Source organism: Strix uralensis, chromosome 3, assembly GCF_047716275.1.
Source record: "Strix uralensis isolate ZFMK-TIS-50842 chromosome 3, bStrUra1, whole genome shotgun sequence".
NCBI classification, from domain to species: Eukaryota; Metazoa; Chordata; class Aves; order Strigiformes; family Strigidae; genus Strix; species Strix uralensis.
In genome coordinates this window covers 32,093,524-33,241,129 of record NC_133974.1, presented here as the reverse complement: position 1 = coordinate 33,241,129, position 1,147,606 = coordinate 32,093,524, and the positions used below count along the sequence as shown (strand labels likewise).

At 37.8% G+C, this 1,147,606-nt stretch overlaps 2 protein-coding genes across 9 annotated transcripts; one reads left to right on the top strand and one right to left on the bottom strand.

Moving 5' to 3' along the window:
• The first annotated feature begins 22,188 nt into the window (after positions 1-22,188).
• Positions 22,189-111,261, top strand: LMBRD1 (LMBR1 domain containing 1). 2 transcript variants are annotated; one of them, XM_074861809.1, is made up of 16 exons: positions 22,189-22,270; positions 22,799-22,975; positions 32,597-32,657; positions 43,117-43,214; positions 44,212-44,276; positions 48,787-48,875; positions 54,067-54,140; positions 72,553-72,678; positions 75,182-75,334; positions 83,973-84,037; positions 84,806-84,908; positions 86,051-86,155; positions 87,391-87,540; positions 95,300-95,375; positions 109,980-110,071; positions 110,234-111,261. In XM_074861809.1, the coding sequence occupies exons 1-16, from the start codon at positions 22,211-22,213 to the stop codon at positions 110,351-110,353; spliced, it is 1,614 nt and encodes a 537-aa protein (XP_074717910.1). In that variant the 5' UTR covers positions 22,189-22,210; the 3' UTR covers positions 110,354-111,261. The 2 variants fall into 2 exon arrangements, with proteins under 2 accessions (XP_074717910.1, XP_074717909.1); XM_074861808.1 differs by having other exon boundaries at positions 44,209-44,276.
• A 92,014-nt stretch (positions 111,262-203,275) lies between these two features.
• ADGRB3 (adhesion G protein-coupled receptor B3) lies at positions 203,276-689,869 on the bottom strand. Of its 7 annotated transcripts, none has more exons than XM_074861800.1 (31): positions 689,065-689,867; positions 685,584-686,352; positions 498,363-498,473; positions 493,136-493,297; positions 485,033-485,197; positions 481,388-481,552; positions 480,366-480,530; positions 474,022-474,123; positions 473,349-473,455; positions 453,860-454,054; positions 447,393-447,461; positions 442,387-442,495; positions 414,685-414,831; positions 413,855-413,930; positions 398,618-398,720; positions 392,686-392,729; positions 308,192-308,318; positions 306,416-306,519; positions 302,802-302,904; positions 249,370-249,520; positions 248,738-248,807; positions 243,886-243,952; positions 241,605-241,690; positions 238,051-238,149; positions 237,543-237,714; positions 230,464-230,559; positions 229,057-229,096; positions 225,866-226,509; positions 213,556-213,591; positions 206,030-206,134; positions 203,276-204,092 (listed from the first exon to the last, which is right to left on the bottom strand). In XM_074861800.1, the coding sequence occupies exons 2-31, from the start codon at positions 686,335-686,337 to the stop codon at positions 203,904-203,906; spliced, it is 4,563 nt and encodes a 1,520-aa protein (XP_074717901.1). In that variant the 5' UTR covers positions 686,338-686,352; positions 689,065-689,867; the 3' UTR covers positions 203,276-203,903. The 7 variants fall into 7 exon arrangements, with proteins under 7 accessions (XP_074717901.1, XP_074717902.1, XP_074717907.1 ...); XM_074861801.1 differs by lacking the exon at positions 689,065-689,867 and adding an exon at positions 687,462-687,881; XM_074861806.1 differs by lacking the exon at positions 689,065-689,867 and adding an exon at positions 502,374-502,507 and having other exon boundaries at positions 685,584-685,712.
• Positions 689,870-1,147,606: the final 457,737 nt, after the last annotated feature.

Below are 1,147,606 nucleotides of genomic sequence, written 5' to 3'. Positions count from 1 at the left end.
TCTTTTGGTGGCTTTCGTATTGTACAAGAACAGAGAATATGGTCAAACAGCTGATGAGGGATGAGAAAAGCTGAAAGATGATTTTCCAAACCCAAGTCAAAGCACATCATCTGGCTTGTTTTAGCCTGAAGTACCCATATGTCTTCAAATGTCATTACATGATTGTCATTAATGAAAACGAAAGCCAGGTTTTAGGCAGCTGTGCTGGGAATTACAGGTGTTTGCCCAGTACTTCTGTATGAATATGCTAAAATCCTACATGCAGCCTGAAAATATCTATAAAGCAGTGAAATATGTTAATTTAAAATTTTTATAATGCAAATATTAGAAAAAGGAAGGTGAAGAGCAAAGGAAAGGTATCAGCAAAGTTTAAGATCCTACAAATAGACTAGGCTGTATAAGCCCTTGAGGCTTAAAGGGCAACTTTATTTTAGATCAAAAGGCTGAATATTCTATGCTTGTTTTTTTAAACTTCAGGAAGACAAAGCACAGAGAGTCCAAGAAATGTCAGTTAAAATTCCATTTTAAATTGTAACAAATATGTCTAAGAATTTACAAGTCTCAGTATTAGCCAGTGTCTCCTACTGTTGTGTGCTTTCTATCCAGCTGATTTGCCCAAATTTTATCTAAAAACAGAATACTATTTTGACAAATAAACAACTTTTAGGTCTAGTTATGAATAATTTCACATTTTCGGAAAGTAACTTCTATAAATTTGCCTATGCAAGACTAACTGATACATGCGACCATCAGTTTTAGTAGCTACAATTATATTAACACATCCAGGATTTAGAGTTCATGCAGAGCTATTTACCGTTACGTTATTTTAATGCTCAATTTCAATACTGTCAAGCAACATAAAGATTAAATAAAACTACTAGTATTTTATTTATATTCCTGAATAAATAGGCACAATAATCTGGGAAGTCAAATTAAATGTGTATTTAATCTATATCTTTGCATCCACATACTTTATTTGCTTTTCATCTAGCAGTAAATATTCTCAGGATTTAGTGACTATTATACTTTTAAATCAGTAATTTTATAGATCTATGTAAGCCTTGATGTCTGCCTAGAGCTATCTAGGCATGATCTCAGATGTAAGAGAACTCTAAACTCAATAGTATCTACAGGTTGCAGCTAGAAGTGAGACAGAAGTACATGCAAAAAAAAAAAAATCTGTTACATGCCCTCTAAAACAGCCTACTGACCTATACATATTGCAAGTCAACATTCTACGTCATCCCGTGTATATATGTATTTTTGGGAGCTGAGGAATTTGTGCACTAATAGAAAATGACAGTTGAAAGGAAGAATCTATCAGACTGTGTTTGCATAACTATTTGTATCTTTATGCACTGCAATTCAAATAAATTTTACTGTTTACTAGGAATGCAAAATCAAACACTAGCTCCTAGAAAGGCCAGTATTTCAATAAATGGAAGGTTCTTAAAACAAATGTAGCTATGTAGTGTATCAACCATAACATTTGCATCAATCTCTAAACTGTTTATTTTTGGCTCGTCAAATGTGGTTTGGACACGATGGATGAATTTAATTTTGTAGCAAGGCCAAGCAATGTAGCATGAATGTGCCATTTTGATGAAGCTTGGAGTAGCTGGGAACTGCTCCGGTTTCTTCCCTTTCCTGATAAGTGGAATCCAGATATATCCTGTTGGTTATTTTAGCTGAGTACTTAACTTAATCTTGACAATTAGTCATTGGCTAAATGTGCTGGAACCAATTATTAGTGCTGGTGCTGGAACCAACTACATTCGAACAACTTAAAGTGGCATCCTGCAACTATTTAGTGAGGCTATATTTTCATGTGCAAAATTATTCAAATGCATTTAGAGTTCATGTCTAAATCAGCAGATATAATCTACAGTTATCGGAGCAGTAGTATCTGACATAGATACATAGTACTTAATCATAAAACTTATGGTAGGAAGATGACCTTAATCCAAAAATGCAAATTTTACTGAAGGTAACTACATTGCTGAGATGTTGTCAGGTTGTATTCAGAGAAGAATATAAACTTAGAGGTGGAAGACACTTTTCATGAATTTTGTGTAATAAAATTGCGTTCATCCAAATCTTTTCAGTATGAATAATTATAGCTTGACGTGCCTTCAAACCTACTTTGGAAGAAGTAACTTTTGTTCATGTATTAAAATTACAAGGCCAGATTTAAAAAAAAAAAAAGAAGTCTAAGAACTCATGAACTGTTTTAGGACCAATGTGCTCAGACATTCATCAGCAACATTGAGCTCGTCTCTCCTATTTCCCAGAACTTAGAATAGAGGCTATTTCTTTAAGGAACTATTCGTGTGTTGTAGATACTTCACTGATCTTTAAGGAACTTTGAAATTTACTTCAACAGATGATTTGACTCCTGGAGAATAAAATTAGAATAAAGGCTGAACAAACTAAGCCTGTTGACAGGAGTTGAAAAAAAAAAAAAAAAAAAAAAAAAGACTACTCTAACCATATAATGCTTGTAAGTAGAAGAATACATAACAGAAAACAAGAGCTTGCATCCAGCACACATTTGTCTTCACACAGGGTTTATCTTCCTCACAGAAGTATTTCTTGCAACCAGGATGTAGGTTTGAATGCCAAATTAGACTAGCCTAGTTCCAAGTGATGAAGCTGGCAAGCCTTCTTCAGAGTCCTCCCTAGTACTGAGCTTTACTACATAAATCAGTGGGATGTCTGAGTGTATCCCACGGCTGCCTGTGGTACAGTATGGCAAACTGTTGGAGGACTGTTCCCAGTGCACTAAGACGCTGACTACGTCCAAGCACACTTCTGCAATTACGAGAGAACAAAGGACTACACAAAATTATTTGGCGTGTTTCTGCAGTGTAAAGACCAGAGCTAATAAACCAAAAGCAATTTAAACATGAGTTTAAATCCATCTTTAAGCAGTATCAGTTACTTCAGGCCAAGGGAATCATGGAACTGACTTATGTTCCTGTCTGCAGATGTAACCAAACAGCAAGTGTGGTGAAACCTGAATGCAAGACATGTTATGTGATGCACATGAGATGTCAAAATTAAGGGTATAATTTCCCTTGGGAAATCCAGATTTGGCATTAACTGTTCTTTGCAAGTGTCTCTTTTCCTTTATTTAACAGTGACAGTATTCCTAACTTCAACCTGACAGCTAAGTTTCTGAACTTGGTTTAAGATTTTTCTGCTTGGTTAAAGATTTTATAGAATCTGTGGACATCCAACAACATTATTTAAACTTGTTTAGGAGGACAGTACAGCTTTTAGATACATTCAGATAAGGTAGTCTTATATACTTAGAAATACTTACATTATTTTTACAGCTAAAAATTAACTAAAAAATGACCTACACTACTAAAACACATTTTTACAATTCTGTAAATTGGATTGTCTTAAACCAATGTGAATCTGTATTTTTAATTCAGTGAGTCAAATTCTATGTACAGAGGATTTAAATGAATATTCCACAAGCATTGCCTGTAGCAGACATGATTAAATAAGAATTTTCAGTTACATCCGTGTAAAAGCTTTCCATTTACATTCAGAGCAACTGTCCTCAACAGTATTATTGACACATACTTACCTTGGCCTACAGTAAAAGTGTGCATATCCTTTTTAAATATAATCTAATTTCATCATCTAAGAGATGACAAAATTTGAAGTAGTATTTTCAGTTGGTGACTTCTACTCCTGTGATTTTATCAGAATATTAAAGATAAATTCTAAAATTTGTAGAAGAGTGTTCTCCGTTTATATTCTAGATGGTCTCAGGGAGTACAGACAGGTAGTCGTAACTGCTCAGATCCCCACCTTCCTATATTTTCTTTCATGTCATAAATTGGTTCAGAAGTTTTAAATACTTCTCCATCTATGCCACTGCCATTATGTTGTGTTCAAACACACTGTCCCACTGAAGTGCCCAATCCTTTGCCTTGCCTGCATGGTGGCAATTTGTCTCCAGACTGGAGAGACAAGGCAAGGAAACCCAGACAAGGAAAAGGGGCAGGAGACAAGAAAGATTCTTTGATATTTATACCAGGGGAAGTCCTCACTGCTCACTATGTGAGCTAAAACAACCGAAAAATAAAACAACAAATTAATTTAGTGATTTCTTTCTACTCTGTCTTTAAACTATTTATCAGTACGGCAGCCAGGAGCTGAGGCAGTAAGATAAAATGAAAGAAACAGAAGCTAAAATTAAGATACTAGGATATCCTTTGACGTAGAGTAGCAAAATGGATTGGGCTGGATTCCTTTTCATCTCTTTCTTAAAGAATCACACGATAATCTTGATGAAATCAGATTCGCTTGATCTCTTTCAGCATAGATTATCATGCAAGGCAGTTCTTTTTTAGATGTTACCAACTTCAGAGTCCTGGAAGATTTTTTGTTTAACAATAAATTGAGATAACAGTGAAATATCATTATACAGTTCATTCCACATGTGTAAGTGGGCATGGACATTAAACAAAGACTATATATCAGAGTGAATTAAGGATTTGATCTTACTTTTCTGATGTATACAAAGGGTATGCTTTTGATACCTAAGAAATACAAAATCAAGCCATAATTTCCCCCTCTCCCCTCGTATTTCAGTAGCAATTACCTTCTTTTCTCTGAAGTTAAAATACTTATTAAAATGTCTTCATAACTTTGAGATGGTTGAGAAGTGCATTTAACAATGATTTACTGAAAACCTATCAACGTTAAGAACAAGAACACCACAACACAGGAAAAAAATGAAAATAAAAGAAATACACTTCACTATTAAAATAATACAATGGGAAACCCACCTGAAAATAGCTTCAACTTAATTTCTAATCAAATAACACGGAAGACAAAAAGAAGTCACTATGGCTAACTTAAAAACTGAAATGTTTTTAAACATCTTCAATAGTCGTTATCTAGAAATGAATTTTTGTCATTCCTTTTCTTATGGTTTCTCCTGAAATAAGCTCTCTCCTGCAGGACTGATACCAGTTCACTGAGGTCCTTGCTCTCTCCTGTCAGATTTGGTTTCTTAGCAAAGGGTCGTTCTCTCCATTGTTGCCTGTGGGAGACCACTATGTAAGCCCACTCTAGGCTCCTACTGGAAAGAATGAATGAAAGAGAAGAAAGTTAGTGTAAGTAAAACACTCCTTTCTGCAGACCATGGGAAGTGTTGGTAAGTAATTTTATTTAGAGTGAAATTTTGGCTTTGCTGAAGTCAGTCTACACTTTGCTATAAAAGAAGGACTTGGGGGTATAAGTGGATGGAAAAGTGACTATGAGCCAGCAATGTGTGCTCACAGCCCAGAAAGCCAACCATGTCCTGGGCTGCATCAAGAGAATTGTGACCACCAGGTTGAGGGAGGGGATTCTCCCCCTTCACTCCACCCTCCTGACCTGGAGTACTGTGTTCAGCTCTGGGGCCCCCAACATAAGAAGGACATGGACCTACTCGAGTGGGTCCAGAGGAGGCCATGAAGATGACTGGGGGCCTGGAGCACCTCCCCTGTGAGAACAGGCTGAGAGAGTTGGGGTTGTTCAGCGTAGAGAAGAAAAGGCTTCGGGGAGACCTTATAGCGGCCTTCCAGTACTTAAAGGGGGACTACAGGAAAGATGGGGAAGGACTCTGTATCAGGGACTGTAGTGAGAAGACAAGGGGTAAAGGTTTTAAACTGAAGGAGGGTAGATTTAGATTAGAAATAAGGAAGAAATTCTTCACTGTGATTGTGGTGAAACACTGGAACAGGTTGCCCAGAGAAGCTGTGGCTGCCCCCTCACTGGAAGTGTTCAAGGCCAGGTTGGACGGGGCTTTGAGCAACCTGGTCTAGTGGGAGGTGTCCCTGCCCATGGCAGGGGGGTTGGAACTAGATGATCTTTAAGGTCCCTTCCAACCCAAACCATTCTGTGATTTTGTGACCTCTCTTTAGCTGCTGATGCCATGAGCTAGGAGTACTGGAGAATTCAATCAAGACAGGATTTCACTCAACAGAAAGTATTAGCAACACTTCCTCTCATCCTCAGGGAGACACAATTAAGAAATAAATATACCAGAATAATAGTGCTTGCCAGAAAGGCTTTTGTGGATCCTAGGTGTGGGGCAGTGAGTGAGGGGCTGCATGGTGCTTAGTTGCCAGCTGGGGTTAAACCATGACACTAGGTTGTGCGGTATTTAGTGGTAACACTTGAACAATAACAGAGACAACACAACTTTGTGACCCAGAAACTGGAAAAAATACTATTTAGAAGCTGAGATTTCACTAGCTTCTCATCTGGATTATAATAAGGGTGTGTAATGGTATTCTGCAGTTAATACAGTAATTTTTTTTTAATACGGTTAAGGTTCTTCCCCCTGTTTTGCTTTCTCATCCCTTTCCAGCCCTCATTGTGTGTGAATTCCTCGTTTTCCTCTCCTGCAGTGGTTGCTTGAGTTCCTGATCTGGGACATCCAGAGAGACCACTGTTGATCTAGTCAGCTATCTATGGATTAAATGACATCTTTTTTTCAGCTGTAACAGAAAGATAGCTAAATTACATGAAAAAAAAAAAAATTAACATGAGGAAACCCACGTACTTTTTTTCAGGATGTTTTGAATGAGGCTTTGTTATTGTCACTGTTTTCAAGGCCATGATCTCAGCACCTGACTGCAGGTCGACCAAGTTCTTGAAGTGGAGCTACTTGCATGTTACTCTGGGATTTATTAAATTAAAAGATTTCTCATATCTAAAAGTAGACTTTATAGAAGCATTAACAAAGTAACTCTTTAAATAGAAGCAGATCAGCTCTATTAAGTGAAAAAGTTTAAATAAAAAAGTTTGAAAACATACCTACTCTCCATCCACTGTATCTTTGCAGGGTAAGTCTTTTCATCCCATTCTCCCGAAAATCTTGCAGCTTTCAGTTGTTACTTATGTTTCAGAGTCCATCAGGTCTCTCAGAAAGTCTTTTCTTAACTGTCATCACTAAGACTTGGGCTGGGATCTTATCTTTGCTGCAAGAAGCCTTCCTTGACTGTAGCTTCATGTTTCTTGCTTGTTTTTCTCTCCCTGTTCCAGCCTGATACTGTTGAAGCTTCTCATAGAACGGTGGAGGATGGAAGGGACCCCTGGACATCATCTGGTTCAACCCCTCTGTGCAAACAGGGCCATCTAGAGCCGTTGCCCGGGACCATGTCCCAAGGAGACATTTTCCACCTAGACACACTAACTATTTCCAGAGAAGATTCTGTTCTCCCTCAGTGGAGAGCAGAGGGTCCTGTCTTGGCAGTTTCTTTCCTTCCTGATGTCATAATACCTGTCAGAAGTATTTTCCATGATTCCTTTCTTAATCTAGACCATAAAATGATATTCAGTCATTTCTGACAAATGTCTAGTTTACAGGTAAGCTATACCTCCTCTTTTTAAAAAAGGTATGATCTAGTTTTAAATACATGAAATTATAAAGATTCTACCACATACCTAGGCTAAAAATTGCATATGTAACCATATTTATGTGATTATTTGTTTCCCCCATGTGCCTTGTTTTTATTAATTTATCTAGCTTCAGGCTTCAGCCTTTACATTATGATATGCCTTTATCTGTTAAATATCCTTATGGTATCAGAAGTCTCATTGTACAGACTTAGGCGATCCTCAACTCTTCTTCTGAATAACGAAAATGGATCGAGGAGCTTTTGTTTTGTTTTACCTGTTCTTCACTACAAAGCAGTGTGGTTTCATGGTGGTTGGTTTGTTTGTTTGTTTTGAGTTTTCTTCTGGAACCATTCCTGCTCGTTGACATCAATTAGAAAGCAGAATGCTTGGATGGTAGAAGCTAACATACTGGCATAGTTGTACCATCAATACCGTGTAAAGTAGTAACACAGCTATATTACTGCTTAGCGTTTCTTTCTGCTAAGCCCCATCTTTCTTAAGCCATGGCAGTGTGCATGAAGCTATCATTACCTCTCTCAGAGTTACAGCTTTCCAGAATGCTGTATACTGCCCAGTAGGCTTAGCCCTGCAGTATTTGCTCCTGCAAGTGTAACCTTACATTTGATTTCACTGTATCACCCTTTTCCTGGGCAATCTAAATCACCCTACAAAAATGGACATACAATTATTTCCAACTCAATCATTTTCATGTCAACAGCAAGCTATTCACAATGTTTTCTAGCTGAGGAAAGCAAAGCCCTATGCTCAGTTTAATGATATTTATCTAGAGGTAACATGATAGTTTTGCAGCAAGACAGCTGAGCAATCTCCAAATTTTAGGGGAATGTTCTAGATACATGCAAGAACATTATTTTTTTTTGGAAATTGGAAAAGTAGAATGGGAAAAGCAGGACTCAAACAAGTTTTGAAGTTGCTTAGCAATGCCTCGCCTAACCTGTAACTGCTTACATTTCAAGAACTACTCAATCATTCATTAATATCATTCACACCTGCACTCTCTCATACAAGAAGGTGTACCAAAGCCATGCTTGCAGACCTGCTTTATTTACAGAAACAGGCCGATTCTAATGGTAGTCACATGGAGGCCCTTAAAAGCCCCTTTGTGAAGGAGAAAATAGCTACTAAGAACAAAAATTAATGCTATTGATTTATTAAAAAGTCTATCCTATGGATGTCAGGTGTGTTTAAAGAAAGTGCTCATATTTTCAACACATTGGTGTTGCATGTTATTTGTTTGAATGATGCCAAAAGTCAGTAAAACTAAAACCCAAATGGAATAGAGTCCATCTAATATCATCTGCAATAGCTTAGGGCTTCAAAGGTGATCAGTATTAAACTGCACCTGAGCAAAGATGATAGTGAATGTAATAACAATCATGCTCATACCTTGGAAAATGTTTTTTAAAAGCCTATAAAATATCACACACTGAGTATACTATTTAAAAGTGCAAAAAGATATAAGTGAACTAATTTCTGAAAGATTAGCAAGTGTAAGTTGATGCTGTAGGAAACAAGATAGAGCATACATACCTGCTAGATGACCAGTAATATTATACAGTGTCCACACAGTGGAGACTATGCCCAAACATGATGAAGCTGAACAGATACACAGTGTAACAAACAAACTGGAAATAAACAACTCATGAAACCAGGTAAGGGAGGGAGCAATTTAAGCAACATCTACAACAGAATTACTTTACCAGTGTAAGAGTCCTGGAACGGAATGTTAACAAAATAGTAGTGTAGCTGCAGCAAGTCAGGACTTGAAAGCCTCCAAGGAGGGAGACTACAATTTCTCCAGGCAACCTGCTCCACTGCTTGACTGTCCTCACGGTGAACAGGTTTCTCTCATGTCCAGTCAGAGCCTCTCTCATTTCCGCTTGTGCCCACTGTCATACTCCCATCACGTATTTCTGAAAAGCTCAGCTTCATCTTTCTTGATGACCTCCTCCATTCTGGAAGGCTGCTGTTAGGTGTCCTGAAGACTTCTCTTCTCCATGCTGATCAAAGACCAGTTCCACCCTCCTGTAATAACAAGTATACTGACACAGAAAGCAAATTATTTGCAGACTGTATTTGCTCTACATCTTTTATATAGACAACGTGGAACAATGATTTGGCTATCAACTCAGTTGGGTACCTATTTTCAACTCTTCTTCATACCAGATTCCCACCAGAGTTTTTCTTCCTGAGTGACTGAAAATGTGCTTTGTGAAATGTCTTGATGTCCTTCACCTCTACAGAGAGGTATGACCTGTGCACCTGATTCTTTTGTGCACTGCCTCTTTCCTATGGTTAAAACTTCTGAGACATTGAGTGTATTACAGCAGTTACCTTAAATACAGCAACATTTCTCATGGTCCTTTTCTCTTTGGTGACTGTGAGAAAGCAAATGATAACACAGTGAAGAAACAGGAGTGGAAAGTTTATTTTTTATATTAAAGCAAATATACACACAAAATTAATACAAGTACATAATTAAGTGAATACCTGCCCTGCAGCATTTTACATAACATCTGCATATTTCTAGTATTTCACATCAAAAAATACTATCTGTATCACTTTTTAGCAAATGTTAGAAAGGATCTCAAGATTTATTCAGTAGAACTTGTTTGGCATTTGCTTATTACATAAAACATTAAATTACTAGCATGTACTGTATTACTGTATTGAAGATCTTGTGTGGTAAGAAGCAAAAAACCCAATTTCACTACAGAAGACTTTTAAATCAAATTAAAACACAATGTAAAATATATGAAATAATAAAAGAAGAGAAATGAGAACTACACTAATACAAATACATACTAACTGTTTCCATAAAAGGGAGATATAAATAAGGTGTAGAAAAAAATTTCAGAAATCATTACTTTCATGGCCATTAACTGGTCTCATGGAACTTTAGGTATTAAGTCAAAAATTAGTAGTAAGTGGTATTTTAAGACATGAATGAAGGCTCTGTGGACTGGTTTATGAGATATTCCATAGTTTAATAGGCCATGTCAAGAAGAGGGACAGATTCTGACACATGAACTGAGCATTTCAATGACAGAACAAAACAATTGTTTGCTGGAATAAAGGAATGAGAACAGACACTGAAGTCTGTCAGTATATAAAAGAGAGACAGGACTGTACAAACTCTTACTAGCTTGTCTGTCATGCAACAAATAAGAGACTAACAGACTGGAAGATGAAGGTGAAAAGATCAACATGACCAGACATAATATGATTTTCCCTCTCTTTTTGAATTACAAAGCTCATCAGAGTTCAGAATGTAAATTCTATGGTTGCAAGTATGGGAAAGAATGTTTTAGATAAGTTAATCATACAATAATATAAAAGGATTCATTCTTGAATATCTAATAGTAAAGAAATAGCAAAATTTAGGTATGTTCTAGTTGTGTATATCTACAGAAATGGAAATTTTTACGACGGCACTGAATTACAGGCTTGAATGCTTTGGAAAGCAAGGGTGCCATCAATAGTGACAGAGCTTGACAGACAAAGATTACGATTTAGTTTTGAAAAATTAGATTTACTTTTAAGTTGATGTATACTTAACTAGAAAAATCACTCATATATTACAAACCAACTCCTGAAGTTCTTGCTGTGCTTAAACTTCTGTGGAAATGAGAAATTTCTCAAAGTAAGGACTTAAAGATTTGGCTTCTACTGAGATCTCTGGCAAACCTCCTGTTGACTGCATCAAGCACGGAAACGATTTTGGAGACCTTCGCTACGGGAGCCCTCTGGTGGGTGAAAGGGGAAAATGCCCCCGAAATGCCAATCTCCAAGAAAGATGACTCCTGCCACTTAAAATGGATTTTTACATCTAAGATCGCAGTGGTTTGTAATTATTAATTAATTACAATGTATTTATTTGAATCATCTATTACAAAATAGTGAGTTTTGACATCACTCCTCCTCTATAATTACCCTCTGTGTTTTCCCCCTGCTACTCTAATGATTATTCAGCTGCAACTCCAAGAGAAAAGCAGTTCACTCGCAGAAAATAAATAAAACAGGAAGAATATGTTAAAATAAATCCTTGTCAACAACACAGAAGAAAAAGTGTTACCATATCATGTATCCATCGTTGCTGTTTCTATTACTGGGTACAGGGAACATTAAGTCTTAGTAGTAGCTTGAAGCCCTAGCATTCCTTTGGGTCCTGTAAAATAAACATTATACACAAAAAAACTTTCAATACTGAATAAAGACTCTGAGATCGCTCCTCACTATGTACATACACAGGCCTAGCTCTGCACAGTTTGCATATACTCAGTGTCTCCGTATGTTTAAAAATCTTTTTGTCCCAGGATACAGGCAAAGAGATTGGTATTTGGTTGTATCCATATCCACTGACAACCAAGTGATACATGATCCACATAGTTAAAGATTATACATTTAAGAAAAGATAGAAATAGCAGAAGGTAAAATAATTTGCTCTTCTGTGAAATCAAAACTATAGATGTAACTGCTGCTATGCCACTACTGATCAAAGGGCCTAAATGATAAAACTTCGAAGTCAGCAGCCATAATCTCTGTGACACTGCTTTGTGTTACTGCCCTACTATTCAATTCCTGATGCAATTGCTGAGAATAATGATTTCCTTTGCATTCTCCAAAATATTATGCTCTTTCTAAATACAGCTGTTGTGTGAGTGGAATTAGTCACCGACTCCTTCAGGTAGGAAGTGACTCTCGGGACCTTTCTTGTCCAACCTCCTGCTCAAAGCAGGGTCACAATGAATCCAGACCAGATTGTTCAAGGTTTTATCAGTCAAGTCTTGTAAACTGACAAGAATGGAGGTTACAAAACCTATCTGGGCTATCTGCTCCACTGCTTAATTATCCTTACACTTGTTTTTTATTTCCATATATCCAGTCACATTGTCCTATTCCAATTTATGGCTGCTGTCTCTCCTCCTACCATGTACTACCAACTCCATCATCTAGACAACCTCGCTGCCAGCCCGCCAGCCTGCTGTTAGGGCCCCAAAGCCATCTCTTCCCTGGGCTCAACAAGCCCAGCTCCCCCATCTCTCTTCACAAAGCAAGTGCTCCAGACCCAGCCATCCCAGTGACCCTCCCCTGACCTCGCTCCAGTTTATCAATGTATATCTTGAACCGAGGAAATCAGATTTGTCAACTCTTTCTTTTCACATGGAAGCATTAAGGCTACATTTTTTCTCATTCTGAAACAAAAGGGAACTTCTGTGCTCCTGGGTATGAGTTTAAAGCCTATTTTGTTGGTTAGAGATGAGGCTCAGTCACTCACTATAATATAAAATCACCTCTCCTGTGCTTCTAGACAGCCCTTAATATTCAGGATTCTTTATGCAATCCATATGCTAGGTTTAAATAATATAAATAGCTTTGAATGAGTCTTCTAACCAAAAGAAATTCACCTTTATCATGAAGATTACCCTCTAACTGTATCAAATCATCAAAAACCTAGCCATTGTTGACATCCTAAGAACAGGTATGCTGGGCTGGACTAACTGAAAGACAGTAACTGGAGTGATTGAAAGACTGCGCAGCTTCCTATATCAACATTTCAGTGCCAACAGCAAACCCTTTGGAAAACAGCGAAAGCTGAAGAAGCTTCTCTTGCAAATTCTGCCCATTTCTCTCACTCCCCTGATTAAGGACCTTCTGAGCTGGAGGTTGCTTCTCTATCAGAGTGCTTAATACTGCTTGACAGACCTCTCAGCCATGAATTTCTCTATTAATTTTTAACACATGCATACTCTTGGTATTCAAATCATCCTAAGGTAAGGATATCTATTCTTTAAATTGTATGAAACAGTCCCCTTCTAAGTCTGCTGCTTGTTAATCTACTTCGTGCCCGATATTCTTGATATGACCATGACTAATTGTTCTCTATTCACTGTTCCTCGTGCCAGTCAGAACTTTTAAAATTCTATCATTTCTCCTTGAGTAGCATCTTTTTCAAGATGGAGATTCCAAATTATTTGCTTTTTTCTGTGCACAGAAGTTATTCCTTACTTAGTTTAGAGGAAGGCAAGCATGACCAATCAGAAATTCTGTATCTCTTTTTGACATGGATGTCAAAACAGCTCACTGTTCATGAAGCATAATGATGATTCGTATCATTATCTGCCTTTTTAACTATCTCTGAAGATTAATTTTGTTAAAAGCTAAACTTACTGGCAGCTTTGCCATTAAATTCAGGGGGTCAGAATTTAATCCATTGTTTTCCTTCTCTCTATCTAGTTTCCTCAGCCCATCCTGGGAAAATCTCCAGACATGTTCCTTTCAAGTTTATGCCTTGGTTGCAGTTTTCCCATGTACAGAAGACTAGAAGTATCTCTAATAATTTAGGACAAATATGCAGAAAACAGTACTTTGGATGATCTAATATGATCAAGCAGTCAGTTCATTATTTAACTAGTACTATGGGGAAATCTCTTTTTATTCTGACTGAAAAAATCAGGCAGAAAGTTTCACAGCAGTCCACAATCATTTTTGTTGTGGGAATGTTCACACATTTCTATTGTGGAAGTTCACATTGTTTTCATTTTTATCAGCTCATACAGAACTGTAATTTACATACAGAAAGCTTTCAATTGTTTTTTTGAATTAAAAAAGAAAAAATTAGAAAGAAATTGACCTTGAAGGCTCCTAATCATTTTTACAGCCCTCATGAAAGAAAATGTTACTGACCTACATTCTCCATCTCCTAGAGAAATGAATCATCTCTTCTGCCCTCAGACTTCTTTTTTAAAATTCTGGGTTTGTTGAAGTAAACTAACCAAGGAACAGAACAGAAAAGAACCTCCATAAACATTACTATGCAGTTGTTAGTAATGTATTAAAAGAACAACCACTCTAAATTCTTCTATAGATTAATTCTAAATTTCTAACTCAACTATTAATTTTTATTTATCATGTTGCAACCTTTTAATATAAGATCTCTGTTCCAAATTAAAACAACCAAAACCCTTTTCCCCTACTTCAATAATACCACAGCAATAAAAGACACACACATCCTAATGCACAGATTAGCTATTCCTCTCCACCTTGTTACAGTTCTATTTTTTCATAAAGAGTTTACTAGTCCCAAACTATGCCAGATTTCTCTTTGCATGTTAGAAACTCCCATGTTCTAGGGACGGGGCTTTGCCTAATACAATGATCCATTTTAAGTACACCAATTACTATGTATATCAATTATACAAATTGATTCATATAAATTGTTTTGTGGAATCTATTATTAAAAATATTGTTAAGAATGACATGATAAATAGGCACTAAAAGTGTTTTGACAAATTGATGGCACACTAGCTTTACTTTCAAAAAATGATGATTCAACCTTTGACTTGAGTTCCCTGAAGAACAGCCTGCCAGCGGGGATGAGTGTACTGGGAGGACCACCACTGTATGCTTACCTGCTTCATACACGCTTTCCCTAAATTCCACTAAATATTGAGAAAACCTTTTTTCCAACCCAATGGGACCATTTGTTTTTCCTCGTTACTTCTTTTAAACTGTTCTCCTCCCCATGTTTACCCAAAATAGAACTGAGGTGACTTAAACCAAGTTAAGGTCAGACTGGAATATTTATGAGGTTCATAAAACTATGCCTTGTCCCTATTTTTCATGTAAATGTTCAGTCACTGATACAACAGTACAAACTACTGATAATGAATAAGGTTGAAAGGGAAAATGAGGTTTCTCTCAGTGAAAAGGCATGACAGACAGCACTAAAGCCAAGCACTCCAAGAGATCAGCATGACTGAGGAGCTTGAAACAAGGTAACATTTTAGGATAAAGAAACAATACAAGGACCAAAGATGTAAAGGACACATCACGATGTTCTCTATTAAGCTAGTGATAAATAATGTCCAAGTTAATTTTCTGAATGCCTTCTAAAATATTTGTTAATTATCATGCAGACTGACAGATTCAATTTTTGTCTGTTCTTTTTTTTTTTTTTTTTTTGGCTATGCATGATACAGTGGAAAGTCTTATTCACAGAATGAAAATTAACTCTTAATAGTGTTTAAGAAGAAAACCGAAGCTGTGCTTCTGGTTAAATAAGGCTAAGCACTGAACTACAGTGATGGAAGGAAAGATGCCTGCGTTGACATAATACAGTATGACAAGCCAAACTCAGAAACCTAGTTTGGTCTGCAGTAATGGTAAGTGAACTACAGCATTAAATCAAATGGAACAAATTTCAAGAAGTTACAGTCAATTTTCTTCACACAAGTTTAAGGACTTAAAAAAAAGAACAAATTTGTTATTATTGCCAATGGTTTATTGTGCGTACTTGCACAGTACCACGTCCAGTGTGTTCTGTGCTGTAGGGCTTACAGATTTTACTGGATTCTAAGCCACACAACACAAAGAATCATTACACCTTCAAGTACAAGACCATGACATGCTCTGTCAAATACTGCTAAACCCAGTTTCACTACCTTCTCTTCTAAGATGAGAAAAAATAAATATAGAAAAAGTAGAGTTAATCCGAGAATTTTAAAATACAGCATTGCCATTAGCCCACATGCTTTCAGCCCCCTTGAAACTTGTGGGATTATCAAGTGGTGACAAGAGCAGCTCAGGCAAGCAAGAAGGTGCACCTGCTCCCTTCTGGTATGTACACTATCGAGTTCAAGTATGATACTAATCCCTTGTCCTGGTCAAAATGAAGACTGTATCTTGTTTCATAGACTTTAGTTTCTACAATATCACTCCTCTTCATTCTCCGTCTTTTTACCAAATGAATACTTTATTGATAACAAACTTGTGGAATTTACTTTTAAGGAGCATCTAAGACATTTTTCACAGTTTGGACTTATTTGTCACTATACAAAAGAATTACTATAATGGTTCTTTTTAGATAAAGAATATAAATTTCAAATTTATTTTAAAGTTTCTTTTCTTTATAAGACAAAATTTTTGCAGTCTTCTTTTTTTTGGCACTGTGCAACTGTCTTGCCTGGGAAAATGAGGATGGTATTTAGGGAAGGCCACTGATATCATTCTTTATTTTTCCACACTACAACTGCGACTGCCACAATGCATGTCAGGGTTTTTTTTCTCTTCAGACTCACTCATTCTATTTTAATTCACACATTCTGTCAGTGATCTGTAGAAATCCCTACTTTTTGTTTTTTCTGTGTGCAATTTTTAGAGTCAGTTAATTATTAGTTTGCAGTTATCAACCCTAGCTACAAACACATCCAACAAAACCTTTTCAGAAATAATTTCTCTTTTTGTACAGGCCCACTTTTTGTACTACTCTCACCCTTTGACCCCATACAAGATGCCCTACACAAGTACTTCTGTCCACTGCCACTCTTTAGCGCATTCACTGATCTTGCTGCACATCACGGCATCTTGATGACAAGCTTTTACTTGTAAGAGCAGAGAAGCATGAAAGAGGACAAGACAAATCTCTGAGTCTTGGCAGGAAGAGAGGCACATCCACTACTGGGGCATAGGGGAGAACAGCACCACAGAGACAACTACTAGGCTCATCTTGTAAGCCATGCTAGCTTAACCTGGCTGTTGGAAACACATCCCTGCTCTACACCTCTGCAGCCAAGACTAGATCTACTGATCATGAGGGTCCCAAACACTCATGTGGCACCACGCTATCTTTCAGCTGGGAGGTGATCAGTAACTTTGGTATGAATGAGGCCACTTCACTGGCTAGCTCATACCACAACCCCCTACCTTCTCTCAAGCAATAACCCTCTGCAAAAAATACATCAGTTCTTCTGGCCTCCTCTTCTGTTTGTGCAGAGTGAAGATGCTACTTCTGCACTGGTGACCAATTGCCTCATCTCTTATTTCTTGACCCATGGTCTCTCATTAATTAGGCTTAATGACCAATGTGACTTACGGAGTTTTGTTCTGTGCTTGCTCATTTTTACCCCATGACATAACACCACAATTGAGCAAAGTGCAGGTGGACTTGGGACACTGCAAACAGTAGCTGTCCTAGAAGTTGTCTACAGTGACTGTGAAAGACAAACATAGCCCTGGTGTACCAAGAAACATCTAACCAACATATCCTCAAGGGTGGTCCTGTCAGTAGACATTGTGAATACTCAGAAATCTGACCTCAAATTTATCCATGAACACCCTCTTATAGGCAGAGCTGCATGAATACAGTCATGAAAAATGTTAGTCTTAGGTTCCCCAGGAATACTAAACAAGGGATGAAATTTGTCTCCAAAAGGTATCACAAAAGTCAACACATTGGCTGAACACCATTTCTAAGACTGAAGTTTACAGGACTTATGTTGGCACAATGCATAGGAGAAAGGTCACTATTTGAATAATTAAAAAAATACTAACTTTGCTATTAAACTGTGGGTTTTTTTTCACGTTTTTGCATGTATTTGACACCCGCAGTGTCCTACCCAACAGTAAAAAAATGGATCCTTTGAATTCTGTTTGTAGATCATTCTTCAGATAAAGATCTGCTGATGTTATTAGAATAAGGGATAAAATGCTCTGAATTTATAAACTCTGAATTTTAGGAAATAAAGAAAATACATTCAGATAGCTAGTGGTAACATGGCATTGAACTTCTGTTTTACCTACACTGTACATAAAACCATTACTTCCATTCTGACAAAAACTGAAGTTCTTCCTTTAAATTATGAATTACAGTAACCATTTTACACACAGGGAGATGAAAAATTTTTCACTGGAACCTCGAAAACCTTGCCTGTTACCCAGTTAAGACTAGGTTAGCAACCATACCTACCAAAGAGGAAAACAGCTGACAGCGCAATGCTAATTTCTCCAAAATAACCATTTACTGCAAAAATATAGGAAGATTTTAACAAAAGACTCAAAGATTGCATTTTTCTGTTAGGGGGAAATATATAATTTTGTTTTATCTTTCTTTTTTTTTTTTACTGTTTGTTAAACTATATAAACTCCTAACTGTTTAGAATGGAAAAGATTTTTTGATCATGCTGAAGTTACTGTTATGGCTTATTTACTAAAGCAATTTAAATATTTACATAACTATTTCAGTCAAAACAAAAAGATTTGTGGTAGGATATAGCTATAGCATTTCTTTTTTTTTTTTTTTACAGCAGCCTTAATTCTGAACTAGTTACAGGTCTCTGATGTTTGGTATTTCAATGTTTTATTGATAAAAGTATTCAGTGTTGTACAAAACATTAAATCTTTATATACTCCAAGGGCAAATTACTTCCCTTCCCACTTGGGAATAGTTTATTTTTAATGCTGTTCTTTAAGTTTTTAATTCTTCATGGGTTCTGGGGCAGTTCTGAATTATAACATACATATTTAATAGTAATGACATCCAGGGAAATATTTTCTGTGGTGGACATAATACATACACATTAACAGTAATATAGATATAAAAAAAATAATCTAAGAGGACATACACAACAACATAGTTATCTGCTTGCTGACCTGTAACTAATTATATAGCATCTGCTGCTCTTCTCATCGGACTGTGAGCCCACCTGGATTGCTATAAGCTGTCCTTCACTTGGCTCATGAGCACCACAGCCACCGCACAGCCACCTGCCTGCTGCCTGTGTCCTCACACCAAACGGAAACCCAGCACAAGCATCTGCCCCTCCAGAATCAGCCTCCCTAACAGATCTACTTCTCCACCAGCAGGCCCTTTCTTGCAACACTACAAACTCACCCAAAAACTGCACCATGAGCCAAGCAGCTTGTGAATAACCACTGCACTCTGCTTCCACCTGCACTGTCCTCACAGTAAGTTAACACATGGTACAGCTATTTGCCTCTGCAAGCAACATTTCCCTCCATGAGCCAACACACCCACTGCAGGTACCTACCTGCAAGGTTTACAAGCTCTCCAGAACCCTTCTCACCTCCATTATCACTTGGTTCATGAATGCTGCCACATGCCAGTGCCCTCCACACTGCCCTGAGCATGTGTCCACTGCTCTGAGCAGTGAGTGAGCCCAATTCTCTTGTCCTCCCAAACACAGGTCCCTTCTTGCAAAGCTGCAAGCCCATCTGAACTCCTGCTGCCCCCAACCACCCCATGCATAGCTTGTGAGTTCCGTCACAACACTCTGAGAGTAAACTGAAGCCCAAAGGTGTCAGCCACTTCATGGCAAAGCTGTTCCATCACACATACCACCAGATACCTTTTTTCTAGAGAATGAGTCCTCCTGAGCACACACCTTGGATGCCCCAGATATAGCTCATGAGCACCACCACACACCACTGTCTCATATACAGCCCTCATAATAAATTAAGGTTCAGCAAAGGCAAAAACCAGTCTGGGGTGAGGCTCTTACAACCCCTTTACCAACAGATCCCTTCTCTCAAGGCTATGTGCCCATGAAAAGTGCCATCTCTCCCCTGACCTCACACTTAGTTCATGAGCACTGTTGCCACCACAACCTCCTGTCACCCACACCGGCCTCACAGCAACTGGAAGCTTGCCAAGCTCCCCCTGCCCCAAATGGTCTCTTCTCACAAGGCTACAAAATGGCTTGAATCTCAACAACCTCTTACTTGGCTCATGAGTACCTTTGCTCTCACAGCAAATGGAAACTTAGCAAAGGTATCTACTGCTTCAGGATGAGAATGTAGCTACCCCCGCACTCTGACAGGTCCCTTCCAGCAGCTCTGTGAACCCCAGTACCAAGGCTGATGAACTAACAAAGCTCATGCACATTTTTACCCCTGAACCACCTGCACACCAAACAAAAACCCAGCACAACCATCCATGCTCCAGAACAAGGCTCCCAATCCAACCCCTTGGGCACTCCTGTAGTCTCCTTTGCACCTGACCTGCCTGAAGCACTCACAGCAAAGTAAAGACTAAGACAAGACTCAGCACCTTTAAGGTGAGCCTCTCCCACTCCTCAGGCCAACAAATCCACACTCTCAAGGCTACCAACTCCCCTAAGCACCACCAAACCACACATCGACTCCCTCCCCAAGGCCACCCTTGCACCGCCTGTTAGTGGCCCCCGCTCTGACGCAAGGCTTCTGGCGAGACCAGGATCTCGCCCTGAGATCGTGTATGCCACCCCACGCCACCCTCACAGACTGTGGCAGCCCAGCCCTGCTGCCCCACGTACCCTCTCGGTAGGCTCCGAGCCTCCCCCAGCACCCTCCACTTCACTCACGGGCACCTCACGCCACCTGTACACCTCCCAGAGGCGCAAGTTGCCCCAGGGTGAGGCCGCCTGCCGCCACTGATGGTACAAACCTGCCCGCCACATGCTGCTCTTTGCGCCTCGGCGCCACAGCAGTGAAGTCCAGCCCAGGGCAAAGGCGCCAGGGCGCGAGGCTCACCCCACCCCGCCCCGCGCGCACCAGTCCTGGTGCACACCACCCCTCACGAGAGCCTGCCGGGCGACGTTCCCGCCCTCGCGGCTCCACCCCCCAAGCTCGTGCACTCCTGCCGGAACGGCACTACCGAAGCCTGCACATGTGCCAGGCGCCCGCAGGGAGCTGTGCGTGACGGAGGAGGTACCGTAGGAGCTGGTACGGAGAGGGGCAATGGCGAGAAAACTGAGAGTAGTCCATACCTCTTAGTGCATTTTTTTACATTTCCCCAGCCCCCCTTTCCCCTCCCCCACTGCCCCACTGAGCAGAATCACAGAATCATCAAGGTTGGAAAAGACCTTGAAGATCATCCAGTCCAACCATTAACCTAACATTGACAGTTCCCAACTACACCATATCCCCAAGCGCCATGTCAACCCAACTCTTAAACACCTCCAGGGATGGGGACTCCACCACCTCCCTGGGCAGCCCATTCCAATGCCTAACAACCCGTTCTGTAAAGAAATGCTTCCTAATATCCAGTCTAAACCTTCCCTGGTACAACTTGAAGCCATTACCTCTTGTCCTACCACTTATTACTTGGTTAAAGAGACTCATCCCCAGCTCTCTGCAACCTCCTTTCAGGTAGTTGTAGAGGGCGATGAGGTCTCCCCTCAGCCTCCTCTTCTCCAGACTAAACAACCCCAGTTCCCTCAGCCGCTCCTCGTACGACATGTGCTCCAGACCCTTCACCAGCTTCGTTGCCCTTCTCTGGACACGCTCGAGTAATTCAATGTCCTTTTTGGAGTGAGGGGCCCAAAACTGAACACAGTAATCGAGGTGCGGCCTCACCAGTGCCGAGTACAGGGGTAAGATCCCTTCCCTGTCCCTGCTGGCCACGCTATTTCTGATACAAGCCAGGATGCCATTGGCCTTCTTGGCCACCTGGGCACACTGCTGGCAGGAGTCCCCACGGGCCGAGCCCCCGCCCCCCCCCTCCCCCGCCTCTGCCCCCGGCCCGGGTGGGGAAGGACAGACGAGCGCCACGCGGGAGCAGGGGCTGAGGGCGCCCGGTAGCGGCACCGCCCACCCAGCGGGGCGGGGGATCACCCTGATGCGCCCCAACGCCCCCAGTCCTGCCTTCGGTCGCGGCACGGCGGCGAACCCCGGCCGGGGGAGGGGCTCTCGTCACCTTTCCCCTCCGGCCGCGCCTCTCTCGCGTCACAAACTATCGCGGCGGACAGTCCCCGCGCAGCGAGCCCCTGGCTGCCAGCCCCTTCCTGCTGCCTGCTGCGCCGACACGGGACACGCCAGGCAGGGGCAGGAGCCTCCAGCTGCTAACTAAAGCGAGAGCTGTCACCGCCACAGGCCCATGACGTCACGGCCGGCGGCGCGCCTGGCAGCTGATAGGTACGATCCCCAGGGTGCCGTGTGCCCGCCCCGTTAAAAGTCCCCGCCTCAGGGGGCGGGTTCGCCGGTGCTGACGGAAGCGAAGATGGCTGCGGCCGCCTCAGAGCTGCTGACGGGATGGTGCCTCTTCGGCCTGGCGCTGCTGGTGAGCGGCGGTTGCCCCGGGCACACCCCCCCCCTCCCCACCTCTCCCCCGGGCAGGCGGCACCCCTGTCCGCCCCTCCGCTAGCCCCGGCCGGGCCGGCTGCGCCTCCTTCCTCGGCCCCTCGCCCTTCCAGCGCCCGGCTTCCTGCCTGGCCTCCTCGCTCGGGTTGTGCCCCCCAGCCCGCCCCGGCAGCGAGCGCCCCCCTGCCGACGCCGCCGGACACAGCAGAGCCCAGAGCCGCGGGTGCGGGGCTGCTTTGCCTTCCTGCCCGGCTACCCACCGCGGCTTGGCTGTGTTTCAGCCTGTTCCGCGTGTGAGCGCTGCTCCTGTTGTTGCTCGGGCAGCTCTTGGCGACGGTACAAAGAGTGAACTGTGAGTGGTGAATGCAACACTGATGCTTAGGGCTCCGGTGCAAACTGAGTTGATGCTGTGCTGGTCATCTGTACCAAGATACAGAGTCTAACTTGAGTACCTGCTTTTTGACGTCCTTGTTACACAACTCTAATTATTTTTCCCTGTGTATTTCAGGCTATTCTCATATTCTGCTGGGTTTATGTGCGCAAGTATCAGAGTCGGCGGGAGAGTGAAGTGATTTCTACCATAACAGCTATCTTTGCGTTGGCAGTTGCTCTTATCTCATCTGCGCTACTACCAGTGGACATCTTCTTGGTTTCATATATGAAAAATCAAAATGGTACATTTAAGGTATGGGCTTTTAAAAATGTTAACTGCCTCTTCAAAAGAAACACTTGTGTTGAAAGAAGATGTTCTTGGGTTGTCAAAGTGTTTAAAACCAGTACTAATACCTGTTCTAGTGCCTGAGTTTTATGGAAAGGTGGCAGCTAGTACTGTGAATACAACACTGAGCTCTGTTTGTTATTGGAACTGAATTTCAGTTTTCACTTCTTTATTTTTGATACTCATTTCCAAACACTCATTCCTTCTGTTGTGCTAAAAGGAGTGTGTATGCCATCCTGAAGATGCTGAGAAATCTCTTAAATGTTGCTTTTTAGTGCATCATAATGGGGCATTGTAGAATGGACTTTACTGGCCCTTTGTTCAAAAACAGACTGTATTGCCCATTTGCAGTTTAAGATTATTATGATTGTCTCTTTTGCCATCATTCTCTTATTCTGGTACTGAAACATTAAGACTTACAAATATGTACTGTGTTAAGCTACCTATAATGTAGAGCCCGAGTTAATAAGCACTTTTTTTTAAAGTGGGAAAGCTGGAGAAACTCTTGGGGTGGGGAATACAGTAGTATCTCTTCTTGGCTGATACTGCCTCAACTGAACTACTGTCTTTATAAACTTAAACTGTAGGGGGTTCCTATGTAAAATGAGTTCTTAATGAGTACTCACTGCAGTCTGCTCTAAGCATTACTGTAAGAGTTCTTCCCAGTGCTTAAAACACTGGTCTTTTTAATTTTCAAGGAGGCTTCTTGAAGGTAGTGACCTGGTGTCTTTGTGAGGATGCCATTGTTAGAAATGGGTCAAACTGGAGCATATTAATAATTTAAATAACTTAGTTTGGTTTGGAGCCTACCTGGATCTATAGTAAAAGAGATGATCCTGAAACGAATGGGAGAGTGGGCAGATGGTAAATGCCTGCACACTAGTCTTAGACTGTATTTCCTTCTAGCCCTGCTTCCAAAGGTAAACCTAGGTCCTTGCCAGATCCTTGGTAATGCATGAGAACTAGCTTGCAGCCAGTGCAGTGCCTTTTGGCTGGTGCTCATGTAAATGCAAGTCATAAGAAGCCTTTAGAATTGAGCTGTGGCGTGATTTTTGTTGTGTTTATCACTCAGTGGTAATACAGAGTAAGTTAAGCTATTTTCATTGTTATTGTTCAAAGTTTGTGTGTTTAGACCTTGTTTGTTCAGAATTAAAATGGATATAGACGGTGGAAGAGAGCTTTCATATATCATGATACTAGCAGTTCAGTGAGAATAATACGGAGTATTAAGAAGTATGTTGAGCCTGACGAAGTAGAGAAATAACAATGATGTAACTAGGCCCAGCTGAAAAATGCACATCTGGAGACAAAGCAGAATTTCCTGTTGCAAAGGAGACCTACTTTGTTAATATATGCATTCCCTGATTTGAGAAACACACCTGTGAGGAGGAGACCAAATGTCATCATGCAGTCACTACAGTCTTATTTAAGGAAGTATGATTAATAGAAGGAAAATTACTATACTTAAAATACTGCTTTTCTTGAGCTAGATTTCTTTAACAGCCCCATGCTGTGATATGATGGGGTGGATAGATTCTGTTGAAAACTGTATCTGAAAGCAAACTTTCATTCTTGTGGTAAAGCTTTTACATCTTTCAAGTACCTTTGCATATGCTTCTGAGGCTTCTTGGTCCTGCTTAGTTCTAGATGCTGCTGGTGGCCTGTTGAAAAATTGCTCCATACTGCCTTGCAGAAGAATTCTTCCTTCTCTTTTAAGGCTCAGCTGAATGAGTTTCTAGCTTTGCAGCAATAATATGACCATGATATTAAAACATTTGATCTAACACAAGTGTGAAATTGTGATACAGAAATACTAATACAGCCTTCCTGATAAAGGTGAGTGGGTCTGAAGTCATAACATGCGAACCTATACGTAAACCGACAGCTTAATTGATTTGACTATTTCAATTTAGGAGTAATGTCAAGTGAGGAGGTTGACAGCATCTTAATGTGTCATCTTCATGAAGCGTTACCCAGTGTTAAAAGCTTTAATGTGCTGTGTTTCTGCTACTGTTTTACAAGTAGAACAGACTGGATTGGTTCAGAGAATTTCCAAGAGACTACTGCCTTTCCTCTGGACCGTTCTTTCAAATCCAGCACCTGTAAGGCCATATATCTGATGCTGGGGTCTGAAGGACTATGACTCTGGCAAGAATCCTGTGTTGTTTTGGATGGCCAGAGTGAGTTAAGTCTTCACTAGATTCTTCTTCAGTGAATTTTTGAGACAGATCCAGGTAGCAGATGTGGATAATATTCTCTGTAGATAAAACATTAGTTCATCAAAAAGCTTCCGACTTGATGATTTCAGAGCTTATGCCAAAAGAGTATTGGCAGTTATCCAGATCCTAGGTAAACATTTTTTTGCTGTACGTGCTCTTTTCCTTTACCTCCCAACTGTAATTCCCAGTGTCAGTGTTAGAGATGAGAAAATCAAGGATGCTCAGCTTACAAGGAAGAAATACTATCTGTGAACTTTCAGTTCATTTTTAATGCATCTGACCCTACTATCAACTTGTAGATATTCTTGAGGTTTTCCTGTGAACGAACTTGTAGCAAACTTGGGGAGAGGCATGTTACACTAATAGCAGAGGTTAAATTGAAGGCATAGTCTGATGGTTCAGAGTTCTTATTGTGGATTGTGTGTTCAGTGGCATTTGAAGGTGTGTGTCCTGGCTACAAGGGTTGGCTTAATTGTCTGAAGTGTAGTACCCAGGCAGATTACCCTTATCTAAAGGCCGTCAAAGTGATGCTGCTTTCTGGAGGAATTAACTTAAAACAGTGTTGTGTAGCCCTTTTCCATCATGTACTCTGAGGTGTCTTGCTTGACCAGGGCCATATACTCTACCTAGATCAGTCTTTGTTAACTTTGAGTTTTTTTCCATTTCGACAGGACTGTTAAACTTAACAAACTGTTTGTACATCTTTTGGTTAAGACAAGTTATTCTCTACTATAAACAAGTGGCTTGTGGCATTTGGTACCTGTTGGTGTGTGTCACCGTATTTTGTGAGACTTATCAAATACTATCTTAAAGCTTTTATAGTGAGCGAATTGAACAGTTTTGGTATTAGAAAGCTTTGCACAATAGTTGTGTAGACCTTTAGGAAAGAAGCAGTGGTGCATGGACTTGGGTGGTCATTATTCCTATGTACAATAGAATTCATTGCAACACCACCTTTTCGGGAGGCTGGGATTGCTTTGATTCATAGTGCTGATAAGTAGGAAAGCAGGCTTTTGGTTCTAGTAGTAATCAAAAGAACTTGAGTATTACCTTCCAAGCGAAGTCCTGATAGTATTCACTGGCCCTATTTTTATCTTGAAGGCTTTGACTGTTTGCATTGACAGTGCATATGTTTGATCTGAAAGCTTGTTTGATTTATAACAAGCACTTAGGAACAGAAAACCTCACCTAAAGACTTAAGATTGCTGCCAAAACCCAAGACCTCTGGGTCTGACCTGCAAGTCTCATAAATATTTAAAACATAGCTGATGCTGTCTTGCAGCAGGAAGACTGTTTGAAACAAGGATGTTAGTACCATCACCATGCTGTCTTTTCTACTCTACTGTTGATGCAGCAGAAGGCAGGGAAGGTGATGAGAACAGTTCTTTTTGAAATATACGTATTCTTACTTCTACATGAAGTTAAAAGCCAGTGGCATTTCTTTCAGTCTGGTTAGACAGAACACCTCACAAACTGTGGGTGTCTGCCTGATCTGTTAAAAGCCAGTTGTCTCCTTAATAATTCAAGGAGTAGTATGTGTTTAATGGGAGATCCTTTCTGCGGATCATTCTAATAAGATTTTTTTGCCTCTTGGAGGGAAACTCATTGTGTAGCTGCTCAGAATACAGAACCACTAGAAATGTCAGATTCTTTTTTTATTTTAGAAAGGTGTTAGCTGAGAAATCATTATTGACTCGGACCATGTTTCCTGTCCTGAGTAGGAATTACTACTTGTGAAGTAACAATACTTGGCTATAATATTCATGGTACCCTGATGTGGCTGAGATGCATGTTTCTGGATGTTACTCTCCATCTGACAGTCAAAATCCTGACTCTGTCTCATTTTGGAGGTAACAGGCTGGAAGATCCAAGACCTAGATATGAAATTTCTTTATATCTAACCATGCTATGACCCACTCTCCAGTCTTTGGTACCGTATCTTTCTTTTGTTGGCTAAGCTTTGGGAGAGGCTAATCAGTAGAATGACTGCTTCATCTACATTTGATGAAACATCACAAATACTAAAGACTGGAGTGTTATACCACTTCAAGCTCAATTAAGATACATTGTGGAGAGTGAGAGCCATCTTCACTGACTACTCATGAAATCCTTGCACAGTTCAGTAGTGACAGTAGGAATGTTCCCTTTAACGGGGACCAAAGAATTAAATTCATGGTCATTTCCTCGCCAAAAAGTGGGGAAGCTCAAAAATGTCCCATTAGCTTGTACTGCTTTTGTTTGGGGAGGTTATCTGTACAGTTTGAGTAGTACTGTTCTGTTGAAATATGTTAACATAAGTCACTAACTGGACATGGTTGCTGGTAGAAGGCAGACTCTGCTCAGTGATTACTGGGGGAAGCAACTGTTCTTCATAATTAATTTTCTATGAATGTAGTTATAATACAAATCTTTTGAGGGAGCTTTGCTTTGGTTTTAGCATTTAGGTAAACTGGAAGTGTCTTAAACTGCCTTTTTTATATCCTTACTTATGTAGCAACATTTTACTAATCTATTTACTTTTTACACTTTAACTGTATTTCAGTTTCCCGAATCCTTCAACATGGCTTGTGTAAAGGAATACTTAAGAATAATAACTTAATGTAGGCCATCATACTCATTGCACATATCCTTGCCGTTTATTGATTTCCTTATCTATCAATACAATGCATTGTTACAGGTATTTTAAAGGTGATACGATGTACGCTTGCTAAAATACATGGGTCAGATTGAAGTACAGCAGAACAGTACAGAGTGTCTGAATGCTGTGGATCTTAAGAGAATTTGTGGTCACATTTTCACATCTTAAATTGCTGTTAAAGGTAGTAATGAATTCTCATGATCCTAATCTATTGTGCTTCTAAGGTATTTGCTATATATGTTGTAAGCTTGGACTATAATGGATGGAGAAGAAAACAGACTAGATCTAGAGGTTGTCCAGATGAGTTCTCTGGATGTGTTGTCCAGTAGATTCATATATGTACCAATTTGATATATCAGCACTGTTGCTGAGAATGTCAGGGCTCTGACACTCAGTAGGTAGTAGTGCTTCTTGCTTTTGATGAGACAGTGCTGCTGTCACTAGCTTTTGAAATGGCTCACATGAACTGGTTACTGCTTTTGAGCTGCTGATGATGTGTGCATATGGATAATTTGCCAGTTAGAATAAGGGTTTTTACCTCCTTAGTTTGTGTAAATGCGGGGCTTCAGCAGCTAACTGAAAGCTGTTATGATATACTATTAAATTTGCTTGTATTACAGATTCTTCTTGTGTAGAGTAATGCAAAGTCTGTAAGTTTGGGCACATGTACAGTGGTGAAATGCACACATCTTTGTTTACATCTTTTCGTGTAAGATAAAATCTCAATAGTTTAATATGTTGTAATGTGTGTTTCCTGGTATATTACTCTGGTCCTGTACACAACCTACTTTGAGCAACAAAATGAAAGGCAATTACAGTGTTTTAACATTTGTAATAGGACACAGATGTAGAACTTTAATGCTTTTCTGGAGTTGGAGGAGAAGCAGCTTTTTGGCAGTTAAGCCCTGTTGTATTTCAATTACTAGCTACCACTTAAACTTTGGGTCTTACTGTTGCTTTTCTTGCTTATTCATGGTTGGTGTGGGTTTTGAATGTCTTCATTGCTCATAGGAGAGACATTTTTCAAATACTTATTTGGAAGTAAATAGTGCCACCTGTGCAGTTCAGTCTTGCTTTTCCCTTAGGCATAATTAAAGCAATGCATTTCCTTAATTTATAACACTAGGCAATTTAAACACTTTAATATTCTGTGTATGTAATCTTAACTTATTATGATCAAATTCTTTCATGGTGTTCATATAAATGCCTAGAAACTTTTTAGTTGAAATGCTGTGGGGTTTGAGCCTGACAGTCTTCAAAGATTGGGCTTACTGTGTACCCGACAGACACTTAAGGTGTTGCTTCTGTCCCTTCTGCTAAAAAACTTTTCAACCTTTCTTTTTGCTGAGTAGATGACAAAATGCATGTATACTTTTCTAATCAAATTCCAGTTGGATGATAATCTATTTAAGACAGTGAGCTTTAAAAGCTTAAAGTGGCCTACTGAAAGTCTTAATATAATAACACAAAGGAAAAGATGGTGCTGATTTTGAGATAATAGAAAAACGAAGTGTTTATGGTATGTCATCAAGCCCATATTCCATGAGAGTTTAGGCATTTCTGAGAGAACTGATAACGCAAGTGTTAAACTTTAAGACTTATCATGTGCAGTCTAAGGAGTATGCTCACTTGCGTTTTTCATATGCTCTGTGATTAGTGCATGTTTCTTTATAACAACTGAAAGGGTGTGAGCTTACTAGTTTGAAAAAAGCCTACACATAGAAATTGAAAGCAGCTTTGACAGTACCATATCTTTTATTTTGTCACTAATTGAGTTATGTTGGTGTGTCTCCAAAACTGCAGCTTTTGAAGAATTTTGTTTCTGGATAACTACTTTCTTGACTGCATGTGGAGTGGATCCCACAAGACTTGAACAATTCTGGAATATGTTTAAGCTGTACAGGCAGGCTTGGACCTCTGGAATCAATCCTTAGTTTGGCTGCCAACAATCATGTTACAAAACATTTAGCTTTCTTAAACCAATAGGTCCTCTCAAGGAGAAGAAAAAAGGGATATGGGCAGGAACTTGGCTTCAGCCTTCTGGCTGGGTGAAGTTATCAATGTAGTTAGAGTTGTATTTTCACTTCCATTCTTTGAACAATTCCCCAGGACTGGGTAGCACAGTTCTGAAAAAGATCAATTTTTGTGCAAATAAGGGATATCAATGCTGTTACACTGGGAGTTGTAGGATCTCAATTCTAAAACTCATGGATGAATCTCCCTCAGTTCTGTGGTAAGATTTGAGATATGTTACTCTACTAATAAGAATTAAGGTTTCTTGATCAGAATGTCATTTTTTGAATAGGAACTTCAGGAAAACAGTCTGCTCTTTGGTGTTATGTAAAGAACTTCAGTCCTTAGGCCAGAAACCCAAGACTGGCATAGTTAGTGTCTCAGCTCTGCTAGTGTGCATAGTATCAAGTAACTCAATAACTTTTTTCTAATACCTGGTTTAGGATACTACTTTTTTTTTAAGCTAACTTGAATATTCATATAATTCAAGTCTTGGTCAAACTAAAAAGTAAAGGCTCATACTTCTGAAAAGGGAGATGATGGCTTAAACTGTGTGGATAGCTAATAAAAAAATAGACGTTTGTAAGCTACAACTGAGCATAGTAAGCTATTTGCCATTCTTATGTCGAAGTATCATTGCATCTGTATATATAAATTTTAGTCATAGCTATTCTGTGATAGAAATTCTGTGTGCATTCTGTGCACTGCATACTGTGTCCAGCTCTGGCCCACAGTACAAGAAACACATGGAGCTGTTAGAGCAGGGACACAAAAATGGTCAGGGGGCTGGAGCACCTCTCCTGTAAAGAAAGGCTGAGACAGTTGGGGTGTTTCAACCTGGAGAAGAGAAGGCTCCGAGGAGACCTTATTGCAGTCTGTGAATATACAGAGAGGGCTTATAAGAAAGGTGGAGAAACGCTTTTGCCCAGGGCCTGTAGTGGCAGGACAAGTTTTAAACTGAAAGAGGGTAGATTTAGATTGGACATGAAGAAATTTTTTTTTACAGTGAGCGTGGTGAGACACTGGAACAGGTTGCCCAGAGAAGCTGTGGCTGCTCTCTCCATGGAAGTGTTGAAGGCCAGGTTGGACAGGGCTTTGAGCAACCTGGTCTAGTGGAAGGTGTCCCTGCCTGTGGCAGAGTGATTGGAACTATATGATCTTTAAGGTTCTTTCCAACCCAAACTGTTCTATGATGATCTTAAACCCGGTTATCAAGGTATTGTGGGAATTAGCACAACTCACTTGGGAGCTGCCAAAACTACTCAATGTTCTTTCTGGTCTTCCTTTTATGAAACTGCCCTATGCTTATTCCTGTATGCCCAGTCATTTGCACCCTTGCTACCACTCAGTACACAGTAAGTTTTTATAAGTAGCATTTTTAAAATATCTATCTCTCTATGTATTTGTGTTGTTTAATGAGTGATTCTCTTGCGTTACTAAATATGGTAGTAACAGGAAGTGAAGTACTGTAGAGATTTTCATAAGAATGTAGGTCTTTATATACCATTCATATCTAGACTCACATGCTTGAGAAATAGATGTTTGATACCTTAGAAAGGGCCATCTGTTTAGAATTAATTTTTCTTCCTGATTCAAAGTCTTAAGAAAGCAAATTCTACTTACCAAATTTGACTCTGCTTTTTCTGTTGAGTTGCATCTAGAAAACACTTTTATCTTCATTATCAGACTTTTCTTTCTAGGTGTTCCTAAACTCTAGTTTGTGGTACCATTTCTGTGACTGAAATTGAGTAATGTGGGTATCAGCCTCAAATGGGGTTTTGGGGGTGCTCTTTTAGCAATTCCCGGTGTCAGCTTCACTGATATAAAACTAGTGCTTTTTTTGATTGAGAGGTATTGACTTCAAAATGAGTGCATCCTTGACTTGATTGGGTCCCCCCATTAATGCTTTGCATGTACATATTTACTGAAGAGTTGCAAAGCAGATGTAAATGTGTTAATTATAAAATTAAATCCCACACATCCAACTACTGGGCTGGGCAACTCATACAGCTTAGTTGTCTGTACAGTCTTTTGTAATATACCACACGGCTTCCAAGCCTATCATATGTAGGGTTCTGTAGAAAACTCATCCTGAGGAGCTTTGTCCCTGTAAAGACTTGACTTTGAAGTTTAGTGTCTACTGCAGTGCTCAGAGTCCAGAAAAAAAGGGCTAGAACTGCAAATAACCATACCTTGTCTTTTACAAAACATTTTGAAAAAATCTTCAGATTGAGCTTTGGACTGTAGCTGCATTGTCTGACATGTAGAAAACAAACATCAGTTTCATAAAAATAGGTATTTAGAGTGCCATTTAAATACTAAGTACAGGACAAAAGTAAATTGTTAGCTGCTAAAAACGTATTCACTAATAATTTTATTTCAGCTGTGTGTTGACAATATAATGCATGGTAACTAAGGATTCTTCAGCTGGAAAAAAAAAGAGCACTCTAAGTAGGAGGCTAACAGCCAAAGTGAGAATAAGCAGTGGGGATACTGCTGCAGTGTCTGTCCCCTGAAATGCAGCACGCTCCTTAATCGTCTTTGTTAAGTGAATTTGCTCTAACTTAAATCCCAACACTTAAAATGGGTAAACTGGGTTCTTAATGCTTTTCTTTAAGGATTTGATACAAGCAGTTTTTTCAGTTCTATAAGAATGCTTTTGAACGAAGTGTTCTTTAGTTTCATTTGATGTTAAATGCTTCTATCCTTTATTACTAGGACTGGGCTGATGCTAATGTTTCGAGACAAATTGAAGACACTGTACTTTATGGATACTACAGTAAGTATTTTTAACTTTTTTCAGCTAATAGGACCTCTGAGTAAAGGCATGAAGCTTTTAGAGGTCATACTGGATTATCCCTCTTTGGTTAAACATTAGCCTTACACTTAGTGACCTTCAGTGAATTTTTTTTACGTTTAAGAGCCTCCTAAAAATACAAGTATACTGAAGGCCAATCCATGAAAATGTTAATAGCTTCAGTCATATTATCTCCTGTTAACATGTTTCCTGTGTGTGTATTTGGAGGTCCATTAAGGGAAACACGTGGTTTTGCTGTAACTTTTATGGCACTTAACATATGCAGCAGTATGAAACTAGTCTACTGTATATAAAGTTCATGCAACTGTGAGCGTAACACTTGTGTTTTAAGTGTTCAGATTCAGCAACTACCATATTCAAAGTAAGAGCTACTGTAAAGGAGCATAAAGGAGTTGAATCAAGAGTGATAATCCTAAACAAAACTGAAGCAAAAAATGAACTGAAATCAAATCTAATGAAATAACTGTTCACCAAACCTGTGTGTAGTTTTAGATCAGTTCATTTTAGTCCTTATGAAAGTCCTCCTAATGAAGAATATATGTAAGAAGTAGGTATAGAAGAGTGATACTTACCACAGTTTGAGTGAAATGCCTGCCTCGGTCAGTGATGCGAACTCAGGTAGCTGCCTGCTTTTCATCCCACTTCCTAAGACTTGAAGTTTTTCCTCTTTGAAGACTATGGGTTGGCTCTTTTGAATATATTTTTTTTAGATCAGAAAATAATTCGTTCTAAATAGTGAACTTTTTGGTTAAGTTGCAGAGTACTTTTTGCCTGCCAGTGATAGTGACAGAAACTAGAATGTGCAGTTTCATGTTGAGTGAAGTGAAAAGTATTAAGAAACTTGTGTTTTCAAAAGACCTTTCCAAATACTAGTTTATTTTCCACAAAGATTCTTCACTATAGAATAGTGGAATTGCTTTATATTTGCTTTCTACTCTTTTTAGGTTGCCAGGGTCTTGTTTAACAGCCCAAGCATTTCACAACTCCTAATGTGGAACAGTTCTCAAACTCTTCTGTGGACCGTTTCCTATAGATTTGTGAGACTGATGGATGAATTTCTGTAAGATGTTTTGGGCCAACTGAGTCTTTTTAAAGCAAAATGTCTTTTGGTAAATCCTGAAATAATTTATGGAACACATCTGAGCTTAAACCTGAAAACCTTCTTTTGTTTTTGGCCTGTCTGGACAGGTCTACTTGAAATATTATAGGACTAATGTTTTATTCCATAGCATATCCTCCAGATGGTGGTAGAGATTTAAAGATGGTTTTAAAAGTGTTTTTCTTTTGTGATCTTGAGGAGTGATGCACATTTTCATAACTAGAGCTACACTGAGGTGAACAGTAATAGGTAACTTATTTTTCAGAAGTCTCCACCATTTGTATATAAAACCAGAACTTAATGCCTCTCCTGCATCATTAGGTCTAGTCCCCTGCTGCTGTTGTATAGCGTAGTGACATGAAAGCTGAGACAGTACGTTAAACATCTCTTTCAATCTTGTAATATTCTTTTTTTTCTACGTGTATCTTTTTGTAAAAGTATTTAGTCTTGGCATGGTTTGTTTTTTTAAGTAAACAGGATGAACAGAACTGAAATCTCCTTTTGTACTCAAGGACAGTGTCTTGGTTTTGGCTGGGATAGAGCTATTTTTTTTTCCTTCTTAATAGCTAGAATAGTGCTGTGTTTTGGATTCAGTATGGGTTTTGATACGAGAAGAATGATAGTGCGCTGATCTGTTTAGTTTTTGCTAAGAAACCAAGGACTCTTCAACCTCCCGTGTGCTGCTAGTGCACAGGTGCACAAGAAGCTGGGAGGGAGCAGAGCCAGAGCAATGAACCCAAATTGGCCAGTGGAATATTCCATATCATACAGTGTCAGTATATAGATGAGGGTTGCTCAGGAAGCTGCTCTCAGTTCTGGGATTGTGGTTTTGGGATTCTCTTTTCTGGGATCACTAGCTGGGAAGGGAATGGACTGGGCATCAGTAGACAGGTGGTGAGCAATTGCATTGTGCATTACTAATTTGTATTTTCTATTATTACTATTAGTCTTATCATTATTCTAATTTTATTTCCATTATTAAACTGTTTTTATCTCAACCTATGAGTCTCCTTACCCCTCTAACTCTCTACCCCATGCCCCGGGGCTGGAGGAGGGTGAGTGAGCGGCTGTGTGGTGTTTGGCTGCCAGCTGTGTTTAAACCACAACAGACATGAATACCAGTACATTCTTATCTACCCTGAAAATGCAGTGATAACTGTATGGATCTTACTTGCCTCCTGTAGCTATACTGGCAATTTATAGTATGAATAATTGGTACACTTAGGTCATTGTACTTCCATCAAAGTCACTTCTAATTGTAGCAAGAAATAGGAGGCTCTGGTTTAACTGATGTTTTAGAATATTAAGGATTACTTTACTACTTTTACTGCAATTTCCCAAGAAAGCTGTTGCTACATGTAGAGAAGGTTTTTTTTTTTTACAGAGTTGTTAGTCTCCATGAACAATGTTCTTTCTCATACCCAGCTGGTTTCTTGGCTAGACTGATAGAAAAGTAGAATGGCTTTGTACTAGTAGAATGGTAAATGAGGTAGCTTTCAGAATGAAACTTGAAATAACTGTATTTTGAAGTGGGACTTCAGTAGCCTAAAAACTTAGGAAACCAGTCTACTTGATTACTTTGAAGCTGTAGTGGCTTAGTGTGTTAATTCTCATAAAACCAACTGTAGTAGAATGTCTGCCAGTATTTGAGTGATTGAAGAATGATCAGTAGTTGGCAGATGCTTTAAAACAGCATGTCAGCTTGTGTTTGGAAGGGAAACCCTTTTCAGAAAGGGTTATAATTGGAAACTCTCAACTGCAATTTCCTCTGTACAAGGAATCAGTCTGAAACAACTGACAGTAACCTGGAGCTATGTTCTGTAGCTCTTCTCCCTCTACTAAGTAAATCTTACCTGTTTGAGTCAGCCTGATGTTTAGTGTACTTTGGTAAAGTTTTGTGAATGGTGAAAGGATGCCATTGGTAGATCCCAGTCTTCTTGTGAGGTAGACCTAGATTTCTTGACCTGTGACCATGTGTTAAGTGTCTCCCAACTGTAGTGTGGCAAAGACTGTCTGCTAAATTCTATTAGGATCATTTTGGGTGTGCTTTAAAGTCTATGCTACACTTCCAATTCTTCATTTCTTTCTTCTTAAATAGAAGTATTTTCTTAAGTCAACACTAGTTTATTGTACGGTGGTTCCTAGGTTAAAAAAGGTCTTGAGTAAGAATTTATCCAAAACAGTACTTGATATAACTTGGATCATTTTTGCATGGAGTTTTCTCTGCTTACTGCAAGTGTTTGATACAGAGTCATTGACACAAGGAATTAGGTGCAAGTCAAATGCAGCTACATGTTTTAATGGTCTGGTGTAAGGGGAAGACATGCTAAATACTGTGGAAGACTTGCATAGCTGTACTTGACGAGTACTGTGGAGTTACATCTGTAGGAACACTCTCCTAATAAGTGTGATTTTTTTTTTTTTTGAGAAGCAGTGTGCCAGAACATAAGTTGAAAGTCTGTTACAGTATTGACACCTGCTGTGGTGAACTGCTTAACTATCCTGTTTCAAACAAGTGTCTGATGATGACTCGAAATTCACTACTGTGTTGTATTCCTTAACTTTCACTGGGGAAAACAAGATGTCTGTTTTTACAGTCTTGATGAAAAAATGTTTAAAGAAGTTTATTAGATGTAAGAATAATATATTTGGGAAGAAACACTCATCTTAGGTTTTCTGAAGTAGCTTGTGATTTCTCAGCAGGAGAAGTGAGGGAGTATATAACAAAACATTGTTTTAAGCAACTTAATGTTATTGATGTTATGCAATGCACTGGTATATGATACCCTCAGGAAGACCCTTCTGTGTGATGGAAGAGACTTCTGGTCATATAATATTCTTGAGCTGCCTGTAGACCTTCAAAGGGATTTGAGGGACTATGTTCATCTCACATACTCTGCTTGAAATCTTCCCAGTTCTTGAAGATATTTTGGTTCTTTCTACCTACTTCATTTTGCTATTCTTTGTTCCTGATGTTGTTCCTAGTTGCCCTTGGATACTACTAGGATAACAAAAAAACAAGTCAAAACATAATGAAGGGACCATTGCTATAATGTACTTGAAGACTACTACCAGGTCTACATTTCTCATAGTTTAGGTGTCTTTGTGTGCAAAACAGCAGAAAACGAGTAATTTTGAGATAAGAATTGCTCTCCGAGAAACATGTTTAAAACAAACAGACATTACCAAGGAATTCTTGCTGAAGATTGCTTAGACTGTGGCAGGAACCATTGTTGTACTGACCATATAGTGGAGCACTTCCAGTGGTAGTGCTTCAGGCTTCTGATACACCCCAGAAACGTGTTTTGAAACAAAGGTTGGAGCTCTGAACCAGAGCAAAGATCAGTCCCTGATTTAAAACTAAAGTCCACAGAAGTGCAATAATGAAAGCTGAGACAGTCTGTCATGCCACAAGGTCACAGGGGAGTTGGGGGGAAGGGAATGTCTTTGTCACTTGGTTGATGGGCTGTTTGCTGCTGCAAGACCTTTGAGTTTGAAGGTTAGCTTTCCAGGGATTAAACAACCCTTTTAGTGGGTAGAACAACAGGCAATTACATGCTTGCCCTTGGGTAGCTAACTTGGATGAGCCTTCCTTTTTCATAAGTTCTGAAAAATAAAACTCAAAAACCAGATGATCAGTCTCTTGTCTTGTTGACGGGAACTTTGCCAAATCTTTTAAAGTTTCCTTTGTAGTATAATAGGAACAATGTTTTATTGCTTTAGCAGTGTGAGCTATAAATTTAATTTTCAGTTCTAACTAAATTCTCATAGGCAGTTTTAAGACATCTTCTGATGGATGAACAAAAAGGTCTGTCTTGGAATGATTTTGCTTGGGAAAAGCAAATGCAAAGCTGCTTTCAAATTATTTTTTTTGTCTTGCAGTCTTATAAAATTACTATGGTAACAAGGCTTTTCAACAGAGGAACTAGCAGAACTGTTGCAACATTAAGTGTATGTTGGAGTTTATGCTACTACATGTAAATAAATTTACCATCAAATTGTAATATTAAATCTTATCTTGAAATGCATTGAAAGCATATTCAAGGTGAGATTAAGGTCTAAGTGCCAGCAGAGCATTTGTGATGGATGGAAAAGTCTGGAATGAGTCTCATGCTGAATCTTGTTGTGTATGCAGATCCTGTCTCAGAGTTGATACAGAATATGCTATAAGAGTTTAAGGTTTTTAATACAAAACATCAGTTACAAGTCAGCATTGGCTGAGAACTTCAGTTCTTTTAGTAAATAATAACTTTGAAGGAATTGTGACTATTTAATGATTTCAAATAATGTCTATGAGACAGAGAACTGCAACCGAAGTTGATTGTTCCTCATTTTAGGTGGAAGTGACTACCTGACAGGCTTGTGAACTGCCTGAAGGTATGTATTAGTTTCTACTTGGGGATTTCCCAGGGTCTTCCCTGAAGAACCCCCAAGGAGAACCATTGTAACTGTACAGGTCTGCTGACTTCCACAATTGTGTTGGCAGAAACAAAGCTTTAGCTGCACCTGGAATTAACTTGGCTCAATTTTGGTAGTTGATACTTCTCACTATTTAAGCTATCACTTAAGTATTAAACGTAGATGCTCTCTTGAAATGAAAGTGCACAATTTGTGCTAGAAGGGGTCCTGTTTCCATCCACATGCTAGTGTGCTTTTTGCCCCCCCTGCTTGAACCATTACTGGCATTTGATGAATGCTTGTGGTGTGCTAACCCAAACTTCAAAATTGGTGAACATTTACTTTGACTCAGAAGTGCTGAGGTTGAAAATAGAACTCTGGAGATAATCTAATTCCATATACTTCCCATTCACAGTAGCTCATTTATGCCAGTCTCCAGCTGGATTTTGAATATCTCCAAGAATGGAGACTCTACTATGTCTTTGAGTAGCCTGTTCCAGTTTCTGACTGCAGACAGACTAAAAGTTCTTGTTTAAATGGAAATTTCCATAGTTTGTGCTCATTCCCTTTTTATCCTTTCCCTGGGCACCACTGAGAAGTCTGCCACAGTCTTCAGTCCCACACAAGCATTTATACGCATCCCAAAGCCGCCTGTTCACGTTGAACGGTCCCGGCTCTCTGATGCTCAAGCCCTTAATCATTGTTGCTCTTGGGACTGTCCAGTATGTGGTCTCCTGTACTGAGGAGCCCAGAACTGGACATGGCACTCCAATTCTGAAGTACTGGTGAGACCACATTGAGTTAAGAGCGGTAACTACCTTCCTCCATCTAGTGGTGACAACTCTTCCTAGTGCAGTCCAAGGTGCTGTTGGCCACCAATGCTGCAAGATTGCTAGATTTGAGGCTCTTTTCTGCCAGTGTGTTAAGTTAAGGTGACCCAGCACAAGGTCTAGCAAATGCTGGAGCTGGTGCGAAGAATTTTAATAGGCCAGGTAGATGGTGGAGAGGGGGAAGTAGGACCCCTCCTTGGATCAGATATGACTTGCCTCTTAATGCTCACGGAAGAAAGCATTTCAGCATCTGACTGCTATGGTCAAGTAAATAAGTTTGTTTTTTCTTTAGTTATTGGTGTGGAATGCTGATGTGTTTTATGGTCTGCTTCTCAGGTGCCTATGTTTAGAAGTAAACAGTTATGGCTGAATACTTTAGATACACCTATCCAGTCTTGAACTCCTAGTTAATACCCATGTGTTTAACTTGATCTAGCTCTGTAGTGTGGCTATTGTCCATACTTTAGGAGTCATGAATGGTTTGTGGGGTAGAGAAGACTTGAATCTAGAAGCAACTCTTATGGTATACTTCACCTGCAGCTTGAGGGATTTAGTTTAGGTAAAGACCAAGCCAAATGTGATAAAGAAAAATCTGACCTAATCATATTTCTTAGATGAGGGTGGAAATTGAAAGCTTTTCCACAGAAATAGTTGACCAAGCAAGATCAGATGAGTCTTCAGTATCCACTTACACTTATTACTGCTCGAAGCATACTGTAGTTGCTTATCAGTAGCACAACAGCATTGGCCTCGCTGCTAGCTTTTTGATGTCACTTGCCTACTTAAAATGGACTCATTTTGAGTAGGAAAAGGGAATAGGCCAGGATGCTGCAGTGATGGGAGTCCTAAAAGCTGAAACTGCAGTAAGTGACCAGGCTTGCATACTTTTTCTAAATATATCCTCCTTCTGACACCATGGAGAGGATGATACTGAGCTTGATGAACCATTGGTTTGACTCCAGTTTTGCATTCCACACTGATTTTTACAGGATTGTTGTGTTTTTTCCAAATTTGTATTGAGAACTGCAGAAATGGAAGGATGTTCTATTAGTAAAGTCTTGCAGAAATACACCTTAATAGATTTTTCTACTAGTTTAATAGCCAGTGTAGTTTTCTGGTTTTTTAAGAAGGCGTAGGGCCTGAGCTGATGGGGTTCTATGTGAAAGGCATTAATTTGATGATCTGAAATGAGACTAAACCATAGGTTTAGTTAACTAAACTTTGCTTACTTGACTTACTGTGTGTTCTTCAGATGCTTATGCTGTGAATGGCTTTTTTAAAACCTGGTTAAGGCTGGACAAACTATACATTGATTCAACAGCCTCAATCCAATTAAATAAGACAATTCAACAAAAAGTTCAGTTGATAAGTGTAGCTGACTTAGTAGTCATTGGGAGTAGTCCTCTGCTAATATATTGTCACAGACCGGAAAAACTTAGAAAACTGGACACTAGTATGAAGAGTTACAGGAAAGTGTCAGGAAACAGTTTTCAGAAAGCAAAGGATTTATAGTTCTATAATATGACCATAAAACATAATATATGAAACAAATTCCAGATCTAGATAAGCTATGTATTTAGTAATGGAATACCAGCAGCTTAAATACAAAAAGCTAAGTTTAGTGTCAGAAGCCTGAGCTGTTCTCTTAAAACTGAATTAAGCTACTGATTAATAGCATTCAGGTAGTACCAGTGTTTGATTGGTGTAGTGGTAAATGGTAGCCTTATTTCACACAGTTCAGATACTCTCTTGAATTCAAGTATCTCTTCCTTTATCCCCTTGGAAGAAACATGGATCAGTCACATTAGCTAATGAGCTATGGGTGTACCTCATATGAGTAAGGTATGCTGAGGTTAATATGATGTAATATTCGGGCCCCTCACTACAAAAAGGACATTGGATTACTCGAGCATGTCCAGAGAAGGGCAACGAAGCTGGTGAAGGGTCTGGAGCACATGTCGTACGAGGAGCGGCTGAGGGAACTGGGGTTGTTTGGTCTGGAGAAGAGGAGGCTGAGGAGAGACCTCATCGCCCTCTACAACTACCTGAAAGGAGGCTGCAGAGAGCTGGGGATGAGTCTCTTTAATGAAGTAACAAGCGATAGGACAAGAGGGAATGGCCTCAAGTTGCACCAGGGAAGGTTTAGACTGGATATTAGGAAGCATTTCTTTACAGAAGGAGTTGTTAGGTGTTGGAATGGGCTGCCCAGGGAGGTGGTGGAGTCCCCATCCCTGGAGGTGTTTAAGAGTTGGGTTGACATAGCGCTGGGGGATATGGTGTAGTTGGGATCTGTCAGTGTTAGGTTAATGGTTGGACTGGATGATCTTCAAGGTCCTTTCCAACCTAGATGATTCTGTGACATAAACTTGGAAGTGAGGATGTTTTATGTTCTTGCAGTGATTTCTGTGGGCTGAATAGTCTGATCTTTGATTAATGATGCGTGTAACTTGCCTAATTCACTGGCACAGTGTAGTCTAGTCCAAAAAATCCCCAGATTTTTAGATTAGAGGCTTGATTTCTGAAAGCATTCACGATATTGAAGCAGTTTGAGTACTGCTCTAGAAGTCTAAGAATGCTACATTTCAGAGTTTGAAGTTTTAAGGTGTCTTAGAGCCCTGAATTTTATGCTCTTGGAAATGTGAGAAAACTTATGAACTAACCAAGAACTTGTTCTGTTTATTATGCTGCCACATTAAATCAGCACTCTAAACAGTAGATACTTTAACACCTTGAAATATTTTTCCAAAGAATAGATTATGTTTAGAAATAATTTGTTATTTAGATTTAGGTTCTAGGTGTTGACGCTTTGTTTGGCTTCTACACCACCTTCAGTAAAAATGGTAGATTTCTCGGAAGCGCATGGATACTGTAAAGAGAGCACTAACCAAGATAAGAGGCCACAAACTTAAGTTAGAGACGATTATATTGGTTAGTGGTGGGAAGGGCACTAATTAGTTATGCGAAATGAGGCAAAATCACAGGATTTGTGTGGTCCTGGGTGTCTTGACTTACTGGCTCAAAGGGGTGGTTTTGTGCTTGGTTGTGTGGTACTTCTAACATTTTGAGGGTTTGGCTAACTATTCTAGAATTCCTTTCTTGTGGGGTGCAAATGATGTAACATACTGCTTGACAGTTTTTAGTTTCCTAATAGACTTTTGAAATGTTCATAGTATAAGATATTTTGAAGTATTGAAGGATTTAGCAAAATCCTTATGTCCTAAAATTATGTAACTTCTTACAATAGAGAACTGAAGATTTAAACTGGAAAATCTTGATCTGAAATTGGTCTCCTCCATTCACATCACTGGCTGATCAGTCCAGTTGATTTTGACTAGCTTTCTTAAGGTCTTCAAACTTGCCAGTTAGTATTTGTGAAGACTGGTGTGTTAGTTTAACCCTTCACTATGTTAAACTAGCTGGTTTAATGTCTCTTCAGATCACCTGTGCATCTAAGTAATATGACAGTATGACTGTTTCAATTTAGGGACCACTCAGATAAATGTTGGTTGCAACCTCCAATTAGTGCTGCCTTCTAGAAAGGGATGTTAAGTGATGATACTGTATTGTGATGTCTTGTTCTATTTTTTAAATTTAGGTTATCAATAATAGAACCACGCCTTCCATCTATAATGTACTTACATTAATAGTAGAACATCCCCTGAAATGGAGTCCAGTGATCAAAATATCTTTAAATTTGTTACTTTTTTGTATATATATTTTCTGTGAATAACTTCAGTTATTAGGTGGCATAGCTTGCTTTTATTCACTATTTGCTATGCTACCTCTTCCCTAGCGTGCTAGTCCTGTATATCACTTGCATGCAGATGATTACTTTTAGTCTTTTTATTGTTGCTGAATTGAAGGTGGAACTGAAATCCTTTGAGAGGGTTGGTGCCATAAGTCCTTTGGAGTTCACAAAACAGTAGTAGTTCATACGCTGGCTAGTGAATTTTATTAACTTTTCAGTGCTTGGAATTAGTAAGAGCTAGAATGAGAGGAAACTAATGTTTGATTCTTTCCTTTGAATTACTGTGCAGTAAATGAAGTACCAATGTAACTTTGTCTCTTCACTTAATTAAATTCTTTCTCCTAGCTTTGTACTCCATCATACTGTTCTGCGTGTTTCTGTGGATTCCCTTTGTCTATTTCTATTATGAGGAGAAGGAAGAAGATGATGGCAACACGTGCTCAGTAAGTTCACTCTAGCAAATGCACCAAGCAGGGAAAAGACAAATGAATATGGGCAAAAATGAAAGCAAGAACGATTGTCTAACTTGAATACTACAATGTTAATAGCATTTCTAAGTCAATTACTACAGTTCCTTTGAAATACTGAGGCAGCTCTTAATAACACTTAGTCTGATAGTCTATTCTAAGCACTGTGATCTCACATGAAATGAAACTTTAGTGAGATAAGTAATTAACATCTGATTGCCATGAATTCTTTATGCTTCATACAAATTCCTTTGAGCCTGATTTCATATACGGGAAGTTAAAACTTCTTATGTGAGATTTTTTCCTTAGAATAGAAAACATGTATGAACAGATTTTAAAGTAGAAGACAGGAAGAATATACTGATTCTGAGATAAACAATTTGAGTACCTTCCTCCTTGTAGCATTTGCATTTTTTTCTTGAAGTAGGCAGTAGTAATTTACCTGAAGTTAGCTCTTGGTTATTTTTGTAACACACTGAAGATTCTTGACATGTTTGACATTCCGGGGAATAAAATAGATACATGCCAGTAAGGTGCTAATGTCTCAAATTAAAATGCTGTTCTTAAAGAATCTTTTAATGATTGATCATGATCATTTGCCTCTCTATTCAGTTGTAACCTTAACATGAGGAAAAGACTTCTAGTCATAGATACAAAATAAAGCATTGGTAATAAGAATTTTCTTTGAGTGTATTTACACTGAACGAATTGTATGCTGGCTTCTGGCCACAGCTGCTCAAGTGCATAGTTTATGATGGAAGCATAATTCAATGTCATTGTTTGTAGTTCTGAAGCTATGAGACTCTTCAAGAATGTGTACTTCTGACTTGTATCTAAAACTGCTCATGTTTTATGTGGAGGTCCTTTTGTAGAACACCTGTTATGCTAAGTATGCTTTGCTATAACTTGTTGGATAAATCCAAATGGATTTATGTTATGTTAGTATGTTAACTTTCTCTTTAATATACAGCAGGTTAAAACTGCATTCAAATATACTCTGGGATTCATCACAATTTGTGCAGTTCTTCTCTTAATTGGGTAAGTATCTGTATTGAACATTAACAGGGCATATACTAAATAGAAGCCCAAATAGAACTTTGTTCTGTGCAAGATTAAAAAGGCAGATTATGGTGCACTTGATCCATATAATGAATATCTATCTTAACATCTAATAGGGTTTAAATATCCTGAGAATTAGATACCTGAAAAGTAAGAGTTTTACTAGAAGCTAAAATGGTTTACTTAATTGTGGAGGTATGTGTGCTTCCAAGTTCTGCCTGTTTGTGCAGTGTGAACATCCATGAAGGACATGATAGCTATGACGTTTACAACTGTATTGATATCTCAGTGTACAACAGGCAGTAAAATATTTGTCATCTTCCTGTTTTCTGCCTCTTACCACATGCTTTCATAGATATGCCAAAACAGCTTTTTAGGAATATGAGTAGGTGTTAAGTGCTTAGTACTTTCCTAAATGGAAGTGTTCTGTGGAGGACAAGTATAATGTGGTGTTACACTTGACATAGCTGTACCTTGTATGATCAGGGTTTTGCTGGCCTTTGTTTGAAAGGCAGACATTACTGAAATGGTTAACTTGTTTGCAGCAAGTGCTGTTATTCTGAAACTCCAAGCACTATTACAAATTCAATTTAAGATCACCATTAAGCATGACATGCACACCAGTATCGGATGTTTCTCATGTATGCTGTCATAAGCTTTTTAGCATTTTGACTGCAGTAATAAAGTTGGTAAAAATCACAAAATGTATGATAAATGATCCCTATCTAAATACTGGAGTGTCAAGTAGAAACTAGACTGAAATTAACACTTCTAATTGTATACCATCTTATTAGATTATTGGTTTAGTTTTGATAAATGCTTAAGGTACACTTCTAAGAAGTCTGTGCTTTTAATTGAAAGTGACAAATTTGCTATTGTGAGAGACTAAAGGAGTTTGAGTTAGCTTAATCATGGTCTAGAAATACTGCTAAAGCTTCTGACAAAATGTATTTCTCTGACTGTTGGCTCACATCATAGGCATACATCATGTGTACTGTATAACAAATATATCCAGTTTAGAAAATTTTGCAGTGTCTCTAGTAGTTGTCAGCTGAATCCTCAGTAGCTGTAAGCATGTTTGTTCCTCTCTTCCAGTAAGATGGAACTTGGTTCTTGACTTCTGAATTGTCCTCTGTGTTCCTAGGCTTGTTCTTTAAAGTTTTCACAACTTGTAAATTACAGCAGCTTCCATGATGCCCCTCAACACTGTGCCATATGACAGTGACATTGACTTGCAAATCAGACAGCTGTAGTACTTGGCCTGGGACTAAGTTACTGAACCGTACTTCTCCATAGGTGCAGACTTGAAACCCACTGATCTAAACAGCAGGAGTATCTGCTGCAGAGAGGCAGAACTTCTTTAGGTACTGATAGTTTTAGTATTTCTGGATTCTAATTGGAACAGTTTTTCTGCTATTATATGTATGAGGTTTCTTGCTTTCTTTTAAGATGATAATGATTAAGTAGTAGTGTCATCCTAATGCTCTTGGAATGGAAAAGCATCCATGCTACTTAAGAACTATATTCTTCTGTAGCAGCATCTTGTCTGTTCCCTTTAAGAGAAACTACAAGACTGAACAGCTCAGTTTAGGAAGCAAATTAGGTGACTGTGCTGAAGAAAAACGTGAACTTTGATTCTAGTATAGTTATATACATATATATTTAAAAAGTGGGTGTCTCAGTGTTTATGTACATCGTTAGAGAACTTACCTGTCTTAAAGTTAGTCAGCTGTCTACACAGCAAGGGCAAAGAGCAGCCTCAGAAGTCCCGGTGTGATGGGAAAGAGATAAAAGTGTTGGAGCTGAAGCTTCTACATGAGGGGCTCAACTGAATGTGATAGTGAAGAAGCAGTCTTGAAGTACTGCTGCCTATATCTGGCAGTAGCAGGAGATTTTCTTGCTGGTGGTCAGGATCAGACCAACACTAAAACAGACTGAAATTTTATGTACGGGATTTAATTTTAGGAGGCTGGCTTAATGGACTAGAATAGTCATGCCCACAGTTTACAAGAGCAAGAGGGGTTGGAATATTTTCTGTGAAGTGCCTAGCAAATAGTTGATCTTTTTGTGCTTACATAACTGGTGTCTCATCAAGACAACCTCTGTTCTGATAGACTTAAGTAATCTGTATAATTAAAACAGGTCAATAGCTTGGTTCCTTTGAAGATAGATCTAGACAAGAGGTCCCTACTTCTTTCCTGGTCAGCAGTCCTCAAAAAAACCATAAAAGCTATATTAATCTTGAAGTTTAGTTATATCTTATTCTTACCTCGATGTTTACATTGCTCCATTAGAGTTCTGTGCAACTGTTTTGGGAAACAAAGCTGCATTAACTGAATTCTCGGCTACACCTATAAAACCCAACACTGGCACTTGTACTCTGCTCGCTCACTGTCAATGGACTGACTTGTACTGCATCACAGTGATGACAGTGAATGGAGTTATTTAGCATGGAAACTTATTCTGTTGATGGCTACTGTGGTCCTCAGGCTGTGTTGACCATTTAGTTGACATAGCAAAGTAGCCCAGACTTTTGTCAAATTTCTTCTTGCTTAGTGTGCATGAAGAATAGGCCTAAACTGAAGTGTGCTCTGCTGGTGCAAGGGATGGGCTGTGTTTCAGACATCCTTTGGGAATGTGGACTGGATGCAGGTCTGTAGATGGCTAGGCATGCTAACTCTGTCTCATTCTTCTTGTGGCCTGTTAAGGCCAAAATTCTGTTCAAGTGGGCTAGTTAGCCTTCTGGCTAGTTTGCTACTAGTTTGGGGGCAGGGAGGGGAATAAGATTCCTGCTTGCCTGGGTCTAAGGTGTGTCAATTTAGAGCTTCTGCATTCCTTTGAAGCCCTTGTTGCATGGAGCTTGAACAGGAGCAGAATCAGATGTCCATCTCCTCCAGTCAAGATATAGCTGAGTACTAACTGAAGAATGTATATAATGGGATTCTGCTCTGATTGGTGTCCTTTGACGTGCTGGTTGTAGGTAGTCTCAGAAAATAATTTTAACCTTATTGCTCTTGGAGGGGGGGGAAATTCAAGCAAACTATAAATATCCTAAGATGTTCTTCTATCATTTGTTCCCTGCATGTGGTCCACAGATAGCAAATTCATACTGATCCTAAAATAAAAGGGCTTGAGCTCATGTAGTTTCCCAGTCTCCTATTTTAACCCTTTTTTAGCAAATAAACCTGCAGATATTTGTTATCTCTTGTAAGTAGAAATTTTGCCTATGTTAATACCTGTCTTAATTTTTGCCTGGATGCTATTTTACAGAAAGAATTACTGCTAGAGACAGATATAAGAACAAAACCTAAAATCAGCAAGCATGCATCAACTTAAGTAAATGCTAGCCTTAATCTACCTCTTGCACAGTCAAGAAGCTGAAAATCAAACTTTTTTTAAAAGTTAAGAGTTTAATTTTTAAAGTTTCAACTTTGTTTGCAGAGTACCTGTTTGGTTTTGGTTTTGATGAGATGATTATAAGTGCATGTAGTTAGTTTAGCGCTTACCTTTGAAACACATGCTTATGCTCCATACTTGAAGTTTGAGGCATGCTACTGGAAGATGCATATTTGTTATTCATTTGTTTATTGGGACTTCAAGCAGGGATCTGATTGCGTACTCTTTCTTACAGAAGTCCAAAAGATACTTGTGAATGTATTTTTTTTTTTATGGACTTTGGTCAGGTTCTTGCATTCCTTACCTAAAAAGCTTCCCTCCAAATCTGACTTGCTTGTGACTTGTAGGCATTCTGTTTTTATGTCTGGAAGCTATGATTTCGCATTGGTGTGGAGGTACTGGTTTTCCAGTTGTTACAAAACTAAATGTTTTGTCTATGAAGGTGGTGGACTTTAGATGGGGAGAGTGACAGCAGGAAGCTTTCGCCTCCCCAGAAGGCTGTTGTACCTGACATTCTTCTGAGCACTCTTTCTTGTCTCTGCTTATTGGAAGGTCAGAAATATTTGATGAATTTCTCTGCAGTTCTGTTCTCTGGGCCGGCTACAGAACAAGGAAAGGAATGCAGCAAATGTGTTATTTTAGTTGTAATAATGGAAGATAAACATGTCCCTTTAATGCTTGGTGTGGGAATCATTAATTGTTTTGAAGTGTGGATTTCTAAGATAATTTGTCTCAGTTGATGCTTAAAGTCTTTACTCCTCTGTATGTGAGTCAAACTAGGATAGTAAATCAGATTAATACATCTTCTAATGACGTTTGAGTGTGGGATCCTTACCTTGGTTAGGACTGGTAAATAGAAAATCACTTCTTCATTGACCTCAGACCTGATTCTGCACACACACACGTACTCTGCTGACCTAGTACAGTCTTTGAGGGGAATGTGAATAAAATGAAACATTGCCTTCAGAATTTTTTAAACCTGATGTCATACAGTTTTTCTTCAGGAATAAATGGATTTCTGTTTTCTTAACTTGGAAGTAGAATTCTGATACTGGATTAATTAGGGTGACATGACTTTCTTGCTTCGTTACAGTGCTTTTGTTCCTTTGGATATTCCCAACAAGAAGAATTCCACAGAGTGGGAGAAAGTGAAGCTCCTGTTTGAAGAATTTGGAAGTAGTCGTAAGTTTGAGATTTGTTCTGAGCTTTGTATAACTTGTTGCTGACTTATTTTGGCATACTCATCGTTGAACAAGAAAACTTACTTTCTTGGTGACAGTTTTCTAACTCTTAACTGCTCACCTTTGCAGTAATATTGTTCTCTTCTTGCTCAAACAATGAGAACTGTCTTTCAGTACAGAGAGGAGACACAGCCAGTGTCTGCTTTCATTACAGTCCCCATTTGACAGCAGGATTCTAATGATATTAATGGTAGGGAGGGGAAGGTACTTCCATGGAGTCTTCACTCAACACAGCTTTTAAATGTTAATTGGATATCCTAAAATCGGTGAACTTCAGTATGGTGAGTGTGTATCTTGTCGTATGATGTTTTTCAAGTGCTTACCTATTTAATGTGATGCTGCTGTTCACACCAATATCACATGAGAATTTCATAAGTGGTTTTGTCTATTTAGACAGGAAAATCCTATGGGTCTTACAATTTTTTTCCCTTTGTTCTCCTAGTATTTACCTTTTCTAAAATTGTTTTGTTTGCATTTGTTATACTTTTTATGCTAGGGAGATAAAGAACTATTCTGAAAGCCAAACTCCATGAAGTTCTATTTCATGTTTAGCTTATGCAGTTCATGTATTTAGCCAGGGTGTATTTTCAGAGCAAAGATATGAAGAAAGTGTTTTATAAGTGAGCTAAGACAGACTTGATGTCACTTTCCAAATGTACCCAGAAAAATGGTAATTGAAAGTTACTTACCAAACATTAATCCAAATGCATAAGTATGCTAATATTTGTGCCTCATTCTTGCTATGATTCAGAGTATTGGCTTCTGTCTGAATGTTTTAGAGGATAATGCTATGAGTCTTGGTCGAGTAGTATCCTGCATTATTCTAGGAATTTTGTACTGACTAAAAATTTCCTGCTATGACACTTGCCAGCTCTGTCAACACTTGGTGTATCCCTTCAGGACCGATCAACTTTGTATGTCCAGTTTCTCTAACCTAATCCTCTTCCATCAAGGGTGCATCTTCCTTACAACCTTTCCCCTGGTCTGTCAGGCCTGTTTCCTGAAGTCTGGTATTGCTGATAAAGACTGAGTCAAGACATTCAGTACTTCAGCCTTTTTGTAGAATCATAGAATGGTTTGGGTTGGAAGGGACCTTAAAGATCATCTAGTTCCAACCCCCCTGCCATGGGCAGGGACACCTTCCACTAGACCAGGTTGCCCAAAGCCCCGTCCAACCTGGCCTTGAACACTTCCAGGGAGGGGGCATCCACAGCTTCTCTGGGCAACCTGTTCCAGTGTCTCACCACCCTCACAGTAAAGAATTTCCTCCTTACATCTAATCTAAATCTACTCTCTTTCAGTTGAAAACTGTTACCCCTTGTCCTGTCACTACCCTCCCTGATAGTCCCTTCCCATCTTTCCTGTAGGCCCCCTTTAAGTACTGGAAGGCTGCTATAAGGTCTCTTCAGAGGTTCTCCAGGCTGAACAACCCCAACTCTCTTAGCCTGTCCTCATAAAGGAGGTGCTCCAGCCCCCTGATGATCTTCATGGCCTCCTCTGGACTCATTCAAGCAGGTCCATGTCCTTATGTTGGGGGCCTCAGAACTGGACACAGTACTCCAGGTGGAGTCTCACAGGAGTGGAGTAGAGGGGAAGAATCACCTCCCTTGACCTGCTGGCCACACTTCTCTTGATGCAGCCCAGGATATAGTTGGTTTTCTGGGCTGTGAGCACACATTGCTGGCTCATGCTAAGTTTTTCATCCACCAATACCCTCAAGTCCTTCTCCACAGGGCTGCTGTCAATCCACTGACTGGCCAGCCTGTATTTGTGTTTGGGATTGCCTTGACCTATGTGCAGGATCTTGCACTTGACCTTGCTGAACTTCATGAGGTTTGCACGGGCCTGCTTCTTGAGCCTACCTGGGTCCGTCTGGATGGCATCCCTTCCCTCCAGTGTGTTGTCCACATCACACAGCTTGGTGTCACCAGCAAACTTGCTGAGGGTGCACTTAATCCCACTGTCCATATTGCCAACAAAGATGTCAAATAGCACCAGTCCCAATACTGACCCCTTAGGAATGCCACTTGCCACTGCTCTCCACTAAGACATCAAGCCATTGGTTGAACTGAGTGAGTTATGGTCATCCAGCCAGTTCCTTATCCACAGAATGGTCCATCCATCCAATCCATGTCTCTCCAATTCAGAGACAAGGATGTCATGCAGGACAGTGTCAGATGCTTTCCACAAATCTGGATAGATGATATCAGTTGCTCTTATCTTATCCACTAATGCTGTAACCCCATTGTAGAAGGCAACCAAATTTGTCAGGCGTGATTTGCCTTTACTGAAGCCATGTCCTGTGTCACCAGGGCCCTTGCCTCACTCAGCAACACACCCGCATTTTGCCTCGTTTTCCTTTTGCCACTTACGTACTTGAAGAAGCCCTTGTTGCCTTTGACATCCTTGCAGAGTCTTTCATCATATGTGCTGTGCAGTAAGCTGTGCTTGCAAGCATAGGAGATAGGGATGGCAAGTCCATAGCTCTTTCAGAATTTCAGCTGTCTGCTTGTTTGTGTTTCTCTTGCTTCACAAAAATTCTAACTGACAGTGTAGAATAAAATGTTGCTTTAACTCTTTATACAGGTAGAGTGACAGTAGTTGAGATGTAAGGTAATTTTTCTAGGCCACCTTGATATGGCTGTCAGTTAAATATTCAGCTCTGTACATGTCTTTGCTATGCAAGTGTAGTATAGCTGATGTTTTTTTCTAGGAAGATTTAATCATTAAGATGCTAGATTTGGCTGTGGAAGTCTGTTTTTGATTTCTGACTCTACTAGCATTCTCTTGTAACTTTTAATCTCATAGGATAGTTCAGACTAAAGAGACCTCAGGTCACCTAGTCCAATGTCCTGCATGAAGGAAGAAGGTGGAAGGTCAGACCAGGTTGCCTAGGGCTTTATCAGCTGGCTCTTGAAAAACCCCTAGGAATGGAGACTTTAATCTCATGGTAAAAAAAAAAAAATTATCCTCTTATCCAGCATGGGCGTGATTGCATTACACTCAGCTACTGTGCAGCACTGAAGAGGCTGGTCTCCACCTCTTTAATAAACAGACAGGCTATATTAGGTCTCTCCAAAGCTGTCTGTTCCAGCCTGAACAAGCCTGACTCCCTCAACATGTCTGCATAGCATGTGCTCCAACCTCTGACCAATTTAACTCTCCCTTAACTTGCTCAGATTTATCAATTTTGCCAGTAGTGGGGACCTCAAAACTGGTTGTGCTATTCGCTGTATGGTCCGTTCCCTTAATAGATGGACATGCTCCTGTTGATACAGTCCAGGATGCTGTTGGACTTCTGTGCTGCCACAGTACACTGGTTTATCTTCAGATTGCTGTCTTTCAAGACCCCCCCTGGGTTTTTGTAGAGCTATTCTACAGCCATCAAGTCCCCAGTCAGTATGGTTGCAAAAGGTTATTTTGTGTTCCAGATACTGGAGAAATGAGGACAAAATCCTTTCCTGTTGTCTTTACTTCAACCTGTTGTCCTGTTCTTATATTAACTTATCCTTTTCCTTTGTCTTTCTGCAGTTAACCCAAGAAAAACAAAGATCTTAATTTTGGATGTTTGTTCTATGTCCATTCAGTTGTAGTGGGATTATAAAAGGAATGCAAACTCACCCACTGAGGCAGAGCCTGATAATATACTTCTGGTATACAATTATCAATTTTTCAGTCAGATAGTTTCTTAATGTTCCATTGAACATAATTTAAACTTTCAAAATGGATATTAAATGTTGGTTTCAAATACATGTACAGAAGGATCATCAAATACGGTGTCTTAAGTATGTTGTGTGATATGTTATAAAAAGGGGTCACTTATGTGTGGGGTTTTTCCCCTAAACTTCAGAACATAGGTAAAATTTTCACAAGTATTGAAGGGGAAATAGTGCTGGGATTGTTTTTTTATTTTCAGTTTTAAACATAGCTGTAGTATTTGAAACTTACATACATACTGTTGTTAGCTTTAGGGAAGTTATTCGGTATTATCTAGCAAAAATGGTTGAACTAGATGATCTTCAAGGTCTTTTCCAACCTAGATGATTCTATGAAAAATAGCAAAGTAAAGGTTTGAGCTGTGAAGTTGGATTTAGTTGTGCTATCCAATTAGTTTTTGGTATTTTTGGAAGGAGGCCTGTAGGGTTTGTCAGAGGAAGGATTCAGTTTCTCAGAGGATAACTATAACAGTATTTCTCAGTTCGTGAATATTTGATGTTATGTTCAAGAAAAAAGAATGGAAACTGGCTAATAATTCTGGGTGAGTAAAAAAGCTATTGTGCTGTAAATTGCTTAATTAACTAGAGGGGAGGGGAAGACATTGGAGAGAACCCTAAATAGTAGCTTAGTTCTTATGACTGGGTGCAAACTTCAAATTGATTGCTTAAAGTTAATTTGGATGATTGCTCCTATAAGTTCCTATGCTACTATTTAACCAAAAAAGCTTGCCATGTTGTGTCCTGCATAGTGAGTGTAGAGACAGGTCTGTTGTGAAAAATTATGTAGGATTCAGGGCATTTGCCTTTGGGGATGAGCTTGGTGGGACTTCTATTTATCCCTTTTCATTTCTAGAGTGGTAGTAAGGCTACAGCAACTCCTTAGTCCCCTGACCTTTTTCCAGTTTATATATCTGGCTGTATGTGGTCTGAGTGAAGCTGAGGCCTGCAGTCTGGCTTGTTTGGTTGTTTGAAGGATCAGTGTTTGCTTGATTCTGATTAGTGCTTTATGATGAGAAAACAGGTGATAACAAACAAAACCAAGGTAACCATCCAGAATGCATGTGTAAAATTACCACAGCACCCTGTGGAGGCCAGAAATAAGTCTTGAAGAGACATTAGGCAGCTGTGCGAGCAAGTTTGTTAGTGCCTAGTCAACCACTTGACTGAATGCAACATCTGTGAACTTGTAGCAGGGGTGAGATGGCTGTCCTGCTTCTTGCAGTATTGGAGGAGGATCTACTGCTGACAAAGCTATGCTATGTGAATTTTTCATCTGAGTTGTTATGGCTGGTAACTATGTCTCCATTTTTTTTTCTTCTACTTAATGAACTTAAATGTCTTCAGGAAAACAATTCAGGAAGAAATGTTCTTATACCTCCACTGTAGGAATTTTCAACAGTCTTTTTTTTTTTGCAGATGGTTTGACTGCTCTTTCGTTTTCCATTAGTTCCTTGACTGTGATTGGAATGTTGGCAGCTATCACTTACACAGTAAGTTGTAATGCAAATATTTCAGCCCTTTACGTTCATGATACTAGCAGTTATTACAGGCTATACCTGTACAGGAAACGGTTATCATGCTAAATAGTTTCAACAGTGTCTTCTAGCTCTGGGTTTTCATGGTTTGACATACTACTTCTGAGTTCTTGGAATGAGAGGAATAACTTTTTTTTACTGCACACTTAAGAACCACTGTTTCAGTACTTGAGCACAGATCAGACTTAATTTCAATGTTTTTCTGCAACAGGAGGTCACATTATTCCTTATGGCTTGTAACACATTTACTGGCTCCTCGTGTTTCTAAGCTTTCTGTCTCTTTCTGTCCCTCCAGCAGTGGAGAACTAAATACTGCTTTACTGATTGAACTATGGTGTAACCTAGACTTGATCTGGTCAGTTGTGATGGTCTGATGAAACCATAATTAATGTCTCAAACATTTGATAAAGTTTGTTAAAGGAAACTGTTTCTATGGAAACGCCAGGGCTGTGCAGGTAATGGTGGGAAGATGCAGCGAGAGGAAGGGGTCCTGCGGATGTGGGACCACACATTTCTGAGGCTGAACTTCACTATCTTGAGCAACTCTATAAAGAGCCAATAAAGAAGCCATTTTCACAACACATGCGCCAAGAAGAAAGGTCAGAAAATGGTCATACTTGCTGGGAGGGGGGAGTAACTCCCCAATGGCCCCCCAAGCTCCCCCACTGACCCATTTCCAGAAGAATCTGAATGTACAAACTATGTATGCACCAAAGCAAGAATTTGAGAAGCCTAAGGTGTTCATGATGCCTGAGTAGCCTAATGAGTCCAAGTGCCCACCTGGAGGAGGGGCAAGGAATTATGAAAGGATGTGACTCAAAGCCCTAGGTGGCTGTGCCCCTCCAGAACAGGACCCCTAGGCTGGCTAGACCAATGCTGGAACCAGGACTGGTGAAATATTTCTTCTTTGTCTTGCTCTCTTGTTCTCTTTTACTCTTTCTTTCTCTCCTTTTCTCTCTCATTCTCTATCCCTGTATCCCTGCGTGTTAAGGCAGGGCTTGTCCATGCATGTTTGCAGCTTGTTGGGACATATTATAAGATCTGCTGCTAGTCTGTGTATGTTGTAAGTTTGTTGGTGTGTTATGAGGCTTACCGCTTGTTGCAGAGGTTGCAAGGCTTACTGACAAAGTTTCATGCCATTATCTGTTGTGTGCAAATAAAAATAGTGGTGTGAATTGAAGAATCTTTAGTCTTGTTTCACCTTAATCCTAACCTGGGAATCGGCAAATCTGAGTTGTCGTACCAAGAAACTGGGATGGGACATCAGTCTATAATACTGAATTTACTACAACTTTTCTATGTTGATGGTTTTATCTCTACAGAACTTTACAATGAAAAGTCTGGAAGAATAACTATAAAAAAGTATGCATAATATGCTCAATCATAACTGTTTCTTTTTGTAAAGGGCTGTTCTTCAATAAATGAAAAAGCTGTGTCTTTAACAGAGTATTGCTTCACAGTGCTGTATTTCTAGAATTCGAGTAAGGGTAGATATCTGTGCAGGTTGGGATTCAGTTTTAGCTGTAAGAATCTGTAGCATCTTCTGTGATGTGTGCCTTAAATCAAGAACAGCTAAAAAGTTAAAAGCAAATAGTTTGAAACTGTTCAGAGGCTTGTTTTCTAAAGCCTCAGGAATATTCTGATTAGCCCTAAGCATGCAACTAAACCATTGCAGTCCTTTCTGTTGCTTAGAAGGGTTTGAGAGTGTTCATTCTGTAACTGATTGTAAATCATACAGTTAAGGCTATGTTAATTGAACTGCTTGACTCTTGCTTTTAGGTGGAAAGGTAAGGAACCACTTTAACTTAGTAGCTTTGGCCAACACTTGGTGTTTATGTGGTCACTTGCTTTTTTCCAATCTGTTCTATTTCTTCAGTCACTGAATAATCAGCCTGTTTTTAATGCTACATGTATTAACTGGTCATCAAGGTAAAATTTTGCAACAAAAATGAAGCTTTGAAGCCAAAGATGACTGCAGACAAAGCTTTAAAACTTCTGAGGAGTCAGTGTTTTCCTGATAGTTTTTACCTTAAAGATTAATGTCCTTGCTAAAATAACTTTCTCTTCCATTGCAGCCTGGCTCTGACACAGTAAAGTTGTTCCCACATAACTTCGCTAGTGAATTTTAAGTGACTCCATAACAATAGTTCATACAATAAGTTATTTCGAAGCATTGCTAGCTAAGGAAGTGTTTTGTGGTAGCTTGTCAGGCAAAGGATAGATAGATAAAATTATTCTAGAACAAAGATATTAAGAAAGAGGAAAGTGTGTTTTAATCATAACTGGGTAAGGGGGTAAAATACCTGCTAAATGCTACCTTTAGACTCTTAAACAAGTCTAAATTGAATAACAAGCATGGCTGATGATTTTCTTTCTCTTTATACTAGTGACTTCAGCTGGTGTAAGTTACAGCAGGATTATGGGAGGCAATTCAGTACAGGTTCTTAGATGTAAATGTCAGAACACTGGCAGTTCAGCGATCAGGCTCTGTGCAGTAAGGTAGGAGAGCAGTTTGGTGGGTCAGCTAGTAGGTATCTCAAGTGATCTGAATTGCTTTCAGCCCCATGAAGTGCTTTACCGTGACCCAAATCATAAATTTTATTACTTTAAGCCTTTTCTGACTGACATGGTTCACTAAATCATTCTGGCTATATTGCTGACATCTAGATCATGTGCTGGTCAAAAAAGATCCAGACCTTTGCTTAGCCTGTAATAACATGTCAGCTTTTAAATTTGTTTCCCTTAATTAAGGAAGGGAAGATTAATCTCTTGTTCAGTTACACTACTGCAGAGCACATGTGTTTTTTAACCTCCATGAGATGACATTAAGAACAAACTCATTAGCTGGGAGAGTATCCTCAGTGTTGTGTTTTTTTCAAACAGCTACTTGAGTATGGTTTTTATAACTGTTAGTAAACATCTATAAGCATCTAAAATGCAAGACTGTTTTATTTTGCACAAATTTATTGCTGACTGAAATGTAACTGATATTTTTAAAAGTAGCATTTGGAAGTTTTACTAATGTTCCTTGCTTCTGATGTTATTTCCCTATTTATTTTTGAGCACAGATCAATTGTAGACACCATTCAGCAGAGTATCACAATATGCTTCTGTCCTCAGAACTAGCTGAACCTGGAAATATGTGAATTCCATTTAATGTTCGATAACTTCAGTGTTCTGGGTTGTCTTTGGTTTCTCAGATGAAGACAATACCTCAGTCCTCAATGTTGTTGCCTTAGTCTTACTGTATTTAGGACTTGTGCAACAATATTGGGTGGGAAATAAGGTGAAACATCAAGTATGATAACGAAAACAGTCTTCTCTGAATACCTTAATTACTGAGATTTTAGGCTAATTTGTTGCTTTGAAAACTCCCACTTACCTGTCCAGGCAAATGCCCGGAGCATGGAATTACTATTTAATTTGGTCTTAGTTTCAGAAGGATCAAATACAGAAGTTATCTATTCTGTTTTACAGTAGGTGTTAAGGCAGGGTGGGAGAAATGGAGCATCTGTTTCACAGAAGTTTTAGGGATAAGCTCACAGAGGAGGTGGTGGTTGTCCACCTCAGTGTTTTTTGTCATTGTTTGCAGGCAATTGTAGAATCTTATGCTGAAACAGTGTGCTGGCTTTGATACATGGGTAGGCTGAGGTAAAAATGTGTCACAGTTAATGAAAACCACTTATCAGAAGATGTGCGTTCTCAAAGTTGAGCAGGAATAGACTTTTTAATGCTCTAGTGCTGTTATAACACTTTGCCTACTGCCAGTGATGGTCAAGCTTCCATATGTAAGCAATTTCCACCTGCAACAGCATGATCAGTGCAGTTCTCATGATCTGAAGAGTGAATTGCAAGTGTGACCTTGATCATATGTGGATGCCATGTACCTGCATTCCAGTTTATATTGTGGGCTGAGCTTTTCCCAGTGGTGTGACTTAATGCAAAAGTTACTTCAGCAGTGAAAAGTTCCTGGGCTGTCACGTTTCCTGAAGCTTCAGGAAGAGGTTGGCCCAGAGTATAGCCTCTCAATCTTTACTAGTTTGGATTCCCCCTCTCCTTCCATTTGGGAAGAGGAGAAGCATGATTCTGAAAGGAGTAACTGTTTTTCTTTTGGTAACTTCCCACTTCTCTGCATTGCGAGTTTTATTGCTGTGGTAGTCTTGTATAGAAAAAATCACCTCTAGATAAAACAAAGGCATTAGTGCACAAGCAAGTCTGTAAGGCATTGTTTGTAACTCTTGCCTCTGATGTTAGACATCTAACAAGTAGTTAAGCTCCTATATTTTTCAGCCAGCCTTTTGCATGCCTATCAAATTGTTTGTCCCAGTTTCTAAAGGTGGGAGGCCTTTGTGCTTAGTCGTCAAACCACTGTTTGATAATGAATGGTGATTTTTTTTTTAAGCACAAAAAGAGAAAACCTTTATATAAGGGTGAACACAGGAACAAAGACAGCTACTTCAAAATTCTCCTCAAATGCTTAGCAGAGGATGGAAAAAAGGGTAGAGAATAGATGGAGACATGATATGTGGTACTGAGGTCCCTTGTCTCTGAACAGAGGTGATCTCAGCTCTTTGGTTTATACTAGTGAAGAGTTGAGGATTTGTAGTACAGACATAACTACATTTTTTGCTGTTTCTCTGACTTCTGAATATCCTCAGTCTGTTCCATTGCCAGTGTTGCAATTGTATTGTTAAAAGGAAGCTTAGAACAGGTGTATCTGGTTTTCTGTATACTCATATTCACCTTCTTACTCTAAAGAAAAAAAAACCTATTTTGAATGAACATTTCCTGAAGGTTGTATTATAAGTGATATGTTAGCAAATGCTTTCATACCTAATTAAGAATGGTTTTACATTGAATGCCTACTACTATAACACAAAATAGTACAAGTAATTAGGAATGCTGTGCCTGCACTGACTGCAGTTGACTGATTTAATCTTAAAATGTTATTTGTGGAAGAATACCATGAAACAGATGAATCAAGTGATTCTATTTAAGTTGCTTGGAGTACAATTTATCCATTCTACAATTAGTCAGACATAGGCTAACAATACTGCTTTGTGTAGCTTTCAGTGTGAAGAATTAGATTATGGCTGTTCTAAAATTGCACTCCTGCATTGTGGTAATATACAATACTACAAGAAGTTGGGGAATAGAGGCTTTGGCACTGGCAGCAGGCAGCCTTGAATTTAAGTAGATACTGAGAGGAAAAGATCACTTCTACATGTGTATGCTCCTAGGCTTTATGAAAACATATTCTCCTGCTTCTGCATGGGGAGGGATACAGAGGGTTGATGTTCTTTAGATTGTAAATGGCTGCAGTTTCAACTACGGAACTAACAAATTTACCCCAATGACCAATCTAGTTAAAATCTATTTTTCAAGGAGTACTGTCAGTATTGATCCAGTGTTCTGGGCCTCTGTTAAGGCCCAGCTTGAGTTAATGTATTACTCTGAAGTACATGGTGAGCTATTCATGCAACAAAGAACAGACTTCTTATCAGGCCACACAATGTTGTAACATTTGGTATGTTTGGTTTGCTTCGGGGGGAGCGTGTGCATGGGTGACAACACAAATTGAAGCATTGTGCTGGATGTTGACAACTGAGGACTTGTGTTACTGAGTGTCGTAGAAAGGTACATAACACAGCAGTTTGATGTGGTTGTCACTATATTAGCTTGCTGGTTTTCATTTTCTACAGCTTCAAAAATCAAAATCAGGTCACCAAATGACCTAGTGATACATACAGAGAAGAGCTTTTCTCATAGTTTGAAGAAAAATGCAGAATTTCACTGAGTTGCAAGCTTCTCCCCAGCTTCTGAATGGAGTAGCATGAAATACACTGTTAAAGCCAAAGATGCTAGAGAAGTTAAAGTTATTTGGTATGAAAAATTCCCGAGTTCCTCAATTTCTGTGAAACACTAGTTATGAATTTGGAGAAGGATTAGTAATGTTTATTGAACCTGAAAGCATGTCATCCCTGAAGGTAATTCACTGGGAGGGTACTAACATAAAAATTACCAGCTTAAGGAGTTAATGTAGGAGTTGCTTCTCCTAGGGAAGATCAGGGCTTCCTCAGAACTACTTTCAGTGATGACTTAATACAGAAGATGGTGTATGTTTTTGCAGATGCCCTTGGTTAAAAGCAAGAGTTACTGTAAGAATTAGATTTGAATTCAAGTTTTACACTTGCTATGAAATATCTTTAGGAGTCAACAGCTAACATTTGTATAAAGGAGCAAATTAAATGTTTTATGGCATTTTTTAACACCATGCCAATCATATGAGAATAGAAATGAGATGAGAGGAAGATGATTGAGGAGAAGTAAAAGGAGTGCTTAGAGAGACGATCTGAACTCCACACTTGAAGTGGAAAATAAATTTGCTTCTTCCAAGTGATGACATTTGGGACAATCCTGCAGAATGTGGCAGCTGTGGCTTCTCTGGACCTATAACAGTTTCTGGCTGTGGACTGTGGTTCTTGAGTCTGAACCTTTCAGTAGTGTTAGCCTTCTGTATGAGAAACAGAGCTTCTCAACACTTGTTTGCAAAGGAATATGAAAGGTGTCTAGCATGAGGCTAAACATTTTGAAGGTAGTGTGTAAGGGTAAGCTAGAACAGACATCTTAATTGTATTTGACAAGTCTCTCACGTTATTAAAAAGTCCATAACAGTAAATCTCAAATTGCCTCTTACATTTGCCCTATAAACTTTTGTTCTATTAGCTTTGGTTTTGTTTTTTTACTATAGCCATTCCAATGAGCAGTTTTTCTTCCAAGTTACTTGTTTTATTAGGAAGCGGGCACAGAATTGAATTATCTAGTTTTTCCAAAAACTTAACTTTTTACGGAGTGCAGCAAACTCACAGGTTAGGACCAAAAAAACCAACTTGATTAGATGTGTGGTAAAGCAGAATACTGTTGTTCTAACAGCATGATTTCTTTGAAATTGACTGTAACAACAGTTTAGGTGAGTACCGTTTCTACTCCTTGTTCATATTGCTACAGTACCATTTTTAAAAAAATAAATCAAAATTCTGAAAGCAAGTTTATGGACAGATATGCATAGCACTTAACTCTTGAAGCTTCAAAAGTGGTATTCTGAAGAACACATTTGAACTAAACTGTTTTCAGAGTAATGCTTCCCACTTCAGCCTTCAGTTCTTGTCACACTACTATACTATTATAACATCCTAACATCTCTTATCAGTGATGTGCATTTTCCAAATTCCTATTGGGAAGCCCAACTTAGCCCACATTGAGGGTCTCCAATAAGATCCTCATCAAGAAGGTTATGGAGTATGGGCTGGATGAGCAGACAGGTCGATTGAAAACTGGCTGAATGACTGGGCCCAGTGGATGGTGATCAGTGGCATGAAGTCTAGTTGGAGGCCAGTCACTAGTGTTATATGCCGGAGGTCAATACTGGGCCTCGTCCTGTTCAACATCTTCATTAATGATCAGGATGATGGGACGAAGTACCCTCAGCAAGCTTGCAGGTAACACAAAACTAGGAAGAATGGCTGGTACTGCAGAGGGTTTGCTGACATCCAGAGGGACCTGGACAGGCTGGAGAAATGGGCTGACAAGAACACTATGAAGTTCAGCAAGGGGAACTGCAAAGTCCTGCAGCTGGGGAGGAATAAACCTAGACACCAATATATGCAGGGGACCACCCAGCAGGAAAGCAGCTTTGCGGAGAAGGATGTGGGGGTTTTGGTGGACACCAAGTTAACCATGAGCCAGCAATGTGCCTTTGCTGCAGAGAAGGCTAGTGGTATCCTGGGCTGCATTAGGAGAAGTATTGCCAGCAGGTTGTTGAAGGTGATCCTTCCTCTCTACTCAGCCTCGGTGAGGCCACACCTGGAGTGCTGTGTGCAGTTCTGGCTGCCCAGTACAGGAGAGACATGGAACTATAGGAGGGGGTCCAGTGAAGGGCCACAGAGGTGATTAAGGGACTTTCCTCTTGTGAAGAAAGGTTGAGAGCTATCACTGTTTAGCCTAGAGAAGAGGGAAAGTCTTACCAATGTGTACAAATATCTGAAGGGAGGGTGCAGAGCATGGAGCCAGGCTTTTTTCAGTGGTGCCCAGCAATGGGACCAGAGACAAAAGGCAAAAACTAAAACACAGGCAGTACCATCTGGAAATCGGGAAACGCTTTTTCACTGTTACTGATCACTGGCACAAGTTGCTCAGACGTTGTGGTGTCTACTTCCTTGGAGATATTCGAGCCATCTGGACATGGTCCTGGGCAAGCAGCTCTAGATGACCCTGCTTGCGCAGAGGTATTGGACCAGATGACTTCCAGAGGTTTCTTCCAACCTCAATGGTTCTGCAGTCTGTCTACTATGTGCAGGATTTAGCAGTAGTACCAATGGGTGACACTGGTGTACCTCATGGTATGAGATGTCCTCTCTGGCTCTAGCCTATGGAAAGCTTGAGAGAACAGTGATTGACAGTAAGAGGTTCTTTATTGGATTAATTTTAATTCCACAATACTGGTTTTACTGTTATAACCTCATTTAACTCAGGGACAACTTTTTGTTGCATCACAGCTGTTATTTTGTGAGAAAATGGTTTATTAGAGATTCTTACTATTATTTATTCATCTCAATACAACATGTTCAAAAAAGTGCAGTGGGCACTTTGTTGAAAAACAATATGCAACATCTTCAGAAAAGTAGGTAGTTCTGTGTTCTAGTAACTACTAACTCTTGCAAGACTATCGTATGTCAGAGGATAGTAATAACCTTTAAATAGTTTGTTAGGTGGCAATTTTCAGATGCATCTTGTGTAAGTAGAAGGGAGAAACCTCCAACAAGCATTTAATACTTAATCTAAGCAATGCATGTTACTTTTCCCATCGTTTTGTAACTTTTGCTTCTTGTACAACCAAGTATTTAACTTGCATGCTTCTGTGAATGCATGTAAAAATACAAAAGTATTTTTTAAACACAGAAGCTGCAGTTTGTTTCTCGTGACTAACTTTGAGCTGGATCCTTAATAGCGTGGTCTTCTAGAATGTAATACTAAACCTCACCCTTGTTGCGTTTCCTTGGTGAATACACTGAAGAATAGTCTATTCTTGATACTTTGGAAGACTGGGAAGGGGAGAAAGTTGCAACTGGGGAAGGTATGCATTCTAAATTTTTAACTTCTTAAGGGTAAATAATAGAATAGTGGGTTTATCAACAGTGTACAAATGTTCATGATAGATACGTTATTGCTACTGACAAGAGCATAACTATAGATGTCCTTTTTTCAGAAGTACATGTAATGTTTAAATGAGTAACATTGTTTAAACTTATTTCTTGGTATGGCTCAATTTTTTACCTTAATCTTGAATTGGTAGTTGTTTTTCTGGTTTAAAGCTTTAATAACACAAGTCTACTTTTTTTGGTGTTAAGTAATGTGTAATACTCAAGTACAGCACTTGATATTTAAAATTGTTTTGTAAGAAATGTGAACAAGTTATCCTCGGGGAGGCTCTGCAAATCCATGACCTTGATGATTTATACTGACAGCTTTCCATTTCTATAAACATCGAATATAACAAGAAAAAGATAAATTAGGGGCTGCAGTGCCTTGTTTGAAACAGTTTCACAGATGTAGTTTGCATCTATTCTTTCATTAATGTGTTTTGCATTGAAATGGTTTCTTTGCCTTAGGTATTAATGTAATAGTTGTTGTCAGCTCCAGATTGGTATTTAAATTCAAGGCAAAATAACGTATTACTTGCACAATGATAGGCGGATTAATTTTTGAGTGATCTTGTGCGTCTCATTTAGCATGTCCTTGAAGGATGATTATAATTGGCTCTGTAGTTTTTCCAAAACATTTAATAAGCATTATTTGATTTCCTATGAAACTGTAAAGTGATCCCTTTTCCTCCATCATGAAAAAGATATATTACAAAGCTCAGTTTGTCTACTGACAAATATAATGACCTTTTCACACCTAATTTTTTTCAGAATGCTTTACTTTCCAGTTGACTTATTAACAGCCAGAAAGCTTGAAACCTCTTATCTGTCTAACCTTAAAATCATTCCTTTACTACTGATTTTCTTTTAAGTAGACATCAAACAGGTATTGAAAAATTCAGAAGTTAGTAGCGTTTATTGTCATTACCAATTAATCACTTCAATGTCAATTCTTAAAAATAAAATAAATGTAGATATTTGATTATGTTCACTTCTCCATGAAGCAGTAAATAACTGAAATAGCAAACCAATTTGAGTGTTCCTTAACAGCCTGATTCCTACTACACTCTTGGAGAATTTGTAGATATTAAACTGCTGGATCAATGATAGTTTTGTGACTTTAGAGTTGCAGCTTGAAAGAAGGTTAATCTTCTATTTGGTTGTCAATGCTCTTCTAAGCCTGATGGAGCAATGCGGAAGACGGAAACTGGGCAAAATAGTTACGTTCAGTATTACAGCTGAGTCAGAGTTAACTTTTTACAGATACGTCCAGCAAGCACAAGTTCACTGTGCATACTAGAACAACCATAGCGTAGAGGCTGTCATACTTGCTTTCTGCATCTTAGAAACCTTGACTGCATTTTTTTGTCCACTTCAACATTGACAAATAAGTGTAACAATCTTTGAATCTGTTTGAAGAGAAATCATTAATATGAAAAATGAAGGTGAATGTGTAGCAAGATACTGTAGTGATGAATGTTAAAAAAATAGATAAACAAGTACTCAATGCACACTTCGTGTTGTGTACAACAGATTGCACAAGAAATGCCATACTGAACATACTGGTTCAGTTCAGTTAGTCTGTTCCATGGTCTGAGACTTTTTATAGCAATGTTATTAAAAAATTTGTGCTCTTATAGCAGCTGAAGATGGGATACTAAAACTTCCCATGAAAGAACTGAGATTTTACTAGTTGACATATTGAATGATTTTTCCAAGCTGTATGACACGAGCTTTTTCAAAAAAACCCAAACAAAACCAACAAACTACTAACCCAACTGTCCATGAGATAGTCTGCCATCTTCAGATGCATTTAGAAGGCTTCTTTACTCTTCACAATTTAGGGAGGATGTGTGAACCACTGTCACCATTTCCCATGCTTAATGGTGTTCTGAAAATAAGATTCTTGAATTCCAATTTTTATCTTTAGAGTTGTAGTATGTATAGATAGCCAGAGATGGAAACAGATTTCTTTAATGTGTGAAAGTAGATTACTATTACTTGTAGAGTCAGATTACTTTTGAAGAAAACCATGCAGTCTATTTGCACAGAGAAGAAAGGTACACTTTCAAGAAAGGTGGAGTCCTAGTTCCTCTTACACAAGTTCAGATGTGTTGCCTGTATTGATATGACATACAGAAGTGCACCACACTTGAGACTACTTAATTGGACTAGCTTACCTGTTCCATCAGAAGCAGTGCTGACAAGGATGCATGGTATCCATATGAAATAGTATTCAGTATAGGCAACTGAACTGTATAAATTGCTGAGGGATAAATGATATTATGACTTCCTTCTTGCTTGACATAATGCAAATAAAAAGCTAATTAGGCTATGGAGACAGAAAATCTTTTCTATACTAAAATGTTCTTGAAATGAAGGGGGGTTTTGTGGGACACTCATATTGAAACAAACTAGCTCATACTTGACTTGTATTTCTTTTTAAAGCACTGTGTATCCTAAACTGGAGTTTAACTGAATAGGTGCATTTTTGATCACACTCTAGTTGGTAGAATTGAACACTTTGTCTTTCATGGTCACACTTTCAGGTGAAGCCTTGAAACAAGTTGTTGTGAGAAAAAAGGAATTTGAATGTTTGTATATTTAAAGCTGTGGGCATTTCTTATGCCTTTATAAAAGTGATATAATTATAATGGAGTTCTCTTTTTTATTTGTCTGTTTCATGTGACTTCGCTAGAGGGCAGTGCTATGCAAGAAATGTTTGTCAGGATTCTGCACTTCTTGCACAAGATTATATACACACCTTTTAAAACACCTCAGTGATAGCACTTAAAAGCTGCATCTGCTTGATATGTTGACCTCTAAAAATAGAATGGGGAGTCTTTCTGCTATGCTACACAAGTACTTTCTGATAACTTCTTGAAATCAAAAGTTAAATTCTTAGAAATATTTTTAACCAGAAAAACTTGGTAAACTAACTTCAGTTACAGTGCTGGTGGTGTACCAAACTGCTCAGAAACAACTTGCATGTTCTGTTTGATTTCTAATAAGGAGAGGTTATCCTGTTTGGGCCACATTAATCATTAGACCATATCTTATTATCTGAACAGATAAAGAAAGTGAAACGTACTTGACTTCCAGTTTAAACTATAATGCCTGCTGGCTTCAGGATTTTTGCAGTAGCTGTTCGAAGTTAGCTTTAACTCTTTTCTAAAGGCATTTGCTGTATTAGTTTTAGTGTAGTTTTGTGTTCCTCATGACTGATCTGTGTGCTTATGGCTGATGTGGTTGATTATTAGGTGTTCCCATCTTAATTCACCCTTTTCAATGGAAGTCTTTGGTAGCTTATGCAATTTAATGTTAAACTACTGGTTATGGTTCCCAATGGAAAACCTTTCTGGATCTTTTTAATGCTCAGGAGTTTCTCTGACATAGTTCCTTGCTGCAACTTCTGTAAAATGTGATTTTTTTTTTTAATTTATTTTTGTTTTTTACAACTTCTCACCTTCAGTTGTTTTCTATTTTCTGCTTATGAGTGACTATTAACATACCAGACAACTACTAAAAAAGACTATTCCCTTATCTAGCCATGTGCTATCTGAATTTGTCAAAGTGTAAAATGCAGAATCTGCAAGAGACCAAAGGATTAAAACAACAGACTCTTCCTTCTAAATCTTAACTGTGGAATGACAGGAGAATAACTGGATCTGCTACAGACAGGATGGGAAGGAAAGGGACACAGGAGAAGTGAAGATTAATATAATGTAATCTCTGTTGAGGTATTTTAGTGCTCTGTCTGGAGCACAGAGTATATTTGGATTCAGTGGCATACTGAGAGAACAGCTAGAGTATGCTTCTCACTGTTCTTCAATGCCTGTTGTTACTGCATAAACGGTATTGAACTAATTGTTGCTTTCATGAGTTACAGGCTCCTGCTTTACTGATGGCTGTCTCAGGCTTAGCTACCACTTTTGTGATTAACAAATAAGGAAGAAGTCTTAAGAGCTTTGTTTAGACTGTTCTTTTTATAGGATAGGTAAGCTGGGTTTTCTGTTGCTTTGCTTAAGTTCTGGTGGGATTTTTCTCTTCTCCTTTAGAGTAGAAGGCCACCTAGTCAAAAAAAAAAACTATGAAGTATAAATATGAACTTCGTCCATCCAGAGATATGACCTGTACTGCCTGTAGGCAGAGTCTCAAATCAGAATGAGACAGCCTCTCACAGATGATGCCTCTAACTTGTACTTACTAGATAGTAAGCTCTTAGGGTTTGGCTTTCCAACCCTTAAGCTAACTGATAGGGGGTGATCTCTTATATGGATCATGTGTGGGGATTCAGGAGAAGAGAATCTTTTCTAAAGTAAGTTGTTTTAACTATAAACTTAGTTTTATTTTTTCCTGCTGTAAAATGAGGTTTCAGGGAGGCTGAGATATTCAATAACAGTAGAGATAGCAGCTTGAGACTTTAAAGACCTAACCTTGCAGCATGTATTATCAATGATACTAGCCTGAACAGTTAGTGTTTAGTACTAGATTCAGTTCATTTTGAAGAACCTATGTGGAAAAAGCAGCCATGTATGCTTTAATTGCCTGTTACATTTAGATGACTGTTTTTGCTCTTCAGTGCAGTGCCTCTTATCTGACTTAACACTTGTAGGCAAAGGTTAGCTAAAAATAACTCCTGGAAACTGTTGTTTCAGTGGTATAAATATGTCAAGATTAATTACTTTTCATCAGAATTAATGTCTATAAATTAACTTGTCTTAACTACTTAAAAGACTCTTCTGATCTGTTTTTATTCATATTCTAAACTTTGAACCAATTTGTTTCATGACTGAACCCTCTCTTGGCTTTAGTGTACTAGTGTACTTGGTTTTCCTGTACTGTCTTCAATACATTGCTTGCCTCTTGAGTTGCAGATATTCATGGGCTATTGAGTAACTTAACACTTGCACTAACCCAGTCTCAGGATAGCATATATTTCCAACCACTAGATGTGGCAAATGCTGTGTGCTCACGGGGGGCCACTGCTGTAGCCACCTCTCCTGCTACCGAAAAAACTCCTGCTACTCCCTCAAATTAAAACTTTGTTCAGGGCAGCCTTAAACTTCTGTATCAGCCTGAAGGGAAATGCAGCCCTGAAACTGAGCTAGTGCAACTTCTGTTCAGACCTGTGACATCACATGAGATTACTCATCTTTCTGTCCTTCATTCTATACACTCTTACCTTGAAGGACCACTGTGGCTTTTCCCCCCACTGATGATGGGAGGCTGTTGCATAATCATCTCACTATTAGCATCTTTTTGTATTCAAGAAAGGACTTAGACTGCCTCTATCACTAGAGCAAGCTTGACATTCACGTGTGTAATTCACATCTGCAAAACCAGCAAAACAGTGCATCACTAAGAGTTGCAGTTTGCTTTGTAGAAACTTAAATTTTGAAGATTTAGAACTCTGAATCTTATTCCTTAACTATTTCTGTTGAGTAAATACTTGATATCTGTTAGTTGATGGTAGCTGTTTGAGGAACAGGTGGAAGCCTCTGCTTAATGGTGAAATCTAATTGCCTATAAGCTTAGGTTTGTAAAATTGTGTAGGCCTGTTGTCATAGCAATCTCTCATTATTACATGTATTTCTATATATTGAATGACTTTGGCTCTGGCTGGAAATGTTTGTGTACCACAGAGGGATCTTGGTTAGATTGCAGCATTCATTCTAGTTATGAAATTGGATGGTGTTTATACTTTCACCTAAATTCTGGAGTTATGCTACTAGCAGCCAGACCTGAGTGAGCTCTTCAGGGTCAATATGGGTCCAGCACTATTCAGTCTTTGTAAATGATCTGGATGATGGGATTCAGTATATAGTCATATAGTTTGAGAATGATATCAAACTGGGGGAAGTAAATACAATAGAATGAAGAGCCACTACAGACACATTGACAGGTGGAAATATTGGGCTAACAAGAATGGCATCAGGTTTAGCAGATGTTAAGGCCTTCTCTTGGAATGGATTAATTCCAATTCTTGCCCCTGTACTCGGCACTGGTGAGGCCGCACCTCGATTACTGTGTTCAGTTTTGGGCCCCTCACTACAAAAAGGACATTGAATTACTCGAGCGTGTCCAGAGAAGGGCAGCGAAGCTGGTGAAGGGTCTGGAGCACATGTCGTACGAGGAGCGGCTGAGGGAACTGGGGTTGTTTAGTCTGGAGAAGAGGAGGCTGAGGGGAGACCTCATCGCCCTCTACAACTACCTGAAAGGAGGTTGCAGAGAGCTGGGGATGGGTCTCTTCAACCAAGTAATGAGTGATAGGACAAGAGGGAATGGCCTCAAGTTGCACCAGAGAAGGTTTAGACTGGATTTTAGGAAGCATTTCTTTACAGAACAGGTTGTTAGGTGTTGGAATGGGCTGCCCAGGGAGGTGGTGGAGTCCCCATCCCTGGAGGTGTTTAAGAGTTGGGTTGACATGGCGCTTGGGGATATGGTGTAGTTGGGAACTGTCAGTGTTAGGTTAATGGTTGGACTGGATGATCTTCAAGGTCTTTTCCAACCTAGACGATTCTGTGATTCAAGCAACAGTTCATGCTGGTGTCTGACTGCCTGGGGGATGGTTCTGCTAAAAAGGACCTGTTAGTCCTAGTGGACAGCATGCTGTGCACGAGCCAGCAATATGTCCTGCACCAGAAAGGCAAACACTGTCCTGGGCTTGCATCAGCAGGAGCATAGCCAATAGTTCAAGGGATATGATTATTCCACTATATATGGCACTTCCAAAGCCACACCTGGGAATACCATGTCTGGTTTTGGTCCCCCAGCTTAAGAAATTGGAAAACTGTAGAGATTCCAGAGGAGGCTTGTGAAAGTGATTAGAGGGTTGGAGAATGCAACCCATAAAGGTTGAAGGACTTCTTTCTTAAGTCTAGAGAAGAGGAGGATTGGGGGAGACTACTTTTTAGCCCCTGTAAATAGCAAAGTAGCTTAATGCTCTCAAATGAGATATTCTAAAGGGAGAACTGAGCCAGTTTACAGAGTTGTAAAGTCCAGCCTAAGCTAAATTCTTTTCCTTACCTAAAGTACTTAATCTTGTAGGTAGGCCTTTCTGTGGTTGTATACCTGTGTTCAAACCAGAACTTCTAGAATGTCTTGGAAAGTATGAAACTTTGTTGCTATCACTAGCCTATGATGAGATGTCTCCTTTGTATAGCTTTTATACCAAAAAACTCTAACATAGGGACTGGAATTGTCAGTTACCTTTTGTAGCTAAAAAAATGGAGTTTAACTTTATTTGCAGCACTGTTTACAGTTTCAAATACCTTTTAGCAGTATTTTGGGTGACAAATGAGGCTGTCAGCTCTGAAGTCCTGAAATGCTGAGCAGATAGCTAGTGGCCTACCTTATTCTCCAGGAGTTTATGGTAATACTAGCTCTAATACTTTATAGCTATGCAAAAAAAGTCATGTAGTGCAAATTGTCAAATACCTAGCTGAATGTGTTCTCTGATAATACATACTTCAAGAAATATTTGAAGGAAAATACTTTTCTCCTACCCTTGCTTAAATGCTTTAAAGTGATTTAACAGGTACCACTGTTTCCTTGGATTTGAAGCCTGTTAAGACATGTGTGCTGTCTGCCTGTTGAACTTAACTGACACTGTTCCAACAATTTACTGGTAATTGTCACTCTGAACATAAGAAACCTAATTCCACAGTAAGTGGACAAGACTGTCAGAGTGCTAAACTTCTGTTTCATGCTTTTAGAGCCTGGTACTTGGAGGAATGTTTCTTGAAATCATGGAATACTGTCACTTGCAGAGTGAAACTGAAGGTTTTGGGCTCAGTGTCAGATACTTATATTGAAATGGTTATTTTAAATAGTTAATGTAGTTTTGAGCTACAACAATAGTTAATATGACCCCTTTGTTAAAGTGGCTTAGAAGTGGGTGTTAATGGCAGGGTATATGGCATGTTGAAAAATACACCAATGAAATGAACAGTGTCATGCTTAGAGTACAATGCATGAGATATTAGTATGTCTAAGCAATTTTTTAAGCAGGTCAAATAAGTCTTGTGTACAGAAAGCTCATGTGACCTGACAGCATGTATGGTGACACTTATACTAGTGTTTGTGTTAAATCTATTCTCAGTATGAAATGTAAAGCTGTGCTTGAAGGAGGGAGTGGTATTCCTGTGAAAAATCTAGGAAAGTGCTCATTTCTGAAGTTAGTGAATGTTCGGTATCAAGCTCTCTAGCTAAACTGCATGTGTTAATTGTGATTAGGAGAAAGAAAAGAAAAACCTTCCTGCTGAGCTCTGCACCAAGAACAGCCTATCACCAACAGCCTCCCACACCCAGTAAAACAAAAAGCCTATCACTGATGTCTCTAAACTGCTTGGAGAAATTTCTGACTTTGGCCTAGATTTCTAGGACTCATAGGGTAGCAGGGAGGAAACAGTGGCATTTTCTTGTTCACCTTGCATCAAATATCTGTTTCTTCTTATGTTAATGAAAAGCTTACAGACTTTCCATTGGAAAATCTGGGCATAGTGTTGATGTAGAAGCTGGCAAACACTTTGAATGATATGGGATTTATAACTAGGAGTAAATGCCAACAAAATGTGAATGGGTATCTAAGCAGTCTTGGAATGTAACTGAGTTTAGGTGTTCACATAGCTTCTGTTGTCTTTTTTACCACTTTTTTTTTTTAGTAAATCGGTGCTTTCTATGCAATTTCATTTTAAAAGTAAGTTGAAGACTACTGACTACAAAGAAATTGTTTGTACTTTGCCTCTAAAACTATTTAAGTTCAATGTCTAGAAATTCCTTTACACATTGTTTTGATTATAATCTCAAGTGGGAAATTTAAGGTTTTGGGAAGCTAAATGATTTGATGAAAAACCCAAGGACTAGCTTGATAAATCTTCAGTGGGCTATGCTTATATGAAGTCTTAACATATGCTGTTGTCTCAGTGATTGAGACACTTAAGGACTTTTGGAACAATGCAGGACTCTGAAATCTGCATAGCATGTTTCTTAAGTTTTGCTCAAAAAAACCCAAAAGAAAACAATTGATTGCCATAAGAGTCTGTAGAAGGAGGTTGAGGAAGAAAAAAGTCAGCAGTGATACCTTATAGCTACAACATAACAGCAGCCTTATCAGATGAAAATGTATGGCAGAAAATATGAGTATGTATGCTTCTTTATTTTAGGCTTATGGTATGTCAGCCTTGCCTCTAAACTTAATTAAGGGAACTACCAGTGCGGCTTATGAACGTTTAGAGAACACTGAAGATATTGAAGAAGTGGAGCAACATTTATTAAGGATTAAATCAAAGGTATGGTCTTCACTGTTCTCACTTTCTTAATATTTTTTTTTGCTTGCTTACTAGTTTGTGGTCATGCTGTTGAGAGTTTTTGTTCAAGAAGGAATAGGAAGTCAGAAGTCACTAGCTTGCAGTTATTTGAGTTATTTGGAAACAAGTATGGTCACTTGTAATAGCCATCAGGTTTTCTTTCAGTCCTGCAGCAGTAATTACTTCTGTCTAGCTAATAGTGGTTCTGACAAGCTATGCTCAAAACTTCTCCAAGTCCTGCTTGGGTATATGGAAGAGATACTTTCTAGAAATTAGAAATATTAACTTCACTTAGTCTGCTACCAGAGATGGCATCCAATTTGTTGATACTTAATGTAGTTATCAACACTGGATACTTGCCACATGGAGCTGTCATGAGTTAGATTCATCAAACAATCATCTTTATGAATAAATAAGAGCCCCAGATATTCTTGCTTCTCAGTTAATGTACCTTACTGTTATAAATCATTTCTTCATGAAAAGTTTACATATGGAAATCTGTTCTGAATCCTAAACATCCCTAGGATGTTAACACTATTTGTAAAGCCATTATGGCTTTGCAGCTCACTGAAATGCTGTGCCTCATGTAAGCAGGAGACTTTTAACAACCTAAGAGCACAAGCCAAAAGAGGATAAGATTTATCCTTTATATACAAGATGTTAGGGATAATCCCAACGCATTTCAGATAATGGTTTGACCAGTGTTTTCACAGCCTGAGTGGGGGGAAGGGGACATTCAGATGCATCACTTCCATCCTGGCAGTCCATCTGTGCTGTTGTGTGCTTTGTGACAGTAGACCTCAGCAGTGTTGAAACAATTCCAACAGTCTTCATTTGATACTTGGCTACCTCTACACAGTGTGGGCACCTTCAGTGTTCTAGAAATCTTATTGCATAATGAAACCTAAAAAGTAGTCTCCCCCAGCTTGAAGTGTAAAGTTTTGGTTTTGTACAGAGTGCTACTACAACAAAGGCATCTGTATTACTGAAATCAATGTGAGAAAAATGAGAAACCCTGAAAAATGAAGCAATACTTACTAAAGAAGATTGTTGGCTTACGAGCTTGCAAGCAACTGGTCTTGTTCAATCTAGCAAACAAGTAGGATCAAAAAGTATAAAGTCTAAGCTATGTCTGTATTTTAATGTGACCATTTGTATAAACTAATTTTCCTTGAGTTATGGATTATGGGCAAGGTTCTGCTTCAGTGTGTAATTGAAATACTAGTTCTTCAGTTGCATTTGCTTGAAGTTGTGAAGAAAGTGAGTGTTACTGAGACTAATGTACAGTGAAAACTAAAAGTATGAAAGTATGTTACTTAATATAATGAAAAGATTCAGTATGTAGCATGGTCTTCTGCTATTAGTACACCTGGTAGCTGTATTTCATTAGTCTTAAACAATTGAAGCTTGCCCTTGCAGCTTAAGAGCTTAGACTGTTTTCAAAAAGTGTTTTTCAAGTCACTGAGGTGCTGTACAGGGTATGGAGAATATGTGTTCCTGTTAAAAGTACATTCTGATCTCTAATTTACGTGTTACATGTTCCTAGAATGTGGTCTTAGTCTTGTAACCTTTTTGAGAAATTTCTCTAAAATAGATTCACTGTAACTTCACTAGGTGTGAAGTGTTTCACTATTTGCAGGAAGGCTCTATTTTAAGAGGGGAAAAAAATGAATAGGGAATTTCAAAATTTAAAAACATAGTAGGAGATGTATTAAACGATAAGATTTTTTTATCTAAGGATCAGTTTGTTATACAGTAGCAACAATGTTAGAAAAAAGTTTTGCTTCAGCTACCTAATGCCTATTTTGTTGCTTTTGCTTATTAGCATAGAACTGAGGTTTAAGGACGTGCTACTAGATTTACAACAGAGTGCAATGGTGCCTGCTCACTTTTTAGCGGCTCAGAATTAAAGTACATTCTTAAACGTAATCATCAAACAGTTATCTGGTACACTCAACTAATTCTTGGGGTGATAGTGCCTCTTGTTTGCATTTCTGTGAGGTTAATTTTTGGAACATCAAGTCATCTTGCTCTTGCAAGTACAAGAACATAGCTGAGTATCTGTAGTGGAATGCTAGCAAGAAAATACAGGTGCTGAGCTTTGTATATTGGTTTAGTCATGGAATTTAACTGGAAGGGACCTCTGAAAGTCGGATTCAACCCTCTACACAAAGCAAGAACCTCTTTCAGATTTAGATCAGGTTATTCAGATCACATCTGGGCATTTTAAGTGTTTCTAGCCATGGAGACTGCCCACCCTGTTGAAGTTTAACATCGTTGTTGTGAAGAGTGTTTTCTACCACCTGATAGGAATTCCCCCCCTTGTTATAGCTTGTGACTTTTGCACTTCACCCTGTTGCTATGCATAGAAACAGTGCGAGTTTAATATTACAAAGTCTTTGAATCGAGAAAATAGACATCTACTTTAATGAGCTACAACTACTCTAATGTCCCTTGATCTTTTGCAATGTTTTTTGGTACCCAGTGTAGAGATGGTCGGCCTCTGTCGTCAAGGGATAGACGGACTGTACAACAACTAGAAGAGAGACTAAGGACACTGCGAAGAAGAGAGAGGCATCTGGAGTCTATTGAGAAGAGCTGGTGGACGAAGTTCTGTGAAGCTATCCGACCTCTAAAGGTAAGACTTTTCATCACTTTTTGAGACTTGAAATAATTTCTATCTATCTTCTTCCCATATAAATCATAGGTCAAGCTTATCAATTACCATCCTGCATATCAGCTGCTTATTTTCTTAATTACTACTATGCTGCACAATAACAGCCCTATAGCAAGCTCTGAGCTCGTGGAAAACCTTTTACTTTGCCTAAGATATAATTAAGATTGAGAAGGAGCAAGTCCTAGCTGATCTGCTATAGTGCCACTGCCATAGAAAATGTGAATATTTTCTCAGGCAGGTGAAAACGGGGTGAAGAGAAGAAATAATTCTATAGCTGTCAGGTAGTTTAGGTTACTGTAAATCACATGTAGCTAGCAAAAGTGAGAGATAACTTTGAGAATATATGCATTTGGAATGAGCATCTTGTCAAGTAATCGAGCAATATAGCAAGCTAGCTGCATAGAACTTACATCTTGATACTTTACCAGTGCAGAGGAGACTGTTAGTGGGGCAAAACTTTGATCTTGGTCTCTTCTTGATCTTAGGATTTTGATTTTAATAGATACTTTTATGGAACAGTATTGCCGTATAAATTATTTTTTGCCAGCTAGGTGTAGGAAGAAATTTAGCATTACTTTAAACTGTAGGCTTGAACTTTGAAAAGCTATGGGAGGACTATAAGCAATTACCTCTAACATCATTGCTACTGTAAATGCTGAGTACCAACAGAAATGGGCTGAAATTGCAGTTGAACAAAGGCTTTCAGTGTGAAAATCTTACTGGAGTTACCTTGCTATGATATGTTAGAAATCTAGACTTAGTTTTTTCATTTAAAGGATAAATATCCCTAACTATTCACTTCAGCAGTTTGGATGCTTCCTTTGATTCAGAATAGCTTGTGTAGTTTATTTAACTTTTCACATTAACTTTGATTTTGAGAAATGTATTTGCTATACCTATTGTCTGTAGAATTTTTCAGTTCATTATGTTCTCATAGGATAGTGTACAATATTATTAGTCACAGATTATCACTTATGGTCAGGATGGTATTCCAGTGTCTCTTTGTTCTTGTGGTTTGAATGCTTTTTATTCTCTCAGTAACTGTGACAGTCACTGTGAATTGTTGACTTAAAAATTGCAGACTAAAGGGGAGTTGCAGATTGGTAATTTTTCCTGACAGATTTTTTCTTGGAACAGGATCATGATATGAAGCATGTTACAAAACTCGTTTACTTTAACTTTTGAGCTGTCCTGTGGAAGATGTCGATCACTTAATAACATACTCTTGCAGGACTGTTTTACTGTTACTTTAATAGCATTTGAGTTGTCTTTCACATGTATCTTAGCCACTAATTGAATGGTTGACTTCATGAAGGAAATCTTTTAATTTCCATATATACTACTTCTGATCCACAGAGAAGTGCAGGAGATAACTTGGAGCTTTGCTTAGTGCTTTACAATGCTTCTGTCTTTAGTGCAACTTGTATATTATTGTTCAAGTATGTGGCTGTTTCTCAGACTTCAAGAGAAATTCCATTTGTTGTGAGGCAAGTACTAGATATGGAGAATGCTACTTCTGCTTTGTGTTTGGGATGGTCAGGTTTATGGGAGTTGCAGACTTACAGGGTCTGACAGAGCAGAACGTGTTCAGGAATAGCTCTTAGTCTTGGAGGTCTTTTGCAGTGTCTACGTTCACACTTCTATAATGATATTGTCTTTGCATAGTGCCCTCCTATAGTCTTGCTTTAATCATTTTGTTACTGCTAAATATCTATTAGCGTGACTGGTTAAACAAAGCCAAAACTTTTTTTTCTCTGAAGAGTACGTTTTCTTTGACATGGAATAAAGTAAATTTTGAGAACAATTGTTTTACTCAAAGCTGAAGCTGTTAATTTTTGAATGAAGGTGAAAGTGAACTAAAAGATGAAGCTGTTAATTTTTCACTTTAGTCAAAAGCAACACATCTGGAAGATCCCAAGGAAATGGGTAATGGTCATCATGTGATTGTCAAGTAATGTCAAAGTAGTCTAATTTCTTTCTACAAAATGTAACCTTTCCTATAGGTAGCAATCTACTGCTTCTTCCTTTATTATGGTTTCCACACACTTTCATCTGATACTTTCTGCAGCAAGAGACATGTGGTATACTCTAGAGATAAGTATAAAAACTGCTTAGGGAAAAAAACCTCCAGAGCACATAGTTATGTTTGCTCAGTATATGAACAAGACTGTAGGTTGAGAAACATGGAAGTCTATTCAACAATGGTAAGTTGGGAGTACTGCATCAGTTTTTCATGGGGTACTTCAAAACAGTTGTGAACCAACTGAAGAGATGCCTAAGGTGAGCAATATATGAAAATTAAGTGCACTGTTTTGAAGATTCAGACCAGTATTGTCTTGATAAATAGTAGTACACTTTATCTCTCCCTTGCTAGAGTTCAGGTTTTCTCCTATCTAATATTAAGGATAATGAGGACTCTGTATAGATGTCAGTCTCCACCTGCTGCTGAAGTCCTTCAGAGAAGCATAGGTACAGTTAATGCTGTCTTGAGGATGGAGGGTATTACTCTAATTTTTTTTTCTTCTTTTCAATGGGCTTTCGATTCCCTTCCCCCGCCCCACACTCCTCCTCTGGAGAGAGCTGAAAGAAGGGAAACTGTAAGCAATTGCTTGAATAACAGCCATGCTAGCAGAGTGTTAGTGCAGACAGTAGGTGCTGTCAGGAGTCAGTTTAGTTGCCTCAGAGGTGGTGTAGCTAAACTGACAGACTTTCTTCCTGTGTTCACAGCTGCATCTTCTACATCAGGGAGGTTGGCAGCATGACAAGCAAGAGATGTGAATATTTAAAGTCCTAAGTTTACATAGTGATAACTTAGTGTTAATTGCTTCATCTAACAATCATTTTTAACCCATGTTTGCCAGCTTACCTGGAACTTCCTGGAAAGTAGGTCGTGACAGGCCGTAGTGCTGTGGGTTGACTTGGCTGACTGCTAAATGCCCACCCAGTTGCTCTCTCACTCCCCATCAACGGGATGGGGGAGAAAATAAGATGGAAAAATGTGTGGGTTGAGATAAACAGGGCAATCATTTACCAGTTACTGTCATGGGCAAAACAGAGTTGAAGAAAATTGCCAATTAAAATTGATTTTTGAATGGTAAAAAAGACCATTTAAAACACCTCCTGCCTCCCACCCACTCTTTCCTAGGCTTGACTTCACTCCTTTAGTCCTGACTCTGGAGTGGCACAGTGGGGATGGGGAGTAGGGAGTTGCCATCAGTCCATAAGACCTCTTGCCTGCTGCTGCTTCTTCCTCACACTTTATCCTTGTTCCACCATGGGTCTACTCCACGGGCTGTAGTTCTTGTTAGAAGAACCTGCTTCAGCATGTGGGATCTCTGTAGACTGCAGCTTCTTTCAGAAAACATCCACTTGTTCTGGTGTGGAATCCTTCATGGGCTGAGTGTGATTATCTGCTCCACCATGGTGCTGTTAACGGCCTGGGGCGGGATGTCTGCTCCATTGCCTGGAGCAGCACCATCTCCTCTGAACTCTACAGGGTATCTACAGGGTTGTTTATCACTTTTTTTCTCTCACTCCTCTTTGCTGTCTGGTATTTTCCCTTTTCATAGATGTGTTTTCCCAGAGGGGCCAGGAGCTTGGCTGTTGGGCTTAGGTTTGGCCAGCAGTGGGTCATTTGGAGACAACTGGAAGTGGTTGTGTCCAGCACAGGCTAGCCTCTGGCCTCTCCTCAGAGAGGACACCCCTAGAGCCCCCCTGCTACCAAAACCTTGCCATGTAAACCCAATACAAATAGTAGGTGTTTCCCATGGGGAATCCAGCTTTGCTTCTTGGTCAGTATAATTGTTCTGTAATGTGCCACCAGTTTTCTTTACTCTGTTAATAGATACCAGCCCTGAGAGGATGACTGCTCCTTTAAATTTTTGTGTTGCTTCAGTGTTGGTTCAGTCATGAAATAGTTGTCCTAAGCAGAATCACAGTTTCTTTTTTTGTTGGTATGTATCGCTGTAGGACTCAGTTGAGCAGGTGAGTATTCTTTTAGCTTTTTGGAGGGCAAATATTAACAATTTTTGGAAGTTAATTTTGAGGCTTTTTAAAGAAGTACCACTTAAGTTTGTGGATCATGTGCTCATTCCTGCTCAGAATAAATTAAGTCTTAAATTCCATTATTGTCTTAATATCACTTCAGAATTATCCATAGATTAAACAATTCAGCTTGACTGAGGTCTGGGAGCAGGGATAGGAGGCAAAGAGCTCTCTGAATAACTCAAACAAGGATGATGCAGGGGTCAGAGAAATGTTTAGGAAGTTGAAGGGAGGTACCAGGGAAAACTATGTAAGCAGAACATGAATAATGTCAGAAAAAACTTATCAGCTTGTGACTTGATTATGTGCAGTAGCAGTGGAAAAATAAACTAATCAATTGAATATTTCCAAATTTATTTGGCCTGGCTTACTAAACGGAAGTACAAGTCAACTTTCCACTATGACGTAGAAGTAGCATGCTTCCATTTTTACTGTTGAGAAATGTCTATATTGATGTTTTTGTCTTGGTTTTTGCTTAGCCATGTCTTTTAATCACATATGTTCAAATGTAAAAAAAAAAAAGCTTTAAGTAATCCAGTTCTTACTGCCTTCTGCTTTAGCTGCTTCCTTACTTGCCCATGTAGAGTCTTTCTATTAGGATGCTAAAAGAACTCATTTCAGGCAGCAGTGTAAGTTGTATTAGTAGGCATTATTTCAAGTCCTTGTTTTTGTAACATCTGCAGTCTTGTATAAAAACATGGCTCACTGTTTTCTGTCAGTTACTTGTATGTATGCTAGATTGCCCAACAGAATGTAAAGACCCAGGCAGACACTTATTGGTGATCGAAGTGATATAAGTGCAAGGCAGCAGCTCTGAAACCTGTTCTGTAGCAAATGATTGAGTACAGGTGGGTATGGGGTCTGTGTTTTGTAGCTGAGGTATCTGAGGAAGTGGCCTGGAAATAGAGCAGTTCAAACTGATTGTATTGGAGGAGGTAACATAGCTTGAAGTATGGTTCCATTCAGGTCCTGCTTTCAAAAGGACTAGGGAGCAGGAAACAAGATTGTCTTGAATTGAAAGTTAGACTTCTCTTAATGTAGATCAAGAGTTGCTTGGTTCTTTTAATAACCTTACTAAACTTCTGTGTGTTTGGCTGAAACCCAGGCTTTTTGTTTTCACCTGTTCTAGTACTAAAAGCTTTTCAGCATCAGTTGATAAAGCACCAGTGCTTCTATGAGAACAAGAGGTTTTGGTTAAGCACTGTCCTTTACTCTGAAGTTGAACTCATGTTTTCAGGGGCTTGGATTCCTTCTCATTTATGCTGTGACACAAAACAAAACTATTTTGTAAATTTTCATGGCTAAGTGTGTCTGGGATCTTTGAAGATACTGTAGTTGTTTTAAAGCTCGTAAACAGCAGTGTCCCAATAAGATTGTGGATGACAGATTTGTCCTTTGCTATAGGTGGTAAGTAAAAGGCAAGAGTGAGTGTATAATTCCTACTGCAGTGTTTTTCTAGCCTACCCTTAGGCTTTATGCAGGGGAAAGGCAAGGCAGTATTCTTTCCTTTAGCCAGATACCAAATGATACCCAACTGGAGACATGCTTTTAACTTAAGTGAGGTTGTTACCACTTGATAAGGCTCAGCTGGACTGTGTAAGTTGCAAACTCAACTACTAGTCTGAGTGTTGGTATTCTCTTAGTTGTTGGCCAAGTGCTGGTTAATAGACTAGAAATGAGATGTAGATTGGTCTGTAATCAGCTGAAGTACCAGGAGAATCTAGATAAAAACACAAGGATCCCTTCTGTGAAAGGCTTAAGGCAACTGATGCTCTGAAGTTGTGTAAACATAGGTTGATGTTAACTGCAAATAATTTAGGGTTCAGTAGTCTTAATGGCACTGTGGAAATACAACATAAGGTAGAAATAATGTAGAATGAAGGTCTTTAATATTGGCCTTTTCAATCTCTTATTTAACGGGGCAGCCCTTGGGGTTAAAATGGGAAAAGGAGGGCTTTCTTAACTACTTATCTACTTCCAAGAGTGTTATGCATCACTTCAGAAGATAGATATATTCCAGAAGAGCTATGGGTAACTGTCTACTGGTCCTAGTTGTCAGAAGGTAATGAAGTAATGCACAGTTCAGACTCTTGGTCTCAATTGTTTTTAAATATCTGTTTCCTATATGGCTAATACCTAGTGGGAGTTTGCTGTGGAGAGGTAAAAATTTAGTACACTTATATATGTGGAAATGCACAAGTTAATACTTACCTTGATATTCGTCTCTAAATCTATACCTAATAAGGCCTACATAATTTGAGTTGTTTTATAAGCAGTGTTCTAATACTGTGTTTGAGTTTGCAGGTGGAAGCTTATGTTCAGAATTTAATGTACAATAATAGCATTGTAACTCTGAATATCTTTAATGACCAGCTGCAATAAAGTTCTTAACCTTTTCAAGATGACTGTGTGCCAAGTTTTAAGGTTAACAAAATAATTGAAACTATGGAACTCCCTCATTCATGTGGAAGGCCATGCATTATGTTTCTGCATATAGAATTTGGAAATAAGTCTAGGTTGTCTCATGGCTGACAATGTGAAAACATTATTCTTTTGGGAAGTTCAGCCGAAGTATTTGAGCATATTCTGTGACTTCAGTTTCTAGGAAAATAACGTGAACCTGTTGGAGCTGTAACTTGAATGGGTTTGCTATCTGGGCTCACTTCCGTGCGTCATCCTCTAACACGCCCCCCCCCCCCCCCCCCCCCCCAAAAAAAAAGATTGTAAGGGAGAAAACCTGCCAAAGTGGAGAAATGATTTCCTGAGCTAGCTTATAGCCCAGGAAAAAACAATAGGAGGTATTCTTACTGAGGACAGCTTGGAGAACAAAGTCCCTGACTCAAGTGCTGTATTTGGTAGGCATAATAAAACCACTTTAAGATCTTAAGGAACAACATTATTTCTCTGAATCTACTTGATTCAGACCATTCATAGAACAGAAAGAAAATCTAAAGAGAAGTAAATGGGGAAAACAGAATGTACAGTTATCAGAACATTGCTTTCAGTTCTCTAAACTTACTGCTAAGCTTCCTGAATTCTTCCTGTTTAAACTCAAACTTTTCATACTTCGACTATATTCAAAGTTTTTTTTTAAGCTGTTTTCTTATTTTAGTCTAGCCTTTAAAACCTGAAAAGCCTGAATGCATAAACCCAGTTTAACTGCTTATATGGTTGGTCTACAAAGTCTTCATTTAGTCCTGGTAAACTTAATTTAGTGTTTCATATGCCACCTTGGCTTAGCCAAGAAATTCTGTTCTTACTTTGTATGTCAGGCAGTTCCATATTACTGTCCAAAAGCTTACAAAAAAGCTTGCTATTGCTGATTTTAAAAACAATAGCAATATCTGATTTAATTATAGTGGTCCTTAAAAATTTTTACCTGTACTTATCTATGCTCTGACTTGCTGGCTAAATAACCACAGCTGTTACACTTTTTAGTTTCAAATTCTTGAATAGGGTATGTATTCCAGAGGAAGATTTCAGGGTAAATGACTCACCTAGTGTAGCTAAAGGGGTATGGAAGCTTTTCTGGAACCTTCTCCAGAAGAGGCCTTTATCTGGCAGTTGTGATGTGGTTGTAGTAATCTCATCTTACTTTAATCACTTGTGGGTAGATAGTGTTTTAAAATAATAGTATTTAAGTAGCACTCACTTAAATTTTCTTGGAACGCAAGTATTTTTCCTACTACCTTAGTATTTATAAGCATCTCTTTTTTTTTTTCTACTAGTCCATTCTCAAGTCTTCACATCGCTTCAAAGTTAAATTTCCTAGGCAACTTAAACCTTTGGGTCAAAATACTTTGTGAAGTTAATTTCTATAACTTGATCCTTGAAAATTGGTTTGAAATGCTCAATACCGATGAGTAACTGAGAGGACTTGCAGGCAGAAGCAAGAAAAAAGTAGACCTGGTATTTGGGCTTGGTTACTTGCGTTTTACATCAGTCCCTCCAAATGATTTGGTCACTGCGTGTTTGAGTAGCACTGCAGAAGAGTTCTCGCATGGGAAAGGTGAGATGTTCCTTGTAAGCTGTGCACAGGTTGCCTCCTTTTGGAAAGTGAGCACACAGGTGTGGTGGCCAAGGATAATAAACTCCTATTTCCCTTAATTAAACCCAAATGCATGTATATAGTTAAGGTTTTCCATATAATATAGCAAGTAGAGGTTGTGAATTCTGCTAAATGCTGTGTTCATTCAATATAACATCTCATCTGTGTTCTTAATGACACTTTTGACTTACAGGTAGACTTCTATATTGCACTGTAGCACATGATGTACTTCGGCACTTGATTCTGAGCTTAGTGTATCCACCAGGCAGAGGTGGTTTTCATCTTAGATGATCAACTTTTTAAATGTTTGGCATAAACCCTGTTTAACAGAGTAAGCATTTTGTTAGCACTTCTCTCTAGTATTTACCAAAAAGTTATTGTTTCAGGTGTGTTTGAACTCTGAGGTGGTCCAAGATCACTAGTACTTTATTGAAACTTAGACAAGTCTTCACTTCTGTATTGACTGCAAGCATGTTCAGTTAAATTGTAATAAATCTTTATTTCTAGATTGTGTGGGGAGTTTTCTTCATCATAGTGGCACTGCTCTTCACTGTCTCCCTGTTCTTGTCAAAGTAAGTACATTTGAGCATTTTGCTTAACCATTAAACTATATAGTTTCTGCTCTTAACATCAAAATTGGGGTGGTTTGCTTCAAGTCACCCCACTTTTCTATGCTACATTTCTGTAACTAGAGCTGCATTTCTCATTATAATAATGTATATTGAAACTGAGCAAAGTGTGTGAAAACAGATTCAAAAAAGGACATGGTTCAGTTTGATTCACTGCTGCTGAAAACAGTTCTGATTCAGCAGAGAAGTTAAGCATATATGTTAAGGCAGTTTAATTCAGACTACAGAAGTACTCTGATTTGCTTGAATGAATCTTCATGCATGTAGGTACTTCTTGGGCTGGGTAACTGGTGCTTAAATTCTTGCAGTAAGTGACACATATAATCCATTATAATGTGCATTACACTGTAACTGTTTCATGGTGTTGAAAGCAATATAGCTGGCTGCAAATCAGGTGGGTTTCAATGAAGACTGACACAAGCCAGAGGTCTCAATGTTGGCATTTTTAATTTTTCAGACGGGGCAAGTAAGTTCTATGACCCAAACTAAGGAAAAGCTAAAATGCCAAGGAAATGCAGAAATCAATATACCTTTTCCTAGGACAAGTGCAATGAGTGTGGTAAAACAAAGCATGTATCTATATAGATATGAAAAAGCTGTCAGCCTCTGGGCTTAGTTCAGGTTTTTTTGAGCTGCCCTTTTAAACTAAACTGAAGACAAAAAGCTCTGGGAGAACCATAGTACTTAACAAGTTTTTCTTAATTACTGCAGTCTGGACAAAGCTCTGCATTCGGCTGGCTTCGACTCGGGATTTATAATTTTAGGAACTAATCTGACCAATCCATTGAATATGCTGTTACCTGTTCTTCAAACAGTAAGTAAAAAATTGGTGATATACATATGTAAGGATGTTCCTATCTGTTTTGTGGTGAGCTGTCAAAAGGTGAACTACATTTGTACTCAAATCATCTGTTAAAACAAAACTTTCTAGATGTCTGTTCTGTAAAAGCAAGGCAACTTCCTTGGTAACAGTCTTCTAGTTATCAGCTACAGATATGAAAAACTTGGGTGGATGGCAGCCAGTTGCTGGAGGAAGGTGGTGCTTGAAACTAGCTTTCATCTGAGAACATAGTGGCAATGAAGAATGACATCACTTGTAGTTATCATGCACAAAATAAAAGCAACTTCCTCCCATACCCTACCTACCTTATAGTGATAGTTGCTCCCCCTTAAGTAAATGCACCTTTTCACTTTTTAATATTTATTGCATCTTGAAAGATATATTACACTGCGTGCAGTAATGTATGTTATAGTAATGCGTTAGTCTTTGAAACAAATCCTACATAAGAACAAACATCTGTAACTTCAGTGGGGTTGGAACGCAACAAGACCACATACGAATTTGGCAATCGGTCATGGGTAAGCTAAGAAAAAGAAAAGCTTTAACGTAAGTGAGTGTTTTGTTCTCCCCTAGCTGAGTTCTTTCCATATTCTTGGTGTAGTGGGTCGGCACAATGCGTTGCTTCCCTATAGTTTCTAAAACTATTGAATACCTAAGCTTGCAGTTTACTGAAAAAAGGCAGTGTTCAGCAGCATTATTATCTCAAGTTGTTATTAATATAAATATAAAAATCAGCAAATATGTTCAGAAATATTCACAGATGGAATGCCTGTGCAGTCCTAAAATGATTGTTGCCACTGAGGACTTTCTTTTAAATGTACTCTCAGAATTAAATTAAGTATTTCTTGGCCTAAAAATGTAGAACACTTCAAAATTAAAGCAAGATTAAAGAAAAATGTTCAGTTGCCTTCCTAAACGAATTGTATAAGCTTTATTAGCAGCAAGATATATTAGCTATATTTGGAGGCAGTTATGTAAAACTCTTAAATGGAAGGACTGTTACTACCTCAGATGCTATAAGTAGAAACTACTTATTTAGCTTTAAGTGGGGGAAGAGCTTGTTTTCTAGTTCAAACGTTTTCTTGTCGTCTTAACTTGTGTTCTTCTTGTTTTAGGTTTTTCCACTTGATTATATTCTTATTACAACTATTGTTATGTACTTTATCTTCACTTCAATGGCAGGGATTCGAAATATGGGTATATGGTTCTTCTGGATAAGGGTAAATATGACTTAAGAGTTCAGGCTACAATATGCAGTAAGATGTTTAACAAATATGGGATATTGAATATATTTAATACATAGTCATTATGTACTGCTTCATAAATACTGTATGTTGCAAATATCCCTGTCTGTATGTCTGAGTGTTAGAAGCCTATTGTACAATTTGTACAGCTTTTGTTCTAAGTTATCAGACCAAACCTGATGTTTTAGTTTAAGCAATACAGTCAGCTGACTCAAGTGTTTAATCAATGGCACTTTGACTTCTGACTTTTGTGAGTTAAAGCCGTATAATTCTGATGTACCGAAAGAATTAGTGAATTTTATGGTCAAAATCTGAAATGTGCATGCAGTCAGTAGTCTTTGGCTTGCATTTTAGGTGGCAAGCAAGTTTATCTAGCTTGATAAGAGATACAACAGTACAGTGATGATATGACACATCTAAATATGATGCAAATAATATATTGCTGTGTTGGCAAAGGCATATTTGTGTCCAACAGTATGCCATTTATGCTTATGATGCTTGGTTAAGTATTTCCCTGCTTTGGTACCTGCTTTCCCTTTAATACTGTCACCCTTTCATGTGGTGACACCCCAAAATTGTGGAGAGTGACCCTGAGTCCTTGCAGTGAATTGAGAATGGCTGTTTGTTTTGGTCTTCCATCATTTATTCCTCAGCTGTCAGCCTCTTTACCCTAATGTGGCACTTAGGTTGACTCTTTGGGGATTATAGAATGAAGTGGTATCTACAGGGTGATGAGGGATTATACTATTCCTTGCAGTGAAAAGTGGAGAAGATGCCACCATATGGTGTGCAAGTTTTCTGAGACTGGGAATACTCTCTCATAACTCCCTCCTCTGTTTCTCGATCTGATTAGAGGTGTAGTGGTAGATGACACCTCACCTTGACTGAAGGACACAATATTCTTGACAAACCAAGGCACAGTTTGTTATCAATGATAGGCAACACCATTTAAATCTTGCTACTTACTGCTGGTTTATAAATGTTCTGGGTCATTAATACAAACAATTAATTTGATTAAATAGCTGTGCTTTGAAATTCAGGTAAATACACCTGAAAACTTTGACTCATGGAATTAAGTTGCCAGAGGATAATTTTAGCAGCTCCCACTTCTGTCAGTAGATTTAAAGCTGTTACTTGAATTTAAAGAGGATTTTAAATGTATTCAAAAAAAAAATTCATTATGTTAATATTTGTATGTTTTCTGGTTTTAGCTTTATAAAATCAGACGAGGAAAAACTCGACCTCAAGCACTCCTGTTTCTCTGTATGATACTTCTGTTGATAGTTCTTCATACAAGTTACATGATCTACAGTCTTGCCCCTCAGTATGTCATGTATGGAAGCCAAAAATACCTAGTACAGGTAAGATGTGATACTTTTTTAAAAATAAATAAATCTTACCTTCTGTATCAAAAATGTACTGTTTCCAGTGACTTTTAAAGCGAGGCCCATTCTCAGTTTTGAAAACTCTTCTGAGCAGGGTTTAACTACTAGTAGGTATTTTGATAATACACAAGCCAAAACCTGTATGTACTATATATAACACAACTTAATTCCTAGATCATCTTCAGACAGTGTACAACTTTGAGTATTGCTTTACTTCTTTTGATAAGACAGCTGCTAGCTTCCACTAGATTTTGTACTGGTATGCTTAGGTTGCCAAGTGACTGGAATGAGGATTGGTTTCAGTGTGTAAGGCTGTCTATAGACTCAAAGCGAAGTTGTTTTTCTTCTGCATTTGATAGTTTATGTACATATTTGTGAGAAATTATGAAGATAACTTGATACAGTAGAGGGTAATAATCAGAATTAAGCTGAGTGTGCTGATTAATCACATTTCAGACACTTCAGACTGTCCAGCTTCAGGAAACTCATTGCAGTTCTGTTATATAAAGTCTTCTACAGAATTAAGTAGTTAACACTAGTCTCTACTATTGTTACTGCACTTTTAGTGTACTTTAGGTTTTGGTTTTCTACTCTTTCATCTTCTGTACCTGACGGCTTTTATTCTTGTATTTCATCTTAGTTTGAGTGGAAGCCTACATATTTATGGGGAAGTTCAAAGTTAACACATTGTATGCATCTTGGGAGGTTTTATGGGCAGCTGTTTACCAAGATCTGATATCATACAGGGGTAGGCTTTGTTAGATCTGATCTTACAAATGTAGACAACTAACCAGGTCCTGAACTGATAGCTCATATTCAGGCACAATCAAGTCCACATCTCTTGGTGTGAGGTTTAGGGTTTAAGTATGAGTTTCACAGAGACAGAGCAATTGAGTCAGAGTGGTTGGGAGAAGAGATTTAAATGAGACTGGAGTAACTGGGTGCTGCTTTGAACACTTGAAATACTTCTGTTAGTTTTCCAGGAGTTTGTGCCTCTGGGAGGAGAACACACTGCTTTTAAAAAAAATCACACACCAACATTCTTCAGCTGAAAATATTTAATAAAATCTCTAACTTCTCACTATCAATTTTTTCAGTTTTAACAGAGTAGATACAGAATACTTTGAGCAAAAGGATTACAAGGAGAAATTGAAGTAGTGTAAAACATGCTAGAAAAGAGGGACCCGATCAACTTAAATGTGCTGAGTGGATGTGGTACAACTGTCACTGCAGGAAGCGAAGTGTTCAATAAATGCTACTTTTCTGCTGTCTTTACATCTGAGTTGTGTCTGGTAATGGGAGGTTGATCATCCTGATATCAATCCAAGCACAATAATAGAATTGCTGTAGGGGACTTGAATATTTGGTATTTAGGAAGTTTAATGCATTTTTATTAGATTTTATGCTAGATATAAGTAATACAAAATAAACATGCCTGGGCATCTCTAAATTGGCTCCACTTGTCAGAATTAGGATAGTAGCAGCAAGAAGTTAAGCTGAAAATCAGTTTAGGAAAGTGGTTTGCTTCTATGGTGAGTTTACATAAGCTACTGGCATGATTACTACAACATCATATAGCTATATCTGAATTAGTTATGAGCTCAAGTCCCTGCAAAAGGCAGTTTGTTGGGGTTTTTTTGTATTGTAGACTGACTGTATGTCTCTAATTACAGTGCATAACCATTGTGTGTGGAAGGGTGGGAAGGATGATTTCATAAAGGATCCTGCCAAGCTAGTCTTTAAGCCTTTCAGTGACCCAAAAAAAAATTCCTTCATGATAAAACTTGCAGATAACATGGAAAATTGAAGAGAAAAGCAAATAATAAAGACTGTAGCTAGCAGTTTGTTTTGCTTTATGAATAAAATGGCAATGTTTCAGTAAAATGTGTGTATAATGAGCAGGGCAGAAGGATTGGGAGTTAAACACTTGCATGTTGGCTGTTTATGACAAATAGTATCTGAGTGTAGATATAATTGGTAACAAAGGGTCAAGAGAATGGAGCATAGCAGTAGGGAGGCTCTTAAGTCATTCAAACAGCTATTGACATACAATCCTGGTCAGCACTGCAAGGAGGATTATCTGGAATGGTTGAGTAGAACTACAACTCTTCTTTTAAAGGATTAAAAAAGTGTTATGGTCAAGATAGCCATCCTGGGTCTTTAGCTGCTTATGTCCTGTTTCAAAAAGCTGTGGTTAAAGTGCATAAAATAACTTGCGTACAAACTGGTTTTGTTGTTAAAATAACATGAAGCATAGAGTGTGATGGTAAAATACATCTGGAGTTCTCTGGCATACCAAGTAAATACAAGGTTTTCAGACAGCATCCTCTTAAAGAATCTTTCAGAATGTACATTTTCTGTGTCTGACTACCCTGATAACTGGATGTTAAATTTTTGTATCTTGAAATGAGGAGAGATGGTGGCTGGGAATGAAGAGGAGTGACAGATTTTTTTTTTGTGGTGTGTTAGCAGTGAAAGAGGTTCTCAAGAGTTATGATTTGGTTGTTATGGAACTGAGGAGTGGACAGGAACATACACAGAAACTGGGCAAGTGGAATACATTTTGTGCATATGGCAAAATTCCTGCTGATGGTAGCTGTATGCACCAGTTTGCTGGGACAGTGTAGACTTTCATTGTTCACAAACACCACAGTCAACTTCATCAGTTAAAGTAACACCGCTGGTAACCCACACTGCTTATTTATTGCTTGGTTCTATACAATATTCCAGGTCAGCTTAGTGGATGAGTGGACTGATAAACATGTATGTCAATCTGTCAGTTCACAGAAAGACAGTGTGTAAAAGGAGCATTTTGCCCTTTGTTGTGCTCTACAGTAACTTCCAATCTAGTAACTATCAAACTAATTTGTAACCCAAATCTATAGTGATGCATAGGTTAGAATCCTGTTTGAATCTTGAACTGTTTCCTTTGGAGACTGTTGGTCTTGACAAGACCTTTTAACTTTGAAGTGCTATCGACTTTTCCTGATAATTGAATATGTGTAGAAAAATGGAGCTCTTGTGAGGCAATGTTAGTTAGTCCTGGGCTACTACTTCATTTAACTCTTTGACTATTGGGGTGTTCAAAGCATGGGTCCCCAGTTAGTCAGAAGTGTCTTCAGCTGTGATATCTGTAGGAAACTTCTGAAAGTTTATTTTGGATACACTATCCATACCAACTGAGGCCCTGGGTAGGGCTTTGGTCAACTTGCATAGCTCTTCAAACACTGAGGAACACCTTTGTTTCATCTTTTAAGACAACCTCTGTAACATCTGCTAAACAGCCATGAGTCTCCTTCTAGTCTATATCAAAGATAGAGTTCTAGCCACAATGAGGCTGCCTTCTCAGCTTTGTAGCAAAAACATAACTTTATCCATACTGGAAGTGTAATTGCTATTTCTGTTCAATGAGGCCAAGGTGTTTTCCATTTGTCTGAAAGAAAGACCACTGCTTGCTGATGTTTCTACTTAGTGGACCTGTAAGACTTGACTGGCCCAGACAGGAATTAAAAGGCCAGCATTTGCTATAGGTGACACTGACACTTTTCCCCAGTTGAGGGCCAGAACAGCAGCAGTCACTTTTCTTCCTTAGCCTTCACATAGATAACTTGGAGGAGCGCAGCTAAGCTGCAGGACACAGTGTCTCCATTGTCATCAGCAGGAATCCAGAAGTATCCCTTAGATGGCCAAGTATGCAAACAGATCTTTTTAAGTTCTTGATCCTGAATGTAAGCAGAAACAAATTATCTAAGTGTAACAGTCTGTAACTTAACCCTTTTTATGATAGCTTGCAATTTTAAGTGTCCAAAGTGTCAGCTCTTGAAGCACACACACTGAGTTACTGTACTTGGGTTTGTCTCCTGCTTGTCCCTGAGGCATCCTGATTTCAGCTTTGGACTAGATGTGATAACTGGAACACTAGAGTTTTACTCTGACAGTACTCACACTAAAAATGTCTAAGATTTGAGTACTCTGTTGCATAATGCTAAGTAAATTACTTTGAGGAATTGTTCTGGAGACACCTCTGCTGTCACTTAACCATCTTTTCCATGTCCAGTCATTTTCTCTGTAACTGCAGGGCAAAAGGGGCTCTACCTCAAGTGTATATATGCCAATACAAAAGTGTTGAGATGACAGCATTAAGGGCAAAGCTCTCATACCTTTTTTGGGAAATCAGCACAATTTGGGTGCCTCTGAAGTGCCTAAATACTAATGCATGCAGCAGGGAAAACAAAGGAGGAGTTGGAAGTTTGCATGCAGTTTAGGGTCTACAGTATCACTGGGATCGGAGATGTGGTGAAGTAGCTCACACAAGTGGAGTGCTGCCATGGCTGGGTGTGGGCTTGAGGAGCGACAGGCTAGGATGGCTGGTAGTGAGAGTTGACCTTTATGTGAGAGCAGCAGGAATGTGTGGAGTTTTGCCTTGAGATGGATAAACCAGGGAAGTGCTTATGTGTTAGGATTAGAGGTTCAGATTAGCATGGGTGATATTGTCTGCTACGGGCTGCCTGATCAGGAGGAAGTAGCAGATGATTGTGCAAGTAACTTAATGTTCACAGTCCTTAGTCCTCATAGGAGGCTCGAGCCACTCCAGGTATCTGCTGGAGAAGCAATATAGTTGGGCACAAGCAATCCAGGAGGCTTTTGGAGTGCACTGATGACAACTTCATGATGCAGGCAATTTAGGAGCTGAAGTAGGGAGATGCTGTCTTTGGCCTGGTGCTGAAAACAAGGAAGTGGTCAAGAGCAGTCTTGGCTGCAGTGAGCATGGATGGTAAAGGTTCAGAATCCTAAGAGGAAGGAACAGGGAAAATAGCAGGATCACAGCCCTGGACTCCAGAGAGCAGATTTTGGCTTGTTCAGGGACCTGCTTGGAAGAGTTCTAGCAGGTAGAAACCAATTCTGTGCTGGCAAAGGTGTGACTTTTTTTTATTTAACTTCTTTCACTGGTTGAAGTGATGCTGAACTCTTGTTGAGTCTTACTATAAATATTGTTGGGTTTTAGTTAATCCTTTATTATAAGAAATAACTTCCAACACTTCTGTGTGAGCTAGCTTTGTGTAAGACTACTTTAGCTTCATTTAATACTTGTGTAGTTTACTTTGTGTAGTATTACTTATATTTGTTGCATTTAAGATAATGAATTAATTTGGTAAGAGGTTAATCCCCTTGCATTCTAGCTAGTCCTCAGATTAGGGGGGTAAGGGGCAGCTGGATTTATCTCTTAATAGATATGCCGATTATGGCTGTAACTATAGGCCTGACACCATATGCATGAGCAGCCCATATGCTGTAGGTCTGATTGCATTCAAGAGAAGCAGTCAGGTTCATGAATAGTATGGTTTATTCTTATGCAACATCTACAGATTTTTTGAGATTGCCTATGATAAATGCACAAACTGCAGGTTGGTTATATAGCACTGCACACAAAAAATGATTGCAATCACACACACTTAATTTCCAGGTATTCACTTGGCAGAGCTGAGGGCCCAAATCTTAACCAAAAGGCATCCCTTCTGGGAGGGTGAGGAGCACAAACCTGTTGATCTGTCCCTCCGATTTGGTATCGGATTATCATCCCTCTGAGTTAGATACAAATTTGGGGTAGTACTTATCGAAGTATGTATATGTGAGTGGGTGGGGCTGTGGCCAAGCCATCGTTTTTGAGTATCGACACAGCACATTCCTTGGTGCAAGGTATGCGCTGGTTTTGTGGGAAAAGAGGAAGAATGAGAGATAAGGTTCAGAGTTCTGCAAAATAGTCCTTAAGAGAAGGGGAATAGCAGGAAATAAATCTGCATAGTCATGTCAAATATTCCTTGAAAAGTGGAAGAGTGTGTGGCTTCCACCTCGCATTCTTCCTTGGTGCTGTGGCAACACAAATCACTGGATCTCCATCCTGTCCTGTGTTTGTTGTGGGCACCATGTGTTAGGGAAATGTGTGTTTTGCAGTGTTTTTGCTGGTTTTTGCACACTTCCAACAATATTAAAGAAGCTTAAATTTGAATGTTAGATTCTAGCTACATAAAAATGGTGTTCAGGTGATTTAATGAGTTAATGATTCCTCTTAGCATAGCAAATGTGGTTCTTAATTTTTATTAAGAAGTGTTAATACTATGAAATGCTTTACTTTATCTCTCTGTTTTGGAATACATTTCACTTTTTGTCTGTCTTGTGAAAAGATAGAAAACGTTCCGTGGACCTTTACAAGGTTTTACCTTGTGTAGGAGAGAAGAAAGGATTGCTAGGGCAAGAGAGGCTGGTTTTATGACTTCAAGGTACACCCCAGTGCCTTGAGCTTGTGGAAAGCATTTAGAGTTGAACCCAGATATGTCAGAAGTTTTAAATTACAGGAGTGTTCATGGAGAACAAGAATGTTATTAGAGCTGGAAAAAAATCGTTGATGTTATCAAAGGAAACCCGCAGGTCTAGCTATTGTTGCATGTTGTATTTTAAATTCATGCTATTTAAACATTCGAATGAATAAAGATAAGGAAGAAAATTTTTATACTGATTGTTCTGTGCTTTTTGTATGCCTCTATAGTTGTACAATACTGTTCTTTTGAAAGAAATGCTGCTCAGTCATAGAGTACAAGCTGCAATGGTGACAGCCAGCTGGAATACTTCCTGAAGATGGACCACTCTAAATGTATACTGAATAATTGAAATTTCATGTCGTCTGTTCTTGTCCTATTGTTCCTATCTTTCAGTTCCACTTTAGTTCCTGATTAATCATACTTCTTTTGGATCCGTTTTTTCTAAGGCAGTAGTGGTTTCCACACTTCCATGTGTTTGCATGAAACAAAGCTAACTGCTCAAACTGCTGCTGTTTAAGATAGGCACTTGTTTGTTTCTTTTGAATGTTCAGAGTGAAAGCTGTATTTACTGAATATTGATAAACTTTATCAATGAAGTTGTCAGAGAAACACTTAGTCTTATGTGCCAGCTTGTACTGATTTCTGGTAGGTTTTAGGGGATGTATTTTCTTCAGCATGTAGGAGAAAATGTGTTGACCCTTACTGATTTCTTTAGAGGGCTTTCCGTTTAGGAAATCCAGAGGGTGAAAGTAAGTACAGTAGATATGAGACCCTTTGAAGTGAATTAGTGTATGAAGAAATCAACGTAGTACAAAGGATGTGCATTGGACTCTACTGAAATTATTTACTGACTATTGAAAAGTAAGTGGGGTACATAAAGAGTTCAGTAGTCTCTGAAAGGGTCAGTTTTCCAAAGACTTCAGATATTTAAAAAGGAACATTTGGGTTTTCAATAGTTCAGCATAATCTGTCATCTTCTGCTCTGGCTATCTATGTATACTGGATACTATCATCTGGCTTTTAGACCAGTAGTAAACTGTATTAGGTATCATTGTGCAAGACTAACACTTCCATGTTGTCTTCATCACCAAAGTTGAATTCTAAATTCATTTTATGCACAGTTTTCATTTTAGAGGTGAAGTTTTTATTTTTTCATGAGTCCTCAAAAAGAACACAAGCTACTAATTTTTTCTAAATGAAAGCACATTTAGAAATGTTCATGTTGTACCACTTACAGTTTACTCTGCATATACTGTTCAAAACCAATCTTAATCCTTTTGAATATTCTAAGAGGTTTGTCAAAGCCTTTTATATAACATTAACTTACTGGGAGATGTGTTTGTTTCTGGGGCTATCACTGTGTATGAAAGAACATTGCTGGTAGACCAGTGTACTAATTTTCTGTTTTTATAATGCAGAGTAATAAGACAATTGATGGTCAGACAAGGAATGTGACATTTGTATCTAAAGACTGTGATGCAGATGCGCCTGAAGGTAAGATATTTTCTTGTATTCCCGATGTGATATGTGCATGCTCAGCTGTAATAAGCAGCTCAGTCTCTTCATAGCTTTGATTTGCTTTAGTCTCATATGAAGCTTTGCTATATAGCTGTGTCTAGAAAACAGCTTGCTTACAGCTTATTTAATTCATTTGAAGAAATGACTATTTTTGGTAGAAACCATGTGTAACAATGCATTCCAGTTAACTTTAAAATCTCCCATTTGCTTTAACATGTATGTAGAAGATCTTAAAAATAAATCCTAGCTGGTGAATAGTTTAGCATCTGAAGTGTCACTTCAGTGTATATGTTTATCATATAAACATGCAGAGAAGTATTCTATTAAATTTCACAATGTACTCAAGAAAACAAAAATCTGAACTTCGGTGTAACTTTACAGATAAGAGAATTCTGCAGTTTTTAAGATGTGAATATGGGCTGTTCCATGAACATTAATACCAGTGGAACTAGACATTTTAGGCTATATTCCTGTAATCCTCTTAATTTATAATTCCCTATAACATCAGTATAAGTCTTGCTCATCTGTGTTATTAATAATCCCTTTTTGACCAGTTATTTGGGCAGAAGATATACTGTGGGTATTCTGGAGCTATGAGTAGTGACTAGCAAGCAGATGGTTAACTGTGGAGCTTTCCTTGAATTTCCATCTATGCAGGCCTTAACGTTGAGGTTTTTTGAGAGAAGGGTAACAATTTATGTAGTCTTCTTCTTCTGTGAAGGTTGACTAAAGCTTGGAATGAGTCTTAGCCTGTTTTCATTAAAAAGCAAGCTAATTGAAATCATGCTGAATTTGGTTTTTACATTGTTGCCTTTCCCCTTCCTTTTTCTCTGCATATAGACAATTTTTGCGCAGTTTAAATTGCACTAGCCATTGCAATACTAATGCTGCTGTTTAAGGTCACCATCAATTTTATCGATTGCTTTGGTCTCTTGTTTAAAAAAAATTGATCTCAGCAAAAGATTTATGGCCTTCAGAATGGTCCAGATTTTTTCAGGCTGAAGCTCTGAATTGTTCTCACTCTGGCAAACTTTCAGCTCCTCTGTATAAAGGAGTTGAATTATATATGCATTTATATAGTTATAAAAAGGCTTGACAGTGTTTGTTAATTGATAGAAAAGATAAATAGTTGTCCTGTGTTCTCATCTTATCAGTATTCTGTATCTACTGAGTTCTGACTACGCTTCCAGAAGATCTTAGCAGCTCCCGGGTTTTCTTTCTACTTGTGTTATTGGGAAAAATAATATTTAATTTTAAACAATTTAAATGCTAGTGGAGAAAACTGGATCACTAGTTCTTTGTTCCCAGTCTATCAGGTTGTGGTCTCTTTTTGCAAGGTGTTTCCCTTGTATTTAAACTCTTCTTCAAATTTAGTATGTAGGTGTTAGTCTTGTTCCTGGTGGTTCATATTGTTTCCCAAGGGGGATGGTTTTTTCTCCTCTCCCCCATATTTAAATCATTCATCCACCTTTATTTTTGATGGCTATTTTTAGACTTAATGCGGTTTTAAGTGTGTTGATATTTTGACAAATGTAATTGTTCAAATCGTATTTAAGCTGACATATTTTTGTGATTAAAAATAGAAACTCTTCTGTGGCAGTTTAGAAGAGCAAAACCTGTCATCTTTCAAAATGAGCAGGTTGTACAGATCTTTGTTTCTTGTAAACAGTTTCTTGGCTTGCCTAGTATTTGCTGGGAGAAGAATATACTCACTGGCATTGATAAGCTCATTAGTCTTGATTTTTCTGGGAGAAATTAAAATAGTCTGATTTCCTCAGACTTTGCTTAATCATAGGAACTGGGGTTTGACTGAAACTCCCTAAATTCCACCTATGCTTGATGATATTTTGAGTACTTTGAACACTGAGTGATTTTTTTTTTTTCCCCTAATTTGCTTTGATCCATGGAAACAATATAGTTGATGCTTAAAACTAGTGTTTCTGATGTGCTGAACACAAGAGCTGGCCTGTGTAAATGATGGCTTTGGTTTGTCATCATTAATGTGTTGTTGCACATGAGTATGAGTCATGTTCTCCTTTCTTAATAGGGAAGAGGTGGAGAAGGTATTGATAAGCTGTCCTATGCTAGCCTAATGTAAGTAGTAGATAGATGGATATTTCTTAAATGTGAACGTTAATATGATCAAAAGGCTATAGTGCAGTTCTGTTAACTAGAGATACAGTCAGGCCATTAAAGTGTTTTTATAAATGAAAGAAAAGTTTCTTTTGTAATGCTCAACTTTAAAAGAAAGTTGCATTAGTGAAAACACTTCATTCACTATTTCATCTAGTCAGTTTTAGAAAGTGGAAATGTAATGCTTGCCTTGGAATATCTGCCATTTTTAATACCTGATAATGAAGATAACTGTTGTAGATGCTGCTCTTAAGCTCTGTGATCAGCTAGAACATGTTTACAAGTGAAACGTCTTTCAAAGGTAGAAGCTAGGTTTTTTAATACAAGTTCTATTGTTTTTAAGGATACGAGATATAGAGCAAAAGTAGATGTGACTAACTTCAAATTAAGATAAAGGTTGGCCAAGCACTTGTAGTTTTTATTGACTTCTCTGGTGCTAGGATTTTATCTTATGTAAACCACTCAACTGGAACTAAATGCAAATATTGATTTGTCTTCTCAGCACTTTTTTGTATTATTTAAACTGAATTAATTCTAACAGGTGTTTTTCCTTAAACCTAAAACAAACCTTTTAATGGCTGTGCTGATAGATAAGCTTATAGCAATCTGCTCTGTCTTACTGAATACTCAGATGTTGTAGATATGATCTCTTACTGTAACTAAGTCCATTTTTTCTTTCGGAGATAGTAGAAGAGATCTGATCTGACCTTGTTGTAGTAACTAATACTCTCAAAAGCTTCAGTATTATTAGAACTTCAGGATTTAATAGGCCAGTGTTTTCTATATATGCATTTTAAGCAAGTGTTTTGCTTGATGAAAAGTACAATTACAGTTTTGGGAGAAACATAAGGCAGTTAAAAGTGTGGTTTTTATAAGATTAAGTATGTACGATTAAATATATAACTTGTGGGATTTTAGCATTATTTTGTCTGCTTCCATGCAGCAAAGCTTGTCTTTTTACTCCTGGTATGCAGGAGGTGTATCTGCTTTATACTGAATGCCAGAGGCTGTAATAGCATGACTACATGAAACAGAACAGAAGCCGAAAAGTAATAGAGCAGGCTACATCTTCTAACTCAGTGAAGTACCTTTTCTTAGTTATATTTAAATATCTTTCACAAAAGGCTTGTGTGCTGGTTAACGAACTTTTTAAAAGCTTCTTAAATAGTCTTTTGGAGCAGGAAACTTAATATATTTGTTATAGGTTAAAAAAAAATTAGTTTTCAGTGTTCAATACAGTTGGGCAAAGACCTCATTTGATCATTGTTTTCAAGGACTAACGCCAGCTGAACTGTTGGGTCCACAGTTCAGTTGAGCATAAGGTAAAGCAAAGGAGTTCAATTATGGGATTAAGACTCTTGCAGCTGGACTAATGCATTGAAAACTTGGTATAGGTTTAGCTAAACAGGTTAATGAGATTAATGTAAATGACTCAGCTGCAAGCCTGTATAGAAGACTTTTCCCAAGCTTAATTATGAGATCTGATAAACACTGTCTGCCTCTTTCTAGATCAGAAAACTGTGAAAGTTGTTTTTAAGCATCTTTCACTTTAAATGCGTAATGTGCTATGAATCCCCCTTGGATTGTCTCATTTCCTTAATTGGTGAAATGAGCCTTGCCCAAGGCCTGTGAAGTGCTGGGTACAGTCTATCTGCTGGGTCTTTTGCATAGACTCCAACTGCATGTAAAGTAGGAAAGAAAAAAGGTTATCTTCATGTCTAAGACTCTGAACTGAGCAGGACTTACTGTGCTAGTTAGATCTGTGCCTTATAGGACTGTCTTGTTGACTTTCAGCTGACAAGTGCAAGACTTCAGACTTTATGCTGAATAAAGGCTAGATGTAGACATTACTCAAGCTGAAAAGGAACCCCAAATATGAATGTCAAAACAGGAGTGTATTTGTTTTCTCCATCAGAGAAATCCAGGAGGCATGCAAAACGAAAGCACAAGCAAGTTGCTCAGAACCTTCAATATTAGTGATTTCGTATTAAATCAGTAATTTTGTATTGTGTGTCTTATGGCCATAGATTACCACTTCCAAATGGTTGTTTTAAATGAATTAATTTGCACGGTTGTAAAACGCCTTAGAAAAAGCCTAAATGAGGATTTTAGTGAGAACTTTATCTATTGTCCTGTTACTTTACTGAATGACATTACTAGTACTTTACTCTGAATCTCTGCTTATACCTAACACAATTTAAGTCCTCTATAATCACGAGAACTCAATATAAATAAGCACAATGGTGCATGTTTGACTGCAGAAAGCCCTGTTTGACATCTGTAAATAGTATGAGTAGCTAAGAGTGCCATAAATCTTTCTGCAGTACATTGTGGATGCGCAGTTGCAGAAGCATCATTTCCTACATTTCTTTTCTGCTCCCTACCACTGTGGAGAAATGAGCTGCTCTGAACTACCCCTCCTCTTCCTCCAAGAGATTGTAACTGGAGAGAGAAGAGGCTGCATTTACTAAATACTCTGAAATGTTAAATGGAGTTTAGCCGTAAAGCAATTGCATATTTTCTTCGTGGATCAACATTCTAAACTCAGTAAGTTTGCAGATGACACCAAGTTGGGTGGGAGCGTTGATCTGCTCGAGGGTAGGGAGGCTCTACAGAGAGACCTGGACAGGCTGGATCAATGGTCTAAGGCCAACTGGATGACCTTCAATAAGGCCAAATGCCGGGTGCTGCACTTGGGCCACAACCCCCAGCAGTGCTACAGGCTTGGGGAGGAGTGGCTGGAGAGCTGCCAGTCAGAGAGGGACCTGGGGGTGTTGATTGACAGCCGGCTGAACATGAGCCAGCAGTGTGCCCAGGTGGCCAAGAAGACCAATGGCATCCTGGCTTGTATCAGCAATAGCGTGGCCAGCAGGGACAGGGAAGGGATCTTACCCCTGTACTCGGCACTGGTGAGGCCACACCTCGATTACTGTGTTCAGTTTTGGGCCCCTCACTACAAAAAGGACATTGAATTACTCGAGCGTGTCCAGAGAAGGGCAGCGAAGCTGGTGAAGGATCTGGAGCACATGTCGTAGGAGGAGCGGCTGAGGGAACTGGGGTTGTTTAGTCTGGAGAAGAGGAGGCTGAGGGGAGACCTCATCGCCCTCTACAACTACCTGAAAGGAGGTTGCAGAGAACTGGGGATGAGTCTCTTTAACCAAGTAATAAGCGATAGGACAAGAGGGAATGGCCTCAAGTTGCTCCAGTGAAGGTTTAGACTGGATATTAGGAAGTATTTCTTTACAGAACGGGTTGTTAGGCATTGGAATGGGCTGCCCAGGGAGGTGGTGGAGTCCCCATCCCTGGAGGTGTTTAAGAGTAGAGTCAACATAGCGCTTAGGGATGTGGAGTAGTTGAGAACTGTCAGTGTTAGGTTAATGGTTGGACTGGGAGATCTTCAAGGTCTTTTCCAACCTAGACAATTCTGTGATTCTATTGCGTGTTGGATTTAAGCCCAACAGTAAAGTGAGATTCCCTGGTATTATCAGTACTCTGGAATAAGAGTTGAAGCTTCTTGCAAAGGATTGAGGGGTATGCGCCCATTCTTAAAAGGAAATAATGAACTAAGTGTAAGAACCCCTTTGAGTAAGAAACCTACCAACATTTTGTCTACAAAATGATCCTTACCAGAAGAAGACATCATATTTGATCCCTCTATAAGTAGCAATGCCACCAAATCTTTTCATCACTGAGAAATGTTAATTACAACATGTATTGAAAATATTTTTGATGAAATGTTGGAAGCTACTTCTGCTGGTGTAATCATCTTTTTATCTTAGTACAGACAGGTGATAAATTCACTATATAACATGCTCAAGAACAGTCATGCAGAAAGCTTGGACAGCAGCCTGTAACTACAGCTGGTGAAGCTACATACAGCTGTTTCCTGTCTAGCCTCAAATATGGCTTGCCCAATAGAATTAGAAAGGATCAATTCATGAAGATGGTATTTGTCACTAAGACATGTCCTGCAGCTAAGGTTGGATGAATTACATTGGGCTGGGCAAATCCTATCTGAACTGTGAGAGAAATCTGACTGGATTACAATCATATCTAACATAAATTATATGTCTGAAGGAGGCAGAAGATGGGAAAGGATGAGAAGGAAGCCATTGTTTTCAGAGCATCATTAATAAGAAAATCACTAATAACACATCCAACTTATTTTAAAAATGGCATTGGGTCTTCTAAGTTTGACTCTAATGATGGTTATAAGTGACTTTGTTTTCCAGACAATAAGCAAGACTTTCCAGCACTGAAAGTTGCCCTCCTTTGTCAAATGCTTCTGTGAGTGTTAACTGACTATAAATACTTCTGTCTACAGACAGAATATGAGGTAGTCCATGTAAGGATATTAAGGGGTCAAAATCAATCTGTTAAAATATCATCTTTCCCATTCTCCAAGTTCTTTTCCATGTAGCATGATCTCAGGATGGGGAAAACAATGAATTCTCACACAGGACAGACATCCTTCTTAAGTGGTCAGCTGAAGACAGTATGAGGCAAGTAGAAAGGGCACAACAAAAATGAGGTTAACATTGAAGGTCAAGTGATGTAACGTAGCTTCAAGGGGAAGTCTGAACTGCAGATTTAGGCTTGTATCGAGCTGATACTGTAAAATGTGGTAGACAGCTAATGGCAAGTGTTTTGATTAGAATGAAAATTATGCTGTCCATTGCCTACTTGCTTTCTGGAATCTTGCATTCATGTTCATCCCTAGGGTGTTGCCTTCCAAGTTTTTTTAATAGCTATGTCTTTAAGAATTGCTTGCCTTTAGTTACTTAAAAATAAGATGTTCAAGGGAGATGCAGAAAACGCCTCTTGCAGAAGTTCAAATTTAAGTCAGATTTAAAGGCAAGAAGTAGCGATTACATTACTTGTGTTCAAATTCATCTGGCCAGTGTTTGTAGATAACCTAAACTGTACAGTGTTTCAAAAGCTAATCTAGTTTCAACAAACACAGAACACTTTCCCTCTGCAGGTTAATACAGTGGTTTATTGCTTCCCTGTAGAAAAAGGACGTTATTTCTCTTTGTAATTAACATGACTTCAGATTTTAGTTGTTGGTTAACGCTGTTAATGCACTATACACATGGCCTTGTAGTATTAGTATTTTCTTCACTCAAAGGTATTTAATAAATATTAAAATCCAGTCATCCTTTAAACTTACAAAAAATGAGATTAACAGGTTTAGCTCTTTGAATCTCATTAAATGGTTTTTCTCTAGTCAGTTAATACATGCAGATCTTGGCACCCTCACAGATTCTCTGTAACCAAACTAAAATAGAAACCTTATAGCTGTGTGCAATTTTCCATTGTAATGCCATAGCTGTGCTAGAATGAACTTCAAATCTAAAATGGCAAAAAGAGGACTGCTAGGCTCTTTGAATGTATAGAGGGAAGTGGTGCGAACTCTTGCCTATGTTTAGCTAAGCTTGTTTGCGCATGTTTGTAAGATCTAGTACCCTCCTTCTGCAACTAAATCCTGCATTTCCTGTTCATCCATGCCACTCTATTTATATTTGACTCTTGGAAAAAATGTTTATGTGACCCAGATCACTCAACAGGACTCTGTTCTCGTTATTTAACATTCAGAAACTTTGACAAGTGACTTCTTTCTTCGGTTTTCAGCACAAAACATTGGAGGATCTTACTGGAAGCCTCCTTATGCTATGAAGTCCTGCTAGCACTGGGGGGACTTGCAGATTCTTCAACCATTTAATGTAAACGTTCATAGTGTGTAGTTATAATCAAGAACTTGTATGACTGCTTCAGTAGTTAATGTACTGCACAGTAACTGCAAATAGGTACCAGTTATCCAGATTTGTAACTCGTTACAAAATCAGATCTGACCATTTGTTATAAAATCAGGCTGATTCACATTGATTACATAATTTTCTGGCTATCTAGGTTTACATCAGGTTGGGTTTGATTTGCGGATATGCAATATGCCTACATATGCATACAGATGCACCTTATCTGTAATTTGGGTCACTGGAAAAAGCAGAGTTTGCCTTCTATGATAGCTTGTGCCAGATAAGTTTTTCCAGGTTCCTCATTAGTCCCTGGTTTCCAAGTTCCTGTCTTCTCCTTAGTATGCTAAATCTTTTCCTTTGGCAGGATTTGATTCCAAATTACTGAGCAGCTCTTGTTGAATAAGGTAGGCTTTTGGACTATTATCCAGCTAGACTTTTGGTTTCTACAGGTCTCTTAGGTGCCATCTCACTACCACTTCCAGCTAAGCAAAAAAAAAAAAAAAAGGCAAAACCAAACAACTGGGATGAAACAGTAGACAGCTTTTTGTGCTTGCATGTTAGATCTGTATTTAAAAAGCTTGTAGATAGCTGCAAACTATTGTCTTACATCTGAGTGTGTGATATGCTTCTGTAGTGCATTCTAGTACTTCAAAGTGCTGTCAGCTTGAAATGTTGGAAGCTTAGTGATTCACATCGCTTTAAATGGGGAGCTGTTGTAGCTACATACAACCAGTTGGGAAATGTTTTCAGATCCTTGCTATATGAATGATCCAATTCCAGTAGTATGTTTTCCAACATGAGTGGCAGTCAGATAAGGGATCAAAGGTGTAAATTTGTTGCAAGGTTAACCTTGAGGCAAGCAGTGGTGAAGCTCTGTAGTACTTGCATTGTGAAAGCTGAGTGAGGGACAAAGAGTTTAAGCAATTTCTGGAAGAAGTTAGCTGAGGAAAAGAGGTAACTGGTATGGGATGCCACAAACTAAAAGTTGTAAAAGCTTTGTATAATAGCAGATGGATTTTTAGCTAGCGAAACCAGAGAAGCAGCAGCAGCAGAGGGGCTGGATTGTGAAGTGCAAAGGCAGGCTCAACAGCTGAATGGGGCTAGTATGAATTTTGTGTGTTTGTATATATGTATCGCAGCAGAGAAGAATATGGAATAAGTGGTGATGTACAGAAACTGCTGAGTAACAGGCAACTAAGAGCATAGTCATTTGTCCTACTTAGCCAACAAGAAAAGAAAAATACTGCATTTGTGGTTGGGGGCAGCTGTTACAGCCGCTTCCAAAGAAACAGATTGCTTACTGAAGCATTCCTTCCTCTCAATGGTCTAAAGGGATTCTGATCACTCAACAGGTATTTATGCTAGAAGTGGAAGTGTCACTGCTTCTTGAGACAAAAATTAATTGGACATTATGCAGTGATGAATGTAGAATATGGCTGTATGGGTCTTAGAACATTAGATGTCACTTGGTTTCTTACCTAGCTGGTGTCATATGTTTTTGTGGGCCATTACATTCCTTGTACAATTGCTTTGTATGGGCAAAGTTACTTAACTTTTTTGGTCAGTTTGATTACTATAAATTGGCTATAACTCTTTGCATGATTTCCCTAATGAAATGTTGACTTGCAAGACAAAATTAAGTAATAGGACTCTTATTCTGTGTACTCTATAGCCAATACAAGGGTCTTACACACTTCTGTAGTTTTTCATAAGTGGTCTGAGTTACAGTACTTCTCTTGTCCAAGATGAGATATCCAGTTAAGAAATTCCTTTTATTTTGAAGTTTGAGAAAGCATTACATACATCACTGCAAAGAAAATGTTGCTGTTATAAAAATAACAAGGCTTTGTCAGAGCCCATAGTTTACCTTTGTGAGTTGGTTAAGGGGCATACCTATCTGGGAATCATTCTACCATCCAGTAAAATGTTTGCTATCATAGATCTTTCAAGTAAAATAAACCAAAGGCTGCTTCATCTTCTGCTGTTTCTGGTAAGTAAAGGCAAGTTTCTCTGTAGCTGTTTTCAAGCCTGAAATCTCTGCCCTGTACCTGCCTAGTTCATCGGAATCCTAGTGTTTTTCTTGCTTCCTTTAAAATACTGATACACTACGGCAGAGAAACATTTAATATTGATACTACTTGTAGGTGCCAGATAAACTTTAAGGAGGTGTTTAGGAGTGGTCTGTCTAGCTGTGTTCCACGAGTTACAGCATCTGAAGCCAACTGTTCTTGCTGTGGTTATTTACTGTATTTGTAAAATGCATTTTAGTGTTGTTGCAGGAAAGCTATAGTAAGAAAACATGAGCCTCTTTAAAAACAACTTAGAGGCAGTTGACTTGTTTTATTGTAATGTTGAACTGCTTTGGCCTATGGGAATGTTGTTTGTTCTGTAATACAACATGCTGGTTGTCTTAAGTCATATAACTCAAGTGAAGCATACAGGAGTGTCAGTAAATAGTAAAATAGGTGTGTCATTGTAGCACAATAAGAAATACTGGAAATCAACAAAACCCTAGAAAGAATGTGTTGAAGATGTCACAACTGTTAAAGTTCTTCTGGATCCAAGGTACCAGAGATGTGCATTAACCACCATCCCATATAAATGTTCCTGTCCAAGTTAGATTTAAACTGAGGCCAGATGAAGGCCCAGAAGTAATGCTTGTACAGAAGACATGCAGGTTTTCCCTTAAATACACTTTCCCAGGTGAAATCTCAAACCTTTTGGAACTTGATGTATAAGTTTGGAAACACACCAAACACTTTCTTGAAGCTTATGTTGCAAGCTGGACTGCAAGCAGCAGCTGCTTTTGCAGCACGGCTTTTGAATGATTGGCAGCAGGGCTGTTCTTGGATACCTGAAGCTGTGCCTTCAATGCTTTTAGGATTTGAAATATGCAATGCCTATACATTCTAGCACAGTAAAGCTGCAGGTTTTTCTTTGGAAGTAGTTTTGAGTGTATCTTAAGCAAAACTAGTTTCTGCTGAAATGGGCATGTAAACTTCATTATCAGTTTGGGTTTTCCATCCAAAATACCATGTTTAGTGTTAGATCTATCTGTGTTGTCTCTACATCTGCCTTCATGTAATGTGAATTGCAGTGATTCTGAGCACACACAGGACCTCAAGAGGTAGTCTGTTACAACCTCCCAGCAGGGTCAAGGAATGCAGATTGCTCAGGTCTATCCAGTTGTGAATGTCTTCACAGATGTAGACTCAAACTGCTTTGAGTAGCCTTCTTGAATCCTTAACTATGATGGGGAAGCTTCTCCTATTATCTAATAGGACTATTTCTTGCTGCAACTGTCATCTGTGGTCCTTTGGTGCAGGTCTAGGAAGAATCTTGCCCTGTATTTTGTAGGCCCCCACTAGATAGCAGAGGTGTCACACATCTGCCAACACCTTTACCTCAAGCTGAACAAATGCATCTTCATTGTACACTATATGCTCCAGCTGTTGCAGTGGTTCTCTGCTGGAGTTGCTCCAGTACGTTAGTGCTTCTTCTTTACTGAGGAGCCCAAAGTGGCGCTATTGCAAATGCAGTTCCAGTCGGAGTAGAAGGAAGCGATCGCTTCCCTGGACCTGCTGGCTGTTAGTGAAGCCTGGTATTCAGTTAAACTTTTGAGTTGCAGGGTGAACACTGGTAACTACACATTCTGCTTGTCTACTGGGACATGAGGTCACTTTCTACAAAGTTGCTTTGTATCTGTTCAGCCTTCAGCCTGCACTGTTGCATGGTGTCACTGTTCCAGGTGCGGGACTTCTGCCTCTTGAAGTTGGAGGACTGTTTCAAGGAGCTGGAAAAATAGGCTTCCTCTGAATCTTACCATCTAGTGTGTTGTACCTCTGCTCCCCACTTCTCCCCAGTTTGACCTACACACTTACAGAGGATATAATCTGTTTCATTGTCCAGTTGATTAATGAAGAGGTACAACAAGTGTGCGCCTTGGTATTGACTTTCAAAGAATGCCAGTGTGTTTAAACTATGTTCTTCACAACAGTTTGTAACTCTTCGAAAACTCTAAGAAACTTTCCTTCTGTGTGCTTCTGTGAAAGCTTACTATATTTTGAGATACAGAAAAGACAGACCGCATTATCTGTAAATAAGTTCTCATAATTTGAGTTTTCAGTGCATGAAATGACTTTTTAGGCTTTAAGATTTGTTTATCAACAGATGTGTTTATCCTTGTAATTCATCTAAAACTAGCTAATTCACTTCTCAGAAGAAGCCTTTGTTTGAAAATATTAGTACATTGAGTCTAAGGGTTTTCTAACTCACTGGAATTAAAAACTTCATCAGTGGACTTGAAGTAAAATATAGTTGACTCTTCAGGTAGTTGTGGCTATTAGTGCTTGTCATCCTTTGTTTAAAAAATTGCTTTGTCTGGAATCCTGACTGTTTGGCTTTGGTCTGCACTACATAATATACTGTATTCTTAAAGTGGTGGCAGTTATCTATCAGAGGCTTGGTAGCTTTCCATGTATACACTTTTGTTCTAAATGATCAGGAGATGTCAGTAATATTTGCAGTGATCCATTCTGAATAACAAATAGTTATCTTAATTCAGGTTATTCATTATTCTGTCAATATCTAACATGCTAGATTATGTTATATGGCAGAATATGTTGATTAAAAACGTTGTGTTATGTCAGCCTATTTAGTAAAATCTTAGTTCAGAAGAAATAACTAAAATTTAGTTAGCTGAACTTATGACACATTCCATAGAAATGCTTTCTCAAGGTCAAACTGCTCTAAAATATTTACCATCATCTATTTAATCCAATTACTGTAGAGAGCCATCTGAAAGTCTCTTAGCTGTTTTTTAATTCAAGTAACCAGCTGGAATGCTGCAGATGGTGTTGACAATACTATCTGCAATTATGAAGCATCTTCACTTTGCCGCCATTTCTTTCTTTCTTCTCAAACTTCACCTTTTCTATGGACATGTCATGCTAGTGAATAAAGGAATGTTTTGAGTGGTGTGCTACTTGACAATTTTTTTTTCCCATTTTGTAGGGTAAGTACTACTGGCTGGTGTTAAAGGGAAGGTGAAAAAACAGATTTCTCTGCATAACTGTGATCTAGTCTGAAAAACCAGGAAGGATTAGTTTAGCCAAATTGCTTCCTTGTACTTTCACTCTGTATGTGTTAGTGGAGAAACATGCTTTCTCTAATTAAGCTGTTTTGCACTTTAATTATCTACAGAATGTGCCTGTTTGTGTGTTCTATCCCTTATGTCTAGTAGTTGTGAAATCCCAGTTTAACTTTTTTGTCTGCTGATACTGTGTAATAGATTCCAGAAATCAGTCTGCTGCATAAACTAGTATTAACGTAGTATTTATAATTGTTCTGTTAGTTTTATAAAGTATAACTCATTGGAGAACCATTGAAGGAATGGAGATGTTTCTCTATCTGGATACAATCATTTAAGACACTATAGGGATTTGGTTTGGGGGGATCATCTTGGCAAGGTCAAGCAGTAGACCTTCCTGAAAGACATGTCCTTAATTCCTAACTCTTCTCTCCCCAAGAAACAGTGTGCTATAATATGTGGTATTATTAAAGCAGCTTGTTACCTAATGTGGAAGTTGAATCTTTAAATATTAACCTTCAGAAACTGATGATTGTCAGTTTGCTAGCTTGTTAGATGGCTGATAAAGGTTAAACTATATAAGCAGCTGTGTGTCACTCCCAGCTTCAGGAGATGGGAAGTCTGTACTTCAACTGCACTTAGTGGGTATTTCCAAACCTCGGGTCAGAAATGAGGGAAGAACGGGCAAATTCTGGGTTGCTTGCTTTCTCAAGTGTTCAAATTGTTTAGATAACCAACTTCTGCTCTGAAATGAGCTTTGAAGCATGGTAAATTATAAAAACAGCGGATTGTGTTACACCCTTAGCATGAACTCAGTGCAGCTCTCCTTGCACTGGAGAGATCCATCAAGTGGCTCACGTGTCCTGCTGGCTGCCCTCTGACATAATCTCGAATGTTACAGGCTCAGTGTCTCACACAAGCCTTTATGCTACCTGTTTGCAGTCTTAAAAATGCTTTGACAATTTGAATCTTAATTCTGTTAAAATCTGCCATGTCATAATGGAGAAGAATACTTGAGTGTCTTTACATATGGTTATATTTATGATGTTACTCCTCTTAAGATTTAACCAGTACTGTCAGGTTTTGGGTCGGGTACAAATACGTCCTCTGCCATTTGGGTCACAAAAGGCCCAGTATGTGGTGGGGTTTTTTGCTTACATGACCCAACATTGTAACTGACTTTGATTTTTACCAAAGTTACGCAATGCTGGTAGAGACATTTTTTCTAAGTACTGAAATGTGGTTTTTAATACAGAATCTGCTTTGTATCTCCTTAGCTACAGTTGATCTAAAATGGGAAGTGAGTAGGATCTGTCAGAATAGGCAATAACTGACACATCTGTAGGAGAAATTGCACCCAATAGTAATGGGGTTATCTGTAACTCTTGGCTCAGTGTTACCTGTTTTCACATTCTCTCCCATAATAACAAATATCCCTCTTCTATACCTCCTTTGTAGAGGAGAGTAAATCTGATTTAATGAAATGTAATTGTTCTGCAGAGCTGAATAGTCTCCAAAACTGTTGAATTATTATCTTACAAATTGGAATTAACTGATTTTTGTTTGTTCTGTGTTAATCAGCACTATTTGCTTTCCTTCTAGATCAGTGTATTGTTACTCGGACATACCTCTTCCTTCATAAATTTTGGTTCTTCAGTGCTGCCTATTACTTTGGGAACTGGGCATTCATTGCAGTAAGTACTTTGATTATAAAGATCCCTGAATCAGGATGGATGATTTACAGTAGTTGTCATTGAATCATTTGCATCACCACACTGCCATTTCATTTTACATATATTGCCCTTGTATGCCCCTTAATTGAGTAAAGGTAACTTTTACTTATTTTAAATTTGCAGGTCTTCTTAATTGGATTAATTGTTTCATGCTGCAAAGGCAAGAAATCAGTCATTGAAGGTGAAGTGGATGAAGATGATTCAGACATGAGTGATGATGAACTGTCTGTTTATTACCGTTGATAGCCTTTTGCATTCAAGATGGAAAAATGTAATTTAAAGTTATGTTGAAAGTCATACCAATGTGGAATTGGTATCCAAATAAGCATCCTTGCACCTATAAAAATAGAGGAAATAAGTGTACTCACTTAAAGGGGTAAAAAACTGAATATCACTTTTTGAGTATCACTGTTATATCAGAACAAATATTGAAGTTGGGTTTGAATAATATATAGAAAATATTGTTTTATGATTAAATGTATATGTAACTTTCTGATGTATAATTTGATGAACTATTGTAACTATTTCATAATTCATGATGCTTTTCTGTTAACTTAGGTTTTCTTAAATACTGTCATGCCTAACTTGTAGGACTTTTTTATTCAAGCTCAGAAATAAAACTAGCTGAAATCCTGCAAAACAGCTGGTGCAAACATTACCAGAAAGATTTGGATGAGGTTTTCACTTTCATAAGGATGTGACTTAACTTTTGCATTTAGTTTTGCTGGCACTTCTGGGATTCCCATATAAAGCTATAGTTAACAAGAGACTGTCCTGTAAGTATGCCAGAAACATCCACTTGAGTGGTGAGTTCCCAGTCTGTGAAGAGTAAGTCATTTTCATACTGTTATCCCCACTGAGTTACCATGGGAATCCTCAACTATGAGGTGGCTTTTGCTCTATCAAAGGAAATAATTAGTGTAAATGACAATATTCAGCATTGTTGCAGTGTTTTAGTACAGATCAGTTCTGAAACTGCCAGGTGCCTGACTTAGTAATAACCAACAGAATAATTAAGATGTGATTAATTTTTAACTTATTTTTCTCGTTAATGCAAATTGTCTAGTTTGAAGTTTTCTTTCAATATTTAATGTAAATGTGGTCAACTTGTTTACAAGCCAATATGTTTATATAAACACAGTTCATAAATATTTTTGTCATTTGTGTTGTCTTTGTAAAGTAATGTTATTTTAACTATATAGTTACTGAGCTATATTTCTAAGGCTGAAAGATATCTCCAGATATTCTTTGACAGACTCTGAAAGAGAAAATGTTTACAAGTACACGTTTTTAAACTTCTAATGCTACCTGAGAGAAATTATAGTCCATGTAAGCACATGGAAATGTAATTTAGGTAATCTTTTTATAAGACTCATTGTTAAATAATTATTGAAATGTAGGGGAATTATTAATATAATGTCCTACTCACATGTTTGTAAGCTCTTAAAACTGACAGTTTTTCATTCAGTTATTTCAAAAACAGTCTGCTTCCTGGAGTATTTAAGAACAGCAGGCTCTCAGAAACTTCGGAATTTTAATTTAGTTCTGGTATTTCAAGAAGTCTTAGGTGAGTTGCGTAGTTAATGTATGAACACAAGGAACTGGTGTTGGGGCTCTTACAGGAACAAACGAAACTGAAGTCTTTTAAAAAGCCTTCTGTGCCAGCTGCTCCAATAATATACATGTTTATGTGGCAACCTGGAAGAATGTCTGATGTAGCTTGATCACAATCTGCAAATATGCAGTGAAGTCTGCTCGACTAATAGCAGTCAGCTGGTTTGCTACCAGTGAGACATTTGAAAGGACAGAAATGTATTCAAACACTGATAGTAGGTACTGAAACTTGACTAGGGAGTCTGAGATCCCTTTTGACTAGAATTAGCTCAACACTATTTAAACATGACTGTTGGGGAAGCTTGCAAGGAATTATTTATAAGAAGTTCAAGTAACGCAAATGGAAGGTGGAACCTGATGTTGACTGGCTGGAAGCTGCATCCAGAAGATATCAAGAAGTTAGAGTATTCTTCTTTGTGGGTGCCCTGATGGAAAACTTACATTAACTGCTTGGATTTTCTCCTTTTTTTGTGGGTCTTGTTCATATTTCATCTTCAGCTTTATCAGTGATAATTATCACTTTCTTCTTTGGCTGTATCATGTACAGTTTTGTTAATCTTTCTGGGTGTAAGATTGAACTGTGATACCCAGTTTTGCAGAGTTGTATCCATTCTATCTTAAATTCTCACTGGGGAGATTGCTGCTTGTCTGGGGAAGATTGGGAGGAAGGTGTTGGTTTTGTGCCATGTTAGCTGCTTGCATGTTGCATGTAGGCTTAGGTGTCACTGGCCAAGATGCCTGGCCAGTCCCTAGGTATATGTTGCTGTAGGTCTCCCCTGTTTCCAGGCTTTTCTTAATTTCCAGGTTCTTCCCAATCCAGTCCTGCTTCCTGTCTAAACAGTCTGTGCAGAAATACAATGATCTGCCTTTGAATTGGTGGCTTTGTCTCGTGTTTATTTAATTGGAGGATTCACTAAGTACCACTTTAGCCAGCTAGTCACCAGATTTCCAGCCAGCCCATTGCTAGTTGCAGACAGCAAGAAGCAGGCTTCTGCATGAGAGTTCAAAAGTTTTCAGACATTTACTGTCACCTTCTGTCATACAAGTAGTAAATAACTGTCAGCATTTATCAGAATTATTCTTCTTTCCACATCCTCACTAAAGTTTCTCAGGAGTTCAATGAACCATTTGACTGACAAGGTTTTAAAAGATTTTGTATGTACTAGAGCACTTGTAATGAATATACACTCAAGAATTCACCTTTAACACTTCATGTGATGGAAACCTGACACATTTTTAACTGTATTGTGCCTTTAAAATGAACTAGAGGTGTTTTTGAAGTTTAATGAGTGATGAACTCACCAACTGGATTTGGCCATCCAGTATCACTCAATGAAGAAAACTGGCAGTGAAATTTAAGATAGCCTTGGCTTAAAATACTTGACTTTGATCGATGCTTGCAGGAACTTAAGAATCAAAACTTCCAGTATATTGTTTTCTATCTGTCTCTTGTGCTGTCTTCCATAAAATACTTGCAAATAAAAAAAAATGAATTACTTCCACAAAGTTATCCCTGCTGTGGCTGCACTTGTATGATTGAAGTAGTTCACTCATTTAGCTGTTAGTCCAGAGTTTTCTGTAGGTTTCAGAGCAAGTTTGAACTTTGCAGTCATGTTATAATACAGTATTCTACCTTATAAACAAGCATCTAACATCCTCAACTGAGTCTTCACAGATCTCAATTTTCTAGACTAAAGTCACTTAAAAAGGCATCAGAAATGTTTCACTGCTTTGATTATATGAATGATATTCCAAATCCATCTCTGTAGTGTGAGCTTTCAAAACTTCTGAACAGGTGTAGTGCTATTGTCAGAGTTGGCTTAAGTTAGATTTTTTTTTTTGTTGTTATTGTTGTACTTTTCTAGTCAGCTTCTACCATGCTGGAGGCTGATGAACATTTAGAAACTAGTGAGCCTTAAATCTTGCTGACACATCAGGCATAAACTGTGGTCACCAGAAATATGTTTAATAGAATTCAGCAACCACATGTGTCAAATGGCTTCTCATCTTGCTGCTTGTTTTACAGTGATTGGTAGTTTATCTGGAGTTACAAATCATAAATACAATAAAGCCTGTCTGTTTTGTTTCTTAGCTGAAAGCTAACAGTGTGCTACAGATCTCCTACTGATTGTCAGAAACAGGTGAAAAGCCTTTCTTGGTAAAGAGTGCAGAGAAACATCAGCTGCCTTTTGTATTTTCTGCTTTGACTTCAGCAAAAGATTTCAGTGTTGACTTGAGATTTTACACTGAAAACAGGAATCTACTAGTTAGAGTGTACCTGTACCGGAGTCATGCCACATAGAATGGTAACTTCATGCTCAGATAATGTGACAATTTAAGTTAGAAACTAATGAATCCTTTCAATGCTCCTGTTTTTGCTTCTGAATAATCAGTGTAGACATAACTCTTCAGATTCTGAGACGTTTTCTACTGCTTAGAAACTGTATTTCTTGGGCTTACAGCTGTTTTTTTATTTGACTCTCAACATGAGTTCCTGAATTGGATGGTGGCCTACAACAGCATTTTGAAAAACATTACCCCTGTGTAGAAACTACTATGTGGTTTATCCTAAAATACTGGTAACTACTGGTGTGTGTAGCAGACTTAAGAGTTGAAGTGTTTAAGGAAACTGATTAATTGTGGAAGGTAACTTGTGTAAGTAGATATTCAACTCATTGTGACAGCACTGAAACAGTTCTAGGTATGGATAGGGAAATAAAGCACTGCTTGTGAGATTAGGCACAGGAAGAAGATTCATTCCTTTATAAAATTGTTGAAAATAATTTGAAATACTTAAGCTGTAACATTTTTCAGGCTCTTAGGTTGAAGAATATAGTTCATATATATTCATATATAAGTTCATCTTACATCATTGTAGATCTGTTCTTTTGCAACATTCTGTAGAGTCAGCTTTCTTGCAGATAAAGCAATGAAATGAAACTGAGAATCACTTTTTTCCCCTCTAAATGTGTATTTTGACTGTACTTCTCAAAAGAAATAAAAGCCTTGTTTTGATTGTGGTAAGATATCATTTTCTCTTAGTCTAAATTTTAAAACAAATTCTGCTTCTAAATTAAGATACTTGCCAATTCTGGATAATTAAATGAATCAAATTCTAGTGTTCTTGACCAGCTTTAGTGAGTTGTGGTTGTTACAGAAATTATCTGGAAGTTGGACTAATTTTAACATCCTCCTATTCAGAGAGATTGCATGACTGATAGCACTTCAATCAAATTTATAGTTATAAAGAGGATTATTTCTTTGAAATAAACAGATAATTTAAGCACATTAACAAAACCATATTTACAGCTTCCTTCCAGACTCACCTCTAGGAAAAGGGTGATATATTTAGAGGTTCAGTCAGAATTTTTGTTTCTCAAGGACTGATCTTAGAGGTAAGCCACATAGATCTGCTAAGTTTCCTGATCCTCCTGTGTTCACCCAGAAGGACATGTGGGGCCCTCCCTTATAACAGCTGATTAATGTTGAATCTTAATTTTGCTTGTTATAAACATATCTGCTTTTTTCATAGAATCATTTGGGTTGGAAGGGACCTTAAAGATCACCTAGTTCCAACCCCCCTGCCATGGGCAGGGACACCTTCCACTAGACCAGGTTGCTCAAAGCCCCGTCCAACCTGGCCTTGAACACTTCCAGGGAGGGGGCAGCCACAGCTTCTCTGGGCAACCTGTTCCAGTGTCTCACCACCCTCACAGGGAAGAACTTCTTCCTTAGATCTAAATCTACCCTCTTTCAGTTTAAAACCATTACCCCTTGTCCCATCACTCCCTGATAAGAGTCCCTCCCCATCTTTCCTGTAGGCCCCCTTTAAGTACTGGAAGGCTGCTATAAGGGCTCCCGGGAGGCGTCTTTTCTCTAGGCTGAACCCCTATATCTCAGCCTGTCCTTGTAAGAAGTGCTCCAGCCCCCTGGTCATCTTTGTGGCTTCCTTTGGACCCCCTCAAGCAGGTCTGTGTCCTTCTAATGTTGGGGGCCCCAGAGCTGGACACCGCTGCAGGTGCGGTCTCATGAGACCAGAGTACAAGGGGAGAATCAACCTGCTGGCCACACTTGTCTTGATGCAGCCCAGGATGCGGTTGGCTTTCTGGGCTGTGAGTGCACATTGCTGGCTCACAGCAATTTTCCATCCGCTAAATACCCTGAAGTCCTCTGCAGGGCTGCTCTCAATCCACTTCAAGCTTTTTCTCCAGGGAAAATATGGAGGTAGCTTGCAAAACATGCAACTTAAATTTTTTCAGCAGTTTTCAAGAATGATGTCAAAATCCTTATCATGAGAATTCAAATGTCTTGTGTAAAGGTAGAGACTATGAGAATATTTAAAGCAAATGTGAAGCTGAACATGTATGTAGTTCCTGCTGAAATTCAAGTATGTATATGGGGCTTTTCACCAGAATGTATTGAACCTCCTGTAAGGAAGTAAAATACAGATTTATTAGCGCCTCTGCTTCTGCGAAGCTGCTTAAACATAAATCACGATGTTACTGTGAGCTACATAGAGTTTGAAAATTCTCCTGAGTAGTAAGCGTATCACTTCAACTGAGAGTACTTCAGAGTCAGGACAGCAAGAACTTCTAATAATGTGAATGTCTATGATGTCCTCCCCCCACCCTAAACTTGCAACCTATGGACTTAGTGCTGTATTAAGCACTTGAAGGAGGAATGTCCTGGGACTGAAATGTTTCTGACATTTAATGTATAATTTTATATACAATATATTATTATTATACACTTATATTCTAAACTTAGAATCAAAGAATCATTTAGGTTGGAAAAGACCATTAAGATCAAGTCCAACAGTAAACCTAACACTGCCATGTCCACCACTACTCCATGTCCTTAAGCACCGCATCTACAGGTCCTTAACTTCTGAGTTGTACTTTTTCTTCTCTAAACTTTTAAGCTGGAACAGTGCAAATCTGCATGTTTATTGCCTGCTGACTTTGCATCCTTTCCAAACAGAAATGATCAAGAGCTGACGGCAGGTTTATCTAATTTGCATGGAATATTCTTTTAGAATGGGCCAGAGAAGAAAAATTCAATTTATTGTAAAAAGTGTTCTCCTCTGTTCTGACATGCATAGTCCTGAATGTAGAACAGCTGCTTATTTGAACCTGAAAGTTAAGTTCTTAACAATGGACATATCTCTTTAGTGCATGGAGAAAAAGTATCACAATTATAAAATGTCAACTCCAGAGGAATCCTCATTTTCCCAATGATGAAGCAGGTACTTTACTTTTCTCAGAAATTGACCTTGAAGAAATAATGTTAGTTTTACTAATATCCTTGACTAGAAAAATATGCCTTTTAAGTTGTGTAGACACTGATAAAAGGATTATTTTAGGGTAGGATTTTCAAAAATAAGGGGTGTAGTTCCTGCTGAAAACTGCAGGGACTTCAGGTCCTAGGTGACTTGGAACATGCTGGTTTGTGCTTAAAGTACTTAGGACAAGTACAAAACAAACAGTTTTCCTTCCCAGTTCATGAAGGAATTAAAAAAAAATAAAATTAAAAAATCCTTTTTATGAATGGAGTTGAACATGTCAGCAGTTTTTATGTATTTGAAAATGCACTCCTGAAAAATTAATAGTTGATCAATGTCATTATTGTAGAATGGTTTTCAGGCTTAACTAGTCATGTCCCCAGTTCTGATAGGGAGCAGAAGGGTACTGTCAGAGGCTGGATTGCATCTTTCCTGAACTAGCTTTGAGCACAGTGTTAGGAGACTTAATGATAGAGGACACTTTTTTTTTTTTTTGTAGATACTATTTTTAATATGTGACTCTTGGCCCTGTGCTATTTAAAGCCTGTCCAAATGCTATCTGACAATATGCTGTGAGATGCTGACATCTCAGAAAAGAGCATGTTTGAAGCAGCAATTTTTCACAGACAAGACAAAGGTTGAGAGAAAAGACTCTTCCCTGTGCTAGATGCACAGAATAATTTACAGCTTGCACCATAGAGCTCAACACTACCCAGATTTTAGACAATCTGGTATCTGAAGGTTTGATGCTGCTTCACTCTAGGCTAATTCTCATCATGAGGAGAGTTTATGCTGCAGGATGGTGTGTGCAAAACTAGAGTACTAAAAAGGTGCTTGTTGGTTACAGGTGTGCACAACATAAACCTGGTGTGTAGTTCCTAAGTTTGATCTATAAAGAGGCTTTCACTGCTGGCAGGGAATCAGATTTCTCTACTAAGAGAGGACAGCTGATCTAGTTGAAGATGTCCCTGCTCATTGCAGGGGAGGTTGGACTAGACAACCTTTAAAGGTCCCTTCCAACTCAAACCATTTGTAGAATCATTCTCTTGATGAGTTAGATCTCAAGAGCTGTATTGCCTATTTGGGAATGTACCAAAGAGATGAACATTTGGTGGAAGCTGGTTAGGGGCTGAGCCTAGATTTTTAGACCTGGCACTTGAATTGTTTTAATCAACCTTTGCTATGAATGCAAAAGATGTGGGCAGAACTTAGTCTGAGCAAGTACTCTCTGAGCCATCTCATTTTAAACAGACTAATCCCAGGTATTTTTAAAAACTACTAATGCATGATTTGGGCTACCAGGCTTTCTAGATATCTGCAATTAAGGTGTTCAGAGATGTTATTCTCTGAAGATGTGCCTAAAGTCTGACTTACACTGCTTGAAATACAGCTGGGACTACCCACTTCATGCAGACAACCAGCTGGCTGCAATACCTGCCCAGTACTGGTAGATCATGACACCATTCTCAATTTGAATTGAACAAACTTTTGTTTTCATACCTGGTAAAGAATCCTCATCACCACACTGAGGGAGAACTCTATATCCCTGCTGTTGAACTTGATGTATTGCAGACTTCTAAACATCTGTTGTCATCGAAGAGAGAAAAGCAGAATCACCAGCTTCTATAGCCAACTGCTCTGTGGTGTGTCCACAAGTCAAGAGTGGTCGTGTGCCTGGCTGGCAGCAAATTTATAATTTTTGTCGTCTTGGAGGTATTCCAAGAGTAGCTAGAGTGGTATACAGGCTTGAAAAAAGCTGCATCATAACATAATCAAGCAAAAGAGCACTCATTCATCCCTCATCCTGCCATGTTGTCCTGCTGAACAAAGGATTTATCATGCTGTGGAACCAGTGCTACCCATGTGATGTGTGTGGAACCAGCATCGAAGTGCAAGACTTGCTGAGCAGACAAATGGTGCCAGCTCTAAGTGGTAACAGTAGGAATCCACATCCCACCAACAGGAGCGCTGCCTTCTTTCAGAGATGAAGCACATCTACTTTGTGCTTTAGAAAAAACTTAAGATCAGCGTCCTGACAAGCTGTCATCCTCCTACAGTGGAGCAAGGAGCTGTTTTAATGCCTTTCTACTGTTCCCATAGATTTCTGGTGCAACCACAGAAGTCGTATGAGGATGGTTCTGTCTCATCCTCTTTGCTATGTGTGAACAGTCCCTGTTTTGACAGGCTTGCTGGATGTGTCTTCACAGTTCCCAGTAAGGCTCCCAGGTCCCCTGCCAAAGACACAGTGATAAGTACGTCATTCAGACTTGGCAAATCTATGGTTGGGCTGGATGAGTACGTGGAGAAGGGCTGCTCTTCACGTACGTGAATTTGTCTTATGGAATGTACTCTAAATAGAAATGTTTCCATATTAGCGTCCTGTTTTAGGCAAGTGACTGAACAAATCTCTGTAGCATCAACTCTGAGTTGTCTGATACGATGGGGATGTTTTGAACTGAAGAACTTGTCTCATAAAATAGCTACCATATCACTCCTGATAGTATTACTTTTAATCTTACTCCATCTGTTTCTGAAGGGCCTTATGTAGATTTACCTATTCATTTTAAATTAAACCTAAGACTTCCCTCACTGTTCTCCAATGACAATTTTTTAGGTTTGTGATTTTTGCCTTTGTTTTTCAACTTATTTTTTAAAATGCTTTTTCCAGATTGTCATCAGTCCTGTGGGCAAATGATCTCCAAGTACTTTGAGGAATCCACTCATTTTGTATAGTCATGTTGCAAAATTTATCGTCAAGGTAGTGTTGGAGTTGCATTTATGTAATTTGCTTGAGTTCTCCGAAGTCATGATCCGCTAATGGATAAAACAAACTACATGCTCTCGCTGTACCTAGTGCCCCATTGTTGCTCTCTGACATGGGTGTATTGTTTGGACTCTTTCCAAAACTGTTCTCAGTGATTCTTTTGCAAATCCTCAGCTCTTTAACTGCAAAGATTATGCTGCTAGTTGGCAGATGTACTTTTTTTTCGTTTACATTTTATCACAGCTCATACAGCATCATTATTTTTTGAAATATGCCAGTACTTTCAAATCTGTAATGCTCCTCTGTGAGCATTTTCAGTTATAAAACTTTACATATTGGACTTGACTATTAAATTTCATGCTGGATGAGAGCTATTCTCCATACTGTAATGGATTCAGCTAGCTGCTCATGTTCCTGCTGTTCTGAAGTGGATCCTGCTCTGTAGTCACCTGCAGTGTCTGTCATCAATATGAAGAAAAAACCAAAACCTATCTTATGTCCTCCAGTGGGGAGTTTGGCAGAGTATCTCTGAAGTTGCCCAGCCCCAGCAAGCCATATTGAGTTTTTAACTATGCTTAAAGCACTTCTAGTTGTTTGTTTTTCCCTTTGTGCTAGTCTCTCAAGAGCTAGTAATGAGTCATGTTGTTTGCATCTATATGTTCATATGATTAGTTCTTAGTTATGAAAAACTCTCTTCTAGAGCAATGATGTAAGTTTGATTTTAAAAAGATCCTAGGGTGGAAGCTCTAGCCCCAAAGTATTAAAATTACTTTTGTTATGGCTCATCTTGCCCCAGAGATAGGAATGTTAAGTGTATTTGTCATAATGTGGATACTTCTATAACATTTTATTAATATATAATTTAATGCAGCATATAATGTTTAGTGTAAATTATTTTGCATTATACCATGCTTTGAGTTATCACAAGTGAAAGTTATCAGAAACAGGGAGTTCTCACTCATGAATCAGAATATTTTTTTTACCAGTGAAATACAAAAATATGTATCTATAGAAGTGAAACAGTGCCCATTTGAATTAAGAACACCACAGATTGTCCCTTAGGTAAGGAAGGAATAGGATGAGGATGAAAGTGAGTTATGTTGAACTGCTTTAATATCTTGCTGCAAAAGGAGCCCCCTCTGCGTATTTCTGCTGAATCTGGTGCTTGGCTAATCTGTTTGTGAGCTGATTCAGGTTGCTACTGTAATAGCAAAGCTAGCAGAGACTAGGAGGGATGAGAACTGCATGACTGGAGTGGAGGGAAAAAGCTGGGGAGGGATAGTGACTGACCTTCTCAGGACAGCCAGCAAATTGTTCATTGGATCACATCGAAAGTCTCTGGAAGATTATCCATCCTTGGAAGACTCCAGAAAGACAGCTGTAAGAACTAATGTACTCTACCAGAAATGAGGAAGGTCCATGTCAGGGTTGCAGACTTGGATATTAAAGTGGTATGATGCTCTTCTAGCCACTCTGGAGGTCTCTTATCTAGCTAAAGCAGACCTATGTGCTAGGGAAGTATGGTCGCCAAGGGCTCCTTTCCTCATCCCTTCCCTTTTTCTACCTCTGGCTTTTATCACACCCTAATCTTAATCTTTACATCTGAACTGGTAGTACATAGTGTCTTTTTTTTAACCTTTGTTTTTTTTAAACAAATAATACATCTTTGAGTGTTTTGCACTACCATGACTTGAATTAAGTGTGGTTTAAACAGCAAGTTGATAACATGATATTTTTCATACAAAGGTGAACAAGTTGATAATGTGACATTTTTCACACAAAGGTGAAGCAGATCTCTGGTATGCCTTAGAAATACCCAGCTACCTTGCATGTGGTTCAGGTATCCAAAGAGCAACAGACTTGAATGAACTAGGGAACAGCTGTCACCCACAGGGACAGAAGCCAAGCTTTTTGACAGGTCACCTCAAAAGACTTCTTGGACTGCTGAGGCACTGCAGTGCACGCTTGCTCCTTGAGGGTCTACAAGGAACTGATCAGACAGAGATCCGGCTCCTCATCACCCGCCTGTTCCTTAGAAAGTAAATGCGTTTGCAGTGCTTGAGCAGCTGCGCTTACAGCTAGCTATGGAGTAAGTCAGGCTGAATTTCATGCCCCAGGAAGGAGCCCAGAATCATCTTTGAGACAAAGGTGAAAGACTTTACAGTAAAAGGTAATCCTATAAACATCAGTAGGAAAATGGGAAAGGACTCCTCTATGACTCAGAGTGGGTCCATCAGAGGACTTACTAGATTTTTATTGTGCCAGGCTTCACTGAAAGGGTCATATGGCTGACTCCTGTGGGCTGGTGGCTGAAAGAATTAATCCAGTCATGAAATGGTAAAATGTAGCTTTGAATAAAGATTGAACAGATTAAGAAGATACTTCAGTAAGATACTTTAAGATTGGTTAAGCCTGTTGAACTTTATCCTAAAAGAAAACATTCCTCCCCGCTTCAGCCCTTATGCCCTCTCATCCACCCCCCCATCCCCTCCTCAAAAAAAAAAAAAAAAAAAAAAAGACTGATGAGATGTCAGACCCTTTCATTTATTTTTGGGAATTCAGTGATGATGTGTCAGAACACTGAAAAAAAGAGCAAGACTAGTGTTTCTTTCACCTGGAGAGCTGAAACTAGTAGTAGTAGTCAGAAAAGTCTAACCCTGTCAGATTTCAAGAGAAATAGTTGAATAATTGGTAAGTACCTGGAAGCTTGCCAGCAGATAAGTAGCAATTGATAGAGCATTGTGGGCAGAGAAGAAAGTTCTGGCCTTAGAAAGCATTTTGACAGTCCTGATGGAATTCTGATAAGTGATCTCAGGAAACCTCAGGAAACTAGTGGGTAAATGCAGAAGTAATTGGAGAACTGTACTTGGAAGATATTAACTGATCATTAATAAACTAGGAAAAATGTGTCTCTCCTGGATCTGGTGTTATATGATAGTAACATTACGGATGGACCTGGATGATGGAATGGAGGGTAGATTTAAGAAACTTGCAAATAGTTTAAGTCTGGGGAGGAGTGGAAGCACTGTAGAATAAAATAATAAAATTTAAATGTCCCAACAAATGACAGGAACGGGTGATGTGATCAGGCAGAAAGCCAAAATGAAACAAGTGAAGTGAAGAACAAGTGGCTACCATTTCTCGTGTAGAAAAGGCTCTGGAAATTACTGTGCATTACAAGCTTAACAAGCAGAGCTTGTGGCTACTATCTTTTTCATCCCTTAACAAATTGATGGCAACACATAAATGAATAGCTGACTTGCAAGAGCTGTGAAATCATTGTTCAGCTTGACCTGGAATACTTCCTGCTGCTCTGTGTACTGCATTTCAGAAGCATGTAAGTAAATGGGAGAAAGTTCTTGGGAGGGTGACAGGAATGATTAGGTGTCAAAGTATGAGTTACAGGGACAGGCTGGATGAACTGAGAACTCTAATGACAAGAACAGTGAAGTATTGGAATTTGTTGTTTAGGAAAGTTATAGAGTGAGTCAGGGGAGATCTTTGTCTAGCCTGTTCTTTGTTTGGAAGGAAAGTGCCTGTCTTAACTATGTCAAGAAGCTGCAAGATCCTGCATTATGTTTCCATGTGCTTAAACTGTTAAAGAAAGTCTTGCAGTTGTACTAACCAGCATGCTTTATAGCCTATACCTCTAATTAACATCTGTCTTCCGAAATCCTCTTGTTGGTGGACAATGCTTTTAACCTGCTATTCAAGATTTTCTGGTAGTCTATCTGTTACTTCCCACAGGTGAGAGTCAGTGAGGAGAATGAAGGCAGGGGTGTTGGACTACATTTTATAGCATTGTGGTATTTCCATGTTGATTTAAAGTAGTTATAGGTGTCCCAGGTTATGGGTGTTCCAGAGGCTGAATTCACACTATAGGAAGAAGTGGCCCATCTGAAGTTAATCCCCCACTATAGTGGTTTGTACAACAAGTAATTCGTGTTTTTTCAAATCTTGTCAAGGAGCAGATAAAGTTGCAACTCTGGCTTCAACTGATATCTCTTTAAGAGGGAAGACCAAGGCTGAATATCCACTGCTGGTGACTGCTGAGCAATGAAGATAAATTGGGACAAAAAAATAGATCTCTGAAAATCTGTAAATCTATTTTAGTGACATAAAATTGCTAATGGAACCAAGCTGACTGGGGACAGAATTTCTGAAAGTTAAGCAAATAGAGAAAATGAAAATGTGATAATATGCTGCACTTAAGTGATATACCTTCCCTCTCCCTCCTCACCCCCCTGTTAGAGAGCACTTGTGTTCCTGTTTTCATATTGGGACACTGATAACAAGAGCTGTTCAGTTAAGGATAGCAAGAAAATGTTATTCATAGAAGAAAGTGTAAAAAAAAAAATGTAGAAAATTGTTGTAGAAGAAAATGCAACTGATTTGATGACTTAGTCTTGACAGGATAAACATTCACCTCAGCTGTCTGTGCATTGCTTACAAATAAGATTGCTTATACATTCCAGTCTTTTCTTGGGAACTGACTTTAAGCTATTTTATGATTTTTGACTCCTTGTTGTACCCCTATGAAAGACAGATAATGACCTTTTTCATCTTTTCTGGAGTTTCTTCTCTTCATGGCCCTGATCTTCATGAGTTCTAGTATATTAGATAAAGAACACAAAGATAGCTGTAGTGTGGGTCAGACCAAACATCTGTCTCGTCCAGGCTTCTGAAAGCTCAGGGAATGAGATAAAAATATGACAAATGTGTAGTGATGCTTTCTGAAACATTTTCTCAATATCCACTCGTTCATTTGGGTCTTGCCTTTTCTCTCTGTTTCCATCCAGAATTCTCGCCTCATTTGTTTTTTGACTTTCTCTGCTCTTTCTCTTGTGACTGTCATATGTATGGAAAATTCTTTGTGATTATTAGCAAGGAACAACATATATCTCATTTTGCACTGGACTTTCTCATTTGACTCTCATTTGAACGCATTTTCTTTTCATGTGCTGCTTTTTCAAATTTTAAGCTGCTGAACAGCTCATGAGTTCTTGTCCTTTATTTGCTCAAGAATTCTTTTCCTCTGTGCTTTTACTATCATTCTTTAAGAACTGGAAAAATCTCTCCCCTCTCCACCTTAATCTTATCCTTGTCTCCTAGCTAGCAAATTAGTTTTGAAAACTGCATTCTTAAAAATCTCTGCTTCTCCTTCATTGCCTAACGAAAAATGCATTAGCAGTATCATTCTGTAATCACTTGTGTACAGGTTTGCCTCTTACTGTCACCTTTTCAACTAACTTTTTTCCAATTTATATGAATCCAACTATAGGAAAATCTTCCTCTTTTTGTTTTCTCCAATTTGGAAGAGGTGGTCTACTATTTTTCACTCTAAGACACTGATGAAGAAACTTTACTCTGTTTCAACAAAGAAGGTCTAAGTACTAAATTATCACCATATTGAGCACTTCAGAATATTTCAATAGGTATGGAAAAAAATCCTTATTTCTCTCATCTGCCTGGTTTGCTGCTCTAAAGTAGTCCCTACACCATGATGGAAGGCTTGGTTTTTTTCTTTTTCTTTTCCTTCTCTTCACATCCCCTAGTTTTATTGGCTTGGACACAATGCCAGTCCAATGTATCTGTATCATATTTGGTTGGTTTACAGCCTAGACAGATTAAGTGTTGTTATAACCTCATCTACTGTTTAGACATGAGTAATGGTAAGTGGAGAAAGAGACACATGGAAATATAGATTGGGTATGATGACTGTAGGTGAAGTCCTCATATGTAAGGTTTGGTTTTGGATTTCCTTTTGGTCTGATTTCAACCATAGCCTTGTCCTCAGATATCCCAGTTGTGTGCTCTGTCTTTCAGGCTGGTGGCAGTCTTAGCCAGCATTTCAGCCTCTGCTATCTGAGGTTGTTCTACTCTATTAAAATAAATATTTACTAAAGGAAGGGTTTACATTTGTCTCTTTTAGTAGTGTGCTTGGCCACTTATACTGAATATCATTCTTTCTAGCCTAGCTGTAGTGGATTGACCATGGCTAGCAAATAAACACCCATCCAGTTGTTCACTTACTCCCCTCACCATCCTGCGGCAGGATGGGGGAGAGAATCAGAAGAGAAAAACCAAGAAAACTTGTGGCTTAAGATAAAGACAGTTTAACAGGTGAAACAAATCTGTGCATCCAAGCAAAGCAAAATAAGGAATTTCTTCATTACTTCCTATCAGCAGGCAGATGTTTAGCTGCTTCCTGGACAGCAGAGCTTCATTGTGCATAATGGTTACTTGGGAAGACAAATGCCATAACTCTGAATGTTCTCCCTGCCTCCTCTTCTCCCCAAGGTTTTATTGTGGAGCACATTGTCATATGGTATGGGATATCCCTTTGGTCAGTTGGGGTCAGCTGCCCTGGCTGTCCGCTCCCAAATTTTTGCCCACCCCAAGCCTACTCACTGGGGAGCAGCCTGAGAAATGGAGATGGCCTTGATGCTGTGCAAGCACTGCACAGCAGCAGCCAAAACACTGGGATGTTATTAATGCTCTGTTAGTCACAAATGCAAAACACGGTATCATACTCTCTGCTATGAACAAAGTTAACTCCATCACAGCCAGACTCAGTACACTAATTAATACTTGAATGGATCTTTTCGTTCTCCTTAGTTGCCATCTATGTTAGCTCTGTGTAACTCGTTGCCTGTGAACATCACACAGTTGTGTCTGTTTCTGTGCATGTTTTGTGTGGAGAATATGGGCATTTTGTAAGGGGTTGAAGATTCTAAGTGCTTAATTACCTAAAAAATTATGTATTATCATCCTTAAACAAAAGTGAAGCTATAAAGGAAGTCTGAGAGAAGAACTGAGTACAATTTTCTATGACTTCAATTCATGTTTTGACTATATTTTCTTCCCAATTTCTGGCAGCATTAAATTTCCTCCAAGATTCACAAGAGCATCCCTGAAGTTTCTGTTCCAATCTAATTTTTACTGGACTTGGTTGAAAGAAAGAGTTCAGATCAGATGCTTCTATAGCAAAAACTAACTCTGGATCAATCTTCATGAACCAAAAGACTGAGTCCTCCTCTTTTGACTGTCTGCATTAGTGGCTACTGTAAAGACCCTTGTGTTGCATTTTGGAAGGGTTTGTTTAAAGCAGTTACAATCCTCTAGACTGTTTGTGGTTGGAGTTCATGAGGTTCACTCAGAATGAGCATCTTCTGGTTTTGTTTCATTCAGAAAAAATTACAGTTTCTACGTGCCAAGACTGTTCTGCAGTGTGAACTAAAACACAGTAAGTGGGATGGTCAAGAAATGGATCCATACTGGCAAAGTAACCTCTTTGCATCCTTTGTCTTTGGAATCAATGATAAAAATGAGTTGTCATTTCTGAGAGGTCTGATACCTGTGAAGTACCTAAAGGGGCTGGTGTTGGTGCAAACATAGTGAACTGGGTGGCAATAGAACATATTGTGCAATGACTGTGTGGTAAAATGTGCTGGCAATAAAATATCCCTGGCCTTTTCACATGTGGGGTGAAACAGCTGGTGTTTGGCCTGTTCTGAACCTCTCTGGGATCAGGCTCCAAGAATCTGTGGGGCTTAAAAGCAGCCTTTAGCTGTGTTTTTAGCTATCTATATCTAAATATTTGCTGCATGGTGTCTTACTGCCAACAGGAGGGACAAGAAGTGATTCTCCCTTAACCCTGATCAGTTATGCTATAGTGCTGAGTTTAGAGGACTGCCCAGGAAGCGGTATGTTGGGAAAAGGCCTTCAGCCAAGGAAAGAACTGACCCCTTGTCTGCTGTATCCTGCCTGAATTAATTTATTACCTTATCATGATGATGCAAATACTTTCTCTTTTGCCCTAGGTTGTATGTGGCTAAAATATTTTTGTGTGTCTTAATTAAAGTGTGTCATGTTCTGAAACTGTTTCCCATGGGCACCCTAAGTTTTCAGGAAGAAATTATGTTGTGTATGACTGACTTTGGCACTTCTTATGGATACCTTCCTTGACCCTAGTCAGAAAGTAGGCAGCTGTGTGCCTCATTCTTAAGCTGCTATCCCTATTTGCTTTGCAAGGAGCCAAAGTACATAATTCAACACTGTGTAAATCTACACCTTATACTTGGTGCAGGAATGCTTGAATATCATGACTTAAATCTCTGGACTGCACCATTAAGGATTTTACGTGTTTGTGAAGAAACGGACGAGTGGCCACATCCTTTTGTTGCAGCTCCCAGCACTCTAATTTCAGAGCATCATTTACTGGAAGGTCAGAATCAACAATGCAGAAATTAAATATCAGAAAAAATGCAGCCTGTTTTGCCATGGCAGCCTGACCATCCCTGTGTCTCAAGTGCTGCTGGATGCTGCAGAATGATTTAACCCTTTATTCTGAGTTGCTGAAGCTATGAGGGATGAAAAACAGTAGTTGTCATACTTTCTTTTATTTGTATTGAATTTCATTACTGCAAATGTAGATCCAACTGTTCATTTTAAAGCCATGGCTCATACACAGCACTTTCTTTACAAGTTCTGTTCCTTAAAGTGTTTGTGCAGGATGACTAATAACAATCTCATTAAATCTTCTTTCTTGTTCTGTGAAGATTCACTCTGAAGGCTAGTATTATTTGCTTTGTTTGAATGGGTGTTACAGCTAAAATTTTTGCACTCTTTCATTATACCGAAAAACTGTCAAACACGCTCAATTCCTGTTACCATAGGAATTCATGAACAGCAGAAGACTATATTTTTAACAACCTTTCACTTCTTCTTGGAATCCCATTTTATTGAAATAGGTAGGAAGATAGTGTTTTGATTCCAGAAAATGTTGACTGAGGGGTTAGGACAACAGGCCAACCTTATTTCTCTTAGAAAGTGGTAATGACAATACCAAATTATTACTATGGGAAGAGAAAATAAGCCTGGCTTTTGTGTCTCCTGAGTCTTCTTTTCCTGAAGGCTCTGGTCTGATTCAAAGATTCACAGCAATCTTAAAATGTCATGCAGCATTATTCTACATAGAGCTCATGTGGGAATCTGCTGCAAATGAAATGCAACTCCCATCAGCTGTTTCTGCTGTAGTTTCTAGATGCAAAAGTAAACCCCCGCTCCTCCTTGGAGGAGCTTGGAAGTACTATGTACTTGAGCTCATATATGTACACTGGCTTTTGGACAGGGCTTTGAAGTAAGAGGACTATGGAATAATTGTATTTCATAGTCCACTTCAGATCAGTTTGGGAAGGGATGTTGTATATCACAAGACAACAAATCATTGAAACATCTGTAATTTAAGATAGTTTTCCTTGATCATATAACTGGAAAATAGCATAGCAATTTCACTGGCCAAAATGCTTCAGTCTTCAAAAGGAGAAAGATAAAAAATCCCAGTATTTGAAAAAAGTACAGAAAAACTTAAAAATAAACACTAATGATTGAAGTGGCCACATGGCTGAAGGACCATGAAGATTATTAAGGAACTGCAGCCCCTTTCATATGAAGAAATTCTGAGAGAGCTGACCCTGTTCAGTCTGGAGAAGAGAAACCTCAGGGGGGATCTTCTCAATGTATAGAAATACCTGAAGGGAGGTTGCAAAGAAGGCAGAGTCAGGCTTTTTTCAGTGGTGCCCAGTGACAACACAAGAGGCAATGGGCACAAACTGAAAAATGGGAGGTTCCCTCTGAACATCAGGGAACACTTTTCACTGTGAGGGTGAGCAAGCACTGGCACACATTTTGCCCAGAGAGTTTGTGGAGTTTCCCTCCTTGGAGATATTCAGGAGTCATCTGGATATGGTCCTGGGCAACTGGCTCTAGTTGGACCTGCTTGAGCAGGGGGTTGGACCAGGTGGCCTCCAGAGCTCCCTTTTTACCTTAGTGTGGTGGTTTAGTCCATTCTGTGAAAATCAATCCACAATTACTATAATCCACAAACCTCTTTCACAGAAAATGACTACTATCTTCATATTTCCGACCCTTTTCTGCTTAGCAGCAAGGTTCTTGAAAACTCCTCCTTTCTTTTGTCTGCTCACATTCTGTCAGTTCTCACTTTTGGTTCGATTCATCATCTGGTCAGTCTCATGTTTTATCCTCTACTCGAGATAAATGGTCTCCTTAGGTGCTAATGTCTTCATGTTCAATGTCAACTCTTCCTTAGTGACCTTGACAAAATAAATTAGGAACCCATGGCTAGCTGTGAAATGCTCATGACAAGTGCCTTTATGCTTGTATGTGTGTGTGTGTGTATATATACATTTATACATACGCACACATATATGTATTCCTGTATGTGTTAGCTGTTACAAATGCTTACATGCTGGCCCAAATGCTCCCACAGCCTTCCTGTCCTCATCTCATTCTAAATTTGCACTCTTCACCTGTAACTAGATTTACCTGATGGTTGACTGTAAGTGCTAGGAATAAGAGCTCTCTGTTTTAATGGCTTTGTGAAATGTCAGCAATAATGGAATCCAATCATGATCTACATCTCTCAGGATTCCTGTAGCATAGACAAATGGTTTCTGCTCCTATATTACTCAGTCCCACAGTGCAGGGATTTTTATTATTTTCAAGTAAAAGTTAAGCTGAAGCCCGCTTATATTTGGTCACTATTAAATAAACGACACACTTGTTATTTAAACATTTTTTTCCTACCTTGTTCACATCCTTCATTATTATAGCTTATTATGGGCTTTAGATTAAGGTTTTAATGATACAATTGGGTTTTTAAGGTATTCAGTGGTAGTGATTCTAAAATGTGGTACTTCACAAAAATCTATTTGTAACAGCTCCATAGAAGCCACATGTGAGAGGACTATTGTCATGCTGAAGAAGTCTACCTGAATACTGAGTTAAAGAATTCTCTCCAGTGCTTCCTTTTCTATTGAGAGTATTGTTTCAGTCTAAACTACCACTTATTTATAAAAAAAAGAATAACCTGGCTTTGTTTTTCTATCACAGGTTTGGATCTTTGGGCCTTCAGCCATATTTCATATCTCCGTTATTGCACCAGAATTTCTGAATGTTAGGAAGAGTATTGACTCTCTGAGGAACCAATCCTTTTTACTGAATACCACTTGAGTCTTCAAAAGTTCTGGATTTTTTTAAAAATTGAAATAAGTGATCTGTATAGAATAAATTAATAATTTTTCTTCTCAAAAGACTGTTTGAGCACTTGCAATGATCAAGCCATGTTAAATAAGCCAAGATTTCCTTTTATAGCCTGAGTAGTTCATGTAGGCACATCTAAATTATCTGTCTCCTTCCCTGCTCCATTAGCAATCAAACAGGCCAAAAAAGTGAACATTAATCAGGAAGAAATATTTGTTATGTTTTTTCTTAAAAGTTCTAGAAATTCCTTGGCTGTTTTATCTCTTGGAATTCCTTTTTGGAATTTCATGAATCAGAACACAGTATCTCTATCTGAAGTGGTTGCATCCGAGTAAACCACCTATATAAAGAAAAGAACTTCCACTTTTCAGTAATGTCTGGCTTGGAGAACCTGTGGCTATCGAATCAGTCAGCAGGATGTTTTTGATTATGGCTCTGTCTGTAGATTTCTTTAATCCTTCTGTAAAGTCCTGGTTGATAAATAAAATTAGAAATGTGAGGGCAGCAAGAATTGAAATTGAAATAATAGTGATATGGGAATTGTATACTCATTTAGTTATGTATTTGGGAAGACAATTACTTATTCTTCAGCTGTTCCAATTCTGGACACAAGATGTTTGTAAATTCTAATTTGGTACTCAGCTGTCTGTCTTAGATTTTGTTAAAAATTACTGTTCAATGTGAAAGGTTAGATTGTTCCGAGAAAACAGAAGTCTTTCTTTTTGAAGCTCCCTTCTCAATAAGCTAACTCCTACACCTTTTTTCTTAGGAGTCCTGAGAAAGCTTTTTTTTTTTTTGCCTTTTTTTTTTTTTCTCTGAGGAATGGAAGAATCTCTAATATTCTCTTCTATAACATATATCTTCTTTGATTGTATTTTTAATCCTGGAGAAATTTCTATGTTGTTCAAAGCTACCAGTTTAAGGAGATGCAAAATTTGCAGGTGTTGTATGTCCTGAATGGAGCTACTGCACGTACTCACCCCAGCAACACAGGAAGCTGACACAGCCTACAAAGTTCATGCTACAGTGCATGCGGCCACAGCTGAAAGTGTCATGGTGGCATCTAAACCATAAACCAGTACAGTTCAGTGTGTTTATTTTACCATTTCATGATGATGATGATGTTTGGGTTTTTTTAATTGACTGGCTGACATTGAGGGATCCCTATCAGTATATGTATATGCAGAACCAATCAACTCCTCTAACTCCTGTGGGAACAATAAGGTATTCTGTACTTTGAGAAATCAGATTTTAATTTAGGGTATATACAGAAAGTTAAACTCATTAAAATAAATAAAATATAAGAAAACTGAATAAGATAACCTCTCCAAAGAGCTAAACTGTGATTTATTGGCTGGTCTTAAGGTCAAGAGTTACAGATGGTCTTGTTTGCAAGTAAAAATTATAACTTCTGTCATGAGAAGGGGGATGCTTTATATGTAGCAAACATCTCTTATAATAGGTTTTTGCAATCAGTTATTTAAAAAGTATGATATTTTTGTTTGTTTGTTTTCAAAAAGGGTACCAAAGCACATTCTAAATGAAATGGAACCTTTCAATTCAGGTCCAGATAATTTTAGAAAATTCAGGAGCTCCACTGAATAACTTTTAACAGCTAGTTTTAGCAGGACTTTTCTGAATTGGCAGTAATCCAACTCATTGACTCATGGTTTTAGAAAGTGCTATGGATAATTTGTCTAATGGCATAGCATAGTGCTCCAAAGCAGAGTAAATCACAACGCGTAAGACTTGGATGTGTGACCAATGTGTTTTGTTCACTGGGTCAGCAAGTAATTAGAGAGAAGATTCAAGCCCTGGCACACAACAGCAAGCTATCCTGAGGAAGAAAGGTACCACCACCACCACTATAAACTCTATCAACCTTCAAATATTTTCTGTTTGCCCCCTAATCTCATCAGCATAAAGTCTTGTATTGACTGCACTACTTGTAAGAGTCACTCCTATTCACAAGTACAAAATCAGAAAGATTTTAAGAGCTTGCACATCCTTTTATTTTACATCATAATTCCTCCTCCATCTCCCTTTTTTGTTTTCTGTTTCATTTACTGACACTCGAAAGAAAAAAAATTCTTTGCTTGTTTGCATGTGTGTGCACTTTTAAGAATACTTGGATAGTCCAGATGAGGAAGGTGCCAGAAAGAAAATTCCTTTCATTTAAATATATTTTTGAAAAGTGGAATATACATATTTCCTATCTGTATAGACATCTAAGGAGAGCTGTCATCTGTAGATTTTTCTATAAGGTTTGTTTGATTACTTTTTTGAATGCTTTATTAGGGATACCTGAGTGGGAGAGGGAATGAGAAAGGTCTTTCAGTCATATAAAAACTTAAAAGTATGCAGGAAGATTTAAATGGCTTTTAGGCTGAGAGCTAGGGAAAGCAGTATTTTAGTTATGAATCCCAACTATGGAACTTAACCAACAGCAGTAAATAAAAACCTTACTTGGCTGAATATTTTAGAAGATGACTACACCTTTTTTTAATAATTTGTAGGAGTAGATCAATTGCAGTGTTAACTTGGATTCAACTAACATGTCTTCAGTCTAATATAGCAGGAATAATCTATAAGTAGCATTTTTAAAATTAAAATATATAGTGTTCTAAAAGGGCCATATTCTTGCAGCTAGCCAAAAGGTGTGATAGAAGCCTGGTATAGATCCAAGAGAACTTCTCCAGTCCTTGACTGTCAAAAATAGAGGAATTCATGGGACAACAAACCTTTTTACCTGAGTGTGGAGAGATTGCACTTCACGTTTTGACATGCTCCTCACAGGGAAAGTTTGCCTCTGTGTCCAAGGAAAGCAAGAACAGAATGTACAGTGTCTAGTTCTTTTCTGCAAGACTCCTTCCCCATCCTTTCTCTTTCTGGATGCTGTTTGTTCCAGACAGGTTAATTGGGCATTCCAGGCAAGGGTATCTGAGTTGATGAGACACCGTTTAATCTTTTCCTTTCATAGCAGCTGAGAACTGAATCTGCCTGATGACCACCTTTTTCTATTCCCTGAGACTTGCTTAGACCTGTAGCTTTCTTTTCAGACCCACTTCTTTTGATTTCTAGGGAGAAAAGCTACTTTAAATTGTCTTTTCTTTGTTTTCCTTATAAAAAACAATGGCATTAGAATGCCAAATATCTGCACTTGGAATACATATTCTTCTTTTCTCTATTGTTCAATCAGGAAAAGGTCAATTTTTAATGAAAGTTGTTTACTCAGTGTGTGGGCTCTGTCTGAGGCTTTCTTTTGTCCATTTTATTACTAGTGCCATATTTTCTGTTAATGAGTAGATACTTCCCACGCGTATGGTTTTGTGCAGCAGTAGAGAATAAGGTGTTTGCTATCTTTGACTTCTCGAGAGGCCTGCCTCCTGGCTATTGATAGTGATATTTCACACAGTAATTTCTCAATATAAAATTGGTACTGAGGAGGACTGACTTTTTGCAAGACTGTCTTTTCAAATATGTGAAGGCTTTTCCATGACCTTCTGTCCGTCAAGTTTTACCTGTCCATCACTGTATATTCCTTATGGCAGCTTGACAACCAAGTAGGCTTTTAGCATAACTAGCAGTTACTCAGTCCCATATCAGGCTTCAGTAAATTTGTGTGGTAATTCCACAGGCGCTTCCTCTTTCTCAGGAGTCTGAGCTTCTTCAAGCTACTTCACCTGCCTCACTGTCTCCTTATCATATAGCTCCTTATCATATACAGAGTAGTTTTGACTCTGGACAGGCTCTCTTCCAGCTCTATGTTTCAGTCATGCAATAAAGAAAATGGAGTGTTCCCTATCCTGACTGTGTTGCTTTACCCTTATCCAGTGAGGTGAGACTGCAGTGGCAGAACAAATTCAGGTCTTCATCTTCTTGATGTCATAGATAGTGACAGTGAGCCTGTCTTCTAAGAACTTTATTTCCTTTTGCACTTTTGAAAACAAAATCTTAATGAAATTTGCTTCAAGAAGTTTACTGCTTCCTGGAGGTCGTAATAGAACCTCTGAAATGCTGTGCTAAAATAACTTGCTGTTGTAATCTGAGATTATACATTGTTTCATGGTGTGGATTTGAATTACGGTAGTGCATTCTGATTAAATGATTTTGAATTCTTAACATGCTTCACTTGACATTATTTTTCTCATCAAAATTAGAAATAATTAAAACCAGAGAAAATTCTTTTCCATTCAAGAGCTCAGAACATTTCCTTCAAAATATTGCCTTAGCCCTCACTTACCTGCATTTTATCTGGAGTTGGAAATCACCCATAAAAGAATGAGTGAAAGGTGAGAATTAATTCCACGGTGCTCCTGAGGATGTCTTTTATACTGAGGATCATTAAGAAACAGAAACCTATTTGCTGTCTCTGTAGCAATCAGATAAATCCTGTTGAGTCTAGACACCCTGTTGTGGATACATCAAAAAGAAGATGTACTCATATGTTCCTCTAAGTGCCTCAGTATAACATTTAGCTCTTGCTAATGTTCACAGAATATCCATTAGACTTGCAGTCACTGAAGCTGACTCTGCAACTAAATTTTACTCATCACTGCCTAAATTCTGGTAGTTTCAAGTCACTTAGTTCCTATCTTATTTAAAAGTCTTGTCAGTATTGACAAAACAGACATTTGCTTTTGGAAGAGATAGGTTCTGATACATATTTAGATGTCATCTAACATGATTAAGTGTATGTCTTCCCTCCCCTTCCTCTTTTAGAGACCATTGATTTAAGAATCAGTGTGTACAATGTTCTTCCACTAGTCCTGAAGTTTTATTGTCTTGTAATAAATCCACTTTGTACACACTACTTAAATATTCATTGAGTGAAAGACAGAAAGCAGAACAGACTGGTTCTGTACAGGCTAGCAGTTAGGGGACCCACTAGGGAAGGAAAACATCATCTTTTTGTTTCCTGCTCCAATAAATACTTAATATGAAATACTGAAATATTCATTAGTAAGTGGAAAGGTATCTGACCATATATGAAGTAACATCTTAGCCTGCATGAAGTTAAAATGAAGGAACTTCTACAGTGACCCTGAGGAAAGAAGGTCCAACATCTGGCATGAGGTATAATCAGCTGATTGTTAGGAAGTACTGAAAGAAAACTTGCCACCAGTGCTATTGAGAAATTTCTTTCTGGGGTTTTGTTAGGAATTTGAACTAATACAGATCTGTTACAATGTAAGATGAGTAACTTATTTCCATTATATTAGGCCCAATGGGACCATAAAAAAAAGTTTTCATTCATAACTGCTTGGTCAGTACCAGAACTAAAAAACAGACTCTGCATATTAAATAGCACCTAGAAATAGTGACATTTCCAGTGTGCCATGAAGTGATGAGCACCAAACTAATTTATTTTTGTGGGGAAATTGTTATGCTCCACATTAATATTTGATGCATAAAGTACAGGGCAGCAGGCAATATATTTCAGTGAAGTAGAGAAGTTCAGCCTTTTCTGAGTGCCGAATAGGTAGTAACTCATTAAAATGTGTTGCTCAGTTCAATCCAGGTCCTAGTAATAAAGTGGGTATTCAGTTACTGGGAAGATGCAAGTGGTAGAAGGCCCCAGATGGATGGGCACGTCACAGAGACTGCCACTGAAATTGCCATTAGATGGAAGCCTTTGTTGACCTTCAGCTGAAAGGTCAAATCCTAAATGGACAAAGAAATTAATCTAGTATCTCTTTCTTGCCTTTTGGTAGTAATTAGTCTGATAGATCTTTTCCTCTCTTTACTGATCAGAGGCATTTGCACTCTGTGGCATTTCAAAAAATTCACGTCCACCATAACTTCTCATATATTTGGATCACTGGTAGGTGGTGCGTAGGTAAGGTGAGCAACTAATCACTCATTATACATTTCTGCCAATCAAACACATCTGCTACTTTTTTCTTAGTATAAAACACTGATAACAGTTTTGATCCTCTATAAACAATTTTTGGGAAGTATTTTATATAGCACAGGTAGTTAGCCTTTAGTTACACTGTTATTTGAAAGTAATGTAATCATTAACTTAATATATTTTTCTTCTTCACAAATAGCCTGTGAAAGGTTTAAAACAAAGGTGCTTGTCTGAAAATGTTTGATGATATCATGTAAATATCATTGATTCTGTCTGCCAGTCAGAGAGGGACCTGGGGGTGTTGATTGACAGCCGGCTGAACATGAGCCAGCAGTGTGCCCAGGTGGCCAAGAAGGCCAATGGCATCCTGGCTTGGATCAGAAATAGCGTGGCCAGCAGGGACAGGGAAGGGATCTTACCCCTGTACTCGGCACTGGTGAGGCTGCACCTCGATTACTGTGTTCAGTTTTGGGCCCCTCACTACAAAAGGACATTGAATTACCCGAGTGTGTCCAGAGAAGGGCAACGAAGCTGGTGAAGGGTCTGGAGCACATGTCGTACGAGGAGAGGCTGAGGGAACTGGGCTTGTTTAGTCTGGAGAAGAGGAGGCTGAGGGGAGATCTCACTGACCTCTACAGCTACCTGAAAGGAGGTTGCAGAGAGCTGGGGATGAGTCTCTTTAACCAAGTAATAAGCAATAGGACAAGAGGTAATGGCTTCAAGTTGCACCAGGGAAGGTTTAGACTAGATATTAGGAAGTATTTCTTTACAGAACGGGTTGTTAGGTGTTGGAATGGGCTGCCCAGGGAGGTGGTGGAGTCCCCATCCCTGGAGGTGTTTAAGAGTCGGGTTGACATAGTGCTTAGAGATACGGTGTAGTTGGGACCTGTCAGTGCTAGGTTAACGGTTGGACTGGATGATCTTCAAGGTCCTTTTCAACCTAGATGATTCTGTAATTCTGTGAAACATGTTTGAAATTATGGCTTTTCATTACTTTTTGTAAAATTCTGTATTCAGGTGTTTATTAGTTATTGAGAAATTATAAATTTTTTTTGGTGCTTTTTTTGAATATTTGATTAGGTGATATAGAGGTAATGAACTATTCTGCCCTTCCAGAAGAATTTGGTTACAAATTTAGCCTGTGTTTAGTTACCATGGTGATAAGGGTTTTTTAATACAGCTTTGTTCTTTTACCCCTTTATTCTTTTAATGAACAGAAGTATGCTTCAATACTTTTTTTAAGCCTTCATATGAACAAAAATTTGATGTATAAACCGTTCACAAATTCCAAATGAGATATTGTATCAGTGTGGTTGAGAAGAAATATTTGCAGATGTATCTTTCTTCATATTTGTAAACAGCTTCCTTTTAAACTATCAATCTAGGCAATACATCTCTAAAAACGTGCTAAAGTATGTGATACAATAAAAGACATTAATGTGATAGTTTGGGCTCCCTCTTTCAAATCCCTTCCAATGAACAAAAGAAATTCCGGCTTCTCCCTCTCCAACAGTTTAGAACAGGAGTTGTTTACTATTGAGTAATAATTAAACTCCCCTTGGACTTGTATTGATAAGATGTCAATAATGGCAACTATTCCAGAACGGAGTATTCAGTGCAAATCTGTAATGGCCATAGAATGTGTGCTGGAAGGAAACTTGAAGGGTCACCTTATCTATCCTCTGATTCAAGGGTGAGATAAACTATTTCTTACAGCTTTTTTCATTCCTGATGACCTTCAGTGGCCAAAACTCCACAGTTTCTTATGGATCAAAAAGAAATGGAGGAACTACATGCAAATGATTGAAGTGTGAATGTGGTAACCTCAAAATTCTATTCTTTACATATCCATGCATGTTGTGTAAGCTAAACTAATTATACACTTATGTGCCAAATCCTGCTCCTATATGACCCAACTGTAGCAACTATGCATGAAAAGAGGTTCTCAGAAAGAGACACCATCATTTTTGTGACAGCAGTGGGGAGAAGAGAAGGGAAGAAGGGACCTCATTGGCAGACACAGGTGTAGGAGTCTTCTCTATTATGTTAAGATAGAGAAAATTTAGTTATGTCTTTACTCTGTGGATTGGTTATAAAACTCACAGATAACAAGATTAAGACAGATTCAAATTAAATTTTGAGTCTTAAGTGCATTTTAAAACTGAAGACATATACAGTACTATTAACGATGAATAAATTAATTGGAGATATATAGGAGCATTCAAAAGCAAGACGTGCAGCATGTAGGAGGGGAGTTGTGTGGGCAGAAATAGGAAATGACTGGCAATGTAAAACTGCAGAAGTAAAAATATTTAATTGAATTATTGTGATTAAGTGATCTGACTCTGAATGCTGAGACCTGCACTTTGGGACAGAAAAAAAAATGTTTCAGGCAAAAAGGAAAGCCGATCTGTTTTTTAGAGCAAGGACCAGCACATAGGTCCAATAGGCAGATACCTTATGCTTGAATCCTTGTTTTGGTGCAGCCTTTTTTTTTCCTATTATCTTAGAAAGTTTAATAAAAGCATCTAGCAAATTCTTTTGAAGGTGGTATTTAAAAATACGTACTTTTTTTTCAGCATAGATCTTAGAAACACTACAGAGAACATACAATTTTTTCCAACTTTTGAACAATTCATTTAATTTCTAAAATATTTTATCTGTCTTTATATTTTCTTACATTTAAAAATATTGAAATTGTGTTTACAGTCTAATAGTTTCTTTAAACTTTAAAATGACTAAATTTCTCAGCTATATCTGTAACCCCACAAGTTCATGACTTATATTTTCCCAAAAGTAGTATTTTTTTTAAAATATTTGTTTGTTTATTTCACTGTCTAAAATAATATTCTAGATTTTCAGAACACTGGATACAACTACTCCATAAAGCAAGTAGTGTAAAATAAACAAAGATAAGACGTCCTTGTGAATATCTGTAGTTTAACTTATCAGCTGAACAGGAAACTTATGAGCTTTTCAAACATTACAATGGCTATTGAAATTTTTCTCAGAGTGGGGGTGAACCAGTCCTACTGTTGGGGATACTTTTGCCAGCAGACCCATTTCTTTGCTTTTTCAAAGGTTTCATCTGGGGTTCCTTAGTTGTCCTGTCCTCCATGTCAGAACATGCAACTCAATCACATTTAAACAGTATTACAATTTGTTTGAAAATGAGTTTACCTATTGCAAATCTGTCTATGGTGTAAAGGGGTTTCATGGCACAGTATTTTAAAAGGTAAACAGACTCCAGATGTAGCCATAGACTCACTAGACTCTCTTCAGCACTTCACCTGAAAGATAGCAAAGGTATGGCTAGTTGTGCATAGGTCTAGAGCGAGGGGGAAAAAAAAAATCATACTTTCTTTCTGACTGCAGATAGATAATAACACAGAGACAGCTGTTACAGTATATTCCAGAACTGATATTCTGATGTCGACTTGTTTTAGGCACAGTAGTCAAACTGGTTTAAATGGTTTAAATCTTCAGCTCATCTGCACTTACATAGGATGCAAGCTTGCCTTCAGGTAAACCTGTTCTGCATTACATTCTTATAGCTCTGATTTTAACTTCTCTTTTTCAGGAAAATAATCTGTTGCACAGATGCAGAAACCTACTTTTGGTCTTCGCAAGCACAGTCTTTCAATATCCCTTAATCACAACAGAGTAGGAAGCCTAGTTTCCAAATAGAAAGTATCATTGGCTATGCTACTGAAGATGGCCAAGAAATTCTCTTGCATGCCAGAACCTCTTAGTTGACAGACTATATGGAGACAACTATATTAATGTTTAAGTTCAATTCAGGAACATGCTTTTGATGCTTTTGCACTGACTGTGGAGAAGTTTCAGACTGTGTGAACTGAAATGAAATCTAAGGTGTGCTCCAGAGGCAAAGCTAATGTGCTCCAGCCACTAGGGAATGTTCAGTCTATTGGACCAGACCAGAGGTAATCTGCATGAAAACCTTCAAAATAAAAATACTGTGCACACATACCATGTTCTCAGCACCAAATATTTGTCTCTACAAATCTCTCCCATTGTGCAGCACTACTTTTCAATGTAGATGTAGCCTGCTAGATCTCTTTTTCTGTCTGATCTGTTTACTGTTGAAGGAGGAATGAACACTGTAGGCTTGAATCCTTTCTGCAAATCATATTTGGTTCAAGGTAACCTATTTTTCAGGTAGCCCTTTACTAGTAAATGACAACCTGTGCATCCCTGGCTGCTTGAATAGCGTGCTAGTGTTTAACAGCAGAACCTCATCTTGCACTTCAGGCATTTAACCTCATCACAACCACTCAACACTTAAGGTAAGGAGAAGAGAGAAAATTGTTTAAAATTAATTTCATTCAAAATACAAGAAGTCTTACTTATAGTCATACAAAAGAAACAAAAAGGAGTCGACACTATAGATTTTTCCTGTTATTCGCTAACATTCCTTTGTCTCCTCTTGACTATTGGCCAAGTGTCAAAATGACACTGTGATAAATTGGTCCTTTAATTGATTTATTATGAGACTATTCAGATGGTTGAAGTGGGCTTTATTAGCACAACATTAATAATTGAGCCCTTCAGCAGAAAGAAAACAATATAAACATTATTTTGGTACGAAGCTTGCTTCCACCTTGCAAGCACAGGGAAAGCATTTTTCAAAAATTTGCCTGCTTCCTGATAGCCTTTTCAGTGATTTTTCATGAGCTCTGTCATACAAAGGGTGAGGCTGTTTAATTTATTTCTAGTTCCTAATTCAAGTAATGCATATAGCAATATTCTCACAGCAATCCATAGCATGCTGCTGTAAAAAATGGACTCTTGCTCCACTTAAAAAATATCCCGAGTCTGGGAACCAGCATGAGACTGTAATTATTTGGGACCCCTCTATCTCCCTCCCAGCTCCTCCTGTGAGAGGTGCCAGCTCTTCTTGTTTCCGTATGTTTTCTTGTGATGGCAAGAACTCCTATATGTTTTGTTTACAGAAAAAAAAAAAGGTCTGTGTACCTGGGGGAGAAAAAGACATTTTGCTGTTGCAGCCTGCTTCAAATGGGAACCCTAAAAAGGGGAGAAAAGGTAGCATGTGCTTTTCTCAAGAACAGCTTGGGCCATGCGCTCCCAGAGAACACGCTGTAGTGTAGGGCAGGATGGGCTGAGAGAGACTATGTGGGGACCCTGCAGTTCATGCTCTCCATGTAAATATGTTGTTGGCAGGGAATACGTTTGTTAACAGTCTGAAGAAAATATTTTTTTCCCTCTGTAGATGGATTTTCGCTATTAATAGTTATATGATTTATGTTAATTGTGTCCTAACAAGTGGAAGAAGGGGCATAATTTCACGTCAAGGTTTTGGCCAATTGAAGATCCTGGCCCAACACTGCAAAGTCTCCTCCATGTCCCTAGCCCTGAAACAGGAGGATGATCCTCAAGGAAGATGTCTCTTTTTTCCACTCTGTCCAGCCATCCTTTGTTGGTATAGGGAAACTTTGGTCCTTAGCTTTTGTCCTAGCTCTTGTATATATCCAACAATAGCTGATTATTTTTTAGAGAGCAGCAGAGAAGGATGTAAAAGATCATTTACTACAACAGCAACAGCCTTTCCCTTTCAGTTTCTGTTTCCTGAATCCTCAAACCACCAAGCAAGACAGGACATTTGTACCCAGAGGACAGAATGAACCACACAAGTTATTTTTGTCTTAAGTGATAAGTAGAAGTGAAAACAGTTTGGCTTATCCTGTTAACATAAGCCTTGGGTTTGTGTCAGCAGAGCAGGACTGAAGTTAACTAAACAGCGCTGTGAGAATCCATATGAGAACTATGAGAACTTCTTCCAAACATTGACATTCAGACCTTGTGTGAACCTGCTTCTGAGCTCCCTTGCACTGGGAGGGCTTTGTTTGAAACTATCTGTGAGGATTTACGTATACTGTCTTTAGCTTTCTGCCCAAGATGCTCGCCCTTTCAGTCTTTAAGTGAGAATATGCAAAACTGGCTAAAAGCTGATGGCTGTACCCTCAAAGTTACAGGGGTCAGAGTGATATACTGCTGCCCGTAGTGGGGGCTGTGCTATGAGTCAAGGCCTTGTTCCTCACTCACATCATAATTCAGGGCTTGTGTAACTGTCATGGGAGAACAACCTAGGAAGTTTTGTGCCAAATTCTCTCCCAGCTTGACCCAGAATTGTTAATCCCACTTCCCCTGTTTCAGGTTGTGTCTTCTCAAAAGACATACAGAAGAACCTACATGGTTGAACCGAAGTCCTAGTGCAGCCAGCACACAATGGTTTGCACCAAAGGTGTCTGGAAACCTGCAGAAAGCAGGATGGGACTCATCTGTTTAATACCTTTATCTATCACCCTGGAGGAAGTGACTGAGCACTCATAAAATTTGTAGATGACGCCAGACTTGGGTGACACTAGTTGAAACGTTCAAGGGCATGGCTGCCATCCAGAGGGATGTAGACAAGCTGGAGGAATGGTACAATAATGACTTAATGAAATTCAGCCAAGTCCTGCACCTGAGAAGGAAGTGCTCCTTGCTATGACACAGTCTGGAGTTACCTGGCTGGGGAGCAGCTGTGCAGGAAAGGTCCTGGGGGTGCTGGTGGGCGGTGAGCTGAAGGTAAGCCAGCAGTGGCCCTGGCAGCAGTGAGGGCCAACAGCATCCGGGGCTGTAACACTAGGAGCACAGCCAATAAGTTGAGCAATGCATTGTCTTCCTCTACTCAGCACTTGTTATATCACATCTGAAATACTGTGGGCAGGTTTGAGCACCCCAGTACAAGACAGACATCAATAAACTAGACCGAGTTCAGCAGAGCTTGCATTGTCTTCAATTGCTATCAATTTGAGGCTTGAGATGCACAGAGATGATGGGCTCAATTGCTGAGTGAGGTGGAAGTAGCTACCCCTACCCTTGCAATGGCCTTCACTCCCATTTTACACCCCACTATCTTGCGTTTGAATTTTGAAAGCTGCTTCCCACCTCCAAAGCAAAGTGGGATCTCTGGGAGAATATTTTTCAACAAAGCAGGATTTTAAAGAAAATGATGTCATTTCTCAATTTGCCTACATAACTCAGTTTGAATCTGGTCATAATTTGGAAGCTGATATGAAAGGATGGGCCTGAAATAATATTTTAGGGCTGAATACTGCCAAGCCATGTGAGGACTAAAATTCCCAAACTGTTCCTTCAAGGCCTTAAAAGCTGTGAGTCAGGACTCAAAATCATGTCATGAGTTTGATAATAGGAGTTACTTATCATGATACATTTAGATGTGTAATAACACATTCAGATCTATGCCTTCTGACAATATCCTCTTGACCCTTCTGGATTTGTGGCTCATTTTCAAGCTTTTCCCTGTAACCAGAAGGGGTTTTTTTCCTGACTTTTTTCTGGCTTTGCTTTTTAAACTTAATGTAAATTGGTAGTAATGGTCTGGTGTGTACAGACAATGTCAAATCTAAAGTTTTTAAGATAAAGGCCCATGATTAAAATCTATGAGCTGGCAACACCAAAAATTGGATGCACATATTGTAATTTAGTCTTATTTCAGATATAATTTATATGGATGTACAATATAATTCTTATGTCTATAATCATAGTTCCTCCTAATTGATTGCTTAGCAAGTGATTATCACAGTAATTCCTGGGGTTTAATATCTGTAATAAAATAATGTTTGCTTTCTCTCTTCTAAGAAGTTCATTGGCTCCAGTAAATGCGTCAAAATTCTTCTCCGTAGCAGAGAAAAGCAGCTATCAGTGGAGAATTTGCACCTAAGTAGCAGGCTGTTTAAAATTAGGAATTTCCAGGGTGAATTATTATTTGAAGATTTATGCTTAGAGCCATACAGTCAGTGTTTCTATTTGATGCCAAGCTGCAGGGAAATATTCCTGACAATGTTTTCCTTGTGCCCCTCACTGACTGATTGAAATTTACAGCTGACCTCCCTGACAATAATTCTGTCAGAGGAGCAGTCCTTCAGGCAAATTGCCAGCTCAGACACGAAAATCTGCAAACAGAAGAATGCAGAAAGCCTTTTGCATTAAAACTGTAGACATGTAAATTTTCCCTGACAAAGCTTGTGTTGTGGCTTCTTTTGCAGCTTTCTCCTTCATCATTTTTCTTCCAACTGAGGAGGGAGAAATGATATTTTTCTTCTCCCAGGGCATGACCAATCATACTAAAATGCTGTTGTACTAAATGCCAAGGACTCATTACTGTTCTTGAATATTTGTCTCTCTAATGGAAATTTGTGGCCTCTGAGAAAGTTTTAGTTAGTTCCCTATTCCAGCTATCAAAATTACTTCAAAATGTCAAAATAGAAGGGTTTCATTATGAATTAATCTAAGGGAAAGATTGTTTTCATTGCAAGGGTTTTACTGGGAGGTCATGCCCCCTTTAGAGCTTTATGGCCGTCAAGTACAATGTGCTGTAAAAAGTGTCAGTGATTCAATAGGACACACTTTTTTATTAACAAATTGATACATGGGACAATTTCACAGGTGTTATGTTGCTGAAGGTGCTGGTTTTGAGCTGGGAAATAATACATTCATCTGTGTAACTATGTTCTGCCTGATGATTCACTTTTCATGTAATTAACAATTTACTTCTCCACCCACGCTCTCTGTTCTCTGTTGCTGTGTCCTGTAGAATAACTACTGTGTTTCAAAGATCAGGAAGATGAACCTAGAATTTAATGAATAATTAACATGCAGATTTCATAGGTGAAGTGCCTTAGAAGCCCCAGGAATAAAAAGTACCATGCAGAAATACCACTCTGACAGTTAGGGTGAATTTATGTTGAGCACAGACATGATCTCAGTTCAATTCCTCCTTCATTTGGAGCCTTCCCAAGTGGTTACAGGTAATTCATTTAGGCTAGAGTTTTTGTGTCTGGTGCCTGTAGCAGACTACTGCCCTCGTGAAGGTGTGTTTCACAGAAGCAGTCAGGAAACTGAAATAACATCACTTATGGCCAAAAGCTGACAGAAAGCTCTCCCAGGCAAGAAGCAGCAGATGATGCACTCAAAATCTTTTTATGGCCAAAAGGGAACACATTATACGTACATGCATACATATATATATATATGTATATGCATATATATAACTTGAACTAAGAATTTATTCTTAGGCCAGTGAATACTTTAACAGTCTAATCAAAATACAACAATCATTTGCAGTCCATTTGCAGGAATACCAACACTCTTTGTCCACATTGATTAAAAAAGAAAAAGAAATGCCTTTGACAAGTGCCACATGACAAGTGATATCTATAACACAAAACCAAAAGGTCGTGTTTCCAACTTTTACTAATTTCTTTTCACTGTTAATCTTGTTCAAGCAGATTAATGACTTTGGTAACTTGTAGAATGTTCAGAGCCCTGGAATTCTGTATTTAGGGAAAAAAAAAATATATATATACTGACAGATAAAAAAAAATGAGTGAGACATGAACCAGAGAATGAGATTTAATAACAAAATTTGCTCATTTTCCTGTGCAAATAGTTCTATTGACTTTTGCAAGACTACTATAAAGTGAAACTAAGGCATTCAATAATAATAGCTGTCAGTTTCCAAAGAATTAATCTCTTCCTGCAACAGAGAACTGTCCTTTCTCCTCCTGTATTATACAGTTAATCAACATCCATCTCTAATGGGTTGTTTTATCTACATGGGATTATTTATGATTTACTTATGCACCTAGAGGAGTATGTCTAATGATAAGCAGTGCTGATCCTCTGTACTTACACACTGGGCATCTATCCTAGCTTCTTAAGATGGTACCATGACCGGTATCTGAGCTTTGTAAGACTATCACCTTGTAACTGATATTTCTGTACCTTGTTACTTACAGCTATTCCATAACTAATTCTCTCAATGCTTTTGAACTTTTATTATTGAAGAAAGGCAGTAATTCTGATGAAAACAATAACTGAAGAGTTGGAGGTGAAAAGGGGTAAAATGCAACATAGTTTTCCAAAATGAGATAGATTATGCCAGGCTGTGTTGGGTGCAGGTGCCCATGCGCTGGCAGCGGGGCTGCAGGGCGGCCTCTGTGAGGAGCGGCCGGGGCTGCCCCATGCCAGACACAGCCGGTTCCAGCCGGCTCCAACCCACCCACAGCAGGGCACGGTTGAGACCCCCGGCCAAGGGGGTGGTGCCTTGGGGAAAATGTCTTTAAGGAAGGGCAGAAAATTCCACAGGGAGAGGAGGAGGAGAGAAAACAAGGTCAGAGGAAGAAGAGGCACTCTATGGCAGAGCAGATATCAAGGCTACAGCCCGTGGAGAACCCTATGCTGTAGTAGAGAAGAGTGAGGAGGAAGGAGTGGCCAAGAAGAGCTGTTATGGGCTGACTCCGACACCCATTCCCCATCCCCCTGCACTACTCAGGGTGAGGGGAAGGTAAAATTGTTGAGAGTGTGTTGTGGAGGCTCACAAATTGCACTCCAAATATTCAGTTGGCACTCCAGCAATTATTCATAAACAGCAGATCTGAATGTCCATGGGAGGAAAAAAAAAATATTACTACACAATCAATTCAATACATTTCTAGGATTTAACCACAATCCAAAATGTTCAATCACTCACCTAAGGGCTCTTAACCTCAAGGAGTTTGTTTTGGGCAGCATCCCAACCCAAGAGGGGCACCCTTGACTGCAGCCATGCTGCTCTAAAGGGGACTAGCTCAAAATGGCTCCCCCCAAGGGACTCCATTTGTACCCAAGCTGAATCTGATCTGTGGTCAATATCAGTGCCCATTGGCCGAGGGCCCAATTATTGTAAACACCTGAGAATGAGGACACAAAAAAGGAACTAGCAGCCGCTATGTCTCAACAGCCAGGAAGACCCATCTCTGTCAGGATGGGTGTACCTGCTATAGAGTGAAGGAATGAAGCTGAGCCTGGGAAGAGGGAGGGTAGGGGGAAGGTGTTGTTTTAATGTTTCTGTTTGTTTCTCATTACCTGAATCAATAATTAAATGGTTATTTTAGTTGGCAATAAATTAATTTTCCCTGCACTGAGTCTGTTTTACCTGTCTTAGTAAATAGTAAGCAATCTCCCTGCCTTTATCTCAACCCATGACATTTCTCATTCCTGTTTGCCTTTTCTCCCCTTGTCTTGCTGAATGGAGAGGGGAAAGGGAAGAATGAGCAGCTGGGTAGGAGTTTGGCTGTTAACCAAGGCTAACCCACCACACAGACTAATCTCATAGATTCCTTCAAAAACATTTTGTTGCCTTTAGTAGCTGGAGACAGAACTTGCTGTCCTGGAAAAAAGCTCTTAGTCTTACCTCTCTATCAGTTTGTCATGACCATATGTGGAAATCTAGTTTGAAGTCTGAGCAGCTAGGGAAGCTGTTATTGAAACTTTTTTCATAGAATCATAGGATGGTTGAGGTTGGAAAGGACCTCTGGAAGTCATCTGATCCAACATCCCTGCTCAAGCAGGACCACCTAGAGCCAGTTACCCAGGACCATGTCCAGATGGCTTTTGAATATCTCTGTAGTGGGAGACCCCACAACCTCGCTGGGCAACCTGTGCCAGTGTTCGGTCACCCTCATAGAAGAAGTGTTTCCTGATGTTCGGAGGGAACTTCCTGTGTTTCAATTTGTGCCTATTGCCTCTTGTCCTGTCACTGGGCACCACTGAAAAGAGCCTGACTCCATCTTCTGTACACCCTTCCTGCAGGTATTTAGGAGATCCCCCCTGAAGCATCTCTTCTTCAGGCTGAAGTGTCACCTCTGTCAGCTATTCCTCAGGAGAGATGCTCCAGTACCTTCATCATCTTCGTGATCATTTGCTGGACTCTCTCCCGTATGTCCATGTCTCTCTTGTACTGGGCAGCCCAGAACTGAACACAGCACTCCAGGTGTGGCCTCATCAGTGCTGAGTTGAGGGGAAGGATCACTTCCAATGACCTGCTGGTAGCATTCCTCCTAATGCAGCTCAGAATACCATTAGCCTTCTTTGCTACAATGGCACATTGCTGGCTTGTGTTCAACATGGTGTCCACCATGTCCCCCAGGTCCTTTTCTGTAAGGCTCCTTTCCTGCTGGTGATTCCCCAGCATACACTGGTGCCTCCAGTTGTTTCTCCACAGCTGCAGGACTTTGTACTTCCCTCTGTTGATCTTCATGAGGTTCCTTTCAGCCCATTTCTTCGCCCTGTGAAGGTCCCTCTGGATGGCAGCACAAACCTTGAGCATTGTTTTTTTAATGGAAAAGAAGAGGATCACAGCTTTTGGAGCTTTCAAAGTGGACAGGTTCCACTGGAGAGAACCCTCCACCAGCCACAGATGGAATAGACACCATTTGAAGTTCAGTTATGCAAGGTTTGGAATATTTTAGGTAAGAATTTGTTTTGCATTTGGAGTAATAAAATGGTTTTGTTTGTGATGGCTACCAAAAGCATCAAATGTTCACCTGGCAAAGGGTCTTTCCAATCTATATCACAATCTGTCCAATTGAATCAGGGAGCTTAAATGAGAAACTCAACCCTTAACTGTACAGACATACAGTCAGGAAAAAAGTAGACTTAAGAAACACAGCTGATGTAAATGAGTTGCATACTAGGTATGCTGGCACAGAAGTAATTTTGTCTTCTAGAATAAGGTGGCAGCCTTAGTTAAAGACAAACCCAATATATTTGTATTTGATTTTGTTAAAATCGTTTCATATGGAAAGTTGCAAGGTGAGTATTGACATAGCAACAAGTTGATGTGTTGACATCAGCTTGGTGAAGACAATTTCCATAACTAAGCATATAGTTCTTTAATTATTTTAATCAGTATCAATGCATTAACTAATAAAATGAAGAGATGTTTAGAAAATTAACACATTCCATAGACAAATTAAGATGAAAACCTATGCAAAGGAAGGTGATTTTAAGGAAATTTTCCATCACTGGTGCTCCTGGACCTCATGAATTCTTTCTGCTAGGACATGTCAAGGTAAACTAGGAAGTCAGATCTAGCCTCTGAGCAGTAAATGCACTACTTGATTCCTGCAGTGTTTTCAATAACTTTATTCTCCCTGGCCAGTGATGAATCCATCTGGTATAACAGATGTTGCGTGAGCCCTGTCTAATCTCATTCTAGTTGGAGTAGAGCAGAGAAAGAGGCTTCTCTCTCTTGAGGGAGTGTCCACTTATTCTGAAGGAATTTTGTCTCATAAGTAAATCTGCATAGCTAAGGCACCTACAGGGTGGTGACAGATTGGAAGTGGAGGCAGCTCTGAGGTGCTGAACAGTGTACAGTGACTTGACTTGAGACCCTTGTTTAGGAAATTTAGTTCTGCCTTAGAGGGATGAAATGTTTGCAGGATGGACAAGGACTGTTTAGTAAATAACTCTTCTCACAGAGGTAAATTTGAGTCCTAAATATCCATGGTTTGAGCTGATTTTGTTTTCAGAGGAAATCTCTAGATAGGTCAACTGAGCCCTTTGTCAATGCTGACAACATACTTGCAAAGAATAATTATTTCAGCTTTAGTGTACATAGACTGAAGTTTCATGTAGCGAGTTAGAAATATGGGGAAGAAATATCATGATAATCTACAGTGGTGAAAGTAGAATGATAGATCTATACATTATGAGTGTGATATTTCTGGATTCATAAGCCAAATTCAGAGATGATCTGTTGAAGTTTAAGTAGGGGAATGTCTATCTTCCTAACATTCTCTAGTATATAATCTGCATCTCTTAAGCTATGTATATTACAATCTTGTTTTATAGCATTTTTGAAATGAACACTAGGGTTTTAGAATTTACTTTTTCAGAGTCTAGCAGAATGCTGTGAGATAGTCAAAGCACAATGGCATTAATTTAAAAGAATGGTCCTTGAGTTACTTGCATTCTCCTTTAGCATGGGGTAATATAAAATATAGAACAGCAGAGATAACTTTTTTCCTACATGTAGTGGGCCAAATTACAAAGGTCACGTGTAAAGGTTGCAACCTATATGAACCAGATTCTGTGGGAGTAGGAAAGAAATAAAAGTAATAGCAGCTCAGCCTCCCTTGCACCCATTTGCATTCATCTCTGATTTAAGCCCAGTGAAGTTGCGTTTTAATGAACCATGCACTCTGGTCTTAAAACACTAATGTAAACTCTTACAGCTTTGATTAGTGGAGGCAGCAAGGTATTAATTTTTAAATGGGACGTTCTCTGCAGGGAAGCTTTCTGCCAAAGTGTATCTTAAAGCCCTACTTAAGATGGAAATCTAAACAAGATGCCAAAGGAAGAAATGAAATAGGATTGTCAGCTAAATTTTACTGGGAGAGATTATATAGTAAAGATTGCCTGTAATATTACATTACAGTGAAGTCCTACTCTAAGAATTACTAATAAAACACTAAAACATTTATTAGACTCAATTATGCATATCTGCAACCATTTTGTGGAGCTCTTCATTTAGCCATAGCTTTTAAATGAGTAAAAACGGACAGATGCATTAACTCTTGTCCGCTTCCCAAGCCTTTATTCCACCATTAGGTTTGCTAAACTGAAATCTTCTGTGCTTATTCTAAAAGCCTCCTCTCAGAGGATGCATTTAGCATTTGATATGGTCACCTCTCAGTCTGCATAAGGGCTTGAGACAGCAACAGCATTGCCAATATACACACATTGGCTCCCCTGTTTTGTCTCATGCAGTGTTGATTTGTCACAGGCTGTTTGCTCTGGATCATTGTAGAGTTTAGGAAAAGGATGACTGTTTAAGACTAATTTGAAATTTAATGGCCGCCATGACAGGGATTAACCTAAAGCAACTGGTATATGCTTGCGTATACAGAGGATCATATTTAGGAAGGGATTCAGTGCCTTGGGAGAAGATGAATAATACATTTTTCCCCATGACTAGACAATTATATCTTGCAGTTTGAGGCACAAGTCTACCTTTGTTCTAATTAGGATAAAGAATTTTCTTGATGGTTCTTTTATGAAGATTACTATGCCCAATTCAGTTTGAAAATTCCTTAACAGTTTATAATTTGTAGCCATCTGTCAGTGGCCTGGTAAGGCATAATAACTGTCTCCTGTTCTCAGGCATTAATACGTTCCTCCAAAGCATCTTTTTCCTAAGCCATACCAGTCATTATAATTTACCCTACATTCCATTATGCTTTAATTACCTGATCATCTGTGCAGATTATGGTTCAGTATTAAAAAAAAAAGGGAGATTCACAATGTTTGTCAGAAGCAAGTGCCCTTTTCTCATCTTCACCCGCCGTGTATGTTTGCTCCAAATTAAGCTAAGGTTGGTAATTGGAGAAATGAAAGAGGTTGTGTGAACTGAAAATCAGTTTGGTGTACGGGAACATATGGCACAAAGAATACTTTCTTATGAAATATTTTTGTTCCTTGCCTTTTTATGTACCTATAATTATTTATGCTAATTATAACTAAAGTAGAGATACTTTACATGCACATGAGACTGGCAATTATATGTGACCTCCAAAACTAGAAACTTGTAAGAAACAAGTTAGAATTACAATGTTAGAAGATACAAGCCCTGCTATGGAAGCTTCTGCATCTAGGCCTGTATTTGTCCTGGAACAAAGGCAGTATTCTCACTCCACTGCACAGAAGCGCAATTTGAGTTTAGAATGAAGCACTTGTCTCTTACAGTTATGTGTTATCCAGTTATAACATCAGAGAACTTGTTTAAAAACTCCTGTTTTCTTTTGGTTGAATTAAAGCCAGATCCTTAGCAGGAAAAATCGTCTTGTCTCTGAATTCAGCAGAAGGTCTTGATGGATTATGAGCAATTGAAAGTAGCTGATTACCTAGTATGGAGGGTAATGACCCCTCTGTGGTATGGAATAGAGAGCCCTGTGGGTTGAGAGCCTTTGTCCATCACTGCTGGATAGCAGACTTTCCTGTTCCCTCATCCCCCAGTTCCCTCTCTTTGCTCAGTCAGGCATCTCATCCTAAAGATTTTGGCTGTATCGCTATTTGACTAAAGAGTTAAGACAACAGCATTTTAGTGCAAGGTCCTAGCAAAATTCCTGCCATGTCTTTTTGAATCATGCACAGAAATATGCTTTACCTAGAAATAAAAAGAATCTGCAGAGGGATATTCTTTAGTACTTTATTTAGGAACTAAGGTAATAGAAGTAACTAAGGTAATAGAGATCAAACACTTTTTTTTTGCTTTGGGCAATAGCAGACAGTACCAGAATTACGGTGTATTATTCAGACTAATGCTTTATTTGTGTGACTCCATCAGGTGATTTCACACAAGTTTAGCTGATGGGGTAGTGATGTGAAAGAACTATGGTAGTGGCAACAAGTTAAATCAAATTATTCTTTTGCCTGCATCTTGTGGAAGCAGCCTTTGAGGTCCAAGTCCTACACTGAGGGGAGGGATAGGTGTTAATTTTGTCAAAATCTTGTGTGTTCCATATGCCATTCACTTCATGCTATGACAGTAACTGATTTAGAATACATGCCCATTGTTTCCATACTCACCACATTATCTGGGCTTTACTGTTACAGTCCTGAATCTTTTGACTTTTTTTTTTTTCTCACATGAGTTCTCATGGATCATGTGGGCTAGATGTATCCCAATGTAAATGGGAGACAGGGAGGCCACAATCATGACATTTTAGACAGGTACCATGTCAGACAAGGACATCTGGCATGGTATCTGTGGCAAGGGACTGAGGCAGGACTGTGACATGATGGTATTAACACTAACTGCCATTGCCCATGGAATTTTTTGGAGAAGAGTAGGATTTATTGCTTGTAGAGTTTGTGACGAATCCTGCAGATGTGCATAATGGCATATTTCTGATAACTTTATTGGCTTCAATGCTGCTACTCTCATATAAAATATTAATCAAATTTGTAAGTACTTGATGGTTATATGGATGAAATAGTTCCTTTGTAACAATTGGTAAATTTTCATATGCAAAAGAAATCATACTTGATAGCCTTTGCCAAACTACCTGGAATGGTTCGTGTTGTCATGTAAATTTTAATTTTTCTTGTAAAGGTATATGGGCAGGAGAAGTATCGTGTGATCAGCCAGTAGCTGATGTTAGGCACTAACTTCAAGCCTACTGGACTTAAGTCACAGAACCACCCAGTGCCTTAGTTCTTCAGTTACAGAAAAGCAAGAATGTGTTTGCTTAATTAAAGGTTGAAGTCTGCATATATTATTGTAATGACACATAAATACTCTTAAAATAAGGTATTCCCACTCCACTGTCCAAGGTTATGTGTATACAGTAACCTTCTGAAGTGCAGCGAAGGCAAATCCAAATTGGCCCTGCATGAGCCAGCTGAGATCTAGAAGCCCTGTATCTCTTTTTTGCATAAATGCACATCCAAGCTGAGACGGCCTGTTGATTTGGATAAAGTGTCAGATGGCATACTCTGCCTTCAGATCTTGGTTGGATGTCCATATTATGTTTGAATGGTACCATATAGGCTGAGACCCTTGGTCTGCCTTGATCTTCCTTGGTACAGGGATCTTTTCACCACCCTTCACAGATGAAAGCAAGCAAAATGTTATATATCTATGCATCAAGTAGTGTTAGCCTGAACTGGATTAGAAGGGAATAGATTCTGATCTCTTCTGAAATGAAGAAAGATTCCTGAAAGGTGCTGCTTGTTTTATCCTATCATATACATGTAAATTTGATTCAAATTATTTTTGTGGTATTGGTAGCTGGCCGTATGAGTGAATTTGAGTATTTGAAACATACATTTGCATGTCTGCTTGGATTATATGCCTCTATCTTGTGTAAGGATAGTGGATCTTGCAGGTACACTTGTGAGACACAGTACACACTTTAGGTCACTGACCTGTTAGTACGTGCCAGGTTTAAAGAAGCTAGACTTTAAGGAACTCTATAACAAATAGACCAAAAAAACTGCTGCAAGAGATTGAGTAATGTAGTCAAGAACAAACAGCAAATCAATGGTCTATTTAGCTTGCAACTCTTTGGTGTTGCATCTTACATTTGTTTGCACAGTGTCTCATGCTTTGTATCTGTTGGCAATATCATAAACATATAATTAATATAAATTGCAATTTGTGATATTCAATGATAGTCCAAAGAGACTGTTTGCTGAGGACAACTAACTAAAATGAGAAGACAAGTTCCAGATGAAGTGCTTGGCAAGATAAAATAAATTCATTATAAAGGATGAAAACATAATTTGTGTAAACCTGACTTACGCATAGCTATATCACCTCCTACAAAGATAAATAACAACAAAAAATTCCAAACTTCCCTTTTTAAGTCTTCAGTATCAAGGACTAGCCTAAGCAATGACTTTGTGAGACTGAGCTCCCTAAACGCTTTTGAAAACAGTATGCTGGAGATAATAAATGAGTGACTCAATGCTTTGGCACACTCCTGAAAATGTGAACAGTTGGGACCACAGCTAACAGCAACAGATGGGGAGTTCTCCAGCTTTGAATGTTCAGTAGGAGGCCACAGTAATTCTGTAAGCATGCCAAAGAAAACACCAAGTTGGAATAAATAATTATTAGGCTTGTGGTCTCCTAGGCTCTTCAGTCCCTAAACTTGCTGTTCAATACCTTCCTTCACGTCCACCTGATTATTGGGCCTTCACAACCTTTCTCATTAAAACCAGTGACAAAACTCAGCCCAGAACAAGTAGAACCTCTCAATTTCCTGCATCGCCTTTAAAAATGTCAACTTTATGTCATCTTGGTTGGAGACTGGCTGAAGATGTTTCATGTGGAAGCCTTGAACTGTATGGACCATTATTGTCAGTGTTAACACCATTTTACGTGGTTGGTGCTACTTTACTCACAGCACAGTTTATGAATGTAACCAACAGTTTCACTTATGTTTTGCCCACTTCATATCAAGCTGCATGCTGAACATCCCATCTCTCTATTGGTCCACAAGAGAGGGTAACAATGTGGAAAGGATTTCAGTGATTTTACTGTTCTACTGACACTTAGCTTTCTATCACCATGTCAACCTACAAGACTAAATACTTAGGCCAATGTCCAGGGGTGACCAAGACACATTTGACAGCTAGCCAGTCAGGGACCATACTGTGCTGATGCTAATGAGTTGGGGAAAGCATCAGTCAGGGAGGAGAGGTTGAGATGAGACTTCTGACACTTTTTGATCAAGACTTGAGATTTGATGTTGCATCTGGCTGTGATACTGAATCCTTACTTCCTCTTAGATAATCACTTTGCAGCATTCTGGGCAAGATTTTATGGGCAGTATAGTAAGTGTTTTCTGTATGTAGAGCTTGCCCCATGAGCTGTGAATCTACCATTTCAAGGCTTCATTAGCCCTGGAGGTGTAACTACAAATATAAGTTGTTTAAAACACAAACAACTATGACAGGTGCAGCCCTTACATGAAGTAGAACTTTGCAGTGCTGCTTATTACAAGCCTCCATAAACAGTTTGGTGGTTTTCAGATGATTTCAAGACATCTGTTTTCACTAACAGAACACAAAATGTGTTGGAGTAGTCAACTGGAGATAAAAAAGGCAGGATTCAGTCCAGATTATTGGAAACCTAATCAATACAGCTAACAAATTTTAAAATGCAGTTTATCTAACCGAATTCAGACATCTACTTTAAGTGATTTGAACTAATCCTGAACTAATACCCATTGACTGTACTGGGTAGATCTTAATTGATTATAGTAGGAACCTAGTATACTTGTAGACACTCTCATGTAGACATCTGAAGGTAGGTGTGTTACTCTAGAGTTCACTCCCATTTTGCTTTTCTGGATCATATTCTGACATTGTTAGAATCAGTGGAGGTTGACCCCTAGCAAAAAAAGAAAGGCTTTTCAGCTTGATTTTTCTAAGCTTATTTTTCAGTTCCAGGTTTAGAATATCCGGTGTCATATGAAATTCCATACATTCTGTAAAAACACCTTCTCTAGGTGTCACCATAAGAAGACAAACCAAAAGTAGTATTTCTGACTAATTGTTAGTGTGTGTGTATTCTTTAGCTTAAATATGATGTCAATTGGAAAAGTCTGAATTTAAGCTTAACTATTAGAGGAAGTAAGAATTCATTTCAACTTGTGAAATTAACAGCAACAATAAGTTTGCATTTGAGAAGATTATCTGTATCCATAGCTAAATCTGTATCTATATGTAATTAGACATAGTAAAATACATGGCTTCCTAATATTAATCATTGTTATTTTTCCCTGTGGTATTTTGGAAAAGTATGATATTAGGCTTAATTTTGGCAATTTCAAAAAAAAGAACTTCTTTATGAGAATCATCAGTTTGTTGGTTAAGTATTCCAAATGGCAGAGATCTGTATGAACTCTGCTCCAAAATCTACCATAACACTCTGTAGTAAGTACTCTGTGGGCATCTAACGTCTGGTCCAAAAGCCCAGGAGACTGACTAGTGCTCACTGAGTGCGACTTAGTTGAGCAGTGAATTTCAGATATCATATTCTCTTTATGATGAGCCAAGGGAGAACTATAGGCTATGTCTGCCTCTCTGGCAGCTCAGACCCTCCCTTTACAGACATGTGCATAGGTGAAATATTTTTTTCCTTGAAGAGCATATGATAAACAGTCATGACAGCAGTCAAAGGAAGGAAGATATTTTTAACTTTTGCTCAAGCACACAGATTAAGCAGTCTTGTACAAGATAACAGAGGAACAGGAAAATGACTTTGGATACCCTGAGTAACAGCTCAATTCCTTGCCAACAAGAGGCTTTTCCTCCAGGGAAAGTTTCCTCTATTTCCATAAGAATACTTGCTTGTCCTGTGAAAGTAGGGTGATGTTAGTCCCCTGTCACTATAATATTCCTGCTATTATGCTACTGCTTGTCAGGCAAAGAATATCTGATAAACAAAAAAAACATCTCCACATGTCAGTAACATACTCAGTAATTAATCATGCTGAAGGTAATTACTTTAAATGAGTAAATCTGAAGTGGTGTATTTTTCTAGTCTTTCAAATGTGTAAAAAAAAAAAAAAGATTAATTCCAGCATGGGCAGAAAGTTAAGTACAGGATAAAAATGATCTGAAATCTATATATTCCACAAGGAATGAGAAAAAATAAGCAGAAGACTTACCAGTCTGATAATGAGGCTGTGGGAGGTAGAAAATATCAATAAAGAGTCCAAAAAAGCTGATCTAAGCAATGATCTAATGAGCTCCTATTTCATAGCATTAGACTTTTTTCTTTTAAAGGGACATAGCCAAATAAATAATCTTAGACATGATCTTGTTTTAAGGTCATTCTAATCTTGTGGAAATGTCCTTAGTTGTATGAGCATTGATTTTGTTCTTAAAATATTTCACTTTAGGAGAAATTTGATAAGGTAGTAACTGCTTATAGGCTCTTATGCCCTTATTTTCCCCCTAATGTCTGTGCAGAAGCCAAGAAATCTTTCTATACTCTTTTTTTTTTTTTTTAAAGTAATCTTGGTAATTTTATTGTGATGAAACCAAATCAATTAATTGTAGTCAACTGGGAATTAAATGAAACTCAGATATTAGTAACTTAAATGGGCCACAGATCTCTTTCTGGGATTTGACTAATCAAGAAAGAGATGAGTGTTTCATCCAGATCCAGTTAGATCCCCCAAATTTCTAGTTTCAGAAATATCATTAAAATATTGGTGATTACATCTGATTTTGCCTTGTTTAGGACTTGCTACTGTAACATCTACCAAATAGCTTGAGCTGAAGTTCCATTTCTTTTCCATCATCTTTACTTTTTCACCCCCTCTTTTGTTTAATTGGTGCTTCCCGGAATCCTATTCTGTAACAAAGGGAGTAAACAAAAAGAGGTGGCTTAGGGCCACCTAGTGCATAAATGGGTACGATTGTTTCTTACATCAGTTGCTAGTAGTTCCATAGGCAGCTGTCTGCCCCCACCACTGCCTTGCTAAAATATGCAAGGTGCTGCTTGCACACTGCCCAGTCCACAGAGTGAGTATAAATGAACAGCAAAATGGCTCAGCCTGTCTTGGAGAAGGTCAGCCTCATGTTAAAAAGGAAGGAATCAAGGAAGAACTTCTGGTGCTACCCAAGTGAGAGACTTCTGGAAAGGAAATAAGAAGCAATAGCCAGAAGGATCATCTAGCCAGCTCTGTCCCAGGTGGAGGGAAGGGTGCAAATGCAATTACTAGATTTGTGGCAAGGTAGAATGGAAATGGTCTAATCTGAACTTTACTTGGCATAGGGTTTACCAATACCTTTACCCTGCATGCCCAAAGGTGGTCCCAGAGGTGCTCAGAGTCCAGAGGAATGGTCAAGACATGTCATGAGCAAGAACGAGTCCTCTGCTTGCCTGAAAAATGTAATGGACATGCTTAGTGCTCCTTCCTTTCTTAAACTGACAGGTTGTACCCACAGAAGCAAATAGGAGATGCAGATGGTTGCCTTGAGTTACCTTAACAGATCAGCGGAAACCTGCAGAGCTTTCCTGGCAGGAATGTGCCAAACATACTGGCTTGCAAGAGGTGGCAAATCAATAGGAATCTTATCACTGTTGTTTCTGTGTGAAATCTTAAATTTCATGGTGCATTAAGTCACAGTTTTGTGTCATGTTAACCCACCTTCGAGAAAGCAGTAAGTTTCAAAGAGTAAGGGGTGTCTTTAAATGGGAAAATCTGTTTTATATTTGGTCAACTATTAATCTGAACATAATTTCAGTCTTTCAGACTTGTTGATTCATATATCAAAAACAGGGCTGCGAAGTAAAGGTTTATGACTAAAGGCAAGGTAGGTTAATTACTAACCAATGGTCTGAAACCTAAGTACCCTGCAATATGATTTAAGATTTATATAATGGTGATTAAGTCTGGATTAAGACCAGATAAAGGGAAAAAAATGCTGGTGGAACAACTGTGATTGTATAGAAACATTCTCTTCTGTTTTTCTGAAGTGCCCGATAAGTCCCTGAGAACCACTGCGTTTTTTGTAAGTAAAGATAACCTTATTTCTATTGCCATTTGATACATATAGCATATTTACCAAGGTGTTTCCAGTTGGCTCGTGGAACTACTTATTGAACCAAGGTGTGAAAATACTAAGCTTACAGCCTATAAACACAAATTGTCTTCCTCAACCAGCTCTAATTATAACAGATTTCTAACTGGAGCCTGTTGACTTATATATGTGCCTTTAGATTTCAAGGTCTTTCTTACAGAATCATGTTGCATCTGCTGCAGATTCTGCACAATGATCTCTCGATAAAATTAAAGGTATTCTTACTGGAAATAAATCCTCATTTTCAGACCAAGAAAGAATTTTACTGCTGATCAATGACTTTCAAATAACTTTGTTCTTCTCCATGAGCTTTCAACCAAAATGGCTTTCCTCTGCTCAAATGAGGCTATGGGAAATAAAAAAATGGCTATAAAATCTGAAGTTCAGTACTTAATTTTATCAGATTAATTGATTTATGACATAGGTTCTTTTTTTTTTTTTTCCTTTTTTCTGTTTAAGGTGAAATACTTGCCCCTGCAAAGCTATAAGTCTGCACAGAAACAAAGCAGGGTCAAGGAGAGGGAACCCACTGCCAACCTGCAGAGATGGTAGACAGTGTTCTGTGCTGCTGCACTCCAGCCTACTTATGTTAGCACAGGAGGACTTGATCCTTGAAAACCATCTTTTCTATTAAAATAATTTTAAAATTACCCTCTCTTCTTTAACAACATTTTATAAGTGGTATGTTTCTTCCTAGTATTCCCCTTTAAAATATCCTAGTTTATTTTCACCAAACCAAATGCTGACTATAACCTGGATTCCTTTTCTTGACAGCATCTACATCGAACCAATGCATCAGACCAATGCATGCTAGTGAAATTGTAGGAACAGCACAATCAGAGGTCATTAAACCAGCAGGAAAATCACTTGCCACATTGGCTATGGGTGAGAATAAATTGGCGAGATATTGAGCACAGATTGTCCCTTGTGAGTGCCTGAAGCCACCCATTTCTAAAAAATTGCCAGCAGGTTGGAGGCAGTCATTGAAGAAACTGATTGACTAACACAGCTTTAATTTGTAGCAACAAAAAATGATTATTTCAGCATATGCCAAAAGGAAGGTATATTCTAGTGCAGCTTTGGATTTGGACCCATTCAATGCTTGCACTGAATTTTTTAGTCTTCTGGAGGCAATATCCATAAATATTGATTGAACGTACCTGGTGATTTGAAAGCAATGACTGCAACCTCAGGTCAAAATTTGCATCTTTTAGTGCTGCTGAAATCTGAAGTAGTCATCAATAAATCAATGGAAAAAGGCCCTAAATCGCTGTAGATATCTATAACTATTTCTTTCTGACTGTAGTCTAATCTATATTGAGAATATAAATAATGGCTTGTATGGTTTATGTGAAAACCTCTCTTTTTTGAATTAAAGAAATATGATATAAAAACAGAAGTTAGATGAAGTAAGGCTGTATCTCACACTCTGTCAGTGCAGGGTTGCATTTTATTGAACACTTATTGAAGTTCTGGGCATTTATATGCAAACTGAACAAAAGACGGAGTGTACACCATTTTCCTTGAGATGCCATTCCCCAGCCAAACAGATGTCAGTGTCAGGGATATTTGCTGATTCCTTGATTTTTTTCCTCCTAATTGGATTCCATTACTCCTAATTATATAGACTTTTACTATTTTAAAGGATTAATCTTCTTTTAAGGAATGTACATGGGTATTAGTAGCAGACATATTTTTTTCCGTAATAAGCTACACAGTTGCCAGTTTCAAATGGGTGACTGCTCAGTCTATAAGGACTGACTAATTGAAGATGTCATGCCAAATATTTACAATATTTGAAGAAGGGATTCACAGGGCATTCACTGTAATGGTGGGATGTTTCCCAAAGCTTTAAAGAACAGTAAAAAACGTAAATCTCAGGTAGCTAAAGGAATTTTGCTCTGTCACTATTAACCAGCTTTAACCTCACTTTTAACCCTAGTCCTTCATTTTCAGAGCTGAAATCCTATGCAGTTTTGTCTGAGAACTGTTTGATTTCTGTGTCCAAAGCAGGCTCGGGGGACTGCACAGAGAACCCTTTTCCTATCTCAAATACAACTCCTAACCCATGATGTCTCCTGAAGCCCATTTATTTTTCTTAGACATGTAGGCGTGTCTTGAATATTAATTTTCCAATTAAAGGTTGCATTCGGCATACCTGCTGGGGTGTGTGATTCTGGGGCTGCAGGGTGACCTGTGTAGGAGGAGGCAGAAACTGCTTGGGGAGGTCATGGCTAGTTCCAGATGGCTCAGCAGCAGTTGAAAACACCACACTGTGCCCCAAAACTGCAGCCAGTCAGAGGGGAGCATGGTCCTCAGACGTGTTTAAGAAAGGGTGGAAGCTGACAGAGGCAAGAGATACATGTGGACTCACCTGAGGACACACATGAGGAGACGCAGGAGGAGATGTGTGGAAGGGGACACTTGCTGAGGACACAGCTAGAGATGCACTCTTGGAAAGAGGTGCTCTGTGACAGAGCAAAAGCATCCCTGAGGGGACTGTGGGCCATGGTTTGAGAGACGACTTGTAAAAACAGGTCCTGAAAGAAACAGGCCTGCAAGAAAAAAGGACTGAGAAAAACAGCCTGAGAAAGAGATAAAGGTTAATGAGGGGAGTGGAGGCCCTCCGAGCTAAGGAATGTCTCAAACACTCACAAGTAACGAACCTATAGTCATGGGGTGGATAGTGTGGAGGTCAAAGCTAAGGCTGCCCGAATAACACAGGATGCACCTGGAGGGGGGAGCCCTGTGGAGACAGGACAGTTCTGCTCTGGTGCACCTGGTCAAATTTCAAGGGCCATCTGTCTGGTGAATGACCTTTGCTTCATTATCCACAAAATGCATATTAAAGTTAACAACCCTCAATATGTTAACAAAGACTAACAAGATCATGCTAATTACATCATCCCATGAAACCCCTTACCCCTCCCCATACATGGGATACGTAGGCATGTGGGCCAACCTAGAGGACGGACCCAAGGAAAGTCTGTATAAATTGAGGGGGGGGCAAAGCGGGGGTGGGGTCTGGGGAGTGAAGTGAAGCGAAGAAGACGGATGCCTCCTGGAACCCTCGCTGGCAGGATCGATGCAGGAACCCAGACCTGTGATCTGTATTCCTCTATTCCCTCCATCTCCCTCCTTTCCTTTTTCCCCTTTTCCTTCACTACCATTAAGCAATGAAAGGCATACTGTATTGCTTGCCACAACTCATTATATACTTAGCCAGTTATCGTGTATCCAATTAGTACATTGTGGGAAGTTAATAAATGTTTGGACTTTGAGACTTGTTTCACCATTGTCCACTCCGCTGGGGATTTACAAATCTGAGTCCCTTGTCTCCCATGTCTGAGTGGGATGTGACACATGGGTGACCCATGCCAGAGCAGGGACACTCCTGAGGGACTCCAGCCATGGGTAACCCACACTGGGACAGGAACATCCTTAAAAGGACTGAGGCATCTGGATGAGCAAGAGGGCAGTAAGAAGCAAGGAGCAGTGAAGTAAAATGAGTAAGAAGCAAGGAGGGGCAGAAAGAAACCTTTACAGCCAGACTCTAACCTCTTGCACCACCCATCAACTCACCCAAGGGTTTAGGAGGGCCTGAGTGTAGTGCACACTGAAAACAAGGGACCTGGGATGAGGCAGGGTGGAGGAGAGATGCTGGAGGGAGAAGAGGTGTTGGACTGAAGCTGAGCCTGGAGAAAGAAGAAAATTGTTTTCACTGATACCCTGTCTTCTTTTCTTTATTCCTAAACATCTGAATCACTAATTAAAAGTTTATATAAATTGGCATTAAATTAAATTAAGTAAAATTCCATTAATTTAGAGTGTTGCGCCTGCCCAGCTGTGTGCTGACCCAGCAGTGCAGGGGCTCAGCCTCACCATGGCCTGAGCTGGGTGTCATTGGTTTAACCCCTGTGTTGGGGCCAGTGACTACTGCCTCCCCTGCTCCAGCCTCAGCTCCGGGGGTGGTCCCGCTGGGGAGGGGTGACACCTTTCCTTCTTCCCTCCTCCCCCAGCCTGACAAACCATTGCCTTCTGTGTGTGTGTGTGGCTGGGAGGGCTGGGGCCCACTGTCAGGCTTCAGCTGGCAGCCCAGGAGAAGGAAGATGAGCAGTCCAGAACTGAGAAGAAGAAAGCCCTGCCATGAACATCACCCTCCTCCAATGAGGACAGCAGGATGCTGATGGTTTGTCATAACACCTTCTGCCCCTACTGCTCAAGGAGCAGGAAGATCTCAGCTTGCATTGTCCAAACTATGTTGGAAGGATGAGCATGACACCCAAGAAAAGAGGCCCTTATTTGTAGGCTTTCCTGTATAACAATGTTAAGGGTATTAAGCAGGCTTTTTTTAAAATCAGTTTGGACAATGAGTGTTGGTATTCCTGCAAGTGGACTAACAGTAAGTGTTGTATTTGACTGATAAAGCACTCACTGGCTTAGCAGTAAATTTTTAGCTCCTCATATATAGGGTGTTTTCTTTTGCTCTTAACAAAATTTTTGAGAATAACAAAGGACTGTAGACAATAGGCAGACTTCCCACTAATGCACTTGTCAGGTGAGGATCTGAGGAACAGAGGTCAGCTTTTTCAGCTTGTCTGTCTCCTGGAAGTCTGGGCTTTGGTGGCAAGACTGTCCTTTTTACACTGGACCTTGTCCAGAGAGCATAGTGCCACTTCAGACTTTAAACTACAAAAAAAAAAAAGAATGTCCCCAGGGAAACACAGAGCTGGAGAAGACCTCACAGGGTTATCCAGCATGATCCCCTCTTCTGAAGCAGCATAAAGATTCATTCACAGATGAATATCAGAGTCATCAGAAACCTTGAAAGAAAACATTTCTACAACTTTCCTAGGTGGCATTTCACTTCTCTGTGTCCATTAAAGTTTGTCATAATACTCAAACTATTTTCTGTGTTTAAAATTTAGGTTTTTTATATATTTGTTCAGGTTTCCAAACTGTGGACAGCTCTGACAGAGCAACAGTGCACTAGCTCAAACACAGATCAGTGGCCAAATTCTAAACCTGAAAATGTAGGCACAGATCAATGTTACAATGGATGCACAGTCCACTATGGTGAGTCTACTTCCCAAATGAAAATATGTTCATGTACCCTCTAACTCACCAGTCTAGATTTCTAACCTATAACCTACTGACCATCTCTGCCTCTCCAGCCTGATGCTCCATACCTGCCTGCATACCTTTAGGTATGATTTAAGTACTTAAATCAGGATCATACCCATAATTTTCACTTCCCTGTTTCCTTTTATCACATTTCACTTCCCATTTCCCTTTCTTTCACCCACTTAAACCTGCCTGACCTCTGCAGTCACATCTTCTGTCTCACCCTGCTCTTGCAGCTAAGTCTGAAGTGCACATCTCAAGTCTACTGTTTTGGCACAGAAGCAACTGCTGCTGCATATCACTTTGAAGTGGTTCATGTAGCACTGCTGATATTTGTATTTACAGTGTGAGAACAATTGATCTAGGTAATATTTCTTCAGCCTTTTCAGAAGAATGTGTCTCAAGACAGTTTCTGAGTCCTTGCTCAAGCAAGATACATTATATCTACGGCTTCCCTTTAATCCATTATGCCAATTATATTGGCAGACAGGGACATTAGATTGGTTTGACATCATCAGTTCTTAACACACTCAAGTGGGCTGTCTTTTATCATCTTACTGTCTTCTGCTGCTTTTGAATTGATTGCTTAAGAGTTTGTTCCAGAATCTTTCTGGGAATTGAAGTCAACTGTTCTGTAATTCTCTGGATCCCTCCCCCACACCCCTTGTCTCCCTCTTTTTCAAGATTCCCTTTTCCAGTCTTTTGGGACTTCTCTGGTTGAAACTTGGTAGATTTCTGAGAATGTTCTTGAGCCCAAAGGGATAAAATGGTTTGTCCTGATTCCTTTTCCCTATGTATATGGTCTAAGTCATAAGACCCTGCTGAATTGAATACATTAATTTACTAAATATTGAACCTATTTTTTTGGCTTACTTTCCTGATGATCGTTAAATTTAAATTTGTTAAGCCTCAGCAAAGTAATTTTGGGAGGAGTGAAGCCCAGAATATAAACAAATTTTCTGCATCATTTGTTATTGCTCTTTTTTGTGGTCCTCTAACTTTTTAGAGCAAGGGACTTCCTTTAGTATTTGTAGAAATGTATATTACTCATAGATTAAATAAATCCTATTTGACAGACTGTAATCTTCTTCATCCTTCCTTCTTCTTATGTGCCTAAATCTAAGCACAGAAACAGTCCCTTACAGATGCATAAGACTATTTACCTTCAGATGAGACAAGTGACTAAATGTCTGGATTAATAGAGATAAATATACAAGCACTGTGAGAAAAACTACTGTGTCAAGATTAGGAACGGTATTATCTTTTAGGCATAATAACTGACTTCATGCTTTTTAACACTAACTTTCGATCTCCTCTGTGGTTAGATTGTTTCCATCTTTGTACCTTTTGAACTGGCATCTCTCATAAACCCAAAATTCATGTACATATTTTGAATATTTCAATCATACACTTGGAGGGAGGGCAGAAATGGTTACAAAAATTGTCTCTCAAGTGGAGAGCAAAAGTGCCTTGTACAAGCCAGAGAAGAATATTCTTATGGGAAATTCTAATCCCTTTAAAATATTGCTTGATATTTATGGAGCAACTTCCACCAGAAGATCTTCAGATGTTGTAGAAAAGCTAATTGACTCCACTCTGGTGAATCCTATGAGGTAGGAAGGAAACACCTAAAATTTGTATCAGGAGAATCAAGCACAGAGGATAAATGACCTATCTAAGGTTACACAGAAAGTCTCTGAAGGGCCAGAATTAAAAACTGCGTTCCTGACTCACAGTCCTTTGTCTTGCTAGCCTTCTCCAATATAAATAACTGCTCATAGTGAAATTGCCTTCTTTAAAATGGAGTTACTGCTTTGCTCTAATAACATTAGGAAAATATGAAAAAAAAAAAAAAAAAAAGAAGGAATCTCTTTAGTACCCATCTATTGCAACTTCCCTTTATTCTATTTTCAAGGACTTGGTCTACAGAGAGACTTCACTGGGCGTACAAGATTCCTCTCTTTTAATTAGAACATTAATATTCCCACTGTTTCCTTAGCTTCTAACTAAGACTAATTTTAATTCTTTCCCCTTCAGTCACTTGGCAAAGAATGTGAAGACTTAGTATCAGGATGAGGTTCTGTGTGCAAAGCTTTCTAAGTCACAAAACATAAGGCTGTGTTGTTATACCTGTCAATTTTTTTTGTATAGCAGTACCCATGCAGACAAATGTCACATTATCTCTGCACCACAGCAGGATTCATTTGCTTTGCTCTTTCACTTCCCAGAGCAATGTTTTCCTGTATTTTGAACTGAAGGGAATTCAGGGAAGGGAATTATGTCATGAAAGTATGTTTAAAATGGTTGCAACGTAACAAAAAGTTTACGTCTCCAAATAATAATAATAAGAAAAAGCCCTTCCAATCAGTGTGTTGCTTAGCAACATGATACAGAGAGCTGGAGTGACTGCTGGAGTTCATTTGAATTGACAAGGGATCTGCAGATGAGTGACAGAGCCACCCTAGCTGGCAGCTCTGTCAAGAAGCTGGAAAAAAAGGATGACAAAAACCAAAAATTACCAATAGAGAGGGTGGGATGACCTTTAAGATGAGAGGGATGGTGGACTCCCACAAAAGAACAGAAATAGCAAAAAGCAAGAAACAGAAGTAAAGGGAAAAACAAGGTAGAAAAAAAAGATGATTAGGACTCCATTCAAACAGTTACTCTGGTCAAAAAATATAATTAAAGTTCATCCCTAACCAATTACATGAGAAAATTGTGCATTGCGTATGTAAAGTGCCATGAATAAGAAAGATTTGGGTATGCGCATTTGCGCAACCCAAAGTGCAGTTATCCCTGCACTTGTTCACTCACACACTTGTGTGGACTTATGAGGGAGCTGGGAGCTGCCTCTGCAGAGCAGACATCCAGCCATTAGCTGGACACGCTTCAGTGACCTGTTTCCCAGCTCCACTACTCTGTGATGGGAAGAGCATAGGAGGGATAAAACAATTTAGAGTATTTCTTTATGCTCTGTAAATTTGATGCTCTTGAATATTCATTCCCATTTGAATAAACATGAAAACAGAGGCCGTATCAGTAGCTGTTAATGTGTACATCTTTGAGATCACAAGTCAGTCAACACATGTTTTAAAGTGGTACAGGACTACCAGTTTTTCAGCTCCAGTCTAGATGTACACAGACACTGAGGAAGTCAGAGCTGGGCCAGGCACATGGTGTATGTTAGAGCAGGCATATACAGAGCAGGTTTTCATTCCCTGGCATTTGAACTGAATTGTGCTATGTCTCTCAGAGGCTCCAGACTTCCCTTTCCATAGTCCTTTGCAGTTTATACTCAGACTTGCTATGTACGAAAGTGTGTGCATCAGTAACTGTTAATATACTTTAAATTTCTTTCAGTACTTCTTACCTGAAGGCTTTCAAAACGCTTTAGAGTTTTAATGAAAAGGAATATGCACTGTGACCAAATTCTGCTTACACTAATGTCAATTCATAATAACTCTGTGGATTTTAATGGTGGTGCCATATTTACACCGTTGCACCTGAATGCAGAATGTCAGCTACTGTGCCTGCACTGGTAGCTTTGGATGTGCAACAAACACAACACACAGTAATGGCTTCACCTGTTCCCCTGAAAGATTATAATCTCTGGAGTCAAGAGTGTCAATTCTTTAACAAAAACAGTGTAGCTATTTAAAATAGGCTATAATCCTTTGGGAAATGATCAGAAAAACTGTATGTTGTGTTTTCTGACTTCATCAAGATTATAAATGATGTATTTGATTTCAGATGATTGATTATAGCAATTCCTTTAGTACTTCAAGGGATCACACCTGTTATCATTTATAAGAACTGAAATTGATTTAGTGTTTTGAAACAATTCATTATTTAGGTACTGACATAAATTTACATGTTTCTGTGGTGTTTGTCTTTACTCTCTAATTGAGAGAAAATACCAGGTCTTCTTATATTAATGTGTTATTAGCAACTGCATAAATATGTGAAAAGTGAAAAAAGGTGTTTTCCTTTCAAAAGCACTAAATACCTCTAGGTCAACACTACATTCCATTAGTTATCTCAGTGTACATGGGGTTTAGCTGTGCTTTCTTAAGAATTTTCTGAAATATGAACAGATATTATTGAATACTGAGAAGTCCACACAGAAAAAAGTGAAAATGGATGTAGTATTAGTCTCGAGAAACAGGAAGAGAAGATAGTTTTGTCAGTTGCTATGCTGGTTAAACAGCAGATCCCCAACTGACTTTGCTTTCTTTTCTATCATGTGTTGGATATGTGAATGTCACCGTCCATTTGTTTCCTCCTCTGACTATTCTCTCCTGATAGACTTTGGTCATGATGTTTCTGTCCGTGATTAATGCTTTCTGCTGTCCCTGGGTGGCTGGAACCATCTGTCCCATCAGGGTGGAGGTGAGTGGGCCTGTTATTTACTGAATACAACCTACGGTAATACAATATATTTTCCATTAGCATTTAGGAACTTCTTACTGATATGGAGCATTGTGCTGCATGTATTCAGTAACACGAGTTATCAGTGTTGGTCCTACAGGCTTCTCATAATATGAAGTCAAGTTCAATACCCGGATCCCTACCTACAAAGCCCTTGTTGGTCTGAGCCCAGAGGATCTAAGGGTATGTCAGCATTGTGTGGCAGAACTCAGTGCAGTGGTTCCACAGCTTGCACCGAAGAAGTTAGCAGAGGAGTGGAAAATAGATGTGGTAATTTACGGTCAGTGTTAGGTTAATGGTTGGGCTAGATGATCTTCAAGGTCTTTTCCAACCTAGATGATTCTGTGATTCTGTAATTCTGTAATGTGACAGTATGTCCAAGATGACAGGTTTCAGGACACCAGCATGGGTGCATACCCTGGCATGGATGCGTATCAGCTCCTGCAGAGAGAGACCTCACTGCTTTGCTCCAAGTAGACACAGTATAAAAGGTCTCCTACCAGTCTGTGAAGACTAACTTATTAGTACCCTTCCTCAGGTACAAGTGAACTCAGTAACCCATCTGTTCAGCTCATCTGTTCAGTAGCTGAAGATTTATCAGAGGTTGTTTTAAACAAGATCTGTTAGAAAGAAGGAATCACCTTTATAGCTACTGCTTTAATGCCCTTGGTTTTCCAGAGTAAGTACATGGCAGGTATATTTCTCAACAAAACAAACATTCAGAATTTGGCAATCTGGAAGTCTATTCTGCCTGTAAAATTCTCCCTGTTCAGAGAAGTTAAGGGAGTAAAAGCTTCATACTTGACCAACATTACTCATGTCACCTTATTGTTACGGATGCTCTCAAATAAACAACCAACCACCAAAAATAAAAAATTAATTATTAATACAGTTAACTAGCTCTCCATAAATTACAGGTTCGAATGTCTGTGAGAGGAGAACAGAACAACTTTCTAGGGTTTAACAGCAACCCAAAATGCAGAACAAAGCCCCACTCCCTAGGGTTTAACAACAACCCAAAATGCTTTATCACTCACCTGACAAGTGAGGGCTCTCAACCTCGAGGACCTGCTCAGGGCAGTGTCCCAACCCAAGGCACCTCGAGGAGTTTCCTTGGGCAGTGTCCTGACCCAAGGGGAGAGTCCTCGACCACAGCATGCAGCTCCAGGGGACAAGCTCAAAATGGCTCCCCCAGGGGACTCCATTTATACCCAGGCCGAATCTGACCTGTAGTCAATAGCGGCTCCCATTGGCCAAAGGCCCCAACTACCACGAGGCCCTGAGAACAAAGGCAGCCAGGAGCTGCTGCACTTCAGCAGCCAAGAAGCTCTGCTTTCGTTGGGCGGATGCACCTGCCACACTTCTGCACTGGCATGAACAGGACAAGCACTTCTGGGTAACCCGCTGCCACTGCTCTCAGGCAGCTTAGCTGGGACAAGCATGGCTGCTTCCTGCATGTGTGTGTGCTACTGCTGGGACTGGTTTCCCTGCTCATATCACTGAGTCTGGTGATGTACTGTTCGGATAACTTTTGTTCTCTAACTTACAAATGGCTTGTGTGACATAATATTTTACCTAGCGGCTATCAGTTTTCAAAGGGTAGCAGCTGTCATCTCCTGCTAGCTAAAATGCTCTGTTTCAGAGTTTATTGCATTTCTAGTCAGTTTTGAAGAGATGATGGAATAGAATGTCCTTCCTTTTCCTGGTCCTCTGCCTTCTTTCCTCCTTGCTATGGTAATTTAAGTGCCAAACACAGTGTTCTTCTCTCTGAATGCTACAGTCTAAACCTGCTGCAGCCTATGGTTGCTGTATGTGCTGGTCTGACACTCTATGTGTCAGTGACAAAAACTGTCATCTTTGCATAGACTGTGTTTATTTCTCACAGGTCTTTAAGATAAATAAATGGAAGGATTTGTGTAGGTGTTTTTGGTTTTTTGATGGGTTTTGTTTGTTTGTTTGTTTTTTTAACTCAGCTGTCGCCTCCTTGTTAGAAATGCTCTGTTCTTGGTCTTGAGGGACCTCTCAAACCCAGGTATGGTGGGTGACCCAGATGGTGCCTCAGCTGAAGAACGCGATACTGAATAGAGTGGAATATAATACTCAGCAGTTTACAGACCACTGCTGCAGGTTTCAGGCATTAAGGACAAAATGTATTAGCTGCTTTAGAACAAATTAATAAATGAACAGAATTGCTGAGGAGAGGGCAGAGTGCATAATTGGCATCAACTATGTTATCAGGACATGCTTCAAATAGATAATGCTTTTCAAAAACCATCTGAGAAAATGACCTACTTAAAAAAGGCATGAAAAAAAAGCCAAAACCAGACTTGTGCCTGTTTCTGGTGATTATTCAAGTGGAAATTAAAAGATCCCTTAGTGCTTTCTGAGGAGAGAAGAGGAAAATACAGCTTTCCTGGCCTGTGCTCCACCTGCCAATAAAAGTGACTTTAAAGCCTAAAACTTCATGTAAGTTACTGCCAGAGCTACAGTAGCTATTGCAGTTGCCAAAAGAGGCATTTACAATGCTGGTATCTGACTTATTCCTATGAAACCCTCTGAGATGAAGACAGCACTTCACATAACCCATCTACTCTTTATTGGAAATTACATTTATAGACACACAGTTTTATATAGTAATTCCTTTTGTCCCCACTGTGACACATCAACCACTCCTTGTCATGCCAGTCTCCTCTAGGAGTAGATAGAGATGTTTCTCTGCTGCTTTCTGTACTCAGAGAAATGTTGTATCTATTACCAGAGCCTCTGATAACTTGAAAACAGAACTGAAAGGAATTATTTCATCCAAAGAAATGGCAGTGGTTTCCCAATAGCTTAAACTGGTTGTACTGAAATATTTTTGTATTTGCCATGAAATAGAACTCTTATTTTACTGTTCACCCATTTTCTAAGCTTTCTAAATGTTAATAAATTGAGAATTACCAAAAAACCTGGCATGAAATGTTTAACACATTATAAAAGAGGTAGATAAGGACACATCTCTCTTGTCAACTCTGGATTAAAAAACAAGGGTAGACAGAGATAATGAAATGATCTTATATTTTTACATTGTTTTCAGATTATAATACTTAACATTTTCATCAGTCTGTGTGCAAATGCATCATATGATCATAATACTTATTAGTGCCAGAACTGTCATTCACAGGAGCACATGTGAACATGGGCTTACTGTCTCATATGAAAACTGTGGTCCTGTCTTCCACAACAGAGCAAATACAGGTCTGTGCATTGTTCAGCTCCTCTAACTGTTAATTTGCTAATGGAAACAGTGTCAGCACAAACGAGGAGGATATTCTCAATATTACAGCAGACCTGAATGAAAGCTTTGCAATGTATTCTGTGTTTTTTCCCCATTTTGATTTGAAAACTAATGATGGCAAGAACTGAAAACTCTCAGGTTTGTAAATGTGCATTTATTCCTGATTTTCTGCAGCAAATAATGCTTGGTCTGCTAGCCATTCAACAAATAGCTTGTCATGAAGTAGGTTCATTCTGATTTGTGATTAGGAGACTTCTGGAGCTACTGCAGCTATTGCAGTTGCCAAAGTCGGTGCTTACAGTGCTGGTATCTGGTATGTGAAAATACTGTGGGCTGGTGTGTGATGTACACTGAGTTGTCAGTGATGGGCAGCATTCCTGACTGGGCTCCGAGTTTTTGACCCTGCACTTGATGCGCTCGCATGTTCAGCACTCCCTCTAGCCTTGCATGTTACAGCTATTATCAGCTGGGACATTGACAGGTACAGAAAACTGGGTGGTGACCTTGGAGCTTAATGGGTAAGAAGGAAAATTGTGACTGAACCTGGAGACTGGATCGGGAAACCTAGTGGAACTAGAGTAAAGAGAAGAAAGGTGAGGAAAGATGTCACTTGAGATAGAACCAGCTTGTGAAGGAAGAGCTAATAGGCTATGCCTATCTATTGAGCAAGCCAGTTCCCAAGACAGCTAGTACTGTCTGGCCACATCTAAACTGTTTCATGGTTTCCTGCTCCAGAACAGAGTGGCTGCACCCAATTTGATTGTTGCCTATCTCTGGCCACTCACGGCCCTTTCCAGCAGCTGATCGGGGAGAAGGCTAGCTGGCCCAAATGAAAACATGGTGGGGCTGTTCTAAAGATTTATAAGTATAAAGTATAGATAAATAACTTTTAGGGTCAGTGCCTATGTCCTGGAACACTTCAGTTTCACAGTATGGACAAAATCTTGAATGATGCTAACCTGCTACTCCTATCAGATGTCCAGTTCAGGCTGCATGTGTTTTTTTCACTACATAATAGTTTTCCTCTCGTCTCATGTGATAGCTGAAATTATGCCACAGAGAGGAGTTAATGAGGAAAGATAAGAAATTATGTTAAAATATTATTATCAAGGCTGCAAAATCAAGCTTTCAAAAAATTTGGAAATACCAAAGTACCTCTGATGCATATACATTAAGACACCTTCAACCACATAATTGCATTCTATTTTTCCCAGGACATTTGTTTCACTCAGTGCATACAGTAGATAGTTTCTCAATATGTGGATAGCCATCATGGTATCTGCTAGTAAATAGCTTCTATTACAGTCCAAGCACATCAGTCATTTTTGCTGACTGTACTAGAAATCAACTGAAGATGTTATTTTGTTAGACTTGTGTAGGGAAAATTGTGAAAACTCAAACAGAGGAAGAGGTTATATATTAAGGGAACCAAAGAACAATCAGAGTTGTAATGAGTATATATGTGTGTGGTAGACATCGGTGTATTTACTTTGCTGGTGTCCAGCAAGGCCAGATGCGGGGGCTTGATGTGGTTTGGACTCAGCACTGACTTACAAGGGCAACGTGAATGTGAGGCTGGCTGCAGCTGTCCCTGTAGAAACATTCATAGCAACTCTGAAGAAAGTTGCCAGTGTGGGCTTGTCAGTTTGGCAGCACAGCCATGCTCTGCTTGTGCTCCCCTCTGCTTTTCCTTTCTTGCTGCCGGGGTACTAAGAGGACAGAGTTGCGTGGTCTGCAAAGAGTGAGACTGTCTTGCCTTAGATAGCCTCCTATGAAGAAGAGATAGCTGACATGGAGGTTTGTATTTGTGTGTTCTTTTCTCTTTGTTAATGATACTATTATCCTTTAGTTCTTATGCTATGAACACAGCTTATTACTATTAAACAAAAGCTCTATTTCTAGTGTTTTCCCTCAGGGGGTTCCAAACAACAGTTACTTATGGATAGAAGCACTGTCACCTCCTGCTTCTTGGACTGTACCAGAGTGCAATGATCATCTAGTAAATGGGGTTTATACATGACAGTATGGAAGTTTGTTCATACTGCCAGTGGCTAATTCACTGGTACATGCTCTTAAGTCTATTGGATTTTGCTCAGTCTTTTACCTGAGCACTAGTCTCCAATTTAATTAATTACTGACCAGTCCTAGCAGTATCTTTTATGTTATTAAATAAATCACCTGCTCTTTCTTCAAAGCTCAGCTGGCTTTCTATAGCAATAAAGCATTACTTAACTTAATCTAAACCCTTTTACAATCCTTATCACATTCAATCTCTCTACCAGGCTATCTGTGAAGTTGACCTGGCTTCTCAGAAAAGACTTCCTCTTTCCTTGGAAGTGATTTCTTGAGTGATGCCCCATTTTCAAGGAGACAGCATAATTCTCTAACGGCTCCTTAAGAAATTAGCCCTCTTCTTAAAGAAGGGTTGAAGAAGTCTGGGCAGCAGCATCTTTATCTGGCACCCTTCCATTCCCTATGAATGATGGTCCTCTCTTCAGGCACTGATTCCACTGCTTTGATGACTGCAGTCTTGACATTTTCATGAACTTTTCTTCCATCTCCTGGGAGGTGTGTTTGAAAACTGTTTAAATTTATGGTGCTTTGCTTGACTGTGCAATATTTTCTCAGGCAAACACAGACGCCAATTAAGTATGGTAAGGGTCCTTTATTTGTCCTTCAGCTTTGCATAAGAAATTGCAGTTTCAAAATAGAAATGGTTTTGAAGGAATATAACTGCTTAGAATTTTCAGGTATTAATTTTTGCTACACTTTTAGCAGAATGTGATAAACAGTCTCTCTTCCTGCAAAGTACGCATGTTTATTTAGTCCTTAGCAGTCTGTTACTATAACTAGTCTTCAGTAAGTATAGTTCTTTAAACATAGTTCTTTCTGCAGTCCTTCACAACTCTCTGAAGTTTCCCCAATGGTGATACTAAATTGAGGCAAACATCGCTTTTTAGAGAGCCAACATTTAAAGTGCAAAAATTCCTCACTTTAATAATTCATACTGAGCAGCATTCAACTTAACAATTGCTCATTTGGATGAATAAACAACATGGGCTGGTAGCTCAGCTGGAGTAAATTAGTGTAATATTGTTTCAGTCACTAGAGTTATAGCAGTTTAGACCAGTGGAGGGTTTCGTCACACACTTTTATTGAGGGTTTTTTTTTTTAATTTATTTATTCTGGCATTCATAACTGTAGTAGATGGCAACTTCACATAATTAATTAACTGATTCATTCAGATAGTTCCCTTGGGAAGTAGGGAACTATGGTATTCATTTTACAGATGATCAACTAAGGTACAAAGGGATACTTTAAAAAGATATTGACATTTCTAAAATGTCCAGTGTCTCGATGCTTTCAAAAAATTACATCATAGAATTGCAGAACCATAGAAATTTTGTCTGGAAGGGACCTCTGAACGCCTTGAGTCCTCCCACCTGCCTGAAGCAGGACTATTGCTGGTACCAGAACAGGTCAGCCATGATTTAGTCCAATTAAGTCCTGAAAACCTGCAAACATGGAGACTCCATAACCTCTCCAGGCAACCTGAGTTGCATTGACTTTCTGATTATTTTTTTTTTTCCCCTCTAATATTCAGTTTGAACTTCCTAAACCATAGCTTGTGGTGCTTGACAATTTTTATTTCACTTGCCACTTCCTAGTAAGGCTTAGCTCCATAATTTCTGTAATTGTTTCAAGGAGTGATAAGCAGGTAATTAACTCACCGCTTACCCTCTTTTCTGTCAAATTAAACCAGCCCAACTCCTTCCACCTGTCCTTGTAGCTCATGTGCTCGCAGCCTTTGACTGTCTCAGTAGCCCTATACTGGACACTCTCCAGCTTCCCAACATTGGATTTATCCACTATATGCTGCCCTTCTGTACCTTGATGTCTTTAAAAATGTATTCCAAATACAAAGACTGAGTAATTTGCTCAAAGCCAACCAAGATAATTATTAGTCATATTTTCCAAGGAATTTAGGAGCCAAAAGAGATAGATAGATTAGAGAGATTTTCAAAATTACCCAGGCACCTAGAAGCTTCTTTAACTATCTAGTATAATCTTGATCTGCTTCCTACTGACTCCCAGACAGGCTTTCACTTACAAGATCATAGAGTGAAGCATACAGCTTTAGCTCCAATGTGTGTAGCAAGGATACATATAAAGATTTGTTTGGAAGGATATACAATGATTGATGGCCTGCCAAGTATTGTCATTAATGAATTCACGTGAGATTTGCTTTGCTGTGCTTGAAAGGCTTGTTTCAGCCTTGATATTTGTTGGTTTACACACAGGTTGTTAATATTTCAAATCTTTATCCCTATAAATATCCCCAGAAATTCAGAAATAATGCAGAGGTACTGTAAGGTCTTTGGATATTGTTCAACTTCCAGAATTAAGTGACTAAGGTTATGATTAACATTGCTTAATTTATTTATATTGCCATTGCATCTGGGAGCTGTAATCATTAGCGAGAGGACTTCAACTCCATGCACTGTTCAAATGCAGAACACAGCAGTAATCCCTGGTCCAGCCAGTATTCAGCATAAGCATATTGAAACAGGAAGCAGATGGGTATAAACATAAGGGGCAGTACAAGAAACAGTAAAATGACATTGATTAGATGAATAAACAGGACTGTGAGGGTACCAGAGGATACAATGAATTTTACAGTCAACAGTGTATTGGAAAAGGGGTGGGGTTGTCCTTTGTGGTAGAAAAACGTGACTGAATTACGATCTGAGAAGAAATAATAACAGCTCTGCATCATCCATGTTGAGCATAAGATGATGACAGGACACCCATCACAGGACTCCCATGTGACAGTGCAAGGTTTTAGTGAGGACACAGTAAGGTAGGAATAAAATTAAGTTTCTCTGTTGGCTGGTGTAAAGAGCTGCTAGCTGTAAGTGAAAGGACTTTTGTTTGGAAGGGAGGAAGCTGAGGCTGCCTATGGATGACTGCTCTCTATTTAAAAGTAAATGTGTTGAAACTGTAGTAGGTAGGAAAGACCTAGATGTGTGATCAATTAATCTGGGACAGTTCTTTTTCACACCCTGGGAAAAAGAGGGAAGAAGTGGCGTTGACTACTTGGTAGAAGGCTCCGTTTTTGTCCATCTCCTTTCAGCTGTTGCACTACTACCATTTCTTCCCTTGGTGTTTTTGGCAGTATCAGTTTGACAGTACTTCTTCTTCAACATTGGCCTACCTCTGTTCTATAAAATTTGCAAGGAAACCCAAGTCCTGCATCAGTCTGCAGGGTTTTGTAGTGTAGGTGGCATGCAGTGATGGCAGTCACTTTCATCCCTCTTGCTGCTGACTGTTGAGATGGCACTTAGTGTTCAGGAGCTGCAATGAAGTTTTGAGTACCTGGAGAAATTTCTGTCTCATTAACCCCTTCCATTATTTCTCAGCTCTTAACAGCAGGAGGTGAGCAATAGGAAGATCACAAGCAAAGCAGCCAGTTAATTAACACATCAGTGCACCATCTGCCATACCTTTCTGACTCACCAGAGAAGAGCTCTGATCTCACTGCTCTCACTGACCTTACCAAGAACCTTATTAAGAGCTGAGAGGTGGGGTATGTTAGGCATGAAATGTAGAAGAAACAGGGAGGCACTTAATATATAATGAATGGCACAAGCAGTTATGGTAAGAATTAGATAGAATCCTAGTAAGGGGAAGGAAGTGGGCAACCAGTAAAGAGGTCTAGCGGAAGAGTGAAGGCTATGTGAGAGAATGAGAGTTATCCATAATGATTTATTCCTCTCTCAGACATGTTAATGAAAAAAAAAATTTTTTTTAATGTCTAATAGCATGGAGCTGGGTATAGGGGTTGGCCCTGATTTTGCCTGTATAGTGTCTTTGTTGACTGAACCACTGTGAGACACTGGAAGCATGTGGATTCATCTCACATGATAAATTTAGGAATGTACAGATGAGATAAAAAGGATTTTACTTCAAATTCTGAACATTCTCCTGAAAAGATGTGAAATGTGCCTAGAAAATTAAATATGTCTTTCTCACTCAGGTAACCCATATTTGAAAATAATTCCTGTGGAGTTTCAAGTTTAACTAAAGGATTTAAACCATATCTGTGAGTGTGAACCCTGAGCTATCTACTGTATTGAGGGAGATTTATTTCTTAATGTGTTTCCTCTGAAGACACCAGTAGCACTTGAATCTCCAAAACTAAGTTCTATCAGAATGCATACACTAGAGAAAAAGTGAAGTGAGAAAGAACAGTGTCGGAGTCACCATTAGCCGGGGTCCTTATTTCTCCGTGCGGGAACAGAAATGACGCATCACCAATGTGATGATCAGGTCGTCCATCTTTTTATTATAGTTATTGTTTTAGTTTTTTTCTATTCCTTTTCTGGTTACATTTATACTCTACTAAGTTCCATACACGCACTCATCTATCTTCTAATAGGCCACAGGTCATCTACACGCGCTGTTCACGCGCCTCTACAAGCATTTGCATTGGTTAACTGCAATTAGCACGTAAAGCCCAAAGCTTGCCAAAACTCCCTTATCTCATACCCTGTTTTGCTCAGACTTGTGTGCTTTTGCTGACCACAGGTGTTTCTCACTTATCTGCTGTCTTGTGTGTTTTTGCCAGCCTTATTTTGCTGGCCTTGTCTTCGTCCTTGCATTCTTCTGTCTGCACTAACTTTCTCCCAGCGCGGCCCAGACTCCTACAGAACAGGAATAAAGGGGCTCAGTAGGAAGACCCCGGCCCACAAGAAGACAGGGACAGGTCTATTTTCTCTGGGTGTTCTCTGAAGCCAACAGCCTTTCAGTGACTTCCTGAATGATAGTCCCCTCTGAGCTTTGTTGTATGTCTGCTCTTTGCCTTTCTCACCAGTCTGCTGGCTTTGACTCCTTTTGCAAGCCCCCCTTTTGCTGAGATTTCCCACTTCTCCTGAGTTACAGGATGTTCTTGATGTTCTTGCTCAGGTGCTCACAAGAAAGGCTCAATCTTCCTGTCTCCTCAAAGCATTTTGCCAGTATTGTCTTGCCCAGACATACATAATACTCTTTCTAAACAAAAGCATACCATGGAAGCATATTACAAACAATGAAGAAAAAGATACTACTTGCCATAGCTGTGAAATAACATTTGTCTGTGAAATCCTAACATAACACAGTTCTCTTTGCCTAACCCCTGCATTTTGTAATTAAATGTGGATGGCAAAATTAATGAATAAACTCCTATATTTAGTTTATTGTATTTAAAATATTTTTTATTTAAAAGTAATGTGAAATATTTATGGTGATAAAGTCTAAATCTCTTTGAACTTGAATAAATGAACTTGGATAAAAGACCTTAAAATAATATACATCTTAATATGCAATTCTTAAAGGTCGTCTTGTACTCATATAACTCCAAAATAAGATAAGCATGAATATACAGGACAAGTCACCTAGAATGTTTTTCTAGCTGAATAAAGTTAGTGTTCTAAAGGTTATAGCAGATTAAGTCTTGCCTATTACAAACCAAGTAGGTCTCCAATCTGTGTGACATTTCAAATACATTTGTGGAGCAAAAGAGAAGGACTTCTTGTTAGATTTGTCTCAGCTGTGTTGCTGAGCTTGAGATAGAACTGTGACAACGCTCTGAAACACACTTCTTGTTCTTTAGCCTCATCCAAGAAGATCTTAAGATTTTTTTCTACAGCCTGTCTTTCAGGAATTCCTTTCTAGCCAGTCTTTTGCTTTTCCCTCCAATGTCATGCCTCTCACCCAGGCATCTAGCACAAAGCCTTCAGAAGTATCAGGTAAACACATGTAACCCCTGCTCTACCTCACCCTTTGGTTTCTAGCCAGGCTTGGGTTCTCCTACTGCTCCTACATAATTTGATAGGGATAATCTTTCCTTGTCTGACCCAACTTTTTTATTTTCATCCTCCAGCCATTTTGTATGACTTCTGATACTATCAGACATGACATTCTTTCAAGTCCCTAAAGCCAATATGCAGTTTTAGATGTCTTGCTCTGTCATTTCATTTTTACCTTACTTTATCTAACTACTTCTTTCTGTGCCTGAAAGTCTCTATTTTTACCTTTGGATTTACCTGCTAGACATTTATATCAGCATACCTTAATTTTCTACCTTTTAAAGAAAGCACTGTGTACTGAAGCTACACTTTGCTTATCTGACAGTTGAGCTTATTATATAAACAAACAAATAATTTAAGGAGTAGTCAAGTATTTAGATTCAGGAGCATATATTTCTTAAGTTGATCCTAGTTTCTCCTTCATTTAAAATGTAAATGCACACTGTGATTTACAATCATTTTTTAAAACAGAAAGGTCAAGATAAAAGTCTTGTTTACATTCATCTTTCCACCTTGTCTAAGAATGACAGGTCTGGAGGTTTTCAAACAGCTGAAGCTGCTCCTGATTAAAACTATTGTCTGGTTTTGGGCAAAACATGAAAAAGTGGACTGACTATAAGGTGTTGGTATTTTGTCTGCATGAAACCGGAGAAAAGATATAATTAATGATCCAGTTAGGCCCTCTCACCTGCAAAAAATATTAGATGCTATTACTTCAAATGTGGAGAGACAATTCCTTTTAGGATTTTGTATCAAATACCATTCCTCTTTGTGTCTTTTAAAACCTCAGTAATTTGCTGGTGCTGTACAGCCAGTCAGTGCAAACCATTGTTGAATTACTAAACACTTGTAAGTACACTAATAAAACGCTCCTGTAAAAGCCACCATAGCCATAAAAAAAGTCAAGTCTTTAAGTTAAGTAGCACTTTCTGAATGTCTACAGTAAACACCTCAGGAAAGCAGCTCACACTGTTATCAACAACATTGGAGATGTTTATAATCATTTATAACACAACACATCAAGAACAGAGAGACCTTGCATTACAAATTTTGCATTAGGGTACATGTAACAAACAGTGCATAAGACTACTATAAAAACATGGATATATTGAAGGTATATTCACCCTTTTATTAATGATCCTTTAGAGAGGTTTTTATATTCTTCCATATATTTCTTGCAGAAACTGTCCACTTGATCTATTATATCCAATAAAGAGACCTTGTTTGCATTGACATTTACAGTCTTGGAAATAGATAAATGGAAACTATCAAAATTAATGTATTGATAATGGTTATCTTTACACGCTTAGTTCTGGTGTGCCATAATCCAAAAATACAAATGGCTTTAACTAATCTGAAGGAAAGCAGACCTTATTTTTGTTTTATGTAGTAGTACTGTGATGCACAGCGCTGTATAACTGAGTAAGTTGTTGCAAAGGGCTCAGATGTCTACCAGCTAGTGCCAAACTGTCAACCCTTCTGTATGTATACTGGGGAGCAGCTGTTCACTGGAGTAGACTCTCTGACTTCAGCTGGTGGTAATAAGCAAATGGCTGGTCCCTACAAGTGACTAAGGACATGAAGAGGTCATAAAATTTCAGTTTGTCTGAGGAGTAATACCATAAGCAACTCAAAATACAATGCAAACCTTTTAAATAAAGGCCAGTTAGAAAAAGTTCTAGCTGTGATAAAGTCTCCTGACGGTGACTGTGGTGTTTCATAAAATGTTTTTAGAATGGTGTAACTCCACTGTGACTGCCACAGCAGAGTGAACTATTGAGTAAGTCCCTGAAGGTTACATGGGTTTCAGGTCTCTCTCACCTTAGACTTAATATTGAGCGTGTATCTTCAGGTCAAAAATTTTAAAGGCATGTAAATGCTGATCTTGTTTTATTGCCATCCCTTTTTTTTTTTTTTTTTGTGTTACCTATGAGGACTCAAATATTTTCAGAGAGAGATTATGAGGTGCAGTTATTGCAGATGTATGAGTTGCAGGTACAGGGGATATTCCCAGGTTCTGCTGTCAGATAAACAATAGTAATTCAAGTTACTCCTGCTGTGCTTCATTTCAAGTAAACACTGAGCCATTTAATTTTAATCTATTTAATGTAGCTTCTAGCAGATCTATATCTGGTTGAAAAACTCTTTAGGTTGGGCAAGTACAAAGGCTTCGGCACACTCAATAATTCCTAAACAATGTAAGTATGGGAGAACTGTAGCCAATAATAAGTGACTATGTGGGAAAGGATGTTTAGGGTCATGACAAAATTACAGTCTGAGCCTGCCAACTAATTGGTTCTGGTCAGTTAAAACATTTGGTGTTTTATCTTTGGTGAAATAAATGCATTTATACATGCTGTTCCTGACTGCCAGATGTCACCACAGATCTGAGATCTGAGGGAGGTTTTGATCCAGAAATGACTTTAGGGAGATGTGGTAGTGTCTCATGGAGTATTCGTCATTGCAGTAATTAACGTAAGCAGTAATGACCTCCAGGTCAGGTAGATTCTTATACTTAATGACTGTCTGAGCAGTGAACATTGCCTCAGACCATTAACTCCTCCAGACAGTCATTTAAGTGTGACTTAACTGACAGTCATTCTTGCCCAACTTTAAAAGATACTCATAGCTGGTTTCCCAAACTTCCCCTATTGTTCAATGGTAGGGAGTGCTACACCTTCTTCAACCAGAAACAGTTTAAAAGCATGCTGCTTTCCTGAAGTTTCCTGAAAAGGTGGTTATCAGGCTAATAGTTTTCAATTGACTTGGACTGTAGTAAAGTGGATGACATATTCACCCATTTCTCAATACTTATTTTAATTTGATGAGAAAATACATGATGGGACTAAACCATTTTGTGTTTAGATAATCTTGCTGTGACATTAAAGTACAGAAAATAGCTGCAAACTAAACTGCATTATGACGATACATATCTATTCGTATTTGCCTGAGTCCATAGCAGCAGATGTTACTGTCATACTATCTGAAAAACATTACTGCCTGAGCTTATTTAATTTCTGTTTTAAAAAGTGGGTTCAGGTACCAGTCTCTTCTGCTGTGTGGATTTAAAGAATGGTTTAGCATGGTATTTGTTCCATTACATTATCTCCGTAAATCTTTCTAGAAATCTTGAAAAGGTCTAGGATGCATAAAAGAGCTGCATTCTCATTCTGCAGCAAACGAATTGAAGCTATTTCAATAGATGCAAGGTTAGATATCAAGATAACATTTTCAGATGTCATTCACAATATCTGACATAGAAGAGTTTGCAATTCAAGGCTGTATTTCTCTTATTACTTTGATAGTTCAGGGTCTACTAAAGATAAGTCAACAATAAATCTCTTCTGTGAAAGTGCTCTCCTTGTTTTAAAGAGATCAAGTTGATCTTCTCATTTTGATGGAATAACTCAATAAGCCACTAGAAATGTGGCTAGCATAAAATTCAGCAATGTAGTTAGAAGACAAATTTGATCATCTGTTTTTTTATTATGGTAAGATCATTACCTAGTGGCTTTGCATCTTGATGGGGGAGATGGAAACAAGAATCAAAACCAGTCATACAAACTGGATGTTTCAATTCCGTTCCATATAGGAGAACTAGTTATAATTTTCCTTCAATTAAAAAAATGCTGTTGAATTGCTCATTGGCAATTTTAGCATATGTCAGACTTGATTAAAAAAGAATAGAAATGGACTGTAGAGGTTTGGGGAATCTCCTGAGAAGTTTTTGGGTACTGAAATGAGTAAAAAGTATTGAAGAAAAATCAAGTACTTGCATTAAGAAAAAAGTAGATTTCTTTGTGTAGTGAGGGTTGTATGACAGATGAGGCTGACAGTGAAACTGTATATCATTTCTGGATGGAAAGGGTTCGTATGGAAGATAACCTCTTTGCTCAAAGAAAACTAACCAACATTGTATTGACAGATGGATTAGTGTGAATCTTATTTCATGTCCATTGAACTTCCTATACTTTGAATCATTTTTCCAGCAGTCATAAGTAAATGACACAGCCCTAGTATAATCCATTGGAGATGTACTACTACAAATTTGTAATCACAGTTCTGATTTCCCTTCATACAGAAATATTTCCGTTCTTCACTAATCCCTCACACTCCTAATCAGAAAAAAGTAAAAAAATTAAAATATTTTCCAAATTGTGTTATATCTTATCTAGAATCCAAGCCTTCTCTTCTATGAAAATTCTCTGATTTGGGAAAAATGGAAGTATTTTCTGAATGTTAAGGATTTTAGGGAGAAATGGGAAATACATATCTATGAATTCTCTTATCTCCTTAAATATTATAAAATGTATTTACTATATATATGTGGAACCACAATAGTTGAGGTATCGGACATCTGGGACTTGTCAAGGACTCATGTGTTTTATATATGTATTTAGAAGTTTTTAATCATATTTACTGCAGCAAATCATTCTGTAGTATGACCTATCTCCCCTTACAAATTACAGTTGTCTTCTACAATTCCTAAAAAGATTTAAAAACTCAGGGGAATGTAGAGGAAATTATAGCATAGGTTTGGTATCTCATCATCCCTTGCCCGTTTGTTTAGACCAGAGGTACATAGGTGCCTAAAACATCATGTAATTGCAACCTTGATTTTTAAACTAGTCTTTAGAAAAATTGTCAATATTGTAAAAGGCCAGAGGCACTTACTTCTACTTTCATCCAGAAGGGTTTGATTTAACATTTTGTCTAAAACAGCAGAAGTCTCAAGCCTGTGTGGAATAAAGAGAGCATTTTCATTACCTATTTGAATTTTGGTCAAGGGTTCCATTATGAAGAAATACAAAGAGAAATATTGTGAAGAAATCACTCTTTCTACTACCACTTTCCATTTCAAACTCCAACCTTTCACTAACTTTCATATTTGCAGAAGACAGCTATGTTATTTTTTTGTACCTCTTTGTAATGAACTTCTCTCACCTTTTAGTTGGAGTATCCTTTGATTCTTCCCAGAATGGTTTCCAGCTTTTTGCTGACACTTTTGCATTATTCTTATTTATAGAATGCATTTGACTTTTGACTCTATGGAATTCTTTTTGACCCTTTCTAGAAACATCTAGGGGTTAAAGATTTAATCCCAAATGCCTATTGAAACAACTTTTGACTCTGTCCCACATTTATCACACTCTCATCTTTATAGACACTGGTTTATCTGTCAAAAAACCAACTTCTTCAGTCCTATACCTTCACAATTTTCTCACCCTCTCATGATTCAGAAGCAGCATGAGGTTGATAGCAAGGTTGGTAGGAAAGGACCTCTGGAGGTCAACTTCCCCCATAGATGTAAGTCATGTGCCCTAGACCCCTGACTGTCTTGGAGACCCTCTGCCGTACACTCTCCAGTTTGTGCACATCCCTCTTGAACTAGAGGGAACCACGACTAGGCACTAGAAACTATTGCAGATGCATTTCAGCACTGCTGAGTAGATAGACTATAGCTTCCCTTGCTAGCCATGCTTCTCTTAATGTAACCTGCTATATGAATTGCTCTATTTCTGGGGAGAGCATACTTTTCACCTTGGTGTTCCCAGTAGCCTGCAGGGGGTTTTCAGCAGGATGATACCCAAGGGAAGTACTCCTAGACAGTAGCCCTATGTCCCTGATCCCCCTTCCCCCAAGTCCATTTCTTCATCCCTAGTTGTCTCTTCAGTCTCTCTGCCTCTGAGTTTATTACTGGTCTTTTTTGGTAGACCCCAGCTGCAACTCCCTTCTGTCTCTGATCTTATGCAGGTTATCTTCAGCTGCAGATTACTGAGGCCACAGGTTGTCTGAGGACTTGTTTTCAAAGGGTGAAAAGGTGCTGAAATGTTGTTTATAAATTTGAAAACATAGCAAAAAGAACATGATGTATTGCATTTCTTTTTGTTTCAACACCCATACCATAAAGACAGAAAATTAAATTTCACATATGGATGGTCCAAGTTTTTTATCACTTGAAATTTTTACAATGGGCTTAGATAGCTTGTATTGCTCTATCTCAACCAGAAGTCATCAAATGCATGCAGGAAATGCTGGCTGATATTGTGTGTCCAGTTTTATGAAAACAGTTAGATGAACTGATAACAATGCCTCTAGCTTTCAAAAGCTGGGTAGAAGAGTTTGTCATTAGAGATTATCATACTATATATATTGGGGTTTTTTTATGTTTTTTATTAACTCTGTGTGAGCTGAAGAAAAATAATACTAAAACAGAGTAGTATTGCAGGAAAATAGGAAGAATATGGTACTTTATATGTCTGTTACTTTCTCAGATAGAAATAAAGCCAAATCCTGTGAAAAGGTATAAGCTCCAACAGAGCTGCCAGTCTCCATGGAGTAATATGTGGATATGTGTGGCTCATGTATCAGGCAAATTTAGAGTGACTATTCTGATACAGGAAGGGAAAATGGTGGGAAGGGACAAAAAAAAGTGCATTAAATCACAAGACATATTGCATTTCTTAATGCAATCAAGGGGGTATTATAAATGTTCATTATCACCCACCAAGACTAAACTATCTAGGTTCCTTCTATAGTTCAAGCCTGTTTTCAGTCCTAAAAGGTGGCTTAGAGCCAGATACTAATATAAATGTTTTGAATTGCCCCTTGACGAATCTGATTCTTGTTCCATGTTTGTAGAGGAAATGGGGATACAAGTTTGAAAAGGCTAAAGTGTATCTTTGTGAAGATTGTCCTTCTCACCTCACCTTTCCAAAGGTTTTCAAAACATAGTTTTAAAAGTTGCTACTCAGAAGAGGAAAAGCAAGCATATGGGACACAGATTTGGAAACTATTGCATGATGGATCTGTACTCAAGACGTCAGCCTTCTTTCTGTGGTAGGACTGGGAAAAATTGTTGAAAATAAAGTTAATTTGAAAATATTTTTTTTTCTGCAGTTTGTACATAAAGAGTTATTACACCAAAGGTTGATGTTTCTTTTCCTTATTTTCATGTAGACTACTTCCTTTATGTGCATGGTTCATCACCAACTGCAGTCACATTTTTAAAACACTGTATTCAAGAATATCAGCCTGTTACCCTGACTTGTGTTTCCAAAGCTTTCAGGGACACTAATAATCTAGCTGTCAGAAATCATGTCCCTCACAAATTGTGTGTAAATCAGCACATCCTTCTAAAGTAAGTGCTGTTAAACATACCAGCCCCAGCAGATTTGTTAAGCGGTATTGTCTTACTTTAAGCCTGCTAAAATGATCTTTTTCTGCAGGCCTTCATCTGGAGAGAATGGGGCTGAATAATGTCTTTCAGATTGGTGATCATCAGGATAAGCCTTCTAAACCCCTTGGTAATAGGGGTAGTCAGGGTCATCCAAAATAGCTCAATCCAACAAGAATTCATGTGTCATGAGTAGTAGCTCTAAGGGAGCTCAGAAAGCTGTTTTGCTGAGAGATACTAATTATTGTATTGTATTGTACTGTATTGTGCTAAGTTTCAAGTGTCTAGTTTTGGTCCCTTCTGGTTCAAGAGGGATGCTGCATAACAATAACTGCCTGGCAATAGTCATTCCCACTGTAGCCATGATTAATGTGCACACTCCGCACTGATTATTCACAAGTCTGAAGTCCAGAGTGTGATAGAAATATTCTTCAAGTTTGGTATTGATTTTTCTTATCTTCATGTTATGAATTTCCTTCTGCCCCATGACTACTCCAGACTTTCTTCTGAAAAGTTTTGAGCTGGACCAGTATTTCTATGGCCTCATCATAATATATTCCTATTGCTGTGTGTTTGGGAGGTAGGTCAAGAATAATCCTCAGCAAACAGGACTGCTTTTGGTATGAGACGCTGCAGTAACTGTCTTCACATGTATTTATGAGATCTCACTTTGAGCACTATTTGCTCTGTCTTTGGCTTCCAGCCACCTTACTTGCATGGCAACAAGCAATTTCTGGAACAACCCAGCAGAATGTGAGCTGGTTTATTCAACTGGTGGGGTCAGACCACTATTACTGCGGGTGACTTTTGTCTGAACATCACCTGAGAAGAAGGCTGGATGTTGAAAAGAACATGACTGCTTGGCACTAGTTGAACTTCTAAAGAGTGTACTCAGTCGCCAGGAGTAAGCAGATAAGACTGCAGTGATTTTATGAACCAAAGTCTTCTCTTGCCCATTTGAACGTTCTTAAGTCTTTATGCCTAACTACTGAATGTAGTATGAACTCACAGTGTAACATCAGGTCCATAGGATGCAGTTCTTACTGTCAGCACGGGCATTCATTTGACACCATTAGCTTAACTAAGGTAAATCTCTAGTGTAGCATTAAAAGTAGAAAGAATTTTCTGTATGTGCTCAGGCTGCGGCGGTGTATACATTTATAATAATCAAATGTTGAATGAATGGAGAGTTTCTCTGTACCCTGAGATTTTGGATTACAGGCTGTGAATCCTTCATTGCAAACAGCCTCAAACACTATCTTTCCCAATTAGCAGTCATGTATTTTTATAGCAAGTTTCATGATTTATATGATAAATTTATATAATGAAAATTTTTTTTATTTTATTATTTATTTCATTTCAATAAAATAATTTCTAAAACTCCATAATTTTCCTGGAACATCACCTGATTTTAATAATTTTAAGATGTCAAGAAATACACTTCAAGGACATTTTAGGTATGAGTTGCAATAGCAACCAATGAAATCAAGAATACATTGTAGTTATGCAGTATCCTGATCCTTTGCAGACCTATCTGTAACTGACTACCCCCATAGTTCTCCTACCTCACCTCTCTGTTATTTTTGCATCTACATCTTGCTCTATCATGTACCTCATCTGCTATAACATTTATCATGTTGTCTTACAGAGTGTCTGGCCCAGGACTATTCTCTTTTTATTTTCTGTTGAGTCTCCCTGGCAGAACCACTCATTTCTTTTCCTGTCTGTGTGTGCTATTCTCAGCCTACACCTTATTATATTAATCTTTACTCAGTTGCATTTTTTTTTCTTTTTACTTTTTATTTTTTTTTTAAGAGCCTCTATGTTTCTAATCCATAAGTCATTGCAGGAAGGACACAGTGATTGAAAACCTCTCTTTCCAGGCAGAATGGTAAATTGCTTTTCATTATATGATTCAGATTTCCTGAAGGCTTCAATTTCACCTAGGTCCACTTTTATTGAAAAAAACACAAAGACGACCGAAGCCAAATAAAGACAAAACAAAAATACCTTTTAAAGATGATATTGAAAGTAAATATTTTAGTTTACATATCTTTAAGTGCATTTTACTGCAGGATTGCAAAACTGTGATTTTTACAGGCTCACCCTAGACGTATTTATTGCTAAAAGCACTCTGGTGATTTACTGGTAGGGCAAAGAAAAATGCAGGAGAATTTCAGCAATAGTATCTTGCATAGTGGCAGGGAGGATTCAGTCTAGCCTGCTGTTCACAGTTTTGCTTACAGCAGTCTAGGAGTAGCTGGTTGTGGGATGCCTGATGCTCTTTTCACCTTGACTGTGATGAAAAGCCCCAGCGACAGTGTACCGGAATCTGGCTCTCTGGCGCTACTTGTGGAGCAAAATTGTTCCCTTCAAGATCCATTTCTCCTTTTCTTCCATTGGTCATGCAGTAAAGAATTTATTTCAAAAGACTAACTCACTCTGTGTGGACAAACTTGAAGTTTGATTTTACAGAAGAAAAGTGATTTATTTCTTGGTCATTGAAAACCCCACTTACAATAAATGCATCTGTTCTTCATTCACAAGCTAACAAAGTGTATGGAACAGCTTTTACACAAAAATAATGAAGTTGTCAGATGTGGAAGGGCTTAAAAACACATTTTAGTTTCCTCCTTAATGTCTTTCTGCAAAGACACATGCTCACAAACACACACACATATAAAGGTCAGAGTCAAGCCTCCAGCAACTGTGGAAGTTAATTTTCTTTGCTTCATTGTCTCTCTTTTTTTTTTTATTTTTTTACATTCACTTCAATTCCTGAGCACTTACCCTGTCTGTAAGAGTTATGGAAGCTCTAGGCAGACAATCATGTCATAGCTTATCTGGGGATTGCCACATTTCATACACATATTGTACATTGTCTCATGTCCTCATACTTGTACCAATCTGTTAGGATGGCATAGCTTCAAGTTGGTCAGACTTGCCCTAGGGAATTAAAGAATCTGCTAAGATTGGTATGAAACAAAGAACAGGATACTAGTGAAACTTTCCCCTCAGAACATCTCATATCTGCAGTATCGGTGTGGTGGAGGCATGTTGGATTAACTTCTGCTCTGTGGTCCTTCTGCAGAACTGGAGGAGACGATTATATATTCCCTTCAGACTTTTCAAATGATACATGCACTGATCCAGCCTCTCAAGGAGCCCCTCAAACTGAACTAAAATCATCCCAACCTGGCATATAGCCAGTTTTGATTCAAATAAAGATATCTCAAATGTGCACTTCAGGTGGAAAACTGTTTTTGTCTCTCTTTGCTCAAGCTCTTGAAAACATAACCAGTTAAGGGCTGAGTGATTGTATTTAGGATCAGATTCTCCACATAATCTTCCTCATACCTATTACAGGTTCACAGGTTGTGAGAAGCCTAATGCTTGACAATCAGAGTAACAGCTTTGTTGTGCAGGAGGTGTTATTTTTCCATCTTCTGGCTTTTAAAGACAGACTGAACACATATAATAAAAGATTAGATGTGTATCTGTGACATAATGTATCTAGGAAACTGTAATTATGAAAACCTTATGACTACTTGTTAAAAATCCAATCTATTCTTCTTAACAAGTGTGAGGAATTGCTAAAGCCCTAACTGCAGGTAATATAAATTCTTTTTTTGATGTTGCCTGAAAGGTAGGTTGTAGAAAAGTTCCAAACAAGACTGAAATTCTCAGTGTTTCTGGAAAGTTTCATAAAGTGTTTGGGACATCAATAATGATAGCTAGAGTTGAGCTTCTGCCTCTTGCCAATGACCTGTCCTTACCAGATTCTTCCTGTAAAAGAGGAAAAGAAAACAAATGCATGTATGTGTTTTCCTGATTTATGTGAGAGAACTGTTTGCATATATATAATGATAGAAGAAATTTAGTCACTTTACATCCACATCAGATGTATAAATCTACATCTACACTAGCATGGGGAAAAACTTAACTAGATATTTTTTGCTTTGCTTACACTGATATAAATAAGATAGAGCTCTGAGGAGACCCATGGATTTATTCCAGATTTATGGTGGTATAACAAAGAATAAAAACTGGCCTAAGTTGCTTATCTTTCCAAGTAAGGTGATTTACCTGCACTTAAAGTAATTTCATTTGTAATGTTTCTTTTTTTATTTGGGAGTAAATCTATATTGTTCACATGTAAAAGAGAAGGATTTTCCAGTATCCAGGAACTTGAACCTGTCAAGTTATGTGTGTTTCCAAGAATACTCTGATGAAGTGCAATCCCTGAACCAGTGTATTTCAGAGACTACAGTAGCAAATGTCACATCCCCTGCTGACCAGAGCAGACGTTGTCGCTCCTCTTGTTGAGTGGGTTCCAAATTTTGCAGGCCTATACCTGCATCTTGCATGTGGGAATTAATCCTCAACCTGACTATATTAGAGCTGACAGCCTTCCAGGCCCCTCCAGCTGTCACCAAAATAAATTCTCCACTGGCCTTTCCACCTGTCTAGAATTCCTTAGGTGACAGAGGATACATTTTTCTGATTCACATCATCTATGGTGACACAGATCACAACGTGGGTGCAATAAAGCTGAAGTATTCCCTGGCAAGAAGAACTCGCTGGCTTGTCTTTTTCTCATCCAGGTTAATTCAGTTTTCATGAGGTTTGACTCTGATGCTGTGGTTGTGTAGCATGAAGCTAAAAATCCTGCCAGCTTCACAAATAGATGCCACAGGTTACAGGAGGAGTTGTCAGTCAAGGTTGGTGACTGGTGTTTCATAAAACATTCACAACCTGGAGAGAACTGTGGGTTGCTTTTGTTAGCTTTGATGTGGAAGCGGGACTAACTAGCATACCACTGTGTCTCAGTTCACAGAGAGGGCAGATAGGCATCTGGGAACTGCTGAGATGAGACACCCTTTTGAAATAGTAGTAAATTTCACAATAGTCACTCCTTGAGCTAGGAAATCAATGAATTGTAATAATTTGGTTTCTGATCACCATGAAATTTCTTTGATTGCTTGAATGGCTAAAGGCTTTTTTGGAGAGGCTCTTGAGACAAAAAGGTAATTTTAGCAGCCTTACTTAAGTCCTCCTATCTCTTTCCAATCTATTTTAGACTCAGTTTTCTCTTACAGTTCCCTCAATCTTCTCAGTACTTTCCTCAGGCAGCAGGCCAGCAAATGAGAGTCCACAACAAAGCCTTTAGCGATTTCATCATTCTTAATTCTTCAGAAGGGAGGATGGGATATTTAACTCCTTTTTTCCACTAAATGGCTGAGACAGTTCACTTTGTTTTCTCATCCCTCTTGCATCTAGATAATCAGTACCACTGTCAAGAAGGTATGGCAGGAAGGTCAATCAGGTAGACCCATCAATTTTCTTTACACATCGCAGAGAAGCTGCAGTGCCAGGTAAAGGGTAACATGCACCTTTCATCAGTCTTAGGCCTGAGAGAAGGATGGGCAAGTAGAGACTTCACTTCTCTCATGCTTTAGAATAAGGACTAGCAGTAACATGATCTTCATGTTGGAGTGCAGCAATGGTATCTGGTCATCTCTCTTTCAGGCTCAGAAGAATGAGGGTGTGCTTCTACACTGAGGACAGGAATTTTGAGCTGGTAATGAAAGAACTTCAGCACAGGCAGAGAAGGACAGTTCAGATTTTTCCTGAAATCATTTCTGGCTTAGGCTGTATTCCTGGAAGAGTTTGAGTTGGGAGGGCAGGAGTGTATAGCTCCTCAGGAGGTGTGAGAAAGAATTGGTTTCTGGAAAAAATGAACAACCAACCTGCTGGCAATGGACAGTTATGTTGCTGCTGGGCCATCCCTTCTGTATGATAGATACTGCTTCTGCCTTGGCTGTCCCTAACCTGCTCTGGCCTGGCATCCTGCTAAGAAATGAAAAAAATGCTTTGTGCTCTCTTCTGCTGTCAGACAAGGGAAGGAAAGGCCGAGCAGCTGACATGTTTGTACGCCTAAGACCGGCATATGTTTGATGTGAGTGGTGGACATAGCATCACCTGAAGTGCACACTTGCTCTGTCCCAGAACAGGCTCTGGGGTCTTGAACAAAAACTTTCTCTGTCCAGCCTTTTCATTTCCCACTGCAGTCTAACTGCTTGCCCTCGGCTGCTGTCAGCGAGTAGTAAGTGGCTGCAGTGGGCCCAGGGCAGGAGTCTTGCTGTGAAGCCATTGACACCCCCGAGTGGGGGGACAGTGGAAGGTGTGCTCAGCCTCCCCCTCAGAAACAAGAAAACAAGTAGAATGAATTAATGTGTCATCATTTTAGGTAATCCAATAGTCAGTTATGGCTAATAGCAATATGGTATAACACAGTTATTGTGTTAAAATAATATTAAAAAATGTTCATCATCTATATTTGAAAGTAATATACCACTATCCTGAAACATCATTCATACAGGTTTTCATCATTAACTTTTAATAAGTTGTTAGCATTTTTTTAAAGAGGTATTTTGAAAGAATGGCAAATACTTCAATGATTCACTTTCGCTGTAAAAATGATATCTTTCTTAGTCAACAATTTAATGAATGCTAAAACCAGTCATCTAGCTACAGTAGACAAAACTTGTGTAGAAAGGCAACCTGGAAGTTTGATAAAAGCTTTAACTGTATTAATATTTACCCTATTAAAGACTAAAATCAATATCCAAGTCACAGCATAAGTCACAAGTAGTCAAAACAGTCATTAAAGGAAGTTAAATATGTTCTGTTGTCTGTGGTCTGTGTGATAAAGTCAAATGTGGACAGAAGTTGACAAGCACTATCTGATACAGCAGCTGGTATGGCAACAGCTACTTAATTACCTGAAATACATACTTGCATTCAAAGAGGTTTCCCCAAATAATTTAACTTGCTCAATATTTTTTCCTATTCCATGGACGAGGTCTTCAAGCAGTGTGTGAACTGCAGCCTGTTAAATTCCAAGCATTAGCTCAGATCCATCCTTGTAGAACTGAAGTGGTTTGAAGGTATGGCAGCTGCAGGAGCTCGTAGTTTTTTGTCTTGTTAGAAGGATTGTAACCAAGCTAGGATGCTAATGGAATGGCAGTGCATGATGGATGGACAGCCAGGTTGGTAAACAAATGGTTGGGTGGTTGGGATCAGGGGAGTTGTGGGTTTAGAGGCAGATAATAAATGTCTTTGTGAAAGATGCAAGATTGTGCATTCTCATAAGGTTTTTTGCAGATGACACCAAATTGGGGCAACTAGTTGGTATGTCCAAGCAGGACTGCCATGTAGTGAGACAGGAGAGACGGGCCAACAGCAGTGTGCAGCAGTGATGTCCAGCGATATCTTGAGCTGTATCAAGAGCACAGTCAGCAGATTGAGGGAAGGGTACTTGTTAGATCACATTTAGGCTACTATGTCCAGTTTTGGTCTCGCCAGCAATGACAAACTGTCCCGAGTGCAGGGTATGTCTGCCAAGATGGTTGGGGTCTGAAGCACTTGCATTAGGGGTGGGGAAGTGAGGGAACTGGGCTTGTTCAGTCTGGAGAAGAGATGGCTTGGCGGTGGGTCACACCTAACAGCATTCCAACTCATTCCAATCTGGATCTTCCTATGATTTTATGATTAGCCTATGATCGTATGACTGGGTAATCAGAGTCAGATTTGCTCCTTTATCCTTATTTTTCAGGAAGGATCAAACAGCAAGCTTACCAGTAGCCATTTGTTTTCTTCAATATCTTGTAAAACATATATTTTTTTAAAAATTGCATTGTAATTAGTAACTTTTGGTTGATACCTTTTATTCCAAATTATTCTAAATCAGTTAGAGAACATATCTTGAGAAAAAAAATCTTTAGGGACTAGCTTTAGAAAACTACACCTCTCCATAAAGTTTTCTGCTTCATTTCTTTGCTTGCTGTGGTACATGACTGGCCAAGACTGGAAGTAAATGTTGTGGACTTGAACTTTCAAAACAGTAAAAACATAAAAAATGACCTAAGAGTCCAGGATTTTGTAGCCAAGTACCTACCAGCTAATACCCAACATAAAATATGCTATTGATTTGTAGCTGCAGTGAGCTCCCTGGTGTCTTCAAATTGTTGGAGTTTTCAAAGCTCTCCAGCACGTTGTGATTTTAGGTGGACTGAAAATGGAACAAGAGGTCTTCATACCTAGTTCTCTAACAGAGGTAGCAACTTCTTATCCAAATGTGAAAACTGGACCCTGTCTTTAGAAGTCATTCTATGATGAATACACTGAGTTCTTAAGATCTGAAGTTGTGATGCACACTACAAAGACTGTCATCCTCAAGTAGGTTTCTTTATTAAAGTAAGGGACCTCTTGCTATGCAAACATTAATTTCTGTGAAGAGAACAATCTTGCTTTCCCCTACCAAAATGAATCAGTTTTTTCTTGCCATCCCAGTTTTACAAGAACATAGGGTCTTAAGTGGCAACAGTAAATTAAAAAAAAAAATCTACTTTAAATCTTTTTTAAATTCAATACACATATCTTTGTAATGAGCTTTTTTAGAATATAAAATTTGCATATAAATTTACAGGTCAAAGTTAAGCAGTCTCTTTTCTCTTTGAATATATGTAAATATCATAACACCTTTAAGGCAGTTGGCTAATTCCCCCCAAAATATAATCATCAGGTTATAACCAAAGGATGGTGCTAAGGCAGATGATTTTGACCCTTTATTTTTTTTGGAAATGATGTGTGATGGAATTATGTAGTTATTCTGGGCTAAGAATTAAGTGTGGCTGTTTTTTGATTTTGCAGACCTACTAGAGAAAAAGGTGTGTTCTCCTCTTTTAGAATGATATTAAATGTTATAATTTTCTCTCATTTTCTTAGTTATGAGATAATGAAATAATATTCTTTTTTAATATAGTCTCCTATATAGTACCTAAAAGCCACCATTTACAATGCAGTTGGAGTTAGGCTGTAAAACAGAACTCTTTTCCCTCATTTCTCATGTTATTAGTTTTTGTTTGTTTTTTATGGTGTAACAGGTTATCTTTTCCAGGTCTGAGTAATCTCCCTTAGGAACTGACTGGGCTTTTTTGTAGCATCTAAAGCCCAAACTGATTTGTTAAGGGAGTGGTTGAGAGACCATTCTAATGTTTCTGTGGCAAAAACAGTGTATATATTTGTTCTCAGAAAGCATGGCATGAGTCTATCCACTGAATACTACTGGCTTTATCTGCTCTGAGGGTGGGAGTGTCTTTCCTTCTTTGCATAATTATCTGCTGGTCAGAAGGCGGCATGAAGAAGCTGGAAAGATTTCCCATCCTACTCATCTTAGAAAGGTTTGAACCATCACCTTCTAACTTTCAGGAAAGGGCTGGAAGTTAAGTTTAGCTTAAAGTTAAGACAGTATTCCTGGTAAACACACTTGTCATCTTCCTAGTTCAAGTCTGGCCTTTGTGTCACCAGAAATATGAACACCAGAAGGTCAGAAGACCACAAAGAAGAAGTAGCTTGACTGTTGCTCAATAATTAGGAGAATCTTTCTGAGTGAGAAAGCAAGACTGTAGTGCCAGGTCAGTATGGCAAGCGTTCGTATTCTATATCAGACATTTGTGGCTGAAATCTAACAACCAGCTCAAAGCATAACACTATAATTTTCCTGGCTCCATGACTCCCACATCCCTGGCTGACCCATATATAATCTTCCAGAATGTGTTTTTTCACAATCTGATATTTGGCAGATTAGATTGTTGTGGGTTTTGTGTCCTTTACCTGTCAGGAGGATGAGAACCTGGATAATCTGCATGAAGAATTTAGAGGTCTAACAAAATTATAGAGAAGGTGAATCCTCTACTTGAACAGACATAAATGTTCAGAAAAGGAGCAGGCAAGGTGGATTCTGAGTAAGTAGTGGTAATGTGTAGTAGTGAGGATACCTATGGCATTCATATCAAGTTGCCAAACATGACATAAAATCCATAATCCTGTGTCTCTATGGAGTGATAGTTGGAGTCTGGATATCCCAGAGCATCTTGGAAAATCTTCCCCTGGAGCTGGATTCACCTATCCAAACACAAGTGTCTAGTATCATTTTAGGTGTGGGATGGGGTACTGCTTGGACCAGAAGGGTGTAGGTCTCCCTTAAATTGTCTTTCATATCTGCAATCCCCACGCAAATACTTCAAAAGCTATAGGGCATCTCATATTAACTGCACCCTGCCTCTAGTAATGGGTAAACTGAATTGGTCTTTAGGCTCTATTGACTGCATTGACCTGTTGTCCACTGATTATAATGGGAGTTTAGACATTAGCTCACACTGATGACTAAATCTGGTTAAATCTGGTGCTTAATTTAGAATAATTTTATTGCCCTCAGGGGGCTTTTAAATTCTATATGCAATCAATGGAAAGATGTTAGTACTTAATTTAGAGAACTGGCTGGGTCTAGCTGGGCTTCAGAGATGCCTCCCTTTTTCTTTAGGTTACAGAAAGAACCTAGACAGCTATGACAGGCAGAGTTAGATTGCCCTGCAGAGTTCTGTGCCTGAAATATTGGCAAGACAGCGTTTTAGTTAGAATTCTAAATGAAATAGAATGGATTCTACCTATCTGTCTTTAGAAAACGTAGCTAATTCTTGCTTGATTTAAGAACCTAATTACTAAGAACAGAGCTCTGAAAATCTTTTCCTAATACACAGTTTGTGAGGAGAGCAGGAAATAAAGTGGTTAGGTCCAAGAAGACACCGAATAAAAAAATTGAACATACACACTAATCAATTTCAGTTTATTTTTTATACTATGAGGTCCTTCAGGCATCACCTTTTGCAATTTCCTGAGTCAACAGCCTTGGGACATAATGCAATAAATCATTGAATTGATGATGGGAAAAAACACTAGCTTGTTGCTGTTCTCAAAATTGGATTCTGAGAACTAGATTTTTAGAAGTATTTCAACTCCTAAGGGTTTGATCCACAAAAGGACATAGATTTTTTGATGGTCAGCATGGCATCATAGAAGATTTAGGTTCCTGTTTCCTAAGGTTGATGGCATATGTCGAACAAGGTACATTATCTGCTTATACAACACATGCAAAGAAGTAGGCATCTCCAGCTGGGCTTCACAATAGCTGCTTAAGTTAATCAACAAGAAAACACTGAGACTAGAGTTGTTTCTTAAATCCCATCTCTCTTAGGTGCTTAACTTTTAGTCATAGGGATGAAGAGTCGCGAGCAGCAGCTCCCAACCCCTTCCCTGGCTCAGGTGCCCATTCTGAGTTTTAAAGAAGAAAGTCAGCAAGTGAGTGTATGTCACTCTGAACACACAGCTGGGGGAAGGGGGGGTTACAAAAACTGAACAAAAGCTCAGAATTCAGCACACTTTCAGAATGTGGGAAACAACTACTATTCCATCTGAAAGCATTCACATAGTCCTTGCTCACTTTCTGACTGTAAAACCCAACCAATTGGCGTAGATAACTTGCTGCAGCAGCAGTGCTACTCAAGAAAGTCTACATTCACAGCACCAAAGAGAAGAAGAAGCAGAAAATAAATTACTAAAGTCCACTTGTCAAGACGATTACTTAAGAGAAGCTGTCTAGTGCCCATTTTTTACTCAAAGAGATGGTCATGTATTTTCCATTAAACAGATAAAAACATTAAAATTCAGGCATTTTTGAAGCTGGTTGGGTTTTTTTCCCCTACTGATTGAAAAGGCATCTTAGAAGCTTCATGGCTGAGTTTTTCCTTTTTCTGCAGGAATCAAACAGAATGCTCTAATGAGTTCAGGATTTACTGAGAATTATTTAAGAACTTTAGCAGACCTGGAAAAGCTGTAAAGGAGACAAAGATCGTAGAAATGAAGGAAGGGCTTCTGTATGAGGACTAACTGTATGTGGGTTTGTAATCCTGAAAAAGTGTAACTGTGGGCCTAAAGCAGAAGCCTGCATAGTCAAGAAAAGAAGTTGAATTGGTTAGTTATTAACTGTTCCTGATAAGAAATAATGAGGTATAAAATAAAACTAGTTCAGAACAAACAAGAGGAGCAGAACAGTGTAGTTAACCTGAGTAACTCATTGCCACAGGATGGTCCAATGCAGCCTGTGTAAGAAACAATTTTGTCAAAACCAGATAAATGGCTCTTCCTTTACCTTACAATTGTAATTAATTTACAGAACATTCCAGTGGGAGTGTTAGGGTTAGTAAGCATGCCTATATTAACACCAATTGAATTGAAGGCCTCTTTTGCTTTCCTTGGAAAGAAAGATGTTTCTAGAAAAGTAGCAAAGAGTACAGCACTGTACTTGTTGAGACCTGGGTCAAAATGAATCATAGCTCCCCAAACACCTATTCAACTGGTACCTCTCTGTTTACTTCCCTCAGCCGATGAGAACGGACTTGATTGCACAAGAGAGCCCTATAACACTTTGAGGGAGGGAAATAATGTTTGCTTCATACAAACTGCTTCTTGCAGCTTATCCAGAGATACAGCACAACCTCGAGCTAATGCCTGAAGAACTGAAAATCTACTATCAATACACAATGTCTCCATCTGCTGATTGCTAACAGAGATTTTCCTATCCCTTTGCATAACCCAATGGGAAGCACCCTGCTAATGCTGTGACAGATGGATGCCTGCTTCCAAGCGGGAAGCAGACCTTTTGTTAAATCTGGTCTCTAAGTACAGCATTGCCTAGCAACTATGGGAAATGGACACAAGCTAAAGCATCAGAGAACATTTCACGTGGTGCAGCATGGGGCTTGGGGTTTTTGTTTGTTTTCAAAAGAAACTACCCTAGTTTAATCCTGTGTAAAACAATATTAGGTTATTTATGCTTTATCACCACAGAAGCAAATGATGTCCTTATAGGAGTGTCAGGACAGCATTTCCCAGAGAAGAGCTCTGTTTCACTGATAATGGAGAAATTCAGATCCAGTAGTGAATCAAATGGAAAAGACCCTTATCTGTTTGTGTCTTTTGATACAGCTTTGTCCTAAATTTTCATCATAAGGAGTATTAGCATTACATATATGCCAATGTTAAGCCCATGGCACTCCAAAGGTGCATCAGCATGGCAGCACTGCTATTACTCTTCTCATCCCTTGTAGCAGCGTTTAGTCTCTCCTTCTTCTTTTTCTTTCCAAGAGATATTGCAGACTATGAGCTAAAGCTCAATAATGACTAGTTTAGAGTTTACGTCCTCAGAAGATTCTGGATTAAATAATATTAACAAGAGTCCATGTAGCAAATAACCTTGTTAGTGCTTTTATGACAGCAACACCAAACCCCTTTACACAGTCTTTGATGTGAAATCATGGATATCCTGAACTGCTGTCCGAGTGATCTATGGCTGCTCAGCCAGACTTCCTGTATATACTGCTTCCCTACACTGAAAAGTCCAGGCCATATTTTGCTTAGCATTGACTTGCCAGAAGAAAATCTTTCTCTGTATATGTATGTAAGAGGAAGACAGAGAGAGAGAAACTGCATATGGTCTTATATTATTATTAATGTGTATTCAAACAGTTGAGAAAAGGAGGTCTTTTGAAAAAAAGTATTTGCTTTTTCTATGTAAGTCTAGGGAATATGTATTTTAAATTGTATCAAGCTAAACTCTAGGCTGAGCTCAACTGCCTCAATATACTCTAGTGCCAGCTGCAGCAACGTTAGTTAGCTGAGCCCTCAAATGCCTGAACCTTTCTGTAACTGCAGCTGGAGGCCAGGTGAGGTAGCACAGGGCACACCAAGTGGCACTAGCCTGACCTGGCAGGCAAATGCAGAGCCCCCTGTCATCTCTGCATCTAGTGTAATGTAGGGAGTTCTGACTCAATTTCTATTTGCATGTAATGTAATGCCAAACATCTCATCAGTGCTCTACCAACATTTAAACCAGGGCATACAAGTTTGCATTCTCCTGCTACGTTCAGTATGACTTGCACCTTTTCAGAGACATTGATCAGCAAAGCTAAGTATGTGTGGCATCTTGCTTATGGAAAACAAACTCTGCTTTAGTATGAAGCAGTCAAATCAGTAGTCAAATACACTGGGTTTCAGCATGTTCTTAATATTACTAAATATGAAATACATAGGAAAATCAAAATTTCTGTGCAGGGCAGCACAAGCTTTAATAAAGAGTCACGGAACATTGCTGCTCATACATCTGTGGCTGCTGTGTGGTACATAAACACCCAGGCTAATGCTAAACCTGAATCAACTGGGTTATTAATAACAGCACAACTGGGTCAGCAGTGTATTCAGTGTAGACCAATTTATCTTGTTTCCTGGGTAAGTCTGTAGCCTACCCTAAGCTTTCTGCAGTTGTAACTAGACTGCCATTAAAAAGGAATTATGTGGTATAAAGCTTATGCAAATAATCTTTGCACTCTAGTTATTGAAATACCAAGGTGATCTAAATTTGTATATGTTTAGATCAATCAAGGAGGAATCTAAAGCTTATATCTGGATTCAGTGGCCTAAGCTTCTTGATTTGGTCTCAAAAATTAGAAATTTTGTAAAACCTTCTCTGTTTGAGAGATACCTATTATACTGGATGAAATCCTTAAAAAATGTGCAGTTTCTGTTATATCTTTATCTAAAGGGAAAAAAAAAACCCTTTTAAGTTAGAACTCGATACAAAACAAGAGTTTTCCGGTACACTATCTGATCTCAGAGGTGTGATGTTAGTAGGCTGTATAGCCGGCCTTGCCAGCTGCCTCCTTCTGCATCAGCCTCCTGATAAAAGGTGAGTTCTGACTGATTGATGTATTGCAATATTGAGTATTGCATCATCTAACTTCTAGGCACCTATACCAGTTATTGGACTTGATACCAGGTTGGTAGCTAATTATTTTTTGCTGAAGCATTAATTAGAGAAGTCTACACTCTGCATGAGATACTCACTTGAAGTAGGCAAAGTCAGGCTCCTTTTCATGACTTAAGTACTTTATTATGTCCTGGAGAAAGTATTTTCAAACTGAAACACTTTCCTGAAGGTTGGTCCTAAGTAATTTTCTCTCAGCAGGTGAATGATGATCTCCTCCTACCACTGCTCTGGGTTAAGATCTTGCTGCCAAGCCTCTATTCTAGTCTTTTTTTCTGCCTAAGCAGATTTGTGGTTCTGTTTTCTTCCTCTCTAAGAGCTCTTCAGCTAGTAGGCTGCAGCATATTCAGTTCTGTACAGCAGATACTAAAATAATTCTTGGAAACATTTTTCTAGAAATATGGCATCTGAAGATTTGAGATATCTGCCTCTTCCCGCCACCCTGCTCCCCCAGCTATGCTGCAGGTGAGGAGAGATTTTGAAGATCTGCTTTTGGTCGTAAGCACAGAAAGGGGGATTTAGTCTTTCTATTCCTAATTTTTTAACTGTATTTTCTACACAAATCATGCTCTGCTCTTGATTTATAATATGAAACACACTCAAATTTTTTTTTGGTCTAAAATACTTCAGAATTTTTTATCTTTAAAGTCTCCTGTTGTTATACAGCAACAAGACCATGCACAAGATGTAATGATTCTCAATCAAAATTTTCTTTGGGTGCTGTGCATTGAAATGTAACATTTTCCATTATTTGTCTTTCTGCAATAAAACAAAAATTTTTATAAAACAGAACAATTGTAATAGTATTCTGACAAGTCCAATTTATATGGTACATTGTCACAAAAGAATACCTAAAAAAAAGCAGAATGGTTATACAAACCTACTAATATGCTTTAGAAACTCTTTGCAGGAGCTAGAACAACATGCTATTAAAACTCCAAATACATATTCGATATGTGTGTTTTTAAAGAAAACTTTATAAATATCCAAATTTAAGATAAACAAATACAGAATAAAATGCACTAAGAAACTGATATGTAGACAAAGGTTTATTTACACCATACAACATTTTAAATATTTTATACACAGCTGCAGCAGAGAAAGCTACTCTGAGCTTTCTAGAGAAAACTGCAATAATAAAGATGTGAAATATATTATTCATATAAAAGTGAGATTATTACTTTATTGCATTTAAAGCAATGAAGAATGTAGCTCAACAGACATTCATTTAATGACAAAAACTTTGCTTTTATATTATAAAGTAAAAAGTGTAGTAATGGCCAAACAGACTGTTATAAACTTTAAAAACTGCATAAATATATACATTGTGCTTCATGGTGAAGTTTTTTGAAAACTAAACCAAATGAAGCTGTTACAACATGAATCGTTGCTTGAGGTTTATCTATAAAGATTACCTTACAAATCCATTCCACGGGTACTTACAACACACGATGGTAAGAATTGTACACCTGGTTCTCCACTAGCCGCACTAGTGGGAATATACTGTACGAAAAAAACCACTGACATTTGGCACAGGAAGAGCCTGACATAAAGTAGTCACAATGTTCAGACAGGAGTGTCAGGATTCCCAAAGTCTCTTTATTGTCAGTGCAATGAATTATTTTTGTTTTGTTTTTGTTTTGTTCAGTTTGATTTCCTTTTTGTTAAACTTCTGTTTGAAAGTCACCTTCTTGCACATCTAAAGGCAAGTTCAGACACTTCTCCCATTCTGCTGGTCTGAGTTCTAAAGCATCTTTTGCCTCTGTGTCTAATACATTTATTGTTGTATAGTGTTGGTAGTCGCCTGTGGTTTTGAAACTGTCCCATGGAGCCTTGCTCGGTGCTGAGTTCTCCTGAAGACCAAAGAAAGAAGAATTAAAACCAAGGATGAAATATTGTGTTTTCCATTTATGAGGCTGATCACTAACGTGCTCTCATGAGACACAGAAGCCAGAGAGGGGAAATGACTTTGCAGGGAGCCAGGCTGGTGGGTGTTCAGCACCGTTGCGACTCTTTCTCTGTGAACAATCAACACTTTGGCAGGCTCCTCACCTGAGCTGCCAGCTAAGCCCTTTCTTTCACAAGAACCAATGTATGTGAGGAATGGCCGAGTGATCCAGTACCAATAGCCATCTTTGTAATAGCGGTTGTGTAGAAAAGTGAGAGAAGAGAAGGGAAGGTAACCAAGAATAGCTTGCTGCCTGAAATAAGGAGCGGTTTGAAACAGAGATTGCCAGCTGGATTTTAAATTGGGGCAGGTGCATGACAGAACCATGGAAACCTAGCCCTTGAAAATGCTGAGAGCTACCTTGTTTTACAGGCCGATGAGCTCATGTATATTAGGATTAACATGCTGAAATATGGTTATTTTCTACTGAATTATTTTATTTTTTAATGCTAAGTTTTATAGTGTACAGACCAATTTAATTAGTGATTTCTGCTGTAACACATTGGGTGGGACTTAGTTGCCAAACCTTAATATTTTTGCACCATTGTAGATGCCTTTGGATTTTCTGCCTGATCTCCAACTATCTCTCATGAGAGTTGTAGGTCTCCCTTGAGACTTGTGTCATCACTTCCTGTACCATGATGTAGACTAGGATACCTGAGGCTGTCTAAAATAGCCTGAGATGCCTATATTTAGGTACCTGGATCACTCTCTGACTGTCTTACAGATAGACCATTCCTCTAGGCAGCTTTTATTAGCAGACCTTTCAAAAACATAACACTGATGTGAAACGGAGTAAACACAACTCTTCCACTGAGATTTCCTTTGAGATTTTGAATTAATTCAAGCTTTACATGGACAGCAAATCTCAAATAGGGGGGTGAATGAAAACTTAAATGTCAGCAAAGCTCAGAAGAGGGAGTGAGCAACAACTGGGTGCAAAATAACACATATCACAGCTAAAGATTCATCAAAGAATCAGGGCCAAATTTCTGCTGGATTAAGATGATGTAAATGATGTAAATCCATTGGCCTCATATCTGCTTAATACCTCTTCTTCATGTCTGTGAGCAGCTCTTCTGAAAAAGTTATAAATACAATGATTCTAGCTCAGTTCCATTTAATACACAATTTTCACATTATGAAATTATATATAAAATTATTACTAATCATAATATTACTGCTAATAAATATGTCACACTAAATTAGCTGTTTTAATTAGGCAGAATCAACTATTTCCTTGCTCTCATTATCAGAGGTAGTCAGGGTGTTATGCATGTGTGTATGAGTGTGTGTGTACAAATTTGAATTATGATGATAGCAGAGTCAACTCAGGATGATTTAATTTTTGCTTTTCCCATGGTAAATATTTATAAAGCTATTATGGAAAAGACACGGCATTACAGTAACCCTGTATATTTTCTGGACCATCTCACGTATAGGTGAACCTAGCTGGACTTGTTTGTACTAACTAATTTAATATCTGCTTGTCTAGCTAGAGGAAAAGCCCTATTGGACAAATTACATTAGTGAGCTGCTTTCTCTATATAAAGTCCTTTAGACTTGGGACACACATACAGATTTGAAATCTGTTCCCTACAGTTCAATTACTTGTCATCTATAATGATGTCAGTGAGTTAGTTATGGTCTAGTTGTAAAACCTAATGAGTCTCGTTATAGGTTAGATTATTGAAAGTATCTTTTGTTCTAATTTCTGAGGCTATCTAAAGGTAGCACAGAGTAAGGTCTTCTCAGGAAATAACACTGAATTCAAAGGACTCTTGTTTCATTGTTGTTGTTAAGGATCCATCATATTTTAAATATCTAAGAAGGAAAACTTACCATACTGCCTGATTTTGGTACATCCCGAAATCTGTCCAGTGTCTGAAATTTCTGATTTAACTCTTGAAACAATTCCATGTGCCTCTTTCTTGTATGCATGACCTTCTGCAAAACGGAGCATAATTGCTTGCATTTATAATTGAATCTGGGCTTTTTTAAGAGAAGCATTATTTTCCCCAACATAATAAAGTAAATTGAATTTGGTAGGGCCATCTTTTCCCTATAGACTTGACCAGTGGAAGTGAATTGCACTGAGCCTTCTCTCTGCTCTGTTTAATGTTCTTCCTGTGTACAAGAGACTGTTTTTACCCCACATTTATTGAGTTGCTGAAATTAAGGGACACTGTTTTTGTGCTAGCCTAGAAGTATTTTGAGAGTGATGGCAGTTTCTCAGAAGGATATTTCTTTTGCACATTAGGAATGTTTTCTAGAATTTCTGTTTTCAGTATGGATGCTAATATTTTAATTTCTATAGGAATGCAACAGCAGTTTGTAATCGTCCCTATCAGAATAATTTTTAATAGAACACTGAACTTGGAAATCTTGGCCCAAAATGGAAAAGCCCCAAATGTTATGGTTTTTTAATTAGACATCTTCTTGTCATTCAGATCATCATAAAATGCAGTTGAAATGGCATTCATATTAAGAAAAGTAGGCACTATTTTTCAATTTTACTTGCTTTCTTATGTCATGGACTGGGCAACTGGAAACCAGTCTCCCTCTAGCCCATGCACAGGGCACTCTTCCACAAAAACTAATTATATGACTCCTGTGCAAGAGTTGGGGACCCCAAACAGCCCCCACAGTTGGAGGAAACCCTCGGCCATGTATTAGTCTTGGCAGCTACATGGAGAGTGAAGCCTGTTTTGAAGCCTAGACTGTCAAGCCTACCATCTGCATTGTTTCCAAACAAGTTCACACTGAGGTATGGATTCAGACCAGCCTCTGGAGCAAACCCGAAGGCTGCTTATTGTTCATCCAATCTCATGGTTCTGTGGTCTGGGTGGACAGGGGACAGTAGGGAGTGAGGATGCTTCACCTCAGTCCAACAAGCAGATGGCCTGACTTTGGCTTTTCTTAAGCTTTTGTAACTGCTTGAACTTGAGTTACAGCCAGGGCAGCAACCAGTAAGGTGCAGGACACCAGCCTCAATGCATGTCCACTAATTGTCAAGCCTGATTTTCCCTGACATTGTACATGACAAACCCTGCAAACTTGTGTACACAGTGCCTGAGTGTGACCCTTCCCAGCAAGTAACGCTTCTGGCAAGTCTGGATTAGTACCTTTTAAACTGGAGTGGGAGTAGCTGACCCTCAAATAATGCTTTACCAATACTAATTTTAATTTTTATCTTTAATTTTCATTCTGTGTTTATAAATTTCATGAAATGTGGCTTCTCTCTTGGCCATGCATTTCTACAGCCATGCTGTAATAACCATATCATCCTTAATAAAGTTACACCATATCTTGAGATTCATGGAATCATAGAATGGTTTGGGTTGGAAAGAACCTTAAAGATCACCTAGTTCCAACCCCCCTGCCATGGGCAGGGACACCTTCCACTAGACCAGGTTGCTCAAAGCCCCGTCCAACCTGGCCTTAAACACTTCCAGGGAGGGGGCAGCCACAGCTTCTCTGGGCAACCTGTTCCAGTGTCTCACCACCCTCACAGTAAAGAACTTCTTCCTTAATCTGATCTAAATCTACTCTCTTTCAGTTTAAAGCTGTTACCCCTTGTGTTGTCACTACATGTCCTTGTTCACTTCCGGGAACAGGAAATCGGCAACATCATTCACAAAAGACATGAGATACAGCAAGCAATTAGACCTTGTCAATGTGAGTTTTGGGTGAATAAGGGAAACAATTTTGCAAGATTTCGTGAGGAACTCCTTGCAAAATGTAGTTTAACTAAAGGTAGCTGATCTGCATTTATGAGGGAAGTTTCACTTAAGTGACTTCCTAGGGATTCTTTTAAGCTATTGCTGTTATGGTAGACAGGGATATGTAGCAAATTTCACATACATAGAATTTAAAAAAGAAAGGTTCTACCTCAAAGATTATTATTGGCTGAAATAAGGAGACATGCTGAAGGGAATAAAACAAATTTGGTGGGTTACTGGTTCTAAAAGCAGGAAATAGCATATGACTGTGAAATAAGTATCTCCAGTTGGAAACTTTTTAATAGAAGGCTAGGAATATACTGAATGTTACTTTCTGATATTTTTCTGAATCGTGTACCCAAGAATTCATTAAATAGCAAATATGAATAATGTAAATGTCTTACTCAGTTCATTACATTATTCCTGAGGAGAAGCAGGTGGGAGGAGAAATTAAACACTTGCAGTGGAAACTCTACCAGAAAAAAGGCTTTAAATTTTTTTCTTAATAGCAGAATGACTGGTATGCACATGTACCTATGGATCTTTTGGTTGCTTTGTGTTTTTCTGGCTTCCATTCCATAATTCCTACCCACTGACACCCGCCCCTCCCCACTGCTCATAAAGAACAATCCGAACTGAAGGTGCAGTAATTTAAATTTTCAACTTTAACTCTTACTTTCTAAACTTCTTTGTTAGAAAGCATCATCTTACCTCCTTTCTAGAAAATATGGTCTGTTGGGTAACTCCTTCTCTTTTATGAGAAAATAACTCACAAAGTATTTGTGGGGGTTTAATCTGTTTTCTCTATTAAATGGGAAATGTGGAAAATGCAGCTTTATCAATCTCAGAAATACACAATATTTGTCAATACAAAGCTGGAGATCTTGACCAATATATACCAGGATGATTGTAGTAGCACCAGGACCTGAACAGGATGGAAAAGGAGCTTCTCATGCTGCCCTTTGAAAGCACACTTTCTTTAGGTGCAGCTGGGGATTTGCCCATTAATGCCACATGTCCTCTAGAAGCACCTGAGTTAGCCACATTTTCCTGTGGTCTTTCCTGCAGGCTCCGTAACTCTCGTGCCTCAAACCCTAAAGGGGGTCAGACTGAACTGACACTCCTTCTACATTTCTACTCTCACTCACAAGTAACATCGAGTGTGTGTTTTGAACAAACTAAGCCTTACTTAGCTGAGCAACTACTCTCAGAAGAGGATTCAGTGGCTATCATCAAGATGAAAAGCACTTCAAACATAACTCTGTACCCAGGTCCCTTTTTTATTTATAACAGGTTTGTAGCTGAGTTCAAGCACAAATATTTTCACGAAGATTTGTGGTCAATCTTATGAATAACAGTAGTAATAATAATAATAATAATAATAATAATAATAATAATGTAATTCAATTTGCCTTGGAGATTTTCTATATTGTCACAGGTAAAAATGCTCTCTCTCAAATATTGTATGAAATAGCTAAGTGAAAAGAACAGATGGGGGAGTGCCTTCCCAGCCCTATAATAGAAACATGCTGTGTTTTCAAGATGTTACAGGTATGATCAGTTGCCAAACTTAGGAACGGGAAAGGATTTTTCCCTGCAGGCATATTTTTTTCACCTTTGTCTTTGAGACATGTCTTCAGGTTAGTAAGAGAATGATTTTAAACTTTTGTGTGAGTTTATAATGTTATAATGAATAGCTATTGCATATGAAATTCCAGAAGAATGCAGCTCCAGCAATTAAGGATCACTTTAGTATTATTGCTGGGGAGAGTCTACTGCTCTGTGGAAAGAAAAGAAGACATTCTGGTATTCACACTTGTCCTGCGTATCTTTCCTCTCCCTGATGGGTAGAAGCTCAAAAAGAGCCAGTGATCACTTGAATCCTGGGGAGCAGGGTAGTAAGACACTTTTCTGAATTATTTGGCATAAATATTATTACCAGCATAGATCCAATGAATGCCTCATAGAAAGGGGGGAGTGGGGTGGATGACTGGGGAAATTCAGCAGTCAGACCCTCTCATAGAATTAAAAGGTAATTGTGATCTTGAATCCTAAAATGCATGTCAATAATACTGTTTAACTCTTCTGTATGTTTTTCTAAGTGTCAGTGCACACCTATTACAAAGTCCTCCTGGGAATTTCCACAACATCTGTATTTCTGTTCAACATAATTAGAATGAATTTTATTTGATCTGACAGCTCAGTATTACTGCTGAACCTTCATGAAAGAGCTCCTTGTCCAGCTTTAGGGAAAAACAGAACATAATGACTGGGATTGGAGGGCTCTTAGCTGGGGTTACCACAGCCAGCAGCAGCAAGAATCCAAAATGCCCAGACCTATGAATTTTGGTCATGTTTCGGATACTGGACTGCATGAATGAGTCTAAACTAATCCTTGGTAATAGCAAGAAAAGAGCCGTAAAGCTGTTGCATGTTGACTGTTCATTTTATCAAACTTCAAAGTTCAAATAAATTACTCAGTGTTTTGCAAAATCTAATAGTGGACAGTATATTATTTGGCAGTAATACTTTCTGTCTACAGACTAAACCCAGTATGTTACAGTCTGTCTTCTTTTTTTCTACATAAAGGCATAATTTAAAAATGTAATGGGAAACTATTTAAAAAGGGAAAACAAGATACTTAGACTCCCCTCTAAGATCTATGGTAAGGGCTGGCCAGTTAGGATGCCATCATTTTCTCTCTCCCTTTCCTTTGACTGTAGACATAAGCCTTCTATAACTCTACCCAGCAGTCACAGGACTTTTACTATTTATAGTCCATTGCAAAGGCTCTTAAAAGTACACCTGTATTTCTACATATATTAGAGATAACTGGGACAGAGACTATTTTATGGCATTGAGTACAGTCATGATTTGCCCATGTTCACACCACATAGCAGCTGGCTTTGAGTTTCAGCTATGGCCCTCAGAAAAAAAAATGTTCTTCGTGTGTTTCTTTGTTTTTACTTAAATTTGTCTCTATTGAGGCGAGTGTCGCATTGCAGCCCACTAGCAGAGTCTCTTTTTTTTTTTTAAACCGGTGAAACTGTGACTCTACTGTAGTAAGTCAAACATGTCCAAGACACCATCTAGCATGGAATGTTCTCCATGAATGCTACAAAATTGTTTTAGTCTTCAAAATAAGAAGTCTACAACCAATTGCTTATTGCGAATGGTACCTAGGTTGCACTGGTTCCCTAAGGACATTTCAGGAACTATTTGGAGAGACAAGGGTGATCCAGACTAAAATAGTAAAGGCCATTCTAAAAATTCATCCATATAAAAACTGGTGTTTTGGAACCCAGGAATATTCCCCCAAATGCTTTTAGTAAGATAGGCATAGCCTGAGGATTTGTCTTGTACGGATACAGAGAGACATGTGTGAGAGGTTGAGGGTGTAGAGACTGCTGGAAGAGTGTTAAAAGGAAAAGTACGGAGAGAGCCAAGCTTGACACAGTCTTGTCCATACTGTGTATTTAGCATTTGTTGTCCTCAGAACCACATCCATAGCATTTGTTATACTCAGGACTGTGGAAGGATGTTGTCTCACAGAGGACCAGCTCTTAAACATTTAAGTGGTATGGCCAATCACTCTAGCTGAACCGCACCTCTGGGCTCTATTCTGGTTTGCAGTCAAGCTGCTTTGAAGTACCAAAATAGCAGTGCTTTGGCCACACAACACTATCTCAATTCCCTTCATCAGTATGCTGAGCGAAGGAATCTGAGTGGCTATTTGAACATTTTATGACTTTTTTATTTTGCTTTACCTCAGACAGACAGCCACGCTATGTGTGAGGACACAGGAAAGCCTACAGGCTTAATCAGAGGAAACATAAAACAGGGAGGTGAGATGGGGTTAGTTTGAGTCAGTACTTTGAAAACACAGCAGCAACTGGCACAGTATCACCGTCACTCTCACTTCCTCAGCAGTGACTCTCAATGGCCCCATCCTTCCCTCTTCACAAACAAATATATTTTCCTGCATTATAATCATACTTCTAAAAATATTAGGCCATGGAGCAACTATGCTACAAACAAGACAAGATAAAGCTGTAAGCATCTTAAATACACTATGTGAATCAAAAGAAAATATGTAATGGGAGGACTGATTCTTGAGAGCAGAATGTGTACAGCATTGTTGGTGTTTATTTGGTGTTGGATTTTGCTCTCCTGAGCGATAGGAAGAATGTTTTAGTATCTGTTGCCACCAGGAATGTTCTCATCATGAATGCATGATATTCCTACCTTTCAATAAAAACCAGTAAAATTCAGAATTCTTTATATCACTATAATTATAAAACTTTTGTTCATACTGCTTGCATTTCCTTTTAGAATTGCTTGTTCATCAGAATTTTGTTGTTGATTCATGTTTTTCTTTTTCCTTCCTATGCAATTGTTCCTAAAGCATATTTAGGATAAGCTTTTAATTTTATTTTCCTTAAACTTACTGTGTGAATCTTTGTCTGGTGGATTATTTGAGACATTAAATGACTGCTTAAGGTCACTATACTCTCTGGGTGAAAATGACGTAGGAGATTAAGGCATGATGTTAAACTACCAAGAAACCACAATCAGACACAAAAGGTCAGCATTTCAGCAAAAGCAGGTTGCAACAGCAAACTTCTCTCGCTACAAGGCTTCTATGACCACTGTCATGGCTGCATTTTGCTAGTTCTGCCGCTTTCTTCTCTATGGACTAGAATCTGAAATCTGAAAGTACATGTGCTGTGCTTACAGGTCACATAATAATAAAAAATGCTTTTCTTTGCATATGCAAACAGTGAGTGTAATTTATAGCTATATTTGATATATACTGATCACTGGATGTTAAAGTTTAGCCTGAGATCTGTAGGTTCCATGTAACTATTACAATTGTTCAACTTGCATGAAACTATGCAAAACCCCCAAATCCATAAATAATTATTAACTTTCCCTTGAAAACCAACTGCTGTATGGCTTCTGGTAGAGAGAAGAGAAGAAAACCTCAAATAAACAAAACTTTAAGAGACCTAACCATACTGACTGAGATAGAACAAAATGGTCATTAACTAGCACAACCAAACCTTCTTATTCAATGGAGTTTAAGTCTGAAATTGTGGATATTCAACCTGAGAAACCTTACATGAATTTGATTTTTCATATAGCATGCGATCCATAAGCTTTTACAACGGCAGCACTTTGTCATCAAAATTTGACACATTCACAATCACTATTTGGATATGGAACTCATATGCCAGTAAATCAGTATTGAAGAAAGAGAGATAGAACAAATGATTGACAATCTCTTGAACAAAGCAACCTTCTGCAACACCATGGCCTGCCCTACAGAAGTGACGCACTTTTTCAATAGATAGCCAGCAAAATTAAAAAAGAAAAAAAGAAAGATGAAAATGAAGAGGCAGAGAATTTAAAAACTGAAACCATGATGGTTAATATTGCAATATGACAGTTTGAGCTCAGAATATTTTACAAACAAGTTGCACCAAAGTAGTTTTAATTAATTGCTCATCATGTTCTGTACAGTACCAATTGAACAACCCTATGACATCTACTATGTCAGAAGACTAAAATCTGCTAAAATGAACACTTCACATTTACTTTTAGGAAAATACTTTTAATAATCAGGAATAATTCAGTAAAACTTACTTCAAAGTCAAGGTCCGAATAACGTGATTTTCTTCTCTATTAAGCAGTAAAAAAGAAAGAAAAAAGAGGTTGCATTAACAAGGGGACTATTTACGAAATCATATTAATGAGTCTAAATAACATTCTTGTTTTCCTATCAGATATATATTAGGTATTCTGTGAGAGGTTGTAGATTTTATCTTGATAATTTAAGATTAATGCATGATTTCGCATACAGTTTTTTTAGACCAGTATCATATTCTTTTCTCTGAAGTAAACCAGACTGCATTTCACCAGGATGCATAACGTGCATGTTACTTGCATGCAATTGAACCTGCTGGTGTATAAAATGTAACTATTTCTGTACTTTCTGTGGTATTTGCAAATTATCATTATATTTATACTTTTTACACAGCTATCTATGATTTAGGTTTGTATAGGTATACAGAAATTGTTCCTCAGGCTTACATTGGTACAACTCCATTGATTTTAATGGAATAAATGATAGCAAAATCAAGCCGAAGCCATCTATACTTTCCATAGCTTCCGCTTGGTTTTTTTGCAATGAAAATCTGGATGGAGAAAGCAATGATTTTGTTTTACACTTATGACAAATCTGATTCAAAGCATCTGATATAAAGCAAGAATGATTTACTAGTGAAATAATCACTTGTATACAGTGCAATGGAATATGATTATTTAGACATATCACAAATAATTTAGCACATAATTTTTTACAGATTCTAAAAGAAACCAATTATAAAGTCAAATTATATCAGAAAGAAGCAGAAATATTATAAGGAAGAGATAAAAATATCTGTTTTCTTCTAAGGTTGGAAATTGGATGGCTTGCAATAGACTAAAGAGATGTAGAAACAGTGGTTGGAAGAGCTGAAAAAAGAGTGCAAAGAACACGTGAATGGAAAGAAAAGATACATTCTCCTTCCGGAAGGAGAGTTAAAGGAAAAGAAAAGTACCCCAAGGAAACAAAAAGGCTTGCTGCTACAATTTAACCCTAATTTTTGTGGTAGGATAGGATGGCTTTAAGTCATGGTGAATGAACCATTTCAGATTGCTCCTACTTTCTGCAGTGAGATACAAATCAAACCCATTAAGTCAAGATGAATAATGTTACTAACTTCATTAGACTTTGATTCTACTTGGTTTAACAAACATGTAGGTTTTAGCTGTTCTGTTTTCTTGCAATTGAAAGAAATAATTATACAACTCTTTCAGTTGTAGAAAGTGGAAAATGTTTGGTCTCTGAGCCCTTGATAATACTACTTTGTGACATATTGTCTGGTTTTGTAGTAAAATTTTGATGCTCCAATCCACAGTAATATGAAGAAGAGCACTGTAGCAGTTTTGACACACTGATGTCTAAAGAGCTGGGAGGCCGTATGAAAGAACAGTCTATAAAACAATTCAACCAGCCAACAACAACAAGGTTTGGAGAAGCTATCTTTAATCAGCAAGGCTTGATTGAACCTAGCACATTTAAAAGAGAGAATTTAAAAATAAATTAAACAATTCTGCAAAAATAAGTAGCATGAAAACACGAAAACAGCAAAGGTCTTGGAGGCAAGAAAAATATGAGGAAATTATACCCAAATTCTTGAAGTAGCTAAGTTCTTACTTCTCACTCATATTAAGGAGGCCATGGTGCAAGTGTATCTTGACACAGGCCTTCGTCATTCCACAGTAAACCAGCACCTGAAGAAATCTATGTATCTCTAATGAGGAAGGACCTTTTTAAGGTGCAATTAGAGCACATCTACCACTGTGAAGGCTCAGTGGCTACAAAAGAAGAAACTTGTACAGCAGATAATGAGTGAAGTTTACATGAGAAGCTTTGAAAAATGCTTGAAAAAGCTATTTTGAAGCTACAGTTCAGTAATAAACCTGGTATCATTGAACTATCTGACTGAGAATTCTAAGTGAAAACATAGAAAATTTAGGAAGAAATGTGGTTTGCTAGATAGTCTTATTTGTAAAACTGGAGCATTTGTAGTTTGCCTTAAGTCTGCTTGACCACACTGAAAATATTCTTGGCATAGCTGGATTATTAGGCTTTGCAGCCTATTGGTGTTTACATGGTAAAAAGACATATCTAACAGACTGCAACATATTTAACTGCGTTATTGCCAGAAAGTGGTAACTATTGCAATTTTGCTGTTAGATCACACAAGTTACGACCAAACAGGTCATGCCACAGGTTTATCTGAGTGAGTATTTTTCTAGGACTCAACAAGAATCTATCACGAACACATTTATTGTAAACTTATACAGAACATCTGTTCTGTGCTTGTTCTTCACTTTTTTCCATGGCTGCATACAGTGAAATACAGCACAAGTGCTGTCAAAGCCTATTCTCCTAAAACATACAAGTATGTAACTGCCACTGGTCTGTGAATTTCTGAAAAACAAAGGATGCTGGTTATGAATGTGATCATGCATCACTGAAAGTCATCTGCAATATTGTCACTGACACCACCAGATACACTATCAGGTCCTCCTGGCTATTACATCATTGCCTTCAAATGACTGTAGTGTTATTTTTTGAGAGAGGAACATATTCAGAAGCATGAAGTCATTGGGAATCTTAATTTATGAGGATGGAAGTTTCCCTTTGGTCCCAATTGGAAGTGGTCATTTATTAAATTTTTCTCCTAGTTTCTGTATGATATACAACAAGCTTAAAACATGCAAATCAACACTTTAATTGTTATTGTATATGTACTTTTTTTCTTAAATGAAGTTTACTTGTGTGTCTTTTGGCTGAGAAAAATGGGGTTTTCCACACATACCTAAATGCTTTCAGAAATCAACCATCTGGCTCATTCTACAATTTAAATTAATGAAAACTAGCAGCTGAGTGGAGTAGAGGGGAAAAAAAATCTCTTGCATCAAATGAATTGCTGAACTGGTCACACCACTATGTTTCTTTTCAAAAAGCTGTTTCTTCTACCCACCTGCAAAACAAAATTATTTTATCCAACATAAAAATTAGACTAGAAGCTGGTGTTTTTTTCAAGGCTCAGTTGCAGATCGACTTGATTATTAATGTTAGTAGAACATAAATAACAAGTGACTGTAAGGGATAATATCAATGTTTTCCCTCTTTAGTATTTTGTATTTGGCCAGGTTCTGCAGTGATGCTTCAGGAATGATGCTTCAGAAATTACACCAGGGCAAGTATAAAGTGATATTTCTGCTGCAATGCCCTCCCTAGTTCTTCAGTTGTTTAGGAATTTCCTTGGGAGAGGCTTACTCTGTTGAGCTTAATAACACTTTTTTACATTATTCCATTAATCTAATCATGTTTTATAATAATTCTTAATTTTGACATCCAAATGTGCTGAGGTAGTGAATTCCACAATTTAAATATGCATAGCGTGACAAAGAAAGTCATGTTGTTTATCCCTTTGCCATTTCATTTGATGCTCCTGGTTTTTATATTATAGGGAATATGAATAATCATTCCTTATTCACTACTCAGTCATCTGTTTTCCAAGCTGATGAGCCTTAATGCTGGAGACCTGCTAGGGTAACTAATAAAGGCACTGCCAAAAAAGCTGAAGACACATGCAATTATTTAGCATCAGGGAGTTAACTGAAATAATTCTGAAAAAGCTCGGGGGTATGGGTAAGTAGTGAACTGCAATCCATGTGCAATTACAAAGGCTACAAAAAAAGGTCAAGTCTCCATTTAAACAGACAAGGATCTGAATAGCCCTTTCTGAACAACTCCAGTGAGTTGCATTAGTGTTCTAAACTGACAGAAGTCAAATCATGCCTGTAAACTGGGGAAATTTCAGATGACAGCAGCAAAAAGTACTTTTAAAGAGTTAATGACACTGGATCAAGGGAAAAGATAAAAGAGTGATACAGCTTGTTTAAACATTGGCTCTGGAAGAGGCAAACACAGAATCTTGTTCAGAAACCTTAGAAGGATATAAATACTGATAAACAAAGCTGGTGTGAGAAAAATCTGAAAAGTTGTAATGCAGAAAAAATAGTGAAAAATAAAGGAAATTCCAGAGATGCTGTTGGGAATAAAGAAAATTTATTTTACTATGAAATAATCTGCTAATGGAAACAGAAGGAAGCCCTTCACTCTAGTCTTGAAAGTGAGGTTTGACTATGCATTGGAGAAATATGCTGTAGAAAATGTTCTTCCATTGCTAGAAAAGATGACCTGACAAGATCTTTTCCATCTCTGATTTCTACAGCTCTTTGATCTTAACTGATAAAATCCATTTTACAGAAAAAAAAGAGATCCAACTTTCATGCCAGGACCAAAGTGAAACTCTGTGAAAAGAGGTCTGCAGCAGTAATTCATTTTAAATCAATTTTACTTTGTACTAATCATGTATAGCTTCTCTGTGTAATTCCAGAGCAACTTTATAAACTCTGCTCACTGAGGGACAAAAATAGAATACTGAAGAATAATTTCCATACAGCATGCACTAATCCGCTGGCACCAGGAAAGAGCTGCTCTCACTAAATGACTAATAAAATCCCTCTCCGTCTCTGTAAAATGACAAATGCCTGGTTTTCTCCTTATTCTAGCCTGCATTACACCACTACCTGATTAATTACATGAGATACTCCTGAAGATATATGGCATTGTGCAAAGTATAATTGAAACCAGAGATACCATATTATAGTGAGGGCTATAACCATGCTTCTATTAATATAAAGCCTTATTATCAGCAGTTTATAATTCACTCTGAGATTAGATTTGACATACAAGATCTTAGCCCTGGGAGGATTTTTTTTCCTGAACAAAATTAAAGAAAAATCTTTTTTGGCCCTCAGAGATATAAAAGTGGAATGTGGATAGACAGTTTTGATTTAAAATGCATTTTGTGTGCCTATAACTGGAAAAAAACATTAGTTTCTGAATAGAAGATTATGTTGGCTATTCGTTCATAACATGAGCTTGACATAAAGCAAGTACATTTTCATAAAAAAGTGGATTAGCTCTTTAATGTGGGAATTTTAAAATATGCTAGCAAATTTAGTGCATCAACACATAGCACAAATGTAATTTCAGAGATACCAATTTAAAAATATTCTGGCAAATTATTTTGGTTTGCTGCTCCCCTTTTTTATAGGAAAACCTGCATATGTCTTTACTCAATAAGCAAAACCCACTTGTTTGGTGTTTCTGAAGGCTTTGAGGAGAAGCAAGGCATCTCTTAAATGGACAAGCATTGAAAATAAGTTTCTTAAGGACAGTATGTACTTAAGATAACTGCTTATGTCTGAAATATATGCTGCGCTTCATCATACTGACTAAAAATTTTGGTTCTTTAAATCTTCTGTTACTAGAATCTACTCTGCCTGATTCTACCCCCACTCCTGTATGATAACCTGAAAATAAGCTGGAACAATTTCTGAAGTCAGAGGAATCTGAGACCTACTCATTCAAGCAAAAGTGAGGGTTGTTATAGGGCTAGCCTTCATTTCACTGAGTCACAAAATTGGCAAGATCTGCCTCTACAGCTTACTGAAGAATGAAATGAGGAATGGGAGGGAGAGAAATCTCCGATACAGAATGCCTGAAAATGCAATGTGGAAACATGATAAAGAGGAAATTCCCGTGGTGCTCATTTCTTTATTTCTGTTCTCTCTCTCTCTTCTCATATCATAAATCAAAATGACTTCACACCTTTTTGCTTTTGTTCTGCCTGATGCTCTGGTACTTTATTGACAAGATTGACTGTTTTAACTGCATATTTCTTCTTTCCTGTTTTTTTTGTTTGTTTGTTTGTTTGTTTGTTTTTAATTTTAGACCTTGCTCCTTCCCTGATGCTTTCACTTCATTCTTCCTAACACTTTCATTTTAAGCTTCTTCTCCATTTCTGCCATCTTTCTTTTCCTTTTTTCCAACATGCCTGTTTCTCCTTTCTCTCTTCTTTATCTATACCTTTACTTTTTCTTTGCACTTCACTATCTTTTACGTATCCCTTTATTTTCCCAGCTGTAACAGTTTTTCTTCCTGAAGTCCCATATCAGCAATTTGGCCAAGGAGCTCTGGAGCATACTTTCTTTGAATATATTAAGAGCTCTTATGAATGAATACAGGATTATTTTGGTCACACAATCAACTTCCCATCTAAGGGCTTTATGTCTTTCTCCACATAAAATCTCATAGCAGAAGCTGAGACAGAAAAATAAAGAAAGCAGATATGAGACTGGAAAGAGAATCCCAGTCCTTTACATGGCAAACGTTTGGGAAGTCCTTTCCTTCCTGTTATAAAGCAGATGATCTTTCTTCCTTTTAATAAATGTTTCTATTTCTTGTCTTTACATGCCCTTCCTCTTACGATAGTTAAAAGTCTTTGGCTCCTTTCAGCACTTTTCGATTTCTGCTCACATTACACTAACTATAGTTCCCTTGAAAGAACCCATCATTCTTCTTCCACAAAGGTAACGATGCAAGTCTCCTCACACAGTCAGGCAGCAGGTATCTACTCCCTCTTGCATTTTTTTGCACAATGAAAAGAAAAGAATTACTTATCCTGGAGATATGTTGAACAGATCAGCTTCTTCCTCTGCATTTAAAACTCCTAACCTTTCCTTGCATCTAAGTGGTTGGGAATGCACTATTTCACTTCAAAGTAATTTCATATTAATGAACTCACCACTCCAAGTGTATATTTTCAAAACAAAAACCATTCCAAAAGAATGTATTTAGAGCACTTTCTTCATTAAAATCAAAACACTTTGAACTGAAGGAACACACTCCAAGCCACTTTGATGCCAAGGTAGAAAAGCCAGTTTTAATCCAAGCATGTAAGGGTTCTGCAGGAGATTAGCCAGATGTTCAATTACTCCTCCTAAGAAACTCCGTAATGTACTAATAAGCCTTCCTTTGCCTATAATCGCATGAGTACTGTTGGGGGCATACCAAACAGAATGAAAAATCACTGACTTGCACATTGTGAATCTGCAGATCCTTAAATTTACACTTATTTGGACAATATTTGTATGTAAATATTATGGTATTCTCAGACTATCTTTTGAAAGCTGAAATTGTTCCCTATAGAATAAAGCATTTGATTGTTCCCAACTAAGCATTTTCTTGAGAAAACAATATGCAGATATAAAAACTAGAAGGCCGTTTATGACATAGTGTAGGATTCATCTGACTAAATGTAGGACGCCTACATTTTTGATGTTTATGTCTGAACTACTCATTTTGGCTTCCTCTATGGCACCTGAAGAGAGGCACCTGCAGTGAGGCCATGTGATTTACTTCATCCTGGAGCACATGTCTAAAAGTGGCCAAAAAATTGCCTATTTCTCTCCATTGACTCCAAAGGGGAGCCAAATGTGAAAAGCTCTTTTTCCATATCAGAAGGGGAATGCCTACATTTAGATATCTAATGGCAGGGGTGATGGATCCTCCCTGCAAAGTTAGAAGTCAGGACATATGTTCTTGTGCTGATACTATAGTTGTGTTCCAAAACATCCATCTCCAAAAAACACAATGAATACAAAGTCTAAATTATAGAATTATAGAATGGTTTGGGCCAGAAGGGTCCTTAAAAATGATCTAGTTCCAACCCCCCTGACATGGGCAGGGACACCTTCCACTACACCAGGTTGCTCAAAGCCCCGTCCAACCTGGCCTTGAACACTTCCAGGGAGGGGGCAGCCACAGCTTCTCTGGGCAACCTGTTCCAGTGTCTCACCAGAATCACAGTGAAGAACTTCTTCCCTATATCTAATCTACCCTCTTTCAGTTTAAATCCATTACTCCTTGTTCAATCACTACACGCCCTTGTAAAAAGTCCCTCTCTGGCTTTCTGGTAGGCCCCATTTAGGAACTGGAAGGCTGCTATAAGGTCTCTCCAGAGCCTTCTCTTCTCCAGCTGTGTCTATTCTCTGAACAACCCCAACCCTCTCAGCCTGTCTTCGTAGGAGAGGTGCTCCATTCCTCCGATCATCTTCATGGTCCTCCTCTGGATCCGCTTGACCAGGTCCATGTCCTTCTAATGTTGGGGGCCCCAGAGCTGGATACAGTACTCCAGGTGGGGTCTCACGAGAGTGGAGTAGAAGGGGCAGAATCCCCTCCCTCAACCTGCTGGCCACACTTCTCTTGATGCAGCCCAGGATACAGTTGGCTTCCTGGGCTGTGAGTGCACATTGCTGGCTCATATCCAGATTTTAATCCACCAGAGTCCTTCTCCACAGGGCTGCTCTCAATCCACTCATCACCCAGCCTGTATTTGACTTGGGATTTCCCTGATCCATGTGCAGGACCATGCACTTGGCCTTGTTGAACTTCACGTGGTTTGCACGGGCCCATGTCTCAAGACTGTCCAGGTCCCTCTGGATGGCACGTCCCTTCCCTCCAGCATGTCAACTGCACCACACAGCTTGGTGTTGTTGGCAGACTTGCTGAGGGTGCACTCAATCCCATGGTCCATGTTGCTGACAAAGATGTTAAACAGTGCTGGTCCCAATACTGACCCCTGAGGAATGGCACTCGCCACTGCTCTCCACTTGGACATCAAGCCACTGACCACAACTCTTTGAGTGTGACCATCCAGCCAATTCCTTATCAACTGAGCAGTCGATCCATCAAATCCATGTCTCTCCAATTTAGAGACAAGGATGTCATGTGGAACAATGTTGAATGCTTTGCACAAGTCCAGTTAGATGACATCAGTTGCTCTAAACATATCCACCAGTGCTGTAATCCCATTGTAGAAGGCCACCAAATTTATCGGGCACAATTTTCCCTTAGTGCAGCCATGTTGGCTGTCACTAATCACCTCCTTATTTTCTATGTGCCCTAGCATAGCTTCCAGGAGGATCTGCTCCATGATCTTGCTGGGCACAGAGGTGAGACTGACTGGCTTGTAGTTCCCTGGGTGTTCCTTTTTTCCCTTTTTAAAAGTGGTGGTTATGTTTTGCCAGTTCCTTCAGGACCTGTGGATGCACGTCATCAGGTCCCATGGACTTGTCCACCTTCAAGTTCCTTAGGTGATCTTGAACTTCATCTTTTACAGTGGGTGGTTCTTCATTCTTCCAGTCCCTGCCTTTGCCTTCTGCGACAGGTGGTGTGGCTGGAGCACTTGCCAGTGAAGACTGAGGCAAAAAAGCCTACGTCCCGGGTAACCAGGTCTCCTATTTCCTTCCAGAGAGGGCCCACATTTTCCCTAGTCTTCCTTTTATCACTGACGTACCTATAGAACCTCTTCTTGTTGCCCTTGATGTCTGTGGCCAAATTTAATTCTATCAGGGCTTTAGTTTTCCTAAACTGATCCCTGGCTTCTCAAACAATGTCTCTGTATTCCTCCCACCTGTTCTTGCTTCCACACTCTGTAGGCTCCTTTTTGAGTTTCTCGTTCATCCATGGAGGCATTTTTGCATGACTTCCTCTTTGTTCGGATGCATTGCTCCTGAGGTTGGAGGTGGTGATCCTTGAATATTAACCTCATTTTTTTCAGGGAAGTGAAAGGGGAACTGCTCCTACAGAGCAGAAATCCATGTGCTTTTATGTTGGACTTCAGGTGGGACAGCAGTATAAGCTGATAAGAGAAAGATTCTTCCTACTGCTCAGGATCTTTAGACATGGTCTAGTCATGCTCTGTCTGGAAAAACGTGGGCAGAATGATCAATGTCCTGCTGTAGGTTTAGCTGCCCCACAGAGTCTGACAAAGCCTTGTCTTTTGAAAGGTCTTGAAATCTTCCAAAATGATATTGTACTGGACATCAAAAATATTCTGAAAAAAATCTCTTGCCCTCCCTTCTTTATTTTGTTTATGGCAGCAATAAAAGTTAATCCAGCTGGTCAATTCTAGCCAAATGGCATTTTGGGGCTTTACCTCAACCATTGCTTCTTACACACTGCACACATAAAACCACAATCACATTCTTTATCTGGCTGGATCTGCTTATCTGGATCTGCTTGAGACTCTGTTTTTCTTCTATGTACATTTTTTTTTTTCATGTTCCTATCTTCAATTATTGCAGCACATCCTTATCAAAAGAGGAAGTAATGCTATATAATCTAGTAGCGTTGAGAACCACAAAGGCAGACACAAAAGCCAAAAGAGTCCCTTTCATTTCTGATCTGCCCTAATATCTGTTTTTTTGCTAATATATGGAATTATGCTGGGTTCGGTTAGGTTTAATAACATAACTGTTTACAGCTTTCTGGACAAAAATACAGCTTTCTAAACCTAATATGTTTACCAAGTTAGAAGAGACTAAATATTTACTACCATATTTTACTATATTTTATTACATTTTCTACTACATACTTAATAGTCTCTTCTGAGCATAAAAATGATATACAGAATAGTGATTATCTATGGTGGGTGGGTAACTATATCCCATCCGAGAGGTAAGCTTAAAATATGATACAAATACAGTTTAAAAAAATGAACTCTAAAGGAGCAGTACATTATACTCATAGATTTTCAGGCACATTTTCCAAAGTGGCCACAGGAACTGGAACTCTGTGTAAGATGAAATAATTATTGTCCCAAGTTTTACAACTTAACTAAGGTCTCCTTTTTTTTAGGTCTCCTAGATGGCCTTCATCACCAATGGAAAGAAAGAGGCATCACCAGAGAGCAATTAGACCTCAGGTGAAATGGATGGTATAGTGGCAGGTATGTCTGTTTTCTCAAGGAATTATGAACCTTCCCTAGATATCTCACCCATATGTCTAATCTTAACCAGGCTGGATTTGAGTCTCTATATCTGACAAAAAGTATCTGAAAGATGGTATTGTAGATAGACAGGACAGGATACTACTGCAAGGTGAGTTTAGCTATCCTGCTTCTGGGGTTGCATTAAATTGGAGAACTCCTGTCACCACCTAAGATCTATTAAGTAATGTATCTGAGCTGAGGGCAGTAACTTCCTTAACGATGCAAACTTGATTTGAAAGAGCCTATCTATCTGAGCACTGAGTGGGCAAGCACTTGCACTCTCTTTTACAAATAAGTTTGAAAATTTGTCCCAAAATTATACATATTCACCTTAACAACAAACAAAAAGTGGATACTATTTGATTATTTGCAAAGCACCACACTTCACTGTTCAATTACTTTTTTTTCAGTTAAATTATGTCTTGTAAAACATTTGATAGTACACACAATATAAACAGCAAAAGAAATATTTCACTCTCAAAGCTTGTAAAGACATCTTTTGAAAAGAAACTACGTTCTGTTTTTCTGCCCAAACTCTCCAGCAGATACACAACTTCAACTCTATTTTAAAAGAAATATCCACAAGAATCCCCTGTTCTATGAAATACCAGCTACAGTTCTGGGTCTAACAACTGAAAAATCAGGTAAAGTTACTGCTTCCCTACAGAGATGGGTCCAAACATTATATATATATATATACACACATAAAATTGCTTCAAGTTTACACATACAGTAGAAGTTTTTTCCATCTGTAACTTCTTTCAGAGAATAAGTAAGTACCATATTTTTCTCATTTGTATTTTTCTTTCCCACCAAATGCTGCATTTCATGTCATTTGAAATGCTGGTGAAATGTATTTCAATTCTTAAGGAGGCCCAAATATGAAATCAAGTCCACCTCACTGGTGATTTTGGATAAGTAAAGGCTCAATAGGAATGGCAGTATTTTATACTTAAATCTTAAGAAATTATGTAAATAGCTTTCACTTGTATAATGTTTAAATCTTACAGATTGTAGTAATGAATTCCTTTTAAAGGCTTTTCAGTTCACTTTGCAATCTGACTGGAATCTAGGATACTCCACATGCAGTTCACCTTTAACTACTGCACTCATCAGTTGTACCAATTCCTGCACACACATGCAAACATGCATAGAAAATAAATCAGTAAATGGTGAACTACTGGATGGAAGAATCCAAGATTTACGTCAGTGAGAGCAGAATCAGACCTATCATATCTGAGACAAATATGATTGTCAGCAATAAAATGGCAAATATTTTCAACCGCAAGTGCTTGCAGGTAGGGTCAATGATTATCATTTGCATCTTGCAGGAATGCTTTTTCTTCTTGTAGCAACACAGCATTTTCCAGTGGACTTTACCTGGTAGGTCACGAAATCCTTTGCAGTTGTGTGGAATGTTAAATCTCCAGAACTACAGAGTTTCATACAGACTGGCTCAGAAACTCTTATCTTGTTTTCTAGGTATAAACACTTCTGATAATAGAAATACGAACAGCAGTGTATGATCCCAAACAATAATTTATACTGAATTAAAACATTAGCTTCACCCCTTAGACACATGACACAATTTATTGTCTTACCACGTAATTAGAACAACAGAGCGTGCAATTTTTTTATGTACCACTGACCTCTAAAGAGCTCATTGATATTGTGGATCCAGTTTCACTTCTTGATAATCCTGCATTGTCGTCCAGCTCTGAGGCAATGAAATTCTTCACTGCTGTGCGGGGCTCAAATGGTAAATTCTGCATATGTTCTTGGGTGGGAAGATGCTGGTCTAAATTGATATTAAATTGGTCCATTACAGAGGGATTCATATTGAACTCTGGATTAACTTTGTAGTGCAACAGCCTTTCATGAGGCAGTGTATCCATGCCTATATTCATTTTGCTCTCATCTTTCAGTGATGGCTGGGTATTTACTGAGCCCCGGGGCATGACTATATAGTCGCTTTCTATCATCCGTTCTTGAGGGTGGACTATGTCCATATCTGCACCTCTCAAATTATCATCAGTGCATAAATACACAGTCCTCCGCAACTCACTGTTGTCTTTTTTTAAGCACTGGTTGGCCAGTTCACTCATACTCATAGGCATGTGGAGACCTGTTGGTTGCTGGATGATGACTTTGGAGATGATGTTTCCAGGCAAGGTAGAATAGCTCATTGCCTCAGGGTTTGGTCCCTTCTCCTCCTCTTCATCATTTAGTGAAATTCTAGAAAGTGTTCCTGTTATAGTAGCTGCTCTGCAAGGTCCAATGTCTTTATGCAAAACTGTGGGTCAGAGAACAGAATTCTTACAACATGAAACCATGTCTGCCTAACACTGCTTTTTTTGTGGCTTTATTTAGCCACATTTCCTTTACCAGTGCATCTTCCTAACTCTTTTCCTATCCTTTTAATAACTTTTATTCTATAATTATTGTTGCGGTTTGTTTTGTTTTTTTTTTTTTCTTTTTTAAATCAACATCTCTTAATCTACTGTGTATAACTGACACAGATCTCTGACTAAGCCTCAGTCATTTATATAAATTAAAACCACTCCTTCATTTATTCCTAATGCTTTACATAGATCTTAGGTGACCTACAGCTTAAGCAAAAGCCTGCCATGTGGAACTTGATTAAGGGTTTTCCAAAAAATACACTATGACATCTGTACTGCCATTATTAACTTCACATAACCTCTTGGAAAATGTCAAACAGATTGTAAGGCAGAATAATTTTGTCAATCCACTGTAATGACCTACCATAGCATTATAACTAGAACATGTGTTTCTGAGCTCCTAAATGTTCCTTTTCACTGACTTTTTTAAACTCTTCTGTGTTAAATTATTTTTTAAATAAATGTGACAAAAAAGTATCCACATGAGGAAGAAATTCCATTGGTATCAGAAAAACATATTTTCCTACATCTGAAAAGGTTATAAAGAATATAAACATGTCTCATAACACACTCATAATCTACTTTTGGTATAGGCCTAGGCCTTTCTGATCAAACCTGTAGCAACATCCAGCAATTTTTTGCTGGGATAAGCTCCACATATAGAAGTTATTAATCCTGCCATAGAATACAAAATTTCCAGGAGCTCTGAAGGGTACATTCAAAAGAAAAGCATCTATTCAATCACAATTATTGAACTTAAAAAGTAAATATGTCTGTAATTCAACATTTGTAATGAAAGAAAAAGGATATATTATAAAAAAAAAAATAAAAAATTGAAGTAACAAATTACTGGGCTTGTTCCAGCTGGGTGCAAGGATCTTCTTTTCCCAGTTGAAAATATTTTAATTCACAACAGTGCTAGTTTGTGCAATAAAATCCAGCTCCTGGGCTGAGACATTAAGACAACCTGAAGTATCTCAGGTGTTACATTTACATCCCCTTTGGTAGCCTGAGGGCTCTGATGACCCAGATCGCCCGGTACTTGTCAGTTCACTGCCATGTTCCATAGCAAGCAGCTCATAAGGCAGCCCACTCTCCCACCTCACACAAAACTGCCTCTCATTTTTCCATTATGAAAAGAACAGTTTGCCTCTAAACAGTAGTGCACAAATGCACAACTTCAGTGTGGCTGCTTCACTGTTTCCAGTCACACTTATTAAGACACTTCAACCAGTGACATATTCTTAAATCTTTCATTAAAAGAAACTGAGTTTAAATGTTTGTCTAGTAAAGCCTGTTCGTAACTATATTCAAAGTACATCTCCTTAAGGATGCCCCTGATAAGGCTCTCCATACTGCAGCAGAGCTATGTTGGCAAGGGTAAGAAGTAGGGGCTACATGGACCAGTGCTGGACTTCTGTCTGCACTGGATGGTGACAGACATGCACTTGTGTTACAGTGTACTATCCTGCTCCCTTCAAAATACATGTGCATATTAAAACTAATTCATATGGAATAATTATTACCATCTTGCAAGAAACTAAACTGCCAGTTTTTTAAAGGTGGGTGACTGGAAACTCAAACTTTACCTTAACGTGATCAGCCTTCTTGGCTCCCCATGTAGCCAGTGAAGAGAGACAGTGTCCTCCAAGTGTGATGCAGAACAGCTGAGTTCTGCTCTGACTCACCCTGTGCAGAGGACACACTCTTTCTCTCTTCACTGAAAACAGAGGGTATCTAGGCAGGATTGCCTCCCTAGGTAAAACTGTCCTTTGGGAATTTTTCCTAGATTTAAAAATTTCTATAGTGTTTAAAGGGTCATTTATTTTACACTGTGTTTTATTTAAGCAAGGTTGGCAAATAAACTGCTTAAAATAGGTTATTTTTAATATGCAGAAACAGACATAGCTGACATTAAAGATCATGTTACTGAAATGTCTTTAGAAAAACAACTTGTTCCGATACAGAGGAATCAAATTTCATTTTCCTGCTATCATATTCCTTAAACTACTTTTGATTTCACTTAGAGCCCTAAAAAGTTTACTGTCTTTAAAACTAAACCAATTGATGCATCTTTCATATACACAGCTTTAAAGATACAGTATGTCATTTTTTTTTCTTTTTTTTTGGGGGTAGCAAAATCACTGTTTCACATTTGCTTGTGTACTAGGGCAAGGAAAGTTTTTTGTGCACGACTGATATTCTTTCCAAACCCATTTGCTTTCTAATAGGCAATCATACCTTTGGCTGTTTCCCAACTGCTGAATTCTAGTAAAAGGCTTTTGTAGGAAAACAAAATAAATGTATTTGTACAGTGGCATCACTTTTTTTGTTTACATTTATAAATACGTGTTGTGAACAATTTCCTGTTTTTCACTTCACAAGGAACTAGTACAAAACTTCTTTTTGTTGGCTAAATACTCTGTCAATGTTCTTACCTGACCGACAAGCAATGTCCACGTCCTTTTCAAAATCAGTCTGTAACAAGAAACAACGAAACAGGACAACCGTTATTAATTGAAAACTAAACCACAATACCTTTTTGCCAACTAGCGCTTCCAAAATGTCCTACTTACAGAGTCATAGTCTCTTAAAAGTGGTTTCTTGTTGCTGAGAAGGTGAAGTGTATTGTTTTACAACAGCAGAGCTTTACAAAGTTTCCTAAAGTATAACTGGGTGGTTTTCAAAGTATGCTGCCTGACCAGAAAAAATAAAATAAAATAGGTGGAAGTAGAGTATATAATTTTAATAAAACGATACAGTGTATAGTTTTTTTTATGTATATGGAAGAGTAACTTCTACATCTCATGGAAGGATCGTCTTTATGGAAGCTTATCATAATAATTTTAAAAACAGAAGTATGGAAAATAGTCTGCAATACAAATTACTGTGAATAAGTGTAATCCAATTAGTCCACCCTGTCTGAAACTTCATTAATTTGTTATGAAGTGGTTATTTGTTATATAACATTCTGCCCATCCTTGCTACTAATGTAATCATGTCAAGTTTGTACTCCCTGAAAACAACTAATATTTATTTCATTGGGCAAAAATGAATTGTAAGAGCTAAGAATGAATTTTAACAGCTGAAAAACCAAGCACACTTTTCCCAGTTAAGAAAAACTATTTATCCTGTTATAGAATTCAAGTAATTTTAAATTACGTTTCTATTTCCACAAAAAGTTTATCGCATGAAAAATGTTTAATAAAACTGACCTCCTTGCTTGTGAAGTCCAAACATTGGATTCTTTTTTGAGTCATAATTTTTTGAAGGGCATCTGCTTGTTGAGCCTTGCATTTTTTTTAGGGCCTAATCCTCTCCCCATTATAGTCAATGACAAACTGTCATTGAAAGTGAAGGGAACAATATTTGTCTTAATATACTATCTAACAGTATTAGTAAATCCAATTTGGCATACTAAGCCATTCACTATCTCCATAATTCAAGCCACTAAATAGAATCCCCCTCTAGAATCTCTAGTACTTTTTCCTTGTCTGATTTAGAACATTTTTCAACCCCTCATGAAGGGAAGACTCTCAAATGTATCAGTGGTCTTTACACCAACAGTAGAGAAAGTCATTAGATTATTTTCTCATTTTCTTGTGTAAAAATCTTTTGTCATAAAGAACACTGGTGGAAGATACTAATTCACTGTGCTCCACTCCATAAATGATCACACCAATAATTTAAAGGTTGTTAAGAGATTTAAGCAAGCAGATAATGACCTAAACAGACTTACACTAAAATTATTTTGGCTGTGCATGCTTGCCATGTACAGTACTGTAAGTTTTTTCTTTTGGATAAGAGCACTAAATTAAGAGTCAGAGAAAAAAATAAAAGCTAACCATGATTTGAGCATGTCCATTAGGAAAAGAACTTGAAGAATCTGCATTAATTGGATCCTGGCAATTTCTCAGTCGACATCTGAATGCATCTTGAACCTGTGAAAACAATATCTTATACTGATTCTTGTGCAACATCATGTACTCTAGTCCTATTAAATATTAAATTAAACTGTATGGAATACTATGCATGACTTTTGTTTAGCATACTTAATAAATCAGAAGCAGTAAACATAAATGCTTATTTCTTCCATTTAATACATTTGCTATAATTTGTGGCTGCTGCGAAGTCTGTCAGTCTATCACACCAAGACCACAGAATTAGATTTGCCTATGGACAGAATTAACTACTAGTCAGTGATGATCTGGTACTCAAGACAAATCTTTACTGGGTGATAATATTTGGCTTTGTCTTCTCATTCAGTTTGGTACAGGTCTGATAGTGGGATTAGACATACTATTAGCCATTGCAAAATAAAATGTATCTTCTGCTTGATAAATGTAAGATTCTTGAAAGGCAGTTCTTAACAGTTAATATAATCAGATACATAGTGCTCTCCTAATTATACTTTAAAGAATAAGCCATTTTGAATTCTGATTCCAATCATAAGCTCTAACTCAATGCATAGGGAATCTCATGCATCTCTTCTAGGAGTAAAACTCTTCAGACAAGGTAAATATCTTCTGTGTGAGAACAAGAAGAAGAAAAGTGGACTGTTTGTACAGAGTTTGTTTTCTTGAAACAAAAGGAAAAAAAAAAGGAAGGAACTTCTCAGAAATTACTGTTTACTAGTATGATCTATAAAGCAAATTTGAAGATGTCTCTAAAATACAAGTATATTTGAGGAATTATCTTTTCATAGGAAAGGTTTTGGTTTTTTTTTTAAAAACTTTGATTTTGGGCAGAATGCATGTCTAAAGAAATATTACTATGTATGCAACACTTATGTGAGAAAGATGTGGTTCAACAGAGAGGCACATCCAAAAGAAAAATCCAGTTCCTGTGTGCTGACAGTAGAATGGAAACAAATTTTGCTGCTTTCTCACACATACCATAGTAGGGACAGAAAGGCAACTTTCAGAATGGAAAGGATATTTTTACCAATATTTTAAAAGTATATAGAGAATATTTCTTTGAATGCAAAACCTAATTTTTTCCACTTCTATACGTATCCTCAGGTGCATTCTAATATAGTAATATAATCTAAGTTTTAGAATGTGAATTTTCATTCCAGAAATGCAAGTATTCATATTTGCAACCTGATTGCAAGATATGACTTGGAAAATGGGAACTTAGTTGGGTGACCTCCAACCAAAAAAATCTAGTATCATTTCTTGTTTGAATATGAAAATACTCTCAATGGAATGCCTACAAAAATCTACATACCATTATTATCTGTAGAAATTACTTGATGTCTTATTCAGAATAATTAAAAGGGAGAAAATCATATTCTACTCATGGACATTTTGTGAAGAGCAGAAGAGGATAATTCATTAATTGCTGCTGATGAAAAGGCGTTCCCTTTCAATACATCATATTCTACAGCAAGCTGTATAAGAGCTTTCACAAATGGGAAAATGAAATAGAAAAAAAAAATAATTTATTTTTGTAATTAGGAAGCATTATTTTAAAGTGCTCAACCCTTAAATGAGTAAGAGTGCTCTGCAGTCTTGATAAGTGACTGCTGCAGGTGGAGGAATACTAATATAGAGCAGAAAGAAGAATGAAGCAAGGTGGGAAGGTTTGAATTGATTTCAAAACACCTAGACTTCCCATATGTGGTAGGGTAATGTAAAGTGTGCTTGGCCTGTACCATGACTTTAAGCACTACTCTCTCTGATTTTAAGCACTACACTTGCTGTGGTTTTCCATGTGTTTGACATAAATTTAATTCTCCCAGTTGTTGCAAATTTAAGCCAAGACTTCTCTCACTTTATCAGTGCTGAAGTAAGGTCACACTTCAGCCTTTTGTGCTCTTGCATAAGCACCGGCACAGTGATTTGACAAAAAAAAAAAAAATTGCTCCCTCCAAAGTATCCACAGCTGTGCTGAATCTTATCTCAAGCTTCATGACACTTGACCCTAAAGCACTCAGAACACATTATGTGACCTCTCATTCTATGCAGTGGCCCTCATTTTTGGGACTCTGTTCATAAAGCTTCCCCAGTTCAGATAGCTCCAGAGATCTCAAGAATCTCATGTCCTACTTTCACTACCTTCTATATTAAAGTGGTGAATCTTGATGTTTCTTACAATGTTTCTGAAGTGCAAGCAGAATATGATTTGAACATGTTAACAGAATGTCAAATGTAGCTGTACCCATCATATCAACATATGTTGCAATTTCTAGGTGTCCTCACACAAGTCAGAAACAAAAAGGCTGAACTTTTTAAATGCCAGCTTATTTTTCTAAAGTGCTTGTTCAAACTTGTTGTTTGAATAAAGTCTTTATATTTTGCTTTGAAACATAATCTTGTTCCCCACCCCTCCACCCCCTTAAAATCAAGTTACAAGATTTTCTTAGAGCCAGGCAGAACAGGAGACACAGATGTGATGAACATGCGGATACCAGGGAAGTGGTTTCCTTAGCAACAGTAACCAACTCCAAGCTTTTATAACTTACCCTCTCCCTACTCATGCACTCTATTTTTCTCCTGCAATATAGAAATGTGGGCTTTATACGCCAACGATGCATTTAATCCAAATGCTCTCTAGTCAGCAGAGCACAGCAAAAGGAGAAAAGACATGTGGGTTCCTGCCATCACCAGCATTAACAGGAGTTACTACTCAGTGTGATTCAAATTAGCTTTAGACAATCTCATGTTAAAGCAGGTCAGGCAAACTGGTTTGCTCTGATGGAGAAGCTTCAGCACTCACCTCTCCTATCATGCTCTGTTCTGTGACACATGCCTCACCATCTTCCAAGGACGAATTAGGTATTTAAAGAGCAAGAAGAGAAAAAAATACTAGGCTCTCTGGACTAAGAAGGCAAGATAAAGCAATAATACCTAACACTTATTTTGCATTTTTCTTTCCTAACTCCCAAACGGTCTGTAAGAGGTCTCATGGTTAAGTATTATATTTATCTTAGAAGCTGGGAAACAGAATTGTAGAAAGATTTAATGTCTCTCCAGAAGACACTGATAGAGGGCAGAAACAGACACAACACATCATTTAATTGCCTTCTAGTTGTATGTCTTAGTGAACCTTTCTGGCTTTTTGATACAGCCCTTGCACAAGATTATTGATACAGCATATGATAGAGAAAGTAAAAAATGTTTCCATCATTTATGTTTATACCGATATAACTAAGAGGAAAAACAGGGGTCATATATATATAATTGTGAAAGTCTGTGTCTTTTTGTAATGTAACAACAATAAAGGCATAGTAAATCAGGGCTGTCCTCTTCTTTGTTTGAATTTTATGGTGATATATTCCATCCCATACTTTTTTTTCTGACAGTCAGAATTATTGTTTTGCCTGTGCTGGCATACTATAAATATTAGATCAATCCTATAGGCTATAACTGAGATAGCTTTGTAGCTGTCATCAAGAGTGACAAATATGTTGGCAGGGTTTCCCTGACAGGCACTGGCAGAGCAAAATGCTTTTGCAGACAACAGAAAGTAACAGACTATCTTTCAGCTGGGGAGGTACCCTGTGCAGTGCAAAGACTGCATGATGGCCACTATCTTGGCTTGTACACACCTAAGGGTGTCTGGAGCTAGAAAGCCAGACTCTCTAGAGCCAGACTGAAACATAAATTACTGGAGTTACATCTCTTTCTGTGTAGGAACTTCTTCCAGTAAACAATTATGTCTTTGCTGCTGCAAACTGGTCTGTGTAAGTGCAGACTGTACACATTGTTGAAACCAAAATTGTTTAAGTGCATCAACTTTTACTTCTTTGCTGTTCTTGAAGAGATTTCTATTAATTTTCTTTTCCCATATTAAAAAAACCCACCTTAATTAGTTCCTCGGGTGTTTTTCCCAGTTTACCATTTAAATCTGGAGGACTAAAGAAGATTCAATGTGCTCTGTCAAATATAATTCAAACAGCAATATGCCTAGGCTTCTTTGTCTTCCATCACCACCACTATCATCATCTTGACTGGAGATAATCTACTTATTAGTGAATAAGTTGTCTCTGTACATTTAATTCTGCCCATGTTCTCATGACTGAAGAAAAAACTCCTTTCCCTTTTTTGATAAGGGACAACATTATCAAACCTAGGTGCTTTTTGGGCCTCACTGGGAAATCTTCTCATGAGGTCTTTTTTTTACAATATCATGTAGATAGATTGATTAGCTGTTTTATCAAATGCCTTTCTTCTAGAGTTTCAGCATCAGGACCAGGAGGTATAATTCTCAAGACTGGCTTGCGGGAACAACTCCTTTAAGTAGTTAAATAAAGTAATGATTCTTTGCAGTTATATAAGATATGTATATGTAATCGGTTAAAAGAGCAGCAAATAAAACAAACCATAACTAGCTGATTGCCTACACACAAACAATTCAGATTCTAAATTCCTGTATAAATATCTTTATAAGCAGATATTTTTGTGTATTGCTTACACTAGAACCAGTGAGTTACGTGGTTCAAGTCAAGGTACCCTACGAATTTGAAAACTGAGTTTACTTATGGAAAACACTAATTCCACCTCTATCACCACAGTCCTACCTGTGAGTAGGGTCAGACAAGAACATTTCCAGGAGATGTTCAGCAATATCTGAGCAATCCCTGGGAACAAAGCATTTGCAGCAAATAGCTCTCATTAGAGTAGGGAACCTGTCTTGAATTCAAGGCTTGGGGCATTGTGGGAAGATGCCCATTCAATTTCATCTTAAGCAGTTAAAATATTTTTTTCCCAAATAAACTCATGCATTACTGCACTGAGGCAGGCTTTAATGTCTGATTTTTTTTTAATTTTAAACACTGCTACGCCATATTACATTCAGAATTTCTCATGGATTTTGGTCCATTTCTTGACAAAATCAATGACTGATAATCACTAATAACTGTTGCAACCTCTCTGCACCCTCACAAAGGACACAAGGAAATGGAATGAAGTTGCATCAAGGGAAGTTCAGATTGGACATCAGGAAAAGGTTCTTCACTGAGAGGGTGGTCAGTCACTAGAATAGGCTGCCCAGGGAAGTTGTCACAGCACCAAGCCTATTGAGAGTTCAAGGAGCATCTGGATGATGGTCTTAGTCATATTGTTTAGTTTTAGGTACTCCTGCGAGGAGCAACGAGTTGGACTCAATGATCTTTATAGGTCCCTTCCAACTTGAGATATTTTATGATTCTATGAAAGATAATGCTGTTTATACTGCTTTTCTTTTGAAGGTTTCATCTGCAACCTTGAGCTAAAGATATATATTTTTAAATAAAAATGGTTCCTCAGGACAGTAAGTGGGAGGTGGTATGCCCTTTCCAGGCTAATTAATATATCCCAATGGAAATACAGGTTTCATAGACAGGAAAACCAGTATGGAGCTGCCATTCTCTCTGCTGAAAATAGTTGCAGTGTCTTACCGTTTTACTAAAAGAATATGTGAAATGATGGTTTTCCATTCTACAGATGAGAATACTCTCTTTCAGAGATGTAAATCATAGGGGGAAAGAAAATGCTGCAGAAAATAAGGGGATAGCAAGACAGTTCTACATAAAATAGATTTGTTGTATTATTTCTTATCCTGAACATATACTGAACAAAAAAAAGAATTTGGAAAAAGAAGAAAAAAGATAAGGTATTAAAGGAGACAAGCCCCTTCCACTATGAAAGCTGATAAACTAAGAGAAACAAAAGTTTATAGCCTCTAGCAGCTTGAATAAAGTGGGATGAAGTCAGCGCAATGGATGGTACTAATTTCTGCAAGATATTGATAAGTTTTTTCCTTAAAAATTTAAAACTTAATTCTTTGATAAGATTGTAATGTATGCATACTCTGTAGGATAGTGATATAAAGATCATGCAAAATGGTACACTACTGAAAGAATGAATTAAATTATGTCACTCATAATTGTGAGTTTCAATGTTTAAAGGGTGTGAATGGTGGAAAGAGAAACCACTGTGTGAGATTCCTCACCCAGCATTGACAATAAACTTTCTTGAATCATCTTCCTGTCTTTTTAGTCCTGAAGTGCTTTTCAATAACTCCTGCACATCACAAGGAACCATGTTAGACATTGTAATTTGGTTTATTGGTGTGGTAAATATCCTGAAGTTGATAAATGGCTAATGCATAGGTATGCTGGTGGACCATGTTACTGCTCTCCAGTACAGCTCCGCCTGTTCATTTTTGATAGACAGTTCCACTACCACAGATCTGCCAGCAAAGCTGTTGCGTTACTGTTCTCAAACTTATCTCAATAAAAATGTAGGGTTAGTTAGAAGGTTAGATAGGTTAGAGAAGCTGTCACCACAGACAGATTAAAGAGCACTTGTGTGGTAGCCTTGACATCAGATTTCAGTGGTAACAAATTCTGTGGTGGGTGGCCCTGAGCTGTGAAGGGCAGGCCGCGGTACTAGCTTTTCCTTGCTGCTCTCAAAGCATTCATCTATCTTCATCCTCACTATCCCCATAACTTAAGCATGTTACCTTAAGTATGTACCTGAGTTTGTAAAACTGAAAGGGTAGACCTTCACCAATGTAACACCTCATCTCCTTGTGTCCTCTTTCAGGGACAGTATAAGCAGAAATGGTTTTGTGTTTGAATCAGTTTTAGAGACTGTAAAAATCTATAGCTTTTGGTCCTCAGGAAAAGGGCATTCATATTAGCATTTCCCTATACTCACAATATTGGGAAAGCCTAACACTTAAACTGAATTTTGGACTGATCAAAAGCCACCTTTGATTAAGTGGGTACAGTTTTATACTGAAACTGACATTCTACACCTGGAATTAACTGATTTTCCTCCTCTCTCTTTCACTTGCTCCTCTACATTTCACCATCTAATATTTTTCTCCTTCTATGAAATATATTTCCGCAGAGCAAGCTGTATATAACATTAAAGAGTAGTTGGGAGATTAACAGGAGCACAGCCCTTTAGAAAACTGGGAAGCCATTCCTCACCTCCCTTCGGAGAATACAATGGACCATGACAATAACAAAGCCTTGTAATGAATCAAATACTGCAAAAAGTATCTGAAATAATATTGATCTTTTGTCTGTCATGGCCAGAACTGCAGACATCCAAGTCAGGGCTAGAAGTGGCAACACCACACAGGAACTCCAAAGGGATGCCCTATTGAACAAAAAGAGAAAAGCAGCATTGTAATATTGTAAAAAAAAAGATTAAAAGCTCACTATTAAAATAAAACATATTTAAGGATGGCACTTTATCAAGTTAACTTGAAAGTCACAGACAAGAATGTAACAGTGTCGTACTTTATGTTCTAAAGAACATCCTGTATTCAGTTAATAAACACAGTTGCAATATTTTTTTTTTTTTGTTAAAAAGTATTTAAACGTGCTCAGCACTCTATACAGTGTTAGCAAACACAGTTGTCATCATCAAACTATTGTCTCACATGCACTGTATAAGATTTGTAACAAGAAGATGTAAATGATCAGGACTAACATGGCATTACTGGCGGTGGTGGCTGACAAAGCTGTTGTTGAAACTACTCCACACTTGGCACATTTGAGCGTCAAACCGCTATGAGGCTCACTCATCTGACTGCAAACAAACAGAACACCCACAAAAAGAACAAAATATTGAATTGTCACCAAAAAACGTTGCTACTGAAATTTAGCTTTTAAATATGACGTCATGCAGAAAAAGTAAGTAGACTTATTCAGGATGAATGCTCTATGTTGCTGCAAAACTGTACTTTGTATTTTACATTATTGTTAGCTTTAAATGTTAATGCTATGGGGCTTCATTTCATGCAGACTCTATTTCTTCTGTTTAAGCTAAAAAAGGGCCCCAAATGTCCAGTGATCAAAACTGCTCAGTACACTGAAGTAAACGTAAGCACGTGCTAGGATAGACACACAAAGTGAAATCCCTCTATTCAGACCTGTTAAAAAACTGTTGTAGCTAAAATTGCTTGAGAAAGAGTATAAGACATTTAAAGGAGGAGTATGAAGTATGTACAATTACAGAGCATTAATAGGGAAAGAAACCTGTAAAATGTATTCAAGCATCAAATCAGTATGGGAATACTGTACAGACAGATTTGTACTAGTGATCTGAATGGCCCACTAACATCTGGAGTGATTTTATTCATGCCACATGAAGGTCTGAATACAGGGCTTGAAATGTATGGAATCTGATGAAATAAATATCAGTTTGTACTAAAAAAAGGGTGACTTGTTTTGCATTTTAATAAAACACAGTACACAAGCATTAAGCTCAAAGCATTTCATATGGACAATTGTACCTCGGCACCTGTCAGAAGAGTTAAGGGCAAAACCTGGAATTTAAATTTTCTTTTACATACAGCATGCATTCAAATTCCTGAGTCAACCGAATAAAGACTTTTACTATTCCTTTTCTTTCTGGTGTCAGAACCAGGAATAACCACAGCTGACTGAGATACCACAGGAAGGATGCTTTACCTATTCCTAGCTGGAAAGTGGTCAACATGGTGAAGATAGGTACACTTCATTTATTTCCCAGTTATTTCAAACAATGGAACTCCTTTTTATTTCCAAACCCAGCATTCAGAAGATTTTTAGCATACTGCCCAAAACAACATTGAACTCCAGTGGTTTCCATTTCGATAAAACATATGAAGATTTTCCATAAAAAAGTTCAGTATATTTTCCATAAAAATGCAATTATTTTCCATAAGAAAACAGTGAGAACCATGACCTTGTATAAGGTGATTGTGGAGTATGAAAAGAACTCAGTGAAGCCACATCAGTTTACACCAATTAAAGATCTACATTAACAAATGAACTAGAAAAATGCCTTGGGTAAGCTTAAACTAAGCTTGGGAAAATACTTTCTGACTTTGGCAATACTTCAACGCTACCAGACTGGATTATTCTCTTTACCTCTATAGATCTGTTCTGGATCTTGCAAATAATAATAGAACTTGTTGTGTATACAAATCAAATATAATCTTTCTGTCTGGGCATATATCTATGCTATCCCTTATGCCAGGAAAATGATGGAGATCCACCAAAACAACATAGCCTTTTTTTCCCCCACTTGTTGATTCTCCATATGCTTATTAAGGTAGTAAAAAGCATACTGACTAGCATATTTTGCCCCATTCACTGCTTTAAATCATACATAAATGATTTCTACAGCTGAACTTTTGACTGAACTTTTGACAGGTATGAGTTTGCCAGAAAGAATAAAGTTGGCTTCCTGAGCATGGCTGACAAGAAACACTTGAGAAATGAGTGACAATCCCCTTTTTATTGGAGGTCAAATGCCACACCAATTTCTATGCACCAAAGAATGACTTAAGACCCATCATCTGCTAAGTAGTATCAAGGAATGCTGTTGCCAAACCACCATCTCATACTATCACAAAAGTTAAGACTGTTTCTCGTTAGGGTATCTACATGCTTTTCCAGAATAGTTGGATTGTTTCTGATAGAATAATTTTTAGTTCTTTATCCATTTATTTTAAAATAAAATACCTTTTTACTAAGTTGCACAATTAGAAAGCAAGTTGTTTGTTTCATCAGGAAAGTATACTATAAGCAAACAGACAGATTTCTATACCCTACAATTGAGTAGCTGGAAAAAGAAGTGCAGTTAAAATCTAAGCCTGGATATCCTTAGAAAATGTACAAAGCCAAACCCATGGCTGCTCCAACTCCTTAAATCACTGGAATTAGGCCAGATGTGAATTTGAATTGTTGATTACTAAGTTATTCCTACTCTTGAAATAATTTGGGTAGTTCTATAATATTCTAGATTTCATCAGTGTTATTACACAGTTAAGAATGTTGATGGAGCAATGTAGACAAAAGTAAGGTTAAGAAATCAATACTTTCTAGTGAAAAAGGAGGAAAAGAGAAGGAACAAAATGAAAGTTTTCAGTATGTAGTTGTCAGAATGATGGTGAGAGAGTTGAAAACCAGAAAGATGTAATTGAATTAATATTAAATGAAAATCACACAGCTGAAGTATTTATCATAAATTTGCTCATCTAACCAATGAATTGAATTTATTAGGAATGCTACTGTTAGTGAAATGGTAAAATAATTCAAAGTGAAGCTGTAATAAATTTACCCATAGCAATAATGCACACCAAAATGAAGGTATCATTGCTTATCATTGCTAGAAATGCAGATATTGGTGGTGTGAACTACTAGCTGGCCCAAAAGACAATACTAGAACATGTAGCTGCAAAAAATGGTTACTCAAAGTTTAAATATACATTCATAAGCATTAAGAAGGTGATGATGCACTTGTAAAATACTTTTCTCCAATATGGAATGAATCTAGTTTTGCTGCTCAGTACTTCAAATCATTGCCATCCACTGAAAAAGTTTCTGATACCACCACTGTCTTAATCCTTTCTTCTCATGATAAAACTCAGAATTTTAATGTAAATGCAAGTAAATAATAACACAGAATTGCCATTTCTTGTTTAGCTTTTAAAATATGGGTTTTTACTTTGAAATCCCGTTACATTAATTTAGAACACATATCTATGTAGATATGGATGTAAGAACAAAGGCAAATTCTTCACATAGTCAGAATGGCAGAATAACATTGACCTCAAGTAAAGGATATATTGCTGTAAAATATACTTTATAACAGTTTACACAAATTAGTAACATTTCACATAGTAGTAATTAAATTTGACAGCTAGACAAAAATAATCAGTTCCTTCAGCACACACAGTTCATAAAACTGTTTTCCTAACTGCAACAACTTTACATGTGTGACAATCTTGTGAAACCTCTGCTCAGATTTGTTTAATCTTCATTCGTATTAACTTAATACTGTTGTACTTGTGTTTTATTATGTTTAGTTTGTTTAGTTGCATTCCCTCAGGATAATGCAACGGCAGCTTTGGAGATGAATGGAATCTGTTAGACACACTGTTACACTGATATAAAAGTTTAAAGCACAATCAAAAGCATTTTTTGTGAATATCTGTAATTGAAAATTGGTGATACAATTTTAATATACTTTAAAATAACCCAGTTGTGGCTTACCCCGCTCTGTGTTTGAGCTTTTTATCTAGGATTCCATCTCTGGAAACAAGTTTATTAAATACCAAAATGCCAATCACCATATTAACCTGTCAAAAAGAAAACAAACAGTTGATCTTTCAGTTCCTGAAATAAAATATCTTATCCTGTTACTTCAGAAAAAGGCTCTTACAGGACTTCAAAATGCCTCCTGTTACATTTCTGAGTATTCCTGCAGAAATTGTGTAACACTGTCCCTCAGCACACCAAAGGGCTGAATTCTCAAATGGGAAATACATACACACACTCAACAGGCTTAATTTTGAATCTTGAATTATGCCTGCTATCAAGTTATATGTGTACATGTCTGCTGGCCAGAAGCTTAAGTACTATAGCTTTAATATTTTCTTGCCTTTAATTGCAACTATATACCCTATTCCAGGAAAACGACTGCATTTGAGTTGTGCGCACAGAGGAGAGCTAGTCAGAGCACACGATGACCGTAACTGTATTCCTTTTTAAGCATTTATGGCCCATGTGGGTGTTCCCACTTATGCAGAACCAGCCTGTGGTTTTCTGTATCTTCCTGCAGATTAGTCACTCTCTATGTCATTCACCAAAATGCCAGTCTTGAGCCTTGTTTGACTGCAATTTCCTTTTTTTTTTGTGGGCCAGATAAATGCCTGGGGTAAGTCTGTTTAGCTGCATTAAAGTAAGTGGTGTTATGATCACATACACGGGTTGAAGACCTAACCTGAAAAAAAATTCAAGTGTTTCAGCAGTCAGACTTTGGCACTTAATGGACATACTAATGGCATTTAATGGACAACTTAATGACTGTTATTATCCATTTGTATTATTGCAGTGAACTCTATGAACCGTGTCTCTACATGGCCCTGCAAAAAGGTAATACCAAGTTCTAAATCTATTAAAGAAATGTTCCTTTTTTTTTTTTTTTTTCATTAGAAAAGGGTAATCCTTTTTTCCTTTCAAACAGATTTTTCAAGACCTGTGCCAAAATACCTAATTGTTGCCAGTCTGTCCTGCCAACTCTTTTCAGCTTTTCTTATCATCACTTTATTTTCAGCATTTACATTTTTCAGCTGATGTTATATAATTCTTTTGCTTCATACACTTAGGCTTAAGTGGCTGCATGGAACAGCTCCTTCCACAGCTACTAGCTAATGGTAGGGCAAACTGCGACTGTGAACTTCAAGCATCTCTGAATAAAGCTTGCCAATTACACAGAGAACATAGAGTTCCATGTGAAAATTATGACTGGCTTTTTGTAAACATCCTTGGCTCCTCTATCATGACAGGGACTGTGAGTTGTACAAAAGGATCCTGGCTTGACTCCAGGCAATGATGAGACAAACTCTATGGGAGTAGTAAACATCCATTTCAGGAAAATCTATGTAGCTAAACGGCTGTATCTTTGATGACTACTAAGGCTGATTCCCTTTTGCAAGGGAAAATCAGAAATAACCAGTGTTGATAGAGCTACCTTAGTATAAAATTGGTGGAGTGGAACGAAGAACTAGATTCAAAATCTGTAAGGGAAAAATGCTAAACAAATTATTGTAAAAAATCCATACAGACTGCAGAGCAGATGACTGATAGCCAATAGGGTGTAGGGTGCAATTCATCCTACCCTGAAGTAGACACCCAAAATGCTTCTAATGGTTTAAGCTCTAGAAGTGTGTATTTTTGTCCACTGACAATGAAATATGGCTGGGATAACTAGCTTAGATGCAGAAATCTACACTGCAGATGTCTACAATTAGGCAAAGTGAATCCTACACCTAAATGCATTGTAGAAGACATGTAGAAGATTAATACACAAATGAGTAACATTTCTCAGCTATGATCATTTTTTTCTTTGCCTTCAAAAGCAGTAGCCATGGAGAACTTGCTGGCTGGTTCCACTCCTTCTGTTGCTTTTGCTGGCACAGCGATACACTGCCAAGCAGCACTCTATCAAGACTGTCACTGAACTTCACAAGGCAGTGACAATTGCATAGATGCTACTGATAATAACTCAGTGATGCCTGTAACAAGTTTTCTGTGCCACTAATCAGTACATTATCCTTTCACAGCTTACTGCGTAAACATGGAGAGATAACTGGTATAAAGAAGTGATACGATTAAATGAATCATGCATTTAAAATACTGAAGGTATGTTAAACAATACTGAGCTCAGTATTTGCATCAAAATGTAATGCTACGGTATAGATAAGCTTTTATAATTTAAATAGCACATTCCATCATTTCATATGAAAATACTGGAAATTATATTAATGTTTACCAAGACAACAGCAGCTGCAGGTCCAACGAAAGCATAAAGTAGCCCTCCTTCAAGAGACAACCAACAGCTGGAAAGAACAATAGAGAAGAACTAACAAATTAAAAATAAGTATAATGCATTGCCAAGAAAACATTAATAATTACTACAGCATGAGATTCTTCTGGTGTATGTTCAATCCTACATATAGATATTCACATGCACACACAAAAAAGAATTACTTTGTTGATATGCTGATGTGGAGAGTTGACAGTTACTTCCATGACCAATTTTTAATGTTTCAAAAGTTGCACTGTGAATTATACATATACTGAAATGCCTAAAATGTATTAAGAGCACAATAGAAAATAAGCTTGCAAATCTTTATTGAATCTCCTCTAATCATTTACGATGAGTTAACTGAAGAGGACTTGCCAGGTAGGTATCTAGCAACATTTCCAACTTACAATGTCTCAAGGTCAAGTACCTGTAACATGGAACTTCAGAAAAAACAGGTTTCTACATATCTTCTCTTGTCATATGGTAATTGCTGTTAGAATTGGGTCTTACAGATAATATTCCCATTAAAGAAAAATCATGTATGATCTAACTGTTCTGTATTCTCTGGGATATTTTGCAAACAGTTTAAATGTATATTTTAAGGCATCTGAAAACTGTATTTTCTGGTGAGCTACTAATCTTGCAGTTTGTCATATTGCATCAGGGCTTTCACTGAAAACCATCAGATTTCCAAACACAGAGTGCTTACAGAATCAAATTCTAAATATTTGATACACCACGATGTAAAGCTTTCCATATCTGCAAAAGATCAGGAGCTTCACACACTTAAGTAAATGCAGCTGTGCTGTTTTCCCAGTGATTACACATTCAAAGAACTGCATGTTTATTTGAATACACGATCACACCTACATATAAGAAAACTCAAGTATATGCATTCAAATAATTTACTTGGATCTGACATCCAGAAACATTCACATCAGAATCATACGTATCTTCTTTACTTTCCAGTACTGCTTTTGCACTTTTGAAGACCAAGTAAATTAAATGGAAGCACATCCTAATATTAATGGTCTGTTAGGGCTGGAATTCTAACTGCAAAGAATAAAATTGTTTCCTGTTGCAATGAAGCCATGTAAAATCTGCCACGTGAACCCAACTGCATCAGTGTGCTAAATTCTGGAATGATAAATTGATGCAAATAGTTCATATCTGCTTCACCGTTAAAAAGGTAATACATGGCAGGCTAGTCTACATCCCACCTCAAAAAACAACTGCAATGATAATGTTCAATTTATTTTTGTAATATCAAAGAAAAATGCTTTCAAAATTTCCTGCAATTTATCCTGCTATTTTTCCAAAAGCTAGGTTATTTATTGTGAGAGACTGAGAACATGGGCTTCTGAGAGGGGGGAGGAATGTATTCACAGTGCACTTCCCTACCACTATGAACTTTTAAACTTAGTGAAGATGACCACTCTGTGTAACTAGGACACGCAATTAAAATTTTTATGTTTACTGGGAGATGGAAACATCAATTCATAAAAATTGTTGACGTATTGTATTTGAAACATAATTTCAGTTATCTGTGCTGAAAAAAAGGGTCAAAAAGTTTTGTGGGTGGTTTTTTTTTTGGTTTTTTTTTTTTTTTTTTCAATAAAAAGAAAACAGTTTCTACTACAAAAATCTTTAAGACCAAGGGAGAAATTTTTATTCCCTTTCCCATGCCCTCAAGTAAAAAGGCTGTACAAAAGACCAGCTTCCGTTTAGAGGCAGAGCTGGAAAAAAATGTAGAAGTTGTCCTTTTTTCTTTACACAATCTGAATTTTCAGCAATCTGATTTTCAACAATGTGTGATGTTACTATTGCAATGTATTCAATATCTTCCAGTTGATGAATCCGAAATGCATTTTTTCCATTGAAGACTTTCTGAAGACAGATTCTCAGGTGTCTTCTTATACCATAAGGCAATTTTTTACTAATTTTTCCGTCTTCTTTTTCTTTGCTCTGATAGCTTTTCTCTATGCTTTACAGTTGTTTTTATTTTGTTGCCCTGTTCTGTCTTCTTTCTCTCTGATTCCCACATAGCAGAAAGCCATATAACTTGATTAGTATTAAGAGCATCCACTGGTGGTTTTATGGGTCCATGTTATATGGTCATAAAATTCTGCTGAGTGATGAAGTATCTGTATCCTGTACATTTTGTGAGCTGTTTGATGTTCTCCAGGAGAAAGGTTCCTTCTCTTAGGAGAGCATGACTATGACGGAATTTTAATTTTTGCTGATATAATGAATTCCTGGAATTCCTACTCATTAATATATAGCACTGTATGTAAACATGAGTAGGTCACATAGATTTATTAACTGTAACATGTAGTAGTGGTGCTTTCATAGCTCTGATCATCTGAAGAGAGGTAACAACATATTTATTTTTCTCACAGAAATAGTTGGAAAAAACAATCAAGCTTTCAGACACACAAATCTTTTCCTGATATCCTGAAATATCTAAAAACTTCTCACTGTTTTTTTATTATTTTTAGGAAATCCCTTCAGCTTCTGTATCTATATCAGTACAAGTGTCTGTGTGAAATATTTTTCACATGCAGTTTTAAATGTACAGTAATATAATTATTTAAAAATTAGGACTGAAAGAAAAAGACAGAAATGAAAGACTGTTGATCACAGAACTGATTCAAGTGTGAACAATTCAAGCCACCCCCCACCAGTCATATACCGTATGAAACTGCTTCAAAGATCCTTGGGCCTTCTCCCTTTTCATCAATCTCTTCATGTGTGGGACTGTGGGACTGGAATCAATTCCTTCATTTTCACTCTTAATTTTCTCCATTTGAAACTGCCGTTTTTCAAAAATAGCACCTTACAGACCAGGAATAGTTTGCCACAGGACGCATTTCTGATGGCAGCATGCATGTAATTGATTGCAGCCAAACATAGTGTAAGCAGTTAAAAAACTTATGCAATGGCTTTAGTGATGGAGAAGGAGCAGGAGCTCTGCTTTTATACCACCCAACAGTTGTTACGGGACACAATTCTTCTAGAGTGGGACAGCACATCAGCTGGTGATGGAGGACAAATCTCCATTCCTTGCATTCCCTGTTCTCCTTATGTAATTCTGATGTCAAATACCAAGAAAATGTATTTGCAAATAAAATGGCAAAGCTGCATTATGGTTCTATTTCTCCCTTGTACACCTTCTTTTGTGCTTTTGTTCCACAGTACCGTGTCAGCTGAATTTGGATCCTGGGAGAGGAGCTGTTATATGCACAGAGACATACTCTATTTTACTTTACAGGTTGGCCTTAATGAATGATTTGTTGCTTTGTCTGAATATTTCAGTATACCCTCTTTTAAAAATGCATTCAGCCTAGGAAGGAAGCAGGAAGCAACACTAAAACCGAGTAGTCACACATTAATAATTTCAGTAGAGTAAATGCAATAGGATTGATCCTGCAAGGAACAGAGCTACATCCCCAATGATGTCTGGACATTGTAATATTGTGATTTGTAATTCTCACAGACTAAATGGTTCTCCAGTCCTGGTTCAAGGACTAAATAATGAAAAAGCCAGCAACATGAGTAGATATTAGTTAGAAAAAAATGTCAGAGGAGCGGGTCCTCAATATAATTCGCAAAAGATGGCTAACCATTGTTTCACTAATGATTGCCAGCTATAAGTGCAAGTTAAGCACTTAAGTAAGCCATTCTCCATTAAAAAAATATAAGATGCATGTTGTCACATTTTAAGCTAAAGACCTCAGAGGTTAGAGACGGTATTCAGGAGGAGATTTGGTTTTGAATCCTTATCCACCCACAGATGGAATGAGGGTTTGAAGCCTTCCCCACCATGTGCCAAGATGGTGGGACACACAGGACGGGGAGGGGGAATCCTGATCTCACTCAGTGATGATGCTAAGGACAATAATTAAATATTCATTGAAGTGAGGACTTGACCTAACTCATCCATATCTCTGATGAATGCCCTCATTACGAGGCTACAGAGTCATATTTCCTCTCCTTCTGCCCAGATGCATACTAAATTTCTTAGACAACGTGAGGAGAGCTCCCAACAGAACGACTGAAGGAAACTCACTCTTGCATATATAACGTCTCAATGGTTGGAGCACTCTGCTGGCAGGAGGGACACTCAGCACGAGCTTCTTCTTCAGCAGGAGACAACCAAAGGGCAGCCTCACTGCAGAGTGAATTTTTCAGGGTGCTAAGTATGCACTGAAACAGTCAGGTGGCTAAACAGGAACTATATTAATAAAATGTAAATGAAGTATACAGATCTCCTCCTCGCTGTCTCTCAAGTACAGCCCAGCCCAGGAAATGGGCTGGATCAGGCACTCCAGGAGAGAGGGGATGGATGGGAAAGCTATTTTGAGATTTCTGCGGGGCTTTGGCTCCAAACAGCTCAGGGGCATTAAAGCTGACGTACATGCTTGGTGGGCAGAAACCTGGGTGCCAAAGAGACTCTTGCCAGTAGTTTTAGACATGTTTAGAGGTTGGCAAATACTAGCCATTACATTTAACATTCTCTATGGTAAATGTATTTAAATGTTAGGTGTCTAAATGGACCTAACCCTCAGTGTTTCTAAAAGGCTTGCTACTTCAGAAATCTCACAAGAAATCCAGGATCCCTGGTGTTTTACTGAGCTCAGTCCAACACTGGCATATGGTTTTCTCTTTGTTCTTTTGTGGACCACGCAGTGACTCTTAGGGCAGTTCCAAGTGTGAATAGATACCTGTAGAGCCTTTAGACTATGCTATGTAGTTCCTCATGGGTATGACAGTCTTGTTAATTAAAACCATAATTTATCATTTCAGATTGACTTACTAGTGGGCTGTTCCATATCCTTTTGTCTTGGTAAAGCCTATTGATATTGCAACCACTAGTGCTGGTAAACCTGAAAAAAACCAAACCAGTAATAACCATTAGATGCTGAGTAAAAAATTGTTATTCTGCCTGGACAAAAAATGACAGAGCAAGCTAATGTAAAATGGCCAATTTTACATGGAACGAATCATTTAATGAAACACAGTGCTATTGCAGGATTTGTTTTTCTGAAGCACTGGTAGGGAGGAGAACACTGTTTTCTGCCCACGGTGTACCACTTTGATGTAGCTAAATTACTGGTACATTTGACAGGTCTTAAAGTGAACTAGGAAGAGGCTTCATGAATATTCAGTGAATGTTTTTTCTTGTTTTATTTTGATTTCTTCATACTACACTGCTGAAAATCTTCTAAAATTTTGTTAAAACACATTTATAAAAGAATGCTAAAATATACCCCAGCATAGTTTGAGCTTGAGATAAAGTAGAAAGGCTCCTAACCTAGTTTTCTTTTTAGTAATGTGATGTCTACTATCTTTCAGGTTTACTGAAGGAAATGATGATATTCTTGACATTGTCTCTGCATTAAATGTTTCATTTCAATGATTCTGAGGAAATGATTTTTACAGACTTACCCCATCCAAGGCACAGGAAACGTTTCCTTATGAGCCGTGTCCTAATTTTTCCAGTAACAGCCATATATGACTGCCACGCTTCTGTCAAAACCCAACAGAATGAAGCTAAGAAGAAGAAGTGTAAAAATGCGGTGGTTGTGGTGCAGATGCCCTGCAGGGAGCAAAGAGAAGCTCATGCTGAATACTTAGGGACACTCATTTCTCTTTTCAATTCAAAGAGTTGTCATATTCTATTATCTTGACCTTTATACTTAGCATCAACTCCCCCTTTATGATGTGGTGGCCACAAAGAGAGAGAAAAAGAAAGAGAGGTGTTGCCGGGGATTAGGCAGAAGAAGTTTTGACTGTTTTCCCAAACACTGAGTGCTGAGCAGGGTCAAAGAACACAAAATACATCATGCCACCAGATTTTTCTGTACACATTTACTTTGACCAGGGAACCATCATAAGGCCACTGTCGTAAGCAAGTTACAAAATTACTGATTACAAAATCTCACAGAGCTGAATAAGGAAAATGTGGGGATACAAATGTTCCTAATTGTCAGTTACATTTTCTTTTCCTCCACGCAGAAATATCCTACAGTAAATCTGAATTTGAGGCAATAGATTGTTTGATTTATTCGATTTTTTATTTAAATCTTATAGAACGTTAACCTATTGGAATATACTGCTGGAGATCTTTTTAGTCAGGTTTAAGTATCATAGCCTTAACAATTACCCTGGATATTGTTTTTATGGGTGTCAGTCAACTGAAAAGCAGCTTTCTTTTGTCACTGTAGCCCTTAGCTAAACTTCACATTGTAGCTTATATAAATGAGCTTCTTCACATAAATTGTGATCTACCCTCCACTGTGCTGCTTAAAAAGCCTGTTGAAGGCTACAAAATGCAGTGTCCGTTGTACCCCAGAACCAAAACCACACCAGTAAAGTTAAGAATATCCTTATCACAATTTATCTTTATCAAAATTTGAAGTGTCAAAATTATATCAAGGTAAAAAAAAATAATTCACACCCCCAATATTAACAATGCAAGATCATACTTGAGAAATGTAGATATTATTTTGATGATTATTTCTTTATGCGGCATACACATCCAATCGTTATTTAACACACATGTAAAAAAAAGGCTAGTCAATTTTTTTTTACTATAATCCCAGTTCAGCAAATTATTTAGGGAGCAAATATGCAAGTTCCTAATTATATATAGATGGTTGTATATATCGTTACTGGTAACTACAAAAATTTGTGAATAAGCTGTATATGACACCATGCATGTTTTTTAGTTGATTTTATATTTCTAATTACTTTCAGGTCCTTTTGTTTTGAATTTTCTATTGTGTTAATTTTCCCAGATTCTTATCTGAAATCAGTTGTGTTGGTTCACTCCAATAGTTATCTGAAATACATAGCTGATAGCTGATACCAGCTGATATTAGAATTAGCTGCTATCAACCTCTGAACTTTCGAAGTTATGCACTTGAAGAGTCAAAACTTAATGATTTCCTGCTATGAATTTACAGATGTGACAAACACCTTGTTTTTTAATCCTGGGTCAAATTGTCTATTTAAATCAGGGGGAAAGGGGTTCTATATAGTTATATGCAAAATAACTGTTGTTTATTTTTAAAAAGTGAGGAATGTAAACTGGAAAAAAACAGCAGAACCTGAAAATGCACTAGTCATTTCATCCTAGATTTTGCCATTAATTCCTATGTTTAGATGTCCCTAAAGTATGTGGATTCATAAAATGCATCCTGTAAAAGCCTGACTGATATACAAAAAATAAATTTAAAATGAAAATTATGCAGTGAAACACACAATAAATATAAGAGAAAATACAGAAATGTCCTTTCTTTTACTAGCTGGCTCATATGTTATGAATTCCTATTATGCAGCTTTAATTTGGTTTCCTATCAATATTTTTGTAAAAGATAGCATATTCTGTTGGAATGAGAATTTGACACTAAAATGACTTTTGCAGGATAGTACAGAAGCTTTTAGGGAGAAACTGTACAGGTAAAACATGGTATTACCCTGAAAAAAAGTGAATATATTATTTCCCTTATAAATAATGCAAATACAAACAAATTCTGATCTTTTTGGTGAAAACATTGCTAATTTATGGGTGAGTATGGACTGTAGGATTTAGTTCATAATTTATCCACTGCATTGAAAGAAAGATGATGCTAATCTGAGACAAATGTGGACATGTCTGTTGTGGTAGAAAGAACTGTGATGAAAATGTTAATGATCATGTTGATCACAAAATGAGAAGACAGAAGCAAGTTTTATTAGAAGCGATCTGTGCTTTAGCTGGAATATATGACTGCTGATTATAACTAACTCTTCTGAATGGCAGACAGGCGTCTTTAATGAACACCGATGGTAAGTCTGTATCACTGATATAACCCTGTATCTGCATCACATGCCATCAGAAAGATGCAAATCAGCCTCAAAACATCACCTAACAACCACCGTGGGATTGTGATGACAGAATCATGTGCAGACAGTGCTTGAAGTCAACTCAGTCTCCCTCCTTCCCCAGCCAGAGAAGTAGTCCTAGCAAATGAAACTCCCCTCTCCCATTTATAGCCATGGGCTCAGCATGGTTGACAAATACCTGCCTGGAAATCTGGCTTTTATGTACTTCTGTTTTCTTCCCCTTTGATAATCAAATAAACAAACAATGCTGTCCTATCACGGAAAGGACTATATCTGGGAAGTCTATTTCCAAATATGAACAAAAGTTCATTTTCACTAAAGGCTGTTATTAAATGGGGCATTGAGTATCTAGCCAGGCCATAATTTTAGCAAGCACTTTATTAGTACTTTTTTCTTTCTCACCAGGTCATGATCTGCTCCAATTTCTCCTTCTCCCTCTCCTCTTTTCCCTTGCCAAGGGGCCACCACCTCTCCTCACCTCGCTGCACATGCAGCAGCATCACTAAAACTTTGTGGCCCATCACTCACAGAAAGTCGCAGTGTGTCAACCTGTCTGCACCAAGAGATAGTGGTACTCATCTTCCCCACTGCTTGAGAAGGAGATTCTTCTTATTTATTTCTAATTCTAGTTTATTAAAATTCACTGAACTAATTACCTGTGCTGAGCATCTGTCAACTTGCCAGAAAATTAATTTTAACAGCCTAATTTATTCACTATTTCTTCAAGCTTCTGAAATTAAGTCAACTCTGCTATTCTAACCTCCTCTTCCTCCCATTGCTGTTGTTCTCAGCAGCCCATATTTAATTCTAATTACAAGTGGGGAAAGGGAGCTTTTCTGTCCTCAGAATGCACAATTTCAGGAGCTTTAATTGAGCCTCAAGTGTTTAGCTAACTTGAATATCTAAGTAAGACCATTCATCCCTTTTTAATAAACAATATACTATTGCAAGCAAGAGCTCACATCAGCTATCAAATTATTTCCTTCTTTCATTCTTGTAAGACATCCACTCCAAATAAGCACAGCTGAGAAACGTAAAAAACAGTGCAAACTTAAAGCTACTTATTCTAATGATTCATTTTAAAAATGTAATAATGATGAATAATATAGAGAACATCTATCCCTTTTTATGACCTACAAAAAATAGGTTATAAATGCAAATGCAAAATAATAATTTATCATTATTTTTGGAGCATCTAGTGGTTGTTTGTTTTTTTTAATAGAACAGTTTTTTTAATAGCAGTGTGAACAGGTCTTCCACACAAAGAAAGAGGGTTGTCTTCTTGCCCCGAAATAAGGTTATTTTTCCTTCAGCAAACTAGTTGCCCGTCTCTGGGTTCTTATAAATAGTACAAGAATCAAAGCTACTGGAAAAGGAACATAAAAATATTGTATTGGTGATAACAAAATGAATAGGGCTAAAATTCACTCAGCTGGATTATGTCATGAAGTACAAATGAAAGCTGGTAGAAAATCATTTAAATAATAAAATTTCTTGGAGATTAAAAAAAATCTTGCCCTGGATTTAGCTCTGAGGAGGTAAACCTAAGGAGATAAATTAAATGGATACTAATTTTATTCTTATGAAGTTCTGACCATGCACTGAATACACAAACAAAGAGCACTTAAAGACCACAGTAAAGAATAAATGAAACAAAGAACATCAAAACAAAAAGAATGCAAAGGACATAGTAAAGAGCAGAAGTATAATTCTATGTCAAAACTGATATATTTTATTGTCTTTTTGTGACTCTCAAGTCCTCAACTACAAACCAGTTAATCTTTTCCTTCTTTAAATTATAAATTCATAAAGGACCATACTGCTTATTATTCTTTGCTTTTTTAGTATGATTTATTTTTAAACTGATTTCTACAATACAGTACCTTCATCTCAGGAAAGCAGACACTCTCAGAATACAGGGATACAGTATACTGGTCAGAAAATACTGTATTCCAGATTAAATACCAATTTCTAGAGTAAGCTGCCATGAAATAGTAGCTGGATTTCAGAGTCTGTGGGACAAAGCAGTAAGGGCTTGCATCTCAGGAGTGTTTTTCTGAAAGGGGGACAGATTTTTAATGACAAAAAAACATGTCAAGGAAGGCTGTCTCTTCAGTTCAAACACATTTGAAACTGTCAGGATCTTAAATGCTTGAGAAATCATAGCTGTAGACTTTCAGGTTTCCCTTTCAGGATCATTAATATTACTGGCACCATAAAGCTTTGAAGGTACCATTTAATTTAAAAAATCCCATGTTCTTTTCTTTTACAGGCTTGAGTACTGCTAACACAACTTGTTGAAGCAAAGAATTCAGGAAATCTGATACCCATACTGAAAATAGCACTATAGTGGAAGGAATTGTTCTAAAATAATAAATAATATTATTTGTATTTTAAACCAACAGCTATGAAATTATTTATTTTAATTAACTTATAGACAAACTTGCAGATCTTCTAAAAATCTTCTCCAATGTCCTTAAAAGTTGAAGGCTCAAGTCGTTTAATTTCATTATACTGTGTTCTGATATCTGACATGATAACCCAAAATAATTAGCATTCAACTTCATGAGCATTTATGTGAAGAGATAGGCACAGTTAATTATTATACTGCAGGATTCTATATGTGGTATAAGACTGTGAATGGTAATCTTTACTGGGAGTTTTAGAGCAAGCTAATTTTTCAGTGAAACAACGGTGGGTTTTGAGTAGTTATGTGATCTCCCCCACAAAGATAATGAGCATTAACTAAGGACACTCAATTTTTTGTTCTTCTACTCAATCATTTTTGTTTGCCCACAACTATCAAGATGCCTTTCTAGGTTCTGATAAATAGCTTGTAATCTGGTTGCAAATGGCCCAGCTGTTTCTGTCGTTCCTTTGGTTTAGTTTACAACTACAGTCTCACAAAGGACATCTATATCAACAGCACTGCAATGCCACAGGAAAATATTTTCAGTATCAAGTTTTGATATTTTTTTTTTGCATCATGTGCAAATCACAATAGTTGCTCAACTTTGGGGCCACTACATGTGCCTAGTCTCAGGGTGCAGTAGAATTTGTTCAGCTATTTTGATTTAAGGTTTATTTGTCTGTCATACCTTGTCTTCTCTTCTGGCGTCTGTCCTCTTATCTGACAGTATAACCCCAGTGATCCTAGGCAATGCTTTAAGTGTGACTGAAAGAAAACTTATAAAGAGTAAGCTTTCTCCACATTTGCACTTTCCAGACACACTTTAAATATCTGTCTTATTTTCACCTAAAGTTTCTCTAGATGCTTTACTGACAGATTCAATTCCTGCTCCTCTTTTTCCAACGTTTACCTCAAAGGTATTTATGAAAATTACCTCTCTGTGAGTAAAGCATTCACAGCCTTTATTGACACTTATGAAGAACAGTCAGAATGTCTCCCATTTTTTCACAGGTGCAGAGTCCAGCAATAGAGATGCTGTTCGTGTCTGATCCACTAAAAGTATAGAGTCTTCTTTTTAGCTTCTGGCCTTTGCAGTTAGTTTTCTTCAAACTTCTTCTTTGATAGTTGTCACCTCTATCACTCATATCAATAACCTCTGCATTTAAATTTGATACCATATAGTTATACTTCAGCATCCCTCAGTTATGTCTATAGATAACTGCTGTTTTTTATCCAAACTAATTCCTCTGCTAGCCACTATTCTTCTCCAGTCCTTATAATGATTCTATCAATCAACTAGATGTGAAGGGATAGGCTGTTCATTTTTGGGATGAAAAAGAATTCATGAAAGTTGCACGCTGCATATGCAAACCTTCCTTGCTCTGTCATATGGCAGGATCTGTCAACACTAGTAACAGTAAAGGCATCCTTCATGCACTGGCATGTGATCCATGCTGCTAAATTGTCAGTGAATTCCTTGGCACAGTTTTGACCTGGGCCAAAAATTGCTCTCCCAGTCCAGGCCCACACACAGATTGAAGGAGAGCCTGGGCCAGGAACCCTGCCTGATGGTCAGCTTGCACACAACCATCCTTCTGCCCTGGAGGGCTCAGTTTTAATAGATGTAAGCTGTGTTGTGCTAATTTGCCTTGGGGCTACAGAAATATTTGTGGCTCGTTTTGGATGGGATAGAGGCAAGAAGTCCAGCTGGATAATTCATAATATGCTCAGCTATTACTAACATATGAGAGAGTAAAATTCATTCTGTGTTGTTTACAGCATTCTCTGGAGATTGTCAGTGCAATGCACAGGTTTGTAATGTGTTAACTCAGAATTGCTTTCTTGGTGGCATGCCTACTGTAAATTGAAAGCCAGTTGGAAGACAATTCCTCATACAGTTTCCTTATGCTCATACTCATTTTAGACTTCCTGGTTTGGATTGTTATTGCTAGGTTATATTCAAGCAAATGAGCTCAGCACAAGCAATATTATAGAATAGGTTACTCAGAGGCAATTTAATTTCTTCGACTACAAAACCTGGCAAGGGAAGCTCTTCCCTTTTTGCCTTTGTGCTGTGAACATGTATATTTTTCTGGGTAGGCAGGATATGAAGGAATGGGATCTTCTAATTGTTTACAGGATTAATTCAAAAGTTCATGGAAAGACTCCCATTGATTTAAATGGGCTTTATATTGGGTGTTGCATCTATAGAATAAAGGATGAAAGGTTCCATCAGCAGAGGCTCGTGATCTTGCTTCTTATCCTAAATATTTAAAACGTTTACAAAGTATAAGATGAATATTTCTCTGGTAAGTGAATAAGGCTTACTTCACATCATGAATTTATTCTGTTGACTTTGATGTTAAACACTTTAAACAAGATAAGTATCAACTCTGTCAGGACAAAAATAACTTAGTATTTTAACTATGTCCTCACATGAATTTGTTGTGAAGTTTATGAAGCTCAGAACAGCAGGTTTTCAGGCAGACATAAAAGGAAATAAGCCTTTTACAAGTCTGAAGCATAAAATCAATTTAAATACAAGTTTTTCAACTTCTTCCTGACCAATGAATCTCAAATTGCTATCACTGCCTTGTAAGTTCACTGTGCCAGAGAACACCCTTTCCTAGTTCTCTTCTTTTTGTTTTATTTGGTTTTTTTTTTTTTTTTTTTTTAAATCAACCCTTTTGGGTGTAAAGTGATCATGCTCAGTTCAGTCAAAAAATTAGAAATCACTGGAATGCGTTGTTAAAACAGCTTCTTGATTACTGAGCTACTGAGGAATGACAATGAAAAAATTAAATTGAAGGTGATGCTATCCTGAAAAATTAACTCTATAAAAATAGCTTTTTGAGGTTTTGCATTACCAAGTCTGAAAGGTTTCTTATTTAAAGATGGATAAAATATAGATTTGTGGATAAAATATAATTTGTTTTTTTGAATTGATGGGCAAGAAAAAAATCAACCTGGTCTCTGAAAACCATTGAAAAATTGAAGTTATTATGTTCTTGCATATCACTGAGGGTAAAAGTATTACAGAAGCAGAACTGAAGGTGCAGTGTGAACATAAGGTACTGGATTGATACCGATGAAAGTGCAATTTGGCCTGAAAAGTCTCTGTAAATGGCTGTGACTCATACAATAAAAGAGAAGGCATGCTGGCTGTCAGAGTGGTTCTACTGGGCTGTCAGAAACAATTCTCTTTACTTGGGAACTATGCAAACTAAGGTGGAGATTATGGATAAATAATAAACAAGCTTCACTGATGTTATTACACTTCGGTTTCCAGGACGGTTGTTTTTCAGGAACTGTTTTTAGACTCTGAAAATTCCATATTGGTTTAATTTTAAAATATGGAATGTGCAGTGTGCTCTCTTAAATGAAGACAAATGCTCTTGGCAGGTTTGAAGAGATATAATAATGAGACAACTGCATTAACAATGAAGCAAAAGCTGTTTGGCTATAACATACAACAGTGTGCTATATGCTTATTTCAATGTAGTACATAAAGATATGCAGATTTTTAGATCTCTCTTTGGGTTGTTGCAAGTAGAAATATTTGGCTGCATTAGCATACTAATGGCTATACCTGTTTGGAGAAGAATGAAGGATACAAGAGCCAACAGTCAATTAGAGTGATGAGCAATTCCAAAGGTCCTGAGTCTTCCTAAATTTAATTTATCTAAAAGTTCACTGTGGGGGCTGCATGAGTAGCTAGGGGCAATGAGCCAGGATTGATAATGAAGGGGTGGCTGAGCTAAGCACAAGGGTTACACATGAGTCAGCAGTGACTGCAGCTAAAAAAAAGAGTAGTTCAGAGCACAGTTGAGAGGGAGCTCCCTATGGAGTTCTGAGAAAAAGAGGAGGAGGTGTCTGGGCACTGACAAAGGCAAGGAACTGAAGAAGGTTCCTTGAAGAGATAGCATAACGTAAAAGGGTAACAGAATAGATACTGATATGTTCAAGACAGTGGAGCCTGATATGTGAGACTTCAAATTCCTATAGGAGAATCCAAGTGCAGCCAGTGAAAACTGATGTCCTGATAGAAAAATTACCAGGAAAAGTCCTGACTGAGTAGATAGAAAATAATGCCTTGGGTTTTCCCTCAGTGCTACATGGGTAAAAACTTGCTGTCAGTGAATTTTTTCTTTTAGGAAAATGTGGCTGTCACTTGAGTATCTCTACTCTTAAATCAGATCATCTGTTTGCTGTATTTTAAGTTTTGATCTCATTTGCTAACAATAAAATTGCTGTAATATGAGGGAGTTTCCAAAGCAATCAAAACGATGACTAGAATGAGAAATTTAACAACAAAGCCTGTAGTTGCCTTTCATTTAGTCTGACTATAATGATTATAATCCTGCCATATGAAAACAGTCCATCTTGTCTGGGATATTGGTGTCAGCAAATATTTGTTCTCTGCATAACTGTAAGAGTTCCATCCCTTTACACAATTGACTGGAACCATTGAAGCAATAGTTTTGCAATGCTACTACAACACTGCCACATGTCACCTACGCCTATTCTTTTTATATTTATTTTTTAATCACAGTTGTATACATGGGTCTTAAAAGTCTTTATATAAGAATAATGGTAACAGAAGAAGGATGATTTTGCCCCTAAGAGCACCCTCAGTTTCAAGCATGTCCAGTTTTCTTCAAAGGACAGTGTCTTTTAGGATTAGCAGTATGCAGACAGTGAGAAGTAGTCCCTTTTGAGAGAAGTAGTTTAAGACCAAAATAGAAATAATCCAGGAAAGGGAGATAGTATCTACATTACTGTGGTCATCCAAAATCTTCTTATACCATATAACTTCAGGTTTTTTTCAAAAATAACTGATAAAGTAGATTTTTTTACAGATACAGTATGGCTACATCCCTTTGTACTTGCAAACAAAATGGTTTAGAAAGCATTCACTCATCCTGCGGCCAGCTGGAATGATACAACAAATGTCTATATTAGTAAATTTCATTGTACTCCAAAATAAGGTGGCAACATCCAAACAGCCTGCTGTCACTGGTCCCTTGCCAGTTCCAACTGTCCCAAACTCAGGGCATTGACTGGGATAATGTTAGTTAGTGTGGGACAAAATTGTGCCAGGAGGCATGCTAATGCTTCCACAGTATGGATGACTTCATGCCAATGCTTGGGGTCATGCCCACCTATAGAGGCGTGTAGAACACTTTGGCTTTGTTCTCTTATCCAATAAAGCATGTGGTGGTTTTGAGCAAATGTGGTGGGCTGACCTCGGCCAGCAGCTAAGCACCCACCCAGTCACTTGCTCACTCCCCCCCAGCAAGATGGGGGAGAGAATTGGAAGAGAAAAAGTGAGAAAAATTTGTGGGTCGAGATAGACAGTTTAATAAGTGAAGGAAAAAAAGTGTGGACCAAGTGATGCAAAGGCAATCACTCACCACCTCCCACCAGCAGACTGTTGCCCAGCCAGTCTCCAAGCAACAGCTACCTTTGAAAGACCACCACCAGTTGTATTGCTGAGCACGTTGTCATATGGATGGGATATCCCTTTGGTCAGTTGGGGTCAGCTGTCCCAACTGTGTCCCTTCCCAATTTCTTGCCCACTCCAAGTCTACTTGCTGGCAGGGCAGTGAGAAATGGAGAAGGTCTTGATGCTATGTAAGCACTGCTCAGCAATGGCTAAAACATCAGCGTGTTAACAACACTGTTTTAGTCAGAAATACAAACCACATCACCATACAGGGTCCTGTGAAGAAAATGAACTCCATTCCAGCCAGACCCAGTAAAGAAACCTAACACTGAACCCGAGCGGAGTGTGTGTGTGTGTGTGTGTCCTCGTATGCCTATGAAGAGAGGAGACCAGCAGCTTTTGAATCAAGTACTGTTCATATACCATACAGACATACATACACAGACAGGCACTTTAAAAAAAAATAATGTAAATGCATCTGAAAGTTGTTAATGTGATACATATGTGTATGCATGTGGTTTAACAGTTTTTACTGTTTCATTTAATTGAAAGCCTGATTTTTTTTTTCAGAAATATGTACTCTTTCCCTGTAGCCTTAGAATCAGAGCACACATTGTCACACTAGAAAAGCAAGTGGAGGCAGAGAGAGGCTTAGACAGCTTATGCATTGCAAAGCAATTTTTTCAGCAGCTAGAAGACAGAGGAGATTGCTTTACGTCTCTGTATCAGAACATGTCAACCTGTGTACCTGAAAGTGAGCACAGAGTGAGGGGTGAAGAGCAGAATCTCCAATTCGGGCAACTGACAGTGCCCTAGTTCATGTACAACACAGCTGATGCAAACTTATTATACAACAGCATCATGAATCACATTAATTTCTCTTATGGTCATGATATTAATTTGTAATGCCTTTAATGCATTAACCATGAGTTGTTTCAGAGGCCATCCATCTTTCTCTTCACTTCATGTAGAGATCCATGTAATGGCGATGAAACTGACCCATCTACAGGATGAAATTTCAGCTGGAAGAAAGAAATTCCTAATAGAGGGCTCTTTTATGCAAAACATAGCTAAAAAAACTTAGGCTATAAATTTAGAGTCCCTCTAAATACAGGAGGGGGAAAACATTGAGTAATTATGGGGTTTCTAATGATATTAATGAAATCTCAGTGATTCTGCATAGAAGAAAGATTGTATAGCAGTGGATGCATGTGCACACTGAGGAAATCAAAGGAATCAGTTCCTCAGGGTACTTTGCATCTCTGTCTGACCATCAGTTCTGGTCATTGTATACCATGGTTACTGCCATGATGGGTAATTAGGTAATTTATGGAAGCTGAAAGAAAAAAGCAACAGTATCCACAACCAGAGAGGTTGTGAACACACATGTATATGGAAGATTGACTAAAAATGGGAGGGAGAACAATAGGTAAAAAAGCAAATTTCTCCATTCAGTTAATATTTTGACATTAGCTTCTACTCATTGCTTGCACAAGAAAGCAAAATATCAAGATTTTTTTTATAAAGTGTGAAGTCACTTATGCTGCTTATACCTTTGCACTATCTTCCAGTAAGGAGGAAATTCTGTGAGGTATCACATTCATACAGTTCTCAGTAGGATAAAAGGTTTGTGGTAATGACAAAATAATATTTATGACAAAGCAGTGTGGAATCTTTCACAATGATTCCTTTAGTGTGTTTATAAACATTTGTGAAGTTGTGATTATTATCGAGAAACACTGTAACAACCTGTGTGCTTTAAAGGAATAAAGAATGAAATGATTTTCTAGCGGGATCAGATGCAGCAGGATGAGTTATAACTAGTAAAAACTCCTGTATCATATTACTTCATGCTAGATTTCTTCATTAAGGAGAATAGCAGTCTTTTTATTGGTGCTGGCTTTCTTGCCTGTATTTGACTTCCTTCTGTTTCTTCTCATGAAGCCACAGAAAAGGTTTAGCTGAGTTATTCCATACTTGGGATGTAAGGTCAGGTGAATCCACTCCTGTCAACACAATCTGGAGGGAGAGCTGGGACATCAGTACTATTTGATAGCACCGATTCCTCACAGATACCATCAAGCATAAGGTTCTTCTTCCAATATATCCAAGGTTCTTCTAAATATATTCTTCCTATGGGAGTCACTATGAGGAGTCTTGTTAGGACCCCAAAGCTCTCTGCAAGGCCTCATATCTACTGTTTTCACCTTTGCTTAACTCCTAGGGAGTCTAAGAACATTAGCCTCCTGTTGGAGAAAAAAAAGGTTTCCAAATGAGGAAGGAAAAATTTTGTGGAGGAACACCGGAGAGACTGCACAGAGATTTCAGCAAGATAAACTACAGAGAAAACTAGTGCCTAGCAACATGATAGCTTTCTCCACGTGGGCTTTAGCTATGCTCTTAGATAATGCTCACCAAGGAATTTGAAGAGCTTCCATTAAAGATGCCTACAGCAATAAAAGAGTTACAGTGTCTCAAAGTTTGCTATTTCAGGGAGAAGAAGGGAACCAGGAGTCTACATGATCAGTTTGAAGAAGGTCATACCTTCATTTCTGGGCTGTGGACATATAAACAGCATCAAGAGGAAGCAGGCAGTATGCAAAGCTCCCATTATGAACACTTGTTTAAAATTTACTTTATTCTTGTATCTGTGCATTTTTCATATCAGAGAAGATGGCCTGAGATTCCCATATTTATCTGGGCTATTTAATCTTCTGCTCCACTCAGAACAGAACAGTGGCCACTGCACTTGCATAGGAAAGATATTAATGCTTCGTAAGAAGGTGATTTGTATTCCCTAACGAAGTGCATGAGAACATTGTGTGAATGAACATATATTCTACCAGAGGATGGATTTAAATAAAACTACATCTTTATTGCTTTGAGTTCGGTGTCTTGAACTGTATACGCTCTATGCTTGACTCAAACTGAAGTTTCCATGACAGAGGAGCCCCCAGTGCTCTCTCCCTCAGTGTTGGTACAGAGCCGAGCACTCTGGGACACCTGATATACATGATTGCTAATAACATAATCACTCAGGGTGATGCCTTGACAGAAGTTTAATTCTAGTAGTGTCTTTACCCCAGAAGATTTAATATAGCTTTGGGGATAAGTACAGTAGTGAAAGCCAGGTAGGAAAAGAGCAAATGCATTTCTTGAAAGCTTGTTTTATATATTAGTTAAAGGGCAAACAGAACTGCTCAGTTTACAAAACTGCTAATTTATCTTCACCCCACATATCAGAAGAACTGATTTTGCAGTGCTACTTACTCAAATCTATCATTGCTTAATAAATTACTCATGTGTTTCTGACTGCCTCTTGTCATTGATTTTAGCTCTAGTCAGCTTTAAGTGTGCTGCTATTTCCTGGTTCTTTCCTTCATTAATATTACCTTCTCAATCCACGCTAGGCACATAGTTTCTAAAGATAAATTGTTTTCAGCCCTTGAAAGTGGTAATGCTGTGACGGCTTTATGGTAAGTGCTTGCTACTAATTACTTCAGAACTACTGTTGAATCAACTTCAGCCAGATGAGGCAGATATTTTGTGGTGGTTTTTTTCCCTCTCCTTCTCTCCCCTGTAAATAGCTTTGCTATTTTTAGCCATTAAAAATAATTTTAAAGAATATTTTTGACTATTTTATTCTACATTTAGTTGGCCGATTGTAAGATAGCTTTCCCTCTATATGTAGCACAAAAGCATTGGTTGAAATTACTAATGTTTTGGGTTTTTTAAGCTTTTTTGGTGAAAACACTCATTCTAATTACTCAATTGATCTCAACAAACTACCACCATATAAATTTCAAAACTTCCTCTTATAGTTTCTTATTCTAATTCACAAACCATCTAATATTAAATTTTCAATTAAAGAAATTGCAGAGTTTATAATATTTGTCAGAAAATTGCTGGTGTTTAAAAATATAAGCACATTCTGATGAAGCTGAAATGATGACACTTTGGCTAGTATCACAGCTCTCTGGTTTTTGCATGAAACATAACAGCCAACAGGATGCAGCCGATCATCTGCAATTTTGTCTGAGTGTTGGATACACATGAATCAGTCTCATCTGTGGCGCTTTTTAAAATTTACTTCCAGTTATTGTGAGGGACTGTAAAGACAAACAACTCTGCTCAGGATACAAATAATGTGATTTGCATTCAAATAAAAATTTAAGTGTTAGAACCAGGATGCTCAACATATTATTTTTATATCATTGATACATCACAAAATTGAAATGTGGAACTCACTGCTTTAGGATTTGAAGGTAGCCAAAGAGAGAACAGGCTAACTGCTAGATGTTTTGGACGCAGTCCTGGCTCAGAAAATTTTTAAATTTCTGACTGCCAAGAGCCAGGAAGGCATATCAGAGATAGGATCATTCTTTTCCTGTTCCTATATGCCTGGTTAATGTAGACAGCACAGTGAATAAGACAGATCGCTCGCTGATCTGATACTGCTGTTCTTATGTTCTAAAGCTGGCAGTAGCAAAATTATATCAGATGATTTTAAAAATCAGGTCAAATCATGAGGGATAAGAATTCTGCCAGTGTGAAGAAAAACCCTTTCATCTATATAGTGGTGAGGAACAGGCACTCCTCTGCTGGTCTGTTTCCAGAAAGGTCCAAGATCCTCAGTAAAAGTCTCCTGTGCAGGTAGCCCAAACCCGCACCAGCTGCTTTCACTCCTATACTGCCCAGGAATATCATCCCCACTTCATTATAGCCATCACTTTTCAGTCTTATCTTTTTTCTCTCCAATACAGAACATAAGTTTCAGACCTATTGTTCTTACATGAAATACTTTGATTTAATATAACTGAACAGGATTTTATAAAAACAAATTTCCTCTACGTTCATACAGGTTTCTTTTACTCGGTGAATTTAATGGGCTTTTGGGGCAGTCAGTTCCACAGTTCTCAGGGTGTAGTCCTAATTCCTGCTTGTTTGTGGGCATTTTTCATACAGCAACAGGAGAGATGCAAGGATATTATGAGCCAGAAATGTAAACCTTCCAATAAGGAGAGATTAGGTATAAAGTGTAGTATCAGAAACCACTTGATAAGGTACTGAAAATTTGTAAATTTGCTACAACAGTCAGTGAAACTGTTAGCTGACTGGCTGACCTTGGGTAATTCTTATTCTTTTACTGTCTGTACTTGCCTTCCTCCAACTATAAAACAGTAATGATGACACACACACCACTCTCACAAAACACTCATACTCGAAGTGGAAAAATTACATATCTATGCATATTTGGAGTAATTGGATTTCAAGTTGAATGCATCTTTCTTTTTTTCTTAGCAACTTTTTCTCAAAGAAAAGGAAAGTTTAGTGGAATGTCTTTGAAATATCTGTTAAAGGAAAAGGTCAAATATAAAGTAAACAACCACCTACTCTTCCAAACTCACAGATGTTTGTATGTGGACATTATGGTTTATCTTTCTATCAATATCTGTCACTCAACAGAGTAATGCAAGAAGGGGGAGAGAGAGAGAGAGATGTGAAAAAATATCTAAATAGGCTGAAAAATGTTGTCATAGAGACTGATTCAGACACTATAAAAATAGCTCTATGTATTGTTGATATCGTCATTTTGCTTTCTGGTTATCTACCTGACTGAAGCAGACAGCCTCAACAAGATGCCTGGAGTCATCAAAAGCAAAGTAGCAAGTCTACAGAGGATCTCCCAGGTTATTTTGAATCTGTGACTATCTGCAAAGTTGGGTTAAATTACTTGATTCAAAATCTAGTAACATAGCTCCTGGAAGTCAGGCCAAGAAATTTGGCTCTTTACAGCTGTTTTGTTGTATAGCAGCTTCCTGGCAATTATATAAATTCTCTTCTTCTAAAATGAAAAAGAAAAACAGTAAAATCACTCTTCTGTCCCTTCATAATCACTGGAGTCTTTATTAAGGACAAAGTTGCTGTGCTCTTGTTATAAAATTACTTTGTATATGTGCTTATGTTTTTTGATGGGTTTTTTGTGACTTGAAAAAATAAGTAGGATTCTTGAAATTGCTGGCTGGAGATACATATCTCTTATAGTTTTATTACACATTTGTAGCCAGTAAAAGCTATTTGTAGCCAGTAAAAGCTAGCAATGGGAGTTTAACAAATTGATGAACAGGACATTAATTTAGGATTAATTTTCTGTTAACAGAAATACTGAGTTTTCCACTCAAATTTGATACAAGAATCATTGCCCAGTCTTTCTTGTATGTGCTAGACACATTTCTTAGAATTCTACTTTTAAAAATGTATTTCTTTTCATTTCACTGCTAAAATAAGAAGCTTTTAGGAAAGGAATGGTTCAGTCACTGAAATAGCCATTTTCAGAAAAACAATTCTGATACAAAAAAGGAGTAGTGTTATATATGACTGCAATAAAAAAGCACAAGTGATACTAATTGCTGTACTGCTTCCCACTCTTCTTGTGGTTTAACCCCATTAAACAGGACTGTGTGAGCCTTGCACTTGTTTATTTTATCCTAGCCATTAGACTGGTTCACCTTGTTCTAATCCTACTTTTCTAGTTCCTGGTTTGATATTGATACAAGCAGCATACTTATACATCACTTCTTTCAGAGGTGAGGGATTTGAGACATTTACTTTGTTGCGTTGGCAAAGCTGCTAGAATTAATGGAATTATACCTGCCAAAACATGGTGATAAATTTTAATGAAATAATCTTCCTAGTGCAGCTGAAACTGAATGGGCCAGATCTTTGCTCTCTGTGTGCCTTTTTGTACTGGCAAGGGAGTCATTTGCCTCAGGAAATTCTAAAGCCATAATACTTACGGATATTTCACAGAATCATCTAGGTTGAAAAAGACCTTGAAGATCATCATCCCCTTTCCCTGTAGTGTTGAGGTTTGGTCAAGTTAGGTTTGAAAAGCTCATAAGACCCTTGGAGCTGGGCCTGGGTTAGAGCTTCCTGCTAGTTACAGATGGGTTTGAGGGCAAAGCTCACTCTGATCAGCAGTTTTTGCTTGTTTTGTCTGGACAACAGATTTGTTTTGACTGGTATTTCTGGTGTTGGGAAATGTCAGTTTGTCCACCAGAAAAGAGCTGTGTCTTTATATCCACGGCTGAAGCAGTGGGTTGGGCAGTAGTCTGTGCAGTAGTCCAGAGAAGAGGACTCCAAATTGCAGAAGAGTGAGGAAAATAAGCAGAAAGAATATCCCCATTTGAGAATTTTTCAGCTGAAGCTCAAATATTAGGCATCTTTGACATGGTCACCCACAGTGACACAAGGATTGGAAAGAATCATACTGTCTAAAGGAGGAATAAAGAAAAAGAAACCTTGCAACACTGCTGCAGGGGTGAATTAACAGGGAAAAAGGAAACTTCTGAAGGAAACTCAGCTTCAGCTCTCTGCAGTAACGAAGCCAAGATTACAAATGCCTGTGTGATAAAGGCCATTGTGAGGGCCTTGCTCTGTCTAGAGACTTCAGCAGCATCAGTGGCTTGTAGTGTAGTTGGAAATATCAGGCAAGCATTCTGATGTATGCCACAGGTGACATTGCTGAAGACCCTATGTGTCTCATCCCAGAGTGACAATGGAAGAAACGGATACAACAAAATACAAGGGACTTTTCATATTAATAGACTAGGCAGAAAGACTGTTAGATTTGCTAAGGTGAAGCTTATTGGAAGATTCCAGGAGCAATAGAGGGGGAAAAAAAAAAAAAAAATAAGCAGCTTTTAGCTGTTGCAGTTCAGTCTTGATGGACTCTGCAAATACAGAACATGCAAAAGCGGACACTAATAAAAGACAAGATAGCTGATAGCATCAGAGACACTAATTTGCCAGCACAGCTCTATTTAGACCCAGAACTCACACTAGGAAAAGTGAGGTCTCATGAAGCCTTAAAAAATAGGAACATGGTTTACAAGTTATCAGGTTAAGAGGGATTTTACCAGGCAATATTGAGGAAAAGAGAAAGTCACAACTTTGAAATAATTAACTGAAGCCCATCAGGGAAGTTGTGCATTTGTAAGGACATGCAGTCAAGAACATGTGTTGTCTGTAGCTCACTGGGCATTAATTAGAGTGCCAGTGGCCAAAGCATTATCACAGTCAAATGTTAGTGTAGGTTCCTGGCAAATCCACCTGGCTAAAGAATCTGTTTCATTGTACACGTGCATCAAAGCCCTTGTCAGGAAGCTGTGCCTCTAATGGATGTTGGTCATGGATCATCAGCACCTGAGCACCTCCAGAACAGTCATTCAGACTGTCAAATTGGCAGTGTCTTTCCACACTTCTGAAACAGCATTGGTTGTGGCTCAGAGACAGTTTCATTGAGAGTTCTAACATCCAAATATATGACCAAGATGTGTACATTTACAGCAGAGATGTTAACAAATATGGTAGATTAATAAATGCAGATTTGAGGTCCAACAAGCTGATATCTCTCTGAGTGAGAATATGAATTGGGAAATTCATAAGTGTGACATGAATAAACAGGAAATTCAGCTGCTTTAAAATGAACCTCTACTATTCAGAGTGTTTCTAATTTAAGATGATACCTGGCTATGACAAATGGAGAAATTTTTACAGACTATTCTTAATTCTTACATTTTTAGAGTCACACACATGACTCTAAAAATTCACAGGAAAATACAAAATAAAAGAACCACTCTAAGACTCTTTATGTTTTTTTACAGAGTCATTCTATAACAACAGCAATGTTGGGCACAGCTTCTTGTGGTCAGCATGACACAGACAAACACCAAACATTTGGGAGAAAATCAGGCAACAGTTATGGCCATATGAAAAGCCTTCACAGAACTTGACTGATAATCTTAAGTGGAAAAGGAGACATTAGCAGTCAGGTTTTTTTCCTCTTGCATTTTAACATTGAAAAAGCCATAAACACTTGGTGGAATTCTTGAGTTTAAAATTCTTGCATGACACTATACATTGCACTTCAAGATTTTTATTAAATTTTTTCAGCACCGAATGCAAAGACAAAAACACTCATGGCAGCGGCCACTATCCACTGCTTAAATTAAACAGCTACCAACAAAAGAAGAAAAGGCTTTAAAGAAAGATTTTCAGATCTACATTGACCTTGTCCTGGAAACAATCCCAGCATCTGACAGTTAATTTCAACAAATTAGAAATGAATAACTAATGGACTAGACTTGCCAGAAACCTGTCCAACTCTGCCAAAGAGGGAGGTATCAGTGAAGTCGGCATCAAACAAACTTACTATTGTATTGGAAGGACTGAATTGATTTGCACACAACTGATGGTCAAATTTTGAAGAGAGCACTATCTAATCCATATTTTACTTCAGACAGAGATCTCTTCCAAAGTTTGAGTGACACCAGGATACAAGCAAAGTCAAGTGCACCAAGAACAATAACCTGTGTGGTGGCTTGCTCTGATTAAGTGAGTTCAGACACTAGGAGAATAAGATGATGAAAGTAAGCAAATAGAAAAATACAGCTTACCAGATTCTAGAAAACTCTTTGTCAAGTGATATGTAGTGTTTTTAGTGTTGTTATTTTAGACTTAGTTTTTGGGTTTGTTGTTTTGTTGTTGTTTGGGTTTTTTCCTTTGTTTGGTTTTTTTTTTTTTTTTTTTTTTTTTTTCCCTAAGAAGAACATATGAAAGTTCCTGTAGCAGTGACTTTGCCAGATATATCAACTTTACAATTTATAGACCTCATCACACCATATTACACCAAAAGAAAGTAAATATTTGCAAAATGCAGGCTATATCTATACCAGCAAATTAATCAGGACCAAGCTATGGGTCCAAGCACCTGGCAAGTGATTATCCATACTGCTGAACTACTAGTATGATCCCCGCCATGATCTTTGCCAAACACTTCCCCTGTGCAATACCCATCACGCTCCTCAGAACAGCACAGGCCAACAAGCAGGATGGATACAGCCTGCCTCTTCTGGAAGGCAAGAGTTTGTATTGATTGTCCTCAGGGCCAGAGAACATTTCCTGGCCCATTTAATTAATTATAGATGTATAGACAGAGACATGGAGTTTCTGAAATCTTGTAACAAAACACGGATCTTATTTTCTCTCTCTCAAAATGTTCTGATTAATGCTTCCCTTACTGCCTCAAAGCTTAATGTAGAAGTCAAAAACTGCAGAAAGGTTTCTGTAATTTCTTTTTGCTCAAACATGCCTGGGTACCTATTATATGAAATATTACTGGTGGTCCCTCTTGCCCTCTGCATTTGTGAAGTGGGAAAACTAATACTTCCCTCCAGAAGCACTGTCAGGACAAATACAGTGGTGGATGTGAAACTCCCAGACATTGAATTATGAGAACCACACATACCTTTGATTGAGTCTGAGGATTATATAGAATTTTAAGACAAAGACCAAACTAAATGCATTTCTTAATTATCACTAATATCTTAATGGAAAATATTATAAAAACAGACAGCTTGCTTTGCCCTCTTTCACAGACAAGCTGTCATGAAATAATTTATCTATATAGTACATTTACATAATTTAATAAATAGTTTTTATAGTATAGACTCATATTTTTTATATAGTTTTATATAGACTCATATTCTTTTTTTCAGTTTTACAGATTTAGCAATACTAACATTTCTACTTCTGCCCTTACCATGACTTTGTGTTACCTGTGCATGTTTCAACTAAAGCTGAAATCTTTTCATATCTTTTCATATTTTCTACTGTTCAAACTTATCCAGCCTTTGGATGCCTTAGTACTTATCCATTCAGTTGATGAATAAGCACTAAGTGTCTTTGTATGTATATATTTTTTTTACACTTGCTTAATATGAGTGCAAAGCGGGAGTAAATACTGTTGTTTTGGGTTTGTGGCACTTAGACCCTCTTTGCACAGGAATAAATGGTTACATGAAGTCTTTGACAGTAAAGAGTCAAGCCTTTCATTTAAGGCTTCCAAATAACTCTGTGTCAAATTATTCACAGTGCAGTACTTTCAACTAAAATGTTTTGGACGTCCACAATGTATTTGGCAGATCCCCATAGTTTAACAAGACCTTTTTTTTCACCCCTGCACAGTTGTGTGAGATTACTACAGAATTAAATAGGGGTTGCGAACATAGCAAACCTCACAGTCTGAATTCTTGCAGTTTATTACTCTTCATAACTGCTGATATTATACAAAATGTATTAAGGTACTACTACGGAAGCAATTAAACTGGGATAATATGCAAAAGTGCTTTGACCTTTCCTATTAAAATATCAGGTATCAATTATTCTCTTTATTCACTGTAGACAGAGCAAAAAAGCTTATATGAAAGCAGGAAAAAAATAGGTCATCTAATAGGAAGAAGCTTTTGGTAATGTAACACATTCCATGGGTAATTACAGGAGCATCAATATTCAAAAATAGACATTGTTTCTACAGGTAATGATTCAGGACTAATGAAGTCATTCCAGATGCAATGTGATGGATAAGACAATGTCAAACAAAAAAATGAAGAAGTATTACTAAAAGCCTTTATTTAAGCAGTTGCATGTAAAACCATCTTAAATTCTGCAGTACACTCCTTGTTTGAAAGTTGTTCCCTATATTTGAAATGGATGACCAGTATAAGTAACAACTCACAAAAAAGCAAGAGAGAAAGCAAGTCAAAGTAGAGATGAGATCAGTCTGCATCTATAGGCCAAACTTTTCACTTATATCGCTCTAGATGTCTAAGCACCTTTAATAGTTTGGTGTTGACTTTGGAAAATCTGATGTGCCCTCCTGAACTACACATGTAAATCTGCTTCTTTCTGGAGGGTGTTTGTATGTGTGTGGGTGTTACTTTTGGGTTTGCTACAAACTTGTTTCTGCATATTGGTGGAAGTACCACAATTGTGTCAGATGGCCGTTACACAAGAAAAACAGGAACATCATTTCTTCCTCTTCTACATTAGTTAGTTTTGCTTGAACTCAGTTGCTGGTCTAGCAACTTCACATTTCAAATTACATTATACTCTATTAATGCAAAAGTTTCAGGTACAGTAATTGAAAACATATCCCATTTATTGAAAATAAAGTGCAAGATGGCTTATTCAACACTAAAAGGTACAGTAATCAAATCTCTTGGCTATTATATTATTGGTTCTTTTATGCAAATACAGTTCCACCGCTATTTCACCTGATATTTCTATCTCATGTCTAGGATTTTATATTCTCTATTCTCCACTGCATATAGAAAAATATAGGCTTGCTTTGAAGACAATAAAAATTTATGTCTAGCTTTGGGCACTTTTGATATCCATATGTTCTCAGGGTTTTAATAATGGTTTAATGCACTAATATAATTCTATGTGCTTTTTACATCAACATTAACTTTTTAATTGAATTTTATGCACTTTCTATATTTTTAATTACTTTTCCTTTAATCTTTCTAGGGTTTATTTAACTTTTATTGTGGTATTCTTTCCTTTATTTCTGTTACAGCTATCAATCTCCACTGCATAGATTCTTCAGTATTGCCACTCTCCTGTTCTCCTGTATTATCTTTTTAGCTTCATTTGCCCCAGGCGTACTCATCTGTCATACAAAATCAACTTTAATATGCATCAAGGAAATCTCAGATCCTTAATCAGTGAGGGAGATAGCAAAGAAAGGGTGTATTTCGATATTTATCTAAAGCTTCATTCTGGAAAGATGGATTTGTGATTTGTGTCCTATACAGAGAACTCATCTTTTACCATGCAGGAGATATGACCATAGGCAATCCAGTCCTATAATCATTAAAGAAGGGAAATACCCAGTCACTCTAATATTCTGTCCAAAAAGCCTAAGGCTTGCATATTCTGCTGCTAGCTGCTATTTGTTCTATGTGTGTTATTGTATTCGCTTCAGAAACCAGGTTTCAGGAATGATGGATAACACATCATCGCACTGGGTGCCAAGTCAGCTGGTCACTGTGTTGGGACTCTTTCTGATTTAATAGTCCACCCATTTTACTTTACATCCTCTTCCCCACTTTCAGTTGAAACTCTTGAGTCTCTCTCCCCCATTCTCAGTGAATACTGCTGTCATTATGCCATGTTAGACTTCTTTCAATTATGATGATTACATTGCTACTGAGGTAGGAATTTAGGCAGCTTCTATTCATCTGCTTTTGGTTGTTTCTTAAGTAGTGGCTTGCCTTGTGACTTAAATGTTGTGTGATGTGCTGACATTGATCAAAAATAGGAAGAAAGCATAATGGTGCCATGATCTTGCCTCAGAGCTAGAAAACTTGCATAAGATATAAGAAAACTGCACAGATATAAATGGACTTTTGTTTAATCAATTAATTATACTGTTCTGAGGTTAAGTTGCTCCTCACTCTATTTGTGCAGGTTAATTGATAAATCTACACAAATGCAAGAAACAGATTTTTAATTTTTTTTTTTTTTCGAAAGAACTCTTTGTAGGACTCCTTAGTTATATAGAATTATAATAAAATGCATAAAGAGCTTTTTGGTCTTAAAAATGCAATATTTCTTTAAAAAAGTTCAAAAAATTCACTTTCCTTACTGATCAGAATAGTCTTTTTTATACAACAGAGTCTACACAACATTTTGTAATGAGCTCTTTAGGAAATGATGTAACTCATATTCTGTAAGATAAATGGGCACATGAGAAGTGAAAAAATTTAATACATCATATCATGTTCTGTAGATAGCAACTTAGCCAACCAAATGTGGACAGACAGCAGACTCTCCTTTTACTTTCTAGTAAAGGTGAGCAAGTAGTGTTCAGAGTGACTGGTACAAAAAAGATACTGATCGCGTCTGTTAAATTTTGGCTTTGGTAAGGCCCTTCAGTTACTCCTACCATTCAACCAATGACTCTAAGAAAAAGTACTTAACGTGGTAAAACTTCAGAGGCAGCTATCATCAAGTCATTAAAATATTAACTCATTATGTCTTTTGCAAGTGTATGGAACAGGAATATTGCTGTCCCCCAAAAAAGAAAACCCATATTTGCAACTCAGTCTGTATAAATGATGAGCTATGAGGCTTACTTTTCCCTCAACAGATGAAACCTGACAGAAAGGCCAGCTTGGGAAATCTTTTAATGTCATAATTTCCAAAAGACTGTATTTTAAGTATTGAGTCTACCAGTTTTAACTTGTATGTTACTTATGTGAATGATATGATTTTTTTGTAATGACAAAATACAAGGGATATTACTTCTACAGCATATGTGAACAAGCAGAGAGAAAACTGAAAGTCTGAATCTTGAAATGGAAAAGCTTGTACAATATTGTCAAGGTAAGGGCAAAGACTGTTATAAGCAGAGATTTGTAGGCATGAGAGAGACCTCAATATTCTCAATATTGGCACATGCTTCTCCCTGGGTGGCTGTCATTAGTCTGTGAGCATGTAAAGATCAATTGTCATCCTCTACTTTGGAAAGGATAACTTTGGTGTATGAAACAAACACAGACAAGCTGATAGCAGGATCTCATCACTAAGCTATATAATGTATAAATAAGATAATTTTGATTTAAAGAAGAATCTGTTAGTGTTTTAATAAATGGTCAGTGTCCAGTGTTAGTTCAGAGAGGTTTGTTAGAGAGAGATTCCTCTGCAAGACTCACATGCTTGGGAACTCTCTTCTTTTACAAGTTTTCTTTGACAGCTGATCAAAGAGAAAATTGAGAGAGAGACTACAGCTGTAAAAAAAATTGCCAGCAGTTGATGGAGTGTAATCAAGCATAGCTGATAGACTACCAGTAGCTTGATATGCATTCTTCCCTTAAACCAAGACACTGCTAATGGTTCAGGTGTAACAGGGCGGAGTTTCAAAACTTCAATTACTAGCAGGCTTAGCCATTAGCTTTAAAAAGCTAGTGGTCCAGAATAGGCACTCTGGTTGCATTTGCGTTTGAGAAGGTTCCCTCTTCCCTGGAAACTCCATCGGGCAGGTTGTCTCAGAAATACTGCTCCTCCTTTGCCAGGGTTGTGCCCTCACAGTTGGCAGCTATGTGTCTTCAGTGAATATTTCACATCTAGGTTTTTTCTCAATGGGGAAGACTGAAAAGTCTGGGATGCAGCTTGAAAATCTACCTAATTACAACAGGGTAGTAGGATATATACTACCAATAAATCTGTAAACCAATCCCCAAACAGGTATTTTCACAAATCTATGTATGGTGTGTCTATACTCATCAGGACAGGTCACTAAATGAGTTTCCCCTGCCTGATTTGACAAAGGATGAAGTCGGGAAAAAAGCAGAGCAAGAGAAGCTAGTGATGTACTAAAGTCATGTTAGTTTTGTCATCTTCTAATTGTTTTTGGATGGGATGGAAGAGGAAGGTATCTCCTGCCATTGTAATGTTGAACTAAGCAGAGAAGCCTTTCTGCCTGGATGGAATTGTATAGTGAAAACTGTCATTGCACAAGTCCAGTCTGAAATATTATGGTATCTGGTTCTGACATTGCTATGTTTAGACCTTCTATTTTTCTCAGTTAATTGGGTAAAAATTCATAACTTCTGTCCATTATTGTGTTAGCCTATATGTTAGAAGGGATGAATGCAAATAAATGCATAAGTGTAATCTCAATTAATTGCTGGAGACTAAAGAAAGCTTTAAAGATATTTAGAGGATTCTGGAGACTGTCCTGAAAGGAACATGGTGCCATTGATCTGATTTAGTCAAAAATGGCTGGGAAGATTTGCAGTAAAAGCAATATTCTTCCTACAATTTCAGTAGTTTTTGCTCAGACTTGTTTTCAAGATAATTTGAGAATAAACTTGACATTTATGGAAAATATTCAGGCAGTAACTGAGTAATTTTGATTTTGAGAAAGAGATCCTTTCAGAGTTCCCCCCCTTCCCCCTTTAAATGTCAGAATGTTTTAATATTAATTATTTTTATACCTGAAAGAAATATTGGAAACCTCAGAGAACATCATGATTGATATTTTTACTGATCAAGTTAGAGTGCAGGGAAACTTGAAATAGAACTAGGAATATAAGCCAGGAGATACAATATTGTGCTTCCTACACGATGGTTTTCTAGTTTTACTTCTCTCTCACAACCTTAATGATTTAAAACAAAATTTTAATACAGCTTTTCTTGTTAATTGCTCTTGCAAGAGAGTGACTGTTTTATTCTGGTGTGACTCTTCGGAGACTAACTGAGATGCTACCTGAGCCTCGCTGGCTCGCCTTGGCAAGGAACTTGTTAGCTCTCTCCAAAGGAGGTAGGAAAGGCAGTTTCTCTCAGATATCTGAGAATGCAGAGAAAAAAAGGGAGATGGAATGAGCTGGAATTCATTGTTTGTTTCTGTTTAACTTCCTGCTAATACAAATTTCCAATAACGGATGAATTCTGATCCACGACAGCCCATGTTGACACTCTGAAGACCTTCTGTTCAGAACGTGAAATTATCACGGCCTTTAGTATCTTTTTTGATTTTTAAAGATATTAAATTACATTTTCCAAATAGGTTAATTGTTTTTTCTAAGGCTTTAACTCTGCAGTTTCCATCCGTACTAAGAGGCACCATAAAGTCACTGATCACCCTAAAACACACTGTCATCTTTTCAAAATTCAAACTCAAAATAAGGTGACAAAAATGCTCTGACACATTAATGAGTTTCATGTTGGTTGTACCTGCGCATTTCCATTTTTCTGCTTGTCACTATATTTTCAAAACATGAACCATGGTATAATCTGATGGCCAACACAGTACCCTGACAACCCATGCCCTCTGCACCCTTACATAATTACAGGCTTTGCAAATGTTTCCCCAGACTCTTTCAGGAAGGTGGAAAATGGTATGTGTTTTCTTTCTTCTTCAGGATTCTGTCTTGCTTTAAGAAGCACAGACCAGCCTGGCCTCAGCCTATATATCTGTCTTGAAGTCAATGGAGTTATTTCACACAAGGTGAAACTCTAGCACTCTGTTTTAATTCCCCTGGTCACTAGACTCCTGTGACTATTTAGTGGCCTTTGCTTTATTATGCATCTAGTTTAGTAAATCTCAGATGTTCCAGGGTAGGTCTTCGTGTGTGGTGACAGTGTATAGAGCATAATTCAGCAAGTGATATGCAACAGATGCACACACACAAAAAAACCTTCAATAAATTTGGTGCTAGTCTACACATGGCTGTTGAAATATCCTGGGAACTGGTGTATTCCAAACAGGGCTGCAAAGGCTCCCACCTGGAGCCCTTGGTCATTACTGGACGGAGGGGAGGGAGAAATGCATAATGATGTCTCCTTTTTTATTGCTATAGTCTTGGCCAGTCCAGTTGTTGGCTTTGAGATTGGTTTTATATTACCGCAGTATTACTACACTGGGCTGAGATCATATTGAAATGATCCTCCCAGGGCTACTTGAAATAGCCTTCTGGCCATTTTATCTCTGCAACTTGACATTAGAAGACATTCAGAAAAAAAAGCATGAGCTGCCACAGTCAGTTACTAACTTAAAATCGTTAAATGAGAAGCAAAGTATATAGACTGATGGGATGTTTTTTGTCAGATGAAATGAGATAAACCAAATCTGACACTAGTATAACCTGGCCCGATGCTGGCAAAATCAGTGGAAGTTGGCCTGCTTATTCCAATAATCTACTTGGCTCAGTGCCTTGTGGCCTTGCCTCATGGGGCACTAAAAATTGCTACATTTTAAAGGACAGTGATCATATGCAAAAGTTGAAAACTCATATTGCTGAAAACACTTTGTCACCAAATGGCGCAGAAAACAGAACAGATAAAAAATATTTTTATTGGTTGGTAATAGTTGGTAAAATCAAACACACATTAAGATTCAAGGTAATTAAGAGAAGATTTCCGTGGATTAAAATGTTGTCACAGGATAATGGTCTCCCATTGATATATAAATTCTGAGGATATTTGCTTTCTAAATAAGAAGCATTAACCAGTAGCAAAATACTTAAACCATCCCTTAGTTTCTGATGTAGTGAGGACTTAAACAATTAAAAAAGAAACAAAACAATTAATTGGTGCTGGGATGGTGGAGCTGTAACAGTTACAACAAAGACCAACGTTTTAATTGAAAAATCATGTTTTGTCTGATTGGAACTCAAACCTTGCTCACAGTGATGGCAAGGCAAGATGAGAGCCAGGGACAGAAAAAAACAGTTTGCAACCTTGTGAGAAAATAGTAACCAGCTTAAAACTAACACAGTTCTAAAGGCTTGCTTGTTTCTTTCTTTCTTTCTTTCCTAAATGGTGGGAGAATTCTGTTTTGCAGTAAAATTTAAAAAACTGTATCAGTTTGTCTACACATCCAGCCTTGCTCTTCCTGTTCACATATGCCATGAGTACGGCAGTCATATAAACAAATTACCTAGATCTGACTTTTGATTTGTATAGTGTATCCAAGAAAGAGTACATACAATTATTTTAGATAGGTCTAATTTTAATATCTATATGACAAAGCTTATAGGTATCATATGAATAGTTGACACAACGCAGGCAAACTAAACTCATATTTATAAAGGTACTTAGGTCCCTATCACTTCAGGTGCCAAAATGCAGAGCTTCACAGTCCCTATATTGCTGCTGCCTAATTTAGAAGGCATTTATTTTCTACCAGGATGGTTCTTAAGGCACACTGATTTCTGCCAGAAGCAATGTACAAATCCCTGCAAGTTCTGATGTTGGCCAGAATTTGAATGGGAGACTTCATAAATTTGAAGTTTGTCTTCCTAACATTTTGGAATAAGCCTTATAGATTGTACACTGTGCTTGCCCAACATCCTAGCAATGCTAAAGAAAAGTTGTTAACCCAGTGAAAAGATACCAGTATATGAATAACTGCCAGAATTGACAGAGAATTTTCCTCTCTTCCTCCTTCTATAGAAACTTTTCCTCTGTTGACAATGATAATTATCCAGTGAGACAAAAAGAAGTTTTTAGCTTGATAGTGAGAAGGAAGGGAAGGATAAACTTGTTAATAGGAAACCTACCCATGAGACCTGGTCTCTAGCCTCTGTTCCAACTCATATTTAAGTATTTTACATAAAGCTGTTTGGTCACTCCTTGGCACATGAACATGTGTTTTTTGCTCCTAATTGAGAGGAGGAAGGACATGAATCCATTCTACACATCCCACCTAAGTACTTTAACTCCTAGACACCATTTAAAAATGGGGGAGGACTGACCTGAACTTGGTGATTATGATTTTCAAGCAGGTAGAAGTGCTAAGATTACAACAGTGAGCTGTAAACCTTTCCTCAACGATTTCTCATTTTTAGTGTAGGCATTACTGACTCAGCACACTGATAACCGTGCACACCTTTTTACAAGTATCTTAACTTTTTCTACACTTTGAACAGTGGAGTCTAGCTATCTTATATAAGGGCACAGATGGCATTACTTTTTATGGCTTTTCTGACGAAAAACTTCCACATTACTGAGTTAACACCTAAATTCTTACTGTGGATCTGGACCTGAGATAACATAGCTGGCTCAAACACTGCTTTATCCATGTAAAAGATCCAACTGGGATTTTAGACAGCCATTGACTTAATTCAGCCCAAATTAATGTGCATAACATGAGAAAACATATTATACACGTCATTTCATTTGTCTGTGTATGTCTGTTGCGCTAAAATATATAGTTGTTTTTCAGGTTGGTCATAATTATAAATTCTCAACTTTAATGTTGCTGTGCAAGACAGAAGTATTAAAAAGCCATATTTTTAAAAAGAGTGTAGTAGTTATAGTTCACTTATGTACAAATATGTATCTCCATATAGAAGGCACATGTATACATGATGTCAAATAATCTGGCAGAAATTAAGATATAAATGATATTTTATTTTCTTGATAACTCAAATAACTTGTTCTAATATATACATTGTAAGCAGTTTAAAATACACTTTTTAAAACTCTAGAGATATTTCTCCTCTGTCTCCACAAACATTCAAGAATAGAACTATGTATAAAGTTCATAATTAAGTTCCAAGTCAGCAAAAAATCAAACTCTCTAGAGTCTATTCTTTGTGCTGCTACTACATTAACAATGGCATGCTCATTTAGCATTTAACAGACGATTGTACTTGACATTATGTACGAAAAGCTCTAATCATGAAAGCTTGAGTAATCTAAAACCCATCCCTGACAAGATTTCACTGCTGGAAGTCTAATTTCAAAATGTCAGCCAAGGCTGAGGAGCCATATATTACATGCTCATTAAATGTAATAAATCCATCACAAACTTTTCAAAATTTGCTACAATCTTGCCCGTCACCCTGGAATGAATGTGAGACTATACAAAAATGAAAAAATGTTGCCTTTCATGCTATGTGATATATGAAAATGAGGCTTAATAAGGCTAACTGCTTTTATCTGCTTAATTTCATAGTCTATAGCCAAGCTTTATCTTTCTGTGACTTAAATGATACTTTTCAACTATTTAAGTGACTGGAAATCTGTAAGGCCTCTACAACTTTGAAAGTTCACATTTTCTAAATATATGTCTTCACCTCATGGTATGTCATAAGTACATCACAAGGGAAAGAGTATAATGACAAAAAATTTAGAAAGACTCTGAATGTAAACAGCTTTATCAGTGTGACCTCTTCTTTTTAATTTAAATGAAACTTTACACTGTGGTTAGGAATGCAAACAAATCTGATGTATATGTTAAATATACCATTTTAGAGGGCGTATTTTGTTACAAAATGTGTATAGAAACTAGTGTTACAAAATAGCCCTCTTAAGATAAGTGCACAGACTAGTCAACATAAAAAATGGGGCACCTACAGTTAGTTCCTCCATGTGACAGGGAGCAGTGCTGTGTACTGATCCTAAGGCATCCCTGGATGCACTGCTCCATCACTGGGAGCAGTGGGGCTGTACGAGCACCGCACTCCCACCATCTGCTGCACACAAGTCTTTGACCAAGGACCAGCCTAACTGCTGCTGAAGGACTGCAGCTGATGTGTATTTAGGTAGGCTTGAAAATTCTCTAAACATATGATTACATCCTATTACAATCAACAGCACATTCCTGTTATGGAATTATAATTAATATCAACACTTTCATGCAAAAATGCTTGGTATGTTATAATCTTTGTTTAAGAAGGTGTTACTGACAGGCAGTTTGGTTTCACACAGGATCAGAAGGAGAAAACATTTTTTAAAATTTAAATTATCTCAAGACAGCATTTGAATTCCACAGCTGTTGCTTTGTATAAATTAATCCTGAGTTTTACTTCCTACTAGTTTCAGAAAAGCAGAAGACTCCCAACCACATTTGAACCTGAAGACCAGTAGTACAGAACTTGACAGTCACCCAGAGACTGGCTCCCAGAGGGAAAAAAATGCAGTGTTAGGCATTTTTTTGTTAGGAGGCTGGCTCTGTCACTGTGGGTTAGATGTACACTCAGAACACAGAACAGATTAGGCCCTTCAGAGCTGGTACTTGGGGAAATTATCTGTTTTCTGTATCATACATGGGTTTGGAGGCAAGTAATATGCTAAGCAGTTCAGCTCCACAGAGAGGGTGCATTTTGCAGCAAGTATGAAAGTCTTGAGATTTTTTATATATATATATGTATATGTATATTTAACTAAAGGTGTCCAGGTTTTGTTTCTGAATATCCTGCAAGACTCAAGTGTTTGAGTCCTTCCACAAAAGGCAAAACCATGAAGCCGCTACAGTTGGCACAGAATGCTTACTGACTTCAGTAAGTCTACACTACTGCATTTTGAAAGATATTTCATACTTATCATTGGGGGAATACCCCATGGAAATGTGCTTAATACTTAAAATATAAACAGATTTAAATCCAATAGTCTATGCATCTGTAATATCTTCAACTGCTTTAAGTTAAACTGCTACAATGTAATTGGAGTTGATGATTAGTATGTTTGCAAATTCACAGAATCACAGAATCATTCAGGTTGGAAAAGACCCTTGGGATCATCGAGTCCAACCATCAGCCCTACTCTACAAAGTTCTCCCCTACACCATATCCCCCAACATCTCATCCAAATGACCCTTAAACACATCCAGGCATGGTGACTCCACCACCTCCCTGGGCAGCCTATTCCACTGCCTGACCACTCTTTCTGTGAAAAATTTTTTCCTAATGTCCAGTCTAAACCTCCCCTGTTGCAGTTTAAAGCCATTCCCTCTTGTTCTATCGCTAATTACCTGTGAGAAGAGACCAGCACCAACCTCCCTACAATGTCCTTTCAGGTAGTTGTAGAGTCTCCCCTTAGCCTTCTCTTCCTCAAACTAAACAGTGCCAGTTCCTTCAATCGCTCCTCGTAGGATTTATTCTCCAGGCCCTTCACCAGCTTCGTTGCCCTCCTCTGCACTCGCTCCAGCACCTCGATGTCTCTCTCATATTGAGGTGCCCAAAACTGGACACAATACTCCAGGTGTAGCCTCACCAGTGCAGAGTACAGGGGACTATCACCTCCCTACTTCTGCTGGTCACACTATTTCTAATACAAGCCAGGATGCCGTTGGCTTTCTTGGCCACCTGGGCACACTGCCGGCTCATGTTCAGCTGCTTGTCAATTAGAACCCCCAGATCCTTCTCTTCCAGACAGCTCTCCAGCCACACCTCCCCAAGCCTGTAGTGATGCATGGGGTTGTTGTGGCCCAAGTGCAGGACCTGGCACTTGGCCTTGTTGAACCTCATCCCGTTAACGTTGGCCCACCGATCCAATCTATCCAAGTCTCTCTGTAGAGTTTCCCTATCCTCATGCAGATCGACACTCCCGCTTAACTTGGTGTCATCTGCGAACTTACTGATGATACACTCTATGTCCTTATCAAGATCATCAATAAAGATGTTGAACAGAAATGGTCCCAACACTGAGCCCTGAGGAACACCACTTGTGACCGGCCACCAGCTGGATTTAGCTCCATTGACCACCATCTCTGGGACCGTCCATCCAGCCAGTGCTTGATCCATCAGATCGTTCGCTCATCTGGGCCACGGGCAGCCAGTTTTTCTATGAGAATTCTATGGGGAACTGTGTCAAATGCTTTTTGAAAATCCAGGTAGACAATATCCACAGCTTTTCCCTCATCCCTCATAGTCGGGATATTAGTATTTTAGTATATTAGTATTTTCAAGAAAAGGGTGAGTTATTAGTGTTGTCTTATTAACAGAAGTCTCTGGGTAAATGCTAAATATCATCCTAAACCTTCTAGTTAGATTAAGAAATAAATCAATTCTTTCTACCCTAAAGGTAGAGAATGTAGTGAAAATCAGGCTAAGTTCTCTATGGCACATGAACTTGTGCTTATACATGGCAAGATCAGTAACTAAGAGCTGCAAAGTTAAAGTTAAATCACTCTAATATTACATTACAAGTCTATACTAATGTTTCTGATCAAATATTAAGTTTTCTGCTGAAATGGAAGAATCTAGAGGCATAAAGAAAGTGGCATAGTCACTCAAGAGAGCACAACCTGTCAGTTCTTGTTGTAGAATGATTGGAACACCCACTGTCCCCTGGGAACCTGTAGGCAAATCAACCCCACTAGCTGTTTAAAAATGTTAACATGGCAGCCTTGTCACTATTGTGATTGCTCACAGAAAAACCTAATAGAAAGAGTAATAAATTCATCTGGATATAATGTCATGACTACTTAACATGAGACATGACTTGACTATCAGCTCACTGAAAAGCAACTGTATCATTGCACAAAACAAGATCCAATTCAAGCTGCTTGCTCATGGACCCATAACACGTTCACAGCTTCTTATTGCCATAAAAGTTGCTGATACTTCCTTCTTACAAACTAAAATGCCACGAATGTGAGACAAGTGATACAGGAAATCACATGATGTATAGAACCAGATGTCAAATATGCAGAAAAATATCCAATGTGCTTTTACAGTAAAGACTTCAGCTACCACTCTCAACCTTATTAAAAGGCTAAACATTATTTTGAACTCTGAAATATTTCTGAAGTAAGGAAGGCTTATCGTTAATTGAATTGTTCAAATCAATCAATATTAACTTACCTCAAATGAGACTAAAGGAATATATAAATGGTATTATGCATTGATATTTATTAGAATATTGTAATATAAAAAAGAAAAAAAGTTTTGGATATATTTTTTGGTTTTCAAAAGAATATTTTTCAAACATATCTTCAAAGAAAACATCGAAAATAGCATATTACCTTTTCATTCAGTAGCATACGCTGTGGGTTCCTCATGCCTTTGTGTTCAGATATTTTCGTTAATTTCTTTATGTGTCTACCACATTGCCTTTGTTTTCATCATTTGCTCATATTGGAAATGCATCAACAAGATGTTGCATTTTTACTTCAGGATTCTGGTAGATTTAATCACTAATGGACTGTATTCTCTCATGCATACTTGTAGATCCCATCATAATAAAGGGAGTTGTGTATTTGAAAGTAAAAATTTATATATATGACTGGTTCCTATTTGGAAAATCCTGCACTTATCAGTATACACACATAGGCATACATACATACTTTCACACATACATGCACAAAGAAATGTTCTATAGGAGTTCATGGAGTTCTTCAGCATTTATTCCAAACTGCTCTGGAATTGTATATTTTCAAGAGATGCACTGAATATTCTCCAAGAATCTAAAATAAATATACTTTTTTTTTTTTTTTTTTTTAAGAATAAAGGAAATACAGAACACTTACTATTGTGAATGAAATATACAGGACTTTCTATAAGGTTGTTAAGTATGTGAACCTTGAATTATTGTTCAGGAACAATGATTTGAAAACTAACTGGTCCACAGAGCTGGGTGATAACAGTCACTTTAGCTTTTTTACAATGCCACAATCATTACAACAAAAGGCCTGTCTTAAAGGGAAATGTTGCACAGGTCCCAGAGCTTTGGTGGGGCTCCAAAGAATTCACTTCAGAATTAGGGTCTAATTCAGTTGCAGGCACTATCAAATTCTGTTGATTAAATGTCCTGTTACTACAGCTGTGTAACAAATGGTTAGATCTTTTCATCTGAAATACACTCAATATCTTGAAAACTATCTCATCAGAAAAGGTGGCTTAAAAAAAAGATAGGCAAAGAAGGGCATCCCACGAGTAAACAGGTTAGTATTATGACAAATAGAAATTTTGCTTCTCTGTTGGATCTGCCACAATTAGTCTTTCATGACATTATCTAAAAGTATATCAAATGTATGGTATGTTGTTATTTTGGCATAGTCAATACAAACTGGTGTTCCTTGGATAGGTCCTATGTGAAACACATTAGTCCTGTTCCAGCAATATTTGTGAAACTACTTGGGCCTTTCTCCACTCTGGTGCCAACACATACTGCTGAATAAATATCCATAATTTCCAAAGCACTGCAGGGTTTTAAGCTTAATTTCAAAGCGCTGCAGGATTTTATGCTGCACAGCTCCCACTACAATCTGGGGGCATTGTGCAGTTTAGAAAGCACTGTATGGAAAATCTACCCCTAAATGAGAGTTGGGAGGGAATGAATCCCCTATTTGGAATTAAAGAAACCAAAAGAACAGCACCCATTCTTTTACTCTTTGACAAGCAGCTAGAAGAAAAGAAGAAGGATATATTTGCTAATATCTTTGAGCTATTTTGTACTGAGCACTTGATACAAAGCAATTGTAAACTAACTGCTTAACCAGGCAGCAAAGGGTTTACGGCCTGTTTGCATTTTGAAAGGAATACAAAGGAGGTGAATTAGACTTCAGGCTTGATTTTCACTGTTTTTATCTTTATCTAGTGACTCATACCTATGTGTGCTGATTGTGATGGTTTTCAAGTAGTTCTGCTGTTACACTATACCTGCCATTTTATAAGGGTTTACTGGCTACAGGTACAAGCCAATTGACAACCAAGCCCTGTTTAATTTTTGTCACCCAGCCCGTAGTTTAACATGGATTTTAAAAAGTCGATTTTAGTAAACATGGATATAGTGCTAGATACAGAGAAGTGACATGATGTTCTGAATATCAATCTAATGTTCTCAATCTCTGACAGCACAGAGATAAAAAAAGGCCTAAGATCAGCCTGGAAGGTGGGTGTGTAATAAACAAGCTGTTTATTTATTTACTGAGTTCAATTTTCTCTGTTTAAAATGTTTAATTCTTTTAGCAGATTTAAAAAAAACCAGTTTTATAAAGGTAGATTTGATTTTTAAAAGGTAATATTAGTCATAAATTAATCAAAAACCACCTGGCCTACTTTAAAAGATAACAGAGTAGCTTGAGACATGAGTATAGCATGGGAGATAGTGACGTTCAGCTTGCTAAAGAGAAAAAAAGAGCTACATAGTGTGATTTCCTATAATAGCATAAAGCCACACAGGAAGAGGGCAATCACATGACAGAATGGATGGTTTTGTGAAGGGATTTCAGAACAAGCCTTTAGATCATTGGGCTCCCTCACACTCATGCATGAGGCAGTTTCTCAGTCCTACTCTGTGCCGCGGGGCTGTCAGAGTGTCAATGATCACTGTCTGGTTTAGGATATAATCCCCCCAACTAGGGCTACTGAATTTTAAGTGGAATCCTCTTTAATAATAATTCCACAATATGTGAAAATACTACATACAATACCATTGCATAATATAATTCTATAATAAATATATAGTAATATAGTTTCAGCTCCCCACTGTCTTTTAAACTATAGCTCAATAACAAAACAAAAACATTTCTTTTTGAGAAGCACAGCAATGGAGAACTGCTTGCACACAATGTAGATCTCAGTGGTATATGATGAGAGTCTCACTGAGCTATCACATCTCATACCAACACTTCCCTTTATTTCTCATTTTTCTATCTATGAGGCAGAGCTACTGCATTCAATTGTTATAACTGAGCTTGTATACTGAGTTTACATGACAAGGTTTTGGTAGCAGCAGGGCTACAGGAGTGGCTTCTGTGAGAAACTGCTAGAAGCTGCGCCCATGTCCAACAGAGCCAATGCCAGACGGCTCCAAGACAGACCTGCTGCTGGCCAAGGCTGAGCCCATCAGTGACGGTGGTAGCACATCTGTGATAATGCATTTAAGAAGGGGAAAAAAAACCTGCTGCAGAACAGCAGCAGAAGAGACAAATGAGACTATGTGAGAGAAACAATTCTGCAGACACCAAGGTCAGTGAAGAAGGAGGGGGAGGAGTTGCTCCAGACACCGGAGCAGAGATTCACCTGCAGCCCGTGGTGCAGACCATGGTGAGGCAGCTGTGCCCCTGCACCCATGGAGGTTCATGGTGGAGCAGATCTCCACCTGCAGCCCAGGGAGGATCCCACGCTGGAGCAGGTGGATGCCCAAAGGAGGCTGTGACCCCGTGGGAACCCCACGCTGGAGCAGGCTCCTGGCAGGACCTGTGGCCCTGTGGAGAGAGGAGCCCAAGCTGGAGCAGGTTTGCTGGCAGAAATTATGACCCCATGGGGGACACACGCTGGAGCAGTTCATGAAGAACTGCAGCCTGTGGGAAGGAATCATGTTAGAGAAGCTTGTGGAATACTGTCTCACATGGGAAGGATGCCACCCTGAAGCAGAGGAAGAGTGTGAGGAGTCCTCTCCCTGAGGAGGAAGGAGTGGCAAACAGGTGATGAACTGACTGCAGCCCCCATTCCCTGTCTGCCTGCAGTGCTGGGTGGGGAGGAGGTAGAGAATTTGGGAGTAAAGTTGACCCCAGGAAGAAGGGAGGGGTGGGAGGAAGGCATTTTAAGATTTGGTTTTACTTCTTATTATCCTAGTCTGATTTGATTGGTAATAAATTAAACTAATTTCCCCAAATCGAGTCTGTTTTGCCAGTGATGGTAATTGGTGAATGATCTCTCCCTGTCCTTATCTTGACCCACTAGCCTTTTGTTACATTTTGTCTCCCCTGTCCAGTTGAGGGAGTGATAGATTGGCTCTGGTGGGCACCTGGCATCCAATCAGGGTCAACCCCCCACAGCTTGAAAAGTTTAGCTTAGCCTCCCTGAGAAAGGGATTTTGATAGTTTGAAGGCAACAGCAGAAGAGAACATAGCCACTACTCTGAAGAGATTATCTGTTGAGAAACTTGACAGTCAAGGCAAAGAAAAACTTCAACAGAGTGAAAAAGTGGACAAGAAGTGTAGAGGGACAAAGTGAGTAGGAAGATACCTGCTTCTCAGGAAAAGAAAGAGAGGCAGAAGAGAGGGTGAAAAAATAGAACAGAGAGGACCTTTCCTCTTCTAACATGTAAATCCTTGAGGAAGTTGTTTCTGTCAGACTTCAGGTTGGAGCATTGGGCAAACCCTCCAATAGTCCAGGGACGTGATGGGTTCCTCTGTAAGAAATAATCTAGAAACAAAACCCACCCAACTGGCCAGAGCCACTAAAGATTTCAATACTGTAGTTGGATGCTGCCTCTCTTTCCTATGAGTTCCAGTGCCTTGTCATCACCAGAAAATTGTTTACCAGTGAAACTCAAATGCTGAAGAAAACCTACATGATCAGAAAGAAAGCCATTTCTCTCTTTGAAAATGGAGAAGACCCGTGTAGAAGTCCCTGAATTCCCAAATGTTGTCTTTTATCATAACGTTGGATGACAAAGAAACAAGGAAACAATATCAGGGAAGTCAAACAAATGGAAGGGTGAGGAAAGTCAGACCAGAACTAGAAGATTACAAATCATAAAAGCAAGGGAAACAATAAATGAAGAAAGAATATAAAAGAAATGAAGGGAACAAAAGAAAAAGAAAGGGGAACTGATGAAAGAAGTGACTGTGCAATGACCCTTTTACTTTCTTAATCATTAATTTCAAAACAGATTATTTTTTTCACATGAAGGCCTGAAGAGAAAACCTCCACTCACTATGAACACTTCTTGCAAGAAGGAGATAGGAAAAGAAAATGCAGCCGTCAGGACTAGGACCTTTCCCTCCTCATGCCACACAGCAGGGGCTATGTAAAGTGGTTCTTGGCTCCTACCTAAAACCAGCCTGTCTGCAAGATTCTCCCTCTCTCCTCCTTTCTGACAGTCAGCGACAGACATCATGCCTATGGAGCTCAAGAAGCACCTTACTCCCACCCAAGAAGTGACCTGCATTTTTCACAGTAATTAGGAAGTGAAATAATTTTACTGTGACCCTCTTCTCCGCAAAGCCAGCAGTACCACAGCTCTGTTTTCACAAGGAGGATTTTTCCTTGGACCAAGAGTTGGTGTTCAAGAGGAAAAGAATGGGTAGCTGTCTTGTCTACTGAACATGTTGGTCTGCTGTTCTCCACTCAAACTTTCTATGGCCTGAAAGGCACTGCATCAAATTAAATACAGAGTAACTGTATTGTTAGTAACACATCATCTTAGTTTTTAGCATTTTTTTCTTCCTAATTAGAAATCATTAGCATATATAAACAAGTGCTTTGAGCTCTGTTCCAATTTAGATTTGGTTATTTTGAAAGGTAAATAACCATAAAAATATTAAGCAAAATTCAAAGTTGCACATAAAGCTCAAAGAAATATAGACGTTTACCATACAGATTCAGATTGAAAGCAAATGCTACTGGATTGTTTTCAGTGTGTGTGACTTTAAATTGTTCCTAAGTAACATAATTATCATTGACTGAGCCTGGGCATTTTATTATATACAAATTATGACTTACTAAATAATGCATTAGTAGCATTTTAAAGGAAATAAAATCCGTTCAGTTATTTTAAATCATTAACTGCATGGCTAACCACATGATTAACGCCTGGCTCTACGTCTCACTGAATATCATATTAAAATTTAATGTATATGGGATGCAAACAGTTCCCATGTAAAACAATATGTACTAAGAGACTATCTGCAGAAAAAAAATAGTATCTCAGTGGGAGGAGATGGATTTTTATCTGGCACAGAGCTATCTTTGTGGAATGCACTAAAATCAGTGAACATCTAAGCAGAGCAGGGAGTATTTTAGGGAAAGAAAGAAAGGTGCTCCACTCATTCTGACCACATGTGTGGCCTTCTAACTTGTAACCTCTAACTTCTAACATGTAAATTCTTGAGGAAGTTGTTTCTGTCAGACTTCAGGTTGGAGCATTGGGCAAACCCTCCAATAGTCCAGGGACGTGATGGGTTCCTCTGTAAGAAATAATCTAGAAACAAAACCCACCCAACTGGCCAGAGCCACTAAAGATTTCAATACTGTAGTTGGATGCTGCCTCTCTTTCCTATGAGTTCCAGTGCCTTGTCATCACCAGAAAATTGTTTACCAGTGAAACTCAAATGCTGAAGAAAACCTACATGATCAGAAAGAAAGCTTGCATCCTGTGAGCTGTCTTCTCTCTTTGAAAATGGAGAAGACCTGTGTAGAAGTCCCTGAATTCCCAAATATTATTTTTACCCATCTGTGTATGGAGTAGAAGTTATGTTTCACTGATATACCAGCTTTTGAGGCCTACATATTTAACCGCTATAACCTGTTCAACATGTGAAGTGCTCAGTGGGAGACACTTCCAGACCAGTCAGAAGTTTCTGCTAATGCAAAAAATAAATTAATACTTTGGTTCCACTTATCTGTGACTGTAATCAATAAGAGCAAAGTTTGTCCCCTTCACAGCACTACTGCTTCTAGTACAGCTCTTCCCTGTAGGATCTACTATCCTCACTTATGCTGCTGGGTGGAAAGAGAGCATATTTTTTGCTCCATTCTACCTGACAGAGTTTCACATCCTGACTTCTTCATAACGTCTACTGTTTCCGTGTACCAATTAACATTTGTAGGGTTAAAATGCTCAGAAATGAAGGCTGAACAGTCTTACTACAGCTGAAGGTGTAGTCACCTCTGTCCCTCTCTCTATGCTTCTATAGGAGAGCTGAGAGATCTTGATGTGCTGACATTGAGAACAGAGTGCAAGGTTGATACATTTACTCAAGGTTTTTCCTATGGGAGGGGCAAGTATGAAATAAGTTGAGGCTCTGACTGGAGGGAGAAATAAAATAAAAATGTTTATATCTGTTAATAAATCAAATTGAAAATTTGTTGATGTTGGAAATACTCCCAGAGCCTTAATGATAGGTTTATTTTTATCAACAACAACAATAATTAATAATTAATGCTACATGTCTCTCAGACGCATCTTGGCAACTAAAATTAGCAAGTATAAAATGTTACATTTTAAATACTATACTTAGCATGATGTCTCCTCCTACAAAATCTCCCAGACTACATCCATGTCCGTCACGCCCTGGATGACAAGATATAGCCAAATTACATTTGGAAAGTTTATATCTGTATTCTCTCTGGTCCTCTGTTGGGAATTCTCTTAGTGCACGCTCTGTGACCTGCACAGATCAGATAACTTTGCCTGCAGAGCCAACCACTGAAATCAGTGCAATCCTCTGTACACACAGCAGTGTCTCTAAACCAATTGTACTGACAGGTTTAGATCATTGTAGGAAAGCAATCTCCCCTTCTGGATGCCAGAAGGCACAAGATTTTTTAAATTTTACTTTTTTTACTGTATTTAGAAACTGGGTAATATTTTATTAAAGATCTATTCCTACATTTTAGAAGCTACTGAAAACAAAAGCCTCTAGTAGACCATGGTGAGAGAACCAGACTGTCGCAGGTCAGTATTGTGCATATGAGCCTAACAAGAAGTTTGGAGAAGAAATAAGCTAGGGACTGCACTGAAAGGTGACTTGTTTTGTGCATTCATAATCATCCATTTTTTATTCCCTTTTCTTCAACACCACTTATACAAATTCCTTCCAGAAGTTTAAGGTTTCATAGTGCACTAGCAGATTTCTGCTCACCACTTTCTAGGGGAGACAAGTGAACCCATGTGACCCAAACCAGTCCTTCTAGCTGACACATGATGACAGGTTTAAATATAGAGAACAGAAGGACTATGACCTGAGATTAGCAAAGCCTGTATGAATTCTTACTATTTAACACTAATACAGTGTAATACTGAGAGATACCAAGGTCCAGTTGTGCTGGGCGCAGTATACAAATATCTTGAACTCCTGCAAAGTGCTTCTTTGACAATGAAACCTCAACGTGCTTTCTTTGGCTCTACTCTGCTTATCATACCTTTTCACTGAAGTATTGAAACTGAGACCTCCAGGGGTTCACTCACACAATCAAGTCATCATGGCATAACAAGTGTCAGCTGAGCTGTATCAATAAATGTGTGCATGCTCCTAGCCATGGCAACTGCAAGGCAACACAATTTGGCTTAGTTCTGATTCATTTCAGGCTTTGCATTTGCTACTGGCAAAATGTGTGCACAGGGATTAATGCCACAACTCGAAGTTTTGAAAGCTTCCTACCTGAAATTGACAAACAATTTCCTACAATTAAAAAGACGTTTGATTGTTTAATGGCTAATATTTAACTAGGGCGGATATGTTCTTTAGGTATTCATGGGATGCGATTAAGACTTCTCAGTAACGTTTAAAAATCTGACTAGACTATATTTTTACTGGTGTTAGATACTAATGATGAATCTTCTTTCCAAAAGGAAGAATTCTTTAGAAATGAATGGAAACAGACACTTGTTCAGGTTTAAACCATTACAAATTTGTTTCTAGAGCAATTTTATGGGCTGAGTTCATGAATAGCTACAACAGACAGAGTCTAGCAGCAGTTCTTGTCCATCATTAATACTGTCTTGATACTGAGGTCTAACTATGATTCCTAACAAAACCATTTTTCTTCCATTGTAGTACAGCTGCAATGCCTTGTGGGATCATTCAGTTCAGTGAAATGTTATTACTATTCTGTATTTATTTTAAAAGATAAGCAGTGCCAAAAATTAAGGGTTTATAACAATAATTAAATTGCTAACACTCAAGCCTGAATTCTGATTGACTTGACATAAGAGGATATGCAGTAAAAAAAGAGACTTGAAAGCCCTCTTATATCTAAGAAGTGTAAAATCTCAATGCAAATAACAACAGCTTTACAATTAATCCCATCTTTTTAAAATCCAAGTTTCAATAGCTGTAGGTTCTGACACATTGGGCTTTCTTGTCCTGTATGGCTCAGCTAAGCTTGTTAAGGAAGCCATTCTCATTCTAAGCCTTCACCTAACTTTAAGTGGTATTTAAAGAATAATAAATCTATTTAGATTTCCTAGCCTAAAGAAATTATTTAGCAAATATGGGATAGGTTGAAGATGTGACTTTTTATGAAATGAAGAGCATAGAGCACAAATTATATGCCATGCTACTAATTAGAGACAGATATGTAATCACTTACTAATGGAACAACATTTTGTGCCAACCTTATTCATATTTCCTTCCAACTGCTGGACTCCTTGTGCCAGATATATTTCAGTTTTCTTCAGAAGAGAGAGATACTAACATGTTTTCCATCCTGTTTTTAAACCCAGAAGTCTAGTGCATACTGAACTTTCTTGACATTTCAGAAATTCTATCAGTTTTAACAGCTTGAGGCCTTTTTATTACAAACATGTACATTTCCCTGCAGGGTTCTGGAAATCTCACAATTACATTCATTAAAAATGTCCATGATTATAGCCAAATGCATGCTTCGTAAATTTACCTTTACAGTTTTCTTTCAATAATTATTCTGAGCATAATTTTCTATTAAATTCCACAAAATACCTACTTATTCATTCAAGTGTCAGTTTTATATAAATTTTGACAAAACCATCAAAAGAGAAAAATACTAGAACATAGTTACTGTCAAATTTTTCAGTACCAGGTTTGATGTCTATGGTGTGACTCATTGAAACTCAACATAATAAGCATGTAAGTCCATGAAAACAAATATGAAAAGGTCATGTTTCAGCAGTGGTCTAAAATTGCAGACACTACATTCATTTTACAGTAGGACTAAGAGGATCTCTGGGTATGTAATTTTGGGTCCCTAACCATACCTAGGAGTCTCTTTATTTGACAAGATGAGCATCCCTTTCGACAAAGTCCTGCTGTGATCCATAGCATCAACAACATTGTTTTTTCTCATGATGCAATTAATAAGCTCAGACCACACTTAGTGAATGCTGACTCCAATGAGTTCAGCACGCAGTGGCCACAGTTTCTTTCTCAGAAAGAAAAAGCAGGAAAGGTCAGAATTTGTGTGATCATCCTTGGCATCCGTCTGATTGATGGTCTCAGTCTAGAACAGCGATTCACATCCTGCTTGTCTCACTTCCCATAAAATTTCACTTACCATCACTTCGTAGAAGAGCTAAGTGGAAATGGGAAGGAAACTCGATGCTTTTCTGGTTGAAACCTGACTGCTTGTAGCCAGGCAAACAAGATTCACAGGGAGGGAGGGAGGGAGGGAGGGAGGGAAGGAAGGAAGGAAGGAAGGAAGGAAGGAAGGAAGGAAGTGAAAGAAACTAACTTGAGATCCCCTCTTTTCACACCTTACTAATTATTTCTTTTTTTTTTCTCCAAAGGCAGACAAATATGAAATGAATAAACAGGTTCTGGACATAGGTACTGGAACCCAGACCTTAATCTCAGCACCTGAAAACAATTATCATTTCATAGGAAGTTTATTTTGGCCATGACATAAAATCAATCGCAAATTAAGTAATCTAATAAGGTACAGGGTAGGTTAAACTCACAATTGCCCAGGGCAGAGCCTCTTGTACTTCTGGAGTCGCTGGTTTTGGCTGCTGTTCAAACAGCATCCTGGACTAGTTTGATTGAATCTAGCAAAACATGATTCACTTTTTTTTTTTTTTTTTTTTAATTTTCAGTTGCTGCAAAAGCAAGAGGGATTCCAGCATAAAAAGTGAACTGCTTCACTAGCAAGCTCTGTTTTCAGAACTGAGTGTGCTTCAACCATAATAAACACAAACCCCATGATTCATTTTCATACTGATTCTTCAACCACCTCTGAGCCTGTTTCTCCCAACTTCTATGTGACACTATTTCTAAAACTTTAAAGTAAAAGTAAACATAGGGATAGAGAATACTTTTATATATAAGGATCACAAGACTGAGCCCCATAGCTTTTTCAGTATAAAGTATGTAGTGTTAAGTAAGGAAAGAATACTCATTTTACAGATTCTGATCAGGCCAATCTGAGAATCAGACCAATCTAACAGGCCCTTATAAAACACTCTCATTGACTTGACTGCAAGATATAGAGCCCTAAAAGCTCTGACCTAGGAGAATACAAGGAGAAAAATGTAAAACTGCAGAAGTGAACTTCATAGTGCATGTCAAGGTTAAACTGTACCATATGTTTCTGAAAATATGCAGACACAACAGGGAGTTGTAGGGAAGTATAAATAAAATTCAGTACAATAGGTAGATAATATTTTGCAATGAATTTACACTACTGTTCCTTAAATGATAGTCTTTTAAAAGACGTTGTGTTTACTAACATGTTTCATTTTGTTATACAGAAAGAGTAATGATGTAATAATTACCGTAGTAGGGCATAAGATTTACACTGCATTTAACTCAGAGTTGCATTTTTAATGCATTATTTTACCAGATAGCTCTATAAAAAATATCTTAGTGTGTTTCTGTATTTGTTTTGGTTTATGTGACAAATGGATTCTATGCCTACATTCTTAGAAATGGTAATCCACATAGGAAAATCCATGTAGGAAATTCAACTTTCATATGCAAATGGAAATGACCAAGTAGCTGAATGCTGATTTTTGGTGTTGCTGTTATTATCACTATCACTTAAACCACTTAGTCTTGTGAAGTCTATTCCTCTTGCATCTTAATTTAAAGATCCTTTTTACTATTGTCACTTTTTTAGTCACTTTTTAAAAACTAAGATTATGTAAATGAAAGACATGAACATTTAACTGTTTGTAGGTTGATCTACTTCCCATTGACTGCTTTTCTATTTCCACTGAAATTCAACAAATAAGCAAAAGACAAGTAGAAAAAAGGTGTGAAGCCCAAAATAGCTGCTTGAGTCATCAACAGATTGTCTGAGATGATTCAAACAGGTGTTTGTGAGAGAATGAGCTATTTTCCTCAGGGCTGTGGGGGTGAATTTTAGAAGAGAAAAAACTACTGTAAACAGATCCTAAAGAGCAAGGAGGAAAAAAACCACCATTTTGGGAAGAGTAGGACAGCAGAGGGTTACCTCAGGGAAGTCTGAGCTATGTTTTTTCTTGTGCTAAGGCAGGACAGCAGAGGCACACATGCCAGCAGGAAGCCCAGCACCACAACCAGTGAGGAGGGAATAGACTACACCTGTGCAACATTCCTCAGCACATGTGTGCAATGTGTGGTGGCTTGAGTGTGTGGGAGAAGACCCTCACCAGCTGAGAGACACTAGATCTGGCACTAGTGTGAGTCATGAATTCTGACCGTCTAAGTCTCTTCTGACAGTCTAAGTCTCACTGGTAAACCTTGGTAAATTTTGGATTTCCAAGCCAACATCACTTTTTTTTTTCAAAATAAAGCTCATTAAAGTGAGCTCCAACAAAGTTTCTCACAATATTCTTGCAACCAGGCTAGGAGGTCACAGTTGGATTAGTGAACAAGATGGATAAAAAAACTAGTTGGACGGTTGGCTTAAAGTGTAATGACTAATGGGTGGCAATTTACCTGGAGGCAGATAACAATCAGAGTACTGCATGGGTCTATTCAAGGACCTATGTTTAATGTCAATGACCTGGAGTAGTCAGTGGAGTGCTTCTTCATACAGTTTGTAGATAAGATCAAACTGGGGGGACCAGTCTATATGTTGAAAGGCATGGCTTCCATCCAGAAAGACCTAGACAGTTGGAGGGATGGGCAGTGAGCTGAATATGAGTCACCAGTGTCCCCTGGCAGCACAGACAGTTGACAGCATCTGGGGCTGCATCAAGAGAAGCACAGCCAGGAGGTTGAGGGATGGATTGTCCTCCTCTGCTCAGAACTTATTAGACCATATCTAGAATACTGTGTCCAATACAATTGGGTTGCTCAATACAATTGGGTTGCCCAATACAAGGAAGACTTGATAAACCAGCGTTTAGCAGAGGCCCCCAAGATGCTTGGGAGGCTAAGGAAGGTGGGGTTGTTTAGCTTGGAGAAGACATAGCTTCAGGGGCATCTAACAGAAGCCTGTAATTGAGAAGATGAAGCCAGGCTCTTCACAGTGATGTGTGGTGGGATGACAAGGGACAATGAGCATAAATTGAAACAAGAGGAGGTCCAGACCAGATATGTGGAAAAACATTTTAACCATGAGGACAGTCAAGCAGTGGATCAAATTTCCCAAGGAAGCTGTGCAGTTTCCACACCTGGAGGTTTTCAAGACTTGACTATATAAAGCCCTAAGCAACCCATTCTGACCTTACAGCTGACCCTGCCTTGAGAATGAGGTTGGACCAGATGATCTTTCAACCTGAACAATTCTGTGATTCTAAAATAGTTCACAGAGCTCTTAAAAAGGTTCTGGGGCTTGGAGGCAGAGAACACATGCTGATAATATCTACCCAATTTCTTCCTTGTAACTTGCTTACAATCAAAATGTCTGTTTTGTTTAGAAATAGCAAACTGAATGATAAAGTTGATGTATATTGAGAAACAGAGTGGCAGGCACTTTTGAGAAGAATGTTACCTTCTCCTCTGAGGCAGGTAACAGTAGCATGAATGACAATGTTTACTGATCTTGGGTAAGAAAGATCTGCTCCCAGAGGTTCTCTTGAGAATCTAAAAGCAGGTAGTTCATTCAGCTGATGTTAACAGGTTTTGTCAGAATTTGGCATGGTAAAACAGTTGCTTAAACAGACCTACTCCTGTAATAGTTATGCAGTTAAGTGGGCTCTTCTCCTGTTAATTGTTTCTAAATTCCTGAAAACACAGCAGGCAGATGTGTGCGGTGCAGTGCGCTCTGGTTGATGACCTATTTATGGGTGTGTTTGTGTGATGGCTGACCCATACCAGAAACTCTGTGGCTCAGCTGCTCGAAAAGCTGTTACACAAAGAAAAAGATGACAATCACCAACGTAGGTGTTAATTTGGAAGTTGGGTACTGGCAAAAATGGAAGGACATATTTTCCCGGGCTTCAGCTGCTTAAATGGGGGGTATTCCCCTGAAGTTCTCCAAGCAAGACCTGAAATACAGAGTGCTACTGCCTGACTTCCCCATTGATTTTCTAACACAACCTTAATGCTGTGTTAGCATCATTTCTCTGTTCATTCCATCTGCTCTTAGGTCTTCCCCGCTGTTTCCTAGGAGATATATTGCCCTGATGCCTGCATCTGTAAGGCAGTGGCAGATATGGGGCAAGAACCACGTGGTTAGAGGCAGCATTAGTACTACCTGAACATTTGCAGGGTTCTCAGGGGATCCTGCCACCCACTGTTTCTCAAAACCGGAGGGAGCTCTAGTTACACAGTCAGCTGCTTCAGAGTGCCATGGGAATGGGATGCTGTGGCTTCTCAACGCCTTTCCACTTCTATTTGCTTCTTTCAGCCTAGAACCTCTATTTAAAAGAAAAAGGCTAAAGTGGGGTTATTTTTGTACAGTTGGCCTATTTAGTGAACATTCCAACCTTATTATCTACAAAATTTTACGGGGTTTTTGCTTGTTTACAGTGCATTTATCAAAACTACTGATTGTTTATACTATGTTCTTTAGGTGGTCAGGACATGCTTTTTTCATATCCTTTCAGGTATGATCTAAGAGACAAATTCCAAAATGCAGTGGTAAGCATAATAAACTGAATATTGCAATTAAACAGGGATGACACAGAATATCAGGGTTGCTAAATCTTGCCTTGTGCCTTAACATCTTCCTTGTTCTTTCCTTGGTAAGCACACATAAAACTGACTATGGCTAACAAAATGTACAGAATGTTATGACATTTCTAAAAATATGACTGTTTCTCACATGTGACCCCAGCTCCAGCAATGGAGCTTAAGTACACTCGGAAACAGATAATATAGAAAATAACTCACTTTTGCCCATATGTATAATGAATTCTATGGTTTATTTTAAATTGTATTAATCTTTGTTTTCTTCACAGGAAAAATAGGTAAATAAGAATTGTTTACATCAAACAGCTTATGTGTTTTTATTTAGGCAGAACTATGAAAAAAAATAGGTATTTTCTGAATGTATGCAAAAGAAAAGAGAATTTATGAAAAGCCCACATAATATTAATCAATAACTTATTGGGGGTAGAGAATCTATTCATTAAATGGGATCAGAAGCATAGTAAAGATTTATAGCTTAAGCATTAAAGGTCCACATATAGAAGAAATACAACCATTTTTCTTGATGGCAAGAAGAACATTAGGAAACATAATATAGCAAGAGTTACAATACAGTGAAACCTACAAATCACTGATGGATACTTCCTCAAAGAAAAGTGTCAGTCTCTTTGAAGTAAATATGTAATGCTTTTGTAGGTGTTAGGGACATCTCATTTATGAAATAACAGATATTTGAGCAGTTAGGTTATACATGAAAAGTGTTACCCTTCCTTAATTCAAGAGATTTAATTTCAGTGTTACAACTAAATTCAGCTGTTAAAAGGCTATCTCCAGTGTATCAATTCCATATCCTCAAATTTAAATACAATGATGTGGCTAACATTTAACGCTGAAAAGAAAACAAGAGACAGAAAGAAACACCAAAGTAAGTTAATATGCTTCTCATGTCTAGTATAACACCAACTATATTTAAACAAGACACATAATTAATTTCATAATATTCTTGCAAATTCAGCCTTCAGTGACCTGTATTTCAAAACAGGATCTGACAAAACAGAAATCTCTTACACAGTCTGAAACATTAAGAAGGCTTTGAATAAAGTTCTGCATTTTGAAAGGTTTGGGAAACATACTGAAAAGAGCAGAACATTTCTCAGCTGTGTCCTTCAATAAAATGCACAACACGTTTGGCTAAGAAGGAATAAAGAAACAAGGCTTTTCTGTTGACAAAAGGCTTTTTTGCTATCCCAGTCCAAATCTTCCAAGTGGAACCGTACTCCCCTCCATGCCTCCCATCATGAACTATTCTAAAACAAGCTAAAAAGCCCCATGACCTAGACCTCTGGTCTAATGTTGGTATCCTCAAGTTACTGAAACTGCAGAAAAAATTGTTTTTAAACAGGGAATATTAGAAATGGAAAATCTATGGTAGCTTGAAAGAATTTAAACTACTTCTACATGTCCATTGTAAATATTTTTTCCATTTCTGCCTGTGGGAAATACCCTGATCTTTTTTACTGAAAAAAAGGAAGAACTTAGTTGAACCAAAGGGAGTGCAATATTCAGACTCACTTAGTGTCCACTAAAAGAAGGTTTTTGAAAAACATCGAGGATATACTCAGCCTTCAAAGAGTAGAGCTAAATCTAACATGCTAAGTATCTATGATTTACATAAACCAGAAAATAACAGAAAATAACAGAAAACCTGCATTTATCCAGACCAAGAGACTCAATATTCTTTTATTTGTCACAGATGTCAATGGGCATACCAAAATGAACCAGAGAAATTTCCTGGATAGCATTGAAACGAATAAAAGTACTTGCTGCAGTGTTTAATGCAGATAGAGAAAATCAGAAACTGCAGACAGACTGACAATATGCTGTTTGTTATAAATACATCTTCGGTATGCTTAATTTACACACTGTTCAACTTTAAACTGGAATTCAGCTTTAATGATATTTACAAGCACCTATTCTCAAAGGGAATATACAGAAATATAGAGGTGGGGACAATTTAAACTCAGAAGCAAAGCGAAACTAAAGCATGGAAAAGGGGGGCATTCTTCAACTTTATGAATATCAGAAGCGTTGTATGGACATTAACTAGGTCCCCCAATAATATAAGAAGAGTATGAACATAAGAATGAGAACAGAACAGAGTAAATAAACTCTCAAACTTGGTATATCATATTTCTCAATTTTTCTCCAATACATTAAACAAACTGAGCTTATCTTCTTGTCCTAAAACACCAATTCAGCCTTTATTCAGGAAACATTTTCTGCTGACTTGAATATTACATTGTCTTGATAAAATATTCCCAAGATTTCTCCAAAAATTTTCAGACAAACACAAAAAACCCAAATGGTTTGATTTCTAGTAAATAATAAAATCTCAGAAACAAATCTAAAATGTTTTTCATCTTAAACCATAGGTAAGGACCTGATTTTCTTTCTAAGGTTCCCATTTACAGATTTAATTTTCCAGCTCAGCAAAATGAAAACATGAATTTTCCTACAGATGTCACTATTGTAATCTAGATCCATGGACTAACAATCAAACACCGTCTTCTTCTGGTAATATACGATCTTTGAAAATAAAAAATTCAGAACTTGAATTCAAACATATCTGATGCCAAAACAAATCCCTACTTACAAACATACTGAAGTCATACCTGGATCTGATTGCTTTAATTTGAATAAGGTTTTGCTAAACAGTGGGTTTAGCTGACCGTTTTGTTGATGGGGCATTCACAGGCTAGCCTCTTGCAGCTACAATATATCCACATATCAGTGGACATAGTGATAAAAAGATTTTGGGTCTGTAACAAGGAGTATCTTCCTTGGTATAAAAAATTTATTCTGCCTTTGATCCATTAGAGGTACTCCCTCGCTAGAAGCTCCCGGGTGGTACATGTATCAAAACCAAGATGTGGATTGAAAAAGAAGAGAAGTGTAGTAATAAGTGGTATTTTAGAGTCATTCTTCTGGCCATATATTCAAAATGTAAACTTTGTGATGCGTTGTTTTTTCTGTCAATTATTTCCTCTGAACATCTCCATTTTTAGGATCTGCTGTTCTCAGAAATAAGTCAATATAATATGTCTGTACTTTCAGGAGTTCAGGAAGGAGAAGTGAGGGAGCTCAAAGAGATTAAGATTAAACGAAAGGAAGTAGATTAAGGGCTCGTTTCAGTTCAGAGTTCCCTGAGTCAAGCATCAGAGAAAGGCAGCCAGCATACCTAGGGAGCATGTTATCACGGTCGTTCTGCCCTCAAACCCTGATTCCACAGTGGCAATATACATAGGAACTTTCAGCTATTGAACAACATTTCTTCTTGAAATCCATGATAAAATAGTATATATGACTACACATGTTAGTGCTGAAATTCTAGAGAGGCTTAAGACTTCCTCTGCACTCTGACACTTGGAAGTTACTTGTGCATTTCAGACTTCTTTTCCCCTGAATAAAATCCGAGAGAGTCATGTATTTCTTCTGCAAATCCATATGTACCTCTACATACTTTCAAAAATTTAAAGCATATTAATATGCTTTAATATTGTAATAATTTTGTTAAATTATGTGTTGGAAATGACTATGTTTGTTTTGGATATGCTTTAAAAAGTACAGCTATTGCTGACTTGCCATTGAATTTATGAGACTTGTGGCAGCTAAATTTCTAAGCACCCATTTGAATAGAATAAATTATTAATTATTGGTGTGTTGTAGAAACACCAGCTATCCTATAGCAGAGGATAAACGTATTTCATTAGATATTGGAAAAATTAAGATAAGCAGTGCATTAAGTAGTTTAACACAGTGGGATAAAGAATTACTTTACAGATACTTGCTCACTCCAAAACTTAACACCATTCTATCACATACTGTCCTATTCACCAACTACACTACTTTCTATTCCAAACTGTAGCTATAGTTAATTTTAAGCAACTACTTATTGCCACTTCTGAAAGTTGCCTAGCATCACTAGGCACTGGGTGATGCCTCAAAACACTGACACAGCCCTGCTCTACAGGAGAGGGACAAATGACGACTATGTTCAGAAAGACTCTGAGAACAGATTAGTAATACATCAGCAATATATCACTAAGTAAGGTATGCAGGGTTATTACTTTCTTATAGCTACATCAGTCAGAGGTTTAACAGTTCTATAGCTTGTTATGAGGTCTGTTTCTGCACATTTTCAAGAGTAGTACTCTAACTTCTAAGCAATTTCTACTTGTCTTTCGAGTACCAGTGTGTTAATAAAAAGACAAAAACACTGTAGCACAATCCTATTACAACTATTATAATGAACCAGAATTTGTGCTTTTGATGTTGAGTCTTTGAACTTTTTTGCTTTGAAATTTAGTTATAAAACATACAAGTCTACCGCAGAGAACACAGCTTATCCAGAGGGAACAATACCAAAAGGGATTTTTTGAGGGGGAAAAAAATACTACAAAAGACGGTAAATATTTTCCCTTGTCTGTTAATATTTTACCAAAAATGCCGAGTCCTATGAGCATAGGATGTAATTATTTTAAGCAAAACACAAACAAAACAAAGACATCAATATTTAAGTGTAAATGTAACGCAATCCATTATCATACCTTGTTATGTGTCTGAGTTTGTCCAACCAGGATAAGGATATTTGATGAGATAATAGACAGGCAGAAATTGATTAGAATTATTGACCTCTCAGACCTGATGTACCTGTTCAAATAAACAAAGAGAGAGTACAACTTTTCTAAAAGGAAAACAACTAGTAAATCATATGAAGCTTTGATGCAATTCTTGCAGTAAATATTGGAGATATCCTGAAAGGTATGCGATCTCTTTCAAGTGCTCAAACAGAGTATCAGGGAGCTATCACATTACAAACATAGAAACGATGATATTTTGATAGATATTCTGCAATTCCCTCTTAGTATCTTGGCATATTTTAAAAATAATCTATTAATGCTTCTTGTAAAAACTGCTGGCAACACTGTTATAACACCTTACTGATAATAATGCAGGCTTGCATGCATTCACGTCAGGAACTTCTTATGCTCTCTGCTCATCCCTGGGAATATCCACAGCTGGCATAGACCACTCACAATAACTAACTTCAGCAAAAATATGGTGATTTACATAAACAGAAGATCTAGTCCATCATGCATAAATAAGATGCAGGTTGGTTGATGATACTATGGCGGTGCATTTTGAAACACGTTATTGGGATAATGATAACATTAATCTTGAAGTTCCACCACATTTACAAAACAATTTGTATGAAGAAACAATAATACTGTAATATCTTAATCTTCATAAGACCTAATGCCACAAAATATCTAAGTTTGTACAGAAGGATTAAATTCTAACAGTGAGCATCACACCGTCTCTCTTGCAAACTTATCATACACATTTTACAAGTATGTTTAGGATGGAAGAGTCAAATACTGATATCACATTTCCTTACAAGATGCAAATGTTCCCATTTTTTTATATACAGGACAGAAAGAGAATGATTATGGTTTCAAGTGAAGTACCTTACTGACCTGATTTTCAGAGCTGACAGAGTTGACTGCTAAAGTAAATGAAAGTTAAGGGTGCTCAGTTCCTCTGAAAACCATGCCATATGTTTATATATTCTATGACCTATACTACATGATTCTCACTGGAGCTTAGTTAATATTGCTGTCTCCTCCTGAGCTCTACACCCATAGCTGACACTCTGAGGAGGTCATAACAAAGGGTGTTGAACCCACGAGAAATGCTGAGCTTTGAACATAGAATGAATCGTAGTCTGTTTTGCTCAGCTATCAACTAAGTAATACAGCATTACATTTTTTAGTTAAGAAGACAGAAGAACCCTGATACCACAATCCACATTCTTCCTTAAAATATAACAATGTTGTTAAGGCTAGTTCTATGCGTTTGCAAACAAATACAGAGTTTAGTGCCTTTGTCCACACAGTTAGTATGCTGCTACTTTTTAAATTGTTAACTATTGATTCACCTGGGCCAGTTCTCAATACTGAGTATCTATGGACTATAGAGGATCTTAGTGGTTGAGTAAATACAGTGCAAGCAGGAGCTCATAGCATTAACTTAAGCTAGGAAGGTTTTAGTTTTTCTGTCAGCCCACTGTTGAGGGAAGGGAAGGGAAGGGAAGGGAAGGGAAGGGAAGGGAAGGGAAGGGAAGGGAAGGGAAGGGAAGGGAAGGGAAGGGAAGGGAAGGGAAGGGAAGGGAAGGGAAGGGAAGGGAAGGGAAGGGAAGGGAAGGGAAGGGAAGGGAAGGGAAGGGAAGGGAAGGGAAGGGAAGGGAAGGGAAGGGAAGGGAAGGGAAGGGAAGGGAAGGGAAGGGAAGGGAAGGGAAGGGAAGGGAAGGGAAGGGAAGGGAGAATATTTGATGGACATTGAATTTATTTTTCATTTGGAATTTTCAGTTGGGGGGATCAAATCAGTCAACCATAAAAGAATGCTAACACAGCCCTTCTTTGGACCAGAATACCTCTACCTCCTATCACTTCTAAACAGGCCCTGCCACTCAAAGGGAAGGTGGGTGTTCCAATATGTAAATACAGACATAGGGTCAAAATATCAAATTTATCCCTACCCCTATATTTATAAAACAATCATATATACATTTAAGTTTCAGTGTCTATCTTCTCCCTATAGTTGGTTACTATGTGCTCTTGAGAAACATGTTGAAGGCAAACGTTAATGATTCAAATGACAGTTGTCATAATACTTTCAAATTATCTCACTGATAGAACACTGAGATCTATATGAGTTATCTTTTCTTCAGCTGGATCAAGAACCCACACTATGTCCACAGCACATCACATACATTTTTTTATCCGCTTGGAAGTTACTAGAATCATAGAATCATAGTCTAGTTTGAGTTGGAAAGGACCTTAAAGATCATCTAGTTCTAACCCTCCTGGCATGGGCAGGGACACCTCCCACTAGACCAGGTTGCTCAAAGCCCCGTCCCACCTGGCCTTGAACACTTCCAGGGAGGGGGCATCCACAACTTCTCTGGGCAACCTGTTCCAGTGTCTCACCACCCTCATCGTAGAAAATTCCTTCCTTATATCTAATTTAAATAATGGAGAAGACCAGTTCCACTGAGCATGACAGTATTTCCATCCAAGTGCTAAATATACCAGGGAGTGCAAAAATAACACTATAATTCTTCAGATGGGAATTATATCCTGAAATACTCTCATTCTTAGCTTTGACAGACAAGAACTGATCATTTTTACACTCTTTTTATTATAACTTATGTAACTAGATATTCTATATTTATTACATATATGTCTAATCCTGTGAGTCTCTGTGGCTACATAAGAGAGTGAAAGAGAAAAGGGTGTAAAATTACCAAGCTGCTTCTAAAAGCAAAATTCTATTGGTTGATTTTACATTACTCTAAAAATTATTATTTTCTCCCTGTGTTTCTTCTTATTGCATAAGAACCTATATTTCTTATATTATGGAAAAAAGTTAAATGAGAATCCATGTTCGCTTTTTAAAAACATTTATTCCTTTGCACGACTTTTCCTCTTACTTTTCTATTTCTTCTACACTAAGAGATCATGCTATTTCTCATCACTTCCCAAATTAATTTACTCCATAAATATCTGTTGCACTTCCAAGTCAATATAATATTTTAATACAGTAAACTCAGGATGGGAAGAAAGTCTATTACTGGAATGTACCACCACACTATTTGAGACTACTTAATTTTGCAGTCTTCATTGAAACTTATAAATTATCCACCAAAGTGGATAAACTCAAAACCAGTTAACTGAACCTCCCTACATCTGCAATATCCAATGTGGCACTTTGATATGTCATTTTTATCACATAGAAATTTTGTTTTGAAATGTAAATGGGGGAAAAATGTCACAGGTATAGGCCAGAAACCTCACAAGAAATGTATCATATAGAAGAATCCTGTAAAATGTTAATTAGCACTATGAATACCCCACTGCAAGAGCAATACCATTTACACTGAAGAGGGGAAAGAGAAGAGTGGGCTATACCATCACCAGTAGGCCAGGAGGGTAAAACTAATCAATCACATCAACAAATTTAGGGATCAAAACATGCACTACATTTGGCTTTTTTTTTTTCTTTTCCAAATAATAAAAGTTGCATCTAAGGCTCTCTTTAAATTTTAGTTGAACTAAATGTAACTATGTATTCACATTCAGCTTTGACAAACATTACATACCTCCATAGCGCTGCATAGACAACGGCTAGGGTGATCAAGGCCAAGCACGAAAGACCACTGCCTACTATTAAGGTCACTGAGGGTGTACCAGATGATTCCATGATCTGTAGGTTACAACAGACAACCATGAAGAAAAACCATCCTCCAGCAATTTAAACAAGTCAAAAGAAAAAAAGCAACCAAAGCAAAATGCTAAAAGCAGCCACGCTGTCACAGATAGCTTCAGTAATATTACTTATGAAGCAGAAATCAACTTAATTCCAAAACTGATCCATACATAACTCTGAGATCTGTTTAATTATTGATACATTCCTCAGAGGCCTTTGAGCTTTAAAATGCCTTATAATACCTGCATGGTATTTTGAAAAATAAAAAAGTAGTAATATTACAATGTAATAGGAGACTATGATGTTAGCACAAGTTTAAACTATTCCCCAGTTAAAATTAATTAAAAGATATAGTTCTCTTGAGAAACAGCAATATTTAGAATTGTGTATTAAACAAACAGCTTGGTTTCGCAGTAATATTTTAAAGATCATCCAGTAATTTGTCTCAGAATTTGATTCATGCTTGTTGCAGAATTACCAAACTTTCTGACTTTTAATAACTTTGACTTCAATCCACTATTCTCGCACACTTAATTTCCTTGGGCCTCTGATGGTCTAGAAGGAATGGCAAGATATCTATGGCAACAATATCATAAGCCTTCCGTAAAGATGCTACAAGTTTAGAATTATTTCATTTGTATGCTGTGTATTAATAAAAAATGAAAATAAATAAATGACCTTGAAAACAAACTAGCTTTCCTTGCTGTAAAAGAAACTATTATCATCAGATATCAGGTAATGTTTAGTCTCTGTGTGCATATGTGCTCATGTTCTGAAATAGACATGGTATTTCCTAATACAAATGGAAAAAAATTTAGATCTAAAAGTTTGAAAGGATACTGTGCCTGGTTTACCAAAATCCTTTTGAAAGCCTCAGGGATGTATTGTAAATTACATTTATCAAGATATCTTTTGTCACCCAAATAGGAGATAAGACTGATGTACTTTTAGGCCAGATTTCAGGCAGAAAGTAACATTTTATTTCAACCACTTTTTTCCAAACTGGTCTACTTTGTTATTAAAAAGAGTCTGATCATATGCCTCCAAAACCAAGAGAATGAAATTATGCCTTAGTAGGATAACTTCACAAATATTTGTTTTTTATCTATTTTTACATTCAGTAATACTGGGAGTGTCTGCTTATACACTTAATGTCCCCTCTTTCTTATGAAAACTTGATTATTTTTCTTACATCATATCAACAGACTATACAGAAAATCTGTGCTGAAAACGTCCAATGCAGATCTGCAATCTGTTTAACTACAGTATCTAGGGTTTTCCTACCAAGAGCAATAATAAAGCCCTGCACATTCCCCTGGAAAGGCTTGCAACCTTTGAAAAGCTTGTTAAGTTGATAATTGTTCAATACAAAAGTTTTGAAGACATTTGCATCACAATTAGAAGGCTTTCTCTGAAAAATTCAGAGTTCAAGAACATGCAAATTTCACTGGAATTTAGTTATATCATAGAATCTGGAATTCATTTCTCTGAGACACTGTAGACACCAGGAGACTAACATTTGCCTACCTGCAATATTAAACAATTCCTCAATGCAACGTCTGAAATATACCTGAGAGGAAAGCTCTACCAGTTCCCCCCCGCCCCCCGCAGCCCCCCCGCCATTGCCTTTTGCATTAAAACTGGATTTTTTTTCCCCTTTGTTACTTACTATTTCTCTAGGTTGCTGAGCCAAAATGGCGAAGGTAGAGAGACGATCACATAAGCATTTCGTATGGGATGCATCGGTAAGCACAGTTTTACATCCCTGGGTGGACCAGGTTCCCAAAGAGTCGTTCCTGCAAAGGAGAGAGAGAGGGGGGGGGGGGGGGGGTGTAAAAATCGGGATAATTACGCCTGACGGCCAATTCCGTGAGGAGACAATGCCGTTTAATCGCGAGGAGAGTGGAGTGTAGTTCCCGGACAGCGGAGAGGTACTTGTGCTGGGGCAGGACCGGCCCCGGCGGCGCCCCCGCGGCGCTGCCGGGCGGGCGGGGAGCGGGGCGCGGCGCGGAGCTGCGCGGAGCGGCGCGGAGTAGCGCGGAGCTGTCCGGCGCGGCGGTGCTGACAGCCCGGCGCGCTGCGCTGCGCGGAGCCCCGCCAGCCGCGGCAGCAGCCGCCCCCTGCGCTGCCAGCCACCTCCGAGCCTCACCAGAGCACTGCGAAAAACTCATCGGGGGAAGAGGGGGAGGCTTTTTCTCTTTTTTCGCCCCTTTTCCTACCGGCTCTGCTTCTGGCCCTTTTGTGGAAAATGTGATGGTCGGTAGTTGCAGTGTCTTTTTTTTTTTTTTTTTTTTTTTTTCCCCCCCTCTCCCGTGTGTGTGGCTAGTTTAAAGGCAGATGGTTCTCAACCGTCTGTCTGGGTTATGCCAGTTGGACTGGGAGATGCCGGATCTTCTGTTCTGACGGCTATTTTTGCTGAGGTTTTTTGTTTTTTTGGTTGTTGTTCTTAGTGATCAGCCTTAGAAATTTCACCCTGGAAACGGCAGCATCAGATGCCTCCAACTCTTGCCTTAGCTCCAGCAGAGGGGTGGATTTCAGTACAGCAGCACACAACATCACCAAAGAGACACACGAGTTCGCCCTCCAGACATCACTCAGTCAATTCGCCTTTCTCTAGCTCCCTCCCCCTTCTCGATTTCTTTTTCTTGGGGTGGCAGCACCACACTAACCCCAAGCCAAAGAGATCATTTGCTGGCACCTTTCACCAACCACCCCTAAACAAAACAAGATGATTAACACAGCCCCCGAATTCAATTAGACATTCAATATGCTAATGCAAGGTCTGAAACCCACCCCAGCAGAACAATAAAAATGGTATCAACCCACGTTTTCTTTGTGCAGGCAAGGAGAGGGAGAGGGAGACACAAAAAAATCATCTCTCCTTTTTCCTGAACTGCAGTGGGGGGGGAAATAATTTCTACAGGAAAAAGGGGTTGGTTTCAACTAAAGCAAACCTACTGTCTTTACATATGTTATGTTTAGAGAACAACACTTGGGTTTCCTATTTCTTTTTTCCCCTCCTTTCATGTCCAGGGAGCAACTGCAGCAACTCTGCTGCCAGCAGCAGCATGCGCGCTGTCAATTCCTGTCCATTTCACCTCAGGTCACTAAATGACTTGAAAAAAGAAAAACGAAGGTGGAAGAAACAAGGCAAGGGGATAATAATTGCCAGTCCCTGTAATCACCCTTGTTACACCTCTTTTGCCTTGACAACCCACCTTTGTGAGTGATTCTATGTGCCAGGGCCCTCATGCAAAGGCAATCTGTTATCCTAAACCTGCTCTCAGAGCGCAGTTCACCCCAGCCCACCTCTGCATTTTGCGCCTCTAGTTTTTGAACACACACCAGATGTAACCCTTACATACTATTGTCTTTGGAACAGTATCCTGTAATAAGCAAAACAAACAGCAACTGAGGGAAACAATTGAGAGAAAATCACCAATTCTTCAAGCCACTAAAGCTGTCTATAAGCTTTCCTTCACAAATTGTGTCTTTCAGAGACCCACAGGCTAAATCAACATCCACTTTGAAAAATATAGTTACATATTCTAAATTCTGAAGCATTATCTTCTGGATAACTTAACCAATTTATTTTATTAGCTTTCCTGTCTCTTATCTTATTGTGACACATAGTTAAGGCCAAATGAAATGCATTTATCTGTGCTGATTAAATATTAAAGAATGATAGCTTAAGAGAAATTGACATGTTTTAAAACAAAAGGATGGTATTATTCATCCTGAGAATAAGATTTAATATACTGGATATATATAAGCTGAAAAGCACTGGATGCACAATACATACAGTTAACACTAAATCCTTGCAGATGGTGTCCAATGCACAAGAGTTAGACAAGTTCTAATTATAAAAGGTAGACAACAACAGACACCAGTTTAATTTAAAACAAAACATCTGTTACAATTATATTTAAATTAGTATAAATCATGGGCAGTCCACCAAGTTTAGAGGGGTTCATTCTGTTCAAGTCACTTGTGCAAACACAAAATTCTGGTCATATATTAGCTGAGCAGTTCACTGTTTTACTATATTGCCAGGTATTAAAAATACACTGCCTATTTTGCAAAATATCTTGAATACTACTGAAAATGGAATTCCCAAAAGCACTCTGAAATGAAGGAAGTGCTCTAGTCGAATTTAACAATAAGACATCCATTGACACAGCAGGAGCAGAGTCAGTCTAATATGGACACCTTTTACATTTCATTGTTCATTTTCAGTGATACACTTCAATTTCTTGCCTAGCAGCACTGTATTTGAATATGTAACAGATGAAAATTCAGTGATTAAATATTCTCTATCTCTCTTTTCTAACCAATGAAGTTAAAAAAAATCCTCATTAACAAATATGTTTGTAGCCTGTTGAAAAGATGGCTGACAGAAGCTGTGCAGAATGTTATACTAAATCCATGAAGGAGATGGAATAAGAAGCAGAATCCAGAAGAAAAGTGTAACTGCGATTTGTTGCATGATGCTCATGCCTGCAGAACAGTAAATATATGATTAGTAACTCACTGAGAGATGCTGAACGTTTTGACTTACTGACATAAAATCAGTATTTGGTTTTAGGTATAAAGTAAATAAGGAATGGAAATACGGTGTTAAAACAGATGTATTATATTTACTACACCTCAATGCTACAATATTTATGAAGTCCTCTAAATATGATCTGTCCCTCACAATGCAACTCTACTGGGCCAATCAGAATCTCTCTTATTTGGAAGTTTCATTCCTTTTTGGTGTGATCTTCTTTGACTATGTGTCTAATGTTTAGGGTTATCATATGAATATGCAAAAGGGCACCTATTATTCCTGTGGATTTTTCTTGTTATTCAGAAAGCTATAAAGAAGTGACAGGTGCTATTAACACACGTTCTATTTATATCAAGGAAAATTATCAAATTGAAAATACGTAGCAAATATAGATGTAGGTTCATGCCCATTATTGGCAATTTTTTTACTGTTCCACTGAGCTACAGATGATTTAATCAACCTGGCAGAATTCCCATGATATAAGCAAAGGAATTCCCAAGAAGCATATATTCACCATTGCAGATCCTGTGTCATCCTGCAGCTGAGGCTGGGGAAAAAGCAGGGGAAGCAGGGAAGTAGGGGAAAAAGTCTAAGTAGGATGCAATTTGGGCCCATGGATCTATGTCTAATATGACATTAAGCACCAAACCAACCTCAGCTCCTGCATTTGCCTGAGAGTGTGTCCTTCTCAGAGTAGTCTTACACTTAGAGGAATGCTGGAGTGTCTTTTCAAAACCCTTTCAGAGTTTAATGTAAACTTCTTCGTTCTAATCAAGAATTGGGAACATACTGTGCAATAAAAATGATGGACAAATGATGCACAGAAAAGTATTTTAATCATGTATGATATAGAAGAAATAATGTGATTTTTACTCTTTAATAATGTATTCTGCAATATTGCATGATATGTAGGTGATGCTCACTACTGAAAACAATGACTGTCTCAGATATTGAAATGGAAACGTAGTTTATAGGATAGGAGCATTTTTGTAGAATAAAAAAATTCATTCACAGACACAACTGCCCATCTGACACAGACTGATGATCAAGCCACATTTGATATGCTAGCAAGTATGTTTCCATTATTTTGCAGTATTTTTCTTGGTCTCGTGACATGGTTTACCACTTGCTACTGACATATTTTGTTAAAATTAATAATATACATGTCTTACTAATTTCATTGTTTTGTCTACTTTAACATATTGATGAATAAAAATCAGCTATGACATTGCTGTCAAAACCACTCAGTAAAGGACTTCACCTCATATCGTACACTGTCTACCTTATTAGTTTATTTTGAAGAATTTTTTTTTTTTTACATGAAAGGGGTTTTTTGGAGGGAGATGTTGTGAGACAGACAAAAAGGAAGTTAACAATACTGTTAACTTTTTTTTTTCCATACTGGCAACTAGTGATCAAAGTAGTTGCCTGGGTTTTGATCATCATGAATGAAAAGTTAACATCTTGGCTATACATATATGATGGTGGTTTACTTTAGTAATTTCTTTGATGATTGACATCTGTGCTTAAAGTAGGATGAGAAACCCTTTTGATCATTAAGTTACATTTAACAATAGCTTTGTAGAAAGCAAAGAGCACAGAAGTTAAGAAATTATAATACTAATTCTCCTGAGATAATTTTAATTCTCTCTACTTCTTAGGTCATTATACATTTCGTTATCTGTTCAACTAGGTGCTGTTTTTCCTTTAGGACAGACCGGTATTCCAACTCTGTTCTCAGTAAAGAATGACATATAATGATGAGAAGCACATGGAAAATGCAGACTTAAGAATTTTTTAGCCTAGCAAAAGATAGGAAAGAAGCTCATGGCCCTTCTGAGTAGCAGATTATGTACATCACTGTGCCTGTTCAGATGTGCTGGCTGGCACATTAGTGAAGATAAAGTCCTTCCAACACCTGCTTCTTTACACCTGGACTTAAAATCCCAAGAAAGCCATAGGGAAGGCTCAACTGCAGAAGTCTCCTTTCAGTTGTGCATGTCCATATGTCTGAGACATGACCTAACTCTTAGTATGCATAATTTCAGCTGTGATCAATCTTATCCCTACCAGTAGTATATGGCAACATCTGGTTTATCTCTACAGTTTTTACTAAAGTAAAAAAAAAAGTAAAGAGAAAAAGAAAAAGAAAAAAACACAAAGAAAAGGTCGATGCAAACACAATTTGCTTAATAATGTCACACATAAAAATGTAGCTTAACAAAGTACTGTTTACCCTGAAATTGTTGATACGATTAACATTATGACATTATGACTTAGGGCTTTTTTCCCCCTCATACAATTTAGAAAAACTAATGCATGAAATCATGGAAATGAAAGAAATAGAATGGACAAAAATAACTGTCTTATGACTACATGTCTAAAATACTGCAAATGTCCCAAAAAGGATGTCTGAATTTGTGTGGTATCAGAAGAAAAAGCTGGGTGATGAATATCTTGCAATAGGATCTCCAACCAGAATACTATGGGGAGTTAGTTTTCCTAAAGAATAAGCCAACTTTTCCAATTATGGCATCGAAATGTTTATTTTTCCTCAATTACATACTTGTGAATTTATTTTTTTACCAAAGAAAGTAGAAATACTGGAAAAATTAATTTTCTTGCTGATCTTTATATCACAAATAAATCCTATTTGACTATTTTGGTTTTTGTAAAACAAGTGTGCATCTGGGCTGGAAACCAAGCTTTATTCCAACGTGATTTAAACCAGATGAGATATTAAATCCTAAAAAGTAGGTTTTATAACAGCCACTGTAGTTATAAGCATACATTGTTACATTAACTTTCTAATAATATACAACTCATAGAAAGGTCCAAAAGAAGATCAAAAATTACCTGAGTTACCAGTTTGACTACTATATACAAATGATTCATCAAAAGGGGAGCTATGGAAGTGAGTATTAATGCTTGGGGGTATATTTTATTACTCTTTATAACTTTTCTGTCCATATAGTTTAGGGCGTGATCTAGCACCCAGTGTGCATAAACTGTACTGTAATCAGTAGTTGCCCTGACATTAGCGTACTGCAAGTGTATCAAAGTGTAAAAGAAATACTAAAGGACTTGTATGACAAAAAAGGGATGAGACAAATACTAGGAGTTTCCTGCCTCCTCCTGAATAGTTCTTGATTACTGGTGCTCTGTACTACCGTATAACACAGAGTTATCATTATTAGAGTTACAGGATCCTTCCATGTTTTTGAACAACATCAGACAAACCTACAGTCATTCAGCTCTATTTCTCTATTGTAAAGACCCTAATGGATGGATATTTGAACAAGACTATTCCTACTTTCCCAAGATTATAGAGAAAATCTCCTAAAAAGACGCGTATTGGTGCATCAAAGAAATTGAGGGAAACCAACCACTTTCCATAGCTTCATCTCTGTCTGACCCTATAGATGCTCTCAGAGAGAGTAGCATGGGAGTAAGTACTGGGCATTCCTCTGATATACACACTGCCAAAGGATGTGAATATCTGCTGAGAGCTTACGAGAACTATGACTTCTTTCCTCATGGACCTCCAGGATAAATGGAGCAGAAAAGAGGCCACACTTCCCTTCCAGGGTATCTTTGTCACAAGACAATGATTTCCTAGAAACTACAGGAAGCAACAGAGGGATATTATGACCTTTGGAAGAGGGGCCAGGTCTCTCATGAAGACTATAAAGCTGTAGTGAAGCTATGCAGGGAGAACATTAGGAGAGCCAAAGAGCAGCTAGAGCTCAACTTGGCTACAGCTGTTAAAGATAATAAAAAATGTTTCTATAAATTCATTAACAACGAAAGGAGGATTAAGGAAAATCTCCCTTCTTTACTGGATGCAGAGGGAAACATAGTAACAAAGGATGAGGAAAAGGCTGAGGTGCTCAACACCTACTTTGCCTCAGTCTTTAGCAGTGGAACTGGCTGTTCCCTGGACACCCAGCCTCATGAGCTGGGAGATAGGGAGGGGAAGCAGAATGAGGTCAGCATAGCTGAAGAGGAGGTGGTCGAAGACCTGCTACACCACTTGGATGCACACAAGTCTGTGGGACTGGATGGGTTACACCCAAGGGTGCTGAAAGAGTTGGCAGATGTGCTCCCCAAGCCGCTTTCCATGATTTACCTGAAGTCATGGCTAACTGGGGAGGTCCCATTGGACTGGAGGGTGGCAAATGTGACACCCATCTACAAGAGAGGCAGAAAGGAGGATCCAGGAAACCATAGACCTGTCAGTCTGACCTCAGTGCCAGGGAAGGTCATGGAGCAGATCATCTCAAGTGCCATTAAAAGTCATATAATGGACAACCAGGGGATCAGGCCTAGTCAGCATGGGTTTATGAAAGTCAGGTCCTGCCTGACAAACCTGATCTCCTTCTATGACAAAATGACCCGACTATTGGATGAGGGAAAAGCTGTGGATATTGTCTACCTGGACTTTCAAAAAGCATTCGACACAGTTCCCCATAGAATTCTCATAGAAAAACTGGGTGCCCGTGGCCTGGATGAGCGAACGGTCTGATGGATCAAGCACTGGCTGGATGGACGGTCCCAGAGAGTGGTGGTCAATGGAGTTAAATCCAGCTGGCGGCCGGTCACAAGTGGTGTTCCTCAGGGCTCGGCGTTGGGACCATTTCTGTTCAACATCTTTATTGATGATCTTGATAAGGACATAGAGTGCATTATCAGTAAATTCGCAGATGACACCAAGTTAAGCGGGAGTGTCGATCTGCATGAAGATAGGGAGGCACTACAGAGACACTTCGATAGATTGGGTCGGTAGGCCACCGTTAACGGGATGAGCGTCGACAAGGACAATTGCCAGGTCCTGCACTTGGGCCACAACAACCCCATGCATCGCTACAGGCTTGGGGAGGTGTGGCTGGAGAGCTGTCTGGAAGAAAAGGATCTGGGGGTTTTAATTGACGAGCAACTGAACATGAGCCGGCAGTGTGCTCAGGTGGGCAAGAAAGCCAATGGCATCCTGGCTTGTATTAGAAATAGTGTGAGCAGCAGAAGTAGGGAGGTGATAGTCCCCTGTACTCTGCACTGGTGAGGCCACACCTGGAGTATTGTGTCCAGTTTTGGGCACCTCAATATGAGAGAGATATCAAGGTGCTGGAGCGAGTGCAGAGGAGGGCAACAAAGGTGGTGAAGGGCCTGGAGAATAAATCCCATAAGGAGCGATTGAAGGAGCTGGGACTGTTTAGCTTGAGGAAGAGAAGGCTGAGGGGAGACCTCATCACTCTCTACAACTACCTGAAAGGACATTGTAGAGAAGTTGGTGCTGGTCTCTTCTCACAGGTCATTAGTGATAGAACAAGAGGGAATGGCTTTCAACTGCAACAGGGGAGGTTTAGACTGGACATTAGGAAAAAATTTTTCACAGAAGGAGTGGTCAGACAGTGGAATAGGCTGCCCAGGGAGGTGGTGGAGTCACCATGCCTGGATGTGTTTAAGGGTCATTTGGATGAGATGTTGGGGGATATGGTGTAGGGGAGAACTTTGTAGAGTAGGGCTGATGGTTGGACTCGATGATCCCAAGGGTCTTTTCCAACCTGAATGATTCTGTGATTCTGTGATATTTCTTATTTTCATAAAAACAATAATTGAAGCAAACTGGTAACTCTACTACAAATTCTACAGTGTATTGCTGTCTCCCTTCCTTCCTGATGAGGTCTCATTTATTATTAGTCTGTACTCTAATTTTGTCTTTCATTTCAATACAGTTTTGATAAGTTTGTTTATTATGAAAGGGAGGTATGCCTGATAATGCTGAATGACCAAGACAACAAGGATCATGTTACATTTTGAAAGCATGCATTACTTAACTGTGGGTACCTTTAGAGATCAGAATCTTCATTTAAGTTGCTGTATGACATATTTGGTTTCTCTGGGAAAAGTCATGTATAAACTTGCTATGTTAGAATTTATATTCTCAAAGTTTGCACTAGTGAGTTTTGTAGCATTTTGGATATGTATAAAATTGCTCAGTTTCAATTAGGTTAATTTTACAGGATAACATTATCAGATAGTAGGAAAAAAAAGATAGATCTTAACAAATATTTTATTAGCTTTCACTCCTCAAAAAATCAGTAAAATATTTCATATTCATTTGTTCAGGCTATAATTATTTATGTAGATTTATGGTGGTCTCAGGAAAAATTGTCATGTAGTGTTTTCCCGATGATCAGCCTATTAAATGTTTTGCACTGCACTATTATTCACAGGGACTCCTAGGAAAAAGGATCCTTGCAAAATGTATATTGCCAGGGGCTGGAAGAGATTAGGGGCTCAGAAGTTTATCCTGGAAATTAAGAATGTCAAAGCCTGGATCAGGATCATAGCTATCATTAATGTTTCTTCCAAATGACAAGATTAGCAATAAGGCATAGTATCATTAGTTCTAGATTCAAGGCCAGCTATGACCAGCAGGGAGAGGAACAAATGTGAAAGGGAACTGATAAGGGAAAGAACAGAAGCTGGGCTTTCATCACTGTTACTGTTACAACATCCTATGCTATTCTAGATTGAATGGACAGATAAAACTCAAAACAGTACTTGTGCAGTCTCCACAGAGAGTGCTTTGAATTAGGCTCCAGAGATGCCAACCATAATGTCGGAAGAAAGTTAAGCCACAAAATGAGAATGGCAGAAGCAAACATGTCAGGCACTGAAAGATGCTCATTGGTCTGGTGATGCACAGGTCTCTTTTGCAGCTAGATGTGTACATGTTACCTTTCAAAATCTGAAGTTAGGTTCACCTCGAAGATGGCCAGCGGAGAGTCCCTCTTTTATCCAACAACTCAGTGGTTGTGAGATAGAAGAGGCGAATTCAATTTCCTTCTCTGCATGAGCCGTGTTGAACAGATATTTTGCAGCAGATGACCTAACTGCAGCCTACAGTATATTCTGGTGTGAGAGTACCCTCACCTCTTCCTGTTGAAGTAGGTGCTCAGTGAACAGAACTATGCATTGGGCTAGAAGGTGAAGCAAAGCATGGACTCTGTAGTCATACTGCAGGAAGACAAGGATGGGCATCTGCATTCCAGTTCCTGCTCCACTCAGTATTATCATTCAAACAGCAGTGTCACATGTTCTCTGGAGACCCTCAGGTTTCATACATGTTCCTTCATATCTTAGCTGCATGACTAAGAACCCTTCTGGTTGTCAGCCTCTCCTGCCCTGTGTCTTGTGATATCACCTGCTGCTCCTACACAGTCCCACTGTGCATACTACAACTCTGTTACCTGTGGGTTCTCTGAAGAACATGCTGTGGAGCTATGGCAACTGGAGATAAGTTGTCTCAGTGTCCAATTTTAAAGAAAGAAGATGTTTTTCTGTCCACTTACACTTTGAAAACAAACTTAACTCAAGCCAGGCTGAGATAAAACAAAGAAACAAACAAACAAAAATAGGACACAGTTACAAATGTTTATAAGACACAAAAAAGAGAAATAAAATAAAACTGATGTTTGTTCTACTGACACAGGGATTATGTCAGCAGTATGTCTCCCCTTTTATCCAGCTGTTATTCTGCAAGATTTCCTAAACATTCAGTTTATAAAGAGTTCTATTTTCTGTATACGTTAGGCCTCAGGTAATGTCCTTTTCCTTGTGCAAGACACTTGCTTTTTATAACCAATCTTCTTTTGTATGTCCTCCCCAGGAGTCTAAACAGATCTAATCTGTTTTTCCTCAAACGGATTGATTTCTTTCTTATTTGGGAGATAATCTCACCATCCCTCTTAATTAAAATAAGTATTTTTTTTCTTCCTTAGATATGTTTCTTTGTTAGATCAGATGTTATCTTGTGTTCCTGACTGGCCAATTAACAACTGCTTCAGTAAGAATAATGCTTATCTCCCTATTCTCTCTTTGGTGAGTCAGAGTACACCCTGACTGAAACTGCACCAAATCTTTTCTCGTTTATCAGGCTGCACATTAAAAACACATTTGATACAAATACCCCAATAAGACAAAGGCATATAGCTTGCTATTGGCTCTTGACTGAGATCACACACAGTAATTAGCCAGTTTGAGGTGACAAGGGGTTTGTAGTGACTGATGCTTAACATCTTCAGCTGTATATCTTTTCTTCAGTGAAAACCTCAGCTACAGATTGCAAAAGTGAGTAGTAGTCTTTGCCTTTCAGACAATCAATATTTAGTTATAATATGAAAGAATAGGAGTAATCGTGATCAGAGGGAATTAGAGAAGCTTCCTTACTCCAAAATGCCCTACATCATGGAGACTGGGTCATTCCCAAAAAGGTTCTGAATTTTGCAAGCACAAATAAGACCTCACCTTGGGTAAGTCTGTCCTGTCCTGGGTGAATTTTCTAACCACTGAACTACTGGACAAAAGAGCTATAGTATAGCTCTTCATACACATGCTCTCCGTGTTTTATGTAGCAGCCAATTCACTACTAAGTACACATGGTGAGAGTTAATGTTGAGGTGCTGAGCATGCTGGAATGAAGACTTGATGGCCAAGCAACTTAACATAAAACTCATAAGAACCTCTGGATTTAGGATTCTCCAGAGTTGTATGGTGGCTGGAAGGGAGGTCTGACAAAGTCCATTATGGATTGAGGTACCTATAGTGGCAGGTATCCGCCTATCTTGTATAATGACTAAGACTTTATTAAAATGGGGCAATGCAACAAATCTGTGCAAACAGTTGAGATGCAGTGACTTTGTATATGTTTAGCTGATAGCAAATGTAATGCAATATAGGTAAGCACAAAGCTTTCTTACAGTATTGTTTATGATCTGATTAAAAACCCAAACTAAACAATCCAGATATTGCTAAAGCTGATAGATGAAGGCTGTACATTGAAAACTCTGTAATTCACAGAGCTAACTTCTATGACATTATAAAGTAATGCATCTTTTTGTCTTAATAATTTTCTTTTTTTTTAAGAGTGGGAATATTATTGTGATTACAGAGTCAAATAAAGTCAAGTACAGATTTAGGAAATAGAGGCTCTTTTGTTAAAAGTAAAAGAAGATGTAAGAGACAACTCCTTAATGTATATTTTAGACTCTTCTAAGCCAGTCTTGGCCCTGATGTTCTTGCCTTTCAGTAAGGCTTATTACCTTAGGACTTATTACTGTGTCTTCTTAGCTTCCAGACTCAAAATGGTTTGAACGTAGCCACTTTGGAGTGCGGTTATGTGGGCTACTGCTCATCTGAATCTTCCTATTTACTGACCAACTGCCCAGTAAAGTAAATTACACCTAACTGACATGCTTTTTAATACCACTTCACACCTGTGTAATGGTAGTGTTGGCTAAAACAAAGTCCACTGATAACGATAATCTCCGGATATAACATCTAAACTGTTCCACTGTGGTTTTTGCTAGGAGTGCCTGGACACAGGCTAGAAGAAGGAGGTGTGCATCACAGTGCATCACAACGCATGAAAACAGATGCTTCCATATTTCATCTGGAAAATTCTGGGAAAAGAATGAGGATATGCACTGTGCCATGTCTGGACAGCGAACTTTATGTACCAGGGATTGTGCTGACTCAATAGCATAAGGGCACATGTTGCAGAAGAGGCCACTGTGGTGCACAAGGTTCAGTGGATTCTGTGGACATGCTCTGAATTTGATCTACACATGTGCAATACGTCTGGTGGATTCACAGTGGAACAGACAATTTGCATTTACAACAACCATATATCTGGAAATCCCAGAAAAATTTACTGCACTGAATAGTGGTAATACAGGATTTAAGACCTCCTACTCCATTTCAGCTAGTCACATGTCAGCTAGATTGTGTTTAGACAAATGTGATTGCTGTCATTAAAAACTATATACATTGGTTAAGAGGTTGGATAAATGCTTTTATTTCAGTCTAGAAAAAAAAAAAAAAAAGGATAGAGGAGGTGTTGGGGAGTACGTGCCTTAACTAGATGCCAAAAAAAGCCTGTCTGAACAAATGAGAAAAGCTTACTAGACTATCCACTTTCTTTCATCTCCTGAGAATATTTTTTGTTTGTGTGTGACTTCCTTATGCGAAACAGCACAAGAAGAATTCCCAGTGCTCTGCAGGTACAGAGGTTGTAATAATGGGCTTGTCTTCTGTTGGCTGACAAAGTTGGTGAACTCTTGAGCCTTCAGGTATAGTAGAAAAGGACTGAAAAATGTGTCCCAAAATAATCAATGTTAATACACTAATGGTCTACCCACATTATATAGCAACTTTCAGCTGAAAGCCTTAAAATAGAAACGGACAGTGTCATCCTGAATCTCAATATGAGGCCCAGGAAAATTAAGAGACATCCCTAGGACTCAAGGCCAAAATAAAAATGTGAACGTAAATTACTTCTATGCTCAAAAGAAAATGCAACCAAATATAGTGCTATATTTATTTCCTTCTATTTCTATATGGAGGTCTCATACACTGTTTTTGATGCTGTATATTATGCCCTATAGAATATTGAAAGTAAAACATATCTAAAACATATGCAGTAACATTATTCAGTTAATGTTGCAGTTTTTGCAGAATGGAATCAAGTCTCATTGGCATGAAAGGCATATCACATGCTGTCTGTCTGCCTGTGATGTGTCACATAGATGTGGCATGCTTTAGTTGAAAACTCCAAATCTGAAATGACTTTCCCTTCAGCCAGACATAGTGTTTTAAGTAGAAACTGCTACAGCATCTTCTTACATTTTGAAGTAATTTGCATTCTGTTATGTTCTCGTGCTACTTGATGTTTTAAAAGTGCAATAAATAAAGAATACAATTAATTTAGATTACACTACTTGATCTGAATTATATACAGACTACTTAGTACATGAAGCTTATTAGCTAGAATATATCTCCTAGAAATTACATAATGATGAGTGCAATTGCAATCATTGTCTGTGCCTATATAGTATTCAGGGAATGTCATGAATCCACTTCATGTCAGTGCATGCTGTATATTGATTGGACCTGTCAACTTCAATGGAGTATCCTCAGTATAACTCACATCAGAACCTGGCACTATATTTTGATCCCTCAGACAGCTAAATGATATCTAAAATTACATATAAGCAAACATCTTTCTATGGACTATGCATTGGAGAAAACTTATGTGTATATTTTAATTCAAAGATGCTAGAGCATGTCAAGCGCATGATGTGTTCTTCAGTTATATTAGTTTTTGGCAAGGGTTTGAAACAGCAAAACAGAAAATATGACTATGACTATGCCACTCTAAAAAAGTCAGCGATATGCCCACATTTTGAACACAGTATGCAGTTCTGATCTCTTCCTAACTTAAACAGATCTACTGGAACTAGGAAAGCTATAGGGAAAGGGGACAAGGTGACAGAAGATATGGGACAGCTTCCATATGGTAAGTCCCTCCAGTCTGGGTAAGAGGTGGTCAGGGAGATCTGGTAAAGGTCTGTAAGAGTGCCACAGTGAAAATGAACCAGAAATGACTGGTTTTTATTCTTTGTAATATAAGATCTAAGGGCATTAAATTATTAGGCTGTATATTCAAAACAAACAATAGGAAACATTTTTTCCTCACAGGGCATAGCTAAACTGTGGAAATCACTGCCACAGGAAGTTTTAAATGACAGGTTATGCAACCTGAAAGTGTGATTAGATAAATTCACAGACAAAAAAAATCTTTTAAGGCTACAGCACACAGATAAAAAATCTGACTGTACATCACAAACCTGTTGGAATTTAGAAGGCATACCAGAGGAATATCTACTAAATAAGTACCTTGTTCTTAAGCATTCTTCTAGGGATTTGTTAACAGCCACTGTGGGTGCCAAGATGCTGGCGCTAGACTAATCTGATCAGACTGGTTTACACTTTTAACTATTACTCCTGGTTTAAAGATTTTGTTTTCAAATTAATCACATTTAAGTTTGCTGGTTCTTCCACACTGCATATGTGTTGCTGAGGCGAGCAGCGCCAGTGTCAGCATGACCTGCAGCAGAGCGCTCCAGTGCAGTGCACAGGGGGGCTTCCGAACTGGGGGAGCCCCCGAACTGGGGGAGCCCCAGGGGGAGCCGAGAGAGCCGCCAGGAGCCCGCAGCTCGGCCACAGCGGCTGACGGGACCTGGGCAGGGCCAGGAGCAATGGGGGACAAGTCCCCACCCGCGTGTAACCGAAGCTCTTGGGGAGCGCCAGCGCCCAGGAGCGCCGCCAGCATGGCGGGCGAACAGGCCGTGCTGTGGCAGCAAGGGCGCGGCGCAGCGGTTGGCGCGGCAGGGCGGCGGCAGGGCGGCGGCAGGGCGGTGTCAGGGCGGGCCGGAGGGAGCGAGGGCATCGGCCCGGCAGAAGCCATGTCCGCTCTGAGCTCTGCCCCCGCCATGACTGGCGTCGCTGCCCAGCCAGAGCTCCGGTGCGAGCGTGCGGCCACCCCAGAGCCAGGCGGCAGGGCGGGCCCTGCTCTTGTGTCAGTGCTGGGTGGCAGCAGCGAGCACAGCGGTGGGAGCTGCGCCCAGGGAGAGGAACTGCTCCGCTCAGTGACAGAGCTCCGGGAGGAGGTCAGCACGTTGGGGAGTGTCAGGGAGTGCGAGAGAGAGGGAGCTACTGGAATAGCACCCCGCCTTCCCTGGGACAGGCCCGACAAGCGGACAGGACACATGACACAGAGGATTCCCTATCCTCTCCCCGCCTGGCTGAACACAGTGACTCAAGGGACAGGGGGCAATGGCAGGGGGTTCCTGCCCCATGCGGCAGGCACGTCTCCTCTGTGACAGCCCCACCTTCCCAGGTGTCCTTGCATAATAGGTATGAGGCTCTGCAAGTGGAACCGAACAATACTGAGTGCAATGGTTCATCTAGCTTGGAGGTGTCACTGAGGTTAAGTTGGCCTACACCCTGCATCAAAACTGCTTCCATAAGGACAAAAAGACAGGTCACTGTCATAGGAGACTCCCTTCTGAAGGTGACAGAAGGCCCAAGACCAGACCTGCTTCTTAAGGAACTCTGCTGCCTCCCTGGGGCCTGGGTTAAAGATGTGAAGAGAAAGATTCCTCCACTGGTACAGCCCTCATTATTATTCATTATTGATTTTTCAGGTAGGCAGCAATGAAGTTGCAACAAGAAGTTCAAGGGCAATGAAGAGGGACTTCAGGGCCTTGGGTTGACTTGTTAAGGGATTAAGACCACAAGTAGTGTTTTCTTCTATCTTTCCAGTTGCAGGGAACAATGAGGGAAGAAACACGAAAAGCCAGCAGATCAATACCTGGCCTGGTGTCACTGGTAGAATTTTGTGTTTTTTGATCATGGGTAGGTTTACACAACACCAGGCCTGCTGGCAACAGATGGGGTATAGCTGTCCCAAAGGGGTAAAAGGGTTTTTGCACAGGAGTTAGCAGGGCTCATTGAAAGAGTTTTAAACTATATTTGAACAAGAAAAGGGATAAAAACAGACTCACTAGAAAGAAGCCTGGGGGCAGCATGCCAATGTTTGAGGGACATGCTAGTAAGGTCCTTCAGTCTGCCATCTCAGTGGAGATAGGGGATCAGTGGAGATAGGGGATGGAGATCTATGCAGCAGCAAAGACGCAAGGGTGATTGATGTGTTAAAAACCATGGAAGTGCCTGAGAATCATCATGTAGGAATTGGGGCTTCTCCCCCCAAAAAGATGGTGGGATCAATAGCCCAGCTGAAGTAGATCTACACTAATGCATGCAGCATGGGCAACAAACAGGAGGAGCTGGAAGCCATTGTGCAGCAAGAAAACTGACATAGTTGCCATCATGGAAACATGGTGAGGTGACTCACACAACTGGAGTGCTGCAACGGATGGCTATAAACACTTCAGACTGGATAAGCAAGGAAGGAGAGGCAGTGGGGTAGCCCTGTATGCTAGGAAGTGTTTTCATTGTCTAGAGCTTAATGATGGTGACAGGGTTGAGTGTTTATAGGTAAGAATCGGGGGGAAGGCCAACAAGGCAGATATCATAGTGAGAGTCTCTTATAGACCACTCAACCAGGATAAAGAGGCAGATGAAATATTGTATAAGCAGCTGGAACGAGTCTCAGAATCACTAGCCCTTGTTCTCATGGGGGAATTCAATTTACCAGATGTCTGCTGGAAATACAATACAGAAAGGAAACAGTCCAGGAGGTTCCTGGAGTGTGTGGAAGATAACTTCCTGACAAAGCTGATGAGTGAGCCAACTAGGGAAGGCAACCCAATGGACCTGTTATTTGGGAACAGAGAAAGACATGTGGGTAATGTGATGGTTGGAGGCCATCTTGGGCACAGTGATCATGCAACGATAGTGTTTAGGATTTGTGGAGAAATAAGGAGGGGGATCAGCAGTACTGCTACCTTGGACTTCCAGAGGGCAGACTTTGGCCTCTGTAGGAGACTGGTTGACAGAGTCCCTTGGGAGGCAGTCCTGAAAGGCAGAGGAGTCCAGGAAGGCTGGACATTCTTTAAGAAGGAAATCTTAAAGGCACTGGAGCAGGCTGTCCCCATGTGCCAAAAGATGAGCCGGTGGGGAATAAGACCAGACTGGCTGAACAGAGAGCTTTGTCTGAAATTCAGGAAAAAAAGGAGAGTTTATGACCTTTGGAAGGAAGGCCAGGCAACTTAGGAGGACTACAAGAATGTTGTGAGGTTATGAAGGTGTCTTGGGTTTGAATGAGTGTCAGGGGTTTTTGGTAGCAGAGAAGGGGGCTAACAGTGGTGGCCCTCTGTGAGAAGCTTCTTGAAGCTCCCCCAGCCTTTGCACCAAGGCCGAACCAATTAGCTGCACCTCTGTGATAATGTATTTAAGAAGGGAAACCTGGGAGGAGTTGTGGGAGTTGTGAGAAGTTGCAAGGAGGACATCTGTGTGAACACAGAGATCAGTGGAAGGAAGGAGGAGAATCAGGGAAGGTGCACCGGAGCAGACATTCCCCTGTATCCCGTGGTGAGACAGCAGGGCTGCCCCCCTGCCACCCATGGAGGTCTATGCTGGAGCAGATGCCACCTGGGGTGGCCTGTGGGAGGCCCCACGCCGACCCAGGTGACTGCACCTGAGGAAGGCTGGGATCCCATGGGAAGAAGCCCCCGCTGTTTTAGTTCCGCCTGGGAGGACTGCAACATGCAGGGATGACCCACATGCCCGTGGGAGTCGTGTCAGAGTTGGTTTATGGACGACTGTCTCCTGTGAGAGGGGGACTGCGCTGGAACAGGGGGTGAATGCCAGAAGTTCCCCACCCCAAGGTGGAAGAAGCGGCAGGACTGACTGCACCCCCCATTCCCTTCCCCCTGCACCACTGAGGGGGAGGAGGTAGAAATATCGGGAGCAAAGCTGAGCCCGGGAAGAAGAGAGGGATAGGGGAAGGTGTTTGCAAGATGTGATAATGCTTCTCACAGTTCTACTCTGTCTGTTAACTGTTGTTGTTGCTAGTGTCTGTATTAAATTTATGTTCTTTTTTTTTTTCCTCTAAGAAGTTTGTCTTTTGCCCGTGATGTAACGGATGAGATCATCCCTCCCTGTCTTTATCTTGATTCCTGAGCCCTTTGCTTTACTTTCTCCTTACCAGCACTGGGGGGGAAGGGGGAAGTGAGCAACTGTGTGGTGTTCAGTTGCCCTCTGAGCTCAAACCATGACAGCAGGGAGGAAAATAGAAGGTCCAAAGCCCAACTAGAATTTAATCTCAGTATTGCCATAAAAGACAATTAAAAATGCTTCTATAAATACACTAGCAACAAAAGGAGGGTTAAGGAAAATCTCCATCCTTTTTTGGATATGGGGGGAAACATAGTGACAAAGGATGTGGAAAAGGCTGAGGTACTTAATGCCTTCTTTGCCTCCGTATTAAGACTAGTTGTTCTCTGGGTACCCAGCCCCCTGAGCTGGAAGACAGGAATGGGGAGCAGAATGAAGCTCCCATAATCCAAGGGGAAAAGGTTTGCAACCTGCTACACCACTTAGACACACACACGTCTATGGAGCCAGATAGGATCCACCCAAGGGTACTGAAGGAGCTGGCGGAAGTGCTCACCAAGACACTTTCAATCATTTATCAGCAGTTCTGGCTAACCAGGGAGGTCCCAGTTGACTAGAAGTTAAAAAATGTGATGCCAATCTACAAGAAGGGCCAAAAGAAGGATCCAGGGAACTACAGGCCTGTCAGTCTGACCTCCATGCTGGGGAAGGTTATGGACCAGATCATCCTGAGTGCCATCACGTGGCATATACAGGACAACCAGGTTTTCAAGCCCAGTCAGCATGGGTTTATGAAAGGCAGGTCCTGCTTGACTAACCTGATATCCTATGACAGGGTGATGACACACTTAGTGGATGAGGGAAAGGCTGTGGATGTTGTTTACCTGGACTTTAGTAAAGCCTTTGACACTGTTTCCCACAGCATCTTCCTGGAGAAACGGGCTGCTCATGGCTTGGATGGATGTGCTTTTCACTGGGTAAAAAACTGGCTGGATGGCTGGGCCCAAAGAGTTGTGGTGAATGGAGTTAAATTCAGCTGGTGGCCGATTACAAGTGGTGTTTCCAGGGCTCAGTAGTGGGGCCAGTTCTGTTTAGTATCTTTATCAATGATCTGGATGAGGGGATCGAGTGAACCCTCAGTAAGTTTGCAGACAACACCAAGTTGTGCAGGAGTGTACATGATCTGCTTGAGTGTAGGAAGGCTCTACAGAGGGATCTGGACAGGCTGGATTGACAGGCTCAGGCCAACTGTATGAGGTTCAACAAGGCTCAGTGCCGGGTCCTGCACTTGGGTCTCAGCAACCCCGTGCAACACTACAGGCTTGGGGAAGAGTGGCGGGAAAGCTTCACAGAGGAAAAGGACCTGGGGGTGTTGGTTGACAGCTGGCTGAATATGAGCTGGCAGTGTGCCCAGGTGGCCAAGAAGGCCAATGGCATCCTGGCTTGCATCAGAAGTAGCGTGGCCAGCAGGGACAGGGAAGTGATCTTACCCCTGTACTCGGCACTGGTGAGGCCGCACCTCGATTACTGTGTTCAGTTTTGGGCCCCTCACTACAAGAAAGACATTGAGGTGCTGGAGCATGTCTAAAGGGCAACAAAGCTGGTGAAGGGTCTGGAGCACATGTCTTGTGAGGAGCATCTGAGGGAACTGGGGTTGTTTAGCCTGGAGAAAAGGAGGTTCAGGGGAGACCTTATCGCTCTCTACAACTACCTGAAAGGAGGTTGTAGCGAGGTGGGTGTCGGTCTCTTCTCCCAAGTAACAAGCGATAGGACAAGAGGAAATGGCCTCAAGTTGCACCAGGGGAGGTTTAGACTGGACATTAAGAAAAATGTCTTCACCGAAAGGGTTGTCAAGCATTGGAACAGGCTGCCCAGGGAAGTGGTTGAGTCACCATCCCTGGAGGTATTTAAAAGATGTGTAGGTGTGGCGCTTAGGGACATGGTTTAGTGGTGGCCTTGGCAACGTTAGGTTAACAGTTGGAATCAATGATCTTAAAGGTCTTTTTCAACCTAAACAATTCTATGATTCTACATGCATACTAAACCCAAGACATAGTGCTGAGACAGCAGTATCTTGGCTGAGCCTCAATATAATTTTGAGATACTATGACATCCGAATTTTACAAATTGAATTTCTTGACATCATATAAGTGGACATTGAACAGAATTAAATCTTTATTGTATCTATTGTATTATTTATATTATTTATTATTTATATTACTTATACCTCCTGACCCTTAGAAAGGTGAAGTTTTAATCCCAGGCCAGTAACATCTATTCTGTATTTAAAAATGTCACTGCTTTTAAGTCCAATACCTAGTAGTCCTGCAGGGCTACAGGCGATAAGTTGTAAAGGGAAATTTTCTCAACTTTCCAATTGGACACACAGACCTTGCTTCTAACCCTGCAGGGCTGTCAGCTATCAAACTCTGAAGTCATGACATTTTAAAGAAAATGTATGGAGGAGTTATTTTTAGCTTACTTTAGAAAAATTTTATTGCTCTTTTTTTGCCCTATGCTTTCAATGAGTAAGATACCTAGTTTTACAGGTGGACGTGTATTAAAATAGTACTAGTAAATGCTTTAAAGAGTCTAACTTATTCTAAAGGTTATATGATATAAATTCATGCAAAAATGTTAGCACTTGTGGAAAAATGAAGGAATGAAACACTCAAGGTCAGAAATACAGAAACACTGACCTCAGCTGCAACTTTTCTTATGGTTGTGTTTTAATGTCTAGTGCCTTTTTATCTTTCAGGCCATCTCACATTAAAATTAATTGAAATGATTGCAGCTTTAGTTGAATTAAGCCATCCTTCATTTTCAATGATATGTTAATTAATACCAATATGTAGTACAATGCAAACTGGAATTTCTGACAGATTCCTATACAAGAGTTGTAACATTACTAGTACTAGTACTTTAATTCTTGATAAGATGTTAAAAAAATGTCTGCTTTGGAAAAATATTAATTCACTTGCTTTAAAACTGCAAATATTTTACTGCTTCATAGTCCTAAGTTTCATGAATTTCCAATTTTGAACTCACTTAAATAAAAAAAAAAAAAGGTTTTAAATGGAATTAATTCCACTTCTACTGAACTAATTGTAACTCTGGAATAACTTTCTCTTTGTGACAAAATGATTTTAAAATTCAGATTTTTAGTGTAGAAAAAGTAATTCAGAAATGCTATAATCCATTGCTTCTCTAAGACCATGGTTCAGCATAATATTTAAAAATGTCTATAACTTTAGATGCCAGTGATTTCAGCAAATTTACTGATATAGTCAAAGTAGTTACATGCTCAACTTTCTAGTGAAATCACAGGCATTTCCATCTCAGAATCACAAAATATCAATGAATTAAGCTGCAAAATAGGCCCTTAAAGTAAGTAAGGATCACTGGTCACATATTCCAGATGGTGAAATTCTGTGCTGCTGTACTAGATAATCAGAGCAGATCCTTCCTCCTTTAAATCATAACAATCTCTAAAAAATGTAAAGACCATGCATATTACATTGTTAACTTAAGTTGTGGAAGATCTTTCTTCTTGAATTAAGTACTTGTTCAAATAATTGATCATTATAGTATCAGTATAATTTGTGTTAATAATATAAATTATTTTTCATGAATAAACCCTTACTACATCAGATAAAAAACTGTAAACAGATTTATGTTAATATCTTTTTGCAACAACTAGCAGAATTAGGAATCAATTCCAACTCAAATGCAAATAATAATCATAATCATGGAAACATACTTCTTCATCAAAACATAGTTTAAAGGTCCCTCTCTACATGTAATGCAATTCCTTTCCCTTAGCAGCCCCTCCTCTCCAATTTCTAAAAGAAAAATGCCTGATAATACATCTTGTCATTTCCATGATCTCAAACTATTTGGCTTGATGTTTTTCAAATACTACAATTCCTAAGAGAAGTCACTTGAAGTCCAGAGTACCTATACAAGGTCATGAGTATGACTTGTGCTGAATATTCAGGAAAAGATTCCCCTTTATTTATTTGTTGACAACATCAATAGGCAGCTAAATATGTGCTAGTAGTTGCAAAAAATGTTTCTTTGTTAAGCAAAGTTCATGCTAACATTGTCCCACTTAATTGTCAGTCATTACTGTTCAATGTCATTGGGAAAGGTACTTTTATTGGGAGAAAACCCAGTACAAGTGCTGGCAGAAGTCAGCAGAGTGCAAGAGAGATCATACTGCAGTACTTTCCACCTGGATACTGTAGTTCTTCCATGAGTGAAACCATGTAAAACTCGTGAAACTTTTCACTGCCCTCATCAAGTTATTCAACTGGAGAGGGTTTAATGGAAGTAGCTACTAGAAAAGTGAACGCTTACATCTGAGAGAAAATATTATTGATGCAGCTGCCCTTGTGCTACTCATGGTGTAAAAGTGAGAAGTGTGGCATGAAAGGGAGGACTTATTGACAGAGCATTGCTGGGAATACAAGAATGTGGATGCAGCTCAAGAAGGACGATGGACAGGATACTGGAGCAGCCAGGAGGAAAAGGAAACACTGGAAAAATGGAAGCTTATTGCATAATGCCTCTGTGTATATTCTGTCCAACAAATTCTTTTATGTCTATATAAGGCAGATGGCACTTTAATTAAAGGTTCTGTAAACTTTCCCAAAACATCTTTGTGATTTCTGTGTTCAGCATGTTTATGTAGCTCCCCCTGCAAATTAACAGGTTTTCAAATATTTAACAATGATGCATGGGAGGTTCTGCTCCACGAATGAAGAGAGAATCCAGCACCACCTGCATGATGCTAATACATGTTTTGGTCAAGCCTACAGTGAATGTGATATATAGAAAGTGCGATGGCAAAACTGAGGAATGGGATAAGAACATGAGGGAAAATTTTCTTGGACATGAAGAATAAATATTTAGGCGTTTATGAAAAACAAGGTTAATACCCATTTTTGCTTGTAATTGTATTACAAGCTTATGTTGTAGAAAGACGTACTGATTCATCTACTACATTGGGAAATATTTTTTAAAAAGCTCTGGATGTCCCTGATGTTAGTATTTTCAGCAGTGAATGCAACATCTTAGCATATTTTATTTTTTCCCCTTAAAACAATTTTTAAAAGCATCACATACACTGCGGGGGGGGGGGGGCGGGGGGGGGGGGAAGTATTCTCACAGAGAAAAGCATGCAGCAAACAGTTCCTTCTCCACAAGGTAAAATAATTTCTAGATTGAGTTATAGAGATATGTTCCTTTTTTGTCTGGAGCCAATATATTTTTGGTAGCTTTCTTCCAGTAGGAAAACAAATATTAAAGAGGACTTTTTAAAGTTAATTAGAAAAAATAACAAAACTATGCGAATAGGAATTTATCTCAAATTATGGAAAACAGGTGTGTTTGTAAGCACATTTACCTCAAAACAATTAATTTCTGATTTAAACATAGATTGATGTAGACTTTTAATCAACTTTGTAAAAGTTACTTTAGAGATAAATGTAAAGACAAAAACCAGCTGCAACATTAGACCACATTGGGGCTTCAAATAAAGTCTGCCATTAAATCTTATGTTTTCTTCTTGAAATTAAATTATTTACATAGTACTTTTGTTCCTTAAACTGACAAAGGAAACCTTGGTATACAAGACATATCACTGCTCATACATCCGAGCTTTTGAGCACTCACACAGTTGTGCATGCAATGTTATATAGATAGACAGTCCCATCTTTACATATCTAAGTCGTTGAAGGATCTGTTCTAATGCTATCATGTATATAAAACTGTGGTTTTGACAGCTGAAGCTGAAATGCAAACAATAGCAACCTGGTTGTAGGTTGCTACTCCTGTGGACAATGTCATAGAATTTATATAAAAATTTACCTGAGTATTTGCTAAGCACTCAAGTCTGCTTCTTTTTCTGTACTCCTGTTTACAGATTTCCTGTGAAATTGCTGTCAGAAACTACAAAGGTCACATTAAATTTTTGTGGAGGTGTTTCTGGATATGTTGCCTTTGTGTCCATGAGGCAACATATCAAACACTGTCGTAAATGCATGTACTGTAAAGCACTACTTTCCATGACAAGTAAGTCATCACATGAATGAAGGGAAGAGGCCTCCAGCTATCTTGTGACTCCTACATTTTTCCATTTTACCAGTTTTGGGTCTTTCATGAATGCACAGCATGCTTTATATGCTGGAGGACTAGAATAATTGTTTTAACTGTTCCTTTTTTCTTTTGGGTAAATGAAAGGAGGTTGTTGCATAAAAGAAGAGACAGTATATAAAATTACTAAAGCTTTCTTTTGGAAAAGCAAATTCCTCACTACCTCCCAAGGGAATTATATGTAAAGCTCATGCAAACAGAATGTGTATATTTTTATGACTCTAGCTATGAAGTTACAGCTACATACGGTATTTCATTTTGTATTCACTATCAACCACAATTGCTCCTCTTTCCATCTAATCTTTCATCTCTGCAGCTCCTCTTTGGAATCTCATTAGATTAATGGGTCACTAAAACATTGTTTGATCATATTTCTCAACCATCTTCATCAGTTTATGAGTCAACCCTGCAACATATGAAAGCAAGATCATTTTTGCACTTAATTCCTCTAACATATTTTAAATATTCAATGTTAAGAAAAGATCTATTCCTTCCCACTTCTCTTCTGTGTCACAAGGTAGTAGGTATTTTAATTCAAGACTAATATGAAAAATGGCAGACTACACAGATTTCAAACTCATCTGACTGACAGATGTGCAAAATCAAACATCCAACAGATAGGAAGGTTGGAGGATATGCAAAAGAAATTAACTCTTGAAGGACAACCAAGGGCAGCCTGAACTAGGTACTGGGATCTCATGATGCCAAAGCAGACCTAACTAAATACCTGGCATTTGGCTTTATATTGTTGACAAACTCTGTGATCTGATGTTTAGATTTAGCATCTTCTATTCCGCTTAGTGTCCTAAGAAATATGAGACAGTAAATATTCCCCTTCCTGTGCAAGTCAAATGAAAAAAGAAATATATCTGCATCTAGAGAGTATTTTGGTAGTTTAATCCTCCCACTCTACCGAAACCAGGCATCAGGGCAATGTCCAATTAAACACACAATGTTTGATGAAAAAGCAAAGCAATTTGAGACAGTACAGAAGACAGTAACAAAGAGGATCAAAGATCCAGAAAACGTGACTGATGAGAAAGGCTGTAAGAACTGGCATATTTAATTGAGGGAGAAGAAAATCTGAGAGGAAACATGACAACAGTTTTCTCATATACAAGAGGTTGCCAGGAAGAGAAAGTACTGTCCTGTGCTTTTCCACCAGACAGGAAAAAAAAGTGCTGAGCTTAGACAGAATCAGGGGCTACTAGGGAAAACTTCCCAACTGTAGAGATAGTAAAGCCTTGATCATTCTGCCTTGGGGAGCCCTGGAATCTCCATCATCTCAAGGTTTTAAGAGCAGATTACAGAACAGTCTGCTGGGAATGGGCGAGACGACAGGGTAAGTGATCTCTTGAGTGACCTCCTTCACTATGTGCTACAAGCCAGTGTTCTCTTCTAAAGGGAGCTGTGTTTGCTGCACACTCCTGAAAATGCTGAAGTGCCTTCCACTGCCAATGACTGTAATACGACTGTGCTGCATCTTGTACATTTGAGCACAAAATTGGGAACTGGACAAGGTAAATGCTTGGCTTAGAGAGCTGTATGACTTTTTTTTTTTTTTTTTTTTTTTTTCCTTGTTGTGGTATGCTTGTTTCAGGATTTGTACAGATGTAACCTATTAGATTCCAGAACTGAGCAGAACTATTATGCAAATACAAATATAAAATCCAAAGCCAGCTGAAGTAAGCAGAAGAGTTTCAGATGGCTTTGATGGCTTTGGAGCAGGTCTGTGAGGTGTGTGTGTCCAAGGTCATCTGTGTATTTCTGTGTGTGTGCTGAGGAGAGGGGGAAGGAGATATCTGTACAGCCACCTACCCTGACTTTGAAATGTTGGCTTTATGTAATTGACTCAGGGGTGTAATCAAACTTCCTAATTTAGGAGTTGAAATTACTGTGGCATTTAGGCTCAAAACAGAAAAAGTGAAACTGCATAATCTCTGGGGTGGACAGGCTCCCCATATGCCAGTGAAGAGACTTAATCTCTATGTTTATATGAAACACTTATTATAATCTGAATACATACTTTGACAATAAAATTGAACATGTTTTTAAGCATTTGGCTTATCTTAAGCGCCTGAATAGTACTTCAACAGGAACATAATATAGAACATAAACCAGAGTATCATGACTCACAAAAAAGGGAAGTAAAGTTAAAACATTTAAAAGGTCATATTTCATTTTTAGATGATGCAGAAACTATTTTATATGTTCATAACAGTCAATTGGAAGCAGTGGAATTTTCTTAGTAATTTGTGAAGCTAATTAGTTGACACACTGAGAAATCCAATCTATAAAGCATACCATTGTCAAATCAATGATAATAAGAAATAGTTCTGATGATTTTTTCAGTGTTTTATTGTTGTATACAGGGACACAATAATATTCCAGAAAATTGATTTTCTGTGGAAAAGTTCCCCTGTTAAGCATTGTATTCATCATACTGGAAACCAATGAGATTTTTAAAAAGAACTAATAGTTCAAGCAGTATTAGCAAAGTTCTTTCCCCCACAATGTTAAACTCAGGTGGTTAAAATGAATAATGAAGTGGGTCAGTGATCCAACCCCAGAGTTTCTACACAATGGCCTCCTGTGAGGCACAATGTTCTTTGTGAAGTCATTTAGAGTTGACAAACCATATCACCTCCCAGGAGGTGGATAAGGCCCTACATTGTACATTTTATAATTCTTAAAAAAAACCTTTATGCGTTTTTTATTATCATTGATCTGTGCATACAACTCCTGTTGAGTTGAAATAGAAGCTTTGTGGACCAAAGAAAGTACATGCTAATATTGTAATATATTATGTATAAACAACTGAAAATCCAAAGCCAAAGTGACTGGCAATTAGAAAGGACACCTTTTATGAAAGTTGTATTTTCTTAACAAGTGTCAGAGCCCTGAGTTTGACAACAGGCTTTGATTATCCTGACAAGTCTATAACCGTCTTTCTCCATAATCTTCCTCCATGACCTCTTTTCTCACCCGTTCCCAGAGGCTAGGTCTCCCCTGCTCAGGGTCACTTCTGATCTGCCAGAACAGCATAACTTTTTATCCGCCTGCTGTAAAAACATCTATGCCATAAGAAAAAAGGTGTGAAAAGCTGGGATCTCCATGCACACACGCTTCACCCATTGGCTCAGGGGTTGCATTTAAGCTCAGGCCCTTGCCCTTGCCCCATGTCTGTGCTATGCTGTAGTTACGCTGTGCTCGGCCTTGCACCATGCCAGTCCTGACCTTGTCTTGCTGGCTTGACTTCACAGCCTCATCTCAGACCTGCCACATCACTACAGGCTGTCTGATGATCAGTGGGCTGTGGCTGACCCTGGACCCATTCTGCTCTTCTTGTTTGCATACTGTGGGACTGCACCTTTCATCTGAGGTCTTGCTGTCAGCCTCATCTCCCAGCTCACCTTCCCTTCTGGATCTGCCCTCTTCTGCTGCTCCCTGATGTCAAGGTGTTGTACCATAATTCAAGTACATACACATAGGGGACAAGTCTAATGACAGGGGCCCTGAATGAAAGTTCTTTCTTACTTTTGTCTCAGTCCACTGAGGGCAATCAAAAGTTTCAGCACCTTTCTGAAGAGGCTGTGAACCTTATTAACCAGCTTTGGGAAAAACTGTATTATCTACTACAGTGAGTGAATGTACTAAAAATTAGTACAATACATTGAACAGGGAAGGACCTTGAGATGTCTTTTCCTGTGGTATTACAAGAATGGCTTACAAATGTCCATTAACTAATTACATTAATTACAGCTTCTCTCCTATCTCACAGGAAACATTCAAGTTCTGTTTGACTCTTTCATACTTTCTTTGAAATCTTGGCCAGGCAGCAGGACAGGGTGCTGTCACCCTAGGCTGATGAAACAGCTTTACAGATTTGCATACTAGCAGCACAATGATCATTTCCCAAAGCATCTTATTCTGTAAACTGACCCCAGAGTAATTTAAAAATTTGTATTTGTATTACTAAGGTTTGTTTTTCTTCATCTAAGAAGAATCTTCTCTATCACTCATGTTTTACGCTTCTGTCCTGAATGCTGGTTCAAGGTGGGTCCATAAACAGAGGGCTCCATCATGATCCTACCTCCAAGTAATCCCACTGATAGCTTCACCAGTAGTAGAAAAGAACTGCTTTCTTAATGGAGGTGAGATGAGCAGCAAAAAATTTCCCTTTTCTCCTTGCTAAAACATAGTGGGGTGCAATGTAGATACTAGGCATCTCTTGTTTAGCCCCCTGAGAATGCTTGGAGAGTGCTTAGCACCCTCAGCTTAATGTGGCAGATCTAAAGCCTTTTAGCTGGGGTGAATCCTGGTTGATTCAGGACCACTGTGTATGTATGTTGTGGTCCTGGCACATCTGCTGCTGTGCTTAGCACAGAAGGGAAACCAGACAGACACTCATAAAGTTTTGGTGAGTGTGTGTGATCCTGCTGTGCCCCTGAGAACTTACATGGGCATTAGCACAAAAATTATTTTTAAAAAATATATATCTGTGTTATGAGGGGGAGAGAAACTTCTCGGGTTTGTGCTGTGTGAGGAGACTGAGCCGCTGTATCTCATCTGCCAGGATGGTGAGCCTTGCAGCATCAGGCTGCAAGCAAGGCCCCAGACATTAAGTAATATGCATATTTCAGGCTGAAACGAGCCACAGACAAAACACAAGAATTATGGAAACCATAAGTAAAGGAGATGATGATTGTAGAAACACAGGTAGATCCCTTTCTTGCCATGTGGAACAATCTTGGACTGTGGCCTGTGTTCAGGGCTCTCAAAATTGCTGATGTAGAAGATACCCAGAATGCAAACATGATGCAAACGTGCCCAGAATCTGAAACATTTGCCTCCTTCTGTTCTCTTGGAATTTAATTTGGTTACAGAAACAGGCTTTGTTTAATTTGATCTCTTTACCCGCATAAAATTTAATTTCTTTCTTCAGAATGATTCAACTTCAGCAACAGTGAATAGGGGGTTGTGGTTGAAACTTTATTCTCTGAGGTGGAAGAGGTGGTATAAAGCTCCAGGTATTCATGAGGAAAATTAGGGTAGAATTATAGCTTCAAAAGCAAGTGCTTTTGAAGGCCGTCATATAATACATCATATAAAAGGCCACTAGACCATCATATAATAGATGAGTGCGTCGCTGATCCTCCTTAATGAAAGCAACAAGCCAATTGTCCATAAACATGTAGATGTCATCTACAACTGGAATGTATTGAATTATAGCTTAATTGAGATGTCTAATCCTCCATGTCTATTTCTAATTAGGTACCCAACACTGAAGATTAAAATATTTCAGGTAATCTTCTTTAATATTTCCTATTGTCTGATGTAGTTTTCTCTGTCCACTGCATTGCCTGTTATGAATCACATTCTGAGGAACCTATTTCTCTCCCTTCTCTGTAGATCAATGACACACTGAGGGAGACTGATCATACCCCATTTCCTTTATTCATCTGGGGCAAATGTGCTTTAAATTGTCACAACTGCTTGTGCTGACTCCAGTATCAAAATTCACCATGGCCATAGAATAAAACCTGTGTGATGCAACAGAGTCATAGGTCCAGTATTTTAGTTAGTTTTTAATGTATAAATTCTTCAAATAGAAAAACTAAAAAAGCCCAAGAAAAATATGCCTTTAAAGACATTCTCCCAAGAACCAACAAAGCAGGGGTAGTTATTAAGACTAATCACTTGAAAGAGCCTGTCTGGAACTGCTTTTCTTTTTTTAAATTTTTATTTTTATATTTATAGACAATATTCATTAGATAATGCACATATATTTTCCTTCTCTCACTATCACAGATGCTACAGTTGAAATGATACTTTAAGGCTGCAGTAATTAACTATGTTCTGAAAAGAAAAAATTAAAAAGAACTCTCAAAACATTAACCACCCTTTAATTCACAGGGCTAGGAAACAGGGGCTTTTTTGTAACACAAATGAATTTCAAATTCCCTAATATTTATTAAAGTTCTTATGCATGAGGTTGCTGATTGGGTTTTGCTCAGTTAGAACAATGCTTGTGAAGAATATTTCAACCTTGTTATGAAGTCCCTCCTAGCAGCTAGAGAATGAAAAATAGTCTACTGGCAAACTGTGGCAAGGGTTTTCCTTTCCTTTCTCCATAAGTTTACTGCAACATTTGATATTACAAACCATGAAATTTTGCTTTCTACTCCTGAAACATGTCTGGGAATTACTTGTATTACACTTGAATGCTTCTAATAGATTCAACATCCTGTGGAAAACTTTTAATCATCCATGTGGAGTCAGACTTGAAGCATCCCCAGGGCTCAGTAATCAGCCCTTTATTATCTATGATCACCGTGCTACCATTGGATATTTATCAGTCATTATACTAATTACAGCATGGGAAAATGCTTTCATTTTTGGGCATATACTTACATGGACTGATTGATTCCTCTGCTACTGTTGTAAAAACTTGAAGGTGACCTGGGAGAGCTTTCAGGCATCTGTGACAAATCTCTTGGATTCTTTTAGTAACAAAGTAAAATGTTCACTGATGTTCCTGTTTTTCTGCCTAGGATTTGGTCCTTTTTCTGTTCAAAATAGCAAGTGATCATGTCCTCATTACCCTTCATGTGTTTCTGTTTTTCCTGTTTCTTGCACTCAAACGTAAGCTGATAGTTAAACAGTGCTTCAAAACAAGGAAATATTCTCTATGTCAGGTCTCCTCACACACAATTATCAATTTGATATAATGAGACCCATTCTTCATGTCAGAAATAGTATCTTTATCAATGATCTGGATGAGGGGATCGAGTGAACCCTCAGTAAGTTTGCAGACAACACCAAGTTGTGCAGGAGTGTACATGATCTGCTTGAGTGTAGGAAGGCTCTACAGAGGGATCTGGACAGGCTGGATTGACAGGCTCAGGCCAACTGTATGAGGTTCAACAAGGCTCAGTGCCGGGTCCTGCACTTGGGTCTCAACAACCCCGTGCAACACTACAGGCTTGGGGAAGAGTGGCGGGAAAGCTTCACAGAGGAAAAGGACCTGGGGGTGTTGATTGACAGCTGGCTGAATATGAGCTGGCAGTGTGCCCAGGTGGCCAAGAAGGCCAATGGCATCCTGGCTTGCATCAGAAGTAGCGTGGCCAGCAGGGACAGGGAAGTGATCTTACCCCTGTACTCGGCACTGGTGAGGCCGCACCTCGATTACTGTGTTCAGTTTTGGGCCCCTCACTACAAGAAAGACATTGAGGTGCTGGAGCATGTCTAAAGGGCAACAAAGCTGGTGAAGGGTCTGGAGCACATGTCTTGTGAGGAGCATCTGAGGGAACTGGGGTTGTTTAGCCTGGAGAAAAGGAGGTTCAGGGGAGACCTTATCACTCTCTACAACTACCTGAAAGGAGGTTGTAGCGAGGTGGGTGTCGGTCTCTTCTCCCAAGTAACAAGCGATAGGACAAGAGGAAATGGCCTCAAGTTGCACCAGGGGAGGTTTAGACTGGACATTAAGAAAAATGTCTTCACCGAAAGGGTTGTCAAGCATTGGAACAGGCTGCCCAGGGAAGTGGTTGAGTCACCATCCCTGGAGGTATTTAAAAGATGTGTAGGTGTGGCGCTTAGGGACATGGTTTAGTGGTGGCCTTGGCAACGTTAGGTTAACAGTTGGAATCAATGATCTTAAAGGTCCTTTCCAACCTAAATTATTCTGTGATTCTATGATTCTATGTGCTCTATTAATGTCCTAACTTTGCTTCACCAAAACTGATTCTCTCTCATGGTGGTTGCTGTAAAAATTGAAATAGGGCCCTGAAATTAATTTTATCTTTCGTTTCTCTTAGAATTGCATTTGTTTGTTTGGTTGGGGTTTTTTGCTAATTCTCTTGAACTGATAGTTGTTCTGTCTGCCTTCTGATGAGCACTTGCTCTTCTAAGACTAGTTTGTTTCCAGATGATAATACAGTAGCAAATTTTCATCATTAGTCATCAGCAATTCCTTGTGAATCCAAGCAGAATTTTCTCTAGTTGGCCTCCTACCTATAATAGCTGTCATTGACATAAGCAGACACTTAATTCTCCTCAAATGCTTCATAAGAGGTGTTCTGAAGTGTTGTGCTATTTCTTGGTTCTGCTTCATTCTATCCAAATGAGATTGGCCTACCTCCTGTGGCTTGATCAGCTCCACAAAATCTTCTCTGCAGGTGTCACACAGGTTTCTCTTCTCAAGGCCCTGATTTTTAATCTGTACCTGCTTCTCTTCAATAATCTGATCTGTCAATGTGGGCCTAAATTTCATTTATATGCTGATGACAAACAGATTGATGTTATAAAATTAGTCCTTAATATTTCTTCTGCCACATCTGTGCTGCCTGCTTGCCAAGCTGATGACAAGGTTGGGATGTTTAGAAATTTCATACAATTTAATGCCTCCAAAATATACATTGCTTCAGGGGGAATAGGCAACATTTTAAATCACCATTCTTTTGTAAGTCTGTCATTGTGGGCTCACTATAAAGAAATTTGCAATAGCGAGAACTGAGATTCCAGATCTAGCTCTAAAATCATATGTGTATTTTTACACATCAAAAACTGGTGGCAGGCATCAGGCACTAGAGTTCCAAACCTATGCACCTAGTACCAATGGTCAGCATAGCCACCGGCAATTTTGAACTGGAGAAACCGAATTTAAATTTAACTACTTTGACACACTTTTCAGAGTATCTTAATTTTATGTAATTATAGATGGAGATTTTTTGAGCATTTTTTTTAAAAAAATACTTGGAGACTTTCAGTGTTCTTAGGGTGTTCTTGACACAACAGTTAGCTTAATGGTAGCTGATGGCATCAGGGACAAACTCAGATGCAGTCCCAGTGAACATACAGTGGAGACTGTCTCTCAAACAGACAGGTTTCTGGTAGAGCTCTTTGAAAAGCCTGCAGTGAAATCTGAAGCCACATTAATCTTTTCTGGTTTTGTTTTTTCTCTGAATCCGAAAGACAAGGCGAGCACTTTTGTCTGTTGAGAATGGCTTCTTGAATGAACAATCAGTTTTGACAAAAAGCAGGGTCTGCTTTTCCAAAGTAAGGTGAAACTCAGTTCATATTTAAAAAACGAAACCAGCCAAAACCTCAGGAATTTTAGTCTAACTTAAATTTGAAAGTCAATGTTTCTGTCAATAGGGTCTGGAATTCAAGGCAGTCTGAAAGTTTGCAGAAAATTTTCACAGCCTTCATTTCCAGCCTTCTCTTTCTTAACATGTGAAATAATTTCTAAAAACAATATATGAAAATTCATAAAAGTAATCTCTTAGCTCTAGATGAAAGGAGGTCAGCTGATTATAGTCTCTCATCTCACGTGTCAGGACAAGAACAGTGTGTTCAGATGGTCTGCTATGAATAAATGCAATGTATTTTTTATGTAACAGGTTTCAGCATTTTCACATAAGGTTTACAGAATACATAAGAAGATTCTCCTTACAGATTTCTGGACAAGACTTTTTTAGGTATATTAGGTGATTTCCTCTTTGTTGTTAGCATGACAGAGGCATTCTTTTCTTTTCTTACTTTGAATCACAGATATTCAAGGGAAATCAGTCTTCCTATCAATCAGACCTAAAATTTCTGAACATAACCAAAATCAGGCCAAACTTCTCTAGTTATATGATGCTATTCATTGCCTTTAAATTCTATAAATATGTATAGGAAAATAAATTTATTCAGACTTTCAAAACCAAAAGTTCTATAGGAATGTTTTAGGAGAAAATTTTATTATTGTGAATACTTGCTTCTCCCGCTGGTCATCTGATTCATTTTGTTTGTTTTCTTAATGCTTCTCTTTGTAGCTTGGAATAAGGGAAAAAAAAAAGTTAGAAAATATAGGAAAAAAAAAAAATCCCTGGAATAGCTATACTGCCTGCATGTCTTTTCTCACATGCCATTGCTTAATGCATTGACCTCTGTGTCAAAAGCAGAGTTTCCTTTCAAACAGAACTGATGGTGGCAGAGTGCTAGCCTGCAGCTGGGCTTGGGACTCACGGGCAGGTCAGCAGTAGACTTTAAAACAATACAAATGCTGGCCTTCTTTTCTAGAGGTGATAAGGATGGCATCTGCCTCAGGATCTCATCAGGAAGATTCTTTGGGTCAAATCTACAGCTATAACATGATCCTTAACTGTAAGACTTTGGGTTAAAGCCAGCAGATGAAGAGAGTAATGTGGTTATTGGCTGAAGCTGGAGTCCCCAGAAAAGAGAAGTGGAACTAAGAAAGCTGGAAACTAATTAATCCTATCTACTTACAGATGTGGTGCAAAAAGAGAGAGTCATCTTCACTTCAAGGATGAACTATGAGCCTTTGGTGTAAAGAAGTGTCACTGCGTACATGCAAAATTATTGCTCTCATATAGTAGACCTAGACCATAAACTTTCCGTGAAAACTGTAAAAACACTCAGGTTATGCATGGATATGCTTGGAATTCATAACAGGAACCTGTAGCAGCTTTGGCATTGCAACAAAAATCTTTACACCAGTTTTTGGTCATCCACAGTTTTAAGTTAGCCACAAGCAGTTCAGAGCTGCTTTATAGTTTAGGCTTGAAAGGGTGGGCCAACAGCTCCAAGATGAAAGTATTTCACTACATTAGGATCACTTATTCAAAGTCTCAACTGAGATTTCAGCAACTTTTGGGGTTTATGTTAGCATATTTTTTTAAAGGTAATGAAAAATATATATTCATTTAAAAGAAGCTTTAACAGAAGAATGAACAACCACTTTGTTCCAAGTACGCCTTGTCAAAAGAAGACATAGAAATTAATTTTAAGGCAGAGTCAAATAGAATTCAATATGCAGGATACCTGCATATCTCTTGACTTTGATTCTATTTGCTTAGCTGTTAAACCTAATGCTTGTTAATTTTATTCATAACATATTGAGCCTGGCATGCTTTGCTTTACTTGTTTGTACCTCTTCAGCTATGCACAGCAGGCATGAACTGAGTTTAGCCAGCTGATTAAGGTGACTGGCATCAATGGAGCACTGCAAGACAGAATGTAGCAGTAAATGTGGCCCTTCTTTAAAAATCAAGGTCAAGTGTTGAGCTCCCCTCTAACTCTTTAGCAGGCTAAGGAAAATATGTTGTTCTTAATTTTAAATATAAAGAAGCTCACAGATCTGTTTCTGTTTTTCTGTGAATATGGAAATATGTTTGTATTTGATTAAATTTCTGGGCAATTTGACATATTTCTGTCAAAAAATTTGTATTTTTTTTGTGTATATATGTCAAATTCAGATGCCAATACATCAATTCAACAAAGTGTGCATACAGATTTCACTCTTGTTCCTTCACATTTGTGAGAATTCAGATGGTTTGGTATGGAATTAGAGAGGTGCTATGCATAAAATTTTGGCATTGGTTGGGATGCTGCTCCAGTCTCTGGTTTGCAAATGCCTAGAAAATTTTGGGTCAATGGTTTTACACAAAAAATATGCATAATTGGGCTGAGCATCCAGCAGATTATATCTGAATAGTAGATAAAGTGTCTTCTCTGACTTTATTTGTTTTATGCATAAACACTAGTATACTACACATTAGGCCTTCATAACTCAGGATAGGTTGTAGATGGACAGCATGCACATAAGCAACCAAGTCTTGCATTGTAAAGCCTTTAAAACAAACCTGCAAAATACATTATTGCTGATGTACAAGACCAAAGGAAGAATTGGGGTAACAACTGGCTCTCCAAATACTGATCAGCTGCTGCCTCTGGCTTTCCCAGCCTAGCACAACAGATCATCAGCCAGTTCTATCAATGATAACTACAGCTGGTTTTTTGTGGGCCGTATATAGAAAAGCTTAATAACCTGCAAGCAGTCCAAGGTCTATACATATTTTGTGTGTGATACAAAATGAAGACAGTGTCCCTTTCAAAAAGATAATAAAGACTTTAGAGCAAAGCCCAGCTTTTCCTAGCAATACTTTGTCATTCACAATAATTAAATAGGTTTTTATCATGATACTGCTAAAAATTCAAGAGTTAACATCAGAAACTGAAGACATGAGTTTATATTTATGTGGTTGGTTCAGTTTAGTTTTGTTTTTTTTTTATTAAGTATTTAAAATAAAATTAAATTGAAATTCTAGTCATGTATCTGTAATTTAATTCAGAATTATTAAAGGGCTTCAACAGTTTTATATGCTCTTCACTTTGGAAAGATTAGAGTTTGGATCTAGAGTCCACAGCAATTTAAAGTTATTGGAGCGCTTCACAAATTGGAATTCTAATTTGGAAGAATGAAGGTCTCCTAAAAAAATGTGAAGCACACCAATAATTTTAAATTATTTTCTAGTTTGCAAGCCCAGAACCCCTACCATTTACAAAGAAAGACACTTATAACAAAAAGTAAAGTGCTGCAATAATTTCAAATCAGTGAGTATGGTGTAAAGTGATCCTAAGGCACTGAAGTGCTACACTTTCTTTTATGGAAGACCTTCAATCTTAAAAATATAAGCAAGTCAAAGTTTCATCTCTGCAAAACTGAAGATACACTGAACTGGTTAGAGATAAGCAACACACATATTACAAAAGAGTTCATAAACATTTCAGATGCAACTGCACAAAAAATATCTGTGAATACAGCTGATAGCTTGGTTTTTCCTGATTTATAGGTTTGCTTATTTATCATTATTTGTATTATATATAAAATCAGTTTAGTAGATCAGCCTAGTTGGTGATCTTTTTTTCCTCTAAGAAAATGTATCCATGTCTAATTTTACCTGCACATTTATACATACATGTGTATAACAAAAGCACTTTTTATTTCACTGTTGGGAGAGAAATAAAATATAGTGGTCCTGGTCCTCACTGATAATACAAGGCATGAGAAACAAGTCTATACATATTTGAGCGACACAAAGTCAATGACGTGATCACACATCAAAGACAACTCATAGTGGAAACAGAAAGATAAAAAAGTCCAAATACCGATACTGTAGTCTAAGATATGATTTATATTCAATGGCAAAGTGACAACTCTGTTCTATTTCTCTGATCCTGCCCTGTGTCTGCTGGAATTAGTTCTGGGTTAGCTTTGTTTGGAAAACCTCATCTTTCAATCAGCATGATTAGATTTTCTATTTTGTATGTTATTATTTTCCATATTAAACAATATAATTCATTATTAATTAACAATTTAACCACCACTTGACCTTTTTCTCTCTATATAGAACTTCCACTATTTCTCTAGTTTTGGAAACCATACATATTTGACCTCATAGTCTCTAACATCTTTTTATGCAAAAACAGTGATCTTATCCTCCCTGCTCCTTGACTAGCTTTTGCAACACAGATTCCTTGATTATTTTAAAGCCTCGGTTTCAGTCCTCACTTTGCTCTGAACACTTCTTTTACAGGTTCTTTATGATTTACGTGACTCTGATTATAGTTTTCTACTGTTTTTTTCTTTCCACTGTGTTTGATCTCTGTGTAGCTCTCAATATTATTGATCCTTCTTGAGTATCTCAAGAAGAAGGTCAACATCTACAGCTTTTTCATCTCTTTTGAGCTCCACCTAACTGTTCTTTCAGCAGTTTCTTTGGAGTTCCTGTTTTCTTTGCCCCATTGATTATGGAAATTTTGAAAGCTCTTCTCTTTTCTGTCATACCTGCATGCATATTTCTGAATAGCACATTCATTCAGGTCACACTGACTTTGCACTTCTTTCAACTAAGTTTCTCTTTCCTTTACAGATGGTGAGAGAAGATTTGGAAAACATAACAGGGACAAAGCAGGCAAAGTGGGCCACAGACAAAATCAACCTGAAGAAATTGATCACTGACTCGAATTAGTTTGTAGCTAATTAAGTAAGTTGGTATTGAAATGAATTGAGAGCTTAAGTCAAATTAGTTATCAACATGGCAATGAAGTCACTAAAATTGAGGGAAAATAATGCACAGTTGCACAAGAGTGTATCTCAAAAGAATTTTGCAAGTGAGGTCAACATTATTTTTATGTCACAGGTGGTAAAGCTTTTGTACAGAAAAGAGATTTTCCTAGCGTCATTCAGTATTGCTGGGAACGTAAATTATGTTCCCAGCCAACTGACCTCCTTGCTCTGCAACTCTGCTTCCAGTTTCCCCCTCTCTCATTGCAACCTATCAATATCACCTGCAAAAGTACAGCCTTCAGAAGAAGCAGAGACAGGAATAACATGCAGTGAACAAGTATTCACTGCATTCAACAGTGTATTCTTGAGAAGCTTAAGAAGGCTCAAGGGAAAGAACAAAAACAGAACAGTAATGCTGACCTCATTTTCATGATGCTTGGGGAAACAGATTCAGGAAAGTATTGGAGTATATTAATGAGGGACTTGATGGGCATAATAAACTGCTGATTTTGCACCTTTGAGAAATTCTATAGTTCACTAACAAAGTTACATTTTTAAAAAGCATTAGTTTTCCCTTATTATGTATGTTATAATACATTTTCTAAATGGCAAAGACTTCAGGATCAGACCAAAATTCATAACCATATTCTGTTTTTCTTCCCTTTCCTAATTCCATTTTCTAACTGAAATTTCCTAATTCCCATTTCTAACCACAATGGCTAACTGTAAACTTGCTTTTTTCTCTCTGCCATTCATTCAATTAACACTTTTTTTCCAGGTCTCTCCCTTCCACATATCTCATATATGAGTAGGTGGTGAAGCTTTCACTTCTATCCCACCAATCTGGAAATGTCTCTTAATTCTCTTTGAGTCACTTTCATTTCAAAGTTATATGTCCCCCATCTATGACCTTTTGTATGACCTATATTAAGAAGGAAAGTCTCTTCAAGCACCTCTTGAATACATTACCAAAGAAACTCTTGGTGCTTGAGAAAGAAAAATAGTCCTGCTTCCAAAATCTTACAGTATAAGAGAGAGACAAAATGTTACCTCGCTGGTTCAACATCTTAAAGTAATTCAATTGATATAGTTATTAATTTGCTTACAACTTAGATGTCATCCAGCAGAGTCTGTTTTTCCACAGAAGTTCAGCCCTTCTTTGAATATTCTTTTCTGACTACTTCCTCGTTAATTACAGTATAAAACACTTTTCACGCAGAGACAGGTTCTCAGTCTTGCCTCTAGCACAGCAGCACACATTACGATGCATCTTGTCAGTGTTATGCTTGGTGATTTCCATGCTGTGTCTGGAGTCAGTGCAGCCTATTGTCTTGCTCTGAGTCTGACTTCAGCCTCACCCACCCACTCTGTTCCTCTCCTTCTGTCTGTCTGCCATCATGATTTGTGCTGTTATTTCTACTGGCCTAAATATTGATGACTCACCTTTTCCCCCTGAGTAGTTTCTCCTCGACTCCCACATAAAAACACCCTTATCTTCTTTACAATGAATGTAATTGATGTGTGGTTAAGAAGGTTAAGATCTTATTAATTAGACATACATTACAAATCTTGTACTAATCCAACAGAAGTAGTCAAAATGTAGGTGCAGTTTTGTCAAAGTTAGAGCGTAATTTCAGTTAATTTTAAAAGTACATGGAGAGTTTGACTACAAAGACAAAATGTAGGCCTGACCTCTCTGAAGTCAGTGATAGACGCATTTGTATACCAGAATCAGATCCTTGTCCAACCTTGTAAAGGTATTTAGACCTTCACAAATTCCAGTTCTATTGGCTTCTGAGTGACTTGAAACTTGTATTTTCACTTGGCTGTTTAAATTCATCTGGACACCTATTTGAAGATTTACAGATGCTGGTTACTACTTCTTTTGTGCTCCTGCCCATTTGGAACTAGTCTAGAATTTCCAGGTGACCTAAACATGATTCTGAAGGAAGAAGCTAAGAATAATTTCATTTTCCTCATTTTTAATGCAGATATACCATCTGGATTTTCAACAATTCTTGTAACTTAACCTTCTGAAGCGCAAACACAAATTCTGCCTATCTCAAACTTCTTGTAAATTGAACTTACAAATGCATTCTAACACAAGGCCACTGGAGATCTGAGCAAAATTCCAGAGCAGTCAGGAGTAACCCTTCCATTTGTGTCTGTAAATACCCATTTACACATACGCACAAACAGTTCAGTACTCATAAAAATGAGAGATAATTTTAAAAAAAGGTGTTCTTCTGTTGTGTATATATATATTTTTTTTTCAAAGGTTATTCAACTTCATTTAAGCATCTAACTTAGCTAGAGAAGTACACGGGAGACCCTGTTGAGCCATGGCCCCATCATAGAGAGTTCTATTTACACAGTTAAGTTTTGTAAGTATTTTGATACCATTTTGCTATTCAAGTGAATACTTTTTTTTTACAATGAAAAAACAAAATCCCCAAATCTCCAAAAACTAACTTGCCTGTTGACTGGGGAAAAGTGATATTCTGTCAGACATTTTGTGTCAGAGAAGTAGGTAATGAATCTTTTTGATCTATCTTTAGAGCACTCCAGATAACTGTGAACAGGTTAAATCAGATGTCAGGCAGATCAATAGCTTAGAGGTGATGGAGTCATTGGACCAGCTCAACACTAGCAGCAGAAAAGAAATGGTCACAGGAAGCTGAAAGATTATGGTGAAATCTAAGTGATTTCAAAGAAATATTATAAAGGAAAATTCAAACTGTGGCTAAGGATAGATGCTGTAGAAGTACTATATAGAATCTCTCTCCAATGTATACTAGGTTCCTACTAAAGAAGCACAGTGATTTTATATAAACAGGGTTGTGACCAAGGAACAGAAATAGCTGATCAAAATGAAAATGTAGTGAACTGAGACTGTTTTGAAAACATGTTCACATGCAGTTCTTCACCTTTTTCATATTACACCCTCTATCTTTGTATTAACTATATTGAGGTTTTCTGGATCATCTCCAGCTTGAGCATATCTTCCCTTTAGTGAGCTGACCAAAATTGCACCTAATAAAGTAAAAGTCTTAGAGCACCAAACGCTGTACAAACACACAATTAACTTCAACTAGACTTTTCTCATGTAGCCATTACTGCACGATCTGCACAGTTTTGTCAAACAAGCAGAGAGGTAGGTTGAGATTAATGATGCTTGGAGATATGCATTTGGATTAGTATGAACATTTTTCTCCTTTCTTTTTATGCTCTAAAGTCAGTGGAAATATCCTGAAACTATTTGTAAATGCAGGTTGAATTTACTGAGTAGATCTGTTTGGAAAAAGTATTTGGGGGAAAATTCACAAAAATGGTAGTCAAAAAGATGTAGTTCTCTTTTTCTGTTCCCCTGGGTTAAAGCACTGCCCTAGGATACAGAAAGTCTTGGGTCCCCTTTCTCTGTATTTCCAGAGGAATATGAATTCATATGCCCTACTTCCCAACAGAGTGCCTTACTGCTCTGAAAGGGAATTATGGAGCAAAACCTCTTAGCCCCTCAGGCTGAAGCAAAATACATCAGCCATCAGTGAGACAGAGAATAGGAACGTTTCACAGGCACTTTTACCTAGAAGTTAGGAGGTAGGTAATTTCCCGTGTTAGAGAGAGGGAGGTTTATAGTCTATTCTTGGGTGAATCTTTAATCATAGGTATGAAACGGAACTGTACCAATACTGACACTGAGATCATCTTCCCACTTCCATTCCATTAATTCAGTTCAGTAAGAGCTGTTTATATTTTCAAACACATCTTTTTGCCTTTTCCACTTACATAACTAGCTCTCCTCCCTTCTCTATCCTCAAAATGTATTCAGGGTCCTAATTCGATTCACCATTGTGTAATTGAGACATAGAACTTTTGGGAAGCAGATTGCTGGCTTTTATGACATCACCCACAAAGTGTGGTTATTTTAAATACAAAGGCACTTGTCACTTCGCAGCAGCATGCATTCCTTCATGGTACTCCATGGTTAAGCATAGTTTGCAGACTTTGCTCTTTTTTTTTCCTTTTTTTTTTTTTTTTTTTTTTTTTTCCTAAACTGTGGAGAGATTTGTAAACCTTTTTCCTCCATGAGAAAGATTGTGTGAAACAGAGTGAAACAATATAACAAAATAATCATGGACTGATATCTAGACATTGCAGTTCAACACTTCTGAGTGAAACAGCACTGATACATGGTAGTTTTGCAATATGTCTATGTAACATTATGATGCATTTATCAGAAAGCTGTAATTGGATATCATTCCACTGTGACTGGCTGCAATTTCATCCACTGACAAAGTGGCTCTTCAGCTCTGGGAATCTGCAGAATTCAGACTCAGTGCAGCAGAATCCAACTTTCTGACAGTGATCTACACTCTGCAGAAAGAGACAAAGGTTTCCTTCACACAAAGGCAAAAAGATCAAGCTATTTCACTTTATGTCCATGGGGAAATAGCACAGTCTAAAGATACCCATATCTGAAGGCACAAACTTGTAATGACAAACTCATGAGCTGTATTTCATCCTTCTTTGTTCTGCTGTTTTGTAATAGAAAGATGGCTAAAAAAAATATGAGTATAACCTGTCTTTAGTTATAGATACTGCTATAGCACTTTATCCAAATTTTCTTGCCTTCAAACTGTTTTTTCTTCTGTGCTCAGAATGGGTTAGTTGTAGTTTTCTTACATTTGAGACTGCATTCAATTTACTAGCTATAACCACACTGTGACCCAAATGAAACAGACAATGGATGGAAATGAAACTATACATCTGATCTCTCTGATGTTCCTATTCAGGGCTACAGAAGAACCAGTTAACAGAAATCATGAGTCTGAAACAATTTTCCTGCTCCTACGCAAAGTGAAGATCTTTGTAATCTCCTACAGGAGCTACTGATTAGGCCCCCGTTCTAACATTTAGTTAGAAACCTGCATGGCGGGGATTGAGGGAGAGCACAGCAATACAGTAGTGCTGTAAGAGGCATTCTGCCTGCTCTCTTGTATGGGGGATACCCAAGGAAATGTTTTTGCTGAAATATGCTATAAACAGTTCTGCAGCAACAAATGGTTCTATTTGTTACCCCCTCATTTTTTGCGTTAATCTAGTTATCAAAAAGGCTTTAAATAAATGTTGTATCATTTCCTCAACTGTCACTGGGTTTGATAATTTCTTACTAGAAGGTGTATTTTTAAGATTGACAGAATTCATCACAAGTTATCTTGATTTTAGGTTAGCCTTCAATAACTTTGGAACAATTTAAACCAGCGTCAGCCAAATCTAATCTGGTTTCAAGACAATTGACCGTATTCTCTGTCAAAAAACATCTACAGCTGAAGCAATTCTAGTGATGTGTATGTCTAATATAACTGTGCTGGCAAATTTAACAAAGTGGAATGTAGTCTCCTACTTGCCCATGTCATTGTACATGAGAGTTACTTTTCCCATATAATAATCCCACTGATGTAAGCAGATGAGCTAGTTAGGCATTTCTTAGGCTACTTCATACCATGCTCTCCATTGTGGGAGCAACTCCAAGATGTATCACTTCCTGAAAAACATGGAATGTGTTGGACTGGATAGCAGGAGTGCAGTTGCTGTTAGAGGCTTTGAGAAGATAAAATTTAGAGCAATCTCTTTTTGAGGTCATTCGGTTCCTTTAGAGAACAGAGTGACTTCCATGCATCCCTGAGCATAAGAACAACAACTTTGCCTGGATCTGACATGTGGTACTAAGTGTACTGCTGTACTGCAGTGGTCTGGAGCCAAATGCACTCTCTTCATTCACAGAGCTGCAGCTCCTCTTGAGCAGTTTAAAAATGCAAATATTCTCTACTTGGGGCAAACCAGATGAGATTCACTCCGCTGCTTTGCACAGATCTGACTGTATAATGCAGCTGGGCTTACAGATGTTCTCTATTGCTGAGACAATGCAACACAGCCAGAGCATACCAGTGAACTGAGCTCTGAATTTACAGTTAGGATATACATTTCATCAGGGTTAGAAAAGTATCTTTTCTGCTTGATAGTTATTCTCTTGCTGGAAAGATGCACAGGGGTAGAGCACCTGCCTCACTCCTTTTTTGAATCTAGAAAAACTATGGAGGACCTGTAACAACACTTACCTCTCTTGTTGGCTATCAGTGTGAAAGTAACAGGCATTGCTAGACTGGTTGTGCAGACAAAGTAAAATGGTTAAAAAATTTGCAGACCAGCATCCCTCCCTCCAAACCAAAATACCACTTCCCTCAATAAGTAAATGATCAAAGAATCACTTTTTTGCCAATACTTCCATGTCATTAGGATCAAATAAGAACAAGTTATCTGTGACTATTACCATAGTGGGAAACCCTCCACTAGGGTCTCTTTGTTTGTTTGTTTGTTTGTTTGTTATTAAGACAAATAATTCTGAAATGAAAGAAGAAAGATGAAATACTGCAGATATTAATCACTCTGGAAGGAATGTTATACATCACTTGTAAGAACATAGCACTACCACAGTGGAGCAGAAAAAAATCTTTTTTATCTCAGCATTGTCTCTTATGTGGAAAAGAGCACAGGAACAAGACAAGCCTACAGTGATACAGCTCTGGATATCCTTTGAGGGACTTGGGGACTTCCTGACCTGGAGGTTGCATTTGGACCACTGTACTGAATAACATTTATAGACCTGTCATCAGTGAGCATGCCTAAGAGGTTTTGGAATTCATTTAGGTTTTTGGCTTCTAGAACATCCAGCACATTCAGCTCCACAATTTAATTACATACCAAGTGAAAAAGTGCTTTGTTTATTTTAAACCTCTTACCTGATAATTTCATTAAGTGCCTCCTCATCTTCCATTATTTTTAGGTTTTCTGCCTTTCCAGTATTTCTAGTTATTTGCAGTGCTCCAGAGCCACTGTCACCATCTTGTTTGGTTAATTGACAACATGACCTTAATATCCCATTCTCTCTTTCTATTCAGGCATGAAAGTTCATTTCATAGAAATTCTATGCTACATTTTGATACAGCAAACTTAACTCACCCTACACCACATTTTAAGGTATAGTTGAACCCCGCTATTACATTAACTTACTAATTATCTTACACTGATCAAATTTATCATGTTTATTATACAGAAACTTGCAATTCAATTCTTGCACCTTGTTAGACTTCCAGCATACATATAGAATCACTGGTACCTCTGGTGGTTTAGTACCTATTTCATTTAGTCGTCTTCATTGGGATTACATTTGTTTGGGTACTTCTTCACTGCTGTTCTTTTTTCCTAGGATAAAAAACTTTAACTTCAGTTTTCAGGTATGTGTCTTTATTAAATATATGCTGCTCTATATCTGACAATTTTCCATACATTTTAACCTTCCCTATAATGTTTGAATTTGATGTGTAAGTAGCCTAAATTATTCTAATTTAGCTGAAGTTCATGTTTTTTGGATGGGTTCAGACTAAATGTTTTCCTGGTTCTTAAATCCTCCTACAGAAAATGTGGATGATTACCTACAAGTGATATGGTTTCCTACATCATGTGAATGAAACTGGGAACATTCCAAACCTTGTTAAAAGGAAATTCTCTTTAGCCTACATTTGGTTAACGTTTTACTTTTGGGTCTTCTCTTTTACTCTTTATGTCCAGTATCCATAGACATCACACTCACTACAGTGATTAGTTCCTTGTGAAGAGGATGTCTAAATGCTTTGGATGCTCCAGCACATTTTCATTTAGTACAGAAGTGAGTCATACAGTCCTCACTGGAAACTCAAACCAACTGTCTATGGATCTGCCATGGGAGCCCTTCTATTATCTTTAACCCCAAATGCTGCAGGATTTTCTTCTTCCTTAATTACCCTGAGACTGTTACATGGGAATACAGTCTGTTCATTGGTGTTCTTCAAAGGTTTCCTTACCAACTTCTCTGAATTTTTGCTCCCTGTTTCTGAGGACTGAATTGCCTGTCATAAGTACTATAATATTTGTTAAACTTATTTAGAAATATGCACATGTACACAAGAACACACACACACACACACACACACACACACACACACACACACACACATATACTACACTTTATATACTACTCTTTGAAAACACGTTTTTGTACAACAGTGCAAAGCATTGCATTGTGATCTCAGGCTTAATTCACTATGAGCTGGCATTTTGAGCACTGACACATGCCATAGAAGAGAATTGTAAAGTGCCATTTTGATATCGTGGTTTATCTGATGAACATTCACAGGTCAGGGCAATGACGGTGGTGGCCCTCAAATAAAGACTAGAACAGTCAGGAAGGGGAGAGGCTCAATGAATTACTTTTAATTCAAGGGCATGTGATGGAAAAATATGCAGAATCATTTTTCTTTAGTAAATCTTTCATTCAGATTTCAAACTATATGGTCTGTTCTAAACTGCATGCGTTATACCAATTGTTATTCACTTAAAACATGTTATAGATAATATTCCACTCCTCTCATCAGTGAAAGCAACAAATTAATTCTGAAGGTGGTTGTATGTTCTCCATCTCCTTCAAAGTATTTTCAGAACAGCAGTTCAGAAGTAAAAGAAATACAATAATGTCTTCAAACAGCTTTGGGAGAAAGGTATTAAATTTGTGTCATTCTCTCCAGCAGCACTGAAAATGGTTTATGACAAAAAAGGAAATAATATTTTTTTTATGTTTCCTTGGTGGTTTCAACAGTTTTGGAAGACTATCTCTTAAAATGGAGAGATAAATGATTTTGTGTTTTTCTTTTACTGATATGGATTAAAAATAAACTAACTGCCTTCTTCCCTCTTTGTGTGTAAGATTTTACTTTTTTATGATCAATAACTCTACTTCTTTCAATCATACTGAGATGCTCAAAAAGTCCAGTGCTCTGTTGGATGCTTCATTATTACACTCCAGTATCTGATAGCTGGAAGCATTAAGCATGTAGAACAAGAAAGAAAAGTAATTTTCCAACATTTTACAACATCCTCCTAGGACAACACTCCTAGGAGTGTTCTAAGGAAGTGAAAGAAGCAATATGGGCTTTCCATTTATGGTGAGTCTATTAATCAAAGGACTGATTCAATTCCATTGAATTTTGACTGAGTAGGTCCCACAAGATAAGGACCTAACTGAGCTGCAGTGATGTTGGCTTCCCATGTAACTCAACCACTTACAGCCAGAAAAAGGGCTGCCAGGCACAGCATGATTGACTTGGAGGAAGAAATACTAATGCATATTAGGAAGAAATGAAAATTATCAGGGCTCCTTCATTAAACAAGGTATTTAGGTATTTCTCTTTTTTTTTTTTTTTTTTTGGTATTTTTGGTTGCTATCTGTCCACTTCAATAATTTGCACCAATGGACTTCCCTCAGTCATATAAATGTGTCAAGGAAAATGTTTACTTTTGAAAAAATGTTTTGATTTTTTTTAACTTAAAATTAACAGCAGAATATTTTTCTGCAATTAAAATTTATATGGAACCATATCTGTTTATTTTCCTGAAGCCCACTGCCTTGTGAAAAGATGACAGTGATCACTTGCACTCATTCGTTGAATAATTCCTATTGCCACTTGCAACTGCTCAAGACTAACACAGAAGATGAATATGAACTATAGTGTTAAAAGAAAAATAAAACATATAAATAAATATGTTCTTGAAATAATCTTTTTGACCATAGTGGAGCTGGCAATTAAACATTAGCTAACATAACCAAATTTTACAGATGCATGACGGGCAGGAAGGAGATGGTATATATGGCCATTTATCTTCCTCTCTCAGTTTTGAAGCTCACTATTTGTATTTTAAGAATACACTTGTCCACTAGATAGTACATATGACTGAAAGAAAGAGGCAAAGAGCCAGGTCGTACAAAGTATCAGATCATAAATGATACTTAGGAGTGTCAGATGAGAAAACATGGTTGTCTTCAGAGTTCATGAAAGTTGTTTTCCTTTTAAATACTAGCATTAGACTGACTGAATAAGATGGATAGAAACATCTCTTCACTCACAGTCCAGTAATGTTTCAATTTTTCTTTTGCCTTTAGTGTCTTTTCCTTAATAAAGTGGCAGCTTACTGTTCTTTATGATGTGGAGTTTATAAAGCACTTTTATAAAGTACTTTTTTTTTATAAAGCAGATATATTTATGGAACTTAGTGACAGTATAACATCAGTTACTACATCTTATGCAAAGCTAAGAAAGCTCTCCAAGAAGTGCTGTCATTTAGTTTGTCAGGCAGAGCAGACAAGCAGTATCTGCCTGGTAACCCTGGCTACAGTGTGTTAGGTTGAAGTATGGAAGGCATAGTCTTTTGTGGCGATGGTATTTTTCAGTAAATATGCAATTGCTAGTAAAGGCCACAAGGTTTGTGTTGACCTGACAGTGTGGGGACTCAGGACTTGCCTCCCTCTACTGATTTATTTCAGTTGTGACAGCAGTTATATAGCAGCCTAAATGTGGTTTAGTTTAGCTTTAGTTTATAGTAAAAACAAGTAGTTATTCTGTGTGTGAACTGAACTTTCTGACTGCAAAATAAAATGAAATGTGGGAGAGTGCAGACACAGGATAATACCAGAGGTCCTACACAAGAAACACAAACTGCAATTAATACAACCGCAGATCACAGTCACAACAAATCACAGTCAATCAGTGTTCACTACATGCTTGTGACCTTGTAAATCAAGTTAAAACCAGCTGTGGAGCTAACAGAAAACTGATTGATCAGGAACCAAAGAAAAGAAAGGACATGTAAGCAGACTGTGTTAAAATGCATATAAAAATAAAACCAAGTGTATTCAACACCAAGGAGGCAGCAGCCCCCACTCTGAACATTGCTTTTTCCTGTTGATGCCCAGGATGCTGATGTCTCACTGTAACCCATCCCTCTGTTCTGCCCGAGGAAGACAGACACCACCAGCTTAGGAGCCAGGGGAATATTGTACAGGGAGTGCAATACCAGAGAAAAGGGGCAGATAGTAGGAAGCTTTTGTATAACAATGTTACCTGTATTATTAATGAAGCTTTTCTGTATTAATTTGGTTTGTGATTGTTGGTAGCATTGTAACTGAACTAACAATAGATTGGATTAGCCTGTTAAGATTTCAATTAGACTAACAAAAACCTCTTAGCTCTACATATATTTGTCTGCTTCTGCCTGCAACGAGATTTTGAGTGTTACTATAGATACCAAAATGGGAACTGGAGAAGCTTCTAAAGGCCCCCTCCTGGTATCATCCACAGACTAAATTTCAGAATATTCGTAGTACTTTCAGGGAAGAGGGAATATTCTGAGTAGCTGGCTGAAGGTAATGCATGAGTCTGAGTCAGTCACACAGTATAATTGTAGAAAATGCAGATGAGAATAGGCTCGTCATTTTGATGGATGGACCTTGTTTCATTTTTATTTATTTGCAATTTATTATATGCTACGTTTCCTTATGAGAACGGGGCAGGTCAACTGGCAGAAATGTGACTGCTTGCTTTGTCCTAGTGTGTCCAAGGTGGCAAAAGAGCCTCCGAACAGAAGGATGATCACTTGTTGCCCAGCAGCATTTGGGCACACACAGCTAAAGCATCTTCTAAGCTGCAACAGGCAGTGTGAGAGCTCAGCTAGCAGGCAGCCTAAAACAAAATTGTGTATTTACAGACTTTTGAAAAGGACTCTAAGGTGACTTTTTAGAAAGGACTTCTCCTAGGGACCCAGCAGGAACTACAGTTTGCCGTAATGGAGCATTTGCCTTTTTCTTTTCCTTTTTGTTTTTAATTTTTATTTTTTAAAATTTCTTGCATTGCTTAAAATCACACATGATATTTCTCTTTTACTTTACTCCCCTTGCTGATGGTAGATATTTTCATTGATTAGAGCACAAGATTGGTACTTGATTCATAACTGAATTTGTCTTTTTAAGATCCCATATTTTCTAAGAACAATAAAAGAATGGTCCTTGTAATCATAAAATGTGTTAGGCAATATCCAGTCAAGAAATCCAATGTCCATTCAAGGGATGTTCTCATCGTTGGAAAATACATAAAATGTGGCAAGTTTGTCTTAAGTATGTTCTATCATCTTTTCAAGACTTTTCAAAGACTGTTTACAAATATATCAACATTATCTTGAGACTAAGTATGCTAATTGTCATTCTTAATTGACACACAATCACTCACATTTGATGGCTCTTCCAGAACATGAGTGTGACCAAGCATTGGACCAGGTTACCAAGAAAGGCTGTGGAGTTTCCAGCCTTAGGGCTATTCAAAACCTGACTGGACGTGGACCTGAGCAACCTGCTTTAACTGGTTTAACTTTATCTGATGATCAAGTGTGATTTGATCCACAAATCAAAATAATGAGATAGGATAAAACGCTTTTAGATACAGAATCTTGTCCTGCCAAAGTGCGAGGCTACTGGTTCTCCTTGTTTTCCAAGCCAATTGTAACTGTAGATGGGTAGTGTAATCAAACTCTCTTTTTCAACAGAAACTAAGTAAGGCATCTTCACTCAGCAGCATTTGTAATAAAATTCCATAACCTTAATAAGTTCCACTGTCCTGTGATGTTGTTCCCAGCCAGATTGTGCCACCAGACAGTGCAAAACTGTTCCAAATCTTTTCACTGGAACTGATAATGGACGAGATCTCTACTTAGTATCTTGACCCCTTCCTGAAAAATTATCTCTGCCCATTAACATCACTCTAAATCTGGACTATATTATAATCAGAGAACTTCTCAAATGGATAAATGGGTTATCTCTGCCCTTCTTTCTTTATAATCAGTTGATATATGTGTGTTACGTTGTGAATCCAGTCCTCTCACAGCTGATTCCCACTGTAATCTGCATGCTCATAACTCCTTACACTTCTTAACTGTGTTAATACAGCTCTCCATTCCTTTTCTTCTCTTTGGGGAAGAATAGAACTAAACAGTTTAAAAAGTGTTGGTCTTGAGCTTTATCTATTGTAAGTATGTGCAGTTGATCTAAGCCATTTGCACAAATTTAAATCAGATGAGGACTTAGCACTGTTAGCTCCATACCATGTACTCTGAAAGAAAAACAGGCCTGCTGAAGCATACATGAAGTTATCTTCGAAGTTTGATACCATATTCCTCATCCCAACAACAGCTACTTCCATCTTGCTATATTTGCTGCACTTCCAAATATATCTGCTATTGTTTCTTTCATTTTGTAACACATTTATGAGAAGTTTAAAGTTTCAAAAGAACTTTGCAATTTGTTTTAGAAAAACATTTATTGCCAATCCTTTACAACTGACTTCTAATTTGTGCCTGCAATCAACTTTGTGACATGATTTTATGCATCTAATTGTGAGTACAAATCATTGAATTCAGATGTATAATTGCTTAAAATGCTTGTCTAGCAAGCCAGGTAGTTACATGTCCAAGGAGAGATTTGCAGACTGTTTAGAACTCAGGTATGTAACCATGGATAAAAGAACATATTAAAATAGTCTTTTTCACATCTACAGAGAATCTCTGTGTTTAACATTCAGGCATGCACTTGCCATCAAACCTGTTTTGACTGGATATACAAATTAAAAGCTAGTCTTAACAGTTTCCTAAATGTTAGCTATAATGCTTGAAGAATTAAATGTTTTTTGGTTACATTCATTACAGGCCAAATATTATTTGGAACAAAATTACATGTCCATTACAGTTACATCAGGATTCCCTTGATCCATGGGAATATCACTGGAATTAAAGTTTTACACGGAGAAAGGAGTAAAGGTATTGTAGTGACACAGAAAGATCCCTGTAGCATCTCTAGAGAACTAAGAGTGCAAAAAAACCTACAGCTGAACATTTTCCACAATGCAATTATTAGCTGACTAAAATCCTTAAAGTATGGTCCTCTCCTGAAAAGTCACTGTAAAAAATTATAGTATATGTATTGTATCTGACTACCTATTACTGAATCCTCTCTATTTGTAGCATTTTCATATGCTTTTTACTTAACAACCACATAAGTATTTCTGATACCATCATTTAGTCTGTGGAAATTTTAAGATCAGTAGAAATATATTTAAAATGGAAAAGAAAATAACTAGGTTCTCTCCAAGAAATCAAGTTAGACATTTATTGGACCCTTTCCTGGGCCCCAAGAACTTGTGGACTAAGCACAGTTAACATGAATTGTTAGCAACAGACCTGAAACTCTATGACATTATTCTACAGAATCCTTTTAATTCTTTTTCACTGATGTACATTTTACTCCAGATGTAACTAACAGAAATCCTTCTCAGTATATGAATTTTCAGTACTTGTATGTGGAAAAAAATATGCTTCTTCAAAAGCATAATGAGGCTTAAAAGAAAGCAGCAGAGTTATGCACAAGGATGGATCAGGGTATTTATTAAATACCAAACCTAACCTGTTTCCAGATGGACTTTATATTATTCAACAATTCCCATTCTTAATTTATAAATAAACATAAATTCATTACATCTGGGCAAAACTACCAGAGCTAAGAGTTTTATTGGACTTCTACAGTGAAAATTTCTGAAAAATGTATATTGTGAGGCACATTTCAAAGATAATATTTCACAGTAAAGGTAATATTTCAAAGAAATGCGTGTATGTAAATAAAAAATAAACTAAGGAAGCAAATTACTAAATGAATGTGCAAATAGCAAACTTCAGCTTAAAAGCAACTGATCTTTTAAACATGCCAAAAACTGAATTCAGGACTCTGAACTGCTGCTGTAGCACACAACACTTAAAAAGCATTCCCAACACTTAATCTCTGCTTTGCAGCTTTCAAAATACCTGAAGTGTCCGACACGTGCATTTTTACAATGATTTAGGCATTCATTACTTCCTGCAGGAAAAATTAGAAACCTTAAGGTCCCAGCAGTTAACAAGGAAGTATTGAGACAGATTCTGCATGTTAAATTTGTTTAGAAATCCAGGTAGAGTCACAGTGGTGAAGGCTGCAGTACACAAAACTGCCACATCCCACCTGGCTAAGTGCACAAGTCTTTGAATCAGCACTTACGCTTGGTTGTGAAGGTGAGTCTTGGCATACCCTGGTGCCTGTGTACCTTGATGATCCACACTTGGAATCTACCACTTGCACCATTGCTCCTTTCTGGAATTCATGCGGCTTCCACAATGAGGAGCAGAGTGTGTAGATGGTGTGTTCATGGCCATATCTGGCCTTGGTATGGGACATGGGCTAGAAACATGTTTCAGAAACACTCTTGGAAACAGCTAGGAACTCAGAACTGATACTGCCCACTAAAACCTAGAATACTCTGCACCAGAAATGGTTTAGTCAAATCCTGAGCAGGATAACTCTACTTAAACAAGTCTTACTACTTGACAGTTTCCTTGGCCACAGAACAAAAACTAAGCAAAGCAATACCATTACAATAGCTTGTGCTCCTCAGACCCTTTGGTTTCAACAGAGGCCATGCTGTTAAAAAAAATTTGTAAATACACGCCTGCTCCCTGTCACTCCCCTCCTTTTTTCTTCCTGATCTCTGTCAATTTGATCTTGAATTTGAGTTTTAGCCCAAACTAACTGCAGCATATATGAAGGGTGTAACATTCCTGGTATATCTCTCTATTAGGAAATCAAATGCAATTAGATTGCTTGACTCCAAAGAAGTAAACAGGGAATTTAAAAGGTATTTATGCTGATTACTAGGATTGTAAATTGTTCTGTAGTCCTTTATTTAAAGGTTATTTCAATTCTTCTTAAAGATACTCATGGATGCAACAAATTCTCACAAAATTTTAAGAAGCAATTAATTACAGAATGAGAAGATCAAAAAAGAAAAGTAGCATATTCATTTGGTACCTATCTACATACAATGAAGACTTTGGAAGCAAGCAGGGGATCTTAGAGCATGAGTCCAGAAGGAGGGTGAGGGACAGGGAGGGAAGGGGATCATGGATATCAGAGTGCAGGGGCAGATCCCTTAAGCTTTTACCTTGCTGGTTCCAGCTCTTGAATATAACTTGTGTATTTTACTTGGGAAAAAACTTGCACTAGGACCAATGCAGTGATTAGATAATACTGTTACATTTTAATTTAGGCAGTAGAGTCTAAAACTAGGTACTGATTCCTCTCAGTGCTTCATGTGTAAGTTAAAGGGGGGAAGAAAGAAAAAAATTCTGACTTCACTCAGGTCAAACCCATTCAAATGACTAAACTGGAGGTTTGAAATTTAGAAGGGAAAATTTAGTTTCTTTCTACCACTTTCTTCCTGCAAGACTCCTAGTCCACATTTCTGCTTTCTGAGAGAATAGTCCTTTTAGTCTTCATGTCCCGCTGACTCATTTCCTCTTAACCTTTCAGGAAAGGGCTGGTGGCCTTGCTTCTTTTCTTTCCCCTTCTATTTACTCTTCCCTTTTCTACCTGTCTCTTGCTTGTTCAACAGCCTGTCTTTTTTCTATTCTCAATTTATCTTTCTTGCCTCCCTTTTGATATCCTTTCTTCTGTTTTCTCCTTTTCTGGATTGCACATAAGCATATAATCTTTCAGTGTTGGTAATGTATTTAGCAACAATTTTCCAATCCCTCACAACATAGGAAAGATAAATTTGCACTAACCATTCAATTATTTTTTTTGTAAAAGGGTATCTGAGGCACCGCTCTGGTTGCTTCACAGCTGCAATATGAGTTCTTGTTTCCCTCTTCGAGGCTGGATCTCTCTGCCTCACATCTATCACATTTCTGGCCTACTTTTCCTTCCCATCTTCCCTCCCCAAATTTTTCTTCTAATTTTACTTCTGTCATTTTAATTTTTCCTTCCCAGTCTTTGTATATCTTCTTCCTCATTCTCTTATCCTATTTCTGCCTTTCCTTTCTGTTTCTCCATCCCCCTCTCTCTGTCATCTCATCTGTTGCTTGTTTGTTATAATCTGCTTCATTTATGCCAGTGAACACACTAGAAAACCACACCTCTCAGTGGGTAACGTTTACCCAAATGTCTCAGGAAGGGAGAATGCCTGAGTGCTTGCAACAAAAGATGTGCAAAATAGAAGGGGAGAGGAGAAAGAGGAAAGAAAATTGTGCGGAGCTGCAATTATTGTAAGTCTTTCTACTGATGTGGTTGGATGATATATGTCTGAATCAGAGAGCCTTCACAGTCACAGGTGTGTAAAGCCACCTACACAGAGTAACTCAGATTTTTTATGTCCTTTACAAATGCTCTCAAGCTGCACCATGGTTTGAACAACACTTACGTTTACCTTTTGAAAAATGGTGTGAAGAAGAAGTATTGCTACCACATTTACATTTTTATAGTATGGCTTGCTCTGAAAGTGTTAGAGGAGATTGCCTGGCTTAAAGCCTGGCTCAATGATTCCTGGAGGATATTTTTTCCTGCAGTATCCAACTACCATATGGAGTGCCAAGTAGCATAAAAGAAATTTCAGAAGCAATTCCATGATTACAGTTACTATACATTAAAGGCACAGAACTATTGTAAATTATCTGTATGGTTCTCGCATAATAAATTACTTTGCTCAGATCACAGGTGACAGGCTTCCATTACAGATCATTTTGTTTAAATGCATGGCAATCGTTTTAAACAAATGACTCCTAGCAGCAGAACTCCTGTGATTCTAACAGTATCTCATTCCAGCACTGCCATTAAATGCCTCCTGGGTGACCTTGAGCAAAACATTCTCCACCTCACTGCCCGGGTTGCCTCCCCTCCTGTGGTCTGCCTGACTTAGGTATTTAGACAGTGACAGTCTCTCTTTGGAGTAGAGAGATCATTTTATCACTTTTTAAATTCTTAATACAATGGAGCCTATACTAGTCTCTAGGAACTTCTGTAATAATACTTACTAATAATTATAAATAATCATACTAATAGGATGAGTTTTGGAACACATGACTGGCAAACAAATGTAAGAGTCAATTATTTCAAAGATTTGGACTTGAGGATGAGTTGCAATGAGCATGGTTGAGGACCATACAAGAAACACCACCTGTGAAGACTTTGATTGAAATGACTCAGCACAGGAAGGACAGAGGGAGGATAAGAATCCAGTTCTCCATAGCAACCTTCAACTCCCTTAGATATGAAGCTATTCTTTCCTCTGCTGAAATCGTGTGATATTTGCTATGATCACTTCCTTGTCCATTGAAAGAATTTCTGTCTATAGCCACTATCCAGCTCCTGGGCAGCATTTACTGCTCCTCTTGGCAACCAGAAGCACTCTGTTCTATATCCTCCTCAGCGCCCCTTGCATTTTTTTTCTTTGCTCTTTGTCACCTTTTGGACCCTTTCATTAACTGGACTTCTAGCTCTGTAAGGTCATGAAGCCCATAAGAAGGATTTCAGTTCTTTCCCAGGAAAGCCTCAGTAGATGTACACCCTGCAATTCCTGGAAGAAGTGATGTTCTAAACATCTTGACTGATTTGCAGAGGACACTGAGTGAAGTAGGTGTCTTACAGTAAACAAGAAGTACAAGATTATGTAATAAAACTGCACCAAAGCACATATGTGCAAAATGACTGAATTAAGATTACATAGAGAACTTCAGTCCCGGCATTTTCCAACTTTCTAGAACTCAAGTGGGCAAATTAATAATACTGTTCTTTTATCCTAGGGCTTTTTGGTTTTATGGGACTTCTTAGGCTTAAAAGATAAACAAGCAAAACTCCTTCTCAACCTCCCCGTTTGAAATCCCATTCTATTTCACTGTCAACCTTCTAAAATTCAGAAATTTTGTAATTTTTTTTCCCTCAGGTTCTGAGGGGAGTGTATTCCAGTAGTCTGAGCCTTTTCATTTTACATTGTTTTATTTTCACTGCACTTGTTTTTCACCTCTCCTCTCCCCATTTCTGTTGCAGTCTCCCTTCCTTAAACACCTTTTACTCCCTCCCCCACTACTGCTTCAAATCTGCCCACTTGGTTTCTGTTGCCAGCATCTCTCTCTCCTACTCATCATGCCAATATTCCCTCTTTACAACTCCCCCGAGTCTTCCTCTTCACTCTCAGACTTTGCAGCTAGGTTGCTTTTTTCCTTGGGCATCAAGTCACAGGAGTTTTCCTCTTTTGATTTTCTATAGCCAGGCTCCACACTGATGTTTTGGTGTGATCAGAAATCAATTCAGGAACACCTGAAATGCCTAGAACAGAGTCAGTCTTCAAAAAGTTTAGCAATCAAACACTAATAAAACTCAATATACAGAATCTGAGATTTTTCAGAAATCCTTATCCTGCCTGAGTATGGGATAAGTTTTTCACAGAGGTGCCTACACACATATATTTGACAGTGATGCCACTGCATATCCTGGGCCATAGTCTGCAAGACCTAAATCTTTTCAAAGAGGCAACTTTAGGTACCAGGTAAAAACAATATAGTAAATTCTATACTAAGAAATGACTGCTAATTTATCTGAAATTTTACCCCCTTTACATCTTAGGCAGAGTCTAATACCCGCTGCACCTACAATAATCGGTTCAGTCGTATTTAGACAAAGTTGTAAACAAATGAAAACTTAGTTTTATAACAGAAATTCAGAAATTAGAAGATAATTTTAAAATCAGATGTTTGTTACTTGTGCCCCGTAATGCACAAATGTACACAGTATCTGTTTGTTCCTTCCCACACTGTGTTAACTTCTGCAGGTATCTGTACGATTTTTCCCTCCTGTCCCTACACAAACATCTGAGAACTTTTAGGGAGCTGGGGGCTGAATAGATCAGCAGTGCTAAAAACGTCTCTCTCCTGTGTCCCTTCCAGGTACTGCAGTCTGTTGAGATACAAATTCCAGTCTCTAAAGGACTAGTTTCTATCCGTGCCGGAAAGAAAAAAGATCTTGGGAGAAACCAGGCAAAGAGTGGTAAGAGCCAGGGCCCTGCGGGCACTGCTAGGACATCATGTCCCTGCCCAGCTCCTTGCCCTGGGGCTCACCTCACCTACCTACGGCCCAAGACCCCACGTCAGCCCCCCGGGGCCATCAGTCCCTGCCCTAGTGACGCCACAGCAGGGCTGGTGTCCAGTTCCCCACAGCCTGGCCCTGCCCGGCCCCGGGCCCCTTGTCAAGCCGGGCCCACCCACGGGCCCACACCCGGGCCTGGCCTCAGCCCAGCCCCAGGGAGGTCCCCGATGCCCGGGCTGGGGCTGCCCCGGTGCCCCCCGGCTGCCCTGCTCCTGGCCGGGGCGGTGGGTCGGGCTCTGGCTGCCAGGCCCTGCCCTGACAGACCCCGCAGGGAGCCCCCGCTGCTGCCGGCTCCGGCCCCAGGGAGCCGCCGGCCCCTACTGCGCCCTGACACCAAATGCAGAAGCACTGCCTGCACCCTTCGTCTTGTCAAAGAAAGTCTTAAAGTTTAGGGAGCAGCGAGGCCAGAATTATTTTATTCTGTTGGAAACAAATCAGAGTTTCTAAGAATTCTTTACAGCCTTAAAGTTCTTAGAAACGTAAGAGAAGGAAGAGAAAAAGACACGGTCTGCCTTGTGCATTTCATGCACTCAGGAATGGAATGGATGATGGAGAAATAATGAGTTTACTAGGCTTCAGTGATAAAAGGGAAATTATAGAAACTCATAAGTGCAAGAAGTCATTGGAAAGCTTCTTACAGACGATTACCATGATGCCCTTGGACACGATGCTTATTTTCCTGTTCCTGACATAAATAGAACACAATAAATAATAAGGAGAAGGTCAATACAATGCATCATTTATGTTGTTTTTAATATCTGGATTTCAGGAAAAAAATAGTAGTTTTAAAGCACTCTGAATATACTTTATTTTATGGATCTCAGTCAAATGTGTAAAATACACCCACACATTCACACGTAACGCAAACACAATTTTTTTCTAATTCCAGCCTGACTTTTAAAGTATTTTTATTTAATAGATAATGTAAAAGGTTATTTTTTTGCGATTTCTCAGGTATACATAAATAAATCTAACTTAACTGGTTTTCCGTCTAGATACATAGAAGCATCTTCTAAATAGTAACACAGAGTATTTATTGCTTTCTGGACAGGGAGGCTAATCGTGCTGCTAGGGACCCCTCAGGAGGGAAGCTGGCAATGGGCCGATGAATACACAGTAAATGATTTCCTGAAAAGTTCTGATAGCTGAAAGAAATGTTAGTTATCAAGACTTCATGCTTAATACAAGAAATACAAATAATCTAAACTGACTGTAGTCTGAATGACTGTAAAGAGTATGTGCCTACTTCTTGTGGCAAGGAAGATAGATTTTGTTTTTTCCTATCTGCAGTAGCTCATACAATTATTATTGCAGAGAGAGCGAAAGGAGAAATGGAGAAGAAAGAATAGCTATTTTCTTCAGCTTTCTGGTTCTGTTGTCTCAGTGCTAACTTGTGTAAGTAACTGGGATGAAGCTGTGAAATGCATTTATAGACACAGAGGATCTCGAATCTATAGTGAGAGTTTCTCAGAGAAGGACCAAATTAGAACTGCAGCTTGAAATATTATTTCCAAACAAGCTTTTAGAATCATCAGAATATGTCTGCCTTGCAACTATGAAATAGCAGTACATGACAGTTGTTATCTTAGCCTAACATATGAATATAACACAACTGCCAGAAGGTCCAGCTGCTTAGGAATAACCACAGCCACTTAGACCAGCTCACTGATGCCTGCTATCACAGCCAGGTTATTACTCATTTACCCAGGGCCACGGGCAAGCGAAATATTTGCTCCTGCCTCTCAGCACAGCCTGTATTTGTTATGAGTGGTCCATGTCACACTTTCAAGTTCCCAACTGCAGTGGAAAGATAGCCTTAATAAAGTAAGATTGACAAGAAAAATAGAAATGCCACTTCCTCTCTGGAGAAATTAGGAGTGGAGAATGGAGTTTTAAACCTCACCAGGATTGATCATTACTGACTTTTCTGAGCTGATGATGAAGGATAAAGAATTAAATCTGTAGTAACTCAGATAACTTTCACCTGACCACTGAGAACCTTTAGGACAATGTAGGCAAACATACTGCATAGGCGTGAGCTGAAGTACACTGTAAGGGCCTGATCTCAACATGCTGTAGTTAGTAACACTCCTGATTTCAGAAAAAAACTTAGGGACTTTTTTCCTTCTACTCCCACTCCTATTCTCCACCTCCCACTCCTGACATATTATGAGAAAAATCTCAGACACATGATGGAACAGTTGATTTTTTTTTTCTATGACCCACTCAATCAGAAATTAAAGAAGCACCACTGGTAAAGCACTACAGTGCATAAGCAGCAGAACAAGCCTAGTGCCTTTAGCACACTTGAGAGTGACACTATAAATGAGTCTGTACAATTCTTCTTGTCGTGTTGTAGATGTTACACAAAATTCTGCACCAAATATATGTTTTCTTGGATTTTGTGGGAAGCAAATACTAAAAAAAGACAGGAGAAATGGCCAGCAAGTGAATTTCACTTCGATGAAAAATGTTGACATGTTGGAAGATAAATGTATCCTATAAAGAAGACAAAGTTAAGCCATCTTGTTTTCTGTCCCTTTCTCACACAAACTATGCAATAGAAAAAGATCATAAAAATCTCTCTTGCGGACAACTATACAGCAATACTAAATAATTCACTAGATTCCTCCCGCAGACCATGGCAAAAGTAGAAGTATCTTTGCCTTTTCTGAGTGGGGTCACAGATTAAAAAAATAATACACTAAATCTGGATATAGTTGAGTTTATTTCTAAGCAGAGTGATGGAAATGAGGAGCAATAATAAGAATTAGTAACTCTCAAATATTTAGAGCATAGCTTATTACTTTGCATATGTAAAAAGGTATCTGTAACACTAGTGTTTCTAAATGAATCTTAAATTCTCATTGAACAGGAAAAAAGAGACAAAGATAAAATGTCATGGTCAGTCTGCATACTTCAAAATTATTGTCCATTCTCCTGCAATTTATTTAAAAGTTCAGTTACTGCTTCTAGATCATAGAAACTATGCAGAAAACAAAAATCTAATTTAACTATTGAAAATTTTTGCATACATACTAAGGGTTTAACAGGTTCAAGAAAAATAAGCATTGGAAAGTGATAAAAATCAGTGCCATCATTTTCAGGAGGAGCTGCTGGTGGTCGGAACTGAAAAAGAGTCAATGATTGCCTAATGAATACACCTTGAAGTCTGTATAAATTCCCGCTTTTCTGCTCACAGCAAGCCATTTGACTTACTGGCTTGTTTCTCAATATATCTTGGCTATTTAGACAGAAACTCTTTAAGGCAGAGATTATCCTAATTGTGAAACATTGGATGTGTGTTTGTACAGGTCCTACCAAAAAGTCTTCTCAATCCCTTCAGTTCCACCTAGAGGCACAAGCACACAACAGCAGCAGGAACAGCCAAAATGTACATAAGGACTATGAGGGGGCGAAGGAGATGTCACTGCTCTTCGGGTCACAGGGAAAAAAATACGAAAAGTGTGGAACTACAAAAGTATAAATTTTACGGATTTGTGTGTTGGTGGTGTGGTTCTCAGATCCAGCTGAAGCTTTTCCTGTGTTAAATACATTTATAAGTCTGTTCCTGGGTAGATCCTCTTGTGTCTGAAACACTGGAGCTGATCTGCAGCCTTTCCTGCAGTGCACCACTGTTATTACCTGGTCCTGTACTTCCATGAAGTTCGTAGGAAGTGAGCCAACTAGTTCAGGATGGGGACATATCCAGATACATATATACTTGAACAGAGAGAAAAACACAGTGTGATCATGAGTCCCATTTCCTGAGGTCAGTTTGGTCAAACTGGAAGGTCAGTTTGTCACAGGAGGCAAAGATGAGTATCTGAAAAGTTCTGCTAAAATACGCCTTCAGATTGATTTGGCTGAGGGTTTCTCTTCTCCTATATCTACAGAGAACTCTGGATTCTGTGATTAAGCTACTGGAAAGGAAAATGTTACAATGATAAAGCATTTCTGTGACTAAATTTTTAATCCTGTGAAAAACACTAATCTTAATTTATGACTCATGGTTTTCCAGTATTAATATTCACATATACCATGACCACTATAAGACTCTCTTGAATGTTATCTTAATGATATACAATCACGTTATGAGATGCCAAATCTACTTAGAAATGAATACTCAAGATACGCAGTGCTGAAGTTCACACATATGTGATTACACTTCAGACATATTCAGCACAAAGGTTATAGGTCACATTCTCATCTGATATAGTCTGGTGTTGCTTGACAGATTTCAAGCTACACTTAATTATAGCAGATGAGAATCTTCCTGTATGTGTATTAAAACTCATTAAGCCAAGCATCGTTTTTGAAGACTAGTCAATAAATATAAAAAAAATAATTTCTACATGAAAACACATGGGTTGATTATATTTGTGTCACTCCATATCTCTTTTATTAGTTATTACTCTTCTGAAGAGCTATTTCCCATGAAAAACAGAGAGCCAAGAAGTAATTCAATACTTTTAAGACTTGACTCTTCATGTTTTAGTGTTTGTACCCAAAGCAGAAGAGATGTTCCAGAAGCTTCTGATGCAAGTTTTCTCCCAGAGCAACTCTTTCACTCCAATCTGACTATTTGCTCAGGTGAATAATCTTTTGGATCAGGTAACAATCTTTCATATTGTCACTTCAACAGGAGAAACTTTAAGAAAATGATAGAACTCCTCTCTATTTAGTTTAATTTTATTGAGTCAATTTATGATCACTAAATCCAAGGTTATATCATGCAAGTAGCTCTTGCAATCAGTGTGTTTGTTGCTTGACAAAACCAGCTTTTGAAATGACAGCATATAGCATTTAGTTCATGAAAATAAAAAAATCTATCAGCTTTGGCATGTTGAAATAATGAGATCCTACCATTTGTGCGGTACAGTTTTAAGTCATATTTATCTCCCTAGTAACTTTAAAATAGCCTTATCGAAGGTCAAATCTGACATTTGTATTTAAGAAGGATATCTAATTCTATTTCATTAGAAGCTACTTTACCAGCTTTTCCCAAATCAATTTTGACTCAAATAGATCACCACTTACTTCTTTGTCCTCCTCCGCATCATTAATGTGCAATATTACATCTATGTGCCCTACTTTTGTCACTCATGCTCAAGAATGATGAATTCAGGTTGAAAGTGGTGCAAAAAAGGGTTACTACATTTTCTATGCCCTGACTATCCATTCTGAAAGAGAAGTCTAAAAGACCTTAAATTGTTAAATCTAGCAAAACAAAGACTGCGAGATATTTGAGAACAGCAGTTATATCCACCAGGAGAATAATGGGGGAAAAGAGCGGTTTAACCTGGACAACACTGCACATGGACAAGTCACAATCTAACAGGTTTTGTGATAGAGCTTTAATAACAGAATCTTATGATGTAATTGTCTGCCAAAACTGGTTGCTGTACGCAGCGACCCAGGAAGCCCTGTCCAATCCTGGAAGAAAACACTGTGGTAACGTTTTGTTGCAATTAGAGTCTTTTACTTCTCAAAGGTACTGTGAATTTCCAGTACAACTTTCTCCTGCATTATTTTGGAAAGACATCTGTTGTATACATTAATTCTTTTCTAGGTTTCATTTCTTCAAAGGTTAAAAAATCTTAATTAATGAACCATGTATGTAGCAAATTTGTTGGCAATTTACTTCAGTAAAATAAATGTTAGGTGGTTCAAAGATGTATCTGAATTTCTGAGGACTGGTTATCTGAAAATAAACCATATTATGCTGTTGCATAAGACCTTTATATCCAAATCAGTCTACCCTGCAGTCTTCATGGGGCAGGTGAAAAGTTGTTATATCCACTGCACATACTTTATGTATTAAATAAATTCAGTTTTAATTGCAGTGAGGTTTAAAAATTATTTCAAATTTCTTACATTTGAAGTTAAATTTATGAAAAAATATTGGACAATTTTAAAGTAATTTATCATAGGGAAAGTCCACTACTAAAGAGACTCAGAACATCTCGATTCAAAATGATTCAAAATTTATTTCAGTGGCACCCTTGTAATAGAAATATATATGTTACAATTTAATGCTTGCACTCTGTTCTGAAGGTAGTTGGACATAGCACGCATATTTGCATAAAAGTGGATGAGGAAAATGAAAAGTGAAAAGTGCATATTTGTCCCAGTGCAAAAATGTATTTGGCTTCCATTTGGAATAGATGTATATTTAATTACAAGATATCGTATGCACCTGTAAAGTTCGAAACATAAATTACAAGAAAGTAGTACATGGAAATGTAACACTGCCTGAGCAATCCTGAAACAGTGCCAGAGACAGTGTCATTAAGTATCAGCACATCCATCAAAGGAGGAGATAGCCACAGAATCAGATGCTTTTACAACAGCTAAAAGAGACATATTTTGGGTCATGAATTTTCAATCATGTTCTGCATGTGAATTTGTACACATGGGAGAGGTTTTTGGGGGAAGGAGGCAGCGTGAACGTTTGCTGCTCAACAGTAAGTGATGATACAATTGTAAGCATATGATACAAGCAGACAAATCTTGATTCTGCCTTCACTTGCCTGCTAAGTATAGAAAAGATGTTTATGTGTTCAGAAATTGTTTTAAAAGCACTTAGGTAGTGATGGAAACAGGATGACCTTCACGGACACATTATCTGTGCTTGTCAGCATGCACGTGTAATGTACAGGTTTTCTACAATATCGATGAAACCCACCCAAATTTCACCTTACTGATGTTCACAGGAATGTTACTTTAGCCAAGTTTTTTTAGTTGACTTGTAAACAGACTTAGAATTAAAAATAAATTTAAAAAGGAGATGGGGAGGGAAGAAGAAAACTTAACAGTACTATAATTTCTCTGAATGTTTCTGCTAACTGTTCTTACTTTGGTAGTAAAAGTCCAGATAATGGTCTTTCACTTTCAAGCATGGAGAGCAGAAAATGTTTTGGAGTAGCTCATATTAAAGGAAAGTGGCTTCCACCCATTCTTTTACCCAGCTCTACCTCTTGTTATGTAATAGATATGCCTACATCTTATGTTTATATATCTGAGAGTTTGGCATTTGGGGAGCGTGGCTGGGTGGGAAGATAGAATATTAGGAGAAAAATGGTGCTATGGCTACCTAGCTGTCTGATTTAATCTCTCTCTCTCTCTTGCATTTATAAATGTTGAATCTTTCCCGACTCAAAAATATACACTGGGTACCTTGTATAGTTCATCATTTATGGAAATAGTTATATTTGCTTAACTCTACCCTGCTCAGTTGGGAATTATGTACTTTCTGTCATAATGCTATATGTGTACTTATGACCTTGTAAGTCACAGTGACATTTCTACAGTTGGTTCTCTTCCTGAAACTCTCTCTTTCAGTAACAAACCCCAAACCTACCAGCACGTTGCCTGATTAAGTGTTTTGCTTGGTTATTTTCAATTTCTATACTAAGTTTGCATATGGCATAATAACAAAAAAAATTAAAAATTCATTCCAGTATGATTGACAATCCCAAGAGTTCTAACTAGGAGAATACATTCAGCTGCTGGAAACACTCAGAACTATAAGTAACTCTTAGCCCAATCTTTTCACTGGGGTGTCTTGTACTCACCATAACAAAAAGGCATGATGTGGCCATGCAATAAGGCACAGTGTATTTGTTTTAGCTATTTGTATCTTTTAGAGGCACTGATGTTCTGATTAAATATATTGTTCATCAACATGAAAACCTGACAGAAATATAATATGCCTTGCTCAGATAATAAAATGGACAGTGTTTACAGTAGCTTCAGGAACATTTAAGAAGTCAAATAACTCTTTAACTCATTTTTTTTAATGATAGGAAGTATAGATTATTTGTTATGAGCACCAGGGCACTGATGTTTAGCACTGTCTGGTTGAAATTAACACATGCTTAAACTAGATTGGAAACTATAGTTCAAATATTTAAATTCTCAAAGCATTACCATAAAAAGACAAAGATTAAAAAGATGTATTCATCTGCTGTGGAGGAACATAAGGAAGACATAACCTAAAAAATTGCTACAGAAAAGCTAAGAAAATGAGAAATATTACCTTCCCTCAGTGAAAGAAAATTGTATGTAGTTACTTGAATTACAGTCTTTGCCCACATTTTTACACGACCCTTTCTAGAATGTAACAGCAAACAGAAAAATATGAGTATCTTCACAATCTATTAGGAAATATAGTAACATGAATGATTTATATTCCTAATGAATGAATCAGGTTTAGTCCATTCATATACAGTATAGGGTATAAAAGTGTCCTGTAACAATGTTCCTTAATATATATGTGCCTGGTTATAAATTTTTTTGGTGAGCTCTGACTTTCAGTCAAACTGGAGTATGAGAGGCAAAAATATACATCTAGAGAGATGAGAAGATCTGTGTATTTTATAGCAGAGAGATAATATCATTTTCTTGAAATTATACAGGAAAAGTTAAGAAACGCAACATGAACTGAAATATCAGGAAAAAATATTGCTTACAGGATCTTTTGCTGACCAGGAAAAGCAAATGTGTATTTTGTACCAGCAATGGACTGAAACAGATGACTTTTTAAAGAACAGCTGAGTCAAGAAGTTTTCTGTTTTCTTGCCCAAAAGTCTCTCTATATAAAATCTAATCTGTCCAATTCCACCTAAGGGCTACTCTTAGAGACTTTTTGAATGCCCACAACATGAACATAGAAACAAACTGCAATGCTAAAGTAACCTTTATACCCAAAAATTTCTCTCTGAAATCACTGTTGATAGTCTGGAAAATATTTGCTCAATACTCCTACTGATTTTAAGTGGCAGACAGGCAACTCTTATGGCATAATACATTTCTAACTTCTGGGTCTTAATTAATGTCAACTTTTTATACAGTGCTTCCACTTCTACTACTCTGGATCAAGGACTAAAGGAAGACAGGCAATTTCATTGTCCACATGCAGCACCTTCAGTCAGATTCTTCCTTTAGTCTGTCCCAATTCTACAGTTAAACACTGACCAGGACCACTGGCTTTCTGACTGGGAGCCCTCCCCCCGCAACAAATAAAAAAGCAAGTAGTCAGATACCAAATGTTTAATACAAGGGTAAAGTGAGTACACATATATGCAGACAGTACTCAGCAATGCAAAAGTTGCTATTATTTCAGTCTTTAGTATTGAATGAAATGAATTTATATGAATGTGCACTTATATAATCTTAATCATATATCATAGTCTTAATCATATATGTCATTAGCAGGTATAGTTAAGAAATTACTATGGCCCCCAAAATATTTTTATTCTAGTCTGAGAGAGATTGTTCCTTTGCCATGATATAGCAGTGATTTGTCTCAGTTTCTGAAATAATTTATTCTAGTTTACAAAATCAGAGAAAACTATCCTGACTGTGCTGAGCTGTTTCTACCACAGCTAGGCTGCTATCAGTATCCAAACCAGGTAGATGAAGGTTGTGTAGATATATTGACTCTACACTGCAGTACACTGCAAAGACGAGGTGTAGAAATAGTTTGTGAATGTTATTTTTCCCTTTGCATCTAGATCTCTTTGGAGATAGCTGGCATCTGCAGTGATACTTGAAATAGTGATCAATGTTACAGAGCATTGGATAGGAAAATCAAGGAAACTAGAAATAGCAAAATGTGGGATGCTTCTTGGTAGGTGTTATTTTGCAGTTCATCACAAGTACAACACTGAAATGTTGCCATTAGTCACATTTACTTGTTGCTGTTTTTATGCACACAAGAAAGACTTAAAAATGAGAAAACCATCTTCCAAACTAAACAACATCATCATCATTATCTTGATATCAGTATTTTCCCCTCTCAGAGGGATTTCCTTTTTACTTTCAAGACCTCACAGAATGGGAAAACAACGCAATATATGCCAGCAAATATACTCAGAAAACTTGCATCTCTCTGTGCGCATATAGGAGGATCTGGAGGGTTTGAGGGTATATGATGGACGATTTTAAATAATATTTTGGAAATTCTTCTAACTTAATTTTTAACAAAGCACCTCAAAATTTCTAGTCCTAAATTGAAGAAGACTTCAATTGTGCAAACGTACAGATGTTCTTGAGTATTGCCCCCCCTGTAGATTTCAGTCAGACTATTCACAGGATGTGTGTTTAAGCAATCTTAATCTAATACTCTGGTGGGATGCGGGTCTCAGGAGAAATTGTGAAACAAGAAAATCACATCTGAGAATTATTTCTTGGTGAACTAAAACTTCAGAATCTTTTTGAGTTCCATCTGATTTTTAAAAGGCACCAAATGACAAACAAGAAAAGGCCTGATTCAGTTCAGTTTTGGACTAGTTCCAGCCCAGAGACCAGAGAAACTGTTGCTGGGGGGTAGGTATAAAAAAGCCATGTGTTTAAATAACATGGTAATCATGGCATTGGGAATAAAATTCACAAGCCTGAGAGTTACATGTTTAAGTTTCTTTGAGCAGTGAATAGGGAGAGTTAGGTGCTTGAGGACAGTAGTCATAGCAGCTTTGAGTAAAGCACACATAAAACAATCAGTAGAAAACCAGTAAATGAAATTTTTAAAATTCCACTTTGTTGGCATCTACAGGGATTGACACTTGAAACCACTTTCCATACACAGATAACTGTGTCATACAGATGACTAGCTGATTCTCTTTTAAATGAAACTGCCAGAAAGATAGAAGCAGTGCTGCCCCAAACACCTTCTACCCCAAAGGTGGAGACCTGGATTTTACGTCCTCATCAGCCAGTAGTTCAGAAGCATCGTATCTCTGGGACTGGCAACTCTAGATTGAAGGTCACTCCCTTTCCAACCTGTTGAGTTGTGCCACAGTCTGCATATAAAGACACAATTCATAGGGCCAGAGAATGACAAATAGGGAGAGCTATCCTAACCAAATAATGATGCCTCTTCCCTGGAAGGTGTGGAAATCTTGTTTCAGGGACTTCTTACATATTCGTCACTAAAGATTCCCTGGGAGTTCACATGGACTCAGAAGTTGTGGGTTCAACATCCATCTCTGCCCTCTCCTTACTTTTTGACCCCTGTAGAAGTCAAACAAGCATATCTGGGCTTCAGATTTCTCATTTGTAGAGTGGTAACTATTTTCCTTTTTAAAACTACACTGACAAGGGCTAGGAAACAAGTATCATCTTAGTAGCAGCAGTAGTTCTTTTAGCATCACAGTTGTCTTATAAGTAGGGAGAGTGAATTAGACAAAATGTGCAACTTCAGCACATGAGGAATCATCCCATGGTGCACAGCTCTTGTGCATCTTTACCATTACTGGCAGTTCACACCAATGGGAAGAATTATTGATAGGCAGAAAGGAGATCACTTGATGGTCTCTGACTGAGGTTTTATGGTGAGAATAGGCTGTTTGTCTGTTGTTTGTTTGTTCTTAGTCATAAACACATCCAAAGTTAAATGGAAGTCACTGAAACAAAATATGATAGTCCATAATGCCATTCTGATGCAGTCCCTTTTCAGAAAAGTGCTGTACTTCTATTGCCCTTATTTGAGCACAGGCTTTCAGTGTATTAAATTCTCCACTGTATCTGTTGAGGAATGTGGGTTTTGTTCAAAGGTTTCTACATGGCTCTTCTGTAGTTTTACTGAGGAAGCAAGAGTACAATTAAAACAGAAAATTAAGACTTTGATGGTCAGTAAGAGTATTAGAAATATTTTTTTCCTGCAAAAGCAGATGTCAGTTACAACAATATCCAAAATTAAACTATTTCTTTATAACCATAAATGGGACTGCTCGTGTCTGTTTAGATTCCCAAGGGTTTGCACAGCATCATAGTTCTCAGTCCTTACTTGAAATATGCTTTTTAAGACAGGAGTACTCTTGCTATTAAATGATTTTTTTTTCTTTTAAACTTTAGCTGAAATTGTATTGTGACTTTAAACTATCTACTGAAGTTTTTTTTTCAGCAGATAAATAATAAAGAGACTTTCAGTTCAGCAAAGCAAGAGCTTAAATGTAGGGAGACAAACAGTGCCAATAATTTGACAGACAAGCTCATTTAATGTGCAGATATCAAACTAAACTCATATAGATTGAAGATAATGAACATACTTATATAATCAAGTTGAATACATGCTATATAGCATTTTGCTATATTATGATCTTGTTTTACATTTTTCTACTAAAGATTAGCAATAGGGGCTAATCTGTACTTCTCATAGGTGATGAAAAAAACCTACAAGTGTCATTGTCATCATATTTTGTAAAAATTCTAGCATTTTCACCCAGTTGGAGAGCAAGCTGAAAACACAAGGTACATTAACTTCGGTATTTAAAAATTACTTTATATGCAAATATCCCAAAGGACTGAGAAAAAAAGCACATAGGCTGAAGTAAAACTAACTTCAGTTGGATAGTTCTAAGTTAACTGTTTGCGCAACAGCAAAGTAAGTAAATATTGAATCATTTGATAATCAGAACATTTTTTTTCTGAAAATAAAACGATCCTTATATTATTCATTGCCTTTTTACCATTCAAGTAACTGCTTGGGAGTTTCCACACGTTTCACCGATTACATTATTGTAAAGGGCAAAATATCCCTCAGACTGGAATTTCATTATTTTTACACATCCTTCTGGAAAGACTGCATGAAATGTAATAAAAAAATGTGATTTAACGATGATCAGAATTTATGTCCTGTACAACATACTGAAGAAGAGGCTAAAATATGAGGTTTAAGGGAGAGCTGAGAGCAAGCCAAACCCAAACTTGATAGCATGTGGAATTATTCAGTGCATGGTACAGAAAACCAATTTTTGAATATTAGTAAGACACAACTGATGAAACCCTTGTTATAATGCTTCTGATAACGTTGTATTGTTAATTATTTTTCTTGCTATGTAGTCCTGTCTGCTGACACAGGTAATCCCCGCAGCCAGGATGTCTGCACTTAAATAGGTTCTACTTCGTATGTGTGAGTGCTATCTGTCTTGTTAAATTAATTTCAATACATGGGAAAATGAAGGTGCCAGATCAGTGGGTAGGGGAAAGGGGAGTGTGATGTAAGCCATTCAGTTCCAGCTTTGAGTACATCACACACTTCAATTAAGAAAGATAGTGAAAAGGTTATTTCTGGGGTTTTAGCCTTTAGGAACTGGTTTAAGAGGCAATCAAAAATACCAAGATACAATAGGCATTAATACATCATGAGAGGTTCGTGTTCTTTATTTGTGTCACTATGCAGAATGAGACTAGATTTTCTGCTTCACAAATTTCAGACCTCCTCATTATTAAGAAAATATGGCAGAGGAACCATATAAACAGAGTTAGCCTGATTGATTCTTTGCCTGTGTAAACTGATAAATGGTACGTGCATTTTATGACAGTAATTGAAATCTGAAAACCAGAACTGCTTAAAACCACATAAAATGTTGTGCTGCAGTTAAAAAAAAAAAAAAAAAAAAAGTTGTCACATATATGAAATCCTGGGCCTGTTTGCACATTGGTGATATAGAATATAGGATCTACAGTGCTTGTAAACACATACTGAAAAGTCTGTTCAATACCAACTATGGCATTCACAAAGTTAGGCAAGATTATGGTTTTGAAAATGCCACAAATGTTAAATATCAGACAATTTTGTGTTCTCATTACAGCTGTTGTCATGAGAATGGATTGACCGTGTACCACCTTCATTGTAGTCTCTGCTTTGTAACTATGATAACACAGTGGAAAGCTGATAACATAGTAAAGATCTTTTATTTCATAAGTAAGCTTGTAAAGAAGGCAGAAAATGCCTCACAAGTGCTTTTGGGAACATAATCAACCTTGTATGATCACAAATTCCCATTTTTTATTATCTTACCCAAGAGTGGAAATAAGGTAAAACATTATTTTGTTAACCCCTGATTCTCGCTTTTTTTTTAGAAACTAAATACTCTGTTTCATAGCATGTCTTAGTCCCAATGGGGGCTCATTTCTCATTTTATTTCATTTAAAAATGTCTATCAATTTCATTTCGTATTTCCAATATTAAATTTATTGAATGCATTGCCTGTCCTCTGACAAGATACTGATACCTTGTATGTTGCCATTAGAGGATATTTTCTCCATAGAGTCACTGGTTGTCACTATGAACTTAATGCTGAATTTACAAAGTTGGAAAATGTCCACCTCCAAAACCTACAGACTTTATATCTTAATTTACTCCTGAAGTTTATTATTCTATATCTAGTTCTGTGAGTTCGTTATCAATAGCATATTTTCAATATTTTTAATTATGCTTATTATTATTTTTACTTTTGCTTGCAAAGAAAGCAGCTCTACAGGATCATTGCTTATAGTGTGATGATCAGGGAAATCTCCTGGAGAGGGAAGACTGTGAGTTTGAACACCCTCAGAGTGAAGAGGGTTTAGAACCCCTAGTATTCCAGAAGGACTTTAACCTTAGGTTATTTTGCAAAAGGTCATCCTCATCTCTTTATTAAGTATGTATTTACCCCAAGGACATAATTTGGTAATCCACATCCTGAGGTAGAAATTGATACATAGGGCAGGATTCAGTTTGGTATTGAAACTTCTAAATTAAGGTACCTCTAGGTGTTCAAGGTGTCTAAGCTTCTATCAGAGTCAATGGAGATCTTGTCAGTACAATCTATAGAGCCTAGAGGACAGCCTACCTGTAGGAGGTACCCGACGACTGTGGCACTGGCACACATACACATTTGATTATTTAATTTTCTTAATTTTGCAGTTAATTCTGCTGTTAATTGATTTCATTTCCTACATACAGTAGTACTAGAGATGTCTTATGGTGTTTTTCCTTCACCTGCTTTGAAGGTCATAGATTTCTTCTAGCTCTTGTAGATATATCCTGAAATTGTTCTACACAGATGTATTAAGACATCTAAATTGAGCTTTAATATTAACCGTCAACTCTAGGGCCTATTCAAACACATTTACATATCAATTATTTCCAATTTCCTAGCTCTATGCAGATTTCTGGCACAGTCTGGTTAACAGAGAAGGGCAAGTGTCTTTTTCAGTTGCTGTGAGTCACTTCTTCTAGTTCTTACATCTCATTTGGTTGTCCGGGACATTTTGACACCAAGTTCAAGGAAAATAAATGAACCTGCTGCATTCGATAGCCTATGTTTTAGACTTCTACACTTAATTTGGACACTTGAAATGCAGTAAATCTGGCCAAAAAAAAGTGCATGAATCTTTGCTCATGTTAACAAGATAGTGTTTTCGCATTTGTATCAGTTTGCATTTGTAAGACACCTCCTCTTAAACAAAACAAAACTAAACAAAAAAAACTCCAGAAGGGAAAGTATTAAAAACATCTGTAAGGTTGACTACTGATTTCAAAACCAAATACAAATAATATCAAAAACTTATTCACATCTCCAAAACACTGACCTGAGTGTTCCTTGTTTTTTGTGATATATGTTTTCTCAGAAACAATTGCATTAATCAAAATAAACTGAAAATGTAAAGGTCTAGACAAACCAAAAGGAAAAATAGTTGTATAGGTTATAAAATGACATTTGGGTAACGGTTTGAGCTGGCAGCAGCACAGAGAGGTTGTAAAAGAAGAATATCTCTAAAATAGCACGCCCAGTATATATAGAAACTCCATACACAGCAGAATGTGTAAGAAAAATACTTCTCACCTCACTCCCAGTCCTCCCTGGTTCTTCCCCACAACTGTCTGAACATGCAGCTGCTTTGTTCTCCTGAGATTAAGATGCCTTTGTCTGGGATTTCAACTTGTATCATCACTCTTAGATAGTCGTGCACCTACACACTAGTCTTTCGTGGTTCCTTAAAATAACACATAAGAGATGCTGGTATTTTTACGGGAAGGTGAGAGTGAAGCCAGGACCATGTGGGTTCTTTTACAAGTGCTAGACATTTTCTAGACTAAGATAGGTAATTCTAGTGGCTAGGTCATTGGGTTGTGGACCTAAGAGCACCTTGTTCTGTAATTTTGGCTGAAGCACTGAGTCATATGATATTTAGACATCTGCATATTTCCTTGACTCTGATGAAAATTTTTCTATTTACTGGAAAAACCTCAGAGGAATAGAAAGTTTTGACTGCTCAGAGTTTGTTGTGTAAATCTATTACAACAATACCAGACAGAATTGTTTGCTTCAGATGAAAAATAAAACCAAAACATATTCTCAGCAGTTGATTGTACATGGAAAGTTGATTGAAAGGGGGGAAGGGGGGAGAGAGAGACATGTGGTTTTGACAAATTTAGCATAGTTTTTCTCCTGCATTTACAATGAAGAAGATACAGTGTAATTTACATTAAGGTGTATGTTATCTAATTTAAGATTGGTATATGTTATCTAATATAAATAACTTTAAAAGCATGTAGAATCTGACATCAGATAAATATATATTGCACTATGCAGAGCATGCCTTTCTGTGTAGTACAATAATGAAAATGATGTTTCATATTTTCAATTGTACTTCATAGGGGGGTGGTGGTAAATATGCTTTATTCCTCAAAGATTTCAATCTATTTGTATACATGAAATGATGAAGTATGTGTGTGAGTACACACACAATTTGTGTACCTAAAATGTCAAATTTTGACTGTCTGCTTACAAGAAAAAGGAGAAGGGGGCAGAAGAATGGGCTGAAGATGAATGATGTGCATAGAAAAAGATACTATTGACTTTTTCTTGTACATGCTACAACATGATACAAAAGTATAATCCGCTCAAAAAGATATTAGAATATCTCCCGAATACTGCTGACTTTCTCTCTCATTTTAGAATTCCTGTAATAGCTGCATGGCACTATGTTGGCTAAATGCAAATAGAAGTTGTTCAAATGAAATAATTCTATTATGTTTTAAATAAATCTTTTGTGTTATTATCTGATAGTTGACATATTTACATTTTAAGCTATTTTGATATTATATTAAAATCATAGCTTATTTTTTTAATAACCATTTCAAACAGAATATATCAAAGAAAGTACTCACCAATATTTTAAAAATACATTGAATATATCTATATTGCAGTCAAAATTGCAGTCATGAAGTAGTATAAACCTAAAGAATTTAGTTTTAAGTCTGGTCAAAATAATGTACTCTTTACAGGCTAAGCACACAAATATATCAAATTCATTATAAGGAGTGATCCCTTTTTCTGGTTCTGTATTGCTCTATATGTCAGTATATGCAATGCCTTAATTATTGCTATTCAAATTGATGGAATAACTCCTGGATTTGTGCAGGAGTGTTTCTGGTTCTGTGGTCCCAAGCCAGCATGCTGTTTAAACCTGGGCCTTCAATGGATCTATTGGTAAACTTGACATATACATTTATGTTAAGTGATGAATTGATAGTAACATGACGGCATTTCAGTTCATGGTTTTGATATATGCAAAGATATTTCATAATTTAAAAGACAAACATTTCCTCTGCTTCCAAAGAGTTAGGGGGAGATGGAACAGAGAATACAATTGCTATAAATTGCATCATTAGGGTAACATGTAGCATTGGGAATCATAACGATAGCCTGTGAAATTTAGAATTATATTATATTCTCCATTGCTTAGAATAATACTATGGATTGCAGGATGTTATCCCCAGCACATGCACTTGAATGCCTATGTATATTACATTTAGTTAACTGGCTATGCAAGAAATCTCTCTTACTCAACATTATCAGAGAAGATGATGATAACATTAAAAAATCATCACAAATACACCATGCTTTCAGCTAAAAATCTATTCAGCCATAATCTAGCAGCTATTCAACACAACAGGTTTTCTTCATTAAATTGCTTTGCTTGAAGCTGTTCATCTAGCATATTACCTTCCATTTAAACTTGTTTAAATCCTGATATACATTTGTATTATCATCATTAAGGTCTGCCCATCCTGCATAGCTTAAGTTTAATAAAATATCCTCTATTCAAATTAAGTGGTAACTAGTATAAATATTGTCTTTATGATCTTTAAAACATTCAGAATTTTAACTGATAAACCCCAAAACATTATTTTTAATATTTTATCCTTGTTTCTGGACATTTCAATTTTATGGCAAGTTCAATTCATACCAAGTATATTCCTTTAATCAAATGTCAGAAAATGTAAAGTTGGCCTCTACTGTTTCTGCTTTAAATTAATTCAACCAGCCTAGCTCATAAGAGAGAATGGTAAATTGAACTGTACTCTCAGTAAGCAGAACAGGGCTGAATTAAATACAGTAAAAACATAGTATATGGTAAAACTACCCCACATATAACCCCTCATAAATTGAAAGATAAATATGAGTTCATATACACTTTATGCTTTCTCCGTGCTGAAATGGAGTGCACGATGAACTAGTCCTCATTTAATGACTTGATGTTCTCTTGATCTGTTTACCTGGTATACACTGAAGAACTGTTTACGCAGGATGAGATTCTGAGTACCACAGACAAAACAGTATGGAATGGAAGCATGGATAACTAAGGGAGGATCAACAAAAAGATAGCAAAAAACCAGTATATTTTATTTTAGGTTTTGCCGCACATAAATGATGCAAGTGCACTGTTACTATGCTACCAACATTTCAATGCATTTTTCTGAATATTGGGATGTTCAAAGAATGAAAGTCTTAAACCTATCTTCTTTATCCACTCAGCACCAAGCTTCTTGTCTAGATTCAGATTCTTAAATCATCATTCATGAAAATATCTAATAATTAAAAATTAACATTTTTTAAATGACAATGGCCTCTGGAAGTCAACCATACAGGAATATATTTTTGTCTTTTTTTTTTTTTTTTTTTTAAAGGTGGTTTTCAACCAAACAGGCCCTTTTCAAAAATTTTAGATTAAATACTGACCAGATTTTGTCAGTGGGGGCATAAGACATTGATTGACGTCATGGACGGGCACGTGAAGGTCTTTGCTTCCCTCTAGTGACTGGTCCTGGAAGAGATTTAACTGAATGTGCTCATGTTGCTCAACTATGGCACAGAGATTCAGCAAAAGATTAATTTTGTGTACAGATACCTATGAGGTCAGTGAGATGCTGATACAGCATTAAAGGTGTATACTTGTGACAGCACTTGATAAAATATGGCAGATTTAAACTGGACATGTGTTTGAGTGTTTTTGATGGTGTTTTACTGTTTTAAAAGGCAGATACAATTTCCATGTTGACAATTCAAGAACAACTAGGGTATGACCTCTAAAATGCATTCCAAAATACTATTCCAAACATTTCTTTTAAGGTCATTTTGCCATACAAACACTGTTCTTGTAGAAATACAGACCAGACTTTGATGAATTACATGATGTTTGATTTATCAGAGAGAATAGTTATTAATTCAGCAGACATCAATCAGATTTAGATCCATGCATTTGGAAGTAAAGAAAAGCATTCCTATACTCTGCAAATGCTCAAAAATGTCATGTATTATATTATCCTCATCAAACTATTAAAAGTAGGTTTATCTGTAACAGTTGTATTTCTGTCTTTTTTGTACTGACTGCAAGTAAGTTTAAAAGTGACAAATACATGTCTGTGCAAAACTATGCAACATGATTTACTTATAAGCAATTTATACACATGATCTGTGCCCCTATTGTCAAAGGAATAGGAGAGAATGGAAGAAGGGTACTTCCCACAGCTCCTTCTCACATGTATAAGCAGTATTCCCCAGATTTTTCATCTTCCTGGGTGATGCAAGTAGACTTTGTTTTTGTCTAAGGTTGGCATAATACAAGGACCTTTAGTGCTGCTGCACTACTTCTGTTGGATAAACAGAGCGAAATTCTCCAGGATGGGCATCACAATGAATAAGAAAAAAACAGAAATATCATTATAAAACTGTTTAAACTTTAGAGATCTGCATCATGGCAGGGAAATGATATCAGCTTTGAAAACAGCTAGAGAGCATTCTCAGTTAGGACTCAGGAATTTCAAACTCTAATTCTACCAGGGTTTGATGAGTGACCTTGGACAAACAGACTTGTTTTCATTATGCCCTACCTTCACCTATCTGTAAACCAGGGAGGACGACACCAATCTCTGTGTTAAAATGCTTTTAAATCTACAGATGTAACACACTTTTAGAGTTATATGGTATAAATGAGAAAGGTTGATAAACTTTCACAGTTGTAATTGTGCTATATTGTACTTTAGGAAGCTGTATTGGATTTGGCGAACACTGTTTTCCCCTACAAGAGTCAATCCAAGTCCAGCACCATGCCACATTCACAGATCCCAAGTGCTGCATTTCTTGGTGAGGTATTACTAGGGAAAACAACAATTACATTTTATTTGACTTGGTAACATTCATGAAATTTTCTGGAAACATAGATACAAATCCAAATTATGACCAATTTATTTTCTGTTCTAAAGTTTATTCAAACTGCTTAATTATCTTCTGCCCTCACAATACACTAAAAAATCTGTCAAAAGACCAATTCAAATATTTAAATTTGATTATGAAGATACAACCACTAGCTCTTTTTATTCACATTTCAGAATTATAATTGCCTGATATTACAAGAAACCACTATTTTTAGTTTCTGAAAATCTACATTTACATAAAGGCAATAAATAGCAATTGCGTTCTCAACAAATGGAGTTGATTAATCACCCAGTAAAAATTAAAAAGAAAGCGAACTTATTAGCAAGAATTAATTTGATTTCCTTTTTTTGCTATAAATCTCAGCAGGCCACGTAAGCTCTGTTCATGGCCGTGTAGGTGTTAGTGAAGAGCAGTGTTATAAAAAAGAACTAAATTATGAATTCCTCCCATATATACTGATTCATTTTGTGTATGATTTAAGCAAAGAAAATTTTGGTCTGACTCTTTTTCAACATAAAGACACTCCATTTTATATTGTACAATACCTACATATTTCAGAACTAAGTACTCCTGCATTACAGTATAATCTTAGCAGTTTGTAAATTTTGAATTTTTTAAATGCATGGCTTGAGCAGTAGTTTGCCACTTGATCTGATCTGATTCAAACCAGACAAAGCCTTTTGTCTGTCTGCAAGGAAGTTTGGATCAGGTTTTTAATTCCATATTGTTTTAATGAAAAAGAATATGATTCTGTAGAGTCTTTTGATCCTTTATGCAAGACTATCAGGAACAGAAGATTATGTAGTGTGCTATTACACAGGTTCCATTATGGAAAGTTCTTCATAAAAGTAGTTACTCCAGAAGGCATTTATCTTTTGAATAAGTTCATTAATTAACTCTTCTGTTACATTCACATATATAGGCATAGAAGCTAACATGGAAAGAAAATTTTCTGCCTTGAAAAACAGGAAAAAAGTCTGACTGAAAAGCTGGACCAACAAGTCCGTCAGAAGTTAATGGAAGAAGCAAATCTTCAGCTGGCATATATTGCCAAACTATACTTAAATAAATTACTCTCATTCAATTTTTATTTCACTTATAGAAAAGTCTTTTTCCTCCATGTGTTCCTGGTGACAAAAATAATATGACTGTAAAGTTGTATAAAGTAAGGAGAGGCTCCTATTCATATTTACAGAAGGAAATTCTGATTTAGGATATTCTAATTATTTGATGATTAGCTTGAGATATTTTGACTTGAGTTATAAAGAGTCTTCTTGAACATGTTTTCAAAGGATTGCAAGGCTAAGCCAAAGAAAGAATAACTGTAATGGTCCATCACGGTAGTTTTAAAAAACAAAATGGAGAGGAGAGAGACAAAGCAGATCAGCGTTTCCTTCAACTTTATCACAAGGCCACAAAATGAAAAAATTGTTTTGCTGCTATGCACGCAAACTTATATCCTAAATCTGAGTTGCATTCTGCCCTATAGGCAAATATGTGAGAAAGTCACAAATAACTGGTAGACTTTTCTTTATTTGCATTGAACAAATTCCTAGATGGACTATTTCTCCACAATTGTATCTAGGGACAATGGGGAAAAAATAGTTAAAAGCTAGTTAATAGTTAAAAGTTAAGAGCCCCAGAATACTAAAGCCCTTTCCTTAACCAGTGCTGAGATGTCATGTTGCACCACACACAGCTGTGGAGCACACCACCAACAACTGACTGTCCCGTGGAGAACACATGTGACCACATTACGTTCAACACATTTCTAAAAGAATGAACACCAGGTGCATTGTTTTGCTAATTGATCTGTAACTATTGAAGCTCCCATGTGAGATGTCACCTGCTTCCAGTGACTGAACCTGTTTACCCCATCTTCCACGCCCTCATTGTGATGGTGTTAGCTGAGGACTGCATGTGAGGGTGGTACTCACAATGCTCCATACTGTGGCACCTAGCTTCCAGCCTCTTACTGTGTTTTGAATTCTGTGCCCTCGTTCAAGAGTCCAGGGGCTGGGTCCACTAAGACAAGTGACTAACTTTGTCAGGCCAAACTTTCATGAACGCTAGAGCTCCACACAGACTGTTATGGCACCTATCACAGATATAAGCGTCAGAGAATCCAACAAAGTTCAAGAGAACTGTTCAGCCTACAAAACTGCCACAGTAAATTGTATTTTTGAAATGGAAATGTATCCATGCATATAAGGATTCTTTGATCCCATGGGCTTACACAGCCTTGCCCAGACTTACATAAAGCAAAACGGTGCTAGGAAAAAAACACTGACAGTGATACGGCTAAGATTTAGGTGAGGCATGGTGACAAACACATGGAAAGAGTGGTAAAATTAAATATAGAGGTGCTGGGAATCAACTCCCTAACCCATGAATATTTTCCTAAATAATATGGCAGAGTTCCAGACGGACACATTGCAAGTAACACACTCCAGAGGAGCCGACAGCTCAGTGTGCATGGGCTGCCCCTCTGAGGCTGAAAAGTGTTTTCAAACTCCTCAAATAACTTCTGTAAAGAAAAAATTGAAAGGCCAGTCCCTGAGGTCCCCAAGTAGATGTTCTAACCATTGGATTACTTGCTGGTTGAGACTATCTCTGCTGTCTCCCTCTCCCTTCTTCTTTTCCTTTCCAGAAAGGTAGGAGGGACAGAAGAAAAACTTTCACAAGTTTTGTTTCATCTTAAAATCTTCAAAATCACTTCTGTGGGGTGCAAAAGTCAGCTCTAATACCTGACCGACTTTTTTTTTTTTTTTTTAAACTCTTTGTGGACTGAGACACTGGAATTAATCTATCACAAGCAGTTCCTGACAGCAGGGATAGTTTGTTCATGCCAGACAATGTAAAGCAGAAAAGATACAACTCTTTCTTGAGTTTTTATTTGTTTGGTTTAAGGAACTAAAATTGTTTCTCCTCAGAACGTCAATTACAAATATTCCACACATTTTCCCATGCACTGAAAGGAGAAGCAGTCATATCCTAAGACTTTACTGAAGGAAACTTTTAGTATACATTTTCTGAAATGAATGGATGAAGATATCATTCAGATTTCTGAGGGGAAAAAGTCACCACTTACATACCATTGATGCTACCAGCTTCATGTAGGGAAGCTGGAAGTATCAAAGGAAACACCAGAATTCATAAACAGCCTGGTTTCAATCAACACAGACAGATGTGCTCTGTATTTTGGGAAAATCAACTGAAATAAAATGCTGAATTATTGGATTTGAGTTTGCCCTTTATAATACATGACATAATATTTTATTCTTTAGTTGCACTGTCTCAATATTGTACACACATTTGACTAGCTGCCTATGGAGAGGGCACAAGCCTGCCAGCTTGATAAATGGAAAACCTCATAAAATATCATGGGAAGAACCACCAAATCTCATAGAAAGAATGGATTAAAACTGCTTTTGCCAAAGTTAGGATGACCAAATTATCACAGGTAGCAATGGCAGTAGGATAAGTTTGATGACCTGGTGTGATTAAAGAGCTCACAGATCCAGAACTTTCTTCAAGGATGGATGACAGGGAACTGTAATCACTGATCAATCTCATGAGAAGCATGCCCAGGTAGACAAAGCTTCTCCTGTTGTTGGAGAAGTATTAAACTGACAAGGTCAGTGGAGGAAGTGTCATTTACCAAACATGAACTTGCAATGCATGCAGATAAAGATGTGGGAGAAGTGGCTAAAAAGGTGGCAAAACCCATTAGAGGTTATTGCTGGCTGTATGACAATGATAAAAGCAAACAGTTTTCATCTGAAAAGCACTTAATTTAAAACACCCATCTCAGCATAGACTACTGATTAATTAAGCATCTTCAGCTAAAAGCAGACTACTTTTTGTTGGGTTTATTCCAAAATGCTTGCCAAATCCTGGTTATGTGAAAATTACCCAGTTTGGAAGGACATGAGTACAGCACAGCTCCATAGGATTTGTAATGTGTATGAGGCACATGATCCATCAAATTCAGTTGCCTGCTGCTGAGAGTGGCTAATTTCTGAGACAGAAAAAAGTGGAGAAGTAAAACAAGCCACCAAGAACCCAACATCATCATGGGCACCTATCCAATTGTATGGTCCTCTACATATTTATTTATTAAGATTTATAAATGATAGGAATCAATTCAGCATTATAGACCTTTCATGATAATTTTAAACTCATGGTGTCATAATACAAATTCTGAGCTATTCCTGAGTAAATACAAATAAAATGCTCAAAACCAAAAAGAAAAAGCATTAGAAAAAATAAAATTATGAATCAACTAATGCTTCCACAGCTAACATTAAGGATCTTATCCTAAGGGATGGAGGAAAAAAGTAGAATTTTGCTCTTGCTATTACACACTCAGGTAAGAGATAATGTAACATTCTCTTAAAATAACACACATACAGGTGTAAAACAAATTACAGTGGTGTCCATGCAGACCTTACTGATACATCCTATCTTTTGTGAATATTTGATGGCTCATATCACTTTTCAAAACTGATAAATCTCCAAGAATACCTGCAATCTTCAAATACTTTAACATCTTCAATTTCTACTTTTAAATAATATGACTAGAAAAGATACACTTCAGAACAGAAAAGCATGTGTTTCTCCCTCAAAACCTCAAACTATTTTATGTAAGCTTTATGTAAATTTTAGATGTTTCAAAAGTTCACTTTTGAAGCATACTGAAACCAGTACTTACATGTAGCACTAAATTTCCCTATAAACAATATTACAAGAAATGCATGCAAAACAGGTGGCAAGCACAAAATACTGTGAAGAGGAAACGTTTCAAATGTTTTGCATTCCATAATAATACATATTTTACACATATGTAATTATTTATACACATATTACATACATATTAAATACATATTACATATGTATTTAATACGTATTACATAAGTATTTTACAATATATTATTTTAACATAATAATACATAATATCAAGTCTTTCATGTGCTTGATTCCACACATTTTACAGAAATGGAACATTATGAAGTTGCTGTCAAATAACTGCATTATGATTCTTTTGTAGAGGTATAGACCCTGGTACTACTTGTATTTGGAATGATTTCTAGCATCATGTCCAAAGTTTCTCATTTCTATACTATAATGTTGTTTCTCAGCCATCAGTGTACTGATGTAAACCTGGGCTCAAGGATAAAAGCACTCACAAAATCACAGGCATACAATTTGTAACACTGTAGATGAGTCTGTAGTATGACATACATAACATACCTGGACAAGAAGTACCACAGGCTCTTTAAAAAAATTAGTATGGCAACCATATAGGGATCCTTCTTGAAACACTTTATCTGTATTTAGGCAAAGTTCACCTTGGCTTTAATGAGAGATTTACTGTGAAAGATTAATGCAGGAAATTACAGCTGTATAAATTTGGAATCCTTTTTAAACCACACTGATTTTACTGCTTTACTTCTTTACAGCAACATTTTTTGTTTTGCTACAGAAGGGACACACTCTGAAAAAAGTAGCAGAAGACTGCTAGCAAGCTTTCACTATTTAGTATACAGCTATTATTTTACTAAACTAAAATGAAAATTTGTATGAACTAAAATGAAGATTGCTGTGGGTATCACTTGAAAAATAGATTTCTCCCTGCAGTAACACAAATGGGAGCCTTCCTTAGTTATCCGTCTGATCATTTACCCACTCACTTGTTGCCCAGCAACTACCATCAAGGAACTACAGTTCTTAGACATCCTCATTTTAATCTTGAAAAAGAAGATTAAAATTACTTTGTGAGTAATCTCTTCCTGGTGAGATGTTGTATTATTTCAATTTACATAGCTGCAGAAAGGAAGCCAAGTGACTGGAGAATCTAGTACTTTCACTATGTGAAAGGTTCATTTTCCCTGCCCTTGTACCAACCTGTTTACTGATCAACTACTTAAATATTGTTAGGTACTTTGTAATATTTGAGCCATAGCAATAGAAGTAAACATCTGTCACTTACGTTCTTGAATCATCCCACAGCACACAGTAGGGATTCAATGTGCCCTAAGAAGAAAACAGACAAATCTATTAGTTACTGGTATACAAAAAAATGTGCCATGCTTGACCTAAACATTTATTTGGGTCTCCTCCTACAAGATCACACTTATACTCTGATGAATTGATACCACTGAAATTGCAAAATCTTAAGGTTAATTCTTATGGAGTATTTAAAAAGTACTCAAACCTCAAAGCAGAGTATTTGCTATATTCTCTCTCTTATCTAAATTAAGCATAAAGTTGTCTATTTATGATATCCTAGAAGAATTGAAATATGAGATAAGAGTTAATCTGTTAAGAGTCTTGACTTCACTGAACATTTCTGGCTGTGTTTAGAAGCAGAACTTTAGGCCCCTTGGGAACCTGGATGTCAAAACCAGTAATGCCTTTAAAGATGTTAAGCATATGTTGGGCAAAATATCTGGAGGCTGGGATTTCAGATGACTCCACATTCAATACCCAAGTCCTTTTGTCAATTAGGTCCTAAATCAGCAGATATTTTTGCTGAAAATATTTTTTGTTGTTGTTGTTGAGCTTTACAATTCCAGCTCCAACATCTTTGAAGTCAGTGGAAGATTTCTGATTTGATTTAGAACAGGATGGAAATCTAAGTTTATTACACATCATTAAACTGTGAGTAATTTTTTGGGAAACTGAACTGTCTTTATTATTACTCATGTTTAATTTGCTGCCTAGGAAGAGTTGAGGCAAAATTAAAGTTCAAGTTTTGTCCCTAATCTTGCAAACCTTCCTTTATCAAAACTCAGATTGACTTAAAATTACTTAACTGGCTAAAAACTGCAAAACTGTATTCCTGTTCAACCGAATATTCCCAGAAGTCAGAATTACATAAACAAATCAGATATAAAATACAGTATAAAAATATATTTTTAAAAAAATCACAAGTGATTTGAAGAAAGAGATTAAATAAACACACTATTTGCTTATGTCAGTGTTAGTGTAGTTCTCATGAACAGTGTTGGGGCAGTAGATATAAAGATGATTTCATATAAACAAAAAACACCTTGATATTTAATTCTGAAAAGTGTTTTATTTAAAGAAAAAACATGGCAACATGTGAAGAATTCAAATATTTAATTCTATTAAATATTTGAATTCTTCCATCCACCTCTTTGTCAAAGATAAAAAATATCCTTCTGAAGATGCTTGTGAGAGAGGCATTTAGGGAAGTTTTGATCCTCTACTTCAGTATTTTGCTGACTGCATCGAATTTTATGAGGGTATGAATATTTAAAACGAACATATACTTATGGCACTTTATATTAACATAGCACTGTACAAACATACATAAAGATGTTTCATTCCCTGAAGTATTTATAATATAAAGAAGAGGAAGAAGAGGGCACAGGACAAAGCATTGGATAACAGGCAAATTCAGAGATTCAGAGGCCGGGTCCTGCATCATTAGCCAAAAGCTTTCAGATACATTTGATAGAAGAGGATATAGAAGGATAAGAATCAAGAGCAATAGAATGACAGTTCAGAATTAACATTTTTGTAAAATGTCATCATTAAGGAGTATTAATTTGTATCCTAAGACTGGGTGAAGAAATTTTACTTGTAATATGATATAGCTATATGCATATTAAAAAAGTACTCCTATAGCTGAATTGTAATAAGACATTACATATCTGAGATCTGAGACATGTCTTTCCTAGCAGCAGATATCATACAGTTTACACTTGCTATTCCCACAGTGCAATTAGAAAGAATACAGAAATACTTTCAGAAAAAAATGTCTATTATAAAGAAATCTACAAAATAGAGGGAAATAAAAGCCTTTGCAGAAAGCTGAAACGCAATAAATCTGCTGCTGTCAGATCACATGCTTCATTCTCTTTGAAATGTATTCAAATGGAAAAAAAAAAAAAAAGTATGCTTGGCCATTGCAGTCACTAATGAGAGATTAAGCAGAAACCTGGAAAACAGGATAAATATTACTGCTGTTTCTTAAGAAGGTCTTGTGTGAGGGTTTGCTCTGCCAGGCATGGCAGCTAGCAAGGGCACAGCAGCCTTTCAGAACTTCTTCCCCTTTTGAAATCCTGATCAAACACTCTTCAAGCACTGCAAGAACAACAAGGAACCCGTCTTCCTATTTTCTTCTTCACCCTTAACCTGTTGCTCCCTTTTTCACAGTCTTTCTGGGTCTGGCCTCACACTGGCAATGTCTCCTCACACTGTTGTCGTTGAGCTACCTCCAACAGCCAACACTCTCTGTAAGGGCAGCAATCTTCCATCACAGCTCTTGCCAGTTGATTACTTAGCTGCAGCTAAGGAAGCAGCTACTGTGTTCACTAATGTTTACAACTGTTTCAGTATTAATTTACATACTACAGTACAGGACTACAGTACAGTACAGGATATCTCAAAAACAGACATATGTGTGTTAGTGTGTATGTATATGTATCTCTGCCTGGCATATAAAACTGAACTTTCAAGATGTGATTGGCAACTTTGACAGCTATGCAGCACAGTGCCAACTGTATTTTGTAGCCACGGTTTTCAGTCTCACTGAAAGCTTGATGTCCAATACTACTGCTGCCTCGTTACTTTAGTGTCCCTGGAGTAAAATTCTGTGCTGTCAGAAGGTGAGAGTTCATAATCTCTCTGGAGCAAATAGGATTTTGTTTGAGTTGTGTACTTTTAAAAAGATTACTTTGGTGTCTCTTTAATCAGACTACTGGAAAAATGTGATCACATTCATCAACATGTTCACAGCACGTAAGACGAAATACCATGTTCTCTAATGCATTACAGCCCACATTCTCATTGTGTCAACTGTCTATTATATTTTAATCTATCTGCAAATCCAAATACCATACGATATCCCAAACAGCACATGTAATTGTGATTTACACTTCCTCCAAAAAAGTAATTCTCTGGTTTTATTAATGAACTGGCTAATTTTGATATAAAATGAAGCAATGATGATAAATTTTGAATAAGTGAATAAATTTTAAGGCTAAGGTGGATTAAACACATTAACTTTTAATAAATGATCACATCTATCCATTATTTTCATAATCTCTTATCTACTTAATTTGGTCAGTGGATGGGGAGGTATGAGAACAAATGTGTGGGTATACTCCTATATGTTAGTAGGCATGCTCTAGACATTGCTTAAAAGTTAGTCATGAAACCAGTTTGGAAACAAACTGCTCTGAATAATGAACAGCATTTCAAGAACAAATGTTTGAAAAGAACAAGAATAACAAGAAGAGCCATTTCAAAATAATCAGATGAAAGAGAATGTCTGTATTTTATTTTCTGTTTAATAATAAATCTATTTAATTGACATATGATTAATTGCCAGCCATTAATATATAATGTTTAAACACTAAAGATACATTAATACTAGTTTTATCTTTTTGTATGTGACACATAAAGCTTGTTTTATAGTAATATAATTTACTAAATTGTTTTCAGCTGAGAAAATTATACCAAAGAAGATTAGAATTATATTCTGAAGGCAAGAAACACTCAAACTTACAAAATAATATTTCTATGCATCTACAGCCTTAGTTCTTTAGACCAAAGTCCCATTATGGAGGCTCAGACTTGAACATAAAAATCACCAAACATTTAAAGACTAAAACTGGTTTTCATTCCCAGATTTTCTAGAGCAAAATTTTGTCATTGTATCTGCTGATCTAACTCTTATATACAGGTGGATTGAAATCCTATTTAAATGTACTGTGTGTGACTGGAAATTTTTTCCAAGTACTTGATGCTTCTCTGGATTAACGTATAAGACAAAAACTGAGCCAAAGGAAAAAAAAATTGATTGTCTCTGATGTCTATTGGCAAGGTTATTGTCTTTCTGCCTTGTCAATAAATGAGCTACTACAATACTCATTAATAGTCTGTTACTGAAAGGTTGACAAAGCAAGGTGACAATCAGTGTCTCTAATGTGACCTTTTGTAACAATGAAATTTCAGTTCATTTCCAAGATTTTGAAAGTTGGCAAAAACCTGCTCTGTAAATTACTCAAAGGGATGGATTAAAACAAAAAAAGATGAAAAAAATCCCTATGAATTGTCTAGAATTTCAGCTTTTGGGAACAGCGGTTCAACCTTTCATTAGTGTAATCTTGGCTGTGTTGTGTTGTTTTTAATAGCTTGTGTTTGACTTATAAGTATTCTCAATGCTGACACGTTGCTTACTGATATTAATTTTTTTTAAATTTCTTTTCTAGCATAAGTGACCCAAATAATAACCTTTTTTTTTTTTTCCTATCTGCTACCCACATTTTTGCAAGCAGTAATTCCAGTTCCAAAATATAGAAGTCATACTCCATTATTTCTTATCTACAACTCATGTAAGTAGCCCCACAATCATTGTTAAAATAATGGAAATTAGCATTGAGAAATACCATAAACTCTTCCTAATAATGATCTTAGTAAGATCAAAATAGATATTTTATTTCAAAGTTGTGGTTTGGTTTTTTTTCCTTATATATAGGATTAATTCATGGTCTATTTCAGCCAATACTCTATTATATTTTTAGTGAAATTTCTGATAGGAACAGAAGTTATGTTAAAGACTGATATTTTTTCTTAATATATATGATGTAACTTAGGTTGGAAACAAAACAAAACAAAACAAAAACCCAAACCTACCCACCGTAAAACATTTTAAAATTAAATAGAAACAGAGAACCATAAAAAACAAAATCTCCACAATTCATCAATAAACTAATCTTACTGAAAGGTAAGGAGTGAGCTCAGCTTATGTCCCTCTATTCCTTTCTCTTTCTCTACTTGACTTTGCAGTAAATTTCACTGAGCTGTTCTTTGTAATATTTTTCTGGGAACTGAATGGTGGGTCATGATGACCACTGATGGCAAAACAGTCAGTTTCTTCTAACCTTGAGTAAAATATAAATCAAAGATCTAGAGTTCGAAGAGTTTTCTTCATACTTTTACCCAGAGACACTAATCCAAATTTGCTACTGAATGAAATATTTGGAACTCCTCCAGTTGAATTGTACCTTGAATTGTCCACTTGAGCAACTGTTTAGAACAAAAAATCACAGCTTTACAGTCTTTTAGATAACAATACTATTTACTAAAGCTCTGGTAACTATGTCTCTTCTAATCATCTTTTTATGACTTTATTTAAAGTAAATCTACTTTTAGCAACATAAACAGAGTTTATATGCCATGCCTTCACATAAATTACTCCCATGATTGTTATTTAACATTATTTCCTGTACATCGTACGTGACAAAGATGTCCTGCAAAAGATATATTTTATTCTCCCTGTGACTGCTGGGAGATTGCTGACAGCAGAAAGAAAAACTGTTAATATTTTTCATATAGTTAGACATAAAATCCCTTTTTTCAGATTTAAAACATTTTTAATGTGAGATTAAAGGCTGAAAAGTACAGAATTAAAAATAATTGCACAAAAAATCTCAAACATTTATAAGAATTGTAAGCTAAATTGGAACCAGAGCATTTTTTTTTCAAAGTCTGCTACAACAGGTTAGGTTAAAATTTGAGTATAAAATAATGAAAGAAAAGAAGAAAGGCCTGAAGAACCATGTAGCTCTATGACCTATGCAGGGAGCAAAAGGTTAAGTATTCAGCACAATACTACATTTTCAGTTGTATCTGTCAAAGCAGTTAATAGGTAGAAATTGATGTTTAATGAAAAGCTCAAAAGTCACAGAACAACAATTAATTTTGTTTTGCATATACACATGCATGAAACAGGTACACATTCCCTTCAAAGTATGGTAGACTGTTTCTGGACTTAAGTTTTAGCAGTTAAACTGGGTTTTATTACCTCATATTTAAAACAACCCTACTTCTTTCATATGATCTGATAAATACTCTTGGAAGAGCATATCAACTATCCTTGTACTTACATTAGACAGATGGGCCAGTTCTATCTCCAGAAAAGAATCTGTGGTTTTGGGCTCAGGTCGTATAGTAACAACGATGATTTTTGAATTAACAACCGTAAAATTCCTGGAAAAAAACATGTGGAAATGAAAGATTTAACTTTGTATGAGATTAAATGAGGCTTCTGATATTACATTTAAAGAAGTATCTCATGGGCATTTTTCGTGACTTTAGTTGACAAATATTCAGGAAGAAACTATATTTTTTTGGAAGTGGTGGGTGAAAACATTCACTCCAACCATACATTAAAGACTGAAGAGCAACAATGGTGGCAGAAATGCCATTCCTTAAAGTATGATTCACTAATTGGAAGGGTGTATTGATGCACACAAACATTCTGTTGATGTTTGAACACATATTACTCGCTTCTCTCAACACAGACCCACTAGCTATGTTTTATAAGAGACAGTCATTTTTCTTCCAAAGTGCTGTGTTGGACTTTTTTCTGACTGTTAACCGTAAAATTGTGAAGATGGATGAGTGCAATGGGAGATTCTAAAATTCTGTTGATTCTGTGCTTGTGAAAAAAACCTACCTGTTTCCAGTTTTTGAAAAACCATTGCATTTGGTATATGAGTGGGTAACTTCATCATCTAAATACTTTTAAAGGTATAATCCATAGTTGTGCCCTGACTGAAATCCCACCAAAACCAATCAATTTTTTCTCATATATGTGAGATTAGATTTGGTTATGTTATTGTACCAGATTACTCAAAAAGAATTATTTTCTGTTAATATCTCTAATTCATCATCAATCTCTCTCTTCATGTAAAACATGGATCACTGTTTTGTAGCTACCTTTCTAGGACAGACTTAATATTGACAGGGTTATGCTAATACAGGCATAAAGACATGTTGACATGACGTTCATGTCTGAGATACTTGCTTCTTATGACCCTGTCAGGCTTAGAACAAACATCAGTTATCAGTCTGACTGCTTCTGATTATAATTATGGCTTTTCCTTTGTATGTAATGCTGTTTTCAACACCTTCTGCTGATTGCACATAAACAAACATAAAACCTCAAAGAAAGACATATTCACAGGCAGATGTTATCAGAGAAGAAACTAGTCAGTTTAGATGTAATTATAATAGACAGTACAAATATTCTGTTGTTGTTTAATTGCTTATTTTCTCTAAGGAAATGGTATTTAGAAGAGGATTCCACTTTGCTGGATCATTGAAACAGGAATTGCCATGGCTACAGTAATAGAAACTTAACTCAGCGGGCACTTTACTCAGCACAAGGAATGAAATTATTCTTTTGGGGCAAGGTATGAATTCTAGTCCAATTTTACTCAACCAGATCATATAATGGTGTTGCGGTTTGAACTCAGCTGGTAGCAAATTACCACGTGCCAGTTGTTTACTTCCCCCTCCCCACCACCAGTGAAATAGGGGAGGGACAGAGGAAAAAAAAAAAAAAAAGAAATTTGTAGGTTAAATAACAAAAATTTGCTTAGCAAAAGAACAACAGTAATGATAGTAGTCCAAAACATGTAAAATGTAGTAGTGGCTCACCGAACGGCGACCGGTACAGAGCTCGTCCCCACCAGAGAAGCCCACCCAGCTGATCCGGAAACCGAAAACAAAACAAGCAACGCCCCTGAGAGAGCACGCGCCCACCTATATGCTGAGCTTTGACATCACATGACATGGAATGCTCCAATGATCAATCAGGACCCAGCCCTTCAGCTGTGCTCCCTCTCAGCCCATGGAAAGTTAACTCTATCCTGGCCAAAACCAGGACAGTCTCTACCCCTTATTCCATATCATTGATGTCATGCTCAGGTTCCAAATGCATTCTAAGGAATCACCACCCGTTTTTTTTATCAGGTTTCACAGATATCATTCCCTCAGTCTATGGGCCATCCTTCCAAAATGTCTGCTGAGTTCATTTAGCCCATAATTTCAGGTTCCATCTGTCATGGTAGTCTTTGAGGCTGGAGCAATGAGATGGAGCTAGCTCAGTCAGTGGAGCAGGAGGCTTTGGATGTGGCAGGAGGATGTTGTGAGGCACCAATTGCAATTAACAGGGTTATTTGACAGTTCAATTCACTGGCTATTTTCACCCAGAATTAAATCTCCTTGAGGCATGCATCGGACTTCTCTGTCCTCCTGCATTACCCACCAGGTGCACCCAGGTCCTTGGGTGAAAGTAATCCCACGCATGGGTTTACCTTTACCCAAGGCAGGAGTAACCCAGACGGTCTTCCCCAGTATATTTTTCATGCGCACTACAGGGACTTTATCCCCATCCACGGTATGTAGGAGGTTTGACTGAGTAGGGCCAGGTTGCTTGAAGATCCTCTGGTATTGACTAACCAGGTGGCTTTTGCTAAATGCACGTCTCAGTGTTTGAAAGTTCCACCACCCATTGCTCTCAGTGTAGTTTTCAGCAATCCCTTGTATCGCTCAATCTTTCCAGAGGCTGGTGCATGGTAGGGAATGTGATATATCCACTCAATGCCATGTTCTTTGGCCCAGGCATCTATGAGGTTGTTTCGGAAGTGTGTCCCATTATCTGACTCAATTCTTTTTGGCGTGCCACGCCGCCATAAGACTTTCTCCTCAAGGCCTAAAATGGTGTTCCAGGCAGTGGCATGGGACACGGCATAAGTTTCCAACCAACCAGTGGCTGGTTCCACCATTGTAAGCACATAGTGTTTGCCTTGCCGAGTTTATGGGAGTATGATATAATCAATCTGCCAGCCTCCCCATATTTATATTTTGACCATCATCCTTCATGCCAAAGGGTCTTTAACCATTTGGCTTGCTTGATCATAGCACATGTTTCACATTCATGGATTACCTGTGCAAAAACATCCATGCTTAAGTCCACCCCTCAGTCACGAGCTCATCTATGTGTTCCATCTCTTCCCTGCTGGCCTGAGGAGTCACGGGCCCAGTGAGCCATAAATTGTTCACCCTTATGTTGCCAGTCCAGATCTACTTGATCCACCTTAATCTCAGCAGCTTGATCCGCCTGTTAGTTCTGATGTTCTTCAGTGGCCCAGCTCTTCGGTATGTGAGCGTCTACATGGAGTACTTTCACAACCAGATTCTCTACCTGAGCAGCAATATCTTGCCATAATTCAGCAGCCCAGATGAGTTTGCCTCTGCACTGCCAGTTGCTCCGTTTCCATCACTGTAACCACCCCCACAGTGCATTTGCCACCACCCATGAGTCAGTATAGAGGTAGAGCACTGGCCACTTTTCTCACTCAGCGATATCCAAGGCCAGCTGGATGGCTTTCACCTCTTCAAACTAACTTAATTCACCTTCTCCTTCAGCAGCTTCAGCGACCCGTCGTGTGGGGCCCCACACAGCTGCTTTCCACCTTCGATGTTTTCCCACAATGTGACAGGACCCGTCGGTAAACAGGGCATATCGCTTCTCATTATCCAGTAGTTTATTATATGGTGGGGCCTCTTCAGCACGTGCTACCTCTTTCTCTGGCGTCATTCCAAAATCTTTGCCTTCTGGCCAATTTGTAATCTCTTCCAGTATTCCTGGATGGGGGCTCCCTATTCGAGCCTGTTGTGTGATTAATGTGACCCATTTACTCCACGTGGCATCAGTTGCGTGGTGTGTAAAGGGGACACTCCCTTTGAACATCCAGCCCAGCACTGGCAGTTGGGGTGCCAGGAGGAGCTGTGCTTCAGTCCCAATCACCTCTGAAGCTGCTCGGACCCCTTCATATGGTGCCAGTATCTCCTTTTCGGTTGGAGTATAGCAGTCCTCGGATCTTCTGTATCCCCAACTCCAAAACCCCAGGGGTCAACCCCAAGTCTCCCCTGGTGCTCTCTGCCAGAGACTCCAGGTAGGGCCATTCTTCCCAGCTGCAGTGTAGAGCACATTTTTAACAACTTGTCCTGTACGAACTGGTGCAAGAGCTACTGCATGGACTATCTCCTGTTTAATTTGTTCAAAAGCTTGTTGCTGTTCCGGGCCCCATATAAAATCATTCTTTTTCCAGGTCACTTGATAGAGAGGGTTTACAATCTTACTGTAATTTGGAATGTGCAGTCTCCAGAAACCCACAACACCCAAGAAAGCTTGTGTCTCCTTTCTGTTAGTCGGTGGGGACATAGCTCTTATTTTATTAATCACCTCCATTGGAATCTGATGATGTCCATCTTGCCACTTTACTCCTAAAAACTGAATCTCTTGTGCGGGTCCCTTGACCTTACCATGCTTTATGGCAAACCCGGCTCTCAGAAGGATTTGGATCATTTTTTCCCCTTTCTTAAGAAACTTCTTCTGCTGTATTACCCCATATAATGATGTCATTGATGTACTGTAAATGTTCCGGGGTTTCACCCTGTTCCAGTGCAGTCTGGATCAGTCCATGGCAAATGGTGGGGCTGTGCTTCCACCCCTCGGGCAGTCGATTCCAGGTGTATTGGACACCCCTCCAGGTAAAAGCAAACCGTGGCCTGCATTCTGCTGCCAGAGGGATGGAGAAAAATGCGTTAGCAGTATCAGTCGTGGCGTACCACTTGGCTGCCTTCAACTCTAGTTCACATTGAAGTTCTAGCATGTCTGGCACGGCAGCACTAAGTGGTGGTGTGACTTCATTCAGGCCACGATAGTCTACTGTCAATCTCCACTCTCCATTAGACTTTCACACTGGCCATATGGGGCTGTTAAAAGGGGAGAGCGTCTTGCTGATGACTCCTTGGCTCTCTAGCTGACAATCAGTTTATGGATAGGGATTACAGAGTCTTGATTGGTGCAATATTGCTATTGGTGCACTGTTGTAGTGGCAATTGGCACCCATTGTTCTTCAACCTTCAGCAATCCCACAACAGAAGGATCCTCTGAGAGACCAGGTAACACAGACAGATGTTTAATTTCTTCTGTTTCCAAGGCAGCTATACCAAAAACCCACCAATACCCTTTTGGGTCCTTAAAATACCCTCTTCTGAGATAATCTATGCCAAGGATACATGGAGCGTCTGGGCCAGTCACAATGGGGTGTTTTTCCCACTCTTTTCCACTTAGGCTCACCTCGGCCTCCAATACAGTCAACTGTTGAGACCCCCCTGTCACTCCTGAAATACAAATTGGTTCTGCTCCTTTAAAATTTGATGGCATTAGGGTGCATTGAGCATCAGTGTCCACTAGAGCCTTATACTGATGGGGGTCAGATGTGCCAGGCCATTGAACCCACACGGACCAATAAACTCAATTGTCCCTGTCCTCCGCCTGGCTGGAGGCAGGGCCCCTCTAATGTTGGTCATAATACCCACTAATGACAAATGGGTTGGTGTGGTGCGCATGGATTTCAGTCTCATCTTGATCACTCACTTCTTGTGAATATAAATCAGAAGTTCTTCTCACAGGATCATGAACAAAGTCGACCTTTCTGCTCTGTTTGGACACTTGATTACTGGAAACCGGAGCAGCATTTCTCATGAAAGAACCCCGTTTTGTACTTGTTCTTCCTTCCAACTCACGTACCCGCTCTTCTAGGAGGTAGGTAGGTTTTCCATCCCATTTCTTCATGTCTTCTCCATAGTCACACAGGCGATGCCACAGCTTCCCCCGTGGTGTGTACTGGTTTCCTCGAGTAGAGAAACGACTGCTCCTGATAGCCGAGATTCTAGTCCGTGCAGGTGGGGAGTAGGACATGTCCTATTTAAATTGCTGGAATTCTTGAGATAATTTCTCCACAGCTGCGACAAGGGATGAAGAGAGACTTTCTTCATATTGTCGTAGTCGGCGAGCCAGTTCATCTACTGTTGGTCCTTCTTTGTCTCTCCAGTCCATTAGTGCTAATGCACTGGCATATGATGAGGGTGTGCTTCGTACAAACTTCCTCCACATGGGCCGGGTGCATTGGACTTCATCTGGATCTGTGGGTAGCTGTGCATTATCTGGGTCACAGTAAACCATTTCCCGTACAGCTAGCTCCCTCAAGTATTGAATGCCTCTCTCCATAGTGGTCCATTTCCTTGGACGGCATACAAAATCTCCCTTGAAGGGATACTTCTCCCTCACACTTGACAGAAGTCGCCTCCAGAGACTGAGATTTTGTGTCTTCTTTCCAATGGCTTTGTCAATGCCCCCTTCCCTAGACAGGGATCCCAGCTGTCTTGCCTCCCTGCCCTCTAATTCCACATTGCTGGCCCCGCTATCCCAGCATCGGAGCAGTCAGGTAACGAGTTGCTCCACTTGGATGGCGGCTGAAATCTTTTCGCATACCTTGCAACTCACTCAGGAATAAGGATCAGGTGACTATTACTGGCTCTGCCTCCTCCTCCTGTTGTGATGGGCCTGGTTCATCATCACCCTGTACACTGTGAGGGGATTTTTTTGTGTATTTCTTCTTATGTATGGGAGCAACTGACACTGTCATGGGTTGATCCTCTGGTTCAGCTGCAGCGCCTATCCTCGGGCTTGTAGTGGCTGCAGTTTCTGTTGTGGACTTCAGAGTGGTTGCACAGTCTGTTACTTTGTTACCAGATCCACAGCCCTTCTCTTCCTCTTGAGGGTGTTCAACAGTGTTTAATAGCACTCGATAAGTGTGGGCTAAGCCCCAGAATGTTGCAGTGAGCTTTGCTTCTCTGGAATTACCCGGGTGACAACATACTTTTTCCAAATATTCTACTAACTCTTCAGGATTCTGCACTTGTGCAGGAGTGAAGTTCCAATACACTGGAGGTGCCCACAGTTCTAGGTACTTGCCCATGCTACTCCACACTCCCAGCCACTCATAATTCTCCAATCTTGGGGTAGGTTTCCAGGTGATACTCTTAAATAGTTGCTTAACCCTGAACAAAACCTGAATCACATGCAGGAACACACTAGCTCCTAGCAGTAAAATGACCATGTTAATATCAGCATTCCAAAGTATCTGAAATTCCTGAATTCCTCAAACACAATTGTAAATAGCCCCAGGGCTGATGACAGCACCCTGTCATAGATAAGCATCACATAGTACAGCAAAACCAAGATCTTAACCCAACTCTCATGGACTGTGAGCAACAGCATGGGAAATACATAATGCCAATTAGGTGATAAAATCTGAAGGAGCAAAGACATCAACATTGTTACCCGTTCTGCCATTATCTCAAACTTCATGCCCCACGTTGGGCGCCAAAAGCTGTTGTGGTTTGAACTCAGCTGGTAGCAAATTGCCACGTGCCAGTTGTTTACTTCCCCCTCCCCACCACCAGTGAAATAGGGGAGGGACAGAGAAAAAAAAAAAAAAGAAATTTGTAGGTTAAATAACAAAAATTTACTTAGCAAAAGAACAACAGTAATGATAGTAGTCCGAAACATGTAAAATGTAGTAGTGGCTCACCGAACGGCGACCGGTACAGAGCTCATCCCCAGCAGCGATCTCAAACCCACCAGAGAAGCCCACCCAGCTGATCCGGAAACCGAAAACAAAACAAGCAACGCCCCTGAGAGAGCACGCGCCCACCTATATGCTGAGCTTTGACATCACATGACATGGAATGCTCCAACGATCAATCAGGACCCAGCCCTTCAGCTGTGCTCCCTCTCAGCCCATGGAAGGTTAACTCTATCCTGGCCAAAACCAGGACAAATGGAAATACAATGGAAGTGTCTTTCTATTTTACTTAATTCCTATTTCTACCCTGTAGTTGCACTTTTAAGTCTCACATATTGTTGACAAAAACATATCTCTCTGTCAGACTAACATTTAATGTTTGGCAAACTTTCAGTACGTTCTGTAGAGGGGGAGTAATTACGATACCTTACTGTACATACAGTAGATGAATATCTATAAAAGTTCCCAAGTAAGGGATAATTAAAAAACAAAATGAAAAAAACTCCAAATAAATACAAAACTAATTTCTCTAATAGGTCATGACAAGTGGAAGTAGAGTTTACTGGCTATTAAAAGATTTTGTCAATTTTAGAAATTCACTTAATCTAATGTAAATACTGATACTTCAGTACTTGATCACAGCCAATCATTGTGATTTAGAAATGTTTCCTTGCTGTATCTAATTTTGGTACAGTTCTAATGGTTCTAGGGTGAGATCCAAAAGAGCATTTAAGGTGCCTAGACTGGAACCTCAGTACATCAATTCTACCTCAGTCTCACTGAAACCCTACCAATCTATTTACGTTCTCAAGAGCCCCTAGCAGACTGTTTCACCAGAAAACAGATGTAACTGGCTATATCACTGTGAAATGAAATCTGCATCACTCATTGCTGTCCTGTTTGGGCTGAATGCCTAGTTGTATATCGCATACTTAACTGTTTAGATAGTTTCTGGAAGAATGTAATCTGGCAAGTATATTCTAAACTCACATAACACCTTAAGATGCCATTGAATTAAAGATTAAAGCATTGTAGTCACAAGAATTTCCCTCAAAACCACTAGTGTAGTGTTATTGATATATTTGCTGAAGATAATTTTTTAAACTACAGCTTGATGCTGAGAACACTTATTCAGGAATTTAAGTAATCAGCTTTTCCCAGGAGGTGGAATACATGGGTTTCAGTCCCTCTCATACTGGGAATGACATAGAATGGGAATGACCTATCTCATACTTCCTGGGCAAGTGCATTATCTTATAGCTCTTTTATGACAAGTGGAGAGTGACTTCACCATTACATCTTTCTCCAAAGAAGAATCTAAAATTTGTCTTTAATGAGAAATGGACTTGTACAGGATGGTGCTCTGCTGACTGTCCAGAAAAATGCACGTCAGGGTCAAATTTTGAAAACAATTACTCAAAAAATATATTCAATTCCTTGGAAACTATGGCTGAATAAATCCTTGAAGATTCAAGAGAACAAAGTTTGATTGACTAAAGGCTCAAGAAGAGCTACCAGATTTGCTTTCCTAGTGTTGTTTCCGATCTGAATTAAAACCAGTATTAATAAAAGAGCTATTTTACTAAGATATCCTCCTATTTGGGTATACATTTTGAGGGTATCCTTTTATATAAGGGAATATATATTGATTCTATGTGATATGAAATTCAGGTTTTCTTTTCTTCATAGAATCATAGAATCATAGAATGGTTTGGGTTGGAAGGGACCTTCAAAGATCATCTAGGTCCACCCCCCCTGCCATGGGCAGGGACACCTTCCACTAGACCAGGTTGCTCAAAGCCCCGTCCAACCTGGCCTTGAACATTTCCAGGGAGGGACATCCACAGCTTCTCTGGGCAACCTGTTCCAGTGTCTCACCACCCTCACAGTAAAGAATTTCTTCCTTATGTCTAAATCTACCCTCTTTCAGTTTAAAACCATTACCACTCATCCAATCTCTACAATCCCTGATAAAGAATCCCTCCCCATCTTTCCTGTAGGCCCCCTTTTGGTACTGGAATGCTCCTTGTAAGGAGTTTTCTCCTCTAGACTGACAACCCCAACTCTCTCAGCCTGTCCTCATAAGGGCAGTGCTCCAGCTCCCCAGTCATCTTCATGGCCCTCCTCTGGATTCACTTGAGCAAGTCCATGTTGGGGGCCCCAGAGCTGAACACAGTCTCCAAGTGGGGTCTCACAAGACTGGAGTGGAGGGGAAGAATCACCTCCCTTGACCTGCTAGACATACTCCTCTTGATGCAGCCGAGGATACAGTTGGCTTTCTGGGCTGCGAGTACACATTGCTGGCTCATAGTCAGTTTTCCATCCACTAGTACTCCCAAGTCCTTCTCCACAAGGATGCTCTCAATCCACTCATCGACCAGTCTGTATTTGTGCTTGGGATTGCTCTGAGGCATGTGCAGGAACTTGCGCTTGGCCTTGTTGAATTTCGTGAGGTTTGCATGGGCCCACCTTTCTTTTTAGAATGACTCTATGTTACTGAAGAAAAATGAACTTATGAATAAGGCATGTTGCTAACACAAGACAACATGAAAGAAGTTATAGCTCAATGTATAAATGTTGTATACATCATAGAAAAATTATGGATACTATAGCAGTAATGATATGCAGTAAAAGCCCATCTGAGGTACTCCATCCTCAGTCTAACAAAGTTGACCTAAGAAAGTTTAAGGGTTTTTTGGCTGTACAGCACTCGAAGGAGGGGTTTAGGAATGGTGTTTCAAATGGGGAAAGAGAACATTTCAGTGAAGGAAATTATAGCAGAAAAAGTACAGTGGTTCTTTAAGTGACGGGAGAAAAAGCTTCCTACAGAAAAATAATTGATTCTTTATTTGTTCTTATTTGTTAAAGGAAAAGTTAAAAACTATCTTAGCGTATGGCATTATGCAATGTATTTCTTTAGAGTGCCCAGGAGAGGAATTATATATAATGTCTTTTAGATGAGTATTATACTGAGAATCAATTTTCTGTGAACCTAACAATAACATAATTGTGCTCAAGGATGCAAGAGATAGGGAAATAATATTCAGTTTATAGTGCTCAAAATATCCAATATTTCAATATATGATTTAAAAAAAATCCATATGACATTACAAGAACAGTGTAGTGCAGCAAAGTATATTACAAAATAGAATCAGATGAAGTTTATTTACTTGTGCCTGAAAAAAAATTCTTCTATTTTTATAAGAAAGAATAAAGTAATTTTCTCCTATTTTTCCTAACTTCTTCTTTTAACAGTTCTGGCAAAATTCTTTGAATAATATACATGTACCACTAGGATTAAACACATTGTCCAAAAAGTTCTATATTAATGTAATTGCCAAGTTCTCATCTCACTGTGTTTACAAGACTTACTTTTAACAGACTCTATGCCAGTAAACACAAGAAAAATCAAGCCCATATGGTAAAAAATGCAGATAACTTTGGAGTTTGTGAAATATATTGTATAGGCTATCCTAGATAATGAAATCCTCATTTTACTCACAGAACACCTGTGATGTACCAGATGGGGATTCTGTGGTTAGGTGCTTTGAAAGATTTTCCCTAAAGATATATTGAGATATTCTTTCTTTATTTGTTTGTTTATTTTAAACAAAGACATTCCTTGTGATGATGTAGAAGCTTGCATACCTTTTAGTGCTGATAGTAAGGAATGTATTAGAATGTGTGTCACCTTTGTTGTTCTGGAAACTGCAAGCAAATATTTATTTTACTCCTATCTTAACTCCTGTAAAGCCAGGGACTGAAATCACATGGAAAGTTGTAAAGCTTGCAGCCAGTAGAAATCACCTCTTTTATCAGGTTGTCAACGTGTAAATGATGTGGCCTTTGAACTCAAACACAAGCCCATTTTCATATTTTACCTTGTTTTATTGTTTTGTTTATCTTTACTCCCATCATTAACATATTTTGTCAACTGTCATTTAGAACAGCATCACATAAGATCCTTATTCAGAATGGTTTTTTTAATTCATACACTGTGAGTAGCTACCACATTTCTAAGCATCATATAAAAACTAGATGATACTTCCCCTCACATTTTACAGTGTTTGCTTCATACACAATGCTATTGTGGTGAAGCATTTCACTATGTTCAGCACTAATAGGGCTTATCACAATAATTTTTATTACAGTTAAATAAGATTACTCCTAATAGTAATTAATATAAACCCATGTAAGATGATAGTTTTTTACTGCAACATGTAAGCAAACAACAATAAACCTTTTCCAAATGCAGTGGGACGTAGAGAAATCTACATTTCATTCACGTACCTGAATGAGTGTAAACTGATAAACCACGCCATAATAAAGACTCTTTTAAAACCTGCATTGCAGTTCCAATTTTTGCAAAGAGTATAATAGTTCAACAAATTTAGCACTAACCACAGTTGCAGCCTTTTTCCAATTTAGAATTCCATCTGAATGAACATTAAAATGGTTTGAATGCATCAAAATGCATTCAATAGCATTTAGTATCTTCATCAATGACATAGATGGTGGCATTGAGTGCACCCTCAGCAAGTTGCCGATGACACCAAGCTGTGTGGAGTGGTCAACATGCTGGTGGGAAGGGATGTCATCAGAGGGACCCTGACAGGCTTGAGAGGCGGGCCCGTGCAAACCTCATGAAATTCAACAGGCCAAATGCAAGGTCCTGCACATGGGTTGAAGCAATCCTCAATATCAATACAGACTAGGGGATGGAGGAATTGAGAACAGCCTGTGAAGAAGGACTTGTGGGTACTGGTGGATGAAAAATTGGACATGAGCCAGCAACGTGTTTGCAGCCCAGAAGGCCAACTGCATCCTGGGCTGCACCAAAAGAAGGGTGGCCATAGGCTGAGAGAGACAATTCTCCCCTCCGCTCTACTCTGCTCTTCTGAGATCCCACATGTAGTACTACATCCAGCTGCGGGGTCCCCTGTACAAGAAAGACATGGACCTGTTAGAGTACGTCCAGAAGAGGGCCACGAACATGGTCAGAGGTCTCGTACATCTCTCCTATGAAGAAAGGCTGAGAGAGTTGGGGTTGTTCAGCCTGGAGAAGAGAAGGCTCTGAGAAGACCTTATTGCAGGCTTCCAGTACTTAAAGGGTACTTTACTGAAAGAAAGATGGAGAGAGACTTTTTACCAAGGCCTGTAGTGACAGAAGAAGGTGCAATGGTTTTAAACTGAAAGAGGGTAGATTTATATTAGACATAAGGAAGAAATTCTTTACTGTGAGGGTGGTGAGACACTGGAACAGGTTGCCCAGAGAAGCTGTGGCTGCCCCCTCCCTGGAAATGTTCAAGGCCAAGTTGGACGGGGCTTTGAGCAACCTGTCTAGTGGAAGGTGTCCCTGCCCATGGCAGGGTGGGTTGGACCTAGATGATCTCTGAAGGTCCCTTCCAACCCAAACCATTCTATTATTCTATGAAAACAGTTTGAAATTGTGCCACCTTTGAGGTACTATTTTAAGGTCATTAGATCAGTTTTGAATATGACTGCCATGGGCATAGAAATCCAGCATGATACACTTCCTGATGAGGTAAGATATATAAGCTGTAAAAGTTTCAGTATAACTTTATTATAAATATTAAAGAAGTGCAGGGAAGTACTGAGGTGCTATACTCTGATCAAACTAAAAACTAGAGGTACCTGGGAATATGTGTTATATTTTTATATCACAGATTAATAATGACTGTTATTCCTTATTCACATACATAAGAGAAAGCAATAATGCTCGTTTCCTTTTCTTAGGGAGCTGAGAATTGTATTCAAATAATACTGAACATATTCAGAGGCAAAGTAGGATATCTTCATATTTGAATTTCTAAAGACTTTATTTATAAATAGATATACAGAGATTATTAGATCATTTTGCCTTAGAAGCTCACAAAACCTCTCTGTGAACTGAAATGTACAGAGAAATGGTCAAATTTGCTGTGTAAATCAGTAACCAGCTGAAAGTAGAACAGATAAAAGCAAAAAATTTGGGAACTGAGATGCACTTTCTCATAGTTCATAGTACTTAAGTTGCTGTATTTTTATGTTCTTGTTCTGCCCCTATTCCTGCTAATTGGGATGCAATAGATTCTAGGGAAAAATCTAGAAATGCATATAAATCTTACTTTTCTAATGGATGAAATAAAAGCCTTGAGCGGCTTTTCATATAAGCACATACACAGCATTCAAGGTTCACACTTGTTTTCTGTAAATTGAAACTATTAACCTATGAGATCTGAAAAGGCATGATATAGAGTGTGGTTTACAATATAAAGGTCTGAAAGGTATATGGCCACCTTAATGTTTTCCTAGGATTGGCAGATTGTCTCTAAAGTGTGCCAAAAAGGACTGACTACAATAGCCATTTGGCTCTGTTTCTCCGAATATGGGAGAAGAAAAAATATCTCTCACAAACGTCTCTTCCTTCATGGCTAATTTCAGGAACTGGCAGAACAAATGGAAAGTGCTTAGTGACATTTCAGAAGTGGATGAGCTGTCATTTATATGATGCCTTAAGCATAGACGGCTCTCACCAGCACTTCCCAGGCTTCCAGGTGTCCTGCCAGGACATCACTGTTCAAATTGAACTCTACCTTAGAGACATTTCTGTTCCCAACATTGCAGCTACTCATTGCACATTGCAATGGGAAGTGCTTTTTTTTTTTCCTTAGGACTGAGTCTTTTTTGTTTTCAAATGGGTTTTGGCAAAAACCTGTTGTTTTTTATCCTTTGTTTCAAATACTGAATTTTTGGTTAAATAGAGTAAGGAAAAGGTGATTTGGTGGTTTCCTAATTACTATCCTTTCTAATTATTGTGAATTCATTAGCAGCTATTGTGACACAGTCTGCACCCGTTTCTTTTACCATAAAAGGACATTAGTAGACCGATGGTGCACAGGATCATGTGAAATATGATAGTGTTAATGAACAAGCGATAGGACAAGAGGTAATGGCCTCAAGTTGTGCCAGGAAAGGTTTAGACTGGATATTAGGAAGCATTTCTTTACAGAACGGGTTGTTAGGTGTTGGAATGGGCTGCCCAGGGAGGTGGTGGAGTCCCCACCCCTGGAGGTGTTTAAGAGTCAGGTCGACATAATGCTGAGGGATATGGTGTAGTTGAGAATGGTCAGTGTTAGGTTAATGGTTGGACTGGATGATCTTCAAGGTCTTTTCTAACCTAGATGATTCTGTGATCCTGTGTGATTCTGTGATTCTGTGGTTCTGTGACCATGAAATGATCTTAACCGGTAATTTGAGAAGAGGGGGTGAAATGTTTATTTCCAAATTGTCTGTTATCAAGTACAGAAAGGAAAAAGGTGAAACAACAGACCCTCCTATTTTTTTTTGTATGTGTATGGCCCTCATAACTGACATACCACAACTGTTCAGGCACATGCATGTCTTGTTTCTAAAATGGATCCTCTGCTGTCCCTTGTGTGAATACAGCTTGCACTGAAAAAGTGCTTGGGAAACTACTACTTGAGACTTTTGTAGAAGTAGAGCAGACAACCTTAGTACATCAGGTTATGACATCATTACTAGATCAGCTGTACTAAGTGGACAAACAATAGTCTGAAGCACAAGTATAAGTGGCCTGAACATTAATGCACTTCGGTGTGCATACTTCTAATCAAACATTTCTGTAACTAAGTTTAATATAGACTACATAAAATATAAATTAAGCCAATTTGATAAAAATTCTATTTCTATCATACAAATGACTAAACATGAAGGAAAGACAAATATATATGTATATATTTTAAATAACAGGAAAAAAATCCAACAACACCAATATGCAAATAGTCTTGGTTGTCTGCTTTTATCCTGACATGTAGTGTAGTTATGATCCAAAAATAGTTTAATTCATATTGTATTTATGAAATTTCTTACCTCAAAGTAGGCAAAATCAGTTCTAAATTTTTGTATAGCACTGCTCCAAGTACAAATACAGTTGATTCATCTAGTTCTGAAAATAGTAAGGAAAAAAAGATTTTTAAACTCTCTTTCCCAAGCCTTCATCAGCATAAGAAAATGTGAATACCATTTATCTTTCTAGCAGAAATTTTATTTTAAATAAACCATCATAATTTTGAATTATATCCTGGAAGTCTATCATAAAGATGTAGCACTATCAGGAATATATATCAACAGATTTAAACCACTGAAAAATCACATTTTCAAAAAATCCATCATTGTATACTCACATCTAAGCTAGTTCATTTACCTTTATAATTAAGTAACCTCAAAGGCTGTCTTTAGAGTTTAATGCCTGGCAAGTAAATTCTCTGATGTCAGAGACCCGCACTGCAACAGTGAACAATATGTGACGCCACAGTAATTTGCCTGCTGAGCATCCTTTGGTGAAAGTTAGGTGACCTGTTGGAATGGCCCAGTCTGTTGTAGTGGAGAAGCTTCAGGGGGTTCAGCAGAGCTGCACTTCAGGTCAAATTATACCACCACAAGTACAATCCTGTGCACAATAACTAAGCATTGGCTCTTCAGTGTAGAAAATAATGTCTAGGATTTCTGTAGCACTTTTTGTTCAAGATGCTGAAATTCAGCCCCATCATTTCCCTCTGGGATAAGCTGTGGGTACTGGATTTCTTTTGAAGATGGATAAAATAACCACTTCTATATCACACAGTGGTCCTATGAGACAAAGATTCTGAGTCCCCTTGTTAAAGGTAATACAAAATTAACATGCTGATATGCTTCTTTACCTGTTGACATAGGGGTGAAGATATTTTTTGGAATGACAACCCTGTCTTCTGAGTTTCGTGCCCAATCAACCATTCCTTTTCTTCCTTTCATGGGGAAATTGATGTCAGTTAAAACAGATGCAGCAGGAAGCTTCTGAATGCTAGCCACTAGTAAGACAAATCACAATATCAAATAAAATTGTCTTTCATACCTTAAAGCATCATACGATGATAACAGTTCAGCAACAACAAAAATGTTTAATAATACATTTCGAGTAAAGCAGGAATCTATAGGACATTAACTGGCACAGAAAGTGTAATCTTCTGTTTATCATGCAGTTCTACTATGGATTAATTGTGTGGCATTGATCGCATCATTTGTCAGACAGATTCTGATTTAGTTTCTTAACAGAGATTATTGAATGTACTGGCTTATATCCTGAAATTCACACATAAGGACATTGTCGTGTCTTCAGAGCAAATTCTAACATGATCAAATGTGACAATGAAGGGAAGAGGATGCTGCAAATTGCTTTGGGAAACATAACTGTTAGATGCAGGGTAATGAAGCAGTAACAGAGCTTTTATCCCCTATACAGGCACAATTTCAAGATAGACCCATTAAGGAGATTCAAATATTAAAAGACCTCATTGTTTCCACACAAATGAGAATAATGTAGTATAGCAGTTGATTTCTTTTCCTTGAAAGAATAATCCCTATTCTGAATTCTTAATTATATTTTTTCCATCTAAAAAACCCCAATCCCCCAAAACCCATCACTAGTATATCTGTAACAGATATAGAAAGACAGAAGAAAAAAGTATCCGATCTAATAATAGGGAGCCTGGAATTTTGTTTACTCATTCACATTTTCTCTCTGTTTTCTAACTCAACTATTATCTGGAAATCAGTTTCAGCTTTGCTGTGAAAGTATGGAGTCTGACTCCATGGCAACACTGACAGTGTCTAGTAAGACTCAAACTACTTTTAAGGAACTGACAGGGCTGCAAGTGTTTATGTACACTCAGAGAGATGACAAACAACACATTTGGAGAACTAGCTCCATTATTCATGCAAGCCATGTTAACAGCCATTTCCTGTACAATGCTCTTCCTAATCAGTTTATGAAGAGGCTAATGTAGTGGTAAGAGTTCGGACATCAGAACCATACTTTGATCTGCATAACGATTTCACTGCAAGGACTCTGCAAGGGAGTTAAATATAAAGACAATGGGGGACAGCTGTAACAGCAATCAGAACAGCAAAATTAAAGTAGAAAACCATTAGGTGCCTCATCAGTGGATTTTATTTGAAAGGAAACTGTAATTCAAATTCAAGAAAAGAGGAAAATTAAGACGTTAACAATATTAACTCTAGAAATGTATTCCTTGACAACTGACTCTTAGTTTCAAATTAGACTGGTTATGTATTATAGAATCACTTTAGTGAGGTGGTACTTGAGGTTATTTCAGGCTTTCCATTATAAAACTATCATTAGGGCTTTACAATGCTAGTTACAATCTCCTTCGGACTGAAATTGGCAAATACATTCCCAGCCCTAAAGGGATGTTTAGTCTTGTGAATTTTCAGGTGGTGTGTGGAGGGAGAAGAGTTCAGGTGCTTCAGAATTACTGGGGCATAAAATGGACTGCATGTTTTCACATGCAATCGGTGGTTATACAGAATATATTAACATTGTAAAAATGGATATTTTTCCATAGTTATTAAAATATAAAAAGAATTTTATTTTATTTTCCACATAAATAAAATCAAACCCACAGTTACATAGTTTTCAAAATTAAATACAGCCTGTATAAGACAATATTTTTTTTTATTTGCACTGCATTTATCTGTGTATCTGCCTATCTATCTAATTAGCTAGTAGAACCTTTATATTTCATCCACATTTTGGATGACAGTTTGGTTATTGAAATAGAAAATCAATGTTATTGAATGGAATTCACTCTGCAAAACAGAAAACCACTTTAGGACTGGATAAATGGTGAGGGTTTAGGATAGTAAACATCTCCAGTAAAATTTCTGTATTTTAAATAGGCCCATTCATCATGGTACCTAAGCACTATTTAGAACCAAAGATTCCAAAATATTTGTTAATATTTTGGTGATGAATAACACAAAACCTAAACGTAAAACCTAAACATCTGGCTTATATGCAATAAACATATGTATTTATTGGGCAGTGTTAGATTTATGGTTGGACTCAATGATCTCAAAGGTCTGTTCCAACCTAAATGATTCCATGATTCCATGATTCTGTATACTCCCATTCATGGTTCAGACAAGCTTTTCTTCTACTCACAATCAAACAAAAGTGCCTTATTTAATTTCACAGAAGATGCGACCTTAACATCCTGAGGATTTTGGATCTTTGCATAGAGAAAGAGAGTACACAGAACACATAAACCAATAATTGAAGCATATTTGCCAAAATACTTGCTCCATGTCCTGCAAAGTCTGACTCTCACAGATCCACACAGATTATTAGGTCCTTTTTAGCCACTTTGCTGAATGATTCCAAGAGGATGTGCCTACTAATTTCCCACATGGCACTGATGTCTGAAGGTGTAAGATAATTTAATAGCATCTGACTGGAGGGAACTAGTTCAGTCTATTAGCATGGCCAGGTGGATACATGAAACAGTTCCCACCTCTTCAGTGCCACTGTGAACTGTATTTTATTTTTTAAAAAAATAATATTCTTACTAAATATTAGTCTACAACTTGTTGCAATGAGACCTTGGAGCATGACCAGCTGTATTTCCATTGTGAAATGCAGCTTTGCTGCTCTCTAACTCAGTTTTAATCTGCAGCACAAAATACTTATTTATTGTGAGCGTTATTTTTATGTTAGGCTTGTATTTGAAAACATTGGTCCAAATACTGGAACCCAAATGATTCAGTTCTGCAATTGCCACACAGGCACTTTGCCTTCTCATCTGGAAAAAACGAAAGTTGCTTCTTTTTTTTTTTTTTTTTTTTTTTTTTTTTTTAATTACCATACCAAAACATCATGTCCTGAATTGGTGAGACAGAACAGTAGCCAATGAAGATATTTACAGGCACTGTGGCAAAAGTGTTTATACACACTGAAAAGATGTATAATACTGGAAAAAGAGTCAATGAGAATATTAATAAGAATGAGATTGTAAAGTGGAAAACAAAGATGAAAAAAGAGAAGAAAAAGCTAAAATGAAAATTATCTAATCAGAAGTTGAAGAAAATCTGCATGTGTCATTTTAAATTAAGGAACTTTGAAACTTCCCATATACACTGTATACGGCATGTCTTATTGTCTCTGATAAAACATTGTTTGAGTTATTGTTATAATACATTCTCCTGTTCTAATCTGAATATATGTTCTTGGACTGTTTATGCTGAAGACATAATACTGACAAGTAACCACCCTGGTCATTCCACAGATCATTCTTACTGTTTGCACATACCCTGCTGTAGACACAATTAATCCAAACTTTTCCAATATGGAAAATTCTCATTTTTATTTATTTGTATTATGGCAATTCCTATTATATTTCCAGGCATTGCTCAAAAGAAAAGAAAGAAAAAAGACTAAGAGCTTGCATTAATGTGAAAAAATTCTTTGGTTTTGACTTAACCAGCATGAACCAGAAATGAAAAAGCCACCCAGAGTTCTTTGGCAGGAAAAATCTTAGAGACAGGGAGTTTGAATGTAGAGAAACATTTTTAGGGTGCAGAATATGTTGCATTCTTTCATTCTCTGAACAGCATCTCTTGTTGTGGCTCCTATACACTTTCAATTACAATTTAAATGAGATTCCCAAAGGTTAAAAAAAAAATAAAAGAAGTAGAAAATGGAATGTCATCTATGTTACTTGACTGTATTTAACATCTGAACAATGCAGGAGGTAGAATACAATCTTTATTTCTTCAAAAACCAGCACCATCATACTTCTGAATCTTGCAGGTGAAATTTATATGCAGTAGATGGAAGAAAACCTCACCTAGTTATAAGCTGGAACACAGGAGAAAAAGCCCTTCTTTTCAGAATTCTTTGAGTATTCTTTTGATGCACATTGGTATAAATTACAAGACAGTGGTTCAATTACACATAAGAACACATACATATTTGATGACTCCATAATAATTATTGATTCAGAAAAATCAATTTAAGTAGTCTAGTCTAATCAATCTAGTGATTGCTTTGACCCCTAATGGATTCATTTTAATATTCTTTACAAATACAGCTCCTTTTGCCTTTATTCCATTTTCATGTTGCAGTTGCAGACAACCTGTTCAATACCGCTCTACTGAAAATTTCAGAATTGGCAACTACTAACCGTTCTTATTTACTGAGTAAAATAAAATATCTTTGGAACTGATTAACTCCAAACTTATCGGAATGGAGAACTTTCCATGACTAACCAAATGAGCTGATTATACACAGTAATATGTGAATGAGTTTGGAGCAGCACAAAAGTGGTCAATGTGTCAACAAAATTCTGAGTGAAATAAAAATTGTGCAGTTCTTGTATGCTAGCCGTTGTAGATCATGGCCTAGAATAGAAAAGCTGGAATGTATTGCTATGATCCCTATAGCCCTGAATGAGTTATAAGATGCCTAGTGCAACTTCTAGTAGCTCTCTGACTATATGGGTTACTAAATAAAAGACAAAGCAATCAAGTAAGTTGCATGAATCATTGTCCCCTTCTCTCTACTATCCACTCATTAGCCTCCCATGTTCAAGAAAAACTGGTAACATTTCAGAATCAACCCCTTGAATAATATTAGTCACCTCAGAGCAGGAAATCAGATTCACTGAAAGGCATGACAGAAAAATGACTGAATGTTTGCTCATGGACTAAACATAACTTCAGCTCTTACAGTAGAGATTTAGGTTTTAAAATTACAACACAAGCCAAATTAAACACTTGATTCCTATCCTCATCAGAGACTGAACCCAAACCTTTAGAAAAGATGTTCAAACTATTGACCTCCTTATTGGATGAGTGAAAGGTTGTGGATGTTGTCTACCTTGACATTAGTAAGGCCCTTAACACCGTTTCCCACAGCATTCTCCTGGCGAAACTGGCTGCTCGTGGCTTGGATGGGCACACGCTTTGCTGGGTAAAAAACTGGCTGGATGGCTGGGCCCAAAGAGTTGTGGTGAATGGAGTGAAATCCGGTTGGCGGCCAGTCACGAGTGGTGTCCCCCAGGGCTTGGTTTTGGGGCCACTCCTGTTTAACATCTTTACTGATGATCTAGACGAGGGGATCGAGTGCACCCTCAGTAAGTTTGCAGATGACACCAAGTTGGGTGGGAGTGTTGATCTGCTCGAGGGTAGGGAGGCTCTGCAGAGAGATCTGGACAGGCTGGAGTGATGGGCTAAGGCCAACTGTATGAGTTTCAATAAGGCCAAATGCCGGGTTCTGCACTTCGGCCACAACAACCCCCAGCAGTGCTACAGGCTTGGGGAGGAGTGGCTGGAGAGCTGCCAGTCAGAAAGGGACCTAGGGGTGTTGATTGACAGCCGGCTGAACATGAGCCAGCAGTGTGCCCAGGTGGCCAAGAAGGCCAATGGCATCCTGGCTTGCATCAGAAATAGCGTGGCCAGCAGGGACAGGGAAGTGATCTTACCCCTGTACTCGGCGCTGGTGAGGCCGCACCTCGATTACTGTGTTCACTTTTGGGCCCCTCACTACAAAAAGGACAATGAATTACTCGAGCGTGTCCAGAGAAGGGCAACGAAGCTGGTGAAGGGTCTGGAGCACATGTCGTACGAGGAGCGGCTGAGGGAACTGGGGTTGTTTAGTCTGGAGAAGAGGAGGCTGAGGGGAGAACTCATTGCCCTCTACAACTACCTGAAAGGAGGTTGCAGAGAGCTGGGGATGAGTCTCTTGAACCAAGTAATAAGCGATAGGACAAGAGGTAATGGCCTCAAGTTGTGCCAGGGAAGGTTTAGACTGGATATTAGGAAGTATTTCTTTACAGAACGGGTTGTTAGGCGTTGGAATGGGCTGCCCAGGTCAGTGGTGGAGTCCCCATCCCTGGAGGTGTTTAAGAGTAAGGTCAACATAGCGCTTAGAGATACGGTGTAGTTGAGAACTGTCAATGTTAGATTAAGAGTTGGACTAGGTTGTCTTCAAGGTCTTTTCCAACCTAAATGATTCTGTGATTCTGAGTGTGAATTCTGTAGCATTCATGTATTTACAAAAGAATATACAACGCTGGTTCTGATTCTCCTTTCTGTTAAGCGATAACATTCTGGGTTTGTTGTGCTTAACAGCACAGTAACTATGTTGATCCCTAATTTACAATCACTTAAGATACAGAGTAATGGGAATTAATTGTTTTAAAAGGCATCAATGCCTTGACTGAATTGGAAAATGATATACAGAAATCTATGGAATTAGCATATGTTGTCAACTTCTGCTTAACCCTCCCTGGTAGACCAAGAAAGTAGAAATCTGAATCTGATTGCATTTCAGTCACAGAGAGCAGAGAATGACTATGGATATTAGCAGCATCATTCACTCTTTTTCTGTCCTATTCTGACTTTTCCAGTGACAGTGTAGTAGACATATTTTATTCAGCATTTAGTAAACTTGAGTTCATCACACAACAGGTTTGGATTTTTCAGACAGAAGATATTATACTGCCCTTCTGGGACAGCTGTTGCTAAATTTACTCCTGTGTAAAATAGTCATGAATAGAAATGCCACTGTCAGATATGTTCAGAATAAAGAATATGAAAGGATTTTTTTGTTAAATTTCAGAATACTGAGTATTTCTGCAAACATCACTGTTAAGAAGACCCAATTAGAATCTATTTATACATTTTAGAATTATTTTGTTGACCCTAAATGTAAAGCCTTTGTTTTTTTACAGAATAAATAGGCTTATTTATGTCAGCTCAGGTTGGATACACAGGGAACGAGGTCTTGTCTGGGTCATCATCAAAGAGCCAGATGGACATATTGAAGATTATATTCATAAGATTTGTTCTATCCACTTAAACTCCATCATTTTAAAGACAATCTGCAACAAACACAAATGGTGAAGCCCCCATTTCAAGAAGACCAATTTGTGGATCTCTGGATTTGCTACAGAATTCTGCATCTGAGCAGGCTTGATCTCCTTTAAAATACTTTTCTAGGTACAAATATAAATCCACCTCTTACCACCCACAAGATTATGTATAACAGAAGGACTGTGGTGAACTGACATCCCCTTATATGAATATAGAAACAACCAGGTAATTTTCCATCTGCAAATAATACTCATGAAATCTCCCAGCAGTGAACTAACATCAAACAACAGTCAGAAAAATGTTCCTAAAAAATTATAACTTAACAGATCTACTAGTTCTTATGACTATCAACATAGAAATGATGTCTTTTTAAATCAGAACCTTGTTATGCCCTACTGCTCCATGGTCAGACAAGGGAGGGATGTCCCTAGAAGCCTGATATGCACTTGAGTCCCTGAAGCTCATCAGGTCATAGAAACTACCCTCTGACTATTCAGGCTTTGGGCAGCAAGACACACTACTTCTATAGGCAGAAGTAGAAGTAGACATTTCATAGATATTTTCACTAAGCAGGCATGAGTTCTGCATGAATCCTTCCTTTGGTGTCAAGCAAACTGTGCCTTGAATGGGACTGCTATTTGAAGGTTAAGAATAATGCTTCAGGTTAATCAAGAAGCTACTGATCTCTGATTATTTCCCTTCTCTATTCCATAGAATGTGAAATGGGGAAAAGCGGTACCCATTACCCTTTTTGTTGTAAAAGAATATATTTATCAGTGATAAGGACCTTAGGGAATTAATGAACTCATTTCTATTTTGAGCTTGCAAGTCACTGCAGTCCTTTAAACAACATGAAGATTAAGTAAACACATGAACAGTCCCATAACTGTATGGTGTAAGAATATGCTCCCAAAAGCCTGTAACAAATGCCAGCAATACACTACCATATCAATACTATGACCAGTGTAATATTTAGGATGAGTTAAAAAGCAGCATGGCTTCAGGCAATGATCAGCATACATTTAATAAACACTCAGATCTCTTCTGCATATTTAAAAAAAAAAAAATCATAGGCAGCAGGCAAGTGTTTCCTTCTGTTTTTTTGTACTTCTGTTGTTCAGTACGAAATTCTGTATTTCAAGAACAACTCAGGAATATACTAATCTCAAACTCACGAAATATCACATATGCATATGTATTCTCTTGAGTGTTTTCTGATTGCATACTTTTTATGATAAAAAGTCTAGCTTGATAAAAATAAAATAGGTAAAGCATAAGATTCCAATTCTTCTTCCAAACTTTTCCGTGTTTCAGGTATGGAAATAAAAATGGAAAATAAAAAATTAAAAGTTCAAACAGTAATTAGAGCATTAAGAATTGTTGTTATGGACAATAAAATCTTTCATAAAAAAAATATATGGAAACTATCCAAGTTTACTCCCTGAGAAATAGTTAGTGTATAGAAATGGCTATAGCATCACAGAATTTGTCCATGTTCCAGATGCTACTTCTGCATGTCCCCCTAGGGGAAAACAATAATAATCTTAGCATTTTCATAATTTTAAGTCATTGTTACTATTCACCTAGTATTAATGCATACTGTAAGATGATTATGGCTATTTGCAGCTGGCCAATGTGAAATGTAAAGAACAAAATCACTTTTAAATTTGCAAATCTGAATCACAAGTTTGAGGAAAACCCAGTTGAACTAGTGAAAATGAAAACAATTTTTTTATCGACATTCAGAAGAAAATGTGTTCTCATGATAAATGGAATGCTTTCTGAAATATGTCATTATTTAGAAAAATATTTTAAAACATGGTAGGAAGCTGTACTTCATTAACTAGAAGACAACTCCATCTTCTGGGAGTTATATTGAAGAAGATGAAGACATGAACAGCCAAAGAGACCCAGAGCCACATCCAAGGTACTCTGTGTTTCTGAAAGAGCTTTACTTTTTTTCATTCCTCTTAGTGTTACTGTGCATTCATGCCACTAAGGTCTCCCTTAGCAACTCTTGCCTCATCATAAAGCAATTCTCAAGAAAAATAAAAACTCAGCATAAAGCAAGACAGAAGATGGAGGCTGATGTGGGACACAGAATGACTTGGCATTTAAGTGCATAAGTTTTAATATTACAGACATAAAGGTGAAAACCATGGTAATACTGAGGGGCAAGGCCACCTGCAACACTGTTTTAGATTGCACAGGGAAGATGCAGAAGCCAAGCATTTCTTTGATGCTAAGGTGTCTGGAAAAAGTGCTTGTACTGGTGATTCTAGCTGATGATGACAGAAAAGGAGAGTGAGACCGAAGGTAATATTAAGGTAGTGAGCTCAGAACATGGGAAGCTGTCATCAGAGAAAAGGAGAAGGAAGAAAAACTGAGAGAGAGAGATAATTTATATGTTTATTTATCAGGTTTGCTGATGATTAGATATCCACTAAGAACTACTTAAAAGATAGACAGAAAGGACTTGACAGAGGATAAGAGATCAATAAGGGGGCAAACAGACATGAAAGTCATTAGCAGGGAATTGATAAAAATATTCTCTCAACATTACATTGCCTGGGGAGACGAAGAGCTCAGGTAGAATAATTGCTTCCCAGAAGTAGTAAGTTGAAGTAAAGGAAAGATAGCCAATGTCTTATCTCTAGGGAAATGACAACTAAATTCAGAAATCTAGGAAGATGTGAACTAAGTTATGCAGCATATTGAAAGGTGATATAAGTGAATTCTCAGGCATGGAGATAGAAGATTTTATGTATAAAAGCCACACACAGTGGAAACAAAATAAAGCATGCGAATCAATATATGTTTCTAATCACAGTTTTTTTAGCAGACTAGAAACAGATTTCTATTATATTTTATTACTGAACAGATTTTTTAATCATACAAAATGTCATCTTGAATAACTTTCAGATACAACTATGAGCAAATTAAAACTGAGAGAACTGTAAATTACTCTGGCACAGAATCTCTGAGCATTAATAGTATGGAAGTGGCTAGTGAATCTAAGTAGAGCCTGATTAAAAGCCATATCCTGCAAAACAGTAGATATGGAGGAAATGTTTGCAGGTTGCCCTCATTTTTACAGCAGTTCACCAGGCATGTACAAACTTAGATATTAGGAAGCATTTCTTTACAGAACGGGTTGTTAGGCATTGGAATGGGCTGCCCAGGGAGGTGGTGGAGTCCCCATCCCTGGAGGTGTTTAAGAGTAAAGTTGACTTAGCGCTTAGGGATATGGTGTAGTTGGGAACTGTCAGTGTTAGGTCAATGGTTGGACTGGATGATCTTCTAGGTCTTTTCCAACCTAGACGATTCTGTGATTCTGTGAAACTTCTCATATGCCTTCCCAGAAGTGTTCCAATCAGAGCATCTTAGTGCTTTTTTTATACTTTGGCTCCATTAAATCTGAGCCATCATAGACACACCTCTACAGCCTTAGCTGCCCATGCTCAAAATCAGCTCTGATATAATGCAACTTTGTAACTTTTGATCAGACTACTGTGAAAAAGGCATGAGGAGTGGGGGTCTATGTCCCTTCACTCAGGAGCTATGCTTAAGCTGCATCAGCTGTGACTGTGCATGGCCATGTATTTTGGTTGTCTGAACCTTGACTTGCAGTTTTGATGTCAAGGTCAAGCGACCTTGTGCCTTGCTTTTCACTATGGGCTTGCTTGGAGATCACTGGACCAAATCCTGACCCTGATGCTGTGACTTGACTTCCTGGCTTGATGTCAGATCTGCCTCATCACTATGGACTTGTTTGGTGATCTGGAATATTAACTGGCCTGGCTACCATTACTGACCTCCTCTGCTATTCTTTTGTGGGTTCTGTGGGACCACACCTTTGCCAGTGAGGCCATTGTGCGTGCCCTGTTGTCTTCTGGTTTCCCTCATAGAGCAGCCCACTCTTGCTTCTCCCTGAACCCAACACCTGATAAGCAGGTGCTTCAACATCTACATGGTAAATAACTTCAAGACAGGCTTGAGCAGAGTCATACAGAAAATCTGAAACAGAACTGTTAGAAACCCAGGTCCCTTGTGCTCAGTTTCATGTTCAAGCCATGATTCTAACCTTCCTCACAGGAATTCATAACTATGTCTTTGTTTTCTGGAGGCATGTCTAATTCATCTTGAATGTTCTCCATGGAGGAGATAAAGTGGATTAAGATTTGCTTAAGGGATTGCAAAAAGTTGTCCTGGGGCACTGTGAAATCTAATTGTCAGGATAATGCACACATGCTTTATTTAGATTGTTTACATCATGCATGGCACAACAAAAACTTAGTACCTCAGTGGGACATATAGACACTATCCAATATAAGTAGTAAGTTATACTAATTGGACTGTGTTTGACTTACTTGTTCACATTGTTGAATTCTAAATTAACTTTAATAACTCAGGAGAAATATCTCAGAGTTATTATGGTCATTTCAATAAAACAACTGCACAATAAGGAGATGCTTTAAAAAACATCTAACTAGAAAATTGGGCCTATAAAGAATGACAAAGGTTAGTTATTATGAGCTGTTATAACACAATCACATGAATCACTATCGCATGTGGACCTCGTGCTCAGCTCTTGTTATCCAATTCTGGTCATCCCATCTCCATCATCCCCTGCTTCTTCCCTCCCACTCCCCCCAAACAAGAGGCTTTTCATGTTTATCAAAGTTGTGGGAGGAAGCATCAAAAAGATCTAAGCAGCTAAGAAAGGAAAGAAAACCAACAGCTAGACAACTAAGTCAAATGTTATACCATTGCTGTCTCCCTTGTCTGAATTCAGGTGCCTTACATGTTCATTAATTTTGAGTGTAGTTGACAGAGAAAGATAGAGATGCCTAATTAGGGTTGCTTGTGTTGCCTTCTCAGGGTTTTAAAAAATCATCTGAATTTTGTATATATTGCACAGTGATCTTACACTGCATTTTAGGAATACTGGATTAACCCTTGCCTGTGACCGAGTACATAAAATGGAAGCACACTATTCCTGAGTTCAGTGCAAAGCTGGTCAAAATATTTAACTCAAGACAAACATAGCATTATAACTGCAGCAGATAGGCTTCCAATTCTTAAAATATTCGGATTCAGACCATCTTTTCAGATGCCCTTACAGTGACTTCAGTTTTGCTTTTACATGCAGTAGAGAACTACCACTTTGGACAGTTAATCTGTAGAAACTACCGTGAATAAGAAAACACCTCCGGTTTTCCTGAGGCATGACAGATGCCATCAAAAGGAGCCATCACCATGCCTGCCTCTGCAACATTTGCATTACTAACATACACACCTGATATGACTCTGCTATCTCTTTGGCACTACACCCTATATGCAACCTATTTTCTGTCACAGTTATTCCAATACAAATTTTGGGTTTCTTGCTATTGTTATTTGTTTAATTTCTTGTGCTGTTCATTGCAGTGTGTTTATGAAATATATTTATTCAGAATAGGAGTCCCCCAAACTGAAACTATACGGCTTTGGCTAACTATCTCTTATTTCCTGGAAATAGTGCCTATAGGTAGAAGCTCTATAAAGTTAAAATTTGATTCTACGATATTCCAGAAAACACAATTATATTGATGATATAAAGTGGAAAGGAAGAGTTTACTCCAGACTGTTTGTGCACGTTATTTCATAAAACATCATGGAGAATCCTTTTTAAATGGAATATCATGAATGTGAAATATGGGAATAAGAAGCAGAGATGGAATTTTTTTTTCTACGGAACTATGCTTTTTGGGACCCAACAACAAAACACAATTGCTTCAGGTAATTTCCTTTACCCGAAAGCACTAACACAGAGTGAATTTACATGCCAGAGAAGCTACTAATTTACTGAAAACTTCTGCAAATTCTGTTTGAAAATAATCTATACTTTTAGTCTTGCAAAATCATTCAGCATCAAGTATTCTACACCTGGGTCCAGTTTTGCTATTACTGCCATGCCATATTTGGGATAACTGTCATTATCACCACTGTCATTATCGCCACAGTCAGATATAGGAGATAGCCAGAAAAAAAATACTTCTTTCCTTCCAATAGCATTTGACCACTTACAACTTATAAACCATAGTCAAGGTGGCTTTCCTAGTAAAAATCATTCCCTGGAGAACCGGACAATCAAAAAGTACCATTTTATATTATCCTTTTTCCCCATCATATCCTGATTATAGCATGGTTACCCAACAAACAGTATTTTACAGGATGCTGGAAATAAAATTGCTTTTTTTCCTTTGGTTATTTTCCCCTCTGTTCTGTGTAGTTTTTACAGTGCTACTGCTTTTATAGAATATTTTTTATATACTAAATGGGTTTTCTGTCCCTAATCCCAAAACATCTAAATGGTGCTTTATTGGAAACCAAACTAACTACACTCTGGTGACAAACATTCATAAAAAAAATTCTAAACTGAACAAAAGAGGAACAAAGTTAAGGGCCAGTGAAAGGATGCTCAGCTATTTGATAATACTTCAAAGCAGTAACTTTTTTGCAGAAGCACAGATGTGGACAGCCTAATCTGGACCTATCTTGATATGAACTGTGACTATTAATTAAATCTTGATGATTTAAACATTTGAGTTCTACAGTTACACTATGATTTTTGCAAAGGGACATCTGAATGGTAATGAAGCATTTTCCAAAGGTGCTCAATGTCATAATTCAGCAAATGAGACTTTCAGTGCATGTGCTGAGACAACATACTGGTTACATTGCTTGGAGCAAGAAATTAATTGGACATCGAAGAATTTTTTTCCTAAATCTTACACCAACATTCACATAAACATTAAAAATGGAACTGATGAGAATTTAGCATAAGCAATATAAGCAATATAATCAGTTAAGTGAAACAGCTGATTTAATCATCTTAATAGGAATAAGCAAATTTTATTATTCAACAGAAGTATATAAGACTGGAAATTATATACAAGATAGGAGAAGAGGGGGACAGAAGTCCTTAAACTAAACCTGCAAGTATGTTTTAATACATAATTTCTTGGGCTTTTTAATAATGATCTAATATTTAGGTTATGTTTATGGAATGTTTATATTATGCCGTCCTTCATTTTTAGTTCTTTCTGTCACAGATTAAATTCAGCCTGGGCCCAAATTATTAAACTGAGAACAAAGAAACCTCACTTGAACAGTAACTTGACCTTGCTTTTCTTATATTCCTGAGAAAACCCTAGCCACCAACTACAGAATCATTTTCTCCTTTAGTCCAAACCTCAATATACTATAGACTTGATCTGAATGAAAAAAAATCCTACCCATTTAGATACTTCTACTAAATGAAACTATTTCAACATGAAAGATTAAGGTGGCAATATAAACAGAGTCCCAATGTTTTGTACCACCAAGAGGTTCAATGCTGTGAAGAAACAAAATAGTAGTTTGGCAATTTAGCAGTTCTTAGCTTGTCAGACAGCCTGTGATAACTGTCCACCACAGCTGGGAGGTAACATAACTTCATTTAAGCTGTTTTAATGGAAAGTTTGGCTTTATTCCAGTGAAGCACTAAATCTAAAAGAAATCTAGAAAAAAAATTTTTAAAATTGCAGGTTGAACAATACCATTTTATGCACAGTTAGAGCTAGGAGAGACCTTAAATATTGCTGAAACTGGTGACAGTGCAGATAAATGTGAGCATAGAGAATGCTGAGTGACAGGCAAAAATTTGGATGCAGCACATGGAGCTATCAATAGAAATTATATCCATAGGAAAAAAAAAATCCATAAAAAGTGTGCATGTGACTCACTTGACAAAGACTCCCTCAAACCATACATTAAAAAGCTCATGAACAAATATGCTGTTAGATATTTAAAGATTAACAAAATTATGAACAGAAGAAAATATTCTAACAAATACCTACAAGAAGGAAAACCAGCCAAATTCTTACTGTTACTTGCTTCCTTAATTTCCAAGCTTTAAAAGAAAATTCCTAAATGCATGCTTCAAGTATATTCAAAGAACAACACATACATTCAGCAAACTCCCTCTAATATCTTGTCAAATAAAATGATAAACAGTATAAACACTTCAAACTCCTCTGAGCTTTGCTGTTGAATAACATTTCTAAATAAATGAACTAGTGCCATATTTGAATGTCTTACCCTATTGATGTGCAGTCTCTATCATTTCAGTTTATGAGAGGTTTGGATATCTATAATTTTAACTTCTGAAAATTATTTCTAAGTACAACCAGAAATGTAAAATAGATGATGCAGTATAAAATCACCAGACATGTTTTCCAGTAGTGGAACTATTCATCCAAGAAACAGGTATAAGTTCAATTTGGGAAAGTTAAATGACAGTAATTTTGCAGAAATTAACTTTTCTTTGTGCATTGTTGACTGTGAATGGAAACCATTATTTTTCATAGCCTAGATAGTGATGCAATTTTCAAAGCTAAATGAGCATTAAAAACACTCATTCTATGCTTCTGCAATGAACAATCTAAGATACCTAATGGCAAAACAAGACGTTCTCTTTAATCTTTATGAACATATTGTACCCTCTTGAGGTAAAAATGAGAAAGGAGGGGATAAGCTTGCTGTATTTTTGATGTTTCCCTCAGAAATGGGAGAATTCTTGCATGTGCAGATGCAGCAGCCTCTCTGACTGCCAGTCCCTGAAGATCCAGTCATCCTGATTATTGTCCCACAGCTTCCCCTTGGGCAGGCCAGTCTCTTTTCATTCCTTTGCTTTACTGGAGACGAAATTTTGGTGCCAATATAGGGAGTTCCACCAAAGGGCACAATTTATACACATATGAATGTGTTTCCAAGATTTGCCTTTGAAATCAGCTCACATTCTAGCTATGCTTCTCTACAACAGGACCAGAGACAGGATTTTCTGGACAAGTTACTATACTAATCTACTATTTCCCCATAGATGTACTTGAAATCTACCTCCTTTCAAAATACTTGACTACTGACTAACAGAAGATAGTATGAGGCCATAAGATTTTAATAGCAATGTATTATAAAAAATGGCATATAACACTGCTAACTATAATGTAATTGGCACTAAAAGTGGAAGACCTTATAAGTATAGAAAAAAAGTTCCACAAAGTAAGTCATTAAAGAACAGCATAAGCTTTGAACCACAGATTATATGAAAAGTCATTCCTGTAATGAGATCAAATATCCTTTTTATAAGACTATTTCTGAAACTGTATTTTTAAAAGATTTACAGAGGAATGCTGCCTATGGCTGATTACATGTCTCCATGTATGTGGGCAGTGTTTGTTAAAACAAAAAAAGAAAAACAACCACAACAATATCAAGCTATTTGGCACTGCTGCAGGGCAATTTAAGCATTTGTGCTCCTTGCATCTAGTACCATTTGAACACAGCAGGCCACAGAGCTGTACCACATTTTTTGAGTGAGAAAAAGTTCTTCTTCCTACTGTAAAGGAGACTTAGAGAAAGAAAAAAGAAAGAAAAAAAAAAAAAAAAAGAAAATAGTCTTTTACAGAGTTCCTCCTGAAATTTTCCAAGGTGGGAAAAAGCTATATTCAATCAGAGTAGAATGATTTATATCACAAATATTATCAAAGATCCTCTATCTCAGCCTTGAGCCAGAAAAGCAAATAGGGTCCTAAAACTCACAGCTGAAGTCAAGAGAACACAAAACAAAACTCATGGAATGAGTGAAGTTATGGGTTCAGAAATCACAAGGCACAAAAGATACTTCATAACTTTCAGAACCTGTTTTAGATTTTAGCAAAACTTTGGGATGCTTTGAACTGATTTTACTGACCCTGTTACCATTATACAATCTGATCTTAACTGAATCTTAACAGGATTGCGGAGATATACCTAGTATCTTTGGTCCATATACTGAAGTCAAACTTTCTAAATTAAAAAAAAATAATAAATTATACAGGCACAAACATAATTACTCAGAATTATATCTGCATATGTTTACATGGCTTTGAAGTTTGCTCTTAACAATATCTTACAGTTTCACTGCCAAAATAATTATTTACCATAAAAATGCTTTTCTCTCATATTAATAATCCACTAACACTCTCACAAAACTGACTTGAAAAATGGAAAATGCTTATCCAGTTTGTTAACTCAACTGTTACATAACTTTCAGGCTATGCAGTTTCAAAGATGCAGATCTGTACTGCTATTTGGAATTAAAACCTACATTCATCACTGAGGAAATCATATACTTTTTCTCCATGGCAGGTCAATTTGTCTCATATTCTAGACAGAAGTTCTTTCCCTCCCTTTTCTGGTTTTTCTTCTGTTTGCTTTTGTTGTTGGTTTGTTGGTTTGGTGTTTTTGGTTTGTTTTTTTTTTTTTTTGGTTTGGTGGTTTCATTTGGGTCTTTTTAATACTTTTTTTTTTTTCCCCTGAAAACCCAGACAATGGAAACAAACTTTGGTGGCTGGTAGGTCACATCCTTAGCTTGGTATAAACCATGCGACCGCCACATTCACAATGGAGCTCATTTTTGGGTAATAGACCTATCTCTGACACACTGCAAGTAACAAGCAGATTTAATAGCTAAGTTTTTTTAAGCAATATTGTCTGTTGACTCCAGAGTCTCTGATAGGAAATCAGTGACTCTGGATAGGAAATCCACTGACTTTTGTTAGCTTTTACAAGCTGAAAGCATGATTCCTTGGTTTTATTACTATTTTAACTAATTTATATTTTGTAGGCTTTCCCTTTAATTTGATTTAATTTTCCTTCTTTCATTTTCAGTAGTGAGTAAGTAACAAAACCCTGTAGAATTCATTAAAAATGAGGGTGAACTTTGCTATCTACACTGCTGTACTTAGCCACACCATTTCTAGCTGACCACCTCTAGCTGATGTACCACCAGACGATAGCTGGACACTCATGTGTTGACTACCTTACAGGGACACAAAATTCCAGAATGAGTCATCAGTCTGTGTAGAATTGCATCTTTTTATTGTACTGTGAAACTCCAGTGCCTCCCCTGCTTAAAGGGAGGACTGTATTGTCTGGAATACCTTGACACTATACTTCACTGAATATGATTGTTGCCTCTTGGCACTACCTTAATATGAAATTATAATACTCCCTTGGCTGTGTATTTAGCCCATTAAATCAAAGCTACCACCACAGACTCTTAATTTCTATCCCCTTCAACCTCATTCTACTTGGAAATTGTTGGGAGTCACCTAAAGATGCAGTTGTCTGAGACAAATGAGCAAATAAACTCAGATACTTGATTTCTCAGGGCAACAAAGTGCACCTGTTAAAAAATGGCCTGTCATAAACAAGATGATTCCTCTGGAAAACACCAGATTTTAATTGCTCATGTAAAAAGGGGTCTATAAACAGAAAAGAGTTTACAGAGGTAGAAATTTAGGAATTATACAAGAATCTAAGATACATATACCTAAATGATGTAAAAAGTTAATTCCACAAATGGCTGCTAACACTGCTTTCTGTTTCAGTTGGAGGCTTTTTTTTTTTTAAATTAGATGGAAATTACAGGCCTGTCAGGTTGACTTCGGTGCCCGGGAAGCTGATGGAGCAGCTCATCCTGAGTACCATCATACAACACATGCGAGACAACCAGATGATCAGGCCCAGTCAGCATGGGTTTATGAAAGGCAGGTCATGCTTGATAAACCTGATCTCCTTCTATGACAGGGCGACCTGCTTATTGGATGAGGGAAAGGCTGTGGATGTAGTTTACCTTGACTTCAGTAAGGCCTTTGACACCATTTCCCACAGCATTCTCCTGGCAAAAATGGCTGCTTGCGGCTTGGATGGGCACACGCAGCGCTGGGTAAAAAACTGGCTGGATGGCTGAGCCCAAAGAGTTGTGGTGAACGGAGTTAAATCCGGTTGGCAGCTGGCCACGAGTGGTGTCCCCCAGGGCTCAGTTTTGGGGCCACTCCTGTTTAACATCTTTACTGATGATCTAGATGAGGGGATCGAGTGCACCCTCAGTAAGTTTGCAGATGACACCAAGTTGGGTGGGAGTGTTGATCTGCTCGAGGGTAGGGAGGCTCTGCAGAGAGATCTGGACAGGCTGGAGCGATGGGCTAAGGCCAACTGTATGAGTTTCAATAAGGCCAAATGCCGGGTTCTGCACTTCAGCCACAACAACCCCCAGCAGTGCTACAGCCTTGGGGAGGAGTGGCTGGAGAGCTGCCAGTCAGAGAGGGACCTGGGGGTGTTGATTGACAGCTGGCTGAACATGAGCCAGCAGTGTGCCCAGGTGGCCAAGAAGGCCAATGGTATCCTGGCTTGCATCAGAAATAGCGTGGCCAGCAGGGACAGGGAAGTGATCTTACCCCTGTACTCGGCACTGGTGAGGCCGCACCTCGATTACTGTGTTCAGTTTTGGGCCCCTCACTCCAAAAAGGACATTGAATTACTCGAGCGTGTCCAGAGAAGGGCAACGAAGCTGGTGAAGGGTCTGGAGCACATGTCGTACGAGGAGCGGCTGAGGGAACTGGGGTTGTTTAGTCTGGAGAAGAGGAGGCTGAGGGGAGAACTCATTGCCCTCTACAACTACCTGAAAGGAGGTTGCAGAGAGCTGGGGATGAGTCTCTTTAACCAAGTAATAAGCGATAGGACAAGAGGTAATGGCCTCAAGTTGTGCCAGGGAAGGTTTAGACTAGATATTAGGATTTCTTTACAGAACGGGTTGTTAGGCGTTGGAATGGGCTGCCCAGGGCAGTGGTGGAGTCCCCACCCCTGGAGGTGTTTAAGAGTCCGGGCGACATATCGCTGAGAGATATGGTGTAGTTGGGAACTGTCAGTGCTAGGTTAATGGTTGGACTGGATGATCTTCAAGGTGTTTTCCAACCTAGACGATTCTGTGATTCTGTGATTCTGTGAAGGTTGGATGTCTGCATGTTTTATAGTTTCCATTTTTCTTAGAACCTTTTACTGCACTGTACCATACTTAATATAAGGTAGCAAAGGGAAACACCTTAGACTATTTCAGTTTCCTATACCACCCATTTAAAAATACTGAATGGTTAATTTATTTAGCTGGTAATTAATAAATTGTATACATAAAACTAACTACTGAATTATGACTACTACTACGAATATAGTCATAGAATTAAGTTAGATTTTTATTCACATTTGTGAAGATTGTTTGATAAAGATTCATATAGACATTCCCTTGATAGTAGTAATTTTTAATCTTCAGTAACTGAGAGCTGTATTTCCTCAGGATTGCTGAGTATGCAGTTTTAGAAAAGAGAGAAAAAGAAATCTAGTCTTTTATGCACTATTCACAGCTAAGTTTTCAGGGAACGTGAATCATTTAATAAGCTTATCTGATATTGAGAAAGAAATACGAGCTCTCGATCATTTACTTCAGGCATTAAGTCAAATGCTGTGATGAGCTAGACCTTCAAAGTGTACATGAAGTTTTTCCCCTTTAATCAGTGTAGAAAGTTTGAGTCTTCTGAAAACCATCATATTCATCTGATCAAGGAATTGCTGAGGCTGCTGCAAAGGAAATGATATGAATATATACGGGACAGAAGTATATAAGGGTATAAAAAAGATTCCAGTTGATCTTTCTCTGTAGCTTTCCTATTCTTTTGTCTGAAAACTGTCTCTTTTGGTAGCCTTTAGCAACCAGAAGATTGTTATATATGGTTTGAGCAAATGAAGAATAGGAAAACAGTAAAGTGACACTGGCTGTGTATGAATCTTGGGAGTTCAAGCATTTTTTGAGGAGGGAAGAAAGAAATGTGACAGATGCCCGCTGTCACATAGAAGAGCATCTGCTCAGCCAACAGTTGGGGCAGGAAAGACTGGTGGGCTACATCTGAGTGTGAAACAGAGGATTAGGACCGGGAGTCAATGTCATGAATGAAAATAACAGGGCGAAGAAGGCAGAACTTGTAATTGCTCTGACCATCATGCTCACTATCCAAGAACAGAGTGTGACCAACTATGTACCACAGTGCAAAGAGGAAAGCATTAATTATGCCTACCAGGACTGGTTTTTCAACTGGACTATCCACTGAACCATGCCTTGACATTGTTTGGGCAGGTGCCAGGAATTAAACAGTATGAACAACTGTGGGACAGTTCTCAAGCCTGCATTTGGTCCTTTTAAATTTATGTTTAATTTATGTTTTAATTATGTTTATAGACACAGTCATAAAAGCCAGACCCTAGCCTGAAACAGGAAGATCATGGGCACTGACTCTTTTAGGCTGTTTTGAGAAGAAATGGGATATTAGACAATGGAAACTGGCAAAAGTCTATATAGCAAAATTACGCATTAAAATATAAGAAAAGATTGTTAGCTAAATATTGCTTACTTTGCAGTGTATTTTACTAGTTATTCAAAAACTAGGTAGAAATCTGAAAACATAAAGGCTCCATGCATTAAAGGGCACTTCTGTTTTTATATCTATTAGGAATGTATTTCATGGCAAAGCCATGCGAGTTTCACTTTATTTTTACCTTGTGAAAATTTGTTCTTGACAAAACCAAACATATTTGTATTAATCACGACAGACGTATTTACACATTAAATATGACACACTACAAGGAATGATTCCTGTTCACCTTAAAAATAAGAAGTGCAATCCACACAGTGGGTCCTTAAAAGCTGTATCCTTAAATTTTGCTTTGTGAAAACATGGGTTATTCTGGAATAACTTGACAGAAACAGATCTGAATGGCTGTTTTGGGCCATTCTATGGAATTTGCATTTTCATTTGTCTGACAGGTCCAATTTTCTTTCTATTGGGAGAAAATGTTGAAATTTTACCACCTCAATTTTTATTAACTATTAAAATATCCACTTTAAACTTCACAATACTGTGCTTTAGCACTACACAGCCTCAGAACAAGTAGTAATTTCATTACAAATGAATTCTGAGTATATATGTATGTAATTATTGAAATAGCTGTTTCCTGACTGAATTTTAGACATTTTCTTTACAACTTTGGACAAGTTAATATCAGTGATGTGGGTATTTTCTGTCTTTAATATATTTGAAAAAAGACCCTTCCAAACATTAAAACCAATTCAGTCTCTTGGTATATTTTAGGCCAGTACAATATTTATGATATATGAGTCAGAAGATCTCAAGTGCTGCATTTAAGATACACATCACTAACTCCAATACAAAAAAAGATAAGCAGACCAGGCAGATACCATTAGGACAAATAAACAAACCTTATAATGTGGAGAGGTTTCTAGAGAGTATGAACAGGAGCTACAATTTACAAGACCTAAAAATCTTACCTTGGGAAAAGGTTAATGAACCCACAGTAACAGACAGAAATCCGGCTTGCTCATTTTCTAGGATTCCCAAAGCTTAGCAGGTGTACCATTGTTTGTGTCTTATACCTAGAGTAGGTACATCTTCTGAAAGCTCCTTTGGTCACTAACATTTCTACATATCTCTAGCTAGGACTGGAAAATTTTAAGATATGCTCCATAAGCCTACAAGATTATTTAACCTTTTGGTACAAATTTTATGGATATGAACATGGAATGGAAGATTGAAGGGGGAACAAGAAAGTATGCAAAGACACAAAACAATGGACAGTGTTTTAAAATAATTTTCTTCCCTGTAGCATCCTAGACTGTCTGTGAAGGCAGAAATCAGACTTTGTTCTCTGCCAACATTTATAAAGCTTATCTAAGCAGCTAAGGATGAAGTCTTAAATGAAAAATTATATGTTACTATACTGGATCAGATTACTCATCAGAGTACCAGTGTCACAGTAGCCATTTTTAAGCAGAGAGATAACAGCTTACACCTCTTCATTTTTTCATATAATATCATAGCTAGCTGCATTCACCACATAAATGTCTATTTGTTTTTACTTTATACCTCTTAAGACCTTGGCCTCATGCTCCTTCATAATTAAATGTGCTAATGTATAGTTTAGTTAAGAATCTTTGTTTTTCCTACGAGAAAGATTAAACAGCGATGTCAGCCTAGTTTCTCTTTTCATTCACTTTTCAGTTTCGTACATCTAGTCCCTTTTAACAATCTGTTCTCAAATATCTGTTCTAATCAGTCCAGTTCACAATCTGTCATTTTTTTTATCATGCAGCACTGAACCTCTGTGTTTGCAGGTTTTATTTACTCACTAAGTAGCACTCCTCTTTGCTTTAGATGACATGAATCATTCAAGCCTGAGCTAGTCAGCAGGCTCTCTTTGTAGCCAGTGGAAGAACTGCCAGAAGGCAACCCATGCCCTTACTTTAGATGTCTGAGATGGTATGAATTGCTCTCCTGAGCAGTAGTTTCCCTTGACAATAAAGGAAGCTTAGGGCAACTTTGGCAAACTTTGCGATGCTTAAAGTAAGTAAAATGAATCCCAAACATATAATCTCAATTGAAAAGAGCATTGCAAGTGATGGCTACTGAAAATTTTAAAAAAATCTGTATTTTCTTTAGACTGCTGTTTTTGCACACTAATGGTGTTCTTTTCTCTGAGCTTTGCTCAGAAGGGACCATGGGATTTTACTGGATTCTTTTAGGTTCCTACATTATGTATGGTTTGAACTACTCCCTCTTACATGCTCTGTCAACACTGAATTTAATCTGCCAGTGGAAATCCCATTCTTTTCATTTTGCTATACCCCCTGGAGATCTTCAGTTTTTTCCTGTCTTTGACTAGTCTAAATAACTTTGTGATATCTGCATATTTTAGAACATTACTGATCACTCAATCAGTATTCATAAAATTAACATTAACAAAAAGTGGCTTTTTTCATGCTGAAAATTCTGTTTATTTTCTGTCAGTTCCAAATAACATCCATGACAACACACTGCACTTCAAGATTATTTGGTATTCTCATTAATATCTTCTAAGAGCTGTAAGCTTGATTTTTGACAAGAGAGTCTTCAACAATTTTTTGGCTGCTGATCTTAAGGAAATTTATTTCACGACAGAAGGAAAATTTTCCTTTACAAAAGAACACTAATCTGCCATAGAAATATCTATCTCCTAATACTGCTCCCTTTTTCCAGTTCCACATTCCACCTATACCTTTAAAGACAGTTATGCTTGTGGCACTCCAATTTTTCAGTCTAGCATTTTTTTTTAAATTAAAGGATGAATATTTCTTGATAGCAGTTCAGCCACCTTTTAGTACATTTCTTCAGAACTCTTAATGGTTTACTGCAATGGGACCCCAAATCAGCCAAAGCCCTGAGGTGGATCTTAGGCCTTCAGCTCTCCAAAAAAAGTTCAAAAGGCTGTTAAAAGCCAAGATTAATTCTTTGATCTGAAATTAGGAACTCACCTTTTAAAACAAAGAAAGCTGAAAGCAAGTAGTTAACACAGAATGGTAATATGGCTTAAAAGTTTTTCTCCCACTGCATGTTGTATCCTTGCAGATGGGCCTGTGCTTTCAGATAATTCAGGGACTGAGTGTGTAGCAAAAGGTGTTTTTTCACACTATCCTTTTCCTGTGCCTGCTCAGCTGGTCCTGAGGAGGAGGAGGAGGTGGAGGAGGAGGAAGGAGAAGGAGCAGAATGAGGAAGGAGGCTTCCACCTCCTATCAGAGGGTTTTATTTCACTTAATCATTTCTTAAAGGAATATAATATAGAACTGAGAGCACACAAAACAAATACCATCTGTCCCAGCCATGCATGATCAAAGGAAATTGTTACTTTTACATTTGTTAATTTTTTCATAGCATATTCTCTATCCTTGAGACAACAGCTAAGCGAAGATGGGCCTTGCTTTAATGGAAATGCATTTGATTTGACTGAGCTGCCTAAATAAACCCCAAAGATCAGATATTGGATCATCCGGATTTGAAACCAGTTTCTGATGCTTTGTTCAGAAGCAACAAAAAATTGGGAGTTAAAAGCCACTACACTGAAAAGTTTAACAGCGGCATGGCAACTTTCCTCATGGACCTTCTTAGCTACTTCCATATGTATAAAAATGTAGCTTGGTGTAGCCTATCATATAGTTAAGGTAACTTTCATCACTTCCCATGTGCCATGAGCTGAGGATGTACAATGGACAGTCATTAAGCATGGCTGTTGTGTAGCAATTTTTTAAGCCACAGTTACTTGCTTCTGTGACTTGAAAGAAAGAGGAAATAAAATTCCACCTGTGGAGGATCTCAGGAGATTAGCATATCTGTCAAACAGAATTAGATGTTCAAATCGTATATGGACCACTATAGTGCCGTTCAATTAGAAATGAACCTGTTAACTGAAATTAGCAGAAACAAACCAAGAACTCAGTGCAATACTGTGACATTTGCTACAGAACTGGATTTTTTTTTTCTGACAAGAAGCAGCGGTTCATCTTTAGTACTGAATCCTTTTTCTCATATATCTGAACTGTAGAGTAATTCGAAAATGAAAATACATATCTGAAGGTGCTGAGGGAATATTTTATGGTAAATAACTATGGAATAACTACTGAATAGTCCTGTTTAAAGACGCATATTGGGCCTCCTTTCTGCAAATATCTGCTTCTTGCATGGAAATGTGTTTGCTGACTTAAATGACAAGAATGTTATTACAAATTATAAACAAGATCTCACAGATTTTTAAACTCTTGTTGATACAGCAGAATTAATGCTGAGAGAAGACAACAACTTCATAGTTCATTCCTCTCAGTTGAGATCAACATAAACATTCCCTAGGTTCCAAGTACGTAGCCAATCAGACACAGTTATGCCAATCCCTTGAGGATAACTACACTAAAACTGAATTATTCTAGATACATTCCTTCCTTCTTTGCGAAAATAAGAAATTACTCCTTGCTGATAACAACCTTCAGTCCCCATTTCACCATGTCACCTGAGCTCAAGTGTTCTGGTCAATGAGTTGCATAGCAGTGACCTTGTCCTTTTTTGATGGCTGACTGAGCAAAGAGACAATAAACTCACACAATATGTCAAGGCGCAGAGCTAGGTAGTCAGAATAAATGTATAAATTAATTTTACTTTCCTCAGTTTCTTTCTATTCCTTTGATGGTTATATAGTTAAGAACAGACCTACTCTTGAGTGCCTAAATATATCTTATATGTGGGAAGAGAAAGATAATCAAAAGAAAGACTGTTAAGATTATGCAGCTATCTAGACTAGCCAGTGCACAGCACAGTTTCTGATTCAATTGGAAAGTTGTTGCTGTTTCCCACTTGAAGCCATGAATATGTAGAGACACAGATTATTTAAATGCATCTTCTGAAAATATTTTCTAGTGTTTTTTTCACATTTTTCAGAGGGCAAACAGATCAGAATGCAGCACAACATGCCAAGCAGCACGGGCTGTGCTCTTCAAATCTCATCTTTTTATTCTGTCATACAAAGGCCATGGAACAAGAATTTCAGGAAACTGTCTTTTCTTTATAAATTTGTACAGGGTCTAGCATAATGAAGGACTGACAACTGGAAGGAGCTGTAAGTGGTACTACAGTGCAAACAGTAAACAACAGAAATAATAAATCACTGGTTTAAAACTAAAGTTCCCCATACTGCCTACTAAAATGTTTTAAACATTTTAAGACTGCCAGAGTTCTTTTTGGTGAGTTCCTTGACATGTCTCCAATACAAGGCTGTGCCTTACAGGGGCTAGTGTTTACAGTGCTGTCAATCTAAATACGAACCGGATAAGAATAATAAATATTTACTATTGCACCACAAGTGTAACAGGGACATTCTAACAATTTCCCTGATTTATTCTGCCAACTAATTTCTAAATGACTATATTTTCTAACTAATTCTACTGAATTGCTGAAGAACTGACTGACATAGATGCAGGAAGATGCTAACTGAAAATCTGAAAGAATTTATTGACACCAGAAGTTTAGCGATCAGACAAACACAAATTTTGAATTTGTTCATGACATAAAACTACCTCATACTTTCCTGGCATAAAACTATCTTATACTTTCCTGGTATTACAGAAGTGCAGCTATACAAAGATAATTGAGTAAGGAATATACTAAGCAAAGACAAAATGCTTAGAAAATAGCTTTTCAAACAAATATTTTTTGTTGTTGAATTTTTAATAAAATGCTATGATATTGCAGAAGCATTTATGGCTACTAATAAGTGAAATTCAGTTGCTAAGAATCTTCATATTTGATATTTGTTATTATTTGACTATATTGCCTGGCACTCTCCAGTGCCGAAAACAAAGTTTGAAAAATAAATCTGAATAATATTTTGAATCTGTCATACACCAAAAAACTGATGTAAGAAACTGTAGTCTTAAATTAGATTAGATTATTGCTTATCCGTTTATCATGATTATTATCACACCATGACAAAAGGTATGTGCAAAGACTGTTCTTTGGGAGAATAGAATATTAAAAGAGATCATGTCAACAAAATTAACATTTCTCAAACTATTAAATATATCATTATTATCTCAATTAGCATGATTTTCTAAATTACCATTTGAAGTACTATATATCCTGGAAATGTCTAACATATACCTACGATTCACAGTATTCTGACGAATATTTTCTGAATTTTATTTAGAGCCTGAAACTTTGCATTTAGATCTTGAGTTACGATTATGAAGTCCAATGCGTAAGGCATACCAAGTGTCTTAAACCAGAGGGGAGATAACCAAGCAACAGAAGTAATCTGGAGGAGGAGAAGCAGCCCAATCTAGGTTGTGATAGAAGCAGCAACTCTATAGTACATACTTGCAATTTCAATAGGTCATAAATTTGATAGAAGAAATTCCTATTTCTTACCTACATTTCCAGTCATTAGGTATGAATTCTGAAAGTCCATCATTCCCATTCCAACAATGTGTATAAAATCTTCAATCACCTGCATTAACTCCACTGAGCCTGGATAGATCTAACAAAGGAAGGTTTGACATGCTGTTAATTATAATATCAAAATCTCTACAGCAGCAAATTCAAATAAAATCTAAATGCTATCAAAAGAAATGTAAGATTTAACAGTCAAACTGCTCTTCCCATGTTTCCATACCAAACATTTTCTGTCACAGTAGAACAACCATTTTGTCATTAGATCCTCATGTGAATAGACACTCCTTCCCATAAAGATGTGTGAAATCAGCTTTGTGCTGGAACTGTGGAATGTTTACTCTAAGTCACTGCACTTATAAAAACATGGCCATTACTTTCATTAATGGTTAAAGCATTTCATATTCCAGAATAATTCTAATTAAAATATTTTTCCTTCTTCTGGAAGATATCTTCAATAACTTCAGAACTATTGACACAAACAGCTGAATGCAAATCTTACCATGGCTTCTCCAGCATGATAAACTTTTGTTGCTTTAATCAATATTTAAGTAATATAAATTGTTACTGGTGACACTATTTTCATTGCTGATGTGGAGAAGTAGAATCATAGAATAGCTGAGGTCAGAAGGGACCTCTGGAGATCATCTACTTCAACCCTCTACTCAGAGCATGATCAGCTCTAGCAGGTTTCCCAGGACTACATCCAGTTGGATTTTGAACATTTCCCAGGATGGAAAACCCAGATCCTATCTGTGCAACATGTTCTAGGATTCAATCACTCTCACAGTGAAAAGGTTTTTCTTATATTTCAATGGAATTTGCTGTATTTTAATTTTTGCCCATTGCTTCTTGTTCCGTCACTGGACACCACAGAGAAGAGTCTGGCTCAGTCTTCTTTACTCTCCCCCCTCAGGAATTTTTAACATTGACTGGATGCCTACTGAGCTTTCTCTTTTCCAAGCAAAATAGTGTCAGCTCTTTGAGCTTCTCCTTGCATATCAGATGTTCCAGTCCCCTACACATCTTCATGGTTCTTTGCTGGGCTCATTGCATTGCATCCATGTCTTATACTGGGGACCCCAGAACTGGGCACAGTAAACTAAGATAAATTGCAGTCACCTTTGCATTGCTAATGCAGTCTCTCAATATGACTTTCAAATTGGCAAGGACAAGCACATTTCCAAGAAATGTAATCTATTTGCAAAGCTGTAAGCTACTATGATCACAAAAACATCAAAAATTGTTATATTTAAGAATAATGATGCATCATCAAAACTGCATTGAGGGTCAAAACAGTTATTAATAACCTTAAAAATTCTGCTCACATCACATACATGTAAAATAATTTTTTGTTGTTATGGCCTGATATGAACAGGACAATTTTCAGCAATACAGTATTTTGCAATAGAAAAAGCACGGATGACCTGTTCATGATGCTTTTTCTTCATATCAGTGAGATGTCCAAATTTCACTTTATGAGCAACATTCAACCCATTCTTTCCACTACTGGGACTACAGACTCTAAAAACATGCCTATAGAGACTATAAATTCCAGCATGCTGCACTCCATCTTCATTTGCTTTATCTGTCTATATCCATAGCTGCTCTGTTCAGGATAGAGAATTTCACAATGTGCTTCATTTTCTACATTGATCTTTTTATAAAAATTAGGGCAGAAAAACCATTTCTATGAATAAATTGTTGTTACATTTATGATCCTAACAGGTTGCAAATGCTGCTTCACGTGAAGGAGACTTAACTTCCATTTTTCTAATTATAAGTTACTGATGTAGTAAGTGTGGGTTTTGCATCCATCTCATTCAGAGCACACATACTCCCAGATTGTGTACTAAGGATAAATTTCAGTGAAAAGATTTTTTCACCCTAGTTCTTGCACATAAAATTTTATAGTAATAACTTCAGCAGAAACTGTTGAACAGTCAGTGTTATAGAGGTACTCTTCATTTTTTATATCTGAAGTACTGGTTAATCAATAGGATGCCAACAGATGGTGATGAAAAATATGCAGAATAGCTCCTGTGTTTTGAAACACCAATATAAATTTACGCATTGTACTCTTTAACAAAAGCAAGTATTAAAGTGAGTGCTGCTCATCTGAATGCTATATAACCTGTAATTAATGGTATCAACTGCTGGCATTTAATCTAGAAAAAAGGATGTGCTGAGGCATTGCAGCTGTATACTTGATAGAAAGTCAGCAGTTTGCTGACAGTGAGTAAGATTTTCTTTCCAGCAAAGAATCCAGAAAAGAGGCTAAGAGTGCTATGCTAACAGTAGCTGTGGAGTTCAAGAAAACCATGCAAGTTGGTAAAAAATGTTGGTTGGACTGCCCCTTGGTTTGTCATGTTTCATTACCAAAAAAAAAAAAAGGCAGCTGAGTGGCTGAATAGGAAACAGAATCACCTTTACTCTTTTTTAATGAGTCAATAGTGTTTGCACTAGATTGCATTCACAGCACATAATGACTTATGCACATTCTTTTCAAGTTCAATTCCTATCTCGATTTTGACATAAAAACTAAAAAAGTCTTTGCACAGGATGTAGTAATTTCAAATAATACTGTTTCTGTTTTAAAATCAAATACTATTTAACCATAATGTTTCAGTGTTTTATCCAAAATACGATAGAAAATATTTTGTATAGAAAAACTTTTTGTTTTCAACACTGAAGGAAAAAAATAATTTTAGGTGTACTTAGGAGTCCAGCTCACCCTTCCTAGCCAGTACAAAGAGCTACTTGTTTCAATAGTTGTTTTGAGATTGCTTGTGTAACTGCCCAAGAACAGTAACAAGACCAGTGGTATAGTTATTTTGGGTGCCATAGCTCAGGAGTCTAAGATTTAGTGAATTCCCCAGCTTTGTTACCAGGTAGCTATGGTCCCGGTACTCCTGCGTTCAGCTCATCTTGGTGCTTGGTTGGGTTCCTGCCTGCCTACCAGTGATGTACTCAGGTCTACAAGACAACAAATTACCAGGCAGAGAGAACGAGCTACAGAAAAGTAGAAATAACTTGTCTCCTCTCCCTTTTTCAACACTGCTTCTTCTACCAGGAGCACTGAGGGGTGAGAACTGGTAATTTGCTGTTCCCTCTTTTACCTCCATGTTCTCACCATTTCCTCTCAGGTGACATCCCCTGATCTTTGTGGGACATGTGGTGGACATGGCATGGACAAGCAGTCAGGGGGGAGGTAGAAGATGACAAGACTGATAACATAAGGAGTGGTATTCTGTCTGTTCATTAGTGAGGCTAAAATAGTTGCTTAATATTGGTTCCTTAATCTTGGTGCTGTTTATAGAAACTGCCCACATACGTGTGGTTTTGCTGCTTCCATCCATCACCACTAGAGAAAATGACATACTTAGTCTATTTTTGTGGCTGGCTCTTACACAGAGAAAAAGAAAAACAACAAAAGAAAAATACAATTGCTGGCTAAATTACAATGGGTCAGCTGCAGCATCATATGGCTACCATAAGGTTTGAATTGGTAACAAAAAGTCCTGATCTTCCCTTTCTTAGTCATATTACAAAGATGAACATACAAAATTGAAGTTAAATAGCTTCAAAGATCTTCAAAAATCTAGTGATTTACTGAGAATCACATTAAAAGTGAGTAAATGTCAAGTATCTATGTAACACAGTGGCAATGACAATACAAGAGCAGACCAAAGATCTATGTAATGTATTTTCTTGCCTTTGACAGTGGCAAGTAGATTTCTAAGGAAGAGTATAAAGGAGCATGCACATAGTGATACTTCATTTGGAATTCTTGCCCAGCTTTTAGCACTTTTTTTTTTTCCAAAAAACTTCTTTAAGCAAAACCAGGATCTTTCCATGACCAGTCCTATACGGACTTTTCTTTCATTGTCTATTTACCTTTTTAACTCATGTACTTTCAGTGACAAGAAGTTCTGCAATCTGACTTTCTGTATAAAAAGTATCTCCTAGTATTCACTCTGAACCTGCCACTATTTCATATCCTTTATTTATTTTACAAGAAATATGAGTGAATAGATTAGTCATTCCTGCATCACATTCTTCAATCCACTCCTTATTTTAAAAACTTCTATTGCACATAAGCGCAGCTGACTTTTTTCCATACTGAAATATCTGCTTGATTTAATCATTCTTCATATAGAAATGTTTCACTGCTTTTGACTACCTCCATAATTTTTTCTCTGTACATAATTATCTGTTCATCCCCATTGTCACTGTTACTTGTATTGGAACAGATTTGGTAGTTCTGTGGTAGAATGTAAATATTAACATTGTCTCAAAATGCTCTTGGTATAGGCAAGTAGAAAATACATATATGCCAGCAAAAAAAATGGTTTCATTTGGATTTTAAACTCTTCTGTTATAAATTAATGATTTTTGTTAGACTTTACTATTTTACAAAGTACTATCACAATATCTAACTTAGTCCTGAAATTCGTCAGTTTTAAGGATCAGAATTGTTCTTATAAATACAACCTTTTAAAAAAGGTCTATTGCTTAGATTTCTGTAAGTTCTTTGGTGGTGTTGTATGAGTTCTTTAGGTGAGTTCTGACGTGTTCTGTTTAATAAAAACATCATTGCAGCTAGCCTTTAGTAGCATTTCTCAGCTTTCATATGTATTTCATACAACATCAAAAAGAAAGACATAATGAGTAATACCATGGAATGCAATGGAAATCTGTTGATCAAGAGAAGCACCTTATATTCTTATATAATTTTAATCTAAGGAATTAGCCAATGGGTTCTGGAATTACTCCTTTTTGAAAAGGATCAGCTATTTCCAAAATATTGTCTCACTTAGGATTTCCTTTCATCTACAGGAGGGTGTATATTTAACCTGATTTTTGAAACCATACATTCCACTTTATCATGACTTACTGAAATAATGTGTGGATTCTGATGCAGTGAATGTCAAAATACAGTTTTCAATTTTTTAAATTGATGAGTTACAAAATGTAAATCTTACCTGTTGCGCATCTTCCCATTTCTCTTTATTTTCTTCATCTAAGAGGTTACTAATGATTTGAAAGAAGTTCTGAAAAATCAATTAAACAGAAGTCAAAGTAGAATTACTTTCAATGACAGAAACAGTCATATCCTTAAGTTGATGCTAAGAAAGTTTTCCTTTCTCTATTACAGATGCAATTCTGCAGCATATTTTCTGTCAGTGGAAGAGATGAGACAACAAAATAATATATTAGACTGATAAAAGAGCACATATATTTTATGGTTAATTGTTCATTTCTGGCCATATAATCAGGTTCCATACTACTGCTTTGTATAAAATAAAAACTGTTTTAAACTTGCTAAACTTCTAAATGTGATGGTGTGCTATTTTCAAATTGCTCTCATTCTAGAAACTAGACAACTACATATTTTCAAATAGACAAAGTATACTATGAAAACACTAGGCTCAGGGTCACTAGTTTCTATTCAAAACATGAAAACGATGTTTAATGACCATAAATAGGGTATACTGTGGTATTTTATTGACCAGGTGTATCTTACTTTTTAGAAGTTACATTTGCCTTTGTTCTTTTAATAATTTCAACAGAAAATTAATAATTAATTTCTATTTCTTTGACGCTAAACTGTTAATCTCTTTATCTGATTCTCCTATTCATTTAACCATAACGAAAAAAACATTTAGCATTTAGTTTTTTAATCATGCATTAAATCAAGCATTTAAAAAAATCACTTTCTTCCAAGTGTTTTTGGAGAATTTTCCTTTCTAATTTTGTCTGCTCTCTCTATCAGTTTGATTTCCCAACTTCTTCACCTTTGTAAGCTAAGAATTTGTGCAGTCTGTTCTTCTCAGTTCTGTATCACTTTTTGTGCAGAATGTCAATTTTGGCTACAGACTGTCAATTATAATTTATCTGTTCCTTCATAAAAGATACATGTAGTTTCCACTGACCTTAGCTGAAGAGTGCAATTAAGATCCTCACAACCTCTGAAAAAACCTTTTAGTGGAATACCAACCATAGGACCCTATTGGAACTCAGATTAACAATCGTTCCCTCACCTGCACTTACTTTTAGCCATTTTGGGAGGATAAATAGGGCTTAAATAAGGTTTAAACAAGAAGTAACTTTAACTTACTGTTTAATAAAAGTACAAAGCATTCAACTGCATAGTGAATAAATTGAGATCAGAAATAACTTCCAACCTTAGTGTACTATGGATACTGTGGTTGTGCTTGAAAAGACATTAATTTCAAAATATTGTGGACTTTTTAGGTGTCTCACAACCATATAAGTATAACATTGTAGGATACAAAATCAAATAAAACTTGTGAAAACTATTTTTTACATGAAAATTATTTTTACATAAAAATATTTTTACCAGTTTAATACTGTCCTAACAGTAACTATTTGGCAAGTGAGAGGATCCATCTTTGCCTCATCATTAGGAAGTTAATTATGCTAACCATAAAATCTACATGGATAAAAATTGCTTTAACTTGGAAAATTTAACATAGCTGTGACTGACACTTTGGTGAACTTGGGCAAAATAATCCTGTACATTAATGAGGGCACAATTCTTCTCTCACTGAAGTCAGTAACAAAATATCCATAAGCTTCAGTAACACAAAACTTCATGAAAAGAAAGGAAATGGCTCAGCAAGTTCCTGTGAAAACGACAAGTATGCATTGGGGTGGGATGATGAGGATTAAAGACAGGACATGAAAGAAAAATGTTCTCATTGTTTGATCCAATTTGCAGTGATACAGAAGGGAAATTTCCAGTTAAACTGAAGATAAGAAGAGTAAAATGTAGCTACATATTGCTTATATACCAAGAATACCTTTCATGCAAAATAAAGCATACTTAAAAGAGTAATTTAGTATTCTCCATAATTTAGGATTTGCCAGTTTAACCTGGTTGGGAAATCATAATTGTGTAAATGCAATTTCAGCTAGGAAAAATGTATAGCTTTATTGGTCCCCCAAGTAAAATACACCATACTGGCCAAAGCAGTTGCATGGCACTATAACCACATCTACTCTAGGACATTATGATTTTGTCAAAGAGTTCTGCTAGGTAGGGTTGGCCTTAGGAAAACACTTTTAAAAGCATGATAGTTCTGTGCTCTTCCAGTGTAATACTGTGGAGATGCAGTGGACAGAAATCTTAGCTAACTTTAACCTGTTAGGGTGCCAGCAGTAGTCTATCTGCAGCAGCACGGAGCTCAGTGTGGGATAATTTATCATACTAAGAAGCTGGTTCAAAGCTAGTTTTGCACTACATTGCAGCCACTGACTCCCCTGCAGAAACAGTCTAACCCTTAATCGCAAAAGTGTCCATGCCCATGTAATGAGATCTATCTGAGAGTAGCCTAGATCGCCTGAAAATCACTCAGTAGGTATACGTGTTTCTTGTAGATGATAAATGACATGGTTTTGCTAATAATGTTATGTGTTCATTTAATCTTATGTTTATTTTAGTTACTTGAAAGCATTAAAATGATCAATAATTAATAGAAATATATGTGAAAAAGTTTATAAATAATTCTAGACTCAAGCACAAACAAAAGACGATCAATAATTGATTTAATATGTACTTTGTACTTGCCAATAAACCATAAATAGTGTATATGAACCTAGTGACAAGAATATCTTGCTTCTTGAGATCTTTTTTCCTCTATTTCTACCTCTGGTTGATGTCATATCTATGGTAGCAGTGAAGACTGAGATGTATGAAGATTTTTCAGTCAGGAATACCAGTGCTTTGTGAATTAAAGACAGAGACTATTAAATGGCTTTGCTGCTTCAATAATGAATAGATATGAGATGAACTCCAAAAATGTGACAGAGAAACAGTGGTTAAAAAGTCTTTCACCTGCTTTGACTATTCTCTTGTTCATTGCATTAATGCTGCAAGAAACAACATTGCCCTTTAGTAAAATGATTGACAGGTATGAAGGGTAAATTTTAGAAGCATTATGGATGTGATCTCATGGTATTACTGCAGTAAATGACAGACCCCCTTGTAGAATCAAGCTCTTTCCTTTCATGGCAAGGCTTATGTATTACTGAACTGGCCAGTATAGAAAATGTTGTGACAGCCAGGGCCAAATTTTTAAGTCCTTTATTTTTACCCAGGCTTTTCTCAGGATAATGTCAGTTATAGTTGGGAATGGACAATTATGTTTTCCTAATTTAATTTCCTTCCTTTCAATCTTTTTCTTCTGTAATACAATGGTTGCAGTTCTCTGTTCCAGTCCAAGTTCTTTGACCCTCTCTGCAGGAATAAAGCTGTCATAAATCCTTTTATACAGCTAGAGAAGAATTCCTCCCTAGGATGAATTAATGGATAGCCTTAAGTCACCTCCACTTTTGGACTTCAGCATAGGGAGTGTGTGTCTGGGAGGGGGAAGGTGGGGGGAAAAAAGCATTGGGCAATCCTGTTAATCCATGACTGACAGCAATGGTCCCTGTGGCTAATATAAATGGTATTATACTGCTCTAACTTCTCTGGGGAGAAACCTTGTTTCCTGGTGGTCATTGGATCAGGATATTGTACAAGTCACTTTGTCATCCTGTCCTGAAAGGTAGTTCCTTTCCTGTCATCCTGTCCTTAGAAGGTAGTTCAAGCACTCTTACACCAGTTCTGGAAAGTGTCCCAAAATGTTGTTTACAATATGCTTATTTAAAATGTTAATTATCTTCCAGGTAGCATACTTCTTACACAAGTAATAGCACAGTAGCCACCTCATAGCCTAAGTGTATCTACATAGTGTATTTTAAAGTAATTCCCATATTAAGAGAAAGACGTTGCTTGTAGAATAATTGCATAACTCTTGTTTTTTGCTATTTCTGCTACTATACTGCTATTTTCAGCCACTGATGCAGGATACCTTCCATATTGTTTAACTGCCTCATACATGGTTATTTTTCTTCCTGACACTGTATATGCAATGTATACATAAATATTGTTGCAAAAAAAAAAAAAAAAAAAAAAAAAAAAATTTGCAAAAAATGTTAAAATATGCAAAATAGGTTAAAATATGCAAAAAGAAAAACAGTCATATAATAAATAATTAGACACATATTTTAGAAGCCTTGTTTTGCTCTTGGTATGTGTCTGCCTAAAGATGTGGCTTTTTCTATGCATTATATCAGGTAGTGCCATCTTCATTTTGAGTAATTAGCCTGAAATTTTCAAATTTGATCTCACTTTTCTGTTCATTCTTTTTGTTATGGAGTCTCTGAATCACAACTTTTGCACTATTCATGAATATTAATACTGGATATAAGCCGGAGATTGCAGACAGTAGATGAACTATCCAGATAGATGGAATGTATAAGAAACAAATATACTCAGACTTATATATTTTTCCTTTCTCAGTTTTAAAGGAGGCTGAGGTGTGGGTTTTTTTTAATGGACCTTCAAAAAATACGGTTACCCATAATTAATAATCTACTTTTCAGATATCATAGAAAATGATAAATTATTATTTTCAGGGATTTTAAATCTCACTCATGCTTTTCTGAGAATTTGTTTAAAAGAAAAACTCGACATCTAAGAAATTATACTCTTTATCTAGTGCAAAGAATAGAATGGAATTAATTAGAACACCACACAGAGCTTCCTCAGAAAGAATAATTTTGGTATTTTTGTGCAAATTAATTTAATTTTAACTTTTTTGTCACTTTAAACTGATGTTACTGAGCCAGGATTTAATTTTATATCATCAGATGTCAGTAACAGGAACATTGCTTAGTATATCCCCTGTGCAAAACAGATGCTTCATTCTGATTTCACATACTTTCCTGAACACTATGCACTGGTTTTTAGATTTTACCTTAGCTTGCAATTCGTTAATTTTTTTTTTCAGTTTCAGTGCCTTTTTAACAGCAGGATTTAAGAGCTCTTGTTATTTAGGTCCAAATCCTGAAATACGGGTAGTTATTTTGTTTGAGAAATCCTGCCTTATTTCATTCACAATATGGTTTACCAATTTTTGCCTTTTCTCATTTCTTCACTTCAAATTGATTAATCAAAAATTATTAAAATTGTACTAATCATTTTGCCAAATTCTGACAGAATACTATTACATAATTTGGAAACAGCTCTACACTGCTGAAGGGAACAGAACTTTTGGCACTGTCATTAGTGGGAAAAGAATCAAATTTTCTCTAATGTATGTAAAGTGCAAATGACCCTATCTACTAAGCCCATGAACAAAATCACTTGTGCCAAGCAGTTTCTCAAGGCTGGTTCTACCACAGATTTCTGTTGTGCCTGTGAATCATGAAAAGTCACATTGGGCTGTCAAACTGTTGAATGCATGAAAAATTTTCAGTAAATAACACCCTGTTTAATAGGAAAACTCACTGAAAGTAGGAAAATATATTGACTCTTATACAATTAAAAAAAAAAAAAAAAAAGGATTGTCCAGCCAGAATACTTTTAGAAAAGCACTGTTCAAAAGATGCTACTTCCAGCTGGCTACAGGGCAACACAAGAAATGGTTTTATATAGAAGTTTATTTTTCTTTGTGGATAGAAAAACAAGAAAACTGAAAATATAATAGCAAGATCTTGAAAACTTAACTACGGAAAAAATTATCTTCTCCAAAATACCTCCATTTATCTGTATGCATATATTCCAAAGCATATTTATAATCTATGCTTACCTTTACACAAACAAATATGTACACATGACCTGCATTAATAACCTTATTATGAATTTATGAATGATCATGAAACTCTCTTTTTCATAAATAATATATATATCTACCTTCTTAGTATTCTTTTTCAGTGCATCTACAGTCTTTGAAAAGTGTCTAAAATTCTCAGGTATAGATGAAACCAATATCCTGATCTGGAAGCCCTGTGAAATATTTATTTTAATGAACATTACACAATGAGCTGTGCAGCCCATTATGTAGAAATAATTATAGTGGTTGTATCTCTGATAGTATTTTAATTAGCATCTTGCACAGGAAGAGTTAATCTAACATGTGAAATGGAAGACTTGTATTAAACTTACTATGCATCACTCCTGTGCACTTCTAATGAGCTTTATTTATTTGAACTGAAGAAGCAATGCCAGAATTACATACCTAAATGCTGTGGATATATTTTTGAACTGAAATGAACTAGAACAAACAACACTAGCAAATTGCTTAGTGCAGCAAAATACCAACACACCCCTATCAATCAAACCAAACCTTGAAAGAGAAAGATACTGAAAATTTTACAAAGAAAGGATTTTACATTTTTCAATTGCTGTCTTGTTTTGGATATTTGTCTCATTAAATGTAGCTGACTTCCTATTTTACACTTGTATCTTAGTATTAAGTGAACAATGTTTATGTCTATCATTCAGAAGATTTAGTTTTCTCAGTGGGTAAAATAGGTGACATGCAGTATACTGACATGAACTCCATCAATTGAAACATTACCTTTACAGTGTTTCTCTTACCTGTACCCCATCAGATGCAGGGATATAACTTGCTCTTTTAAATGTGTCTGTAACATTTCTGAGAATTTCCACAGAAATAAGAAGGTCCCCTGCATAAAAGTTTTTCCTCTGAGTTAAATCCAATAGTGTCTTGGTTACTTGGGACATGCCATCACCAGCCAGCATCCTCTGTCCCTTGGCAAGGTGCTCTTTAATCTGTAGCAGAAGAACAAAATGAGTATCAGAACCTACTTTATTGAGAAAAAGGTATGATAAATTCTAAACACAGCCAAAAATATTAAATATTAAAGCTATTATACTATTAAATATTAAAGCCATTATTACAAAGTTCATCCTGTTAAAGAGAAGACAAAATAGTAGACTATGATGACAGAATTATTATGTTTATCAGAGAATCATAGATTTTACACTGAAAAATTCTGAAGTTGTCATGTTTCACCCATTTGCTTATATCTGGACACCAATAGTTTCTCAACATCCATGTTCTCAAAGGAACTCCATGGGCTGGACTGTGGCTTTAATCTACTGCCATGATGTAGCAAGGAACTGGTCTTCCTCAGAGGAACAGCTGTACAACCACTGTTGCCACTTATTAAACAACTAAAAGCTCTGAAAGCAGTAAATGCTAAGGCAGTCCTTGTTAAAATCTAGTTTACTATAGGGAAGTATACCCTTCATCTCTGAGAGCCCAGCTTGGCTAGTCAATACAAGAGCAATGGTTTAGGTGGAAGCTGATTATGGTGCTTTCTTCTGCAGCCCTAACACAAAGGTGCTAACTTGGAATGACCCTGTTTGGTTTTTCAAGAATTGCAAATTAAATTATTAATTGCTCCTGTGTATCAGCCAAGAGAGCATACTTTGGTGGTAGCTCTCCCTGTAGATCTGTACAGGGCCAGTGTACAAAACACATATGCTGGTAGAAGAATCCTCCTGATGAGAAGCTGAACTTGTGGATCTGATTAATTCTTAAAGCTGACTCAGCATCCCAGGAAGATGCACAGTGTATCACAAAGATGTCACAAAGCCAACCAAGGCTGAAAAAGAGTGCATTGGTTTAAACATCCTATTTTTAAATGTGCATATAAATTTATGTATACAAACACAAGTTCTTCCAAATTGAAGCTAAATGAAAGGAAAGATAAATGACCTGAGACCTTAGACCTTACTCTAAGCAGGAGAGCTGAAGAGAAAGTTCTGTGCAACTGGCAACCAAAATGCTGACACCACCTCTGTAAATTTATCTTCAATTGCTTTTTAACTTGGCCTTATTACTGACATATAAAGGGAAGGATGACTAATCTAACATAATTTGGTGGTGAAGTGGAAAGAAGAGTATAAAGATACCTTTTGCCACTTCCAGATCTCCCCAGCCACTTTGTGTGGATATGTGGGGCTTCATTAAAAATAAAAAATAAAATAATGTAGTATGTAGAATATGTAGTAAAAACAGTACAGTGATTAAAAGTTTCAAAATAACTTTCATTAAAGTAATTTTTAAAACGCAATCATCCTTTAACATACTCGATCTAAATACTTTTTTTTCATGCTGTTGGCTCATACTTTGGTTACATTCTTAACTGGTCTTGAGATAAACTAGATCTATGTAACACAGCTGGGGCTGGGTGAAGGGGTTGTTTCAAGTTATGTCTATGGCCTTAAGTCATCTTTGTAGCAGCTGGGGATTGTTATGGACCACAACAAGCTTACCCAAACCCTAGAAATACTTGAGACTTGGGAGAACACCTGCCTGCTGTAGCATTGACAGGGAATGAATCTACTCTATACCATGAGTACAGAGGTACAGGCATAATTGTACAATCAAATATTTTCAACAAAAATTTCAGTGAGAACTAAGGCAGTTAATTGTTGGGGTTTTTTTAACAAATATTTCAGCAGAAATACCTCCTTCAGTCTTCAGAATAATGTAATAAGTAATTTGACAAGAAGCTTGCTTGCAGAAATCCTTTTGTTCAGTTTCTATTCATTTTAGAAGAAGGCTTTGAAAGTAATCTTATAGAAAAATAATAGTGGAGAAAAAGGTATGGGAATGGAAGAAAGTTCATCTGAGTAAATTCAGGGATCTGATATTATATACATAACATTATAAACTACTTTCTCGGGAACAAGCAAAAGCAAACAAGAACTTGATTTGTGATTGTGCCTGTGAAATGTTGCCATTTGCCTCATCTGCTCCCAAGCTGTGTCTGGGTAGCAAAGTAAAAATCAGCTACCACAGTAACACAGAATAGTAGAATTTTTGCTGGAACTGGTCCAGCTGTTCACTGACCCCAGAGCGTATTTCCAGATTTTGAGGATTAACAAAGTTCAGTGTGTCTTTAGTCAAGCCCGAAAGAGGTACAACATAGAAGACAGTCCATAAAGCTGAACTCCCAAATCTAACATATGCCTCAGGATGTATTGTGGGAAAGACATCACACAATTTAAGAGAGAACAAAGAGGTTCTTTTAATTCCAGTAACAACAGCAAACAGATCAGTCCTCATAAAAACTGTTCCACACTCTTCTGCTTCTATAAAACACTGGTAGGAAAGTTGTCAAACTATTCAACATGTTATTTTATATTGCATTAATTTGGTTCCTTTTGCTCCATCTGTAAGTTCACCCCCCCATTTGTTTTTCCATGCTCCTGCAAGGCTTTAAACTCACATTTTAAAGATGTCAGGGGCCAATGTGTGTTGGTTTTGGACCATGCATAGCACACATAGTCTTGGTCTCAGCTGATTTTGGAATGCAAATAATAAATTCAAATGATCCTAATTTTGACTGGTTTTTAGGCTTTTGAGTAAGTAAAGCTCTGTTTTCAGTGAAAGATTTTACAGATCTCTAGCAGCAGAAGTGGGAGCTGTAATATACCCTTTAGTGTTTTCAGCAAGACATTTTGATTGCTTTTGGACACAATGATAAAAAAGGTTAGCAAGTGCCCACAATGCCACAGGACTAAATTGTTACAATTACTTCAGAAGTAGCCAGGGTTGTGGTGCAGGTGGTTTAAAGTACTTCAGAATTATTGGCTGTTAAAATTACAGCTCAATTTGGAACTCTTTTTAAAAAAATGGCATATCCCAAAAGCTCAACTTTCCAGCACAAGTACCCTTCCTCCTTTGGGCCACACCACTCATACACAGCTTGATGACCACCTTTTCTTCACCCCCTCAAGCTCCAAACCAGAAATTCCTTCCCCTGATCCTTAGCTACCTCTTCAGACCCACACTGCCTTGAGTTAGACTAGCAGCATACCCTTAGAAGTAGCATAACAAAACAGAAGTTCACAATGTTTATAAGTAAGGAAAGTGGGTGAAAGGGTTAATTAGTAGAAAGTTTTGACTACAGACCGGCAATCAACATGCAGGGAAGGGTAAGAATTAGCAGACTGTTTATTATCAGTTTATTACATAACGTATTTTCTTGTTTTAAGACAGCCTCAGCTCCTCAACACAGCTTTAAAAACATAGGCCATCCACTCAGTTGATATAAACTGGTGCAACACTAATAAAGCCAATGAAGATGTCCAGATTAGTGTGAGTTGAAGGTGGTGGATTACTTGCACAGCTATCACAAGAATCTTTCAGTATGAAAAAATAGAATATTCTCATCAGTAGTTAGTATAATGTCTTTCTCACAATACTGCTTATTTTCTAGGCTATGGTCACTGTGATGTTATGCAATGTCCAAGAAAGCTAGTTTGGTCACCACTGTAGGTACTTGTAGTTCTCTGTGAAGGTCATTTTTTAGTGGTCTTACAGGCAGGCTCATTAAAAATAAAGTTTATGAGCCGAGAGATAGTGAAATGAAGCAGCTGTTAAAGTGATACTTCAGTTGTCAGCCTAACCTCTAGCTGCCTGCACTATACGGTTGCATACTTGAAAAATTACTGAAATGTTTAAGTGGACTTTGACTCAGGGTCCAGCTGCCGTTGTCCCTCAATTGTCAGAAAGTATGATATAATAAAAATGCCTCTTTACAAAGTCAGAGCTCCTAGGCCTCTGGCACTGGAGTACAAATTTATTACGGCATAATAATTACTGCCAACTTAACAGCTAGACATGGTTTAAAAGGACAGAAAACAATGAACCCTCAAGAAACCTATAAAAGATTGAAAAGAATGATTAATTTGAAGAGTAACTACACTATCATCCTTTTTTCATTATTTTTTAAGATGATGTTGGATTCGTGTCTATGTATTACCAATCATGTCATTAATATATTTTATGGTAGTGGGGACTATAATAACCTGAATTAGGAAGCCTCGGATAGAATTGAGGAAAGATTGTTTGAAATAAAAATATATCCTGCAATTGCTTATAATCTGAAAACCACTTTGCTTTGCACCTCCACAACACAACACTAATATTTTGTAAAATATTTTTCATAATGCTCCTAAGATGTGGAACAGGAAGGAATATTCACATCACCTGCAATAGCCACTTGAATTACACAACTGTATTAGAACCCTAAAAGCTCTTGAGAGTGTTGGTTCCTCTATAGAACAACCCAGAACACCTGAAATCTTATCTTGAATGCTCTGAATCACATTTCTTGACCTCTGGGGCTTCTAATCTTGAGGCTGAAATTGTTGGTACTCCTTCAATAAATATGTCACCTCTATGACAGAGTAACCTGCTAGGCTGATGTGGGATGAGTGGTGGACATTGTCTACCTCAATTTCTCCAAGGCTTTCAATACGGTTCCCCACATCCTCCTCCCAGAGAAACTGATGCATTACAATCTAGACAAGTCATCTGTACTGTAGGTGGGGAACTGGCTGACAGGCAGCACGCAGAGGGTGGTGGGAAATAACTCCTTCTCAAACTGGCAACCTGGCACAAGTGGGGTCCCCCAGAGATTGATATTGGGTCCAACGCTGTTTAATAGCTTCATAAGTGATCTGGATGATGAGACCAAGTGTACCCTGATGAAGTTTGTTGATGATAACAAACTGAGTGGGGAAGTGGACACTTTGGAGGGGAGAGCCACCCTGCAGGAAGACCTAGATAGGCTGGAAGAGTGGGCTAACAAGGACCTTAGGAAGTTCAACAAGGACAAGTGTAAGGTCTTGCACCTGGGAAAACATAATCCAGGAGTGCAGCACAGACTGGGATCTACCTGGCTGGGAAGCAGCTCTGTGGTAAGGGACCTGAGGGAACTGGTGAACAATAAGCTCAATATGAGTGAACAGTGTGCTGCTGCATCAGCGGCAGAGAAAGCCAACAGGATGCTGGGTTACATCAATAAAGGCATCACCAGCAGAGATAAAGAAGTCATTATCCCACTCAGTGCTTGTCAGGCCACCCTGAAATACTGTGTTCAGTTTTGGTCCCCGCTATACGAAAAAAATGTGGACAGGCTGAAGAGGGTCTAGAGGAGGGACCACAGAGATGATCAAAGGCCCAGGAAGCCTGCTGTATGAGGAAAGGCTGAGAGAGTTGGGTTTGTTCAGCCTTGAGAAGAGAAGGCTTAGGGGAGACCTTATCACCATGTTCCAGTATTTAAAGGGTGGCTACAAAGATGGAGACTTGCTTTTTTCAAGGAGTCACATGGCAAAGACAAGGGATAATGGGTAGAAATTACTCCTGGGGAGATTCTGATTGGACACAAGAGGAAAATTCTTCACAATGAGAACAATCAGCCGCTGCAATAATCTCCCATGGAAGTGGTGGATTCCCCAACATTGGATACTTCTAAGAGTCATCTGGAGAGGGTGCTGGGCGATCTTGTCTAGACCATGTTTTTGCCAAGAAAAGTTGGACCAGACCATCCTTGAGGTCCCTTCCAACCTGGTATTCTATGATTCTATGATTTTACATTAAACGTACTTTTATAGTTACCAGCATTGAGGTCCAGAAAGGTTGGAACTAAAATGCTGAAATCTCTGTGCTTAAAGTTAGGCACATAAATTAAAAAGGCAGAATACATCTTTAGCAGCTGAAATATTCCCCTAGGTATAATCCTGCAGTTAATTGAACTCATGCAGCATGCTGATGTTGAAACTATAATGTGATGTCATTGTGAGAAAGCTCTCCCTTTCAGCTTTGAGAAAAACTTCATTAAAGGGTGTTTTTTCTGATTGTCGGCAGACAGTCCTTTAACTCTTTTAGCACAGAATCTAGAAGTTTCATTTACTTTCCCTTAATACAATTAATTACTTACAATTTCTTTGTTTATTTTCAGGCTGGTTAAGTGTTCAAGAATATTGTTTCATTCATCTTTTAAAAGAAACAGAGTAGGGTCTAAAGATACAGCTATGCATCTTCAGGTACACATCTGAATATTTATAACCTAATGTCATATAAGAGACTTTTTCCTTCTCTATGCATTTAACATTATATGAAGGAGATTGCTAAAGCAATACAAAATAATTTTCCATTTTGTCATCAGTGAAATTAGTCAGTAATGTCTATCTAGATCACGATAACATATTAATAAATAGTTTCTGCAGAGAAGAAGGAAATCAGGTATTCCCTTTGTTTATAATATAAAAGGGAAAAAGTAATTTGTATACATTGTGTCAAGGACAATTATGGATATATATCAAGCAAAAATTTTTAACTGTAAAGGAAATTATATACCATCGTTTACCTGAAGAGACTATGCAGTCTTCCATATTGGAGGCCTTAATAACAGTCAAGAAAAAAAAATGGTGGAATAATGCAAGTATTTCTGATTCTTATGGGACAGAATTTTGGGCTGGATGATCTCGTGAATTTCCTTTTAGTTCTATAATTCTGTAACAGGTCCCCGTAAATGTTCTGAAACCAAACAAAGGTCTCCTATGATTTACCCCAACCAGAAACATCAAAGTTTAAGGATTGCCCTGAAACTGAACTTTTGCCTTCCTGCATTTATCCACTGTCACAGAATCACAGAATCATCAAGGTTGGAAAAGACCTTGCAGATCATCCAGTCCAACCATTAACCTAACACTGACAGTTCCCAACTACACCATATCCCTAAGTGCTATGTCAACCCAACTCTTAAACACCTCCAGGGATGGGGACTCCACCACCTCCCTGGGCAGCCCATTCCAACACCTAACAACCCGTTCTGTAAAGAAATGCTTCCTAATATCTAGTCTAAACCTTCCCTGGCACAACTTGAGGCCATTACCTCTTGTCCTATCACTTGTTACTTCATTAAAGAGACTCATCCCCAGCTCTCTGCAACCTCCTTTCAGGTAGTTGTAGAGGGCGATGAGGTCTCCCCTCAGCCTCCTCTTCTCCAGACTAAACAACCCCAGTTCCCTCAGCCGCTCCTCGTACGACATGTGCTCCAGACCCTTCACCAGCTTCGTTGCCCTTCTTTGGACACAGTCGAGTAATTCAATGTCCTTTTTGTAGTGAGGGGCCCAAAAGTGAACACAGTAATCGAGGTGCGGCCTCACCAGTGCAGAGTACAGGGGTAAGATCCCTTCCCTGTCCCTGCTGGCCACGCTATTTCTGATACAAGCCAGGATGCCACTGGCCTTCTTGGCCACCTGGGCATACTGCTGGCTCATGTTCAGCCCGCTGTCAATCAACACCCCCAGGTCCCTCTCTGACTGGCAGCTCTCCAGCCACTCCTCCCCAAGCCTATAGCGCTGCTGGGGGTTGTTGTGGCCCAAGTGCAGAACCCGGCATTTGGCCTTATTGAAACTCATACAGTTGGCCTTAGCCCATCGCTCCAGCCTGTCCAGATCTCTCTGCAGAGCCTCCCTACCCTTGAGCAGATCAACACTCCCACCCAACTTGGTGTCATCTGCAAACTTACTGAGGGTGCACTCGATCCCCTCATCTAGATCATCAGTAAAGATGTTGAACAGGAGTGGCCCCAAAACTGAGCCCTGGGGGACACCACTCGTGGCCAGCTGCCAACCGGATTTAACTCCGTTCACCACAACTCTTTGGGCTCGGCCATTCAGCCAGTTTTTTACCCAGCAAAGCGTGTGCCCATCCAAGCCGCGAGCAGCCAGTTTCGCCAGGGGAATGCTGTGGGAAACGGTGTCAAAGGCCTTACTAAAGTCGAGGTAGACAACATCCACAGCCTTTCCCTCATCCAATAAGCAGGTCGCCCTGTCGTAGAAGGAGATGAGGTTTGTCAAGCAGGACCTGCCTTTCATAAACCCATGCTGACTGGGCCTGATCATCTGGTTGTCCCACACGTGTTGTATGATGGTACTCAGGATGAGCTGCTCCATCAGCTTCCTGGGCACCGAAGTCAAGCTGACAGGCCTGTAATTTCCCGGATCATCCTTCCGACCCTTCTTATATATGGGCATCACATTGGCCAATTTCCAATCTGTCAGGACCTCCCCAGTCAGCCAGGACTGCTGGTAAATGATGGAAAGTGGCTTGGCGAGCACCCCAGCCAGCTCCTTCAGCACCCTCGTGTATATCCCATCTGGTCCCATAGACTTGTGTGTGTCTGTGTGATGCAGTAGGTCACTGACTGTCTCCTCCTGGATTGCGGGGGGGGGTCATTCTCCCAGTCTCTGTCTTCTGCCTGAGGAGGCTGGATTCTTGTTGTTAAAGACTGAGGCAAAGAAGGCATTAAGCACCTCAGCCTTTTCCTCATCACTTGTTACCATGTTTCCTCCTGCATCTAGCAGGGGATGGAGGCTCTCCATGATCTTTCTTTTGCTGTTGACATACTTATAGAAACATTTCTTGTTATCCTTGACTGCTGAAGCCAGATTATTCTCTAGCTGGGCTTTAGACCTCCTGATTTCCACCCTGCATAGCCTCACAGCATCTTTGTAATCATTGTGAGTGGCTAGCCCCTTCTTCCAAAGGTCGTAAACTTTCCTTTTCTCCCTGAGTTGCAGCCAAAGCTCCCTGTTCAGACAGGGTGGTCTTCTCTGGCGCCAGCTTCTCTTACAGCACCTGGGGACCACCTGATCCTGCGCCATTAAGACTTTTCTTAAAGAGTGTCCAGCCTTCCTGGACCCCTATACCCTTCAGGACCATCTCACACGGGATTCTGTCTAGCAGATTCTGTCATGGTGTACAATCTGCTGCACCAAGTTTCTGCTGATACTGTACCTCAATCAGCCTTTGTGCACTCAGATGAAATCACCGTAACCCTGTGCTTTAAAGAACTTATTCTAAATTGAACGAAAGGAAAACGAGGATTGTTTCACTATGTACAGTTGTCCCACTCTCATATACTTCTAAATTTTTTTAGGGAAAATACTCCTCAAAACAGTGATTTGTTTTTAGAGAAAAGGAGCCAGCTTAATCACACATAATCCTGTGCTGTTCTAGACACTCATCTCAGGCAAAATGAATCTCTGCACAGATGCCAGAGAAATTGCATGCGCTCTTCTATATGTGATGCGGTGTGTTGGAGAATCTTTGAAAGAAATAATGTAGTATCTGTGGAAGTCTAACATGTTTTTAGAAGAAGAATGTGAACAGTTCAGAGGGATGCTTGGTTATTTCTGTACCCTCTTTTTCTACCCTCTTTCACAAGAAGACTCCTATTATTCTGCTCAAGAGATTTTTTTTTGCCACTTTAACCCTTTCCATAGTTCTTTTTTTTTATCATCATCATCAATATTGTCACTTATTTTAGTCCTTGAGATATAACCACCAAACAGGTGACAGAGAAAGTCATTATAAAGTTTCAGTATTTTGATTTCTGCATGGATTCAGCAAAATATCTTAATAGATATTTTGAATAGATGAGACTGCTCTTCAGTAAAGTAATGAATGGCTCTAGGGATCAGAAATGAATAATCATTAAACAATCACTTTTGGAGGATTTTTTTTTCTTCTTATACTTATCACTGTGTTTGTTGACCAGGATTTCTATAATTCTTTTATTAAATACTGGTATTAAATGCTCCAATTATGTGTGATTAAATCCTGCTCATGTTGGCATGCTATGTGAGAGATCTTGTTGTTGTTATTGTTGTTTCCTTTTTTAACCAGAGGGCATGTCTTCAAGATTTTTGTTATCTATGTATAATGCAACACGACAAGAGCAAGAGTTGAGAGGAAAAAGAGAAGAGGACTCTGAGAGGGTTGTTTTCATTCTATGACAGACATAACATTGCTTGAGGTAGTCTCCTAGATCCCCATACTGACTGAATGGTTGAGGCTGGGGATCACAAAGGGACATACAACAAATGAGTTGTCTTTCTTTTTTTATAGTACATGGTCATTCTGGTAAGTATGTGTCCCTAAAACATAAAGCTCTGATTAACTGCTTCAATTTATATGTTTATTTGGTTTTAATCAATTTCTTTATTTATTTGATTTTATGTTTCTATATAGTCATTCCAATGACATTCACTACTGTTTGCTAGATAAACCAGAATGGTTTCTTCAAGGAAATTAGTATTATTGGGGAGCACTAATTTCTGCATGGGAGTACTGTATTAAGTAATAGACAAGATAAAAATCCTTTGTGCCTCACATACTTAACAAATCTGAGCTTAAACGTGGTGGCGGAATGCACCAAATGAAGTAGTGGACAAAAAACAGGGAAATGACTCTAAGTGTAAGATGCTGTGACCATCTTTGCTGATAGCTGCCTGGCCAAATTCTTGCAGCTGTGTTGGAGTGAAGGTTCCTGCAGTTCTGGTAGACTTTAAGGAAAATTAGATGAATTCTTTCTTTACTGAGTTCCTAAATGGCTTTCATCTCTTGTTTTCCCTCTGACCATACCCTAGTGGAGTTCACCTGTTGGCTGCAGTGTTGGTTGGTTTGGAATATCAATATGATCAGGGAACACTCAGCTGCTCACTGCTGCAGTAGACACAGCAGCAGCAGCAACCACAGGAGCACATTTCATTTAACACACAGATTACTCTTTGGTAAACCAGACATGGAAAGATGATTATGGATGCTGAGATGATAGTGGGGACTTTTCTTTGAATTTAATAAGTGGGATTGGTTGGCTATTAAAAAGCAGATACTCAAAAGCAGAAAGGAAGAAAAGCAACTTATGCAGTTGAATTAAGTTGTGATGTGCCTATGCAGAATAGCAGGTAAATGTTTTCTTCCACCTTATAGCATCTCTAAGATTGAGGTGCATGTGTACGTTGGCTAGATCAAGCAGTATAATTTCACGAATGGAGAAGGTAGCACAGTAGCTTTAAACACATTTCACTCTCCCGATCCTAAGCTGCTCATTTTTGGTGCTTAATGTAATAGAGGCAGTTATGAAAAAAGCAGCCATTCACTTGGGATGGAGCAGTTGGTTTCTAGCTTACATATTTCATACTAGTAGATGAAGTATTGGGTTATTTCCTCTCTTTGTAAAAGTGCACATTTATTTACAGACAGTGAAGCAGATCTGTTAGAAGACTTTATAACATGGTGTTAAAAGCACTCAAAACTCCAATGTTTCAGTCCATGCAATGAGTTTGGCAGAGCAGAGCAGGCAGAGCCTTCTCACAACGAAGTGAGTGCTCTCACTATCAATCAAACAGCAATACTGAAGTCATTAGCTTTTTTCTGAAGTTTTAACCTTCTCCCATACAAAATGGGAAAATGTTAGAGAGGCAGGGGAAAAGTGTTGCTTGCCACAATCTCTTGATCTGTTGCTTCCTGATGAGAGAGAACAGTTTGCCATCCTCCTGTCAAGATACGGAGGGGACAAAACAGAGCTGACTCCTGCAGATTCTGTGCTTACAAGAGAGGCAAGACAAGGAAAGCAGATCATTTACTGATATAACTCCCCTGCCTATCAAAGGCTACAAAGGTGAAGATAAAGAGCTGGCATATACCAATATAAGGATAGACTGAGGCAAAACAAAAATGTTCGTTATTGAGACCTGTACATTCAAATCTACAAAACTAAGCCTGGCTGCTTTGCTCTGCAGCTATATAAAAAGAAATGAAGCACTAAACTAGCAAAAAAGGAGCAGTAAATTTTTTAGGAGGAAGCATTTCATTCCCCAGAGTACAGCAGTCATTTCAGTGAGGAGTACATGGACAGGCTGATACGCTGCCCTTGTAATATAATTTGGAAAAACAAAATCATCTCTAATGAGCTGCAGCTGAGCAAATCATTATTCACCTCAGAGTTCTTTTTATCAAATTATATTTTAGCCAAGCACTTGCAAAATTGTGAATAACACTGCTGTGGAAAAGGGGGAAACAGAATTATAGTATGAACTAGAAGCAGCAGAAATGCATTTTTATGGCTATATTATCAGTTTGATATGCAAAGATTCACCTGCGTAAGTTCCCATACTCCTTCATAAGTGCTAATATCTTGACACCAGTGTGATATTTCATATGCAGATTTTTCCTTCCTAACTCTCAAGAGTTAAGAGGTTTTTCAGTTTTCCAACTTCCTCTTTCTGATAGAAAAGCAGCCCAGTTTGCACAAATGCATGTTTCATTTAGGTGTCATATCACTCAAACTGGCACAAATTAGTACCTTATTTTTATCAAAGCAACTAAATGTAGAATTCATCATCCAGGTTTGAAAACTGTGCTACCTAGGTTTAGAAAACGGGCTGTATTAGTAGACATTTTCTGATAATATTGGAGATGACCTTCAGAAACAAAGTTTCTTGATGACAAGCTTTAGTCTTCCTCATTATTTATGAGCATAGTACAAATCTCTTCCGAACTAGTGTCCAAAAGCCATTTAGAGGAAATCTCACTTTAGGCAAAAGGACTATTCCAGTGCGTGCTGAGTCAGTGATATATTACCAATATTTTTTAAGCAGATCCCTCACAAAATTTTTTTTTTTTCTGATTCAATAAATCTTATCAGAACACAGGCATAACAGAGTAGAAAATAGAAACAGACCTATATATTCAAGTAACTTCTCCATTTACACAAAATCAGTTTCTAATACTCTGTGCTAAGATTCTTTAATGGTTTTCATTAAAAATGGTCATATGGGCTTCAGATATTCATTTCACAAAGATCTCATAAGCTATGAAAACTCATTGTTCTTCCATACCGACCTATTTTGATCTCATTTTCATTTTCTGCATTAGTGTTGATTCAAGTCTTTTGTTTCTTGGTTTTGACTTTTTGCTTTTTGGAGGGCTGGGGTGAGTGGTTTCTTTGGTTTTGGTTTGTTTGGTTTTGTTTGTTTGTTTTCTAATTTAGGTGGCTATCATCTGTAGAATGGATTAAGATAGATCAAGTCTTTGGCTGTGCCTCTCAGAAGCAGTTGTTCATACAAAGGATGATATAGGATATTCCTAATGCCGGGCTCTTGCTTCTTAGTCTTCTTGCTTGTAGTGTACCAAATTCGATAGGCTTCAAGAAAGTATGAAAATGAAATGAACTTTTATTTGAGGTATTTCACTGACTGATGATATCTTTCTTTTATGAAAACATATCTCAGAAAAATACTAGTCCAAATTAACTAAGTACTAGCTCAAGTAAACTATTTTAGGTAAAATAATTAGGCAGACCATTTTCTGCTTCTAGATCAAAAGAAGATAATAAGTAATGAGAATACTTCATAAGATTATACAGTCTAAATTTGGGTCATTAGATCATCATCTAATCTGCCTTTCTATATATAACAGCCCATTAAGCTACCAACAGATACTCTTAAAGAGATTAAAATATGCTAGTTAGACCAAAGGAGTTCAGCTTTCAGAAAATGAAACTATTTGCCAAAGGTGGAGAGAATAGACTTTAACAAGGTCCATAACTTCTGCTACAGTAGTAATTGATTTGGTAAAATGGTCTGCAAACCCAAATCATGTCTATGCCACAGTGGGGAAAAAACCTCCAAATTCTGAGAATATAACATGGAATTAAAGAAAGCAGGGAAATTCCTCCCTATTAACTAAAATCTGGTGTTCAGTATGTGACCAGGAACTATCCAGAAGGAACTGAAGAAAGGATATCCCCTTCCCCTAGATCTTATTCAACCTCTTTTCTTCAACTCCATCCACAATAAAACAGACACTTGGAAGACTTTGCTGTAATCTCCTCTTTCTCAAGAACACATTTAACAAATTGTGCATTGCTGGACAATATAGTCCTTCTTAGCTGCAACGACTGGTAACAGTCCTGAAACACTGTGCTTGACTAAGGGTGTTTTCTTAATGAAAAGATGCAGGTAGTGCAAACACATTAGGGAAATACAAGAAAACGAGAACAAAACCTGATATTTATCTGTGATGTTTCTTTTTGTGTTCATCAAGTTGTTGCTTGATCCTCTAGGTCACGATTCCAGAAGGCAAAGCAACATCTATTTATCACTTTGCATTTTCCACTTATAGTGCTTTAGTAAGAATAATCCTAATTAGATTCTTTAAGTATTATTATTAGAGCTAACCAAATAATTTCCCAAGGGTTTATTTCATGGATTTTGGCATTTTTGTCCCTTAATTTGTTCAGCAAATAATTTTTCTTATTAAACCATCTGTATAAGCTGGTCAAACAGTATTTGTTAAATTCATTTGATGACTGATTTGTACCAAATGTTGGATAAATTATTCATGACTAATTGGTTCCGTTATTCAAAGAGATCTAATTATCATTCCTAGTTTTAAAAGAGACCTGTATTCCATAGTGCACAAGGTAAAATAAACTAATGAAAGTACAGGCTGCACATTTGTGGCATAGCTGAAGTGCATCATCCTCTTAACTGCTTTTACTCAAGCTTCTACACATGAATTGTGTAGGACAATGTGCCCTTGAAAGATTAAGCTGATGGCCAACCTCCACTCCACAAGCCAAACTATTCCCCTGCACTATTTCATCATGTTCCAGTGTATAGTCTCTTCAGAGGCTCTGTAGTTATATTTTTACCATGCCAGGGATCTGTGCTGTCATATGGGGAGGTATGAACATTAAGAAGGAACAGTGGCTAGGCACTAATACAGAAGACCAGAGATAAATTTCTTGCTTAATTGGTCTCACTCAGTTCCCCATCAACAACAAATGGAGATGTAGTACTGATCTCAAGCATATGTTGAAGTGATATATTAATTAAAGATTGTGAATTACTCTGAAACTATTACAATAGAGTACTAAGTACAATATTGATATATGCATCAAAAAGTGGTCCACGTATCTAGACAATTCCATTTAACCAATGGAAATCCTTGCTTTCTTCTGAGGTGCCAGTACCTTGCAACTGATGTGCCAGTACATGCCTATTCTAAGTACAGGCAGTAATTCTGCCTGGCACATTATGTAAGTGGTTGGAAAAATAGCTAAATTATTAATGATGCTGGGGGTTATGAGCAAAGTATATTATCTTTAGCATTATGAGTGTATTTTTAACTTTACTGACTCTTCACCTTTTGCAAATAGGCTTCCAAATGGATTTTGAAATGAAAAGATAGTGCCATTTTAGCATGATTTACATAGCTACCATATTGTCTCCGTAAAAGTCTTAACTCAAGCTGAAGAACATGAAGCACTAGCTGTGTTTCTGCTACTTTAATACTGTTTATTAAGGGTTGAAATTTGTCCCATATCCCTTCCAGGTGAGTAATATATAGAGAAAATTGTAAAACTACAAGAGGTTTTGTGCATGAGGCAGTGAACCTACTGTAGCTACATATAATAAGGAAACAGTCTTCAGGGGTCAATCACCTGTGGTTATGTGGTAGAATTCTACACTATATATAGCATAGAATTCTGGCTTAATGTGGACATCTGCTGAAAACCTCTGTTAATGTTTGTAGGAAAAAGTTATCTTTAGGAAGAAAGTAAAAAACATACTGGTATTAGAGTGGAAGTCTATGAATTAACTTTTCAGGATTTGTGTGAATTTCCAATTTTCTGGAGTCATGGGAGTCACAGAATCAGAATCATGGAATGGTTGAAATTGGAAAGGACCTCTGGAGATCATCTGGTCCAATGCCCCAGCCCAAACACGGTCACCTACAACAGGCTGCCCAGAAAAATATCCAGATGGCTTTTGAATGTCTCCACGGATGGAGACTCCACAATCTCCCTGGGGAACCTGTGCCAGTGATCAGTCACCCTCACAGTGAAAAAGTGTTTCCTGATGTTCAGACAGAACCTCCTGTGTTTCAGTTTGTGCCCATTGCCTCTGGTCTTGTCACTGGGCACCACTGAAAAAAGCCTGACTCCATCTTCTTTGAACCCTTCCTTCAGGTATTTCTACACATTAATAAGATCCCTCCTTAGACTTCTCTTCTCTAGGCTCAACAGCTTCAGCGCTATCAGCCCTTCCTCATAGAAGAGTTGCTCCAGTGCCTTAATCATCTTAGTAGCCCTTTGCTGGACTTCCTCCAATAACACTATATCCCTTTTGTACTGGGGAGCCCAGAATTGGGCACAGCACTCCAGGTGTGGCCTCACTGATGGACCCATGGAGCCTTCAACTTCACTACTCACAATTCAAGCTGCCCAAATGTAAGGTGTTTTTACTATATAAACAGTAAATACAGGTAAATAAAGTAGCCATGGGAATATTCTCTAGCTCTGAGGCCAACAAGCACAGACAGCTTGTATCCCTCAAGGTAAGCTCTCTTTTCTTCCTCTGTCCCAGAAAATGGTTTTATTGCCTACTGGGAATGGTTTCTGTGCCATGCTATCCTCTAAAGGATGCTAGGCATTGTTTGGGACAGTGCCCACTGGTATGGTCTTACGATCATTTCAGGGAGTATGCTAACAGATAAACAGTTAAACAGAGTAGATGACTACAAGGACAGTGTTTAAGCTTGGGCAGTCACCCTGTTTAGTTTATTTACTAGTATAACTGTAAGTTTCCAGTCCAGAATCTGTGTAGCCAGGTCAGCAGGGTCTGTGGCCAAGGCAGCATTCTCTGGCTCCCAGCATATGAAATGCTTTTCTTTAGGGGAGTATTTACTTGGGCACAGCACCATGTGAATTCAACTACATGACTTCTGGGCTGGTTCTGGATCATACGTGGCTTGTTTGGAGGGCAAAGAGACAGGGACCTGTCTGTATTCTTCCAGGTGGGTATGCTTTAATGTATTAAGTATTATATGTATATTACGTATATCAAGTGCTTTAAACCAACTTCAGAAGTATAATTTTTGAATACTATACACCTACTTCTGTTTTATGTATTGCAGGCAAGAACTGAAAAGGATTCAGCTCAGACTCAGATTTTATGGGAACATTCACAGAACTGAGTGACAGCCCCCGCTATTTCTGGTCTGAGTTGGTAAAATAACATTATTGATAAGTTAAGCACACTGAGGCATCTCATAAATGCTTTCATAAGCACACATATTTATTACAGCAACACTGTCTGTCAGCAGCTTCCTTATAAAGCCCTATTTGCAGGGATTTATAGAGCTGACATATGTATCGTGGGGGGACAAGCCTACATTTGCAGGGCAATGACCTTATAGGTCTTTACCTCTCTTTTCCACAATTCTTTAAATATACTGCGTTGTTCACTTTGAGAAGGAGTAAGATGTAAGACAAGCTGATTTTCTTTGTGAACAGTTCCCAAGTGTAAAAGAAATCCACTTTTCTCCTTTAATTTGTATGCATCTAAACTGGACTTAAATTTTGTGCAGCAATAAGATGATGTTTAGATGCTTGTGTAATTTTAAAGAAGCTTTAGCTATTTTGAAATGTTATTTGGCAAAAGATTATTTCACAGTGTCATCTAGTCATATTTAATACTTTGTAAAATGAAATATAGAAGAATAGATAAATCTGATCTGGGTTACAAATTACTTCTTTTGTTCAACAATGACCCCTTCCTGCCAGGCAGACTTGCAGCTCTTCAAAAAATATTGGTGCCTCACCAAAAGTTAGCCAGGCAAGTCAAATCACTGAATAACATGAAAGAGCATTTCCCACTGCTTGAGTTGCTTATGAATGACTTCTAGCAATAACATAAAAAGAGAAGTCTGAATATCACTACAGAATCAGTGGCATGAGGAATGAATGTTGATATGAAATGTAAAAAGGTAAGAGCAGAGGAACAAAGGTCTAAAGGGATGGTCTTCTGGTCAGGCAGGTCAAGATGAATAAATCCTTTAAAATATTTCAAAATCCTTTAAAAATTTCAGAAGGTTGTAATAGTTAAATGCAAAAATATCAAGTAAAAGAAGTAATTTGCCTTACTTTGAAATATCTCAATATTTTCGATTGCAAAATGTGATTTTTTTCCTGCAATATGACATTATTAGTATTCAGAACTGTTTATCTAGTACCTACAGTTATTGCCTTTATTGTGCTATTTATTAAAATACAGATTCTAAGCAAATGAAATACAAATGTATTGCTGTTCATGCCCATAAAGTATGTTTAGATATACTATATGCAGCTGTTGCAAAAGAATAAAATATCAAAAATATTAAATGCAAAACAGTTACAGCCAACTGAATGTTGTTTTATCCAGTGTGAACACTAAAGAGACAGAGCAACATTCAGAGAGCTATATAAAATAAGAAAGTTTCTCTGTAGTGGGAAAAATTGCTTTGACACAGTATTCTGTGTTATTTTAAAAATAATGCTTGCTTTGGCTTACCCTGAAACTGAATCCCAGCCCTCAATAAAGTTGGAATCTAATGAAACAGAAATGCAGCTCAAAGGAATTAATCAAAATCTCCTCTAAGTAGCAAGTCAGATTTGAGGAATGACAGTCAGACTACTACTTTTCAAGCCACCAAAGATTTTTAAAACACTACAGAAGTGTTGCACTTGGTTGAAAGGTTGGGAAGTTATGAAGCAACGGTTGTATTAGTGCCCCTCTGCTGAATGATTAATGGAGTGGTGGCCTTTGGAAAAGGAGGCAGAGTAATAAGAATGTCAGTAAAATATATCATGCAGGCAAAAACCATTGTCCAAGAGAATCTTCAAAGGAACTCTTCCCACAGTAGTATTAACCTGGATGAATGCTTCAGCTATGGAAATAGAATGCAGTGAATATACCTGGCATATACCATGGTAGTATATTTATAATGCAACATATACAATGTATTACATCTATACATTTAAACATAGGCAGTAGATAAATGTATAATGCATATGCTTTGCAAAGAAACTTTTTGTTAAGAATACTGAAAAAACCCATAATATTTCTTCATCTAGAGTTAGTTTACTTTTTCCAAGACACTGCAATAGCTTTACCCTATAATAATTTCCTATTGTTACATTTGAAGGTGAAATTCTAAATTTGATATAAAAAAAGAAATATCGTTTCTGACTTCCTAGTGTGCAATTAAAGAATTCAAGGTATTATAAAATTACTCAGCAGGTCACTCTTCCAGTAAATTTAATTTATTCACATCTCATTTCTAATAAACCAGAATATGTCTTACCTCTGACCCCCATCAAAATTTCACACAGTGGACATGAAAAAAGGGAATCTGATTAATTTTTCCATTTCTACAGTAAGACAAAGCTTCTTTCACTCAAACACAAGTAACATATAAGATCAGAATAATATACATTAATATAAATTATTCTTTTTTGGGTCTATTCTCCTCCTGGCATTTCTTACCAGAAATCTGACTTGAGTGTAAATAAGTAAGGTTTTTTGCACACCATTAGTAATGAATAAACAGAGCAAGTACTAAAGCTGGCTTTGCACCTACTGAATGCTGCAAGTGTCTGTACTCATTTGATATGCATCTAGCAAAACTTGGATGTTCCCAGAAGGCCACTCCATGAACACTGAGAGAGCAGCGTCTGCTAGTGGTGCCTGTAAGTCACAAAGAAGACAGACATTATTTACATAAGTGAGAACAGTTGGAAAGAATGAACCTTATTCAAACTACATTCCATGCTATTTTAAAAGCACACACAGAAACAATTTCGTGCAATGATTATCAGTATATAGCAAGTAGTATAAGATTCTGAAACACATTTCAGTGTTCACTTGGTGGGTTTTTAGCAGTGTTTTCTTAATTAAAAAGATTTTTACGTTTTGCTTCATTTTCATCACTTTGCCTGATAGGTCCTGTCAAATTGATTTCTTCTCAGCTTTTTATTTCTGGCTATAATGCATATATGTATGTGTATATATATATATACACACACACACCACAGACCCATGCATATATGTAAGCTATAAGACACAGGGTATATGTATATGTATATACTATATGTATGTATATGCACATGTAAATATGTGGGGTTTATATAGATATATTCACATATATGCATATATACACATGTATACGACTCTAGTAACGATTATGTCTAGAACACAATGCAGAATATTTCTCCCCTTTTTTATCATCATATAATTTCAAAGTAATACTGTACCTGTGGCATTGAGAGGACATCGATTGAATGCCATGTCCCCAGCTGGGGTCCTTTTCCACACCATTGACATCAAATAGTCTTCAGGACATATTTCATAAGGTGCTGCCATTTAGAAATGAGAATTTAAATAGAAACATTAATGTAAAACAGATATTTTATATCAGAAAAGTAAGTCTTCAATCTTGTCCTAATTCTTCCTGACATGTGTATGCTAACATCATTTGGTTTGATTTTAAGAATGAAGTACAAAAATGTAAAAATGCAAACCCTGCAATTTCTCTATAATATCCATCTTTGTGACCATATCTTTTTCATATAGTCTGTGTCTTTATACTCCTCAGCAAACAAACATTCTTTAGGTTGTAGCTGCAATGTTAACAGGTCTGAATCTTGTTGCTCTAATTTTCATCAATAACGTTAAGCATCTATCAGAAGATGATTATACTTAAAATGTTATAAGATGTGATGCTTATTTTACACTAAAATTTTAAAGATTTTTCTAAAACTTAAACTGTATGTAAAAGAATCAGTTCTGAAACTGCAGTTGAATCATTAAATGCACTAAAGGTATCAAATGAGAGTTGTATATTCTGAAGGCCAAAAAGAAGGTTATTTCTTTGAAATGTGTTTCAGCACAAGTTGGTAATTAGGCAAGTATAGTCAATAATGTGCGACTGAGTGGCTATAAAACAAAATGGCCTTTTACTGTCTCCTGCAATATCATTCAAAGGGAAAAAATATTTTCACAATTTCATAGTAACAGAACTGCATGGGGAAAAAGAAGCTTCTGAAAATGCTTCGTGCTTTATTTTCACATGACTTACATTCATCTTGCTCTTTGTATTTTTACTGTAGATTCCCAGTTTATAATTTTTGAGTAAATTAGATTAACACAGCAAACATCTGGCTGAAGTCATCTCACAACTTAAAAGTACTGACAAATGCTAGTTAGTGAAATCTAATTTATTCCAAGTTCAACAGAGAAAAGCCACGAGTTATTTAATATTATATGTATTACAGGAAAATTGTAACCCCACTGTATTACAGCAAAGCGGTTACAAAACAAGAAAAAGGAAAAGAGAGGAAATTCTACCACTATAATAGATGGGGTGATAAGGCAGAAAGTAATTCAGTGATTCACCCATGGTTGCATGGGAAATATCTAGAAGAGGCAGGAAGAGATTACAGCTTTTTCCCATCCCATTACCTAACCCATAAAACTGTCCATCTTCCCTGTTTTGTACTTCTGCTATTGGAGGAGTAAGGAGAGTAAGGGAACTGAGCAGACTTTTGCACAAAGCTGTACCTGCTCTTTGTGGAGGACAAAGAATACCTTGCAGATGGCTCAGTAACACTAATATGAATTGCAATTGGGCAGAAAAAATGCTAAATTTGCCTCACCAGCAGCACTCCTGAATCATAAAATCAAGACAGTTGGTGCTGCTAAAAAAGCAAGAGATCCATTAATGGCAAAACCCAATGAAAGTTTGTTATATTCATAATCTAGAATACTAACGCTGTTTCAGACATGCCCAATAAGTGAATGCATCAGGCCAGTATTACAATGGGAAAAGCAGATTTTGATAAACATAAACCAGCTGGTGACATAAGCAAATACAGTTACCATCCTATTATGACCTTAAAAGCAAAAGAAATGTTCTGATTTGGGGAGTGTAAATTAACATCATAAGGAAGTAATATTATAAATTACACAAATTTGCTAAAGCTTAGAGCTCTTTGAGAAATGTATTTGTCATGCAGCTGTGGCCATTTCAAATGCGTTGTGTTCACTAATCAACACTTTAGGTATTGATTCTCAGAACTAGAACTCTTACTTCCCTCCAAATACTTAATGTTAAATGTAGTTTTCTTCTGAGAAAAATACATACATGCATATACATGTGTACTTACATACACCGCATTTTCTCTTTTATGTTAGCAAGTAATGGGTAATATCAAAGATTTCCGGTTTATTTGGAAGGGTAATACTTGTGTCTTTTTGCATCACACTTTTCAGAACTCAAGATTACGTTTTAACTTTAGCCTAGTGCCAGAGATAATCTGTGCACCTGTGTGTTGTGTTCAAAGTAAAAGGCATTCCCAAAATGCAGAGTTATCAGGAAAGAGGTGTGGGAGCAAGTCAAAGCTTGGAAGAGGTCTCACTTTGCCCAAGCAAAGAAGTTTTCCTGGTCCCTGGCTGACTCTGTGCCTTGCAACGCACTGTACAAATACCCTGGATCAAGGAATACTGTGCATAAAAACCAAACCAGTTCTTCCCAAAGATAAAATATATCTGGCAGAGCTTTCTAAACAGACATCCACCCACACTAAAGCATCTGCGAGGCTCCAACCCATGTTGCCCATGGAGACATTACAGTCACGCTGGAGTGGTATTATATCTGAGTTAAAAATCTTCGCTGGCCCTGCTGGCTCTGTTCAGGACCAGTTCAAGTATTTCTGTAACTATGGCACAATTAATTCATAACACACCCACAGATAACTGTGAGTTAGCTGTACAAAATCATAGAGAATTGCTAAAAGTTAGAAGCAGACAGCAAATGCTGAGGTAAATTTGCTAAAATTGGCAAATAGAAAGCAGATCTCTCTTTCACTGATGATGTGATTCAGCAATATCTTCCCACACAGAGCATGTACTCAAATTTACCACATTATACCCCTGTCATGATAGGCCTGAATTCATCCCACATAAGCACAAACACTCCACAAACTCAGTGGTCTGGAAGCACAGTCTTCCTCTGACATTAATGGTGAGAGGACATGCATCTCCAAGAGGCAATCAACCCACCTGGGATCTGAGGAAGCTCTGTACAACACACAGACATAGCAAAAGACATGTACATCCTCACAGAGTTTATGATCTAGCTAGGCAGCTAACAAATATGGGAAAAGGTCACAAAAGGGTGAAGCGAGTTAGCCAACAGCACACAGCAGCTCACAGATGAAGCTAGAACTACAGTTTCTCTCTTAAATCCTAATTCAATGCCACAGGCAAAATTATCTTAAACAAAGGCAATAGAGAAAAGCTTTTGAACACCTTGTAGAATAGTGTTGTAATCAGAGACAAAACAAACCCTAAAGGTTTAATTTTATTATTTAGTTGTTGACAATTATTTGAATCTTCCCCCTTCTCATATTCTATCTTATGTAGCTAGTATTGCCCCTGAAGAAACCTTCTATGTTCTGTAGGAAATCGTTAACTGGTTTTTGACAGCAGTTCTGCACTGTTATCTGTTTGTTAACAAACAAGGTAGTCTATAATTGTTTTCAGTAATATTTTGGTCAAAACAATTCCTATTTTATGTTTTCTATGACTGACAATAGGCTTATGAGAAAAATATTGAGGATCTGTTTTGAGTAAAATCTAGGTAAAGCATAAATATTGGAACATGCATTGAATAATTATAGAATTAACTATTATGAAATTAAGTATTTCCGGAAAGTGATACTGTATTACTGGAACCTAACACATTCTTAAAACTGTCACAAGAACATGGTCCTATTTTTATAAAAATAAATTTACAGAAGTCTTCTCTCCTGAATAATACTGTACTTTGTTCTCAGTCCTCACATCTCCTAATTTTTACTGACACATTTGATGGGACTTATCTTATTTCTCTCACACATTTCTCTAAAATAGTTTCTGATCAGCTTGCCATGTAAGTCCTTATCAGTCATGGATTTCAATTTCTTTTGTTACCTAGCTGTCTCCTTTATTCCTATGGGACAAACCTATTGTTCATTCATCCTGTGTAAGTTTTCCACAGTGATTCCTGCGTGACTAGCTGCTTAGCAAATCTAGACTTTGTACATTTGTACACAACAAAGGAGCAATGACTGAAGACAAAATATCTTCAGATCTTTGTTTTTCGTTCCCAGAATATTACACGGTGGAAGGAAACAACCACAGTTTTAAAATTTATAATTGTGAATAGAAATAAATCACAAAGAAAGATACTCAACATTTGTCCAGAAACCAAGCTGTTTGAGAAACCAACTTTCAGATAATAGTTCCAAGGCTGCCTTGCTTAGCGCTGCTTATATTCAGCTTCTAGGAGTGTCTGATGTAATTCACTCCCTGCCCAAACTATCTGAAGACAATCACTGATTGACTATGAAGACAATCATGGATAACGTTCAGACAATGCAGAACTCAAACTACAAAACATCCAGTCAAGATTTTCAGTCAGTCAAGTAAACAACTCTGTTTGCAAAGTATCTTATTAACAGTGGCCGGCATCATAGAAAAAGGTTTTGTTATCCTTTTGCTTCCACAGATTAAAGTCAGCTATAATTTGATTTTCTGTAAGTCTATAGACCTCTGGGTGATACAAACAGCTGCAGCTTCATCCACTTTACAGATATGTTATGCAGATCTACAGAGCTGAGGATCTGGTCTTACACTAAAGGAAAAGCAATGCTAACATAAGAAAAAATTAACATTTTAGTCCCTCATGTTTCTCAATGACTTACATAGAAAAGAAACCACTGAGACAAAAATAGCTTTTCTGAACTATTTTAGGGCTATGGAATTTGCTTAGACTTTAAACAATCATCTCTGTATAGCACTTTTCAGTTTTACTTGGTGTTTATAAAATGTAACTCTGTATATAATTTCATAAAATTTTGGTAAATTATCCACTGTCAACATTTAAATCTGAGCTGCTTTAGTAAATGTCAGTCTAGAAACAGAAAAATTAAATCTGTTATTAATGTATAATCTTCTGCACAAGTATAGCTTGTTAAAAGGTGCTTTAGGTTATGGCTTCTATAAGCATACTGATTCTAATCTGGAATTAATCAAGTAAATAAATAAATTTACCAAACGGCAAATAAAGCTCTGTGTGCATTTGACTTGTAAATACATCTGTAAAATATTTTATTAACAGCAGGTGGCAACCTTTGAAAATTGGACTGTAGCAGCATGGTTTTACTTTTAAATATACAAATGCAAATTATTTCAAGAATGGTTTTATAAGCAGAAACTGGTTGATCTGAATGCTTATTGCGAAGATTCACAGTAACTTTCTGTGCTGTGCATTTATAGAGGAAGTCTGCATTAACTATGGAAAGTATAAATTGCTTAGGAATCCAATAAAAATACTAGTTTGTATGGTTTTTCGAATCATGAATGTCATATTAAAATTAAAGAGATCATTTGAGAAGTTAAATTTGGTTAACTTCTCCAGTATAATATTATAACTTTATCACTACAAATAGTCCTTTTGTTGTTCTTTGACTGCAATGAGATTCATTGTTCCACTATACTGCAAATACTTCGAAAACTGTTCTTTGATGGCTGTCAAGGGATAAATATGCTGCCTATGAAAATTTGGGGTTTGATAACATAAAATTCACATCTGACATATTTCCTATTTCCTGACCCAAAGCATTCCTGCCATTTATGTCCTTTCTCTGGCTGTCAGAGAATATAGCCATTGAAATGTTTAGAAGTCAAAGAGATTGCTAGATTGATTTTTGCTGCTTCTTGGCTTGCAGTTCAGAACACACAATTTCCCAAGTGAACAGCTAAGACATCCTACACTACTTACACCTTGTTATCTTACACCTATTCAACAAGGCATTCTTTTACTTTAGGATAATGTGTCTTTACAGATAAATACGATCAGATTCACCAGCTGTTCTTGTTTATTCATCACTTTTGAAGAAGCTCAAAAGTACACTTTTATTAGCTTTCAGTGGGAAAGACTTAAAACTGTTGGGAGGGCAAAGTAAAAAGGTGTGCAAAGAAATATATTTAAACATTATATTTAAATAGGAAAGATGTGCCTTTTTCATTTTAAATTACTTTTCTTTGTATAAAATGTTGCTCATGTATTCATTCATTCTATACAGTACAGTAAGGTTCACTTTCTCCTTTATTGCACTGGAATTTACCCCAAATATATTACAAAGACATCTCTTGTACACTGGATAAAAGGAATTCCATGATTTACAAAACCAGCCCTGATATTCTGAGAAATGGTTCATCCAAAGAGAGTTTCTGTAGCAAATCATTGCTGCTCCAAATAATATAGGCATACCTAGGCAATGTAATATTTTTTTCTGATAACTTCCTTTACTATGGTATTTTGATTTATTTAAAACATGATGTATTGTTCATATATCCAATAGGGCTAGTTTACACCTAGCTACATAAACACAGCTCTACTGAGGAAAACATCAGTGACTTGTGTAAAGCAAGGCCAAATATGTCTCTTTATGGTTATTGCTCTATGGAAGTTGATCTCGTCTCTCCTAAAGATGACCATTAAGGTAAGCCATATGTAGTGTAGATAATAACAGTGATAATATTTGCATCTCACCGGGACACCTCTGTTCACTGCACCGTCTAACTTCCTCTCCGGTTCCTTCACACTGTTGCCCAGTCACGGCAGCACCTTGACAGATCCTTATCCGCCTCTCCCAGCCACCGTCACAGGATTTGGAACAGCCACTCCAGTGGCCCCACTGGTTCCACTGGCCATTTGCTGTTTGGAAAAATATAATTACTGTTGTAACACAATGACAGTCATAAACAAGGATAGACAGGTTATTCTTTACTTGGGTAAGAGAAGAAAGGCCCCCAGATAAAACTAACAGTGACAGAAGTGGTAGATGTAGGCCCAGGGAATATGGGGAAGTCTGTATTTGGCTCCTAAATATGGGATTGTTGTCTAAATGATGTGCATCTCAAGATAAAATAATAAGAATTGGCTCACATAAGCTTTTACTTAAGACTGCAAAACAGACATTGTCCCTTTTGTATTTTTTTTATATACTTGTATAGTGCTGTTGTATGGTAATGATACACATTTACAACATGCATAAGTACCCTTTAAAAAACTAAATGAAAACATTTTTGCATGTGATATTTTAGGAGCTTGATTTTTACATGCTCTGACAGTGCAAATGAGGCTTAAAAGTAGGTATAAATGTAATTTACCCACCCTGGAAGGCTGCTTTTATATTGCCAGAAGATCATGAAGTAGTCTCAGTGTAAAAGAGAATCAGTTCATACACGTTCACTTTCTAGGTTCACAAAACACTTTATAAAGTTTTTTGTCCTTCAACATATCTTTCTAAAACTGCTGAATGTCCTTTAAATGGTGATAAAATTAAAAAGCTGATATGCAGCCCATCATGCAGTCTTTCCAGATGTATTCTTTCCCTCTGGAGGCTGCTGCTCTGCCCCTCTGCAGCTCGCCAAGGCCTGTGGTGGCCCAGGAGCCTGCTGGTGTACTCCCAGTTCCCGGGTCAGAGCTACTGGCCAGACTGGCCCCCGAGTATCTCCTGAGCAGGAGAGGCAGAGTTGCAGCTCCCTGCGCCAGTCCCAGTTGGTACTCACCGGTGCACTCGGGGTTATAGCACTCCCGGCTCTCGGCCCAGGGCCCTCTGCACTCGGAGCCGCCGTGGGCCGCCGCCGTGCACTGCCGGCTCCGTTGCTGGGTGCCGTTGGAGCAGGTCACCGAGCACTGGCTCCACGAGCTCCACTCCTGCCACTGTCCGTCGACTGCCGCGGCAGGCACAAAAGAGATGGAGACAGCAGAGTTACCACCTAAACTGGGCAGGGCCTTGTGGCTTCCTTCTAGATTAGGGAGTTTCAACTTAGGCCTGAATGCAGCCTCTTGGACTGGGCCTAGCCTGAAGACACTTGATTTCTTACAGCAATCAAATACAGAAACCACCATTATGAGCCACTTTAAAATAATTGAAAACTGTTTTCCTTTTTCTTCAAGTAAAGGCTGTTTCATCTCCTCTAATTGTATACTGATATAACAATGGATAAATTATGATTTTGCCCACATACCATACAAGGCCTTATTAAAAAGACTAGTCTTTTTAGGCAAAAGCAGGGGCCAATCTTGTATCACGTAAATGCTGAGCCCTTCAAAGTAATTTATTACAGATGCGGAGATCACTCAGATGGGTCAGCTTATAAAATTCTTAGTCTTGACTCTGGAATTTGGTCTCTCTAGTTGAGTAAGAAAAGGAAAACAGGAGTTACCACTTTGCCTCACATACAGTCTCTGTTCTCTATACTTATAATGCTGAATATACTTTTATCATTCATCCTCCTTGTAAGGCATATTATCCCAGCTCTTCAACATTCTTTTGACATAAAAAGTAGGACAGAAATGGCCTGCCTTCCTCCTCAGGTCTGCTTCTGTGTTTGCATCTTGCATAATCTTCTTTCTGAATTTGTCAAGTAGAATTTTTAAACGGTATAGATAGGGTGATGAGTTCTGTATTTAGTATTTTGTATTAGCCCCGTATATTTGAGTTTGGATGAATATTTCCATGAGTAAAGGTTTAAGACTGTTATTTTTAATTTCATATTTCAGAAAGTTTCTTGAGGTAAATGGAAATATTAAAAACCCAAAATAATAAAAAATATAAACCAATTAAGTTCTTATACAAGTAAAAAATTATATGGTCTGTAATAGATAATAGGACTAGAGAGTATTTTTGAAAATGGGTAAGCATTATGAAATGGGCTATTACTGATTGTGCTAATTCAGAGTCCTGCATTCATGCAGACTTCAGCAATCATCAGTTCCTCACTGCACCTGCAGTTACCCAATATAAATTCAAAATGTAGGTTGTAATACAATTTTGATTAATACTCATTAATACTACAACCTGGTTTTATAACTACTATTGCTATAAAAGCACCACCACTGAAAATTACAAACTTCACTTGGCGCACTTGCCAGCCCCTGATTTCAGGATTCTTCTAAAGGAGGGTTGGAATAGCAGCTTCCTAAATTGATGGTGTCAGTAATTAGTGCTTTGACACACTGTGTCTGTATGGGTGCATCACTGTTTAGTGAAATACAGAGGTGAACTATTTTACTGTTGTCTGACAGTAACCACAGAACATTTCTAACATTTCAAAGATACTATCCATATCTCAACAACCAGTGAATTAAAGGAAGAGAGTTTTTGAGGCTTTTTCCTAAAGTTCTGTATTAAATATTCTATGTAATGCCTGGCTGTGAACCACTCCTCAATGCAGATGCCTCTCAAGATATGAAGCTGCACCCTGGTAATTTATTCAGCAGAGAATGGAAATCTTTCCAAACATGGAAGCTAGTTGCACTCATTAATCATAAAAGCTTTATGTGAAGAGGAAAACATTATGGAAATTACATTTCAGTGCACTCTCTTCAGTTTTATTCATTACTATATAGTATTATTTAGGGTAGGAAAGATCGAATCAATTACTATAGTGTCTTTGGAGAAAACTCATTCCGTAGCTTCTCATATATATTTCATACATCTCTCTTCTTTATCTTTAGGAGCAAACAGCATGTGAGTTTTCTATATCAGAAATACCGTTAAAAGACTAAAGAATTCAACATGAAGATTCCCTTATAAAACTGAACATTCAAATTACAGCAAATCTTAACATTCAGCAAAGATTTAAACTGTTACTTTTAAATGTAATTAGTATATAACTTCTTCTGGTGAAAGGCATTTAGGTACAATTGACTGTTCAAAATCCAGAATTCTCAAATAACTGCTTATTTTGACAGATTAGGTGTAAAATCTTCTGTGTTTCTTTGCAATACTGAACTGAATACATTAATTTCTTCTCTGCTATTTTTATTTGGCATTTCTCTTGTCAACTCTGCTTCATGCTCATATATCATGTTAATTACTTTTGTGTAGGCACATGTAAAATTGCACAGCTGCCAACTTGGCCAAAAACTGGATTAATTCAAAATTTTTGCAGCTGCATTCAACACTAAAACTTTTCCACAAATTTTGTCCTAAAGTTGGAGTATGCTTTGCTGAGCAGAAGAAAAGCAAAATTCAGGTTTCATAAAAATCCAAGAAACTAAGTTTTAATTCTGTAAGGCACTACATTCCATTTTTTTCCTTCATCTCTGTTTTCAAATGATCAAACAACCATTTGCTAATGAAATGCCCTCAACCCTTCTCAGGAAGAGCTCTGATTATGGAGAAACTATTTGCAGCAGTGTTGTGAACCATGGATATTCAACAAGCCCACTGCAAGGGCAACCTTCACACTCTCAGACCAGAACTCATGAAAGAAATTTCTCACATTACAGCTACCTGACACCTTTCTAATACCTAAATATTACAATGAGTTCACTAAGTTATTATTATATATATAATCATATTTATGTTTATTGAACTTGCTGTAATACTTAGGCGTTATATGCATTTATATAACACTTAGGTATCATACACATATATATAAACACATATATATGTATATACATTTATATGCACAGATACTGAAGATTTTGGTCAAAATTAATCATAACCAGTGGACAAAAATTTTAAAATCAATTTTGAAAGAATATATGATTTTTTTGAGGTAGTTTCAATTGCAGTGAATAGACGACTTAACATGAAGTCTACACAATGTTTACTGTTAGGTTTAGCAACTAACTCCCAGAAATGAGGCACTTAAAATCCTTACCATAAGGGCTTAACTGGGATTCAAATAATGCCCTAGCTTATGTCAGCCTTTCTCTCTGTACACATGTAAATAATATCCATTTGGAATAAATAGCAATTAAAATTTTACAGTTTCCCAAATATGTTTGTTGTATGATAAATAAATAATTAAAGTGAACCTCTAAGCAAACATAATTCAAACAGATATGGTGGACACAAACTGTGTGACCTCCGAATGTCTCCCTTTAAGTCACACTCAGAAAATTGTTTGCCTTTTGGTTCTCCAAGACCCGTCCTAAATCAAGATTTCCTACACAACATACCGTGCCCTACGGAGAGTATCTTGAAGAAACTAAGAACTGTCTGCTTGTGTAGTGTCTTGAACAGTTACCATCCTGATTATATCCTTTAATCCCTACAGTCAGACTTATGAACAATATTACCACACCTACTCACTTTGCATAACTTTTTTTTCTGTGTGCAAAGGGCAATAAAAGACATCAGAACAACGCACATTGAATGCACTGTAACAAAGCAGAGAGTTGCTATATGAGCTCACCAGGGCAGAGTGCAATATTGCAAGGTTTATGTTGTGTTTCAGGTCCATCACATGATCTTCCCCCATACTGGGGAGGTATACATGACCTTGTCCTAGTTCTTTGGCCTCGACCACATGTGAATGAACACAAGCTCCAAGGTGACCATTCCTCCCAAACGCCATGTACTGCAACAAATCAAACAGATTTTAACCAGAAATAGACACAGAAGTAACAGAAGGATTTCAAAATAAACAAGATCAATATTTTAAATGGGAATTACTTTGCCAGCTTCAAGGAAATCAGTGCATAAGTAATTTCAATTTTAAAAGAATCATTTTCTCTAATCTTTAAACTAATCTCACTACCACATTTTCTTTTCTTTCATTCTTTTAAGAAAGATGGCTTCCCTTTTCTAAAGTTAGTTATGATATCTTTGGTGCCTGACTTGAGATAGCCCTGATTTTCAGGAGACTAGTCTTTGTGAAAATCAGGCATGTACTTTATGTATCAAGGCAACAGTAAAAACTTGAAGCAATCAAAACTAAGCTTTCTTTTGAAAATATAGGAATAAATGCAATAATTTCTTACTGTGTCACCAGAATAAATCGGAGCCATTTTCTTACAATTGTTTCACTTGTTTAAATTCTGGTGGAAACATGGCAGCACATGTGCTTAGTTATTCTCCATGAAAATTCCAAGACCACATAAGCAAAAGAGGCTTGTACTATTTCCTTACATGAACGTATTAATTGATTTAACATACACAGTAATACACGCATCATTCTATGTTAAAAAAATATTCACTCAGCAAACTGCAAACACCTTCAGAAGTACACAATAAATTACAAACACATACCAATATTTTTATATACAAGTATTTAATAAAATTTATATAAAGAATCATAGACGATGCATCTTTCTCTACCTTAAATTTTTTCCACTGTAGGAGAAACTAATATACAATATCCATATAAGCATATATACCACATGCATTCCCTTTTCAGAAACAATTCGAGTTAAATTTTCAGAAAGTTCTCTAATATATGATAGTTAAGCATGTATTGGTGAGACAATTCCATACATGCGTTGGTAAAACAGTTCTTTATGAATTGAAAAATACTGCAAAACTTTAGTTATTTTTCTTCTGCTTAAATAAAAGCAGTTGAACAGGTTTAAATTAGGCTTTGTGAGAACAGGAAGGTAGTAATGAGAACTGTAGTAGGCATTTAAGAGAAATCCAGACACTTAGTATCCAGACTGAGCATCACACTTGGTATCACATAACTGTGTGTGTTTCTGCAACCCTGTCTGTTTGAAGGGTGTCTGGAGGGTGAAATAGTGTATAACATCTCAGTGTATCATTGGTAATGATTCACAACATTACAGAAGAAGGAGATTTTCTGGTTCACTTTTTTTCACCACTGCGAAAGAACTTCTTGTGTATTGGTTTCCTTTGCCCTGAAGGCACGTATCACCTGCCCAGTTTCTACAAATAAAATTATTTTTTTGTAGGGATCAGAATAACATTTCCTAGGGTGAAATTCAGTTGCCAAGGGTGTGGAAGAATGTTCAGCTTCCTGGCATATTATCACAAAATCATCAGTAAGATCAAGGGGAGTTCTGCATTTAGGTAGATTCTATTGCATTTCATTAAAAGTAACGAAAATTGTCATTTCAGATGCTATGTTGAGGTAAAAAATTTGTTAACTAACTTCTGAGAAATTGTACCCCACAGAAAATGTCAAGCTTCATTCAGGGAAGATTTTAACCTACTAGATAACAGCTCAACTGATGAAAGATTTTTAGTTGGTCACATACAAGTGGTCAAAAAGCAAAATAATTATTTCACATCCTACATGGCTAGCTTTATTAAAATTATCTTATTCTAAATATCACATCAATCTGCATTATATTAGCAAGAAACCCGAAACCGAACCCTCAGGAGCATTCAAAAATAAGTGACAGACTTTAGTCTAGTTATTTTAGAGACCTTAATTAACTGTGACATTTTGGTCAAAACCAGGAAACCTAACTCTTCTAAAACTAGTAAATTTATACCTACATCTGCATATAATCCCTTACATTTCATATCTTCTCAACAGATACTATACTTAGACAGGTACTATACTCTGATCCAGCCATATGATCTGAAGATTTTTTTCTCATTGACAAAGTAGTAGATTCTGATTCCAGACATATTTCTAAGACTCCAAATGTTTTATCAGATGAGAAAAATTAATGAGAAATCAATTTCTCAGGTCCGATTCCAAACAGTAGTCAGTAATAACAATGATAAAATTTCATCTCCTGTTACCACAATGGTTCATTAAGATACTCAGGTGCAACAAGAAGTTCAAAAAGCACAAAACATAGCAAACCAAAATTAATCCAAATTAGAAAAAGATTATTCTGTAAAAAATAATAAATTAGAAAGGTCCTGACACTAAGTAGACACAGGCTGAGGTTTTCCAGGGTACATACAAGTTTAAGTCTATTGTTTAATTTGGAGTTTTGATTTGATGCTGTCAAAATGTTACAAGTTAGTTGTTTTCATTTAAAAATGACAAAAAACATGTGCTGAGGGGCTCTTTAAAGATACTGTCTTGAACCAAAAGGTTGTATTTCTCTTCTGGCAAAAGTGACTGCATGTTAGCAGCAACACAGAATAATTCTTTTGTGATTTTGGATCTGAACATAAGCCAGAACAAAATGTTTCACTATGGGTGGACTCAAACTCTATCCTATATCTATTTGTGGTTTTCGGTAAGCTGTGTCCAAAATCATCTTCCATGACAAATTTTAGCTCATTAAATAAAGATTTCACAGTAGCTTCTTGTATGTATATCTGAAACTAGTACATAACTAATAAAGTCAAGGATGGAAAAGGCATAACACTAGGAAAACAACCAATGTCAGTAAACAAATATCAAGGAGAATTAATCTGTTCAATGTACTACAGAAGTGTCCAGTATTATCCAGATCAGCTTTAAAAGAACATCTTAATTTCAAATTTCTTACCTTTGAATATTTTTTTCTGATATTTCATTTACATTTTCTTTCTTTAATAACATTTTCTAAATGCAAAATACCCTATAATATCTGATGAATTATAGCCAGATGAGCTATGCCAAATTACACCAGATGGAGAGCTGGCCCACAGAGGAGTTACTGTTTTCTATAACACAGTTTCAGATGAAAGATTCATTATTTGGGACAAAAATATACAGATTATTGCCAATTTATCTGTCAAAAAGATTGCTAGCACAATGAGTTTGGATTATTGCAGAGCATCTTTCCCTTCTCTGCCACTCTGTGAACCTAATCATGTTGAAGTGAACACCCACAGTGTTCACAATACCCAACTGCTGTGAAGTGGGAGGAGGCGTGAGGCCATGCTGGCCTTCATCCTACAAGCATATTTTGGGAGATTTTTATTAGGGTTTAAATGCTTTTGATTTGTTCAGCTTCAAACTGAACAGATATTGGAAAGCTATTAAGGCCATTGATGTTTCACTGTAAGTGTTACTGGTCCAGTACTGTTTAATATCTTCATCAATGACATAGATAGTGGGATCGAATTCACCCTCAGCAAGTTTGCATACACCAAGCTGAGTGGTGTGGTTGACCACATCCCACAGTTGTGGGATGGGATGCTATCCAGAGGGACCTGGACAAGCTCAAGCAGTGGGGCCATGCAAATTTCATAAGGTTCAACAAGGCTAAGTGCAAGGTCCTGCAACTGGGTTGGAGCAATCACTGGCATCAATACAGGGTGGGGGATGAAGGGATTGAAAGCAGCCCTGCAGAGAAGGACATGGGGGTACTGGTGGATGAAGAGCTGGACACGAGCCGGCAATGTGCGCTCACAGCCCAAAAGGCCAACTGCATCCTGGGCTGCACCAAAAGAAGCACAGCCAGCAGGTTGAGGGAGGTGATTCTGCCTCTCTACTCTGGTGACTCCCCACCTGGAGTACTGTGTCCTGCTCTGAAGTCCTCAGCACAGGTAAGACATGGACCTGTTAGAGTGGGTCCAGAGGAGGGCCAAAAAAATGATCAAAGGGATGGAACACCTCTCCTGTGAGGACAGGTGAGAGAGTTGGGGTTGTTCAGCCTGGAGAAGAGAAGGCTCCAGGGAGACCTTATAGCAGCCTTTCAGAAAGATGGGGACAGACTTTTTATTAGGCCCTGTTGTGACAGGAGAAGAAGTATGGTTGTAATCTAAAAGACAGTACCTTTGGACTGCATATAAAGAAAGTTTTTACAATGAGGATGGTGAAACACTGAAACAGGTTGCCCACAGAGGTGGTAGATGCGCCATCCCTGGAAACATTCAAGATCAGGTTGGACGGGGCTTTGAGCAATCTGATCTAGTTGAAGATGTCCCGGCTCACTGCAGGGGATTTGGACTAGATGGTCTTTAAAGGTCCCTTCCAGCCCAAACCATTCTATGATTTTATGATTCTATGGTATCTTAGTTTAATATGGCTGAATAACTCCATCTAAGCAGATGCTACATTAATGGAATTTTAAAAATTAAATTAGAGGGTTCGTATGCACAAATTTAAATTCACTTAAGTGCTATAGTTTCCTTTTGTAAAGCTTAAATTGTCTTACTCTTCCTCTCAAGTGAAGGACTGAACTTCCAGAGCATAGTTTACTGACAATGAAGTTACAGGAATTAAAAAAAGATAGGAATAATTTCTCTGTAATGATTTTGTCACTGTACCATGCAGGCACAGAATGTATCAAAATGTGCAACATTTCAGCAATATGGCTAAACTTGATATAAGACCTAAGAAAAAAAGGCAGATAAGTGGCCAAAATAGAGCTTTTGAGCATACAAATGTTTTAGATGATTTAGGGTATTCCTGCTCCTGACATGTCTTGCTTTACCCATAAGCCTGAAAATGATGAGCTTCAGCTAAATTTTGTGGTAAAAGTTGTTGAAGACAATGAAAAAGGAGAAATAAAAACTAACTCAGATGATCTAAACTTCAAGGAAATGATCCACTAAACTGAATCAGTGGCACTGCAGTGTACTGGATCCTGAGGTGTCCTTGCTCACAACCAGTAACGATGGCTACCTAAGCTATGTTTTGTTGCGTACTCTGCTGAACTTTTCTAGAAGGCTCTTGATTCCAAGACAGACTGAATTACCTAATGGACTCCCCCACCTGAAATAGTAGTGGTACAAAACATATATAAATAAATGAAAAATTATGTGAATAACGATTCCTTCATGATTTTACTTGAATTATCAGGAGTACTATTTTGAAATTTAAAGCTTCATTTCAATACTAATACATATATATATATGGTGAATCCCATTCTGAAAATTTTCCAGGACAGTGAGATCACAGAGAGATGTATTTCCTAACATCCCAGTGAGTATCTTAGACACTAAAGGTAGTATATGAGGGCAACAGTTAATAATACTCTGGAAGACTTGCAAGTATTTGCAAGTTTAACAGGTTCCTTTGATACTTGTGGATAGATTCTTGAAGTATAGTCCAGTAGGCCATTCTGCATACTTTTTTATTTTGAAGGGGCAACTTTTGATTAGGAGACATTATTACAGCTCTCAGAATCCTCCCTCTTGCCTTTTACTAATGATGCAAACATATAATGAATATGCCCCAGTAGATTTTTTATTTGTAGGTTACAAGGAGAGACCACTGTTAAGTTTTTGTATGTTTATTGCTTCTAGTTTATGCTCCACCATGTAAAATCTTGCTGTGACAATAGAGTCCAAAAGCTGTATGGAATGAGTGGTACAGGTCTGCATACACAGGCCAGATCCCAGTTATATACGTATATGTTTGGACTGTTATGCCAAATCTGTGTTTTAATTATACTAGTATACAAATCATGCATTTCGTTATGCATGGACCAGGGATAATCCTTGAACTATGCAACTCTCTGAGACAAGATACATAATATATTTAAGACAGACGATATTTAGTCTAATAGTTAAAGGGATGTTTGAAAAATTAATGGATCTGTGACTAGGAAAACACATTTCTAAATTGCTAATCTTGCACACTGCCACACAGTAGTGACCCTGTAGCCAGAGACCAGCATAAATTAATAAGGTTATTGTAGTTATGTGAAACAACATGAAAGATTAAGCCCAGAAGACTAATTATTTAGGAAAATGTAACTCAAGATACATAAAGATTATCAGAATCAACTGTGCTGATCTGAAAAAGAAAATATCTTGGCACTATCACTCTTAGCCAATGAGAATTGGTAGCCATTGCTCATACCAGGTACTCATACCAGGTATCTGGAAACAAAAGCTGTACCCTGAATTGGGTTTTCATGTGTAAGGAAAGAGCTCCTTTGTGACCTGAGAAATATGGAGCAGTCTTTTCGTGTGAGCATTGTTTAGAAGTTTGCTAGACAATGTGATATTTAAGAATTAACTTTTTTTCCAGCTTGCTTTGACAGGAAATTAATTACCTTAGCTTTTACATTACATGGATTTTTTTTTTTCTTTTTTTGATATGAAAAGTTCTCATTCCTTACTGGAATGAAGATAAAATTCTGTAAAAGTAGGTGATTTAGATGCCTTTCCTCTTCTTAGGTAGTACTAAATGACAAAGAAAGCAGGCAGAACTGCATGTCATTGTGAGTGCTGCACTGTGTGTTTTCATCTTCATACTTCATGCAGTTTCAAAGGAATCTTTAAACCTATGGTTGTTTCGAATGTTTGTTCTTTTCTTTTATAGTTCTCTTTTTTCACTTCTTATTTTTGTACTATCAAGTCAAGAGTTCTTTTGCAATGTATCCCACCTCTGGCAGACTCTACACTAGCCTCACCTTTTTAGAAATAGATGCCATTTTTGTATGAAAACACTTCAAGTGATTGAATTCAGCCCTGCCTGGGAATTTCCATATTAGAAATATTAGAAAATCCCATGTGAATTTTACCTAAAGCACAGTAATAAAGCATTAGGTGCTGAGAGCGGTTCTTATTACAGTGATGGTTTATCTAGATGCAATCTTTTAAGTTGCTTTCCATTACAGAGGTTTCCTAAAGATCTTATAATGCTGATACACAAACCCCGATGGGATCACATATGCACTTCCTGTTGGATATTTTTCAACACACAGTAACAACATGAGAGTTTGATTCTACATGTTACTACTTACTGAGATAAAGTCCAGGGGATTCTCTGTGTATGACAGCTAGTGTACCTCAAAAATTGAGGGACCCTCCTCAGAAGCTGAAAATGGCTCACCACCCCCCTGGGATCAAACGTTACAAAGACCTGAGGAATTTGTGCATCTGAAGGGAGGCATATAGGTTTTCTGCATTTACTTAATTAATGTAGTCATATGCCTTCCCTTTGCTTCTCATCCCAGATTAATCAGATCCACAGGTAGAGTTTAAAGAAATGAGATGTGCCCTTTCAGCAACTAACTTGAACATGCCTGTCTCTTCTCCTTAGTGTATAACTACTGCTTAACTCCAAGTATGTCCAGATCTCTGAGACAAAAGGAGTAGGAAAACTGTGATGCAAGACACTGATGACCTTTACCTTGTGTCAGATGTAAGAGACTTACTTTTTGTCTGATCTTTCTTCCTTTGATGGGCAGCTGTTGCCCTTTCTTGCCAGAACAATGTAAAGGGAAGTCCATGAAGACATTACTGTGTAGAGAACATTGTCTGGCCCATTGCCTAGAAGACAGTATTCTAAATGGCGAAACAATAGCAGTGTTGAGTAATATATGTTAACTTAGCCCACCCTGTTAATCAGTCTCTCCTTCTTAATGTATTGGTGATCTGGATTTTTTCCTTAGTTTGTATTTTGTACTCATGCTATACCTTCTCTCTTCTGACTGAAAATCAGAGAATATAGACTTTTTTAAAAAATCTGAAACTGTCAGAAAAAAGGGACCCTTGTTCCATATCTTGACTGTTCTGAAAGTAAAAATAACAATCTACATGACAAAATTTCACAGCTGAATAGAATTACACTTCTCTGCTCTAATTGAAATATCCTTATGAAATTCATTAATAATAATAATAACAACAACAACAATAATATAGTTGCAAATTCTTATCATTATACAGTTCAAAAACATCCACAATTTTATTTATTGGCTGCTAACACTACCTGGACAGAGGGCAGTGTTATTGCAAACCCTTGATTCTCTTAAAGGGCCGCTGCAGTGTGTCCCGTAAGGTGATACACAAGTTCTGGTTCGCACCTGCGACCCTTGACCACAAGTAACTGAACACGTACTCCACTGCGCCCACTCTTCAACACCAGATTCACCTGTATTCAAGACAACAAACAAACATGAATATAGACATAAGTATTAATGAGACTTTTTTTTTGCTAAAGCTCGTTATTGTCTGCTCTTTTAAATCAAAGAAAAAAGTACCACACCAAAATAAATATTTAAAAGTTCATGGAGTAAAGCAGCTGTGAAAATATGCAATGAATAGAAAATAAATACACCTACAATGTTGCAGTCACATAATGCCTGTCAGAGGGAAATACTTTGATCACTTAGCATCATTTACAACTTTATGAGAAGTACTGCCCTTCAACACTTGAGAAACAACACTGCCCTCAGGATGCTAAAAGAACTTAGACAACTCTTTTTATATAATAGTAAAGGATTTATCTTTGATATTTATACTTATCACTCTAGAATGAAGGCTAGGTAATAGTTTAAGGAACTCTACCAAAGGGAATTCTGATTTTTAAAAAGACCCAAACCAACCCTCTAATTTCTTGTCTTTTCTTCAGTGGAGGAGAGTCATCTAGCATTTGAAAGAAGTTCCCTGGCAAAGAGAAGCACTTTGCTTACCAAATTTTAACCTGAACGGTGGGATGGGAACTTTGGTTTGATCACTTACTGCACAGATCTGCTCCTTGCTTTTGACCTACAGGTGTGCTAAACTCTTGGATGTGCTAGATCTCATTACTGTGTATAGTACATGTTCAAAATTGTCAGATGTGATTTATTAATACCATACATTTGGATAGTGTAATTTTTTTATCATTGAGAGATAGAACGTTATATTATTTCTATTTTTTTGAAAGCAAGTAATGTGTAAAGTCTTCTTGCATGGATGTTCAGGAAAGAATGCTTAATTTAGTTTCCATGAACAGCCATACACACAATTCTGGAATTCCTTTACCAAAGACATGTTCAGAAAACTGGATCCCCTGAGTATTCTCAGAAAGCAAATGTAAAAATAATGTGAATATACCTCACTGAACATTGTGGATTCATGTTTACCTTCTCTCATTAAAAATCAGTATAAAATGGCATGCTGAAGCCTCTATTACACCCTCCATTTTTAAACCTAAGTCCTTTTTGAAACAAATGGGATTTTCTGCTTTAAAATCAGTGGCATGGTACAACCTTCAGTCTTGAATAGCTTGCTTAAAATTTAAGTTATATCAATATACCTCTAGTCTTCCAAAAGTTTTGATATTGGTCACAATCAAGGGAATGTCTGCAAACCAGGAAGACTCTGGTGTTATTTTCCAAGAATGCAGTAAATGACATACTATTTCTTGACACTGCGCTTTTGTAGCAAGCATCTGTCCAAGCTCTTTTTTTTTTGTTCCCAGAGGCCAAGCATGAAACCTTTGCAAAATGCTTGTCTCTGCTAGTCCTCTAAGAAGCAATTCTAAGGCTATTCAATGCTTTTTAAAAAATGTTCTTCTTATTCAGTAAGAAGACAGAATGTTTTATAATTAGCATAGAAATCCCTCTGCTTTTCATGAAATCATATACAATTCTAAAAATTTCTATGGCCAAGGACAAATTGATGAGATTTTTTACATACAAATATTCACCAAAGTGATTTTTGTAGTCATTTTCTTTATCTGTTAGGTGATAAAAATGAGAAATTTAATCACTGATTATTGTTTTAATCATTTTTCTGATATGAATTTAGCATTTTGATTAGGTTGTTACATGGCTTGGGTTTAGGTTAGATGATATAATATGGCAAATATAGCTAATATGTAGGTAGACATTAACAATTATACAATACGTACTATAAGTCCTATGTACATGGTAAAAATACCTGTATTACTATGGGTTTCTAGGCTAATATTTTTTGTCTTTTCCTGTGTTTGAAGTTTGACTTTGCCTTTGTTTAAATGGTTTAGTTGAAAGGTCAAACAGCAGAAAAAATCAAAGCTGTGTTTCTCAGGGTGTTCCTCATTATGTAAAACAGTCATATATACTCAGTGTAAATAAAGTTTTGGATATCTTAAAGTAATAAAAAACTGCTCTTAACCCTTGGAATATGACGAAAAGTAGCAGTAACATGATACTGAGAATGTGATTGTATTGAGTGAATTTTGAAATTAATATTAATTATTAGAAGTTCTGAGCATATATGTACTGTCCATTCACAAAAGGCAGAATCTAGCAATATACTTCAACATATGTAAAGGATAGAAGGCTTAAACATTTGCTGGAGCAAGATTCTCCACATCAACATGATGTATGGTGCAAAAAGAGTAAAATCAGAGAAAATAAAGAACAAATTTATCTCACCAGCTGCTTCGCTTCCTTTTGCACAATGCATTATGGTTTTTTGGTAATTTTTAATTTTTCAGAGTATTTTGTACTGCTGTGAGTATGATTATTACTTAGTTTAAAATATTTTAACACAGGGAAACATCTTTACAGACATATAGCATAGTTAACTATTTTTAATTTAAGAAAATAAAGACTTCTTTATTTTCTAGAATAAACCTAGATTGCCTACGTATTCTGTAAATACATCTTCTATTATTCTCTTTATCTCTTTTCCATTTTTTTTTTTCTTTTCTGAACTGAAAATTTCAGAAGGGCTACTTTTTATTTTCCTTCTAGTTTCCATTACTTGAGAACTCTTAAACTTTTAGATCTATCATATTAAGCCTACAATCTAAAATTAACTATTGGCAAGCTACTAAGCCCTTATTCTCCCCTGCTGCTTGATATGTAAGAGGAAACATAACTTACTGTATGGAAGGCCTCATTGATCTGTGTAACACTTACCTGTATTATACTCTCTAAATCCCATAACACCTAAGGGAAGGATCAGTCCAAACACATAAAATGACAAATATAGGACAATAAATTATTCACAGAATATTATTTTTTTAAATAAAATGTTTTACTGCCTCAGATCACTCACAAACAAACAGGAAAATGCGTATTTTAATACCACGTTTTAAAACTCTTCCATTCCCAGCAAAATTCAGTGGATTAAGTTCACTATTCTAACAGTATTAAATGCTTTTCATGAATCTTTTCCAGGACAATTCTCTATTCCTATCTCTCTTCCTTTTAAAACAATACAAACATTTTGATGCAGTTTTACATCTGGTTTATTATTACACAAAATAAAATATTAAACAGGCTTAAAATATAAGAAACCTCATAAACTCAGTATCCATTTACTTTAAAGGCTATTAGACTTCTTAGTACATGGGTAAATTCATGAGATAGGTATGTTAGAAAAAACCTTATGAATCAGTTTAAGAAGATATCACATTAATTATATCACAAGAAAATGGATGCATTAGAGGTGAAGAAAATATGCAATGATCACTACAAAGGAAAATCAAAATGAAGAGATGAAAATTAGTATGTCCAAAAAGAGCACATTTTATTACTTAAAATGGGTTAACCTACAGTATGTAAAATATAGATTTCCTCAAAGTTGGACATGTAAATTTATATGCTCTGCTGATATATCTCACATGCTTTCAGAACAGGACCTCGAAAACCAAGCCTGTATAATTTTGAACGTTCATCTCCCACTCCACACACACAATCCATCAGAAGGTGATGGTATAAATGCTGCATTTATAATGCAGTTCTCTAACACCCATAATAGATGCACTGCAATGCATGACTAGAAATTATCAAATACAAGTTTTACCTGATAATACGAAAGTTTTAGGGATTTATATGAGGAAATAAAACAGATTACCTTATTTTTTTGGAGTAATTGTATGAATTCAAGAAGCAGCATAAAAGCAAAGGTGTTATTCTATGTAGTAAGCAACTAACACTCTAAATCTGAGCTAGGTATGTAAGCAGTAAGTTCTACTTGCCTAAACAAAAACTGCAAGGAGACCAAGAGGGTTCTAGGCTCCTTCTTTCGCTACATTTGCTTACATTTGTATCAACTGGGAGTTAGCCATAAAAGTAGTCCCACAGATTAATAGGAGGGAAACAGACTTTTTCCCCTTCTAAATTCTTTACCAAACAGATCTACACTGATTGGCTTATATATGTATTTAGATTACTTAATATATTGATTTCTGCAAATCTGTTAGGTAAAGCACCCTACTACTAAGTCAACATGCAATATAACTAGAAGCAATTATAGCTCTTTTACTAAAGTGAATATAAACTGGAAGCATTATGTATGACTGATGCAGGCATATTTTCTAGGTTAGTAACTATGGAATACAGAGTAAATTGTTTCAAATCCATACAATAATTATGGGGCACAAGATTTTCAACACAGTAACTTACTGGAATGCAGTGTGTAGGGAACCATTAAAGAGATTTTACCAACAGATACACAGATCATTACTGATGTCAAAATGGGCAGAAGTTTTGGTGTATGAGAGCTTAATTCAACGCACCACTGAAATTTTATCATTTAACCTCAAAGGCAGCTGTGGTAACCGTTGGTAACTGTTGGTAAACAGGCTTTTTTTTTTTTTTTCAATTACTTCAGCTCTAGGTTTGTAATATCATTTTGGTATCTTTATCTAAAGAAGATGAAGTCGCTCCAACAAAATTAGAAAGTATGTTTTAGATGAAAAGCTGTTAGATAATTTGCACATCCAATTAAAAACTACTTATGGCCAATTTAATTTAGCAATTATGAATCTGGAAACTAGAGAATAGGCTGTTGTTCTGGGCCAAAGATAGTAAATGCTGAATGTATGCACATTAAAGTCACCCTACTAATTAATTAATTTGATAAATGCCTAAAGCTGGGATTAGAGCTCAGTCTATTTATATAGAAATTCTGAAGCATGTTCTTAACATCTTTGGAAGAAAGTTAGTATGTCACAGTCCTGTGTTTTGTACATGTGAGACTGCTTTTACTACTAAAGAAATTCATGCTTACACTAAATGATTCAGTATCCACATTCACAGTGCATGTTTTTGTATGATCTACCTAATTCTCAGCTACTTTATTTATGGACTTTAACTGGTGAAAAAAAAAATAAATGATTCAAAAAAAGTATCAGCTTAGAAAACTGACAAATATGCAGCAAAAGATTATGGAAACATGCAGTGGTTTTGCTAAAATTAACAACAGTAAATAGAAAAATGTAACTGATGTATTACCAGTTTGTGCCATAAATTTAGCAGCATCAGCTTGTTCCTGAGGGACCCTTTTCTCATGAACAGATCGAGGTCGCTGACTTTTAATTGTATGATCTCCCATCATTCCAAATTCTAAAGACAGAATAAAGGTTTATGAAAGCTTGTGTGTAGACATTTCTCAAAAGTCACATACTGTCTCATGCAATATGTTCCTAAACATACCTGGAAGTTGCTGGTAAGAGTCAGGCAAGTGATCATGGCAGTTAACATCAACTTAACTTTGCTACGCTCAGCTTTTAATAAATAAATACTTAAATTTGTGTCTGCTGCTTTTCAAACATGGTTTTATTGTATGAACCAACATTCAGTGTAGTGACACATACTATAAATCAGCTGTATGACACGGAACAAAAACAATTATTCAAATGCAGACATTTTATTCCTATACTTTTAATCAGTGCAAACCACACCAGAAAATGATTGACAGTGTTAGACATTGCTGTTCTGTGGCAGAACCTGCTGCTCCTCCAGAGGACTTCTATTTCTGCACTTGTCTTTCAGGCTAATGAAGCCTTCAACAGAGATAATGAGTCATCTTTGGGTGGCAATGCAAAATAATAATAAGTTAGCCAATGAACTGCTTAATTTTTAGGCTGAATCCAGTAGAACAAGTGCTTGTGAACTGTTTCCTTTCTGAAACCTCTGTTATAAAGACTATAGGTTATATCTTGCCCTCGGTATTTAAAAAGTCCCCACTGATTTTAATAGGGAAATATATGTAAAAAACAATTACATAAAGGCCCAGAGTGTGGGAGACAGGAGTGCTTCATTTTTTATCCTATCACTGCTGTCATCTCCCCTCTCTGGTCCTAAGCAAAGCCACTAGCCTTCTCACCTCAGACTCCATTTTTCCTTTCGGTGATGAAATATGGAGGGTCCTTTTGCACTTACTGGGGGGGCTGCTGTGTCTTCAGCACAATTCCCTCTGGTCCTCCCAAGCACACACAGCTGCCTGCAGCTTGGTGCTAAATATTCAGGTTTTGTTGGGACTCTAATTTAGAAAGTGTGTGCTGGGAAACATGGGTTAACATTTAAACTACTCCAACTACAACCACATGAAGTTTCTGATGAGGCAGAAGGTGTCTGAAGCACTAGGAATATAAACATTAAAAAATACTTTTCTGCTGGACGGTCACCTTGCAAACGCAAAATTCAAAATTCTCCCCAATTTGTAAAGTCATGAAGATAATAAAACTTACCTTCCTGCCTCAAAAGATGCAAAACATTATATAAGATGTAAATGCTACTAATAAATATTATTTGAAAACACATTGTTTTGATAAATCGTTAAACATACTTAAATTTCTGTTTGGAGTAAAGAAATAATAAAAGACAAAGATATTTTTAAGGGGTCAGTCAGCAGAGAGAGGGGGTTTTTTTGTTCTAGTAAATTATTATTATATTTCTCCAAATTAGTGTTTCCTTTTTGTAAATATTCATTAATGGTACCACTTAAAATATAAATTTAATTATTCATTTGAGAACAGCAATGCAGTTTGCATGCTAAAGAGAATATTTGAAAATCTAATTAATAAAATATATTTTGAGAATTAAACATTCAACATTTTTAATACATCCCAGAAATACATATAAAATATAATTAATATATACACATACATACATGTAATGTATATACATATATGTATGTGTATACATGTGTGTGTTATGAATATATTTTTACAAAATACACCTCTTCTACAGCTCCTCTGATTTACGACAGCTTTTTATTCTGTGTGAAATCTCTTACTATAAGTTTTACAATCAATATTCTAATGCAAATTAAGATTAGAATGATACTCTCACAATTTTTACAAGGTGCAATACAGATGACCATTTAAACTGTAATTACCAACATGCTGAAAGACAAGAGACTTTACAGAGCTTTTCCCCTGAAGAGGCTGTAAAAGCAAGGCATGTTTGCTCTGAGTTTGCTGCCTGCGTGCTGCCTGCTCATTAGGCAGTGTAGAGGATATGGCACCATTCTTGCAGAAGACTTAATTCTATATTTTAAGTTACAGAGTGCAATAATGGAAGACCTTTGCTGGAGGAAGGCTTTCCAGAGGCATACAGGGAGGTGGTGAATGCTCCAGTACCAGTCCTGCAACATCCTGTGCTTGAGGCAGGCACAAGCAAAGTCCTGCAGGACAGAGACCTCTGGTGAAGAGGCAAAGGGAAGTTTGGGAGATCAGTTTCCAGGGTTGTGGTTTATACCCAGTGTAGCTCCATTCACAACAACGGAGGTACTCACGAGTATCACCAATCAAATTAAACCACAAGTTGTTGATGTAGGATCTAATCATGCCTCAACTTTTTCATTTTTTCCACTTAGCAACACATTTTTAGTTTACACATTCAATTCACTTCAACTATTGCTGATGGTCTTTGAGATGCGCTTTTCAACTAATCTCCCTTTGATATATTAAGCATTTATATAGTAAATATATATTAAAGTTAATGTTTCATAACAAAGATAAAAATATTTCTTTATAAGTTTTGTTAAAAAATAGAACTAGACTTAAGCAGTGCTCTCATTTTCATATTCAGCTGAAGTATTTAAACAAAAGCTGCATGAGAACAAAAGCTGTAACAGGAAATGCAGTGTACTGGCATGGGTGAGGACTTTTAAGGCCTCATTAAAATTCAGGCCTCATAAGAAAAGAAAAATAAGGGTCAAGTACATTTTCGTAATGGGATCAGAAGTTTCCAGTTTCTGTGTGTAAGTACAAACAGTGCTCTCAAAATTAACCTAAGAAGCTCAACAGCAGTGCATTTTTATGAAGCATTTTATAATAAAATATCTAACTTAAGTGACTGCCATAGTTTACAATAAATGCTAAATAGAATAAAACTTTCCTCCATTTTCAGATCCTAGCTAAATAATGAATGCAGAAGATGAATTAGTTATGCATTTGTTTTCCCTCAATACTTCACAGAGAAGTATTTAAAAGCTTTCTGGGGTAGGAAAGCATTTCAACCCAAGTCAGCCTAAAGTATGACTAAACGGCACAGTGTTTTCAAGAACCTGTTTGTGTGGGAAAGGTGATAGGAACCATCTTACTCTAGACAGTATCTGGCATAGAGATATCCTGTAAGGTCAAGTCAGCATGATTCAAGATCTGATGTCTGGAATATAATATTGGATGTTTGAATTGAGATTCTGAATAAAGGATTTTTTCTCATTCTCACTGTTCTTACCTAGTTCTTGCTGCTGAAAATAAGTTTTCTATCCCAGAAAAAGGTATTTTTGCAGACATCAGTTTCTGAACAGAAGTTTTTGGTGATGCCTGTCCTAATTTTCCCTTGGAGGAAACAGGACAGTCCTTGCCTCAAACATTGATATTAATCAGATTGTTTCATTAAATAAAGAGGGGCAATGAAACTTTTCAGCAGCAGATGGGTACATGGCTTGATCCAGAAATCACCAGTGTGACTCTAAGTTAAATCTGAAAACATGAAAGGGTTTTAATGCTTTTTATTACATTGTTAATGCTATAATCTACCTGCATGAGAATAAAACTCGTAAAGAAATATCTCAAAATGTAAATAACAAATAGCATTATGGAGAACCTTGAATAGATCATTTTAACCAGACCGTGACTTATAACAAATCATAACATATTCCAAACATTTGTGGTAGAAAATCTGAGGTTTAGTTATCTGATAAAAGAATGTATCCTGCTGTCAGTGGTCCTTTGGTGGCTATGGAAGTACAATAGTTTCCTGCAATAGGCTGCATATTCTTTCTCTTCTCAGCTGTACACAATGGATCAATACCTGAAAGTATCTTAGCAATGCATATATCTTAATATGGATGTGATTTATCATTTCATTTTACATATAACTCTGAAGCATGTAATATAGTTCCATGCCTTCTAGGAGTGAAAAAAAAAATAACAATGATGTCTGAAATTCCGAAGTTTACAGTTGAGTATTATTTACAACAACTCTTATCTGTAGTCCCATTGGCTTTACCTTTAGTTTTATGTTATGTTATGGGAATTTTTATTCCTATTGAGTAACCTTTTTAGTTTTTAAAGGAGAATCTAAAATCTTGCGGCCAATGTAGGTGTACGTTTTTAGGAGAGAAGAGAGGTGCCATGTGCTCTCTGTAGGAACAAAGAAGAAAAAACATCTGTTAACAGTATAAAAATGCAAGGTAGGAAGACTGAGCAATACAAAAGAAAAATACCAGCTTTGCAAGGTTCTACTCACCAATGGTTAGTTTTTGCTCTTTGACAAGTGGATAATCATTAAAGTTAAGGTACATGTCAAACAGATTTTATGCCTAGGCTCTTTAATAGTATTTGTAAACCTGTTACATATATATCCTAGTCATCAGATGACATTATAAACCATGTTGGTTTGGCTTTTATGGCTATTTTTATGTCACATTTCATGGGACCTTCACAGTAAATGTAAATGTATTGATCTGGTTATACCATCTACTATGAATTGTGCTATTAATGGCACAGAACACACTGGCGATAATAAAAAAAGCCTTTTTCAGCATAGTAGTTGGTGACAACAGCATGGATGAACTGTTGAACTAAAAAAAAGTGATTCTGAGACCTTTAGGGTTACCCCTTGAGGGCACGTAAAATGTAAAGCAACCTCTGAGAATCGCTTGTACTGAATTGTCTGAAAGGTGAGATGGTGAGCAGCTCCCTGAAGGCTGATCAGACCCTTAAAAGCAAAAAGTGGCAATCGATTCCCCAAAGTGACTGTTATTTTCTTCTCTCACCCACAGCACTCTGGCAGTGTACTTCATACTGTCCTACCCACTCCTGAACTGTAAATAGTCAAATGAGTGTTTTCAATTACTCGAGTATGGAATGAATATTAAAGGCCTTGCAGCCAGAACGTGCATTAATGCAAACTGTCTCACGTGCAGTAGCATGGCATCCTCTCTGTGCAAACACACAAATGTTCTTCCAAGAAATTATGCAAAATGCTTATGTAAGTCCCAGGGGAAGGGGAATTAGAGGGTGCAGAGAGGGAAAGGAAGAAAGAAGAGGGCTATAGAAATATATAAAGAACCAGATTGTTTAATTTTTGGACTGAGCTATTAACTGATTTCAATATGATCTGATTAATTGCAGACTTCCAGGAAGTTGAAAAAGTTTCCTGCACATTTAACTTCTTTGTAGCCCATTCTACAGTTTCTCCCACAAAAATACTATTGCAATATGCAGCAGTAGGTTTCTTGTCATGCTTGCCGCTGGTCAGTACAGTTTCTTCTGGTCACTAGATGGCAGAATGTGTGTTGACTTAGAAGCACAATTTTGCATAGAATTGAGAAGCTGGGACTTTCTGTTTCTTTTGCACTATAAAATTCTCTCTCACATATTTTTTTTAAAAAATATTACATTCAAAGGATGGAGAGGGTTGTGGGGGTTTTTTGGGTTTGGTTTTTTTTTTTTTTTTTAGTTCCTCTTCTCTAGGGCTAGAAATTAAAAAAACAAAACAAAACACCCAAAGGAAATAAAACATAAACTGCAGTTGTTTTTACGTTACAGTGAACCCTGTGACAAAAGAGAATAAAATCCCAGGAGCACTCCCTTCCCTGTCTCCAGCCCTGCTTCAGTGTAACAGGGCACCCAGGCTCCACAAGGAAGCACTTGTTCTCAAATGCTGCATTTGCAGGACACAGCTTCAGGGCTTTGGTGAATTTAATCTCTCTGCAGTACAGATTTAAGCTACAGCTTTCTATGGGAACCCCTCAAAATGATATTTCCTCACCAGGCAGGCAGGTTGCCAAAATGGTTACATAGCTATTAGCTGAACTAGATTTCCATGGGAACCTCTTCTTAGCGAATGTGGAAAACGTTCTTAAAACAGTCTTTGCCTACTTCCTCATAGATCTTGGTCCCATAAAAAGTCCTCTTTTGGCTCTCCAAAACAGTATAGAAGATCTTTGACCAGTTTCATACTGAATGGAATAATTTCTTTCACTAGAGTGAATTAAGATCTGAACTGAGCTGTATTTATGAACACAGTGAGAAAGGTATCCTATTACTCATGAAAACATGGAGAGGATTTTAATAGTAGTGGAAACATGAAAGGTAATAGTATTTGTACTAAGGAAATAATTTTTTTTATTATAAGACACTCTTGTGTTTTCTCAAGTAAAAGAGGTTAACATTTGTAGGAAACTAGATATAAGATTCCCTGTCTCTTGCACACAGAGATATACTCATACATATATGTATGCACTATTTCATCTTTTAAAAAGTTAGGGAAAATAATTATGCATTCTAAACAGTGAACATACTGTACATAGGTAATTAGTTTGTGTTTGTCTCTAGTGACACTCATTTGCTCCTAGGAAATAATGTTGGATTAATACTACTGCTGCTATTTTTAATGACAGAAGAAATTAAATATTACTGAATCAAAATATAAATTATAGCACAAATTCTGATGACCTAGACTTTCTTGTGTCAATGCAATCTGCTGTCTTTCTGTGCATCTCTGCAGTGACTCCCTTGGCCAGCCATTATCTTCAGTGGGATCTGAACCTGTTTATTCATGGTTACAGATTTGGTCAGCGAAAAATATCACAAAGATGTAATATTTATTCACTTTGCATGTGCACAGAATGTTGAAACTGTGCAAGCTCTGTTACTTGCCTTCCTGGGCCCAATTGCTCATCATCTTGCACCTAGACAGGAGAAACTGAGCATGTGAATCTAGCTAAGTGACTCATATCTATTCAAAATGAATGTAAAATGTCACCACAGCAGGTAGTGTGTTTTCACATGTGCTTTGCAGAATTATAACTAAGCAAAGAGGAAAAGGAGGGGTCAATGAAAGACAAAATTGCAGCTTTACCCATTTATATCTACTAAATCTGACATATTTTATAATTATCGTGGCCAGTATGCAGAAGTTGCTCGGCAGTTCACATTTTTCCCATTCAAGTATTTCCCTAACAATCCATCCCAAAATGTTTGTATTCAAATCAAAAATAATAAAACTGATCAAGGAAATTTACATTATGAAGTTTAACATTAAAATCCTCTAAATTCAGCAGTATATTATTTTCTCATATTCCCTATTGTTCTCTCAAGAAATTCATGGATGTAATAAGACATTAAAGAATGAAAACAGAGGGGATTACCTTTATTTATTTTTGCTTTTTTAAATGAAGAATCTTTAATGCATTCTCTTGTAGTATTCTCATCATTTTAATGTTTCTGCTATAATAACTTATTCATGTGTAGCCTTTAAAAATTCAAATCATAGTATCATAATAATATTTTGGTATCTTCATTGCTTTTTTACATTTCATACTATTTTACTTCTGCATTAAATATTTTGCTTTTTTCTTGTATTTAATTAATTGAATTATTGATACGGTTACCCAGTGCAGTAGCTATTTCAGAATAGTAATGTTTTTATATAAACAATCTCTTTTTACTGAATACTGCAGCAAGCTACCTACATATTACACACAGGCTAGTATGTTCCTCTTTATTGCTCTATACATTTACAACTCATGAGAAGATGACTGAGGATAAACTGTAATTTTCTAAGCTATTCTTGAATTCCATAACTTCATTCTCTTTCTTTTCTGTTCTAGAAACACTGAAAAGTAAGTAAAGGTAACTGTAGAAAGCAGGATTCACAAGGACATCTAGACTATTTCCTTGCCCTGAAACTATTTACCGCAGACATTCCTGCAGATGGTTGCCTAATCTTTTCTACATGATAGAAGTATTCATTAAAGATTTGAGATGAATTATCTATGGATTTATGATAGGGAAGTTTAGTGCCTGTGAAAGATTCTGAAGCTGTATGAAGAAAAGGAACAAGAATCATTGTTTTAAATAACAGGCACTGCAAACTACTCAGTAAGCACAGTCAAACTGAGTGTAGGGTTTTTTTTACCTAGTGGTAAAGCTAGGTGAAGCTAAATAATATTGCATGCCTTTTTAAGTGCATTTTCTTGTCCTTGTTTAACTCTGCTAAATTATTTTTACAAAAGAATAATAAAATATGGAGGAAGTGTCACTGGATGTGAATTTTGCACATTACATGTTTATCATTTGTGGTACCAAAAAGCTGGCTGTTTGTATACAGACATCATGAGTAGCTGCTAAATTGTATGTACAGGAGAGGAGAGAGGAGAAGAAGGGAGAGGAGATGGGAGAGGAGAAGGGAGAGGAGAGGAGGAAGAGGAGGAGGAGGAGGAGAGGAGGAGGAGAAGAGAGGAGCTTTGGCTGCTGTAAACTGCCCTGGTTCCACCCAGACAAGGAAAATTTTGTCAGCTAAGGATGTGGTCTAGACACCTCTTCCAAATCTCTACTCTGAGCTAAGAGGTTTATCTAACCTGTTTACAAGGATACATAGCCTTTGTTAACCACCAATGGAAAGTTAACGATCACCTGCATGCAATTTCAACATACTATTCCACCCATTTCAGCCTGAGAGATGTGTGTATGGCACAGCCCCCTGACAGGTAGAGTGTTGCGATGGTTTCCAGAATGGACCTGGAACCTCTTAAAAGGTCTGAACGTTTATGGTGACACCTATGGCTTTAACAAATACAACCCATAAATAACTCTTCTCTAGTCTGTGTAATTCTGTGATTTACCTTAATGGGAAGCATGACACAAATGAAAGGAAAACCAGCAATTCAAAATTTAAACCTCGGAACTGATTTTCACAATAACTAAATCCTTCCTTCAGAAATACATGCATGGGACTTTAAGTAGGAAAAATCATAAGAGATTTACCCCAAAACTATAAATCAAAATCACTTGTACCTAGATCTTTCAGGATTTTTAAAAAATCTGTTAGATGTTTTCACTGGATTTAGTAAAAGCACACTTTTCTAGGTTTCTGAGATTCTCAGACTCAGCAATTAATTTAATGATTTTGAGGACCCAGATATCACACTGAGGCTAAAAAGCAGTGTTCTCCTTCACTCTTACTGCATAATCCACACTTACAGAAAATATTTGAGCTCATATGCTAACACATCCTTCTCACCTCTATGGCCCATAGTGTCAGAGAGGACTACATGGTTGGCTTATTTGACAGGTGTTGCCCATTCTACGCCTCTATAAAAGCAAATTAACTGTTCAACTGCAGAGCTGAGCTACATAAGAGTTTGTCAACTACCTCTAAGGAAGTTCACCCTGAAGCCTGCATTAAAGAATAGCAAAGGTGCAAGGTTTCTCTCTTAAGACCAGATGAAATACCTAATTCCATCATATAAAAAATTATAGCAGAAAAATTCACCTAAGAGTAGATGCATTCAATGGGCATAATCTATCTGATCACAATATACTATTCTTAACTTAGGAACATCATCACTTTACTGGGTTGAGAAAATGAATTCATTAGAATTAGTGAGACTATGATAATGATGCTCTACAGGTCTACAAAATACACACATTACTCTGAGAGCCATTGGTATACCTTTTTTTTTTTTTTTTTTGGCATATCCATGATTTTTAAAACATTTTAAAATGCTGTTCTGTAGCTGTGACAGAAATTTCTACTCAACCATAGCAAAGTGCCTCCTGGTCCAGTTCTCTGATTACATTAGAAAGCAACAGAAAACACAGTCTAGTCAACATGACATTGATACTCTGGGAGAACAATGGGGATGACACTACTGAAGTGGTATCACCCTCAGAGGTGGAAGAGCATGCCTGCCTTTCATCAATAAGCATCGAAGTAACTGATTTTAGTATCCTTATTGTTTCTACATCCCTACATGATGTCAGACACTTGAATCACTTCTTTTAAAATTCTTATGCATCTCCTGCAAATATTACTGCAACAATCTATACCTTTTGACCTCCAGAATGATTAATGGAAGTGTACTCTATGGAGAATTGTGGCTGCTTCTCCTACAGATGTCAATAATAAGGATCATTAAAAAACATCTATTCCCTGATGGCTGTGCAAGATACATCTCATGTAACTCATTTCAGCTTGTCAGCATATTATGATGCAATGTGGTTACCTAAAATCTGTCTTAGCTCATCATGATCCATCATTTGAAGAAATGATGCCAATAGTCAACATATATGAATGTCTGGACATTACAAGCAGGGATTTTTTCAGTGAAGATGATTAGTTCTGGAGTTAGAACTATAGAGTTTGCAATACTCATTAAGCTGCGAACTCTGACTGTAACTTATGTAAATGCATTCTCAGAATGACCTATTGCTTATGGACATAGATAAACTAGTATCTCTTTCAGTGAGAAGTGGTACAGCTAGTGGTGTTTTACTTAGTGCAAACAGACTTTCTCTCAACAGCTGGAGACCTACAAATGGCATGTGTATCAGGGCTCTCTAAGACAGGCTTAAGACTAGAATCTTATTATGCTGCTCCTAACTATGAACCTTTTTTGAATTCTCTGCAGAGTTATTTTCACATCTGCCCACAGATATACTATAAATCTCTCCCATTGCCCCTACTCTGCTGTCTAGAAAGGACTGGAAAAGAATTGGCTCGCTAGGTAGCTCAGTAAAATAGCTACAAAAATCTCTTTTATACAAAGATATTTTCAAACAAAAAATTGAATTTGCTTCAAATTATGTTTTTGCCTCTTGTGTGTTGGCTCTGTGAATATATTCTAATGATTTAGTTCCCTGGAAGAAGTGTTCTCAAATACAGTCTACTGTGAGCATGTATAATGGAATATTTATGGTAAGAACTTCTGAATCTGCTCACTAGAGACTTAACAGTATATATTTTGATTGTCCAATCAGGAATCAGAATCAGAAACGTAAAAGCAGTATGTCTAGTCACAGCTAGCCAATATGAATTGTAAGCTGGAAATAAAAAACAGTGTGTATTGAGAAATAGAAGTGTTTGTGGGTGGAAAGAATGCGGTTTTTTAGAACAGCTGAAGTATTGGGGGAAAATAGATTTTGGGCACACAAGTCTTCAGCTCTGAAGTAGAAGCATCAAACTTCAAAATTCCTAGGCATTTTATTTTTGCCGCTTACAAACCTGGCCTTGCTTATGTACTTAAGACTACTGTGGCTCTAACACTACAACAATGAACAGATTAGACATATTCACATTCAGTTAAGTGGTTAACAGATAACTTCAAAATGGGAATAAGGCAGAAGACATTATAAGTTCAGAAAATTCAGAAAAAAACCACTGTTTATGTTGACCACAAAAATTGTACAGTGTATATTATTTGCTTAAGTCTAGTCATCAAGAGTCTGTTAAGTAGCCTGAAAAGCTAATATTGAAGCTTGCAAGGTACCAGTTCTCAGAAGACCACAGAAAAAGAATCCTAGCTTTAGACCTAATACAGAGACTACTCATTCTGTAGTGATCTTGTGGAATAATTTTTACATTTTCCAGGATATATTTAAGTTTGATCTTTTATTTTTATTTTTTAAAAAAAGGTTACTTCAACTTGGTATTCATTCACATCTCAGAGTAAATAAAGTACTTCTAAAAACTGAAATCTTATTATTTTAGAAACAACTTTAGGCAAATGAAAATACAATTCTGTTTTTTTAAAATCATTATTTGTTTGATATATAAGTAGCAAATTCCACTAAAATCTATTCAAAAAATCCTAGGTTTCAAAAGTAACGGTCCATTAGTTTTAATGAAGGTTTTGAAAGTGCTGCAGCAATGGGTCTGCAAAGCCTGACTGAACTGGAGTGCTCTGTGCCAGAACGGACTCTGGAGCCCTGAGGTAGTTATATCTCCAGTCAGAGCAGTTTATTTGCCAGGATAACTGCAGAACCCATTGATGCAAGACATGATTATACAAATGCCCACATGCTAACATATGTAAAACATCTCAAAAGGATAGTCTGGGTGCACAGGATCTATCTCTGGGAAAAGGGCTTGGTGCCACATGACAGCACATGTATAGAGTTTAGGCCATAGAACAGATGTTCCCATTTCTTAATTTATATTTTTAAAAAATTATTACAAGTTCCCAAAAGACATGAAGAAGCAATTTTTTATGTAACAGATTCTGTCCAAAAATAAGTCATTAATGCTAATATACAACCCCCTATATTGGTAATCACAGTTACCACTTACATATAATTTTGATCACTCTATGTGGTGCATTTCAACTATTTTTTCCCACTATCAAAAGAACAGATCAGTGTCATTCTGCCTTACGTTGTGGTTTTAATACCGAACATCAGAGTAACATCACCCACAAATGACGACACTTTCACCTCCACCAGTGTAAATCAAAAGTCATGAAATAATGGAATTAACTGCTGTGTGAGCAGAATTGGCTCCAGATGGATTAATTCCTGTGGTTGTGAGCAGCACACAGGACTGACAGACCTAGAATAATAAATTACAATTTTCTAGCTCCTTTCTCCATGTTCTGTTTGACCGTGTGGATTCTTATGCATATCAATACATTTTAATCCTTAAGATTATAGGAACAATTACAGCTAGTTAAAGTGTTATTTCACTAAATCCTTATTCATGATGAGGTCAGCTTGGATTTGCCTCTAAGTGGCAGTCTTTTAAAATGTAGTGACAATAAATTATTCCCAATATTAAAAATGGGACAGTACAATAATCCATGAGAAAAAGTGCCAGTTGGGAGATCGTCTTTTGTTGTTATTGTTACCCTCTGCTGTTCTCTTATTACTCCAAGGCCCATCATTGTTACTGGCATGAAATGTTACGGTACATTGGGTACATACTAAACTGAAGTTAGAAATGTCAGCCACTATACCTTTGTTATGTTTCTGTGGCAGGACCTGGGCAGTTTACTAAAAAAGAAAGAATTGATTATCTTAGGCTGCATCAAAAGAAGCATGGCTAGCAGGTCAAGGGAGGTGATTCTCCCCCTCTGCTCTCGTGAAACCCCACCTGGAGTACTGCGTTCAGCTCTGGGGTCCCCAGTATAAGGACACAGACCTGCTTGAGCGGGTCCAGAGGAGGCCATGAAGATGACTGGGGGGCTGGAGCACCTCCCCTATGAGAACAGGCTGAGAGAGTTGGGGTTGTTCAGCCTGGAGAAGAGAAGGCTCTGGGGAGACCTTATAGTGGCCTTCCAGTACCTAAAGGGGGCCTACAGGAAAGACAGGGAGGAACTCTTTATCAGAGAGTGATAGGATGAGGGGTAATCGTTTTAAACTGAAAGAGAGAAGATTTAGATTAGATATGAGGAAGAAGTTCTTCACTGTGATTGTGGTGAGACACTGGAACAGGTTGCCCAGAGAGGTTGTGGATGCCCCCTCCCCCTCCCTGGACGTGTTCAAGGCCAGGTTGGACGGGGCTTTGAGCAACCTGGTCTAGTGGAAGGTGTCCCTGCCCATGGCAGGGGGGTTGGAACTAGATGATCTTTAAGGTCCCTTCCAACCCAAACCATTCTATGATTAAAAATTGTAAAATACTTCCGTAGAGAAAAAATTATATGTGATCACTGGACTACTGGTGCTTTTCTAGACAAAGCCTGTAGCAGTCAAGAAAGACAAGAATATTAGTCTGAAAAGAAGGTGCTGTTCAAAGCATATAAATAAGGTGTAAATTCTTAAATAAGGTAATTCTTGCTAGCCCTAGAGATAACTCTTTCTTTGTGTGAGGGAGTCAAAACACAGTTTAGGGATTCTAAATAAAAAGACTTAAAAACTGAGGATCTGGGGAGAGTTTCTGGCCAAGTTGTAAAGAGCCTGCATAAACACCACTACTTCAAGGTGTAAATTGTTGTGAGGGAGTTCCTTCTGGTTCCTCTCATGCCTTCTACAAGGAGTAGATCCTCTCACATGTCTTGGAAAACTTACAAAGTTACTTGTAGGACACAGAATTTGAAGTAGCAGAAAGGAGACTGCTGCAGGCTTCAGGGCATCAGGAAGAGCAGGGGTCCTATGATTCTTAACTAAATAATATCTAAAAAAAAAAAAATCAGCCTAGCAAAAAAAATTGAAAACAACAAAAAAGGAAAACAAATGTATCAAAAAAGGAAAACATCTCTTCAGAAGGAAAGAAATCACTTATGCATACATGTCTGATCAGGGTCAATCTGGCTCTGCTCACTGTAGGACTACTCTAGGGTTGAGGAAGACAAAGGGTAACTTAATCATCAGGGCTTCTATTTTCATTGGCTGTATCTGAACTTAATTCAGAGTATCCTTAGGGTATATAACTGAAGTACTTTTTTTTAACTGCTCTGCTTGACTAAAATTTTAGTATGTTATATATATATTTAGTTCTATTTACATCACTAGTTACTATAACCTCTAAGCTAAGTAACTTTTTTCAGAAGAAAAATATCATAAACAATTTCAGGTGATTATTTTGGTTCACTGTAACAATATGGAGCAAAGGAACAGGTAAACATTAAACCTAATTCAGGACTGACTGTATGAATGCTGTACCAGCACATTCCAGTGGGACGTAGGTGATATTTTTCATATAAAGAGCTTATTTCATAAAAAAGCTGTTTCAAGGCCAGACTCATTGATTAATGTGAACTAAGCTAAGTTTCAGACAAAAGAGAAAACAAGAGGAATAGCATTTTGTAAAAGTTGAAATAGCTTATTTTCTTTTTTTGCATTATAGCTACAGTTTGAAATTGAATTCTAATTAAAAAACTCTCACTGAAAATAAAAGTCCTTTCTGAGTTACACATTTAATTCAGTCACAAATACTTTTTGTCTGTCTCATGAAGCAAAAAATCAGTTATTCCAGAAATTATATCAATGACTGAATTTGGAAAACTAGAAATTAAAAAAACTTTATTGCATCTACTTAAGTGCACTAGGATTTACATTAAAAGTAAATTCCTACATTAGGCTTCTTCACAATAAAAATAATAGTAACTTTACCTAGTGAAAAAGAAAGAAAAGAATCATAATTATGTGAGATGTAATCCAAGAATCATAATTACATCGAGCATATACACGGATAAAATATTAAAGGCAATACCCAAATGATAAATAGTTCCGAACCCTGTTCATCCCACCCCATAAGGCTGTTAAGAAATGAATATTTATAAATTTATACCAAGTATGAAATAGTAGTTAAGAATCTTTGAAACCCATGTATCTGTTTATATTTCCTATTCCATATACTTACACACTGATGGAAAAATTGCTGATATTTTCTGCATGTGCTGAGGATGAATAAACTGAGCCACCAGGAAAGTGAGTACCTAAAACCAGTCATCTTGTTCGGCTTCAGACTTGGCATACTGCTTCATGGCTGTGAATTTTTATCATGTCCAATCTATTGATGCTGCTGCTTGTCAGCTGCAGTTTTCATTAGGAAAAAGGAGTTACAGCTGACGGTAGGGTTTGTAGGAGTTCATAAATATTCTGCTACTGTTCAAAACTGCTGCACTGAACTAAAAGCAGACATATTAGCTGCATTTTGAGCCCACATGAAAGCAGAGCTATTAGACTATAAAGCATGATCACTCAACATGTTAATTAAAGAATAAAACCTATCAAATTAAATATGGTGTATTTTTTCTGACCTGGTCCAGGGCAGAACAACAATCCAGCTCTTCAGTTTTTGCTCCTAACCAGGAGCTTTGCATCTTCATAACCCTTCCAATGGGATCTCTCTGAATACTGTTTTTGGAATGGTTTTATAATGGAAGGGGTGCATAGTGCATGTCTGTCTCCACTTCTCCTCCTTCCTTTGGTGACTTGAGCAGACAGCTGACCTGAGATCCTGCCGGGCCACAGGACTCACTGCAGTGCTCTGTGTGGGGAGGCTGATGGTTGAGCACCAGGCTGTCCTCAAGAGCTTGTTCTGTGGCCATGGACAGCCTGGTAGAACATTTTCCTTGATCATCAATACAGTGGTCCCTAAGCATCTTCTGCTTGTACATCACTTTAAGGTCACTTTCATATAAATAACCAGTGACAGATGAGGCCTGTGGGGTGCTTGTTAGAGAGGCAGTGGTAGGTATTTTATTCAAAGTCTGATCAATCGTATCACAGCAAGGTTCTGGAGATCTGTATATGTCACTGTAGAACCATAACAAGACCTTTTCTTCTTCAGCCGGAGTCTGCAAATTGTGAACAGGGCTCCTGCTTATAGAGTTTGGTGAATCCGGTGGTCTTCACCTAGAGATAGCGAGATCACCCAAGCTTTGGAGGAGAGCGTTGTCTCCCTTTTGAATAAGTACAATATCATTTGACCAAAATGACTAAAGTAATGCAGGCAGATCTGATTGTGAAAATGGGAGCAACATACTCACTTCTCTTGAATCAGTCAGTATGGCTGTCAAAAGTGCCTGAATAGCCTCTGCACCGGGACAACAAACAGGCCCTCCTCCACTAATGCTCACATCTACAGGAAGCTGCCACTGCTATGGCCCTGGGGTGTTAGGAAGGGCAAAATATAAAGCTGTTTTGTGCTGTTTGCTGTAAGTCAACAAACATGAGGGAACATTGGTTTAGATTTATTGCATCTGACATAGAAGATGGACCTCAGAAAAAGAAAGATAGAGATGTTTCTTAAAATAGAGCTGGAGTGGGTTTTTTTCTTAAGAATAAGAGGAGGCCTGTTTTTTTCTAGTTATATATTTATTATTTTTTCTTTTAGAAGAAAATTATCCTAGCGGCAGTGCTTAAGATTCATTCGTGTCATTTAGAAATATTTCCTTTTGATAAATGCAGTGCACATATTCGTATGACTGTTTGATTGGAAAATTGTTGCCCAGCCACTCAGGCTATGTAGATTATTGTGAACTGGAAGACCCAAATTTTATATTTGAATTCTTTAGATTCCCTCCCAGTAATATCTGTTTCTTTTTTATTGTTATTGCCTTCTAAAAGCACTTAATTTCAGAGTATTTTCTCTGCTTCCTCTTAAGTTTTTAGGTTCCTTTGGTACCTAAGAGCCTCTGAGCTGTACAGTTTTCCACAGTACTACATGAGGCCACAAAAATACCTCACATCCTCCAGATCTTTCTATTTGACCCCCCAACTTGCTCTTTGTACACCTAAAGTTCGTTTTGCCCCTTTATGTACCAGCATTACACTGTATTCATGTTAATGTCCATAAACATCTCTATAAATCTAATTAATTTATTAATCTCTCTAAATCCTCAGGGCACAACTACAAGCAGGGGGTGTAGATTCTTACTCTTTATTATTAAAGTAAAGCACAGCACACCAAGATACTGAAGTCATCCAGAAAGACTGCCCCATCTTTAGAATTACTTACTACTCTAATAATTGTTTTGGTCAGCTGTGGCTTTATATTTACTCTTTATGAAAAACTGAAAAGACTCAGACTTGATACTGAACACTGGGGAAACCCATTGGTAATCATACTACTTTAAGATCTGCTGGTGGGTCAAGTTGTATTTCATTTAGCTTTAATGTATCTATACACTTATATTTATCAACATATAAAATAACTCAAGATAGGTAACAGAAAAAGGAAAAGTTTTGCATCTTGTATTCTGTTTGTTAAATGGCATTTGTTGTATTCCTGTATCAAAAGTAGTATTAGAAACTCCACAGTAAAATATTTACCTCTACATTTTTCTTCGGAAATACATACAGTATTTCAGGAATATAAATCTCCTTAACATGTTCTGATAGGCACTCTGACTTATCAAAACCTGGTTGGTAAAGTATGAAAAATTTGAAGAAAAAAAGAGTAATATAAAATTCCTTTTTTTGTCATATTTGTTCCAGACTTCCTCTCTAATATCAGCACCAAGGTGTAGTATTTCATTATTTACATATTCTACTTTGAAATATTCTGTTTTTAAAAGAAGTTTTTTTAACTGAAGGTCTTTTAGACTGGGAGCAAGTACACTTGCTAAAATATAAGTCAGGATTAGAATAAAGTGTTAGATGAAAATTATGTTTTATACTGAAATTGAATACTCATGTGAAAAATACCAAAATGACTTTAGGTAGGGATGATGATGCAAAATCTGAACATTTAAGTTAGCACAGTGTGTTAAACAGTATAAACTATTGCATTACTGTAGAAGAAGACAGCCAAAATGCAAGAAATGAACTAGTTGGAATGCAAATCCTATCTGAAAAGAATAGGAAATGCCACTGTAGTAGAGCAGTAAATGGAGAAGGGCCAACTGTATATTTACTAGCTACTTAGACTATGTAAGAAGAGGATGAGAGGAGATGTTCAGTATCAGTAAGAGGGAAAAGGGAGGTAAGAAAGTCTATTATTTTTATTGCATATGCATATACACATAGAATTAAAGTCTCCCATGCTAGAACCCATGAAATACAGTTCAGTCCCAAATTACTACTTGCTCCATAAATGTTATACTAGCAATGGTATCATTTTCAATATATTTTTTTAATGATAAGTATTTCTCATCTATCAATCTATAAGTAAGAATTAAGACATACCTTCATTAGACATTAAGCCAAAATTCATTCTTGGTCTGTTAGTTCCATTTCCACAAAAGCTTTCTGTAACCTACTTGTAAGGAAAGCAGTTGACAGTTGCTTACCCACCTAACTTCATCAGGCTTCAGAAAAGTAAAGGAAAGCTCCACACTTGTGTTTAGCACACAGAGCTCAGTCACAGGAAATTACTCTTGTAAACTTTCAAAAACATATATCCATACATTTTAAATAGCCCTATGTTTCTACCTGTATCAACACATCCTTTATCTACAACACACATTTGGGGGATTTCTTTTCTTCTGAAATAATTTGGGTTTTTTTTGTGTTTTTTTGTTTGGTTGGTTGTGTTGTTTTTTTTTTTTTTTTTTTTTAATTTTACTTTATTTTAATGTATACTAAGCAGTCCTGCTTAGTTCATCTAGAGAATTCCTTCATATGATACAGAGGTGATATAGTGCACCTTTGACACAGTAATATACATCAAGAATAGACAGAAATAGAAAACCAGTCAGTACAGGAAAGTTAGACAGAGCTGTAACTTCACCCTCAGCTGCTCAGTAACTAAAAAAATACACATACTAAAGTATATAGATTTACAGTCATCAGTAAATTGATGAGATGGAAGCACAGCTCACATGGCAAGAATTTGATTTGTGGAGTATTTCCTGCTCTATTGCTGTGTAGAGTTGTGTCCCAAAGAAGGAAGAAGTACTTTCTCTGCTCTCGTGTTACTCCAAAATATGAACACCTAAACGCCATATGTAAATAGAGCAAAAAAAGTAAGACAACAAAAATGGAGACCAAAAAGTTCTTACGAAGCAGGCAAGGAACTATAAAGGGTGGACCACTGGGACAATTTTGAAACACTAAAAGCAATGCAAATCCGTTTGTGTTATATTTGCAGTGATCTTTCCCCACATAGGCCATTGAAAGTGAATAAATGCAGCTGGTTGGAACGTAATGTTGACAGCTCCATAGCTCTTTAGCCTTTCTTTTCTGTTGCCCAGTCTCAACCTGCCTTAGTCAAGATCATTACACTGAGATAAGTAAAAGGAGCAATCTCATGGGAGCAAAGCTGTCAGTTTACAAAGATGATACGTTTTTTTGTGTTCTGTAGGTTTTCTCTTCATGACCTATGTATATTTGCTCACCTTATGTCTCTCCTTCACACAAAACCATTGTGTGTTTACATTTGGGAAGGATATAAACAGTCTTTATAACTTCAAGTTACATGGGTTTTGTTCCTGTTTTATAAAAATAGAGCATATCTATGAGAAATTTTATCTATTTTGTCTTACTCATTATATCTTTCTTCCATGACTGTAGTTTATTTTAGTATTACAGAGAAGTATGCTTAACATGACATCAGGAAATAAACTAAAAGCCCTCCTTCCAAAGGTATATGAGAATCCTCTTTTAAAAAGTATATGAGAATCAAGACGTCCATTTTTAAGAACCAGAAATATTATTTCAATTAAAATGCTTATAACATTACAATATATTTTGAAGAAATTTTGAGATCAGAAATTTTATTCTTTCAGGGGCACTTCTGGTAACACAAAGACATCATATTACAAATAAGCTCTACATGATATTATGGATCATTAAGTACACTAATTATTTAAGACTATTCAAAATATGCATGCCACAATGTGAGCCAGAGCTGTTAGTCAGATTAACAAAAACTACAGCACAGCAGCTGTCGGTGATGAGCAGAACTTTCACTTGCCTTGAAAAAATATTAGTGATTTTTTCTCCATGTACTGGAAATGTCTCTCACACTACTGTATCTTCTACTGAAATCACAGTAGAAACATTCTTGATTTCTACAGCTGAATCATGGCTTTATTTACATAACTATTCCCTCAAACCTGCCCTCATGGGCAGATGTTTGTCTACAAACACATACATTTTCAGGACAGATTCGTGAAACCTTTTGAATAATTCTATGCTTTGAACAAACAGATCCTAGGATGCTTTCTATAAATAGAATAAAAAGTAAGATATAATAATAACAACCATAATAACATTTTCTTAACCTGGTATGCATGGCCCTGTATCATACTTGCCAATATAACTACATTCATTCCAGTGATGCCAGGCCTGACTGACAGTGTTACAAATATATAAGTAATCAAGAGAAATGTAAATACTGCAGCTAAATTCTTTAGCAAACTTTACTACTTCATAGGAGTTTCCCATCTTTACTCTATGTTACTCTGTCTTTAAAATCGCCAGAGAAGTCAAGATACTGCACATGCTACATGACAATGAAGCCATCAATGTCAATCTCATTCTCTGAACAGCTACCATCTAAATTAAAGGGAAAACTTCTAATATGCATATTAATATACTTACGCGCGTATTCCAGTGTGATCAATTGGGTAAAAAGGTTGTAGATGCAGCTCTGATCCTCCTTGTCTCACTACTCCTCATAACTCCATTTGACTTATCATCGCAGCTTTCTGTCTAAATATATAATTGTGTTCTCTTGTAGTAATAATATATGCTAATACTGAGTATGAAATTAGAGAGAATGTGAAGTACTATATTTAGTGTTATAAAATGTTGGCTTTTAAACGTGTATTAATTATTCATTTTTGTGTAGCAGGTTTCTCAATGCATGATAGACTTAAGTATATATCTGGGATATCATATATTAGTCACTGGTGAAAAAGTAATTCAGAAGAGAACTTTTCAGCTTCATTTAGACAGCTTCTGTGGTTGTACATGCAAATGAAAAGGACAGGTACACTGTCTCTTGCTACCTAAAGCCACTGGCCATTAAACAGTCTAGATGCTAGGCTTGGGATAGCTCATGAATACCTACCAAAGCACTTTACTTGAAATGGTGGACTAAATTAGTCATTCAAAATTAAAGTTGCCCTAATTCATTTTATCTTACTTGCTAAATTAAGCTCAAAAGAATGAAAGCCACTGTAACTCTGAGACTTGTCCACAAAATAGAATAAGTAATTTAGTTTGGGGTCACACCTTCATCTGATTCTGAATTTTCTGTGGCATTCCCACAAAGACAAGCCTGGAATCTGTCTCCCTATCTCACTGCACGCAGTTCTTATTTCTTCCAAGTAGACATTCAGGTTTTTTTCATCTAATCTTTTCCTTCTCTCTTGAATGTGTAAGTATTTGACATCTGAATGACAGACTTCAAATTTCTGTAATTTGCAAAGCAATAACAGCCACAGACATCCAACAGCTAGTGGGCAACCTGTCTATTTGTTTACTTTTTTTTTTCCATGCAACCTCTGGTTTTGTTGCAATGGAACTTCTGCAAGATGCTGACATGGTTCTCAAGAGAATGCTAAGCTGAATGCTCATCTTTAAAACTCCCTTTTTTTCAGTAGCAGGTTCCCATATAAAATGGGGAACAGGAGTTGGGAGAAAGGAAAAAGATCAAACCTTGAGTGTATCAATCATGTCATTTTTTCATGGTCACAAAATTTCTCTTGTGAGTTCCAAATAAAGAAGCTCATCAGTTAGTGATGGCCTTTCAACATGACCCAAAGTAACACAGCCACAAAGACAGAAAATACTAGTAAGGCAAAGATTATGAAGAAAGTCTGTTTTCAGCCCTTCTCTTTTGAGTCGAAATGTATCAGTTGAACAGACTGAAACAACACTACCTCAAATTATCAGGTTGGCTTTCTTTTTTAACAGATTGACCTGACTTTCCTCTTTTCCTGTCCCTACGTGGAATAGCTATGTAGTTCTCAGAAAGGTTCCAGTGTTTGGCCAGTGGTCTTCTACACCTTGTGGAGCAGATACTCAAAATCTTCTTGGATTTTTTTTTTTTCATTGTGTACTTCAGTCAGCAAATTCTAGCATAGTTACATTTAGCTTCATAATTTGGTACTGCCTTATTAATTAAAATGAATTACGAGGTAGAGTCCTTGGATCTCCCACAAGATAAAAAACACAAACCCTGCATGTTACGAAACTTTTAGAATAAAAGCTTCTATTACTATTTTTGCATCATTCAAAGTATATAGCCATGTTTCTGACTTTTGACATTTGCAGGATTATTTGCAAATATGATTAATTTGAATACTGCATGGTTGTGTTGTGATCATGTGGTCCTTGAATTAATATAACTTGCAAAAAAGAACTGGATTTGTTTAGTCCAGCTCAGTTGCCCTCAAAAGTATACAAACTTTGTATAAAGAGGACAGTGGTCAGTTGACTTCATGTTTATAAGTATTGAACAAAAAGCAATTTAATGGATTTAAGCTTAGAACAAGTCAGACTTAGGGTAGGTATTAGGAAGAAGTGTAAATACTGGACCAGGAGTTCTTTTCCTACTAATGTAATTTTTTTTTTCAGTGAATTAAAACAGGGAAGTTTTGTGTATGTTTTAAAACACTCTTGTTGATTACATCATATTCAGACGATACGGATTTAGGCATTTTAAAGTGACTGAACGATAACTGAAAAGAGGGATAACGGGCAAATTAAACTCAAGATCCTTTCTTTCTCATCCCCCTCCTAGATAGAAGTTGCTTTTTAGGAAAAAAAAAAAAAAAGGAAAAAAAAGTATATAAAGAAAAAGGAGAGAATGTAAGAATGCAATAAAGGGTTTCACATTCAGTAAATCTGAACAACTGTTTCTATTTTGATTCAAAACGTTTCCAAAAACTATGCATATACATACCATATTTGAAGTACACATCTTTCTACATAAAAAAGCATAAATGAAAGCAGAAATATTAAGAAAGAAATGGTCATGTATATCTATTTTTTTTACATTTTGAATGCTTCTGAATAAACCTTCATGTGACTCGCATACTGAGCAGAGTACCTACACATCTGGTCCTATCTATTTACAATTCTTGTCCACTAATTGCATTCTAGATGGTGGCAAGCCCACAACTACAACTCTTCTCAAATGCTGCCATCTAAAGGCTAAAACGAAGTACAACTATAGAGATGTGTTAATACAACCAGAACCGGCAAAAATGAGCAAATGGGAAACGGTTCACAAATGTACAGAAGTGGGAAGTAAAATACAACAATGCAGAGTTGTTGCTTGGGTATCACGCACCAAATCCCATATGTATAATTACTCTAAAATACTTCGGGGATATATTTTTTTCAAAGGACAGGTCAACATTAAGGTTTGGATCTTCAGTAATATTACTGAAACATCATTACATTTATAAATCAGTTAAACAAAACAGTAAAACCAAAATTATTTATATTAGCTGAATGACTCAGAATTACGACACCACTGAACATCTCCAGACTTGCTTTCTAGTTAAAAATACGCTTCCTCTAATGTGAACATGTAATTCTTGTCAACTCCTTTAAAAAAGAATGCACAATATATTCGAACATTTGTAATTCTGTTTATCTCTTAAATATGCAGGAAAACATCATAAGCAGGAAAAAAAGAGGATTTGGCTCTAAATGTTTTCATGTTAAAGATGTAGTAATAAAAATTAAAAAACTCACCAGAAAATCCTGCCTAACAAATTTTTTTGTTACAGCTGGATAGGTTTTCCATACGAGGTAGCTCTTAAGAGACAGGCTTTAAAACACTGACTAAAACTAAGTGGATATTTTCATTACCCTGATAAAAGGTGGTTTATGTCCTAGGAAAGATATTTTATGTCATACAAAACATAACTAAACTTAACTTACTTTTAAAGTAATTTATGTCTGCCATCTTTGCTATGCTTTAAACTATTTTAAAGTCAAAAATAGAATGTTAAAATCAACAGATGTAATATTTTGTGGATTTTAACTATTTAGATGTTAAGTATATAATCACTAGACTTTGTATGAAAGGAAGAAAACTAGACTCTATGACCGGAAGAAATGAATGGATATTTGAAAGTGTAGAGTTCATGTACTACTGTAGCTCTCAAGGTTTGAGAATAAAAGCAAAGCAAATTCTGCAGATACAGGCAATATCTCATATTATACCAGCTAATGAAGTTAGAAAAAATAAATACAGTTCTGGGCTTCTGCACTGAAAACTCTTTTTCCCCCCAATTCTGTAAGTTGATTTGATACCTTCCCCTACAAAACCTTGATGCACTTAGTGCAGGCAATACATTTTAGACCAGTATATTTGACATTCATAGTGGTAGCTTCCCCATCCCTGACTTGCATCCCTTGTCAGTGTCCTCTTTCACAGTGGGACAAACTGAACAGTGGGACAAACGAGAAAGGCAAAATGAAATCAGAGGGAAACAAAAATTATTTATATTTTTTTAATTATGGCTAACAATTACCCAGTTGCACTGGTATTGAAGAGTCAGCCAAATATATATAATTTTGCCACTTCAATTGCTAGTTTTCTGATGCATAAAAATCGAGTTTAGGAATAAGAGTATCCAGATTTATTTGCTTGTGGGTTAAAGTGAAATTTCAATTTCAGTTTGCATGAAGAAAGGCTATTTAAGATTTCATTGGTTATGCTTCTTTATTTCCTTGTTTGGGCCTTGTTATTTTCAGTAAATACTTTAAAATCAAAACTACAGGAAATGCCATTAAAAAAAAAGTGTCATGCAGTCAATCAATGGAAAACAAAGAGCTTCACCAACAGTTATGAAAAACCTTATTCATTAGCAGAAAATGTTAGTACTTTTACCATATCTAAGGAATGCCTGTATTAAATCACTGCAGTGACAACAGCCCCTACAGGACTGCCATTCTGTATATGAACATCCTGGTGTCCTTCATTTGCCAATGAATATGTGTTTCATTTTTATTTCAGTTCCAGTTTTCTCTCCTACAGCATTATCCAAAGTAATACTCCCCACCAAAAGAAAACAGTAGGTTTAGATTATGTCCTTTCAGGTAGCTAATGGGGTTGGCCCACAACGCTGTTGACATGACTGATTGATAAAGTAGGTACGGCAGGATACTCAAGATGTTCTCCAGTCCCTGTCTGGAAAGTCTCTCTCTGTACTTCCTTCTGGCCTGCGTGTCTGCTTCCCTCCCCTGTGGGGCTGGGTTGTAGACAGAGGACAAATCTGGACCCAATAACTGAAATCTGCTCCCAGGTTCTAATAGTTTGGACAGAATTGAGCAGTATTGAAAAAAAAGGACTCATCACTCTGGCAACTTGGGAAAACAATCAGATGTTTAAAAATATTATTCAGAGAAACTAATGTTGCATGCCATTTCCTAGAACATGAGATTTTTTGGCAATTGATCCAGATAAAAAAAGTTTTGGCTATATATGACACTCATTATTTTTGTTAATGGCATCATTTTCCATTGTTTTCATTTGGCCAGAATTTCCTGCAAGATTCTTAGTAACAATCACTTAATAATGCTGTGCAGCACAGGACATTTCTATAGTCTGTAACAGTATAGATGTGCACCACATAGATGCTCAAACAGCAATCCAGCTCAGTAAGCTTGCACAAATAAGTGCATACAGTTGCATACGGATACACTAGTGTGGGTCTAGATGTAATTAAAGAAATTTTGCCTCTACAAAGCTAAGCAGTTTGGGTGCTTTATGAATGCTATGCTACTGATTCTGACACTGAGGGTGTTCAGGAAGAATTATTTGGACACTTCTGCACACAACACAGCAAATAGCACAGATCACAGAACACATTTCAGAGTATGTGCTGTATGTATGTGTATTTAATGGAAAGAATAAGAAGGCTTAATCTCTTCTTCAGGGAGTGTACAATTGAAATAGTTCTGATTTGATTCCTTCTCATGATAACCACTGAGATTTCAGGTGTGTCAAGTTCCTAAAGCTAACAGAGGACTAAAGAAAACAAAGAGAAACTAAAAAGTAAGTACTCTCTACTACATTGCAGTTCACGATCTTATCCCATAAGCTTTTTTTCTGTAAAACCCCGCTCTCTTTGATAATGTACTGTGAAAGACTGATAAGCATTCTTGTAGCCTTATTCTGCAACCTCCCTTCTGGCTCAGAAGGAACGTCCTTTAGGCCCTTAGCACTAACCATGAGCTTCTGTCTGATTCCTGTAGATATATTTCATATATCTTTTCCAAGTGTCATACAGTACCCTTCTAATTATGTTTTGTGGGAAACATGCTTATACAGTCAATTTATTTTTTCTATTCATTAGCTGTTTCCATCACAAAGAAGTAACAAAAGAAAGCGTAGTTAATTGTATAAGAGGCCAGTTCAGGACAAATACAATGTTTTCCCATCACATCCCATCACACAAGGTTGCCATTTCTCCACTTTTTAAATGTCTGTCCCTTGCTGCTAACACACAAAATTGAACACTGCCTGTGGCATTTACTGTACCTTCATCTGCTGGATTAAATGTTGTCTCAGCTGCTCTACTCTGTCCCTCAGGGACCAAAACCATTACCATTCAGAATGCTCTCAGCAGAAGAAGCAGCAGAACACCATCTCATCCAAACTAACAGCATAAAGGTGATAGCTCACTATGATACTAGCCTGTTCACCTTTTTAGTCATTCTTTTTTATGTTTTCCTCATAGTTTATAGTCTTTTTGGTATCAAGCAGGGACCTGAAGGATTAAACACTCTTTTACAATTCCTGACCGCATTTTATTAGAAGTGAGCCAGAACCCAGAACTGCTGCTGGGCAGAGCTATGTGAAGGATGGAAATTTTATTTCACATAGGATTATCAGATGTATAGCCTGAGAAGACAGGGCAATGGCTCAATGATTCAGGAAATGTTTCCAGTTCCTTCAGGTTTCTTTTCATCTTACAGTACTACTTTGGAGATTTCAAAGTCTGACTTCAATCAAATTTAGAATGGAAAGCAATAAATTTCCAAGTTCTCCATTGAGAAAAAAAAAATTCTTTAAAGTGTTTTAGGTGAAACTGATTCTTGTGCAATTTGATGAAAGAGTCACTTGGGGAACTGGCTTTGGACATCTTTCAGTTGCCTCCCTGATTTCATCCTGAAGTGATTCTGAGAAAACTGACTGAATCTCATCCCAGTTGAGAGCGAGAAGCTTACTCCAGTAGTATAGTACACCATTGTGCTCAAATTACCGGAAGAGTTTTGCAAAGATACAGGTGTGGAGATAAGCTGTAGCACGTTTATAAACCAAATGAAATTCTGCAACAAAATACACCAAACTGCAGTGATGTTGGGAACAATACTGAAAGTCTGTGGCTTCAATTCCTCTCAAGTTGTAGTATTGTGAGAAACCACACGGCAAAAAGCTACTGACAACACCTATAACATCCCCTTGTTTCTCCTGACAGTTTTTCAAGATTAGAGTTTTTATGAAAGCATGTAAACAGAAAGTACTTGTAAAACCCTGAAGCCTGATACACTTATTTTGTTTAATATGTTTCCTTTTGATTTACCATTCTCAAGGCAATGCATATATTTACCTCAGTATTTCACATTTTGTCATTAGATGCATTAAAAAGACTGCCAGATTTAGTTCCTCATAGCAAGGCCTTGGACACCTTCCAAAATAACAATATATTTAAAATATTCTCTGTAAGTATATAAAGATTTACTCAGTTGTGTCTTTTACCCATGAAAGCAGGTGTTCTCATCTTTGGAAGATACCTTTTAGTATTTGGTGGCAGATGGAAACTTAGTAAGTATTAACTACTGTGAAATGAGAGCGCAGAGTGATGTTATCTCTCATTCATGCTCCTAGAAACTCAGTCATATCACAGTGTGGACTTAAAGTTCCTGACAACTAAGTTGAGAATGAGAGAGAGAAGGGAAGGCTAACACAAGCATCATTTTTTAAAGTTAAAGATGTCACTGCTTATTACATCTGCAATAAGCATTATCCAAATACTTTCTTCAGGTATTCACCTATTCCTGAATGATAAGCAATTCAAGAGAAAATACAAAGCAACCAGAAAATTCTGTATATAATTTCAGCTTAAATTGAAACTTCTGAACTTCATTAAACTTCAATTAACTTTTCAAAATCATCATCTGTCTTTTATGTTACTAATTTCAGCCATAACCTAAAGCAAGAACAAAACCCATGCAGGAAGCTAGGCTGATCATGGAGAACATTGGAAACTTCACCAAAAAAATCTATTCACGTTACACTTCAATACTGTTTCAGTACAAAAAACCTTGGCATGAGCTTCATAAAACCCTGAAAATTTTGTAACTCATGCAAATAACGCATGTAAGCCTTCAGGTCGGTTGACCGACCTTTGCCTCTCCCCTTATGGTTACCTACTGATTCACATCATGAGAATGAATCCATACATTCTCAGGGGAGTTCAGACCCTGGGACGTTTTGATGGAAAGATTTCAAGCAGATTTGTATTTGCATTCCAGACTTGGAAAATAAATTCTTACAACTCCTCTTTTTTGGCTAAGGGATCCATGTTGAGGTGTTGGAAGTATCTGTCATAGCTTTTTTTCACATGGCCCTGGGAACATCTAGACAAGCACTGGTCATACTCTTTGTGTTCAGGAATATTCCAGGCACTGCTGAGAGTCCGTCAATGGGCCCACCTTTTTGAAGGAATAGTATACGGGTACACTTGACACCTCCCTAAAGAAATGGAGCTAAATGAAGCTCTGACCAGCTTCAGAGCGTAGATTTGTGGTTGTTTTGTTCGTTTTTTTTTTCAAAACTGATGCAGTTGAAAGCAGAAGTCGCACATCCTTTCAAACAGTCACTCACATTTTTGGACAGGAGTCCTATTATGAAATCCTACAATCGGTGCACATATGTGATGTCTGCTGTCTACCCTCATGCTCATCTCAACTTCAAAGCATAGTGCCTGTTTACAAGTTCATTAAACCCTTCCCCGGGGATATAGGTGTCAAGCAATGAAAGGTGACTGCTTAGATGCCAGTGGATGATCTGTTTAGAAGGGAAAGATTTCTGAAGTGGTGAATAAGAGTTTCTCTTGCCTGCTATGTTGGTTATGATGACAGTTCCCCTAAATATATAACTAGTTTCTAAATCTATTATTATTTTACATATAGATTATATTCAGACACTGTTCAGATATAATTTCTCAAAAGTGTTTGTTGCTCTTTTACATTTTCTTCTCATTTTTTAAGTACTTTGTGTGAAGTAGGGTTGCTGATTTTCCTCTACTTCTGAACACCTAATTTTGCTTTATCTTCTGAGGTTCTGTTGAATTTCTTAGACTATCATCATAAAAAACTCCACCATTATCTGTCTCACTTATCTCTCCATTTCTCCTGTAACTCTCTCCATTTTCAATATGTTGTTTCTCAGCTTCCCTCTGACATTTCACACTTTATTCCTTTCTTATTCTCCTCTCCCCTCTTCACTTAATATATCCTTCTGAAGCCAGTCACCCTCCCTTCTTGTCCATCTATTTTTTTCCTCCTGCCAGCTGGAATGTGGCTGTTTGTCACTTGCTCTATTATGGAACTGTTCCCACAGTATTTCATGAAAATAACATCAGAGTCAGTATTCTTCCAGAAGTTTTCATCTTATTTTTCAGATTCTGGATGAGTGGGAAGGGTAACAGCAGGAGGAAAGAGTCTGATTCTAATCAAAACCAACTGTTAACCATAAAATATCTCACCCTCTTTGAAAAAGTCCTTTTAAGGACTTTGTGAAAGCTTTTAACCATCATCTCTACATGCTCCCTATCACTGATAATCACACCTGTTGATAGTTATCTGCCAAAAAATGATAACATAAGAAAGTGAGATCTGGAATTCATAGGCAATTGAGAATGCCAATGTAACAGGCTGATATACAGCAGGTGCCTTAGTGACTCATGACGGCCACCTGACTGTGCCAAAAATGTATTGAGCATGGTATCTTTTGTGGAAGCGTCCCTCCTGCTGACAATGATACCAGCTGCCAAAATGCACCACAAAGGAGTAAATCTAGGAGACTTCAGGTTACAACTTTATTGTTTGAAAAAGTTCAGTAACATAGGGAAAACTAGCTGCTTAAAACTACAGTAAAATACCTGATTTCAAGTGGATCAGAATTTTGTGTTTCAATGCTTCTCAGGCAGGTTGAAGTCATATGCATCGTGCAATCTCTCCCCCTTCCTATAGGGCTTCAGGAAACAAATAGGAGACAGAGCCACACAAAGTGAATTTAGCAGTTCAAGTGCCAAAGGTGTTGGAGTTGTAAGGATGGATAGAAGGATGAAAAACAGAGCCAGCCTGGATGTGGTAGCAGCACAGCTGGTTTTAAAAGGGAAAATCCTTCTACAGCCTTCTTTTAAGAGCTGCACATTGCCTTACGTAATGGGGCTTGAATCTCAGTTGTCCCTAGGCGCTACCACAAGCCGCTTGATTAATAGTTAATCATTAGCACAGTACACGTTAGGCTTATTTCATAGCTGCCCAAGTAATTCTGATTTAGTGAAGCAGCGTTGGAAATAGAAACATTATAGTTCACACTAGCTTAAGGACACCAGTGAAACTTAGCCCACAGATCAAGAATAGCAGGTTGTTGCTTGAGATGTCATCAAACATACCTGTTAGTCAAGAGGCAGTAGAAAGGCAACCCCGGTATTTTGTCTTTTTAAGCATTATCTGCTATGAAGTTGTTGTCAAAGCTATCTTCAAGAGCCTTTTTTATGTGTGAATGTCAGTGTGGTCTCAAAGAGAACTGTTCAGTCAGGCTGACTTTAAAAGTATAGATATAGTTGCAGGTTTGGAAATATGACCTTGTACGCCAGACTAGTTAGGCTGGGAATTTCTAGACTGCTTCTGTATAATGTCTTCAGAGTCTTTTGGATCAAAACCAAGTGTGATCCCTTGGAATGTTTATGCTTATATTATTTATATTTTTCTATTTTAATTCTTATTGTTCAAATTGCAACATATCTATAACTCTGAAGTTGGGATTTTAAATTCTGAACAGCATGTAAAGCTTCTTTCTACTTACAGGTGTTGAATTAACAGTAACTTGAATTAACAAGAACTAACTCCTCTACTTCAGCATTATCTAGTCTGCAATGAGCCAAAGTAATTGCTAGAACATAGGAATGTTGCCCTCTTTGGTCTTCACTGCAGATCTTTTAGTCAGATGTGGTACCAAAGCACTGGATTTTTAATCAAAATCTGTGGGAGGTCTGCATGTACACAGGTTTAGAACATACTCAGGAGATACGGACTAATGATAAAAAGATTTGTAGTGTGAAACTGAGAATATGTATTTGTCCGTAGCAGCTTTTGGCACTAAGAATTACCAAATATGAATCTGTACTACAGTTCAATACCTAAGCTTGCTTTTAGATAAAGCTCATATGAAATAATATTCATGTGACATGACAGTATAAAATTGCCTTCATAGAAGAGTAGGAGAAAAAAGAATTAAATTCTGGAGGAGATCTTGCTTTAAAAATGAAATAAGCTTCCCCCCTCATTTGCAATATTTATAAATTTAGTTGTCAAATTGGTTTTGCTATGCAAATGTTGTTTACTTTTTGTCACTGTCACCTTTCAGTTCCTATCACCATAAGCTAAGTACTTAAAATCGAGCTTTGAAGCTTCTGAACAAATGATAAAAATGTTTTCCACCCTAGAAAATCCAAGGCTCCCCACTACTAATTAGTGCTGCTAATATGTTTGTGGCTTTTTTTTCTTTTTCGAACAGTGCTTGAAAAACATTTGGAAGTGCCTCCTATATTTCACCAATCAAAATTATCATGTGTATTGTCTTTTTGTATCTTTGATCAAAAGCACCATTATACAAATAAAACCAGCAGCCCATCAAGTAAATTTAATTTAGCAACCATCTGTAGCAGGCACTGTATCAACACGTAAAGATACAGTTAGTTTTCACCAGGAAAACAAAAACAATACCTCTAAGACAGGTTTTGTATTCCCCTTTTCCATTCTTATATAAGCATGCTAAAAGTGGGAACCTGATAACTTATTCCACTGACAGGAAGAATCCTGGACTAATAGAATTGCAAACTTCCTAAAACCACTCTCTTTCTAACATGCTTCTGCTCCAGCACACTCATTTATCCACAGCAAACTCCATGGGCAGGTAGGTATACATCTTGTCGCTTCAACTGTTTCTATTTTACAGCCAAAAAAAGACTGTATGCTACTTTGAAAAATGAGTTTAGTCATAAAGTGGGTATAAAAGCATAAAGATGTTCTCATTTCTTTGATGGACTCAGTAAAGTTAGTGGTTTGTGCTTGTAATTTGGGAGTGATCTGTTGAAGCTAGTGGATCCACACAGGACTGGTCTTTCAGTGGCTTGTTGCTTTCTGAACTATTTTTATCTGGACAAAGTCAGCACAGAAGAATATGCAAACAAGAATTCTCTGTTCATTGGCAATTCATATTCACTTGCCACATTTAGGAGAAAGAGATACAAGGAGCAGAGCGTGGAGAAACAGACCCAGTACATGCTGATTTTCTGTTTTCTGCTGAAACATGTACCAGCAGAAAACTGATTAGAGAGAAAAAAAATCATTCTGTCTAATAGGAGCTAGCAAGGAACATATGGCATGACATAGATTGTACACACTGAGACATCAGTCAACATGGCAAGAAGCTGAAGCAACATCCACAAATTACAACCTTAATTGCTAAAAATAATTAAACAGATTGGCAGACATCTTAAAAGTCACACATTGGCATCCAGTAGCCATGGAAAGTGAATAGAACTTAGTGATGTAAATATTGATGCCATTTATCATTTTAAATATCTTCCCTATTATTTAAAATATTTTTATTTGAGAGTTTTAAAAACATCCAAATTATGTTATGCCCAAGTTTGACTGGGATAACCTTCTCTAATGCATGGAGTATTTTTAACTCATTCTTTTTTCTCACTGTACCTCTACATACTGTATTTGAATTTTAAATCAGTTGGATATTTATGTCATTCCAAGTTTTCCAAAAGTATCATAAATTATATATGGCTGTAAACATGAGAAGTACTGTAATTTTGAGAGAAAGGGAAAAGGAATTTTTTTAAAAGTATGGGTAAAATCAAAAGTTATTTTCCTTAACTGTCAGGAAATTAAAACCCCAAATGGAGCTTCTAAAATTTTATTTTTCCCAGCTGTAGCCTGCTGAAAGTCGATTTTTAAGGAAAAGGGATTTTCTTAAGGAAACATTCTGATCAGAATTTCTCCACATATCTTTCATCAGAAAAGTGAACACATTTAAGGAATTTTGTGCAATTTTATTGTTTTGCTTAAATAACCAACTCATTCTCAGTCACAGACTGAAGGAATTATGCACAATATTGTGCATCCTTCCCTGAAAAGACAGCATAATGTTATATATATGCTGAGCCTTCAGTAGAGAAACACTGACAATTTACTAAAAAGGTAAATACCTGAGCTTCAGCTTTCCAGTAAACCTTATAGCTGCTGAATTAAATGTGAGCGTCATTGTAAGTGGAAAAAAGAGTTGCATGACAACAGCAAAATAGAATGCCTGCCTTTTTCTTTGCAAAGAAACCCCAACCAAATTAGACTTGTTCATATTCATGACCTCTTTTTCCTTCAACTCTTCATGAATATTCAGTAAACAACTTTTCTTCAAAAGAATATTCATGGTTACCAAAATCTCTGTAAACCAGTGTATGTAAGAGTATTTGCACTAGCGTGCTAGCATATTGAAAAGCTCTTTTATTATTTGTACAATAAATTCATTAACTGATTAAGAACATTCAGTTCAATTAGAAATAGAAGGATCCCTCTTCTGCTTGGGAAGCTTGGGCCATCCAACCAGAGAGAGCAACCATGCCACATGACTCACAGAAATGATCCTAGGGCATAAATAGCATAAACTAAATAATCAGTTGTGAGCACACATTCTACAACGTTTTTATGCGACCCATCTACCGAGTAATTCAGAACAATTTGGTTAAAAGACCCGCAATCCGCTCGCAGAGGATTCGGGCACAGAAGAGGCTCGGCTCCCTGGAAAACACCCGTCGCCGGCTCTGCCGGCAGAGCCGCAGCCTGGCCACCCTGCCCCGGCCCCGGCCGCGGCCCCGGCGCCGGGCGGGGGCAGGCGCAGGCGCGGCGCGGCCCGACCCGCCCCCGGCCGCCGCTAGTGGGAGCCGGGAGACCGCGCACGGGCGCCGGCGGGCTGCAGGCCGCGGCGGTGCCGGGCTGGGGGCCGCGGGCTGCGGCCTCCCCCCTCCTCACCGCTTCCCGAGCACTCTTGGCCGTAACCCTTGAAGAGCGAAGTACTGTCTGCTGTTTCATAATTAGAGGGTTATGGCCTGAAAAAAATCACAACTGGATTTTTAAATATGAGCTAAGTCGGCATGCCCGACTGATTTCTAGATGTTTCCCTTCCTAGCCTTGCTTCAGTTTTAAAGCATCTCAGTGCTCCAGTGCCACAACTTCAGCCCGAGCGATAGCAGCCCTGGTAAAGATCCGATCCTGTGCTGAGGCTCTGTGTGCTGTCCTCACTGCACAATTTGGCGCACGATTAATTTAATACTTCGTTAACTTTCCAAGTGTTAATAGCATGACAGCTGATGTTCACAAAGGATACTGAAAGGATATTCAGAATTAAATGTAGCCCTTAGTATGTGCAAAAGGTTTTGTTAATTTATAGTGTCCCTTGTTCCCAAAACTCCTACCAGATTTTATGCAGGAGTTGTGAAAAAAATGTAGCTTAAAAGCCTGTATGACCACAGCTAGAGCTGCATGAGTACAATGGCTCAATATAAATTTTAATACAATTCCTGTGATTAAATCTGCAGTCATAAAAACACAAGCTAGCTTTCAGGTGTCCTGTTCTAATCATGTATTTTAGAAATCAAATCTACTAACTGCAGCACTTTATTTTAGCATGTTCATGAGAAATATTACTTTAAACTCATATTCAATTATTTGCCTCATTAATATGGTTGCCAGGAATAAAAATTTGTTTAAAAGCCATAAGGAAAGATACTTATTTCCAATTTTCACATGTATGTAGGAAGTATAGAAGAGCTCTATTTTTTTTTTTTTTTTTTTTAATTTGAGATTTTGTTAAAGGTAAAACATTATCAGAGCTGGGGATGAATTGAGCAGTAACAGCTAGGATGACAACAGATGACAAAAAATCACTACAAAGGATGTGTTGAAATGGAGCTGGGGAGGTTAGAAAAGAAAGCATGTCACAGTCTCTGATATTTTTTCTAGGAGAAACAATTAGGCACTTTTGGTGAGAATACTCTCACTAGTGTGCACAAGAAAGAAACTACACTTAAGAGCCAGAACAGAATTAGGCATCAGGAATTAGATACTATTGTTACCTTGTAGCCCAGTATTGCTATAGCTGGTATGAGACCACAAGGTTTGAACTTGAGCTTGCAAGGCCTCGGGCTTGCCCTGTCTGAACTGTTCCAGACCTGCCTGCAGTAGGTTTTTTCCTACAGAGATATTTCTAGCAGACCAGGAGGCTATAGCTATTTTTTTTTTTTAAAAAAAAAACTTTTATCTTTCTAGGCACAGAGATTGTTTCATACAGAAAACAGTAACAAGCACTTACTCCTTTCACACAGACACAGCCTGCTGAAGGTACTGGCCTTAACACCCAGAGGAGTGGAAGGATGAGCATAACACAGGAAAAGGGTTGAAACTGAGAAGTGTGTTTATTACAATTTTAACTGTATTATTACTATTATTGAGACTTTCTCCATACAGAAGAATCCTATTTTTTCCTGTAATAATGCTAGGGAAACATTAGATTGATTGTATTGCAAGAAAAGTAAGTACAAGAAGGAGAGTCCAGAGATGCAGGGCACACAGAAATCTTAGGAGAAATTTCAGTGCAGTGATAGGGAGAAAGAAGGCATGCAGAATAGAAAGGAACATCAAAAATTCTCAATTTAAAATAAAGTCAGCAATACATTAATGATAAAGAAAGAAGAACTACGTGAGTGGAATACTTAAGAAATTATCTTGGAAGTTAATAAAATGCCACAGTGATTGAAATGTTTGCATTGTTATGGTTTTAGGATGTTTTAAACTTTTCCTGTTTAACAGAAAACCTAAACTAAATCTCCAATTAACTGTAACTACTGTTTTTCTTGAGAAAGGACAAGACATTCTGAAATGGTTAGTGAAAATGGATCTCTTAGTCATATCCTCAAGAGGCAGAAGTGAAGCAGTCTTCTAGAGCTCCCTGTAGCTGAGGAAAACACAATCCCCAGTTCTTACTTTGCCTGTTGATAATTGGGAATTTGCATACCACAGGTAGCTGAATCTGCCACACTACTTGCTAGGTCTGAGGCGTTTCTCTATGATAGGGCCGTGACTTCTCATTTTTCAATGCTAGATCTCTTTTTGTATAAAACTGCATCTGAAGCAACTAAGGCAAGGGACAAGTGGGATGAAAACAGATACTCCATTTCAGCAGAGATGTGCTAGATATAAAGGTACCACCAAAATACAAATGTGTTAGTTAATACTATGCTTGGATTTGCAGCTGCCAGGATTCATTGAAGGCTATCCTAATCAAGCAAAAAGGACCAAAGCACAGGATCAAGCATTGTCCTATGAACGTTCATACTGTACGGGCAGTGCTTAACATGTCTTTGGCCAGAGCCAGACCATGCTATCCCAGTCACCTCCTGCACATGTCTGTAAGAATAACATGGGTGTCAAGGGGAGACCAGGCACCAGATGGGGAATTTTACTTAAATTAATCAACTGCCAACCAACACGAATTGCTGATCACTCTTTTAGGTACTGGGAAAAAGAAGAGTATAAACAACTAAACAAGCACATAAACATCTATCCTCCCCCCTCCACAGTCTCAGCTTTCTATATTTTCTTCACCGGTTACATTCAGTCCTCCAAAATTTCACTGGGGAGGGGACAGGTAGGGGGAGGCTGAGGTGACACATGCATAACAGTTTTCTGCTGCTCTGAGCAAAACACTTTTCTGCCAAGTCTTTCATGCTGTGCTTACTGCCCTTCATGATTTCCTGATGCTCCATTCCTAGTGTCCCTGTCCCATCATGGGTCGCCCACAGCCACAGTCCCCAGGGATGTGCATACCCCTATGGCGTGATGTGACTCCCTGGCTGCTGGTGCCTCTCATACGTACACCTGAGCAGGGCCAGGAGCTCCTCTGCCTTGATGGCATTTTGGTGCCTGGTGGGTTTTCCTACTACTATTTCTGTTGGTCCCAGTTCTGAAGGGAAGAGCATTTAGCCACGTGGATAAAAAATCTCATGCCACTTTCTCTCAGAGCCAGAGCCAGAATAGACCCTGATTTTTAGAGTTTACTAGTACAGATATAGTCACAATGACTGGCTAATATTTTCTTAATACTTTGACTTGTATACCCTAAAATCATTCTCTACATAAATTTATGTTAGCTGAAAAGTCTTATGTAAGGGGTTTAAACATGAGTATTTTCCCTCCTCCAGGCATGCCTGAGGAGTTAGGTCACTGCTATAAAAATAAATAATTCTATATACATATAAATATGCATATTACATAAGAAGAATCCAGTGTCTTGAAAACATTCATTAAGTTTTGAGACAGCCAGGCACTGACCAAGAAAACAACCATCCCAGGCAGCTGTCTGACAACCAGCCTACTGAATTTTGAGGTGTGACACAGGGATCCTTCCTGCTTGCTTCTTTCATTTGACACATATGTGAAATAGGCTGCTTAGGTGGTATGGACTGCTCTGTCACATGCAGCTTAATCTTCATTCATAAACACTACCTCAGAGCTCTGAATAAATTAAAGTTGAAATAGATCTTTATTTTTCAGTATTTTCCTTTATAACTCATTCTGATTTTTATTTCAGTACAAAGTGACGTGAGACCAAATACAACAGGATATAATGAAACTGCAGGAGTTCATATTCCTAGGGTGATGTTCAGTTTTATGATGAGTTGTACTTATTTTTCCCAAAATTAAAATTAAAAAGCTCAGTTTTTCAGTCTTAACAAACAAAATGCCCAGATATTTCAGTAAATAGTTCAAGACTACAAATTATGAAATATAATCCTTCTCCCAGTCATATTGCCGATAGTACTTAAGAATGCATTGCTATGCATAACAGTACGTTTGCTCAGTCTCCTGCAATGCATAGTACTAGGTCTTGACCTTCATGTCCCAGACAATTTCAGTACTTTTGATTTCTATTCACCTAATTTTTATTTTTTTTTTTTTTCACTTCTCCAGGGACTGTACCATCCTGTTAAGCTTTTTCCAAAGATTTTTTTACACGAGTAGTAAATAATTTTTCTTATCTCATTATAAAGATAATTTTAAAGTCTTGAGTTATAACTTTATCATGCTTTATGACTTTGGTTCCTTTTACTTATCCTCTTAATTTTTGTATATTAGAAAACTGATTTTATCAAACACATCCAATAAAAAAATCATCTTGCAGATTTAATGCAATGCCAGTAATTAAGTTTAGATTTTTGGTATACTAAGAACTGACTCTGCCTTCCCAGAGTTCTAGTGCATACAGAATGATTCATTTGAGTATGGTTTTTCTCACCTTATTATTTATTCAACAGACCTGACAGTCCTTCTGAGATTTCCATTTGTTATTTAATACTGTAAGTCAGAAATATATGTATTCGCTCCCAGTGCAGAAATTGTATTAGTTAATTTTATTCTTGAGGGGTATACCCAAAGAATCCATCGTGTGAAAAACAGAAGAAGTCACATATCTACTTAGAGAAATATAGATTATAGTTATAAAAAGCGACTGAAAAAGTCATTCTTCTGTCTATCCTAGTGACCTAAATAATTCCTGACAGGTATTTGTCTAACCTTTTCTTAAAAATATCCAGTAACAGAAATTTTACATCACTGCACTCCACTCAAACACCCAATCAATCTTTCTTTTAGAATGTTTTACCCAGTGTCCCATGATGCCCTTGAAGCCTGTTATTTGAGAGCAGTATATCATCTTTCTCATCATAGCATCTATTTACCTATTCAAAGACTGCTATAATGTCTTCTTCACTTTTTTCAAGACTAACAACCTCAAATACCTTCCTTCAAGGCCATATTTTCTAGACCTCTGATCTGTTTCACTGCTTTTCTCTGGACTCTGTAATTGCTTTATATCTTGCTTGAAGTTTGATGGAGTACTTGACCTGAAGCCTTACCTGCATTAAGCAGAATGAAAGGATTACTCCTACAGGTTGTATTCCTGTTGACATATCCCAGTAGGATATTTGCCTTGTTTGCAATAGCTTAATAACATTGACTCATGCAGAATTTGTCATCCACTCCAAATCTGAGATCTTTTTCTGCAGAACTTCCACCCACTTAGTTGTTTCCTGTCTTTCACTGCCTACATGCAGGACTTCACAGTCCTCTTTGCTGAACTGTACCAACTTCATATATAAAATTTATTCACAAGAAGTATATACTAGTGATATAGGTGTCTGTAGACACTCATTGTGGAGCACTAACAAAAAATTATAGAAGATGCTAACATGAAAGCACAGCTTTCAATTTCATTGCTTATGCTGATACCAATATAGCTTTAAGCATTCTTTTCTATAAAAACCCCTGAAAATCAGTTAATATATCTGAAAGTGAACACCATTAAGGTTAGAAGGCTCAGTGCTGAGGGGTTTTTTTCCTTTTATTTCATGGAAAATTGCTGAACTGACAGCCTTGGGCAGCAAAGTCGTCTTATTCATATGCAGACAATTTCAGCCTGAACAGTGGGAGCATACACTTCTTCACTAATGTGCCTCAAATCTTGACCCTGGAGAAATCACTCCTTGTAGTGCCAAGTCAATTCATTTTCCATATCCACTCAGTTCTTGGTCAGTCTGCCAGCATTGCCTACAGCAAAGATTTTGGAATATGGACAATTCTGTAAGGACCATGTTAAATGAACAGGCCTATAACTTTTTAGGGCTGGTCTAAACAGAAACCTTGTACAATTTTGACTGAACTGATGCAGTTGAACTGTTACAGCTTTTTAGTGTGGATTCACTTCTCTTTTTTTACCATTAATTGAGCCACAAGGCAAGGGAGCAGGGACACTCTTGATTTAATCCTGCATTACTATGTTTTTCATGGTTAATCCAGTTTAAGGGGTTTCTATTCCCTTGCCTCTGGGCATTCACTCAGCCCTGCTCTGCACCCCTTTATAGTTCCCCACTATCCTTTACCCTGATGTTAACTTTTTCTGGGACTGTACTGCAAAGAACATGAGTGCTAAAATTACAGGATTTAAAAGTGCCAGTTTTGGAGGGCTCTACTGCTCCTGTTTGGAGCACAGTCATGCTTTGGCTGAGCAAAGACTGAGATGGGGTGAGGTGGGACACCTGGTGAGAAAACATGGCTAAAAGAGGTGAGGTGTGGTAACCTTCTAAAACACATTCCCCTCTACAGAAATTTTAATATCATGCTGCTGCCTGACTCTCCAATCCACTTGTTAAGCCACATTGCTGGGAGGATGAAAATCAGAATCAAAGTTTTGCTTCAATGAATAGTTAATTGTTCAAGAAGAAACAGCAGTAAAAATGACAGAGACTGAAAAAAGACGACCCCCATGGAACTGAATAGTCTAGCTGTCTGGTGGCTGCAAACCTATTTGAAATCAGGCCAGTGAAGCATTTGAAAACTAACATCTTTTACCACTGGGTACAACAGGTAGGAACTAGCTACTTCTCAGGAAAGACCTGACCTGGCTTTCACCCGTAATCCAAAAGCCCTGAGCAGAGACACATGCCTTATTCTGACCTTCAAGGGACAGAGTTTATCCCCATTTCCCTTCATGGTGTTTTCTACAGACTGGTTTAATCATGCCCTTACTCAGAACCATGCTGAGTTTTGTCAGACCCATTGTCAGTATCTGGCAGAGTCTGACAGTGCTGTGTAAAGATATCAAAGTCCACTCTAGCTTCCTACTGCAGGGAGCCTATATTCTCAAGGTACATTAGTCTGCACAACATGCTGTACAGTGGACTGTTTCAGTACCCAAACTAGGTATTTCTACACTGGAAAGCTCTGAAGCACACAAATATAATATAGACATACCTTTCCCTCAGGGGTCTCTCTCCTGTGAGGCATTGTACAGGGACTCTGGCCATCTAATTCAGTTCTAACGACTTGATTTTGCTAGCCAGTGGGATACCTAAAAATGTAATATTACCCCAAATTTCTTGCACAATTAAACTTTCTTTTTATGAAACACAGGGGTATTTAAGAATTTAAGTCTTATGCTTTTCAATAAGATTTAGCATCCTAAAACTGTGATACTCAGAGAGAGATAGATAGCAAATTTCTACTGAACCCAGTGAGAGACTAATACTCTCACAGAGCTATACCTTTGAGATCTGGGTTTTATAGATGACATTGTAAAAAGGGCATAGGCATCTAAAGTGGGACATAACCAGGATTTAGGAACTGAAATACAAAACACAGCTGCTTGAAATATCTACTTTGCTGCTGCCTACTCATGTCTGAAGTCTGCAGAGTTCTAAGTTTCCAAAAATAAAGCTCTCATGGTACCTAAAGTTCTACTTTGGGATTTGCTAACAAGTGAAGCACTGATCTTAGACTAAGCCCTATCGGGCTTCACAAACTAGATTTTTCTTTACTATGTTTGCAGAAATGACTCAATCTGTTAAGCCCTGACAGAGCAGACCTATTGTGCTCTGTTCTTCTAATGAAGTTGAGTATGAGAGGTGGGATTTGAAGAGTTAAAGCATTCAGTCACAATAGAGTTTACAAAAGCTTTCTTGTCTATACTTGTTGGAGGGACTTTGAACTCTTATCTCCTATAAAAGTATTTTACACAATAAAATAAAAAAAAATAAAAAAAGAAACATTCCATAACTGCTGAGGCTATTTCACTTTGCATATAATTTTGAAGTCAGAAGAGAACATGCAAGTATGACCATGACTCTTAAACAGTCACTTAAATAACGTATCTTGCAAAATGCTAAAATGTGAAAATATTTAGGAGATGAGGGAAGTGAGGCTTCCCTGTATCCCAAACTAACCTGTAACCACTAGAACCCTCTATACACTAGTGAAACCATCTACGTTCAGCTTTGTTTGCAAAGTCTATTTTACAGTTGCAGATTTTTTTAAGCAATAGTTCAATGATCATTAAAAAAATGTAAGGCTTATCTGAGTATGAGCTCCATGGCTTCCTATAGTGAAAGAATCTGGTATCTGCTAAGGCAAAAGCTATCAGTTTCAAGCAATCTGGTTAGTACTGCAGGTAATAATTAAAAATAGGTTAAAAGTTACGAAAAATGTCCACTTCCTGACCTCATTTTCCTTGTGCCTTCAACTTCAGTTGTGCTCACCCAGTACCCAGTGGAGATAACAGAAACACAGAGCAACAGCATGTGAAGAGCTAAAGGACCAGGTGAGACAGCACATTCCCCATTTTTGATCTCTGCGTGATGGCTGGTTGAGGACAGTAATGAGAAAAATCCATTTTACTAAAATGCTCAAGCATGTGATTACTTCCTGTGAAGGAGGCTAAGATTGAAACATATGATTGAAATTAAGTACATCACTGAGTGCTGGTTTTAGCTGGGATAGCGTTAATTTTCTTCATAGTAGCTATGTTTTGGATTTGTGCTGAAATCAGTGTTGATAATACAGGGGTATTTTAATTATTGCTGAGCAGTGCTTACACAGAGTCAAGGCCTTTTCTGCTTCTCACACCACCCCACCAGCGAGTGGGCTGGGGGTGCACAAGAAGTTGGGAAGGGACACAGCTGGGACAGCTGGCCCCAACTGACCAAAGGGATATTCCATAGCATATGATGTCATGCTCAGCATATAAAGCTGGGGCAAGAAGGAGGAAAGGGTGGTGTTTGGACTGATGGTGTTTGTATTCCCAAGTAACAGTTACATGTGATGGACCCCTGCTTTCCTGGAGATGCCTGAACACCTGCCTGCTTATGGGAAGTGGTGAATGAATTCCTTGTTTTGCTTTGCTTGCGTGCGCAGCTTTTGCTCTACCTATTAAACTGTCTTTATCTCAACCTACCAGTTTTCTCATTTTTGCTCTTCTGATTCGCTCCCCCATCCTACTGAGGGGGGAGTGAGCCAGCAGTTGTGTGGTGTTTAGTTGCCAGCTGGGGTTAAACCATGACAATTATTTAAGTATGTTTCTGAATGGGTCATGTTACCACCTGAAATTACTTGATAACCAGGCCAGTAAAAAACCCATTCAAACAGCCACTCTCCTAAAAGGTCTAATGTTTCAACTGGCAAAGATAATTATTCTCACTTACATGATAATCTTTCAGGGGCATGGCTGAGATGCTGTATTACAGAATTTTATCAGTATTTCATTGCTGTGCAGTCTGTTGCAGGGATAAATACAATATAAGTCTTCTATTTCCAGTGGTGTCTGTCTCACAGCTTGCTTGGATGCTAAACACACTTGAAAAAAATTATGCCTTCAAATATTAAGGAATTACTTTTTTTTCTTCATTGACATTAGTCACTGTGGTATGAATGAAAAATAAAAATAAAACCCCCACAATTTCTAAACAAATCTCTGAGTATGTCATTTTGAAGAGTTAAGAATAATAATAAGAGTTAAGAATTGCTTGGCTCATTATTTCCAATTATAATACACTACTACTGAAAATACAATAACTGTTAAGCAGTTGTATGTTTAAGGTGAAATTCAACTTTAATAAAATAGATAGTTCAGTTTCTAAGAAAAAACAAGCTCTACTGAAAACAGTGCTGCATACTTTATCTTTTTTTACTTAGCTACATTATAAAAGAAAAAATAAAACTTACAAGTTACTGTGCCTGAAGGTTCCCGGAAAACAAGAAGGAACAGTGAGAAACTACAAATCAAGAAAGTGACAGTGGCCTAAATGCAAGCATCCAAACTGCTTAAACTCATGGACTGGAGCTCTTTTTCAGTTGCAAGACCTTTTTAATGTCTGCAGTAATTTGCTGAGACAACATCCCAGTGATGGAAAAATGTTTGATTGGCAAATTGAGTATGTTGACACCTTAACCTAGATGTACTAATAGGATATATTAGTTTTTGATCTTGAAAAAAGAATAAAACTCATCTGATTAAATGTGGATTACCTATATAAAGTAGGTATCTATAAATGAGCTAGACGACTAGAGTCATTTTATAATCAATGAAGAGAAATAGGCATTTTTAGGGCCTGATTCATCTTGTGATTCATTTTGTGTTGAGAAAAGCAAACCATACATCATCAAAAAAACCTGCTGGAGGCCTTAAGTGTAAAGCTAAATTCTAGCACATAGACAACTGACATATGTTATAGATTATTATGTTTACATAGATGTAAATGTCACTGCTTTACTTAAAGCCTATTAGACTGTAATAACATTACAGTATTACATAGCTTCTTGTATTCTGTTACTGTACTTCTGTAAAAAACAAGATACGTTAAAACCATTATCAAGGAAGGAACAAATTTTCTAACCTATAGGCTACTGAGGAAGAAGAGAAACACCAACTTCTTTATTCATTTGGATATGTTTTTTTTCTCTTGGAAGTCTTCTGTGAATCATCTGTAGTTTACAGATGACTATAACCATATACTTTGCAAATAAACTATTAGAAAAAAAAACCAAGACAGAAGTTTATTCTTATATAAGTCAAAATGAATCTGCTGCAGTTTAATTACCATTTTGTCCAAAATTAATTTTATATGCTTTGCAATTATACAGTGCTCTAAGGCACTTGGAGAAAATCACTCTATGAAACTATACACTACTTTACCATTTCAAAAATCCCTAGGAATTTTCTTCAACTTTGCCATGACACAAGAATAATGCTACAATTTTAATGACTATACTAAGATAATAAATGTATAGAATAGCAAGAATTTTCCAGACAAACTTCCTGTCATTCTCTTATTTACATGCTAAGTTTTCTGGCCCACCCAAATTAGATCCTAAAAATCCTTCAGTGGTTCCTCTGACACCCACCCTCATTGACCTTGTTGGCTGCTGCAACGTGCTGGATGAGCTCAGCCATTAGCAGTCAAAATTGGAAGAAAAGCATTACATGCAGAGTAAGTACTCTGAAGGACTGGGTTGTTCAACTGGAAAGTCACTTATCCTTTACCTACATATAGTCAGATGATGTTATAAATACAATTTTGCAGTTCTTTCTTTGTTTCTTTTTGCTACATGAAGCTTTCCACTTTCAATTTGGCCATCTTCTGAAATACTGTCATCTTTCACATTGCTAAGTAGCACCAAAAATATTGCCAGTATTCATAAAAATGGATGCGACAGTAAAAACTTGGGTAGCATTTGGTATTGAAAAAGCCTGTCTGTGTAAAAATGAGATTTCAAGGGCTAAACTGGAAAATACATTGAACATTTTTGCAGATGAAAATGCTTAATAAATGATGATTCAAATGCACATTTCAAGTCATAAACTAATATCTCTCCAGCAGAGGTGCATCAGTAGAGAAAAACTGCCCCACACTCACTGCTGCTGCACGATTCACAGGACAACACAAAATAACCAATTACAGGCTAGCCTAGCTGCAACATTATAGAGCCAGCAGTAGCTACTCACTCATGAATAAGAAGTGTCTTCAAGCAAATCGGAGACGTACCACAAAATATTAGTGACAGTCTAGTGAGCATGTCCTAGGTTCTGTGAAGCAACATGCAAATATATGGAAATATGGATTCCTTCATCATTAAATTTTGTTAATGCACCACAAATTTTAATCCTGATAAGTTTGTTCATTCTTTCTAACACAGGACTGAAGAGTGCCAGTAAAACACCCCACCAAGCCTGTCACTTGATATTCCAGTCACACTGGGGACATGGCTTCCCATTCCTGGCATTTCAGCCTGTTGAGTCTAAAGAAGTAACTTATTATTCTGGACTCAAAGCCAACATTTTCCACTTGAGACACAATTCCAACAAAATTAATGTCAAATGAGGAAAGCATTAATTCATTTTCCAAGTAAATTGTTTATCTAGGTTTTGACAGCTTGTATTGTTTCTGTGTGCAATGCTGCAGGCAAGAGAACTCTTAAAAGAAGAAAAAAAAGAACAGGGGAGGGGAGATTTTTTACTATTGAAATATGCACAGACAGCATTGTGGGCAAAGCAGGGTACTTCAAAAAGATGTCACAGTTCCTTTTTTTGGCATTGGCCCTAGAACAAGTGGATTATATCTACATTTCAAATTTCATTAAAAGAAAAAATCCATACCACTCTGTTATGAGGAAGGCTTAAATATATTTATTTAACTCCATTGAAATGTAATTCCTGATAGCTATTGTAGGATTCTTTTGGCAACCATATGACAAATTAAATTTTTTCTCTTGTAACAGTATTGCAAACTACATCAAAACTTGAGAAACAATGGACACAGAGACCACATCTGGAAATGAATACTAATTTCATCTATTCACATAACTAACTCTATTTGTACACCTTTCCTCCGATATAATCCAAACATCATTTGCATCTTTTTACTAAATATTTTTATAAACTACTTCCAAGTTTTCTTTTGTTCATTGCTTAAATGAAGGACTACAATAATGAAGACAAATTATTTTATTATTTTATCTCTCATGAATATGACTGTTGTGCATGTTGCACAAATAAGACATAAATGTTTTTTAAAAACGGCAATTAACAGATCTTCATTGCTGATTTACCATTTCACCTATTTCTCAAATACTTTGTACAGAAGGAATAAGATTGCAACTAGTGGGTCCATTATAAAAATATCAACTATAAAGTTAGCAATTTAGCAATATCTTCCTGAGCTGGACACATAAGGCTGTCTGAAAAGTAAAATTATAGTGCTCCCACTAGAAGATATAGTTATTAAAACAGAGAATTTACCAGACAGTTTATTCACTTAAAAAAAAAACCCAAAAAAACAAAAAACAAAGCAACCCAGACACACACAAAAAAAAAAAACCCACAACAACAAAAAACAAACTGAAAAGGCCTACAGTTCTTATTATACTTTATTCTATTAAATTTCAGTCAATTCAGTGGAAGACAGAAAGACACAAGACCTCACTGAAGATAAAATCCCTATCTGAAGAAAAGTTGCCTATGTAATCTAAATAAAATTTTTATACAAATTGCTTTTATCAAAGTTTTCTCATTATGTGTTATGAACATAGCAACTTCTGTGCTAGGATATGAAGTAAAAGAAATGTGTTCTTATTTTTATCAGTAGATTCATATTTAATAATACACCAATAGGACAGAATTGGATATCATATGTGAAATGTCTATGTGTTATGTTAAATGAAGCCAAGTTATAAGAAAACAAAGGTCCTTTATTACAATTCCATATGTACTTTTCACAGAAATAGAAGTGTTATTCATAGTGTCTTGACTAAATTCTAATGTGGGAACATCTGCAAATCTAAATTTGGCCTGTAACTTGAATAATGCAATTTTTATTTCTCTGAAGGAATTATTCAACTGTTGGAGATGGGCACAGGAGAATTCACGCATTCAGCATTGGCTAATTAATCAGATCTCTAAACATTCCTGTGAAGTTACTATTCCAGTCTTTAGATATGGAAACTGAAGCAATGGGTTAATTGACTCATCTGAAGCTAGAGAAATATTTTAATAGCAATACACAACTAACATAATTAAAAACTGAGTTTCCAATTTCTCAAATGACACAAAACCTGCTAGTTCTAACCCTTCATTGAAAGAATATTGCTGGAATCATGTCAGAAGAAAGGTTCAGTCTGAACTGTATGCATGACAGCCAATATTTTAACAGTTTGAATGAAGAAAACAACCCTTATTACTCCCTAAAATACAGGAAACTACCTCACATTACAGCAGCAATTATGAGACTGGCTAGCTCATGGGCAGTTTATCCACACATGCTGTAGACAAAAATCATACTTTATTCTCCCATTTCATTTCTTGTGGATCTGGGTAGTGTGGTAGGGATTCATGGACAAAATCTTTCCTGTGAGATGCGTGTCAGTTTATTAGATGAGTAATACAGTATTTTTTTTTCTAGTTTATGGCCACTGTGCCATAAATTACTCATAGGCTTCCAGTTTTGGAGTAACTGATCATGAAGGCATGTTGCAAGCCCCAAACTTTGGCAAGTCTCATTTCCAGTGAATTTAACATGAGAGACTACTGATTGTAGACAGACACATTATATGCATACTTCCCAGTTCTCAGATCTGTATTGAGTTCATTAGCCATGTTTCCAACTAAATGATGGGACAAGACATCAATATGCACCAATGCCCCTGCTCTCCCAGGCTCTCCCAGAAAGGAGGAAAGGAAACCAAACATGGAAGAAAATGACAAGCATTCCCTGATCTGAACAATCAGGATCTCAGGACTCCAGGTGCCATAAAATATGTCTTCCCTGAAATCTGGACATATCCACAGCTGCTATCAGGGAGATAAATATATTATTTAAAATCATTTCAATAACTGTAGTCTAAAGAAATGAAACTGTTTCATTTTCAAGTGTTATAAAACATAACAACACTTAGTAATGTAGGTCTCGCATCAAATAAAAAAGCCCTATTATTAAAAAAAAGAAAAATCATTTTTTCGACATGGTATATACTTCTGGCAAGCTTCCAAGGCAGACTTGTGTCTTCCAAAACTGAAACATGTGTATAAGCTCAGTTCAAGATCTGGTATGTTACAGAGCTCTTTCCCTAGCAGCATCATCAACAGTTTTTATTTTGCATATGACTGCACTTGTGAGGTTTTTAAGCTACGGCTTCTGAAGACTGTGCCGCTGTCAGAATCTTAGTTATCATTAAAAGGATTACGTTTCTAGCCCTCACTGATACTGAGGAAAGTCTGAAAATTAGATGCAACTCTAAATTTCAGAACGCAGAGACAGAATACCAACTGTATTATTTTAAAAATAACCAAAGCAAAATGGACAACATTCAAGCCAGTTTCATGATAATTGATGCCCAGCGATGACTTGAAAGCCTGGGGGTAGCAGCAGTCCTGAACTGTGGTCTATCCATACTCCCCACCTGACTCATAATGGATTTTCAGTCTATCAAACACCACCATTTCTTTTCAGTTCTCTGGAAGAACTTCACTAAAATAATACCTTCCCATATTTGTGTTGGACAACACAAGAAAGGATAAAATCAAGACTGTAAAATATACTATTCAGCTGATTTCTCCCTTTCTGACTAAGTCATGTAATTCAAGCCCTGGGTTCCTCTGTTCCCAGTGATCGACACATTTCACGCAGGTACATGTTTTCTTTTAAATCAGGATACTCTGGATTTTAGTTTATAAAGGATTAAAATAACTGATTAAAAGCTCTTATAGCCTGATTTAGCAGATCAGAAGTGGCATTACTGCTTAGTATACCTGTAGGTATCAGTATACTTATCTAGAGCAGTGATGAGCCTATATGAATTAATTTTACAGAAAAGATGGTCATGGTTATTCACTGCAGTGAGACTATACATTATTAATGAGACTGATATGCAAATGAATCAGTCAGTAGAAAGCTTATATGAACTCTTTGGCAAAAACTTGATGCAAATCAACATCTGGCTTAGTCATGGGAGCAGAGGCAGTCTCATCTGTCTGAAAGTGAACCATCAGATTAAAAAAAATCAGAAAGGAACATATATTCCAATCCGTCCTGTAAGGCAGTCAGCCCTGAGAAGCAAAAAAATTATGATGTTAAGGCTTTAACCATTCAGACATTGTGGCCTGCTGGAAATGTTGCTGAAACTACTGAAGTTGAAAAACTCAGCTGTGCTTCCAAGGATGGGTTCATTATGATGGCTAGTCTCTTGAACCCTGAGTTAAAAACCTTTACAGCTGATGCAAGATATGTGGAAGGGGAAAAAAGCAATTACAAGGCACCCCTGCTGGAAGGAGTTAATTTATTTAGAGCATTCAGTGATTTCCACTCTCTCTTTCTTTTTCTCAAGAACCAGGGACTTCTCAGATCCAAACCCCCAAATAGCCCCTTTTGTCACAACAGGATTCCTTTTCACCTCACTTCTACTTAAACAGCTCGCACAAATGTTTTGTTGCCTCCTGAGCTTGATTATGGTTCTGAGCGGACATTTAACTTTCATCAATAACGTTAGACAGAAATCCATAGTATTTTTTTCTCAGATTCCCCACAGGCTTCAATGATGTCCTTCTCCTTTACTGGGGAGACAAATCAGAGACCTGGGCTCTGATGCACTGAATGGTCTCCTATTGATGGACTAGTAAATGTCTAGACAGTTGTCGTTCATCTGTATTGCACTGCAACACAGACAAGATATATGTTGTATCAGTAGATGGAAAGTGACTCATTTAACTTAATTTTGACTGTTTTGAAGAGAAAAGTGAAGCATGAAGAGATTTCCTTTTCCATGTTAACATATTTAACTTTGATGTGCCTCCTCTATATGAAATGCTTATTTTTAATTTCAAAATGCAGCACTAAGGAGAAGGTATTTATTGTGGTAATTTTGTCAATAAGCATCTACTGCATTATTTATGGTAATTTTTATTCTAAACTCCTATTTTCAGTGGTTTCTGTTTATGTCTTCAAAGGTATACAATCTTGATATAAACTTTAAAAAATATCTTTTGGGAAACATTTGGTATTCCAGAAGCAAAACTCAAATTAGGAAGACAGAAAATAATTTAGAATTATGTAGAATTATGTAATAATGTAGAATTATGTAATTTCTTTTCAAAAATCATTCTTATATATAGTTTATTTCTCTAAACAATCAGTGCTCTCAGATAAGTGTCCTACATCCTATGCCAAGATTACAGATTGTGATGAAAACGAAGGTGTCAAATAGCAAGTGGCTTTGCCAACAGTACTACAATATTACTTTCAGATATGATGCAAATTATTCTTAAATTATCTATTTCATCTAACAATGGCTATAGTCCTAGCTCATACACAGAAGTAACTTTCATTTGCTAAATCAGAGTCAATGTTCATGCTCCTAGTACTACTAAATTGAACATGTTCCTGTGTTATATAGACTGTTAATCTTTAGTGTTGGAGTCCTACAGATATGCTCAAGGAAATACAAATTTTCTTCCTTGATAATACCACCTCAGCAAAATAAAGATTACTAAACACCGTACAAATACGAGTGAACTAGGGCTCCTAGATTTTCTGCAGACTTCATTATTACATTTTAAATATGGGGAGTGAAACACAATGTATTCAATTAAGTAACTTTCACTCACACAAAATTTTTAATTTATATCATATTCTAGAGCAATATCTTAAAGACCAAACACAAAGAGGTTATGTGATTAAACAAAGAATATGACACAAACCTGTGACTGAATGGACTGGAAAGCATTGGTACACAGCTGCAGCAGACCTACTCCATTGATTCCACAGTTGTTGCAGTATTTAAGTACCAATTCGGCATCAACAATCTATTTTTCTCCACTAGCCCTTCCAGAAGAATACTATCAGCACAACAGAAATGAACAGACCTTGATGAAAAATAGATGACAAATGCCACTTCAAAATGGATGGAGGCAATTTCCTGTACAGGTAAATCCAGACCCAAACACTTCAGCTCTGCCTGATATTTCAAAAGAACACCTAATGTTTATTAGCTCTAGTGATCATTTAAGAATTGAAAACAATCAGTTAAAATTCAAGTCATTTATGCAGGAAACGTAGTGAATGTGTTCACCTGTGCAAATTTATCTGCTTCTGTAAAAATCTATGTAGGGAAGATTTATTTCTTCTGTTACAGGGAATGTGCACCATGCTTAATCTAAACATAAACATTTCCTATTTTATAGTGGTTACTATAATATTTTCAGCACCACAGATGAAAGGTAGTTTACCATACTTTACAATAACCTAATTTCTTGTAACATGACGATTTTCATAGGGACATCTTTAACTCATTGTCTCGACTCCAAGGCGTTTACATTTGCTTTGCCCTGGACCCGTGAATGACTAATTTCTGATATGAAAAATTAATTTCAGAAAAGGAGGAAAAAGTCAGTTCAAAGTAGAAGGGTTTACCTTCTTAACCCCTTAATTTGACATGTAATCACAAGATCGAAGACCTCTCAGAGCATGGTAGCTTTCCGTTGTAAGGAAGGAGAGAAAAACCTTATAAAATATAGAGCATGATGGCAACAGGAATAAATCAAACTTCTGTTACTTTCAGATGGACCTTTCTTTCTGTGCGTATTCCTTTTGTAGGATCACCCAAACTCACACATTTTATTGGTTATATAACTTTATGACTTAGGAATTCACATTTTTCTCTGGTAATGTTTTCATCTTACCCATCTAAAGTGTACAATCCTATATTCTTCTGATTAACTACATAGCTATCTGATGTCATCACCTCTTCTCTAGCTTTGCTAATGTCTATTTTTGTTTAATATATCCTCCATTAATTTAATTATTTTCAGTAAAAAGAAGCCTAAACAAAGCATCACTTAAGTTACTGCAGTACTGAGATGTTAGGATAAGCAAATTTACATTCAGTTAATATTTTTAACCACTACTTTTCACAACTACTTTGGAAAAAACATGGTTCAGCCACTTTCAGAACAAGATTTTAATTTGAATTGATTGCTGCAAACTATAGGTAAAGAGAATAAAAAGACAGTAAGAATGCTGCTGTAGTTCTGCATTGAGTCTACTGCATACTTATTTTGAACACATGTAATATTCATTATATTAAACAGCCTATACAAATAGAAGTATCTTTATTAAATAAGGTCTTAATCTTGAAAGGTAATTGTTTTCAGTCAGTTTGAACTCCTGGTCAAGTCAAATTCATAGGCCCTAATCCTGCAATCACACCTCTGCTTGAACTCAAGGATGTGAGCAACCTCACTCAAGTGTTAAATATGCAGGACCACAGGTCCATGTTTTAGTGTTTTCCAAGTTGAGATGCTGTTGCAGTGGAAGATTGATTTCCCTCCTGTTATTTCAAGCATGCATATAACTTATTTTAAGAATATAGTGAGAATACTTCTGTGAATCTAATTACTTTAAAATACTTGAAACATTACTTTAATAAAACAAAATTAATGATGGGACATCTTTAACTCACTGTCTCAGCTCCAAGGCATTTACATTTGCTTTGCCCTGGACCCATGAATGAATAATTTCTGATATGAAAAATTAATTTCAGAAAAGGAGAAAAGGAGAAAATAATCAATCCAAAATAGAAATGTTTACCTTCTAAACTGCTTAATTTGACAGATAATCACAACAAGATTAAAGACTTCTCAGAGAATGACAGATTTCCATTGTTTATACCCTAGCAAGAAGCAGAATCTGGCAATGGTGGCTGGCCTGACATTCTTCTCCAGGGTTTAGTCTTTCATGACATAGCTGGAAAAAGATCTCTGTTCTTCCATTTCCAGGTTTGAACTTCAAGTTAGTTTGACAGAGAACTTTTCAGCTGAGATCTACATTACTGTTTGTTCTACTTCAGAGGAAAGACGTTTAAACTATTAGAACCAAAACTGCGAACCTGAATACTTTGGAAATTGCAGGGTAGAAAGTCCAGGTATCATTCCCCCTGCCTGTAACAAGGCTTGATCCAAAAGCTAATGGAGAAGAAGGGGGAATCCTGGCCATATTTTGTGTCACAGAAGAACTTCCATGGGAACCATTGTATTGGAAACTTGTTTGGCTTATGAAAACACCTTTTGAGAACAACAGTCTTCTGGGAACTGCAGAATCTGTCAAAGGTTTCCCAGGAAAGCAGAAGCATGAGAATCCCAGTCTCGCAATGGAAAGCATGAATATGGCAATATTTTATAAGTTTCAAGGAAGAATAGGCAGAAGACAGTAAAAAGATGAGAACTTTGTTCCTAATGTGAGTAGATGAAGCAAGAAAGCCTTGTCTTCCTCTACCTCCTAAGAGCTCCCCACTGAAGATTCTGTGATGAAAAAAATGCAAAAAGAGGCTTTCAATATCCTCTTCAAAAGTAAGGTATAAGGAAATCTCCATTTGCTGTCAGCTCTCACATTTATAGCAGTTCAGCATGAAGCACTTTCTTTAGAATATCAGTGTAACCCTTTACTCAGGCTTACAAAAGGGACCTGTTGTTCTACTCTTTGCGTTTCTTTAGTAGTGCCTCCACATTGGCTCTGTACTTATACACAGTGTACTGTGTTAATCCTTGAAGAGGACTTTATTTAAAAATAAATAAATGTACTTCTTTATTCACCCAAACTGTGTTCAAAAATTGAAAACTGGCAAAAAAGTAATGTCTAATAAGAAGACCAAAGTGGATGTTATCATATGAAAAAGAGTCACCTATACATTTCATAGTGTATCTAGCACTGGGAACACCTACCTCAAAGACTCGTATCCATTACCTGCACAAATGGATCAATGTGCACTCTGTTTGCAATGAACTATTATTCCACATAAAATCTTAGGCTGCATTTAAAAATATATATAATATATATACAGTATAGGTATATGCATCTACGTACGTATTTGTATATGTGTATACAAGGTTGCAAAGAAAACGTGAGATCAGACATGGCACCCAAAGCAATGTAAAATGAAACTAAATCCCTGTTCTTGCAGCTGCATCCATCTTATGTCTCAGCCTTGTAACCATTAGCTTATGGCTGATGTAAATTATAGTAACCTAGATAAAGTATTTGTGTTTTATTAGTAATCTAGAAAACATGGTTTCTCTAGATCTAATCTCCACTGCAGTCATGGTTGTGCTAAACTGAGTGCCAAAGACTAGTATTAGTGTCAGGAACCAGAGTTTTCCTATTAGGAAAACTTCAGAAGTCAGGATGTTTATCTGTAGGGTACTAATGTACCCTAATATAACAGCAGTATATATTATAAAATAGCAGTAGAGCCAAACCCAACTTCTCATACTATTTTTCACATTTCCTGTTTCATAGTATCTCTAGTCATTTTATGATGCTTTGACTCAGTGTGCTGATGCCATGTTACATAGCAGAAAAGAGGACATTTTCTTATCTCGACAGTGGGTGGAGATACTTCAGTCAAAGACTGTGAGTGACAGTAAAAGGAAAAAGAACTGTGCTACAGTTGTTCATTCTTACTACCTCCATTTTGTTTAATTTATGCCATCTTTCTAATCCTTTCTTAAAAACAATGGTATATATTATTTTACACAAATGTGAAAAGATTCATTAATTTGTTTTAATCTTCTAATTTACTTTTTTAAAAATTTTAGTTGTCACGCTCCATGAGATGTATGTAAATTTCGGCTGTGCCCCTCATGCATAGGTGGAGGTATGCTGATGGAGCTTCATGTTATTCACTGTAGGAATCATTGATACAAATGTCCACCAGAGAAATCTGCTAGTTCAACCAGTTCATATTTTGTAACAATGCTATGCATCAGCTTGCATTCCAAAACTGCACATTATCTATACAAACATCTCCTGATAAGGTAACAAGTCAATACCATAACACTTAAGATATAGAAATTACAAAAAGCATTTTGCATAGAGAAGGCTATTAACACCAAGAAGTGCAAAAAATTAGAAAATTATTTATTATCTGTCTGTTGTGGACAGATATTCAGAGAATAATAAGGTGTGGCATCATCAGATTCACATGTCGGTGGGTGCTGCACCTGGAAGTAGCTAGCTGGTTTTCAGCCGAGATGTGCCTTTGGCGGTTGCTAAAACTGGGTTTGCTGAGAATGCACAATTTAACATCCCTTAATGGTGAAAGCAATATAATTATATTTAGGAATAACTAGAATCACCAGCCAATGAATGGAAACTTTTTATTAAGTTTGGAAGGGGGAATCTGCAAGAAGAGGTAGAAGAAGGAGAAATACGGGTTTTTCTATAATGGTACAGTGGTCTGTAATCTACACCCTTCTAATCCTTTCAGATACCGATTGGGAGGGGATGGTAAGGGTAATTCAATTTTACTTTTAAATAAATGTAATTTTCTGTCAGTAATTATGTTCATCTGGCAAGCTGAACAGCTAGAAACGGGGAAAACAATAAACAGAAATGACTCTAGCAACATCTTTCTAAAAAGAAAGTTCTGAGAAGCTGAGAAAAGAACATACGTGGTTTCCTGGCTGGATTTGTTTTCTGTGGGTTTGACACTGCTCTTAAATACTCTGCTGATCAGCAAGCCATGTGGAGGATAGTTCAGATGTTTTGTTTTGAAAATAAATTATGATTCCATGCTACCTCATACAGGGCATAATATACATCTCCCATGTCCATAAAACCAGCTGTGTAGTCCCTGTCACTCCCTTTTACTCTGTCTCACAGGGATGGTTCATTATATGCTGTTCCAGTTCTAACCATTTTTATGTAGTGACAGAATTTAGAGGAAAAAAAACAAAAAGGAGGAATTGTTTCCTCCCTGCTGTGTCTCTGTCCTAGAAAGGATGAGTAGTTCTGTCCTCAGACATTTAGATTTTGATAGAAAGCTTGGTCCCTTATCCAGCTGGTTTATACCCAGCTACCAGACAGTCTTGAGCCTGGACCAGCTCATTTTTCAAGATTAGAAAAGCTTCACAAGTGAGGTGTCAGAGGGTATGCTTGAAGCGCGAGAGCCATTTGTAGAAGACTTAAATGTTGCAGGTCTCTGGGAGTGTAGCTTAAAGAGATACTGGACTTGGCAGTGAAGCTAGCCAAACATATTAACGTTTCTGCATTACATCCTGCCCCAATCTTCTTTTTCCTGCTCCAGGGATTAAAGTTTCCTCTTCCACATTTGTACAGTTGTTTCTGAAGCTGTGCCACAACCTGCATCACTAAAATGATGCAGGCTAAAATCAACTTATTTTGGGGAGGTAATTCTTCACAGTAGCTTTTGTCCAATTACACTTTTCCCTTTAGAAATAGGCAAGAGATTGGGAAAGACATGACTGTGGTTCTGGGGTTAATTTGTAATTTATGCTGTCTGGAGAGGTCTCTGTATATTGGAGTGACACTATATTCTACACAGGCCCAGCAATTCTTCATGTGTAATGTCATCATGCGAAATATCAAGGAAATGAGAACTGAAGTTGCAATTTACCACTGTGAAGAGTCCTGCTCGTTGTGATAAAGTATTTACCATGAGAGTAGAGGACATGTCTTTGCTTCTACAGGGTCTGTTATGCAACATTGCAGGGATTTCTCAACTAGAATTTAACAGATTCCAGGTTCAATTTCCAATACAGCTTTTCCTTTAGATAAACATTTTTCCCTTCCCTTCTTCACTGAAAGTCCACGATGATCTGAAAAAGTTCTACGTAGGAAGATAATAGATGATGAAATAAATTTGTAGATCTATGATAAGTACTAAATAATTGGTTCTCCACAACATCTCTTTGATGCCACACCAGGAGACTACTGTGATTTAGTCAGGAAAATGTAGTGTACACACAAGAGAAACATTTTGTTAATCAACCTATTAATGTTATTACATGTATTTGTTGCTGTTTTCCAGCTCCTTAAAGATAAAAGATGATTCCTTTTAATATTCTCTAAAAATTCCAGCAAAATCACCTCTGACAATCCAATCTGGTAATTGTACCATATTTGCTAATGGAGCTGCAAGAACAAATACGGTACAAGATTCTGCTCACATTTATGACTTTTGAAATAGAGAAGTAGTAGCAAGCAGATGAAGAAGAAAGAAAGAATTTATAACATTTGTGTCATAACTAATTGGCTATAACTTTGCCATACTCAGACTGTATCCACCTTTCCTAGTAAAAGTTACCTATATTAAGAGAATAGCCAATGGCAGGCAAAGCATAGTTCTATTCAATTTATAAGTTAAGGTACTTAATTACTCCTTACATGAAAAAAGAAAGGTACAGACCCATCAGCTCTCATTACTGTCTTTTTGTCTGAGTGGGCAGAACAACCTGAATTCTGACTTTTGGATTTCACTTTTTGCATTTCAACACTGTCATCCAATTGTGAAAAAGTGTGGCTGACAATAAACTGGGAATCAGCAAACTTCAAAAAAGAGAGACACTTGCCTTGACCTGTAGAAAACCAAACTTCAGCAGGATATAAAAACTAGATCTAAGCATGCACCCTTTTAGAAATCCAAAGTGAATAACTGCAGTTTGCAAGTGGCACATAGTCACACACCTGAACTCACCATGCAGAGAAAAACTGCATCTTAAAGCCCATTAGTTAAGTTTGAGTGACTGCAATTTACAGACCTGTACTGACAGAGCTGGTCTTTACACTGAAGACTGATTTGAATTGCAGTGGTTATAACATCAAATGTTAAAGACCTGCTTTAAGAGGGAGTACATTCAAAGTTAATTCATTTGTTTATGAAGTAACTTTTAATACACTGATATTTTGTTTGCAAGGTCTTTATGTGCTGAAACTAGGCTAAGTCTAGGAATGTCAAAAATAATATTTGTCAGTGAAGAGTGCTAACTGATGCTGATTATGATAATGCATCTGATTCATAAAAAGATTAAGCCTTTTTGTTTTATATAAAAGCATCATCTGCCACTGTTCTTTCTGAAGGTCAGCGTTTAAGTGCTTTTAAACACATCTATTTCTTCAGTGTGCTTCTTGGCATTTACTGTACTGCTTATTTCTTGACCTTCATCAAGGTAAATTTTTTTCCCAAGTGTTTTTATGTTTTGGACAAAGAATAATAGAACTGTATTCCAGTCTAATTAAAAATGGCAAACAGTACTACTTCCAGCAAAGTTTTGCCTCAGCTTTCACTTATGGTCAATCTCGTTCAGAGATTCTGTCCTTTTTAAAAATAAAAATACTGTTTCATCAACCACTAGTTAAAATTAATCATACAAAAGAAATATGAATGACAGCATGGAACCTTCTACAATAGAGCCTTTTTGAAGGCCCAGCCTAAAATTGTGTGTGGTACTTCCCACAGAAAGCAAAGAACATCACAGACTTGCCAGTTTCTGCTCTAAGTAGAAAAAAAAAAAAACAAACCAACAAAAAAATCCTTTGACCTTCTGAAATCGCTTTCTGTAACATTAACACATATATAAGCGCATTATATATATTGCGGGTGTACGAGCATATATGAGACATAAAATGTAAAAAAAGTTATTGAATATTCTGCAGAAACACCAAGTGTCAGAATGTATTCAAAACACTTAATATAATACTGAAAGATATTAACAATATGATGCACCTGGCATAGGAATTTATAAAGAGTAAATCAAGAAAAGATATATTCAATTACAATATTATGCCTTAAACAATTTTACTGAAAGATTATTACAAAGTTGAACAGTTCAATGTAATTTTGGCTGTATCTGAAAATTATTATTTTTTTCAAATATGCAAATACTTTTCTCATAAATTTTCTTCAGCCTGTTTATACAGAAATTGCTACCATGAGTCATGCTGCCTGTGTCTGGAAGGTAGTGTGGAATGCTTTCAAAAATATAATTGTTCTTTCTATATTATCACCATTTGATATTAACCCTATATTACAGAGTGAAAAAAAAAAATTAGTTTTTTCTTACCCTTTTTCTTAAAAAACCCTTAAAAGAGAAATTTCACAGTACATTGTCTTTGAAAGAAGTGCTTGTCTTTTTTAATTACCTGCACTGCTCCTAGTTCTAATACAAATAAATGTAAAGCAAATCATCTTAATTCATAGATATGAATATCATTGCCATATCAGTGTGATATAATGGCTTAAGTTTATCACAATAAAAATTTCTTTTCCCTATGAAAATGTTTATTTTTTCAGTGAAAAAAAAAAAAAGTGTAGACATTAACTGAAGATTTTTATACCTGAGTACCTCATTCTCCTATCTAGTCCATGAAGAGATTTTTTGGGACAGACTTTGCCTTCCTTGGTGCGCAAACAATGCTGTATATTAGTAGCTGGATAACTGTGAGTTATTCCAGGTTCTGACATGCAGCTGGAGAGCCTGATCCGTAAAAGGAAAAACAAATTGCATTGAGCTCAAAATGAGAATCATTCTGAAGACCAGAAACTGATGAGAAAAGAACATAATGAAAGCTTGTAGGTAAAAAGAAAAGTGAAAAAATAGTGTTAACGCCATAGTAAGAATCCTTGAGCTCCCATATTCTGATGTTAGAAACACATCCACAAAGATGAAAGAACGACAGGGCAAGAAAATTCTTGAACAGCAAACATATGCAAAATGCAGAAGTTGCTGGTTGATCTAAACCATCTGAACCACAGATTCAAATAATTTTTAATTTAGCAACATTATGAAATTTAAATTACTCTCTATTTTTCTCTATTATTCAAATATTTGTACGTTTGGTAAAATTATAAATTAATCTTGACTTGTTACATCTTGACTTGTTAATCTTGTTACAATCCATAATAATCCATTCTCTCCATGTCAGATTGTAGTGATCAAGGTTATTTCTTGCTTCAGCGTTCTCCCCACATTTCTACTTTTCTCTTAAAAAATATTTTTCTTGTTCCTGATTATTATTGATGTATAATTATTATTATTTCATATCTGAGTAGGGTATACCCTAGGGTTTTCTATAATATCCTGGATGCTTTGACATTTTCATTTTTTGACAAAGTATATAAAAAAAAAACCAACATCCACTTGCAGTTTTTCAGTTAACCTAACCAGGATAAAGCAGGGGTAAACTACAATCTATAACAGATTTCTTCTTACTTAAAAGGTGTTTATAGAAGAGGTGAAAGGACAAGAGGCAATAGTCACCAGCAGCAAGGAAAGCTCTGACTGGACATGAGGAAAAACCCTGTACAATGAGTGTAATGATGCCTGGGAATGGATGGCTCAGAGACGCTATGGAATGTCAGTTCTTGGAGAATTTAAAAAGTTGACTGGATAAGACCCTGAACAACCTGATATAACTTTGAAGTTGGCCTTGATTGGAGATAGCGATTGAATTTGACAGCTTCCAGAGGTCCCTTCCAAACCTTTCCTCACACAGTAAGCTCACACAGTAATCATTCTCCCATCGAGTGCTAGCTACATTTTGTTTTGGTTCTGACTCATCTTGAATTTATGATCTGGGATGTCTGGGTGAACATACACTCTGAAAAACACGGGTTAAAGCAACTGGCTAGAGATGTACCTGAGTCCTCAACCTGTCTAATGGTTTTGAGAATGTATATTAAGTTTCAGAAACAGCAAGGTGAGTCTAGCATCTGCCTCAGTTGTATATTCTGTCCAGAAAACAATTCTGTTAAACACAGCTGGTGGTCCTCAGACACATGGACAAAAAACTAAGAAATTTGTTTTTATCTCAGCAAATCACCATATAGAAAAAAATAAGCATATCACTGTATCAGTACTTCTCTGCAGCCCAGTAGTAATTTTGATAATGACAATACTGTGTACTAACCAGACAAAAACTGCCCTGATTTTAGATTTGCAATCTGTACCTGAGAAGCATTCACAAAAAGGTATTGTGAGAAATTACCATTTAGGCTGTAATACTGCTCTATACTGTAAGACCAATGACGTGTACGTTTATTTTAAAGAGAACTAGGATAGCCTTTCAGATGAAATGTATTAAGTCTTCTTATGGCATCCATACCATTAATTTATAATCACAGTGTTTTGGAAACAGGACTGAAAAACTGATACTGAAAGGAATAGCTTCCATATCATTGCCACGCTGGTTTGGAAGGATAAAAACTACTGAAAAAAGGATCAAAATACCTATTTGTCCTTGATGGAAGCTGTGTGTACCATAGAGTCAATGACTACACCAATAACTTAACCAGAGCTCAAGCTCTGAAGTACAGCCCTCCCTGCTTTTAAATTGCTAGCACACTCTGACACAGATGTGGCTTGGGTCAATGAGAAGAACGTTTCAGAGCATCCAGAGCAAGGCTTGGGAGTCACCCTGGGCCAGGAGATTTGAGCTGTGCTTTACCAGCAGCCAGAGAGTAGTCCCTTGCCATTTCATTTGCTAGCACACATAGCCAGGGAAACTACTTTACAACAAAATATTCTTAAACCAGTTACTTTTTTCAACAAACTTAGCAACTATTAAGAAAGACTTCATGAGAAAATACTTCAGGTTGACTACTTAAATTATATATTTCATTAGTTATTTTCTTGAAATTGATCTTAAAATTTACTGGAATTTCTTGCTGGATCAAAAAATGTGGGTTTTTTGGTTTGCTTTCTTTTGTTCTGTAATGACTGAGAATCCTAACAGATACAAAAGTACTATTGTTGTTATTTTAAGGTACAAATCAAGCAAACAATCAAAATGCCTCCTAAATAGAATTATTTCCTAAGTTAGAGGTAAATTGCTGTAACTTCATTAAGGAGTCTGAGGATACTGCTATCATGTCAGCTCTGTCAGGACCAGGAGGGGAAGGTTAGGGGAGCAGACGAAACTTACAATTTGTTGGCAGTTCGGGCTGAGATAAATAAATAGCTATCAGCTTCAAAATTTAGAAACTCACTTAATGAACCAAGCATTTCAAACAAAGAATACATGAGAGGTTTGAGAGAAATATTTACATCCTAGGAGAGCAGGAATTCTAGTACAGGTTAGCAATGGCATTTATAGATTAGAAACATATTAAACTAAACTCCTCAGAATTCCTCATTGATTTTCTGAGTGCGCCGTCAAGAAATCTGACCTGTTTTATAGCATATAATACAGAATTTATTGGCATCCGGTTTCAGCCTTCCCCCCTCTCCCTCCCCAGTACCATCACTTTTTAAATTCCAGAATCAGATAATTCATATTTTGTCAGCTGATAAATTTCAACAGAGAATGAAGTGCTCAGAAACTTGAATGTTAAGAATTGCCTTACACCAGATAAGAGGTCCCTGTAAATTGATAGTCTGTAACTGACAGTAGCCATTATCAGATAAGCCTTTAGAGGAGTGTCTCCAACTTCCTGTGAAGAAAAATACTGATGCACTTACATACTGCAGGCAACATCATACCTTCCTTTCCCTGTCAACCTCAGTTTTAACTTTCTCATCTCCAGCATCCGCAAGCAACAGTCTGCGATTTTATACTCTTCTCTAAAGCACCAACGCTTCTCTTAACACTGTAGAATAATATAAAACTCTATTAGCCCTTTTCTTCACCCTGTGTCCCTTGACTTCACTTTTACCAGTAAGACTTGAATTTTGGTTTTAAAAATAGCATTTTGGAAGAATGGTTGTTTGATTAAAAGAAGATTGAGGAAGAGTGTTACGGAGAACCTTAATAATGCAGACTACTGTCTGCATAGCATTGGTTTTAGCAGTAACAGTGGAAGGCAAGAGACAATATGATTAGAGGAAGAGCAGCCACAGAGGACCTAGCTGAAAGGGTGGAAATATTTACAGAAAATAAAAAGCAATTCAAAAAATATATGAAAGTGGTAAAAAATAAACAGAATAAAGGGATTGGAAAAGGGAGCAAAACTTCATAGGACTTCTGGCAGTGTTATAAAGATTTTATTAGAGAGCAAAGACAGATTTTATATTAATTGAAAAAGTGGGTTATACATATTCAAATAGTTTATCTAGACTTCCTTCTTTCATTTAACTGTAGGGTGGTATTTTGGTCACATTTCACGCAGATCTGATCCTACTTTCCATGAATTATAGCTGCTTAATTTCAGCTAACACATTGCAATTTGGCTGCTGAAAGATGAGAAAAAAATTAAATTGTCAAACTCCACAGCTGCTGCAATAATAAAATGGTTTCTATATTTTTCTAAACAATTTCTTGACTGAAATCTCAAGAACGATACTTAGAATTTAATTATAACTTTATTTCAAAGTTCTTACCATAATCCATTTTTTTAGTATATGAAAATAACTAGGACATTAAATAAGTGTAATTTTTTTTTCCTATTCAAGTATATGAGCATAGGCCTCAGAGAAAACAACTGGACAAGAGAATCGAGTTCACCACTTCAGTTATGCAACTGTGCAATAACATTTTAAACTAGAAATAGGCCACAGAGCATCTATCCTGCAATTTGCTACTCATTGCAGGTCTCAAATCTCCTCCAAATATTTTCAAACTATTTTTAGATTTGCAGGGTAAAATAATTCCAAGGAACATGACAGCCATCTTAGAGGAAGTAAGCAAAAGACATAGCAAACCTTGGCAAGGACGAAAGATGAATGCAGTCCAGAAAAATGAAAGGGCATATCATACTGCACACCGGCAAGAATCAAAATAATTAGTGGCCAAGCATAATACATGCCAGCACCACTAAGTGCAGTGCAAAATACGGTTATCTTTGAAACAACATTCAATGTGATAATCTAAGAACCAAAAGCAGTCTAGCCAGAGCAACACAGGGTCTAACTTGAATGATTGTGCTCTGGTCAGGAGTGAGACCACTTCCAGAATTTGAGCTAGTCAACATTACTTCAGGTATTGCTATGCTGGAGGTGACACCACCAACAGTTCTGAAATTCCTTCCTTCAAGAGGTAGCACGTAAAATATATAAAAAAATATAAAAACATAATAAAATTAAAACAAAAATAAAAACTAAAACCTACATAAGCTACAATCTTATGGATGGTGGCATTCAACTAAAAAGATGTTACCTGAAGAACCAGCCTTCCATTTAATAATTAGTCTGCAAAAATTTACCTCTCCTCCAGATGACAGAAATCACAGCATCACAGAATGCTAGAGGTTGGAAAGGACCCCTGGAGGTCATCTGGTCCAACCCCCCAGATCAAGCAGGGTCACCTGAAGTTAGTTTCCCAGGACCATGTCCAGATGGCTTTTGAGTATTTCCAAGGAGGGAGACTCCACAACCTCCCTGGGTAATTTGTGACAGTGCTTAGTCACCCTCACAGTGTAAAAGTCTTTCCTGATGTTCAGACACCTCCCGTGTTTCAGTTTGTGCCCATTGCCTCTGGTCCTGTTACTGGGCACCACTGAAAAGAGTCTGGCTCTGTCCTCTGTATATCCTCCCTTCAGGCAATTACATAAATTAATAAGATGCCACCTGAGCCTTCTCGTCTCTAGACTGAACAGTCCCAGATCTCTCCGCCCTCCCTCACAGGGGTAGATGCTTCAGTCCCTCAGTTATCTTTTTGGGCCCTCACTGGACTAAGTGCTCCATCTCTAATCTAGAGCAAATGTGTTCTCTGGAGGTAATGCAGCTGTGAGGTACTACAGATGGGCATCAAGATGGGGGTTTCTTGGGCAAGAGAAGGGATTTTTCTGTACATATTGAACACTCAGAATACCTTTTACTCTGTCTCTACTCCCACCTTCTACCATCATACACAGAGAACTTTCATATACATATATATGTTTTCACAGACATGTGCACATATACACATTTAGATGTGTGCACACTTATCTCTGTCTCACTCCCAACCCTTTTAGTATCACATACAGTGCAGTGTCACATAAGCAGTAATGCTACTAATGGAGGAATAAATGACCATTTGATTATGGAAAGGAATTGAAGGAACTGGGACTGTTTATTTTGAGGAAGAGAAGGCTGAGGGGAGACCTCATCACTCTCTACAACTACCTGAAAGGACATTGTAGAGAGGTTGGTGCTGGTCTCTTCTCACAGGTAATTAGTGATAGAACAAGAGGGAATGGCTTTAAATGGCAACAGGGGAGGTTCAGCCTGGACGTTAGGAAAAAAATTTTCACAGAAAGAGTGGTCAGACAGTGGAACAAGCTGCCCAGGGAGGTGGTGGAGTCACCATCCCTGGATGTGTTTAAGGGTCGTTTGGATGAGATGTTGGGGGATATGGTGTGGGGGAGAACTTTGTAGAGTAGGGCTGATGGTTGGACTCGATGATCCAAGGGTCTTTTCCAACCTGAATGATTGTGTGTGATTCTGTGAATTATTATTTTTAAGCTGTACCTGGCATGTAAAAACATTAACTTTGGAGTCATTACAAATGTACTACATTAGCCAGTTTGAGCTGTAGTAGTAGCTTGTGTAGTCAGCACTCTGTAAATGTGACAAAGCTGTATTCTGAGAACTCTCTGCTGCAGGCTGCTATGCATAGTTCATACTCAACCTACTTCAGAACATCAACTAATCCTTATGACATCTATGAAAGGCAGATATTACCACCTTTCTTTAGAGATATACTTTGAACTCTGTGATGCAAGTTATACTAAAAGATGCCAAAAGTAAACAACTTTGCTACCTGTTACTACCATTCAGTTCAAGGAAGTTGGACAATTTTCTAACCAGGGCATGATCAGCTTGGGAATGAAAATACCCTTAAGAAGAATGGAAATATGGTTGTACATTAGAAACAGTTACTCATAAGCACCAAGGATGAAGTTCTCCGTAAGAAGAGCTGAAGACAGTAAGTCGGAAACACCTTCAAAAGCTCATGAAAAGACATGACACAACAATCACACATTATCTGGTCTACTCCACTTTTTTGAGCTTCCTTCTACTTGCCGATCAATTTGCATTAAAACTAGATTTAATAGTTACTTTTTCTAGACAAGTAAGTGAGCCAAACAACCTGGGACTATGAAGATAGTATGTTTTAAATCACAGGGGCTTTCAGACAAAAATGGACAAAGTGTTTCTAAGCGGCTAAAACTAGTTTGAGGCAGCTGTATCTCAGTGCAGAACCGTGGAACCTGGAAACTGCTTTCTTTCCTATTAAGGAAAGCAGAGCACAAGGAAACATCTGATCTGTGCACCTCTCAAACACAGAAGTGGGAACACAAAGTCTGCTGCCAAATAGCAAAGGAACATAGGGAGGATTCATGCTTAGATATGAGAAATGTTGTTTATTAGAGAAGGGAATCTTTCACGTGAGGATTGCACTCTGTACATGTAGACCAACTTATTCCAGTGAGGCTCCATGAAGATTAGGCCTCTATGCACTATAGCAATAGAGATAAATAATTTTTATAGGAAACACTGTATTGAAATGACTGAAGTTAATGAACAGGTGTTAAAACACATTTTACAAAATGAAGTGTATGTCAATTCATCATATGGCAAAGACCTTGGGATGTTCTACAACTACTTTCTATGTAGAGCTTGACCTAAGCAACCCTAAAGTGGGCATTTATTGGTGGCCCTGGAAGACGATCAGGACATCTATGTGCACTGTGCACGTCCCTTGAAACTCGTGCGGCCTGAGGAAAATTATATGAGCTAATAAGGGATTAAAAAACCACAGAGATGTCTAGAAGTACTTCTTAACTATCTATCCTCTTCTGTGTGCTGTGATCCCTCCATGTGCAGTTAAGGAGCTGAGACAACACCAATTAAGCCCTTCCTTAATACAGAGAAATGGAGATCCTTCCCACTACTTTCTTAAATGTTCTTTCTTCAACACTTATGAAGAACCCGGCAAACAGGTAGGGCTTTGCAGCATATCCTGAAGGTCAGCAGTGAAGAGAAAGAAAAAGTAAAACTTGGCATAAAAACAGCTGAATAAAGGACTGACATCTTGCCACCATTATCTGTTTCCACAAGAGGTAAATGAGGTCATGCCTAACTGCATTTATATCAAGCTAAGCAGCCCAAAAGAAGAGCTCAAAAAACCCTTCAGGCTTGCCAAGGTCCTAAACGGTCATTATCTTACATAGGACAAATTAAGGGACATTTATTGAGGGACTAGGAGAATCTTTAATTAAGGTGAAGAATAAATCCTGTCTTGCAATCCTTATACTTGTTTGGTTCCAAACTAGAGCATAAGTAAAATAGGTAGATTAAAGTAAAAAGAAAAGAAATAGATTCTTCTATGGGAACCCGCACGTCTGTGAAGCTTGAAGACATAAAAACATTGAAACTCTCCAAAATAACTATATTGATTTCTTAAACCAAACAAATAGAAAAGAAAAATGTCTTCTATTTAATGTTGTCCTAATTAATTCTGCAAGCATTGTTCTTGTGCTCCTGTGGAGTTAATTACAAATCAGTTTAGTATAATTAGATATTAATATCCTCAGCAATATTTTCTAATAACTCTTAAGTTAACAGTATCATTGCTTGATAGAGATGTTTTATCACTGTAGGCCAGATCCTGCAGTCCAGCAAGAACCAGCTGATTTGATTGCTGAAGAAATATTAGACTGCGTTACAGAATCTGGCCTTAACATTAAAAATTTTAATGATACAACAGGATTCATGCACATCGTTTTTCGAAGCCATCTGAAGAATTCTGGCATTCATTATTCACATAGAAACATTCCACTCTTTTTTCCAAAATTCAGAGCATAGTATGAATTTTCATCTCAGTATTTACAAACACATTGCAAAATATAAACTGCAGACTAATGTTATCTAAAGAAAGATTGCTGACCAGTAACTAGAATCCTTTGGGATGTGTGATTGATAGGCAGATTTCTCCCAGCCCTTATGGTCCTCTTTGGAGGCATACAGACACATAAGGCAAAGCATGGCCACCACCGCTTCAGTTTCCTCTCAAATGCAGAACGTAAGACAGAAATTCTAAGCAGAAGTCTGAAGGGTGGAAGGAAGATTATGGGAAATGAATCAACACATGAACAACATGAACAACCTGTAGTGTAGCAGGTGAATACAAGGTTCTTTCAGTATTTTGGCCACCACTATCCCACAGCTCTGTTCAGACTCTGTGAAATTCCCAGCAGTACTTCCCATACATTCAGTAATTATGGAGTTTCTGATTCTTCATGTAAATCACAACTACAGGATCAATTTAGCAAGTGCTGCATCAGCTCTGTATACGACAGAAAGGCATAATGCAAGGTTAAGATATAGACAGAGCTCCCAGTATCTGCTAGGCAAATATCAATCTTCAAAATATTTCCCAGGAAAGCTAGAGACATAGTTTGGAATCCAAAGAGATACCTAACTGTCATTTTCTTATTATATGTTTCATTACAGACTTCAGTCCATACTTGGTGTATGAATGTTATATAGACATCAAGAATCACTTAATATTGAGGGTGTGAACAACAGTCTTAGCTGAAGAAGTTTCATGAAAAAACAGGTATGTTGATATCTTGCTTAATGTGGAACTCAAAAATGCCCCTTATGAAAAATTTTGGATGATTTTTTAAGAACTTCCTATCTTAAGATAACTGTTTTCAGCAAAGTTCAGCCATAGGATTGGTATTTCTGCCATCTTTTTGGCAGTGGTAACTGTAACCAGAAAGGATACCTTCAGTGAGAAGAATAACAAGGACCAAGTGCCAGCAACACAAAGAGGGAGATGCTGGGAGCTCTGGAGACAGATTCTGCAGGAGAACAGAGTTGCTACTGGGGCAATAGGTTAACCAGTATCCTTTGAGACTTGAAGATGGAAATCATAACTACAGGCTTATGACAGGTGGATATATGGAACTTATCAAAGGGAAGAAGATCCATATTGCTTTACTGGAGGATACCACTAACTTAAGGTTGGTGGGAAAGTGGTTTGTGGAAAGATAAGGCAAAGAATATCGCTTATTTAGCCAGGTAGATGTACAACTCTTGCTGAGCTTAATAGGGACCCTTCTGCAAGAGATCAATATTCTCCATTAGTAGGTCCATCTATATATCTACGTCTGTACCATGCTATAGAACAAGATTAATTTGGATAGTGAAGTAGCCTGCATTAGAAGGTGTGGGAAATTAAGCTGAATCCCTTGACTTCTCATTGACTGTTAGAGGCTCAGATACAAAAATTCCTTCAGCTACGTAGGATCATCCGTGCCATTTGTTGACATACTGTGGCCAGGGCCTTTAGACCCAGAGGTATGAAAGGAAAATTAGACTTGTCTGCTTCATCACAAAGCCAGGAAGACATCCTACAGAGACTCTCAGCACCATTTTGGGTTTGAATGGCTACTGCGGTCTTAGAAACTCTTAGGTTTTTTTTCAAATGCTATTTTTTGGGGGCTCTACAGCTTTTTCTTAGGATTCTGTTGTTTGAAGACAGGGTACACTGTACACTGCACATGAGAAACCTGGACAAGAAAAGCTGTAGTAGTGGATAAGAAAAATAACAGGATCAAAAGAAAAAGAGGAAAGGAGAATAATGAAGGACCTTTGTAACAACAATTTTTAGATGGAAAAACAACTCCACCCTGAACTATTTTTGGGTCCCAACAAGGCCGGATCATGCAGAACTCTGCTTTGACTAAGCGGTTGATAGGATCCATCATGGCACATGTGCTCTTGGCTTAACTTGTTCAGGCTGCAAGACTGAGGAAGTGAGGGATCCCCTACACATATCCCAAAGTTAAAAAGTAAAATTTTTCATTTGAGTGACAAGACAAATGAGCAACCTCTCTGTGAATGTATATGTGGACTTTCACTACAAAACAATAACAGAATTTGTCACAGCTCTAAACTGAAAAAAATAGCTGAGATGAAATATAGTAAAATATCAATATCTTAAATTTTTATTCCAAATCATACAGAAAGTTGCCAGACTGTGAACAGTGTTATCCATGTTCCAATACAATCATAAAAACCTTTCTCAAATTTACAAAGCGTAGAAGAATTGAGTCATACACCAAGGCAAGCACAAATTTTTTAATTATTTCAGGAAGACAGAGATATAATATCTGAAACCCAACAAGAGGGCAAAGAATCATAAGCCCTTATCATTTTATTCCCTTAGCTGTTATAATAGAATGTGTGTGCATGGCTAGATACATATGGACACACAAACTGTAAGTACAGAAGTTAGATGACTTACTGTTTGCAGAAACATTCATAAGAATGTAAGCAATCAATATTATTATCATGGAAAAACACTGTACATTTGTACATAAGGTGTACAATATATATGACAATAAAATATTTAAATATTCATAAGAAAATGTACCTCCAAGAAAAGACTCAAATGAGCAATTACTCCCCCCTAGCTTTTTAGTTTTATCTTAGTCTTTATCTTTAAACTGAAGGACTTGGGGTCCAATGTGGTGATGCTCATGCCATTGCAACCAACTGGGGAATAAGCCAGGCCAACCAGAGCAGCGACAAATCCTCCTTGGCTGCCTCCCAAGATGTGAACCAGAAGATCAACCACCTCAAGTGTATGTATACAAATGCACACAGCCTGGGGAACAAACAGGAGGAACTGGAGCTCCATGCCCATTCAGAAAATTGTGATATCATAGGAATAACTGAAACATGGTAGGATAACTCACATGGCTGGAGGATTGGAATGGTTGGCTATAGGCTGTTTTGTAAAGACAGACAAAGAAGAAGAGGTGGAGGAGTCGCGCTCTATGTTAAGGATAACTTTGAATGTATAGAAGTCAGCTACGGTGATTGTGGAAGCCCTATTGAATGCCTCTGGGTCAAGATCAGAGGGGTCATCTGCAAAGGGGATCTTACAGTAGGCATCTGCTACTGACCTCCAAACCAAGACAATAAGGCCAACGAAGCAGTATTTGGGTCACTTAAGCAAGCTTTGAGTCAACAGAACCTGGTTCTTATGGGTGACTTCCACTACCTGGACATTTGTTGGAAGAACAATGCAGCACCTCACATGTCATCCATCAAGTTCCTGGGATGTGTAGAAGACTGCTTCCTCATACAAATGTTAGATGTGCCAACCAGGAAAGAGGCACTGTTGGAGTTGCTACTCACAAACCAAGAAAACCTACTTTGTAGTATCTTGGTTACTGATAGGCTTGGCTGTAATGATCATAATATTGTGGAGTTTGGGATCCTACTAAGCATGCTGAAGGTTAGTACTAAGACAAAGGTCTTAGATTTCAGAAGAGCAAATTTCAGCTCATTCAGAGCTCAGCCTGGAGGGATTGTGTAGGAAGCTTCCATGGAGGATAAAGGACCTAACAACTGCTGGGAGTTTTTCAAGAATGTTGTCCTTGAAGAACAAAACCAGTTCATCCCCTTTAAAGGTAAGGGAAGTAGGCAGAGCAAGAGATCCCCTTGGCTTAACTATGAGCTTCTGAGTCTGCTCAAAACCAAAAGACAAGTGTACCAGAGATGGAAAAGCTGACAAATACCTGTTGAGAACTACAAAGGCACTGCCAGGGTTTGCAGAGATGCAGTTACAAAAGCAAAAGCTCAGCTTGAATTGAAATTGGCCAGAGATGTCAAAAACTACAAGAAAGGGTTCTTCAGGTACGTAAACAACAAGCAGAAACAGAAGGAAAATATTGGCCCACTGTTAAACAGGAGAGGTGAATTAGTCACCACTGTCTGTGTTTCTCAACAATTTCTTCACCTCTGTCTCTACCAGCACTGCTGGGCCCCAGGCCTTGGAAGCAAAAATCCAGGTCAGTGCAAACACAGACTCACTGTCAGTGAAGGAAGAGTTGGCAAGCAAACTGTTACAGGAGCTTGACCTTTTCAAATTGATGGGACCTTGACATTATCTGCCTGAGGGCGGGGAGAGCTAGCTGATGTTGTTGGGAGGCCACTCTCCATAATCTTTGAGAAATCATGGAGCTTGGGGGATATCTCAGAAGACTGGAAGAGGGCTAATGTCACCCCCACCTACAAGAAGGTCTTAAAGGAGGATCCAGGAAATTATAGGCCCAGTGGTCTTCCATCCATGGGGAAGTTATGGAACAAATCCTCCTGGGACTATCACAAGTCAAATGAAGCACGTGATTGGGAAAAGCCAGCACAGATTCACCAAGGGCAAATTGTGTTTGACAAACCTGATCGCCTTCTACAACAAAGTAACCTGCTCGGTTAACATGGAGCAAGTGGTGAACATAGTGTACCTGGATTTCTCCAAGGCTTTTGATATGGTTCCCCACATTTTCCTCCTAGAGAAAGTGATGCATTACAATCTAGACAAGTGGTCTGTGCTGTAGGTGGGGAACTGGCTGACAGGCCGCACCCAGAGGGTGGTGGGAAATAACTCCTTTTCAAACTGGCAACCTGGCACAAGTGGGGTCCCCCAGAGATTGATATTGGGCCCAACGTTGTTTAATATCTTCATAAGTGATCTGGATGATGGGATCAAGTGTACCCTGATGAAGTTTGCTGATGATTCCAAACTGAGTGGGGAAGTGGACTCTTCGGAAGGGAGAGCCACCCTGCTGGAAGACCTGAATAGACTGGAAGAATGAGCTAACAAGAACCTTATGAAGTTCAGCAAGGACACATGTAAGGTCTTGTATGTAGACTGGGATCTACCTGGCTGGGGAGCATCTCTGTGAAAAGGGTCCTGGGGGTCCACAAGCTCAACATGAGTGAACAGTGTGCTGCAGCAGCAAAGAAAGCCAACAGGATGCTGGGTTGCATCAACAAGGGCATCACCAGCAGATATAAAGAACTTGTTATCCCACTCTATTCAGCGCTTGTCAGGCCACCCCTGAAATACTGTGTTCAGTTTTGGTCCCCGCTATACGAAAAAAATGTGGATAGGCTGGAGAGCATTCAGTGGAGGGCAACAAAGATGATTAAAGGACTAGAAAGCCTGCCATATGAGAAAAGGCTGAGAGAGTTGGGTTTGTTCAGCTTGAGAAGAGAAGGCTTAAGGAAGCCAACTACATTCCAGTATTTTAAAGTGTGGCTACAAAGAAGATGGAGACTCCCTTTTTACAAGGAGTCACATGGAAAAGACAAGGGATAATGGGTACAAGTTACTCCTGGTGAGACTCCGATTGGAGGCAAGAGGAAAATTTTTCACAATGAGAACAATCAGCCATTGGAATAATCTTCCAGGGAAGTGGTGGATTCCCCAACTTTGGACACTTCTACGATTCAGCTGGGCAGGCTGCTGGGCCATCTTGTCTAGACTGTGCTTTTGCCAAGAAAGGTTGGACTAGATGATCTCTGAGGTCCCTTCCAACCTGGTATTCTATGATTAATGTCCTTAAATCAAACCACTAAGAATAACAGAATTTAAATGGAAAAGAAATCTTCCAGAATCATTTAGACTTACCTCTGACACAGCACATTTCTGGTTCATAAATTTTGCATAGGAGAGAAATACTTTTCTCTACTATGTAAGTAAACACTATCAAGCCCAACATTTTGGGGCATAGTTTTAGAAATAAATCCAGGTGATGAATTTACTACTTTGTTCCATAAACCATTACAATGATTAATTGCTCTCACTCTTAAGAAGGTATGATTTATTTCTAATTTCACTTCACCTAACCTCTATCATCAGACATTAGACCTCATGCTTCATTCATGCAGCTCCATCTACCATGACCAAAATTTCTGCTCATCCTCTGTAATTTTTAACAATATTTTTTCATTTGCTATACATTCTTTTTACTATGGTTAAAGATCTTGTAGTAGCTTTCTGAAGTTAAAATAGCTACCATCAGCTTCTTTCCTGCAATGCAATTTCAATATTTTACACTTCACATTCTGTAGCATTGCTGTGTATTCCTGAAAATCTTTTGCTTCACCATCAGCTTATCTCTAAATTAAGTGATGTGGTCCTTTTGTATGCAGGCAGTATATGAAGCATTCAGAGAAACACAAAAGTAAATGACAATTGAGAATATTATTTTCTTTTTTCTTTTATATTATATTTCAAGAAGTAAGTCAGCAAAATTTCTGCAAGGTCTAGCAAAAATATTTACCATGTAAATTAGAAAAATTGTTCTGATTTTTCTTCACTCTTTTTACACTGATGTATGTCTGCTACTGTCTGTAGACTCCTCTGATTTACATCAGACAGAGAGCTACAATACACTCACTATTTCTATATTTTTACAGATTTGTACATAATTTATTCTGTTACATTTAATATCATTAAGTGTGGACTAAGAGTACTGTCTGAGACCCTACCTTGAAGGTATTTTATGACATAAAAGTTTAAGCAGGAAATTTGCTCAGGGCATTTTTTCTGCCACTAAGTTCAATATAAATATTAATATCGTACTAGCTATATTTTTAGAATTTAATTTTTAGCTCAGTTTTATCACTACCTTGCAGAGAGGCAGTTTTAAACTGTGCTATTTTAGCCTAGTAAAATCCCTTGTGCTGTTTATCACAATGTATTTTATGATGTTTTTGTCACAATGTCAGAATTTTTTTCAGAGGTCTAAATACTGCATTAATTTTACTTCACTCCTTTTATGGCTTAGATACAGCTATATTGACAGAGTCTCACTTATGTTTATAAAATTATATTTATCCTGTTCCAACTTTAAAAAAGATATTCTGATCACCAGAAAGAAAGGAATTCAATGTAAAATAAAGACTTATAACCTTTGTAGCTTTCAAAGAAAAAGTCACAAAGTTGAGCGTCATTTTTCATTGAAGAGTGGAGCTTTATCAAGGAAGGAATAGAAATATTGTCCATTTTGTTAAATGCTTTGGGTTTATACAATGGAAGGGACATCTAAACTATAAACTGTGGATTTAAGGGATTTTACAATACAATTCCATTTTAATATACGGAACTGTGATTGATTTTATTTCAGTGTGTTCTTCCTGCTAGTAGAAATGCCAGTATTTTCAGACATAATTGCCTATGACTATCCAAAAAAAGGAAGGAGGATGCTTGATCCAAACTCATTTTGATGCCATGGACAATGCTCAAAAATTGGAGGAAAAAAACCCAAACCCCACATTAAAATCTGTGGAACAGACAGCCCAGAAAAGCTGTGGAACCTCCACCTTTGGTGGTTTCCACAACTCAGGTAGACAAAGCCATAACTGATCTGACCTAGTGCAAGAATGATCCTGCTTTGAGCAGCTGGGTACATTAGATAATATTTAGAAGTCCTTCCAACCAGCTTTTCTATGACACGGTGATTCTACAGTTCCATATTGCCCAAGTATACTTTGAATGTACTGTGTATACCTACACTCACCAGGCATAACTTTATGCTATATTCTCTCCTCCACCTCTTAGTAATAAGGTATGTGAACTTGGAAATGGACCTAGAAAGGAGAAAGAGGAGGACAAAATAACAGACTTTGTCAAGAAGACAGCAGTGATTCTTCCAATGCCTTAGATGCTGGCGTGCAAACGCAGAAATAACATGAGCAAAAAATCTTAACTTATTATAAGAATGATGACGATAATGACTTAACTAAAATAACAGATGCTCATTAAAAAAGTTGTGTGTCTAGAATATGAATAACTAAGAGATTAATGGGAGACAGAAAAAAAGGTATCTGTATGGGTGAGTATAAAACTGATGAGATGATAAACATACCCACTAAGTATCAGTTGTCTATTATCAACATGGAAGGAAATATCAAAGGGTCCCAATGCACTTCAACTTAGGTCTGCTAATGAAAAGATTTTCATTAGCAGCATTGATGATGGAAAAGTGAAATGCTTATTAAGACAGCAGATGACACCAGGTGCGTAGAGATCCCAGATACACTGGAAGACAGGATTAGAATTCAAAAGCATATTGAAAAATTGGAGGAATTTTTAAAAAGGGTAACATTCAAAAGAGAGAAATGCAACATGATCTATGTGGAAAAAAATCAACTATGTCACAAGACAGAGAAAAAAAATGGCTAAATAGCTGGATAAAAAATACCACACTGTTGTGAAGAATGCATATATGATACTGGGTTGTTTAGACTGGCATGTATCTTACACATCATATGAAATCATTCTTCAATAGTCTCAAGATGCACAAGACCTCAAATGCAGCACTGTGTCCAGTTTTAGGCACCACAGTTCTAAACAGAGATATGTACCAGCTCAAGGATGATAATGAGAATGATCAAAAGAATCTGGCAACAAAGTCTGGAAAAACTGAATTTGCTCACCTGCAGGAATAGGAGCATAGGATAGTAATGCTCAAGGATGTAAAAAATTCTTGCCAAAAAGGAGGAAATACTTTTCCTATGTCCATAGCCAATAGAAGAAGGAACTGATATTACAATGAGAAATCAAATTGCAGTAAGGATTCAAGCTAAAAACTAGTAAAAACTTGCTGATGACAAGGGTGGTGAAGCACTGGAATATATTGCTCATGAATGCTTAAACAGGGATGTGGTGGTGATGGTAGTCTCATTAAAGGACAGGCTCAGGAAATACCTATCAAGTATGAGAGTCATAGTGGATTCTAGCCTGGAGCAGAGAAGTAGACTAGATGGCTTTGCAGGGTCTATCCCAGCCCTAATATTATGAATATATGATGTTGATTTGTTTATTGTTTTGTTTCAGGGGGATATTTTTTTCCTCAGGGACAAAATTGCCAAGAATTCAAGGGCTTTTTTCCCCCCAAAGTTTTATTTTTAAAGTTTGCTGGTAGGCTGAAATTGTCAATTGAATTCTTCAACTGTAACTAAAAATAACTTCTCAGATAAAAGTATCTCTGCACTTTAGAAATTCAAGAGTTACTTATGTAGAGGAAATAAAAATGTAATTATTTTTAATTTTTAAAAAATTTTTTTTAGAAACCAAGAACTTGGTATATAGCTAAGACTGTTTCCTGTTGGAAACAGTAGAAAGGACAGGAATTATCCCTGCAACCCTTCAGTGATCCCTTCCTCTGTTCTTCTCTTTCTCTTCTCCCAGAAAGACTTACAGTGCTTTTGCAACAGACTTTCAAACGTCTGAAAAATTAAAATGCAATTGCCAATACACTTTGTGATCTATGATGCAAGATGACAATACATGAATGTTGACAGAGAAGGAAAATATAATGGAGGAAAAATTGTATTACCAAAAAAAATGTGTCAAATGGCAAAAGTCTTGAAACTAATATCTGGAAGGAAGTGAAATCTCCTATGGCATGTGTTAACGATGGCCAGACAAAATGCCCATATTTGAATGCTTCAGGCACACTGCTATAAAGGAACTGAACTTTTCACTAAATAATTTATGCTAAAATATGTATTTTCTGACATTAGATTTCACTGCTTGGAAAGAATTGACCTGATTTACATAATATTCTTATGCTGAGGATCTCACTTTAAAAAAGACCTAGTTTAATAATATGTTTTTAACACAACTTCCCGTTGCATATGTCAAGTTAAGTTGCATCCTAGAGTATTCTTCATCAATCAGTACCTAGGGACATAAGTATTAAAGGATATAAACCCAGACAAAATACAGAATTATCACTGTCATTTGAGATTATAAATACTTATACAATTCAAAATTCTTTTTTCCAAATTAATTTGTTAACACTTCAAACAAGGAAATCAGGAAAACAGATTAGATTTTACTCCAACATTTTCAGAAACTCAGTAGCAAATATTGACTAAATAAAAGAGGAGAGAGTGAGGCAAAAAAACTCCACCCAAGTGACCAAAACCACTTTTGCAATTCAGCAGCACTTTATTTAAAATTATATTCATAGTAAGCATTTGCCCCAGTCTAGTCTTCATGAGGTGAAACTAACCATGCTTAATATCTAACACTTCTATGCTAGATCCAATCTATAGACATTGAATTATGGTAGAAAATATTTTCCAAAATTATTCTCATCTTTTAAATATGGGAAACTGAAAGATTTAGTAGTTCAGTTCTATATCTAAAGTAACAGTGTGAATCAGTGATGAAGGCAGAAATAGAAACAGAGTTGCCTGGCTATTAAACCAATACATATCACATGTACTAAACACAGTTTTCCAGGAAACTGAACAATCCACATATTATTAAAATATATTTTAGAAGTATATAGAAAGTGAAAATAGGGGCTACCAGGTATTATAAAAGGAAGGCCTTCATCTGACTCATTAATATAGGATATGTAGGCACTGGATTGACAACAGACAACGTAGCAGCACATGAAGTAGATTATGCTTCAACTCTGCTTGGTATCTAGTGACAAGCTGATGGATGAAAGTATCTGTCCTCTGGTTCACAATTTAATTATGTTTTTGATACAGTTAGAATATGTGAAAATTTGTGAAAGAATCTACAGAATAAGAAACCTCAATGGTTAGCCATTATCATACAGATCTTTAAAAAAAAATATCAGATCAACTTCAGATTACAAAATTGTATATAAACCTTGATAAACCTAGTATATTTATGCCCTAGTTGGGAAAAAAATAAAAGAAAAAAGTATTGAGAAGAACAATGGGAATAAAACCACAGTGGTATGAAAAGCTTAGAAGACTGACAATATTCTAAAGTGCCTTTCTCTGTTGATCTTCAAAGAGAGTATCTAACATCTCTCAGTTACCTGTTCATTCTGTCTGGGCTGAATATGTCTGATTGCCATGGTGTCAAAGTATACAACTTTTTCAAGTATAAAAGTCAGAAATCACTTCTATTGAATGAAATCTCTGTCAATATAGATAAAAGGTCAGTGCAATTTTATCTATAATATGGGATAAGGTTGACCCTTGGAAGAAATGTTTTGTTGCTTTATGGGCTGCAAAACATAGTCTTTTGACATATTAATTCTTTTTTCAGACTTTTATCTGAAAAGATTTTGGTGGATGTTATAAAAATAAGGCATTATTATGATGGGAGTGTTATGTACCCCTTCTCTTAGAAAAGTTCATTACCATCACTTATATTTTTATTGACTGGTTAACTTCTGTTGCATGCTCTCCCTTTCATAATCATCACTATTTCATTCATCCATATTAAAATAAAATTGTCAGCCATAAAAAGGTTGGACAATAGTTTGAAATAGGAGTTCCTATTTCAAATACTTTTAACAATCTGTGGAACTAATTTAACAAGTAAAGTTTTCAGGCATATTTAAACATACAAAGTGCCCTATGGGACCTAGAAGCCCAAGGTCCATGCTTGAAGTTCTCTGACAAAACAATTACTTTCCTCTGCATCAAAAGCAACACATGCAATGGAGACTGCAGTCACTTTTTTAAGCAAGGTTGCTGTCAAGTTGCTACATACATAAAATATGACTAGCTCTAGGTAGCTATGTCTGAAAACACCTGCCTAAAGTGGTCTCATAAATAAAAGGCGACTAAGGAAGACTGTATTAGATCTGTAAGTACTCCTTCCTCTTCCAGAAAGGATGAATATTTTTCAAGCACATAGCTGAAGGCAAGGGGATATAGATATGATACATGAATACCTTTATGTACACACAGAGGTTTACAATTGCGCTTCAAAGATTTTAGTCTTAGTGTCATATGAAACACAGAATTTTAAATGACTAAATGAAGTTTAGAAAATTCTTAAATGAAAATGAAAACATATTGTAACAAATTAATTTGTGATTAAGATGCAAGAAAGTTAACTAAAGCTTTTCAACATAGCCACCTTCTGATTCAGTCCTTACATTACCCATTTACAGTACTTGAAGCTAGAATTTAATGCCAGTCAAGGAAAAGTTTATAAATTACATTATCTACAGGTGAATTATTTTTGAAGGTACAGGACTTAATGATTGCAAAGGTTTTATTGGTTTGAAGAGCATTTTATAATTAAAGAAAGGGGAGGTTACACTAACCCATACCTTAGCATTAAAGATGATATACTAACCAGACCTGTTAATGAGGAATTAGGCACACAGCTCCTATCATTGTTAATGGAATTTTCATGCTCCATTCTCTATGAACCAAGTAAAAGATATTGTTTGAAGAAGACATTGTTCGAAGAAGGTGCTGCCAAATCGCATACTGCAGAACAAGATACAATTTTTGAGAAGATATGTGTGTTCTATAAACATCAGCAGCTTATTTCATGTATTATTGCTTGGATGAACTTTAATGAAGTTGTGTGTATTTCACTCTTCTTTGAAGTCCTTGTGTAGCTCTCTGGACATCTCAGCTTGTAATTTACCATGTGGATAGCACTGCTGCATTTAAAAGGTCTTTGTGGACATTTTTTCTAGATTACTTTTACTGTATGAATACAAAGAAGAGATTCTCACTGTCAAGCTGTGACACCACAGTGCTTACTTTAGACACCTGAACTCCTTATGGAGATCTCCCCTCCTGCTTGTACAAATGATTGTCAAAAGACAAGATGTTAGATAATAGTTACCCTCTTAAATTCACTGAGGTAGCATCTAATCTGATCTATGGATACAACCCATTGTGTGCCTCTCGTCACTCGTCTGTTCACTGTAAAGATTAAGATCCTACTAATATCGCATTGTAACTCCTGACTAACCGGCATGTGTTCTCAAGGTTTCTACCTATCATCTCCATTAAATCTATGTAAAGTTCAGGTGCTTCAGCAATTACATTAACTGCCTACTGTTAAACAGTTTTAACATCTGTCTATATGTAGTCCTGTACTACAACATTTACCTGCATTGGCATTCAGAAAAAGTTACCTTGGCAGTTAATCCCGATCATCCTTGAACTTTAAGTAGGGGAGAAGTAGCGTTTATTTCAACTGAGAGTAATGTTTTGGTTTTTTACACATGAAGCTTTATTTTTTCATTTTCTCTGCAACTATCACACTATATCATTTACTATTTTCACAGCTATACTCATAAGTCCAGCTCATCACGGATTTTTGCAGTATGTATTAATCACAGTTATAACAGTTCCACTGCTGTAATTTCTCTGGTGCCACGAAGGAGTAAGTATTGGCAAATACTGAATTTTCTATGAAAATGTTTTTGTCTTTGAGATTCACACTAACTATAGATCTCATTCATCCTAAATACAGAAAGCTCATAATCTGTTTTTCTTGTATTTTGAAGTATATTAAGAGATACATGTGCAATCATAGTTTTAAAAATATATATGTATTATTTGTTCAGCACTTGAATATAAACTGTCTGAATTTAGTCAAATCTCTCAATTAAATGTTTTCATAGCCGGTAAATTAGGTGGCCTAACTTCATCGCTTCTGTGCAATAGACTGCCAAACCATGCATTTCAAGAAGTCAGTGCTCCTGAAAAAAAGCAGGCTTAGCACACTACAACTACCATCTCAGCAAAGAAAAGGGGTTTTGCTGACTTTATGCAGGATTTTTTTCTCATACAAGCTGCTTAAGTGGGTCACTATATCTTATTAGTTTACTGGCCCAAGGGCAATTTAAAAATTTGACTGAATTTTATCTCTTTATATAGCACTTTAATCTTATTCCCACATATTTATGTTAGTTGCAGAGGAAAGCTGAATAATTTCTTTGTGATTAGAAACTATTGGAATTCACAGGGAAATTGATGTACCTCTGAGAGCTCTGGAACTGATCATAACTTTTACAAATGAGGTACACACTTTATAGGAGAGCTCTCATTGCCACATTGAATCACGTTTTTCCAGGGTTTTTTTTCCTCCTTCATTCTTTACAATTACTCTTGATAATTTAACTGTGGCCGTTTAGTCAGCAGTGTCATTATGGCAGCAAGCTAACTCCTTCTCAAATCAATACGAGCCTTTCTGTACATTTTCATGAGAGTGGGATCAGACTACAGGAACGAACATGACTAACAGGCCCTCTGGCCAGCTGACACACCATTATAAATATGTAACTTCACAAAGACCTCTGTTTCCTGGAACTACAGCTGCCAGGGACAATTTACTTTTTCTTTCCTTCGCAGCACATGAAGGAATAAAAGCAGGATATATTCCTATCTCTAGATTGGTGATGTTACCAACAAACACTCTCGTGCTCAAAGATAAAAACAGGGATCTGCATGGAGAGTGCAATTCTTGTCAGGGAAGTAAAATCTTAACCCAAAGGATGTTAGTTTTAAATCACAGTAAAGAATTTCTGGATTAAAGGTAAAGTATACTGGCATACACATTATTAAAAGTGTAGGAATTACCCTACCTAAAAAACTGTAGTATAAAATTAATTTTGTACATATACATGAAAAATTGAGACATCACTACTGTAAGCGCAGACCAAATTTCTCCAGTAAGGTACCTGAAAGCATACTGCACTTACTTGGATTAGCATTGAGAGGACAGTTTTCTAATCCTCAGCAATATGCACACATGAATTTTTGTGTTTGAAGAATAAGACAGCAACAGAAAGCTAGCAGACTCAGCTATTTACTGAACTAAAGAGTAATACTGCATGAGGAAGAAAGAAAAGCAGAGCTAAAATTAAGCTATAGCATTGTCTGAGAGTGTATATGTCCATGGATCTGAACATTTCTTTAAACTAGTGCAGAGAAATAGTACATTAAGAAAAGAGGAAAGCTTCGTGTTTTCAACACTAATATTTTTAAGAAGAGAAAGAACAGAAAACACGTATGTGTTTTTTAAAGTATTAGCAACAACTATTTACTAAATAACGTATCATCTCTTGCACTGAAGTTCTACCAGTAAAATGTCATTGCTTAAAGCTATTGGTATATACTGATCTATTCCACAAATTGTACTGATAAACAACAAAGACAAAATTATAGACCAAATAAGGAGTAGTGGTCAAGATGAAGCAATGTAAAACTGCAGAATTCAAATAGTTTTACCATATTTGCTTAAAAAAAACCCCATTGAAAACTAGAGAATTGGCAGAGGGAGAGAAAGATGAAAAGCACAAAATCTTTCACATAGCAATGTTTACTGTTTGTACTTAGGAAAAAAGGAAACATCAATAAGAGAAAGATAACAGTGTTCAATGAAGGTGATGGTGAGACAATGAAATACATTAGAGATGATCACTTCAAGAGGTATATTACTACACAACAGTAACCACTTCGTGCATGGGTATTTTTAAATTGCAAGAGCAACCAATAGAACACGCTAAGCCCTTGTGATAACGTCCACTGAGTTGTCAAAAACTGATACTGGGATTCAATTGTGAATAGCATCCATTCTAAGAAGTATTGAGTAAAATGTCCACATACATGACATGATAGGAATACACTTCAGACAGAATGTTAAATTCAAGTTTTGTCTTCTTTGACCCTTCAGGAACTAAATGATAATGTGTAAACCTACAGGCATCAACAACATCTTTAAGAAATTCATACATGTTAGTTTGTATCCCTTGTATCCTATGCTTCAGTCTGGAAGTGGCATTAAATGGCATATAATCACAAGAAGGTGTCAAGGGCTTGTATTAAAAGTGACATAAATCAATGCTGAAATCTCTAGCATCAGTCAGCAAAAGAAGTAAGTTTATACCAAATTTAGACAGAATTCCTGCCTGAAGGCCTAAGGTTCCCACCTCTTCTATTCACTCCATAACAAACCTGGGGCTTTATGTAATACCACTGATTCTCTTGGGATGGAATTCATCAGATAAACTTAGATATATTTAGTGGTTTGTAATCAAGAGTATCTCCAGAAGATCCAAATCCAGCAACAATATGAAGTTCCATTGCAGATGGAATTCCTGATCCCTCAGTTACAGAAATGTTGCACTTTCTCTAGTTTTGTTGACACTCCTAAGAATTATATTAGAAATTGGCAGTTTGTGGAGGTACTCTTGATTCTAATTAATGTGTCCAAGAAAGTATTTCAAAATAAATATCTCTAGAAGTCCTCCAAGAGGCAGTTATGTTGCATAATGGAAGCTTCATGTAGGTGCTATTCCATGGATGTGATACATCTCTCTAATTTAGGATTTCCTCCAGTTGTAGACAGAATTTCTGTAATCTGTAAATTGTTTCTCATACCATTGAGTAGTTCAATCAGTTCAAGACTCAAGAATCTAATGACTACAATCTTCCAAGTTTATAGGAAGTTGAGAGTGTGATTTCCAACCTTCTCTCTTGATTTGAGCAATTTGCGTGTTCATATTTCCACATTTTTAAAATCTTATATAAAGCAAGAGTTACTGTCTTGCTCCTGAAGAAGGAAAACTTAATTTCTTATATGCCAGTACTCTTGGAAAGAATTTAAAAGAATTTTAATCTTCTGCTCCTGAAAACTGACCACATCTGTCAGTTTTAGTGTTAGAAACCACCTGCATTTCAGGGAGGAAAAAAAAGCACAATAAAAACAATAAAATCAGTAATTCCCCATGCATTTCACAAGAATGAAACAGTTCAGAAAATCATGTTCCCTGAATCTTAGTAGTTTGCACCTTTGAAGTTTTTCAGGTGGGGGGTCTTTTGGTCTGGATCTGACAGATCTTTGACTTCTGGAGAATCAATGTTCAGGATAACTCATGAATATGCTGTTGAAATATAGAAAATACTTGTGTATATATATGTGCACTAGAATCTTCTCCTTTGAAACAAATCATTGGCCTTTTTTTGCTTTTGTATTGAAAAATTCTTTTATAATCAGAACAAGCTGCACATTATACTGTGATATATTTATATATTCATATTTGTCATATTTTAAAAGGAAAACTGGATAGAAATCAAGGATTGATGGCATCATGGATAAAGGGGAGGAAAGCATCCAAGGACACTATCTTCAAACAGACATAATCAAGCATTTTAGAGGACTGTGAAGCTCCTTGTAAAGGCACTTAAATTGTGACATGTGGATATTTTCTACATCAGACAGATGTCCTTCCTACAACATTTTCTTGCTAAAAGAAAGAAATTTTTTCTGCATGTCCACCTGTCTCCACTGCATTTGTTTATCTCATCAGAAGAAAAACACTCTTTGTCTGCTATGACTTTGAATGAAAAGATCTACCGTCTGTGTTGTTTTTCCTTCAATGATATATTACATATGGTGGAGAAAGGAAGAAGAAATGCAAAGATTCCCAAGCAACAGATAGGCAGACAAAACACTTTTAGGTAGTGGCTGTTGTTCTCCTCCTGGTGCTGACTCCTGATGTTTTAGCTTTCCTTTTTTGGTAAGGGTGTGTTTTACTGTTTTACTGCTGGTTTCTTCCCAATTGTAATACATAACTGAGGATCAGGGAAAAAAGCTGTCTCTTGCTGAACTGACCTTCCTCATTATAAAATAGACACTTGATAACTATGGCTGTCACTTTAAATTACATTTTTTATTTTCAATTTTATTATGGTGAGGAGCTGTCTCAGTTATCACTGACACAGATACATGTCTTACTGCAAGGCTTGAGCCCTTTTTTTTGTTTTGTGCAATACATGAATAAGTAGTTTTAAAAAAAATCCCAAACCAACCAAATATTCTACCTAGAGATGGTCACTTTCCATACTCCATCAGAATTTACAGCTTGTTACCTCAGCTCTGGCAGATGGCTGGTGAGAGAGACAGGCAGCCGATGCACTCAACAATTCTATATTCTAGCATTACACAATGAAGCTAGAAGGAGCATTTTTATTTTGCTTTAGTTTTGTTATTTCATACATAATCTATGCATTTTGCCTGAGTATTCCTTCAAGCAACTTGTAGAGTTACACTGTAGTATGGTGAACTAATTGTTAAGATAAGAAAAATCTACAGGTAGGTAAATAAATATACCAGCTCATTCTTAGAATCACAATGGTAATTTAAAAAGAGTGATGAAGCAAGAAAAATAAATGTCAGATATAATCTAATTGACTAGGCAACATAGGATTCTGATCATGCTGTCCAATCCCTGTCTTCCTTAACATAAAGTGATACAATCAAAACATATCTTTGTAGGAGGGTTTACAGCTACATATGGTAATTTTTCCACATGTTAAAACTCTTCTTTAGAAAAGTCTGAATGATAGCTTTAGAAACATGTAAGCAGTTGTGGAAACAAATCAAAACAGTGTAATGTTATTGTCAAAACTAATGACACTGAGTCACGAAAATAAGGAACTGTTTAAGGTTTACATATTTTTATTATGCTTCATTGTGTTTCTAGCTGTATCAGTATGATGACAAACTGAATACAAATACAAGGTATAATAAGTACGTAATAATTTGCTAGGATCTTTTATTTGAGCTATTTACACTCCAACCTAGAGTGCAAAAGACTATAGTAATATCAAGCATTTAAAACTTTTTCCTAAAAAATGCACATATACTAGAAACCAATGTTCCATTTTGATCAAAATAATAAACTGACATTTGAAGTTATCAGTATTGTTTATATCATATGTTGCTTTCTTAATTTACTTTTCAGTTTAATATTTTTGTGTTGCTAAGAAGAAACTGCCTTATCTCTGAGGAGTGATTTATTAATCACTTTATTCACAAATCAGAAGATGTAACAGAATCACTGATCAGCTACCTATGGGAATATAGGCTGTGCATACTTGAGCATTTTGGCATTTTCACAAGAACTGTTTATATGTGCATGAAAATAACTGAGAAAGAAGAAAAAGCCTGAAGCTTTCTCCCATGTTAAGGACAAACATGAGAGGCTGAAGCTACGTTTTTCAGCTTCCTTTTGGTCCTTGCTTATATAAAACGATAACCATTTAGATGGTGATCGAAATCCTCCATCTCTGCCTTTCTCCATCTCACTCCATCTCTCCAGTTTTGCAACATCCTACATGTCTGAGGTTTATTGTTTAGCTGGACTCAAACAAGAGGGCACAAGTATTTCTTAACAATAAAAGCACTTGCTGAGAAAGTGGCTAACTGGCAGTGGGAACAATTCAGCTTACTTTTCTGCCCTTCCCTAACAACAATGCAAAAGTTAGAGAAAAGACAGAGATCTACAGTTGGTAGAGTATACAGGCACTTTCTTTATTATCTGTTTATAGACATCTTTAGATGAAGACTGCTTTGGCAGTCTTCCAAACATGCATATATAATACAGGGAACCACTTTTCTTGTAAAAAAGAAGTGCTTGCTGGCACAGATTTCAGACTTAGTTGGCTATCTTTTAAATCAGCAACTAAAGCTCAGCCCCTGCCCTACCATCATGGATAAAGTGGTCTTTGTTACTTGGGCAGAGCTGAAAGGAAGAATTGAAACTTATTCTCTCCTCCCCCTGGCTTCGCTTAGATCAGAACTCCCTAATTAGACTTTTTTTTATTCTTGATATATTCTTTTCTGAATCATGAACATTTTTACTTAAATGATATGTTTGTCTGATTTTGTGTCTGAAAAAAAAAATTTAAAACATAATGCTTCACTCAGATTTGACTGGATTGATGCTGTTACATTACTTCCCCCCCCCCCCCCCCCCCCCCCCAGGTAGTTTCATGAGTAATAATCAGAAGTTATTGCTTATAAGAAAGCAGTTCAGATTGTGAACTTCAATTGTGGTCTCAGGCCCTAGGAAAAAAGTTTTCACAAATCACACACAAATCCTTTGCAAGTGGTACTTGTTAGCTTCTTTCAGCCAAGAGGCTGAATGGATATGGAAATGATCAGGCTGAAGCAACACAGACCTGTGCAGAATTCATGCATTTATAAATGTCAGACGGCTAGTGAGCCCAAAATGAGCTTCCAGTATGCCATGTAGTTTCCCCGATATCCAGATAAACAAAATACAATGCCTGTAGAAACATGAGTCACACTGGATTATTAGTGATTTATAATCAGGTTTTCTGTTGCATTTTTGCATGAATTATTCTTAATTCTAATTACTCCCTAATCTAATATAAATAACATTGGTTATCCCTGGAGTCCTCCAAATGACATGATAATTGTCTCTGTCTATGAGAAAAGTACCACAGGCAAAAGTGGTTCCAGGTACCAAAGGTGACAAATGTGGAGGTCAACTGCATAAACATATGCTCAGCTCTATAACTGCATATAGCTTTAATCGATACTTGCTGTTAAAGCAGAACTGGCATCAAAACTAGCTTGTACTAATCATATTGGTTCCACTTACTATTATCTTGGCCATTGTGAAGAGAGGTCTATAGACACCATCCTGTTGCAAACAGTAGTCTCTACCTGGACTGCAAATCAGTCCTTCCTAGTGTTGCTTGCTCTCTATTTTGGACTAAAATTAATACACAGTATCATAAAGGGCTAACAAAGAAAAGGCACTGACTTATGTGTTAGGCCATTGAAATATAATCACCCCAGATAATAAAGAAGCCTCAGCTGAGGAGAGCTGGTTTATTAGTGCGGAGGTTGCCTGGTAACAGGCGTTTGGCAGGTGCCTGTTATCATTTGATGAAAGCTGATCAGGGAGTCGCACTGAAGAAGATTGGATCATTATAAAAGAACAGCAATTTGCCCTTATGGCTCAAGTTGGGGGATCTAATACAGCAAGTGTCTACTGCGATAAGAGGTAACTTTTTTTCTCACTGTAGAGAGAGAAAATTCTCTTTTTACAGCATCTTGCAGAGAAATGACTGAGCTAGAGTACATTGGGGCTCTGTGCAGAGCCTCCAGAGGCTGTCCTCATGCCTCCTGGGCTGCTCTGGGCACTACATTGAGGCACCTTCCAGTTTTCTGCTCCTCTATAGTCTCTTTTGTTTTTTTCTCAAGCAAAAGCAATTATGCGTTTAGAAGTCCTGCATCATACATAAAATGCCCACCTTAATGACAAAGTGTAACTTAAAAGGCTCTGATCTCTACTGAGGCTGTAAGGGGAGAGGGTTTAAAAGTGTGGGAGATGCTAGGCTGTGCTTTGTACACCTAAAACTGTAGGTTCCTGTACCCAGAGATCTGACGAGTATCTCAGAATAAAAGGCAATCTTGCTCACATAGGGAACTTCCATGTTATCAGTGACTAGATCCCCCAGCAGCTATTTAATAGGTAACGAGAGGGAGCTGCTCAGTCAGTTGCTATCACAAGGTCCCATGTTCTAGGCTAGGTGGATGCTTTCTAAATAGGGAACTGTTTTTTCACCTTCCAAAGGCCTCTGCAGTATGATTTACATTCTGTGACACTACAATTCAGGAGAGTTATAAATAGAGCAAAGGACAAGACCCAAATAGCGGATGCAGCTAAAGTGAAATTTAGGCAGAATGTTTAGGACAGTTGTTAAAAAAAAAAAAAAAAAAAAAAAGGAAGGGGGAAAAAAAACCCCAAACCTTCTTAGGAGCCTGAAATCTTTTGGTATCTGGCATTAGCTGACATATTATTTTATAAGAAGTTAAAACTACACTGCTGTCTGGAAGTACTGCTATCCAGAGTGTCTAGTTATTCCCTAAAACTGTTCAGGACTGCGCAAGTAGGTATTCCTGTATCTGGTGAAAGAGGTGACTTGCCCAACTACATTGAGAACACATCTGCTCTATCCTCTTTCTTGGCTGTATTTCAAGAGAAAAATAAAAGTGATGTAGTAACTAAGCCCTGGGCAGGTTTTGACAACAGCAAGTAGCTGCAATATTCTGAGTGTTCCAGCTAACAGGTCAACTCCTCAAGCTGAGTTTATGCAGTTTCTACTCTAAATCCTCCTTAGTCAGTACTCTGATTTCCATTCAAAAGGCAGATGCCCAACTTCTAAGCACATCACTGCTGGCTTGCCAACAAAATACCTGTACTGCGGCTTAAAATTAATACCAAAAAATATCCCAGTAAAAATTTCTAGAGATATTCACTCAAGGAATTCAGTGTTGCTCAAATTTTGAGCAAATGAGTTTTAGTCATAGAGATGTCAAAGAAATCACATTAGACTTGGAACTTGAGTTGTTGCACTGAATGGTGATATATTTCATATGAGATAGAAAGCAACTTGATGACAGGGTTACCAAAAGCCCTTGATGCAGAGGCAATTAAATGAGACAGTCAAGGCTCTGCCAACACCCTTCGCAGTAAGAACCGCTCACCCCCACACAATACTTTGTGCGAATGTCATGACAGAAAATTAATTTCAAACTTTGTATCCAGCCAATAACTCTTGTGGCAGCTTATTTTTTTTTTTTTTTTTTTTTTCCTGAGAATGTGACTTTGGGCAAGGCTTCTATGGTAAAAAGAAAGAATTTAAGGGTGTTTTTTTTGTGAAAGTATATTTATCCAATCTTCTGCTCCTCACAAGGATTTCAAAGACCCAGTCAGTTGTTCTACCTAATTTGAAGTCTATACCTTACTTAAATTTGAGAAAAGTATTGGTTTATCTGCTTTCTGTGAGCCAAGGGAGAGATTAACTTTTATTTGGAATATTCTTCTTATATTACTCTCTCTAAAAATCCTTCATTTCAGTGACTGAATAAGAAGGTGTCTTGTGGGTACTTAGTGAAGTATGGAGCAGAAATCCTCCTAAATTTCTATTTTATTAACACAATAGCTTTACTTATTCTGGGATTGGTTTTCAAAGTTATTGAGGCATTTGAAAATGCAGATAGACTACAGTGGGATTGACAAATGCCCTTGAACAGTCTGAGCTACTTCCATGCTGTATCAAATATGTCTGAGAAAAGTGCTTACCTGCATCCTTAAGCATCTGACTTTCATATTTTTGTAAACTAGCCCTATGTTTTAGACGTCAAGCATATTCTAAGTGTATTTTGTATCACATGTTTCTCAGGTAGCTAGGCAGTGCTATGCACGGTGTACGTGCCACAGTACATTTTATGAGCCTACTTATAAATGGCACAAACAACGTAAACAAAGCAGCTCATGTTTACCATAGTTCTTCAGGGGGGGGTTGCTCTCTCTTTTTGCTGAGTTTCTGTACTGTTTATAGTAAAAATCTATGAAAGCAATATAAGCAAATTATAGTTATTTTTTACTTGGGTATTCCACAACAAAAATGGAATTTAAACAATCTGCTGAGAACATTTATGTGAATGAACCATTCCTTTCAGTATAGAATAAAAATTTAAACATTTAATTATTTATGACCAAAGCTACAAGTTTAGGTTTGTGCATATGTATTATGTGCATATCTGTTTGTGTAAAATGCATCACCTGTGTGAAACTGAAGCTGAAAGGGCTAAAGCAATATGGAGAAAGAGAGAAGACACTACTGTATGCATAATTAGTGAGCTCCTGTCTGGTATACTGTATGCTTCTCTGAGGTCTGATCTGTAGAATATTGAAATATTGGACAGGGTTTAGAGAAATGCCACAAGAATGACTTCAGATGAATATGTTGAGGAACACCATCTAAAGGATGACTTGATCATGCTCTACAGACAATAAAGTAGTGTCTCTGTGGTCTTTCAAGGTCATGAGAGACAAATGTTGTCTAGAAATGAAGTGTATACCTGGAATAGAGATTGTAGTTTACCACCATGTGATGAAGTCGGTTCTGTATCATGGGGGATTTTTAAATAAGGATGATGAGGTTTTGGGTGTTTTGCTTTTTTTTTTTTTTTCTTTTTTCTCTAAAGCATACTCTAGTTAAACAGCTAATTATTAGATTCTATGCAGTAGCAACAGATAAATACTATTCCTTTTCGTCTGCAAAAGTTACACAAAATGAACCTGTGGATCCCTTCTGGCTTCCTATTAAATACTAGGAAAAGTTCAGCTCAACATCAGACAACTAACACGGTGTGGTGCATATATTATTAACAAGCTAAAGAATATCATATGTTGTTATCCTTGTAATAATTAAAAGAGACAAATTCTGTAATGATTTGTCAACATTCTTGCATCCTTTTGAAAAAGAAATCCATTTGGCCACTTCAAATTCACTGAATTAATTTTTTCCATTCAGTGGCAAAAGAAATGCTGTTTCTTTAGTATATGTAGAACCTTCAATGTTATAATGGCTATAAATATGCTCATGTTGTCATAATGATCAGGATTTTGATCTCCCTACTTGTAAGTCTGAAGACATCGCATTTTTCTACTTTTCACACAGCATATTGTTAATATACTGAAATATTTTACATATAAAATTAAGCAATGTACATAAAAAGCTAAAATACTTCACAGTACCGAGAAAAAAATTGGAAAAGGAGAAGTCCCCTTGAGAAACCCTTACATCCCATCTCACCCACGTTCTATACTATCTAAAAAGCTGTACAAGTTTCCCAGGATCTTTAGATTTATGAGAATTTTCAGGGGAGGTCAGGATTATCTATAACCGAGGCTCTGGTCCATCCACATAACTTCAGACAATTTCATGTACGCTCTCTGGTAAAAGAGCATACCTCCACAGGCAGCTGCCACTCAGGTTCTTAATGAAATAGAGTTTTGAATTTTCTCTCCTAAGGCACATGCTCATCTTTTGGCCCAGTCATCACTCTCGGTATAAAAAAAATACTTTGGACTTTATTGTTTAAGAGATGGAAACAAAACCAGATGTGTGAAAGATGTTCTTGTCTGAGTAGAGAGAGGAGAGCTGAAATAATGCAGAGCCATTTCAGCATCCTCCTTTGCTTGTTTAGCAATACTGTATCATAAAGCTGTGCACTCTAGAGCCGCTCCTGTTTTCTAGTAATAGAGGTAGCTGCATTTCAGTGATGCATGAAGTAATTCATCTATGTAACTTATAAAGCACTGAGCATTCCTTTGGGATAAAAAGCACTTAAAAATATAAGGTATTAGTATTTCTTATGTGTTTAAGTTGTCAAATCTTCTTACTTTCTTATCACTCAAATCAGCTTTAAAATTCACTTTTGCAGTGAAACCCATAAATGCTAATTCACTTCAATTAAAAATCTATTGCCTGCACATCATTTTTAACGGAGGCAGGTGCTTGGGTAGAATACCCCCTTGAATCTCACTTATGCAATATGCTGTAGTGGGCCCGTTTTCCCTGCCATTTCTATCCATGTGCAGGAGCAAGCAGTTCTTTTGACTGACTCACAATCTAAAAAGCCTTTTGCTGGGGTCTAGAAAACATTTGGATTTGTCTGCTTTTCTTCTTCAGGATTTGTTACCAGAATGATAATGAACATATGCAAGGGTTCGTTATGCACATACTTTCTTTCCCCTGTTCCTCCTCACTCTCCTCCCACTCTGCAAGGTTTCACTAAGTATAGGATGTCACAAATGCTGTTTTCTAATCCTTCACCCAAATGCCATTTCAGTAATTCTTACATTGCTGAAGAAAGCTTGTACAAGACTTTCTAGTTAAGTGCTTTAGTGTGATGGGACTGTGGCTGACATTTATGTCAGCACCTTCTGTGATTTAAAAGGGGCAGAAGTGCTTGGCCGGGGCGGAGGGGAGGGGGGTGGCATTAGCATATGTGCCCTCACTGCAGCTGCAGGGCTGAAGTTGGAATGGGGCTGGATATGGGTAGAGGTTGAAGCACCACAATGAAAATAATTTTCTACACATTATTCTATGATTTTGCAAAATATTGTTCCCTTTAAATTATTCAGAAAAGTCAGACTGAAAGAAGCATATGATTAAGCAAAACAAAATTCAAAACAAATTACAACAATTAATTCTTTAATTTAGAAATTTGTGAGATTCAAAAGACTATGCTTCAGAAAACAAGTATTACAGCCTAATAGCTTTTTTGACTGCTAAAACTGCAAGTCACCGTGGCTTAGAAAGCAGCTGTAATAGTATGATCTGAAGATACATTTCTCAGATCTAGCCAATAATTTGCATGTTAAGTATCCTATGAACCTGAAACCATTTGGTCAATAATCCATATTCTTTAAGATTTATTTCTCTTTTAATTATTACTGAAACTTCAGTTGTAGAAAAAGAACTCCTAATGATGTACTCTGAGTCTTCTTAATGGAGGACCATCATGTGCATTACCCCAGCATAAAAAAGTGAGTTAACGACAGAGATTTAGCTTTAACTCTGAATTTCCTGGCATTTTTAGGCTCAAACAAGACCTTTAATGTTACTTTAATGTAGTTTTTGGTGGTATAATTCTTCTTAATTCTGTCCATTTCAGTCCTTTGATACTTTATGAATTACTTATCTCACATTAATAAGGCTTAACATGGAGTATTAACCTCCTATACATTCCTAATTAGTTTTTAATGAATTTTAGTTTCCTTGTTAGAAAAAGAGCTAGCTAGCTAACTACCACAAATTTAATCTCCATTACTGGAGCATAAGACAATCACCCCTGGGGATGCATGTCCTTGAGATTTTCACGTTAAACAAGCAGCTTTATAAAAGAGTCAAGGAAACTTAATACGTGTGTCTCAGCTTACTCCTCAACTTTGATGGTGTAATGAGTCCTGAACTATTTATAACTAGTGACACAAAAGACTACCTAAGAGATTTCTAGAATATGTTAAGATACTGCAAAAATTTAAAAGGCCAAATTGATATCCACCTGACAGCCTGATACACTGCAGTAGGAAGGGAAGAGAAAGTGAATTAGTGCATTTTCTAGTACATGCTTTAGTTCAACAATAGCAACAGTCTTGATATTATATGTGGTGGAAAATATAATTTCTTTTTTTTTTTTTTGACCTTATAATCATACTTTTTCCCCTGAATAGTTTTGTATGTTGATGGTTGGACTGGATGATCTTCATTCAAGGTCTTTTCCAACCTGGACAATTCTGTGATTCTGTGAAATTTTAAGAAATGTGTATATGAGCTATAATTATTTTTTGTGCATAGTACAAACAAATGTTGCAAGTAACTATCTTGCAAAGGAGCTACTGCAGTACAAGTTACATTTTTTTTTCTACTTTGACAGTGCTTTAAATAAATATAAATGTGAATAAAATTTATGAACTAGTGCATTGGGATAATTAAAACAAAAAGGACAGCATCTCATTACGAACTGCAGCAGTAGCTCAGTAATGAATTTCAAAAAGGTTTTCACTGGCAGTACACAGGATGTTGCTGAAGCAGTGCTCAGTGCCGGCATCAAGTCAGAGAAGCACTAACCCTCTATGCCCTTTGCCTCTGTTGGGAGGGTGCTACAATGAGGATGTTCGCCATGCTGGTTCTTCACTTTCAGGATGTGATTTACTTGTTGATTCACCAAAGCCCCATAATTTTGCATTCAGCGTATACTGCAGGAGCTATTTGTCAGTCCCTTATGCATCTCCTGGGGGATGGGGGAGAAGGTGTGGCGCTCTCAGGTTGTTGTTGTAGGTCTGCTGTGTAGGGCTCAGTATCTCACACTGAGATCTGTCTTCTCTGACATTGTTCTACCAATAGGCATTCTTGGTATTGGATATATGATTTTTCAGAATGAGAAGAGATCTGAAGAACTATAGTTGAGTGAACATCTATGTTAAAGTGGTAGACTGCAATTGCGTATGTTGGACAGTTTTCTAAGTGCAAGTAGGCATTTCCTTACAATAACACAAATTGTATTTGGTGGTTTTTTTCTTTTTTTTTTTTTTTGGTCAGCAAACTTGAGCAAAAAAGAAATGATAGTGTCCCAGACAGCAAAAATGTATACATGTACAAATACACATTATTAAAACATTTTCAGTGCAGAAATCCAACATGAAATACAACTCAAATTCATTTAAACAATATTGTTCTGAATTCTAAATCCTTTCCATAGTGTTTTTCCATATTTTCAATCAGAGAAAGATCATAAATATGTAATGCTCATCATTCATGACGGGGAATAGTCACTATGCTAGGCAAAACCAGATAGCTGAGTGTTTTAACAGCTGAATTTCCAGACTAAAAGCATAGGTTCTTCTCTGTGGATCAAGACCAACATGTAACTCTGCATATGCCATGGATCTTACTGGGACAAAGGCCTGGCACAGTAGTCTCTGCATCAGCACTGAATTTCATTCATTAATCTTTTACTTACAAATAGCAGTAATAAATACAGGGTTATCATGCATTAATTACACTGCACGTTGCATGTTGAGACCTATCACTGTGTAGCAGCTGATGGGAAACAGAACAGCTGAAAATGAAAGGCTATCCAAATCCATGAAATGCTAGAGGCAACTTAATTACTGATTAAGTTGACACACAAAGTACAGATACCATATACAGATGTGGTTTAGCTGGGTTCAGAAACTTATTAACTTAATTCATCTAGGGGTTAGCAAGCTATAACTTGGATGGTGCAAATCATCAGCCCTCTCCATTAGAGGCTGTCATCAGCCCATGACCCATCCACGACTGGCCTCAGCCAGTGTGACACTCTCTCGCTCTCACATTGTGTGATGGTTCAGGGGAAGGGAAGTACCCTCTTCATTACACAAAAAAGCAGCAACTGTTGGAAAGCGCTCCTTTTCCCTAAATCCAACATCAGATGATCAGGGTGTAACAAGCAGGCCAGTGCACTAGACAGTTGCTATCAGAAAGAATTATCCATTCACTGGATGCCTTCACCAACCCCTCAGTTTTCCAGATGGTTAAACCAGCCATATCTATCTGCTTCCCAGTTTGAGAGAAATACCACTTTTTCCTCATACAGTTCTGAAGACTAATGTAGCACTGGGACTATCAGAGGGCTTATGTGCTCTTTCTTCTGTTATGCAGGAGATCATTATTGTCCTCTCTCTCCCTCTCTCCCCCGTCTCCCACTGACTGTCTCTTCTTCACTTGAAGAAACTGCTGCTGCCATAAAAAATATTTTCACTCCAGTCATTAATACTTCTTCCTGTATTTTCTTTACTCAGTTTCCTGCCTCAGAGTACTCATGCCTTCTGTTAATGAGAGAAGATGCAGATCTGCCTAGAATAAAGGTGGGCGCCAATGAACTTTTCCGAACTCTCTTTTGCTAAACCTGTTCTCTCATCTCAGTTCTGTGCTGGTAGGGACAGACAATATTTCCAATCACATCAGCAATATCTGAGGGAAAATATGAACCTCTCCAAAGACCTTTTTTATTTTTCTGTAACAGGAATATATAAACACCAGGACTAGCTTTAAATATATAAAAATACAATTGACAACATACAGATATTTTTTGGCAGGAAGAATGGGAATTTAAAAAATGCTTTTCTGCAGCTATGCAAGTAGATTGCTAGCTATCCCTCATTCCTGTTGCTGAGTACTTTCAGGGAATTCCTCCTGGAACTGACTACTAGCTTGATCAGTGGATGAACATCTTGGGCTTCAGTCATCATACATGGTGTACATACATACTAACATGGTGTATACACATACTAACTTGGCATCTGCAACCACATCATTCTATTGAGACAAACCAAGCTGATCCACCACTCAGTTCAATATTATACTATTGCATTTACTCATGGACCTTTGATGTATATGCTTTGTTATATTTCAAATAAGTCTTAGAAATTTTGGCTCACTCTTAAACATGCTATTTCTGTAAAGCACACAGAAGCTTCTACAAAGGACTATGTTAACTTCCTGCAATGATTACATTACAGTGAATTATGATACTTCTGTGGTACTACTTTCTTCCTTGACTATCATAGCTGAATTGGCCAAACAGACATTTTTTCAAACTATATCACGTGTTCATTTTAAACAACTAATCCAGCACTACAGTTAATCATGACTGTGGGTATAACAGCACCAATAAAAATGTAAAACTGAAAAATGCAATTTTTACAAAATGGTGGCAAAAGCCTCAAGTGCTTGAATTGTCATTGCAGCTTTTGGCAAATCTTTTACCAAATATTGATCTTTTTAGATTTTACAAGCTTTCAAATATATGACAAGATCTTTAGCACTTAGACCATTCAAACTGTCTTCTACAGAATATACTTATTTAGACCATTCAAACTGTCTTCTATTGAATACATTTATCACTGACAAACTTGAGAAAATTGTCTAATAAATGCTATATGAAAAGATAAGAAGAAAAAGAAACAAAAGGAGGACATTGTCAAATGAGAATAGCTAGTTGGCAGGTGATAGGCATGTTCAAGGGGAAAGAATAAAGAGAAAATAGCTTGAGGGCATCAGTGATCTTCAAGGTGTGTATAGCAGTTCCTTTGGTGTCTGCTTCTGTTAGTGGAGTCAGCTTCAACCTTGCTCTCCACCCTAAATTTCTTTCTCTCTTGAGTTCTCAGTGTCTTCAGGGAATTTTTCTCTCATTGAGATGATTACTGTTGTTTGCATATTCTTCTCTCAACAATTTTAGGATGACATGAACTATTTAATATCTTGGTTGTTATTCAGATGAGTTCTTGACATGACACTCAAGTCCTCGTGAGATTATTTAGGTTAAGGTTAGTGATTCAGTGCCAAAATCAGCAACAGAGATTCTATTCTTCAGACTGTCTGAGGATGTGATTTTACCTTTTGACAAGTTCTGTGGGTTTTCTTTTCTCTCCAGTATCTGATACCTTGAGTTTCCCCAGTTGGTATTTTTCTCATTTTCATCCATGCAATCTAGTGCTGAGTATAGCTGCATATTTCACAGAATCACAGAATCACAGAATTGTCTAGGTTGGAAAAGAACTTGAAGATCATCCAGTCCGACCATCAACCCATCATTAACAGTTCCCAACTATACCAGATCCCTCAGTGCTAAGTCAACCCTACTATTAAACACCTCCAGGGATAGTGACTCCACCATCTCCCTGGGCAGCCCATTCCAACGCCTAACAACCCGTTCTGTAAAGAAATGCTTCCTAATATCCAGTCTAAACCTTCCCTGGCACAACTTGAGGCCATTGTTCTATCGCTTATTGTTTGGTTAAAGAGACTCATCCCCATCTCTCTGCAACCTCCTTTCAGGTAGTTGTAGAGGGCGATGAGGTCTCCCCTCAGCCTCCTCTTCTCCAGACTAAACAACCCCAGTTCCCTCAGCCTCTCCTCGTACGACATGTGCTCCAGACCCTTCACCAGTTTCGTTGCCCTTCTTTGGACACAGTCAAGTAATTCAATGTCCTTTTTGTAGTGAGGGGGCCAAAACTGAACACAGTAATCGAGGTGTGGTCTCACCAGTGCCGAGTACAGGGGTAAGATCACTTCCCTGTCCCTGCTGGCCACACTATTTCTGATACAAGCCAGGATGCCATTGGCCTTCTTGGCCACCTGGGCACACTGCTGGCTCTTGTTCAGCTGGCTGTCAATCAACACCCCCAGGTCCCTCTCTGACTGGCAGCTCTCCAGCCACTCCTCCCCAAGCCTGTAGCACTGCTGGGGGTTGTTGTGGCCCAAGTGCAGAACCCGGCATTTGGCCTTATTGAAACTCACACAGTTGGCCTTAGCCCATTGATCCAGCCTGTCCAGATCCTTCTGCAGAGCCTCCCTACCCTCGAGCTGATCAACACTCCCACCCAACTTGGTGTCATCTGCAAATTTACTGAGGGTGCACTCGATCCCCTCATCTAGGTCAACAATAAAGATGTTAAATAGGAGTGGCCCCAAAACCGAGCCCTGGGGGACACCACTCATGACCGGCCGCCAACCAGATTTAACTCCATTCACCACAACTCTCTGGGCCCGGCCATCCAGCCAGTTTTTTACCCAGCAAAGCATGTGCCCATCCAAGCCGCGAGCAGCCATTTTTGCCAGGAGAATGCTGTGGGAAACGGTGTCAAAGGCCTTACTAAAGTCGAGGTAGACAACATCCACAGCCTTTCCCTCATCCAATAAGCAGGTCGCCCTGTTGTAGAAGGAGATCAGGTTTGTCAAGCAGGACCTGCCTTTCATAAACCCATGCTGACTGGGCCTGATCATCTGGTTGTCCCACATGTATTGTATGATGGTACTCTGGATGAGCTGCTCCATCAGCTTCCTGGGCACCGAAGTCAAGCTGACAGGCCTGTAATTTCCCAGATCATCCTTCCGACCCTTCTTATAGATGGGTGTCACATTAGCTGATTTCCAATCTGTCGGGACCTCCCCAGTCAGTCAGGACTGCTGGTAAATGATGGAAAGCAGCTTGGTGAACACCCCAGCCAGCTCCTTCAGCACCCTCAGGTGTATCCCATCTGGTCCCATAGAGTTGTGTGTGTCTATGTGATGCAGTAGGTCACTGACTGTCTCCTCCTGGAATGCAGGGGCGTCATTCTCCCAGTCTCTGTCTTCTGGCTGAGGAGGCTGGATTCCCTCAATACAGCTAGTCTTGATATTAAAGACTGAGGCAAAGAAGGCATTAAGTACCTCAGCCTTTTCCTCCTCACTTGCTCCCATGTTTCCTCCTGCGTCCAGCAGGGGATGGAGGTTCTCCCTGGTCTTTCTTTTGCTGCTCACATACTTATAGAAACATTTCTTGTTATCCTTGACTGCTGAAGCCAGATTATTCTCTAGCTGGGCTTTAGATCTCCTGATTTCCACCCTGCATAGCCTCACAGCATCCTTGTAAACATTGTGAGTGGCTAGCCCCTTCTTCCAAAGGCCGTAAACTCTCCTTTTCTCCCTGAGTTGCAGCCAAAGCTCCCTGTTTAGCCAGGGTGGTCTTCTCTGGCGTCGGCTTCTCTTACAGCACCTGGGGACCGCCTGCTCCTGAGCCATTAAGACTTTCTTCTTAATGAGCACCCAGCCTTCCTGGACCCCTATACCCTTCAGGACCATCTCCCAAGGGATCCTGTCAAGCAGGTGCCCAAACAAGACAGTCAGCCCTTTGGAAGTCCAGGACGTCAGTTCTGTTTAGCCCTCTCCTGGCCTCTCTAAGAATAGAGAACTCTATTATTTCATGATCGCTGTGCCCTACTCGGCCTCCAACTGCCACATCATCCACCAGTTCTTCTCTGTTCACAAAGAGGAGGTCCAGTAGGGCACCTTCTCTGGTCGGTTCTCTCACCAGCTGCGTCAGGAAGTTGTCTCCCACACATTCCAGGAATCTCCAGGACTGGTCCCACTCTGCTGTGTTGTATTCCCAGCAGATGTCTGGGAAGTTAAAATCTCCCACAAGAACAAGGGCAAGCGATTGTGAGATTTCACCTAAATGCCTACAGAATATTTCATCCACCTCTCTGTCCTGGGTGGGTGGCCTATAGTAGACTCCTACTACAACATCTGCCCTGTTGGCCTTTCCCCTGATTCTAACACAAAGACACTCTACCCTGTCTTCGCTACACTTGTACTCAAAGCAATCATAACAGTCCCTAACATACAGCGCCACCCCACCACCTCTCCTTCCTTGTCTATCCCTCCTAAAGAGCTTGTAGCCATCAGTTGGTGCACTCTAGTCATGGGAGACATCCCACCATGTTTCTGTGATAGCCACTACATCATAATTTTCCTGTTTCATCATGGCTTCAAGCTCCTCCTGTTTGTTACCCATGCTGTGTTCATTGGTATACATGCACTTCAGATGGGCTGATGTTTTGCCCCCTTCCCCTTTCAAATCTAGTTTAAAGCTGTCAATGAGCCCAGCTAACTCCTGCCCCAAGATCCTCTTCCCCCTCTGGGACAGGTGCTTCCCATCCAATGCCAAAAGGTCTGGCGTCTTGTATACCAACCCATGATTGAAAAATCCAAAGCTCTGCCGGTAACACCAGTCTTGGAGCCACAAGTTCATCTGCTGAGTTCTCCTGTATTCTTCTTCATTCATCCCCCCAACTGAAGGGATGGAGGAGAACACAGTTTGTGCCCCCGACCCCTTAATCAGTTTCCCCAAGGACCTGAAATCTCTCTTCATTGCTTTAGGCCTTCTCCTGGTAATGTCGTCACTACCTACCTGAAAAACCAAGAGAGGGTAGTAGTCCTTGGGTCTTACTAGAGTGGGGAGTTTTGCCGTGAGGTCCTTGACGCGGGCCCCATGGAGGCAGCAGACTTCCCTATGAAGCGGGTCTGGTCTGCATATTGGGCCTTTGACACCCCTCAGAATGGAGTCACCCACTACAATATTTGTAATATTTGTGATATGGCCAGATTTGCTTCCTTTGGTGAAGCTGAATTACTCAAAGGTGGCATACCCCTTTTTGTTTTGCTCTGTGACAATCACACACGCATCATTTCTGAACCACTGATAAGAAAGGTTGCTGAGTTATAGGAATGGTCATGGCATATCCAAGGTCCATAAATGCTGCTGTTGATCCCAGCTGAGGAACAGCTAGGTGCATACTTCCATTCAAGCAATGATTCTTAATCTACTTCCCTGTTTGCAGCTAGTCAGTCTTCACAGTACCATCACAACACTAATATTTAACAGATAGGAGACAGATTTCACACTGCTAAATATTCCAGTGATCTGTTTCTAAAAGTGATGAACGGAATATGATGGTTGGAAAGGCTTCTGTGCAAAATCCCACTGTGTATACTGCTCAGACTTTTGCCAATTTTGCCAGTAGGCTCCTAAACTTACATGTCTGAAATGCTTAAGGAAGATTGCAATTCATGTTTATTCATGTTTCATTTTCAAACGGATTTGGATAACATGGACTGAAGTAATAGATTCAAATCAAATCTGGATGCAGAAATTTAGAACTATGGGGTGGTGTTTTCAGGGCTTTGTTTTGGTTTGGTTTTGTTTATTTCAGACAGATCAAAAATAAAAAAACTACTAGAAGTGCAAAAGCAATATATACACCTTGAACAAAATAGCTTGTATATGTATTACTAAAGCTGAATAGTTCAGGGATCAAAAGCTTATAAAGACGCTTTGCTCTTGAAAATCTCCTTAAAATAAAACAGTTTCAGCTCATTTTAGAATAAAAGTTTATGCCACCAACATTATTAATAAGGAGAGAGGAAGGAGGAGAGAGACTGGTATAGAAACCATTGAAAATGAATCAATAGAAGTGCATTTAAAAAACCAAAACAAAATCCCCAGAAAAAAAAACAAAAAGCATTGTCTGAAGGAATCAGAGAAAGGCCTTGCCTTCTTATTATTTAGTATATCCAACTTCTTGGCAAAGATTTACTCATAGAAGAACCTTCCTATATTACTATAAAGATTTCCTAAGTAGAGAAGCAGTATTCCTCCTCCCCACCCCCACCAAATAAACAAATTAAACTTTAAGTAGAGTACTAATTACCCATAGAAACATCTTTATACTGGAAAATTACTACACAATGTATCATTGCTGGTGAAGCTTACAAACAGTTATTTGGTTACCTAGATATTTAACATTCTAATTTACTTGAAATCTTGTCATCTGAGAAAAGGCTCTGACTATCTGTAGAGTGAGGTAATTAATGACCACTGGAATAAATTGCTGGTCCCACTAATTAATGGCCAGTGGAATGTGATCCATATGTAGTAAATCACAGGACAAGTCTGCATGTTGCATACAGCTTTTCTATTCTACAAACAAGAATGGAAATGAATCTGTAAAATGCAAACACTTTTGGCTTACCCTGTAGTAATGCGGAAACATGGCACATGAAATTCACGTTCAAGCCTATGAGTTGCTTTATATATATTTTAAATAATTGTCAGATGATCTCTTGAATATGTATCTCTTGTCTTGTTTAAAGTTATTAGCTGTAGTATCCTCAGAAAGACCAAGAGTCTGAGTCAGAGAAAAGGCATGCTCTGTGTGATTCACTGCTTTGATTCATTTTTTTCAGCCAGTGGGCTCCACTTGCTGAGGAACATTCATATCAGCCTAAAAAGCTTTCTTTCCTTTTAAAAAATATGTTTGTATAAATTATTTATAAACTATTGCCATTACACCATAACTTGTACTAAGTTTCCTCCTGTTCAGATGTATGAAAAAGTGTATTTTAAGAATTACAGGCAATCAAAGTGTGAGATCCAATCCATCCCCGTATTTATGGGATTTTTAGATCTTTAGTGAAAAAATACTTCCACATCAAGTTGACCTCTTGAGTCAAACTGTCAGTACGATTCTTCAAAGGAAGGAAAAATAAAGAGTAGCTCAAAGCAAGTGATTTCTATGTCATGAGCTCTCATTAACTCAGCCTTTTCTACCAAGGGTACCAGACAGTACTGTAGGGTAGACCACTGCAGCTATTAAAACTTTCCTTAATTGCTAAATTTCAGGGTAATTTAAAGGTAAAGCTGGGCTGAATAGAATTGTCACCTAGGCAGTCCCTTTAAAATTATTTCTTGAACTAATGCTCAGTCAGGCAAGAACTGTCTTTCTCAGCATTTTTAATTTAGAAGAAACTGAATTATTTATTACTTTTGCACCAGTGTATTAATTTTATTATTTTTGGAATCCAAAAATTTGCCTATTTTAGAGTAGCAACGTCAATCTTATTGATCAAATCTTGCATTCTTCTTTGAAACTTTCCTGAAGAAACTAGTTGGTATCTAATTTAGCTGGCAAAATTCAGCTGTATCTTAAATGATTTGACTTTGAGTTATAAAAGGAGGTATTCTGTTTGCCTAATCCAATGGTCTAAATTCCATAGGCAGTCAGAGGAGAAGCCCAGAAATTTTACGATTGTAGATTTAAGGTTCAAGTACTATTGGGGTATCTCCAGAGATAAGCCCAGCCCAATAAAGGGAGCGGCCAGGTTACTCAAGTGTGAGTACAGATAGTCAACAGGAAGTTTTCCAGCCTCTTGAAATCCAATCTGTCTGATCCTAGCCTGACCTATGGACCTGGATGCCCCGGGGTCTGTCCTATAATTGTAGATTAAACAGACAGCTTCCATTTTTCTTAAGTACCTAAACACAAGCCCATGGAAATCCTTCATTAGAGCTCTGTCTCTTCTTCTTTCTTCTTGAAACTAAAGCAGTGTGCAACCAAAAATACAAGAATCATAGATCCAGACACAGTATGCCACAAGGTGGCTTGCATCTTAATGTAGTGGTAAGAGTAATCACCAAGGGAGCACATAATGTTCAGCTCTTCTATTCTCTGAAAGGTTATACATTTCACAATATTAAATACAAACCAAAAACAGACCTGGGAGAAATGCTTTCTCAGAGTAGGGATGTATCAATCAAATCTAGGTATACATGCAATTCACAGCCCTGAAAACTGGGCAGATAGGCTGACATCTTGGATTTTGAAGTCGTCAGCAGTATTTAGGTAGATCACATGCCAGCTAATGTCAACACAAGCTGAAGAATGGGACTGTAATTCAAGATCATATATTCATATTAATATCACAGATTTTTTTGTTAAAAACTACCAAAACAAGTTTTCTATCTTCTGTGTTACAGGAAATGAAACAAAGCTTACATGCTGCCCAAAGGGAAACTGATGGAAGAATGAAGATAAGGATAATAGAAAGGATTAGAGAGTAATGCCATATCATTACTCAAAAGAACAGGGGAATGGGTTTAGATTTCAGGTCACAGAAAAGGAGATTTGTAAGGAGAGTAATTGTTGACCTTCATTCATAAGTAATGCCCCTTTTTTGAGGAAGAAAACTTCATACATGCATCAGTACCTGTAATCATAAAAAGGATATTAATGCCGTTATTTTCTGCACCTGATGGTCAGCCTATACCAATAAAGCATGAAAGACTGAGTAAGACTCTCTATTGAGGATCTAATTTAATACCAATATGGTAGTGAATAGCTGAGTTTGTGAGCAATCTCATGAGTGGGATAAAATTTAGAAAAATTATTTTGGCAAATGTAACAGAAACAGAATTAAGCCTATCATTGCAAGAAATCTTCATTTTCATTATGTATAATAGGGAAAATCTAAACTTTTTTTAAAAAGATAAAAATCTAAATCTAATGATCTAAGAAAATAATAATACTAAAGGCAACTACGTAAACAAGTAATTTTGTATTTGTACCAATTAAAAACATAATATACAGTCAACCCTCAATTAGGAATCCGGTTAATGATGCATGTTATGAGCTGGTTTCTTCCATGTGATTTAAAGAAGGAGCTTATCTAGTTGATATGATCTAGCTTATGTTGACATGAATCCATATTCATTACTTCCTTTATTCAGTCTGAGACCATGGCAACAAAAGTAAGTCTTGAGCCTGACTGTCTAATTCAGTAGGAGAAAGCAAATCTGTGCTTTGAGTGTGATACTTCTTGGGATTAATGCTGTCAGTAGCAATGACTTCTCTTTACTGTGACTGGAAAAAAGGCTAAAGAAAGGTTCCACAAGACAGCAGAGGAGTGGCCATTGCTATGTAAAGCACTGAGGCTTCTTGGGACTCCTAGAAAGCATCTACAATAATTAACTAAACAGAAATAGTACCACCTAAAAAAGCACGTTCCCATGATTATCCACCCTGTCATACTGACAGCACCAACCCTGGTACTGTTTTGGATCAGCAGACATTTTCACTGCATAGTGTTGATGCATCCAACGTGTTTTGCAGAGTAAGAGATTTACCTATATGAACATGAGCAGTGCCGTGCCAGTCAGCCCTGGGGTCAAGAGAATAGCTCCTGCCCCCCTTGGTGGTATAGATACAGCCCTACAAAGGAACTTTCCTCACAGTTCATAAAATAAGATCTCCAACAAGTGCTATAAAGATGAACAAGTAGGAAACATGATGTATGGCTAGTATAGTGTCCCCTGCATATATTACCATGACCTCGGTAACTTTGGTCTTGAGATACAGCAAAGTCCAGATAAACTATCTAATGCTTTAGCAGTTTTCTTTAAGTTTTACAAAGTGCTGAATTTTTATATATATATATATGCAGCATATATACATATTTTTTACATATATATATATAAAAAGAAAAGGCATCAGCCTCCACCCATCATGCTATAAAAAATATCAAAAGAACCTCAGATAGCCACAGAAGTCTAATGAAAAATTGTAAATCCACTAGCCTGTGTTCCAGGATAATTTTGCACAACTATGATCTGTTTGGTGTCTGTGATCACACTACAGTTATGTTGAAACATACTGAGGTGTAATGGCAGCTTTATTTCTTTTACTGGCCACTGAGCATCCATTTAGGTTGAAATTAGTATCAAGCAGAAATTTAAAATCAACGGGTAACATTAAAATAAAAACAATAAATGACCTTTCAATGAAGAAATCTTAACAATAATCCTGCTGTTTACATTTTTAGTTTTTTAGTTTTCTTAAAATGATATAAATTGTTCTATTTAAAATGAAAAAATGTCATGGAACACAATTTTTGAAATCATTATAGTTTAAGTACTTATCTTCTATCTTTGGCTATCAACTTCTTTTAAATTTGGAGGGGATTTTAAAAAATACTGTTATAAACAACCAAATATATAAAAATATTATCATTATTTCTGTTGGTTTATCAAAGTATAAGTACTTTAATATAATCACACAGAAATATGTATTCTTTAGTTTTGTGTATTTCCAGTTAAGCTAAAAACCTAAGCAGTTATTTCTCCAAAGCTGCTTCTGTAAATCAATCTTATAACTTAATTTGAGGAAAAATCCAATGAACCAATGAACATTAGAGGCTCAAATGGATTTCTTTCCCTACTGTTTAAGCATTTTCAATAGTAAACATCTGAACTTATGCTCCAGATTAATTAGGTTCTTTTGTAGCATCTTGATTAGCTTTGGACTGACAGTAATTTGCAAAATTTTCCTTATTCCCTTATCTTTCATATTGGACATTTATTCTTCTATTTAATTGCTTTCACAGAAGGGTTTTTGAGATGGTTCAAATATTATTCTCAATGTCTGCAAACTTTATTTTAAGAAACTTTTGTTTCCACTAAATTTGCTTTCTTCTTTAAATGTCCTACTGGAAAGTATTATCCACAACACCATCCTTTAAACCTCTCTCTGTTGGTGCAACTGTTGGGAACCATCAATAATGTAGCTGTGATACATCAAATTAATTAAGTTACAACTGAAGAACTCTGAATGAGATGGCAACCTGCATTTCTCTTATTACAACGTCACTTGGCTTGTTAGTCCTGCTTTAATAATTACATTTCTGGATTCTTGAATGAGAAGTGTTGGGTCTTTTTTATTATTAATATATATTATCAAATACAAACAATGTACTGAGCATTTTACAAGGCTAAAAATAAAGTTCTTCTCCCTAAGTATTACATAGGGATAATTTGGCAGATCCTAGCTGAAATAAAAAACAGGAGTCCAAAAGAGAGTATATGAAAAAAGAAAAACCCTTTTCAAAAACAGGAAAGTGAGAACATGTAGAAGTAGAAATTATTCTTTGTAGCTATCAAAAGAACATTCAAAGAACAATGACTCCACATAGGCACAATATAAATCTGAGTATTTCATTCACCAGCACACCACATGAGTAAGGCTCAGCCTCCCTTGTTCCTTGCCCTGTATCACTAAGGATAGGATTCATATCACCTAATTTTAAATGGCTACACTGCAGATAGCTGCATCTCAACTTCCCGATTTTCTCAATGCCTTTACAACCAAGGGAGAGAAATAGGATGTTCTAAAGCACAATTCATCTTAACTACTTTACATGCCTGTTTTGGAAGAATGGTGCTTTAGAATTAAAGGTTGCACCAGATGATCTTTCTAGGTCCCTTCCAACCAGGGCTGTTCTATGGTTCTATAAATCTACTCTTCTTCTGTAAGACATTGACAATAAAAGGGGTCCAGAAGATCAAGTCAGATCTTCAAACTGAAGAGATGAATCTCATTCTGCATACCTAAACACCATCTAATGGACAAATTCTTTCACTTGCTTTCTTTCGTACGTTCCTTCCAATATTTAAAAGTAGTCCCACTAGAGAAAGCCCACTTAAATATGTCCAAAACCATCCATCATCATTTTGGGAAAATTTTGATGATAATCAGTTGATATTCTCTGATGAAAATCATTATTTGCTATAAAACTAGTCCCTTTAGTTTCCAGTATATTCTGAGGAGGGCTGCTGCTGTATTTTGTTTAATGTTTTTGTTTGTTTGTTTTTTAAAACCTTAGAAATCTATTTAATCTTTGATATATTTCTGTATTTTCTATGCTTACATAAAGACAGACATAACATACAACCTAAAATCAACCACACAGCTGCTTGCTCATTCCCCCCACCTCCCACTGCAGTGGGACAGGGAAAAGAATCAGAAGAGAAAAACTGAGAAGACTTGTTGGTCTAGGTAGTTTAACTGATGAAGCAAAAAAGGAAGACAAACTAAAAGAAAACAAAGCAAGTGATGCAAAGGCAATCACTCACCACCTCCCACAAACAGACTTATTCCCAGACAGCCTCTGAGCAATGTCTACCTCCCTAAAATGCACTCCCTTCAGTTTTTATTGCTGAGTGTGAGATGGAATATCCCACTGGTCAGTTCGGGTCGGCTGTCCTGGCTGTGTGCCCTCCCGACTTCTCGTGCTCACCTAGCCTGCTCGCTGGGGAACAGAGAAGGAAAAGAGGAAGCCTTGATGCTGTGCAAGCACTGCTCAGCAATAGTCAAAACACTGGTGTGTTACCAATACTGTTTTAGTCACAAATCCAAAGTACAGCAACATACGGGCTGCTATGGAGAAAATTAACTCCATCCCAGCCAGAACCAGTACAATATACAAAATTATATCATTAGCAATGAGATGTTTACTGATCTACCTACTCACGCTTGTAACTTATTCACAGCAAAAACATGTATTTGCATGAAATTAAGAGTATCAGTAATTTAGAGGAAAAAAATTATTATGTTGTAATTATACCAATACCAACCATTACAAAGTAGAATAATGATTACCTTTACAGAAATCTAAACACATCAAGATACAGAAATGCATCTGAAAGATTGAAAGGGTTTTAATCCTGAGCCATAGTATTATGCAGGAACTACAAGGCAATATCTGAGACAATTTCTTACTTGTATTTCAGGTTAAATTGTACGTATTCTTAAAAAAATTAATTTGCTTTTCATAATCCTCCTTCTTATATTGTTGAAAGGGAAGGGCTTTCATTAATTTGAAAGGTACCAGGAATGCAGTGGGTATTACTACCATGAATACTGACTAACACTATTAGGAAATGTTTCTCTTCTTTGCATGTGTGGAGAAAGAAACGTTTTTATGAATGGGACAACTTAGAGACTTTACAGTTCATACCTAGCTTGATCTTTGCCTGAAGTGTTATACAGAGAAAAAACCAATGATGTTATGTAAATACTCACAGCTCTTGGTGGTCCATTACATCTTAATGATTTTTTTTGGAAGCAGTTCTAGAGCCTGCCACATAACATGACCATTCAAAAGCAATTGCATCAGTATGATGTAACTTCTTCCCATTAGAGTTCTCTAAGTTGTTATATTTCCACGAAAAAATTCTTAACAAAGATAACAGAATCATAGAATCATAGGTTTGGGTTGAAAGGGACCTTTCAAGGTCATCTAGTCCAACCCCCCTGCAATGAGCAGGTACATCTTCAATTAGATCAGGTTGCTCAGAGCCCGTCCAGCCTGACCTTGAATGTTTCCAGGGAACATGTTGGGTTAAAATGTAAATAACGAAGATACAAATATATATAAATTATAGTTGTGTACTATATATTTGTTCTGTCGTTACTGTTGTTTAATCTCACCATACAAACTCGAGAATTCAAACTGAACATCATTGCTTCTAAACACTAACAAGTTAGATACTTTTGACAGCCACAACTAGCCATATGACACGTATTTTTGAGGCACCACTGACAACTTTATATTGCACCTCTTGTATTCCTGAAGCCCCATGTGCTTGTCAGGGTGGACTGACGCTCCTTTCACACTGCTACAAAATGATACAAAAAAGCTAAATCAAATAAACCTGACTCTGGCTATTCAGGTGTGCCTCTCAACCAGACAAAAGCAATCTTACCCATTAAATAGTATTGATAAACCACAGTAAGACATTCTGGTTTTTCTTCTTGTTTCAGACGACTGTATTGACAATTACTGGCATTGCAGTGAAAGACCCAGACAGGCTTATACGTGGCCAGTGGATTCAACAACCTTTCAAAATCGGGCATGCCTTTTCTGTGCCTGCAGGTCACAAAGAGGTAGAGAGCTCATCTGGCATTGACCTGGTTCTGGACCAATGTACAGACTTCGATATAGAATTCAATTTAATTTCTTTAGCCTATTCTGAGGTGGTACAACAATTTTTTTCAGGCTTAAAATTTCTTCTGGCTCAAGGTTAGGGTGTCATACTTGAGTGACAATGAATCAGGGATACCTGAATTGGTCTATCTTGAAAACACCTTAAATGATGAAGACCAGACTTTGTCATAATAAGGTTATTTTGCTAATCTTAATTTTAAAGAAAATAAAAACATCAAGAACTAATTTTTATTTCCTAGCTTAATCTATAAGGGCTCTCATGCCTTCATCAAAAATATTTTTATGTCCAACCATTAAATCTCTAAGAAATTAAACCTGTATGTATTGAAATGAATTCTTAGGTATTCAGAAAAAGAGGTTTATTATAAAGTTAGACAGATAAAGCTGTCAGCCTGGAAAACACGAAGACCAAATGGGATGTGCCTCCTATCCTCCATAACAGCAGCAGCATGAAAGTAAAATGAAAGAGAAATCCTTCATGCACCATTTGTTTAACTCAGATTACTATATAAACATGAGTGAAATTAGACAATTAATGACAGATCTTTACTGTGAGACATATGTTTTCACAGCGCATTTATACTAAAACAAACAAAAAAAAGGTACAGTGCAGCTGTTAATAGTAAGGCAAGAGACAAACAAAACCAGTAAAAGAGAGCCTTTATTTTTCAGTTCCGAAAATTTTGCTTAAAGCCAATGTTTTTCTCTTTTTTAAATGGAGACCTATGACCATTTCACTGTGCACAGCTGTACATATTAGTCTTAATTTCATGTTAGTCTTGAAAGAGATCTTCTGGTATGTCACAGAAAGTGAAGACAGCCTTAATTCTTGCTATTTCCAGCTTTGCCAGAAGTGTAATGGACCATGCATTTAGGAAAATACTGTTTTCATGGGTTATACTGATGCAAATGTTAACATTTTCACTCCTGTTCCAGCAGCCATATATCAGTTAAAAGGCCTACATCAATGCAAAAAGGGTCTCCAAATTTTAGGGCTTTGGCCAACAGATAACTCTGACAGGGCACTACTGAACTCTAACCTCTGAACCCCACATTGCAAACTATGATGAACAGGTAAGAGTGCAGAACACAATGAAGGAAAAAGTACCCAGTGGTAAAGCTGTAGCCATGTGGCGCTACAGGTAATCTGTTAGGTAGGGAGCCTTCAATAGTTTTATCATGTAAATCCTTCTAAGTTTGCTAAACTACTTTTACAATGCTACAGTTTTACCAGCAACCCAGCATTAGGAGGACACAAAAATGCATTAAGTCATCTAACTCAATCTCTCTGATTCCTGCCTTCCTGAACTGTTATTTTACAGTTTTCTAATTTTAATTAGACCTCTGTGTTTCTGAAAATTGAGCAATAATAATTATTAAATATTAGGGCAGGAAAAGCAGGGATAATGGCATCGACATCTATACAAAGATCGAGTATATTCACTGGGACAATTAAGAAAGCTTTTATTTATAAATTAAGATTTTAACTGAGGCTAACAGGTCTAAACATATCAGTTTGTATTCCACAAAACCACATTGCTACAACAGTGCTTCAGTATTATTAACTTCGTAATAATAATTATTTAATACAACTTTGTAATTCAAAATACTCCATGCTACGGTATGTTTGTATATAGAGGCCACAGAATCATACACCAGTCAGGGAGCTGGTATAATCTGATATATTAAAAATGTGCAGCAGCTATGGCTACCAGGATTTCAGTATTTCAGTACTGTTATGTTCCAGAACATTCTCTTCAGAGATGACAATGTCTTAGGAAAAAACTTCAAATCGCATTAATACAAAGGTAGCACAATGACTAGTACTGTCACAATTTAGTAATGAATAGTGAAGTACAAATAACTGGAAATAGGATGGAGAAAGGAAAGAAATCCAGGCTAATGGAAAGATGAAGATTACACTTTAAAGCACTGCAATGAATTTATCATTACTGACTTCAACCTCAGATTGTATTATTCTGAATGTTGTTTATTATGTCTCTGTTACTAGGGAGCTTACCCAGTTTGAACTCTGACATTCTCATCTCTGAGAACTGATGGAGAATTTTTGCATTCATTAACCTTAATACGCTTTTATCAGTCTCAGGATTAAAAACAAACAAACAAAAAGGCAGCTATATCCTGAACAGTAAGGTTCAGCTGCAAAAAACAAAGTTGCTGAAACAAGAACAAAACGTGACAGTAAAAACCAGTGGATAAAATAGCTAGTGAAAGCAGACTTGAGTAGAAAGGACTGAGACAGGAATAAAATAATCAATTATCAATGGCCAAGGGGCATCTGATATGTGAAAATAAGAAGGATTTACCTTTTTTTTTTTTTTTCCCCCACCATATATACAGAGCATGCTTTCATATCTGAATTACTGATTTCATTTTAAGGAGAAAACACAAAAAATAAAAAAAGTTACATGAGAAAAACACTATGGAACATCTATTTTTTCACATAAAGGGCAGCTGCTTTGTACAGGATAATCTTCAAAAGGTAAATATGCACAGCAGGAAATACTCTGTCAAACCTATAAGCAAAAATTTGGTTATTTCTTGCTTCATGTGGTATCCTGAGACATGAAATTCTGAGTAACATTTTTGCCACATTTTTGCAGCCATGAAGCTACAGCTGATATTTAGAGTCAAAAGTAAAATTTTGTTCATTTAAAAATCACAGAAGGTAAACTGTGATTAATTATTAATTTCAAAAATTCTTAAAAATAATTAAAATTAAAATTGCCGTTGTGAACACACAACAGACCAATAAAACACTGAGCCTCTGTAGGTCTATTAAATCACAGAATAACAGAATCATCCAGGTTGGAAAAGACCCTTGGGATCATCGAGTCCAACCATCAGCCCTACTCTACAAAGTTCTCCCCTACACCATATCCCCCAACATCTCATCTAAACGACCCTTAAACACATCCAGGGATGGTGACTCAAACGTCTCGGTAAGTCTTCGTTAGGTACCTCCATACTGGTGAAGTTAGTCTTCACACTTCTGCAGTGGGGATTTAATGCTGCTGTCATCATACTACATGGATTCTTGTTTGTTTGCACATTCTGACCTGGGAAAAATATTTTCTGTGGGGAAGCCTGGGTGACAATGGTTCATGCCAGAGTCCAGATCCCACATACTATACAGACACAAGCTAGGATGTCTAATTCAGTCCAAGGACGCTTCCTGTCATCAATAACTAATACATTTCAGTCCTACTGTAACTAGCTTTGAAATCTCATTTTATTGTAATATCTCTCTGTCAGCTGAGTAAGATAAGGATGCCAGAATGAAGATGAGGAGGAGGAAAGTGAAACAGGAAAGGCTGGTTTACAATTAATAGGCCTGTCTTGTGGTTACTTTCTAAGGGTATCAGGCTTATCATAACAGACGTAAATCCTACTTTAAAAAGTAATAATCATTTACACTTGATTTTTCACTGAGGCAACGTTCCGAGATTCTAATTTCATGAGCTGTTTAAGACATAAATTCTAGAAACACATAGATGCACCTACTGTGAGTTAAAGAAATAACATAAATAGATACATGAATTATCAAAACTCTCATGATGTGTGACACATCAAAATAAATGTAAGACACCTTATTCTCATAACCATTTCTCACTAAAAGTCCAATTATCACACCCAGAACTCTTTTTAAGAGCTTGGTTCTGATTTTCATTTTCCTACTACATGCTCGACTGAAATTATGAGAAGTATACTATAAAAGGTACATTTTGTATGCTTTGAGCTTTTAATATCTCATTATCAGTTTTGTAGTTTTAAAAGGTGTGCTTTCCTTCCCTTATATGCTGTCTACCTGGCAGCGTGCGTTTGGGCTAAAGTAACACCTCTAAGAAATAACCTCAGAAGAGGCAATTTTGCAAATGTTCTATTCTAGGTAGAATCACCTTACAAAGCCTCCATTACAATTATAACACATTTCTAACATTTACATTTCAATTTGTTTTTGTATAAATGTAAATATCTTTATAGTTTTACAGTGGACTCACACTGCATTATTTTTTAAACTTTTAAAAAATAATTTGGAGATAAAAATAATAAAACCAACTTAAAGTTTATTTGTTCACTACAAACACATTTAATTAGCTCTGTGTTAAAAGTAAATTGTTTTTATTCACATCAAAAATGAAAGGTGACAGGTTTCAAAGTCTGAGGTCCTGAGATTTTTAAGGTCCAAGAAGAAGCGGTTTCAAAGATATCTGAATCAAAAGACAACATGCAGAAGTTTTCTACTACCCCTTTCCAATCAATGCAAGTTACTCATATACTGCAAACAAAAGAGTACAGCCTCTCTGGGAGAGTCCTATAATTTTAACTGCAGCCTAAAATTTGAAATTCTAATCCTCACACCATAGCACAGGATAAAATAATGACAGTTGACATCAGGAGCCCTCTTAGTCTGTTATGTATTTCATCATTAAAGACTGTCCAGCTAAGCTCTCCAGTAGATGAAAGAAATCTTTATGTTGACCCTGTCTTGAGACACACAGATCTAATGAAAAATTCCCCCATGTCTGAAACTGCAAAATCACTCAGACACTGAAACTGTGAAGTGGGTTTGAGCTTCCAAAGCTACCTGATGAGCATCTCCACAAGTGGTAGGAGAGACCAAACAGCTTCAGAAGAGTTCATCGAAAAAACCAGCATGCTGCAGAGAGGACTGTCCTCCATCAGTCAGTAAAAAATGCCAGCTGAAGGTGTTTCTGATCTCCTGCTTGTGCTCTTCCTTATCTGGGTGCCTGACCCAGCGCTGAGGACAGGTGTCTCTGTCCACTCAGGAGAAAATCCATTGCATTGACTTTCCACCAAGTGATTGTAAGGTTTTAGGTATAGGAGAGAGCATTCTTTTGTTTTCTTTTTCTGCTAAAGTTGTAGAAACATAGTGAAAAGAATATGAGATTTGTGGAAGTAAAAAGGGAGACAAGGAAAAGAAGTCCGTAGCTTTATGCAGTGTCATGAAATCTGTCATATATATGCCACTGGACCAAAAGAAAGCAGAGGAGACTCCATAAAATTAATACAAAGAATAAATAAAATGACATCTAAGCATGTATTCCCACATAACTGACACATGTCACTGCCTGCTCTTGGCTTTGAATAGAAAAATTTCAATTATCAGTGTGTAAACAGAGAAAAAAGTGGCATTTCCTAAATAAATATTCTTCAGTCACCAAAAGCAGCAGAAGACTAAATGGACTGTGGATATTTTCAAACATGTCCTGAACCATCAGGCATGAAGTTCCATGCTTTCTCCTGTCCTCCTCCTTCCAGTGATGTTGCAGTCCCTCTGGAAATCAGGCTTGTTCCCCAGGGTGAGGGCAAACCTGCAGCATACCAAGCTCCATGCTGCCATGACCAGCTTTCCTCTGGGATATGTCTTTGGCCCCACTCAAACCTTCTGTCAGCCTTGAAGCCCTTTAATCACTGTGAATTTTATCTTTTGTTCTAGCACGGGCATAGCAAATTCTCCTTCCTCTCTGAATCTACTTGCAATATGAAACCAGCTGCAGGTGAATTTTAAGAGTGGTCCAATCCTGCTAAGAGGCCAAGGAGCAACCATCTTCTGTGCATCCCGTGGACCCCCGTGAAACTTGGGTGGGAGGAGAGTGACTGGCCATGGCTGGTGATGACATTCAGCTGAGTAGCAGAGCACAGCTGCAGACAGACTGCTGGGGAATTTTAACACCAACCAGAAAGACACATAGTAAGTTTTAAGTACTTCCCAGGTTAGACAGCTGCTGAGCAGGGGGCATTTGGATTGCCTAGATACAGCCTTAAACCTAGAGTAACTGGCTTCTAACAGGAAAGATAATAGTCTGTGTGCCATTTATGCTGTGCCATGAGGGAACTCAGATGTGCTGCACTTGCCTACCTGGTATGAATTCCCCTTTGATAGTTACCAGATTGCCTATTAGTTAAAGCAGTATAAATGTAGTACACATGGTTTATATACCACCTGCATATTCACAGTTCTGCCATGAACCGGGAAATTATAAAACTTTTACAAACATTGATTTTATGGCAGACTGCCTCTGCAGAAAATCACATCTTTTGTTAAGGCAACAGCTTTCTGCCAAATGGAAATCACGTAGCTGAAAATTCCATTCTGTGTTGTCCATTTAATCTCTGCTTGTAATTTTTGTGGGTTTGGGGTTTTTTTACCTTTCATGTTAAACAATAATGCTCTGAGCATCAAAAGATAATGCTGGCAGATATCCAGCAATGGGGCACATGCAAAACAAGAAATATGAACCACTTTTTTCTATATGATGTGTCTGCCCTGTATGTGGTACAAGTTAAACAACCAGTAATATGCAAAAATCAGGTTATAATTATCTGTTGCAAACTACTGCAATGTTTGGTATTATAATCTGATAGTATTTTGATTTACAAACACTACTTCTATGAGGATACATGTGCAATAAGATGGCAAAATTATCTGATAGTGTCTTTATGCAATGCTGATCAGTAGCACTAGAATTACGATCAAAAACTAATGTATAGAATATCACTTATCTGTCTGTATCTTTTAGTATAACTGTATGCTGTTTAAGAAAGAGCATTTAAAAAGGTGGTTGCAGGTTTTTCTAATGATAAATTCCCTTCCTCATGTTCAATTCCAAAAATAGGTTTTGTTGATTCTTTTCCTGAAGACAGGAGCCATTTACAAATAGAATATGGACAAAAGAAATTGCCACATTTATGGTGTATGAGATCAACTGATTGTAAAAATATGTGGATTCCTGTTCTTCCATAGCTATGGCCCTGACTCTGAATCCCAGACGGCTAAGAGCTTGGAAAAAAATGCAGGAAAAAAATGCTGCCTGCAGTAGACATGATTAGTATATTCTGACTTAAGATAGTGCGGTGGGAATAACCTATAGAAAGTGACTTTTTCCTTGACTCTTCCTACAGTCTCATCCTTAGCCATTCAAGGCAAAGGTACATCACCATGACTATAGAAATTAAAGAAAGAGGATGAGCTTTTCAGCATCCTGCTTCTTTTCCCTCTTCTATACAGAAAGCAAGCATACAACTAAAAATCTACATAGGAAAAAAAGTGATGTATTGTAAATGATTAATAAAATATCCAGAGGTCAATAAATTCTCATCCTATAGTCTCCAGGAGCAATTTTAATCTAACAGGTATTACATTGTTATTGGTATGCAATATTGTAATTCAGGGTGACCAGTGGAAATGGTATTCAGTACTAAATAGCCAGGAAAGCAGCAGGTCCAAACTATCTGCATCTCATTTCAGATTTAATTATTGCAATAACATCTCATTTGCTTCAAGGTATTATAATTATCTTCTCATTTAAATGGAGTGGTATCTTAATATGAATGCAGTTAATGAGGCAATAGGTTGAAAATGTCCATAGCACTGGGCTTTAAAGTAGAACAAACTATTTTAAAAATTGATCATCACTGAAAGTTAAAAGCATTTTCATCCTGACAAATGCAGAGTATACACTCAAGTGATTTATAATAATTTTTACAAATTGCAGTGGTTTTAAGTTAAAAATTGGTAATAAGTGCAGGCATTAATTAAGAGCTCTGCTGCTGCATTTGGCCATTTAGACTCTATCAGGCCATGATTTAAAATGTAAATGTTCATTTAATTTGAAGACAAAGAAAGAAGAAAAGTCTGTCACAGCAAGCTTTCAGTTCCCTTGCACATTAATAAAAGTATTCTGGTCTATTTATAATTTATCTAGATGGCAAAAAACATTCCTTCAATAATGTTGTGTACAAACATTAACATTTTATTTCCTAACTAATACCTATTGGATTATATGCCTTCAACATATATTATTTAAAAATAATACTCTTAAAATGATTTATAATTGATTTTGAATTATAAAGTGTTCTCTGGAAACTTTAAAATAAACGATTATTATTCTGGTTTGCAATTTAAAAGTCCCCCAAAGCCCATGGAGATGTTCCTGCATAACTTTGTTATAGCCCTAAAACACTTGTATCCATAACCCAGAATAAGATGTTCCCTAAGAAAGTAAATTAATTTTTTTATGTCATTGACAATATTTTGTCATTATTAAGTAACCTATTATAAGCACCTCAGCCTGCACTAGTTATTTCCCTAAGGATTACTTTGAGACATTGCAACTGATTGGTACCATTTTCTATGCCATTTCTGCTGCCTATAAAAGCCTGAAACACTTGGTATTTTTCAAGTTGACAATTTCTATTTGGTCATTAGAGACTGTCAACATTTTAAATTAAGAGTTTTCTTTTTTTTTTTTTTTTTTTTAAATCAGATATCACATATTCGACACACGGAATTTAAGATGATTCAGGACTACAGCAAAAGTACTTTGCTCCTTGAGCATCAGGGACAGTCACAGGCAGATGGTTTAAAGAAATTATTTTTTGCAAAATATGGTGAGGTTGCCATTAAATGATTACATTGTTTTTCTCCTACATCACTTACTTACATTTTGACTTTTGATCTTGCCTTCTGAAACTTGAGGTTTTTTTCTCTATCTTCATCACTGTCATCCTTTCCCCATTTTTTATTTCCAACCCAACAAAGTGATTACAGGCCAGAGAATACTTGTCAGAATAAAGTTTTCTTTTACTTCAGTTTACTTTAAAGTGAATTTCAGCTTCATTCTTTCTGACTGCATCAAACATCACTATCTGGTAACATTTTATTCTCTTTCGAACTTGCAGATTTTGCATCAAAATTAATCTATGAGGAGAGGAGCAATATGGAGATGGACTCACACAGATTATTTTGTACATATCTAATATGCTGATACCACATAATATTTCCCAATTATTTTATTCAAACTTGTGTCTTTCTGTGACCCTAACACAACTAAATGTTAGTAGACTGCTTGCAATCACTTCTGTGTTTCTACTGCCTATTGACTAGCTCTGGTTTGCATTTTCTAAAGCATTCAGCAATAGCAGATCCCTTTCAAATCTTTGATATATCTTCCTTTCCCTGACTTTCCCTGCTCCAACTTGACTACCGTAAAACTTGCTTTTTTCTTTTTTTTTTTTTTTTTTTAACCTATCAAAAACTGTTGCACGCACTCATACTAACCATCTTGAATCTGTTACCAGCAACTGCAAATCCCAGTGGGACACATATGCTTTTGCAGTACCTCCTGATTAAGATGTCCCAGAGTTACAGCTCTGTGTTCAGAAAATATAATACTCTTTTTGCATGTTCTGCTCTACATGACTTATGCCTGCTGTGCTAATCAGTCATGTTGCTCAATAGCTATTTTGAGTTCTTATTGCTTAGTTTTTAAAACTGAATAATTGATTCAATCAGGATGCTGCATGGTAACCTTTTTAGCAACTTAACGATTGTCCTGAAATGTTCAGGCTGTGGAGGTAAAGATATGGGGTATCATCTCATCCAAATCTCCCAGCACTGAGATACAGCAACACACCATGTCATCGCTTTGGAGACCTTGCCAATAGTTGTCATTAATGAACATCTGTAATTTGAGGGTTCAATTTTAACAGCAGGGTAACCACTGCAAAGATGGTAGTACCACTTCATCCCAAATGATTAAGTCAATAGCTCTTTTCTATATTTGGGTACAGCCACAGGGGCATTGAATCCCACTAAACAGTACACTTCCATAAACATCTGGCTATTCCTTTACCTTTCCTGCCATCAGTATTACTTCTTTCCTTATCTTCACCTGTCCAGGAGTTCACAGCAGGAATATCATGGGATCAGTTACATACTCTGCAGTTTCAAATGCTTCATGCTGTACTACTGTGATCTGTTATTCTTTATTCTTGCCCAGAAATTGGTCTGCATTCTTCTGCCCAGAAATGAGGCCAACATTTAGACAGGTGTCATAATATCGCTATACTATAGTTCTCCACTTCCACTGCTGGAGCAGGCATTATTTTTATCTGTCCTAACCCTCTAGAATCAGCCTTCACTTCCTTCATTCTGATAAATAGGCTGCCAAATCCTAGTATCTTGGGAAGAAGGGTTCTCTGACTTTAGTTCTTCGTCCTTCCCTCTTTGTAAGTATTACTGTCCTTTTCTGTTTTCTGCCTCACTGTCGCAGTTTATGCCACGTGCAGGGAGGATGTTAGTTACAATGTTTTCATCCCACTGAGCCTCTCCTGCATGGATGTGGGTACTCTCATAAACACCAGAATTTTTCTTTTCCTCTGTGCCTGTGCAGAGACATCTGTAGTGACAACATAGCATTGCAAAAGTCATCAGTGTGCTGAACGTTTCATCTAGCTCTATGTGCAAAAGCCAAATGTCAGGTGCCAGATTTATGGCTCCACAGGATATAAATATTCTCTCTCTGGAAAGGTCACACAAGATTATCATCAATATACGAAGCAGACAGTGACAACAGTGTCCATTCCAGTACCTTCAGTTGTTTGTGGATCTATAATTTGCTGTGCAGTTGTTTTACAACCACCATAATGATTAGCCAATATGCACTAACGTTATCTTCTGATTCTACAGTAATGGTCTTTCATAGACTTCAAATCACAGCTTTGCTGTGAAAGAGCAATTTCCTTTGAAAATGGCTTCTTATTCCTGGTTGTATAGAGCTGATTTCTTATACTTTACATATGAAGTTCATGAGTTGTCTCCAACCTCTAGCTTACAGGACTCATTTCCCATTGGAGTTTTCTAGAATTTGTTGTTAATTACTGCTGGGCTGTTACTTACTCTAAGAAAGCTTTTTTCCCCCCCTTTTTTTTCTTTTTATTTGATTTACAATGAATTTTAAATAATTATATCTGGTTCTGGTTCATCCTTGAGGAGTCACGCTGGACTGCCTAGTTGAAGCATAGCCCAATGGTGTCTTACTGCTACTGTTCCTGCTTTAATTTTGACATTGTATCCGGCTATTTTTCTGTCTAGAGTATTTAATCTTTCTGTGTTCTAGGACTGAGGCCATACTCTGATCCTTCACCCTTCCACATAAAATTTTGGTGAAATCCTTCTCTGGCTTGTCTCTATTGCATCTGAGGTTACCATAGCTCTCACTGCAACAAGGCACTTCCATGCTTTCATTGCCGTGTCTCAGTAAACATAACTTTTACAAGCATGGACTCCTGGCTGTCATTTGTACATACTGGGAGGGAAGCTAACACCTGATTATTCTTGTTTACTCATCTTTCCGGGATTTTAATTATTCCCTTTCTATATACTTGTATGTTAAAACTGATTTAAGTTTAGATTACTCTTTCAGACCAGATGGTCTTTTGAATGGTGTCCCCTACACCAGTTTCATTAAAATGTCCACATTATGTGACAAGAACTATTCACAATATACAGAAGATCTATTCCTTCATACTTGCATTGGATTATTTAAGGATCTGCACAAGTACTTTAAGCTCTCAATTCCAATATTGAAGCAAAGACAAGCTTTAGAGAGACACACACTTTCCCCTTACAGTTGTCTTTTTTGCACTATGACCTCAGGCTCTTACGTCCACTGAGTCTTCGTTCTGCTTTCTCTCTCTGCTGTAAAATTCAGACATCTCAGTACTTCAGACATGCCAGTACTTCAGTGCTGCAATGAATAGTGCTGCAGTAAGCACAACTGTAAGAAACAGAGCTTTCATGTGCATACAGCATGCTCAGACTCTGCTGTTTCCAACTACATCAAAACCAACTTCAATTACGCCCTTAGTCCACACTAATATATGTCCTCCGTGAAAACTGTTCTCTTTTCAATTCTGCTGTAACCTTCATTATCTTTCCCTCAGAAAAAAAAAAAAAAAAAAAGGCAAAAAATAAAAGGCAGTTACAGCTAAGAGTGCATATCAGAAACTTACGATAAAGCACATGATAGAAAAACTATAATTGTTTCAATATCCCCAAAACTCAATGTGAAGGTTAAACTGAAAAGAAATTCAAGTATGTGAAACACACAGCATAATCCCCATGCAATCTAAATTCTTGTACTGTAGTAACACCACAAAGAAACCATTTGGTTTCTGTTAGGATTTTCAGAACTTGTGATTCCAAATCTCGTTAAACTGATTTTTTGAACATATTGTCTGCTTTTTTCTTGCTAGTTTCACACTAGTGAACGATAATTCACACATTTCTTTACCTTGGCATGTCTCAGAACACAGAGTGAAGAATGCCAATGTTTTTGTGAATATACATATTTAACCCCTCCACAACTGCTCTTCACTAGCATTTGAAAGCGTGCCTTTCTGAAAGCAGTCAGAAATACAAGACAAAGTTTGTAGGCAGACAAGATGATGATGATGATGACGATGATGATGATGATGCAAACCGATGTCTGTTTTTTCCCTAACTAGGTTTTCAGGCATGTAAGCCTTGTCTGGAAGCAGAGGCAGTAAGCTTAAAACTAAAATATATGCTGTGAACAACTACTTAAATGGTAAGTTTCTATGTGTCTTAAAAAGTGGTTTAGTAGAAGCTAATCTATTGAACAAAATAAATAGTGCAATTGACTCAGTGTCCACAGTATATGCATTTTAAGGGACTACTTCTGATTAGTTTTAGTATGATCCAGAAAACTGAAGGCCCAAAGTATTAAGATGCACTCCTGAAGCTCATCTTCTGGTTTGCTTTTATTCCATAGGAATACCTGGTATCAATTCTCAGCTCGTTCTTTGCAATGAATCAAGCACAGTAAGTGGAGATGACTGGGAGATCTTATTCAAAAGTGCACACCTTACCTGCACTGAAATGACCACATAAATGCATGCTAATTTGCCTCTATGATTGACCTAATTAAATTGAGTTTACAGCAACACTTCCCATCTTCACTTAGACCTGTCTGTGTGCCAAAAGCTTGCCTCTATTTCCCCCACACCCCAGTCCCCTCAGCTTGTACAATAAAAGACATAACCATTTCCTACAAATCTTCCCACATTTCTGTCCTTAGACCCTCATGGCTCCAGCACTGCTATTTGCTAAATGTGTGCATGCCTATTCAACTATGCAACTAAGGAAGATGGGAACTGGCTACCTACACTCACTGTCCTCTGCCTAGTTATTTTACTGCTTCTTATAATAGAAACATGGCCAGAAATTGAAAATTTTCTTACCTGAAAGCATAACTGGAATTCTGACAATAATAAACCCACAGGATAGTAAGTGCATGGCCATTTTGTTGCAGAGACTGTTGATTGTCACTGGCTACATCAGAGTCCTTTTTTCCCAACAGCTTCAAATTAGAGGGCAGAAATGGATTACATCATTACTTCCCACACAACAAACTTCTTTTTTTCCTTCTTTTCCTTCCTGAATGGATAGGAAGATTGTATTTTGCCTTGTGGAGTATGGGAAGTTTCCCCTCACAAAGGAAGCTCAATGAAACAGTAAAGAAAACTTCTGCAAGACTCACTTAGTGCCCTAGGCAACATTGAAACATCTGAAAAGCACTACTAGATAACTCTGGCACGAGCGTACTAATGCATAAGTAGCATATCATCAGAGCAAGAATGCATGTTTGTTTACAGACTGGGAAAAAGGTATCATCCATTGTTTCCATCTATTATTTGATTTTAGACACTACTTAATATTTATCATGAAGCATTTTGGTTATCTTTGCTTCTTCTATGATACTGTAATAAGATACTTTTTCTTCTATGGTACCATTTCCCCTCCTGGCCATATCTGTCCCATCGCTGCCTCTCCCCAGCGGGGTGAGCAGAAGGGGTGCAGCATACTGAGCGTGGGAAGCACTTATTCGCCAGAGTTCTCTTCTGGACAGCTCCAGCACTCCCCCTCACTGCACTGCTCTGGCTTTGTGGGGTTTTCTTATGTTTTTCATGATAAGCCAAATTCTCCTCTCTGTGTAGAAAGGCTGTGGGTGTATTGTGCTTGATCTGGCAGTATAAGTGTAGAATAAAAAAATCTAAAAGGTTTTTGTACCTTAATAGGAAAGCTCCATTAAATTTTGTAAATAAAACATCACTGATGATGCAGGCACAGGTCTGGGGAGGCTGCTAAATTACAGGGGGTGCTGAAGTAGCAGAGAGAATGATGTATGTAAGTCTACAATGCAGGTACATCTTATCTGTTGTATAAGAAAGCCTTAAATTTTAAAAGATAAAATTAATGGCCTAAATGTACAAAATTTTAAGTTAAAAAAATGTTACATTTATTTTAAATAGATTGTCTATATTAGCTTGGTTTTAGAATTACATTAATGAAGCACAAATGGAGTTGCTAGACTTTGTTAGCCTAACACTTCCGATTAGGCCAGGACAACTGAGCATCTCTCCATCTTGCCCTAGTGCAATATGTAAAGTCTCACTCTTCTCTAAAAACACAAAAGCAAACAGATTAGTCTGAAGGTTGTGCACACCTTACTGCAAATGTCTCTTAAGATGAACCTAAAATTTAAACAGTCAACTCATTTTTTGCATATTTTTTAAGAGAATATGATGTCTTCCATAACACCTGTATTATTTGTACAGACTAACAGTAATGCAGTAGAGGACCTAAAATAGCTATTCAAACTCAGTCAGTTGTATTTGTGGGACTAGGGATTTGAGCAAATACTCGCTCCACTTGGTCAACTAAAGATACTCTCCAAGAGAGGGAAATCAAACACACACACAAAAACCCCACACAATTAATATAAAACCCCTTTTGATATCTGTGATTTTGTGTGTTGTTTCAATCTGCAGTAATTTTGACATCATGCAACAAAAGCAAATATAAGATACAGCAGATTTAAATATTTTCTGAAATAATTCCCAATGTCATGTATGATACCCTCTGACAAAAAAAAGCCTACACCAGTGACAATAATACACTTCTTAGTAATTGACTGTTATTCCTGAGATCAGATTCCTTTACTATCAGCAACTTGAGCTGAAGTATGCCACTGAAATCTGTAAGAGCTGCCATCCTGTAGGTAATCCTGGTAATTCAACATTTTGTTTAATCTAAAACCTTTTTTTGTTTGTTTTAATGACAGTATGGATATAACAAAGTACTCCAGTTTGACATTTTTGATTGAAAGCGTATTTTTTCCAATTTAAAATATTTCATTTCAACTAGTATAGGCTCAAGTCAGTCCCAATTACCATGGCTCTTTATTCCCTGCAACAGACAAAACTCTCAAACCATTTAGATCACTTTCACGTCATTAATAGTCTTCAAACTTCCTACAACAAACAGTAGCAACCAGAGAATTACTAACAATGACACAGAAGAAGTCTGAGAACTTCAGATCTCAGTGCATTTGAAAAAGTGCAAAAATTGTGCTGTATCACAGACGTAGCCTGCCCCTAATGCACAGAGGTGATTCAACCAGCTCAAAAACTGTAATGAATTTTGATGACTAAAGTCCAGGGATGGAAGGCACTACAGCTCTAGCTCTCCTGAAGTACTTGTTCAAATAGAAATAACTGACCAACTGATCTAAAGCAAATCATTTCAGTTTGATTTACCAAGTCAAAACATTTAAATTGCCTTCCATCTGACTGGAAGTATTTTTTTCATGGTTTTTTTTATTTTAAAAAGTCAAATCTTTTTTTTTTTTTTTGTCCCCAGGAAACTTAGTTTTGCTTAAGCTATACTTTCTGCTTTTAGAAACTACATATAAAATTCTCAACCAATTTAGAGATTGACATTTCTTGAGCTTGAAAAGAAAACAGGAATACAAACAAGGAAGAAGGATATTCATTCTTCCAGTATCCTTATCTGCTACAGTTTGTATTACGAGCAGTCAGAAACCAAGTTAATTTTTGGTAAAATCTGAGGAAAGGAGGCTACCTGGAACCTTGAGTTCCAAGGAGGGGAGCAGGCAGGGAACCAGGCACATGTTCCCAGGCTGCAGGGGCTGCCTTCTTTCCTGGCAAAGGCAAAAGAGCTTGTTTCTAAAACACTGACAAAACCCCCAAGAAGCTATACTCAGATTGTGAAGTTATGCTGGCATTTTCTTGACTATGTTTATAAGTAGTGATCACTTTACATGAAGATATGCCCAGAATCACTGGAAATTACTTAGGCAAAGTACCACAAGAACAGCTTATAATGTTTTCAGAAATGTCTTTGCATCAGTTACAAGAAGTTCGCTGCAGGAAGAGGACTCTGAAGGAAATAGGGCTTCAAGTAGTGTTTTTATCACAGTCCCAAATGGAAAATAGAAGGTGACTTCATCTTATGATGCCCTGAGATACTAGGTCTAGATGGATGAGCTACAGTGGAAGCTCAAAGCAAATGTCCAGTCAGAAACAAATTAGTCCTCTTCTCTCTCAAGAGAGCTAAGGTTGTCTAACCTTGACCTCCATCCAAGAGTCTGTTTTCTTATCTGGATATATCTGGTTTTAGCCATTCTTTGGTGTTAATTTTCTTTCATACTGTTTAGTTTCCCAGCTTTTCAAAAATAGAAAAATGAATGATGACAGGAGAGTGACTTTTGCTTTCTAAGTTTTCATAACTGTATGATTTAGCCAAACATGAAAGCTCATTCGCCTGTAAAAAAGCACAGAATGCCCTTAAGGTTACCATGCCCTCACTGGAAGGTAAGATTTGATTAACTCATTGACAGCTAGTCCCAAAAGTTTCATGAAAAGGCCCGAAAAGCTGAGCTCGCCTGCCTGACAGCTCTGTTGTGGAACGCAGCTCTATTATGATTTCTGCTGCATGTGAAGCTCTAAAGGGACATGAAATAAATACACATACAGATTAAAGAGTATATATTAAGTAGATAGCCTCAGCACTTAGAGCTATATTGTTCTTTCTTTGCCCTCACAGTTGTTTTTTTGCCATAACATTGAGCCATCCCCTTCAAATCCATCAGCCCCCTGAGAAATCCCAAATATATAAGCCCCTGAGCACTGCTCAGCCCAAAAAGCCACATCTGTCTTAGTCAATATGCAGCCACAAATGAGCAACACCACAATTCTAACATCGCTTATACCAAGTGAAATTCAAAATGCTGCTTACTTTGCTGCTTGCAGTGATAACAAAATTATGAGAGCAACAACAAACACTGAAACCGTTCAAGCAAGCAAACTAGAATACACACTAGGGTTTTGTGGCAGATGCATGCTAGTGCTTTCTCTATGCTTTCTTCCTCCCTTGATGTAATTTTTCCCTTTGACCACATCTCACTTGACATCAAAAAAAGTCATTCTTTCTTGTAGAATGTGCAAATTGGATGTATGGTATAAGATAAAGAAGTGTAGAGGTAACATGAATCTTAAACTGACAAATAAAAGAAGAGCTGGAAAAGAAAGTTAACCCAAAAAATCTACTTGTACATATTCAGAATTCTTTGAAGAGCTATGTGCATAGTGCAAGTTGCAGCAGGCCTGCAGGCGACTTTAATTTGCATGAATGGTTCTAGCACAGAAGCGAAGGGCTGGATGACTAGATGACCTTGGCAGCGTTCTGAGGGTCACTGAAAAGCTGTTTCTTCAGTCAGGCTCAGAGGGACTCCTTTGATAAGATATATACCAGTATTTTCTTTCTTAAGATTTTTCTTTTCTTTGGCAAACATAATTCCAGGTGCAGTAAAGCTGTAGTATTATCAGGTGAAATTTGACTGTTTCAGAAATTTGAATATTTCCCTCTCTGGTTATTATCTGTATTCTATTTACAGATGCATCTTGCAATTCTAGAAGTATTTTGGGAAACTTAACAGGCCATTACTACTCATCATGATCCTAGACAACATAAATGTGTTTCTTACAAGATTTTGATTAATTATCATCAAATCAGCACGTGGAGATCCACTGCATGCCCCTTTCCCTCCCACTTCTGTGATACAGCAGGGGAAAATATGCAGGTAGTATGCTTCAGGCAGCAAAAGTGGCAGCATCACCAGGATTAGATACCTGTTTCCTAATTAATTCAAACGCTTTCTGCTCACTACCCACTGATTAAGTCTGCTACGTTTTGGCTGAATACCCTTAAACTGAACATAGTTATCACCCATGCTGTTACTATAGGTAAACAAAAAATAAATCATTCCTACATAAAATATATTATTCTACTAAAAAATGAAAGAAAGATCTTAAAATGTTAAGTACAATGCTTTTGCCTAAAATTTAAACACAAACCCACTAAGGTTCTATGAAGCAGACACTCACATTCCGATGTTAACGAGAATTTACTTATTTTTTTGGTGATAGTTCAAGTTTGCAATTAGATCAGCCTGTTTCATGGCTAGGAAGATGGGTAGGATAAGTGCAGCAGCCAGTAAAGATGGTGAGATAACACAAGCTAAAATGCCAAACATATGTAAAGCTATTCCATTATTCCAACACATTTCATCTTCTAAAGAACCTGGCCATACCAAAAATAAGACAACAGATGACACAATGGAGAGAAAAAGGTACATGTTCTACAGACCTCTGCTCAATTTTCTTGACCTGGAAATAATATCTCACAGGTTGATCCACTCATTCTTGGTTTGTAGATTTGATTACTTCACCTCATACTCAGAAATGGAGACAAGCTCCTTAAAAAGGTTCCATTTAGTACAAAACATTAAGGTTTAACTGCAATCCATTTTGCTTGGCAAAACGGATTGTCACAGACATGTCACTTTTGCATTCTCTTTGTGTTAGTTCCCTCTGAATTCAGAGTCCAGTTCAAGGTCTGTGTCCTGCTATTCATAGCCCTAGGGAATAATTCTTTTGTGTAAGGGGCCATTCTGGTTGAGTAACCTTAGACAGCTGAAAACCACAAAAGCAGACTTGACAAAAACTAACAAAACGTAACAGGAAGAGCTTGATCCATATTCATTGCTAAAATACCCCTAAAATTTCTCCTCATATACTTCAGAAGGCACTTTCTCCTTTAGAAGTGACTGCAAAATATGCATGATCTAAGCCCATCAGCAAAGGAGAACAGCAAGGTTGTGTCCCACATTTAAACAGTGAACGGTGTCACTCATGTTGCAATGTTTAAAAAAAGAGAAAAAGCAGTTAGGATTTCTCAGCACTTTGTGTAGGGCTGAGCTCCAAATTAGAATATGCAAATGTAAGTGTCTACTTTTGAGTGATGTGTCTAAACTCTGATTATAGCCCTTGAGAAGCTAGTACAGACAGTGGAGCCTGGAGAGCAAGTCCAGGCTCTACTGCTATCCCGTTGATCATAATTTTGTAAAACCCGCATCAGTAACTCTGTAATATATTCTCTTTAGCCCAGAAAATCCCCTAACAAATATAAAAGTGCTATTCATTTTGATAGATCCTCCCATCACAAGTCAGAATTAGGCTTTCCATTAATCCTGCTGTTTTCCAAACTCTTGCAGTTTTACAGGATGTCTCACACAGTATTTTCTTCTTTAACGCTCCAGTTTTCGTATTCTCTTAAACCCGTCAACATTTTATAACTCTCTTTGAAAAAAATAATTTAAGGTATGGAAAACAACATGAAAATATGAACAATACACACGGCAAAATGGAAGTGATGATAGAAGACATAGTCATTAACTAAAGATATATCATCAGCTTTGGTAAAATTTTCAAATATCAATATGTACAACTATCAGTGCTGGTCCTTCTTCATCCCGCAAGCTTCAGTTATGCAACGTGTCATGGCCATGGAACTCTCATGTATTGCTAAGGTACCTTAGTTACCTTCCAAGTCCACCTGACACAGATACCTCCTCAGCATTGTCTGGTTTGAGAGCACAGCTAATCAATAATATTTTTTGTAATTACACATACAAATTCTGATGACAGACCATTCCCTGGGTAATGTGGGAGAGCTTTGAACATATAGGTTCAGTTGCAGATTGTATCTACCTCAGAGCTCATGTTTGGCAAAAGCTGGTGGCTGCTTTTTACATACACTTTTAAGACTGATGTTCTGTGTTTGAAGAGGAAGCACTTCAACATACATGAGCTTCCCCATCCTTTAGAATAATTACTTCTTAAACTTTCTCTATCATCTCATATACTCCTCTATATATTTTGCTTTATATTAATTATATTTCCCACTGTGGGTAAATAAAGAACCCACTTTTTTTTTTTTTTTTAAACTTTTTATAACATTTTCTTTACCTGTTTTTTTTTCTTCACAAGGAAGTCAACATTGCAGTTGATAATAAGTAATTCTCTTCATAATAGTCTTGATTTGCTATATCATTGCAATGTTTTTCAGAACGGAAGAGGCAAATGAATAATTCTGAAACAATCTTTTTGAAGTCATTTTTTAAATCAAGGTTTTAAATTTTATTTTAATTACCTTCTGCCCAGCTATTTAATCAAGTACAACTACACATTTAAAACTGTCAAAAGATTTTTTCAGTATTTTTCTCACAGAAAATGTGCTTTTTCTTCCTGATTTCAAACAAACTCTAAAGTCACAAGAAACTTCATGACATTTAGCTTTTATTCTCCAAAAAAGCTCTGCTTTGAGGCCTGTCCAAAATATTACCTTGATCATACATGTTTTCTAAGAGGATCTGTCATGGAAAAAATCTGTGGATAAGTAAAAATGTCTCTACTCTTATATGTTACTCAAATGATCCCTTGCTAAAACTGCAGACTAAACAAAATCATTCTGTCTGCTATTGTATTTGCTGACAGTTATACCATCATGAGTGAACTGTCTAATTACATAAACAGCCATGATATTTCTGGGTCAGTTGACAATTGCATTTGGAGGCACAGGAGTCCCAAGGAATAACTGAAAGTCGTAACTGGCAAAAGCTACATCTGCAGTATTTCTGTATTTAACTTAAGGGGCAATGATACAGTCACTCAACATTTGTCCACCAATCAACCAAATGCCAAGTCGTTATTTTAAGCCTCTGGACTCAATATGCAGATCTGATTTTTTTCCTTCACAAACTAAGCAGCATTTTTCAGATATTAAGAATGAGACTGTTCTCAGCATTTATCACACAATAGACAGGCTTTTAAGAAAAGACAAAAATCAGAGATTTACAAGCATATTAAAAAAACCCCTTGTCCTCAGTAAAAGATGAGAATTTAACATATAAAAGAGAAAGTACATCCTGAGGATATGTTTAAGCTTTAAATGCATATATATATCACTAAGATGAACATTTCTGCATTTCCAGATCCTTCTTCGGAATTATTCCTCATTTACTGTTCTTTAAATGAGAAGAGAATTAGAGCTTTACTTTTTTATTTCAGCACAATGGTCTTGATTCAGAAGATTGAGTGCACCTTTTTTTTCAGAGGGGGATTGCTGTCCATAGGCCTACTGTATGGAAGGAGATAGCTTTCACCCCAGTATGAACAATGCAGGGTATTTGTCATCAAAAACAGCTGAGGAGAGGCTGTGATCTGCTGAGCCTCATGCTAGCCTTTGTCTTGCTGTTCTTTCTGCAGCTACTTTCTATTGCTTCAGCCTAATCCTGTCCTGGATTTCTCCCTGCCAGGTACCACTGACAGGAATTTATGCCATCGTAAAATATCAAAACCATAAGGATGGAAGTTAAAATATTTCATACAGTTTTTCATTTGCAGCACTTTATTTCACTGTTATTAATAGATATTGATGGCATGAAAATGAAAAATCCATTAATTTGGATACAAATACTGCAGTCTTTGCTCATCAATCTCAGTTAAAATTTGTTTGCATAAATACTAAATTTAGTCCTTACACTTCAAAATAAATAGACAACTCCCCCCACTTCCACCCTCCACAAAAAGCTTTTAGTTGTAGCACTTGGAGAAAAAGGCACATAAAGCCCATAAATGAGTCAGACCAAACTACCACTTTAATCAAACTTGTAGTACTTGGCTGTAAAACACTACAGAAAAAGTAAGAAAAACTGAAACACCCTTAAGGATAATTGAACAAGCCAGGACTGCCATCATACAGGGAATAAATATTGGAAAAACAATAATCTAGAAAGGCTGATGCTGAGAGAATTAAATTAAATACCCATGGAAGTTAATTACTGGGAAAGTAAAAAGTGTATTGGAAGGAGCAAAAGAAGATAGACAAATAAACCTGCTACCAACTAAACTTGATTCCAACTATTCCTTCTTCTACTCCCCGTGGTGTGCAACTTACAGTGACTGATCTGACAGGAGTAGATTCACAGTAATGAAAGAAGAATAAAAATTTAGCCCGCAATTTTTCTACTTTATTGAATTTCATATGTGTCTGTTTATTGGAACTCTTGGTAACTACCCTGGTTTTACAGATTAGAAAATGACAGAACTTTTCCAATTCCCTTTCAACATTGTTTATTCTTTGGAGAAGCCATCTAGTGTGCAGCCACTCCTCTTCTATAGACAGCTGTGGCATTCATTTGGTGTTCAAATCCTCTCCATATGGGTGAAAAACGCCCTGTTTTGGATTACAGATACCTATTTAATGTTTCACATAAAGACATATTTCACATAGCAAAGATGATGTGAGAACATTCTCTAAGGCTGAAGAGTACAAATTGCCTATATACTTCAGTTGCATTTGGTGCTTCTCCTATTGGTCTCCAGTTGGAAGGACACCTGTTTCACAGCAACGGCAAGAAGTAGCCCAAAGAACACGAAATGGAGCGTAGGAGGTGTAATGACCCCAACTAGAAGACTATTGTACATCGAGGAGTTAGTGTCCACATAACAGGCAACATGAGTAGCCACGGGCCTGTGCTGCATACTGTACTACACTGCATACACAGCATGGCTTTCAAGCCTGTGTTATGTTGCACTTATTCCTTGGCTGCAGGATAAACTTAGATGGCTAATTATCACAGAGGAGGCTACAGGCAGCTCACACTCAATATCGGTGGTTACGCCACCCGTGTCCTTATCTTTGCCTTAAAGTGGAGCAGAAAGTTATGCGAACATCCCTTTCTTTCACAGTAGAAATAATGAATAGCGTTATTTTCCTCCAAGAAAGTACTAGAAGAATTCTAAAGAGTACAATGCTGGCAAACCTCTCCACAGACAGGATCTGCACCACGTGCTGTGCCCAGACTGGAGGTCCATCTGATGACACTGCACAACTTGGGATTCTCACATCTGAAGGACCATGAGATTAGCTATCCTATTTTTCATTTTTCTGTTAGCTCCAATAAATCGTATTCTCAGCAACACCTTATGGAGTCTGAGTGCATTTCTTACTGTGATCATAACGAACACTGCCACTACTGGGGTCTAACACAAAAGCCATATAGAGTTGGGAGTTAAATTGCCCTCAACACTGAAACTCTTGCTACAATTCTGGTAATATCATAGTTCTCAGTGTGGTAGAAATATGTTTTACTACACTTCTTTAAAAAGTCAGGTATAAAACTGATACAGATCTCACAAATTTACAAACTTTCATTATAATTCTAATGCCCACTTGTTCTCATAAGCAGCTTAATTAAATATCGAAAGGTTATTTCTTTGAGGTCCCATTTTAAAGAGATTGTATTAAAAAAATATTTTAGAGAACTGAAATGAGTTATAAAGATTTACATAGAAAAACTTTAATTGCCTTTCGCCAAACTATTTCAGTGCAGCACTATGCATTCAGAACTACTGTAAGAGATACAATATTCTACCACGCTCTTGAACACAGACTGTATCATGATACACGATACATGGATACGAGGAGAGTGTATGTTCCATGCCTTGATGTTAACAAGGCACCTTTTGACACTGTCTCCCATAATAGCCCTTTAGCCAAATAACTGAAATACTGACTGGATAAGTGGGTAAAAAGGTGAGTAGAAAACTGGAATGTTGACCTCAGAGGATTGTAATTAGCAGCACAAAGTTCAGCTGGCAGCTGGCTAACTAGAGGTGCCCCTGAGATTGACAGTAGGGCCAACAATGTTTAAAGTCTTTTTTAAGAACCCAAATGGTCAGTCAGAGCTCACTCCTGAAAAGTTTGCAGGTGACACCAAAGACAGAGACAGACTTAGAGCTGGACAGCGGTATGATGAGAAGCAATAGACATAGGTTGCAACACAGAATCATATAATGGTTTGGGTTGGATGGGACCTTCAAAGTTCATCTAGTCCAACCCCCCTGCCATGGGCAAAACCATCTTTCATTAGATCAGGTTGCTCAAAGTCCAGTCCAACCTGACCTTGAACATTTCCATGGATGGGGCGTCCACAATTTCTCTGGGCAATTTCTCTGGACAACCAGAGTCTCACCACCCTCATCACCCAAAATTTCTTCCTTTTATCCAATTTTAATCTACCCTCTTTCAGTTTAAAACTATTGCCCCTTGCCCTGCCACTACAAGTCTTGGTAAAAAGTGTTTCTCCATCTTTCTTATAAGCTCCCTTCATGACTGAAACGCCGCTATAAGGTCTCTCCAGAGCCTTCTCTTCCCCAGGCTGAACAACCCCAACTCTCTCAGTTCTTCTTCATAGAAAACATGGGATATTCAAACTTTATTTACAAATTCACCATGAGGGTAGTCAAACATTGAAACATGTTATCCAGACAGGTGATGGAGATATGCCCATGGAGATATTAAAAACACATCTGTAAATGTCCCTGAGCAACTTGATCCAGTAAGCCTCCTTGGGGGGAGAAATGATAAATACTTAACATGTCTAAAACATGAATATTCAATGGGTTATACTACAGTTGGAAAAGGAATTCTCTTGTCATCCTATGAATGCTTCAAAAATCTCAAATATTTTTCCTTTTATCAGAATGTAAAAGAGAAAACATTTAAAATTTTCACAAAGCATTTTTTTTTTTAGTTTGGTCTAGGTCATTTGGTTATGACCTTTAAGACAATTGTTTCACTAGGATTAGCTTATTTTTAAAAATGTCATTTGCTGGTGAAAAAAAAGTGAGGTCTTTCATTTTAAAAAGGTCAAAAAGCTTTGACCTTTTCAAAACTCTTTTGAGAAAAAAAAACTGTCAAAAAAGTTTGGTTTGTGAACAGCTGAATGTAGTTGTTACAACAAAACAACTCCATTGTGCAGACCACTTTGTGGTATAGCCTTCAGTAAGGACACATGGTCTGACTTAAAAAAATGCTTACTCTTTCACCTTTTTTCTGTCTGCCTAAAGCAAAATTTTATTTTCTTTCATGACTAGCAACAAACTACCAGGAGACAACAATTTAATTTCAGTTACTAACATATTTTTACTTCCAACCATAATTTGCAGTAACAATTACGAATAAAAATGCATAAAATCCTAAATATTTAAATATTTTTAATATTGCATGTTAGGTATAAAGAAGAGAAGCTAAAATGAAAAAGTTTCTTTCTCAGTGATAGTGAGCATTCCTGTCTGAGTTACAATGTTTTTTCTCAGCCTGTCAGAACTGCAGCACCTCTGGGCATGACATTTCTCTTGGATGAATGTTTCCTGAACACTTTGTTAGACAATGCATACTGATGCATTGATTCCCCAAAGGTGACATCATTACAAGAGGTGTTATCTTTTTCATGTTGTCAGAAACACTGTCCGGCTTTTTTAAGCAATCCTCTCCTCTTATGTTTCATTTTGTTCTTCCTATTTCTTTCACAGAGTATTTTTCGAAGAATAATACTTTGGGCAATTACTGGCACCTTCTGCTACTTGTTGAAACAAAATTTCATACAGCTTCTGACTGTGAAACATCAAGAAACAAATCCTCTGCATTTCAACTAATTAATTCTTTCTTTTTTTCAAGGGTGTTTTGCAACACCTTTCCAAAAAAAGGGCTACAGCAACATATTAGTTCCAGTGTCACAGTAATAACTTAAATTTTGGTTTTGGTAGAATCCAAAATACTGAGACATCCTAAACATCCATATTCTGTCCCAGGTTGCTAATACTGTTTCTGAGTTCCAGGTTCAAAAGGAATTAAAAATAATCAATAATTAAGTAATTTCATTCCAGTTTTGCAATTGGATGTATGAAGATGCACTTTTATGCATTTATACGCTTTCCAACTTATTCTGAAGTCACTGAAACTATGCAAAAATGCATAGACCTATCACACTGTTTCAGACTGCAGTATCATGATTTAGAATTGTACAGGATGGTCGTATAGGAATGAATTATGGAAAACTTATTTCACAAAATCAATATGGTGTTAGCAACATTAATTCAGCAACTTCTATCAAACTGCATGAATCGCTCATAGGAGGAGAGAGAAGGGGTATTCATGTAGCTCACTGCAGACTGTATTAAGAGAAATTAGGAATTTAAATTCCCTGCACCCTCATACAGAAAGACAGAAGTGCCTGTAGAACAGTGACTCAGAATACCTAAACCAACTTCTAAAAGAGTAGATGATATGAATATTTTTGATTTGCTTAGCAAGCAGAAGCAATACACTGGATCAGATATATCCATATCCACCAAATACAAGCCTAAATTGACCAGAGTAACAGGATTAGAATGGGGTAAATCTGGTAAAAATTAATGTCAAAACTGCAAAGGGATACCATACTCATTTCTCTACTCTGTCAATAAGCCATGTTTTTGATTTACAGCTATCCAGCAGTAGTCCTCACTTCAGCAAAAAGCTGCCAGTTCTATCTGACTACCCAGATACAATTTTATCTTCTTTTCTATAACAGTAGTTCCTGGAGGTCTTAAGAAGACGGTGATATCCTCACTCCCCTGGCAGTCACTGCCTGACAAACAACAGTCCTTTGTGTGACCAGGCTGTGACAGGGAAACAGAAATAGCTGCAGGTGGATGCAAGGCTGGAAGGGAAGGGGCTGCTGAGGTCCTCCTGGGGAAGACCCAGCTCCCTGAGATGCCCCAGCATCCCCTTCCAGCAGCACTGGCGCTCCTGACCTTGGCACCCAGGGGAGACCAGCATAGCAGCGTAGAGAAGGGGCAGATATTCATAAGTCTTATTGTATAATAATAATTTTGAGAGTCTTAATCCTAATGAAGCTGTATTACATTGGACAAAAAGCACTTGCATTACTATAGTTGGATAAAACAACCATTTGGTGCATTTCATTCTGATTGTTCAGGTTTCAGTTAGGCTAACAATAAATCCTTATCCCTACATATATATGATATATTTCCTTCTGCCCAAGACAAGATTTTGAGCATAACAATAGTTAAGCAATTAGTGCAAATTTCAGTGGGCTCTTAGCAAACACCAATTCTGAATGATGCACGTATGTAGGAACCAAAGAGGCAAATCACCTCCCTAATGGTTTTCTGAGGAAAAAAACCACCACAAAACAAACAAACAAAACCTTCAAATGTACTGAACAGGAGCATAATTCCTGCTGAAGTATTGCAGTCTTTTTAGTCTCTCCCTTTCCATCAGATTTTTAACTGTATTAGCTGCAGTAATAACTGCTATGGAAACTGTTACTGTTGCTGCAGTGACATCAGCAGTGGTCAAAATGGTGCTTCAGAAAGAGAAATGAAAACACAAACAGTATTCTGCTCCTCACAGTTTTGTTTTTCATGCTCAAACATACCATACAACTCTGAGACATTTCAGACTGGCAGAAATCAGGACATTGTAGCTGCTGGCTGTCAGGGGCTTGAACCATCATGGCTGCTGCTAAAACCACTTGTAGGTCCACCAGTGGGGGACAGCAGTGTCATGGACAGACCAAAGCTCAGCATGTCACCTCCATTTTTATGATGGTATCCCAGCATGTCCTGAATTTTCATTGCCCTTGCACTCAAAATTTCTTCTTCCTCCCTCCCTCCTTCCCTCCCTCCCTCTCCACATCTCAGGGAACACCCTGGAGTACTCTGCCACCCTGCTCCTGCTTATGGCATTCTCCAGGTCTGAAGAGCCAGCCCTCGTTTACAACCTGGGCACCGCTTGTTTACTGTTTTCATCCTGCAATAAATAACAGCAGAAGGAAAAAGATCATTTTACTTCTCGCTAGTTCTTCAGAGAAAATAATGACATAAGCACTTGAACTACAGAAACAGAAAGTAGCATCAATTATCTTACATGGACTGTGGCTCTTCTGTTCTAGGTAAGTAATTCAGCCCATCCCTAGGTCTAGAGAAGATCTGGAAACAGAAACTGAGTTACAGGAGGATAGGGAGAATTTTTGCCATAATTTTTTTTCAGGTATCTTATGCCATAATTTCAGTAGATAGTCAGAAGTAACTGTGTTATTTAAAAAAGAGAAATATCACAAATTTCATCCAGTTCATTGCGACTGAGACTAAGAAGAACATTTGCCATTTGCCCTCTTTTTTTCTAATGCAGGAATAACTCCAGTGCAACTTCCAGCTGGGAATTTAACGCTATGCAGGAGGCTGCCTGATTTTCAACAGCTGCTCTCTCCTCCCAGTCCTCACGGCAGGAATGGTCATTCTATAGCCAGTGAGCCATAACTCCACAAATCATGCATGAAGGTTGCTCTTGCTGTAGTGCTGGCAGGAGGCAGGACAACTGCCTCAGCCCTGCTTAACATTTTTCAGAAACAGTCTTAACCTGGTGCTGGCTCGGAGTGCCTATGTGCACCAAAATAGGAAGGTAAGACACAGAGGTTTTCAAACCCTGCAAACAACTAAGCATTGAACAGAAAGCTTAATATGAGGTCTATGATGTATTGCTGTTGAAATTTCAGTAAAGCCAGGTATAAGTAAGGATTTCACTGGAAGCTCATGTCCTCTAATTTAGGGCCTCAACACTGCCCACAGCCAGTTACACTGTGATTTCTGGAAAAAGTCCTAACTGAATTATCAATATTATCTTCCTCTCAAGAAAAGGCAGTTTAAAAAAAAAGTAAGATCTGACTTTCTTTGGTGAGCAGTGGGGAAACAATCCAATTTACAAATATATAGGGATAAAATTTACTTCTGGGACTAGCAAAATTAAATTGAAATACACTTTCCAAATGTTGCTGTTGTCACAAATTCCATCTGTTCTACAAGTTAAATCCTGAGCTGGGAATACCATAAAAACTAGAATAGGGTGCAAGCCATCAGAAGCTCATTAAAAGAAGCACTTAAGTTCATCTTTTACAAATGCTCTGTATTTATGAAGTTGCTATAAAAGAAAACAAATGTAGATGAGGCATTCATGACATAGAATCAATCCCCAGCTAGTTTATGCATCAAGAAAACACAAAAAAATGGAATCCATATATCAAACAAATAAATATAATTTAACAATTATTCTTATCTTTCTGTTAATTTGGTAGAATAAAATCAGTTTCATTATTTTCACTGATTTTCCACAGTGTGTACCTACATAAGGATTCAGTAACTGGTTTAGTTTAGCTGGTTTTGAAAGCATGATATATCCTAATGACTGACAGGATGACAGAAGAGGTTTGACCTGACTACCACTTTCATAATGAAGTTTCTCTGCTCAAAGAGCAATGCAATTCAAGAGTTGTATTACTTCTTTTGAAAGGAATCTTCCATACTTTGAGACAGTGGTCCCAGTAGACATTTTTTTCCCAAGACTACTAGCTAACAGGGACAAAAAGGAAAGAAGCTATTTGAAAGAAACTATTTTCATGTTATAAGATGGCTGTTTTGTCAGAACACAGAACTAGGGGAACTTCATGAAGCTAAAGCAATAGGATTCATTTCTCAAAGTCAAAACGCTCTCCAAACTGAAAAGATGTCAGAAAACTATTCTTACTTCGAGAGGTCTGTAAACATCATCTCATTTGCTAGCTGAATTCTAGTTGTTACTGTAATATATGCTAAACCACTTTTTATAAGATATTTCTTTATGAGCCAAAATGTCTACTGACCTTTTGAAAATTCATTATCATTTGTAGATGAACTCTCAACAATAGATTTACAATTAGTTGCAGTCAGTAACCGCTTCTTAACCTGTAAAAATGATGCAAAACTGATAGCTCTCTTGCATAAATGCAACATATTAATTCTTATATTATACTAATGTATTAAAGAATAGTGCATTTTTGGTATATATAAGAAATTAATCAGCTGTGTATAATTAAAATTGATGTAAAAATATTAGTAGATATAACCTGCTAACATCTCTTGAACTGAATTTTATTTGGAAAATGTTCACTAAGATATCAATTGCCATATTTTTCTTCAGAATTTCTTTCATGTGCTTTACTGAGATTAGGCCTACTGGGCTCAAGAATCATCCTTTTAATATGCTACCATTTGAGCTATTAAATTTCTCAAACATCATGGTAGGAATAAGCCACACAAACAAAAAGTATGTAATTAAATTAGCAACACATTAAGCAACCGTAAGAATGTTTTGACTTAAAAAAATCACACTGTGATACACAGCTATAATAGATACCATGTTAAAATAACACTGCTTTGCAATTAAACAGTATAGGTAATTGCTGAACTTCCTCTGTCCTCAAAAAACAAAAAAGAAGTTTTTGCAAAATGGTATTTTTGAAAACCCTTGTTATAGGTTTGTTCAGTGAGTAGTGGTTCAAGGTCCATCAAATGGTTTTGTATAAGTTCATATCCTAAAAAATTTGCTCACTTCTCACACAGAAAAACTTCCACTAAATTTAATGGAATTTTGCCTGGCTAAGGAGCCTCAAGATCCCTGCATTAGTGGATTATGCACCATTTGGTAAGTGAGAAAGTAATGACTCAGAAAATGGTAATAATTTAGTTTGGTCTACTCACTCCTAAATGGTGGAAAATATCTTCTCCTGTAAATTATAACTATTATAAATCTTCTGTCTTCAAAACTACATTTTAACCAACATTAAAAAGAAAAACAAAGCAAAACAAGGTGGCAAATTCATTCTGGTTTTAGGCTTGCTTTTATGATGTCTTCAATCACAATGAGCAAATCATGGGTCCTCCAGATAAAACTGTCATAGCTAAGTATCAGCTATAAGTTCTCCTTGTCTAAAGAAGCAGTAGGAAAATACCAGCCCAGCCAAAACAGAAGACATCAATGACCTTCGCACAACCATCACCACCAGCCAGGTGACAGAAAAATGCAACACATCTCTCATGACAAAAAATTGTCATTAATTATGTAAATTGAGGCTGAACTCTTCCTGTATGCTAATTTTAATAATCTTCATGACATTAATTTTCAAAATCTTTTTCTTTCCAAACTCCAGAAGAATGATATTGATAATGGCATATATATTAGAAGGCATGTAAGAAAGAGTCTTTTGTATAATGAGATTTTTATTTTGGGGGGGGATTTCTTTACATCTGTTTGCACAGGTTGCCTAGACATTGTGAACTCCTGAGAAGACAGCAGTTCCTTAATTATCTAAGCATTCATTGTCATAGCTTTTCATCTAGCATTCAATTTTGCAATCAGGATACCAAGGAAAAGAGTATTTAATATGCCTTTACATAGGATTTCTGTGTCAGATCTATTAACTCTCATTCGTTTCCCTGCAGCAGAAAACAGCTTTCCTGGGGTCATTTTGTAAACTTTCCATGAGTAAAACAAAGTGGGGCTAAGAAGATGACTGAAAAAGTTTTCACTACCTATGGCTGCTGCACAATACATTAGAAAAGAAGTACAGAACAACTCTGCGTGCTTGGGATGCAGAAGATGAAGGGGTTTTGTCCACAGTAGAAGGATTTGCAATGTACTGATTAAAAAAGAGAAAAGTGAATATAAAATGGGTTTAGAAACATTATAGGAGACTTTTCTTCTTCTCTAGGTATTATACAGATTTTATTATATAAAGACTAAAAGCAGATTGAAAAATACTGGTGTTGCCACTATTTATTCAATACAGTAATTTAATCATAGATATTTAAGTTTAAAGTAATGAAACTCTAGTTCATGTAGATGACTGAAAGATCTTCTCAGATTACATGTCTTCCATAATCCTACTGATACTCCCTCCAGTTTTCTCTTGACCAACATATCCTTAATTCCTTTATGTGGAATGTAACAGCTTCATCAGGAGGGGTACTGAACACACAATTCAGTCTCATCCCAGACACATCTACTGCCTGATCATTAGGCTATTCTCCTGGAAAATGGGAACATGGGTTTGAATCCCTTTGACATCTGAGCAAACTAAACATTAGGCTATTGAACAAAGATGGGACATGGCATGAGGGTGGTTCCCAGAAAGAAAATATTTAGTTCGTTCATTCATTCATTCATTCATTCATTCATTCATTCATTTATTTATTTCATATATTGAAGAAACACTTGGGTCAGGAAATGACTCAGGACTGAAATGCCAAAAGAATAGTAATGCTTCCCAGTAGTGCTGACTAAGGTGTGTAAATCTCAGAGACATATGTAATTTAAGATGTATTTCTGTGTTCAGCATTTCCTACTGGCTAACTCAGAGGCTCCCTGCTCAGCAAACTGCTTTTTCTAAACCCTCTTCTGAGACACCTAACTCTGACATACACTGTACTGGAAGCCTTTGTATTTTAGTAACATAGATTTAGATATCAGCAGGTTATGAGTTAGGTGCTACAGTACTATGCAGCTGTGTCTCATCCCTTTGTGGCTCCACAATCTTACAAAACAATTTAAATTCAGATTTTTCAGCTGATACAAACTTGCTCTACTACCTCAAGAACTATGCCAATTTACAGCAGTAAAAGGCTGGCCCTGATTGTACAATTAAAGCATGAGCAACTATCAGTCATAATAAACACTCACTCACAACCCATATATGAAAGAGAAACCAAAGTGATTAATGCCTGAAAACTAACATAAGAACCTTAATTTCTGTTTAGACAACCCGAAGTAATAGGCAAAGTGAACACCAGATTGACGGCATGGTTTTTTTCTAGACCTGCAATTTGTACACAGGGCATAACCGAGATCTGATGAGTGATTTGCACAGATTACCTCATAGCCCAAAGGAAAGAGGCATTCTGTGAGAATGGCTCAGTTGGTAGTTGTCCTATTACAGAATGACAAGTGATTTGATTGTGATACACAATGTAAGTGCTCTGTTCTCATTAAAAATGAACATGCTGTGGGAGACTTTTACCACTTACTCTACAGGTACCCACTGTGAAAAGCTAAGGTGTAATGAATATGTAATTTGGATATGTCTTTTATGGAAAAATCCAATGAACCCAAAATAAAACTTGGGAAGAACCCCTAAGGTTAGATATAATTTTCCTTGCCTGTTCTACCTACAGTTTTAGAGATGACTTGTCATCTCTGAGCTATAACACCTTTCCTTTCAAATATTTACTGGATTGCCATGTCAGACTGTGGTACATAATACTATAATAGGATAGACAAACTATCTGTTACATATTATAGCTGGAGTTCTATCTCTGCCACAAGAAAATTACATAGACTATACACACTCATATAATGCACATAGTATTTCTGTGGAACATTTTTCATTCATCCTTGGCTACCTTATCTGAACTCTGCCCACTGCTTATATGGATGGTGTCTGGTATTCTAATCATCTGGGAAGGTCCTGAAAATAAACTCTTTTAGGGAAAACAGTGGCACTGACACAGATTTTCGTCTTTATTCCCCAGCCTGGAACTCCAATCCTCAAACATACAACCAAAATAAATTAAAAAAAAACACCCACCACAATTCAGCTAAAAATGCAGAAATGGACAATATTTACTGCTTATAAAATGACAGGTTTAAAAACTTGTGACCAAGCTTTCAAGGTGAAATTATTATCCTTAAGAGGAATATCCCAGCCTCAGAACAAGTTATACAATACCTACTTCTAGTATTAAAAATGGTCATAAATTCAGCCTTCAGTCTGTGAAATACAGCATTATAAACATGTTACACAACTACACAACAATATTTATGTGTTCCTCTGAGATGTCTGCAGTTGTATGGTTGAAAACTAAGGCATCTGAAGCATCACAGAGTAATAATGGACAACAAATATGATTTTGTTGTCTGTTGTTTTGGGGTTTTTTTAAACAATCCTCTTTGAGTAAGTATCATACATAGAATATATAGAGTAGGAGTAGTACCAGTGTCTGCAGAAGTCTGTCAGAGTTGCATACAGCTTCCTCAGTCATTAACTCTGTAGTCACTCCCATTACATTATACACACCCATCAAACCTGCTTATCTGATGAAATGCACACACGTATCTATGAAGTTGCATCAAATTTGAAATGCAGTAGAAAGCTTGAGAGTATCTAGAGCAAAAGGTAACATGCTGTAATGTTAATTTTAATTAATTCTGTTAATTTTTACTTCTCAAGTGGTCAGAAAAAGAATTCCTCTTTTATTTTCAATCATTGAACAATATTTTTGGACAGTGCTGAAATGGAGTCAATTAAAATCTTTTGATACTCTCATCAGCAATTCTGCTCCAGTTGAAATGAAATAATTTAAAAAGAAAGCAAAAGTTATTAAAGGAGCCAGATTGTCTCCTTCATGGAGCATAAAGCCAAAGTCAAATGCAGAGCAAATCAGAGACAGAACTAATCAGACGTGCTAAGAAAAAATTAGTTTTGTTCTACATTCAGCAGATATATCTGTATTTGGAAAGTTAATAGACTCTGCTGTAAACACAGTTCACTGCATTTAATTGTTTTTGAACACCCCAAATGGACCTACACATAACAAGACATACAGGTATTGGAAGACCCACAGATTTGGGTACAGGAGCCACTACAGAAGCTCCTTTTGGACAAAGAAATTCTCTAATCTGTTCAGATTTATTGCATTAATATGTTCTATTTCCTTATGAACTGAAACGTAGACAATCCAGTTCTTAAAACTCTGCAGCAAGTTCTAACTCATAAAAGGCCTTATCAGTGGTGTGGTGTTGGCAGGGGTCCTACCCTACCCATTTTCGTTTGTGTGGTGTGGCACTTTTGGTCCAGAATCAGGTACTACTTCTTCAGACCTAATAGTCCCAATTCATCTCAGCCTTGGTCTTTAATGATCACCTGGCTTAAGAAAATATTTATTCTGAATCTGAGGAAAATTACTTATAATTTTTGTTGTGTTGAAGTCAAGATGATTTCAAGCATTACACCAAACCACAAAGACATATGAAGTGTTATATGATGTCTGGTCAAACTTCGTTAGTTAAACAATAACCACTACTAATTTTGTGTATCTGGAATCCAGCCAATCCTCAAGCAACTGCAAGTGAGAAGGGAATAAGGAGTCTCCTCTTTTTCCAAGGCCTCTGCAAATGCAATGCAGAATTGCAGCAGTCTTAGCCAGCACTCAAGGGAGTATATGGATTGCTGCCAAGTTCTCTACTCAAGAGCAACATACAAACCAAGAATGATAAGAAATGTGGAACAATAGCCCTCCCATGCCCCTGCACTGATAGCCACTGGCCTGCCGTGCTAGAGATCGCTACTACATGCCTCCCCTTTCAAGGGATGTCACACTGCTACCAAGCAAAATGTCTTCTGGTGTTGCAACAGGAGCAGCACTGTAAATTTATCTCATAATGATTTATGTGAATCCTTCCAGAAGAAAATAACAGTTTTATGCTGGGAAGAATTTTCAAAAGCTTCTAAGTGCAAACCTCAAAAGTGTATTAGTCACTGAGGTGCCTCAGTCTCACTGAAGGACATGTGGACCTAGCTAATTAGAAATGTATCTAGTATGAACATCTTTAATCTATCTCCATCTATTCACATGTTAAAGGGAACAGTATTTTTTTCCTACAAATTAAAAATTGACATTAAGAAAGCTTTTAAAATTAGTTAAAAGTCCATCAATAACTTAAGCGCTGCTTATACATTACTAACTGAAAATAAACCCATGCTTTTATCCTTATCTTTATATTTGAAATACATATGCATTACAAAAACATTCAAACGTATAAACTAAAACAGAAGCACCACTAGTTTGAATAAGAATGAGGCAATGGTAAACCTGATGATAGCGGTCCTTGCACAGGATCAACAGTGTTGCTAGGCACTGCGCAAGTATAAACTCAGCCAGTTACTTCACTGTTTTTTCTTATAATTTAACCTGTTATCAAGAGGTTAGGTCTAGTGTTCTTCATTAAGGAACCTGTTATGAATATCTTATATTTATATTAACTTCTGCAAAACTGTATTTCTTGGGTTTTATATTTTCAGCATGTATTTCATACCCTCAGACACCAGTACTATGAACTGTATAAAAAATGCTGTTTACTGTTATAGATTTAATATGCTCAGCTACTTTACATGAGACATACAGTATTAGAATTTGGAGGTCAGAAAACATTGATTAACATGAATAATAGAAAAAAGGTTTGACAGGATATTATTTTACCTCAGTATATAATTTGCAAGTGTATAAGAACTCATCATCCATATAACTGAAGCTATTTTTAATCAGGAAGATCAAGGATTAATCTGATATTCTTTCATCACATAAGCTTTTATCGTATGTTAATAATATAACTTTTATGTAATGTTAGATGCTGCAACTCATCAAACAGTAGAAAGATTAAAGTACGAAAAAGAAACATATGTAGGTCACACTGAAAAAAATATATATGGAAATAATGAGAAACTAGAAAAGTAAACAGACACAAAATGCTAAGAACCAACAAATGCCATCAAAAGAAATTTAAACAGAAACATGAGAATGTGTCACACACAAAATGAGAATACCCCTGGAGAGCACACATTCTTAATGACTGCATAACAAAATAATCATTTTAATTATTAGTTGAGGAGGTCCTCTTACATTGGTTGGCAAATGTACAAAATTATCCTTTCAAAAAAGCCCCAACCTGTTGTAGGCACAACACAACAATATGCCCCTTAGGAGAAAAGGCTTTGTAAATTCCTAAACTGTTGAAGATAATGGGAGCTCTTAAATGAAAAAAAAAAAAAAAAATCAGTATACAGTACAAATGTGATGCTTAAATATCAGATACGATGTGGAAACTGAAATGTATTTGAAGTACCACTTAATCATACACTTGTCTAGAAGCTAATCAATTAAAAAATGTATCTAATTTTAGAACATTAAATAAATTCTGGTGTAACCATTTCACATGTATTTGTTATCTAAATGCTAAATATAAGGACAAAAGTACCGCTAATGGGAATGCATTGTGAGTTTTAGAGTACCTCAGTGAACGCAAACTGTAAGTCTATAAAACGTTTTTGTTATTCCAGAAAGAGCAGGTCTCTTTCCCTGCCTGTCACTGAGTTGCAACTGTCAGCCAGAGAGAGCCCTTCATTTTTTTTCCTGAAGATGGTGATCAAAAGAGAAGATGTAACCTTCTATTGTGAATTACAAACATGCTGGCTTGTACTCCTGCAGTTTCCCTTCTGTCTGGAGACTATCACGGCACTACAGCATCTAACATTTGATATTCTACTTAACCCCAGCTACTTAGAGCATTTGAGAGGAACAAATACAGAAGAAGGAACAAACACTTTCTCTGCAGCCTCACACCATCACAGTCTGTCACATCAGGAGTGTGAAATCATAGCAGGGAAAGGGGTGAGACTCTACAAAGGACCTAAAAGAGGAACATGAGGCTGTATGAGTTCGGAGCTTGTACGGATTTGGCCCATTTAGCTGCTTAAAACACATCACACTGCTCATCTCTGAAGCACTGACAAACAGAGGATGATGATGATGTGACAGGTAATATCTTTCTGCCTGCTTGCTTTTGTGAATGGACAGTGGAATGCTCTGCCACAGTAAAACAGTTCTCAGACACCAAAGAGATTGATGGAGAAGAAGGAAAAACACAACTATGACTTTGAAAGTGGTGCGAGACGGTCTGCCAATAACGAGTCACAGCATGTCTAGCAGCTTGGTATTTCCTTGGAATAGAGTATCGGAGAGTAAGGTAAACTTTCTGGGACACAGATAAGTATCCCTTTACTCCAATATTCTGACTGTGTACTTCAGAATGAAAATGTCAGAAGCTCCCAGTACTCACATCTTCCTGGTCCTCTTCAGCCAGCAGTTAGCTGAAGTACTAAAGAATAAAGGCTTACATCTCATTTTTTTCAGTTTAATGTAACTATGAAATTCCTATTTTCTTACAGAAGTAACTCTTACTATGAGCTACAGTTGTTTTTTTTTCCTATTCTGAGCAGATACAATTCACGTAGAATGCAACAAACCAAAACAGCATTTCAAGTTACTTGTCCCAACTTGAATTAGCATGTGTCTATAAACAGTACCATTCACTAACTTTCAATATACTTATTCAACTAGTTTTGTTTCCCACTGAAGTTTCTCACTATTCTCTCTTCCTGACTAAGCTAAGCTGTTGCATCACCTGTGCCTGAAAGGCACTGCATCTCTGACATAATGACTTCATTTGAATGACTGATAAAAATGCATTATATATGTAATGCCATGATTACTAGAGTTCAAGCTTCCAAGCACAGCCTAAATCTTTTCACAAGTTGGTAGACAGAGAATAACGTTTTTCTTTATCAAATCTTATATTACAGATAATATGTGTACATTTTGAACTAGAAGGCACACTCTTGAAGATTTCTTAGTAATTATTGCCTCTTTGCTTCACAAAGCCATTAATTCCCCTTTTTCTCGTTGGTAAATTAAAAAAAAAAACCAAACAAAAAACAAACTATAGCACAGACTCATCATCACCCTCACATCCGCACGATGTCTTCTGTCTCAATGGCAATTACTCCCAAACTTCCTCACTGACCTTTTACTAAATGTTTTCATACTCTACCTCCCAGTATAGCAGTATCTTCCCCTGAGCTCTGTCAGAAGGAGAAAGGTTCCTACACTCACAGGGTCTGTGGTTCACAATTACTTGCTGTGGCCATGTATACAGTCAAAGAAAATTTACAGCACATAGTTCCAGCAGCTCAAATATCCTAACTGGTGCCTATTTGGATAAACCGATTTTCTCATGCCAGACACATGGGGAGTCCTTGTCACTAAATGACAATAACTGGTATAGGTGCTGTCTCTCTCTCCTGCCTGGAGGGAGCACTTAATTCATCCTTCTTGTTCTGATACTGACTAGTTCCATAATAAATTAGTCTTGTCTGTATTCTTCATTCAGTGGTTCAATAGCTAATGAGTTGAGATTTACAAGGTAGGTTTAGAGAGGAACAAGAAAAAGTCTAATTTTTGATAATATGCCTTCAGTCTATTTTTTACATTATCTTTAAGCTTCCCATGCCTATTCGGGAATCCAAAGCTGACAAATACATCTGGGGAATCTCCTGGAGACAGGTGATCACACAAGGTTATCTACAGATTTGTTCATTTTCTTTTCCTGATCTCTGATAAATAGGTCGATATCAAAGCATTATAAAGCTCACTGCTCACTTTTTCTTCTTTACCTTCCCTTTTCCTGTTTACCTACTTTTTGATAATTTGGTCTTTGCCTCTCAATTCACCTCAGGGAAGTTGAAATCCTACAATTCTTATGTAGCACATAAAGACAAGAAAAGAAAGTCCTATATCAATTAAAGGAGAAAACGTACTTCTTCTTTCTCTGATTTTGTTCTATAATCCAGGCAGCATAGCTTGCAGTCACACCGACACAGCTAACCTCAACAATGCCATGACAGTAATCATGTTTAAATGGACCCATTGGATACCTTAATGGAACCATCTTTTGTTTGTTCTTATAGAGACAGAAATACCTTTCTTCTCAGCTCTTCAGAAAAAGCCCTAAAAGTTCATCTGTTTTAAAAGGTAATTTATGCTAAGGATAACAGGCAGTTAGGATTAGAGATTTTACCAGCTATTACCAATTTCATAATATCAAGAACCCTTTTTTGAAAAAAATGGTATAGATACATAACGTATTTTAAGATTAAATATACTGTATATCCTGATTTTCTCTAGGCACAGTAATTACCTTGTAGCTCACTCTTAACACAAATTGATTTTCTCAGTTTTCTAAGAATATGCTCAATCTCATTCCCAAATAAAACATTGTACCTGCTCACAAAGTAGAATTCAGAGGGAAAGCAAGTAAATGATGAATTAGCCAATACTTCTGGAGAGACAGGAGAATGTGCAACTGCAATCAAAGGTAATGGGAGCGTTTTACTCCCCTTAGGATTTTGAGTCGTAGCCTTTTAGCTGGGATTTCTCTCAGTGAAAAGATGTAAATCTGATGTAAAGCTCAGGAGCGATGCATCCTGTCAAAGAGAGTCAGGTAAGGATGCCAGAAGGCCTACATGGATGAACAACGAGCTCCTGGACAAACTCAAACACAAGAAGGAAGCCTACAGAGGGCAGAAGCAAGGACAGACAGCCTGGGAGGAATACAGAGAAACTGTCCGAGCATCCAGGGATCAGGTTAGGAAAGCCAAAGCCCTGATAGAATTAAATCTGGCCAGGGACATCAAGGGCAACAAGAAAAGCTTCTGTAGGTACATCGGTGATAAAAGGAAGACTAGTGGGCCCTCTCTAGAAGGAAACAGACCTGGTTACCCAGGATATGGAGAAGGCTGAGACATTCAACAACTTTTTTGCTTCAGTCTTCACTGGCAAGTGCTTCAGCCACACCGCCCAAGTTACAGAAGGCAAAGGCAGGGATGGGAAGAATGAAGAACCACCCACCGTAAGAGAACATGAAGTTCAAGATCATCTAAGGAACCTGAAGGTGCACAAGTCCATGGGACCTGATGAGATTTATCTGCAAGTCCTGAGGGAACTGGTGTATGAAGTGGCTAAATCACTATCCATCATATTTGAGTGGTTGTGGCAGTACTGTGAAGTTCCCACTTAACTGGAAAAGGGGAAAAATAAGCCCCAATTTTAGAAAGGGTAAAAAGGAAGACCCAGGGAACTACAGGCCAGTCAGTCTCACCTCTGTGCCCAGCAAGATCATGGGGCAGATTCTCCTGGAAACTATGCAAGGGCACATGGAAAATAAGGAGGTGGCTGGTGACAATCAGCATGGCTTCACTAAGGGCAAATCGTGCCTAACAAATTTGGTGGCCTTCTACAACAGGGTTACAGTGTTGGTGGATAAGGGAAGAGCAACTGATGTTATCTACCTGGTCTTGTGCAAAGCTTCTGACGCTCTCCCTCACAACATCCTTGTCTCTAAATTGGAGAGCCATGGATTTGATGGATGGACCACTTGCTGGATAAGGAATTGGCTGGATGGTTGCACTCAAAGAGTTGTGGTCAATGGTTTGATATCTGAGTGATGAGCAGTGATGAGTGGCATTCCTCAGGGGTCAGTATCGGGACCGGTGTTGTTTAACATATTTGTTGGTGACATGGACAGCGGGATTGACTGCACCCTTAGCATGTTTGCCAATGACACCATGCTGTGTGGTGGTGGTCAACACCGTGGAGGGAAAGGATGTCATCCAGAGGGATCTTGACAGGCTTGAGAGGTGGGCCTGTGCAAACCTCATGCAGTTCAACAAGGCCAAGTGCAAGGTCCTGCACATGGGTCGATGCAATCCCAAGCTGGGCAAAGAGTGGCTTGGGAGAAGCCCTGCAGAGAAGGACTTGGGGCTACTGGTGGATGGAAAACTGACTATGAGCCAGCAATATGCACTTGCAGCCCAGAAAGCCAATTGCATCCTGGGCTGCATCATAAGTATGGCCAGCAGGTCAAGGAAGGTGATTCTCCCCCTCTACTCTGCTCTCGTGAGATTCCACCTGGAGTACTGTGTCCAGCTCTGGGGCCCCTGACATAAGGACATGGACCTACTCAAGTGGGTCCAGAAGAGGACCATGAAGATGATCAGGCGGCTGGAGCACCTCCCTTATGAGAACAGAATGAGAGAGTTGGGGCTGTTCAGCCTGGAGAAGAAAAGGCTCCAGGGACACCTTATCACAGCCTTTCAATACTTAAAGGGGGCTTATAAGAAAGACTGATACAGACTTTTTACCAGGGTCTGTAGTCATAGGACGAGGGGCAACGTTCTTAAGCTAAAAGAGGGTAGATTTAGATTGGACATAGGAAGAAATTTTTTATGATGAGGTTGGTGAGACGCTGGAACAGGTTGCCCAGAGAAGTTGTGGATGAGCCATCACTGGAAGTGTTCAAGATCAGGTTGGATTGAGCAACCTGTTCTAGTGGAAGGTGTCCCTGCCCATGGCAGGGGATTGGAACTACATGATCTTTAAGGTCCCTTCCAACCCAAACCATTCTACAATTCTATGATTCTATAATCATAAACAGTGTCTCTTATAAAGAAATGGTAACCTTAGTTAAGGGAGACAGTGTCAGTAGGCTCACGGTGCTTAGTTACCGTTTTTTGGTTTTTTTTTTTTTCCCCTCTCGTGCTCTTCCTGACTATTTACTTCCTTGATAGAAGCTTCTGTTGTTGTGATAAAATCTAAAAGTATATAAATCACCTAACTATGGCCTGTTCCTGTTTTCTTTTTCAAAGCTAGCAGCCACGCACTAGAACAAATGGCCAGCAATATCACAAAAGCCACTCGATCTCTGGCATGGGTTTAAGTCTTTTTCATACATCCATTTGCACTTCTACAAAAATTCAGAAGACTCTGCAATTCGGCAGCTACCTTTACAGAAATACTACTATTAAAATACCACCTTCTGCTACTCTGTCACTGCTGTTAAAAGGGATAAAACATCCCCCAATTAAACACAGCTTTCTAATTAAGGCCACGGTATTATTAACTGCTGCACTGCTCTTCCACAAGAGAAACACAGAGGATTAAAAATTATCCTGGAATAGCCTACAGGTAGTCTAAAGCTGATAAAAAGAAGAAAACAACAGTAAAGAAAAAGGTTAAAATCTTTTACATAACTCATTTTATTCTGTAAAGAGGCTACTATTAAAATCTCAGTGTCTACCAACCATTAACTTAGTCCAGCAACTGATATATTACTGCTATCTCTTTTTTTTTTTTTTTTTTTACTAAAACAGAAAAAAGTGCCTAATTTTTAGAGAAGCTAAAGAATCACGCTTAGTTTACAGCTTAGTCTATGTGTGACTGGCCTGTTTTCTTCGATGAATGGAAATTACTGACACCACCTTAGTTAATCTTAGAACAGACTGAATAGGCAAAACAATGCATTTTATTATTGAACATTTTCTTTGTATGATTGTACCTCACCAAATTAGGTCACATAACTAACATTCTTACCCCTCCCCAAATCTTCCATTAGTTTTGCTTATTTTCTCTACAATCCTTTTATCTCCTGAAAGGATTTTCAAGGAAAATTTATTGACAGTGCAATTTTGCTATTGACTCTTGTGCTTTTAGAGAAAATTAAAGTGCACTGAGCCTCCCTACTGCAGAATTTTTATTCTGAGTATCTTGCAATTTATAAAAATTATTAGGTATAACAGATAAAATAGTTCGCAGTACTCTAAAATCTTCATATATTTTGTTACTTTTTCATAATGTATAGATTTATCAATGAGGTTTCTAAATGCACATTAAAGTCTGACATTAGTTTAATTTCTGATTTCCATTTTGGATTAGTTGAAAGCTTCTTAAGAGGTAAAATGGCTCCTATTAAAATCACCCCCCTTTGTCTCTATTTTGTTGGTGTTGCTCCAATGAACAAGCAAGGTAGAAATACCTATTTGTCCTCAAAAACATCTTTCTCTAGTCTAGAATAATTGTTTTCTTTGATGGCCAGGACTGAGGACTGAGTGACAATTAGGGACAGCTTAACTTGCAGTGACTGGTGAGGTTTCAGCCTGTGTTTTCTTGGGGTCTCTGAGCTGTTCAGCAGTCACAACCTGAACTCCAGTGGTTTATAGCAGTGGTTCAGCATAAAATACCATGATGGAAGCTGTGACAGTTCATCAGCTTACTGACAGGCAGTCCAGTATCTGTGCAGTGCAGGTGGTGAAAAGAGCTGGAAGCAGTAACGTCAACATCCATTAAGCTGTTCCCAGTTGTCATTCAGATCCTTAAGCAACCACTCAGCTGTCTGGATCATCCTGCACGATATAGCCAGCATATACCTGCCAATTTTAATATTTATCCCAGGAAAACATAAAAGAGCTTTTAAGCAGCCCCTCATCTAAAGTGCTACTAGGTTCCCAGAAATTAAATTCAGGTGTAGGGAGCAGGGATAATCTGCTGCAGAATCGGGGGGCCAGGATGGTGACAGAAGTGAGAGTGACAGAAGGTCAAAAGCTCCACTAAGACACAGCTCCACTCACCAAGCTATTGAAGAGTAGTTCCACTGCATACATTAAGAGGCTTCACTCATACATGCACATCTGAGTGTATTTCATGATAGGGCTTTTTTTAGTAATATGGAGAATTGACTGAAATTCTCTTTTTTATATATAAACAAGGGAAGGAATGTGGATTTAGGTATTTGGAAGAGGTATAGGTTAGTTATTAACCAGTACACAGATAAAGACAAAACAAAAAAGGTTGGAATGAGAAAAAAAATTGAGTCATCTCCCTTCTACTATTTTGCTGCTCAGGTTCAAAAAGGTGGCAATTCTTAATATGTTAACACACTTTCCCTAGCTGTTGAACAGATATTCACATAAAATGGTAATTTATGGTTTCAATGGGTTCTTTTAAACTTGTTATTGTAAAGCAGTGACACTCAACTTCAACAGCATTTTACCAATCAGTTGGGCATCTTGTCCCATGACCTTGTCCCTGCCCAGTTCTGCCATGGATAGTTTTGGTGAGCTGTTGACATGCTGGTGAACACATCTCAGGAAGAGACAAACTCCCCCTGGATAGAGCACAAACCACCAAAACTGGTTTTGACCTTCTCTACTCATTTTCTCTTTTTCTTTAAACACTTTTTCTGAGTATGAGTTCTTGGAAGACTGAAGGGGGTTTTTTGTTGGCGGTGTTTTGTTTTTTTTTTTTTTAATTAACATAGAAAAGTCAATCACATTCATGAAACTGAAAATCTGAAGGTTTTACTTCTTAAATTTCCTTATGTTTAATAAATTGATAATTCATTTGCCATAAAACCTTCAACATCCTTTACTCACTACTAAATAATAACAATTGAACTACAGTGCTATTTTCATTAAGTGGGTTGAAAAGATTTCAGTTACTGAAAGAAGGATGTTTTCAGTCCTCCTTTTTTAGAAATTCAATGCAATGGTCCACGAACATCACTATTAATGCTGAAAAAAATGAATTTGTTATAATTAGGCCTTCATGAAAATAAGATCAGCAACTTTAAGAACTGGTTATGTTATCTAAAAATCACAAGTGAGTCTTAGAAAAAAGTATTTGTTCCCTCATTTATACATGGCAGCAAATGAAAGCCATTATATTCTTCAGAGCTTTTTTTCCCTGAGATGTGTAACAATCCCTGTTTGGATTGGCTTGGTCAGACATCTTTAATCATGTGTAAAGAAACTGGCAAGCAGGATACACGCAGCTTGAAAGTATAAAGTAATTATTTGTTGCATAACACACAAAAGATAGCTCAGATTTAATAAACTATCAAGCTAAACATTAATATGCTCACCACACCCAATAAGATACCTTGAGTCTTTGCCAGCATGGCAGGCATCAGTTGGAGGAAAAAAGGCTGGTCTCTGCTGATCTCAGAGACAAATCCTCAGTATCAGTACATTGCATCATTCACCCCATCCAGACCCTACCAATGACACCGATCGGTGATCAAACTGACGACACAATTGCCTCTTTTTTTTCACTATTGCCAACACAAAGGCCTGTGACACCTTTGAATTATACGTCTACTAATCAGGACATAATTAATATTCTCTTGCCTTGGTTCTGAATATGATTATACTAAAATAGTGCAGCTTATAGTGGTATGTAGGTATTTTGTGATGGCATAGCCAGACAGTATGTGAGCAGTGTGATCACTGGAAATGAAAACAAGGACTGGTGTAGCTGCAGGTAGGAGCCATCCAAGTAACAAATGTTGCCAGAGAGGACAAAATAAGCACAAGGGACAGTGCTTACACACAAGGAGGATGACTGGCAAGACAAAAAGGAACCTCAAGATAAGCAGTATGAGGAGAAGAGGAGACCGCTCTTTTGGGAGGAGTGCAATCGCATAAAAATATCAGGCTTAAGCACAGAAAATCAGAGAATGAAGACAAGCTCACTTCAGTTGTGACTCTTCTTGTCAATGAGCTCTCAAGACTGACCTCCTGGGCCTCTACGACTAACAACAACCAAAGACTGTAGACATCAACTCTAATTAAACAGCTTCAGCTCCATGGTATTGTACATTCACAGATAAATTAGTATATGAGTGTTGAAGACTATCAGTTTGGTATATGCAGTGATAAAATAATTCATTATTATGTAGGAACTGACCATTAGCAAGAAGTGTCTTGCTAATTAATGAATTTAGTAAAATCCAGTTTTACAGCTGAAAGTGGTTCTGATTTGTTGGTCTTCTGAATGGTCCCATCGCAGAGATCTCTAATATATATGTACGCATATACTCAGTTGTAACATCATATTTGGTGTTTTCGTTCCTGAGCCCTTGAACTTCTAAGAACCCCCATCAAAAAAATCCTGCTTCCAACTGTAATTTTACATTACCTTCCTACAGGCTCTCTCAGACCTCTCTCTCACCACTTCACAATTTCCCCAAACAGTCTGAGCCAAACTTATGGAGTGAGGCCATATCAGTGCTGGCCCTTGGATCCAAGCAACATGGGGAGTTAAACCCCTGTGAGCAAGGAGATAACATGAGATAGAGATTACAAAAGAGACAAGGTTACAGCGCTCAAGCTTCTGTAATATGGAAACTATTGGATGTTGTAGTGCCATAATCTTCCCTTCCTGACAAAGTTTTTATGATTAATATTATTTAGTATATATGTAGGGTCATGTTTGTTGCTGTACGCCAGTTTCTCTAAACCAATACTGATTTTGGATTTTGTTTTTAAACTGTATTCACTCTTCATAAACCTGGGCTATATTGGATAGATATATGCTGGTAAGACACCAGCATTTCCCTGCAATAGTCTCCTCCTGCCCCAACCCCATCAAAGTATTCATTTAAATAGCAGAAAGGAAAGACTTCGTATCTTCTGGATCTACCCAAAGCTGTTGCAGAGGTTACTACTATTTGTCACTGCCTGCTAGCAGAACAGTACCATCTTGACATCTTAACTGGCAAAAAACCCACATGAGACTGATCACTCATTCCATTTTTCTGCAGAGGTAGTAACCTCTAGCTAGCCAATGGTAATAGGCAGCCAGCGGGCAACTACATATTAAACAACTCCCATCAGTTGTAAAGTGAATAGCACTAAGCCCTGAGATTTTAAATGCTGTGGCTGCAAAGAAATAATGAAGAAATCATATCAAACATAACAAATATAGCATGTCTAACTGTCTCTCCAGACAATCTAGGAGATCAGGGGGAAACAAATCCAAAAGTACCTTCAAATTACTTCATATATTTCTGTAACTTGCTAATTCTGAAACTCAATTTAGGTATTTCAATTGACAGCATTGTTAACTATCCCTACTAAAAAGAGGTAGAGTGGTGATCAAGACTATAGGTTAGAGAAATTGCTTTGTACTTGGTATCACAAGAGGGAGCACTTAAAAATACCAATATTTTCCCCTTCTTCCACTTCTCTAGCTCAGCTCTTCCTATGTATAAAGAAATCAAACCCAAACACCTTACTTGAATCAATCAAAGCCTTATCATAACCATGCCCAGGAATATCAATGGAACAAAAAATCATGTTTGATTATATTCTGAGTATCTATGCAACCTGCTAAAAGAAGCTTTTGTGACAAATGTAAGAAAAAAGTTATTTTGTGAGTAGGGATGGAAAATCATCACACTTTGTTTTCAAGCTTCACTTTTGTTCATAGGAATCAATTAACTGTTTTATGCTCATTACATTCAGACTAATTGGTTCTGGAAACGATTTGCACTGTTCCCAATTTGCTACTTGATGTATGTGGTTCGTTACCTAAGGTCTTGTCTTATGGATGGATGCAGGCAGAACGCCATTCACACTCCATATAGTCAGGCATGAGCCCATTTTGGACCAGAAGTAATTTAGTAACATCAGAGAAGTGCCACATTCCAGCAAAGGGGTTTACAAAAAGGCACAGAAATTCACTAATGCGGTTACATCATTTTTGGATCAGAGCTGGCTCATAGCCAGAGAGCTCAGAGTGTAAGCAGAGGAGCTCAGGTGTCCCCACACTCATTCATGTGGATGTGCCTGAAGTCATATATGCCGTTGTTTGACAGTACAATTGTCATGTTTTTCACAGGAGAGAAACCAGGGTACAATAAAACTCTAGTGCAGAGGATCAGTATATATCCTATACATTAACAGCTCCTAAATTATGGTATAATTTGCTTCACTGAAAATGGGAATTAACTTTAAAAGCTTAAACAACACATAATTTGCAGTATATTCAGGGCTGTGTAACTGAGATTTAATCAAACAGATATTAATTATTACTTATCAACAGGGATACCATGACAACAGGGATACCATGACATGCATTACATGAAAACAGAATTATACAACTGATGAGGATATTTCTCCTTCCTTAAAGTTCAAACTATATTATTAAATTGCATATTATTATTATTTTTTAAAAAATTTGTATGCTGTTCTACATGCTGTTTATTTCGCCACACTAAGAATGAGGAAATAGGGCACTTTTCAAAATGCTTGCCAACAATTAGGAATGCTGAATTTTAGCTGCCTCTCTGCATGCTGGTTCGGTACCCTAGCTGGAAGAAGGAGAAAGCCAGCAGTTGGCTGAGTCATACCAGTAGAACAACTGCAGCACTTGGTAGAAAATTATGTACTGTCCTCTAAAACAGAGTTTCTTTCTGCTGATGTAGAAATAAGGATAGGGGAAAATGCAGTGTGTGAATTTATATGTGATCTTCTCATGCTTACTATGTAAGAAAAACAAGAAAAAAGAACAGCTAAACATGTATTAACAAAGTTGTCTTCAATTTGATTGCAGTCAACAGCTCAATGTCCAAATGGAGATCAGTAACAAGTGGTGTCCCCCAAGGGTCCATATAGAGACCAGGGGATCTTGACAGGCTAGAGAAGTTGGTCCATGTGAACCTCATGAAGTACAACAAGGCCAAGTACAAGGTCCTGAACCTGGGCCGAGGCAATCCCCAGTGTCAATACAGACTGGGGGATGAATGGACTGAGAGCAGCCCAATGAAGGACTTTTCATTGGTGGATGAAAAACTAGATGTGAACTGCCAATGGACACTTGCAGCCCAGAAAACCAACTGTACCCTAGGCTGCATAAAATGACAGATGGCCAGCAGATTGAGGGAGACAATTCTCCCCCTCTGCTCTGCTCTTGTGAGACCCCACGCAGAGTACTGCATCCAGCTCTGGGGCACCCAGTACAAGAAAGATATGGACCTGTTAAAGCAGGTCTAGAGAAGGGCCATGAAAATGACCAGAGGGCTGGGACATCTCTCCTGTGAAGGAAGGCTGAGAGAGTTGGGGTTGTTCAGCCTGGAGAAGAAAAGGCTCCAGGGACATCTTATCACAGCCTTTCAATACTTAAAGGGGGCTTATAAGAAAGACTGATACATACTTTTTACCAGGGTCTGTAGTCAAAGGACAAGGGGCAACGGTCTTAAACAAAAAGAGGGTAGATTTAGATTGGACATAAGGAAGAAATTTTTTATGATGAGGTTGGTGAGATGCTGGAACAGGTTGCCCAGAGAAGTTGTGGATGAGCCATCACTGGAAGTGTTCAAGATCAGGTTGGATGGGGCTTAGATCAAACTGACCTAGTGAAACATGTCCCTGTCCACAGGAGGCGGGGGGGGGGGGTGGGGGGTGGGGGGTGGACTAGATGATCTTTAAAGGTTCCTTCCAACCAAAACCATTCTATGATTCTGTGATTCTATACATTAGCTGGAGAAAGGAAAAGGTCCAGATAAAGCTAACATATAGTAAAACAGATGCAAAACTTAAAGGAAAAAGTACTCAGAGGATTAGAGGATCATTTTCAGAATAGAAGGATTTATTCAGTGAAATTCTGCAGGGTCCTGTATGGGCTCTGGCTCTGTTCATATTTTTAATAACACTGAATAACAATACTCTAAAGATTACATGCAATAATTCTAAACTGGTAGAAAACAATGACAATTCACAATTTTCTTGGGGTGAGTAAGGGCAAGTACAGTGTTCTTCATTTAAGCAACAGCTATACAGACATTGGAGGAACAACTTACTAGGTAGCAATTCTTCAGGAGGAAATATGGAGGTCATGTTGGAATCCTAACTAAACCATATTCAGCAATATTCAGTAGTTCTCAGAAAGTTAAATGTTATACCTGTCATCTGTGAGACATGAGAAGTAATCTGTTTGAACTAACAGCTGGTTGAATTTCTGCATCTTGCTCTGAGAATTGCTCTTGCAGAAGGTGGTTCACTTGGAGGCAACCCAGAAGAGAAAAACAGGAATTATAAAGCTATAGCAAGTGATCTAAATGGAAATGTTGAAGAAATTGGAGATAATTAGCCAAGAAAAGGGAAGAGTTATGGATGGAAGGACTTACTAAAACAGATTTTTGCAAGGTTCTGTCCAGGATGATCACAGCCTTCAGTTACATAAAAGATACCTACCAAGAATAAGGGAATTTTTTTTCTTCATATCCACAATGATTAATAAAAGAACTGGTTACCAAGAAATATTTGCTAGAAATAAAAGAAAAAACAAACCAAAACTTTTATTCCTGGACAATCAACTGATTGATTCAGACAATTTTATGAGAAATTTCACATGATATAATGAAATCATAATCTTAATTCAGAGCATTGTGTAGACAAGGAACCAACCCAAAACTAAAACCCTTTTTTCCCTCAACTTGTACATGAGGACAAGATGGACCTGAGCATCCCCAGATTTTCCGTAAAAGACAGACAACGTAGAATTTGCTACATTTGTTTGTAGTACTCCTGGGCAATATGGGAGAACACATTCACATCCCTAAATTGCTAATATTTTTCACCATAAGTAAGTCTCCCAATTATTAGACTACAAGGTTATTGTCTTTCCCCTACAAGTAATCTCTGTTTATAAAGAAAATAGTTTTAACAGCAAAATTGAAAGGAATTTAACAGAAATCTAGTGCCTTCTGGAGAGGGCACTTTAAAGCTCATGTACTTGAACATGGGTGACCCACATCCCAGTTGCATTTTCTATTATTTACTGCATCTCATTCTTTCTCTGTCCAGTTCCAAAGAGAAATCCAACCCTTATCGCTTACACAGTCCTCAAAACTTCCTATTTCAACGAATTACCATTTTTCAAGGAAATATTTCACTGAAAAATATCTAACCATCCTAGTGAGAAGCTCCTTGAGATAAATGCCTTTATTGTTATAAAATAAGGGATAGACATGTAACATAAGAAAAAAAAAAAAAAGAAATTGTGCAACATAAAATCTGGTCCAAAAATAGCTGCTTTTTTTTTTTTTTTTTTTCTAAAAATCTCTATATTAGAAATCTACTGAACACAGACAAGTATCACTATGTATAGAATGACTAGGGGAGTTCCATGGGTGCAAGAGTAGAGATATCAATATTGCTTTTAAAGGACCAAATTTTTACAATAATATTTTTATACAGATACAATGCTCAATGTACTGACACTCTAAGGTTTAAAGGATTGGGATTTTGAAGAAAGTAAGGCATAGTGCAAATTTACTTCTACCAGATTCAAGGTTAAACTGAAGATTTTCTTCTACTACTGCTTATTTAGAAGTCAGAGTCAGATAGATGAAATGACAGACATGAAAATTCATACGTCTCAGATTTTCAAAGACAAGTTGCGCAAACACAGAAATGAAGATTTAGACTGTGAAATGAAAATACACTTGTCTTCTACACAGATACTGCGATTCACACATTTTTGGGTTTGATTTTAAAGGATTTGGTTGAACTGACTTGAATTTATATTTTGAACAGTTTTTAAATACTTTTAAGTAAGAAACAGAAGAAATGGCATGTTAGTTATGTAAGCAATCACTGATGGGCAAATGGCTCAATTCAAAGATTAAGAGATAATAAAAACCATAATACAATATTTACAAAAGAATACATTTAATAAAATCCTGATTGGGTCACAAGTTTGCTTTGAGAAGTAAGGGTTAAACTTACCTATTAACTTGCTCATTAAAGAGCATTCCCTGAGTTGTGCTAATAAATATTATCTGTAAGAAGTTAAATTATTTTATGGGTACTTTAGCGTATCAAATCCCACTACCATTGTCTTCACTGGGAAGAAAAAGAGAAATGAGCATTTTACAGTGGGATTGGGATTTATTAAAAAAGGATTAAATAATACTTCTGGAGGTTGTAAAACCTTTCAGAATAAAAAACGTGATTTGTAAATTGCCAAGAATTTTACCATAAATTGTTTATAAATCAATCAAATGATGGCTTAAGATGCATGTTTAGCAATAGATTTGATAAAAACTCTATCCAGAAATAAAATATGCCGTTGGACTTAATATTATGTAAGCTTACAGCTTGTGCACTATTCCAATGATTAAATTTTTACTTACTGTATTTTTAGTATACGTTCCTCAATAAAAAGGTTAAGAAATCCATCTATACTCTGTTGTATAAAACCTAATGTCACATTTCTGCTGTTTCAAAGCCTGCTTCTCTTGGACTGAGTATCATGAACAGTAGCATAGATTGAAATTGGACCTTTTATAGGAGGTCTACATGCTAGAGGCTGAAATCGCTATTAAAAATTAATAAATCTACTGATGTTTTTAGATTAAATGGAGTTACATGTATATATAGGATAATATCTGACATAAAGTCTTGAGCATGTTAAGGTACAAAAATCTGTTATTCTATTGAGCTTGTGGATCTGATGGAATCTGCGAAAGGCAGAATTTTACTGCAGATAAATCATTGAAGAAATGTAATTCATACTTTTACCTCAAGAGCCCAAGGTAGGATATATTTGAGAATACATTGACAATGCAGAAGTAGAATTCTAGTTATGAACAAACACCAAGATACACAGACAAAAAAACAAACTATTATTGAATGATGTGTAAGTCTGGAAAGAACACATTTATTGCTTTTTCTCAAAGATAATGTTGGATTTTTGTTTATTTCTTTCCATATACCCATGTTCTGTATTAACATTCAGGTTTGGGGGGTTTTTCTGCTATTTCCTTGTTCTCTTGAGCTATAGAAGAATAAACAAAGAACAAACAATCCAAGGTAACTTGTCTTGTGCAAACCAAGAATATATACAAAACGCTGTTTCAATGTTTCTCTACTGGTGTCATCACCTATGTACGTAAATGAGTTACTCAATATAAAGTATAATTCTCTTTGGAAAGGGTTTTGCAATGACATCTGCTAAAAAGATGAGATCTGGCATTTATCTGTAGCAAAGACTTTAGAAAGATCTATTTTCTCTTAAATTAAGAAATTTCTATATTCTTCTGTACAGAATACAGCATGCTGTAAAAAAAAAAAAAAATTAAAAGAAATTTTCTTGACATTTTGCAAACTCTAACACATTCCTCCAGGCTCAAAGTTTATTTTTATGTCTCCCCAGCAAACTACTGTGAAAAAGACTCCAGCTTTTTTTGAAAGAAAAGCAGTATTGTTTGTTTATTTCTTCTGTATGAGAAAAGCTGAAAAATATGCAGGTTCTTTGAGTGATGTACTGTAAAAATAACAGAAAAGTTAAAATTTTCTATAGAAAGCAGCTCTCTCTGTGCTTACAATATCAAAGTAGATTATTTCCAGGACTCATTCTTCTATTTCTTTATACCCCTTTCATTTCAGAGGCCATTGTGTCCTTATAAATGGCATTTCACATTCCCTTGGGGGAAAAAACATGTATACTTTTTAAAGCCACATTTTTTGAAAAAATACATTATCTTAATCTATTGTAATGTATTTTCTATTAAAGATTTCTTCTTCCTTCAAATACAGCCTCACTATGCATCTGTTCATAGGAGCACAGGAAATACTATATTGTATCTAACAAGGATATATCTAGTTTAGTATACTCTTACTAGAAGCGTCTTGACTAGGATTTAAAATATGTTAAGTGTGGCTCCAAACTAATAAAGCATGCATTACATTTTTTGAACTTTCTATAAGATGAAGAAATGAGCCTTCTATAGTTCAATACACCTCACCTGACATACGTCAGAATCTAAAGTTTTCTTTAGCATTGACTTTTGGAACATATAAGAATATACATCCTAAACACACTTTTAAATCTAAGATGAGCCTTATGACGGTAAAAGAAATGCAAAACAGACAGGCTTTTTCCAAACATCTAAAAAGAAATTATTTTGTGCCATATGAAAAGAATTAAACTCCTCTCTTGTATAACTGAGGATGTTCTCTTTTATTCCTATAGCTGTCTAATCCTTTTTACTAAGATCTCGGTCTCAGTGAATTAATTCTTTGCTTTGGTGTGACATGCTTGGTGTATTTAGCCCTAAGACAATCTAGGGGTGACACAGGAAATCATTGCAGGCTTTCCCCAGAGTATATTCTTCTCTCGTCTTGAAGGAATCAATCCTGCAATGAGAAATTGAGAAGACAAACAAGAAAAAGTGCTGGAGGCTGAAAGACTGCCTTTACCTTAAGAGAAGAGAAGAAACTCCTGCAAAAGAAAATCGGATTTTTGTATATCCTCTGACCCCTTAAGAACTCCTCCAGGGTGAAGTAAGCCTGCTTTTTAAATGAGAAAACAGTGATCCCTGGAAAGGCTAGGTATGTTTTGCAGGTCCAAAATGTTTTCCGGAGATATTTAGGATAGAATTCACCTTACAACAGAGAGCTAGAAAAAATGCTGTGCACCAGTTAGGTTCCATTTCAGTCTTGCTGTAAGCACTGAAATATATAATTCTTGAGCTGTTTTTCTATTCTGAAATAAATGACAGTTTAATACTCAGAAAACTCAATGAACAGAAAGGTTCACCCTGGGGCAATGATGATGGTTGGTCCAATTTGCTATCCCATGAGCTATTAAACCTTCCTACCCACACTTAGGTTTGTGTCATTCATGCCCACTGGTCTTTCTGTCATTCATGTATCATCCTTATCTGTCATTAAAAATTCCAAATTAATTTAGGAGTTAAATTAGCCTACTTTGCCTATCATGTCTTAATTATTTCATGTTCAGGAGGACAAAAGTTTCCTTTCTTTTATTAACTTATTTATTTATGAGAATATATAAATCCTTTACTACCAGGTCCTAATGTTTTGAAGGGAAAAAGCACAGTGAGTACATACATATGTGTGTGTATAATATACGTAATATATATTGCGGTCTATAATATATATAACACAATTCATTGTAATATATTTGCTGAGTAAAGAAGGTGTAACAATAATGTCTCTGTATAATGGATTGGGAAAAAAGGAGAAGTGCTGCATGAAACTTTAATATATATATTACATAATTCTATGACTCTATGGTTCTAATTTAATATCCTTCTCTTTTGCTCATGTTTATTGCTGTCTCTTCAAGCTTGCATACTCAGGCAATAAACTTCAGAAAGTGTGGTCTTTGAACACTCCCTTCCCAAGTGCTTCAGATTCCTGCTAGCTTACTAAGAATGATTCATTTTATTTGTTATTATTATATCTGGTGATTATGTTCATGCTCATGGCTTTGAAAATTATGTTGTATCTAAACAGATGTTGCAGTTAGTTCTGGTATTCAGCCTAGATTTTCTACTTATTTCATTCAATTAAATACTTTTAATTCTGTGTCTTGGAGTTTTCATAAATAAGTCTTCTTGACTTGAAATGGTATTTTAATACCCTTCAAATATTTGGGGACATACTGCTAACTGTGCCTAGGTATCTTTTAGCTAGATATTTTTTATTGCTTTTAATCTTCTGTCCTAAACCATTCACTTCAGTGTCTTCATTGTGGTTGCTCTTCTCTGAAGTCTGTGATGCACCATGATCTTCTTTGCATAAAAATTAAAGATCTGTAATTGTATATCCAGTACATGAAGAACAATAAATTTAGGTCAGAAGCTGCATTTTCAGTCTTTGCTTAAGTAGAGACCTTTTGTTTTGAGTTTCAAATCACTATCAGTCATCTCTTCCTCTCTGCAATCACCTCCAAGTATCATTCGCCATTACCGCTTTCAGGATTGCCCCTTACCATTTTATTTCAATTCATTCCCATGACAGAGAATTAGTTTACAGTATTCTGAATTCTATTACCATATGTCCTATCCACATTTCTAATTGACAGAAGCCTTTTATACTTTCTCTCAGTTCCCACTAGTATTTGCATTTCCTCCTAATTTATTGTTGAACTGCAAGTTTCACCAAGCAGATTATTTCCTTTGTTAAATCATTACTGAAGATGTAAGTCCAAATGTGAATTCATGAAGATGTCAGTACCTCATTGCTATTATTTTATGGTGCTTTGTACAGCCCACAGTCCACTTCTACAAACTGTGAAAAACTAAATCAGAATTAAGTTCTGAAGGGACATAATAGGAGTCTGAATAAAATCCATATATATGCACATACACTCTCATTTAATACTTTCATTCACCCATTTTAATTTTTTTTAAAAAGCTTATGTTTATAGTATTAGAATAAATTTAATAATATAGAAAGTCATAATTATTAACATTTTATTTCCACAAAGTGATATCCTTTCAGCCTCTTTTCATAGCGTTGCCTGTCTAGAAATTATATTCTTAGAAGACTAAAGTTAACTAATTTCTTGTTACATTTAAAAAAATGGTTATACAATCCTGAGTTAGTTATTTAGTTTAATAGTTTAAAATGCATATTTCCTGTGCCATTGGATTCCTGCATACTCATATTTCCCATAGATGACCTTATTTCTCGTTTGTCAAGTTCTTCTTACTTTTTAATTGTTCTAGAATCGCCCTTAATTTCTTATTCCTAAAAAGAAGCTTTTTAACTCAGCTATTTTAAATAAGATTAATATCATCCCCTTCAGTCTTTCCGGTATTTGTTTTTTCCCTATGATGTTGTAAGAAAATCCTTATTATCTTAACCCCTTTGGCTAGCATTAATCTATTTCTCTTTTTATTGCTTTATCTCTCCCCAACAAGCTTTAACTTCGAATATTCCTGTCTGGCTGCCTCTTCTCTTTCCCCTTTCCAGAACACTATGCAATTGTGATTCCTTATCTTGTCTTTCAGTGCCAGAAGCTACCAACAGCATGGTGCAGCTGTGACATATCACAAGCAAAAGGGAAGACACGCAAACATGCTCTCACTTCATGTAGGTGAGTGACGTAAAATACTGTAAGAAACTATTTTTTTTTTAATACAATCTCTTGGTAACACTGAATCTGACTTGCTAAATAACAAACTTTTAAAAATCTAATGATTAAGGCTGACATAGCCATAATTATTTTTGAAAAAAAATCTCTAAAATTATTTATTAGCTATTCTTCAGATTAACTATTTTGGCCATTCTGCATATTGTCAGTGTGGTTTAGATCATTTGACTCCTAATTAGAATACTACAACCTGAAGCATGTTAAAGAATAACTAAAAAAACATGGACCATTACAGTGACTGAGAGGAATAACAAAACTCACTGACAACATACACACTAGCTCTGATTATGGGTCCAGCTATTTGCTGAATACCGATCTATGTGCAGACTATTAGGGATCAAGAAACCCTCACTATGAACCAAAGAGAAGACTGAAATAAAATATTCAGCTCAATTACTTTTACCCTGAGCAAGGGATTGGACTATATGACCTTCAAAAGTCCCTTCAAACCTAAATTTATCTACGAGTCCATTTCACATAACTTCAAAAGTATCTTGGAATCTATTCACAAAAATCAGACTGAAAGTATGATTCTAGCCTTAAGGCACCACCCTTAAAATCTCTTGGAATTTATCATTACATCTGGTTAAATGAACACAATGAACTACTCTCAAATATGAAAAAACCACAAAATCTTAATATGCATTTATAGCTCGAAAAGAATCTCTATTTCAATCACAAGTTAGGTTGGAAAGCTTGAGCTCTGGTCTTCTGGGACTGCTCAACATCTGAATCCTGCACACCACATCACTCCAATGGAATGCTAAAATATAACCAAACCATAAGTATGGCTTCCTAATTTAAGTGATCTTCCATGGACTGTTATCAGTTCTAGAAGTCAACTTGCAACAAAAAAGCCGTCCAGCTAATTGTTCTTACCCAGCTGATGTAAACGATTCAAGCTTCCAACCTCACTTACCAATGTTTTCCAGAGGTTTCCCAGTTCTAACTTTACAACTATTTTCTATCCATTCAGAGCAGAATCTAAAAAAAATGTTTAAAGCTCATATGTTTGCAAGCATTTTTTCTAAATGCAGAAATACATCAGGACTGCTACAAAGAACACCAGCACTTTGTTAATTTATTATATTAGTGTTGAAGCAGCCTCAGAAACCAGGATCCTGTCGTTTGCATAAACTTCCCAGACTTACTGGTAGAGGTATAGATTGCCTTTTGATAGCTGCATATCAAAAATTTCCACAAAAATATAGGAAACAAACTAATACACATATAAAGGAATAAGAAAGACACCATCTGTCTAAAATTTAGTAAAAATAATAAACTCAGAAGATACTGTTTAACATCATTAGGAATTTTGTTTAAACATTATAACTGCATATTTCTCAGTGAGATGGCATTGATTTGTTCCAGATTACCATGGATTTGTACATGAATGGAACACAACATTGTTAGTGCTATAAAAGAGTACTGTGTGGTTGTGCTTATCATGTGACTAATGAGTGGTGTACACAAAAATGAAACTTCTTGGAAAATAGAAATGTTCACTTAAAGGCTGTAGGGGACACCTGTGTGGACAAAAAGACATTTATGTATGATATCTGGCCAGAGTTCAAAATTCATGCTACTAAATGTTCACCTGGGAGAACTAGGACAAATTCAGCTGTGGCAAATGGGCCAGAGACAGGGTGACTAAAAAAGGGAGGGGGTAGTTTATAGCATTTTCTTTAATACAAACCAAAAAAAAGTAAAATAATGCTGTGATTGGTCATTAAAGCTATTCAGTGATACAAATGAAGATTAACTGAATAAAGACAGCTCAGAGAGAAAGAGTGCTCCCAGCACCATTGCCACTCAAAAGCACATAGATCTAACATTGCCCTGAAAAGGTCATCAGTCCATCTGTTTCTTTGGCAGAGGTGACAACCAGCCTACATGGATTACTCTCTCCTAACAGTATTTAACATTCTGTAATCCTCAAACCAAACAGAGAAAATTGTATAAAAATCCAGGGGACAATCTAAATAATTTCTGTGCTATTGCAGACACAATGGGCTAGAAAGAACACAATTATTCTGTCGTAAAAAGCACTGATTTCAACAGTTTCTGATAAGCTAGATCCTTCAAATGAAAATGTAAATGATTTATGATATCATTAGACTCAATCGTCTCTATGCAGACTATTATTTTCATTTCTCTGAGCTTATAGTTTATTATAAATAATTTAAACAAGAAAATGTACAACATACATTGGACTATTTATTTCAATAATTTCATTTGTTACATATTGGTATTCGTAAATGAAAGTATTTCAATGTTGTTTATAATTCATGGGATTTCAAAGACCTCTTATGTAGTTTAGATTAAGGCATTGTCACATTTGAGTAGATATCAGTGCATTTACACACAGCAGATCTATTAAAAATGTAGTAACCATTTGTGACAGTGAAACCACTGCAATAAGAAAAATAAAATCTTGATTAAGTAACACCTTTGTCTTTCTTAAACTAATGAGTAACTAACTTGTAACTGCTTTTATATAACCAGGAAAAGGAATGTTTGCTATAAATAAAATCTGGAAATTTCACTGAGAATTTCATCTTTAGGAGTGTGTGTGGCTCTTTCTAGTAGTACTTGGGCTTAAACTGACAAGAACCCAACAGCAGAGAACATGAAAGACTCTCTAGCTCATGTTCTCCACTTCAATCCTACTGACATCAGTGGAAATTAAATACAAATGTAAGAAAAACTTGACAAGCAGAATCATGAAAATCCTCAAGGTTACTACTGTTGCTGTTGAGACGGACACAACAAACACCGAATTATGCAAAATGGCTACTTTATTGTTCTAGCAAGCCTTTTTATAACTTTATTAAGAGTATGTGTCCATATATGATTGGTTTAATTACAGACTAACAGTTCATGATTGGATGACCTCTTCTCTGCTGTAACCTTGATAACCTTCCTTTCCTTGCGGTCAGGCAGTTCTGGTCTGGTAGCTCCTTACTCTTGTTTACTCAGCTCTTCTCGGGACTTTCAAGCCTCTTAAGGGTACACGGTTATCTGCTCAAGGTCAATACCAAACTTACATTCTGACCCCTCGGACCAGCCGAGGTCTCCCATATACTACAAACGGATTAACTCACAATATTTGTACATGATTGAGATACCTGCTTTGGTGGCTAAAAGGGAACTGAGGAGAATTGGAAGCTTCATTTCAAGCAAATGATGCAGATGGCCTGGAATTAGCTCCTGAAGTGCCTATGTGGGGACAACCCTGCTCCCGATGGGCCTACATAAAGACTTCCAGGACTGCACACTGTAATTTCTTCTCTCTTCAAGCCTGGTCGGGGACCTACGTGACCACGTAATGCTGCTGTGCACCAGAAAAAGTCATCTAAGCTGCTGATAACCAAACCTCTATGCATTCTTGGGCATTGCTATATATCTGAGAGAGTACTGAGCTGAACCCAAAGACTTTTTGCTTACTTTATTCAAACATACCAGCTATGGAAAAGGATGGAATATAACTTTTACATATAAATATGCTACTTAAAGTAAGTGTGTCTTAATGAGGAGAAGATACAAGTTCATGGTCATCCTTAGCCTGAGGAAACTTAAGCTTGTATTTTCTCTTTCCTGAGATAGTGCCCTCACTAGTAGGCAAAGGGCTCATGTTAAGTGTCGGTACATTCTGATATTCCTGTGAAATGGCAGCACTGCAAGAAATAAAAAAGCAAGATTTATGGGGTCAGCAGAAGCAACTCAGAGGAAACCCCGCTCTGTACTGGTGGTTAAAGTGCCTCCTGGCTGAGGGAAGACTAGACTCTGGGCAATGTATACATTTAGTTCACATCATAGCTTAACCCACTGCAATTTGGTTGCCTGCCTACACCTCACGGCAGTAACGGGACTTGCAGAAATGAATGGGGCATGGGCTGGAAGGCATATCCTGCCTTTTATGACTGAGACCTTTTTTGTGCATAAAACCAGTGGAGAAAACCAGTGGAAGCTGATGGCACAGAGCAACAGATTTGAAGAGAATTCATAACACAAAGGAATCATGTGCAAAGTAGAATGTAAAACTGGGAATACTGGACTCTTCACAGATCTTCCAATTTCAACTGGTTGTGTGACTGGAGTGATGAGGAAACAAAACCAGGGAATTAAATACAGGGAATCTATATTTTTGTCCAAGCCTGTGCATTTCTTGGGCTAGCTGAAATAAAGACTGGGTTTTATTTTGTTTTGGTTGTTTGGGTTGGTTTTTTTTTTTTTCATTTGTTATTCCTACAAAGCTTCTATGTTTGTTTACTTCACCTATTTTATGCCCCAGAAGGGATAAACTGTAAGCTTAGAGTACTAATAAGACTGGAGTTCTGTGAAAGTGCAAGCTTCTGGGAAATCTGAGGGTTTAGCTGAAAGAGTAATGTAAAGAGCTTACAACCCAGAGACAAGACAAAGCACAAGGAGACTGAGGGGAAAAAAAGAAAAAAACATGCTTAGAGCCAGTATAATTTCAAGGGAAGCTTAAGCATGTATAAACCCTGTGTATGAGCTGCAAACCAAGAAGCCTGCTCAGTATTTAGCTGTGAGCTCCATCAGGGCAACGTGACAATTTCTAACAGAGAGCTACAAGTTACAAATACCAAATATGCTGAAATGGACTTTGTGGCCTGAGGGTCTGTCTTATGAGAGGAACAGTGTGTGATCATCCTTCAAGTTAGCATGCATATAATGTATTCTCTGATCAACACAGCACTTTGTGTCTTCGCCAGCACATCACTACTACCATGAGCAATGTGTGTCTGCCAAAGGAACAAAGGAGAATACCGGGGGTCTTTTTGCCTGCATGCCAAAGGGATCCCGGTCCTGAAATGGCAGGGTTCCCAACCATATCACAGTACCAGACACCATCTTGGTGTCATATCATGATAGTGTCTTTCCATAGAAAAGATTTAGCATCTCTACTACTTTTTTCTTCAAGAAATCTCCAGTGTACCCTATGCCTAGTCTCCACTGTTTCATTTACTTGCATATTTTGAATTAATCCATGTAACAGATGCAAATACTTTCTAAATTTTCATCTTTTCAGCTGACTTGAAATCTAATTTTCTCCCTATGTAAAGGTCTGCATAGACTTCTCTTCAGAATACCAGTGATTATCCCTAGTTTGCCAAAAAAGATGACCTTTAATTAACAGTATTCACCCTTAAAATGTACAAAGACAGTAAGTAGTCATGAAACATAATTTCAAAACTTGTAATGATAACTGAGCTGTGAGAAAAGACTGAATGGACAAGACTTTTAAATCCTTGGTTGGTATCAGACATGTAACAAAGATCCAAGTTAACAGGGCCATGCAATTCACAACATTCTGTGCTGCTAGCAAAATAACCTGTATTTTTTAACTGAGATCTCTCTTAGCCAGAAAAATAGCAAACAGATCGTTGAAAAGATCCACACTGATTTTAATGCAAAATTATTCTCTAAGAACTTCCGTACCTAACTGTCTGAAGTTAAATATTGTGGTCAAATTATACATGCAATAGAAAACAGACCTTAGAAATTTAAAAAATACTTTGACACTAAGCCACAGCATTATTGTAAGATAGTCAGCTAGGATTTTAAAAAATAGCAGTTACCAACCTCTGAAATCTAATTATTGCTGGACAGTGTTTCGACAGATCACCAAAACATCCTACTTGCTTGCTTTGGCAGTTCTCACCTCATTCCATCTCAGTAAATTATAAATTCTGTTGTTAAGATGATCTTTTTGTCATGTTTTTTTATAACCTTTGCCATGTATACTCACATCCTTTGGGGCCACATATTCTTCCACAGCTCATCATACAATAAATATTATCTTCCAATACCTCATAATTTAATGCCTCTCTTTCTTAGGAAGAAACTCCCTGACAGGGGCTGTCATCTTAAATGACTGTCAACTTCATGTTCAAACACATATCATATATGTTTGGTAAAAGGAAAAGTTGATACAAAGCCAAGAATTAAGAAGCATCTATTCCTACAGTAGTTGTGTCAGTCATAGCCAAACATCAGCCAGCTGCTCCTAAAGTGATTCCTGGTTTTATCCAGATGTGTCTAGTGTGATATCATTTGTCAAATGTAAATTAATAAGGTGATACTACTTTTTCTTTCATCTAACGAAAAAAAGATACAGGCTTTAGAATGCTGAAATTTTGTAACAAATTCCATTCAACAGAAAGGAAAAAAAAAATTATAATGATGATCACCAGTGCCATGCTTGCTGACTAATTCTAAATGCTTTTTAGTGTAACCCTGTATGCCATAAATACAGCACTGCCATTAAAAAGCCTTGGGACATGTCAAGTATTATCTGAACTTGTCTTGTTCTTTCTGGAGCTTTGTTTAGCTTGTTTATTGACCAGCCAGCTATTGCCTGATTTGTTTAACTTTTGCTTATCTTTGTAGAATCATATTCTTTTTATAGATGGTAGCAACATACAGTTATTCTGTACAGAAAGACATACTTATTACCCCAGCATAATGATACAATGCAGAAGAGCACAGTCATGGCAATGAGAGAATGGTTTGAGAGCAGAGGTGTCCAAGCAGGATGGCAGAGGAGATCTCAGAGCTAATGAAGAATACACTGATGATCAGCTAAAACAGTGCAGACCTGGGAACTGGACAAAACTAGGTTCTAGGATAACAAGAACAAACAATATTTATTCCACTTATGTAAGACAGTCTGTATATAGGAAATTTGTTATTATTTTATTATTAATCATAGAATCATAGACTGATTTGGGTTGGAAGGGACCTTAAAAATCATCTAGTTCCAACCCCCCTGCCATGGGCAGGGACACCTTCCACTAGACCAGGTTGCTCAAAGCCCCGTCCAACCTGGCCTTGAACACTTCCAGGGAGGGGGCAGCCACAGCTTCTCTGGGCAACCTGTTCCAGTGCCTCACCACCGTCACAGTAAAGAATTTCTTCCTTATATCTAATCTAAATCTTCCCTCTTTCAGTTTAAAACCATTACCCCTCATTCTATCTCTACAATCCCTGATAAAGAGTCCCTCCCCATCTTTCCTGTAGGCCCCCTTTAAGTACTGGAAGGACACCATAAGGTCTCCCCAGAACCTTCTCCTATTCAGGCTGAACAATCCCAACTCTCTCAGTCTGTCCTCACAGGGGAAGTGCTCTAGCCCTCTGATCATCTTCATGGCTCTCCTCTGAACCCACTCAAGCAGGTCCATGTACTTCTTATTTATTAGCATTTATTTATTTGATAGTAATTTATTTTTATTTATTGTTATAATTAATTTGATATTTAGAGACATTATTTTTATTAATACAATACTGGTTTCCTGTTCTAATGCATGATTAGATATATTTAAGGTACCCACATTTTCAATTGAGGGTATTTACTGGCAAACCTGCTTTTAATTAAATCCCATTTACATGAATAATCTTGTTGATTCAATGAGATTAATTATGTACAACTGAACAAAAAAGTAGGAACTTAGTCACGTCTGAAAAATATTTAGTTCCTACATCCTGGCACACTTGGGTTCCCCTTCATGTCTTATTTATAATAGAAATTCTTTTCTTGTAAAGTTACTGTATGCTTTATGTTATCAGACTAAAATCTATTTTTTGCAACACTGCAGATTTCACATGGACAAAAATCCATTATCCAAAACCTTAAAAGCATGGAATAGGAGATAAATGTAAGAGTCCTCCATTTCCTTCATATATTTCATCTGCAAAACAGCCAATAAAATCATACTTTCACTTCAAGCACCAGAAAATACCTGAAGACAACATGGATTTGATTTTCATCAGAACTATGGGGAAAAAGAAAAAATCTTTCAGGTTTAGCAGTGATGGCATAATCTATATATTTTAAGTACCTGTATGATACTGATTACTGAGCAAACTATAAACTTTGATGTATTTATACTCATAATATCACCACAAGGCAAGACAGTACTATTATAACAATACTGCAGGGAAAGGAACTGATGCACAGAAGCTGTATTTACAAAAGAAAACAAATAAATTTACATGCCTCATCATCACTTCCAAGGCCTACATACAAAATGGGAACCTTTAAAACGTTCATCCCAGGGCAGCCCACCCAGCTGGTGTCTCAGAGCCATAAGCAACACGCATAAGGTGCACACAAGGGTGGATCTAGGCATTGCCTTAGCTGTGAGAAGTAGCAAACTCATGAGAGTCACTTTCACCTATTTGCCAGTAGGGCCGAATCCAAAAGGTGGTCTTGGATCACACCTGCTTGACCAAGCTTTGCACAAACCACAGCCAGAGATGGCATTCTCCTTTTATAATGGGATCCTCGTTTGTATTGGGTTTGTGTGTGGCAGGGTTTTGGTAGTGGGGGAGGGGCTACAGAGGTGGCTACTGCGACAAGCTGCTAGAAGCTTCCCTGGCTCCAGGTCGAACTCATCTCTGGCCAAGGCTGAGCCAAACAGTGATGGTGGCTATGCCTCTGTGGTAACATATTTAAGGACAACCTGAGGAGGAGGAGGAGGAGTGAGGGAAATACCTATGCAAACACCAAGGTCAGTGAAAGAGAAAAAGGTGGGAAAGTGAGCCAGAGCAGAGTTTCCCCTGCAGTCCATGATGAGAGGGCAGGCTGTCCCCCTACAGCCCATGGAGGTCCACGGTGGAGCAGATGCCCACTTGCAGCCCATGGAGAACCCCACGCTGGAGCAGGTGCCTGCACCTGAAGAAGGCCAGGACTCTGAGGGAAGCCTGTGATGGAGCAGACTGTTGCTAGGAGAACTGCAGCCCACAGGAGAGACCCACACGGGAGCAGTTCATGAACAGCAGTCCATGGGAAGGACTCACATTGGATAAGTTCATGGAGGACTGTCTCCTGTGGGAGGGACCCCACGTTGGAGCAGGGGAAGAGTGTGAGGAGTCCTCCCCCTCAGGAAGAAGGAGCAGCAGAAACAATGAGTAATGAACTGACCACAACCCCCAAACCCTGCCCCCTGCACCACTGGTGGGGAGAAGGTAGAGAAATCGGGAGCAAAGCTGAGCCCAGGAAGAAGGGAGGAGTTGGGGAAAGGTGGCTTTAAGGTGTGGTTGTATTTCTCACTGTCCTACTCTGATTTGATTGGTAAATTAGTGTTGGTGGTGTTCAAATTAAATTGATGTTTTTTTCTTTTTTCCCAAATCAAATCTGACTTTTGCCTGTGACCATAACTGGTGAGTCATCCCTCTCTGTCCTTGTCTCAATCCCCAAGCCTTTTTTTATATTTTCTCCTCCACATCCCACCAGGGGGAGGAGTGAGAGATTGGCCACATGTTGCTCAGTTGCCCTCTGGGCTTAAACCACAACATCCTTTTATAATCTTCTGTATATATACTGTCAACACAGACCTGAACGGCCTATAAACAACTGCAGCACTTGGAACAATCCGGACTCAGTGGCTCTGATTCTCAGAAGGTTCTGTCTGGTCAAGAAATAGGAATATTCTTGATTTTTCCCAAATTTGAAGCTGCCCCAATTTTTGTGCATAAATTAAAAATTCAATGGACTAAAGAGAATGAATATGTAATAATTTGAATGTTCATTTATGAGACAGGAACTCATCAGTTTCAGGCCAGGCTCCAAGTATTTTTAAGTATATTACATCCTCCTGGGACACTAACTATCAAACTTTTCTTCTGATCATAATTCTGCTTCAAGGGGTGAAACTCCTATCTATTGCATTCATGAACCCAAATAATAGCATAACAGATGAAGCCCTATGACCATACACATAACTCCCACAACTTTATCAAGTGTTGGAATTGGCTAATATCCCAGCCTTGGCACCCTCCTCCATTCCAAGGAGAATGAACCTTCATGATACTCTCTGTATTATTAGTGACTTCCTAGACATTTGGTGCAGACGGGACCAGCTGGACTAGGCTCTGTACTCACATCACACCTGCAGTGCTGAACATTTTTCCTCCTCTCCTTTGTCAGTATGAAGCACATCTATCAACCTTCAAACCTACCAGTACAGAGCATCTGTATGTGTGCCAATCACTGCAGATATCAGCCAATGCCACAGAACAAACAAAACACTTCCAAGGATAAAAACATAACTTGTAGTTCAAGCTGAAGTGCCCAGCTTTGCAGACAATTGAAATCTTCTATGTATACAGTACAGAAGGGACTGCAAAGAATATATTCATAGGATAGAGAAGAAAACACTGTATAAGAAAAAGTGAACCATTTAGAATTCAAAGAAATATTTCACATAAAATCTTCAGACTTAAGATTTTCCAAAACCCTTTTGGGAAAAAGTGTTCTTGCATGAAGCATGTACAATATTATTCCTCGTAACCAATAAATAGCACAAATTAAATTCCCTGATTTTCTAATCTGTAATTTAAGCCCTTTCTAGCTGCACTACAGGAATGAGCTCCAAGGGCTTTGCAGACTCATCCCCGAGCACTCTGTGCACACTTTCACAGCAGTCTGCACCATTCTTTAATGGCCAGCAGGAAGCCCTGGATAAACGTATCTTGGAGTCTATTTTGAAGGATCCGCCAGTAATACTGTAACCAAACCTGGTATTGCTGCCTAGAAACACAATATGATGTAACTCGCTGCTAACATATGCAAAATTGCAGGCAAGGGTAACATGTATTTATCACTTTTTCATAGACTTATTTTTTTTGGCAAATCTAAACCTGGCTGAACCAGTACTACTGTTTGTCTCCAGCTCTTTTTTGTTTCACTTTTTGGTACTGATGGAGGCTTAGCTGGGCCATCATAGCACACTCACCCAATATCAAGATCATCCAACTAAAAAAAACTCAAGGTGAATAGTTTTTTGCTTGGCTGGTGTGCTGACATAGTTCAGCAAAGGGAAAGGAGTGAAGCCAGAGCCACCTCAGAGCAATGGGGTCTCAGATGCTCACAAGCAATTTGTTGTTACATATCTCAGTTGATGACACTGGTTAACAAATTCCCACTTAACATAAGGTGTTTCCAATGCTAGTTAGAAGTGGTAAGGTTGGAAGTCCTTGTTAATCATCTTCCACAGCTAAGAGTTGGAGAATTGCTCTTTTGATCCTTCACCCTCCCATCACCTTTCAGTGAAGCTGTTCAATAGCACACAGCTATCAGCTATGGCTGAAAGTTATAAGCCATGCTATAAACAAACACTCTCTCTGCATAACTGATGAATGAGCTAGCGGTACATGAAGAAGAACAGGAACCAGTCATCTCCCAAAGCGTTTTACAACTCCTAAAGAATAGAAGAGAGCAAATTGGTGAAAATTACCCAAAAGGGGATGCCACATTGTTCTCCCCATTGTCACCAATTTTCTATCAAGTTACCAAAAAAATGGATGGTATTCAAAATTTATATTTTTGTTGTGTTTTGACATTTCAAACTGAGTAATTGAAAATAGCTTGCTTCCAAATTTCAGTTGCACACATTTTCAGCACTATCAAAGAAATACTGAGTATGTCATATGCCTTGTTTCCCCTTCATATAATGAACAAGAACAAAAATAAGAAACTGAAGTACATAAAGAGATAGGCTAACCAGCTAAATGAGAAAGAAATGCAGCAAGCAGTTACAAAATTGGGGTTTTTTAAGAACATCTGCTTCACTCTACCAAATGTTAAGGATGGTTTCAAAAGTAAAACTACAGAGAAAAAATATCTTAATTAGTAGAAATTATTAAATAATTTGCTTTTGGTAGAAGAAACACATGCTATCAGTGTTTCACATCTCTTTTGTGGGCTCTAATCTAATCTTCATTTAGACCAAATTATACTGATAGCATGGTGAATTTGCCCTGAGTAAGGACAATAATTTGGCCTTTGCAGAGTGTTGTAAGAACACTGGTCTCAGGCATTGTTATTATAATTGTTTTTATTAATTCTGATAGTGGCTAGTCCATCAGAAAAGTGTGTTAGTAATTTGACAAAAACTTTATTTATAACTTTTCTAAGAGATTAACAAGACTGAGAATGACTTTGAAAAATTTTACTGTCTTCCTCTTGAGATTTAACTAGCATCAGAAAGGGCTCAAACTCTGAAATATTCATAAATCAGTGATGCATAATTTGTAAATTTGTACTTTATATCATGTACAACTTTCTTTATCCTAAAGAGCATTTTATATTTCTTGTTAACAGTGAATGCAAATAAAGCTCAATGGAATTCTGCAGTGACCTTTGTTTTATTACAATTACTGCATATTTATAAATGAACAGCTAAACTTCAATTTGAGAACTACAACAACTTTAAGTTAGAATCTTTTGATAAAACACAACCGAATGAACTTCATAAAATTAATTCCCTGAGAAAAAGAAAGTCTCCTCTGAAAATTCCTCTGTGTATACCAACACACAAAGCAGATTCTTGCATGCTTTTGCAAATAGAAAACTAAACAAAACAGCAATATGGATAGATTTGAACAGAAGGGGATAAATTGCTTTACAAAGAGCACAGGAGAACATATTAAATGTAACAGGTCATATAATCACTGTATTATATAAATGTATAAATTATAAATATGTAGGTATAAAACACTGCATAGTAAGAAGAAATGCAGTACCTGCATTATGTCATAATATAATTCCATGTAATGTCACTGAGACCTAATAACTGAAATCCCACTGTGTAAACAGAATCACCATTAACTTCTGTTAATGGCTGTTCTACACTTGAACACTTCCACATTTGTCAAAAGCACAAGCAAATCAGAGGACAAGGTCTAAAATACAGCAAATATATTGTATATTCTGCTCACCAAGGCAAAATGTAATAAAAGTATTTGAAGAAAAAAGGCACGGCTTACTGGTATGAGAAAGGCAAACAACGAAGGCATGACTGGTCTGAAATATTCGATGGTACAGGACTCAGTACTGTTGAGTACTTGGTCACTGGAGCCAGCAGCAAGAGAGTCAGAATTCTGTTCCTAATTTGGATATGCTTTGACTTCAGTCTGAACACTTCATTTCTTTATATCCCTTCCCCATTCTTTATCACTGGCTCCTATTTATGTTCTATGGTTTTTAGAGTGGAGGTCTCTATCAGCATTTGTGCCCAGCTGAGAACAGGTCTCCACAATGTCTGACGTGCACTAATACACATAAATTGAGGTTTAGTTCAAGCAAAAATGGCAGTCTGGGGAACCAAAATCCTGGTTTTTTTGGTTATAACACAGCTTCCAACATACTAACTGAAGCCATGAACGTTTTAAGCAAGCAATGAGCTCATGAAAAACTGATATTCAGATCCTACACAGTACATTTGTGATCTTGCTGAAGGCAGGGCAAACACTTGACTGCAGTAGGCTGACCTTTCCCACAAAATAAGTAATATGCCATCTTGTTAGTGTGAGAAGTGCTGAACAAAATACTGACAGGATCTGGGATACCAAAGAAATTACCGCTCAGACGTATATATAAAACCAAGTATATTTCTAATAAAGCATTTAAATAACTGCAAGCAAAGCCATTTATATAGGCTTTTCTTACAACAAAGGAAATTGTCTGGTTATTTTCCTTTTTGAAGGTATCAGAAAATTCACTTATGGATTGATCCAAATCCCACCAAATTCAGTACACAAATGTGAAGTGCTGATTACTTTTGCACACAAACTTCTAAACTTTACATCAAAACAAGAAGTTTCATAGTTTACTGAAGTAAATCAGGTGGAAATGATCAATACAGCACAAACTGAAGTACAATCATTAGTGATAAAAGCATATAATCCTTGAAAACAAAGGTAGGGCTTATTGATTAAAAGAGATTCTGGTCATTCATGATTTTTCTATAGTGCATCGCTTCAAGAAAAAGAATCTGAAATCAAACTTACATGGCTCTGATATTATGAGTGGTCCTATTACGAGCATCCTATTATGAGTGGTCCAGAGTGACCCAAATATTTACTAGGAATATAAATGTTTAGGGCGATTGTTTTCTTTCAGTGAAGTAAGTCAAAAAGGGCATTATATGAAGCACATTGGAAACCGTAGGAGATTCTGAAACATTTGTTCAACTGGGAACCAGACTCATAAAGAAGAAACACAATGTCTCTAACCGATTTAATGAAAGTTTCTATGATGATTTTGGAGGAACATGATCTGTGAACATTTTAGGACAAACAATGATCATGTAAAAAATTATTTAAAGTGAAATTATTTTTCTTTACATTCTAGATTTTTACTGAGATCAAACTGCTTATAACAGTGTTATAGCAAACCGCTTATAACCTGAATGGTAACAGGTTATTTTAGTATATCAGTTTGAAGTTTTTAAACAGTATATTATAAGTCGTAATGAAAAAAACCTTTCACAAAAATTAGAAGGCCTGTTCTTCCATTAGTGTTCATCTTCCTTTGTCCCTTTGAACTAATGGATAAAAGAACCACAGAAAGCAGTGGGATATAAAAACTATTAAGAGTCTTCCAATTATGTTACTGTACTCATTCCATAGTCTGGATAACAGTTTTATTTATTTTGGATTTTCTAAATCTTGCTTTAGTCTCAAATAGTTGTTGCATACTAAACATTAAATATCCCTGTAGAAGTGTATGGTTGTTATGACTCCATTTTCTAATTTTTGATCTTCCTAAACAAATCCTGCACTAACAGTTTAAATCCTCTGATGGAGACATGCTATGACATGTTATTACTGCCTATGACTTTCTGACTAGGGGTGTTCAGCCTACCTAGCCAGCTAGTGACCTCTGGGCATGTGATGAATATTATAAATTCATGTTAAATCTGTGAAAGAGGAAACGGGCATTCACAAATGACATATAAAAAAATGTATACATGCCATGAAAGCATCACAAAACTATCTGCATCCTACATCTTACTATTATTCAACAGTGTGTCATAGATTACTGTTCTAAATAGACATCTATTATAGTAAAACCTCTGTTAAGATATCCCCATTGTTTTCAGATTTGAAATCTGGAAAAAAATAAATAATTAGTTGCTAAATATTGAGATGCTGGTACACAGTGAGCTGTTAGAATTTGTGACAAAGTAGACCAATGCTACATTTTTAGCATATTAAAAAATCCCTACTAAAATAATTTTAGAGTGGCTGAAAAAGATATACATGATTAAGCCTGAAACTCCAAATGCCAAGATTTAATTAATGTGAATATCCCCTCTCTTCTTTTCTTCTGTTGGATGAAAGTAAGAGGACGAAAGAATTATTTTCATTGTTTTGTGAGGGCCCCTGCCAGATATGGCAGTAAAACAGAGGGAAAAATTCTCTCCTAATTTCTGTCTAAGTAACTATTATAAAACCCCACAATAACATTATGGCTTTTTAACGGTCACAGTAAGAAAAGACATTTTTGCATTCCTATTGTCATCATTGATAGAATTGTATGGACTGACTACATGCAAAGGCTTTACTGGTCCACTAAAGTTGGAAATGAGCCCTGTCTTACCGAGAGAAACTTCATGAGACACTTCAGTCACAGCACTGAAGATCAAGAGAACGAATTCCCCTGAGCCCATAAATTCAGGACCCTGCCAGAGTGTTCACTGAGATCTATTTGCTAGGGCTTTGATCCAGGCTAAGCACCTCAGATGTAAGGCTACGGAAAAGGATCAAGATACAATGAAACTGGGTCTTAGTTAAAATGTGGCGATTTTCAATATTGCTTTAATCAGTGACACCAAAGATGATCTGCCTATGGAAGAAATGCTGATTAAACCACATATTTCCAAACCATTTTATTAAAAGAATAATACTTACAGCTTCCTTTTTTGTCCTAGTTCCTTTTATTGTTCAACACTTCAGCACTTTCAGAAACACAATCATCCATTGTATACTTGTCACATCTTTTGTAAAATGCAACATTTTTTAAAAAAAGAAAAATACTGACTTTCATCCATTTTCCTAAGCCATTTATCATATACAAAATTGTAAAAATCTTCAGAGGTTCAAAAGAGAAACAGTAAGCTTTAATCTAAATGCTCTCTATTTACATTAAGGTTCTAAAAAGTGACTGGAAATAGTTTTGGGGAAAGATTTTGTACTTCATACAGTCAAGCTTGATGAAAGCCAATCTGAAGGATGGGAGGGTAGGCATAATACTTTAGAAAGCTGTCAGGTCTTTGCAGTTCCTTTCCAAAAGTCATTGCTAGGCAATGTCACCACCAAACCTTAAAGTAATACGTGAATTCATAAAACACAACCTTACCAAGTCTGAAGCACTCTCACAGTGAAAACTCCATTCCCCTCAAAACACAACTTATACTAAGAAAATTGCACATTCAGTTGTTACTATGAACTCTAACAACAGGAAACCATTCTCTTAGTTGTTGGTCAACCTCATTTTTGCTACCTGTGCCGATATAACTTGAGCCAGGTTGCCTGTGAAAACAAAATCTGCATTTCTTGCCTAAATGTCTGCTGACACAAGTGATGAATTGTGTTATGTTTGTGGCCAGAATATTCTACATTTTGATCCCTCAATAAAGCCTCCAACTGAACCACAGACCAGCTTTATACATGCAAATACAGTCACTGATGTGCTTGATAAATGCGACTGTATCTACAGAAGACAAAGACACAACACTTGCAGATTTTTAGCCTTCTGAGGAAAGGGGAGAAATGCTTTAAACACTGAGCAGAAGACAAAAGAGTGTACTATCACTGAAAAGTACTGTGAGGCTTAATTTGCTAACTGATTAGAACTTCTAGTAACAATCTGATGAACAATTTCCAAGTGTATTAAAGTAATTAAACATTGGAATAATTGTGTTAAAATTCTCAGCAACACCAAAAAAACACTAAATACAGTGAAAAACAAGTGAAGGAAACCTTCCACCTACCAAACAAAATTTCCACCCCCTCTACCAATCCTGTTTCTCAAGCTCATATCCAGGAAAACCCGCAACTCGGGGCAAGAATTAAAATACGTCTGAAATTGGAAGCAAAATAGGTTGGGAACGTGATTCAAAATTTAAGGAAAAAAAAAAAAAAAGTGTTTGCCCTAAGCCGCTTCTGTCCTTTCCACTAAGCACATTTCACAAACAGGTGCTTTAACTGGGAGAGACGCATCCCCCTGGAATTCAGCGTATTTTTGCGAGCGGTACGAAAGGCCCCGGTGCCCGGAGGCCCCCCCCCCCCCCCCCCCCCCCCACTTCCCGCGCTCGCACGCCCCCGCCCCCAGCCCCGCCAACGAGGTGGTACCTCAGGGGGGAAACCGGGGGGGGGGCGGAATGCGCCTTTCTCCCGCCGTGGGAGAGGCTCCGGCCGCGCCGGGGCCGGGGGAAGGGCCGCCCGCCCCTGCCGCGGGGCGCCGCTAGACTTGCGCGGGGCTGCTACCGCGGGTGCGTCTCCTGCGCGCCTTTGGGTCTGAGGCGTTTTTGTATTTTCTAACGGGCTCCGTGGCTTCCCCGTGCCCCCCATGTGGCACGGGACAGAGGTGGAGGGGGTGCAAGCAGCGCCTCCCACCTAACTTTTAGGGCCCGCTCAGCGGCGGTGCGAGCCCCCGCGCACCCGCGCGGGCCGAGGCGGCCGCCTCCGCGCAGCGCCTGCGGCTCCCCCCGGCCCCGGCTCTGCCTGCTGCGCCCCGGGGCTCCGCCACCGGGGCTGCCTCCGCCTCCCAGGGCACTAATTAGCTCTAAACGATGTTAAATACCATCCCTGCCGCTGCACAGGCTTCTCTGGGAGGTGTTTTTTTTTTTTTTACGGGAGAGGATCTTCCCCGGCATTTAAGATCGCTGTGTTCCCTGGGCTCCGAGCCGCTGGGCGCTGGGAGAGGCGCTGACCTGCAGGACACCGAAAGTGTCCCCCACCCCTCCCCTCCCCCCCGGCCCTGCCCGCGGCCGCTGGCACCGCGGCAGCTGGAGCAAGTTCAGCTTTTCTTCTCCCACAGCACTGGGGCTTGGCTGCCCTTAAAGAAAATCCTCTCCTAACAACGTGTCAATGTTACATTCCTCCACAAAGCAACTTCTATTAGGGGGGCTGGGAGCTTGGCACTGCCTCGCCACAGACCGGGAGCTTTGTGGCTATGCAGAAAACAAGGAGAGAGAGAACATTTCCTGCATTAAAATGCAATACCCTGGGCTCGATGATTTATCCCTTGCCGCATGGGCACATCCTCTCTTTCTCCCATTCCCGCAAGGCTGCTCTGAAGGACCCCCTTGCCCATAGGTTGCAGCCAGAGCCCCCGGTCTGTGTTCAGCCTGCGCTTTCCCTGTCTCTCATCCCCCCAGTTTCCTTCCCGAAATCACCCCTCAACCTCCCCAAAATGTCAGGACACCAAAACAGGAGGTATGAAGCCATGCTAATTGCTGGACCCCCTGTCTTCCCACCCTTCTACAGCCCCCGTTTTTCTAGCAGGGACACGAAGCAGCTGCTGGGACTGACACAACAACCCCCCTCTTAATAATACTGCTATGAGATTCAAAGCCTTCATCTCCTGGAGCCGAGGCCGCCTGGAGAAGGGGTGCAGCAGCAGCCGGTGGCCCCTTTGCAGAGCTCCCAGCAGGTCAAAACAGCGTATCTTGTCTGTGCGTCGTGCCTCACATCTCTGGGCATCTCAGGCAGAGGGCTCCGCAGAACTACATTTGCTTTTTGTTTGGTTTTAGGTTGTTGAGGTCTGGCCCAGTTGGGACCGGGGTTTCCTGACCATGGTAAGTATCTTGGTCTTTTTAGTCAGGTTGCCCGCATGCCTTTGGAAACGTTTTCCTTGCAAAGTCAAGGGATCATATCAAGAGGGCCAAGATTTTGTAAGTTGGGTGGTTGCAGTAAAGAGGTGGTGAGGGGGAGAGCGATTCCTGGCTCACCACCTGTGGGCATTACTGTAAGTGGGGGCTGAAAACAGATGGATCCTACTTATGAGGAGTTTAAACAGTGCTCAGCAGAAGTATATGCTGAAGGTTAGGCCAATTTAGAAACAAAAATGCAGCTCTCCCTTCCCTGATGGAATCTGCATCTTCTCCAGCCCTTTCGCCTCATTTAGAGGCAAGCTGGAGTGGAGGGCAAGTCAAATCAATGTGAGTGTCAAGGAGAGCCAGAAGCAGGACCTACACACCGGTGTGGGATTTATCCCCCTCTCCAAGAAGCACCTACCTTCTTTTGGCGGCCGTTTGGCTTCTCTGGTGAGGTTGCAGACCTGGGTGGTTTGCAGCTCCTGGGTCAGGCAGCCCTCCGTCTGCTCGTTGAGGGGCAGCACCACGTTATTGAGCAACACCAGGGACTGGTCGTCTATTCCCCATTCTCCCAAATGCTGAGGGCAGGTGCATTTTGTATACATGATCCCACAGGACTCGGTTCTCCCGTTCTCGGATTTCAAGCAGCTCTCCAACCAAGTGCATAACACATGGCACCCAAACTGGCTTGGGCTCACCTTGTTCAACACCAAAAACTCAAAGAAGGATTTTTGGTCTTCTTCTTTTTTGTGTAATCCTGGGAAATCGATAGGATAGACGCGGCGTATCTGAATAAAATTCTTATCATACTGCAGAAATACAAAAGCATTCTTGGAATCGCAGAGCTGCATTATAGAATGGTTATTTTTCAAAAGATCCTTTATTTTTTCATGGGAAAAATGATCAAACTGATAAGCCAAGAGGGAAAAGTTGGAGCAGCTGAAGTCCTTTTTGGAAAATTTCAGGTAAATACTGTATTTGGTCGGATCTGGATTTTCCAGCGTCCAAGTGCAGTTTGTGAAGTTTTTAGGAAACATTTCACTTACAGAATATGATCCATAAATGACCCCCTTCACCAGCGTGGAACACCAGAAGTCTTGGGCAGCATTAAATCCAAACATAACCAGTAGATAGGTGGAAAATATATAAATCAGCAAATTACGAACAGCCTTCATCCTATGTCATTTGGCCTGCAGGAGATGAAACGAAATAAAAATGCAAGTAGAATTCTTCACGCATTGAAAACCAAACTCCTTCCAATATTCGAGCCAGCTGTTTTCAAGCTTGCAGTTAGAGCCCCTTTCAGAAAGAAGGGCAGGTAATTTTTATTTTATAACGCAAGGAACGGTTTTGCCGCTGTGTGCACAGCGCCATCACGTGGCCACCGCAACAGCCAAGTCTTCAACAGGCAAATTAAAAAACAACATCTATTAGATTATTAATAGGAATGTCCTCTACCGTCTAGGATGTAGTCATCATGGCGTGGACTAGAACTGCTCAACTTTTAGGTTAAAACCTAGACGCCTTACCCGGCAGACAAAGAAAAGGGCATTTTATTTATTTATTTATTTATTCGAAAAGTAAATAAGTAGTCTGCTATAGTCATATACGTGCATACACAATATGCACATGTAGAATTTCACCGGAATAGCACAAGAAAGCCAGTAGCATCTGTTCTTATATATTATTCTTCTATTTAGTCTGAGAAGTAACAGTGAAGAACTACAGCTATAATTTAAAAACACGCAAATTATTATTTGTTACAGATGGGAACATTTTCTCACATATGCCTCCATGCCTTTGCTCTGGACACCTAGTATACAGAGGTCTCTATAAAAAGAAAACCCAGGCAGGAAATACTGAGATTAATGTATTAATAAAATGTTGAGACTATTGGACAAAGAAACAAAGACAGAGAGATGAAACTAGTGCTGGTCTGACACTACCACTAAACGACAGCTTTTTAAGATAATTTCAGCCTGCTACAACCTCTTAGGATATATAAAATGGATCACTGTATTAGTATCTACAACCGGTATCTGTATACAGCTGCCAGTGCTACAGCAGGATCTCTGCACCTATTGGACTGCACTTGCCCTCTTATTACGACTATCTTGTGCTGCCTGATTAGCTGTGTTTTGCAGATGTGCGTTTGAATGATGAAAGACATATTGCATTTTCTCTGCCAGTATCTCCAAATAAAGCTGTTTTACTGCACCTGTCAACCGTTACAGCTTCCACATGCTCTGTTCTCTTAACAGTGGCCTAGGTTAATAAAGCGAACCTTAGTTATATTTACCTCCGTAACGTTATCCAAAAAATTCAGATTGAACGTTTTCAGCATTAACCTTTGAGAAGTTTCTTATCTCTTACAAATGAGTGCCTTCTGCTGTCAAATGCAAGCAGACAGAAGTGATGGCAAGCTAATTTTAAAACTCTCTAGATTGCAGTCTTTTCCACTGTTGCTCTGTAAGCAGAGGCAGACATACACACACAGGCACCGCTACTGAGTTTTGATCTGTGTCTTTGACTAGCTTTTCATCTCCTCACCAAACAGCAAGGCATCTTCTGTTTCCCATTGCGTAACACACAGCAAGTCACCAGATTAAGCTCCCTTGAAGAGATTTTCGTATCTCCTAGATTATAATTCAAACTCTGAGTCTTGAAATGGGCAAAGCAGCACCAACTCTAACCCTCTATAGTGGAGGTTTAAAAAAAAAAAAAAAGCAGAGATGCTGCCGGGTCTATCCACACGGTCGGATTTTCTCCTTTCTGAGTGTCCATCTCAAAGAATAACATGGTCCTTCTTCTCCAAATAGGGTTGGTACAGCATTTAAGGTTTTAAAAAAGAGAAACTTATTGGGAATTCTGGAAACAATTTTCCCTCTGCTGAAGCACTTTGCAGGCAATGCAGTTCTGCGCAGTGTTATTCAGGATGGTGTAGGCGTTGAAAGCCAATGTGACAATAAGTGTCTAAATTAGGAATTCCACCCATGAAAAAGGATTAATTCTATAATCTGGAAAGCAAAAAGGGGGCTTATTTGCTTTTCTGTTTGAAAAGGAAAAAAGCCTCTGACTTTTCCCATCCTATGTAATATTTGCACTAGAAAAATAAAGACTTCTGCAGTGCTAGGCTGTTTTCTGTGAAGAAATGTAATCAAATAGCCCTCATTTTAGTTGTGTGTTTGTTCATGCAAGGCTACTGAAACACAACCTTGTCTTAATCTCCCTCTCCCTGTGTGCATTGCACACGCACACCCGAATTGAGTGTGCCAGCAGCAAGTCGGTTAGTTTGCAGTATTGCTAAATACAAGAGTGAATCTGCTCACTGCAAGGATTAGGCACTCAGATTAAAAAGATCTTTCTTTCCCATGGAGGAGGGGGTTAAAGAACGGCCACAGAGGTTTAAGGTTGCCCATTTGGGAAGGGGGAGAATCCTCTTCTGCTGAAAAGCAAACGGGCGTTTAGTTTGGATATTCCCCAAACTGATTTTCTAGGTGACACTGTAGTTTAGCCGAACATAGACGGCGCCATCACTCCACTTATTTTTTTCCCCCCAACAGAAGACCCACTGACTTCTCTTATTTTAACTTCCTATTAACCTAACATCCCCCTCACCCCCCTCCAAAATTACCCCAATCGTGCACAAACCTCAGGTTTTCTCGGTCTCGCTGGCAATTACTCTCAGGGAAGCAGACCTGTCGCAAAAAGGACTTCTCTAACTTTTAAACTGCAGCGCTGAAGTAAATGCGGAGATCATTTTGTATGTGCTGTCTCTCTCTCTATCCTTCAGCAACAGCCTGTCCCCCTCCTCCGCCGCCTCCTCCCCGGAATCCCAGGCTAAAAGCTCTCCAGTCGTAATCCCTGGAAATGGGAAATGGAAATGCCCCGGGCACCCTTACCTTCCACTCCGAAAGCTGTCAGGCTATTTCTCTAAACCACTAGCACCACAGGCACACGTCCCAACAACAGTGATGGAGAGATTCCCCTTCTGTCGGAAGCACCGTTTCCCATTTTCCCCGGCTCAGGTTCAAAACCAAGATTAAAAAAAGCAGCAGAAGATAAAAAACGCAGCGACAAAACCCCCGCACGCCACACACACACCCCACCGAAGAAAAAAAGCAGCTCTGGCTCCGGATCCACCAAATCCAACCACATGAAGGGAAAGAAAATGAAAAAAAAAAAAACCAAAAAACCACCTCAAACCAGCGAGACTGCAGGGGAAAAAAATGGAAGTGGCTGAGCAAGCGAAGGTTTTTTTTGTTGGCTTTTGGGGTTTTTTTGTTGTTTTTTGCTGTTTTTTTTTTTTTTTTTACATGAAACAAAGTCTCAGCACAGCAGCCCGATGAGCGGCGATGCCAGGCAGGCGACGGTCTGAGAGGAGGACTAAGGCGCTAGTGCAGATTTGTTGGTGGGTTTTGTTGTTGTTCTTACTAATAGACTTATTCCTCTTTCCTCCCTCCTCCTCCCCCTCAGGCACTAACGGCCGGACAGCGGCGGGGGGGTCCTTGGTTGCCGATGTCGGGAAGCGGTGTGAACGCCGGGCGCGCAGGGAGTACGGAGGGAGCGAGAGCGCGTCTCCGCCGCTGCCTCTGTGTGTGTCTGTGTGTGTGTGTGTGTGTGTGTGTGTGTGTGTGCGCGCGTGTGCGTGAGCGTGAGCGCGCGTGTGTGTGCGTGAGCGCCAGCCAGCCAGCCAGCCCCCGCGGGTGCCGGCCTGTGCGTGCGCGCCTCTGCGCGCCCCCCTCCCCCCCTGCGCGCCCCTCCGCCGCACGCTGGGCGCGGGGGGGTGCGGGGGGTGGCGTGCGCGCCGCTGCGCCCCGCTCCGCGCCTGTGCGCGCGTGTGCGCGTCGCTCCGCCCGGCGCCGGCAGCGCGGCCCGCGGTGCGTTTCGCACGTCACGGGCGCTCGGCGCCGCGCACGGCCCAGGCACACGCCGTGTGCTGCGGCCGGGAGGTTTCTCGGTCCTCGGTGCCCGGCGCTGGGGCCGGCTGCGCCCCGGCGAAAGAGAAACTCGCGGGCGGGGAGGGAGGGAAACGGGGAAGGCGGGGGGACGGACGGACGGGGACGGGGGGACGGACACGGGACGGCGGAGGACACGGGCGGGGGAAGCCCGCACTTGATCGCCTTCCTCTTGTTCTTTCTGCTAGAGCACAACACCCCCCCCCCCCCCCCCCGCACACCACCCCCCCGCCGTCGCAGCCCCAAGAGCTGTCAGCTCGGCACCGCGATGCAGATTAACTGACAGGGCTCCGAGGATAAACCCTTTCAAACTGCCGCCTGCCTTTGAGTGGAAACAATAGCAATTTTCTCAGCGAGGCTGCAATTAACGCCGTGTTTGTTCCGTGCCGGAGATACGGCGGTGCCCGGATCGCGGCCGCATTCCCTCCCCGGCTGCCGCCGGCTGCCTTGCGCGGCCAGTGCCGCGGGGCCCACGGGAGCGGGGCGGCGGGGGGGGCCGGGGGTGCGGCGGGGCTGCCCGGCGCGGGGTGCCCAGTGTCGGTACCGGCGCGGGAGACGCGCTGCCCCCGCCCGCGGGGCTCGGCCGGCGGCGCCTCTCGCCGCCGGGCTGCAGGCGGAGTTTGCGGGGCGACAGCGGCTGAAGTAGCACTGTTAGCGGCGGGTGGGGCCCGAAAGGCGGGGGAGCCTCGCGGAAAAAGCCTTGCTATAAGACAGACACCACCACCCCCCCCCCCCTTTTTTTTTTTTTTTTTTTTTTTTTTTTTTAATTCTGGAACACCTACGTAGGGTTGTATATGCATTTTCTCCCTCCCCTCGGGCTGTGTCTCTCCTGCTCCCCAGGGCGGGTTGGGTTGTCCTCTGGCCCTTCCCGCTGGCGTGAGAGATCGGGGCAGTCGACGCGACAGCAGATATCCGGCGTGAAAATTAGGAGATGACATTTTAATAAATACTGCTGTCAGTCACCAGTTCGCAGCCTGGCTGCTGTGCGCTCCCACCACTGCCGTTCAGCAAGGAGAACAAAGCCCTGCCGAGGCTGTGTGGTCCGGCTCCCTGTTACAGCCTCTCTGCGCCTTCAAAGTTCGCGTGAAACGTGACTGCGGGGTTTTTAACTCACCCTCCCACCCACCCTAATGAAACGAAAGTTTAAACTTCTGGACAACGTCCAAAACAATCAGTCCTTGAAGCAAGCAGTTTTCTCCCCTACACCCCCGCCCTAGCCCCTGAAAGGTTTGAATTCCGGTAACACAGAGCTTTTATGATTACAATTACACGCTGCACAAATTCTGATCAGAGGTATAACTGGTCACAGACCACTTCTGACCAGAGTAAACTAAAGCACGGTTATATCTTTTTACTGTATTTTCCATAGGTACAAGCAGTAAACCACATCCCTTCTAGCTTTTGCAAACATAAATACTTTATGCCCCTGTTGGCAAAATAAGACCAAAAAATATCTACCCAAACCAAGGAAAACGTGAGAGATGTGCATGATCTATGCCCAGCAAATACAATGCAATGAAAACTGAACTGTTATGGGCTTAGAGATAATCATATTCTCTCACATTCAGTGAGACTGTGTATTATCTGTGGGTGATCATCATGTTGCTTAAAATACTTCAAGGCAAGTTCGTTTCATTGGCAGGTTGATAGAAACAGAACAAATCAGAAGTGTACATACAATGCAGCATTTAAATACCTTTTTCACCCCCCTTATATTGAAGAACTTGAGAGTAAGTCACAGAAGAAAAACATCCTGAATGAATGCTCTTGCCTGTTTCCTATGGCATTGGTAACTTGTGGCTCCTTTAATTGTCAGTAGAAATGAAAATTAATAAATACACAATGTATGGTAAACCATTGTCTTCAGCAATCTCCTAGGTATCCCAACCCAGCGATTAACTTCTGGTTTTCAATTTTGAGAAGACTTGGCAATGCTGGAGAGGAATCTGGGAGGGAAGACTCCTTGGCCTCTTGTCTACAAACTGAAGGAAATGATGGAAGTTGCACAAGTCATACTTAGGTTAACAATGGGAGCTGAAGAACAGAGGGATGGGATGGGATGGGATGGGATGGGATGGGATGGGATGGGATGGGATGGGATGGGATGGGATGGGATGGGATGAGATGGCAGCACAGAGCACTCTGCAGATTTCTTCTCAAGATTTGTTGCAATTAGACTTGAACAATGCAGGTTTTAATTACTGGAACTAACTCTAAAACAAGCTATACCATTTGTAAGTACAGAAATATCCGTGATCCACTTGTAGGTGCCTTCCTACTTGAACTGAGGACAACTTCAGAAATTGTTTGGTAGGTGTCATGCAGCTGCATTTGAGATAACAAAAACCTGGAATTTTGAAGGTCTAAAAGTGAGAATCAGGGTATGTTTAAGTCTACAAAATAGAAATAAATAGAAATGTAACAATATATTTGTTTAAATTGGAAATGCAGATCATTTGTATTTGGAATGGTGCTATTCTGTATGTACATTTAGAGCCAAACTACAGTCTGAAGGGCAGATGTAAAGTGAACCTATACACATCATTTGGAAATACTAAATAGATGCAATTTGTCTGAGTACCTCTGTTAAAACCTAGGAATAAGGTATTAATACAATCCCACACTGTTTCACGGGAGTACTGTCAGAACTGCATGGCACATGTGGTGCCATCTGTACTACAAAGAAAGTATCAAGGCACTGAAAGAAGTGTTATGTCGCTCAGTAGTAGTGTGGTGGGGATAGGCACAACATAGTGAATGCTAAATTTACAGTGCTGCTTTCTAGACTCGATGCGATTGTTTCAGCAAGGTTGGGCTTGATCCAGACTAGGAAAGAGGGAGGAGAGTAATATTTTTAAGTAATTTCTGTATTAGTGAGAAAAATGAGGCTTACTCAATTTAATACGTTGGATGGAATATATTAAAGGGTTTGTTTAGTTGCTTTTTTTTTTTTTTTTTCCCTTCCAATCTACAGTAGCACTTGCAGATCTTCGGTATCTTGGTCACAGCAACTAGATGATTTCAGTACAGGTTTTAGTGAACACAGCACAAAATTCAACACAATATTAATTTGAATTATAATTCACTGACATTTTTGATGCAAATTTTAAGAGGGAAGCCACAGTTTAAAGCAAGTGGGTTTGGAGAATGGACTGTTCTCTCAATCACCTGTCACCCTTAGGGGTACTCTTTTCAAGTCAGGGTCACTGTTGCAGCCTGCAGTGTCACTCTGAGCAAATAAAAGACAGTCTATCTCCAACACTGAAGGCATGCATTTAAAAAAAAATCATAAAAAGGTTTTTCAAAAATTACTTTCATATTTTATTCTTAATTCTTGATTATTATAACCATGTTTAACTGATTGCAGAGTTACAGACGCTTAGATGTTTCACCTTATTATGCACAATAATGGAAACCATGGTTATAGAGTCAACTTACAGGTAAGACTCAAGTGGGATTTTTACGGAGCCTCTTAGCTTACGTAGAAGTGGCTCTGGTCTGTTCCCCACATCCAAGGCCCTTTAAAATCCCCTTATCAAGTGTAGACTTCCTAGTCTGCATCACAGATTTTGCTGCATAACACCAAAGTTCTATAAGAATGGTATTTCCTTGCTAATGTGATTTAATTTAATCTGAAGGGAAGAAATAAAATCCTGGCCATATTACAGCTATTATAAAATTAAATAAATACTAAATATGAAAAGAAGAAAAATCTTTTGTTGTTCTAACAGGTTGAGAGTGAGTGTAAATTTGAAATAATTTCATAGACTTGTATACATTTTCAGTCCAGTATGTTACAAACCATTAAGAAATGTTACATTTCTCTACTGCATTCAGATTCTAAGTGAATTTCACCAGTATGAATTTCTCTCTGTCATCAAGAGGAAATGTGAATTTAATAAATAATAGGTTATATTCTGTGTTCTCAAATTTAAATATCTTTTGAAAGATCATATGTTTATATTTGAATTTTATTAGAGAAATGATTTGTATTTTCATAAATAATTAATAATGCAGCACCAGTAGATGGTGCTCAAGAATATATAGCATAACTGAGGGGTAGGGGTGATTAAAAAGTTCTATTTTAAAATTGAAAAAATTCTGGGAAAGTGTTGGTTTTCTTTTGACAAGTTGATTTTTCTTCAGGAAGAAATGTCTCCTTCCAAATTTCAAGGAAACCTTTGGTTGGTTGACAATTTTCAAGTTGAAAAGGTCAGTGATTTGCTTGCTTGCTTGTTTGTTTTCATTCTTTGTGTGGCTTCTTCAGTGAAGGCTTTTACAAGAACTTTTTAATTCTGCTACTGGCTCTAACTATTTTGATGTTGCTATTTTATCACAATTATTGGGCTAGAAACAGTGAAATTCGTGCTCTAGGTGACACTAGGAGCAGGGACAGAAGGGGTCTGAATCACATCTGAGGCCTGTGCAGCACCCTACCTCAGAGAGGGTCCCTTGAACCCTCCTGAGGAAGGTGCAGAAAACCCAGAATAGGAACATTTTTGACAATCTGGCTTCATAAAATCTCACCTAGTCTCTAGTATTTAGAGATCTATTTAAGTCTCAAAATAAGTCTCACTTCCCCTGCAACATGCATTTAGCTAGTTTAACTCCATACGTTCTTGTTATACACATAAACATCCAGTTCTTTTCAATCTTACATTTTTTCTAGCTCAATATTATCAAATGACTTCCACAGTATAAATGTATACTATGTGAAAACTGATGTGTATCACTTTGTTCTTTTGCTGCCTTTTAATTTAATTATGTGTTACCATATTCTTGTATTAAGTCAGGGAGAAATGAGATTCTGGATTACTTCTAGCAATTATGTCACGTATTTTTATCATGCCTCTTTTTAATTTTCCTTTTAAGATAATTCCAGTTATTCCAATCTATTTCCACAAAACCGTGCTTTTTAAGGAAATTATATCATTCTTGTCACTTTTCTCTTAAACACCCTCTAGTTTTTGGATATCTTTCTAAGATGTAGAAACCAGTACTGCACACAGTAGTTCAGATGAGGCTGCAGCACTGATTTATATAACATTGTTTTTCTTTATCGTCTCAGTCTTGTTCTTGGTTCATTTTAGTATCTTGCTTCTTCTGATAGCTGCTACACTAAGCAGAGGTCTGCAGTTAGCTGTCAATGTCTCTTCTTTTTGTCAGTCTCCTATGAGAAACTTTGTCAAGGCCTTTAGGAAGTTTGAATAAATGATGTCAGTTGGTCCTCCTTTGACCACTACAGTAGTTTACTGATGTGTTGAAAACATTCTAACAGATAAGTGAAGCATCATCTTCCTTCACACAGATCTGAGTGTTTTATTTTCTTACTTTTAATTTGCCAGGCACAGATGTAAGATTTATGAATCTTTGAATCCCTGGGTCATCCTAAAGCCTTTTTTATAATATAGGCGAAACATTTGCTACCCTCTAACCTTCCAGTACAGGAGTTGTTTTTCAATTAGAGATTGCATAGCTCAACTACTTCTTGTTCAGGATTTTTGGTCCTGGTGGCTTCCTGCTTTTTAAATGATTGATTTGTTCCAGCACCTCTTCATCTGATAGTACCTCATTTTTATTACCCAAGAGTAGATCTCTCCCTAACATTCTCTATTGTGAAGACTGATGCAAATAAATCTTCTATCTTCCTAGCAACGTCCTTCTCTTCCTTAATTGCTGTCTTTATTCTCTGAAGTTCCCAGAAGACATAGTGACTCTTATAAGCTTCTTGCTTTTGATATATTTAAGGGCTTTCTTTTAATTTGTTTTTCTATTTTTAAGTGCTTGATTTTTAGCAGTTGTCTTTGCTATCCAGTTTTCCTTCTTACCGCTTTACTATTGTAGCTTGCGATGGTTTTCCTAGTCTCATGAAAGCTGCCTTTGCAGATTTTGACAATTCCCTGCTTCACTCAAGCAGCATCTCAAATCCTCTCATTTCACTCCACTGGTTTGCAACTTACTATCCTTGTTTATCTCCTCTCCTACCCCATATGTGCATTTATCAATGGAAATATTCTTGGTTTTGGGAGCAACATGAATGCCACATCTAAGGACCCCACTGCCCTTAATTTTGATGCTAGGGTTGGGTTTTTTTGACTAATATGCATTTTCTTGAATACCTCTGTCCTTAGTGTCGTGACATTTTTTGTATATCTTATCTCTTGTTAGGTGCATTTAAACTCATTATTTTAGGATCACTTTACATATTAGTTTGGATATTCTTAATCCTTGACTTCTTTCTGCTTACTGTGATTGAAGTCTAAAGGTATGTCTAAACTGTTCTTGGATATGGGTCTACAGCTTATCAAGTTGAGCTGGTTGATTTAAGGCTATCTTATGTCTTCCAAGGTGACAGTCATTTCTCAGAATAGAGAACATGCTGTTTCAAGAAGTAACTTCCTATTGTTCTGAGAAATTACATCTTTAAGCTTTGCCATTTACAGATTTGATTTGTTTCTAATTGGGTTGTCTAAGATCTATGATTATCCTGTTTCATTACATTTTCTTGCTTTTTTCCTTTTCGACGCTGCACACTTAATATCCTAGTTGTGACCTTCATTCTTTGGCACATTCCTTCCTGTGCCCTGGACTTCCATTCTCAAGTACGGCCTTCTTCACTTAGAGGGTTTTTTCACACTGGAATTTATTGAATCTTTTATGTACAGAGCAAAATTCCTTGCAGGACTGTTTTTTTCTGTTATTCTGTGATAGTTTACAACAAAGCACTGTGGATTTTTTTTCATTTATTTTTTAAAGTATGTATCCAGCAATTTTCCTATGCTACCACACTTCCATTTTGACATAACACTCTTCTATTGGAAAGCCTTCTATTTCACTTATTTTGATTTTAAGTTGTAATTTCACATAAATGTTTGCAATCCTTTATTTTGACCAGATGTCATTCTATGACATCTTTTCTGACTTTGTCCTTCTTCAGTGGTATTTTTCATGGATACTCAGAAGTATTTGTATTACAAGTAACATTTGTAGATGACTTGGTGTTCTTTGGCTATTGTTTATCAGGTGATTGGAATATTTTTCTAGTCTCTCAATCTGTGAAACCTATATTTTCCGTACTTTATATCTTGCATGTATAATGGCTGTCATTTGAAAATAAACTTGTCACTAGTTCATGCCAGCAGGTACTCCGGGGGGTGAGATTCTAACTAGTTGTACTGTTGTATGACTGTAAAGCTAGGAAGAACTCATAGCATGTGGGCTATATCATAAGATTTACCAGATTAATTGGAGAATGTTTATGCAAGGATCAAAATAAAAACAAGACCACTGTTTTCATGTTAATTATCTAAATGCATTGAAATCCTCTTTTTACTGGTAGGAGGAAAAATATTTTTTAAATGCCCTTTCATCTCTGATGTTATTAATCTACTCTAGGATATTGCCTAGTCATTAATCAAATTGAACTGTGATAAATGCAAAAACCCTGTGTTGTTTTGGCTTGCTCTACTAAAAAGAAAGAAATTTGGAGTTAATGCTGAATCCATCTTTAATGTTCTTCATTTTGCTTATGCAGTCTGGAGAAGAGTGATTTTATGTACTTTGTGTGTCACTGAGATCACTAATCACAGAGGGCAGTGTTAAAAGATGGTGTCTTGTGTTGAGTTTTTCCTTGCATTAGTGAAAATAAAGGACTGATAATCCTGTTTAGAGGTTAGTTTTCTGCTGTTAGTAAGAGTTTAGTGTTTAAAATGCACAAAATATGCTGTTTGTTCCCTATGAAGTTCAGCTGTGATCTGTTTTAAGATGTTGGTCAAGGTACCAGTACAGAATCTGTTTTAAATAAGATCTTAGTGAAAGACTTGGATTCAATTTTCTTTTTCAAGAGTTTGAAACGTGCAATTTTTCCTTCTCATAACTTGTTAATCCAGCAAAAGGGATAGCAGCATTTTGTTAGGGCTAACAAGGGTATCCTCAATTTTTGTTATTCCTCTTAGGGCTCATTCGGGGAGACTCAGTCCACAGTGTCTATTCAGCACAAAATACAGAAAGAATTTTCTAAACTAGGATCAGGATCCAAGTGACTCTCTATTCCCTTGTGTCTTTGAGTAGAAGTTCAAAGAGTATGGCACCGTTACTGCCATTGACAAAGTATGGCCTGCCCATTTCCTTAAAAGAAAGTTTCCATTAACTTGATTTGAAGAGAGGATTCTGAACTGTGTATCCTGAGCATCAGGAAGTGCTAGTTTGAAATGAATTTTTGGGAGGTTTCAGGCAGGTCCTTTGTAGCAATATCCCTAGTTATCTGGGGCTTTGTGTTGCCCTTTGATAAGCATACTGACTTTCTGAGGCACATAACTCTTCCCAAGAACCTTACTGCAAGGAGAACCATCCTAGCTCAGACTTCCAAATTCCAAGCTAAGGAATGGGAATTGAGGTCTCACCATAGTCCTCTTCTGCATGCTTCTTTGATCCAAATGCATACATTTTTATAAAAATAAATTAATATGCTGTGTGTTTAAGGACAGTATTTTCTCAAATACCCAATATTTCCACGGAAAGGCCAGTCAAGGATTAGCTGAGTCAGCCAGGAAACTTCAGCCTGGGAGGAAAAAAAGGACAGGTTATGGTACTACAGACTCCTGAGTGGCAAGGAAAGATTGGATAGGGATTGATTTTTCACTGTCTTTTCTAGCAGAAGGAACAGCAGGCATCAAATAAAGCTGGAAGGAGTCATGCTCAAAACAGAAGAGGTGATTCTTCATGCAGCAGGTAACTGACCTTTGAAACTCTTTGCCAAAAGATCTTGTAGATAATTAAAAATTTTCATAGACTCAGGGGGAGACTGGACAAACATATGAAAGAGAAATACAATGATGGTGGTGGTGAGGGGGGTGTCAATAAGTGTGCAAATTCTTATCCACCTCAGCAATTTGCCTGAGCTGAAAATAATTGGAGGTTGGGAATGTATTAGGGGAGAATCTTGCCCTGTTCTTACTCCTCCTTCGGCATTTACTTACAGTCACTTCTGAAGCAGAATGCAGGGCTGGATAAACCTTTAATTTGGTCTAGCATGACCACTTTCATCTTCACTCTTTTGGGATATTTTAACACTGAAAAACTGAGAGGTAGATTTTCAGAGGTGCAGATTGTGAAATAATCAGTTGGAATTTGGAGTCAGGCGCTGGACATCAATGTCCAGAATGTCAAGACATCAGTTTGAAAACATTGACTGAGTGCCTATAATTGCCTAAAGTGAGTGCACACATTTAGAAATTTAAGGAAATAGTCAAGATTCAGATCAAGTTGATACCCAGGAAGGAAATTCTCTGTCTGAACTCCATTGGTTTTGTAAATGTAATAATGAGGCGTGAACACAACATATACTTAGCATTAGCTGCATTTTCTCCAATGTTTTAAAAAAGGAAGGAGCTGTGTCCTTTTCTAAAACTGTCTAGTATCTAAAATTTGACTGAACGTGGCAACAGTTATCTTCAGCTAAAGGAATATTCTAGAATTGGGAATAAATACATATAGTTCAGAGTGACATACTTTATGATTTTGGAAGATGATACTTGGAAGAAGGAAAACATATACTTTTTTGACCAGATCACTTCCTTGGCAGCATGATGGACATCCAGAGTAAGTTGTTTCATTGAAACAACTTGTTTATAAGTTTATGTGCATGTCACAGAGACATTTGACATCATATTATGAAAACTATGAAGAAGAGAGAACATCACGCACTAATAGCCGAAGGCATGAATGTCAAATTCTGCTTACTGAAATGGATAGGACTTCTCAGATGACTGTCAGTAAGTGGTTCATAGTCCACAGTTCTGCAAGGAAGTGCTGTGAAGCTCAACTACTTGGTGAAAACAGATGCGAATGTGTCATTCAAAGTTTAAGAAGTGCAGTTTTTTGGATGAGTTGAAATATGTGTTTCAGGTCATTGTATTAGTCTTTTGAAATATTCTTGACATGGAATTTTTGAGAAACAGCTGAGTTTACTTAATGTTTTTAAGAAATGTAAAACCTGAGTCAGAGAGGTGTATCCTGGCAGTAACTCAGCTCATATCAATGGCCTTGTACCAGTGTAAAATGTATGTGAGAACAGAATCATGCTCTTGATATGTACTGTGTGCTCAAACTGAAGAGTGAGAGAAGAGGAACACAGTTATATTACCAAAAGGCAGAATACTCTGTGAAAATGTGGGGTATTACTGTAAAGAGCTGTGGGTGGCTGTCATCATTCTGAGAGACACATTCTGACTACATTATCCAAAATATGAGAGAGTGCAAGAAAGAGAGTTCCCAAATTGTCAGGCATAAATAGAGATTATTAGCAGGGTGGGGTTTTTTTGTTGTTTTGTTTTTCTTCTTAAAGATGAAAAACTATGTTTGGGTGGGTGAGAAGGATGAAATGACAGAGATATACTAGTTTATATAGCTATCTACCACTGGTTCAAAAATGGGCAATAAATAAAGGGAATTAACCCCAACACAGTATATAGCAGCTACACTAAATGTATTGTATCTACTTCTAAGAGCTGTAGGGGTTTCTCTTTCATAAATTCTAGCAATGTTCCTGGTCTTTGCCTGCCAATAATGTCTGGTTGCACTGAAATATTTTTTCCCCTCTATTTCTTCTCCTCTCCTTCTCTTTTTCTTCCCCTCTTCCCCTCTTCCCCTCTTCCCTCCCTCCCTCCTTCCTTCCTTCCTTCCTTCCTTCCTTCCTTCCTTCCTTCCTTCCTTCCTTCCTTCCTTCCTTCCTTCCTTCCTTCCTTCCTTCCTTCCTTCCTTCCTTCCTTCCTTCCTTCCTTCCTCCCTCCCTCCCTCCCTCCCTCCCTCCCTCCCTCCCTCCCTTCCTTCCTTCCTTCCTTCCTTCCTTCCTTCCTTCCTTCCTTCCTCCCTCCCTCCCTCCCTCCCTCCCTCCCTTCCTTCCTTCCTTCCTTCCTTCCTTCCTTCCTTCCTTCCTTCCTTCCTCCCTCCCTCCCTCCCTTCCTTCCTTCCTTCCTTCCTTCCTTCCTTCCTTCCTTCCTTCCTTCCTTCCTTCCTTCCTTCCTTCCTCCCTCCCTCCCTCCCTCCCTCCCTTCCTTCCTTCCTTCCTTCCTTCCTTCCTTCCTTCCTTCCTTCCTTCCTTCCTTCCTCCCTTCCTCCCTCCCTCCCTCCCTCCCTCCCTCCCTCCCTCCCTCCCTCCCTCCCTTCCTTCCTCCCTTCCTCCCTTCCTCCCTTCCTCCCTTCCTCCCTTCCTCCCTCCCTTCCTCCCTTCCTCCCTTCCTCCCTTCCTTCCTTCCTTCCTTCCTTCCTTCCTTCCTTCCTTCCTTCCTTCCTTCCTTCCTTCCTTCCTTCCTTCCTTCCTTCCTTCCTTCCTTCCTTCCTTCCTTCCTTCCTTCCTTCCTCCCTTCCTCCCTTCCTCCCTTCCTCCCTTCCTCCCTTCCTCCCTTCCATCCTTCCTGTTATTTCACTGTTGTTACCCAGTGAATTTTAGACCTTTTATTGAAGTGATATAACTAAAAATTACTGGTGAATGATTTACTGGTTTTACAAAAACTCCCGTTCTCTATGAACATTGCTGACTGTTATCATAGTAAATTCAAGTAGTGTCACTGAAGTCAGCAGATCTATGCTGAATTAATCAGTATGGAATCTGGCCCTAAGAGTCATAAATGATAAAGTCATTTGTGTGCTTACAACAGATCCTGAATGGATGGCTCAGTATAGGTTCCTTCAGACTGGCCTAACTGCACATTTCATTTATTTAAGAGGATGTCGCCCTCACACAGAGTGACTTAGCTTCAAAATTTACTTGGCCTTGCTCTCTATGACATGAAGCTAATCAGGGTAAAATTTAATATTAGATTCCACATGAAATGTTGAGTTTCCAATGTTTAGATATCAAAATGATTATCTGATCTCACGTCAGTTTAGCATAATCTCAGATATTCCAGTGGTACCTGTACCAGAACTTGACTTCTTTCACTGGCAACTGCACCTTATTTATTGATTTAGATGCCTGCTTACATATGATTTCCTAATATAGGTGTGTGTACAAGGAGAGTATAAGATATTTGAATCTGCCTGAAAAAGTTTTAGCTCTTACAAATTCATATTTTAGACACTCATGAATACATGGGTGTTTGTGCTTATTGAAGTAAACGTTCCTATATATATCAGCACATGTAGTACATGTACATGATGTATAAATACATGTAGGCAAGGAAGAGCATTAACTGCTCTAATTTCTGTGTCAGGAAGAAATTGGGTTATGAATATCTGTATCTCATGAGAACATGAGATCAGAGGCTATATACTCATATCAAAAGCAGGAGGCCCATACATGTATTTAATTCATCCATTAAAAAAAAAGGTATTTATAATGTTATTCTTCATAAACTTTACTTTTGTTTATTAGTATTAGATTTTTGTCTGTGCTTTATTTTTTTGTGTATCATACAAGGCTTAAAAAAGTAAGTCACCATGAGAAAAGGAAGCCATCAAATGTAAATAATTTCAAACATTTATATCATGCTGTATGTTCAAAGTGACACAGGGTTGAAAAAAAGTCAGTAGCCTGTTTTCAGTAAAATGCTTAGATATGATCATATTTCTATTTTATACCCATTTTAAACACATGAGAGAAAGAGACTGAGAAATATGTCATCATGACACAACCAAAATATGATATTCAAATATACTGAGAAGCTGTTCTAATCTCATCTCTTCCTTTCTTTTACATGCCTCCACTGGCTTCATCTCTCTTAGTATATTTAATACAATCCTTTCATCCCATTTACAGAGCCTTGCCTAATCTTTTTCCTTATATAGTTATTGCACTTATTTTTCTCTCTCAACCATGTATTTCCATTGCTCAATATTTCTTCTCATGCTTCTCTTGCTCCTGTATTACTGGCTTCTCATAAGTATCTATACTATCAGAATATTTTCCATATTCTAATTTTACACTCTATTAATTGCTATTTGAATTCTATCCCCACAGTACTGTTTCAGCTATGTGAAATACAGATAAGAAGTGAAGGATATTGTTTATTTAAACAGCAACTTTCTTAACTTACCTGAAAACATCAGACAATGAAGAACAAGGTTCCTTCCTTGATTGTTTCTACAAGATGGAGGTGTTTCTCCGTCCCCTTCTCCCCACCATTCCTCAGAAAACTGTCCCATCAATGGGATATGGGTTGAAATTAATCTATCCAATTTTGGACAGATTGCTAAAAAGTAGACAGATGGAAGACGTCTTAAATGTATATGTCTATATCTGGGCTGCTTAGTCTCCTGGTATGGTCAATAAATAGAAACAGGTGCTTCTATAATATTTTTTATTTAATCTTGCTGTAGATCTCTGAAGTAAGTTACATGATTCACATGCTGATAGTTGCCCTTTTCCCTGTTCAGATGTAAATGTCTGAAGTTTTGTGAGATGAACCTTATTTCTCCTGTCTCCTATAGTGGATAGTGGGATGGTAGAGGTAATTCTCTGTTTGATTCCCCAGTTTCTTTGGTACTCTTCCCTAAGTCTGTTTCTGTCTCTAATTTGAATGGAAATCAGACCTTGTATAAAATTTCTTTGCTGGAGACCTGCCATTTGTAACAAGACATACTTAAACCGTGCTTTGAACATGTCCAGGAAGGTCTCTGACATGATATGGGATCCAGTCCTGTCAGTCTGGGAGAGAGAAAAAATCCTCCTAAGTCCTAGTAAGCAATCAGAATAATGTTCACATCTGTCTCATATCTTGTCTTTTTAGCAGCATAGTTTCCCTCACCCTGTTTCCGTCTTCTCTTTCCACTCTGTACTTCTTACTGTTTCCAGTGGCCCCGCACCAGGATGGGGTAGATCACTGCAGCAGTGGGGTCACTGTCCCATGCCCTCCCGGAAGCTGCTGTCTGGGTGTCCAAGGGCAGGCTGAGTGTTCTGACTCCTCCTGCCCTCAGGGAGCAAACGGAGGAAGGCAGGGGGATGCATGCTGGCTTCGTGCCCGGCAGAAACCCAGGGGGGTGCTGAGGCTCAGGTGGGATTTCTGTGTTGCTGCAGTGCTTGCAGCCTGTTTCTCTAGCAAGGTAATGGTACATGGCTAAAACCCACCACCCAGTCCCTGTAAGTAGCTGGCGTTAGCCGCAGGCTTGGCATGGTATAGGCAAGACCAGCCCGTGCTTTGTGATCCTCCATGCCTGGATACATGCAGCCCTGCCCATAAATTATCAAAAATCATAAGTATGGATGACTGACAATTGATCACCTGCTTGGGAAGAGGAGTTGTGATTTAAGGTGAGCCTTTACAAACATTCCTGAATTCAGGAGGTATGTGGCATACCTCAAGTCACGAAGTTCATATGAAGCGTTCTGGTATCTACCCTCCCAACTGTTAATGTAGAAGGGTTTGCAGGAGTCAATGTCTTTTTTTTCCTGCTGGTCCAGAGAAAACCTTGATGTTATTCTGGGTTCACTCTTTTCTCTCTGCTTGTCTTCATTAATGCAGTGCTCTTCTGTCTTTCTCTCCTTTCCTGAGTTGCTGTCTTCCAACATGTCTTGACAAGTTTCTTTTAAGCTATGAACCCTTTGGGAACAGGGACATGTCTTGTTAAGATTTAAGAAGTGCTGTAGAAGTGATTTTTACCATGCTAGAATAAAATTTAAAAATATTCATGAGATGATACAATAAAACTCTGCACTCACATATATGGCCACAGTTAGAAATGTCCAGTTGTGGTGGGTTGACACTGGATAGAAGCCAGGTGCCCACCAAAGCCTCTCTATCACTCCCCCTACTAACCCAGACAGGGGAGAGAAAATATAGTGAAAGGCTTGTGGATCAAGATCATTCACCAATTGCCATTATGGGCAAGCAGACTTGACTTGGGGAAATTAATTTATTACCAATCAAATCAGAGTAGGATAATGAGAAAGAAAACCAAATCTTAAAACACCTTCCCCCTACCCCTCCCTTCCTCCCAGTCTTAACTTCACTCCTGATTTTCTCTAACTCCTCCCCAACAGCAGCACAGGGGGATGGGGAATGGGGGTTGTGGTCAGTTCATCATACATTGTCCCCTGCTGCTCCTTCCTCCTCAGGGGAGGACTCCCCACAGTCTTTCCCTGCTCCAGCATGGGATCCTTTCCACAGAAGACAGTCTTCCAAGAACAGACTGCTCCAACGTGAGTCCCCCACGGGTCCACAGGTCCTGCCAGGAGCCTGCTCCAGTGTGGGCTTCCCACGGGGTCACAGCCTCCTTCAGGGCACATCCACCTGCTCCAGCGTGGGGTCCTCCCTGGGCTGCAGGTGGAGATCTGCTCCTCCATTAACCTCCATGGGTGTAGGGGCACAGCTGTCTCACCATGGTCTGCACCACGGGCTGCAGGAGGACCTCTGCTCTGGTGCCTGGAGCACCTCCTGCCCCTTCTTCTTCACTGACCTTGGTGTCTGCAGAGTTCTTGCTCTCACATTCTCACTCCTCTCTCCAGCTGTTGTTGCTCAGAAGTTTTTTTTCCCCTTCTTATATATGTTATCCCAGAGGCTCTACCACTCTTGCTGATGGGCTCGGCCTTGGCCAGTGACAGGTCCGCCTTGGAGCTGGCTGGCATTGGCTCTGTCAAACACAAGGGAAGCTTCTAGCAGCTTCTCACAGAAGCCACCCCTGTAGCTCCCTGCTGCCAAAACCTTGCCACGCAAACCCAATACAGCAGTTGAGAGCAGAACAGACTGATGTGTGCAGCACTGGCTGCAAAGGTCTGGCCTGCTAACTACACATTTTATAATTAGTAATAACCTTTTCACTTTAGATGTAACTGGTAGAAAGGAGAAACTTCATCATAAATTCATTTTTCGATACTTTAAAAGATTTGGTTTGTGATGCACTGATGGATACTGGTCTAAATGGTTTACTGATTAATTAACTCTTTATGATTCTGAATTTGCACAGTTTTTTTCAATCTGATCTTTATTGTGCAAAACTCTTTTGAGCAATTAGCTTTTAGAGTAACTGCTATTAGGCACTTAGAAATAAGGATGTGGGTGGTGTGTCTTGTGAGGTACCAACTGGCATTAATTATGAGGTTGAACTTTTGCACTAAAGTCCTACTACCTCTGTGTTTGTAATATAGAAGCCATGTCTCTTATGAAAACATATTTTTTAAAATATTCATATAGTTTTTTCTTCCTGTTGTATTTTTGGACACAGAATGTTAATTAGAAAACTTTAAAATTATACTTGGTGCAAAGAAGGGTGAATAGAGGAAGGTTTAGCATGTGAGAAATCTCAACCTTTTTTATAGGCTCAGAATGAAAGAAATTTTAAAGCTCAGTTATGAATCACATGCATTTATTTACAATAAAATTACTAATACTTCTGTTATTATACCATTTAATAAAGCAGATGAAGGATAAGGCACTCATGCGTTTTGTTGCTTTTAAAGAATGTCATAGCATGTTCCAGTACACTTCAGTTCAATTTTTCATGAAGAATTTATTTTTGTCAGACTATATTTTTATATACTTGCTTTGTCATATTAAAGAAAAGCATTTTCCCATTTTTATCTTGACTTATTGTTCGATAAATTAAAACAGTTGCTTTTTTTTCCAGCTGGTTGGTAGTAAGGTAAACATAAATGTAAAATCTGAGAGTTTGGAATAAAGAGGTGGCTGTGGAACATACACTATTTCTGTATGTTTCCAAGGCAAATCACATGGAGGAATAAGTAAAGCAGGAAAGGGACATCATTACCTTGAATAGGAAGGGAAAAGGAGTAGTCCAAAAATATTTCATCTAAGTAGGAATTTCAGATTTATTTTTTTTTCCAAAAGCATTTTGCAGTTGAGAGCATTCCACATTCAGCCAATGCCACAAAATGGACACGTATTGTACTTCATTGGTTGATATGACAGTTGCTGCTTGACTAAGCTATAGCAGTGGACAAATAAATTGATGACTGTGGATTCATAGATTTCCTGTACTGAAAACTATGAAAGGCAAAATGGCACAAGTGTCTTTAGTCAGGAATAAAAGTAAAGGAAAGTGCTCTGGTGTATTTTCCAGTTACAGTTTATAAATCACCAATGAACACACAAATGTTTTTAAAGAATTGTGTATACTTACATACAATTAAAATATCTGGAAAGCACTGGATTAGCAGTCTTGGCAACTACCTAATATCCAGGCATTTCACCCTACACTGATCACACCAAACAATGTTTTGACTCCTTAAGTATTCCCTGCAGCTGCACTGTCTTATTACAGTGTTCCTCTCTTTAGCTTTTTCAAATGCAGTATCAAAGATATGAAACCGAAAAGAGGACCTTGTGGAAAATCATGCAAGAGGAGGACTATGGCTACTGGCCACTGTACTGTAGGATCCCCCTCTTTCCCTTCCCACTTAACAAATCAACCAGGCCATCTTCCAGGACTACAGCTAGGTTTCTGTTCCAGACTTTTCCACCACGAATATTTCCATTGTTTATGTTTCCACAGCAGGGAGGAAAAAAATAAAATATTCTTGGGTTTGACTCAGCTCTATGTATCTTCCAAGTAAGATGACTCTAAGGAATGGGAATTGACAAGACTTGTCCTTGGACTCAAGAGTATTACAGTTAGTCTTCAACCACATGCATTCACCAAGTCAGTAGGTAACTGAGATGGCTGTGAATTGCATTCTGCCTCAGGTACACATCTGAGATGATACACACTTTTGCAGATTTGTCATGGACCAATGTTAAAGTCAACTCCTGAGAGGTCCAGTCATGTGACGGGTGAAGAGCTAAGCTACAAGGCATGCTATGAGGTAAGAACCAGGAATGCAGGAAAATAAATTTAAGCACAAGGGAAGGACTTTTTTGTTTCTATATTTGTCTTTCTTTAAAGAAAGTAGGCTGCCCTGTGCAGTTTTCTCAATGATTAATAGTGTAAAAACCTCAGTGGACGAATCTTGTCTTGATTTGCAACATTACCTGGAGGAGCAGATTGGGTTATGACATTCTTTGGTTGATTCTCTCTAAGCTTAGGGCCATATACTGTTGCTACAGATTAATTCAAGGGACTGCTAGAAACCTGTCCCTTGAAAATGATGGCTTTCTTCCAGTCTTCATCTTCCCTGCTGACTCAGCAGTCAGTGTTCACTTTAGAGCTGAAGCTGGGTGAGTCAATAGAGTCCTCTGCATGATGCCTTGAGTAGTTGCTGTGGAGAATCAGAGAGTCCTGAGGATCTGGACACTGGGTCCAAGTAGCTCTTTGTCAGTTCAGGCCTGTTCTTTGTCCATGAGTGAAAACAGCAAAGGTATTTTATCCTGTACTATATTTCAAATCCCATAAAAAATAAATGTACATGGTATTGTCTCATAAATTGACACCGTGAAGGAATGCCTTAATTCCCATTTTTGTTTCCTGCATATCCAGAAACATACACACATACACACTTCATTCACATGACCCCAAAGAGGACGTTCTTCCTCATTCTTTCCTCCGCAGGGTCTGTGCTGTGTCTCTGGGTGTTCGTAGATTGAGCAGCTTCCTAGTCTTGATTCAGAAGAGAAAATGAAGGGAAGCACAGGACATATAGTTGTGTCCTAGTCATGTAAGACTGGAGAGTGGAGACTGAGCTGCTCTGTCCAAGAGTTTAGGTGAGATGAATCTGCAGTCTGTGTATATAAGCATATCTTCAGTTTCAGACATGACCACCAACAGGCCTTTGTAAGGCAGTGGGAGCCGGCAGGCAAAAGACACCAGTCCAGGTTTCTTCCTCTCTTGCCACATTGCTTCTAAGATGCTGGTACAAAATTAAACAGTACCTCCCATGCAGTGATACAGGGTAGATCAGTCAGATATATCCCAGAACAGGTTTTTGCAGGCATGCTGTGAGAGCTTGTGGGAGAAGTATGATGTCTGAAGACTCCTTGTTTGTTATGCTCTGTGGATGTGCCTGGGATATGCTGGTGTGAGCATGAAAGCCCGAAGAGAATGAACAGACCTTGTGGGATTGATTTTTGAAACTGTCTTAAAGCATGCTATAGACATAGTCACAGACAACCTGGGTGATATACTATTCTGTATAAAAAACTCTAATCAGGGATTACACAGGGATAGGAATAATATACAATGGGCTAGGTTCCTTGAGTAATGAATGTATGCACGCTCTTTCTCTGAGAGAACTGTCATTCAGTTTAATTGAGTTCTTTTTCCTTATTTTTTCAGTATTTGGTGTATCTCTACTGCTGACAACAGAAGTGTCACTTTGTGTTGTATTTTTGTGTTATGATCATCTTTTTCATAGGAATGAGGGATGGGGAGCGGAAATAATTCCCTAACGTTCAATTTCATGAGTGAGGGAACCTCCAGACACTGTGAATGAAGCAAACTTGCATTATCTTACTTTTACCCCCCTAATTTTTTATTGTAACTGCTCATTTTTAAATTGTTTTCCTCTTTTTTCCATTTCACTCTTCACTCATGTAATGTATTTATGATACCACATTAAATAATCATATCTTTTTCAGCTATAGATTTTAAGTGTTTCAAAAGATGTCACAGTACCTATCTTTATTCTATAGACACAAAGACATTAAATTACTTTGCCAAGGTAATTAAGGAGGGAACAATAATAAAAAAGAGAACAGAACCTTTCCGTTTCTCTACCCTTCAAGTACAACCTGTGGTGTTCTTAGTGCAGAACCATGACACTGGATGCAAAAAAGCTGGGATGTGTTCACAGAAGACATTTAAGAAAATTAAAATTTTCTGTAATAGAAACGAAATGAATGCCTTGACCTCTTTATACATTTATGCACAAGTTTAATTTATTCATAGGAGTAATTTCTCAGAACTCAGTGGGATTACTCATTTTGTGCATAAAGTTAAACAGACATTTAAGTGCCTTCAGGATGCAAACTTATTGTGGATAACATGAACATTATCAAAGTTGTTTTCTGTTTTCATTCTGAGCCCATACTCTTGACATTTGATTGTAATTTTTTTGTTGTTTGCTATTGTCTGTCCTTCAGAAGGAACTGTTAGAAGATAAGGGGACAACTAGCCCTTGTCTTCTGTGCTAAATGAATGCAATTTCATCTGAAACAGATGAAAACAGAGTGAGGTGAAAAATAACATGCACTATGAAAATCCATGAATATGGGAAAGTTACAGCTTACAGTTAAAACAAACAAGACATTGAAGCCTTTTCTGGCTTCCATATAAAGAATAAGTTTTAGTTTAAGTACATAAAAACTCAGCCTTTTTACAGAGCTCTCGTTCATGTCTTTTTGATAATTTGTCTATTTTTACTACATTAATATATTTTGCAAGCCATTTTTCAAGGTAAAAATTGGTATAACTGAATTTACCTTTGAAAAGATTAAATGTAAGTGGTTTAAAATGGGTAGTTTTAAGAGAACACCATCTGGTATGTGGTTATTAAAAAAGCCCATGAAAATATTACATGACAACATTCATATGCAATTAAATTAACATAAACCCCTAAATTAACAAGTCAGTTCAAACTGCTGATTATGATTAATTTTGTAAATAAGTTCACCACAATTTGGAATCTGTGATATGACCCCTGGTGAGATGTAGAAGGGATTTTTGTAGGACACACAGTATAGGAGTATTTGAGGGGATTAGTAGTACTTGAGGGGATAAGAACTGATGGAAGTCACCCAGCATTTTGTCTATTAGGTTACCATATTAATAAATATCTATAATAATGAAAGATTTGCAAAATTGGATTTTTGGGGAGTTTGGCTGGGATTTTTATAGGCTCACTTTTTATGAGTGACTTAGAAGCATACTGAAAGTTATGACAGATATGAAATTACTATGTATTAAAGTATTAATCTAAAATAGTGATGAACATTTATTTCTTGGTGACGTTTCATATTATTTTTGCATTATTTGATCAAGTTGCCTTGGTCAGTGAAATCCCTTTGCTTTATATCTATGGTCAGTTATCAACAGTCCCTGTAGTGTTATACTAATTAACTTAATAGGAAGCTATGTGCAAAATAAGCAAAAATAAATAAATAACTAAACAAAGTGCACAATCCATCCCTGTCAGCATTCCCAAGACACAAGTGAAGGACAGTACTGCAATTTCTTAGTGTCAGCGATTCTGGTTTTGACAAGGTGAGAACTTTGGTTTGACAGAGATAGGTAGTCTTCAAAGAGATAAAACAGTTAGTAAATATCTTTATTTGTTTTGATTTCTAGGAAAGCGAAGGTCAGTTGTTACAAACTGCTTAGGGAGACAAGCTGACAGGAAGATAAAGGGAGAACGCTCCAGGAGCTGAAAGACGGAGGCCTTCATCCATTCTGAGAACAGCACGTTCTGGTAGAGAAGCTAAGTGTGTGTGCAATGAGACAGGGGCCTGCTGAGGCAATGTTAGGTAAACTATTAAAATTATTTTCTTCCTGCACGCCAGCCTAACCCACTGTTGCAGCACAAACACTGTTCAGTGGTTTAGTATTTGGGAATGTCCAGCATGAGTAAGTACCAGTGAGATGCTATATATGTAAAACCCTGATAAATGGCTGTTAATAGTTCCAAGGCAACTTTTAATAAACAAGTAAATATCTGATGTGTTCAGAAAACATGACAATGGCACTGAGATTATAAACAGGGCTAGCAATCAGGTGAACAGAGAGGCTGGGAATCACTCTGGCTGACTCCAGGCAAGTCAGAGTGTCTTAGTCACCCACATTCATTCTTTCACCCTATCTCCCTTAGATACCAGTCCTAGCACAGGATGTGTGCTTTCCCTGGGCTCCCTTCTTTGTCCATTGACCATAGCAGCAGCCCAGCCAACTAACTTGGATCAGATGCTGACGTTTTAGATGGCTGAAATAAGGTGAAGTAAGCCATGTCTAAAGTTTGTCAGTTCTCCTTCCACAGGTTTCTCTACTCTGTTTTTGCATCTATCCACATATAATGTCTGAATATAACCTATAGACTTCAGCCCACATGCCTGTGTGTGTGTTTATGAACACATATACAAGCACATTTGTCTGTCAGATTTTTAAAGAATGTGATTCGATCTTTAAAAAGCAACTCTTTTACATGGTATATGTCGTCTGGATATATGAGAACTTGAAAAGTAAGGCATCACCTCAGTCCTTTTCCAAAAAATTTCTGAATTCTGTCAGCAAATGGTTTAGCATTTCCTCAAATAGCAGCCTTCTCTCTGTTGGATTGATGGTTAACTGCTACTCACTGCCGAAATAAAAATCTGTAGCCTATCCTCAAAGTGTTGCAAGTGTTGAGATCAACACACAAATAGTTTGCTGGATCTCTAATTAGCTGAGACTGTGTTAAACACTATCTTTTCCCCACAGCCCAGCTCATAAGTAAAAATATACAGCTCTAAATTAAATATACAGGTAAAATACATGGGTAAAAAATATTTACAGCTCACAAGTAAAAATAAAATGCTTTCCCTTGTTCTTATTTTAATTGTGATAGAACAGAGACAGGGCCATGGTTACCTAACTGCTTTCGAGGAGGTGAGCACTATTCTTAGAGTGTCCTGACGGCTGTGTTGTCATTATGATTGCACAAAGGTTTAAGAGCAGGAGGAGTGAGGCCTCCTACTTACCACCTAGCTGACATTGTTTACACAATTAAGATGAGCAATACATTAGCTAAGACTGCATAGCCCATCCTCTGTAATTCAGTCTCATAAATCAAAGAAGGAATAGTGTTATAGTATACTTGCCTACTCTGTAAAAAAATGTGCTCTGATCCATAATTTGTTTTGGGTATTTTTATAGCAATTTTGGCTTTGTTTAAACAAGTTGTGCATTATCTTCAGGGCTTGAAGTTAAAAAAAAAGGCAGGTATGGCTCCAAACTCAACAGGAATTGGCTACCAATGCAGTCAGAAGGAGCTGAGAGCCAAGACACCTGCTTTCACGTAGGTAAAATGTGTCTAAGAGGGAGTCATGGGGTCTATAAGTGCTGAAGTCATTGGTAGGTGGAGGCTATGAATTTTTTACTCTTACAGAAATGACAGACTTGCTCCTGTAAGAGGCAGAGCTTCTGGGTCCAGGCTCCTGTCGAGCTCCAAGCTCCACAGGAACTTCCAGAGGAAACACGTTTCTCACTTCTGTAGGATTAATTATTCTTTCCTTCTGGTGTCAGCAGGATGAAAAATCCTGAACTGAATATTGTTCCAGGTGAAGAGACAAAAGACTACAATCAAACACCTGTAACATTAATATAAGGAACAATAAATAACACATTTCTGTATTACAGGCTTCATTGATTTGACACTGAATTCATGAAATATCCTACTTTTAGAAATGTGTGATTTCTGGAAGAATCAATTTCAGTTAATCCTTCCCACTCTTGTTACCTCCCCATCCTCATCTCTGCACTGGCTGGGGATTCTCTCCATGTCTGGAGCTCTGACTTTAGCTGAGGGTCTGCCAATCCCTCCTCTCAGCAACTCACTTCTAAGGAGGTGACTCTTGGTCTTCTCCAGTTTCTTGGACAGGGCCTTGGTGATTGAGCAGCTTATCTGGTGCTGTCCAGTGTTTGCTGCTGTCCTGGTTTCAGCTGGGATAGAGTTCATTTTCTTGAGTTGGGAGGGGACAGAGCTGGAGCGCCAGACCCAGATTTTGGCTGGGATAGCGTTAACTTTTCTTAAGCTGGGAGGGGGCACAGCTGGAGTGCTGGACTCGGATTGGCCATTGGAGTTTTCCATATCATATGGTATTATGCTCGATATATAAAGGAGGTGGGTTTTCTCTTCCTTCTGGGTTTGGGATCTTCGTTCTTTTGGGATTGCTGACCAGAAGCGTATCAGTCAGCAGGTGGTGTGCAATTCAATTGTGCTTTACCCGTTTCTACTTTCTATTATTGTTATTGTTTTGTTTTATTACAATCTCTAAACTGTTGTGGTTTTTTTGTTGTTTTTTTTTTATCTCAACCTATGAGTTTCCTTGTGTCCATCCAATCTTGTCCCCCATTCACCAGGCAGGGGCAAGGTGAGTGACCGGTTGCGTGGTGTGTTTAGCTGCCAGCCAAGTTCAAACCATGACAGCTGCCCAGAGTCAGTCAATAGTTTTTTACATAGAAGTGAAGAAGTTAAAACAAATAGTCCTGCCCAAAAATTATAGCATCTTTTTCTTTCTGTATGGTATCTTAGATTTACTGAAAGACATATTAGGTGATTTTCTGTGTTACATTACCATTAAGTAGCTTTTGGCAGTGAGGTTTCGATATTGTATAAATCATATTTCCAGTAGGCTGGAGGGTTCCTTAATGAAGCTATGTCTCATATTTAAGATACCAGGACCAACAGTCCTTGAGGTCATTTCAGACGCTTATGTTTTTAAAATGGATACATTGAACACAATTCAATTTATTACATGTGAGCTTTTATCATAAGCCTTTAAAAACATATTTCTTTATGTCAACCTGATACATGGACTGTTAGCTTTGATAAAACAAGCAAGTGTATCTGGTATACTTTACAAAATTTTGGACAGTGTCTCATTTATTGCATGACATACTTCAGACCCACTGAGAACTGCTGGCTGCCCAAGGAAGGTGGCATTGTATTCACTGACATGTTTGAAAGAGCTTTGGTGTTTCAACAGACTCTAACGATTCATATCAATATTTAGCAAGGTTTGCTTATTTACAGTATCTGAGGGATACCCTTACATGCTTTTTTGTTGTTGTTTGGGTTCTAAGTTCATTATTCCCAGATCACAGAGAAGAAGAGCTAACAGTCAACTATTTTTGATGAAATTCTAGGCTTTATGAGGCTAATTGCCTTTTTGTGGTTTTGATATTTTAGATGTATTATACATTTATTCCTTCTTTTATTCTTCTGACATGAGGACTGCCATTTTTATTTGCTGAAGTATTTTGCTGGAACTTACTGTACTTTGTTTTTTAAATGGAAATGGTACAGTCCTTAGAATTCATATGGGATATGTTTATTTCCTACATCTTTTTCAGTTAGTTTTGGCCAGAGATGCCTGTTCAGCTCACTTCAAACTAGAATATGATCCAGAACTGCACATCCCAAAAGATGCTGATAGGCACTCTGCCTCAGACAGGAATTTTTGGTACCACTACATAGATAAACAATACAATTTAAAACAGATCTAGTGGTCCTAATTTCTGTCTTAACTGCATAAACTAATAATAACTTTTTAAGATCCTAAAAAATTCAATTGAACTGCCATGATCTCTTCAAAATTACCTGCCAGTTAAATGCCATGTAGTCCTACATCTGTGGCTGCTCAGAAGTGGGAGGACTTACAGGTTCCCAGTCACATCTATAGCCTACTCCTGATGCTCAGATCTGCAATAAGCCCAACACATTAGAAATGTCCATACAGCTTCAGCTCTCATGACTTTCACATTATGGAACCTGGTCATTAATCCAAACACCTGAAAATCCTACCACCCTTGAGAGACCCTTGTTGCAGAGCATCTTCTTCCAAGTTTGCAGCCTGAAGACTGGCAAATACTAGAGTAATGCTTTCGTACAACAAAGAAGCTTTTTTGTAAACCAGTAGTACTTCATTTATCGGTTTAGAATTATGAACATATGCATCATATGTATACCTGAGCGTGTTCAGACACTATTGATATATGATGAGGAATCTTTTCTAGTTTAAGAAATAATATTTATTTTCTAATATTTTCTAACATTTTATATTTTATTTTAAAACTGGCATCAGTGGCTTTGTGTGAAGGTGTGGTGTTTTAGGTCTTTAAGAAAATTGGAGATTCACCTTCAAGTTACATATGCTTTGATGGCCTTGGTCAAAAATAAATGTAGTGACTGTGACAAAAGTATGCTGTGAGACAGAAGTCCTCAAGGGTGGTGTGAGGAGGATTTCTGTACTACTGAACTAATGTAGTAATCTAAAGATGTCCCATAATTCACTGAAGAGAGGTTTTTTTCTTCCCTGGTCAATAGAAAACAAGCAATGCCAAGGACATCAGCTTTCAGTGTATCTCAGGAGTATTAGTTTACAGTTAAAATTGAACCACTGATAAATACTTTTGGGAAAAACAAAGAAATTTCATTATTCCAGAGGAGAAAATGGTCTAAAGAGTTTATTGGTATATCATTGTGGAAACTGTATTTTTTATTTTAGTTGGGAGTTTAGCCAAGTGTTAATTCCTGCTTTTCTAGAACAAAACAAAGTTGAATTATTCTGAATTTCCCTGTGGATTTTTTTTCCAATTTTGTCTTTTTTCAGCTGAAACTTTTGATTTTGAAAAAAAAATCACAGTTCCTCATTCCGATTTCAATATTTTGCAAATGGTATTGAAACAAATAGAAATGAAGGTGTTTCTGAAAATTAAAATTCAGAAATTATTACAAGATTATCACAAAAATGCATTTTTCCACTTTTCATATACCTGATAATGAAAAGTGATGTTTCTATGCACCATTTTACTTTGAATTGACTGATATTGTATATGATGGAAAAGTAGTCTGAAAGTTCCTTGTCAGCTATACTGATGGGTCTGATTCTGATGTCAATTATTCTTATTTCCACTGTTCTAACTCTGCCAGTTTCAGTGATGATCATCTTGATCTGCAAAAGTAGAAGTGAAATGAGGTCTATTTTTTTAGCCAGTAAGGACAAATCTGATGTACTGTAAACTGTAAATAGGTAAAGAAAGATGTAACTCTACTATCTGAATATAAATAGCCTCATGTTATGAATATGCAGTTATCCAGAATGTGCTTACCTTTGTACTAGTATTCTTGACTTATCTCTTCTGCAAGCAGAGTTTGAAAATAACAATACAGTAGAAACAGAGTTTACAGATCTACAAATTGTAACGGTGTTTTTCATTTGGAAAATATTCAGTTGAAGTGCTTGGAGTGAGTCACAGAAGTTACAAGTACCAATAGTGTAAATAAATATATGGACAGACAGTTTTTAAAAAAAAAATCCATCCAAAATAACATTTAAAGAAAATTATCTGAAGAAATAATCAACCAGCATAGGAAAAAAATGCATGAAAGAAAAAAAACCAACAAATCACATTGGTAACATGCAGCTTTATGAATTCCTCCACCAAATTTTCAAAATATTACCATGAAGCAGAATTTTCCTTGAAGCCCCATGGAAAAGGAAGTCTGTTACACCAATTCTCAAAATATCAGGGACAAAAGGAAAAAAGACAGACAAGAGAAAAAAGTTGATCCTTTGCCCCTCAAAAATGCAATCACAGCTTGAGGGCTGCTACTTCTTTCCTTTTTTTCTTTTTTTTCTCATATTTTTGTTAAAATCCTTAAAATTAAAGTCTATTTGAAGAAAAATTTGCTCAGTGATTTTGTAAAAATATATGTACTGCTGAATTAAATCATTCTTTATCAGTTTGCAAGATTGCTGTATGCTTTTTAAAAGTCAACTAGATGTCTTATTCTGTGTGACACAGAACAGACTTTATAGACTCTTTTTTTAATCCCTGATACCATAGACCAGGATATGATTATAATTAGTTTTACATCACTGATAAACAATGCCCAGTGTGGACTACAGGGACAAGAGGTCTGTCAGTGCATGTTTTACCAAACATTTTAACACATAAAACATTTGCCTTTACATTTCATCCTAGGTTTTGAATTGTTACAATTAGGAGATGTGTAATAATTTGTCAGTACAGTTTACAAGCAGTGTTTGTCACAGTCCTTTTCGTTTACACACAATTTACACTATCTTACTCTGTTTTGGAAAATAAAGATAATATTATTAATTTTTAATGAATAACAAACTAGATTCCATTAGAATTATTTATTATTCCAAGATTCTTAAACATTAATATGGCAAATATCCATATTTTATCTGTTACAGATGAACAAATTACATTCATGGTTCAGCGTAATCCATTCATTGGTTCATGGATCTCAAAGTCCTTCAGGCAGTGTGACAAATCCACATAATTTCCCTGAGTGCTAGGTTGTGCATTTGTGTATCTGATTAAATTGAAAGATGTGTTCAAAAACATATAAAAATTCTCATGTAGCCAGACAGATCCCTATGGCTACACATCTCAGAAATCTCTGGAGCATTTTGTTATTCAAAGCAAAGTTGGCAGTAATTTACACTCAATAAATTGGTTCCAGATCCGCCTGTTTCAGATGATATCACAAGGACAAGATTTTATGTGAAATTCCCTTACCTTTTGTCAAGTGTATTCCTTTTAAGAGATTTACCATCACAAATGCAGATGATATGGAGATAAAGAGAGTCTCTTGCTCTCCAGAGCATGGCAGAATGTGATGGATCAACAGTTCATATACGAGCCATGTTTAGATCAAATCAAATCATCCTTTTTTCCAGTTTTTTGAAAAAGAAGGTTCTGGATTAATGGCAAAATCATGACATATATCATTCATAATTCATTAATAAATCCTCCATTGGTATGGACCACAAGGTCTCTGTAGAGAGGTACAATAATTTACAATTTGTGGCCAAAGAAAAGTGAAAATTAAATCTTGTAACAGTCAGGCCCTGACTATGAAGAACGAGTCCTATATATGGTCTAATGCCCTTTACTGTTTAACAGCTTTACTGAACAATAGTTTGTTACAAAATTGATTCATTTGGTCCAGCATTTTTCTAAAGGCAGATGTGAAGAAAGACAGTTTGTCTGTCTGCAAGTTGTGAATTCATAGAAAAAAGTGGCTCAAAAGAATAACAACAGAGATTAAAAATGAATATGAGCGCGTGAAATTAAGAAAATGAAAATTTACACTGAAAGAAGAGAAATAGTTTTGATATAAGTGATATAAGTTAGACTTGAAACTTAAAAAAAAAAAAGATTGAAACATTGAAACAAAAAAGGAAATAATTTATAAGGTACAAGCCAGCACTGGCAAAAGGATAGTTTAAATAATGTAATAGTTCTTTTATATTTCGAACTTCACTAGCTCTGTGATTATGAATGGATGTAATTTTAGGAGAAAGGAGGGAAAATGTGCTTTGTTCAGATGACAGTGGTACTTAAGTGTGTGCATATGTATGTCTGAGAGAAAAATGCTGCTGTGAAGTTCCCCGTGTCTCTATATATTCTATTATTTGAATGAAAAATTACTTACTTTCAGTGGAAATGCATTAAAGAGGTCCATAGGCACCAGTTGCTTGACTCTAGATCAAGTTGCAGTTGCGGGATGAAGTCAACAACATCTTGTACCTCTGGCACAAGCATACTCTGTGGCCTGAAATCAATAAAGTATTTGAAATAACAAAGATCTCTCCCATCCCTATCCCTTTGTATAAAGTAAAGAATCAGGTGGACGATACAGGTAGTGTCTTTGTTATTTCTGTTGACTTTGTGCCACTTGAGGAAATTCTGGTTTTCATGGTGCAAAGTGAGTTTAGATGACTGTAATACCTTTGACCTTTATTATTTGTTTTTTGTTTATTTATTTCAGCAAAGCTTGAGAATATGCAAGATCCATCTATTTTCATGGATCTCAATATTTATGGACTCTATTTCCTTAAACTAAGTGAATACAAATGAACTTTGCAGCATTTTCCTGGTTACTGGCAATGGTAAGCTTGTAGAAGCTTTTCTTCTTTTCTCTCACAACAGGTTGATAAGACTTATTGCTAGAATATAATATCTTTGCCCCTTTTTTGCACTTGAAAAGTTTTAATTTGCATGTATTTGTCTTTTTGTTCATATCACAGCTTTGCAGCTAGACTCTTATTTGCTGAAGTGCTGCTTTATGGTGCTCCTCAGAAGTACATCAATTCTATTAGACAGATCGGTGTGTAAGACCCCTTCATCTGAAACAAAATTGATCCTACTGCTTCTTTATATGTATACACAGGCTATCTATGGCTGTCTGAAGATGTCAGGTGGAGTTACAGTCTAAATGTAAAACATTCTCCATTCTGTATTTGTGTTCATGTAAAACATAAGAATAGTGCCTATTTACATGTTACATTTTAGTTTTCACTTCAAAATGTTTTCCAAAAACCGTAAATTAGCTTTTTCCTGGGCAAAAAGGCATTTAAATGCAGGGGTTTATTGCTTTTCTTGCTTTAAAAAAATAAACAAATAAATAGCATGCAATACCAAGTTCTAAATCAAAACAACATTAAGATAGTAGTGAAGCATTTGTTCCCTGAAAGAAAATGGTAATAGATTTGTGCCCTTGTTTTTCTTAGGCACTGAAGATTTTATGTAGACTTACAAGGAGATAAAACCAAATACTGTAACTTTTGAATAGTGAAGAAGAAACAGATCAAAAATAGCATGCAAATAGGGTCAGTTGCTGAAACTTCTAGTGCATGATATCAGATTATTCTGTTGTACAACTAAGTGATATGAATTCTTTTGGACACTCACTAAGAAGAACAACTGGTTTTGATTCTACATATTGATACGATTGTTTCCATATAGAAAAATTTCAGGTTCTCTTTAGAAAACGTAATCAATAAACCATTAGACCAGTATCCATCAGTGCATCACAAACCAAATCTTTTAAAGTATCGAAAAATGAATTTATGATGAAGTTTCTCCTTTCTACCAGTTCCATCTAAAGTGAAAAGGTTATTACTAATTATAAAATGTGTAGTTAGCGGGCCAGACCTTTGCAGCCAGTGCTGCACACATCAGTCTGTTCTGCTCTCAACTGCTGTATTGGGTTTGTGTGGCAACGTTTTGGCAGCAGGGAGCTACAAGGCTGACTTCTGTGAGAAGCTGCTAGAAGCTTCCCTTGTGTCTGACAGAGCCAATGCCAGCCAGCTCCAAGGCGGACCTGTCACTGGCCAAGGCCGAGCCCATCAGCAAGAGTGGTAGAGCCTCTGGGATAACGTATATAAGAAGGGGAAAAAAAACTTCTGAGCAACAACAGCTGGAGAGAGGAGTGAGAACGTGAGAGCAAGAACTCTGCAGACACCAAGGTCAGTGAAGAAGGAGGGGCAGGAGGTGCTCCAGGCACTGGAGCAGAGATTCCCCTCCAGCCCGTGGTGCAGACCATGGTGAGGCAGGCTGTGCCCCTGCACCCATGGAGGTTCACGGTGGAGCAGATCTCCACCTGCAGCCCAGGGAGGACCCCATGCTGGAGCAGGTGGATGCCCAAAGCAGTCTGTGACCCCATGGGAAGCCCATGCTGGAGCAGGCTCCTGGCAGGACTTGTGGACCCATGGAGAGAGAACCCCACTCTGGAGCAGGTTTGCTATCCAGACTTGTGACCCTGTGGGAGGGACCCACACTGGAGCAGTTCATGAAGAACTGCAGCCCATAGGAAGGAGTCACATTGGAGAAGTTCATGGAGGACCGTCTGCCATGAGAGAGAGTCCTTCCCCTAAGGAATAATGAGCGGGAGAAAAAATGTGTGATGAACTGACCATAACCCTCATTCCCCATGCCCCTGCACCTCTGGTGGGGAGGAGGTAGAGAAGTTGGGAGTGAGGTTGAACCTGGGAAGAATGGATGGTTGGGGGGAAGGTGTTTTTAAGATTTGGTTTTATTTCCTACTCTGATTTGATTGGTAATAAATTAAATTAATTTCCTTGAGTCATGTCTGTTTTACCCATGATGGTAACTGGTGAGTGATCTTCCTGTCCTTATCTCGTCCCACGAGCCCTTCATTATATTTTCTCCCCCTGTCCAGTTGAAGAGTGATAGAGTGGCTTGGTGGGCACTTGGTGCCAAGTGTCAGCCGAGGTCAGCCGACCACAGACACTTATTTATGGGATCTTGTGATATGGCCTTGCACTCATCAGCAAAGTAGCAGTTTAATTAAACATCACTTCATTGCCATTAGTACCAGGTGATTACAACTTCTGAGCTGTTGGCATCTTGAGACCTTGTAGGAAATAATGTTGAATTCTGATAACAATGTGACAAAATTTATCATTAGGCCTTGTAGGAGGGTAACATGGTTTTATTTTAAAAGAAGAAATGCCTCATTCACTCTCATACACGCATTCTCATAACAAGCATGTGTTTATCCAAGTAGTCTGTCCAGCATTCAAAGATTAAGGGGCAGGTGCCCAGGTGGTGGCCAGGATTCCTTGTGATGACATGGAGGACACAGAACACTGCCTATTGAGTCATTATCATGTTTCTTGGCTTCTTCCTAGATTGGCAGCCATGATAGTTTTGGATGTCCTTTTTATATCACTTAGGAGCTGACCTCAATTATTTATTTTTTTTTTCTCTCAGTCCTGTCCAACCTCTATGCATCATTTGGATTGATTCACTTTCCTTCATCTCTGTACCCTTCTGTCTTCAGGTGCTCATCCTGTTCAGGGTGTGGGCTGTCCTTAATTTTCTTGTCCTGAGTACACTGCATGTACCAGTGCAGGGATCTTCTTCTGATCTAGGTGCCATAAACACTGTTACACTTACATCCTTCCTGCTGCTTCCACATCCAGACACTCCCATTGATTCTCCAGTCTCATTTCTATTGCAATTCTCTGCAACCTGGGAGGACATTTTGGGAGCATCTTTGAAGTTTCACTGTATGTCTCAGCTGAGCTTTTAAAGCTTTACTGGGGACAATAGACTTGGCCACTCTTTAACAATAAAGGCCAAAGTCTTGATTGTTTCATTAGAGGGCCCAGCAGGAGAAGGAGGTGACCATTTAAGCAGTTTCAGTGTATTATTGCACAAAGCAGGAAAACTATTCATAGACAAATACACAGGATGTCAGCTGATTTTTTAAAGAAACAGGATTTGAAGGATCATTGGTTCCCTGAAAAGGAATTTGGTGATTGGCAGTCCATGACAAATGGGCACAAAAAGTACTCTTCTCTGACTCTGACCCATTGATGATTTTATGTTTTTACAAGTCATGGAAACCAGATTTTTTGAAGAGGACCTCACATTTGGTAACCTTGTGTTAAAGATATCCATATATCATCATCCAGCAGATTTTACTAAGTAGATCAAAAATATATGATGTGTTCTAAAAGGGAACTGAAATTGAAAAATAATTTCTAAAATAAGTCAAATTAGTCAGATCTACCTGTCATATTATCTCTTGCAACATACACCTTTGACCAAATACTGTTAATAATGGTCTGCAGGATAATGTGGCATTAGTAGTAATAATTTAAAAATCATCCCTTCATTGGCAGATTAAAAAAACCCAAAAGCCTAGATAATAATAGTCTACATAGTGGTATGTAGTATTTTTTTTTCCATTCAAGACCAAATTGTCTTCGATGAACTGAAGATGTATGGTCACAGCAGTTCCGTTCGCCACATCTGTAAAACCACAGTTACAGTGAAAGAGAGCAAATATGAAGAATACAGTTTAACAATCCTTTAATACTGTTTTCAGCAAGTTGCAAATACAACTGTAGAAATGCACTTTTTTCAAATGACTTGGTAGTTTTTAAGAATTTACATGACCTCAAGCATCCTTGAGCTGCAGTTTGTAAAACCCATTTTGTGAGGGTATTATGTCAGTGTTGTCCTCTTTCACTGTTAATCTGTATAATTATAATTATAATTATAATTACAAGTCTGGTTTAATTAAAGAAAAAACATAATGTTAAACATCTATTCCAATAAGACCCAAACCTTTGAGGTTTTCTTTTTTTAAAAAAATTTTTGTAATTATAAAGGGTAGATAAAATAGCATACAGAACATATTCAAAAAGCACTTTATAGAACCAACAGATATACATACATAGGTGTTCATATGTATTCTTTTATTATATAATTTTCCATAATTCTGCCAATTTATCTGAATGTGTATAGTGATACGTCATGGAGAGATGAATTAGCAATTGCTAATTGCCTGGGAGACAGCATATTTTTGGTGCTGCAGAAATATTAAAAACTACCTAATAACATTAGTAAGAGTTGTAAATGATACAGTGTTAACTGTGGTAATTTTCAGAGCTCTATGTCAAAGCAGCACATTTTTAATATTTTTTTTAATAAGCAACTGACAGAAACTTCTGTTGCTGCAAAATCTACTGGAGTTTTTCTAGGTTACTATGTGCTAATCTGAGATGGGCAGAAGGTGATAGGGTAATTTCATAGTAAAGATGGGTCAGAAAGGACTAATAGGGAAATCCTACAAATATATATTTTTCAAATGTAATTACATTTCATTTAATGAAAAATTTTTAGATCAAATTCATTGCCTTGAAAAATGAGTACAGTTCTCTCCAAATTTTTTTTTTGGGGGGGGGGGTGTGTGTGTGTCCCTCTTTTTTTTTTAATTAACTGAAACCTGAAATGTAAATGTCCATTTTCAGGGATTTAAGCACTGAAAGATTAGTACTTATTATTTAATTACTGTAATAAAAAATATCTAATGGAAAGTGCACTTATTTCCTATCTGCAAGCCAAATCTAACATGACAGTATGCATAAAATTGGAAGACAAATTGTTGCAGTGCTTACTAGCATTTTCTGCATTTTCTGTTTTCTGATTCTCTTTACCTTTGATGATGATTAAATTAAGTCTTTGTCTGAATTTCTGCAAAGCAAAGGCTGAGCGAAGTACCATGCCTCTTTCAAAAAGTGATTTGAGCACCTGTGGTCTTCTGTGTTATTTGTAGATTAAGACTTCTCAGGAGGTGATCCAAATTGTCTTTACATCTTCTCACAATCTTGTTGCAGGTAAAGAGCACAATTCTTCTATCTTTTCTCCACCTCAGACTCTTCAACTCCTTAAAATATATTTTTCAAAATTATTTCCTCCTCTTTTAAGATGATTTATCCTAAATATTTTTCCTGGAACTGATACCTTGAATGCAAGACCCTCAAAGGCAAATTTCTCATTGACATCTGTGCTGAGAGATCAGTATATTTTCTCCATGTTGACTCTTTCCATATTGTTAAAAATAAGCCACTAAAGCTTCTCAGCATTATTATACTGAATTCTAATTCTTTCCACCCATATGCAGTTGGAATAATTGCAACAAGACTGAAAATGGTATGGAGTTATTGTCATGAATAAGTTAATTGCTCTGACATACAAACATAAGACATACTTAGGTTACATACATAGAGAAAAGAGTAAAATATGGAGAAAGTTAGAGAGAGTAAGTGTTAAATTATAATGGTGATGACGAACAGCATCAGACTTGCCCTGGAGTTGTTGGAAAATATGTTGAAAAGGGTGTCTTGCAATTTCTCATTTATGAAATTGGTTTCTAAAATGTGCATAAATTAAAATATTTCACGGAACTATCTTTTTATTACTCTTCATTATTATATGAAGAATGGAAAAGAATTATAGTTAACAATTTAAAAACACTGTGCCTTCAGAATGAAAGCTTGCAACTATATGTAAAAAGAGAGATGCTTGTATATTTTGTTTCCTTTTTGGAAATCTTTTCATATATAGAATATACGCAGGCAAAATATTTACAGCCTCTCAGCCCACTGCTAACTAACTCCTTTTCACAATTATCCATATCCCGTATGCTAAATGGATAAGCCAGATAAACAACCACAAACATTAAAGAATTTATGCACATGTTGCAACTCCTCATATTTTACTCAGTAAATGGCATACACGGAATCTTAAAATTCTATTTAAAATTGACAATTAATAATGCAAAACAAAAATTCTACTCTGGACAAGAACTAGAGTTTTCTATTTTTAGAAAAGAGCTTTGTTTTGTGACATGGAAAACATAGGGATTGTGATTACTGGGAAAGCAAAATTATGTAGTATCTACCTTTCAAGCAAGGCACATTCTCACATCACTGCTGGTAAGGGTCAAATGTTTATTACATGTCTTTACCAAAGACAAAAAACCCAATTGTTCCCACAGGTTATTCCTGTATTGGCTGAGAACTGAGCTAGAATTCCACATGAGAAATAAAGAGTCTGAAGGAAAGTGGACTGGGTTTGAAACTTTTGAACTCCTAAATATTTTTGAATGGGTACATCTTGTAGTCATTAAGCTGTAATGCAGGAACAAAATATCATATGGTTCTGTACTACATGGCTGTGTATTTATATAGGTATGTATACCACACATGTATAATAGTATGTAATAAAGAATAATCTTATAGAATGGCAATAGCTCAAAGGTATCTTAGTATGTAAAATTTTAAGACATTTTACTCTCCATATACTTTTTCATATTTACTGATTTGGGCAAGGAAGATTTAGAGTGCTTTCACTCTAAATCTGAAAAATATGCAAACACTGAGATGAGAATTCCTGTGGAAATTCTTGGTTTTGGTAGTATTTGTATGCCTTATCAGTGTCAGATGCAGAGAACATGAAAAAACCTTCTTTTCTGTTTACATAGAATATAAAACCAAATAAACAAATAAACCCCCCTCCCCTTTTGTTCTCTTCCCGACTTATCTAGCCTTTGACATACTGAAGTAACTTTCTATATTATTTTATTACTTCAAGGGCAAATCTTACCCTTCATTTCCACCTTATGGAAACACTTGCCATCCTAGAGAAGTTCAGTCTAGGAGTTTAAGTGTTATTAAGTTTATACAGCTCATTTCCTTGCCCCTTCCAGATCAGCTTCACAACTTCACAGAAATTCCCTGCACAACAGGCCTTTGAAGGAGTATTAGCGGCCGAATCCACTTGTTAATGCTTCCCCTCAAGCAGTTGCTGACACTATTGCAGTCTCTGAGTTTCAGTAACATTTGCCGTGCAGGTTAAAATGAGGATTATTTTGACCTAGAGACCATGAAGAATTTTTTTGTGCTAAGCCTGGATACACATGGACCTGACCTCATCCGATAGTGGGATTTTTATTGCTTTTTTCATTATATAAACACCACTCTATCATGCTCTTCTAACAAAGTAATTTTAAATGTTCTTTTATATGAAGAATCTTGTTACTCCCTAACTAGTGTTATGTTTCCAGGAAACCAAGTACAAAATTTACCAGTGACCATATGATATTGTCACATAGAAACAAAAAGGCGGCCAAAACTCTGTGTGAGGAATCTCTGACAGGACATGTTTACATTAGAATTTTAGTTAAGAGCAGAGAAGCATTTTCAAGGTGAATCTCCCAGTTAGCTCCCTTCCTGCAGTTGGTGTCATGGAAGCACTCAGTGGCTTCACAGAGCAGTCACCCTGCACCCAAGTGAAACTCCTTTTGGATGAAATTAACCTGACCACGTGCTCCTGGGCTGCTTACCTCAGGCCCCCTGGCTGCTAAGAAATGTCTGGTTCATGGGACCAAACTAAGCAGAACAATCCCTGAAACACGTATAGCATCAACATCAGGTCCTCAGCACCAACAGTTTAGCTCTACCAACTTATCCTATTATGCAGCACTACTTGCTAATTGTAAAAGCAGTGAACTGTCCTCCAGCAGTGGGTATTGTACCACCAGAAAAATACACAAGTCTGATGCAACTGCCAGCAGTGTTGCTGTGCAAGAGGAAGAAGCAAATCACTTGTAACTGTAGCCTTAGCCTGGTTACCTGTATTGCCTGAACCTTGGGTCTTACGTTTCTCAGTCTTTACTATGAGAATTTAGGGATCATGATCACTGGTTAAAGAGTAGCAGTTCTATAAACATTTGAATGCTGCTATTAGTAAAAGAGGAATTCATTTTTCACTGGAATAATGTAGATTAGATCTAGATAATTCATTTCTAAATACAGCCCTTGAAATATTGTGAAAAACATTTCAGAAGCACAGAAGAATAAGGAAATTATTATTTCCAGATTCCTTAGAGGCAGTTACTAAATATAGTATGTAAAATGCATGTATTTATTACAGCCCTCTAGTTATGTATACTATGAGATGACTGTCATATAAATTAGAAAATCAAAACATCTATTCGGTCCTTAAGGTAATGTTTTTCTCAAGGTATGATTCTCTCTTCAAAGTGCTGTCTAGGTATTTATATAGTCCAGTTTTAAACAGCTTAAGAAAAAGTCTTCCAGATTTCACACCAGGACACTCTTTTGTAATTGAATGCATATCATTCTCAAATTGCTTTACAAGTGATTGGCACTCTTCAGAATATATTTATAACATAGCTCTGGTAAAACAAACAAGTACACTCAAATTAGATCCTCAGGAAGCTAATTTTCTTTCCCAGCCGCTGCAGTACATCTGTCATTCTCCTCACTATTGCTATAGTGTTGTCAGGCTCAGGCATAAAAGCTTGTCCTCAGCTCTAACATGTTTTATTCTTTGCTTCCTTTTAGCTGCCTTCAGGTGTCCAACCCTTGTGTCCAGCATGTATGTACTTCAACTCCAGACTCAACTGTGTGAGATATTGACAGAAGTATTACAACTGCTGGAGAGAAGGAAGGAGATGGAAGGAAGCATGATTTTGCTTTAAATAAGACTTTTTTTTTTTTTTTTTTCTGTCCATCTTGTAACAAAAATGCAGCCATCATATGGGTTGCGGAGATGAGCCAACCAATTATTAGAAGATGTTATCTTGCCACACAGAAGGGCACAGCAGGATTTTGCTTACCTTTGCAAGTTCTGCAAGCAGCATGGTTTAGGGAGAAGCATTTGAAATCTTCAGGCTTTAAAATATCTTGAGGAGGTTGGTAGAGGTGAGTGTCAAATAAATGCCCCTCTAGCATGAGTGACCACATGCGTTATGACAAGGCAATCTTGCCTGTCCGTGCAGGGTTCATGCTTAAAGCATTCCAGTTTGCATATGAGAAGTCATGACATGTTCTTATTGTAATCATGAATTAATTCTTCTTAAAGACCTGGAAGTAGAAAATACCACTGACGTATTCTAGATCTTTCTCAGCATTTTCCAACCTCCTGCTAAAATGGCTACTGAACCACAAACAGGAAGAGTACATGAGTTGTGCTCGTCCTGCAGCTTGGTACAGGCTGGATGCAAAGAAAGAAGCATGCTGAGCTGGAGGTATCTCAGGTGAACAGGCTAAAAATATTGCTATAGAAAGCCTTAGGAAATACAAATATATTTTGTCAAAATGTCTCACAAAGTGGCTTGATTAGTTCAAATAACAAAGTTTCAAAACAGCTTCCCCGGCTGTGCCAGTGCATCTATATCTTGCATTGCAGAAACTGGAAAGGAGGATGTGACCACTGTCTAAATATAAATTCTGACTAACCAAAGCCTGCTGTTGACAGACCCTGGAGTGCTGGGAAGCCCCTGCTCTCAGTTCTGACCTCAGAAATCCGGGAACACGAACTAGGTATCTTTAGGTTGTGCTTGATTCTGAATCTGTACCGGGTGCAGGTGCCCATGCGCCGGCAGCGGGGCTGCAGGGCGGCCTCTGTGAGGAGCAGCCAGGGCTGCCCCGTGCCGGACACAGCCGGTTCCAGCCGGCTCCAACCCACCCACAGCAGGGCACGGCTGAGCCCCCCGGCCAAGGGGGTGGCGCCTCGGGGAAAATGTGTGTAAGGAGGGGTGGAACGCTGGACAGGACTGTGAGGACACATCGCTGTGAGGACTGAGGAAAAAAGTGAGAAATAGCCCTGTGAGCACTGAGGCGAGAGAAGGAGGATGTGGGGGTGAGGGAAAGGTGATTTAGTTTTTGTCTTTGTTTCTCACTATCCTACTCTATTTTAATTGGCAAGAAATTAAATTAATCTTCCCCAAGTTCAGTCTGGTTTTGCCTGTGATGGTAACTGGTGAGTGATCTCCCTGTCCTTAGCCCATGAGCTTTCATCTTATTTTCTCCTGCCCTGTCCTTCCGAGGAGGGGGCGTGATTGATAGAGAGGCTGGTGGGGGTCTACAGCCATCCAAGATCAACCCACCACCCATCATAGGTATTCATACATGATCTTGTCAACTCTAGGTGCACATATCTAGAAGTTCAGGTCCAGGAATACTACCTAGGTGTGAATGAGCACTATTAGTTTCAGGAAAAATGATGCTTCCCTGGGAAGGGTACAAGCTAAATATCATATTCAGTCAGGGTCACAGGGGAAGTGGTGACTAGACAGGGAAAGGATAGGGTTCACTGTGACATTATGTATGTACATGTTATGATGCTTTAGGATATTTTTAAAATTCATTAAACGTAAAAAACTAAATCCCTTGAAGGAACAAAATAGAAATTCTTCAGTGAAATGAAATCTCATGCTACCTGCTGTTAGGGACTAATTGCTCACAATCCACGAACTCTTATCTTTTTCATTTCAAAATTATTAGTATTACTTTGGTTATTAGTGTAATTTGGTGTTATCCTTTTTTCTTTTCAAATTAAAATGCACCATGATATGCTCTAAAATGAATAAGAAGTTTAATTATTTTTCCAAGGGAAAATATTTAATTTATGTTTATACTCAATACTCCTGTAGAATATATCAATGTTATCATAAAAAGGCATTTTTGGTGCGTGAGCAAAATAACTGAATACTGTGCTGGATGCGTATGGTGAAAATGCTCACTGACAGTAAGTTGATACAACAAGATTTCATCAGGATCTCACAGTCCATATTTTTTATCCCCTCATTCCTTGTATTTCACCTCAGTTAATTTGTTTGATTTCTGAATCTCCCATTTAATTATTGTTCTCTTCTTTAACTCAACTTTCCTTGTGGTAAACCATTCTCTGCTTCTGTCTGATCCCTCAGACACTTCCTTAGCTATCTGGCCTCTGAATCTTTAGCACATTGCTGATTCCATTTTGAATAGCAGGCAAGGGTGCTGTACTCAATAGTTCTGTCTCTACCCACTTTTCCTTTGGCTTATCACAATAATATATCTAGACATCTATTAGCTTAATTCAAATTCCTTCTGAACAAGCACATTTTAATCTCCGGAGTCTTCCCGCTGAGATTATGCCATTGCTAAATTATCCTTTTCAAGCAAGTTTATAGAATCATTAGAGATAATGCCATTCCTTGGCTTCATATGTGCTTTGGGATGGTCTTCCTGGCTATTTTGAATGCGACTACTGAGCTTTCATAAAACACAGATCTTCTGATTTTGCTGGACAAAGATTCAGAGTACTTGATTTGCTTAAAATTTTCAAGTTTAAAGCTACTGTTCTCTCTTTGCATATTTTTAAAATATAACAATACTTAATTTCTGACTTTGAATTTTGATTTTATGCTGATCTTATTTAATTATTATTTTGAAATTTAAGCGTGACTTTAGAGCTTTTTTCTCATCTACACTACCCTACAATGCTTCCTACTGTAAAACATCTTCATTTGTTCATTTCAGTCTTGGTTGTTTTATGATGGAGAACAGCCAGTCTGTATGGAAGTCAAACATCATTACACTCAATTCTAATTAGTCTCTTGTTCCATTTTCACAAGAATGTACCTCATTCATTTTCATTGTTTGACTGCATGTAACATTCCTATTTGGTCCTTCAGGAGAATGGCTCTCTGGCTATGAGATTAATTCCATTAGGACTTTTCTTGATCTTGACCTCTACATTACTTCCATATCAGTTTTCTGATATTTAATTCTGAACCGTCTTGGTTTTGCTTATATGTACATCTAATTTGCCACCTCTGGATCACTGTCAAAACATTGAACTTCCTGTCACAGTAATTGTAACTCCCTCTTTACTATTTTTTTTCCTACATTCTGCATTCTATAAAATCTAAGCCAGTGAAGCACTTAAGATCCAAGTGGTAGAGTATCTCACCACTATCATGACCCTGTACAAAATCCTGTGGTTATGCAGTTTCAATTATGCATTTGGACAGTTCATTGAATTTTCACTTCAGTACACCCTGCAGCTATAAATTGTCTCAAAGGAGCTGGAAGGGAATCAGAAAAACTTTGTTCCATAGAATCAAATGGTTGTATTTGTTCAGAAATCCATAAGTAGGAAACACCATGAACCAGAAAGTTTCTCTGCCTTACATCTGGGCCAGCATCTCTATTTCAATATGCATCTCATGATTCTGTTCCATACCATTTGAATCATTGCTCTCTGACAATGATATCAAGGTGAGACTAATGATGTGAAGAAAACAGGTTATTTAAATTAAGTCTTGTATATATAAGCTTCAGTTTATTTGTTTTGAAATAGCCTAATTTCTTTAAATAATTTTTATTGTAATGGAAATAGACAGGACTGTTTCTGAGAAGTGATCTTTCTGTGACCAGATAAGGATTTATTTGCAAGTAAAAGAAACAAAAAATATTTTAGAAAATGCAGAGAAAATTAAGACATGGCTAGATATATGCAAAGTATAGATGAACTTATAAATTGTACTGACTAGGTCATTAACCATAATGAGAGTGTATAGGAAGCTAGCAGAGTGTACATTATCTGCATTCCAGCTGTTTCTCAGTGAGGATAAAGGAAAAGAAAACTTCACCTGGGAAACAGTTTCTTTTCTCTCATGATATGTTTAAAACACATCTGTTACAAAGTTTAAAAGAATATTATGTCAGAATTGCCAGGAGAAAGATCTGATTGTTCTTTTAATTTTACAGTGACTGCAGGTAAAGTTTGATCCTTCGACCTAGTTTTAAACATGGTTTGTGAGGGAATTACACATTCTGTTCTATTTGTTCAGAAGTTCTTCAGAGAGTTACCATTAAAAAAACCAACCTAGATTCACAAATAGATAGAGAAGACATCATACTTCTCATGGCTACTATAAAGATGATTCATAATCTGAGATCTTATTATCCTAAAGCTATTCTGAAACGTGATCATCACCCACAGGATATACTTGCCTTTGCACACAGGAAGTGGAAGTATGTATGGAAAATGGAAGTATAGATGGGATACCAGGGAGGAATATAAAATTATGCTCTGACATGCTGAAATGGAATTAGAAAGATGAAAAACCAGATTGAGTTAAAAATGGAGAAAGACAGGAAGGAGAATAAGATAGGAAGGAGAATAAGAAGGGCTGCTAAAGATGTATCAGAAACAAAAGGAGGGACAAAGAAAAATTTTAGCCTTCTGGATGTGGTGGTCTGTCACTGATGAAGGGCACTGAAAAGTCTGAAATACTTGCTACATTCTTTGCCTCATCTTTTCTGGTAAGGACTGGTCTTGGGCCTCCTAAATCTCTGTGCCTAGTAATTGAGCTTGAGGGATAGAGGTGCTATCCATAGTAGAGAACGATTTGCATTAGGTACTATTTAATCCAGCTGGATATGCACAAGTCCATGCAACCAGATTGTATGCATCTGAAGGTGCCGAGGCAGCTGGCCAATGTAATTGTGAGGCCTTCTGTGGTCTTTGAAAGGTCATGGTGACTAGTAGATTTTTTCTGCTGACTAGAAAAAGACATCTTCAAAAAGAACAAAAAGGTGCACCTAGGGAACAACAGGGTCAGCCTTACCTCAGTCCCTGGGAGGTTAAGGAGCAAATCATCCTAGATGCCAGTTCAAGACTCATAAAGGCCAAGAAGGGGATTTGGAACAACCAGCATAGGTCTAATAAGGGCAAACTGTGCCATACCAATGGTTATGCCTTCTTTGAGAAGATGTCTGGCACTGGGGAAAGCAGTGAATGACATTTGCTTTAGCAGTGTCTAGGCTTTTGACAATGTCTCCTACAACATTGTTGTATCCAAGTTGGACTGGACGAGTAAACTACAAACAGGAGAAAAATTGGCTGGACCACTTGGCTTAATGGTTCAAAACCTAACTGGCAACCAGTTATGAGTGGTGTTCCTTGGGTGATAATGAAGTTGATGTTATTTAATATCTTAAGCAACAGTCTGGTTAGGGGACATTTCTTCATAAAGTTGAAGTGAGACCTCAGACTCAGGGTACTGCTTGACACACTGGATGGCAGAATTGCCATTCAGAGAGACCTTGATAAGCTGGAGATAGAGGCCAACAGAAACTCAAGACTTCATCAAAAACAAATAAAAAGTCCTGCCATCTAAGATGGAATAAGCTCATGGAACATTACAGTCTGCCAGCTAGGAAGATGCACTGCAGGAAAGGATTGTGCAGCCCTGGTGGACAAAACACCCTTGTAGCAATGAAAGCTAACTGCATACTATGTTAGTAGCAGTGTAGCCAGCAAGTCAATTTTTCCTTTCTTTTTGAGACTTTGAGGCCATCTATATGATTCTGTGCCCAGTATCGCCCCCTACTGTACAAAAGAGAGATTGACCAGCTTCAGAAAGTCCCAACAGTTTACCAAGATAATTAGGGGCTGGAGCATATGATGCTGGAGGTGAATAGGAGTTATTCAGGCTGGAGAATAGAAGACCAAGGAAATCTAACTGCAGTCTACCAAAAGTTAAAAGGGTTTATAGAAAAGACAGAATCAGACTTCTGCCAGCCATGCACAGTGAAAGAACAAGAGGCAGTAGACACAAATTGCAGCATGACACCTTCCAGCTGGATACATAAAGGAAAAAAAAAAAAATCACATTCAGAGTGATTAAGTACTAGAGCAGGATGCCCAGAGAGGCTGTGAGAGTTCCGTCCTCGGAGATATTCAAAACTTGGCTGGACATGTCCCTGAATAACCTGACTTAACTTTGTTGTTGATCCTGCTTTAAGAAGCATGTACACTAAATGACTTAGAGAGACCCCTTGCAACCTAAAGTTTTTATGCTTCACAAACACTTCAGGACCATTGTCTACTGTTATTTGTGGTGTAGTCAAGCTGATTGTTTTTTCTTGGGGTTGAATTTGTTCAGCTTCCCACCTGGACCACACTCTGAGTTACTACAAAACCCATTACCTCCCATTTAGTCTGCTGTTGTTGCTTGATTAACTGTTTCCACAAAAATTGCTCTTGTGATAGCTGGTAAACCTGAGCTTTGTACCACTTTATATCAATTACACCCTGTACCCCCTAGAAATAAGTGGTCTGAGTGTTACTCTTCGAGTAACTTGTGTCTTCCCATAAATTGTCATAGTACAGTGTGAATGGCTGGACTCCTATACCTACAGGTTGAACCAGGGTCTGAACTGAGGCTTTGATTCAGACCACTGCCCTATATAATGCCTTACTGCACAACCAGATGCGCATATAAATGTAGAATTTTGCTACATTTTCCAGCCCTTTGCTTTTCTTCTCGGTCTCTGAAAGGCTGCTCTTGCTCACCTCTTCTCAGCCAAGCATCCTAAGGGGATGCCTGCCTCTGTGTGTGGTTTGATTCTGCATGCCTTTAGAGAATTTCCTAGACCTGAATAGGGAGAGGTAACTTGATCCCCTAGCACACTGCCAAATAACTATTCATTTTTAATAACACTTTTAAAACTATGAATGACTATACTTTTATGTAATAGCGTATGCAAATGCAACCTCAGATCACCCTGAATTGTAAAAGGGCATGTACAACACCAGCTCAGAACTAGGTAAAACTAGTAAGTATAATCATTCTGTATCTAAATTAAAGCAAAAAGACAAAGGTTTAAATATCAGTCAGCCAATAAATTGCAGATTTGCAGGGTCTAATTCCTGTATCAGATAATGACTCTTCAGGTTTGTACAATTAGTACTTTATAGAAATCAATCAAGTGTTATATGATTTGTATGTTTTCTTGTATCAGTTATTAACTTTCAAACTGATTGATGAAATCTAGGCACAACCCTAAGCTGAGGTTCCAATTTCACAGAATTACAGAATCACAGTATGATAGAATCATAGACTGGTTTGGGTTGGAAGGGACCTTTAAAGGTCATCTAGTCCAACCCCCCTGCAATGATCAGGGACATCTTCAGCTAGATCAGATTGCTCAGAGCCCCGTCCAGCCTGATTTTGAATGTTTCCAAGGATGGGACATCTACAACCTCTCTGGGAAACCTGTTCCAGTGTTTCACCATCCTCATCGTAAAAAAATTCTTCCTTATACCTAGTCTCAATCTATTCTCTTTTAGTTTGAAATCATTACCCCTTGTTCTATCGCTACAGGCCCTACTAAAATATCTGTCTGCAATGGGCTGGAGATCATCTAGTTCAACCATTCTGCTCAGAGCAAGGATCAGCTACAGCAGGATGTCCAGTTGTGTTCTGAGTATATCAAAAGACAGAGATTCCACAAACACTCTGGGAAACCTATTCTAGAATTCAATCACCTTCTCAGGAAAAAAAAAAATTTAAATGGATTTTCTTGTATTTCAGTTTGCGCTCAGTGACCCTTGTCCTGTCACTGGGTACCACAGAATAGTGTCTAGTTCCCTCATCTTCACTCCCTCCCATCAGGTATTTATAAATATTGATGAGATTCCCCCTGAGCCTTCTCTTTGCCCGGCTGAACAGTCTTAGCTCTTTTAGCCTCCCCTCATACATCAGGTGTTCCAGTCCTTAATCATCTCCATGGCACTTCACTAGATTTGCTCTATTATGTCCATATGTCTGTGGTACTGGGGAGTCCAGAACCAGGCTCAGTACTTCAAATGAGCGTGAGGTGCTGAGCAGACGTAAAGGATCACCTCTGTCAACCTGCTGGCAATGTTCTACCTAATGCAGCCCAGGATGCTGTTGACCTTCCTTCCTTCAGAACACATTGCTAACTCACTTTATTAATTCCTTATTACATTGGGATGATTACTTGAGAATTTAATGTATTTAAATATGGCGCATTACTAATTGGTAATAAAAGTCATAAACAACATTCTTGTATTTTTCTTCAAAATTGCAACTAGGGCTCTGAGAGGTATCTGTTACCATGTTTGCAATCAACTGTATTTTTTTCCAGGGTTGTCTGTTTTAAAGTTTCTAAAGGATTTGTCAGTCTTAGGAGAATTAGATATCATGCATGATCTTAGTGAACTATGCATGGCACACAGGTTTTAACTTTAATGTTTAATATGATGATCTGACAAAGTTTTTATTTCTCCATCTGGCTTTTGACACATTGTTGGATAGGTACATTTACCTGCAATAACTGTGATGGTGATCATATTGGTTGTAATGACATGTCTTCCTTGCTGAAGGAAGGCACATCACAGACACATTTCAGAGGAGATGTCTTGGACTGGACAGAATGATATAAATTTCAAATCGATAGCTTCACTCCTGCCACATAACACATATTTCTGACACTAAAACATTTCTTTATCCTTCACATATCACTCTTATTCCACCACTTGGGAATTCCTTACATGACCCATTCAAGATTGAAAACTGAAGTTACTCAGCTACTCGTACTAGTAAAATGCATTAAAAAAATAATCTAAAGTGTCATTATCTTTCATCCCTGCATATAGCCAATATAGAATGTCCTCTATGTTTCACGAAAACTATATTTATGGATCAAAGATATTTATTTTATTTGTTTGGTTGTTTTTTGGTTTTTGGTTTTTTTTTTTTTTTGAAAGAGAGTAGAAAAAAGAAAACTGTGAGCCAAATCTTGTCACTATTTTACTGACAGCATGAAATTGTCTTGCTGTCCCAGAGGTTAATAAGAAAAAAAATCCCTTATCAGACATCAAAGAAAATGCAGAATTATCACAACAGCAAGCAATATTCTTCCATTCTCTAATAATAAACAGTGCACGTTGCTACAGGAAACAAATGTACCCAACTGAATAGATAAATCCATAAATAAGAGCAGACTTTTTGCTTTAGCTAAGAAACAAGCTGAAAAATACTCTACGTGTGGCTGGAGCCAAAGTATATTAGTCATAGTGATCCTTACTAGAAACGACACTGGTTTTGGTGGTCCTTTAGCACTATCCTCTAACACATTATGGAAACTTGTAATAGAAAGCAAACCCCTGGTTGAAGAACTCTCTGTTTTAAGAGAAGAGGAATACAGAACACTGACAGTATATTCAGTTTAACTTTGTAGATAGAGAGGAAGCAGAAATTATTAGGATCCAATAAAAGGGTTCAGGACCTTTCAGCAGGTCTTAGAGAGAATGTATTGCCTAAATCCAAAACGGTCTTTTTTACCACTCTTTTAACCATTCAGTTGCTGCTTAGCTCTGGAATTTCATAAGCTTTGCATGCACATTATTTTTTTCCTTTATGCTGTTACAAATTTCAGAGTTGCACCTTTGCGCCTTCCTGAATGAGTATTGTAACCACTATCCTGATAGTGGAAAACTAAAGGTTTCTTCTGGATGGGTTTTGAAGAAAATAAGTGAGCCCCGACAGTGAGCAAGGATCAAGGATATAGTTCATATTTTCAGGGAGGGATTCAGTGCTATGAATGCCGAGTACTTCATGTGTTGTCATAAATTTGTGTGGGTAGAGAAATGAGGTACTGGATAGACTCTGTTCTCGGTGTTTATTCTTAGAGACCGGTCTGCTTCATGCTTTGTTTGGAGGGCAGAAAACTGCCTTCCCAGGGCCTGTTCAAAAGTGCCAGACTCTTGCCTAGGACTTTCAGTGCTTACCTTTGGACAGGTGGGTAAACACCAGGGTTGGGGAATTCCAAGCAGCTTGAACAAAAGGTAACTCAGAAAGAATCTGTTGAATATCTATCTTATGAAACCTAAATCTTTGATTTTGCCGTGAATCATCTTAATTATCAATGCATACAGACCTTAAAAAGATCTGTTATAAAAAGCCTAATAAAACTTCTTTTTGATTCAAGGATTTTATTTCATTTCAGATTTCTCACTTTAAAAATGGTCTATTAATTTCACTTGATTTCTGTTTGCTGACATTTTGCTTCTCAGTTCCATTTAGCATCAAAGAAAACACTAAACAAGGTAACAGGAGTTATTCTGAACTTTCAAAAGTAATTTTTAAAAAAGCCTTGCCCTTGTAGTGCCAGAAATAATCTAGGACTTCACTTTGCTAGTGCTAATACTTTTTTACCTTGAATGCAAATGAAGTCTCTGAGTTTTTTCCTCTAGAATTGTGATATTTAACATTGTTATCACACCAAGAAATAAACAATTGTTTAAGGAAATGGGTGAGAGTTGTTCTCAGTGCTACAGTGCTGAGTCAGTCATGCAGAACTAATTTCCTGGCTGTCTCTGAATGCACATAAAGCTGCTCTGTAGCTGCTGCTGACAATGAACTAGTGACTGGAAAAAGGAATCTTAAACACAGTCACATCTCTTGACTGTTAAAATCCTTTACACAAAGCATGCTGATCTAATGTACTGTAGTAAGCAGTATCCTTTTTTTTTTTAAAGTGTTAGTAAAAGAAGTTTTAATACCTGAAACTGTTGCTAAGTAACCAAATGCTTCCAAAATGTATCGTTCTTACTAATAATTTTTTTTTTCTGCTAATGAGTATGCTTACATTGGAAATGCAACACTCGATATTGCATAATGGGAAAAATATCTTAACAGTAGAAGATTATCAGGTATAACTGAGGATGTCTCATTCATGTGGGGAGCATATTAAAAGTCACTTAATCAGAAAATCTGTATTTGAATAAAACTGCCCAACATTTTAGAAGCAAGACGTAAATGGCATCACTTTAGCAGACAGCTTAGCTGTCTTTGTAAAAAGGGACTCCCTTGTTTGTTGAGCTACATCATATCATACAGAAAAAAGGGAACTGATGCCTGTTCTTAATATATGATATTTAAAGCAGGCTCACAGATATTTTTGCTTTCAGAAATAAAGTGAATTTCATAAAATGGTGTCAGAACAAAAGAAATCCCCAAACAATCCACCAAAATTAAGAGAAAAAATAAACGCATTCACGTACATAGATTAACTAAGACTGCAAGAAAACAGAAGATGCCCACAAGTAGCAACACTGCTTCTAGCTTAATGTAGATCTAGTGTTATTCTTGAGATAAATATTAATGACTGGAAGAAGATAAAGGTGGGAGGAAAGTGCACTCAAATCCAAGTTTGCAGTGTTACAGCCCACACAGGGATGTAAACGAAGATTTGGACACAGGATCTGCTCAGTGAAGCAGAAGGTTTTACTGCCCTCTAGTAAAATGCGGTTACGAAACTGTCTTTTAAAATGTATGCATGCTGAGTAAACCTATTCAGTTATTGTTACTGAAAATGTGATTAGTCTTGGATTGTCATCTCATTGTTTCCAGTCGAAGAATAAAACGTTTATGTTCAATCTAGAATGACTTATTTTTGAATTAAGGAAAATAGCAATAATGAAGCACAAAAGCGAGGTCTCTGTGGCTGCTTCTGCATGAACAAATCTCGTGCCAAATTTTCAGCACCGTTATTAGCAAAAGCCTAACTGGTGGCACTCTCTGGTAAAGAACAGAGTTTTCATAGCACAGTGCAAAAATTCCTGAGTCCTAACTACAGGGGAACTTACTTTGTCGTTAGCATTGTACCAGCACTAAATTAGCAGCTCAAGAGTGAGCACGATTTGTGTCCTTTAATTTCTGGCAGCAGCAACTCTGAGAATGAAATGGCAGCTGAACTCTTTACATGGTGCTTAAATAACACTGTAGAGAACTGGAAGATAGTTGCAGGGAAGTTGTAGATATTTAAAGGTGCAACACAAAGGAAAAAAGAAATAAAATCATAGTTTTGTTGCCACACACATAGCTGTACCATGCAGTGCTGTACCTCTGGATTATTACTAACAAGGATGACATGAAAGGATGTGTGAGGCTGTCATCTTAAAAAGCCTGACAGTGATGGTGATTGTTGTAACTGTGTACGCTGTGACTTGTTAGTCTCTGCTTCTCAAATGGCAGCAGGAAAAGTGCTTGGGAAAGGGTGAGTACTAGCTGCAGCCTCACAAAGTACCTAGTGCTTTCCTCCCTGCATCTTGGTTTTCTTTATCTCTTTCTTTAGTACTTTTTTCCTCAAATGCGAAGTATAAAACTAGCAGGTTTTTCGGGAGTCACATGACTCCTCTGGGAAAATTATATTTGCAATTCTCAACATCAATCACTGAAAGGTACAAACATTCTGTCAATTCTACCACTGCTTTTGTGTAAAGGAACCCTCAATCTCCATATATTCTTATTTATATAGATTCATAAATATTCAAATGCCTGGGGAAAATGGTATTGGAAATGGGGGAGTACTTCTAAAGTAAATATAAATTAAAATAAACATGAGGAAACAAATAGAGTTTATATTCATTCGTGGAAAAGATCCAAATAGAGGGTAGCGTAGCTCATTTCTTCTCCTCTTGCCCTCCTCTGCCAGGGACAGAGAGTGCAGGGGCACTATCTTGTCCAAGCGCCACCACAAAGGAAGGACTTTCCAACCTGTGACTCTACCCTTGCATACTCTCTCAAGGTCAACACATAATTTGAATTTAGAAACTCAGTCCAGTCGTATCTTGTTCACTGGTGGTGGTCTGGGATCACAGAACCACAACTGGTTTCCAACATTATTCTTTTCTCTTGAGACCTACTTGAATGTGGGTGAGAAATCAGGCTCTCAAGTGCTCCAATACCTTGTTCAATGTAGTAACAGGCACAAAAAGAACAACATTGTTGAGATATTTTCCAGCATTTGTTATGACATGAAGACTCTTAGGTCATTTTCCAATCCAAATTCATGGATTCCTAGAAAAAGAGGTCTGGAAAGGGCTGTAGGAGACAACCTAATGCAAACTCCATATAGAAGGCAGAAACATTTGTACCTCAGTCATTGTTGACAAATGCTGACACTTACTAACCTGTCCTTGAAAGCCTCAAATAACAGCTACTCCAGGTACTCCAAGGTCTTTTTCATCTTCATTAGGTAAGATCCCTGATGAATCTTTCCTTTTTACTGCTCTCTTGTTTGCTAGCTATTTGACTCTTTTTCATTAACTCCTTGGCTGAGGCCTGCTCCCTCAAAGGTTGTTTTACATTTAACTGTCCTAATGATTTATGCACTGAAAGAATATGGGGAAAAAAGGATGTTGTTTGAGTTTCCTGGGAATAACAAGCTTGCTTGTTTAAACACCATAGTTTTATTTAAGATATATATCTCTCCTTTCGCTTAAACTTTCTTAAATAAAAGAACACAAAGTATTGATTTTAATTTGACAGCTGTTAATTTGTTATGAATATTTATACTGCCTTGTGCATGATACAGGTATTGTATTATGATCATTTGACATTCTATGGTACATTTGGTAACATTATTTATTGTTCTTTTGTTGATTTATTCTTATTGTTCTGGTACTGTGAGCATGTTTGGGTTTTTGAGATACGTGAATGCTTGATCAGATTTATTTCCATTGAGTTTTGTGCAATTAGGTAGGAGACATTTTAGTGGTGTTTGTGTGTATGAAAGAAACTTATATTAGGCACTTAGATAAAAAATGCCTTCCATGTGCCTTAGACAGCTCTATGATCTTATATTTCACATGAATTCTGAAAGGACCTATATATGCAGTGGTGAAAAGCAAAGACTTCACAAAGAGCCCTCAAAATAGGTAATACATCCACAGCTGTCACTACAGTTTCTTTTAGGACTGCTGTTAATAGAGTCAAAACATTTTCCTCATAGCTTCATTCCAAGATACGGCCCATATGTCTACAAGTATTGTGTAGTAATGTGAAGAAAAAAGATAGACCATAATGAGTGTTTTCAGCTGAAGGAATGATAGGTATAAGGATCTTAAGTGAAAAAGTCTCAATTTGTTTGAGTTTGAAGTCAGAACCTGAATACTGCATTGATAAAATGTGCTGGTGAGGCTTGGATGTCTTTATTTAGTTGGATTATTTTTGGAAGTCACCATCACTTTTGGATGCAGTTCCAAATCTCTATATCTCTCCCTTTTTCCTCACAAATAAATTATATAAGTAGAATAAGTAAATAATTAAAAAAAATGAAGAGTCCAAAGAAATTCCAGGAATACTTTAAATTATATTGTAACCACAATGTGGTCCATGCATTTCTTGTCCTTGGAGACCATATTACATGACAAGATCATAACTAGATCTGAATGACAAACAGGTTTCTATTATAAAGAGATAAACATTTTCTCATTGCGAATCATATGAAATTACAACCTTTGGAATTTTTTTAGGAAAATAAAACTTGAAGAACATTTTGCTGCCCTCATGGTTGCTGCATAAGCCACAGTTCCCTCCCTGCCCATTGAGTATTTGATTCACAATCTTGTCCTCATGCACAGTCTCCTCTGTGAACATTTGATGAGGAAGGCACTGCTGTGTAAATGGGGAAACGCATATTTGCATCTCTGCTATGCCTGATTTAGACCAGAACAGTGATTTTCAGCCTTTGCTCTGTAGATCCCTGTGGTTTGCAAAACAGCAAATAAAAAGGCAAGTCTACATATGCTGTAGAACTGTAGAGATGTGAAATTTCTGAAGGGGTCTGTATCTCCTTTGGGAAATTTATGCAAGTAAATAAACTGGAAAAGACTGAAAAACTCTGGACTAGAAATTTGAACAAGTGACTCTCAATGGTGTTTTAGTTCTCATGCTGTTTTGAAACTTATGTGTTTTCTGGATGTAATTGTTCATAGGAAGGATTATGTATACATTGAATGGGCAGGGGCAAATTCTGATAATGCCCTTGTCTGTTAATTCTCTGCAAAATATAGGTATGAAACTATTTAGACAAAGTTGAACAGCTAGAATAGATGCTTATCTAGATCGTAGAGGCTGTTGTATTGTTTTTATTCCTTTTTTTTAAACTCAATGCTCTATAATAATAAAAGGGAATCTGATTTAAAAAAACAAACAAACAAGGGAATGATGAAAATTAAATCACTTTCAGGAAAATGGTGAGATTAAGCTTTCTGTGTCTTTATGAATCCTGAAAGAATACTTGTGTGAAATCAGCATTACCGATTCACTCCCCTCATTCTCCCCCATACTGTGAAGTCTTTCCGAATCAGTAGCAAAAATAGGAATGATCGAATCAGTGCAGCTGTGAACATTACAAGATGCACACTCCAACAAACATAAAATGCGTGAGTGCCTGGTGAGCATTAGGAAATCTGTCACTATGAACAATTGAAGGTGACAAGTTTAAATAGACCGAGGAATTCCAGTGTTAACTTACTTCCAAACAAGATATTTTCAAAATTGTCATGATCATTTTTTTTTTACTGAAGATTAGCTGCATGAAAAATAAGCTAATTTAAATTCTCTTTAGGTAAATGTAAAAAATAAGATTCTGGGAAAACTATTAAAAATGGAAACAAGGACATTTCTGTACTGATCACTTTCTTTTTGCTAGAACTTTCCATACTGTGAGTGCTGGATGACTAACCCAACATTACAGCCTCTCATGGCGTGCTGAAGGTACCTCAGCTAAAATGAGTCTTCAGTTTTCTGTTGTCTTCTTGAAAGAAAAACTCTCTGTTTAAGAAGTCTACCTTTTTCATCAATAACTTGTTGGAGTCCTATGTGTGACTGATTCCATTCTGAAAGAGTTCAAGCCCTGCAGAGAGAGACCATCAGGCAGCTTCAGGAGCACCTAGCAGAGTGGCTGACACAGCAACGTGGCAAACATGGGGGAGGAACCATTAAAAGCATTAGAAGCAGTTTAACTCCATAGTATTTTGTTTTTTTCTGAGTTATTTTAGCTTGTTTAATTCATGGAGAAGAAGATGGGAAATGATAATGAGGGCTAAGGACACTGAGACCGTCTTGAGATATCTAATACCACTCTCAGTGGACAGATGGATGATCTAAAAGGAGAAATAAAAATTATGTTTTTTCCAAAACGACTCTAATCTTCACGGAACTGGGGAAATTATTTTCTGTTATATTTGTGGGCATAGTCTCATCTGGTACCCCTTTAGCATGTAACTTCTACCCATTTAGCTATCAAAATGGCTTTGTTGATTTTAGTCTTTAACCTTTAGCCTAAATGGTAAAAATAGAATACCAAGGAAATCTTTGTAATATCTGTGAACATAATAAGGGTAAAGTGTCAGGAAGTAAGTTGCTCTCTTTCCTACCACTTAATATATTCCAGTATAAACCCTTTGTAAATGATCTATGCACTTTCATATTTCAACTTTCTTACTTATGCTGCATGTTAGATGGAAGTGCTAACTTTAAAATTAGTCATCCTAATGTGCAAAGCACTGGAAAAAGATGGATGTTTTGAACATAACAGGCTTTACATTAAACTCCAGCGCAGATTAGATGAATTGTGAAATTATGCCTAATACTCTTAAAGGGTTTTAGTGATCAAACATGCAGTAGACCCATGCTGACATTAGGTCTAATACATCTAAGGTACACATAATAGAGATCCAGGGCCTTACAAACCTGCAGTTCTACTGGTTTGTATTCAAACTTTTACAATGTAGAAATGTAGACCAAAAATACCCATGTTTTTCTATAGTCAGAAGTAGCTGCAACAGTATTTCTGAACAGTTCTGAAGCTCTGTTCTGTGCCCTGGTAGTCCACATACTGTATGGTGAATGTATCTGCTGCAATACTGTGTAGCCCTCATACAATGTAAGTAAGGACTGCCACTTCCGAGTTACAGTTTATTGTTGATGTACTAAAAATATTTCTGCCTTCACCATAGGACTTTGACACGAAATCTGCTATGATAACATATGAACTTAAAAACATTTGTAATATTATATTTTTTGGGAGAATTAAAAGAATTTGCTTTATGGACCACTGATTTGTTAGTGTTCACTTACCACTGAGGAATGCTGTTTTCCGACCATAGTATGGATTTAATCTTAGAACTTTAAAAGTTAGTCATTTTACCTAAGCTAGTCTCATAGACTATTTCATAAGATAAGGAGAGGTATCTAAAGCCCATGGCATCTAAGACAGAAAAATGCCTGCCTGAAAGTTCCTGTCTGTCAAGGACTAGACTAGTCAGCTAAAGTTATGTGAGATGAATCTCATTCATAGTATGGAGGGCAGCTACAGCAGACCTTCAGATCCCTCAAGATGGGAAGTGTTCCTCATGTTTGCAGAGGAATCTGAGAGCTTTGACTGCTGCCAGGAGTCGCTGGGAATAGTTCAATATGATTAAGTACAGTAAATAATGAAAAAGCTGGTAAATTTGAGTTTCAAACAGATTAAGTCAGGAACTGAGTGTGTTTTCACAGCAAAGGATGAAATTATATGACTGTTTTTACTAGCAGTCAGACAGCATGAAGCAATAGTACTGTCTGGTGTTACAGTCTATGAATTTGTGTATATTTTAGATGTTTATAAACAGTTTTATTGCATTCTACAGCCTTATTATGTAAGGAGAAACAAATTGAAGAAACAAATACGTATTGGGTTTACGTGGCAAGGTTTTGGTAGTGGAGGGGCTGCAGGGACGGCCTCTGTGAAAAGACACCAGAAGCTGCCCCCGTGTCAGGCAGAGACAGATCCAGCTGGCTCCAAGACAGACCTGCTGTTGGGCAAAGCTGAGCCCATCAGCAACAGTGGGAGCGCCTCTGTGATAACGTATTTAAGAAAGGAAAAAAACTGCTGTGCAACAGCAGCAGGGAGAGAGGAGTGACAATAGGTGAGAGAACCGACTCTGCAGACACCAAGGTCGGTGAAGAAGGAGGGGGAGGAGGTGCTCCAGGTGCTACAGCAGAGATTCCCCTGCAGCCTGTGGAGAGGACTATGGTGACGCAGGTTGCTCCTTGCAGACCATGGAGATTCACTGTGGAGCAGATACCCACCTGCAACCTGTATAGAACCCCATGCTGGAGCAGGTGAATGTCCCTTAAACAATGCTATGACCTGTGAAGAACCCATGCTAGAACTCCTGACAGGAACTGTGGCCCATGGAGAGAAGCCCAAACAGGAGCAGGTTTGCTGGCAGACCTGTGAGTCTGTGGGGGACCCTCACTGGAACAGTCTGTTCCTGAAGGATGTCACATTGTGGAAATGACCCATGTTTGAGAAGTTTGTGAAGGAAAGTCTCCCATGACTGAGACCCCACAATGGAGCAGGGGAACAGTGTGAGGAGGAAGAAGCAGCAGAGATGAAGCATTATGAACTGACTGCAACTGACCCCATCCCCATCCCACTGCACTGCTTGAGGGGGAGGAGGTGGAAGAGTTGGGTGTGAAGTTGAGCCTGGGAAGAAAGGAGGGCTGGGAGAAAGGTCTGGGTTTTTTTTTTTTTAGATTTCTTCTTATTTCTTACTAAACTAGACTGCTTGATTAGCAATAAATTAAATTATTTTTTCCCAAGTCCAGTCTGTTTTTCCCATGACAGTAACTGGTAAGTGATGTCCCTGTCCTTATCTCAACCCATGAGCTCTTCATTGTATTTTCTCCCTCTGTGCTATTAAGGAAGAGGAGTGTTAGAGTGGCTTGGTGGGCACCTGGGAACTAGCCAAGGTTAACCCACCACAAAATAATAAAGAAATTGTTTCCTGAACCTGAGACTACAAAATAGATGTCAGGCAAGAGACAGAAAACTAACTTATGGGGGATGGGAACAACGACCCCAAAATGCAAAGGCCTCATCTGTACACAAGGCTACAGCAGTGTAATTAGATGTATGTGATCATGGTTTAGTTAACAATCTGAATATGTCCTGATGAAACCAGGTTTAAACTTGCATAAAAATGTCTGTACATACGATACACTAGCTTAACTAAGATAAAAAGTGAAGGCAATCCAGTACAACTTGATGGCACAGATGATGAATTTCAAACTAATGTAAAACCAGTCCCTCAACAGTGCAAGATATAGAAGGTTTTCTGGATAAATTTCATAAGAAGTTGTTCAGTTAGAAATGTCTGTGTTTATTTCTATATTTTTTTCACATTTTAAAACTCATTCTTTCACCTGGAGTACTCTGGCTCCTGATCATTCAATCTATGTAAGCCAGGGTAAACATGACTATAACATTTGAATAAAGAAATTGGAACATCTGAATTAGATTTGCCCTTGCAGAAACACTTGTCAGTTACTGAACTGATCTGTTTCCCCCGTGGACTGATGCAATAAGGGATTTTAAATATATGCCATTGGAGTGCATTTTAAAGGCTATTATTTCAGAAACTTTATGTACAACCCTTAATGTATTTAACCTTCTCTTAATGCTACTTAGTTGGCCACTTGCTGAAATAAATTTATAATACAACATCTATTACCTGGTTTACCAGTTTGGAATTTTGTCTATATCTGGCATCCTAAGTATTGATGAAACTGAGGATTTGCTAGGAAAAAATTAAATTCTGAAGGCAATTTCATGGCTTTGATCTTTGCACACCAGTCCCATTAATAGAGATAACAGCCACAATGAGGAAGGGTGGTATGCTCCAACTCCACCTTCATACTGTGAAACAAATTGAGGAAAAGGATTTTGAAGAAATGAAGTAAAATAGGTTGCTCTACAGAATATATAATATTGAATTCAATGTCTTATGTTACAGGTAATATATCACCTGCACTTTTTTGCCTGGTCCAGGGATGGCTCACTTGCAGACCACACCAATCTGCATCACCAAGTAACAGGAAGACTACGATTTCCTTAGGAGACAGGCAGGGGAGCTCTTCACACTTTGACATTATGGAAGTAGGTGCTTTAGGAATACTTCTGACAGACAGACAGATGAGATGGATTTTATCCTTTTTCAGAAAATTTTTCTGATCTTTTTTGAGTAGCTTTTCTAATATGAATGTCAGAAAAAGAGAAGTGCTATTTCTGATCTTGATAAAAGAAATGTATGAGTTAAATCTGGCAGTTATTACTATTTCTAGACTGAATTTTGATCTTAGTAATGTATTGCACTGGCTGTTTTGTAATTAGGTGCCATTAAAAGTGGATGTCTATCAAAATGTTAACAAGGATGGTGGTCAATCTCTGTCAGATTTTATTGAAAGCAAATACATTTACAAGTTCCATCATAAATCTAGGTCAAATAATGAGATTCTCAACTTATTTTCCATAAAGGAGTTATTACATTATGCAGGCAAAATGGCATGGTACACAACAGTTCAATTTCATCAGCTCTTCACACAGCAATGAAATCACAAACCAGTACTGTTTAAGTTTTGATTTATTTCATTGTCATCTATTAGCCTAGAATACATGCATATATGGAATATTTTGGCAGAATATATATTAAAAAAACCTGAGCATTCTCTTATTTCTGTTGAAATCCAAACAATAAAATGTTACACTTCTTTAAGAACAAAATGAAGTATGTAAATTTTTAATATTTCATTTTGAAATGCTGAAATTAGTATTTTGAAATTTATACTACAGCCGGCACTCTCTTATACTGACGTTAATACAAATAATGCGTAGAGCCAAAAGATACAGAACTGCTTCATGAATCTCTTAACTTTTAGTGAGCAGTTCTAAGTATGAAGAAATTTCCTTAGGCTTGCTAAATGTTTGGTAAAGTTTAGAACTTGTTTCCTCTGCATATATTGAAATAATGAACTATTTAATGTAACTTTGAGCTCAAGTTGAACTTTCTAAGTGCTGAGCTATAGGATAATATTTGCTATCTATCTCAAAAATGTTTAGCTATTTTTTTAAAGACCACTTCAGTGTCTGAGGAAGCTATATAATGGCAAATAGTTTTCTTGTGAGCACATTTAATGCAGGGGTAGGAACTTGTGGTTCATCTTCCTACACTGATCAATGATTGAGCAATCACCTGGTGTTGAGGGAATTCACCTAACTAGTGTGAGATGTAGCTTCCTTATACGGGAAGAGGGACTGAAATTGTTGCTCTTGAAGATGTGCTCTGATCACAGAACAAGTAAGGATTCCTCCAGAAGTTTATAACTCTAATTCATCTTTCTTCTCATTTCTTTCACCTAAAATTATGTGGGAAATTTGGATTAAAGAAGTAATTTGTGGAGAAAAGAGTAGGTTGTTTAAATGATTATGCTGTTGAAGAAGAAATTCTTCCCCAATACAAGTCCATACTCATCTGCATGACTGTAGTTACATCTATACTGAATGTTAGGTTTAACTGCAAATTTACTTTTAAGCCTATAACTGCTGATCTTGTGTAATAAAAACACACTAGATCAACCCCCAACAGCTGGCCATACATCAAATTCAGCACTATGTAGTCTGTCCAAATGCAAGGTAGTGATGTCTACTGGCCCTTCCTGCTGTATATGGAATTTATACATATACTGAAAGCTGTAAATGCAGTAAATCCAGCAATGGTGATTCTGTAAATTCTTGATCCATCGTTTCCAGCTTTCTACAAACTTTTATTTCTTTTTTGTTCACTTGTGATTAGAGCAAGTGGGGAAAGAGAAAGGAGGTCTATTCCTAAAAGGACTCTGAGGAGCAGAGTGTAGACCACTCTAGTGGTGCCCCCAGAGTAATGGATGCAAAAATGAGGATTTTGTGTCTTAAATCAGGTGAAGATGACCTTCAGATTAGACCCTGGGTATAGCTGTGTGCTATATCAATCAATGGATGTTGTTCCTGAAAGGTGTTACTGACTGCTGTGTTCTGCTTAGGTGAGCAAAACAGTCAGATTGAGGCTGATGTTTATGCATTATGTGTTAATTTTTGGCATAAATTCAGTTTAATGTTTCCATTGTATATATTTTTTCTGTTCTTTTTGCATTCTGTATAAAGAGTGCACAGAGACAATATTGTGAAATTGAGGAAGAATAGTAAATCAGTTGGTTGATTTTGATATAGTTTCTATCCAGAATATTTTTGGACTCTTGAGTTAAGCATCTGAATATAAGTTGTATTTTTCCTAAGTAGTTCTATGTTTGAAATGCTGGAAGTAAGCCACAGTTTTCTGGCTTCACGGTGTACCACTACAGATCAATATTACCCTGTCTGAATATATGTTATATCCTGGCTGACTACACAACACAGGTTGGAAGCTCTCCTACAACTAGATTCAAGCACAGATCCCCATTTATCACATAAGTAAATATATCATTTGGGTTTAAATCATCATGTCTTTTTTTTTCCTTTAATTTTTTCTTACCCAGGAAAGAGGAATTTGATGACAAGCTGAAGGTTTCAGGAAGCCCCAGAGAAAGGACTGATGTGCTTAATGATCAGGTGGTTTGGACACACAGAATTTATGTACTGTAATAACCATGATCTGGCTACCTAGATACACTGCTGCTTGCAGTTTTAATGGCTAAAGGGCAGGAGCAACTACAGGGCTCACAAAGTATATGATGGCATATTCTCAAGCATATGGTGTCCTTTCTGGACATTCCTCTTGAGTTTTGGTGTGAAAAAGATTAAAGGAGAAGAAAACATATCTTCTTGGCTAAAATTCTGCTCAGTCATAGGGGAAAACGTACAGAATTATATCCTTTCCCTACTGACAGAGCATTGCAACTCTACAGTGAGAAACTTGTGCCTAACATTGGTTCTGTTGCAAGAGTTTATGAATAGTAGCTCGTGAGTTGATACTGAACACCTGCAACACAATAGTTGGTGGCAACTCTGGACAGCAAGCGTTACAAAACTCGAGAAATTTTGAAGGAAGTTAGTAGTTAGACTTGTTCTTTCAGAACTCCATAGTGGGGGAGAAAAACAGAAAGTGGAGTTAGAAGGATCAGGGAAGTAATCAGGAATGAGGCTTGAGTAGAATAAAATGCTGTCTAAGAAAGAAACAGGTGATGTCATGGCACACTCTACCCCTCTCTCCGTAGGCCCTGGTGTCAGTTTGCCCCCCACTGCTGGGGGTTTAGATGCTCCTGTAAGGGGTCCAGCTTTGATACACCCCAGCTGTGTAAGCTTGACTCAGACTGCTGAGACAGACCTGTGAGACTGTCTGCACAGAGATAAGAAAGGTAAAAATTACAGAGTGGTAGGACTGCTGTTCTGCAATTGCTAGGAGATCAAGGATTCAAGAGAGAAAACATCAACATGAAAAGATAAAGTCTTAAAGAAAAGAAATGCAGAGAGGGTAACCAGAGGCTGGTCTAGTCAGGGACAGTCACGAACTGCCAGGTTGGAGTTGATGCATCAGGGTTGTCAGCACTGAGAGAGTAGGAGGAAGGCAACAGCTCTGCACCCCTGATGATGGCTCTTGGGAGACATGACTGCTGACCCTTCCCTCCTTACTCACACCTTCCGGCTGGCAAAGGCTTCCAGGTGCTGTACTGGAGTGTGGACACACCAGTGATTTACCTCATAGCTCACTAAATAATATCAGTCATTTATGTGCATTTGTACTTATGAGTTACCCATATTCTGCTTGCAGAGTCTTTTTGTGCCAGGCTAATGATGCCCAAACAAACTGACTATAAAAGCATTTTGAGGAGGTTAAGAGGTGATTTTATTATTATGCTGGGAACCCAATTTGCATATTTAAGAAAGTAGCAGCATAGTAGGAAAGGAACATGGTCTTGGAAGAAGTGATTTACATTTGTAGAACTAAAAAAAAAACCCAAGAAAAAGGAATTTCAACTAGCAGGACGTACAGTAAGTGTCCCTGGTATGGATGAAGAATCCTTCGCTGCAGCCATACATATAGAAGAGCTCTGGTGCTCAGAGCTATCTGACATTAAATCAAATCAAGCAGAAGCAAACACCAATTGAAAAAAAAAGTCAGTAATATTTTTAATTAGGTTGTCTTGAATTCTCATCTGCATTCTGAAAGCAAAGGGCTTATTTCAGTAAAAATCATGGCCAGCTTCTGTAGCAAGGAAACTGGCTGTACTCTAACTGAATTGGGCCCTAAATTTGTTGCTTGGCAAGAGCAGGGAAATGTTTTGCTCTGGTGTCTGACTCCACTGGCAGTGGTGCTTGTTAATCACACAACCCATTGCAATGCACTGTACAAGGAGGAATCTCAAAAACATCTTATTGCTGAGCTAAAGGCTATAAAGTGCATTCTTTTCTACTAACCAGATTTGTGCTCTGTTGTATTTAATGGTAGTTGTGCCAGTCCATGATTACTCACAAATGGTGACTAGAGACTGTGGCTGAGAACCCTCAGTGTGAGTGCAAGAAGGGGAGGACCTCAGAGCTCATGTTTTGAAGCAATATTTAGGCTAGCTTAATACTGAGCAATAAAATGAAGACAATAACATGGAAAATGATGGCTAAAAATGTTTAATTACTTTACCCTGATCACCCTGCTCCCTTCCAAGTTGGCAAGTAGGAACTGGAACTTGCCAAACATGTCTTATTTTTAAATCTTTTATTCATTGGCAAAATTGCGTATTGCATCAGACCTCATAAATGTGTTTTACAATTTTGTAAGGTTTTCCAGCCTGCACATACCTATGTGCTCATGGACACACACTTAGAGAACTGATGCGTGCAGGGACAACCCTGACTTTGGGTTTTATGGGGGTCTGTCCCCCACTGAATTTTGTAACTCTAGGAAAATCTCTCTGAGTCATGCTTCCCCCTTCACTTAGCACAGCAGCAGCAGTGCTAGCACTAAGCCTAGAAGTGCAGCTCACTGGAGTAAGTACTCTGCACCCTTGCAGTAACCCTTGGAGGGAAGGAATCCACCCTCTCCCCCAGCACCTTCTAGCCCTACAGTTAGAAAGCTCAGGAACCAACCACATATACAGTACTTCTGTGAGTTAGTCAGATGCTCCCTCTCAACACTGTACACGGAGAAGTAGCTTAGTCTCATAAAAGCTCAAAATCTGGTAGTGGAATCAGAGCCCTGGCACAGCACTGCCTGACTCCTTTTTGTCTGGGAAGCTGTGTACACTTCCATTTACACTGCCCATTTCCTGTGATCCTCTCTAGCACCAAACAACCCAACTAGCAAATAACTAATATTTTTTGTATATTAGCATTCTAGCGAGTGTGACATTTAAATTTGCATATTGGTTAGTAAGCAATGTCTGTCAGTATCTGATGGCTAGTAGCTTAATGAAGTATAATCCTATTCACATAGTTTTATAACTTCCAGTTACTTTTCCATGTTTATATTCAATGGGAAATAAATAGGGACAGTAACTGTTTTTCCAGGAATAAAGTATTTGAAACCCTTTTTTGGGCTGGCACAGATGAATGTCACTTCATCACTGAAGAGGTTGAGTTAACTTACTAGAAGAATTTTCATGCACAAACTCCCCATTGCATGCATCCCTGGATGTGCATTTCTACACAGTGTAGCATGGTCCAAAGGTGACAGTAATTCTTTGTATTACTGTTGTGACTGAAATGTATTTTCATCATTACTATGCCCCAGATGATCAGCAGAGAAAGTAAGAAGTGTCACTGACTGCAAAAAAGACCATAAATTAAAAATAAAAACAATGTACTCAGGAAAGTGGGATCATGTATTTAAGCATCTTTTTATTTTTAACAAAAGCTAATTTTTATTACCAATATTTGGCTCAAAACGTAATCCAACAAAATCATTCCCAATTTTAAACATTTGGCAGCTACAAATCAAGATTAACAAAGGGACCTTAGTGACAAAAAGCAAAGACTTATTTTGGCGGTACATGCATTTCCTCTCAGATGAGAAAGGAAATCAGACATGTAGCTATGAATTTGATTTTAGTTTTAATTATTTTTTTAAAATACTTATGTATGTGTATATAGGTATATACATATGACTGTATGTGGGTGCATGCATATAGAATATATAATTTTGACAGTATTCTTATTTTTGTCTTCGATCTTAATACAATTCTTTTGCATATTCCAAGAAATAACCAATGTATATTGCAATCATGTCAGTTCTGTAACCAATTTATTTTTCAAATATTCTATGTGCTGAATCATAGTTATCTTAAAGACCACATTTCTTTTCATTACCTGTCAGACTGACTGTGGTCTATAGGAGAAGTGTGGTCAGCAAAGTCCAGGAAGAATGCATTCCTGTGCATTCCATATCATATTAACTGCTCTAAGACTATATATTCTTAGCTACTAAAGACCTGCATGTTTCAGTCAGATTCTATGACTCTTCGTTTTCTGGTAATGTTTCTACAGTGAAGAGAAATATTGGACAATAATATTTAAGATTAACAAATTAAATTTAATAGGGGAATGAGTGACCAAGAATACAGAATAAAATACTCAGCTAAAAAAAATCATTTTTTAAATTTTGTACAAGATAAGCATTCCTAGATATAAAGGAAAGTGATTTGATATATATAGATTGACAGCATGCTTTGCCTTTTATGGAATTGAAAAAGATTAATTTGGATGTAAGGAAACATGAAACCTTGTCTTGTCATAAGTTCCAGTGTATAACAAAGGGAAGACTTGGAATCTATCAAAATGGAGATATCAGTAAATCCTAATTCTAAAGTAATTAAGTCAAAATGCAGGGAAATTTGAAATTGTACATGGTGTTCAAGAAGAAATAATTTTTTACAGAATTTTGAATTCTTCCAGGCTTACAGCTTAGTGAAACAAAGTAAAGCAAATTGAGACATAATAAAACCAGCATTTTCATTGCTACTTTACCAATATTTTCTTTTTTTTTGATGTGGTAGTTTAGACATAGTGCCATCTGAGATGGCTCAGGTTAGTTCAAGATTATGTTTAAGACTTCTTTGTAAAAGATTGCGTTTGAAGTTTTCAGCTACTAGCCCAAAACTTGAGTTGGTCTTATATATGGGGTCTGTGCATACTTGACAGCTCCATGAATCACACAATCATCAAGGTTGGAAAGACTTTGAAGATCATCTAGTCCAACACTTAACCTAACACTGACAGTTCCCAACTACAGCATATCCCTCAGCGCTATGTCAACGCGACTTTAAACGCCTCCAGGGATGGGGACTCCACCACTGCCCTGTGCAGCCCATTCCAACGCCCAACAAACCGTTCTGTAAAGAAATACTTCCTAATATCCAGTCTAAACCTTCTGTGGCACAACTTGAGGCCATTACATCTTGTCGTATCGCTTGTTACTTGGTTAAAGGGACTCATCCCCAGTTCTCTGCAACCTCCTTTCAGGTAGTTGTAGAGGGCGATGAGGTCTCCCCTCAGCCTCCTCTTCTCCAGACTAAACAACCCCAGTTCCCTCAGCCGCTCCTCGTACGACATGTGCTCCAGACCCTTCACCAGCTTCGTTGCCCTTCTTTGGACACGCTCGAGTAATTTAATGTCCTTTTTGTAGTGAGGGGCCCAAAACTGAACACAGTAATCGAGGTGCGGCCTCACCAGTGCCGAGTACAGGGGTAAGATCCCTTCCCTGTCCCTGCTGGCCACGCTATTTCTGATGCAAGCCAGGATGCCATTGGCCTTCTTGGCCATCTGGGCACACTGCTGGCTCATGTTCAGCCCGCTGTCAATCAACACCCCCAGGTCCCTCTCTGACTGGCAGCTCTCCAGCCACTCCTCCCCAAGCCTGTAGCACTGCTGGGGGTTGTTGTGGCCAAAGTGCAGAACCCAGCATTTGGCCTTATTGAAACTCATATAGTTGGCCTTAGCCCATTGATCCAGCCTGTCCAGATCTCTCTGCAGAGCCTCCCTACCCTCGAGCCGATCAACACTCCCACCCAACTTGGTGTCATCTGCAAAGTTACTGAGGGTGCACTCGATCCCCTCGTCTAGACCATCAATAAAGATGTTAAACAGGAGTGTCCCCAAAACCGAGCCCTGGGGGACACCACTCATGACTGGCCGCCAACCAGATTTAACTCCATTCACCACAACTCTTTGGGCCCGGCCATCCAGCCAGTTTTTCACCCAGCACAGCGTGTGCCCATCCAAGCCATGAGCAGCCATTTTTGCCGGGAGAATGCTGTGGGAAACGGTGTCAAAGGCCTTACTAAAGTCAAGGTAGACAACATCCACAGCCTTTCCCTCATGCAATAAGCAGGTCGCCCTGTTGTAGAAGGAGATCAGGTTTGTCAAGCAGGACCTGCCTTTCATAAACCCATGCTGACAGGGCCTGATCATCTGGTTGTCCCGCATGTGTTGTATGATGGTACTCAGGATGATCTGCTCCATCAGCTTCCCGGGCACCGAAGTCAAGCTGACAGGCCTGTAATTTCCCTGATCATCCTTCCAAACCTTCTTATATACGGGTGTCACATTGGTCGATTTCCAATCTGTCGGGACCTCCCTGGTCAGTCAGGACTGCTGGTAAATGATGGAAAGCAGCTTAGCAGCACCCCAGCCAGCTCCTTCAGCACCCTCGTGTATATCCCATCTGGTCCCATAGACTTGTGTGTGTCTATGTGATGCAGTAGGTCACTGACTGTCTCCTCCTGGAATGCAGGGGCGTCATTCTCCCAGTCTCTGTCTTCTGCCTGAGGAGGCTGGATTCCCTCAAGTACAACTAGTCTTGTTATTAAAGACTGAGGCAAAGAAGGCATTAAGCACCTGAGCCTTTTCCTCCTTACTTGCTCCCATGTTTCCTCCCGTGTGTAGCAGGAAGCTCTCCCTGGTCTTTCTTTTGCTGCTCACATACTTATAGAAACATTTCTTGTTATCCTTGACTGCTGAAGCCAGATTAATTCCTAGCTGGGCTTTAGACCTCCTGATTTCCACCCTGCATAGCCTCACAGCTTCTTTGTAATCACTGTGAGTGGCTAGCCCCTTCTTCCAATGGCTGTAAACTCTCCTTTTCTCCCTGAGTTGCAGCCAAAACTCCCTCTTCAGCCAGGGTGGTCTTCTCTGGCACAGGTTTCTCTTACAGCACCTGGGGACCGCCTGTTCCTGTGCCATTAAAACTTCTTAAAGAGTGCCCAGCCTTCCTGGACCCCTATACCCTTCAGGACTGTCTCCGAAGGGATTCTGTCAAGCAGTTGCCTAAACAAGACAAAGTCAGCCCTTTGGAAGTCCAGGATATCAGTTTGCTGCCCCCTGTCCTGGCCTCTCTAAGAATAGAGAACTCTATTATTTCCTGATCGCTGTGCCCTAGTCGGCCTCCAACCGCCACATCATCCACCAGTCCTTCTCTGTTCACAAAGAGGGGTTCCAGCAGGACACCTTCTCTGGTCGGTTCACTCACCAGTTGCATCAGGAAGTTGTCTCCCATGCATTCCAGGAATCTCCAGGACTGGTCCCGCTCTGCTGCAGATGTCTGGGAAGTTAAAGTCTCTCACAAGAACAAGGGCAAGCAATCGTGAGATTTCTCCTAAGTGCCTACAGAATATTTAATCCACCTCTATCTTGGTTTGGTGGCCTATAGCAGACTCTTACTACAACATCTGCCCTGTTGGCCTTCCCCCTGATCCTAATGCAAAGACACTCCACCCTGTCTTCACTATACTTGTGCTCAAAGCAATCATAACAGTCCCTAACATACAGCACCACCCCACCACCTCTCCTTCCTTGTCTATCCCTCCTAAAGAGCTTGTAGCCATCAATTGGCACACTCCAGTCATGGGAGACATCCCGCCATGTTTCTGTGATAGCCACTACATCATCATTTTCCTGTTTCATCATGGCTTCAAGCTCCTCCTGTTTCTTACCCATGCTGCGTGCATTGGTATAAATGCACTTCAGATGGGCTGATGTCCCCAGCACTTTTTTTCATTTAGAGGTCCTAATTCCAGCCTGACCTTTCACAGATGTAACCACGGTTACTGATCCATCAATATCCCTTGCATCTTTGTTGTGCATGACATGAAGATGTCTTGGAGACTATAGTATATTGCAAGTCATGTTAGGAACTGTGTTTTGTCAACTGTATTGTCTTTTTTGGATAATTTTTATGACATTTAACTTTAGCAATTGGAAAGGTAAGGGAAGGATTCAATTAAATGTTGATATCTAAATTAGGTATCTACCTCTGTCATGTGGTATATATATCGTTCTTGTGCAGATATCTCAGACAGCTTAGCAATCTCAAATTACAATAGCTGTCATTGGCAAATTCAGTTGCCTGGATTCTTAATGAAGCCTAGTTGATAGAGATTTAAGGTCAATTCTGGACATAGCAGTGCTCATTTACCTATTGGGTTCATTCTGCCCAATTTGGATGTCTGCTTTAGGCTGCCATTAACTCTTTCTGGAGTCACCAGACTATGAAGAAAGCCATAGTTAAGACTTCTCCAAACCTTAAAAGTTTAAGATAATTTTAAATGTTTAAAGCAAAATACTTAGTTTTTAGATAGGTTAAGAAAGATAGGATAAATTCACATTTTCTGACTATGTCTTGTGTGATTAGAAAAGACAGTAACATTAGTTTTAGTGCTTCATCATCAGTAAATCTACAAATTAAACCCAAATGTTATCATTTTATAAATTGAAAGAGGTTTTTTTCAAAGTATTTTTCAGCAAAATTTTCATCTCAATAAATCTTTTTTTCCCTCCTTTTTTTGTTCTTTAGGAAAATGCTTCTTAAAAAGAATGAAGACACACTCCCCACCAGTTATAATGGAAGACTTTTATACTCTAAGTGTCTCAAGCTAGAAACTGTAATTTTATCATAGACACTGTAATGCCGAGACTGTTGCATGGAAAAAGTCTACTGTTCTAGTGGCTGCAACACTGACACTGTCAAAAGAGCAGAGCTACCTTCTGGATGTTGTTGCTGCTGTGATACTTCTGAAACATATCAGAGATGGTAAAGTGTTCAGTCTCTTACCACACATTAAAAAAAGAGGAATTAAAAATCAAAAGAAGGCATTCTTTTTTTCTGAGCAATTCATTCTTTATTGTACTAAAGTCAACTCTTGACCTTAGATACACATAGAAAATTATAATTTCTGAGAGCTCTGACATGTTTTGCCATTTCCCACTGGTGCAGTGTGTGAGGTTATTGCCCTAGCTCTCTGTCCCAAGCAGGCAGTATATCTGTTTCTTACTGCTGCAGTTCATAACCTGGTATATGAACTCAAATGATCGCTGATTGCAATTATCATCCTGGACTGAGAACTGCAATGCCATGTAATAGACACATTGCCTATTCTGTAGTAGGGACACAGTTGAGTATTGTAACCTCTTAGTATATTGCAACATAAATATAAAGATAACAGGTCAACCCCCTGGCAGACATCTCACTTGAGGGAAAAGAACAACCAAAGAAACCGAAGCCATACAAAGCAATAAAGTGACATACATTTTTTTTAACAGAAGGATCACATAAATTAACTTCATGTTGTAGAAGATGGTAATAAATGCCAGATTTTTTTTAGAAAGCTGGTGAGAAAGGTCATTCCCAAGTTCAGAGAGTTTAAATCTGTAAGTCATACAATTTTCTCATCTGTCTTGATTACTCATTTGAAATAAGGAGTTTAGATTTAATGAATAACCTGGTAAATTCACAGAGACTGGGCTTGATTTTGATTTTCAGAACGTTTGGAAATTTGTACTCTTCAATCCCATTCAGACTAAAGGAAATTTCAAAAATATTTGAATTTTCTGTGAAACATAAAATTTAATTTTGGACTGACTTGTTGAAAGCTACACTTAAAATACAATGTACCATCTTCTCACTATTGTGCTAAAAATCAAGATCTCTTCAGTTATTCCAACTATGGGAGCCACATAAACTGTTAAAAGTAAAAGTCTGTGCCCACAGTTCTTTCACTCTATCCATACCACAACTTACAATCTATCTGCAGCAACACCTTTTCCAGGTATAATATCAGTACAATAAAGCTGGACTGTCTTGCCATCTTCTTGGGAGTTTTATGCAATAACATTTTATTCATTAAAGCCAAAAGGAATAAAGAGATGACTTTCTGAAAGATAGATGTCAGAAGACAGATGTGGGAAGCCAAGAAAGATGATGAGGACTTAATAAGAATAAAACCTCTATCTCCTATTTAATTATAGTTATTGTCTATTTTAAAATAACTTCAGTTGAGCAAAAGGACAAAACAAAACAAAATTAATCCTTCTGTTTTAGAAGGGTCTGTTGTGCTGGTCACTAATTATGGTTAGTATAATAAACATGCCTGGAAGAAGCACCTCACATAAATGATCAGACATATAGAAAAAAAAAAATTGACCTGTTTAAATGTCAAGAAATCACACATTTAATTAACGAGCTTATTTCTCACAAAGAAGATTATCAGATGACAGCATTCATAATTTAATTAGGAGAGAATACCTTTGCACCCTTCCTCAGGCAAAGTAGGAAATTTGTCATGCAAACTGATTTTCTTTGTGAACTGTTATGATCTGACTGTAGGCCAGACTTTTCAAGGCAAAACTGCACTGGAATCGATAGCATAAGTACCTGAATAATCTGGAGAACCTTGGACACTTTCTTTGATAGGAAAATGCATAGATTATCAGGGGATCTCTTCTAGTTGAGGGAAGTTCTACTGATGACTTAACAGAGTCATAATTTTACCCATAAACCTAATTTGACTTCAGGTCTGCACAGTATCATTTCAATTAGCTAGCCATTCCCAATCAGAAGACTAATCCAACACCCATTTATGGTCACTTGTGTTCCTGATGGTTTTAGTTGTCTTTGACTCCAGCAGAATGAAATGGCTGCACACTTCCCTCATCTCCACAGCAACATCTGTTCACTCTTTTTCTTTACTCTCTCTGGTTTATGTTCTCAGCTTACTTCCAAGCTACATGTCTGTGTTCTTCTATTCAGGTAGCTAACAAGCCTTGTGACCATTCATTTCGTGTGACACTCTTTGATGGGTTTCACTTTGAAGACTTTAACTTCATTTTGGCTTTTCAGCATGAAATTGAATGTTCCAGTCAGTCTTTAATATACCAGTTAGCTTTGAAAACAATGTTCATAATCTGTTGTGTCCATCAATCAAGATTTCTTGTTTAAATTATTTAAAAAAAAAAAAAAAAGCCCACCACATTATCCTGATGACAGTGGCTGTAGTATCCTAGCAACAGATTCCTTTTATGATGAGATGTTTTACAAAGGGCTAGTGTCCAGAATACTTCAAATAGACTTAATTCTTTATACAGCTTCTTTACTTTACCATGCCTTTTTTTATGCAAAATGTCCTTGATAAGGCTATTGTAACAATGTCATATAACCTAGGGGGTTTTAGGTTTTTTTAAAGTCTCCATATTTATAGTAATGGAACAGCAAGGAAAAATGGAAGTTCTCTTAGAAAATTCCCCATAGTAAATTGTTTATAAGGAGCTATTTAAATTGATGAAGAGTTTTCTACAGAATGATTTCCACAGGATGTCTATTTTCTCTGGATTTTTTTTTCATAAAATACATTGATATTGTTTTTGAAAAATCTGAAAACCTTTTGGTGCTCCTCAAGGAGAGCGAGGTGCCTCCTCTGTGCACTTTGATTCTGCTCCAGGGACCTTCTACTCTGGCCAGAGGCACAGCTTGCAACAGGGCATGCATCAGATAATAGTCTGGGTGCCTAATTCTTGAGTTCAGAGACCATTCCACCACCAACTGGCAGATGACTGAATTGATATACATCTAACCTTCCTCTGACAAAATAAGTAGAGAGCCAGGGTAGCAGGGTGGAGGAATGCCGCTGTCAATAAGGAGACAGTGGAGGGGAATAGATAGATTGAAAGCAATCCGGAAAAAAACCTGTTCTTATTCTTCAGGCATATGGAAAACATTAATAAAAATTATATTAATGCTGTATTAAGATGGTTATTGTAATTGTACATTCTCTGTATCACATGGATTCTCTTCTACCATCTGGTTCTGTAAAATGTTGTGGAAAATATTCACCTCTATTAAGACTTTAAACAACTTGTGTTATGGTTATCACAAGACTGAACTTTAAATTTTAGTTAGCTAGGAGTTTTAAATCTTTATTCAGTTCATTTTAGTCTCACAGAATGGCATAAATCTAATCAGACTAGGCTGAGCTTTATTTGAATGTTTCATAGATAAAAGAATTGATATAAGATATAATAACAATTCTGCAATTATGTCTGACATTTTTTCTGTGTTGTTAATTTTTTGAGGTCTCTTCTGTAAGAAAATAAACTGGGTTGGATTTTGTGTGTGTGTGTGTGTGTGTTTATGTGTTGATCAGCACTGTTGCTCCTGTAGTGCTGATTTTGCCAACATTAGTTAGAATTTGGTTATTTACCTGTGGAATATGTCAGCAAAACTGTATGGATAACTTCAGAGAAGAGCAATGAGAGAAACCCATTGCATTTATCATTGAGGAGGTAGTAAGGCAGAGACTTTCTGGTGATGCCCCAATGACTCCCTGTGGCAGATCACAGAAATATAGCTTTCCAACAAAGTAAAAGATAGAAGTGATGGGAAGGCTAGTGCAGTGGAATCTTTATACATCTTAACTCATTTTCACACTCTTCATATGATTTTTAACATTTTCCTCCGATTTTGCCCTCCTTTGATCATTAGACTATGATGTTCCTCAGGGAGATCATGATATTATAGCACTCCCTATTCTGTGGAGGATATGCTGGGAAAATGAAGAAGAGAGCTGCTGGGAGATGTTAAGAAACAGTTCAAAGCCACATAGATTTTATGGTCAAAAGAGACTAGTGTGATCTTTTACTCTGACCTCTCCCATAAAACAGCCCTGGAAGCTTTAAGCCTGTTTTTCATCTGACTGAAAGCCCTATGAGAGGACACTGAAAGTACCAGACATCTGCAACTAACCCTGAGTCAAGAGAATTGCACATGTCTTAGTGAGGTTTAGTGAGAAGACATAGGCATGACTGAGAGTCGGCAGTTGTAGCTGTAGTGCAGAAAATGCACCGTTTATGTTCCAGATACATCCATTTCCTTCAGACTTTATTCCCTGGATTTCAGAGGTTTATGTTTCAACATTCTCCACACCCTGGAAAGAAATAAGAAAATACCAGACAACTTAATCTATATGCACATACATGTTTATTCTGCAGTGGACTATAACAGAAGTTTACACTAGGATATTTTATTCAAAACATTTCATATTTTATTGTTGGTTGGATGTGATAGCATTTTTACAGAAACAAAGAACAAAATAACAACCCTAAACAAAACCACAGATCCTCTCTTAACTGTGTTAGGAAGGAAGTTGAGGGAGTCTAAAGAGAAATGAAGGTTTATGAATCTTGCAAAGGATCTGTGAAGCTCTTTCTATAGTGCTTGAGGGATAATGGTTCTGGTTTCAAACACTGGCCCATATCTCACAGTCCCTTATCCAAAGACCTCACATGCTGAGCTTACACACATAATGAATAATCAGTGGCAGGGTTAAATTATGCATCACTCACTGCAAATTCCCCAGGTTCCCTTTGGTGGAATTTTACTGTAGTTGGCAATGTTAGTGAAACAGAGAATGCATCTGCTGGCATACATGATTGCAACACCTGCTTTCTCAGGATTTGTCCCTAAATGCGTCAATAGCCATACTATTTGTCTGAGAGGCAGAAAGATAACAACATTTTACCCACATAGCTGTGGGACCAATGAAAATGTAACAGGTTTTTCCTGCCAAATCAAAGTTAATCCCAGGTCAAATAAAAAAAAAAAAAGTTTTTCTTCTTGAGTTCTACTGATGAGGAATGCCAAAGCTTTGCAGGTCTTGAAAGATAGTTTAGCTGTGAAATTGGTGTTAAATTAAGAGTTTAAAAATCACAGTTTCCTAAATACAGGAACCATCCTCACTTCCATGTTTTCTGTGATAACAATATTCTTGGAATTAAGAAAGAACAATACTCTCCTGAGGTGATGAGTGATGAGACAAATGCCTGGAAACAAAGAAGCAGATAACAGAAACAGGAAAATAATTAAAACTACTATGGAGGTATAAAATGTATGCTTCTCCTTTATGTTAAAAATAAGCAAAGAACAAACTAGTTAGGATTTACATTAAATTCTCAGTAAAAAGGAAGTTAAAGTATTATCTCTGCCTAAAAATATATTTCGTTTTGCAGATGGTTACTTTCCTATTCCCTGCCTTTCAGCCATGTGGGAGTAGAGTAAATGAGAAAGTAAATGAAAAGCAATATAATGAAAGCTAAAAAAATTTTTGCCACAATACATTACTCTAGTTCACATAGTGTATTGTTTTTATAGTCAGCAAGCTCTTAAGATTTTTAATGTGAAAAGAAAGTGACACATTTATTATTATGCCAGTAGTTGTTCTGAGAAATGAAAAACTACACAGGACTGAGCCACTTATGATCTCATTTGAAAATCACAAAAAAAAAAGTGTGATTTAGTTACTTCTATAATCTCTACTACTTTTCAGAGCAGCCAATTCCTCCTGCTGTAGCTGATGTGAAATCTAGATGTTCCTAGGGGTGAGATACTACAGAAAAAAAAACCATTGTTAACTCAGATACGCACAATGTGAACCAGTCATTTTGTGTTATAGCTGCTCAGCAAGCAAAAAACCATAAAATAAATAAATAAATAAACAAGATAAAGTCTCAGAAAATCTTCTTCAAACTATTCCTAGGGTTCAACTGAGCAGAAAAGGGGTTAGACTGTATGACTCTCGCTATCTATTGAGGTATGCTACTGGATTTTGCTAAAGTCCTCCAAAATGTTCTAACTCTGATGAGTTTCATCCTAAAAACTCTTGGCTCAAGCATCAGTAATGACTGATAAAATTAAAGCCTGCTATACTAAAGATAAGGCTTGAATACAATGACCACAAGCTTCCAGTGTGTAAAAAGAAAATAAATGCCTTCAAAATAATAACTATCTGAACATTCACACTGATACACTATTACTACTGAGAGAAGTATGGAATGCTTCTCCAACAACACAGTGGAACTGTTAAAAATGTTTTTTGTGATGGACAAATAGCCCTCAGAAGTTAAGCTATATCTTTGGCAAATTTATTTCCTTCAAAGAATTGAACATACTGTTGCTTTCGTGCTTAAGGGAACATGAATTTCACAGCAGGACTCCAGTGGCAACCACTTTTATGTGACAATGTTCTGCAAAAGTAACATATTAAGACATAAGTACATTGTTAAGAAACAGCAGTGTAGTAAATGTATGCACACAGAAGGAACAAAGTTACACATAAAGCAAAAAATAAATCTAACATGAGTATTTTCAAATTTAATCAGGTCAACAGTCTTACTGTGTTTGAGTTTGGGTGCATCAAAATGAAAGAGTGAGTTTAGTGGCTAGAATACAGAATTGAGAATCAGTAGTCCTGGGTTTTATTCTCTGTCACTTGTCCTGTGACTTTGGGCACATAATTTGAAAACTTTGCACCTAAGGTGGTTCATCTTTCAAATGAGATATTTACATGATTTATAAGGATGTTTTAAGGCTCAACTGACAGAATATTTGGAAAGGTACAGACTGAGAGGTACTAGAAATGTTAGATGTAATGACTATTATGTTGCCATGGCCAGCTGTAAACATTTGTTTATCTTAATTATGGGGCCAAATTGTGACTGTCAAGTATGTCTTTATGCTTCCAAAGGTGAGAAACTATGTCATGGTTTTTTCCCAGGATAAAACTGGCTTCCTATGTTGTAGTATAAAGCAGGAATTCTTTGTAATCTCAGGTGCCCTGTGGGACTGCACATGTCAACTTTTGCCTATATTGCTTTCAGGAGAAGTCCTGCAGGAGTAAACAGCACCCAGGAGGAGTACCAAGGAACTGAAAAGAAAGAAAAAACAAAAAGGCCAAATCTATGTTGCAAGACATTATAATAAAAATCCCTCTGCTTTAAATAACAAAAAGAATAAAACAGGTTCCTTAATAGGGGTGTTTTATGATAAAGCTATAATTTGAGTAAATTAAAGGAATAACCTCAATGGCAGAAGATGCATTATTTTGCTAAGAACAAATGGCTGTGCCACCATTAAGAGCAACCACACTTTTTTGATTGATAGGTTAAGAAGGAATTGGCTGAAGAAGCTCAGGTGAGCCACTGGATCTCTCTGTACTTGGCAGGGACATACAGATTTGTCGTGTCCTGCCAAGTACATCTTTATAGACGAAAGTGTTATCCATTGTTAGGACCGGGCAAGGCAGTTCAGAAAGTAGAGTATGTGCTGCTTTAACTTAGCAGATGACAGATGTCCAGTGAATTAGAATTTCTCTGTGGAAAAGCATGTCCAAAGAGTTATTTGAAAAGCTACCAGGGATTCTACCAGCTGGCATGGTCCAAGTTCACAGAATCACAGAATCATCTAGGTTGGAAAAGACCTTGAAGATCATCCAGTCCAACACTTAACCTAACACTGATAGTTCCCAACTACACCCTATCACTAAGCGCTATGTCAACCTGACTCTTAAACACTTCCAGGGATGGGGACTCCACCACTGCCCTGGGCAGCCCATTCCAATGCCTAACAACTCGTTCTATAAAGAAATACTTCCTAATATCCAGTCTAAACCTTCCCTGGCACAACTTGAGGCCATTACCTCTTGTCCTACTGCTTGTTACTTCATTAAAGAGATTCATCCCCAGTTCTCTGCAACCTCCTTTCAGTAGTTGTAGAGGGCGATGAGGTCTCCCCTCAGCCTCCTCTTCTCCAGACTAAACAACCCCAGTTCCCTCAGCCGCTCCTCGTACGACATGTGCTCCAGACCCTTCACCAGCTTCGTTGCCCTTCTCTGGACACGCTCGAGTAATTTAATGTCCTTTTTGTAGTGAGGGGCCCAAAACTGAACACAGTAATCGAGGTGCGGCCTCACCAGTGCCGAGTACAGGGGTAAGATCCCTTCCCTGTCCCTGCTGGCCACGCTATTTCTGATGCAAGCCAGGATGCCATTGGCCTTCTTGGCCAGCTGGGCACACTGCTGGCTCTTGTTCAGCTGGCTGTCAATCAACACCCCCAGGTCCCTCTCTGACTGGCAGCTCTCCAGCCACTCCTCCCCAAGCCTGTAGCACTGCTGGGGGTTGTTGTGGCCAAAGTGCAGCACCCGGCATTTGGCCTTATTGAAACTCATATAGTTGGCCTTAGCCCATGGATCCAGCCTGTCCAGATCTCTCTGCAGAGCCTCCCTACCCTCGAGCAGATCAACACTCCCACCCAACTTGGTGTCATCTGCAAACTTACTGAGGGTGCACTCGATCCCCTCGTCTAGACCATCAATAAAGATGTTAAACAGGAGTGGCCCCAAAACCGAGCCCTGGGGGACACCACTCGTGACCGGCCGCCAACCAGATTTAACTCCGTTCACCACAACTCTTTGGGCCCGGCCATCCAGCCAGTTTTTTACCCAGCAAAGCGTGTGCCCATCCAAGCCATGAGCAGCCATTTTCGTCAGGAGAATGCTGTGGGAAACGGTGTCAAAGGCCTTACTAGAGTCAAGGTAGACAACATCCACAGCCTTTCCCTCATCCAATAAGCAGGTCGCCCTGTTGTAGAAGGAGATCAGGTTTGTCAAGCAGGACCTGCCTTTCATAAACCCATGCTGACAGGGCCTGATCATCTGGTTGTCCCGCATGTGTTGTATGATGGTACTCTGGATGATCTGCTCCATCAGCTTCCTGGGCACCGAAGTCAAGCTGACAGGCCTGTAATTTCCCGGATCATCCTTCCAAACCTTCTTATATACGGGTGTCACATTGGCCGATTTCCAATCTGTCGGGACCTCCCTGGTCAGTCAGGACTGCTGGTAAATGATGGAAAGCGTCTTGGCGAGCACCCCAACTTGCTCCTTCAGCACCCTCGGGTGTATCCCGTCTGGTCCCATAGACTTGTGTGTGTCTATGTGATGCAGCAGGTCACTGACTATCTCCTCCTGGATTGCGGGGGGGGGGGTGTCATTCTCCCAGTCTCTGTCTTCTGGCTGAGGAGGCTGGATTCCCTCAAGACAACTAGTTTATAGCTGCTGTCTGTGAGGTGGGAGACAGAAGCCGTATCTAAATAGGTAGAATGAGTGAAGAAGGAATTATCACAGAATCACAGGCTGGTTGGGTTTGGAAGCGACCTCTGCAGATCATCTGGTCTCACCCCCCAGATCAAACAAGGCCACCTAGAACCAGTTGCCCAAAAACATGTCCAGATGTTTTTTTAATATCTCTAAGGAGTGAGACTCCACAGCCTTTCTGGGCAACCTGTTCCACTATTCAGCTACCCCCACAGTCAGAAGTGTTTCCTGATGTTCAGATGGCACCTCCTGTGTTTCACTTTGTTCCCATTGCCTTTGTCAGTGGGCACCACTGAAAAGAAACTGGCTCTATCCTCTTTGCACCCTTCCTTCGGGCATATACACATTGATAAGATCCCCCCGAGCCTTTTCTTCTCAAGGATGAACAGTGCCAGCTCTCTCAGCCTTTTGTCATAGGAGAGATGCTTCCGTCCCTTAGACATTTTTGTGGCCCTTTGTTGAACTCTTTCCAGTACAACCCTACTGAGGAGCCCAGAACTGGACACAGTACTCCAAGTGTACTCTTGCCAGTACTGGGCAGAGAGGAAGGATCACCTCCCTTGGCCTGCGGGCAATACCTTGTTTAATGCAGCCCAGGATACCATTAGTCTTCTCTGCTGCAAGGGCACATTGCTGGCTCATGTTCAACTTGTTATCCACTAGGATCACCAGGCCCTTTTCTGGAAAGCTGCTTTCCAGCTGGGTGACATGGAGTTGTTCCTCCCCAGGTTCAGGACTTTGAGCTTCTCCTTGTTAAAATTCATGAGGTTCCTGTCAGTCCATTTCTCCAGCCTGCTGAGCTCCCTCCGGATGGCAGCACAACCCTCTGGCATACCAGCGACTCCTCCCATTTCTGTGTCATCAGCAGACTCATTGAGGGTACATTCTGCTCCCTCATCCAGATCATTAATAAAGATTTTGAACAAAATTGGACTCAGTATTGAACCCTGGGGTATGCTGCTATTAACTGCATCCCAGTGAGACTTTATGCCACTGATCACCACCCTATGGACCTGGCCATTCAACCAGTTTTTAACTCATCTCACTGGCTGCTTATCCAGTCCATACATTAACAGCTAGTGTATGAGGATCTTATGGGAGATGGTGTTAAAGGCCTTACCGAAGTCCAGGTAGACGATATCCACCACTCTACTCTTGTCTACCAGGACAGTAATTTCATCATAGAAGTTTATCAAGTTGATCAAGCATGACTTCCCCTTAGTGAACTCCTGACTTCTGATGATTTTCTTGTCCTTAATGTGCCTGGAAATGGTTTCCAACATTAGTTGCTCCACCACCTTCCCAGGGATCAAGGTGAAGCTGACTGGCCTGTAGGTCACTGGGCCTCCTTGCCCTTCTTAAAGATAGGAATGACATGTGCTTTCCTACATCCTTCATGCACTACGGCCAGTTGCCACAATTCATAAAAGATTATCAAGAGTGGCCTTGCAATGACAACTGCCAGCTCCCTCAACACTTGTGGTTGCATCCCATCAGGGCCCACAGACTTATGCATATTCAGTTTGCTTAAATATTCCCTGATCTGATCTTCTTCCACCAAGGGTACATCTTCCTCGCTCCAGCCTTTCCCTGTGGTCTCTGGGACCTGATATTCCTGAAGGCCGGTCTTGCTAGTAAAGACTGAGGCAAAGAAGGCATTCAATACTTCAGCATTTTCCATGTTCTGTCATCAGGTCCCTGGTCTTGTCAAGCAATAGGCTCACATTTCCCCCTATCTTCCTTTTGTCATTTATGTACTTATAGAAATCCTTCTTGTTGTCTTTGACATCCCTGGCCAGATTCAGGTTCATGTGGGCTTTAGCTTTCCTAACTTCATCCCTGGATGCTTGGACAGTGTTTTTTCTGTATTTTCCCTGGATTACCTGTCCTTGCTTCCACTCTCTGCATGCTTTCTTTTTGTGTTTGAGTTTAGCTAGGAGCTCTTTGTTGATCCACACAGGCCTTCTGGCATTTTTGCCTGTCTTTGTGTCTGTTGGAATAGAATTCTCTTGAACATGGAGGTGATCCTTGAATATTAACCAGCTTTCTTGGACTCCACTTTCCTCCACAACCTTATCCCATGGGTTTCTATCAAGCAGATCTTTGAAGAGACCAAAGTCTGCTCTTCTCAAAACTAGGGTTGTGAGTTTGTTTTTCACCCTCCTCTCTGCCCTGAGGATCCTAAACTCCACCATGTCATGATCATTGCAGCCAAGGGTGCCTTTGATCTTCACATCCCCAACAAACCCCTCCTTGTTGGTGAGTATGAGGTCAGCATAGCATCTCTCCTCATTGGCTCCTCTGTCACCTGGAGGAGGAAGTTATCACTGATGCACTGATGCACACCAGGAACCTTCTGGATTCCTTATGTCCAGCTGTGTTGTTCCTCCAGCAGATATCAGGATGGTCAAAGTCCCCTTGAGGACCAGGGCCTGTCCTTCCTAAAGAGCCTGTATCACTCCATTGCAGTCAGGTGTGCCATTCCACCATGTTTCCCTGATCCCAACAGGATCATAGCTCTGCAACTACACACAGATCTTTAACTCATCATATTTATTACCCATAATTGTGTGCAGGCACTTTAAAGACACATCCCAGCATGTTTTGTTCCTGGAGAGGGAACTACTCCTGGAGTAGTCAGAAGGCTAGACAAGCTTTGTCAGTCCTTTCACAACATCCCGGATCCTGGCACCTGGAACGTAGCAAACCTCTCTAGATGGTTGGTTGGGTTGACAGGTGTGTGCCTCTGTCCCCCGCAGCAGAGAGTCACCCATTATGATGACTCACCATTTCTTCCTGGTAACCTTGCATGGTTTAGGGTTAGGTGAACCAGGTTCTCTGCTTGTAGGCACATCTGACTTCTCTTCAGCTTTGAGGGCTGTGAACCTATTTTGCATTTGTAAGCCTTTAGGTGTGTCGGGAGCCTTCCTCTTGATACCAGAAATCACCAGCTTCCATTCTTTTCTTTCTCCAGAGGTTGTATTTATCATGATAGCGGGCATTCTTCAGGCTGTTGAGTCTCAGAGAAGATCTTGTCTATCTCCCTTTCACCGTCTCTGATGATGACCCATGATATAGGAATTGCCATAAAGGAAGTGTACAAATAGAGCACCCAATTAATCCCATTGTCATATCTTTCTCTTCTTTGTGAATTTCCAAAGCAAAACCAGAGAATAATATTACAGGTGGGAAGAAAGGTACAGTTTCAAAACTGCTTAAGTGGAAGAGCCCCTTAAATACTAGTTGCAGAACCCTACAAAGTAGCTTACAGGTATACCTACATTGACACTGAATAGTTTTATGGCAGAAGTCAAGCTATATTAAAATTTTATCCCCTAAAAAGTAGATAAAAAATGTCTGTTCTCTTTTAAAGATTGATTATGCCAATATATTTAGAGTTAGTAGAATTTTGTCTTGTTTGAATTGGAAGAAAAGTGCCTTTTGCCAAGAGAGTAATTTTCAAATATCAGAATATGTATGATCTGAGATATTACTTAATTTAAAAGCATTGATGTACTGTACTTAAATAAGTCACATTTCTCTAGGAATATCTTTAACAAATTTGTTCATCAAAGTTGCCTGTATTTCTTCTTCTGAGAGTTCATTATATAGTCATGCTATCAGTAGTTGCAAAAAATAACTGGATGGTGGTAAGTTGGTGGTTTACTGGGGCTGTGAAGAGTTGATTAATTAACCATGTGTGGTGGTTTGACCTTGGCTAAATGCCAGGTACCCACCAAGTCGTTCTATCACTTCCCCCCCCCTTCCTTCTCCTTTTTTTTTTCTCAACAGAGCAAAGAGGGGAAAGAAAATAAGATAGGAAAAAACCCAACCCTTGTGGGTAAAACAACAGCAGTTTTAATATAGGCAAAGCGAAGCAAAGGTCCGCGCACGGAAGCAAAAAAAAAGAAAACAGATTTATTCTCTACTTCCCATTAACAGGCGATGTCGGGCCTTCTCAGGAAGCAGGGCTCCAATACGCGTAGTGGTTGCCTCGGAGGACCAAGGGTGACCCCACCCCCTTCCTCCTTTCTCCCACCTTTATACTGAGCAGACGTCATATGGTCTGGAATATCCCTTTGGTCAGTTCGGGTCAGCTGTCCTGGTTGTGTCCCCTCCCAAGATCTTGCCCACCCCGTCCCACTGTGGGGGGGGAAATGTCAGAAAGAGCCTTGGTGCTGTGTAAGCACTACTCAGCAGTAGCCACAACACCAGTGTGCTATCAACACCCTGCCAGCTCCCAACATAAAACACAGCACCATGAGGGCTGCTACAGGGGAAAACCAACTCAGCCAGACCCAGTACACCATGTCAGTGAACATATGAAATATTATTTTTCTTTCGCTGGCCAAAATATGTGACTAAAATTCCTTGAACACGATGTAATCTTTTAAAAATGATATTTAAAACCTTTGAACTGGCTTTCAGATAGAAGGTAAAAGAGGTGCCAAAGCCCCAATGATCTGGATGCCACAAGTTATAGCACTTATTATGCCCTTTATTTTTCCACTTCATCTCCCTTACTATAACACAAGGTGACAGAAATGAGGTGATGTAGGCTGACTTTACAAATTCTCCTGAAGATCCTAAAAGCAGTCAGCACCAGAGTTCTGCTACAGAGGGACCATCAGAGAATGCAGCAGAGATCCTCTAAATACCATAGAAATTGCTCTCAAAATCAATTTATGAAAACTTGATTTTGACACAGGTGAACTTTTAAGATTTAAGGCAGACAAATTGCAAAGTAATATTAGTAATGCAACTCAAGAGCCCCTGTATAGAAAAAAAAGACCTTAGAGAAGACAGCAACACAGAAGGGAGAATATTTTGAACTATAGATAAAATGATATTAAAAAGCCTATGTTCAAGGAATAATTAAAAAAGCTGTGTTAAGGAATAAAAAAAGGACATCTGATATTCTGCTACAACTGATACAACTGATGCAAAATTAAGCCTATATGTTACACTGTCTGGAGAAAAATGAATACGATTTGAAGATACATGTGTCAGAAGCTAGTGCAGGTACAATGAGGACTTAGCCTCCTGGTTTGGTAAGAACTTCCTTTTACACAGATAACTTTTATTTTAGAATACATATGCTCTGTTGTCTTTCCTGTTCTTGCCTCTGGTTTTGGGTTGGATGTGCTACAACATGCTGAAAATACTGTTGATCAATAGAAATTTTAAGGTAAAAATAAAATGTATGTCGTGTAATGCTTTTCATCAAAGTCACAGATATAATAATCCTATAGGTGGTGTAGAATCTTTATGGCTAAAGCCTTTTTCATTAAAATAGTTGAGAATCTTTTCTTCAAAGTGAAGATCTTTGAAATTTTGTTTAAAGTTTTAGTGTTCCTGATAGAAAAACCTCCAGGAGAAGTGATTACTTGCCTTCCATATTCTACAATCATTGAGTAACATATCCCTAAATGTCAGATAAAATGTTATCATAAATAATATATACAACTACATATTTGCCTTAGATATCACCTTTTAAAATTCCAATACTCATTCACCACTTACATGAGAAAATCATATCTCTTTGAGTAGATGTTTGAAGCTGGCAGGCAGGGGGTTTCATTGGTTTCAGTTAAACATGAGGTATAGTCAAGATATGCTTTCATATGCGTTCTTTTCCTTAGTTTTGGTGTATGATACCAGAGAGTAATTTTTAAGCTTAAATATGACAGAAATATTTTTTTCTTATTATCACTCATTACATTATATTATTTTGTTGCCTTGTGGAAAATAATAGAACAATCACAAACTATTTTTCCCATGCTCAAATCCTTTCTATGTTCATATATGTATATGATCTCCTAAAAAAATTATTACTTACTACTCATGGAAGTAAAGCAAACTCTTTACAAAGGCTAGACCTTCCTTCATATATGAAACTTACCTAATAATAAACCACACTACTTTGCCAAGCTTTTGAAAGACATGTTGATCAAAATTTTTTGACTGTTTAAATAAACAAAAGCTACCATTAGATGTAAAATGTAGATTTTTAAGCCAGGCATTCAGTTTAGCCAAGTAAATGTCTCTGCCTCTTTCATAAGATAAGTCCTTTTTTTCTTCATTTTATTGCAAGTGTATTTACAATCTCAAAACTTCTTTTGCCCCTACATTATATAATGAAATACAATGGAGGCCAATATATGTGACTTACAATTGGCACCGATTAAGATCAAGAATGTGGTCAGTTGTCTCAGTTGCTAGGCAGTAGCTTGTTAAGCCATGGAAATACAAGTGCATTTGATCATATGATCATGCCCATAATATTTACCAAAAGTATACATCAAAAATTCTACAATAAGTAGCTAAAACCTTAGCTGAATAAACACTACACTTGTAGAGTTATTTAACACTTTAAAGATCACTGTTGAATACTTATTAATAGATTTTTTAAAATACATTTTGTCCTTCTGTCATGTGGTATATTCATATAATATATTGCTTATTACAGCTCCACCATCACAAAGAAGTGTTAGAATTTTGATTTAATAAAACTGAATTGTTTCCTCATGACTTTAAGCTTGCTACAGATGAATGTCCTTTCATTAGAAGTCTGTGTGATCAAATCTGCTTAAGTCTGTTTCTCTGATTCTCCACCCTTTTGTGTGAAAATTTGACAGGGGAGTAGCTAACAATGAACAGTGGTCATAATACATGTTTTAATCATGCTTGCCATTCAGATTGAAATTTCTCTTATTACAATGTCAGTGAAGATCCTCATGGGAGCTTACATATGTAGTATAAATTTGACCTCTGTGTAAACCAGGGGTTCTATAACATAAATAAAGATAACCCATTGCTTGCAGAGTGCATTTTTGTTAAGGGAAGAACCTGTTGAGATCTTGAATGAAGAAGCTTTCCTGGAAATGTTTCCTACATCTAAAGCTGTCACTGATAGTCACCTGAAAAAAGATGAAATTACTAAAATATTTCCTAGCACTATTGTCCTCCTGGTTAAGGGGAAGAGGACAAAGGAATTCAAAGCAAGTTACTACATGGTAGCTGTCTGGAAAGGTTTCTGCATTTCAGAAATCTCATGGAACCAAAGCGTACCTGAGCACCAGCTGTTCCAGATGATTAAGTTGAGCATAACTTACATCAATAGGTACAAAGCCATTGAAGAATGACAGGTATAGTGTGTATAGATTAAATGACAGCATTCTTCTACGTTCAAACTTTATGAAAACAGTTTTAGTATAGGAAATGTGCTTTTGAATTGATACCCCCCTCTGCAGGTGTGTTCCATTTAGGTGGCACATGCCACATGGCTGATTTTGATAGAGGTAGATGGGTATATCTACAATGACAATTATATTCACCAAGGAGCAAACTCAAGCACTGAACCCTTGTCCATCCATACTGCTTAATTGTCATCTTGCTTCCCGGCTGTCATCCAGTTCACTACAACTAGCTTTCTGCCAGACAATGGCTAGTCTTGTTTCTCCATTTCCTTGAAAAAAATCAGCTAGCACAGAAGATTCTGCACTAGTTTTGGCTGTTCCTTCCTTCATTCCATAGTGCTTCTATACTACCCCTGTAACAGATGCTGGAGCACTAGCACGTGCATTTTTTTGTGCTACAAAAACACAGCTCTGGTTACCTGCAACACACTTTTCATGTTGTTTCAAGCACTTTGAACTGAAAAAGCATAGGGAAAAAAAATACACTTTAGGAGGCACCATAAGACACCAGAGGAGAGGCAATTGCCATGGGCTGTAACCCAGTTTGCTCTAGAGCATGGCTAATCCTAAACAGCATGGATGGGAGCCAGTCTAAGCTATTTGGCCTATGGACCAGGGACTGGTCCTTGATGTCTTGCATTCAGCAGTGTGGAAATTACTATTACAGCTGTATGAGACCATCCACTCCACTTCTTCTACACAACTTCTTATAACAGAGTCGTGGCATATTTCTGCAAAGAGGAAATGCAGATTAACGGTAATTTTTTTCTTCAGAAATGATCTGGACTTTGCTCAGAAACTAAATAAAGAAATTTTAGTTTTCTCTTCCAAGAAAGGAAAGAGAACATTTCTTCTGGATTTCTCCTTTCCTTTCAGATGGCTTTGCCCTCACCCATTAGCACCAGGACATATAAAAGTGAATTAATCATAGATATATTCTTAAAGTATTTGTTCCTCCTATTCTCAGTCTCTGTAGAGCTCTGGTCAAAGCCCTTGATAGCTAAATCAAAAGTTCAGGCTTTGCCTGAACCCCACACTACCTTCTTAAGATCATGTTGTGGGTTAACTCTGGTAGGCAGCTAAGCACCACACAGGTGCTTGCTCACTCCCCCACGGTGGGATGGAGGAGAGAATTGCAAGGGTAAAAGTGAGGAAATTTGTGGGTCAAAATAAACAGTTTAATAGGGAAAGAAAAAACTGTGTTCTTAAGCAAAGCAAAATAAGAAAATAATTTGCTGCTTCCAATCAGGTAGGCAGGTGTTTAGCCATTTTTCAGGAAAGCAGGGTTTCATCACGCATAACAGTTACTTGGGAAGACAAACGCCGTAACTCCCAGTGTTGCCCCTTCCCCCCTCTTCCCCCCAGCTTTTCTTGCTGAGCATGATGTCATACGGTATGGAATATCCTTTTCGTCATTTGGGGTCAGATGTCCCAGCTGTGTGCCCTTTGAACTTCTTATGCACCTCCCAGCCTGCTTGCTGACGGGGCAGTGCAAGAAATGAAAAGGCCTTGACTCTGTGCAAACACTGTTCAGAAATAGGTAAAACATAAGTGTTTTATCAACACTGTTTTTATCACAAATCCAAAACATAGCACCCTGCAAGATACTATGAAGAAAATTAACTCTATCCCAGCCAAACCCAGTACAGATTTTTTTTTTTCTTCAGAGCTACATTTCCCATTCTTCATATACAATTTGTGGTCCTAAAAAACAAATGTGCAAAACCACAAGATAATTCTTATAGCCGTAAAAAGACAGCACATTGGATGGGTTAAAGGTGGGCAATAAAGACATTTTATTAGACAATATATGTAGAAATGAAAAAAGAAAAATGAAGCATTTTTCTGTAGAATTTATATAAATACCAGATGTTGCTGAGGTTATCTGTGTGAGAACTTGTTTGAACACTGAATTAAATGAAAATACTCTGTAAGAGAGACAGCAGAAGAAAACAAAATAAGAGAAAGAATAGCTCTGCTAAAGCATACCAAAAGTCTTTTGAGGAAACAAAGGTGAAAAAACTAATTGAGGAAAATATCCTGGCATGGTCCCAGTTGACCTGGTTAGTTACACTGTTCTCTAACTAAAATGTGAGGTCAAATAGAATATTATAACCTTAATGATCCATGCCTGAAGGAAAAAGTTAAAGTAGATTTCATCAGAATGAGGCTGAGGCACACACTATATAAGACAAATAACAATGTGAAAATGTGCTGAGAGCGGGAAGTAAAAATTTTCCTTGTGAGGTGCAGGGGTTAACGTGGCTAAGGAGAACCTATATTTTCCAGACTTTGGCTGGCTGCTTGAGCTGCTGTGAAAGGTCTGTTCAGCTGCTAATAGTCTTTTGCATCCATTCCAGTCTAAGGCAGACAACATAGGGAAAGCACCATAAGAGAGAGTTTGTAAAATCAGACTGAATTGCAGAAGTTCTGTATTGGCTGATAGGCCAAGCTGACAAATCAGCATTTGATATGCTTAAATGAGAATGAGCAAAACACTGGAGGAATCATTCAGGTATGTAAACACTAACTGTATCCTGGCTGACCTCTAGCTGCCATCCCAGAAGAGTAGGGGTTTTCCTGCAGATCTTATGTGACACCTTCTAGCCCCCTGGGAAACTATCTATCTGAATGTTTCAGATGCCTCAGTGCATGCTAAGTGCATGTTGCTAGGTATTTACACAGCTGAATCTCTGCCCAGGAGACATAATTTAGAGAGTAAGGCTGTCTTGCCAGTAAAATAAGTTTAAAGTTACTTTTCCACCTGTGATTTATGGCTTTGATGTTTCATTTGACTTTTTTTTTTTTTTTTTAATATCACCAGGTGGTCTACATTCATATAGGTTGATGCTCCATCCAATACCATATAGAAAATCTCATTTACTTGAAGTATTTTTGTATCTTTGGTATTATATTTTCCGTTGCCATCAACCAATTAAGGCTGCACTGACTTCAATTAATTATTCACCATATATATAGAAAGCAATGGTTACTGGTTGATCATTCTTATTCTCAGTAATTTCTCAGGATATAGCAGCTGAAAAGACTGATTCAGTTACCTGAACTCAAGAGTTTTGTGCCATGAAATCTAGAATATCTTACTTAGCCTTTAGTTGCAAAAGTTAGCACGCATTTTGTCACATCTGCCAGTTCTGGATGAATATTTTGAATACCTTAGCTCATATTTTCATGATGGCTACTAGCTCTGAGGTTTTTGGGAGGAGGCAGCTGAGAAAGCTCCTACTTTCTTTTAATGCATCTGAAGGAAAGCAAACATCTTTCATTTCTATACTAATTTGAAAAAAAACCCAAACCCCAAAACATTCTAAAAAGAACAGAAAATACTGATGGATTTCTTACTTCTTTCCCTTTTCACTCTGTTTCCTACTCCATCTTTTTTTCATTTTTTGTACTGTCCTGTACTTTTCTTGGGTGTATAAATGAGTAAGAAATTTAAGTTCTAATTGTTCCTTGGAGATCTGTGCACAGAAGGAACATATGGCCATATGGTTTCTCTCTGTGGCACTGACACACAGATTACAAACTCTTTATAAGGCAAGCAAAATGAAATGCACAATCTTGAAACATTTGTGAGATTTCAGAAATATCAATATAGTGCAAGTTGTATAATTCCTTTATATTTATAAATATACACACCCACATACATCCCGCTCCAAAAATGTCTTCCAAGAACAAAACCTCAGGGTGACCAAAAGAGGCTGGGAAGCAGCGTGGTAGTGTTCTCACATGATGACTGTGACTTCTTTCACAGTAGAATTTGCAGGGAACACCTCAAAGAGATGGTTATTCATTTGTCTTTCCACTAGTGTTCCACTGTAGGTAGAGTTCTTCTGCCTTATTATAGTTATGGGTGGGACAAGTGGATATACGTTCATTTCAGAAACAAAATTTTGATAAGAAAGTAAACATATTGCTTGTATCATAGAATAAATAATGCAGATATCATGTTTCAATGACTGGCTTATGCTTTACTTGTCTAGCAAGTTTGGTCAGTTTTACAGTCAAAAAAGCTTTCAAAATTAAGCTTAATGGTAAGTTGTTATAGCAACATTATGGTGTTTCATTTTTAAATTACTGCTCATCTTTCCTCATCCAAACCTGACAGATGACAGGTAACCCCAGTGAAGGCTGCTATTTGTAAGCCAACTAGTTGCATATTTCGCAAGCAATATTTTAAAGAAAGAGAATAAAATATTGATTTTTTTGCACTAAAAATGGAACTGCAGAATGTTCCTGAATGTAAATTGCTCTCAAGAATTAAATTAGCAATTCACAAAAAGCAAGAAGCATTATTTCTGACCTCATTACAGTAACAAAGCTATCCAATTCTTCTACAAATCTATGTGCCAGAATCTAATTTGGCTGTCTTTAATCTTCCAAGATAAAAAGGTTTAATATTTTAGTAAACAGTTTATAAATTATATCAAACAAAAAATCTGCAAGGAATTTTACAATAATCTTGGTTGATCTGTCTTCCATGCTTTCTGTCTCAAGATAAATCACTTACAGTCCTTGCCACGGTGTTTTCACACTTCAGCAAATGATATATACATGCATTTTGCTCTGCCAAGTTTGTACAATATTGGGGGGAAATGCATGATTTCTTTTGAGTAAGATTATCCTATCCCCTATTTGCTTTTTTCTTTAAAAAAAAAAAACAAAAACAAAAAAACACCATAGTTACTATTAAAATAGTATCTTAGGTCAGAAGTAAGAGATTGTCTGATAATACCAATTGTACACAGCCTTTTTTTTTTTGTGCTCACACTAGATAGACAATCAGGAGATATCTACCTCAGAGATAGCCCTTGAAAACACTTATTTCTCAGAATACACCAGCATCCTTTTGGAATATATTTGGAACATTCTTTTATATAGTGTTTCATACTCCCTTAGATGTGTTATAAAAGAAGTAATGATACTGAGATATTTACCTGGGTGGGTATGTGAACAGCATCACTGAAGGCTATGAAAAGTTTGGGGGACATATATGCCTACAATGGTCACATTGCAAAAGCCTCTCCTTTGAAACTGAATTCTATTTTTTGTTTGTTTGTTCTGTCATTATGCATTATTTATATTATGGTAAAATCTGTGTTCTCTAATTAGTTAGACACTGTCTGAATAAGATTTATTTCCAGCAAAAAATGATTTATAATAAAATATAAAAATACAGCAGCAGTGATAACATTAAAACAGAATGGGGATCAGAAGCAAGAAATTATGGTTTGCTTGCTAGCAATATCTAAGACATAATGATGTGCCTTCAAGACAGTTAGTAACTTGGGAAAATGCTGGACAACAGCATTACCATTACACATTGACAGTTCCTGGTAATTTACACCTACCTTTCACAAACATCTGTCTCAAGATCAGTTTTTAATACATCTTGAAACATGCATCTAAAATACTGGAAAACTCCTAATGTTGCATAAATACTGAGAAAGAACAAGCCAGATGATCAGCTCAAATACGGGCCAGTATTCTAGATGATAATAGTTAAACAGACAAAAAATTATATGCTAAATGTGGTACTGGGCTGATGAGGAGCCAGGCAACAGGCGCTGTGATAAATTGAGTCAGTAGGGCTTTGTAGGAAATAAATTTTGTCAAACAAATCTGATGAAATTATAAAATTGACTGGATATTATCAACATATTTAAGACTTCTGTTAATGGATAAGCAAGAAAATCACAGGAGTGTTTTGTTGCTATATTTGACCCTGATGAGACTGATTTTGGAGTACTGCATATATTCCTGGTATGCATTCCTGTTGCCTATCCAAGACAAAGTTAATTGCAATGATAAGTATCTTCACAAGGTTAAAATTAGATATGAGCACAAAAGGACTCATTTTTTTTTTCTGAGAAAGGCATAAAGCAATCTAAGAATGGGAAGCTCACTAAAACAAAATGAGAATGGAGGCACATTTTTAACAAAAAGACTGAAAATATGGAGAACTTGTCAAGATGGTGGGTTCTCTCTCTATCAAAATAGAGATTTCCAAGAGATGTGCTTTAGCTAAATGTGCAATTTGCAATAGGTAAGCTGAAGCAATTGGATGCAGTTGGGCAGTAACTGTGTGAAATTTAGTAGCCTATAATATACGTGAGCTAATAGTCCCTTGTGGTATTAAACATAATCAAACCATGAGAAGCAATGGTCTCATCACAATACCTTACCTATCTACAATAAAATATCTTGAAGAAATTGACTAAGTTTTAAATTAAGCATTTTGATACAGTTGAGTCAACAGTAGAATTCCTACTAAATACATCCTTAAAAGCACTGACACACAAAAAATAAAAAAAAGGACTTGAAATGATATTGAAATGATATTGAAAATTACGAAGCAAATACTCAAAACCCAGAGTATATTTTTGACTAAATCATAGAGTAGCAATTGAATAGGGAGAATATGATCATTTATGCATCTATAACAAGTATTATTTTAATTTCAGGTTTTAAAATATTTTTTCTGAAGTAATTGATTTACAGATTAACGTGCCATGTGTATTTTTGTTCAGACACAAAAGCTCAGCGTGCAATCCAACACTTGCTGAAGGCTATTAGAATTCATCCATTAGAACAATAGGCACTGTATCAAACATAGAAATTAAATAAAATGACAAATAATAGGGTAGGAGGAAGCAGTGGAGGAGAAAATTCAGAATAAATACAATGGATTATGGCTACAGTACAATTATCATATGTTGTGAAGGTTTCAATATTACACCAAGAGGCTGTTTGTGAGAGACCTATTGTGAATATGACATACATTTCTAACTTTTAAAAAATGTATCTCTGAAATTAATTAATAAAGTTGCATAACCATTTACAAAGGAAATACATATGTGACATGCTATTACAGCTGTCAGGCAGGTGTCTCAACATACAATTCCAGCAATTTTGTAATGTATCAAATAATTATTGAAAGTAGCTATGAAATAAACCCCAGAAATTATTGATTTAATACTATTTGATCCATGCAAATATTTAGAAATGAAATGTGAGATGTATCAAAATTAACAGCAAGTGTATGAGTATCTGACAAACATTCCTTCTTTTCATCAGGGAAAACATGATCCTTAGTGCTATAGGATTTGTTAAAACCCAAATGTGGACCTATCAGTTTCCCACTATAAATATAAGGGATAGATTTACTATAATCCTTTCAAGTTAATTTGAATGAAAATTCTCTTCCACTTTTCGTTCTCACTCCTCCCTTTTCTCGGAAAGACTAAGACATAAAGTAGAAAATAGCTGTAAACTGGTTCTGTTCACTTCCTACTTGGAGAGACAGACACTGTTTTCTCAGAGTTTGTTCTCCCCCCTTCATATTATTGTGTAAAACAAGCAGGAGGAAAAGTAGGACAGTCTTTTGTAAAATGATTATGACATTTAACAGGCCCGAGGCCGCTTTGATGGCAATTTACATCATTGGACTGAATGAATGGTTGAGAGCAGAAAGCCAGAATCTACTGTCTAATTTTCTGGAAGCCCACTGGCTTTCAGCATCTTAGTTCTGCTGCTCTTTCCACTTGTAATTAAGAAGAGATCTATCAGCTCCAGCCACACACCACTTCCCTTCCTCCCCTTCTCTGCAGTACCTCTATCCAGCAGCTTGGTTCACTATAGGAACTAGAGATGTCCATTAGAGAACAATGAAACCAGCTTTCTCCAACCTATCCCAGCAAGGATGGAGGACACTGGGCTCAAGTTATAGGAAATGAAGAGTGTGAGTAAAACATAACAGAGAAAACATTCCTTCAGTAGAATATATCCTAATGTGGAGGCATTCTTGGACTGTGCTTTTGCTTCTGCTATTGCAGTGGTTAGAAGCCTGGCTTATTGCAAGTAATAAGCATGCACATCAATGGACATATATACACATATGAATGTGATGTTTGCAATTCCAGACCTACACTGGATGCCGGCAATACAGTCAACATTTGGTTAGAAAATAACGGGAAGATGATACGGATAGAGGAAGACCAGGTGAATAGCAGAGTAAACCTGATTAGCTTATAAAGAGCAAAATTCAAATGACTGATGCAAGGGGAATAATAATGACCCCAAAAGTCCAACTAGTTAAATCCAGAAGAGACAGCAATTTCCTTAAGTCATCCAGAGTCACTAGCATCATTCTCAGCAACATATTCCGCATTCAAGTGCTATTCAAATGTTGCTCAGTTATAACTTATTTTGCTAGCTGATTAAAATGTTGAGTATTAAAACTGGCACTGGTTCAACCATCACCGTTCATTAAATTACTTAGGAGTTGTGGACTGCAGTAGGAAGGCCCATGTGGTAAAATGAAATGTTCTATTTATCAAATCATACCCTGCTGTGCTATTCATTTGGTAATAAAAACTTTATTTTCTCCACTTGTGTCCTCTCTTATTAATGAGATAAAAAGCACAGTCAGTTTATTGGCTTGTATAAATACCTGAACAATCAATCAAAGGCCAACAAAATATAGCTAAAGCTCTGAAACAAAAAAAAAAAAAAAAAAGTGTTTATTTTTGGAGAACTAAATCTGTTTCTTTTTATAATTTCCTGGATGTTGTAGCCTAATCAGTCTTCACATATACTAAAGTGAAGAAAATCCAATATCTGACAAAGATAATTCTAATGATATGAAGAGAAGTGCAGCTTGTGCAGCTCTGATATGTTTGTTTTGTCTCTTTTCACATGATCTTGCCTTGGTGAAGACAGTGTGATAAACACCTTGTGTTCAGTTTACACAAAGAAAAGACTTGAGAAAGCTAATCACCATTTCGGACACAGGTCCTGATCATGAGGCAATATATATGCTATTCCAGTTCAGACTAGTGTCTCTGAGAAGCTATTCTTTTCACTCACACATTAGCACCTGGAACAGATTTAGTCCTAGAAAATTCCTATCTGGGCAAGTAATTACCTGTTTGGGCAAATCAGCTAAAAGCAGAACCAGTTACATCCATACCATAATCAGATTTTTGAGAGTGGTTAAGTCAAGAGGAGTGGGTGTGTATAGACTGCAAGTGCCTTGTGCTTGCTTATTTAGTAGGTTATTTAATATTAAGACCTCGGTAAATATAAGTAACTTCAGAATCTTAGAAAATTTTGTTTTCTGTTCACAGTTTTACTATGGTATCTCTCTGGAGTGTAGCCCTGCTGACCAGTAATGTCATATTGCCATTGCTAGTCACATGTGTACTGGGTTTGCATGGCAAGGATTTGGTAGTGGGGGGCTACAAGGGTAGCTTCTGTGAGAAGCTTCTGGAAGCTTCCCCCATATCCAATAGAGCCAATGTCAGCTGGCTCCAAGATGGACCTGCCGCTGCTTGAGGCTGAGCCCATCAGAAATAGTGGTAGCAACTCTAGGATAATGTATTTGAGAAGGGGAAAAAGTTGCTGTGCAATGGCAACTGCACCCTGAGAGAAGAGTGAGAATACATGAGAGCAACGACTCTGCAGACACCAAGGTCAGTGAAGAAGGAGGGGAAGGAGGTGCTCCAGGCACCAGAGCAGTGATTCCCCTGCAGCCCGTGGTGCAGACCATGGTGAGGCAGGCTGTGCCCCTGCACCCATGGGGGTTAATGGTGGAGCAGATCTCCACCTGCAGCCTTTGGAGGACCCCATGCCAGAGCGGGTGGATGCACCCAAAGGAAGCTGTGACCCTATGGAGAGCCCATGCTGGAGCCAGCTCCTGATAGGACCTGTGGCCCTGTGGAAAGGGAGTAGCCCATGCTAGAGCAGGTTTGCTGTCAGGGTAGTCAGGAACACCTGAAGGACTGCGCTCTGTGGAAGTGACCCATGCTGGAGCAGTTAATGAAGAACTGCAGCTTGTGGGAAGGACTCACGTTGGAGAAGTTCATGGAGGACTGGCTCCCATGAGAGGGACCCCACACTGGAGCAGAGGAAGATCATGAGGAATTCTCCCCCTGTGGAGGAAGGAGCGGCAGAAACAGTGTGTGATGATCTGACCATAACTCCCATTTGCCATCCCCCTGCACCACTGAAGGGGAGGACATAGAGAAACTGGGAGTAAAGTTAAGCCTGGGAAGAAGGGAGGGGTGGAGGAAAGGTGTTTTATGATTTAGTTTTTATTTCTCATTATCCTACTCTGATTTGATTGGTGATAAATTAAACTAATTTCCCTAAGTCAAGTCTGTTTTGCCCATGATGGTAATTGGTGAATGATCTCTCCCTGTCCTTATCTGAATCCATGAGCCTTTCATTACATTCTCCCCTCCCTGTTCAGTTGAGAGGGGGAGTGATAGAGCAGCTTTGGGGGGCACCTGTCATCCAGCCAGTGTCAACCCACCACAACATGCCACAGACTTTGTACTGAGTTTGCAAGACCTTAGGACTGAGGATTGTCAGGTTCACACTGAACTTGTCTTGACCTGTCTGGAGCCTTGTTTTTACTTGGTTTAGCTGTAACAGCAATTTTTTTGTTTGTGAGCTGGAGTCTATGTCTAAGCTGGTTTACTTTTGCTTATCTTTGTGTGATACTACCATAGTTTTTATATAGATAACAGTAACAAGCAGTTATTCTGTGTAAAATTAAAAACTTATGACTGTGGAGAAATATACACCTCTTACAACAGCAGAGGCCTTGAGAAGTGGGAATACAAGATGTAGCATGGGGGAGTACAAGCATGGGATGATATGACATGAGGCACAGGCTTGACACTGATTATAACCCCATCGTTATAAACAACTCACCAGTGGCCAGTTAAAAAAATGCAGACCTGGAACTTGACAAAAACAGTTTGAGGGGTAACAAGGAGAACAAAGAGCAAAGAGTTAATCTATGTGAAATGCACCATGTCTGTGAAATGCACCATGTCTCTAAAACGCACCATAACATACCAAATTTGGGTATAACATGAACTTGCAGACCAATGAAGAATGATCAAGGTGTAAAAACATGTTAGAAAATGTTAAAATGACCTCAAATGGATCCTAGAGAGAGAAAGAAGAAACCACCAGCATCATACTCATACTTGGTGAAGGACAAGGGACACTGATGCCTCACTGTCCCCTACCCCAACAGATGGAAACCATCAATGTTAGCACCCTAGAGAGAAGTGAAGGAAATAATAAGAAAAAACCAATGGGAAAGGTAAAACCCAGGAAGTGTGTGTAAAACAAATTTAAGTGTGTGGGCTATTATTACCTAAAAATTTTCAATTCAACAACATTCTTTTTTAAAATTTATTTTTCTTTCTTGTGGTGGGTTGACCTTGGCTGGCTGCCAGATGCCCACCCAGCCATTCTCTCACTCCCCCTCTTTGACAGAACAGGTGAAGAAAATAAGAAAAAACAGGATGAAATAGATGGTAGGTTGAGATAGTAACAAAGGATGAGGAAAAGGCTGAGGTGCTCAATGCCTACTTTGCCTCAGTCTTTAGCAGTGGAACTGGCTGTTCCCTGGACACCCAGCCTCATGAGCTGGGAGATGGGGAGGGGAAGCAGAATGAGGTCAGCACAGTTGAAGAGGAGATGGTCAGAGACCTGCTACACCACTTGGATGCACACAAGTCTGTGGGACCAGATGGGTTACACCCAAGGGTGCTGAAAGGGTTGACAGATGTGCTCGCCAAGCCACTTTCCATGATCTACCTGAAGTCATGGCTAACTGGGGAGGTCCCATCGGACTGGAGGGTGGCAAATGTGACACCTATCTACACGAGAGGCAGAAAGGATGATCCAGGAAACTATAGACCTGTCAGTCTGACCTCGGTGCCAGGGAAGGTCATGGAGCAAATCATCTTGAGTGCCATTAAAAGTCATATAATGGACAACCAGGGGATCAGGCCTAGTCAGCATGGGTTTATGAAAGGCAGGTCTTGCCTGACAAATCTGATCTCCTTCTACGACAAGGTGACCCGACTACTGGACGAGGGAAAAGCTGTCGATATTGTCTACCTGGATTTTCGAAAAGCATTTGACACAGTTCCCTATAGAATTCTCATAGGAAAACTGGCTGCCCATGGCCTGGATGAGCGAACGGTCTGATGGATCAAGCACTGGCTGGATGGACGGTCCCAGAGAGTGGTGGTCAATCGAGTTAAATCCAGCTGGCGGCCGGTCACAAGTGGTGTTCCTCAGGGCTCGGTGTTGGGACCGTTTCTGTTCAACATCTTTATTGATGATCTTGATAAGGACATAGAGTGTATCATCAGTAAGTTCGTAGATGACACCAAGTTAAGCGGGAGTGTCGATCTGCATGAAGATAGGGAGGCACTACAGAGAGACTTGGATAGATTGGATCGGTGGGCCAACGTTAACGGGATGAGCGTGGACAAGGACAAGTAACAGGTCCTGCACTTGGGCCACAACAACCCCATGCATCGCTACAGGCTTGGGGAGGTGTGGCTGGAGAGCTGTGTGGAAGAGAAGGATCTGGGGGTTTTAATTGATGAGCAGCTGAACATGAGCCAGCAGTGTGCCCAGGTGGCCAAGAAAGCCAACGGCATCCTGGCTTGTATTAGAAATAGTGAGACCAGCAGAAGTAGGGAGGTGATAGTCCCCCTGTACTCTGCACTGGTGAGGCCACACCTGTAGTATTGTGTCCAGTTTTGGGCACCTCAATACCAGAGAGATATCAAGGTGTTGAAACGAGTGCAGAGGAGGGCAACGAAGGTGGTGAAGGGCCTGGAGAATAAATCCTATGAGGAGGGATTGAAGGAGCTGGGACTGTTTAATTTGAGGAGGAGAAGGCTGAGGGGAGACCTCATCACTCTCTACAACTACCTGAAAGAACTTCTCACAGGTGATCAGTGATAGAACAAGAGGGAATGGCTTTAAACTCCAACAGGGGAGGTTTAGACTGGACATTAGGAAAAAAATTTTCACAGAAAGAGTGGTCAGACAGTGGAATAGGCTGCCCAGGGAGGTGGTGGAGTCACCATCCCTGGATGTATTTAATGTGTTTGGATGAGATGTTGGGGGATATGGTGTAGGGGAGAACTTTGTAGAGTAGGGCAGATGGTTGGACTCGATGATTCCAAGGGTCTTTTCCAACCTGAATGATTCTGAGATAAAGACAGGGAGATCACTTACCAAGTACCATAATGGGCAAAACAAACTCCAGGAAAGGTGACCTAATTTATTGCTAATTAAAATAGAGTTGAATGGTGAGAAACAAAGACAAAATCTAAAACACCCTCCTCCCAGCTCCTTTTTCCCAGGCTCAGTGTCACTCCTTCTTTCACGACTCTTCTACCTCATTCCACCCCAAGCAGTGCAGGGTGGGAATGTGGGGTTGTGGTCAGTCCACAACAGCTCCTCTCTGACACTTTTTCCCTTCTGTAGTGTGGACTCTCCACAGGCCACAGTTCCTTCAGGAGATACTCACATGCTGTGGTGTGGAGTCCTTCACAGGCTGCAGTGTGGATATCTGATCACTGTGGTGAGCAGCACCTGAAGCACTTCCTCTCCTCCTCTTCTCTGACCTTAGCATTCCTTCTGCCATTTCTCACTCTTTTTGTTCCCTCCTCTTCACTCTGTGGTGTTTTCTCCCCTTTCTTACACACATTTTCCCCGAGGCACCACCCCCTTGGCCAGGGGGCTCAGCCGTGCCCTGCTGTGGGTGGGTTGGAGCCGGCTGGAACCGGCTGTGTCTGGCACGGGGCAGCCCCGGCCGCTCCTCACAGAGGCCACCCTGCAGTGCCCCCTGCTAATTCCTTGACACCTGCACCCAGTACATTTGTTTTTCTGTAAAATATAGACCTAGATTAATAATAATTCTTTAGCTGAACTATTAAGATTTTGTTTATACCACAAGTAAAATCTAGGGTTTATATCTAATGTATGTTTTCTTTCTGGCATAACAAAATTTTGAGCAGGAGAATAGAAGTGAGAAAAAGTGTGTAAAATTTTGTCTGGTTTTACTTCAGGAATGCCTGCAGTTTATCATGGTAATAGCAGTTGCTGTAACAATCAAATAAGGAGTTAATAGAGATATGATTCCCTCATAAACTTTCTACCTCATCTACAGGGTCAAGCTTTAAGGTACAATAAAAAGCAAACAGTTATGAAGGAAAATATTCTACAAAAGTCATAAATTGAGAAGCTCATTGGACATTAGAGAGCCTCCCATTTTCCAAAGTGTCCCTGGTATTCCTAGCAATAACTGTACCTCTCAAGTGAAGAAGAACAATATCTAACTCTCATTTTCTAGGAAAAAAAGACAGAAAAATGCAAGTACAGCAACAATAATAGCCAAATAACCAAAGCAAACAAAATATGAACAGATCTTGGGAATTACAGAATTTTAAAACTTTTTTTTTCATTCAGTTTATGTAACATCCTCCAACAGGTGGACTGATTGCTGTCCCATCTCTCTCCAAATTTAAGACATTCAGAAGAGAAAAAAAACATTAAAATGTTACACAGGGTCTTGAACTACTAGCAAGAACATATTCAGAAACATAATCTAAGCTGTCCTATTCAGTGAAAAAAGCTTCTACAATTTTTTTGGTTTAATCCCTGCATGGGGCCCTGTGGCTGCTGCCTCCCTGGCTCCAGCTTCAGCTGGAGTTGACCCCACTGAGAAGGGGGGGACACCCCCTACACTCAGTCACTGCCTGACAAACCATAGCCCATTGTGCACCTGGGGCTGATGTGGCTGGGGGCCACAGCCCCCACTGAGAAGAAAGCAGAGTACATTAAAGAAGTGTATAAAAAGAAATCCAAGAAAGCACCAGGACTCAGAAGGAAGAGGTAACCACTGTAAACATGATACTCCTCCTGGTGAAGACCTTGAGGATGCTGGTGACTACTTGTAAATATCCCCTCTCATCGTCCTTCTTTAGGATGACTGTAATGGTTGACCTTGGGGTCCAGAGGGATGGTGGAAAGATAATACCAAATAAAAGGGGTAGATATTTGTATGTTTTCCTATATAAAAAATGTAAGGATGTTTGTAAGTTTTTCTGTATTGATTTGGGTTATGAGTCAGTATTCTTCTAATTGGACTAATAATAGCTGTTTTTTGTATTTTAATGAGACTGTGAAGATTTTAATTAGGCTAAATAATTAAAATTATTTGGTCTACAATACATAGTGTGTTTTTTGTCCATAATGAGATTTTGAGTGTAGTGAGCTATGTTTGCACTGTAGTGCAGATGATCACTGTGGGGTTTACAGGTTGTAGATGTTGAAGTCTGACACTGGTCTACTTCCATAGAGCAAGGAGAATGCTCATTGTCCCCTGTAAAGCCATTTTTCTATGAAAGGAAACTGCTGTTTTGTATGCCAGGAAACTAGGGTGTGCAGGAAAAAAAGGACCATACTCTAGTACATCACTTAGCTTTGGACAGAGTGTACGCTTCAAGGGACCACCAAGGAGCACACCTACCTCACAGTATTACACATAGCCACAGAAATTTATACAGGTCGAGTGACAGGCACAATGCTGAGTGGTATAACACTTTTGCTTTCTTTTGCTTTGGGTTTTTAGCTCCACCCGCTTAAACAGATAATCTGAAGTTATTGATTTAGCACTGATACATTATGTGGAGTTTCAGTGAAATAAATGAAGAGGCAATAGAAAAAAACATCACAATGAAAAACTCTTCATTATTGATAAAGTCATGAAACAAAAGAGAGCCATGCAATCTTTATATTCACATTACACTAGTACTTACAGGTCCCAAATCAAAATGAGATCTCATTCTTTCATAAGTGGTACTTAGGTAAAGATGAAGGCAATATTTGTTCTAGACAGTTCAAGCATTTGTAGGAAATACAGGAAGTACAGTTATAGGGTGTAAGGAAGAAAAGTAATTTCTATAATTAGGGATACCTATAGCTAAGCATAACTAGTTCATCATTTTATATAGGAACAGCAGTGACAGAAAGACCACTGAATAACTTACTGGAAATCACACAAGTATTAGAGTAAAAAATTAAATCCAGCACTTTGGACTTCTAGCCCAGTGGCATAAACAGAACATACTCTGCCACTTTGCTAGTGTACCTGTACAGGATCTGTTATTGATGCATTGTTCCCCTAGGATTATACACCACTATCTGGGTAACACAAAAAAAAAAAGGTTATTCATCTTTCTAGTAGGAACTATGTTACCTAGCCTGGAGCTTTAGCTTAGGTACTGTTGGTATGACACTGAATTATGTTATGCAGGGTTACCCTATGTTTTGGTGTACTGAACTGCTCTAGGATCAGGTAGATGCTGAATGACTGTGAAAAAGAAAACTTCCCTATATTTCTGTGGTGGCAGTGTGGATTGCTCCTCCCTTGGGAAAAGGCAAGCCCACTCGTGGGATTGTTTTTGCTCAGGGACCTGGATGTACTTGGTGGGTAATGCAGGAGGATGGCGCTACTCAGTGTGTGCCTCAAAGAGATTTAATCTTGGGGGGAAAATAATCTGTGGGGTGAGTTGTATGTTGCAGGAAGTGATGGAGGAAGTAGGAATGACGAAGAGTGAACCAGATACGTGCAATGATGACCCAAACCTAGCTGGTCCTGAACATCCATCTTGACAGATGAGAGCCAAGTCACTGAACATCTGGAGGAGTGAAGAAAGCTTACGGAATGAATACATGAGTGTTATGTGGGACCTGGGCATGACGTAAATGGTATGGAATAAGGAGTGGAGACACACTCCCCCTGCCACCCAGGGACAGGCTGCCTCAGGGCACATTTTGGTATTGACTCACCCAAAATTTGCCTTCTCTTACACCAAAAACCTACCGAGCTCCACACAACCCACAATAGGCGAATAGCATTAATGAACAGTATCAAAGAGCTAACATAAGGATGAATAAGTACCTCGGGAGCCTGCAGAATAAAACCACTCATAATGTTCCCAATTTCTTCCAGCATGTTCCCGAGCTTAGAAAAATAAAGATAAGCAGAGCAATCAACAAACCCATGACGAGGACAAGAGCTTGTCGCTTAATAACTGCTATAGCTATAGCACAATTAATATAAAGCTGCCGTTGTCTTGCCCCATGTTGGGCGCCAAAAAAGACTGTGATGGTTTGACTTTGGCTAAATGCCAGATACCCACCAAGTTGCTCTATCACTTCCCCCCCGCCCCCTTCCCCTTTTTTTTTCTCAACAGGACAAAGAGGGGAAAAAAAATAAGATAGGGGAAAAAATATAAGATAGGGGAAAAAAAACAACCCTTGTGGGTAAAACAAAAGAAGTTTTAATATAAGCAAAGCGAAGCAAAGGTCTGTGTGTGGAAGCAAAAAAAAAAAAAAACAGATTTATTCTTGACTTCCCATGAACAGGCGATGTCGGGCCTTCTCAGGAAGCAGGGCTCCAATACGTGTAGTGGTTGCCTCGGAGGACCAAGGGTGACCCCACCCCCTTCCTCCTTTTTCCCACCTTTATACTTGAGCAGACGTCATATGGTCTGGAATATCCCTTTGGTCAGTTCGGGTCAGCTGTCCTGGTTGTGTCCCCTCCCAAGATCTTGCCCATCCCGTCCCACTGTGGGGGGGGAAATATCAGAAAGAGCCTTGGTGCTGTGTAAGCACTACTCAGCAGTAGCCACAACACCAGTGTGCTATCAACACCCTGCCAGCTCCCAACATAAAACACAGCACCATGAGGGCTGCTATAGGGGAAAACCAATTCTGGCTCAGCCAGACCCAGTACAATTTCTAAACAATCTGGCTTTTTGTAACATTATGGGCAGCAGAGCTGTATATATTTTAGATGTAAGAATATTAGGATGTCAGCAAATGACTATTACCTGGTACTTGTTCTATAAATGGCAAGCTTTCCATTTCTTTGCTGAACACTGCTAATTGTTTTGCCACCTACTTTTTCCTACATCATTTGTTTTATCTACTTGCAATGTTCTGTCTGGCATCAAACTGAGTAATAATAAGTTAAAACGTCTTCTCAGCTTTACCTACTACTGCAAATGTGAGCAATTCTCAAGAGGGGTGGAGAGGAGTGCAGTCACTGAAGATATCCTGAGGGAAGTAGGTACGAATTTAGATACCTGGCTGAGGTTAGTTGACGCCTAGGTAGTAACATATTGGAAAGCAGAAGGAGATTTGGTTGAATAAATATATACTTTTAGGAACATTTTTCACAATAAATATTGTGAAAATATAGCCTCCCATTGTTCAGAAGACGTCTCCTGCGGGTCACACTTCATATGCAGAAGTCCCTTGCAGATAGCTCAGATACTGTAATGTTTTTGAAGGGGTCCTAGAGACAGAAGCTTGTATTTGGGTGTCTGAATTGTACCTCAAGTGCTTTAACTATTTCCTTTCAGTTTCTCTCACTTCATTATGTGCTGCAGCAAGGTAACAGTACTATTCAGAAAACAGGGATTAGTGTTTGCCCTAAGGTGTTTCTGGGGAGGATCTGGTAGATAAACTCTACAAAGTGAAGAGAGTGGTGGTTCTCACTGGTGGAAGTATAGGCAGGAGATTAAAGGGAGAAAAAGCATGGCTGTTGGTGTATTGGTATGTAAGAGAGCTGTTGATGATGGAGAAAGGCCCTCATCTGAGAGAGGTAATCTCCACATGGAAGGGATGAGAAGAAGATGGTGGGCCTTGTCTTACCAGAGAAGAACAGAAAGATATGATTTGGTGGGTTTGGGATGTGCAAATCCATGTTTCCTTTTGTTAGGAAAATAATAGTTTCCCCCAAAAGATTGGTTTTGCATCTTGGATCCACCAGACAGTCAAACTTATTCAAACCAAGCTTAAACTTCTATTTATAAGAATCAAAATATTCTTAAGTATATGCTGTTTTAAAATATCCATCATCACTATCAAATGTCCTTGATTCAAGCGGGGGTGGCATCAAGCCTGAAAATAAATATTCATTAGATATATTTGGGAGGCACTCTTGCTATGAAGATGCATTTTAAATCTTCCGAATGAATTTAAGAATGTGGGAGAGACAAATTTCAGCCAGAGACTAAATTCGACTAAATTCATATGGATTCTTATTAATAATAGGAAAACTTATCAAATTAAAGTGGGTTAGTGCAGTAAGGCTCACTAATTTACAGATTTCCAGGTCTATTAGAAGACATCAAAATTTCAGTATTTTCTAGTTATCATCCAATTTGAGATTAGAGGTGTCTCTTATTAAAATAGATTACTGGCACATTCTTTCAGTAGAAAATGAAACAACATAAATGATAAAGAGAAAAGTCAGCGAAGGTGCTTCACACCCAAGTAAAGAATTGGTAGAAGATACTCAGAAAAAAACCCACACAAGCAATGAAGAGGGAGGGTTAGCACTGTGTTGCACCATAAAGTTGGAAGAAGAAATACTGAGAAGGATATATAGCACATGGCTTGATGAAGGGTGCCTAAACTGTATTTCATCTGATATTATGCATCTGATATCATTCTGAGCATGAAACCTCGAAAGGCAAAAATGCCATACAGGCTGATAAACCAACAGAGATTTTTCAGTGGCAAGAATGAGAAATGAAAGTGACTGGATTTTATGAGCAAGCAGACAATGAACCTTACAAAAGAACTAATGGCTTCTTACGTTTCCTGGCTAATTACTAAATATAAACACCTACACACACTCAGATAAATAAATGTTAATTCTTCCCAAAGCATCTAGAAGATGTTCCATTATACATGGGAACAGATTTGTGTTGTGGTTTGAACTCGGTAACAAATTGCCACGTGGCCAGGTGTTTACTCCCCCCTGCTCCAATGAAATAGGGGACAAAAGAAGAAATTTGTAGATTAAATAAAAAAAATTTACTAGCAAAACCAACAGTAATAATAGTCATCCAAACCGGGTAAAATGCAGTAGTGGCTCACCGAGCGGCGACCGGTACAGAGCCTGTCCCCAGCAGCAATCCCACCGTACCAGAGAAACTCCGCCCAGCCAATCCGGAAACTGAAAACAAAACAACGCGTGTGAGAGCAACGCACCCGCCTATATGCTGAGCTTTGACGTCACATGACATGGAATGCTTCAATGATCAATCAGGACCCAGCCCTTCAGCTGTGCTCCCTCTCAGCCCATGGAAAGTTAACTTTATCCTGGCCAAAACCAGGACAATTTGCCACTCTGCTATAATGCATTTTATTGTCCAGTGCTAAAGTTATTTCTGTTCAGTGATAAAGTTACTTGATGCATTGCTAAGAACTGGCAATAACAGAAGCTCTTAAAATGTGACCCCAAAATATTTGTAATTCATTGAGTCTAGAAATACATTTAATTCAGCTTGACCATTTGTCATTGTGAGATATCTTCTTGATGGAAAACTATAGGATGCTGTATTATTTAGCAGATCATTTTAAGAGAAGATAATAGGAAAACACTTTATATGAAAAAGGGTTATAGTGAGCAGACTGATGTAGAAACAGGGCTGAGAGGTGTTGGAAAGCAACAAAGTTTTAAAAAAACTGTAGGAGAGAAATCTTAAGGCTTCCTAAGTGAAACTTACATCAAGACTAAAGTGTTCTAAAAGTGATGTAGAAAGAACAATATTTTTTCTCTTCAATTTGAGACTGTTTTATGTTTTGTAGAGAGATTAAGCAATCCTGTGGAAAAATCCTAATGCTCTTTTTTGACCTAAAGATTACATTTTTTTCATACATTTTCTTAAACTGTTTTTTATTCAGGTTTCAGCCGCTAGGGGCTCAGTTCAGTTGCCTAAACATTGCCATTTGAGATGACCAAGAGGATCTCAACATCTGCTTGTGTTGGCAGTTACAACAACATGTCTATGAAAAGTTGTGGAGAAAAGGTCTTACTGACATAAAGGTGAATGTCAGACAGCATACCCTATAGTATCTCTAATTATGGTAGAAACCTACCTTTAGAGAATGAATTAAGCCCTGTATCTCAGTTGGCTCTAGCGAGAGCTTAGACACATAGTGGGCTTGTAGATACCCACATAACTGGTGTATTTAGGTATCTTAATCTCATACTGAGCCCCATCTTGACTGATGGTTTTGGATTAACTTCCTAAACTGGGATGCTATGACTGGAAAGAAACATGGAGATAATTCACTTTGTGGTGGAATTTGGTCAAATACAGTAGACTGGAACTTGAAAGTCTGAAATCAATAATGGTTTGCTAACTGCCAGGCCCCCTTTGGCACTTTATAAGTGTTTTGAGGATATAACTGTTGATCAATGTGACTAGATTTAACAATGTTTTTTATCTATCTTTACCTGGAATCTGTCATTGAGACAGAGGAAGCCCTCTTGGAGCTGTAAAGTGGTCAGTCATTCTAGATAATACTTATTTCTTGTTTATTGAAGGAGGTCTGGCTTTCAGTCATTGGGGAATATCAACTGTTATAGGAACCTGTAATTAATGTCTTAACCCATGTCTACCTATGTATATGCAAGGGCCCTTTCTTCCTCAGTCTTCATGAATAGCATGTGGCAGATTTGCCTTCCAGACAACTCTGGAAGACTGTCTCAGGTTTCACTCTAGGACAGACTAGCTCTGTACCATTGTATAAATGAAGTAAATGATATGTATTTAAAATAACATATTAAACTGTTAAAGCAGCTTGAAATTAGCTGTTTTAGTTTGACGTAATTAAAAAAAATTTCAAAGAGGCACCCTTTAATAAATCTCTAAAATAAACCCTTAGATAAAATTGTCTTAATAATGAGTTTTTAAGTGTTAAGTTCCTCAAAGGAACAGTAAACAGCACAAGTACAAACTACCCCAATATGGAAGAAGGAGAGGAAACACAGGTAAGAGATAAATGTGGCTAAGACATGAGTTCTTCATTAAACTTGAGCATAAGAAGAAGTCATATAGAAAGTACAAACTAGTTCCAGATATCAATGAGGTTTATAAAAAAGCAGCACAAGCATGTAGGGATTTGGGTTAAAAAGGCTGACAAAACAAGATGCAAGTAGTATGAGACATCAAAACCAGTATTCATAACTTTGTAAGTGGATTAGTATAAAATTGTGGGTCTACTGTTCACATGGGAGGGCGAATTGTAAGCAGATGACAGAAGAAGGATGAAATTAATGTATATTTTTTTTCTTTCTTCTGTCTTCTTCAAAAGGTTGACTTGAGCTACTGACTAGAGTAATTAATGCCAGTGAAAGCAGAATAAGACAACCGGTTCCATTACCCAAATATAGATTACAATGTTGTTTGATAACCTTTAGGATATTTGTGATATCTTCAGGGACCTAGCAGTTATGACACAAGCCCTCCTGGAGTGCCATCTGGAGGTCAGTCAGGACACCTAGAAGTATCGTTATGGCAATTAGTGCTTAGTCTGAGCAAGGACTACATGTTTGAACTGAATCTATGTCAAGGCATCAGCCTACAACAGGGAATTTAGACTAGAGATTGTTTATATAACTCAGAAGTTTTGAAATAATCTCCATGAAATTCATTGTCATCTCAGGGAGGATCTATGAGGTTGGGATTCAATTTGAGATTAGAACCTTTAAATTCAGATTTCTGTGTGTAGGTGTTTGAAGGTGTGTCAGGTACTTGATTAAAATACCCACAATTAGGCATCTGGTATTATTTGAAGTGCTCTTCAGTATCCAGACTTCCATATACTCCTTCCAGATATGATACCAGACCTGTGAATAGCCCAGTTCCTTTTGAAACAAATACTTGGGGCAGGATGAGAATACCCTACAACATCTCAAATAGCAAGAGATGTTTTTAGTCCTAAATTCCCACTGTAGCCAGTAGAACTTAAAGTACATTTCAGTTGCTTAAACTTAAGCCTCTAGTACCATTTGATATCTTCAGACTAGCTAAGGAGGACATGGGTCTCACACTGATCTGGTATTATATCCCTGGTGGCTGTTTGGAGACCCTGAATGGCCTCAGATGATACTAGACACTTGTGTGAGTAACTTCATCAAACTGGGGATCTATTTTCTCTGTATTGAGAGCTTAGAAACCTTGGATACTTGTGGAAATTTATATGTAGATATGAAGGCATGTTAATATACCCTTATAAACTTAACATTGAACTATATCATACCCTGAAAGACAAGGAAAGACAATGTGCAGTGATGATCATAGGATTTGTGGGGAGGAGGGAGGAGTGTAGAGGAGAGGGATACAGAATTATACAGATAAAGAAAAAAATTGTGAATTAATAGACTATGTCAAGCTTCTGAAGGATAATGGACAGATGAATTAATCTGAGTGTGCAAAAAAATTAAATCTGGTCCAACCCACCTAATTTTTTTTTCCATTACAAGATCAGATGCCCTGGGAATATAGAAAACTGAATATAAATCCATGGTATCTTGAATTTAGTATGGTTTTAACCTTTATAAATTTTTCTTCTTTTTTTTTTTTTTAATAATCCAGGTGAGGAAATAGATTTTTGTTGACTCTTCTACAGAGGCCTTATACAGTGGTTAGGAAACTGTGCCCAGAGAATTGTTATTTGTGGTTCACTGCCAGAATGAAAAGATGTACAGAGAAGAACTTCATTCAGTTTTTTTCATTAACAACTGGGATGATGGAATCAAGAGCACATGATTAAATTTTCAAGCAACACATAGATGGGAAGGACTGTAGGCATACTGGAGGATAGGATGAGAATTCAAAGTTATCTTGACAACAGGAGAAATGGTCTGGAAAAAAAAGCAGATATAGTTCAACAGAGACGAGTGCAAGGAACTACATTTAGACAGATATAATTAACAGCATAAGTGGGAAGAAAAACAAATGGTTGTGAAGAAATTCATTCCCTGCCTTTCCAAGGATTATAGTGGATCATAAACTGAACTTGACTGTGTAAAATCATCCTGTTGTGAAAAAATTAAACACCATACTTAAAGTATAATCAAGAGTGTAGTCTGCAAGATGTATTAAATAAGCCGACTTTACTCATTAGTGGGCCAACAGGTAGAGTACTCTCAGGGCAGGTCACCTTCAACAAGTATGTCTTCTAAAGAGACAAATTTCAAATTAAAGTAATCCCAGATACAGATCGTAGATCTAGAAAACATAATATAAAACGAAGCATTGAATACTGTAAATCTAGTGAACAGGATACTATGGGGAATATGGAAAAAATTATATTTTTAAAAAAGGTTATTGTTACTGAAAAATACATCATGTTGGCTCCAACAGCTCAAGAGACTGCTGAGGCTGCTGCAGCTCCATGCCGTAGGTGCAACCAGTAGCAAAGCTGAGCTTGTGTTCCCAGTAGGCACATGCGTGCAGAGCACATGTATACACTGCATATACACACATAGCTGGCCACACAGACCACAGACACGCAGAGCACTCCCACACAGACAGCATCAACAGTCTCATCCTGCCCATGTCCCTGTTTGCTAGTGAGAATATATGTAGAAATACATACATATATAGAAATAGACATACACATATGTACAACCTGGACCCACCCCCAGCAGCTGGACTCAGACACTCAGTTTGCCCAGTAGCTGTGCCTGGATCCCAGTTCCCTGGTTTCTTGCATGTGGGCATACAAGCCCCTGAGGCTGCAGCCCATTTCCAGTTGCTGGTACAGACCATCTCACTCCCACACACGTGCACACACACACGCACACCCAGAACTGGCTGGGACTCCCCTTGTCCCCAGTAGCCAAGTTCCCCAGGCTCTCACCCTTACAGACACACACACCAGCAGATCTCCTGTGATTCTCACCCTTGGGGACCCTCCTTCCCCTCTAGCTCCCAGGCCATGTCATCTGCTAGCTGGCTCATTTGGCTGGATCTTCACTAATGATCATATATGCACTCCCACACCAAGAGTCACTCCAGGTGCTGTGCCATGGACACATGGGTCTCTGACCCTGGTCCCGCCCCAGGTCTGTCACTTGGTTTTCACTCACTCTGGTCTCTCCAGTCCAGTTGCTGACACCCAGGCACATCTACCCTCTGACCTGTGATCCCATGCCTGTTGCTGGCACTCAGACCCCATCCCACACACATGCACACAGAAGAGGGAGTCCCTCACCCGGAAAAAAGTTAGAAATGGAGTTTAATAATAAGACAGAACAGACTGTGCTGATCAAGCGCAGGATATGGCAGACAAAACATACTGATCAGCAAGCTATTTACATGCAACTAGCCCTTTTTATCTCCTTGCCCCATGTTTTCCCAAACTTGTTCCTACCCAGATCCTCTAGATTCTCTTTCAACACCTCTGTTTCATTCCCTAAACATCCCATGTCTTGTACAATCCCCACATGCTCTTGTCCTTCATCTCATAATGTGTCTCGTACCCTGTCCTGGTTTAACCAGGATAGGGTTAAGTTTCCCCAGCAGAGGGGGGGAGCTCTAGCCGGGTTATTCAGATACCATGCGGACGTCACATCCTGGCAGGTCACATTTTCCTGGCGCGGAGCGCGGTGCACTCGTGGTTTTGTACATCGTGCTTCAAACTGCTGTATTTGGTAGCTATTTTGCTCTGTTCATTGCTATCACTATTACTGTTATTGCTATTGTTGTTGTTGGTTGTGTTGCTATTGCATTGTTGTATTAAACCTTTCCTTATTTCAGTCTTGGGGCTTTGTATTTCACTCCCTTTGTGGGGGAGGGGCAGCGGCCGCGTGGTCTCAGACCCTGGCAGGGGCTAAACCATCACAACTTTGGCGCCCAACGTGGGGCTGGAGAAGACTGAAATAAGGACAAAAGGAGAAGTGTGTTAGAGCAATCTGTTAGGTGTAATTTTTCTGTTTTACTTGTATTGTTTGATAAGAAATGTTTGCAATGCTGGGCAATTTGCTTGCGTGGTGGGGCTGGATTAATCCTCATGTCCACTCTGTGCTCCTAGTAGTGGCATTTATTGTCGGTGGAAAATGTGGCAAGAGCTGTATTTTGCTCTACTGGTTACTGTCTGCTTATAATGGGCTCGTTTCGCTGCTTGTGGGGGTGCACCTACCTGTTTGCTGCCTGGTCTTTTGTTTGGGGTCTCACCCCCTCTATGGGTGAGCCAGGGGAGGAGATTCTCTCAGTTTTTGAGAGTTTCAGCTATCCCTGGAGCCTCCTGGCCACTGTGTTCACGGCACAATGCTTTCTAAATGTCTGCCTGATCTTGTTTTGGGCCATGCGGTACTTCTCCAACAATAGCACCACCCATAAACCTGCCCCGGGGGCAGATAGTTATAAATGGCAAGGTGTGTGGGAGAAGATGGGCAAGTGCCTGAGTCAGTGGTCACCCCCAATGCTTTGGGATCTCACTGTCGAACAAGTGCAGAGTCCTGATAAACTGGTGGAGTGTTTGGAAAAGGTGTGCTGCCAATCTGACAAATCCCGGGAGACACAAATCCTTGCGATGTGCTGGGGGCTTGCCCATGCTTACCGTGTCATCTTTAACACTGTTCACTGCCCCCAAGGGGGCGAAAGAGCTGCAGGGTCTGAAAGTGAGCCTGCTGGTACAGCAGCTGGGCCAGGGGGACAGGCAGCGCCAGTACCGGTCGCCTCCACCAGCACAGCAGCTGAGCCGGAGGGACAAGCAGTGCCAGTATCAGTTGCCCCGATACGGAAAACCAAATATACCAAAAAATCCCCTCGCAGTGCACAGGGTGATAATGAACCAGGCCCATCACGAGAGCAGGAGGAAGAGCCGGAGGTAATCATCCGATCTCTATCCCTCAGTGAGTTGCGAGATATGCGGAAGGATTACAGCCGCAGTCCAGGCGAGCAAATTTGCACCTGGTTGCTCCGGTGCTGGGATAGTGGAGCTGCTGGTTTGGAATTGGAGGGGAGAGAGGCCAAGCAGGTTGGACATTTAGCCAAGCAGGCTGGTATTGACAAGGCAATAGGGAAACAGGCTCAAACCCTCAGCCTTTGGAGGCGACTCCTGCTCGCTGTGAGGGAGAGGTACCCCTACAAGGATGATTCTCTATGTCGGTTAGGCAAGTGGACCGACATGGAGAAAGGCATCCAAAACCTCAGGGAAATGGCTGTGTTTGATATGATCTATGGTGATCTGAATGATGAGCAGTCACCACTGGATCCAGATCTGGTCCCTTGCACACAGCTGATGTGGCGGAAGTTCCTGCAAAGTGGACCAGAGGGACATTCCAAAGCATTAGCAGCAGCATCCTGGTGGCGAGACAATCAGACAGTGGATGAAGTGACTATCCAGCTCCGGCACTATGAGGGAAGTCTCCCTTCCTCCCAACATGCCTGGGTTTCAGCCGTAGAGGAACTGTCTCAGAGGCTCCAAAAAATGGAACAGGACATGTCCTATGTTTCACCTGCACGGGCCGATGTCTCAGCCATTAGAAGCAGGCGTTTCCCCACCCAAGAGAAGGGCGGTAGAAGGTACACACCACGGGGCACCCTGTGGTTCTTCCTCCGCGACAATGGGGAGAACATGAGAAGGTGGCATGGGCAGCCCACTTCCGCCCTAGCTGCACGAGTACAGCAGCTGAAAGGGAAGACCACCATGAAAGGGGAGTCTTCCAAGAGAGATGCAGCTCCAGTGTCTAGTCAGAAACCCCCCAGACAGAATAGAATGGCCAACAGTATGCTTGACCCTCTTGAGGGGACTAGGAAGTCATTCCTGCAGGAGTCACTCTTAGATCAAGTGAGTGATGGTGAGCAGGATTAGAGGGGCCCTGCCTCCAGCCAGGTGGAGGAAAGGGATAATCGGATTTACTGGAAGGTGTGGATCCGATGGCCTGGCACATCAGAACCACAAGAATATAAGGCCTTGGTAGACACTGGCGCACAGTGCACCTTGATGCCATCAAGCCACAGTGGGGTTGAATCCATCTGCATCTCTGGAGTGACAGGGGGGTCCCAACAGCTGACCCTATTAGAAGCTGAAGTAAGCTTAACTGGGAAGGACTGGCATAAGCACCCCATTGTGACTGGCCCAGATGCCCCGTGCATCCTAGGTATAGATTACCTCAGGAGAGGGTACTTTAAAGACCCAAAAGGGTACCGGTGGGCCTTTGGTATAGCTGCCCTGGAGGAGGTTGAGCAATTGTCCACCTTACCCGGCCTCTTGGAGGACCCCTCGGTGGTGGGGTCGCTTAAGGTCGAAGAGCAGCGAGTGCCAATTGCTACCAAGACGGTGCACCGGCGGCAGTACCGTACTAACCGAGATTCTCTAGTCCCCATCCATCAGCTGATCCGTCGACTAGAAAGCCAGGAGGTGATCAGCAAGACTCACTCACCTTTCAACAGCCCTATATGGCCAGTGAGAAAACCTAATGGCGAATGGAGACTGACCGTGGACTACCGTGGCCCGAATGAAGTTACGCCAGCGATGAGTGCTGCAGTGCCGGACATGCTAGAGCTCCAGTATGAGCTGGGGTCGAAGGCAGCCAAGTGGTACGCCACGATTGACATCGCTAACGCGTTTTTCTCCATTCCAATAGCACCAGAGTGCAGGCCACAGTTTGCATTCACTTGGAGGGGTATCCAGTACACCTGGAATCGATTGCCCCAGGGGTGGAAACACAGCTCCACCATTTGCCATAGACTGGTCCATACTGCACTGGAGAAAGGTGGGGCTCCAGAACACCTGCAGTTCATTGATGATATCATTGTATGGGGGGACACAGCTGAGGAAGTCTTTGAGAAAGGAAAGAAGGTAATTGAAATCCTCCTGAAGGCCGGTTTTGCCATCAAGCGATAGAAGGTTAAGGGGCCTGGAAGGGAGATTCAGTTCCTAGGAATAAAATGGCAAGATGGGCGTCGCCACATCCCAATGGAGGTGATAAACAAGATAACAGCCATGGCCCCACCAACCACCAAAAAAGAGACTCAATCTTTCCTGGGCGCTGTGGGGTTCTGGAGGATGCACATCCCAAACTACAGCCTGATTGTGAGCCCTCTCTACGACGTAACCCGCAAGAAGAACGATTTTAAATGGGGCCCAGAGCAACAACAAGCCTTTGAACAAATTAAGCAGGAGATTACCCAGGCAGTGGCTCTCGGGCCAGTCCGGACAGGGCAGGAGATTAAGAACGTGCTCTACACCGCAGCCGGGGAGAATGGCCCTTCCTGGATCCTTTGGCAGAGAGCACATGGGGAATCCCGAGGCCGACCTCTAGGCTTTTGGAGCCGGGGATACAAAGGCTCTGAAGCTAACTATACCCTGACTGAGAAGGAGATACTGGCAGCGTATGAAGGAATTCGAGCTGCCTCAGAAGTGGTCGGCACTGAGACACAGCTCCTCCTGGCACCTCGACTGCCGGTGCTGGGATGGATGTTCAAAGGAAAGGCTCCCTCCACACATCATGCAACAGATGCCACGTGGAGTAAATGGGTTGCGTTGATAACACAACGGGCTCGAATAGGGAACCGTGACCCCCCAGGATTAGTGGAAATGATCATGAACTGGCCAGAGAGCAAAGATGCTGGGATGTCACCAGAACAAGAGGTGAAACGTGCTGAGGAGGCCCCACCATATAACGAGCTGCCAGAGGAAGAAAAACGATATGCCCTGTTCACTGATGGGTCTTGCCGCATTGTGGGAAAACATCGACGATGGAAGGCTGCAGTGTGGCATCCCACATGAGAAACCACTGAAGCTATTGAGGGACAAGGTGAATCGAGCCAGTTCGCAGAGGTGAAAGCCATCCAATTGGCTTTGGAGATTGCTGAGCGAGAAAAGTGGCCGAGGCTCTATATCTACACTGACTCGTGGGTGATGGCAAGTGCCCTGTGGATGTGGTTGCAGCAATGGAAACAGAACAACTGGCAATGCAAGGGCAAACCCATCTGGGCCGCTGAAGTATGGCAGGACATTGCAGCCCGGGTGGAGAACCTCGTTGTGAAGGTGCGCCATGTGGACGCCCATATACCCAAGAGTCGAGCCACTGATGAACATCAGCATAACCAGCAGGCGGACCAAGCTGCTAAGATCGAGGTGGCTCAGGTGGACTTGGACTGGCAGCGTAAAGGTGAACTGTTCATAGCCCGGTGGGCCCATGAGACCTCGGGCCACCAAGGCAGAGATGCAACATATAGGTGGGCTCGAGATCGAGGGGTGGACCTCACCATTGACACCATCGCAGAGATCATCCACGGATGTGAGATATGTGCTGCAGTCAAACAAGCCAAACGGGTGAAGCCCCAGCAGAATGAAGATCGATGGATGAAATATAAATATGGAGAGGCCTGGCAGATCGACTACATCACACTGCCACAGACCCGCCGAGGCAAGCGCCGCGTGCTCACAATGGTGGAAGCAACCACTGGGTGGCTCGAAACTTATCCAGTGTCCCACACCACCGCCCGAAACACCATCCTGGGCCTTGAAGAGCGAGTCCTGTGGCGACACGGCACCCCAGAGAGGATTGAGTCGGACAACGGGACTCACTTCCGAAATAACCTCATAGATGCCTGGGCAGAAGAACATGGCATCGAGTGGGTCTACCACATCCCCTACCACGCACCAGCCTCCGGGAAGATCGAGCGCTACAATGGACTGTTAAAAACTACATTGAGAGCAATGGGGGGTGGAACCTTCAAACACTGGGACACACATCTGACAAAGGCCACTTGGTTAGTGAACACAAGAGGATCTGCCAATCGAGCTGGCCCGGCTCAGTCAAAACTTCCACGTGTTGTGGACGGGGATAGAGTCCCTGTGGTGCGCATGAGGGACCTGCTGGGAAAAATGGTCTGGGTTAGTTCTGCGCCAGGCAAAGGCAAACCCATCCACGGGATTGTTTTTGCTCAAGGACCTGGGTGCACCTGGTGGGTGATGCAGAAGGATGGAGAGGTCCGATGCATACCACAAGGGGACTTGATTGTGGGTGAAAACACACCGTGAGTTATACTGTGCTTTTGTTAATTTTTCTTTGTCAATGCTAATTGCTAAGTGGCAGCTGGATGTGACGCACATGGTATAGAATAAAGGGGTGGATTATGTCCTGGTTTAACCAGGATAGGGTTAAGTTTCCCCAGCAGTGGGGGGAGCTCTAGCCGGGTTATTCAGATACCATGCGGACGTCACATCCTGGCAGGTCACATTTTTCCTGGTGCGGGAGCGCGGTGCACTCGTGGTTTTGTACATCGTGCTTCAAACTGCTGTATTTGGTAGCTATTTTGCTCTGTTCATTGCTATCACTATTACTGTTATTGTTATTGTTGTTGTTGGTTGTGTTGCTATTGCACTGTTGTATTAAACCTTTCCTTATTTCAGTCTTGGGGCTTTGTATTTCACTCCCTTTGTGGGGGAGGGGCAGCGGCCGCGTGGTCTCAGACCCCGGCAGGGGCTAAACCATCACATACCCCTAGGCAGTCACCCCACTGTGTCCAAAAAGTGCTCCGGCACTGACTCATTGTGATGGGTGTCACCTGGACACTGGGGTTGAGCGTCTCTTGGGAGACCCCTGGGAGGGGCCCAGACAGGGTCTGTAGTCTCTAGTCTGTAGTCCTCTGAGTCTGTATTTTGGGTTCCTGCCTGCCTTTGGGCTCTGTGCTCTTCTGGGACTGTGGAGATGGGCTCCTGAGATGGGCCTTGGAGTAGCTGAGGCAGGGTATTATCTGGACTTCCCCACCTGCTGTTGTGTGTCTGTGCTCCTTTGTGAGTGCAGATGATCTTTTTATTGCACAACCTAACAGTTATTATGAAGAAGAAAATCTTGATCTATTCTCCATTTCTTCTTAAAGCATAAGAAGAAATGGAATGATCCAATAATAAGAAAGACTTCTAAATGATACAGAACTCCTGAAGTCAGTAGGTTAGGGAAACTTGGAAGACTTCAAGAAACGGCTAGACATAGGAATAATTGATCATTTCTTTAGAGAAGGATAACTTGAGAGAAAAATGCAAATACAAGGTACAAACTTGAAAGGGAGGGGAAAATGGTCTGTTACGTCAGCACTGTAGAACAGGCAGCTGATGAACTATTACGAAGTACAGTGAAATGATGTCTAGAAAACAAAGCTAATGTCTCTCTTGAGCTCATGATTTTTGTTTTTCAGTAAAATTTGTTTTCTGGAACTATCATTTGAGACTATTTTGCTGGTGTCTGTGGATGATGAGTATTAAAGACACAGAGTACTTTTTTAAAGTATTAGTAATATTAGTTATAATTAATTGTAATTATTCATAATAATTTCTGCCTTCTCTTGCCCTATGACCCCAATACTCTGCACATGAGCTAAACCTGGTGTGCAGTCATTTTCCAGTTTCTACAAGGGTACTTGGTGACGTGCATGACACACAGCACCTGGTGATGTGTTACAGTGAGACCTTTTATAGGAAGACTTTTGAGAGTTTTGTATTATATGTCCCAAGCTCTGGAATAACTGAAAGGAATAATTTTTGAAAAGTTTTATAATAATTTTCTGTGGGTATGCTTATTTCTGTAAATACATTTGGTACAGGTTTCCCTAATACAGTAGGTTACCAAATATAGTTACAGGAATGCTAATGAGGAATAGCAAAGAAAAATGTCAAAAGATTCATGGAAGACATTTTCTAAACATACACACAGACACACAGAAACTTGCATGTGTTTATATATACCTATGTATAGGGATGTGTGTACACACACACACACATGTAGACACAAAGTAGTTAAAGGGAAAGAAGCATAATGCATGATTAACATTTAAGGACCAACAAAATAAAGTGGTGAAAAGTTATCCATTGTCAAATTGCCTACTTTGATTTGAGTAGTTTCTGAATGACTAGTCTGGATTTTCCCTTTTTTTTTAGATTCAGGCCATTACTTGGTTATGTCATTCACAACAGTCTTAAGACATGTCTCCCATTGGTGAATACTTTGCCAGAAGAGTAAAGAACAGCTGGTCACTGGTAGTCTTAGGTTGAAAGCCAAACTTAGTATATTCAATGGAGATAGTATTAAATTAAATCAAATAGTGAAATGCATGAGATTCTTCCTGATTGTGAACAAACCAGCAGAAGAGCAATAGACCAACAATCAGCTGAAAGAAGAAAAAATGCTGGGGGCACTAACTTTTTTATATGTTCAATAATATTGTACAGCTAAAGCTGCAACAGATTTCAACAGAATTAATCCCTAGACTTGGAAGACTGTTTCAGATTACATGCTATGAATGAAACTTTTAAAGGCAAGTTCCTTGTATTTACTAATGTCAGCACATAAGTTTTCTTCTATAGCTTACTGCTTCTTTTCAGCTCGTTGAACAGACAGTTAGTTGTAAAATTTCTGTTTATGTAAACAATACTTATCCAGCTAATAGTCTGTACATAGTAATAACAATTTACCCAAATTCTGCATTTTCCAACCCCATGGAAAGAAATCTAGTGAATAATTCTCATTAGGCTATTCAGCCTTTTAATGTAAAATATGCATTAAATGGTCAACATTAACAGAAGACATCAGGATAACCCCTGAAAATGCTTAGAAGAGTAGCCTTATCTGTGTTAACCATCATGGAATAATGTGTATTTATTAAAAAAATACATTTTTTCTAATTAAAATGTAAATAATAATAGAGTCAGGTTAAGATTTTTTTCTTTTTGCATTACACTTTTGTATAATTAGCATTATACATAGTTATAAGAACAGAATAATCTTTCTTGTAACTTGTTTGTACTTTGGTTAGATGTAATACTTGTTTGGAATTTTGTTATGTAATTTTGATGCATATGAAACAGAAATATTTATGATTTATTTTGACGATGACCTAACAGTTAGAGATGGAACTTTGGAATCCTCTGAGATCTTTGGTTTCCTTTCTGAATTCTGCAGATGAATCACATTAGAGCATTTGCTTCAAATTCCCTATATGTGATGCAAATTTAATGATATTTATCAGTGTTGTTGTGCAGCAAAATTATTTAATTTTTATGGAGTACTTTTGAGATACTCACATGATTTGCACTGTTTAATAAGTACCTTATTTTTACTAGAAGCAAAATACTTTTTGTTGTATTTGTGAAGAAATCTATTAGAACAGTTTGAGATTTGTACCGATCCACTTAAAACAAAATAACAAGGAGAAACATTGTTGTGGATTTGCATATATATATATCTTTGAAAATGGTTATGACTTTTTAAAAGGTTTCTATAATCAGCAACAGATCTCTCATCTGTGCTAGTGTTCTTATTAGAGGCCATAATTGAATGTCCTCAAATATAAACAGACTGCAGAAAACTGTTTAATAAAGCTTCAGTTCAACTTCCTAGACATTATCATTTAATGTTTTGCCACAACCTAAGTTACTACAGGTAATTTAGGAATTCAGAGTATCTAATAAAGTGACTGTTCATCCTTATTGTAGCTCCTTTCACCAGGAAAATCATTCAGCATCAAATTATAGAAAGGACAGAATGTGTTGTCAAATAGTAAATCAATCTATGAAAGTTCAGGGTAAAAGTTGTCTTTTTAAAATATGATTCTTGAGTAACCATTGAGTTTAAAAAATATTTAAGTAATTTTAACTAAATACTATTGCTGTTCTATGCGCAAAAATATCACTGTGACCAGCTGGGTATTTTTGCACAAAGGATGGTCTGAAATCTAGTTGCTATAAAGGCATCACACAGGGCCACAATGCACCTAAGTATTTGAAAAAATATGCCAAAATAGAATGTTTTGTTTTTCATAATAAACCATAATATACAAAATTGGGAAAAAAAAAAAAAAAAAGCGACAAGGAGATAAAGAAACTAATAGCTTTGCCTTATTTAGCATTTACTGTGTGAGTTCATAGTAATATTGCCTATTATTAACAAAAAATGATTAAGGGCAAAAGTAATGCGAAACAACAGGCGAGAGCATTTTACATAAATCAGGACTAACTGGTTGTTCATGTAAATTAAGCATCTTGCTAATGAAGTTCACAGGACATGAAAGACTTGATGCATGACACACAGGAAAAATGATCTGTCATTTTTTCCAGCAACATAATAATTTTAATAATTGCAAAATATCATTAGCAAAAAGTTGTTTGGTGCTGGTTCTTTTTTTGATAATTCTGCCAAAAATGAAAGTTAATAAATTCTCTGTGTCTACTGGGAAAAAAAAAAAGACAGAAAGTCATAAGCTCAAATGTCAGCTGATCCTGGCTTGGGGCAGAACTGTTGACTAAATAACCCTATGAGGTTCCTCTCAGTCATATTTTATATGAGTACATAAATAAAATTGGTAAAAGTTTTAAAAAATGCTTAGCTGAAGTAAGCAGAACAGTCACACATCTCATGTTGTATGTCCCCGGAGCTGTATGCATTTGTGATAGTTCTGTGACACACAGAACAGTCTTGCAGCTACCCTGCATTTTTCTCTTACTCATGTCAAAGTGCATTATAAAGATAGCCAAGTATATTGTCTTGATTTCTCAGACTGGGTAACAGAATCCATTAAAGGTTAATCGAGTCCTCCTATGTCTGAGAGGAAGTTAGTAGCATAGGAATATAACCAATATTTGCTGATTCCCAGCTTTAACCACAAAGGTATTGTACCTAGTGGTGTTCATAGTACTTTGAAAAGAAACCTTGTGTATATGATCAGTCACTGGAAAAATGTACTTGACATGTTTGTATGGCATACTGGCATATTTAAGTTCATACAACATACAGTTATACTTAGAACATTGGGGTTATGTTTCTAATAGGTGAGGAAAACTATCTCCCAGTTTTTTAATTTATTTAATGATGAAAATCTTTCTTCCACATGTTTAGATCATATTTTCATAGCTCAAAAAGTATTAAGCTAGAAATATTAAACTAGAATTTCTGTATTATTTCTGTAGTGCCATAGGTGGTTTCAACAATACTTGATTTTCAGAAATTTATTTTTAGGCTGGTAGTTGAAAGTGGAAATTAGAGGTAAAAAAGGGTAAATATGGCCACTTGTGTGTTGGAATCCTTTGAAGTGTGTGCTGGGTTTGTGTGTAGAGGGGTTTTGGCAGTGGGGGAGGGGCTACAGAGGTGGCTCCTGTGAGAAGCTGCTAGAAGCTCCCCCAGTCAGACCCACCTCTGGCCAACGCCCAGGCAATTAACAACGGTGGCTGCACCTCTGTGATAACATGTTTAAAAAGGGGAACCTGAGGGGAGGAGGAGTTATGAGGGAGATACTTATGCAAACACCAAGGTCAGTTGAAGTGAGGAGGTGGAGATGCACTTGAGAAAAGATTCTCCTGCAGTCTGTGGTGAGAGGTCAGGCTGTGCCCCTGCAGCCCATGGAGATCACTGGTGAAGGAGACGCTCACCTGCAGCCCCTGGAGGACCCCACGCTAGACCAGGTGGCTGCTCCCAAAGAAGGCTGAGACTGAAGGAAGCCCGTACAGGAGCAGTCTGTTACTGAGAGAACTGCAGCCCATGGGAAGGACCCGTGCTGGAGCAGTTCATGAAGAGCTGCAGCCCTGGAGGAAGGACTCACATCAGAGAAGTTCGTGGAAGGCTGTGTTCCTTGGGAGGGACCCCATGCTGGAGCAAGGGAAGAGTGTGAAGAGTCCTCCCCCTGAGGAGGAAGGAGCAGCAGAAACAATGGGTGATGAAATGACTGCAACCCCCATTTCCTTTCTCCCTGCACAGCTGGAGGGGAGGAGATAGGGAAATCGGGAGCAAAGCTGAGCCTGAGAAGAAGGGAGGGGTAGGGGGAAGGTGTTTTTAATATGTGGTGGCATTTCTCACTGTCTTACTCTGATTGATTGGAAAATTAAGTGATGGTAGTGGTATCCAAATTAAATTGATGTTCTTTTTCTTCCTAGTCAAGTCTGACTTTTGTCCCTGACCATAACTGGTGAGTCATCTCTCCCTGTCCTCATTTTGATCCCTGAGCCTTTTGTTTTATTTTCTCCTCCCCATTCCTGAGGGGGAAGGAGTGATCAAGTGGCTATGTGGTGCCCAGTTGCCCTCTGAGCTTAAATCCATGTGTAAATAATTTTCTAATTGGACAAATACAAGTTGAGAATATTGGTGTTTTCTACATTTGAGTGACTTAAAGTGGTTGGTTGCATGGGCTTTTTACAAACTTGACACATATAATATTGAAACACCAATGACATACAAACTAACGTTATAAAAACAAAGAAGCTACAAAGTTATTTTGGTACCTAATTATTATTGTCTTTCTAAATGGGTGTAATTTAAACAGTTACTAGGACTGATTCCACCTGGAAAGTAATATATGTAAGTATTACAAAGAATTATTTTATGTGATTGTACATGGTCAGATCTCAAAATATATGAATCTGTTTAGCAGCTAATTAAACCACTTACGTTTGCATAAAGATCAGTATATATAGTTTATAATCTTTTCAGTTTGTTATGTGATGCAATGTTGTCTTTTTCATTAAAAGTTATGTTTTTTAATGCTTTATCCAGGATTTGTCACTGACACATTAAATTAGTTTGCTGAATTGTTCTGGAAGGCATTTTCATTTAAGGCCACTATTAGCACAATTAATTAGTTCTTGAAATAAACAACAACAGAAATCATTAGTCCTCAAACTACATCAAGATTTTTGTCTAGATTCGTTCAAGATTCTGACTTACATTTTCCAACTTCTTTAGAGCTATGCTGAATCTGAAAAAATGTCTCAAAGGGATGAAGATACACTTCACAGTTTCCTCCAGATTGTTTCTTGTTTCCATCCTGTTATTCCACAATGAGAAAGAGGTAAAGGATTCCCCAAACATAAACTTCATATGCTTGGGGATGTGTGTGTTGTGTTTTTCTAATTTTTATTTTATTTCCATGCAGCATAAGTAACCCCATCTTTTACTGTGGTTTCTTTACTTGAGTGGTACAACCCAGAGGGAAATCTTTCACAGACAGCTATTTCCCCTCCATAAAGTGAGATTCATGTCTTAAAACTTTTCTTCCACAGATTAAATAGGAAGAGCATGAAGCATTTCTCTTTTCATAGTTGTATATTTATATATGTATTTTTATGATAAACTTATGTTGCCAAATATATACCTACACATTTAAGCAGCATTCTTAAACAAAGAAGAAAAACAAAGACAATTCAAGATTTAAAAAGTATTAACATACTGTTGTGACTGGAAAGTCTAGTGATAAAAAAACCCCAAAATATCAGTTTTGGTTTTGTTGCCAAACCTTTGTAAACAGATGTCAAAGTGTTACACCGGTACTTTTCATTCAGACAGTACTATTTTAGTGTCGTAAAAATGTATGTTACATGTTTGGACATTCATAGTTTCAAAGCCTGAATACATTCAAAGTCATGGGCTAACAATATTCTTGTTTCAGTTTGGATCAGGAAAACATTACCGACTCGAATATCCTGATTGTCTCCAGTGACATGCTTTTGTTCACTATGTACTGCCTCTCTTGGACACCACAAATTGAATTCCTTTTGGACAAAACTAATGTGGGACGTGTATTGCAGGTGTGCACCTAAAGTACTCCAACCTAGGTGACGTATGTATCAGTCACTGAGAACAGAACAAGGTTCATCAGAAGTTAGCTCTTTGAAGCACGTATAGTTCTTGGTACCACTGTTTCTACTTTACTGATCCACTTTTGCCAGGCTGCACACCCTGCTGGTGTAGGTGTAGCCTCTGTGGACCAAAGTCCCTGATTCCATTTTTGGTCTCAAAATGAGTATCTCTAGAGAAACATTTCTATAGAAGGTCTACTTAGAAGTATGTCCTAGCAATACTGGTGATAACTTTAGTTCTAACTCCTATTTCTTCAGCTCAAACCAGAAGAATTAAAATTCCTAAACTATACTGTATTTATGGTATCTGGGAGGCATGGATGGTTCTTCATCCTTTGATAGAGGCTGAGCATCTGATTATATGTTTACTCACACATACAAACATCTGGGAAGCCAAGACAATAACAAAACCAACAGGACAGTTTCTTGAAAATCACAGCTTTTGAAATTTGAACACCCAGATTGACAGCCTGGAGGCCTTTCCATTATCTTTGGTTGGTATATCGTGTCAGAGTTTAATTTTATTTGAATTGAAAATGTATAATAAAAATGTTTCACAGACTTTTTTGCTTTGTACAAGAAAAAACAAGTGAAAGCTAATACAAGTAGGAAGTGGACTACAAACCATTTCAGACTGGGAAGAATGCCAGTCAGGTAGGTAGACTTTCGTCAACAACAAAAAAATTGTAGTAAACAAGCTGTGGGATTTGACAGATGGTGCAAAATAGTTTGTATGGCCTGGCAAGAAATATTTTTTTCCTTTTTGAATTAATTGTAATGCCTTTATTTCTGTGGGGAAAACAGATATTAACACAAAATATCCAATACTTGGAATATTATCTACGGATATAGAATATTCAAATTCATGTTCTTTGTCCAAATCAAGCAAAGAAAGGATTTAACTCTTCCCTTCTAATTTTTCCTATGTTCCATCAGACTACTGCTGAATCCTCAATACTCTGTCAGACTACTGGCTATTTTAACACCATTGACCTGGTTTTGTTTAGAAATTCTGCCTGGAACCCTAGGATGTAAATTGCCCTAATTCCATTTTTGTTGAAATGAATACATTGTGTCTCAAAACTGTTATAATACCTTAGTGAAGAAACTTTAAAGTTAAAATTTATGTTTAGCTCAGGTTATATATTTATCTCAATACACTTAATATACTTATCTCTTGCTCACCTTCATTTTTTGTCATACAAAAAAAAAAAACAAATATGACAAGCAGAGCAGAAGAATGAATAGTAAGTGTACTGGGTCTGGCTGGGCCGGAATTGGTTTTCTCCTGTAGCAGCCCTAATGGTGCTGTGTTTTATGTTGGGAGGTGGCAGGGTGTTGATAGCACACTGGTGGTGTGGCTACTGCTGAGTAGTGCTTACACAGCACCAAGGCTCTTTCTGACATTTCCCCCCCACAGTGGGACGGGGTGGGCAAGATCTTGGGAGGGGACACAACCAGGACAGCTGACCCGAACTGACCAAAGGGATATTCCATACCATATGACATCTGCTCAGTATAAAGGTGGGAGAAAGGAGGAAGGGGGTGGGGTGACCCTTGGTCCTCCGAGGTAACCGATACGCGTATTGGAGCCCTGCTTCCTGAGAAGGCCTGACATCGCCTGTTAATGGGAAGTCAAGAATAAATCTGTTTTCTTTCTTTTGCTTCCGCGCGTGGACTTTTGCTTCGCTTTGCTTATATTAAAACTGCTTTTGTTTTACCCACAAGGGTTGGGTGGTTTTTTCCCCTATCTTATTTTCTTTCCCCTCTTTGTCCTGTTGAGAAAAAAGGGGGAAGGGAGGGGAAAGTGACAGAGTGACTTGGTGGGTACCTGGCATTTAGCCAAGTTCAAACCACCACAGTAAGGTAAACTTAAAACGCTTTTGAGCTGAAAACAGGAATAGTTAATGGCTTTGAAACACTCATAAAATAGTAATTAAAAGATCTTCAAAAATTTAACAGAATAATCAAGTGGGGCACGTGTTAAGAAGAATCTTGACAATGGCTATTATGAGAGAAATAACATCAGAAAATGATATGTCATTTGTATGCATGTTTCCTTTTATATGTGTGTTTGTGTGCATATTACAATAAAGTAATATTTCTTTGGAGGCAAGAGCTGTTAAATTAAGGAAATATTAATTTAAACAATGTCTAGTCCTTCCATTTCTTTTTAAAGAAAAATAGTGCCAAGTAGTAACAACACAGTTTGAAGGTCATGACTGTAGAGATATCTCTGTGGAAAAAACATGTTGCATTTATTTTTCCCTTCTAGTAGTGTTTCTAGCAAATGTTGTTGCAAAGTAATATTTATGGTGTCAAACTCTGTCTCTCATACTCCTTCATTCATTATTGCCGCTCAGTGTCATTACTTTCTTTTTTCCTGTAGCATCACTAACCTTGCTTCTGCCTGTAAAAACACAGACTACTTTAGCTTGCAGATAATGATGAGCAGATTCAGTGCACCCTAAGAGTTTAGATCATTATCTAGTACATATTTCCCATCCCTCTGCTTTCATTTTTAAGATATTTGTGTACATATTTCTCTGGCATTTTCCTTCTGATGCAATAGCATCCTCCACTATAGTCTTCCTTCTTGAAGATATCACTATAACTTTTTCTGAAAAACACTTTTTAAAGAAATTTCAGCAAATCTAGGTTGCCAAGTCCAGACTGATTGATCACTTAAAAAGTGAAACTGCATCAGTGCGGTTTTCTGCCCATTTTTTCAGGCTGCTTATCTTTTCTAACCTCTCAAGGAAGAGTTCATCATTTCTTTCCAGAATTACTATCCATTTTTCTGATCTCACATAATAAACCTTGTCCCATAACTACTCACCTTGTTTATGCACTCTCGACATCTTCCTTGTTGACAAATTGCAGTTGGGTATTACCTTTTCAGTTCTACTGACCCATTTCTCTGAAATTCTTCCTTTTCTACCACAAGACACCGAATAACTTTCTACTTCTTAAACCTTATCTTCAACCTTGCCTTCTCTGAGACTTTGTTTTGCTTTATCTGTAGAAATAATGTTACATAAAAATTGTCTTTTTATTTTTTCCTTTTTTTTTAGGTAAACATCTGACATAACTAGCTAAAACTGTGCCATCTATCATGGCAGCAAATATTGTGCAACTTTCTCAGAGCTATATCTGCATAGATTGTGAACGGAGACTAGATCTCCCCCAGTTTGTTCAGTATTCTGTGACACATTCTTTTCTGTCAAAACAAATCTGTGTATTTCTTAAAGGTAATTCTTTAAGATACCTGGATCTATTTCTCTCAGTTTCAACCAGTTATTTGCCAGTATGAGTATTTTTCATCAGGTGTGCATATTTCACTTTAAAAAAGCATATCAGAACTGTGGAATTTATTTCTAGCTTTGTCTTTTGCTATGGCAAAAGCTTATTGAGTGATACCAACAGAAAATCAAACAAATAAAATCAGGAAAAAAAATCTATTAATGTTCAATAAGTGAAAATTAGTTCTGGCCCCATTCAATTTTCCTTTGAATTTAATTTCTGTGGATGGCTACAGCTAAGAATCATGAGTTAAATTTCACATATTGGATATTCAACAGCAAGAAACAGACTATACACATAAATTTATCAATTTAAAATAATGAATAAATACTGACTGAGAATATCTCTCAATCCTGAGTAATTTAAAGGCTAATAGTAGCCCAGAGCCAGTAATGCAGCTAGATGTCAAAAAAGAACAGTTGTAGTATAACATCACCATCTTTTCTGGATAACCACCACTACATGTACAAACATGTAAAATGGCACACTATTTGAAGATTATATGTGTTTGTCCCCTTCCTCTGGTTATGTTTATCACAGGTAAACGAAATTGCCTTTTATCATATGCAGAGATCTGACCTTGCTTGCTACCACTCATTATCTCCATTTTTTTTTTACTAAAACTTTATGTCTTTCATTAAGCAAACTGACCCAATATAACTACTATATATAAAATTCACTTTTATTTAATTATTTTTTTTCACTAGCTATACTTTTTTAAAAGAAAAAATTCAACATTTAAAAAATCTTTGTTCTTTGGTATCTTCATGCTCCCTGAACTTTATTCCTTAGTGTTATCCAGTTTAAAAGTAGATACTTCTGAGTTTATGATGTGCCTACTGAGATAAAAATAATGCCACACTAGTTCTATGAATAAACATTTAGCCAATTTCTTCTACTTATCTTTTTGCAATCTGTGAGTAAGATCATGAAAAAAATAAATGATAGGTCTTTGAAGAAAATTGTTATAAAAACTAATCTCCTCAAAGATTTATCCAAATTCTTTTTTGCAGGATGGTGAACCAGATTCAAACCTCACCCAGATGAGGTATACAAAGCACCAGAGTCTTCAGCTGTGAAACAAAAGCCTAAAACATTATTAGTGAGGATTCATCAAACTGGTGCTAGCAGAGATTCACTGTGGCTGAAAATGTCTCTGGAAGCTGAAACTTTGTAGATTTTTTTCTGTACACTAATTTGCATTATGTTTCCATTAGATGTCTTATAATGCTAAGATTTGGGAAACATGTATCTCCTCTGTTCTGAGCACTCAACTTCTTGGCCAGGGAGATGTGTTTTCCTTTTTGCATCTTTGAATGATTACTCTAGGATCCAGCTGGGGCATGCAAGTGACAAAAAGTGGTTCTGCTCTGTTCTGTAGTTTGCAGTATGGAAGACTCCTCAAAAATTGGACTAGTGACTAGCATTTCATAATGTGGTTGTAGCATTTAATTGTCTCATTCATCTATTAAAAAAATAATTCTATATAACCTCCAGTGCATTTGCCTCCTTGTAATAAATGTGTTATGAGTTATTAGCTCTATTTCAGTTGTATAAGTTGTTTTATTACATTATAATGGAACATCTTAGAAGCATTTTTAATCAGAGTTCTGAACAGTGTTTTCTCCCAGGACCCATTTTTCAGATGTATAGGGGAGAAAAGCATAATGCACTTCCAAGAGGGATAGGGAAGGATATCCCTTCTCCACCTAGTCCCAGTCTAACATCAAATGTCTTTTCAGCAGGATTCAGGCATCTAATACATGTGATTTTGAGATAAAAAAAGAAGGTCCAGAGGTAGAATGCTCCGCCCTGCACAAAGGAATTTCAGAAGCAGGAAGAGAACAGAATTTTTTGGTGCTCACTTGAACTACAGTCTCTCACATCCAGTTCCTCTTGCCAGCTTTCCCTAATGGAAGCTGCTCCTCTATTAAGCAATGCTAGATGAGTTTTCTACTGGTATATTGCTATCTTGTTTGTTACCTGTTTAAACAGCCTCCTTAAAGAGGCTATGTAATGCTTTCAAGGCATGATTCAGCTTTTCATGCTATCACCGTGATGATTCATCCAGCTTTCTAATATAAAACTTATTCTGGCTTGCAACAGTTCTCTACTGGATGAGTGGAAATTTGGGAGCCTGCAACAAAACACAAATAGTATCTCAAAGTTAGTATTAATGCTGCCTGACCCTGTGCCACTTAACAGTTAGTAAAACATTCTACGTGTCCTGCTAACAGAACTGTATTGCACCAAGAAGACATAAGAGGGTTTTTTTTAATTGTCTGGGTTTAGGTATTTACTCTATAGAACTGATCTGTTCAGTTTGTGGACCTTTTTTTTCTAATACTGCTGTGGGTTAACCCCAGTAGGCAGTGAAGCACCACAGAGCTGCTTGCTCACTTCCCCTCAGGGGAATGTGGGAGACAATGAGAACAAACATTCAATAAAAAAATTTTAGAGTTGAAGGCAGACATTTCCCTTTTCCTCTCTCTCCCTTTCATCCCAAGATATTAGTGATTCCTATTCTTGATTAAATAAACCAATGTTTTAATTAAATGCTTACCTGTTTTCCTCAGACCACATTCCAGTAAATAAACCACATAAGCAATATACAGTTCCCTCAGTAGGCCAGCTCAAGACAAGAATGTTTTGTTTGCATTCTTAGAGAAAGCAATAATTAAGATTCCGTGATTTTATTTTAATTTTTTAATTTTGAACCTTCAGAAAAATTCAAGTTTTCAGAAGTTAGTTCTAACAGTCAGGTCAAAACTTTTAGTACGTGATGTATCAAGGAGAGGAATACCTGTTAATATAACTGAAGCCAACTGGAGTTATACATGATCAGCAAATTAGAAGTTAAGGTAGCTAAAATTAATGTGTTTGTAATTATCTGTAGAAGATAATTTCCTGTTCTCATAGAATTTCTTTTACAAGTTCTTTCTCTCTCTTCCCCAGCTCCTCACCAGATACCATAAAGCTTAAGGATCCTAAGTCCTTAATGGTCTGGTTTTGTTTTGTTCAACATGGTTCTGTGAGGGAGCAAGGATTTCCACTAAGCCTTCCAAGTCTGAGGCTGCTGCCCTCTAGACTTTCTTTCTACTTAAAACTTGACAGAAAAGGCAAGGGGCCAGATTTACTACAACTTTATTCATAGCAGATGGAAGCAGATGAAACTATAAACAGCAAAGTAGCTGAGCATAGAAGTTAACTAAAACACTAAGTGAAGCTGTTAAATCTGACACAAGGACTAAAGATACACTTCAGAAAACATTGTTGCTGAATTAAGTACTGCCAGAAACTAGGAGCTGATTTCAGAGGACAATGAAAGCCAAAAATGTTTTTTTTAAAAAGTTTAAAAAAAGATATTAAGAAATAATCAGTGCTAACTTAATTTAGAAAGGCATGAGATTAGTTAGTCTAATGAGCCTTAGAAACTGCCAGTGTAATGTGTTCTTGATTTCCATCATAAAAGAAAATGTGTAAATTTTGCCTTTGGTGAGTAAACTACCTTTGAACATAAGACAACTGTTTCCTTTCAGGGCCCATAAACCTGCCTTTGATTTTATCTGCATAAAACTGTAGATCATAAAAAGACCAATTTTGGGGGGGATATTTTTTGCAATGTTTTCGATAATCTTCATCACTAAGACGCATTCCATTTTAAGAAATGTGGGTACTTAATAGTTGCTGTGATATTGACAACTGGGTAAAGTTGCTGCCTTAAATGGGCTATAGCACAAAACACGGTTCAGGTATATTTCATTTTGCTCCCAGAATACAAACTAAAATGCTGCAAGGCTGGCTGCTTCTTTACACATCTCTCCCCACTTCAATCTCTAATTCTGATGGCCAGGTTGATTCTGTACCTGAATCAAGACTGGAGTATGTGAAAGCCACTGTAATCTGTCATTAACCTATGGATGCCTTGAATTAGTAATGATACCTTTAACAGCACTAAGACAGGTGTGTCCAATTTAGTTCAATTATTTGTCATTTCAAGCATAGCATGAAGAAAAACTCTGCCATCTCAATTGTTGTTTTATGTAATTATCGTTAGTGGGTTGGTTTTTACACTTTTTTTAAATGATGGGAATTATATTTCTGACATAATTAATATTTGATTGTAATTTGTCTACAGTGGAGTGACCCCATAACTTTTTTCAGTGATCATATAATTTTGATTAAAAAAAAAAAAAAAACAAGCAAAAAAGCAAAATCTAAACAGAAGTAAATTTTATGAGAACAAAAAGGGCATTCCAAATTTTAATATCTCTCTTTGAAATACTGTAAATATATTTAAACCAAGATGAGTTCATTAAGAAATAAAGCTGCTTGGCTTTGGAATAAGTATATAGAAGAGGAAGTTAATCAGATATATCCCTACAGGTTCTGTTATGAACAAATGAGTGTGATAGGGTGACAGTAATTAACATCATCCTGTGCAGCAATGACGCCATCCATATTCTCGTTTAGGGAATATAAAAATGGATTGCTGATTGTAAAACTGAGAGGCAGATCAGGGTATGGAGGGAATGGCACTCCTGGTAGGGAAATTTTTAATCCCAGAGATCTCAAAAATAAAAGCCAGCTGAATAGCAACTGCAGATTGTTTAGTCACAGGAACATATGGCATCATGCAAAATACTGAAACTGAATGATTAAACAGACAGACTGAACATTTATATGCAAGGTAGAGAGCTCGTAGTCTATTTAAAGTCAAAGACGAGTACTAATTCTAAAAGCTAATGAAATCAGAAGATCATTTCTGGAAGCAATAGACACAGTTTTATGATGCTGAGTACCTTGATTACCTCAATTAGTTGTATAACATGGATTCACCAAAATTTACTTACAAGAGTAATTTTTGGCTAGCAAAATGTGCCAAGGTATATGTGTGTGTGTATGTGCATATGTGCTTTAAATTATGACCAACAGTATACTTATATATATAAGAAAAAAAAAAATTTTTTGTTCATCCCTAAAGACTGGTGTCTGCAATGCTGGTGTTATAGCATGAAAAGTGACTGACTGGTTCCAGCAGGGATAATATGTACTCTAAATAGAATTTGGAATTTATTTAACCCTCATTGTTGTGGTATCTGAATAAACCATATGAGGACCAACATTCTCTACAATAAGTAAGTCACTGAAATACACTGCATGGGACAAGAGATACTCTCCTGTTCAACACAGACCTGTCAGTAAACTCTTAGTGCTTTCTAATACTTACTGGACAGTGAAGTCTAACTTTAGCAGTCTAACTTTAACATATTTATAATCTGGGTTTTACTTCCCAGATTATGGGGTTACTATTTTTCCTTTAGTTCCTCTAATTTTTGTCTCTCAGTAAGCATGTGAAGTCAAGAAAAGAAAGCTATAAAAATAAGTGTGAAATATGTAAGGACAAATATTAATAATAAAAAAATAATTTATTTCTCTTACATAAAGCTCCAGCTGCTCTGAAGCCAGAGAAAATTAATTTTATTCTTGTGTTTTAGTCAAGATGGTATGTCTGCTTAGGAATTTTGTAAGAATATTCTTATTTGTACTGCTATTTAGATATTTATATACATTTATAGGTGTATGGCTTTAGCCATAGGTTGTTTGTTGCAGTGACTGCATATGTACCATATGTTCTTTGTGACACATGGTCCTATAATATTATAGGGATTTGTTCATGTTTACTGTTTGATTTGCTATTTTTAATCTAGTTTGATTACACTTACATTTTGTATAATTATGACTACAACAGAACGTTTTTTACATCAGCACAAGCAAGATAACTTCTTGAGAGGCTGCTAGATAAGTGCTGATAATAAAATCAAATGGATTTTAAGATCTAATTGCTATAGTCAACATTTTGATTTCTCATATGCACTTTTTGACATTAACTCTAGGATGATCTCCTACTGAGTTATTTACCCAAATTCAAATTTCTATCTAACTGAGCTTTTCAATTTTAATTGCTTAAATTTTCCTAAGTTTTTAAATTAAAACATACACAGAAGAAAATTTATGGTGCACAAGGTGGCAAGTACACATTACTCTCTATTTAAGTTATTTTTACCACTCCCTGTCAACATACCTAATTGTTGGTTTCAAACAGTAGTTGTCTTAGATCTGGATGTTCCAGTCAAACATTTTGCATAAACCTATGAAGAAATCTATCACTGAACACAGAGTTTTCAAGAAGAGTTGAAAACAGTAAGAAAACAAATTAAAAAAAAAGAGCAACAATGAATGAGACAGATTTTATCTATACGTGTAAATGTGCTGAAGATAACAGCAGGTATATATTAAAAATGTCCTAATTGCATTTCTTTATTCTAGTGTCACATCATTTTTCCTTAAGAGTAGGTAGGATGAATGCACTATATCTCTAACTGTAGAATGACATGGATGTAATAGACATCACACTTAAAGCAGAGCTTCTTTCCCCACCAGCTGGGAAATATTTAAACTCAACAATTTCCAGCTGGGCAGATAAGAAGGAACATAGGAATTGGTTGCTTCAGTGCATCTGACCTCTTTTGTATCTTCTTCCATTGATCGTCTTGTTTCCTACCTCTCTACTCTAATTAGTTGAGCTGAAGACTTGTGCAAGTGTTACTTAAGCAGCTAAAAAGCTGATGTGTTAAACTCTTTTAATTCTGATCACTGTTTCCTTGAGCACTGCTCTGAGTGGAATGTATACAAATATGCATTAATTAACCCATAATGTATCTATCCAGTAGATCATAATGATCAGATGATAAGGATTCAGTGGCTACACTGGAAAACACAGGTTAGTGGTGGCTATAATATGAGGTTGAGAAGACAAAACTGTCTCTTTCAGAATAGAATGAAATTAATTTAGAGAAGCTCTGAATAACTTATAACAAAATTTTGGCCTACAGTGGTAGTCCTTTTTCAGGAAAGCTAATCTTATTAGACCTCCATTTGTCAGAATCACAATGTGCTGACCAGAACAACATATGTCATTTGCCTTCTGCAACTTTGGCTCAAAATGTTAGAAGAAAAGCTCTAATAATTTCCATACTATTGATTCTTTCCCTCAGTCTGAACCCTTCTCCTGATTCAGTTTCAAATACCAAATCAAACCATAGTATAAGCAATCTCAACTACTACTCAAATACTTCCATCACTGTATATTGTGATCAATTTCTCTGTGAAAAGAAAAATCTTCTTTGAATATTTAGGAAAAGTTGCTTACAGTAGTCACATTAGTATCACTTTCACTGCCAACATTTAGTGATGTTATCACTAGAAATACAATTCATATGGCTAATAACTGCAAATCCATTTACATTCCTATACTACTCCCAAAACACCTTTACTTTTCTGACATCAACTCAACTATTATATAATACATGAATGACAATAGAGAAATGAATAATCTTTGTTCAAAATGTATGATTCAATCTTCTAAGTACCTACGTAGCACCATGTGAAATTCAGCAGGGAATTGTTGTTTTAAGTGATGAATTATATCACATTCTAAATGATTTTTTCTGCCATTTAGCTCCTTGAATGCATAGCAATCTACTTGCAACACTGACAAATTTACACTATTTCCATCCCAATTTGGTGGCTAGTGAAGTTCATAAAAAAAATTTGTCACTGAAACCAGTGGTAACTAGACTGAGCCCATGACATCTAGGACTGAAACACGAGGAACAAGAACTGGAAGTTCATAAGTAAATCTTTCTTCTCCATGTTCTTATTTGTTTATTTAACTGTCAATGCTTTTAGACATATTTCTGTCAGCTAACAGTTAAATTGCACACAGCATGGGTAAGAAACAGGAGGAGCTTGAAGCCATGATGAAACAGGAAAATGATGATGTAGTGGCTATTACAGAAACATGATGGGATGTCTCCATTGACTGGAGTGCACGATTGATGGCTACAAGCTCTTCAGAAGGGATAGACAAGGAAGGAGAAGTGGTGGGGTGGCGCTGTATGTTAGGGACTGTTATGATTCCTTCAAGTACAAATATAGTGAAGACAGAGTGGAGTGTCTTTGCATTAGGATCAGGGGGAAGGCCAACAGGGCAGATGTTGTAGTAGGAGTCTACTATAGGCCACCAAACCAAGATAGAGAGGTGGATGAAATATTCTGTAGGCATTTAGGAGAAATCTCACGATCACTTGCCCTTGTTCTTGTGGGAGACTTTAACTTCCCAGACATCTGCTGACAATAGAGCACAGCAGAGCAGGACCAGTCCTGGAGATTCCTGGAATGCGTGGGAGACAACTTCCTGACACAGCTGGTGAGTGAACCGACCAGAGAAGGTGCCCTGCTGGAACCCCTCTTTGTGAACAGAGAAGGACTGGTGGATGATGTGGTGGTTGGAGGCCGACTAGGGCACAGCGATCAGGAAATAATAGAGTTCTCTATTCTTAGAGAGGCCAGGACATGGGGCAGCAAACTGATATCCTGGACTTCCAAAGGGCTCACTTTGTCTTGTTTAGGCAACTGCTTGACAGGATCCCTTGGGAGACTGTCCTGAAGGATATAGGGGTCCAGGAAGGCTGGACACTCTTTAAGAAGGACGTCTTAATGGCTCAGGAGAAGGCTGTCCCCAGGTGCTGCTGTAAGAGAAGCCGGCAGCAGAGGAGACTACCCTGGCTGAAGAGGGAGTTTTGGCTGCAACTCAGGGAGAAAAGGAGAATTTACAGCCATTGGAAGAAGGGGCTAGCCACTCACAGTGATTACAAAGATGCTGTGAGGCTATGCAGGGTGGAAATCAGGAGGTCTAAAGCCCAGCTAGGAATTAATCTGGCTTCAGCAGTCAAGGATAACAAGAAATGTTTCTATAAGTATGTGAGCAGCAAAAGAAAGACCAGGGAGAGCCTCCATCCCCTGCTGGACGCAGGAGGAAACATGGGAGCAAGTAAGGAGGAAAAGGCTCAGGTGCTTAATGCCTTCTTTGCCTCAGTCTTTAATAGCAAGACTAGCTGTATTAACGAAATCCAGCCTCCTCAGCCAGAAGACAGAGACAGGGAGAACGACTCCCCCGCAATCCAGGAGGAGACAGTCAGTGACCTACTGCATCACATAGACATACACAAGTCTATGGGACGAGACGGGATACACCCGAGGGTGCTGAAGGAGCTGGCTGGGGTGCTCGCCAAGCTGCTTTCCATCATTTACCAGCAGTCCTGACTGACTGGGGAGGTCCCAACAGATTGGAAATTGGCCAATGTGACGCTCATATATAAGAAGGTTTGGAAGGATGATCCGGAAAATTACAGGCCTGTCAGCTTGACTTCAGTGCCCGGGAAGCTGATGGAGCAGATCATCCAGAGTACCATCATACAACACATGTGGGACAACCAGATGATCAGGCCCAGTCAGCATGGGTTTATGAAAGGCAGGTCCTGCTTGACAAACCTCATCTCCTTCTACGACAGGGTGACCTGCTTATTGGATGAGGGAAAGGCTGTGGATGTTGTCTACCTTGACTTTAGTAAGGCCTTTGACACTGTTTCCCACAGCATTCTCCTGATGAAAATGGCTGCTCATGGCTTGAATGGGCACATGCTTTGCTGGGTAAAAAACTGGCTGGATGGCCGGGCCCAAAGAGTTGTGGTGAACGGAGTTAAATCTGGTTGGCGACCGGTCACGAGTGGTGTCCCCCAGGGCTCGGTTTTGGGGACACTCCTGTTTAACATCTTTATTGATGGTCTAGACGAGGGAATCGAGTGCACCCTCAGTAAGTTTGCAGATGACACCAAGTTGGGTGGGAGTGTTGATCTGCTCGAGGGTAGGGAGGCTCTGCAGAGAGATCTGGACAGGCTGGATCCATGGGCTAAGGCCAACTGTGTGAGTTTCAATAAGACCAAATGCTGGGTGCTGCACTTTGGCCATAACAACCCCCAGCAGTGCTACAGGCTTGGGGAGGAGTGGCTGGAGAGCTGCCAGTCAGAGAGGGACCTGGGGGTGTTGATTGACAGCCAGCTGAACAAGAGCCAGCAGTGTGCCCAGGTGGCCAAGAAGGCCAATGGCATCCTGGCTTGCATCAGAAATAGCGTGGCCAGCAGGGACAGGGAAGGGATCTTACCCCTGTACTCGACACTGTTGAGGCCGCACCTCGATTACTGTGTTCAGTTTTGGGCCCCTCACTACAAAAAGGACATTGAATTACTCAAGCATGTCCAGAGAAGGGCAACGTAGCTGGTGAAGGGTCTGGAGCACATGTCGTACGAGGAGCGGCTGAGGGAACTGGGCTTGTTTAGTCTGGAGAAGAGGAGGCTGAGGGGAGACCTCATCGCCCTCTACAACTACCTGAAAGGAGGTTGCAGAGAACTGGGGATGAGTCTCTTTAACGAAGTAACAAGCGATAGGACAAGAGGTAATGGCCTCAAGTTGTGCCACAGAAGGTTTAGACTGGATATTAGGAAGTATTTCTTTACAGAACGGTTTGTTGGGCGTTGGAATGGGCTGCCCAGGGCAGTGGTGGAGTCCCCATCCCTGGAGGTGTTTAAGAGTCACGTTGACATAGCGCTGAGGGATATGCTGTAGTTGGGAACTGTCAGTGCTAGGTTAAAGGTTGGACTAGATGATCTTCAAGGTCTTTTCCAACCTAGATGATTCTGAGATTCTGTGATTCTGTGTATGCAGCCGTCAGGTTGCCCCAATAATTAATAGAGCAAGTTAGGCCCCTTGAAGGGGCATGTCACTGATGTTCTTAGCTGTGGTGCGTTACTCTTTAGAGATGTCATTTGTCTCCATTTAGTGTTGAAGTTCTTTTAGACGTGGATATATAAAGAGAAGAAATGGGCTTGAGACCCAAAGAAGCCTGGAAGGAGATTAAAATTATTCAGGTTATTAATAATCAAATTTATTAACACTTTGCATCACTTTCACTAAGAGCAAAGTATAACCAGGAGCAGAGATAAGATGGCTAATGGCAGTGACATAATGGAAATGGAAATTACCACATCTGAGGAGGAAACAGAACTCGGAGTTTAATGTGTTCAGATCAAAGCAGTTAATGATTGTCATTGAAGAATTATGAAAAAACTGGCACACTTAAATTTTAATAAGAGTAGCTGATTTAGCAAATTGGGAATATAAGTACATCTGAAAAATAAGAAATATTGTACTATAATTAATAGAAACACATAACCCAGAGATATAGGAGCCTATGTCTTGATTTCAATAAAATTGAAAACTCTGGAATAAATTATGAAGACATTAGTTATGGAACTAGAAATTAATGGAAAATCAACAACATGACTTTTAAAAAAAGATAGGTAATACCAAGATAACTTTGTATCTTTGATAGAACATCTGATTCTCTGGATATGAATGGAAGATCTAACATCTTTCAATAGAGTACTTGAACTGGTTAACCGTGGGAAAATATTAAACTTCAGAAGATAGAATTAGTCAAATGGTTTTGATGTGGATAAAAGGTAACTAAGGGGAAGAGGTCTTAAGCCTGTTATAATTTATTTGTTATATAATATTTTCATATTTTGTGGCTGCTAAATTCTTTGCTTACAAACATAAACCCATTCCTGATGTGAAGGTCTTCAGTATAAAGAGCTTTGGGATAATATCAGGAGAATCAGGAGGGACTACAGTGCAGGACTACTTATTATGTATTGACTTTTTAAAGGTTGATGGTTAATTATAAAGGACTACCATAAAACCTCAGACAAAATGCACTAGAAAGTGTAGTCCAAAAGATAAGCATTTTAATTCTGTCAGATCATTCATGCTTACAGGCATATCTTTTTTTCTCAAACTCCTTGCCAACTTCTTGGTCTAGACTTAGTCCTATAATCATTAGGCCCTACTCATAACCATGGTAAACTGTCATATCTGCTCTGAAATCAGTGAAGATGCACAGATTTATAGTAAGTCTGTTCAATAATGATTCTGTTTCCTTATTATAGATACAGTTCATATGCACAGTACCCTTCAAATATTAACGAGCTCCTGGCTTCTTAGAGAAGAGTCAGTTAGAAATACTTTAAAATGAAATCAGAGAACAGTTGCACAACTGATTTCATAACTGATCCAAGTATTATTGAAATCAAAGTTTTTCTTAGACATCCGTGAGAATTACAAGAATTGTTCTTTCACAGACAGTAAGTGAGAGTTTTTCTTAGAGCTCACTCATTCTTTACCATGTAGGAACACAACAGGGACTAGCTTTCCATCATTTCCCTATCAATGCACCTTATTTTCAGAGATGAAACATTCGTTGCACCTGAACATGTGTGCATGTATGTATACACGTACATACATATACTATGCACAAAACATTTAGAGTTAGGGAATCAGATATCACTGTAATGGGCATGTTAAAAAAACTGACAAATCACGACTGTAACAGTAAAACAAAGCTTTTCTAGACCGGTACTCATTAACAACACATTTCACGCAAATGGTTAGTTCTCATTATCAACCATTAGTACATACTCAGATCCATCACTGCTTAGTAATCATACCCAACATTAGCTGTGAGTATCCAACACCACAGAGCTGATCTGTGTAATTAACAGTGATGGCAACAGTCCTTCATGTCCTCGATCACAGAATCACAGAATCCACGGAAACCACAGTGCAGGTGATTGGGACCAAGAGCTCTTCAACAAGAAGACCCAGAGCTGAAATAAACAACTCCTTACGCTTACTCATTCCCAAGTTCAGGATCTTGTCCTTTTATAAGGCGGTTGAGTTTCAAGGCAATTCCCAGCCCTTGACCTCCACCCTGAGCTACACACTGCTTGAACCTGGGGAAAAATTATTTCTAGGGCTGTAGCAGATGCCTCACCCTGTTGCTTGGCTGCTGCTCCCTTTCCTAAAGCAGAAGCAGTCTTTTCACAGGTGCATTTTTTCTATGATGAGAAATGGCCCATCAGTGCATTAGTAGTTGTTTTATGACTTCTTTCCTCAACCAGTGCCCATATTTTCAAGGCCTTTGCTGCTCTCCCATTCTTAAACTGCATGTGGTAAGATGAGACATGTCGTGCCATACTTAGTCTACCCAGAAAGTTGATAATAATCCTAACAGACTGGTCCCTACAGAGTTAACAGGAGGCATATTTAGCATCAGCCTCATGGTCTGCAATTAGCAATGGCAATACTATTTTTCTTGGCTGTTGGATACACAAATGCATTTTATTATATAAATTATATCTGGATATTTTTATTTTTACCACAACCTTCTTAAGGTCTTAATGTAGGGATTTTGTAACTTGCAAAATAACCATGAAGACTCCCTAGTGCAATGGGGATGGTAATCATTTATCCAGTTCTGAATCAAATATAGTAAAATTGTTTCCTGGAACATTAAATTGACTCTGACTTTGCCTTTACAGACAATATCTGCTTTTCCATTTTCATTATCATGGGCCGTGTTTTATGAATACTGCTTTGTGACATATATATCTATATGAAGAAATAGGTTCCCTGATCTATTGAAGGAATTCTTCTATAAAATGTATATTTCTTAATTCTGGCCTTTGGATAAATAAAAGCTGTCAAATAACTAGATTCTTTTCTCTCTACCCACAAAGGAATAGACTAGTGATTAAGTCTTTGTCTTTTTCCATTTTATTCATAGCTTCTAGTTATTGAGCTATTTCACTCAACTCTGATAGACTTCAAACACTTCACTTACTGCTGATTTAGCCATACACATATTCAATTGTATCTAAAGGTTGTGAGGTCCCAGTTGTTTTAAGTCTTTTACTGAAATGTGACTGTAATATTGTGGAGGGATGTCTATTTTTCATTAGTTAATACATTTTATGGATGAATAGCAGATTGTCATTCAAATTGATTGTTTCACTTAGAATGTTAAACTGCTGAGGTGTACTGCTTTTGTACACCATCATTCAAAGCAGAGAATATACTTTTTAGAAAACATTTTAAATGGAAAGTAGTTAAATGTTTTGGAAGTATGGTCACTCCCTTACATAAAAGGAAGGCCAAAACCTGATGACCATTTTTGAAAGTTACTGTGTTTTGTTTATGAATATTCATACAAATCCATGCACTGTGAATATTTTACTTATCACAAGATACACCAGGTAAAGGAAAGACAATGATTTCTTGTAGGATTTTATTTTAATTTTTTAAGTTATTGTCATAGGCAGCTTTATTATAGGGGCATTATAATAATGTTATGAATAAACATGTATTTGCTAGGTTTAAGTAAAGAGAAAGATTGCCTCGCTAAAGCTCATATAAAAACTGAATATTTTTTTTCAAACACAAGCTTAAGTAAAAAGGTTGACACAGATCAAACTGCAATTACAGTAATAGATACTATTCTTTATAGGTAACTGTTGTAAATTAAAAATTATATTAAATTTAGCATTTAGGTCTGCTCAAAACCTGTCCCATAAAGGCAAAGCTGTGAGGCATTCTGTTACCCCATCTCCTATAGACATATATTTAGTGACTGAAGAAAAATAAAACAGAGAGAGGAAGAGATGATACTGTCAAAATTAGCAATAGTGTTACTGATATTTATTGAGAGTTGTGTCTTAAGTACATATACAGAGAAATCCATGAACAAAAATTGTAATAGGACAAAAGTTGATGAGCTGGTGATGATAGAGTTACACTACTGAAATTTGTTTTCATCTCCATATATTTCCTTTTTTCTTACTATTTTGTGACAATTATAGCTTTAGAAGTCTGTTAGGTTATTTAGAAGAAAATATTTTTATGTCTGTTTGAACCCTGGGACCTAGTCCTTGAACAGGACCCCTAGATGCTTCAGAAAGAAAAAAAAAAATCACTATTAATTTTGTTCCAGAAATGGCATGAATATTTAGTTTACAGAATGATCTGTTATTGTTTTTCTCTTATTCATCTATCTGCAAGATCAAGGTAATGAGGCAAGCTCTGTGGCTGGTACTTCCAGGGCACAAGCTGAACCATGACAGAAAACTACATAACACCAAAAATATCCTGGATCAAAAGGAGTAAAGGGATGGCCTAAAATGACCTCCTCAAAGAGCTATGATGGGGACAAGAATGAGAGACAGTGGTTTTGAAGATACATAATTTATTTTAACCCTCTTCCTCTAGACTTGCTGTTCAAAGTGTCTATTTGGTTTTCTGTGGCCTTTTTTTTTTTTTTTTTGCCTTTCATGGAATCAACTGTCTCCTCAAATAGGCAAGCCCAAGTCTGTGTCTATAAAAGTCCAAAATCACCCTGTCACAATACTTTGAGCCGTTTTGCCTTCATCACTTATCGTCTCTCACTGTACTGCTAACAGCCCTCTAATGTCTTTAATAGTGCTGCCTCTTCAGCAATGAAGCTGGAAGTGTATTTTTTGTATGTTGAGACTCATTCTGCTCCAAGACAGGAAAATGTGAAGTTCTCCTTCCTTACCCTGACAGCAAGTGAAGTCAGGTTTCTGAAACAATTAAGCTTTTTTATTTATTTTTTTGTACCCCTTGATGACTTTTTGTGTTGAACAATTTCATTAGATCCGCAAGGTCTAAATCGCTCTGTGATGGTGTGTCCTGTTCTGCTCTGAATGGCCAGATGTCTGCAATGCTGGAGAAACTTGATTTTCTGACTGGCTTTGGATAGAGTTTCATAAGCTGATGCAAGCAGTTTGTTTGTTAACTTCTGTTCTTAGAAGAGGTCATCATCCTCTGTAACTGCAGAAGAATCTCTATTGTAATCTTGATATTAGGGACCAAAGCAGTTTTACATGTACTCTGTGACCTAATATTGTTTTTATAGATGGATGTTAAGTAGGGGCAAAGGATTAAATGTGATGTGATAGAGAATGGTGAGAAGGAATGAGAGTTGAGATGAAGAGGAAGAACTCTCAAGATCTACAAAGCTTCCCTGAAAAGCCAATCATTTATTGTAAGAGGTGCTTAGGCCCTCCCTGGCTAAGATTGTGGTTTTCCTCAGGTGTTTATCTCTAGCAGACACTGTGACCCCAGTGTGGCAACACTGAGTGTACCTGCTGAGTCATAGAATCATAGAATAATTTGGGTTGGAAGGAACCTTAAAGATCATCTAGTTCCACCCACCCTGCCATGGGCAGGGGCACCTTCCACTAGACCAGGTTGCTCAAAGCCCTGTCCAGCCTGGCCTTAAACACTTCCAGGAAGGGAACACCCAAAACTTCTCTGGGCAACCTGTTCCAGTGTCTCACCACCGTCACATTAAAGAATTTCTTCCCTGAATCTAATCTAAATATAATCTCTTTCAGTTTAAAACCGCTACCTCTTGTTCTATCATTACACTCCATCATAGAGTCAGTCCCTTGCCATCTTTCCTGTAGGCCCCCTTTAAGTGCTGGAACACCACTATAAGATGTCCCCAGAGCCTTCTCTTTAGGCTGAACAACCCGAGCTCTCTCAGCCTGTCTTCATAGCAGAGGTGCTTCAGCCCCCTAATCATCTTCATAGCCCTTGTTTAGACTTGCTGCAAGAGGTCCATGTCCTTCTTATGTTGTGGGCCCTAGAGCTGGACACAGTACTCCAGGTGGTGTCTCACCAGACTGGAGTAGATGGGGAGAATCACCTCCCTTGACCTGCTGGTCATGTTTCTTTTGGTGCAGCTGGGATACAGTTGTCTTTCTGGGCTGCAAGCGCACACTGTTGGTTCATGTTGAGCTTCTCATCAACGAACACCCCAAAGTCCTTCTCTGCAGGGCTGATCTCAATCCACTCATTGTCCAGCCTATATTTGTGCTTGGGATTGCCCTGACCCACGTGCAGGACCTTGCACCTGGCCTTGTTGAACTTCATGCGGTTTGCACGGCCCACCTCTCCAGTCTGTCAAGGTCCCTCTGGATAACATCCTTTCCCTTCAGTGTGTTGGCCTCACCACAGAGCTTGGTGTCATCGGCAGACTTGCTGAGATTGCATTCAATCCCAGTGTCTATGTCAGTGACAAAGATGTTAAAGAGCACCATTCCTAATACCTACCCCTGAGGAACACCACTTGTCACTGGTCTCCACTTGGACATCGAATTGTTGATGAAGAAGAAATGTAAACCAAGCATAACCACCTTTACTTTAAATACAGCATGAGAGGGGTCAATACTTCTGGTGTACTGTGAAGTACTGCTAGACATAAGGTGGGAGCAAGCTCACACCTCTAGAATATAGCACTTGGCAAAGAGCTTTATTTCTATTTTTGCTTTATCAGTTAGCAAATTTACCTGGCTGGCATTTGTTCATTAGCATAAGAAATAGGATATAATAATGAGGTGATTTTTAAAAAAAGACTGTATTTTTAGAGACATAGCTCAACTTTAGCCAGTCATTTAAGCACTACATATCTAAGTTTGTTTTTTTTCCTCATATATGAAAAGCAAGAAAAGGAACCTCTTTTACAGAATATTGCTTTTCTAGTGAAGCAGTAGGTTAGTCAGCTCTAGAAGATTTCCTTTCATTTGTTCATTTTTCTCACTTGCTACATTTCTGCCCATGGACAGCACTTGCAACAATTTTTTAAGATTTTTTTTTTCTCAAAAATCTAAAATGTTTATCATGTTGAAACACCTAGATACCTGCATGTCACTAAGGACTAATATATCTAAGTCATTTTTCAAAACAGAGTTTATGTACTTCTGAAAATGTCAAACAAATATGCGAGACTATGTTTTCTTAAAATGAGGCAAGTTTGAAAGGTCTAATTTAAAAAAGATAAAGATTCATCTATTCAAGGATCTTGTCTATGATGACTCAGGAAGAGTATGACTGAGACAGGCCTTTGAAGATGTTTTTCTAACACATTTTGCAAGGTTTCAGCAATCTTTATCTGAAGAAATAATATAGCAAAAGATGACACTTTTAACTGTACTCAAGTAAAGTTCCCTTTTTTGACTGATTCTAGTTCAGTAGAACAATTCATCCTTCTCAGAATTGGAGCTTTGGGGGAATAGCCAAGGCAGCATTTAATAGCAAGAAAGGGTTTGAAAATGGAAAAGATTAGACAGTTCCTTGAAAGGAGAAGGGACTAAGTCGGTGATTTATAAGTATTTTCTCATCCCATCATTTTACAATGGTGCAGTAACCCAGTTACAATTGTCTTCTTAAGAATGATCAAACAATTATTTATTTAATTTATACATAGATGACCCAGTTGCATTTTCAGAGTAGAATTTGTTAAATATCTATTTTGAATACTAAAAAAATGAAACAAGAATACATTTCTGAAGAAAGTATTTGTGTTCTGTAAGAGCTATGCAGCACAACTGTTACATTAAACTGTATTATTACAATTTAGCTCAGCTGTATTCTGTAATATTATGTAATAAATATTTAGAAATATACAGTATTTTTATCTAGAAATTTTATATTTGTGCTTTTATATCTATTTTATATAAATTCACCTGTGTTGTATTAAAACAATATCTCATTATTTGCATGCTATTGAGGAACTAAAGCACAATATAAGCTCTCCAACATAAGTTGATTAAAGTTATAAAGACAGACTGATCAGAAAAAACTTGAAACTCCAAGGACCAACAGTACCTGACGACAAAACTGTCCTAAAGATGGCTATCAAAACTGCAGCTTTTTATCCTGATTTACTGAAACCTATTTGAAGTTAAACACTGTTGCCCATTTGTAGCTTCAATGACTTCCACAAATATATTTATCAGATGATTCAATGTAGTTCATGTATAGATTTATAATGATTGGTTGAGCTAGAATGTTTTATTACAGTAAACAATACTATCACTGAACAGGTAAAAGCTTTTATATTCAGTATAAGTAGTCAGCATTTTAAAATGTAAAATTTTCACCTTTGAACACTACAATGTCTGATGAATGGACTGCTGGCTTGGCAGCCTGATTCTCAGCACCTTAGCTAAACAGATGGACTTTCTGTCCAATCAGTAGAGAAAGTGAGTGCTTCTGAAGAATGATTTTAGACAGTCTCAGTGATAGACACATCCATAGAATGATATAATACTTTCATAGACTGCACAGAGACCTGTCTAGCCAATAGAAAACACAAGGTATTGAGTATATTAGAATTAACATATGGGAATGTGGAGTAAATATTCCTCCCTCCACTCTGAATTTACTGATGACCTTGCTTTGGAGAACAGATGATTAGCAGTTTGCAATAATTTTCTGCGGGCCATTATATCAGCATAGGAAATCCAGATCCTTGACTATATATCTTTTACTCCAATGCCAGGAAAAAATGCAGGAGAATTAGAGCTAGTACTTAATTAATGAATAGAGACAACACTAGGACAGAATGTAACAACTTGATTCTAGAGGCAGAACTATATGACTTCTTGTAGGAAGAAAACCGGGTAACAAACTTGTAGAAACCTGAGAAAAACTTTTCGTTGACAGAATGAAATGGTAAGAACTAGAAATTGGCTTGATAATGTCTTCAGTTTGATTCTGTGCAGTCATCTGTAGTGACTGCAACAAGAGCACCACTTTTGCATGAGTTCTGAAAATTAGTCTAACTAAACATGATAGTACCTCTCCAGATTGTGGTAAAGCCTTTCTTCAGTGGTGTTTCAGAGGACAGATACCACATACTGAGTTACCAAATCCTTCATGGAATGATCAGTGATTTCCTTGGCTCATTTGATATAGAAAGAAAGAGAGAAAGAAGGCAAGAAAGAAAAAAAATGGTGTATTTTGACTGCCTCTTTGACTCTTTAGCAGAGGGGTGGGGAGCTAGAACAGAACCATAATGTTGATTTGTCTTGGCGAGCAAATTCTCTAGAAGGGGTGCAGATCTGGCCTAAAAGCTGCAAAATCAGGATGTGAGAACCATTTCACACTGGCAGCGCACAGCGACAAGACACTAAAAAGTGGTTTTTATATGGTGTATCCAGATTCTTAACAATGAAGTAATATTCAATGGTCATTCACAGTGTCACTGTTTTATGCAGAGATAATGCTCAGCTTTCTGAAAGTGCACCTTTGAAGTTATTTTAGAGCTGCTGATTCTACCTATTTATTTACCTACTTTTAGGTATTTCTTAGCAATTTGCTCTGTAGCATCTGCCACATAGAAGGGCATCGTGATTTATCTGCAGCTCTGAATATATTACTTGTTAACCTTTACAAACACCTAGTATGACTCATTCTATCTTATCACAGCAGACGTCAGTGGGAGTAAGCATCACTCAACAGGACAACCAGTTTGTACAAGATATCGGCAAATGTACCAAATGTATCCAGATAAAAGAGTCAGTTAATTTTTAAAGTGCTAAAAAGGAACATGAATACAATAAATGCAGTCTACAATGGGATTTGAGGCATGTGTATTGGTAGACAGATTGAGGGGATCAAGAACCTAAGAATAATCTAAATAATGAACAAGAGAATAATCCAGTTTAAGTTTCACCTTTAAGTATCCTGAAAAAAAAACCCCAAAAACCCAGCTGGTTTTAGCCCTTTATGATTCTTCTCTTTTTTCCAGGAACCCCAGCATTGTTAAACCAGTCACTGCAGTTCCCCTAAGCAGCACTTTGTTTGTTGTGTTTCTCTGCTTGATGCTAACTTCTGCAGACTTGGGAAGCACTGCACTTAAACAGTTTAACTTTCAAGAAGTTTGTCCATGCTGCAATTTCTAAACTTCTCATGCTCAGAGAGAGTGGAAATTTCCTAAGACATATACTTAGCTATGCAGACTGTCCTTTTGATTGATTTTTATTGTTGGATTCATACCTGTCTTCAGGCCACAGTGCTCTCACAAAACCAAATTTATGGCAACTTATTCTAAAATGGGCAAAATAGCAAGTAAAAAAAAATAATACAAATGATCAGCTGAACCAACTTAACTACAAACAAGCAAGCAATCAAAGTTTGGGAAGAATGTTGTCTCTCTCTCTCTCAAGTCAAGGTTACACTATGAGGGCAATTGTCTTCAGATTTCACTTCATGAAAGAGTCTCTAAGGTTTACCAGGAATTTTATTTCTTAAATGGCTGGATTTGTAAGAATTGTCTCAAGCAAGCAGTTAAAAACTGTGATCAGACATGGTCATCATGACTTTTTTTTTCTTTAAATATATAGATTTTTACCTTTGTTGTCTAACTGGAGAAGTGTAAAATGAAATGGCTTTTTGTAATGTACTCAGCATCCACTGTCTCAAAATAAGGTCTTTAAAGTCATATGGAGTTTTTTTGGAAGCATGCCAAATGAGATGTATTTGAATAAGATTTTTCCTATATACTACAGTATTTTGTCTTAGTGAAGTTTAATAATTTTACTAATAGAAAACAAGAATTACTTCCTTCAGGACCAACAAATCACCACAAGAGATATTAGGAGATGCTTAAGCATCTATCTAGGTGGCTGAATTAGGGGCCTTTGTTTCCTATAAAGTCAATGGGGCCTAAGAAAGGCAATAAGGTACTATGATTTTAGATTTTGAAATGAATTTTGGATTTGATAGAGACTGTATAAACAGATTGTAGGTACCTAAAATAGCAGCCAAAGTTAAATGTCCCAAACAAGGCTGTGTGAATGTTTTCTTGTATTATTAAGGCAGGACTGTATTTGACAATGCATAATTACTAAGCTTTTTTTTTAAGTACGTCTCTCCTAGTGTTGCATTGCTGGTCCTGAGGATTTTTCATGTATGACAAATGTTATGCTATCTCAATGTTATACCTTACGGTTTTGTTGTGTAAAGAAAAATCTACCTTCCTCCATACAAGGGTAGTTCTGAGCATGACATATAAGCCACTTACAGTATTGCACCAAAGAAATAGAGGATTTAAGACTAGAAGAGACCTTTGTAATCCTTAGTTAACATGGCTTTTCTGCATTGAAAATTTTAGATAATGAAGTTGTCATAGATTGGATTACCTTGGTAATGATGTATCTGATTCTGACATATAATGTCAGGTTGCAGAATTTACTTAAAGTTACTTTGTGCTTTGTACTCTGACATGGTATGACTCACATAGCTTGACTTGATATGTCTTAAACTGACACCTTGCCATAGATATGCAAATGCTCCCATTTTCTGAAAAGAACAATTAACATACTCTTGATAAACCATGAGTTCTACAGAAAAATACTGATATTTTTCTACGTTGTCAGGATATAAATAGTATTATGCAGAATTTGCTAGCACACTTTAGCATTTCTTTAAATGTACAGAGGTATCTGTGAACCAACAATGAAGTGATGCTGTTCTGAAAACAATGTATAAGACTGTAAACATGCTGGTAAACAGTAATTCTTGATCACACACTTTACTCTTATTTTTGAAGATATAGCACACAAACATGTAAGAATAAACTATAATAAATTCAACATGTATTTGCTTCTCAATGTCCAAATTTTTTATGTGCTTCTTGTTTTCTACAGGAGCAGTTAGGTTCAGCTGTTGTTTATCCTTATCAAGACCAAAAGCATGTTATTAAATATCTTCTATACCTTGTAAACATGATTTATTGACTTCTGTTCACTTATAGGGTTGTTCAAAGTCCTGATTTTTCAAACTCTTTGAATATAATATCTTTCTTTGAAATTTTCTAAATAATTAAATATTCCTTAGAGAATGTCCCAGAGGGACAATAGGAAAGCAGGAGGTAAACATTGTCCATCAAAAGGATTTGGAGTGAGAAAATGTTTCCACTGGAAATATTCTTACCTAATTTAAATTATAGTCTAAAACATGTTTGTGGATTATAACAAACATGGTAAAGTTGATAAAGTTGATATCTTAGTTTATAAATTATAGCTGTTGCATTTTTTGTTATGGACATTGGAGACTAACTACTATATGTTGTAACTTATATATTTATATTATATATATGAAATAACTTTCAGCTGGCTGGTCCTCATTGGAATCATCAGAATGGGATCCAAAATATTTATCACCCCTAAAGAAAGTCACTTAAGGCTCAGTTGCTCACATTTTCACTTTTGAGTGAAAATGAGTAAGTGCTGTTTGAGGTACACTAGGGTACCTCAAACATTCAGGAGTTGGCAGATAGGACACCTGTGTGAAACTGGAGTAGCAGCTGGGAACCAGATGGGATATACTAAAGTATCTCTGACAGCATGAGACATCTATGTATGAGCAAGTGAATTCAGTCCTTAAATCAGGGTATCACATGCAGCTGTCAGTGACTATTCACTAAGAAAATAAAGAGGTGAGGGGGTAAATTTAAGGGAAATATTTTAAATTCTGCTTTGCCCACAAGCTCTGGCACTAGAGAGAAACAAGAATGTTTCTGTTTATCTAGGTCTTGACTATTTGACTTTTGCATTCCTCTTCCTTTTTCCTCTTCCTTCTCTACATTCCTGTTCCCATTTAAACAGAATTTGAGTATGATCCTATGTAGGAACGACTGTGAGTTTAATTTAAGTGGCTGGGGGAAGATGTGGGGTGGGGGAGCAGGTGCCCTAGATGATCCAACAGGTATTCTAGATGCATCCTCCATCCATTTAAGACCAACAGCTCTGCAGTTACCTCTTTCAAGACAGAAATCACAGTATTCCCAAGTCAGCTCTGCACTGGAAAAGAGTCATGGTGTGAAATCATATTCTAGAGTTTTGTAACTATATTACTGTCGATTTGCTTTCTGTAGTACAGCTACTGAAGAAGAGATTCAGAACCCATACTGTGCTACTTGAAGCATGTTTCAAGTGCCTACACGCTCTCTCAGTCCAGTAATACTATCACTGCCGCTTACTTTACACCTGAGGTACATTTTTCTTCCTCCTGCAAGATACTAATATGTGTAAATTGAAGTATCTTTAATTCATCCCCATCATGAGTGCTGCTAATCCTCATCATGTAGCACTGTTATCAATGTGCAAAGTATTTATTCTTAACCTACAATTAGAGGGGTAAATCCATTAAACCCTCTGTCTCACATTCATTGATAAAATTCTGTCTACTACTACAGTAGTATTACAAATTTTTATCAGTAAAAAAATTGCTGCATGAATATGTATTTTTATATGATGATCTGCTTGTTAAAACCTTTATTCAGAAATTGGTAGACAAACACTCCTCTTATTGAAGAGCAACAAAACTCATACATTTCATGTCCAAAATACTCTCTTCTAACTACTGTCTTTCTTACACATACTATGTGGAATAAACTCTATGTCCCACCAACTGAAGATGATATGTCAATATGCAGCAGGAAATGCAAATACATTTGGTCAGAGAACAAACAGAAAGACAGAACAGAACCTACCAGTTAGGTCATACCAGTTTTGACTGGAAGGTTAATGTCGCTCTTGATATTTGTAAATCATCTTCTATAGTTGGATAGTTTTGTACTCCAAGAAGTACTTTAGGACTGAGAAAGTACTAGCAATGGTGAATCTGACACTGTACTCTAGTGAGCATTCCTATCTCCTGTTCCCTGAATATTTAAAGGCAATGCTATGCAATGAGCATATGTAATGTTTGCTATATAATGAGAGGAGCTCTCAGACTAGAGACTTCTGTTGTCAGCTAAGTAGTCTAACAACTAGACAAGAGGTAAAGGACTGATGTCCCTATGGAGAAATGGAAAACATGGAGTTGTTCTGTATCTTGTGGTTGAAAAATGATTTTGCAAAGGCAAAAGTATGTATTTGAGTGTACTGAAGCTCAGGTGGGCATGCTAGTTGCTCTATAGATAAAATATAGGCATTACTGTCTGAGTTTTTCAATGGAAAAAAACCCAGATGCTGTGTTTTATGGTTGCTGTGTGTTACATGTTCAGTGTGGGTTTTGTGGATTTTGTTTTGTTTTGTTTATTTTGTGAAATCTGGAAATATGATTTTATAGCAATTTTATAAGAGACTGGAATCTGATTTCTATAACTAGGTAAGGCAAGAGAGAAGAATGATTACAAAATCCATTATCTGGAAAAAGGATTAGATCTCTGGGTTTAAGAAATATAAGATCTCTAAAATATGTAGAGAGAAAACATACTGGATATTTGTAGCAGATTTTATCAATATCCTATTTCTCTTTTCATTTTTTAAAAAATATGCTCAATAGAAAAATCTTTGATACACGGATCAGTCTAAGTTAATGGGTCAGAGTTACAAGTTTAACTCTTATTGTGTTCCTTCTCATTGAGATTATGTACATAAATTTCTGTGCCTTATCATGACTGTATATAACTATGTCATATTTCTCAGTTGTCCCAATTTTTTTGGAGTCTAAATAAAGTACGGTGTTATGAAAAAGTAAAACTTTTAAATTTTTTCACTTCAATATTTATTAACAACAGAATTACTGAGTTTAAACTAAGACCATAGAATATTTTGTTTATATAAAATCTATTTTGCTTTATATTAAGCTTTCTATAGGAAGTTTTTCTTGTATTTTGCCAATGTAACTTTGCAACTGTTGTTGTTGAGCATAATCTTCCTTTTATTAAAGTTAATACAATTTTGTATTAATTACAGACAGATCCTGCTAATATTAAAAATCTGATGAAAATGAATTATTATCCTAATTTTATGGGCATCACTCTGAATTTATGACTGTATTAATGAGCAGTGTTTACACCTAATCAAAGAAGGATTGTATGCGTTACCAGAAAGATTGTGTAAGAAGCACTCCTCAAATGGATGATGCACACAACAGATGTTGAGGTGTCTTGGTGCTCTCAGCATAGCCCCTGCTGTAGGCTCTGCAGTGAATTACAGCTCCTGTAATGGTGGGGCTCCTCTTCTTTTGCAAATGAAGGAATTAGGGCAGTTAGGATTTGTTTTCACTCTGATGTAGGTGCCCCAGACAGCTCAGACACCAGAACAGGTAAGGAAATGACATCTGCTATGGAAATGCCTAGCTTCCATTATTTTCCAACCTGAAGCAAGGTGAAATTAAGGATTACCTTGTTATTCCTTGAACTGAAGTTCAGTTTCTGGTCAGATAAAATTCAGAATACAATAGCTGTAACCTAGCCCTTTATCAAGGTAACTTATTAAATTGCAATCTTTCAGAGAATGCAATAAGTCAGAATTTTCAGCAGAGAATAGGTCTGTTTGTATCACTAAGAGCTCCTAACCTGCTGTTTCCCATATTCTGGAGGAAAAAGCCAGCAGCAGAAAAGTGGTGGACAGAGATAAATATTCCGTAAGTCCAAGAGATGTCTTCAGAAACTGGAACAAAATAAACAAACAAAGAAATAAAATGAGAGAAATACAGAACATTCTTCAGTAAGAGCAGGAGGGCAAGATAGTACCCAATAAGGAAAAATCATTTGAAGCCCTACTTGCATAAGGAACTATTTCATAGAATTAATTTTTCAAGCAAGAAACAAGTGTTTGATATAAATCTAGTGAATAGTGATGTTTCTGCTGACTTCAGTAAAATAGTATCTACTAATATAAAAGCAGGTAATCATAACAGATGGACAGTAGTTGAATATAATTGTGACTTCACTCATTAAAAGGGAACAGGACACTGACATATGTTGAGCTAGCATAATGATTAAGATAATTTTGTAATATAAGAGGTTTCCTAAAAAATAAATTTGAAAAGGGCCTAGATAGTGGATGGCTTGATCAAGCTTTCTGTATACTGAAATTTAAGAAAAAGAGAAAGAAAGGGAGAGAGAAATATAGTTTTCTAATGTAAATGTGCTGCAGTTGTGAAAAACAACTGACATATTATATGTAATTGGAGTTTAAGCCTCTTTTTGTGTAGCAAGATGTGGACTAAAAATTTCAAAGCTTTTGGTTTAGGTTATCAATTAAAAATGAAAACTAGATGCACATCAAAATTCATATATTAGAAAAGAAAAAAAAAAGATTAAAGAAAGTCTATAGAAATAAGAGAATTTTACCACCAGATTAAATATTTGCCTTTAAAATAATGATAGCGAAGCATCCAACAGCCTTTTATCTGCTGAGACTGAGACTAAAAAATAATTCAAAAAAATCCTCACAAATTATGTATTTCTCCAAAATATGTTCTGAAACATACACATGTTTAGATGAAATAAGTTCCTACAAATCTCCATAAACCTAATATATTCATATCTGTGTAGCTGCTCTTTTGAATGGAATAGCAGAAGAGTCACAGCTCAACAAGATGGCAGTCTGCACTTCTATTCTCTGAAAAGTGATGTGCTATATTTATATTAAGTAATATATAAATATATTAGCATTATTTTTATTATAAATTAACATGAATATATTACTTAAACTATGCATTATCTAATATAAACTTAATGACAATAAAGTGAATGTAGTAAGTGGTTCTTTGAAAACATGATTTTATTAAAGAAACATCCTAATTTAAAAATGAGATAATAATATAAGCTTCAAGTAGGACAAACTGTTCTTAGACTAGGAATAATCCTTAACAGATTGAACATTCTAAAAAAAAATTGGAAATGCACAACACTAATTATCTTACAGATAGAATATGAGAAACTCTTAAGACATGTATTAAAAAGGAGGAAAGAGTGAAATAGATTCATTGCTGTAAAATTAAAGCTAAATTATTCCAACAGGAAAAAAATTTATAGGTCCAGATTATGAGTAATTCAAAAGAATTTGGACATACATATAATTATTTTCTTCAGTTACATTTATAGTTGAACCCAAAAGATTTCAGCGTGCTTCTGGAGCAAAACCATTAAACTTAAAGTTGCAGATCTAGATGTTTCACGTATCTGCATGAATATGAGAATATGGGTATTGCAAAATGGTATCTGTACGGAAGAAATCTAAACTACTTTGAATAGACTTAAGGTTTGGTAAAACATCCACAGATAACAGTCAGAATGATTAGTGTTCTTTACCTGAAAAGTACCATGTTTCTGGTTGAAGGAGAAATATAACTGTGTGGGCTTGTGGGTTTTTTTCTACTGGGATTGAAGAGAGAAATAAAATTATGCTTGGGAGCACTCATGTTTTAATGAGGGAAAGTAATTTCCAAATAACAACCAATAAATTGATTGTGTCTACCTGTATCTCTAGTAGGACACAAAGGAGTCTATTTCAAAGGTGAAAAATGAGAAGAAGCTATTGTAATTTTGATGAAGTTTACCACGTCTTATCTGTTCCTGGAAAGCTTGTCATACCTACTGAATTTTTAACTCTGTACTGATATAGAAATATTAAAAGATTCATTTCAGTAGAGACTAGATGAGTGAAAGTGAATGCAAGAGATCATAGAAGGACAATTTTGTAAATACTGGATTCAATGAATCAGGCAAATATTTGATGTTGGCAGTTGAATAACTAAAGCCAGGGAAAGCCTTTGACAGTGTAGAGTAGGAATCTCTGAAAATAGTTCTGTGAGATTTCACTGATAGTTTGAAAACTACTGAAAACTAATGCTGTTATCTTTGGGCCACAGCAAAATCACAGTGGACTTCACCTATGCTCAGACTGTTAAACAAGTATGTCTTTCCCCCATCATTTCTGTTAGAATAAATGTGCAGTAGAATTTGAAAATAAAAAGGGATATAATGGTTCAGCATAATAAGCATACATATAAACAGTAAGGATCCAATATTGGGCTTTTATGGAAGAGGACATGATGGGCACACAGTTGAGACTCCATTTGAATTTTTATTTAAAGTTTGCTTTCATTTTTTTCTTCCAATCCCTCCAAAATCCTCAAACCTCTGGTACCAAAATGTCTCTGAGTAGAAAAATATGCAGGAGATGATGTTCTAAACTGTTTACGATCGTTAATTTTTTTTCTTTCTTCTTCTTTTTTTTTTTTTTTTTTTTTTTAAATGGAAACTCCAAAGGGCAAGATCTGTTACTTATGGATATTTGTTAGGAAAGTGATATAGCCCAATAGGAATGAAATTTAACACATGGATCCACTACGGATATCCACCATAGAGATGAATCAGAAGGCATAATGGCAACCAAACTTCCTGTATTGGCTATAGAAGGCAACTCAAGGACCCATGCTAGTTCCTTAAAATTTGACAGTATGAATAAATAAAGAATATTGTCTGCAATAGTTCTTGCACTGTATATGAGATAAGTTTGCTTCAGAAAGCAGAATAATTACCTGAAATGAAAGGCAGAACAGGCTAAAATCTACTTTGAAGATAATTTGCCTGTAAGTGATCTGGAAGAAATAAATCAGCAAATTATACAGAATAATGAAATAAAAAAGTTTCAGAAACTTGAAAACTTACAAAAGTATGCTGACATGGAAAAAGGATAATGAGAAACTAAATGGTGCATTAGGACCTCTTAATGATCTGTAAATAAAGAGAAAGCAAGTGTTAGTAAAAAGGAGTAACACAGCTGGGGGAGAAGGGGGAAGGATAAAAAGACTTGTAAAAGCCAAAAACATAAAAAAACAATGAAAGAGAAAAATGCACAATACAAAAGTTAAATAAAAATTGGGGACTAACTAGACAGACAGTATTATGGCAGAAAAGAACTTGGTGTTTCAATGGACTGCAAACTTACTGTAAATTAGCAGCATTATTTATGCTTCTGTCCAAATAAATCAGGAATAATTCCTTCATGGGGGAAAACTCTGCAGTGCATCACAAAAGTGCATAATGGTACTATTGCAGCTGTGATAATCTCAATTATATTCATGGGGCTAATAAAACATCTTACCTTTCCCTACAACCTCTGCTTCATTAAGCGGAATAATGCATGTAAGACATAGAAGGTAATTATGATGCTTTGTTTGGCATGGGAGACATCTGGCATAATGCCTCTAGGATTGGGCAGTGGATTTAAAAAAAAAAAAAAAAAAAAGACTAATAGGAGAGAGTTTAGAGGACAGCAATACAAATTATTAGTGATGTGAAATGAAAACATCAAGGGAAAAAAGAAACTGAGGGAGCACAATGATATTGGGTTTGAAATATTAAATAAAATGTAAAGGAAAGGAGGGAGTGATATTTCATGTCTACTAAGTATACTTCTTGTCTACTAATGGTAGACCAAGTAATAATATGCTCATTTTGCAAAAAAATTATTTAATTATTTTGTTTAGATATTAGCATGAATTTAACAGGTATCTTGATGACTACCTAGGGAGGTTGTAGGGTCTCAATGCTAAGAGATTTTTCAGGATAGGAGTCAGAGGTGGGATAACAGATCTTCAATCCAAGCTGAGAAGTCATGCATCACAGAAAATGACAGCATTTTCCTTGGAGCATGACTGTTCGTTAGGCATCCTGTGAGTCTTTGATGTGTCTCTGTCATCATAGTGTAATTCCAGAAGTTCCTGTGATTGTCATAATGTCGGCCAGCTGACTTAGTGCCTGTGTCAACCATTCATAACTTCTGCTGTCTGTGCAGTTTTGATGGGTTAGCTGTGGCTGGCTGCCAGATGTCCACCCAGCTGCTCTCTCACTCCCCCTCCTCAAACAGGATAGGAGAAGAAAATGAGGTGGAAAAGCTTCTGGGTCAACATAGAGACAGAGAGATCACTTATCAATTACTGTCATGGGCAAAGCATACTCAACTTGGGGAAAATTAATTTAGTTTATTGTCAATTCAAATAGATTTTGATGATGAGAATCAGAAAAAAATCTAAACACGTTCTTCCCATACCCCTCTTCCAGGCTCCACTTCAGTCTTATTGCTGACTTCTCTACCTCATCTCTCCATTGTGCAGCAAAAGAGGATGGGGAATGGGGGCTGTGGTCCATTCAAAATAGCTCCTCTCTGCCGCTTCTTCCTCTTCATACTTTTCCCCTGCTCCAGCATTTGTTCTCCACAGCCCCACTTCCAGCACCTTGAAACCTACACCAAATATAGTGGACAAGACAGTCGTGGACTGTACTAACTGCCAGTTTTGTGGTATTTTAACTGCAGTATAGCTACAGGTCATCAGTAACATGTGTCAGCCTGCAATAATAAAGGCCAAATTACAGTGCCAGTCCCACCTGTAGAGGAAGTTGGTCGATTTGGCGTGGGGGAATACTGACTCTAAATTACAACTGTACAGGTACACATCTGTAAGTTTTGTTGTTGTGTCTCTAAAGAATTAAAGACTAAAACCTTTCCTTTTATTAGTCTACTAACTACAGTTGTTCTCATTGCATATCCAGTTCTCCAAGGGCTGTTCAGCAAATCTATGTCCTCCATCAGAAAAGCCTATCTCAGTCAGATAAAATCAGATAATCCAGACATCAGATAAACCTTTTTAACTTAAATAATTGATCAATATTACACAATCACAGGCAATGAAATCAAAGGTTATTTTCTGTTAAACAGGTATGGAAATTTAGGAAGATGTCTCAGATGTCTAGGGAAAAAAAATGGATTTTTCGCCGGAACACTTCAGTTCCTGATTGTGATATTCCTGCCAGAGCTGTGTCAGATTTTCATGAAAAGCACATTATTTTCTGAAAACTTAGGTGTTGTGGATGATTTAGTAATTTCAGTGGAGTTATGATCATACTGTTTTCTACTGTCCACATACATTCATGTCCATATAAGGAAGTATATTATCCTTATAGATGTGTCCGTAAATCATGAATAACTCTTCTTTTAGCTGACTTCCCATAAAATTATATGAAATTTAATTTTGGGAAAAAGTTTAGGCTTTCACAGAGATAAAAAGGGGAGTAGATCTTCCACAAATCCTATGTTAAAATCATAACACATTCTGAATTTATTCTTTTCACATTTTAAGATTTTAGATGAAGTTTTCTTGTGTAAAGCCAACGCTACAGTGTTTTTTGAGTCTGGTAACACATGGACTAGAATTTGTTATTCGGTGATCATCTGCAAAAGGCAAAAGACTTTCTAAGTAATATTTTATGATTTCATGTTGAGGAAAATTTCAAAGTTTTCTGCAAGTAAAAGTTCCTCTAGGCAGGGCTTACTGCTAAGAGTGAATGATGAAATTAATAATGATAATATCTGAAGAGCACATTAGAACAAACTAGAATAGACATGTAAGTATATGTAAGAAAATGGCAAATTTGGGGGAAGCAATCAACATCTGAAGATGGAAATACTTCTTGAAGAATGAATGTTTACTCTGGAAATGATTTTTTTTATGATACAGTCTTACTACATTATACTTTTGTTAAATACAAACCATATAAATAAAGAGAAAAAACATCAGGCTAATGCTTTTACACTGAGAAAAATTTAGGAATTTTATTGAGAGAGAATGATGCAATAATTAGGTTAAACAGCAGATTTAAACAAGAATCATATGCTGTATATTTTTGACAATCAAAATAAGATTTTTCAGTGTCTCCCTGTAAGTGTATATTTGTATACTGAGCAATATTTTCTGTATGAAGTGTATAGTTCCTGGAAACAAAAAAGAAATTAAAAATTAAACTTAAAATTAAGCTTTCCTTTGGTTCATTTATTGCTTTTGTAAATAGCCACACTATTTTAAAAAAGTAAATTCCTTGATCAGTTCTTTAGAACATATAGATTAGGATTAAGTTTTGGTTTTGCCTTACCTTCCACTATATTCTTTTCTTTTTTTTGGCATGAAATGTTATTCAAGAAATGCTTGAATATCCTTTATCTATTTTTTGTTTAGGGTACTCAGTAAATTTCTTTTATGGGTAGACTTTGTGACGTGCGAATTTCAGCTATTTTAGAACCCATTCTCTTAAAAATCTTTGCTATATATTGGCACTATAGAGAAAAATATCACTTTGGATCACAGCACCCAGCTATTAATTCTTACACTCTATTACACTGCAGATGGTTTAAGGTGAAGGGCTCAATTCTCTGCTGCAATGAGTCACTTAGTAGGTTAAGCAAACAAATCTCTATAGTAAACAGCTTCTCAGCTTCTGAAAGAACAAAAGCTTTTCCTCCTTTTTCTCTACATCAGTGTTTCAATTTCTCATTCCAAATGCTCAACTGATAAAACATTTTACTTCATTAGTAGTTATGTACCTACAGAACTCTCCTTATATTGTTACTGCTTGATTTCACAAGTCCTTCTCTAAGAGGCATGAACTGGGGAAGTTGCTAGGGAAGGAGTGAGAACAGCCTCTATATTTAGTCTCACAATCTCTCAATGCTGTTCTAAACAACAGCAGATTTTAGTGGCCATCATAAAAGACATTTTTCATCCATATTTGTCTTATACTCTCTGTGTTCTCCCTTCTCAGATACACCTATTATGCATGGTACAGTCATGAGCATGGCAGTGGTGTTGACCAGATCCTACACAACTGACCCAGCTTCTCAACCATGGTGTGTTTGGAAAACAAAATATTTCTCACTGATATGGCAGAGATAATGGGCTTGGAGCAGTATGTGTGACTGCGTAGCTGCTTACTTTGTAAACTTTCCTAATTTGCACCCTTCAATCTACATTGCACCTATACCATCTTCAACTCTGAAAATTATTTTGAAAAATGAGTTATGAGATTAAAAAACAGTTATTGATATTCCTCCTGTAGTCTGATATTCTTCCCTTATGTAGTTGCAGAGAATGAACAGTCAGTTAGCTGTTCTATGTCAGAAGGGAAGTGTGGAAATGGAAAATGCTTGCAAACTCAACATTTTTAACTAAAATACAGAACTTTCTGAGATATGTTACTATCTCCTTGGCTATAATAAAACTCTACTTTTGTAATCTTATTTTTTAATGTTGCACAAGTATGCAGAATTATGATCCTATTAGACAAGAATCTGAACACCTCTCTCAAGGTCAGGCGAAACTCAATGAAATTAATACCACTGAAATAATACTTAGTATATTTTATAAACCCTTGAACTGTTTTTTGTAGAGGAACAACCTTTTCAAAATACTTTGTCATGCATGCCAGCTTGTGATGGCTTCTTGGATAACAGTGTATTTGATATATGGACTATATTAACAAGTTATATTTGGCTTTTTTTTTTTTTTCCCCAGCTTTTTTCTTTTGAAAGCTGCTTGAGAGCTCACACTGCCAGAAATGTGTGTATTATGAGCTATGTTCCGCTTCTTTGATCAAGCAAATAGTACCACCCATTTCACTAGCACAGTTCCTGAAGCATAGGACAATGTAATGAAACCACAAAATTTGCACTGATTTGTGCTATATTTCACTTCCTATTTTGAGCTTAATTTTCAATTACTGCCAGGAGATATTGCAAGCAGTATCTTGCAAATTGAAAATTAGTCACTCAGGTTATTGAACATGTCAGTCTCCCATCTTTGTACCCTTTTCCTCTGTTTTCTGGGCCGTTTTCACTTTGATTTGGTAGCATAGCTAATATTCCATTCTACTATGGATTTAATTTAATGGTAATTCATTAGGAATGAAAAATATTGTAATCTGAAATTTGTATTCAGGAAATATTTTATTGTCATTGGGCATAAGGAATCAAATTTATGCAAATTGATCCCTTAACTGATGAGGGCTTAATATCTGTTGATTAAGTGCCTGTCTTTGAGGAGCTTTGTGAAGTTTCAGCTCTGAGGGTAATTCACAAATGAGCACTTTCAAAAGTTAACGTATTTAGAAATAGATTAAATAAAAAATTGGATACTGTTACTATATTTAAGAGCTTGATCAATACATTACTAATTGTAGTTATACACGAGATCTTTATTTTAAAATGTCTCTGGAGAGAACCTGAGTATTTTTATTTTAATAAAATACTAATTTCATGGGCAGCAGGAACATTGTCATGATTAACAAAGGAAACATAAGAATAAATTAATATAATAAAGCCTGGTTTTGCTTTAAACTGGCCTTGACTTGGAGGACCAGAACCTGAGCTTCAGCACACATAAAGGTTTTTAAAACCTCTATGAAGAAAAATATGTGGCTTTCCATGCTACTTTTTATTGCACCTGCCAGTCTGACGCTGGGACCTGTTAGGCATTGCAAAGAAAGAAAAAAATAGAACTGACTTTCAAGGGGTAATGAGAAATAAGAATGGCAATACACTTGGAAGTAGTTGCATAAAACAAGCAAATTGTTATAAGAACAAAGAAAGGTGAATAACACTCTTATGACTAGAAATAAAACCTAAAGTGGTAAGGGTGGGGGTTAGGGTCACAATGTGGGAGGAATGAAGAAATGTGAATGGTGCTCATGGCTGATTGAGGGTAGGTGATATTAGTGATGTAACCTCTGCAGGACTTTTTCAGTTAGTTTTGATTAAATGAGATATATGATTTTCCACTTAAATGGGGTAAAGTAAGTGAAGGCCATTTTCAGTGATAATATAGATTATTATTTCCTCCAGACTTCTTAAATTGGATTTAAGAGAATCATACAATCATAGAATAGTTTGGTTTGGAAGGGACCTTTAAAGATTACCTGGTCCAATGCCCCTGCAATGAACAGGGGACATCTTCAACTAGATTAGATTGCTCAAAGCATGGTCCAACATGACCTTGAATGTTTCCAGGGATAGAACACCTACCACCTCTCTGGACAAGATGTTCCAGTGTTTCACCACCTTCATTGTAAAAAAAATTTTCCTTATATTCAGTCTAAACCTAGTTTAGTTTAAAACTGTTACCGCTTGTCCTATCACAACAGGCCCTGATAAAAAGTTTGCCCCCATCTTTCTTATAAGACCCCTTCAAGTACTGAAATGCTTCAATAAGGTCTCCTCAAAGCCTTCTATTCTGTTTTTTTAATAAAATTTTCCTCACTTCTTAACACAAAACTGTTACATTTAAACACCCCTAATTCCTATTAATATATCGAGAAAAGGTAGAACCAATCACCCAATGAACCAACTTTGTGAGCACATATGTGCATGTATCTGTGAAACCAACAGAATGGACATGGAGGGAAAACAATAAAAATAGTATCTCATAAAGAAATAGTATTTCTTTACTGGCAAATAGCATCTAAAAAAATTGGGCTTGTCTTTCTTTCACCTTAAACTTAAAGACTAGTCTGCCTAACATTTCTAAATCATTTATTGCAAGAAATTTAAGGTGTTACGAATGAATAATTTGTACAAGAATAAAGATATATTTATAGGGTATACTACTTATTTTGGTAACACATCAGCAAACATGAATATATATTATTTCAGTTTATACTACCCTCTTTTTTAATTTGTCATGAGGAAAAACAAACATTGCACCTACAAGGCATTCCAGCTCACTCTTCTTTTCATCTTTACTTCCTTTTTTGTTCGAAGGTTCCTTACAAGTGTAAAGATCAAACCTCTTCTGCAAGAATAATATGGTAAAATATTTGAAGTGCTTATTGTACAGTCAAAAAAAGCTGGAAACACTGAACATTTGAAAGCTTTTCTACAGAGGAAAATGCAGAAACTTCACCTTATTTTAAGAAATACTGTTAGATGCACTACATAACATATGTTCACTGGTATTTTGGCTTCTTCAAAAGCCAGAATGCCTGTAATATAGTATTTTTTATTAAAAAAAAAAAAAGGTGAGGGTACAAATTACTATCTAGAAAATCTGAACAGAAGGATTTTTGTTTAAGAGTTTGTCTTCTAACAGAATTGAAAAGAAAGAAAGAGAGGAAAAGAACCTGAGGATAACCATACAGGAGTCAGTAAGTCACTAAGTTACTGAACAAAGAATTGTAGTTCCCCTCACAAGTTTCTTCCATGCATGAATATGTCACTCTTGTTTGTTTTTCAGAAATATCCATTTTATTTACTACTGATTTGGTCCCCTTCACAAACCAGTACAAAATGTGCCATGCTGAAAGGCAGCATTTTCTAAGTGATTTAGAATTTAACTCCTTGAAGTCTCTGAAAATCCCTTTGCTCTGTTATCTCTTCATAAAAGTGCTTCTTGGACCCAGTCAACCTTCTAAGCAGCAGATTTAGGACCTGATTAGATTCCCATTATCTGTCAGCAGAATTTTGAAACTTATTTTAGATGAGAGCAGGGCTAGGTCTGCAATCCTGTGGTAATCATGGTTTTGAGGTCTTAAAAACCACCCTTCACTCGAGTATTATGGTCATCAGTGTTTTGGAGTCACCATTTCATAATTAGTTATTTCATTTCTTAAAATCCAGCCTTTAAGATATACTTTAGTATTTAGAAAGCCAAAATGAATGTTTGGGTATAAAGTTGTTTCCAACAAGTCTTGCTGAATTACAGATTAAAGCAGCAAGTGCATCCCAAAACACGAAATGTAGAATGGATTGGGGAGGAAAAACCCCACAGATTTCTGCATTTTGGTATTTGTATACTTATATACCACCTTCTCAAAGCCTCTGTAAATAGGACATGCATTTTTATAATCATAAATATTGTGTACATATGTTTTTATAAAAATCTTAAATAGAAAATCCCTTAAATTCACATTGGCAAATGGCATGGTCTTTATCTATAAATGTCTTGAACATGATAGTGGTATTGGAATCCAAGATTTTTAGGAGCACAAAATTGTGTGAAACATATTATTAGCACATGACTTTATGGCAAAATTGCAAAGGATACACTCTGCTGTCATACCAAAGTACCCTTACAAACATGCTCTTAAAATAAGCTATTGGTGGAGTTGGTGGCATTACAACTAGAGCAATGAGAAAACCATACTTCTTTTAGTGCTGACAGTACCCAGGCTAAACTGAGACTTGGGCAGCACTTTGAGCATAGCTTATCCAGCTAAAGCCAAATTTATTATTCCCTTTTCTGACATTATGTTCTCTTGGTATTAAAACACAGCTTCACAAGCCAAATGACTGTGACTCCTTAGGATTTAGATGTACAATTATATTGAGAGCAAAGTAAACACTGTTTCAATTACAATCATTACTGAAATATGGGGGGTGTGTGTGCAGTGCTGTTATAATTAAAATTTTGTCAAAGTTAGCTTTGTTATTCCTTGTTATCAGAGGATTATAACTCTACAGTGAACACAGAAATTTCTGAACAAGCTTTCTTTTGAATCATAACAAATTTTCTTCTCAAGTAAACAAATAAAACTATACCCACTCAGTTGTTTGATGTTTGGAAAAAGAAATCTGAGACTTTTTGCCCTGGAAACATATGTTCTTGAAGAGAGGAAGACGGAAACTCTGGAAAATGTCTGGAAAAATTATTGTTGGAGTACATTCTGCTTCTTTTTTGGGGACAAAAACCATCATGTCCTGCCTAAAGCAATGGGAGATATAATTTAATGTCATTCATCTTATCTTCACCATAACCTTTTCTGAAGATGGACACCATATGTGAGATAGTGAGCAATGAAAATCTGTGCAGTTCATGCCATCTCTGGACCACGGATGGGCAGACTCAGGGCTCTTGCAGTAGGACAGTCCTCCAGGCTGGAAATGTGGATTCTTGGAAAGGACCTCTGAAGGAGGGACAGTGCTTCAGTGCTCCAACTGGTGTACACTAAAGTGTTGTTTGCATTGCTGGGATAAAAAAATGAAGTGTGAAATCATTAGTGTAATACAGTTATAGCACCCATAAAGTTGGTGTAAATACCATATTTTTATTCTGATATTTCTGAAAACAGACCATGGCCCTTTCCTCTTTATATTTTTTCCTTTAAGTGATAAACTTAAAATTACTCCTTAGAATATAGGTGGCTTTGTTTGTTTACTTGATGTATTTAGTCGGGTTCAGAAATATTTTGGTAACAAGTGTCCTGTCATGATGAATTAATTTTATAAGCATAGCAAAAGAACTGATCTGACTGAACTAATTTTGTATTAATGCTTCTCCCACATGTATCTTTTTAGATGTTCTGCTTTAATCAAAGATTAATTAGTAGACACTTATTTTTTCTGATAACGTTGTTTCGGGATTTTAGGCTGCAGTCATCCTTGGGGTCATTTTTGGCCAAATTTATGGCTTTGCACTTAGAGCTCTATCAGAGATAAATGGAACTCTTACTGTTATTGGCTATTGTGTTAATATCTATCAATATGATCAGATTGACTAAACAAGATATTTTACTTTTTAAATAGTTCAGACAGACAGAGGATGAAAGGGGGAAGAGAGGTGGAGGTACATATGTGGTACAGACTGGGCTTCTAAGTCCAAAATTCAGAGCTTTAAAATCACCACTCAGGTACCCTAGATCTAAACAGATTATGTGCTTTTCTTTTTTCCTTAGAAGGGAGAGTTTTTATGGCACCTAACTATATGCCTCTAAAATTTTACCAAAATGAATAGCTAGATGTTAAATTTTGGACACCAGGGTGCTTACCCCTACCCTGTCCGCAAAGCAGGCTTCCCACTGCCTAACCTGCCTGTGAGGCACTGTGTGGGATCTATGCCTCTGTCTGCCAGCTGGCTGTTCTAAAGAAATGAGAAATAATTCACACTTGCTCTCTTCCTATGGCTGAAAGATTATTTAATTACTTCATGTGGAGTCAAGTACATTCAATGGGCAAAATTAAAAGTATATTGATGATCCAGTCAAATGTGTGCCTGAATCTTGTGTATGTATCTTGAAGTAGTTTTTTATCGGTCTGTGCACCAGGTGTAGTCTTGCCTAGTAGCAAAGAACTCATCATGAGATAGTTACCTAAAAACTAAGTGAGTCCCACTAAAAGTCTGCCAAATTTCATTTTACTGTGCTATATTTATACTAATTGATACCTGGATTAGCTGATTGAAAGTTAGCTCAGGCATGTCTGCAAGGGCTCAATCACACACCATTGTTTGTAGATAGTACTGAAACAGAATAATTTATTTCATGGAAATCAGAACAGGTAGAGGCAAAACTTGGCAAGAAACACTCTTTCTTATCCATACTTTCTGCAGATTAACAACTGTATATTCAGTAAATTAATTTTTATGGATCATAGTTTTAGATGTTGTCATACAGAGTGCTTAGTCGTAAGCTGATGACAACTCTGTGGTAAGCTTCTAAGTAGCTGCCTATGTTTTTTACATATATATGTGTGTACACATACTTCAATATTACTCCAGAAGTTATGCTAGTGTACCAAAAAAGCTTAACATCTTTGCAAATCTGTTAATGTTTGTCCAGCACTTTAGAAAAAGGCAGAAACAGAGCCTGGAGGGAGAAGTTCCTGTCCAGTACTCAACACAACTGCACATTTTGCTTCTGCAGCACAATAGCTGACTCTTAGTGCCAGTTTACTATGAATTTTAAATATGAAATTCTGAAATATACTAGCAGTACAAGCTTTTATTTGGTTTTCCATTACTGTCTCCTTCTAGAAATGATAATTAGCTGCCTCTCTAGAGGCAGAAGAGCTAAAATATGTTTGACTTGGTTGATGAGATATAAACCCACTTCAAATATGGAAATAATGTGCTATGATATACATCTGGAAAAAAAAAACCCTAATATGCTAGGTTTTGTGTGTGTGTGGCTGCCTCACACAGCTCTAATTTACAGTCATTCATTCATTCTTTTAGTCTTCTGTACACAGACAGCAGAAACTTAACCACGGTTTACTGAAAAAAAAACCTTTTGAATTTATGAATATACATATATATATATATAAAAAACCATTTTTATAATACTGAAGGTCAGTTGTGAGACATACAGCTCAACCCTTCCTACAGCCTAGGCTAGACTCACTGAGACTCAGGTTTCTCATCAGGGAAGCCATACAATTGAATTTCCGAAGTGAGACTGTGGTCCTTTTCTACAGTCTTCATCTAACAATATATGGGAATCAACAATATACAGTGATTCAGCATATGGTTAAGTGAAAGACTCAAAGAGTTTACCTAAACACAGGTGTCTAGTGTCATTTGAGATGCCACTGGGTGCCAGCTGCTGCTCCCAAAGTACAGAGGCCCCCACAAGTCCTGTGTTGTATCTTGCAGCCTAGAAGCAGCAACATGTATATTCGAGGGTGCTTTAATGGCATGAAACATCTATCTTTAGGTAACTGAACCTTATTTCAAGATGCAAGACTCAGTCTGAGATAAAGCAATGCATATATAAGTACCTGTGTGACAGTGGGTAGTCATATAAGTTAGTTAACTAAGCTTCCATATCAGACAGTAAAGGCTTAGCACGTAGAGAGTGGAGAGCAGTTTGGCTCTCTGTAAAAGTGATCTTAAAGTAAACACCATATTACTGCTTAACTTGCTCTCTTGAATCCATCAGCTGCATTTACTAGATCTCTATTGGCTACAGTGTAAGACTTGACACCCCATATGTCTGTAGACACTTTAATGTAGACACCTAAATATAAATGTTTTAATCTTGAACTGTATCCTGCCCTAGATATTTACTCTTAGATGTTAACAGCTGAGCTAGTCACCCCAGGGTCTTTTACAGTGAACGGAAATTTTAGATCCATTTTAGAGTTGTGCTTTTGATTAGATGAAGTGAGTGTCAGCAGTACCTATTTCTCTCCTTTTACTGTAAAGGAACCCTGGGGTGACTATCTCAGCCGTTAATATCTACTAGTTCCTGAAATTTACCATGTTAGTGGTTCACCCAGTTTCTTTATCATTAGGATTGCTCACAATCTCAAATTTAATAGCATTCTCAAATGCACCAGTATGCTGGAAAGTAGGATATGAAAAGTTAAAATATTTTTTTCTTGCCACAGAATCTGCAAGACCAAAAAGAGCTACTGTCTGCATGAATGTTTCTGCCGTCTACTGTTTTTCTTACTTGAAAAATGACCTACTGAGATTTTTACGAGATTTTTACATTTTATATTAAGCAATTGAAAGAGCTTGTCAAAATAGTACAAGCAACCAGCCTTCCCCACAAAAGCAACAAAAACTAAACTGAACTATTGATAATGTTTCCAACTGAAAGTTAATCTTATTTAGAAAAGCAAACCCCAACAGAAATGTGTGAAAATTCTCAAAATGTTTTTAAAATTCAGTGCTATAGCAAAAATAATAACAATTCAAGACAACAAGATGCCCTCAATGAAGCAAAAAGCCCTTAGATCTTTGAATTGATGCTAGTCTGAAGATATATGGGGCAATTTACTTTCCTGCCTTATATTACATTGAAACATCAACTCCCATTATACTCGACTGTGGTACTTCAGTATAGTAAAACATTTGAAAATAATGCTAACCAGGAAGCAACTTTATTAATGAGGAATTTTTACTATCTTCATGTGAAGTATGTATTCTGTACCTGAAGTAAATTGTATATTTGTGATTCATGAGTACTATAAAAAGTACCACTTGAAATTAAAAGCAGTCATGTTAGAGAGGGTAAAATTAGGGATCCTACTGAAGGTGAAGGATTAATACTGGAGTGAGAGATATGCAGAGCTCAGCTGAAGTATCTGTGTGGCTTATCAGGATGCAAAACTCTACTTCACATTACTAGATGTTCTTGCTTAGTTAAGATTTCTGTCCTTCCATTTTTACTAGTAACAACTTACTGTCAATATTAATTAAAAAATTTAAAAACAGTTTGGGTGGAAAAATTTCATATGGTACCTACCTTGCTTTTCATACACAGAAGGACTTTCTCACTGTATTTTTCTCACACTGAGAGTCTTCCTTTGCATGCACAGTTTATGTCACTTTTCAGAATCTTGCTGAATCAGGTGTCCCCATGATTTCTTAATCTGCGTGCCTGAAAATGGAAGTGCTTAAAATCATTCATTCACTCAAAAATTTAGGTCATCATAGGTATATATTACTTTATGTTCTTCTTATAATGTTTGAGAATGATCACTATAATGTTAGATTAATAAGGAAGTTCTCAGTGACTATGATCTGACAAAAGCGTTTCCATAAAACTTGCAAAACATATAGCTTCAATTTTATTACATTTCCCTTCAGAGTTCACAGTGAAAACATTTCAAAATTGTAGTATTATATCAGAGGCAGAACTGGAAGGCTTTTAGAAATAAACCAGTCTGATTTACCTGTCTAAGTAAGATGAAATGGAAAAAATAAACTGTATATTGTGACAAGCAATGTGGATTAAAATAAAATATTTGGCATCTAAAGTGTCATTTAAAACATAGATGAAGAGAGATTTTTAAAAGCTACAGTAGGACAGAACTAGTATGAATTGGCAGACCTCCATTGATTGCATTGGAACTTTGCCGATTACATTAGCTGAGGATCTGAGTTTATATGAGTTTTAACTTCACAGCATCCCTTAAATCACCAGGAATAAGATGCCTTAGTGACTCAGTAAATCAAGGCAAGATGAAATAATTATTAAAAAATAAATGAGAACTGTTCTTTAGTGCAATACAATTTTATTTTGAATAACATTTCATACAAATGCATCCCAAGATACTTTACAAGAAAAGCTATAAATAATACAATTATGTGGTTTAATAATAAATAATAGATTAAAAGCTGTTAAGAGTGTTAGAGTAACAGTTTCATCTCATGTTTAGAATGGAATGAAGATTTTGTGGGATGAAACAGGGCAAGGATGCTAGCTTAATGATAGAGGAGGAAATAGTCAACCCAAAATCTGAATGAAAAGACAAGAAGAAAAAAAATTTCCTGGCTAAAGTCCTATATGCAAGAAAACCTATATTTCTTAACCCTCTGGAAAGCAGTCTAACTACCAGATGACAGACTGCTCAGGAAATGGGAACATTTTCAGGCCTTCTGATGAAAGCTGTTTCACCTTGCAGAAACAAAGCATAACCCAGGCAAGCTTTATCATACTGAGCTTTGTGCAGAACATTATGTGGAGAAGAGAGTTAGTGTCCAAACTGTCCAGTCCACTCCCGAGGTGAGAGGCTTTTTAAAAGAATGACTCTGGCAATTTGTTTGGTTCTCTAATAAAAATATAGAAGGAGGGAGAAAGAGGTACCACTGGGGGGAGAGGGGAGACTATCCTTGAAAGAGTAGTCCTCTATGACACAGAGAGGATAGGAGCTTCCTTTATACTTTTCCTTAGTTGGCTTCCAGCTTAGCACAGTGGTTTTTTCTAGATGCTTTTCATTCTTCATGTCTCTACACCTGACTCAAAGCTGGTGATTCAGATGTTGAGGGAAGATCCTAGAGGTTAGGCATTACAACAGCGTTGCAGTGACCAATTCACTAATGTGTATATCTTTAAGCTAAAAATTGTGTTCTTTATTGATCATTGTGGAAATGCAATGGAAGATTGGCGGGGAGAATCGTAAACATGCTCAAGTGACTTGCAATTGGGGTGCCAAATATCACACTAATTGCTGCTTAGCCCTGTATGCTCGATGGATAGAATGTCTGTATTTAGATAACATAGGCCTGTGAGAGACTTAGAGGCACCTTATCAAACATCCTTGAGATTCCTGCCCTGCTATGGGAAAGATCAAAGCACAGTGGATAAGTATGCTTGTGAAAATTGTGGATATATATAGGCAAAAACAGCAGGCCATGGTTCTTTTTCTTTTTCCCTTTTTCTATGAAAGCCCAAGCTCCATAGTACCTGCATCCCCACTTGTGTGCCTCTACCCGGGTGTTGCTGCAGGCATCCCTCCAGTCGCAAGGTAATGGGAATAAATTTACTCTTTGCATTTCATCTGTGGTTTGTGGTTGTTCCTGTGTCCTGCCTATGTCATCTCACACATTCATATATTTGTATATGTCTGTAATGTGTATGTGTAATGTGTATATGTCTGTGTTTTAACAAATTATTTTATTACATATGTTCCAAGAAGGAAGTTTTCAGACATACTCCTCAACTCTCAAGATTGGAGGAGGTAAAAAATCAATTGTGCAATGGTGATGTGCAGACAGGGATCTGGAAATCAACTAGGAGATGAAATGATGAAGATGTGGCTAGGACACGATGAACAGAAGGAGGTGAAGGGGTGTTCAGAAGGGAGTAAGAATCAGAGGGTCAAAGGGAAATTGGGAGACAATCACATCAATTGAAGACACACAACAGTCCCTGGATGAGATTTAAAATTAGCACAGTCTCCTGCTGCCCCTGCTCCAGCCAAGGGTTTTATACTCTGGCCCCACAGTGGCTGACAATATATCTAATATGCCTGATAATCCATTTTGAAGAACTTTTTGGTAATATATCCTTCCCCTTCCTTCTTCTTCCAAAGACCAGTTTATTCTCCTGGAATATGGGAATTGTGGGTAGGAGTGCAGAATAATTTGTTACCCATTCCTATAAAGCAGTGAAACTTCATAAGAAATTAAGAAGATAAATGTCTGCAGGAAAAAATGCAAAACCTTTGACTTCTGACAATAACATTGATTGTATTAAGCTAGAAAAAAAACCTACTGTGACAAATCATGCAAGTTTTTTTCAAAAAAAGTATGTTTTTCTTTTTATAGTTGGACAGTCACCAGGAACTGGTGGAAGAAGGTCTTGTTTTAATTTATGGCTTGAAGAAATAGACTCTGTGCTTGGAAATATCCTATGGATCGGGCCAGTTACTGTGCAGGGTCACCACTTCCTTCCTCCAAGGTAGGCAAACTGGGTAAAATAAAATAAGTTTTAAAATCCTTACATATGGGACTCCAGACAGTTTTTTGAAGTCTTCTGAAATGGTGGAAGTTATTAAATAAAAATACCAAAGAAAATTAGCTCTCTATGACTAGAATAGAACAGTCTATTATACTCAGATTTTGGCAATGTATGCGCACATTCACTCTACAAATAATATATACTTTGCATATAGCCATATGTTATGGATAGATATGCTTCAGCTATCATGCAGAGCCTTTCCATTACAAATATATGATGGCTGGTGACCAGTATGTCAAATATGTTGATTCAAAATTGTAAAACATTGTTTTCACTAAAAAAGCATATGCAGCCATATTGCTATCTAAAAACAGATACCTGTTTTAGATAAGATGATAAAACAAAGAGACAACTTTAAAGAAATATGCATATAAAATTATACTAATACATTACTGGGGGTCTCTAGATCCTATTTATTCCACACAAAGATTAGTAAGGAAATATTCAAAGGATGGCATGAATCAGATATGGTACCAGTGTGAGATTTGGGCCCTCACAAGATTAAGGATGTCTCAGCCCCATATTGAACAATTTGCACAGCTACTTTACAAATTAAAGTGTTCTGCTGCTCTTGAGAGCTCACTTGTCTGCCCTTCAAAATGGTCTTCATGACACTTCCTGTCTTATTTATATAGATTTATATTTGCATTCAAATTTACTTTTGAAATTAAGTTATACTAATCTATCATTGAACAGAATACATTGGCAGGCCATGATAAAGGATTTTATTGTTGCTTATACTGTCTAATGCAAAGTTTGTAATTTTAATGCTTTCTTGTTATTTGGAATTATTTTTCTTCCTAGAAGTGCCAAAGGTAACAAAAAAAAAGTGCACTTTTAACACTAAAATACTGTACAAAAGGATTTTATTTGTAACTACAGTAACAAAAGCTCTTTTCCCTATGGAAAAGACCTATTTGCCTTACCTGACAAACATCACTTCCATATACTTATTATTCCTGCACTTTCTAGTGATTAGTTGGGTGGCTATGAGAGTTATTTGCATCTTTCTTCCCTGCTACAGCATTGTTGCCTGGGGAGAGTTGGAAGTCTTGGTTAATATTAATGAAATAATTTGGGACATGGAGCAGTGCACTAACTTCTGCTGCCTGGGCAGTAATATTACTCCTCATTAAAGCTTGTGGAAGTTCATCTCACATTCAATTACAGATGCCTAAAAACTGTTTTCCAGGCAATCTATGCTTCTTAGACAAGAGAAAAAGGGGGAGGAAAGGATCTGTTTCCCCCCTGGGATTTGCTGCTCTCTTTGCATATAATACTGCCAAACAGCTGGGAGATTTTGTTAAGTGACTTGTTGGTCAGAGATATGTCATATTGAGAGACGATGAATGACTCTGGGCTTCTGCTCTAAGATCTAGCAGAAATAATGCAGTAGTCTCAAAGGAATATTGGAAGTTATATCTGCAACAGCTTCAGAAAAGCAGCCACATTTATAATGTTGTTCTAAATTCTAGACAAGTAAAAGCCCTGCTTTTTTTCTGAGAGCGTAACATTTGTACACTGTTAACCCTTTTCAATATGAATCTAATAGTGTTGCCTTTGCTCAGTGAAAGGCTACAGGGGCTGGAAGTTCAGGAGAAAGAGAGAAATCAGACAGGTCATACACCACTTATGCCAGTTGCACTTTTGTGCTTCAGCTTGTGTTCTGTTAGGAGCTTTTTCTGTAATCAATAGAAAAATACATGATTCTTTTTTAATACAACAGTTTAGAACCACATCACAAGGCCAATTCTTATGGGCTATAAAAAGAGGAGTCAGCTAATGGAAAATATGAACTATTTCAAAGTTGAATTTGAACTGTGTTTTGGTTGAGGTGCTTTACTTTTCAAAATCTGTAAAATTTGAAATTGGATTTTTTTTCCCTAAATCTCTTTATTTTGGCCTCATTGAAGATAACGCTTTCTGTAATTTGCTGTCAGATTTGCTGAGAAAACATTCATTCACATAATAAAACATCATTGTATAGTCTCTTTTGGTACTGGATATATTTGTTAGTTAGATATGACAATCCACCTGCAGCTGAAAAAATCAACACATGCAAGGCAGAGCATAATTACCACATATTTTCTGGTGTTAATGTTCTTTCTTTCTTTCTTTCTTTTTTAAGATAGGAAAAATATTTTAAGCTCAATTGCCATAAAAGGATCCTAAAATAACATATGCTAAAACTTGGAAATATTAATTTAAATTCTGGACTGTAATTGATTTTTCTGTCATAACAGGAAATTTGTTATACTGTGATATAACTTTGGCCACAGAAATGTTCCCTGAAGTAGGTGTTTTAGAAAAGAAATTTGAAATTGGAAATTATCATTGCATGCAATAGACTTTATATAGATTTTTCCCCTAGTTTAGAATGAATTATCTTCTTTGGAGGACAGTCTTCACTGTTTGCAAGTGGGGCATTTTTTCTAACTGAAATACCAGAAGAATTACAGAATTTCTTTTGAAGTCTTCTTCATTACAGGTGTATCATTAGCGTTAACTATTGACCTATGTTATAGTTTTTGTTATTTGAAAAGGTAACGAATGTTGTTGCCTTCCATAGTCTTTGTTGCTATCTTAAACTTATTTAATAATATTCAATGCTTTGTTATAGGATATAAATATACAGTATATATGTATTGGTCAAAGAGCACCTTCAGATGAAAGAGAAAGCTAACAAACTGTCTTTTCAGAGGGTGAAAACAACTATAGCTCCACTGATCTGCTTGACACCAGAAAAGCATCTGGCTTTCAGCATTAATGATTATTTTTGTCCATGTTCACCTTGAAGACTGATAATGCATCTACTACACCTAAAAGGCAAAGATGGAATTGCTTTGCACGGTTCAGTTCCCTTTTTAAGATTTCCCAAATGCTCATCAACTCTGAGGCCTCTCATGTACTTTAAGCTTCCTCTGTTGAATTTGATCATGACTTTATTTGCAGGTTTAGCAAACAGGTCAGAGCTATGGCATGCTCAGCGTCCTAATGACAACAAACTCCATACCCACATAGCCTGGCAAAGTGCCCCAGTCTAAGAAGGTGTTTCTACTTTTGTAATAATATTTTTAAATTTCAACAATTTAAAAAGGTTTCTGGATGATTTTTGTTTGACTTCTAGAGTGGCTTTTTGCATTTATACCATTATTTTTGCTTTTAAAGCATACATTTTTAACAGTTCATTTACAGTGTGGCCTAACTGCTTATGATATTTTAAAAAATAAATACCTGTTAAGTGAAGGTTAAAAAACAATACGCTGAGCACACAAAGCAATGATTTCAGTGACATTTTGTGTGGAGTTGGAACAGAGAGGCTGAATACACACTTTCAGTGGCTGGATTGAAATGACATACCATAATGGATCCAAAACAGCTGTTACAATCTACCCAGTCAATGATCCATGAACTAAGAAGGATTTACTCAATTTGAAACCAATACCTTCTAACATGTTAAAAAATAAACAAACAAACTCTCCTATGCTCTGTTGATCCACATAGAAATTTTGTCCTTTACTCACAGGCAGTGCACCTATCTTCTGCCTTGTCCTTGTAGTTCTCCCTACTCTGGCTTCTCAAGTGCTTGAAAGACTTAAAACGAGAAAATGTTTCAGTCTGCTTTAATATTACTGTCAGTGGTATGTTCAATTCCTGGGAAGAATGATGGGACATTTACAAATTAATGTATTTACTAGTGGTTTTATAAAAATGAGTTTTCATACACAGCTGAACCACAGACATTAGAGCAGCTATGGACTGATTATCTATTTTACCCAGTACTTTTGCTCCCTGTTTGAAAAAGTGGATTTACTAACTATTACTTCTTTAAACAACAATTCAGTGAGGAAAAAAATCTACAAATGTCTTTGATGTGTAAAGATGAAGTAGTGATAAGAATCATACACGTGCATAATTAAAATTTATAGAAAACAATACTGTAGAAAATCCCTAGGAAGCCAATATATTCCTTGTAAATGGATAATACTAGACTGACTTTTCTGCGTGATGATGAATCTGTCTTCCTCTGTTTTAAAGACATGACACACTATGAATTTTCTAAAAAAGCTAAGCAGGTATCATATCTCTGTGTATCATTAACTCATTGACTGAATAGTAACAACCTCAAAGGATGCCAAGTTTTGTGAAAAATATTTGCCCTGCAGATGGAATTCCTGTTACCTAGAGGTGAGAGGGTGACTAGAATAGATACTTCCAATTTACTTGGTCAAGTGTAAATGTTACACCTAAAACATGAGCATGCCTAAACATTTTTTTATATATACTAATTAGTGTTTTAACTGTTCAGTAGTCCAAATCATTAGTGCGATTATAATAAAATGACAATGCATTTTAACTCTGAGTTCTGCTGTTTGTCATGTGGATCTGGAACACATATTTAACCTGTACAGTGTAAAGAACTGTTTATGTATATTTAGGAGTGGAAAAAATCTAAAATACATAACTTTAACCAAAATCACTTATTTGATATTTGCACAATATGCACAAGGAAAAATTATTTTAGAGAGGACAAAGGCCAGTTGGGGATCTTGCCATATTTATTCATATGAATGTTGATAAAACAGTACATAATCATCAGGAGAAAGCATACCTTCTTCCTATAGGTACTTTATAATAAATATTATTATACAACAAAACATCCCAATACACAAAATGAGCATATAAATATTGAAATACTAAGTAATACTAAGAAATAGAAATAATTTCAAAATGAGATCTTTAAGTTCAGGATGAGCTTTGAGTATTAGGGTTGAACTAGATGATCTCTGGAGATGCCTTCAAACCAAAATTGTTTCACTAGTCTGTGATTTTATGATTTATAGGTGCTTGGAGATCAATGAACATATAGGAAATTAATAAATGTTTAAGACATGGTACACTAATGGATATGCAGAAAAGATTTACCAACTGAGCAATACAGTTACAGAAGAGATAATGTCAGGACCCTAATATTTCTGCTAATTTTTATGTTTCAGATGTAAAAAAAAAAAGGAGCATATAAGTAGTCATTAATATTAAAAACTCAACGTATGGAACTGCAGTACACATAGTGACAGTAACAGTCCATAATTCTTCAGAAATATACTTGCTTTCTTTTACTATGTCTTAAAGCTCCAGCAGTTGGATACGGAGGTGTTACGTGGGAAGAACTGAGAGGATCATAAAAATTATTCTAACTCATAAGTTGCCTGATGTCTGTTTACTAGAATCTGAAGTCAAAATAAACTATTATTTATTCCTGAACAGGTTGACTGTTTCAATGAAGTACCTGACTTAAAAAGAACTTCCATCAGCTGTGATGCTGGATTTTATATCCATAATACATAAAAAGGAGAAAGGTAAGATCAATGCGCTGTAGTATCTTCAGACCTAAGTTTTTTTTGAATTCAGATATGAAAGTTGGTAAAAAAAATTGTGAAAGTTTATAAAAAATACATAATATCAAATATTGTCATTCTCCCTAAGTAAAAAATTCCTGTTAATTTGGATTAAAAAGCTGTTCATTATTATAAATTATTTATTCTTAAAATGATTACTATTTTTTCCTAAGTATGTAAAAACACACAAATCCTATATGCTACTTAAAATCTTGGCAAAAAGTATGTTTTCAAATATAATCACATGTTTTCAAAGCTTAACTAAAAATAACACAGCACTAGTGGTAAATTTGAAAAGGACTCACAATTTTTGTCAGAGCCGCTTTTAGTGAGTTGAATATCATTCTTAGATAATACCTACTTTCATACGTAACTTTCATATGTAACATGTTAAGTAGATCTGACTATTGCAATACCTATAGTAGGTTTTAGTCTACAAAAACACACACACACATGCACACAGAAATCCAGTCCATCCTTCCATCCATCCGTCCACCCATCCATCTGCCTATCTATGAAAGAAATTTATTTATCAAGCATAAATCTATCAAAACTGATGATGGGAATGATGCATTAAACCAAGCAAAAATATTAGGTAAGTGTTTCTGCCCTAAATTTATTGTTATTCTGTGGTGAAAAAAAATCCATTCCCAATCTAAACAATAACAACCAAATATAGCAAAGATAACATCTGATGTAAGTTGTCATAAAAACCGTGAGTTCAAGTGAATGCCTCTGCTTTGCATAAGTTTAGATGCTAGACTTGTGAATCTTACTATTCACTCACTTTATGGACTTCATATCCAATTGCTTTATCTCAGTTTTGCAGTACTTCAGATTGTGAGCGCTGGGCACACAGAATTTTCTGATTTCAGAATGGATCTTGGGATTTGAGTACTCAGAATTTTGTTTATTTTGAAGGTTCTGTTATCAAACTTCTCAGCTTCTTGTGAGATATAGTCTACCTACCCTGAAATACAATAGTATCTGTTTTGAGACTTCTCTAAGAATCTTGTCATTTCTGCAGAAGTAGAATTTCAGGTCCATCTCTTTTCCCAGTGTCTGATACTAGACATGTGAAATCTTATACAGTTTTTGCTGTTTTGAATGAGATTCTTTTTAGTCAAGCTCTCTCCAATCCTGGTACCACTCCTACACATTTAACTTAATTTTATGTGCTTTAGAGCCAGGTAAACACAAGTCAGTGCATTTCTGGATGTTGGTATTAAGTGTGAATAACTCTTGATCTGGAAGGAATACAATCAAGACCTTCTGTTTCACTTAAATTTTATAATTCTAACAATATTGTGCGTATTTTTAGTGCTACTGCTTGTCCGAAGATTTCTTCAACTACTGTAGGCCAAAGTAAGGTTATCTTTGTACTTTCCATATGTAGAAACAGCCTTAAGAAAGAGGTTTGTTGAGGATCAGTGCAATCACTTTACAGTAGATGTACATGGTTACATAGCAGTATATGTCTGCATGTAATAATTCAATAATAGGGATAAGTAAATGTGATATCAGCAGCATCAAAATAAATTTGCACAGTAAGTTAGGTGCCACACCCTTAGACTTTTCTAGGTCTTTTGCAGAAACTTTGAAAACACATCAAATATCTGTATTCTTAAATGAAGTAGGACAACAGTTGTAGAAATCTTGAAGACTTCACAGAGATTTTCTTCACTTTCTTTCTTATTATGAGGTGAGTTTGCTCATAGAATTGTAGAATTAGAGAATAATTTAGGTTGGAAAACGCCCTTAAGATCATTGAGTCCAACTGTTAACCTAACACTGCAACTCTACCACTAAAATGTGTCTCTAAGTGACACATCTACGAGCCCTTTAAAAGCTCCAGAGATGGTGACTCAAAGCACCTTATCTCACTTGTCTGTATATGGCATGAGCAGTGAGATGTGCTCTTAGGTTAAATCTGTGTAATGTTAATAAATAATGATAAGAATGAAGTACTGAAGCTAGCTGTTACAGCAGTGAAAAGTCACAAAGTTGGTTGCCTTCTACGTATTTTAAGTAAAAATAAATTCAGATTCAAAACTGTCCAAGAGAAGTCTGAGATATGAAATGTTATTTTTAAATGTAGTTACTTAAAATATAGTTACTTAAAAAGTAGTACTTACACAGAAAAGGCAGAAAAATATTTATTTATAATTCTCTCAAACATTTTTCTCTGAAATTATATAATCCCTGAGGTGGAATAAATACAGCACTGTTTTGTAATTACTTTTGTAATTTATGTTATGGATTTTTTCAAAATGCCTTGCATAAAAATAACTGAATATTATTTTGAGCAATTAATATTCTATATGCATGTGAAAGTGTACATAATCATGATAGAGTTACATATAGATCCTCTGTTAAAAAAGTACTATTAAAGATAAAATGGCTGATACTTCATTTATATTGCTGAGTGTATATTTGAAAATCCTTATAAGCAGATGCTACTGATTTTTACAGAAAAGCCTGTACACATGATACCAGCATGAATTGCAGTATGTTCTCTAATTCTGAAAACAAGTTAATGCATGACATTTTAATGACTTTTTTCCTTTTATATTACTTTTTATCTAGTTTCAGGTAAATGTACACCCTAAAACTTATACTGATTGTAACTTTTTCCCACGTATTCAAGTTTAAATAGAGCAGGGATTCCACTATAATAAGATTTAAATTAAAGTTTTTGATTTTATGAAAAAAGCGATATGTCAAAATGATACATCAAATGCTGTTCCACAGGAGGCATGATAGAAGAAAAGACAGAGGACAAGGTTTACCTTGCAAACTGTTTTCCCAAACTCTTGGTTTCATAATGCTACTTGTGCTATAACATAGAAATAATTGAGATGCTATTATAAAGGAATATTCCCATACAGACTTGTGATCAATGGAGGTTTAAGCTGCAGCAAGGTGGATCATAGAATCACAGAATGATTTAAGTTGGAAAAGACCTTTAAGATCATTGAGTCTAACCATTAATCTAGCACTGCCAAGTCCACCACTAAACCATGTACCTAAGTGCCACATCTACACATCTTTTAAATACCTCCAGGGATGGTGACTCCATGATTTCCCTGGGCAACCTGTTCCAATGCTTGACAACCCTTTCAGTGAAGGAATTGTTCCTAATGTCCAATCTAAACCTCCCCTTGTGCAACTTGAGGCCATTTCATCTAGTCCCATCACTTGTTATTTGGGAGAAGAGACCAACACCCACCTCACTACAACCTCCTTTCAGGTAGTTGTAGAGAACTTTAAGATCTCCCATGAGCCTCTTACTACTTTTCTGCGGACTAAACGAGCCCAGTTCCCTCAGCCATTCCTAATAAGACTTGTCCTCTAGACCCTTCTTGAGTTCAATTGCTGTTCTTTGGACACACTCCAGCACCTCAATGTCTTCTAGGGAGGGGCCCAAAACTGAACACAGTATTGGAGGTGCTGAGTACAGAGAGATGATCATTTCCCTAGTCCGGCTGGCCACACTATTTCTGATACAAGCCAGGGTGCTATTGGTCTTCTTGGCCACCTGTGCATGCTGTCTGTTCACATTCACAAGTTGGTGAGTAACATCCCCAGGTCCTTTTCTGCCGGGCAGCTTTCCAGCCACTCTTCCCCATGCCTGTAGTGTTGCATGGGGTTGTTGTGACCTAAGTGCAGAACCTGGCACTGAGCCTTGCTAAATGTCATACAGTTGGCCTCAGCCCATCAATCCAGCCTGTCCAGATCCCTCTGTTGAGCCTTTCTACCCTCAAGCAGATCAACATTTTCACCCAACTTGGTGTTGTCTGCAAATTGACTAAGGGTTCACTCTATCTCCTTGTCCAGATCGTTGATAAAGTCATTAAACAGAACTGGACCCAATACTGAGCAATGGGAACACCACTTATGACTGGACACCACCAGGTGGATTTAACTCCATTTACCACAACTCTTTGGGCTCAGCCATGCAGCCAGTTTTTTACCCAGTGAAGAGTACACCTGTCCAAGCCATGAGCAGACAGTTTCTCCAGGAAAATGCTGTGGGAAATGGTGTCAAAGGCTTTACTAAAGTCCAGGTAAACAACATCCACAGCCTTTCCCTCATCCACTAAGCGTGTCATCACCTTGTCATAGAAGGAGATCAGATTAGTCAAGCAGGACCTGCTTTTCATAAACCCATGCTGACCAGGCCTGATCACCTAGTTGTCCTATACATGCCACGTGATGGCAGTCAAGATGATCTGCTCCATAACCTTCCCTGGCATCGAGGTCAGACTGACAGGCCTGTAGTTCTCTGGATCCTCTTCTGGCCCTTCTTGTAGATGGGCATCCCATTTCCTAACTTTTGGTCAACTGGGACCTCCCTGGTTAGCCAGGACTGCTGATAAAGGATGGAAAGTGTCTTGGTGAGCACTTCTGCCAGCTCCCTCAGTACCCTTGGGTGGATCCCATCTGGCCCCATAGACATGTGTGTCTAAGTGGTGTAGCAGGTCGCTAACCATTTCCTCTTGGATTATGGGAGCTTCATTCTACTCTCTGTCCCTGTCTTTCAGCTCAGGGAGCTGGGTACTTGGAGAGCAACTGGTCTTACTATTAGAGACTGAGGCAAAGAAAGCATTAAGTACCTCAGCCTTTTCCTTGTCCTTTTTCACTATGTTTCCCCTCACATCCAATAAAGGATGGAGATTCTCCTTAGCCCTCCTGCACCTTTAAGATTTCATTCTCGAAGAATACTCAGCCTTCCTGGACTCCTTCAGGACTGCCTCCCAAGGGACTCTGTCAACCAGTCTCCTAAACAAGCTAAAGTCTGACTTCTGGAAGTCCAAGGTGGCATTTCTGCTAAACCCCTATCTTACTTCTCCAAGAATCAAAAACTCTATCATTTCATGATTGCTGTGCCCAAGATGGCCTCCAACCATTGCATTACCTATACGTCCTTCTCTGCTCACAAACAACAGGTGCAGTGGGCTGCCTTCCCTAGTTGGCTCACTCACCAACTGTCAGGAAGTTATCTTCACACACTCCAGGAACCTCCTGGACTGTTTCCACTCTGCTGTATTGTATTTCCAGCAGACATCTGCTAAATTTAACTCCCCAACGAGAACAAAGGCTAGCAATCAAGAGACTTCTCCCAGATGCTTATAGAATATTTAATCTGCTTCTTCATTCTGATTGAGTGGTCTATAACAGACTCCCACCATATCTGTTTTGTTGGTCTTCCCCTGATTCTTACACATAAACACTCAACCCTATTGTCACCATCATTAAAACTCTAGACCATCAAAACACTCCCTTACATTCAAGGCTACCCCATCACCTCTCCCTCCTTGCCTATCTACTCTGAAGAGTTTATAGCCATCCACTGCAGCACTCCAGCTGTGTGAGTCATCCCACCATGTTTCCGTGATTGCAGCTATATCATAGTTTTCCTGCTGCACAATGGCTTCCAGCTCCTCTTGTTTGTCGCCCATGCTGTGTGCGTTGGTGTAGATGTACTTCAGTTGGACTGTTGATCCCACCATCTTTTCTGGGGGAGAAGCCCTAATTCCTATGTGACCATTCTCAGGCACTTCTGTGATTTCTAACACATCATAACTCTTGGGTTTTTGCTGCTACATGGATCTCCATCCCCTATTTCCATAGATAGCAGACCAAAGGAACTTTTTAACACACTGTCCCTCATATATTGGCATGTTACCCCCAGGCTTTTCTCTAGTGAGCTTGGTTTTATCCCTTTCCCTGTTCAAATATAGTTTAAAACTCTCAAAGGTCCTTTTCCCCCTTCAAGATAGGTGTACCCTGTCTGTTGCCAGCAGGCCTGGTGTCATGTAAACTGACCCATGATCAAAAAACCTAAAATTCTGCAGGTAACACCAGACTTGGAGCCAGTTATTGATCTGCTCTAACTGGAAGGATAGAGGAGAACACTACTTGTGCTCCTTATCCCTTAGTCAGTCATCCCAAGGCCCTGAAGTCTCTCCTGATTGCCCTTGGACTTCTTGTTGCAGCTTCATCACTGCCTACCTGAAAAGTCAATAATGGATAATTGAGGGCCGTACCAGGATAGGAAGTTTTCACATCTTTAACCCAGGTCCCGGGGAGGCAGCAGACTTCCCTAAGAAGTGGGTCTGTTCTGTATATTTGGCCTTCTGTTGCCTTCAGAAGGGAGTCTCCTATGACAATTACCTGGTTTTCTCTTTATGGAAGCAGTTTTGATGCAGGGTGTAGGCCAACTTAACCTCAGTGACACCTCCAAGCTAGATGAACCATTGCACTCAGTATTGTTCGGTTCCACTTGCAGACCCTCATACCTATTATGCAAGGACACCTGGGAAGGTGGGGCTGTCACAGAGGAGACGTGCCTGCCGCATGGGGCAGGAACCCCCTGCCACTGCCCCCTGTCCCTTGAGTCACTGTGTTCAGCCAGGCGGGGAGAGGATAGGGAATCCTCTGTGTCATGTGTCCTCTCTGCCTGTTGGGTCTGTCCCAGGGAAGGCGGGGTGCTATTCCAGTAGTCTCCTTCTATCTCTGATACTCCCTCACTCCCTGATACTCAATTTACTCACCTTCTACCAGAGCTCTGCCACTAAGCGGAGGTGTTTCTCTACCTGGGCACACCTCCCACAGGTGTGCTCACTACTGATACATTAAGATGGGAATGAAAATAAATAATGCCTCTGGCTCTATCTGAGGTAGTAAGTTAGGCTGTGCAGTGGAAGCTGATTTGATGAGTGAAATATTTGGGACTGGGTACCTGACACTCACAACATATATATATTCCAGCAGTCTTGATTATACTAGCTCTAGGCTGGCCACATGTACTGAACTCCCCTCAGTAGCTGGAGGTGCACTGGTAGAGTATGTAGTTTAGTTTAATCTGAAAATAATCCAGTTAATTTTTTTTAAGACTACTGGGTGATATGGTCTTCCACCCCAGTAAGTGGGGAAGATTTGAAGATTCACTTCAAATGCATTCTCCTCATTTAAAGCACTAGGGTAGGCACCAACTCGGTGTGCTATGGATACCATTCAGATTTCTGTCTTAAATAATGCATTGCTTTGCCAGGTACAAAAGAATTCATATGATTTTCTTTGACTACCTAGAAGTGACTCTTCACCATAACCCAATCAACTTATTTTGCTTGTTTGATCTCATACTAAAGAAAGTATTTTATACCCTTACAGGACAGAGCTGTATATTTCAAAAAAGCATAATCTGTAGTTTAAAGACCAGTTTGATGATAAATAGTAATGAAAATATGAAACTCTATTTAGAGACATAGAAACTCTATGTCCTACTTTTATTACAGTTATTTCCATTTTTTATATGAGGTCATGATAAGTAAAGGCTACCTAAATTGTCTCAGTTTTCTATTTCTTCACATCTGATTTTACTTTTCCTAAAAATTTACTGTGGTGATTGTCCATGATGTTATTGTATTGTTACAGCAACGACTCCTCATGTAGCAAGTCTAAGTTTTGCACCAGCTTATGTTCAACATTTTTGATACACGGCAGGAACCATTAGCTTTTGAGTATTGTGATGCACCTCAGTCTAACCACTACAGAACTCCTGATTTGGCCATTTAGCAAGGAAAAGGAAGAACTAGACTAAAGAGAGACACAGTGGTCTCCATGGCCTCTATTTTCTTCTCCCCTGTGACTAAGAAGCCCATACACAACAGTGACTCAGGAAAAAAACTTGGAAAAATGGTAGAGCTAAGACTTTCTTTGATGCCTTTGCTCCTCTGAAGGAGATTTCCTTAACCAACTCTAAGAAAAGAGCCAAAAGACCAAGCATGTAAATATTTCATGCGTATAAAAGGAGATGGCATAAAATGTCCTACTTTTTGACTTTGAAAATCTATTCTCTATGCAGCTGATGGCAAGGTGACTATTCCATTGCATGGTGACTATTCCGTTGCATGGTGACTTCTGAGATTCTGAAATTTGCCTTTGTTCTTCACTGAAAGGAAAACAGAAGTCTTTGTGGAGCACAATATTAGATTGATGTTCAGGGCAAATCCAGGGCTTTCAATGTGGGGTGAGTGCTCTTGTCCCCTTATGTCTGAGGGGTTTTGAATTGTTTTGAAGTGAGCAGGATAAGAACTTGATCCTCACCCTTCCATACATTTGTACCCTAGACATCAGACATAAGAGTCTTGTTATTTGTCTCTTTCCGCTGACATTCTACCTTACCTGTGAAACCATTACCAGGAAAAAGTACATTTCTGGAAAACACACTAGAAGTGTAAAAGTTGTGATTCAACACAGATGTTCAGGTGAATTATGATGTTTGCTTCATTAAAGTAAAACAAACAGTTCTGGACACTTTGGGAGTGTCTTCTTGGTTGTCAACTCAAACACAGAGAAAGGATATGCAGCAGAGAAGAATGGAATAGAAATTTTACACATGTGAAATGGCTTTATTTGTCTGTATCAAGTGTCTTTTTTTGGCATACATAACGGGTTTCTTCCCATTACAGGCAGTAAAATGGCATGTGAAGTGGTTTAGCTCTGAAATAATTTATTCTTTTCTATCATATACTGTTTTCTTATGTTCTTTCCTTATACACTGTATTTCCTTTGTGGTATTCAGTGGAAAAGCAAAACCTTCAAATGAAGAAATATCAGTCTTGCCCTTTCATAGAAAATCAATATCCTTTGTGGTTTCTTCTTCTGCTTACTTAGACTTTGCCAAATGTATAATATGCCCCAGAAAGCCCTTCTGGTGTTCATCAATTATTGTTTTACTGCAAGCACAATAAAAACTTAAAATATGCTTTTATTTGACAAATGAAAAAAGAGAATTTGAACACTTTATTATAGAACACTTAATATGTGAATGCTTGAGGGGGTTTATCAGTGTTTCTGGGATTAATTTTTCAGAGAAACATACAATAGCATGAATCTATTTAAAGGCATAGAAGCAGTGCTGGTTTCCCCACTAGGTAAAATCACATCTAGTGAATACTTGTTCACCCACAATTTGAAATACTAGTAAATTAAATACTGGTAAAATTCTAAACAAGAATATCCTGCTAACAAACTAAGATGAATACTGCTTCAGTTAACTTCCATCAGTTAGGTTCATTGTGTTAAATACTCAGTTTCAGAGCTGATTTTTTTTCTCTGGTTCTTTACCCAATTTATGGCATTCTGAGTTGTAACACCATATGGTAATGGAAAGATGCTTTAAGATAAGGAAAAAAAATTGTGGCCTTGTATTAAAGGATATCTAAATTGTCCTCAACCAGTATATAGAAGTATTTCTATGGCATTTTAAAATAAAGACAAATAGTATTTTAACGTCACTACTCTCTGACTTGTTAAAATCTGAGATTGTTTATTTTATGGATAAAATGGGACATGGCAATGCTGATATACAAAATAATAAAAATATAGAGAGGCAAATTAGATATTTGTTCTTATAAACTATGAAAACAGGAGTACACTCAAAGGAAATAAAAGCCAATAAATATAAAATTTATAAAATAAAACAGGATTTGTTCTTGTTTCTTGTCTTTTACAAAAGGTCCAATCAGACTTCGGGAGTCATTATGTCAATTAAAATAGTATCAATATCAGCCATTTATTTTTTTTTTAAGTGACTATTTATAACTGTATTGAAAATTGTCGGATAAAATAAATTTGTGACCCAAACCTTCTTGCATTAAAATGTTGCAAAAGTAGTAATTTCGTGCCATATTGAGAAATTCCTAGTATTTTTTATTTGGCTTTTTAAGGTTTAAAGTACTATTTTGTCTATCATGAATAAACAGACAACTTGATTACAGAATTACAGAATCACAGAATTGTCTAGGTTGGAAAAGACCTAGAAGATCATCCAGTCCAACCATTGACCCAACACTGACAGTTCCCAACTACACCATATCTCTAAGCGCTAAGTCAACTTTACTCTTAAACGCCTCCAGGGATGGGGACTCCACCACTGCCCTGTGCAGCCCATTCCAACGCCCAACAAACCGTTCTGTAAAGAAATACTTGCTAATATCCAGTCTAAACCTTCTGTGGCACAACTTGAGGCCATTACCTCTTGTCCTATCGCTTGTTACTTGGTTAAAGAGACTCATCCCCAGCTCTCTGCAACCTCCTTTCAGGTAGTTGTAGAGGGCGATGAGGTCTCCCCTCAGCCTCCTCTTCTCCAGACTAAACAAGCCCAGTTCCCTCAGCCTCTCCTCGTACGACATGTGCTCCAGACCCTTCACCAGCTTCGTTGCCCTTCTCTGGACATGCTCGAGTGATTCAATGTCCTTTTTGTAGTGAGTTGCCCAAAACTGAACACAGTAATCGAGGTGTGACCTTATCAGTGCCAGGTACAGGGGTAAGATCACTTCCCTGTCCCTGCTGGCCACGCTATTTCTGATGCAAGCCAGGATGCCATTGACCTTCTTGGCCACCTGGGCACACTGCTGGCTCTTGTTCAGCCGGCTGTCAATCAACTCCCCCAGGTTCCTCTCTGACTGGCAGCTCTCCAGCCACTCCTCCCCAAGCCTGTAGCGCTGCTGGGGGTTAATTTGATTAGTTGACTATGGTTCTCTAGTATGTTATTTCTTATGGTCTTATAAAACCATGTTGTTTTCTTTTTCTCTTTAACATTTGATTTCCAGAAAACAACACAAAGGCTTATTGAAATGATTTGAGTGTAGACTAGAATCAATGGCAATGCAATTAAACAAAATCAAAATTGTTTATTTCCTTTCTTATCAGTGAGAAAATGAGAATCCATTAAATAAAACTGACCTTTCCAAATCCCTGTGATTTTACTAGTGAAATATACATTGGGAAAAGAAAAAACACTATATTCATTAGAATGTGTGAGAGCTATTAGAAATAAAGGGTTTATTTCTGCTTTTTGCTCTAAAAATTTAAATCTAGAGTAGATCATCCAGATCTATAATGGCATATTTTGTTGCACTTTTTAGAATTTGTAATTATTCTGAAAGAAAAACACTGTAGTTAATTAGGGAGAATCCAAAAAAGAATGTTCAACAATGATGTGATTCATATACCAAGCTTATTGGACATAGTTAGTGTGTTTTGGCTAATTATTTCATTGTGGGCAAGTCACACTGACACGCACAAAAGAAGTATTACAATCATGGTATGAATTTTTCAAATTTCAACCAAGAAATTATTTCCCACTGTACTTTTTATGTGACAGCAATTTCTTGGAAGTTCCAGAGGAATTAGAAATATGTCTTTCTGGTGATAAAAGCTGTAAACACGGGGAACAATTTCCCTTCTCTTTGGGTCTCACAACAGGCTACTCACGGTTGTCAGCAAAGCACAGGTAAAAGAATAGTTCATAGAAAAACATGTATGGAATAGATTTTAAGTTGCTATACAGCTTCTCCCCTTATCACAACATGAGATAAATTATAGATAAATATTTCTTATCATATATTCTTAAAAAGCTTAATTCATGGAGAATCATGGCCTCTTCAGGCAATCTATTCCAGTATTTTTTGGAGTACTGAGCTTATCTAGGCTCACAGTTTTATATGCTAAGTCTGAAGTACTACTCATTTGCCTCTTAATTATTAAACCACAAACATATCCCACTCTGAAAGGCAGTACTATGGGAATGAAATACTATTCAGCTGGTTCCTTGGGTTCCACAGCTGAGAAAAGCCTCAGAGATCTTCACATGTCAGCTAGAAAAAAACCCAAACTTGATCCCAGATATATTTTCAGTTTGTACTTTCTTAACTTCTACTTTTTGAGTGTGAAGTGTGTTCACAAGCATATAATCAAACCCCAAATTCTGTGCTTTGATAAAGTAAAACGTGTTGGTTGCATTTTAAGTTTTTCTAACATTACAAATACGATAGCCTATGTCCTAGAAATCATGATTTAGTTCTCCAAAATAATGAAACCAAATAAAGCAGGGTTGAAGACAAATCCTTTGGTAACAACAGATTTAAGAATTTGGCATTCAATTATTCCACAAGCTGCAATTTAAGTCAGAGGTTGATAATAACACATGCCAGAAAAAGGGAAGGAATCTTTTCTTACAGTCATTGCCTAGTGCTGTTTGGCAAAGGGCAAGCAATGGTGACACAACTCATACATTTTCATCTCATTACTTTTGTTCTGGCCTCAAAATTTGTCCCCTCATTTTCATAGATGATATTTCCAGAAGCTACCAAATACATTCTGATAAGCTAGTATTTGAAATGTTCATGTTCCTTACTAAAACTTTATCTATTAAGGGAAAAAAAAGGGTTCTATAAAGTCTGTCAAACTTTGTTTACATTTAAGAAAAGTAATTTTGGGGAAAGGGGAAAAACAGCACTAGGACATGTCTGAATTCTCAACAGAAATATGATGAGCTATTTTAAGGTGATGATTTTTTTTTTTTTTTCTGCACAAAAGATAGTCAATCTGTATCATATAAACGATTCACTTAACTGTTTTGATTTGACAATGGCCATTGGTAGGTTCATCTGAAGGAAGGGTTATAATCACATAACATAAGAATAGACACATTTTTTTCACATATCCTGTGTCTGACAGTGATTTGTTGTGCTGTTGAAACTTGTGAATTGGGTACAGGAAGAATGATAATTTGTACATTGCCCATCAACCTATAGATTAGGGGTTTTCTGACCTGATGTTTGGATGCAGTATTAAATGATAACCCTTAACTGATTTTTTTGTTACTACATTTAATTCCCTTGAAATAATTTGTATATATGTATTTTTTCCTTTATATTCTGTGGCAATGGGTTTTGTTGTTCAGGAGTGTCCTGTGTATAAGAACACTCCCTTTGTTCCTTTAAAATAATTTGTTTTTGGATGTCCCTCATCCAAAGGATAAGGATGTCCCTCATAAGGTTATCCATGGATATCCTTAGAGAATAAATAGTTACTCCCTATTCAATTTTTTCAGTCATGTCCATGATGTTATACATACCTTTCATAAAATACCTTCCAATATTTTTTTTTACAGAACAATACATCCTAATTTATTTAATCAAAACTTAATCAAAACATTGATCATCTGAGTAAGCTTTCTCTGCACCTCCTTGAGTTTATTTTTGGGATAGAAATAAGAGAACTACGTACAATATATTGCTATAGAAAAAGCTAAAACAGTGTAGTGGTGCTTAATGTTTTCTCCTCTTTTGTTTTATTCCTAAAAATCTTAGTATTTTGTGTTTGCTGCCTTGACTGCTACTGAACATAAAGTTGATGATTTCATACAACTATCCATGTTTTTGTCTTTAGTTGTGATAAGTAAATTTAAGTCATTAAATTATGTGTCTTTAAGTCTATGTGTCTTTAAAGATGCTATTAATGATGTTGACCATTATATCTGATAATTCATAGTGACAATTTGAAAACAAAACAAGTCCAAACCTCAGATTTGCTATTCCAGTCTACAGGAAAAAGTCATCTCTCAAACTACACTGAAACCAGGTCTTCCCTAGGAAAGACTATGTATGGATTTGCAGGTCCCTAATGGATAGAAAAGGAAATATCTATTATTTTGAAGGCAGATGAAGAAAAACCTTCATCAGTTTAAACAAACCTGCTTGATTTTGCAACAGGCTAAAATGGTCTCCACATTCAGTACAACTGAGTCAAGTTCAGCATCCTAACCCTTATCTGCTATTTAATGCTGAGATATGCAAACCTGTCTCTAATAATATAAGCATTTCTAATACACATAGGCAAGTTTAAGATAGGATAATTGAGTGGCGGTTCAAAAAATTACTCACATCTCACCTCTGCTTACCTGTTAGTTCTGCCTTGTGCCTGGGACATGTACTTGGTGATGTAGCAATTTGCATTTAGTAACAGCAAGGCAGAAGATTACTGAAATCATGTGCACACTTGGGACTGGGACCAGGACAATGTCAGGAGTGAGTAGTGGTCATGGTATTATGGTGTACTGTGACCCACAGCTACTTGGTGCTTACTTTTCTAGAGATGTGAATAACCTGAGGTCATTCTCCAGTTGAAACAGAGGAACTACTGAGCAGATTTCATATTCCTCAAGGACTGTGGAAGGTATAGTTTTACTTGATGAGAATAAAAGGATGAAATTTTAACTTCATAATTTCATTTAAATTTTCTAGCCTTACGCAAGCTCAAAGCTAACTCTTATTTTTTAAAGCTAAAATAAAGCCAATATTAGTGGGCAGAGTTCAGAGGACTGGGAAGGTCTACAAACAAGAGTTTTTTAGGTCTCAGCCCAGACTTCAACAACTACATGTTTAGTTGCAATGACCTTAGTTCTATTTTTTGTAGGCATTAAATTCTTATTAACTAATGAAAATACTATATATCAGTTGATGTTGAAAACTTCTACTATAGGAACAGCTTTACAATTAAGTGTCCTGGGTTTGAGTGAGTGTTGGGGGTTTTTGGTAGCAGGGTAGGGGGCTATAGCTGTGGCCCCCTGTGAGAAGCTTCTCGAAGCTCCTCTGGCTCTAAGTCCTACCTGCCTTTGCACCAAGGCTGAGCCAATTAGCTGTGCCTCTGTGATAACACATTTGAGAAGGCAATCCCGGGAGCTGGAATTGTGAGGACGAGTTGCAAGGAGAATATCTGTGTGAACACTGATGTCAGTGGAAGAAAGGAGAAGTGGGGAGTGTGTGCCAGAGCAGAGACTCCCCTGTATCTGTGGTGAGACAGCAGGGCCTCCCCCTGCCACCCATGGAGGTCTACAGTGGAGCAGATACCAATTTGTAGCCCGTGTGGGGTCCCATGCTGAGCCAGGTGCCTGCACCTAAAGAAGACCTAGACTCCATGGGAAGAAGGCCGTGCTGTTGTAGTTCAGTGCTGGGAGGACTGCAACACGTGAGGGTGACCCACATGCCTGTGGGAGTGATTCATGTCGGAGAGAGTTTGTGGAGGACTGTCTCCTGTGAGAGGGGGACTGCGCTGGCTCAGAGGAGGAATGCCATAAGTTCCCCACCCCAAGGTGGAAGAAGCGACAGGACTGACTGCACCCCCTATTCCCTGCCCCCTGCACCACTGGGAGGGAGGAGGTAGAGATATCAGGAGCAAAGCTGAGCCCAGGAAGAAGGGAGGGATGGGGGAAGGTGTTTTCAGCATGTGGTAATGCTTCTCACTGTCCTACTCTGTCTGTTAAGTGTTGTTGTTATTATTAGTGTCTGTATTAAATTTATGCTCTTTTTTTTCCCCTAATGAGTCTAATTTTTGTCTATGCCTTACAGGATGAGGTCATCCCTCACTGTCCTTATCTCAATTTCCTGGGCCTTTTCCTTTATTTTCTCCTTCCCAGTGCTGGGGGGGAAGGGGGAGTGAGCAGCTGCCCTCTGAACTCAAACCATGACACAAAGGTAGTAGAGGTTTCCAAACTGAGGTACATATGATAATGTGACACCTACTAGAAAAGTGTTGCCTGCAGGCTGAGGGAGTTGATCCTTTACCTCTGCTTAACACTGGTGAGACACATCTGCACTGCTGTGTCCAGTTCTGAGCTCGCCAGTACAAGAGAGGTATGAACAGTGGAGAGTCGAAGAGAGTGGAAGCAGTCCAGTGAAGGGCCACTAAGACGTTGAAGGACTAGAGCACCTGACATACCAGGATAGAGGTGGGAAAATTCATCCTAGAGAAAAGAGGGCTCAGGAGAATCTTATCAATGTGTACAAATAAATAACTGAAGGGAGAAGTAAAGAATACAGAGAGAAACTCTCCTTGCAGGTGGCCAGTGATAGGACACAAGGCAATGGGCATAAAGAGAAATATAGAAAATTCCACATAAACATAAGAAAAAACTTTTCTATCAGTGTGGCCAAACTCTGGAACAGGTTGTCTAGAGAGTCTGAGGAGTCTCCATCTGTGGAGATATTCAAAACCCAACTGGACATGGTCCTGGGTGACCTGCTGTAGCTGACCCTACTTGAGCAAAAACGTTAGATTAGATGATCTCCAGAGGTGCTCTCCAACCTCAACTATTCTGTGATTCTCCTTCCCACTTGTAGGACATAGCCTCAGAAATGTTGCTTCAGTTGTGCTCATCTGGACTGTATTGAAAATGACTAGCTCATTCAGTTCTTGTGAACATGACAAAACCTCTTGACAGTTTCAATGTCTTACAAAAATGTTATGGTAGTGGTGATTCTCTGGGGCTATAAGGAGTGCTTGTTTAAATATTTTTCATGATAACATATGACATAGACTGACTTTTCAGAAGAAAGGTAAACTGAGCTGTTTTAAAATTACAATGAAACACACTGAATTTACCCTGTACATGAGAAGTGTTGATGAGCATTTCTACTCTTATAAAGCCATTCAAGCGTGAAGTTGCAGAAAATATTTCCAGTGTAAATCCTGTAGGTGATACAGGAGGTGATATGCTACAAAGGTGATATGCTACAAAGATTTCCATTTCTGGTTTGGATTTCTGTGTGGCCTGGACAAAATTGCTGAAGAATCTATGCCAAATACAATTTTTTATTTTACTTATAAATTTCTAATTAATTTACAGCAAAGCTAAATTTGTATTTGTAAACTACTGTCTTTCTTTGATAAAAGAGATCAGGAGCATTATTTTAATTATAAGATATTTTTTTTTCCCCCATTTTGGCACTTGACAATTTATTTTTTTTAAATCAGCAAGAGAAAATACCTATCAAAATTTATGAAAACCATGTGGACAGCCTAGATAGTTCATGGTTGGATAATTTTATTTGGACAGTGCTTCCTCAGACATTTATAGTGACATTCATAGCCATCAGTGCTTAGATTCCCCTGTCAAGCCAACTGAGAATGTCAGTAATTGGTGTACCATGCTGCCATGTAGTAGTTCGTGAAGCAGAGATGGCTAAAAACCATCATTATAGTTTCCAGAAAATTTCTTTGAAAAAAAAAGTTTTTTGTTCTGAATCAGCCCAAAATGAACAAAAAAAAATTAAGAATTTTCTCTGAGCTGGAAGCTTCCCAAAATTTGCAGCTGCTCAGTGAAATGAGGTCTGAGCAGTGATACTGGCAAGAGTGCAAAATCTGTCAAACTGCATGCACTGATTGTAAGATGCACAGTGTTGACTCCCTTTTCATAACTGCCTCATGTATTTCTAGCATGGTACCTTGGGCGTTTCTCCTTTTCCATGACTTCACATTCCAGACAGAGTTAGTTGGTGGTTTGTTAATCTGGTAACCAGCTGTTCCTTGCACATGGGTCAAGAAATGGACAAGAAACCAGGGCTCTGCACAACAGCTGGAGCAGTGCTTTTCAGGGAAGGGTTTATGCTGAAAAGAGCCCTTAGAAGATGTACTATTTGGCTGTTGTGTGTCTTAAAACCTCTCATATCATGTAACCACATGTGACTCTCCAGTTGTGCTACATCATCTGGTACTTTAATCGCTCTCATAGTATATAGCTTGATGCAGCAGATCCTTATGAGCTGAGGAAAGTGAAATTTAATCAACTGGAAGTACACATTTAGCTGAGGAGGTAAGGGAGTTTCGATTTTGAGTTATTTTCATCCGATATACTAAACTTTGAACCTTGAACTGAATGTGGGGACAGTTTCTGAGGCTGAGGTATTCTCACTGTAATATAGCAGGCAATAAATGATTATTTTCCAACAAATAATAATTTTCTGACCACATTTTGTTTCCTTAGAAAACGTATGAATGTCTGCACTGTTGAAATTTAAACAGATTCAAAGAAGTTAACAGTATCAATGCCACATATAGGAAGCTGCCAATCTCCTGTCCAGAGGAAGAATCAATGCTGTTCAGGGTTTTTGGAACCAGGGGGAAAAGTCAAAAAACATCTGTAAGATAGCACATTTATAATATGTACACATCTTGATCATCCCATTAAAGTTAATTGTATTATTTTATAGTCATTTAGCTGATGAAGTATTTAGGAAGCCATTTTCAGGATGTATTTGTATCAAGAGAAGATGCTGACTAGGGGAACTATAATTTAGGACCTATGAATCACAAAACTAGAACCATGACCTAAAAAACACCTTGAACTTATTAACATAAAAAAAAATATGGAGAAGAAATCAAGCCTGGCTTCATGGGGAAAGAAGGAGGAGAAGAACACAATGGAACACATCAGATAGACAGCCTAGGGTAACCTGCTGGGGTGATCTGAATAAAGGGAAAAGAAAACTGAGCTTGATACAAAGGGCAGAGAGGAAGCAGAGAAGGAGCTAAGGGAAAAGAAGAACAAGAAATGGCATCAAAGCACATTCCTTTATTCTGTTAAACCTTGCTTTATAGAATTTCCTAAAAGTTAGCATAACTTACTGAGCTGAAAAAGACACAGGAATTAATTGGCAAATTAGAATGCGTGCAGTAATATTCTTTAAGATTCACAAACTTAATTTCTTGTTTCTCAATGAACTATTATATATTTTTTTCTTGTATCATACACATTTTTAACATATCAGCTATTCAAAATTTCTTAATATATCTACCTTGGACTTTTTTTTTCTGATATCACAGTTTTAAAAAGATACGCAGTAACTAGCCCCATTTCTGATATGCCAGACTGAAACTTTTGTCTTTCAAAATTTAACCTTGGACCTTTAATTTTCTTAATGTTTCCTTTATGGTCCATTCACTATAGTCTTGACAGAAAACTTTGGGTGAAAGTAGTTTGTTAATAGACTGACACAATAACTCTACTTAAATATTACTTTTTTCTTTCATCAGGTATGTCTTATGTTCCACAAAATATGGTTAAAATTCAGAAATGTTGTACCAGAAAGATATATTAGAGCAAACTCTAAGGTTTTTTTTCGGTGCAAATCTGTGATACACCATGGTGCTCTTAAATAGCACATGGAAAAAATGCATACCCAAAGAAATCAGTGTTGTCTTGTTGTTCAGCTATCTGACCTGAACACATGTTTCTAACAGGAAATATTTTTTGCCTGGTATAAAATATTCTATTAACTTCTGAGCACTTGCTTCAAAATCACTATCATTCTCTGTTTTTTCTGAGGTAGCAAAAAATCTATGAAGTCCGGCCACCTAAAGACCAACAACAGGACATCTGAGAGGCATCCATAATTTCTGTCAGTTGTAAACAACTTAAAAGTGTCAGACTTGCAGCTCACATCAGTCCAACAGATACTGGATGTCCAGAATAGTCAAACATATATGAGATACTTTCTAAAATTATTTCTGTATCATACAAAGCTGTAAGTCTGTTTATGTAATTAGAAATAAGATTTGGCATTGTCATGTGAAACTTTATAATCTGGAATGTAGAGTCTAACTCCACTTGTTACAGATTCAGTCTTTTAAATAAGTCAATTAAATATAAGACCCTAGTTAAACTTGCAGTTATTAGTTTTGTCCCCATGCCTTTATAGTTTCCTGCTCAAGAATAAAAATAACAAGAGTTCCTGAATTTTGACTGTAGCTGTTGTTTACTGTTTTGGTCTTGGATAAGCCATCAGTCTTCGGGTTGAAGGTACACTGAAAATTGATAGAGCCCTCTCACTTGCAGTTCCTGTAGACCTTAATTCTGAAGTGATGAGGATGACATAGGTAATCTATCATCACAGTATTTTCTGTATAGCTAGACTTAATCATCACTTAAATTGTCTTTGGTAGATGTAATTAGCCACTAAATCCAGTTTAAAGTAATCCAGATTAAAAAAACCAAACCAAAGCAAAACAAAAACAATCAAGCAAAAAACCAAACAAGAACACATGTCATTTATCTTCAAGGGTTCTTATGTGTACATCCAAGTGGGTCACCTGTGTTTGGTTCTGCTCATTGCTCTTGTTTTGGGAAGAAATGGCTAAAAGTAGGTAGGTCTTTGACAGTTTGATACTATTCAAGTCTGCATGTGTTTGTATCCAGCATTTCTATCCACATGTGTCATTTGTGCTTATATCTTTATTTTTACAAGCAGGAACAGCTCCAGCAGATAGCATTTGGCATTTTGAACTTAACCATCTTTTTCATAAGCTTTCCCCACTGCTTTTAGTCATAGAGATGGGCAGTCATTACTCTCACTAGTTTCAATATGATTTAACCCAGTTTCAAGCATCAAAGAAGGAAAAGACATGTATATGTGCAGGTTATGTTATATGAGGACCCATGCACTTTTGAGGAAAGTATTAACAAGAATATGTGATAATGGTCATATATTTAGCAGAACAAGAGGGAATAATGACAAAATAAATTATTGCACTCTTTTTGTCAAAAGAGATATACTGAAACTTAAGCTGATGACACCACAGTCAGTTGAAAGAAAAATGGTTTTGCTCTTCATTGGTCTACAGAAATAGTGCAAAAGTTTCCTAAAAACATGAATTTTCTTGTACAGATAAGAAACTGTAGGAAAAGGAAATGCAGAGTTCTCTTTCTGAAAATCATCTTCAGGCACCGTTGTAATATAAACTCCTAATAGACGAAACTTAGAAACAAATTATTAAGGTGAAGCATGGCCAGATACCCATATAAAGAACAGAGATTCTTTATGAAGATCAGACGGTAAACAGCTGTTAATCAGCTGCTCCTACAGGTACAATCTAAGCCTCTGTCTCAATTCACTCTGTCTTCCAATGAGAGATTTTTCTGAAGAGTGTTGAACAAACTTTCCCAAATCAGTTTCCACATTGTTGTAGCAACACATAAAGTATCAAGAAGTGACAGGGAATGGAATGATCATCTCAGTAGCATAGAAATTCAGAAATATGTGCTCCTTCAGTCTGGTGTTTTAGATGATGCAACTTTAAAGGGGAAAGTTTCATTTTAGTGCCTAGCTATTACATATGTATTATATAAATTCTGAACTTTTTTTTTTTCCTGGTACCACCATCAGCCTCTAATAGATTTCTTTGCTAGGTCTTTTCTTTCTTCAGTCTTCTTCCTAAAGTATAAAAAACCAATTGTACATATTAATGATTTCTACCTATGCCATATTATTTTAATGGGTTATTATCCAGTGACAGAGAAGCTACAAAGAAGAAACAAGTGTGTATGTTCCTCTGTAACATGCAACATACATGCTTAATATAACATATATGCTTTAACATGTAGTATATATGCTTAAACCTATGCTTACATACTTAAAATCACAATACTGAAGAAGACAAATTCAAAAAAGAATACAGCTCCAAATACTAAAAAAAGAAAATAAAATTATTGACAGTTTCAGTCTTTAGCTGATATCTTACTCTCTTTTACTTTGTTTAATAATGTATGCATAGTAATAACATCTAGACCTTAACAGTAGTGATGCACTCAGGAACACCATCATGATCCAAATATGGTCTATATAAATTGAACTTGATCCAGAGTCACACTATAAGCAACTGTTCCCCCTCTGGCCTCAACACTGTTCAGTGACGACTACCAGTCAACGAGCAAGGAATAGCCTTCTCAGTTGAGAACCAGCACACTGGAGAACAGAAGTGACTGGAACTTTACTTCCAAACAACTCTGATTAGGAAAGAAAAAAAGCCATTTTCTTGGTAAATTGGAAATCATGAACTGCTCTTGATATAATGTCACAAGATCCCTGAATCTTCTTTCTGTACAGGTATAATCTTGTAGGATAAATAACATAATCACAGGAACTGTTTATTAACTGTATCTTACAAAGGAGAAGTTAGAGAAACCACAAAAGCACTGCCTTTGAGAGGCAGAACTAATACATTTTCCTATCTAATTTCCTTATGGAACACTCCAGTATTTACTGAGACATCTCTGTAAGCTTCACTTAGAAGCAGTACTGACAGATTTCTTGGTCTTGCTGCTTACTTCTCCCCAGAGAAGTGTATGAAAGCAGCTTTAGTCCCTATTCTTGCAACAGCTGAGCTGTTTACCAGTAACATACTCACCTAAAAATAAGGTTGTTATACAGTGACTATGGACAGTAAAGTTCTTTCTTGAGGAAAATAATTCATGCTCTTGACTAGGAGGGAGAACAACGAAGGATTAAAATGGTCCTACAGTCAAACTCAGTGACTCAGAAATTGAAGAGAAGGCTGTGACTGGAGATGGGTACATTTGCCTTTTGGAATGAGTGTGTATGTGTGTGCGTGTGTGTGAGGGTTCACAGGTAATTTAAACATACTCCTTTCCTTTCTGTATTCAACGATAACAAATGACCTTGTGTCAATGGAAGAGAATTTAATAATTTCCAGCTTCATTGACCTATTGTCTGCCCTGCAGAAATACCACATATACAATTCTATTGTTTCATAGTAGACAATGCTAGAGGAAAATAGATTAGCTATTCTTTGTGTTCAGGCTTTATTGCTCAAATCACAGATATTATCCACAGTATTAATTTAATCATTACAGGTTTTACTTCATTTTGACCCACACTCTTAAGATAATAGTGACAGCTGCTTTTACAATTAAAGTGTGGAGAGAATGAGATACATAACATCAGAAGAGATGCAGACAAAGGAAAAATAATAGAGAAAAAATAAGAAACCATGGCAAGATTCTTCAAATTATAATACACAGAGTTAAGAAATGCCTTGAGACATTCTGAACAAAAACAGCAACAATATTTCATTTTAATCCACATCAGAGAGGGAGACCAAGCCTGAAAGTGGAACATCCACATTTTGTCAGACAAACACATCATATCTTGGCTAAGAACAAAAACAAATTTTTCACCATTTAGCAGCTGCTGCTAGACACATAGTAGACCCAGTCTCTTTGGCGTACAGAAATTTATTTATTTATTTTCTCATAAGTTATCTTTAAACAGAATTTTTCACTTTTCTCAGCTTCTGCCCTTTACCAATAGTCTATCTGGATTTCTAGGAATGTAGAAGATGCTATAATATTGTGTATTTTTTTCAGTAGGTATTTAAGATTTTGTAGCAACCTCTCTTGTTTTTATTATCACATTACATAAAGCCCTGAAAAAAAATACTGAGCATCTGCATGTTAATTCTGTATAGCCAATAGAAAACTGAACATCTAGAAAAATATCACTTGGACTGGGAGAAAAACAGTATGTGAGCTGTGGTAGTCCCTTATCAAGAGGAATTAAAGCTGTCTGTGACTGACCACCCCCACAGAAAAAGTTAAGATATAAGGTCTTCCTTATGATTCATAAGATAACACAGAAAATGTGTTCCATTTTACACCCACATTTTCTCTTTTCTGACAGACACATTCAATAATAAAAAACCAGAAAAAAGCCTCAAAACCCACAACCAAGAAAATAAAATAAAGTGCAATGGGCTATGACAAGGCTTTTACAGATGTAACAAAATTATGTTAAAAACAATGTTTAGAAATCTAGAGTTTAATTTATCATTTCCCATCCAAACACAGGGTTTGGACATATGTGTTGAGGCAGCATTAAACCTGATATTTGAAGAAGATAAGTATCTTGTTTGTAGTAGTAGCAAAGCAGCTGTTAGCAAGATAAGAAAATTCTGTTACTGTGCAAGGAATGAGATGTCCTAAAATGGTCCTTATAACAACTAAATTATTATTTACCAGGGGGACCTTTGCAGTCATAAGTGACCATGCCTCTCTACTATGGTTATTTTCTATAAAACAAAAAGAGAAAACTAAGAACCAAACAGAAACTCTGAATTTATATGTGGCAGATAATTCTTTACATAAGAAACATGTTAAGGATAAATCTATGGGGAAGTTGAATAGGCTGTTATCAGCAGCTGGTCATGGATAAAACTTGAGTAGTATGAAATGTTTATCTTAAGCCAAAGGAAGATATGAATATAATAAAAAAGTATGGGGATTTTTTTTTTTAAATAATCTGTTTAGACATTTGTGGAGAGTCTGCAAAAGCATGTGTTTTAAGATACCTTGAAGACAGTATGTCTAAAGCTTAATAAATAAAGCTGTTCACACATTTTTCTACTTAAATACTATTTTGCTTTTAGATGCAGGTTCTCTTCTTATTTTTAAGAAAAATAATAATAGCTGGAATAGTGATATAAAATGTGGGAGTTTTGGATAGTGTTCACAAACAAATTAGTGATCTAAGCAAGAGCTGAACATATCTTCCTCAATTCTATTAAATTGTTTCCCTCAGCCTATTTGATTTTCAGAAACATTTTTTTTTTCTTTTTTATTTTAGCATTGGAAAAATAAAAAGGTCTTTTGGAATTTTTAATTGTTACAGCTGATTTATTTAGTCTTCTCTTTGAATGGAACTTTCTGAACATAATTTAGTAGACTGAATTTAAATCTCAAAGGCAAGCCTAAAAAACTCTTGCATAAATAAATTTGAACTAAGAATTTTCTGGTTTTCATATAAAGACATTTAAAAGTCTCTGAAGCCTTTACAAGAGATATATTTAATTCAGGCACTGAGAGCTTATTTGAATGTTTAAAAAGAGATTATAAATAAGTTTAAGTATTTTAGTGGTGTACATTTTTCTTAGGCAATATCTTTTATACAGTATTTTATTGACTTTAATAAGTGTGAAATGATTGGAGCTATAATGAAAAGTTTATGCTTGAGTGTACAAGGACCCTAGGTGTTTATAAATGACAGGTCTACAGAATACCTATGAATGAAAATGACCCCAGGTAACTGAACACTGCTTGTGCTGCAGGTATATACACAGATAAATAATGAAATTAAACCCATAGAGAACTCTCAACATACTTGACATGAGGTAATTTATGATTACTGCTGGAGTAAAGGTAGTGACATTCAGATTTCCTAAGATCCATTACAGGTTACTGCAGAAGTTGTATCTAAAGCAAGACAATAGAAAGCTATTTTTAATATATAACATATTACATGTACATGGTGTGTAAAATTAGGTATCTGCAACAATGACAATATTAGACTGTCTACTAGTTTCATAAGTTTATTTGACACAGAGCACGGTACCGTATAAAACAAATCTTGTTTTTCTACTATAAATATTCAGACACACTGATAAATACTCATGACTCATTCATGTGACCTGACATCAGATTGATTGTTTTTCAGAGACTGCATTATATATGTGCTCAACCTGTCAGCCTGCTAGGCAGAATCACTATCATGAGAATGATTACATTTTCTTTTTAATAAGTCAGCATTGTAACACTGTCTAAAGGCAGAAAATCCTCTTCTCTCCCGAACAACAGCCCTGAACAGAATATAGAAACAGAAAAACCTTCCCTTGTAGGCTTCACCTACCTATATTTCTCTATTATTTTCCAATTATGATAACACTTTCATATCTTCTCCTTTTTAGGCTGAACATAGACTGATTGTCACTCTCACTGAACTCCACACTGTGATTACGCAACAGCAAAGATCGCAGCCAGTGATCTCAGTTAAGTGAAGACTAATGCCCAGATGCAGGCTAGACAATTCAGGTCAGTATGCTGGCAGAACACCCATGAGATGAAAGCATTTGAGCTTGCAGTGAACTGCAGGGAATTTCCTGAGAGTCAAATAGTTTTATACACCTGGATCAAGGTCACAAGCATAATAAGACAATTCAGCCACTGGGTGTTCTACTTACACACTTGTTATTTGTTTGGTTTTCTCCTCCAAAAAAAGATTTTTCTTTTTCTGTTTTCATATAAATTCTCTAGTCAAAAGCTCGTCAATACTGCAAATGTTGGGACTGCCGGAATCTCAGAATTTTTTCTAGATGTGATATAAGTGCATGATGCAAAATGTGTCATGCATAGAAACTTATGGTCTAATATGAAAGCTGTTGCTGCTCCCTTCAGCATCTTTCAGGGACCTCTCTATTAGCTGACTACTCCAGAGCAGAGCTGTTCATAGACTGGGCAATGGCCAACAGCTCTAGGGTCCTCCCATCTCTTTCAGGGACCCCAAATAACCCAGTCACCAGACCACTTTCATGCTGTCTTCATCACTCAGGCTCCTTTATTTAAGCAGTATGACAAGTAGAAAGTGAAGCAAAATCAGATCAACCCAACCCAACCCCCTTCCTACTGACTAGGCAGCCACCCATTAGAGAGTAGTCACAGGAATTCAAGTCATCTAGTGGTCTCCCTACATTAGACAGGGTTATTTTTTTGTGTGCTTATTTATTATTAACCTTCCACCTGGCGTTTATAGGACATTCATGTTCTTGTGGTTGCACTTGTTAATCAGATGCTTATGCTGCTCCAGCTATTACAGCTGCCAGGAAGCAGCAAGAGCAGGCAGCTCTTGCAAGGGCAGGTGACCTGGAGGCAGGCAGTGGTGGCAGTGCAAGGGCCACACCGAATGAACACCGGTAAGCAGCTCTGGCAGTGTCATTGGGTTCATCCAAGAGTCCAGAACATCAGGCAAGTCTATACATATGAGGCAGGTCCAAGGTCAAGCTAAAAAGTTACAAAGTCACATCTGTAAATTAGGGTCTGGGTTGGAGTCAGGGAGGCATGGGACTGGGCACAGGCATACCTGCAGTATTGTTCAGGCAGAGATCAAGGGCAAGAGCCTGAGCTTTAAAGCAGTCCCAGGTACAGCAGGGCAGGTCACCACAGGGGCTTCTCATGGCCAGAGAAGAGCATCTTCAAAGCTGTCCCTGAGCCCAGGCAGCCAAACCCTGAGGGCTGCAGGGAAGGCACTCAGCGCCCTGAAAACATCTAACACCTTCAAGAACTGGATATGTGACTGTACTAAAGCAGATCAGATATAAGTAGGTCAACCACACTTGGCTCTCTTTTCCTAGTGGTACACGTGCCTTATATTTAACAGGTCACAGGGCCACAGCCTCTCTTTCTTTTTTACTCAACCAACAGCTAGACCCACACTCTTGCTTTCAGCCTCACATTAAAATCTTTACACATACTGCTGTCACTGTTGATATGTCACTTAAGGTTCAGGCCAGCCTGTAAAACTATTGTTTTCTTCTGTCTCTGACAAAATGTAGAGTCAGTGATTCCTCAGAAAATAGGAATAGCAGGTAAGTGAGAGGAATGGATATATGGATGTGTGTGCATTTTTGTGATTTTGTGGACATGCATGTATGTGTTGTTTCAATCACTTTAAACTCCCCAGTAAGCTCTCACATCTGAGTAACTGAACTTTGATAATAGTATAAGCTATGTTAATACTGATGGGTTATTGTGCTGACATCACAATCTTTATCACACATACAACTTTTACAAATCATAATTAATGATAGTATTTATTCTTCATTTTGAAATAATTTGGTATATGTGTTTAAGTCTTTCTGAAGAACCCTTTTTTTTTTTTTTAAATATATTTTCAGGAGAAAGCAAAAGCGTTATCTCATAACTGGATTTCTGTACAGAATTCCCCATAGTCAGTGGAGTCTTCACCTCCATGGGGGACTGGTCACCTGTAGCCTATTGCAAGATGGGGAGGGGGGCAGCAAGGGCAACATCTGAGGATATGAGCTCATGGTAAGAGAGGTGTGCAAAACAGGGGACTGAAAATTTGCCTGCTTTCTGTTTGACTTCCAATTATATTCTCATATTTATTTACTTATAAAAGCTGGACATAAACCCTGTGATATTTTGCTCAAGCCCACGGATGTCGAAATACATTCTGTTTACACTCAGTCTCCTGACTCTTATTCCAGAATGGAGTAAAAGTTCAGAGTTATCTGAAGAAACTGGCATATATTTTGTTTTCCTTTCCCTTAGCTACCAGAATTAGGAGTTAAACTGCTTTCCTTCATGGTTTATACCTTGCTCGCTTCTTGGCTCAGATTCTATTATGCCATTTAAATGAAAAAAATACTATCATAAAAGACACATAATGCTTATTTATAATTCAAGTAAAGGTCATAAACTCTGGACTTTTCTTTGTTTGTTTTTTTTTTTTTTTTACTCTGTCAGGTTTGGATATTTAAAATAATGAGTGGAATATTTGCATAAATAGGGATTATAAAGTAGACTGGATGCACAGACAAATATTGTTTCATAATTACATTCAAGCTTTAAAGCATAGCCAAATAACTGAAGAAGAATATGATAGAGGAAAATCTGAAGGAAATAAATTATTTTCAGTACTCACAAGAAAACAGAATCAAATTAACAAAGGAAACTGAAAATATCTCTTTAGATAGAGACAGGATTTGAGAACAGAAGTTTCAAGAGCATGAGTTAGAAAAGATACTAAGGTCCAGAACTATACTAGTGTTTGTGGACAGTCTAAAGATGACATAAGACAGAAAAAACATGAAATAATTTTGAGGGTAGCTCATTCAAGATGATCTTCTGAGACAATTGTTGGGGAGAAGCTGAGAAACAATGAACCAGAAGGAGACTAAATCTATTCTGTGGGCAGTAAAGACAGAAACTGAAGCTCAGGAAAAAATCTTGTCTTCATCAGTTTTGTGGACTTTCCTGAGGACTTAGCAATGGCTGTTATTTACACACTCTTTGTCTTTGTCAAGAGTTCTCCCGATATGTAACTATCCTAAGTGGCCAATCTGAACAATGTGTGATGTTATTTAATAGGCCCCAAGGCAGGGAGATAAATGTACTAAATCTTTCTGGATCAGAAATTCTGCTATGTTTTTCTACTTAACATTTTAGTTAATATTTTACCAATTATAGATCATTTTCATTTTAAAAATAGCATGTTCCTATACCATTGTGTTAATAATATTTTCTCTTGAAGTACCTGGGATAACATTTGTGGCTTAATCTGCATTCCTTGTGCAATCTTGTGACCTAAAGTTCTTATAGAAAAAAGCAGTTTATAACCATACATTAACTAGACAATTTTAATTTCAAAGAGTAAGATCTACTATATAGGGGAGCATCTGGGCTAAAATAAATGTCGCTTTTGACACAGACATCCTGAAATATTACAATCCCTAGTAAAAGGCAACCGCACTCTAATTAACATGCTCTATAACTGAAGTCTATTTATGTATCAGTGGGTATATGAAGTTTAAAAAGGACTCAAGCAAAGAGTAAGGGAGAAAAAAGACATTTGCATTGCTTGGAAAAGTAAATCTGATGGTAACAGCTTGTATGCTACACAAGGTCCAAGGTGCCAGGGCGAGGAGAACCTGTTGCCTGCTAATCATGCCCAGGGATAGTTTATTTTCCCCAAATGTCTGGCAGAGCTTCAATCTCTTGCTACTACAGCTTTTAAATTAAATTTTGACTCTGTGTGGTCCTTTCTTTACTACTGCTGACATTGGCTAACACGGTACATTAAGGATTCCCATGGAAGCTGCAGGAAATTTTGGATGCAGGAATGAAATCCGCAGCACTGTGCTGTCAGATTCAAAACTTAAAAATGTCTCCCAAAAGTATTGCTTTTTAAGGAGTAATTAGATCTAAAAAACTGGCTAAAAGGGAGCCACTGTTACCTTTTATGTTCCTGTGTACACTATGTGTCAATTGTAAGTATGTAATACAGTACTACAGTTTCCAAAGAAAGGAATTTGTGCAGCTGTGGAAGACGTTATTTGATCTCACACACACAAACTTTAGCAGTCATCTGAGACACAGAAAAAAAAAAAGTTTGGATGAAGTTTAGCAGAGGCAAGAACAGTTTGTCAGGAGACAGGCAATAGCGTGTTTATTAGAGATGTTACTCATTTTCCTAAGAGCTAAAGTAGGTCAATACAAAAAAAAAAAAAAAATATCTGCCTCTTTTCTGAAGAAAGCTCATGCACAGGTACAGTAGTTTCTTAGAAGGGAAATAAACTGAAATTGTAGCTAGCAGCTATAAAGATACACAAGTGTAAGCAATCCTTCTTTCTTGTAGCAGCCCTAAAATTCCCTTTGACACTGATTGGACATGGCACTTTGCACAGCAAACAATGCTACAATTACTTATGTTTTCTTGAAAAAACAAACCCAAACCCCTATGGTATTTTTAAGGTAAACCTAGGCCTAGTCTGTTCCACAGTAATAACCATTTTATGGGGTAGCCTTTGCTTATCAGTATTTGAAGGCTGCACCTGAGGAAACCTGATCATGACAATGTAGAGAATTTGGAAAGACTGGGTAAAGAAAGGAAGATACTGATTCCTTTCCTGGCTTGCAGAAGCTTGCAAAAGAAAGAAACATTAAAAATTTTTGCAACCAATGCAAGATATGTCTTCCAGGAGATTCTGAGATTTTTTGGATAGCTCATTAAAGATTAGTTTTCCATTGTTGTGTGGAACTTTGAAACAAAAGCATGTAATTTCTGCTGCTTTACTTATGTTACCTATTAAACTTACCCATTTCAGTGCTTACTAAAGGCATGATTTGGTGGTGTGGGGGAAAGTCTCTTTAGACATATGTAGGCTTTAGTCTGTGTTAAGAGCTTAAAAGTGATGCATCAGCTTCATCTGAGCATAATTTTGTTTGAAGCCAAACTTTAAATCCCTGCTGATAGAATCTGAGGGAGAAGTTTAGTCCTTGAGACTGAGAGTGGTGAGAAAGGCACAAAGGTGAAAAAAGACATGGCAGAAAATCACAGCATCAAAGACAGAGGGTCTGTCACAAAGGATGAGGGTGAGTAGTTGAGAGCAGCAGTCAAGCATTGAGAATAATCAAAGAACAGCTGGAAAGGCCAAGAGAGACCCTGCAAGTCAGGGAGCATTAAAGATAGCTCAAGTGTGCCAAAGCCCAGGATGCTGCTTCCTGGGATTCCCAAGAAAAAAGATGGAAGTCAAGATTTTCTCAAGGGATTTGTAGCTCTAGGGAAGCTTTAGTTTAAATAACAATCTCAGAAATTAATTTTTCCCTCTGGTGCATCTTCTGATGGTGGAATTTTGGCCAAAGGGTTGTGACCATCTGTCCTATAGGAACTCTTTCAAAGGCACTTCTGGGTCTGCAGACAAATTATAAGTTTGCTAACTGGTTACAGAAACACCATCACTGTGATGTCAGGAAGTAACACCTCAAGGGTGCTCATCCTGGACATCTGTATGTGCTTGGTGAAAAACCGACAGTGAGAGGCACTCCTTCTGAGCTTCCACGAAAAACACTTGTAGCATTAAATTGCAGAGCACTCAAGCAGCAGTGATATGTCCTCATGCTGCATTCCAGCACTGGCAAATAGTTATGAACGCTGCACGACTTCATCTCCATTACAAAACAATAGATACAGCTTTTTCATTTTCCAGGCTTTAGACTCAGGAGGAGCAGGCCCTGGGACTTTCCAGGAAGTTTGCTGCCCCCTCCACAGAGGAATGTGCTTTCACCAGGACAGATCTAAGAAAGTACAGCTATGACACCCACCCTTCCTATGATCCTTAATTTAGAAAAACAGTTTACTCCCCTGGCAAAAATTCAGTGTTTGTTGGAGATTAGCACTGCTGTGCTACTTAAATTCTCCTAGGAAGCAGAGGATTCAGCGAAAGATGGCACTAGCTACTCATGGCATGGTTTTCTACCTCCCCTACCTTGAAAGGACAGAATGACTAAAGCCTTGGGTTTTGATGCTCATCCTTCAGAATGAACGAGTTAAGTGAGATGCATTCAGTTTTCTCTCTGGAAAAGGAAAACAGGAGATAATGATAGAATTAATTCAACTTTATTTATTGACCAGTAAGAAAACTGTTTATAAAGGCTCTTCTAATGCTTTCCTTTAGAAATTTTCTGAAAAAAGTATTTACTGTAAATGTATGTTCCTACAGCTTATCCTGTAACAAACCATTTCTAGCATCAATTCCAAACTTTTTAAATATTGTTAATAAATATTTATTCCAGTAGAAATATTTTGTTCACTCATACTCATTTAGTCACTTACTGTTTTTATTCTATTAAATGCAGGCTGTGGAAATTTTATATCAGCCCATATGTTTGTACATTTTTTCCTTCTGTTTCATTCTCCACTTTATAGGACTATACACTCTTCGAACTGAATGTCCTTATGCCTTTCTGCAACAATTACCATGACTGGAAATTCTGAGTTTGGCCTTTGAAAAACTTAAACAATAACTAAAGAATATTTTCAAAAAGCAAGGAGAGAAATAAAATCAGTCATGCAACATGCTTTATAATAAGTTAATTGGTGGCAACTGAAGATTAGTCTGCCCCACTTATTTTCTGAACCAGTTCCTGCTTGTGTAATAAAATTGTTCTCCCCTTGTCTATTAGAGAAAATAGAATTACCCTCTACAGCCTCAGTTTTGCTGACAGCTATGTCTTCCAATAAAGTTCCGTTACCTTCATTGAAACTAGCTGATTGAACTGACTTAGCTGGGTATGCAAGTGACTAGGAAATTGAAACATTTGTTGTTATGCAGTTTCTGGATGATTTTCTGTCTAGATTTTATTTCTCTCCATGATCATGATCTCAATGATCAGCCATTACTGGATCATGCAGCTACTTAACATAAGAGTTTGAAATGCTCATTCTCCAGTATTTGATGTTGACGATCATAATTTATCAAATTTTTAAATTTAGTTTTTTGTTAATAGCTGCAGCCATTCTAGAAATGTAAATTATTTAAAAGCTGAGCCTTATTTGAAACAAGTAGGAAATACTTTCTTGTCTTTGTGGATACAGAGAAAATAAGAAAAACATGAAGGTAAGTATCAGAGGACAATTAAAAGGATTTGAAAGTTCTTATTAACATTTAGTCTTGTGTTTTAAGCCAATCTTGTTATATTCAAAAATTTACTTAAAATTTACTTGAAATTTGAAGGCTGATGAGGGACCTTTACAGGCTTGAAGAATGGGCCATGTGAACTTCATGAATTTCAACAAGGCCAAGTGTAAAGTCCTGCACCTGGGTTAGGACAACCCCCAATATCAATACAGACTAGGGCATGAATGAATTGAGAGCAGCCCTGTGGAGAAGGACTTGGGGATACTGGTGGATGAAAAATTGACTATGAGCCATCAACTGTGCTTGCAGCCCTGAAAGCAATCATATGATGTGCTGCATAAAAAGAAGCATGGCCAGCAGGTCAAGGGAGCTGATTCTTCCTCTCTACTCCGCTCTAATGAGACTCCACCTGGAGTGCTGCTTCCAGCTTGGGAGTCCCTGGCACAAGAAAGACATGGATGTCTGAAAATAGGTCCAGAGGAGGGCCACAAAAATCATCAGAGGACTGGAACATCTCTCCTACAAAGAAAGGCTGAGAGTTGGGTTTGTTCAGCCTGGAGAAGATAAGACTTCAGGGAGACTTTAGTGTGATCTTTTAATATCTAGAGGCTTACAAGAAAGACTGAGAAAGACTTTTTACCAAGGACTGTAGTGACAGTACAAGGCACAATGTTTTTAAACTGAAGGACAGTAGATTTATATTGGCCATAAATTTTACAGTGAGAATGGTGTGACACTGAAAAAGGTTTCTCAGAGAAGCCATAGATGCCCCATCATTGGAAATGTTCAAGGTCAGGCTAGATAGGGCTTTCAGCAACCTGATCTAGCAAAAGATGTCCCTGCCCATGGCAGAGGGGTTGGACTAGATGACCTTTGAAGGCCCCTTCCAACCCAAGCCATCCTATGATTCTATCCTATTGCATTGAAATTATTGTATATAATTTATTTTTTTCATTACGTATTTACTGCTCGGAACTTCCAGAAAGCTTTCTAAGAAGAAGCACCACAAATAGTTATAACAAAATAGATCAAAATAATTTTTTTAAACTATTTCTGGAACAAAAATAATGTACTTAATTATTTACTATACTCAAATATATTTAAAATTCTGCATAAGATAACCATTTTCCTTACATTTTCATCTACTTGGTTCCATCCTCTGTACTGATAGAGCATATGATCTGCTTTTGAGGGTCTTTTTGAATGCATCCTGTATCCTCCATGCAGAGATCAGCAGCACATTGCTGTAGAAAGCTGCAACCAGGAGCACCTAGTAGTATCAGGGAGAACAACGTGTTGCACCTGGAGAAGAAGGGTGGTGTCATATTTTCAACTGATTACTGAAAGTGCTATTGGAGATAGGTATGTAGAAACTGCAGATCTTTTGGATCAAGGTAGGTGTCATGATCCAATGTTGGGGAGGTTTCGATATGATCCCAAGAGCGAGATTAAGACACAAACGAGGTCAAATGTCGTATACCCCAAACAGGTTTTTATTATTAAAAAAGTGAAGAGGGCTAGCGATAGGACAGAATGGAAGGAAAAGACAGAAATAAAGCAAGGATGCGGGATAGGGCTGCAAGAATAGTCACCAGCATGGATCCAGCGTCATCCCGTTGGTCCTCAGTCTTCAGTTCTTCGGTGGTGAGTGCACACGGATCTGGCTTCGATGGTGGATGCACACTGAGCAAAGTTTTCTGTTGCCTTTTTAAGTTCATCGTATCCGCTGATTAGCATATCTGCTCACCTTTAGGGTTTTTTTCTCTGGTCCTACAGGTTTTTGTTGCATCTGGCTTCTGGAAGCAGAAAGCTTGTCTCTTATCAGTTCATTAGCAATGCATGCATGGGGTCTGGCCTACACATTGGAGCCACAAATGGCTACACTATGGGGCCAGCTCAGTACACTTCTGCCCCTTTGAGGCTTGTCTAACGAGTTTGACAACGCAACCGCAAAGAAGTGGGGGGTGCATCCTTCAATACACTTCTGCTTCCTTGGGCGACATCCCCCAGACCAATCCACAGGCTGCAGCAGCTTGTCCTTGAGGTTTGCACAGACACAAGCAAGCTTTGAGACAGTCATATGACATTTCAGTCTCTCACAGTAGGACATATTAATCTGTCCAAACGCAAACTTTTCTCTCTATGAACCAGTCACACATTGCTCTCATTATGATCAATGGAGAGAATCAGCAGAAAAATTCAAGAGAAAATTGATCTTATTCAAAAGCAGAGATTAAAGTGTTTTATCAAAACAAAATTTTTTTGTGTGCTAACTGTGGAGTGATTTTAACACGGCTATTTCTGAAATATGAGCTTACAGTCTAAACATCTACAGTTAGGTGAGAGAAATCCCATTCATAATGACTCTGGAGTGGGGAAGAAGAGGGAAACACCATTAGGAAAGTAGAAAATTCATAGGAATTTGAGATCTGGTAAATTGCCACCAAACTCATTTTCCAATACCCAGTTTGCATCTGTGGTTATAAAGTTTTTGTGTTCAACAACTACTACTGCTGACAAATGTTTTGGTCTTGTTCTGTTAACATTTAGGCTAAGCAGGAAGAAAACCTAATTCTGAAAACATGTTTCTACATATTGTACTGCTGAGAAAGCTGTTCATCAGAAGCTCTGTAAATTAGGAAAATATCTTAATTCTTTATGGTTGTATAGAGAATACTGAAAATAGTAATTTAAAAAAAAAAAAAAAAGAATGGAATGCCATCTTCCTGAGATTTACTCATGGAATGTTTCATTTATTTCAGTTATTTGTTGTATAAAATTGACTGTAAATAATAAAAATTTCAAAAGGAGTTGAAAAAATTTGGCACATGGTTATCAATGGGACCTTGGAGCCTAATCCCAGTGCCACATTTGAAAGTCTCAGCAATACAAGTCAGAACTGTCAGTTATTGTCAGTAGTTTTGAGAATACCATTTAGATAATCATAATTTCATAAAATCCATTACTCTTTTAGTTCATTGCCAGATCTCCAGTTTTTCAGTTTTCAAAAAACTTTCTTAAGTTATTATTTATTGTCAATATAAAACATACAGATTAGTGGACTGTAAATATGAAATATAATCAGCAAACTGTAAATACGAAATGAATACAAATAGATTGAATTGAATGTCAAAAGAAATGGCTTGGTTTCTATAGTAGTTGTTTCATTCCATTACACAGGAGATTTATTAAAACACAAGACCACTCCTAACCTTCTGTTCTCTTCTTTTTAAAAGAAAATAATGCCAGAGTTTTCAATTATTTTAGTGAAGTGGTGTTGAATCTATGATTATGTCAAACAATGCAGGGCCAGCTTGCTTCAGTGGATGCAAAGCTTAAATTTCATGTGTCTGACTGAGGGAAAAAAGAAATATATCCACATTCTTATATTTATTTTACTCTCCTGGCTATGTTAGCTTGACTGATTTTCTTGACAAAACAGTCAACAATTTTTAGAATTATTTCCCAGTGTACAGTTTGCGTCTTTTTGGGTCATTATATTTCAACATTGTTTAGAATTTCAACATTTAAAAGATGATTAAAACCAATTATTTTTAAGCCACTAAAAACTTCACTCTCCTTTGCTCCCTCTCCACTATAATAACAATGATAAAGATTAAAACAAGTGTTTCTGTTGAACAACTGCCCTGTTTCTGCAAAATAATATTGCATTACACCCTAAAGCTTTTTCCCCCCCCAGATTAAATGTGCAAAGAATATAATATAACTTCTGTATATTTGTGCTGTGTCCTTTTCCGTCTTCAGACAGATTGTTACCAGTGAGCTAACTGGCTGGGTGTCAATGAATTGGACAAGATCTTCCATAACTGTTCATTTCTACAGCCATTAATAAGGTTCCCACATTAATCATAATCAACGACATCTGATACAAGATAAGCAGCACCAGGCTCTTAACAGACATGTGTTCTGTGTGCCCAGTGCACTGAATCATGCCAAGAAGTCTCTGACAGCTCATTGCTATACACATTGGAGTTCCTGCTACTTTTCAGTGACCTGTAGCTAAACAAAGTTTTCAAGAACTTAGTGGACACAATAATTTTAAGAATTAGCATACCATTTCTCCAAAAAGGCACTCTTCAGTCAGAGCATAACATAACTCCACATCAGTGTCTAGGTGCAATGCACAGACAGATTCAACTGATTTTCTACTAAGTAAATGGTGGGGAGGTACTGAGAGAAATTCACAGAAATTCTTTGTAGAGTTGGGACAAATTATCATTTAAGTTCAAATAAGGACAAGAGAATCAAGTAGCATAAAAGCCATTTTGACCAACTCAGCTGGACCTCTCAGTGGTATCAGATTCTGTACACAAATATGCTCATTCACATTATTCCTTTCATTTTGAAACATTCCTAATCACTACATTACTGGTCTGTAGACACCTGCCTCTGAAATACATGGAGATGCATTTTACCATCCAATAGTGTATATTAAGAAAGGAAGAGAACTCTGCATTTTTTTACTGTATCTCTATTCTATTGGAAACACATTGTGTTTTGGACTGAATTAAAACAGACAAACGACGAGAACATGTTCACTAGGGAATGATCTGCTGGGGTTGAGGGATAGAGTTAATTTAAAATATCTTTCCTATATTTAGATTCTTTAATACTTGAGGATACTGTGAGCTTGAAATAATAGTTCTTTCTTAATTTAGCTTAAGCTACATAATGCAGATAAGACATTGAAAGTTAAAACCACACTTTTTCATTTCTTTGCATTGTGGACATGCCTTCTCAGGCAGGGTAAAATAGCCCAAAAGAAGATTAAGTATTCCCTGTCTGTCAGAGGATGCTATAAATTCTTAAAGTAAGAGGTATTATTTTGAAAGGACGTATGAAAAACAAGCAAGTGGAAAAGCCCTTGCAGAGGCTACAGTTTTTGGTTTTTTTTTTTTTTTTTTTTTTTTAATAAGGAAACTGCATTGATTTGTATTCCTTCTGGATTTTTTCTGTTTGAAGAATAAAATGGATCTTGAGACAAAGGACCTGAAACAGATTCTAGAATAATACTGTGTCTGTCCTGGGGTGCTGGAATAGCCCAACAGCATGCATATAGTCTTCTACACTATTTGGGTTATTTATAGAAAAACTAATATTATTTCTTTCCCATTTACAAACTTTGACTTTGTGAAATATGCCACAATGAAGAGGCCTCTTCTCAAATAAAACCCTGCTTTTGAATGTGCACTATTTGACCAAGATGCCTGTAAAATTCTATTGCAAAGTCTAGGCAAGTTCTTTTTGTGACACCCAGTCCTGTGATATGTTCCAGCTTTTCCTTCCTAAGCTTATCTGAGCTTGCTGTCAGATAATTTAGACAGGCCTTTTGATAATATTCCATCTTAGACTTTTGAGTCTTTTGGTATAAACATACTTTCTCATAATAGTTTTCTATTTGGGGATGAAAAATTAAAAGACCTACAATGTTATTAGTTTTTTTCATTATATATATATTTTTTTTTAACCTGTGAAAAATTTTCCTGGTTTTAGGGTATGGAGGGCAGGATTGCATGCATATAGTTTCCAAGTCTTAATTCAACATTTAGTGAACAAAACTCAGATTCCAGGGAGTGAAATTCCCTATATGACTAACATCAGGTAGTGTCACAGAGTCAAGTACACTATTTATATTTTTTTCTTCTCTTCAGCTTTTCTTATTGACCCTTAACATCTTACCCTTATTGCATTGTGCCTACATCTGACTCTAGTTTTCATAAAACTGGCAGATCGAGTTTGTTGCTTTGTACAACCCGTGATGAACTACTTGACAAAGAGTGCCAGCTTCCATTGTTTTCTTGTATGATTGTGTGCTTCCTGAAACAACCTCAACTACATCACAAGCTCCTTTTATGTTTTCTTAGAGATTTTTAAAATCATGAGTTTTTTAAGGTTGGAGGAACAGTTACAATATCTACTTTGATATCCTCTGTAACAGAGGCTGTAGACCTTTCTTTGTGATATTGTTCTTTATCACAGCATCTGTAACTAGCCTTTGCTTAGAATATTTATCATTATTTAATTTTATTAAGGAGATTTAAAAGAGTAACCATCTTTTAACATAAGTAAAAAAGGCTGACAAACAGAAAAAAAAAAAAAATAAAGCTTCCAAATAGAATTTCATTTCATTTGCTTGAAAAGAGTTATTCTGTAATATTTTTAAATCATAAAGTTTCATTCTGGGTACAATTTCCCATTAGAACACATGTAGTTTGGTCTTCCTTGCCTAACTGCTGACATTTTAACAGTATGGAATTTACTGAAACTGCTTGCTTATTACATTAATTTCTGATGCCATCACAATATTTCTTTTGAAAAGCTTTAACACTTTGGTAAACCACTGACATTTGGTCCATCTGAGTGAAGTAAGATATTTCTCAGTTCATATCAAAATAAACTGTAAACTGACAGTGGCTTCATCAATAATGTTTTTTCTAGAGTTTAAGTATCATAACATGTATTTAGTTACTGATAGAATTATTATTGCCAATATACAAGTAACACTGTTGAGTCCAATGAACTCTTAATGAACATTTATTATCATCTATATACCAAAGGATGCTTCTTTTCTCATACATGCATTCCATCTCATACATTTTCTAAGATATATCTCTGACAATTTTAAGAGGATAACTTCTGTATTCTAATTCTGAAACAGTTCACTTGTGAATTTCTATTTGTTGTTCTCCGGTGACTTTGACATGTCCGGGATATATTTTACTTATGAATAAATCAGTGAAAAAAACTCTAGCCTATTTACTTGATCAACTTTCAGCTTGCTGAGTGCAGGTGTTTTACAGAGCTAGTTGGTATCTGGCCAATAGACTAAAACTCTTAAAATTTTTGTTAAAATGATCTTGTTTTCTTTTTTCTCAGGCTTAAAACACCATCGATGATCTGTGTGATCCTTAAGGAATTTGTCTGCTTCACACCAGTGTGGAGGAGTATTTCATGCTTCTCAAATTCAGCTCAGCCCTCATGACTTGTCTACAAAGTTGTGGTGGGTTGACCCTAGCCAGCAGCTAAGTCCTCTCACAGCTGCCCACACACCTCTCCCCCAGCAGGATGGGGAAGGGAATCAGAAGAGCATAAGTGAGAAAAGTCTTGTGGGTTAAGATAAAGACAGTTTAGTAAGGAAAGAAAAATCTCCTCAGAGGCAGATCAGCCCCTTCATGTTTTTGGACTTTGTTCTTGCTTTTCTCTCATTGCATCTGGACTGCACTTATGAGTTGTGCATTGTTCTTGCAAGCTGAAACATTTAGTATACTGACTTGGTTTTATGTGGGTTTTAGCCTGTGGATTCACAAATAGACTTGAGTGTTGTAAGACTGACCAGTACGAGGTTTTACCAGGGTTTCTCAGTGATTAGGGTATTTGTCCAAGACCTGATTTCTCTCTTTTCCCTGGCCTCTGCCTTTCCAGGCTCAGAAGCCTTGCTTTTTCAAGCTATGAACTGTGCTGTGGTTGGTAGGAGGCTTATGTCCCTTCTCTTCAGCCAATATGAAATTGCACAGCAGGACAAATATGTTGCACATTGCAGGACATTGTATATCAGGCAAAGCAGAGAAAAGAAAGAATCATTAGGCAGTGAAAATTAGCCTGTGTTGAAGTGAACTATTATCAGGGGATATTTCAAACTACAGCAACTAGATTATGTAAAAACTATATTCATGAGCTCTTCTTTTAGCATTTCCAACTTTGTTTGCCCCTGTGTAAAAAAGAAAAAGAAGAGAAAGAAAAGAAACAAATAATATAATGCCCAAACTTGTCAATACCACTGTAAAATTGAGCCATGAGCCAGGAAGCTCTTGAATTAATAAGTCTGATTTGCATCAAAATCAGATTAATTTTGCTAGGAAGAGCCTCCTCATATCCTGGAATTGAGATAGGATATTTGGATATTTTTTTCTGTAACTGCATATTTTCTTTAAATAATTAATCCTGAAATATGTTTTTTCAGTTAGAGTTCCTAGAGTTCCATTCATTTCAGTGGATTTTTCACAGGCTTAAGGCAATTGTCAGATTGATCAGTTATTCTACAGGTGTAAAAGCACTTTCTCATATTGACATTTTTAAAGTATTTTATTATTAAGCAGAAAGGCAGAAAAAAGCTGTGAGAGAGACACCATCCTCTTCTGGAGCTTCACTGGCATCAATAAATCCTGTTGTGTGTAAATGATCTGAAAAACTCAGAGCAATTAGTTTTCCTTTTAACTTGAGTGTTTTAGTGCAGATTGGTAGCTAATCAAGCTGGGAAATTGAAATAGAGTGTGTAAAAAAATTGTTTATGAGTAATATTATTAACAAGCATTGCAGATAATTCTGTACCTGCTTTAGAGCTATAATAAAATAAGCGGTGAAATCAGCATTGCATCCATTTAGGTGTAATTGTACAAATTGCTAGCTAATCAGAGTGAGAAAATTGGGCCAGGGCTTGGGAGAACAATGCTGTGTGCTATTAACTTGGTGTTTAACTATGTATTTAAAGCATTTGGAGATGAAGATTTTTTAAAAAATAAACATAGATTTATTTTGTTATGGAAAGCATGCCTGATTCAGAGTTGGTTTCATTAGTGTACTCCAGAAGAAATTCCACTGACATTTGTGAAGTTAATTCAAATACAAACTGATGTAAGCAGTATGAGAATCAGCACCATTTACTTTATTGTTTTCTGCTGTGTTAAGCCATAGGCGTTTCATTAGAAATGCAGAACTGGTCAAATGCATAAAATTCCCACAAATAAACAGCTCAGTTTATCAAGCCAGCTGCAGTCAGCAGTTCAATGGATTTTGACACGCTCAACACAGCAGGGACTTAACTGGAGCCATGTAAGCCTGGCTCAAAGGCTTGTGAACTTTTCAAGAAGTTCAAAAAAGCTTGAAAATTCATGAGATAAGGAAGGATTGACTTGATGCTTTTTTCCTGTAAATTCTGTTTTATTTAAAGATTTACATGCTTTAGTGCTGTGAATTAATGTGTGAACTATCCAGTCTTGTGGATGCAACCTGATGTTTTTGATTTTTAAGAGGTATGGCACAAAGTAAAGCTCACCCATAACGATCTGGCAAAAAAATTTAAATATTGCTGTCATTTACCTGTCCCACAGCAGTAGTTTTTAAAGGCTTTACTGCTCTACTAAAAACATCTCTGCATGTTATATCTATTATATTCACAGAAATAATGCAACAAATGTGTAAAAAGAAAAATAATCATCCTGTAATTGTGTATTCATAGTGCTGGAAAGAACTTCAGTGCTTCACCTTATCCTTTTAATACCCCAGATAACAGCAACTTTCTCTCAGTTATTTCTAACAGATGTTAGTTCAACACACAAGAAAAAAAAAATGCTAAGATGCCACGGTCTCACAAGAAACGTCACTATTACCATGAAACAGTTTTTTCCTACATGTAAATTTATACTTTTTTGAGACTGAAACCCATTATTTTTTATTCTATCCACTGTGGTCATAAATAGAGTATTCCTTTCTTTCTAACAGCAGCCTTTTACATTTTTGAAGGCTATCTCAGTCATCCTCAGGCTAAACAATTTCAATTTTTTCAATGTTTTCTCATAGGTCATGTTTTCTAGACCTCTGATCATTCTTGTTGCTCTCCCCTACACTCTCTGGGCCCAGTGTTTCAGCCTTGAGGCCTACCAATAACAAGTAGAGGGAAAAAATTACTACATGTATCTTACAGGCAATGATGCTCTTTATATATCTCATAATCTCTAGTGGGTTTTTTTTTGTTGTGGTTTGTTTTGGTTGGGTTTTTTTGGCAGCATCTTGACTCATGTTCTGATCATGATCTACTACATCCCCTACATCCTTTTATACAGAACTATTACCTAACCAGATGCCTTTGAAACAAGTGTATGCAGATGATTAATCACTTGGCACTTCCTTGTGTTGTATTTCATCCAACTGTTTCTTCAAATTCTCAAAATGATTTTGAATTTTCTTTCAATCCAGCAGCGTATTGGCTACTCCCGTTGGCTTAAGCTTTTTGGATGGTTAATAAGAACACCCTGTACTTAGTCAACCAGGTCACTGATGAGCATATTGAATGATGCCTCACTGAAGACAAGAGGAATTAAACTTGACAGAGGAACAGACGACTATTTTTAAGCACATAAATTTCATTAGTAATGAGGTAGATACATGCACGCACACACATGTAAATAAATACGTATAAATATCTATGTGTATTTAAATATCTTCAGGTTTTATGTTATGAAAATATTAATATTCAATACAATGATAATTAAGAAAGAACACAAATGAAAGTTGAGCTGTGCCCAAGTTTCTTTGCTGTCTATTGGGATATTTAATTAAGATTTAATAAGTCTGACCCTAGGGTACTCACTTATCTCTTCATTATATCTCTTCACCATTTCTCCTTCCATTTTGTTACTGCCTTAGCCTAAATTACTTCAGCACCCATTTTAGTATAAGGAACTTGTATAATATTGTGACACCTACAGTGTTGTAATGGCCAAAAAGTTGTTAATAAGAAATAGATAATGATTGGCTATGGAAAAATAGATCAGTAATTGTATGGCCTTGGGCTGAGTCAGAGAAAACAAAGGAGTAAAGGAAGAGAAGGCAGGTGTCAGTAACCAGACAACATCACCAATTTTTTAATTATGTTGTGTGCACCATCAGAAAGCCATATATAGACACATATACTTGATCCGCTTTTCTTTGTACTAGCCACTAGCCCATCTACATAATGCCAGTCTATCACTTTTTCAGAACAAGTTGGTCTTTAAATCAGGATTGAGCCCCTACAATATTTCCCTTTATTATTCAGTAGCACTGCTAACACCACAGTATACTGGAGCGTCAAGTTTTTTATTGCATTGTTTATTTGTTCTTGCTGCATGTAGAGAATGATATTTTTATTAAGAAATCAAAGGTTATATTGCACAATCCAAGATGAAATTGTTTGCACAAATACGATAATGACATTTCTCTATTATAACTAAATGACAAGTTAGTAGAAATGGAAATCGGTCAGTGCATTCTTGTGAATGACTTGAAACAAGAGAGAAGTAAGAAATTGGGTTACATGCTTGAAGATTGGAGTACATTATTCACTACTGAAATACTTAGCATAATAAGTCTGTGATATTTTAAGTAGATGATTGTAATTTACAGATCTCCCATAGGACTTATTTTTTAGGACATTATTTTCTTGCCTTTAGTAGAGAAATTATCTTTGTATGGTGACTGAAATAAAGCTCAAACCAAATTAAACTAGGATCGTTTGAGGGAATATGGGAACAAATGGAAAAGAGTAAGATAGAGGGCTAAGGACATAAATAAAAATCTTTTAAGGTAAAAAAAATTAGAAGCAGAATTTCTGTGGAATCAGATACTACAAGCAGAAGGATTTTAAGGTGAAGATTACTCCCTTCAAACTATGACGGTTCAAAGTGATGAAAATCCAAATATTCATACTGTGAATAAAAACTATAAAAAATGGGGCTATAAAAGAGGAGTTTGATCTACAAGTAGAATGATTTAATGTAGAATCATCATAATGGTAACATACACAAATACATAAGGAAACAATCCCTGCAGGAGGACTTACACTTCTTTGTTTGTAATATACAGGGGAAAAAAGAAAACTGATTCAAACATAAGATTTCATCGCCCATCACATAACAGTACTGATAGATTTTTGGAAATTATTTTGAGCATCAGAAAAAAGCCCTAGAAAGCAAAACTTATTCCATTTTTCTCTCAGCCATTTCAGATAGAGCTGTTACTGCCATATAAAAAGAGAGTATAATCTGTAGTAAATATTGCTAAAAGTGAGCTTGAAAGGTCATCCTATCAATTTGCTTCCTGATACTATATTATTTGATACTCAGAAGAGTACTCTATGAGGGACATAAATTGCCAGCAGGTTGAGGTAGTCTTAACCGTGCTGGAGCACCAGAGAATGCTCTAAGTAATCATATGGAAAACTTCTACAGTATAGTCATGCTGGGAATCTATGCCACTCCCATCCCTGCCTTCTGAGCCTCCTTCTCTCTTAAAATCCATAAATATAATCTAATTTTTCTTCAAGCATAAACATGTATAGAAAAGTAAATAAATTAAAATCACTGAACCTGGTTTTTACATAGGATCAACGTACACAAGCAGAAACTATTTCTGGCTTTTATATATAAGAATAGGTGTAAGCATGCTCAAACTTTTCATTATTTGAACTTATATTTGGTCAGCAAGTGTGAACTCCATTTAGTATCGTTAAAAAAGAAAAATAAAAAGATTAAGAAAAAATTGGGAGGCTAAGGCCAGATGAGTAGACAAACATTTATTTAACAACTAGAAATGAGAGATTGTCTGGTTGAAATGAAAGAAGTTGTTCTGATTTTTTAATGAGATCTATGAAAGTCATAAGAAAGAAGACAACTGCAAATGAAAAATAAACAAACATGGAAGAATGTTTGGTGACCATCAGTAGTAAATGACATTTGTTTTACTAGTATGTTAGAGATTATGTTTCTTAACAATGACAGGGCTAGGTGTAGCCTTCTGGAAGGAGAGAGATATTTTTTCTTTGTTTCTTCTGCTTATCTGTACCCAGGGAATGAAAGCTCCAGGGGGCTGTAAAGTGTAGTAGTAGTCATGAAGGAGATCTATCTCAGGGTTAGGAGCCTGTACCTGAAGCAGGTACAATACCATTTTGAGGAGCAGAGAGTAGAAAGTCAGAGCTCAAAAAATCATAAGAAAGCTTCCTGAAGAATCAGAAATAATTTTGAAGCATTTGCTGACTTGACATGCTGCCATGCCATCTCAAGAAAACAAACTTAAACAGCAATGACATTATGAAAATCTAAAGGGGTATGGAGCAGTAAAGTATGAGAGTTGTGTTTCAAAAAACCTAAAAAGCATAGCTTACATATAAATGTACTATGATGATGAAGAGACCCTCAAATACAATGTCCAAGTTTTATAGACAAATAATTGAATAGATTGGAGGTCCTGAACTCTGAATTTAGAGAGAGATTATTTGTAGGTTCCTTTTTCTCAAGTGTCAAACTAATATTACATTTAAAACTTGAAGAGTTGGGAAGGGCACTATTTATTTACTGTCCTCTCATTTAGATTACAAGGCATTTCAATAGTGTTTCATTGATTAATAGATATTCTTTGAAGAGATATGAAGGGTATACAGCTGCATATTTATTTTAGTGATTTGCTTGTATCTAGCACCACTTGAAAGAAGCATCTAGAACATCTGGAGGAAGTCCTCCAAGAGATCAGAGACTGTATTAAATTTAGGCTGATGTGCAGAGGAATAAAAATAAATTAAAACTGTATTTTATGCTAAAAGAAGGGATGCTAATGTTTACAAGTCCAAGCTATGCTAGACTGTAAAAAGACATTACTAAATAGGAATGTGTGGAAAATTTATTCTTAGCTTTTCTACATTTAATATGTTGTCATGGTTTAAGCCCAGAGCACCATAGAGCCTCTCCTCACTCCTTCCCCCTCAGGGATCCTCAGGGATGGGGAGGAAAAAACAAAAGACTCAGGGAGTGAGACAAGGACAGTGAGTGATAACTCACAGATTATGGTCATGGGCAAAAGACAGACTCATTAGGGGAAGAAAAAGAACATCAAATTAGTTTAAACACCACCACCATCACTTAATTTTACAATCAGAGTAGGACAGTGAGAAATACAACCACATCTTAAAAACACCTTCCCCCCACCCCTCCCTTCTTCCCGGGCTCAGCTTTGCTCCTTATTCCTCTACCTCCTCCCTTCCAGCGGTGCATGGGGGCAGGGTATGGGTGTTGCAGTCAGTTCATCACCCATTGTTTCTGCTGCTCCTTCCTCCTCAGGGGGAAGATTCCTTACACTCTTCCCCTGCTCCAGCATGGAGTCCCTCCCATGAGAGATAGTCCTCCATAAACTTCTCTGATGTGAGTCGTTCCCATGGGCTGCAGCTCTTCTTCACAAACTGCTCCAGGGTGGATCCTTCCCATAGGGCTGTAGCTCTTCATGAACTGTTCCAGCAAGGGTCCCTCCTGCGTGTTGCAGCTGTCCCAACAACATACTTCTCCAGCATGGGCTTCCCATGGGGTCACAGCCTCCTTCGAGCACCCACCTGCTCCAATGTGGGGTCCTCCACGGGCTGCAGGTGGGCATCTGTTTCACCATGGGCCTCCATGGATGTAGGGAGACAGCCTGCCCTCTCACCACAGGCTGCAGGGGACTCTCTCCTCTGGCTAACCTCCCCACTTCCTTCTCCTTCACTGACCTTGGTATCTGCATAGGTATTTCCCTCACTCCTCCTCCTCCTTTGCAGGTGCCCCTTCTTAACTATGTTATCACAGAGGCTATCCTGGTTTCGGCCAGGATAGAGTTAACTTTCCTTGGGATGAGAGGGAGCACAGCTAGAGGATCATCCCAGTTCGATCATCAGAGTATTCCATATCATGTGACATCATGCTCAGCATATAAGGAGAGGCATGTTCTCTCATTTTCCATTTCAATTTCAGTTTCCCGGTCGGCAGCGGGATTTCTGGTGCAGTCGGGATCACTGCTGGTGGGGGGCTGTGTACCAATACAGCAACTGCTGTATATTACCCATTTGGACTTACTGTTCTCACTGTTGTTTTGTTATTATTATTAATTTCTTTTTATTCAACCTACGAATTTCTTTTTTTTGTCCCGCCCCTATTTCACCGGGAAGGGGGGGGGGAAGTAAACAACTGGCCACATGGTGATTGGTTACTGGCCGAGTTCAAACCACAACAGTCTTTTGGTACCCAACATGGGGCCAGGGGTTTGAGATAACGACAAATCGGGTCATAATGTTTATTGCTTGGCTCCTTAAGATTTTATCACCTCACTTGCCATATGTATTTCCCATGCTGTTGCTCACTGTCTGTGAGAGTTGGGTTAAGATTTTGTTTCTGCTGCACTACGTAATGCTGATCTATGACAGGATGCAGTTGTTGGTCCTGGGGCTACTTATTTATTTATTTATTTTACTTTATTTTTTTTTTATATTTCACTTTATTTTTTTAATATTTTATTTATTTACTTTATTTTACTTATTTATTTTGTTTGAGAGATTCAGGAATCAAGCAAGCCATATGGTTAAAGCCCATTTGGTATGGAGGACAGTGGTTAAAATATAAATATGGAGAGGCTTGGCAGATTGATTATATCACGCTCCCACAAACTTGGCATAGGAAACACTGTGTGCTTACAATGGTGGAAGCAGCCACTGGTTGGTTGGAAACTTATGCTGTGCCCTATGCCACTGCCTGGAACACCATTTTAGGCCTTGAGGAGAAAGTCTTATGGCGGCGTGGCACGCCAAAAAGAATTGAGTCAGATATTGGGACACACCTCATAGATGCCTGGGCCAAAGAACATGGCATTGAGTGGATTTATCACATTCCCTACCATGCACTGGCCTCTGGGAAAATTGAGTGATACAATGGATTGCTGAAAAGTACACTGAGAGCAATGAGTGGTGGAACTTTCAAACACTGGGACATGCATTTAGCAAAAGCCACCTGGTTAGTCAATACCAGAGGATCTGCCAAGCAAGCTGGCCCTGCTCAATCAAACCTCCTACATACCGTGGATGGGGATAAAGCCCCCGTAGTGCGCATGAAAAATATGCTGGGGGAGACCGTCAGGGTTACTCCTGCATTGGGTAAAGGTAAACCCATGTGTGGGATTACTTTTGCTCAGGGACCTGGGTGCACTTGGTGGGTAATGCAGAAGGACGGAGAAGTCCGATGCGTGCCTCAAGGAGATTTGATTTTAGGCGAAAAATAGCCAATGAATCGAACTGTCAAATAACCCCATTATTGCAATTGATGCTTCACAACATCTTCTTGTCACATCCAAAGCCTCCTGTTCCACTGACTGAGCCAACTCCACCTCATTGCTCCAGCCTTAGACTGTCATGACAGATGGAACCCAGAGTTATGGACTAAATGAACTCAGTAGACATTTTGGAAGGATGGCCTATAGACTAAGAGAATGATATCTGTGAGACCCGGGAAAAGGGGTGCTGATTCCTTAGAATGCATTTGGAACCTGAGCGTAACGTAAATGGTATGGAATAAGGGGTGGAGACTGTCCTGGTTTCGGCCAGGATAGAGTTAACTTTCTTTGGGCTAAGAGGGAGCACAGCTAGAGGGCCAGGTCTGGATCGATCGTTGGTGTATTCCATATCATATGACGTCATGCTCAGTATATAAGGGGACGCGTGCTCTCTCATTTTCCGTTTTGGTTTCTGTTTCCCGGTCGGCGGTGGGATTTCTGGTGAGGTTGGGGTTGCTGCTGGGGGAGGGCTGCGTACTGGTCACCGGTGGGTGAGCCACTGCATTGTATTTTACTCATTTGGACTTACTATTGTTACTGTTGTTTTGTTACTATTACTAAAATATTTTTTATTCAACCTTTGAATTCCTTTTTTTTTGTCCCTCCCGTATTTCACTGGGTGGGGGTGGAGGTGGGGGGAAAGTAAATGACTGGCCATGTGGTGATTGGTTACCAGCCGAGCTCAAACCACAACAGAGGCACAGCCACCATTGTTATTTGGCTTGGCCTTGGCCAGAGGCAGGTCCGAATTGGAGCCAGGGGAGCTTCTAGAAGTTTCTCAACAGGGGCCACCTCTGTAACACCTCCCCCACTACCAAAATCCTGCCACACATAAACCCTACACATGTGTTTATCAGTCAAACTGAAGGTGATCTGGAGAAATTAATAAGCTAGACCTGCCAGGCAATGAAGATAACCATTTGTGAATGCAGGGCTTCAGAGACCAGATTTGTTTGCTGTCTGCATAGTCCAGCTCAAATATTTCAGGAATAAGCATGGGAACAGTCTTTCTGAAATGAAAGAAGCAACACATGTAAATGTAAAATTGATTCTGTAGGGACAAGCTACAGCAAAAAAAGCACTTATGGTTGTAAAAGGTTAATGGAGATTTCTAGGTCAGGTTTGTATGTAGATCACTTGTTTTTTGTTTTGAAGACTGCAGAATATAAGAGAAGAATTTTCTGGAACAACAGGGAACCATGGCATTCAGCGTTTAAGATAATCCAGAAAACAAGAGTAAGGATAGGGTCCCATGGTTAGCCCTAAAGGAGAAGAACAAATTAGCTAGCAATAAATTGTTGTGTAGGTTGGAGAGAAAACAGATGTCCTAAACAGCGGCTTTTGATTAAAAAGTAAAAGTGAACCCCATGTATTCCTGGAGATGCTGCACTGGAAACAGGTAGGATTCCCAATGGAGACACACAAAAAACATGCTTCAGAGAATACAAGAAGAAAGAGGAGATTTGACGTGCAGAAGTGCAGCCTGCTTCTTAACAGGCTTGGATTGTGTTGGATATGCAAAAAGATTTTGTGAGTCTGAAAGAGGGGGGAGACCCAGACAGTAGTGAACTAGAACCAATCTACTCCTTTCTAAAGAGCTTTTACTAGTCTCTTCTGGGTTCCTGTCTCTGCTTCTTTTACAACCAGTAATGACTAGATCATCCCAGGCCACTTGACATGTGCCAGGATGCTTGTGACCTAAGTCTGAGACTCTAGATACTATCTTTTCTGCCTAAACTCTTAACTACTTGCTAGCAGTCAACCTCAGTCTCCCTTAACAATGACAAACTGCAAGAGGAATGGAATATGACCAAAAAAGCCAATGGAAAAAAGGCACCTTCTCATTTAGTGCCCATTAGCACTTGTTCTTGCCCCAGCTAATGTAAAGGATAATTGTTTAATTTGCAGCTGGATTGTTTTAACAGTTTTTTTCCCCTACTCTCATTATTGAGTGATATTTAACTCCCATAAGAGTAATTTAAACTGAAAGTCTGTCTTTGCTTTGCATAAAACTGAGCCCAGTTGCTTTATAACGAGTAAATAAACAATGTAGTGCTTTAATCATTGTTGTTTTACACCTGAAAACTGCTATGTAAACTACATAAACACCTCTATGCTCTGTTACATATGTCACTTTCATTTTCTACAGTAAGTGTTTAATTAGATTGGCATCTGAGAAGCTAACCAAAATCCATTTACTTTCATCTGGCATGAACTAAATATCGACACTAGATCTCTGTGAATACTAAAAAGACTGCTTGATTAAGATGAGCCATAACAAAACCAGAAGAAAAGGATTCTGATACAATCTTGATTAGAAAGGAAATAGGTTTAATGCCAATGTGGAAGGATTATCTTTGCTGAGCATTATCATTCTTCCTCCTAAACTTCTAACATCTCTCCTGGACTGCTACTCTAAATCAAGATAATTTTTATATACATGAGATTAAACAAAAACCAGACTAATTGTTTTCCAAGGTGTGTTATTTAATGGAGAGTGCAGATAAAATAGTGACCAAGATATACCTATTAACACTCATTAGGAGGCAATAATGATGGACTATGCATTGATCAGCAAAGAAAACATGCAATACACCATTCTTTGATTAATGAGAAGACTGCTTACAACATGTTCCTTCTGCAGTTGTTCCTGCCTTTACTGGGATCATGTACCCTGTTTAATGATATAACTCAGAAAATGAGTACCTCCTACTTCTATATATAGTATTGTAATGTCAACCCACCAGCTTGGCCAGGCAAAATGACGAAATAAGATGGCTGAGTTCCTGGTATAGTGGATGGAGACTATTACATACCTCTAAGAGATTAATTGTCCCTCTTGATATGTGAGCACACCAGGGAGCCAAGACCACTATGAGTAGGGTATGATTGAACAGAGAAATTGAACTCCAGAGAAACTGAACCCTAGACTGAAAAGCTGTCAGGAGATAACTTTGTCTATTGGGAAGCCAGCATGAGGGAGGTCTTCTCCTGAGGACAAATGCTTAACTAGATGAACCCCTATGGCCTTTGTGTAAAACCAAGACAAATTAAATATTATGTACAGTGATTCAGTGATGAGGCAACACACTGGATGTAGGCGAATGGGCAATAGAAAAGTCCGTGTGTAAAAATGCTCTCAAACTTGGGTATGGAAGCCAGGTCTTCATTTTCTGGGAAAGTAGAAATAGGATGAGAGAGAAAGAGAGTCTGCAAGTAAGCAAGAGGAAAGAGTTCAATGGCCTGAGCTCCTCTACATACTTTGTGCCTGGATGATCTGATGAGGGAATTTAAATTAACCTGCATAGGGAGTTTCTGTTGCCTTCAGGGTTACAGAGCTGCAGTACTGTGGGGTTTCTGGTACTTTGTAATTAGGTAAATTTAAATGCCTATTTTTAGAACCCTAAATAGATATTTTGGATTTTGTTCTAAGCAGCTGCACACTGTTAAGCCATTCCCCAGCTTTAAATATATGAGGCTGAGAAAAATGCTTGTATACAACCAGTGAATACTTGAAATTTAAGTAACATAACTGTCATGCAGCATATGTAGTTCAAAATCCAAGAATAGCAGCTCATTACTCTTCTTCGATAGCTATTGACAATCTCAGTCACAAAAGGGTATGTATAATATGGACTTTGGATACAGCACTGAAACGTGGCAGAGAAGTCAGGAATGTACCTTGAAGTCAACTAACAGATCGACTGTGGTAGCTTCTCTGCCTAGCAGGGAGTAACAGCAGACGCAGAAGGCAGTCGTAGCTGCTTAATAAAGGTATAGGAGGACCTAGAGGAAAGTGTTGGGTTTTGGATTGACATTTGATTTTTGCAGGATTTTCTAGAGACATATGAAATTAGAACGGCTTTGTTTCTGAAGCTGACCTAGTCAACACTGAGAATATGCCATCAATATGTGCAAGGAATCCCCTGATGATAAACACAGCCTGAGAAGCTCCTCCTTTTCCTAAGGGAGCTTATCTAGCTATAAATTTAACAAACCTGCCTGGCCTTATGTAGTGTTTAGTCCCTGATGTTACAGTTATATTAGTTAATAAAATAGCTATATCTAAAGCAGAGCTATATTGCACCTATAAATGTAGAAGCACACAAAGCAGACTTTAATAGTAGCTTGTTTTGAACCCAGACAGAAACACACTAATATAGCATAACTGCGCAAACATTTTTTTACCCCATATCCCAGCGAAAATAGTACTGTCATTGCTAGCGATGGGCCTTATGCTTATTGTGCCTCATGCAAACAGTGTGAAGTTCCAGTCCTGGCCTGTTAGGTTTATTATCAACTTATGAGAAATTGTGAGGAGAATTCAGCTTAGTGCCAGGTGTCTCTTGTTATGATACGCAGTTTAAGTGTGGGTTAATAGCAAAGACCTTGAAAATATGAACACTGTTAAGAACAGCATCCCCAGAGCTATTAACAACACACCGATGGGCAGCTACAGCTCACTGAAAAAATGCAACATAGAGAACTGGGAAAAGACTTCTTTTGCTTTAGGAAAAGCAGCAGCAGATGAGCAAGAAAATAAACAGATGAGCAGCAGGATAAGGCACCTGCCACATCTTGGAAAAGTAATATTCCCCCCAAGATCAGGCAGCGTGTAGTCTGGGGTGGAGGCTGAGGACTGGGAATTGACTAGCCTTATAAAAAATCCCAAATTTGGGGTGTGGGGAGAAGACATCCACTTCAGATCCATCTTAACTTCATTGTGGAGACTAAGATCATCCAGGACTGTAGCCATCAGTGTTAATTAGGTGGCATCAGGACCTTGGTATTGCATTTTGGCAGCTAGTGTCAGCTCTGATTGTTAAGGACTGACTACTTTGAATACATAGTGATAATGATAATGACTGATAATAAGAACTAGCCACTATCAGGAAGGGTGTTATTAATGAATCCTAGTCCAGGAAAGTTTAAAACTGGCCTAAAACTCCCATGTCTTTTTCTTTAATTGCTACTTCTGTGTATGTTCAGCTGTTAAATGGTCCCTGGTACTGTTTTGTTGTACTAATTCCCACTTTCCCAGACAATGCCCATGCACAGTCTAGTGATATCATGTGTGAAGGATTGTTCTCAATAGTCAGCTTGGTTCTACCTTCTCTGTGGGGTGAGACCACTGAGATCACTGTGGGGAGAGGCAAAGCATTTGGCCTTAGGATCACAAACTACTTCCAGGCTGGAAAAAAATCAGAACAGAAAAGAGCTTCCCAGTTCAGACATAATCTAAGAGCTCCTCATTTTAACAAAGGGAATTCAATTGCTTGTTCCATGTTTTATGTAGTTATTTATGTACCTGACTAGCACTGGGACTAAAATTGCTCAAAAATTTTGTCAGTACGCAGCAGTACTGCTAGGCCAAAGAACTAACCTGAAGTGAAAGACCTGAAGTGAAACACCTGCAGAGATGTGACCATGTACCAAGTTTTCTGGGATTAAAGTATGAGCTAAAAGTGCTTTCAAGTCCATTGTCTTCTGCAAAGTGTCCTACATGTCTATTTTTATGCAGAGAGTCCATGTATAGCCTTTGTGGAGGTATATGAAGACTGGGCTGTGGAAGTGTAGGAATCTGCTACAATTGGAAGCTAAGTGTTTCTAGGAGATGGAATGGAGAATTAATTCTGAACATCCTTATTTCTAGTTCTGCTAGAAAAGTAGTTATAGTCTAGTTTATAAACCAACTTAAAATACTGGTGGTATTTCAAGTCTATTTTACGAGGTATTGCAAATATGGTAAACACCACAGAATTCAAGTTAAAAGTACAAAACTCAAGTTTATGTGTTATAATTGCTGCATAGCTGGGTATCAGAGTGGCTTGGATCATTAATTCCTTGGGGAGTGAGAAACTCCCCCAGCCATTCTTCTGCAGAGGCAACACACTGAACATGAGACAAGGTGATTGACTGATATCCCACATCCTTCGCAATGAAGTATTTGAGTAATTGTTGCAGAAGGTTTCAAGGTGGTTTCAAGAAGGTTTTCAGGAATATTTCCTTCAGTCTGCTCCTGCTCTGGCTGTACTAATTTCATCTGCTCAAATATGTTGATTAAAATCCCAAGTGGAGAATCTGGCCCTTCCAGATATTCTCTTGGGTGTTTCCTGCTGTAGAACTAACAATATTGGACATAGATAAGGTGCTTGGAAATGTTCAATAGAGACTGCTGCAGCAGATACAGAAATAGTCATGTAGGCCAGCCTTTTGTACATAGGGAAGACAGTTAGGAGAGTTTTTATGTGTAGTTAAGATAGCCAGTAGCTGGAGCAGTCATGTAGGACCACGGACCAGCTGGAATTTACGAACTGAGCAGACCAGGAATTTAGGAAGACTTATGCGATCCAGCTGAAGACACCATTGCAAGGATGCATGGAACAGAGATTCCTGTTTCCATCTGTAGAGAAAGTGACTGTCCTGTTTGAGAGTCTCATTCTCCATGCAAAAGTTGCCCAGTGCCAAAATCACAATAAATTTTTTTTTAAAACACTGTCTGTGTGTTATTGTGCCACACAGTCCAGATCATCTGAAGGCTAATTTCAACATAAAATCTGCCACACAAATAACTGTTTTCTAGCAAAAAAATGAGCCAAGCCTTCCAGCTGCAAAAGAGCAATTATGGCTGGCTGAGTCTATCCAGCATCAAGGTCACTTGGACTATAGCAGTTAGTTATGTTATTCTGCAGGTATAGCCTGAGGAGAGTTGCAAAAGGCTAAAGTGTTCATTGCAGAGTTCTTTAGCCCTGTGGATATTTTCACCTTAGTTGCCAGACAATTAACAATGTGATACACAGTTAGAGACCAATTATTTTTTAAAGGGAAAGAGTATTGTATCTAAACGTTTGATTAGCTCACCCAGGTAACTGAATCTTATCTTGTTCTGACTGAAAACTACCTGTAACTGCCCTGTCTCTGCAAGTCAGAGTTATTCCATAAGCAAACATGGGCTCAAAATACTTTTAATCAATTTATTGTCAATAAGTGTTTTGAGATTTCTATTGTTATTAAAGCTCACACAAAATAATTCAGACTTCTTCTGTAATCTACAATACAAAATATTGTTGGTTATTGCTCCACAATACAAGACATCCATCCAGTAAAACAGTGACAAGCTGTACTATATTGTATAAATAGGAGTAGAGACAGTCCAAGGAGTATTCTCATATGCCCCACTGGGACTTTCAATATAGAGGTTAGCTCACATTGGTGGGAAAAGTGTATTACTTTTGTCTAGTATCTGAGACAGTTGAAATATTTTTCTATATTGTGTTTCTAACTAATGCCATAAAGCATAATGAAGACATGTCAGAAGAAGATACTTCTAGGGAGAGCAGGATTGTCCAGTTGTACTTAAAATATTTCTTCATCTCTGATGACAGGTCAACACCATACTTTATGGCTGTAATAAAAATTGCTGCATGTAATGATGCATTTCTAGAATTAATCAGCAAATACAAGAACTTTCCAATTAGTCCAGGTTTCTAAGGGATTCACAGTGTTGCCTGACTCCATCTTCTCCATCACAGTTATGACTCAGCTGATGGGACAAAGGACCTTGATAAATCAGGTCTCCAATGAGAGACTCACAGGAAACATGCATAGTTTAATGCGATTTCTTTGCTAACTGTTATGGATATAATCTTTTTTGAGGTAGTCAAACCTTAAGTAGTTTTTACAATGCAGCTTTATATGTAGATTTAGGTGCTTAAGCCCTCCCTAATTTCAGTGAGATTGCTAACAGGATCCACTGATGGTAGGAACAGATCTAAAGCTGGTTCTTATTAAGTAGGAATCTATTGAAAAAACCACTTCCCTTTATATTAGAGGAAATCCAGCAAGTTTTTGAGGGCTGTACTGGGTGCAGGCACCCATGCGCTGGCTGCGGGGCTGCAGGGCGGCCTCTGTGAGGAGCGGCCGGGGCTGCCCCGTGCCGGACACAGCCGGTTCCAGCCGGCTCCAACCCACCCACAGCAGGGCACGGCTGAGCCCCCCGGCCAAGGGGGTGGCGCCTCTGGGAAAATGTGTGTATAAGAAAAGGGTACAAATGCTGGGCTGGAGTTGTGAGAGAGAGGAGTGAGGCAATGTGAGAAAAACAACTCTGCAGACACCAAGCTCCGAGAAGAAGGAGGGGGAGTTGGTGCTCCAGGCGCTGGAGCCAAGATTCCCCGACAGCCTGTGGAGAGATCACGGTGAGCAAATCGCACACTGCAGCCAGTGGAGAACCCCATGCCAGAGCAGGTGGTTATCTCCTGAAGGAACTGTGGCCTGTGGAGAGCCCACTCCAGAGCTGAGGAAAAGTGTGAGAGGGAAGGAGCAGCAGAGAGGAGCTGTTATGGACTGACCACAACCCCCATTTCCGCATCCCCCTAGGGTGCTCACAGATGGGGAGGAGGTGTGAGGTGGGGGAAGCTGAGGCTGGGAAGAAGGAATGTGGGGTTAAGGTATTTTAGTTTTTGTCTTTGTTTCTCAATGTCCCATGAGCAAAAGCAGCGTAAGCATCCTTTCATTTGAATAAGCAACAAAACTAGAATAATCTAAAAGCTAATGTGGAAGTTTACAGTAACTAAGTTATTATTTATTTTAAATTTATTAATTTGCATTCTACTAGAAAATGAATATTTCAATTCAAATTCATAGCCTTGTCCTTTGGCATGAGCTGCATTTCTCACAACCACTTTAAAATCTGAAGAGGGCAGCTTCCTATGGAGCAAGCAGGTATTTTGCAATTGTTTAAGGGCATTTTACTTTCTTCTGGTAACTTGCTACTTTTCAGTTTTTGGAAGAAACTTTGATATTCCTGTTTAGATTTAAATTTCATTGTGTATCACCAAAAATACCTAACAGAAAAGTTACACCTCTTTTGGAATAAAAACCATGTCTGACTCTTTCCTAAAGAACTCTCCAAAGGTTAGCCTTTGTGCATATTGTATTCCATGTAATATTTTGGATATTTTTAGTGTATCAGGTCTTCTTACCTCTAAGTTCTGTGCCACTCTTGAAGCCAGTAAGGAGTGTGGGTTGTACTTGAACACCCAAACTTTCTCTCCTGGAGAAACCACAAAAGCTTTCAAGCCCCAAATGCAGACTGCATGCTCTGCCTATATCCTGATTCCACACAGGAAGAGATTTGAAAGCATCTGCAGTGTCACTGAGCAAAGTACTGTTCTCTGTGCCACCATGGTATGTGCCGCAAAAATCCTTTAAAACAAGGAGTTAAACTCAATTTATGCTGGGGAGACAGAAAATGTTGCCTAATAATTATATACAAATAAAGATATATAATAATCAGCATAAATTAAACAGGGCACACCATGGCAAATAGATGTAATTTCTTTCTTTATTGTAAACACTAGGATAATACAGAAAGAATATTCAGTCCTTATATACCCAATAAGACAGTTTTGTATAGGTCTTCTTAATGAGCTTAATGATTAAATATATCTAAGAGAAATACAGTAACTAGACTTGGAACTGAGCTAGTAGATGCACCATTAATTCTCAGTCGTCATACAGTGAGTTTTGTCAGACTTCACACACAAAAAAAAAGGTTCATAGAGAATCTGTGTGCCATTAGGAGAGCTAAAGTAATTATACCAGTGCACAACTAGGAGATTACATTCTTTTTTTTTGTTAGGACCTTTAAAAAGTATCATAAAATGAATAAAATTTGAATTGGGATATACATACCAAACTGGAGTATGTATACTAAATATTTGACAGAGCATTTTAAGTTAAGGGGTTTAGGGTTGTCAAGACCAATGGAATGTATTAGGAACTGCTTTCTTTCATAGCAGTGACAAAAAACATACAGATTCTGGCTACACTGTGCACAAAAATAATAGTTATATTGTTGTGCACAAAGTGAAAGCACCAAAGCAGTTATGCAAAACAGAAATCCCATAAAGCCTCTGCTCTGTTTTTTATTTTCAGTGAGAAATTTGGGATTTTCTAGCTTTTTAAGTCTAGTATTCACTTTCATTAGTTAAGCTGCTACAAAAGTAAACAAAGGTGGCAAATATTTTCCTAAAGGATGGTGGAATAGGTTTATTTTTATAATGATGTCTATAAGCTATAAAGCCACATTTCAGGCAATTGTATAGAATTATTTCAAGTTTTAAAACCAGTATATGTATAATGAAATTTATTAGTGGAGGAGCTTGTCCAGACATTTCATACACCTTGTGCATCATTCAGTTGGAAGGATGGAAAACAGTCCAGGTCATGTTACAATTCTCAGACTGGTTATATATACTAGATGGGATTCCACCGTATGTTTATGAGAAAAAAGTACCCCTTTTTGCCTCAGTTGCTGATACAGCATCTAGAATCCTCTGTTGTATCTCTGTATGGTCTCATTGTGACACTTTGGAAATAGTGCAGTATATTTAAGGGATTTGTACAATTATATTGCATTGCAATCATCATTTATATCTTCATTTTAGAGATTATTCTTGTATTACTAACAAGACCAAAACATTCTGTAAAAATGGAAATTTAATCTGAATACACCCCTTTCTTAAGGATAATTAGGGAAGAATTCAAACCACAAAGTGAGATTCAGAGGCAATTTTTCAGCTAATTCAAGGTTCCAAATTACAGATGTGGAGAATAATTTGCTGTTACAGAATGGGAGACTAAAAAATCTGCCTTGGTTTAGGTTTAGAACTGTGTCCTGAGGTGCAATAACCAGATCTACTTATCTATTCCCTTTTCAACACATATCTGAGGAAGACCACAGAAGAGCACAAGTTTAAAACCCAAGCCAATGAAAAAATTACAGGTAAACGTGCAAATTTTATGACAGCTAAGTATGCAAAACATTGTTTAAATATTGCGTAGCACACATTTGCAGTATTACAGTATACAGTTGTATGACCTATCCAGTATTTTGATGACAAAACTCTTCAATCATTCACTCATGGCATTAGCTTCTATAAGGGGAACAGTCTCCTGATAGTAGTGAGTACAGTCCATTAACATAATTGTGCATATGCACCATAAAAGAATGATGCTCTGCATAAAGTGATGATCAGGCCTCTACTGAAAAGTGTTGGACAGCAAAAATATCAATCTAAGATTTCAGTGGATGTGTTACATTAAAAGTAAATGCAGAACTTGGACTGAATGTTCTGAATTTACAGTAGGTCTGCATCCATAAAAAGACTTTCAAGATCTGGTGAATTTACTTTTACAGCAACAGAATTTCTTGATGCCACTGATGATGTAAAACTCTTAGAGTAAGAAATTTGGTCAAGGAAGGATCAGAAAATGGCTGCCCTTTGATAAGTCTGTACTCCTATACTATTCCTATGGTTTTGTTATTGCTGCAGTAAGAGAAAGACAATGAGACTGTGATGTGTATTTTCATATTTATGTTCTGTCTGTCCAAAAGGGCAATGGATGATTATTGATGCTTCCCACAGAATTGCTCCAGCATCCCTTACATAAGATTCATACATATCTGTTCTGGCCGTACGATTGTTAGTTTGAGTTTTATAGATAGATTACTAGTAATCTAAAGGTAGGTAAATATTATTTAAACTGATAAAAGATCAATATTTTATTATTTTATATAGTTTACTAAAATAGGAAAGCATTTGCACCATGACATATAAAGCTACAATTTCAACTGGTTATTTTCATTTTAGAAAAGCATACTTGCACACAGAACCTTTACTGAAGTTTATTAAACAGAGATAAAAGGTATTACATACATTAGGGAGTAGGAACCCAAATGCTCACTTGAGAAGGAACCTGAAAGGAATTAGTAAGAGAAGTATGCATTCCCTACAAAAGATGACAGTAATTCTGCCTCACCAGTAAACCAGCACAGGCAAGGGAGAACCAGGTAAAACTTCAGAGGTACCAGCCTCTGTCAAGCTCTATAGCTAATTATCAACTTCTTGAGAAGTTCCCTGTATCGCCCATTTTGATATCCAGCTGCATTTACATGCTCCATTTCCAAAGGTGATGTTCCACAATAAAATTTAGATATAAAAGTACACTAAACACTGATGATTCAATTAAAGGTGATCCTACCATAATGAAAAACCCTTTTAAAAGTATAAATTCCCCAGAATGTTTTCACAAGATATATTGTATAGTTTTGGTCCCTTTCCCACATTTTAATAGGTTTTGCTTAGAGCTGTGTAATAATTCCGGCCAGAAAAAATTACCCAGTGCATAATGTCTGAATGTTTTCATTGTTGCTATTATTGCTCCTATCCTTTTTGTCCTGTTAGACTGGGGGGTGGGGGGGGCGGGGGTGTGTGCAGGAAGCATCTTCCAGATTCATTAGCAGATGCACTGATCCTATTGATTCTATATCTCTTAATAAACAGGATGTTCAGGAAGACAGTCTGTTTATATTCATTTATGATCTGTAGCAACACTGGGGCTTTTTTTGAGTCCTCTTCTCATATTACCTATGAGGTTTATGGGTCTAGAAAGGATCAGAATAGCTTTAAAAGGACCATATGTGGGCTGCAAAGCCTTTCTAGGAGCCCATAGGGGTCTCTGTGGGACAATCCATATGTCTGAGAGTTTTGTAGTGCAGCAGGCATAAAACAGCATCCCTGCCTTTGAAACAGACAGAGCTATTGAGATGAAATGACAGAGATGGAAATACTGCTGTAAAAAACAGTGGGAAATAATGTGGCTAGAGGCAGAATTAACTATAACTATACACTTTACTGTCTTTGCAAAAGGTTGGTTTTGGTTTTTTTTCCCCCTCTAGTTTCATTTCACTTTGGTTCCTTTCTCAGTTTAGAATACTGGAGTATGTAAACACTATCTTAAAAATATTTCTTTAATTTCAAGAAGACAAATAATGTGTCATTATTCACATGTTTTAGAATACAACGTAAATTCTCAGGAACAAAACTCCTTCTGTTTTAGGCCTTTTCTATGATAGGTAGAATATCAGTGAAAATAAGATTAAGTTTTCGGACAGGAAATTTTTTTGAAATTGAATTTAAATTAGCTCCTTGTTGCAAAAATAAAACATCATGGATTTGTCATAACCTTATTGTCCAGCAGCCTGTTCTACAGTGCTGTTCTGTTCTACGTCGGTGAGATTTCAATCTGAGTCTGAGTGCCTACTCTACAGCATTGCACTAAGACCAGGGCTTTCACTGACAGCTCTTTAGTCATGACTGCAGTCTATTTTAAATCTCATTTCTCACAGATTTCACAAGGGAGTTTGTATGCATGTGATGTAAAAGGAACCCAAGCAATATTATGGACAACGAAAGCATAAGCTTCTCCTTCCTGAAATTCTCCACAGAGAAGCTGCAGCAACTGCCTCTGGGTGTTCTTGGTTCTGTTTCACCACTTTGCTATCTGGGGAAACATAAGAGAATCAATACATCAGATTCTGGAGGTTATGCGTTAGAGGTTATTTCTTTTTAACAGATGAATTGTTTTCCTCTTTTTCCTCATAAATATAAAAACGGGAAAAATATTTAACTAGTGACAACTGAGGTAATTAAATACTGCAGCTTCGCTTAGATACAGATAAAAAGGTTGTAAACCTTGCTTGACAGTGTCCAGTCACAGCGTGAAGGACAATTTTTTCATGGACTTTGCATTAGTGTGATATATGGTTCTCATTGCCCCCTCCCCCCCAATAAATTACCTTCATCCAGGATAAACGTAAATATAAGAACAAGCAGTAACATTACTCGATAATTTAATTCTCCTTCACTGTGTCCTTGAAACTTCTCACAAAGTATTGCAATCTTTTAGTGTGAATTAATGCACAAAGTATCGAAGTACTGAGAGATCCCAAAAGTTTCACAAAATTAGGCAGGCATTGATTTTAAACACTTTTTTTCCTTCTTTATTAACATATTTCTTTGTATACAAAAAGAGTTTTGATGGAATACATCTGTCTCTGGTCTTTAAAATTATAATGCCAATTGAGATGTTTATTATTAAATAGCTGACATTATTCCATGTTGTAAATGTTAAGATTACAGAGTTATTCCATTCTGCCAATAAAATTAAGAATGCGTGTACTGATTCATTTTCAGTTAAGCATGAACAAAAATATCTCATGAGAATATTCTACCCGAAGTCCTTCATCTGTACAAATGTCTCAAATAAAAATGTCTGAACATGATTGTCAGGTTTTTTTTTCCACAAATGAATGTGTAATCCTGAATAATTCTTACTTGCATCATTTATATCATACCTTATGGTCTTTATTACAGAGACAAAGTGCCTTAGATTTTGAGGTCTAAATACAAAGTAGGTTTGCCCCATGTAATATAATATTCATGATATAGATATTAAGTCATATTGTCCTAGAATGGCTAAAGGCCCAAAAGGCAGGAATCCTGGATTTCTGGCTGTGACCACTGAAAAAAGAAACATCACCCCAAAACATGACTGTCTATTCATCCTTCTCATAAAGGGAGAAAGTACTGGAATCTTCATCGTTCAGCTGAAGGAGTCAGCTCAGAGGAATGAGCCCCCGTTCCTTTGTCCCTTTTCTCCATCTTGCCCAATGCTCCCTGTATATATGATCACCTGATGGTCTAACCTAGAGTAGTTGTAACTACTTCATTTTAACATACTCTCTGTGCTGCTGACTTCTTTGTTCTGTCAAGGTATGGCACCTATTGTCTCAGCTCCATTGATAGGGAGATGTCAGGCCTTCTTTTCTTCAGACAAGTGCTAACTGAGTACAAAAACCAGGAGTTCCAACACTATCACTTTTGGAGAGCTGTGCTTAACTTCAGACACCAATGAAACTGCAAGGCTAACAGGACAAAGGCTTTACACTTTCCTAGTTTTGGAAAAGTTCAGGGCATGATGACCATGCAGTCTGGTTTACAGCTTGTGTTTTACTGGATTGAAGTCTGTGTTCCCAATAGGTGGCATGGCTGTGACTTATGATTTTTATGATTTATGATAGGGCATATGAAGTTATATGTCAGAAAAGAAGAGGAAAGCTGCAAAAATTGATTTGATCCAAACAAGTTCAATGTCTTCAGTAGGAAAATGTTTGTAACTAGATAAAAAAAAGAGCATGAATATACACTGTATGAATATCATACTCCATGAAGAGAATTAATCCTCCAGTAGGATCTGAGGACTATCGGCCACTTGCATCATTGGAGGTAGTCATAACTGATAGTTTTGACTCAGTTTTCGGTATATTCTCTGGTCTTGCCAAGGTGGAATTCGAGCCAGATTTTTTAAATTTAAGATTGTGAAAAGATTTTGAATGAATTCTATCTAGCTGTTAGCAGAACTAGAGGGAGAACATTCAAAATGTCATTGTTGTCTGTGATATGCCTGGAATTGTGGGAACAACCTTTGTATTACGCTTAGGAAAAGCATCTTGGACTATTTTGTTCTCACACTATACATGCGTATGTTACTACTTCTATTCTTTGAAATTTGGTGTCCTTTGTATATTTAGTATCTCTGTGAATTAAGCCCACTTCAGTAAAAGCTTTACCTATTAGAGACCGTGATACAGATTCTGTTTCATATAGTCAGTTTTAAATGAGTGTACCCTGCCTTGAGTAAAAAACCAAAATTGACTTGATAGAACAGTATCCTTGACAGTGAGAAAGAAAATTATAAAAGCAGTAGGAATTGCTAAGGTTCTGGTGAGACATAAACCATATCAGGAAATGATGGATTGTAACCACAGTTTATCATCCAGTGGGCATGAGTACATTAGACCTATCAAAAACAAAGATCTGAATTAATCTCCATTCCTGTATGGTGCTTGGATAATGCTCTGGAACAATGTGTTAAAGAGAGAGATAGCATTATAATACATGTGTTGAATAGATTAAATTATTATAAACTGTAAGAACAAATTTTGACTGTCTTTTTTCGTTGTTTCTAGATATTACTTAATATGAAACTTTTCAATTCAGTGATGACAATTACATGTTAACTACCACTATAGAATACAAGTATGACTCTGACAGTGAAAATCTGTCTTGCAAAATTATGTCTGACCTTTTTCTTAAAACATGCAGGGTCAGTAAGAGTATGCTGATTTTGAAGATAAATCAGTTTATACCATGTGAGAGCTTCTGTCCCATTTGGCTATTAAAGCTATATTTTCTATTACATCATCAATAAGATAAATAGTGACTATGTGGCAGGCTTAAGTATACCATAAAGCCTAAAAAAGAAACAAACATCTAAGACCTCCAAAATATATGTGCTAGAGAACTAGATAGATCTAAATAACTCAGCAACAGGTTTCCATATCAATAACTTAGTCTTCAGATTTTAATAGCTTCAGTGATCTAGGGAAATAGACTCTATATCCAGCAAAATGCAAGTTTATAGCTCAGTGGATGGAGATTCAGGTTTCCATTATAAATAAATGGCATTGCATTAAATTGCCCTAGCCTCTTACTGCACAACACTATCTGACACCAGTAAAATATTACTACATTACCTTGCCCTTTGTACCAACAACAGCAGCACATATTGCCAACAATTAATTTGCCCCAGGGAACACTGGGCTCTTTGCAAACAGCAATGCACATGAGTAGAGGTGGGTTGATATCCGTTTCCCCCATTTATTTCCAATGCAAGACATCTTCACTTTTGTCGCAGGACTGAAATACAGATGACTGAGAAGTCACCTTATGCAACCATTTTTGCTTCTTTGAGTTAATCATTCTTTTATGAGTATGAGATAATAGATGCTGATTTACAATATGCAACTTGTACTGAGCACATCATATTTTACATTATTTTTTGAATAAAATATGAAATATTAGCACTAAAGACTTTAATTTTTTAAGTAAATAGAGGCTTAAACATTGTCAAAAATGTTTAGGGACAGGTGGTCCCTAATTTAGTAAATATTTTACAGAAGCTTATGACATAAGATAAAGCTTTTCTGTTCACTTGATAGCATACATTATACCGGTTTAGTAGAAGTACCACTTATTCAAAGTGATTCTCTGAGTTTGCATTTTACAACTGTTATAAGGTCCTTCTCCCTTCCCCTAAGCAGAACATTGAGGGAGTAGCCTGGGTAGATTGCACAATGGGTAGACAAACACTTTACTTTAGACTGGTATTCAATGTCTTGTGCTCTCAACATAATAAAGTGCCAATTGGTACATTTGGTAAAATTACAAAGGATGCTCTTAAAGTGCTCACAGGCACATGCAGATCAATGTTCTTACATCAGTGTTTGTACAAAGTAGAACTAACATAGGAAAAAAGCATTTCTGGTATTGACATGCAATAGATATACTATTTGACTTGTTTGATTTACTTAGTTGTTAAGTTTAAAAAAAAAAAGAAAAAAGTGTGTATGTGTATATGTGAGGAGGAAGATTACTGTTCTGCATTTCTCGGATCTCTTACAATTTCAAAATACACTACATAACTATTCCAAAAATTGTCCTATGTTCAAAAATTCTTGGTGACATCAGAGGCAATGTACTTTCAGAAGCAATTCCTAGAGATATTTTCCTCTGTGAGGTGCTCTGTCTGACTGGAATGTGTTTGATATGATCTAGGAGTGTGTATTAAAATGCCTGCCAATGGGATTGGGGCACTTTATGTGTTACTCAACGTTATATCTGAACTACAGTGGGAGTTAGGCAAGCACTTGATGACCAGTCCACCAAAGTAAAGTTGTTTCATACATAGAGTAAATTTAGGAGCCCAGAGAACTTCACAGTTCAAAATTTAAGTAGTTAATGGCATTTCTAACTACAGGCTCTGGTGATTTCCATACTGTAGTTTAGACTGAGGGAATTCTCTGGGAAACTAATGTGTTTATACTTGTATAGTATCATTTTTCTTCCCCAAAGCATCTGCTACTGGCCACTGTCAGAGAGAAGACTTTGGGCTAGACACACTCTTCTTAAGCTTTTATGAAGTGTTTTTACTTACATTACCATTAATCCCATTTAAGATATCTGTTAGGTCTCTGGATCAGGTTTTTAATCTGTTTCTGCACTCACGATCTTTTCTCACAAGTGTTGTAAGGGACGTACACAACATTAAAATTATATAAATATATGTATATTTGTAAACTTTTGAATAATCTCATCGCTACTGTTCAGAGATTACACACTTTGTCTGGACTGTGAAATAGTGGACTGCAAAACTGAAAACATTCAGATTTTTTCCCTGTTATGATACCTTCCCCCCTCAGCCACTTCGTCAATCAGAATCTCTGCTGTTGGACAGCCCTATACCAGAAAAACACTGTAACACCCTAGTGTGTGATACAAGCAAAGGACTCTTAGTATAGATAAAATTCTATCAGGAAATCTGCACTTTGACCTGTAATTGTTAATTATACCACTTCAAATAAAGCAAGCTCTCTTTGTGAAGTGCAATTGAGTGATACTGCTTTATCTTTGCTAAAGGTTTCTGCCAGCTTAGCTGTGTCACTCAGAGATCACCCCTTATCCTTCTTTAGATCAGCATTGCTGTTATGGTTGTGAAAAATCAAACAAAAGACTGTAATACTAAATTTTCAATATAATTGATGTAATATTCAGAAGGGTCTGAAAAAATATGGATGATTTGGCTGATATTTTCTCAGTATGTTTTTTGCTCAGTCATTTAATGATGCTGTAGATATGTATGGTTTGATGCCAGTAATTCAGCTACCAGAAAAGAAGGATGTTTATATTACAAAAACGAGCATGCATACCCTTACTACAGTCATAGCAATAAAATCAGTGTAACACCAATATAACAGTGCTAAAATTAAGACTCATATCTTGGTGCCCTCTAAAAATATACATACCCCATTAGGGGCTGGGCATGGATTGCTTTACTTTTCAGTCAGGTTTTGCAACCTGTGGTTACTACCTCAGTGTAGTTAGTTAAGGCTGTATTAACCATGATATCTGTGCTAGGTAGTCTACTAGCTGAGATATTTCTGCTCTATACTGCAACACTGGCAAATCTCTTGGTGTCTGGAAATGCCACTTCAATTTCCTAGCGTTTGTTGTTCAAGGAAGACTTTTATTCTCTTTGCTGCAATTAATTTGGTTTCCTACTTTATGAAATTCTCTCTGTTGGTGCTTTAAATTTTAGAGCAAACTCTTCATACACATCATCAAAATTATTTTCTTCATAACTATATTTTTGATGAGCATTATTGATCATGACTTCCCTTGTTTAGAAACAAACAGAACTGCACTCTCAGAATCACTTCTCTCTTTCCTTCTTCTCTTCAGGAGTAATCATGTCTATCAGCCTCTTTACTTAGTCACTGAGAAAACTCACCCCTTGCTGTTAGGAACTGTAAATTGAATTGCATTACAGAACATGAAATATAAAGTTTCAGATAACAAAAACTGACTGTAATTATATTCACACACAAAAAAACACAGAGGGAGACTTTTAAAGCTGAGTGCCAGAAAAGCAAAACAAAACCCAAGCTCAAGGAAATCCAGTTATGAATGAAACACTCCATATGTCTTCTAACACGTAAATGTCATTAGACACATTATGAAATTCATTAACATGGAATTCTGCTGTGCCTAGATATTGGTCAGAGCAGGAAAGGTGTCATTGTGGTGTTTGTAGCTTTTATTGGTTTATCTTTCAATTATAAGAAATTTGTGTGGAGTGGGAGAATATGTGTTTGATGAAGTGTAACCAGATCTTGAGTCCTAATTCTGTACCTGCTACCTACATGTGTACATTGCAAGTAAATTTTTTGTGCTACAGTTTACCTGTCTATCAAGTGGGAATTATACATGTGTTTTGTGGATTAATTAGGTGAAAATTCTGAGGTACTTTTTGAACATGTAGAGTGCTATGTAAATATTAAGACTCAGATCCACACAAGTGTTTAAGCACTTAACACCTGTCAAAACAAAATGAAGTGCCTAAGTAGCTTTTTGCAGCTCTGAGCTTTTGTGCTTGCTGTTTGTAACTTTTGTTTTTCCTTTAATCAAGCAGTTGTTGCTTGTAGAATGTGTTGGGGAACAAGTTCAAGAAAGAAAATTACATGTTGGTAAGTATTTGTCAAATGTTGCAGTTTATTACAACTATACTTACAGTTTTGTACAATGCGTTTTCCATCTTCAGGCCTTATGGAGGTTTCTATTAACATAAATTATTAAGAGGAAAATGGAAGTCTTTATTCTCAAAGTTGAGTTGCTCTTTTCATGTACATGTGTAATTGGAATTGTTACTCTAGGGAGCACTGTGGGTGCAAAAGTTTCTTTTTCGTTTTGGTTGGGATTTTTACCCTCAAAACAGAATGCAATTCATATATTTTTGGTCTACAGCAGTAATTATTTGTACCAAAGTGCTGAGTTCCATCTCTGAGTGCTATGAATAGAAAAAATTATATCTTAAATGCATAGAAGGCAAGAATATGAGACAGTCAGCCATGGTGAGAGAAATGGCTTGATGAATTCATAACCAGAGGGCTCACTTCTTCAACCTTCTGCAGACTGTTCAATTTACAACACCCTGAGTGTTGTTACTCCATTACTATGCAGAGATTTCATTCAGCTTCCAGCTACACAGGCCTTTATGCCCATTATCCAGTCACATGTATAAACTGTTGTTACATTAAGCAAATATGTATGTAATATACTGCTATAATCCAGGGAACTAGCCATTGAAGTAAAAATTAATTCCCGAATTCTTTCACAGATAAAGAAACAAACAGTACGCTGAAGACTTTAATGAAGTATTTGGTACCTCTGACACATAGAGGCAGTGGTCATTGAAGTTACTCAAGTCAGCACTAGTTAAGAACTGGGTCCATGCTTTTAATTCAGTTCTTTATTTTCCAAATCCCCTTACTCAATGTCTTTATTTTTTGAATTAAATCTGTCACAGTATGTGCTCTCATGTTTTAGGAATGTCTTGCATAAAGTAAGCCAGTAGTGACCTCTCATATATATATATATATATATAAAATATATATATATAAAATAACGTTTCTAGTGAATAGCAAGCACTTATTAATATGCTGTATAAAAAATACCTGTGCTGGTTTTGAGTGGTGGGGTTTTTGGTAGCAGGGAGGGGGCTACAGTGGTAGCCCTGGTGAGAAACTTCTCAAAGCTCCCCCGGCTCCAAGTCGGACCCACCTTTGCACCAACGCCAGGCCAATTAGGCCTCTGTGATAATGTATTTAAGAAGGTGAACCTGAGAGTTGGGGGGACTTGGAGGAGGTGTTAGGAGGTCACCTATGAGAACACCGAGGTCAGTGTAAGGAAGGAGGAGGAAGGGGGGAAGGTGCGCTGGAGCATGGAGCCTCCTTGTATCCCATGGTGAGATGACAGGGCCACCCGCTTGTCACCCATGGAGGTCACCAGAGGAGCAAAAATTCACCTGCAGCCTGTGGAGGAGCCCACACAGGAGCAGGCGGCTGGGCCAGGCTGGGACTCTGTGGGAAGATGCAGTCCCCCCTGTTGTAGTTCAGCACTGGGAGGACTGCAGCATGTGTGGGTGCATCTCTAGAAGAATGCATCCCGTGGGGAGGACTCAACAGCGGAGAGAGTTTGTGTCTCCCGTGAGAGGGACTCCACATGAAGCAGAGGGAAGAATGCACAAGAGTGCTTCCCCCCTCCTTGAAGGAAGAAGCAGCAGACTGACTGCACCCCATCCCCTGCCCCTGGACTTCTGGGGGAGGAGGTCGAAATAGCAGGAACAAAAAAAGCTGGGCCCGGGAAGAAGGAAGGGGTGGGGGGAGGTTGTTTTAAGATACGTTAATGCTTCTCATTGTCCCATTCTGTTTGTTAAGAGTTGGTTTTGCTAGTATTTGAATTAAAGTGATGTTCTTGTTTTTCTTCCCCTAACAAGTCTGTCTTTTTCACCTGTGACTGTTTAAATTGGCGAGAGACCCCTCCCTGTCCTCATCTCAATTCCTGAGCCTTTTTTATTTAATTCTTCTCCTCAGTGCTGGCTGGGAAGGAGTGAGTGAACCCCTGCGTGGTGCTCAGTTGCCCTCCAGGCCTAAACCATGATAAGGCCATAGTTTAAAAATAGGGTTCACCAAAACAGCACATTTTTGGGTTGCCATTTTTAGGTTTTAAGCCAAACTTATTTTTTTCCTTTACATTACTTAAGCATGAACACATATTGGAGGTTTTTTCAAGCCCAATTAGTACAATATGCAGAGAATTACATCTCCTGTTGCCATCCTTATAGTTATTTTTAAACACAGTTCTTGTGGAAAAAAGTTTCTGATTATTACGTTCATCCTGATTTCCAAATACCAAGGCAATTCATTATTTAGCTTTTGGATATGTTGTTGCTATAGAATGCTGACTGAATACATAGTCAGAGAAGTGAGACTGCCTTCAAACATTAATCTGATTTTTTTCCAAAGTTCAGGAATATTACATATACATAAAGAATGGATTCTGCAAGGGTATAATTCTTATATGAAAACAATGGCTGTTGGGATAATTTGATTTTTTTTGTTGGTGCTTTAGCATCTCTGATGATAACAGCATGTCTACTATTAGTCATCCTAGTTACTTGTAGTACAGAATATGATACTAAGTCTTTATTTGTTGTTTGCCCAAGAACTGATGACTTCAAAAGACTCTTGCAGGTTCCTATAACCTAAGTCTTCTAGGATAAGATAAAGTGCTGCAAGAAAATGTGTCAATATCTCTGATAACATATACAGTATATAACTTAAGGAGGATTTTAAAACCAGAAAAGATCTTTGTAGTTACCTTGTCTGGTCCATATATAAAACTATTTAAACAATGTAACAGAAGAAATTCCTACATTATGTCAACAACTAGAAGTAGATAATATCTTTTAGACAAAGTTAAACAAAATAAAATGCACCTTAAATTTTAAAATTCACTGCAGCTCTTTGCATATATATGTGAAGGTTTAACAGAATTTATACTTATCAGTATTAATGGAAACCGTATTCACTTACGGAAAAAGCAATGAATGATTAATAACTTCTTTAAATTCTGTCTACAAGTTTAAGATAATGCCATTACTGGAAGTTAAATTCTTTAAGAGTAGCAATAGCAATAATAATTAGTTTGCATCTTGAAAAGATTACAGTCTGACCTCTCAGAAGTCATAGGAAACAAATATGCAATAAAAAGGCATGAAAAGGAAGAACAGACAAGAAAAAGGTTCGTACAGATAAAATCATTGTTGGACTAGGGGTTCTGCATTATTCCCATCAGTTAAATCTAAGCAAACAATGAGTCTCCGTGTTGACTATCTAGTTACTTGCTGGCAACTTACTTGAAAGCATTATTATAAGAATCAACCTTGTAAAAAACTTTGAAAAAAAGCAGATTCTGAAAAAAAAAACCTGAAATAAATAAATAAATAAACATATGCATTGCTTCCAGGCTTAGAGTCCTGGATTGTTTCTTAAACATGCATATTTGGGGTTAACAATCTTTTAATACTCTTGACAATAAGACTGAGGATTATATACAATGAAAACTTAATGAGTACATGTTTAATGCTTTTAGTTGCTATGTCGCTGTTTTTAATAGAAACTGATTCCACTATTTAACTGCCATTTCATTTAGTCTGGATCTAGTCCAACACACAAGGAGCAGAAGAGGATGCTGTGTTTTTCTCCCCAACTTTCCAAATATTATGGGTTTTTTCTGTTGTCAAATTTTTGTAATTGTTAAGAGGAAAAGAATCAGTTAAAAGGCTTTGGCTTAAGACAGCACAAAACCACCAGGGAAATTCATAGATACTAGAGAAGCCTCTTGATCCATATAATACAGTCAATAAGGCTGAGACTCCCAAGGGGGGTCTTAAGGTCCTTGTTTTTAGCTTTGTGCCTGTGATGCCTTTTGGACTAGTAGCATGTGTTTCAGAAGCTCCTGAAATCATGAGGGACTTGGCATCACAGAAGAGGATGCTTCATAAAAGATTAGTGGAGACTCATTTGATTCCAGGCTGTAAAGCTCATAATATCTGAAGGTTCCTGATCCCACATATATTTTTAATAGGGACTGAAGAAGAACCACTTGCAAGGCTCTCTTACTACAACCATTCTGTGGGGTTTTTTAAAAATCCAAAAATGGATGAAATGAAAAATTATTTTAAAAGTCTGAAACATGAGACTTATACTCTGTAACAAACCTTTGAAATATTTATTTTTATAAAAATAAGGCACTGTGAAGCAGTATTTCTTCTTAAAGGATGTTGTAGATTCTAATTCTCGCATAAATATATTTTAGTTCAGAACTATCCTCTTTTCTTTGTACATGCTCAAACTTGCTGCGTTGCAGTGTTGTGCACATTTGTAATTTAAAATTGGTAAACCTCTTTAAATGTTAACGTTGTTATTTAAACACAGATATGCATTTCACTTTGAAAATGTAATGATCACAAAACCCAGGAGGCTCTAATTTAGATGAAAGGGCAGAGTAGGAGTCAGGCACAATTATTTGCATAATCAAGTATAATTTATTATTTTTGTGTATGCTTGTTTACCCACTGAACAGTTGTGACAACATAGCAACCATGTACAGATACCTAATTTAAGCATGGAATTCTACTTAAGGGTCTACCCTTTTTAACCCTACTGGTAAGGAGCTTCTGTAGAGTGTAAAAGAAGTGTTGCAGGTTCAAAGTTATGCAGTCAGTGAACAAAAGGCAGTTAAGACACATCATTATGGCTTGTGAAAGAGGTTTCTCTCTTTCGGAGGTGTTTTCAGATTTGCTCTTCTGTCAAAATCCAACCCATAGTGTATCACAAAATATATCTAGGATGATTCAAACATGTCCATGTGCAGAGAAGTGGTTAGTGTTTCCCAATTAAGTAATTCAATAGATGCTTGGCACAGGATATTCTCAGAGTGCCTCCAAGTCACAGAGTGGCTGTGCAATCAGTAGTTTCTCTTCAATTTTTGTCTTAGTGCTACAAGGGGAGTCTTTCATTCTCAACCTGTATTTTTTACTCCAAAACAGCCTGTCGCAGTGAAATGAAACTCGAAAGGGATTTAAAATGTAGACCTTGCAGTCTCATTAGCTGTTGTCTCATCCCCAGCATTCTCCATTTTCAAAGTAATTTCCTCTGAATCAAGGGCCCTCCCCAGAACATGGCATGGTTACAGAATTTGACCTGAAGAACACTTACCTGGGGAGCATTTTCCAAGTGTCACAACTGATTTCTTTTGTTTAAGCTGTATTTTAATTGTCAGTGTTTCTTTACACAAAAAAAAATCTGTTTCCATTTGGAAATTATTGGTTAGAGCTCCTTTTGATTTATTTCAATGCACCAACAGGAACATCTGTACAAAATGTCCTATTTTATGGTTTATGCTTAGTACCCCACAATGTCTGTAAGCAGAAATGTTGGCTTCATTTCTTTTTAATAATCTTTTGAGATTTTTTCAGTACAGCCAACTTTTTATGTAGATGGCTTTTTTTTTACCAAAAAGGAAATATTTTCTGTATTATCTACAAGTGCCTTAATTTGTGCATTGCAGTCTGTTCATAAATGGCTTTCTCTCTTACTAATGAAATAGATAAACACTTAAGATTTTAATGTAGCCTGAGAGCTGGGTTATATTTGTCCTAATGTCTGGGAAGGGCAGACAGTTCTTGTACAGATATTAGCATTATGAAACTAAAAGTTATATGTAATTATTTAACATTCTTTTATGTCCTTTTAACAGTTAGAGAACACTAAATCTGCGTTTGATGAGTAGGTAGGACGCAGTAACTAAATTTTTCTTTAGGAAAAGAAACCAGATTATTGAAGATTAAACTAGTAGCTTTAAATACAAACCATTTATCAAAGCAATGTAAGTAGGAGAGATCTTGTGTTTCTAATCCACCATGTTTTCAGTCTCTGTTCTCCCTTTCTTCATAGGGTAATTTACGTTTTTCCAGGTGTTGAGAGAATGCAACACTTAAATGTAGATTACTAATAAGAAAAGGCAGTCACAATAGATCAGATTGTGTAGAGGTTGATATACAGGACATAATTTTGTGGGGACACAATGATTGAATAACGGAATCTTTACAGTTTGTGAATCTGATTTCTGTGAAAGATTGTGATCTGTCATGAAACCTAATCTTGTTACAGCAGTTGAACTCATCATACTGTAGTTATGTGGGGAGAAGTGGGGTGGAGAAGGGAGGCTGCAGCACAGTTCTTCATTCATTATCATTAGTTGTTTTACATGGAAATAATAGAATTACATTGCATACACTTATGTTGTAACAGTCTTGAATTTCCCTGCTGAGACCACCTTGAAATGTTCTGCACGGCTTATTTTTTCACAGAATTTCCCAATGCAATACCTTAGCAGAGAATCCTGCTTCAAACTGTGTAGTATGATGGGACAACATGTTCTTGCTTGATACTTCAGAGTAGTCTGCACAAGGTTAAATTTACCCATGTGTTTTTATCCTCAATTTTAAGTTATTTCCCTTCTCTTGGAGCTTGGGTCTCCTCAAAGGTAAGAAATCTTTTAACACAGGAGCCTGCAATGCTTTACATAAAACCGAAAATACAAGCCTGGCTGTTACAGTATTAAGTTCTGAGTGCTTGGTTTATCAGTAGATGTTTTGACAGGAAGCACAGGGAAAGTGTCCTAGATAACAAATGTGAGTGACCAATTACAAGTAAAGTGCAGACCGAGAGCTCTGTAAATGCAAGTAAATTATACAGATAGGACTTCTAACTTTGTTACCTCCCCAGCTGCCGTGCCCTTAATATTATTTTAAATTATATTCAGTAGGATAATTTAAATATAAATCATTAAATCCATTTCACTGGATTATCTGTGTGCACCCAGAGATTAATATAACCAGTTTCTAATCCATTGGCTGTTTTGTGGATATTTTCCTCTGCCAGCCTAGCTATTGACATCAGCAGGCTGACAATCTTTGTCCACAATGAATTACATTGTTCAGAAGTGTCGATAATTCTAGAAAAGTGTAAAAGGGATTTTTCTGGTTTATTGATGCTGGTTTCCCCATTAGCCTTTTTTGAATGAGTGAGTTTGGACAGCTCTCTTTGCAAAAGATTTCAGATGTATAGAGTAGCCATGAACCAGATATGCCTGGCTTCTGATTTTTATTTTTATTTCATAGAATATACAATTTCATAACATATTTGGGGAATATATTGAAATAATTAATAAATCTGAAGAAGCTGTGATTTAAAAATATATTGCATAGATAGAAAAATGACTACATGTATCAAGTGATATATTTATTTCTTTAGCTGAAGTCTGCATATTAACACAACTTTCTGTTTTTGAAGGTAGTGCTGCTGACTTACAATTCTTGATGAGCACATTAAACCATCAGCAAGTTTTATTGTTATAAATTACATGTATAAATTTGTGTGCCTGCTTTGAACTTTAGGAAGTTGTGCTGGTTTTGGCTGGGATACAGTTAATTTTCTTCATCATAGCTAGTATGGATTTGTGCTGAAAACAGTGTTGATAATACAGAGATGTTTTCATTATGGCTGAGCAGCGTTTACACAGTGTCAAGGCCTTTTCTGCTTCTCACACCACCCCACCAGCGAGTGGGCTGGGGGTGCACAAGAAGTTGGGAGAGGACACAGCTGGGACAGCTGACTCCAACTGACCAAAGAGATATCCCATACAGTATGACCTCCTCCTCAGCAATAAAATGCTGGGGAAAGAAGGAGGAAGGAGGGGATGTTCAGAGTTAGGGCCTTTGTCTTCCCAAGTAACTGTTACACATGATGTAGCCCTGCTGTCCTGGAGATGGCTGAACACCTGCCTGCCGGTGGGAAGGGGTGAATGAATTACTTGTTTTGCCTTGCTTGCACGGCTTTTGCTTTTCCTATTAAGCTGTCTTTATCTCAGCCCACGAGTTTTCTCACTTTTACTTTTCCAATTCTCTCTCCCATCCCATTGGGAGGGGATGGGAGTGAATGAGCAGCTGTGTGGTGCTTAGTTGCTGGCTGGGGTTAAATCAATACAGAAGTTTAAGTTTAAAATTTTTCTTCCATAGACTAATCAAAACAAAACAAAACAATTGTTTCTCATGGCTAAAGTGATTAACTAGCTTTGAGTTACTGCCAGTTTTCTTTTAGCAGAAGAAGTAATTTGGGCTGGATGTTTCTGTATTACATCTTCTTTTTGAAAAAACAATATTGCACCAGAGGTTTGTTTTCCTTGAATAAAGCATGAACAAACAGCAAACAATTCCCATCTAATGATTTCCATACATACTTTATCAGAAAGTTTACCAAGGAGCTCGGTTACTGTTTCTTTCTTTCAGTATCAGTCATGATTGCTTCTCTTGGCTTGCTGGTTGCTTTTTACTTTTAATACCCTCAGACAATAATCAGTCACAACTCTATAGCTTACATTTACAATCACTTTGTGGAGAAACCTGTCATGTTCCTCTTTGGCTTAATCATGTGTTGTTTAGGGTGGCATCCCTTACAGTCTCCAGAAAAGTGTCTATAGTCACGAGATAGCTTATGTATTTATAAGTTATCACAATTACTTCTTAGAGTAATTACTCAGAGTGAGCAAAGAGCTACAATATTTCCAATAACCTGTGAAGAAGATTGGTTAGTTAATACCAAAGATATACTGGACATGCTAAAGTTATACCAGTAGGCAGTTACCAATCATGACAGGTCTGATGATTATAGAGTTTAAAATTATATAAGCCTCAATAACTCAGAATGGATAAATAGAAGTACTTGATTTACCCATTTCAGGATCTTCTCTGTTTACTAATGTATTTTCTACCAAAACAGTTTTCTGTCAACACTGGGGAACCAAAAATTCTTTGCATGTTTGCCTTCTCCTAATTTGTTTTCAAAAAATAAGAGAAATTTTAATAAGCTTCTAGAAATGTCAGTTCCTGTGAGATCTAAAACAGATCTCAGCTATTCTAGTCAGAATAGGAAATATATCAGTTTTCAGATTATCGAAGCTCAAGTTCAGAAGAGGTGTTACATCCATCTGGCACTTTCTTAGACTGTTTTCATGGTTAACTCTTGCAGTCAGTGCTGACATGAGCTGTAACACAGTTACAAATTGTTCAGCTCAGTAAGGTGCCAGATAACTCTGGTGGTTTATCTAGGGTAGGGTGCTGATTTCCTTCATTAGTTATGAATCAGGCCAGTTTCATGTTTTGGAGCCATGTAAATTTTTTTTTTTGAGGACATTACATTTTCTCTAATAACATAGTGATGTATTTTTAGTATGTTTTGTTGTAGTTTTAAAGGATTCCTGCACAGTCTCAAGGGTCTGAAATACTTTTATTTCTTTGCCAAGATCTGATAGAATTACTTAGTTTATACCCAAATTTTCACAAACTCAGTGTTATTTATTGGTGTTCTGTAAATCACTAGTATGGATGGGAGATGCTGGAGTCAGTGTTTTTGGTGCTGTCCTACAAAGGCACTTGGCTGACACTGTAGTCCAAGAGTACTGATTTTAGCTGGAATAGAGTTAATTTTCTTCGTAGTAGCTTGTAGGGTGCTATGTTTTGGATTTGTGACCACAACAGTATTGATAACACACTGATGTTTTAATTGTTGCTGAACAGTGTTTGCACAGTGTCAAGGTCTTTTCTGCTTCTCATACTGTCCTACCAGTGAGCAGGTTAGGGATGCACAAGAAATTGGGAGGGGACACAGCTGGGACAGCTGACCCCAAGTGACCAAAGGGTTATTCCATATGTCCTGGTTTAACCAGGATAGGGTTAAGTTTCCCCAGCAGTGGGGGGAAGCTCTAGCCGGGTTATTCATATACCATGCTGACATCACATCCTGGCGCCAAAGCGCGGGAAGATTCGGTTAGCGGGTGGGGTTTGTGCAGTCGGACCTCTCACTGCTGTATCAGTACATACCTTGCTTTGTTCATTGTTATTACTGTTATTATTATTGTTATTGTTATTGTTGGTTTTGTTGCTGTTGCACTGTTGTATTAAACCTCCCCTTATCTCAGACCCGGGGCTTTGTATTTCCCTCCCTTTGTGGGGGAGGGGCAGCGGCCGCGTGGTCTCAGACCCCGGCAGGGACTAAACCACCACACCATACCAATATGTGATCGTGCCTAGCAATAAAATATGGGGGAAGAATAAGGGAGGGGTGGGCATTTGGAGTTATGGCATTTGTCTTCCCAAGTCACAGTAATGCATGATAGAACCCTGCTTTCCTGGAAGTGGTTGAACACCTGCCTGCCATTGGGAAGTAGTGAATGAATTCCTTGTTTTGCTTTGCTTGAGCATACAGCTTTTGCTTTCCCTATTGAACTGTCTTTATCTCAGCCCACAAGCTTTCTCACTTCTACCGTTCCGATTCTCTCTCCCATCCCTCTGCAAGAGAATGAGAGAGCAGCTGTGTGGTGCTTAGCTGCCTGGGGTAAATCATGACATCCAGCTAAATATTTTTACCTTCTGGATAGTGTACATTTGTTGTTCTTTACAATTCCAACAAATTACTTTAGCTCCAAATTTCTCCTTCATTATCGCACAACTCGTAACTGTTGAAGAATTCATCCATTAAACTCCTCTTTTTGACACGATTGTTAGTCAATAAGTAAACTTCAGGCCATTTTGTGAAACAGCAAATTTGACTACAACAAATGTTGATTGCTATTTTCTCAGGCAAAATTTGAAACATATAGGCTGTAATGCACTCTTATTAGTTACATGAGATACTGCTGTATTCTTATTTGGATAAAATTTTCTGTATATATATGTGTATATTGCTAATATCTGATTGTAGAGAATTTTTTCTGTGTTTCTGTGATTTTATAAAGTTAAAATGGTTGAAGGTATTGAGAAATGGCATCACCTGAGAATCTTCTTGCAGTAGACACCGGTACTTATTGAAGTCTGTATTTAACATCTACATGGTAATTAGGGCTTTTTTCCCATTGCAATAAAAATGCTATCATGGTGATTCTGTGAGATGCCACAGTTCATAGATCTTACAATTGCACTTTATTCTAAATAAAAGATCTCATCATTGGGAAGTTTCTATTATCTTTAGCCCATTGCAGCAAAACTATGTCTGCTGGTCCACTGGATGAATCAGGATGAATTACAAGTAGGAGAACAAAGAAAACAGTTTATATATACACTGAATTCCTTGGGGTACCCCAGTCCATTCTCTTCAACTTAGCACACTGTCCGCAAACATCAAAGAGACGCTGTACATTTTCAATTCTGCTGGATGGTTGCAGAATTGTAACTTTACAGGTTTGTTTGCACTTCTTTGCATGTTGGCCTTCAATATTCTTGAATGAAAAAGCTACTGTAGGTTTTGGGAGGTTTTCTCTTAAAAGGTTGGATGCAAACAATCTCCAGATCTAAAACTTTTGGAAGATGATAGAAGTCTGTTACAGGTTATTAAACATAAATTGTGGATATCATTGGTGGAGGACCCTAAGACACAGACTGTGTAAAGAGGGAGGACAGACCCAGAGTAGTATTTCTCTATTCTTGCTATAGCGCTGTTTTATTCACTTAGCCACCTTTATCTGTCAGTCTTCCTGTTGGCTTTCCCTGTAGCTGAGCAAACAGTGAGTACAGGAGGACAAAGAAGGTCAATCCCCCCACCTCCCCTACCAAAAAAAGGTACTAGATAGGGGACTAGGCAGAGCACCCCTGACAGTCCCCACTACTAATGGCCAGAGTTCTTACTGATGCCAAACAACAACACACAATACATCATCTCACCAAAATATTAAATGTCTTCTGTCCCCAAATGAAGAGCGGAAAATGACACCCAGGGGAAAACAGATGATCACAAGGGACAGTAAGTAGAAAAAAAAAGGGAGGAGAGTGATGGTGTTGCACTGTTGAAAATGACAAATATAGGAAAGACGAGGTGTGGCACCAAATAGACCATTCCTGGTGTGACCATTTGTATTGGCCTGTGCAAAAGACAGGGTCAGTAAAGGTCTTTGGCCTGGTGCAGTATGAACATTCTAGTCAGAGTCTCCCTTTGGATAATGAAACTTGACTCTGGAACATAAACATTTTGCTTTAGAAAGCCACTATCATCTGAAGTCCTTTGTTAGAAAAGAAGTGAGTGTGGAAAAAAAAAATGTAAAAGGAAGTTTGAAAACAGGTCAGTTGAGGCAGGAACTTTCACAGTCTGAAGCAAATTGCATCTTGGTGACAGAACTGCTTTTCTTTTCTCACCCAAACTCCAAATTATCTAGAATAGGAGAAAAAGAAACCCATATAGAATCCTTAGAATTCTGCACATTTTGGAAGTGTGGAAGACTGGAAAATTCTTCATATTCTCAGCTTTCTCTTGCCCATAGAAATTACACCATCACCAATTTATCTTTGATAGATTCCCTCCTTTAGCCATAACTCTTCTTTTCACTATTTTTCCAACTTCAGATGTAAGCGTACCACAGACCACTTGTAAATGTAGTGGTTTCTATTCTGTTATTTTGCTGTCTATCCATACCATGCTTCTTCTGAAAGCCCTTGGGCTGAAGCCAGAGTATTGAATAAACTGCTCATTTAGATATTCAAGCCTGTATGCTGGAAAGGTCTAGAAACTGAGAATTCACCTTATTTATTCACCCTCTTTAGTCTTCCTCTAAAGCAGCTATTACTAGAGTTGCTGATTGCCGATTCCAATTTTGCTACCTTTATTCCATGTTTACCTATTTCTCTTTATCACAAATGTTCAGCATCAGATTAAAAAATCCATTCTCTCTTCAGATCCATTTTACCTTTAACAATTAATGTTATTCTAGGATGTTGTGTTTCAGAGGAGATCTGAAGAGTTTTGTACTTTTTTCCATCTTGGAAAACTACTACAGTACACAGATACAATTAAGATATCAGCCTCGAGGCAGGACAACTTGCTCACTGAAAATCAATGTCCCACAAATCATTCATTTGACCTAGTTCCTATTTTAAAAAATAACTTTGGTAGATTGATTTGCAGGATATCTTTTCTGGTGCTTATCATTACTCAAAAATGAAAAATTACTCAAAAATGAAATCTAGACTGATTATGAACTCATCCACTATCTTTGATATGTAGGATTTTTGCTTTAACTTCAGAAGATGAATTTTTAAACCTAAATCTTTCTTCCTCTTCCCCCCTGCTGCCCTCCATGGTAGCCTATTCTTCCTCTTTCTTTTCCTCCTAAATCCATTAACATCATATGCAAAGAAGCAGTTCATATTTACTAATATTTTTAGCTTCTCTAGGCAAATTAATGTGTCCTGGTTTAACCAGGATAGGGTTAAGTTTCCCCAGCAGTGGGGGGGAGCTCTAGCCGGGTTATTCAGATACCATGCGGAAGTCACATCCTGGCAGGTCACATTTTTCCTGGCGCGGGAGCGCGGTGCACGTGTGGTTGTGTGGTTTTGTACATCTGCTCCTCTCACTGCTGTATTTGGTAGCTATTTTGCTCTGTTCATTGCTATCACTATTACTGTTATTGTTATTGTTGTTGTTGGTTGTGTTGCTATTGCACTGTTGTATTAAACCTTTCCTTATTTCAGTCTTGGGGCTTTGTATTTCACTCCCTTTGTGGGGGAGGGGCAGCGGCCGCGTGGTCTCAGACCCCGGCAGGGGCTAAACCACCACATAATGTTAGCTCAAATTAATGCCTAGTACTCATGGATGTTATCATGTACTTTATTGCTGTAGCTGTACTTTCAGGTACAATGCTAACATATTGTGTGTGGGTTCTTTGGTAAAATAAGTTTCATTTTGTTGTGTACTGTTAATTTTTAGCACCAGTGGTTAAACAAGAGTGCATATTGCTTGTGAAACTACAAGCGAGTGGGGCAAAAGCATCCTCAGAAAACTCATTTAATTGCGTGTAAATCATTAATATTTACGTTTTCTCACCTACTCTTCTTTTTTTCTTTTTTTTTTTCTTTTTGGCATACTGTTCTAGTTCTGTGCTTGCTGGAGATTGCAACTGATACACACTGAGGTCAGCAGAGAAATTCATATGATTTCAACGGTCTTAGATCAATTCCATACAGTGTTAACCCTAAAACATCCATTTTACTTTAGAGGTATTACTCCTTACACTAAGCATTGGCACTTTTTAAAAAATATGAACAGATTTTTTTTGCTGCTTTATTTTTCAATACCTTCCTATCAAGGAATTAAAGTTTGGATTTTCTTTTTTCTTTGTTTTTTGATGGTTTTATTTTTAATGATTATTTTCCTTCTGTTGTCTTTCTTAGGTATCTTCTTTTTTCTTCCATTTTTTCCATTCTCCTAATTTTTTTTCTCTTCTTTCCAGTTTGACCTTCTCAGATGTTTAAAAGCACAGTGCCTGAGTTTCTGACAATTACAGTTAGTGTCACCTCTCTTTTACTCCTTGTGCTGAACCAGCTTTTAAAAGCCACACCAGCTTTCTCAGCAGGTGACTGCTGACTTGTACTGCTAGAAAATCAGAGCTTTACAGAGAGTCAGTCAGTGCCAGAGGAGGAAAGCTGCCTTGTGGCAGTTTTCATGACCTAAATTGAATTGGTACAATTGGGTGAGGAAGGCTTGTGCATTACACAGCTGATTAAGAACTGCATAATCTATAATTCTATTGCACCAGAGAGTGCCAAGTGACTCTTGATGTCAGTAAATGAGGACAATATATTTAAGAGCATGGAAATTCACACTTGAGCTCTTTTTCAGTGCTTTATGGCTCCTGTATTTTTCACCAAAACCTGATAAAATTTGAGTAAACATAAGGATACCAGAAATGTATATATTAAACCCAGGAGAGTACCAAGTTGCTGTCTATCTGTATTTTCTAATAATAAATTATTGATATTTTATTCCCATGGTACCAGTTAGGAGTGTTCTAAAGAAGTGACTTAAATGTCATGACTCAATGGCTCTCAAAGCAGTCTGCTGGAGAATATCCTCAGACTTCAAAATATATTTTAGAAAAAACTTTTTAATTTTTCTGTTAGAAGAAAGATTTAAAAACTGTCTCCTGCATAATTTTATGGGGTACATTATCAGAGTACTTCGGTTACATTAGAGTTACTTATTTAGGTCATGTAATTAGTGCACTTAGGTTCTTATTTGTTCCCCTTTTGGCCATGATAGGACTGTTGCTTAGATGGGACAACTCACTTGTGCAGAAGTGGACATAGCACTGGGTAAGAGACATAAGGGGATAGGGATGAGAGATTTCAGCTGAGTTACAATACATAGTAAACCATAGGGGGTGTTTGTATGTGTACAGAGGAGTCAGAGAGAAAAGAACATGTTCCACAAAGAAATTACAAAATTTTATTTCCAGAGAAAAGGGATACAAAGAGTATTTTTTAACAGAGAGAAACTGTTTGTTCTTCCTTTGGTAATCCTTCTGTGCCATGTAGGGCAGATTGTTAAGTTACACACTAGAAGCACTGAAATTCCTATTTGGCCCTTCTTATTCAAGCAAAGCTGTCACTGATTTCAATGGCAGCTCTGCCTGATTAAAGAGAATTGAATAGAGCCCTGAAGCAATGGTGTTTTGTCCTTGTCTTTGCTCTTCTGGCCCTTAACCATTACTTTTAAAAAGCTTGCAGCAATAGTGGCACCAGGAGTGTTTCAGGTGAACATGCAAAAGGATAATACAGAGTATAGTGAGTTGTTTCAAGTGCTACTACAAGAAAAGCCAATATGTATCATATTGAAAGAATTGAAAAAGGAAGAATGCATAGAAACATTTTTCAAGTTTCTGTGGGGTTTTAAATACATAGAACATCATAATATAATAAAAATGTGTAAGCTTTGTAACTACTTCTATTTCTATCCCTATGAATATGCTAAGTGAAACACCATGCATATGCTTATTCCAAGGTTATAACCACTGTATTGCTAACTCCATCCCAATACTGACAGACATTAAAAATATGACTTTTTTTTTTTTTAATTGTCACACTGGAATTACTAAATAAAATACGAATTACACTGTTTTATATAAAGAGCTGAAACAGGGATTGTTACAATTAAGAGCATAACTCTTCACGGTATTAACTAAGAAATATGATTGAATAAAGGTGTGTTAGAAAAATGTTGGACTTTTCAAAGTTCGAACACAAAGGTCCACAACAGTGGGACTGATATGACTAAATATAGATACTTATATTGCAGTCCATCACTCTATAGTCTGTAGTCAAGTAAAAAATAACTGCTTTTAAGATGCGATTAATACAATTTAGATCTCTGCTTTCAGGTAGAAGCATCACTATATATACGTAAAGGAGGCTATGCTGACTAGCTCAGAGATGAACCATGTACATTCAATCAGATGAACATGTTTAAAATACATATTATATGTAGGTGCAGAATCATACTACTGGAAGTAGTTTCATCTTGGACAGTAGGACTGACTTTAGGAAAAAAAAAAAAAATCTAGGAAGCTCGTTCCTGTTCTTTTTTTTCTCCCTTCCTCCAGCAACTCAAGCTTAGTCTCAGAAGTCCCTGGCACAGGAGATTCCTAGTCCCAGATCTTACCTTGCAGTGATCTTCCCTGCAGGCTAGGTGATATTTGTTGGACAAAGTACTGTTCTTTCCTACTGCAAGGTTTACATTCAAAAATGTGTATCAGTATCTTCAAAACAAAGATATGTCTATTATTTCACTTAAAAGATAGATTTTTATTTTTTTTTTAAATATATGTTATCTTTGTTACCATATCTACTTGGGAATATCTATAAGAGAAATCTATCATACCTTTTTTTTTCCAGTCCCAACTTATTTTCTTTAATATACATTCAACTTTCACTTGAATCCTTTGTCCAATGCTCTTTTTCATACTCCAGCCTCTTAGACATATCTGTTCTGTTTAGACCAGAAGGATAAATCAAAGGTCCTAATTCTGGAAGGTGATGGAAAGCTATTTTGACAGGATGAAACCAAATAGGAAATAAAGTTCCGCCAAGGATACGTTATTCTCACAACAGTTTTGCCTTTCCTTTAAGGATCAAAGGAGGTAAACCATCACCTAAATGAGCTATATGTGCTCCATACATTCAAGCAGGAGACTATCATGCAAATAACTTGAATATGTTTGGTATTCCAATAAAACCTACACTGAGATTCCCTGACTTTCTTTAACATCTGGCAGATTTAGCAAAATGCTGTATTCTGACCTTGTCTTCTCCTTCCATAGCTTTTTTGGGTGTCTTGACAATCCCATCAGGTTAAGCCATCATGACTCAATTTATTTCCACCTGTATTTTACGTGCAGTCATTTTTCAGCAAATCCATAAAAAGAAAAAATACCTCACTCACTGCAGCACGGATTCATGTTTCCCAAATCATATAATCATTCACAAAGCTGGTTACAATTTATAGACTGGTATGTTGTGGGTAACATTATTTCTACTAGAAGAATGTTTTTATGTAGCACCCAGCAGAATACAGTTAATAATGCATTGCTTAGCATTTTGAATAATTTTAGCAAAGGAATAATTTTAGCACTATAAACTTACTTGAGATGACTCTTTCCCCTACAGACCTTCTTTATGGCTCTGCTCATAAAATCATTACATATCTTGTTGACTTACCTCTCTAGCTTTCTTTTCATAGTAAATATAAATCAGAATGAAGGGAATTAAAAAGGTGCATTCCTTTGCAAATGAAAAATTTGAAGGTGTTCACAGAATGCACTCTAAGAATGCTCTTTCAATTGAAGCTTATGTAATACACCTAGTTTGATTAGAATTCATTGTAGAGAGTTGTCAAAAGTCTGTGTATTTCTGATCTATTGAAGTTCTCTACTATCACTTAATACTACTCCTATCACTTAAGGCTTAAGCCAAGACTTAAAATATTCTTAGAACTTCCACATACTCAATGTACAAAATGGCTTATCATTCTTGCTGTACCATTAGAGTTAAATACACATATCCAGTGTGTTTTCATTTAATGATTTCAAATTTTACAGACTCTTCATTTGTAAACTTAAACCCAGAAGGGATAGCTTAATTCACTGAGTCTAGCTCTTTGATCTAGCATTAAAAACTATTATTCTTTCTATAAACACAGAAATCTTTATGTTAAAAGCAGTTGTCTTTTTTTTTTGGCTGGTTGGAATTGGCACTGTTTTGTTTTGGCTTAAATGATTATCTTACCTCTGTGTGGCATACCTACAACTCTTAGATTTCATTTGCTAAGTTAAATGAGTCAAATTTCTTTTGTCTTATAAAACATACTTTCCATTCCCTTGATTACTTTATCTCTTTCCTCTGCTTGATTCCCTTTGACTTCTTTTTCTCAAACCTGTTTGACCAGTACTGTACCCTGATGAAGATATTTGATAGAAGTAATATCTCCTTAATTCTACTAAAGAACTTATCAACTGATGTGTCTTACACTTACATTTCTCTTTCACAGATAGAAAATGTTGGCAGTTCATAGACATCCTATGATCAAACTCTTATCCTTCTCAATTTTCAGCTGATAACTGCTGACAAAACCTTTTGCTTATTAAGCACAAAGTGTGTGACTTCACATCTGTGCTACACGCATGTCATTTCTATTACCACAATTCTCAAGTTCATCAAGTTCTTTCTACAATATTCCTAACTACTGCTTGAAGTTTCCAACATAGTGTCTTTGGCATACTTCATTATTATGTTTCTAATCCATGCCAAGATTACTAATGAAATTATTAAAAAAGATTGTTCCCTGGGCTGGTCTTTGATCTGCTGGTAACCAGTCCAATACTGGTCCTTTTTAATATTGCCTATTTACATCCTGTCTGTTACAAACTGTTTATTCACCTTTTAATTCCTCTATTAGTCTCTGGCCTTTTTCCCCATATGAAACTAATATTTCCCATGTAGTGCCACATTAATCAATTTACTGAAATTCAGGTTGATGGTGTTAATGACCTTTTTTTTTAATTTATTTTTCCCATGCAAACCACATTTTATTGAAGAATGTTGTGATATTAATCTGTCATAATGCACCTTTGCAAACTTTTGTTGCACTTTCTCCCATGTATTATCCATGTATTATCTTCTCTAAAGTCTCTACAGTCCAGGATTTTGAGTCTTACTGAGCTCAGATAATAATTTTCCTGAATGCAAATGAAGGTACAAAGTTTTCGGTTTTCAGTTTCTCCATCTTACAATTCCTTATGACATAATGAAATTACAAAAATCACCTGCTATCAAACCTGAAATTCCAGTTCTCTATAACCTTTATGACTTGGGCACCTTTTCTCTGCTCCTCTCAGCAGCCTCTGTGTTTGGAGGTGACTTGCTCTTACTGTTGCAGTGATCCTTTCACTCAACCATATCTTGCTAGTTCTGGTCATTTTTTTCCCCAGGACATATATTTCTTTTCCAGCAGAATCAATCTCCCCCTGCCTCCAGAGAAGGTCACTTTATCTAGTAACTCCCAGTTTTAAAAGAATGAAACATAGAAACTGCTAAGAAAGAAATAAGTCAAATTCATCCCACTACAATACAGATCCTTAATAATATTATGACATTTATCTTTAGAAACTCCAAGCATCCTTGAAAAATCAAGCTCTGTTACTCCACATTCCCAATGATTTTAGTTACTAGTTTGGCTTATCAAACATTTTCTCTTCTAAGTTTGAACACCCTGAGTTTGTTCTAATGTTCTTAATACAAGTTCATTTTCACTTATTAGCTCTTCAAATCTGTACTGTTCCTAAAATAAAGACAGTTTGTTTTAGTTCAGTGGTTATTTGCTGAAGAAATGTGTAGGTTCTGTTCTCTGTGAATATCTGGGCAATTATTGAAAATATTTATCAATTTGAAATTTAATTAAAAGTAGGTTTAAATTTAAAAGCAACTTATTAAGCTTAACAGGGAAACCTCTCCAGCTTTTCCCAGAGTTTTCCATATGGGTTTCTCTCTCTTCCATACTATTATGTATTTTGTGTCTGCCCATTTCTTCTCTTCAGAGTAACCACACTGTTGTACAGTTCCTTTATTTTTTACTAGTTAGATCAATCTTCTCATAGATCTTAAGTGAGCATATATGTTTTTACCCGATAAAGCTTTTTTGGTTACAGAATGTTGTTGGATGACTGTGCCCACAAAATAAAAGAGCACTCACAAGAATATAAATAAAATGTTCATATCGATGTAGTTGCATAAGAAGTTCTTCGTGCAGGCCAGGTGTATTATGAAGTGATGTGTTAATATGACACCTGTGCTACAGACACCTGTGCTTGAAAGACAAGAAGCCAGTTCTAAATTTTTGTCCAAGTCAAAAAAAAACAAAAACCCACCAACCAATTAAAAGCTGTCCTGTAGCAGTCTGTGAAGCATGAGGTGGGTATTTTGGTAGGACATGACTGTCAAGTATAATGAACTCCTTACACACCTCATCCATTTAACCAACCAGCTGCTTGCAACTGGAGTTTTAAAAAACAAAAATTAATGATGAGGGTTAAGAAGCTTTCCACATATGTAATTGCAGCAAGATGTTGAAATACAGATGAAAAAGATGAAAATTTGTGGTAGAAGAGGATATGTATGACTTTAATTATATCTAAGGAAAGCTGTTGCTGGTAATCTTTGGATGCAAGCTGCTGGATGACTGAACTCTTTATTTTTCCATTTGATTAGTTGCCTGCCAATACTTTTATTTGTTGTTTGCTTAAATAAAGTGTGAATCTTCTGTCAAGGTGTGTGAATATTTTGAAGAGATGGATGTACTTTGGAGAAGCTAAGTATGACTAGCAGATGATGAGCCAAACCTTTGAATTTCACTGCTAGAGCAAGAGTTGAAAGGTTTGAAACAGACAACAGTTACATCTCCAACTTCCTCTGTCATTCGCATTTGACGTGTAAGATGCTGTAGGACACGTTTGGCTTCACATTCAAACGATGGGCTGGCCTTGTACGTGACTGCTGATGTTCAGGATGATTTGAGTAGACATATAAGGCATACTGAAGATAAGATTTATGAAAAGTCATAGGAGCGGGTGACTTGACATTGTAGAACATTGGGGTGTTGTCTGGTGTCTTCTAACACTTCAGGGGGTTATTAGGACACAGAAGCTCTTTATAGCTCACATGGGCCTTTTAGTTTCCTGGAGAATAACACTTATACCTGCCATTCAAATAACCAAGAAGTCAGAGCTCCAACTGAAAACATTCGGGGTCATAGTCAGGATATATGAAGTCTGTACTTTAAGACTGAGAAGGAGCTGGATGTCAGCCATTGATAGAAGATTAGCATTATTCAGGATTCTTTCTAATCATTCTGGCTGGAGACTTTTTGCAATTCTGTGCAAGTATTCATAAATATTCTTCAAAGAAAAATAATGGGAACTCTAAAATTCTTCCTAGTTTTATATTAGGAATATGAAAAAGCTAAGGGAGAAATAACCTTGAGGGGTAGTTTTCAAATTCTAGTTGAACTGAGTAAGGGTAAAAAAAAAAGAAGACAGACCTGACATCTAGGTATCTGCTTCTTTCTTTAAATTATAAGATTACTACATATTATGAATTACCACAATGCAAAATAAAACATTGCTGCATGCTGAAGTGCTGAAAAACAATACTTTAAAGTGCATTTATTTATCATATGGCTCAATGCAATTTATAAGTTATGAAATACTTGCGATGTTTTTTTTTATATTATATCCAGTCCCTTTACTAGTTCTTCCTAAGCAATTCAACAACACAAGTATTTATGTATTTTTTCTTTTGCAGATGAAAACAAAACAAAAGGAACACCTGACATAAATCCCTATGGTAATTACTGTCTTCTAATTCCTTTTTTGCACTCCAGTGCTTCCATTTCAATAAAGATGATATCGTTATGTCATTACCTTAATTATAATATTCAATATCGTATCAAAATGAAAAGTCAGTATATTTTTCCCAAGGACTATAATTCTGTAGAGTGCATGTCTGAAGTTCAGATACAATTTTAAACATACAGTACTGAAAGGCTACCATTTGGGAATTAATGATTTACAGCATATATATTTATGGCTGAAGAGAAGGTTTTCTTTATTTTTTTATGTATTGTGTACACACAGTTCATGTTTATGAATGAGTTATAAACAAATATTAATACATTGAAGAAAAGCTGAAAAGAGAGAAATTTCTGTTATTCTAGCTCTTTGGGGGTAAATACCCAAAATACGTCCTTTCAAAAGAAATATTTTTTTTAATAGTCAGACCTTAGAACCTGTGGGTAATGGTGATGAATTACATTATTGGAAATACAGGTTTCTTTACAAAGTCATCTTCACTTCTTCCATTATATTAATTTTGGTATTGTAAAGCAACCAAATTAGGATTTTCTACTGGTAAAGTTCATGACTAGGGAACTGATCTTCAGGGGATGACGGATCTGAAAACTGGGTGCAGAAACACAGGGCTATCTCTGTAATTAGAAGGAAGCAAGCAGACATAACTCTGGGTAGGAAACATTAAAAATTGTCCCTTGAGAAACTCTTTTAAATGAAGAAAAAAAACCAAACCAACATAACTTCCTTTATGACCTTTTTCATTTAGGTTTGGGTGTTGAAACACTGATAGTCAAAACATAAATAACTACATGAGTAGTAGTATGAGACTCCTAAAATACCTGTGCTTAGTGAGAGGAGTTAATGACAAGGACTGAAATAGAAGTGAGCCTGCATTTTCCATTTTTAGCCGAATCCTCTGTCATACCGCAACATTAACTCCAGTATTTGATATCTCTCCATTTTAAATAGCACAAGCTACTCTTATTTTTACTGTTGAATGCAATAGCTTGGAGTTGTGAGGTCTTTTACTTTTCAGTTGTTGGTCAAGGTTCCCCAAAGTCTTGTATGTAGTGTATGTTCTCTGACTGAAGAATGCTTCTCTGTGCAATACCTAGCACACTTTTCTTAATTAATTTAATCTTACGACATTTGTCAGGTATAGAAAAATAACACCATATCTAACCAGGTAAATCTGAAGCACTTTTTATTTTTATCAATTCTATTTCTGTTCCCTTTCTAACCCTCATTGTGCCAAGCACCACAGAATTCATCTTACCTAACCTTAGACTTTATAAATTGATTGTTTAATCTTAGCTCCCTCTAGGGACAATAAAAAGAGATAGAAATGCTTCAGGGAATCATTTCTTCTGCCTATTCATGTAGTCAGAATTGCTTGTCTCTTGTCAGTAGAGGAAGTTCACTTTAAACTACATACGTAAGTCGTGGGTCAACCTTGTCTGGCTCCAAACCACCAGCCAGCTGCTCTCTCAAAGAGGACTGGGGAGAAAATAAAATGCAAATACTTGAGATAAGGACAAGGAGATCACTTACCAATTACTGTCATGGGAAAAGTAGTCTCAAAGTGGGGAGAATTAATTTAATTTGTTGTCAGTTAAAACAGATTTGGATAGTGAGAAGCAAAGACAAATTAGAACACTTACCCCACACTTCTTTTTTTCCCAGGTTCAACTTCATTCCTTCATTCCCAACTCCTCTACTTCCTCCCCCACCCCAATGGACACATAGCAAGCCATTCATAACAGGTCCTCTCTGCTTCTTCTCCTCCTCATGTTTTTCCCCTGCTCTAGCATGGTCTCTCCATTGGCCACAGTCCTTCAGGAAATATCTACCTGCTCTGCAGACTGCAGGGTGAATGGAAATCTGCTCCACCATGGTCTTCTCCACAGGCTGCAGAGGAATTTCTGCTCCAGCACCTGGAGCACCTCCTGCTCTTCTTCCTTCTTTGACCTTGGTATCTACAGGGCTGTGTCTTACACTTACTCCTCCTCTCTGTGTTTTTTTCTCCCTTTCTTAAATACATTTTCCCAGAGATGTCCCCACCTTGGCCAGGGAGCTCAGCCGTGCCCTGCTGTGGGTGGGTTGGAGCCGGCTGGAACTGGCTGTGTCCAGCACGGGGCAGCCCCGGCCGCTCCTCACAGAGGCCGCCCTGCAGCCTGTCTGCTGCCAACACCTTGCCAGCTATGCCCTGTATAACATAATATCTTGATGGTTAAAGATAGGTAACATGAATAGATTTCTGAGAGCCTCCTTAAACATGTAGGACATAGGGTGTTTTTTGTGGAGAGGACTCCTTAGGATATATACTTGCATGTGTATAGCATGTACACAGACCCACAAGAAACTGATTCAAGCCAAATTAAAAGCTTTGGCCCATACATTATTTTGCATATAGGTGATTGTTCATATTCAGTTTTGAGCTGTATTTTCCTAATTGTTTATTGATTTAAATATTACTATTTTTTCTTAAATTTATTGTCCTTGGATTGTTTAAACAGTCAGTTTTGAGAACTCAGAACACAATTTTTAAGGTTCAGAACATATACCTCAGACCAAATTTTAGTATAGAGACATGCTTTTATTTGAATGCCAGATGAATAACCAGATTATTAAAGATAATTTGACGGTAGCCAGTAGTTCCTGCTGGGAAAACTGTGACCATAAATTCACTTACTACAGACACTGAATCTTCTAAATGGTTAGTGCTCAATTCTATAAAAGACAGTCTTGGTAAGAATACCTGCTTGTAGAATACTGTCACCTTCTACAGGTATAATAAAAATATACACACACATCCAATAACAAGACTTGATCTCACATCTTCTGCACTTGTAGTGTGTGTTCCAGGCCTTGGAAGCCCAGAGCTCCAAATATATATTTTCACTGAGGTCCCTAAGACAGATGGGACTTCCTTATGGAGAACTTCAGAGTATTTAGCACTCTTTGCTATCTATATAGGGAATCTCCTACGCTAAACACCTTCATATAAATTGGGTTGTCTGGATTCTTAATATTCTTCTGGAGTTAAGGTTTCTAAATTAATTCAAAATATTTAAAAATGTGAAATAAGGAAACAGTATGTCAAACTGACACTGGAGTCAAAAGTGTTAATTTCTGTTGAAATTGAATATTTGGTAAGGGGATTAGTTTTTGTGAAATATTTGAAGTATTTAATTTCAGCTGAACAATTTTCCTGAGTTTTTTTTCAGTTCATCCAATGAATTGGGTTGACATAACACTTAGGGATATGGTGTAGTTGAGAAGTGTCAGTGTTAGATTAATGGTTGGACTAGATGATGTTCAAGGTCTTTTCCAACCTTGATGATTCTGTGCTTCTGTGGTTCTGCAAATCCAAGAATTTCTTATTCACACAGGTCTACTGTGGAGAAAATACTATGGAGAGTAGGGTGCCAGGAGAAACAATTAGTGCATCTCTGCAGATCAGCGAAGCTGGTGCCACTAATACCATTTTTTTAAATGGAATGGAAGAACACATAAATTATCATCAGCATGTGAATTGATCTATATTATATAGTTGTTTGACCTTGTTAGAGTTTCAAATAGAATGTTAAAATCCAGAAAGATGGTGACTAGAACATGTGAAAGTATGGTATAACCTGTTGCTTGTTGAAAGGAGACCAGCATAAAAACTCACCAGTTTCCACCTGTTCTCAAAAAGGATATTAACAGTATAAATCACAGATAGCTATCTCAGAACACAAGCCAACTAAAATATTTAAAATAACTTTTAAAATATCATCAGTGGGAAAAGAAGACACTGGTGAAGAAGTCCTCCACTTGCTGAGTGAAAAACAAGGCTTAAAAAAGAGAAAAGTTTTTAATTATTAAAAAATATTTCTTAGTATTTTCTGACTGTACTAACATCAGAAAATATCCCCTACTAATTCCCATGTTAATCTCAATTCTGATTAACAATATTTTATACAGTCCCTTGTGAATATTATAGAAGATATTGAATAAATAATAAATTCCTTTCTTTGCTGCCAGTATATTTGGTAAACAAGTCTGGTTATACCAACTATAGGTATAAAAGCTTTTGATACATCCCTCTGGAGTTTTTACTCATCTCTTTCATCTTTAAAAGCAGTCTAAAACCGTAAATAACTATCTAGTAAGACTGGATGGCTCAGGGAATTAATAATCAGATTCAGAGCCTTTTCTTTCTTTCCTACTAAGTTAAATCTAGCTTGACTTGTTAACAAAGGTTGTTGTTAGATAACAATTCATAGAATCACAGAATTGTCTAGGTTGGAAAAGACCTAGAAGATCATCCAGTCCAACCATTAACCTAACATTGACAGTTCCCAACTACACCACATCCCTCAGCGCTATGTCAACGCGACTCTTAAACACCTCCAGGGATGGGGACTCCACCACTGCCCTGGGTAGCCCATTCCAATGCCTAACAACCTGTTCTGTAAAGAAATACTTCCTAATATTCAGTCTAAACCTTCCCTGATGCAACTTGAGGCCATTACCTCTTGTCCTATCGTTTATTACTTGGTTAAAGAGACTCATCCCCAGCTCTCTGCAACCTCCTTTCAGGTAGTTGTAGAGGGCGATGAGGTCTCCCCTCAGACTCCTCTTCTCCAGACTAAACAACCCCAGTTCCCTCAGCCGCTCCTCGTACAACATGTGCTCCAGACCCTTCACCAGCTTCATTGCCCTGCTTTGGACACGCTCGAGTAATCCAATGTCCTTTTTGTAGTGAGGGGCCCAAAACTGAACACAGTAATCGAGGTGCGGCCTCAACAGTGTCGAGTACAGGGGTAAGATCCCTTCCCTGTCCCTGCTGGCCACGCTATTTCTGATGCAAGCCAGCATGCCATTGGCCTTCTTGGCCAGCTGGGCACACTGCTGGCTCTTGTTCAGCCGGCTGTCAATCAACACCCACAGGTCCCTCTCTGACTGGCAGCTCTCCAGCCACTCCTCCCCAAGCCTGTAGCACTGCTGGGGGTTGTTGTGGCTGAAGTGCAGCACCCGGCATTTGGCCTTATTGAAACTCCTATAGTTGGCCTTAGCCCATGGATCCAGCCTGTCCAGATCTCTCTGCAGAGCCTCCCTACCCTCAAGCAGATCAACACTCCCACCCAACTTGGTGTCATCTGAAAATTTACTGAGGGTGCACTCGATCCCCTCGTCTAGGTCATCAATAAAGATGTTAAACAGGAGTGGCCCCAAAACTGAGCCCTGTGGGACACCACTCATGACCAGCCACCAACTCGATTTAACTCTGTTCACCACAACTCTTTGGGCCCGGCCATCCAGCCAATTTTTTACCCAGCAAAGCGTGTGATCATCCAAGCCTCAGGCAGCCAGTTTTGTCAGGAGAATGCTGTGGGAAACAGTGTCAAAGGCCTTACTAAAGTCAAGGTAAACTATATCCACAGCCTTTCCGTCATCCAATAAGCAGGTCGCCCTGTTGTAGAAGGAGATCAGGTTTGTCAAGCAGGACCTGCCTTTCATAAACCCATGCTGACTGGGCCTGATCATCTGGTTGTCCCACATGTATTGTATGATGGTACTCTGGATGAGCTGCTCCATCAGCTTCCCGGGCACTGAAGTCAAGCTGGCAGGCCTGTAATTTCCTGGATCATCTTTCCGACCCTTCTTATAGATGGGTGTCACATTGGCCAATTTCCAATCTGTCGGGACCTCCCCAGTCAGCCAGGACTGCTGGTAAATGATGGAAAGCAGCTTGGTGAGCACCCCAGCCAGCTCCTTCAGCACCCTCAGGTGTATCCCATCTGGTCCCATAGTTCAATAGAATATGCTTATTTGTTCCACTTATTTGTGACCTCAGCCCGTGGCACAGCCCTCACCTATAAAATTGTTCTGTTGTTAGTAGTATCAATAAAGTTGTCATGGACTGAGTAGGTATAAGTACAGAATTGTGTTATTTTCCACCCTGTCTCGTAGGACAGTGTGGGAACCTTATGCTGCAGGTCCCCATGGTGCAAATAAAGAGTAATTCTTTTCTGGGGATGGCAGGAAAATGTTTTCATGAGCATGAAAATTCACCTGTTTTATCAAAGTGAAGAAGGGTGGTATGGTGGAGGGAGCTCTGACAGCAGCGGGTAGAACAATAGTGTTACAAACATGTCAGACTTGAAAGGAGCTACATTAACAAGTCAATCTCAAGCAAGTAACCTCCTTTGGGAAGACTCTTTGAAAGGAGAAGTGCAGTTAGCAGTCTAGCTGTGTCACTTCTCATTTATACATTTTTTTAAACAGCTGCCTCGGTCAAAAACATCCTCATTAACTTTATTTTCTATTTTCAGCATGCATTTATTATATCTGGTCTACTCCATTCAGTTTAATAAGTCTGCTTTTAATTAATTTATTGAATTTGCAACTGAGACAGTAGCTACACTGCAAAATTTTGCTGAACATTTTCTGAAAGTGCATGTGATGTGCATATCTCCTTTGTCTAGGTTGACAGCCATATCCTCTGAGAATTCCAATGAGTTAGTGAGTCTTTACCTCCCTTGTCTCTCCTTAGGCCATTTTAAAATAATGGCATTATGTTGGCTACTCTCCAGTCTTCTCAGATTTTACTTGATCTATCTTGAAGAGCAGAAGTATATAAAAATGTCTGCCAAAGCTTCTTCAATTTCTCTCCTTACTTCCTTAACCCTTTTGGACATACATTGTTTGGTCACGGCCCTATCAATTTTAAAAGCCATTTCACCTTATAATAACCCTACCTGACACACTCTGTACATATCCTAATTCCTAATCATCCTTCTCCATAAATCTGATTTCAGATGTAGTCAAATATCTACTCTCATCTTTTATCTAACCATTATTTAATGTATCCTCAATCCTCTTATACTCTTTCTAGGGGGTAGATTGCAACGTTAAAGTTTCTTTCACCAGTGAGGTACGTCTAGGGCTCAGGACTGGGCTAGAGAGTTTTGATTCAGAACTGCAATAAATTTTCTGTTTCTTTCCTGATCTAGGGAGGAAGCAGCCTGCAGCTGAATTATAGCTGTTATAGTTATTTGCTTCTTCACAACAACTTGCTGACCCAGAGACATTGTCTCCTCAATGCCCTGCAGTCTGCAGGTTTGCAGCCCTGTCAGGGAAGCAAGAAGTGCTTTATATTTCTTTGCTTCTGTGCATGGGCATGTCAGAATCGCAATGATTAGCTCTTGAAAGGACCTCAAGAAGCTATGTATTCTGTCCTGTCATCCCAGGGTAAAATCAGCTATATCAAAGTTTGTTTGTGTTATCTATTCTTAATAGCCTTCAGCCATGGAGATCCCATAACCTCCTTGAGCATCTGTTCAATACTTATTTAAATTTAACTTTACAACCTTGACTTAATTTTATTCTATAATTCTTAGAAACAAGATTAAAAAATAATGTATGCTACTTCACACATTACAGCAATTGAAAAACCTCTTAATGTTTCTGTGTATGAGACACTGATTATGCCTAACAAAAGTTTAGAGACAGAGCCTGGGGCTGATCCTAAACACTTACAAGATCTATTTGATGTGAGCTGTCCCACTGAAATCAAGATGACAGCTGATTATAAATATTTTATATTGTCGTCTACCAATGTTTTCAGTATTCAGCAGTATTCTAATTCTGAGGTACTTTTATGAATACAACACTGCTTCTAGCTGGATTATGTGCAGGAAGTGAAAGTAGAACCTCTGAACCTAACAGAAAAACTGTTACTATCTGAGTCACATTCTCAGCTACATCCACTTGAAAGTTTATTAGATTAGGAAATCTTTGAATCTGTCTTCTCTTCCTGATCACTAGACAAAGCCCAAAATGATGCTGACATGACTGCTTCAACCTAATTTTAGATATTTTAAAAAAACAAACCAACAAAACTCTATGGTCCAGACACAAGAGTTGTCATCATATAATGGTCAATATCAAATAATAATCCACTGTGGACCATCAGAGTCACAGAATCTTCTACTGAGGCAATGGTTCACCTCAGTTACTTCCCTGAGACCACAGGCCAAGGTTGAATACCTGTGCAGGTATCACAGGCCACCTGGAAAATGCTGACTCTGCTGTAACTTTTGTGTTTGTTTTTTGAAGATCTTCTGCTTGGGTTTCATTAGGTGTAATGAAGATTTCCACATTAAAAATTTAAGAGTAGAATTCAAATACTGATTATGGGGACCCACTTCTGTTGAGTGTGTCGATCATGCTGTGACCATTTTAAAGAGCATTTTCAAGATAATTTTTAAGAGCAGAAAATTTGTCCTAGAATTCCACACTTTCCAGGGACACTAGACATTTAGAAAACTTGACTCTGACTCTTACATTAAAGATTGTCATGGTTACTGGGCAGGCAAGCCATGATGTCCTTTTCATAAGGTAGAGAGAGAAATATACATTGAATTGTATCTACTAAAACCATGACATAAATTCTTCTCTTTCCTGTTTCTCTGATGACAGCTGATACAAATTCTTTTTTTTAAATCTTTGCCATGTTTTTTTTGTCTTTCCTTACATTAAGCTGAAGTGCTAAGGCTTGGACAATAAGCCCAAGCCAGAGTTGACCTATAGATGAATCCTGTACATTTTATAACTGATAACCATTGTGCTAATAGGTATTATACTAAGTTATAGCAAACCAACTATTCTGATGTAAAAGGTGGGAATACTGAAGCCTGAGCAACAGGCCCTGAACTGAAACTGCTAACTCTGTATGTAGTCATTAGTGAAATATGCATAGAAGATATAGCTTAAACATCATAAAACATGTCTATGTTGAATGTATCTTTATCTTTTTCTTTATGTGTGAGCAAGATAACAAGGCCACGGAAACAGTTGTCTGGCCTTGTGACCTTGCTCATAAATTAACTAGATAAGCAGGGAAACTCCCTTAGCTTCTCCCTTAAGCCCTGGCCAGGCTCTGGGGGGAACCTAACTGAGATGAAAACCAGATATTTCCGCTTAAAACAAAGGTGTCAGCTATTCTGGCTTACTGATTTTTAGGTATATAAGGCTGGGCCCGCTCACAGCGACTTTGGAAGCCTCACCTACGGGTGGACGCACCGCGTAGGATTTCCCACTTGCAGGGAAAGGTTCTCCAAATCCTCGCTGTAACCGGGGCTCCCCAGCGACTGCGGATCTGGATGATGGTAACGTATGCAAGTGGTGATGTATCTTTCTTAATCACTATTCTCTCTCTCAGGTAGTAATGATTTGACGCATTACCCTGTATTTTCCTGTTTGTTTAAGTGCACTGTTCTGTCTTTTCTTACTGTATGTTTTCTGTATTATTCTGTTATATTATTTAGTTATTTCTAGTAAAATATGCCTGCTCTTTTCACTCTGGTGTCTGAGTTTAATTGATATCCCTGATCAGCAAAACATAAGCCCCAGAGAAGAGGACCACAGAGACATGCTCCTTTGTCATATGTTGTTCCTACTGCAACTTTAATTGCATAGGTATGTATAACTGACCTCTGTCTTGCATTGCATTGCAAATTACAACCTAGACCAACTTTATACTTCACTAAAAGATGTATTACGTGCTGGATTTCTGAAAATCAGTTGTCATACTTTAAGCAAAACATTTCTAGGAAAACAGAGCCCTATCAGAGCTCACAGGAGGACTAGCCATATTCTCTATTATTTGTTACATTAAAATTTTAACAGGTGGGTCTCAAAGGCAAGGGTACCAGCCCAAACATACCAAGAAATACACAGACCAAGGAAACATGACTCATATACAAAGCCAAGCACTAATTTTTAGTCTAATTAATGTATTATCATGCCAATCAAAGAGTTATGAGAACAATTGCAATTATGTTAGCACTTATCATCCAAATACCCTAATTTTTGTAGCTCATCCCAGATAATGATGCAGTTCAAACTTATATACACAAACTTTCTGGTATCTATCCCTTTTTCTGTTCTTATAGTGTCACCTGACAGTAAGGGGACAGACAGGTTCTTTTAGGGATCCCTGGCAGAATGATAATCGCACTAAATAGTACTTACAATTAAAGCTTTATTTTCTTAATAGGATTTAATGACTAGAGGGTCACAGGTTCAGCAGCAGTTCTGGTCCAAGTTCATAGAATCATAGAATCATTTAGGCTGGAAAAGACCTTTAAGATCATTGAGTCTAACAATTAACCTAACACTAGTCAAGTACACTACTAAACCATTTCCCTAAGCACCACATCCGCAGGTCTTTCAAATACCTCCAGGGATGGTGACTCAACCACTTCCCCGGGCAACCTCTTCCAATGCATGACAACACTTTCGGTGAAGAAATTGTTCCTAATATTCAATCTAAACCTCCCCTGGCACAATTTGAAGCTGTTTCCCCTTGTCCCATCACTTGTTACCTGGGAGAAGAGACAGACACCCACCTCTACAATTTCCTTTCAAAGCGATAAGATTTCCCATGAGCCTCCTTTTCTGCAGACTAAACGACCCCAGTTCCCTCATCCATTCCTCATAAGACTTGTCCTCTAGACCCTTCACCATCTTTGCTGCCGTTCTTTGAACCCACTTAAGTACCTCAATGTCTTTCTCGTAGTGAGGTGTCCAAATCTGAACACAATATTTGAGGTGTGGCCTCACCAATGCCGAATACAGGGTGATGATCACTTCCCTAGTCCTGCTGACCACACTATTTCTGATACAAGCCAGGATGCTATTGGCCTTCTTGGTCACCTGCACAACTGCTGGTTCATATTCAGTTGGCTGTCGACCAAGACCCCAGGTCCTTTTCCGAAAGACAGCTTTCCAGCCACTCCTCCTCAAGCCTGTAGTGTTTCATAGAGTTGTTGTGACCTAAGTGTAGAACTTGGCACTTAGTCCTGTTGATTCTCATACAGTTGGCCCCAGCCCATCAATCCAGCCTGTCCAGATCCCTCTGTTGAGCCTTTCTACCCTCAAGCAGATCAACATTTGCACCCAACTTGGTGTTGTCTGCAAATTGACTAAGGGTTCACTCTATCTCCTTGTCCAGATCATTGATAAAGTTATTAAACAGAACTGGACCCAATACTGAGCAATGGGAACACCACTTATGACTGGACACCACCAGGTGGATTTAACTCCATTTACCACAATTCTTTGGGCTCAGTCATGCAGCCAGTTTTTTACCCAGTGAAGAGTACACCTGTCCAAGCCATGAGCAGACAGTTTCTCCAGGAAAATGCTGTGAGAAATGGTGTCAAAGGCTTTACTAAAGTCCAGGTAAACAACATCCATAGCCTTTCCCTCATCCACTAAGCGTGTCATCACCTTGTCATAGAAGGAGATCAGATTAGTCAAGCAGGACCTGCTTTTCATAAACCCATGCTGACCGGGCCTGATCATCTAGTTGTCCTATACACGCCACGTGATGGCAGTCAAGATGATCTGCTCCATAACCTTCCCTGGCATCGAGGTCAGACTGACAGGCCTGTAGTTCTCTGGATCCTCTTCTGGCCCTTCTTGTAGATGGGCATCCCATTTCCTAACTTTTGGTCAACTGGGACCTCCCTGGTTAGCCAGGACTGCTGATAAAGGATGGAAAGTGTCTTGGTGAGCACTTCTGCCAGCTCCCTCAGTACCCTTGGGTGGATCCCATCTGGCCCCATAGACATGTGTGTCTAAGTGGTGTAGCAGGTCGCTAACCATTTCCTCTTGGATTATGGGAGCTTCATTCTACTCTCTGTCCCTGTCTTTCAGCTCAGGGAGCTGGGTACTTGGAGAGCAACTGGTCTTACTATTAGAGACTGAGGCAAAGAAAGCATTAAGTACCTCAGCCTTTTCCTTGTCCCTTTTCACTATGTTTCCCCTCACATCCAATAAAGGATGAAGATTCTCCTTAGACCTCCTTTTGTTGTTAATTTATTTATAGAAACATTTTTTATTTTTGTTTATGGCAGTAGCTAGATTAAGCTCTAGTTGGACTTCGGCCCTTCTAATTTTCTCCCTGCATAACCTCACAACACCCTTGTAGTCCTCCTGAGTTGTCTGCTCCTTCTTCCAACGGTCATAAACTCTCCTTTTTTTCCCTGAGGTCCAGCCAAAGCTCTCTGTTTAGCCAAGTTCGTCTTCCCTTCTAGATCGTCTTTTGGCACATGGGGACAGCCTGCTCCTGCGTGTTTAGGATCTCCTTCTTGAAGAATGTCCAGCCTTCCTGGACTCCTCTGCCCTTCAGGACTGCCTCCCAAGGGACTCTGTCAACCAGTGTCCTAAAGAGTCCAAAGTCTTCCCTCTGGAAATCCAAGGGAGTAGTTCTGCTAACACCCCTCCTTACTTCTCCAGGAATTGAAAACTCTATCATTTCATGACTGCTATGCCCAAGACGGCCTTGTGAGAGACAACTTGTAAAAATAGGTTCTGAAAGAAACAGGTCTGTGAGAAACAAAGACTGAGAAAAACAGCCTGAGAAAGAGATAAAAGTTAACAGGGGAAGTGGAGGCCCTCCGAGCTAATGAATGCTTCAAACACTCACACTTAATGAAACTATAGTCATGGGGTGGATGGTGTGGAGATCGAAGCTGATAAGGCTGCCCGAATAACACAGGATGCAGCTGGAGGGGGGAACCCTGTGGGGACAGGATGGTTCTGCTCTGGTGAACTGATCAAATTTCAAGGGCCATCTGTCCAGTGAATGACCTTTGCTTCATTATCCATGAAATGCATATTAAAGTTAACACCCCTGAATATGCTAACGAAGACTAAGAAGATCATGATAATTACATCATCCCATGAAACTCCTTACCCCTCTCCATCCATGGGATATGCAGGTATGTGGGTTGACCTAGGGGACGGACCCAAGGAAAGTGTGTATGAATTAAGGGGAGGCAAAGGGGGGTGAGTGGTTCGGAGAGTGAAATGAAGCGAAGAAGACAGATGCCTCCTTGAACCCTCACTGGTGGATTGACACAGGAACCCAGACCAGTGATCCCTATTTCTCTATTCTCTCCATCTCCCTCCTTTCCTTTTTCCCCTTTCCTTCACTACCATTAAGTAATGCAAGGCATACTGTATTGCTTGCCACAACTTTAAACTCCAACAGGGGAGGTTTAGACTGGACATTAGGAAAAAAATTTTCACAGAAAGAGTGGTTAGCCAGTGGAATAGGCTGCCCAGGGAGGTGGTGGAGTCACCATCCCTGGGTGTGTTTAATGGTCATTTAGATGAGATGTTGGGGGATATGGTGTAGGGGAGAACTTTGTAGAATAGGGCTGATGGTTGGACTCGATGATCCGAAGGGTCTTTTCCAACCTGAATGATTCTATGATTCTATGAACTTGTTTTATACTTAGCCAATTATCATGTATCCAATTAGTACACTGTGGGAAGTTAGCAAATGTCTGGACTTTGAGACTTGTCTCACTGTTGTCAACTCCGTTGGGGATTTACGAATCTGAGTCACTTTTCTCCCTCATCTGAGCAGGATGTGACAGGCCTCCAACCACCCAAGTTCCCCACTTAGGACTGGTAACTGCTTGATTTTATAGACAGTGTTCTGTGTGCTGTTATGGTTCCCTGTTCTGTGATAGGGTCATCAACAACACCTGGTTGACTGAGTGCTTAGGACCTTCAAGGCCAGTAAGGAAGGGAGCAATCGGCCTGGCGCCAAGGAATCTTGAGGCCAGAACAGAGTGGAAGAAGAAGTATGTTTTATTTGTCTACTTGGTTCACAGGACCTTCAGGATCTGGTAGTGAGAGGAAAGGGAACAAATACGTGACCTGCTCAGTCACAAAGAATGGCTGCTTGCCTTACAAAATGGCATTAGTTATGCTAACTACATTACCATGGGTTAGGAGCAAGGGGTCCTTGGGTCCGAGGGTTGATGAAAGCAGTTTTCTTCAGGAAGAAGAGGTAGATCATAGAAAATTATCATCCAAAGCTCTTTGCCAGGAGGACTGTGATGCTAATGTTAATGATTTCCTCAATCTGATTGTGTTGAGGTAAGTTTTATACTTTTTTAATAACACAATCTTCTTGTTTTCTTCTTCATTGGCTTGCAATTTGATATCATATCTGAATTTACTATATATGTTATGCTTTAAATATGTTGGATATTTGTTCTTTGTTCTCTTTCTTATCTCTATCACATGTTTTATTTAGTTCCCAAAATTAGATTATCAAAAGATAACACTATCTTGTCTTGGATCATTGCATGTTGTGGACTGGTAGTTGTTGCTCACTTCTTAAAATCGAATAATTAGTCAGAGCTGTACCTAATACAAATCAACATTTCTGCAGTAAATTTGGTAATGGTTAATAATAACTGGAGATCTTCCCCAGTTACGGTACACTTAGACACATTTACTAGATTATCTAGTGGTTGTAAATAATCGATAGCGAATTAATTAAAGACATGTGGTAAACTATTTTTTTTTTTCCTGAAAGAATAAGCATGTGATCTTCTTTATCGGAATCTGAAATTCATTTAGAAAGTAATTTACTGAGAAAACTGTTGTAATGGGCTGGATTAACTGCTAGTTCTTAAAAAAAAAAAGTCACGAAAAGACTTTGAAGATCACTGGGGCAATATGGTAAAAGAAAATACAGAATAACAGTGGGCATTATTTTTTGTCTTACACGCTTTACTCTAAAATGAGCCAAATATTAAATTATGCTTTGTTGGACTTTTTAATAAGTTGTTACTGTGACTGCCTATGTACTTTTTTTACTATCTTTGCTGAATGAGGAAATCTGACAAAATTTCTCGTATAAATCACAGTTAAGTCATAAAATTTGTTCCTTTAAAATTTATGTTGAAAAGATTAGAGGGAAAGGATTATCTCTGAAGGACATCTGCATACTTCTTCAATTTTATCAGTTCTTTAACAATGTTGTGTACTTTATCCTGTCTCTAGCTCTCAGTAAGATGTGCATTTGATTTGTTCATATTAAACTCATGAACAGTATAGGAAAAATGTCAAATTTACAAAGATAAAATTCATTTAGTTGGGCACACAATCATTCATCTTAATTATGTCTGACATCTTCCCCATTATATAATCAGTTTCCCAGAAGAAGAGAAACTCACATTCTGTCTCATTTAGGAATCCTTCATTGAAGGAGACTAGTTATTTCAGTCCTCTGAGGAAGCTAACAGTGTAGTTGAAGCATCATGAAAAATAAAGAATAATGGCTTGTATTCATCAAGAACAGGGAAATACCACACTGTCATACCCAATAACCATAACTCCTAACACTGCTTTGTTGAAGTGTAGTAGACTACATAACACATAATATTTTGAAGCAGGAGATGTATAAATATATATATTATAACAAAAGACAAATCTTTTTATACCTTTTCTGACTTCATTGAAATAAATGAAAGTTTGTCACTGAACTCAAAGAGGAACTATATTAGATAAATTTTTATTTCGTGTGAGCGATATTTCATTTGCATTACACAAAGATGAAGAGATAATGAAACCAGTAAAAGAATATATTTTATACTCTAAGCATCTTGATCATCTTCATAGATACTATTTCTAACCAAAATAAGACACATTACCATATACATAATATGAAATAAAATACATTTATACTCTGATGAACAAATAATGAAATAAAAAACCCCCCGTTATTGTTAGAATTAGCATTAATGTAGAATTGTCACATTGTAGTATTTACACAATAAATATCTCACTATTCACAAAAGATTAAGTAAAAATAGTAACTCAGATCCCATCTCAGATGAAGCGTTAAAGGTGATCTATCTCTGTCTTTCAAATGGTCTTTTCCTCTCAAAGAATACAGTTAATAAGACAGGAGGATGTAAGAAGTTCATTTTAAAATCCCATAATTTTTGGAGGTTAGAAGTTCAAAAGTAAAATTGAATTTTAATAAATACTGTTACACAACTACATATATAGGTTTAATAAGCATTAGACTACAAAGTGTCTGTAAAAGTAGCATGTCCCTCAAAACTTTCAACAAAAACAACATTCAGAGGAGTAGTAGGATTAGGGAATAAAAAGATTACCTTTATGTACTGTCCTCAGTTTAGGGGAGATCATTGCCGAATCTTTACGTTACATAGACCATCTCAGACTACAGAAAAAATAGCTCCTACCTTAATATTTCCCTGCTTAATATTTCCTCAGAATGAAAGTTTCTTTTAATTAAATTACTGAGGAAGACAAGTGTAAATGATCTGCAAATAATTTTGATAATTAAAAGATTGAGTGATTCTGAAATGAGAGATAGTTGAAGCTGAATATGCCTCAGTATCCCATGAGTAGATCAACCACTTGTCTTTCCGCCCTTTATCTGTATGCTCTTTGAGGCAAAGACTTTCTCTTGACATGCACAAAGTAAGGCTTCATAGTCTGATTTGAGGAAAAACATTTGTAGTAGTATTGAGAATGACGATGATGCAGCTAAGACAGAGGCTCTGAACAAATTCAATGCCCTAATATAGACAACTGTAATCAGAGGATTGAAATACATTTCAGAAACAATGCTGGCATAGTAGTTGCCAGCGAGCTCATAACTGCTTCATTACCCATGCTTGACCCCTTGTGATGAATATGCTGAGCTATTGTCAGATGACAGATTCAGATGGCAAGGGAACAAGCAAAATAATTACTTTCCTGAATAAAATTTTTCATCAGAGTTGTAATTAAAAATAAAAATAAAAAATGCCACTGGGGGTTGAAAAAGCCCAAACAAAGTGCCAGATCCTGGCAGCTGAGTTGCTCTGGCTTCGTAGTGAGGTGAAATGTGAATTTTTCCTTAGGCATATAGAAATATATTTTACCTTCTTCACATATGATCATTCTAGTCAATAGCTCTATTGTGATATTCAAAACATTATTTCTAAGGATAGGCTTATTTAAAGAATACTTCTCTGTTAATTTCCAAGTCAAAATAGTGTTTAATCCAAGAAGTGCCAAAACATTTAGATCGCTTTAAATACATTTTACGTTTACATTCATTTTTTTCCCTTTTAAAATGGCCTAACTTACAGAAGAGGTGTGTTTTAAATAGTTCCCAAATTAAATGAGATTTTTACTGATTATTAGAAAAGTTTACATTGAACTGAAATAATCTTTTCATATTTTTGCTTTCCAGAGGTAGGTACCTTGGTGTATTTAGTTCAGTTTGACTATCAAACTGAAAATGCCTACTATTGCACCCTTTTCCAGCAGTCACTGAGTACTTCAGTGGCTAATAAGCAAACTAACAGGAAAGTCATCTTTTCCTTAAGCTGTTCAGGAAGATTAAAAAACAGAAACAAAAACAAAAAACAATTGAGCATATAACAGACAATCAGACAATTTGTGTTAAGAATTTGCTTGTTTGTAAAATGGTAACTTTTAGAAGTTATGAACAAGCAAGATGTTTTTTTTAAGACCAATCACTAAAGCTGAAGTTTGAAGCTGAAATTCTGAGGTGGTTGTATTTAAGCAGTTGAAATCTGGAATATTATCAAGCTAAACCTAAGGGTGTTCTATAGCTGTGTCCTAATTCTACATATAGAATGGGTTTGCACATGCATAAACTCCATTTCATCTTCTTCTATATGGGTAAACCTAGGTTCCTATGAAAGGAAAAGTCTTGACAGAAAGGCAGTTCTGGTACATCCAGCTTATCCCCCAAACTAAATTACCAGTCAGGTGGTACCCAGAGGCAGACAGTAGTGCACACTCAGTTGCTCCAGGTGAACATAGCCTTGGGAAAATGGGATAAGTAGGAATCTATAATAAGTTTGATCTTTCTTTACTGGCAGTACAAAGGTTCTGGACAACTGTTTTAAATTAGATGACTTCAGGGGGACTAAAGCTAGGTGCGATGAATCAAATGTAAATGTTCAGTTTGTAGCTAGCTCAAGATAGAGTAAGTTAATTCCTTTCTTCAATTTAAGCTTCAGCTTCCTATCCCATCTTTATACTAACTTTTCGCTTATACTACCATCTCTTTGAGACAAAGTGCATCTTATTGTATATTAAATACATGGATGAATCAGGTCTCCATCTTGATAAGTACATTGGTGCACAACAGTAGTAAGAGTGATTAACCACATGTAAACTTGACAGAGGTTAGCTTTTGAGTTACCAAATAGCCCACCAAAAAGTACATGTTCTAAATTCAAGTTTGGATTAAGAAGAAATTCCACAATACACTAGACAGCTGAATTCTTGTTCTGTCATTTTGTAAAAAATTGAACCTGCCAAGATTTAATTACATGTGTAAGTTAACATCTCCTGGAGACACTGTGTCTCTTTATAATGAATCAGAGGACACTTAGCATATGCTACCTTGTGTGTCAAGCCTGGTCTCTTTTTTGTCCTTCTCCTGTCTCTTTTTTGTTCTTCTCCTTCCTTGTAGAGTACAGATTAACTTGGTTTTGCTCTTTACAAGACTAGAGCAAAATCAATTCAGAGTGATGGTCTGTGTTTTACGTTGACATCAGGGAGGAAAACATGTATTTGCAAAACCACTAGTGATGATTCATTTACCTTTAGATTGATAATAGAAAATTAGAAATAGCAAATTAATAATAGAAAACTAGAAATCTGAAACAGATAAAATATTTATGAAACAATTCTCAACTAGAAAGTGTAATAAACCCTTAAATGTAAGTTTGATCTGTCTAGTCAGAGGTCCAAATTATGTTTCTGCACTGAGGCTTCTGAAGGTTCCATTAAGGTTCCACTTCACTTGATAATCCCATGTTATGTATTAAATTTTGATTAATAGTTGCTGTTTTTCAGTTTACTTGCTCCAGTTATAGAATTAAGAATATTTCTTTCTTTATATGTAGGAAATGTACTATATAAACACAAATGCAGCTCCTCTGAGAAAAGGTTTGATGCAATGACCTACAGGTCTGTAAAACTAATGTGTGCTAGGTAATTTTGTAGGTGAAGAACAGAAGTAGTTGCTATGTACATAAATATAGAATACTGGAAGAAATCAGCATGGCTTTTGGAAAATTGAGTCTTACCTCGCTTACCTTATCAAGCAGTCAGCAAGTTTGAGAATAAGGTCAATCCCATTGAAATGTATTGTTAGATTACCAAAAGGCTTTTGACAAGGAAAGAATCTTAGAAAAACTTTAGCAGGCTTTAGATGAGAATGAAGGTCCTTGCATGGTTACAAGACAGAAAGTAGAACATACAGAAAAATGATCTATTTTCATAGTGGAGATAGTTCACAGGGGAGGTCCACAACAATCTGTGCAAGATATGCTGATGTAACAACAGTGAAATGACACATTTTCTGATGATACTCTTATTCATGATAGTAAGTACAAGGGCTGTCTGTGAAGAATCATGACTGTGAAGAAACAGTACTGGTGGGCAATAATTAACAAGTGAAATGCATTATAAACAACCGTAAAACAACATACATAAATAAATAAACATATCACCTTGCATACAAAATTATGTGTTCTGAGCTGACCACTGTGACTCAATCTGAGATTTGGGGGTTAAGATAAATTGTTCCATATGAATGTTTGTTCAGTATTTAGTAGCAGTAGAAAACAAGCAAACAATTGTAATGTTAAAAATTATTTGAAAGGAATAGAGAACTATTATAATATAGTATAAAGAATTAGGTCACTATATGAGTGTACATGCTGGATTCTTAGATGCCAAAAAGGGGTATTAAAATGGAAAGCTTCTGAAAAGGGAAATAAAGGAAGTGTATGAAATTACTTCTGTGTGAAGAATGACTAAGCCACAACTAAATAAACTTGGACTCTTCATTATGAGCAAGGTATGAGCAAAGGAGGAGTTGACAGAGGTTTATATGATCAAGAGGGGCATGGAAAATATGGGCAAGGGGGCAAGGAAGGTAGGGTTTGATTTTCCATTGCTTTTTCCAATACAAGATTGAAGAGACATTAGGTGAAGCCAGGAGACAGTTTCAAAACAGAAGGAGCTGATTCTTCAAGCAATGGCTTGTCAAGCTGTCTTCACCTTGGGAAGCTGTACCTCTTAAAAGTTTAACAACTTTGGTGGAGACTGACAATGGAAGAAAAATCACAGAACCTCTGAGACTGAAAGGGATTCCTGGATATTGTCTACTTGAACATCCTTGCACAAGCAGGGTCAGCTACTGCAGGTTGTTCAGGACCATGTCTCCACAGATGAAGACTCCTCAACCTGTTTGGTCAATGTGTTCCCATCTTTGATCACCCTCACAGTATTTTCTTTTGCTTATGCACCTGTACTTCAGCTTCATTGCATCTTGTGCTGACACTGGACGCCACTGAGGAGAGTCTGGATCCATCTTTTTTACCTATTCCCATCAAGTATATGCATATTAAGATCCCTTCCCTTCCCTTCCCTTCCCTTCCCTTCCCTTCCCTTCCCTTCCCTTCCCTTCCCTTCCCTTCCCTTCCCTTCCCTTCCCTTCCCTTCCCTTCCCTTCCCTTCCCTTCCCTTCCCTTCCCTTCCCTTCCCTTCCCTTCCCTTCCCTTCCCTTCCCTTCCCTTCCCTTCCCTTCCCTTCCCTTCCCTTCCCTTCCCTTCCCTTCCCTTCCCTTCCCTTCCCTTCCCTGCCCTGCCCTGCCCTGCCCTGCCCTGCCCTGCCCTGCCCTTCCTAGATGAGGGAAAGGCTGTGGATGCTGTCTACCTAGACTTTAGTAAAGCCTTTTACACCATTTCTCACAACATTTTCCTGGAGAAACTGTCTGCTCATGGCTTGGACAGGTGTACTCTTCACTGGGTAAAAAACTGGCTGCATGGCTGAGCCCAAAGAATTGTGGTAAATGGAGTTAAATCCACCTGGTGGTGTCCAGTCACAAGTGGTGTTCCCCATTGCTCAGTATTGGGTCCAGTTCTGTTTAATAACTTTATCAATGATCTGGGCAAGGGGATAGAGTGAACCCTTAGTCAATTTGCAGACAACACGAAGTTGGGCGCAAATGTTGATCTGCTTGAGGGTAGAAAGGCTCAACAGAGGGATCTGGACAGGCTGGATCGTTGGGCTAATTATCTGTTGTGAGTGAATAAAAATTGAGTTGTGTGAATTGAAGAATCCTTGGTGTAATTTCACCTTAATCTTGATCAGGCAATCGGTGAATTTGAGTCATCGTCCTGAGAAACTGGGATATGACATTTGTTTTTCATTGATTTCCAAGAAGATTTCAATCCAGACGTAAAATATACCAGCACTCTACATATTTTGATCTCATAGTTTACAAATGTAACACATTAGTGCAGCACAATTTGTTAGGATCTGCAGATACTCCTGTACTAACAGTAGCGAGCATAATGCAAATAATAAATCCTAGTAATATTTTAAGGTCAGACTTATTTCATTTCCTTCTCTTCTTCTTTACTTCAATACCTATCTGCACATAAGCTTTCACTTTTAGGAAGTACAAAATAGTTTTATGAAGTGCTATAGTGTCACAGTATTGTAGGGAAACTCCTCAGTTTTCAGACAAATGTATTGCTTGAAAAATTCTGCTTTGAAAAGAATAACAGGAGATTTTTTAACTTAATTTCCTCTCCCAACATTGTCTATATGCATAATTTTCATCTCCATTGAGTTGCCACAGCTAGCTACCTGATTGTTCTTCAAGGGAGAAGTGCTTGTCCTCAAAATCTTGCCCAAAAATAATAATAAAACAATAAACAGATTATGTAGCTCTAAGCATGCTACTTGATCTTTTTAATTGCTTTGAGTCAGTTCATAAGATATTTCAGACTAAACAAAGATTATTTCAATTACATTTGCTATACTTGCCATAATGCAATGAGAATATATAAAAACAAAAAAGGAAAACAAACAAACAAACCCCCTCCACATACTTAATTTTAGAAATCTCAGATTTTTTTGGAAGGGTCCATAAATGTTCTGACAGAGACTGTTTTTGAAAAGATAAAGCAACATTGGTTGTTGGTGCCTGTTTTTTCTACTTCTTCCTACTCTTTTAAAATTGCTTTCTTACTGGTGAGTCATTTTGGAGGCAGCATGATAAAACAGACTGTGAACTAGCTGCAGAATAAGTATTGTCAACTTGTCTATGTCACTGACTGCTTTGAGCCAGTAACTGAAGATCCTGAGGCCAGATTCTGGTATTGTTCACATCATCTGAATTTATGAATGATTCTCTTCAATGAACTCAACAAATATCTGACCCACTGTGTTTTAGCCTTTCTTTTGATAAAAAGACAATGATAATATTTATTAACCAACTTCCAAGAACGTTGTAAGAAATAATCCATTAATATTTTTGTTGTGCCTGGGAGTTACTTATTATTCACAGAAGATTTTCAGAATAGGGGGTAATTTTATTATATCACAACACCTGCACTGTGAAACCTCAGTATAATCAATGAAACAAGTATGTAATTTAAGGGTATAAACATGACAGTTAGAAATAGAAGAGATTGTCTAGGGTTAAACTGGATAAACTTGAACAAAGGAAAGAGTAGACTGATTATAATGAAATATTCCACAAAACAGGGCACCCTTTCAGACTGTAAAATAGCCTATCTGAACAAGTGGCACATATCTTATATTTGAGCTTTTAAAAGCTAACTTGAGCAAAATACTTTTAACATACACTTAAGAAAAGAAACCAGTAAGAGCAGAAAGGCAGAGAAGATAATCAGAGGTCAGAAAACTGTACTTGGTTAGTGCCGATCTTGATATAACCCAAATGAAAACCCTCCATAATGAGACAGTACAATATAAAGGATATATGGGAGAGGAAACTCAACTCCTAAGTTGCTGTATCAGTAGTCAATCTACCAATGAAAAACCATGTCCTAAGAAAAAAGCAGAAAGTCTTGATCTCAGTCATTGCACTATAATTCCATATTTTAACACATTCCATAATTTTGGCTACACTGAAACCAAGGCAAAAAAAAAAAAAAAAAAAGTTCATTAGTTTTACAGGGTCTTGTGTCCTTCCTGTGATGTGTGAACAGCAAAACATGCCTGCAATTGTTTTCTGTTGATTTCAGTGGTCTGACTTTTGATTTAAAAGTTAGCTGCCCATCATAATTTTAAAAAATTTATCATTATAATTTAAATTACGTTAAAACAATCCTGCTGACTAAATATTTTGACATTATTTAGTGCAAGTTCCCTGTGATACAATAAGTAGGAGTGGGAGTGTGAATTCTATTTTTAGAGTGCATTTTCTATATGAGTCATTTCACTTTGTGTCACAGTCTTTGTATGTATAGAATAACAATTAATTTTACCTCTTTTTGAGGAGGTCAAAAGATAAGAATTCCATATTACCCACCACAAATTACTTAAAATGTGTTATATTTTTTAGATAATATTATAAAATTCTCCTTTTCTTTCACCTGAATAAAAGAAAAAGGAAAAACCCAACCAAATCTTTTACTATTTTAATCATTAAAAATCCTTTAATTGAATTGGGCTGGTTCTGCCTATTACAAACCAGATCTAAGTCAAAATGGCATTTAATAGGCAAATTATAGCAACAAGCAATTTTGTAAGGAGACCATCAGCTATTTCACATAGAGGAAATGCTGAATATGGTGATAATTTGGAGCACAGCCAGATCTTGTGTTTCAAATTACGTATTAGGCACAAAATGTTCCTTGATTAACTCAGTCTTTTGTTAGGATTGCATAATCCAGTGTTGGATTTTGAAATCTGTGACCATGAACAGGATAATATTACCCAATATATAACTTAAAATATGTACAAACCAACCAGAATTTTCTTTGTGTGCATCACCTAATTTCCAATAGAGAAGTAATGATAATAATTTCCTAATTATGTAGATCTTAAAGAAGATCAATATTAAAGATATTTAATTATTTGAATTAAAACACTTTTAGAATATTAATATGTAGATTTTTATAGAACCATATAAATTGCAAGTAGAGATACATTGAAATATATATGATCTATAAATGTTTTATACTTTTATAGGAGCAAGTGCTACAAATTTGATAAAAAACTAAAGACTGTTTTATGCAGCTTCAACTTTCATTGAAATGTTTAATTGTATTCATGATTTACTTTCAAGGCAAATAAAAGTGTATTTTAAAATGAGAGAAAACCAAGAAGGATTATATTAAATAAGGTACTGATTCTGCAAATTGTTGTCTATGATCAGAAACATAAGACCTTAATGTTAATAAAGAAAAAATACAAAACAGAAGAACAAGATGAATTTTTTATTTGAGGAAACTCCACTGTGCTTGAGAAAAACACAATTCATAATATATTCATACATTTAAATATGCAAATATTATTAACAGCTCTGAGATACCAAATTTCTCATTGTTAAATAAAGTATGAATATGGTTTATCAATATGACTATCTTTTTTTTTTTTGATACTTGTGTGCCTAGTAGAGTAGGTGCTGCAATAGCTCAACTTGTATTTTGTAATGAAGTATGAATGAATATTTTTTCCCCTCTTTTTAAGGAGTGGGATGAATAAAGTAGAATGAGATGGTTCCTAGAACTGTAAAAATGAGCAAACTTTAAAATCGTCTAATTGTGTTAGACTGTGAAAGCTTTCATTACCTTGGTGAGTTGTAAAAGATTCAGGTAGTATGAATAAAGTCAAGAGAAAATATTTACCTGTGCAAGGTTCTTACAGTCTAGTCCAGGAATGCTTGACTGGTACACAACGTGAAGTATAAATGCTACACTTCAATCCCTGAAGTAAATAATGTGAATGCAAAAGATTGTACGAGAAGGCAGGTGAGTGCTTTCTTGAAGAAAGATAATATGTTCAGTCATAAAACAAAGGCATTCTGTTAGTAGCAGGAATTGTGTTTTGGTCTAATGTATGATCTGTACTGTGATCAAAACAGTATTTATTAAACTCAGCAGAAACAGGACAAAAGAAAAAGAACTCTTAGCTGGTGATCAGTGATGTGTACTTACTGACCACTATGCCATCTTTAGCTTATTATCATTGTTAGAATTGATTTTATGATACTGAAAAATTCAAGAGCAATAAATGAGATCTTGCATGTATGGAGTTTATTGAAACAACTATTTCTTTCTGTTATGTGGTTTTTGAGCATTAAAAATAACCAACAATAGCTCTCTTTTAATATGTAGTGATAGTTTAGATTTTAAAGAATAATTTCCTATTTTGACTGGAAACTTGTGAAGCAAGTTTTAACTTAGGGGGGAATTTTCTCTCTAGGAATAAACCTTTGACAAGAGGGATTCAATGAAGAGTGCTGATATTACTTTTATCTGTAAAGCTCAGGAGAAGGAAGAAGAAATTTAGATTTTTTTATTTTTTGCAATTTTTTTTTTTAAACATTAGAGGTTGGTCAAAATCCTTTTTTTGGACTGCTACACAGGCAAGGGGGAGACAGTTATGATGGGGTGTGTAAACATCCTACTATGAGATGTAATAATGATGATACAGCTTTATCCCTCAGTTAGATACCTGCTTGTAAACAACCAAGTGTGGGATTGAAAATAAATGATGAGCTGAAGAAATGATGGCTCAGGATTCAGTCAGAGCATTAGTTTTCTGGAACCGTAAAGGAGAGACACACTGATATAAAGCTGTACATTTGGAAATGGGACTATGCCTTTAAACTAGAATGGGGACACGCACAAGGAAATTCAAGTGAGGAAGAAAACTTAAAACATTGAAATTTAGACAAATTATATTGTCATTTTTATTCCCCAGTAGAGGATGAGTGCAGGAATAGAGCACCATGGACATTTTTCAGGGCAAATTCTATGAGCGAATATGAATTTTGAGTTATTTGCACTGAATTTTGAAGACCAAAAACATTCCAAAAATGTCTAAATACTTATTCTGGTTACAATGTACTTCTGTAGCTTCAGCTTTTACAATTTTTTCATGGAATTGTCTTGGTAACTGTTCTTGATCATAAAATCATATCATAGAATGATTTAAGAAAGGACCTTAAAGATCGCCTAGTTCCAACCCCTCTGCCATGGGCAGGGACACCTTCCACTAGACCAGGTTGCTCAAAGCCCCGTCCAACCTGTCCTTGAACACTTCCAGAGAGGGGGCAGCCACAGCTTCTTTGGGCAACCTGTTCCAGTGTCTCACCACCCTCACAGTGAAGAATTTCTTCCTTATATCTATTCTAAATCTTCCCTCGTTCAGTTTTAAACTGTTACCCCTCATCCTCTCACTGCACTCCCTGGTAAAGTCCCTCCCCATCTTTCCTGTAGGCCCCCTTTAAGTACTGGAAGGCCGCTATAAGGTCTCCCCGGCCTTCTCTTCTTTATGCTGAACAACCCCTACTCTCTCAGCCTGTCCTCCTAAGGGATGTTCTTCAGCCCCCTGATCACCTTTATGGCCTCCTCTGGATCTGCTCGAGCAGGTTCATGTTTTTCTTATACGGGGGGCCCCAGAATTGGACGCAGTACTCCAGGTGGGGTCTCACAAGAGCAGAGTAAAGGGGGCGAATCACTTCCCTTGACCTGCTGGCCACACTTCTCTTGATGATGCCCAGGATGCAGTTGGCTTTCTGGGCTGCAAGTACACCTTGCTGGCTCATATTCAGTTTTTCATCCACCAGTACCCCCAAGTCCTTCTCTGCAGGGCAGATCTCAATCCACTCATCACCCAGACTCTATTTGTGCTTGGGATTGCCCTGACCCATATGCAGGACCTTGCACTTGGCCTTGTTGAACTTAATGAAGTTTGCACAGGCCCACCTCTCAAGCCTGTCAAGGTCCCTCTGGATGGCATCCCTTCCCTCTAGCATGTCAACTGCACCACATAGCTTGGTGTGGTCGGCAACTTGCTGAGGGTGCACTCAATCCCACTGTCCACATTGCCAGTAAAGGTGTTAAACAGCACTGGGCCCAATACTGATCCCTGAGAAAGGCCACTTGTAACTGCTCTCCAATCTCCAACTGAGCCATTGCCTGCAACCCTTTGAGTATGACCATCCAGCCAATTCCTTATCCATGGAGTAGTCCATCCATCAAATCCATGTCTCTCCAATTTACAGAATCACAGAATCACAGAAACATCTAGGTTGGAAGGGACCTTGAAGATCATCTAGTCCAACCTTTAACCTAGCACTGACAGATCCCAACTACACCATATCCCTAAGTGCTATATCAACCCGCCTCTTGAACACCTCCAGGGATGGGGACTCCACCACCTCCCTGGGCAGCCCATTCCAACGCCTGACTACCCGTTCTGTAAATAAATACTTCTTAATATCTAGTCTAAATCTTCCCTGGCACAACTTGAGGCCATTACCTCTTGTCCTATCACTTATTACTTGATTAAAGAGGCTCATCCCCAGCTTTCTGCAACCTCCTTTCAGGCAGTTGTAGAGGGTGATGAGGTCTCCCCTCAGCCTCCTCTTCTCCAAACTAAACAACCCCAGTTCCCTCAGCCGCTCCTCGTACGACATGTGCTCCAGACCCTTCACCAGCTTCATTGCCCTGCTTTGGACACGCTCGAGTAATCCAATGTCCTTTTTGTAGTGAGGGGCCCAAAACTGAACACAGTAATCGAGGTGCGGCCTCAACAGTGTCGAGTACAGGAGTAAGATCCCTTCCCTGTCCCTGCTGGCCACGCTATTTCTGATGCAAGCCAGCATGCCATTGGCCTTCTTGGCCACCTGGGCACACTGCTGGCTCTTGTTCAGCCGGCTGTCAATCAACACCCCCAGGTCCCTCTCTGACTGGCAGCTCTCCAGCCACTCCTCCCCAAGCCTGTAGCACTGCTGGGGGTTGTTGTGGCTGAAGTGCAGCACCCGGCATTTGGCCTTATTGAAACTCCTATAGTTGGCCTTAGCCCATTGCTCCAGCCTGTCCAGATCTCTCTGCAGAGCCTCCCTACCCTCGAACCGATCAACACTCCCACCCAACTTGGTATTGTCTGCAAACTTGCTGAGGGTGCACTCGATCCTCTTGTCTAGGTCATCAATAAAGATGTTAAACAGGAGTGGCCCCAAAACTGAGCCCTGGGGGACACCACTCATGACCGGCTGCCAACTGGATTTAACTCTGTTCACCTCAGCCTTTGGGCCCGGCCATCCAGCCAGTTTTTTACTCAGCAAAGCGTGTGATCATCCAAGCCTCAGGCAGCCAGTTTTGCCAGGAGAATGCTGTGGGAAACGGTGTCAAAGGCCTTACTGAAGTCGAGGTAAACTATACCCACAGCCTTTCCCTCATCCAATAAGCAGGTCACCCTGTCATAGAAGGAGATCAGGTTTGTCAAGCAGGACCTGCCTTTCATAAACCCATGCTGACTGGGCCTGATCATCTGGTTGTCCCACATGTGTTGTATGATGGTACTTTGGATGAGCTGCTCCATCAGCTTCCCGGGCACTGAAGTCAAGCTGACAGGCCTGTAATTTCCTGGATCATCCTTCCAAACCTTCTTATAGATGGGTGTCACATTGGCCAATTTCCAATCTGTTGGGACCTCCCCAGTCATCCAGGACTGCTGGTAAATGATGGAAAGCAGCTTGGTGAGCACCCCAGCCAGCCAGCTCCTTCAGCACCCTCAGGTGTATCCCATCTGGTCCCATAGACTTGTGTATGTCTATGTGATGCAGTAGGTCACTGACTGTCTCCTCCTGGATTGCGGGGGGGTCGTTCTCCCAGTCTCTGTCTTCGGGCTGAGGAGGCTGGATTCCCTCAATACAACTAGTTTTGTTATTAAAGACTGAGGCAAAGAAGGCATTAAGGACTTCAGCCTTCTCCTCATCACTTGTTACCATGTTTCCTCTTGCATCTAGCAGGGGATGGATACTCTCCCCGGTCTTTCTTTTGCTACTGACATACTTATAGAAACATTTCTTGTTATCCTTGATTGCTGAAGCCGGGGTAATTTCCAGCTGGGCTTTAGACCTCCTGATTTCTGCCCTGCATAGCCTCACAGCATCTTTGTAATCATTGTGAGTGTCTAATCCCTTCTTCCAAAGGCTGTAAACTTTCCTTTTCTCCCTGAGTTCCAGCCAAAGCTCCCTGTTCAGCCAGGGTGGTCTTCTCTGTCGTCAGCTTCTCTTACAGCACCTGGGGACCGCCTGCTCCTGAGCCATTAACACTTCCTTCTTAAAGATTGTCCAGCCTTCCTGGACCCCTATACCCTTCAGGATCGTCTCCCAAGGTGTCCTTTCAAGCAGGTGCCTAAACAAGACAAAGTCAGCCCTTTGGGAGTCCAGGATGTCAGTTCTGCTTAGCCCTCTCCTGGCCTCTCTAAGAATAGAGAACTCTATTATTTCATGATCGCTGTGCCCTAGTCTTCCTCCAACCTTCACATCATCCGCCAGTCCTACTCTGTTCACAAAGAGGAGATCCAGTAGGGCACCTTCTCTGGTTGGTTCTCTCACCAGCTGCGTCAGGAAGTTATCTCCCACACATTCCAGGAGTCTCTGGGACTGGTCCTGCTCTGCTGTGCTCTATTGTCAGCAGATGTCTGGGAAGTTAAAGTCTCCCACAAGAACAAGGGCAAGCGATCGTGAGATTTCTCCTAAATGCCTACAGAATATTCCATCCACTTCTCTGTCCTGGGTGGGTGGCCTATAGTAGACTCCTACTACAACATCTGCCCTGTTGGCCTTCCCCCTGATTCTAACGCAAAGACACTCTACCCTGTCTTCGCTACACTTGTGCTCAAAGCAATCATAACAGTCCCTAACATACAGCGCCACCCCACCACCTCTCCTTCCTTGTCTATCCCTCCTAAAGAGCTTGTAGCCATCAACAGGCGCACTCCAGTCATGGGAGACATCCCACCATGTTTCTCTTATAGCCACTACATCATAATTTTCCTGTTACATCATGGCTTCAAGCTCCTCCTGTTTGTTACCCATGCTGTGTTCATCGGTATACATGCACTTCAGATGGGCTGATGTTTTGCCCCCTTCCCCCTTCAAATCTAATTTAAAGCTCATTCAATGAGCCCAGCTAACTCCTGCCCCAAGATCCTCTTCCCCCTCTGGGACAGGTGCATTCCGTCTAATGCCAAAAGGTCTACTGCCCTGTATACCAACCCATGATTGAAAAATCCAAAGCCCTGCCGGTAACACCAGTCTTGGAGCCACAAGTTCATCTGTTGAGTTCTCCTGTATTCTTCTTCATCCAACCCCCCAACTGAAGGGATGGAGAACACAATTTGTGCCCCCGACCCTTTAATCACTTTCCCCAAGGACCTGAAATCTCTCTTCATTGCTTTAGGCCTTCTCCTAGTAATGTCGTCACTACCTACCTGAAAAACCAAGAGAGGGTAGTAGTCCTTGGGTCTCACTAGAGTGGGGAGTTTTGCCTTGAGGTCCTTGACGCGGGCCCCATGGAGGCAGAAGACTTCCCTATGAAGCGGGTCTGGTCTGCATATGGGGCCTTCGGTACCCCTCAGAATGGAGTCACCCACAATGACTCTTCTGGGGTTCTTTTTAGAACTGGTTTTAATACCTGGTCTAGAATAACCCGGCCTTGGTGGACCTTGGTCTTCCTCCTTGTTTGTCTCATTTTCTTCCTCCTTCTCTTCTTCACTCAAAAGTTCCAGGGCCCTGAATCTGTTGTGAAGGGACACCATGGAGGGTGAGGGAGGTTGGGAGATGATTTTTCTGCCTCCGTGAGCAGGGACCTGTTTCCAGCCTCCCCCATCTCTTAAGTCCCCTCCTTCTGCCTGGTAGCAAGAGGATGAGGGATTACCTACCTCGTTTGGAGTCTCCATTTGCTGCTGTTGCTTTAGGGTGCTAGGGTGTTACTCCACCAATAAAGTTCCCTTTCACACTCCCTAATACTTCTTAATCTCTCGACCTCTTCTTTGAGTTCCACCACCAGGCTGAGCAGGTCATCCAGCTGATCACAGCTCACACAGGTGTTATCACTGGTGCCTTCTGACAGGACTGACAGTCTCAGACACTCTCTGCAGCCCGGGACCTGGATCGCTGCATGTTTGCGTGGCAGTTCCGTCTGGGTCACCACGTTCTTTCTGGTGGTGGTTTTGACCCGAGTGGAGACCATGATTCAGTCTACTCGTGGAGGACGATAAGATGAAACTAGCTCAGATAAGTTCTAGACTTAGACTAGGAGATAGACTGCGCCCTGTCCGCTCGCCCTGCCTGCGCGAACCGCAGTGCAAACTGACGCACCTCACCCTTCTGACATGCCACCCCCTGTTTGCCCACCCTTTTCACTGCGCTCCTGGTTGCTCGTGCTCCCTGGGGGCTGCTCTTGTACGTGAGGGGCGTGGGGTGTCGTCACTCCAGTCTCCGCCCACTCTGACTCACCGCCACCCTCGTTAGCAGCAGGTCACTCTTCCCACTCAGGGGGGAGGCGACTTGAGGCTCTCCCTCTTCCCTGGACTTCTGCCTTCGCGGCTTGCAGTTTTGCCATGGGTTTTTGATGCTTTCAGGAAGGTTCCCCACCGCTGTCTTCCTCCTCGGAGCCCTCTCCTCAGCAACTCAAGACTTTAAGACAAGGATGTCGTGCAGAACAGTGTCAAATGCTTTGCACAAGTCCAGGTAGATGATGTCAGTTGCTCTTCCCTTATCCACCAAATCTGTAAGCCCATTGTAGAAGGCCACCAAATTTGTTAGGCACGATTTGCCCTTAGTGAAGCCATGTTGGCTGTCACCAATCACCTCCTTATTTTCCATGTGCCCTTGCATAGTTTCCAGGAGGATCTACATCATAATCTTGCTTGGCACAGAGGTGAGACTGACTGGCCTGTAGTTCCCCAGGTCTTCCTTTTTACCCTTTTATAAAATTGGGGGTTATGTCTCACCTTTTCCACTCAGTGGGAACTTCACCAGACTGCCAGGACTTCTCAAATGTGATGGTTAGTGGCTTAGCCACTTCATCTGCCAGTTCCCTCAGGACCTATGGATGCACCTCATCAGGTCCCATTGACTTGTGCATCTTCAGGTTCGTTAGATGGTCTCAAACCTGATCTTCTCCTACAGTGGGCAGTTCTTCATTCTCCCAGTCCCCGCCTTTGTCTTCTGTGTCTTGGGCAGTGTGGCTGGAGTGCTTGCTGGTGAAGATTGAGGCAAAGACATCATTGAGTACCTCAGCCTTTTCCATATCCCGGGTAACCAGGTCTCCCATTTCCTTCTAGAGAAGGCCCACATTGTCCCTAGTCTTTCACTGATGCACCTATAGAAGCTTTTCTTGTTGCCCTTGATGTCCCTGGCCAGATTTAATTCTATCAGAGCTTTGGCTTTCCTAACCTGATCCCTGGCTACTCAGACAATTTCTCTGTATTCCTCCCAGGCTATCTGTCCTTGCTTCTGCACTCTGTAGGCTTCCTTCTTGTGTTTGAGCTTGCCCAGGAGTTAGTTGTTCATCCATGCAGGTCTCCTGGCATTTTTACCTGACTCCTCTTTGTTGGGTTGCATTGTTCCTGAGCTTGGAGGAGGTGATCCTTGAATATTAACCAGTTTTCTTGGGCCCCTCTTCCCTCCACGGCTTTATCCCATGCTACTCTGCCAAGCAGATCCCTGAAAAGGGGAGCCTGCTCTCCTGAAGTCCAAGGTAGCAAGCTTGCTGTGCTCCCTCCTCACTGATCTTGAACGCCACCATTTCATGGTCACTGCTGTCAAGGCTGACCTTGAGCTTCACACTCCCCACCAGCCCCTCCTTGTTGGTGAGATCAAAGTCCAGCGTAGCAGCTCTCCTCATTGACTCCTCTATCACTTGGAGAAGGAAGTTATCATCAAAACATTCCAGGAACCTCCCGGATTGTTTATGCCCTGCTGTGTTGTTCTTCCAACAGATATAAGGGTGGTTGAAGTCCCTTGTGATGCCAGGGCTTGTGAATGTGAGACTGCTCCTATCTGTCTATAAAGGGCTTCATCCACTCAGTTTTCCTGGTCACGTGGCCTGTAGCAGACCCCAACTATAATGTCACCTGTCCCTGCCCTCCCTTTAATCCTGACCCATAGGCTCTCATTCTGCTCCTCATCCATCTCCAGACAGAACTTCGTGCACTCCACTCCAGCTGGTCATAGAGGACAACATGCCCTCCTTGTCTCCCCTGCCTGTCCTTCGTAAAGAGCCTGTTTTCTTCCATTCCAACACTCCAATAACAAGAGCCATCCCACCCTGTCTCCATGATGCCGATAAGATCATAGCCCTGCAGATGTGCTCCCGTCTCCAGCTCCTCTTGTTTATTCCCCATGCTATGTACATTTGCATAGAGGTATTTAAGTTGGGTCACCAGTGAAGCTGACTTAGGGGCTGGAATTCCTTTGTGCTGCTCTTCAGGTGCTCTCCTGCTGACCTGTGATCACTCTCCAGACTCTGAGCATCTATTGCTGGCATTGGCATCAAACTGGTAGGAGTGGGATGGATTGACCTCCTTACCAGCTTGGCAAGCCTATGACTGAAGATTGTCTTCCCCTTCTCTGACAGATGGACCCCATCAGCCACCAGTAGACCAGGTTTCTCAAGGTGAGTCCCATGGTCTAAGTAGCTGAATCTCTGGCTGTGGCACCAGTCCCTTAACCAATTGTTGATTCACCAAATTGCACTGGCCCTTTCAGATCCCTTCCCTTTGACCATGAGGACTGATGAAAAAACTACCAGTGGTCTAGAGTCCTTTACCACCTCTCCCAGGGCTCTGTAATCCTTCTTGATACTCCTCAGGTTTCTTCTGGCTGTATCACTGGTGCTTATGTGAAACAACAGCAGCAGATAATAGTTAGTGGACTGTACGAGGCTTGATATTCTCTCTGTGACATCCTTCATATAAGCCTCTGGTAAGCAGCACACCTCTCTCTTGAGTACATCAGGTCTGCAGATGCACCTCTCAGAAGAGAGTCGCCTACTATTGTCACCTGTCCGCTTTTCTTAGCTGTTCTGGTTGTTCTGTGGGGAGCAGGTCAGGCTGCCTTACTCAGATCCAGCGTTTCTCCTGATGTGGTCTTTCCCCTTCAGTCTGCAGAGTGATGAAGGGGTACAGCAAGGGCACCTCAGGCTTCAGGGGAAGTCCTATCTTCCTGCAGGTCCTTGCTATTGCAAGCTTCCATTCTTTTGCATTATTGGCCCACCTCCCTTCTGAGTTTGCTGGTGGGGGAGTTTTTGGCTCTTTGGCCATGGGCTGTGGGTCCATTGCAGACTGTGCTTGGAACCAGCTATCTAACTCCTTCTCAGTCTCTCTGATCTTATGCAGCCTTCTCACCACCTCCTGCAGGATGTCACCCACCTGGGCACAGGTCTGCTGCCTGTCCCTGCCCCAGGAGAAAGGTCTGGGCACTTCCTGCAGTCTGAGGCCAGCTCTGCAGCCTCTCCCTTCAGCATCTCTGTCTGGGTGGAGGCATTGGCCACCACTGGGGTAGATGGTGCAGATCCCCATCTGGAGCTGCAGCCTTTGCTCTCAGACGAGTGCCTGCCATCCTGCCCTGAGGGCCAGGTAGGATGAGTGCCCTTGACCTGTGCAGATGGTCACAGAATGGTGACTGGTTGCTCAGTTGTGTGGACTTCAACCCTCTCCACTCGGCCAGTAGAAGGTGTTTGCTTGCCCTGTTTGCAGTGCTTCCCAGTGCTACCTGTTGTGGGAGAGGAGGGTGGCCGCTGTTACTCTTGGCCCCGCTTGTGCCTCATCAGCCGCTTGCTCTCATGAGAGCTGCTAGCTCCCAGTGGGTCTCTGTGCTCTCCTGGGGTTTTCCCAGCTCAGGAACCCCTCCCTGTATGCCGCCATCCCCGGCTCCACTGCAGAACATGTCTGCACTGTAGATGATCACTTCAATCATCTTGACTCAAGAAAAAGAGGTGAAAAAGGTCATGGTAGTAGATATATATTTAATCTATATTTGTTATGTGAGTTATGTAAGTTTACACATAAAAATTGGTCAAGCACACACAGAAGAAAGTAAAACTCATCTGCGTTCAATTTTCAGACATACCTAATGATGTGTACCAGATTTAGATCCATCCAAGCTAAGATTAGGGATTTTACTCTAATGTCTAAGTGGAGCAACTAGATTTAGGAGAGCTGAATTCAGGTCCCACATTTGTTAATTATGAGGATATATAACTTTCCAAGAATATTATTCAGCTAGAGAAAGGACAAGGAATTTTGTCTTTATTTAAAACAACAAACTTTTTCTGTTATCAATTCTATGGTAAGAATTGTGAGGCAGTTCTGTAGATAACAGTCATTTTTGTGGAGAAGAATAGGATGGCCAGGTTTGTTCTTCCAAATGCATTTGTACTGAGTCAGTCATCTGAGTTGGTCCATTTGTACTGAGTCATTTTATTGTCACAAAATGAGGATTCTCACTGCTAGAGCTTTACCTTTTGTTACCTCTCCAAAGTTTCAAAACACAGCTTTTGAGATTAAAGTATTTTTCATGCTGTGATTTGGCAGTTGATAGACTAGATTTCTCTATCTGTAAAGCAGATAATGCAGTAAATGCAGTAAAGCATTACTGATTCATAAAATAGTTGGTGAAACTGAAAAAAAGTATTTTCACAGTTGAGATAACCTTATAATTTCTTTTTACATATCTAGGTGATTTTCAATTCCTAAGGCCATTACACTTTCTCTGGATTAGTCTTTGGAGATAGTCTTTGTTTGGGGTAAGTTTTTTATGTAACTGTATGGTAACTAACAGCTTTACTTTATGTAGTTATATAAAATCCTATCAAATAAATAGATGAATATTTAAATTTTTCCTTACACAGATGTCTTTTGCAACTAGAACTGTAGCATTGATGCATATAAAAATCCTACTATTCTAGTACATTGATTTGGCTTATAAAAGGGCTTTTAGAAACCAGTGAGAACCAGTAGACTTTAGGCTTCTGTGGCGTAGCTTTCATATATGTGAGGCATGTCCTGTAAAATATGCTCCATCACCCAGGGGTTTCAAAATCAGTCTATTCTGTTTTAAAACTTGTTTAGTCAATAAAAAAACTATTGATTAAAAGATGGATTTAATTTTTTGTGGAGCAACACAGTATTGGATATTAACAGGTTCCTTCTGTAAGATTATGATGAGGATATCACTTTACCTTTAAACTGAATTTCCTTAACACAGGTTGCTTTAAAGTCAGTATAATTTTAAATCTTCTATGTAATTGTAACAATAAACTGTTGGATATAAATATGTATCCAAACACAATCATAGTAGATGTAAATTGTTTTACCATCAATGACCCATGGACAATGAGCTCAATGAGCTGTAAGTCGATATTGCCTTTATATTCATTAGATCATAGCATTGTGTTGAGCATTAAACTGTGATACTTCCTGAATAATATTAGTGGCTTATACTTAAAGATTATATGACATAGTTCCCATTTAAAATTGAGCCTAGTTGTACTTTGGTACATCATAGACAGAAAGTAAGTTTTGTGTTACTGAAAACCAGTGAAATTTATACATCCATAAGTAGCAGTATGGTGGCTGTAATCTGATTATAAAATTATCTGCTGGGAAATACAGCTAAATCTGTCAGTAATTATTAATTTGAAATTTATTAACTGAATAAGACTTGTAGATACATCAGAAGTATTCTGTATGGTAGTAGAGTTGAGTGGGAAGACTATATTACACCATTTAGATGTTTGCTCAATATTTCACTTATCCAGACATAACTGTATTTTGTGCCTTTTTTTTTTTTTTTTTTTTTTTGGTACAACAGATGGGTACAGTGACTGTGTAATCTTGATCAGGAAGACATAAAAAATGTGTGGGTGGTATATTGTCAGCAGGGTACAACAGAAACTTGCATATGAGTTTCAAGACTGAACACAGATACTTTTTTTATGAACACATCTCATTTAGTGTAAGCTTCAGTATTCAGTATGTTATTCAGAAACAATGAAGGACTGTCCCTGGTCTTGAATGGTTAAGGAAACGTGAGAAAAGAGCACAAAGTAGCACTCTGTAGAATGAGGACCAAAATTTGTTTTTTCTGAAATTAATTTATGTCCTTGGAAGTCATAGAAACTAAGGCTAGAGAAGACTAACAGAGGCCATCTACTCCAGCCCTCATAATTCAGAGACATGTACATACATTCTTTCTTTAGCTGTGAACTCTTCTGTGAAGATGTTAGAGAAAGGTGATATAAGAAAAACTATGGAGGGGAAGTAAAGTCTATCCTGACCTCCGTACACAATTAAAAATCCCAAATCATGGCTTAAGGCAGTATAAGTATAGTTAAACTCAACAGATTCCTTTGATGATACAGATATATTGGATATCTTAATTTCTAACCCAAAGAAAACTCCTTTTTTAATTTAGTTTCTTTCCTAAGCTTGTTAAACTCTAATTTATGTTAACATAGATTGTTTTCTTGTATTGCCTAGTCTGAAAGATTGTTCCAGAAGTTGCTTTTTTTTTTTTTTTTTTTGTTAGATAACTATTTTCAGTCTTCATTTTCTTATAGCCATCTGCTTGATCTTATAGTAGTATTAATATTTAATTATTTAATTTCAATAGTTCCTTTTCATCCTAGATATATAGATATATATCACAGAATCACAGAATGCTTGGGGCTGGAAGAGACCTCTAGAGGTCATATGGTCCAACTCCCTGTTCAAGCAGGGCCACCTAGAGCAGGTTACCCAGCCATGCCCAGATGGCTTTTGAATATCTTCAAGGACAGAGACTTCTCAACCTCTCTGAGCAACCTGTTCCTGTACTCCATCACCATCACAGTAAAAAAGTGTTTCCTTATATTGAGTGGCACATTCTGTGTTTCCCTTTATACCCATTGCCTTTTGTCCTGTCACTGGACACCACTGAAAAGAGCCTGGCTCCATCTTTTTACTCCCTCCTTTTAGGTATTTATAGCACTAATAAGATTCCTCCTGAGCCTTCTTTTTTCTTGTGAGAAAGGTATATACCTAGCCTGTCTTTGTAGAGATGATTTGTCCCATTTTTTTTGTTACGCTAAACAAGCAAAGATATTTTAATGTTTCTTCTTAAAAGAAATAGTCTATTCATTATATCTTCAGAGTAGATCTTCTTCACGCATGTTCCATGAACCTAGATTTTCAAACTTGTGCAAAATATTTCAGGTGAGGGCTGACTGATCATTTGATCTTAGAGTGTTTGAATAATTCTTTGTCTTTATTCAAAAATATTTGCTATAAATTCCTGCTTGATATTTGTCTAATCTGTTCTTAAAAAGCATCCTGCCCTAATGATTCCTCACCCAGCCCTCTCCTCAGGTTACCAGTCCTTCCAGCCAGTGACTGGAAGTTCTAACTAAAACATTCTATAATGCAGATTAAATCACCCTTTACCTTCCCCTTCTCCAGGTCAGTGTGATTTATACCTGCTTGCAAGCTTGTGTCACTACCTGGGCAGCTCAGCAGTTAACATGCACTAATAACTAATATAGAAACTTTACACCTAGAGAAATTTTTATTTCTTTATTAATCATACCTATCTTTAAACTATGGTCCCTCTACTTGATATATAAAACCAAAATCTTAATAGATTGAAGAAATACCTGCAGGTCACGTCTTGTAATGATGCAATTATTTCACTAGAGATGTGTGCATTACAGTATGAAAATAATAGCAACAGGAGAACTTTATTCTTATACTTTCATGTTTGGCCACTCCAGTTTATGGGTTGGAATGCTTCTTTGCTTTTTAAGACAACAAAGTGGAAACCAAAATTGAAGACAGTTGAAATTTTAAATTATATTGATGGTATGGTAATATGATTTTAAGCCAAGCATTTGTCCACTTTAGTAAATGGTAGTGTATATTTAATATTAGAGGACTGTTTATCTAAGCACACAGAGAAAGTGATATTTTCTTTAAGGATTTGCAAAAGATGAAAGAAGACAACTTCAGAATAAGTAGTTCAATTACAAATTCAAAGTGATTATCATATTGAAGTATTTTTCCAGATTTTTTCAGTATGTGACAACTGCTGTGTCACCTGCTCCTTTTCCTTATACTATGTACTCCTTATAGAATCAGATTGCCTTTCCAGAATTCCTTCTACAGTCTTCATATCTTTTGTTAGAAAAGACCTGAATGTATTTGGGGACCTGAAACTACCTCATCCACGTGGGCTGGATTATTTTTTACTTCGTTTCATTGGTTTAGGCACAGATCTTGTTTTTAGAGGTCATATATTAGGTTGTAGTACTATGCAGTAGAAAGTCAATACATTATACACTTCACTTTTATGATAATTTCTCTGATATATCCTTACAGATCAGAAAAACCATAAAATACTTGATTTTCTGAACTACTGGGTTGGGGTTTTTTAGCTTAATGGAAACACTGTCTGAAACTTTTCATCTGTGCTGTGGTTTATCCATCTCTGCATCTTCTTTCTTATCCATATCTTCCTGTTTACAGTTTTTCCCTTGCTTAAAATAAGATTTTAAAAGGCAATCTCACTGTTGCATTGTTATTTCTGATTCAGCTCATCTGCTGATGGTGTTACATGTACACATTTCAAAAAGGCAGTATTGTATTGAAGGGAAAGTTGCACTTAATCTTCATCTTTATTAATTAGTTAAGCAGTATGAGGATTTGGGGCACAGCTGCATCTTAATCATCTAATCGATGAGTTTTTAGTCTGGTTCCTTATGTAGTTTCAGCTTAGTTTGACTTGCACTCTTCCAAAGAAATCTGAACATGGTTTGGGAGTTAGCTGGGTCCACAGATCATTCCCAAAAGGTAGTTTGCATATCTCCAACCTGATCTGGAGGGTAAAGATGTTTAACAGTATGGCTGTTTGTTGTTTCTAGGCTTGTGGGTCAGAATATAGCCCTGGCACTGTTTCTGAGTGTAGATTTCTGCCTTCCCTCAAACTACAGCATACATCTCAAAGTTGCTTCCTAAAAAACCTGCCCCTATTGTTCCAGGGACACCTAAGTTCCTCTCAAAGGTATGTACACTTCCTTCTCCTATTTTACCTGTGAAGCCTCATCACAACCTACCTAATCACACATAATGCAGAGATATATGAATGTGATTCTTTCCCTATCTTGTGTCAAGTCCTTTCACTAAGTGAACTATCATGAGAACATTTGCCTGAGGTGTGGAACTCACATATAAAATCATTTAATTTCCTAAGCAGACAAATTCATATGTCCAAGGAGTTCCACCTCAATTCCTGCTAGTTGGTTATTAGCTCTCTCCAGAAGAATTAATGTCTCCTGGTTTTGCTGGTATTATCAAGTATTCAGTGGAGAAAGTACTGAAATGCAGAATACCTCCCTCGAGACTGATATTTTTAGAATGTGCTGTAGAGTCGTTCCCTTTCTTCTCCTGGTTTACTGAACAAATAATTAGTTTCTTTCTTGAAGCCAAAGATTCAGTTTTCATATACCATAGACTGGATCCTCTTTCTTTTTCAGAAAAAAAGAAAAAAAAAACAAAACCAACAAACTATGCAAGGATCAGGAGCCTTTTTTTTTTAATTAAGATTCTACTAAACCCAATGCATTTTATGTGTAGAGATTGGTTCCAAGTGACAATGTCTAGCATCAATGAGTTAAAAAACATTATTACTTAGTTTTCTTTAGAAACCAAGAAGTGGTCTTATTATTCTATATTTCCTATATAGGTTTTTTGGGTGGAATAACTGTGTGGAATCTTAGCACACCAAAGCTTTGAAGGCAATATATAGGGTACAATGACAAAAAATGATACCTCAGTGTAAGAATCTGATATTATTGAAACACTCTTCCATTTTTACCAATACAAATTTTTTTTCTCTCTTCACAGAAAAGCAACTCTGACATTACTCTTCTGCTTTCTTCTTTGTAGCAATATGTTATTAATTTTGTCTCTTGCACATGAAGTTATTTGACTATATTAGATGACAGATGAGAGGGTGGGAGACATGCTACCTATCCTTTACTGCCTGAGAATTGTTCTAGGATACAGGAAGCTACCAGAATATCTTCCAAAAGGGGATTGGTCATGTTGGAAAATCCTGTGCAAATTGCACAGAAAGGAACAGATTATTCATTGAAAGAACACATGTATGTGGAGACGGATTCTTGTACCTCTCGTGTCCACACTGTGGTGGTACTACTCTCATTTATTCTTTCCAACCTTGCTTCAATTCTGTAATGCTGTCTGTTTCTTTTAAAAATTTAAAAGGATTTCCCAGGCAACAGTAGTCTCTCAATTTTCTTGTATTTTTTAAAATAGTCCAAGATCCTCAATTCTTCCTGGTATATCTGAACCTTTTCAGACACACTGTCTCTGACACTGTTCTATTCTATGAAGACAATAATGGTTATGCCTTCGTGACCCAGTCTCAGACAACCAAATTTTGCACTATCCCTACACCAACAACTATGTCTATCTCAAAATATGTACCGTGTAGCAGAAGATGTAACAGTAGAATAGAAACAGACGAAGGAGAAACTATAAAATAATGCTGGCTTTCTTGTAGGCTAATCATCTGTTTAAGAGAGCTAGGATTGACAGTGATAGCAAATATACATTTAGCAACTACTGACGACACTGTTAGAGGACGACTGTAACAGATTTGAATTGCTCCACAACAGTGCACCTGCCAGTGTCTTTAGTGTTTGTACTTACAGTAAGGGCTAATGACCATTTGTTATCTTTGGAAAGATGGACTGTTCTTTTGTATAGGACAATGAAGTTGGAACCAGTCTGCTTTTAGCAAGGACAATGAACCATGAAATTGGGCAGAAATAACAGTGAATCAATGTCATTCATACAGAAACAAAGATCCCAGTACTGGACAGCAAAAATGTTTGTGACTTTTTTTTAAAAATCTTCATCCTTTCTGTTGCCTTCTCTGCCTGTGGGCATTGTTGTCTTTCAAATGTTTTACATGTATTATATCAAAAACTTTAAGGACTTTTATATCTGAAATCTTGACAGATACCTGTGTTATAATTGTTCCGTAACAGAGAAGAAATCAATATATAATGAAATATTATATTTCTGTTCCCATGAGATCTTGGGCCCCATTCCTGTTTGGATAGTCATTTTATCTTTTGTATTTTTCCCCCTCTTGTCTCATATATCTCTTTGTCTTTATGTTTTCTTCTTGTCATCGTCTTCTTGAGAAATATAGCTCCCATGGCTTCCTAATTCCCGTGTTTCTGTTTCCTGCAGGAAAACAGAAGGTTAAGTGTTTTCCAGAGTCTGGAAACAGAGAAGCCAGATGGCTATTTGAGTAGAGAGAGCATCTGATGGCTACCTGCCTATGTGCTAGCTGTAGAAAGTGACTCCAGTGTGGTATATTGGATACTCAGTAGAGCAGAGACAAGAACAGAGCTTTGACACCAGAATAAGGTACCAGATGAGATGCTGACAAAACCAGTAATGGCAGGCATTTGTCCAATATGTCATATTTCCTGAAGTGAAAATAAAAATTCAGCAAAGGTTGACCATTTGTTGAGCCCTGCAGCCAGTATGTATTTTGCTTTTGTTTTATTACCAGTTTTACTTCTCAGGTTCATCAGCTGACTTCTTGTATGTCTCTGAAAAAAACAGTTACACATAGCTGAAGAGACAATCTCTATGGACATCTGATCACAATCAAAGGTGGCAAAAAAGAAGGACCTTCTTGTATAGCCATAAGAATCAAATTCTTCATCAATTTCTCTGGAGTTTGTTCATGAAGTACTGGTCCTGGTAGGTCTTGAGGAAAACATGAGATAAATTATGGAAGAAATATAAGCAAAAGAAAACCACATCATAGAATTAGAGTAAGTAATGAGAAGACAGTACTGAATAAAGCTAAATTAGACTTAATAGGGTGTCTGACATAAATACAGTATTGTGTTTGTCAGTAGTGGAGACAGCATCTGTTTTAACAGAAGGTGGTGTATTTTAACACAACTACATATATATTTGGGAGGTGGGAAATACAGATGTGGAAAAAAGTTCCATCTTATTGATATGTGTGAGAGTTTCTGTGTGTGATATTTAAGAAAACCTTTAATATTACTTAGTGAGCATTATATTATATTCATATTTTCTTGATTGTCTTCCTTGGTAGTTCAGAAATTTCAACAACACCTATATGACTCTAATTGGGATCTGTGTTGTTTGCAAGATTCATATTTATTGCCAGATGGGAATGCAAAGACAGCTCATGATGTCCTCAACAGAAGTTCCTGGTAGTTGCATGAAATCTGGAGGAACAACTGAGGCCATCTAATACACAACTCTGTGAATATGAGACTAATAGGGAAAGAAACAGATTTTTAGGGTAGAGGAAGAAATATACAGGGAAAAGGAAGGATCTAGTCAAGAGCAGTCTGAAATCTGGCTGTTTAGGGGTGATTATACACTCACAACCAGCTAGTCAAAGTCAGAACAGCTGTATAAATGAAGTGACTTATGACTGGTCTACAGGCATCTTTGATGGTCATCCTTCTAGTTGTACTTGTAAGAGCCTTTTCTTTAGCACAGATTAACAACATTCTCATGTTTTTATCTCTATATCTGTAATTAGGAAATGTCTATGTTGCTGATCAAAAAAAAAGAGCTGAATAGATTCTCAGTGTGGGTGTGGTGTGTTGACCTTGGCTGTCTACCAGGTTCCCCCCAAGCTGCTTTCTCACTCCTGCACCTCTGAACAGGACACAGGGAGAAAATACGATGGAAAAGCTCGTGGGCTGAGACAAGGACAGGGAGATCATTCGCCAGTTACCCTCATGGGCAGAAAAGACTTGATTTAGGAAAATTACTTTAATTTGTTGACAATCATTGATAACAGAGTAGGAGAGTGAGAAATAAATATAAAACTAAAAACACCTCCCCTCTTCCCCCACCGTGCTTCTTTCTAGGCTCAGCCTCTTTCTGACTTTTCTACCTCCCCCCCCACCTCAAGCAGACCAGGTGGATGAAAAATGGGGTTGCTGTCAGTTCATAATGCTTCATCTCTGCCTCTCCTTCCTCCACACACTCTTCCCCTGGTCCAGCATGGAGTCCCTCCCACAGGATATTATCCTTCATTAACTGTTCCAATATGGGTCCTTCCCATGGGCTGCAGTTTTTCAAGAACTGTTCCATGTTGGGTCTCCCATGGGACACAGTTCCTGTCAGAAAATCTGCTCCTACATGGACTCCTCTGCATAGGCTGCAGAGAGAGAAATAATGTTTTCAGTAAACTGTCTTTGAAGAAGGCTGTGTTGATGTTTTTGAGTGGTTTTTAATTCTTCCAGAAGGGGAAGATTTTTGTCTCAGTAATATTTGTTGCAGCACATCGCCTTGCAATTATTATTAAGGATTAGAATTATCGTATTAATATTGCATGTAGAATGACAGGAAACATTTCTGCTTTTAGAAATTGAAGGGTTTAGATAATGTATGTTCCTATGCCACTATTACTACAGATCCAAACTACTCTGATCTCCCATATTGTTAAATAGTGGATATAGAAAGAAAATAATGAACTACTAATCAAATGTAATTAAGGATACTGTACTGTAATTTTCTTCACAGTATTTACAATGCTATGTTTTGGATTTGTGACTAAAACAGTGTTGAAAACACAGGGAAGTTTTAGCTATTGCTGAACAGGACTTGCACAGCATCAAGGCCTTTTCAGTTTCTCACATGAACCCACAAGCAAGCAGGCTGAGGCTGCACAAGAAGTTGGGAGGCAACATAGCTGGGACAGGTGACCTCAACTGACCAAAGGGATATCCTATGCCATATAATGTCATGCTCTGCAATAAAAGCTGGAGAAAAGAAGGAGTAAGAGGGACATTCAGAGTTATGGATAGTGTCTTCCCAAGTAACGGTTACACATGATGAAGCCGTGCTGTCTTGGAAAAGGCTGCCGATGGGGAGTGTGAGAGACTGAATGTCATATGACTGGCTCAAAGCTTGCTTGTGTCTGTGCAAACCTCACAGAGAAGCTGCTGCGGCCTGTGTGAGAGACGAGAAACCAAGCCTGTGAGAAACTAAGAAAAACAGTCTGAGAAAGCAAAAGTTGAGACTGATCAAAGAAATGCCTCAGACACTCACAAGACAAAACTATGAGTCACAGGGTGCATTCTGTGGAGGTCGAAGCTGATAAGGCTGCCCAAATAACACAAGATGTGGCTGGAGGAGGGAGCTCTGTGAAGACAGGACGGCTCTGCTCTGGTGCACCTGGCCAAAACTTCAAGGGCCATCTGTCCGGTAAATGACCTTTGCTTCATTATCCACAAAATGCATATTAAAGTTAACACCCCTCAATATGCTAACGAGGGCTAACATGATCATGCTAATTACATCATCCCATGAAACACCTTACCCCTCCCCGTACATGGGATACGTAGGTATGTGGGTCGACCTAGGGGACGGACCCAAGGAAAGTGGGTATAAATCAAGAGGAAGGAAAGAGGTGGGGGGGCCCGGGGGAGTGCAGTGAAGTGAAGAAGACGGATGCCTCCCGTGCCTCCTGGAACCCTCGCCGGCGGGATCAGCGCAGAAACCCAGACCGGTGATCTGTATTTCCCCATTCCCTTTATCTCCCTCTTTTCCCTTTCCCATTAAGAAATGCAAGCATATTATATTGCTTGCCACAACTTGCTGTATACTTAGCCAGCTATCGTGTGTTCAATTAGTACATTGTGAGTAGTTAATAAATGTTTAGACTTGGAGACTTGTTGTCTGCTCCATTGGGGATTTGCGAATCTTACTCACTTGTCTCCCTTGTCTGAGCGGGACGTGACAGGCCTGTGAATCGGTCTGGGGAGTGTGGCCCAGAGAAGCGGGAGTGTATTGAAGGATGCACCCCCCCACTTCCTTGCAGTTGCATTGTCCGGACTCTTTAGAGAAGCCTCAAAGGGGCAGACCTGTACTGAGTTGGCCCCATCCTGTAGCCACTTGTGGCTGTATAGTGTACACCAGACCCCATGCATGCATTGCTAATGAACTGACAAGAGGCAAAGGTTCCTGCCCTGAAGTCAGATGCAACAAAACCTGTGGGACCAGAGAAAAAAGAAAACTAAAGGTGGGCAGATATGCTAATCAGCAGATACGATGAACTTAAAAAGGCAGCAGAAAATTTTGCTCTGTGTGCATCCACCCTTGAAGCCAGATCCGTGTGCACTCACCACTGAAGAACTGAAGACTGAGGACCAACGGGACACCGCTGGATCCATGGTGGTGACTGTTCTTGCAGCCCTATCCCGCATCCTTGCTTTATTTCTGTCTTTTCCTTCCATTCTGTCCTATCGCTACCCCTCTTCACTTGTTTTTTAATAATAAAAACCTGTTTTGGGTATATGACATTTGACCTCGTTTGTGTCTTAATCTCACTCTTGGGATCATATCGAAACCTGTCCTGACATTGGATCGGGACATTAAATTGGCGTCACGGACAGGATCCCTAGAGACGAGAATGCCGTATTGCCTGGCTGTGTTAAGTGGGACCTCTCAGGAACATAAGGGGACGGGTTTGTGTTGTGTTTGGAATTTACGTGCTGCCTCCCTGAGAGGACCGCTTCCCTGCTTTATACATGAACATGGTTCTCGCGGAACAGAAAGCATCTAATGAAGATGCGACCTCCTAAGAGTGAATAAGCGGAAGAGTGGATAATAATATTTTTTTTGTTTGTTTGTGTTAAGTAAGGTGTGGCCTCCTGAGAGAAAAAAGGGGAAATTTGGATAGGAATGTGTGGCCCTCTCAGGACGATGACCCCTTTGTGTTAGGAAAAAGAAAAGGAAAAATGAATGGCCGCCCAGAAGGCAGTCGATGCTTGTGATTATGTCCCCTCGCTGATGGAAGGGATAGATCACTTATATGACTTTTTGGAGGTACACCAATCTCGCCCCTTGTTTCAGGGACAAGATTGGGCAAAACCACACTGGTTTCAACCGCAGAGTATAGTGGATAGTGTAAGGGTGTTGCAGATTGGGTTGGGGAAAGGAAAAACTATAATTTGTGCAGTATTGGGTGAGAGTCTGGCAGCGGCAGTGGAAGATAGAAAGCGGAGGCTTTGTCAGGCTGATACTGTAATTGACTCCCTGCAAATGGTAATAAAGATCCTGCAGGAACAATTGAAAGAAAATAAACAGTTGCTGGAGGAGGAAAGAAACCAAAATGTGATATTAAAGGAGGAACTGAGGAATCAACTTTTGAGGGAGGCGGATACACAGGTGGAGGTAGAGATGAAGCTTTCAGAGAGGGAGATACAGCAAATCTATCCCCAAGGAGATTTGCAGAAGGCAAAGGAAGCTGTAGAAAGCCCTGCCCATATGTACCCGTGGTTAAAACAGAGTATGTGTATGAGGATGATAACGACTGTCCTCAGGTTGTCAACAAAGAAGTCCCATTTACAGCAACTGAAGTAGCAAAGTTGAGAAAAGATTTTGCAAGGACTGCGAAGGAATCGGAGACAGAGTATGTGTGGAGAGTGTCTTTGTCAGGGGGGGATGGAATTTTGTTGTCAAAGAAGGAAGCGGAAGGATATTGGGGTCTGGGTGTGTTTCTAACCACCAGTAATTGCTGAGCCCCATGGTCATTGACTCAGAGGGCTGTGCATTGGGCCGGAGGGCTGAACCCCTTGGAAAGGGGGGAACCCCTTACAATTACAGGGACTATTGATCAGTTGCTGGAGAGTGTGCAGAAGGCAGCTTGTCTGCAGATGAATGTTACTTCCAGTGCACCCTTGTGGATTGAATCATCAGGGACAAATGCTTCCCGAGACTCGGTGGGAAGGTCCTTCGCCCTCCGATGGTGAGCTGGGGGAGGGGGGGGGGGGGGGGGGTGCAGGGCGAAGGCTGGATTTACATTAGACAGCTCACCAAAAACAGCCTGCGTGATTTATTGATCACAGGGGTCGTGGGACCAAAAAGTCCCAATTACATTTTTAGTAGATAGTGGAGCTCAGATTTCACCTATTAGAGCTAAATATGCCCATGGAAAGGAACGCAAGAGTAATATAAGGTGGATTACCCCATCTTTCTAATTATAACCCACTTCCAGTTCTCAAAACGAACTGAGAATGCTTTTCTTTCTTCTTGCAGGTAGAACCCCATGGAGAACAATATCCTAAGCCATGATGGGGATCTTTATGTAAATTTAAATTCTTGTATGATACTGATATTCATTGTCTTATTAATATTTTTAGGATGTATTGTCTATCATCACAGAAACTGCTTTGGGTGACCGTTCTCCTCTCCCTCGGTTCCTGGGGAGGCTTCGGCTCTCCTAAGTGCTAACCGAGAATGGTGGGTCAGCAATTTGAGTACAGTCCATAATGGGACAAGATTCTGGACTGAGGATGCTGATCCCTGGCAACTCCATTTTCCTGGAAAAGGTATTTATTGCCTTAACCGGACAAAAGAGAGAGGAGTACAAGTCGGGGAGAGTGTTTGTGAATGGGCTTTATTCCCAGGCTTTGATTGTTATGACCCCTATTGCAGACCCTATGATTGTTCTAAATACTAAGGGAGATGGAACTAAACACATGTAAAACTCACAATAGTTGGGTAAAATGTTCATACCAAGAACCTACAGGGGAAGGTTGTAAAGCGGTACTGTGAGATTGGTTCTTTGACATGTTGTTTGGAAATTGTCTACGTGCCAATAATACAGATAAAAACCATCTAGTGCAGGTGTTTCAGTGGGCCTGCCACCTGGAACCCCAATGAAGTGATTAGTAGTGCTTGAGAACCTATTTATAATTTGAATTGCATTATTTGATTACAAGCTGGTTTAGAAATTATCACCAATGAGACCGCTCGTGCCCTGGATCTATTAGCACCAGGCCACGCAAATGCGAACTGTAATATTTCAACATCGTATGGTTCTCGATTACTTGTTAGCTGAAGACAGGGGTGTTTGTGGTAAATTAAATGATTCAAACTGTTGTTTAAAAATTGATGGTACGGTCAGGTGGTCAAACAAATAACTTCTGGGATTAGGAAATTAGCCAATGTCCCTGTTCAGACCTGGAAAGGTTGGGAATTTGATCCCTTCTCATGGTTTCCAGGTGCTCTGTGGGTTAAGTGTATCTTGTTTTATATGTTATGCGGCTTGGCTATGGTAGTGTTTTTACCTTGTTTGATTCCATGTTTTATACAATTGATTCAAAGCATTGTATCGAACATGCAATTTGTCTCTATCGTTTCACCCGATGGCATTAAACAGATTCGTGCCATATGTAAAAAGGCACCATCTAACATACAGGTTTTATAAATGCATGCATTCTTTTCTCACTTACAAAGGCCACCATTCCATTCACAGGGTGGTATAACAGCCCACTACCTTATTGGGAGTAAGCATAGCAGTGAGCTACCCATGAAGGCAAAATGAAAGTACCCAGGTCTAAACTACACATGCACTCTGGGCTGGGAGCGTGGAAATAGATTTTCCTGCTGCATAGGCAGACCCAAGCTCCAGCAAGCCAGACCACCATCTTCAGCTCCACAACTGACAACATACCCTTTTGATACTTAATTCTGTGGCGGTTACTCTGGTAGCTCTTGTTATGCTTTCCCTTGTGATATGTATGTGTTGGTCTTGTAACTGTCCATGTAACCCATTTCACAGTTGTACTTGTTTTTGTGGACAACCACCTTCTCCCCCCAATCCCCAAGGGCTGGGTGCATGTCCTTAGGCCCAGTCTGGGACACATTTTGGTTAAAAATGTCAGGTTAAAATACCGTTAATTGATACTGTTATTTTTACCTTTGTTATATGTTTGGTTATAATATTGTTAACCATTGTTAGTATTAATATTGTTCTATTTGTTGCACGGTTTGGCCATATTACTGTTTTTGCCACATATTATTCTCTGCTTTATTCAATTAATTCAATGCACTGTGACAAACATGCAATTTATAGCCACTTCATCACTGGACAATGATAAATATGTCCATGCGGTGTACAAGCCAAAACCTTCAATTGTGAAAATTGTATGGACAGATGTTTTTTCCCTGTTTTATTTTGCTATGTGATTTTGTCATGTTAATGCTTCTTCTTCTTGCTATATATTGTTTTATATTTTGTACAATTGATTACTATTTCATTGGATGGATTCATATTTTATATAATTGATTATGAATTATAAAATGCTCTTTTCTGGCCTTTTCTAAACAACTCTCCTTTCCTAAAACCACCATGGGTCCTAAAGCAATCTTTGAGCCACGGGGTGGTGTGAGAGACTGAAATGTCATATGACTGTCTCAAAGCTTGCTTGTGTCTGTGCAAACCTCCAAAAGAAGCTGCTGCAGCCTGTGAATTGGTCTGGGGGATGTCGCTCAGGGAAGCGGGAGTGTATTGAAGGATGCACCCCCCCACTTCCTTGCAGTTGCATTGTCCGGACTCTTTAGAGAAGCCTCAAAGGGGCAGACCTGTACTGAGTTGGCCCCATCCTGTAGCCACTTGTGGCTCTATTGTGTACACCAGACCCATGCCTGCATTGCTAATGAACTGACAAGAGGCAAAGGTTCCTGCCCTGAAGTCAGATGCAACAAAACCTGTGGGACCAGGAAAAAAAAAACACTAAAGGTGGGCAGATATGCTAATCAGCAGATACGATGAACTTAAAAAGGCAGCAGAAAATTTTGCTCTGTGTGCACCCACCCTCGAAGCCAGATCCATGTGCACCCACCACTGAAGAACTGAAGACTGAGGACCAACGGGATGCCGCTGGATCCATGGTGGTGACTGTTCTTGCAGCCCTATCCCGCATCCTTGCTTTATTTCTGTCTTTTCCTTCCATTCTGTCCTATCGCTACTCCTCTTCACTTGTTTTTTTAATAATAAAAACCTGTTTTGGGTATATGATATTTGACCTCGTTTGTGTCTTGATCTCGCTCTTGGGATCATATTGAAACCTGTCCCAACATTGGATCGGGACAGGGAGTAGTGAATGAATTCCTTATTTTGCTTTGCTTGAGTGTACAGATTTTGCTTTCCCTATTAAACTGTTTTTATCTCAATCCATGAGTCTTTTCAATTCTACCCTTTTGATTCTTTCCCTCATCCCACTGCGCCAGAGTGAGTGAGTGGCTGTGTGGTGCTTAGCTACCTACTGTGGCTATCCCACAACAGATTCCAAACCCAAGGTACACACACAGAGCGTATTAAAAAATATATATCTATGTTAAAACCTGCCTGTTTCTAATGACCATTGTATAAGTTTAATTATTTAAGTCATCAGAAATTAAGCAGATTGTGTCTGAATTTGTCTTTGCCTAATGTGTGTTTTGCACTTAACTATATATTTGTAATTTTTAACCAAAACTTTATTATTAAATAAGATGTCGGTTCTAATGTATTCCTGCTCAAAAATTTAGGAAGTCATTGTATTATAAAGAATGTTGAAAGTATAATCCCATGCAAACAAGGATTGCTAAAAGAAAAGTATTGTTGAATTAAAAAATCTGGATATTCCAACTAGAAACATGGTGTGTAAAATATTCAGGTGAGACAAAGTTCTATTTTAAAAGGAACAATTGAATTCAAGGCATACTGGAACAGCAACCAAACCGAACCAAACTGAACCAAACCAAACCAAGCCCCGCCCCCCCCTCCCCCCCAAACCAAAAACCCACAAAAAAAAAGCGCCATCAAACTCCAAACAAATAAACCCACAAGGTGTTATGGAACCCTAAATGGCAAATGAAAACATAGGAAGAAAAATAAATATGTTTATAATTATATAAGGGTAGTTCAGTAACTGGGGTAATTTAGAATTTAATTATTATCTATAAATATGTATAACTGAAATTTGCTGTAACTTAAAGTAATATAAATCTGAAGAAACTTTCATACTGAACCAATAGCTTCACAGACAGATGGTGTCTGAGAAAAGAACATGCTTCAAAGATTCATTTCAATACATTTTTAGACTTCTGGCACACTGAACTGAGAGTATATAATTTCAGAATTTAAACAAGATCTATGAGAAAATCTTATTTGTTCTTAATATTAAATATTGGATGCAAATGTTTCCCCGAATATGTACATTATAAATGCTCTGAATCTGATGTTTTGTTTTGGCTGGGATATTAGAAGACTTTACCATACAAGTTGTAAAATAAGTGATTGTCACTGCCTAGTGAATACCAGTGCTTACCAGTCACTTCTAATACATGGTAAAATGTAAATGTGACATAATTTAGCTTGATATAATCTTTTTGAGGACTGATTTTAAAGAGTTTGTCAAATAAGTTATTTAAAGCTGGTTTAAGCATATCTTGTGTTGGTTTTTATCTCTTCGGGATGACATGATAGCCTAGCACATTTATATTTATAATCACAGGTTTTCACATATCCAAGAACTACAGTATAATCTAGGTTTTTTTATTTGAAATAAACAAAAAAAAAAAGAAAATAACAAAACTCTTATGCTTCTATTTTTTTATTTCCAAACATAATTTTTAAGAATTACAATAATCTGGTACCAAAACGTAAATCATATCATATTTTGTATATTCAGGCTGTCAACATTATATATATCTTTTCTAGAACAGTTAAACTGATTTTTATAATTCAGTGGTTAATTTCTATGTTTGAGTAAATAATTCACAACTAATTATATATGGAAGAAACACACCTACTTCTTTTATAATGGATGACATTGGGTAGGAAGACTTATTTTTGACAGAAGAGTATCAGGGTAGAGAGCACTTAGTAAAACTGGACACACGTAAATTCATGGGGCCTGATGGGATGCATCCACAACTGCTGAGGAAGTTGGCTGATGCCTCTGTGAGGCCATTCTTGATTATCTTTGAAAGGTTATGATGATTGGGAAGAGATTCCTGAAGACTAGAAGAAAGAAAATGTCACTCTTGTCACTCTTCAAAAAAGGCAAGAAGGAGTATCTACAACAGCACAAGTCTGCCAGACTCACCTTAATCCAAGGTGATGGTGCAACTACTCCTGGAAATAATTTCCAAACCCATGAAGGACAAGAATGTGACCTGGAATAGCCATAATAGATTTATGAAAGGGAAATCATGCTTAACCAACCTGATAGACTTGGTGACTGTCTTGGTAAATGAGGAGAGATCAGGGTGTGTTGTTCACTTTGACTTTAGTAAGGCTTTTAACACAGTCTCCCATTAGATAGCTAGGATTAAATAAGTACAGAGTGAATTGGATTGAAAACTGGCTGAACAGCTGGATCCAAAAGGTTATGATAAGTTGCACAAAGTCCAGCTGGAAGCCAGTCACCAGTGGTGTACCCCAGGGGTTGATACTGAGTGAAATACTATTTAACATTGTCCTGGTCTGAGTGAGTGGTGGGGGGTTTTGGTAGCAGTGGAGGGGCTACTGTGGTGGCTCCCTGTGAGAAGCTTCTTAAAGCTCCCCCGGCTCCAAGTCGGACCCACTTCTGGCCAAGGCTGAGCCAATTAGAGACGGTGGCTATGCTTCTGCAATAACGTATTTAAGAAGGGGAACCTGGAAGGAGCTGTGGGAGCTGTGGGACCTGTGGGAAGTTGTGAGGAGAACATCTGTGCAAACATCGAGGTCAGTGGAAGGAAGGAGGAGGAAGTGAGGGAGGTATGCTGGAGCAGAGACTGCCCTGTACCCCGTGGTGAGATGTCAGGGCTGCCTCTCTGTCTCCCATGGGGGTCTATGGTGGAGCAGATACCGATTTGCAGCCTGTGGGGGGCCTCACGCTGAGCCAGGTGACTGTGCCCTAAGAATCCCAGGACTCTATGGGAAGAAGGCTTCGCTGCTGTAGTTTGGTGCTGGGAGGATTGCAACACGTGGGGGTGACCCACATGTCCATGGGAGTGACTCATGTCAGAGAGAGTTTGTGGAGGACTGTCTCCTGTGAGAGGGGGACTGTGCTGAAGCAGGGAAGGAATACCAGAAGTTCCCCCTGCTGGCCCCAAGGAGGAAGAAGCAGCAGGATTGACCATGCCCCTCACTCCTTGCCCCCTTCACCGTTGAGGGAGAGAAGGTAGAGATATCGGGAGCAAAGCTGAGCCCAGGAAGATGGGAGGGATGGGGGAAGGTGTTTTCAAGATGTGGTAATTTTTCTCACACTCTTACTCTGTCTGTTAAGTGTTGTTTTTATTAGTGTCTGTATTAAATTTGTGTTCTTTTCTCCTTCCCCTAAAAAGTCTGTCTTTTGCCTGTGCCTTAATGAATGAGATCATCCCTCCCTGTTCTTATCTCAATTTCCTGCTTTCCTCCTTCCCCGTGCTGGGGGGGAAGGGGGGAGTGAGAAGCTGTGTGGTACTCAGTTGCCCTCTGAGCTCAAACCACAAGAAACATCTTGCTTAATTACCCAAATGATGGGACCAAGTGCACCCTCAGCAGGTTTGCAGATGATACAAAATTGGGAAGTATGATTGATATACCACACAGATCTCCTGCCTGGACAGGCTGGGGAATTGGGCTGAGAGTAACCTCTGAAAATTCAATAAAGGAAAATGCAAAACTCTGATCCTGCAGAGAAATAGCCCCAGGTGCTAGACTAGAAGCCAACTGGCTGGAAAGCATCTCTGCAGAAAAGGACTTGGTGGTTCTGGTAAACAACAAGCTGACCATGAGTCAACAACGTGCCCTCATAGCAAAGAAGGTCAACAACATCCTGGGCTGCATAAGGGTGGTCGTTTCCCACAGGTTGATTGATGTGATCCCCCACCTCTGCTCAACACTGTTGAGACACATCTGGAGGTCTTGGTCCAGGTCTGGACTCCCCAGTACAAGAGAGACATGGATGGACTGGAATGAGTCCAGCAAAGGGCCACTAAAATGATGAAGGGACTGAAGCATCTTCAATTTGAGGAAAGACTGAGAGAGCTGGGACTGCTCAGCCTGGAGAAGACTTGGGGAATCTCATCAATGGGGACAAATTAAAACACCAGAAATTCATTCTGAAAACAAGAAAACACTTTTTTACTGTAGGAGTGGTCAAGCTCTGGGGCAAACCACTCAGAAATGTTGTGGAGTCTCCACACTTAAGAGATATTAAAAACCCCACTGGACACAGCCCTACCTGTTGTAGCTGACTCTGCTTGAGTAGGGGCGTTAGACTAGAGAATCTCCAGGTGTTCCTTGCAACCTCAGAGAGTCTGTAATTCTGTGATTCTGTGAAATAGATGTTCTGCAATAGTATTTTCTGATGTAATAAAACTATATCAAAACAGCTATCTAAGCAGCAGCAGGCAACAAGAAATGTAAATATATACGTTAAAATACTAGTTATTTGGGAAAAATGCTGGCAGGCAAGTTATACTTTTGCTTTTTGCTACTTTGATTTTTTTTTTTTTTTCTATTCAGCTTTTTGAAGTAAGGAACTATTGAACAGAAAAAGGAATATTCAGTTTTGAAAATATCAAAGTAACATACCTCTTTTTAAAACAACTTATTGAGGAGTTGGAGATGAGAACTGTGTGAAAACAGATCCTTCTTCATCTATTGTTTCAGTTGAAATAAACTACAATAAACCAAAGGAATTCTTGTGACATATAATTTTTAACAGAACCACCCCTCTGGATAATTCTTGAGATCTATATGATCTATGTTTATTCACTATCTTTTACGAGATTCTCAACCATACAATAAGCTTATACGGTGTGGTGACCCAGCTGGGTCACTGTGTTTTCATCACAACACAACAGAGAAGACTATACACTGCATCCCCTTACAGATGAGCCCCTCCCTGTTAATACATATATTCATTGACATTCATTTTCAATAGTATATCTGTTTTCCATTTCCATTTCCATTTCTTGCCTAATTTGTTTTTATAGGAAATTTGGTAGCTTTTATGCAATTGTACTCACAGGATCACTGAAGTTGGATGGTACCTCTGGGGATCCTCACATCACATTCCCATGTTCAAGCAGGGTCACCTACAGCAGGTTGTAAAGCATATTGTCCAGGTGAACTTGTCTGGGCAACCCATTCCAGTGTTTGACCACCCTTACAGTAAAAAATGTTTTTCCTAAGTTTAAGCAGAATTTCCTGTATTTCAATTTGTGTTCATTGCCTCTTGTCCTGTCACTGGGCACTACTGAGGAATGTCTGGCTCTGTCTCCTTTACTCTTCACAAACATTCTCTTCTCCAGGCTAAAGAGTACCAGCTCAGTCAGCCCTTCGTCATATGAAAGATGCTCCAGACCCTTAATCATCTTCACGGCCCTTTGATGGACTTGGTCCTGTTATGTCCAGGATGATCCATGTCTTTGTTGTATAGCTCTTGCCCCTTTTTTTTTTTTTTTTTTTTGGTTCCTTTTTTTTTTTTTTTTAAACAGTAAGATAATTCTCTGTTATGTCTTTAGTACTGCCTGTCTCGTTTATTAAGTGCATATGTTATTTTATGTTTTCTAATTTTGGTTCAACAGTTTAGGTCATATGGTATCTTTTTACTCTCACGTTTAATGAGACTAATTTCTTGAGTGGAAGAGCCATCAACAAGGTAATTCTATGAAATCACTCTTTTGTTTCTTTCATGGTGCTAATATTTGCTTAACACTCACTATTTTTCAAATATTTCTGCAGGCAGGGGCATGAAAACTGTTGTAGTGAACACATTTAAAAATGTATGCCAATACACAGAGAAGAAAGCACTGAATACATGCCCAGATCTATTCCTCTATGATTCTTAGCCAGACTGAAAGATTATGCTGTGTTCCATGTAAGGACCACCATATTTTTACAATGCTCCCAGTGGCTCTTAGGAAGAAAATGTAACTCAGGGAGATCGTGGTCTCTTTTCTGCTGGAGAGAGTCTATCTTAACTTATCTGTGTCTAGCATAGTGCACACTTTAATTTTGGGGCAGCTGTTCTGTCAAGTGCATAGGAATAGCAGAATTCAAGTGATTCTCAGATAATAATAACATATCTTGACCAGTGGGAAGGGAGTGAACAGGATCTCTTGTGACTCCAGACTTTTATTTTTTTTCCACTGGCTTCTGAATAACATGTAAAGAGTGTATTTAATGCCTCATATAGATGCCCTGCAAGACATGACCAAATTAGTCCTGTATGATTTGGTATCAACAAGCTATTCTCTATATTTAGCTATGAAGTGCTTAAAATGTTCCTTTTTAAAACCAGTGCATTGTCTTTTGAACACATTATGGTGCTTTGGCTCACAATGAATAATCCTATGTAATGAGAGTTGTCTGACTGGAGTCAGCTCATTTGCAAAATGGCTTTCATCACAGTCTATTCCAGTTCTCATAGTCCTCAGACTTTCTTTATCTTCTCCATATCGTTAATTTTAGAGCATGTCAGCATGCCTGAAGAGGTTCAGTAGATTTAACACTCTTATTAATATTTGCTGTTTGTATACAGTTTAGCGTGTATGACAGATCTCGGGCACTTAGTGTGAGAGTTACACTGATCTTAGTTACTTTTTTCTGTTAGCCTTTGCATTGGTATTATTAGAAATATATCATTAAAAGGGACTAGTGGCCAAAAAAAGTTATGAGGAAGGAAGAAAATCTTGAGGAATTGGTTAATGGACATGATTTTAGTTTAACAAGACTGCATTTGTATTATTCATGAAATTGGGAAAGTAAGAATTTTTGTTTCCATGTTAGTCTAACAGAAGATAGTTTTCATATCATTCAGAAAGTATTTATAACCTGATTGAGCAATACCAAAATGTATCACAAAGCCCTAGTTCATAATAATTTTCAATACAAGTAAACCAGAAAGAATTATATTGATCAAAAAGTCAAGCCTTACTAAGGATGTCGATGTGAATAGCTGCTGTCTTAATGAGCAATGAAGAGACTGATAATTTACCATAATCCAACTTTTTAACTGTATCTTAACAGTTTATAATACAAAGTTGATCTCATGCAGAAAATTTTAAAGGGTGCTATCCAGCATGACTCATGACTACTACCTTTTTTTCAGACATTCTGTTACCTGACACAGACCAGTGCAGAGTTTTCATCTCTTTAGTTAAACATTTACCCTGTGCCTGGATGACCCTAATTCATGAGCTGGTTCTGCTCTCAAATCTACAGTGAGAGTCTCTGAAAGGTATAACAAATAAATATCCAATTTCTACTAAATAGTAGGCTGTCTAATAGCTTATTTTTACTACAGTTTCACTGACTGATATTATTGATTTTACAATAAGGAAAGGAAAAGAAGACACCAGCGGAAATCCAATTACAGAACTCATTTTAGCCTAGAGTTCAGATGAAGAGAGAAAATACTGAGAGGCAATTTGTAAGTCTATAATATAATGTAGCAAATTCCTGAGAACTGGAACATCACAAAATCAGATCATGTCCTTGTGTTAGACTTTTGGGGTGCAAGCAGTGATACATGTAATGGTAATTGGGGACCTCATCAATGAGCTGACTTATGGACTATACATTATACAAAATTATTTTTCATTTTATTTTATTCCTAAATTATACTGTGATCCCAACTCTCCCTAAAAATTTTGCAAATAGAATCATAGAATATCTCAATTTGGAAGGGACCCATAAGGATCATTAACTCCAACTCCCTGCTCCTCGCAGGACTGCCTGAAACTAAACCATATGACTAAGAGTGTTGTCCAGGTGCTCCTTGAACTCTGACAGCCTTAATGGCATGACTGTTCCAAAAATGGTTTTAACTTTACTAGAGTACATTTTGCAAAGAGCAATTAAGTATTTTTCTACATGAAATATGTCATATTAATTGAGTGGATTTATTTTTTATTTCTCTGGTTTATACACAGACCAACAAAAATAAGATAATATAATAACATAATATGTAAGCTAAGTGAAATTGCTGCATTTGTAATTCTGTCAATATAAATTCTAATTATAGAATTATAACAACATGCTCTTAAGAGTCAAATATGACATATTGTGTTGACAGGCTACTTTATAAGATGATGCTTAATGGTTACCTATGGGAATGGGGAAGATTAGCAAGGTTGCAGAAACTGGAAAAGACACTTATAATGCATATCATTAAAAGGAAATAATTTTTTTAAAAAGGAATGGGAGACTTGTCTTATTGGAAGTAAATTATTGAAATATATACTTGGAAGCTGTATATTTAGTTATAAGAATGTTATAAGTTACAATGTTAATTTATAAGCATACATTTAGTATAAGAATATTTTGGTCCATTGTGTTGTGCTTATGATTGCAAAAAAATGAAATAATCAAACATTTTGATCATTCCAAAGATGACCAGGTGAATGGACAGCCACTAACTTTCCTTTGTCAAGGACTATTCACACTCTTAGCTATTTTTTTTCAAAGGATAAAGAAGTAGGAACTGCAAGTGAGAAGTAGGAGATGCCATATAGCTTCATTTTTGCAATTCTTTTGATGCTGCCTACAATATTTTCCCCATAGGATTCCTATCAGGTGAGCAAAAAGCTGATTGTAAAGCTGTACAAAAAGAACAGTTATTAAAGGTTTACTGTGAAACTTGAAGAATGGACTGAGCAGAATTCCAAGGGAGTCTGTGATGACTCTAGTAATGTTCAGCAGTTTTATTAACAGCCTGGCTGATGGAATGGCAAGTACACTGATTAAATTTACAGATGACATCAACCTTTTGGAGTCTGTAAGCACGTTGAAGTAGAATTCAGAATAATTTTGAGAAAATGGAGAAGCAGTCAGAAAAAAAAAAGATGCAATTCTACAAGGACATTTACAAGGTGAAAATAATCAGCTGCATGAAATAAGGATGGAGAATAATTGGCTAAGTTATTGAAGATATCGAGTTATTTTATCTAGATAAAAGGGAGAAAGAAAGATCACGTAACAGCCTTTATATATAGAAGATACCTGTCAAGAGAAAGATAATAAACTGTTTTCTCCATGTTCCCTGTAGATAGGTTAAGAAGTAAGGCACTTGTATTACATCAAGCACTATTTATTTCAGGAATCTTTTTTTGTAACTGTAAAAATAGTTAAGCGTTAGAATACATTTGTTAGAGAGGCTATATGACCTCTACCACTGCAAGCATTGTTTAAAGAAAATAGGAATGATACGTTTAGCTGATCTTTTCAGGCTAATGGGGTGAACTAGCTAACCTATTATCAACTCTTTTGGACACATATGTTTTGTATGATTATATGTGTGTATATATATATGTACATTTGAAGCCATATGCTTCATTGAAGCAATTTTTCAATTCATTATTTCTTTTATTAGAAACTAAGTAACATGACTTAATTTTAAACATCAACCTATTTGACAGTTGCCAGTTAAAGCTCAGATGCCTACCTGCACTACTGTAACTTAACAGTTACTTGTCAACTACGCTACATTGAGTGTATGGGTGCTCTTAGAGAAAAGGATATTGCTGGTTGTGCTGGTTCTTATTTCAATTGATTTTCTTCTGTGTCTTCACTTATGTTACTCCAGAATATCTTGTTGGGGTAAAAAAAAAATCAGAATCATGTCCAGAATATCTAAACTGCTTATCATCCTCTTAAAACTGGTTAATTAGAAGCTCATCCTTAGGGTTGCTGTAGAAATTCAGATAGTTTTCGGTCTACTGAGTACATAAAGAAAGAAAAGAGACAGAGTGATGTATCATACAGAGATGTATGGTATATAAAACATTTTGGTTGGAATCTTTTGATATTTACCCCCAACACCTATGGAGCAAATGGTTGTGCTTAGAAAGAGCAACTAATGAAAAGGGATACAAGTGTGATCTCTCCCATTGCTCAGAAAATCTTGGCAGTTAAAAATGGTAATTCATAAAGGCTGTCCAGTAAACATGACTAGATTCTATTTTTCATCCTTTTATCCTAGTAAGATTGTGACACGTTATTTCGTTGCAATAAATAGTAGATGTCATATGCACAAATTTCTGTTGCTACTGTAAGGGCATTCAGGAATATAATATGCGGTTATATATGTATATAATATGATATGATACATCACTAGACAGTTTATAATGCTTTGATATCCATATCTATCACTGTTTCACTTTGGCCCTCTAAAAGGAACTCAGAGGACAGGGGAAAACATATATTTTAGCTTAGCTTAGTGCTTGTATGGAAAGAAGGGCTTGGCAGCTCAGCACAAACACAGCATTTGAAAGCAACCATAAAATATTCTCAGAGGATATTTGAAGCTGTGTGGAAATATTCGTAGGGAATGGATCAGCCAGCAGATGACCTATTTTAAACACTAAAATAAAAGAACAAAGTAGACAGAAGGGGCTGACACAAGACAAATGTAGGTCTACACTGGGGGCAAGACAGAGTGCCTGTATCTCTTTGAATGTAGACTGTGGATTGACATTTTACTAGGGATTGGAGAGGTGGCTATTAGCAAAAAGACTGAAATAAAGTTAAGGGTGGTGTTTCACATAGGAAAAAACCCTATGTGATGTCTATGATCACTTTTAAGTTAGCAATAAAGACAAAGTCTAGATATTCTCTATCAGTGTTAGAAGAAATTGTGAAAGTGAATGAATTAAATGGTAAATAAATACATAAACAAGCAAACAAATAGAATTGTAGTAGCTTTTTCTTCTTGGTAGAGAAGACTTTTCTGTTTATTAAATGAGTATTGGCTTGGGGTTTGTGTTTGGTTTTCTGTACATAGCTAGCCTGAACTAAGAATTTGTCATCTGTCTTTTTTTTAACTGTCAAAATGGAGTCCCAATGCTTTCTGGTTACAATATCAAATATAATTTTGTAGGACATATGGAATCAATTTTTTTCCTAATGATTCTTAGTTTTAGTTCAGATCCTTTTGTGCACCAAAACCTAGGATTCACATCTGCATCTTTATTGATTCTCCCCTTATGAGTTGTGTCTCCCAATATTTTTTTTCCTTAATCTGAAGTGAATAATCAAATATCTTATAACTTCTCCCCCTTTACTACGTAATCTCCATGTGAAATGTCTGCTGCCTGTAAGTAGTGGCTCTTGTTATATCTTGTATACGTCTCATCTTTTCCAGCCTTCGAGTCAGAAGTTGCAGAATTTAACAGAACGCAAGTAGGCCTCTCTACCTTTCTAACATTCCAGGAAATCAATTTTTAGATGCATCTGACATTGTTTGATGGGCTACATTTTTCTTCAAATCACAATCTGGTCATGAAATACAATAATAACTCTGAGGTCAGAAAGTGCCACTCATAAAATGCTTTAGAGAACAGTACAGTATAAATTGCTTGTGATCAAGAATACTTAAGTGAAATAGGAAATGTATAATCCTTCAGTCCACTTTCATGTTCTAACACAGGCTAAGTTTGTAGATAATAGCAGGAAATACGTCCCTTGACTGATGAGCATGGTTAGTGTAAGCCCTAGTTCTTGCTATTTCGAGTACCTGAGGATTGCATTTAGGGTGTCTTAAATATCCAGCTCATTCTGATCATAGTTATCTTGATAATTTTAAGACACTGTGTTAATTATTCCTCACTAAAAATGAATAAAAAGTGTCAGGAAAATTGTTATTATGACCTTTTCCATGTGTGCTCTTTTTATGATTTTGTTAAGAATTTTACAAAGGAGTTTATGAAATCCAGGGAAGAAGGAAACCCAGGAGACAACTGTTTTACATACCAAGAAACAGAAGGAAATCAGTGGTGTATGAATCTGGATGTGAGACAAAGAACAATCTTATAGCAAAGAGGCAACAGGAAAGGTAGGAACCAGGTCACAGGTATATAAAGAGGAGAGTAAAACTGATTTGAAGTGAGGCTGTAGAGTTTGCTTATTTTGTGCTGGTATATGATTATACTGGATTAACCCTAATCTGCATCAAACAACTTCAGATTTTGTAAACAGAAGTCTTGGTTCAACAGTAAGAAAAGTTTTTATCTGGCCATTCTATGGAATACTACTAATGTCATAAGGCAGAATCAGAACTGGTAGCAAGGAAGTAGACCAAAGGGAATTAAACAACCAAAAATTATCAATTTAAAGAAACTGAGCAATGAATCAGAATTCATTAACATAAATATGTTTTAAAATGTATACATATAATAAGTACAGATTAATTTTGAAAATATTATCTAAGTATTATATTTATACATTTAAGAAGACACAATGCAGAAAAAATAAATTTTCCAGTTAATAATATTAATGGATAGCAGAAAAATGGAAGGTGGAAAGGGAAAGAAAATTTGACCTTCAAATCAGTTAAGAGTATATAGGTGATCACATGAAAATTGTTACAGCTGGAAATGATTCAGAAGATGATGATGCAGAAACATGTGACTCACATTTGTAAATAAAACCTTAAAATTTCAGATTTGAAAAGTTACTCTTTTTAACCTTTGATAGAGTTCCCTTTAAAAGTTTTAGATTGTAAATCAGTCACAGGTTTCAAAGGGAAAGAAGCAGTCAGCTACAAATTATGGTAGTAGTGTCAGTATGCTAAACATGGAAATTATAATTCTTTTTAAGCTAAACATTTGTCACAGCCTGAGAGCCTAATGTTTTTAAAGATAATATGTATCTACTTACCATATTTCAGAGTAAAAAGAACCAATAAATACCATGTTTAAATTAGATAACAGACATTGCTAGTGAAACAGCAGTCAGCTCTAATAGAGAAAGTTTATTTGAAACACACTTAAACTAAGACAATTGTCTTTGTATTGGGTTTGCTGCATAAATTTGGAAAACATACAGCTGTAATGGGACAGCCAACACTTTGTCATCCTAAATCTGCCTTCAGTGTTTCTCAAAAAATTGTTCAGTCTCCCCTTAAACTTACATATACTTTTTTTTTTATCCACAGCATTCTTTGGCTTTGAGTACTACAGATCTGCTTGCTATGATGTGGAGAATCAGCTGATTTTGATTATTCTGAATTTGGCTTCTAGTAGCTTCAAATGAAGGTCACAGGCTTGAGGAATGGAACAGAGAGTGAAGGGCTGAACAGTTCCTCCATGCCCATTACGTCACTCACAGATTTGTAGACTTTTACTATAGCCCTTCTATATGATCTCCTTTCAGTTCTTTATATAGCCTGCTTAGTCTGTTTCACAAACTCCTAATGAAAGGTATTTTCTGTTTACCATTGAAGTTCAGTGTTACAGAAGACAAAAAGACAAATCCTCAAATTACAACCTATTTATGGTGATGTTATAAAAAAATTCCAACAATATACCATGTTTTATATCTATCATTTTCACATTTGAAAAGCATTAAAAGCCAAGCTAGAAAAAACAGAATTAATTACTTCTAATGATTTAAAATGTAAGTTGAAATAAGATGGACTTTTGACATACAAAGAGTCTATTGTATAAGATAAATGCAGTCAGGACTGGCTTCTGAATTTTAAATTTTAAGCCAATCTGAATAGAAATCAGCAAGAACAATAGATAACCTAGCAGGTGAATGACTTATATAGGTTTTAACTTGAACTGAATTTGTCTAACTGGCTCATAAGCTCTGCAAAGAATGTTGGCTTACAACAACATTATAATACATGGGAAATGGCAGCACTAATGGATACCAAAATTATAAAGATAGTGTTCTGTGGAGATGAATGCCTCAGAAGAAAACTTTAAAATCCTGTAATTAACAAAGAGTGCGAGGTATTGCAATATGCTCAATTTTACATTGGAAGGTACTATATAAAGCATATGTATTGATTAACATAAATCCTGACTAAAAGTTTGATCTATGATTTGTATTACACATTTACATTTTACATTGTTTCTATCACTGCATCCCATAATTAATAGTAATTCCCTCATTGGAGTATTATAAAGAATAGTAAGTGGGAGGACAATTTGATTTCTGTATTGATAAAAAAGAGTAACTTTAAAGACCTACTCTTCCACAAACCTTATCTTTAAAGATCACTTTGGCTGCTCGCAATAGGTTTATTGCCAGAAATGGATGTAATGGAAAAATGCAATCAGACTAATTCTTCATTTAGAGAAATCAATCATAGAATCATAAAATCATAGAATACCAGTTTGGAAGAGTTCTCAAGGATCATCTAGTCCAACCTTTCTTGGCAAAAGGACGATCTAGACAAGATGGCCCAGCACCCCTTCCAGCTGAATCTTAAGTGTTGAATAATCCACCACTGTCCTGGGGAGATTATTCCAGTAGCTGATTGTTCTCATTGTGAAGAATTTTCCTCTTGTGTCCAATTGGAATCTCCCCAGGAGTCTCCATCTTTGTAGACACACATTAAATACACATGTGATGATGAGGTCTCCCGTAAGCCTTTTCTTCTCAAGGCTGAACAAACACTGTTCTCTCAGCCTTTCCTCATACAGCAGGCTTTCCAGTACTTTGTTCATCTTTGTGGCCCTCCTCTGGGACCTCTCCAGCTTGTTCACATCTTTTTTATAGCAGGGACCAAAACTGAATACAGTATTCCAGGTGTGGCCTGACAAGCACTGAATACAGTGGGATAATGACTTCTTTACTGGTGATGCAGCACACTGTTCTCTCATACTGAGCTTGTTGTCCACCAGGACCCCCAGGTCCCTTTCCACAGAGCTACTCCCCAGCCAGGTAGATCCCAGTCTGTGTTGCACTCCCAGATTATGTTTTCCCAGGTGCAAGATCTTATACTTGTCCTTGCTGAACTTCCTAAGGTTTTTGTTAGCCCACTCTTCCAGCCTATCCAGTTCTTCCTGCAGGGTGGCTCTCCCTTCCGAAGTGTCCACTTCCCCACTCAGTTTGGTATCATCAGCAAACTTCATCAGGGTACACTTGATTCCATCATCCAGATCACTTATGAGGTTATTAAATAACGTTGGGCCCAATATCAAACCCTGTGGGATCCCACTTGTGCCAGGTTGCCAGTTTGAAGAAGAGATATTTCCCACCAGCCCCTGGGTGCAGCCTGTCAGCCAGTTCCCAACTCACTGAACATACCACTTGTCTAGACCGTAACACATCAGTTTCTCTGGGAGGAGGCTGTGGGGAACTCTGTCAAAAGTCTTGGAGAAATCCAGCGTCATGGTTTAAACCCAATTGGCAGCCAAACACCACATATCTGCTCACTCATCCTACCCCACCTCCGGGGAATAGGGGAGAGAGTTGGAATGGTAATGGTAAGGACACTTGCAGGTTGAGATAAAAACAATGTAATAACTGAAATAAAATAAAATTAAAATAATAATAATAATAATAGAAAATACAAATTATTAACGCACAATGTGATTGCTCACCACCCACTGACCATGCCCCCATCCCATTCCCAGCAACTGATTCCAGAGAAGAGAGAATCCTGAAACCATGATCTGGGAAAACAGAGTGAGCTTCCCAATCAACCCTTGTCTATATACTTAGCACGATGTTGTATGATATGGTATATTCACTTGGCCAGTTTGGGTCAGTTGCTTTGGCTATGCTCCCTCCCAGCTTCTTGTGTACCTGCACACCAACAGGACATGGGAAGTTAAAAAGTCCTTGACTTCTTAGCAACAACTATAAACATCAGTACATTATCAACATTATTCCCATATCAAATCCCATACTGAATCCAAAACACAGCACTATTCTAGCTACTAAGAAGGAAAAAAATACCTCTATCCCACCCAAAACCAGGACTTCCAGGTAGACAACGTTCACCTCTTGCCCCACATCAACTGAGCAGGTTACTTTGTTGTAGAAGGTTTTTCAAGCACGATTTGTCCTTGGTGAATACATGCTGTCTGTTCCAAATCACCTGCTTCATTTGACTTGTGATAAATCCCTGGGAAAGTTATGGAACAAATCATCCTGGGGGCTAAGTAAGACTGATGGGCCTATAATTTCCTGGATTCTCCTTTAAGCCCTCCTTGTAGATGGGGGTGACATTAGCCTTCTTCCAGTCTTCTGGGATGTCCCCCAATCTCCACGACTTCTCAAAGATTATGGAGAGTGGCCTCATGATGTCATCAGCCAGCTCTCAATGCCCTCAGGTGGATAATGTCAAGGCCCATTGATTTGTAGGGGTCAAGGTCCTGTAACAGTTTGCATACCAACTCTTCCTTCACTGACAGTGAATCTGTGTTTGCATCGACCTGGATTTTTGTTTGCAAGGCCTGAGGCCCAACAGTGCTGGTAAAGACAGAGGTGAAGAAAGTGCTGAGAACCTTTGTCTTTTCAGTGTTATTGGTGACTAATTCACCTCTCCTGTTTAACAATGGACTAATATTTTCCTTCTGTTTCTGTTTGTTCTTTATGCACCTGAAGAACCCTTTCTAGTAGTTGTGAGAGACTGAAATGTCATATGACTGTCTCAAAGCTTGCTTGTGTCTGTGCAAACCTCCAAAAAAAGCTGCTGCAGCCTGTGAATTGGTCTGGGGAATGTCGCTCAGGGAAGTGGGAGTGTATTGAAGGATGCACCCCCCCACTTCTTTGCAGTTGCATTGTTGGAGTTCTTAGACAAGCCTCAAAGGTGCAGACCTGTACTGAGCTGGCCCCATCCTGTAGCCACTTGTGGCTCTATTGTGTACACCAGACCCCATGCATGCATTGCTAATGAACTGACAAGAGGCAAAGGTTCCTCCCTGCCCCAAACCTGTGGGACCTGAAAAAAAAAACACTAAAGGTGGGCAGATATGCTAATCAGCAGATACGATGAACTTAAAAAGGCAGCAGAAAATACTGCTCAGTGTGCATCTACCCTTGAAGCCAGATCCGTGTGCACCCACCACCGAAGAACTGAAGACTGAGGACCAACGGGACGCTGCTGGATCCATGGTGGTGACTGTTCTTGCAGCCCTATCCTGCATCCTTGCTTTATTTCTGTCTTTTCCTTCCATTCTGTCCTATCGCTACCCCTCTTCACTTGTTTTTTTAATAATAAAAACCTGTTTTGGGTATACGACATTTGACCTCATTTGTGTCTTAATCTTGTTCTTGGGCTCATATCGAAACCTGGCCCCACATTGGATCAGGACAGTAGTTTTTGACATCTCTGGCCAACTTCAATTTGAGCTGAGCTTTTGCTTTTCTAACTGTATATCTGCATTCCCTGTCAATGCCCTTGCAGTTCCCAACGGGTATTGGTCCACTTTTCCATCTCTGGTACACATGTCTTGGTTTTGAGCAGACTCAGAAGCTCACAGTTAAGGCAAGGGGGTCTCTTACTCCACTTACTTCCCTTACCTTTAAAGGGGATGAACTAGTTTTGTGCTTCCAGGAGACTGTTCTTGAAAAACTCCCATAACTCACTAGCTCCTTTATCCTCCATGGAAGCTTCCCATGGAATCCCTCCCAACTGAGCTCTGAGTGAGCTGAAGTTTGCTCTTGTGAAATCTAAGACCTTTGTCTGAGTTCTAACCTTCAGTGTGCTCAGCAGGATCCCACACTCCACAATATTGAGATCACTACAACCAAGCCTATCAGTAACCAAGATACTACAAAGCAGGTTTTCTTTGTTTGTGGGTAACAAGTCCAGCAGTGCCTCATTCTTGGTTGGCACATGATTCGCAGAAAAAAGACTCTACAAGTTGAAATAGAGTTATAAAGCAGGTATACTTTCCTCCGGCCGGGGTGCAAGGGGATTTCTCCACAAAGCTTGCACACCAACAGCACATTTTACCAAAAACTTGTAGAGTGTGGATATACATATTCATTGGATTACATAACACAAACATACATACGCATGAGTAAGGCTGGGTTAGTTCAAAAGGCTGGTGTCAGCAGTTTATGTTATCTTTGCACCTGCGCATTGCCTCCAGGTGGTTGTCTTCGGGGGAGGGTGTGTGTGTGTGTGTGTCTTTGGGAGGAAGGCACGTAGTCTTTCTCACCTTGTTTTTTTCCCCAGAGCATGAGCAGATTCTCTTGGCCAATTTCTTGAATAACAAAAATGTTTTTCATCCGGTTTACTCATCATATCTTATTTAAGAGAACCAATGAAACTTCTACCATCCGTATATGGCTATCTTTACTCCTTACTGAGACCCAACTAGTTAGAGCACACCTGTGCCTCAAGATCAAAAACATGATATTTTACTGAACACTGCAGCTCTTGGTAGATTTTCACAGTAAACTGCTTTGTTTTGATGGACACAGTAGTCCTTGGTAAAATTCCACAGAACAGTCTCGGCAAGCAGGATTCTTAGCAATATTAAAAAATACTATAAGTAATACTATAACTTACTATAAGTAAGTAAATAAGTTGCTAAGCAGTTTTCTATAAGTAAATAAGTAAATAAGTCTTAAAACAAGTAATCATTTCTCTGTATCACACATCTAACATTTGTATGAGGAAGGAGTCTTCTACACATTCCAGGAACCTGATGGATGATGCCAGTCAGAGAGGGACCTGGGGGTGTTGATTGACAGCCGGCTGAACATGAGCCAGCAGTGTGCCCAGGTGGCCAAGAAGGCCAATGGCATCCTGGCTTGTATCAGAAATAGCGTGGCCAGCAGGGACAGGGAAGTGATCTTACCCCTGTACATGGCACTGGTAAGGCTGCACCTCGATTACTGTGTTCAGTTTTGGGCCCCTCACTACAAAAAGGACATTGAATTACTCGAGCGTGTCCAAAGAAGGGCAATGAAGATGGTGAAAGGTCTGGAGCACATGTTGTAAGAGGAGCGGCTGAGGGAACTGGGGTTGTTTAGTCTGGAGAAGAGGAGGCTGAGGGGAGACCTCATTGCCCTCTACAACTACTTGAAAGGAGGTTGCAGAGAGCTGGGGATGAGTCTCTTTAACCAAGTAGTAAGCGATAGGACAAGAGGTAATGGCCTCAAGTTGCGTCAGGGAAGGTTTAGACTAGATATTAGGAAGCATTTCTTTACAGAACAGGTTGTTAGGCGTTGGAATGGGCTGCCCAGGGAGGTGGTGGAGTCCCCATCCCTGGAGGTGTTTAAGAGTAGAGTTGACATATTGCTGAGGGATATGGTGTAGTTGGGAACTGTTAATGTTAGGTTAATGGTTGGACTGGATGATCTTCAAGGTCTTTTCCAACCTAGACGATTCTGTGATTCTGTGATTCTGTGATGTGTGAGGTGCTGCATTGTTCTTCCAACAAATGTCCATTTAGTTGAAATCACCCATTAGAATCAGGTTTTGTTGACTCAAGGCTTGCTTAAGTGACCCAAGTATTGCTTCATTGGCCTTATTGTCTTGGTTTGGAGGTCGGTAGCATATGCCTACTCTAAGATACCCCTTATCCACCAAAATAGTCCATCCATCAAATCCATATGTCTCCAATTTAGAGAGAAGGATGTTGTGGGGGACCGTGTCAAAGGCCTTACAGAAGTCCAGATAGATGACATCTGTAGATCTTCCGTTGTCCACTGTTTCATTAGCAAAGCATGAAAAAATACTCACTTTTCTAATAGTGTGTTTTGGAAAAAGAAAGGCACACAGGGTATTTCTCAAATAAAATCTTGGGAAAATGCTCATATCTTTGAATAGATTTGAGGACTTATTTAATGCAATAAAAGGTTTTCATAACATTATTTTTTTTGAAATTTGTATATAAATATGAGTTATGAGGTACACATAGGAGCCATGGAGCACTCTTAGGGGACATATTTGTTTTTTGGGGTTTGCTGTCAAGATAATCAACTACAAATAAGAAGGAAAATGGAAAATGGTAGACTATCCACTGAAGATACAATGAGAATAGAGAACTATTCATTTAGCTTCAAAACTCAGCTATTCTAGTGTTCTAACAAGAATCAAGAAGCTCAGCTCTGAATACTGAAGGAAAATGCAAAACATCAGCATCCAAAAAGAAGTACCGTCCTCCCTGATCTTGTGAGTTATTCTGTGGTCTTTGATGACAAGGTTTTCTCTTGTAGCCTGAGTCAGCCAGGTCCTCAAAGTGTGATACAACATGGAAGACTTATTCATTACAAGAATTGTTCATAAAAGAGATGTGGACAATAGTAATATTCCTCATGGTTAAACCAAGATTTCTTTTATTTGAAGCAGTGAATACTGATAGGAGTCATAAGCTGAGCAGCAAAGACAACAGGAAATCCCACTACAGCAAAGTGCTGCACTTTCCCTGGGTCACTGGTATGTATATATAAGCAATGTTTATGTTGTGGCTACTTATGGTAAGGTCTGTCTTCCAGGTGTTCATAATTAACTTAGTAATTGGTGATGTTATCTGCAGTGTTTTCTGTTCTCATTATTTCCTGTATCCATAAGTATGGGACCAAAACTGAAGGCTTTCTCACAGTCTATCCAAAAGATACTGCAGCTTCATATACAGTTTTGGGCAGTCTAATAACTGCTTACTAATCAGAAACTGGATCTCAATAAGTTTTGTTTGTGTTTTGCATCACTTCTCCTCCATTTAGTAAAGATTTTTTTAAATGTTTGATTCTTTTTCTTCTATTCCTTATCATTAGTAAAAATAATTTGATTAGTATAAGTAGCCAAGGAAAAATACTTGCTCCCCAGTCAGAGTTACATTTGCTTTGTGTTTTGTAGCTAAATTTATTTCAGCAGAGAATCAAAACAGAAATAAGCTTTCTGCTTTTTAAATGATATCTTCTCTAAAACAAAATTTTACTCTGTGGTGGGTTAGCACTGGCTGGCAGCCAAGGGCCCATGCAGCTGCTCACTTACTTCCCTGTCAGCTGGACAGTGTGAGAAAATATGAACAACAGGAGCAAGAAAGTTTGTGGACCGAGATAAATAAGGGGAGATTACTCCACAGTTACTGTTGCAGGCAAAATAGATTTGACTTGGAAGAATTTATTTATTGCCAATTAAAATAAATATTTAATCACTGATTCAGCTAGTGGGAAACAAAAAAAACGCCAAAACACCAAAACCAGAAACAAACGTTTACACACTTAAGGAAAACAACTTTTCTTCCCCCTTTGCCAGACTCACCTTCAGTCCAGGCACTTCTCCTCCCTGCCTGTTATTGCTGGAAGTTAAACTCAGTGCTTTCAGTGAGCGAATGGGCAGTGCAGCAGGTTGTTGTGGCCAGGGCATAGAGGTTTTAATCCACTGCTCCATCCTTTGTGCTCAGTTCTTCTGCTATGGTGTGGGTTCTCCAGGGGTTGCAGTCCCTTCAAGGGCTGTGCCTGATCTACCATGGAGCACCTCCTCTCCTTCATTCACTCTCCTGCCTCCTCCCGCATCCCCAAGCAACACAGGAGGATGGGGAATGAGGGTTAGGGACACTCTGTAAAAGCTATAGTTCTGTAGTTCTGCAACTGTAATACAGGTAGATAGAGATTTCTAGACACTTTAATAGGTTGGCACAGGACAGACCTGTGTGTTGATGGATTTCCCAGTCTCCCCAAAAAAGAGAAGTTACAATGGGAAAAAATAAACAAACAAACAAATAGATAATTGAGGAGGTAGCTGTTTTTATCTTAAGATTTTGGAATAAAATAAATCACTCTTCCTAAAGGTTCAGTATTTTTCAGGAAACTGGTATTCTATCACAGACTTTTGCACAATAAGCAAGGTTATCCAGTTATATAGTCTTTTAATCAAATACTCTCCAGGACTGGGAAAAAATCAGATTTTTCTGGAACTGTCTTAAGTCTCAACAAGCTGAATATATTTTCCTACTGTTCTTCTTAATGACAAGCAGTACAAGCCTGAGTTACTTATTTGCTCATGCTAGCAGCACACACTAGCTGGCCATGAGAAACTACAGTTTATGTCATTAAGGTTTCTGAGACCAGTCTCCTGACTTAGTAGGCTTTCAGTGCTGAGGACAGACTCTATCCTCTGTCATGTTTCTGGAACACTGTGAGAAGTTAGAATGATTTCTCACAATTTCCTACCTGTTAGGTGTAAAAGCTGGTACTTTGTAGACATGAATATGGATTCAAAAAAGTCCATGCTGGAAAGGAAATGTATTTTAAGCAATGATGACAGCATGTTTTTATCTTTCTGTAATACCTTACTGGAACTACATAAACACTTTATATCAACAAGCCTGCAGTAATATTACAAATGGATTGACACTTTAAATATTACCTGAACACATTAGATTTCAATAATGTGTTTTTACCTTTGTCTTACTTTCCCAGAGAGCAGTATAGAGTGATTCAAAGGAAGAGTATGGTCTCCTCTAAACCATGTGTTTCTGTGTTTGGGGTTTTTTTTGGTTTGTGGTTTTTTTTTAAAGCAGCTATCACCATGGAATTCACCACACTGTAAAATTTATGTAGGGAGTCACCATACGCTTCATTACTGGAAATACTTATGACTTAATGTCGTTTTAATGTATCTTCAGAAGAACTGCTGCTTTCACTTCAAGAGTGCTATAAACACTAGTGAAATAATATATTTCAGAAGCAAATATCCATGTCTGGCTTGAGATACACCTGTTTACATCAAGCCCAAGTGCATGCTAGATGCATAAATATTAGAGATGCTTCTAGAGGTCTCTTTTGTAACATCTCTTAGGCTACAATAGCTAAATAAACTGCCTGCTATTATTAAAATAAATGGTAAATTGGATTAATAATTATTGAACAAAATATGAACAAGCAGATATTATTTTCCATTTTTCTGCATCTGCTGTGCAAAGTAAGTGTAGACTGTGCTATTCTGATCTAGCATTGTGTATAATCCACATTACATTCAGACTGTATTGATGTAAATAATTACAGGAGATTCAGAGTTATGAAATCAACTTAAAACTGCTACTTAAATAAAAAATAAGTGAATGAAAAGCAATTTGCTTGATATACTTTATGGTTATTTCTGAAGAAGAAACAGCCTGTGGTAACTGGAAAGTGCTTGGTGTTCAGATGCAAAAGTTGAAGCAGTTCTTGCAAAAGTTAATGGATAAATCTAAATTCTTTAGGATTGGACTATGGGAACTACAGGTGCTTATACAGAAATAGTGAGAGATCAGTAGTAAAAGTGTCAGGAGTTGCTGAATGCAGTAGGCTGGCAAAGCTGAGGCTGCCATGTCCCCAGGACTGGTCCAGCTGGTCGTGAGACTGAGCATGTTCCCAACAGGCACTCATGCACACGTATGTGCACAGTGTATGTACACACTACTGGGCACACAGATTAACACAGATGACACACTCAGCACTCACACAAACAACATCAATGTCCTCATGCCCTCTCTAACTGATCAGAATGAAGGTCCTTTTGTGGGAAATACATATTTACATCTACAATGTGGATCCCTCCAGTTTGCCCAGTAACTTGCCCCTGGATGCCAGGACTCCCCAGTTACTGACTCTTGTGTATTATGAGTCAACAAGACCCACAGTTCCACTCCAGTTGTAGACTCCCCTCAACCACAGACACACACATACACATGCACAGGTACATTATGGATCCTCCAAAATAATTCTCCTAAGCTACCCACAGTATTTAATTTGTGTTTTTTTAAATAATATTGAAGTGGAATTTCTGGTTCAGAGATAGTAGAAGGAATATTGTAAAAAGCATGAGAAAGACCCAGTAATAAAAAGAAAAAAAAATGGAGAATTCAATATAAGACAGTAGCAAAAGAAGTTCCTCAGGATACGTGGAGATGAAGTATACCACAGAGGACTTAGCCTTGACCTTCATATGAAGTTATTGATTGTAAGCATTTTCTCAGATTTTTATGTTCCTTATTGATATACATGTATTTCTACCTGGCAAAATAGGTATACAGCACCTGATGAATTACTTATTTCAATAGAAAATGAGTTATTATTGCAATTCCAAATTTTTCACTCATATGCATACATACATTCATAGCAAAACTTTTGGATCAAATTGGCACACAAATGTAACAGTGAAGGGTTCACTAGAAGATGAATATTCTGCTGCAAGACACATGCTGAGGTTTCTATCGGGCCCATATTGGGCCCTCCCCAGCAGAGATCCGACCACACCAGAAAATCCCACCAGGCTGACAAAGAAACCGAAATGGGGCATGAGAGAACACACGTATGCCTATATACTGAGCATGATGTCACATGATATAGAATACACCAATAATAGATCTAGACCCGGCCCTCTAGCTGCGCTGCCTCTCAACCCAAGTAAAGTTAACTCTATTCTGGGTGAAACGAGGACATACCATTAACATTATTACGAGATATATGTATACATCAAGGAGAGTCTATATTCTTCAAAGACATTGAGCTATTGAGAAAAATATCTTTAGACTTATCTATGTCTAATATGGTGTCAGCTATCAAAGTAATATCTAACAAACAATGGGTTAGAACTATTAAATGCCAGGCCACAATATGACAATAGCTCTTAGATAAGATACTGTGGTGAAATGTATTGCCTATGAAAAGTGAGATAACTGAAAGAATTCAGAAGCAAAGCTAACAACTGGATTTAATATGTTTATGTTATCATTAATAGCAGTATTTACTGTTTTGGCATCCATATAATTCTACTGTATTGGCATTTTCCTTATGTAAATATATTTTTTTTCCTCTGGATTTTCAAGTGTGGTGTAAATATTCAGGTGGTATTTACACAGGATCTGGGACTGTGAAGGACTAAACTCTTTGTTTGGTAATCAGCCCAACAGATGAAGGTAGGGCAATGAAAATAAAAATTATGTGAGATGAGTATTGCCTGTATTTGAGGCTATAGCCATGCTGTAGTATGACAGAAAACTGCAGAAGGTTGAGCAATTATATTTTGGAAACACATCCACAACATTATTGTTTCAAAAATGAACTTGTGAAATGTCCTTTCTCTATTCTTCCCAAAAAGACGTGCTCTGTTAGTCCTTCCCAGCTGTGGCTTGTTCAACATGACTCCAGTTTTTCTGGGCACTTATTGAATGAGCAAAAGGGTTCTTTTGACTTTATTGTTTTTCCTCATAACACAACATTGGTGCATATATTTGCCTACTTCAAAGATGCTCATTAGTGAAAGCAACAGTGAATCTCCAATCTTCTGGAAACTGTGAAGTGGTCTAATGACACTTTGTAGGGTGATTATTAGATCATTTTGCCTTCCAAAGAGACCAGTAATTTACTGAGGATTAAAGGTAAAAATCCGAATTCTCAGTAATGTTGCCACTTCAACTAAAATATAAAATGTATGCAAGGATTTAGCTTCCGTTCAGATGATGGACAAGAGACACGAGATTGAGAAGTCATGCATGAACTGATTTATGTTAATCTCATTAAAAAGAAACAAAGGTGGTAATGTAGGCCCCAAAGCAATGAATTGTGTTATGTGTAAAAACTGAGCCACAAAGGGAAAGAGTCAATGACTCTCCACAAACTCTCTGGAGCCTGTTCACATAATTCTTCTGGAGGGATACTGCACAGATGGCTAAGACAAAAGTAATGTAAATGAATGTTTCCTCTTTTTCTTATGTCTTGTAAAGAAAGTATCCTTCTGCAAGAAAATGGAAGGACTGGCACCAGTGCTTTATGAATATTGGCTTTATGAGCAACTTTAATTCTCAGAAACAGATCTTTCAAACATGAGATAACCTACGCAATGCAAAATAAAATTAACTGAAAAATTAAAATGCCGCTCCAAACAATTGAAACCACTGAGTTATAATATGATTGATACAATGGAAAAAACACCCATAATTCAAACATCAGGAGTGTAAATTTTGTTGTCAATGGTCATACAAACACCAAAATTAAATCTTGCTTCTTTGACTAAAACCAGCTTATATTCCCAACAGGAGAATTTATTTAAAACATTTATATTCCTAAGATAGATTTTTCTCCTCCTCCTTTGGTAAAAAATTTTAATGTCATTTAACACTTTCATCAAAATGCTTTTTTTTAATCAGCTCTGTTTTTGATAGTATACAAAAAATACAATTTGTGTATTCTCATTTTCAATTAAGTTCCAATATTCCAATTCAGTTCCTAAGCACATTATTTCAATTAAATGCAAACTCTTTTAAGTTCTAGAAATGCATTAGTATTTTCACATTTTCGCAACGCACAGTACACGGACGTGATCACAGCCAAGGTCTGTGTATGATCTTGTTGATTCTTGTCAACTTGGGAAACAAAGTCAACAAGTAACAAAAGGCATGTAAAATTTAGCATGTAGGTTCTTAGCTTCAAAAGTCTAAGTTGCAATTTATGTAGATACTGATACCTGACCTGATAACTTAAGTTCCATTTATTAGCAGTGAAAAAAAGGTTGAACTCCTAGGGTACAATACCATACATCCAAATCCTGACTTTAAATGGCTCATGCCATAAAGTGTCCTTTTTTTTTCTTACTATAAGTAGAGTGCAGAATCAAAACTCAGATGTGACAACTACACTGCAGATCTGAAGTACAATGAATCCTACCAAAGATGTAAAATTTTCCACAGAATTTGCCAAGTATTTCTGGAATCTTGTCCAAAAAACCTTCTTAAGTCCTGCAATTCTTAAATCAGCTAAAAAAAAACCACTTTGAAGATGCTGTGTCTGATACATGCTGTCTTCAGTGAACAAGACAGCTTACTTCAGAACTACTGTCAGAAAACTTAGTGAACTGGGTTTTAGACTTGGAGACATCTTTATAGGTTTAAAAATCTTAAGTATTTTTGGGGAAATCTTTTGGGTTATTTGCTGTCACTTGTTTGAAGGTTGTACTAAAGGATACATTTGAATTATTACATAAAGTGGGTCAGGTACTGCTCACTGATGGTGAGACCAAGTGGCACAACACTACTTGCAGCCAGTGAGTCAAACTCTGGTACTTCAAAACAGGGCAGCTGCATTCAACTCAACACTTGGGCCTGTACTAGCCATGGATCTATGTCTAGAAAAGCCTGGAGGAGCAGTAGTTGGTCTCAGGCGATTTCCCAGACTCCTTTCTGATTTATATTTGGAGGAAAATGTAAAAAGTTGTTTTTATGTAGCTGTGTAAACAGAAGAAAATTGCACTGGCCACTCCTACAGAATTAGAATGAGAATAGGGTGTGCCATATAAAACTTTGGTAGACAGGAAAGATGGAAAAGTTACTTCTTTTCATGTTATCTCTAAGATCAGAATCAGTGTAAATGAACTAAGGATAACAATAACTGGTGTATTCTCTACATCAGTATTGTGATTAACAATGATTCATGTGAACAGAAAATTCCCTAATTTTAAACTCTTTTGAAACTCATAAAAAAGAGGAATGTTTACAAAACAGAAAAGGAGCAAAAAACCATGATAAAACCTTTGCTTAGTCAATGTCGTCAAACAAACAAGAGTTAAAATTACTTCTTTTCAAAAAGTACTTGACATTGTCTTAATTTTAATGCAAAATTAGAGGACCATGGTATTTAAATTATGCAATACCAACTCTCCTACACTTTTTGTAAGTATTTTAGTCTCTCGTTATGCAGGGAGGATCATCTGACCTATGAGGAGGACAGAAAAATTAGGAAAATAGAATAGAAATTATTTTGAGTCTCATTGAACTCCCACTGGACTCGATGAGGAAATGCTTAGCTATTTCAGTGGGAGTAGTACTAGGCCTATGATAAGCAGGTTATATTTTCTAATATACAGTATATGGTAGTCCTATAAAATGAGATTCAGAAACTATTTGACCTTCAGGTTGCTTCATCTTGTAGAAAGCAAGAATTATGCAGCAAATACCTATAGGTCTTCCTAACATTGGAGGGACTGGATCACATTTTTAAGTACAATCAACAACAGCTCATGCAGTTTATAGTCACTTTTTTCACAACACAAGTAATGTAGACATGAAGAAAAGAAATAAAATCTGTGGATTTAGTCAGTTAATTATATTGGTCATATTTCTTAAAATATATCTTGGACTGGTGAGGTAGCATAAATGCTTATCCCGGATGATCTGGGGTAGTCCTGTAGCAAAAGTGAAATAAAATCAACCTAATGTTTGTTTGGGTTTTTTTTCAGAGATACTTCTCCTTTTAATATTTTTAAAAGATGAGGCTTTAAGTGTCATTAGCTTGTCATGTAATTCTTGTTTCATCAGCTGGAAATGAGCACAAGTATAATCATTTGAGAATGGAGAAACAGCATCTTTTAGATATTAGTTGTATAATATTACAAATGTCAGCTGCTTCAGTATTCATTGTTTAATGCTCATGCCTATAGGATTATTATAATTTCTTTTACTGGTACTATAAATTCACTGTTTTAATAAAGTGTATTGTAGCTTGAAGAGAATCAAATGAATTTAAGTAAACAACTACGATGATTGTCATTAATATTGCTGTAATTAGATATCAGTAAAAAGTAGTTGAGAAAGGGCTGTAGATGTACATAAAAATAAGTTTAGAAACCCCTACTATGTTGCATGAAACCGGAGTCCAGAGTAAGAATGTATGTGAAAGTGAACCATGACACGACTGTAGCGGAGAAGCCAGCAGAGGCTTTGCAAGTACACAGGCACAGGATGGTGCCAGAGGTCTCAGGACTATTTATGCAAGTGATCAGTTATTGATATAGAATGGTGTAACAACCTAATGAAGCTGCCCATAGCTGATAGCATAGTTGGAAATATTTAACATAACAACAACAATTAATTGTACAGGTGTAACTGCTCCACAATTGGTTATGTGAAAATAATGACCCAGATATCCTGCAATGTTAAGTATTTAATTATCATTAAAGGGAAATACCTCTAATGCCTGTGTTTGGTTTAAGATTTGACCCTTGAGGTTTGACTGCATTTTAAATGCAATACATGGTCTCATAAAAATCACAAATAAATAAAATAAAATATGTGGTAATGCTTTTGTATATTACTGATGCAACTTTAGACAAACAAGGGTTATAGGGCTGAACTGAATGTTGTCTTTTTACAAGTAATATTATAAGTTCTTTTTTTTTTTTTTCAATATGAGAGGCGGAATCACTTGCCAAATAAAGTGCTATGAAGAGCAATTGAAGATAATGTCTAAATTTTATTACTCAAAGCTATTCTATACACACTGGTAATATATCATGATACTGAAACTGCGTAACTCAGAGCACCCTGTTTTTTATTGTACTTTTATTTGATGCAGCTTTTAGCAGCTAACAGATGAATTCATATGATCCAGCATAGAAGAATTTCTTATGATCAAGAAAAACAACTTCAACCTTTCTGTAAAATTCATGATGATATCTAAATGAAGCATTATTTTTGACTCTTCAAGCATATTACTGCATAAATTCTTTATTCTCAAATAATTTTCTGTTGCTCTGAATATAAATTTATTTTAATACAGGGTTTTAAAACATTCTGCAATCACTCCCTTTTTTTTTCAGCATCACACTTCGCATGTTGTTTTGTTTGGGTGTTTGATGATCTGTTAGGCAAAATGCTGACAAATTAGAGAAGGATTGATTTTGACCTTTTACAGCTTTGAATCTACAGATGTTTAAACACATGCTCGGCTTTCTGAGTGAATGGTCCCACTGTTGTCAGTATGACCACTTTTGTTAAGTTTAGAAATTTTTGCAGGGTCAGGATTCAATTCCGTAGAAATCCAACTGCAAACAGAAGAGGAGCTGACTCAGCAGATTTATCTCATTGGTATTAAAGATTCAAATGTAGATAAGCTAGATCTACAAGTACTTGACAGATTCTAGGAAAATGCAGTCTTAATTTGCAAAAGAGGACTTAAAAGCAAAACCATTCTCTTATTTTTAATTAAATTTTCTCTTACAGTCAACCTTTTTATTTGTATGCACAGGTGGAATTTCTGTACTTCTGAAGTACTGGTAATTTAATATGAAATGATGAATCATTTACCAAACAGTACATCTGATAATTTAAAAGCTAGGCTAATATTATACTTACGTTAAGTGCAAAGGATATTAGTGTTTAGAAGGAAATGTCAATTGTAGTGGCAATTATTAATTTAATTTCATTTAGTTTTAAATAATTTACAAACTTCTGGAATTTAAAACACAGTTATGAAACTTGCTGAATTACATCCTACAGAGCTGACACTTAAATTTAACCACAGTCCCTACAGTTTGTGATTTAAAACTCTTATCATCATAATTATTTCAAATTAGTTGTTTACCCTTTGCTTATGTTTGAGTAAATCAATTTTCCTATAGAATTTCAAGTTATGAAAAAAAAAATTGAAACAGAGAATGAATTAGTTAGATTTTAAAATATGCACAGAAACTGTGGGGATAAAGTGAAATCCCAAAACAGTAAGGACATTAATGTAAATTTCATCTTAAATAAAAGTCAAGCTATCAGATCATGTTGAAGAAAAGATGTTCCATGTGGAATTGTAATATGCAACATTGTCATCAACTTCTAGAGTCTATGGGGAAATAAACTTCAATTCCATTGACCATGGATAAAGCTATTCATCAGGGAATAAGATGGCACCTATTTTCTTATCCTGAACATCAGCATATCAACTGGACTTGAACTAAAAACAGTTTTACAGCCTGCTTGTCACAGATTTTGGACATTAATCAATGTGACAAAGCAAATACTTTAGCTGGATGTTTTGCAAATGTAATTCTAACCAGTTTGCTTATATTAGTTCTATTTGTACAGCACATGGGGTTTTTTGTACTTGCTTTGGATAAAAATAAGAAATAAGAAATAACAAACAGTCTTCCTTTCCATGAACATCTCATATACAAAGGATGAGCTATGAAATTTGATCTTTCTTACAAGTAAGAATTCGATTTCTTTTTGTCATATTCAGACACCATTTTTCAATGTGATGATACTTTCTGGTATCAATATTACAGCAGTGTGATGTATGGAGTACAGTGAGATCAAGGTGAATGTGGCCATTCTCATTGAAGGACACTGCTCTGCGAAGAAAAAAAAATATATATTTCTAGTGGTGAACGATGTACATATTTCTGCAATATCTTGTAACTACAGTCCATTAGAAATTTTCATCACCGTACAGCATCGTCTGTACACGTTCTTATTTCTTGAGTTTACAAGGGTAAGAAAGAGATCAGCTGACCGGACAACATGACCCTGGTTGACGACATTGCCTGACTTGTGTCAGTAGCTATCTGAATGAAACCTGAAGGTATCAAAATAGGAGAAATACTTTTCACATTTGTTGCTTGTTGCTACAACACAATATATAAAAATAAGTATATTCTACCAGTGCCATGGCACGAAAAACTGTATTTTCCAAGAGTTTGTAAGAACCAAAGAAGGGGGCTTGTTTGGTTGGTTGGTTTTGTTTTTTTTGATTTTCCTTCCATTAGTTCTCTAAGTTGGCAGGATTCTAGTAGAGTCATTAATCTATTTTCATAGGGTTAATGAGAAATAGTAAAGGAACAATTTTTTTATAATGTTTTTATACTTAGATTTTTAAAAATTATGAAAATAGATATTATATTTAAATGTAGATTTCTTATATTCACTAACTGCTGTGAGTTTCTCAGCACATGTGCTTTTAAGAACAGGATGTTTCTTAGTTTCATGTAAAACTACCTTATTTGGAAACTCGTAATATACCCATAGTAATATGAAGCTTAGTGCAAGTGCAAGGCCAAGGACTCCTAATCACTTTTCTGGCCCATGCTGGAATGTAAGATCCCATGACCAAGTTAATAACGGTGTTTAAACTAAGTAGATAATGCTTAATATGTCTTTGGGCAATGGATTTACACTGCTAAATGTAATGCAGGTATACACAGACTGAGGAAGAAAGTATTGTGTTTGTTGTGTCTTGTTCTGTTGGGATTTGTTCTGTTTTGTTTCAAAGTGAAGAGCTGTCATTAGAGGATAAGAAAAAAGTCAGTAAAAATTCTTGGAGTTGCTCTGTACCTTGCATTAGAAATGTGTTGTTTAATCAGTCTCTTACACACACGAGAAGGGAATTTTCCATTGTTATTTTTTTCTAACTGACAGAAGGTAGATTATTCTTTATATAAATTATATATTGTAGATGTCATATATTAATTTTGTTTTGGAAAATATAACCTAATTAATTATATTCAAAAGTATGTGCATGTAGGTTTTTTTCATTGGATCCATATGAAATACCTACCTGAAAACAGACAATACTACATATCTAATACATCTGTAACTACCTTATCTGTACTTACGGGCTTCTTCAATAATCAGTTTTCTGGAGAAGAGCGTTTCAGAAAAGGTGCCTGTTTTAACAACTATGAATTAATCCTTTGAAATAAGTTGTGGTTTTTTTTTTTTTCACCCTTATTTAAGGATGAAGCTTAGGGAAAATACTATAGTTGTAATATATGTATAATTTTTATAAAGTGCAAGGTTTAAAATAACAGAATAATGATATGCTCCTATTAATAGTACTGCTATAGTACAACTTCTCACATTCTGAAGATGATGACTCTGCACCAAATCTCCATGGCTTTTAAATAATAGCAAAGACTACTGCCATCATGCTTGTGGCTGTAATTCAAAATTGTATGTTTTTAGTAGATTTATATTATTAGCATACTCTGCGTGGGTATGCAGGACTGCAAATATATGACATCAAATTTATATTACTATAATTTCTGAGTAAACTATAATGCAATATATATTATTACATAAGGAAATGTGTATTTGTTTATTTAGCAGTCATTCATAAAATGGTAGAAAGAAAGTGATCTGAAATAGAAGTATTTTACTGTCTTTTGAACTAATGGTCCAAGTCTTATCACCTGGCAACACCGTCTCAGCTATGATTCATGATATATGGATAAAATATAAGGCCACAGGCAGTAATCATAAAGACTAACTGGCCTCATGAGGCTAATCTCCCTTGGCTTCCTCAGTAATCCATGGACAAGGATAGGTCCTTGGAAGAGTGATTCAGAGGAGGTGTCTAAACCAACCACTATGAATCGTCATCTGGAAAACATATCTTTTTGCCTAGCTTAAAGAAGAAATCCAGGGAAATTAGCCTTAAGAGGCCAGAATTTGCTTCTGTGAATACTCCTCAGAAATGAGGGTCTGGAGGATTCCAGTACACAAAACCAGCACTTGAAGCAGAGACCCTATATGAACAAAACTACCATCAATTGAAAACTCTCCATTCTTAAAGGGAACATTATGAAAAGGTCAGGATGCTAAATGTACCCCCTTTGCTCTGTCTGGAAAGTATAACTGTGCAGTGAGCAACTGAACACTTAGACAAACAGAAAATAACTCATCTTCATGACAATTCAGAAATAAAGGTTTGTTTTGATAGGTCTTACAGCAAAAAGTTCTGTCACTGAATAACACTGTTGAACGTGCTTCAAAGGAAGCTGGTGAAATTTCTTGACTGAGCCACAGAACATGAGTTTTTGATCCAATAAAACACCTGAGCACATACCTAACTGACATGTTAACATCTGTGGTACTATTTGTGCTTAAAATCCAGAACACATTAAATACTTGAAATGTCAGTTCATGACTTTAAATCAACCAAAGGTAAAAATAATTTCAGGGAATTGTCTGACCTATTCACTTTGGATAGCACTGACGAACTGATTCAAAGTTCGGTCTCAGTACTACATACACTGACTTTTTTCCTGAATAATAAAATGCAATATATTGTTGTTTATTTGTTCTGGAACAGTTCCACATTTTAGTTATTTTTGCCAGACACATTAACCAATATTGTTTTTCATTTTTATGTTTCTTTTCTTGCAGCATTCACTTTTTATTGATGATTTTAACAGGGTAAACTAATGTTTGTTTGGTTGCTTTTCTTCCTCTCTCTCAGGAATATCTCAGCTGTCATAACACTCAGGACTCGGTCCCACTGCATGTATTAAGGATTTCAAACATTTCTGTTGAGCCTGTAGTTCCTGTGACATGGCAATGCAATACGGTCAGAACACCAGAGTCAAACGAGGTGATTTTGAAACTCTTGCCTACTGTTGAATGTCGTATGGACTGGAAACCACAGCACTATAGCCACAGAGCCAACCATCCTTTCAGAGAGAGAGGGAGACAAATAGGATATGCAAAGAGCAGATGTCCACAGATCTACAGAGTTGTAGCACTTGTTTGACATTAATGTCCAAGCACAAGAGTTTTAAGAGGTTAGGAATTTTGACCTTTTGTCCGTGTCACTTGATATAAGTATACAGCCAATTTCATTTCACATAGTTTTGCTATTATCATTCCCTCCTCCTACACAGTCATACACATTAACTATTTTTCTTCTTCTTTTTTTCTGCTTACATAAGGTAATACAGCTGACATGTTAATTTCTTAAAAGAATCAGGAAGCTTCTGCATTACTAAGGGACAAAGAGCATGAGCAAAGAGGAGAGTATTAATTCTGGCTTTCAATGGACTATTTTATGAGTTTATATTAGACATAGTAACAGTGTAAAGTATATTTTCCTAATCATCATTGTGCTAAGAATATTGACAAAATATCATTTAATAAGTAACATACTATTACAAGACAAAGCATTTCACAGCTTTGAAACATTAATTATATATGATGCAATACAAATTAGGATCTACATTGTTGAGGTCTACATTAAAAGAAAATGAAAACAAAGATCAACTATGACAAGCTGGTAAAAGGATTTTATACAAAGTAAAATATAAAAGTCCACCTTCTATCCATGAAAGATGCATTATCAATAAGGTTATATGATTATCTCATTTCACCCATTAGCAAATGTCTAACAGTAAAAAGAGTGAACATTTACACAATCAGAATGCAAAACCACTTTTGTAATTCTCAGTGTTTACTTCTAGAAATACAGAAATTGTTGCCACTTCTAGCTTCCCTATTGTTGTCACTGCTTTCAAGTAGCCTCCTAGCACACTGATTTGCTAAAGGATATTAAAAATGCTACTTGGTTATAGTTGCAGTGGTAGATTCCAGTGCTTAAAAATTTAGTATGACATAGTCATCCATGTGACCACTCTGGGGGTCAGATACTTAAGATATCCTCAAAGGCTCAGGAATGATAGATAGGTCATTTATTTAAAATACCTAAAGTATTAACATTAGAAAAGCATGTGTCTCTTCGTTTCATTTAGTTCTGTTTTGTTTCTTTGATTTGTACCTGAGGAAATTTTTTACTGAAATTTAAAACTTGTATCAATAACAAAGTTACTTATTAGAATTTAATTTACTTACCTCTCTTCTCCCCAGGTTAAGATACTGATAGAATTAAAAAAACACTGAAGCTTGATTCTAAAAAATTTTCACTCATGAAAAAAATGTATAAGGATGACCAGTCATACTGAGTTCAGCAGCATGAACACTACAATAGTTACTTGTGTGTGTAACTGTTTTCAAGGTTGAGCTCTAAGTCCAGGTTAATAACAGAAAAATGTTGCTTGCATAGTTATAAACCCTTGTCCTTTATGGAGACAGAATTTATAATGCCAAAGGAGTTCTGCTAATATAACTTATACAGGTCGCATGAAATTAAAACATATTTTTGTCATTTGTTATTTTGTTTGTGTTCTCAATGACCACACATGGTAAATATTTGTGTAGGGAATTTTGCCATTATAAAATTAAAGTTTTAAAAGGTCTTGATCTGGTGTAGCTCTTTCAGTACTTATGCCAGTGTCTTCCATGGGAATTCCAAACAAGAAAAGAAGAAAATAATCTGTTGGATCATAGCATGAAGACAAGGAGATTTCTGTTGTATTAATCCTTCATTCTTCCAGAAAACGTCTCTTTATCTGAAGTTCAATAAACAAGTGATATCTCTCCCAACTTATTCCAGAGAGATATTAAAATGTGTGTATATAAAAAGACAGATCTATAAAATTTGGTACAGACAAGTATAGCTTGATCATTTCCTTATATTTATTTAGATAGGAGCTAGATTTTCAACTGTTAGATTACCCACTGACAATCATGAACTTCATGATTTTACTTCATCTAATGACTTGTGAACTATGAGAACTAATGTATAGAGCAGCCCAGATAACTGTTCTCAGAATTGAGATGATCAATATTTACCACAAATGCCAAAGGAGTTGGCTGTAGGATCACTGAGAGCAATATTAATATTAAATGTGTGTACAAACCAGTTGACAAATAACTTCCAGTTCATACAGTGTCATTCTCTGTCCAGTGGCTTAATGCCAATTTCACAGTGTGCCGTACTGACGAGCAGGTGCAGCAAAAGGGCAAAAGTGGAGGTGAAGGGATGTGATCACCCCCATGATCACATCACATGATGGAGAACCATCTCTGTCCTCTTTCAGAATCGCACATGGTTGTGGATGCAGATAGTTGGAAAGGAGATCAACTACATCTGCCATGTCCATTTCAAGTGCCAAAGAGAATCCATAGAGATACACAGGACATATATACATTGCAGTCTCTACAGTTGGAAAATGGGAAACAATAATTATTTATTTGGTAAATCATACATCCATCTTTAAAATAGCAACATAATGGTTTTTTTCTACCAAAATGAATAGTAGTAGTATCTTATTGGAGCTCAGTGGCACTTAAGCATGAATTAAAAATTGTAATAAAAACATTGAAACAATACTTCCCTTTCTATTTTCTCTGTGTTCTGACTTTGGTCTTGCTGAAGCAGATGGTAAATGAGACTCAAAAGGCAAATCTTTATACATTAAAAGGAGATGTCTTGTTTCTTAATAATTTTTAAGGCAGTCATGGGCAAAGCTGGTGTGGTCATTCAGTCAAAAATAAATCAGAAAATGGATAATTAATTCCTTATAACTTAGTTGCTTATAAATGCAAGCAAATCCTTAAAAAGGTTCTGCATTTCTCACATAAAAAGCCAACCATTTCACAAATGAACAGTGCCCATACGGGATGGGAATCAACAGACTGTATCATATTCTATATCTCTTAAATGCTGTTTGGAAACTTATATTTTTACATCTGGATAGTTTATTTAGCAAGTAATGCTGAGTCACTGTTAACTGAGATATACTATGCGATATACTGTGGAGACCTTCTCTTGTGTAGCCATAAAAGAAGCCTTAAAGAAATTCTTAAGTGGTTAATTTCATTGAACTCAACTGCTCAACTCTAAATATTGGTATTCTAAAATGAACTTGGAATGGTTTTGAAATATTTTGAAATATTTTTGTGCTTGATTGCTATAATTCTGGAATGACCAAACTAATACACAGTGGCTACATTGCTTCTGACTTTTTCTGGACAGGAACATTTTTTGGTTGTCTACAACAAACCTTCCCAATGTTATTGCATAAGAGCCTGAGCAGCCCATGTAAATATTGCATGTTGACATTACACCAGCTCCCAGCAAAAGGGATAGCTCTTCTAGATATGCTTAGCTACAAAGCTTTCGTAGAGGAGACATTTCTGAATAGCATGCATTTCCACCATGAAATTAGTTTTCAGGTCTTTTACCATCACTGATAGAATCTCATTCATGAACTGAAGTAAGAGAGTATTATTTTGCTGCAGCAAAATGTTTCAAAACAACCAATGTATATATTTGCAGAAGCAACCAGAGTGAAACGAAACAAAAGCTCCAAGGTTTTATATGTAGAATTGCAAAAAAAAGAAGCTGTGAATATAAATCTGACATTATAATACATAAATATAATAATAATTCTAAATAAACAATTACCTTCTCATCATTCTATAGAGACCAGATGTGTAAGAAGCAAGCTACCATTATACTTACTTAAAGGCTTTTGTAATGTGATTAAATTCTTTTATCTATGAGGGGAGCTTGAAGAGTTTAAAACCTCATGGAGACCTCTTTGACAAACGTGTGCTGACAAATGACAGTGAATCAAAACCAGCTACATGTCCAGAGTTAAAATGTTCATGGAGAGACAAAGACTTATTCAAGAGATGATATTAATCCACACTGCTTGCTTCAGAAGAGGGGTTTTCTGTGAAAAGCTTCTTATTATCTCAGAATACTGTGTCTGCTGAGCTGCTGTATGCATATCCATTTTACACTTTCTGTGCCTTCTTTTTAGAAAATTACAAAAGGACTCCACTTTGTTCTGAAGTGGAATGAAAACAAACATCAAAATTAGTCAAGAAATAAAAGGTCTGTTTTCCAGATAGCCTTAGGTCTTAGGAATTGATACACTGTAAGTTATATCACATGTCTTAAAGTCAAGGGGAAAGTATATAGTCTAAAGAAGGAACTGGAAAACTTGTACTGGAGTCTTCTCTCTTTTTATTACTGCTTAATTAAATTCCCTTAAAATTAAACTGTTTCTTAAATACCTCAGCACAAGTGAAAAGAGAATCCGGACCTCCTGTTCCAGAGGTTGGAGAATCTATAATTACTCCATAAAACTTTTTATATTGTCCAGTGTCTGGAATGTGTTGGATGTCTTTTGGCAAATTTTTAATTTAACAAGTCTGTTACCTATTCATAGCAGAAAATTATGTAAAGCAGAAATAGGTAGTCATCTAGGCATCAGGATATTAGCACCCCCTTCAAATGATTTTATTTAATGAAACAGTGTTGATACAGAACAACACTAAACAACTTACATTATCTTCCTTAGGTAATATTTGTCACTCAAACAGAGAACAAAACACATCAGTGGGTCACCAAATGTGATAGGCAGTATTAATTAAAATACCAAAAAACATTTTAGTGGCATTTCTTAAAGAGGTCTAAGTCTACAGGTAGATAGCAAGGGATCGCAAGATGTTGGCAGTAGAAAATGTATCAAAGAATACATGGATATACATGTATAGAATCCATATCTGTATACAATCCTTATCCATATACATGGATAGAATATTTTTTTTTCTTCTGTTAATGGGTGGCAAAGTGATTACTGCAAAGTTACATGTGTGGTTGCCATTTGATAGTGGGGACAATTGACAAATACTTAAATCAGTCCAGCAGCAATGACTCTGGACTTTGGAACAATACATCCCCATTGATGTGCCTGCACTAATATGACCTTCTCTAAACACAATGTTGCATGAGTGTGGCTGGAGTATCTCAAATCTGAGTGGACACCAAAGTGATTAAGTTTTGTGAGGTGCTCAGATAAAATAGTAATGGGTCACAGAAGTATCTAAAGTACATGGAGTTTGTGACAGATAAATTTTCTGTTATTAGATCATTTAGCTTCTCACTCAGAAAGGTTCTTGAGAATTCATTCTTTGTATATCTGGATAGTCATGTGTAGTCAACATGATTTTTTCCATGGCTAGACTTAGACATTCTTAAATTTCTTTCAGAGCATTGGTCTCTCATGTCTACAGCAGTGAGAATGAGGCACTTTCCTCAAAAACAAAAATATTAGCAAACATTTGTTCATTAATATAAAGCACTCAAATATTATAGTGGCAAACTCTATATCTGTATGCAGAAAAATAAAATTGCATATTCTGCACTTACTAATGCAAATTTGACTTCGTGCAAGTAACTAACTGAAGTTTTTTTGGGTTTTGCTTTTTTGGTTGATTTTGGTTTTAACATATAACTAAAAATGTAGGTGAACACATATCTCAACATATATTTTGTATCTTCAAATAAATTACTTGCAAGTGTCTTGATATATGGACCAAACTTTTACATTTAACATAATATTCCTTTGTATTTAAAGCTGTTATAGAAAATTAGTCATTATTTTTCTTCATCTGTAGAGTAATAATTCCTAATGTTCTCAAAGTCACATACTAGCATATGTTAACTGAGACTTATATTACCCCTGTGGGTTAGATAAAGAATACCTAAATTTCACTTCACTTGCAGCTGAAGTGTAGCCAAATGTAGGTTACATGTGGCAGATTTTTTTCTGCTCATCTGAATCAGAGGACATATTAGCAAGAATATATTTGGGGTTATTCTGAACGAGAACATTCTCAGAGCAGACGAGTAATATCCTCTGTCTTAGGCAAAACACCAAGGAATGCCAAGCTTCCTTTTGTACTTTTTCCAAAATAAATTAGCTGCAGGGGAACAATCACCAGTAACACAATGCTGAAATGTTATATAGGTCAATAACGATTCTGATCATAACATAGGTACATATAATTTTGGGTATTGACACCTCTTCCCAAAGTAATACCCAAAGTGGCATTGCTGTTTAGCCACTAAACCAGTGTAAGAGCATGTTTTGAAAAGTATAACAAGATAACAGAAGAGATGACTAACCTCTGAGATTTTGTGCTTGTAGGTTGAAATAACAAAGATGTATTTCAGCTCTGTATAGGAAAGTACTTTAACACATTCTTAGTTTTAAATCAACAGTGCTTAACCCCAAATTAAATAGTTGGCTTTGTATGAGCTAGGCTGCAAGGCACAGTGCCCATTTTTGGAAATATGGAGAGGCACGCTGTGCAATAGAAATTATGTGTGATTTTTAATTTCATACTGCATACTCCATACCCTTGCGTAACTCATGATTTCCAAGCTTCTCTGGAACCTTTCCTAGTGTATGATGTGCATGCAATTGAACAGCTTTTAGCTCTGGATTAGTTTGTTTGTATTCAGATTATGTCTCTGTGTTTGTATCTATATATTTATATTAATATTTATATGTATATTTATTTAATTACATTTGTGGTTTAAATGGTCTAATAATGAATGGGAAGGATAGCAGAAATTAAATCTTATTTTTATCACTAAGATCTGATATAGGTTAGACATAATGAATTTAAAGAATTGGGTTAGAACTATTTCAGGAGGTTAGTGTCCCTCAAATGAAAATCATTACCCTGCAGTTAAGATGTGCTCTTTGGCACTGTAAATAATCCACCATGTTCAGCAGTTTAGCATCTTAGCTTTGTGAGAGTTACAGCTAAACTATATGATTTGTAATGGATGAGGAATATACTTGAAGAAAATTATCTCTTCGGAGATGAGGGGGCCAGTAACTTAAACTACAAAATCTCAGTCACTTGTGTCTAACTGATCATACCCTATTTCTGTTTCCACCAGATTCCCTATATGTAGCATGGAGCTGTTTGTCTAGTTCAAAGAATCACCAGGAGAATTAATTACTTAGTATCTGAATACCTGAAGATGGAAAGAGCTGCACATAGTATTGTAAATCACACTTATTGCAATACTTTGACTAGAATTGTTAATTATCATACTTGGCTTGGACAAGATATTTTTCACCTCTTAATCTGAGAAGTCTCATTTGCAGACTGGACAGAGCTTTTATCATGATCTCAGTTGTTTTGCTTACTGAAGCAGCATGCATAATAGGACCAGTTTTTCTCAGCATAAACAAAATTCATTATCTTTGTATATTATCTCAGCATTTTGCTTCCTGTCTAGTAGTCTTACCACTTAGGATCCAATGCTGCAGGTCAGTGCAGAACAGGGGCAGGCAGACTTCCCTTCCAAGGTTGTTCAATACAGGATGGGGCCAGACTCACAAGCTGTCTCGTAGCTGTTGAAAGAATTAGCAGAGGATGGAATATCACTTTCTTGTAACTGCCTGCAGGAATGATATATTTATTCATAGTATCGGCTTTTGTTCCCCTGCTGTTTTGCTTGTGCCTTCCTTAAATAAAGCGTAGGGCTACTTAGTGGGTTCACACAGGCTCAACTAACTTTGGAAGATGTGGCAAGATTTCCTTCAGTTAGCATTTCCTTATAATGCCTTAGCTAGCTATTTCTTTGCAAAAAGCAGAGTTTTAAAATCTCACCCACACACACTTTTATAGAGTTATTTTGTACTGCCAGGAGAACAGTCACTGCAGATTATTTAGAAGTTCTACTATACACCATTGATGGGATCTTTTTTGTCCCTTTCATGATCCTTGAACATTCAGGTTCTGAAAGTCATTCTAAAATACTAAATATCAGCTTTTAGAACTAACACACTGTCCAGCATGAAATGCATATGAATAAGACAAAGGAACTAACATACATTTTTACAGGGTGCAGATTAAGATGCTGAGGGGCTATTTCTTTCAGAATATCAGAAAACTAAAGAGTCGTCTTTTTCAGGAAGAGATTTGCTTTTTTTTTGAGTGAAACAATATAGTCAATAGACAATATTTTAAAGATCTTTTACTTTCAGCTATTATTGATTGTGTCACCAGACTTGATAGGAGCAAGGGATCATTTTTTAATCATTTATTATTACTTCCTGCTATGCAGCCACTATCTACGAGTTTGAAATAACATGCGTGTTGCTAAAAAGCCAATTAAATCTCATAATAGCAGAAATCATTAACGTGTGGGCCTCCTTTTAATCACCATTTTAACATGATTTTTATTACCAAATTCAATTCTGACATATCTGAAGTAATCTTTTGCATTGAAAGTATTTCAGATTTTTTTGCATTATCTGCATGCTAACAAATAAAAGTTCTGAAAGTTGACATGACTTTTTTCAGTTATAGTTATCATTTAACAGTATTTGAAGGTGACTGATAACATGGAGACATTCGGTAGGAAATGAATTACATTTGGGGGAATTTTAGACATTGATCAGAAACAAAAACATACTCTAAGCATGTTGATAAAGTATGTGTTAGTTAATAAAGGATGAATAAAACTCAAAATATTTGTTCTTAAAATTTCTATGTAAATAATATGAAAATATTTTTATATTAATGGATGCTAATATGCAATTCTTTGCTTTGGAAGCTAATTAGAAAGGATTTTACATTATGAGACATTTTCAAATCACTCTCTTAAAACTGTTATGCAACATCCTTCATATAATTTCTATCTCATTTTTCTTTTTTGTTCATCTTCCTTGCATTTTCTGTTCACCTGGTCATTTTCTTCTTTCTGTTCTGATATGCCCTTGATTTTCTCAATAATATTTTTCTCATTCCCTTTTTTCACCTCATTATTATTTATCCTTTATATTGCAGTAGTTCCTGGAACAGGGATTCTTAAACACAAGGAGTCATGATTCAACTTAGGGTAATGAGTAAAAAGAAAGTGTAAGTAAAAAGAAGTGTAGTTACAAGTCTGGAAATGACCCCAGAATTGAGAATGGAAATGGGGACTGTTAGCCTTGAAGTGGAGCCAGAAGCAGAAAAGTTTTGAGAACATTAGACAAAGGGTAAAATAATAAGTATCCAACCCAATGCAAAGTGCTGCAGACTCTACAGGGGAATAATTATAAGAATGAGACAGAACTGAAAGATGATGCAAACAAATGGAAAAAAATGAGGTATTTTGGAGAACAAAAATAATAAAATGTGAGAGGTTCTTGGCCAGTCAAGTAAATCCCAGGTTTTTTCTACCTCCACTTTCTTCCTGAGCTTTTGCTCCCTCTAAAAATTATAACTAAGTACTTCAAGCTTTCAAATGTTCTTCACTCTCTGTCCTCCCAGGTTGCAGCTTTTCTCCATATCTTTCTGAAGAAAAACAAGGTTGGATGGTGTGGGAGGGAGCTTGCCTTTCAGTTCAATATCTTCTGCTGATACACTGACAGCTATTAAACTACCTACTCACTTCTCTACTAAGCCATGTTTTCATAGGGCAATACAGGCCATCTCAGGTCAGGCACCATACTGCCCCGCAGTAACAAAACTCAGTTCAAAGAAAGAGAAGAAGGATGCTGACAGCTGACACTGCAGCTCTTTTATGGGAAAAGGCATATAAGGGACCTTGGAGCTCTGTAAGAAATGGCAGAAACTTTGGATCCACCACTGAGTTAAATGTAAGAGGTTACACTAATTTTGCCAGAGTATTTGAAGATCTTTTTCTAGCAGGCTTGCTGTAAAACATTTCTGGTTGTAATCTCCATTTCTTTCATAGCTAGAATTTGCAGCACCACCTGGACACCATACTGATTGTTTACATTTCAGTGACTATTTCAGAATAAACTGTTGTTAGTCAGCTCTTTAAGGATATATCAGAAGACACAGGAGGCAAGGTTGAGAGTTTTGATCATGAATTCTTTATCTGTTTCGTGTTTGAAATGAGCATCTTAAGAAATATTAGATAATTATACCAAAATAAACGATTTCCAGCACAGTGGTGCATGTATTTTTATTTTATGTATTATGTATGTGATTTTTCTATTTATCCTTGTTAAATTTTGATCAGGTTAGTATTATTTGAATCAGTAAAACTGACACATCTAACAGTAAAATGAGATGAGAGACATAGAAGTGTTTTTCCTTTAAGAAATCTCAGAGTGCTTTGCTCAGGATTTCAAAGCAGTGCTGTTGATTTTTCTCTCTTCAGTTTCACTTGCTTTCCTTTACATTATTTATTTATATAACTCAAGAAAATAAAAGGTTAATTTGGGAGAAATCGGTACAAGATTGAAAATCAATACACTGAGATGAAAAACTTAGCAGCAAGCATGTTGGGTAGTTTACTTCCATTTGGTCTGGCTGTCTGGAATGAAATGAATTATTTCCCATTAAATGAGACAGCTTTGGGGATAGAAATACACTGAGTCTAAGTGGCTTACTGAAATGTATGTCAGTGTGGAAAAATTAATAGATGACCACACAAATTAGGTGGGGAAAAAAAAGTTTTACAGACTGCAGCTAAACTTTCTTTGCATTGAGAAATACCCCCATCCTCAGTCTATCCCTGCTCATCTGTCTTTCTTTGAAGTGGACTGTGAACACTGGAAGAAAAAAAGACTCATGTAAACAACAGGGGATGAGGGTGAGGACTACTTTATCAGACCTACTAGGACTTCACACTCCTTTTCATCAAACACGGTTTGAGAGCATTTCAGCTGGGAGCTGGTCCAGTCTGTTAACAAATAACTTGCAAGGCCATGAGAGATTCATTGCTGTGTACTCACATATGACGTATGGCTTCACGAAATGTACTGGACGCACAGGGTGATGATCTCTCACCTTTTGGAGCAATGTCACTGCTACACTAGCATTTCTCTCCAAGAAAAGCTCATGAGCAAAATTCCCAGTGGAGCAAGAAGTTACATTAGTCACACATTTAGAAACAGAGAGACACAGTGATATTGTTTCATCACGAACATGGTATTTCCTCTTTCTATCTCCCTGACTTGGACATCTAGAGCTGGAATTACTATATGATTGTCTAGTTTTGATTGTTGTGCAATCCATGCTTTATCAACGAGCCACTTCTGAGCAATGGACATACTACCACTCCCAATATGATGAGCAGTGTGGTGTTTATATGTGTTAAGTGGTATTTTGTTTAAGAGTTATGTGCAGCTACCAAGTATAACTTCTAGACTTTGCCTGCTATTCCCTAACCCTGTTTGGTTTTATCATCAACTAGCAGTGACTGGGGTGGCTCACTGGGCCAGGAAGTCAGGAATTATGGGGTCGGGGTCAAATCATTGAAGCCGTCAACAGGAAGAAGGTGGAAGCTCCACACCCCTGAGGATGGCTCCCAGGAGCTGTGGCCACTGGCCCTTCCCTCCTCACTGATGCCTGTCCAGCCAGGGAAAGCTCATCGAGTATCATGCCAGAGTGTGGCATCATAGCTTATTAGATCCTGTTTATATCTACGTGTGTTAACCAACATATAATTGTTTTTTACTTTTAGACTGTATATATCTTACTTGCACAGTGTCTTTGTACCTGCCTAAAGATGCCCAAACAAACTAGCCAGGAGAAGGGTGGGAATTATGGGAAGCGAGAATCAATAAAAACTCAGACATCCAGTGAAACAATAGACAAGTACATATGGTCACTCAAGCTTAAGTTTCTTGATTTCAGGATAAGAAAGCATTTCAAATTATGATGGGAGTCTTTATGTAGATGGTTAGAGATTTGGTAAGTGCGTAAGTTCTTACAGTTTTACACTGTAGTTGCTTAGGTTCCAGAAATACTGCTTCTACATATATAAATACCTTGGTCTTGACAAAAGAGAGTAACTTGGCTGTATCAAAAGTAAGTTCTGCTAGACTCCTATAAACTGAGCAGTTCTCTTCCTTTCTTGAAGGATAAGCACATATTTTTCCCTGTGCATGAAGTGTAAACCTGTCTTTTCAAAGCAAAGATATGGATGTCTCCTTTTTTTACCATGGCCTTATGATCAGATAAGAAACCTGGGCTCAATTTGTGTCTGTGGATAGGAGTTCAAATCTTCATGTTCCACATCTCCAAATCTCTTTTTCTAAGGTGGCAGTACTATTAAATCAAAATTAAAACAAAACAAAACAAAACAAAAACCTGTTCTCCTTTCTGTACAATAAAGAAAAATACATTGGAACCAGAGGTGATGTATATAAGCCTGGTTGTCTTGTCTAGTGGTTGTTCAGTATGCTCATCTGAGGACTAATGGGTTCCTGTTCCTCACACATTTTTAATATTTTATCAGTGTTTTTATAAGGGAAAATGTATAAGCAACCTTTAAAGCCAGCACCAAACCCCAAGGCATTCTTTGAAACTGGTTTGGATTGATTCCAAAGGAAGTGTAAAGATTGCTCTGGTCCTTCTTCCAGAGTACAGTCAAAGCTTGTGGTTAAAGTACTTTTGAGTTACTGGGTTTGAATTCAGTAAGGTAAAGACAGATACTAAATCAGCATTTCCATAAGCTAAAATAGAATGTTACTCTTCAGCTGCTGTGTAGGGAAAAAAAAGCGCATTAATATCACCTAGCATTCTACTTCACCAATTAACACTGTTTGGTTTTCATTTGAAAGAAATGTCAAAAGAACCTACTGTCCTGGTTTTGGGTGGGATAGAGTTAATATTCTTGAGCTGGGAGAGAGCATAGCCGGAGTGTCTGACCTGGATTTTGGCCAGGATAGAGTTAAATTTCTTTGAGTTGGGAGGGGGCACAGCTGAAGTGCTGGGCCCAGATTGGCCATTGGAGTATTCCATATCATGTGACATTATGTTCCATATATAAACGAGGCCGGTTCTCTCTTACTTCTAGTGGATGTGGTGGGATCTTTGTTCTGTCTTCTGTTGGGATTGCTGCTGGGGGCAGGCTGGGTATCAGTCAGCTGATGGTAAGCAATTGTGCATCACCTGTTTGTAGTTTCTGTTATTGTTTTGTTACAATACAATCACTAAACTGTTTTTTATTTCAACCTATGAGGGTTTTTTTCCTTTTTATCTCTCCCCTATTTTCCTGGGTGTGGGAAAGGGTGAGTGACCAGCTGTGTGGTGTTTGGCTGCCAGCTAAGTTCAAATCATGACAGCTACTTTTAGGAGGTGGCTCTACTCTGTGAAACCCAAGTGGTGGTAAATGCTGAGACTCTGGAAACTATCTAGATAGAGCTGAAAACTCATCACTGTCTTCTGTTTTTTCTGTTTGCTAATGTAATCAGATCCCAGCTTGGTTGTTTTTGTTTTTTTCAAAATTTTGTGAAAACATTTTTGTGAGAGACAAAAAAATATCTATAACCACATTTCCCAGGCACCCAAACTTCTCTGGAACTTTTCTAGAAAAGTTGTCAAGCCTTATTCTACAGTGGGATCCTGCCCAGTCAGCAACCCATAGGCACTTAAAGGGATGATTGTTGCCCAAGGAGGTGATTTATCAACATCAACGGTGCTGACTAATTCATTAATTGCATCAACATAATGATTAGAAATGAATGAAAATGTCTCAGAGTAAATATTTTTTGCTGATTCAGTATTTAATAGTGCCCACATTTTTTTACCTGTGAGGAGTAATTCCAGGTATTACATATTTCCAATACCATCTTCTCTGTAGTAATTCTGTGTTTTCCTTATTAATTTTTCTCCCTGGCAGCCTAAGTGAACAGCAAATCTTTTCACATCTTCTTATGTTAACATAATATCTTATAATTTATACTAGAAATAGTAGAAGATATGGTTCTTTTTCAATTAATATTGGGGTGTGATTCATATCAGCTAAATTTAGATGTCCACAGTGGCGACATCTACATCTGATCCAATCACCCTAGACTCACAATAAACATTTGAATCACCTGAGGTATTTTACATGTCTGTGGTAATTATGAGACAAAACTTACCTGAAAGTACTAATTTCTCTCCACTGACTAGAAATAGAGTCTGAAGTGACTACCTCAAATATAGGAATCTACTTTTGCCTGGAAAAATTCCATTCTGTACCTTTTGTTATTTACACTTCAGGTGTCCTCTTATAATTTTAATTTCTGTTTTAGATTATATTTACTTTAATTTTCATCAATAAATACATATGTTAATAAAATTAATATCAATAAACAATAATGATAATAAACACTGATTGTTGACACCAGGAAAATACTAAATTCTTCAATTTAACCATTCTTCTTCATTGCACACAGAAGTCATATTGAGAACAGAATCTAAAACTAATGCACTTATTTGTGTATTTTATGCACATACGAGAACACAAACGTACCTTGATGTACTGCTTATAAAGACAGTGTCATACAGGCACTCTAAATTTGATAACAGACCTTGAAAAAAATTTTGGACTGTTATAATTGAGAATTATAAATTTAGTTGGAAAATAGAATTACAGCTGCCTTTAGAATTAAATTAAACACTGAACTAAAGCATAGAAGGCACTATAAGCCAAATTATCCTAAAATATAAAGGAGTCCTTATGATACTGAATTTACTGGTCTTTAGCCTTTGTAGATGAATTAGGGCACTCTAAACAGTTATAGTTTTAACATCTTAAATACTGACTCTTTTTTCATAAAGGGAAGATCAGCTGTCCTCTTGGTATTGTTGTAAATGTTTCCTAAAAAACATTAAGGAAAGATTGTCTGATGCATGGATGTCATGAACCACAATCTGATGTTTTTATTTCAACAAGGTTAAATTACCATTTATCAATTGTAGATCTGTAAACCAAACAAAAAATAAACAAGACAATTAGTGAAAATTAAAACCCACTTTTACCCAAAGTGTTTGTTTAATTTGCAAAATGTAAACATTGTGCAATAAATTTTATGGTGTCCAAAAATGAGCACTGGACATGAACAAACACTCTTTCATGAGAACATACCCTGAAAGGGTATTTCTCCATTAGAAGCAGCACTGTCAGAACATGCTTCTTGCAAGAAAATTTAGTTGGTAAATCATTAGATAAGAAACATATTTACTTTATTTAGCGTATGAAACCATAATAAACATCCCATGCCTGATGTTGCTCCTCCTGAAGTGACTAGTAAGTCATCCATGTAGATAAACAACTGTGGATCAGGTTTCTTATTACTAGTACTATTCCTTTCACCCACCTACGACCAACAGATCTGACATCCCTTTTCACTAATTCTGCCTTCTTAGGGTACCTTTTATCGAACAAATTCTAACCGGAGTCCTAAAAAAATGACAGATACCTTGTATTTTGGACTCAGTTGCAGCATTCTGTCTCTGGGGAGGCAGACTCTGACCCACAGCAGAAAGTGTATTTGCAAGTAATCTGATACATTTTGCCACTTCTTATGTCAAATTTGTTTTTAAAGTAAAACAAGCAGATAAGTAGGAAACTACACGCATATGAATTTATAGTGTTGCGAATGGCTTTTCGTCAAACAGGAAAATGTGGGTCCTGTATCACATGACTTAGCTGTATGAGAGCTGGGAAAGCATTCTTAACTACACCGTAAGCACTACATAAATATGTGGAAAGTACACAGAAGTAGAAATTTAATATCCTCTTCACATCTGTATTACTGTAAGGTTGGAACATTACAGAGATTTGCAGTATGAGAAAGAAACCAAAGAAATGAGGGTGGCTGAAGGAAGCAGGAACACATGGACATCCAGGTATAATCTGTCCCATTATGAACAGCTAACATCAAAGTCCATTTGACATCACAGAATCAAAAAATAATAGAATGGTTTGGGTTCAAAGGGACCTTAAAAATCATCTAGTTCCAACCTCCTTGCCATGGGCAGGGACACCTTCCATTGGACCAGATTTCTCAAAACCCAGTCCAACCTGGCCTTGAACATTTCCAGGGAGGGAGCAGCCACAGCTTCTCTGGGGAACCTGTTCCAGTGTCTCACCACCCTCACAGTAAAGAATTTATTCCTAATATATAATCTAAATCTACCCTTTTTCAGTTGAAAACCATTACCCCTCATCCTATGACTACACTCCCTGATAAAAGAGTCTCTTCCCATATTTCCTGTAGGCTCCCTTTCAGTACTGGAAGGTCTCTTTAAGGTCTCCCCAGAGCCTTCTCTTCTTTAGTCTGACACCAACTCTCTCGGCCTGTCTTCATAGGAGAGATGCTCTACTCACCTGATCATCTTCATGTCCCTCTTCTGGACTAACTTGAGCAGGGCTATGTCCTTCTTATGCTGGGAGCCCCAGAGCTGAACACAGTACACCAGGTATGGTCTCATGAGAGTGTCATGTCCCAGTTTCTTGGGAAGATGACTCAGTTTCGCTGATTCCCAGGTCAGGATTAAAGTGAAACAACACCAGGGACTCTTTAATTCACAAAATTCAATTTTTATTTGTTCACAACAGATATTGGCATGAAGTTTTGTCAGTAAGCCTTACAACCTCTTCAACAAATGGTAAACCTTATAACATGCACTGTCAAACTGCAAACCTTACAACATATGTCAACAAGCGGCAGATCTCATAACACACACTGACAAGCCACAAGTTTTACGCTGACAAGCTGTAAGTCATACACTGACAAGCCTTGCCATATATGCAGGGATATAGGGATAGAGTATGGGAGAGAAAAGTAAGGAGAGAAAGAGCAAAAAGAAAAGGGAGACAAAAAAAAGGAAAGATTTCACCAGTCCTGGTTCCAGCATTTGTCCAGCCAGCCCAGATGTCTGGGTCTGAAGGGGTTCACCACTTAGGGCTTTGACTCATCCTTTTATAATTCCTTTCCCTTCCTCTGGGCAGGCAGTTCAACTCACTAGGCTAATTAGGTATCATGTGCAGTTTATGCTTCTAGAATTCTCTTTTTTTTTTTTTCCTGGAAATGGGTCAGTGGGTTTGGGGGTCATTGGGGAGTTACTCTTCCCTCCATGTAAATATGACCTCTTTTTTTTTGGCTCATGTGTCATGAAAACAGCTTCTCTATTGACTCTTTACAGTGTCACTCAAGATAGGGAAGTTCAGCCTCAGAAAAGTGCGGTTCTACCTCAATGGGACCTCTCCTCTCGCCATGTCCTCATGCCATTGCCTGAACAACCCCAGTGTGTCTGCAAAGACCACCTCCTTTACTGAAATTCCTCATCAGATGTTTTAAGACATTAGTTATGATTTCGTAGGACTGTCACAGAGAGCTGAGTAGAGGGAGAAAATCACCTCCCTCAACCTGCTGGCCACATTTCTCTTGATGCAGCCCAGGATGCAGTTGGCTTTCTGGGCTACAAGCACACATTGCTGGCTTATAGTCAGTTTTTCATGCACCAAACCCCCCCAAGTCCTTCTCCACAGGGCTGCTCTCAATCCACTCATTTCCCAGCCTGTATTTGTGCTTAAGACTGCTCCACCCTGTGTGCAGGACCTTGCACTTGGCCTTGTTGAACTTCATGAGGTTTGCATGGGCCTGTCAAGATCCCTCTGGATGACATCCCTTCCCTCCAACGTGTTAACCACACTGCACAGCTTGGTGTTGTCAGCAAACTTGTGGAGGGTACACTCGATCCCACTGTCCATGTTGCCAACAAAGACATTGAACAGTGCTGGTCCCAACACCGAACCCTGAGGAACACCACTCATCACTGGTCTGCACTTGGACATCAAGTTTTTGAGTGCGACCATCCAGACAATTTCTTATCCATGGAGTGGTCCATATATGAAATCCATGTCTTTCTGATTTAGAGACAAGTATGTAGTGTGGGACAGTGTCAAATGTTTTGCAGAAGTCCAGGTAGATGACATCAGTTGCATTTCCCTTATCCACCAATGCTGTAACCCCATCATACAAGACCACCAAAGTTGTCAGGCATGATTTACCCTTCGTGAAACCTTGTTGGCTGTCACCAATCACCTCCTTATTTTCCATGTGCCCTAGCATATTTTCCAGGAGGATCCACTCCATGACCTTGCCAAGCACAGAGGTGAGACTGACTGGCCTGTAGTTCCCTGGGTCTTCCTTTTTTCCCATTTTAAAAATGGGGATAATGTTTCCATTTTTCCAGTCAAAGATCTACAGGAATGGGAATATCCTTGTCAAGTTTCCTGACATACCAGGACCAGCAATTAAGTAACTGGAGTTCAATGTCAGCTCAGTGTTCTCAGCAATATTTCCTTAGCTTACTCTCTGGGACAGTCTTCTAACCATGTGGTAAATATTTCACTGAAGAGGTATTGCCTACTCCTCCTTAAAGAGTAAGCTGAGCTTTTGTTTTGAAAAGATGTGAATATGGACATAGGGTCAAAAGCTACTGAGGCTGGCCAACATAACAAGTTGTCATCTAGAAGCTACACTATGTTAGCATGTTAGTGGCTGTGTTAGTACCCTATATTTGTTCTAAAGTGACTTGCAAAATCACTTAATCCCCTTTAACTGAAAAAGAGAATATGGAGAGTGTTGTGGGTTGTAGGACACAAGATCAATTTAGGGCTATACAGTGTCTTAAATTCTAGATCCTCTTCTCAGAGTTTCCCAATGTCTATTTCTAGTCTTCTCCAGTAGACTCTTACAAGTACCAGTCTCAGATGCTGAACAGTACCCCTAAGGTTATTATACAGAAAAAAACCCAAACAAGTAAACAAACAAAACCCCTTCCTAGTTTCTACCATTTTCTTTGCTCCTTACACTGTCCTATGTGTGCTATGGTTGGTTCTTTAGTCTTCCTGGAAGAGAATGGATATAGGGTGTTTACTATGAGATGTCAACAGCTGGGGGTGTTTGCCAGGAGGTTTGGGATGTTCATGGTGGGAGTTTCTTCCTCTTCTGTCTTGGGGTCCACTTGTGTTTATCTTTATACATTTCCTTATCACAGCCTGCTTCCTTTTTACTGGTTCCTGCTGAATCCTATCTGGAAGATGATATGGTTTTTGTAGTTTCGTACTCTAGATGTATCCCAAATTACCCCATCCTAAGAAGTTAAACATTAGTTCTTGAGCATGTCTGAAGGGGATCAAGAAAGTAGGGAACTGGCATTTTATTACCTTGTGTTACCTTTATATATGTCTAGTCAGCATAATGTTTGCTCTGAGAACAGTGCAAACCATGGTATTATGATTGTGATTGATAGTTTAGCACTTAGGTTGAAGTGAAGACAATGAAATACAGCTATTTATAATAACCTGCTCTTTAGAGCATTTAGTGAGTAGGAGACATTGGCCATAGGTTTATTGAAACCTGAGAAGATTTAAATGCTTTTTCAGTTAATGTCTATTTATGAAGATACATATTATTTTCTGGGAAATGAAAGCTGTATATTGGGTAGATGAAACCAATGGACTCAAGTTTTCCTTTAAACTATGTGAGTATTCAGATCACTGGATTAATCGTTAAGAACACCAACTGCTACTATTCTAAACCAAAAGTTACTCATTCAGTTATGTTCTGAATGTAAAATCAATTTATTAGGATTATCATGTTACTGGGGTTCATGCTAATGCTGAAATCAAATATCCATGACCTGTCTGACCCATCCTCCTCCTGAATGTCTTCTTGTTTACCATGTAAGGTGAAAAATTAGTGTTTAAATTTATTCTTGAGCACCTAACTATCACAGCAGGGAGCCTAAATACTTGACTCAAGGTTATGGATCTCACTCTAATAGGAACAGAGATGAATTCCCCAGCTGTAAACTGGGCTAATTGTATTTTCTTGCCCCAGAAACCTGGGTAGGTAAACATTTTGTGAGGTTGAGAGAGACCCATGTACTGCTCTAGTGGAGACCAGGTAAGTACTTTAGGTAGAATAAAGATTTTATTATTCTGTCAATAAAGAACTTTCACATGATAGAACATATGCCCTGGTGGACTGTCTAAGATAGGGACTCTAGAGAGTCATAAATCACCTTCTGAAGAAAAGAGTTATCTTTGTATTGTCTGTGTGAGAAATAAGCACTATGTATTCCTATTGATCATCCCTGTCCAACCTATGAATGGCACTAATGAGGTCTGGAAGGAGTCACCTCTGGCTCCAGCTAAAATAACTGTGCTAGTCTGTAATTTTGCAAAAGACATTATCCAGGAAAAGGAAGATGTAGGGTTGTATCCACCCTTATTGTGTCCAGAGGAACACTGAACACAATTTGGGAAAGAAATTTTGTCTGTAGTAAGAATAGATAATTTTTTTGTTTCTGTTTGTCTTGTGGTAAACTGTTGATCCTACAAGGACGATACCAATACTAAGAATTATGTTAGGTTGTTGTTTTTCATGTTTGGCTTAGTTTAGTTTTTCTTTGGTTTTCTGCTTTTTTTTTTTGTTTGTTTGCTTGGGGGAGGGGTGGGGTGGTTTTTTTGTGGGGTTTTGTTTGTTTGTTTGTTTGGTTTGGTTTGGGTTTTTTGTTTGTTTGTTCCTTTTTTTTTTTTTTTTTTTTTCCTGGAGAGAACAAACACAGTATGAATTCCTGATTCCTGCACAGAGATACCACTATACTAACAGTTCATACACTGCAGAAAATGGAAGATTGGAATCCAGAGACTGCCTTATGCTTCTGAAAATAACTGGACTAAAAGTGACAAAGTCTGTTAGGAACAAGGACAAGAACTCCAAAGTGGCTCTTTAAACTTTAGTCTGTGGATGCACATTATCTCATCTGCTTTCCTTTCTGGTTGAATGAATTATTTCTAGTTACCTGGTTGTCCCACTCTGAAACAGTGCACCTTGGTTAGGGCATTAGGTAAACATTCAGCTGAAGAGTTTTAGTACTTCAGCACCATGATAAACTGGAGCACACAGCTTCAAGTTTCTAATCAAATAATTTAACAGCTGAGCTAATATGCAAATCAGAGAAACAGCATATCATCAATCGATATTTTTGTAAAGAAAACAGTAGGAAAATTCTTCACAGTCAAAGGGCAGACTTAGCTTGCTAAGTGTGGAAAAGTCAACCAGATCCCCTTTTAACACTTTGGACTGACTGAGCTAAGTGCTGACTTAGCCATTTCATGCTGTGTCTTGATGTGATAATAAATATAGTTTTAGAGTACCTACTACTGGATCAAAAGACTTCAGCCACATGACTATTTCACCAAGCAGGTTTTTAAGCCTTTGAAGGAATAACTTTTTTCTTTGTTGGCCTTATGCTAGATAAAATATCACTTGTCTGTACCACTCTTTTTATGCTGCTTCAGGTGTCATCTACCAACTTACAGCAAGCATAAACCTTGGTTAGAAGTATGAAGTCAGCATAAAATTCACATCATCTGCTCTGATTACCTGGACAGAAATACAGTCTTATGCTCCAAGCTGATCTGCAGTGCCTCATGATCCAGAAATAGATTTAGTATGAAATTATTATGAAATGACATAACACAGATGACTACAGGACCACACTTTCATAGATCTGTCTCTTTCAAATCCTGTTCTCAGGTGTGGATTCAGGAACATATTTCCTCTGGCAGCTCCAAAAATAAAAATGCCATGCATCCTGATACCATAGTTCACTGCCTTGTCAGATGAGCTAAGTTTTGTGGGGCTACATTATAAATGGGATCACTGAAGTGACCTGGGTTAGGTTAAAAAAATAAAATCCTCTTTACTGCTGTTGCTTTTGTTAAGCTCATTTTTTTTTTTAAATCCAGTGAACCCTTTTACAATATTCTCTGCACACAGCTGCATCAGAACAGACTGAGAAAACAGCATACTGCTGTGTAGGTTAAGAATAAATAACTGGGAGAGAGGAGGGAGCAGAAAGTTCTTACAGCTTTTGCCACTAGCAGAAAGCATCAATGAACACCACCCTTAGTCTCTTAATTCAGGTTTATGGATTTCACTTCCTAAGCTGGATGTCTAACTTTCAGACTCTTCAGCACTTAATATGATATATGTCCAAGTCCCTTAACTTCTTTATTGTCTCTAACCCTTGTTCCCTGTATCTGTAACATAATTTTTAACAGTTGCCCTGCCTATGGTCTGTGGTATCTATGGAGAGAAGAAGATTATCAGGAAGTACCTTAGATACCCACTTACGATAACAAAGGTTTCAAAAGTGTCAGAACAGGCTATATATTTTCACAGGAATGTGTACAAAAGAAGGTAGAATTCTTCCTCTGTTTACTTGTTCTGTAAATACATCCTTTTAAAGATAATTTTAATATAGGGTTGAACTGCTAATTCATTCCTCTACTACCATTAATCAAGTACCAAATCTGAAAAATATACAAATACATGTTAATTCAGGTTTAAATCTGATATTTTTTAAGTTTTTTTTTGGTAAGTTTTTTAGGAATTCAGTGTACTCCAACTCTGTAATAATAATTGAGCAACTGCTTACACTTCAGATATTGACATATTTTAGTATACTGCATATTTTTTTATTAGTAATTAAAGTTAGAAGCTTAGGCAAGATAGCTAATATGCTATTGTTGCTGTTTAGTATAATAAACCAGCATGCTCATCATTTGCATTAAGGTATAAGAAAGATATAGATAAGTTTTCAAAATGTATGTTATCCATTTTTAAATAGTATACCTATTGAAATGACTCCTGAAATTTTGCACAAGGTGCTAGTTTCAGTCCCGCTAAACAGTGACATCTTCTTTATCTTTGTATTTTCTGTATGGTAAAGAAGGTTTAGCAGTAAGTATTGAGATCACCTCTTCATCACACCAGTCTAACCAATTTTATGACAACTTACATTATTTTCATTAGAGAAGAATGGATGGTGGGTTTGAATCCCTGTAGACATGAGATGGACTTGAACTATTGTGCACTGCAACCTAAACAGGCACCCTAAATGCTGGGAAAACAGGGTACTTTGGCCACTATCACATTAAAAGGATAGGCATGGATAGCGTTTGAAAAATCATATACTCCACCTAGGGATTATAGACCTTTATCAAGGAGAAGATCATTACTGTCACTTGAATAGACTAAGGCACCTACGCGCACAAAGGAAGTGGTCTTTAAACTTCTGTTGGCTAGCTCTAACCAGCTTTCTCCTCTGAATGCCAGGTGGGCTGTAGTGCACTTTGCCCTCCCACTTCTGATGTACTTGTTTTACAAATTTCAATCCACATCTGCGATTTAACAGAAGAGGAGTCTTTAAAGGAATTATAATAGACCCCAGATGGTAAAACAGAAGAGACAGCAATCTCACAGGTTTCTGAATTAACTCTAGAAGGCTTTCCCTTTGTTTAGAGTTTTTAAGCTAATAGTTTCTGCCTTTTCAAGCATATTAAAAATTACATCTGTTTTAATTTTACTTTATTTCTGGTTTTAGTTATAGACTAGGTTGGAGTATATGACTACCTGAATAGAAGAAGTGTCTCATTAAGCTATATGGGAAATTCACATTTAGAGTTTGATAGTTTGGTTAGACATATTTTTAGCCATTGTTTTACTAAATTATATATTTAAGGAAATATTTGCATAGAGTCTTGGAGGCTCAGGATAACCTGCTCCCACATTTCCTCCATAATTTTAAGGAAAGAACCTGCTCACATCTGAAAAGCAACCTGAGAAATTCTTTAAATCTCTTAAAAGTCCAATATGATGCCTACCTACTCCTATTGGTAGAACAGCACCAGAGAGACAGAAATCTGTGATTATTCCTTCCTTTTCATATTTTGTTCTCTTTTTATTAACTTTCATAGTCCTGCCATTCCCTCTATTTGACCTCTACTCCTATTAGAAAAGACAAATGAACAAGAAAGTATTCAGCTACCAAAGCTCTGGCAATCACTGTTTTCATTTGCTTGGAAGTTATATCTCCATTCCCAACCCTCAACCTCTTTGTGCCTTTCTGATCAGAAGCTCTGCTGGGTGAGAGCTGTCTATTTATCTGTATTTGTACAGCACACATCACTATCCTCACTGGGGCCTTTGGGTGTTACCGTCCTACAGTAATTATGTTCATTAGCAACAACAAAGACAAGCTATGTTTGAAAAATTAAATGAATGTACAGTGCAGGTCAGGCCTGGGCCTCTGAGCCATCCTTTCTGTTGAAGGTAGTTTTCATTTTAGAGATTTGGAATAGATTTTGAACTTTTGGGTGCTGAAGGGGCTCACTCCAATGATCTAAACACCTCTACTTGTCAACACAGTTTGGTTTTTTTTTTTTTTTTTAAACAGCAATAATTTAGCAAAAAAGAAAAGCAATATTTAACCATCTCTTCTTCACTGGGGTTTCCTATACTTTCCTTAAAAATCTTCACTTTCTAACCTTTAACTCACAGTAACATGCAACTCAAAGATGATGCACAGGCATTTTGATACATACTGAGATCAACAGAATTAGCTAACAAAAATTTGGAGTGCAGTGCCTAAGTTAGTTAAAGCAGATAGTTAAAGGGATGCAGAAGGCTGTTTTGGCCTCATCTACAACAAGGTGTGATGCTGTCTGAATAAATTCTAAAGCGAAACAGAAGACATTGGCCTCAACTGCTGCAGCAGAAAGTCATATATAAAGAGAGAGACACACACACACACAAAAAAAAAAAACAACACCAAAAAAACCCCAACCCCCCCCCCAAGACATTTTTAAATTAGTGAGGTGAAACTTAAAGTTTGTTCAGTAGGTGGCCTACCAATTAATTTAGGCAGGAGAGAAATGTGTTAGGCAGGAGGCAAAGAAGCAGCACTATGTTTTAATGATAAAAACACTGTTAGAGCTATCTCTAGTTCTGGTCTCTGTTTCCCAGAGTTATTTATGCATATCTTATTAGGCATTTGTACTTAAAAAAACCCAACAAAAACAACAAGCAGAGCACATGCTAAGCACAAGTTTCCCACATTCTGGGGTACTGCTCTCCTAGTTTCATTATTGAGTTCACATGGACAGCAGTACTCGCCACAGCTGAATAATGATTATTTAGGTGGCTATGTTCAGGACAGGTTTTGGTCTTCTGAATCTGAAGTGGGTGGAAACTCTTGCAGTTTGGCAAGATGTTCATAAGCACCTCTGTGTTTTCTGTTGATTACATCCAAGTAGCTCCTCTCAGTATTGGGAAATGAACCTTCATATCGGTACTATGTTATTTGACTAAGTCATGTAACATACCACATATTTATGTTAAATATCACACTGATTCATGAGACTAACAGATGAAGGTTTGTGTCAACTCCATCACATCATATGTAGAGCTGTAGTGGTTCTGCCCTCATGCTTTTTCTAGAAAGGACAATCAGTTGGGTGTTCTGAAATGGTGCACAAGGCAGACATCTTTACAGGCTTGGAAACAAGAGGAGGCAGTCTGAATTGGACCCTGTTATAATTTCAAAATATGTTCAGTAATGGAAAATCTCCTGCTGCTACAGGTTGTTTATTTCAGCAGTTAATTATCCCCACTGTTAAAAATGTGTGTTTTCTCATGTATTTGAATTTGTCTGGCTTCAGTTTCCAGCCCTTGATTCTTGTTACACTTTTCTCTGTTTCATTAATAAAAGCTTTAGTGCTTTCTACACATGAAAGTACTTATGCACTGTAATTAGACCTGGTAGGGAAATTGTTTTCTTATCTCACAAAAGGTTTTGTCATTTTGAAACATTCAGGAGAATAATTTCATGGAAGAGTCTGAAATGTAAACTGAAACCAAATACAATTGTGCTTCACAATAAAGAAACAATATTGAATTGCTTCACAATAAAGGAATAATATTGAAATATTTTTTTCAGATTTTGACTGCTGGATTTTTTTAGATTTCTTTTTAATGATATCATGATGTTTCTAAATCTTATGCCCATTAACAAACCTGATCAAGCTCTTTAATTCTCTCAACCTTAAAGATTTTCCTCCACCCCCTGAAGTGCACTGTAATTCTTTTTACTCATGGACTTGCTTAGTAACAGCACAGGTTTTTCAATTTTTTTGTTACTGATCTTAAAAGGGTTTTCATTTCAACTCAGAAGTGCTGTACATGGGGAAAAAAGACCAGCTTTCTAAATGCTGCTTTCTCATCAACACATAAAAGAGTTAAACGTATCTTTTCCTCATAACATTGGCTTTGGAGCTTGTGCTGGGTGTTGTCTTTTAGTCTGCCCTCTGCTCCCTGTCTTTGTCTTATTGGATTTACAAATCCTTTTTACAATCTCTCCTTTACACCAAGCAATCTTTCCATTTTGTAACAGGAATTCATATTTTTAAACTTACATTAGGACATCACAGTCAGACAGTACTGTTTTGATTTTTTTTCTCAAGTAAGCCATATGTGACCCATAGTCACAATCTACTTATCCTTTATATTAATTCCCCTACAGCCTTTTACATCTGCTATTCTTGTTATACCTCTTCACTTTGTCTCAGAGACAATACATTTTTTTATTTTTTTTTAATGTTATTCTTCCTCTGCAATAATCCTGTGGACCAGCTGGCTAAAAACCTCTCTAATATGCTTCAGTGATTCTCCTAGGAAGACCTTACCATGATTTGTCTTTCTCATCAGATATAGTCTCAGATAGTTCTCTTCAGCCAAATGCTGATTTATATCAAAACATCAGGATTTACCACAGGATTTTCACTGACTATAACTGGTGTGCCATTCTCAGTAAAATTTTATTTATGTATACCAGAGAAAACAGGAAGGACAAGCTCTAACAGAAACAGATTTAATCATCTTCATCCTTTTAACATGGTTTTCTGTCATCTGAATCAGATTCTGACATCAGAAGTAGCAATCAAATTTATTTATTAAAGCAGAGATTAACAGAATTTACATATTTAAGAATAAAATCTAGAGAAGATTATGAAGATGACTGAACACCTAAATGATTATAAGAAAACAGCTACAGTTTTCTGCACTTCCCTTGTGGTTCTCCTTTCTGTCATGTCTATACAATATAGATATGTACCGTTTCACCTAACTGATCAGCCATACAAGTAAACTTACATTATTTACATCTTGCAGTATTATCTATTTCCCTGCAAATGATCATTCCAAATATTTTTTTAAAAAATTTCAGAGAAGTTCAGAAGCACATCAAACTATTCACCCAGTCACAAATGTGAATTTTAATACATTTCATCTATTAAAAGCTGAGCCTTTACTTACAGCAAAATGGATTTTTCTTGCACACTACATGACTATATAGGTATTTCACTGTACAAACGAAGACTGCATTCCTGACTCCGAGAAAACTAGGTGAGCAAATTATCGTTTTATCTGTGTTTTGCTGGTATCAGGCTATTAAAAAGCTCAGATAAAAATTATATCTCACACACAGGTCTTACAAGGGTGCAGTTGTAAGGAAGCCTCCATCAAAAAATAGAAGAGCACAAGTTATACTAAAAGAAAAATAACATCAACAAGACAAATGACAATGCCAATAAGGTGAATACAGCAGTGAGAAGAGCCAATCAGCAGCATATCTACATGACAGTATAAGTGACAACACCAAACCTGCCAGCCCAGATGCCTGAGAATTCTGTTAGGGAGCCAAACGCATTTGCTGAGAAAAAAATATCTTCACAGTTTGACATCTCTGCTGCAAAAAATAAGGAGTATGAGTACTATAATGAGCTGAGAATAGCATAGGCCTATCCCCCCCAAAAAGGCATATAGTTGTGGTTTCTTTTTTTAATTTTCAATTGACAGAAAAGATTGGTGGGAAAACACTGAAAAAAATGTCACCCCCCCCATCCTCCCAACCCCCACCTCGAGTGACACGTTAAACTACCTTAGTATTGTTTTTTTTCTAGTAGTCACTCACCACAAACACAGGTATGTTTGGGGCAAGGAAGCATCATATATATAGTAGGTGAAGAGTTTTATGCTGAGTTTGTTTCACTCTAAATCATGCTCAACCTTACTTTAAACAGCAACTTTTATTATTTGATTTTTTACGTTTTAATGATACCAAAATACGAAACATGCAAAGAGGTAAAAAGACTGTCTTGGAATAAAGCTTTTGAAATTATAATGCTCATGTGTCAATTCAAAAACTACTTTCTCTTACTCGTAACATAATGACCCCCCTTCAACCAAAAAGTCAATATGGTGTTCCTTTATCATCAGAATAATTGGCTATTCAGTGCAATTATTTCTTGTACATCTATATGTGTAAAGGCAATTTAAAATGAAAACATACTTTTTCCATTGAGATTTAGAACATGTGGGTGATTTTAGGATAATCAAATGTCAATGGAATTATTTCATTTCCATTCTGATTTATTATAGCTATTAAAGCAGAAGGTAAAGCATAGTAAAGCTATCTGCTTGGTATGCCCAGGAGCTATTTTTCAACACTAAATAACAACCATCTTAATTCCTTTCACCTGTAAAAATCAGAGGTTCAGAAGAAATGATTGAAATCTGAAAAGAATCTTTTCAATATAATAATGTTACATCTTTCCTTATAGACATTTTAAACCAATAGGAATTTTTTTTAGTATTCTTTGCCTATGGAATTATTTCACTGATTACCACCTAGCTTTGAAAGGAGCTGACACTATGTCTGAAATCAGAGGAAAAAAAGACAGGTCAGAAAAAAAAAATGGCATCATGGTGGATATAGGAAACTGACCTTTTATAGCAGCACTAACGAGAATCACTCTAATAGCTACTGTAACCAGATCTATGAAAACAAATGCTCACAGACAATATGTTTTAGAATATTTAGACACATCTTACAGTGTGCATTAATGCCAGACATTATTCAAAATCCTTAGTGTTTTAGTGAGATGATTAGGATTTTTAATATCTTCATATTAATTCTCTGTGAAATGACAAAATCAGCAGAGAGTTTGTGAGACAATGGATAAAAGAACACTTGAGTGTTTTTCATACAGGAAAATTGTGCAAAGTATTTTAGCTCTGGGATTCAATATTGCACACAGCTTGATATTTTAGAAGCCGTGCAAAAATCGTTTCATCATGTTGAACAAATTCTTCAAGAGACCCAAGAAGGAGTGTTAATGCATCACTGTTCTCTGTAACAGAAAAATTAGTTGTTATTCTTCATGTTGGGCAATAACGATTGCTCTTGTTTTGCTTATTTGAAGTGAGACTGTTATCATGGAAGCCATAGAAATCCAAAGAACTTTCAATGTTGCAAACATTTTGCAAATAAGGCAGCAAGCCTTGGAGAGACCATTCATTATGCTGTGTGGTAGGGAAGCTAGCATTAAAGAAGTGATGGCAAAACAGACACAGCAGTAACACAAAACTGGGTGCTGTACAGTGCTTCCCGAACTATGTGGAAAATAAGCAGGACCGTGAGTGGCAGAACCTGTAAAGTTCAGTTTCCTGTGGATTTGTGTTTTAGTTTGAGGATTCTTTGATGTCAAATAAGATTTGAAAGCACACAAAAGCATTTTCTTCAATAGTGAAATAAGATCTTTCTCTCTCTCTTTCAACCAACTCTTTATTTTTTTCTAAATTTTCAAGAATTTTATATCTATGCAGACTATTAAAACAACCTAGGCAGATTAAAATGTTACTAAGATAATGTCTCAAAGACGGATATACACATAAACCATTTTTTAATTCTGTGTAGGGGTTTACAGACGCATAGGACTCTAACACACTATCATAGTCAAGAGAGATCTAGTCAATAAAGTCAGTGGAGTAGAGACAGTATTTCAGCTGACTCTCAAGTGCACAGGGATTAATTTGCCCATGTATAAGTGTCTCATATAATTTGAAATCCTTTAGGTATGTTGCCTGGCTTTTGGTAGAACCTTAGAAGGGCATGAGTATCTCACAGGCCTTGTGTCATACATGACTGTCCTATGTGATATCTCAGGTAGTCTAGGGTAGCTCAAATGGCATTAGTCATCACTATGTGAGCAACTGAACCAAGCACCTAGAGGCTATGCAGCTGAATAAAGCTCCAGACTTGTTGACTTCTTGATTATGCTGACTAGGTCTCCTGTGCTGTCTTCAGCTGTTCACCCTTCGGGGTCTAGTGACATTTAAGATGCCATAGAATACCCTGTCTAGTCTCCAGCTGTGACCCTGGGATAGCACAGGTCTTCCTTTGTATCACAGTCTCATGTGTATGTCTTTGATAAAGAAGGGCATCTAAAATGGCATGGAATACTTACATGTAGGCAAATCCATTGAGACTCACTGACTGTAACAGAAGCCCAGATACATACAGCATATATAGGCACTTATATCTAGGCACCTTAATTTGTGTGTATAAATCTAAAATCTGACTTCTCGCCAGAAATACATACACATACAAATTGTGTAGAGGTGAGACCCATTTTCCTGGGAATTTTCTTCATCAATATGGATTCCAAGAATTTGATAGCTCTATAAGAATAATATCACCAATTGTGCTGCAGAAAAATAAGCAAACAAACAAACAAAATCAGCGTCAGACTAATAAGTTATTCCACCTATATATGATCTGCACTCTTATTGTTTAGTACATAGAGAATGCAGTATGGACACTGTTTACTTGCTGAACATTTCCAGGCAAATAGGTACTGTAATTCATGTGCATAACAACACAGCTAAATTATAATAAAAATAACCAAAAGGCCAAGATAGTTTATTTTATTTTACAGACTTCTGGAGCAGAAGTCTGACCACCTCACAGGGAAATTTTTACTATGAAGATCCACAAGATTTTTAGCAATAACTAGGATCAAATTTCTGTTTCAAAAAAATAGTTGTCCTAGGTCTCAATGCATAAAATACCTGAATGTTTCTTGATTTCTGACTGTAGGCCTTACAGACAAATTCAAGCAGGTTTTAAGTAATAAGAGATGTGAAAAGTGCCTACAAAGAACCAGGAACCATAATTACAGCACAAACCAGAATGCTACTGAGTTATATAAGGATGATGTTTAAAAAAAATCTTTTCTGGGCAGAAGAGAAACATGGGGGGAAAAAGATATGTAGAAGACATTGACGCAGACCAAAGTACAGAAATTAATAACTAGAGCAACACAAACCAGTAAATGTAAGAAAATAATTACAAACTTACAGTATCACAGTTATTGGATCCCTGCCACCTCATAATGATTTATCATCATCTTCATCAAAGCTGAAACATTTACTAGTTGTCACAAGTTTCATGGTAGAAAGTCAACAGAGCAACATGAATAAATCACCATGTCATTTTTAATACTAATATGATTCACATAGTTAAAGATCCAGGACAGAAGACCAAAGGAATCTACTGCTGATGACATGTGAAGGTTTAGACCAGATATTAGGAAGCATTTCTTTACAGAATGGGTTGTTAGGCGTTGGAATGGGCTGCCCAGGGAGGTGGTGGAGTCCCCATCCCTGGAGGTGTTTAAGAGTCAGGTTGACATAGCGCTGAAGGATAGGGTGTAGTTGGGAACTGTCAATATTAGGTTAATGGTTGGACTAGATGATCTTCAAGGTCTTTTCCAACCTAGATGATTCTGTGATTCTGTATTCCAGAAGTCCTGCATTAATTTAAAAAGCAGCAGTGAGAATTATTCTTCTTGAGAAAGTGATCTGGATAGACAAAACCTCAGAACAGTGCCACTCAGTTCAATGAAACAGAAAACGGGGAAAAAAATCAAACCAAAAGAAGTCATATTGAAGTTATCTCTTTATCTGTTTCTTGAGTATTCTGGATTCTGCATCGCACTTTTTTGCATCCATATATTAATACAAATTATGACAGTTTAAGGTGTTACTTTTTGTTTACTGTCTCTCACCAGCATATAGATGCTTCTCAGTAACTTTGTCACTGTCCCTTTAGTATAAGAATATAAATAACCATAGAACAAACAATTTCTGTTTCATCTAACTTTTATTCAAGTATATAAAGACTTGTGCAAGCCTGTAGCATAAAACAGTACTATGCGATTACAAATCACTGCATTTATTCTTATAATATCATGTGTTATTTTAAGAATTGAATAAATGTCTTACTGCACTTAGTAGAGCTATGACTTCTTTTCTGTAAAAACAGTACTCAAGCAATATATATATGAAGAAATGTGAGAAGTGTACTGGTATAACTATGATAGAGCAGCTGATATTGAAAAATATATTTAAGAATGAGAGCATATATAAGTCGAAGAAGGGGAACACAGAACTTTTAAACAATGAATCTAAGACTTAAAAAGAAGGAATTTCAGGTACTGCAAGCCATTTAGTGACAGTTTATCCTCCCTCTGATTCAAGAAGCTAACAAAGGTGCTTGAGATAGGAACAAAGTCATCTTTGGTTCCTTCATGGTCCTTTATTTGTTTCAAAATTACTCAGCTGAGTGCATACAGTTAGGCAGGATTCATCCAGGCCTTTGAGTGCAATAAAACTAATCTAATGTTAGAATCTTAAAAACTTAAATTTTAGGAATACTACTACGTGGAACTTTTACTGATAGTTTCCCTGAAAAAGGCTACAGTGGATTTGGAAATACACATTGGAGTCTATTTAAATTCAGTATATGTCTGAAATAAATGCTACCTGAACACCAGTTCATGAAAAAAAGATGCTTGCAGAATCTTTTTTTTACTTTCCCTTTTTGCAATAGTCTTTACATCTGCATGGAAAATCAAAACTCCATTCTCAAGAACTCTAAGATTATTTCTTGTTGCAATGAAGAGTAGTACTCCAATGTCTCAAATTACTCTCTGAACAAACAGTCTAGAAAAATATGCAAATTATTTCTGATAACATGATCTGACAGTGTTTTGTTGTGGCTTTTTATTGCTCACTTTCTTTCTGATTCTCAATATTTTTTATAAAACTTGAAACATAGGGTATTTTTTGGTTTTGCTTTTGTTTTGTTTTTAAGGAGAAAACAAGTTTTTATTGTACAATATCGAAATGGATGTTTTGATATTTTCAGTATTTGAATGGAAACCTGAGCTATTTGTTTCTGACCTACTGTAGAGAAAAAAGACCTGATGAATCTTGAGCACCTGTTAAATGGATGCATGACATACACTATGCACAGTCTGGATCTTCAGAATTAACTTATTTTTGTAGGAAATAATTTTTGCTGTGGGAACATAATGTCCAAGTTTGTGTTATTTTAAGTACTTTTCCTGAACTTTGTTCTAGGGGTAGAAACATCTGTGATGTAAGTTGAATTTCAGCTACTCCTTAAAATTATATGGTTTATTAGAACGCACATTTAATGTCTAACTTCATGAACCTACTTAGAATGGGTTCTGACAATCACATCCACTGAAGAATTATATATTTAGAGAAACTATGGTCAACAAAGATTTTTATTTTAATCACCCAACTCGACTGTAAGCCAATCACATATACAAATGTTTATATACATCAGTTGTTAATGATTTATATTTAAGTGAGTAATCCCATCGTTTTGGGATACTGCATCTATGCCTAAAAGCTTTTTTTTAGAGCTGGTTTGTTGTTTGTTTTTGTTTTTGTTTTAATTTTAATTAAAGTAATTTAATGTTTTGCTCTGAAGAATTTGCCAAAGCACAAGGCAATCTAATACCCACCATTAGCTCCAGTTTATTAATCTGCATTTCATTCTCCAGGCAGAGTGGGGATTAAGAGACAAACAAACCAAAAATATCTAAGTAGTTCTAATTCAGCAAAAACAGTATTAGTTGTATAGTAATGTCATGACTGCACCACCTGTCTTTGACATTCCAATATTAAGCTATTCTACAGGATTTCTGAATCAAAACAGTGATTCATCTATTTTTATTTTCAAAAAAGTCACAACAGAACATATAAATTTCATCAATATGTTTGTGACTTTGTCTAGTTTTCTGATATTTTGTTCAAAGCACTATATAATCTGTTGTATCAAGATTTTTTAAATTGTGGTTTCAACTTCTGTATTTTTTGACTGGAAAGCAGTCAATGCTCATTTTGGATGGACAGAGAATCACAAACAGTTATAGGCTTTAAATACCATGCTCTTCTAAGTTCATTTGACTGCAAAAGGAATTAAATTGGCCTTTAGTAATGCTGATCAGCTGGTTTCTGTGACCTTTCAACATATCCTGTTTGGAGTTAAGATGAAAAAAGAAAAAATTCAGATATGTAATGAGAACTGGTATATAATGACATTCAATATCTGAATAGAAAGCAATGTAAAAAAGTTTGATGATAATTAAAGCCAAAGTTTTGTTCAGTTTTCTGAGTTCAACAGATTTTTAAGTCAATGTTAAAAATTATGTGTAAAATATATTTCCCATTAGACCAAGAGAATTTATATTAAAAATAATCCTATTTAGAGCTTTGAATAACATCACAGAATTACAATTTTTAGATAGAGATTTGTGTTTGTCATCTTCAGTTCTGGGAAATACCTGTTCCTTTTTTAATTACAGACATTAAAGAAACAAGCCACTTGCGTTTCCCAGGCCAATAAAACCCAAAATATTATTTGTTTAAATCACTTAATTAACTGTTATGTATCTGAAGTAAGAAGGCAAAATAGGTACTTTAGAATCAATGCACATGAAAACATAAAAAATACATGGCGTAATGCTGAAATGTAAACATGCCTTTCCTTCTAGTTTTAGACAGGTTATCAGTAACTCTTCTCAGTCCCAAATTAACCAATGACTAGTCACTTCAATGTTTAGAGAAAATGAACACAAAAGGAACTGAAGTGCAGCTGAAATGAATTTATTTGTTTTACTTGCATGAATATTCATGAACATTTATTGTCAGTGTTCAGTGAATTCTGCTAGTTAGAAAATGTATATGGTGACCTCTGGGGATCTCTGTTCATAATGCAGGCCATCAGATGGATTGCTTCAAGTTGTGCCATAGGAATTTGAAGCTTGCAAAACATCCTGGCCTAAAAATCTATGAAGATTACTGTGTTACTACAGTATAGTAAGAGTGAAATGTATTATCGCTATTAGTGTCAATACCAGTCACTTAAGAAATGGAGGCTCCAGAAATCATACACACCTAAATACAAAACACTGGAAAACAGAAATGAATAAAATGAAGTAATCTGTCACAGTGATGTTTCTTTCCCCTTTCCTGACAAAGTAATGCTGAAACGGAGCTATGCAACAGTCTAACAGGGAGTTCAGCTGGTCCCAACAATATGAAATATCTGATATGGGAAGTCACAGTTTTGGTCATTTTCAGAAGATTTTATGATGGAATTGGTAGAACATGTCTAAAGATTTATGTTAAAAGAAACTGGAACTGAAGGTATGAACTGTAAGTGCATACTGAAGGTATCTAAGAACCTTATAAGAAGCTAGGACATGCTTCATTAACTTAATATTTTTATGAAGACAGACAAACAATTTCAGTTCAAATAAAAAAGATAGTTTGCCAGCTTTGGGGGTGTTTTGATAATGGGAGTACAGATATATATTACTGTTCACTTTATTTTTACCCATCTTCACAGATCTTTATGAATATTCATTGTTTTCACTACTGTAGTAGTTTTTCCTGCAGTTAAGTGAAAACGGATTTTTAACACCCTATAAAAACCTTTCTTAAGAATAAATAATTAAAAAATATGTAAATTTCACACAGATTTTTGTCAAAAGCTTGGCATCCTTAATTCTTGTTACGCTTAATTCTAATATATTAAAGTGAGTGAGTACCATTGTACAGTTGGGTTTCCCTATATATCCTATTATTAAAGAAATGTGGTATAAAAAAGAAAAGAAATCTAAGGACAGTATAGATACTACTAGGCTGTTTACCTGACGTTTACTTGAAATTCCCAACTTGGAGGTAAATTTCCAAGCCTAACACCACATTGCCCTGACATGCAGAGAGAACAATATGAACTTTGTCCAGTATTTTTGGACCCTTTCTTCAATCAAAATGACTAAGAAAGGTGTCAAGCATGAGATGCAACACTAGGAAAGATAGTGAGGTCTGAGAGAAAAGATAGCTATAGCATACTAAAGTTATCATGCTTTTTAGAAGCCTGAACTATTCCACTCTTTTAAGTTACAGTTATCAAGGTTTTCCCTTAGTCATTCACATTTAAAGGATAACTTTTATGAAGTTTCCAAAGATAAAAATACTTTTGGCCTAATTTTCTAATGTGCTGACACCCACAGCTGCCTGTGAAATCAGTGCAGGTTTTGGGTGTTCAAGACCTTTGAAAATCAGGCCACTTATTTTTAATTAAAAGGAAGAGGAAGAAACGTGGGGAAAGAAGACATGTATAACTATGTCTAGGCAGTTGGATTTCTGTGACCTCTGCTTCTTATCCTTCTCATAATTGTCATGCTGTTACCTTGTGCTCTCCTCATCTGTTTCTTGTATCCACCCAGTTTTACATTTTACTCTTAGTCCATAACTTTTGGGGGCAAGCAATATATTTTAATGACAATAGTATACAGGGCACAGCACAAACAGGCTTCGATATCTTGCTAAACACTTTCACTCTGACCATAATATCAATTAATAGCAATAATAATCAGACAAAGATTTCATTGCTTTGAAATTGAAGCATTTTCCACAGGTACTGAGCAAAACAAGAAAGAAGATTATCTCTGCAGATCTCAAAGAGCAAAAGGATATCTGTGTTGGTGTTGATCCTGGACAATACATAACATAGACTGCCATCCAGCCATGCTTGCATCACAACACTTTAATGAGTTTAATGAGTTTATGAGTTGGTGAAAATTGCTACTGCTAGAAAGGGCTTTCTAAAAGCAGTAGACTTTATAGATATGAATCTATACTTTCTCTGTGTTTTTATTAAATATGCAGCTTTTTCTTTAATAGATACTTGCTTTCTAAAAAAACTTGCTTTCTGGATGTAATTTTCAAATATTACTGGTTGCCTCTTGACACAACTGCATTTTTTTTAGATTATTCCTTAGATAGATATGACAAACATGGAACTATTTTTATGTAATTTACCTTGCATTTCACGTTCACTGGTGAAATATCCTGTAGACAGAAACATTGTATTGTGAAATCCTTCCCTCAGATTTTTGGGTTTGCTTTTTTAATTTTGGGTGTTTGGCTTGCATGTTTCTCATTCTGTACCTACTAGACACTTACTATATATAGTGCCTTAAATACTACTGCATTTTTTTTCTATTTGTGAAGTTAATAATAACTGTTGTGTTGACAGATATACCTGATGCTACATTATGATTTATAACCTAATGAAGTAAAATAGTTGTATACACTCACAAAGTCTTTCCAGGTAAAACAGGCTAAAAGGCCTGAGGTCATGTAATTACAGTCAACAGAGAATTTGAAAGTCATGAAAAATTGAGAAGAGAGAGAAATGAAAAAAGAAGTGGGAAAAAAAAAAGGAGTTGAAAGCAGTCTAAGAAAAGCCTGAGGCATCTGAAGACAGTCATTACTGAGGCAAGACAAGAGATATACTAAAGATAGGTAATGTCAAGTGGGAACTATAATGAGCCAGAGTTAAAGCATGGCTGCCTGCCTCCTAAAAGCCAAATAAACTACTGTAGACCTGCTTAAGCTTTTTATTTTGCTGATGGTTATCTTTGGCAGGAACATAAGATTCCTCTTATATACACACTTGAGAAGGTAGGGTGTTCTCTGCCAAAATTCTGGGAGCAATCATCATTAATGTTAAATGGTTCTTGTAGGAAATGAGGAGAAAAAGATAGGGTGAAGGGAAAATCTCCAATGCATAATGGCTTAGTAATAACCACAGGTATTTCTTACATCTGAAATTATCAGCCCAGGGAATTAAAACATATCAGTCAGCCTAAACATTCGTTGCTAAACTAAGAACTTATGGATGAAAGAAGAAGAGGAATAATTGTGTTTCTGAATTGTTCATTAGAATATTCTTATTATGTCTCTTGATCCCAAACCCAGTTTAGAAAAAGCTACTGGCACAAAGAACAACCTATCGATGGATCAGCAGTGGCACACATGCAGTTGTGCCTATCTGGTATATAGCTGTTTGATTTTGAGTTTTTTACATAGCCAAGTTTTCAAGTCAGAGCTGATGCAGACAGAAATAGAGAAAGTCATATCTCTAGGTAGTAGCTCTAATGTTTCTTTGCAATGAGAACCTAAGCACTCCAGCCAAGGCCACAGCTCTTATTCTCTGTTCATAACTGAGTTTTAGGGAAAAGACTAGATTGCCTTAAAATTGATGGACACAGATGGTACTGCTAGCTGAACACTGTTTTATTTTTATTTTTTGGTCATGTAACAAATAGGGGTCTTTTTCAGTTCATGCAATTATGTAAGAGGAAGGGGAGGAGAAATAGATAGTTCATTTTTAATAAGAGCAATTTATTATGTAATTTGTAACCTCAACATATATTTCAGAAGTTTGGAATTAGATTCATTCAAATGGTAATAACAACAACACAGGTATTAGGAGGAAGCATTGATCTCGTATCTACACGGTGACTTCATTGCATGTAGAGCTAATGTTACGGCAACACCTCTTGTGTAACTATGCATTCTTAATTTTTAAATGAAAACCCGTAATCCTTCCACTTTAACCAACCAAATCTCTTTCACTCCATTCTGTGCAGTAACTACAATAGAAATTCCTCCTGTGATTTCAAAAAAACATACATTTAATTGAGAACTCAGAGATTTAGTCTTATGTTTGGCTTCTTGCTCACATAATATTTCATAGTTTCATTTAAGACTCTACTTTTTTCCTATAGTCCTGGTCATTATTTCACTTGGGGAAAAGATAATGCTTATTTGTAAGCTGTTTCACTGTGGATCTATGAGACCCTCCTTGATACACAAAACCGCTAACTGAACTATAGAAGTAATGACTGGTGAATCTGCTCCTGTAAATGTCATATGTCTTAATTTCATAGTATAATTTTTGAATGCTACAGCAATGGATGCTGAAGGAGAAAGAATGATCATAACAGCACTAATAACAGAAACAATGTATGCTTGATGTTTTGGGATCCATCTCTATAAAAAGGGATGGTATACATAAAATTTTTTTTTTTCTATTTTTTTAAATAGTTATTCAATTTCTGTGAATAACCTTCATATTTTCATAGATGAGAAAACAAATGACTTTAGAACATGGAACTGTAAAAGTGAGTATAGCAATATTTATAATAGGCAGGAATCTGAGAGTCTGAATTTTCATATTTTCTATACTTCACAACTGATTAGTTTTGAAACTGGCCAATGTGACGCCCATCTATAAGAAGGGTCAGAAGGATGATCCGGGAAATTACAGGCCTGTCAGCTTGACTTCGGTGCCCGGGAAGCTGATGGAGCAGCTCATCCAGAGTACCGTCATACAACACATGAGGGACAAACAGATGATCAGGCCCAGTCAGCATGGGTTTATGAAAGGCAGGTCCTATCTGACAAACCTGATCTCCTTCTATGACAGGGCAACCTGCTTATTGGATGAGGGAAAGGCTGTGGATGTAGTTTTCCTTGACTTTAGTAAGGTCTTTGACACTGTTTCCCACAGCGTTCTCCTGGCAAAACTGGCTACTCAAGGCTTGGATGATCACACGCTTTGCTGAGTAAAAAACTGGCTGGATGGCCGGGCCCAAAGAGTTGTGGTGAACAGTTAAATCCAGTTGGCGGCTGGTCATGAGTGGTGTCCCCCAGGGCTCGGTTTTGTGGTCACTCCTGTTTAACATCTTTATTGATGACCTAGATCAAGTGCACCCTCAGTAAGTTTGCAGACAACACCAAGTTGGGTGGGAGTGTTGATCTGCTCGAGGGTAGGGAGGCTCTGCAGAGAGATCTGGACAGGCTGGAGCGATGGGCTAAGGCCAACTGGAGGAGTTTCAATAAGGCCAAATGCTGGGTGCTGCACTTTGGCCACAACAATCCCCAGCAGCGCTACAGGCTTGGAGAGCAGTGGCTGGAGAGCTGCCAGTCAGAGAGGGACCTGGGGGTGTTGATTGACAGCCAGCTGAACATGAGCCAGCAGTGTGCCCAGGTGGCCAAGAAGGCCAATGGCATCCTGGCTTGTGTCAGAAATAGCGTGGCCAGCAGGGACAGGGAAGTGATCTTAGCCCTGTACTCGGCACTGGTGAGGCTGCACCTCGATTACTGTGTTCAGTTTTGGGCCTCTCACTACAAAAAGGACATTGGATTACTTGAGTGTGTCCAAAGAAGGGCAACGAAGCTGGTGCAGGGTCTGGAGCACATGTCCTACGAGGAGCGGCTGAGGGAACTGGGGTTGTTTAGTCTGGAGAAGAGGAGGCTGAGGGGAGACCTCATTGCCCTCTACAACTACCTGAAAGGAGGTTGCAGAGAGATGGGGATGGGTCTCTTTAACCAAGTAATAAACGATAGGACAAGAGATAATGGCCTCAAGTTGCGTCAGGGAAGGTTTAGACTAGATATTAGGAAGTATTTCTTTACAGAACGGGTTGTTAGGCGTTGGAATGGGCTGCCCACGGAGGTGGTGGAGTCCCAATCCCTGGAGGTGTTTAAGAGTCAGGTCGACATATCGCTGAGGGATATGGTGTAGTTGGGAACTGTCATTGCTAGGTTAATGGTTGGACTAGATGATCTTCAAGGTCCTTTCCAACCTAGATGATTCTATGATTCTGTGATTCTGTGATTCTGTGACCTCAGAAGTCATCCCTGGTAGGTTCCTCTCAAAATAGATAGCTAAATAAATAAATATTATTTCTTCTTAGTTACATAAACATGAACCTGACATAATTTCAATGACACTGACTATTTTTCTCCATCTTCAGACTGTTTCACATTAGAATAATATTAAGAAGGATAGAATTTTGTCTAAACTTTCACATTCTATGACTTGGATTTATTACCACTAACTTCAGGCATTTTGTTGAAATACCTCAGTTGGAAGCCCAGTTCCTGTGCACATAGTCAAGGCAGAGTGAAAGATGCAGATCACATCCTAGGAGCTGAATAATTTTCAAGATAACTTGCCTTTATCTGTTGATTTCAGGCGAACTGCAGATCATCTCCTCAGATTAGGCATTTATGTCTGTTTTCAAGATAAAATGACAGAAACACTAAAAAGCCACTAAATTAAGGCATTATTTTTAGAGCTTTCGCTCATGGCTTAAAGAAGTAGGTGGAAAGAGAAAGAAGCAGACAGGTATCCAACTTTTTAGGGCTACTAATCTATCTGTTTCTTGGAAAGGACCCTGCTATATCATTTAAAGTTCTTGCTTTCCAGGTCAGTCCTATAAAACATGATAAAACCACAGATAAATTAAAACTTATGTTATACTCACTGGGAAAGCGGTCTCTTCCTTTCTGTTTTAATTCTTGTTTGCTTTGTCAAGACCAGTAAAGATGGCATTGACTGTGTTAAATCTACAAAAGGGTAAACCTGCTGTTGTTCCAGCAGCAGAATATAACTCAGAATGTAGCTTCTGCATATGATGAATGGGGTTACATTTTGAAAAAGTATCTGTAGTGAATTATACTACTTAAACAATTCTGGGCTGCTGTAGCCAGCCTACTGCTGATAGTGCTTAACTGAAGTCAACAAAAAGAACTGTCTTACTGATACTCTTTGTTGAAATATTAATTCAAATTTCAGCTGTATATGTAATAAGTTCTTTATTAAAGTAACTCTGTTCTCTATCAAAGTTTGCAGTATTCTGTTCTGCCCAAACTGGAGTATGTAGATATAACCACACATTACAATAAAGATTAAAATAAAATCAAAACGGAGATAACATTTGAAATTTCATAGTTTCTGTGTTTTAAATAGTATTGTTTAAACTGATATTTCTTTTGAATACATTTTTCTTTTTTTTTTTTCCCTATGCCAAACATTTATTTACACATATCTGTTCTTAGACTCAAAAAAAGCCAAGCAGAAACAAATGTGACAAAAAGGCTTAAAATGTTAAACTGTGTTTGTGCTTGGCTTGGATGATGCAACCAGTGGGCACTAAGTGCTTGGCAATGAGATACTGTGCCATTCCCTGTATGTATGCTGATAATCAAAGCATTGTATGGAGTGAATGCCACTTCAGTTTTATGTGCTTTTTATGTGACGTGGCATATCAAATCTGCCAAGCAGAGGACCATCTGGAAATAGGTCATCAGAATGGATTCTGTCACCCTCTGACAGACAAGAGTGAGGACAAAGAACAGAATGTGGGAAAACCCATCCCACCACGAAAAAAAACCTGGCCATATACCAGTAGAGATTAAGTACAACAAATCCAGTCTTATTCTGTATACTGGAATAACATGTTATTTAATAACAGGCATAGATATACTCAAGTGAATTTAAAAATTCATTTTAAAATGTACTCCCTTATGGAAAAGCTGTTTTTTGCTTTCTTGTTTCTTTCAGTCACAAAAGTACAAATCTTTCTGGGCATAACAGAAGTGTTATCGTTTTTTCCTCTTCTTTTTCTTCACCTAGGGAATAAAAGTGTTTTTTAAAAGCTTCACAGCCTGATGTTCAACACACATTGTAGAAACACTCACAGACAGATTTTTGATAAGTGTTCTGAAGCCATTAGGCTACTGTAGTTCAGCTGAGAAGATATTACACAATCATATAGCACTGAAAAAGTAAACTTGTGCTCTAAATGTCATCCAGTTATTAAAATACCACAGTTTCTGATAGTTTGACCAAAATGAAGACCTACGAAAAGTGGTTATTTTCACTTGTTTGTTGGGTTCTTAAGGCAAATTTATCATTTATATAGACATTCTTATGAGGAGTGGATTATAGATGGAAAATCCTCATGTCAGAACTGAAGGGTTAAAATACACTTTCAGTTGTAAGTCTCTGAGGACCAAAAACATGCTCTGCACTTTATGACTGAGAAACATACATAGACCCACACTGAAGACAGTCACAGTCTAAAAACATGAACAAAACAAGCCACAGAGTGGTCTAATGATACACTACAGTTCTCCAAATAAATCAATTTAAGAACACATTTACACCAGCTCTGTGTTGAACTGAAATCACTCAGGTGGACATGACTGTAGTTCCAGTCTGTAGATTCAGTCTCAGGGACTATTATAAATCTCATTCTCTCGCTCTGTCTCTTGTTTGTTCATTTTCTTCCTGCTTATTTTTTGAAAACTGCTTGGAAAACAAGTGTTTCTGAGCTCTAGAGAGATTTGAGTGAATTTCAAGGTAGACTTAGAGCGGAGATGTTGTTGGAGAGAAGAAAGTGTTGTCAAGAGAAGAAGGATTGCTGATTAGCCTAGCAATGAAGGAAAATTGGTATTTTTAATTCTCTGAAGTTGATTATTGCACAGGGGGAAAGATCTAGACACATTTCTTTTTTCTTTTTATTTTTTTATAAAACAACCAATATATTAAAAAGAAAATGATACCCCAAGGAAATCCAGGACCTCCTTTTTCCTAATGCAGTTCAGGTTTGTTTTTGAAGCTGTTGATGCTAATGTGATTTATGTGGATGTACTAGAACTGAAAAGTAGTGAGAGTGCAACAGTTATGTCATATGCTGGTAACTCCAGGAATGTTCTTGCTTGTCTAATAACTTCTGGATGTATTTTATTGTTTTCCCTTTATACTTTGTTGGATATTGAAACTAATTATCTAAATTTTGGAATAAGGTGACAAAACCCATTCCTTTATAATAGTGACTAAGAACAGGAGGAAGTGGAAATTTGTACTTCAGTCTTTTTATGCAGCCAGACTGTAAAGACCATATATCAGATTAATTATATAAAATATTGGGGTGAAAATTCCAGGGGAGATAACATCTTCAGGCATTTCCCTCAAGTATCCTTGGAGAAATATTATTTTGAAGAATAGAACCAAAAGAATCAAGAAAAGTTTAGAGCATGCACCAGTGCTGAGGATCTCTTTGGGAAGGGCAAGAAGACAAGAACTCCCCTACAGACACAGAGCAGAAGACACTGAAATGAACATGGGACCTTTCAGACTTTGTAGTAGGATTCTAACATGAGCAAGCACTGTTCCCAAATACTTAACAGATCTCTTTCTTTCTTTGTCCCTTTAACTTAACCCAGTCCAATAGATCTGTTAGAGCAGTTAATTAAGATGTGAGGGACAAAGTGAGATTCCCTCTCTGGTTTAATTAATAAACTATTGGTTAATCCAGGGTGATCCAAATGATCTCTAAAGGGCCATTTACTAGTTTGCTGATGAGTTTCTTTTTCTAAAATGCATTCTTGATAAATATTTAGTTGTTATATTTCCATAAAGGGACAAGGTTAGTAAATCAATCTTTTCCAAACAGGGGAAAAAGGGAAAAGAGTTGAAATCTGGAGTGGGGTTCTTTCTATTTTACACATCCCATCCTCCTCTATAGAACCGAAGACTAATGGATGACATGCTGCTGTTTTCTACTTCGAAATACAGAAATATAGAATTTAATCTTTTTGTTGCCATGACACCAACCAAAAAATGGGTCAGATGTGGCATTAAGGAAAAATTTTAACTGAATTTTAATTTATCTATATCACCTCTTTTATTATATTTATACATATTAGTATATATTATGAACATATAGATCTATGTATATTTATACTGTGTATATTTGCTGAAACAGAGGACAAATTTAACGCCCCTTTTATAGATAGAGAACTGAAATACAAAGAAAATAAATACCTCCTCTGGGGTGAGAAGGGGAGGTGTTAATGCCCATCATACCGTGGTCTAGATGATCAGCAACCCATCTAGGATTCAGCATGAGAGATCTGCATTCCGTACTGAATGCAATTTTGACATATGCAGTAAAGAAAATAGTTACCAGAATATCAGTGCTATTTTCCCTAAGGAGCTGTGGCAGGTGCACCCGCCCAATGAAAACAGGGCTTCTTGGCTGCTGAAGTGACAACTATTGACTACAGATCAGATTTGGCCTGGGTATTAATGGAGTCCCCTGGGGGACCCATTTTGAGCTCATCCCCTGGAGCAGCACGCTGCAGCTGAGGACTCTCCCCTTGGGTCAGGACACTGCCCAAGGAAACTCCTCGAGGTGCCTTGGATTGGGACGCTGTCCTGAGCAGGTCCTCGAGGTTGAGAGCCCTCACTTGTTAGGTGAGTGAGAGAGCATTTTGGGAGTGGTGCTTTGTTCTGTGTTTTGGATTGCCATTAAACCCTATAGAGTTGTTCTTTGTTATGCATTTTGGGTTGTCCTTAAACCCTAGGAAGTTGTTCTGTTCTCCTCTCACAGACATTAGAAATTGTAATTTGTGGAGGGCTAGTTAACTGTGTTGACAATCAATTTCTAATTTTTGGTGGTTGCTTGTTTATTCAAGAGCCTCCGTAACAAGAGCAAATAACATGCAAAAGGCAAGATAAAAAGGCAAAGTAGCTTGAACAGGAGGATATAGAGTTACACATTGGAAATCAAGCAAAGAAATATTTAAATTATGGATTGTAATGAAGAAGTGAGTAAGTGGATTTAAAAAGTATGTTAACTTTCTTAGACTGATTTCTGTAGGAAGATTTCTCCCGGTGTATAAAGATAATTACAAAAAGTTTGAAGAAAGAGAGGGTGAAGTTCATCTGCAGCAGATACAGAGACTATTAAGAGCCTAAACAAATCGAAGCAGGGCAGAGAAAAGGGGAGAATGACCTCTTAGATAAACTATATGTGCAAAGAGGGAGGAGAGAGAAGAAAAACTAGATTTGGACCAATCAGCTGAAAAACTCTTAACAGCACAGAGAGGGTGCAGCACTGTTCAAGAACAGCAGAAGTCTACTAACGAAGAACTACTGAAGAGAAGTATTACATGTGTTTTGAGCTCTATTATTTTCAAATTGACCAGGAGACCTGAGAAAGGAAAAGTCTGAGAAATATGTAGTTTTGTTTAAAAGTCATGCAATGAATAGGAAAATAGTCATAAAGTAGGAGGGAAGTGTAAAAGGGGGCAAAAAGAGAAAAAGGTGAGGAAAAACCCAGTGCTGATGGGGAAGATAAGTGCCCTAATATTTGACCTATGAAGTGCTGTATGTATCTGTGTAATTTCTCCTGCACATACATAGAAAATAAGCTTATGAATAAATTCCAATTTAAAATGTTGTCATGCAATAATGTGCTAGATCATACAGTAGGTAGAAAAAAGTGCTGAAATCTTAGCTAAAGTAACATTCTGTTAAGAAGTAAAGGCAGAGATTGCTTGGCATTTCTATACCATTTATTTCATGGTGTAGCAAGCAGGGAAAACATGGACTCTACCTTAACTAAAATTAGTCCACTGCTAAGCTTTTGCTGTTATAGCTTTTTAATCTATCTGCCAACATAATAAATAAGCTATAAATGAACTGATTATCTTGCTCCTTTTCTGTGGAGCTTCTTCCTAAAAAGATCACTAGAATATTTAATTCCTCCGTAGAAACAAACATTTAAACCTGTATAGGGAGCAATTAAAATTAGAGTGTGAGATGATGCTAAATGGGAACCAGGTAACCAAAAGAAAAGTCATTTTTCTACTCTCCACATCATTTCATCTAAAGCAGCAAAGGACGAATTACTAGTGCAAACTTTGTGAAAGGAAACTTCATATTTTCTGATTCAAACAGTATAATTCCAAACCACCACTTAACACCTATTCACTGAAAATTTTCCTCAGACTGGTTATTAAAGGTCAAATAGCATCCTTAATTCAAATGCATGTTTGCACTGATAATGGTGTTATGGCTTTGTGTTTTTCCTTTTATGGCAATTTAATGTAAATGTATTTTGACAACAGATATAATTTATCTTCAATGAAGCAAGAGGCTATGGCAGGCAGACTGGGAGGATCTCTTATGTACAGTGCCAGTGTATCTTTGTAAACATTTAACTTAATTCTGAGGTGTTGGTGAATCATCCTTGAACAAGGTCTAAAATATGACTCATTAAACCCATATTTTGATCCCTTCATTTATTACAGTGCATGAAATAATTGTCTTCAACACTCATGCAAATCATGTATTCACTGCTCAAATTTAATGCTCAAGATTGAAAGACATCAAAAATGGATGAAGCTTTCTTTCCCACGTAAAGTGTGTATGTGTGTGGGAAAGAAGGGGAAGGTGGAGAGATTCTCAGAAAAGTTAGCAAATAAAGTTGTTGCAAGCCTGAAGCTGAAGTAACTAATCTCTTGATGACTTACATGGAGGTCTTATGTTCTGTCTTGCCTAGTAAGTCATAAAAAAATCATACCTTAGCTACTCTAGCCAGCTGCCACATTTATGAGTAAGGACTCTTTCTACAAAACTAGAGATGGGGAGGTATAGATACACCTATTTCTGTACAGCAGACAAATATTTACTCACAGATGGCAGGTCAACTCAAATTACCTGCAAAATAGTTCACTTCAACCATTTATTTGGGTGAGAAATAAAGAAAAAACCCTAACAAAAAAATCATATCATATTGAGGGAAAATTAAAAGTGGGAAGACAAAAGTTTCAGTGCATTATACCCCAGTCAGGCCTTATCCTGAAAGGTGTTTGAGTTAATTGGCTGATACTTGATTTACATTTTACATACCAATTAAATGAATGCAAATACTGCACATATTTTTGTGTAGATATTCAGTTATAAATACAATAAACAAGTTTAGAATCCATGTAGGCATAACAAAGAAAAAGAAATTGAAAACTGTTTCAATATTACGTCTCCTAAGACAATGAATTTAATTCTGAGCAATTATTAATTAACTGAAAAGTGTTGCAGAATATTATGCCATACATACAATAAATCCTAAAAGTTATCACCATGGTTAAGAATCATACATTCATTAGCACTAGAGGCCACTTAAACAGCAGTTAAGTGCACAAAGCTGTCAAAAAATATGATTATTGTACATCTTGTGTATGATATTAACATGCAAACAGAAAATGCGGAGGACTGGAATGTTAGGGAGCCTGTTAGGCTGAATAGAGTGTTCCTTAGGCTGAATGTTCCTTGAAATATTTCCTGCTTTTTGTTTCCATACACTACTGAGAGCAAAGTGTGTTCCTGCTACTGCTTCATTTTACCTTAAGACATGAAGGAGTGAATTTCAGAAATTAAAAATGGAGCAAGACACCTTGCTTTGCCTCGATGCCTTGAGCCAAATATAAAAGGATTTAGATGTTGCCATGCCAGTTTTCACCTAAACTATTAATTAGGTCTCCAGGACTGGTAACAGAGCTCACAGCACTCAGCTGGATGCCTGACTTTCCTGCAGACTGAATACAGTTCTCAATAACAGTTGCAAATGTTGTGTTAGAACACTGGAAAGAAAAAAAACAGAAACAGTTAAAAAGGTGAAGGTACCTAAAATTGTCTCTCCTGCATAGGTGCAAGGATAATTTGGTGACTGTGTGTCATGGTTTAACCCCAGCTGGCAACTAAGCACCACACAGCTGCTCACTCACTCCTCCCCAGAAGGATGGGGGAGGGAATCAGAACGGTAAAAGTGAAAAAACTCATGGGTTGAGATAAAGACAGTTTAATAGGTAAAGCAAAAACTGTGCACACAAGCAAAGCAAAATAAGGAATTCATTCATTACTTCCCATTCAGCCATCTCCAGGAAAGCAGGGCTGCATCAGGTGTAACGATTACTTGGGAAGACAAATGTTATAACTCCAACTGTGCCCCCTTTCCTTTTTCTTCACACAGCTTTATATTGCTGAGAATGACTTCGTACAGTATGGCATATCCCTTTGGTCAGTTGGGATCAGCTCTCCCAGTTGTGTCCCCTCTCAACTTCTTGTGCACCCCCAGCCTACGCGTTGGGGGGCAGTGTGAGAAGCAGAAAAGTCCTTGACTCTGCAAAAGCACTTCTCAGCAATAATGAAAACATCCCTGTATTAACAGTGTTTTCAGCACAAATCCAAAATGTAGCCCCATACTAGGTATTATGAAGAAAAATAACTCTACCCTAGCCAAAACCAACACTTATTCCATACCTTTTACATCATGCTCAGGTCCACACTATCCAATACATCTTCATTAACCACCAACTCCTTTCTTCTCCAGGTTGAACAACTGCAACTCTTTCAGCCTGTCCTCATAGGAGAGGTGCTCCAGCCCCCTGATCATCTTTGTGGCCCTCCTCTGCACTAACTCGAGCAGGTCCATGTCCTTCTTATGTTGGGGACACCAGATCTGGAATAAATACTCCAGCTGGGTTCTCACAATAGTAGAGCAGAAGGGGAGAATCACCTCCCTCAACTTCTTGATGCAGCCCAGGATATGGTTGGCTTTCTGGGCTGCGAGCGCACATTGCTGGCTCATAGTCAGTTTTCCATGCACCAAAACCCCCAAGTCCTTCTGTTCAGGGTTGTTCTCAATCCACTCATCTCCCAGCCTGTATTTGTGCTTAAGACTGCTCCAACCTGTGTGCAGGACCTTGCACTTGGCCTTGTTGAACTTCATGAGGTTTGCATGAGCCACCTCTCAAGCCTGTCAAGATCCCTCTGGATGACATCCCTTCCCTCCAGCATGTTGACCACACTGCACAGCTTGGTGTTGTCAGCAAACTTTAGAGGGTGCACTCAATCCCACTGTCCATATTGCCAACAAAGATGTTAAACAACGCCAGTCCCAACATCAACCCCTGAAGAACGCCACTCATCATCGGTCTGCACTTGGGCATCAAGCCATTGAGTGTGACCATCCAGCCAATTTCTTATCCATGCAGTGGTCCATATATCATGTCTGTCCAATTGAGAGACAAGGATGTACTGTGGGACAGTGTCAAATGCTTTGCAGAAGTCCAGGTAGATGACATCAGTTACACTTCCCTTATTGACCAGTGCTGTAAGTTCATTGTAGAAGACCACCAAATTTGTCAGGCAGGATTTGCCCTTAGTGAAGCCATGGTGGCTATTACCAGCTACCTCTTTATTTTCCATGTGCCCTAGCATAGTTTCCAGGAAGATCCACTCCATGACCTTGCCAGACACAGAGGTGAGACTGACTGGCTCATAGTTCCCCAGGTCCTCTTTATTTCTCTTTTTAAAAATGGGGGTTATGTTTCTCTTTTTCCAGTCAACGGGAACTTCACTAGACTGCCAGCACTTCTCAAATAAGATCGATAGTTGCTTAGCCACTTCATCTGTCAGTTCCCTCAGGACCCGTGGAAGCATCTCTTTGTTCCCATGGACTTGTGCACCTTCAGGTTCCTTAGATGGTCTCAAACCTGATCTTCTACAGGGCAGTTCTTAATTCTCCCAGTCCCTGCCTTTGCCTTCTGCCTCTTGGGTGGTGTGACTGGAGCACTAACTGGTAAAGACTGAGGTAAAAAGGTCACTGAGGAACCCAGCCTTCTCTGTAACCCAGGTAACCAGGTCTCCCATTTTTGTGTTGGAACTGGGAAGGGACACTGTCCTCCTAAAGAAGGAACACATTTTCTGTTGAGACAGTGTATTTGGTTTGGGTGGCAAAGTTTTGGTGGCTGGGGAGCTGCAGGGTCGTCTTCTGTGAAAAGATGCCAGAAGCTTCTGTCATGTCTGATAGAGCCAGTACCAGCTGGTTCAAAGAAAGACCCACTGCTGGCCAAGGCTGAGCCCATCAGTGATAGTGGTGGTGCCTCTGTGAAAACATATCATAGAAAGGGTAAAAACTGCTGCACAACAGCAGCCAGAAGAGAAGAGTGAGAATATATGAGACAAACAACTCTGCAGACACCAAGGTCAGTGAAGAAGGAGGGGCAGGAGGTGGTCCAGGCAACGGAGCAGCAATTTCCCTGCAGCCCACAGTGAAGACCATGGTGAGGCAGGCTGTGCCCCTGCAGCCCATGGAGGTTAACGGTGAAGCAGATCTCCACCTGCAGCCCATAAAGGATCCCATTCTGGAGCAGGTGGATGTGCACTGAAGGAGGCTGTGACCCTGTGGAGACCCCATGCTGGAGCAGACTCCTGGCAGGACCTGAGGACCTGTGATCCTGTGGAGAGGAGCCCACACTGGAGCAGGTTTTCTGACAGGACTCCACCCCATGAAAAGGACCCATGGAGCAGTTCATGAAGAACTGCAGCCCACAGGAAGAACTCATGTTGGAGCAGTTTGTGGAGGACTGGGGGTGGTGTGGAGCAGGAGAAGAATGTGAGGAAGAAGGAGCAGCAGAGAAAACATGTGATGAACTGACCGCAATCCCCATTCCCCATCCCCCTGTGCCGCTCAAAGGCAGGAGGTAGATAAATCGAGAGTGAAGTTAAGCCCAGGAAGAAGGGAGGGGTGAGGGGAAGGTGTTGTAAGATTTATTTTTATTTCTCATTTTCCTACTCTGTTTAATTGGCAATAAGTTAAATTAATTTTTCCCCAAGTGGAGTCTGTTTTGCCCATGAAGGTAATTGCTGAGTGATCTCCCTGTCCTTGTCTTGACCCACAAGCTTTTTGTCATCTTGTCTCTCCCCTGTCCAGCTGAGGAGGGGGAGTGATAGAATAACTTTGGTGGGCACCTGGCATTCAGCCAAGGTCAACCCACCACAGACAGAAAGAGGAAGCTTGATAAAGAAACTGAAAAGTTAGGGTATCTAGTTAAAAGTAGTAAATGGTGTTTCTGTGTCATAGATGTCTTTTACATATTTTAAGTTAGGCAAATATTAGATAAAAAGAGATAGAAACCATAACACAGCATGAGAGCCAGTATCTCCTTCTCAAAAAAGTGCTTATATCACAAAATTGGACTGTTTGTTGTGACTTACTCTCCTGTTAAATCTTTTTCAAAATTTCTTCTGCTCACATGGTAAGAAGACCTATACCACAAGGATGTCTGTCCCTACTTTTGAATAAAATGGACTGTGACTTGCATTTCCTGCTGAACTCAGTGTTGTCAATATATGTTAGCTTTGCTCAGAGCATGCCTAGTCAATGGGACCCATGAGGGAATGTCCAAACCATGAACCTAAAACAGCCCTGCAAAGAAGACAGTTGCATCATTTTTTTGTGCAGGATATTTTCTGCTGATGCAGAGCTTTGACCTAACAAGAATGCTTCTTAGGAACATCTGACCTGCTTAGTACCATGGGAGACTGTTCTGCCCAGGAATCTTAGATGCTAAGTTTGCATCCTAATTTTTGCATTCTTCTCTTACATAGAGAGTCCTAATAAAGAACTGGTGGCATCTCTATGCAGAATTCCATAGTCAGTGAAGGATGAATTCTCACTAAACCCCAAGGAGTTTCAGGATGCATTAAATATCTCAAGTCTGTAATAATTTACTATCCACAGCCATAAGCAGACACCGTTCTATCCCTGAGCTCCTCTTAAGGTTATGCATTTCCATTCCATTTCCAGTCCCTTTATTTAATATTAAGTGTTAAAATATTTCTTTGAAGCTCTTCTAAATATGTAGAAGAGGGCTAAATTAACTGGGTCAGTTATTAATATCAGATTCTTCATTCAGTTCTTTGTGATATCTGACTGAACAATTGTTAGTATCAGTTTTGTTACTGTCTAAGTTGCTGTCCAAGTTTCTGTTACTGTCTAAGTTTCAGGTGATAATGATTCTAACACGGCTCTGTACAGCTTCTGAGTAGAGAAAGGAGTTAAAGAGAATTCTGCATGGTATACAAGTTATCCAGCTGGGTGATTTTTCTGTCTGCCTCACCTAATTACCTTTATTACCACTTCCTCCGCAAATAAAGAGTTTAGCTTGTCTTTTTGTGGCTTCGAGAATGTAGGCATTTGATCGCTGCAAGAAATGCCTTCATTTCAAGGTTTGAAATCTTGAGCTGTGAATTTATTGAGACTCACACAGAAGTCCACAAAGATCTGATTGTGGTTTTTTGGAGTGATTAGTGTGGATTTGCCTCATACTGCTCCTGATAAGAAAAATGTGGGTGCATATTTACTTCTCTCCATGTCTGCCTCTGTCTCCATCTCTGCGTAGAACAGAATTGTTTTTCCCTTTTCCTCTGGTGCATCGTATCTCTGCTTGGTGTATCTAATTGATTTTTCTATTTCAGAGGATTGGAGCTTTGCCAGTCTTCTAGGGTCTGCCTGAAGCTTTTTATAGATCTCCTCTTCCTGCTCCCTTTTCTTTCCTTATGAATCTTTTCCAATTGTCTGTATTTAAGTAATTTTTCATTTAATTTTTGTCTTCTTTAAGCAGGAGGTGAAAGTAACTACTTCCTTCAGGTTGCTGCTTTGGTAGGCTTTCCAGGATAGGAGGGTGGATCCCTATTCTTTATTAGAGTGACAGATAAAGACTAGATCAAGGGCCTGCTCTGCAGATGTCACAGGGAAGTCACAGGTAATTAAAGAGGGGCTGAAGATGTATTCATGTGTGACAGAAAAAACTGAAAAAACATCTGAAGCAGTTTCTAGTAGTGTCACTGGGATATTGCAAGTTTTTACACAGAATGTGGCTTATGCCCTCAGTAAGACTAGACCACTTTGAAGACTTGCTAAGATGCATGTGGGGAAGGCTGGTGAGGTTATTAAGGGTGGGAAGAAAGTGGTTCTTGGTGTTTTCCTTCTATAAATCCCTGCTGGGGTTTTCAGCAAGGCTGTGTTCCAACATGTATAATGTCTCCCTTCCTAGGACCACTGCATGCTTTAATCCCTATACAGAGTCAAAACAAAGGTGAAAAAATTAAAGAAAAAACTAAAACTAAAAAAAAATTTCTTTTCCTCCCAGGTATTTCAGACTAAAACATGGGTTTGGATGTATCCATGTTCATCCAGGATTTTCAATAGCTTCATAATCTTAACTGAATTTGTACTCAGGTTTTAATGAATGTAATAGAATCAACTTAATCTGAGGTCACAGAAGGTGTGAGGGAAGCTTTACTCCAATTAAATTGCATTATACCTTTATTTGACCTAGTCCATGAGTTCAGTACTGATAAGTGAAAACTAAAATAAAACTGTCATTTTAAACCTTATACACATGCTTAATAATGGGAGTTTAGAGACATTAAACTGTACTAGTTGGATTATTTTTCTTTAAAGTAGATAAGGAAGAAATAAATATGAAACTAAAATATATGTGCATAAAACCTATGCAGCATACAATATGATTTAATAGGTTACTGGAAATGAAATGAAGGCATTAAGTAGTCAGAAATCAATATTATAGGAAGCTGCAAAAATGAGGGGCTTTTGTATTATTTACAGTAAGGTCATAGTTCCATGTGTTGTTAAATTCACTTTGAAATTTATTCAGTCATGGCACCAGGTTATTTGATCAAAGCCCTGATACAAAAGCAAAATGAGCAAGAGCATTCTGCTCAATCAAAACTGATCTAAAATTTTTGAAGGGCTAACATGTTCAACACCCTTTTCATTATGTGCTTATCCTAATTTGTAACTAGAACCTTCTCTGGTATGCTGCAGGCTTTACACATCATAACTTCCTTGTCTTTTGTCAAAAATCTAGTCCTCTAATGTCAACAAGGTGTTTCTGCCCTCATTTGTGAGAACATATCCCTTCTGTACACTCACTCACTTAGGCCCAGTTCTTTCTGCTGCAGGAAGATTTTTTTTCCTAAGCTGTCTCAATGCCTATTGCTTCAGAGCTCAACGGCCAGACCTATATGTCTCTATAACCTAAAGACATAATACTACTTTTAATTTGCCAGTGTGAACAGCCAGAATCATCCAGAACAGAAATTGCCCACTTAATGATTTGTGCACCCTTATAATGCCAGCTAGACTCAAGTATTAGATCTTCTCAGGTGCTGGAAGAAAACCTCCTTAAAGAGAACAACTTCTTAGAGTTTGAAGGATGGGATTTTATGTCATCTCTATAAACTGTTATTAGAATACAGATTTGATAAATCTGGACTGCTAGGATGCTGTGTCTGTATTACAAAAGAATAACATTCCTTGTTGGTATGCAGACTGCTGACTCCCCATCCTGAGCCAGGAACCAAATGTGTGAGGAATTATTACCAGGAAGGAAACAAAAAACGTTTTAGGAAAAAAGATTTTAAAATAACTTTATGGACAATATTTATTCTGTAATTAATTCAGTGAAACAAAACAACCAGAGAAATCATATGAAAGAAATAGCTTTGACTTTATAAGCCGTCAAAAAGGAAAAAAACCACCAACTTAATGATGAAGTACATATAGATTTCTAAGATATTAAGAAACACAAATAGGTGATTGTCCTCTTAGAGCTAAAGATTTTCTACACAACAGATGTTAGTTGGGAAGATGCAAAAGACTCTTAATGCCTGCAGGTGGGAACCTCAATATGTACTTCTGCCTAGTTCCAGAAGAAACGGTCCAGAAGGCCTGTGGAACATCCAGTGCTGCAGATCTTCAACACTTGGTTCATCAGTGTCCAGAGGGACCAGATCTAATTTTGAGCAGGAAGTTGGACCACATGATCTCCAAAAGTCCTTCCAAGACTCAGTGATTAGAATATGATTTCAGAGAATAATCTTACTTAGGCTCTCCTTTGGTTTGGAAAAAAGTAAAAATAAGAAAAAAATTAACACTCTGCTGATGATCTTCCCTACTTTATTGGAACGCAGACATGTTGAAAAAATGCCCACATTCCAGAAACCGAGCAGTTTACCCCTAACAGAAGAGATGAGACCTTGTGGGTGATCCCTACAAGGGATTTATAAATATTTTTGTGCTCACAAAATAGATTTTTGTATTTAGATAAACATCCATTATCATTTATAGGACCTTTAAAAGTATCCAAGTCATCCACTGGCAAATATGATACAAAAACTGTAGATGATTTCTGGAACATTGGATGTAAGCCAGGCAGGATATTCAGGGCATGTAGATGACACCAGATAAGATTTGAAGAGCAACCGAATGGCACCTTGAAAACTCTGAGTTCCTCTGAATTCCTTCCCATAGCTTTGGCCTTCTCCACATGGCTCTTTTATTCTCCAGTATATTTTTCTTGCTGACAATATATCCAGTACTGTGCTTTAGGCTTGCTGGGTATTCCTGCCTATCCAGTGAGTACATGCAATCGAAGAATAGGGAGAATATGTCAAAGAAAACTGGAAGAAAGCAGAAGTCCTCAGATGTCTCAGTGGAACTACGCATGCTTCCATTCAGCATAGAAGAAAAATATTCAAGAGCTAATGTAGATGATAACAGGTGATCAGAAAACTTGACATGTTCCTGCATGGTGTGACTTCAGGCATCCTCCTCCCCAGCCCTTAGTGATTTTTAATCCACTACACATTTACGAGTATCTGCAAATAGCTCTAAATAAAGCGTTCCTTGACAATAGGATTCATTTTTTGGCAGTATATTTTTGGGGGGTTTTTTATTTGTAAAAGCTTGCACTGTTCTTCTGTCCAGCAGATAAATTTCCTTTAGCATGTCTAAGTTTATGGGGCTGATTTGCTGTGCAGGGAAGAGGCCTTTACAGACAGGAAAGTTATGAACACACATCTGCAGAGCTAGGTTAAAAAAGACCTGGGAATAGTCTAGAAAGCAGTCAAAAATCAAGATTTGTACAGCTTTTTTTTTTTTTTTTTTTTTCTTACAAATCAACAAAATACATACCAACAGTCATGGATCTTGCACAGAATAATCTGCTAGAGCCTTAAGTACAATTTAACCCTGCTAGTTCTCCTAGACACAAGAACGAGTGGCAGCAGGCCCTGGTTGATGCTGTTGTTTCAGATCAAATTCCTGTGCCCAGCTTTCTGCCATCCCCTCCCCTTTGTTCTGCAGGAAACAGCAAATGAACAGGGCCAACCTCAAGACTGACAGAGGAAAAACAACACTTTGTTTTCAGATGCCTGCACACCCTTTTCTCTGGTGAAGTTGAATAACAGCTGAAGCAGTAATTGAGGAAATGCTGGTGGAAGTCAGTGTTCTCAGTGAACAACATAATTTGCCATGGCATCATTCAGTAGGTGTGGTCACTGCATAGCACAGTGGAGACAACATAGAAGTGCCTGCACTGATTTTCTACACGATTCATGGTAATGACAGGACATCTAATAGCTATCCTGCAGACTTGGAAAAGACGGTAATAGATAAATTTGAGGATGGAAAATCGCTTTCAATAGGGCATACATTTGTCTTTGTACATTCTTTGGCTGGGAAACACTTCTGGAAATAAGAGCATCAGAGACCTAGCACAGCAATAAATGATAGCTATAAGATGTCATTCTGATCTACAAAGGCTTGAAATATGACAGGCAAATATCCTTTCTCCTAATGTACAATCATAACAGAGTGGTGGGAAGAAAACTGAGATAGATGGTGAGAGGAATCTATTTTAATTTCTTCTGTCTCTCTACCACAACAAATAGGTGTAAGAATGTTGTGGGTAGCACCACCCAAATTATCTCACCAGTTATTATATTGGCAGTGGCTAACTGACTAGCAGTGAAGTTGGGTGAGGTAGGAATTAAAGTCATAGACTTTCAGAGAACCATGGAAAATGGTATTTTCATGTTTGTCATTTTCTTGCCAGTTAACATATATTCCAAATCACTTCCACATCACTTTTCCTATCAAAAAGAAAATAGAGTTAGGTTATGTGATTAAAGACTGCCTTCCACAAACAGCAGGGGGCAAGAAACAAAATGGCAGACAGGGGAACCCAATAACCCAGTCAGAGACACAATTCTTATTACTGGGATTCTTCCAAGCAGATCTCTGAACAGGCCATAGTCCATCTCCTTACACCTAAGATTGTTATCCTGCTTTTTGCCTTGTTCCTTCCTCTCAGGATCCTCAGCTCCACTCTCTCATGATCACTACAGCCTACACTGCCTCTCACTTTCACATGTCTGAACAGTTTTTCCTCATTTGTAAGCATGAGGTTCAGCAACAAGTCTCCACTTTTCATCTCCTCTGTCACCTGTATTAGGAACTTGTCATCAATGTACACTAGAAAACTGGACTGCTTGTGACCTGCTGTGTTGCCCTTTGAGCAGGTATTAGAGTGGTCCAAGTCCCCCATGAGGACAAGGGTGTGCAAACGTGAGGCTTTTTCCAGTTGTCTGAAGAAGGCTTCATCCACTTCTTTCTTCCCGGTGGTCCATAGCAGATACCCAGACCTTGGTTTGCCCTTTATTTCCTACGCCTAAGCTCTCGGTTGTCTCATCACCCACCTCTGGGCAAAGGTCCACACATCCCCCCTGCTCTCTCACATAAAGGGCAACTCCTTTCCTTGCCCTCTTGGCCTCTCCTTCCTACAAAGGTCATACCCATCCATGGCTACACTCCAGCTGTGTGAGTTGTACTACCACATCTCCGTGATCCCAAGAAACTGTAGCCCTGCCACAGCATTCTGACCTCTGATTCCTCCCATTTCTTCCCCATGTTGCATGCATTAGTACACACGCACTTCAGAGAGGCACCCAGTCATGCCCATTTCCCAAGAAAGGTAGAATCCAGATGACCCTACCCTGGCAAAATAACCATAATGGATTGTGTTTACTCTTACAAATGTGTTTATAAAGGGAATTTCTCAACTATAGAACTGTCTGTGGCAGCTTAATTATTTTTTTTTTTTTTTTTTTTTTTAGCTCTACTCAGAATTCATAAGATAGCAAAACAACCTCTTTAAGGAAAAACTCATGAAAATGCAACAACATGTTTATAGACCAAAGAGTAAATATGTTTTATTTTCCCTGGACTAAAAAACAAATATGTTTTGTATGCCACGCATAATGTAAACTAGAGATACTAGAAGGAAAAAAACTAAACCAGCTGTCTTACTGCCCATTCATAGGCTGAAAGGAGCTGTGAAAGAAGTTTCATTGAAGTCTCCCTTGAGTATTATTAGATGGAAGAAAGACAGAGAAATTAACTGAATTTATGGAATTTATTTTATATATACATATCTTCAGTAAGCTGTTGTGGGGTTTTTTTCTTTTCTTTACTTACAAAGGATAATGAAAAATCCTCTGTATGAGGGAAGAGGTTCAAGAATGAGGTGGACAGCTACTTTTTGATGTGTTTAATTTCTTTATCTTTATCTGAGTTCATAATGCTCAATAAAATTTTGTCACTTTATTCTTCATCTATACCGTATATGAAATGTTTTTGAAAACAAGGATAGTTTAGAACTTCAGTAAGTTAATGTCATTTTTTCTGGTCAAGAAATAATGAGAGTTGGTAGACAGTTGATAGCAATATGTCACTAAAATATAAAAAACTTAAAATTCATATAATTTCAAATAAAGAACAATTTTTTATGTAGTATATTAACAATAACACATGAAATAATAAATTGATATCAGAACCAAAACTATGCACATACTATTAATCAAGAAAAGATATCTCTAATTTGGAATATGCATGCTTTTGTAGAATAGTGAATTTCACAGAATCATCTAGGTTGGAAAAGCCCTTGAAGATCATCTAGTTCAACCATAAACCTAACACTGACAGTTCCCAACTACTAAGCACTATGTCAACACGACTTTCTCTGAGGGGTATATTTGTCATAATTGATAGGACATATTTCTCTGTGTAAAGCTAAACAGCACTCAAATATACAACAATACTTATATTTTAATCACTATGTGATGGAGGAGATGGACAAAAAGTATTACTGGAAAGGGGACCATCCTGGCTATTAGGATTTTCCAAGGCATATACAAATGATACACAAAATTTTTATTCATATCACAAATGACCCTTATTTCTTGTTACCTATATAACTTTTTAAATTAGAAAATAAAAAAAAAAGTTATTGAGCTCTAGATCTTATGTCGCACTTACTAAGTAGCCCTACATGGATAAATTTTCAGTATCTTCTGAAGAAGAGGTTCTTCAGCAGACCTTACTGCAGTTCCATCTGTATTGAACTTTGACATGAGTCCTTCCCATGGGCTGCAGCTCTTCATGAACTGCTTCACCATGCATCCCTGCCATAGGCTGCAGTCCTCCCAGCAACAGACTGCTCCAGTGTGGTCTTTCCTCAGAGTTCCAGCCTTCTTTAGGCACAGCCACCTGCTCGAGCATGGGGTCTTCCACAGGCTGCAGGTGGGCATCTGCTCCACCATGGACCTCCATGGGCTGCAGGGGCACAGCCTGCCCTCTCATCATAGGCTGCAGGGGAGTGTCTAATCTGGTGCATCTCCCCCTCTTCTCCTTTCTTCCACTGACCTCCATGTTTGCATGGGTATTTCCCTAACAACTCCTCCTCCTCCTCTGCAGGTTCCCCTTCTTAAACATGTTATCACAGATGTGCTACCACCATCGCTAATTGGTTTGGCCTTGGCCAGAGGAGGGTCTGACTTGAAGGTGGAGGAGCTTTGAGAAGCTTCTCATAGGAACCACCTCTGTCTGAGAGGACTGAGTAAGCCTTTTTCCCTGTTGAAATCTGAAGATACGATCATCATATTCTATTCACATCACCAAAATATGAATGGAAATTGCCATGCTGCTTATCTCACCTGTGTTTAAAATTGTTTATCCCCAGCTCATGATCTCATAAGAAGTCTCTATACCTGTCAGATTGAGTGATACTATCTTCTATTAAAAATTCTCTACTAGTCCATAATCTGTCATTATATTTAACTCTCTATATCTCTTTATTCTTTTCTTTCACAGTAGTGGTGTTGTATCTCTTTACTATATTCAGATTTTCATCTGTATCTGATCTGTGAAATTATTTTATGCTTTTTCTGCTGCAGCTCACATGACTGATTCAAATGTTCTCATCAACCTCCACTGTCCCATCCTGGTTCATAGTTAAGTTTTTCATAAAATATGTATTTCTGGATACTGCTAACTGCAAACAAAGAAAAGCATAATTTTCTTACCCAACCGCTCAATGCTTGTCTTTCCAAATATTGTTCCTTCTTTAATATCTGGAATGAACCTAGAGTACTCTAATTACTACAGTCAATCTATATTACTTGTTTTAATCATGAGAAAAGGCTAAGCTGCATGATGATTTACTTCTGTGCAACTCCATATAAATCAACTGGTGTCAGAAGAAAAGATTTCTCTTACTATTTTTCTCTCTTGTTGTACTTTACAGATTACCTTACAGACAGAGCTATAAAACAGTGCTATTGGATGTAGCAGTGCCATAATACAAGGGGAAAAAAAAAAAAAAAAAAAAAAAGAAAAAAAGCCTTGAACATTTAACCTTAATTTCCAAGCAGTAGAAGGCTGAGTTTAGAGAATAGAACTTCAAGCTGACGTTTCATACAACAATGGACTATCACGTAAATCAATTACTATTTGGAATAATTTGAAAACATGCAAATAACATGCAAACCTTAGAAAGATGAATAGATTTGTCTTTGCAGTTCTCAGCTATTTCTCAGAAATATAGAAAGTGTAGAAACTCTAGAGTACTTATTACATATAGATATGATCTTCCAGGGAAATGGAAATGTTTTGTTTAAACTTACTGATGGTGATAAATGATAAAACGGTCTTTAATTAAGTTATTTGCAATTTACACCTAGCCCAATTAGCAATACTGTTTATTTATAGGAGAATGGTGGATAATAGAACGCTGCTAATTCTGGTAAGCTGTGCTGGTTTTGACTGGGATAGAGTTAATTTTCTCCATAGTGACTATGTTTTGGATTTGTGCTGAAAGCAGTCTTGGTAATACAGAGATGTTTTCATCATTGCTGAGCAGTGCTTAAATACAGTCAAGGCCTTTTCTCCTTCTCACACCACCCCCCAGCAAGTGGGCTGGGAGTTCAGAAGAAACTGGGAGGACACATAGCTGGGACAGCTGACTCCAACTGACCAAAGGGATTTTCCATGACATATGACATCATGCCCAGCATATATAGCTGGGCAAAGAAGAAGGAAGGGGAAACGTTCAGAGATGTTTTTCCTCCCAAGTAATCTTACAGGTGGTGCAGCCCTGCTGTTCTGGACATGGCTGAAGACCTGCCTGCTGATGGGAAGTAGTTAAGGATTTCCTTGTTTTGCTTTGCTTGTGTGTGTGGCTTTTGCCTCAACCCATGAGTTTTCTCATTTTTAATCTTCTGATTCTCTCCCCCATCCCACCAGGAGGGGAGTGAGCATGCAGCTGTGTGGGACTTAGTTACCAGCTGGGGTTAAACCACAACATAAGCTTTGAACAAGCTTGTAAGAATGCCATTAGGTAAAACAGTGAGTCTAGCAATTACTTTGAACTCAGTATATCTAGGAAACAATCTTGTGGGTTGATGGCTGCACATAAGAAAGAAAAAGATAAAGAAAATAAGTTGAATCTCTTTTTCTGGTATTTACATTGTTATGATGCCTGATCCTGAACATTTTTCTTGCATTAACTTATTACATTATATTATTTTTCATCCCTTTCTTATTGGATTATTATGCCTTGGTTGCCTTGATATTATGGTGATTTTGCATAATAAAATCAATAAAACTTACTGGACATTGCCCCATAATTGTTTGACATATGTTGTCACTCAGCTTGCTATACTGTATAAATAACTATAATTTGATCTGCTGTTTTAATGTTAAACAATTGCAGACACATTCTCAAGACATGGAATACTTCTTAATGCTTACGTATACATTCAGGGTGAGACACAGACTTGATGTCATTGAGGAGCTCCATGGAGCCTCATTGCATTCTGCATTCTGTCTGCTTTGTGGAGAATTTCATTGTTCCTTTCAGGAGGACAAGATATCCTACCAAAGGCTGCATCTTCCCTGATGGAAGCAGCTTCCTATTGCATATGAGAGTTATGCAAGGTAAATAAGGCACCCTGAATCCAGCTCTGACAGGAAAGAACTCATGTCACATGGCAGTCAGGCTGCCATTTAAAAATAGCAGTCAAGAATAATTAAGAGATTATAATGAAGTTCAGATTGAAAAGTGGTTGTAATAATCAAATCCCAAAGTTCCGTGATTAATGTGTGTCAGAAAGGAACAGAAACTTGTTTATTTTTTCAGAGAAAAAAAACCTATCAACACCAAAAATGACCCCAAAAAATCTCTTAGTCTGTCAATAAATTTAATCAGAGTAAAACATAAGGCTTTACATCAATAAGCAAATAATAGAGCTAAATTAGTGATATGTAAGTGAAAGACTGGATTTCTCTTTATGTCATTTGACAGTAGGCCTTAGAACAAATCCAGAATCAGGTTTCTGTCTGTATATCAAGAGACCTTAACTGTTCTCCATTCCCACACCTACAGGATAGCTGTAGTTACTGTAATTATCAATAATAACACAATCAGAGAGGGATTCAACAAGAGATTAGACATTATTTTATCATAATTATATCATTTTTTAATCAGGCATTTTTCTTTCTGTCTTAGGAACAAAAAATACTTCATGTTGACTGAGGTTAGCTGTCACAGAGAATATTAAGGGATAAATCCTGTACACATTTTAAGACTGTATTTTGCTTAACTGATTTTATCTGCATTACAATGGTAGAAAAAAACCCACAAATCTGTTTTGAAAAATATTGAGAAATAGCAAACCAGGGGACAGAAATGTATTAATATAATTAGAAGTTTGCACTTATGAATAGTATTATAGTGAGAAAAAGGAAGTTGAAATATGACCATTTATTAAGAGATCAAGTATTATTTAGTATAACTCCCAGGATACATAATATTAAACAACAACATTTTGTTCATAAAATAAACTATGAGCAACAACACACAGTTGTATAAACTGGATTTCTGTATTTGAAAGACATAATTTTTACTATCTAGTTCTGCAGAGAGCAAAGAATCAAGAACATCACACATAGATAGCGTCACAATTAAAATATATATTAAAAATATGTTTACGTGCAGTTGAAGACAACTTTAAAAATGAACAAGGCTTAATTGTCTCCAGTGCCTCATGGACGTCAATGTAGTAAGGGAGCAGAAGAATCAAAGCTGCATGAGTAACAAACCAGCATGTGGCATCAAGTCATTACAAACTCCATTGAGATCCCCCTTGGTGGTATTGCTAAATCTAAAACTGGATGGAATGTATGAAATAATTGACTCTTGGTTGGTTATCTATTTGTAGGATCGGTTTCCTTCTGAAAACCTTTAAAAAAGTGAAGAATTCATTTGGATAATTGTGGCCGTCTGAATACAAAGTTATTCCACTTAAAAAAACCCTGGATACAGGCCTGAAGAGAGGATAGTGGCATTTAAGACTCTAAAGAAACAATTCTTAAACAAAACACAAAAAAATTGTTCCTGGTTTTAACTGATATTAGTCTATTAAAATAAATTGAAGTTTTCTGGTTTGTTTATGGCACAAAATGGACATTAGAATAATATCAGAAGGAGCTATATTTATCTAAATATAAACGATAAGAAAGTTCATGGACATATAAAAAAAAGGTTTCTAAAAATCTTCAGACCAGTTTAAGCCTTTTCTCTTTCATACTAGTTAAAGAAATGAGAAAATATTCCTTTGAGAAATGGAAGCTGGATATTTGCAATGCTCTCTCACAATGAATCACTTAAAGTCTTGATCCTGCCTTTTAGACAAAGCAGACAGTGGACCTCTTGTGGGATAGTCGTGAGAACTGGCAGTGAAGAAGTCTGTGAGATGGGTGAAAAGGGTAGAAGTGAAATTTTCCCTTCCTGGAATACACTACATTTAGCCACATCTTATTGTTAAAGTAAATTGAAATGATCTGGAGCTTGTTCTCCTGCTGAAGGATATAAAAGCCATTTTTAAGAATGTCAGAAGTTTGAAAGTCCTAAACAGCCTTTGTGATATTGCTTAATTTTTGTTTGCAGGTTTTATTTTGTTTTGGTTTGGTTTTTTTAATTCCGCAAAGGTACTTTTTTGTTGAGAAAAGCAGATGTTACACTAAACAGTGCATACCAAGTAGTTTTACCAAATATTGAAGTTTTGTTACATGACTGCCTGGACCAACAGCACATTTCATGTATAGTGGGTTTTTTAAGAAAATAAATTTTATATGGTGGCTTTAGGGTTAGAAAGAACTCAACTACATGAGTATTATACTTTCTATGAAGATACATAAAAGAAGGTGTAATAGAAATTTAAGAGTTTGGTGAGAAAATTTATATATTACAACTGTGTTGGTGAATTATTTGGTGCTTTTTCAGATTTTGTGGGATATTCTTTAATGTTGTGTAGAAGATAATATGTTAACGTATCTGCAGAAACATACTGGAAATTGTGTCAAATTTTATTTTTGAAAGATAAAAACAAGGTAAATCCAACTAAACTTTATTTAAAGTTCTCCCAGGCAGAAGTTAACTTTCCTTAAGGATATAATTATTTTTTTCCTTTTTTGTTAGTTCTGATACACAAAGATATGAATTCCTTCTTTGCATGAACTGAAGGAAGTAAAATAAATTTCAGTTCAGCCAAATAGAAAGCTGTAATCTAAGAAAAAGAATGCAAAATATAACTGGGGAATTTGTAGTACCTGTGTTCTTACAGCTTTACCAGTGAGTTATAAACGCTGAAAAGAACTTGTCAGTCTTTGAAGCCAACCAGCTAAACATGTACTCCTTATCCAGTATTATAGCCAAGACCAGTAGTTTAATCCTTATGGAAGTTATTAGTTGCAGTAAGCAATTAAAATTACTTCTGTACTTCTATAAGTATGACCAGTTTCTGTCCAGGTCTAGTGTACATAAAGTGTGTAGTATGTTGATAAATTGGAGCAGGTTCAGATATAGCCATCAGTTCACTGAGAAATTAGAACATATTCTTTGTGATAAAAGGTCTTAAGGATCTTAACCTACGCAGTTTATAAAAGAGAAAATATGTTGATCACCCTGTTAATGTTTTTATTGGCCACAAACTCTTCTAAGGAAGGTTTCTCAGGTGTACACTCAGCAGTCCAGGCCCGTACAGTGAATTTTCCTGGTATATTGGATGAAGATATAATACAAATAAATATGGCTAAAAGACCAAAAGGATTAATAAAAAAAATTGAATTTTTAAATTTTAAATAGCAACAGATAAGAAATGGAAGAGGTCTGTAAACAGTTCTGCACCCTTGCAGGTCCTGTTCTCAGTCAAACAAGGAGCTTTCTAGGTTTTAGAAAAGTCTCTGCAGCTCCCTCTGATCCTTAGAAAGAAACCTAGCTGTCTGTAAGCTTCTTCTTTCAGAATCTCTTGAATTTCATGTGAGCTAGAGACTCAGCTTCTTGCTGTGATTCTCTCTCTAGTGACCTCTCAGAAATATGGTGCAGTCTGGAAGCATTTACCCACTAGGCAGGCTCGGTCACTCCCTGGGGACTGGACATAACCTGTCGTTCGTCCTGAAATGATATGACACTCAGCTGAGAAGTCAAACAGTCCATCACACCAATACTGAAGATTTGTGAGTAGAAACAGATAATCTCAGACTAAAAAACAGAGCCGTATTTTAAACAATGAGTACAGCAGGCCAGTAAAATACTTGGCCCCAAAAAATTCTTCGTATTTCTAAATTTCTAAATCAAGGTCTGGGATTCTTTTATATAGTTCAAAGAAAATAATTATTTTACTTCTTTGACCTGTATTATGCAGAGCTGTAAAGTTACATCATCTAAATATCAAGCTATTTAAAATATCAAATATTATGATAAACTTTTTATTTATACCTTTTAATGTTTTGCTGCTGTCTTCAGTGATTGTGAAGTGACAAAATCTTGACATTCCCACTGTAAACACTTCTGCATTTTCTGTAATCATTTACACAAGTCCATTTTGAAGGCTGTAGATTACTGTGTTTATTACTATTCTAATGCTTACTCTGAAATGGTGAGATGTTGTAGATAGAAACAAGTACAGAACTCATCCCATAGCCCTTACAGTATACCGCATCACGTCATTATGTATTTTCTATATATAGCAATGAATCTGCTCAATATGTTCAAGTAGTTGCCAAAATATTTGAGTATTTGAGAAAGCAGTTATAAAATACACCCATAAACGAGTCTTCAATTTAAGTTGTAGTATCTTAGAAGGAAAGGCACATAAAAATGATTTTAATTTCTTGAGAGTAAACTTTTATATTATATTACAGACACAAATTGCTCCATGCAACATTGTAACTCTAAGTTATTACTTTTTGATGTACCTGAGAACATAATAATTTTTCCTTATTCCACATCTATGTAAACCTTTGTGGTTGACATATGTTTCTGATTAAAAACTCCTCCCTAAAATATTTAATGTTTCATAGCATATTTGATTCCATCCAAACAGAACTGTACCACATTTTCTTACATGAACGAGGCTTTCCTGATCACTAAAAGAATGTTGTTTTTTCCCCCAATTTGAACATAATTTTCTCTAATTGTTATTAATTTCCCCACTGCTTAGGTAACAAAAATCACAGAACATTGGTACACAAAGTTTAAGTAAGTTTAATGGTGATAAAATTTGGGGGCATTTTTCTCAGCTGCTAACACACGATTTCTTATTTACAGAAACATTATATTATAGGAATGCAATGCTTTGTCAACTTCCTAATCATGAGACCAAAATGTTTTCCTAATATGTCATTTTAAAGATACTGTTTGTCAATGAGGGGTCTGGCCAATATCTGCTAGCCAGATACTGAAAGAAAAAGAAAATAAGCAATGGGGTATACCTCTGTATTTTTATTTTAAGATTCTTGCTGCAACTTTAAACACATGAAAGAAAAAAAAAGACAGGAATATCATTAGCAACTCTGAATATTTTAATAAGTAACTTAATCAGAAATGTTTATTTCAGAAAGACTTCTTTTGCCCAAAAGTCTGTGCTATCAGAATTACTTTTTTATTTTCTGTATTGTCAATATATTTTGTGATTTTACTTAAAGCTATTATCAAAATGTTTGAAAATTTTATATTTAGGAGAACTTGGTGTTTGCTAACACCATTAGCATATTCACTAACACAAAATGTTCATTTAGAAAAAAAGAAAGAAAAGAAAAAGTCTGATTCAAAATCTGTGATATCACTAACATTTGATATTAACATTTCTCACCAGAAGTGGCATCTTTATTTTTAGGTGATGAAAAACAAAGGAGGCATATCTTTCCTGCTTTGCAACTACTGTTAATATGAACAAAACGTACAATATTTTTTCTAGTACCAGCTTCTGAACAGGTACACTTTGTTTTCTTGCTAGTGCTGTCTCCTAGGAGATGGATCACATTGTCAAAGGGTATGTAAAACTAAAAATCAAGACAGAAGTTGTTAACTGGCTGAGGCTGTTCTTAATGTCTACCTTCCCCTCAAGCAAATCAGGGAATCTGAATCATAAGAGCAAGAACATAGGCATGGAAAGGAAATAAAAATTAATCCAACCATCTGTTTTGCATCTAACTGAATGAAAGAGTACTAGGATAGCAGGAAATTCAAGTAGAAGAAGAAAAAAAAAAGACTTCATAAAATAAAAGCAATTAATAAATAAGGAGAGTATTTACCAAATCATAAATAGCACTATGAGTTAAGTAAGTAACACCATGAGGTAGTACCACAAAAAGAGCAGGACTCGAGGCCTCAACACACTTCAGGTGCTGTAGGTCTGTTCCACACCTGCACTCATATCTCCTGTGACTGTCACCCTCTTATTCACTCTCCTTTCCCTTGGGCTCAAAAATTCTTAGGATGGCTTTTCAAGAGACAGAGGACCTGGAAGGCACCTGTAGGGAGAAAACCAAGAAACTGTGGCTCTCGAGGCCTAGCATCCCAAGAAAGCTGCCTGGAAAATGTTGAGGAAAGCAGGATGGGTTTGTTTACAGTTTTTACTTTTAAGGAAGTTAATGGACTCCAGAGCATTCTCTCAACACATTTCTGTTTGACAAATCAATATTTTCCAGTGAAAAATTGCTCTATTTGGGGAATTCCTGACTAGGATTCTTTAGGCTGGTTTTCAAGAAAAACAAACGCTTTAAATATTAGGTGTTCCACTCACTTTTTGATATAAAAAATTTTGAAGTCCCTAAAGAATAAAAAGAAGCAGTTGTCAACTGTAACGATGCATTATTATTATGTTTTTGAGAAGGTTTATACAAAGAAGTATGATTTTTAATATTTTTGCAATGAAATAATTTTTCACTAAATATATTAGTCCTCCCAAAGAATGATATTTTGTAAAATGTGATGGTTTTCCCCTCCTGTTTGTGTTGTGCCCTCTTTTTCTCTCTCACACACACATACACAAAGCCACGTGCACAGACATGCACATGCACACTCTTGCCTGCTCTTCCAGAGGCTTAAATGACAATCGGTCTTGTTCCAAAATCCACCATTTTATAATAATGGTACATTTTCTTTTTCCCCACAGCACTAAATGACTCAAAAAGGGCCTGCTTCAACATAGCTGTCATTGCACTGCCTTTCATTTCTGCCCACTTGCCTAGTTTGCAAAGAGGAGGGTGACAAGAAATCAGGAAGGACTAGTGGGTGGTGGTGGTTGGTTTCTATTTGGAGAAAACTATTCGGAAAACTGTAGAGTTTTTTTATCTGTCAATGGTATAACAGAGTCTGACATGCCTAGCAGTAGGCAGAAGCAGCTGTCAGTAGTAGTATAATTTATTAGTATCTCTGTTTGAGTAAGGGGGCTGACAGACTAACATGGGAGCAAAGGGGAAATCTGCCAAGTCATTGGCTTGCACACTGGCTCAGACTGCCTATAGTCCACTGTGGAGTGTACAAAGGATTAAATATGTATTGATTAATTCAGTGGCACAGTCCACTGACTGCATTGTCAGTGATAAGGAAAATGGCTGAGGCATTGCTTCCTCTTCTAGCTGAGACAGTCCCACACCCAACATGCTGACTTCTAAAATCCTCACCAGGAATAGCTAGAGTTGTCCACAAACAGGATGACCTGGAAGAAGATTTGTTTTTTTCTGCATGTCGTAAAGCAAAACCAAGTTGACAATGGAAAAAAAAACACGCTGTGATGGATAAAGAGATTTAGAAACCACACAGTTAGTAGTTATTACCTTACAATTATACAGTAAAAAAATCTATTTGATGACATTGTGCTGCTACTGTTTAAGATCTAGAGTGAGTATCATCCAAAACAAAAGAGGAAAATGACTGTCTGTGCTTATTAGATGAATATTAGAAAGTGGTAGTGAAAGGAAAACACCTGTTTTTTTACTTCTTATTACTGCTTTGGGAAATGTCAGAAGGAAGGTGACTCAAGAGCACTTCCCCGAGTGCCCCCACATAGCACCAGACGCAGGGTTCAATCCAATATAGACTTGTGGTATCTAGTAAATACTATTTAAAAATACATTTAACGCCTCTGTTAAAAAGCCAACATTCCCTCATGTTATTTCCTGGAATATGTAAGTTGTCTTTGTGGCTGGTTTTTTGGGGCGAGTTTTTTTGAAGGAGTTTTGTTGGGTTTTTTTCTGTAGCAGTTCATGACTAAAAAGTAACTATAGTAACTCCATGGTAACAACTTTGGTAAATAATAACGTCTTAATGGTTAATCCTGAATGTGTTATACTGAGAGACAATCAAAATACAGAAGAACAAATACTTTTTTTGGAATTTATGCCTCCAAGTATCATGAACATGATTGCAGGCAAGAGCTGCTTCAGTACTTCAGGCTCATTATCTTAAAGACTTTATTGTGAACCTTTTAGAAGTCTTTGCCATGCAACAGAAAAACAGAAACTGAATTAACAACTGCTTCAACTTGATAATGAAGCCAAAAACCAATTCTTAATTTAATCTTTTGTTAATTGATACTGTGCTATTAATGTTGGAGAAAAAGGTAGCAGTGATTTAGGGGAAGGTTTAAGTGGTAATGGTTTTGTTCAGATTTTCTATGGTCCTACAAAAAGATTGAAGTCTCATGCTGAAGTATTTTTGTACTATTCTCTCCTTTTAATCTGCTCAGCTGGTGGAAAATATGCATCTTTAATAAGAACCACAAGAATCACGATTTTATGCAGCTAAAATCTAAAAATGCATTTCAGTGAAATACATGCAAAGATTTTGCTGGTCTTAATAGATGAGTAGGTTCAACTTGCACTTCCTGGACTTTCAGAAATAAATGTCTGTATTAACATTTCTGCACTGGACTGTGTCTTCCCCTCTACCCCTTCCCACTGACAGAAAAACAAAGGTACAATTTAGTAATCTTGTAATCTAAAAAATGCATGAAGAAACCTGATTATAATTCAATTTTAATTTGAATATTGTATTTGTTTTTCAAACAAACCAAAAAAAGTGAGCAATTTTAAAGCCTCTTTTTATGTTGAATATTTTGCTCATATTTTACAGCTCAACTTAGTTATGTAAACCTTGGAGATTACATTAAACTTTCTTGGGAACATGTTATTCCATAACTAATAATTTTACTTTCTTACAACTTCCTTTGAAGTAGTTTGTACTGGTGACCATTCAATAGAGTGATTGCTGCTGAAATCTTTGACCTGATCTATTGTCTCAGTTCCTGTATTACTAGAGTTACAGATTTTTCAGATATATTGATTTGTTGTACTGGGAAAGTTGCACAACTTTTTCCTTACACTACACATGCGAGGAAAGAGCTTTCTGTATCTGACACACAGCCGTCAAATGGTCCTTGTCAGTGTGTGTGGGTTTCCTGAGATATTTAATGGCAGTGTTGTCTCCCAGTGGGCAGATTATAGATCATCCTATGGAAATACTAAATAATCTGAAATGCATACTTTTAAAGACATACAGCTTTGTTCTCCGTATATACCATATTCAGAAATTCTAAATCAATCTTCCTCTTTGGGATGGAAGTGAAGTCTTTATTCTGGGAATGTTATAGGCTTTGCAGAGACAGAGATGATGCCATTACCAGTCTTTTGTAGGTATAGGCATTTTTGAAAACAAAATGTGACACAGAGTGTATCAGCCTCATTGCAAAGCAATAGTCTGTTTAAAAACACCTTCTTGTACAAAAATATTTTTCTGAAGCTAATAAGAATATTCAGATTTGATTTCAGTCTCCCAAAAACTTTTAAAAGGTTCTTTTGTAGTCTCAGTTTTGTGATCTCATCTTCATTTTGGTGTATGCTTTAATGTCTAGACTACTGAAAAACAAATGTAAGAAACAATATGATAAAAAACCCACACTAGGAATACTGTCTTAGCTTTATAGTATAAGGGAAAAAGGACATTTGGTTCTGAAAATTTTCAGAAGTAATTTTCTCAAGCATTTAAATGTAAAAAAAAAAAAAAATTAAAAAAGAATCTTTATTCCAGAACCATGAAAGCTTGAATGGAATCCTAAAGACTTCTCAAAGATAGAATGTTCAGTTAATTTATTGTACTTATTAGGAAAAAAATATGTAACAGGCAAGGGAATGGTGATTATAATATGTCAGCTAACAATCTGTCCTGAATCCAGTGCAAGTCAGATATGGTAAAAGAGATTTTTTTTTTTCTTAACCGTGTTATTTAGGAACCTTAACAAATGGGTCACTGGTCCCATCATCACGGTTAATGTTAGGTTATGTGATAAAAGGCTTGTCTCCACACACATGAAGGAGAACATGGTCCCAGTTGTGGGCAGGGGCATTCAAATGCCCCAGTCAGAGATATATACCCCTGACCTGTACTCCCAGGACTATCCTAGGGGAGCCTCAGCCCTGGGGTCTGGGGGACACCCCACATCAGGAGTCAGCAGGGACAGCTTTCAAAAGGCTGTGGGGGGCATCACTGCCTAGAGGTACGGGAAACAGCATTGGGATATTGAACAAGACTGCTAATGAGATGTTTAGGGGAGAAACTGAAGGTAGAGAAAGGGAGGGATCAAGGTCATTTGGGAAGGAACAGATGCAGTAAGATAAAGAGATAAGGGCATAAAAGGGGCTGGTCACATGTTGACAGTTGCTGGTCATTATGTGTATCTGTCTGTGACCTGAACCTGATCAGCATAGTCTCTCCTCTCTTCTTATTAAGCTCCATTTCTAAGTAATTTGCTGGGTGAGTGACTCTCTATTTTGTGCCGGGGGGTGTGTGTGTGTGTGAGTGCCAGCATGGCACTGTGGGTCAGAGCAACCATGTGTCTGAGGATCAGCAACTGGAGACACCAGGGGGTGTGTGCATGGTGTGGGTGTTTATGTCAGTGTGTGAACACTAAGAAACACTAGATTGGAGTACCCAGCAAGCAGGGTAAGAGACTTGAGAGTCAGGTATTGGAGGTGCCCTAATTCTGCACTCAGTGCGGGAGAGACCAGAAGGTCTGCTTGTTGGCTATGGAAGGGATCAGGAAGTTCAAGCCAGTGACTAGGGAGTCCATGGGGTCTGGAGTTCAGCTCCTGGTGTGGCCATAGGTCTGGGCCAGCTACTGGAGAGACTTGTTTACGTGTGTCCATGCAGCTGGGAGACCAGGGGATCCAGGGGCCAGCTGCTGGGTCTTTAAGGCCAGTTACTGAAGGCACATTGTATCCACATTGTATATATTTATATACATGTATATATATTCTGCTGATGGATTTTATGCAGAGAGAAGGGAACAGCATGAAGTTGTTCATGCTGTCTGCATTTGAGCAAGTACTGTGTTTTCTGTCTGTGTTGATCTGTGTAGCCATACACACATGTACTGTGTGTATGCGTATGTGTGTCTGTTGGGAACACACACTCAGCTTCACTCCTAGATGGACCTGGGGACATGGACCTGTGACAGCCTTGCCTCTGTTAAACTACCAGATTCAGCAGCTTCTAACAGTTAAGACCTATGGGACAAATGTACAATTTAAATGTTTTTACCTTCCTTCCAAGAAGAAATAGAAGAATTTCTTGTAAATTAGTTTTACATGGATGCTGAGAAATCTTTGTTTAACCAGAAAATCTTTTTTGTAAATAATGACTTTAGAGGCCTTGAGGCAATTTACAGCTGGCCAAAATGCACATAGAAACAGGAAGAGGGATTTTAGATTTAAAGCAAGATGTTAAGTCTCTGGGGGCCCAGTCCATAAAGGTATTTAGGAGTAATGTTTTCCTTAGGGGGGGGTCAATGTAGACATCAGTTATTGAGGAAGAGAGAGTGTATATGTCCTATCATTGATCAGACTAAGACTCCTTAGGGTGAGTGGGTATTTGTCTTGGGAAGACTAATTTTTAAAGACAGCATTCAAACAATCAGCTAAAATGAGGTGTCATTGCAGCAATGTATACCTACTGCCCATTTCAATTTCTCAGTGACTTGTCTTTGTAACAGGATGTACACCTATTTGATCCATTTTCTGTTATCTTCATGATAATGAACTCTCTACAGGCAAATATAATCTTCCCAGTAAGGTCCCTCTATGCAGTTTAAAAATCCATGTGTATACAAAGACTTCTTTCCTGTATATCCTTCCTGATGTTTCCCTACCCAGTGTAAATAATTCAAGCTCAAACTGCTTATTGTGTATAAAGAAAATTTAAGAGAAAGCTCCAAGCTGTCTGAGATGCTTAGATGCTCAAGGGATTCTTTAATCATTGGATTCCTCTGAGATACAGGCAAATAACCTACATCCCAAGTACAATGCACCATAATTCCCAAATGTATACATTATTTGATGAGCTTACACCAAGTGTGACAATTTCAGTGCATATAAAAAAAAGTCATGATTGAATAGCCCTTGAGACCCACCCTACATTTTCCTTTCATGAAATTATTGCAATGAGAATACACAGCTATATTCTCTTCAGACTTTCCAATAAAAGGATTTTTTAGGGATGATTTCTACAACAGAAAGTCTCTACACAGCACTGCTTTATTAGTTTTCTAGCACACTTTTATCAGCTTTCTCCTAAGAGCAACTTTATTACGATTTCTCTTTGGAGAAGCACAACCTTCCCTTATAATCCTAAGGTCACATAGCTCAGTTGAATGCTTAGCTGTTAGGTGGTGTGTCTGAGCTGAGTCTATACCTTGGCTATGAAATAACCTTATCCTTAGTGACTGGCTGATTTGAAAGGGCTTCCCTTTCCAGTCAGTTCTGGGTACACCCCATAAACGTAGAGAAGCTTGTAAACAACTTCACATACTTACTTGCAGATAAAGGGCATTTTGATTCAGTAGGACAGGACCAGGGATTTTCAGAGGTAAAGGAAGAGTTAAGTATCTGTCAGGATGAGTATCTCTAAGTGACACCCGTTGCATTCCTCCTTCCTGGTTTTCGGCCCCCACAGCTGCCACCAGAGGTGGGATATATTTGCCATTTTGTACTCCTTTCATCTTTCCTTTCTGTGAATGTGGTTACACTGTGTTATTGGGTTTTATCACCTGTGTTTATAGTTGTTGCTGTCTTTTTTTAGATCTAGAATTTATGCAGTCTCTTGGTTGTCTATCACTTTTAGGTCAGGCACATTTCTCCCTTGTTGCTTTTGATGAGGTAACTTTTACTGTTCTGTAGCTATTACTGTCAATACACTAAACTGAAGATGTCATTCTGATAGGGGACAGAGAAGGAAAGAGAGGGAATTCCTAAATTTTTAAACCCTGGGAGATCCACCATAAAATTAATGTTTAAGACTCAGAATATTTCTGATCTCCTAGTTCCTTTTGAGGAATTAGAAACAGGCCCAGTCCTTCTGCCTTCTTCAGCATACTTACCTGAGAGTGAGAGTCTGGAATTTCAACAAATTTTGGTACCCATTTTTCTTCCCTCTTTCTTTCTCAAAATGAGAATATCTCATTTTATACTATCTTCATCACTTGAAGATATTGTAATATTGGTGAATGCTTTCATGTTAAAATTAATGTTTTTCCTACTTTTCCATGTTTTCAAATTCTGTGTAAATTTCTATCTATTTCTGTTAGATAGTTCTCAGTCTTTTTCAGGGTACATTCCTTCCTCTCCATTATGCCTTGACATCCTTTCTTTATTTCTTGTTGTAAGACTCCCTGAATAAGGATGTAGCTCAATTTCTCAGTGATGGAAGAGAGGCAATCTACTTTACAGGTTTCAAGTGTTCACTCCAAAAAAAAAAAAAAAAAAAAAAAAAATTCTGACACAAAGTAAAGGTGGTCAGAAGTTCCGGTTGTAAACATCAGAGGGACTCATTTCAGCTCTTTTCCTTCCTTCTGCTTTCACTTTAGAGGGACTGGACAGAAGGAGCTTATAACTCCTCATAAAACAATTTGCTGTTTTCTTCACTTTTGCAACCCAGAAATAGCATGTAAACTATAGTTTAGATAAATGTTTCCATTCTTTGTCCGAAGTAATCCCTGTAGTTTCTGTAATGAGTAATTCCAGATTTTCTACCTCGCATCTCTGTGAGGTGAAGGGATGCAGTTCTGTACAATTCATGTACACCATTTCCTCTTCTCTTGCATTGTTTCCTATGTGATAATATGTGAGTTTGCCTCAATAGTCCCAAATGGAAAATATAAAGATAAAAATACTAATTTGAAAAGAACTCTTATGATAACATATATGAACACCTCTTTTATGCAGTTATATTTTCAGCCACTTGACTGTTTTGATGTGTTTTATATTTTTCAGATGGTTATAACAGTTCTAACAGAACACTTCAATCTCCAGATGAAGAGTAAGCCTGAGGGCTTAGTGGCAGCAAGCTTGTGAACTAAAATTAGCACACTTCACAGTGTATGCTTGCCATCATTTAGAACTATGGTGAACCAACAGTTACCTATTAAAAGTCAATTTCAATACATAAGGCATTTTTAAAGGCTTCACTGGATCAAATCCACTAAAATATTTCTGTCATAATTTTACAGTCTTTTAGAGTCAAAGGTTCATTTCAAAATAAATTCTTAGCAAATTCAAAGAATCTTTGCTTAAATCTAGAGCAATTTTCCTTTAATTTCCACTCCTTATTTGCAATTATTATTTCTCTCCTTTACTATTACCCAAAATAAAGGTAAATAAAATAAAATATAATATTTTAATTAATGGAATTGGACATTTTTCCATTATTGCTTTGATAGCTTCTGCCTAATTTTTCTATCAAACAATCTGTGCATTTTTACTCTTTCAGTACACAATATATATAATCATTGAACTAATGTTGGGTCTTCAGTTTATATTTTGAACTTTTAATCCATTCAAACATTATAATTTGTACATCAGACTGAGTTTAAATTTTAAGCTATGTGTTCATAGTTCATAAAACTTCATCACAATACATTTTTAGATCAGCTAAGGTGAGGTTCTATATATCAAAGTCCCATTCACCTATATACCAAGGTCCCTCCTATATACCAAGGTCCCAAGGTGCTCACCTTTGACAAACCACTTTATATTCTTTCTAGAAAAAAGTAGCATCTGTATGCTGTAGATCAACCAAATGAAAGAGCAAGGTGTCACCAATCCTCCAGAATCTCTATGGTAGGGTTTCATTTATACAGGGTATACCAAAATGATCCTAACCTGCAACACAAATTCTCTGTTGCAGACAACTTCTTAACCACGACTAAAAGATCCCTTCATAACCATAAACTAACATTAACATGACCCTTAGCATGTAAGCAAGATGAGGTTTCTGAGAAACAGGATTGTCTATGTAATCTCATATATGAGTTACCTCTGGCAAATGTTTTCTCTCTGATAGTGACTAGTCTCTGATATGAAAGAGAATGAAGAACATAACATAAAATAATATCTAGCTGACCAATTTTGCATCAAGAGAAAAATGATTTCTCAAACTTACTGACAACTGGAAGAAACCTTTAAACAGGAAATGTATTTACAGTAAGTACAGTTTATGCAAATCAGTTAATATCTGATTCATAGGTACAGACATACACAGGTGAAGACCAGGAGATAATCACAACCAAGGACCCAAATCTTTTGCACCTTTAAACATTTTATTTCCCAAAATGGAGTAAAACTTACTCTTTGATAAATAAAACTTATCTCTCCTAGGAAGATTTCAGATGAAAGTAACACCAGCTCCCTAGCACTCTATTTAATATCTAATTACCTCACAGCCAGGAAATTACATCTTATTTAAAGGTTGAGTTTGTCTAATTTTATTTTTCAACCCCTGGATCTTGTTACATGTTTGTCATCAGCCATGAAGAACCTCTGTTCACTAATATTTTTTGTCATGTGTTCCTTTGTTTAATGATTGAGTCACCTCTTGATGTTCTCTTTGGTAAAGTCAAACATTCTAAGACTTATATCATAAGATTTATTTCCCAGTCCAAGGACCTTTTCTTTTTAAATATTCATAAATCATTCTGATACTCCATATTTCCTTTAAAGAATGGGCATAAAAATTAGAAACAGCATGGTATTCCAGTGGGTACAATAACTTTGCTACAAAATGTCCAAAGTAGGAACATTTCCCTGTGTATAAATTTTACTCCTACTTTTCTACATCCAGGAATCTCATTAATCCTCATAACATTATAGATGTTTATGCTAAGATTGTTAGGTCTCTTAGTCACTGCCTTCCAAGACAGTCTTTCATGCTGTCCTTATTTGATTTTCCTCAGTGAAATGGTCTGTATTTAGCTCCTGAATACACCTTTTGTTAGAGTGTTACCAGTCCACTACATCTGAGAAGCAGGATGGTCAGTCAGAAGGAATCACACTGATCTGATGGAGAAACATGAGTTTCTAGAACTAGAGTAAGGAAGTAGAAGATGGTAACTCATGGAAAATCAGATCTTCCTTACATACTTTCCACCATGGTAAATATACATTTGAAATTCCATATATAATGCATAGGAAGTGTTGGGTCCCTACTATAGCAATAACAAATCCAGCAAACTGATCAGGGAGCCTTGTAGTCATAGAATCAGACCCACACAATTGTTGAGGCTGGAAGGAACCTCTGGAAGTTGTTTGGTCCAACCCTCCTGCTCAGACAGGATCACCTGAAGCTGATTGCCCAGGATCATGTGCAGATGGCTTTTGAATATCTCCAAGGATGAACACTCTACAAATTCCTTGGGCAACTTGTTCCAGTGCTCAGTCACCCTCACAGTAAAAAAAGGGTTCCCTGGTGTTCAGACAGGACCTCCTGTGTTTCAGTTTATGCCCATTGCCTCTGTCACTGGGTGCCATTGAGAAGAGCCTGGATAGAAATACCTTGATACGATTGATAAGGTCCCCCCTGAGCCTTCTCTTCTCCAGGCTAAACAGTACCATCTCTCAGCCTTTTGTCATAGGACAGATGGTCCAGTCCCTTCATCATCTTCATGGCCCTTCGTTGGACTCTGTCTGATATGCCCATGTCTCTCTTGTGCTGGGGAGTCCAGAACAGGACACAGCACTCCCGATGTGGCCTCACCAATGTTGAGTAGAGGGGAAGGATCACCTCTCTCGATCTGCCAGCAAAACTCCTCTTAATGCAGCCCAGGACACCATTAGCTTTCTCTGACACAAGGGCACATTGCTGACTTATGTTTCATCAGGATCCTTAAGTACTTTTCTGCATAGGTGCTTTCCAGAGAGTTGGCCCCCAGCATATAGTGGGCCTGGGCTTGTTCCTTTGCACTTCCCCTTTGTTGAACTTCATGAGGTTCCTGTCAGCCCATTTCTCCAGCCTGTCAAGGTCCCTCTCAATAACAACACAGCCCTCTGGTGTGTCAGCCACTCCTTCTTGTTTTCTATTAATTAACTAATAGAAAATGTCAAGGAGATGGCTGGTTTTAAAGATCACATCTCTACAAGTGTTAGCTACCAAACTGGTAACAAACACTCTGTAAGGGAAAAAGAGTTCTGTGAATAACCTTTCTTGATATAGTTGCCTATGTCAGATGAATCCTTCATTATTGAAAAAAGCACCCAAAAAAGTGGAGAGATGCCACTTTGTCTCTTCCATTTTCTCTGATCCCATACACCAGAGTTGAAAGTAAAGCCATTTACTTATGGAACTTAATAAATGAGAGATAAAATGTTAATGTGTTATGGGGACGAATAATACAACCAGAATAAATAAGTTGGCACCAAAGGAAATGTTCTTAGTAAACACCTTACTATAAGCAGTTTTACTGTGTGTTCATAGACTGCTTCAAAGGTCTTGAGAATCCCCCAGCCTTTTAGCCAGGTTGCTGAAAAGTAAAGAATTTCTGAGTGCTAATTCTTCCTTTTGCCCTCTGTATATGACCTCAGCTAAAGCTGCCATGGATAGAAATGTCCTTTCCCATTAAAGAGTAATCAAAAGGACTACAGAAAGAAAAATATTAGGGACAAGGCCAAAGAGCATGGGACAGATATTAGTTGGTGAAGGTGAAAGTGGTACATGTCCGTGCATTAATATCTAATGACACATCCAAAGATCTTTAGTGTGCATTAGATTTAGACTGACTCTTACTGTTATTCCGTGGTGTAAAAGCCTAATGAAGCTCTGAATTTTAACTGAGCATAAATATGTACGAATATATACAATAAGTATATAAATGGGGTTCTATTATCTCTGGTGGTTATTTTAAAGGAATGTTCAGCTTGTTCAGAACCTGTGGAGAAATGAACTAAACATTGTTATTCGGTCATATTTGTTCTGAGGGATACTAAATCAGAGCTTTTAACGGGACAAACATAATATAAAATATAGATACTTCTTTTGCAAGGTTTTATTACTCATTCTAGTTGCTATTTAGTGATGCTAATCGTAACTTACAGTTTGCCTATGCTTTCCTCATGACTTTTCTTAAAGCTAGGAATGACTTTTTTTTTTTTTGGTAGTCAAGGATAGTTCTAAGCTACAACCTGATTTTCAAAAACAAAAGCTGTGGCTGGGAGAAATGTATCAACAAACAAATAGCTGGCAAACTTATATGTATTTCAGCTTAAGAGCTGGTGTCTACCAGAACCCTAAATACTCTGATGTCAATAAAACGATTAAAGCCCTTCTGGAAATTGCTGCAGTCAAAGGCAATTCAACTGGTTCATCTCTGTATAATGTGGAATGACAGATTCCAATCACTGAACGCAATTCTCAAATTGTTAACCTACATAAAAAACAACAACAATAAATTGTTGCTCTTGTTGCTCAAGGGTTATTACCAATAATAAAACAGGCTATTTTACAACTAATGCTGATCTTTGGTGAAATTTCATAAAACCAAAAGTGCGTCCATTATTTAAAGGATATTCAACACAGAGGGAGCAATGCCTGAGATGAATAAACTTTTCCTTCCAGAATGCAACAGACTTCAAAGCTTCAGGTTATATATTAACGCCTTCAGTGCTTCCAGCTGCTCACTTTGCTGTTAAATAGCTTTGGTATGTTGAACTTTAATAATTTCACCAACAAGAGAAAAATTTATGAAATCATAGTTATAACTTCAACTGTTGCTGAACAAATGATAGCATATATTCTGTAATTGAGATGGTAAATAACTATAAAGTGTTCCACTTCAAATTGTAGAACTGATTTTGATTTGCTTATTATTTTGCTAGAATTTAATCAACTGAGCTGACATTTTCTGTTTGATCTCTAGCACACGTTGTTATAGAAAAAAAACCAACAACCAAAAACCCCAACATTTATTCATCCTGTAAGCTCACTATTACTGACATGAAAGACAGAAATAAGTTTATTCCCAATATTATATTTCTTACATATATACATGGAGTTCTAGAACATCTATGCTTTGTATCTGGAATGTGGCAGTGGCTATCTGCAGTGCAATGAACATATCCTTCAGTGGACACCTACCCAATTTAATTCAGTTACAAACGCTTGAAATTTGTTGCTTTCATGTATTCCATAAGAAAAGTGTAATCAAATTCAGTCAGTTGAGCAAATTCTGGCTTCACTGACTTTCACCAGAACAGGGCATGCTCTCAGTCACTGCTAACCTTGAGTTCCAGCAGAGCTGTAGCGGTTAACAGACATGTCTTCAGGTTGCAGAATGGTATGTTATATTGGAAATCCTGGAGGAGACTAAATTTTTGGCTTGCTGGTATGACTAATGATGAACAATTGACAGACTTTTCACTAAACTGCTCATAAAGCTGCATTATTTGGAGGGAAAATCTTTATTCAGGCTACTCAATAATTAAGAATGAGTATAACATCATTGAAGTTGACAAGTAAAATACCACACTGAAAGCTTAACTTCAAAACTTGATGACCTGCACAGTAAAGATGTCAGCATAAATCTTAGGGATTAAATTTTTTTTTCTATTTTTCCGTAAGCAAATTGACCTAGGAATCTGCAAAACAAAAAAGTATTTTGAAAGAACATATCAGCTACAAAGTCTATCTCAGATATTTAAGGATGCCAGAATTATTAAGGCATCGTGTATTCACAATCATGACTCTACTTAATTCCTGTCAATCTGAACTAACAATAACTGAAATAATAGTCCATCTCAAAAGATAAATCATTTGTAACTATTTAATAAAATACTGGTATACCTGATTTAAGTAATAAAAACAATTTCTCTTTTTAATATTAATGAATTGAGAAAATATTTTGTATTCATTATCTCTAAGATGCCCAACGTTTCATGTGACCAATCCAAATTTCCAACTTCGCTTTTTTTTATTTGTTTGTTTGTTGTGTTTGTTTTGGGTTTTTTTGTTGTTATACTATTGACATTGCTATTAATCTAGCAGCAAACTACCATTCTTCAAATGGCAGCTGATGTCGTCATTCTCCTGGAAAGGTAAAGACTGAAATTAAAGACAGTCAGAAAGAAAATTTAGGAAACAAACACATATCATAACTTAGAGAAATAAAGGAAGGCTGATACAGTAATGGGAGTTTTTTGTGTTTTCATCTTACATTTTTCTGGTCATCTTGTTTGTTTCTTTGTTTAGAGGGCCATATACACAGTATTATTCTCATAAATCTACCTCTAATTCTTGAATTTTAGCTACTGAATAGGTATAGATGCTATTGAATTCAGTGTTACTATTCAACATTTCTGAAATGACATTCTTGTTAAAGCACTGGGAATTTTAGATTGCATAGATTGTGAAAGTCTGGCCTTCATAGGTGTGTTTTCTTTACTAATGAATGTCAGAAGCAGGCAAAATGACTGATAGTTGGGAAAGCATCTGTGTAGTGAAGCAAGTTAAATGAAACAAAAACAAAGCAAAAAACAAGAGGCAGTGTATCCAAATAGGAAATAACATTAAGAAGCTGAAATGAGGGAAGGTGAGAGTGACAGTCAAGGTAACAATGAAGAGATTTGTGGTGTACCCTGCAGTCAAGGATGAATTAGACAAAGAAGGTGAAAATAATGTGAGTAACATCCACTAAGGATATGTTGCTAAAATATCACCTACCTCCACATAAATATGACACCTAAAGCCCTAGGCTGCTACAAGACAAAATCTGTATAATGGATTTTACATCTATTGGAGAAGGAATATAGAAGTAAGGAATATGGTGTAGTTGGGAACTGTTAATGTTGGGTTGATGGTTGGACTGGATGATCTTCAAGGTCTTTTCCAACCTAGACAATTCTGTGATTCTGTGAAGTCCTCTGGGTGACTGGTATGTATGTAGAATCCAACACTGAGAAGTGAAGTAGAACGGTTTTTCCTCTTGGCTTAAAAATTTAAGCAGGGTAGACGATGCTACTGGGAGTGTAGGAAATCAGATTCTTTACTATCATATCCTCAGAGTGAAAGAGACAAGTAACCTGGTTTATGGGGAGACACTGAAGCTCAGTGGTCACAAATGACAGTGTTGCTCTGGAGAGAGACTGGTAAGAGGCTTCAGGGACAATTAGGGACTGAAATTCATTGGCAAATGTCAGTAAGAAAATTTAAAATGTATATACCAAATGTGTATTTATAAGGTACACTTATCCTTTCACGAACTAGAATTCACAGTCTGTTTGGCAATACTATATTAATTCTATCAAATTTCTATTTCTTCCAGAGTTTATTTGAACTTACATTTGAGCTGAAATTTACATTTTTACTTTTTTACTCAGTCAAATACGCATATTTTAAAATTTTTGCCCTACCAAAAATCTGTCTAAGGTATTTTCCATTAGTACTCCTGAAAACAGGTTACCCAGATTGCATAGAAAATAAAATGTTGTGGAGTTCTTCCAATTCATGATGGAGCTCTGGAAAAAATGTGTCTTTTAATTTGTCAAAACAAAAGTGTAAGAAACACTAATTTAAAATGAAACAGTTGAAGGAATATGAAAACTTATTCATAAAGGAGATGTAAACAGCTGTGTGATTATTTCCCTCATTTGTAAATTACCTTTTGTATAAGCCAAATTCCAGCCACTATTAGTGGTAATTTATTTCCATCACAAATAGAATGGTAAGTTATCCCAATTTTGTAGAAGGATATAGCTCTGGGAATATAATCAAAGATGTTTCTTGGGAGAAAAGCTCTTGAAGAAGTTGGTTTTATTGTTCCTTTTTTAAGATTTTGCAATGAATCTGTGAGCTAGAGAACAAAAAATGCATGTGTGCTACTTCTTTATTTTGTCATCTGGAAGTTTCTTGGAAGAAAATCTGAATACATGGAGTTTCATTAGCTATACAAGTCCCTGTCCCTTCACTGGGGCTTGAAAGCTGATGAATGAGATGTTTGTTTATGCTAATACTTCCTTACACACCTTCCTAGGAGAACAAATAATGTAATACTATGCCTTTGGCATAATTATTGGAATATACTTAAAATATATTCTGCTATTTCCCTAAATTTTAATTTATATTATTAATAAATAAATAAATAATTCCAAACCTATGCACAAGAATCAGTACTTACCTTAAATTACTTTTTATTTCAGTCATTTTCCCTCTCATATTACCCTTTCTTGTGTTTCTCCTGTTCATCTCTCTGCCATACAGCTATGTCGATTGTACTGCACAAGAGTGCAGCTACTGAAGATTTTTCCTTTGATCTTTTTAACACAGTGGAAAAATGTACATTCCTTCCCAACAGCATAATTATCTTTTTTTTTTTTTTTTTTCTCAGCTCAGTGTGAGAACCAAAGCTCCTGTACTTCGAACAGTTGACAAAATAAAGATGAAATGTCTATACATCTTTTCCATTTTTCTTTAAAGTGCAAGTAATATTAGCTGTGGAGATCATATAACAAGCCCTGTAACTGCAGAGTAAACTAGATCCTTCTTAAATGGCACATCCCAGTGGAAGCAGAATGTGCCAATTAAATGATCATCCCAATTACTAGAGGCTCATGGGGATACATTGTGCTGGTGTGGTTTATAATTGCTTTCATTTCATGGATTGATTAAAACAAGCAACAACATCAGCTCCTCATCTTGATTACCTAATAGAGATGATTTATTTTGTATCCATACAGGGGTTCTTTCCTGTATCTGTAACAAAAATAGTGGCATTGATCGTACAGTATGTGCCAAAATAAAAATAACATTTTTATTCCCATGTGGCTCAGTTGAATTCTTTATGGTCTGCTGATGAAAACTCCATTGTCTGAGTAATATATTTTAAAATCAGGGAAAGAGTTAGATATTGAGCTCCATCTTGATCCCAGAGGAATTAACTGGAAGTATTTACTCTTGAATGGAGAGCAAAGCTTAGCACACATTTTAAACACAGAAAGTGAAATCATGAGACTTCAGTGGAGTCAGAATTTTATTCAGAAAAAAAAAAGTGGAATTTATCACCTAAAACTAGAAATAAGCCAATCCATCCTGTTCTCAAGTCAGACACCTGTCTCTGGAGAAACTTGGAAGAGTTTGTACTCTTAGGGAAGAAATAATTTTCTTACTGTTAAACAAGTGTTAAAGAAGAGGTTGTTTACATCTATATAATACTGTTTTACTGGACTTTACCCTTTAACAAACCAAAAGAGGTCCCAAAAAGAAAACTAAAAATATCAACAAACCAACACCACAGATACTTTTATATATTTTCACAATTAAGATAACTGAAAAAGTAAGCTTTGTTACAGAAATGGGCAAGTATCATTGAAGCAAGATAGTTACCTTACTGTACGCTTTTGGTGATAAAAAGTCACTGACTTTTAAAAATTGGCTGAATCAAGCCAAATAGTGAGGTTATTCTTATCACCCACTTCATGTGTTTCATTCCATTGTGATGCAGAATATCTAAAATAACAAGTTTTTGTTTGTTTTAGAATCAATAGGTGACTTCAAACAGCTAAATTAGATGCCTTAAATTACATGATGTGATTACCTTGCTGAGAGTCAACAGGGAGGTATACATCTGTGTATTTTATTGATCATGATCGTACACTAGATACTCACAGCACTCTGGAGACTTAAAACCCTACATTTGAGGAAACTTCAAAATAAAAGCATCAGAGTCCTCATCACCTTTTTCTACCTTCAGAATAAACCAGGAGCTCATCAGAGGTTTCTACACTCACGACTTGACATTTCTCTTTTTTAATGGAATACATAATTTCAATTTTGGGTACTGTCTTTATTTTAAATGACCTTTAATCTGGTTATTAAGACCCTTATTAAATCTTGCCATTAACTCCAAGGATCTTCAAGATTTAAAGTAAGAACATACTTTGGTGGGTTAAACATGAGTCTTGGACCCAAAGCTTACTTTTATGTTTTAGAAAATTATGTCTATGTATACATGAGAACATCTATACTTATTTTTATAGTAACTTTCAGATCACTGTACATAAAAATCTTTAACAGAATAAGTATCAACAATAACTGTAAAACAATGTGAATAAAACAGAAGAGATAATCAAGGACTAAGAAAAATATTTCCACTGCCATTTTAAATGAGTAGAACGTGATAAAACGTTCAAATAGGGTAGAAGTGATACATAAGAATGTGACTGCAAAGGAGAGGTTCTAGTGCCAATATGGATGAGAATGTGTAGGGTTAATATGCAGTGAGCATGTAAACAAAAGATATTTAGAAGGAATTGTGAAATGAAATCCTGCCTACAAATGTGCCTTTTCACTTTCATAGGACTATCATTTCACCCAAACTCTGTAAAAGCAGGATACATCACTGCAGATTCCCATTACCCATCCTAATACATTTATTTGCAGGTAAAGTCCTTCACTGACACTTAACCTTATCCTTCCTACATATACCTATAAAGGATTGGCAGAATCTTTTTATCTTCCTCCTCTTTGTGGATTACCATTACAGGCTGCTGTACCTCCTTCCCTAGCTTTCCATCTTTTCCTTGTCTTTTTAAAAGTAAGCTCCTTTAGGAGACCCTCCTGTCCTGAATAAGGATCCAAGAATAACTGCTCTTATGTTTAGCCCTCAGCAGTTTAATGTTCCTTTCCAGTCCCAAGGGTAACAATCTGTTCCTTTTATCCCTTATATTTTATCTTTCTGTACAACTACTGCTTCTAGCATCATTTTTCTAACATTACTGCTTATCCTTGTATAGACTTCTTTGGAACGTAGTCTGTTATCAGTTAAATACAGCTCCTGAAATTTCATTTTCTTTTCTCTCCAGGTATCAAAATCTAGTTAAGTAGTCCATTACAACGGTTTTGCCCCCATGGTAAGTTTCTTGGCTTTCATGACTCTTGAGAGGGAAATATTCAGTATGGTGAATGAAGAATTAAAGGTGCAACTGCCATTGCTGTTAATGGGAATGGTGGTGTGATTTCCTACACTTCATATTGCCAGTTCACCCTTCGATGTCTAGGACATGCTTAAAGGCAAAAATTAAGTTGTAAAATGTTATAATTGACAATAAAACTTGAAAGAAATACATTTATGATTTCTTAAATTCAACTTACATTGATTGACTTCTTAAGATACACAAGAAAGCTGAACAAAAATACATAATCAGAAAGATAAAAAGAGGATACCAGAAACAAACTTTCCAATAACTATTTCTAACATATGCAATTTCTAGTAGTATCCAATGCCTTCCAAGTTCCTAAGTCAGTATGCCTGTTGCAAACTTTTCTAAAAATATTTATATTTTTGATATTTAGATCCAGCATAATAAATATGCACAGATGTAATCTGATTACTTGATATTTCACAGAATCCTTTCTTTTTCAAGGAAAAAAAATCTTCATTTGTAAACATTTCTTCTTCTGAAAAGAATAATATTACCTTATATTTATTAGAAACTAGAATTTACAAAAATGGTTTAAAAGAAAACATTTAAAAGGATTGAAAGGAGACAGTTTTTGTTTCTAGAAAGGTAAAAAAAAGGAAAATATAATTCTAATAACTTTCGGGCTATGACTACAGAAGTATTGTAGCATCCACCTCCAGAAAAGCTCTCATACACATGCTTAACATTAAGCATATGATTTGTCAGATTACTCAAAGTTAGACACTTGTTAAAAGCTATTGTGGATCAAGCTCTGCTAAATTGTCAGGAAATTATCACCAACATCCTTTGGCTTTCTGTATGTCAACTTCACTAATAGTATGCAATGCCAGCAGTGATATTGCTAGATATATAAATGGTATTCTACATTTTGAAATACAAATAGCAAGTCACGACTCTAAGGCAGAAAACTGTAAAACATTTGCTGAAGTTATAAACTGATGTGCCATCATTTTACATACTTAGGTGACAAAAATGAAAACATTTATTATATGAAAATTTCTTACTGAAAAATAATCCCACAGAATTTTTATGTTTTTATGAAATTTTATGAATTTTAGTTTATGTTCTCATACTTGCTATTTCCCTACTAAAGTAACAACTATTCTAACCCATGCTCTTTCGGGAAAGGAAAAAGGGGAAAAATATAAAAATCATTTAAGAATCCTGCCTACCCTTTTTATTTACTGCAATTTGTTCTTTAGCTTGAGGTACCCTTATCTAGTAGATAAACAACTCATGACAATTATTTATTTGTAAGGGAAATTCAGAGCTTAACAACAATGACTGGTGGCAGGATAAATCAGAAGTACCTCTGCTGCAATCCCTGCAAGTACATCTTCTCTATACTGTGGAAGTGATGGGAAAACAAGGTTCTCTCTATAATGTACAACCCAGAACCACCACCAAGAAAGCAATACAGAAATAATTAATGAGGCACAGAGCACAGCAGACTTCACTTATATGGCTTGTATAAGAATTTATGCATAGTCCTGGAGGTAATCCTTTGTACATAGATGACTTCTACTCAAAGACAATATAAAATGTAAATTATGTGGCTTTTATTTTTCTAAATTTCTATTTAGTACAAAAGTAAGGAAAGGAAAAATGTTCAACTTGTGTGTCATTTTTATGTTTTTAATGTACTTGGATACAGATTTTATACAGTCCTGTATAGCTAGAACAAGCACATACCAAGAGCACTGTGGATATTTATAGACACTGGAGTGAATTCATGCAGAATGGAACAGCTCTATAGCTGATGAAAATACTCCTGCTGGGAAGAGAGAGAGAAATCCATGGTAGAACATCTCACAGCTTGGTGTTTAATGGTTAACCCAGGAAAACAAGGCACTTTCCATTGTTGCTGTCTGTCAGAGTTTTTAAAAAGTTGAACAATGCTCCTTTTGGGCTGCCCACTGGGGGAAATGAGTGCTATTCAGCTTTATTATTGTGACTATTCATGTAAAAAAAATCTAAGTTGTATACAGGAATATTTATAGGAATTAGGTTTAAAATTTTCATGTGATACAAAACTGTGAGGAGCAGTTGAAAACACCAGAAGTTTGTGCTACCATTCAGAGGCACGAGTACAGGCTGGGGACCAAACATCTTGAAAGCAACTTTGCAAAAAGAAAAACCTGATAGTCCTGGCAGACAACATGTTGAATATAAACCAGCACCCTTGCAGTATCCTGGGCTGCATTAGGAAGAACATTGCCAGCATTTCAAGAGCAGTGATCCTTCCACTGTGGTCAGCCCTGATGAGACATATCTGAAGTGCCAGCTCCAAGTCTGGGCTACCCAGTACAGGACAGACGTGGATGTACTGGAGCAAGACCAGCAAAGATGATAAAAGGATTACAGCACCTCTCATATGAGGAAAGACTGAGGGAGCTGGGACTATTTAACCTCAAGCAGAGAAGGATCAGGGAGGATCTTACCAGTGTATATAAATACCTGATGGAGGCAGTAGAAGAGATAGACTATTCTCAGACTATTCTCAGTGGTCCCTGGTGAAAGGACAAGAAGCAATAGGCACAACTGAAATACGGGAAATGCCATTTAAACATTAGAAGAAAACTCTTTTTGGTGAGGATGGTCAAATACTGAAACAGATTGTCCAGAGAGGTTATGGTGTTTGCATTCTTGGTGGTATTCAAAACTCAGCTGGACATTGAGCAACCTGCTGTAGCTGGCCCTGCTTGAACACAGAGTAGTTGGACAGGATGATCTCCAGAGGTTGCTTCTGACCTCAACTGTTCTATGACTCTGTTATTCTATGGAAGGTAACAATGGCTGAAGTGTTTCTGGAACCACCTGGCCTCTGGAAGTTACAGTCCTACATGATACAAATAAGCAACTGGAGCTGAAGAGTGAGTATTCATACAGAAAAAACCAACCAACTAAACAAAACAACCCCCAAATTAAAATCTCCTACAAGTATCAATACATGTTTCTACAAACAAATAATGTATTTCAGGGTAAAATAACCTCAATCTTGGACATTCCAAACCAAGACAAGATTGAATGTTTTTGGTAAGTTATTGGTTTGGATAGTTTTCTTATCCACAAAAAGTGTACTAATACCTTTCTGCTATTTTGAAGATAAATGTTCACAAGAATTTGAAGTTTCCTATACCTATTCTCCCAGTTTTGTTTTTGTTTATAACTGAACTCCTATAGTGCCTATCTAATGGTGGTAAAGCTGTATTTTAAGTGCAAAGAGCTGTGCTGGCAATTTATCTCACCATCACCTGTTCCTGCTACTTTGAGAGATGAAAGTGATTTATGTGGATTTATAATACAACAAAAAATACAACTACCACAGAAATCATTCCATGTTTTTTTTTATACTTCACCCACCTGCTTAGTAAGTGGGAGATAATGCTTTAAGAGTTTGATGAATGGAAACCAGGTTCTATTCAAGTCAGACAATGTTTTTGGGCACTGAATCCATGTCATTCCCAACTATACACCATCTGGATGATGGATAATGCGAAGCTACTGAGCACATTTTATTCTCCAGTGTTACAAAACAATGGTGAGAGAATTAGGAAAATGCCCAGAGATTCAACATGCAGATTTTCCTTTGAGGACTACCCATACACAAGGAGGTAGAGCGAGCTGCCTCTTCACATTGCTAACTGTATCATTTCACTAGTACCAGCATATTTATCCCAGATGTTGTGCTGTTGTCAGCATGACTGCCATGTGCACTGTCTGCCATCTCTCCTGAGGTGCAGTGGTAGAGGATTCTATCACTTATATATAGTTATGAACACAGTATCAGTGCTGCTTTCCAACACAGTGATGTCAGTCAGAGGCAGACATAAATTCAGTTATTAAAATGCTTTTAAAATTATGAACCTACTCTCTTATACTTGCCATCTTCAGCTATTTTCTGGATTTATTTTGGGTTTTTTAATATATATTTATATATATATATATAAAATAAAGACTGTGAGACAATCAAATCCACTGGTTGAAATATTTTCCAGGAAGAAAAATACATTGCAAACCAAAACCATGCATCTATTTCAAAGGGTCAGGAATATTAGGTATGATATAAGAACAAGAAAGTGTTAAAAAGCCATTTAATACTTTCCATTGTGTAGTTAAAACTTTCAAAAGAAGCTGAAAACATGATGTACAAGAATCTGTCAAAACAGACATTGTTTAACATAAAAAAAGACTCCTTCTAAAACAAAATTAAAGTTTCAATGAGGTGGAGAAACAGAAGATAACAAGGACTCCTTTACACTATTTTCAGGGTATACAGCTGTAGGGAAAGGTAGACACACAGTACAACAGTTTTTTAATGGACTATAATGAAGCACCCACATAGACTTTCCAAGAGAATATCTAGATGATGAGTGTTCACATCTATCATCTGGTTGTACAACACTCCAATAAATTATTGAGAACGTGTGGAATCATTTTTGATTAATAAACAAGATCAGATAGGCTTTGAATATTAACATGAGTTTTGAATCAGAAGTATTTGCCTCTACACTTTGGCAATCTGAGAAATGCCAACATGCATTTGAATGGCTTTCTTTTGACTTGTTACAAAAATTCATCTATACTCATGTATTCAAAGGCAGAAACTGGGTAAACTTAATCTCTCACATACTCTGATGTAAATGAAGAATATAGATGAGTCTATACAAATACCATTTCACTCCACATTCATAATGTGGATGCTATGCCATGATCTGTCTGGAATTTCTCACTTGAAACAGACAGTAGATTCTACAGTGCCTTTTGGTCTAGATAATCTGATACATTTCTGCTGTTCTATCAAGATCAACCTTATGAATCAGTGAAAGTTTAAGAAATACATCTAAAAACCAGCATTTCTGAGTTTTGTTTGGAGGCTGCCTAAAACATTTAGATGGGTGCTTCATGTTACTTCAAATAAATAATAATTATATAAGTATGAAAATTCTAAAAACCAAACAACTTTTTCTCAATGAAGAGTATTACCAAAAAAAAAAAAAAAAAAAAAAAGTATTGGTTGGCTGCAAGGTAGATCAGTAAGAAAAAATGGGTTGAGGATTAAATGTCATGTATAGGATGACATGGTATAGGAGAGGAAGAGTTCGATTCTCCATGTTCCTCCTCCATAGGCTGAAGCACATTTGAAGTTCCTACATTTAGGAAAGTGTAAAGACTGATTCTTCAAGGTTACTTAAAATGCTAATAATGACAACATTCTTCCTCCCTGTTTCCAGTGAACTATCAGAACAAATCACTTTACTGGATGAGAATAAGAAAGGCCAACATACTATGTTTAGGATTTGCCTCTCTGCTTCAGATTACAAATGTGTTAGGAGAACTGAGCTTTGATAGGCATGATTTTACACAGGAAAAATATCTAACAAACACAAAATAACTTTATACTATTACTACTATTAGAAGTGGAAGATACTTGGAAGTCTTCTTGCTCATATTTACTTGGATTTGCAGTGCCACTGAAAACTAAATACTGCCTTTTCCATCAGTAATTACCTCATGTTCAACATCAGAAAAGATATTTTTTCCTGTAGGGTTGGAGACTTTCTTAGTGACTAGTGTTGTTACTGAATATGGTAATTCTGAATATGGTAATTTTACGTAATATGAATAATGTGAAAAGATCCATAAAATGATGAAAAATAAACCCAAACCCACCTCAGTCATACAGTTTTAAAGAAAAAATGTATTCCACTGTTTCAGAAAAGTGTGTATATTACATAAAAAGACATAAAAAAAGGAATATTGCTTTTGTGAATCTTACAGCATTTCAAAAAAATTGATGTAGCCAGTATTTTGTAAAGGGATGGTGACAATGAGATTCATTAAATGTTCAGTCTCACAAAAAAAAATCCTAAATATGTGCTTTTAAAATTGTCAGGATGGTAAGTGAACTTTTAAAGATACAAATCTTACATTTGTGTTTGTTTTTGTTTTTAAAAGAGTCTGATACTTATTTAGATAAAGGATTTTGGTACAGAAGGAGCTTGGAACTAGTCATTTATAATGCACGGCTCATTTCAACTAAAAAATAAAAAAGCTTTATAAATTTAATATCTTACTAGACCATAAATACCAGCCTGGCTGATAATTAGGAACAATTTCTTTCTGTGCCACTGAAGGTAAACCATCTATATTTGTAATTCACAGTATTGTGGCTACACTTATATTCTAGGGGTTGATACCTTGGCTTTTCTGGCTCCATATGTTAAAATGTGGTTAGTGTCTAGCACTTTATAAGGAAGTCTGCACAACACTTGACCCAGATTTCCTCTAGAGTCAATGTGCTCTTCCCCAAAATGCAATTACTATTCTGTGTAAGGGGTTTCCTGATGAATATGGGAATAACTACTGTTCACAAGACCTGTATTTCTATAGCATAAAAAGAGATATATGTTGCATCCCCTATGTTGAAAGACTAGAGCAGAGTGATAAAGTTGGAAGGATTATGTCCATACTTCTGTTGCAAGCAGTTAACTGTCCCAGGACCATACAATATTTTCATTGTGTAGTGAACTAATTAATTCATTCCAAAAGTCTTATTTTTGTAAATGAAAACATATGTACTTCAGACAACGAGGGACCCAAGGGTGATCTGAGAAGTTAAGTTACTGTACAGATGTAGCACATGTTAAAATAAACTAAGCTCTATTAGGTACTAGAAGGCAATACCTCATTAGCATGGGGTTTTCAAATAGCAAATTTATGATGCTGATATCCACCTAAATTATACAGTTTATTTGAAGTGACTTTTATGACACTCAAACTGGTGACAGGTATGTAACTGCTTACATTAAGAACAGCCTTTGACTATGTATAGATATATATGCCATGTTCTTCCTTCGAAAAATAGAAAGCTCACCTTCCATTTTCAGATATGCTATTTCAAATGTGTGCATTAAAGTTAAATAAATTGCCTGTAAAATTTTAGAGCTCAAAACATTTTTGTATTCCTCTAACGAGCTCAGTGAAATACTAAGCTCAGCTAAGCAAGGAAGGGGAAAAATGTCTTCAGCAGCTTTCTTAGTAATTTCAGGAGATTAGTTTCTGAGCTTTAACATATTTAACATATGTAAAAAAAAATTACCCCTTCCCTTTTGTCTTCTTCCTGTGTTCCATTTATATTGCCTTTTTAGATCTATCTAGTCATGTACAGGTGCAGAAGACTATCCTACTCTTCCAGAGCCTACTCTGAAACATGAGGGTAGCAAGCTCCAGGTTTTCCTGGTCAGTGTTAGCAGATTTACATGTCAGTTTAACAAGACTGAATGATGAGGCACTACTTCTTGTTGGAGACCATATGGCTGTGGTTCTACTTGTAGATTAAACACTGCCTGAAATACTCCTGCGTTCTGAAACTTGATCACCTCTGTGCTAAACTGCTAAGGATGTCTGATGTTTTCAGTCTGTGCAAACCAGAACTCTCAAAAATGATTCTTGGATGTAGTCTGGGAGATAGAATACTCTATAGACCACTTCCAATGCATTTCGCATGCAGCCATGCTCTTCTGGAGCATTTTACTAACATAGACACAGGCTGCTTTTACCAGCTGCATTCAGTGCCTGGGGACTTAAACCAGGAAAGTTTAAGTTACTACTCTAAAGGTAGTCTGTGGGCCCACTTGAGGAAAGGACATGTTGGTCAAAGAGTTCTTGTACTTTAAGATTTGAAAAACTAGATGATGAGAAAACTGATCTCAAGAGACAGAGATTAGAGAAGGTAAATGAAGAAAAATGGCCTCTATATGTACAGCTAAACAGCATGGGTTGAGATGGGTTGATGGAAGTTTGTCTTCTAGAACTGAGCTTCATATAAATAAAGTGTGATTGAGAATTGAATCTGCTCATGATATTTTGCACCTGTATGGTATATAGAGCCTTCCAGGACTGTGGTTTTGTTCACTCCCTCAGTAGTTCTGGAGGAAGAAGCCAAGGTGGTAAGCATGCTAGAGACCTTCAAATAATGTTGCAAAAGGTGAAATTAAATTTGAGAGGACTCCAAATGGAGATATTTTTATGTATTATTTTATAATCAGTGAAGACTGTATCATACCAATACAGTCAATGGTCAGTTCAGACGTCAGATGCTAGGGATGAGGTTTCGACCCCTGATTAGGTCCTTTATGTTAGTGGAATGTCTGAACTCCACCAGTATTGTCACTTCATAACTAGGTCTTGATTCAATTGACTACACATAGTATCATTTAAGATGTTATGGCTTTCCTTCCTGGTTTGTACCTGCTAGTACAAAGGACATGATATCTCCTCAGCAACTCTGTTGCATCTTCTAGATCCATGCAGACATTGTGCATATGTTAAGATACCTGATGTTATCTTAGATAATCTAACTATCACATGGCACTGTAATACCCATGCTTAAGCAAAGTACTTGCTTAGGGCTTCTGATTTGGTTTTCTGAATTTCACACAAGGCATGCCAAGACTTTTCTTGTTTTGACTTGGTTGCAGATAATCCTGTGTGTACAGGTATAACTAATTGCCCCTTCCTGTTCATTTGAGGGTATGGGACATGAAAGTCCCCCCTCTTCAGCTGTTCTTTCTCTCACCATTGAACATGTGAATACTGTAAAGGAAGAAGAACACTTAGACCATTTTTATAGATATTTGTTTAGAATGGGTTTTGGGTTGCATTTCTGAAAGGGTCAGAATCAGTCTTTTATTTTCCTTTTATGACTATTCAGGTACAGAGAGAGATGACTAGGCCCTGGGTTGAGCTTCAGATAAGTGAAAAGACCATAATAAACTACTGGATTGGGCATAAGAAACTGGTGGGCATAGCAGGGTGAGAAGCTCACAGAAGCTGCAGATGGTGCCATGAGTTATGGCTAATTTCACAGATGGTTCAGGGGAATTATGATGGATGGCAAATTTTCACAAATAATTAAATAGAATTTTAGGGACATTTTGGAGAGGGGAATCTGGTCAGACCAGAATTACCTATTAGCAATACCACAAAAGCAGAAGATTACCTAGGTAATCACAACAGAAATATCAAATTCAGGTACACATGTATCAAACTGAGACCAATAACAAAAAAAGTATTTAGGAGTGGCTTCTATAGTTATGAAAAGATGAGGACACAGAAAAGCAGGGATAAAGGTGGATGGGGAAAAAACAAATATGGGGAAAAAAAAAAAAAGGGAGGGAGGGAGGGAGGATAAAAAGGGACAGTTGGGTATAACCAGGCTGCTGGTTAATACATTTGTCTGACCAGTCTGATCACTGCAGTCTGTCCTATGACAATCTGTTGAAGGAAGTTTTCCAGTGAGATTTTGCAGACAAGGAACATGAAAGTTGGCTTTAAAAAGTTTATGGCTATAAATATGTCCTTTTCCTTTAAAAGTTCTTATATCACATTTGGAAAACTTGATTTTTTTTTTTTTTTAAAGAAGATATTACATTTTTTTAGCTTTTAATATCAGGACTGCCAGTCAGCTCTGCTATTCCCTTCTCAGAAGTTCTTAGGAGCTTTGGAATAATAAATTAGCTCTTTAAATGGATAGTTGGAATACTAAATTTTTTCATAAATTTTTTTATCTCTAAAATTTATTTAAGGGAAGATGAAAACAAAGAATTTTAACTTCCCGACTAGAGCTTTTGCACTTTGCAATTCAAATTTCACTCTCTTGCTAGGTGGCCAAGAGGGCCAATGGTATCCTGACTTGCATCAGAAATAGCATGGCCAGCAGGGACAGGGAAGTGATCTTAGCCCTGTACTCGGCACTGGTGAGGCCGCACCTCAATTACTGTGTTCAGTTTTGGGTCCCTCACTACAAAAAGGACATTGAATTACTCAAGCGTGTCCAGAGAAGGGCAACAACCTGCTGAAGGGTCTGGAGCACATGTCGTACGAGGAGTGGTTGAGGGAACTGGGGTTGTTTAGTCTGGAGAAGAGGAGGCTGAGGGGAGACCTCAATTGCCCTCTACAACTGCCTGAAAGGAGGTTGCAGAGAGCTGGGGATGAATCTCTTTAACCAAGTAGTAAGCAATAGGACAAGAGGTAACGGCCTCAAGTTGTGCCAGGGAAGGTTTAGACTGGATATCAGGAAGCTTTCTTTACAGAATGGGTTGTTAGGTGTTGGAATGGGCTGCCTAGGGAGGTGGTGGAGTCCCCATCCCTGGAGGTGTTTAAGAGTCACGTTGACAATTCGCTTAGGGATATGATGTAGTTGGGAACTGTCAGTGCTAGGTTAATGGTTGGACTAGATGATCTTCAAGGTCTTTTCCAACTAGATGATTCTGTGATTTTGTGATATTGTTACTTCCCTGGTTGGCTAGCTCCCTGAGTATAAAAGACATGGTTTTCTAATTCAAATGTCATATATAGGGTAAGAAAAATCCTATATTTTTCTGTTATTCATCATAAAGAAACAAAAAAAGAACAAATCTAACCTTTTCCCTTCAGATATCACCATGCATAAGTTCACTGTGCAAAGATGCACAATTTTGGTAGTTTTGTGGAACTAAACCAGACCTCTGAACCTTTTTTAAAATGTACCCATCACTAGTTTTTCCCACTAGTAAAGTATTTAACTGAAGCAAGGAACATGGAAACACCCCTAGATTTTATGGCTGGAGGGGTCAGAGGCAAGTTGAATTAAGTATCCCAGGTTTTGCAATGCCAGAAAATAAGTACCTGACTCAGGCAGGCAACCTGACCTAGGTTCTCACCTTTGTTTCGTGGTTCTTTGTATACTGAGCTTATGCAGGGGCCTTGGCAGATCAGTTCAGAGTAAGAAAGGCACTGAACTCTCTCTGGGGGCTGTCTTGGGAGCCCGCACTTCCAGCCACTTAAGCCAATCAACAAAAAATGCAAGGAATACGGGTATATTTGAACCTAGTAGATGTCCACTGTGCACCTGGGATTTCAGGACACTCAGTCTTGTTCCACCCTGCAGGAGGTGCCTCCCAAACATGGATGAAATCCCTCTGAACACAACAGCTAGAGAGATGGTGGCACTGCCACAGGCAGAGGGGGGCTTGAGTTCCTCCCTGTCCCCTCTCTGCAAGCTACTGTGTGTTTTGCATTAAATAAATGTCCTCACCCAGTCTGCTACTGGATGAAAAAGGAAATCCTTTCTGACTATAAATACATGTTCCTCTTCAGAAACAATAAACATCTTCCTGAAAGTGGCTTTTGACTGCACACAAAATAAATGGTGACACTTCAAGGAGTGACTACTAAGGCCAACCTGGGGCAGGTTTCAGCAGTGCTTCCTATGAAGTCCTGGTAGGGTGTCAGACATCTCTGAGCAGAAGACCTTAGAAGACAGGTAGTGACAGCTACAAATACCTCTAAACCTGCAAAAAATCCACTGATCAGGACTGCTACACAGCAAAATATGTGTCTCAACTTTCTTTTTCCATTTCTTCCCTTCACGGTGTTTGAGATTTTTTTTTTTTTTTCATTTGTTGGACAATTTCCTAATTTCACAGTTAAGTAGGGATTTTTTTTCTCTTCATTTGTTCGATAAAGCTAGAAAAATAAGTCCTTGCTTTAGAATCAATACAACCTTTTTTTTTTTTTTTTTCATTTTATGTGTCAGTTTTCTACAGATTAGTTTAAAATCTGATGTTTTCTCTGGCTGCATGACTTACAATGAAAGTACTGACATCTAGCAGACCATCCTTTCTCTCAGGAGACACCTACTTGACATCCCTTTTATTGCTAATGGTAGAATTTAAGTATCTTGCTGCTTTCTGTGTGTAGTTTTGCTGACTGCACTTTGAAACTGTTTCCTAAAGAGAAAGTACTTGTTAAAATATGTCCCTCCTCCCTCCCCATACACACTTTCACTGAAATATGCATAGTGCTGGGGAGGACTTATAAATATCTGGTATTGGTGGGGAAAAAAAACTCCTAACAACTTCAAAATTATGTTTCTAGATCATAAATGGCTACAGAATTATTAAGCAGTGGATTTTGGAAAGGTTTTTATTTTCTATTGTGATGAGAGGAGCTGACATCTTACATTACAATCACACAAGTCTAATATTTTCAGACTACACCTGCATTATGATTTTAAAGATGACTCTGTGGTTTTGAGGACTGAGAGCTTTGGGTAGAAAAGCCTGAGCTTTGCAGAAAAAATCAGTCTGAAGTACTTTGGATTTTTTCCCAGATCTTCTGTATCTCTTTCATGGTTTATAGTGACATCAGCATTTTATACCTCAATAATTATTCTAGGGATGAAATAGTTCTCAAATAAAGTAAACAATGATATTGTTAAATTGGGAACTTTGCCAAGGAAGACAAATAAGAGGTCCCTAAATACAGTACATGTAGCATGGGCTGAAAGAAATATCTACTTGTTAAAAGACATTTCCTTTTTTTTTTTTTTTCTTTTTTTTTTTTTTTTTTTTTTTCTTTTTTCTGGTGGGATGAGCTTTTGAGAAGTTTTATCAAAATTTTAAAAAGCAATGATTCACACAATGCTTACTGAGTTCTTGTAAGAAGTTCCTGAATATGTTGCAAGATGGCAAAATACAAAGCAGTGAGCTCTCATCTTGTTCAAAGGCTGTAATTTTCTGGCAATGCATGCATCAGACCTCCTGCTGGCATTCAATAACTTAACTGCCAAAAAAAAAGAGATAAAACCAAAATATATATAGAAAAGAGTGTCACAGACTTCAGTGTCTTTACATATGACTTATGCAATGTCATAGAAACGTTGACAATACAGTAGCCGGGATGGAGTTTGGTTCAGTTAATATCTGACAAGTTTTGTCAGGGAGACCCATGAGTTACATGAGCTGATGTGACCAATATTTATACCACAGTCCTCCAAGGAGCTCCTGGAATACGTGAGTCAGCAGTCCCACATCTTCCCCGAGGACTTTGTTAGTGCTACAGTGTGGTGATGGGTTGCTTGATGTCCTGTCTAGGAGAAGACAAAACTAAGTTCCTGATGATCTCTGCTTCTCTGTGTTACTGTACTGTTTACTGCACCTGCTTGTTTGTGTTGGCGATGTTTCTAATTGGTTGAAAGAATCCTGGTTTGGGGTTTCTCTTTCTCCTCAATTCCTATCTCCACCTCCTTATCAAATTTTCAGTCCTAATTTGTTTAACTCCCAAAAGCTGGTAAAGACATTTTCCTCTTCAATTTTGTGTGTTGTGTAGATTTATTTCTGCTTTTATTTTGCAAAATATGCATTTATCTCAAAACCAAGAAAGCAGAAATATACCTAACCAATTTTTAATACAGGAATGATTTTTAACCACCTTAAAAACACATACAAGCCACAGAGTCACAGCTATATTCACCTATGCTACAATCACACAATATGTGCATAATCATTCATTACTTCATGTGCAACAGAGGGAGAGATTTCTAAATATTTTGCAGAGACAGTGGTAGGAATAAGTCATTTGTGTTAGTTAAGATAAATGCTACACCCACATTTCTTCATTGTTTTCTCTCAAAGAAAACACACACATTTTCTATTTGCTCCTGAAATGGCACGCATAACAAATTTTAAGGAAAATTGTGAGACGTATAATTTGACACTCACCCCAAGAATATCCAGGTGGTCTGTAGTCTGTAGTTTATAGTCATAGCTGTGAGAATATTCATGTGTGTGATTTATTTTAAAACAGTTTAAGAAAAGTGAAATATAATATTTGTGACATATAGTAAAAAAACCTCACAAACATTTGGTTGATTTTATTATTTTGGTATGGATTTGAATTTTAACTATAACAAAGTTTCTTGTGACAAATATACCACATACATGCAGCACTAACTCTCTACAAGAGACTTACTGCTTTTTTTTACTGAACTTATCAAAAGGGAAACCTTATGGTCAGTTGATTTGGCATATTTACTAATCATTCAATTTCATTGTGAAATAAAGAAAAATTAACAAGAAGACTTAGAATAAAATAATTTAAAAACATTTCTTTGTTTTCCATATATTTCAGCAGCAACATCATGAATGAAGTCATTGTGAATTTCTTTCTCTTATAGTTTATTTGGAAGCTGCAAATAGGAAGCAGTTTTATAACTGTCTTTTTATTCAACAGAGGCCTGCCCCAGAAAGTGTTAATACAGTAACTATGGATAGATCACACAGAGACAAATGGGAAGGGCAGCCCATTTTCAGTTATTATAATAATAACTTTATAGACAGATTAGCATAGACATTGTGCTCCTATACAGAACAAAACTATGAATATATGGGAAAAAGGAAAGTGCTATGGTGACAACATTTTTATGATTTATAAGTGCACAGTTCCAGTTCTTATTCCTACATATAAGTTTGTCTCACCCTCTTCCTTTTCTCTTTAAATATATATTAGTATAGAAGTTAATTTGTTGCTGAACTGGAAGGCAACAAATGTAGACGGCAAAAGTAGATACAAGAAAAAACAGCATATTTTCAGATAAAGGGCTGCTTTAAAGTCAACATCTGTTCACAGATGTATTTTCAAAAACTTCCTGATTCTTACGGAGCCTTCATCCCGGATAATCTGTGTAGTCTCATGGACTGCTTAAGTGAAATCATGCCACAGAATTTTGCCAATACCTTTAATATGGTATTTTACTCTAGACCTCAGGCAGCCTCTGGAAGTATTTCTTTTTTCTTTGACTGTAGAGGGAACTTTGGGATGCTTCAGTTCAGTGGCTGAGATTAGAAGGGAAGTGTCCAACCGTTATAGCTTAACATGATCACATGACTGAACCTGTTTGGCAGTTATGCTATCTCCATGAATACTGTAAAGTGTATGGCAAAGTAAATCTCATCTTAATGCCTTATATTTCTTTTCATATGATTTTGATCATCTCTAAGCAAACTTGTTTTTCACTGTCTCCTGGTCAGTCTTTGTCTTTGTGTTTTTGTTATACCTGTGTCTGGATTGTGATATTCTAGGCTGCTGAAACAACTCTTCTGTATTTAAATTCCACCACTTGCCTGGTGCCCTTCAGCAGGGATTTAGAATAAGGTATAGAAAATACATTTGCACTTCTAAGAGGGGAATTAGACATTTCTAATCATTAAACTAGAGAGTACTGCAGATCCAGGAAGGAGTCCACAGTAAAACCTAAAGGATAATATTCACAAAAGACATGATTTGTCTAAACTGGAATAGAGCAAGCCAGCATGGGGCAACCAAAGGTTACCAAGTCTGACCAATCCATCAGCTCTATGATGAGCTGATGGGCCGTGTGGTTAGAGGAAGGACAGAGGATGTTGTAATCCTCAATTTTTGCAAGGCCTTGGACACAGTCTCCTACAGTGTCCTTATAGACATGTTCGTATGGCATGGACTGCGTAAGTGGATGATAAAATTGGTGCAAAAGTGATGGGGCTGCCTGGTTCAAACCATGGTGATCAATGTTACAAAATCTACTAGCTTTATCTAGTTACTAAGATGTCCTTCAGGGATTGATACTGGTGCCAATACTGGGGACAATAATTTGCTGATGATACTAAATTAAGAGGAGCTGTGGATGTCCTCAAGGATAGAGAGGCCTCACAAGGAGATCTGATAGGCCAGACAACTGGGCAATCACCAACTATATGAAATTTAACAAGAGCAAGTGATGGATTCTCCCACTGGGAAGGGGTAATCCTGGTTATACATACAAACTGGGGGATGAGAGGCTGGAAAACAGCCCTGCTGAAAGAGATTTGGGGGATTCAGTGGATGGCAAGATGAATATGAGTCAACAGTGTACCCTGGCAGCCAAAAGGGCCAGCCATGTCTCGGGGTGCATCAAGCACAGCATAGCTAGCCAGTCAAGGGAGGTGATTGTCCCACTCTACACTGCACTCTGAACAGTGTTGGGGAAAGTTCAGATTGAACATTAAGAAAAGGTTCTTCACTGAGAGGGTGGTTGGGCACTGGAACAGGCTCCCCAGGGAAGTGGTCATGGCAGTAAGGCTGTCAGAGTTGAAGTAGCATCTCAACAATGTTCTTAGTCATATGGTATAGTTTCAGGTAGTCCTCTGGGGAGCAGGGGGTCAGACTTGATGACCCTTATGGGTCCCTTGCAACTTGAGATATTCTATGATTCTATGATTTCTAGATCTCTTTTAAGGTTTGTGTTCAAATAATTTGTAGTCATCATATATTATCCCATTTATTTCAATTGACCCTGAGATCTAGTTTAACTGATTACTTTCTTGATTTCAAACACTGCTGTTCTTTGAGTCATGCTGAATCTCACAGTTGTGAGGAATTTCTGGAAAAGACATTCAAAAAAGTCCTTCAGTATCCTCTTACAAATACCTCTTTGAAATTTTCCATTGCAACAATATTTAGAGAAACAAAGAACATTTACCCCATTTCTTCATTGATACCACTATTCACATTCACCAATATCATCTCCTTTTTCTTCTGTATTGTCCCATACAGCTGCTTCGCACTGTACACAATCAATATGCATTATATACAGTCTTCTGAAGGAAAAAAAAAATTTGCTCTGGGTCATAAAGAAGGGTACTTATTTGGGATGAGAATTTCATTGAACTACACTAATAAATGAAAAAGTCAATTATTTGCAGGTTTGGTGATATTGGGGGTTTTTTTAGAAGTCTTGCTATTGATTTTGGTTAAAAGATTTTTATCAGGATGTTCACACAATTGAAGACAGATCCTAAGCTATTTTACAGGCATCACTGCAAAGTTATCTAGGCAACACAGAAATACTCATTAAACTTGAAACTCAGACATACATAGAGAGATGTACCTTAGCAGGCAGTGCTGAAATTAATACATAAACCAGAAGTAATAAGGAGTATAGAAAAAGGAAAGAAGGAAGCAGAAAATATAGAACATGCTTACTTATTTCCATTTGATGATTTTGAATGCAAATACTTTACAGTGCAATTCTAAAAACCTCCAGATTTTTCTTGTATTTTCCCACATTTTTAAATTATATACAACATTCTCACACATCTCGCCCTCAATTTACGAGAACTGTTTAACAGAACTTTACACAATCACTTATTATTGTATGCATTTTTGATAACTGAAGATGAATAGTCCAGATTCAGAAAAAAGGACTAAAAAGAAAAAAAAGAAAAAAAAAAAACCAACAAAAAAACCCCCACAACACCCAAAACATGTTCTCATTTTAGATCCACATCTATGTTTTGTTTTGGAGATATTTCATAGTGGCTCCCCCCCAGCTGCCTTATTTACAGAGGCTTGTCTTGATTCATGGAGAAGTTCTGATGCACAAAAACTAGATTCTTTTGATTTGCATCAAATGAACCATCTGTCCTTGATGGAACAGTCTGAAAAAATGAGTGATCTGTAGCAAAATGAAGTCTTTCAGTGTGTACCAAACATGAATGTGAACTATCCACAAATGCCTATGTTTAGAGCTGCCAAACTATGCTACCAGGCAGCACGTGCGGTTCCTGATGCAGGGGAAACAGAAGGCGGCTGGCCCAGACCTGAGGGCAGACCTCTGTCCTGTCTGCTCAGGGACTGTTTAATGTTCTTGGTTCACAGAGATCCTCCATAGCGGTGAAGCTGGGGTGGCAGATAACAATGTTACAGAAGGGTTGCAACTGTTTAACGACTACAGGGGCCTCTCCCACTCTGATGTAATCTTACCAACCTGAGTTTATATCCTACATCCAGAATCCCTCTTTGCCATCTGAAAAGCTGTCACAGAAGTAGGAATTTCCATAAAGTAATTGTCTATTTTTATCCTCATACAAAAGGCAGTTTAAGATGACCAGAATCAGTTCACCTGGGGTATTATCAAGAATCCACCATTCCCCTAACAGTGGTGTCTTCATATGTATGTTAACCAGCTCAGAATCAGGGGTGGGTTCAAGCAGCAAGTCCTGAAATAACATTAGGAAACAAATAGGAAGACTGTTTCATCTTCTTGGATGAGGGACATTACACAGTTAATGGTGGTAAAACAGTAATGCAGTATGGTCATCTGGGCGTCCTTCCCTATGGGGTTCACAGACAGGCCTGCAAGTGAGGAAGTAGAGATCTGTTGAACAGCCTACCTTCTGATAGCTTTGAATCACATCCATGATAAGAACATTTATTCCATTTTGTTTCTCGTTGCTTCTGTCTCCTTGCATGCCAGAAAAAAACACTGAATAAGGATATCTCGGTATTATGTACTATCATGTTTAGATGGGAACAAGCATGTAATGCAATGGAAAACAGCTGGGGGAAAACATCACTCAATAGTTATCTGATGGAAATTTATTCTTGATTGTTTTGTAGTTTCTAACGCTGTCCTAACTGATTTAGCATAAACAAAAGACTAATTTTACATGTACAGTCATATCAGATACACATATGTCTTCAAACATTGAGATATATTTATGGGTAAGGCAAGCATTTAATCAACTATTCACAGGTGGTTTTCTGTGTTGCTCCAGCTAAGAAGCTATGTCCTTAGGGTACGTCTTTACAGTACTCCAGAAGCAGATAAACTGATCACAAAACTCTGTTTTGGTTAATAATTTTGTATCATACAAATGTTCAGCTGTAGCTACTTCAGTAGCAATGATTCTTGATTAAAAAACTCATCAATAATAAAATTAAAATCCATAAGGAAGTTTCCCTGTAAACGTTCTTCGTTCTTTGTTATTTT

Coding starts and splice junctions, on each gene's coding strand:
- LMBRD1 (XM_074861808.1), top strand. CDS start 22,211: ATGGCTGCGGCCGCCTCAGAGCTGCTGACGGGATGGTGCCTCTTCGGC. Junction 43,215..44,208: donor ATGATGGCAACACGTGCTCA/GTAAGTTCACTC, acceptor TTTAATATACAG/CAGGTTAAAACTGCATTCAA. Junction 95,376..109,979: donor TGATGCAGATGCGCCTGAAG/GTAAGATATTTT, acceptor CTTTCCTTCTAG/ATCAGTGTATTGTTACTCGG.
- ADGRB3 (XM_074861800.1), bottom strand. CDS start 686,337: ATGAAGGCTGTTCGTAATTTGCTGATTTATATATTTTCCACCTATCTA. Junction 493,298..498,362: donor TAAATTTATGGCACAAACTG/GTAATACATCAG, acceptor TCTTGAATACAG/GTGAATCTGGTGTTGAAGAG. Junction 238,150..241,604: donor AAGCTCAAACACAGAGCGGG/GTAAGCCACAAC, acceptor GTTTGTTTGCAG/TCAGATGAGTGAGCCTCATA.